Source organism: Notamacropus eugenii, chromosome 1 (assembly GCF_028372415.1).
Source record: "Notamacropus eugenii isolate mMacEug1 chromosome 1, mMacEug1.pri_v2, whole genome shotgun sequence".
Taxonomy (NCBI): Eukaryota; Metazoa; Chordata; class Mammalia; order Diprotodontia; family Macropodidae; genus Notamacropus; species Notamacropus eugenii.
This window is the reverse complement of record NC_092872.1, coordinates 342,049,923-343,049,287: the sequence shown is the minus strand read 5'-3', so window position 1 is coordinate 343,049,287 and position 999,365 is coordinate 342,049,923. Positions and strand designations below refer to the sequence as shown.

At 36.9% G+C, this 999,365-nt stretch overlaps 1 protein-coding gene and 3 pseudogenes across 3 annotated transcripts; 1 reads left to right on the top strand and 3 right to left on the bottom strand.

Annotated features, from left to right (window-relative positions):
* Nucleotides 1–11,518: 11,518 nt before the first annotated feature.
* On the bottom strand, nucleotides 11,519–12,557 carry LOC140525736 (ATP synthase subunit gamma, mitochondrial-like; annotated as a pseudogene).
* Nucleotides 12,558–113,984: 101,427 nt separating this feature from the next.
* Nucleotides 113,985–899,642, bottom strand: FSTL4 (follistatin like 4). Of its 3 annotated transcripts, none has more exons than XM_072629961.1 (17): nucleotides 899,346–899,642; nucleotides 891,321–891,480; nucleotides 847,868–847,901; nucleotides 639,713–639,829; nucleotides 599,290–599,538; nucleotides 421,551–421,741; nucleotides 415,246–415,366; nucleotides 240,333–240,499; nucleotides 207,812–207,932; nucleotides 183,685–183,846; nucleotides 182,078–182,212; nucleotides 179,171–179,197; nucleotides 168,577–168,695; nucleotides 150,577–150,726; nucleotides 148,156–148,263; nucleotides 125,983–126,095; nucleotides 113,985–124,998 (listed from the first exon to the last, which is right to left on the bottom strand). In XM_072629961.1, exons 2-17 carry the CDS (start codon nucleotides 891,468–891,470, stop codon nucleotides 124,296–124,298), a joined length of 2,667 nt encoding a protein of 888 aa, XP_072486062.1. In that variant the 5' UTR covers nucleotides 891,471–891,480; nucleotides 899,346–899,642; the 3' UTR covers nucleotides 113,985–124,295. The 3 variants fall into 3 exon arrangements, with proteins under 3 accessions (XP_072486062.1, XP_072486063.1, XP_072486064.1); XM_072629962.1 differs by lacking the exon at nucleotides 899,346–899,642 and adding an exon at nucleotides 898,703–899,324; XM_072629963.1 differs by lacking the exon at nucleotides 639,713–639,829 and having other exon boundaries at nucleotides 899,346–899,641.
* LOC140529520 (leucine-rich repeat-containing protein 57 pseudogene) lies at nucleotides 470,910–480,571 on the bottom strand (annotated as a pseudogene).
* On the top strand, nucleotides 591,608–591,707 carry LOC140521820 (U6 spliceosomal RNA; annotated as a pseudogene).
* Nucleotides 899,643–999,365: the final 99,723 nt, after the last annotated feature.

Sequence of the window (999,365 nt, the reverse complement as noted above, 5' to 3'; positions counted from 1 at the left end):
GTCTTAGAGATCCCCAGATTATTAAAATGGAGGTGCTTGAATGCATGAAACTCATCTTTATGGCTAAAATGCTATAAGCTTAGTTAATAGAACTCCACTGTTTCTGAGGGTAGAAAGCAGCCTGGCATATATACTTTAAGTAGGAGTATAAAACAAACAAGTAGGTCATAATTTTGAATTGGGTTTTTGATTCCGGCTAATCACTTTGGATGCCTACAGAGAAGCAGAGGGAAAATGTTATCTACTAAGCCATTGAGTGCTATAAAAATAGTTGTGAAATGGAATTGCTGCATTTTTACCTAATTCTGGTAATTTCCAATTATCATTGAGTTACATTTTATTGTTATGTGAGCATTTACGATAGCAGTCCCACTCTGAAGTGGCCTGCTTTTAAAAATTTAGCCAACCAAAGTACATGCTTGTTTATTTTTGGGTGGGAGAAAGGGGAGACCCAAACACAGGGTGTCAAAATGAACAAGCTTATTCTTTCCCCAGTGTAGCACTCAAAGATCCATTCCGGTGACTTAGTTGGACATGAATGTGTTAATATAGATATGAACATGTAATTGTACATTTCTGTAACCTCATTTACAAGGTGGGCTAAATTTTTAACGTTTTTTACAAGCTGGGTGAAATGTTTTTTACATCTTAAGTTAAAAGAGTTTTTAAAATTATTTTATATTATTTCAATTTTATAGTGTGCAAGGTAAGTAAAATAACATAATCAGAAAGTTACATGAGTACCAAAAAAAAAAATTCCAAAGCCAATTATGTGCATTACCCAAATGAACTTTGGGCAGAAATTGGTTCATATTTGATTGTATGTTGTGTGTTTTCATCTGTGACTTCTTGTGTAGATGTTATTCTCAGTAGGACTATGTTCCCCTCATCTATCCCTTCTTTTCAAAGCCCCAAGTCAGTACACAGTTCTACAGTAATGATGTTTGTCTCTTTCCCTCTGTAGGACTTATAGTTAATCTTAAGAAAAAAAACAAAGAAATCCATGCCTAAAAAAATATTTTGCAGAAATCATAACTGATACCTGAAGCTCACATATTTCTATCTCAGAGTGAAGAATTCTGGATTAGGTTAGCTGCTGCAGTAAGGACTTGGCATAGCAGCTTTTTTGCCCTAATGGGTTAGGAATAGCATTAACAGTAATATGGGAAATAAATTACATGCTTTAAAACCATATTGTAGTCATCTGATTCGTAAAGAATATTTAATCAGGAAGCTGTTTTTTGTACATTGCCTGAAAAGAGGAATTTTTTTTGTTTCACAGACTTTTTTTGCTCCTAGTTTGTGGACCACTTGCCATAAGTAACAAAAAACAAAACTCTGTTTTTCCTGCAAGTGTCTTGTTTAATTGGGGTGCAATATTCAGTAACCTGTTTTATATCCATTCTCCAAGTTAGACCTGGGGTTTGTAAAATCTTTTTTTTGTTTCTAGCAGGCTTTTTCATGTGATAGGAAATCTGAATAGGCATTTTACCTGGATAAGAAGGTATTTTATGTAAATCAAGATAGTCACATGAAAGGGACTGGGAAGCAAGTGACTTTCTGTGCTTCTGATTCAGGGTGACTTGCTGCCTGGCCCAGCTGTGCATATTAGGTATTCCAGTGATCACATTGATCAGGGATAACAGGTAAATGTGTTGTAGTTGTGTGTGGGTTTGAGAAATAATTAATTTCTTTTTGTTGAGTTTGATTTTAGGTATTATTTTAAGTTGGTTTACAGTTTTTCACTTTTCTTGGTTTGTCACAAAGCCATAGTGAGAGAAACCACTGACTTTGTATGTCCTATATCCCCTGTCTGGTTTCTTTTGACTTTTCCAAATTCCTAACTTCAGTCAAGGGGTGAACATGCCTCTCTCTCTTCCCTTCTTACTCCACTAGAGCACTGATATCTGGAAGAAGTACTTTAAAAAATCCCTGATATGCCAGATGGGACCATGAAAGCAATTTAATTTCAACCAAATAGTTTCTTAAAAATAAAAGTTTAAGGAAAATAATTACAAAGAGCATCTTAATTTAAGATTAATATAATGTATTCTTTTTTTCTGCACTTTTACTTTCAATAAAATTGGATGCTCTGTATTTGGAAAAATGGCTGATAAAAATACCCACAAAATTAGTTTTAGCAAAGAGTGTTAAATTGCAAAGGAAATTCAATAATGTGCTAATAAAGCTCAGAATCTTAGGGTAGTAGGATGACTCCACCTGGCTTGTGAACATGAACCTAAGGACTCCTTGTAATTATGTAGATCCCCTTACTTGCAAGATTCATTAAATTCTTGTAAAACATCTCTTCCCAAACCAAGAATGGAGGGAAAACATTCTTATTTTCTTTATCTTAAAAGCAATTTGATTGCAATAGACTGATAAAAATTTTGTTTTCTTTTCAACCTTGATTAAATCTTAGAAATAGTTTGAGAAATCCATTAACTTAAACTGTTTGGGAGAAAAGGGATACTAAGCTTCCCAATATATTTAAAAATTAAAACTTGAACACCCAGTTCAGTTTTAGCTTAGGTTGTGCTTTTTGTGGCTGTCTTTATTTTTGATACACATGGAATGCAGTTTAACTTGGTATTATAAATTCTAAATATGTGAGAATATTGGCAAAAAAAACTGCACAGTTGAAATAATATTCCAATGGCAACTGTACTGCACAATTCAGTGATTGTAAAGTATTCTGTAACAAGCAATGTTTGTCTCCTATTTTTTGATACCTCTTACACTTATGTCTTTTAGAAAGACAGTGCCTCTGTATGCTTTTTGTATTTTTACTGAGTGATTGTAAATATTTGTTATATTTTTGGTTAAGAGAATGTTTAAAAGTAATGTTTATTATCCAATCTACTAATATGTTGTTGAAAACAATAAACTATATATACATGAAGATTCCCTGGACCTTTTTTGTATAGATTACAAACAAAAAGAATTGACTGATGAACTTCCTTGTATATTGTTATTTCTCAGATTCTAAAACCCTTATAGATTGCATTCTTTTCAGGTAGTATTTAGTGAGCCACTAATTGTCATCTTGTAATCACTGATGTGATTCTATCACGCTGGACTCAAAATAGACTCTTTCTATATAACTATCCTTTCTCATTCATTTGAATCAGTCTTTTCTCTTTTCTGTCATATCAGCCAGCCCCCTGAGTTTTAGTACATTCGTACGTAGGTACTCTTATGTATGCATATACATGTAAATGTATAAAGATATAAACCTGAATTATCTAAAGACACATAATGAATTGAGTCAGAATTTAAAAGGAGAGATATTCTTTCAGAGATGCTCTGTAGTTTTAAATCTTGAAATATCACAATCTTTGTAGAATCAAAATTTCAGATGATGTATCTAAGGGCAGTACAGACATATTAAAAACATCCTTTTTAGTCTGTCTAGAAATACTTTTAAAAATTACTTCTAAAACTCTTTCCAGACTTTTCCCTTTAGCAACATAGATAGGAAAAGAGTTAAGGCCTTTTTTAGGGAAGTGAATTAATCTTGATAAGCAAACTCAATTCAAAGATCATTACTGTCTTCACCCTTGAAGCGATTGTCTGTTCTCAGTAGGCAACCCAAGGGAAATTCCCTTCTTCATTGAAGTTTAGATTCTTAATATAATTCTCTAAGAGGAATGTCATTGATTCCTTCAAGGTTGTGATTCAGGAGGAATGGAATGGTTACTCAACACTTCTGAAATGTTAACCCAAATTGCATATTACATGTTGCAATTTTCTTTCTCCAGTAAATGTTACCTAAAATCATCTTGGGACGGAGAGTCATGTGAGTGGGAAGAAGGGGGATCATTCCAGTTTAGGCATCCTTCTCCAAGCTAGAAATGACTTGTATATTAGATTGTTAAATTGTTTCTGGAAAACAAACCTAAATCACAGAGTACAGTATTAGTATTAATATTTTTGTTTACATATGGTACTTTCACATGGTTTTGTATTTCCTGTGCTGTACGTATTGTAAATGTTTAATAAATGCTTGATTGATTTCAGGTGACCCAAAATGGAAATGGAAAGGCCCCTTGTGGGTATAAGTAGAAATAATAATAATATTTATGTAGCGCCTACTCTGTCCCAGATACTGTGCTAAGCTCTTTATAGTTATTATCTCATTTACTCCTCATAACAATCCTGAGAGGTAGTTGCTGTTATTATCCTCATTTTACAGATGAGGAAACTGAGGCAAGTAGAGTGACTTGCCCAGGGTTACATAGCTAATAAGTTTCTGAAATTGAATTGTAATTCAAGTCTTCCTAAATCCAGACCCCAGTCACTGTTCTCTGTGCCATTGATGGAATCCTAACTGTTGCCCCTAACCCCAATATCCTACCTTCCTCATGTGCCCTACTAGAGCAGCAGGCATGACCTGACCACACCATCTAGTTTTAGACATACCACAGGAGCCAGGCAATAAGAAAGCAGCACCAGCAGGATGTTGACTACAAAACCACTGAAGAGACTTTCCCTAAGTAGACGCCTGTGCAGGAATAGCAAAAACTTCCCTTTGGGTGAACCTATGACAAAAAGAGGCATATTATAATATCATTATCTTACATTAATACCCTCTGAGTGCATTTCTGTATGCATTCTGGGTAGCTGCATGTGCAGTTCTACCAAGGACCTCTCCATATTAGCAAATCCCTCCTATATTTTAATACTCATATTCTGGTATGCTAAGAGCATCATTTGCTCTATACAAATCCCTGTCTTGCCTTGCTATGCTGTTAGTTCCTTCAAAGAGCCTAGCCTGATGAGAGCATAATCCTCAGTAAATGACTTTGCTTGGTTTGGAGATGGTCTGAATCTGTGAATTCTTTCGAGACGACTTTACAACACACTTGGATACCCCAACAACAGGACGTGGAATGTTGCATCATTGCTCTTCTGGAACCAACACTGTTGGTTGCATTCATTATGAATTCTTATTACTTTGGTGTATGGTTGGTTGTTGTCCTTCGTTTTCAAAGAGGACCAAAATGATATCACCATGATAAAGTGAAGTTTCCGTGTGTCCGGCTGTTGCTAATCAAACCAATGCTCTACCACAGATTGAGCATAGATAGTGTGAATATTTGGGATGGATACTCCAAATTTGCACATCCTATGTTTACTTTGTGCTGTCTCAATTCTGCTTTGCTCATAGAGCACAGCACCCTTTCTGATGTGGGTATGTCATGCTGAGTAGTCCTGTGCCAGTGTCTCCCATGTTGCATAGTCAGATCCAGAGTTCTTGAGAGAGACCTTGAGAGTGTCCTTGTATCACTTCTTCTGACCACCATGTGATTCACTGCCCCATGTGAGTTCTCCACAAAATAGTCTTTTTGGCAAGCGTATTTTGTGCATTCAAACATCATGACCAGCCCATCGGAGTTGCGCTCTCTGAAGCATAGTTTGAATGCTTGGCATTCAAGGACTTTAGTGTCTGGAACCTTATCCTGCCAGGTGATCCTCAGAATCTTCCTAAGACAGTTCAAATGGAAGCGATTCAGTTTCCTCGCATGGCACTGGTAGACGGCCCAAGTTGCACAGGCATACAACAATGAAGTCAGCACAGTGGCACTGTAGACCTTCAGTTTGGTAGTCAGTCTAATACCTTCCTCTCTCCCAAACTTTTCTTCAGAGCCTCCCAAACACTGAGCTAACTCTGGCAATGTGTGCTTCAACCTCATTGTCAATGTGTGCATCCCTAGAAAGTACACTACCAAGGTAAACGAACTTATCTGCAGGATTCAAAGCTTCTCCATTTGTTGTAACAGATGGTTCCATGTATTGATGGTGTGGTGGTGGCTGATGGAGCACCTGTGTTTTCTTGATGTTAATTATTAGGCAAAAATTAGCACAATTAGCAGAGAATTGATCCATACTTTGTTGCACCTCAACTTCAGAGGCTACATTGAGTGCACAATCATCTGCAAACAGAAAATCATGCACCAATACTCCCTCCACCTTGATCTTGGCTTGTAGCCCTTTCAAATTGAAGAACTTAACCAACAATATGGTAGTTGACCTTGATACTGTGTTCATCCTCATTGGAAGCATTTGACAATATGACTGAAAACATCATGCTAAAAAAGCATGGGAGCAAGCACACAGCCCTGTTTCACTCTGTGGGTGAAGTGAAGGGCTTCATCAATGAAGTGAAGGGATAACACGAGAGCATTGTCCACCATCCAGAACCCAGGCAAACATGCCGTCATGAAACTGACATACAATACTAATGAACTTCTCTGGGCAACCAAATTTTGACAATTTTCCATAAGCCCTCACCACTAACAGTGTCAAAAGCCTTCGTCAGGTCTACAAACATTGTGTGCAGACCTCTGTTCTGCTCCTGGCATTTCTCCTGGAGTTGTTGGGCAGCAAACAATATATTGACTGTTCCTCAGCCCTTTCTGAAGCCACACTGACTCTCAGGTATATGACTATCTTCCAGGTGAAGGATCAGCCTATTAAGGAGGATTCTAGCAAGAATTTTGCCAGCAATGACTAAGAAAGAGAACCCACGCCCCACCTCCGTGATTGTCACAGGACAGCCTATTCCCTTTACCTTTATAGAAATGGACAATGGAGGCATCCTTGAACTCCTAGGGGATAACCTCCTCTTGCCATATAACCTGGAAAATTTCAGTCAGCTTTTGTATGAGCAATGGTCCCCCTACCCTGTAAATCTCAGCTGGAATAGAATCAGCACCAGGTGCTTTGCCACATGGAAGGAGCCTAATGGCCCTGAAAACCTCTTCTTCAGTTGGAAGTTGAACTAAGAAGGGATTGACTTCAACCTGAGGTAAACTGTCAATAACCTCAGCATTGATTGATGATGGTCTGTTGAGAACCCAATGGAAGTGTTCGGCCCACTCTCTAGGATCATGTCCTTATCACTAATCAATGTGGCTCCATCAGCACTGAGTAGTTGTGATGCACCATAGGTTTTTGATCCATAAATACCTTTCAGGGAATCATAAAAGCACTTTAGATTGTTCCTATCAGCATAAAACTGAATTTCATCTGCCTTCTTACTGAGCCAGGAATCCTGCATCTCTAAGATTTGCTTGTACTTTGCTTTTGATGGAATTAAATGCTGCCTTCTTAGAGGTGGATGAACTATCCTACTGGTATATCCTGTGGAATTCTCGTTTTTCATTTAGCTTCTGAATTTCTCCATCATTTTCATCAAACCAGTCTTGGTGTTTGTGAGTGTTCTGACCCAGATGAGCAAATGCAGAGCAAATCTCTGAAAGCTCCTTTTCTGCTCCACTGTTGCCAACTGTGTGTTGGCTCAACTTTCCCTCCAAGTTAGCAACGAACTCTTCACTCTTAGAGAAGAGCTCTAATTTGATGACATCGATTCTTCTGGTAGTCATTTTGCCTTGGAGGTGGCACTTTTGATGAATGTGAATATTTCGCTTGGAAAAGATAAATCTATGATCAGTTCGGCACTCTGCACCACACATTGCCTTTGTCACTCTCACATTGTCTTGTCTCTTCTCCTTACAATCACAGTCTGTTAGATGCCAGTGTTTGCTGCAAGGGTGCATCCATGAAGTTTTATTGTGTTTAGGTAAATTGAAAACAGTGTTGGTGATAAGGTCATGGGATGCACAAGTGTTCAGCAGTAAATGACCATTACTGTTGCTGTTTCTAATGCCATTCCTCCCTAGGACTCCCTGCCAAGTCTGATAGTCTGAGCCTGCTCTAGCATTGTAAGCTTGTCCTCTTCTGGCACATTGATGGTAAAGGTCTCTAAGTATTCATAAAATTTTTCGTTGACCTCATCAGGGTTTGTCATGGTGGGAGCATAGGCACTGATGATGGTGGCATGGCATTTTCCTGTGAGTGGCAATCACATTCTCATAAGCCTGTCATTCACTCCTTTTGTCAGGGATACCAGCTTGCTGACTAGATTAGTTTTGATTGCAAAACCCATGCCAGCTTCATGGCGCTCCTCTTCACTGCACCCATTCCAGAAAAATGTGTATCTAGCTCCAGCTTCAGTAAGCTGACCTTCATTTGCCAACCTTGTTTCACTCAGGGCTGCTATTTGGATGTGATACCTGTTGAGTTCTCTTGCAACAAGAGCAGTTCATCTTTCAGGTCTACTGGATTTTGTCTTGTCTATAAGTGTGTGCACATTCCATGTGCCAATGATGAGTGGAATCATTTTTGCGGATGTTTTTGTACATTTTGTACATTTTTTTATGTTTCCACCACATAATAGGATTCCCTGCCTGCCATGGTAATCAGGCCAGGGTTAGGTAAGCAGACAATGTTTAGGGCACCCTTTCTAGCCCCCTTCTTTACATCAGGAGGTGAGTGTGCAAACCTTAAAAGGCTGTTCAAACACCCAGGGGGCAGCTGAGTCCCACTGCTGCTTCTAGTGAGAAACGACCCTATGGCCTGCACCGCCTATGTGCTGGGTTGTGACTACAGCTCCCAGTGCATCCACACCTGCTGTTTCATCACTTGCCTGTCGCCACAAGACCTTGAGGTATAATAATAGTAAAATGGTGTGGGGGATTTCTTTTGATTCATGTATAAATTGGATTTAGGTGAGGCAGAGTTGTATGAAGCTACAGCCTCACTCTCTCCTCCAGAATCATCGTAGTCCAGTGGCGGGACAGAGTCGACATGCCTGGCAATAGTTCAGGACGCAGTGGATGACCTTGATGTCATCAGTGTCTAAGCAAGCTGTAAGTGTTCCACGTTGCCTACTTCAGCTGCCTTCATGGCCGTTGTAACAAATTGTTCTCATACATCCATTCCACCAGGGGAAGTCTTCGCATGCTTGGGGTAAATACCCCCCAACTCACCAATGGGTTTGAGACCCCTTGGTTACCCTCAACCTGGTTTGGCCTGTCCGCTGAAATGGTTTACCAAGGTATAGCTGCTGCGCACGCTGCAGCTTCTTGGAGCCACAGGTGAGAGTTGGGTGGAACAGGTGGACACCAAAGCTGGGCAGAGCCACAAAAAGGGCTTGGCAGCCATCACACCAAAGGTACTGGTCCTTCCTGAACACACCCTACACCATATATATACATGCATATACATATACATACTATATATATATATATATATACATATATATAATATATAGTCCTACATGCACATCTTCCCATCTTTCACTGAATTCCCCATATTTGTTGATCTTTATGGCACAATAAGATTTCATTGCATTTATATACCACAGTTTGCTCAGCTATTTCACAATAAATAAGCACCCATTTTATTTCTAGACTTGAAAAGTACTTCTACTAATAGTTTGGTATAAATGGGGGAAAATAGAATACAAGCTCTTTGAGGGTAGCACCTGTATCATTTTTTTAATCTTTGCATCTCCAGAATTTGGCACATTTTGCACACATGGGAATGCTTGTTGGATGAATATCCTTTTTGTCATGGATTTTATTGGGGTTATATGATAAAACACCTTATTTATTGATCTGTTAAAAACTATTGACTGAATTAATGTCCTTGTTGTTGAAGGGACTCTCAAAAGTCTTCTCTAAGACTATAGTTCAAAAGCGTCAATTCTGTGGCACTCAGCTTTGCTTATAGTTCAACTTTTATAGCCATACATGGCTACTACAAAAACCACAGATTGGCCTATAGAGACCTTTCTTGGCAAAGTGATGTCTCTGCTTTTTAGTGTACTCTCCAGATTTGCTATAACTTTCCTTCCAAGGAGCAATTTTAATTTTATTTTTTTTAGTTTTAATTTCATGGCTACTGTTAGTGTCTGCAGTGATCTTTGAGCCCAAGAATATAAAATGACTTTCCATTTCTTCTCAACTTGCCAGGAATTGATAGGACCAGTTGCCGAGATCTTAGTTTTTTTTATGTTAAGCTTCAAGCCAGCCTTCATATTCTTAATATTCTCTTCCACTCTCATCCACTTTTTACCATCAAAGTGGTATCATCTGCATATCTGAGACTTGTTATTTCTTCAGTCCACCTTAATTCCAGGTTCCAATTCATCCAGTCTGACATTTCAAATGATGTACTCTGCATATAAGTGAAATAAATAAGGTAACTATATATCCATGCCATCATACTCCTTTTCCAGTCTTAACCTAATCAGTTGTTCCATATTTGGTGCTAACTTTGTTTCTTGACCTGCACACAGGTTCCTCAGGAGACAAGTAAGATGATTTGATTATCCCATCTCTTGAGGACTTGCCACATTTTGTTGTGACCCAGGAAGTCAAAAGTTTTAGTGTAGTCAGTGAAGCAGAAGTAGATGTTCTTCTGGAACTCCCTTGCTTTCTCTATAATACAGCAAATGTTGGCAGTTTGTTCTCTAGTTCCTCTGCCTCATCCAAAACCAGCCTGCTCACTCCTTTTGTGGTGGGATGCCCATCTGCTGGGGAGTGGCTGAACAAATTGTGGTATATGAATGTAATGGAATACTATTGTCTGATGAGAAATGATGAGCAGGCAGACTTCAGAAAAACCTGGAAAGACTTATACCAACTGATGTTGAGTGAGGGGAGCAGAACCAGGAGAAAACTGAACATAGTAACAGCTACAATGTGCAGTGACTGACTTTGATAGACTTATCTCTTCTTAGCAATGCATAGATCTAAGACAACTCCAAAAGACTCATGATGGAGAATGCTATCCATATCCAGAAAAAAGAACTATGTCTATATCAAATTACATACCATTTTGCGGTGGGGGAAGGGAGAGATGGGGAGAAAATTTGGAACTCAAAATCTTATGGAAGTGAATATTGAAAACTAAAAATAAATCAATAAATTTAATTTTTAAAAAGCAACCTGCTCTTCTGAAAATTCTCAGTTTACACATTGCTGAAGCACAGCTTGCAGAATCTTAAGTATAACCTAACTCACTTGAAATGAGCACAGTTGTTTGGTAATTTGATATTATTTGGCATTGCCAAGCAGAATATAAATTGATGTTTTCCAATCCAGTGGCCACTGTTGTTTTCCAAATCTGCTAGCATATTGATTATAGTACTAACAGCATCATCTTTTAGAATTTTAAATAGCTCAGCTAGCATTCCATCACCTCAGCTTGCCATATTGTTAGTAATGCTTCCTAAGGTCCACTTGACTTTCTTCTCCATAATGTTGGTTGGTCTCTAGATCAATAAACACACCATCCTAGTTATTGGTGATATTAAGACCTTTCTTTTGAGTTTTCTTGCCAACTCTTCTTAATCTTCTGCTTCTGTTAAGTCCCTATCATTTTTATCTTCTATCATGCCCCTTTTCGCATGAAATTTTAGATATTTCTAATTTTCTTGAAGAGATCTCTTGTCCTTCCCATTCTATTTTCTATTTCTTTGCATTATTCATTTAAGAAAACCTTATCTCTCTACTACTCTCTGTAATTCTCCATTCAGAATATTTTTACCTTTTAGTTTCCATTCCTCAACTATTGGTAAAGCCTCATTAGATAATCATTTTGCTTTCTTGCTCCTCTTTTTCTTTTCTTTTCTTTTTTTTTTTTTACATAATTTGTTTACTGTAAGATAATTTACAAATATTTTGTCTTCCATGTACACAACAGACCAGGTACACAATGGAGTTCTTCTGATAGACAAAGGTAGGCTAAACTATTTAGCTTGCTTCATATTTCATGTCTTTACCTCTTGAATTTGGATAAAACTTGGATCCATTAGTTCAGAGCCGTAGCACCAGAGATAATTTCAATCAACTCCTTTGTGATGACAGCTTGGCGAGTACGGTTAAATGTCAAAGTCAGCTTATCAATCATCTCAGAGGCATTCTTGCTAGCATTGTCCATAGCTGTCATTCTTGCACTCTGTTCACTGGTGGTGGACTCCTTTAGAGTGTAGTAGATGATGTTTGCCAGGCTATACTCTTGATAGTTTTGCAACACATCAGCATCAATGTCATCATAGATACTCATACTCTCAGCATTTGCAATGGTATTTAGGGAAAAGATGGGTTTTTCTTCGGTCTTATAGGAGATAACAGACCTGAATCTATTAAAGGTAACAGATCTTTCACCAAACTCATATTCAGAATTTAGTAGTTCAAGAGCAATGACTGAAGCATCTCCAAAGGTAGGGGGCCTCCTCCCTGCTTCTTTAGATGTCACGAAGAAGTGGTCAGAGGGAGTCCTATGAAGTATGCCTCTGATTTTGTCACCGACTCCAACAATCCTAGCTTCCTTCCCAGCTGCTGTGAAGGTAGCAACCTCATTTTTCATCAGTTTAGCGACTGAAGAATGGATAGCACCACAAAGACCTCGATCTGAGGACACATCAATAATGAGGTGTTCATGTCTTCTCGAGCCTTTATATCAGCTTTTTCATAAAGAGCCAAAGATCCAACTCCATGTACTCTGGCTGGTTTCAGCTCTCTCTCAGCTCAGGCATACTTTGCACCTGCCGCCATTTTCATAGACTTAGTAATTTTCTGGATGTTTTTGATTGACTTCAATCTCCTGGTAATATCTTTTAGGGTTGCCATATTTCTGACTCGGATCCATTGTGGCTGCAGAGCCCAGGTGGAGGAGCCTGCAATAGTAGCTCGGCAGAACATGGTGGTAATGGCCCTGCTGAAGGTTGAGCAGACGGACCTCCCTCCTCTTTTTCTTGTGAACCTCTGTCCATAGTTCTTCAAACACTATCAGATTGAATCTCTTAACTCTATTCATCACCTCCACTTCAGGATGTTATTTAGGTCATACCTCTATGGTCTGATGGTTTTCTCTACTTTCTTCAATTTAAGTCTCAGTTTTACAATAAACAGCTCATGATCTGAGGCACAGTCAGCTCTGGATCTAGTTTGAACTGACTGTGTAGAGCTTCTCTACTTTTGGCTGCGAAGTATATAATCAAGTCTGATGACTATATTGACTATATTTGATGAGGTCCGTTTGCAAAGTATTTCTTGTGATCAATGAGTTATCTTGACACAACTCTGTTAGTCTCTGCCCTGCTTTATTTTGTACTCCAAGGCCAAATTTACTTGTTATTCCAATTATCTTTTGATTTCCTACTTTAGCATTCCAATCCCCTCTGATGAATGTAATGCCAGGATGATTCCTAGGTTTTGAGTCTAAGGAACTACTGGGAGGATGGTGTAATAGGGAAGGTAGGGAGGAGGGAGGGTTTGGGGGAAAGATAATGAGTTCCATTTTGGACCTTTTGAGTCTGATGTCTATTGAACATCTGGTTTGAGATGTCTGAAAGTTAGTTACAGATGTGAGATTGAAGATTAGAAGAGAGATTGGGACAGGAAAGGTAGATTTGAGAATCATGAGCATAGAAATAGTAATTAAGTTCATGGGAGCAGATGAGTTCACCAAGTACTATAGAGGCAGAAGAGAAAAGGGCCCCAAACAGAACCCTGAGGGACACCTATGGTTAGTGGGTATGATATGGATGAGGATGCAGTAAAGGAGCAGTCAGGAGAGAGTACTGTTTCCAAGATCCTACAGAGAAGAGAGTATTGAGAAGAGAGAGATCAAGAGTGTTCAAGTCTACAGAGGGGCTAAGTAGAATAATGTTTGAGAAAAAGACCATTGGATTTGACAACTAAGAAATCATTGGTAACTTTGGAAAGAAAAATTTCAGTGAAATGATAAGGTCAAAAGCCATAATATAAGGGACTAAGAAAAGTGAGGGGAAAGAAAGTGGAGACATTTATTGTGAACAGCCTTTTTAAGAAGTTTAGCTGTGGAGAACAGAAAAGACATATAGGTATGAAAGAATCAAGTGGGGGATTTGTCAGGTTTAAGGAGACATGTTTGTAGACAGCAGGGAATAAGCCAGTAGGCAAGGAAAGATTGAAAGTCATTGACAGAGTGGGGCAATCTGTTGGAGGAGATGGGATAGAATGGATCACTTGAACAAGTAAAGGAGTTATCCTTGGTAAGAAGAAATTACATCATCTCATCATGTGAGACAAGGGTGAAGAAGGAGAATGTGGCAGAAGGCACTTGAGTGATAAGAGATGAGGACTAGGGAGTTCATGGTAAATGGCTTGAATTTTTTCTGTAAGATATGAAGCAAGGATTTCAGACGTGAGGTTGAGAACAGGGGGAGCCATGAGAGGAGGAATGAAAAGGTTGGGAAGAGAGTGGGATAGAAATTGGATAAGAGTGGGATAGTAGGATTACCTAGTAGCAATGAGTGCCCAGTTGAGATTGGATAGCATAAATGTGTAGTGGACTCAGGCAAAATGGTTGCATGATTTTTTTTTCTACCTTCATTCAGCATTATGTATATAGGATCAAAAGTGACAAAAGGCAGAGGTCTGGCAGGGCATAATCAGTGAAATAAGATTCAAGAGAAGATGACAGTGTAGAGTTTAATTGATTCACCATGAAATTAAAATGAGGAAAAGTAAAGAGAATGATTAGTTCAGGGGAAATGACCTGGGAGATAATTGAGAGATCAAGAAATTGGAGGCCATATTGTAGACAAAAAGTATGATTTTATAAGAGGAGGCAGAGGGAAAGATGAAAAGCCAATAGATTATGGTAAAATAAAGTGACTTCAGAATTCTTGAGTAGGAAGGTAGAATGTTTGCAGGTGACCTTGCCATCACAACATCAAGGGTATTTCTATCTTCCTGTTTTGGCTGAGATATATTGGAGGAGTAGCTCATGTGAAGTCAGAAGGTTGAGGTAATAAATGGTTAGAGTGTTTGAGTGTCTGTATGCATTCTGAATTCCCCTAACATGAGGACAGGAATTGGAGAGGAGAGAAAAATTGTGAGTCATGGACCAGGTTGTGTTCGTCCTTCATTCTTGAAGAGGACCATGACATCAAGATGATGACATGACTTGCACTAATTACTGAAAGAGTTTTGGACCAAACACATTGAGGAAGGAGGGTGAGTGGTCTGGGGGATAGGAGTCTGTAGATAACAGCTACCAGGATTTTGATTGGGTGGTAGATATGAATAGTAATGAGCTTCAAAGGAAAAGAGGTTACTGAGTGATGGAGGTAGGGGGAGAAACTGAAAGTGGCAAAAGGGGAGCAAAGACCATTCCAACTTCTCTGCCTTCATAGCTTAGTAAGAATTACTAGGTATTACTCAATTGAATATGAAAATCTATCTTACTCTGAAGGAAAGTAGTGGGGAGGGGGATAATAGGGGAAGATGATAGAAGAGAGGGCAGATGGGGGAGGGGGACAATCAGAAACAAACACTTTTGAGGAGGGACAGGGTCAAAGAAGAGAATAGAATGAATAGGCGGCAGGATAGGATGGAGGTAGATATCATTAGTCTTTCACAACATGACTGTTATGGAAGTTTTTTGCATGACTACACATGTGTAACCTATATCAAATTACTTGTCTTCTCAATGGGAGTGAGGGGGAGGGAGAGAATTTGGAACTCAAAAGTTTTAGAAATGAATGCTAAAAAGTGTTTCTATATGCAACTGAAACACACCCGGCTGGCAGTGGGGTATGGAAATCTATCTTGCCCTACAAGACAATAGAGGGGAAGGGGATAAGTGAAAGAGGGGGTGATAGAAGGGAGGGCAGATTGGGAGAAGGGGTAATCAGAATGCATACTGTCTTGGTGGGGGAGGGGAGAGATGGGCAGAAAATTTGGAACTCAAAATCTTGTAGAAGTGAATGTTGAAAATGAAAAATAATTAATAAAACAAACAAACAAAAGAATTATTAGGTACTGTGGGCAGTATATGACTGCAACTCAAGAGAACATCCCAGGCTTTGGGCCTCAAGTTGCTCATCTACAAAATGATTTTAAATAGACTGTCTCTAAAATTCCACTTAACTTTATAACATGATTCTTGGCATAATATTTGATTGTGTAACATAGATTGGTGGGGAAAGAAAACTAGCTGTCCAACTTTTTCTCTTATGAGTTAGTTTTCAGTATGTTCTCAGTGACTAACATGGATATCTACTGTGGTCTTTTTTTATTTACTGCGATTTCTGCTGTAGGCGGACAGATCTGCTGCATGTGGAGTCAGTCTCTTTGGCTCCTGTCTTCCATAGTCTCTATAAACTTATAAGTGTCACGTACCATCATTCAATGTTGGGACAAAATGGAAGTTTCATTTGCTCTAATACAGGAAGGATATTTAGATTTAGATTTTCTGGAGATGGCCCCCTTTGTCTCCATCTGGAAACATGTCTCGTCAGTATGTCATCAGGGTTCGACAACTTTACTGTTCATTTGTTTTTCAGTCACATCCAATTCTTTGTGACTCCATTTGGGTTTTTATTTAATATTTTATTTTCCCCCAATTATATGTAAGAACAATTTTTAACATATAATATTAAGAAATTTTGAGTTCCACATTCACTCCTTTCCTCCCTCCTGGGCCCTCCCTCATTGAGAAGGCAAGCAATTTAATATAGGTTATACATGTGCAGTCATGCAAAATGTATCTCCATGTTAGTCATACCATGAAAGAAAACACAGACCAAAACAACAAGAAAAATAAAGAAAGTAAAGAAACCTCTATCTGCATTCAGACTCCTTTCTATGGAGCTGGATACCATTTTATTTTTATCGTAAGTCCTTCAGAACTGTCTTGGATCATTATGTCCTGAGAATAGCCGAGTCATTCACAGTTGATCATCATACAATATTGCTGTTACTGTATAATACTTTCCTGGTTCTGCTCAATTCACTTTGCACCAACTCATGTAACTCTTTCCAGATTCTTCTTCTGAGATCATCCAACTAGTCATTTCTTATAGCACAATAATATTCCATCACAACCAAATTCCCCAATTGATGGATATCCTCTCAATTTCCAATTCTTTGGCACCACTAAAAGAGCTGCTATAAATATTTTTCTACATATAGGTCTTTTGATGCCAAGCCCACTGATTGCCAAGGGCCAGAGCTGGGAGTGAATAGAGCAGCGTCTTCATCCTAGCTGTGCAGATATATTTCCCTTGCACTTAGCCCAAGAGGCTAAACAATCCCTACAATAGCTGTTTGTACTCATCTTATCCTATTCCCCTTCCTACCCCTATTGTAAATTCTTTGAAGCTTAGATGAGACCATTTCTCAAATGTTATTTATGCTCTAGCATTTACCCTGTACACAGAAGAAACTCAAATATTTGTTGAATTGAATTAAATTGAATTGGTACTTACTTTTTGCCTCTGTGATATGGAACTCAGTGGTCTGGGAATTAGATGAGAAAACGCATCACCCTTTTTCCAGAATTAGAAAATGTGACATTAATGTGGGGGATTTATTATTAATTTAGAATGCCCCCACCTCCTGTCTTTCAGAGGTGAGTAAAGGGAGAAGTTCCATTTAGAGACCATTGAATGAATAATAGTGAGAAGGACATTAGACCAAGTGGGAGGAGGCTGAATTTCTAAAGAAATAGGAGAAAGGAGAAAGAACCCTTGCCCTGTCAGACAGGGATGTTGAGGGATGTCAAACAACACTAGCAAAAAGAAACCCTGACAAAAGGTTTGGAGCTCAAATTCAAAGTCTTATAAACTAAACAATTTCCTCTATTTCCTCCACAGCCTTCATCCTCAGATGAAATTAACATATACAAGCACTGTATAAATTTGAAAGCAGTATAAATAATGAAGCTGTTTTTGTCCACATCGGTGGTTTCATGAAGCTTCCACCAATGTAGATCTATAACTGTCCTCCAATTTAGAATCTTAGCAAGTTGCCCAGGGACACATTGCTAGTATGTGGCAGACTGAATTCAAGCTGTCTCTGAGGCTAGCTCTCAAACTGCTGCCTCTCCAAGTGCTCTGTTTTTCCACAATTGATCCAACACTGATTTCTTGAGTAAGATTTAAAGAAAATTACAGCCATCTGGAAATTCACCAACTCTTTATTTGTATAATGGAACTTTCAAAAAGAAATCTCTACGCAACTTTATTGGGACAACCCTACCTTCCTGAAAATCCTCCAGAGAGAAACTGGAAATAGGCTGACAGACTGCCCTGGATAGCCCAGAAACTTTTGTTCAGGCTCTGATCTCAAAGACGCCACAGGGAGGCAGCATTGCCTGTCACTTGGGGTTCTCTGACTCCAGGAAACTCATTCTCAATGTCTTAGAGCACTGGCTGCTTTAGACTTGCAAAGGCCCACAAAAGAAATAACCAACAAAAGAAAAACAAATTTCTTTCTCATGTTTGTTAAATGGGCAGTCATAGATTTCGATAACTTGCAGGGATTCATTTTCTAGATTAAGAAGCAAAAGGGAAGACACTTGCCTAAGACCATATGGCTAATTTAATGAAAGAGCCTGAACTGAAACCCCAGGTCTCCAGTGCTTTGAACAGACCAGACTCTGTCTCTGTATCTCTTTTTCTTTGTCTCCCTGTCTCTCTCTCTTCATTACAGTACAGATAAATGGGTAGAGGCAATATGGTGTAATGGAAGGATCCCTGGGTATAGATTCGAGAATCTGATTTTGAATTCCTTGGAGAGCTCCTTTTCTTAGCCTGTTTCCTTATCTGTGAAATGAAGAGATTGGACTAAATGACCTCAGGTGTCCCTTCCAGTTCTACATTCGTGACCCTATGAATATAGTGTATGTAGGACAAGATGGGACAGCGACTTAGGTTCCCCATATTCACCATCTTATGCCTCTTACGTAGTGCCAGCACACATAGGAGAATAGAATTTGAAGGTGTGCTTCTCTAGGTTTTTCCTGGACTGACAGCAGAAGGAACACTGCCTCTGCAGAGAGCAGACCTGGATTCAAATCCTGTCTTGATTACACTGTAAACTTCTTGAGAACAAGGACACATAGGAAATTTTTACTAGATGCTGACTTCTCGCTTCTGACACTGCCTGTATTACTTTCATCTTCACTGACCTTAGCTTCCTCATCTGTACTAAAAGGGGTTTGGATTAAATGACCTCAGAGGTCTCTTTCAGCTCTAGCCTGCACTGACAGCATCCTCTGAACTCACAGGATCCTGAAACATCAAAGATGGAAGGGACCTTAATTATCTAATCCAGAGGTGCAAACTAAAATAGAAGTAAGGCCACTAAACTATACACAAAAATCCCTGCAGTTGTGACTTTATGCCATAAAATGCCATATTAAAATTATCTATATTCTATTGTATTTTCATTTATTTTGTTAAATTATTTCCCAATTCCATTTTTATCTGGTTTGGTCCTGGGCCTATATATTTGACATCTCTGATCTAGTCCCGTCCTCTCATTTTACAGATGGAAAAAAAAAGCAGCCCTAGAAAGGTGAAGCAATTTGCCCATGCTCACACAGGTAATAAGTTCCCAAGGTAGGGTGGGGTGTGAACTCAAGTCCTTTGTCTCCAAATCCAATCCTCTTCTATCTTATTCTACAGCACTGATTATCTGCTCCAGTCATTTGGCACTAAACCTGCTGCATTATGAAATGCACCCTTTAGGAAGGTATGCAGGGGCTAAGGAAGCTAAATGGGACTGGAAATTCCACCTTCCAACCCAACCTGCACCCTCTCCCAAGAAAACATTTAGGTGAGATCTAAGCTGAAACTATTTATTGCCTATCTTTTGTAAGACTGTGCAGTGTACTGGAGAGTATGCATACAAATGGCTAGGTTAGACCCTGGCAAGTGCTCATTGGCTCTAATGACATAGGTTGCTGCCCCTTCCTGTGTTCCTCCATGTCTCCTGTTTTGTGTAACTTGTCTGCATCGTCCTGTTCTCCTCATATACACCAGTGTCTATGCTTGGGTCTGACCTCTGAGCTACGCCAACCTGGAACTCAGGGTGCATCAAAGAGAAACTATGAGGAATGAAGGTTACACATCTGGCAGATTTTCCCTAAAGAAGGGTATCTGACCCTCGAGACTGAGTTCCATTGCTAGTGGACATAGGGAGGTGGTAGTAACTATGAATACAATATTTGGGTATTGTCTCTAACTACGTTCTGCCCCTCACCATGGGATAGAGTCCAGGGCTGTGCATATATGGATACTCAGAAACTGTCTTTAGTTTTGATATTAAGGGACTCTTGGATACATCTCTGCCAAAATCTCTGCAGGCAACATTTCCCCTTCCCAATGAGAACAAGGAAGCAAGAGAAAAAAGAGAGTAAGGAGATTTAGGGCAGGGTTCCACTGTTTCAGAGTCCTTTTTAAATATGTATTTCATACCTTAGCATTGTTGAATGAATAAATGAATGAATGATTCTGCTTCCTACACAGAAGGTACCGTTGTGTACCAGTGCTGGGGGAAGATGTAGCTGATTTTATTTGGGGTGCAATATTTAAAATTGTGCCACAAGGTGGCACTCCAAGCTAGTTGCCAAATGCACTTAGCCTTCTGCTGATACCTAGGTAAGCCATCAGATGGTGCTCCAACTCATGAACTAGTAGATTGAATAGCTAAGCATGCAGGGATTGCATCTAGCATTTTCTTCCTGTTGGGCTTTCCTGTGCTCTTACATGGGATATGCTTATTCTGAACAGCAATTTCATAGCTTACGCAATGGCCCTATCCCCCCATTTCAATAGTATTCTGTAGTCCAGTTTTTGGTGAAGAAAGTTTATTCACATAAAAACTAAGAAAAATCAAAATGAACAAGACACAGCTTTAAGAGAAATCACAAATGAACTGCAACACACACCCCCTCTTTTTGAATATTCCTTCCAGGGTTCACAGGGAAAAGGGTAGGGGGAAGAAAGAGTGCTGGGTTTGAAATCAAAGAACCTGAGTTCAAATCTCAGTTCTGTTGTGTCATTTTAGACATATCACTAATATCCATAAAGTGCTTCACACAGAGCCTAACACATAGTAGGTGCTTAATAGATACTTATTTCCTTCCCCCCCTCTCCTTCAACTTTTATAAGATACATTTTTCCTGATCTAGCAGTTAATTCAATAGCCATTTACAGTCTTTTCTCAACTTACATCATGATATTTTAAAAACAACAACATTAATATACCCGGCTGGTATCTTCAGGAAGTATATCCTTAGGGAAAGTCACAATCTTCTGTGGTTTTACCTTAGACTGCAAGGCAGTGAGGATTCTCTGGCCAACAGGGACAGGGTCATAGAAAGTTAGAATTTGGAGAGATCTTTGATACCATCCAATCCAATCTTCAAATGGAAAAACTGAGAACTGGAGAAATGGGGAGGGTTGTATAATGAGTGAATGGTAGAACCACAGCCAGCAACCAGGTCTTTTGCTTCCCAGTCAGAGCCCTGGATGGGAGACTGTGAAGAAAAAGTCAAATGTCCATTCTGCTGTGTGATTTTGGACATATGGACCTCAGTTTCCTCAATGTAAAAAATAAGTCCTCATCCTTCAATTGAGCTTTCGATCTGGAGATTCCTGCTACAGACAATTGAAGCTTGCTGCCATCTCCTGGTCTAGACACTCCAGGGACTCCAAGAGAAATGACTGATAACTTTGAACCCTTTTCCATTCATCAAACCCAGTATTTGAGCGCCTACATTGCGTTACCGAGGAAAGGAAAGACACAGTTGCTATTCCTAAGCAGGGTAAAGTCTGGTCAGGGAGAGAGGACCAATCTTCACTATATGGCCAGGTAGGAGGAAGAGAAGACTAGGGGTCAGGGACCTTGGTCTGTAGTTACTGGAGTCTCCTGGTATTCCTGCTACAATTTCCTCCCTCCGAGGCTTCTTGTGACCCAAGGGCACCATATCCTGCTGTTACAATGAACTATGCACCTTTTGGGGGTGATCACATGTTTCATTTGTTGGAAAGAGACCTATTCAACTATTCAACCTTGTGACCTGGAGCAAGATACCTCAGTGTCTTTATAGGACAAATGAGAAGGTTGAAGCAGATGATCTCTAAAGTCCTATCAGCTCTAGTAACTTGCTACTAGTTAAGGAGAGGCTGGCAATGGAACACTTGTCTGTTCAGTTGATGCGATCCTACTCCATGTGGGAGAGTCTGGGGACTCTGCTTCAGTAGAGGCAGAAGATGTGTAACAGAAGCAGCTTGCTCCCTGAGTTGGGCCATTCACTGACATTCTGCAGCTGTTGCGGTCTACTAACCATGTGATGAAGAGGCAGATGGTTGATTGACATGTAATTGAACTAGTGTGCATTCAAAAGTGACTAGTCAGCCAGATACTGTCCCTAGGCTTTCCTGCCTGCCTGGTATCTTGGTGAGAGACAATTATATGAGGGGACAGGCCTGGGTATTTCCCTGTCTGAGGCTAATATGTGTGGCCTGTGAATAGGAGATTCTGTCCTCTGCCTTTTTTCATTCATTCTTTCCAGTTTGGGGTGAAGGGGCTGGAAGAGGGTTACAACCTTGTGAGCTTCAAAAGATTCAGGAGGTCTAAGGGCATAGACATGCAGGGTTTAGCAGCCAACTCATCCAGCATCAATGCCCCAAGGAATGACCATGGTGACCCAGCCCAGCCAGCCATAGTTGAGACTGACTCATTCAACAGCTATGCCACATTTGGATGAGAACTTGGTGGGACCAAACCAAATTAAATCCAAAGGCACTCTTCCCAGAGACCAAGGTGAGATAAGAAAGATGGAAAGGAAGACAAACCAAGATGATGAGGGGGCAGAATGTTTACAAATCCATTCTTGCTATATCTTTAAAGTAAATACCCCTTTACAAAAGCTGATCAGTCAGTCAAAAAACATTTATTAAACATTTATTCTGTGCCAGGCATTGTGCTAAGCACTAAGGGTGAAGATAGTCCCTGCTTTGAAAGAACTCAGAATCTAATTGGGGAGAGATTATGCTAACAGCTATGTACGAACAAAATGCGTACAGATAGAATAAATTTGAAATAATCAACAGAGAAAAGTTAATTAAGTGGAAGTGGAATGTTAATCACTGGCAGATAATAGTAGGAGGAAACAAATTAGAATGAGAGCTTAAGTGGATAGTAGAAGAGAAAGATCCCACCAAGATCTCAAGGGTACCACTAAAGCTTTGGGGGTACCGATAGAGGGAGAGATGCAGCCAGCTTTACTTTGGAGAATGAGATGAGAATTGTAACATGAGATCAGAATGATTTGGGGCCTCCAAACGGTCACTCGTCATTTCTGACATATGCTTTTCCTGTTTCCTCTGGGAGTAGGACTTGAGAACCTCAGTGTTTCAGTGGCCATCCCCTGTTACAGTTAAACCTTTCTAAAGGAATAAGATGGTTTTGTGTGAACATGTAAGGGATTCCACTAGATTGTGAGCTCCCTGAGAGCAGCCAAGATGCCTTTGCCTTTTTTTCTCTATCCCATTTAAGCTGGAGAAGAGAATGCTGACGAAACACTGAATAGATTCTTGTCCTGGTGGATTCAGTGAAAAAATAAGGCCCTGGGCTGAGGAATTCTTCAGGGATTCATGTTAGGTACCAAAGGACTTGAGTAAGAGCAAGCCCATGCAGTGTGGTGAAACCTTTGTTTGAGACTTTGATCACCCAATGGAAGGTAAGGACACACCCATTAAAATCTCACTGAGATGAGAAAGATGTCACTCTTAGGCCTTAGAGATTATTGACATGAACATAAGCATAAATATAATAACAACATTAATAACCGCTGGCACTTTTACATACAACAATAGCTCTATTGTAGGTTCGATTATCTCCATTTTGGAGATGAAGACATGGAGGCAGAAAGAGGTTAACTGACTTGCCCAGGGTCACGTAGCTAGCCACTATCTGGGGAATGGCGCTGAACACAGATTTTCTTGGCTCTAAGCCCATATCTTTCTCCACTAAAACAAGCTGACTTGGGAATACCCACCTTTTTAAAGAGGAGGAAGTTTCAGCATTTAGAATGACAACTGACTTAGACTGTTGTGGATTTGAGATGCTCTTGGCTATCGAGTCTATAAAAAGAGGAAAGATTTTCAAGAGTCAGTTAAGGAAGATCCAGAAAGAGCTGAGACAGATCAGAGACCTATAAGAAGACTCCCTAAGCTCCAACCCTCTGGAAGAGAATCCTAGACTACAGATGAGGCACATGTCCATAAGACTGGTAGAAGAGCAAGAGAGGGCCATGATATGAAGGATGAAAACCAGGAATCTGTCCTCCATGACAGAGGTGGGATCCCCATGTTAGGATCCCCATGTCAAGACCGCCCCCTCTCTTTTTACCATTAGGGAACAACCTGTTTTCCAAAGCTAAGGCTCAGCAAGCAGACTGTGCCTTGAGCTTGCCCACCCTCTGGAGGATCCCAGCCATAGTAAAATCCCAGCATTATTTCTCACCAGTCACAGGTGGTCTCTGTACTTGGACAAACATGGTAGGAGCCATGTTCTGGTCATGAAGCCCTGCTATGCATCAAACATGTCTCATTGTTGCTGTTAACCTTCTTTGTCATGGCTACAGCTCACTGCTGTATGTATCAAGACTTGGCCTCACTAAAGCGGATCTCTTCCTGGAGGAAGCCCCAACAGGTGTGTCTAGTTTCCCTCCTCCAACAGAATAAAGAAAGTATTTGGTTTATAACCATTGTTAACTCTTTGTTTTTATTTTGTTTTTGTTTTTTAGAGTTAACTGTGGTTGTGATTATCTGTGTGAGCTCTTGGGTATTTTCAGAGTTAACAGTGATTGCATAATTTCTGTTACATTTTGATCATTTGTTTTTAAAGTTGACAGACCAGTGGATAGAACCCTGGGTATGAAATCAGGAAGATCTGAGTTCAAATCCAGTCTCAGACACTTACTAGCTGTGTGATCCTGGGCAAGACACAACCTCTCTTAGACTGTTTATTCAACTATAAAATGCGGATGATAGCTGCACCTTCCTTCCAAGGCTGTTGTGAGGATCGAATGACATGATATTTGTAAAGCCCTCAGCACAGTGCCTGGTACATAACAGGGGCTTGATAAGTGCTTGGGTTTTTTCCCTACTATAAGTTGTTCAGATGTTGCAGGTCTGATAATGAGGTAGTTTCCGTTCTAGTAACACCAAGGTTGTTTCCCTTCTGGGGGAGGCAGGGAGGAATCCAAATTCTAAGATAGCATTGTAAATCTATAGATCTATATAGGTTCCTGGGGTATAAAGTTATACTTAGTAGAGAGATGAAAGGAGAGTATCTTGATTTTTATAGACTCTTCTAGGTCTTTTGTGTTTTCTGCAGTATTTCATCAAGTGAAGGAAAGGCTGCCTGAAACCAGTAGATATTACTCTGCATACTTCTCTGAAATTAGGTTGAGGTGTGCTGGAGCTTCAGATTATTAAATTTTCAGTGTGAATATATCTTGGGAATCAGCTACATGTGAAAAATCAGGTCCTGACTGTTTTATTGATTGTCTAGACTTAAGAAAGTGATTGAGAAAATGTTAATAAAACATATTAAACTTAAAAAGACACCTTGCCTTTTTAGGAGCTGATTGCTAAACATTTAATAGCAACCCCCTGGATTGGGGGCCACATATGTAGAGCTGAACCTGAGTTATATTCTGACACTCCTGGAGGAAACTTTGGGTGGGAGCAAACAAGTCAAATTTTGAAGCTCTTAAAAAAAAATCTGACAAGGGCCCCCAGGGTAAGGGTACAATAATCAACGAGGAAGAACACAGTCCATGAAAACCCAGGGCATGAGGTTCTGAGTCAATAAGCACTTTGCATACTAAGCACCAAACAGTTTTTTTCTGCTGGATCTTCTCCCTCGGCCTCCCTCTTTCCCATGAGTGAACTATAGGACAGAAAGGTGAACATCTGATATCTCAACCTCCCCCACTCAGCAGGACAGTAACAGTCTGGGTCATGGGGACAGGTATAAGGGAAAAGGGGAACTAGGTGAGACAGGTCACACCATCTGTGCTATTTCATCCTGAACATTCTTTGCAGCATTTGGCAATGCAGCACTGTTCACTCCCTTCTCTTCCTAGGTTACACATACTCTCTCTTCTTTCTGGGTTTTCATGTGTCTGACCCCCTCTTCAGTCTCTGTGGCTGGATTTTTATCTATATCATGTATGTTAACTAGGGGTGTCACCAAGGACTTTGTTTTGATTCACCTTTCTCTTTACTTTCTCAGTAGGTAATCTGACCCACTATAGAGGCTTAGTTATCATCTCTATGCAGATGAGTCCCACTTCTACTTATCCTGACCTTATCTACTAAGCTGTAGCCCTGGCTTACAAACTGCTGTCTCAAACTAGACATCCTGTAGGCATCATCATCTAGGGCAGCTAAGGGGCAGGGCAGATAGAGCCAGAGTGCCAGGCCTGGAGTCAGGAAGACTCATCTTCCTGAGTTCAAATTTGGTCTCAGACATTTACTAGCTGTGTGACCTCAAATAAGTCATGTGACCTTGTTTGCCTCAGTTACCTCACCTATAAAATGAGCTGGAAAAGGAACTAGCAAACCACTCCAGTATCTTTGCCAAGAAAACCTCAAATGGGGTCATGAAGCATCACAAGACTGAAAACCAACTGAACAGCAACACAGGCATCTCAAGAATCCCTCAAACAAAGTCAAAAGAATGAAAACACAAGAAAATGCAAAATGGCTCATTGAAAAAACAACTCACCTAGAAAACAGATCCAGGATAGGTAACTTAAGAATTATTGGACTACCCAAAGACCATGATCAAAAAACCAGCATCTTTCAAGAAATTATCAAGGAAAACTTCCCCTGCCCTGATATCCTAGGACTGGAGGGTAAAATAGTCATTGAAAGAATTCACCTATCACCTCCTGAAAGAGATCCCAAAATGAAAACTCAAAGGAATATGGTAGCCAAACTCCAGAATTATCAAGTCAAGGAGAAAATACCTCAAGCAGCCAGAAAGAAACAGTTCAAATATCAATGAGCCCCAGTCAGGATTACATAGGACAGTAGCTTCTACATTAAAGGATTGGAGGGTGTGGAATATAGTATTCTGGAAAGCAAAGAAGCTTAGATTACAACCAAGAATCAACTACCCAGCAAAACTGAACATAATATCTCAGGGGAGTTGGTGGACATTTAATGAAATAGGGGGCTTTCAAACTTTTCTGATGAAAAGACCAGAACTAAAGAGACAATTCAATTTTCAAATACAAGACTCAAGAGAAGCTTGAAAAGGTAAACAGCAAAGAAAAAACCATGTTATTCAATTAGATTAAACTCTTTACACACCTACACAGGAAGATGATACTTGTAACTCTTGAGAACTGTTTCTCTATTAGAGCAGTTAGAAGAGGTATACATAAACAGAGGGTGCAGGTATCAGATAACTTTGATGTGATGATATAAAAAAAATTAAGGAGTGAATAAAAGGATTGTACCAGGAGAAGAGGAAAAGGGGAGGAAGCATAGGGTAAATTATATCATATGAAGCATCATAAAAGACCTGTAACAGTAAAGAGTAAAAAGGGAAGGGGTGAGGATTCTTAGAACCTTACTCTCGTTGGATTTGGCTCAAAGAAGGAGTAACATAAACATTCAGCTGGGCAGAGAAATTTATCTTACCATATAGGGAAGTAGGAGGGGAAAGGGGAAAGAAAAAGGAGGAGATGATAGAAGAGAGGACAGATTGAGAGAGGTGGTGGTCACAAGTAAAACACTGGTGAGGAGGGAACAGACTGAAAGGAAAGAGTAAAGTGTAAATAGGTGGAAAATAGGATGGCAAGAAATATATAATTAGTAATCATAACTGTGAATGTGAATAGGATAACCTCTCCCATAAAATGGAAACAGACAACAGAGTGGATTAAAAACCAGAATCCTACAATATGTTGCTTACAAGAAACACATTTGAAGCAGAGAGATAAAGTAAAAAAAAGCGTGGGTAGCAATCCTGATCCTAGACAAAGCAAAAGAAAAAAATTGATCTAATTAAAAGAGAAAAGGAAGGAAACTACAACTTGCTAAAATGTACCATAGACAACGAAGTAATATTAATATTAAATATATATGCATCAAGTGATATAGCATCCAAATTCTTAGAGAAGTTAAATGAGTTGTAGGAAAAAGTAGACAGCAAAATTATACTAGTGGGGAACCTCAATCTCCTCTCAAAACTAGATAAATCTAACCACAAAACAAATAAGAAAGAAGTTCAGGAGGTGAATAGTTATATATGAAAAGTTATATATGACAGATCTCTGGAGAAAATGGAATGAGGATAGAAAGAAATACACCTTTTTCTCAGTGGTACATGGTACTGACACAAAAAACTAGGACATAAAAACCTCACAATCCAGTGCAGAAAGGCAGAAATATTAAATGCATTCTTTTCAGATTGTGATGCCATAAAAATTACTGTAATAAAGTGTCATGGAAAGATAAAGATTAATTGGAAACTAAGTAATCTAATTCTAAAGAATGAGTGTGTCAAACTCACAGAAACAGTCAGTAACTTCATCCAAGTTGATGAAAATAATGAGACAATAATGGCAATAATTAGAAGCTTATGGGATGCAGCCAAAGCAGTTCTTCAGGAAACTTTTATACTTCTAAATGCTTACATGAATAAAGTAGAGAAAGAGCAGATCAATACTTGGGCATGCAATTGAAAAAGCTAGAAAAAGAACAAATTAAAAATCCCCAATTAAATACCAAATTAGAAATTCTGAAAAATCAAAAGAGAGATTAATATAATTGAAAATAAAAAAAACTGTTGAGCTAATAAATAAAATTAAGAAATGGTTTTATGGAAAAAACTCAAGAACAGTAAAATAAATGAACCTTTGATTAATTTGTTTTAAAAAAAGAAAGAAGAAAACTAAATTACCAGTCTCAAAAATGAAAAGGATGAATTCACCACCAATGAAGAGGAAATTAAGCCAATAATTAGAAGTTATTTTGCCCAATTGTATGCCTATAAAATTGACAATGTAAGTGAAATGAACGAATATTTACAAAAATGTAAATTTCCCAGATTAAAAGAAGAAATCAACTACTTATTCCCATTTTAGAAAAAGAAATTGAAGAAGCCATTAATAAACTCCCTAAGAAAAAATCTCCAGGGCCAGATGGATATACAAATGAATTCTATTAAACCTTTAAAGAACAATTAGTTCCAATACTATATAAACTCTTTGGGAAAATTGGAGTCTTACCAAATTTCTTTTTTGACAAATATGGTGCTGATACCTAAACCAGGAAGAGAAAAACAAAGAAAGAAAATTATAGACCAGTTTCCCTAATGAATATTGAAGCAAAAATTTTAAATAAAATATTAGCAAAGAAATTGCAACAACTTATTACCAAGACAATACACTATGACTAGGTGAAATTTATACCAGGAATTCAGGGCTGGTTCAATATTAGGAAAACCATCAGTATAATTAACCATATTAAAAAACAAAACAGAAATCATCTGATTATCTCGATAGTTACAAAAAAAGCTTTTCGCAAAATACAACATCCATTCCTATTAAGAACACTAGAGAGCATAGGAATAAGTGGAGTTTTCCTTACAATGATAAGCAGTATCTATCTAAAATCATCAGTAAGCATTATATGTAATGGAGATGAGCCAAAAGTTAAGATCAGGGGTGAAGCACAAATGTCCATTATCAAAACTATTATTCAATACTGCACTAGAAATATTATTTTTAGCAATAAAGAAGAAAAAGGAATTGAAGAAATTAATATAGACAAAGAGGAAACAAAATTATTACTCTTTTCAGATGATATGATGGTATACTTAGAGAATCCTAGAGAATCAACTGAAAAACCATTTGAAATAATTAACAACTTTAGCAAAGTTGCAGGATATGGAAAAAAAAACTACTTAAATTATCAGCATTTCTATATATTACCAGCAAAGTGTAGGAAGAAATAGAAAGAGAAATTCCATTTAAAATAACTGTAGACTATATAAAATATTTGGGAGTCTACCTGCCAAGACAAACCCAGGAACTATATGAAGACAGTTACAAACCACTTTTCTCACAAATAAAGTCAGATTTAAACAACTGGAAAAATATCAATTGCTCATGAACAGGCAGAGCTAATATAATAAAAATGACAATTCTACCTAAATTAATTTGCTTATCTATTGCTATACCAATCAAACTACCCAAATATTATTTTCTAGAACTAGAAAAAAATATCAAAATCAAAAACTAAACCCAAGGACCCCAGCTTCTGGGATAAGAACTCACTGTTTGACAAAAACTGCTGGGAAAACTGAATAATAATGTGGCAGAAATTGTGCATAGACCAATGCCTGACACCATACACAAGAATAAAATTCAAATGAGTACACGATCTAGGTATAAGGGTGATACTATACACAAATTAGGGAAGCAAAGGATCATTTATTTGTCAGATTTACGGAGAATGAAGAAATTTATGACCAAACAAGAGATAGAGAACATTATGAAATGCAGAACAGATTAAAAAATTTGGAAAAACATCAATTGTTCATGAATGGGCAGAGCTAATATAATAAAAATGAAAATTCTACCTAAATTAATGTACTTATTCAGTGCCATGCCAATGACACTGCCAAATTATTTTATAGAGCTAGAAAAATAATAACAAAATTCCTGTGGAAGAACAAAAAGTCCAGAATATCAAGGAAATTAATGAAAATAAAATGCTAAGGAAGGTGGCCTAGCTCTACTGGATCTAAAACTATATTCTAAAATCAAAATCAAAACTCTTTGGTACTGGCTAAGAAATAGAGTGGTGGATCAGTGGTTAGGTACATAAGACACTGTAGTAAATGACTGTAGTAATCTACTGTTTGACAAACTCAAAGGACTCCACCTTCTAGAATAAGAACTTTGACAAAAGTTGCTGGGAAAACTGAAAAATAGTATGGGAGTAACTAGACATAGACCAACATCTCATACCCTACACCAAGATAAAATCGAAATGGGTACATTATTTAGACATAAAGGGTGATACCACAAACAAATTAGGAGAGCAAGGAATAGTTTACCTCTCAGGTCTATGGAAAAGGGAAGAATTTATGAACAAACAAGAAATAGAAAATGTTATAAAATGTAAAATGGATAATTTTAATTACATTCAATTAAAAAGATTTTCTATAAACAAAACAATGCAATCAAAAGTAGAAAGAAAGCAGAAAGCTGGGAAAAAGTTTTGCAGCTAGTGTTTCTGATAAAGGTCTTATTTCTAAACTATATCGGGAACTAAATCAAATTTGTAAGAGTACAAATCATTCTACAATTGAAAAATGGTCCAAGGATATGAACAGGCAGTTTTCAGATGAAATAATTGAAGCTATTTATGGGCATATAAAAAATGATCCAAATCACTATTGATTAGAGAAATGCAAATTAAAACACTTTTGAAGTACCACATCACACCTGTCAGATTGGATAACATGACAAAACAGGGAAATGATAAATATTATAGAAGACGTGGGAGAGTTGGAACACGAATTCATTGTTAGTGGAGCTGTGAGCTGACCTAACCATTCTAGAGAGCATTTTTGGAACTATGCCCAAAGGTCTATAAAAATGTGCATACCCTTAGACCCAGCAATACCTCTTTTAGGGCTATATCTCAAAGGGATCATAAAAATGGGGAAAGGACCCACATGTACAAAAATATGTGCAGTAGCTCTTTTTTAATATTAATTTTATTTATTTTTAGTGTTCTACAATCACTACTATAAAACTTAGATCCCCCCCCCCCCAAGACAGCATACAATTCTATATAGGATCTACCCATACATTCCTATTGAATACATTTTCACCATAGTCATGCTGTGTAGAAGAACTAAAATAAATGGGAGAAATCATGTAACAAACCAAAACATTAAACACACATTCACAAAAAATGATCTGAGTAGCTCTTTTTATGGTGTCCAAGAACTGGAAATTGAGGGGATGCCCATTAATAGCTGAACAAGTTGTAGTATGTGAATGTAAAGAAATACTATTTTGCTATAAGAAATGATGAACAGGCAGACTTCAGAAAAAATTTATATGAACTGATGCTAAGTGAAATGAGAAGAACCAGAACATTTTACACAGTAACAGCCTCAATGTACTACTTCATACCAATCAGATTGGCTAATATGACAGAAAAGGAAAATGATAAATGTTGGAGAAGATGTGGGAAAATTGGAACACTAATGCTTTGTGGATAGAGTTGTGAACTGATCCAACCAAAGGCAATCAAACTGTGCATATTTGAACCAGCTTAATACCACTACTTGATTGGTATCTCAAAGAGATCATAAAAAGGGGAAAAGGACCTACATGTACAAAAATATTTATAGCATGTACAAAAATATTTATAGCAACTCTTTTTGTGTGACCGAGAAGTGGAAATTGAGAAATGACTGAACAGATTGTATAATATGAATGTAATGGAATACTATTGTTCTATAAGAAATGATGAGCAGATGGATTTCAGAACAACCTGGGAAGACTTACATGAACTGATGCTGAGTGAAGTGAGCAGAACCAAGGATACATTGTATACAGTAACAGCAACATTGTGCAATGATCAGCTATGATAGCCTTAGCTCTTGTCAGCATTGTAGTGATCCAAGACAGTTCTAAGGGACTGATGGACATATTCAGATTTATCAGATTCACAGCTTAAGAAAAAGTAACCTTAAGAAACAGTTGAAAAAAGGAGTAGAATGTAAGTTCTTTGGTGGAAGAGACTATTTTTGTTTTTAATCCTATTTCTTTAGCATATAGTAAATGCTTGTTAATTGATGGACTAAATGAATTTCCCTCTTATTTCACCTACTGTTTCTTAAGATTACTGTTTTCTTAAGTTGTGAATCTGATAAATCCCTGACTCTACCATGACCAAAAATGAAGGGCCAAAGCCAGGGAAAGAAAGCTTGCTCTGTGAGGAAATAGGTTGCTCTCACTGTAATATTTCAATTCTGAATATTTTCCCTTCTATATTACCAGAAGATGTATTTGTTTGGTAGCATTATTCATGATTAAGTGATGTATGATAGTGATTCTAAAAAAAGGAAGAAGGAAAAGAGTATCAATGAGTAATTAAAAATAAACTGAGAAAAGCAGAGAGAAGCTCAGAAAGAGGTACACAAGCAAGGCAATGCTGTATTTATCATGTTAAATTTGAATTATAGGAAAAAACAAGCTTCACATAATGGAGAAAAAGACAAATTATATGCGTATTAAATTCACAGTTTCATATTAAATCCTATTTTTATTCTTTGCATATATAAACACATATATATTATTGTTTATTAAGTTCATAATGAAAATAAGATGAGTATTCAGGCTGAAATACCATTTGAGATCTTATCATTGTCCAATGGTCACCTTGTAGGACTCAGTAGGATCTTCAGAGCAACAGGGTAGCATCCTCTTTACATTTTAATACCTCTCTTCCTGAACTTTCACCCTTTAATCTTTTTAATTTCTTTTTTCAAATTTATTATTTATTTTTAGCATTCTTTAGAAAAATTTCCAGTTCCTAATCTCTCCTCTTCAGCCCCTCCTCCACCCATTGAGAAGACAATTCAGTATGATATCAATTATACATGTGAAATCATATAAAACACTCCTATGTCACCAAAAAGCAAGAAAAATAAAGAAGGTGAGAAAATTATACTTCAGTTTGCACCAAGAGTTCATCAGTTGTCTCTCTGAAGGTGGATGATATTGTTCATCATGAGTCCTTCAGAATTGTTTTGGATCATTTTCTTAATCAGAATAGTGAAGTCTTTCACAGTGAATCATTACAGTATTGCCAGATTTTTCTGAAGCCATCTTACTCATCATTTCTTATAATAAGTACAATCATATTCCATCATGATCATATACCACAACTTGTTTAGTCATTCTCTAATTGATGGGCATCCTCTCAATTTTCAATTCTTTGCCACCACCAAAAAAGCTGCTTTAAGTATTTTTTACACAGAGACTCCTTTCCTTTACCATTGATCTCTGGGATACAGACCTAGAAGTGGTATGGCTGGATCAAAGGGTATGCAAAGTTTTATAACCATATGGGTTCAGTTCCAAATTGTCCTCCAGAATGATTGGACCAGTTCACAACTCCACCAACATTTTTTCATATCCCCTTCAGTGTTTGTTATTTTCTTTTCCTTCCATGTTGGCCAACCTGATAGGAAAGGTGTAGTACCTCAAAGTTGTTTTCATTTGCATTTCACTAATCGATAGTGATTTATTAGATCATTATTACTTATTTTTTAAAATGACTATACATAACTTCAATTTCATCTTCTGAAAATTTCTTGTTCATATCCTTTGCTCATTTATCAGCTAGGGAATCCTCCTTTTTAGGTAGCATGTATGATGAAACGTCTTCTTGCAGGAAGTGGAATGGGTTACGTTGGGAAGTAGTGAGCTCCTCTAACAGGAGGTCTCTAAGTGGGAACTAGAGGAGTATTTGTCATGGATAATAGATCATAGAATCAGAATTGGAAGGGACAGTAATGTCGTCTAGTTTAACTCCCTCATGAAGGAAGAAATTGAGTCCCAGTGAAATGAAATGATTTCATCAAGGTTATACAAATAATAAGAAATAGAGTAGGAATTCAAACCCAGATCCTTTGATCCCAAATTTAGCCCTCTTTCCATCCTCCTATAAAGCCCTATATATGTTGTGTCAGGGGTTCTTCTTCAATTATGTGTTGGAGTAGATGTCCTCAGAGATTCTATCCAATTTTGAGATTCTATGACCAAAGAAAGAGTTAAACATTAGCAGAGTAGATCATAATTTGGAGGCTTAAGTTATACATCTTTGTGCTTTTATATAATGGAATTCAATGTGACCAATAGTTGTAGAAACCAGATATCTGTAAAACCCTGTGTTCCATTTTCCAGTCTGGTTTCTATGCCAATTTGCAACCATGAGTGAATGAATGAAGTACGTTTAGTGCAGTAGATTCTATACCCATTTTGCAGTGAAATAACTAATAGGGAGGGGGAGGCAGGAGAGATCTTTGTAGTTTCTTCTTTTAATTTAAAATTTTTGCTTTTTTTCCTTCTGTTTGCTGTACTTTGTATCCTTTCATATAAATTCTCCATTTTCTGAATTCTTCATATTCATTGATTTTTACAGCCTAGTAATATTTAATTACATGCATGTACCACAATTTGTTTAACCATTTCTCCAGTTATAGGTATATACTTTGTTTGCAAATCTTTGTAACCACATAAAGTGCTACTAGGAATATCTAGATATATATGGGAACCTTCTGTCTTTAACACTTTTACAGTAAATGCCTTAGCAGTGGGATCACTGTTAAAGGGTATGAAGACTTTAGTCACTTTCTTAGCTTAATTCCAAATTGTTTCCAGAATAATTAGGCCAATTCACAGCTCCACCAGCAGTGTATTAGAGTGTTGGGTTTTTTTCCAACCCCTCCAACAACAATAAAATTATCTTTTGTTATTTTTGCTATGTTGGTTGTGGGATGAAATGTGAATTTTGTTTGTTTTTTAAATTCAAATTTCTCTAATTATTAGTGATTTAGAGCAGTCTTTCTTATAGTTATTAATAGTTTGCAATCCTTCTGAGAACTATTTGAATTCTTTGACCACTGACCCATCGAGGAAACAATTGCATCTTCTATGAGTGTTAGTTCCTCTTGCCAATCCAGCCCTCATCAGATATACTTGATGCAAAGTTTTGTTCCCAATCAACAATCTTACTTTGTGTTGATTTTGTTAGTGCAAAAGCTTTTCATTTTTATGTAATTGAAATTATCCTTTTCATCTTTGTGATTGCTTCTATCCCTTTATTAGTTAAGAATTCTTTCCTTAGCCATCACTGTAAAAGTTAACTGATCCTATTCTATTCTTTTGTTTGCGTCTTGATACGATTAAAGTACTTTTCTGATCTTTCATGGTAACATGAAAGTGCCTCTTGTAACCTTACGATGGGGCCTACAAAACTGGAAAGCCTTTGAATATGGTTCCAGTGGGACAGTCGACTGAGGACCAGCCCAGCTAAGTGTATGTTTCATTACCAGAAGGCTAGATATTAATGGATTTTCGCTCCATTTTCATGGAAGCACCTGCCAAAGAATGGCAGAGTTGTGATTTGCCTTAATGGAGACAGGTCTCCCTCCCCACACCATGAAATTATGTATCTTTGGAAGAATCTAAGTAAAATTCAAAATGTAAAAGGAGTAGAAATTGCAATGCTGCAGACAAGAAAAGTAGCCATCAGTTTTGGAGGTGGCACATTGGATAGAGTTCTGGGCCTGTAGAGATAGGAAGTCCCATCTTCCTGAGTTCAAATTTGGCCTCAGATATTCACTAGCTGTGTGACTCTGGCCAAGTCATTTAACCCTGTTTGTCTCAGTTTCCTCATCTGTAAAATTAGCTGGAGAAGGAAATGGCAAATTGCTCCAATGTCTTTGCTAAGAAAACTCCAAATAGGGTTGTGAGGAATTGGACATGACTGAAAAATAACTGAATAACATTCTGACTTTTTCAGGTATCTGGAACCAAGAAGATCTGTCACAGCTGACAAGTGGGAAAAGGTAAACAACATGGTGTAATAGAAAGAGCACTGGATTGGGAGTTCAAATTCTGACTTTTATGCTTAGTGTCTATATGATCTTAACTTTTCTGACCCTCAGTTTATATAAAATAGGGAGGGGAAGGGTGGGACTAGAAAACTTTTAAGATCCTTTCCAGTTCTAAATCTATGATCCACTTAGGCTTGGAGAAAGACAGCTAAAATCTTGCCTCTGTTTTTTCCTGCCTCTTGTTAGCAATATAACCTTGGGTAAGTTGTTTAACTTTCTAGGCCTCAATTCTCTTATTTGGAAAATCAAAGAGTGGGGTAAGATAATCTTTAAGGCTCCTTTCAGCTTCTGTGGAGCTATGGCTCCCCCAGTAGATCAAAGTCAAAGGAGATGGGGTATTTGATAAAAAGAAGGGGACCTATACACGACAAGAGACAAGTGGTGGAGCCAATATGGTGGAGTAAAGGCAGGGACTTGACTGAGCTCTCCCCCAAACCCCTGCAAATACCTTTAAAAAGTGAGTCTAAACAAATTCTAGAGCAGCAGAGCTCACAAAAAGATGGAATTAAACAAATTTCTAGCCCAAGACAACTTAGAAGGTTGGCATGAAAGTTATGTTGCACCAGGGTGAGAGAGGAGCACAGTCCATCTCAGGCTGTGCCAACACAGACTGGGCCCTACCAAACCTGGGGCAGGCCTTTGCATGACTGAAGCATTGGCAGCAGTGGCAGTTTCCAGATTTCTCAGTCCACAGACACAAAAGATAACTTAGAAGGTCAGCAGGAAAGGCCTGTCACAACTGGGTGAGTGTGAAGCACAGTCCAGCACAGGCCAAGCCAGCACAGCCCTGGTCACAGCAAACCAGAACCAGGCCGTGGGAGTTACTGAATCAGCAGTTGCAGTGGCAGAGGATACTTCTGGAGCTCTGAGCCCATAGATGGTAAGAGGTCCAACAACTGGTCAGAAGATTACAGGGGTCTTTTTGCTAGCACTGGGTCAGGATTCTGTTGATTTGCCCAACCTCAGATCCAGAACATAGTCAGGGTGGTCATCTCAGGGCAAGGAACAGCACTGGCACAGCAGAGCTTGCAGCCACAGTGGAAAGGGGATGCTTCTCATAGTTCCAGGGCAGAAAAGAGTGCTTGTGGTCACTCACAGATCAGAACATAGTCCAGGAGAGGAGTAAGTATCTCTCCTTAGATCATACCACCTTAGAAGAACTGAAAACTCCCAGATCCCTAAAAGTATCTCTGAAAACAGCTGCACAAAGTCTCTGAAGCTTGGAATAGTGCACCTTTCATCCTGAAAGCAAAGTCCTATTTTAACAAAGAGTTAAACGTCAGCTAATAGACTGGGGAAATGAGCAAACAAGGGGAAAAAAATACTTCAGACTATTGAAAGTCACTGTGGTAAAAAAGGAAGATCAAAACACACACTCAGAAGACAACAAAGTCAAAGCTCCTACATCCAAAACCTCTAAGAAAAATATGAATTGGTCTTAGGCCATAGAAGAGCTCAAAAAAGACTTTGAAAAATCAAATAAGAGAGGTAGAGGAAAAATTGGGAAGAGAAGTGAGATGTAAGATGTAAGAAAATCATGAAAAATGAATCCACAGCTTGTTAATGAATCCACAAAAAATACTGTGGAAAATAACCTCTTAAAAATAGACTAGCCCAAATGGCAAAAGAGGTCCAAAAAGCCAATGAGGGGAAGAATGCTTTAAAAAGCAGAACTGGCCAAACAGAAAGGGAGGTCCAAAAACTAAATGAAGAAAATACTTCCTTCAAAATTAGAATAGAGCAAATGAGCTAATGAAAAGTCAAGAAACAATAAAACAAAACCAAAAGAAGGAAAAAATAGAAGACAATGTGAAATATCTCGCTGGAAAAATAACTGACCTGGATAGATTTAGGGTAGATAATTTAAAAATTATTGGACTTCCTGAAAGCCATGATAAAAAAAGAGCTTAGAACTGATCTTTCAAGAAATTATCATGGAAAACTGCTCTGGTATTCTGAAACCAGAGAGTAAAATAGAATTGAAAGAATCCACTGATCACCTCCTAAAAGAGATCCTCAAATGAAAACTCTCAGGAATCTTGTAACCAAATTTCAGAGATCCCAGGTCAAGGAGAAAATATTGCAAGCAGACAGAAGGAAGCAATTCAAGGATCATGGAGCCACAGTCAAGATAACAAAAGATTTGTAGCTTCTACATTATAGAATGGGAGGACTTGGAATATGATATTCCAGAAGGCAAATGAGCTACAATTGTAGTTCAAGAATCACCTATCCAGCAAAACTGAGCACAATCCACGCTGGTAAAACATGAGAGAGAGGGATGTACTGGGAGAAAGAAAAAGGGAGAGGCAGAATGAGGTAGATTATCTCACAAAAAAGAATAAATAAAAAACTTTTGCTGTGGAGGGGAAGAGGTGGGGAAGGTAAGGGAGAGTGAGTGAGCTTTTCTCTCATCAGAACTGGCTCTAAGAGGGAATAAACATATACACTCAATTGGGTATAGAAATCTATCTTACCCTACAGGAAAGTATGTGTGTGTGTGTGTGTGTGTGTGTGTGTGTGTGTGTGTGTGTGTGTGTTTGTGTGTAAGGATATATGAGAAAAGGGGAGAAAAGATAGAAGGGAGGGCATATTAGGAGAGGGCATAGTTAGAAGAAAAACACTTTTAAGGAGGAACAGGGTAAAGAGGGAGAAAATAGAATAAAGGAGGGGGATAGAATGGAGGGAAATGCAGATAGCAATAATAACTGAAAAAATTTTGAAGCAAGTTTCTCTGATAAAGACCTCATTTCTCAAACACATAGAGAAGAGAACCAAATTTACAAAAATAAGAGGCAATCACCAATTGATAAGTGATCAAAAGATATGATCAGTTTTCAGATGAAGTAATCAAAGCTATCTATAGGCATATGAAAAAATTCTCCCACTATTGATTGGAGAAATTCAAATTAAAGCAATTCTGAGGTACTCTTCATACCTATTAGATTGGCTAATAGGACAGAAAAGGTAAGTGACAAATGTCGGAGGGGATGTGGGAAAAATGAGACAATGCACTGTTGGTGGAATTGTGAACTGATTCGACCATTTAAAAATAATTAATTTATTTTTAGTTTTCAGCATTCACTTTCACAAGATTTTGAGTTCCAAAGTTTCTCCCCATATCTCCCTTTCCCCCAACCAAGGAAGTGTGCATTCTAATTACCCCTTACTCCAATCTGCACTTCCTTCTATACCTCCCCCCCTTCTCTTATACCCTTTTCTTCTGTTTTCCTGTAGGGCAAGATAGATTTCTGTACTCCAATGCCTGTATATTTTATTTCCCAGTTTCATGTAAAATTTTTTTTAACATTTGTTTTTAAAATTTTCACTTCCATATTCTCTCCTTTCCTCCCTCCCCACCCACCCTCATTGAGAAGGTAAGCAATTTGATGTAGGTTATACATGTGTAGTCATGCAAAACACTTCCATAATAGTCATGTTGTGAAAGATAAACTTTCCCCAGTTACATGTAAAAAAAATTTAAACTTTTCTCCTTATCCCAGTACAATCCTCTCTCACCCCTTAATTTTATTTTTAGATAGCATCCCTTTATATTCAAATCATCCTCTACCCTCTGTCTATATACATACATACATACATACATACATACATACATACACACACATATATATATATGTATATTCCCTCCAACTAACTTAATACTGAGGTCTTATGAGTTACAGATATCTTTCCATGTAGGAATGTAAACAATTCAACTTTAATAAGTCCCTTATGGTTTCTCTTTCTTGTTTACCTTTTCATGCTTCCCTTGAATCTTGTATTTGATAGTCAAATTTTCTATTCAGCTCTTATCTTTTCATCAAGAATGCTTTAAAGTCCTCTATTTCATTGAGTATTCATTTTTTCCCTTGATGTACTATAATCAGTTTTTCTGGGTAGGTGATTCTTGGTTTTAATCCTAGCTCCTTTGACTTCTGAAATATCATATTCCAGTCCTTCTGATCCCTTAATGTAAAAGCTGTAAATCTTGTGTTATCCTGATTGTGTTTCCACAATGCTTGAATTGTTTCTTCCTGCCTGCTTGCAATATTTTGTCCTTGACCTGAGAACTCTGGAATTTGTCTGTACTATTCTTAGGAGTTTTACTTTTGGGATCTCTTTCAGAAGGTGATTGGTGGATTCTTTTAATTTCTATTTTACCCTCTGGTTCTAGAATATCAGAGCAGTTTTCCTTAGTAATTTCTTGAAAGATGATGTCTAAGCTCTTTTTTATGATCTTGGTTTTCAGGTAGTATAAGGGGTCTGGAACTCGATGCCCTCAGGAGAAATCTCTTGAGATGACATGTCCTTGCATGACTTACGTGATGGATCACCCTTATGCAATAACCAACCTTCACGATTATCTTGAGAAAGAGCAACAGCCAAGCACATAAGTTCAGCACACAGTGTTTACAAACTTCTTGTATGTGTGGAAGTAGAATGCCTATACTTCCTTTGAGCTAGCTGAGAATAAACGGAGTGCTACCATCCTTGCTCCCACCTCATCCATTCACGCCTGGAAGAAAGATCTCATGCAGGTATGAGATCTTTGGGAACTTAACAAGGTAGTCCAAAAATTTTAAAATTGTTTCTCCTGGATATATTTTCAAGGTCAGTTATTTTTCCAATGAGATATTTCACATTGTCTTCTATTTTTTCATTCTTTTGGTTTTGTTTTATAATATCTTCATTTCTCAAAGAATAATTAGCTTCCATTTGCTCCATTCTAATTTTGAAGGAATTATTTTCTTCAGTGAGATTTTGGACCTCCTTTGCCATTTGGATTAGTCTACTTTTAAGGGGTTATTTTCTTTAGCATTTTTTTGTGTCTCCTTTAGCAACCTGTTGATTCATTTTTCATGATTTTCATGCATCACTCTCATTTCTCTTCCCAATTTTTCCTCTACTTCTCTTATTTGGTTTTCAAAATCCTTTTTAAACTCTTCCATGACCTGATACCATTTATATTTTTTCTTGGAGGCTTTGGATGTAGAAACTTTGGCTTTGTTATCTTCTTCTGATTGTATGTTTTGATCTTCCTTGTCACCAAAGTATGATTCTATGGTCTGATATTTTTCCCTACTGTATGCTCATTTTCCCAGTCAATTACTTGACTTTTTATCTCTTTGTTAAGGTAGGACTCTGCTTCCAGAGTGGAGAGTGCAGTGCCCCAAGCTTCAGGGGTTTTGTGCAGCTATTTTCAGAGATATTTCTAGGGATCTAAATTTTTTTGGTTCTTCCACGGCTGTATGATCAAAAGAGAGGTGCTTACTCCTCTCTTGGTCTGTGCTATGGTCTGTGAGTGACCACAAGAGCTCTTTTCTGCTTTGGAACTGTGAGAAGGATTCCATCTCCACTGCTGCCACAAGCTCTACCATGCTAGTGCTCCTTCTCGTCCCAGGATTATCACCCAGGACTGGGACCCAGATCCAAGCCAGGGCAAAGCAAGAGAATCCTACCTGAGCACCAGCAAACAGATACCCCTTTGATCAACCACTCCATCTCTCTACCATCTGTGGGATGAGAGCACCAGAAGCAGCCACTGCCACTGCTGCTACTACTGCCACCCTGGGGCTGGGGCTAGACTGTGCTCCTCTCTCACCTGGATCCCACAGACCTTTCCTACTGACAGTCTAAGTTGTCTTTGCATTTGTGGGTTGAGAACTCTAGAAACCACCACAACTTCCAGTGATTCAGTCCCCTGAGATCTGTTCCAGGTTGTGCTGGGCCCTGGGCTGTGCTGGCAGAGCCCAAACTAGACTTCATTCCTCTCTCAGACTAGTGCTACAGACTTTTTCTGTCGACCTTCCAGGTGGTCTTGGGCTAGAAATGTGTTTCACTCTGTCATTTTGTGGGTTCTGCTGCTCTAGAATTTGTTTGGAGTCATTTTTTACAGGTACTTGGAAGGGTTTGGGGGAGAGCTCAACGAAGTCCCTGCTTTTACTCTGCCACCTTGACTCCATACCTGATTCAACCATTGTATAGAACAATTTGGAACTATGCCCAAAGGGCTATAAAATCACCCATATTCTTCGACCTAGCAATACCACTACTAGGTCTTAATCCAAAAGAAATAAAAAACAAAATGTTGAAGGGAAGTCCATCAATTGGGGAATGGCTGAATAAATTGTGGTATATGATTATGGTGTAATACTATTGTACTGTGGGAAATGGTGGGCAGAATGCTCTCAGAAAAACCTGGAAAGACTTGCATGAGCTGATGCAAAGTGAAATGTACTGTATACACAGTAACAGCGATATTGTAAGATGTTCAGCCATGAACGACTTAGCTATTCTAGCAATACAATGATCCAAGACAACTCTGAAGGACTTATGATGAAAATTGCTATCCATCCCCAGAGAAAGAATTGATGATGTCTGAATGCAGATTGAAGTGTATATATTTTTTTTACTTTATTTTTCTTGAGTGTTTTTTGGTCTATGCTTTCTTTCACAATGTGACTATTATGGAAGTGTTTTTCTTTGACTACATATGTATAACCTATTTCGAATTGCTCACCTTCTCAATGGGGGAGGATGGGTAGGGAGGTTGGAAGGGAATTTGGAACTAAAAGGTGTAAAAATGAAAGTTAAAATTGTTTTTACATGTAACTGGGGAAAACTAAGATGCTAAATAAAAGCTAAAACAAATTAAGAAAATGCAGGACAAATGAACAACAACAAACATACAACTCACACAGCTGCCACCCTAGTTCATCACATCTTGCCTGGACTAGCAGTAGTCTCCTGATTGGTCTCCTTATCTCAAGTCTCTTCTTTCTCCAACCTATCCTTCACACAATATCCAAAGTGATGTTCCTAATGTACAAGTCTTGGCCATATTTTTCCCCTATTTTATAAACTCTAGTGTTTCCCTTTAGGATAAAATACAAAATTTCAAACCTTCCTTTACTAGTTTATTAATCCTTTTCTTGTGCTCTGTGGTCAAAATGGCTTCCTTGCCATTCCTCACACACAACATCCCATCACCTTACACGGCACCTCCTACCTCCATGCTACTACTCATTTCCATGCCTGGAATGTGGAGAAGGAAATGGCAAAGTGCTTCAGTTATCTTTACCAAGAAAACGCCCAAAGGGATCATGAAGCATCAGATTTTATTGAAAAAACAACTAAGCAACAATGCCTGGAATGCACTCCCGCCTCATTCTTTCCTCCTAGAATCCATAGTTTCATTCAGATTTTAGCTCACATGCTGCATGAAGCTTATCTAGAGTCCCTAGCCACTAATACTGCTCTTCCAAATTACCTGGGGGGAAAATATATGTATATGTGTATGTGTATATATATGTATTATGTATATACATAATATATGTGCGCATATGTGTTATATACACATAATTTTGTGTTCACATACAGCACACATATGATATTCAGTAGAACACAAGCTCCTCAAGGACAGGAGCTATTTTATTTTTTTGTCTTTGTATCTCCAGGGCCTAAGACAGAGTCTAGCACATAATATATTTGTTGTTTGATTGATAGACAGTTTACAAAACTGACATCTAGGGGGTTGAAAAGATTTTCCCCAGGTTGCACAGGTAGCAGTAGCAAACTTAGAGTCTGAACCATAGTCCTCTAACTCCAAATCCAGGAATTTATTCACTGTGTTAATAATATACCCTCAGTCCTTCCTTTAAGAAAACTATTGAGTTGACTTCAACAAAGAGTTGTAGAAGAGTCTGGACAGCTAGGTAGTGTACTAGATAGAAATTCAGTGTGGAGTTAGGAAGACTTATCTTCCTGAGTTCAAATCTGACCTCAGATACTAACGAACTATGTGACCCTGGACAAGTCAATTAACCCTGTGTGCCTTAGCTTCTTATCTGAAGAAGGAAATGGCAAACCGCTCCAGTATCTCTGCCAACAAAACTCCCAATGAGGTCATGAAGAGTCAGTCATGACTGAACAAAATGGAAGAGACCAGAGTAGTCCCTGATAGGAAAGGCAGGGAGCTGAAAAACAGAGAGATTGCAGAAAATGGAGATGGAGACCTTGTGGCCAGTGCTGCTGGCTATACTATGAACATCTGATCTGATTTTCAGAACCTCGAAGGAGGTCTGGCCTTGTAAAGTTATTTTAAGCCTAGACACAGCTATTTACATGCCATGGTGGTTGGCTATCTGCCACTTTAAAATGTAAGGGCAAGGCAGTTTTTCCCTATGAAAAGCAAGTATCCAGCCCATTTAAGAAATGTTGCATGGATAATTTAATGAATTAATGAATTGATTAATGAATGATTTAATGTTTTCAATCAGCCAAGACCTTTCTAGACAGCATAGAAAGACCAGAAAGGTCGATTTGAGAGCAGAGATAGAGGAACTGAATAATGCATAGGGTGCCAGATAAGCTCTGAATGGGAGAACACATTTATTTGAGTGATTAAAAATAAAATAAGCAGCTAGACTTCACAAAAACAAAACAGAGCAACCACAACAACCCCCAAACAACCTCAAACCTTGTGATTTAGAGAACAAAAATCTTCAGTCAAATAGTAGGTGATTTGGCTTCATTAATTTACGCATGCCTATTGATTCTGCTGGAGCCTCCCATTTTTCCCCTTTCCAGAGGTAGGGCAGGTAGGTAGTGCCATAGAGCATAGAGTGCTGGGCCTGAAGTCAAAAAGATGCATCTTCCTAAGTTCAAATCCGGCCTCAGACACTTACTAGTTGTGTGCCCCTGGGCAAGTCACTTCACCCTGCTTACCTTGGCTTCCTGATTTGTAAAATGAATTGGAGAAGGAAGTGGTGAAGCACTCCAGTATCTTTGCCAAGAAAACTCCAAATGAAGTCATCAAGAGTTGGACATGACTGAAATGACTAAACAACAACAAAAAACTGAATATTGCAATCTCTAGGGATTGTCTTGAACCTAATTGGTGTCCAAGTTCTAAAAATAGACTAATATTTTTTCAGAATTCTCCTGTGAGGCATTGGTCATTGATGGGGGGAGGGGCACATAACACATATTTCCTTTCTTTGGCCAAAAGTTTTCCTTTGTTAGTCGTACTGAACAAAGATCACAGTAAAAGCTTAAAGGAAAGAATTTTGTGCCTTAGTTTCCTTATAATTCTCCAGATCCAGGTCCCCAGTATGGCCTCAATATCATTACCCACCTTATTTTAATCTTTCTTCCAACTTTATGTGTCTATGTGCTTCTTTTCAGGGAATTAAGACCAGTCATGGTAGATGTTTGAGATCAAAGGAGGAAGAGAAGAGTGGAAATGATAACTCTATGGAGAACTATACATAGCTTTTCACCTGGAAATTCATGAAATCAGGCAGCATAGTCTTTGCAAAATTAGAGCTACCTACAAATAACCTACCATTGTCCATGGAGTTAGTGGTGAAGCTAATACCCATTCTGGTAAGATTCTATGGATCTAATTTTTGGACCACTGTCTAGGATAGTGTATGCAACCTCTGATAGAAGTTAATTTTCTTCATCTAGATCTGAGCCATTGACAAATGGACATCAGAAATTCTAATCTCATCTTTGGTTAGTACTGACTGTGGGCAGGGCACTAGACCAAGTGGCCTGTCTCACTTACTTCTGCTACTTGTGTCTACAAACAGAAATCACAGAATCTCAGAGTAGGTAGAGACCTGAAAGGTCATCTCCTAAAATCTTACCTGAATAAGGATTTTTTGTACCTCACATCTAAAAAGTGGTCTGTCTAATCTTTGCTGGAAGATCAACCTTCAGTGAGGGGGAGCCCACAGCTTCCTATGGCAGATGATATTTCAAAGTAACCTTTTCTTTCAGGTGGGGAAGTTATGGTTCAGAAGCTCAAGGTAATCCCTCCACGGTCACCCAGCAAATTCATGGCAGAGGTGGGACTACAGGGCTTTGTACAAAGTAAGTTCTTAATGGATATTTGTCAAACTAAATAGAACAGGGGTCTCCTAACTCTATTTGGCTCTCTTGACACTCTACCACACTGCCTTCCCTCTGGTCCTTTCATCATGTAGGGGGGGAACAGAACACAAATGGGGGCCACATGCATTTCGGTTCATTTCTGTATATTCATCAGAGTAACAGAATCATTGACAGGGCAACAACTTTGAAAGTCAATCCTGGATTTGGATAGGAGGTCAAAACCACTGAATTTCCAATGCAGATCAAGGTGCATTTAACATTAACGAGCTGCAATGGAAGTGCTTCAAACCACACGACATACTTTACTCACCCTCTCAAACATCTGTTTCAGAAAGAAAGCAGAGAGTGTCAGATAATTGGGTTTCTTTTTTTCCCCTAGATCTATCAGTCAAGCACCATCAACTTTATTATGGATCCAAACTGATTTATTCGTTAACAACACTTGGGTGGAGGTAGGAATATGGCTGAATGGCAGTGGGGAAATTGAAATATCACCTAGAGCTTTGCCGCTTGGAGTTTGAATGCCAATGTCTGGCTGAATACGGATGTCAGGTGGCTTTAGAGAGGCCTGCTGCATTAGTCTTCAATATTAATGGTACCAGAGGCTACACAAAGCTGTACTAGAGAAATGGGAAGCTCTTCTTGACTCTTTGAATGAGCTAAAAGAGTGACTATAAGAATGGTAACTAGGTATTCCTGTTGCTAAGGCATATTTAATTGAATGGAAATGGGAGAAAATGTTGTGGAAGTTTGCAGAGGACAGTCTGCCCCCCTACCCCCTCATATAGACACATTGAGAAACAAGGAATCTACTCTATGAAGGCTTATTATTAAGGGGGATAGTAGACCCTAGAAAAAAGGGGAGTCATGGCAATGGGACCCCAGGGATGGTACCCTGGGATAGTTATGCCACATGGTACAGGAAGATGGAAGATAGTAAGGGAGTCTGGGATGGTGGTTACTATAGAGAGGAAATATAACTTATCTCTATTCCAATATGTGTTTATTAGGTACCTACAGTATACAGCACTCTGGGGATACAAATGAAAAAAATCAACCAACCAATCAGAAGGCATTTATTATATGCCTACTATACTCCAGTGACTATGCCAGGCACTGAGATTACAAGGCATCCATGGAATGTCTTTACTCTCAAGTAGCTTACAAAATATAGGAAGGAGAAGATATGTTCATGGACTTGAGTTGATCTTCAGAAGGAAACAAGGAATTCTAAGAAGTAGAGGTAAGAAGAGAGAGTATTCCACATATGGGATATGACTAGTACAATAGCACAGACTGTAGATAGAGCATCATGTGTAGGGAATAGTAAGAGGCATGATTTGACTGAACTGTAGTGTATGTGAAGGGGAGCAATTGTAATAAAATTAGAAAGGTAAATTGGGGCTAGTTTATGAAGGGACTTAAATGCCAAATAGAGGAATGCATATTTGATCCCAGAAGTAAGACGGAGTCACTGGAGTTGAATTGGCACGTCTGCTCTTTAGGAAAAATCATTTTGGCAGCTAAGTGGAGGATGGACTGGAGAAAGGAGAAACTTGAGGTAGGGAGACCAAATAGTGGTTATTGCAAGGGTAATAGGAGGTTTAAGAGCCTCTCCCGCCAAGATGGTCCATAGTTGCTGTATTTTTAAGAGACTTTGATATCTTGGAGTTACACTTTAACTGAGTGTGTGAGAAGACTGGAACCTGTGATTCCAGAGAGTCAATAAGAAAGGACAGAGAAAAGAGAACCTACACCTTAAAAAACTGAGTTTGACCTTTATCTTTTGAAGAAACATAAATAGAACTCTTCTTTAAAAAAATAAATAGAATTTTTGAAAAGAGAATTTAATTATTATCCAGAGATGGTGGTACATTATGTTTCCAAAAGTGAGGTAAAGTTGGCAATTGTAGTGATGGCCAAATGGGAATTTTGCTGCAGTTTTTCTCTCTCTCTCTTTTTAAAAATTTATTTATTTAACTTTTAACATTCATTTTCACAAAATTTTGGGTTCCAAATTTTCTCCCCATTTGTCCCCTCCCCCCACCCCAAACACTGAGCATTCTAATTGCCCCTATCACCAATCTGCCCTCTCTTCTATCATCCCTCCCTTCCCTTGTCCCCATCTTCTCTTTTGTCCTGTAGGGCCAGATCACTTTCTATACCCCCTTATCTGTATTTCTTATTTCCCAGTTGCAAGAACAGTACTCAACAGTTGTTCCTAAAACTTTGAGTTCCAACTTCTCTTCATCCCTCCCTCCCCACTCATTCCCTTTGGGAAGGCAAGCAATTCAATATAGGCCATATCTGTGTAGTTTTCCAAATGACTTCCATGATAGTCGTGTTGTATAAGACTAACTATGTTTCCCTCCATCCTATCCTGCCCCCCATTGCTTCTATTCTCTCTTTTGATCCTGTCCCTCCCCAAGAGTGTTGACTTTAAATTGCTCCCTCCTCCCATTGCCCTCCCTTCCATCATTCCCCCCACCCTGCTTATCCCCTTCTCCCTCACTTTCCTGTATTATAAGATAGGTTTTCATACCAAAATGAGTGTGCATTTTATTCCTTCCTTTAGTGGAATGTGATGAGAGTAAACTTCATGTTTTTCTCTCACCTCCCCTCTTTTTCCCTCCACTGAAAAGTCTTTTGCTTGCTTCTTTTATGAGAGATAATTTGCCTCATTCCATTTCTCCCTTTCTCCTCCCAATATATTTCTCTCTCACCACTTAATTTCATTTTTTTAAGATATGATCCTATCCTATTCAATTCACTCTGTGCTGTGTGTGTGTGTGTGTATGTGTGTGTGTGTGTAATCCCACCAAGTACCCAGATACTGAAAACTTTCAAGAGTTACAAATATTGTCTTTCCATGTAGGAATGTAAACAGTTCAACTTTACTAAGTCCCTTATGACTTCTTTTTGCTGTTTACCTTTTCATGCTTCTTTTCATTCTTGTGTTTGAAGGTCAAATTTCCTTTTCAGCTCTGGTCTTTTCATCAAGAATGCTTGAAAGTCCTCTATTTCATTGAAAGACCATTTTTTCCCCCAAAGTATTATACTCAGATTTTCTGGGTAGGTGATTCTTGGTTTTAGTCCTAGTTCCTTTGACTTCTGGAATATCACATTCCACACCCTTCGATCCCTTAATGTAGAAGCTGCTAGATCTTGTGTTATCCTGATTGTATTTCCACAATACTTGAATTGTTTCTTTGTAGCTGCTTGCAATATTTTCTCCTTAACCAGGGAACTCTGGAATTTGGCCACAATGTTCCTAGGAGTTTCTCTTTTTGGATCTCTTTCAGGTGGTGATCTGTGGATTCCTTGAATACTTATTTTGCCCTCTGGTTCTAGAATCTCAGGGAAGTTTTCCTTGATAATTTCATGAAAGATGATGTCTAGGCTCTTTTTTTGATCCTGGCTTTCAGGTAGGCCCATAATTTTTAAATTGTCTCTCCTGGATCTATTTTCCAGGTCAGTTGTTTTTCCAATGAGATATTTCACCTTATCTTCCATTTTTTCATTCTTTTGGTTTTGTTTTATGATTTCTTGGTTTCTTATAAAGTCGTTAGCCTCCATCTGTTCCATTCTAATTTTGCAAGAACTATTTTCTTCAGTGAGCTTTTGAATCTCCTTTTCCATTTGGCTAATTCTGCTTTTTAAAGCATTCTTCTCCTCATTGGCTTTTTGAACCTCTTTTGCCAATTGAGTTAGCCTATTTTTCAAGGTGTTACTTTCTTCAGCATTTTTTTGGGTCTCCTTTAGCAAGATGTTGACCTGCTTTTCATGCTTTTCTTTCATCTCTCTCATTTCTCTTCCCGGTTTTTCCTCCACCTCTCTAACTTGATTTTCAAAATCCTTTTTGAGCTCTTCCATGGCCTGACCCCACTGAATATCTGTTTTGGATGTTTGGTTGGAATCCTGCCTTCTTGATTTCTGTGTCTTTCCCTGATGGTAAGCATTGTTCTTCCTCATCTGAAAGGATAGGAGGAGATATCTGTTCACCAAGGAAGTTACCTTCTCTGTCTTATTTTTTTCCCCCTTTTCTGGGCATTTTCCTATCCAGTTACTTGACTTCTGAATTTCCTCTCCACACCCACCTTGTCTCCAGATCCTCCCAGCTAGCGCTTAGGGGCTGAGATTCAAATGCTGCTTCCCAGCCTCAGGGCTTTTGGCGGGCCTGCTATTCAGTGTGAGATTAAGTTTAGGTGCTCAGGTTGGGGCAGGGCCACTACACCAGGGTTCAGTTCCCTCAGGGGGTTTATGTGGAGATCTTCAACAATGGATCCCAGCTCCTGCCTGCTTTGGGAGCCCCTGTCCACTGCTGCCTCCACTGCTGCCTCCTGAGGGGGCCTGAGTTATGGGGACACCCCACTCCCCTCTCGACCAGACAAAAAGACCTTCTCACTGACCTTTAACTCCTGTGGGTGGAGGGACCTGCATGGCTGCTGGAGATTCTGTCCCTGAAGCCTGCTCAGATCTGCTCCTCTTGGTGCTGCATGGCCAAGGCAGGGCTGGGCTCTGCTCCGGGTCTGGTGCACGATGGACCTTTTGTGTTAGTGTTTCAGGTCTCTCTAGAACAGAAATCTCCTCCACTCAGTTGTTCTGTGGCTTCTGCTGCTCCAGAATTTGTTGAGAGTTCTTCTTCACAGGTATTTTATGGGCTGTGGGTTCAGAGCTAGCATATGTGTATCTTTCTACCCCGCCATCTTGGCTCCTCCCCAGTTTTTCTCATAGATAACATGTTTTAATTAATTATGCCTTTGTTTTATTTTTTCCTACACTCTTAATAGTATAGCTAGTTACTCTGATGTTAACTTAAGCTTAGAAAATGAGGGAGTTGATAGATAAGGAGTAATAAGCAAACACTCAGGGGAAAAATGTTCCATTTTATTAAATGAGCAATATTTGACAAACTGCAGTGGGGACTCATAACTAATTGATTAATTATTGAAAGAGATGTTGCAATTTTAAAAATTAATTTGGAAATATTGGAACATATTCCTTGATTACCTTAGATCCTTGGAAGAGAATGAATAAGGAAATTGGATAAGTAGCAGACAGAGAGAAGGAGTAATCACTCCACTTCAGGATATCCAGGAAATATTAGTGGAGTGTGTGTGTGTGTTCATCCTTCATTGCCAAAGAAGACCATGACATCAGAGAAATAATGACATGACTTGCACTTACCTTCGTTTTGAGGGAGGGCGGGCTGTGCAGGTCACCAGCCTCACTTCTCCTTCAGAGCCACCTGAATCCAGTGACCAGATATTCATCAGGACGACTGGAGATGACCCAGGATGAGGCAATTGGGGTTAAGTGACTTGCCCAAGGTCACACAACTAGTGAGTGTCAAGTGTCTGAGGTGAGACTTGAACTCAGGTCTTCCTGACTCCTGCTCTATCCACTACACCACCGAGTGGTGCATGTATGAATAGAGAAAAGTGGGTATCTATGAAAGGTGTTGTGGAAGTAAAATTGCTAAGAATCAACATCTGATTTGATAATGAGGGTGAAAGAGAAGGGAGAGTCAAAGATGACTTCGAGGTTTTAAATCTAGGAGAAGAGAAAATGTTGATATCTTCAACCGAAATGGGGAAGTTTGGAGGAGGGGATCAGTTTAGGGGGAAAGTTGCCTTTGGGAGACGATGTTTCGCCACCAGTGATATGACACAATGGCCATATAGCAATACATCTGTCAAGTTGGGTTACCTCATTCCACTGTCAGCTCTAGGTGAGAAAGAAGACCTTTTCCTATTCCCTCTAACTGCAGCCTTTTTACTCACTCCTTTCCTACCCCTCTCACACCCCATGAACCCTCATGCATTTTGTCCCTCATTTCATTGTAACCTCTAGGTGTTGCTAGGATTGGCTGAAGTCTTGCTCCTCAGGCCTGTCCCTCAGGGAAAGGTGTGAGGCTGAAATCTTCACAGATCACTATTATCTTCCCCTGATGAATTGGCACATTGTAGGAGATCCTCTTATAGCCCATCCTAGCTCCCCCCTCCCTTCATCCTCAACCCTTCTCCAAGGCCAGGGTACAAGAGGAATCTTGGCCATAGGTCCAATCACAGGCTTATCCTCCTTGGTAGCTCCACTTGTGGTTGCAATTATATTGAAGAATAGTGTCCTTTAGTCACTGGAGAAATATATGGCTCAGATCCATGTGGAATTCTCTCTTTGCCTTTGAGAAGCTTGTTATTATTGTTCAACCATTTTCAGTTGTGTCTGATCCTTCACGACCCCATTTGGAGACTTCTTGGCAAAGATGCTGGAGTAGTTTGCCATTTCCTTCTTCAGCTCACTTTACAGTTGAGGAAACTGAGGTAAATCTGGTTAAGTGACTTGTCTAGGGTCACATAACTAGTAAGTGTCTGTGTGCAAATTTGAAATCCAGAAGACTTTCTTATTCCAGACCAGGCACTCTACTGTGCCACCTGGCTGCTTAGAGTACTATAAAAGTGCAATAAAATTATCTTGGGAGGTCCCCTACTGTTCTCTTTGGCCACTGGATGTGGAATATTAGCAGGTATATCCTCTGAAATAAAAGCAGAGCAAAGACAACCATTCAGAGCTACTCAATCTCAAATGTCGTCTTTGACAGAAAACCACATTTCCCAGAATGCTTTGGGATTAGTCTCCAGAAGCCTGCCCAGAGAAGTTACACCATAAATTAAGGAAACCTCTCTGAGAAGGATCAGAGACTTGGGTCTAGTCATTGCCATGTCTTTGAGATGTGGCTGTTGCTACTGCGAATCTACCTTATCCATACATGATGTGTTAGGGTTGGGGATTTATGCCACCAGTTCTTGGCAGGAAGCGGGGCATCAGAAGGTCAACTGGGGTGGGTGGATGCAATTCTTTCCTTCCCAAGGCTCACAGGGTGTGTGGTTCAACTAGTTATATAGTAATAACAATGATTAATATTTGTATATTATTATAGGATTTTCAAAGCAAATCTATGTATACATAATCTCATTTGATCTTTTAAAAAACCTGGCGCACAGGTGATATTATTACACCTGCCCCCCAATTTTGTCAATGAGAAACCAGTTCAGACAGGTTAAATGATCTGTCCCATGTCAAATAATTTGACATAGCTAGTAAGTATCTGAGGCAGGATTCCAACCAAATTTAGAGCTGGAAAGAGCCTCAGAGTGCATCTATTCCAACCCCTCATTTTATAGTTGAGGAAACTGAAGTCCAGTGGGATTAAATGACTTTCCCAAGGTAATATATATAGGTAGTAAGTACAAAAGATGGGATTTGAACCCAGGACCTCTAGCTCCAGAGCTAGTGTTCTTTCCATTCTCTTTCTTTGTTCTAAGTCTGACACTGTTCACTACACCATAATACTATTTCAGTTCAATCATTTAGTAATCACAACTCAAGGAAGCTGGGCATCGTGACTGATTCAATTTCTCTTTCTGGTTGGGCAAGTGACTGACTTCAGAGATCTTATGGCAGATTCCTCAATTTTCTCAGCATCTGAGATTTACTCTTTTGCATTAATGTGTGAGTGGCTGTATCTGATTTGGCTGGGATATAGGGTATGAAGAGATGCTCACTCCTTCTACCCCTACCCTACGTTCAGCATGGGACCCTTAAACCAAAACTGTATCTCTGGAGTGTTCCTGGTGCTGTTTGTAGTCTTGGAAGATTGTAGGGAGAGTTATTAATAATTAACAAGTATTGATTTAATAACATGACTGTTCCATTGTCAGCAACCATAAATCCGAGCATCTCCTTGAATTTCCCACCTGTTTTACAATATGATGGGTAACAACTGTGTGTCTGGTTTACTGTTGCCTCCCTACTCTGCTCCTTCCAATTTATCTTTCAAATTACTTCCAGAATGGTTTCCCTTATATAAAGATCTTGTCATGTTACTGACTCCTTCAGTGATATTCTATTGCCTTCCAAATTCATACTTGGCTTAGCAAAAAGTTCTCCCCAGGCTGGTACCATGAGATCTTTCTATCTGTATCTTGCACTGCTTTCCTCTAGCCTCTGCACCTTTCTCAACTATTCTTTCTGTCTGACCTGACCTCTCTCTCTGTGTTTGAATGATTTAGTATTATTCATGCTTTAAAGTCTCACTTAGATGTCACCTCCTCCAGCAACCTTCCCCTTACATTCCTGGTCTCTTCTGATCTTTCCTTCTCAGGCCCCCATGGGCCCATTCGCTCATACTTTTTGAATGAGTAAATGAATGAATGAAGTCTTATTACGTGTTAAGGTACTGAGGATACACACATACATACACATACACACACACACACACACACACACACACACAAACCCAAAGTCAGGAAGCTTAATAAAGGAGCTTGTTTGTCAGTAGAGGGAGATTACACATGTATTGGGGAGTGATGGCCTGAGAGAAATGTTTTGGTTTGGAAAATCACTGAGAAAGTGAGTGGAGCCTTTGGGAAGCAGATGAACCTACCTTTTCCAGGAACAATGACAATATCAGTTTGATTATGCTTCCAGAACTGAAAAGAGTTAGATGCTCAGAGGGTGGCTGGAGTGATTTGTCAGATATTATGGCTTAATATTAACGTTCTCTCTCTGTGTGTCTAATTACCTCATAGATGGTAGACTCCTTGAAGGAAGAGGCCAGAATTTATTTAATCTTTGTACCTCCAAGTGTCCAAAGCTGGGTTCTGTCCACAGTAAGCCCTTGATAGATGTTCCTATATTGAATTGAATTAAATATCTAACCTGTCCTGTTTCCACTCCAGAGATGAAGAAAGGAATGACTGGTCCTAGATCCCATCACTAAGAATACACCAAGCAAGGACCTTGTATTTCTAGTTATAGGAGAAAGTCTGCTGGATTTGATCAGAGGACCTGGGTTTGACTTTGAGTAAGTCACTTAAATTAAGAACCTTAATTACCCTATGGATAAGACAGGTTGCATGGACTAGACAATCTTCAAGGTCAGATTCAAAATCTATGAACCTATGATCTCCTTTGAGAATAGACTATAGAAGCCAGAGCTGAGTGGGGTAAAAGGACATCCCGGTTAGAAGATGGGGAAAGCTCGACTCCAACTCTGTTGTCATGATATTCTGAGTTCATGCTTCAGTGGAGCCCTATGGGGCTGCTGCCTGCCTGTTAGACGGGGGCCTGAAGCTGGATGCAGATTGCCTTTCCTGAGTGGGGTTAATTAGGAGGTGTCCAGGGTTAATTCTGGGCTAATTAGGCAGTGACTGTGAGGCAGTTTTCACGTGGAGTGCCAGGAAGGGTCAACCTCTCAGCCCACTGGCCCTGGCCCTAGAACTGCCACACAGAGAGATGCTATTTGGAGAGTGAAGGCTGGTCCAAAAGATGGCGGTGTCCTTCTGTTGTCCTTGAGGCCTGAGACTCAAGGCTGGATGAATTCACACTTTTTGACTCACCTCAATTGGGTTATTTCCTTTTAACACTTTGCATTCTATAAAGTAATGAAATTAGGCATTAGAACTTGGAAGGAAAACTGCAAATGTGTCTCTCTCTTCTCCCTTGAGGGAAAGACCTCAGTATGTCCTGGAATCTTCTCCCATGCAAGGACATATCTCCTGAGGGTAAAGTCTTAGCAAAAGTGAACAAATAAGATATATACACAATTTATCTCTAAATCAAAGATAATGTTTGCGTTGCCTCACTCTTAGGATTGTTGTGAGATTTTTAAACTTTGCTGTTCAGTTGTTTCAGTCACGTTAACGTTAGACTCTTTGTGACCCCATTTGGGATTTTCTTGGCAGAGATACTAGAGTGGTTTGCCATTTCCTTCTCCAGCTCATTTAACAGATGAAGAAACTGAGGCAAACAGGGTAAAGTGATTTGCTCAGGGTCACACAGCTAGTAAGTGTCTGAGGCTGGATTTGAACTCAGATCCTCCTGACTCCACATCTGATGCTCTATCTACTGTACCACCTAGCTGCCTTTTGTAAACTATAATGATCTATAGAATGGTGAATTATTATTTATTGATTGAAAATAGAAGCCAAGAGATGAATATTAGACTATTCACTTCAGTTAATGAGTTTGACTTGTGTTGTTCACTGAGCTAGTTGGTGATGAGGAAAAAGGAGAATGATAACAGCAGATGACATTTCTATAATGCTTTGAGATTTTTCAAAACACTTTACATAACAGTACTTAATTTTGTCCTCCAAACAACCCTGTGAGGTATTATTATCCCCATTTTATAGATGAGGACACTGAGGCTCAGAGAGGTAAAATGACTTGCTCCTAGTTACACAATTAGAGTCAGAGGCAGGATCTGAACTCAAGTCTTCCCCATTCCAAATCCAGTTCTCTTTTCACTTTTCCATGCTAAGAAGGAAGAGATGACTCTTTGCTCCCAGCCTGGTTGAAAAGACAGCAGCTGAGCTTCACAGTAGATACTTAATGAATGGTCAATGAGTTGAAATGAACTAGAGAGACTGGCACAAAATGAAACTTCACCTTGTACAGAAATGACTGGCGCCAGCCCTGGGACTCAGAAGGAAGGTAGGCAGGTTATCCATTGGAGTTCAAGATGTTGTTGATGACCAGCCAGGTCTTTCTTGGTTCTCCCTTCCCTCCCATGACCAGACCTATACTTGACCACACCAGGGCCTCTTAAACTTTTCCACTCATGACCCCATATGGGGTTGTGACCCATAGTTTAAGAAGAGAAAAGAAGCAGCCCCATGTCCTGTCCTCAGGGAGCTTACTATTCAGAGGAGGAGAAGTAGACCTGAGCTTTCCTTGTAGGGAGTATGTATTATAAATATAGTTATATTTGGAGCTCTGGAAATGACAGATTTTCAGTTGGGGCTATCTTAAGCGTTTATAACTCTGAATCTTATTGTTTGCTTTTAGGTTGATCGTTCATAAATAAACAAAACATTCATCAAACATTTACTTTATTTGGCCAGGCAGCTTGTTAAAAGCTGGTGATATAAATACCCATAAACAAGATGTCTTCTGCCTTCAAGGAGGAGAAATAGTAGAAAATAATACATAGGAGAGAATACATGTGTAGGGGTACAAACAATGTGGCTAAGTCTAGGAAGTGAGGTGACAGCTGGGATCTTGGCATTATGGACCCAAACTATCCTATGAAAGGTCAGGATGGTTCTGGGATGGGTCATTTGATTCTAAATTCAGAACTAGAAGGAACCTTAGAAATCATTTAGTCCAACCCCATCATTGTACAGTAGGGGGGAAACTGAGGCTCAGGAAGGTGAAATGATCTGTCCAAGATTACACAGGTTATACATGACAGGACCAGGAATTGAACCCATTTACTCTGGTGGCAAATCCACCATTCTCTTCATGGCACCACCCTGTCTCCTACTCCTTCCAGATGTGAAATTTCTTCTGCCTCCCCATTATAGAAGAAATGAAAGCAAAGGCTTCTTTAGAAACAATGGAAAATAGAGGAAAGAATGTTTGACTTGGAGACAGGAGGCCTCCCTTCAAACCCTGACTTGGACACTGACTGGCTCAGTCACTCTCAGCTCCTTCAAGCCTAAGCTGTAAAATGATGTGATTCCTAAAATACCAAGTTCTCAGAGTTCTTGTGAAGAAATGTCTCAGAAATTTTAAAGTGCTAGATAATATCAGTTATTTTTTTTAAGGAAAGAGGCTTTTTCTCAGCAGATCCACAGCAAAGTAAATATCTTAGCCAAAGGCACAAATGTTGGTGATGAAAGTCCTGGCCTTGCACTGGACTATAGGGTTGTTATGAGGAGCTGATGATGCAGTTTCTGTGAAAAAAAAATAAAGTCCTGCTCAAGAGTGAGGCATTATTAGGATGACAAATGGGGAACTGACCTAAGTTTTCCTGGCAGGCTGCCAAATAAAATCTGGTTATTTTCTGATTCTTTTCAAAAGTCCCATCCCACCTTGAAAACAGAATGCTGCTCAGTAATGCTGGACAGATCACAGAAGAAGTAGCACCAGTGCTTGGCAATCTACCTCATCGACTCATGTCTTTCACTGGTGTTTTTTGGGAGAAGATTCACCATTTATTATTATTTAGGGGAGAGAGAGGTGGTGATTGATATCCAGTATTCAGACTTGCCAGTTAGTAATTCTCTGAATCCATCTCACTTAAGACTTGGCAGGAATTCTCATACTGGAACTTCCTGAGGATATTGCTAAGGACTCCCATTTTTTCATTAATGAGTTTGCTTGTTTTTTCCCTTTTCAGATCTGGCAACAATTGAAAACTGGCAGCACTAAGTTTTAAGGCTGATCAGGAAATTATTCTGCAATAATATGGGATCTAAGAGAGAAGAAGGAGCCAAGTATTCTCTTAGCTTTTTCTGACAAGATGATAATTTTGATAATAATGAATGAGGATGACGATAATAACCGAAATTTACGTATTGCCTGACTGTTGGCAAAGTACTTCATACAGATTATGCCATTTGATCCTCCTAACAATTCTGTGAGATAGGTACTAACCACTAACTCACTTCCAGATGAAGAAAGTAAGATTCAGAGTCTTATTCCGATGGTCATACAGCTAGATTTGAACTCATCTCTCAGAGTTCAAGTTCATCACTCTACCTACCAGACTATATAATAAGGCAACCCCTGATAAACCTATTTTGAAAATTGATTTTATAGGACAGAGTTGTGTTTGCTTGGACTATCAGCTATTCTAGACTAGGGGCTTTGTGTCTTTTTTCTATGTACCCCTGTGTTTTTTACAGGGTGTATTTGATTGATACCCTCTGGAGTTGAGGCATTTGCATTTAAACGGTGATCAAAGCCTTAAGTCAAACAACCTGACATCCCAAGAGTGAAATTTCAGGAACTGGGGAGTAGGGGAGAGAAATATTTAAGAGGAACCTTCCTATTCTGAATCTTTACAGTTCGTTCTGGCATAGATGCTACTGGTATTGGTCTGAATTAGGATCTGAGTTAGCAACGTCCCTGATGAGGGCACAATAGACATTGCAGGCAAGTAGGTTTCATCCACCCCTCCAGCATGCTCTTGGGCAGTGAGCCTGTCACTATATGTATTTCCCTGAAATATACTCTGGTTTGAAGCCAGACAGCCTGCCTGGAAGGGTCCCTAACCACCTGGCGGCTGCCTGTGTGTGGGAGGCTTTCTAATGAATCTGAGCACTTTGGGTCCGTTTTATGGTCTGTGTACTTTTGAAGGTGAAGTGAAGGGGGCCTGGGTCATCTGGAAATGTTATCCTTCAGAGAGAGAACTGCCATCTGCCCATCACAAACAAATCTGTCCCAGGAAAGTCTCTCTTGTTTTCTTAAAAACCCTGGATTAAAAAAAATAACCCTGGGTAGCTTGTGGTATAAAGTGTCTTGAGCCAATTTCAAGGACATCTGAGAGAATCCTTATACCCCCAGAAACCATACCCTGACATCAGCTGGATGCTGAAATCCCACTCTTAAATATCAAAGATTAAGAGAGGAAGCGCACTCATGGATGTTCTCAGATTCAGCCCTTAAAGATGAATGAAAGACAGGACATCAGAGTTTTGACAAAAAAGTAAAGATCTGTTGTAAGTGTGACTTTTGAAGTTGTTAAGTTTTTGTGATGGTACAAATCTCTGCTCCTTGGTAAATCTGTTATAGAAATTTTAATCTGAAATACCATAATATTAGCTAGAGGCTACCCATAAACTTCAAATCTCGAGGTTCATCTCGTCCAACCCACATCTTCCCTAAATCTTTTCTTCTCCATCCTAAACATTCCCTGTTCCTCCTACTTCATGTGCCTTCCAGAGGCCCTTCATTGTGCAGTTTGTCTGTATCTAGATCAGTGGTCTCCAACATGGGAATGGAGGCCTGACACCAAGGGGACTGTGATCAACCAGTCTGGAAGTAGAATCATTCTACTCCCATCTTTTTTTTTTGCAATAATCAGTTGTGGGTTTATCTTCCAACACATCTGTACCCCATGAGTCACTTCATCAAAGTTTGCTACTCTGCTTCCTCATATAGCTGGCCTCCTGAGGCTCTGATAGTTGGCCTCTGAGGATAGTTATAAAAAAGGAGACCAAGATACCTGCAGTTCCCTCCACGCAGTGCACCCACATCTTGTTTTCAGGTTACTTTGTGACTGCCACAGGATTCCTCCTCAGTTGTACTAGGGCAGGAGTAGATGAGTAAGACCCTCCTCCTTGCCATGTGCATTGTTGACCTAATTACATTAGGTCTTCTGAATTTCCCTATTTCTGCCAAGGACACCACTATCTTTCCAGCCTCCCAGGTTCTCAATTTCCTCTTTGTTCCTAACTCTTCACTCAACCAAAACTTCTCAGTCTACAGTTATCAATGAGCTCTTTAAAAAATAGATTTTTATTGATCTTTTATTCTTACATCACTTACATTTCCTCCTGTATCTCTTTTCTCCTTCTATATAAAAAAAGAACTTTTTAAATAAGAGGAAGAGGAAAAAAATTCAGCAGAACCTGTCAATATATTGAAAAAATCCTAAGGATCTCTTCACTGCCAAATCTGATGACCTTTTCCCAGTCTCTAGCTTTGCCCTGCAGCATTTGACACTGCTGGTCACTCTCTCTTCCTGATACCCACTTCTTCCTCTCTGGGTTACTGAAAACAATGCAAATAGGTCACCTGTAAAAACTCTCATATATTTACCCCTTAAAAAACTTGGAAACCGAATTTCTTAACTTGCTAAATCTTCCAAGTGGAGAATTTCAGTGGTTAATGAACCCATTTGTTAAAAATATAAAAGGGCAACACCTTCTGATTAATGTGAAAGAACTGATTTGATTAACATCATGGAAGATAGAAATTTACTCGCTGAATTTCAGCAAAAACCTTGTCTAACTGGATGTGGTACTCACTGACAAATAAATATCATGATTTAGTAAGTGGAAATAGTGATACTTCTTTCATTTGTGTCTTTGTGAAGTATCTTTTTCAGCTATGACAGCCATGAAAACCAATTATTCAATTTAACTGAACTCAGAATCAGATCTTCGAACTGCTGCATCACAAATTTTGAAACCAGGATTTAAAAAAATAATAATGAAGCATACTCAATCACATTTCTCTCACTAAATCCTAATAATGATGTAATAATAACACTCCTGAAGGGCAGCTAGAACTTACTTAGGATCTCCTTACTTATTTGATAAGCATGACATGAACTTGGGGGCCAGCTATCCGGAAGCTGACTTAGGAGGGTGCCCCGGGGCTACAGAACCATCCCTGAATGTGTTTCCTTGCCTATTTTAAGGGTAAACCATAAGGTTATTCCTCCTTAGCGCTAAGGTCACAAATTTAAAACCAGTCCTTTTAGGCTGTGCTAAGTGGGTGTAGAACCTGCTTGCATCTTAGTATTCGTCCCCCGCATGCTTCCCAGTGCCTGGAGGAGGGGTGGGTGAGGTCTCCAGGAGCTCACTGCTTCATAGTGGGCTCACAGAAGCACACTCTCCATGTAGGTGCTGTTGCTAAGTCATCCCCCTTCCTAATGTGGCTGCAGCCTCATTTGCCTGATTTATGTCTAATACTCTGCTTGGCTAATGTCTTTTCTCAGCAGTTTAATAATGAGCCATGAACCTGTCTCCCCAGGCTTGGATTTGCAAGGTCTAAATCTCTAAGGAACATTTTGATTTTATGAATTTTCTGAAATAACTGGCTTGTCTGAAATCTGTCCTGGCCTATATATATTTATGTATTTCCTAAAGAGGCTAGTTTGGATTTATTTTGCTCTCTGATGAAGCTACGACTAGCTCTAAGGAAGGTGACCTTCTCTCACATACTCCTGCCATGTGAGGGCTGAGGGGAGAAGTAAGGAAAAAGAGCAGAAGGATGGGTGGGAGTCATCTCTGAGTGGTCTAGTGGATGCTGGGTCTGTGTAGGGGAGGGCATTTCACCTCAGAGATGCCCTGGAAACTGAGCCACTGCAAATAAGGTCATTAGCAATCAGATCTAGAATAAAACAGCCTAGACTTTTTCTTGGAGCTAGGTAAGGAAGGAAGGCTAAGATCTTGTGTTCAGGGATCCTGGGGTAGCAGCAATGTCATTATTGGTTATCAAGCTGGACAGGGAAAGGAAAAAGAAATGCAATGAAAAATGAGTTTCCACAATAACTGTAATAATGTAAATGAAAAGAACACTAAACTCCTCCAGGATCAAATATAAACTACTTTGTGTGGCTTTTAAAGCCCTTCATAACCTGCCGCCCCCCCCCCCCCCCACTCTTCAGTCCAGTAGCACTAGCCCTCTTATTCTTTCTGGAACACTCTGTCTCCTGACTCCTGGTTTTTTTCACTAGCTGTTCAGATAATGCTTCACCCTCTTCTTCTCTGCTTTCATGTCTGCCTCCTGCCTTCCCTGCCTTTCTTCAAGTCTGCTAAAATGCTATCTATTTCAAGAAGTCTTTCCTGATCCACCTTAATCAGAGGGGCCTTCCTTCTGAATCTAGCCACAATTTATCCTGTATATGCGTGTCTTATTATGTATATATATATGTATACGTGTGTTTGTGAGCATATATGTATATAGGTGTATACACCAGCTGTTGTCTTTCGCATTAGACTGTGAACTTCTTGGGAGCAAGGACTTTTATCTCTCTTTGCATCCCTAGCATTTAGCAAAGTGCCTGGCATAGAGTAGGCTTGGTAATTTAGGATTTACTAGTTGACTTGACTGAAAAGTTGCTAAATTTGGATGGATTGTAACAATTAATTTCAGTCTCTGAGAACAGACAATGAGCTATGTCTCCCTCCGTTAGGTAGAGAGGTGATGGACCCTGACTGTGGAATCTGTGTCATTTGGTTTGACTATATTTACTTTTTAGAAGGGAGATGGGGAGGAGGAATATGGGGGAAAGATTACAATGTAAAAAACAATGTAAGACATCAGAAAGACTTTAAAAAGAAAATGTTTTCCCTAGTTTTGTAAAGCTGAAACCCCCATTGATGTTTTGACATTTCCAAGCTACAGTTTGAAATGAAGATAAATGTGCCTTCGGTGGTAGAGCACAGTGGAAAAGGCTCAGGGTTTAGAGTCACAGTGATGGGATCTGAGCCTTACCACTACCATTTATTGCCTGTGTGACCTTGGGCAAATCTGTAGGACTTAGTTTTCTCCTCTGCTAAATAACAGGGTGGCAGATCTAGTTCCTTAGCCAATTCTTGGTAACTGAAACCTACTACATTTCCACTTGATTACTTGTAGAGAGAAAATTAGCACGTGTTAATTCCACTTTATTCAATTCCTGTTGATCTATGTATCTATCTTTGTGTCTATCTGCTTGTCTATCTTACTTATATACAAGATCCCAAAAATCTTAGTGCAGTTCAAATCTCTAACTTATATAGTTACATATAAACACAGAAATGTATAATATGTATCTAGCAAGGAAGTTGGACTTTCTTTTCTTACTTTAAGGTAGCCAGAGTAAGTATAGTAGAAAAAGTATAATGGATTGAGAGTTGAAGGTCAGATGGGTTCAGATCCCATCTCTACTCCTTGCTAGGTGGTAATCTTGGCAGGTAATTCAATTTTCCCAAGCCTTAAATTTATCATCTGTAAAATGAGGGAGAAGGCCTCTTAGACACTTCTTGCTCTAAATCTATGTTCCAATGATCCTAGGCTGCCAATATATTTAGTGGTTTCTTATCTCTATCTTTGATATTTTAATTCAATTTTGACCTGTATAAGTATGAACCATTTTCCAGGTTTTTCCTTTTCTTTCTTATTTTAAAAGAGGGTATCTAATAAAACCTGCTCATTGGTATATAGCAATAATGAAATTAAAAAAATAAAATGAGAGGGTTTGATTCAATGATTTCAAAGGTCTCTTCCAGTTCTAAGTCAACAATCAGAATGTAACTTGATTTTCCAGCTAAACCTGGGGTATTTTGCATGAGACTCTTCTGATCGGTAGAGAGAATACTGACACAGTGCAGTGTGCCTGTGTGACAAGGGACTTGCATAAGAGCTTTAGAAAAGAGAGATTCCTTCCTGCCTGCCTCTAAGCTAAGGGCTATCTTCCTTTATTTAAGGGATGAAGACTAGGTAGCAACTTTTAATTTGAACTAATCATATCCTTCAAGGGTCAATATTCATGTATCATTCTAATGTAGTATTCCTCTCAAGGATTAGAGGAAAGAATGCTTAAATTTGTGGCACTTCTCCTGCTCCCTTCAAGGTAAAAAAGGCTACTTCTTTTGGCAGGTGGTGAGCAATACTCCAGACGTATCTATCAATGAATGCCTCTCCTCAAGCCTCCTGCCTATACGTTTAGACATCACATTTGCATATATACATCTTACATTGGCATGCACGTGCATTGTACTTTACTCTTAAGACCACTCAATAATGGAAATATGAATGTATTCCAACAATAAATCAGGGGACTATTACTTGTTTGATGCAAAAGTTTTACCACCAGGAACCTATAATTAATGAATTTCTTTTGTGCAGTGCTGTGCTGGTAAATGTTTAACAACTAACTCTGGCAGTAGTGATGGTCAGATGTAAGCATAGATATATACATAAGCTTATTATTCATTTTACTGACATAAAGGGTGTGTTACACACAACTTACAAATAGCAATAAAATATACAAGATTTTTTATTGTAAATTCCATATAACTAATTGATCCTTTCAGAATGCTTCATTGATTTTTGCCAAGCTCTTGTATCTATGGCCAACCTAGCATTGTAATTCAATCCTGATTTGACAAATGCAGTTGCATCCCAATCTGCTAACTCTTTTCTCAGCACATTTATTGTCATTGAACCTGACATATAATCTATCATTAAACTGTTTTTCACCCTTGTACAAATTATATTAATTAAACTGCAACCTCTTTCAACTTCAGCACTACTGATTATAATAGTTGCCAGCAGAGGCTAGAATATTGTTTGATTCTACGTTATTATCTATACAATCATGAAATTGTTCAAATCAATTTCATGTTTTAGTTTATTGGGAGCAACTCTGATGTGCAAGGCAAGGCTGACTTGTGGTGAGGATGAGAAATATAATTTGAAATGATTGACTGAAGCCAACCTCTGTATGACTGCTCTGTACCAAGGGTAGCAAGCCAGAGGCCTCCCTGTAGTGTCTGTCTCAATATGTAGCTCCAAAGCAGAGGCTGAGAGAATGACACTGATTCACTCAGGGAAGAGTCCTTACTCCTATAGAATTACAAGATTATAGAACTGAAAATACAGCCTTGGCTCTCCCTTACCTGGCCATTCTCCCTCACTCTCTCCAGGTGAAATGGTGGCTGGTGTTTTGGCTGTTGGAAAAAGCATCATTAGTACTAACAAGAGTAAATTTTTCTGCATGGCAAAAGATGTACTCTTCTCTTTTATTTATTCATTGTTATGAATTGCAACCACAGACAGTTTAATGGTGAAGTTGCCATAAAAACTGTGGAAGACACATTTCTTTGGATATTGGTTTTGTTTTAGTAAATTACAAAGTGGTGACTTACTGTTCCACCCTCAGGATAATTTCTGACTCTCAGGGGGATGATATAATCAACAAGATGGACTCTGGCCTTCGGTTTCCTAGAGAGCATGATAAATGCTGCCCCTTCCCCACTCCCTACAGGTTCTGGTACAAGGTAATATAAATGTGAATTGTGAGGATCTTCCCTCCCCTTTCAGAATGCAAGGAGGACATTCTGGACTCTAGTCCTGGAATGAATTTTCCCAGTATTTTGTGATAGGGGAAGAGAAGACAGGAATTGCCTAGATGGGAAGTCTGGGAAATAATGGGGACAGAAGCTAAGGGATAGAAGCTCTGACTTCAAGGATGGGGTGGGAGTGGGAGTGAAAAGGCAATTCAATGAGAAAAAGCCCCAAACTCTTTAAACATCTATTGGCAACGTACTGGGGTTTGTTGTTCAGTCATTTCAGTCATGTCTGAGTCTTTGTGACCCCATTTGGGTTTTTTCTTTGTTTTGACAAAGATAATGGGATGGTTTGCTATTTCCTTCTCCAGCTCACTTTATAGATGAGGAAACTGAGGCAAACAGAGTTCAGTGACTTGCCCAGGATCACATAGCTAGTGAGAGTCTGAGGCAGGATTTCAATTCAGGAAGATGAGTCTTCTTGACTCCAGGCCCAGCACGCTATCCATTGTCCTACTTAGCTGCCGCCTAGCCGGGGATACAAGGCAAAAATGAAACTTGACTCACCTTCCAGGTACTTACATTGTCTAGTGAGTAGAGAATTATGCTTGAAGTAAGGAAGATCTGAACAATGCTAGCCTGGGCAAGTTATAAGTCAACCTTTGGGACACAATTTCCTCTCTTTAAAATGAAGATGTTGGATTTAATAGCCTCCAAGGCCCCACTTCCAGTTTTAAATTATTATCCTATGAGCAAACATTGCTTAAGCCCCTACTTTGTTCAAAAAGCTGTGCAAAGCAGCTGGGAGGCAAATACACAAGAGACCCCTCCCTGCCCTCATGGAGCTCATATGCGAAGGGGAGGAAATACATGACACACAAAGACTACACAGTGATTTGGTGGCTGGCTGTCAAAAACTAGAGGAGTCAGGAAAGACCTCCCAAAGGATGTAAAGCTTCAGCTGAGCTTACAAGGGGGCCAGGGTTATCAAGAGGCAAAGGTGGGGAAAGAACATTCCAGCTTGTACAAAGACAGAATATCACATACAGGAAGGGATAGGTAAGTAGGAGTTTAGGGTGATAGTAGGGGGATAATGTCTAATCATCCTTGGAAGATAGACTAGAACCAGACCCTAAAGCATTTTAAATTCTAAACAGGAGTTTATATTTTATCCTAGAGGAAATGGAGATATGTTGAAGCTTCTTGGGCAAGGCCAGAGTAACAATACTAGAAATTTGGTAGCTATATAGAAGACACCTTGGATAGCGGGCAGTTAGGGGAGTCTTGAAATAGTCCATCCAAGAGGAGACTAAGTGTGAGTTAAACAGAGGAAGGTGCTAGGTGACAGCAGTGAATAGAGCACTGGGCTTGGAATCAGGAAGACCCATCTTTCTAAGTTCAAATCTGACCTCAGACATTTACTAACTGTGTGACCCTGGGCAAGTCACTTAACTGTGTTTGCCTCAGTTTCCTCATCTATAAAATGATCTGGGAAAGGAAATGGCAAACTGCTCCAGTATCTTTGTCAAGAAAACCCCAAATAGGGTCATAAAGAGTTGACCATGACTGAAATGACCCAGCAACAATAACAACAAAAAGCAGAGAGGAATGCTGTAAGAGCTGTTGAGAAGGTAGAATGAATAGAACTTGGCAATTGATTGGATATGGAGGATGGAATGAAGGAGAATGAGTAGTGTGGCTACTGCAAAGTTGTCCTCAGCAGAAATAAGGAAGTTAAGAGAAAGATGGCCTTAAGGGGGGAAATAATGAGGTTTGTTTTGGGTATTATTTGTGTCAGAAAATGTGTTTCTCATTTTTCTTCTCTAGTTGAATACCTCACTGCAAGAGTGGGATGCATGAATTCATTATCAGTTTCTTATAAGTCAGAGTCAGAGGGCACCCTAAAGGTTACTGAATTCAATCCCCTCTTTTTACAAATAAGGAAATTGTGACCCCAGAAGGGCCACAGGGTTACACAGGTGGTGTCAGGGTCTAGGATAGAATTTTCCTCTCTCCAAATCTGGTGCCTATTTGCTGCTCCGCACCATTCCTCATTCATTGTACTGGACATAATTCTTAAGTCTTCCACAACTGTTTTCCTTTACAATGTTGTAGTCATATAAATTGTTCTCTAGCTTCTGCTCACTTCACTCTGAGTTAATTCATCCATTGTGTCCTGGGTTTCGACATTTCTTAGGAGGTAATACTACACCATCACATTCATATGGCATAATTTGTTCAGCCATTCTCTGAATGTTGGACACATACTTTATTTCCAGTTCTTTTTTTTTTTACAATAAAAAGTGCTGTTGTAAATATCTTGGTGTGTATGGAGCCTTTTCCTCTGTCTTTGATCTCTTCAGAGGTCTAGTTATGGTCTTGCTGCGTCAAAGGGTATGCTCAGTTTTCTTGTTGTTTAGTTGTTTTTCAGTCATGTATGACTCTTTATGACATCATTTGATGTTTTCTTGGCAAAAATACTGGAGTGGATTGCCATTTCTTTCTCTAGCTCATTTTACAGATAAGGAAACTGAGGCAAATAGGGTTAAGTGACTTGCTCAAGGTCATACAGTCACTAAGTGCCTGAGGTTGCTTTTGAACTCATCTTCCTGACTTCAGGCCCTGCATACTGTTCACTGTACCACTTAGCTGCCCTTTGCACAATTCAGAAAAATCTATTTCCAGAAAGCTCAGACCACTTCACAGTTCCCTCAAACCAGCTTTTTTGTGATGCCTTTCTAATGCCCCTCTAACAATTGCCTTTTTTTTAAATCTTTGCCAGTCTGATGAGTGTGATGAGAATGGTTCTATTTTTCATTTCCCTTATTATTCACAATTTGAAGTATTTTTCATATGGTTATTGGTGGCTTGCCCTTTTTTTTTTTGAGGTCTTCCTGTTCATATCCTTTGGCCATTTATCCATTAGGAAATGGCTTATATGTGTGTCAATTCTCCATTTATCTTGGGCATTAGACTCTTACCAGAGAAATTTGCTGCAAAATTTTTTTCCCAGTTAGTTTCTCTACTAACTCTAATTGCATTGATTTTGTTTATGTGAGACTTTTTCAATTTTCAGAGGTGTTTCTGTAATCAGAATTATTCCTGACTTTTCGAACCAGATCCTCTCCATTTCTGGTGATTCCTAAGGGAAAAAATGATATCACCAGAAAATGTTACTAAGAATTTTGAAGCACCGAAATTCATCGCCATTAATTTGAAAGACAAGACCTGGGTTCAAGTCTTGCCTCTGGCACATATTGTCTGTAACACAAGGCAAGTTATTCAGTCTCTCAATGCTCAAGACTCTGGGACTGTAAACTGCTAAACAATTTCTAGTTGGCATGGTAGAAGGAATTTCCTCACTTGAAGTTCTTTATGCTGATGAAATCAAAAGATTCATTAAAAGAAATAGTTTCTTTCATGAATTTTTCCCCAGCTCTCTCCACAGAACCTCTAAATGTATCAGGGATTATTTAAAGAGATGGTAACCAAGTCTTCACACAGCCCAGTGGCACAGTGGATAGAGTGCTGAATTCAAATTTGACCTCAAGAGGCTTAGTGTGTGATCTTGGGCAAGTTATTTAACCCCATTTACCTCAGTTTCCTCATCTGTTACTGTTGTATTTGTCCTTCATTGCCAAAGAAGACCATGCCATCAGAGGACATAACTTGCACTTGACTTTGTTTTGAGTGAGGGAGGGCTGTGCAGGTCACCAGCCTCACTTCTCCTCCAGAGCCATCTGAACCCAGTGACCAGATATTCATCCTGGAGATGACCCACGATGCACTGGGAGACTTTGGCCCCTTTAGGCCTAGGTCTACGCAGGTACTTTACAGGTAAGGTCCTTTGAAGGAGGTAGCATTTGACATCTGGGCAGCCTGGGCAAAGGCAAGAGTTAGAATGTTATGTGCCCTGAACAGACAGACTGCAATTAGATTGTGAAGGGCTTTACATGTCCAGGGGGTTGTATTTTATCCTAGAAGCAGTGGGGAGACACTGAAGTTTTAGGGGATGACCGTATTCCTACCATTTGGGAATACCATTTTGGTAACTGGGGAGGATGGATTGCAGCAGGAAGAAACTAGTAGCTGAAGGGAGGCCCTCTAAGAAGCAGGATATGTCAGCAGTTCCGGCAAGAGGTCACAGTGAGTACTTCATCTGTAAAATGAGCAGGAGAAGGAAATGGCAAACCACTTCAATATCTTTGCCAAAAAAAAAAAAAAAGACAAAACCAAACAAACCCAAATAGGGTCACAAAGAGTTGGGCATGATTGAAACTACTGAACAACAAAAACCAAAGCTTTAGAGATCTGTAAATAAACAGGGGCCTTTGAACTTCAAACATGGAATAACGGAATAGACATCTGGTAAACTAATTTGATCTTCACAACAACTCTGAGAGGTATGTGCTACTTTTATCCCATTTTGCAGCTGAGGAAACTGAGACAGACTGAAGTTAAATGCCCAAGGTCATGCAGCTACTACACTCACATTCAGAACTTGCCTAGACTGTTGTCAACATTCAGTTTCAAATGATCAGTTTCCAGTTTTCATTAAGTAGTGGCTTAGCAGACTTAGAACCAGGTGATTTGATAAGAGTGACTCAAAGGTCCCAGGTAAAAAAATGAGATTTCTGTTTATTTGAGGCAGGATTCAAATAAATCATGCTAGAGAACAACAGACTCCCTACTTTAACACAGGGGATTCTCCACCAAGGATTAAGTCTCAAATCCTCAACAAGCAGTCTGGAAAGCCTGTCGGCTTCTCATGGTTCTACCCCTGGGAATAAAGCCTGGATCAAACAAATTGATTCTCCTATCTAAAACCTCAAAATACCACAGGGCTACTTCATGTCAGTAGAGAGAAGTAATAATCAAATTCATATGGAAAGGCAGGAATATCAAGAAGAATCATGAAAAAGTTAAGGAAAACCCCACCATTCAATTTTAAAGTGGCTTAAAAGCCCCAGTTATAAAAATGGCCTAGTAACTGGGAAAAGAGCAAATCAGTGAAATCAGAGAGAAATTCCAAAAATAGAGCCCAATACATAAAAATACATTATGTAATGTAATATATATATAATATATTGTGTTATATGTGTATATGATATATGCTATATGTCTTGCATAATATGTACATTTCTGTATTTATATATACAATAGATTAGTGATGCCTAAAGAACACTATGGGATGGAATAATTTTATTCAATAAAAACTGTTTAGAAAGCTGGATGACTGCATTTTAAAAAATTGTTTTAGATTCATGCCACATAGCATTCGCTACAATTAACTCTATCTAGGTCAATGATGTAGATATTTTTTAAATCATAAAAAAGAGGAGGAAAAAGAATTATATATTTGTTTCCATTATGGGTAGGAGAAACATTTTTTACAATCAAAGAAATGGAAAAGAATTAGCCATTCACAATGACTCAATAAATTATGATATTTTAATTTAATGGAATATTATAGCACCATAAAATACAGAAGGAAATATGGAAAAAATTATAAGAAGTGATGCCAAGTTAGTTAAGCAAAATGAGAACTGCACATGTTTTATACTATAAATGTCTAGATGGATTGGGGATTGTCATTTTCTCCCTTCCCTGCCAGACACAATCACACTGGGGGTACTTTTTGCCTTTCTTCTTTCATTTCTCTGTCCTGGTAATTCAGCCCCACCTAGTTAGCTTGAAAAAGATTTGTGAGGTTCTGGGGAATCTTCAGGGAAACTAGATTTTTTTTTTCAAACTTCTAAACCTAAGGGAAATGCACATATTGAGAGGAAACATCCTGTGAAGTTATCTTGTTTCAATGTGGTGTCCACAGTTGGACTAGTTTGTAAATGAGAAGATTCAAATTGGTCCTGACTCTGGGGTGAACTTTTATGTAAGGTCAGAAGTAAGGGTAGGGTTGGAGGTGGAGGGAACTGCAAAATGAATGAAGGCTTTGGAGTGGAAGAACCAGTCGTAAGATTGCAAAATCATTGTTTTAGAACTAGAAGGGAGCTTAGAGTCATATAGTCCCATCTCCTCATTTTCTAGATGATATTCCTAGGGGGGGTCAAGTGACTTGTCCAAAGTCATACAGTTAGCAAGAATTACAAATAGGACTTGAACCCAAGACTTCTAACTCCAGAGCTTGTACTCTTTCCATTGTACAAAGTCCCTCTTTTGTTGGACATATTGTGAGGGAAGAGAGCCAGCATCTCTTGCCATGACCTACTGAGGTAGATTCTACAATAGCTCATTCTTTTTTAAAAAAAATATAATTAATTGGGAGGCAGAGCCAAGATGGCGGAGTAGAAGCAGAGACTTGCTAGAGCTCTCCCCACAAAACCCATCCAAATACCTATAAAAAACGACTCTAAACAAACTTGGGAGATGCAGACCCCACAGAATGATGGAATAAAGAAAATCTCCAGCCCAAGACAGCCTAGATGATTGATGGGAAGCATCTATTGCACAGTGCTGGGAGCAGAGTGAAGTCCACCATGGGCCATGCCTGCACAAGTGGGACCTGAGCTGGCCTCAAGGGACTGAATCACTGGCACCTGTGGTGGTTTCCAGACTTCACAACCCTAAAACACTGAGGACAAATTGAAAGGTCAGTGGAAAAAACCAGTAGGAAAAAGCCTGTGTGAGAGTAGAGTGGTTCGGGCCCCAGGATGGCAGAAGTGGGGTGAGAAACCTTCAGTAGCCACAGCAGTAGCAGGGACAGAGGCAACAACTGGTTCTACAACTGTAGGCCCACAGATTGTGGAGAGGGGCTGTTGAGGGGGTGACAGTACACCTCCACTGGAAGCAGAGAATTACCTTGACAAAGACTTCAAAAGTCAAGCAAATGGCTGGCGGAATAAGCAAAAGCTGGAAGAAGAATCAGAATATAGAATCTTATTTTGGTGACAAGGAAGACCAAAATATAGAAACAACAGAAAACAACAAAGTCAAAACTCCTACCTCCAAAGCCTCCAGGAAAAATATGAATTGGTCTCAGGTCATAGAAGAGCTCAAAAAGAATTTTGAAAATCAAGTAAGAGAAGTAGAGCAAAAATTGGGAGGAGAAATGAGAATGATGCAAGAAAATCATGAAAAACAATTCAAATGCTTGCTTTAGGGGACCTAAAAATACTGAAGAAAATAAAACCTTAAAAATATAGACTAACGCAAATGGCAAAAGAGATCCAAATAGTCAATGAGGAGAAGAATACCTTTAAAAGTAGAACTGGCCAGATGGAAAAGGAGGTCCAAAAGCTCACTGAAGAAAACAATTCCTTAAAGATTAGAATGGAGAAGATGGAAGCTAATGACTTTAAGAAATATCAAGAAATTATAAAACAAAAACCAAAGGAATGAAAAAATAGCAGACAATGTGAAATATCTCATTGGAAAAACAACTGATCTGGAAAATAGATCCAGGAGAGGCAATTTAAAAGTTATTGGGTTACCTGAAATCATGATCAAAAAAAGAGCCTAGTTATCATCTTTCAAAAAATTATCAAGGAAAACCTCCCTGATATTCCAGAACCAGAGGGTAAAATAGATATTGAAAGAATCCACTGATTGCCTCCTGAAAGAGATTTCAAAAGGAAAACTCTTAGGAATATTGTAGCCAAATATCAGAGTTCCGAGGTCAAGGAGAAAATATTGCAAGCAGTTAGAAACAAACAATTTGAGTACTGTGGAAACACAATCAGGATAACACAAGATCTAGCAGCTTCTACATTAAGGGATCATAGGACTTGGAATAGAATATTCCAGAGGTCAAAGGAGCTAGGATTAAAGCCAAGAATCACCTGCCCACCCAAAATGAGTATAATACTGTAGGGGAAAAAATGGTCATTCAATGAAATAGAGGACTTTCAAGTATTCTTGATGAAAAGACCAGAGATAAATAGGAAATTTTGACTTTCCAACACAAGAATAAAGGGAAGCATGAAAAAATAAACAGGAAAGAGAAATCATAAGGGACTTACTAAAGTTGAACTCTTTACATTCCTACATGAAAAGATAATATTTGTAACGCTTGAGACTTTTCCCAGTATTAGAATATTTGGAGGAATTATATACATATAGACAAAGAGCACAGGGTGAGTTGAATATGAAGTGATAATATCTAAAAAAAACAAAATTAAAGAGTGAGAGAGGAATATATTGAGAGAAGGAGAATGGGAGGAAGAGAATGGGGTAAATTATTTCTCACATAAAAGAGAAAAGAAAAAGCTTTTTCAATGGAGGGGAAGAAGGGGGAGGTGAGAGAGAAAGAATGAACCTTACTCTCATCACATTTCGTTTAAGGAGGGAACAACATGAACACTCAATTTGATATGAAAATCTATCTTACACTACAGGAAAGTAGTGGGGAAGGGGATTGGGGATGGCGTGGGAGAGAAGTTAGAAGGGAGGGCAAATGGGAAGAAGGGATAATTAGAAGTAAACACTTTTGAGGAGGGACAGGGTCAAAAGAGAGAATAGAATAAATGGGGGGTAGGATAGGATGGAGGGAATTATAGTTAGTCTTTCACAACATGACTGTTATGGAAGTGTATTGCCTGACTACACATGTATAACCTATATCGAATTGCTTGTCTTCTCAGTGGGGATGGATGGGGAGGGAGGAAGGAGGAAGAAAAGTTGGAAAAGTTTTAAAAAATATAATAATTATTGTTATTATATAATTATATATAAAATTATAATTGTATAATTGTAATAATAATAAAAATTAAAAAACAAAAAATGTTCAAAAAGATTTTTAAAAATGAATGTTAAAAATTGTTTTTACATGCAACTGGGAAATAAGACATATAGGCAATAAGGTATAGAAATCTATCTTGCCTTACAAGATAACAGAGGGGAAGAGGATAAGAGAAGGGGTGTGTGTGATAGAGGGGAGGGCAGATTGGGGGAAGGGGTAATTGGAATGCACAATTTCTTGAGGTGAGCAGAGTGGAAAGATGAGCAAAATATTTGGAACTCAAAATCTTGTGGAAGTGAGTGTTGAAAATTAAAAACAAATAATAAAAATAAAAAATATAATTATTGTAGTTGTAGTTTCCAGCATTCACATTCATGAGATTTAAATTTTCTCCCCTCCCTCCCTGCTCCCCTCCCCAAGATGGCATATAACCTTATACAGACTCTACTTATACATTCATATTGAACATTTTCACATTAGTCATGATGTAAAGTAGAGTTAGAACTAATGGGAGGAACCATGAGAAAGAAACAAAACAAAACAACAAAAGAAAAGGAGAGCCAGTAGTATGCTTCAATCTGTACTTGGACTCCATAGTTCTCTTTCTGGATAGAGATAGCATTTTCCATTATGAGCCTTTTGGAGTTGTCTTAAATCCTTACATTGCTGAGAAGAGTTAAGTTTGTTGAAGTTAGTCAAAATACAACATGACTGTTACTATATACAATGTTCTCCTGGTTCTGCTTATTTCACTCAGCATCAGTTCATGTAAGCCTTTCTAGGTTTTTCTGAAGTCTGCCTGCTCATCATTTCTTTTAGCACAACAGTATTCCATTACATTCATGTACCATTACTTGTTCAGCCATTCCCCAATTGATAGATGGCCCCTCAATTTCCAATTTTTTGCCATCACAAAAAGAACTGCTATGAATATTTTTGTACATGTGGATCCTTTCCCTATTTTTATAATCTTTTTGAGATATACACCTAGCAGTGGTATTGCTGGATCAAAGGGTATGCACACTTTTATAGCCCTTTGGGTATAGTTTCAAATTGCTCTCCACAATGATTGGATCAGTGCACAACTCCACCAACAATGCATTAGTGTCCCAATTTTACCTCATCTTCTCCAACATTTGTTACTTTCCTGTTTTGTCATGTTAGCCAATCTGATAGGTGTGATGTGTTCAGGTAGCTTTTTCTTTAGGGAACGGCCTCCTTCTGGGAGCTGTGTTTGATTGTCAGGAGCTACAGGAGGCAACTCTGAAGTTATAAACATAACTTGAGTACCTCAGGGACCAACCATGAGAAATATATGGTGGGAACTGAAGTTCTACCAGTCAGAATACAATCTACAGATAGCACTGTGACCATGAGAGTAGGCACCATGTCTCCAGAGGAGAGGACAGTGAACTTCCTTAGGCAGGTGCAAGAGCCAGGATTGAAGTTTGCAGAGGTGTCTGAAGCATATTTTACTGGCAGGAGTCTGGGTTTGGAATAAGCAAGGCAGGCAATTACAACATAAGGGGAGAGAGAGAGAAAAGAGAGAGAGAGAGAGAGAGAGAGAGAGAGAGAGAGAGAGAGAGAGAGAGAGCCAGCAGCAGGGAGACAGACACACAGAGACAGACAGAGACAGAGAGACAGACAGAGACATAGAGAGACAGAATCAGAGAGACAGACATAGAGACAGAGACACAGACAGAGTCAGAGACACAGAGAGACAGGGAGGGAAACAGAGAAAGAGAGAGAGAGCGTGAGAGAGAGAGAGAGAGAAACAGAGAGACACAGAGACAAAGCATAGAAAAGAGACAGAGAGAGACAGAGTTACAGACAGGGACAGACACACACATACAGACAAAGAGACAGAGAGAGTGAGGAAGAGAGACAAAGACTCCGAGGCAGAGACTGACAGTGGGCAATGTCTGTGCAGGTGCTTTGCAATGCAAGATCTGGGTCTAGAACCATAGTATTGCAGACTGGGCTCCAGCAGCAAGGCTCCACTCTTCAGAACTAAATACTCAGATGAAGGTTCCTAGAGTGGACTGACTTGGCTATCAATGGCCACTTCTTGGTAAAGGATATATATCTCTTCTCAGTGTCTGTCACTGGCAGCTACTTTGTATATAATTTTTCCTATTTCTTTAAGTTCTTTCTATTTCTGATTTTTGTAGCCTATAAATTATGACTGGTTCTAAGCGATTTGTAACCAGGATTATGCTGATAAATGTTTGACAACAAGCTCTCCAAAAAAAAAAAAAAAAAAAGGATGCTCAACAAACCTTCAAGTTTAATCTACTTTATTATCTCTATCACTTTCATAAGCTTAGACTATTAGCAACAACAACAAAATCAAGCCCTGATTTGTAGCATTTATATATTCCTATGGTGTAAATTCTCACACTAAAAATTTAACCATTAGCTCTCCAGAGCTGGTCTAACTGGCTCCAGCATACTCCTGTTATACATCTGTTAATCACTTGTATGATGGAAAGAGTGCTATAGATGATGTCAATGGCTAGCTTAGTATACTCATAACTGAATAGGTTGGAGGTTTAAACTTCCATCCAGAATGATGGGATTTTTTATTTTATTAATTACTTTTGTAAACTACATTAATCGTGATCATGTATTCTTCTGGCTGATGCAGTAAATTGGATTCATGTGGTTTAATGTTTAAGCATCTCAGGGAAGTTTCAACCTCTGAAGCAAGGGAGCAGAATAGAGGCATTGACCAGAGGAAGGTCAGACCTCCTCCTCACCTCATGTGAGTAGAAAGGTGTGGTTTGGAAGGAATATTTCCTGCCCCCATTCCTATGATGGGAGTCTTTCTGGACAAGCAAGCATCTCTTAGTTTCACTCTTACTTTCCACCTCTAAACCCTGACAGAGAGCAATACCTGCTAGTTATCCAAGAAAAAATCATCACCTGTTGGGAGCACTTTCTAGTGTGTATTAGTACAAACAAATGAAGCTATACGGGTCCATAGAGCAAAATTGGAAGATAATATATTTATTGGAAGATATCTAATAGGTCATTTAGTTCAGACAATTCATTCTAAATCTAAGTAGGGTTTGCACAGGACATGCATTAAACTGTCCTTCCTTATTCTAGTCAACCATACATCCTAACTTAGCCCTGGAGTGCTTTGGGAATAATGAAGTCTGATACTTCTGACCATGTGTCCTATTGCTAAAACTAGTGCACATGGTTGGTCAGATTCAGGAAAGGAAGCCATGTTCAACCATGTTCAATTAACTGATTATATATGAATAAAATAACTCAGGATCACAGAAATGAAACCATTTGCTCAGTGTCAACAGGAATTAAGGGACAAGCAGGGAATTGAGGCTTTGCAACTCTTGTGTGTGAAATAACTAAGGAGCAATGTGACTTAGCCATGGAAGGTCACACAGCTAGTCAGAGGCAGACTTGAGTCTTCCTAATTCCTACACCAACCTTTTTTCCACTATACCCTGCTGCCTTTTCTTGGTTCTGTATTAATTTGAAATGCGGCATATATTTTTTCCCAATTTTATTGGATTATGGATTCATGAGTTAGCATCAACATAACTTATCTCTTGTAAGCAGAAATATAAAACTTAAAATTTCAAAGAAAGTTAATTCTCTTAAACTTTCTTCCCCTAGAATCCAAAATCAAAGAAATTACTGCCCTTTTAGCTATTACATTTTCAGTTTAAGCTTTCCATTTCCTTTTTTTTTTGTGGAAAAAACCCCCACAAAATCTTTCACGAAAAAATGTTTTGTCAAGATTCAAATTTTTAATAAAATGGTTGCTACAGAGAGTCATCTGAGGCACTAAGGTAATTTAAATACAAGAGCTGAAATGCGCTTCAGTCAGATTTTTCAGTGTTCAATATTGAGACCATTAAAAGACTTCTTTCTTCACTAAAACCTTTCTGGGTCAGACTCTACGTTGACACATTTTCCAAAATCATTCATACATAAATTACTAAAAGGAGAAATAGCGAAAGATCTTGGAATCATTGGAGAAATTTCTAAATCAGGCAGAGAGGTAGGTGAGACAGGAAAAGGTCAGCTGTTTTGAATAATTGTAGAAGTTTTAGATTCATGGACTGCCTATAGTGGTTCTGTGAGCTTGGAAGGGGGACTCCTGAGACTTAGTCATCTACTTACTGGTGAATACAGGGGTATGTTAGTAGATGTTTAATAATCAGCTTTATGAAAAAAAGTACTCATGACACATTTTTAAATTTTACTCCGTCATTTTCTTAAGTATAGATAATCAATAAAAAATATTACCATGTTTCACTGCATCATCGTTGCCACCACATAATTATGGCACTCTGTTTTTTCAGACCAAAAATTGGTTTATAATCATTCATTGTGTAGTCATCACGTGGTGTGATGTTATTCATCACACTGCTTAAAAGGTAAACAGAGCAGCAATGTATTCACCAGTGGCATATGGATATGTATTTATCTCTTGTGCATTACAAAGTGAGAGCTTAGATTTCTCAGTGAGCATGCATTGTCAGTATTCAATTTTAACATATATTCCATGCAACCTAATCTTGCACCAGACAGTTTAGTAATAAATGATTTTTAAGAAAACCAAAACAATTTTTTGAAAGCTTCACATAATGGCTGTACCCCACTTTTTTGCAAAAAAAATTGGCATAAAATCTATGACAGTTATGTACTGAAATAGGATACACTCAGATTTGTAGCGTTCACATTGAGGTTGTTCTCTATGCTGGAAAGATTAACTTGCCAATTAAATTTGCCCCAGGGACAATTATGACTAATTATGACTGTTTCTTGGTGACTAATCTGATGATCTCCTTTGATAGAATTGCACAAGCTTCCTCATTCTTTACAATCCTTAAATAGAAGATGACCACTAGGACCATTCCCACAAGCCTTCTTGCTTGGTAAGATTGTCAGAGATTGTACCAAAGAATTAGCAATACCATGAAGAAACCAGGATCAACTACATGCCAGGAGGTATTAGTATAAAACCATATTTGTGGAGGTTGAAAAAGTAATCATATGTAAGAACTGGATCAAACATAGCCCCATTTAATTCTGATATCTTGACTAGTTGGAGTGATTCAAATCTTCAGAACTGAAGCAAACAGGGCCCACACACCTCCTTGAATCATTCAAAGCCATTGTGTGGATTGTGTCTTTATATAAAAGGAAGAAACTTTCTTAGAATCAGGGAGGGAGAGATTTTGAGCATCTGGATTCGATAGTTTAGTGCAAGCATGAAGCAAAAGGGAGACCAACTATGGGGAAAAAAAAGAAATATTGAGAAGAGTCTTTGCTTCTATGGGCATCACAAGAGGAAGATTTAAGTTGAGGGAAATCCCAAGAAAAAAATGGCTCTTTCTGTGATTTCACTTCCTGATGCCTGTCTATTCACAGACACTATAATATAATCTCATGCTTTATTACCCCAATATTTCCAGTAAACTGAATTTTTGTTGCACCCACAAGGAAGCCAGATAAGACAGAGATAGATATAAATGGAAGGTGAGACAGAGAACCCAATCTCTGCTGAGGTTTTAGGAAATTTTTTCTAACTAGGGGCTCAAAAGCAATTGTGACTGAGCTCAGAACTTTTCATCAAAAATAAACTCTCTGATGTTAAAGAAACCAAATGGACTTCTAAAATGACCCAGTTATCATAAAGGATACTACATATATTTTAATCAATTGGTATAAAATTTTGTGCTTATGAAGACATATATCTAATCTGGGACTCACCTCAAGCTAAAGGTTTTGGAAGCTGTGCAAAGTCAGGTTCTTGTCAGACTCGTAAAAACTGGGCATCAGTGACAAGAGTGATCCCAAAATGTCTCAGCAGATGGAAAAATTATGATTTCCTTCAAAATTTCTGGACTCTGCTGTTTATGACCTTTCAGTTAAGTGACTGATGATAGCTGCTTGATAGAATACCTGGAATATTGAGGGAAAAAATTTTCAATGGGGAAATATCCGTAAGAGAAAATAATGTGCGTTAATAGCATACCCATCCCTAATAGGCATATGCTACCTTTAAATGCATGATGTAGGCATTGTGAGAATGTTTAGCTCTTCTAGAACTAGGAAATAGTATCTTCCACATGAAGCCACAATGAGATCTTGCCATACACTGAAATTTTTCTCTGAAGGAGAAAATATATAATGACCTTGGCCAGGGATTCTTAAACTGGAGACTTTGAAATTATTAAAAAAAAATATTTTAGTAAGTGTATTTCAGTATAACTGGCTTTTTGTAATCCTATGTAGTTCATTTTTATGTACTTAAATACATTATTGTGAGAAAGGGTCCATAGTCTTCATCAGGCTGTCGAAGGATTCCATAAAGCAAACAAGTTTATGAAGGCTTGGCATAGACAAGTCTTGATTTCACTTGTTTGGTAGTGGCTGTGGAAAGGGAATTCTACTCATAGTTCCAGGGCACAAAAGAGTGTTTTTGGTTGCTCACACACAGGAGCATAGTCCAGGAGAGGAGTAAACACCTCTCCCTTGACTATGCCACTTTGGAGGAACTGAAAACTTACAGGTCCCTAGAGATATTTCAGAGAATAGTGGCACAAAACCTCTGAAGCCTAGGGTAGTATACCCTCCACATGGCAAAGGACTTAAAAGTCAAATAGTTGGCTGGGAAGTGACAAGAAAGGGGAAAAATAAGATTATAGAAGCTTACTTTCTTGGTGAAAAGGTATTTTCTTCCATTCTTTTGAATGAGAAAGAGCAAAGCTTGCAATGACAGGAAGACAGAAAGGCCAAGGCTCTTACATCCAAAGCCTCCAAAAAGATATTCAATGGTCTCAGGTCATGGAAGGCTGAAAAAGGATTTTGAAAATCAAGTAAGAGAGGCAGAAGAAAAATTGGAAAGAGAAATGAGAGTAATGCAAGAAAATCATGAAAAAGAGTCAACAGCTTGCTAAATGAGACCAAAAAAAGGTTAGAAAATAAGACCTTTAAAAATAGACTAACCCAAATGGCAAAAGAGATCCAAAAAGTTAATAAAGAGAAGAATGCCTTAAAAAGCAGAATTGGCCAAATGGAAAAGGAGGTCCAAAGGTTAATTGAAGAAAACAGTTCTTTAAAAATTAGAATGCAACAGATGGAAGCTAATGACTTTATGAGAAATCAAGAAATTATAAAATAAAACCAAAAGAATGAAAAAAATAGAAGACAATGTGAAATATCTCACTGGAAAAACAACTGATCTGGAAAATAGATCCAGGAGAGTGAATTTAAAAATTATTGATCTACTTGAAAATCATGATAAAAAAAAGAGCCTAGACATCATCTTCCAAGAAATTATCAAGGAAACCTGCCCTGATATTCTAGAACCAGAGGATTAAAAAAAAATATTGAAAGAATCCAATGATTGCCTCTTGAAAGAGATCCAAAAGTGAAAATTCCTAGGAATATTGTAGTCAAATTTCAGAGTTCCCAGGTCAAGGAGAAAATATTGCAAGCAGCTAGAAAGAATTCAAGTATTATGGAAATAAAAAATCAGGATAACCACAGAAAAAAGCATCTTTTACACTAAGGGATCAGAGGGCTTAGAGTATGATATTCCAGAAGTCAAAGGAGCTAGGATTAAAACCAAGAATCACCTACCCAACAAAACTGAGTATAATACTTCAGGGGAAAAAGTGGTCATTCAATCAAATAGAGGACTTTCAAGCATTCTTGTTGAAAAGACCAGAGATAAATAGGAAATTTCAGATACAAGAATCAAGAGAAGCATGGAAAGATAAACAGGAAAGAGAAACCTTAAGGAACTCATTAAAGTTGAACTGTTTACATTCCTATATGGAAAGATGATATGTGTAACTCATGAGACCTTTTTCAGTATTAGGGTAGTTAGAGGGAATATATCTATATCTATATAGATATAGATATATGTGTGTATGATTATGTGTATATTACATATGTGCATGTATGCGTATGTACATGGGTGTATGTGTATATATATATGTATATACATAGACAGAGGGTACAAGGTGACTTGAATATGAAGGGAGAATACCTAAAAAATAAAATTTCAATGGAATGTACTAGGAGTAAGAGAAAGGGAGAGGGAGCAAATCATCTCACATAAAAGAGGCAAGAAAGAGCTTTTACAATGAAGGGGAAGTGGGGGATGAAAGGAAACAAGTGAGCCTTACTCTCATGGGATTTGGCTTAAGAAAGGAATAACACACATTCAATTGGATATGGAAATCTATTTTACCCTCCAGGAAGGAAGGGGATATAGGAGAGGGAAGATAATAGAAGGGACAGTATATTGGGGAAAGGGATAATCAGAAGCAAATACTATTGTGGGAGGACAGGTCAAGGGACAGAATAGAATAAACGGAAAGAAAGGTAAGACAGAGAAAAATGTGGTTAGTCTTTCATAACATAACTGTTATGGAAGTGTTTTGCGTGGCTACACATGCATGACCTATATTGAATTGCTTACTTTCTCAATGAGGGTGAGGGGAAGGGAGGAAGGGAGAGAATATGGAACTCAAAGCTTTAATAATGAATGTTAAAAATTGTTTTAGCATGCAACTGGGAAATAAGATGAACAGGCAATGATGTATAGAAATGTATTTTGCCCTACAGGAAAATAGAGGGGAGGAGGATGGAAGAGGGGGGATAATAGAAGGGAGGACAGACTAGAGGAAGGAGTGGATGGGGTGCATGCTGTCCTGGGGTTGGGGGTGGGGAGAGGTGGGGAAAATATTTTCAATTCAAATTCTTGTGGAAATGAATGTTGAGAACTGAAAGATAAATAAATTATATATTTAGGAAAAAAATCTTGAAAAAAAAAGGAGAGAAATGTATTTCTCATCTCTTCATTGGGGCCAAATTTGGTTATTAGAATTATAGAGCATTCAGAGCTTTTTTTTTTTGTCTTTGTTCCTTCCATTTACATTACTGTAATTAATTTGTATATTGTTTTCCTGCTTCTGCATACTTGTTGCTATGTTGGTCCATATTAGCCTTCCCATATTTCTCTGTGTTCTTTGCATTTGTTCTTTCTTATGGTACAGTAATAATCCTTCATATTCATGTATCACAATCTGTTTGGCCATTATGCAATTGATGGGTATCTATTTTATTTCCAATTCTTAGCTAGCAAAGAGTCTAGCTCTAAATTTTAAGTTGTACATTTTCATGAGTCTCCTCCCTTCATGATTTACAAGTCATATATATGTTCTATAATCTCTCTCCACTAATCAGTAATATTGGGCCAGTAACCAAACACCTCCCTCCTCTCCCTAGCATTTTTAAATATAAAATCATATTTTAGATTTCTTATCCTTTCTTTAGATATTTATTTAAAATCACACCCCAAGGACCTTAATAATAAAAGAAATAGTCAAAGAAAACTATATTTAGATGTCACATTTGTGATATAGTTTCAGAGTTGAGGCCACGGAATGATGTGCCACAGGGAAGATATAACCAAGAAGTGATTTCGGTTAGAAAGCTAATAAAAAATGAAGGGATTGTACTAAATGACTTCTAAAGTCTCTTCCAGGTTTAAACCAAAAATAATCTTATCATTCTAATCTAAATCATTATCCTATAATGCATGTAACCAGCCAGATGGAACCCTACTTCCTTCGATACTTTCTTCAAAAACTCAATATCCATTAGCACCCTGAGGCCAGCTTTGCATATGGTGAAACAACAAAGCAAAACAAAATACTTTGTTAGAGAAGATCTGAAGAAGTCAAAGAGAATAATATTGATTTCTTCTAAAGCCATCAAGATACTTGTCTATCTGACCTAGCACAAAAGGGTATCAGCTTTTCTGTAGACCCAAGAAATTAATTTTCTAGCCTCAACCTCAGATCAAAGAAAAAACACTTAGAATTTAGTGATTCCTCAGAAGTAAAAGGAATTTTATCTATGAAACCCATCACAAAATTACCTCATTCTCCCTTTCCATGTGTACCATTTTCACCCAAGAGTTCCTCTAACCTTGTGACCAGCATCCATGCTGTGCAGCTTTTACTGGTCACTAGTGAATAATTTTCTCCTTCATTAAAGAGTTCAGTAGGCATGGGGGAAGTTCAAATAGACTGTAAGGCCTGAGGTGAAGACTGGAATTCCATAACATTTATATGCCATAGCTTGTTTAACCAATCCCCAATTAATGGATACACCTTTGGTTTCAAGTTTCTTGCTACCACTTTTTGAACTGCTATAAATATTTTTTGTCCTTTTCTCTTTGGAGCCTTTTCCTCTTTCTTTGATTTCTTTGGAGTATAGTTATAGTGTTATAGTATTGCTAGGTCAAAGAGATATGCACAATTTAATATTTTAGGAGGAATTCTTCCAAATTACTTTCCAGAATAGCTGAGTACCTATTTTTCCTACAGCCTGTGAGGGGACTGGGGTAGTGAAATACCAAGAAGGAATGTGAGCACTCTAAAAAGTCTTAATCAGTCAGTTTATTATGCACAGGCATGTGAGTGAGCCCTATAGTTCCACGGACCTCAGTGAACAAATTGTAACTCAGATGTACGATGGGATGCCTATCATTATCAAGACCCCAGAGCTCTGCCTCTCCACTTATATCTGGTCATTGTTGTTGGGATGATTTACAGGCACTGAATAGGAAGGAGACCTTAAGGGCAGTTAATCAATAGGTATTTTGGACTGTTCAATCATAAGAACATTGTGATTAGGAAATTAGGAAATTAACCTTGCATACCTGTATTAGATGAAGTTTGCTAAACTGATTTTAATTAGTACAGCTAATCAACCAGTGTTGGGTACATGGTACATGGGACTCAGTACACAGTTAGGACAATCATTTTTTCAAACATGGAATCACTTCTGTCACCCAACGCCTAATTAGAAATTGACCAGTTCTTGCCATTCACCCAAAACCAATTGTTGGAATACCCCCTGATAATTCTTGTCTCATGCAATGTAACTATAAATTCAGGGGTTAGCTTGATGTGTACTGAATACAGATACTAGAAAGCATGTTTGGTCAGGAGAGGCTGAGGTGATGCTTCTCCAACACAAGTGGACATTGTGTCTGGTGGTAGGCTACCAGCTCTGATTTCATGTGATTATATGTATGGCCTTAATAGCCATACCTTGACACTCATCTGCTTGTGGGGTTTGAAAATCCCTGCTACCTCCTCACTCCTGAGTCTTGTATCTTCTACTTATTAGGACACATATGAGATGAACATTGAAGGAGGAAGATGGTCATGTGATGTTACAGTTACTGAGAATCTTGATAACTCATGATAACCCATTCTGGGTAGACTTTGTAATGGTGAGTTGGATACAATTACATATATGGGAGGCATTGCGATTGGGGAGTTGGTGGGTACTTATTGTGTATAGAGCAAGAGTTCTTTTGACTATGTTCCTTATAGTGATATTCTTGTCTTGGACACTAAAAAAAGTTGCCTCTGTGTGTGTGTGTGTGTGTGTGTGTGTGTGTGTGTGTGTGAGGGCTGAGAGGTACAGTCAGTAAGAGTCAAAATATCTACATTAGTGATGGCCTCAGTGTACTCCTATAGAGAATTGTGGAGCTCTTGCTGGATTTCACCATGGTAGAGTTGGAAACAGTAACAGAAGAGACCAAGTAAGATGTCAGTGTGACAGGGTGAGACAGAATAATGTGGCTCTCAGGACTGTAGCTTATCAGCAAGGTTAGTCAACAAGAGGGTCTCAGGGTTACTTAGAAGTATAATGGACAGGTTAGATTCTTCACTTCTACTTTTTCTTGGTCTTTTGTGTCCATGTCCCATTAAATGATAATCCACCTTCACTTCTTCTGTAACCTATACCATATTTCCAGTGCTTGTTGCTAATACATATATACATACACTCATATATATATGTACATGTCCATGCACACACCGCACACAAGTGTATGCATAATATACAGGTGTAACTCATTTATTACCCCTTCACACCTTATTCTATTTGTGATAGTTCCAAAAAGGAGGAGATCAAAATAAAACCCTTCTATGATTTTGCTGGGGAAGGCCTTCAGTATGGGCACAGAAAAACACAGGGGAATGGAATGAACTGAGAAAGTTTTCTCTTTCTCTCCTTAAGGGGGTAAAACAGGAGCTTTTACCCAGGGGAATGGCAGGTGGGCTATGAGTTGGAGTCCATGCCTCCCTCACCTAGAGGGCAGACTAAGGAAAGAAACCACCTCCCATTTGGGCTTGACTTTAGGGTAAAAAAGTATCAGTTGAATGCTAGTATCAGTCACTATCAAAGCTACTCACATTCCCTCTTCTCCACCCCCTCAGAAATATATGTTCAGAATATGGAACAGTCGAGAATACCTCTTTCAGGTTATTGAGGAGTTTAAGGTAAAAACCATACAGAGAAGGCGATCTAGTCATTCTTTCCACTGGCTTGGCTTTTAACTATCCATTCCATTATTTAATTATCCCAACCACATTTAGGTACCATGTGATGCCTCATTCTCAGACATATTGCTGGATAAAGGCAGCACGCAAAATCAAGTTCCATTATCAGTAGATGGATGTTGTCAATATTTAAACCATCAACAGAGGTGAATCTAAAGGGCTAAAATGATTTTAACTTTTAAAAGAAAATTTTTTTCTTCTCTTCCGGGAATTATAGTTATACTTTTGCCCAAGCTGTTTTTATTTCAGGTTTTGCTTATTGATGTTTTAGAGTCATTCCCTTCTTCTAGGATAACGTTGTGATCATTTTTTGTCACCATGATAGCTCTTTATGGTGGGATTTTGTTTGTTTGTTAGCTCATTCTTCCAACATAGCTTCAGATTTTTATATGTGGACCAGGCTTTGCACACTTTTTCTAGGCTAAGCTTCTGTCCTCTTGTTTTTTTTTTCTGCTGCTTTCTTTGGGGTATTGGGTGATGTGTTATTCTAGCATCTCAGAACAGCTTAGGGTGGGGTCCTGTAAGTTGTCAATGTTCCCAAAATGGTTTCATACAGGGTAAAGTTTGATCAATGCCCTTCCAGTCTGAACTCTGCAAATTCCTGGCCTAGGTTTGGGTCTGAGGACTTGTTCCTGGCTGCAATTCCAATAGACTATCAGTCATCTGGAAAGCTCTCCAGTTTCAGTGACAGAAATACGATCTCACAATTGGTTAGGGATTCCTGTCTTGGTTATCCCTCTGCAGCCTTCAGACTGGGCTAAGGGTTGGAACTGAGACTCCACTCTGCTTCTGAAGTCAGTCATATGGCTGCTGCTTGCTTCTAGAAGAATTTACTCCTTGCACAGTGTTCTTCTAAGGCTCATGATTGCTCCTTAGCTTGGAATGCCACTCTAGGCACAGGTGCGCTTTCCAGTCTTCCTTGAATATGTGATTAGAAATCTCGTGGTGAGTACCAGAGCTGTTAGTTGGTACCTGTGTATCCTGCATATGGTTATTTTGTGTAGGTCTAGGACCTCTTCTCACTCTGGCACATAGTTCTTTCACTTGCTTTGCTGTGACATCCAGCCTTTTGCTGACTAAATCCAGCCTGTAGTATGTGTAGACCTCTCTGTCTCTCTGTTCTGGCCAGGGTGTGCTTTTTTTTCTTGGATTTCCTGATTGGGACTTGATCTGGTAAGTTTTCTAAGTTTTTGTGAAGGAGTTGGGGTGGGGAGCAAGACTGTACTTATCTCTATTATCTCTTTCCCCCCATTTTTTTTGATATTTATGATACATTTAATAAGCAGAATTCAATAGAAATCAACATCAAATTTCTAATTTACCACACAAATTACAAACAAATAATTATTTTAAAGCATCACTTGGCACCTCATTATTTCATGAGAGTGACTTTGGATTATTATGGATGTTCTTTTTTATAAAATTAAATTATTTTATTTGTTTTCAGTGTTCTACAATAACTTCCACATGTCCTAGATTTTTTCCCCTCCCTCCCCACTTCCTCCCTGAGATGGCATACAATTTCACATAGGTTATACACATACATTCCTATTAAATACATTTTCACCTTTAGTCATGTTGCATAAAAGAATTAAAATGAATGGGCAAAATCATAAAACAAAACAAAACATAATACATAGGAAAATGATCTGCTTCATTCTGTGATCCAATTCTATAGTTCTTTCTCTGGATATGGAAGGCATTTTACCTCAAGAGTTCATTGGGAATTTTTTAAGTCCTTGCATTGCAGTGAAGTTCCAAGTCTACCAGAAAAATTCCTTGCACACTGTGGTTGTTGCTATGTACAAAGTTCTCCTGGTTCTGCTCCTTTCACTCAGCATCAGTTCATATAAGTCTTTCCAGGTCTCTCTGAAGTCCTCCTGTTCATCATTTCTTATAGCACAATAGTATTCCATTACATTCATATACCACAATTTATTCAGCCATTCCCCAAGAGAATCCCCTTGATTTCCAGTTTTTGGCCACCACAAAGAGAGCTGCTATAAATATTTTTGTACATGTGGAATCCTTTTCCATTTTTATGATCTCTTTGAGATACAGTCCTAGAAGCAATATTACTGGGTCAAAGGGTATGCACATTTTTGTAGCCCTTTGGGCATAGTTCCAAATTGCTCTCCAGAATGGTTGGATCAGCTCACAGCTCTATCAGCAATGAATTAGTATTCCAACTCTCCCACCTTGTCCAACATTTATCATCTTTCTGTTTTGTCATGTTAGCCAATCTGATAGGTGTCATGTAGTACCTTCCCTCCATTTTTAAAAACCTATAATATTAGAATTGTTTATTTTTGAATGTTTGGTAGAATTTGCTCTCTTGTAGTTTTCTCTTTGAGAGCTTATTTATGGCTTGTTCTATTTCGTTTTTTGAAATTAGGTTATGTAAGTCCTCTATTTCTTAATTTCTTATGTTGGGAATTTTCTATTTTTGTATATATTCATCCATTTTATTTAGGTTGTCAATTTTGCTTGCATTTAATTAAGCAAAATGATTTCCAACAATAACTTCCTTTATTCTTTATTTATTGTGAACTTACCATTTTCAGTTTTGGTACTAGTAACTTGGTTCTTCTTTTTATTTTTAAAATAAAATTAGTAATGGTTTATTTTGCTGTTCCTCCATAATGCCCCCCAAAAAAGGTGGCTTCTAATTTTATCAATTCAATAGTTTTTTTTTTACTTTTAATTTTGATAAATTATTCTCTGGTTTTCACATTTTCTATTTTAGAGTTTAATTTGAGTTTTAAAATTTTTTGGCTTTCTAATTTTTACATTTGCATTTTAATGAAAGTGTGTAGAGATGCAATTTTTCTTTTAAGAATTACTTGGACTATGTCCCTCAAATATTGGCCTAGTGTCCCATCATTATCATTACATATTTCAATTTTTTTTTGTTTTGAACAATAATGTAATGTTAAGGTAATTTGAAGATCTTCCCTGCCCCTGAACAGACCTATGTTACCTGCTTTGAGTTTTGGCCCAGCCCATAGCCTGAGTCACATAGAATCCATAGTGGGTGGAGCTTACCAAATGGGTGAAGCAGGAAGAGTGCAGCTGAAAGTGAGGTAGAACTGAGAGAGAGGCAGCAAGTAGAGCAGAGCAGAGCAGCTAGCCTGGGTGGGAGAGGGAGTGATTTTGCCTCAGGGAGCTTGTTTGTGGGGAGGGCTGACAGAGGGAAGGCTTGGGGATGGTGGTCCTCCCTCTATTAGTAATGCGTACAAACTTCCTTATTACTATAGTGGAATTGACTTTCTGATATCTGAATAAATATCTTGGTTTCATTTGTGAGGAAGAGAATTTATATTTTGTGAATTTACCCTGGAAATATGCCTGCATATCTATTACAGCTGCTATGGGTATTGCATTGGTGCTACAACACCAGAAAAGCATTTTCATGAACACGGAACACAAAGAAAGGATTCTGTATGGAAATGAGTATATGCGTTTCGTGCCACTCGCTTTTTAAAAAAAGTGTATATAAATTCTATGTTACTTTTGAGTGAAATTTGACAAAAAGGTAAACTGAAACAAATCTCTGAGCAAGATAAAAATTTATTAAGGGGGACATGCTCCCTGCCAATGATTAGGTTAATGACTTACCTTCTTTAATGCTGAAGACCCTGAGCAAAAGGACAGTTCCTTTTTTGTAGGTTTTGGGGAGTACAGAATGAAGGACAGAACAGGGTAGATGACATCATGGGATTGGGAGCAACATGATTGTTTACAAAGCAGATGTGCAAGGAACAGATGATTATTTGGAAGGTTGGTAATAGGGGCTAGCAATGACACCCTCCCTGCTCTCTTCTCACATGAGATTAAGAGTACACATTGTTTGAGTCCAGGTGCAAGATAGCAGCCCAGACTTTTGGATGGCAAACCAGATATCCTTAAAGGATAGTTTGGTGGAATAAAGAAATCAGGTACAAACTCCCTTGTGTGAACATGCATTCTCCAACGTCAGTTAAATTCCTTGAGGCAAAAAGAGTTTGATTTTTAAACATAATCCATTACAGGCCAGCTGAATCTCTGAACCAAGTTCAGAGACAAAAATCCATGACAAACATCCACATGACAATAACAGCTATAGGACAATTAATTAATTTTAAATAGGATTAATAAGAAACTGACACAGGTCCAATCTTAATCTTTTCACTTTCACAACTGTTGTGTTTCTCTATTTCCTTCTGAACCTCCTCCTTTTCTATTCTTTGCATTAAACTTTTTCTTTTTAATCTTCAGGCATTTATTTCCTCCCCTTTCACCATTCCCCCTACCCCCCCACCCCTAAGCAGTTAGGTGGTGCAATAGATAGACTGCTGGGCCTGGAGTCAAGACCTGAGCTAAAATCTGATCTCAGACACTTGTGAGCTGTGTGGCCCTAGGGAAGTCATCTAACCTGTTTGCTTCAATTTCCTCAACTATAAAATGAAGATAATTACAGAACCTACAGATAATATTTGGAAAGCCCTTGGCACAGTGCCTGGAACATAGTAAGACATTACATAAATGCTTATTTCCTTCCTTCTCCCCACCATTCTTTTGGGAAAATTTTTATATTCTATTTTTTCCAATCACATGTAAAACAATTTTAACATTCATTTAAAAAAAATTTGAGTTCCAGATTCTCCTTTCATCTTCCCAGTTTGATATAGATCACACATGTGCAGTCACACAAAATATATTTCCATATATGAAAGAAAACACAGACCAATAAAAAAAAAGAAAGAAAGTTTTTTTAAAGAAGTATGCTTCAATCTGCATTCAGACTACATTAGTTCTTTCTCTGGAGGTGGATAGCATTTTTCCCTCAGAACTGTCTTGGATCATTGCATTGATGAGCATAGCTAAGTCATTTAGAGTTGATCGTTGCACAAACAGTACTGCTGTTATTTTATACAATGTTCTGGTTCTGCTCACTTCACGTTGCCTCAGTTCATATGGGTTTTTCTAGGTTCTTTTGAAACCAGCCTTCTCCTAATTTCTTATAGCACAATGATATTCCATCACAATTCAGGTGATCACTACATAACCTACTGTGGGCAAGAATCCCATAGAAATAGAGTAGCCCTCATAGTCAATAAAAGGGTAACAAAAACAGTACTGAGGTACAATCTTAAAAATGATTGATGTTAATTTAAAAAGAATGATATTAATTCAAATCCAAGGCAATCTATTTAACATCACAGTAATACAAGTCTGTTCTCCAACCACTTATGAAAAAGAGGCCAAAGTTGATCAGTTCCATGAAGACCTACAACATCTTCTAGAAATAACACCCCCCCCCCCCCCAAAAGCTGTCACATTCATCATTGGGGATTGGAATGCTGTAGTAGAAAATCAAAAGATAATTGGAATAACCACAAATTTGGCCTTGGAGTACAAAGCAAAATGGAATAGAGATGAATAGAGTTTTGTCAAGATATCTCAGTGGTCATAGCAAACATTCTTTTTCAATAACCTTAAAAGTAACTCTACACATGGACATCACCAGATAATTGATGTAGAAATCAGACTGAGTATATACTTTGAATCCAAAGTTGGAGAAGCTAGACATTTAGTTAAAATAAGACCTAGAGCTGACTGTGGTTCTGATCATTAGCTTCTTATTTCAAAATTTGGACATAAATTGAAGAAAGTAGGGAACACCATCAAATCACAGAGGTTGGTTAGTTGATTGGTTGTTGTCCTTCGTCTTTGAAGAACACCAAAATGACATCACCATGACAAAGTGAAATTTCAGTATGTCTGACTGTGGTTGATGAGACCAATACAAGCTCGAAATGCTCTACCACAGGTTAGGCACAGATAGTCTGTGTGAATATTTGGGGTGGATATTTCAAATTTGTGCATCCTATGTTTACTTTGTGCTGTTTCAATTCTGCTTTGCTCAAAGAGCCCAGCACCCTTTCTGATGTGGGCACGCCATGCCAGTGCCAGTGTTTCCCATGTTGCACAGTCAAATCCAAAGTTCTTGAGAGAGACCTTGAAATTGTCCTTGTATCGCTTCTTCTGACCACCATGTGATTGCCTGCCCCTTGCGAGTTCTCCATAAAATAATTTGGCACACATTGCCAGAGCTAGCTCTGTGTTTGGGAGGCTCTGAAGAAAAGTATGGGAGAGAAGAGGTATTAGACTGACTACAAAACTGAAGGTCTACAGAGCTGTTGTGCTGACCTCATTGTTATATGTTTGTGAAACATGGACAGTCTACCAGCGCCATGGCAGGAAACTGAATTGCTTCCATTTGAACTCTCTTAGCAAGATTCTGAGGATCACCTGGTAGGATAAGGTACCAGACACTGAAGTCCTTGCTTGAGCTAAACTGCCAAGTATTCAAACTACACTTCAGAGAGCACAACTCCAATGGGCTGGCCACTTTGTTCCAATGCAAAATGTATGCTTGCCAAAATCATAGAGGTATTACCTAAATGAAATCCTTTATAAATATGAAGTGGAGATGATGAATAGATCTAAGAGATTAGATCTAGCAGAGCGCCTGAAGAACTATGGTCAGAGATTCATAGTATTGTATAAGAGGCAGCAACAAATAACATTCAAAAGCAAAAAGAAGATCCAGAAAGCAGAATAGCTTTCTAATGAGACTTCACAAATAGATAAAGAAAGAAGGAAAATGAAAAGTAAAGGAGAAATGGAAAAATATACCTAACTGAATGCAGAGTGCCACAGAATAGCAAGGAGAGATAAAAAGGTTTTCCTAAGCGAACAATGCAAAGAAATAGAAGAAAACAATAGAATGGGAGAGAAAATTAGATATCAATGGAATGTTTCACTAAAAAGGGGCATGACAAAAGATAAAAATGGAAGGGACTTAGAAGCAGAAGAGATTAAGAAGAGGTGGCCAGAATACACACAGGAATTTAACATCTTAACAGCATCGATAACCATGAGGGTGTGGTTACTGATTTAGAGCCAGGCATCCTGGAGAATGAGGTCCAGTGGGCCTTGGAAACATTGCTAATGATTAGCTAGTGAAGGTGATGGATTTCCAATTAGCTATTTAAAATCCTAAAAGATGATGCTGTTAAAGTGCTGCATTCAACACCATGCCAGCAAATTTGGATAAGAAAATACTGGATTGGAAATGATCAAGAATGATAAAGGAGAGGAATGCCAAAGAATGTTCAAATTACCAAACAAGTGTGCTCATTTCCCAAGCCTGCAAGCTATACTTCAATAATATGTGAATCAAGAATTACCAGACGAGCAGGCTGGGTTTTTGAAGAGTCAGAGGAGACCAAATTGCCAACCTTTCCTGGAAGGAGTTCCAGAAAAATATCTACTTCTATTTCATTGACTACACTAAGGCTTTTGACTGTGTGGATCACCACAAAATGTGGCAAATCCTGAAAGAGATGGGAGTACCAGATCATCTTACTTGTCTCTTGAAGAACCTGTATGTAGTTCAAGAACCAAGAGTTAAAACCGAACACAAAACAACTGATGGGTTTAAGACTGTAAAAGGAGCATGACAAGGCTGTACCTTATTTATTTTACTTATATGCAGATTACATCATGTGAAATATTAGGCTGGTTAAATCAATAGCTGAAATTAAGGTTGTTGAGAAAATTATCAACAATCTCATATATGCAGATGATACCATAATGGCAGAAAGTGAAGAGGAATGAAGAAGCCTCTTGATGAGGATGAAAGGGGAGAGTATGAAAACTGCTTTACAGTTTACCATAAAAAAAGAAAACAATGAACCAAGATCTTGGCAAATGGTCTCATTCCTGGTAAATAGAGAGAGAATAAATGGAAGCCGTATCACATTGTATATTCTTGGGCTCAAAGATCATTGCAGACAGCAATAGTCGCCACAGAATTAAAAGATGCTCCTTGGAAGGAGAGCTATGGTAAATCTAGAGAGTATAGTCCATACTGTCAAAGCTATTGATTGTTCCAATAGCAATGTATGACTGTGACAGCTGGACTATAAGGAAAGCTGAGTGCACAGAATTGACACTTTCAAATTGTGGTGCCAGAGAAGACTTTTGAGTGCACCTCAGACAGCAAGGAGATCAAATCAGTCAATACTTGAAAAAATAAAGACTATTAACTAGAAGGTCAAATACTGAAGCTAAAACTTATACTTTGGTCACATAACAAGAAGATAGGACTCATTGGAAAAGACCTTGATGTTGGAAAAGACTGAAGACAAAAGAAAACAGGGATAGTAGAGGATGAGATGGACAGTGTCCTGGAAATCATGAACGTGAACTTGAACAAACTTTGAGAGATAGGGGAGGATTGATGGTCATGGCATGCTGTGGTACATGGGATCACAAAGAGTTGGACATAACTGAACAACTGAACGATGATAACATCATTCCATCACAATTATATACCACAATGTGTTCAGACATTCCCCAATTGATGGCCATCCCCTTGATTTCTAATTCTTTGCCACTGCAAAAAGAGCTGATACATGCATGCATGCATGCATACATACATACATACATATTTACATATAACTATGATATAGTATATAAATGTAAATATATAAAGAAAATTATACATCTCCATATAAAGGAGATATATATATACCTCTCTTTTCCTTTAAAAAAAAATAACTTCGAGATACAGACCTAGTAACAGGATTGATGAATCAAAAGTTGCACACAGTTTTGTAGCCCTTTGGGCGTAGTTCCAAAGTACTCTCCAGAATGGTTGAATTAGTTTGCAATTCCACCAATAGTGCATTAGTATCCTGAGTTTTCCACACCCCCTCCAACATTTGTCATTTTTCTTTTTTCTGTCATATTAGTCAATATGATAGGTCTGAGGTGATATCTCAGAATTGTTTTACCTTGCATTTCTCTAACTGTGATTTAAAACATTTTATATCCTTTTATCATTCATCAACTGGAGAATGACTTGTATTATTATGCATATATATTATACTCATTTCTCTGTATATGTGAGAAATGAGGTCTTAATCAGAGACGTTGCCTGCAAATTCCCCATCCCCTGCCCCCAGTTTTCTGAATTTCTTTTAATCTTGGCCGTGTTGGTTTTGTCTGTGGAAAACCCTTTTGATTTAGTGTAATTAAAATGATCCATTTTATGTCCTGTACTGCAAGAGCATTATTTCTTTCTTGGTCATCTCCATTTTACTTCCCACAATTCTCTCTCACTTGTTTGGTCATAAATTCTTTCCTTATCCATAGCATATCTGACAGGTAAAATATTCCATGCTCCCCTGATCTGCTTACGAGATCACTCTTTATGTTTAAATCATTTACCATTTTGACTTTATAGGGTATGAGATGCTTGTTTCTGCCAAAATTCTTTCCAAGTTTTCCCAGCAATTTTTATCAAATAGTGAGCTGTTGTCCCAAAAGCTCAGATCTTTGCATTTATCAAACACACTTACTACTGTGTATTATGTATCTAGTCTATTCCAGTGATCTATCACTTTATTTCTTAGCCTACACCAGACTGTCTTGATGATCACTACTTTGTAATATAGTTTGAGATCCTATACTGCTAGACTCCATTTACTAAAAATCAGTAGAAAAATATCACTATAACTGATTAGTAACAGGTCAAAAAATATGTGTACTACACTACATCTGTGGACCTCCTACTACTACAAACGAGTAAGGAGAGTGTCTTCTTATATCTCTTCTTTGGATTTATGCTTGTCCTTTTAAAAATTTGCAACATTCACTTTTGATTATTTTGTGATTTTTTCCATTCATGTTGTTGTGGTCATCATGTATATTGCTTTCCTGGTTCTGCTTATTTCATTCTGCATCAGTTCATATATTTCTTTCCATGCTTCTCTGTATTCATCACATTTATAATTTCTTACAACACGATAATATTCCATTATATTCTTGTACAATTGGTTTATGTTTCCTAATTGATGGGCCCCTACTTTCCTTCCATATTTTGTTATCACAAAAAATGCTGCTATAAATATTTTGGTCTACATGGGAACTTTTTTTTTAATCAGTGGCCTCCTTGATGTTCAAACAAAGTTTTGAAATCTCTGGGTCAAAGAATATGGATGTTCTAGACACTTTATACGTATAATTCCAAACTGCTTTCCAAAATGGTCAGACTGATTCACATAGCTCTACCAGACAACTGGTATGCCTGTCTTCTCACAACCCCTCCAACTCTGGATTATTCCCATCTTTTGTCCTCTTTGCCAATTGTAATGTTTGAGATGAAACTTTGGGGTGGTTTTGATCTACATTTTTCTTGTTATTAGTGATTTGGAGCATTCCAAATCCTAATCCTCAATGCCAAGTCTGGCATTTAAAGTTCCTCATAGTCTAGCTCCTGTCTACCTTTCCATGTAAATTTCATATTATTCCTTCTCATTAGTTTCTGTTCTGATCAGATTGTCCTACTAGGTATTCCTCATATCTTACCTTCTATTATCTACATTTATGCCTTTGCACATATTGTGCCTGTATCTAGATTGTAGGTCACACTTCATCTATTATTCATCATAACTTCCTTCAAAGGCCCAGATCAGGTGAATGGAAACTTTCCTGATTCTTACAGTTATTAGCACTCTCATCTAATGAAATTTCTTTGTGTATATAACATACACACATATGTATATTCTTCAATAAAGTGAAATTAATTGTAGTGACCAATCTCAAAGGGATGAGGAAATAAACTTCCTCTCTTGCATGCCCAGAAATGGGGGACTGTGGGTATGGGCTGTTTTATACACTGTCAGATGTGGATAATTTGTCAATAGGTTTTATTTAGCTTTTTTTTCTTTTTACAAAGGAAAGCTCACAGAGGGTAAGGGGTCATATCCACAAATGACTGTGATATAAAAATAAAAAGAATCAATGCTAATCTTTAGAGTTATATTCTTGACTTCAACTGGATGTATATAGTCATTACTGAGCAAGGAATTTTCCCTACTGTTCATGTGTTTGATTGTTTTCAATTCTCAAGCAAAAGCATACATTTATTTGTGTGTTTCCACTCACTAATTGAACTACAGGATACTGCCATCAGAGATCCCTAAGAAAAGAACATTGGCTATTAGTTGATTTGGGTTATGACAACCTCATTAGCAGATAATCGATAGAAGGATGAAGGTAGTTAGGTAGCTAGGTAATGAGTGAAGAAATCAATTTTGTTAATAGTTAGGACTATCAATCCTGGCTATAGCCATTATCTGAGTGGTCTATAGAACTCTGAACTTAACTACCCAAGTCTCAGTATCTGGAGGTGTTTCAATATTGTTGGTCAGTTGGAGCTTATCAGTCATATGGAACTCCATTTTCAGCAGGCAGCTCTAGCTTTGGTACTTTAAAGGGTTTCCCTTATTGACCATCACCCATAAGTGAAAGAAGGGAGAAAAATTGAGAAGAGATTTTCTCTCAAACTCGTTTTTCTATGAACCTACCAAATAAAGGGAACAAGCATTTATCAGGTACTATTCTGCACCAGGAACAGTACAAAACTATTATCTCATTTAATCCTCAAAACAATTCTGGGAGGTTGGTGCTATTATTATCCTCATTATACAGTTGAGGAAAGCAAGGCTAAGTGATTTGCTCAGGATCATATAGCCAGTAAATCTGAGGCCAGATTTGAACTCGGTCTTCCTGACTTCAGGTCCAGTTTCAGGGCCTTAGTTTCCTTTTAATCTGTAAAATAAGGGCATTAGATTACATGGTCTTCCAGATGTCAGTCTGTGATCTCTGTAGTTCAAGATACATGTCACCAAGATTACTTCACTAAAGAGGAGTCTGACTTAGAACATATTTTTTTTTCTGTTCCAAATCAGACACAAACAAACAAAAGTCAGTTGAGCCTTCCTTCCTTCCTTCCTTCCTTCCTTCCTTCCTTCCTTCCTTCCTTCCTTCCTTCCTTCCTTCCTTCCTTCCTTCCTTCCTTCCTTCCTTCCTTCCTCCCTTCCTTCCTCTCTTCCTCCCTCCCTTCCTTCCTTCCTCCCTTCCTCCCTTCCTTCCTTCCTCCCTCCCTTCCTTCCTTCCTTCCTTCCTTCCTTCCTTCCTTCCTTCCTTCCTTCCTTCCTTCCTTCCTTCCTTCCTTCCTCCCTCCATTCTTTCCCTCCTTCCCTTCTTTTTTTCTTCCTTTCTCTCTCCCTCCATTTCTCCCTCCCTTACTGGTCTTTCCTTCCATCCCATCACACCCACAGGTAAAATCCCCAGGTAAAAAAAAATTTTTATCAAATAAATTGACAATTGTTAACACAGTCCTGCAAATTGTATTCACTGCTTCCACCAGAGCCATAGGATTCCTCTTCTAAGTTTGTGGGTCACTAGCTAAAATTATTCCCCTGACCCCATTTCCTTTTGGTTGTAATTCTTCAAAGAATTCAGTAAAGCTATAGAAAAGTTCTCTTTCCCTGAACAGAGGGTCCTTTCACCAGTTTTAAAAAAAATTGTCTAATTTATCTCTGAGAAAGATTCATAAATTATCTGACCAGTCAGCAAACAGAAAGCCAAAATTGACTAAGAAAACAAACCCATTCCCCTAGACCAGGAATGTTCTTATTTCTGCTCCCTTGGGCTTGTACAGCCATACATCAAGTCAGTGTAGTGTGATGAGCTCCAGGAAAGTAGAACCGAAGGTCTTGGTACTCAATCTCCCAGTGGCCACAGGCACTCCTTTCTGTGTCACACCTGACTGGATTAAAAAATGGAATTTGAATTATCAGGGCCTAGAGTTGTCCGCCTATTAAATTTGAGGGGAGAAGTATAGCCATACATTTGCAAAGACAAACTGCACAAGTTTCATAAGAAGGGATATCCCTGCCCCTGCCCCCTAATACCCTAGTTTCTGTAGCTTTACCTTATGCTCAGGTCCCTTGAGAACATTCTGGAAGTTCACCAACATGCTACTTCACCCTGTGGCTGCTTCTTCCATGAAATAAATAGATAGGCCCCTTGTCTATTCCGGATAATCATAGGATAATAGATTGATAGAATAGATTTAGAGGCTACATATCAATTAAGCATCATAAAGGAGATGAGCCTAAGTCTTCCTGACTTCAAGTCTGATATTTCATTCACTAAATACTATGCTTTCTATTTCAAATAACTGGTGACACCAAGACCTTGAAAGAAAGGGGAGCCCATGAATTAGTTTGTTTTGCCCTTCTTATGCCTGACTGGCTCAATCTTCAATATGTCTAGAGTCTAGGGCTCATTGTCAACAAGTAAATAACTTTGGTAGCCACCTCAAAGTGGAATGTTTTTGGAAAAAAGCTTCAGCAAGTCTGTAAACTCTTTATCCACTATTAGAATTTAATTCTTTTGAATTAAGTCCCATGTTAAATTATGTTTTTATGTAACCCATTATTTTAAAGCATTTTTTTTGTTATTGTCTTTATTAGGAAAGGAGGCCCAAATCAGGTAAGTAACTTACCCAAGGTCAACAGTTCATAGCTCAACTTTTACATACATACATACATACATATATACATATACACACACAGATACATATCTACATATATTCATATGTATGTATCCCAACAATACATAAATAATTGTATACATAATATGCATATAATCATTTTCTTATAATTTTATTTTATATAAAGATATAATAATGTTATAGAAATATATATTATGTTAGAATAATAGATTACATATATATTATGTTATAATAATAAATTACATATATATGTAGCTATAATATAATACACAATAGCTTAATTTTAGAAAAACCCTTAAAGGTTATTCGGTGCATCTCTCTATTTCAATCCTCTCTTAAACATCTTTAGCAAACAGTTGAATCAGTTCATTTCAAAGGATATCTTCAAGCCTGGCTCTAAAAGAAAAGAGATATCAAAAAGTACAAAGTCAAGACCAAGAAGAAATTTGTTTTTCTTTCACATTAAAGTTTGTCAATATCCCTGGACTCTAGAAGCCTGAGTTCAACTGTAGCTGTTGCCAACTACTGTGTGACCTTGGTCAAGTCCCTCCTCTGCTTTGGGCCTCCTTGCCTTATAGAGACAGGTAATAGAGATTCTTGCCCCTCTGACTCCAATATTCCACTATCACTCTTACAGAAGAGGCTGACAAGGCTAAGGCAGGGCCATATTATAGAGCAAAGAGATCGCTAAAGCCAGCATTGGTTGAGATGACCATTACAGATCTGAGCCCTATTTTGTGACTTAGCAATTTTAATATTCCCACCTCCTCACCTCTTATAGGTGGCTTTATATAGGGGTCCTTTAGAGGTCTTTTCTGATTTCATCAATTGTTTGATGTCTCCCAAATTTACTTTATATTTTTTTCTCTGTGTACTATATATTTACTCTATGAGGGCAGAGGGTGTGATGCTTTCTTCCCTCCAGATCAATAGATGTGAGCACAGAATGTAGTTATACTAGAGGAGGTTTTAATGTGTAAGTAATACGCAGCCTATAAACCTATATATCTCTATATAGATTTCTTTATCAGGAAAGTATGCTGGGGGATGTGATTCTCATTCCTTACTAAGTATGTGGTGTATTTGTGGAGGTAAAGAAAGGGAGACTATGAGCAGGAATACCTGATTCCTACATTTTGAGGATGGGAGGGGTGTTCTACAAATAGAATAGGTGATGAGATAAATTACCAATTCATAACTTCACTTCCTCAGCTCTTGCCCTCTACCACTGCCTGCCTTCCCTCCCTATTCCTTTGATAAATGCTGTTTCTGGCCCACACTCACACCTCAAAATTCTTCATGGCACTGTGGTGTTTCTGTACTAGTATAGAAAGATATCTGTTACTCATAAGATAACAGTTAGGAAAAAGAAGTTGAAGGATTCCTAGAGATTACCTAGTCTAACTCTTATTTATACAAAAGGAAACTGAACACCAGAGAAATTAAGTGACATGACCAAGGTCTGGTGGCAGAGCTGAGATTTCTCAAGCGGGTCATGCTCTGGTGTTTCCTGTCCCTTTACTGGTCTTTTCTCCCTACATTGTTCATTGCACTTAACAAATAAAAGTAATATGTTGGGTTTTACGTGTTATTTGTATCTAGCCTTGATCCTGAAGGCAGAAAATCCAGGGCCCCTCAAAGAAGAAGCTCCCAGTGCCATCACTGACCATCAATGAGCAATAAGGGCTTACCATACTTGTTTCACCCCCCTCTCCTTCCCCGACCCCCACCTTAAACCCAATCAACCAGACGCTTATGAGTTTGCTTGGTGACTTTCTCTGTAGGTGCTTGCTGGTCCCTTCCCCTTAGCAGTCATGACCAAGGAAGAACAGGAAAGACACAGTTCTTTGTGCCAGAGTTCTAGGCACCACCAAATGCTTCCACGTCTGAAATTGATATGATTTATTAATGGAAATGACAGTAAAGAAAATGCATAACCATCTGCCTTGTCTCGGTACCGTAAGGACTATTGGGTCTTTTCTTCTTCCTTCCTTTCTTCCTTCCAGCTTCTTCCCATTTGTCTATTGAAATGTTATCCATTCTCCTACTTTGGATAGAACATGAACCTTTCCTGGTACAAGGGGAGTGGAAGATAGACTATCTACAGGACAGACATGAGAAAAACAAATTTCATGGTTAGGTTGTAATGCAAGAAATAAAGCATTTCTCTCTTGAAACGATCAGATAGCTCCAAATAAATAGCACAAATTCAGTTCCCTGGCCATATCCTCTCTCTCCATCCTTCACCCCTTCTAGTAGCACCTCAGGCTCAAAGACTGAATTTTAATATTGGAATCTTTGGTAGATGGAAAGCCAGTTTCTCAGTCAGAAAGGTTTGCATTATGTCTCTGACATAAACTGGCTATGGGACCTGGCCAAGTTCTTTTACCTCGTTTTTCCAGATAACACTCTAATACCAGAGAGTGTGGTTCTGTGAAAGGGTTCAGGAAGATTTTGGAGGATTACTTATACCTCTGGCTCTTTGCTTCCATTCTAAATATCTGGGAAACTCAACTATATGTTGTATAGTTCACTGGTGCATGCACCCAGTTCACAAAACTCAAAGGAAACAAATGGAATTGGAAAATAATGGCACTCACCAATGAGCAGCTTTTCTCTAGAGACTGGTCTATCCTCAGTTACTTATAGTCTACTAGGCTTCAAGCAAGCATTGACTTACTACATGATTCTTCTTGCAGTTTTTAACAGTTCTCAGTAGGCCGTGTTGAATCATTTCCTACTTCAAGTCTTTTTTTTTCTTGCTCCTAGTGGCTACTCCTCGTTACTCTCTGTCCTCAAGTTTTGCTAGCTTTTGCCTAAGGAAACCACTGAAAATCATAGGTCCTGTCTCAGTATTGCAGAGAGGTAGTAACTTTGAATTTTCCTGTCTTGGTGAGAATAGTTGGGTTACTGTTCAAATGCAGTCTCAGAAAAGAGGATTCCCAGTCTACAAATTCTCCCTTGAGCTCTCCTTCCTACTGATCTCTGATCTCACAATCAGTTTGGGAGGGAGAAGAAAGAGTGAGGCTGGTGACTTGGCACAGCTCTGCCTCACTTAAATCCAATTCACTTGCAAGTCAAGACATCATCCTCCTGATAGCATTGGTTACCCAGAAGTGAGGAATACACCCCACTTTTCTCAAATGGAAGAAGGAGATCTGTGACATGGACCCCTGGTAGATATGGAGACTCCAAAGCTGACTCTGGTGCTTTGTCTCCCAGGAGTCTCCCACCTGAGTGAGTCTACCTTATCAGTCCCATCCTCACTATATAGGGTTATTCAAATTACCCAAGGCTGCTTCCTGGGTAATCTAGCCACTCTTAGGCATCCTCAGTCACTGGAGAATGGAGGGAAGAGAAAAGTAAACAAAAAATCCCAGTCACAGAATAATTCCCATTTCACAATTACCAGGAATTTCTTTATATTCGTGACATGCAGTATCACCCAAAAGCCTCTCTTAGGCTCTAGTCAAAGTTTTGTACTATGGCGAGCATGCATGTGAGTATGTTTCCTATATGATAAGGTATCAATTCTGTTTCTGTTGGATTTTGAAGAGTCAGTTCCACTCTCTGAGCTTTATGGAGCTTCAAGGCAGGGTCAGATATGTGTCCAACCATGCCTTTACACACACACACACACACATTATTTACCTTTTTCTTGTTTTCCACCCTTTCTGCACAAGTTTACTGTAGTGAACTCACCATCACCAAACACCCATATGTTCTATTTTAGTCAGGCAGCTCGGAACAGGGGTCTGTGCTAGTTGTACTTGGACAAGTGGATCTGATACTGTGGGGCCCGTTTGATTCCACAGTCATTTCTAAAGAATTTGCTACATCTAGAAAGACCCTATGATTACCTAATGAAGCCCACCTGGTTTGACTTTGTGGAATCAATTACTCTTTCTCCCATGATGGTTCTTCTGTCTTTGGAAAATCCATACTTATGTCTTACTGATGGTATGACAGCTGGTAGAGGCTCAAAGAGCCATGTTTTCCTGGGGATTATTTATTAGCTCTTGAATATTCATTATGATGTTGACACATTAGATGAGGATTTAAGGACCTCTTCCTGCCAACACCACCAAATGATGTTTTGTGTTGAAGACATGCAGTACTAACTCGAATCATTGTCATTAACGGCACACCCCTCTTACTCATTTAAAGCTCATGGTTTTACCAGGGCAATAATTTACCTTCATGGTCATGGCAGGTCCAGTTTGCTTACTAGAATGAGCTGTCTCTCCCTCGCTGACATATCCACAGCTTTTGTGGGCAGCTGTGTTTTGGAGGGGAAGATCTAGGGGTCATATTGGAAGAAATTTGTTCCCCTTAACAATTCAATCAATTAATTGATCAATTCACAATTAAATATCTTGTGTGTCCCAGGCATTGTGTTTGATGCTAGTGAAACAAAGATAAAAATGAAATAATTCTTGCCCTCAGGGCAAGGAGCTTATATTCTATCAGAAAAAAAACATGTATGGTATACATATATACAAAAGAAAATAGTTTGGGGGTAATAACCCTAATTGATTTTTGTGAATTCATAGGCAGAAGAGGAAAAAAAATCTCATTATGAGGCGCTGTAATTTCTAAACTTGACTTTTGGGAGCAGGCCTCCTCCTTGTCAGCCCAACTTATTTCCTTTTATGAATGACTTAATAGGGCAAAACAGTCACCACCAGATTCCAAAAGGCAGGTGTGGTGCAGTAGAAAGAGTGTTAGGTTGGGAATTAGCAGGCCTGGGTTCAAATCTAAGCTCTGTCATTGATCCCTTATGTGATCTTGGGCAAATGATTTGATCTCTCTGGGCCTTGATTTTTTCAATTGTCAAATGAGTAGTTTATACTAGGGGAATCTCTTAGGTCCTTTTCCAGTTTGAAATCTATGCACAGTTTTAGTGCTTTCAAAGCCCCAAATCTGGAATGACTTGAATATATACAATCTTTCTCCACCCAACCCACCACTTCCTTCAAGTGACTGCACAACAGGTCTGGTAAGTACCCCATTTGATGTTTCCAACATCAGAACTGTCTCCCTGTTTCATCCCACAGGTAGATGCAGTCCTTCAGGAACTAAGATTTCAGTCCTAAACTTTAGAAAGAAGATAAGAAGAATCAAAATTTTACCAATGGTCCTAAAAAGGATTCCTTGCCATCTCTGATTACTCATGTCTATACTCTGAGGCTTTTTATGTATAGTTATGGTTGTGTCTCACAGAACCATCCCTAGGTCCAGATGTTATAAAGAATCATACAATCTTTACTGCTCTTCCTAAGTCCTAAAGACTTGAATTTATTAGATCTAGCAATGACAGCAGACTTCATGAACCTGGACTTCATGGTCTTCTCTGAAAAACCATGATTTGAATTTCTTTCCATTTTGGAAACAGGTTTTCCTTTGTTTCTTCTATGGTGACTGTGCCATTTCTTGTATTTACCTTATGATTGCCTTCCTCTTACATGGTCATATTCTCCCATTTGTCTGACATTCACCAACCAAGGACACTTGGAATCAGGTCCCTTCTCTGCTTCCTTTAAGTCAGTCCATGATGTGCAAAGAATTGCAGGATATAGAATTGGATGGGACCTTAGAAACCATTTTGTCCTTTTGAAAATTAGGAAACTGAGGCCCAGGGAGATTGAGTGACTTGTCCAATGTCACATAACTGGCAGGTTTTGAAAAGAAGTGCTTAATATCCAGAGCTAGTGTTCACTCTCTCTTTAGCAATTGGGTTAAGTGACTTGTCTAGGATCACACAGCTAGACGTCACGTGTCTGAGGCCAGTTTTGAACTCAGATCCTCCTGACTCCAGGGCAGGTGCTCTATCCACTGACCCATCTAGCTGCTCCTTCCACTGTATCATACATGCTGCCTCTCAAGAGGTCGTTCATGAACTGTTGCCTCCATAATAAAATGAAATTAGGTGTCCACTTCAAAGCTAAAGTGGGTTTAGAATGAGGACTTTGAGCTGGAAAAATCCCTTATTCATTTATAGCCTGCTTTTTTAGCCTATGGTCTAGGGAGCAATCCATTTGACAGTAAAGCTACAAAGTGAAAGCATCTAGGACCTTGAAAGCCATTAGACAGCACTGGAAGAGACCTCAGATCAGGTAGTTGTAGTTTAGTCATTTCAGTCATGTCTGTGATATTATTTGGGGTTTTCTTGACAAAGATACTAGAGTGGTTTGCCATCTCCTTCTCCAGCTCATTTTACAGACAAAGAAACTGAAGAAAACATTGGTTTTTTTTAAAATTAATTTATTTAACTTTTAACATTCGTTTTCACAAAATTTTGGGTTCCACATTTTCTCCCCTGTTGTCCCCTCCCCCCACCCCAAAACACCAAGCGTTCTAATTGCCCCTGTCTGCCAATCTGCCTTCCCTCCCTCCCCACCCCTTCCCTTTGGAAGGCAAGCAATTCAATATAGGCCAGATCTGTGTAGTTTTGCAAATGACTTCCATAATAGTAGTGTTGTGTAAGAACTAATTATATTTCCCTCCGTCCTATCCTGTCCCCCATTACTTCTGTTCTCTCTTTTGATCCTGACCCTCCCCATGAGTGTTGACCTCAAATTGCTCCCTCCTCCCCGTGCCCTCCCTTCCATCATCCCCCCCACCCTGCTTATCCCCTTATCCCCCACTTTCCTGTATTGTAAGATAGGTTTTCATACCAAAATGAGTGTGCATTTTATTCCTTCCTTTAGTGGAATGTGATGAGAGTAAACTTCATGTTTTTCTCTCACCTCCCCTCTTTTTCCCTTCACTAAAAAGTCTTTTGTTTGCCTCTTTTATGAGAGATAGTTTGCCCCATTCCATTTCTCCCTTTCTCCTCCCAATATATTTCTCTCTCACTGCTTGATTTCATTTTTTTTTTTAAGATATGATCCCCTCCTCTTCAGTTCACTCTGTGCACTCTGTCTCTGTGTGTGTGTGTGTGTGTGTGTGTGTGCATGTGTGTGTGTGTTATCCCACCCTGTACCCAGATTCTGAATAGTTTCAAGAGTTACAAATATTGTCTTTCCATGTAGGAATGTAAACAGTTCAACTTTTGTAAAGTCCCTTATGACTTCTCTTTGCTATTTACTTTTTCATGCTTCTCTTCATTCTTGTGTTTGAAAGTCAAATTTTCTTTTCAGCTCTGGTCTTTTCATCAAGAATGCTTGAAAGTCCTCTATTTCATTGAAAGACCAATTTTTCCCCCGAAGTATTATATTCAGTTTTTCTGGGTAGGTGATTCTTGGTTTTAGTCCTAGTTCCTTTGACTTCTGGAATATCCTATTCCACGCCCTTCGATCCCTTAATGTGGAAGCTACTAGATCTTGTGTTATCCTGATTGTATTTCCACAATACTTGAATTGTTTCTTTCTAGCTGCTTGCAATATTTTCTCCTTGACCTGGGAACTCTGGAATTTGGCCACAATGTTCCTAGGAGTTTCTCTTTTTGGATCTCTTTCAGGTGGTGATCTGTGGATTCCTTGAATACTTATTTTGCCCTCTGGTTCTAGAATCTCAGGGCAGTTTTCCTTGATAATTTCATGAAAGATGATGTCTAGGCTCTTTTTTTGATCCTGGCTTTCAGGTAGGCCCATAATTTTTAAATTGTCTCTCCTGGATCTATTCTCCAGGTCAGTTGTTTTTCCAATGAGATATTTCACATTATCTTCCATTTTTTCATTCTTTTGGTTTTGTTTTGTGATTTCTTGGTTTCTCATAAAGTCATTAGCCTCCATCTGTTCCATTCTAATTTTGAGAGAATTATTTTCTTCAGTGAGCTTTTGAATCTCCTTTTCTATCTGGCTAATTCTGCTTTTGAAAGCATTCTTCTCCTCATTGGCTTCTTGAACCTCTTTTGCCAATTGAGTTAGCCTATTTTTCAAGGTGTTATTTTCTTCAGCATTTTTTTGGGTCTCCTTTAGCAGGGAGCTGATCTGCTGTTCATGCTTTTCTTTCATCTCTCTCATTTCTCTTCCCAGTTTTTCTTCCACCTCTCTAACTTGATTTTCTATGAGCCCTTCTATGGCCTGAGCCCATTGAGTGGGCTGGGATATAGAGGCCTTGACTTCTGTGTCTTTGCCTGATGGTAAGCATTGTTCTTCCTCATCAGCAAGGAAGGGAGGAGATGCCTGTTCCCCAAGAAAGTAACCTTCTGTAGTCTTATTTCTTTTCCCTTTTCTGGGCATTTTCCCAGCCGGTGATTTGACTTCTGAATATTTTCTTCACTCCCACTTCACCTCCAGATCTGCCCAGCCAGTGCTTGGGGTTTAAGATTCAAATGCTGCTTGCCAGCCTCAGGGCTTTTAGCGGGGGCAGGGCTGCTATTCAGTGTGAGATTAAGTTCAGGTGCTCAGGTAGGGGCAGGGCCGCCTCCTGGGCTCAGTTCCCTCAGGGGGTTTATGCAGAGACCTTCAACAATGGATTCGGGCTCCTGCCTGCTTGGGGAGCCCCTGTCTGCTCCCGTCTCCCTTGTTGCCTCCCGAGGGGGCCTGAGTTATGAGGGCACCCCACTCCCCTCTCGACCTGCCAAAGAGACCCTCTCACCAACCCCTGTCACCTGTGGGTGGAGGGACCCGCGTGGCCGCTGGAGATTCCATCCCTGAAGCCTGCTCGGATCTTTTCCTCTCAGTGCCGCGGCCGCGGCAGGGCTGTACTCAGCTCCCAGTCCCGGCGCCCAGTCTGTGGCGCGAAGGACCTTTTGCGAGAGGTTTGCAGTTCTCTCTGGAACAGAAATCTCCCTCGCTCCAACGTTCTGTGGCCTCTGGGTGCAGAATTCGCCGTGAGTTACTTCTTTGTAGATGTTCTACGGGTTGTGGGTTCAGAGCTATGTGTATCTGCGTCTTTCTACCCCTCCATCTTGGCTCTGCCCCCCTGAAGAAAACATTGTTAAGTGACCTGCCCAGCGTCACATAACTAGTAAATTTCTGAGGCCAGATATGAATTCAGATCCTCCTGATTCCAGCCCCCAAGTCCTACCTACTACACCATATGGCTGCCCCTCTGGTTCCAAATCCAACACTTTTCAGTGCTGAAAGTAGTAGGTCTGCCCTGCTTCTGGGGAATGCTGGGTTGGCCTTGTTGACTCTGGGAAAGTCCAGCTCTGGTTTGATCACTTTTATGGACTTCTCCAACCTCTAATGAGGTGTGGCACCCCCCTCCATCTGTCCCCTTTCCCCCATCCCCACCACTGGCAGTGAACACAAATAGCACTGAATTTCCTGTCCTCTCCATTCCAAGGGCAGGCTTGTTCTGTAGGGGGTGGGGGTGGGGTCTGGTCTGATCCAGGTCATGAGGTAGAGCTGTGCCTCAGACAAGGGCCCTAGCCCTCTGCTGTTTGGACTATTAAGACACATATAAGTAATGGCTTCATCTAATGGATGTTATTTTCATCCCCAGTAGTGACTTTCAAGTCTTCCTGTCATTCAGACCTTTGCTGCAGTTGGGGCTAAGGATCAGGTCTCTTTGAGGAATGACTTGCAGCCTACAAATAACATCCCCTTGACTTTTACCTTTCATATGACAGTGACTGTCAGACATTTCCCTACCTGTCCCAAGAGCATGGATCAGGATACTCCCTACAGGAGCCAGGAGCAATTCCTAAGGAGTCCCAGAATGAACCATGAGTGACCTATCTCTCCAGTGCCCTTAGGAGATCAGGAAGCTAGTCAATGCAGCCAAAGGATACCAGGAAGCCTCCATCTGGTGAGGCACGGCTTGAATGTCACCTGCTACCCTCTCCCCGAATCAAATCCTGGGAACAGCTTTGTTGCCTTTTAGGGGAAAACTAGCCTAACCCACATGGCAAGGGGCTGGGGAAAAGCCTGGTGAACACGCGTCCTATCCCAGAGGAAAGGCATGTAAAGCACTTTCTGAAATTAAAGTATTGTCTAAATGTCAGTTACTGTTATTTTCATACCCACCAACTATATCTTTTCTTTGATTACTTATTCCAAAGTAAAGACTGAAACTCATCCATCCCTTCTCATCCTTTGTGACTCTTGTACATTTTCTCTCATCAATCTGCTGTGGATTTAGCAGTGCTGTTTAGAAGGGCTCCTCTAGTTTCTTCGATATTTCAAGGTCACCAGCAGAACTCTTGGGAAATCATCGCCTTACAGCTCTTGCTCCATGACCAGCCAACCTCCCTACCTGTTCATTCATTTCCTGGATCGTATCATTTCTATCACTCATTAATACACCGCAACTTATGTATGCTCTTCTTTGCCCTTTGGGTTGCTTACAATTGAGATTCTTCAGAGATTCTAGTGTTCTGTGATTTGCAGCCATTTAACAACATTGGGAAAATTGCTTCCCAATCCAAGTGTAAAGTAACAGACACGTTAAAAAACAAACAAAAGCTTGAATGGGCTTTTTCAATTTCTTATGCTGGAAGTAATATCCTAACCCCTTTCCTCTCTACAAGTTTTCCTTTAAATGTCCTTGTGATTTGATTAGTTCAGGGGACTAAAGTCTTGGGCTGTAATATCACTTCTTGCTCACCTGAGTACCAAACATCCCCTGGGAGCTCAGGTGATTTTCCGAGGCATGGCTATTCCACTGGGATGGGCAACTCAGAGGCAGGAAGGTGTTGATTAGCTGGATCAATTTGCCATGTCCTTGATGAATATCCTATTAAATATCTTTTGCCTTCTCTAGTCATGCAAATTTCTTTTTAGAAATTCTTATCAAATGATCTAGGGACTGCACATTTAGTTTTAATCCTACACCTAAACTACCAGAGGAGTGGCCTGAGTCAGGCCCAGCCCAAAGTATTTGAACAATGTATTTTATTCTTATTTACATATTTGAATGTTTGTTTTTGATGTTGGTTGGCAAAGTTATAGGATAAAAAATGATGCCTTCTCAAAGAGAGGGCTAGGAATAGTTTGTGGCACATCTCTACTATCTGTCACCAAAACATCCTATCACATTTAGATGCTATCCACCAGGAGGATACACTGGTAGGAAAGCCCTCACCAAGGGAATCAATGCTAAACTCTTATATTTATCTAGCCACCTAGTCATGGTTCAGTGGTTGCAGTTGTATTAGTTGAACGTTCAGAGATGATTTGTTCAGTGCCCTGTTCTTCACTTGTAGCTGCCTGTCTTTCCATTGGCCTTTGCAAACACCCAGGTCTTTTGTGCTTTCCCAGAAACCTAATCTCTGGGAAGATTCTGTGCTTTGTCATTTACAACTCAGTGACGAGCATCAGTACTTTTGGTCTTCCAAGGAGATCTGCTGCTAGGACAGAGGAGGAAACTAGGGGAGGAAAGGCTCTGTCATCTTTCATCCCACCATAAATGGGATTTCAGGCATCAGGAAGCAAGAGCATGAAGGACTTCTAGGGAAAAGGACTTTACCAGTGTCCTTTCCTTCCCTGCCAAAACACACTCTTCACATAGTTCCTTGGTGTCAACTGTAGTCTGGTGCCACAGACTGTCTATATGTCAAATAAATCACAGCCCAAGTAGAACAAACACAACCATGTAGAACAAACATGTTCTTATGGTGTTCCATCCATGATAAAGGCATGACAAAACATAAGTGTGTACTATGTATCAGATACTGTGCTATCATAGCAAGCTCTTGTCATTTGAAGAGCTTAGAACTTTGTGGAATTGATCTTGATAGTGAAGATTTTCTGTCCCAGTCTCTGTCTGCAGATTTCCATCCTCTATATTTACCACTTTTCTCTAGTTTATAGAGCCCTACTTAAGGAGAGCTGATAGGCCTAACACACACACACGCACACACACACACACACACACACACACACACACACACACACACACACACACACACACACACAAACAGATCTTGGAAGTTCAAAGAGCCAAGAACAATTCTAGTATTTGGGGCAGAACTTTGCTTTACATCTTTTTAGCCAAGGGGCATAAAGGCAACAAATGACAGTACTTATTTCTTTCCCTTTCACTCCTCCCCATGTGTGGGCCTTGGAAAATGATGGCTTCATTGGCACTGCTAAGATATACAGGGAAAACACCATGTAAGCATGGTCACTCTGCCTGCCTAGTAGTAGTGATTTCCTCCATGGTACCAGAGTTGAGGAGATTTAGCCCAAGACACTGGCATGGGTGTTGGAGGGTCACGAGTCCTCATGTCAAAGACTTCAGAAAGAATCCTGCAAACATTGAAGGCTATCACTCTGCCCCATCTATGAAGATTGGTATCCCTAACAAACTTGTTCATTCTTCTAGAATGGGTCAGAGCAAAATGAGAAACTGTCACTGTATCTTTAGTACTAAACTTTAATTGTTTTAATAGTCACTGCCTCCCATCTAATAAGTAATAATAACTTGAATTTCCAAAGCTTTTCAAGATTACTTTGTGCCCAATAACCTGTAAGGTAAATATCAATCCATTAATAAGCACTTATTGAAGTTTAATCATCAACAGTACATCCATGTTCACAGATGAGAAAGCAGACCTGGTTAAGTGACTTGCCCATGGTCACAGCAATAGTAACTGTTGATACTGGGATCCAGACCTAGATCTTGGTCTTGACCCAGTTTTCAGATCTCCTCCCATCACTTCACGTTGTCTGTCTTTCTTGACAACTGAACTTGAGCTTAGGGTCCTTCAGTCAGTTGGCCCGATGAGAAATAAAAAAATTGCAGGACATCATAGGAGTTAAATGGTCAGTGCATTCAAATATTATAAAGCAGACTATAGGGGGAAGGAAAAAGTAGTCACAGTTTTGTGGTAACAGGCTCATCCAGCAGAGAAAACAATTATGGAAGGATCATAGGATTTAGCAATGGAAGGGACTTTAAGATCATCATCCCCACCAGAGGTAGGGAACCTGTGGCCTTCAGGCCACATATGATCCTCTAGGTCCTCAAGTAGGGCCCGTTGACCAAACTTGAAGTTTGGATGTGGTTAAAGAACCACACTTGAGGACCTAGAAGGCCACATGTGGCCTCAAGGCTGCAGGTTCTCCATCCCTGATCTAGACTGACCCTCTCTTCATTTTACAGGTGGGGAACCTGAAGGCCAACACAGGTTAAATAACTTGCTCAAGGTCACATGGGTTAGTAAGTGGCTCAGTTGGATTTGTACAGAAGTCATTTGACTCCAAATCCAGTTTTCATTTATTAGGTCAGCACTTACTTTAATATTGGCATGGCATTGGCTATGGTCTGCCATTTTCATGCCAATGACTATAAACAATGGTGTTGTTTAGCCAGTCAATTGTTTTTGACTTTGTGACCCCATTTGGGGTTTTCTTGGCAAAGAAATTGGAATCGTTTGCCATTTACTTCTCCACCACATTTTATATATGAGGAAAATGAGGCAAACAGGGTTAAGTGACTTGCCCAGGGTCACACAGACACAATAAATGTCTGAAGTCTGATTTGAACTAAGGTCCCCCTGACTTCTAGGTCTACTACTCTATCACACTGTGTTACCTAGTTGTCGCAAACAATGGTAGTAGAGAAAGTCAATAGTTTTCTGCTGATCCCATAAAGAAAGATTCCCCCACCTTTTCCTCTTTCTCTCTTCCCTACATGAAAACTTCATCTTAACCAATTCACACTTCAGATCAACAGGAATGCACTTGTACAAGGTAAGGGTAAAATCTTGACCAATTTTATTGTAAAATTCTCAGAAAAAGAGCATTTACAATGACAATACTTTATGAGAGTTCATGATTCATCTTTATATCAAGTGTTTCTGCAAATACATTGTGTGTTCAATACCATAGAATACAGCAAAGGAAACACAAACAGCTCAAATGTCACGTACTGATATTGTGTTGGTACAAAGTTCTACTAAAGTTGATGTATTAAAAATAATTTATATATTTTATAAATAAGGAAAAAATCACATGTATAGTAATTACAGGAGGCCGTTTGAGAAGTACTGGTGATTACAGAAATATATATTTTGGAGTCTACACAACTGTTCAAAATAATGACACAAAATAGTTGAAAGATTTCTGAAGTGAGGAATGGGGCAAATCTTAACTGGAGACAAGGTATGTCAGGGTTCACATTTTCAGGGATCAATCAACTAAATGACACTAAGAAATTATAAGACCAATCGCTCCAGCAAAACTCCATGCCTGAGTTATGCATTCAAATCGTAATACTTGGTGACTACAGAAAATGTAATATAAAAGCAGCACGACACACAAAGACTAAGGACTAATACTACTAAAAATAACTAGTAAAGAATAAAGACTATTAATACTAGAGACTAAAACAAAGAGTGGGAAAATCAGATGCATTAAGGAAAACTGTATGGAAAATGGTGTGAGGTCAACCACAGTCAAAAATGAATGGGGATGGGGAAGAACAGAGAAGAGAGAGTGGAAAGAAAGAAGGGAAGAGTCGCAATCAAAATATATTAATGCAGTGTTAGATAACTGATTCAAATGTGTCATCTACACTATTAGCTCAATAATGAACAAAAGGTAGCCATTGAAATGAGAACTGATGGCCCCTGAAGGGGATATCTCTCTGTAAACTTATCAGTGCCAAAGCAACCCAATTCTGAGCTGAGTTCCCCTTGCTCACAATCATCTCGGGGGGAGGGAGGGCTCCCCCTTTAATCTCTGACCAAGGTCTATTTCAGCTGCCATGAATGAAGGTTAATGTGTTTGTGTGGAGGTAGGGGGAGATGATTCTGCTTTTTGAAATTTTCAGAATCTCTCTGTGGCTTCTGTATTATGTTTCAAGAGATCCTGATACTCCCCTCTCTCCAAGCAGAGGATGGAGGACATCTGTTATGGTAGAAAAAACTCTGATGAGGTCATGAAATTAGGGACAAGGGACAGCTGGCATTCTAGGTGACTCTAAGGACAGTTATTGCTTGGCAGAGTACAGGACAAGCCCTGTAAAACCAGGGCCACTCCATCGACTCTAAGAAAGGAAAGGGACAATATAACTGAGGAGGAAACTCCCATCAAGTGAGGGCAGTTGAGCTCATTGGGTATACAGGCTCCAGGGGGAAGCCACCAGGAACCTGAGGAGGGGATGTTTAAGAAATACAGAAGGGGCACTCATTCTACATCACACTTTGGTGCCTGCAGACCCCGTGTGGATAAGCCACATCTTTGTCAATGTAAACACATATTCTGTGCCCTAGGTTGGAGAATGAAGGAAGGGAATCCACTGATAATTCTTCTGAAAAGTGAATAATCATACCACCTCTTTCTTAATGGAAAACAAGTTTGGTTAAATAGACCCCTTTTCCTGCTGTAATTCTAACATAAGAGGCCACAGACACATTCCATTTCAGTTCCTAGATGCTGATTAGGTCCCTATGAAATAAACAGAGACAGGACAAAAGTATATAGTGGATCCTGTGAAATTAGTAAGAAGATCATGATTCATAATGCAGGTGTAGACAAAAAAACCCACTTGATAGGGGCCAGAAAGATCACTTTTCACCTGGTTCTTTTGCTGTAATATCTATTAGATCCTGGGCACAGACAATAGCTTGTATAATTTTTGCTCAAGTTTATTTTCCTCTAGGTAGTTTGTTTTTGAGAATTTCCTGATCACAAAGGAAAGAAGAAAAATGATCCTTTTACATAAAGGCAATCAGCTAATGCCAGAGGATTTAAGAATATTCTGGTCTCGTTGCTACTATCCAAGCAGTTAGGCATACTCTCTGTGGCCTGACTGTAGAAAGTTCAAGAGAACCAGGCAGAAGTCTTCTACTCTGTGACATGGAACAAACATGGAAGAATACATCAAGTTTGTCCTGTGGCAGCTATGTGACAAATACGAACCCAAGAGGCCACACAGGGAGGTCAAGGCTGCTTCTGGGAGTGATGGTTGATGCTGGGAGTTTCCAATGGGTCCCTTAAAAGCAAAAGCCGAAAGAGAAGGAATAGAAGAAAAGGAAAGAGGAAAAAGGGATGGAAAAGAAGCCAAACAGGAATGGAGAAGAGAAAGAAAACCAGGCTAAGAAATGTGGACAGTAAGAGAAAAGAGAAAATATCTTTCATAGGGAGTGAGGAGGAGGAGTGACAATGTTTCCAAGGGGGAACAATTGCTGAAAGCTTTCTAGGGGCTCTGGGATCCCTCAGCTTCTCCTACCACCAAGACCAGAACACTGACTGGATTAGACTGGGCTGTGCTATGCTTTACAATGCTATCTCCACAACGAACTCAGTGACACAGAGTGAGGTTCACTCCCTTTTTTCTCATTCATCCCATCTGCCCAGAAGGATGGTAAGCTGCAGTGACTATAAACTCCTTGAGGGCAAGCCATCACTTCATTTTTTGCATTTGTATCCCCAGTGCTTAGTACCTATATGCTATTTTGGATACTAGAATTAAATTGAGACAAGAGGGTGTCTTTTGGGGAAATCTCTGTCATAGTAGCTTCTGAACCTTGAACATGGCCTTTCCCATCTCTTGAAAAATTCACCTTAAAAATGCTGTACTTCTCAAATTGGGCAGAGCTATGACATAAATACATTTAAAAAACGAAAAAATAAAAACCACTTGTGAGAACCTTATGTACAGAATGTCTATAGGAAGCTGTGTGTCTATGGCCCATACACCTCTACCTTCTTCCAGGGGTTCCTTTGGGGCCACAGGGACATTTAGTCCTGATAGGGGTCACTATGACAAGGGGTCACTGTGACAGGGACACTTCCTAGTGCTTCCATGTCTGAAGGCATTATCTGTACAAATGTTACTTCTTTCTGTGTGACTGGGAAATAAGAGTTCATCTGCATTTCAGAAACACTCTGACCTTGTGATTTAAGCATCAGGTCCCTGAATTCACACATCCCCTTATATTGTTGATATCCCTGGCAAAGAAGTAAGCCTTCAATCTTAAAAAAAAAAAAAAAAAGAAAGAAAAGTAATTTTCGAACTGACACTTTTGAATTTAGGTGGCAAAATCATGCAAGTGTCCATGTTTTGAAATTATCAAACTCCTATTATTAGTGTCTATAGAATGCAGCTGTTTCATACATTAGACCTGAAGAAACATCTTTATGACACAGGGGACAGGACACATGATGATTTCAGTGGATGCCATGAGGAGTTTCTGGGGACACAGCCTGATGACATGTTATAGTTCATCCAATTCTGGGTCTCATAAAGTCATGTTAAAATGAATTTCCAATGCAGTGAGTTACTCTATTCAGGGGCCCTGGGTCAGGGAAGAAGAAGACAGAGGGACCTCAACTGTTTCTATTTCCAAAGGCACTAATGTAGACATGGAGAATGCATGGGACTGGCTGAGATGTGGCCAAAAACACGAGGTAGATACATGGATGTAAATGCAGGAGGCCGTGCTGTTCTAGCAGGTGCGCTTGTGTCTGCAGTATTCATTGTCATTCATTCAAGAGGAAAATGAAACTTCACTATTAAACCTTAAACCTTAAACTATCTGATGACATTTGGACAAAATGAAAACTGGTGAATGAATCAGAACCTTCACAGCCCCCTTATAAAAAAATATATCCAGAATGACTTTGCTTCATTGCAGTTTTTCAGAGTTCTTAAGTTCACAGGTTTTTTGGTCAACAGAAAACAGCAGTCACAAAGCAAGGACAGAGAAGTAGTATATAGACACAGTGGATACTGCCAGTGACTCCTAACATGAAAATGTATTGACCCCAGGTCTCCACAGTGATTCCATCAGGCCTCCTCATCTGCAGCTGATATGCCCTCAGTATAAGAGCAGGCCATTTTACTGTGCTTGGGTGATTGACTACCATTGATATGCTTTGAATGATCCTGACTAAAGCAAGGAAATTCCCCCTTTGTGGCACATCTCCTTCTTCATCCTCCTCAGGAGATCAAATTAAGGTTTCTAAGTCTCTGAATAGTTTGTAATGGTGGCTAGATATCAATTGCTTGGGAGGTGTAATCCCTCTTTTAAAAATATTGAGGCTTTGGTTTCTCTACCCCCTTTCCCAGGAATACAGGATGCTTTGTCCTTTGCTTTTTAGGGGCAACCTAGCTGAGGTTCTGAGTCCTGAGATTATATAGGCATGCAACTTGAGCCATAAAAGCTAGAGGGTAATAGAAAAGAAACATGAATGGAGGTTTGAAAGTAGCAGAAGTGGGATACCAAGCATCTTCATGCCAGGCAGTCTGCAATATGCTGCAATAAATCAGGCAGGAGGAATGAACATGTCCACATGAGAGAGGGAGGTGAAAAGAAAAAGCAAGGGAGGAAGAGCACCATGGAAGAATTTGAAGCCAAAGGCAAGCATTTGGAAATGACCAAATGGAATGGAAAGAGATCTTTGTGTCAGTTTTCTTTGATAAAGATTTAGTTTCTGAGATATACAAATTAATGAAGTTTATGTATTTGTGTGTACGCATGCACACACACACACATATCCTAAAGCCATTCACCATTACATAAATGGTCAAAGATTATGAACAACCAGTTCTCAAAAGAAGAAATGAAAACTGTGAACAAGCATATAAAAGAATTATCTAAATCAGTAATAAGAGAAATACAAATCAAAATAACCCTGATGTTTTACCTGTCACTTAGCTAATTGGTAAAGATGACAAAAGTGGGAATAGTTCATATTGGAGGAGTTGTGGGAAAATAGGCACATGGATTCGTTGTTGGTGGAGCTGTGAATCAGTACAACCATTTTGGAAATTAATTTGGAATTATGCAAATAAAGTGACTAAAATGTTCATACTCTTTGAAACCCAGCGATTCCACTAGTGGACTACTACTGACCTCCCACCCCCACAGTGGTTATTGGTAAGAAGAAAGTTCTCACACACACCAAAATATTTATAACAGCACTTCTTTTTGGTGATAGCCAAAAATTTTTAACAAAATACATGCCTATCCATTGGGAGATGACTAAACAACTGTAGCACATGAATAAAATGGAATATTATTGTAAAAAGTGACAAATATGATGAATACAAAGAAACATGGAAAGATTTACACAATCTGATGCTTACTTCAGTAAGTAGTGCCAAGAAAACAGTATATACAACAACTTAAACAGAAGAAAACTGTCAAACAATCAAAAAGGACGTTGTGAAATTTCAGAGGACAAGCACTGGAGCCCAAGAAAAGAAAGGAGAGAACACCTCTACCCCACTCCTTTGCAGAGATGGGAGTTCCATGAGTGCAGACTTTTCAATGTATTAATTCCAGACTTTTTCAATGTATTAATCAGTTTTGTTGATTTTTCTCTTTTTTCTCTAAAATTATTATTTGTTATAATGGCTCTTGATGGAGAGGAGAAAGGAGGGTCAGACAAATTTTGGTGATGTTGAAAACCAAAGTTATCAATATAATTCATTTTAAAAAATCAGTGGCAACCAGATTTTTATGAGTGTAATGGATGGCTTGTCAAATAAGTCCAAGATAGACAATACAAAGGGCAGAAGCCCATAGGTTGTAACCAGGGACCTGGGGTTTCGATGTGGAAAGCTAGACTTACCCCTCAGCAATTCCTTCTTCTCACCATTTAGTTCCCTCTTTGGCTCAGAGGAGTCATAGTCTAAGCCTTAGGTCAGGAGGTGGGGTGGGGTAAGGAGTCCTTAATGGCAAGATGAGAAATGGATTTTTTACATAGACCTTAGAAGACAGTGCTGTATTATGGAAAGAGTTTCAATTCTCTTACCTGTGTGACCTTTGGCAACTAAACTTCACTGGGCTCAGGTTTCCTTATTGGATTAAATGGCCTTTCAGGTCCCTTTTCAGCTCTAGGTTGGTGGTTCTATGATATAGTCATCCAGTGATGGGGCTGGGCCATAGGACATTGGTAGGAAGGCTGGCTTAGAACATATATTTGCCCACAGAACTCACTGCATTCTTGGATCAATGACTTCAGATGGAAATGTCAATGCCCTGCTAGCAGGGAACAGTTTTTTTTCATGTTGGAGATCAGACACAGTATCTTCTCACAATCTTGTCCTGAACTCTGAGCCTGAACCTTCCCAAGAAGTAGCTATGACTGTCATCTTATTCCTTACTTCTCATGCCTCTGCAATTAGAGGTTGTTATAAAATAGCTTATTCTTAAAGGAAGGAAAGACTATATTAGCTGAGCATGGGTGTCAGTGAGATGATGGTCCCAGTGCAGAGGGCACTACCTGCTTCCTCTCTTTCCACTCTTTACTTTCTCTTGACCAGTACAGAATGGAGCCTCAAGCGTCTGAAGCACTAGCCTTTTTTTGGACAGATGAGCAAGAAGATATAAGAAAGAAGTAGAAAGGATAGGGAGTATTCAGGACTCTGTTCTCTAGATGAAAGTATTCTGAAATTGGCTTCACTTATTGCCAAAGGAACCCCTTGTAAAGAACAAGACTTGCTAAGGATCTCATTGCTGCCAGGGTGGTGGTTGGGCTTATCTCAATATCTAGTACTGTGCTGTACACCTAGTGTCTGCTGAACATGTGTCTGTTGAATTGTTGGATTAATAGGACCAAGAATAAGGACTGTATTTGTCATTTCGCTGATATAGGGAACTCCCTCGACCAATGCAAATGGACACCTCCACAACTTTAGGGTCTTATTGAGAGGGTTTACTAGAGCAGTGAAATTTTAAGTGACTTACGAGGGCCACACACCAGTGTATGCTATTAAAGGCAGGACTGGAGCCAAGATCTTCCTGGTTTCAAGGCTAGCTCTGTTGCAACTATACCATGTTGTCTGTGCTTGAATTAATAATAATAAAATAATAATAGTTACCAATATTTATGCAGTACTCTAAGGTTTGTAAAGCATTTTATACATCATCTAATTTGATCCCTACAACAATCCTATATGTTAAGTGTCATAGGTATTTTTATTCTAATTTTATATATGAGGAAACTGAGGCTGAGAGGTTAGGTGACTTCTCTAAGGTCTCATAGTTAGAAAGTGTCTGAGGTTAGAGTGGAATCTTCCTGATTCTAAAGGCCATATTTTGTCTATTTCACTAAGAAATTTGCTATACACTCAAACTAAATAATGCAATGAGTGACATAGACCTGAGTCTAGGCTGGCTGGACCAATTTACATGTTCTCATTTCGAATGAATGACTTAAAGATTTCACACAGAGAGAAAGTGGGAAACAACTCACATGGTTTAAAAGAAGGAGGAAGGAGGACAATGGGATCCTACCTGCCTCTATCCTACAGAGTTGGACAGCATCTCGGGACTCCATGTGGAGGAAATCAGCTCTGTGAAACTTGATGACAGGGTTTTATTTTGCAGACTACTAATTTTATGGTTATCCTGCCATTTAGAGTGAATGTGGACGTAACTAACTTTATACAACAGATGTGGTCTTGAAAATTTGTGCATGTGAGTATATGTGCATGTATGCATATGTGTGAACACATGATTTTATAGATGCAGATCTGTTTTAAGAGAATTAAGGGAATTCATTATTTAAAGGAATACTACAATGTATCCTATTGTAAAGTGAATAAGCATTTTGTCATGCCATGAATCTTTCTGTTTAGAAGACATCACCCAAGGAGGGAGGCTGGAAGTCTCCTGTCCTTTGGAGGAGAAAGTGACAGCATAGAAGTGACATCCTAGATGATAAAAGTCCTTTGGAGTCAAAAATGACATCCTGTCAAAAACTTTAAACAAGGAGAAACAAGGGAGATCTATCTTCTGAGTTGTCCAAAGAATAAATCTTCCCTTCTCAAAGTTATCGACATCAATGGATATTTACAAATTTTACATTTATAAAAAATAAGAGCAAAAAGTCCTTTCTAGTTTTCTCCCAACCTCACTAGCCTTTTCTAAGTAAACTCACTAAAGAACAGGAGCTACAGGAGGTGGTGAAACGGAGAAGAATGGCTGGGGCTCACAAACACCTGGGCAACAGAGATAGCAGATAGACACACGTAGGGTTTAGAAAGGAATTGTGCATATTTAAAGAGTACTTACAAAGTCCATTCCTTCCTTTCCCTGAAAGACATGACTCCTTGCAGTGATGAGGCAGAACAGAGGACACAGTCAAAGGTGAAGGCCATGGTCAGGCTTTTATGGCCGCACAGGGATGAGGGCAGGGACTCATCCAACCTCCTATGGCTCAGAAGATCAAATATTCTTGTTCAAGACTAACAGTAAATAGTAGGCAAGTTTCATCCCATTGACGTTAAATGAATTGCAGTTTCTGTGAAAGCATTAGGGGTCTCTCCTTCCTCACCAAGTACATTTGACTTAATGATCTTTAAAGAGAATTGCAGTAGCAACAGCAACAATTTCTTAGCAGTGTGTTTGAGGACTATTCCAGACTTGTCTTTGATGTAAATCATAATTATCATGCTCACCTATTTGTCTTCAAAGAATTGCAATTGTCAGGAAATCATCTATCACCACTAGCTTGATTCTGACTTCTTTGGGGTCACATGATAAGTTAGCAAACATCTATAAACATCTGACTGAGAGAACATTATATCTGTATAACATGAGATCTAGTTTCACTGGGATTGGTGTACTAAAGGTCATGAGGTTTCAAATCATGACATAAACCTGGAGCAAAATAAGATATTTTAATGATCCAGATGTACCCTAAGAATGAATGATCTTACCATGTATCCATGGGATTGCCACAGGGAAATTTGCAAAGAATAGATTTAAGGATTATTGTCTTACCCACATAACATATAGCATTCAACCTCATGCCCTTTTTCCACATGTGGTCACACCTCACTCATCCTAATAGGTTGCCTAAAGAAATGTCAATCTTATTTCCATCTGCCCCTCTGAAGGAGTCCTAGGCTATGCATAGGCACCTTCTTTAATGATGAGATGCTCAGCTCATAACTAGACTTGCTGTGAAGACCTTCCCTTTCAAACAACAACAGTTCAGTTATAAAGGACAACTGAATACAGCAATCCCTTGCCAGAATCCTTTGGAGCATGTTAGTGAAGTCATACCCACTTTCCCAATATGGCAACTAAAAAGTACGTATATCTTCTGTGGAGAACTAAAGCTACTTCCACAGAGTGTCATTCCTTGCTAATAGTAACAGTCCAGGACATTTTCATGCTGGCTGTACGGTGGCATTTGCATGCTCATGCAGCTGTCAGGAATCTGGTATAAGGCATGGAAAAATGTTGCTGTACCTTAGGAAAGACCCTAGTTCACTAGAGTGTGCAATTCCAATAATTTCAGTAAGTCAAGGGAACGAAATCTCCTGTCCCTCTGAGATACAATATGGATGGGACAGGTATTTTAGCCATGCTGGTTTTAAGGCCCACAGCAGCAGAAATAAGAAAGAAATAAGAAGAAAACCAAAATGTCAAATGCTAAAGGGGGAAAATAATACCTGATGAGGAGACCTAGAGGAATCCCCATAGAGGGTATGTACAGAAGCTTCTTAGGACCTAGCTACTACAATTTGAGGAGGGAAACAGTCTCACTGCCACCTGCACTTGACTCTAAGAGTCATTTCTAAGAGTTAGGACCACTTGGGACAGAAGATAGTCACATTTCCCTAGATCACTCCATCTCAACGTCCGTATTCAAACATTCTTCCTTTCTTCTATACCTGCTCTATTTTAAGGATCCTGCCCATAGGCTTTAAAGCCTAAAGTTAAGGGGAGCTGGACTGAGTCAGAAGGGAAAAGAGAGTGACCACTTGAGCACAACTGACAAGTTTATCGGCCCAGAAAAGTACAAGTTTTCAGTTGCATGGCATCACCAAGTGGCTTGTACCTCGGCACAGAAATGAGTCCTTTATGCAGCATATGTTCTCGTCACAGCTCAAGGCATAAATCATACTTCCTAATGAAAAGCCCCTAGGAAACCCCATTCTTGTTAGCAGAGCATACTTTATACTAGAAAATTTGCAAGGAGACCAGTGTTGCACCACAAAGCTTATACAGGATTTTTTCTTTCATCAGTGTAAAAATATACAATGCTACTGCTTATTCATTGCAGTGTCAAGGTCCCATCATTTCTCTGCTTTGAGACCTTTTCATACCTCTCCAATCCAAACGACTGTGTTACCTCTCTTGATGCCTGATACCTCACAGCGTAATGTTTTTTGCCACCCGTTGATGAGAAACAGAGACTCCTTGGCTGATGTGATGAGGTACTGTCCAAATAATCCACTATCTTTCACAATTCTTATGTTGCTGTCCCATGGCCAGTCCTGGGCTAAAATAGGTTCCTTCAAGTTCTTCAGCATATCCATCCTCCCTGTTGACAACTCCATAAAAAGTAAATCTGTTTGGAAAAGTGATGTGGCGTAGATGTAGTATTGGTTGCTTTCAGTAAAAGATGGCTGAAATGCCAGATCACAGAGATGCATATCTGTCTGTAAGTCATATAACAACTGAATTTCTCCTCGGGTGGTTATAGCCTGCACTTGGAGCCGGCCACTGTCCTCATCTGTGCTGACCAAGAAGTGTCCATCAGGAGACACATGGGGTACCCCTTTGATGTCACCATTGGGGCCAATCACTGTGTCAGTAACACTGTCAATCACAACCTGTGATGATGCAGGTGTGGTTCGATTCTTTTTGCACTGGACAAAAAAATAGCCTCCTAGGTGGGTATAGGCCATGGCATGGGGGATGCAGCTATTATTATGGAAGCTTATGGTTTTCACAAGCATCATTGTTTCAAGGTCAATTTTGTGAACTGTTAAATTTGACTTGTTAAAGATGAAACCGAACCTAGAATAGGAAGAAGGACACTGACATCAGAATCAGAAATAAGCTGGAACAACAACTACCGTTCATCTCACTAACACATCCCACTTTACAACTTCTGTTTGATTGCCCAGACAGTTTAATGAGTGACTATTTCTTTCAATACCTCCTTCTACTCTTTGCCACTTTGCTTTATCGCTCTTCCATAATCCTCAAAGTGATTAATTAGTATTCTTGTTTTGCTTAGATGCTTCTTTAAATGGTAACTACACATTTGGGGGATTCTACACCTTTAAAAATAATGTCCTTAACCAACAAATAAAAATTGAAGTGAGCAAAATTAGGTTGGTGGAGAGGGGGTTAGGAAAGACCTTATACAGGAGGTGATATATGAACTTTGAAGGAAGGTACAGATTGTAAGAGGCAGAGGTGAGGAGGGAGTAAATTCCACTACAAAGAATGGTTGACATAAGTTCATTTGGTCGTTTCCCAATAGGACACTTCCCCCTCCACCCCCCCCCCATTGTCCCTTTCCCCTCCTCTCAAATGTTGGGAAGTAACCAATCAGAAAAACTGCTCTTCATTCCTGAACAAAAAGTTGGGATTAACTGATTAACTATGGCATTTTGTGGATTGTTTAATTATTATGTTTTCAGTCTTTCTTACCCCAGTGCTAAAGGGATTAAAGACATTGCCTCGGATAAACTAAGATATGGAAAAGAGCAGAATTTAGAAAGGCCAAGGTCACCCTCTGGGCCCAGAAACATCACTAGTTGTCTTGACTTTTGATGTCACTGGGCTTAGATGAGTAGAGGAGAGAGTGAGGTTGATGACTTTATACAACTCTGCCTCATTTAAATCAATTCATGTGCAAGTCATTGGTCCTCTTTGAAAGGATGGATAACTAATTATTACAATAACATAGGAACTCAAATCACAGTGCTCTCTAGGAGCATTATGGTATTTGTCTATCAGATGACACAGAATTTTCTGGAAAGTGAATCAAACCTGATGTGATTAATAACGAGGTTTGTAGGTGGGATGAAGAAGTCATCCACTCCTTCGTATGGTACTCGGATGATATGATGCTGGCTTTCCCCTGCACTTGCTTCAGGTATTACCTGCAGGAAAGAGGAGAAATTACTTTGAATGTATGGATAACCAGAGTATGGTGCAAACCAAAGTACTTCTGATGGCATCTCCCCCTGTGGAGGGGCTGAGGAGCCTGCTTTCAGGAGAATCATGATGGAGTGCAATGGAAGTGTCCTAGAGTGAACTTGGAGCAAGTGTTGACTTTCTGTAACTAGGGAGGCCGTATCATAATCATTACATCTGCATAATGTGCCAGGGCTAACCCCATCAGAGACCATGAGTGAGGAGAGAATATGAACTACATCTCAAGGATTTGTGCATGGAAAGCAAAGATCTAGTAAACCACTATCCTGAGGAAGAAGGAAGGACATGAGCTTGTTCATGGAGCTGGGAGAGAGGATGGAGTCTACCCAAGTCAGACCATCTGGATAGCACTGGAAGGAGAATCTCAACTTATAAAATATGGTTTGAAGGAACTGAGGAAGTTTAGCCTGAAGAAGAAAGGACAAAGCAGTCATTTTCAAGTATTTGAAAAGTTTTCACCTCTTGGATGGAGAAAGCAGAATTAGGAGCAACAGGGGAAATGGTAGAGATAAAAATTTAGTGTCAGGATCCCCATGCCAAGACCATCCCCCGCCTTTGACTCCTTTCTTTTTACTTTTAGGAGACATCCTGTTTTCTAGAGCTAAGGTGCAGCAAGTAGGCTATGTCCTGAGGTTGGCACAACAACAATCCTTTGCGTTCACCCTCTGGATGAACTCTGCTGCAGCAAAATCCTAGAATTATTTCACCCCAGCCTCAGATGGTCCCTGAGCTCCAACAAAGACCAGCTTGTCCAGACCACATTCTAGTCATGAAGCCCTGCTATGAATCAAATCATTGCTGCTGCTGCCCCTTCATTGTCATAGCTACAGCTACAGATCACTGCATGGTCACTAGTATATGTATTAAACCGCAGCCTCCCTGCACTGGGTCTCCTGGTATTGGAGTAGCACACATGTCTCGTTTCCTTCCTTCAATGGATTAAAGAAAGCTTTTTTCTTATAACCACTGTTAGCTCTTTGGTTTTATTATATTTCATTTTGTTCTTTCAGAGTTAGAAGTTGGGATATTACCTCTCGGAACTCTTTGGTATTTTTCAGAATGAATAGTGGTTGCAAAACCTGTTACTACTATTTTTTGGTCAATTATTTCCAGAGTATGACATTAGCAATGATATAATGAAAGGTTTTTTTAAAAAATATAAGTACAGCTAATAAATAGTAGATTGGACTTTCTTGGTAATTAAAGCATTCCTTCTCACTTGAATTCTTTAAGTGACAGATGGGTGATCATATTTAGAAGGGGTAAATGTTTAACTGGTTCCTTGAAAATAACAAAAAATGACAAATGATACATATTTAAGATTATTCTGAATTATTAATATTGTCTCTATCTCTTAAGACTAGATAATCAACAAAATAATAAATCAAGGTCTGATCTGTAGTGTTTGCTGACTTATGAGGTATAAGTACTTGTGTTGACATTTAACAATCAGCTCTAAATAGCTGATAATGAACTAGCTCCAGCATATAACTTAGATTAACATACAAGGAAAGGTTGAATTAGAAGGTCCCTGAGATGTTTTTTTCTATTTTGATAAAGTGATTAAATCATTTTGTTCCCGAAATGAGCAGGATGGTTTGCTATCCATTGATTACAAAGTAGAGCTGTCATCCCAATTGAGGAAGTAAAGGGGTAATGGGGCAGGTCCAAGGGGTCATCAGCACAACAGATGGCCACAGTATGGAAGCCTTGAGTTGGGAGTGGTTGTGGGGAAAAGATTCTGAAGGCCACACAGTGTGGTCAGTCTGAGGCAGGAATCAGTTGGTCAATAAGCACCTACAATGTACCAGGCACTGCACTAAGTGTTCAGGATAGAAGGAAAGGTAAAAGGCAAGCAAAATTTCAAGGAACTCACTGTGTAAAAGTCACCCAAATGCCTACGCACAAACAAGCTATGTGTAGCATAAACTGGAGATAGTTAGCAAAGGGAAGACATCGAAAAGAAAGGGGAATCGGGAAATTTTAGCTGGGACTGAAGGAAGCCAGGGAAGTCTGGAGCTAGTGATGGAGTCTCTTGTCTGAGGAACAACCAGGAAGTCAGTGTTGCTGGAGAGTGGAAGTATTCCACTAGAATAATTCCACATTCCAGTGGAAGTGGCGGTATTCATGTAATGTATATGAAGAGTGGGAAGGTTCAGGGGGGCAAGTTGTCAGAGGCTTTGAACATCAAACACGGATTGTATATTTCATCCTGGAGGTGATAGGGAGTCACTGAAGTTTACTGAGTGAGGGATGGGGAGTGATGTGTGTTTTATGAAGATCCCTTTAACAGCTAAGTGAAAGATAGACTGGAATGGAAAGAGAACTGTGGCAGGGAGAAAAAACAGAAGGTTACTGTTTCCCTTTTAATTTTTCTAGGAGTGCATGAACCTTTTAAATTTTATATAAGGTAACATCAATAGGCCTTAGAGTTAGGGGTGAAGAGAGTGAAGAGTGAAAGATGACCATCACCACCACCACCAACAACGTCAACTAGGGAGTGAAGTGTTTGATCTGAGTTCAGATCTGACCTGTTACTTGTTATCTGTGTGGCCCTGGGAAAGTCTGCCACAGTTTCCCTATCTATAAAATGGGAATAATAGCGCCTCCCACCTTGGGCTGTTGTGAGGATAAAATGAGATATTTGTGAAGTACTTCGCAAACCTTAAAGTATTATACAAATATGAGCTATCATCATATTCTCTTCCTCCTCCTCCTCATCATCATTGCAATTTCACTATCATGGCAAACCTACTTTCAATCTTGCTAGGGATTAGCTTTAGACAGGCCAAGGAGAAATGGACATGTATGGTGAAGGAAGGAAAGTCAGAAGCCTGCTAGTGAGCCAAGCCACAGATGGAGGTCAGGAAGCCCAGGGAAAGGACTTATCTGACATGGGACACACAGCAGAGAAATACCATCTTAGGACCCTAGACTTGAAGGAGCAGGGTAGATTTAAGAAGGACTTGAGACAGGAACATTTTTGCCTAGTGAATCTTCCAGGCAGGGCCAGAACTGTGAATGAACTCAAAGACCTAACAGAAGAAACACCAGGAGGGAAAAGTCAGCCAAGAAAGGTCAAGGTCAAGTCCCTGTCATTTGCCAACAGAACTAGGATCAAGATGTCTGTGCTACTTACAGAAAACAGAAACAACACAAGAGAAAACTGCAGTTTCTCTTTGACACCTGAGCTAGTGATAGGAAATTTGGGCCACAGAACTGAGAGAGAGACAGCAAAAATTCAGGAAAGGTGCCCAAGGCTCCTTGCTGGAAGACAAACAGATAATTGGCTTCCCTGGGCAAGACAGCAATTGGAAGCATGAACTGAAAGGTACCCTCCTGATCTCTGGGGTGGAAATGTACTTAGGCAGAAAATATCTGACTATTTTTGAGTGGCTGCTGAAGAAGAAAGCGGGTATAATCTGGCACTTTGGCACACTGCAACGTTAGTCAACTTGTCACTTCCTAGCTCTGTGATTTTAGAGGCTGCCCTTGTCACCACAATACACATCAATCACATAGGAGGGATCACAGTGTGATGGAACTAATTGTACTTACCTAATTCCTTCCTGTTCAGCCAGGAATTTTCTCACTCTCCGACTTATTGATCTCACTTGTATGTCCCTGACTTGGCCTAAATTCACAGAAATTGGCTACATGCCCTTGCTCTGAATCAACCAACTCTTGGTCCAGGCTGGCAAAGCAGTAAACCAGGGGAAGGACCCCCAAATAAGTCTGGTTCTTGGCATTTGCCTAATATGCTGGAGGTGTTCTAGGACAATACATCACTATTCCTGCTATGGAAACCTACCTTTCTTCACCATGTGAATGAATGAAAAAGCATTTGCTAAGTATTTTCTCTGTATTGGACATTGTACTAACCCTTTGGGATATAAATACAAAAGCAAAGATTGTCCTTATCTCCACAGAGCTTCTGTTCTATTAGGAGAGAAGATAATGACTGGGGAAGGAAACTTTGGCCTGATGGAAGCAAATAGAATGACATAAAAACCCTTTCTGGGAACAAGTGCAGATTTAATTTGATCATGGTTTAGGAACTGGAAAAGAAGCGGGGAGGAAGCAAGTTGTTTAGTGAGAAAATGGAGGAGCGGTTAGGGAGTAAGGGATTTGGGCTATAAAATGTTGAAAATATTAACTGGAACTCTCTTTTCCTTTGATGCAACAGTCAGCACAGCAGGAATTCTTAGCCATATTCTATTCTCAGAGTAGCTATTTCACAAATTTGGCTACTTAGGGAAAATGTATAAGGGTATAATCCCAAGATTCTTGCCATGCTACTGTGAGATCTGTCAGGAAGGTTGCTGGGGAGAGAGACCACTAGTCATTCAGCAACACTCCCCCCAAAACAAAACAAAACCCCACCACCCCCTTCCCTGACCAAGCAGGAAGAATTAAGCCTCTGAAATCAAACCAGCAGGGTCATGTAAAGCTCACTAGCAGAACACAGCATCATCGAGGTGGGGAACTGGGCTCATCTGGCTGTAGTTTTACACCAGACAATGACTAAATAAATCCCTTGTGTGTCTATTGGGGGAAGAGGAAGCCAGTGAAATAAAATAATATTCAATGAAGGGACCTCAGAAGGCAGGAAGGGAGACAAGAAAGAGCAGAAGCCTCATGACAACATTTCTGCCCTGAAACTGTTGTCCCCTCCATGACCGGCTCACACCTGGGCAGCTCTTAATTAAAGTCAGTCCTAGCTCCTAGCCTTCTTGCAGAACCCCTGTTATGTTTAACAAGCCAATTTTCAAATTCAAGAACATTACTGGCAGGCCAATTACTGATGTAATTCTAGGACTGCAGACCAATTAACCACTTTACTAGAGATTTCCCTTAAAGTCATTCCCAATCAGTCAGTCACCAAACAGCAAACCAAAACAAATAAGGTGATCTCTGTATAAAGACTAGGGTAGAAGGAAGATACAAATTTAGATAGGAGGCAGGCTCCACTCTTTACAACTTTTTAAACTCTTCAGTAGAGACAGTGTGTGTGTGTTCGTCCTTCATTGCCAAAGAAGACCATGCCATCAGAGAAATAACGACATGACTTGTACTTGACTTTGTTTTGAGTGAGGGAGGGCTGTGCAGATCACCAGCCTCACTTCTCCTCCACAGCCATCTGAATCCAGTGACCAGATATTCATCAGGATGACTGGAGATGACCCAGAATGAGGCAATTGGAGTTAAGTGACTTGCCCAAAGCCACACAGCTAGTGAGTGTCAAGTGTCTGAGGTGACATTTGAACTCAGGTCCTCCTGACTCCTGCACTGGTGCTCTATCCACTACACTACCTAGCTACCCCCATCCAACAGGGACAAGGAGTAGAGAGAATGCCTATACTTTTCAGCTGGAGCAAGGGGCAGAAGGTCAGGGCTCCTGAAGTGGTCACAGGACAGTTAAGTTTGATTGGTAGACTTGCAGCACCACAGTGAGAAAAATTAGAGTTGGAAAAAGCACTTGTAAGCAGTACAACTGTTTCATCCTACAAAGAGGGAAATGGAGGTATGGAGATAATAGTAGAGTTGCCCCATGGGTGGTACAATGGATAGACCTGGGGTCAGGACGATTTGAGTTCAAATCCAGCTTTAGACAAGATGGGCAAGTCATTTAACCTCCGCATGCTTCAATTTCCTGTACTGTAAAATGGGGATATAATATCACCTACTTCCCAGGGTTATGGTGTGGATAAAACAAAAAAAACTAGTAGAACACTTCATAAACCTCAAAGTGCTACAGAAATGCTAGTTACTAAGGTGGTAGAGTAAGAAACACTTGGTTTTAAAAGCTATGCTTTACAATACATATCTCTACCACTTATTAGCTGTGTAAATCTGGGTAAGTTACTCTGCCTCAGTGGGTTTCAGTATCTTTATTTTGGAAACTGGGGATCCGACTATCTGTGTGTTTAAGTTTCACGTTTTTCTCAGAGGGCTGTTACCCAGATCCAATGGGATAATGTATGCACTGTACTTTGTGAGCCCTACAGCACCATGATAAATGTTAGATAGGATTAGCATTTGGGATAAATCTCCAGAAATGGCCTTGCTCCATGAATCTGGTTGAGTCTGTGGAATGAAAAGCAGGCATATTGGCACCCATGAAAGCTAATGTTTTCTGCTTTTTGGAGAAAGGTCTTAGGGTCCTTTTGCTTCAGACCTCAGCTCATCTTCTTGACTGAGAATCTGAGTATTTTAACAGGGAAAGCTGTGCTAGTCTTTGATTCATCAGGAAGCTGTTTGCAGCGACTGAGGGAGCAACTTCTCCTGTTCCCTCAAGTTTTCCTTTTCACCTCTCATGATATCTGAAAATTCATTATTACAGTTATCCCTTCCACATCGTAGGGGTTATGGGCATGATGCCCCCTCCACTTGGAAAACCTGCATAAAATTTTTTGGTCCTCCCTTTGTACCAGACCAGATGCCCGAATTATTGGCACTAAAATATATATGGTATTAAAAGATAAAATACGTTGATATTATACAATACTATCCATGCATTTTATGCAATGAGTTTCTAGACTTTTTCTGTGTCATTTGCTGGTCTTTGTGTATCATCTGTGACTTTCTGCAAAACTTTGCCCAAATTCTCATTTTATTTCTTATGTTGACCTGCAATATATCAAAACCATGGTGGGGAAAGTCACGATGTGGAAGGGATATTGGTACATGTTATTTCCTTTTGGTCTTGAAGGCTTTTCAAGAGTTTGGTAGGTGGGAAGGCATATCTTAAAATGGAAACAGAATTATATGGGGAAAAGATGACTGGACTTGTTATTAGAAAGGGAATTAGCTGGCAGAAATATTGATCAATAAATTCTTTGTGGGTGGGAGGAATGTTGTTTTTGTCTTTGTGTACCTGGCATGGTCCTTTGCACACAGTAGGTACCTAAATGCTCAAGGAACTGAACTTAATTCCTATACTCTGAGATCTGATTAGCTTCCATGGGTTCTCCTAGATCTATACATGTGTAGCTCAAACTACTCTCTTTAACTCTATATTGAGCCACACTGGCCTACCAGTCATTCCTTGAATTTGGTAGCCTTTTTCTTGCTCCCAAAAGTCATCCCTTATATCTGAAATGTACTCCCCCTCCTCCTCCCAGAATCCTCCTGTGCTACCTCCTTCATAAATAAAGTCTTCTCAGACCCTCCCCAGGCTTCAATTTCAAATACCTTTGTCCTATACTTATTTGAGCATATGTTATATCCCCCAGTAGAATATCAGCTGCTTGTGGGCAGGGAGGGCCTTTTTCATTTTAAAGTTTTTTTTTCATTTTTCATTTTTAAAAGACTGAGTTTCCCCATCTCATCTAGGCTAGAAGTTCAGGCGCTACTTACAAACCTGATTCCACTACTGATTGGTATGAGAATTCTGACCTGTTCTGTTTAAGACATGGACCAGTTTGCCCGTCCTTACATGCCTGGTGCCTCCCACCCCATACTGGGAATACACTATATCAGAGTGTGTGGAGCTTAGTACAGACACCTGATCTGCATAGCCCACTACATCTCAGAACTCTGAAGCAAAGGAGCCTCAGTAGCCTCAGACTCTTAGGTAGCTGGGATGAGTGCTATCATGCTTAGCCATTTTTCTTTGTCTGCCTAGGGTCTAGGAGCATAGATTTTTAAAAGCTGGAAGGAACATTACAGGTCTTAGTTTATAGGTGAGTAAGTAAATTACTAAAAGTCACACAGCTAGTAAATTGAATAGCTGGGATCCAAATCTAGCATTCTCTCCACCATAATAAATTACCTTTCGTCATGAAACCTTTCTTGAAACTTTTCCAGTCTGGTAGGACTTGCCAAGGTTTGTATCCTGCTGGCACAGCCTTTGATAACCCAAGATGCCCTCCAATCCACAGGGAGAGCTTGATGGAGGTTTTCCATGGGGATCAGAAATATATTGGTGGGAAATTATTTCACTGCTTTTTTGGTCAGGCTGCTTAAATCTAGGGGGCTGGATAGAGCAGACAGATGAAGAGATATTAAGACTGGAGGGTCAAAACACCTCAGAGCTGGAAGGGCCCATAGACCATTTAGTTCAACCTCTAAACCAGAGGAGAAATTCTTAGAAAGTCTAAGCTATTGAGAAGAGCAAAACCAGAAAGGGAGGTAAGGAGGGAGTGACAGTGGAAAGGAAGGAAGGAAAATTGGCAAAAAAAAAAAAAAAAAAAAAAGGAAAAGGAAGAAAACAAGAATATATGTAAGGCAGTATGTTAAGTACTCTACACACATTGTCCCGTCTGATCCTCACAACAACTCTGTGAAGTAGGTGCTATTATTAGCCTCATTTTTCAGTGGAGGAAACTGAGGCAAACAGAGGTTAAATGACTTGCCTAAGTTCACACAGCTAGGGAGTATCTTAAGGCCATATCTGAATGCAGATCTAATTGACTCAAAGCCCAGAGCTCTACCATCATATCACCTAGATGCAGGAGACTGGAGGTGGGTAGGTGGGAAGTCTGTGAGGACTAAGCTTTCACATTTCTCTCTCAAATCAAAGGAAAAAGAAAACAAATTGGTTTCCTCTGAGGTCAATGAATTCATTTAGCAAAACTTTAAGGAGCTCTTATTTTATTCTGGCCTTGCGTTCGGCTATGTTGTAGGGTAAAGAAGATAGCAGAGTCACAAATTTAGAGGTGGAGGGGGATGGAAGGGCTAGCTATTCCAACCTTCTCATTTTACGTAAAACGGAAATGAGAGCCAACAAAGTTCAGTGATTAGTTCAAGGTTGGTAATAAGTAGCAGAGTCAGGATATGAATCCATGTCCTTGGATATTATGTCAAGTACAGTTTGGTATCTCAAAAAGATAGCATCACCGTAGATTTAGAGTTATAAGGGACCTAAGAGTAGGTATTATTATCCTCATTTTTCAGATTAGGAAACTAAGACCTGGGGAAATTAAATGACTTGGCTAGGGTCATACAGGTAGTAAGTAGCAGAGTCATTGTCTCTGCCTCCATGAGAAGGATTCCCAACTACTGCCCTCCAAGATATAACTAATGTGGGAGAATAATATGCACCCAGATTACCAATAGGATACGACAAGGTGACAGAGGCAACCAGAGAGGTACAAATAAAGCAGGCTGAACAAAGCATTACTAGGTAGGGGCTTCTGAGAAAACCTTGAAAGGGTGGAACAGAAGTAGGAGAGCAGGAGCTCTATTCCCTGGGCATAGTGAAGGAAGAAGATAGGAACCAGGCTTGAGAAGCATCTTCAGGGGATTTCCTCTGCAACCAAATCCCTGGAGGAGCTGGCTAGAAGAATCACAGCTCTTGATCTGAAAGGGACCTCAGGGATCATCTACTACAACCCCTTCATTTTAGAGATGAGGAAACTGAGGGTCAAGAAATTAAGACAGGAGAGAGTCCTAGATCCACAGTCAGGAAGACCTTAGTTCAAATCAGGCTTGAAGACATGTAACTATGTGACCCTGGGCAAGTGATTTAACCTCTGCTTCTCTCAGTTTGCTCATCCACTAAAAAATGGGGATGATAAGAGCACCTACCTCCTAGGGTTGTTGTAAAGTTTAAATGATCTGTTTACAAATATTTGTAAACCATTGCGACAGCCTTAAGGCTCTATATAAATGTTAGTTCCTATTATTAATATTATTATTACTATGATGATGTGACTTTTCCAAGGTCACAGAAGTAGTAAGTATTTAGCAAGCATCAAAGGTGGGAGACGGACGAATCAAGGTCCTGTAACTCTCTGCAGAGCTGGTCCTCTTTCCTGTACCATGCTGCTTCAGCCAACTAGGGGATGCCCCAGTATCATCACCAAGGCAGACTGAGCTGTATATCTGTCAGCAGCTACAATGTGGCTCAGCAGAGGAGACCATAACACCCATGTCTCAGACTCATTTTCCCTTTTTATTCTTTGTCATTATTCAAAACAAGGTATCAGAGAATTCGAGATTTCAGGTGCTTCTCTCTCCTGATATTGTCTTCTTATAGATACAATATGTACCCTTTGGAACTGAGTATGAGTGCACGTGCTGACCCCAATCACCATTTATCTAGCCTCCTTGCTATTAAAAGCTCTTCTCAACACCCTGACAGAGGCATGGCAAAAGTACTTCTAAAATCAGAAACATAAATGTTACTGAGATCATCCAGAGAGATTCAGGCATTAGATCCACAGGTGATCCTCTCAGGCTCTAACTCTTCTACTTATAGACTTTGGTTTTATCCAGAACTAATGAGCTTTATAATCTGGTTGCAGAAGATTAGAAAGGGTAAATTAAAAGACCATGTGGGCTGCTTCAGGCTGTATAGAGAGCTGATGGGGGCAGTGAGGGAGGAGATAGAAGAAGTACATAGTGCGGATTGCACTCCCAAAACATTGCTGTGAGTGACCACTTAGATGATGACTAACAGGTTTACACGCATCACTATCTCTGAAGTTATTCTTGTATTATAATGTGTTGTTGTTGTTGAGTTATTTCAGTCGTCTGACTCTTCATGACCCCATTTGGGGTTTTCCTAGCAAAGATACTGGAGTGGTTTGCCATTTCCTTCTCCAACCCATTTTACAGATGAGGAATTGAGGCAAACAACATTAAGTGACTTGTCCAGGGTCACACAGCTAGTAATTATAGTATAGCAATAAAATTAATAAAAATAAGTAAAATCTCACAATTATATAACTTTTAATTTTTATAAATCATTTTACTCCCAACAGCCCAGTAAAGTTGGTATTGTGAGTAGAGAAAATTGGTCAGCAAACATTATTGAATACCTACTCTGTGCCAGGCACTGTGCTAGCCCAATGGGGTATTGTTTGACCTTAGTTCTCAAAGAGGACTAGTCACATCAGAAAGGTGATGTCTTGATTTAAGTGAGGGAGGGCTATGTCACCAGTATCATTCTCTCCTCCAAAGCCATCTGGGTCCAATGGCAAGATATAGATGTGGCCATGGATGTAGTGGGAGACCTTGGTCTTTTTAATCTAAGGTCTTTCCCAGGTTTCAGTTTGTTTGATGCAATGCCCATTCATCGATTAAGGCTAGGTAAGAAATGAGGCAAAAAATGGTCTCTTTTACCTAGTTAAAAAAAAAAATCAATCTGGGAGGGAAAGGCCCTCAGTGCTTCTGGCCAAAACAAAAACAAGTGCTGCTTACAAAGAAACAAAAGAGCCAGAAGGGAAACAATATGGAAAACAAGTTTATAGAAAATATAGAAAGTAAATATAAGGTAACTTTAAGTGCACTGGACTAAGTAGGTAGGAAAGTCACTAAAGGAAGTGGCCTTGAGTTGAGCTTTGAAGAAAAGATTGTAAAGGAGGAGGTGGGAAGGGGTGCATTAGAGGAATGTGGAAAAGTCTATACAAAGGATTAGAGAGAAATGAGAGAGAGTGGTGAGTGTGAGGAACAGAAAGCAAATCAGCTTGATTGTGTCAAAAAGTGTGGGACATAAGAAAGGGAGGAAGGAAGAAAGCATTTATTAAGCGTCTCCTATGTGTAGGGCACTGTGCTAAACATTTTAAAACTATTATCTCTTTTGACTTTCACAACAACCCTAGGAGGTGCCATTTTATAGATGAGGAAACTAAGGCAGATACAAGTTAAATGACTTCTTCAGAGTCGTATAACCAACATCTGAGGGCAGATTAGAACGCAAGTTTTCCTGACTCTAGGCTCAGTGTTCAGTTCACAGCACCATCTAGCTGGAGATTAACATGTATTACTCTGGAAAGATAGGCTAAATAGAGGTTGCGATGAACTTTGAAAGCCAAACCATAGCATTGTTTGCTTGTTTTTAATCCTAGTGGCAGTGACAGAGATGTATCATGGACAGATCTCTGCTTCAGAGGTATAGTGGTGTGGAGTTGGTTTGAAGAAGGGAGAGATTGGAAGTTGAGAAATCAATTAGGGGATTTTTTTGCAATAATCTAAGGGAGAGGTGATGAGGACCTGAACAAGGGTGAGTGGAAAGAAGGGTGCAAATGTAAAGAATCAATAAGACTTGGCAACTGAGTGAGGGAGAAGGAAAAGTCAAGAATGATACCAACATTGCAAATCTGACTAACTGGAAGATTGTAGTGTCTGTGAGAGGAATAGGTAACTTAATTTTTGTTTTGATTTTCCCCCCAAATTATACATACACGCGCGCGCGTGCACACACACACACACACACACATATATGTAAAAGCAATTTTTTAACATTCGTTTCTTAAAACTTTAAGTTCCAAATTATCTCCCTCTCTCTTCTCATTGAGAAGGCAATTTGACGTGTTATGCATGTGCAGTCATGTAAAACATATTTCCATATTAATCATGTTGTGAAAGAAAATACAGACCACCCCTCAAAAAAACCTGAAGAAAAATAAAGTTAAAAAACTTATTTTTCATCATAAGTCCTTAGAAATTGTTTTGGACCATTGTCCTTATGAGAATTGCTAGTCACTTAGTTTTTAAGAAGTTATTTTTTTCATTGGGGATTTGTACCACTTTTTACTATTTGACCAATTTTGATTTTTTAAGGAGTTAATTTTCACCAGTGTTTTTCTGTGCCTTTTCTATGGAAGTTTCTTCTTTCCGTAATTTTCTTCCCTGGCTCCCATTTATTTTCCCAATTTTTCCTCTATAATTCTTATTTGATTTGTAAAATGCTTTTGCTCTTTTTAAAAAGAAGCTCTTTTTTTATTCTTTTGGGAATTATTATTGGGCACATATATTATTATGTGCTCAATGTGCATTTTTTCCTTTGAGGTATTTCTTGTAGATATTTTCAAGTTATGGTTTTCTTTTGAGCTTGTGTCTTGAGTTTTCCTGTCACCATAGAAATATTTTATTGTCAGGTTTTTTTGTTCTTTGCTCATTTTTCCAGCCTATTTCTTGACTTTGAACTTTATAAATTAGAATTGGACTCTGCTCATCTATGGGGGTGGGAGGATGTCTGGCCTGAGCTTCTCTCTTTTATGGAGCTGCTTTCTCAGCTCAGTGGGATCCTGTAAGTTTTTGGTGTTTCAAATGAAGTTTGGTCCAGGAAAAAACCTCTTCCCTGTTATTCTAGGCTGTACTCTGGCCCTTACTTAGGTAGGGCTCTTGTTACCTTGAAACTCTGCCTGCTTCTCGTGCTAGCCTGAAACTATGCTTTGAAACTGTGTAATAGGTGACAGACCTTCCAGATGGTACCTGTCCCTGTGTTCAGTACTAGTACAGAAGTCCCCAGCATTCTGGATGTAGTCTGACCAGGTATTCAGGTAGTGTTATAGTTCCTGGGCAATGGGTTACTCCCTGCTGCTGCTGCTATAGCCCAGAGCCTCTATAACCAATGGTGCTACTCCTGCTGCCCACAGTGCTCCTGGGTCAGACCTTCTTCAGCATCCTCATGTATCTCTTTTTCCGTTTTCCTAAGCTGCCCTGAGCTAGAGAAATGACATTGTGGCTTTTGTTTGATTTTCCTGCCCAGAATTCTGTTTGACATGCTTTTGAGGTTGTTTTGGAGGAGGCCTATTGGGAAAGCTTGCCTTTCCCATGCTGCTTTCACTCTACCATCTTGAATCTGTTAGAAATAGGTAACCTAGGAAGAGAGGTAGATTTTGAGAGAAGGATAACTTCTGATTTGGACATAGGGAGTTTTAAATACCTATGGAACAACAAGTTTGCAATATTTACCAGGCAATTGGGAATGTAGGAAGAGAACGCAGGAGAAAAACTAAGGATATACACACACACAAACACACATATAAATTTGTGTCTTCTTAATGATGTAGGTTAAACCCGTGGAAGCTGACAAAGATACTAAAGGAGAAAGAATAGAAAGAAAAGTAAACACAGGACACCCTGCATGTACCCATAGAAAGGGAGCTTAATATGGATAGTTTCCTGACATGGGGCAAGTCATTTCCCACTTTTTGTCTCAATTTCCTCATCTACACAAACCAGGCAATACTATTGATCTCATAAAATTGTGGTGAGTATCAAATGAGGATCAAATGTAAAACACATAGTAATCAACAACATGATGTAAATTACATTTTAACCACTATTATTACTAATTAATACTACTACAATTACTACCATTATTTTGGAAAAAAAATTTTATTTGATAAGCTTAAATTTTTTAATGGACAGTTTTGTTTTCTGAAAAATTTACACAATGTAGACTGACATTCGAGAATTTTGAGATTAAAGGCAATCTTGGAGGAGATCCACTCCAACCTGTACCTGAACAGGAATCTCCTCTGTAACATTCCAAATAAATGGTCACCCAGACTTTATATGAAGACCTCCAGTGAGGGGGAGCTCACTACTTTTTTATGGTACACCGTTTCATTTGTTCCATACTGAAACTACCTATCCCTTCTCCTGTGCTTTCTGGAATGTCTGTTCCATAGGTGACAACCTGTCTTTCATCTTAAATGTTGCCCCCCCCCCCCCCCCCCCCCGATTCCTTCCAGCTTCTGGTAGTTTTTGGCGTTTGGTCGATCTCAGACACTCCTTTTTTCCTCAATGAGTTCGGTGTATGGCGTTTAGTTTTTCTCTCTCTCCATCCTGCCTCTGGCCCTCATACTAGGGCACTTCAACATAAATACTCCAGACAGATACTCCATTAGAAACCTTAACCTCGTAGTTCCTCAGCTTCCTCATTTCCCATAACTTACTCCTCCTATGGAAAAACCAGTTGCAATGTCTAATAGGCAGTTGGGGGGTCTTACCTTAGTTATAGAAAGATGGCTATACCCTTATGTCATCATGCACAAATGCATCACTTCTATAAATTTCATGAACTCTGAAATTTCCTTATCTGATCATAATCTATTGTTATTCCATTTTTTCCCTTTGCCTTGTAAACCCAAATTCTGTTCTTCTCTAATCACTCCACCCTCAGTTCTTTCCTGGGTCAATGCCCTTGAACTGACAGCATCTTGTCACTTTGGTGAACTAGTTCAAATTTTTAATTTCCTTTACTCTTGAGTCCCTTGCCCCCTTATTGTATCACCAACTTTGACTTGGCAAACTTCAGTCATGAATTACCCCATTATCCCTACCAAGGGCAGCTAGGTGGCACAATACATACAGTACTAGTCCTGGAGCTGGGAAGAAGTAAGTTCGAATTTGACCTTAGACACTAACTAGTTGTGTCCAACTAGATAGGTTATTTAACCTTTGTTTGTCTGTTTACTCATCTGTTAAATGGGGAAAATAATGGCACCTACCTCCCAGCATAGTTAAGAGGATCAAATATTTGTGAAGTGCTTAGAACAGTGCATGACACGTAGTAAGTGCTATATAAATGTTAGTTATAGGAATTTCTTCTCCTAAGTCATGGGTCAAGATGGAGATAATCATGTTGTTGTTGATCCTTCATTTTTGATGAAGTCCATTGGGCATCACAATTTTAGAGTCAGGGCACAGTATGCTTGGCTATGGATAATCAGACCAGTACAACTTGGGAAGGCACTACCACAAATTGGGCACACGTGGTCCATTAGAACATTTAGAGTGGACATGGCTCTGGATCTGTGCAGCTCACGTTGCCTTTGTACTTCTATGATTCTGCTTTGCTCACCCAGCACAGTGCTTTCTTTGATGGGGATATGCCATGCTGGATGGCCCCGTCTCAGCATTTTTCATGTTATGTCTCACAGTCAATACTAAAGTTCTTTACAGAGACCTTAACAGTGTCCTTAAACTGCTTCTTCTGACTACCATGTGAGCATTTATCTTGTGTGAGTTTTTTATAAAATGGTCTATTAGGTAAGTGTGAGTTTGGCATTTGAACTAAATGGCTAGTCCATCAAAGTTGCCTCTGTGCAACAGAGTTTGAATGCTTGACAGTTCAGCTTGAGCAAGGACTTCAGTGTCTAGTACTTTATCTTGCCAGGTAATGTTCAGGATCTTCCAGAGACAATTCAAGTGGAAGTAGTTCAGTCTTCTGGCATGGGATTGACTGTATAGCCTTCACAGGCATATAACAGTATAATCAGCATGATGGCTCTGTGGACTTTCAGTTAGTATGCAGCCTAATACCTCTTCTCTCCCACACTTTTTTTTTGTAATCTTTGACAGGCTTGGCTAGCTATGGCAATGAATACATCAACTTCATTATCTATATGGACAGTCCTGTAGAGTATACAGCTGAGGTAAGCAAACTTAGAGAATTCCAAATTTCTCCATTTGTTGTAACTATGGATGGAGTAGTACTGGCTCATGGAGGACCTCTGTTCTCTTGGTATTGGTTGTCAGGCCAAAATTAGCACAGTCAGCAGAGAACTGATCCATATTCTGTTGCATCTCAGCCTCAGAAGCTACCTTGAACGTATAGTCATCTACAAACAAAAAAATCACTCACCAACTCCCCTTCCACTTTGGTCTTGGATTGTACCCTTTTCAAGTTAAATAGTGTACCATCAGTGCAGAAGCAGATCTTTATGCAATTTTTGTCCTTATTGAAGGTGTCCAGCAATATGGTGGAAAACATCATGCTGAAGAGCATGGGAGCAAACACCCAACCTTGCTTCGCTCTACTGGTGACTGGGGAAACATGAGAACATTGTCCTTTGTCCAGACCCCATGTGAGCGTGCCATCATGAAATTGGTGTATAACTCTGACAAACTTTTCTGGGCAACCTAATTTCACTATGATCTTTTACAGACCCTCATAACTGATGCTATCAAAGGCCAGGCCAGGTCAACAAATACTGTAAAGAGACCTCTGTTCTACTAGCATTTCTCTGGAGTTGTCAGCAAACACCATACATACCATGCTGCCTCTCAGGCAAGTGACCATCTTCCAGATGATTAATCAGCTGATTAAGGAGGACTCTGACAAAAATCTTGCCAGAAATAACTAGGAAAGAGATACCCCCCTGTGGTTGCCATAGGATAGCCTGTTTCCCTTTCCTCCTGTAGAGATGGACAATGGAGGCTTTCTTAAGCTCTTGAGGGATGACTTTTTCTTGCCATATAACCCAGATGATTTCAGTCATGTTCTGTATGAGCTGTGGAATCCCTGCCTTGTATATCTCTTCTGGGGTATAATCAATGCCAGGCACTTTGCCATTCAAGAGGAGCTTGACAGCATCTAGTACCTCTTCATCAGTTAAAGGCTTGGTTAGAAAGGAAGTGATTACAACCTGAGGCATACAATCAATGGTTTCAGTTTTGGTTGTTGATGGTTTGTTGAGAACACTATAAAAGTCAGTCTCTCCAGCATCATGTCACTGATCAGTGTGGGTTCATCAGCATTGAGAAATGCACCAGAGATTTTGGCCCACAAATAGTCTTCAGGGCATCATAGAGGTACTTGGGATTATTGTTGTCAGCAAAGAATTTAATCTCACCTATCTTCTTGCTGAGCCAAGAATTCTGCATCTCTCTCTAAGCATCACTTGCGCTTTACTTTTGGCAGAGTTAGAAGGTGCCTTCTCAGAGATGGACAAACTACTCTGCTGATAAGCCCTATGAAGTTCTCACTTCTTGTATAGCATTTTCTGAATTTCTCTATCATTTTTGTCAAACCAGTCCTGATGTTTATGGGTGTTCTGGCCCAGATAAATAAATGTGGTGCTGGACTGCTGGACACCAACTCTCTGAAAGCTGCCCAATCCTCTTCTTCTACTCCACTGTTGCTGACTGTGTGGTGACTCAAGATTTCCCTCCAGGTCAGCAATAAACTCTTCATTCATGGAGAAACACCCCAATCTGTTGATGTTGAGTCTTCTGATAGTCATCTTGCCTTTGAGCCGCCACTTTTGCTACATGCTAATGTTTAGCTTGAAGAGGATGAATATGTGATTGGTCCAACATTCAGCACCACACATTACCTTTCTCAGTCTCACATTCTGTTTATCTCTTCTCTTGACAAGGACATAGTCTATTAAATGTCAACATTTGCTACTAGGGTGCAACTATGATATTTTATTGAATTTAGATAAATGGGAGACAGCGTTGGTGATGAGACGATTATGAGACGCACAAGTCTTTAGCAGTAAATGACCATTGGTATTGCTTTTTCTGTCTTTATTCCTCCTAAGGACTCCCTGACATGTCTTATAGTCTATGCCTACTTTGACTTTAAAGTCATACAGAATTATAAGTTTGTCCTCTTTTGGAACATTGATGATGAGTCTCCAAGTCTTTATAGAATTTTTCTTTGACTTCATCAGGGTTCATCATGATGGGAATATATTCAACGACAATAGTGGCATGGCACCTTCCTTCAAGTGACAATCACATTGCCATGAGCCTCTCATGAGCCTTTTGGGAGATATACAAGCTTGCTGACTAGATTAGTTTTAATTGTGAAACCTACACCTGCTCCACAATGCTATGCAGCCACTCCAGAAAAACACGTATCCAGCTCCAGCTTTAGCGAGTTGACCTTTGTTTGCCAGTCTTGCTTCACACAGGGCTGCTAAGTGAATGTGGGTACTACTGAGTTCTCTCACACCAAGAGCTGTTTGTCTTTTAGGTCTACTGGATTTCATGTTGTTCATAAAGTTTTGCAAAGACGATTGCCATTGGTACATAGAATGTGGCACACACATTCTATGTACCAATGGCAAATGGAATCATCTTTGCAAAACTTTTTTTGTTTGTTTTTTGTGTTTTGATCAGTAAGGTGGAATCCCTGCCTGCTATGAGAAACAGGTCATTTTTAGGGTCCCTTTTCTAATTCCTTCCTCTTTCCAGAAGAGGGACAATATGGTCCTTTAAAGGACCTCACTGGGCGACTGCTCAGACACTCAGGGAGCTGTCAAAACCCACTGCTCTTTGATCTAGTGAAAAGACGACCCATACCCTGGGTTGCCTGTGTGCAGGGTTGTGGCTACAGCTCCCAGTGTATCCACACCAGATGCTTCATCACTCACCCATTGGCACAGGATGGATGAAGTAGTGGATTATGGGTGATGTCTAGTCTTTTATTTTAAGTGAGGCAGAGTTGCACAGCCATCAGCTTTTCCAGAGTCATCAGTGTCCAGTGCAAGACAGAAGTCAAGAAGACTGGTAATGGCCCAGAATGCAGTGAATGACCTTGGCGTTTTCTACATGTGATGAAGCTTTGGACACTCCACAGCACTTGCTTCAGTCACTTTCCTGGCTGTTGCAACAAAATTGTTCTTGTTTACCTATCCTGCTAGAAGAAGTCTTTATATGCTTGGATAGGCATTCTCCTAGCTTATTGACAGATTTGAGGCCTATAAGCTACTCTCAGACTGGTTTGGCCCATCTGCCAAGATGGTTTTCCTGGGGTTTGGCAGCTCCACATGCTACAACTTCTTAGAACTATAGGTGAGATTTAGGTGACAGGTGGGTACCAAAGATAAGCGAGCAGCCCTGAAGGACTTAGCAAGTGCTCTCACCAGAGGAATCGATCCTCCCTGAACACCTCATACAGCCCTGGAAACAATCATAAAAACATGCTGACAGGATATATTACAAATTTATGTTACATAATCTCAACTGGACTCTAACTTTGACAAGGCTATCTTTTTTATTTTTAACCTCCCTAAATGACTCAACATCCCACTTGCTCCAGTGGCTTTTCCAGGCCTTTTCATCCTTCTTCAAAATGCTCATATTTATACCTGTACTTCCCTTTCAAGTGAGAACATTGCTTCATATTTCACAGAAAAAAATTGAGGCTGCCCAACAATACCTCCAAATTTTCTTCTCCTCACTCTCAGATAAGAGGTGGACCCTTTCCTTGTCAAGGCAATACCTTCTAAATCCATGATTCCATTCCCAAATGTCTTCTCTAGTAGATGTCCCCACTGTTTCCCTTATCTCCAGTCTCTTCCTCTAAATTGAATGTTTCCCTATTGCCTACAAACACACCTATGTCTTACTCATTAAAAACAACCCTCATTTGATCCATCCGTTCCTGCTAGCTATTGTCCCATAGTCCTCCTCATATTTGTAGGAATTCTCCTCGAGAAGGTTGTCCACAATCAATGCTTTCATTTCCTTTGCTCTCATTTTCTAGTCTGGTTTTCAACCTCATCATTCTAACACAATAATTCTTTTCAAAGATACCTATGATCTATTCACAAATTTAATGGCTTTTTCTAAATCCTCATCCTTTATGGTCTCCTGCTATATGAGTTTTACTTGAAGATCTCTAACTATCATGGATTCAACTATCATCTCTATTAAGATGATCTTTAGATCTATTCATACAGCCCTAACCTCTCTCCTAACCTTCTCACATTTCCAACTATTTATTATTTATGTCCTACAGATATCTTAAACTCAACATGTCGAAAACTGAATGCATCTTTCATTCCTTTATCTGCTTCCCTTACTAATATCCCTATTATTGTGGGGACACCAACATCCTTCCGTTAATCCAGGATTGCAACACTGGTATTATCCCTGATTCCTCAACAACTCTCAACTCTTTTTTATATAATCTGTTACAAAGTGCTACCAATTTTACCTTCATAACATCTTTCGTGTATTCCCTCTTCTTACCTCTGAAACTGTCCTTAGTCTGGTGCAGGCCCTAATCATCTTGGGCCTGGACAATTGCAATGCCTGTTGGTTATTCTCCTTCCCAGAAGTTTTTCCCTCACCCACTTCATCCTCCACTTAGCTATGAAAGTGATCTTCCTAAAGAACAGGTCTGACCATTTCATTCCTCTACCGAATAACTCCAATGATTCTTTATCACATCCACAATAAAATATAAAATCCACCATTTGGTGTTTAAGCACTTCATAACTTGAACCCCTCCTAACTTTTCAGTCTTTTTATATCTTACTCATTCCATGTGCCCTGTGATCCAGTGAAATCAGCCTTCTTGCTCTTCTTTGCACAAGACATGTCATCTGCTTTTAGGCATTTTTCTCTGGAAGTCCCTCATGCCTGAAATGCTTTTTCTTCTAAATTCTTCCTTTTGGTTCCCCTGGTTTCCTTCCAGTCCCAGGTAAAATTCCACCTGTACAAGAAGCTTTTCCTGATCCTCCTTAATGCTAGTGCCTTCCCTCAGTAGATTATTGACAGTTAATCCTGAATACACTTTTCTGGACATAGGTGTTTGCATGTTGTCTATCCTCCTACGCTATGAGCTCCTTGAGAGCTTTTGCTTTTCTTTGTATTCCCTGGAACACAGTAAGCGCTTAATAAATGCTTGTTGACTGCCTCTTAATATTGGGAATTTTTTTTATTACATGTAGCCTAAATATACTTTTCTGAAACTTCCTGCTGCTAGTTCTGTCATCTGGAATGGATGGGACTTCATGTTAGTATTCATTACAAATAAACTTAGGCAAGATATAAAAAGAGGCCTTTTCTCCCGCCAATACACTTGGATTTAATGTTCATTGCCAGTGAATGATTTTCCACAAGGCTGACCCTGCATGAATAACCCAATAATTTAAAAGAGAAAAGAAAGGTTCTGTTGTCACTAACTTCAACGCTAAGCTGAGAATAAATGAGAAGAGTCCATTCAGACCATGAGAAGCTGGCCACTTGGACCTGGCTTGACTGGCTAAGGAGACCATCTGTTCAGAGGATGATAATTCCCCACAGTCAATTTTAAACATAGAACTATAGTCATATGATAAAAGAATAGACCATCCCAACCAGAAGTCATTTTACTACGAAATTTTAGGTGACTCAGTCTAGTAGAAAGGAGGACACAGGCATTAGATGTGGTACGAATGTGAGGCAGATATCCAGGGCTACTGAATATGGACAAAGTAATGTTTAATGGAGTGGAAAATGGTGACAAAGAGAAAGGACTACTAATTGGGAGGGCAAAAGAAAATGAGACAAGGGGCAAAATAAAGGGATTGAAGGAGAAATAACAGGAGCAAGGGGCAAAGAGGGGAGAAATAAGGTTAGGGACAAAAGGAGAAATGAAAAAGAGAGAGGAAAAGCAAAATCAGGAAAGAAATAGAAGAGGAAGAAGGAAGGAAAAGAGAAAGAGAAGACAGGGAGTACGGTTGTTATATCCCTTTTGAAACACAAATAAGGAATCACATTATCTTTCCATGCAAATATATAGGGATTTCATAAATGTACCTGAAGGCTTGGCTGGGACTTCTGCATGTTTCCCCAGCTTAGAACCCAGACTTGATCATGCGACTTGTCATAAAGCAGCTTAGCTGGTAAGGAATCCACACCTATGGCCTTGAAAAAATGAGGCAACATTCTGGTCACTGCTTACTAAGAAATCAGCTTTAGAATCCACGTGAAGTCTCTCTAGTGACAGGCACTAGAAGGAGAAACAGCAGCAAAGCAGGAGTCAGAAGGAAGGTATTTTGTTCTCACTGGTGCCACTGATTGGCTGTGAGACTGTGGGCGAGTCTCTGAGTCTCAGTTTTCCTATCTGTAAAATGGGGGCCATGTTATATCCTGGGATTGTTGTACGGCTAGCACTTTATAAACTTTACATTATAACATAAAGATGGGCTAACTGCTCTTTATTTGGATGTCAAAATATTTTTCTGTAAATGAGAGAGAATTTCTAATGTACTCCCCAGCTCTGATTTTTAATAATTTTGGGGTTTCCTTCAATTGGTAAAACCTTATGAATTTAGACTGTAGCATTTTCACAAACTTAGCTTGTTTTGAGTTAGTATTTCCTTGGGGAGACTAGTATCAGTTCAGCACAGGCTGCATGGAGCAGGTCCCGCACTAGTACTCAGATATAAGAATGCTTCTGTGGGAGGGAATTTATTCTTCTAGAGATGTCCTTCTTCTTTGGCTGAAAGGGAATCACAGGATTTAGAGCTAAAGGGAGCATTTGAAAATCTGACTCTCTCATTTTACAGATGAGGAGCATAGGGACCATGGAAGTTTGTAGAATCACAGTATCATAAATCCACAGCTGGTAGGACCATTCAATGACTTCATTTTACAGATGAGCAAAGTGAAGCACAGGGAAGCTGATTCACATAGGCTGCAAGTAGCAGAGCTGGAATGAAGCAAACTGTCCAACGTTAAGTATTTGAACCCAGGCCATCTGATTCCATATCTACTTCCTATTATACCATGCAGATACTCCTATAATCTCAGAGCTGGCAAGGACTTTAGCCCAACCTGGCTCTCCAGGAAGGAAGAATCCTTGCTTTGGTGTTCCTGAGAGGAGGTCATTCATCCTTTGCCCAAACTCATCTACTAACAGAGAAATCAGTCATGCCATTAATGAACAGCTCTAGTTGTAAGGAAATTCTTCCTTCCTTATAGTGATGCAGAGTTGCTAGGGAGGGAATGAGGGAGCTGAGAAGGACTTGAGTCACAGGGATTATATATATATATAAAAATAAATATTTCTCATTTCAGGATTTGGTGTCTCCCAGACTACAATATTGAATCTAGTGGGAAAAACTTCTTTTTAATCCCTGCCAGTGAAAACTGGAGAACAGGCCTTAGGATATAGGAGATCCAAGATTTCCCTCTTTGGGCATGTTCTAAAAGGCAGAACATCTTGGTCCAAATTATGAACAAACACTTTACACTAAGCAGGCTCAGCATAATAGCTATCCCAGATGGCCATTCACCTTGACTTGCCCAGCTAAGATTATAGGTTTTCAAACTGAAATGTTGCATTCTCACACCTGTTTTAGTGAGAGAAGAGGAAGGCCTTACTACCTCTAGCAACATTTGGATTTGGGCCAAGCTTAAACTACACAAGTTACCTCAACACAGGTGACTATGATCAGAGGCCTCAGTCCCTGAACCCAGCCACATCACAAAATATCCATCCTGAACCCAAGTTCAGTTCAATGACCTGATGTATATGTAAGTTCTGTACAGCTATCTATTTCAGAAGATTTCTCAGTTTGTAAAATTCATAGAGTGCAGATCAGATTAATCACTCTGGGCACCTACCAGGACATGGAAACAACTTAGGTAAGCTTGTTAGAACATTGAAAATGTGATATTTTACCTCTAATATTATGTACATATTGGCAGGCTGGGATTGTTCAGCAAACAATTATATTATGAGGGATCAATACATGTGATTTTCTGTATTCGTGAGCTGAATGAGAAATCCTTATAGATTGGATTTTCTTGGATTGGTCTCATGACCGTCACACAAAACACTTCTCGAAGCCCAGGTCGAAGCCCCACTTCTTGTGCCCTTCCCTTATATATCATCATGAAGGGGTCCATGATAAAATAGTGCCTCTCCTCAAAGAGCTGGTGACTCTAGAGCAGAGAAGGTGTTAACTCTTAAATACTCCTCAGAACACAGCCTTTGCTTCCAGTCACTGATAAATGTAACACATCTGTTTAGGTTGGGAAGCTCTATTAGAAGGGGATCAAAGTTGACTCGAGATAGAGAATTCTTTTCCATAGTGAACAATAGTAAGAGAAGGGAAGGGCAGAGCAAGAGAACGTGCATTTATATAGTGCCTACTCTATGCTAAGTACTCTGCTGGGTACTTTGAAAGGTCTTAATATACTTGAAGGTTCTCAGGAACCACTGTGACATACCTGCTGGACTTTCTGGGTTTGTACATCTATTATGAGAATTCTGCTCAGTAATGGTTGAGCTACATAGATATATCGGTTCCTGACATTCACTGCAGATGCCCACTGGCAGGACCGAGTACTCTCTTCTTCCAGCTGAGGGCAGATTTCTTCCTGGAAATGAGAAAGATAATCAGTTTCATTTAACTAGTGTCCACTTAGGCCCATCATATGCTAGTTCAGGGAAGTTTGTGGCAAAAATCATTTGGGAGGGTTCTATATTGATAGAACTAATAGCTTACTATGGACCCACTGAATACAGCAAACTCTCTCATTGTGGTGAGTTATAGGCCTACAGGATGCCATCAGGATTCATTTTCTGATCATCATGGTCTAAGCAGTTTCTTAGAGACATGAATCCTTCTAGGGCAAAGAAAATCCATTTACTTAAAAAAAGATGCCATTTTGATGCTTTTAAATTTGCAGAGATGGTAACTTTAGAAGGGCAGAAAAACCTGGGCCTTGGAGATATCCAGCTCTGTAGAAAGTCTTGCTGCCTGGGAACGGACTATATAGCTTATCTGAAAGAGCTTAGATATTGAGCTCTCACTGCCAGATATACAAAAACATATGGCTTTCTGGTGTATGATGTGTGTTGGAGACTCCTGGTTACTAATTTCCTCTCAGGTTACATGTCAGGTAACTGCCTTTAAAGCAAAGAGTTGTGGCATATGGAAAATTAAGGGCCCTTGAGTTAGGTTTAGGATAAGCCCTCCATATACAGAATTTTTCTTTATAATGCACAGTGGTGCAAAGTTTGTGGTACATTTCCCATGCATTCATCTTTTTCATCCCATAAACATTAACTTCTTCCTGTGGGCTATACTAGGCATTAAGGGAATTGCAAAGATGAAATAGACATGCTACTATCCTTTGAAAGGTTATAGCTTATTAGGGGAATTAGAAGCATAACCAGAATACCAGATAATCTATTCCCATCATCATGTTGGTCTTTTGTGAGGTAAATGAAATAAGGAAGCTGAGACATTGCTGAGAGTATCTGCACCCTCTCCATTTCTCTCTAAAAATGGGCATAAGGAAGAGGAGTAACAGAATTGCTGGGTTCAATATGGCAGGCCTGTGTGGGAAGGCACATTTACTCAAATATATGGCAAATCTTGTTTCTACCCTCACAACATCTCTCCACTCATATAATAACCATCATTCAAGTCTCATCACCTTTCACCTGGAATTTTGCACTAAGACCTTCTGTATGGTTTCCATGCCTGACTTTTCTCCCCTCTCCAATCCATCATCTATAAAGCTGTCAAAGTGATCTGTTACAGTGAGCATATCAACCCCAATGCTTCTTAGGGAGCACTAGTGGTTCCCTATTACCTCCAAGATCACGTATAATGACCTCTATTTGGCATTTAAAATGTTTATAAGCTGGCTTTTTCCTACCTTTCAATCTTCTTAAAATTTACTCTCTTTCATGCACTCTATGATCTAGCAACACTGGCTTACTTGCAGTTCCTCTCATAGAAGATACTTAATTTTTGAGTCAGAGTTGGGAAGGACACAGGCAAGCAGGCACAGCTAGGCTCAAAGTGCAGGTTTGAACAACATTGTATGATGATCAACTATGAATGACTCAACTCTTCTCAGCAACACAATGATCTAAGACAAATACAAAGGACTCACAAAGGAAAATACTATTCACATCCAGATAAAGAACTGATGGGCTCTGAATGCAGAATTGGAATAAACACCTAAGAAGAAGTCTAAAAGGCACATGGCTGCTGCTGTCGAGGAATAATGAATAATCCATTTTGATCCTCGGGTGAATTTCTTCTTGAAATACCAGTGTTGGGCTCTTCGTGTTTGTTGGTTGCTTTACAAATTAACCAAAAAGAAGGGGGGTGATTGAAGAGGCATATTGGGACCTCTTTGCCAGTCCTCACCCATGGCCCCCTTGTTTTACTATGGACTTCGTGCAAAAGTCAGTCCAGGGCGATCCACCTCTCATCTCAATCTAGACCTTTAGACATTAGAAGCAAGGATTGCCAGGGCCAATGAAACACAGTACCTAGCCACCTAGGTTAACAGTCATTGCCAGGAACATTCAGAGCCACTATATCCTTAGGGATCACAGGAATAGAATGCCAAAACCAAAAGACCCTAACCAAACAGCAACAGGCAATAAGAGGACACTCATCTGAGTGAAAATTCAGAGTTCTGGGAAAAAAAAATCACTTCTTTAAAGAACTGGGACTAGCCTCTGGGATGACAGAGGAAAACAAAGGTAAATCTGTTGAAGGCTTACGGAACTCTGGCTCCCAAGAAACTCAGTTTCCTCACTTTCTCACTGGGCAAATATCCATCTGGAGAAGGATCCCTTAGGCTCTACTCTGAAACCATTTTCTGGAGTTGTTCTAAGAACTGTGACTTTTCACAGATAAAGTTCTGGGGATAAGGAGAAACTCTCAGACCCTAATGGAGAACAAACTGTGAGTGATAGTGGTTCAGTGAAGGTGTCTTTTCAACAACCACTTTCAGAGGCAACCCAAAGGATCAGAGTAATGAAACAGGTAGATCAATGATTGATCAGAAGTGGTCCTTTCATGCTTGAAACTAGATTGAGGAGAATCAGCCTTGGAAGTCATCTGGTGTGTGTGTGTGTGTGTGTGTGTGTGTGTGTGTGTGTGTGTGTGTGTGTGTGTGTATGTGTGTGTGTGTGTGAAATGGATTGCTGTGGAAGTTTAAAACAATGCTATTTGACACAGGGGGGAAAATGTAATTAAATAAGTAACTGGACCTCCAGGCAGGAGGAGACAGAACATCGCTCCTAACTAGCTACATGACTTTGGGCAAGTGGTTCAATCTCTCTTTTGGACTCAGTTTCCTTATTTGTAAAATGAGAGTGAGATTATACTGTTTCTAAGGCTCTTGCCATCCCTAAAATTATACAGATCCGTCATTTGATGAACAAGGAAGGCAATGAAAAACCACCTATGAGATACGAAAGAAATGAATCAAAACTTTTATGAAAAGTGCCACTTCAGATATGGAAATGCTGGGAAATGTCTTAAAATCTCTTAGAAATGAGGTTGTCTGGTGACAGTACTCTAAAACTCACACCTACTATAACTAAGCTTAGAGAGTGTCCAAATGATGGCATAATTTGAGTGAGAAATGAAAATATACCAAATCATCCAAAGTGTTGACATATTAATGGCCATGGAGGACCTTTCATTTTTCTCCCATATTTGCTAAAGAAAGTCTGACTTAGTTCCTTCCCCCCAGTCACAACTTACTGTATTGTCCCCCACCTCCACAATTCAATTCCTTTCAACAAACTTTTTTTTTTAAAATGGCTACTAGGTCCAGAAAACTGTGTTGTATACATGCCCTCATTCCATTGGAACTATGGACAATAAATAATTTTGGGCCTTCAATTTCTAACAAAAAATAAAAAGCAAGAAACTTAATTTTTTGCCTCCTTGCCTTTGTACTGGTTTCCCCTAAGTCTAAAATGCTTTTCCTCCTTGCTTCCATTGACCCTATAGTTTTCCTGGCTTCCTTCTAGGCTCCTCTCAGGTCCCACTTTTGCCAAGAAGGTTTTCCTTATGTCCCTTTTCCCTACTCAGTAGCTAAAGTTTCCTGTTCTGGGGAATTACTGTAATTACTCTGTATTTGAATTGTATGTATCTCATCATCCTTCATAACACAGTCAAATAAGTTGGATGAGTATACCTCTGTTTTATGCCTTAAATTATATTAGTAATCAGACTGTTAAACAGAGTTATGTCTGCTGTTGCTTCTATTAATTAATCTTATATGATATTAACATCAATGAGATGTTTTAAAATAGCTACTATGTACCAGGCAGTAAGCTAAACGGTGTAACAAAACAGCAGCAACAGTAAGTTCTTAAGGAACACAGTGATCTACTTGGAAGGAAGTCCTTTATTACACAACTGCTCTTCCAAATCAAATTCTTTTATTGTAGTCAGCAAACAAAAACCAATAACGTTCTCTGGTTCTTTCAGTCAGTAAAGTGAGACTTCAGTGGCTGCTCTAGGAGATTATTTGTGAAGCCTTGATTAGAACCTGTTATATTTTTACCATCAACTTATATATGTATTATCTGCATGATGAGAAAGAGACCAGTGGAAATAAGAAAGTAGGTATACAGATTGGTAATTTTGTTTTTGGATAGCAATATCTTCTATTGTTTCATAATTGTTCCTTATCTTTCCCTCATTCATATTATTTGAGAATTGATGCCCTCAGGACTGTATTGTTGCCAGTATGGGCCACCACTCTGTGTACTTGATCGGGTCAAGCTTCACGTAGTACTCTTGTTTTCTTGACTATAATGTCTACTTTTAAATGCAAAACACTGGCAACTGTGGTGTTGGAGTCCAAATGTGGTAGCTCTGCTCCCTTTGAAGAGGGGTAGAAATGATTAGTTATCTTGAGCGATCATCTCTTTTTTTCATCTATTGACTGTTTTCCTTCTAGTTTCATCTTCAAGTGCTCTTCGGGAATCTGGTCCATGCTCCTCATGCCAAACTTTGTGCACGTTTTCCCTTCCACTGCTTCCCAATCTTTTATGAGACCAAACTGCTCATAATCCACCATCCTCCTCTGTACATTTTTGCATATTAGTTTATTCCTACCCAGTAATATTCTTGGCTACTGTATCTCTCCGCCTGGCAAGAAGATTGGGGGCTTGCAGGCTTTTTTGTTGATTTAATGAAGTTTAGCTACTATAGGAAATAGTGATAGTGTGCATTACTACCTATTCCTCTACCCATTTCCCATTTTTCTCTATTAATAGATGTTTAAATAGTTTATACTATTCCTTTATGGATTGATCCCATATCTCATTTTTTATTTTTCTAATGAGGTACTGATTTTGATCTTTGCTCTAATAAGTCAGGGGAGGGGGAAGATCTAATTGACTCAGAAATAACTGCCATATCAATAAGCAGATACTTCTGTCAATTTTGTGCTGTATTTGATGGCCTCAGACCCATTAGATAGAGGGCTGGCCTTGAAATCAGGGAAACCTAGTTTCAAATCTATCAAACATAAGGACGAGCAAGTCAATCAATCTCTCAGTGACCCAGACAACAATCTAAAACCACGAGGAACTGCCAATCTGCATCAGTGGAAGGTTATGTTTACTCTATAGTGTTCTCTGAAGAAAAAAAAAACACAGGACATATATGGACAAATGAAAAATATTATTTACTTCTCACCATATCTAATGGATCTAGCTTTTCTTGTTGAGGAAAATATTCATGATATGTAAGCATAAGACTTGATCATCTACAAACCTTTGCCCTCTTTTGTTTCTTAATCCTGAGGCAGATTTTTCTTTTTCTTTTTAAATAAATATGTTTTGTTTATTTTGTTAAATATTTCACAATTACAGGTAAAATTTTAAAACAAACAGTTCTAAAGATTTTGAGCTTCAAGTTCTCTTCCCTCCCTTCCCTGTCCTTGAGAAGGCAGACAATTTGATTTTTATTATACATGTGAAGTTATAGAAAATTTTCCCATATTAGCCATGTTGCAAAAGAAAACTCAAAGTAAGCCAATAAAAATAAAGAAAGTTTAAAATAAGCATATTTCAATCTGCATTTAGAGTTCATCATTTGTCTCTCAGAGAGGGGATAGCATTTTTCATTATGGGTTTGAAATTTTCTTGGATCACTGTCTTGATCAGAGCAGCTAAGTCTTTCACAGTGGATCATCATTATGAAATTCACGTTAATTTGTACAATATTCTTCTGGATCTGCTCACTTCACTTTGCATCAGTTCATATACGTTTACCCAAGTTGTTTTTTGAAATCCTGCCCCCCCTGCTCATTATACTACAAGCTGGTCAGCAATTCCCCAACTAATGGGCATCCTCTCAATTTCTATTTCTTTGTCAGCACAAAAAGAGCTGCTATAAATATTTTTGTACAAATATCTGCCTTTTCCTTTTCTTTGACTTCTTCAGGATATAGACCTAATAGCGATTTTGCTGGGTCAAAGGGTATGCACAGTTTCATAGCTTTTTGGATGTAATTCCAAATTGTCCTCCAGAATGGTTGAACTAGTTCACCAACAATGCAGTAGTGTCCTAATTTTTCCATATCCTCCCCAGCATTTGACATTTTCTTTTTCTGTCATGTTAGCCAATCTGATAGGAATGCGGTGGTATCTTGAAATTGTTATAATTTGCATTTCTGTTATCAGTAGTGATTTGGAGTATTTTTTAATGTGACTATTGATAGCTTTGATTTTTTTTCCTTTGGAAAATTGCCTATTACTACCTTTTAACCATTTATCAACTCAAGAATGGCTCTCATTTTTATAAGTTTGGCTTATATATTTGAGAAATGAAGTTTTCATAAGAGAAATTTGCTGCAATTACTCCCCCCCCATTTCCTGTTTTCCTTCTAATTTTGGCTACATTGATTTTGTTTTTGAAAAGGTTTTTATTTTCATGTAGTTAGAATTATGCATTTTATTTCTATAATCTCCTCTGCTTTTTTGTTTGGTCATAAACTCTTTCCTCATTCATAGATCTGACATATACATTTTTCCATGTCTGAATCATATTTTTCAATAATAATTTTTGCCATTCTTGGAAATCATGGAATATTAAGGCAGATCTTTATTTAATTTGGAGGACCTTATAAACTTCATAACTGAATTTCTATATCTCATAATCTGAGAAGGATCACTGGATCCAAATCATAATGTAATATAAGAATTTCTCGAACATATACCAGACTAGAAACCATAGAGTTTTTTTTTTAAGACCTCCAGAGAGGAGAAACCTACTATTTCCTGGGATGGTCTATTCCATTTTGGGGTAGTTATAATTAGAAAGTTTTCCTATATATCAGTTAGGCCTAAAATTGCCTCTTTGAAATTTCAACCAGTTAAACTTAGTTTTATCCTGTGAGGCCAACCAGAACAAATTTAATACTTCTTTGACATGACAACTCTTTGAATACTTGAAGGAAACTATTACATCCCCCCAACCCTTCTCTTTTCTAAGCTAAAAACCTACAGTTCTTTCAGCTAAGCTTTATATGGCATGGTCTCAAAACCCTTCACATTATTGAGTATTCTCCTTAAAATACTCTCTCTCTAGCTTATCAATGCCTTTCCAAAAATATTGTGCCAGGAGCCGAACAGAACACCCTAGTCAGAAAAAAGCAGAATAGTGGGTTTAACTAGACCAGAGGTTCCCAAACTTATTTGGCCTATCATCCCCTTTTCAAAAAAAATTACTGAACATCCCCCTGGAAATCTATGTTCTTTAACCCTTTAATAGTTTTTTTAAAAAATTTACATCATATAAAATATTTTTAAAATGATGTATCTTAAATTTAATAACTTCATAAATTTGTGCATTTTTTCCTGCATTGAAATTTTGATGATCGCAATATCACATCATGTAACCATATAGTATTGTAAACAAGTCATTACATGCACATATTGTTGCCCATGCATACTGGATTTCTCAACAATACATGACACCCTCACCTGCCAACACTTGCTTGTTAAGATCTGTTAGTGGACTTGACCACTGATAGATTACAACTTGCATTTTGTATGTTTATTTGGAAAATAATACAATCAATATGACTTTAACAGATGAAGCACGTATGAAATGGTTTTTCAAAATTTTCTTATCTTCTCTTTTCTTCCTTATACTTCTGTTGCCCCCTTTTAATTCAACACTCCCCAACTGTACCCAAGGCTACTACCAGTCCATACCCCCAGGGGGTGATATCACCCACTTTGGGGATCTATGATAGATGCCAACTTCTCTTGTTTTCCCACAATTACATACTCTATTACACTGTTGACTCGTATTAAGCTTGAATTCCATTAAAAGTCTCAAAACATTTTCAGAATAAACTACCATCTAGTCACATATACATGGAAATGACTACATTATCTTGTACTTGCCAAACTGATTTTTTGAATTCAAATGCACAACTTTACATTTATTCCCATTCAATTTTATTGCTTTACCTTTGCACTAGTGCTGTAAATTGTAAAGGTTATTTTGGATCTATTGTGATTAGTCTTCCAGGAAGATTATAAAATAACTCCTAACTCTCAGTCATCTGAAAAGATGACATCTGTGCTTTTCTGCAAGTCACTAACAATGGTAAACAGCAATAAGGCCAAGCACAACCCTTCATGAATATTCTTTGGGCACAGCCATTCATACAGCTCTCTTGCTTCTACACGCTTTCTTTGAGATTATCTTAAGAAATTTTGTCAATGCCTAGCTAAAATGCAGGCAAGCTCTATTTACAAGATTGTCCTTATCCATTCATATAATAACTTTCTAAGAAATGAGGTTTGGTTGGCAACATCTTTTCTTGATGGATCCATGATGACTCCTTCTGATCAATATTTTCTCTACTAGATATTCATTAACTAGCCATGTAATAATAAGTTCTAGAACAGGGGCGAGGAACCCATAGCCTTGAGGACTCCTGTGCCCCTCTAGGTCCTCAGGTATGACCTTTTGATTGAATCAAAAAAATTCAGTGAAAGAACTACACTTGAGGACCTAGAAGACCACAGGTGGCCTTGAGGCTGCAGGTTCCCCACCCCTGTTCTACAATGTTCCAGCAATCAAATTCAAGCTCACTAGCCTATAGTTTTCATTATCTTTTCTTCCTTCCTTCCTTTTTTAATTGCTTTCCTTTTCTTTTTTTGAAAGTCAGATTTCCAATTTGGTAAATTGAAAAATTTGCCCTTTTCTTAGTTTTATGAAACCTCTCTTGCTCTCCCTGATGTTTAAAACTTATTTGACAATGATTCAGTAATCACACCTGCCAGCTCTTTTGATCTTTTTTTTATAGAGTTTATCTGGGCCTGTTGATTTTTCTCATAAAGATTAGCCAGGTTGTCTTCTGCCATCTCCATAGTTATTACAGATTACAATTCCCTAATGTCGACTTTGTCATTGTCTTTACAACACAGTTTAATTCCTTTAGAGGAAAAAAAACCCAATCAAAATAAAAGTCAAATATCTCTAACTTCTATCCAAACATGCAGTGGCACACTTTCTTCTCTGATTGTCCTTGTTCCTCCAACGTAGCTAAAAACAAAACACTTTTTTTCTTTAACCTTCTTAACTAGACTCTATTCATTCTGAATTTTAGTACTGCTCATAAAGTTCTTCCAAGGTCATACCATAGATTTGTATTCATCCTTTACTACCTGTCCTTGCTTCCAACTTTTGTGCATGCCTTTAAAAATCTAAATTGTTTGATGAATTCTTGATGTATACACATTAGTCTCTTAAGATAACTACCTTTTTTTTTTTCCAGTGGAATCGGGTTTTTTTGGTATCTAGAATTTTATACTTTAATATTTCCTGTCCATTCTATATACTAACTCCTCCTGAAGAATTTTGACCCACGGGAATCTACCAATCCTTTTAAAAAATCCTTTGAAATCTAGTCTTCTAAAATTTAGAGTGCATGTCACTCTATATATGGCTTGCCTCTCATTCTCTATCACAAATCTGTGATTGATGGTCATTCATCCCCCTTGGTTCTCAACATTCCTATGCCAGCATCCAGTTCTTCATTACTGATGACAATCAAGTTCAACATGGTGTTGGTCATTTACCCCCTTCTGAAATATGAAATCACCAATAAGGCAATTCTTTATTCTCCATGGGCAGGTAGGTACTGCAGAGTGGAATGCCAGGCTTGGAGTCAGGAAGACATCTTCCTGAAGTTCAAATCTGGCCTCAGACACTTACTATCTGTGTGAGCTGGGGCAAGTCATTTAATACTGTTTGCCTCAGTTTCTTCATCTGTAAATGAGCTGAAAAAGGAAATGTCAAACCACTCCAGTATTTCTTCCAAGAAAACCCCAAATGGGGTCATGAAGAATCAGACATAACTGAAAAACAACTGAACCATAACAATTGTTTTTCTATAATAGATGATAGTGCATAAACTTCATTTACCTTCATGGTGGTCTTCTTGTCTACTCTTATCATGTGTATGTCAGTGTGAGATCAACATTGTTTTCTTCCTGCCTAGGCTAACAACTGTAAACACCTCTCTAAAGAGAACCTAGAAATCATTCTTGCATATATCTGCAAAATACGTGTAACTTCTGGTTTTGTTTCATGTAGGAATGCCAATGTTGATGTTGCTTTTTATCATAGTCTACTCTTTGATGAGCAGTTAAGGTAATGTTTATGAATGGTAAAAAATCTATGGGATTCTTGGTCCCCTCTTTCTTCTTTTTCTTCCTCTTCCACTGTGACTGCAGAAGTAGAAGGGAACAATTCATAAATGAGGGATGTTTTATAAATCTTTTTTTCTTTCATGAGCTTCCATGACCAAAGACCATAGATCATCATGTGTTCTGTCTGCTAGTCATGAGCCTCTTTGTACTTTACTAAGCTGGTCCTCAAAAAGCAGAACGAGTCTGTCACTAGGATAGTTTTCAAAGTCAGCCTGTCTGGTCTTCTTTCCTTCCCTGCCTTGAATGTTTTTTTAATCTCCTATCAAAGATGAGGTTTTCATTAACAAAATAAATTGTGAAATGTGAGTTTAATGGAATATTAAGATGCTGTAAGAAATTACAAACATAATGAATATATAGAAGCCTGGAAAGAAACACATGAAATAATGCAAAGACAAGCAAACAGAATTATGAAAGTGTCACAACAACTTAGTAGATGGCCTCTACGCTCCTTTCCATTTACAGCAATGTAAATGTGAAGGATGACAACCACAAAACAATTGAAATTGAATGTGGTAAAATAGTACAAATAAAATAGTCCAAAATAAGATTTGAAATGACATCTCCCTTCTGCTCTTTGGCAATAGCTGGGGTTCGCAGGTATGGAACAGTGTATAATATCAAACCTTTTCAATCTGTTGATTGGTTAGGCTGAATTTTTTTTCTCTTCCTTAAAAAAAGGGTTGTAAAGGATGGTTCTTTGGAAGTGGGACACATAAGCAGTTTAAGAATAAGATGTAGAAAGGAAATCTATCAAAATATAAGCAAAGCATGTTGTAGCAGAGTAAAAAAATTCAAAGGCATGTTTACTAAAATAAAATTGTTTAGGATACAGTTTTTTTTTTTACTACTACTACTACTACTACCACTACTACTACTACTACTACTACTACCAGTACTATTACTACTACTGCTACTACCACTATTACCACTGCTAGCAAACATTCATTATGTCAGGCACAGTACTAGGTGCCTTAAGAATATTATCTTGTTTTATTTTCATGAAAAGTCTGAGAGATAGGTTTATTATTATTATTATCATCATCCCCATTTTACAGAAGAGGAAACTGAAGCAAATGGAGATTTGTGACTTGCCCAGGGTCACATAGCTAGTAAGTGTCTGAGGACAGACATGAACTCAGGCCTTCCTGACTCCAGGCCAAGGGCTCTATCTATTGCATTTTTATTTAAAAAAAACCTTTTAGTCATAAATAACCTCTGACTTTTCAACTGATCAAAAGGAATATTCAGTACTTCATTGTATCAGTAATATAACCAGTCATCTTTTTCTACTGGGTGAGATATATCCAGATTGGGTGGGATATATCCAAAACAACTCTTGTTAAGGGATTCTTCTTTATATAATCCCATGAATTCACAGAAGACTCCCCCACTTCACTATCGGCCTTTTTCAAGAGCTTTTCACTGGGACCAGCACAGCATTCAAACTCTCTATCTGAAATAATTTATTTGCCAGTCAACTTCCTTAACTGATTATAAATTTCCATTTTATGCCATTTCTTGTACAAGTCATTGCTGATGTTATGCTGCAGAGAATTGATACTCAACATTCATCTTGCTATCATACACCTCTAATTTGGATTCTTTAGAGATCTGTTTGTGTGTGTTCGGCTTGGTATCTCTGACATCATTACAATTTCTCAAATGAAACATAACTAATTTTTTCCTTCCTATTCAATTCCTGGACTCACTGATTTTCATCTGCATCTATTGTCACTCATGTGTATATGTACACAGACACAAATACGTTTGTGGGAGAGAAGGAAATTACACAGAGTATGATAAACTGTTGGATAGACAGCCTATGGATTCTTTGTCTCTCTGTCTCTGTCTCTCTCTGACTTGTAAATACATTTGATATGAACCAACTGAAAGCCCCAAAGCTAAAAAAGGCATTTTGTGGTAGCCTAAATAATTACTGAGTGAAAGAAAAATATTTGTTATCATGCCCATTAGATTTTAAGAAGTCGATAGCATAGAGAAGGACATTTTCCTCACTCCTACAATACTCCTACTGCTCTAGTTTGTGAATCTGTAGCACAGAAGAAAGATTCCTGGTACTAGAGTCACTCCTGGATTCACATCACTGTTTGACATTTATATAAGTCTATAGGCCTATATAACTCCGTTGGCCTCATTTTCCTCATTTGTAAAGTGAAAGGTTTGGAGCAGATGGCCTCTAAGCTCCTTTCCATTTTTAGATCCATGATTATATGAATCTTGTCTTAATAATTAACTTTCCTAGAAAGAGATATGAGAATCACTCAGTTGTAGCCTCATCAGTTTGCCCTTTGGACATTTATTTATTCAATTAGATTGAATGATCATATAAGAAATACCTACGGCTTCTGACCAAAAAACAAAAACAAAAAACCCGACTCATCGGAATCATGCTACCTTTGAAGTAGTCTTTGCCTCCATTTTTGATACATAGGAGATGTAAAAGGATGTTCTGACTGGACTTTGAATAGAATAGACAAAGTGTCCTGCAGAGCAGTAGCAGGCCTTGAGCTAGGAGCTATTATAGTCATGACAGGTAAAAGAATGGTAATGTTGTGGTTTCCATGGTTTTAGCAGGGTTTGATCATTTCCCTGTCTCAGATCAGAAAACAAGGAAGAGGAAGACAGGAAAATATTTCACAGCTATGTTAATATTTGGATCCATTTTATTCCTGTATGAGATAGTGTATAAGGTGAGAACTATAGGGAGCTGAAAAAAAAACCCAACAAGCCCTCACATTTTCATGGGAACAAGCAGCTTCATTCACCTCCTGCCTCCTAACACCTTCACAGTACACCATCTGTCTGTAACACATTCCCTGCTGAGTCTCAGGGTTCAGCTGCAGCTGATGTTTGATGTGTGATATACTTTATGCTACTTTTGTACTTCTCATTTGTTCTTTTGGAAGAAGCTGGTAGAGAAGGGAAATTAAAAGTGGAAAGATACACTGGATTGGAGCATGAAATTGGACAAAAGGTAGAGGCAGAAGATATGCAAACAAAGGAGTGTGTGTGTCTAGATGACCTCTGAGACTCCCTTGAAATTCTGATTCTAAGTGTTTCTAAAGTACCTACTGTGTGTCTGGCACAGAATATATGTTAAAGTGGTAGCAGAGGTGGAATGGTATAATAGAACAATAGACTTGGAATCGAGATCTTTGTTTAAGGGTGGGCTCTGGCCTTTACCAGATGTAAATCTTTGTAACTCTTTCTCATTCTTATAGCATGAAGATCCAAATCAGGGTCTGTACTTGTAAATGATTAACAACTGGGTCTTTGAAAATTTATGGCATTCTTTTAAATTTAATCTGCATTATTAGCACTTTCTCCATCACTTTCTTAAGTCTAAAACAAATCAACAATACAATAAATGAAACCTTGATTTGAAGCAATCGCTGATTTCCAAGGTGTAAGTTTGCACACTGAAAATTGAACATTCAGCTCTCTTGACCAGGCTTCCAGCACAGCACAGATTAGGATGCTTAAGCTAATTTATCTTCTAGGGGTATTTTTGAAGATAGCACTTTATAAACCTTTAAAAATGTGCTATTATCACTATCACTGCTAATGTAAGATATAATCAGTCCATACATTTTTATTAAGCTCATCCTTTGTACCAGGCTCTGTGTTAAGCACCGAAGATGCAAAGAAAGGGCAAAAGCACCAGTTATTATCCTCAAGGAGCTCACAAGCTAATGAAGGACACATTATGCAAACACCTAGGTACAAGCAAGCTATAGAAGATGAATGGACTCTAAGCTCAAAGAGCTTATATTCCCTGAGTATAAGTGGGGACAGGATATATAAGGCTTACACACTAGAAATATCTCCTTAGAGCCCCAGACCTATATTCCCAACTTCCCCTTGGATGTTTGCACCTGGATTTTTCTGATACATTAAATTCAACATGTTTAAAATGGAATTTATCACCTTTTCCATAAACCTGCCTGCCCTCCCAACTTTTCTATTTGTGTTAATGACACCACCATCTCCCAATAACTCAGGCTTATCAACTTGGAGTTATCTTTGATACTTCCATCTTTCATATTCCCACATCCAATCAAGCTGTCGACTGTAATTTTGCAATATGGCTTCCTTGGGTACCCTCCTTTCTACTTGTACTATCATCATCTTAGGTCACCTCTTTATGTCTTCCCATTGAAGCTGCTGTAACTGTTTCTTAGTTGATCTTCATCCTTGCATTCCTAGAATTACAGTATCTTGATTTTGAAAGAGCCTTCAGATGCTAACTATGGTACAGTCCATAGATCAACAAGAATCTTCTTCACAGTATACTTAATGTGCACTCATTCAGCTTTCTAATGAAGGCTTCCAATGAAGCGTTCACTATCCTCAGAGACAACCTTTGTCTGCTTCTGGGTAGTTCTAATTATATGGTGTTTTTCTTCACATAAAGCCTAGATTTGCCTCTTTGCCATTTCCATCCTGTGATAGAACTAATATGTATGTGCTTTTCTCTGATATGGCTTCTTTCTCCTCACCCACAACATGTTCTGGGACCAGGCCATACCTCCTTCCCTCTTTTGACAGAGATTAGCTTTCCCTAAAAGGTGACAAAGATGTCTCCAGGATGTGATCGGCTTAAGCTTACCCAATACAGCTTCCTGATCACCTAAAGTCCTAAGCATTCATGTGGAAATGAGGGACTCCACTGGGAGAACTGGGAGAAGTTAAATGCTAGTATATCCTTGCTGTATTGGGGCAGAGTGAATCTCAGTTTGCCAAATGTCCAATGACTTGTGAGTGCTTCATTTTGTCCTAACTGGAAATCTGTACAAAGAGACTGCTATTGCTAGAGCCATTCATTGAGTAATGTTTGAGGCAGCTAAGTGGTATAGAGGGAGGACAACCAGGTCTAAAGTCTGAAGATCTGAGTTCAAATCAGATCTCATATACTTACTAGCTATGTTGCCCTGGACAAGTCATTTAGCTTGTTTGACTCAGTTTCCTCATTGTAAAATGGGGATAATAATAACATCTATCTCCTAGGAGATAAAGATCAAACAGAATGATAACATAAAGAGCACTTACTGTAGTACTCGGCACACAGTAAGTACTATATTAAATATGAGTCATGATTATCATGATCATGGTATGCCCTAATCCACATGATATCCCTTTAAATACGTGTCAGTGCAGTTATTATGTGTCCCTCAAATTTTCTCTTTTCTTTTTACAGTTCTTTTTACAGATCATTACATGACTAGAACTTAAGGCTCATCAGCATTCTGGTTACTTTCCTCTGGATACTCTTTAGCTTACCAAAATCCTTTCTAAGATATGGTGCCCAGAATGAAATAAAATACTCCAGATGTGGTCTGATGATGGTAGAGCACTTTGTCTAACCCTGAACACTCTGCTTCTTTTAATATAATCTAATTGTATTGGATTAGTTTGCTTGGCTGCCATATCATAATATTGACTCATATGGAGGCTACAGTCCATGAATACAATCTTATCTTTTGAAAGACAAACTGCTGTCTGTATTTGTATACTTGCCCACCTAGTACTTGTGAAGTTAATTTTTGAAGTGATGCATAGAACTTGATGTTTATGTTGCATCTTGTTAGATATGGTCCAATATTCTAGCCTAGTATCTTGTCCTGAGGTTGCCATCTAGTATGCTGCTTATCACTTCCAATCCATATTCCTTTCCCCATTTAGTATCTGACATGATGTCTGAATCATGTTCCTAAAGCATTGCTCTGATTTTGTCTCTACTCAAAGAACCTCTGGTGGCCCCACCCTGGTTTCCTTCTATCCTACTTTGATTTTTTTTTTCATCTAGATCAGGAAAGGGAACTTCTGGTGCATAATTGCCCCCTACCAACTGGGTAACTATTCTGCTGTTGGTCCCTCAACTACAAGTCAGCTGACTTCTCTGAAGGTACAGGTTTGGTTCTTGCTAAAATACAGAATTTATAAGGCTCCATATAATTACTTAAAATTAATTGATAAAAATTGACTAAGTATACAAATCTCCAAATGTTCTCACAGTAGTTAAATAGAGGAAAAGTGTTAGTGTAATTTAGTGCACTTTTTTTTATGACTACTTCAAATTAAATAGTCTAGAAAACTGCCTTTTATTTGAATTCTGAATCACAAAATGTAGAAATGCAAAATGAGGGAGATAATAAGAATGAACTGTTAATAATGACCCAATCCTAATGAAGCCACTTGTTTATGGAACTCCAAGCTCTTCTGCCTAACTCATGTCAATTTTTATACTGCCTTCATGCCACAATATTCTCATGTTCTCCAAATAAAAACTGAGATATGGGAAAGAAAAAAGATATTTTCTTGGGAAAGGAATAGAAGAGGCACATAAATATGAGGCAATGTGGTATAATATAAAGAGTATTGGGCTAGGAGTCGGGGGAATTCTTTTAACTTTGAGGTCTTAGTTTCCACATCTGCCATCACCTGCCTCACAGGCTTGTTGTGAGGCTCAAATAAGATAAAATGTGTAAAGTGCTTAGCAAACCTTAGCATTCTGTTTTATTTAATTGTTATTACTCCTATGTCTGGCTATGGCTTTGGGATGGTCAATTTCTTTTTTTTTAGGCCTTTGTTTGGGCAAAATTGGTCATATTTCATTTTTAAAAGTAACCACATTCCTAAAATTTATCTGTGTATCAGTTTAAAATATTTGAGGTACGTTTTTTCTTTAAGGGAACCACAGATGGGAATGCTTTTATCACGGGAATGACTTTTTCCTTTGTCTTCTCCCCATTTCCCATTCCACGCCATTGTACCCATTTCAAACAGTGAGGTCCACTTATCTTTTATCAGGTTTTTCTTTAATCAGGGCCCACCCATAAAGAAATTAAAAAGAGAAAGAGAATAAGCAAAAACATAGTAAACCATTACACTGGGGATGGTAGCAAGCTTCTACATTAGATAATGAAAACCTACCATTGAATATAATTCTGCCCAAACTTGGTTTTCAAATCCTTCCTTAATCTTCTTTCACTGCCATCTAGCCACCTTCCCCCCCACAAGCACTTTCTATTCTTGTCAAGTCATTCTCTTCTATATTTTGATACAATGGCCCATCCCACCACAGGACACTTTTCCCAATATACATTCTGTTGAAGCTGTTCTGCTTTTGGGGAAGACCTCCCCTATTTTTCTCCTCTTTCTTCAAGTTCTGCCTCCTCTAGGAGGTCTTCCTTGACTGATTACTCCAAGTCCTCATTGATCTGTTTTTCTTAGTTCCCACGGCTGCTATAGAGCCTTCCCCTATGAGGTTACATTCCATTTTCTCTGTGTATCATTATTCACAGGTTGACTTTACTAGCTTATAGTAAGTACTTAATTAATGCATTTTAATGATTGAAGGATTCCTCTGATATTATCTGAATCTGATACTTATGCACTGTCTTGAATCATTCTCTAATTGTTTCATGTGTTTTAGTTCTCTCTTATCACCTTATATTCTCTTTCAAACCAAGGAAGGATAATGTTACCTGATTGCCTTTTGTGTTCCTGAACTATATCACACAGCTAGCACCCTTTGAGATGGTTTATTTCAATGTTTAAAATTGAGTCGAATCAAAACCCAGTCAAACTGAACCCAGGGCTTTGTTTGTACAAAGGTGCTGGTTAATTGATTTTTAGCTCTTCTTTTCCCATGGTGTTTCACAGATGCTGCTTCCAGCACAGCAACTTACATAGCTTGCAAGAATCTTTTCACTGGGCTTGATGTGTCTCCTTATCTCACAGTCAGTTGGCTGAATGATCGTGATCCCATCATCCGAAAAGACGTAAAACACGTTTCCCACACTGAGACCTTTCAGAAAAACAGGACAAGAAAACCAGAATAATCATTATGTCCTTTCAGCCAGTTTCCCATGGACCATCAAAGATATTGCCTATTATAAAACTGGCTATTACGATGTAGTTGGTGTAGTCACAAAATGAAACTTTGTGGCATGAGAACGCAGGGGAGGGGGGTAGGAAAGAAGATGCATTGGCTTAGGAGTGTATATGACAAGGAGTCATAAAGCATTTTGGAAGTCTCATGAATCAGTAAATTTGGAATCTGAGAGGTTCTTATGACAAGAGGCCTCTTCCATCAAAAATTATTTCTCTCCTGCTTTAGCATCAGTAGCTTCTATTACTTTTCCAGTGAGAAATAGGCCTTCATATACATCTGACCTTTCTTGGTTTAGAAGGAAACAGCTCCTTTCACCAACACTGAACACGTTTGAGTAAACAATGTTTAAATGGTGTAGAAAGTGGCCTCCTTGAAGGCAAGGACTATTTCCCACCCCCACCCCCCTCATTTATTTTCTTTTGTGTCACTGATGTCTAGTACAGTGACTGGAATACTCATAAAGGTTTTGTGATTCCATCTATGCAGAAAACTCTTAATCTGAGAACACTTTCACACAACAAAGATTGTACTCCTGTCCATGATTTAGCCTTAAGGAGTTACCTGAGGCACCAAGAGGTTAAACTATTGGGTTAGGATCATACGGTTAATAAGTCTCAAGGGTTGGAAGGAAACCCAAACCTTTCTGACTAAAGACTTCTCTGGCGTTCCACCTACTCTACCACAGCTGCCTATTTATACAGGAGGTGCTTAATAAATCCTCAATGAAATGAACTAAATCTTTATAATGTAGGTTCTTGGCATGATAGTTATACAATGCTTTAATCAAATTGGGGCATTCCAGAGCTTCAGAGATGCCATTTTCCAGCTGAATCCTCTATTAAGATAGACATTTTATATTCCTGTATGTTTCTTGATGTTTGTGCCTGAAAAACTGAAATCTAACTACTCTGGTTTTCACAAAGGATACATGTAAGAGAAATAAATTTGTTTATGTTTTCCATTACATTTAAGATCTTTTTGCAGCAAAGCAGTAAGAAAGAGCCTTGTTCCCAATTCCAAAGGACACAGCTGGTCTCATCCTCATCTGCCAAATGTTCTAATCAAAGCAGGGAGAAACATAGAATCACAGAGTGACAGAAGGATGATCACTCATAGATCTAGATCAGATGCCTTAGAGAGCATCTAGTCCAGCATCCACTATCAATGAAAAGGGCATCTAGGTACTGCCCAATGGAGACAATACTAGGCTTAGAGTTAGGAAGATGCATCTTCCTGAGTTCAAATCTGGCCTCATACACTTACTAGCTGTGTGACCTTGGGCAAGCCACTTAACCCTGTTTGCCTCAGTTTCCTCATCTATAAATGCCAAACCACTCTAGTATCTTTGCCAAAAAAACCCCAAATGGGGTCATGAAGAGTCAGATGTGACTGAAATGACTGAACAAAGTCCAACATGCTAAAAGACAGATGTGGAAATGAAGACCAAAGTGATCCAAGGTGACACGGTAACTCTGCTCTTGCTGGATCTAAAAGCCAGGGGTGCTGATTTTGACCTCAGTCTTCTTTCTATTATACCTCATTATTTCTGTGTGAAAGTCATCAGAGTAGACATTTAGAACGACAAGGGAGGCAAGAGGCAATCTAGTTCAATATCCTCATTTTACAGATGAGGCAATTGAGGTTAAGAGTGAAAATGACTTTTCCAAGATCACAGAGGTAGTAAATTGTAAAGCCAGTACTTTAATCAAAGCCACTTATTGCCCTGTATTGCTTTGCAATAATATTGTTATCACTATGAAAACAAAACATTAAAACCAGAAGTCTCCTGAGTTTGAAAGAATGTTGGCTAGATGTAGGTAAACAAATACTGCACATCTGCAAAAAATTTAAAGAAAGAATGATGCTTGACATTTCTATATCCATTTTTTGGAGGGGGAAGGGCAAGGCAATTGGTGTTAAGTGACTTGATCAAGGTCATACAGCTAGTGTGTGTCAAGTGTCTGAGTCTGGAATTGAACTCAGGTCCTCCTGACTCCAGGGCCCAAGCTCTATTCACTAGCTGCCCATATCCATTTTTTTTAAACAGAAAATTTCTATTATTTGATATAGCAGGGGAATGATACTCTTGTCACTGGATAGCTACACTAAAGCCATGATAGAGGAATTATTATTTTACCTTTAATATGTGGAACTTTTCACATTCAATTCAACAATCATTTATGAAGTGAGTGTTAAGTGCCACATTCTGGAAACATAAAGCCAAAAATGAAACTGTTTCCGTTGGCAAGGAGCTTCAATTAAATTAGGGGGAAACAGCATGAACACAGATAACTGAGTATAAAACACATACAAAATACACGTTGAAAATCTCTAACTAGCTTTTACCATTTTCACTAATTATCATTATTTTCTCTCTTCTCATTCAAATTTCTTGAGAAAGCCATCTGTACCCAGTACTTATACTTCATCTTCTCTCCCTTTTTTCTAAATCCTCTGTAATCTAGCTTCTAACCTCATTTATAACTCAATTGTAACTGTTCTTTTTAAAGTCACCACTAATCTCTTACTTGCCAGATTTGCTAATTACTTTCCCAATATTAGTCTATCACTTCTAGGATTAAATGTCAACTCCTCTACCTTGCATTTAAAACCTCTTCATAACCTGACCCCATTCCATCTTCCCAGATCTATTATATGCTATTACCCTCCACAAACTCTACAAATCCAGCCATGTTAATTTGCTTTTTATCTCTCAAATATGGTGCCCCATTTCCCAACTCTGTGCATTTGTAGTAGTGATCTCCTGTCCCTAAAAGTGCCTGATTTCCTTCCAGAATGTTTCAGAAAGTTCTACCTTCTGCATGAAACCTTTCTCATTCCCCCAGCTAACTAGTACCTTCCTTTCTAATGCACCCTTGTATCTGCTATGTATGTTTATTACATCCAAACATCCATGTATGTATGTTGTGTTTTCAAACAGAACACTTGAAGAAAATGAACATTTTTAATTGTATAAAACTGAAAAGCTTTTAAACTCAAAAAAGACAATGCAGTTAAACATACAAGGGAAAATATATTAGAAAAAAAGTCTTTGCAGCAAGTGCTGATAAAAGCCTTGAGTCCATGATATATAGGAATCTGATTAAAATGTTGAAGAACAAGGAACAATCCTCAATAGATAAACAGTCAGAGGATATAAACAGGCATTTCTCAAAAGAATAAAAACAAACGAACAATCATATGAAAAATGCTCCAAGTTACTAAAAAAAAGTGAAGTGAGGAGAACCGGAGAAAAGGTATACTATTGTTACAATGTTGCAAAACAACAATAACCACAGCAACTTTGAAAGCTTAAGCACTCTAATCTAATCAAGGAAATGACCACCCACTTTTCAGATGAGGAAGTGTGCCATCCACCACCTCTTGATAGAAAAGTGAAGGACTGAAGGTGCAGAAGGAGATACATATTTGCACACACAGTCAATGTACATTTTTCTTTTTGCTTGACCATAGTCACTGGTTAAAAGGGAGAGTTTTAAAAATTTTTGAAAGGGATAGAATTGGGGTGGAGGTGGTAGGGGTAGGGATACAATAACAGAAAACAATGCTGTGTCAAAGAAACAAATGCACAAAATATGACAGAAAGAGGTTCAAAGGGAATCATAGATGAGTGGAATTGCTTGGAAACTAATATGTTGAAATTACACAATTTTTAACAAAGTTTCATGTAATGGAATTTCGTGGTTTCATATAGTATGCTAATTTTCTGTTATTTATTTATTTATGGAATTGCTTATATTTGCTGGTGTTTGTCGACCTCAGAATAACAAAAAATTTAAAAGAAATGATACATGAGCTCTACCAGGTATTGTCTTTATATCCACCTGGTGCTTCCCAAGGTGCCCAAGATGATACAGGTGTTTAATAAATTGATTGATTGATTAACTACAAAGTCATTTTAGTTCAGGAACTGCACCAACAACTCTGAAGAACTGGAAAATTGGGGTGGTACTCGACCTAGGCCTTGAAGAAAGCAAAGGACCTTAAAGGAATGAGGGGAGAAGAGGGCACACTCTGGGTATGGGGGACCATGACTGCAAAGGCACAGAGCTGGATTGTCATGAACCAGAAATAGAAATCAGGCCTGCTGGGCTGAAAAGCAGTGTGTGAAGGGAAGAAATGTTTGAGAAGTGTGCCTGGAAAAATAATTACGGAGTCAAATTGTGAAAGACTTTAAAAGTCAAAGAGAAGTTTGTATTTTTTCTTAGAGGAAGGCTGGGGATTGACTTGGTCAGACCTTGGTTTTAGGGTCATCAATTTGGCTGCTTTGGGGAGGATTGATTGGAGAAGGATGAGACTTGAGACAGGAGATCAATTAGGAAGTTATTACAGTGATGCAGGTGAGTGTAAGAGAGGGCCTGACTTATGAGGGCAGATCTGGAAGTGGAAAGAAGGAAATGCTTCCAAGAGATACTCTAGAGGTAATAAATATTTGTTAAATTGAAATGAGCTGAATTGGGTTAGTAAACAGAATCACAGACTAAAAGAGACCCTAGAGAAGACCTTAGTCATAGACACATAGGACCATAAATGTCCTTAAGAATAAATATCCCTGATTTTACAGGTGAAGAAACTGAGAGCAGGCAAGGGACCTCATCTAGAATCTCTTAAGAAGCAATAAAATATGATCCATGTTCATACTCTGCTTTAATATTATTTTGGCTCTGGTGGTTCAGAAGGCATTTTAAGCTTCTACCAGGAATCTAGGGTTGCAGTTGTGGATTTTCATTCTGATTGCCGAAGGGTCAATTATTAGAGCATTTTGGTGAGAGGAAGGAATACTGTAACACAGAGTCTACTGTAAACTGTGCAAGAACTTCAGACGATGTTGAGTATGAAGACTTCACTGGATGAACTCTGTGGCTGCTTGAGCTGAGAATGGTGACCCTGAACACTAATTCTTTGAATGATGCTACCATGGCAAGGCCTGTGCCATGGGACTGAATAGGTGAGGGATTCAAGGATTATAGGATGGTATGGGAAAAGATTATGCATTTATCTAGTGGAAGCATCACTTTCAGACTTTAACTTCTCTACTATCTATCAGTAGCTTACATATAAATATCTAGGGCTAAATTTTGAAAAATAAGTAGGCAAGTTGCAGATCCTGATGCTGTATGAATCCTCATACCCATATGTGCTTGAACCTTGGAAAGTCTATAACTACAAGACAGGAGAGCTGAGTCCTCTGGACTTAAGTTGCTGTTGGGAGAAGCAAACATATAGCTAGCTGGCAAAGCAGTAAGTCCATCATGAAGCCTCATATATCTTCTTAAGACAAGAGCAGTGAGGACCTGTATAACTGGTCTCTGTAACCAGCCTTTCTGGTACTGGGTATGACATATTCAAGTCATTCTATGTTCTATTTGGAGGGTTGAATTTTTACCTATAATACACCAATTGGTTATTTAAGGCACTTGGCTACCCTCTTGTATGTATGTATATGAATATGTACATATTAGTACATGTATATATGTATATATGTGCACAGACATATTATATACATAATATATGCACCCATATATGTACACCTATATAAATATTAACATATGTGCAGAATTTTAATAACTATACTTTTATTCTCCTTGAGAAGAGGCAGGGTGATAAAGAGCCAGCCCTGGAGTTAGCGAGGAGAGTGGGGCTGAAGTCCAACTTGGGCAATGTAATAGCTGTGTGACCTTGGATAAGTCATTTAGCCAAAACCATTTCTTTACTAGGTATAAGTAATAATGTGGTTAATTTTTACTTTCAAACATTTGTGCATTATTCCTAGTTCTTGAAAAGTCTCTTGTGATGTTAAATAAAATTAATAACACAATAGTCTCATCTGAAAGTGTACACAGTATATCACATTTGTAGTACCCTCTACCTCTCTATTTTAAAAAAATTAACACAAATTAATGTTCTTTCTCTGTCCCTAGCCCCATTAAAAATGAGAAAAAAATTATTCAGAGTCAACTTCTCTCAATGGCTATACATAAAAATGTATATTTCTCTTTCAGTGTCTCAAGTTCATGTAACAAATCCCCTTTAATGGATAGCATGTTTCATCATCAGTCCTCTGGAATCATGAAAGGCCATTGTAGTGCTCCTAGCTCTTATAGCTTTCAAAATTGCTTATTTGTACAGTATTGTTGGTGTTATTTAAATTGTCTTACTGGTTGTGTTAATTTCAAATCAAATCATCATGGAGACCATTATGTGAAAAGCCCTTAACACCAATGAAGGTCAATGAGGGTCAATGAGGGTGGGGCACAGGAGGCCCCTTCAGAGCTTTACTGAAGAAAAAAAAAGATGGTTAAAGGATGAAGAGCTGTATGTCAGTGTGACCCTGGGAATGGCTGATAATGGCTCTCATGCCCATCTGTAATGCACCTCAGGCTAGACAATGCCTGAAAGAGTGTAGAGAGCTCACGGGAATAGACCCTCCCTCTCTATCAGCTTGGGAAACTTCCCAGGTTCTTCATCTTCTGTCAAATCTTACTAGCCTACTTTGACAGCTACAATTTCTTTAATAGCTAAAGCTCAGTCTCACAAGCCAGTCTTCTTATAAACTGTGGGGTTTCATTGATTTTTAAGACTGAAAGCAGCCATAGAGGTCATCTAGTTCAACCCCCTCATTTTCCAGATGAGAAAAATGAGGCTGAGAGATGTGAAGTGACTTTCTCAAGGTAACACAGCTTATAGGTAGAAGTGGTACCTGAACTCAGTTTCTCTCACTCCAGATTCAATTAATTCTCTTTTTTACAGCTTCCTGTCAGCTTCATAATGTCATACGGTCTTAACTTTACCTCTCAGTGACCAAGGCAACTGTCTTACACCAGTAAATTATTGATCTGCATCAAGGGAATTCCCTATACCAATAAAATCACAAATTACTTTCATTATTAAAATGTACAGCTAATAGAACATTCAGGGCTTAATAACCTGCATACAGTGGTTATAGTTGTCTACCATATCCAACCTCTGGCAATCATCCAGACCTATGAGAGGGTGGGCTGTATCCATTCCTTTTCTGTGTGCTCTTTCTAGATTATAATGTAAGTTCCTCCAGGGCAGGGACCTTATAGCCTGCTTATATTTGTGTTCCTAGTGATTAGCATTTTACTTAGCACAGAGTAGCTAGCATTTACATAGCCCTTTAAGAACTGCCAAGACCTTTACAAATATCAGCTCATTTGATCCACACACCGGTCCTGGGAGGTAGGTGCTATTAATTCTCTCCATTTTTAGGTGAATTACCCAGGATCACACAGTCAGTAGGTATCACAGGCTTGACTTGAAGTGAGGTTTTCCTAACATACTAAGTCATTTGCTTACTCACTACTCACTCAACTCACTTTCTTTCTCTCTCTGAAGTTACTTCTAGATTAATTTCATGCAGAGGGCAACAACTGGTTTGGAGACAAATCTGTTCTTAAACAGGTGGTCTCCATTTACTTACTTAGCTACTGCATACATATTTATTTGCTTATCATAACCAGAGTATAATTTTTTGTGTGTATTGGACTTTCCAATTCTTCTTTAGCGGTTGTCATGAAAAGAATGAATCTATTCTCCTTAAGGCACATTTCTTAAAGTTCAAAATATTTCTTCTTCAAGGAGTCTTTGTTTCTGATTCTTTTAAGCATCTCTCTCTCTCTCTCTCTATGTATGTGTCTCTCCCTTTCTCTTTTTCTCTCTCTGTATATGTCTCTCCCTTTGTCTCTCTCTCTCTGTCTGTCTCTCTCTCCCTATCCCTCTATCTCTTCCTCTCTTTTTCTCTTCCCTTCTCTCCTCTCTATTCCCCTTCCTTCTCCAACCCCCACAAATCTCTCTGCTATCTCTCCATTTCTTCTCTCTCACAAACACATCTTTCTCCTGGCATCCAATTAGAAAATCATGACAGTTAGCACTCAATTCCTGAGGACAAGAGATCTAGCTGATCTGTGTAGCCTAGGGGTGGGGAACCTTCGGTCTGGAGGCCACATATGGCTCAAGGTCCTCAAGTGAGGCCTTTGACAAACTTTGAAGTTGAATTCAGCCAAAGGGCTGCACTCAAGAACCTAGAGGGCCACATGTGACCTCCATGTTGCAGGTTTCCCACCCCTACTATAGCCAAAGGCCTATCAGTCTACACCCAACAAAACTTTTCATGGAAGTTTTTTACTTTAAATGACAAGGTCAACCTCTCAAGGAAAGACCAGTCCTATTTTCTTGAAACAATATTTGTTTTCACTGACTCTAGAATGGATTTTTAAATTAAATCTTCACAAAGGCAATGCTTGAAATTTTGAGGGAAATTTCTGCTTGTGCTTGAGGGTTCAGTAAATAAACCACTCCAGGAAATATGATTCATGAAATAGCCTGAAGGTTTGCTTTTGTTTAAAATGCTTTGCTTATCACTGGAGGTATTTGGTTGCTGCCTTTTCTTAGAAAGTCTTCTTTTCCCCTCTAAAATGGCCAGAGTGCTTTACGTTGGCAAAATACTGACCCTTCAAATCATTGAATCATAGACTTAGAACAGGAATGGATTCCAGAAACCATTTAAATTAAACTCTTCATTTTTCATGAAAAGCCTGGGGTCCACCAACAAAGTGGTGGCAAAAGCCATCTTGGTGAAACCAAGATTTGAACTCAAGTCACCTGATCTTAGAATCAGAACTCTTCCTCCTGTTCCTATGATAGGATAATGCTCTGGTACAGTATTTCATGGAAACTTGACATTCTATAGGATATTGTAAGATGAATTTGGTGGAAAAAGAAAAAAACCTTGCCCTTTAAAATATCAGATATGAAATTATGTATGTATCAGAAAAACTAATTATATAGTACAATTTGTGGTATGAAAATAGGCTTCATTTCCTCTATTTTGCTTCAGAATTTCTCTGACCTTTATTATGAGGCTATTTTGTGTCTGTCAGCTCCCTGCAGTGGTTAACATTTATGGGATTATTTTAGAAAATGTTTCCTTAGTTAGTCTTTTACTTAATCTTCTGCGTGAAGAGAAGCAAAGCACTGAACCATGTAGTACTTCCCTAATTTTGTTTTCAGGAAAGAGTAGAAAAAAAATGGTTCAGGTTTCTACTTTATTCTCATCATACTTGATTATAATCTGCATGTGTATGTGTGTGTGTGTGCCTGTGTGCATGCACGTGCATGTATAGGTATACTATCTCCCCTTACCCCCAAACCCTGTTAGTTTCTAAGTTCCTTGAGGGTTGAGTGCATGTCATTTCCATCTTTGTATCTCTAGTGCCCAGCATAGGGCCTTGAATATAAAAGAAAGTAAAATAGTTTTAACTGATATCTTTTCTCTTAACATGGTAGATATGTAAGAAATATCTGTCAAATGAAATGAAATAAAATGACTCTTTTGGTAAGCCCTTCAGAAGTAGAGTCTAAAAGAGAAATAAGCCAAAGCACAGTTAATGATGGAGAATGACTATCTGTTGCTAGTTAAATGTATTAAAGTGTTTTCAATGCTTTTTAAAAAATGCGATCACATAGAAAAGAACAGGAAATAAAGTAGATGTCGGTCGAATGGGGAATGTCTAAATAAATTGTAGTCATGGTAAATGAATGTAATAGAGTATTACTGTGCCATAAAAATGATGAATATGAGATTTTTCTCTGGAAACTTGGGAGGACACAGGAATGGATACAGAGAAATAAACAGAATTTGGAAAATAATATATGTAATAACTATAATAATATACATGGAGAGAACAAAAAAGCTCAGACTGAATTCTGTGTAGTTATGGTGATCAAGTTTATCTCCCAAGGACAGATAAGAAAAGCATGTCCTCCCTTCTTTGGAAAGACCTATGTGTGTGGGGGACTATGGGTGTGGAACACAGCATATTGTGACCATTTGGTTGACATATTGTTAAGCTTTGTTGAATTGATTTCTTCTTCTCTTTTATTTGGTTGTAAGAAATGGCTCAGGGGGGAGCAGGAGGAGGGATATATCTCGAAATGGAGAGGATTAAAAAAATACTAAAATTAATTAAAAAAGTGCCATCACATTTAAAATATGGTAGGTGCTAGGGAGAAGGGGAACTGAATGCTAGGCATTCTCTGGGGACTATCTACTTTCAGAGAAATGGGACTCAATGGTATTCAAGCTAATGCATTTTAATGCAAATCTCCTAACATACACAATGTTCTAAGTTTTAATGGTTCCCTCAGCCCCAGAATCAATAGCTCTTCTTCCCAAATTATCATCTTTGAGGCAGCTAGTTCTTCCGTTCACAGGCAGAGAGATGTTGGGTGCACGGAGGCTGGCAGAGGTGGGAGTGTCTCAGTGAAAGATGGCCTGTTATGAAATAGTTAGGTTCAATGAGCACATGGGAACAAAGTCAGAAGGAAAGGTGGGAATTCAGTACCTTCTTCTCGCCAAAGTATGTTTGCAACTGCAGCACATCAGCATTGGGAGAGCCAGGAAGTCATCGAGAGCAGGAAAAACAAAAGACGTAAAAGAAAGCCACATCAAAACTTTCATTAGAACAACTTCATTAAAATGACTATTTTAGTATCAAGTAATGACTTCTCTCAAAAGCTACAGCATGAGATCTTTCTGCATATGGTGCAAGGGTAATTACAGGAAGGAACTCATACCCCCATAAGCACCAAAATTACCTTCTGGGTATAGAATTGGATCTTGAGAACATGCCATTTTGATTTTAAGATAACAGTACTCCCAGTAATGCAGCAGTTTCTTTTATTTAAAAAAAATTTAACAAAGAGTGAAGAACATCTGGTTAATGTCAGAGACTGATGTCTCAGGCTGCTCCATGATTTTACTGATCTCCTAAGAACATAACACTGTACTTTTATTTAGGATCCGGTATTCTTTAGGGATGTGTGCTTGCTCTGTGACATTTGCAAAGTTAAAGGGAGAATGGCTGATGATGAAGGAAGCCATCTTCATAAAAGCTCAAGCAGAATAGCTCCTGGCTGAAGACACAAGTTTATGGTAACCTCATTTAGTAATAATAATTAATAATAATATCTGTTGGCATTTATAAGGAATGTTAATGCTTGCAAAGCCCTTTACAAATATCTCATTTGATACAACAGCTCTGGGAATTAAGTGCTATTTTTGTCCCCATTTTATAGATGAGGAAATTGAATTGAAGGAAGGTTAAGCAACTCATCCAGGGTCGCACAGCTAGAAAGGGTTGGAGGCAGGAATTGATCCCAGGGGTGGAAGTAAGATGCTTGTCTATATATGAGTCAAACTGCAATGCTTGTTTATGCAGGAATCAGATTTTGGAACTCTCGTCATTCATTCTGGTGAAAAGTCTTCCCTCCTTAGAGCTCTCTGTGTTTGGGCCCCTCTTGATTTACCAATGACTGCATTTTAAGTTGTATTTGGATTGTATGTATACCTGCATAGCTATACTAGATGATGACCTGCTTGAGAACATGGAAACTGTCTTATTCAACTTTGTAGTGAATAATTATTCAGTATTATTCATCTCAGTACTACATAGTGCCTTGCATACACAAAGATGGAGTTTGTGTTCATCATTCATTGCCAAAGAAGACCACACCATCAGAGAAATAATGACATGACTTCCACTTGACTTTGTTTAGAATGAGGAAGGGCTGTGTAAGGTCACCAGCCTCACTTCTCCTCCAGAGCCATCATAATCCAGTGATCAGATATTCATCAGGATGACTGGAGATGACCCAGGATGCACTGGGAGACCTTGGCCTAAATGGGCCAAGGTCTATTCAGGTACTCACTTAGGGTGAGGCAATGCCCATTCATTGAATAAGCCTGTTTAAGAAGTAGCCAGGGCAAGGTCCCTTTAATGAGACCAAGAAAAAGAAAGACATCAGGCTGGGTAGAAAACAGCAACAATTACTATTGATAATCTAAAGCTAGGAGAGTCCAGATAGATGGAGTTACATCAATATGGAATCCTGATTGAGCTTTAGGGACCAAAATACTCTTGAGTTTGGCCTGAGGCACATGTAGAATGGACAGCTTGGAATAAATTCAGGGATGCTATAGGAGTTCTCTACTTCCCCTTCCTACTTCAAACATAAGAATAGAGAATGAGAGCTAAAAAGGATCTTAGAGGTCACCGAGTCCAACCCTGGCCCCTTGGCTTCCCCAATCCTTCCCCACGGATTGCTGATACTTGAAATTCCACCATTAGTAAACACTCTCCCCATTAAAATGCAAATACTGACTGTAGGGGGAGGACGACAAAGTGGGTTCAAGGTCTATATTATTCTGAGTCAATAACCCTTCAGTGTAACTGATTTTTAGATCAATTTTTACCAAAGAGAAGATGACGATATGAGGAGTTAGGGAGAGGAAGTGCAAGCCAGTGGGGAAAAGGCACGGAAATGGGAGGCCAGAAGGACTGACAGTAAATGTTCATTGGACAGACATCAGATTCACCTTCACAAGGGTGAAGAACGGCAATGCTAGGTCTGATCTTGGATGGGGGTCCCAAGGCCAAAACCATGTGAGGCAGCAAAATCAGTGGAAACTAATGCTAATAATAACCACTGGCTGACATTTATACAGTACCTTATGGATAACAAGGTGCTCATTTAATTAATTTTATTCCATGACAACCTTCGATCTGCAACCTGACATTGCTCAATCTATTTATTCATGAATTCTTAACCTTGGATCAGAGAACTTGTTGTATTTTAATTTTAATTATTTTTTATATTTAGATAATTGCATTTCTATATAATTGGTTTCAATTGTAATCTTATGTATTTTATTTTATGCATTTAAAATATTATTCTGAGGAGTCCGTAAGTTCCTGACACATATAAAATTAAAGATTCCCTGGTATGCAACAGAATAAAGCTAAAATCACTCCAAATGTGACCAGCCCAGAAATGGCCATGAGGAGCACTTGCTAGTGTAGACAATAGCTCAGAGGAATTAAATGCTGCAGATGTAATCTGTTGGATTTTCTTTCCTCATTTTTAATGATCTTCCATGGAAAGACAAGTTGCTTCCCCTGTATTAAACGGTACGCAGCATTTTTATACTGAAGATCACTCACTCTTCTCACTTTAATTTTTTTTGTTTTTTATAAGATGGTTATCAAGTCTAAGTGAGCCCTATTTACCCTTTATGCTGAGACAAGCATGGTTAGTCCCCTAAATATCTGTTTTCCCACAATTTTAAAGGCCTCTATTGTCCCGACCAAGACAAACACTCCAGATTAAAAGCAAGCAAGAACCTACATCTTGTGAACATATATAATTTCTAAAGAAATTTAAATATGAACCCCTCTGCTCCCCACACTTACGGGTCTTTCTGGCTGAATCTTCAATAAAGAGAGAGGAGATATCTTCATCAACACCTACGTCATTCTTAGCAATACATGTGTAGGCTCCTGTATCTTCATAACGCACACTGTTGATGTGAAGTTCACTTCCGTTGGCTATGAAAAAAAAAAGATTTAAACTAATCCAAGACTTTAGCCCTGGCTTTACCCTACTTAAGCCTGCTTTTCTAAAAAGCTCCTTGCATTTAGCTAGGGCTATGAGACCAGTGATGATTGTTTCTTGCTACCTCACTAACTCTCCAGTCATGTCTGACTCTGTGACCCCATTTGTGGTTTTCTTGGCAAAGATACTGGAGAGATTCAGCATTTCCTTCTCTAGTTCATTTTACAGAGAAGAAACTGAGGAAAACAGAGTTGAGTGACTTGTCTAATAAGTATCTGAGGCCAGATATGAACTCAAGAAAATGAGTCTTCTTGACTCCAGAGTCATTTAAAAATGATGCAACTGAGCTCATGGAGCTTAAAAGTAACTTGCTGAAGATCCCAGAGGTAGTAAGCATCAGATTTGAAATTTTAAACCAGGTCCTCTGGTCTGGTCCTTCCACTGTACTACATGGTCTTATTCTATCACATTCAAGAATTCAAAACTGGCCTCTCAAGTTGGTGATTAATTATTCAAAATCATTGTGGCTGGGAACTACAAGGATGCACCAACTTGCCAACAGACATTTACAGAGGGTAGTTTTCAGATGTTAGCCAGAGGAACATGGTAAAGAATGCAACAAGATCATGTTTATACATTCTTATTCAAATGCAGGGTTGCATTAGAAGATGTCTCCCTCTTTTTAGTGACGTTAGTTGTTACTGTGCATTGTTAGAAGATATTCTTTTAAATCTTATTTGCATACTTCTGTACCCAGCCACTATCCCTTGCAATAAATATTTTAAAAGGAGAAAAAAAAAGTTGTTCGCAAAACCAATCAGTACATCGATGTTGAATGATGGTGAAAGAAATATTCAATATCTCTAATGTTCTATCTCTGTATAGAGAGTTTGAGGGATTTGTTTACTTAACTCTTCTGGGGAGTCAACCTTAACCTCACCAGAAGCATGAGATGCAGCCATCTGACATCTTGTAATTTTCTTAAGTAAGAGAAAATCGTATTGTTTAAGATAATTTTTTTTTAAAAAAAAGATAAAAGTTTTTCTTAAATTTATTCTTTTTTACATATTGTTGAAAAGTATTGTTTTTTCTCATATTTGCAAAAGGAAACTTGAAATTTATGTAAAGGGAACACAGGCATAATGATAGGGGAATCCATTGGAGTGCTTGTTTAACAGCTTGGTTGAGAAGTATTTGCTAATGAAGTAGAAGCTTTTCTACTATCTTACCCCCTCACCCCATGACAGAGACACTTTCCCCAATTTATCTGGGAAGGATCAAGAAAATTTCCCAACAGTACAGTTGCAATTATTATCTAGCCTAGACTTCATAAAAAAAATTGGAAGTCCTGACATTTATTCATTCCTAATTTATGAGCTTTAAAAAAATAATTTTTTCCTATCTAGAGGATAGTGCAGCTTGTACCCAACCATGAAGGACATACACGTTTTTGGCTGGTTCTTACCTAGGAGAGAGAGTTGCTTAGATAGTTTAGGTCCAACATCCATGCCATTTTTTAGCCAGGTAATTCTTGGGGTGGGAATGCCTTCTGCATGGCATCTCAGACTAGCTGAGACTCCAGGTTCCTGGGCCTGAGATTCTGGGTAAACACGGATGACAGGAGGCACTGTGGAATATAAGCATGGAGATTTTAACGAGCCAACTGGTCAGAGACATGCTTTCATGTTGCTTTTTAACTTTGATATACTGTCCAACACTGTCTTGTAGGACACATGTGAAAGGCAATATCAGAATTTTATTATGAGACTGAAAAGATAGCTAGACAAACTACTTTGATGCCAGAAAATGGCACAAAATCTTCAAGTTCAGACTTACGTCATTCAAGGAAAGATGCTAAGAGGGGCATTGTTTCATAACCAAAATCACAGTCACTAAATCATTAAAGTCATGTCTCCCAGAATCCCTCAGAAAAAGATTATTAAGGTCACTGAACACATTCAACTGGGAGATTCCTGGAATAGAAGCATATGGCACAAGTAACAACTCTGTGGCCTGGTCATCATTTTCTCCACTCTTGACACTTGAAGAACCCAAACCTGAACTGGAATAAGTGTGTCTTCTAAAAATGATAATACAATCCTGAGGTACATTGAGGTCCATGCCTTCAAAGAATAAGATTATAGTTCTTTCGTACTCTGCTAAGATCACATCTAGATGATTATATATTTTTAATTAAATAATTTAAGTTTTCAACGTTCATTTCCACAAAATTTTGAGTTCCAAATCTTCTCCCCATCTCTCCCCTCCCCCCAGGCCAAAACGCTGAGCATTCCAATTACCACTATCACCAATCTGCCCTCCCTTCTAACATCTCTCCCTTACCTTATCCCCATCTTCTCTTTTGTCCAGTAGGGCAAGATAAATTTCTATACCCCATTACCTGTATTTCTTATTTCCCAGTTATATGCAAGAACAATACTCAACAGTTGTTCCTAAAACTTTGAGTTCCAACTTCTCTTCCTTTCTCCCTCCCCACCAATCCCTATTGGGAAGGCAAGCAATTTAATATAGGCCATATATGTGTAGTTTTGCAAATGACTTCCATAATAGTCATGTTGTGTAAGACTAACTATGTTTCCCTCCATCCTATCCTGTCCCCAGTTTCTTCTATTCTCTCTTTTGATCTTGTCCCTCCCCAAAAGTGTTGACTTCTAATTGCTCTCTCATCCCATTGCCCTCCCTTTCATCATCCCCCCCCACCCTGCTTATCCCCTTCTCCCTCACTTTCCTGTATTGTAAGATAGGTTTTCATACCAAAATGAGTGTGTATTTTATTCCTTCCTTGAATCAAATGTGATGAGAGTAAGCTTCACGTTTTTTCTCTCACCTCCCCCCTTTTCCCCTCCATTGAAAAGTCGTTTTCTTGCCTCTTTTATGAGAGATAATTTGCCCCATTCCATTTCTCCCTTTCTCCTCCCAATATATTCCTCTCTCACCTCTTAATTTCATTTTTTTAGATATGATCCCATAGATGATTAAATGGAGATCCGAGATCCACAGTTAAAGGATAATGAGTAGCTGGAGAATTTACAAAGGAGAGCAACCAGGTTGGAGAAAGGCCTTGAACTGAAGACAAATAAAGATTGGTTAAAGTAACTGGGAGTTTTTAGCCTCTTGAAGAGAAGACACAAGGGAAACTTGAGTTTTCAAGTGTTTGAATGTTTATTACCTGGAAGAAGGATTAAATTTATAGGCTTATAAATGTAGAGTTGGAAGGAACCTCAGAAGTCACGTACTCCAATCCCTTTATTTTAAAGATGGAGAGTACTTTTGGGTACAGCTCCAAATTACTTTCCAGAATTATTGTACTAATTCACAATTATATTAATGATGAATTAATATGCTTGTTTTCTTGAAGTCCCTCCAACTTTTGTCATTTTCTTTTCTTTTTTTAAATCAACTTTGTCAATCTGATAGTTATGGAACTTCAGAGTTGCTTTAATTTTCATTTTTCTACTGAGTAGGAAATTGGAGCATTTTATTCATATGAGTATTGATAACTTGGATTTCTCCCCTTGAGAACTATCTGTTCATATCCTTTGACTCTTCATTAATGGGGGCATTGTTTTTCTTCTTATAAATTTGAATCACTTCCTTATATATCTTGGAAATGCAAATTCATCTGAGAAATTTGTTAAAAAAGATTTCCCCCCTAGTTAATCAACTGTTTTCCTTCTAATCCCATCATTGCTTTGTTTTGGGGGGGTTGGGTGGGAGGTGCATGAACCTTTTTAATTTTATATAATTATAATTGTCCATTTTCCTTTCTATAATCCTTTTCTGTCTCCTCTTTAATCATAAATTCATCTTCTACTCACAGATTTCAGAGTTGATTTCTTTTAATTTGTTTATGATATGACCTTTAATATTTAAGCTTCATACCCATTTGGAGCCTACTTTGGTGTGAGTTGTGTTTGGTATATTTGGTGTGAGTTTTTGATCAATTCAAACTTAAGTGTTGCCAGACTCCATTTTTTTATACTAGTATTTTTTTTGGTAGAATAAAGAATCCTTACGTTGTATTTAGAAGTTTTAGATTTATTGAATACTAAGCTAATAGATTCATTTGCTTCTAAATATTATATTCCTAATCTGTTCCACTGATCAACTGTCCTATATGTTTGATCAACTGAATTGTTTTGAGAACTACTTCTTTGTAGTGTAATTTGAGATGTGGAATTACGAGGCCCTTTTGTTTCCTTCCAATATTTTTCATTGTTTCCCTTCAGATCTTTGACCTTTTATACTCTCAGATAAAATCTGTTATTACAGCTATATAAAGCAGAGCTTCAGTAGCATGGTAGTTATGGCATTAACGTAGGCAAAATTGCCATTTTTATTATATTGGCTAATTCTACCCATGACTAATTAATATTTCTCCAGTTATTTAGATCTGTGTTTCAATAAAGTGCTCTTTTACTTATATTCATGTAGCAGAACACTCTCAAGTGTTTCATAATTTTTGAAGTTATTTTAAATGGATTTTTTTGTCCTTCCTCCAGCTTGGTTTTGTTAGTAATACACATGTATGTATTCAGCAATGTATTCAACTGTTGTATGTGAAATTATTTTTTGTCCTGCAACTTTTTTTCAGCTTATTTTTTTAGTTGATTCTCTAGGGTTCTCTAAGTAAACCATCATGACATCTATGAAGAACAATAGAGCTTGGATTTCAGCACAGGCCCTGGTATGCTAAACCTAGCACTTTTTCAACCTTTCCATTAGTGAAGGATAACTGGATTGCAGGAAATAAATTTGGCAGTTTTGGTAGCTAAACTATTCCTACCTGACTTCATTACTTTATCCATAAAGACAAAATACATAAATCTAAATATTTAATACTGCTCATCTCTTATGGAGACAGAGTAAGAGCAACTGAAATGCATTTCCTCTGAATGTGTCAAAAACAGATAAATTACTTGGTATGGGAAGGCAATTGGAGGGGGTGTTTAATTTCTCCCAGGAACTTCTTAATGAAGCAAATTCTTGTAATGTATGTGTCAAGAAAAATAGATTCTACCAATGTCTGTACACAAAAATATATATGTCTCATTCTGAACTCTAAGTCCATCACCCCTGTTACAGCCAGCATGTTTCATCATTAGTACTTTGGAGTCATGATTGGTCATGGTACTGATTCTAGTTCTTATAGCTTTCCAAGTTGTTCATTTTTATTGTGCTGTGACATCATATAAATTGTTCTATTTCTATTCATTTCATTCTTCATTAGCCCTTGAAAAGTTCATTTTTCTAATATTGATGATCTTCTGTTTCTCCTCACTCTACTCTGGTTGAAGTTCTAGCCTCATACTACTCAAAATGGTGGAAAACAGGTACCTTTTCCATGCAAGCAGACAAGAGGTCGGAGGTATTGTCATGGTTGTATTATCACCTCAATTGAATCCATTTATTTTTAATCATTAAAGCATTCATTCATTGCCTTATGAAAAAATTATATCTCTTGCTTCCATGCTTTTGAAAAGACTGCTCTTTCTACCATGTGTCCCTCCATAAGCTCCTACGCAGGGAATCTTTTATTTTGGTTATTGTATCCCGAGTATCTGGCACATGGTAAGCATTTAATGAATGCTTAGTTAGTTGAGTTGTCCTCCATCTGACACAATCGGATATGGAGCACTAAATGAGAGCAAGAATGAATGTAAACACTGAGCAACCCAACACCAATCCACAATCTTTTTCTCTTTTCTTTTCCTTAGAGGCTTCATTGACATTTGGAAATAATTCAAGACATAGAAAGAAAATCTTGGTCTCTCTGGCAGGTAAGCTAGAGATTGGAGCCAAGCCTATAGATTATCCATAAACTTTGACCTCTGGCCTGCTCCCATGGGAAAAATATTTGTTTTCCACCAGTAGGGGTAGTATGGGACTAAGACTTTAGTCAGAATGAAGTGAGCAGAAACAGAAGACCTATTTATACTATAACATCAACACTAGACAAACGAATATTTCAAGGACTAACAGAAAATGAAATGAGCAGAACTAGAATAATTTATAGAATGTCCTAGCATTGTAAAAATGAACAACTTAGAAAGCTCTAAGAACTAGGGTGACACTAGGGTGAAATCATGACCATTCATGATTTCAAAGTACTGATGATGAAATATGCTGTTTGTAAAAGGGATGATGGACTTAGGGCTCAGCATGAGACATGTATATTTGGTGTACAGACACTGGGAAAATGCTTTGCTTGACTGTGTACATTCGTTATAAGAAATTTGTTTTCCTTTTTTAAAGGGACTAGGGCTGGAAAAATGGGCAAAGAGATTTGTTTATTTTATTTTTTTTTGGTATATTGTTTTGTTGATTATCTAGGCTTAAGAAAATGAAGGAGAAAATATTAACAATGCAGATTGAGTCTGCATTACCATGCATAGATTTGTTTTTTATTTTTATATTTTTAAATAATATTTTCCCCAATTACATGTCAAGATAATTTTTAGCATTCATTTTTAGAAGATTTTGAGTTCCAAATTTATAACTCTACTTTCCTCCCTCCCCCATTCTGAAAATGGTAGGCAATCTGGTATAGGTTATACATGTACTATCATGTAAAACATGTCATAGTTGTGAAAGAAGAAATAGATCAAAAGGAAAAATCTGTGAAAAAGAATAAAATAATTTTAAAAAGTATACTTTGATCTTTATTCAGAGCCCATCAATTCTTTATTTGGATGTGGATAGTATTTTCCTTCATGAGTCCTTTGTATTTGTCTTGGATCATTGTCTTACTGAGAAAAGCTCAGTCATTCACACCTGACACAATGTTGCTGGTATTATATACATTTTTCTTGGTTCTGCTCATTTCACTTTGCATCACTTCCTACAAGTCTTTGCAGGTTTTTCTGAAATCTGTCTGTTCATTTCTTATTGTACAATAGTACTCCATTACATTCATATACCACACTTTGTTCAGCCATCCCTCAATTAATGGGCATCTCCTCAGTTTCTAATATTTTGCCATTAAAATAAAAGGGCTCCCATAAATATTTTTATACATGTAGGTCCTTTTCCCTTTTTTATGATCTCTTTAGGGTTACAGACCTAGCAGTGGTATATTGCTAGATCAAAGGGCGTACACAGTTTGATTGCCCTTGGGGCACAGTTCACAACTCCACCAACAGTGCTAATTTTCTCACATCCTCTCCAACATTTATCATTTTCCTCCAATTTTTCCTTCTACTCTGATTGGGTTTTTTTGGTACCTCTTCATGTGAAATAATTTACCTCATTTTACCTCTCCTTCCTTCTGTAAACAAGTGTATTCCTCTTTCTCATCCCTTAATTTTTTTAAATGTCATTCCACCAAATTCACCTTATGCTCGTATCCTCTCTCTCTCTCTCTCTCTCTCTCTGTCTCTCTCTGTCTCTGTCTCTCTGTCTCTCTCTCTCTTCCTTCTAGCCGTTGTATTAGTGATAGAATTTTTAAGAATTGCAATTATCATCTTCCCATGTAGGGAGGTAAACAGTTCAGTTCCATCTATTCTTATAAGTTTTCTTTTCCCTTTTTAGGTCTTGACATAGGATTTTTTTTTTGTTTTCCATTTATTTTTTTCTTGACCTAATAGTTCTATAATTTGACTATAATGCTCCTTGGAGTTTTAATTTCAGGATCTCTTTCCTGAGATGATCAGTGGATTCTTTCCAACACCTACTATGCCCTCTGGTTCCAGGATATCAGGGCAGTTTTGCATAATAATTTCTTGAAAGATAATGTCTAGATCCTCCTTTTGATTATGGCTTTCAGATAGTCCAATTTTTTCTGACCATGTATCTTCTGGATCTATTTTCCAGGTCACTTGTTTTTTCCAATGAGGTATTTTACATTTTCTTCTATTTTTTTCATTCTTTTGAATTTGTTTGATTGATTCTTGATGTCTCATCGAGTCATTAGCTTCCATATGCCCGATTCTAACTTTTAAGTTATTTTCTTCCATCAGCTTTTGTACTTCCTTGTCCATTTGGCCAATTCTACTTTTTAAGCAGTTGTTTTCTTCTTCCAAGCTGTTGATCCTTTTCCATAATTTTCTTGCATCCCTGTCATTTCTTTTCCTAATTTTCTTCTACTTTTCTTACATGATTTTTAAGTTCTTTTTTGAGCTCTTCCATGAGTTCTTTCTGGGCTTGAGACCACTTCCTGTTTTGATTTGGGGTTTTCCCCATAGGTATTTTATATTTGACATTGACATTTTGATAGCTCTGTCTATTCCTCTGGCTATGATGAGGACTGTGGTGGGTAAAAGGTGGGTCCAAGTGTTGGCCTGTACCACAACACTGGGACTCAGGCTCTCCTACTGGTTTGCTGAGGTGGGACTTGCTGCTGTTTTGCTGAGATGCTTCCTGTCTTGAACTGCATTTCCCTTTTACCTGAGTGAGACAGAATTTTCTTACTTATCTGCCAAGTTTCTTGGACTAAAAGATTGTTTCACCTCACCTTTTTGCTTGTTCTGCTGTTCCAGGATTTGTTTTGGGATACTATTTTATGGTTGTTTGGAAGTGAATATGGGACAGTTATGGTGATTTACTGCTTACTCTGCCATCTTGGCTCCTGGAAGTCTTGTGCATAGATTTGTTTATTTTAAAAAAAATAGATGATTGTGGTGATATTATAAATATGAAATGTTGCATGCACATTTAGATTAGGTATTAGTTCAAAAGAACAATTTCACTTTGTTACAAGAGATGTCTCACAAAAGAGCAGTAATCTGTAAATTCTTGTAAGGTAAAAACAAATACCTTAATAAAAATATAAAAACAGAAAAAACTCTGGCTCCGCATTGGCTTCCAGGCTAATAAGGTCAATATCATCATCACAAAGATTTGGGATTTTCTTCTTTTCCACAGGAAGTCTCAAGGTATTTTTTTTTCCTGAAGCCTATTCTCAAGCAGATTGCCCCTGCCCTCATTATTACCAGTCTTGGCTAATCTTCCATGTTTCCTAATTAATTGTTTATTTTTCCCAGCAGTTTCCCCTGACACAACCAGCCATCTCTGATAACCACTGTCCTACATCACTCATCTCTTTCAAGATTAAACTTCTTGGTAAAGTTTGTCTACAGTACATGTCTCTACTTCTCTATTCATTCTTTTCTAAATCTTGTCCAGTTCTGAGCCCCATCTTCTCATTAATATAAATTTTCTCTCCCCAAAGTTAACAAAGAGCTTTTGATTGCTTAATCTAATCTCTTTTTTCTGGATACTCTGCAGCTTTTGACGCTAAGGGTCACCTCTTCACCTGGATAATCTCTTCCCTAAGTTTTCTGATAGGGTTCTCCTGATCCTCCTTTCACATGACTGAATTTTCAGCTAGGTCATTCTTAATAAAGGTAGGTGATTGATAAGAGTCTATCCTGGGACCTTTTCTCTTCTTACTCAATATTTTATTTAGTGATCTCATATGCAGTAAAGCATTCAAATATCATCTTTATGAAGATTCAATTATCATCTATCAATACGTATTAAGTACCCGCAATGAGCCAGACACTGTGTTAAGGCGGGGGAGAAATACAAAAAGAAGCAAAAGATCGTCTCTATCCTCAAGGAGTTTATAATATAGGGGGAGACAACATGTAAACAGATATATACAAAGTAAACTATACACATATATATGTACATATATATAATGTATATATATATAGGTTAAATAGGAAATAACAGAGGGAAGGCACTGCAATTACGAGCAGTTGGGGAAGGTTTACTGTAAGAAGATGAGATTTTAATTGGAACTTCAAAGAAACTGGTAGGTCTGTAGTCTGACTTGAGGAAGGAATGAGGAATAGGCAGAGTAAATTCTAGGTGCTGAGAAACAGAGCATTCTGTTCTTGAGACAGCCTGGAGGCCAGTGCTATTAGATCAAAGAGTACATAGTGGGGAGTAAGGTATAAGAAGATTAGAAAGATAGGAGAGGGCTAGATTATAAAAGGCTTTGGCAAACAGAGCATTTTGTATTTTTTTCCTAGAGGCAATAGGAAGCCACACAAGTTATTGAGCGTGTGTGTGTGTTTGGGTGTGTGGGGAGGGGTGGTGGTGGTGGTGGTGTGTGTGATGTGATTGGGCCTGCACTTTTGGAAAATCACTTTAATGGCTGAATGGAGGATGGACTGGAGTGGGAGAGAGACTTGAGGCACGCAGACCCCCCAACAGGCTATTGCAATAATCCAGGTGTGAGGTGATAAGGATGTACATCAAAGTAGTAGCAGTGTCAGAGGAGAGAAGGGGGTGTGATGGAGAGATGTCTCAAAGGGGAGTGAGGGTAAAATTGTAAGCCTGGTATCAAACTCATTGAGGAGGGAAGAGGAATAACCTGGGAATGTGTAGGCAAAGGCTACCAGAATTTTGCTTAAATAGCATGGCCCTTAGAAGAAGACAGGCTATTGAGTGATAGAGGAAAGGGTAGAAACTTGAGGTGGCAATAGGGAGCAAGGAGTATTCCAATTCCCCTACCATGACCAGTTAGCCAAGGAGAATGAGTGAAAGTGTAGCCAGAGTTGGAAAGGGTGTCCAGGGATGTGACACATCAGGATGTGTCATCAGGATGAAGCCAAGTTTCAACAAGAGCCAGTAGATGGAAGGAGTGATAGAAAATTAGATTTAAGATGGAGGGAAGTTTGTTGGTTATGCAACAGGCATTCCAGAGGGCACAGTGAAGGACCTGGTTGGAATTAGGACGAGACTTTAGGATGGGAGGGTTGGGGGGGCTGAGAGTGAGAAATGTAGTGGGAATGATGATCAACAGGAATTCAGAGTCATTGGGATGTGAAGGGAATGACCAGGTGAAATGAAAGGAAATATTTATCACTGAGTAGAGGGTACCTCTGCCCTCAAAAGACAGGCACAACAGGAGATGGAAAGCCTGATGTTATTTGGGACATTGGGATGGCAGTAGGAGATAGAAGATGCCTTGTGCTGGTACAGATGTGAATGGTTGCTGTGGGACAAATGGAAGACACCCAGGCTGGTCCCTAGCAGCCTTCCCTCAGATTAATTTACCCAGTCCTACCCTGATCACCAATTCTGCATCATCAACTGCCTCCAAAAATATCAATAAATGCATTCTTAAAGATGACTTAAATTACAAAGAAAATCTGATTATATGTAACCCAATAGTTCCATGACTCAAGGTCTCTAGTACCCTGAAAAGGCAACAAGTAGAAGTTAGTATAATTGTAGAAACCTAATTATGCTTTAAATCTATTTAAAGATACATGCCTTGTATACAGTATGGACTTAATAAGTAATAGTGAAAAATAAGCATAATAAAACAAATAAATGTCCATATTTGCCATGTAAAGATGTACGTCTCATTCTGCTTTTTGTGTACATTAATTCTCTGTCAGGAGGTGCGTAGTGTTCATTACGAGTCTTTCAGAATCTTGGTAAGTCATTGTACTGTTCAGAGCTCTTAAGTTTTCCAAAGTTGTTTGTCTTTACAACATTGTTCTTAATGTACAAATTATTCTCCTGTTCCTGCTCACTTCATTCTTTATCAGTTCGTACAAATCCTCCCGTTACTCTGAAACCATTATTTCAGTCATTTCTGTCATGGTGCCATGATGTTCCATTTTATTTATATGGTGTTATTTGGTTAGGCATTCCTCAAACGCTAAATGCGCTTCTGCTTAGTTTCCAAATTTTCACCACAATAAAAAGGGCTGTTTTATATGTGTGTGTGTGTATATATATATATATATATATATATATATATATATATATATATATATATATATATGTACATATATATATATGTGTGTGTGTGTGTGTGTGCATGTATATGTATGCATATATATACATATATATATATACATGCACACACACATTTCCATATATGATCATTTTCCCTATATCTTTAATCTCCTTCGAAAACAAGACGAGTAGTGGTATCACTGTGTCAAAGGTTATGCACAGTTTAGTACCTCTGGAGGTAAAACCACAAATTACTTTTCAGAGATTACTCTTTTTTAAGACCATTCTAGTTTTATCTACTCTGATTGAACTTGTACCCAAGCTGTGTTTTTAATTTCATGCTTCGCTTGTACATGTTCAGCAGTCACTCTCTTTTTGAGGGTTTGTGTCTTGATTGACCCTGTCACCATAATAGCTCCTTACGGTAGAATTTTTTTAAAAATTATTTTCTCATTTTTCCAGGCTAGTTTGCTGATTTTGGACGTTGTCAGATCCACATAACAGTTGCTCATTTCTATCTTCACTCCTCACTCAGTACACTGCCTTAGGCTATACTACTTTTTGCCCTAGTTTGCTACCTCTAGGTACAGGTCTCTCTCCTTAGTCTGCACTGTATCTTTGATACACCACTCCATAGAGAGTAGCAAAACTGCCATTTGGCTCTCGTTTCTGCTGTCTCCACAATGTCAGGCCCCTCTGCGCCAAATCTAGGAGCCCTTCCTGCCTTGGTGCATTGCCAAGGGTTAGCCTTTGCTCAGTCCCTACCTGAGAATGTTCTAGAAGGACATTGTGCCTAGAACCCATTCCCAGTGTCCACAGACCTCACTTTCTATTTTTCTAGGATGACTTGGCCTGGAAAAATGACTTGCTATCATTTTGTCAAGAATTTTTGATTAAGACTCAGTCTGAGCTAAAGAGCCTGAATATGCATGATCAGACATGTAAGGGGAGGACCAGGAGAGAATGCTAAGTGAACTAAGGGAGAAGAGAGTTTCCCAGTGATGTCTAAGACTGCAGAGAGGTCAAGAAGGGTGAGAATTGAGAAGAGACTATGGAATTTAACTATTAATAAACTGCTGATAGCATTGAAAAAAAAGACTCAGTCTGTTGTATTTTTAAGATCTTTGTGGAGTAGCAATGGGGTAGAGCTTACTGTTACTCTGCCACCTCGGCTGGTATCCCAAAATCCTAAATTTTTTATATTTGACATTAGTTATATTGGAAAGACCCCAAACTCAGATGACTTGGGTTCAAGGTCTGCCTCTTATGGGTAAGTAAGTGAATTCACTTTTCGGGGTCTCTTTCTTGATTTATGAAATTGTTCTCCAGGGTATTTATAAAGAACTCTCCATGGATTGTAAATGTGGGTTCTTATTTTTAAAATCATGTACTTTCCACAGTTAACATTCTGGTTTAAACTCTTATCATCTCTTGTTTAGGTAACAATAACAGTCTCTGAACTGCTTTCCCAGTCTCTGGATTCAACCTTCTACAATCTATCCTTCACACACTCAGTCAAATAATTTTCTCCAAAGCTCCCTTGCTCAGAAGACACAGCTGGTTCTTTTGCTTCTTAAGTGAAATATAAAATCAATATCCAAGTTTTCAAGGCCCTTCATCAAACTGCTCCAACATACAACCCTTACTACTTCACTCTAATTCCAACTAACTGGACCATTTACCATTTAGTTTTTGTCATATTATTTACCATCACTGTGCCTTTTGTGTACTGTCCCTCACTGCTGAATTTGTCCACCATTTCTCCAGCTGTTACCTTTAATCCCCAGCTTTAAGTTCAAATAGGCTGCTGGTGATGTGAGACAAGAGTCGGGGGCTGCTAGATTCTCCAGGCTCTGTGACGCTGCAGGTTTATCAAACGCACTGAAGACACATTTATCTAGTATTCTAAAGGGCAGCCCTGAAACTGCAGTTAGATCTCTCCTGATGCTGGGGGAGAAGGGAATGTCCAAACCAAAATTAGAAGTGTCTGCAAACTTTAGACTTGTCCGAATAACCTGGAGATGTTTTGTTCCTTTTTTCAATGATTGCCTAGGAGGCTTCTTCCCTCTGTAGGAAGCCTGTGCAAGTATGCCATGGTGATCCCTTTTCTAATTAGTGCACCAAGGGATAAGGAATGCACTCTAAAGTACAGAGCAGGTGAGTAGCATTATAGATCAGAAGGTACTTATATGGATGATGATTGTGGGGCAGCAAACTCAGCCTGTCGTTCTGGACAGTTTGAGGAAGGAGCAGACAGCTAAAACAGGAGAATGAAGGAAGCCAGAGGAAAGGGAGAAGACTGAAGGTATGTAGTGCCAATAGGAAAAATGAGGGGAGGGGGAAGAGTACTCAGGGGACATTAAAGATGAAAAGAGAGAGACAGACAAATCCTATGTGGTTGTTAACATGAAACAATAATTATGAGCCGATCCACTTAATGGTCAGTTGCAGAAAGGCACAAAGGAGAGAAATGTGGTCCTGTGACCAGACCATGTCTGTTTGGTTTGATTGGGATGGGAATTTCTCCTTCACTGACTTTCTCTTCTCATTGAGTTTGGGATACCCACCCCCAGGCTATAGCAGCATTGACCATGTCAGAATCATTTCACTCAGTGGGCCCAAGGTGAATTACTGCCATTGCCCATCTCCTAGGTACTATCGTTATTACCTTGTTCCAATTATGGGAATGACTTGGCATGGCTGGTTCAATAGAGGAGGTTCCCACAGTATGAGGCCAAGACAGTGGCATGATTCATGACCCTCTGAGCAAACCTTCTGCCAGCCTTGCAGAGGAAGGAACTAAAAAGTCAGACCGATATGATTAATCTATTAAATTTAAAAGACCCATGACCTCCCCACAGTTCAGATGAGCAGCCATTCATTCCCTAAACAACAGAGTAATCTACCAGATCTGTTTATTACCCCGGCCTGGCTTTGTCGACTGTAGTTCTTACTGGGTGACGTATTTATGCTTCCTTTCACCTTGCAAGCTTCACATCGGGGGATGAGTAATGCATCACCAAGAACAGAGACTTGTGCCTTATATAGATTTGCCTGTTTTAACCTGAAGGTTTTGCAAGTTTAAGAGAAAACCAATATGTTTGCCTGAAATATGTTAATTACAGAGGTTTTTTAGTGGCATTATTAACATCAAGGAAAATGAAAGGAATAAGTGGCTCATGTATAGTAGTTGAACAGAGAAAAAGAACAGCTATTAGTTACTCCTTTGTCACTTAAAGGACATGCCGCACCCACACTGTTCTCAATCATAGAACTAATGAAAACCTGGGAGAGGGGTGTGTGTGGATTTGCAAAGTGAAAAGCAGAAAAGTTTCCCCACCTTTTGTGTCTTTATTAGATGTAACCTGCTAAAGTGATTATAATCAGGAAATGAGCAGACCAGTCACTGGGTACACAGGAACTTTCCCTTACGTTGGGGAGTCAATCAGTGGCAGACATGGAGTCACTTTTTTTCTGCCTATGGTCAGAGGCAAAGTTGTGTTGGGGAGGTACCTTAGAGACCATTGAATCCAATGCCTTCATTTAAAGCTGAGGATACTGAGAGTCGGAAAATCTGGGTTTGAATTTGTTTTAGAATTTGTTAGTTGTGCTTTGGGAAAGTCACATAGGAATGCAGATATTGGAGCTGGTATTAAATACAATTCCTTCATTTTACAGATGAGGAGACAGAGGCACAAAAAAAAAAAAATTAAAATTCAACTCCAGACCTTTAACTTCCCAAATTCACAATGCTGTCTCCCAGTTCTAAGGACTTTACTTTACTCTTCTATAAAGAAGTTAAGTGACTTACCCATGGTCCAACATCCATGCTAGAATAGGGACTTAAGACTTGGTGTCTTTTGACAACAAGTCTAAAGCTCTTTCTGTTATTCCATATGGCTTTTCAATTGAGAAAAATGACCCATTGAAATGTCACACAGCTTTGGAAGAGTTGATATGGACTTGAACTCAGATCTTTTGACTTCCAAGTTAAGTGCACTTTCCATTTTATCATATTGTCTCCTCTAAATTACATTAACTTGTGTTCTTGTCTTCTTTCCCCTCCTACGCGATAGGGCGGGAACCAAATCCTACTCATCTTTTTATCTACATAATATTTAGCAGGGTTGTCTTGCAAGTACATTTTACTCGGTAAATACTTTGTTAGCTTCAAATTTCTTTTCTATGTTGCCACCTGATCCTTTTCTTTAGAGGCATGACCCAAGTCTATTTCTTCTATAAAGCATTCCTGGGTTACTCTACTTCAGATCATATTGATTTCTCCCTTCTCTGAATTTCCCAAACAGTGAGAACCTTGTTAGCATTGGCATATTCCTAGGCATATTCCTAAGCTCTGAAAAAAGCTACTTCATGCTTTACCACCGACTGACTCCTCTATATAAGGGAAAGTTCCTATGTACCCAATGACTGGTTTACTCAGTTCCTGATTATAATCAGGTTAACAAAATTCAGCTACTAAAGGTACAAAAAGCAAGGAAACTTTCCTAGTTGCAATGACTTTTTGATAAATGGGGGAGGGGGAGGGGGAGGTGTCCACAGTCCACAGACTGACTTTAGGGTTCCCCTTCTATTCAGTTCCATTAATCTGCCCAGCAACAACCATTAGATTGGTATAATCAGAGACCTACAGTTTTGGGCTTTTAATCTGAGTACCTGTTAAACTGTACACTTGTACCTTGGCCCATGTTTAAGAATATGGGACTGAAGAGCTAGGAAACCATATGCTTGTATGCCCTTAAGCAATAAATTTCTTGACTTGTAATCTTTTGAGGGTTTATGTTCCTTCCTCATATATCTACATTTTACAATTAACCCTTGAGTCCAATTCTATCATATTTCTGTGAGGTAGACTTGTCCCATCAAGCTTCTCAAAAGCTATATATAGGCATGTCTTACATACCCTACAGGATTTAGCATGACAGAGTACACAGAAGGCATATAACAATGCTGGAATGCTGTAGGGCATGTAACTTCACCACTCATCCATAAAATGAGGAAATTCGACTAGATGACTTCTAAAGTTGCTTCTTAGCAATGCAATGAATCATAATTCCTATTATTTGAAGGGCCTTCATGTGGAATGGGATTAAGCATATACTCTAGGTCAGAGTGGGTAGAGCAGTGGTGAAGAGAAAGGGAAGTGTAGAAGACACAAAGAAACAAATTTACTTTTGTCACCAGGAGAAAACTTCCCAACAATTATGGTGGTCTATAAGTAGAGTAGTTCTCTTGGAAGGTGGTGGTTGCCCCATCAGTAGAGTTTTTTGAGAAGTGGAATTTGTCTTTTAAATTATAGTGTGCATAGTTTTCTGGATATAGGTTGGACCAGGTGGCTAATGAGCTCTCTTCCAACTCTAAAATTCAGAGATTATGTCTGCCCAGGATGTACTCCTTTGGCCAGGTGGAGACCTCAAGTCCTAGGGGCAGCTTCTTTGTGTAGACTCCAAATATTTCCCATGGGACCTTGAATTCTGAAGGCTCAGATTACTTTTCACCAGTCAGACATTCTATTTTTCCAAACCTCAGGTCTGGGATTAGTAGTGTTGGGAAATAATTTTTCTACAAAAAGTTGAGCTGCTTTTATGTCCCATTACACTGGTTTCTACAATGCTTTTATAGTAGCTCACAGATAAGAAAAGGATTAAGGTTTTATGTCTTCTTCAGTTGAGAAGCCAGTTTAGAGTAACCCTAGTTAGAGATATTCATGTTAAATTCCATGCCCACTAACGTTCTTCCCTGGCCCTCTCTGATGTGAAGAAAAGACACATACATAAGGACAAAATCAAGAACTATCTATTGTGGGGTCATTTTTAGGGATCCCTGGACCTAGAATCTAGAACTCATATATTATGAGGAAGGGAGACAGGACCTTGTATGTGTGAGGAAGCAGGTCAGTGTTCTCTGCATACAGTGTATAGGAAGAATGAATACGAGGGTGGGTTACAGGACTGTAAGGATGTAGGCTTATAATAATAAGTAGTGACAACTAAAATGTATATAGAGCTATTATGTGGCAAGCGCTATGCTAAACACTTTAAAATCATCTCATTTGATCCTCACAACAACTCTAGGAGGTAGGTGCTATTATCTTCATTTTCTATTTCCTTATTTTAAGGCAAACAGAGGCTAAGTGACTTGCTCTGAGTCTCACATCTAGTAAGTATCTGAAACCAGACTGAACTTAGGTCTTCCTGACTCCAAATCTGGCACTCTATCCATGGTGCTACCTAGCTGTCCCTGTAACTGAGGAGAAAAATGAATAACAACTTGTTAGGGAGAGATAGATTAGAACTGTCCCTTCATAATTCATTCTCATGGGTCAAAAAGAGGTACTCAGCAGTTTTTAACTCAGGGTCCTTGAATGCTTTAATTTTTTGATAACTATATTTCACTTGAATTGGTTTCCTTTATATTCTCATGTATTTTATTTTATGTACTTTAAAACATTGTTCTGAAGAGAGGTCCATAAGTTTTATCAGGCTGCCAAAAGCGTTCATGACACAGAAAAGGTTACAGTCTCTGACTTCCAACCTTCTGGTAATTCTTAAAAGGGTAATAAGTTATACAGACTATAGTGTTGTATATAGAAATCTGGCACAAGAGCAGGAATGTACTCTTTGCATAATCTCCATTAAGTTTCTTAATCTCCTGGTGCCCCAGGCAGCTACAACAGTAAATAGTAATAGAGTTGTTGATCAGCGCTGCATTCTAAATTCAGGTCCTCTAACCCCAAAGCAAGTCACCTTTACACTATACCAAGCTGTGCTTCAGTAATTCTGTCCATTCTGACCTGGCAAGCAAACCACCACCACTTCCCAATGGACACTGCTGAAGACAGCCAGGACACAGAATGCAACCATCCTAGGAATAACAGTGTCCTCCTTGTTTTCCACTCCCATCCCCTACCATCAGTCCCCCTATCATTACTACCCCCACAGGGATGACCCACGGAGCAAATTTTTGGAGGATACAACCTATCAACTGTCTTTGCATGGGCGATAGCCACCCCTCCCCCGTCTTAGTAGCTATATCTACTGAAGATCCAGAAAAGAAAGCTCTTGCCCAGAAAGTCCTAGATTTTATTAAGAGAAATGACATTAATAAAGATGCCTTATTGTCACTTGGCTATGACTGGCTGGGTCCTCATTGCCAGATCCTGCAGGTGAGAGGAGTAGCCATAGCTTCTTAGACTGATCTAATGCCTTGTGCTTTCCACTTCCTGCTGGACACAATGGTCCCTGCTGGGTGTCTTCTATCTGCCACAAAGGACTTCCGTCTATGCAGGAGTATATCATTTTTTTTCAGCCTCCTCAGGTGAGAGGACCAATTCCAATTTTTGTTGCCAGCCCAATTTCTCAAATTTGGTATGGAAAACCTCCAGTAAAAAGAAGAGCTACTCTTCCTTTGACTTCCAGTCTTCCACCTCCTTCTGCTCTTATCTATTGAGAGAACAGGCAGACACAAGTTGGTGATAAACGAGACTTCTTTCTCCTAACTTCAATCTCTACCTTCACCCTTTTCCCACCTAATCTCCAGCCTTTGAAGGGATAAGGTGTTGTGAAGTGACCATATACCACACATCTCATATTTCACTTGCCTTCAGTCAAGTTTCCAACCTCTGTTGGGAAGATGAGAAGCATGCTCAACTCAATGGTGAATATTCTCAAACCTGGTCATACTCTTACATTCCAGTGACTGAACTCCTGCATATCATCATCAAAAATCACATTTCCTGCCCCCAAATGAGCAATTTCCCATTCTCTTCATCCCCCTTAACCTTATACCCCAAAGATTCAACCTAGCCCCACTCAGTCATTTCACCGCGCCCTATGGAATTCCTGTTGCATACCCAACAAATCTGCCTTCATTTTAAACTTACACTCATTCTCTCTACTAGTTCTTTCTGAAGCCTGGCTTCCACCTGATAACACACCCTTTCCAATAATGGCTGTACCTTCATTCATTGTCCTTAACTAACTAGGAGAGGTGGAGGAATTGGGATAGTTGCTTCCCATTGTTACTTTTACATTCTCCTCCTAACTCCATCACTCCGTAACATCCCTTCCTTGGAGGTGTATCCTATTTATTCATATTTATTGCCCAATCAAAAACCTGATAGCTATTGTCTACAGATCACCAGGTTACTCTCTTTTTTTCCTAAATGAGTTCAGTAACTGAGTCACAATTTTTCTCTCCTCAACTCTAGCCCTCATATGAGGGGACTTCAACATACATATTGACTCTTCCATAAATATCCTAACTACTCAGTTCTTCAACCTACTTACTTCAAATATTACTTCCTAATTCTCCTCCTACCTATAGGAATACTCCTCAATTTCCTTTGGTAGATTCTCTAGATCACACTCTCTTGCTATAGGTTTCCCTCAGGGTTGCTTCTGTCCTGGGTCTTCTTCTCTTCTCCCTCTATAGAATTTCACTTGTTGATCTCATCAGCTGCCATTTTTATGCTTAAGGTACCCAAATCCACCTGTCCTGCGTCAATCACTTTACTGACCTCCAGTCTCACATTTCCAACTGCCATTCAGACATTTCACCGTAGATGTCCAACAGATGTATTAAACTCAATATGTCCAAAATGGATCTCATTGTTGTTCTCTCTAACTCTCCCTTCATCCCCACATTCCTTAATACAGAAGAATAAAAGATCATCCTTCTAGCCCCTCAGGTTAGCAAACCAGGCATTAATTAATCTGGAATCCTTCCTTTATTCTGATGCCATGCATCCAATCTATTGCCAAGGACTACTGATTTCACCTTTATGACATTTCTTGTATGTGCCTCCTTCTGTGCTCTGACCCTGCCACTACTCTACTAGTAACCCTCTATCAGCCCACGTCACCTGGATTATTGCAGCTGGTTATCTCAGTTCCATCCCTACTCCAACCCATGCTCCATTCAGCCACTTAAGTGGTTTCCTTAAAGAGTAGGTCCAATCATGTCAACCCCCTCTAACTTACCACTCCCCTTCAGGACAATAAATTTCAGAGGCTCCTCCAGGATCAAATACAAAATTTTCTTATACCTTACTTAAAAGACACTTCACTTTTCAGTTATTAGCATTCTCTCTGGCTGTCCTCTAGGCCTAGAAAGCTCTCCTGACTATTTTCTGACTATTATGTCCCAACTAAAATCCCACTTTCCACAGGAAGACTTTCCAAATCCCTCAATTCTAGCACCTTCTCTCTGATAACTATTTCCTGTTTATCCTATATATGATTTGCTTTCCCTCATTAGATTTTAAATTCCTTGAGGGCAGGGGCTATCTTTTGACCCGTTTTGTATCCCCAGAAATTAACAGTGCCCATTAACAGAATTAACAGAATTTAACAGAAATTAACAGAAATTAACAGGCACAATTTTGGTTGTTCAGGCATTTCAGTTCTCTGTTTAGTTGTTTCTAACTCTTTGTGACACCATTTGGAGTTTTCTTAGCAAAGATACTGCTTTGCCATTTCCTTCTTCAAATCATTTTATAGATGAAGAAACTGAGGCAAACAGGATGAAATGATTTGTCCAGGGTCACACAGTTAGTGTCTGAGGTAGGATTTGAAAGTCTTTCTGACTTTCTGACTTCAGGCTCAGCATTCCATCCACTGTGCCTCCTTCTAGCTGCCACTCTAACACACAGAAGGAACTTAAATGTTTACTGATTGATACATTTGTTTTATTAGTGCCTTCCCCTTTATATTGTAAGCACCTAGAGGACAGAGAGTGTCTTTCGTGTCTTTTTGTATTCTCAGCTCTTTGTACAAGGTTGGGAGGCAGATAGTAAGCACATTGGTTGATTGAATCCCACTTGAACCTGAAACCTCCAGTCTGTGTCTCAGTGCTGATTCCACGATTAATATGTGAACTGCTTAAGGGGAAGGACCATCCTACTTTTCTGTTTGTATTCTGCTTACTTAGCATAGTGCTTTGTATATAAAAAGTGCTTACTAAATGTTCATTCATTTATTCCTAGACACTTTTCCTTTCTTTTTGACATTCTCAAGGCAGTTGGATTATAGGGACACACACATTATTGCTCACTGAAAATTGTAACTACAACAGAGATTTTTTGAGGCTACGGATTTCTCAAAGATAAGATGTCTCAAAGAGAGGGTGCTACATCGCATGGAAGTGACTGGCTCTCTCAGACTATCTGCAAGTCTGAGCTAGAGATTCAAAGAAGTCATGATCAATTCTTACTTTTCTTCATCCTACCCAAATTATGAAGTGGGGTTCCATTTTATTGTTAAAAAACATAGCAAACTAAAACATTTCTCAAATGAGATGTTTTCCTAAACTATCAGGTAGGGATATCCAATTTATGTCCTACTATTTCTTCTAATTAAATCCCTGCTTGAACCAAGTCAGTCCTTTGAATATCATGCTGTTCTGATTTTGGCCTCTATACCTTATTCATACTGCTCCCACCAACAGAAATGCCCCTTTCCCTACTTTCTTTCTATTCATTCCAATCCTTCTCCCTTTGTAGGGTTTGTTAATTATTCTGGTCTAAACTGATTTCCCTCTTTGTTGACCTATCAATAGTACTTGATACTTAGTAAGAAATTATACTCAGTACCTAACACTAAGCTGGAACACAGTGAATTGTAGTCAAAATAATAGATTCCAGTGCTGATAGAGACCTTTAAGGTCATGAGGTCAAAATCCCTTATATAATAGAGAAAAGAAAATGAGACCATTGAAGGTTAAGTGAAAATTTGACCAAGTTACATGGTTTGTCTATATGCGGTCTTAGGAAGACCATTTAATCAACAAGCCTGTTTCTCCATTAACTAGATGGGAGTGACACTACTTGCTACATTGACCCTGAAAAATAATTCATATTTTCCAATGTGATGCATGGAATTCAGTCCTAAGAAGGAATATGCAGATGTAGAAAGTGATCACCTGAGAGTTGAGTCTTCCCATATTGGCAAGTCAGGAAATTATATAATATTGTGAATAGATTTGGGGCTTGAATCTAGTAAAGTTCAGGACCTTTCCTGTTACCATATGCTTAAAACATCTCATAGTAAATGTTACAGAGTTAAATAGTTAAGATATATCCCCTTAAAGTATGAAATATGTTGGAATGCGTTTAAGAGACTTGGATTACTCTGTGCTCCTGTCCACTACAATGTTTCTTAGGATTTGGAATTGGAAAGGACCTTAGAGATGAAGAAGAAATAAAATATAACAACTTCTACAAAGATCTGGCATAACAAAGAGCCTCATCCACTATTATAGCTTAATTTTTTGTAATTTTAACAGAATTTAGAATCATAGAACCTTTCCCCAAACTTAAGCAGAAGACCCTTCCACAACATCTCAGACCAGTAGTCATCCCTACTCGGCTGAAAGATACCCAGGAATAGGCATTTCACCACTTCTTATAGCAGCCCATTTGACTTTTAGACATCTCTAATTGTTAGGCAGGTTATCCTACATATGAAGTCCAGGCCTTTCCTTCCATAACTGACTTCCCTTGCTTCTAGTTCTAAACTGTGGCCTCAAATAAAGCAAACTTAATCCACCCCCATGCCAGCCCTTCAAACAGTTGAAGTTAGCTAGTACATCTCCCCTGAAGACTTCTCTTATTCAGGTTAAATACCCCTAGTTTCTTTCACACAATTGTCCCATAGCATGGCTCCATTGAACAGCTCTTCCGACCATTTCAGCTCGATTACACATTACCCCTCTTCTCACATTCTCATATTTAGCCAAACTGCCCTTCTTGCTTTTCCTATACATGATACTTCATCTCCTGCTTCTGCATCTTAGGCCTGTATATTGGCTGCCCTTTATCTCTTCTGAAAGGTACTTCTGGCTCACCTGCACCTATTAGAAAGCTCTGTTTCCTTCAAAGTTTTGTTGAAGTCACATTCTTTGACATCTTTATTGAATACCTTTCCCCTGCAAAAACAATTACTTTGTACTTATTTTGAATAAAGTTTGTATTTACTTATTATTCTATAGATACACACATATGCATGTATGTATACAGACACACATAAGTGTATCTTTCTACATGTGTATTTACCCTCATCCACTATTTAGGGTTCATGGATAGAAGACATCTCATAGGGGTTAGAAGCCCAGTTTGCATGTTGTCCCTGATTTCATAGAACAAATGGACCTCTATAACAGTTGCAAAAAAAACCAAAACTGGTCACCTACTTCCTGTCCTCTTGAACAGGGAGTATAAGTGTCCCCCAAATAACAAATCTTTCCAACTGTATGTCAAAGGTTTTGCCACAAAACACTCCCTCCCTTGGGGTTTTCTTTTCTTCTACTCTTCCCTCTAAAAGATTGTCACCTTCCTGTCTTAAATTATCACAGCATGTTGCTACCATAGCACGATTGGCTGTGTACTCTAAGTGGATCTAAAATCCATGTATACCAAGGCTGAAACCTTAGAAACTGCAGTTTCTACTGGTAATCCCTCTTCCTTAGTGCACTAATAAATTGCTTTTCCTTTGTGTTTAGCTCCTTACTTTATCTGATCTCTTGTTTTTGGGCTCACTGATGGGTGAAATTCTCACTGAATTCTCCAGGAATCAAGGTCGAGAAATTTCCCAACACAGACTAGTTAGTCCAACCTTTTCTTTTCATAAATGAGGTCCAAAGACATCACACAGATAGGAAGTAGTACAGTTATGACTTGAAAGCAGTCTTCTGAATACAAACCCAGGATACTGACTTCAACTCTAACTGCCATGTTTTATGGACAGATGAAGAGGGTGCAAGAGAGATAAAGGGACTTATCCAAGGTCAAACGTCTAGTTAGTAGCTGCATTGGGACTAAAATCCAGGTCAGGCAACTCCCAAGTCAGGGGCACAACGTGTACCATTTTAAGATGGTCAATAAGTTTAAGTTTGCCTTGGTGTCTCTGTTTAGACTGACTAATTCTACCATCAGAAAAGGGTCTAAGAATTCTTAGGAATGAATAAAGGTATTATTCTTATTAATTCTTATTTTATTCATTTTGGTGAGGGAGGATAACGTGAGGCAATTTAGTCTTGGTGCCAGGAGGAAAACACTGTCATATTTGGGTTAGAGGGAAGAGGAACTAACCTTTTCAGATCTCAAGTTGCCATTTAGTATTGTATACTTCTTTCAGGCAAAGAAATAGTGTTAATATGGTCATGAATGCGTTAAAATCTTTGCAGTCTGCTTAGCTTGCTCCCTAAACCTGGCTAAAACCAAGCCGCTATGGACATGCCGGGGGAGTTTCTAGCTAGGAGAGGAGGGGTAGCAGAAATGGCCTTTGGTAAGCAGAGACACACACAGGCTCTGACTTCTAAGACCTTGCCTGAGGGAAAGCTGTCTGAAAAACAAATGTGTTTGATACTTTCATCACTGCTGCTAGCAAGGAAGGTAGTGCGGCCTTTTTTAGATGCTGCTTTAGATTGACAGATTGTTTTTCAGAATTTCCCCCATGCCCAAACCTGCCACACTCTAGCATGTACATGACATGAGCCTACCCAAATAAGGGACAGTATGATTTCACCTCTACTCCCATCTCACCCATGGGGAGCAGTATAATTCTGGGGGAGAACTGTAGACCAATGGGAAATTTCTTATTATTTTCGCAGTATAAATAAATGGTTAGCTCCAACTTTCTGATTTACAAGGTATATGAGAAGCAGAGTCTTAAGGACTCAGGTCTTCTTTTCATTTGAGTGGAAAGGGGTAATTTCCATATTTTGGAGTGTATGTATGCCCACATGAGTGGGCCCATGAGTGTGTACATAAGTAACACATAACAAGAGTGACATATAGCATTGCTTAGAGGAAGGCCGTCAGTGGGGCAAGGGCTGCAGGTGTACCATTTACTAACCATTCACCTGAAGGACGTGAGTCTGGTACAGGTCCTCATAGCCGTAGGCATGACAGGTGTAATTGCCCATGTGAATAGTTGTCACCTTGGTAATGTAGAGGGAATCATCTTCTCCAAAATCCTGCATTTAACACAAGAGAACAGAGCTGTCTCATTAGTGAACAAATGATTTCAGCTTTGGGGAAAGGTTCAGTTTCTGTGGTTACAGTTCACACAAGGAACACCGGAAATCTTACATTTGAGAATTCCATCATAGTCAGTGCCTCAGGTCAGATCTTGTCCTTTCTAACTTTATAATATCTTTCTCATCGATCACTTTTTTCTACTTACACAATTAATGCCTTAGTTCAGAAGCACGTCATTTCTTACCTGTACAATTCCAGTGCCTTGTGAAATGCTCTCTTGTCTCAAGTCTTTCGCCACTCCAATTCATCTTCCACAGAGTTGCCAAAGTGTTTTACTAAATGAAGGTCTATGTTACTCCTCTACTCAATAAACGTGAGTAGTTCCTTATTGATTTTAGGAGCAAATATACTCCTCCCCCTCAAGTTTTTGGTATATAAATACATTTTACAAACTGGGCCCAAACTATATTTCTACCCTAATACACATCACTCCCCTCCATGTACACTTGCATTCCACAAAATGACCCTGCTATTCCCAATACACAGCATTACATCTCTTGCCTGCAACCTCATCTCTTGCACCAGTTATCCCCATATCTAAATGCTCATCTTCAGCTTAGGCCTACCTTATACAGGTGGCCTTTGCTAATCTCTCCAGCTACTAGTGCTCCTCCCCTGTCCTGTCTCATTCATCTGACATCTATTGTTCTATTTCCTTATATATAAATAGACATGTTGTATTCTAAGAAGAGGAATGTTTTGATTTTTTTCCTGTACGCCCAGAACGTAGCAGAATGTTTGGAACATTATGGGCACTGCATCAGTGCTTGGTGGTTGATTATAGAACCTGGCAAAGATCATCATTTCCTGTACTACTTTCTGCTCAGGTTAAGCCAGTCTCTTCAACTTCCTCTTGTCCATGTGCCTTTGCACATGCTGTTTCCCACTTTGTTCTACTAGGGGCATATAGGGTATTCAAGAAGGGCCATCGCCTCTGATCTGAAAGCTTGCTCATCTACCTTTGGTGTCTACCTGACACTCAACTTTCACCTGTGACTCCAAGAAGCTGCGGCATGTGCAGTAGCCACACCTCAGTAAACTATCTCAGTAGACAGGCTAAACCAGGTTGAGGGTAACTGATGGGCCCCAAAGCCATTGGTGAGTTGTGTGGGGGATATCTACTCCAAGCATATGAAGACATGACCTGGCAGAATGGGGGGATAAGAACAGTTTGCTCCAATGGCCATGGACTCCTCTGAGAAGTGAAAGTCAACCCTGATTGGTGGACATTTAATGAGGATATGGGCTAAATGTCTTCACTTCCTCCTACTAAGGCCATGGCTTCATCATAAGACTCAGCAGATTCAAGATATCTAGGTAGATCTCCACCTAGATCTCTCTACATAGGTTTCTCCTTTATGAGTTTGGTTGCCCTAAACTCTAATAGAGGAGATTAAAGACAGAGGGTTCCTCTCCCAGGTAAAGGCTCACCCAGACATGATTCTGTTTATACTCAAAGCAGAAATTAGGTCTCCCTGTTCTGTGGGGTTCTGCCCAATCTAGTTAACAGCATGTGTCTTGGGAGCTAGAAGCAATCTCATCACTCAGCCATACCCTTCAGAGACTGACAGACCTTTTCAGGAGCATTAACAGAAATGGAAAAAAAAGGATGGATCACAAATTAATAATCAGCTATTCACATAATAGTGAAATAATAATTTTTCTCAAGGTCAAGGTGCAGTGTGTCTGACTATGACTTATCAGACCAATATGAGCTCAGAAAACTTTACCTTAGGTTGAGCACAAATAGTTCATATGACCATTTGGAGTGGAGCTGTTGCTAAATTTGTGCATCTCACATTTCTTTTGAGCTCCTGATGTATATGTGTGGCATGGTGGATAGAGAACCAGGTCTAGTCAGGAGGACCTGAGTTCAAATTTGACTTCTTGTTGCGTCAAACCTGACACTTGCTATGTGACCCTGGGCAAGCCACTTAACCCTGTTTGCCTCATCTGTAAAATGAATTACCCATATTTTCAGGGCAAGGGATGTGTTTTATTGATGTTTGTTATGTTCTATACTACTTAGGACAGTGTCCTTAATGGGAGGTGCTTAACAAATGGTACTCACTTTGCACTCAAATTTTAGTCATAGAACTACCTCATGTGAGCACTAGAGTCTTTCCTGATTACCTGCCTTTATCTGTCCATCTTTGGAGCTCTTCCACTATTTATGTTCAGTGCCACACATTTTGGCACTTGGTTCTGGCCAAACTAGCACTGTATTATAAACTCTCTCTTATTTGCCTATTATTTAATGTTTGAAAGTTCAGAGATTATTCAGACAAGGAAGCAGAAAGAGGTATCTAAAATATCTTTGGAAGGGAAAGGAAATAGGATAAAAGTAGGTAATTAGATAAATCTTGCAAGTAATTAAATTTCTGTTTAAAACATTCATGCCTAGGACATTTGAGGGCAGCTTCTGTTTTCATTAGGGCTTGGCAAAAATCTATTAATTGCCAATCAAAGGCAGTTAGAGAGCAAATATTAGAAAAGACAGGAACTTCCCATAAATAAATATCCTGACTTAGAAGCCAGCACAGACTGAACAGGTAAGACAAAAAAGCAATTGACCTTAGCGATTGGCCTTAGGAGTTAGCAACAGGAATGACGAAGGATGCAGCATAATGCTTCCATCAAGCCCAGAGGACAAGTGAAATTCCAACCCTTGTAGGACTCCATGGCAAACACAATCTGACTAGAAAAGCACTCACTAGTTTGATTTTCCACCAATGTCATGTGACAGCTATGTATCTACAAAGTGTCTTTGTTTTTGTTTCTCAAGGACTAGATGAAATAAAGGGCTGGTCTAAAAATGCCTTTCACCCTGACAGCTAAGAGTTCCTTGAAATAATGGATGGATGGATGTAAAAGGCATGTTGGAAATAGCTCAAATCAGCTTGAGAAATGTTAAATTTTCAGTGTGAGCATTTACAACTCTGACATCTACCATACTACAAATCAAGGATTGATTTATTGCCTTATTGATTGTCTAGACTTAAGAAAGTGTTAATAAGACAGATTAAACTTAAAAAGTCTGTGTGCATTCCCCCCCTGCCCCTCAACTTCCTCCCATTTTGTTAACTGTTTTCCAGCATGTGCTAGTATTACTCTGTTAACCTTTCTTAACTCTCCAGGATTGTAGTAGAGGATCTAAGAAATGAAATTATTATGGAGTAAGAGCTGTGGAAACTACAGGCTGATAGTAACCATCCTCGATTTTTATAACAACAAGAATAACTGGCATTTATATAACACTAAGGGTGGCGAAGATCTTATTTGAGCTTGAACACTCTTGGTTATAGTGCTTCAAGAAGGAAACAAAAAAGAAAGAAATGCAAAGAGGTAGAGAAGATGAACACCCAAGATCAGCAAATTGGAGGGGAGAGGATTCTGACATAAGAGAGGATGGGGAGAAGGGCCACTGAACGGTGAATGTTTGGAGATAAGTAGTAGGTCTTTCTTTAGAGGGCGTGATAGGTCTAGAATTTCTTAGAAGAAAATAGTTTCCTGTGCTCCAAGGAACCATGATGGCAATCCACTGATGCTATCATGACATAGGTCAAAGGAGAGCAAAAGAGAAAGGTGAGATGGTTGGTTGTGCGTTGTGATTCCGTTACGGAGGTATAATCAAAAGCATCTTCCCTGGAGTACCTCTCTACTGATAAATAACATGCAGAAATTTTCAAAACCTGATCATTATAATTCACTCATGATAATCCAAATGGTACCTTAAAAGGAACCTCAAAAGAGGTAGTAAGAATTATAAAATTCTGAGCTAGAAATTGAAGACCTTACGGTCAAAAGTATTATTTTCATCACTATTGCCAGCTGAAGATGGATTGGAGGGGAGACGAAAGTAGGCTAAGAATGAAGTCGTTTGAGAACTAAAATGTCGATAATTAATCAACAAGTATTTATTAGATAATACTACAGTATTATTATATTCCCTGGGGACACAAAAAAATTAGTTTAAGAACATGTGTGTGTGTGTGTGTGTGTGTGTGTGCACACATATCTGTAGCTCAAAAGAAATGTGAGATGCACAGATTTAGAAAGCTCCACTCCACGTGGTCATATGCATCACTTGTGCTCAACCGGAGGTCAAGCCTCTGAGCTCATGTTGGTCTGGTTGGCCCTAGTAGGACTCACTGTACTTTGATCTTGAGAGAAATTAATATTTTATTATTATGTGAATAACTATTAATTTGTGATCCATCCCTTTTTTTTTTCATTTCTTTTAAGACCCGCTCCTGAAAAGGTCAGTCAGTCTCTGAAGGACATAGATGAGGGATGATATTGCTCCTAGCTCCCAAGACACATGCTGTTAACTAGACTGGGCAGAACCCCACAGAACAGGGAGACCTCGTTTCTGCTTAGAGTGTAAATGGAATCATGTCTGGGTGAGCCTTTGCCTGGGGGAGGAATGCCCTGTCCTTGATCCCCTTCATTACAGTCTAGGGCAGCCCCAGCTCATAAAGGAGAAACCTAGCTAGAGAGATCTGGATGGAGATTGTTTCCCCTGCCTAGATGCCTTGAATCTGATGAGTCTTATGATCAAGCCATAGTCTTAGCAGGAGGAACTAAAGATGTTTAGCCCACATCCATTAAATGTCAACCAGTCAGGATTGGTTTTCACTTGTCAGGGGAGGTGACCTTCAAAAGGAATTTAAGGTGATTCAGAGATTCCCTTTGGGTCTTTGATTATGGAGAGAAATCACTGGTTATCAATTAATATATATAGATATATATGTTTTTGTGCATGTATATATGCATGTATATATACACATATAGCCACATACACATGTATATATGTGCATGTGCATACATGTATATATTATGCCTACATATATGTGCATGCATGAATGTATGTATATATGTGTGTGTATGTATATATGTACCCTGAAGGAGTTTAGGAATTCTAAGACATGGAGTGGAGAAGTGAGTGCATTCCAGGAAAATGTGACTGCATGCCAGTAGAAAGACAGAAAATAGGTTGCTGAATATGAGGGAAATTGAGAAGGCTGAACCAGAGTATGCATCAGAGCCATTAACTCCTTGCTCAAGAATCAGTCTATGTCAACTTATATATACCCTTGCCTTCCCATTAGAATGAGAACAGATTGTTGGTAAAGATTACTTCATTCTTTGTATTGGCGCCCCCAGTGCCTGGAGCATAGTAGGCCCATAAGAAATGATTATTGATTGACATCTAAAGGAGCTTCCTCATCATCCACAAAGTTTCCTCTCCCAAGCCCTCTGTCTGCAATCTATTGATTCACATGTTCAGGTTCCATCCTCATCACATTTCCTAGGAGAGGGAGGACAGGAAGAAGGCATTATATTAGTAACTAGGTAGGCTGGAGATCACGTTGTTTCTGTCTCCCATGAGCTGGACAGGTTAGGCTTCTATTCAGGACCTGAAATAACACATCCAAAACTATAATGAAATGCCTTAAAGCCAGTGCCCTTAACTGGTTTCATATCATAGATTCCTTCAGTAGGTTGTAGATGTCTTCTCAGAACAATGTTTATAAATACATAGCACAAAATACAACAGGATGATAAAGAAAATCAATTAAATCGAAATATGGTAGCAAAAAGGGCAGCTAGGAGACATAGTGGATAGAGTGCAAGGCTTGTAGTCAGGAGGACTTGAATTCAAATGTGGCCTCAGACGCTTACTGTGTGACCCTGGGCAAGTCACTTAACCCTGTTTACCTCAGTTTCTGCATCTGTAATATGAGCTAGAAAAGGAAACAACAAACCATTTTAGCATCTTAGCCAAGAAAACACTAAATGGGGTCATAAAGAGTTGAAAACTATTGAAACAAATGAATAATAATAACAGTGATAAAAACATTAAAAATTCAAGTTTACCATCCTCAGGTTAAGAACTTTTGCTGCTTAAAGGATTGTGGGGAAGTGTAATTAGCACAGAATCTAAGTATTCTGATGTATCACCAAAAGGGAATTTTCTTTGGGCTAGGGACACTTTTGATGGAAGGGGAGTCTGTATTTTTTTTTTTTTAAGAAATAGATGAAAAATGAAAAATAGTGAATGCAAATTGCTTTTGGGATCATATATAAAGAAAAACTTGTCTAACTGAATAAAGTACCTGTATTAAATGCAAGAGCTTGCAGTATTTGCACTGAAATGCTGAAAGGCAGCTGATACTAAAAATGGGTATTAAGCCCCAGTAATAAAAATAAACCCGCAGGCAGCTCAATTTGTCCTGAATGATGAAAGATCCATATATACCTGAGTAGAGGCTAGAGTTGCTTATGAAAAGTTAATGTTGAGCCAATTCTTGAACTTAACATATTTCTGGTCCAAGCTATTTCCTGTGTCAAAATCTAAGTTATGAGGAAAACAGATTTTCCCATAGGGCAACAATGGTACTAAAACTTCATCTAGTAAGTAAGGGATTCTAAGTAGCATGACTCAGGCAGCCTTCCTGCCCCCAACTCTCTGGCCAGTTTCCTGGTGAGAGCATCATCTCTCATAGGAATGAAGAGGAGACATCATGGAGTCATCAGAAAGATGTCAATGTACCTACATTCCCTCAATAACCCTTTATTTCCCTGTAAGCCACTAGCTTAATAAAGGAATGTTGAATATAAGCATTTCTTAGGAATATACTAAATTGCAGGGACTATATTAAGTACCAGGGATGCAAAGACAAATGAAACAATGGAAACATATTTAATTTATCCTAATTGTTTCCTCCAGTGGATTTGTCCTTCATCCAGGTATGCTGGAAATTTTTTCTTCAAAGCTCTTAAATTCTGCCATTGTTCAGCTGTTGATCTGTCCTGTCTGACTCTTCATGAACTCATTTGGGGTTTTCTTGGCAAACATATAGGAGTGGTTTGCCATTTTATAGATGACGAAACTGGAGCAAATAAGGTTAAGTGACTTGCCCAGGGTCACATAGCTAGAAAGTGTCTGAGGTCAAATTTCAACTGAGGTCTTCCTGACTCCAGGTTTGGCATTCTATTCATTGTACCCCCTAACTGCCCACTTACGTAGTAAAATATATTTATGATCTATTAATCAAGTCTTATTACTTGGGTTACTGATCAGAAGACCTGAGAGTTTCAAAGTCCTCAAAAGTGCACCAGTGAGCATGAAGAGTAAATATTAGACTTAATAGAGTCAAAAATCAATCAATCACCAAGCATGTAAGTACCCGCCAGGCACCGGACACACAAGGGAAAAGAAATGAAACAATCTCTCTGTCATGTTGTTTACATTTAAATATTTAATCATACCTTGCCAGTTTACCTTTTAAACATAAATTCAAAAGAAAAGAAGGGTTTTAGAGATATAGAAAAGTTTTCTCTTGGTTAATACTGGAGGTAAAAAATACTTCAGTATTTCATTGTATTTGTGATCTTATCATTGCGGGGATACACATTGTATACCTGCATTGGTACACATTGAAAACCATTTGTGCCATATCAGGTGTGATTATTGTCAATATTCTCCTATAAATCTGACATGAAGGGTTTACTGAAAGGCTGTCAGCTAGTTGTTCTTATTATCCTCTAGGCCCCCGAAAAACTCAGGCCATCTTGATGTGATTCCTTACTCTTCCTACATGATTGGCTCATCTCCTCTCTAATCATACATTAAACCATTTGTGTGATGGTGAAGAAAATATCTACAATTAAAAAGAGTTTATGAAAGTCTGCCTGTTCCTTTACATTTTTGTAAGAATTTAACCAATATGTATATGTCATTTTCACAAAGATTTTTTATAGATGAGAAAAGGAGGTGTAGGTCAATATTTATTAATGTTCTTGATTGCCTGTTCTAGAATGTAACATATGCATGTGTATAAGTAGATATGTATGCATGCTTGAGTTCAAGTCTGTCTGTATCTACATAGCTATCTATCCAGGAACGTACATGAGCCAACTCTAAACTCCATAGCCAGCTGTTAAGTTTCCATTGTGAGCATTTATGCTTCAGAAATATGAAAACACTATAAATCAGGGGTTGCTTTATTGTTTTGTTTATTGTCTAGACTTAAAAATGTTAATGATGAACATTAAAAGTGGATGTGCATATTTTAAAAAAAATCCACAGTTAATGTTGAAAATTAAAAATTTACCAGGACACTCTTGTATTGTTTTATAAACATTGTTTGAGTTTATAAGGAATGTAGTAGAAGGCTTAGTGTTTGAAATCTAGTTCTAGATACTTGATGATTTGTGGGGAAAAAATAATGATAATTAGCATTTACATAGAACTTTCAGGTTTGTAAAGTACTTTATAACAATTATCGCTTTTGAGCCCCAGTGTCTCTCTCTGTCTGTCTCTCGATGTGATAGTGAGGATATAACTTCCAGGGGCAGCATGGGTTGTTCTGTTGGAGAAGTTCAATACTAGAGATTGTGATTCTGCAAATTTATATTTCCCTTTGGAGATAATGGTTGGTTGCTCACTTAAAGGTCTCTGGGCCCCATTTTTATTTTCTGTCTTTCAATGGAACTTTATTTGGTAATATTCTTGGAAGTCTGTGTGTATAAGCTGGTGGTAAGTATTGATTTTCAAGTCATATGGCTTCAGTATCTTGGGGCATACTATCCATACTTTCCCTAGGTTGGGGTAATGAGTCAAGAGAAGTGATAACCTCCCTATAAATGTGCCAGGGTCTTCCATGTCATTAGAGTCATTAAAACAAGTATGTTTTCAAATATCTGGTGACTGGAATGGACTTCAGTAAGTATTCCAAATCATAACTTTTCCCACCAGATTTCTTGGGGTCTCTTGCTCCCCAATGCTTTGTTTTCTGTCTCTGGGATGCTATTAATGCAGCATGAAGGAAATCTGAGGACTTTCTTTTTTTAGTGGTTATGCTCTAAAACCAAAGGATGGATTCTCTAGGAGGCACAATGCAATTTAGAGACAGTGCAAATCTCAGACGTTTCACTTCTGACACTACTGATGACTTTTGGTGCACACTCTAAAATGCCTTTGAACCTGTTATTTAGTTTCTACATTTTGATAAGAGAAGAGATTCTTTGTTCCAAAGGTGGTTTTTAGAAGTGAAGGGGAGGGGAGTCAGGGGGCACCACTACCAGTAACTAGGAACCTGCTCTTAGACCCGAATTAGCTGCTCAAGGACACATGGGGGCTGTTCACTGCATTGCTGAACTGCTTTAAGCACTAAGTAATTACAGTAACTTCAGCCCTGGGGACGAGCTCCCTTTGCCATAAATAAAATAATAAGGTGAAATGTCTTTGGGCTAAAACAATAGGCACTTTATAATTATAGAACAAAATGCATATTATTTATTGAGACGTGAGAGCTAGCTACAGAAATCAAATCTACTTCAGTGGATGTGAGAAAATTACTTTAAAAATTGATTCATAAGAAGCTACATAAAAATGAAACGTAAAATCTTTTCTCTCCTGAATGTTCTCTGAAATGTGTCTGAATAATTCCATCAATGCTTGATTGCTTCTCTGTAATTGTCTTTTTATGGATGGCTTTTTTTCTCTGATGCATAGAAATGTAGGAAAAGCAAGGTTCCTTTCAGAAATAAACAGATGCCAGATTAGGCCATTTTCATAGTTAGACACATTCATTTGGTGGAAAGAAGAAAATTTGCTTAAAGATATGGCTTATACCTTTCCCAAAAAGCTATTTTCTTAGCAATAACCCTAATAAACAAAGTAATTAAATGCGATGTAAGTAATAACAGATATTTAAGTAAAGGAAAGAATGGGTACTGTTGAAGCACAGTTAGGCAGGTCATATGAAATAATATACAGCCAGGTATGCTATATAAAAATGGGCACATGGTCATATGATCAAATTTAAGCTAGTAGAAGGCATTTAGAATGACTTACAGGCCTAGCTTAGGCTAATAGCATAATGTTAGAAGTTAAAACTGGGTATAGAAATGATCCATGTACATCTTTCTGCCCTGTTGTTCAGATCTCTTAAAACCTTGCCTCTTCCATGAAGCCAGTTCTAACTAAATAGATTTCAATTCAATCCAGCAAACATTTATTAAGTAGCTATTATGTGTAGGGAAGGCACTGTGCCAGCATTAATGCTGTCTCTTTCTTAATTACTACCCAGATGCTCAGTTTCTAATAAGCCAAAATATCCTGTTTGTATAAACTGTTTTAGAAAGTTCTATGTGACTTTCAGTTTAGAGTCCATTTCTAAACCTAGAGGAACACCCATAAATACAAGAAAAACAATGCCATCCATAAAAATTTGACCATAGACAAGAGAAGTATATATCTGAAGACAGACGGAAGTTTCGATGTAACTTAGGCTAGCCCCTTTGGTTTAGAATAGAGGAAACTGAAGCTGAGGGAGGTTTACATCATAAGTGGCAGAGATAAGGTTGAGTTTTCTTCTGAGTTCAAATCTTGGCTTTTTTCCACTAAACCACAAATACTTTAAATCTAGTCAAAGAAAGATAGACTTAGAGGTCATTTATTCCAACTCTCTCATTTTATAGATGAGAAGGCTGAGTACCAGAGAGTTGATTTGTTCCAGATCACATAGCTTGTTAGAGGGCAGAGATCAAGCTAGAACCCAATTCTCTTGACTCTTTGTTTCAAGCTCTTCCTACTAAGAATCAATGAGAGTTACTCAGGCTTTTTGTCAACATAGACAATTTACCTTACCCCTCTAAGTAGTGTGGTGGTTAGAGTGTTGGACATAGACTCAGGAAGACCCGAGTTGAATCTGCCTGAAGACACTAGGAGCAATCATTTAATCACTGTCTGCCTCAGTTTCTTTATCTGGAAAATGCGATAATAATAGGATTTATCTCTCAGGATTGTTGTCAGATATTAGATAATATTTGTTAAGCACTTTGCAAATCTTAAAGTACTATAAATATCCTATCTATGATGATGACTCTCTTATCTGTAACATTCCTTCCAAGTTTAAAATCCTATGTAACATCCATAGATATGTCTAATGTATGCTATTATATAAGCATATATAGCCTATATGTAGGTTACCTCTAAAATACTTCTTTGATGCCTTGGTGAAATAAAGAACTGACACATTATTTAATAGCAAAAATCATATAAGTTGAGGGGCTAGGAAGAACCTCAGTTTCTATCTTCTAGAAATTTTACATAAACAAGAATTTTCACAATAACATATGTGACAAGGGGCCATCCATTTTGATGCGGGCTAGTTAAACTTGGGAATAACTAGAGTGATCTGTGCAGGCTCTATATCCAAAGGAACACTACCAAACATGTCTTCAGTTTCTTGTCACCCATTCATCATGGTCATGTGTCCCTAAAGGCAAGGTCAAAAGAGTTTAATCTGTGTAAAGTTTTCAAAATCAGACCCAACCAGAAAGAGTCTAGCTAATTATAGGGAGGCTCGTTGCTGGAGGTTGGGACACCAGGAAATGAATATTTGGGGCTAGAGCAACTTGTGAAGAAAGAACTTCCAATAAAGTATGGGGATGTTATGAATCCCTAGCACCTAACACAATATTCTGTGTACAATAGATGCTTAATAAATATTTTTTAAATGTAGGAATGAACAAGAGGAGAAGAAGAAGAAATGGCATAGGTAATGAAGAGAAGATTTTGAAAGTATTGAAAGGGGAAAGTCTTGGGGGGAAAAGGGCAGTGTCCCTACGACTTGTTCCAACAGGAGAAGATAGGGTCAACTTGCATTCATTAGGGCCAGAGCTGGATCAAATTCAATAAGATACTGATAGACATGATTGATACAAACCCCATTATAGCAATGCTCAATTACAGCCTACAACTGTAATTAACAAATAAAAATGAAAAAAAACCATTTTAGGTGTTGATGAAAACATATATATGTGAAGTCCAGTTGGTTGGAATATTTAAGAGTACCATTTGCCAACAAAGATCCTACTCGCCTCACCCCATATCCAAGCAAAAAATTCTTCAGGTCAAGTAGTTCCACTATCTTTTCTGGCAAGGGTCACTGAGTCAGAGGACATATACTTAAAATATCAATCTATGGAACAATTTCTACAGTATGTAAAATGTTTGTTTGCCCTTACCCAAGTACCGCTGTTATTCATACGCATTTCAAGACCACCTGTACTTGTGAGGTTGAAGGAGTTCACATACACTGATATCCACTATGTATGAGGGAGCTGGCTGCTCTTCCCAAATTCTAGCCCACAACTTTAATTCCCACCTCAGGAAAGGGGACTTCTGTGGCAGCTTTTCTCAGTCACCTTGCCATCTCCTCTGATTTCACCCATGCCCTATGGATTGTCAAGTGGTTCTGACAGCTCTCTTGCCTTCTCAGCCTCCTGTAAGAGACTTTAAGCTCTGCCCCCCAGAGATCAAACCCTCATAGTCTGCATTTCCCCTAGCAATAGAGGGCAGATTAAGTCATTGAGAAATGGATTTAGAACTTCAGTGAGGGCCTAAAATGGACATTTTCCAAAGATTACATTCTGACCTCACAGGGTTTTAAATCACTGAGCTGGTTACAAATTAAATAGCTTTAGACTTATCCAGAATGGTCCTTTAGCAAGGGAGCAGTTTAAGGTGATTCATAGTTTAACTAACAGCCTGATATCTTGGTTGACTTTAGTTATCCATTAAAGTCCTCTATGGATATCTGTATCTATTCTAGAGATGTAAATGCTGTTTCTTACCCATACAGACTCTTCAAAAAATATTACAATCAAGGGATGTGCCTTTGGTTCACAGATCTTCCTATAGATCAAAGCTAATATGGTCCATAGCATAATTAGGCATGTTGGGTTTCCTGTCTCCGAAGTGATTGGTTTGAATGGGTTAGATGAGTGCTAACATATTCTCCCCTGGGGAAATGTGATAGTTTCTCATCAGGAAACCTGGGAGGAAGGTGTATGAAGATCAGTGGTATGAGAAGGAAAATCTTACCTTCCTAAGCCTAGAAGGCAGGACAAGTGGGTCATAGTCTGGGAAGGAGAATTAACTCACTTTGTCATCTAGGACAATTCATGTGACCTCTTTGGGCCTCATTTTCTATGTTTAGTCAGCCAATAAACTGACTCATTAGTTGATCAATCAATCAATACACAAGCATTTACTATGTGGTACATACTCTTTTTTGAACAGGGGATGCAAATAAAAACTAAAAAATAGCTGACCTGAAGGAGCTTACATTTCAGATGAGGAGACAATACTGATCCATACAAGGGTGTACATAGAGGCTATGTACAAGGCATATACAAAGCTTATAAAAGGAGAAGGCACCTCTTCATTAGAAACTATAGGAAAGAAGGAGATAGTGGGGGTTGTGTGAAGAGGTTATAAAATGAGGGGAAGGGACAAAAGGGAACATGTGGATGGCCAAAGCCTCCAACTCCTAACCTGGGGAATACTCTTGCTTCCCTGCTCATGAATCACTCTTGTCTTCAAACTGGGGCAAACTACTACTCAGCTGCCCACTCAAAGCTAAGACAATTCAACAACTCTTAGCTAACATCTGAGGAAGGAGGGACTGCAGCTTCCTACCTGAAAAATCACAGATGTTTACTGTTCTAGGTAGTTCTTGGCAGCTATAGGAGGCAAAAGTGACCCTCAGAATCTATTCTACTTTTTGCCTTAATCAAGCATCTCATGCCTACTAGGAATAAGCATGTTAAGGGTTACGCATTTTTCCATTCCACAATCAATCACTTTTTCACTCCAAAGAGAACACAAGCAATATTCAAAGTCTCTCAGAAACAGACTAATGTATTCTCATCAGCTGCAAAAAGTCTGCCTGACAGAGACATTAAATAAGAAGAAAAGTGGATCAAATAGGACTTCAGTGTACTAAACCAATGACATAGTTTTCTGCATTTAAAGAAGAAAATGTATTTTAGGCCTCCAAACAGTAGTTTATGTTTGTGTAGCACAGTGGATTTAGAATGCACCTGGTGATATTTAAGACTTTCTCCTGCTATTCCATCCTCAATGATAAGTATAAACTCCAAGGGTGAGTGGGTGAGTGGCAGAGATCATTTGTGCAAACCACATACTGAACTTTGCTCAGATACTCTGTGCCCTGTGGTCAGGGTACAATGCCCATCAAGGGTCCTTTGGGATCATGAGGTAGAACAATGGTACTTGCTGCTGTTGTTTAGTTATTAATAATTGTGTCCAACTCTTCATGACTCCATTTGGCGTTCTCATGGCCAAGATTACTGAAGTGGTTTGCCATTTCCTTCTCCAGTCCCTTGTATAGATGAGGAAACTGAGACAAAGAGGGTTAAGTGACTTGAGCAGGGTTATTCAGATAATAAGGGTCTAAGACCAGATTTGAATTCAGGTCTTTCTGACCTGTCCATTGAGCCACCTTGCTGTCCTAGAACAAGTTATTAACCTTTTGTGTATCAAAGTCCCTTTTGGCTGTCTGGTGAAACCTACAGACCTCTTTCCTCGAATAATGTTTTTAAATAACTGAACGAAATGGTAGATTACATTTAAAAGTCAATGAAGATATAATTTATTTTCCATCAAAGTTCATGGATGTTCTGAAGTATATGCATGGACCTTAGACTGGTTATAGATTTCAGATTAAAGATTTTAGAATTGAGACTTCTGAAGTGACCTAAACAAACGTCTCTATTTTATACATTAGAAAAGAGAGGTCCAGATGTTAGATAATTTAAGATTACATAAGGTATGACAGTCAGGAATCCAGATCTTTGACTTCAAATCCAGTGGGTTTTTCCCTTCACCCTCACATCACACTTGATTATCTCTCCTACCTTCATTATCCCTTCCATTCTGGGGTATATTTGTGTTTTGGAGAAGCATAAACAATGAAGTTGAATGCCAATAAACACTCAGGAGCACATTACACTTTTCATAAAGTGCAAAAATACAGAACGCAGAAGCCTCTTCCCAACCTTCCCTGGTATGTTTGCTTGTGTATTCTCAAGACATTCTCTCCACCCTCCACTGTGTACAAGTCATTCTGAAAAATGATAAATGGGTTTTACTGTTTTCTCACTCCCTCAAATGTCATAATTAAATGGAGCCTTAAATCAAACTGCTGATACAACCAGTTTCCAATTTGATCCATGTGTTTTCTGCAATCCAAGGGGGCCAGAAATATCTTGGGAATCTCTCTCCCTTTCCCTACCATGCACATAATACAGATAAGACCCTATGTATTCTGCTCCACCCGAGAACTTCAGCATGCTCTCTCTGACACCAAACATATGCTCTGCTATACAGTGAAAGAGACAGAGATTCCTGCATCCTGACTTCATACAGTTCAAAGCTTAGCTGAGACAATAACACAGGGGGGATGATTTCAAAACAATAAATGATCATGTGGAAAATATTTTAGTCCAAACTCAGGATTAAGGTTAAATGATTAGAAGATACAAAGGAGCCATATGGTAGCAGAGCATGAAGGTGGCTTCCTAGAAAAGGTGAATTTTGAGTCATGTAGAGCTCAGAGGTAATGGAAATGGTTTGAAGGGGTAAAGAATATTTCAGATGTGAGGACTAGACTAGAAAAAAGGGCAAAGTGGAGTTATCTGTAGATAACACTAAGATGGTCTGATCTGGAGAAGAGCCGGCTTAGTAAAGTGTTGAAGGGAGATCTGAAGGAAGATCTGAATTTGAATCTTGCCTCAGACATTTAAGTGGTATCAGCTATAGTTCCCTCATCTGTAAAAGAGGGATAATAGCGCACAGTAGGCTCTCATGACACTCAGACAAGATATGTGTAAAGTAGTTTAAAACTCTTAAGAAGTGCTATATGTCAATTATTAATAGTAATGATAATGCTAATAATTATTATGATCAATTAGTCACCAGGGTAAATTCTGGGATCTTATTTTGATTAAAAAATGTTTACTGAGTTTCCATGATGTCATCTTGTGTTTACAAACCTTATTTTGAAAATAGTACTTTAAATTCTGCCTAGTTTCAAAATATAGTTATTCAGATGTGAATATAAGCTTTAAAACTAGTCTGTGGGAGAGAAGACTCATAGCTATGGAGTCCTTCAAATATAGTGTTTTCTAAGATTTTAAAACAAAATGTATTCAAGCATTTAATGAGATTATTATAATGCAGACCCGACAATAGGGTGATCATTTTGAAAAAGGTTTCTCTACACTAATCAAATGCCTCTCTTCCTTTTACAATGGATTCATGACTGAGTCATAGAAAGACAATAAAAGTTAAATGAGTCATGAGCTCCTAAATCACTTTCTTCTAAGATCCTTTAATAACTCACTTCTAAGACAAGTTGGGTGAGAACGTATGCTTCATTAAAACTATTTGCTCTTGGTTTTATACTGTTTAAGCATCAAGAGGAATTTGATGCTTTTAACAAATCCTTCAAAATGCTTCCACAAATACTTACTTGTGGTGGATTTTGTTTTTCTGCTTTTATCACTGTACTTGCATGGCCACACTCATAAAGCACCATATATAGACACTTGGTGAAATATGGAACTAGATCTCTTTCAAGGGAATGGAAAGAGGTTAGAATGGAAAAGGGTTTGTTGTGCCTCTAGTGAGAATTTTGTTTTTTTATGTCACTGTGGTATTTTCAATAAAAATAAGAGAAAAATACATTATATTACCAAGAATACACAGAAAGAGGATATACATAGACCTTAGATTTTAGGTTATCATGCAACATTTGTAAATGATCAGTGTTCAATAAGAATTAGTTCATCACTATGCATTACATCCTTTTTATGTGGCTAGGTTGTATTCTGTTTGGCATTAGGAGTCTGGACCACGTTCAGAAAAAAAGAAGCCAACACTTGGGATGTTACACATTTTTTGGTGCATGTTGGATAAGCATTCATAGTAAAAGGGGAACCATAAGTTCTAATTGGATAATTTAGCTTGTTGTCCCTAAGAAATATCAATCAGAATTGTCTAGCAATCTCATTCATGACAAGTGTGTCACCCAGGCCATCACACGTCATTCACAGGGAGGTAGAGATCTCAGCCAATCATGGGCAAAATCATGGCAACTTGGAAAATAAAGACTAAAGATAATAAATAATGTTTACAAAGCATTTTATATTCTTGAGTCTTACAATAATCTTCTGAGGCAAGGCCTACAGAAATCACCCCTATTTTAAAAATACAGGAATTTGGAATTAGAGAAGTTAAAGGACCTCTGAAGGTGGGGAGAATTGAAGTGAAAGAAATTTGGTGCAAAATTCACATATGCTATTTGCAACTATTAGGACTTTAGCCCCTGGGTCTCAGTTCCCTTATCTTATATGAGGAAGTGGGATTAAGTGGTCTTCCAATCCAAAGTCTGTGATCATTTTACTTTATTTTACACAGTGAGGAATTGTCTGAAGTGAGACTGGAACTTCTGGTTCAGCACTCTTTCTGGTATGCCATACTGTCTTTGAAATTGAGTTGAGTATTTCATAATAGAATATTATGAGGACCTGAGAAAAAGCTTACTCAGCAGCAAAGCACCAAGCTAGACCCTGGAATTTACAGTAGCTTTTAAAATTACCAACACAGTTTTCATTATATTGAATTTTTTCTCCCTCTGGAGAGTCTGATAATGTAGGTTTCCTGGCCTGTAGTTTATTATCCCTGTACATGTGCTTACATTAATTAGACATTAAATGTCCAATTGAAAGATTCAGAGTAAATAAAAAAATGACTAACTCCAGTGAGACTGAAGAGTTAGAAGGCTTATTCATCAACTTTATATTCTCAAACTCTATGGCAGTCATACTTATGGCAACATGGGATCTTATCGCTGTCCCATTTAATTCTGGAGAGAATCTTTCAGTGAATATATACTTAAAGCCCTTGGCAAAGGAGACTATATTTTTTTCCATCTTCTGGAATCTAACTAGTATTTTTCCAATGCCTTTCTTTCCTCATTTCTCTTTAATTTTTTATTAAACTTTTTCAATCTTGTTTTTATTTCGCCTTAATTTTCAAATATGTCCCTCCCCTCTACATTTATCAATTGAGTCATTCCTTGTAGCAAATGAAAAAAGACAAAAAGGGGAAAAAAGTAGATCAGAAAATTTAACCCATAAATCAACAAAATATGACAAGATATGTGGTATTCCAAACATATAGTCTCCTACCTCTGAAAGAAGAGATGGGGATATGCATTCTTTCATCTCCTTTCTGGAGAAAAACTTGTTCATCATAGTTAAAGTACATTCAGAATTTATCATTGTTGTTTTTTATTCTTTTTATGTCTTTTATATCTTTTTCTGGTTCTGCTTAGTTGGGTATCATTTTATATGTCTTTCTACAATTCTCTGAATTTTTCATATTTATAATTTTTTATGGCATAAAAATATTCAATTATTTTCATGTGTCAGTTTCTTCAATCATTCCCAAATCAGTGGCAATCTACTTTGTTTTCAGTTCATTACTAAGAAAAAAATTGATGTTATGATGCGACCTTTCAGTCTGTCTTTGACTAACCTGTCATGTAAACCTAATATAGGGATCCCTGGATCAAAGCAGATCAGCATTTTAGGCATTTTCCTAACATAATTCCCAACTGCTTTCCAAACTGGTTGGACTAGTTGAGTTCTCCACCAATAATATATTAGTGTTTATATTTCCACAGTCTGCCCCACAATACTATTTTTGTCTTTTTTCAATTTTACCTGTTTATTGGAAATGAGGTGAAAGCTCATATTAATTTTGACTTTTATTTTATTTATATAGAATGTATGCTATTATTAGTGATTGAGAGCAACATTTTATAGTATTGTTAATAGTTTATGATTCTTTAAAAACTGTTTCTTCTCCTTTGACAACTTATCTATTACAAAATGGCTCTTGATCTAATATATTTATTTAAATAAACTGCATCTCTTGGAAATAGATTTTAATGTTTCACATAAACATCCTGTTCCAGTTGACATGCTCTATTCTTATTTACCATGTTTATATAAAGTCTTTTCACTTTCATAATTTAGTTTACATTTTGTGATTATCTCTATTTCTTGTTTGGATACTTCTCCTAGAAATAGCTGTGACACAAACCTTATTGCATTCTCTTCTAATTTTGTTTATTCAGTTACTTTTCAAAGTCAGAAGGCTTTTGAGCAGGTGAGTGACAGACAGATCAGTGCCTTATTAAGATTATTCTTACAGCTATGTGGGGGAGGGACTGAAGAAGGGAGATTCCGGAAACAGGGAGCACAGTTAAGAGACTATGGCACTAGCTGAGACAAAAAATTAGACTGGTGGCCTTGAGAGAAAAGGAGAGACTAAAGAGATGATGTAGAGACAGAATGAAAAAGGCTGGGTAATTAATTTTATATGAATGAGTAAGAGAAAAGGAAAAGTCTAATCTTACCCTGAGGTTAAGAGCTTTTGTGACCATGAAGAAAACTTTTACTACGAATTATCTCAACTGATCCTTCTAACTCTACATGGTAGGTGAGTCTGCTATTACTATCCCTCTTTTATACATGGGGAAACTGAGATGTCAGAGTGAATCACACAAGGAAAGTCACACTGATAGTTTGAACCCAGATGTCAAAGCCTCCCATACACAGATTTTCGAACATTTCGCCTGGTCATCTGATTGCCATCTACCTGAGACTGTATCTTCTAAGTCACTGAACCTAAAGAGACAATGCCATAGGGGACTCTGTTTATACAGATTTGGAACTCCTGTGCTCAAGTTGAAATGAACTGATTTTGTGTCAGTACACACATTCATATAGCTCACTATGCCTAGATGGTGCCAGTCTATGCTTCACATCCCATTCAGCTATCTACGTCAGCCATCTTTCTACTCAATAACCTGTTCCCTAACACATAATTCTCCCTCAATCATTTATGCTATTTCTTTCCCCCCCCAGGAACTGCAATGAAATCAATGCCAGAATTTATTTTGGAAAGTGTTTTATCAACTTGTTCCTTAGGGTTCTGTTCATGATCCCCTGTGACTCCCAAGATCAAAACACCCTTCCCTCATTACTGCACTCTTCTCTGTGTTGCTTTCCCTGATTAAAATGAAATTTCTAGAGGATAAGAATAGTCTTAATTTTGTATTTGTATACTCAGTGCCTGGCAGATAGTAGGTACTTAGTAAAATGATTTTTGTTCATTCATTAATTTAGTCACCTACTCATTTGCTCTAGGAGCCCTCCTCTTTTGGAGTGGGTGGGAGGAAGAGAAATTATAATCAATCCATATCTCTTTATGAATACAATAACCTGGAGTGGAGCCAAGATGGTGGAGTGAGAACAAGTACTCACCTAAGCTCTTAGACAAACTCCTTCAGATACCTCTAAAAAGAGACTCTGAACAAAATTTAGAACACCAGAATCCAACAGGAGACAGAGTGTGGCAGATTTCCAGCCCAGGACTGCCTGGAAGGTCTAAGGGAAGGCTCTGTTGCATAGGGCTGGAGGAGCACACAGCACACAGGCTGTACCTGCACAGACCCTGCCATAGCAAAGCTTAGCAGGAAGCCCTGGGAGGTCTGAAGCGGTAGCAGCACTTCAAATTCTCATGCATATCAGTCTCGGTGGGGAGTCCAGAGGAACTGAGTCAGAGAGAAGCACAGAACCCCAGATGACAGCAGCAGACGCTCCTGAGACTATCAGCTCACAGATTAAATGTCTGTAAGTCATCTACTTGAACTTCCAGGAGCCAAGATGGTGGAGTGATCTGTAAATGCTATTACTCTCCCCTTTTTGACCTTGAAAGACCCAGAGAATATTTACTCAGGAAAAATCCTGAAACAGTGGGATCAGCCAAAGGGGTAAACAGTCTTTTAACCTGTGAGGCTAGGAAAATCGCAGAAGGGGGTCCCTCTTGCTGTGGCTGAAGGGGACCAGTGCAGGACCAGAGCTGTCCCAGACAGCCCCACCTCAGCAAAACCAGGAAGAGATCCAGAGCCCCAGAGGAGTGGAGCCCATAAGGGCCAACACCAGGACCCCAGTTGTGCCTTAGTACAGCCATGGGAATTGGGAAGACCCTAGAGCAAAAACTGAGTCTGCCTGTGCTCTAGCTCAGAGAGGAGACCTCTTGGGGCCAGACTACCCCTCCCCCATACCCCACACAGTGAGCTCCAGGGTAACTCCTGGGAAACCCAGAAGGACTTCACCTAGCCTTTACTTTGACACTTGCTTTGGCACATCAGCCAGCTCAGTGCCAGGTAAGGTGCAGTATTTTATCTTCTGGCTGAAAGAACCAGAGGTCACAATACACAAAGCCTCAAGTTCAAAGCACAAGAACTGTGGGACAGAGTCCACTGTGCCCCAGAAGTAGACATACACTTTAAAAGCTAGGAAAAAGATAATCGTCATGAGCAGAAAGCAAACTAGAAAAGACCATAGAATCTTACGAGGTGACAAGCACCAAAATACAAATACTGAAGAGGTCAGCATTTAGACTGTACATGTGAAACTTCAGAAGGGATTATGAACTGGTCTCAAGCCCAAAGAGCATTCTTGGAAGAGCTCAAGAAGGATTTTAAAAGCTAAATTAGAGAAGTAGAAGAAAAACTGACCAATGATTTCAAGTTATCAACAAAGAATTCAATGAAGAGAACAGCTCCTTAAAAAGGAAAATTGTACAAATGGAAAAGGAAGCATAAAACATAATTGGTAAAATTGGACAAATGGAAAAGGAAGTGCAAAACCTAAATGGAAAAAATAACTCCTTAAAATGAATACAATAACCTTAAGAAAAGAAACCTTTGTTTGTTGTAATGAACTCAATTTCCCCAGTATAGACATTAATGAAGCTTAATCAAACATGCCTATTAATATTTAAGAACAAAAAATGTATTTATGTCAATACATCAAGAATCCCTAACTTTGTTCACCAATTAGTTGACATCAAGTGTTTATCAAGCAAATTTTTACATATTGGTAGATGGGCTTTGAGAATTGCAGTGATTGAAAAAGTTCATTACTCTGTTGGCAACTGGATGAGGAACCTCACAGATGAACACAGCTGGGCTGGTTTCCTTAGATGACAGATATAAAATACAGTCAGTGAGTTAGTTACTGGGCTCATGTTTAAAACTTCTCAACCTTGTATAGCTCATCCTCCACTGATATCCTCAAGAGGACACCAAAACTTCGGAAATGTCCTCTACATTTGGGGTCAGTCACCTGAGATGTGTTTATGGGAAGACATAAACAAGAATTACAGAGGACTGGGAAGGCACAGGTGGGTTAAAGGAGAAAATAATCACATTTAATGAAGATTAAGATTCCACTGGAAGATATTGACTATTACATAGTCTTTATAGCAATAAATTTCATCTATTTTAGGACCTACTCCAGCTCAGAACTTTCATTAGCTTGAAATCCTTCCCACACTCATTACAGTGAATCATCGAGATTATATCTACTAACCTTTTCAAAGAAAGGCTCACTTTGTGCTTCAAAATGTCAACAAGCATGCTTTGAATATCTACTTACATATTCAAGTACTGTAGATAAAAAAGACAGAAATGAAAATGGTCCTTGCCAATATAGACCTTACATTCTCTTGAAGGAGTCAACATATACATGAATAAGGATAAACAAAAATAAGTACAAGGTAATTTGGGGGGATTGGGGGAGGAAGATACTTCCATGGCCTGAAGGAGTGATTAGGAAGGACTTCATGTACCAAGTGAACCTTGAGATGAGTTTGGAAGGAAACATGTGATTCTAAAAGGCAGAGAAGAGGAGGCACTGCATTCCAGTAACTGAGGATAGCCAATATCAATGTAAAGAGGTGAGAAGTGGAGCACTGGGGCCCTAAACCAGTGAGATAGTTATCTTAAAGCACTAGAAGAGTATGCTCTTTCTATGGGCAATCTTTGTGTCTACTCCTATGGGCAAACCTTGCTTCTGGTAGAATTGGAGACTCCTAATCATAGCTTCATAGAATCTATGAAGGAAAGGGCCTCAGAAATCATCTTGTCCGACTAGGCCCTGACCTAGACTCTCCTTGTCAGTCCTACTTACAAGTAGTCATCCAAACTGTGTGTGAATACTGGTGGTGGTGGTGGTGGTGGTGGAGAATATGAGAATCTCCAGAGGCAGTTCATTTCTTTTTGACGTGTTGTTAATTGTTAGAAAGGAGCAGCTAGGTGGCACAGTAGACAGAGTACTGGTCTTAGAGTCAGGAAGACATGAGTTCAAATCCAGCCTCAGACACTTCACAGCTGTGTGACCCTGGGCAAGTCAGCTAATCCTGTTCGCCTCAGTTTCCTCATCTATGAAATGAGCTGGAGAAGGAAATAGCAAACCTCTCCTGTAGCTTTGCCAAGAAAATCCTGAATGGGGTCATGAAGGGTCAGACATGACTGAAATCACTGAACAGCAATAACAACTACAATTGCTAGGAAGTTTTGCCTTACATCAAGCCTGTCTTCCTTTCTGTAACTTGCACTCATTAGTGCTAGTTCTTGTAACTGGAACCAAGAGAACTATGTGTTCATTTTTGTTCTCTCTCATCCAACTAACCCATGAGTTTTATGGGTTCCATTAAATACAAACACTTGAATGAATGTCCCTGAATCCTTACAGATCTTAGAACCAGCTTCCATGACAATTGATCCTAAGCAAAACTGGGGGTCCTGCCAGGGGCAGAGTCATAGCCTCCTGAGTTTGACATGAGAAATTAAGACAAGGCTTGGGAGTGTGCTAGACAATATTACTTCTGCTCTCACATTTATCTGGCTTCAGCAAATACATAGGTGCACCCCCAGGCAAGGGATAAACAAATCACAAGCAGTCCCTTGGTAGCTCCTGGGAGTAGCTTTTGTGTGGATACTATTGATTTTTCATTAAAAAGAGATGAAGTATAAACTACAAGTAAAATATTCATCTCCCCTTTACCTCCACCCCAACTAATTCCTGGGGGTATCTTCTATATGTCAGGAACTGACTTTTGGAAGAGGTTTGAATTCTTTCATAAATTACAGCACAGGGTAGCTGCAGTGTTTTTATTTCATCCAACATTGATAAGCAGGAAAATCCCTCCTAGGTAATGATGCATAATGAACACTGAGTCACCATGCAAGGATCATGCTACTGGAATGCAAATCCCTTGCCCTAGGGGGCTTCCTGAGCAAAATGCTTCCAAAACAGACCTAGAAGGAGCACAAGGCTGCTACTGTTGGGTTTCAGTTACGTCTGACTCTTCAAGATCCCATGTTGAATTTTCTTGGCAAAGATACTAGAGTTGTTTGCCATTACCTTCTCCAGTTCATTTTACAGATGAGGAAACTGAGGCAAACAGAGTTGAGTGACTTGCCCAGGGATAAAGTTACATGATTGATAAGATGGAACCTGATCTTAGAAGTTTTTCATCACAGCATTATGTGCTCACATATTGTATCCCACAGAGGTGCTCAAGACCTCTCTGATCTTTGTGATTTTTCTTACGCATAGATCTGCCCTTGTCCTCACTTTGCCAATTCTCCCCACAAACACTCAACAAATGTCAGTGGCTTCCCATTAACTCGACAGCAAAATATAAACTCTTTTAAGAATTGGTGGTTTCTATATTATTGTTAAACTATAAATTGCGCTCCTGGATCTGCTCATTTTGGTCTTTATCTGTTAATACAAGTCTTCCTAGGTTTTTCTGAAGCTGATCCTTTTATGTTTGGTTTAAAATAAGAGTATTATATTACAACCATATCCCACAATTTGTTCAGGCAATTGCCAGCAGAAAAGGAACTGCAACAAGTATTTCTTCACATAAAGATAATATCTTACTTTAATATGGACTCGAGGGAGGTAGAGTGATATATTTTGGTCAAAGTGAATAAGCAGTTTAGCAACTTTTGGGGCAAAGGTCCAAATTGCTTTTCAGAATGGATGGAGCAATTCATAGCTCCACCAAAAGCATTATCAATGTGTGTGTTCTACTGTAGCCCTTCCAACATCTGTCATATTTCCATTTTAATCAATTTTTAAAATCTGGTTGTTGTGAGGTAGAACCTCAGAGTTGATTGAAATTGACATTTCTCTAATTATCAGTAATTTAGAGGAATTATTTTCCCATATGGCTACTGATAGTTTGGATATCTTCTCTTGAGAACTGCTTGTTCAATGTCTTTGACCATTTATCAATCACAAAAATGGCTCATATTCTTATAAATTTTACTTAGTTCTTATGTATCTTAAAAATAAAGTAAAATATGCTACAAAGATTTTATTCCAAATTAATTTTTTATCTTATATGCTTAGTTGCTTTGATTTTATTTGCACAAAAATTTTTGAATATTGTTTAAACAAAATTGTCCCTTTTTCCCCAGTGATTTTTCTGTACCTCTAAGCCCTATTCATAGACATGAAGGGTAATTTCTTCCTTGATTCTCTAATTTATGATGTGACTAATTAATTCAATGAACAACCATGATTACAGAGGACTGGAGATGAAGAATGCCACACACCCTCTGACAGAGAGGTGATGGACTAATTATACAGAATGTGGAAATTTGCTTGGCTTGATTGCGTGTATTGGTTATAAGGGCTTTCTTAGTCTTTATCTCCTCCCCACCCCAGTCCTCCACATTGGCAGGAGAGGATAGGAAAGAGAAAATACTAGTAAATTGAAAATTTAAAAAATTAAACTTATGCATTCCTCTATTTAACCACTTTACAACCTAGCCCCAACTTGTCTTTCCAGCTCTAGTCATGATGAACATTAATTACTCCCTTGTTCATACTCAGAGATTCAGCTAAACTGTCTTTCTCCCTGTTGCAATACACAAAACCCTATCTTCTATTTTTTTCTTTATTCTAGCTACCCCTCATGTATGGAGTGTACATCTTCTCCTCCTCCTAAAGCAGTCCCTCTTCTTGTTTCAAGAGCTGACTCAAACACCACTTTCTATGTGAAATGTTTTCTGATGCACCCAAATCACAGAGTATCTCTTCTCAATCTTTGTTGTTGTTTATTTGTTTTCAGTTGTGTCCTGTTCTTTGGACCCCATTTGGGGATGTCTGGCAGAGATACTGGAGTAGTTTGTCATTTCTTACTCCAGCTCATTTTACAGACAAGGAAACTGAGGCAAACAGGGTTAGGTGACTTGTCCAGGGTCAAATAGCTAATAAGTGTTTGAGGCTAGATTTAAAATCAGGGAAGATGAGTCTTCCTAACTCCAGGTTCAAATTCTATCTGGTGTACCACCTAGCTGCCCTTCTCTCAACAACCCTGTATTTATTTGTACTTATTCTTTGTTATTATTATATTTGTCTTATTAGATAGTTATATAAATCTTAGCTATTGAGTCTATTACAGTATAAACTCCTTACAAGTTGGGATGCTTTCATTTATTGTATTTGTACATCTACACCCAGCACAATGCCTACCATGTGGTGGGTACTTCATAAATGCTTGTTGATTGACTTATGCATAGCCAGGGTTACCCTGGCATTTCCTTACTGAGTCATACTCTCACTCTTCACACTGTCCTAAAACCAGTTTCTAAACACATACTGACCTACAATCATTCCCCAGGCTACATGCTGTTTCTCTCAAATGTGTTCTCAGAATTCTAGGCTGTCTGTACCTGCTGGGGAAATAGCTACCTCTCATTTGCACCTCTCTTGAAACATGATATGTTGGGCCAAAATATCTGATTCAGATTCAAACAAATGTAGTTCCAGCAGTTCAGCAAGGCATGGTTGGATTAGGTGGGTCTATGTGAGTAAGTGAAGGCCAAGGTTCTTCAACTGAATAGCTTCTTGTGCAAATCAAAAATCATTAAACCACTCTGGACTTCAGTTTGTTTCATTGGTATAAGATCCCTTTCACCGCTAAGTTTATGATCATCCTTTGTCAAGGTCAGGGAGTCTGCAACTAGAAGCTGTGATAATGATTGGTTTCCTTGGGGATTTATGCTTGGCCTACAAGGCTATCAATTCCCTAGCAATGAAGTAAAATAGAGAAGAATGATGGTAGGGTTTGGGTTCTGACTCTTGGCTCATCCCGGCTTTGCTCTAACTTGTGTAGCAGAGCTATGTGTTAGACTTGGAGTCAGGAAATTCTAGGCTTATATCTAATTTTGGATACTTACTAGCTGTGTGACCTCAAACAAGCCACTTATCTATTCTAATTATCAGTTTCCTAAACTGTAAAATATGCTAGTAATAAGAATACTTAGAAGTTATTATATAATATGTAAGTGTCTTGCCAACTTTAATGTCCCATTCAAACACTAGCTATATTACTACCATCACCTTAACTGAGCTTCAGTTTCCCCATTCACATAATGAACAGGCTAGATTCCAAGATCACTATTGTCTTTTGTAGATCTACCATTAGCTAATTTTATGAAAAACAGCTATTTGGTGTGATATGTGAGAGAGGCAGCCAGGTGGCACAGCAGTTACAGTTTTGGCCCACAAGACAGGAAGACCCAGATTCAAATTCTGCCTCAACATACTAGCTGTGTGACCTTGGGCAAGTAACCTAACCAGTCCCTGACTCAGTTTCCTCATCTGTAAAATGGAAATAATTAAAGCTTTTGCCTCCTAGGGTTGTTGTAAGGATAATATTTGCAAGAGAGATGTATAAGTGCTAATTACTATAACTGTCATTAGTATTATAAATAATGCCAAGAACTCACGGAGTACAGTAGAGAAAGTGAGCCAAGGCCTGAGCATGGGATTCACTGAGGAGCTGAGAATTTTCTACCAAATTACCAACAGGAAAAGACATAATAAGAAAGATGCTCTGAGGATGTAGTTAAATAGCCACATCCCACCTGGATTGCCTGTAGCTCTGAAGTCTCTCCCAACATTGGCACATGCAAGATATTTTATACTTTTCATGTAATCTATATAATTTTGTTGAGTCTCTAATGAAATCTTCAATGAGTGACTCCTTGACATTCTGGCTCAGATTTCTTGGCCAGGCTCTTGGCATGGCACTTAGCTCAAAGAGAGGAACGATAAATGCTTTTTGACAGTAATGTCTTCCTCCTATGAAAGTTCATGCAGAGCCTTTCAATTTGGCTCCAGGCTCTGTGTGCGTGTGTGTGTGTGTGTGTGTGTGTGTGTGTGTGTGTGTGTGTTGCTTTACTTTCTGATCAAATACTGTTCTGGTGCTTGCAGTGTCTTTGATGTTCGAAAATCAGAAAAGTTTAATTATATGTGTCATTAAAATGGCGTGCTGTAATAATGGCTGTGTAACTGAATTCATTAATGGGATTCTTAACATATCAGACAAGACAAATTACTATTGTGTTGTTCATGAAAGCTTCTCATTAAAGGAGCAGTGTAAAGTGATTAATATTTTGTTGCCAATCAAGACATCTCATAAAAATGATAAGAAAGGAGGTGGATAAGTAAAGCCACCATCTTCATTTTTCTATCTTGGTTTTTGTCATAAATCTCATCCCTACCTCCCACCACCCAGTTTTCAGCTTCAAATGCGAATGTAGAGGATCTTCTTTGATCTCCAGTTTTGTCCTTTCTTAGATGAATGTGCTTATCTGAAGCCAAGATAGAACCGACAATAAAGCAGAGATATTGACAAGTCTCTGTGGCAGAGGGGAAAAGTCCTAGATTTTGAATGAGACATGGGATCAAGTCTAGAATCTGCTACTTACTAGGTATGTGACTATTGGCAAGACATTTGAAGTCTCTGGGACTAAGATAGTTCATCGACAAATTGAGAAGGCTGGTCTAGACTACTTTTAAGGTCAATCCAAGCTTTAAGTCTATGATCTTGTTCTCCTTGGTACTACATGAGTGGTAACCATAGTCTTCTGAGTTTATTTCAGTTGGATAACACAGGTCAATCCCAAGCTTCTCTTCCCCGATTTCCTACCTAATTCCTAGCACAGGGTCCTCAGTACTTTGAATACTTTTTGTCAGTGGTATTGGACTATTCCTTAGACGGAGTCAAGCTTGCCCTATCTGTTCCTTCGTAAAGTGAGAGGCATTTTCTTATACTCCAACTCACTCACAACCCTACTTAAGAACTTTGACTGACTCTGTTCAAAGTACAAACTCTTCAGTAAAGCATTTTAAGGGCCTTCTTCAATTTCAGCTGGCTCTACGTCTCTCATTCTGTCTGATTCTACCAACACAAAACATCTATTCCAATCAAGTCTCTGTCATTGCTAACCCTAAAATGGAGTTGGGATTCTGCATTCTTCTTATCACTCCTCTCAATGATGCTCCTCTTCTTGACCTATCTAAATCCAACCCAATCATGAGGACCAAATTGAGGTCACAGTTTCTCCATGAACCCCTTGAGGATGAGCTTAGCTCACCTCTCAGAACTTTTATAGCACTTACTATCTGTCCAAACCATGAAGTTGGAGACTAAGTCTATGTTTTGGCTGACAGAGAACTTTAGGATGAGTAAATACTCTTGATCAATGCAGGTAGAGAGGTTCTTAGAAACTTAAGATCTAGAGTGTTGAATTGCCCATGGCTTTTTCACCATTGCATGACCAAGTTTGAACTTGAAATAGATATTCTTGAATTCAAGGCCAGCTAGTCTCTAACCATTATGCACCACTGCTTGTGCCATCCTTTGCCATCCTGTGCCATCTACCAATAATAATTAACAGCAACAACAAAAACAACAAATGGTCTCAGGGTGTCCTTGTAATTTCCCCAACATTGCTATGTAAACTGAGTGCTGGCACCATATATTATTCCACTGGCTTCCCAATGGTAGCTGTCCATCTAATCCAAGCCAATGTGGGCCAATGAAGTTTAACCGGCACTTAACACATACTGACTGAATCATGAGCTGGTTGGTTGTCTTACATGATCCCTTTGTAATGAATTCACATCAGCAGGGCTGCCCTGTACTCTGCTTATACAGATTCCATACACATGGAATGATGGCCTATGATGATTCTGGACTTCTGTTCCCACCTTCTCTTATTGCTCTCCACTTGTGATTTCAATTATTGATTTGTTCCTTCACTTTGCTCATAATTTATTTTTCCCTCTCAGTTGAAGGAGACATTTAGATCTCAACTCAGAAAACCCCTGGTGTCCACACTTTCATGTGTCCAGTTCAAGCTTTTCCTCCACAGAAGCCTTACATGGAATAGCAAGTGAAACTATGTGCTACAATGAGTAACATCTTCAAAGATACCTTCAGAGTAAGGACGTGCAGTACTGCGTACATTTGTGGTCAATGCTGGTTATGAATAATGAAAATTCATTATAGTTACTGAGTGAATCTTTCATATCTCTTGTTTTGAATATTACTTCCACAGACAAGATAGGAAGAAGATATCAGAGACTGTATAAAATATAGGTATCCTATTGAGAAATTACTACCTGGTTCTGAGGTATTCCTAGAAAGAGAATCTTCCTTCGAAATATGGTCAAATATAGAGGGAGCACAACTCCACTATTCTAGACTTCCAATCTTGGGCTCAAATAGTGCTGGTTTTAGAGTCAGACTTTGTTTCTTAGATCCATTATTCATATTTGAAACTGGGCAAGTCACTTGACTTCACTGAACCTCAGTTTCCTTATCAGAAAAACAGGCAGAGAGACACTCTCACTGTGTATCTCACAAAGCCATATTGAGGAAAGCTGTGTAAAATTTAAAGCTCTATATAAGTTAGAGCTCTTTTTCTGTTCTTGTTGCAGTGATAATCGTAACAATAATTATAGTTCTACATGACTTGAGAAGCAATAGCAGTAGGGGGACCTCCTGATTGAAACAGCATTCATGCAAGAATAATTCTAGTGTTGAACATGAGTTAAACTCACAGAATTCATGCATATCTGTGTATTCCTGGGAACTCCTGGTGAGGAAACAAAGGAGTACTTGAATTCAGTACTTTCTGACTCTAGGACTAATGGCTTTATCCACTACTCCATACTGACTCTCAGTCTTCATTTAAGAAATCAAAACAACAACAACAAAATGAGCATAAACCATTAACTGTCACTCCTTTTAAAAGCAATGGATTTGGGGCAGCTAGATTGTGCAGTGGATAGAGCACACCGGCCCTGGATTCAAGAGGTCCTGAATTCAAAGGCAGTCTCATATTCCCTCTGTTGGTTTCAGTTTCTTCATCTGTTAAGGGACAGTGTTAGGCTAGTTGACTTTTAAGGTCTTTTCCATTAAAATCCATGGTCCTGTGATACAACATTCATCACTGAACCAGAGTTCTGATGATTGGGACTTCAAAGAGTATCTAAGAGCATGTATGCAGGACTCCCTGCCACAACATGCCCAGTAAGTGGATACCCTGATGGACCTACGATTCACTGGTGGATGGAGATCTCAGGAAGAACCTCCTTGATTGGAACCGGTCAGAATCTTTTCTGCAAATTCTAGTCTTGGAGAGCAATCCAGAGCACTGCATTGAGATGATTTGTCCAGTAACACAGAGGCATTAATTATCAAAGGTGGGGACTTCAGTGTGTGTCTTGGTGGGGTGGTACACCAATGCCAACTTTCTACCCATTATACCATTCTGTCTCATATAAATTTTCTCTCTAAAGCATGACAGCTTGCTGGTATTGAACATGATCTTTCAGATGTGGTATCAACTATATAGATCATTGTTTCCTTTGTTTGGGTCATTTGTTCTGTCATTTTCAGTCATGTCTGACTCTTCATTACTCCATTTGGGGTTTTCTTGGCAAATATACTGAAGTTATTTGTCATTTCCTTCTCCAGCTCATTTGACAGCTGAGGAAACTGAGGCAAACAGGGTTAAATGACTTACTAGTAACTGTTTGAGGCCAGATTGGAACTCAAGGAAGATGAATCTTTCTTACTCCATGCCTGACACTATACACTGTGTCACTTACCTGCCAGTTTAGGTCATTAGACAACTATTAATTCAGTCTACTGCTGAATTAGAGAGGGAGCATGACATATTGGATGTAGAGGTGGTCTGGGAGTCCTTGAAATCAGATCCTGAATCTAACACATATTGCTTTTGTGACCCTGAGCAAGACATTTAACCTATCAATATACCAGGCAGCTCTCCAAGACAATAAATAGCAGAAAAGGTGCTGCTTTGCTTTGGTAGAGTAAATTTCTTCACTAGGAATTTCTTATTACAGTAAAGCACAAGGCTGGTAAAAAAAAAAATTACATCAATTCTTTTTAGGCTACACAATGTTACTCTCTTGCTCAGAAACCAATGATTCCTTCTGCTCTTTTACCACACCCAATTCAAATGTCTTAGTAGTTCATCATTCAGGGCTCTCTGCAATCTAGCATCCAAGTCCAGCCTCTAGTCCCATTTATCCTGAACACATGAAGTCTCTGCTTCTGTCTGGAAAGTATATAATTAGCCAATGCCAACTCTATCCAATATATTTGCCAGGAGGCACAGAACACTGAAAAAAGATTTCAGAGGCAGAAAATTTTATTAATTTTTTAAAAAAAGAAACTGAAGACTTACATTGATATCTTCCAAATCCAAGAAGTTTAGGGTGATTCCATTGCGCTCCCATATGATGGGTGGCCTGAGGGCCCCTTGGATGCCACAAGTTAATACTGTGCTAAGCCCGACAGTTACTGTAGTAACAATGATCCTCTGCTCCTCAGGAAGACTCAGATGAACTACTTCTGCAGGACAAACAGAAAAGGAAGTCATGGTCAAGGTCGGGGTCAACTCTTTTATAAGCAGTGAATTTGGATTTAAGAACTGAGTTGCCATTGTGGTTATCTGGAGTATAACTGAAGTAAGCGGTGATGCTAAGAATGCAGAATACGTGGGAATGAAGTTAAGGAAACTGTTTAGACATCTGTTCCTTTTAACCCTAGGGGACAGGTAAGCATATAAACTTCAAATCTATGCTCATCTTTATGCCTCAGGCACAGACTCTAAACAAGTTTGTTTCATTCATTCATTTGCTCATTACTGATTGAAATAATAATTTTCAACATTTATTAAGTGATTCTTGTGAACAGAGCACTGTGTTAAAGGACCAGGGCTATAAACAGGTCAGGTAAGATTTAGATGCAGGCATTATCCAAGTTATAGTCTAATCTTGGTGTATAAGGAGAAATCTCACTCTGCTACAGAAAGCTGATAGAGCTCTAATCCATTCACCAATCCATAAACAATTAAGAGATCCTCCTGCCTAAATCCTGGGTTATGAAATCTCTTGCATTATCAAAAACAATGAGAAAGTTTGCCTCACTTTTGGAATTGTCTAGAAATACATACTTTTTGAAGTTTTCTGGGATTTCAAAGTGTAAAAATGATAGAAGTTTACAGAAATATGGCTTGTGGATCAGCAAGGGGGTTAACTTTGGGGGTTGGAGATTATTAGTCAGCTTTGGAGAGCTGGGGGAACTACAGTCCATACGGACACATAAGGCACAGTTCTCTGCCATCCAAGGGGGAGTACTCTACTATTGTCTGTGATTCAATTAACCTCAGTGATGGGAAAATCTGTCTGAATAAATTAGAGCACATTTTGTTTTTGCCTCTCTAATATATTTATATATTATTGTTTTATGGTTATTTGTATTTCTATCTTATTTCTATAATAGATAATAAGCTCCATGAGGAAAAGAACTCTGTCTTACCTAAAATTTATTTCTCTGCTGGTACCTAACACAGTATTCCGGTCACAGTGTACACTGAAGTGACAAATAAGAAATTAAATGGAGGTTGTTGGATCATGATCCAGGATGTGGCACAATCAGATAGCCAACTGAATCATTTTGTAGATAAAATGGATGAATGGAAAAAAATTAGCTTCTATGCTAACTTTGAAAATTCTTCCTTTCCTTCCTTAAGAAAATACTGCTGGAAGTGAATCAACAAGGGTTCCACATTTCCTGAGAGAGTATTTCTATGTTTCTGGGTCTCCCCAAAGAGTCACTGATTCACTTAGTGGGATTTCTCCCAGGAGATGATTCATTCAATCATTTTTCATTCAGTGAATACTAATTAAACATCTATTATACATCAATTGAGATGAAACATATGTGTGCGTATTTTTAATATATACTATTTTATTTTGCCTCAATTACATGTTAACACAAATTTAAAATATTTTAAAAAGTTTTGAGTTCTAAATTCTATCCTTCCCTTCCTCTCCCTCCTCCCTGAAAAGGTAAACAATCAGATATAGGTTATATTTGTGCATTCTTGTAAATGTAGTTAAATTTAATACATAAAAAGTTAAGAAAAAGATAACAATATAAAATACATCATATTATACAGTAAGTATCCAAAGACTTGTTAAAGCCTATAATTCTTGTATTAAAATTCCAGGAAAAGGAAAGATCTCTGTGATCTGGAATTGCCAAGGAAGGTCTCATGGAAGAAATGAGCTTTAAAGGAAGAGTCCACTTCCTCTTAACGTCTAGTCTAGGGAGGCAAAGAGGTGCCAGGCATCTTCCCCTTCCTGTGGGTGATGCTGTTAGCATAGGAATGAGGCTAGAAAATCACAAGTTAAATGGAAAGAGGGAACTGAGTCTGAATCTTAAATCTGCTCTTTTTTTCCTATGGGATTGGAAGTCAGTGGTTTCAAAGCGTATTGTTGAAGAGTTGACTCCTCTGTTAAATGTCACAGTTGGATAGATGATATCAGAGGTCACTTCAGCTTTCAATTTCTGTTCCTGTGATCCTAATTTGTAATATGCAGGGATTTGACGACTTCATAGTGCTCTTATTTCTCTAAAGCCTGTGATGGCATATGTTCATAGGACTCTGAATAGATCAGGTTAGATGAAGAACAGGCGGCGTAATGCATAGGAGTAGAAAAGATTAGAGAGTTAGGGTGAGGTCATACCAAGGTGCCTATGAATGAAAAGCTAATGAATTAGGACAATCATGTGAGTGGTAGGAGGACCTTTCAAGGACAATACTGGGAGTACCCTCTCTATGAACTTGTAAAACCAGCCTGATAGAAAGACATTAAATAAGGACTCTGACCTCAATGGGTTCCTCCTAGGAAGTGGGAGGACTGCTCTTTTCCATTTGTTTATAATCATTATTCACATTCAAAGTTTTGAATATATTTCCAATAATCTGTATGTAAGGAGTTTTATTTGGTGTAGGAAGATGCCAAATATAAAGGCATGAATACCGAAAGAATGATCAGAATTCTGTTCCTGCTAGCTATATAAATATTTGCCAAAAATAAACAATGGAATCCCTTAAAGTTTAATTAAATGAATATTTTATTGAATGCATTCTTATCAATATTCCCAAGGACCTTTTAAAATTCTAAAGGGATTTGTGTTAACAGAATTATCTCCTTCTTCTCCTTGTCCCTAAATATTTACCATTAAATAATCTTCAAGCTCTATACCTCAAAACAGTGGGAAGGTAGAGGCGTACTGAATGGCTAGGAAGATTACACTGAGAAGATGGGGAATGAAACCACTTTGAGATGCTTAATCTCTAGTGAGAACATGTAATTGGAAACTTCCTCTGGAGACTATAGTAGTCAGTACATTAAATCTCTTGACTGTCAGCCACAGGGGTCTTCCCAGCCCCTGTGATATAGGGCTAACATTAATGATGAGAAAGAGTAACTAGAAAACAAGAAGAGGAGGAAATATACAAGGTCAAATCTCGATGGCATTATCCAAGTTAAGATAAAAATGGTTGAACACAAGCAGGTCAAGGACATTCAAGGTTGCCACTGTTCTGAGTCGTCAACTGATATTTCCTGAGGTCTGTTAGGAGGAGCCTTTATTTGGAATTCATTCAACTGGAACCAAAACATTTGAGAGATGGGGACTGATATGGCTGGAGGTGGCCAGGACAGCTGATGACCCTGTTAGGGTTGGGATTGAAAGAGGCCCATAGGAGAGGGGTGATACAGAGGGGACATTGAGGGTAGCCACCTGGGACTAAGCAAGGAAGTAGGGGCTCTGTTACCTACCACAGGTGAGAGGAGGATAAGCCTGGATACTGCAGTCTACAAAACCAACACAGGGAAGAAATGCCCTGTCCTAGTTATGACTCTGGGTTTGGTGGTTTAACCAAATGGGGAGAGAAACAGATTTGGTGAGGCTGATTTTCTGAGTTTCCAGTTCAGTGATAAAACTTGGCTACAATACAAATAAGACCTGTCAGAAGTGGGTCATTCAGAAAGGAGGAGGCAGCTAAGATCAAGGCCAAGTTTCTTGTAGTTTTTTAGACAGTAAGGTTCTGGGATTGTTCTTCTTTAAAGGAAACTGGAATCAGTTATTACTCTATCCTCCCCCAATCCCTGGGGCAATTTGTGGTGGGAGACTGGGTGAGCCTAGATGACCTCAAAAGTCCCACTCAGGTAGGATCATCCGGGATCCTAATTTTTTATGAATATAAAATGTCATAGAAGAGTAAGATATTATTAATTATTTTGGTATTATTAGTAAGACTTCTCATATTGTACTGAACAGATGAAGGACATTCCTATTTCTTCTAACCTAATCTGATTTCAGCTTTATTCAAAGTGTATTAATAGCAGGCACTTAGTAAATGCTTGGTTGACTGAATAGCATTATGTTTTCTTCTCTCTCTTGAGGTTCTTAACATTTCTTGGCTTCAAAGAACTTAGATTTATCAGGAAATCTTGGATACCCCCTTTAATTTATTCAGATCAATTCAATTCTACAATTAAATACTACTGATCTACCTAGTGCCTGGGCCTGGCTTGGTCACTCTGTTCTCAGCCAGGTAAAGAAGCCTTAATTGTTGAGAGGAGATGAGGCTCTCTCACAAAGTAAACTATGAGAGAGGAACTGAATATGACCCATTATTAAATGATGAAAGTAGTGGTTTAGACAATACATTTAGAGAAAGGAGAATAAACAGGAACAGGATTGGCAAGACAAGGCTTTTGTTCCCCATCATTCCATGCAAACTTTACTCTTTCTCTTGTTAACTTCACTAACTTCTTCTCCCATTGCATTTATGACTTTAGCAAGTCATCTCATCTAATCTTTCTGGGCCTCAGAGCTCAGAGAGAGCTCCAGTTCCCTCAACTGGAAAATAAGGACTAAATTATCTGTATGATTCATTTCAGCTCCAAAATCTCTGATTCATATTTTTACCTTCAGCATTCTACCCTGTTGGTTACCCTCTTCTTAAAATACTATTTTTGTTTCCAAGACACACTATTCTCCAATCAGTCCTTCTCTGAATGTTCATATTTCACTTGCTAATATCAGCTTCTTCATCCGTAAACTTTTTGTTGTTCTTCCCTCTCTATGGTCTCTTCATAGCAGCATCAAATCATTATTGTTTTCTATTAATCCGTCTATGCATGAAGATTGTTTCTAAATCCCTCCAGATTCGACCTCTCTCCAAAGGGCCGATATTATTTAGCTCCCAGGTGTTACTACCAGCTTCCATCATGATCCTATTTAAAAGAGAAAGAATTTGGTGGTGAGAAATTTCACAGCAGCGCCAGTGTGGGCATGATCCCTGGTGAGCAGCAGTGCCACTTTCTGTGGTTCTCAGACAGTGGATGATCATCTGTCTTCCAAACTCTGTCTCTGAAGCTTAACTCTGTAGTGAAGAGTGGTAACCTATGAAGAGTTTTGTGAAATATTTTGGATTTGCACAGTCAGAAAACATCACAGGAGCCAGCACTTCAGCAAAGTCTTCCTGTTTCCTCAACTGCTGTGTTTCTTAAGTACTTATCACATGACATTGGAACAGTGAAGTCAACAACCATTGCAACGAACAAAACATGCTCAGCTGCACCAAAAAATTTATTCTTGGCATAGAATCAGTGAAAGGAATGAATAATACAAGATATTAATGAAACAAGGAATAAAGAAATCTGATGCTGAGGGGTAAAGGAGGTAGGGCACAGGTTTTTTCAGGAACTAGAAAGCAAATAAACTGCTTTGAATACAAGATTTTTAGGAAATGTATGGTGAGTTCCACTTAGATGGAAAAACAGTTCAATACCACTCTTCAGAACTGATTGACTCAGGGACAGTTGTCAAGTGAAGATGGAGTAAATTCAGAACTAAGACTTAGGCATGAAGAATGAAATTGAGGACCGAAGAGTTCATGAAGGTAAGTGGTTTTCCCAGTCTTAGCCATCCATTTGACAGCAGGGAATGCAAACAGATTCTCAATATGGGTAGCCTATTATGGAGGAGGGCATCTAGGAGGCACAGTGGATAGAGCTCCAGGTCTGGAGTCAGGAAAGTTCATCATTTTGAATTCAAATCTGACTTCAGACACTTATGAGCTGTGTGATCCTGGGCAAGTCACTTAACAAGTTTGACTCAGTTTCATCATATGTAAAACGAGTTGGAGAAGAGATGGCAAACTACTCCACTATCTTTGCCAAGAAAACCCCAAATAAGATGATTAAGATTTGGGACACAAAAATAAACAATTGAAAAACAATATGTGTGTGTGTGTGTTTATCCTTTGTTGCTGAGGAAGACCATACCATCAGAGAAATGATGACATGGCTTGCACTTGACTTTGTTTTGAGTGAAGGAGGGCTGTGCAGGTCACCAGCCTCACTTCTCCTCCAGAGCCATCTGAATCCAGTGACCAGATATTCATCAGGATGACTGGAGATGACCCAGGATGAGGCAGTTGGGGTTAAGTGACTTGCCCAAGGTCACACAGCTAGTGAGTGCCAAGTGTCTGAGGTGAGATTTGAACTCAAGTTCTCCTGACTCTTGCAGTGGTGCTCTATCCACTGCACCACCTAACTGCCCCAAATAATAACAATAATAACAATTAGGGAGAAGGACTTATGTCAGAAGTAATGCTATAATTCTACTAGCATGCCTCTCTCACCATCAGCCCTTTATAGTAACTCCCTCCTGCTTCTTGGTTGGATCCTTTCCTATGACCATTTCCTGTCTTGCGGTGAAACTAAAGACCTGATTGCTATGTGCAAGGTAGATGGTGCCTTTAACCACCTGCCAAACACCTTCATATGGATATTAAACTGGAACTGAAACTCAGAATGCACAGAATCTGGACCTTACATTACTCACCCTCCTCCTCTGCCAAATAATTCTTCAAAATTAAACTAATCAGCACTCACAGATCAAGTTTTCTGATTATTATAATGAATATGTCCCATGTCTGGTCAAAAACACCTCGCAGTTCCTCATTACCTGTTGACTCGTATATCTACTGGATAATGTATCATTTCTCTGCTTGACATTTAAGGTACGTTACAACCTATCCCTATTATAGCTAAGTAGTCTTATCTTCCCCTCCTCATTTCTTCCCTCTAATTCCAGGTAGGGGTTTTATGCTGTCCATGACAACAATTCCCACCTCCACCTCTATATACTCAGATAACTGATTGCTAGACTAACTGGAATATTGTCTCTCTCCTTCTCTAAGTTTCTAAGTGCTTCACATCCATTAAGGCCTATGGTCTAGGAATTATATAAGTTCTTGGCTTACTGGGGCATAGTACCTTTCATTTAAATACACAAATCTTCTTATAATAGAGTGAAAAACAACAGAAGAAAAACAGAATTGGGCACCAATTATGTTTGCCACCCTCTGGTCCAAAACCCATCTCTCTCTCAAAAGCTTGACATTCTAAGACTCAAAAACAGGAAGAAAAATACTAGGAGTTGGCTTGTGATTCAATGATGAGAGTGGTTGGGAAGGGAATTTGATTCAAATTCCAGCTGCTTCTCTACAAACCTGTCACTTTTGGGGAGGCAATTGTAGAAGGATTATAAAATGAAGTGTTTTAGCTCTGTTTGAGAGCACGAAGAAAGTTTTAAGGGAGGCGCAGAAAATGTGAGTACATGACACACCAGTGTATCTTAACAATCTGCTACCATCTTTGCTATTCCCACAAGGGGGTGAGAGAAGGGGCATAACATCTAGAATTTGGACGGGTGATGAAAGCAAGAGTGAATTGCCTTGTCTGGTCTCCACCGTGGTTCCTAAGGGGATGAAGAAGTCATTAGCAAGTTGACTCCCATATTTTAGCCATAGTATTTAGAGACAGAAAGGATGTTAGAGTCCATTTAGTCCAATGCCCTCTATTTATAAAAAAGGAAACTATAGGTCAATAAGAAGTGAATTGCCCAAGGTTACACAGTCAGTAAGTAGCAGAAATAGAATTCAAACCTATGTTTTCAGACTTCAAATCTAGCATTCTTTACACAATACCACCATGACTCTTCCTTTTTGGGGAATAGTTTCTAGCAAGCTAACAGTTATCAGGGTAGTTAATGAACAGAGAAATAAAGTCACAGTATGGGCCATGTATTTTTTAAACTTATTTTGACTTAATAACAGAGAAATAATAGAAAGTGAAACTGTGCAGGTAGAATTTACCGTTCTGATAAAAGGCAGGGCCCCTATAAAGTCCTCTTTATATTCAACAAATGCAATTGTTACATCAAAATGAAAAAGAACATAGTTTCGCTCTTGGAAAGCTTTGTGTATACAAGCATCTCATTTACATTTTTCATGTCTAAGCCCTGAAATAAGTTTATGGTAGGAATCTCGGATATCGCCTTTTAGACGCAGAAAGAGAAAGCATCATAGTTTTTGGTTACCTACATAATCATGACAGTCATGGATCACCAAAGCTGGTAGGAATTTCCATCATCAGAGAGAGGAGGAAATTGAGGCCCGGAAAAGGAGGAAATGCCTTTATTTGAAGGCATATGGTGATTTAATATGAGAATTGGGAAAAGAACTCAAGTCTCCTGATTGCCTGTGCAAAACTCCAGTAAAATATGGGATGTAAAACTGGTAAATAAGTGACATACACCAAACTCAACTTCTCTCATTACCCCTGCACCCAAATAAATAGTGAGTGTTCACACAGGCTTCAATGAAGGAGAAACATTTGCTAAATGCTAGTTGTGTGCAGATAAGGAGGGTACAACAAATTCAGATATGACATGGTTTACGTCCCAACACTATTCCCTGCCTTTGTAATTTATAGGCTAGTAAGCAGTAAAGGTTAACAAGATTAATGATAACCAATATTATATGATGCATTAAGATCAAAGGATTAAAGGTTTCGAGTTAGGAGGACCCTGAAAGATCATATAGCGTAATCTCATTTTTCAGATGAAGAAACTGAGGCTCAAAGAAGTTTATTGATTGGAGTAAGGTCAAACAAGTAGCAAGTAAGGGAGAAATGTGATTTGAAGTGATATCTTTTGATTCCAAATCCGGAGCTTGGGGCAATGTTAGGATCTGATAAGAAGGGTTCTATAGTGGCATTATAGTATATAGTAGCTATAGAGCATTTGAAATGGCTCTAAGAGAATGGAAGCACCCTCACAGCAAACGTTGGCATTTAATAGACAATATCATTGTGAGGATGAGAGATAGGCAGGATGGGAGAATGATGAGGATGATTTGTGGCGCTGAGTGCTGGACCAATCCAAGCTAAACATTTACATTTACTTTCAGCAACAGATGGCAAGATGACTAACAGAAGACTTAATGTCAACAGACTAGAGCACAACTCCTCAGCTGAATAGTTGGTTGCTAACTTGGAAGGAAAGTTGAGCCAATACAAAGTTAGCAACAGTGGAACTTTCAGAGATTTGGTGGACAGCATCACATTTACTATCTCTACTTTGACTTCACAATTTCTCTTTTTGTGTTTTGTTTGTTTTTTTTTTATTTGTTTCCATAAAGAAGCCTATTCATTGAATGGGTGTATCTCACTCAAAGTGAGAATGTGATAAGACTTAGCTTGAAAGGGCCAGGTTCTCCCATTGCATCCTGGGCTATCTCTAGTCATCCTGATGAATATCAGGCCACTGGGCCTAGATGGCTTAGGAGAACATAATGAAGTTGGTGACCTTGCATAGCCCTCCTTCATTCAAATCAAAGTCAACTGCAAGTCATGTCATCATCTTGATGTTATGGTCCTCTTGGAGAAAGAAGGATAATACTCATATGATCCAGAACATTCATAAACATCAGGATTAGTTTGATGGAATTGATGGGGGAAATTCACAATGAAAAATGAGAACTCCATACGGTTTACCAGCAGGATAGTTCATCTGTCTCTAAGAAGGCAACACTGAACTCCAAAATATAAGTGAAGCTTAGAGACATGCAGGATTCTTCCAATTCCAATGAATTTGGAAGATTCTGCAAATCACTTGGTAAGATAAGGTACAAGACACTGAGGTCTTTTCTTGAGTTGAATTGCTAGATATTGCAGAGAGTGCAACTCCAATGGACTGGCCATATTGCCAGCCAAAAGTACATTTGCCTAAAAGACTATTTTACAGAGAAGTCACACAAGGCAAGCACTGACACAGAGGTCAAAAGAAATGGCACAAGGATACTCCCAAGGTCTCTCTGATGAACTTTGTAATCGATTGTGAGCATTAGAGACACTAGCACAGAACTGCCTCATATGGCGTGTCTGCATCAAGGAAGGTGCTGTACTCTGTGAACAAAGCAGAATTGCAATAGCTCAAAAGAAATGTGAAATGCACAAATTTAGAGACAACTGTAGTCCAAATGTTCATGTGGACTGTTTGTACCCCACCTGTGGCAGTTCTTTCTGAACTTGCATTGGTCTGATTAGTCACAGTTGTACCTTGACCCTGACATAGTGATGCCATTTTGATCATCTTCAAGCATGAAGGACAAATAACCAAAAGATAAGTTAGGACTATGGTGGGAGAAGAGGGAGAAGATACTAGACACAGAAAAAATGTAAGCAAGCAAGAAAGAATAGGGAGACTGAGGTTACATGATCTGCCTATGGTCATGTAATTACTAAGCATTGAATTTGAACTCAAGCTTCCTGACTCCATATCCAGTTCTCCATCCACTGTGCCAAACTGCTGCCTCACACTAAAGACCAAATCCTCAATTGTGTGATACATCAGGATGCTAGGGCAATTCAATAATATAAATCAGTCATACAAACTATCACCAGGGAAACTCCAGAGGAAGTAACATTGACATACAAATTAGGGGAAAGTCCTAGGCATTCCATTGAATGGCCCTCGTACTGATTTCTTGCCGTGAATATTACACCTTGCTCATTTCCTGTACATCTACTTGACTGTTCAGCATTATAAAACTGAAATTTTTTTAAATCACAAAACCCCTGCTCTAAGAACTAATGCAAGCCAGCTTTTCACGCTTTTCCTGATGACCTGAATGTGCTGGCCCCACACAGTATCAGGATATGTGTGCACCCTGGTGCATTCTGCTAGTACAACAGTGATATCTGCTCTCTCACTGTCCCTATGTAGTTTATGCAATGTGCTAATGATCCTAGTCTTTCAAAATGCAGAGCTTATTCATAATAGGGACGAAATACAACTGAACTGAATATGAAGCAAGGAAACATATAAAGTGAATATCATCCCCTTCCAAGCAGTTCAGATGGAGGGCTACCAGGAGCCCTAGGCAGAAGGGCAACATTTCCCAAAAGGACCAGAAGTATATCAGCTGAAAAAATCCGAGGAGAATAAAGTATGTTATGTAGTCTGCAGCACAAACCAAAGCTGTAACAGTTATTATCTCAATTCCATAAGCAGTGGGCATTTTAGACCCCTTCATTTTCTTGTTGTAGTCTCCTTGGGACACTCAAGTTTCAACACATCTTTCTATAGTCAGGGAGTGTTATCTTTCCAAATATATTCCCCAACCCGACACTGATTCTCATACACTGTATGTGATCAATAAATGTTTTTGGAATAAAAGATTTCAACAGTCATTTATAACACTTTAAGGGAGTCTGGGTGGGGATTATTATTTCATTTTGAGAAAGGATTGGTATACTCTTCAAGGAGGTAAAGTTCACATGGTGGCACACTGCCGGATAGACTAGAATTAATTATGTATCCTTAATCTTGGGTGAGAAATCTTTTGACAACCTCAAAATGAGTTAGAGAAGAGATTACAGTCTAATGACTGACATGAGTAGAGGTCCAGTGGATAGTGCAGTGTCAAATGGTATGAATTAAAATCCAGTATTTAATGGCATGGTATCTAGGTAAACTTGGGCAAGTTACACCTTCCCTGACCACCCAGTTTAATCTATCTTTTAATCAATCAATTAATTAATTAAATTATTTATTTAATTTGTCTATTAAATGAGGTAATTGGGTTAGATGGCCTCTGAGGTATCCCTTTCAAATGTAAGTAAATAAACCAAGGTAGACTGTGATGTCCCTTCCATCTCTACCAAAATCTATGATCTTATGTTGAATTAAATATTGAACTTCTAGTGATATTTAGGAGGAACAACTGGAGACAGTATGGTCAAATGAAGAGAGCACTGTTTCTGGTTTTAAAAGATGCAGATTCAAATGCTACATCCCAAATTTACTACCTCTATTCCTTGGACTTATTATTTAATCTCTCTGGTCTTCAGCTTACTCATCTGTAAAATAAGGGAATAAGACTCCAAGGAGCTATTCTGCTCTACGTCTAAGATCCCATTAATTTTGTAAACTCTTGTATAATATAAAGTGACTTCTAGATGAAGGGCACACTCATGTTCAAAGTAATCATCTTTTTTTTTCTCACATTGGGTGAAGTGAGGTCTAACTGCAGTGGATGTGATTGAGAGAGAAAAAAATGGTAAAATGTAAAATCCCCTGGGTCTAAATTCAGTAGGTTTATATTTAGTAATAAAGAGTTACTACAGAAGAACACTGGACAACTTCACGAGGCATCAAAAACATTTCTCCAGGGACTGAACCAGAGAGCAAAGACTTAGAATCTGGTATGGACGGGAGTTAGCACCTGACAGCAGTATTTTTGGGCAGCTAGGTAGCACTGTGGATAAGGAACCTGCCTTGGAGTCTGAAGGTTGTCGTCCAGTCATTTTTAGTGGTGTCTGATTTTTTGTGACCTTTGGGGTTTTTTTTATTTTTTGACAAAGATACTGGAATGATCTGCCATTTCTTTTACTAGTTCATTTTACAGATGATGAAACTGAGGCAAACAGGGGTAAGTGACTTGCCCAGGATCACAGAGTTGGCAAGTGGCTGAAGCCAGATTTGAACTTAGGTCTTTCTGGCTCTAGGCATGATGTTTTATTCAACTGTGCTACTTAGCTCTCAAGAAGACCAGAATTCAAATTCAACCTAAGACACTTATTAGCTATGTAATCTTGGGTAAATCACTTAACGCAGTTTGTCCCAGTTTCTTCATCTGTAAAATGAGCTGGGGAAGGAAATGGTGAGTCAATCCAGTATCTCTGTGAAGACAACCTCACATGGGATCACAAAGAGTTGCACACGACAACAATGATTGCATAACAAGTCAGTACTTTGCCATTCAGTTCCTTTCTCTGGCAGCTACGTTTAGCTGCTTCCTATAGCAGTTATTTCACTGTTGCAGAGTAAAGGTGTAGATAAGGGCAGACCAGAACCAGAGAGAAACTTTGCTAATCATTTAAACTTCTCTTCCCCCCGTGAGTTCTTCTAGTACTTCTGATTTCCAGAGTCAGGTACCCCTTCTTTCTGTCTCTAGGTATAGCCCCCTGGTCCTCAGTGATACCCTAATGTGATGGTGCCTCCATAGATCTGACTACCAATCCTCTTTTCCTTCCCAGGCTGAAGCTTAAGTGACCCCTGACTCACAGACAGAGGGAAGAAGAAGGAGGTGACAGAGATCATGAGGGCACTACACAAAGAACAACTGTAGAGTAGAACATATAAACACTGGTAACAAATATTCTGAAAAACAACCTTGTGAATTAGGGAGTCCAAGTTTTATTAAGACCATTACAAAGATGGGGAGATTAAGGTGTGCAAAGTTTAAGTGGTTTACCCACAGGTATGAAGTTAGCAAACTTCTGAGGCAGGATTCAAACTTGACTTGAAATCCAACACTATTCACTAGAACAAATCACTTCCAATATATTAACAAGGTAATTTACTGCTTATTATGGAAAGAATACTTAAAATTTAATTCCCAAAATTTATGTGATCTCTGAGAAAATCTTTTCACTAGGGAAAATTTTTTTAAAAATCGTGGGACTTTAGATTTAAAGATCAGAAGAGTATTTAGAGGATAATTCCATGTCTCTCATTTATAAGTGAGGAAACTGAGGCATGGGGAATTTATGTGATTCATCTCACCTCATTCAAATAGTAAGCAAGTGACAAAGCTGGATTTCAAACCCATACCCTGCAGCTACAGTTTTAGTCCAATTTTCATTGCACTACATGGCTTCACAACTCATGACCTGCTAAACTCCAAGAGTCATTCAATGACAGTTATTCCTTTTTAATTGACCACTGTTGCCTTTGATATTTCAGAAAATCAGACTATTAATCAATGCAGGAAAGACATTGAGGTAACCCCTTGCATTGGGGAGTGAGGTGGGTATTTTCCAACACAAACTTGATTGGGTTTGCCTTTGGCCTGGATCAACAATGACACTGTATAGGCTGCACAGGAAAGCGATTTCTGAGGCTACATAAAAATTTATGCTTTGACTTTAATATTAATGCAATTTATAAATCCTCAGCATTACGTGCTGAGAACTTCAAGAAACCTTTCTCTGCAAATCCCCTATTAAGTCAGCAGCAATGCTTTCTAAGTGAGAGAAAGGGACATGTTTAACTCTGGGAAGCAATTTAATTCCTTAAAGATTGCTGGATCCCTAGGGAATTCACAAAGAAAGGAAGGAAGGACTGTTCACCATCTAATGGTGAGGGGCTGAATATATAATGAACACAAGCAGTTAATACAAACAAAACCCGGGATTTGAAGCACTCAGGACAGACTTAAGGATTTCTCTATCCAACTTTAAATGACAGTTGTTTCAGACTTGTCCCTTACCTTGGACATGATTCTGGCCAAATTGTGAAGTGGGTGAAATTTGATGTTCACGCTTCCTCTTGACAATTTCTTTTTTAATACCACTGTCCTGACTTTCAGTTCCTTTCTCATGTAGAGCCTCAGGGCCCATATGACTTCCTAACCAACCCACCATTCAGACTCAGGAGTAAGAGACTGAATGTCCACACAAAGGTTTGAATCTTCAAAAGACTGTATGTCTTTTAAAAGATAAGCCTAGAGAGATACTTTCATCAGAAAAAAAAAAAGTATGGTGTTGACATGTTGGGCACCATGGTAGGCTAGGAGGAGAGATGGGAACATTTTTTTTGAATCAGGGGGTCTCTTCAGGCTCATCCTATACCACATGGCATAGATCTCCCATCTAGATGAGGTGTTGTCAGGAGTAGAGTGCCCATGTGTAAGTAACCAGGACTGAAAAGACCATTGATATTTCCTTTGGCATTTCTACTTCAAACAGTGTTTGTGGAATAGTATAGTCTTTGGCTTTCTGTATGAACCTCTATACATCAGATAGTGACTCAGGTTGGACAGTCAAAGGCATATCTTTTCTCTTTTTGTGACTAGCCTCTGAACAATTTTAGCAGGCTGATATCAAAATACTCCATAAAAATGAGAAAATATATTGCTAAGAAGAGCTATATAAGGCATTTCACAAAAGGAGCACTGACTGATTATCTAGTACAGTGTTAGGCTGTACTGCTGAGGAGAAAGAAGACATAGCTTCTGCACCTGGGGAACTCAGTTTGGTTGGACAAATGAGTTGTATATATGTGAAACAACTGGAAAATGGGATATAATCATATATAGGTTATATATGCTGTGTTATATATAGGATATAATCAAATTATAAAATAAATATCACAGATAGTAAGTGATAAAATCACAGTATAAAGTTTGAAAGGGCCTCAAGAAGTATCTAGTCAATCAGTTAATAAGAATTTATTAATCATCCACAATGTACCAGATGTATGGCAGATGTTCAACAGAGGGAAACTACTATAATTAAGAGGAATCATGAAAGGTTTCTTGTGGAAGGTGGGATTTTAGCTGAGATTGGAAAGAAACCAAGAGGTAGAAATGAGGAAGGAGAATATTCCAGGCAGGGGGAACAGTCAGAGAACATACACAGAGTAAGAAGATGGGTTGTTTTACTTGAGGAATAGGAAGGAAAAGGGTGTCATTGAATCAAAGAGTTAGGAAAAAGGGAGTAATGAAAACAAACACTGGAAAGGTGCAGGAGGAAGGCTTTGAATGTTGAACAAAGGATTTCACTGGAGTTTATTGAGTAAGAGGGTAACATGGTCAGCTCTAAACTTTAGGAACATCACTTTACCAGGTGAGTGGAAGATGAACTGGCATGGGGAGAAGCTTGAGGCAGGGAGAGAAAAAAGCTGTCTGGAGCTGTCTGTAATTAGTACAAGTGTGAAGTGATGAGGGACATAACAGGGTCAGAGCAGAGTCAGTACAGAAGAGCATCACAAGAAGTCTTATGAAGGTAAGATCAGCAGGCATTGACAAGAGATGAATATGGAGGGTGTGTGTCAGAAAATAAAGAATTAAGGATGACACCTGAGTTGTGAGTATGAGTAACTAACTCACTGAAAGGATAGTGGTGCCTTTCATAGTAATTGGCAAGCTTGATAGAATTTGGGCTGAAAAATAATGAGTTCAGTTTTAGACATAATGAGTTTAAGATGCCTGTATTACATCTAGTTTAAGATATCTACTTGGCACTTGGAGTTGCAAGTCTGACGGTTAGGAGAGAGGTAAGGGCTAAGATCTGAGAATCATCAGGATAGAGAGGATAATTGAATCCATGGGAACTGAAGGGATAACAAGTAAAATATTATATAGAGTTAAGAGAAGGGACAGGATGGAGAACTGGGGAACACCCAGGTTTAGCAGGATTTATCTGGACAAAGGTCCAGCAAAGGAGACTAAGAAGGAAGTCAGACAGATCTGAGAACAAGGATATAGTGGTGTCATGGAAACCTAGAGAGAAGAGAATATTCATAAGAATGTGATGAACAAGTCAAAGGGTGCTAAGAGGTCAAGGGTAAAAATTGAAAAAAAAAGTCTATTAGACTTGGTAATTAAGAGGCCAGTGATAGCTTTGGAAAGAGTAGTTTCAGTTGAAGGATGAAAAAAGGATAGCAGAAAGTTAAAAAAGAGGAAAATAAGTGCAGATCTGTGGTAGATGATCTTTTCTAGTTTAGGAGAGAGAGAGAGAGAGAGAGAGAGAGAGAGAGAGAGAGAGAGAGAGAGAGAGAGAGAGAGAGAAGTTGTGAGATGGATAAATCAAACAAGAGTTGTTTTGTTTTGGTTTTTGAAGATGAGGAGGACATCGGCATGTCTGTAGGCAGGAGGGAAGCAGCCAGTAGGTAGAAAGGGACTGAAAATAATTTAGAAAATGGGGATGATAGAAGGCATGACATGATAGAGAAAATGGGATCTCTTTTACATGTAAAGGGGTTTACTTTGTCAAGAAGAGTTATGAAGACTTATGTCTTCATAAGAGATGAGGGTCAAGAAGGAAGTAAGGGCAGATGACATTTGGGTGATGTGAGATGAGAAGAGGAAATAAGGGAATTAGGCAATGGGTGATAGAGAGGAGGGTTTCAATGATGATAGCTGGGGGATTACTGGGATGAAAAGGGTACAAAAGATTTGAGGAAAGAGTTCAAGTAGGTTTTCATTTTCCCTAGGAGTTTGACTTTGGTGATTTAGGTGAAGAAACAAATGTTAGGAGTTAAACAGATGGTTATTCCTTACTTCCAGTAGGAAGTAGGAGAATAAGAGAAAGCTTGGTGGGATGGAATGGTGCACCCTTATGTGAAAAGCAGGTGACTGGTGAACTAGACAATGGCTTTTTGTTCTTCCCATAGAGAGTAGCAGTGCAGGAAATTTCTTTGTATCTATACCGCCCAACACAGAACTTGGCACAAGGAGGTATTTAATAAATATGATTTGTTATCTTACTCACCATTCTTTCTTTGTGAAATAAGATCAGCATCAGAACCTGATTAATTTAAGTGTTGGGACATATTTGCGATTGAGTTGCCTCTAGACATGTCACCTTCCATTGGACAACTTCCTACTTTTCAGTCTCTCATCACCTGGAGCACCCAGTTCAGTTTTTCTAGAACTATAACATCCCCCCTCCACCCCATTCCTTGGGTATCATCTGGACAGAATGTCCCTGGGCATCACTGATGAAGAAATGCCAGCCTGGCATTTCAGGATCATGTGAACATTTCAATAGAGCCACGTTCTGGATCCTATCAGTCACTCTGATTTAGAGAGCTCTGAGAAATTACATTCATATTCTTAAAAAACATGAAGATCAAGAAAGCATATTAGGTAACAATCATAATAATAGTTAGAATTCATGTAGCATTTTAAAATTTGCAAGGAGTCATACAACCATAGCTTTTTGACCATCACAAACAACCCTAGAAGACAGGTGCTATTATATCCCCATATTACCGTGGAGCAAACTAAGGGAGACAGTGATTAAGTGACTTGCCAAGTATACCACATCTATTAAGTGTCTGAGGCTGAATTTGAATTCAGGTCTTCTTGACTTGGCTCCATGCACTGCCTTCCTTAGTTGCTCAGTCATTTGTAGCTTTTGCTTTTTTACTGCTCATGATCTTCTATTTTCCCTTCCTCTTTTACTTATCCTCCCATTCTGTATTTTTGTCACACAGAATAGTTTGGTTCTCCTTCAGAGAAAGATTGAGAATTATAAATGATGATGTATCACTACTGATACTTCTGATTTCATTAAGTTTACTTTCATTTTAATCTGTCTTCTCTATTTTTAGAAAGAAATCTGATTATTCCTTTCTTGTTTATTTACTTGAAAATAAATAATATAACATACAGATTTTCTTTTCTTTCTAGTTCTTCCTCTCCCCTCCCTTACCCCTTTTAATAAGCTCTGTCTAGAGCTAAATTATTTTGTGACATGTGATTTCCTAGGTAGGTGCAATGATTATCTCCATTTTACCTATAAGGAAATAGAGGCTGGGAGGAATGAAGTGACTTAGCTAGGATCAAACAACTAAGAAGTATCTCAGGCTAGGGATGAACTTGGGTCTTACAAATTCCAGGCACAGGAGTACTCTGTTTATTGTTTTTATACATCATCTCACCCCCAGAAGCAATGACTCCTCGAGACACTGGTGTTCAAATTTCATCAGGAAAGATATCAAGGAATTAAGTAATCAAGGATAAACATGACAGTCCTTTTTATTCCCTTACCTACATGGCTGATGAGAGTGCCGAGTAATTTTTCTGTGTCAAACCATAGCCTGTAATCTGCAATCCCAGGTTTAGCGTCTGCAGTGGGGATAATTTAATGGATCTTGAAAGTACATTAATAAGTATAACTTGTTTCCTGCTTAATTATCCAATCTCTTGAGGGTGCTAAGTGATGGATTCATTATGTAAACAAGCATAAGTAGACTGTTTGGGAGAACTGCTTTCAGAAATCTATTTGCTTTTATTTTCAATTCCTATCGCCTTCTCATTCTCAGAGTGCTGTTATTCTGATTAATTCCTGATGAGGAGCTCCCTGGTTGTGACAACAGTGCCCTGCATGTGTAACAAGGAGCACATTCTTTTCTGGTTAAGTTATTCATTGATGAGATGCACTTAGTGAGGGAGCAACAGCTCTTTCTAATTACTTCTCCCCCAATGTGCCACTGGGGCACTTGACTCACAGTCTGGCTGGGGAATAATTGATATCACCACATGTACCTTCCATGAGTACAGGAAAAACTAGTCTCAACTACTTTATGCTGATAAACCGAACTGCTCTGCCCCTGGTTGATCTCTTTCCTCTGATCTGCTGCTACACGTTGCATGGTCTTTACCATAAGTTTTAAATTTTCTCCCCCTTCCTCATGCTCCTTCCCCAAGAGAGCATGAAATCTTATATGGATTCTACACATATATCCTTATTTCATCTTATCTTAAAACTTATGGTAAATTTAAAACTTATGAAGTCTGGTGTTTATTGTCTTGTCCTATCATAACTTACAACTTGCCAGACCCCAACCTTAGAATACCTTTAATATTCACCTCCTCCACTCCTACTCAAAAACGGCCGAACCACACTGGAAGTCAAAAATCTTTACTGACTGGGTTCACTGGAAAATGATGTTACCTAATCTTATTGGATCCTCAGTACCATAAGACACTCTTTTAATTTTTCTATAATTGAGTCCCTACTATATTCCTTGCAGTGGCAATTTCACATTTTCTATACTTTCTTTTATTCTCAAAGCTACCCCCTCTTCCTTCTCCGTTTCAAAGAACATCATCCAATACTTCATTGAGAAAGAAAAGTGAGCCCCTTTTCTGCTTCAGCTTTATCTCAAAACCCCTTGACATCACAACCTGTTAACCTCCCTATTTACTGGAATCTATAATGGAGAGTTTTTCCTTCTTGCCAATGCCTTTTATATCAATCTTTACCTCATTCCATCTTCTCCTGTCTTCTTCATGAGATGACCAATCTTTCCTCAAATATGCCCTAACTCTTGCCCACTGCCCACGGAGTATCACTTTTTACATTTCCATCTTTCCCACCAGTGGCTGCTTCCTTATTGCCTATAAACTTGCACAGGTCTTCCCCATCATTACAAAATAACAAAGGCAGCAATAACACTTCACTTGACTCTGTAACCCTCTCAAGCTTTATTGTTCTATATTTATCCTCCTTTTCACAGCAAAAATCCTAGAAAAAATTATCTCCACTCATTGTCTACATTTCCTCTCCATGTACTTGATTCTCAAGCTGAAGAAATTGGGCTTCTGAACTCATTATTGAATTGAAAGTACTCTCTCCAACCGTATCTGATAAACTTAGCCCTTCACAGCAATGCAAAGACTTAAAACATTTCCAAAAGACTCATGATGCAAAATGCCATCCACATCCAGAGAAAGAACTCTGGAGTCAGAAGGCAGAATGAAGCAGACTATTTTCTCCTTTGTTATGTTTTGGTTATTCTCATGCTTTCTCCCATTTGTTTTCATTCTGTGCAACATGACTAATGTGAAACTGTGTTTAATAAGAATGTATGTGTGGAGCCCATATAAGATTGCATGCTCTCTTGGGGAAGGAGGAGGGAGGGGAGGAAATTTAAAACTTATGGAAGTGATTGTTGAAAACTGAAAACAAATAAATTAGTTATTAAAAAAAGAAAGTGCTTTTTCCAAAGATCTTAGTGATGTCTTAGTTACCAAATCCAATAGACTGTTCTCAGTTCTTCACCTTCTTGAACACTCCAGCATTTGATGGTGTTGATCCGCTGCTGAATTCTAATTTTTCATGACAGTGACTTTGCTGCTTCTTCTCCTACCCATTATTCATTCCCAGTCTACTTTGCTGATTATCAACCATATAGTGTGGATGTTGTAGGTATACTCAAAGGCAATGGTCTGAGTCCTTTCTGAATTAACCCTTTTTTACATGTGTTATCATCTGGTTTCATTATTTCAATGGATATATTAATGCAGATGACTTAAAAGATCTATAAGTCCATCCCTAGGCTTAATCCTATTGAGCATTAGCTTTATATCATCAATTATCTATTGTGTATTTCCAGGTGTATTTCCCTTATCCATTTCAAACTCAACATTTACCTTTCTCTCTATAAGCCTATCAGTTTTCTAGCTTCCCTGTTTCTGTCAAGGTAACTGGCATTCTGCCAGATGTTCAAGTTTGCAATTTCAGTCACTCCTGACCTTTCACTTTTGCTCTTCTAGAGACATCCAGTCAGATTTTCTAAGTCTGCAGATCGGTCCTCCAGAATATCAATCACATCTATGTATACTCACAGTCACCAGCCTAGTTCAGTCTGTCATCAGGCTACCTCTAGATGATTGCACTGACTTTCTAATTTGTCTCCTTTGCCTCCAATCACTTTACTCTCTAATATACCTTCCATATAGCTACAAAATTAATGTAACTAAGGCACAAATTTCACCATAACACTCCTCTGCTCTGTGCTTCCCTATTGCCTTTGGAACAAAATACATTTACATTCTTTTGTCAGTCTATGTTTGAGTTGTCCCATTCACATGTTCAATAAGGAACTTCCAAAAGAGGGGATAGTTTAGTCTAAAAAGTGAGTTCTGTCTTAATCATGTTAAGTTTGAGATACTGAAGGGATACCAGGGAGAATATCAAGTAGAAAACTGGAGCTCAGTAGAGGTCCAAGGATGAACAAATTGATTTGGAGTATCATCTACTTAGCAGTGTCTAGATAAGTAAGACAGAGAAAGGAAATAAATATACCTTTGGGAGATCTTAGCATCACTAAGGATAGAGAGTAGAGAACAGAACCACAGACTGAGCTTTGAAAACAACCACAGTTAAAAGGCATCATATGGAAGAAAAACTAGCAAAAAGACTGAAGACCAATCAGACAAGTAAGAAATATAACCAAGACAGCAGAATCATATTTCTGTGATCAAGTGGTGGTGACAGTGTCTTTATTCCTGAGCACCATCATTAAAATGCAAACATGCCAGGATTTGGGGGTCACTGTTAATCACAGGCACCAACAAAGATCTGATAGATTCCAACACAAATTAGGGATCTCCCAGGAAGAAGATGCTACCCATGAAGAGGGGAGAGAGGTAACAAACAAGAGACAATCAAGGTATGGCAATGTTTTTATATGGATTATAACACATCACCTTCATTATTGTTTCTACATATAAACCAAGTGCTTTATCATTGATGAGTTCCTACAGTCAGGCAATCTTGCCAAATAGACAATAATTCTCAGATCCTGTCATGAAATGTCTCCTCTCATGAATCAGAATATTTGTTGAGGAAAATTATCTATGGTTTTTTTCTCTGCATCCTTAGATACCCTTATTCAGCTTGGAAATCTTCAGATGTTGACAGTGGAGAAATTGCTTCTGGTAGGATCTACTTCTTGCCTTGTTGAACTTATGTTGATTCCCCACACTGGTTGAACCAGTGTTCAATGATAGGGACAGATGTAACCAGAACATATTTCTATTAATTATTGTTGGCTTATTTATTTATGATGCAGTAGGTCTCTTTTTTTGGAGTTAATTTTACTTTTATTTTCAGTTTCAAATTCTGTCACCCTCCCCACAACCACTGAGAAGGCAAAGAAACACAGTAGTTATTATAGTATGAAGTCATGCAAAACATCTTCCCACATTAGCAATATTGGAAAAAAACCCAAGGAAAATGAAGAGAAAAAATATGCTTTAATCATTACTCAGAGGCTACACTCATTCTTATTTATTCTCTATTCATATTATTATGATCGGATTTTTTTACACTCATCCTCACACTATTATCTCCCAATATGACACTGGGTTATGCTTAAAATAGAGAAGCATTTCATTATAAATATACACATGGTATTTCCTCAGTAGACTAATCCTTAGGGGGAGTTGCTATATTCTATTTTACCTTTGTAAAAGGATCTAACACAGAACTTGCATGTAATAAGTGTTTAATAATTGTTTCTTTGGATTGCCAATCTCTGACAGGGGAAGAAAAGAGAAAGATAGTGTGTTGGTTGCTACCCTGGATGGTTGGGTAGAGGAACCTGGGAAAGACATCCAAGTCTCTGATTCTTATGTATATAAAGATATTGTACCAGTCATCTTCAGCCCTAGTAACTGCCCTGAAAACACTACACATACTGCCTTTAGTATCATGAGTTATGTTTCACTCCTTTGATAGCAATACTCATGAAGCTATTAGGCAAGTAACTTGAGATTTGATATAGATTATTCCTGCAATGTACATGTAAGGGATAGAGGATGTGATTTCCCCCTCTCTTCAACTCATTTGACCTAGTCAAAGGGTATGGTCACTGATAAGAATTAAATAACTGCAATTTCAGCCACAATCAATGATCTCCTTGATGGGGCGGTGGGACGTAGACCCCAGCAAGTTCCCTCCTGACCCCCGTGAGAAAATCTTTCCCTGTTGCAGACATGCATGCAGACCTAACCTTATAATTCTTTTGATAAAGGCTATCAGTGTATTCACAGGACTCTTTCTCTGGCATTAGATTCCCAAAGACCATGCTCTGGCAACCCTTCTATCTTGTCCCCTGAACAGTCACCTCTTTGAGTTCCTGAGATTTCCCATATGTTCCAGCAGCCCAGCACCCAAACTACTTGCATATGCTAACCACTCCCTAACTGTACCTGTATCATTGAAGGATGGTTTGAGGGGTCAGACATGTCCCAGTAGGGGCCACCAATATGACATGGTTTAGGGGTACTGACATGTTTTAGGGGTATTGGGACCCCAAAATGTCACAGTACAAGACAGAGTTCCCTGGAATGAATTCATGCACTCAAAACATACTGAAGTCAAGTGGAAAAGTTAATTGTGATGCCAATAGAAGTGGATGAAGTTCCTTAGAGAACTTGCAACTTAATGGGGGTGATGCTGGTGTTTATATGGAAAAGAGTGAAAAGATGCCAAGTATACTAATTAGGTGATGGTGGGCGGTAGGATTAGGGGAGTGGTCAACATGTGCAAGTAGTCTGGGTGCTGAGCTGCTGGAATATATAGGAAAACTCAGGGAGTCAAGAGAACTTTGTTGAGGGGACTAGATAGAAGTGTTGACAGAGCAAGGTCCTTGGGGATGTGGTGCCAGGGAAAGAGTCCTTGGGCCAGGCATCCCTGTGCATGCACTGATAGTCTTTTATCAAAGGAACTCCAGAGTTAGGTCTGCATGTGTGTCTGCAGCAGGGAAAGATTTTCTCACAGGAGGGTGATGGGGCTTGCTGGGATTCTAAGTTGCTTCCAGTTATGTCTTGGCCTATTGGGGTTGAGGTCCTACCATTTCATTATTAGGAAATAAAGGAAGATGCTTCATTGGGTCAAAAATTGGAGGTATTATTGCTAGATATTAAATAGTTAAGTCCCGGAGGGAGTTCCAAGATGGAAATGTAGGCTGAAGAACATTTTGTGAAGAAGATTCTTGTGTGGGCAGAGAAGATGATTTCTCCCTCTTACCTCTCCCCATTGGCCATACTGTCTGTTAGTGACTTGCCTTGAGGGAGACTGCCACTGCAGCAGTCCAAGTGTTAATAAGTTCAAGAGGCACAATATGGAAGCAGAGACACACAATACAGACAAATGTACTGAAAGACAGAGGCAGCAGCTCTGAGAAGCAATGCAGAGAATATAGCTGACAGTGGACAAGAGAACTGGGTATAGATTCCTCTCTGGGAACTGACCTGAAAAACAAGACTGGCAGAGAACCTGCAGAGCAGGAAAGCTTTGAGATGATTCTACGAAGAATGAACCTTCAGTCCCTGCAGAAGCTGGAGCTGTGAATTACCTTTGCAAGGCTTACATTGTATATAGATGCCTAGAAAATATTACACTCTAAATTAGATAACATTCTTGGATACTGTGTATCACAGGTGCATATGTATGTAAAATGTATAAACTATTATTTTTTCCGTAATAGTATTTTTTTCTAATTACACATAAAGATAGTTTTCAACATTCATTTTGTAAAATTTTGAGTTTCAAACTTTTCTCCTCCCTCCCCAAGATAGCAAGCAATCTGATATGTTATACATGTGCAATCATGTTAAACATACTTCCACATTAGTCATGTTGTGAATGAAGAATCAGAACAAAAGGGGACAAAACATGAGAAGGAAAAAAGTTAAAATAGTATGCTTTGATCTGCATTCAGTTTCTGGATTTTTTCTCTGGACATGTCTTTTGAAATTGTCTTGGATCATTGTATTGATTAGAAGTGCTATATCTATCACAGTTAATTATCACACAATGTTACTGTTGCTATGTACAATGTTCTGGTTCTGCTCAATTCACTCTGCATCAGTTCATGTAAGTCTTTGCAGGTTTTTCTGAAATTCATCTGTGCATCAATTCTTATAGAATAGGATTCCATTATATTCATATACCACAACTTGTTCAGTCATTCCCCAACTGATGAGTGTCTCTTCACTTTCCACTTCTTGACCACCACAAAATGAGCTGCTATGAATATTTCTGTACACAAGGGTCCTTTCTCCTTTTTAATAATCTCTTTGAGATATAGAACTAGCAGTGGAATTGCTGGATCAAAGGGTATGCACAGTTTTATAGCCCTATGGGCATAATTCCAAATTGTTCTCCAGAATGGTTGGATTAATTCACAACTCCACCAACAATGCATTAGTGTCCCAATTTTCCCACATCTCCAACATTTATCATTTTCCTCTTCTGTGATATTAGCCAACCTGATAGATATGAGGTGGTACCTCAGTGTTGTTTTAATTTGAATTTCTCTAATCAATAGTGATTTAGAGCATTTTTTCCAAGTGACTATAGACAGCTTTAATTTCTTCATCTGAAAACTTCCAATTCATCATCTTTCACCATTTATCAATTAGGGAATGACATGTATTCTTATATATTTCACTCAGTTTCCCATATGTTAGAGAAATGAGGCCTTTATCAGAAGCACTGGCTGTAAAAGTTGTTTCCCAGATCTCTGTTTTCCTTTTGATCTTGATTGCATTGGTCTTGTACAGTGCAAAACCTTTTTAATTCAAGGTAATGAAAATTATCGTTTTGCATTTCATAAAGTTCTCTGCCTCTTGTTTGATAATAAATTCATCCATTCACCATAGAACTTAGAAGTAAACTATTCCTTGCTCTCTTAATTTGCTTATGGTATCAACCCCTTATGTCTAAATCATGTACTCATTTAGACCTTTTCTTGGCATAGGGTTAGCTACTATTTTTAATTATGCCATATTATGAAATGCAATTGCTAAGAACCAATTATGTCTATTGGCAGATTGATAATGGGAAATACAAGTGAGGGCTTGTGGTATGAATGTTAGTACAAGCCAGAGAAGTATCATACTTACATACACATACATACATACATATGTGTACACACACACAACATATTTGTTTTGGATTAGTCAAGATGACTACTTTAATAAGGGTATGTGGATACTTCAATAGTGTTAAGACAAATAATGTATTTTTTTCAATTTAGAAATATAGTGTAAGAAGATGGGATAATAGTTGGTAGTATGTTTCTGTAAGATATATGTCAGTTACATATGAAGCCCAAATAAACAAGAAATGATGGATAAAAAATGATAATGACATGAAGGAATCCGCTACTTTCTGCAACAAGGCATTTATGGCTCAACGCCTGGCTGCCAGTGAGCGAACTAATGTACACTTTCAGAGCCAGCTGTAGATGGGGGCAGAATTTATTTTTATTTCATCTATGTCATAAAATTTGATTTCCTTATATTAAAATGTGACAGGAATATTTCGATGGAAATAAACATCTACATTCAGAGCTAGAAGACTGTAGTTAATTTCTAAATACCCCTTAGTGTTTATACATGTACTGGGCTAATCACAGGGGACTCTGCCAAATAGTAATGGGGCAAAAATAAGGGTTTTCTGATCTCATTTATCAGCAAGACCAGTCTTCATCCAGAGACCTCTCTATACTGCTCACAGCCAGGCATCTCAGATCCTACCCAGGTTACAAAGAACTACATGTTGCAGCAGTATATTCAGGCATAACTTCTCCTGGATTCAGAAGGCCATTCAGTCTTACCTTAGGGGCATCTAAGGATAGAGAACAAGGGCTGGTGGATTCAGAGAGGAGAGTTCAAATCCAGCCTCAGATACTTATTAGTCATGTGACCCTGGGAAAGTGACTTAATCCATTTTCCTCAATTTCCTCAGTTGTAAAATGTGGATATTAATAGCAGCTACTTTTCAGGATTGTTGTGAGGATCAAAGGAAATAATAATTGCAAACTACTTAGCACAATTCTTGGCATATACTAAGTGCTACATAAATGGTAGCTACTATGATTTTCATTATTATTATTCCAGGCAAGTCATTTAACCTGAGTGCCTCAGTTGCCTCAAGTATAAAAGGAGGAGAGTAATAGCAACCATATTCTAGGGTTGTTGTGAAGATCAAAGAGATAGTATATTAAATGCTCAGCACAGTGGCTGGTACGTAGTACGTATTTAATAAACTTTTTTTCCACTTGCTTCCCACAGGCAAATCTCATATTCCCTAAGAACTCTGAAACCCCAAAGAAAACTTTCAATATACCACCTCACAGTAGGGTACTAATGATTAATTGTAGTTGAAGAATCTCCTTCCCAAGCAAATATTTTTAAAATAGGAGTAGCCTAAGCAAAAAGAGCAAAGCTCTAATGGTAGACAGAATAAAATGCTCTATGATAGGAAAGTAGGAGATATATGGGGGTTAGAAGTAAAGCTTGAATAAAAGAAAGTCCTAAATATCTACAAAATAGGCTGAACTGTACAGTACCATGACTTCCTAATAATAGGGAGGGATGGACCTGTAGACACTTGAGGGCATAGCATGATGAAGTTATTAGGAACCTGAAAAAGAGTCATGCAAAGCAGGGATAGGGCATCTAAAAAGTAGCTTGATCAGGCAGTTTTCAATGGGGAAGGCCTAGATGATAGCTCCTATAAGAGGTTGAGTATCTAGTGATACTCAGTCAAGAAAATCTTAATCATGAGAAAAGGGAGTCCCAGGGTTCTGGGAATGTCCCTTTTGATCTGTAGCCTCACATTTGAATAATATCACCTGTCAAACATGCATAGAAAGCCTTTAGCAAACCATAGCCAAAGGAAATGGAAGATCAGAAAATGAGTTTTCTTTTTCCTCATAATTTAAACAAATACAACAAAAAAGATGCAGACAACATGAGTTGATGTTACATAGAAACCTCAGTCTGACTAAATGAGCTCATTTCACCAGAAATTTCCTTCTAAGTTTTATGTGTCATTAAAAGTGACCAGTTGCAGAATGATTTTTGGGTTGCTTCGTTCCAAATGACTTGTTGAATTTGCCACAACATATGGGTGCTGACGGGACAGGGAGTAAGAAAATGAAGAGGGGGATGAATGAGAGAGTGTATTGATAATTCATTTTTGCTTATTGTTAATGTGATTTTTTTTGCAATGGAAAGAACTTTTCCGTTCATTCATAGGCCCATGTGACCTGCTAAAGTCACATGGGAAGCCTAAGTCACTTGGAGCTTGAGTTGGGAGGAGTTTGCTGAATGGGTGGAACAGGAAGGGTGGAACAGGATGAGGCAGAACTATATTAGAGCTGAGAAGATATTGGTCAGAACAGTCAGAACTGAGGGAGAGAGAAAGCAGGCAGCTGGCTAGCGAGTGAGAGAGCTTGTTTGTGATTTTTGTTTAATGGAGTTAGTCTGTAAAAGAGGGAAAGCTTGGGGCTAGTGTTGTCTGCATTGTTATTGTGTGTAGATTTTTGTTGCTATAGCAGATTTGGCTTTCTGGTATCTGAATAAATGTTTTGGTCTTGCCTTCCATGTGCAAAGTCTGTGGTATTTTGTGATTCAGAATTGTGCCAGCATATTCATGGCTGCTGTAGGTGCTATGAAAATCTTGCTGGTGCTACAGAGAGTCAGAAGAGAAAAGAGAAGAGTCAGAAGAGAAAGAGCAGAGGAGGAGAACAGAGAAGGAAGAGAAAGAGGAGGAACAGGAAGAGCATGATAGGAATTAGGAACCAAATATATCTTGTGCCATGGACTTTATTGCACTGGCGTGACCTAGATAACAAAAGAGGCACTGTTTCTAAGTTCCTTTGAGTACATCAAAGTGTTATAGAAATATAAGGTATTATTACTGTTATTATTATATAACTATCTATATATTGTATATAATCACATTACATATGATATATAGATATATATCTGCATGGTTTATATATATGTATCTACATATAATATCTACATATAACTATTATATGACAATCATTTCTAGGAATAGAAAACTAGACACTTAGAAGAAAATTTTGACTAACTGGGTATCATCAGTCCTGTTTTTCCTGGCCCAAAGCCTTTCTTCTCTGGTATTGAGAACAGGTTTCATTCCTTAAAACTTAGACTGGTGTAATTAAGTTCAGGCAATAAATCTGACCTGGGCAAAGTTTGTACAAATAAAATAAAGATGTTTTTCCGCAGTCTAAGTACAACCTATATCTGTACCTGAAGGCTTAGGTGTAGTACCTACTCAATGAATGATGAGATTTTGAGGTGTTCAGCTTCACCTTCTGCATTCAAAAGTCTCCTAAATTCTCTTTTTTCTCCCTTGGTAATGCCTACTTCAATGTTACCAGCCAGGAGTAGGAGCAGCCTATGCTTTCCTACTCACTTTTTTAATTCAAAGATTATTTATTATCTACTATATTCAAAGTCCAATGGGAGATAGAAGGTTAAATAAGCTATGAACACTGAAGACACTCATGGAGTGTGATACAAAGACAATAATGAGAATTCAAAGTACTAGGTGATGGATCCAAACACAAGCTGCAAAACAAAGTGTTGGGTGAGGTTCAGGAGATAGAGATCAAAGGAGGCTTCCTGGAGGAAGAAACATTTAAGTTGGCCTTTGAAAGCTGAATTTCAAAGAGTGGAGGATAGAAAAGGGAGGAGGAAAAGACACTCCAGGTATAATAAATGGCGTGAATAAAAGCATTGAGGGAGAGAAATGCTGAAACAGAATAATATAGAACATTTTTCAGGAAAGGTGATAAATAGTTTGATTCATTGAAGAATGTTCTAGAGAATGATGTAAGATGAAGCTAGAAATATGAGTTTTAAAATTTTTTTCTTTGTTTTTTCAATTTATGTATTTTAGTTTTCAACATTCATTTTGAGAAGATTTTGAGTCCTAAATTTTCTTCTCATCTCTCTTCTCCCTCAACCCAATGACTGACATGTATTCTGAATGCCCCAGCCCCAATATGCCCTCCCTTTTATTACCACCCCCTCCCTTCTCTTTTCCCCTTCTTCAGAACTTGCCTCTGATGCTTACTACTTTCACCAAGTCTCTTAACTTCCCAGGGCCTCAGTTTCTTCATCTTTATTTTTAAAAATAAATTAATTTATTTGTTTTTGGTATTCAACAATCATTTCCATAAGTCTTAAACTTTCTCTCACTCCCTCTTCGAGATGGCATGCAATATTATATGGGTTCTACACATACATTTCTATTAAACACATTTTTACATTAGTCATGTTGCATAGAAGAATTAAAAATGGAAGAAACCATGAGAGAAACCAAACCAAAACAAAACATAACACAAGAGAAAATATTCTGCTTCATTCAGAATTCTGATTCTATAGTTCTTTGGGTGTGGATGGCATTTTGCCTCAAGAGTCCTTTGAGAATGTATTAGGTCCTTGCATTGCCGTGAAGAGCTAAGTCTATCAGAAAAATTCCTCGCACACTGTGGCTGTTACTGTGTACAATGATCTCCTGGTTCTGTTCACTTCCCTGAGCATCAGTTCATACAAGTCCTTCCATGCCTCTCTGAAGTCCTCCTGGTCATCATTTTTTATACCATAATGGTATTCCATTACATTCATATATCACAACTTTTTCAGTCATTCTCCAATTGATGGGCATGCCCTTGATTTCCAGTTCTTGGACACCACAAAGAGAGTTGTTATAAATATTTTTGTACATGTGGGACTTTTTCCCATTTTCATGATCTCTTTGAGATATAGTCCTAGAAGTGCTATTGCTGGGTCAAAGGATATGCACATTTTTGTAGCCCTTTGGGAATAGTTCCAAATTGCTCTCCAGAATGGTTGGATCAGCTTACATCTCCACCAAAAATGAATTAGTGTTCCAACTCTCCCACATCTTCTCCAACATTTATCATCTTCCTGGTTTGTCATGTTAGCCAATCTGATAGATGTGATATGTTACCTCAGAGTTGTTTTGATTTGCATCTCTCTAATCAACAGTGATTTAGAGCATTTTTACACGACTATAGAAAGCTTTAATTTCTTCCTCTGAAAACTCCCTATTCATATCATTTGACCATTTGTGTGTTCTTCTTTCATTGCCAAAGAACACCATGCCATCAGAGAAATAATGACATGACTTGCACTTGGCTTTGTTTTGAGTGAGGGAGGGCTGTGCATGTCACCAGCCTCACTTCTCCTCAATCATCTGAATCCAGTGACCAGATATTCATCAGGATGACTGGAGATGACCCAGGATGAGGCAGTTGGGGTTAAGTGACTTGCCCAAGGTCACACAGCTAGTGAGTGTCAAGTGTCTGAGGTGAGATTTGAACTCAGGTCCTCCTTACTCCTGCACTGGTACTCTATCCACTGCACCACCTAGCTGCCCCTGACCATTTATCAATTGGGGAATGACTTGTATTCTTGTAAATTTGACTCAGTTCTCTATATATTTTAGAAAAGTGGCCTTTATCACAGACACTAGTTGCAAACATTCTTTTCCAGTTTTCTGCTTCCCTCCTAATCTTGGTTGCATTGGATTTATTTGTGCAAAATCTTTTCAATTTAATGTAATCAAAGTTATATGTTTTGCACTTTATAATGTTCTTTATCTCTTGTTTGGCCATAAATTTCTTCGTTCTTCATAAATCTGACTAAATACACTATTCCTTACTCCCCTAATTTGTTTATAGTACCAGTGTTTATACCTAGATCATGTGTCCATTTAGACTCCTTCCCTCACCTGGCACAACAGACCTTTCCCTTTAACCATCCAGGTTGTTGTGGGCTAGATATGTGTTTCATTCTTTTTGTGGAATCTGCTACTCTAAAATTTGTTCAGTTTTTTTTAAAAAAGATATATGGAGGGGTTTGGAGAAGAGCTTCAGTGAGTTTCTGCTTTACTCCACCATCTTGGTTCAACCCTGAAACTTAAGTTTTTGACAGATGATGAAGATTTTAAATGTCAGGCAAAGGAGTTTGAACTTTGAAAAGATGATCAACAGTCATTTAAGATTTAAGCAAAGGAGGGCTACATAGAAAATGTTATAAAGTTTAAGGACAAAAAGATCCACACTAAGTGGGGAAACCAAGAAAGATTCCTAGGAGGTAGTGGATGAACTGGACATTGGGAACATTGGAGGGATGAAAAAATGAGATGGTGGATAATGTAGGCCTAGAAAATGGTGTGAGTAAGGATACAGAACAGTGAAGCACAGGGATTATACAGGGAATTCACAATCACCATTTAAATGGGATATATAATACTTAGAAAGCAGTTCTATGAAATAAGACTGTAAAGAGAATTAGAATAAAATTGTGGAGGGCCTTCAATGCCAGACTAAAGTGACTATACCTATATGGCAGATAAAAGGGAACAAAGGAACTTCATAGTAGGTAAAGTAGAAAGTGTGTCTCTGGAGTGAAAGGACACGGGTTCAAATCCTGTTGCTGATGCTTGTAGCCTGTTTGAGCTTGAATAAATCATGATCTCCTTGGGTCTTCTCAGTTTTATCATCTTTAACAGGAATAATGGCTATCGATGATGCTTTTCTATATGATGCTTTTCTCAGAATAATAGACCATTTCCCAGTATCATGGATTTAAATGTATAGAATAAAATCCATAGAATAACACAGCAAGCCAATAATTTTCAAATAAAGCTATAAAGTTAAAAAAAATGTTCACAGACCCTAGGTTACAAACCAGGGGACAAACAAACCAAGGTCACTGAGGACTTTCCAGTTCAAGAATTAGGATCCTAGATATTTTGAGTACAATATGACAAGTCTAGAACTATACAAAGAAAGATTACTCTGGTATTGATATGAAGGAAGGATTACTGCAAAAAGGTGGAAGTTGGAAGACCACTTAGACGACCACTTCCCAAGTTCAGCCATGTGGTTGTGAGGGTCCACAATATGGCAATGGTAAATCTTTGGATTCTGGTTCCAGTAGATGTGACCTGTGGCAGCTCTAAGAAAGACAAAGCAGAAGCGTCCTGAGGACAGAAAAGACACAACCAAAAGGCTGCCCTTTGTCCCCTCCCTTCCATTTTGTCTCCCTAAACATTCTCTTCCTTCCAACCAGACATTTTGCTAAGGGATGTTTCTTCTCCCTGACACCAGGCAGGTTAGAGTCTCTATGCTAGCAATCCATCAGTTCAAGCTCTCTTCTATGTCATCTATCGAAAATAGCTCTGAAAAATGCCAAAAAGAGAATGGATGTTACCAGGGACCAGCTTTTTTTGCTTCTTTTTATGCAAGCTTTTTTACAGCGGTTATGTCAGCTTCAGGGCACTGCCCTTGAGCGATGAGGTCATCAATAAGTCATTGAGACAAATGGTACATCTCCACAGGTGCTATTGTGTATGCTTAGATAATAACTTTTTTACTATTACTATTAGTCAACAGGGGATTTATTTCTAAGGATCATTCTTCAGGAGAATAACAGGAATAAGGAGGAAGATGTGCTGTGAAAGATTTAGATTTCAATAGATCTAGCTCATTTTTAGCAGAGGAAGAAGAGCTTAGTTTTGCAGGGACCATGGGTATTTAGAGGCTAAAGAAGGAAATATCTTTGAGTGAAATTTCATCAACACAAGCTTTGGGGGTTCATGTGTGACCTTGGCAAACAGTGTGACCTTGGATAAATCACTTTCCTTCTTAGCCATTCTCTTTCTTCACTTACAAACAGACTTGCCCTACCACCTATACAGGGGTATTGTGAGAAAAATACTTTGTCAGTCACAAAACACTATTCAAATGGGAACTGTTTTCATAGGCTGATAATATAAAACAGCTTTCTCAAAAATACAGGCTGGAAAAAAACTTACAAACCACAGACACATCATAGATTACTTTGGGAAATCAGAGTATGTGGGGGATATTCTTAGCACTTGAGCTCGGTGTTGAGGGAATACCAACCAGAAGGGTACCAAAATGTACATTCCAATGCACTTTACTGTATATCCCAGTCCTTATTTCATCAGAGAAAGAAATCAACAACGACTAGACCCCTTAGAGCAATCTGATTGAAGGGTTTATAGGAGGAAACAAGCATTTACTGAATACCTTCTATGTGGAAGGCACTAGACTAAGTCCTTTACAAATATTCATCCTCACAATAATCCTGGGGGGTAGTGTGTTCTTCCCACTATACAGTTGAAGAAACTGAGGGAGACAGAGGTTTAGTGATATCGCATAGGTATTAAGTGTCTGAGGCTAGTTTTGAATGAAATTTTCCTGAAAATAGCCCCAGTTTTTTATGCACAGCACCACCTAGCAGCTTCTGAAATTGACTACCTTAGTGAATATATTCCTACTTCATATTTGTATGGGACTTATTCATTTTAAAAGTAGTTCATAGTGTTACATTTGATTCTCACAAAACTCATGTGGATCAGGATGGGAAAACATGATTACTGCTGCTATTCCACACAAGGAAAACAGGAGCTCAGGAGGGAAATAACTTGCTCAAAGTCATGTGGTTGGTTATTGGGCAGGGGGGCGCTGGTACTTGAACCCACCAGGGGTGGGGAAGCTGTGGCCTCAAGGGCATATGCGGTCCTCTAGGTCCTCAAGTGCGGCCCTTTGACTGAATCCAAACTTCACGGAACAAATGCCTTTAATAAAAGGATTTGTTCTGTAAAACTTGGACTCAAAAGGCTGCACACAAGGGCCTAGAAGGCCACATGTAGCCTCAAGGTTGCAGGTTTTCTACCCTTGCTCCAAGTCTCTCTAATTGAAGCCATATATTCTTTATTTCACATTACACTGCCTTATGAGTGTAATTCAAGTAATTAAAATTACTTGAAGGGGAAGGTTGTGGGCTTTTGGTGTGATTCATTGGTACCCATGTAGCAAAATACCTCCTTCTGGCAGCTTGTTGATTATTACTGAAATGCCACCATTAAAGTCTACTTTTTTTGAGGGAAGGGTAAGGAGAGGGTCAATAGATTAAGCCATTACTGATGTAAATTGAGGCTGAGAACCCTAAACTCTAAAATGACACTGGTTTGGTTTAATCAAGAAGGCTTCCAATCAAATGGAGACTATTTGACTCATTATGCCCTCACACATCTTCCTTTAGGAACCTCATAATACAGATCATGCCAAGGTCTCTGTAGATTTGAATAAAAGTGTCCTCAATTTCTGTCCAAGCCTGTAAGTTAAAAACATATTAAGAACCAGTGTTTATTTCATACTCCACACAGAATGCTTAAAATGCAAAAAACTCACTGTGACACATAAAGAAAGTTTGATATAATTTTCGTCTCTTTCCAATGAATCAAACTTCTCCTGGGGATGTTGACATGCTTCTAGACATATAGTTCCTCTCTGTGGTTTAGAGTGACTCTACACTTTAGAATGTTCTTGAACAGAAAGGGACTAGGAAGGTGACCCTCTGATATATGTGAGCATCACCTGTCCCTCCAGTACCTATAAGCTCATAGTCTTGATTTATGGTCCTAAGGTCCTAAGAACTATAGGTAGCCTGAGGGAAAGAAACATCCTGACATTGTCAAGAGCTACTTCATTACTCCAGGGATGCATAAGAAAGAACCTCTGGCTTCAAGATCCTTCCTAAAGAACTGTTATAATATAAATGAAAAAGGAATGAATCCAGACTCAGGTGTTACTCTTTGATTTTAGGCAGGTTATTTTAAATTACTTGGGCTTCAACACACTGTTATCTGTAAAACCAGTAGTTTGAAGAGATGATTTTTAAATTCCCTTGTATCTCTAAATTGGTGGTCCTGTGGACCTTCCTGGAAGGATATATACTCAGGATGGCTAGAGTGGCAACCCACTTTCCTGAGCTACTTTATTAAAACAACTCACTACTGTTGTGGAGCAGAAAATGCAGGGTTTTTGCTCTTTCATAAATCATGGTTTGGCTTCTTGTAGATCTTGTAAATTAGACTTAGAATGTTCATGTGATCCTCTCCCTAAGAGCTTGGTGTATGACAGGAAACCTCTGCCCCTTCCACCTCTAAAAGAGGCTCTAAACTCTTCAGTCATTCATAATCGTCCAGAAAATTCTCTTTCTCTCTAGGAAGCTGGAACCACCAATTCCATGGGTGAACAGGAGTCAGCTAGAACAACTCTGGAATCTTCACATACTACAGATCAGAACTTGGTTAATGGCTTTCTTATCTTGATTTAAGAAAGTAATGGAGAAGTACAGTTCAATGATCTTAGAAAAATGTGGAGAGACTCACATGAAATAATGAAGAATGAATAAGTAGAACATTGTATACAGTAACAGCAATATGGTATTAAGAACAACTTTAAGTAATAATTAATAATGCTGATTAAATTCAAAAGTACCATGTGTCCTTTTTATGGTGGGTTAAATATTTACCAGCAGACCCCAGAACAAATCCTGTCTCTTGGTCACACAGTTCGCTCTTAGGAGCATGTGTTTGAGAGCACATACAATTGTAGTTTATTTTGGTTGCCACATCTCCATAGCTGTTCCAGAAATTTGACATACAGAAACCCTTTGGATTCCATCTGTGGCCCTAGTGACTGCTATCTCTGTTGAGTGAACACAGCTACTATCTCCTGAGCAGGAGGGAAGGGAGACAGTAGTAATCCTGAGTGATATGATGACCTTGAGGCATCTCCCACAGTCAAAGTAGTCTTGCATGTTTCTGGTCTCTCTTTTTATCCCTTTTAGTCAAGATATGTCTGTAAGGATTTGCCAAAGGTCTCTAAGCTATCTTTTATAATCCCAGCTTCACTGAAGTTAGGTACCAGCCACAATTGTCTAAAATAAATATGTTAAAAAACAAAATAAAACAAAACATTTAGACTTCATCACTAATTCTTAATGAAGTGGGAATGTTTCCTGGGGGCAAGAAACATGGTCAACTCCCTAATGAAGCACCAAATGACATTTCCACATTTCCTAAAACTAGACATAATCAAACTCATAACAAAAAAGACTAATTTACTTCTAACCTTATCAGACTGATCAAGAAATTCCCTCAACAACACCCTCATAGGATTACAGATATAGAGAATATCTGAGTCTAATTTCAGTTTACAAATGAGGAAACAGACGACTATAGGGAAATAGAGGAAAATAGGAAATTAGAGGCCCAGAAAGATTGAATGACTTGTCCAAGATTATACAGTTAGAAACTATCAGAGTTTGGATTAGAATTCAAGGTTTTTGACTCCAAATTCCATGCTTTCTCTATTGCAAAGACTGCCAAAAGTACTAGCACATCAGTGAAAACTCATATACAAATTCCATTTCAAGTACAAGAGTAGTTTTGCTAAAAATGTAGCAGTAGGTGGAGGTACTAGAGAGTCAGTGGTCATAGAGCCCAGAGGACCAGAAATGACAAGGGAGGGAGAGGACAAAGTGGTTGAGGGGAGAGGAAGAAAATGGAAAAAAGGTGCAAAAAAGTTTTTATACTCTTATAAAGGTAAGGGAGAAAGCACTATACTAACCCTGACAAATAGTAGGGAGTTGAGACATAGTTTATAAGGAGATTTCTATCAGAGAAGCCTTCATTTCAGAGATAGTGACTGAGGATTTAAAGAAACTTTTTTACTTGCAATATTGGTAGTTCATTACAGAATTTATTTTAGTGAAATTTTATTTCAAGCGTGTGCCTGTAAGGGGGAAATCAGTCCCCATGTACTGAGGGTATCATGCACACTTGATGCTCCTGAGCCTTTTGTGTGGGGCTCTTCAAGGTAAAAATAATTTCTCCCCAAATGTCCCACATCTATACTGTCATAAAAGAGTGGGTGCCACAAGGGTGATATAAAGATTATGAACCAATCAAATATTGGAATCAGGCAGAGCATCCTGGAAGTGTACCTTCACTTTGAGAAAAGCACTTTGGTCTGAAAATTGTCAGCAAACCAACTGACTGAAATGCCAGAAAAATTATATAAAATCGTAGAGTAATCCTCAAGGTAACACTTAGAATCTTCAGTTGCATTTGTCTGAGAAGTTCTCTGGTTTAATGATCATTTTTAAAGGTCATGTTAGTCTGTACTTTCTAATTCACTGCCCTGCCAATTCTTTCTCACTAGGAGCAAGCTTACCCCAAGATGCCATTGTGCAAACTGATGTGGAACGATACTTGCTAAGAAGTCTAAGGAGCTGTGAATTTATGGCCCATGAAACAAGGGCAACTTTTAGGCAGGCATTCTAATTAACATTCAGTCACCAACTCAGTTTGAGCATCCACCTTAGAGGAAGTTAAGATGCCATGCTCCAAATCTTCTAAGACTAAAAAATAACAATAAGAAATATATAATTCTCAATAAGATCAAGGGTTTGTACAGCTGGAAGAGGACACAGAGACCAGGATTTTCTAACCTCAACTATTCTATGGTTCAATATTCAAATTCTCCTATGGATCTGTGATGTCATTTGCATGTGTATAAAATGCCTCTACCCCTTGCAGACTCAGCATAGTGTTCACTGGTGGCACTGATGTTGGGACAAGGGAGCTAGAGATGAGGAGAAAGTTGGAAGGGAGGGGAACAGAATGCAAATAAGAGAAGCATGTTTTTCTTAAGTGGTAAAAATATGTTTGACCAGCAAAATTTGTTGTGGATGGGTGTAAAATGAGAGAACTATGACAAGCAAGCTTCCTTTTTCTCTCCCCCCCCCATCTGTTTTTTAATGATGAGAATACCATAAGTGGCAGTGGCTTGGACCAAGTCACAAGGCCAGCAAGTGACAGGGCTGAAACTTGAACAGAAGTTTTAGAATCATGGATCTAGAGCTAAAATGAACCTTATGAGTCATTTAGTCCAACAACGTCATTAAAGAGATATCCAAACTGAGATGTAGAGAAGTCAAATCACTTGGCCAAAATCACTCTGATACCATGATCAGTGATCCTTGTATTACAACATCCTTCTGCCACTAAGACCAGAGCTATTTCTAATACATCATGAAACATCTAAATAAGAACTAAAACCATCTTTATCACTATCTAAATGTTATCATTTGCCTGCAATCTAGCCCAAAATATTAGATGTTAGCTATAATGATTTTGGTTTTCATCCAGGTTTTAAAACCTCCTATAGGCTTAGCTATAGATTACTTTTGGAAAGAGTATTCCTTCGATTGGAAAGAGCTATTTCACATTAAAGAAGGAAAGAGGGAAATAGGAGGCAGCTGAGTTAAATAAAAGTATTTAAAAGGTGATGAAATAGTCCTTGATATTCCCCATTTGTGAAATTTTAGAACTTAAAAAGAAGTTCCCCTTGACAAAAAAGCAGAAATTAAAGTGACAGAGTTTTTTTTGTGATGCATAATCAATGAAGAGAAACCTTGAAGGATTTGACATATTTATTGAACCAGCACATCACAGCACTATGGAGTGCTCATTCACTAAAATCATCACTGTCAACTGGAGCTGAAGCATGGAAACATTTCCAACAGCTTTTTGGAAAACCTAAAATCTCCATGAAATACATAACCCTGACACATCATTGCGTCCATGGATGTCAATATGAAATTCAGAGAGATTTGATAAAAAAGACCAAGACAGGTAGTATTTCTCTGGAAACACTATGGGCACTGACACCATTCAATTTTGGCTGTTACCTGTTTAGTCGTGTCCAACTCTTTGTGACCACATTTGACATTATATTGGAGTGATTTGCCATTTCCTTTGCCAGCTCACTTTACAGATGAGGAAACCCAGGTGAACAGGGTTAAGTGACTTGCCCAGGTTCACATAGTTTGTAAGTGACTAAGGCCAGGTTTGAACTCAAAAAAGATGAGTCTTCCTGACTCTAGGCCCAGACTCTATCCACTGGTCTACCTAAATGGGGCTCTAAAACAGAAATGATGTTAGCAATTCGAGAAGAAACCGAACTTACCATTCTATTTCCACTAGTGGTCAAAGGCAATTTGTGAGACATTTCCTGATATTCTCCTGGTTTGAGCAGCTGAACTGATTCGGAAGAACCTAAACTGTTGAATATCTGAAAGGAACCAAGGGAATTCAACTAGAGGAAAAGATTGACTCAGAACACATCTCCACTGCCCAACTGCCCCAGCTCTATGAAAAGGGAACTCCATTAATGTTCCATTGTATCTTGAGAAGAGGATACCTAGGACCATGATCCCATAAGCTTTGGAGAAGTTCACTGAGCATTATAATCTAAGAACAGTCTGTTGGAGAGCTGAAGTTTATGCTTTGGACCTCTGGGCCAGAACGGTGATTTCATTTTTGTAGGAAACTGCAATCAAAGACAATCACTGGATTTGTGCAGATTAATAGCTGAACTACAAAATAGTCTTGTAAAGTTGTGGGGGAAGGGTGGAACACAGAAAAGCACAATTCATGGGAGGCATTAAAAGATCAGATATATGTCAGAGGTGGGGCTTTTCCTGACTTGAAAGCCTGTTCTCCATCCACTATTGCATGCTAAGTCTCTTCCTTGTACATAGTAGGCACTTTTTCTTCAATTGAATTTTAATGAGTTGAAGCTTTAATGTGGAACTGAACTGTTCATTCTGAGAATGTTTCTGTTAGGTACATTGGACACAAACTCTCCAGTCTTGCTTTGTTAAGAATAGTATTACTTGGTGTTCAATAAAGGGTAAAACTCTTCTGAGGCTTTGCTGGGTTAATAACAATGGGGCTAGGCCAACAGTGCTTTGAACTTGAGTCAACCTTGGGAAAATACATGTACCAAAATAACTGGCTTCTAGATATATATGAAAAACAAGACATCATCATCTCTAATATAATTTAGGAACTAGCTACCACACTGCCTGGTTTTGGATTTTTATTGGTATTACTTTAGTGAACAGTGCATATTATAAAATTGATAGAGTAGGGAAGTAACTTGAGTGGATAGTGGATTTGATGGAGTTGGCAGTTCACTGAAAATTTACATTTAGGAATTATCACTAATAGAATCATCCCGTGGCTTTTCCTCTCCTTCATTTTCATGCACATTCCCCATGTTTGGAATTAAGACTCAACTCCTACAGGGCTCACGAAACAGCAGACCATGCCTGTGTGACTGATCTAGAGTTCTACTCCATTATCTTCATAATCTAATGCTGGGGTCCAGGAAGAGGACCCTGAATGTGAGGAGCAAGAGCAATTTCCCAGGACCCCTTAATGATGGGGTGAGAACACACACTGACCTCATGTAATGGGTGCTAAACTGCCAGTTTAAAAGCATGCCATTCATTTTGCTCTGACTGACTTTTTCTCCTTCAATCATATTCTGGTGTCATTTTTATGATACAGATCTAGTTATTGAAGCTATAGGACTGTGAAATGTCATATTAAAAAAAGCCAATAAGAAAAAAATAAAATTAAGTTGCGAGCAGTATGAATTAGGATTTCAAAAATGTTCCACTGCATTCAACTTATTCTGTCTCTGTCAAGGGTCGACCAGGCTCAGCTCTCACTTTCCCAGAGTTGGCCCTGCAGAATGAATTAGTTCACCAGCTCAGGAATAGAGGCTGCATCTAAAGGGCATAGTTACTGCAATAGTAAAATACAGTAGGCCTAAATGTGAGAAGACATAACAACCAGGCTCCTCCTCCTTGGGGGATAGAGAAATGATTGTCTTGCTTTTTTGGGGGGAAAGGCAAAAGTAGTTCTTGGGCTTTTTGAAAATTGATGTATTGAGAATTATTTTTCCTTGAGAAACACATTGAGTCAAAGCAACTAATTGTAACCATAAAAGGTCAGAGTTTTGCTTTGCAGATGCCAATGAGCACAGTAGGATTTCATGTGGTACAAGATGATAATTTTATATTACTAGTGAAGCACCTCCAACCATCACCCATAATTCTCTCATTGAAAGGAATGGAGGGAGAAATAGGCATGGTAGCAAATCTCATAAAATCACGACCAGGCATAAAAATAACCATTTTTATGAGTCCAGGCTTCACAGCAGATATAAGGCTTTGTTCGGTCAGGAAATTAAATGGTTAATTATCCATAATTTTGTGAGGGAGAGGTAGGCAAGAGGTCAAAAGATTGACTACAATTTCTGGGCTCTGGGGTTTTGGGGAGGGTAAATAACCTGAGAATGCTTCCTTAAAATTAAGACTCACTGATATTCTTATTATGTTTTAATTTGGAATTCAGGCAATGATTACTTATAAAAGCAACTTGCTGGATCAGATTGACTGGAAAACTATTATAGAAATTGGGAAACCCACTAGAAATACTGACTTTGAAGTATCTATTACATTTCCTTGTTAATTATTTGAAAAGTGATTTGTTTCTGTGTTGGAATTTTCTAAATTGTGGTAGAGGAACATCCTAATGGATTATTAAACTAAGCTGCTTAAATTTCAGCTATACCTTATCTTGAACTTCAAAGAAAGCTGAAATGTTCATCAGAAGACTGGGAATGTGGATAGGGACAGGATCTATTTTACAGCCATGGGAAGGAAACTTCCTCTACACAAGCAGTTTGACCTCTTTGCAACAAATAAGAAAAGGAAATTTCCTGGAAGTTATTATGCTGACAGGTGGGGTGACTGGCACTGGACCTCTTGGTTCTAAGGAAAGATCTCTTACTCACCATGCCACAATCATTTCTCATCTTTATGAGACACTCACCAAATTAAATTTCACTATATTGAATTTCTGGTGGTTCATTGCTAGTAAAGAACATTTAGCAGCTCTAAGGTTTGGGGAATGAGCTTTCAGTTACAGAAACCCAATGGTCTGATATCTTCTAGAACTGAATTCTATAGCGATCCCTTGTGAAATTACTCTGAAGTCAAGTCAGCAAAAGTGGATTTTCAAAATAAGACTTTAAGTTCCTCATGTTTCATGCAACTGATGGGAAAGCTTACACAGAACTTTCCCTGAGTTTCATTCTTTTCGTAAAAACGGTCTGAGTCATAAATTGCCAGCCTGAATTTTTATGCAACTAGTTACTACTCTAACATGGGCATGAACGATTTATGTAGTCCAATGAGAAATTACCTCTGTTATCTATGAGCAGGAGAGGCGGCCGCTAAGACTACTAATCAATTCTCGAGGTCAAATCAAAGATGTATAGGAGACTGGTCCAGCAATGCCATCTATTTGTTTCAGGGAAGACTCGGGATTTAGTCTGCATTCAGAACCTGATTTTTCTTTAGTCAGAGTAAGCACCACCTTCACTATCTCCTGATCATGTCCTCCTTGCCCAAACTACTCCACATTAATTTTGTTATATACATGTGTATATTTACCTTCAGTATTAGTATGTAGCTGTGGGAGGGCAAGGATATTTAATTATTTTCCTTTCATGCATAGATAGCCCCTAATGCAGCACCAGGTAAAAAGGTCTTTAATGAAGGTTTATTGATTGGATTGAATGCGTTTATTTTTCTACTTTTATGGCAATGATAATAACCACAAGAAAAAACTAAAAACAGTCATCGCAAATACAGGTACATGCTAAATAAGGATACTCCCATTTCACTGGATATTTCTCCTCACTGTGCACTTTCCATAACGGCATCCTATACAAAGTCCTTCCCACTGTTTTCACTGGGGAAAAAAAAAGAAACAAGTAACTACGTACTCTTAACTAGAAACCCTCGACAAATAGAATGTTTGCCAAGAAGCAATTGCTTTTATTCTTTGTACTTCCTTAATAAATCACGAGATTATTGTTTAACAATAAAGTGGAGTTCATGCCTCATGACAGTAAGGAGGTACTGATTGACTGCAGAAACCCAAATGGTGGCAACTCCTGGCTGTTTAGGGTTATAATGTAGACATACATTTAGTTCCAAGGCCATTTGCTAAAATTCGCAATTGATTAACATTCACAGAACATGTTCATTCACCCAGTGTTATGTTTAATCATTTAATTTTGCAAGAGTCTTCAGATCTTTTAATCATTCTAATATTCTTCTTATTACAACATGTTACTGAGCTGTTAATTCAACTCAATTAAAAAGTGTCATCTGAAAGTAATTTATTCCATGAACAGCATTAAGTGGATAGATACCACAGAAAGGTCTGCATTTTAGGATAATAATTACTCTTCCAACTGGACTAGAATGGCCAAAATGCCTAAGAAAATGTCTCTATGAACATCTTCTGGAAAGAAGAAAAACTTAGGGAATGACCCATACTCTCAAAATATCTAGGGTAGAATTTTTGTGCAGGACATATTCTAAATATCTTTACGTTAAAATCTCTCCACTAGACATATGCTTGATGTTCTAAACTTGGCTCTCTCTTCTTGCTACTTTTTTTCCCTTTTCTTAAGGATTTCCTATCTCACCAAGGCTAGAAATGTGGGGGCTACTCATAAAACAATCCTATTAATGATCATCATCTAAGCTTTAACCCAGTCTGTGATTTAGGACAGTTCACTCTTCCTTAGGGTATTTGTTGCCTCTCTATCTCCCTTACTGTTAACTCATGATAATATTAATTCCAAACTTGGTATAGATGCTTGATTGGTATAACCCATTCATAATTACAGGTCTCAAGAGATTCACCAGGCTCAGTTTCTCCATTGGCTGGGACAAGAGGCATCTGCTGCCACACTCAATTGACTACCTATTGTGCTATAAAAATATTATCATAGAAATCATGGTCATTGTTCAATGTGTTCACATCTATGGATTCAACCTGACCTAAATTTTGGGAGTGGAGATGGCGCCATTTTGCTAAGGAAACACCCCTGACAATGGAATCAAGATATCTGCTCCAGATTCCTGCCTTCAATAATTAATATATGTGTGATCTGAGAAAATCCCTTTAGCCAATCTAGACCTAAGTTGCATTCTTTTTAAAATAAGCTAGTTAATATTCGATAGTACATCCAACTTTGAGATTATGATCTAAGGAACCACAATAAATATTTAAGAGGATGGAATTGTGGGCAAAACCCTTTTCCTCAACTTTTGGTTTTATTTGAATAATATCAAACAATATTATAAAAGTCTGAACAGTTATGAACTAGCTGAGAAATCAAAGCTCTAAAACAGAAAAGAAACATAAAAGACATGTGCTCTTCCAAGCCGCTGATTTGGAAGGAACAGGAAATACCCAGAGACAGAGAGAAACATTCAAGAGTGTCATGTCAAGGGAAGAACTCGGGTCCTTTGACTCTGACTTTAGACTCATTCCATTGGAAGACTTTCTTTCTCCCAAATAAAAACAGCATCATTAAATGTTGAGGTTAAAGAAGACAAAAATTGCCCTGTGCTTTTTTAAATTATGATCTGCACATGAACCTTTAACATGAACATTAAATAGTCCTACATTAAAATATTCTCTTAATAACTTCATTATAAAATAAGGAATTCAAAACACATTTTCTGTGCATTAGCAGTAATATGGGAAGTGATATAACTTTGCTGTAAATCTTATTTCCTAGCCAAAGAAGTGCAAATAAAAACAAGCACATTTGCTTTTTAAATGAATTTTTATATTTATTCTGAATGTAAACAGCAAGTAGAATGGGCAATTCCCCATAAACAGAAGAGAAAAAAAGACTTTCTGTGAAAAGATAGGGTTCTATTTTGTAAAGTTCACTTTTTAATATCTCTCTCTCTCTTTCTCTCTATATATGTGTGTGTCTGTGTGTGTGTGTATGTGTGTACACAACACACACATATAATAAAAATCTACTTGTAGCTTTCGAAGTTGTCTTGCTTCCCAGGTCTTCTTTCTGGAACTACCACATTGAGTAGAAGCTACACAGGTAAAGAGAGGCAGTATGGAAAGGTAGATAGAATGCAGACTTCAGGAAAGCCTGGGTTCAAGTTCAACTTCAGTTGAACTTGGTTCAACTGAGTTGGTTCAAGAGTTGGACAAATGAATTACTTTCTCAGTGTCCCCAGGCAACTCTCTAAGACCAGAGACAATGATGGGAGATTTACATTGGCAGGATGAGTTTCCTTACTGGGTTTTCCTAATACCAGTAAAATCACAGGTCTGGTCTTAAAAAAACAAAACAAAACAAAAATAAATTTAGACAACATAGCACAAGTTGAGCAAAAATAAATCTCTGTGATCACAGACAATAAGATTTCAATGCATTTGTAAACATTATGCCTTGTCTGGGAAAAATACTTAAGAATCTATGAAGACTAGTTAGTTACCAGTAACTAGTTAGTGTCAAAGAATGGAAAAAAAGAAGAGGTCCACTTTAACTTATGGTCCAGGCAGCTGTTCACTGCTAGTTTTTTTTTTAACAACTATGTGTGACAATAAATTCCAAGCATAGAGAGTGGCAGGGGCAAATTGACATATTACTGCATATACACAGTCAGATACAAAAAAACCACATATTTATCTATTTATATTTGTATCTATAGCTCTCTATTCGTTTCTCATTCTTTACTTAAGTTGAACCCAAATATAGAACTTTATACTCATCCTTATAAATATAATCTACAATTAGAAGTAGCCCCATGTTCTATCTTGTTGAGCCCTGATTGCCAACCATTTTGCAGGTTATCTCTCCCAGCTTTGTGCTACTAATAATCATGTGTTCTTTGCCTTCAGCACTGATAATAAATGTATTAAGGACTGAAACAAAGGAATATTCAACAATATCCATATATGTGATATATATATCCATATATGATAATAACAACAATTATTTGAAGTTGACATAGATATATATTAATTGGATCATAAATTTGCCCAGTGATGCTATGAGGTAGTCCACATCTCTCCATAATGTCTTGCATTAAACATAGCATACCATAATATGAAAAACTTTCAGGAAAATTAATTATTGCACATCTATGGAATTCCCTTGACCTAGTTACTCTGTCAAAAAAGGAAATGAGTTCTGTCTGCCATGACCTTTTTTTTTGAAGAACCCATATTATCTGTAATTAAGAACTGCTTCAATTTCTAAATGCTTACAAAATATCCCTTCAATAACGGGCTTTACAGTTTTCTCAGGAATACAAATCAAATTCATGAATCTACAGTTTGTAGACTGCATTCTCTTCTGATTTTAAAAAAAGGTATATCAGGAAAATAACTGAACTTTTCTTGTGGTGATACTTCTCTTGTTGTCCAAGATCTTTCAAAGCTAACCAACAGAGGAAGAAAGGAAGGAAAGAAGGAAGGAAGGAAGGAAGGAAATGCTCACATTCATTAAGAAGTTATTACATGTCAAGCACTGTGCTAAGAACTTAAAAAAATTAACCCATCTGATCTTCATATCAGCTCTGGCAGTTAGGCAATATTAATATCATCCCCATTTTACACTGAAGAAACAGAAGCAGATGGAGGTAGTTGAATTTCAACTCAAGTTTTTTTCCAAATCCACATCCATCCCTTTATCCACTGCATCACTGAGCTGTCTCTAGTGGCACAATAATCACACCATTCACTAGGTAGTATGTTATGGGGGAAAGAGTCTAAGATTGCAAAAGGAGTCTGGAAAACTTGATTTCACATCCTGTCTCTGAAAATTAGTAGCATTGGATGCTTGGTAAATCATTTAAACTTCATAAGCCTCAATTTCCCAACAGAAAAAAGGGGGATAATAATACCACTTAAATGTCAGGGTTATGGTAGGGATCAAGGGAGTTGATGAACATACAGTGATTTTAAAAACATAAAATTCTGTGTTAGCTGTGAACATGGTGATGACAAAGATGAAAATCAATATTGATAAATTCACACATGTCCAGAAAAGGGTAAGAAACAAGTTACCAGTGTTGTAGGGGGAACATGAAACCATGATATATATAGATGAGATGTATATAGACCTGGGAATGTTTAATCAGGAGAAATGATTTTTAGTAGGACATAATAGCTGTCTTTACAAGGACAGTGTGGAGTAATAAGAATTCTAGATTTAAAATGAAAGAAATCTAGGTTCAAGACCTCATTCTGGTATTTCTGATCTATATGACCATCAACTACTTCTGCCTTATGTGCCTTAACTTTAAAATCAGAAGATGGGAATAAATTATCTCTAAAACTCCATTTAGCTCTTTGATTATACCACTATGATACCATATATGAAAGGCTGCCATGTGGAATGTTTGTTCTGGTTTGTCTGGGAAGACAGATTTAGAATGAATGGGTGGAAGTTACAAGGAAACATATTTAGGGATTAACATAAGATTGAATATCCTAAACAATTAAAAATAATCCCAATTACATTTTATAAGCAGTAAAATTTTAATAGTATTTTAATGTTTGAAAACTGCTTCCTTTTAAACAACTTTGTGAAATAGTTAGTTCTACTACCATTTTGATTCTATGAAGGAGGAAATCAAAGTTTATAGAGACAGAGTCAATAAAAGTCAAATCTGATGGTGTCGGGGCCACTTTCCCATAAACCATCCTCATAAGTGGGAATGGATGGCCATCTATAAGAAATGGCATAGAGGAAAATTGGCAGATAGAGGAGGAGGCACCCACTGAAAGAAAGTTTGACTAGATAACCTTTGAAAGTATTTATTTTAAGGTCCAAATCTTAAAATTTGATAAACCTGTAATGATCATTGGACACCAACTGAGATACAGAAAATGTCAAAACCATAGGCTCATGTACTCTTGTGAATTCTCAAAACAAATGTTATTTGCAGCAAGACTAGAGGATTAAGAGTATCTCATCCCACTCTGATCTCTTTGATTTGTATCATGTGTCTCTGAAAGGACAACCACATGTTGGATAAAGCACGAGTGGAATCAGAAGATTTTGGTTAAAATCCAAACTCTAGCGCATATGGACTGGGAGACCTTGGACAAGTCATTTACCTCTATATCGCTCAGTTTCTTCATCTATAAAAAGAGAATATTAATACCTTCTGGCATAAAGACGCAGAGACAAGGCAGGTATACCCAAAATTGCCTTTGTTCTTTTTACCTGCAATCTCTTTTTCATATACTAGTTCTTGTCTAGCATATAATACGTTTGGGTCTATGAAATAATTTTTAAAAGAACAAAGCTTATCCTTTCCATTTCTGCAATCAGCTTGCATATATCTCTTGTCCCTTTTCTGGATAAACTGCTAGACAAATCCACATCTAAATCTAATTAGCTAAGACATAGTTTGTATCATGTCACTCCCCTGTCCAAACCTTTCATTGCTGCTCAAGGCCTAAATTTCCAAAATTTTAAATATTTTGTTATTCTTCACTTTACAAACAAGATCAAATGTTCATATTTTCATAAAGAACCAAAAAAAGATTGTAAATGAAAGCAAAATTCTCTAGTAGGAAGAGCTTGCTTTCTAATGTATATTAAATTAATTTGTAGTTGATTACTAAATGTAGCATATGTACATTTATATGAATACGTACACAATACACATATATGCTGTACCCTAAATTCAGTGCATTATTTCCAAAGCTGATCTGATTGTCGGTATTCCCGTCTAAAGCTCCTGTTCTGTGTCCTTTTTTATAATTTTGCTAGAGTGTTATGTGGGGGACCTGAGTTTGGATGGCTTCTTATGAACCACTCAATTCTTTGGGATGAAATATAAACTTATCCTGTGTGGAAGTCTGAATAAATCGGTAGATTTGAGGTCTTAGCTATTTCTGTAACAGGCTGTACTGATTCTATATAAAATTCTGAGCTCATTCCTGCACTTTCCATTTATATTGTCTTTCATATTCCTATTCCTTATGGGAAATCTCAAATATCCTTGTTAATTGGCCCAGAATAATTTGAGGAGAGAAAACCAATCAAACATGCCTGAATGAGACTCTACTACTCCCAATAAATACCTGGCTCTCTTTTGCATTCCAGAGCAGCTTTTTATGTAGGAGAACACAGGTGTGTGCTCAGTAAACTGGGAGGAAGTAAGACTGCCAGCATAGTGTGAGTGAAAAGTCTGAAGGGAGATTCTGACTGGTTCACCCATCCTTTCCCTTTTCCTTCTGTTGCGTCAAGATAAACTCTTTCAAGTTTTCTGGGTATGATGAAGCTAAGAAGTGAATCTAGCCTCAGACACATAGTAGCTATATAGCCTCTGTTTGCCTAGGAGCCTGCTAGGTGGCTCAGTGGATAGACCAAGAGTCCTGAAATCTGGAAGCCCTAAATTCAATCCTACCTCAGATGAATTGTACTAGCTATGGGACCCTGGGCAAGAAACTTAAAAAAACACACAAACACAAAAACTCTAAAGATTATCAGTGACTTACAGGAATTCAGATTCTACTACTTTATAGTAGTCTGACAGCTAGGCACACAATGGCTTCTCAGTGAGCACTATTAGGCTGACTTAACATTCTATTTTGTCCCCCATAATATTAGATGAATTGGGCTTTGAAGACTAAGGACGTTTCATTATTCTCCTTTTCCCCAACAGATCCAGTCTTCATCAGATGAGATCTAAAGTCATATTGTACAAATGCTAAGACTCAGTTTCAACTTCTGTAAAATTAAGAGGTTGGGTTAGATGGCCGCTATGGTATCTTTTAGCTTAAAATCTGTGATCCTATGAGTCAATGAAATATGCACTTGAAGTTACAGGTGTTCATTTTTCACTGGCAATTATCCAAATCAACTACAGGCTGATAGATTCCTTGATGCAGGAAGTGTGCGAGCTCTGGGAAGATGGGATGATGTCAGTTATGGTTTTACAACCATGCGAAGTGCAATTCTGGTTTCATAGAACTTTAAGCAGTCAATTTCCTGTGTCCGTGCCTTCCATTCAGGGCAGCTGTGGATCCTTGAAAGTGCCTAGCGAGGGAATTATACGGAGACCGCATAAAATCTTAATGTTAATTTCCTTGCTCACTGTGGTTTTATTATTATTAATGTCATTCTTTGTGCAAAAGGCTATGTGTGCTGTTTTAAGAGAGTTGTAATTAAAAAAAAGGAATTAAATTAGCAAATCTCTATGAACAAGTGATATCCAAAGGTGTCTTTGGATACCAAACTGAAACATTTTTCACCAAAGTAGTTTCAAGGTAATAATGAAATTCCATCTGGTTTCATTTTATAAAAGCTATAATAAATAACATTAGAGGTCAGCAGCAAGGTCTGCCATTACAAGGAACTAATGTGAGAGGTCTTGAAAGACTGTGTACATAGCCTGCCATAGATGATTGGAGATGCTTTCTTCTTCTGTAAATCCTCAGTGAGATTTTACATCTTCGAGACCAAGCATTATTCAAACATATTTACTCACTTAAATTAGGTTACTAAGCTTCCAATTAAATAATGGAAAGATAAACCTTCATCCATTTAAAAATGTCAATAGGAAGTTGTCTCATAGCAATCTGGAAGAACTTGGGACTGCCTTTCTTGGTGAGTTCCCTGAAAAAAAGCAGTTCTCTTCAATTCTCTTCAGTACTGGTCCAGGTGAGGGAGAACACTAAAGTTTAAATATGTTTCAACTTCCCATTCATACTTCACAAAACTGATTCAAGCTCTAAATGGGAACATTTTCAATTTTCAAAGCACATCTACCTTTTGAAACTGACTTTTCCAGAAAGTACATGAAATCCAGAAGCTTTGCACTTCTTTAATGTTCTCAGGGCCTTAATAAAGAAACTTATCATGAAGTCATGAAATTTCATTTAAGAAAAGAAACTTTCATAAAGTCATGAAAAACTAATGAATTAATATGAGGGTGTATTGTATGCTATGGAAATTGTAATGGACTCGGACAATAAGAGACATAGATTTCATTCTAAATCCTCTCTTTTGCTCTTTGTATGATGTTGATAAAGATAGTTTGCCTCTCTGGGAATGTGTACATATCTTTAAAATGGAGATACCATTTTAAATACCATTCACTTTATTCATGAGGCAGGTTTGTCAAGAGGATGATGTAAGAAAATGTGTGTGAATTCAATTCCATTAAGCAAATGCCCCTTGGACATCTGTTATGTGTTGGAGCATGGGATTTTATCCTAAGGGTGACATAGAAATTATTAAGGAAAGGTTCCTGCTACAGATCTGAAGAGTAGAAGACAAATACACAGATGATTACAATATCAACAGGATCTGGTGTGTGTGTGTGTGCATGTGTGTGTGCGTGTGTGCGTGCGTGCGTGTGTGTGTGTGTGTGTATGAGAGAGAGCAACAGCAAGAGAGAGATCATTAAATCATTGAGGGTTCTGGGAAGAGAAGGGTATGAAAGCAATTTTTAAAGTGTTAAGAGTTCTTAGCATTCAACATTTATCATCATTATCATAGTAATCTTCAGGGCAAAGAGAGATATGCCACTTTATCATGCTAGACAGTGCTATCTAATGCCCCTAGGTATCTACTATGAGGCAGGAATCCTACAAATGAGTCAAACCTATTTGAATTCATTTCCTAATGATTAACAAACACTGACCCCAAAATATTTTATCCCAGTAATTCTTTATTTTTTAAAACAATATTTGTTTGTTTGTTTCTAGTTTTCAATATTCACTTCTATAAGATTTTGAGTTTTAAATTTTCTCCTACTGTTACCCCCCAAAATGGCATGCAATCTGATAAGGCTATACATGTATAATCATATTAGACATACTTCAACATTATTCATGTTGTAAAGAAGAATTAGAACCAAAGGGAAAAATCATGAGAAAGAAGAAACAAATAAAATAAAATAAAATAAAATAGTCTGCTTTGATCTGCATTCAGACTCTATAGTTCTTTCTCTGGATATGGATAGCATTTTCCTTCATGAGTCTTTTATCCCAGTAATTCTGAATCACTTGCCATTATGTTTTAAATTTCATTTCTCCATTTCCTACTGCCTTCTATCTGCTGTTGTCTTTCACTCTTGAAGACGACCATGACATCCAGATGGTGAGGTCATGACTTGCAAGTGAATTGAATTTAAGTGAGGGAGGGCTGTATAAAGTCACTAGCCTCACTTGCTCCTCCAGTGACAGTATATGGATCAGGATGACTGGAGATAGTCCCAGATGCTTCCAGTGGGAGACCCTGGCCTTTTTAAGCTAAGGTCTATCCCAGGTCTCAGTTTTAGGTAACACCCATTCAATAATTAAGGCTAGGTAAGAAATGAGGCAAAGAATGGACTCTTTTACCTAGTTAAGAAAAAAAAGGTTGGAAGGAGAAGCATATCAGGGTTTCTGGCCAAAACAGAAATAATTGATATTTTATATTTACTATGAGCTATCAGAGCTGAAACAATGACCAAGTTGAACTTGGGCTGGGAGCTATTACTGGTCAATCAATGAAAGCCATAATGATTTGCATTTAAGGCATGATCCTTAAGAAAGAAATCTAGTTAATAAACTTCAAGATCTCGTTTGAGGTTTCAGTGATTAAAATTTACATTCCATTGGGCAGAGCACCTACAGGTAAGGGTATGATACCCTATATGGACAGAGGAGGGAGTGAAGGGAAGGGAAAGGAAAGGAAAGGAAAAGGGGAAAGGGGAAAGGAAGGTAGGAAGGAACTACGTTGCCCAACTGGAACTGGCCAATTGGGTCCCTAGTAGGGAAGCTTTACTGTTCACAGGTTGTTGTTTGCCTTTTGTTCTCCAAGAGGACCACAATATCAGGAAGGTGATGCCATTACTTGCAAGTGAGCTGGATTTAAGTGAGAGGGCTGTACAAAGTTACTAGCCCCATTTTCTCTTTGGGACCCATATGGGGCCAGTGGAAAGATATAGATCAGGATGACTAGAGATGGCTCAGGAGATGGCTGGGAGACCTTGACTTTCTAATTAGCAAAAATTCAACTTCAGCTCTCCTCCTTGCCCCATCTCTTCCCACCATTTCCCATTTGAAAGGTACAAAACTCTTCCACTATACTCAATGGACTGAAAGTATATTCCACAGGTAACAAACTTAGGTTTATCTCAAAACTATTTCCTTCCACGTATTGGAATTTACCAAAATCCGGCCACTTCTTGACTACACAGTCTCCCTGGACAACTTTTCTAACATGGTTACACTTTCATGTACATAGTGCTACCTCACTAGTGGAAATGGTGGAATTGGAATGCTCTTTGTCCATTACAGGCTCTATCTCTCTTCATCACTCAGTAACTCCTCCTTCTCTGAGGTTCTTTCAAGTCACATATACTAGTCAATCAAGATTCTGTTACCTAATGACATGAATGAAATGTCACTTTTTTACTCAATTTAGTGACTTGACTGACTCACACAGTCTTAATTTCCTCCATATATATGGGCTTAACAAAACTTACTCATTGCCAATAAGCCACCCTTTCACCAGGGCAGCTAGGTGGCACAGTGGATAGAATGCTGGGTCTGGAGTCAGGAAGACTCATTTTTCTGAGTTCAAATTCAACCTCAGACATTTACCAGCTCTGCGACCCTGGGTAAGTCACTTAATTCTGTTTCCTTCAGTTTCTGCATCTGGGGGGCGGAGCCAAGATGATGGAGTAGAAAGACGCACATACACATAGCTCCGAACCCACAACCCACAGAACGGCTAGAGGGGAGTAACTCACAGCGAATTCTGCACCCAGAGGCCATGGAATATTGGAGCGAGGGAGATTTCTGTTCCGGAGAGACCTGCAAACCTCTCACGGGGGGTCCTTCGCGCTGTGGACTGGGCGCCAGGACTGGGAGCTGAGTGCAGCCCTGCAGCGTCCCGAGGAAAAGATCCGAGCGGGCTACGGAGACGGGATCTCCAGCGGCGGCACAAGCCCCCCCACCCACAGGTGACGAGGGTCGGTGAGATAGTCTCTTTGGCGGGTTGAGAGGGGAGTGGGGTGTCCCCATGGCTCGGGCCCCCCCGGGAGATAGAAGCTGAGAGGCGGTTGCAGACAGGGGCTCCCCAAGCGGGTGGGAGCCTGGATCCATTGTGGAAGGTCTGTGCATAAACCCCCCGAGGGAACGGTGCCTGAGAGGTGGCCCTGCCCCGACCTGACCATCTGAACTTAATTCTCACACTGAATAGCAGCCCTGCCCCCGCCAAAAGCCCTAAGGTGGGAAGCAGCATTTGAATCTCAGTCCCCAGACGCTGGCTGGGAGGATCAGGAGGTGAGGTGGGTGTGAGGAGAATATTCAGAGGTCAAGCCACTGGCTGGGGAGAATGCCCAGGAAAGGGAAAAGAAATAAAACTATTGAAGGGTACTTTCTCGGAGAAAAAACACTTCCTCCCTTCCTTTCTGATGAGGAAGAACAATGCTTACCATCAGGCAAAGACACAGAAATCAAGGATTCTGTGCCCCAGCCCACCCAATGGGCTCAGGCCATGGAAGAGCTCAAAAAGAATTTTGAAAATCAAGTTAGAGAGGTGGAGGAAAAACTGGGAAGAGAAATGAGAGGGATGAAAGAGAAGCATGAAAAGCAGATCAGCTCCCTGCTAAAAGAGAACCAAAAAAATGTTGAAGAAATTAACACCTTGAAAACTAGCCTAACTCAATTGGCAAAAGAGGTTCAAAAATCCAATGAGGAGAAGAATGCTTTCAAAAGCAGAATTAGCCAAATGGAAAAGGAGATGCAAAAGCTCACTGAAGAAAATAGATCTTTCAAAACTGGAATGGTACAGATGGATGCTAAGGACTTTATGAGAAAGACAGATATCACAGAACATAGCGTGAAGATTCGAAAAATGGAAGATAATGTGAAATATCTTATTGGAAAAACAACTGACCTGGAAAATAGAATCAGGAGAGACAATGTAAAAATTCTGGGACTACCTGAAAACCATGATCAAAAGAAGAGCCTAGACATCATCTTCCATGAAATTATCAAGGAAAACTGCCCTGAGATTCTAGAACCAGAGGGCAAAATAAATATTCAAGGAATCCGCAGAACACCGCATGAAAGAGATCCAAAAAGAGAAACTCCCAGGAACATTGTGGCCAAATTCCAGAATTCCCAGGTGAAAGAGAAAATATTGCAAGCAGCTGGAAAGAAACGATTCAAGTATTGTGGAAATACAATCAGGATAACACAAGATCTAGCACCCTCTACATTAAGGGATCGAAGGGAATGGAATAGGATATTCCAGAAGTCAAAGGAACTAGGACTAAAACCAGTTTCTGCATCTGTAAAATGAGCTGGAGAAGGAGAAGGCAAATCACTCTAATATCTTTGCCAAGAAAACTCCAAATGGTCACAAAGAGGCAGAAATGATTGAGAACACAGAACAACACTTTTTTACCACCCCTCTGCTACTGATAGAAACTGTGACCTTGACATCACTCACAAATGTTCAACCTTCACATTAATGATACCAGGAATCTTCTTATTGATGTATATCTTGGATATAAGGCCAACAATGGTGTCTTTTATTCAAAGGATATGGGCATTTTATCAACTTTATTTGTATAATTTCAAACTGAATCCCAAAAAAGTTAATCCATTTCACAGCATAGCTAACATCGTGCTAGTGTATATATCACTCCCAAACCCCCTCAACTTCTAGTCTCATATCTCCATTTTTCTCAAACTAGAGGTCCAGTAGACAACTTAAACTCAACATGTTCAAAACTGGATTCATCTTTCCTGGTCAAACAATCTTATCTTCCCAATCTCTCTATTACTGTCAAATGTACTACCATCATCCCATTCAGACAGGCTCAAAACAGGTGTCAATTTTACCTCTTCACTCTACTCTTTCCTTCCCCCCCCCCCCCCCCAATCCAACCTATTGTCAAAGACTGTCATACCTTCATTCTTCTACAGAACTGTAAGCACCCTGGTACTTTCACTCATGGATTATTAAACCACTTGGTGTGTCAGAAGTCTCTCCCAACTTCAGTTCATTCTCTGTGGAGCTTAGAAAGATACTGATCTTCCTAAAGCAAAGGTCTGCCCATGTCATCCCCTCGCTCAATATATTCTAGTGGATCCCAAACTCATCCAGAATTAAACAAAATAAAATTCTCTTTGGCATTCAAAGCTCTTTGTAACTTATCTTTCCCTAATCCAAGCTTTCCAGTCTTTTTTGGACCTTACATATGTACTCTATAATCCAATGATACAGATTTTGTTGAACAAACACTCCATTAAACACTCCATTTTCCAGTTCCAAAAATTTTCACTGACTGATATTCATGTCAGCAACACTCTCATCCTATCTACTGCCTGAATTCTCTGATTTTCTTAAAAGTCATAACTAAAATCTCAAATTCTACAAAAAACCTTTCACGATTCCACATAATTCTCATAAAATTTCCTATTTTTAGTTTTGCTTATAGTGCCCTAAACCTCCAGTTTATGCTGTATTTACCTTTTTTTTGTACATAGTTGTTTGCATGATGACTTACTGATTTGACTGAGTTCCTTGAAAGCATAGTCATCTGCATTTCTTTGTATCTCTAGTACTTTTCACAATGTCTTTCTCCTAATGGGCACTTCACAAAGATTTGCTAATTAAGGACACCTGAACTATTGCCAAGAGTCTTCGGACTGTTCTTTCCACACCAATCAATCCTTTACTAATTGGCAAAGTAATCTTCCTAACTAAAGTGAAGATCTGATCACATCATGCCCCTTTACTTAATAAATTCTGGTGGTTCCACATCATCTCTAGAATCAAATAAAAAAAAACTGGGAGGGGAAAATTCTTGGAGTTGCTGGCTAAAAGAGAAATAGTAACTTTACATTCACTGAGCTAGGAGGGCAGGGACCTATTGTTCAATCTATGAGCTCCAGAGTGAATTGAGTTTAAAGCTTGTTCTTTGAGAAAAAAAATCTAGCCAGCAAATCCCAAGTATTGAGAAAGCTTTCAGTCATCAAAAGGTACCTTTCTTTCGGTACCTGGCAGCCCCAAGTAAATGGACAGGAAAGAGGAGGGGAGGAGAGCAGAGGGTTGACCAGGGTCATCTTTTGGCTTACTTCTTAAAGAGACCTATTCACTGAATGGGCATTACCTCACTCAAAGTGAGAACCTGAAAAGGCCTTAGCCTTAAATGCCTAGGGTCTCCTATTGCCTCCTAGGCCATCTCCAGTTGTCCTGATAAATATCTGGCCGCTGGACACAGATAGCTCTGGAGGAGAATGTGAGGCTGGTGACTTTTCACAGCCCTTTCTCACTCAAATCAAAGTCAACTGCAAGTGATGTTATTCCCTCCCTGATGTCATGGTCCTCTTTGAGAACAAAGGACAAACACATACACAAACAAACAAATTTCAAATGTGAAATCTTCTGTTTGGTGTTCAAAGCCTTTCTTATTTTTGATCCCTCCCACTTTTCCATGTCTCCCCCCACCCCGGCATTCTACATCTTTTTTGCACAGTTATTTTCATATTGTTCCCCATTAGAGAAGGTGAATTGCTTTTTGCCTTTCTTTATGTACTCTCAAGATGACGCTTGACATATAGTACTCATTGAATATATTCTTACTGATAGACTTCTTGACTAGATTATAACTTCCTTGATATCAGTGATAAAATTCCATCCTTCTGTCTTCCTCTAAATCACCGACACAATTATGGATCCTTAATACAAATACCATTACAACAAATATTTGTTGAGTCATTCATTGCTCAGAAGAGGCCATGCCCCAGAGGAGATGCAAAATTTGGGTAAGACACAGCCCATGCCATTGGGGAATCCAGACTTCAAGACAGATGAAATACAAACCTAGCTCTAACACATGTAACTGGTCCTCTGAGGACCAGCCCTTGAAATGTGCACAAATATTAACTATTGAGGTATAGAAAAGGTAAGGCAACCCAAAAACATTTGTTAAGCAGTTACAGAGTCAGACTCTGCTAAGGGAGAGAGCTACAAATACGAGTACAAAGACATTCCTTGACATCAAGGAACTTATTTGAGTAGGGGACAATATAACACTCTAAAGGGAACTGAAAAATACTCAGGAGTATAAAAGTGCTCTGGGCTGTGATTTTGATGTTCTTAAAGTCACATGCAGAGAATGTGAAGGAAAAGAAGGTTGGCTAGTCCAGGCCCTTTCCCAAAATGGAGGCTCAAATAGGAAAATATGAATGGAAAAATGGGTCTGCTATGGCAGAGGAATATTTCAGGGATAGGAGCCCTAAGAAAGTTCCATATGAGCTAGCAGTGGAGACATGATATTTGAAGTCCAGAAAGCCAAAAGTAGTGCCAGAATGGAAATGAGTGGTGGGTGGCTGTACCAACCCCCAAAGGGAGGCCCATGGAGGAATGCCTTAATGGGAAAAGAGGTTGGAATGGAAGAGGGATGTTCCAGGATTAGAAGGCTGCAGGGTGTTACAAGGTGAGGATGCCCCAGGTACTAAGGGAAGAAAATTTGGCTGGGGCATAGTGTTTATGATCAGAAAGTCAGGAGCAGAGTCAGTATTTCAATCCAAATGGATGTTCAATAATAGGGAAAGCATGCTCACCCTAGAATTCCAGGTTGTTCTTGAGACTGAAAGCAGGCAGGCAAGTGCTGACCATTCTTCGAGGACTAACCACCAAGGGCAGGCTCCCTTCCCACACTTATATATAAACTATTACATAATAACTCCACATGAAAGGTAGATGTTCCTCTTTCTCTCTTTTCACTTTTTTCATAACCCTTTACAATAAGGAATTCAGTATTGCACAGAAATTTCTCCAAAGTTAAGAATGACTATTAATTGTGAAATCCACATTCTTCTTTGTCTTGCTCTACCCTTTGACATTGTTCCTTATTCTCTTTCTCCTTGAGAATCTCTTCTTTCTAGTCTTTCAGGATGCTATACTCTTCCTGCTGATAAGACAGCTCTGTCTCATTCTCCTTTGAAAGTCTCACCGTCCAACCATAGGTGTCCCTCAGGCACTCTACTGGGTACCCCCTTCTTGACTCTCTGTACTACTTCACTTGGTGATCCCATTAGCTATCATTAATTCAATTATCATATATGATTCTCATGTCTACATATGCTGCCCTCAACTCCCAGAGGAGTCTGAGATTCTCATTTCTCCCTGCATTTTTGACATCTTAAACTGAATTACCAGAAGACATCTTAAAGTCATCAGGTCCAAATCAGAACCATTATCCTTACCTCCCCCTCAACACAACTTTCTCCTAGATCCCTTACTATTTAGGGCACAACCATTGTGCCAATGAGCTAGGTTTGAAGCTAAAACTAAAATAATCTGAAAGATACAAATTCCTGTAAGAGAGAAATCAGCTCAATAGATAGATTACACACCAGTCAAGGTAACATATATTAATAAAAAAATGCAGCTGTGCTGACCTCCAAAGCCTCTATTGCCCTCCAATCCTAAGTCTCCTACTGCTTTTCAGATGATATATTTTCTGGGATATCCAGTAGAAATCTTAAATTCAGCATGTCCAAAACTGAAATCATTATATTTCTGCCAAATCTCCATCTCTTCACCTTCCAAATTATTATAGAGGGGAATAGTATCCTCTCAGGATGTGGCTTACTTCCTCAGGATTGCAACCCAGGAGTCATCTTGGATTGTTCAGCATCTCTCATCCTGCTGACCCCCACTCCAATACTGAAACTGTTGCCAAGGCCTATCAACTTCAAATTTGTCACATTTCTCTAATAGGTTCCCTTTCCCCCCCCGCACAGGCCCTCTTCAACTCATGCTTGGATTATTGGAATAGTCTACTGATGACTCTGCTTATTTCAAGACTCTCCCCATTCCAATCCGTCTTTCATTCAGCCACCAAAGGGATTTTCCTCAGGTGCAAATCAGATCCTGTCATCGCCCTACTCAGTAAACTCAAAGGATCAAATACAAAATACTCTGGCATTCAAAACTTTTATAACCTAGACTCCTATTACCTTTTGTCTACTTAAAACTTCCTACCCATGGCTTGCTCTTTGATTCAGTAGCACTACTCTCCTAGCTGTTCCAATAATTAAAGTATTCTATCTTTTGGCATTTAGCATTTTGTCCAGCAATCCCCTATGTCTGGAATGCTCTATCTCCTCTGCTTTGAATACAGATCTTTCTTTAAATCTTAACAAAACTCCCACCATTTATAGGAAGTTTTCCTCAGCTCTTCTTAAATCTAGTGTCTTCTGTTAATTATTTTCTATTTATCCGATATATAGCTTGCTTTGTACTTATTTCTATATTGTCTCTATGATTAAAATATAGGGCAGGGACTATCATTTGCTTTGTTTTATAGTTGTAGCAGTTGGCAAAATATCTGGCACATAGTAGGGGATTAATAAATAGTGATTAATTGACTATTGTGTTACACCTTCATGAAAATGTGAGCTCCTTGAAGTAAGGAACTACTTCATTTTTTATCTCTATAACTCTATCACTTTGCACAATGTTTGGCACTTAGTAGCTCCTTAGTAAAATGTTTCTTGAATTGCTTTGAATAAGGTATTATTAGTTCTAGTCAGGAATCCCTTGCAAGGCCAGATTTGAAAGGAAGGGAATCTGGGTAAAAAGAGGTTTCAGGACATTGATGGATAGCTGCACTGGAAGACAATCTCTTTGCAAGGAAAATATTCAGAAGAAGGGACATAGAATCCAGAAAGTCAACAAAACATGCTGTATGAGGACCAATTTAAAGAAATGAAAGAAAATGAGACATTCAGAAGGAGAATTTGATGACATAGTATTCCTAACTGTTGTTTCAACTTTGTGTCTCCAAGAAGACTACTGAAAACTACTTCCAGAAATGGAAATGTAATACAATTTTACTTTCAGAGTGTTTTCTTTATAGAATGTAAAAACCCATTGTACCAACAGGTACTTAGACTTAAAAGTTATTTACACCTTTACTATGAGATTTGTGTGAATGAATCAAGTAACTGGTTTTGGTTGGCTGGTATAGAGGACACAGCAGTGGGAGCATGGCAAGAACATGGGAAGGACTCTTTAAGGAAACACCTTTATTAATGAGTGTTTCTGACTTTGATCAGAACATAAAGAAGAAGACTTTTGTTATCTTTACACAGCAGGTGTCTCCTTTCCTTTCCCTTCAACAGAGCAACCATTCTGCCATTAATGGGGGTGACCTTTCTATTTCAGTCTTTTGCAAGTCTTATTTTGCTTATTCTCTCAAGGATAATAAAAACACCATTTCATGGTTAGTTGTACAGAATCCTGTGTGAAATCGGTAGCACTTGGAGCTGCATTAAGTAATGCCATCTGTAACAAAGAGTGCAAAAAATCATTACTATCATAAAGGTAATTTAAAGACATAGAAAATTTGTGAGGAGATTTTGTCACTGACAGGACAGCCTAATCTGGTCTAACGCTGTCCATATCTCTACCTATCTTTGGGGGAAAAAGCCTCAGGTAGAATGAAAATCAGATGACTTCTATTTCAAATGTTTTCTTAAAATAATAACATTTCCAATGTGTATAATACTGAAGGATTTACAAAACCCCCTCTTTAATAGAAGTCTGTGAAGTAACAGAAGTAAAAACACACTGAATTTATCCTCCTTTCTCACATTGGCATAGCTGATAAATGTTAAAGGTGGGATATGACAAGAAAGTCCAGTGCTCCTTCCTCTTCATAAATTCCCTCCATTTACGTCTTGCCTCCATTTAAAAATCTCATTTTAGCCTCTCAGAGACAATGAAAGCAAATAGAGATATCCCCCTTGGGATGGAAATTTCAGAAGGAAATGATGGTTTCTAAGTAGGTGTAAAATCCTCAGTTCTTGTTGTGCTTTATTAAGGTCTAATAAATTTCAGAAACTCACAGGAAGTTTCCTTGTGTGTTTTTACTCACTGATAGTTGAAATCCCTTTCTCAGGAGGACCAAAGACTTTGCTCCTATAAGAAAAGAATATGAACCTGTTTCTTCTGAAGCCTTGTTTGATGAATCTTACTTCACAGTTGTTGGGGGTGTAAGCTCAGTTTTCACGTGGACAGTCTCGGGCAGGTAAAAGTGAGGACCTCTACCTCAGAGTTCTCATGAGGCCCCCCAAGGAACAGCTGGGGATTGAGGTGTGAAACACGAGCTATCTTGTGTATTTCCACCTCTTCTCAGTGGGAAACTTGCTGGGGAGAGCATCCCACCCTTGAGATTGGTCCGTGGTCTGAGCACACCTGTTGTTAATTAGCTGTTGTTAATTAGCTAGGGGCTGAGAGCATGCACAATATTCATGTGCAAACTATGTGGCGGGAGAGCTTAAGTAGGGACAGGAAAGCCTGAAGGCCCTCTTCTTGCTGCCAGGCCCTTGGAGGGAAGAGGGTCCCTCCCCTCTTCCACTCCCATCCTCTTGCTGTATGATCCTTGCCCGTTGGGAGGAGGAGGATTCCTTTCTCCTGGGAAAGAACTCACCCCGCATATGGATACGTAGCTAAGATTCTGAATAAAGCCTAACCCTTGGTTGACTCTGGAAAGTCTCTTCTCTCAATACGTTTATCCGGATAGCCACGGAAGACCAGTGAAAAGGTAAGAAGACTTGGGTAGCTCATCGGCCTCTAGGCCGAACACACAGTGAGCTCCTACAGTTTAACATTCATTTATCAGACTTTTCATTTGTGTTTCTTTTATGACAGTGGTATGATTTGGCAGCATCGTCTGTTCATCTGAGTATAAGCATATTTTTAAAACTCTCAAGAACAAAGGAATAAGGACAAGGGAAATCTGTGAACCAGGGTCAGAAGAACCTTCTCATCTTTTCCCGAGATCCGGTGGATGTTGTACCATTTTATGCTAAAACAAACTGTATCTCTTGGTCTCTTGTCCCAGAAAAGGCTCATTGTATTTGCTGACTTTGATATAGCAAACTTGCCTCCTGGTACTCTTTTCCTCTGCAGTGTTGACAAGCTCACAATCTGTTGGGGACAACTTCCTCCCACACCTTGACCTTCAAATTCCAAGTGTGGAATTGGACTTCAACTTCTGAATACTCTCTTTAACTGATGATTGAACTATTTGTTCCCCACACTACACTTGCAGTCAGACCAAAAATGAAGCTCTTTTCTCACCCCAATTCATTGGCAAGAGTTTTGGAAGGGGCTTCCTTGACATACACATAGCTCTTTTAAAGAGAAGGTTAAAAGACTCCTAATGCTATTGGATGTGTCCCATTACCCAAAAGCATGGAGAAGGTGTAAAGTAAGATATAGTATATATGATGAAGACTTTGGAAAATTAACTTTGCCTTCCTCAAGCTGGGTAGTACAAATTCTCCAAATGAGAGACGGTTTGGCCATTTCAACAATGAATTGATTCCACTTTGCAAGTTAGATTGGTCATACAGGGGCCACCCCCTACTTTGGCCTCAGTAAGTCACTTTTCCTGAATACCACCTGGCTGACAACGTCACTCTGACTGAAATCTGACCAAGGACAAAAACCCTTTTGTTCAGTATTGATATTGGAAGGAAGTCATTGCCATACTTTTAGAAAACAAAGGACATAGCCAGAGGTGGGATTTTGATACTTTATTATGACTAATAAGATGAAAGAGAGAAATGTGGAAATAGGGGACGAAATTTTATAGGAGTGGGACTGAGGACAGCAAGGTCCTTATAAAACAAAGGATATTGAACCATCTGTCTCCTTTTATTAGCAAAAAGAGACTTGCTCAGATTAAGGAACAGAGGGAGACATTACTCTTGATGGCTGGGGAAGACTGAGAAGAATATTACACTATATTCTTACTGGGATTTAGACTTGCCAAAACCTTTCACTTTTAGTAATCTCATGAAACTATTCCTAACAATAGGAGTGGTATTCAGGGCACGGATTCACATTCCCATTTAAAGTGGGGAAAACTGAGATGTTCATATTCATGTATTCATTCAATTCAGATTGGCAAATGCTTTTCTGCCATAAAGAGAAGTTGAGTTGTTTGACTAAAATCACCGAGAATATCAGTGATGAATTCAACTTTTCTAGCTACTTGTCTAATGTTTTCCCCATTATGCTCCTAAATTGAGTTATTTTATAATCTTCCCTGGCATATACTCTCTACTTTTCTCAAAATGGACTAATACATTCTGTCTCCTAAACACACCCTGAATTCTTTTGCCTTAATGCCTTTGTTCATGTTGTTGCCTAAACCTGTAATTCAGCACAATTTGATGTGCATTTGTTAATCACTTGCTACGTGTTCAGCCCTCTGCTATGTGGTACGGATTGAAAGATAGAAATGAAAAAGAGTTTTCATTCAAGGAAGAAATATTTTACTTTTGGATTGGATGGGTGGGTATGAACAAAACGTACAGGGAATGCCCTCTCTTCCAATTTTTGACTCATGAATTGCAATGCATAAATTGTACTCAGTTCAAATTTACTTCCTCTAAGAATTTCAGGCTTAAAGCTTTGTAATTAATGACCTTTCTCCTCTCACTTCACATACAATTTTTCTTCTAAACCTTTCCTTTCATGTAAGTTGACATGACAAGGAAGGGAACCTTTGAAAGAGTCAAAAGACAAGGGTTCAAATTCTATCTTATATCTCAGTTGGTTGATGTCTGACTCAATTGATTTCTGCCCATGTCAATATTCACTAGGCTATGGAATGTGGTAGGCTATTAAGTGAGGTTGGCATGTGTGATTAGTGAAAGGGCGCAGGTGTACTTGACAGCTTTCAATGACACATCTTGGCAAAGCATCTTCTCTGGAGGGATCTTACTAAAACAATCAGTCTCCCACTCAACATGCTGATAGGGAATCAAAGAGGAGAGGCAGGCAGGGATAAAAACCAGATGAGGAGGCTTGATGGTAGAAGAGAGAGATGGTAGCAGTCAAGAAAATGTGGCATTCTGTGTACTTCAGCATTTGGAAAAATTGGTTAACTATTGGATACTTATGTTGACAAACATGGCAAAGAGTGAAGAAAAGTGGATTCCACATTTGATTTTGTCTGTATTTAAGTGAATCAGACAAGTCCCATAAATGATATGGGTCCACTTCCTGTTATGCAAAATGAGACACTGAAATGCTTCACCCATTTAACAAAAAATTCAGGCATTGGCTGAGTGTTACCTAGTGTAACTACCTAGGAGGTAGGCTAGGGATACCCCAGATGACAATGAAATAGTGACTACTGTCATGGAAATTATAATCTAAGGACATGGGAACATCACATGCATGCACAACATGAAATAGTAAAGAGAATGTAGAATAATTTTTCAGATGGCAGAGCACTAGCAACTGAGGGATCAGAGTGGGAGGAATCAAGATGGTATTTCTATAAGAGGAGACGCTTGGGCTGCAGGGTGTGTGATGTTAATAGAATAGGAAGATCTTCCCCATCCATTAATAGGCCTAAAACATGAAGTCTGTGATCACATGGAACTCAGACTGGAAGGGGCTTGCCCAAGGAAGAGAGAGAGAAAGAGCATGAGCAGAGCATGAGAGTAGGTAGGACAGAGAAGTAAGCTTTAAGTGGGAGTAATTGGTGCAAGAAGCAGAGAGAGAAGCAAGCTGTGAATGAGTGCAGGGAGGACTTTGTCTAGGGAACCTTGCTTCTGTGGGGAGGCCTGACGGACAGAAGGTTTAAGATGTTGGTGCTCCCTGGATTAGTGATAAATACCCTGCTAAATCTTGCCTCCTAGTATTCTAATGACATCCCAAATAAATATTTTGTTTTTGCCTTTGAGGAAGAGAGTTATTTATATTTTGTGAATATATCCTGGAAATATAGATGCATATTCATAGCAACTGTTATGCATATCACATTGACATTACAGAGTGCTAGGGATTCTAAGAAATAGAGCGAAGAAAGGATTATATTCCAGGCATGGAGGAAAGCTTGTGCAAAGGTACAGAGATGGAGAAAAATGTAAAAAGATGGAGAGTAGGCAGTAGGTCTCTATTTGGCTCCAACAAAGAGGAAATAGGGAGAGTAAACAAGTGATACAACAAACTGTAGACCATCCAATCAGGTACAGTAATCAGCCTGTCTTGTATGGCAGAACATACCTCATAGGATTAGTTTCAGGGTAAAGAGTGTTACTGGTGGTTGATGCATTTGAAGTGGGGCTAAAAAAGCTTTATAAATAAGAATATACAGTAGGTTCCCTTTGTATGCTAATATATTTCTAATTTTTGAGTTTGACTACTCATTTTATTTGACCTGAAGTCTTTTCTCTATGGGCTCTTGAGGAAGTAAGGTTGAGAATTTATACAACAAATAGTAATAATAACAACAATAACATTTGCTAGCATTTCTATAGCATTTAAGCTTTATAAAGGATTTTAGAAACATTATCTTATTTTAGCCTCACTAAAAACCCTGGGGGATACATGCTATCGCTATTATTCAGTCCAATTCTGCATGACTCCATTTGGGGTTTTCTTCGTAAAGATACTGACTGGAGTGGTTTGCCATTTCCTTTACCCATTCATTTTATAGATGAGGAACTCAGTGACTTCCCCAGGGTACCACAACTAATAAGGGTCTGAGGCCGGATTTGAACTCATGAAGATAAATTTTCCTGATTCCACATCCAGTGCTCTATCCACTGATCTATCAACATGCTTTTATTATCCTCACTTTACAGATGAGGAAACTGAGGTAGGCAGGGGTTGTCTCTTGGCCCTGGCTACATATCTAATGAGGGCCTGAGGCTAGATTTGAACTCAAGTTTTCTGGACTCCACATATAAAAATTCCTTCATAATTCATTCATAAACCCCCATATCTTAAAATATGGGTTTCCTTTTGTAAGGCTGAACATTGAGAATGTTGTTCTTGGGAACTTAATGTCAAAAAATTGACAGGTTGCTCTGGACTATGATTTTCATATCTGATTTTCACCGCAGTAATGGCAGGTCTTTTATTAGAATGACTACTTTCACCTTCTAGGGTCTTTCAGGGTTGGGAGAATATGTATCCTGAGAGCAGAGAAAGGAATATTTACAAAGCAAATAGTGGAGGTAAATGGAGGGAGTGACTCAGAGCCATCTTAGTTTCAGGGATTTCTTTTCTTTTTCTAAGCTTTTATATGTAGTTCAGAAGAGTAATGCCCTGAAGTTCTAGCATTTTTGTATTGTTGCTTAATCTGGAAAATCTAAGAAAGCCATTAAGAAAAAAAAATTAAGCTTAACTCTTCTTGAGTTCTTACAATTAACCAGGACAGAAATACTTGCCATGCATTGGCCCTTGGGGATAAAGACATAAAAAAGATAGTCCTTCATCTCAAGGTGCTTACATTCTACTGGGGACTACAGATTTCTCTTTGGGTGCGGGGGAAGGAGGCCACAACACACAAACCATTAAAAACAATGTAATTTGATGAGAAAGAGAGCTCTAAAAATTAAGTGAATCAGGAAAGGTTCCCAGTTGAAAGTGACACCTAGGTGGAGTCTTGCAGGCAGCCAAGTATTCTAAGATGTTTTTTCTGAAGAAACACTAGGTGCTGCCATGGCAAATGGGCAGAGAAGATATAAAAGACACATTACCACCTGGCTCTCAGCTTTGAATAGTCTCCCTAGGGGTGAGGATCTATTTCTGAAAAATAATTGGAGGACAATACAAGGTAAAGGGAGAACAGTGAATTAATAAATGACAAATGTCCTGCTATGTTGGAATGGGGAAAGAACTTCATCCAGGGCTGGGTAGGCTTGGGAGGACTCAGGGTTATATATATGTGGGAGAAATGGAGGATGCCTCTTGAGAGTCCGTGGAAACATTATATCCATTCCCAATTGATAAAGTAAAAGTCCTACCAAGTCCTGGGCTGAGACTAAGTGATAAGCGTTGAGTTTTATTTAGAGAGTGAGGGTGTAATTTCACTGACAGGCACATAAGAATATCAATTACTTCAGAGATGTGATTTGGAATAGATAGTGTATTCTATTAAACATGGGTTCTCAAGTAGCAATTTCATTATTTCCAGTTTGAGGGAATGGGTAATACATATTTATTCACACAATGCTGGAGCCCACAAATGCTAAAGTATATAGCACATCTGTTGATTCAATTTCTCCAATATTGTTGCCCATGAAACAACTCTCCCCTGTCTTTGAATTATTATGGCCACGCTGGGACAGGTCTTCAGTATAAGAATATTGCAATAGTCTCCTTGAATCCTTGACTCTAAGTTCTCTTCTCTCCATTGTATAAAATATAAGTTACCAGAATAATTTTCCTAAACCACAAACCCTCCCTCCCCACTGAACTTAATGAATATCTCATTAGGCAGATGAGATAGGAAGAATAGTCATATACTTCTAATTTCTTATTGACTTCAGGAATCATGTGTGAATCAACACTCTTATTTATTCTGGAAAGGTATGTTTGAAAAACCTTCTATATGACCCATACCCAGAGGGCCCCTTATTTGGCAATGTTCCTGTAAATGTGTTCTACCTGTTAGGAAATGCTTTGTTATTTTATATATATATATATATTCCCAAATACAACACATTTCTTGGCACATATTAAGAACTTAATGTACCCTATTTCCCTCCTTCATTTATTTAAAAAAAACTTTCAATGATTCCCAATTCCTAAATGATAAAGACCAAACCCCCTTGTCTAACATTAAGATTCTTGACAATCTGATGATAGCCAACCTTTCAACCCAGATTTCCTCTGGCTTCCCAGTCTATGTACTCAATATGACAGCTAAATTGGAAAATCTGACATCCCTCACATACTTATATAGATTTAGAACACAGTAATCATTCAGTACATCCTTGGTGACTGATTTAACTGAACATTATTATTCCAGATAGAAAGCATTTCCCCTCCTTCCCATTCTTTTCTTGAGTTCAGAGGAAAAAAAAACCTAACCAAACATCTCGATGAATTTTTACAATGTTCCCATTTTTATACTCTGACTGCAAACAAAGAATTTTAATTCTCCTTTTTAGTCTGAAGCTGAGAAAACAATAAATCTCTGAGCACCAAGGTTTTGCATTGAGAGAAGTTATCATGTTCCCAAAAAACCCAGCTGAATGTTGAACAACCTCAAGTTTTCAGTACTGTCTGTTTTTTTTTTTTTGATTGACTAGCTCAATCAAATGAAACAGACAGCTCATACCCAAGCAGTTGAGGTTTCACTGGGTATTCTGGGAGAGCCCACAAGAGGGGCAGCTACAGGAAAGCAGCTGCTCCTAAGATCCATTTTGGCTGCCTTCTATGATTTTTAAGGTAGAAGAGGTCTTACAACACCATCTATACCAATCCCCACCCCCCCTTTTTTATAAAGGAGACCAATGCAGACCAGAGAGGTGAAAATACCTAACAAATATGAAACAGGCAATTATTGGTAGGTCATATAGGGAAGATTACACAGATCTTTCTTCTAAAAGTCATTTATAAGAACTCTGAACTCAAAACTTTAAACAAATCAGGTTAAAAATTAGAGGGATTGCCCTATTCTTTTTTGGATCACTTCTTTACATAGTGTTTCAGCTAGATAGCACAGAATATACAACTCCTGCCAAGGTCCTCCACAATGTGAATAAAAGGATTTCAGATTCCATGGAAGCACTCAAACTAACAACAAAATACTGTCCAAGGATACAGGAACTAGGCCAATAACATCATTGATATTATTAGATGAGAATAGATGAGAATACTCCATCTCCCAAATCAGGTGAACACTCTCTTTGCAATTTACTATCTGCAAGAGGCAAAGAGGAGGGAGAGATTATAAACAAAATAAATACAAAGTGAAAGTTTTCTTTGGGGGAAGGACAGAGAGAAAGGGAAGGTTCACACTAACAGGAAAGGTCCTTAAAGGATGTTGAGGCTTGAGGGATACCATGAGCTAGGGAGGAAAATATATGGCATAGAAGGAAGTGGATTTGGAAAGCAGATTACAAAGGACTTCCACCCAGCCTTCATATACAGAAAGTGGTGAATTTCGGACAGCACCAAATTCTAGATAGCATTTATAGAGAAGAAGTGAAACTACATGATCTCCATGGCTACCTAGATTTTTATCTTTCAGATTCAAAGAGTGAGATGTTGATTTTGAATTGAATGTTAAATTTTATTTCCTATTTGGTGAGTTTCAACCCTTAAGGTTGTACTGTGCATGATGAGAACTGAATAGTCATCAGGTGATGGGTGGTGGAGGGGAAGGTGGGAATCAACAGGGAGGGAACAACAATTTTAGCAACTGTTGGTGAGTTATTGTGAATTCATTATGTTTTTCCATTCTGGATATCCAATATTACTTTATTCAAGACTATGGACAAGTCATATCAACTCTCAGTGCTCAAGGGGATACTCTTCAGCCATAACTTGCTGTCTTACATTGATAAAGTTTTGTCATCTGAGAGTTCCCAATACCAATGAAATCATAAATTAATACCCATCCCTACTACTACCTCACAAGGTTTCTTCTATGACCATAGAATTTTGTGAATTAACACTAAAGGAATGTAATCAGTTATTATTAGAATTGATTTTTACCATTAACATATACCAAAACTTCTTCAGAAAAGATTTATTGATTGAGAAAAGATATAATAGGGAGTTCTCAGGGGAGTGATCTTCATTTAGACACTCAGATTTTGAAGGCGTAGATAAAAATAGTTTAGAGGGAAGGGAGCTTTACCTAAAGGTTCTGTTTAAAGGTTTCTTTATCAGGCTGAAACAACTGACATTAGCAGCAGGTCAGAAAAAAACAATTTGGATGAACAGAAAGATGGACTTCCTTCCTTTATAGGGTACTCCACAGCAGAAGTCTTGAGGAGACAGATACTCTGTGTCCATGGGATTTCTAACCACCCTTGAATTAATATAGCTTAAAAAATTAATAGTGATAGTAAACACCAAAATTTGGTCAACAATGATACTTAAAGAGATCTTTACAGATAAAATTAAGCGATATCTTTTCTTGTACATGTATTCTGTCTTTTACCACTTGGACAGATGTCATTAATATACAGTTTAGGGGAGTGTGATCACTCAATTACTGTATCAGTACAATGGGGAGGAGGAATGGTTTGGACTATATGAAGTCTAAGGTTTCATCCAGCTCTATCTGTATCTCTCTAGCAAGAATGATGACTCAGGGACACAATTTTAGTGGATGAATTTCAACTGTTGGCCAGGAAGTAAGAAAGGATTTTTTTTTGCATTTTTTGCAGTTTTTGAACTCCACCTTTAAGAAGATGTCATAGTGGCATAGCTAACAAATATTAGACTTGGAGAATGGGAACCTTGGAAAAGTGAGGTCAAATATTGAAACTCTTTCCTCATTGATTAAGTGCAGATAATAAGACCTAGCACAGAGTATTGATATAGAGATTAAATGAGAAAATGTAAGTAAAGTACTTTGGAAATGTTAAAGTGCCACATCAATGAAGAAACCATCCCTTTTCTTCTGTTTTTCATTGTGGTTTGGTTCTCTATTAGAGTATTCTGGGAATTGAGTGAATGACACTGATGCCATTTTATAGTTCAATTAGTTCCCTTTCCATTCAGTTATGGGCCTAGTCCAGTTTTCTGTCTTGCGAGAAAACTTTTTTTTCTGTTATAAGAATTTGTGAGAAAAATTGCACCATTGGAACTCAGTTCTTTGTGGCTGGGAAGGAGGACCATCTCTAACTATTATTATTACTTAGAGATTTTTAGCTAAGGACATAGATTATTTTGACTAGAAATGCAGAAAAATCCAAAGATTGATTCAAAGAGTTTCCTCCCAATTATACATCTTAAGCAACTCATGTCTTATCTGATAACTGGCTTTGTATTGGTCAATCAGTTACTATTTGTTTTTTGCTTAGATTGAGTACAGTCACTTGGGTTTTGGGAGTGGGACACCTTTTTCTGATTTCAGGGAACTGTATCTGTTTTGTTTCCTTCTCTCAACTTGGAAAGCCCTTAATCTTTAACACAATTAGAAATTAGATCACCTAATCTTGTATCCAGGTTTATAACCTGTTATTTGTTTTTGTTTAATGCATAAAAGTCTGCCACATTTCCCCCAAATTAAGAGGCCATTGCCAAGCTGAGGGAGCCTCATCCCAACTTCTTATCCAATGGGCATGCAGTGCTTAATAAACTGATATGCTCAGAAGCACAAACCATTGTTTCTTCAATTATTTCAGATTTTGTCAGTCATAGTATCATCCCAATCCTCACTTAAATTTCTTCCTAAACACTGATTGCTTCCCTAGTGCACAAAAAGCAAGTCCGTGTTTGCAAAATCCATAAAAAACTCATTTGATCTACTAGTCCCCGTTAGTTCCCACCCTATATTTCTCCTCTCTTTTATGACTAACTCTGGAAATAGTCTGTCTACAGAAGAGGTACCTCCATATCCTTTTCTCTCACCCTTTTCTTAATCCTCTGGTTTCCATAAAACTTGTTTACAAAGGTACTAGCATTTTCTTGATTATTAAATCTCAAGATCTTTTATTGCTAAGTCAAAGGAATGACATTTTCTCAGTCCCAATCCTTAATGCCTCTCCAAAGCCTTTGACACAGTTGATCAACCGAGTTTCCTTGGTTCTCCTTTTTCTCTAATTGTTCCTCTTTAGATTTTTGTGACACTATTTGTTTCTGAGTTTCCTCATATATGAATGACCATCCCCAAATAGTCCCTTTTTGTTGGTTCTTCATGGAACTCACAGCTGTTGAAGATGAGTGCATCCCAGGCCTCTGTCTTGGGCATTCTTTTCTTTTCTGTCTATTCAACTTCACTTAGTAATCTCACGGGCTCCCATAAATCCGATTATAATCTCTATGATGGTGATTCTCCAATCTAGTTAATTAGCCTTGATTTCTTTGCTGACCTGAAGTCTCCCATCTCCTACTCCCTATTGACTATCTTGAACTGGATGTGTCTTAGACAACATAAACTGAACATGTCCAAAAGAAACATATTCTTTCTCATGGAAAACTTTTCATTTACTTCCCTATTCCTATAAAGGGTACCACCACACTCCCAGTCAACTAGGCTCACAATTTAGGAGTTACTATCTTCTCACATTCTTTAGTCCAACCTATATGCAATCTATTGCCAAGGGCTGTTCATTTTACCTTTGTAAGATCTCTTACACATACCTGTTTTTTACTCTAAACACTGTGACGACCCTGGCACAGGCATTCATCACTTCAAACAAGAACTATTGCAATAGCCTTCGCATCTTCCCCACAAATGCCCCTCATCAACACAATTACCACCATCACCACTGACATCAGGAGCATTGCATTTATATAGCATCTACTATTACTATGTGCCAAGGGATTTACAGATATTGTCTTATTCGATACTCATAGCAACCTGTCAAGGAAACTGATAATATTAAGCCTAATTTGCAAATGAAAAAAATGATACAGAGTTTTAGTGCTTTGCTCAAGGTCACATAGCTAGTAAATAACTAAGAGCAGATCTGAACTCAGATATTCCAGAATTCAGGTTCAACCTATCTCCTCTACCAGATGCACTGAACTCCAGTCCATCATCCACTTAGCTGATAAACTGATCTTACGAAAGCATAGTTCTGACCATAGCACTCTCTATCCTCATCAGAATTCAGTAAGCACCAATGGGACTCTACTACCTCCTGGATCAAAATTGAAATGCATAACTTGAGTTTTAGATCTTGTACACTAAACACTTTTCTAGGTTTTGTACATTTTATTCCTCTTTATGTATTCTATAATCAAGTGACACTTACTTCCACTCTATTTCTCATAGGAAATTCCACATTCTCTCACTTTGGTTGTTTTTACTGGCTATCAGCCATGCCTGAAATCCTCTTTCTCCTCATCTACACCTTATGGTCTCTCTGGTTTCTTTCAAGAAACAGCTAGAATCCTACCTAGAACTGGATCTGTTTCTGATGCCGCTTAATACTAGTAGTGCCTTCCCTCCACTGATTATTTTCAATTAATCTTGGATATAATAGTTTATACATTGTTATTTGCATATTTCTTTCCCTTTATGGTTTGAAAATGAAATTAGGAATTGTCTTATTCCATTTCGGCATCCCTAGCACCTAGGACAGCACCTATTATATAGTAGGTGCTTAACAAATATTTATCCACTGACTACTTATTATTGGTTCCTTAACACAATGTCTGGAAGAAAGAAGAAAAAAAAGAAGGGAGTAAGTGCTTTAAATGAGCATCTCTTTAGATTCAAAGAGCATGAGTTGTTTACATTTTGGGTGTCAGTATACTTATCTGAATACTCATGGCAGTGGAGTAATACAAAAGTTTCAGTAAAAAGTGGGAAGGATGTGTACTCCAGAAAGTAGATTTTGTAGGGAGTAAACATGAAATTCATTTTGTAAAGGCTTTCAAAAACTGTGCTTATAAAGCATATAGTTTCCAAGTGCCCAGTTCTAAGTGTGAAGTGTGTACAGATTAGCAAGAGAAAGATATTTTTGAGACAACTTATATTAAAGTTTTCCACCCTTTTGTCCTACAGGCAAGGCACTTAGCTATGCTTCCTATCTACCGCACCTACCCCCATTAAATCATCTCTATGGAAAACGTTCTTCTGGGGATGTTGAATGATCTTTGGGGAAAAACATGTATAATTACTCACAGATGTTGAAGTAACATTAGAAATTCAAATCTATACCCCACAGCTGCATTTTGAAATGACTTCAGAAAGTGGACCTTATGAAGGATTATTTAAAGTAATCAGGATATTAAAGACATATATTGCCATTTGGGCATGGTCCAGTCCATGGACAAATAGAACATGTTTTCTGGGCAAAGCTTTGAACAATTTTTTGGCATTATTTTGATTTATATAAATATAAAAACATTTCTTCTATCAGGAAAATGAATTTATTGTTATATAGATTATATTACAGCATTAAGCAGTGACCAATTAGTCACTGACATACATCCATTAAGTTGTGTTAGGGGAGCAAGGTACAGCAAGAGAACAGGGACATCTAATATTGAAGATATCAAAACCTGAAAAAATCTTTGGAAAGCACTTTTCCATGATTTTTTGATCATTGAATATTGATTTAAATATTAGTGTGGATACTAAAATTTTCCAACTGTCCATTCAAGCCTTATTATCCTGCATCATTTTTGTTCCTGTACTCCTATTATTGGGATCCATCCAATATTATGGTTGACTTTCTTTACATATAAACAATGCATAGAAACGAATCAGGAAAAATGCTATCCACATGCTCCCTAAAGCTGGCTCACCTTGTTTGATAGTCAAATATGGGCTAATAAATCTGGAGCTGGGTGAGACATTAGAGATCCAACTCCTTCACTGTCCTGAAGAGTAAACAGGTACAGGTAAGATATGTAATTTACTAAAGGTTACCTGGGCCATTAGCACTCAGGGGAGCTATTTGAATCCAGGATTTTCATCTCCACCAGCATTGCTAATCTATTATATTTCCCTATTATATCTCACTATATACACTCTGTGCAATGTTTTTTTGCCATGCAATTCATTTTTGGTGGTGCGATACTGTCTATTTATGCTAAGTATATTTCTCTCCATTTCCTTTTGGTTAATGTACAATGGAGTCCTTAGAGATAGTGTTAATGATTCAAACTGAAATACATGTAACAACTTCATGGGATTGATTCTTTTGTACTAATTAGGTCTTACCTGTAACTCAAGTCTTATCATTCCAAATTTACATGTGAGGAAAACTAAAGCAATGAGAGATTAACTGACAAAGCCATGACTATAAAACTCCCTACGCCTCTAGAAGACCTGTGCAATAAATATCTGTAAAAATTTCACTTACAGAAAGAGTTGGAATAGTGTCCTCATACATCCTCATTCACATCATGAATGTTCTTTATAATTTTACTACATTAACTTATGGTTTTTGGAGTGTAGTTGTTCTGTTAGCATTAACTGTTAACTGTGAAGTGACTATTCACCTTTTTCACCTCAGCTTTACTCATTTTACTCTGTAAAGATTTCCATGATGCTCTATAATTATCACATACATCATAGTACAGCAATATTATATTTCATTTCCATAACACTATCTGTTTATCCATGCTACAATAAATAAACATCTACTGTATTTCTAATTCATTGCTATCACAAAAAGTGAAGTTGTAAATATGTTGGGGTCTTTGAGGACTTTCTTCTTATTGATGAGTTCCTTGTGTTATGAGAAATGGAGTCTGATTCCAAGGGCATGAAAATTTTATTCACTTTATTTGCATAATTCTAAACTGTGAATTCTGTTTTACAAATGATGTATCAGGGTGCCTATAATTCTATAATCCCTCTAAAACTGACAGTTGATTGGAAATACTTATTATATTTTGATGATCTTAAAGGAAGAAAAGAAATGGAAGGGACAAGGAATGTACTGGGAGGAGGGAGGAAACAGGAAGAGGAAGAAAAGGGAAAATTATCTCAAATATCTGAGGTAAACAAGCATGAGATAAAGAGGTAGGTGGAATAGGTAACATGAGAATTGGACTTTCATTGCAACAAATCAAAGGAATAAACAATATGTAAACCCACTATTAGGGGAAGAAATACATTCCACTCAAGAAAATAGAAAGGAAATGAGGAAAATAAGAGAGATTTTAAAAAATTAAAACAAATTTTAAATAGAGGGAAAAGATCATAAAGAATGACTTAAAAGGAAAGAAAGCAAGGACAAAAACCTATTATTGGGTTCCAGCAGAGAGAAGAATAAGTGGGTAGAGGAAGCAGAAACAGACTGAATCAACACAATCCGCTCTAATTACCGTCTTTAAAGAGAGGGAAGTCAGGAACACTGATCAATACAAGAAACAACCATGATTACAGAGCTCTCATAATATCATTCAGCTCTTAGAGAGTACTGATTGACTCAGAGTGCAGATTGGTATATCTATCTATACATACACACATATGTGTATATATGGATGTATATATAGATATGGCTAATAGATGTCATTATTATTATTTTTACTTAACCCTATATCTAACAAGGATTATATTTTTCTTCATTTTTGAAGGAAGTGTATGGGCAGGAGGTAAGAAATGTGAATTATCATTACTGAGCAAAATAATTTTAAGTTAAATAAAAGGATGTAAATGAATGCAACAATGTTTACAAAAGTAAAAGTTAAGGAAAAAAAGCAATCAAATCTTTTAAAAAAGAAAGATCTTATTTCCCTGTTTTAGTGAAATAATTAGCCAGTTGATAAATGTTCAAATGATATGAACACACAGGTCTTATAGGAGGAAATCTAAACTATTCACAGCAATAAAAACTGATGCAAATAACTAATAGTAAAGGAAAAGCAAATTTAGGTGAATCTGAGGTTTTACTGTATACCTCCCATATTTTCAAATTAAAAAAAAAGAAAATGATAAATGTTGGAGGGGCTGGGAAAAAACACATTAGTGAATTGTTAATAAGCTATAAATCAGTTCAGTCATCCTTGAAAGCAATTTAGAAATATGTTTAAAAAGTTCAAAAATTTAATGTATTTTTTGATACTAGGATATCTATGATATGACTAGGCTGATAAAGCAAATACCTCATATAAAGAGGAAAATAACATTATTTTTGAATTGAATTAGAAATTAATGGGGTGCTGATTAATGACTGAACACATCATAGTATATAAATACAACCGAACATCATTACCCTGTGAAATTACATTACACTGAGAAAAAGGAATAACTACAGAAAAATCTGGGAAGAATTTTATGAAGTAATACAGAATAAAGTGGGCTGCCTCTAGAGAACAATTGATATAGTAACAACAATATTGTACAGACAACAACTTTCAAAGATTAAAGAACTCTGATTAATGCAATAACCAACCATGATTTCAGAAACTGAATGATGAAGAATACTGCTATGCATGGTCTCATAAAGAAGTAATAAACACGAAATGCAGAATGAGGCATAAATTTTATAGTGATCAATGTGGAAATCTGTTTTTCATGACAATGAATATTTCTTTTTCATTTATTCTAATTTGAAACAGGCAGGGTGGGGAAAATGTATGTATTTTTAACATAAAATATTTTAAAACAGTACTTACATTTGGAAAAATGAGAACCAATACGTTAATCCAACATTTTCATTTGGGAGTGGAGGGCAGTTACAGAAAAAGTAAAAAGGACATCTACCATTATAGGATTGCAAGTTCAAATGGACATTAGATCATCTAATTAAACAACTACATTTATAAATTAAGTGAGACTTAAAGAGGAAAGGTGACTTGTCTAAGATCATAGAGGTACCATGGAATCATAGTAAGGTCTTTTTATTAAGGTCCCCAATTAAGAAACACATATTTCTCCAAGATAAAGTTCTTCACAGACTAATTTGTAAGGAGCGTACCATCTAAGTAAGTAGTCAAACTTGTAGGAAAACAACAGTCACCACTAAACCCCTTTTCCTATTTTTTAAAAGCATTTGCTGGAAATTGGAGTTTTCTTCACTTCATGATTTTTGAAAACTTGATTGTTATAAGGAATGGATCTTTGTGAGGGGAGAGAAGGAATACTAGTAGAAGTGCAGATGTAAAAAAAAAAGACATGTAAAATAATGAGTCTACATGAAATGGATTAAAGGTGTTTAAAAGGTAGTAAGGGAATACCTTAATCTATTTAAGATAATTGTCTATCTCTGTCATTGATTGGATGAATGGCTTATAAAATGATTTTCTAAGACAAGCTGTCTTTTCAAGTGATAGTTGCCTAATTTGCTGAAGGAATACTTTTAAATGAACTTTAATCAAAACTTCATAATTTTGTTCTATCATGTAGAGAAACTTTCTTTGTTAAGAAATACTATAAATTATGATAACAAAATGGCTTATTTGAGAGCAATTTTCAAAATCACAGGAAAAGATTTCCATCAGTTTCAACTTTTTCTCTAATTAACCAGAACATTTTCAAAAGAATGATTCAATTAATAAAGTTGTTTCTGACTATGTTGTGACCCAAACCCAGAGGACAGTTATTGTTGTTTTTTGACTGGAATAATATGCCAGGGCTTTGTGCCAGAAACTTGAATATCCCACTATGCTGAGGGGTAATGCTGACTTATGCAATTCATGCTGCCCATATGAAAAGAAGAAAATTATTATTTATAACATGTGGGCCTCTTCAACACTGTCTCTAATCCAATTTACTTTACTTTAAAACTGAATTTGTGGAACAAAATCCAGATAGCATTTAATTAAAACAGACAAAACGATAATCATCTGCAAAGATGGTAGAAACTAAGAATAAAAGCTGTGCATTCTGTCAGCGATGGTGATGCAACCCCTGGGACGCTGCTGGCGGCTTCTGACTGAACATCTCCATATGGTCTGTTGGTTATCACTCCAACCTGGAGTCAAGTCTGTGCCAAACTATGCTGGCAGAAAAAGAGTCATTGGCAGCCAGAGGCAAAATGAGTTCACTTCATGACATTTCTGACAATGTTATCCATAACAAGGAGAAGCTGTCACTGAACATTATATGATTCCTGATGTACAAATACTTCTATATGAACTTTCACCTAAACTCTGCAATTTTGTTCTGTTGTATGGCTAAACTTTCTTTGTTGAAAACTAGTATAAAATTAAGACATGAAAATGGCTTGTTTTAGTGTTGTTTACAGGCATCCAAAGACAAGATGTGATCCAATTCAAATATTCTGAGATTTGAATCAAAATTATTATTAAGATCACCTTTATTTCCCAGTAGGGCCTAAGGGAGAGAAAGAAATTGAATGTGTGAAGAAGGGTAGTAAAGGAAAGATGTATGTGATGGTGAAGAAGGTTTTGTCCAGAAGAGAAGTTAGAAGGTAAAAAAGTCAAGTTTAATCCTCATTTGTCCAGTTCCTAGATAAAAAGCCCTAACGGTCATCTCTCCACTTTGATCAGGGGACTAACAGCCTCCACAAGGATAAGAAAGCATTATTGACTCTTTAAACACTTCATGTTTAAAATATAAAAAGCTTGAATGTGATGAAAATCCTTCTACTCCAAAGATATGAGTGCCCTCATCTAAAACAGAGTGGATAGGGTTTAAATAATCTTTATGGCTCTTTATAATACTCATTTTCTGTGACTATTGTTCTGAGACTAAAAAAAACATGGAAGCTAAGAAGTTTTGAATCATTTATTTTGGGGATGAAGGACTGAAAAGGTTGGAATGTATTCATACAAGATCTGTCTGTGTGGATTTTTCTAGAGTAACTGAGGAAACTTTAAGGGGTTACATACAGCCTGGCCAACTTAGAAATTGGAGATCATGAATGTGAAAATGGTTGCCCTCTGGTGTATTTAATAATGCTGCCTCATTAGGAAAGGCCCAGATCCCCAATGCAATGTCTTCTTCAGCTATGATTCTATATGCCTGCAATGATGTCTTGGCACTGTGAGAATGCAAATTCAGCAACAAAACAAAACACCCAAACCACTTTTCACATGGGATAATATAGGATTATACATGTATAACTAGAGGGTACTTTACAGACCACCAAGTTCAATCTCATCATTTTACAGATGAGGAAACTGAGGTAAGTTAGTTATATTATAATCATGTATTTAGTTACTACAATGTGGCAGGTGCTATGCTAAGAGCTGGGGAAAAAGAGAACACCAAAATATAGGTGTTATTCATAATGTAATTCAGGAGACAACATGCTAACAGTTATGAACAAATAGGGTATAGGCATTATAAAAGTGAGATAATCCAAAGACGGGGATTGAGAAAGGTTTCTTACAGAATGCAAAATTTTGATCACGACTTAAAGAAGGCTGGGGGAAAGACAGGAGGTGGAGAGAGAGCATTCCAGGCATAGGGAAAACCAATGAAAATGCTAAGACTCAAGTTATAGAAAGTTGTCATATGAAAGCTGAAAATGTGTGTCTTGGTAAGAATGGAAGAGACTTTTGATTTAAGAATGTGAGAAAAAGAGACTAGGGGTCCTGCTTCCACAGATATTGCCATACAGGGAGTTGCTGGGGAAGGCATATAACACACCCAAATGGTGTGGGCCTCCTAGCTCAAGGATGATAGAGAGAGGGAGACATGCAGACTGGCTCATACTCCAGAGTTCATGCATGGGTTACTGAAAACTAACTACTGTGCATGCCTAATGACCTTCATTCATATTAACTGACATACCCCACAGAAGATTATCTCTCCATTTTTTGATCATGGGATCAATGTCGACTGCCCATGTTTCAAAGGCACACAATAATGAGGTCAGCACAATGGCTCTGCAGACCTTCAGTTTGGTAGTCAGTCTAATACCTCTTCTTTCCCAAAATTTTCTTAAGAGTCTTCGAAACACTGAACTAGCTCTGACAATTTGTGCATCAACCTCATTGTCGATGTGTACATCCCTGTAAAGTACACTACCAAGGTAAGTGAATTTATCCACAGCTTTCAAAACTCCATTTGTTGTAACCAATGGTTCCACGTATGGATGGTGTGGTGGTGGCTAATGGAGCATCTGTGTTTTCTTGGTGTTAATTGTTAGGCCAAAATTAGCACAGGCAGCAGAGAATTGATCCATGCTTTATTGCATCTCAGCTTCAAAGGCTGCATTGAGTGCACCATCATCTGCAAACAGAAAATCATGCACCAACACTCCCTCCACTTTGGTCTTGGCTTGTTGCCTTTTCAAGTTGAAGAACTTACCATCAGTACAGTAGTTGACCTTGATGCCATGTTCATCCTCATTGAAAGCATTTGTCAACATAGCTGAAAACATCATGCTAAAAAGCATGGGAGCAGGCACACAGCTTGCTAGAGTCCTCCTTAAAAGTCTGATCCTTCGCCTGGAAGATGATCATATACCTGAGAGCCAGTGTGGCTTCAGAAAGGGCTGAGAAACAGTTGATATGGTGTTTGCTGCCCAACAACTCCAGGAGAAATGCCAGGAGCAGGACAGGGGTCTGTACACAATGTTTATAGATCTGACCAAGGCCTTTGACACTGTTAGTAGTGAGGGCTTATGGAAAATTATGTCAAAATCTGATTGCCTGGAGAAGTTCCTCAGTATTGTACATCAATGTTGATGGCATGTTTGCTCGGGTTCTGGATAGTGAACAGTGCTCTCGTGCCTTCCCAGTCACCAATGGCAAAGGTTAAGTGACTTGTCAAGGGTCATACAGATAATAAGTGTCTGTTGGTGGAATGGAACTTAGCATATTCTGACTCCAGTGACCACTCACCGACCTCACTGTTAAGAGGATAATATAGAGGTGAAATGGTTCACAAGGAGGTCATGGTAGAAGAAGGAGGAAAGTTTGATCCATGCAGGGAAGAAAGAAGACTTACCCAGGGTCATACAATTAGAAATTATATGAGGCAAGCTTCAAAGCCAAGTCTTCTTTATCCAATTCTAATTCTATTTCCCCTATGCAACTGGATCCTGGTGAAAAAGTGCAGGATGGCACTGTCTTTGAACATTATTGTCTAAGACACTTTCCTAATGCACTAAAAGTTAAATGAGTAGTCAAGGGTCAGAAAGCCTGTCTTTTTTCAAAAATTTTTAGGTCTTTTTTTTTTTTTTGCCAAGCTTTAAACCGAGTTCACTCTGGAGCTCATTGATTGGACAATATGTCTCTGCCCTCCAAGCACAGAGTGAATATAAATAGTAAATAGCAACTCTTTCCCTTTGGGCCAGGAACCCTGAGGGTCTTTCCTGCCCAGTTTGATTTTTTTTTTTGTTTTGATTAAATGGGCCATCCCTTGAATAACTACTTAAAGAGGCCTATTCACTGAATGGGCATTATCTGACTCAAAGTGAGAACCTGAAAAGGCCTTAGCCTAAAAGGGGCCAGGGTCTTCCACTGCATCCTGAGCCATCTCCAGTCATCCTGATGAATATCTGGTCACTGGATCCAGATGACTCTGGAGGAGAAAGTGAGGCTGGTACGTTGCACAGCCCTCCCTCCCTCAAATCAAAGTCAACTGCAAGTCATGTCATCATCTCCCTGATGTCATGGTCCTCTTGGAGAATGAAGGACAAATACAACACAAGGTCTTTTTACCTTTATATAGATGGTCTCAGCACAAAAGGATACTTCTCTGAAATAAGTTGTGATAAAAATGTAAGTGGCAAACCTGGATAATGGGGATAATAACATAGGAACTACCTGCTAGGGTTACTGAGAGGATCAAATGAGATAATCTTTTTAATGTGCTTAATACAGTACCTGAAAATAGAAGGTACAATATAGATGCTAGCTAGGGATTTTAATTATGTTTACATAATCAAGCAAATATTTCTTTAGACAAACCTTCAGGATAGACAGAACTTGAAAACAAAAGATCCTAAGAACTTAGAGACAATTTAGATTATCACAAAGTCCCACCTCATTATAAATATGAGGAAAATAGGGGCATGAGGAGAAATGAGACCTGTCCTAATTCACAAAGAAAGTTAAAAGCTCAGGAGGAATAAGAGCTCTGCTGTATTGAATAATGGTACAGTGTTTATGAAAGACAGGACTGGGTATCAGTGAAGAGCAATTTCAATCTGTTCCTTCATGCAGGACAGGTTTTACCATATTTCTTCCTTCTACAGATTCCAAATGGAGATGTCATTTTAGGTCTTTGAACCTCTATTTCTTCATCTGTTCAGGTGAATAAAGTCTGTGCACAATACTGGTAAGCCCATGCTTATGCTACCTACATGATAAAGTTAGAGTGAACAATGGGATTTACAAACTTCCAGAGGAATATAAGTAATCATTGTAAGTATTACTCATTCACTGCAGCTCTACAGTTACTGTCATTTATTAGTATCCCTTCTTTTCACAACAGGGGTGGAATTTTATTTTTGCTTCTGTGGGATTAAAAGCTCTGTTTCTTTTATAAGAATGTCAGGAATCTTGAACATGTGGAAAGAAAAAGGGGAGGGAGAAAATAGTTTTTCTATTTAAAATTGTACCATACTTGAAGGAAAATGACGTCTTCAATCAGTAAGAGTTCCTTAGGTAGTCTGGCAAATTTGTTCTCAAAGATGTTACTGAGATTTTATGTCACATGTCATCCATGATTGTAGTATAGCTCTAAAGATGTACACACACACGCACACACGTACAGACACATTACATGTTTGTGTGTGTGTTTATGTGTGTAAAAGATAGTAAAAAAAGGATGGTAGAGAACAGAGTTTAATTATATTTGTGTGCAGAAAGCTAGGACTTGGAGGAATAAGATAGAGGTCATTTAAGTATAAATCAAATGAGATTAAAAAATAGTTACATGTAACAGACCACCTGGACAGGCAGAGGAGATAGATGAAGTAGACTTAGATAACTAGTACTAGAGGACATTGGCTGGAGCACTGTAATAAAAAAAAAATAGAGATAATTATTTTTGTCTTTCCTTAATGATATTTTCATTCTTCAAATTCAAAAGGTTAGGTGTTTTCTTATTTGGCTTCCATTCTTGAAATGGTAAGGGAATTTGAAGATCTTCCCTGCCCCTTAATAGGCCCATGTGACCTGCCTTGAGCTCTGGCCCAGGCCACAACTTGAGTGACATGAAGCCCATGGTGGGAGGGGTTTGCTTAAGGGAGCTTGTTTGTGGGGAGGCCTGATGGAGAGAAGACTTGGGAATGTCTGCCATGCTCCTTACATTGATAATATGTATGGATTTCTTGTTACTATGATGGATTTGGCTTTCTGGTGTTTGAATAAATGTCTCGGTTTTGTCTTTGAGGAAGAAAATTTATAGTTTGTGAATTTACCCTGTAAATAGAACCACAGTGGCTGCTGTGGGTATTGCATTGACGTTAAAATTCTCTTTAAGAAAAGGGAACTAATTCTGGCTGGGGAAATGACAGAAATCCTGAACTAAAGTGCCTAAGCCACTGTAGAATGTGTAATACAAGAGGAGAATAAAGATAGGAATAGTTGGATATGTACTATAGATTTGAACAGAAGAAGATTTCTGAATTATCAGCTTCTTATTAGTACCTTATGTTCTTAACTTCACCTTAATTTCCACAGAGATCTCTCTCTCTAAATACAAAGTGAACCATTGATTGTAACAAAATTATAAAGGAAAAGAAAAAATCAGCTGAATAAAAAGTAATCAAAACCTTAACTGAGTCTCAATGTAGATAGATATAATATTCTACACCCCTGGGCCCCACCTCAATAAGGAAGTGAAATTATTACATTCAGGAGAACAAAAATGATAGATAAGAACCAAAGGATTAAAATTCTACAGGGGAAGTTGGTCCAGGAAAGATGGGAAGCTACGGAGAATGAAATTTTTAAGTCATAAACAGAAAAAAGTTCTCATAATGAGATAGATTCATCAAATTTACAGATGAAATGAAAATGAGAGGCAGCTAACACAAAGCACTATAGTAAGGATTTTGTGAGATTTTGACAAAGGATAGAGCAGCAGAGACACATTCAAGTAGAAATAGAGGCTCCTAAAGTGTACATAAGTATGCTTGTAGACCACATATTGACTTAAAAACATATATTAATATTATCAATGTATTATTTTATTTTTACTTACTTTGTTAAATATTTTTAAATGACATTTTAAAGTAGCTGTGCCATATGAGAATGTTTTGGGACCCTGAGGGGCAAGAGCCATGTAGTTGACAGCTAAGGGCAAGAGCAAGTAGTGAATTTAATAAGATTAAATTCAATAGTAATAAATATATTACATGTGAGTTATAAGAAAATTGACTTTATAAATATAAGATGAGGGAAGCTCAGTTAGAAGGCAGTTATTCTGAAGAAGAAATTGAGCTACGATTTTTACTACAACTATGCTCTCTATGAGTTACCGCTTTGATAGGATGGCCCACAAAGTTAACATGCTCTTGGATTGCATTAAGTGAAACATCACTTGTGGAATAAAGAAGTCCCACTACACCCTAGTAGGTGGCACAGTGGATAAGGTGCTGGGCCTGGGGTCAAGAAGATTCCTCTTCCTGAATTCAAATCTGGATTCAGACACATAGTAGCTTTATGAACCTGGGTAAATCATTTAACTCTGTTTCCCTTAATTTCCTCATCTATAAAATAAACTGGAGAAGGAGATGGCAAGTCACTCCTATATTTTGTCCAAGAAAACTCCAAATGGAATCACAACTAAATAACAATGAACTACAGTCTGGCTCCATCAAATGTCCTTGGAATTGTTTAGTACAAAGTACTGCAGAAAGATCTTGATGAACCAGAGAGTATGCAGAACCTGGAAAATAAATTGAGGAGAGATAATTTAAGAATTACTGGACTTCCTGGGAGCCATGAGAAAAAAACAGAACCTAGACATTATGGTTCAAGAAGTCATCAAGAAAAGCTACTGTGATATCCTTTGTTCTTCTTATTTTCATTTAGTCATTTCACTCCTGTCTGACTCTTTGTGGACACATCTGGAGTTTTTTTTGGTAAAGAAAATGAAGTAATTTACCATTTCCTTCATGAGCTCATTACAGAAGAAGAAACTGAGGCAAATAGGATTATTTTTGTACTTAAGGTGTGAATTGGTCAAATAGCTTCCTAAGTGGCTGAGGCTGAAGTTAGACTCAGGTCTTCCTGCTTCTATACCTGACAATCTATCCATTGTGCCATCTAGTTTTGTTCCAATATTTTAGAACAAGAGTAGAATAGAAATTGAAAGAATTCACTTATCACCATTAGAAAGATATCCCAAAATTAAAAGTCTGAGGAATGTGTAGACAAATTCTAGAGCTCCCAAGTCAAAGAGAAAATACTTCAAGCAGTTAGAAAGGGACCACTCAAATATCATAGAACCACAGTCAGGCTCATAAAAGACTTAGCAGCTTCCAGAGGGCTTGAAATATGTTATTAAAGAAGTCAAAAGAGCAGGGATTAAGCCCAAGAGTAATGTTCTCCACAAAACTGAGTATAATCCTTCAAGGAAAAATAGATATTTAATAAAAGAGGACTTTCAAGCATTTCTAAAAAAAGATCAGAGCTGAATAGAAAATTTGATTTTCAAAATTCAGGAGAAACATAAAAAGGTAAACATGAAAGAAAAATCATATGGGACTCAGTAAGTTTAAACTGTTTACCTTTCTCTATGGGAATGTGACTTCCAAGAATGTTATCATTGTTAGGGCACTTAGTAGATGTTCTACATAAAAAGATTCCATGGCAAAGAGCTGATTATATTGGGGTAATGTAAAAAATTGGATGGGCAAGAAAGAAGGAGGAAGGAAAAGGAAGAATGAGAAAATTATCTCACCTAAACAAAGTTGTATAAGGAAAACTTTTACAATAACAAGGGAAGTGGAGAATGGTCAATGCTTGAACTTCACTCAAATTGAAATTTGTTCAAAGAGGGAACATAGGCACAGACAAAAACAGACACAGACACAGACACAGACACACTCAATTAGCAAAGGAAACAAATTTTACCCAACAGGGAAATAAGAAGAAAAAAGGGATAAGAGAACGGGGCAGAGGTGTTAAAAAAAAGGGTGGATGGATAAAAAATTCAGTGGTCAGAAGAAAAATAGACTTTAGAGGAGAGACAGCATAAAGCAAGAGAGACAAGGATAAACTAAGAAATGCATAGTTAACAAAAAAACAACTGTGAATGTAGATGGGCAGAAATCACTCATAAAATGGAAGAGGATAGCAGAATGGATCAGAAACCAGAATCCAATAATATGTTGTTTACTAGAAGCACACTTGTAACAGAGAGATGTACAGGAAGTTAAAATAAGGTCCAAGAGTAGAATTTGTTATGTTTAAACTGAAGTAAAAAAAAATCAGGGGTAACAACCATGTTTTCAGATAAAGTAAAAACAAAATTGAAAAAGATAAGTGGATGCTAAAATGCAGCACAGATAATAAAATAATATCAGTACTAAATATATATGTACAAAATGGTAAATAAATAAGAAAATTATACTAGCAGGAGCATCACAACTTTCCCTTCTCAGAACTACATAAAGCTAACTATGAAATAAATAAGAGGCTAAGCATATAAATAGAATTTTAGAAAAGTTAGATATGATAGACCTCTAGGGAAAAAAACCACTGAATGGGAATAGAAAGGAGCATATCTTTTTCTCCATTGTTCATTGCACCTTCACAAGATGTATACCATTTACTAAGACACAAAAATCCCACAAACAAATGTAGGAAAGCAGAAATATTGAATATACCATTTTAAATCACAATGCAATAAAAATCATATTCAGTAAAGAGCTATGGAAACAGAAAAAAATTAATTGGAAACTAAATAACCCAATTCTAAAAAATAAGTGGGCCAAAGAACAAATTACAGAAACAATAATTTCATTAAAGAGAATTACAACGAGACAATATCCCAAAATTTGTGGGATGCAGTCAAAGAAGTATTTAAGGGAAAATATATTTATCTAAGCATGTACATCAGTAAAAGACAGTAAGAAAAGCTTAATGAATTGAGAATACAATAAAAAAATAGAAAAAGAACAAACTTAAAACCCTGAATTAAACACCAAATTAGAAATCTTGAAAATCAAAGGAGATGTTAATAAAAGTGAAAATTAAGAAAACATTAAGCTAATAAATAAAAGTAGGAGCTGGTTTTTATGAAAAAAACAGGAATAAAACAAATAGATGATTTATCTTAAAAAAAGAAAGAAGAAAATCAAATTATCAGTATCAAATTGGAAAAGGGTGAATATACCACCAATGAAGATAAAATTAAAATAATTATTAGGAGTAATTCTGCCCAATTAAATGCTAATGATGCCAACAATTTAAGTGAAGTAAAAGAATATTTAAATAAATATAAACTACACAGATTATCACAAGAGGAAAAAGAATATCTAAATAACCCTACCTGAGAAAAAGGACGTACGCAAGCCATCAGTGAACTTTGTAAAAAAAAAAAAATCCAGGACAAGATGGATTGACAAGAGAATGTTATGAAACATTTAAGAAGCAATTAATAACAATATAATATAAAAAATATTTTTAAAAAGAGTAAAGAAGGAGTCATACAAATAACACAGATATGGTTTTGACTTAAACTATTGAGGGCAAAAACAGAGAAAGAAAACTACAGACCTGTTTTTTTTTTTATTAATTCTGGGTTCAAAAATTTTTAAACAACGGAGATTGTAACAGTAATATCATAAAGATCATACATTATGACCAGTGGGATTTATACTAGCAGTATAATAGACTCTCACAACAATAGACCACATCAATATAAAACAAAAATAATATAATTATATCAAGATACAACACTTATTTGTATTAAAACAATTAGAAAGCATAGGAAGCAATAGAACATATTTTAATTGATAAGCAGTATCAATTTAAAAGCAAGAGAAAGCATAATGTATAATAGGGAAAAAATTGAAGCTTTCCCAAGATCAGCAAGGATATCCATTGTAACAGCACTATTGAATATTGTACTAGAAATGCAACTCATAGCAGTAAGATAAGAAGAAATTGAAGGAATAAAATTAGGCAGAGGAAATAAAACTCACTTTTTGCAAATGATATGATGTTATACTTAGAAAACCCTAGAGAATCAAATTTTTAAAATGTTGAAACAACTAACAACTCTATTAAAATTTCAGAATGGAAAATAAAACCAAATAAATCTTCCACATATGTACTAACATTGAAACCCATTAGGAAGAGATAGAGAAATTACATTTAAAATAACGGCAGACAATAACTTGGGACTCAACCTGCCAAGACAAATCCAATGATGGTATGAATATAACTACAAGATACTTTTCACACAAATAAAGGCAAAGAAAAATGATTGAAGAAACAATTGCTGATGGGTATAATAAAAATGAAAATTCTACCTGTTAGTTTACTTTATTCAACACCCTATCAACTAAACTACCAAAGAATTTCTTTACAGAGCAGTTAACGAATAATAACAAAATTTATTTGGAAAAACAAATGGTCCTGAATATCAAGGGAATCAACTTAAAAATGTGAAGGAAGGTAAACTAGTAATACCTGATTTCAAACTACATTACAAAGTGGTAATCATCAAAATAATCTGGTACTGGCTAAGAAATAAAATGGTGGATCAATGGAATAGATTAGGAACATAACATACAATACTAAATGACCATAGAAAATCTAGTGTTTGATACACCCAAAGATTGAAGCTTTGGGGATAAGAATTAAATATTTGACAAAAATTGTTGGGAAAACAGAAAGTAGTTTGACAGAAATGAGACCTAGATGAACATCTCACACCTATTCCAAGATAAGGACAAAATGGATAAATGATTTAGACATAAAGAGTATTATCTTAAGTAAATTAGGAGAGTATGGGAAAATGTACCTGGTAGACCCAGGGATGAGGGAAGAGTTTATGGCCAAACAAGAGAGAGTGTATTGGGAAGTAAAGTGGATAATTTTGATTACATGAAATTAAAAAGGTTTTACAAAAACAAAACACACACAAAAAAGATTAGAAGGAAAGCAGGAAAATGGGGGAAATTTTATATCAAGCTTCTCTGATGAAAACTTTCACAAAAATATAGGGAATTGAGCTAAATTAATAAAAATAAGGACCATTTGTCAGTTGATAAATGCTCAAAGAATATGGACAGGCAGTTTTCAAAATCAGAAATCAAAGTAATCTACAGTCATATGATAAAATGCCCCAAATCTCTATTGATTAGAGAAATACAAATGAAAATAGCTCTGAGATACCACCTCATACCTATCGAATTGGATAACAAGACAGAGAAGGAAAATGACAAATGCTGGAGGGGATATGGGAAAATCTGGAGATTAATGCAGTGTCCATAGAGTTGTGAACTAGTCCAAACATTCTCAAGAACAATTTCAAACTACAACCAGAGGGAAATAAAACTTTGCCCATTCTTTGATGCAGGAAAAGCATTACTGGGTCTGCATCACAAAGAGATCAAAGGGGGAAAAGACCTATTTTTATATGAATATTCATAACAGCCCTTTTGTGGCAGCAAAGAATTTCAAACTGAGGAGATAATCATCCATTGGAAAATGTCTGGACAAGTTGTGGTATGTGGTTGTGATAGATTAGTAGAGTATTGTAACAAATGACAAACAGGCTGCTTTCAGACAAAAAAAAAGCAAACAAACCTGGAATGCAGAATGAAGTGAGCAAAACTAGGAGACCATTGTATACAGCGATGGAAATACTGTAAGGATGACCAATTGTAAAAGACTTAGTTACTCTGATCAAGACAATTATCTGAAACAATTCCAAAGGACCCAAGAAGGAAAACTGATGAACTTTTGTATGACTTCACATGCATAATTGGTCCCAAACTGATTGCCTTCTCAAGAAGAGAGAAGGGGGAAAGGGAGAGGATTTTTAAAAAATACATAATTTATTTATTTTCAGTTCTTAACATTCACTTCCAAAAGAATTTGAATTGAAAAATTTCTCCCCATTTCTCCCCACCCCTACCCCAGGACAGCATGCACCCCATCCATCCCTTCCTCCAGTCTGTCCACCCTTCTATTACCCACCCTTCTTCCATCCCCCTTCCTCTCTATTTTCCTGTAGGATAAGATAGATTTCTATGCTGAGGGAGAGAATTTTTAAGTCAAAATTTGTTTTTAAAATAAAAGCCGCATTTTTTCCAACATGTCTTTGGAAGTATTTAATGAAATAAATAAAACATTAAAAATGAAAGAGTATGGAAGGAGGGAGGGAGGAAGAAAGACAGGAAGGAAGGAAAGAATGAGGGAAGGGAACAAGCTCTTATTGAGCATATGCTACATGCCAGGCAATGTGTTAAGTGCTTTACAAATCATAATTTTTAAATTTATTTTGAATATAAATATAAAAAGATAAAAAAGAACATTTCCATGTACACAGCACAACATAAAAATGATTCAATATAAAATCATGAACTTCCACAACAGTTTCCTGTTTTGAAAAACTATGTATTCAATACTACATATAATTTTCAAAGCTACTCTGCATTCTGTGCTTCTTTCTAAGTTTTCTTTTGTCCTCTGCTGCAACTTTTTATTTTCTCCCTCCTTTTCCACATTAGACATTCCCACACACAAAATACATGTATGTATATATAACAATATTATACATACTTCTATTTATCAGTTCTTAATTCTCCAAAGAACTGTGTGATTATTATTATTATCCTCATTTTATAGATTAGAAACCTGTGGCTGACATAAATTAAGTGACTTAGCCACAGTCACAAATATAGTACATGTTGAAGGCCATTTTGAATTCAGATCTTCATGAATCAAGCTCCAGTGGTCTCTCTCTGTGCCATCTATCAGTTTAAGTTACTAGGGAAGGTATTACAAGAGTCAAGAAGTACAACATCCTGGATTTCCAAAAAGGAAGAAAAGAATGCCTACAATACATAGAATGATGAATTTAATTTTGATTCCTGTCAAAATGATAGACTGCAGTAGGACAAGATTGTCTAGTGAATGATTACAAAGAGCAAGAATGTCTCTTTAAAGAATGCCAGGAAAACATAGTTTCCTTTCTTGATAAAGTTATTGGACTGCTGGAGTGGATCTGAGGAATTCTATTGCTATTTTACTAAGATTTTTAACAAAACCTATACCAAAGTTTATAAGCTTAGCTTGGTAAAAAGATGGACAAATATTAGAGTATATTTACATGAGTTGGATTCAGCATTGCATTCAGTATCCTAGTAAATAGTTGACAATCAGGTCACTCAGGGGGAAAATGTACACACAACATGCTTATAAGTTTAATATGAATTATTACTATTTTCTCCATCAGTTTCTCAAGTCTAAATAACTCACAAAATAATAAATTAAGCACTAGCTTGTAACATTTTCCAGTATCTGAGAGGCGAATCCTCATAACAATTCAGCTCTCATGAAATAATAAGAGGGGTCTATAGATGTACTTGCCTGAGAAGATCTGTAATTGACTGAATATCCTGAAGCCACAGAATAGTTACTGATTGATCAATATAAAATGAGGAAACAATCTGGATTTGGGGGAGTGCCACAGGGAACCCTACTTGGTTCAATCCAATTTTTCCTTTTCCAAATCACAAACATGGAATTACTATTCAAACTATTACACAGATGTGGGAAAGAGTTAGCATATTGGATGACAGATTCAGGATCCAAAACATCTCAACAGCTTAGATCATTGGATAGGATATAATAAAGTGGCAATAACACTTGGTGAATTAAAAAAAAAATTCAATAACTCACAAGTTCATTGTAGGGAGAAGTGATAGATGATAATTCTGAAAGAAATCCAGGGGTTTGAATACATTCCAGGCACAAACTGAGTTAATAAATGAAGTAAACACGTCAAGAATGGTAACACAATATTAAGCTTTATTAGGTGAAGCGACTATAAGGCTGCTATATTCTGATCTGATCATACCACATCTGGACTTTTGCATTCAGTTTGAGAAACCACATTTTAAAAAAATTGACATCAAGAAGTTGGAGAGAGCACACAGAAGGCCAACAAGGCTTGTGAAGGGTATTGACATCATGCAGTATGTTCACAGATTAAAGGAATTCACAAAGTGATTTGGAGAAGAAAACTGGGGTGAGGAAGTAGAATATGATAAATGTGTTCATATATTGGAAGGAATGTCCAGTGGAAGACAAATTTTAGGTGCACTACCTGTTTCAATATGTAGGAATGAAATCAGTCAACAAGCTTTTATTTATTGCCAACCATGTGTGTATCAGGGAGTGGGGATACACAGATAATGAATGAAACAACTTCAAACAACCCACAATGATTTTACATTCTAACAGGAAGCAGGATTATTGAGTGGAAGATGTAAACATATCAATTTAGAATTGAGAAAAAAAAATGGATGGCTAGGTGGCCCCATAGTGCATAGAGTGCCAGAGTGGAGTCAGGAAGACTTATCTTGATGAGTTTAAATCTGGCTTTAGAAACTTACTTCTGTACACCTACACAATACTTTTTTGCATTCAAATGGTTCTTGCCTTATAATGTCCAGATTTCAGTTTGTTGCAGTTTAGAAATGATCAATTGCAATCACTATTCAGAATTTGCATCTTTTAGACTTTACAAAAGCACATTCCTATACCCAGCCCCAAAGGGGTAGATAATGTGAATATGGTTACCCACATTTTACACATTAAAAAATAATAGATTTAAAGAATGAAGGGATCAGCAAACCACCTAATTGAACACCCTCATTTAACAAATGATAAAGCTGAGTGGTAGATGTATTTTGATGGATGATAGTGCCTAGAATTGGAGACACAAGTTGGCTGTGTAAACAAAGTCAAGTCATTTGAAATTGATTTGCCTGCTTTTCCAGTTCCAAATAATAGCACCTACAACACAAGGCTGTTGTAAGGACCAAAATGAGATATTTTTAACAGCATTTAGCAAACCATAAGGCACTATACAAATGTTAGTGATTATTCTTGGTATTATTACTATTAACTTTATTATCCTCCTCTTCTAAAGATATAGATGGGAATGAGTACTTTTTAAGAGCCTACTATGTTGCAGGCAATGACCTAAATGTTTTACAAATATCTCATGTGATGCTCATAACCTCTTTGGTTGTTAAGTGCTATTACTGTTCCCTTTTTACTATGGAGGAACCTAAGTCAGGAAGAGGTTAAGTGAGTTACCGTGGGTCACATGGCTAGTAAGTGTGGCCAAATTTGAACACAGTTTGTGTTGGTTCCAGGCTGAGCACTCAGCCACCACACCAATTAACTGCCTTATGGAGATGGTGAAGGAACATGAAGTCAACGCCAGGGTGAAAACTGGTATGGCATTTCATAGGAAACAAAAATGACTAACAGTATTGTCATTCAATTATAATGTTTAAATAAAAGAATACAATGCTCAACCTCCATTTCTACAGATATGTCAATTTGCATATTTTTTATTCATTCCATATTCATTTAACATTCATGAAATAATTGAAATATGTAATTGGAAAACTTCAAGGAAAATATTTAAGCCTATTAATGGCAAAATAATAGCTTCACAATTATTTCACTTTTTGTGAGATAAGAAACATATGCAATACCCCTGTAGTCACAATGATGTTCAGAAGGATTTTACAATTAAAATGGAAAAACAGAGAGAGGATCACAGAATAAGAAGTTAATAATTCTGTTTTCATAATGGCAATAATATCTGAAACTAGTACTCATCAGTGGTGTGAGTTAAAGTGTAGATTGTGAAACTACTACTCATCTGTGGTGGAAGTTGAAGCATAGGCTGCCTAAAGAGAAAGCTGGGTACACAGGGCTCCCAACACTTTGAATAAGAGGTAAAATATTCCATACCACATTGGCAGGTGGCTAAATGTAGAAGCAAATAGCAGGGATATCACCTGGTATGAGAGTCCTGATTAAAGAGATCATTATGACAATGGAATCTCAGTCTTGAGAAACTGTCCGCAGTTTGATATTCTGAGTAATAAAGGAAATGATGAGTAGCTTTGCACAGTCTGTAGACAGGATACTCTGTTCTCAGACTTTTGGAACATTTATTCCTTTAAGTTATAGTAAACAAATGTTGCTAATAAAAATATTTTACATGACTGTACATGAATAATGGGTACCATATTGTGTATGTGTGCCATCTCAATGGATGATGGAAGGGCTAGTGTGAGGACTCAACTCAAAATGAAGAATGTGAAATAAAAGAAATATAAATTCTGGAAAACATCTACTAGCATAATCATTTCAGCATCTTTCACTGACTATTAGAACTCGAAGAGAAATTAATTATCTAGCCCAAGGCTTTCACTTTTGTAGATATGTTTAGTGAGGCACTCACAGCAAACCAACAAATAAAATGTAATGCAAACCAGTCTCCTGCCTCCTTCCTTGATACAACATTTGATCTCTTAGGTGTCTGCCACAGAAGGTGACATTTTTCATATGAACACTGAAGGGCAGGCTCATGTGAAGTGAAAGGACTATATAATGTATGATTTTCTGGGATTTGAAGATTTCCTAGGATTTGAAATTGGCAGTAATATTTGAGTTCAGTGAATAAAGCTCCCACATTAAAAGATGAGTAAGCAGAGGAGCAGTGAGTTTTAATGACCCATAAGGAGGATGTTATGAAAACAAGATGTGGTAGATGGAAGTCTGGAACTGGATAAAGAAACAAGGAAGTTTGAATTATGCCTTAGACACATAATAACTGTGTGAGCCTGGTCAATTCGCATAACATTTTGAGCCTCTGCTTCCTAATGTTGAAAATGAGACAATTGGACTAGATGACATCTAAGGTCAGTTCTTGCTCCTAATCTATGATCTTTTGGCTTGTTTCCTTGAAAACTAATACTGGTTCCCCTTGCTTCATAAGGCCATTTTTTTTTTTTTACATTGCTAATCTTATTCTTGAATGCACGATGTTCAAGGACCCTAAATTCTGCCTTTTGAGCTTATTTCCTTTTTTTTTAAAGCAATGCATTATTTCAAAGTTTAAATTTTCCAAGGAAGAAAAATAGAAGCTAATTCAATCTACATTAAGAGCAACTCCATATCAATTCACATTCCTTCATGTTAGGTGACCAGGAAGGTATGGAATATTGAAAGCACGGTGAGGCATGCTAGAATTTAAGCAGGGGTAATGCTTTGTGCATCTCTATTTTCTCCCAATAAGTAGTATGTGTCATAGACTGGGCGTCTGATAATTGTTCCATGAACTTCAGCTGACTTAAAATCTTGGTGAGTCAATAAAGGGGGAGATGACGAAAGTAATTGACTGAGAGTTGTTCCTTGCAAGTAATAATCAGGAGGTACAGTCACTGAACTTGATGTAGCTAAGAAACACAGAATTTTATTTAAAAGCAAACAAAGGTCCATGCAGGGATCTTTCCTCTGCCCCTTTTCTTTTTGTAGTTCCCAAATTGAATCTAGTTTACTATTACCTTCTGGAATTTTCTATTTCTAGAATGAAGTAATGCTGTACTACAGATGGCACCATCACCTGATAAAATACCTTTGACTCTTTTCCACACATGGGGAGACTAAAAGAGGAAGTCATGTACAGTTTCATGGACAGGTGGTTACATTATTATCAGAGCCACTCTGAATACAAGTTGCCAATCAGTCAGGAAAATAGCAGCCAGTGTAATCAGGCATTAAAACATTTCCTACCCCATTTGCCTCATGGAATAAATGGGAATTTCTTTCATTATATGAAATGCCTTAGTCATGGCATCTTGAAATTTAAAAGTAAATCAGTTCCACACTGAAAATATCAGCCTTAGAGAAGTGATTGAAATTTTGTAGCCTGAGACATTCAGGATGAGGGTGCATGCAGATATTCTCCATAGAAAGATCCTATTATGAAGGAAAAATTAGGGTTTGTTTACTCTCAGTTTCCTCATTTTACAATAAAATTTTGTTGAGATCATGTCTGATGTTCTTTTCAGCCAAAAATCTCTAATGCTATGGGTTCTTGAATATTGTAGATTATAACCCAGGCTTTTCATCTTGTTCACATTCTTCCATCAATTACGTAGAATGAGTTGAAACATCATACTACAATAGTTCTACCAGACATCTGCCATGATACAGGTAACCCATTGGCACTATCCAAGGCTATCCATCATCACTCATTTTGATGTACATAGCCATGATAACTTTTATACTGCTTCTTATGGGCAGTTTTTCATCGGTCATCTACCGCAATATGTCTCTGCTCACGATTCATTTCTCCAGTGACCTTCAAGTGACCTTCAATCTTGATTCTTCTGGGATTATGGTGTTTGGTGATTTATACTTATATACATCACTCATAGTACATTTGGGCTAAACAAATGGGCTTTTCTTTTCATAAAGAAGCTTGGCTTCTTTTTAAAGCATGATGCAATTTTCTAAATACAATATAATATGCTGTCTATCTCATACTCAATTCTGGACATAGCTCAATATCAATCTTCAGTGTTTACCCAAGATCTATGCATTGATGGATCAGTGCAAGGAGCTGTCCATGTAATTGCATGGACAACAAACGCTTTTTTCACCTATTTTTTCTTGTAAATTGTTGGCCAGATTTTTTTCAATGAAACTGAGATGTATTTCAGAGTTTTAGCATTGTTCTGGGGGGGTTAGAGTAATCAGTACCTTACTATCCAGAAAGAGGAGCATCAGGAACAAGTCACTATTTACCATGAAGACCTAGATCATTATCAGCACTTAATATTGAAGGGAAGATTGTTGTAAGATCATAGGACTATATCAGGACAATGATGTCTGTCAGTTCATTTTAGCCTGAATAATTTGCCCAAGACCACAGATGTAGCAAGCTTTGGAAGCAGAATTTGAAAATACACCCTCTTGAGTTGAAAGTCACGATCATTTTTAAGACTTGAGAAGCAGGTTCAAGCAAGAGTTGCATATCATGAACACCTACATTTACAATCTTCCTACACCTTACTCCCTGACATGAAAGTCTTTGACTAGGGATTATTGAACCATCAAGACCCAACATTCTATATGTCAACTCCCAGTATTTTCATTGGCTATCCTACATGAATGGAATACTCCTCCTTCTAGGCTCGGACTATAGATCATGTTTGCTTACACTGTTACCAACTGTTATGCGAAGCCTTCCACAACCTCTCTCAATACCAGAAGCTTCCCTCTTCTAATTAAGTGCTCTTTATCTGAATATAGCTTGTTTGGACATATTTGTTTGCATGTTGTCTGCTCCATTAAATTATAAGCACTTTGAGAGGAGGGATTGTCTTTTGCTTCTTTTTATCACCAGCACTTGGCAGAGTATCTGCTACATAATAGGTAACAAATAAATGTTTTTTTACTGATTGATACTTTTTGATTATTGGAAGATCACTTAAGGAATCTGAGACTGAGAAAAGTAATCTATAAAATGAGAATCCTAGAGACAACTTTGGCACATGGTTACTTGGAAGACTAAATGAGATGATGGACATAAAGCCGTTTGCAAAACCTAAGTACTTCATGTAAGCTAAGATTATTACTATTAACAGATTAGTCAACATCAATGGGGAACAAGGTCCAGGTCAAGGACAAAATGTATGGTGTGTGTTTGTTTGGGGGGGGGGTGAGGAGGAGCATTAGGGATCACCAGCAGTGAAGACAGTGGAGAGAGTATTCAAAGGGGGCCAGAGGAGGCAGCAGAAAAAGCTTTCCACTAGGTGGAGACTTCATAGTCATTTAAAAGTGGTTGGAAGTTACAGATGTCCTCTTGTTCACCGCCCTGACCCAGATGAATGTTAGTTTAAGTGATTTAAAGCTAATGAAGCTTTTTCCTTTATGGAGGCCGAGCTGTAGCCTTTGTCCAACCATCTCATTTTTTCCTACTTCTTTCTCCTGATTATAGCTAAGTACACATGAAACGGGTATAGGATTAACTGTAATGATTCTGACGGATGGCAATGAAAACTGTCATGCTACAGTCACAGATACTTTGGATGAAACTCCAATTATTCAGTGGTGTTTTGCCATTTCTGCTTCTCAGTTTCAAACAGTCATTAGATTAAAGGGTTAGCCTGTCTAACTATCTGCCCCTAAACTAACCTTCCCTATGAGGGACAAACAACTTCTTTAAATAGACTCTCTCACTCAAACCCACTCACTACCCTAAGAGCAGGCCATTAATTTTTATCCATTTTGGAATCAGAACTGTCTGTGGAACTCGAACAGTGACTGTACTCAAGCTACATGTCTTCTCAGCTCTGACTAATTGTACACCTAGAGAAACAAACCCTGAAGAGAGGAAGAGGCCTGTCTAAATCAGAAAGAAAATAAGTATATACCCTTCTATACCACTGGGATTCTAGCTTCTTTCTGTTCTGTGTTATTCACTTAATGGGCGTTACCTCACTCTAAGTGAATAACTGAAAAGGCCTTAGCCTAAAAACGCCAAGGTCTTCCATTGCATCCTGGGCCATTTCCAATCATCCTGATGATCCTGATGGTCATTGGATCCAGATGGTTCAGAAGGAGAAATTGAGGTTGGTGACCTTGCACAGCCCTTCCTCACTCAAAAGAAAGTCAAGTGCAAGTCATATCATCATTTCTCTGATGTCATGGTCTTCTTTGAAAATGAAGGATGAACACACACAACCCACTCTGTTGGAATCAATCCCTCAGGACTTCATCTAACTCATTTAATCATTTGCCCCTCATTAAATAATTTTTGGGGATTTATTACGTGTTTACAAAACTCGTTAGGCTGCCTATTCTCTGAAACCCTTTGTATGGATCTGTTCAACAAAAGGAATTAACAATCTCTGTGCAAAGAAGATAATTTTCTCTAAACAGGGAACAAAGTTCTATGGAACTCATCTGAAATTTTGTCTCTTTTCAAAACTACTTCAATGGATGCTCATCAGACGATGTGAAATAGTTTAGTGACAGATGTTCATTGAGTTCCTTATAAACTCAGGCAGAGACCACAGGTTAAAAGAGGACAGTGTTTCCCTATAAATGAATGGGCTATGCTTCTTTGTAAGTTGGAAAAGCAGTAATTAAATTATCCCTTGATTTGTCACACATTTAAAGAAAATGTTCCTATTGGAATTGGGAATAAGAAGCATCTCATATAATTTCCATCTACAATTATTCAACAGTAATAAAAAATAGGGGAAGAGAGATATATATGGTCAATCTGGGCTGGATTATTTTTGTTATAAGCCCGAGATTAGAAGAAGAATACATAAACTGTTCAGTGAATTGAGTGCTGGACTTAAAGGGAAGAAAGCCTTAGACAATTATTAGCTGTATGTCTAAGTTTTCTCTGTTGGGATTGGAAGTTCAAATCCGTGTGGACGGTCTCGGGCGGGTAAAAGTGGGACTTCTAAATCTTAGAGTCTTACGAGGCCCTCCATGAACAGCGGGGATTCGAGAAGGTCAGACTGAGCTAGCTCAGCTAGCTCGGGTATTTCCGCCTCTCCCCGGGAGATACGTGATGGGTGGAGTCTCCCTGCCCTCGAGGTCGTCCCGGATCTGGGCACACTATTGTTATCTAACAGCACGGTATTGAGATGCAAACTGTGTGGCTGAAGGTTAAGTAGGATTGAGGAAGCCTGAAAGCTCTCTTAGCACGTGAGGAGCCAAGAGGACAGTAGGCTCCGCTTCTCTTCTCTTCTCTCTCCCCTCCCCCCCTCTCCCCGCTTGTACTTCTACTTCCAATCCCTTAAGATCCTAGCCTCCTTAGGAAATCTCCCCCTCTTCCTCCTAAGGAAGACCCCCCTGCACTTGTAACTGACCCTGAAATAAAGCTCAACCCTTGTTCGACTCTGGAACGTCCTTTCTCTCATATGAGCATCCGGTTTTGGCCAACCGAAGACCTCGGAGGTGAGGTAAGAAGACTCGGGTAGCCCACACAGGCCTCTAGGCCTGGCATTTCTCACTTGTAAAATAGGGATAATCTTATTGTATTTCAGTGGCTTCAGTCATGTCTCACTCTTTGTGAATGCTTTTTTGGGTTTTTCTTGGCAGAGATACTGGAGTGGATTACAATTCCTTCTCTAGTCACAGATGATGAAACTGAAAGAGTTAAGTGACTCGCCCATGATGACACAGATGATAAATGTCTGAGACCAAATTTGAACTCAGGATGATGAGTCTTTCTGACTAAAATCTCAACACTCTATCCACTGTGAGTCCTAGATGCCTAATAATAGCACATGAATGCAAGGGTTGTGAAATTCAAATAAGATAATTTTAATAAGTTGCAAAGCAAAGTACCACAGTATGTCACAAAGTATATGCTTAAATATGTGTTTGTTCCCTTACCCTTTCCTGATTATGGCTTTCATGTTATTAAAGGGAAATCACCTCTAATAGGTTCTGAGACAACCTACCAAGTGTATTACATTCTTAATCATAACATTAAAATAAAAACCTCATCAATTCCAGAAAGTTCGTAGCTTGCACCCAGAGAACATGAAGCAAGGAGATGCTGTTTTGCTTTGCATCATAATTAGATGGACATAAAAGCAGTCATCATTTTATAAAATGATCAAGACATGAACCAGACTGACCATATGGGGGATGCTTAGTAAGGGTCACATCTAGACAGCTTACTCTGAGCATGGTGAAGTGATATCTTTGTATCGCTTCAAGTTAATATTGGGATCACTAAACAAACAAAATAATATAATATAGACATCATGAAATCTGATAACAGTAGAACTGGATTAGAATTCCAGGTGTAATGGGGCTGCCCATGCTTAGATCACCAAACAAGGAGGAACCATCTCAAATGTGCCAGGAAACTGCTTCTGAATGAAGGTATTCTGTGTGTCTCTACACGTGAATATGAATATTCTCTTTCCTATGGTCAAATATTGGAAACAGACTGTTTCTTTAAAAGCTGCAAGACTGGGGCAGAGTCTCTTTCTTGCTGGCAATGGTAAATGTTTGAAGGTCCTTTTGACACCAATTATAGGCTCTATGAACTGAGCACATTCCTAATACTCGTGGTCATAGTGCTTTCAGTTTGTTCACCTGTCATTTACAGTTCTAGGCTTTGACAGTAGAGTTTCTGAACTTGTGAGCCAGAGGCATGGTGATATTGCAGTCAATATTCCAGGCTGGATATTGGCAAAAGCAGAAGGAATGACAGAGAAGTCAATGTGCTGGTATTTAAGACTGAGAAGTTTTTCAACATGGACCTTGATGGGTTTATATTATTCAATATAGAAAATGAGGTAAACTATTTGCCTAATTGCGTTCTTCATAGTGAATGAGATCATGTGATCTGGGGATGATGACATCATTAGGTTCTGAATGATTCTTGCTATGCCTTTTAAGTAAATATTCTGTTGTAAAAACTATTCTGTTAGGAGCTTAAATTGAGCTGGGGTGTAGGGGAACTAATTCAGGGTCCTAAATTAAGGTAACTTCTTCAGGAAAAGCTATGAGCCAATGGCATTGAAACTAGATATTCCTAAATGCGCATAAGAGTAGCTGAGAACTCTAGTAGAGAAGTATAATGTAACAGACCTGACTCTCAAGCAGTCACAACCAGGTTAGTCACTGTTACACAGGTATGATTTGCACGTTCAGTCTTTGCCTACCTCTAATTTTCTTGTATTACAAAACAAAAAATATAAATATTTTTTAGGACACCATATGCAACAGTTTTGTTCACTGAATCACCGAATTGCAGAGTTGTAGATGGGCACAAAATCGTACATTTGTGAATATTTTCTACATCTAGATCTTTTACTTAAGTCTTCCAGTCATCCGAAGCACTATCTTCCAAAACAACCTGCTTCCCATTGAAATACTTAGCATGTCTTATCTTATATCAGAATCTGCCTTTGAGCTTAGATCTATAATTCCTAGCTCAGACAGTAGAGTCAAGCAGAACAAGTTTAACCCCACTACAATCTGCCAAAATAAAAACTGTTCTGCATCATTTCATGTAATTCTACTCCACGTGTTCTACACTTGAGCCAAATTGGCCAGCTCTCCAAACTGGACTGCCTCTCTAAAGAGGAATATGGTGTAATAGAAAGGGTAAGCAATCTGGAGTGGGAAAACCTGCGGATCAAATGTAGACCTTCCTACTTATTACCAGTGGTGACATTGGTAAAGTTGCTTTATCAAAATAGGTCTCAGTTTTCTCAACTATATAAAGTAGGGATTGAAATAGCAGACTTTAGATCTAGTTCTGTGTCTTTTTCTCTCCAAGGCTTGGACTTTTACCTATTACTGATGATCTATGCCTCTTCTTTATTTGGTCAAATCTTAAGTTCAATTAAAATACCACCTCCTTAATATGCCTTCTTTCATTCTAGAATTGGTAGTGATCTGCTCCAACTTCTCCCAATATCCCATATTCCTATGCAGACACTAGATATTAGCATTGTTTAAAATGAATTGTTTTATAACGTAATTACATTATCATTTTGTATTGCAATGATCAGGTTGCTTATTGTACCATTAGAATGTGTGTAGAAAAATCTGACATGAGGTGTAGTTGTTCTTCTTTAACCTTAAGCACGGACATAGGTGATCCCATACAACAACCACTTTGCTGAAAAGCCTTGTCGATGGCCTATCCTAGGAGATAAAGGTACACTCACACAATTTTTAGTCAATTTGGAAGCAAGAAATGAATAGAGAAGTTTAAAATATTTATTCAATATGGTGATAAAAAGATTGAAAAATAGTTAACAAGCATGATATTTCAAATTTGAAAAGTATGATGGTGTTTATGGACAGCTGATTAAGTGGAGATCCCTAAAGCAGAGACATTATTTGGAAAACTAAGATTTTCTGACTTTCTAACTTTAATCATAACACAGTATAATATAATGAGGGCATATGCAGTCTGCCCAAACACATGCTGAAGAATATGCAAAGATTTTGTACTTACATTCAATGAAACCTGTAAGAGTTTGGAGTTGTAAGTATTTCAACATATGTGTTGCGTTTGCTGAGAGTCTGCTAGAAAACTGCTGAACTGGAATAGATAATGATTTTGGGTGTGAAACTTGGTAGAAGAGTCAATTTCCAAGCTGTTGGACCTCTTAGATACAAACCACCAGGAGATAATATGCAATTTCAGTGAGGGGAAGTGGAGAAAATCCTTCCTCTATCCTGATATAATGGCAGTCAGCATTACCACTTGTCAAGGGGAACATAGATGGTTTGTACTCCAACATCTCATGAGTTTTCTTCATCTAACATCAACTTTATGTATACAGAAACGTCTACAGCTTTGGCAGCAAGCATCTTCCCTTTCAAGAGCATATACACACTGAGAAAACAATATTCAAGGAATAGCCCCACAAAAAGAATTAATATTAGACAAAGAATGTTAGAAATATAAAGCATGTCTACTTGATCAAACAATGCCAACTGAGGTGATATAAAATAACTTATTAGAAGGCTTTTAAAGCATTTCAAAAGTTTTATGTTGCAAAAATGCCTCGACATAAGAAGATAGTATTAATAATAATTAGTTAAGATATTGTATATTCTATAAATAATTCTCTTACTGTATACAACTTCTCATATATGAATCACTGCTTTCTTCATGGGAATAAATGACTTAACCTTTTCCAGTTCATCTTGTACACTGGCTATCTCTTTTTATCTTTCTTCTATTTTTATAAAAATACTAAATTAGAATCTATATTGACAACATTTCCCAGAGTATCAAAATGACTACTATAAGTCAATGAATAGGAGAATTGGGAACCTAGGTGTCTGGTAGAGGCATCTCTTATTAATGGACCAAGTTAGTGGATTGGTTATTGTCTTTTGCTCTCAAACAGGACCGAAATGACATCACTATGCTTGTCAAGTTACAGCGTGTCTGATTATGGTTGATCAGACTATAAAGAACTAGAAAGGCTCTACCACAGGTGGGGCACAAATAATCCATGTGAACATTTGGGATGGATTCTCTAAATTTGCACATCCCCATGTCTCTTTTGAGCTACATCAGTTCTGCTTTGCTTGTAGCACACAACACCTCCTCAGATGAGGGCATGACATTTTGGGTAGTCCTGTGCCAATGACTCCCATATCATACAATCAGTTCCAAAATTTTTAAGAAATACCTTTAGAGTGTGCTTTCATCGCTTCTTCTGACCACCATGCATGCACTTGCCCTGTGTGACTTCTCCATATAATAGTCTTTTTGGCAAGTGTATGTTTTGCATTCAAACAACCTGGCCAGTCCATCAGAGTTGCAGAGTTTGTGGCAGAGTTTGAATGCTTGGCGGTTTCGTTTGACAAAGGACATCAATGTCTGGTATTTTATTCTGCCAGGTGATCTCCAGAATCTTCCTACAACAATTGAAATGGAAGTGATTCAGTTTCCTGGCACAGTGCTGGTATATTGTGCAGGTTTCCCAGAAATACAAGAATGAGGTCAGCAGGTTCTGTAGAGCTTGAACTTGGTAGTCAGTACTGAACCATAAGGTTTTTATACTAAACAGGAGAAATCACAGGTTACCAGCCCTGTGAGTTGGGAACATTTTTGTCTTTAGGCTTGATGCAAGAGTAATTAACAGAACATTCTTCATATACATATAGTGACTTAGATCATGGTCAAAGTAATCCTTTCATTTAATCTAAAGAATAATCTAGGAAAAAGAGAAGAGAATATAGAGATTTGTTTAATTTCATAAGAGTAATAAGTGCTAGAACCAGGATTAGAAATTAGGTTTCTGGACCATGCTGATTAATCTGATGAAGAATTGGGAGTAGATGCTAAGGGAATAGATGCTGAATTGATTTGGTCCTAATATAACCCTCGTTCATATATATTACAGTATTTTCACAAAATAAGTACCTATGGTATAAAGAGATGAATGCCCACATGAGAAAACATAGAGACTTCCAAATTTTTCTCTTTTACTCAACATTTTTTATTTTATTGAAAGGAATCATTTAAAAGCATTCTATCAGATACAAGTAAAGTTGCTCTTCCTCCATTGAAGTCTTACCTTATCATAAGAATCTGTCATTAATACGAGAGTTTCTACTGTATTTCTACTATGACCTATGCATCCTAATGTGGTCTCCACATCTCCTACTGCTATCAAATGGTTTCGTCATGTGAATGACTCATTTGCCTGATCATATAGTATAGTCCCTGAAAGCAGTGGCTAGGGCTGGATTTCTATTTCAGGTTCACCCTCATTGCAAAGGCATGAATTACATTACATAAATTTACAACAGTTTTTAACCAATACTTGATTGACAGCTAGGAAACTAAAGTAAAAAATATAGGATAAGATGGGAGGACTAGGTTAGAAAGATGTGCATACAGTGGTTACTTAATGGCATTGTTATTGAATTTTCCCCAAAGGACATGGGTCGATGGCATTCCATAAAATGCAGATTAAATAAAAATGAACACAACATTCATTGATGGACTTTTAGGACTACATAACTTTGAAAGTCCATTTAAGCTCTATTTCTATGATGTTATGAGCCAAGCACTACACAAGGATACACCGGAGAGAATAAGACATGATCCCTGGGCTTATAACTCCATGAGGAACATAAGAAATATGATCAAAATTTGTAACTCTGTATAATATGAGGATGAATAAATTGCTTTGGGTGGGTTTACAGGGGGAAGAGATGGCATCTAGTGCAGAAGTAGGGAACCTGCAGCCTTGAGGCCACATGTAGCCTTCTAGGTCCTCAGGTGCAACCTTTTGAGTGAGTCCAGGTTTTACAGAACAAATCCTGTTATTAAGGGGATTTGTTCTATAAAGTTTGTATTCCATCAAAGGGTCTCACTTGAGAACCTAGAGTCACATGTGCCCTCGAGGCTGCAAGTTCTCAACTCCTGGTTCAGTCAGTGTGATGGACTCATTGATGCAAAACCCTGTGGGGTAAAGGGTGAAAAACAGAAAGAATTTTGACAGATGAAGAAGGCAGAGGAGGGCAGTTTATGATATTCTTATTAAATTATTTTTGAGCTATTTTGCATTTGACTCACAGAATCTGTGAGCACATGGAAGTTATTAGATACAGTAATCATCTCCATTCTGTCCTTAGAGCACATTCCTCCCAGGGCTCAAATAAAACACTTTTAATCCCATAAAAGGGAAATCTAATTTGAGAAGTATTGATTTTGCATAACTTTTCATCTTTCTCACTTAAAAAACAATCTCTGCTATGGGTGGCTCATGTCCTGCATAGAGAAAAGTGCCTGGAGAACACATTTTTAACCCACAAGGCAAAACATGAAAATTTCTTATGGTACAAACCATTTGCTGAAATGTGATCAGTATTTTGGAGAGTTGACAGATTCACAAAGAAAATAAATATTAATGCCAGGAATGTACAGATTAAGGTCAAATGTATTTTCATGGTAATATACTGATATCTAGAGGAGTACCTCCTTTAAAATAGATTTACAGGGGAAGATATTCAAGAGTATTACACAAGGAGGTATGGAAAGATGTTGAACCAGATGGTTGGAAGAAATACCTGCTTGTATGAGATTAAAGATCCATTGACATATGCAAATATTTTCATTACATTAGGAAACTGTGTGACAACAAGAGGACTTGGACTTTCTCATTAGCTCTGAAAATTTGAATACCTTAGATTAATAATTATCCCTCTCTAACCTGCAGTTTTCTAATGGGGAAAGCAAAGAATAATCTCTGCTTCCCTCATGGGTATGTAATCAGAATCCAATGGTATAACAGATAAAAACAACTTTAAACCATAAAAGATTATTTAGGTTAAGTTGCTTGTCAGCAATAACTTTTTAATTTTTTTAAATATTTAATTTTTAAAATTACATATAAAAGTTTTTAAAATTCATTTTTTGAGTTCCAAAATTTTTGAGTTCCAAATTCTTTCCATCCATCCCTGTCTCCCTGCTCACTGAGAAGATGAACAATTTGATGTAGGATATACATGTGCAATCGTGCAATACATATTTCCACATTAGTCATTATGTTAAAGAAAACAGACAAAAAAACCCCAAGAAAAATAAAGTCCAAAAAAAAGTATACTTTGTTCTACATTCAGACTCCCATGAGTTCTTTCTCTGGGGGTAGATGGCATTTTTCCTCATGAGTCCTTTGGAATGGCATTAGAACACTGTATAGCTGAGAATAGCTGTCATTCACAAGCTGTCATTTTACTGGCAGTTATTTATTACTGATTTTGCATTCAGTAACAGCAAAGTTCAAATCCAGCCTTCGAGAATTTCTAGCTGCATGATCCTGGTCAAGTCACTTAATAGGGATCTTACATTAAACCAAATTAACAGGATTATTATAAGGGTTAAATGAGACAATGTTTATAAAGCATTTAGCACACAAGCTGGGACATGGTGGACACTTCTAAAATTTTTGCTTACTGTTTTCATATCATTAAATGGATCAGTTACAGCCCCTAGTGGGTTGAATTACCCCATTAGGAATGTAACCCCAAAATCAGCAAGTTATGAATACCTTCAGCATATAACTTTTTCATTGTTCCCAAATTCTCTAGAGATTGATCTCCAAAGACCTAAATGCACCCTCAAATATCCCAGAGAAGGGTAACTGAACACATTTCTTTGATGTATGTACTAATACTGTCCCACACAGTAAGCAATGAATTACTGATAATATATACATAGATACATACACACACATACACACACTCACATACACACATATATATAAAAAAGAAATGTCCAGGGACTGGGTTAGAAATATGGCCAATTCCACCAAAGACTAGAGTTAGGACAAAGGGTTAGGAGGTAATTGTGTCTTAGACAAAGCAATTTAAAACTCACTTTTAGGTAAGATGCTGCTTGCCTTTTAAGGTGGCTATCCTCAGAGACTAAAAATAAGCCCACATAATTTGAGAGAAAGTCCTTGGTAATAAATAAAGCCCTCATGTCTGTCACTCTAAAATGTCTTCCTCCTAAATTAGTTAACTGCTCCTTCTCAGTCTCTTTGTTGGATCCTAGGCCAGCTCACACCCTCTAAAGAAAGGGTTTTGCTCAGGACAATTTTCTCTTAGGCATCTATAGTACTTCACTAGGTGATCTTATTGTCTCCCATGGATTTAATTACCATCGCTAAGATAATGAATCTCAAATCTACTTATCCTGCCCCAAGCCTGTGTCAACATCCAATCTCCCATCTCCCATTGTGATTCAGGCAACTCAGGAGGATATCCAATAGACATCTTGATCAGAACAGAACTGATTATATCTTCCCTCTCACACACTCTTACCCTTACATGCATACTTCTGCCTTCTGTATTACAGTAAAGGGCAAAACAATCCTCAAGACCTGAAGTTCACAAGGACTGCTGACTTACTTCTGCAGCAGTTCTCACATATGGCCCATTTTCTCCAATGACACTGTCCAACTCTAATGGGAGCTCTCACCACTTCTCACTGGATCTACTGCAGCAGTGTGGCAATGGGTATGCCTCAAGTCTCTCCACATGCAACATCTTCCATTCAGCTTCCAAAGTAATTTTCCTTAAGGGCAAGTCTGATCATGTCACAACTACGGTACAGAAAATTCAGTGGCTATTTATTGTCTGCAGGATCAAATAGAAAACACTTAGTTTGGCACTCAAAGCCCTTTTTCATACAAACCTCACCTACCTTTCTAGATCCTTAAACCTTCCTGCCCCATCATGTACTTTTTCATTGAGTGACACTGGCCTCTTGGCTGTTTCATGAAGAAAACACTCTCTTTCTCAGATCTTGTCATGGTCTCTAGCTGTTCCCAATGAACAGAATGATCACCTCTTCAACTACAACTACTGATGTTCCATGCATCCTTTAAATTGCAATTGGAATTCATTTCTTTCTTTCTTTCTTTTTTTTACTGGAAGCCATCCACAACCACTCTTAAGTCTACTGTCTTCCTTTTGTTAAATATTTCCTTTTTTATCCTTTAGTTTGCTTTATATGTATTTATTTGCCTGCTATCTCCCCATTAGATTATAGGTTCATGGAAGGTAGGGAGGGTCTTTTGCCTCATTTGTTCCTACAGTGGCTGGCAAAGTACTGGCATTTAGTAGGTGCCTAGTAAATGTATATAGATATCACATTTTTAAAGAGGAAAACTAGGATTCCTATAATTTTTAAATAAAATTTTTAGTGATTTTTTTCTTTGCAAGTGGCTGAAATATCTTCCTGTGACACTCCAAGAAAGCCATATCATAAATCAAAGAATCATTTTACATTCTTTCAAAATGTTTGAAAGTCTAGTAAATCAAGGTTCTTATAAGAAAAGTGAAAGTAATTGCCTGGCTTATAAAGAAACTTTCCCCAAGGTTGCATTAAAGTATTTCCACACCTGAAAAAAATAAATTTTTTTTTAAAAAAAACCCTGTCCAGATCATTTTAAACAACATATTTAGAATAATTTATTTAATAATGCTAGTCATCTTTTTCATTAAATTACATCCACTTGAGAAAAATAATTGGAATAAAATTCAGTTCCTCAAATCAATTCATTTCCCCAAACAATGTTTCCATTAAGATTCTAAGAAGCCATTTGATTTTTTGAAGTCTTAATGGGAATTCTAGCTTCTAACTATAGAAAACTATAGTTTTCCATAGGTTCCATGCATTTCTAGTCCTATAAGGAGGATTAAGTTTCCTTAATATTATATATTTTCTGAGAGAGAGTTAATGGAGTTGGTTTGTCTGTCAGGAGTAGTTATTTAATTGAGTCTAGATCTGTTTATAATCAAGTCAACAGGAATTTATTGATTATTAGCTGTAGGAAAGGAACTACTCTAGTCATCATGGAGATAAAGGAAAAATATAGTCTAAACCAACAAGGAGTTTATGTTCAGTTTGAAAATGACTACCTTAACCTAATTGACAACTTTTTCCCATTTTCCTCATTCTGATGGTGATAATAGCAATCGACTCCTCCAATGACACCACCGCAAAATATCCCTTACAATTTAATGTAACATCATAGGCCAAGTAGATCAAAGAGTATAGTCCTTAATTTGGCTGACTTGTAACATCTATAGGTGAATGCAATCTGTAAAAGACAGAATGTAATCGCTGTTGCTGAACCCTCTCCAAGGCAGGCTAAGAAGCGTGGAGGTGGTCACCTTCTTAAAGTCTCTGCTTCTCCCATACCAAACAATGATATTTCCCAGAACTCCCTGGAGTACTTAACCTCTTTCAAGTGGATGAACTGAACCCATGTTGAAATTTCAATGTTTTCAGTTCATGCTACATGTAGAATTCTAGATTTACAGCCAACAGTGACCTTGAAGGTCATCTTTTCCAAAGCCTGTTCATTACAGATGGTGAAATTGAAGGTTAAACTAGCTAAGGGACTTTCTCAGTCACATACAAGAAATAGACAAAGAACTGAATGCAGGTTCCCTAATCTAATGAATAATTAGGAGAGTGACCCAAGCAATTGCTCAGTTATAAAATGGAGGGAGGAAGTATGTTGGGGCAGAAAGAAAACCTGAAAAAGTTTAAGTAGAGCAGCCGTAGCCTTGGAGCTTGGTCAAATATTGTCAGTGTAGGAAAGGGCAAATAAATCATCTTAATCTTCAGGTCAGTTAGATTATATTTGATTTTAGAGGTAATAATAATTGTTCAATTTAAACAAATGAGATTATTGTTTGATGTGGCCTTTGTACCTAACATTCTAATCATAATCGTTATTGTTCTAACGTCCCATATAACCCAGAACCTACATGAGCATATCCATTTACCAAAACCCCTTATTGTCTGTATGACCTCTCCCCTATACATATAAAATTTCCTTAACCCTTTCTAATTAGAATGGGACATAGAAGTGACTACGTATGGCATACTACTAGTGGTGCTTATAAGCAGAGCAAGATATAGTTCAGTTTTTACTTGCCCTGCTGGGCTCTAAGATGAAAGGCCCTGAGGCGATATCTCAGATAAGTCAAGACAGATATGGAAAGATATTAGGGGATCATCTGGTGGCAAAAAATACCTGAACAAGGATTTCAAGCATTCATGTTAATGGGAAAGCAATTAGCACCCAAAGAAAACCATTTCATATTTAAATAACTCTAATTGTGGAGACTTGCATTAGAGATAAGTTTTGCCTCCCAGAAATTTTTGCCCACTATTTTTTGTTATTTAGAGTAAAGGAAAATAAGTCTTACTCCTTGCATTTTACATTCCTTCAGCCATATAAATAGAATAGTCATGTCTCCTATAAGTCTTCTCTTATTGACTGTTCCTTCCACCAATTATTTCATGGAATAGATGCTACTGTACTAATTGTCAATCAGTTTGTCAATATCTTTCATGAAATGTGGTACCAAAGACCGAAAACACTAGTCCAGATGTGGTGTGAAAAACAAAAAAAAGTATAACAGAGATGTCATTAAAATCCAAATAGATATTGGAGCCATAAAGTGGTGAAAATAAATGCTAGAACTTTAAGGTAATAATCTGGAGTGATATTGAATTTTCAGCCCACTAAAATGGCAAGATGGCTTTATTATTTTATTTTTTGCATTAAACCATTATATACCAAGAGTGTTCTTGTCAAAATGAGGTTGGTCTTTGATTCAGCAATACCACTACTACATCTGTATCCCAAAGAGAGCATAAGAAAGGGAAAAAGGCCCAGATATATATAAATATTTATAGCAGCTCTTTTTGTGGTGGCTAAGAATTGGAAATTGAGGGGATGCCCATCAGTTGGGGAATAGCTGAACAAATTGTGGTATATGAATGCAATGCAAGACTATTGTTCCATAAGAAATGATGAGCAGGTAAACTTCAGAAAAACCTGGAAAGACTTACATGAACTGATGCTGAGTGAAATGAGAAGAACCAGAACATGGTACACAGCAGCTGCAACATTCTACGATGACTAACTTCAATTCTCAGCAATGTCAGGATTTAAGACAATTGTAAATGCTATCTATATTGAGAGAAAGAACGATGCACACTATTGTCTTTCTATTTTTATTTCTTGTGTGTTTTCTCTTCTGTTCTGATTCTTCTGTCACAATATGACTAATGTGGAAATATGATTAATATGATTGTACATTTATAGCCTATCTCAGATTGTGTGCCATCTTGGGGAGGGGGAAAGAGGTGGAGGGGGAAAATTTAGAACTCAAAATCTTATAAAAGTTACTGTTGAGAGTTAAAAATAAATGAATTACTTAATTAAAAAAGATGAAGTTGCACAGGTTATGATCCTACATAATTGATTGAAAAATTCAATGAAGTATGTAAGTCATTTTCACTTTTCTAATATTGTCAGGGTAATGTAAACTCTGGCAAGGGGTTCCAATTGGAAAGGCTTCAAGGGTAGAATTATTGTTGGAAAAGGCCTGAGAGAGCAGATAATTACTCTTTTATATTGTATCTCAATATTAATATAATCATTATTACTCTATGAAAATTATTTAATTAACTAATGAATTAAGATATTGATAGTGGAATTGTACTATTTTCACACTAACATTTGTGGTATAAATGATATAAAAAGCCATAAGGATGATGTAGTGAATAGAAGGTCACCTCCCAGATTAGTCTCCTAAAGGTAAATGAAGGAATGGGCTTCATACTATGAGAAAAAACAATATTTCATTGGACATTTGACCATGAGGACCATCGGAAAGGAGATTACTTTGAAGGTGATTGCAGTATATAAACCAAGATATGTTACAAAAAAAATAGAAATAAAGAAATTCTAAAAAATTCTTAAGGAGATCATCCAGTCAGACAGTCAATCAATAAAAATTAGTTGAGTGCCAACTATATGCTAAGCACTATGTTAGATGCTGAGGAAATACAATTAGAAAAAATGCATTCCCTGATCTCAAGGAACTTATAATGGGGAAACACAATATACCAAAAAGGAAATTGAAAAGGGTGAAGAGAAGAAAACTATATAACAGAGGGGCATGCTGGAAGGTAGGTCAAAGGAATGCAGCAAGTTAGGAAATTAAGAGATAGCTGGAAAAGTCAAATCAAATAAGGATATAACTTGACTGATTGAGACTTTAATGTGAAGAAGAACATGGAAGAGGATGACAAAAAAAAATAGGATCTAGCAATATGGTTCAGAATAAGAAATGAAAAAAGCCAAATACATAATAACTATTCAGAAATCTCAGCCATGAATTTAATAAATACTTTCTTCAAGAAAGTTGGAATAAAACAGTAGGCATAGCAAGCAACTAATACCACTAAGAAAATGAAACTATATTTTGGGCAGAGACTGGTACATAGATATTTCCCTAGTGAGGGGAAAGTCAATTTTTAGGCTTAGTCCTTAGAGGATCAGCCATCAAAAGAGGAGTAAGAAAGTAAACAGGAAATGAATATAAGAAAAAAAGAAGCAAATTGTCTAAAATTTCATAATAAATAACATTCCTTAAAAACCATGAGATAAATAAAGAAGTTGAAACAGAAGGAAAATTGACATTGCATCTAAACAAGCCCAAACACTTCTAAATAGATATTGCAAAACAAAATGAATCAATACCCGATGAGCCAATGATTATTATAGATTCCTTAGAAAGCATAGAAAGACATAATAATGCAATATTAAACTGAAGAATGAAATAGGAATTTTGGAAGGACAATTATGAAAAAACAAGCAAACAAAAAAGAAAACAAAAAAAAAAGTCCGAAATCTACCATGGCAAATTCCAACAAAGGAAAAAAATGAATAAGAATCCAAATAAACAGAAGTAGACAGCAATTTGGAAGAAGGAAAGCAAATTAATGATGTTAAATGAACACATGATTTACATACAAGCAAAAAATAGTAAAAGAGACATTGAGACAAATGATGGATTAAAGGTAATCTAGAAGAACATAATGAGAAAAAAACCTGAATACTAACATGAAATAAATAATAGAAGAACTATGCCCAGAATTTTTGAAGACAAAATCAAAATCTATTGAAATCACAGATAGAATCAATTTTTAAAAAGCCTACAATGCAAACTCCAAGACACCGAGTGATTAAGTTTAGCATTTACAATGATAAACAACAAAAACTGCAAGTTACGATGAGAAAGACTTTTAAACATAAAGGAAAGTTAAAACACAAAAAATATTTTCTGCACCCACCAGAAATTACAAAATGGAATGGAACTAAGTGTTCTGAAAAGTAAATGAACTGAAGATAGAAATGAAGGTAACGTGGGTACAAACCTGAACCTAATCATTGATTTAAAGAAAAGGATGTTTCATAATTAATTTTCATTTCAAGGATTACTAAAAAGAATACAAGTTTGTGAGCAGATATTCAATTTTCAAAACCTGTAAACAGGTTTACAACAGCAAACAATAGTACAATACAACAGTAAACAAATCTAGCAACTACAGAAAGCATCAGTAACAAAATAAAATTATGCCCCAAGAGAAAAAAAAGAAATCTAAAAATATGGTCAAAGGATATGAACAGGCAGTTTTCAGATGAAGAAATTAAAGTTTTTAATAGTCATATGAAAGAATGCTTGAAATCACTCTTGATTAGAGAAATACGAATCAAAACAACTCTGAGGTACCACATCACACCTATCAGATTGACTAACATGACATAACAGGAAAATGATAAATGTTGGAGAAGATGTGAGAAAATTGGAACACTAATGCATTGTTGATGGAATTGTAAACTGAACCAACTATTCTAGAGAGTAATTTGGAGCTATGCCTAAAGGGCTATAAAAAGTGTGCATACCCTTTTGATTCAGCAATGCCATTTCTAGGTTTTTATCCCAAAGAGATCATAAAAATGGGAAAAGAACCATAATATTTATACCAGCTCTTTTTGTGGTTGCAAAGAATTAGAATTTGAGGGGATTCCCATCACTTGGGGAATGGTTGAACAAGTTGTGGTATATGAATGTCATGCAATACTATTGTTTCATAAGAAATGATGAGCAAGCAGACTTCAGAAAAACCTGGACAGACTTACATAAAATGATTCTTAGTGAAATGAGTGGAACCAGGAGAACACTGTACATAGTAACAGCAATATTGTGTGATGACCAGCTTTGATAGACTTATCTCTTCTCAGCAAGGCCAGGATCCAATCTCCTGGATTTTTTGGACAACTCCAAAAGACTCAGGGTGGATAATGCCACCCACATACAGAAAAAGAACTATGGAGTGTGAATGTAGATTGAAGAATATTATTTGTTCTCTCTCTTTTTTTCTGGTTTCTTCTTTCTTGTGATTCCTCCCATTGATTAGAATTCTTCTATACAATATGACTAATGTGAAAATATGTTTAATATGAATGTATATGTAGAGATTGTGTAAAATTGCATATCACCTTGGGGGTAGGGGGAATGGAGGGAGGGGGAGAAAGGTTAGATCTGAAAATATTATGGAAGTGAATGTTGAAAACCAAAAAGAAAAAAATTAATTAAAAAAAGAAATCTAAAAACAGAAACCTAAAACACAAATCTAAAACCAGGTTAAAAACAGCAATAGCAGCAGCAACAATGATAACAATAGTGATAAAATAACAGAAGGGCAATTCTGAGATTTTCATTGTAAAGGTATAAAAGGAAACAGGAGTGAAACTGGAGATTAAATAAAACTGATGGTTTAAGAACAAGATTGAAACAAGATGGACTAAACTTTATTAAGTCATATTCTCAAGAAAACTATTATTTTCTTTGGATGGGTGAAGAAATTGTACAAGGTGAGGACATACAAAAAGAAAATTTTAAAGGTTCTTACTTCTTTCTTGAAATGCTATGTAACATCCAGTTGTGATTCTGAGGATATTTTAAAGAAGTCGCATGGTCCTCTATCTCATCAAATTCCTCTTCTTTTACAATACTTATTTGGAAATTTTTATACTCATTTAGATGCTTTGGTGTCCCCCTATCATTCCATTTAAGCATCTGCACTTCTTTTTAAATTTGTGACATAGATTTTAAACAGAGTTTTATTGTCTGCATACATCTGGTCCTTTTAGTCTATTTCCCTCATATTCCCCTACTGCTCATGAGCTTATTCTACCCTCTTTGATGACTGGTGCAAAAAGAGATGGAATTCAAAGCTACCTCACCAAACTCCCAGACCTGGGTGATTCAATCACCTGTGGAACGAGATTGATCTCAGCACTCATTCCTGATGAAGCTGTCCCCTCAAATGGAAACCTGTCCCAATTTCATCTGGGTTTTTACTACTTCCCAGGCAGAGCATTCCAACTTTCTATGCCTTTCCCTATGCTGTTAGAGGCATAGGGGCCTAAAGCGGCCAAGGTCTCCCACTGCATCCTGGGTCATCTCCAGTCATCCTGATGAATATCTGGTCACTGGAGCCATCATCAGATGGCTCTGGAGGAGAAGTGAGGCTGGTGACCTTGAACAGCCCTCCTTCTCTCAGAACAAAGTCAAGTGCAAGTCATGTCATCATTTCTCTGATGTCATTGTCTTCTTCGGCAACAAAGGATGAACACAAGAGGGAAGAAAGAATAGGGATCTGTGGCTTATTGGCAGAGAATGATGGGCACAGCATGTAATGAAAAAATTATGGCAGCAGGTAATTGGATAACAGAGCATACAAGGCAGTAAGTTTGGTTATGCAACTGGCTTGAACTTGGGTGCTGATGGAGGAGTTAATACTGAGTTAGACAGTTAGGGATTAGTGTTATTTGCTATTAGGATTCTTAGTGCCTTGGCCAGCAGAGATAATTGCCATTGCTCTACCTTTTGCAATAATTCCTAATTGAGGGTGTTACTAGGATTTAATGATCCTGGAGACAAGGGATAGTGCTCCATCTTGTTGGTCATATAATCCAGAAATCTGCTTAAATTGGAAGGTGTCCTTGTTAAAACTTAATTTTATTCTGTTCTGAATTTAATTAGCCAAAAAAAGATCATTAGCACATACAACATAGGATTGAAAAAGAGGATTTTATGTATAACTATTTCCCTCCTGCAATTCTTGCCATCTTTCCTATAGTTCATTCAAGGATCAGCAAATACTTGATAGTGGAAATTAATAACCACTTTCTGCCTCATCTCAAGCATTGTTCATCCTTGATTTTTGAAGAGGACCAGAGATATCATGGGGTGGTGTCTTGACTTGCTTGTGAATTGGATTTAAGTGAGGCAGAGTTGCACAAAGTCATCAGTCACACTTTCTCTCCCAAATTAATTAGAATCCAGTTGCAAGACAAAAGGCAAGATGATTGGTAGTGGCCCAAGATGCAGCAGATGACCCTGGTGTATTTCATGTCTGACCAAACTCTAAGTGCTCCACAGTGCCTGTTTCAGCTGCTTTCATGGCTGTTCTCATCTACCCATTTCCCTGGGACAAGTCTTCACATGCTTGGGGATAGACATGCTTCTAAATCAACGATGAGTTTGAAACATGTCACTTTACCCTCATCATGGTTTAACTCATTTACCAGGATGATTTAATGGGCCTGTATCCACTGTGCATGCTATAGCTTCTTGGACCCACAGATGAGAGCTAGGTAAAGACAGATACCAAAGGTGGATGAATAGCTATAAAAAGGTTGCAGCAACTCTTCACACCAAAAATATAATCCCTGAAAACACATCATCTCAGTTGCTTTTGCGTTGTAAAAAAAAGAAATCTCGAGAGAATTAAGCCAAAAGAATTGATTACTAATAGTGTAATCCCAGACAATAAGGGAATGAACTGAGGGAGAATAAGAGGTGAACATTACCTAGTCCATGAAGTGTTATAAGGTACTTTACAGACATTTTCATAGGCTGTTCACATCAACTATGTCAAGGAGGAATCATAAAAATTGTTACAGCTATTTTACAGATGATGCAACAGAGGTTCAAAGACTTCAAGTGACTTATCATATAGTGAAATGAGCAGAGGAAAAACTTGATCCATATTTTCCTGGCTCAATGTCCATCACTCTACCTATTAAACTAAAAAAGAAGAGGCTGCCTTTGTTAATGACATCATGCCATTTGGTGACATTACTATGTCTTGGCAAAGACCAACACAACAGTCTTTGTTAAAAAGACAATCTTTCATTGCTACAAAGTCACTATTTCCTCTAGTTCCCAATGATAAAAGTACAGACTTTGCTTTACTTAATGCTAAGAACTTGCACTACATCCAAGGAATGACTGCAAGGAATCCCATTCAGCACAATTCAGCCATGGGTTTGTTTATTTCTACTCTTTGTTGGTCTGCTCCCTTGATGAAAAGGGGTAATGTAGCAGCATCTCCTGAAACAAAAAAACATTTTGTCTCAATTGCATTTGTATTCAAATGTGGTAAAATAAATCCCAGGCCCTTTCTTGATTTGTAGTTACCTGCTTGAGTGTGCCTAGCATACAGAATAATCCTCCTTGTTCCAAGATGAGAACCAAGCTGAATAACAGGACCTCTGAACAAACCATCAGCAGTCAATTTGTCAAATAGCACACAGGCTTTTTCTTGGAGCTGGATGCAGCCAACCCATCCCAGGAAGATTTGTATCCTCCCGCCAAGGCTGCACAATGATTAATTATTTTATATTAGTGTGTGAGAAAATAAGGAGACCAAAGGAATAAAACAGAATTTTATCTCTGGTTTTTGGCTGCTGAGAAGTGCCTTGTTCTGTTTGCCATTTTAAATGAACAGAGTATTTCAAGGCTAATCAATCAGATGACATCTTCCTTCTATATCCTAACTGATGATTTAACTCCTTACTCTTAGCAACCTAAAAGAATGAGCAATACCAAGACAGTTTAAAGTGGAGTAAAATGCAGTACAATAGTTTGAGTTGACCAGATGATAGAAAACTATCAGTCTACAAATTCTAGAGTTTTTCTTTTTCATTCGGCATTATTGCTTCCTAAACCATCATATCATACAAACTAGTATTTGAAGAGCCCTCAGAGGATACCTATCTCAATTTTGTCATCTTACATATGAGGAAAGTGAGGGCCCCAGAAGTTAAGTGATTTTTGTCAAGATCACATAGGTATTAAATATCAGTTCCAGAATTCAAATGTCTGCTTTCAAATACTTGCTTTCCATTGTATTTTCTTAGTCTCAGTAATGATATACCCACTCAGAGATATACATTCAGTAATATGTAATTAAAGGTTTCTTTTAATCAAAATTTATGCAGTTTAATATTGCATTCCATATCTCAATTTAATTTTAGAAATTTATGTCAGTAAATGAAGGAGGGAAGAGATAGGAAGGAAAGGAAACTTCTGAACACAATCAAAAGTGATGCAGAGACCATGTGGAAAAACAACTTTACGCATTCTGTAGTTACGGCTACAAAACATTGGGAACTGAGACTTCCAGGATCCTGATAGTAACATGGCAAAGAGAAACATAAAATCATGGAGCTCAGTGCTAGATGGTTGACTAGAGGTCAATATATGTAATTATCTGTTCCCTTTTGTAGGATCTCCAACATTCAGGACTCAGACTCTGAATACTTCAATTGATGAGAAACTCTATGAAGTCAGGCACACCATTTCACTGTTAGGGACTAACTATCCCTTCCTTCCATGAAGACAAACTCAATCTCTGTGTACCACACTTTACTGGTCCGAAATGTGTCCTTGAAGAAAATCATAAAAATAGCAGATAGGCTACCATGTAAAGAAAGTAAAACATCTGTAGTTATATTGAGTGTTAGAATCTAATGTGGAGAAAGCTTACTCCCATCATTGTGAACGTCACTCGAGAAATAGGTCACTCAGGATTTAGAATAATGTTCCAAATATGATTTGTCTATGGCTTAAGTATCTACCTGATTCAGGACGTGGTACTGTTAATAATTGTGGTATGAAATTCCTGTCAATGAGTGACATTAAAAATGGTTTGGAAAAATGAAAGCCTGATATTATGAATATGATGACAAAAAATGCTGCAGGAGATGTAAAGCAGGAGCTATTCATGTAAAGAATAAAAGCAAGAAAAGATGAGTTCTGTTGTACAATTAAGTGTTGTCAGATACACCTTCCCTTTAGTACTCAAAAGTGTTTTAAAATAGTTTTCTACTTTGTAATTTTTTTGGAGAAAAACAGAGGTTATAATTTTCTACAATTTATAAAGAAATTGAGGAGCATATTGCTGATACATGTACTAAACCATAGATTTTAGAACTGGAAAGAACCTCAGAGATTGGTTCAACAGAACTGGAATGTTTCAGATAGGGAAGTTGTTTTTATTCCTATTTTCTGAAGAAGCAACTAATTCACTGAGAGGTGAAATACATGATCATATGATAAGAAAATAGGCAAAATATCTGTATTATTTTTTCTACAAAAATAATTGGGTAGATTACCTGCAATGAGTAAATGCTGGGAATCTGATGGAAGGGGAAGAAAACAATTGAAACACATCAATAAATCAATGAACAAGATTTAATAGAGTAGTTACTATGTGTCAGGAATGAATGGATGTACAAAGATAAAAGAAAAAGAGTTCCTGTCCTCAGTGAGCTTAAAATTAAGCTGAAACAGGGGGGCAGAGTCAAGATAGCGGAGCAGAAAGACCCACTTCCCCTAGCTCTTCCCACACAGCCCATAAAAATAACTGTAAAAATGACTCTAAACAAATTCTAGAGCAGCAGAAGCCACAGAATGATAGAGTGAAAGAGATTTCCAACCCAGGGTAGCCTGAAGGCCAATAGGAAAGTTGAAGCACAGAGCAGAGTGCAGCCCACAGAGCCCAGTCCAGCCTTGGCCGCATGGTACAGCAGGGACAGGACTGGAACAGGTCTTGGGGGTGGAATCCCCAGCAGCAGTGATGGTTCTCAGATCCCTCTACCCACAAAAGCCAAAGACACGTCAAAGATCAGTGAAAAAGCTTTTTCTCTTGCATGAGAGGGGAACAAGATTCTCCCCTACCCCTGGTCCTAGGGGGTGGTAGCAGCAGCATCCATTTTTGGAGCCCTTGGTCTAAAGCATTTGGGGGAACTGAGCTGCTGATCTGGGTCTCAGTCCTGAGCGGTAGTCTGGGGGTGAGGAAGAGTGCTGGTATGGTGGAGCTGGTGAAGGCTCTGGAAAGGGAATTCTTACCTGTAGATCCTAGGCAGAAAAGCTTTGGTAGCTTCCAGAGCGGGGCACAGGCCAAGAGAGGAATAACTCTTCTCCCTTGATTGAGCCACCTTGGAGGAACTGAGGACTTACAGGTCCCCAGAATATATGCCCCTCTTGACAAAGGACTCAAAAGTCAAGTAACTGTCTGGGAAAATGTCCAAGAAAAGGAAAAAAAAATAAGACTACAGAAGGTTACTTTTTTTTGGTGAATAGAGGAATAACATTGCTTATCATTAGAGGCCTCCAAAATAAATATGCAATGGTCTTGGGCCATGGAAGAGCTCAAAAAGTATTTTGAGAATCAGGTAAGAGAGGTGGAGGAAAAACTAGGAAGACAAATGAGAGTGATGCAAGAAAATCATGAAAAGTGAGTCAACAGCTTGCTAAAGGAGACCCAAAAAATGCTGAAGAAAATAACACCTTTAACAATAAGGCGAACTCAATTGGCAAAAGAGGTTCAAAAAGCCAATGAGGAGGAGAATGCTTTAAAAAGCAGAATTAGCCAAATGGAAAAGGAGGTTCAAAAGCTCACTGAAGAAAATAGTTCTTTAAAAATGAAAATGGAGCAGATGGAAGCTAATGACTTTATGAGAAACCAAGAAATTACAAAACAAAACCAAAAGTGATAAAATGGAAGACAATGTGAAATATCTCATTGGAAAAACAACTGACCTGGAAAATAGATCCAGAAGAGACAACTTAAAAATTATGAGACTACCTGAAAGTCATGACTAAAAAAAGAGCCTACACGTCATCTTTCATGAAATTATTAAGAAAAAGTGCCCTAACATTCTAGAACCAGAGGGCAAAATAAATATTGAAAGAATCCACCTATCACCTCCTGAAAGAGATCTGAAAAGACAAATTCCTAGGAATATTGTAGCCAAATTCTAGAGTTTCCAGGTCAAGGAAAAAATGTTGCAAGCAGCCAGAAAGAAACAATTCAAGTATTGTGGTAATACAATCAGGATAATACAAGATGTAGCAGCTTCTACGTAAAGGAATCGAAGGGCTTGAAATATGATATTTCAGAAGTCAAAGGAACTAGGATTAAAAACAAGAATCACCTACCCAGCAAAACTGAGTATAATACTTCAGGGGAAAAATGGTCATTCAATGAAATAGAGAACTTTCAAGCATTCTTGATGGAAAGACCAGAGGTGAATAGAAAATTTTACTTTCAAACACAAGAATCAAGAGAAGCATGAAGAGGTAAATAGGAAAGATAAATCACAAGGGACTTACTAAAGTTGAACTGTTTACATTCCTACGTGGAAAAATAATATGTGTTACCCTTGAAACTTTTCTCAGTATTTGGGTAGTTGGAAGGATTACACACACACACATACACACGTGTGTGTGTGTGTATGTGTGTGTGTGTGTGTGTGTGTGTGTGTGTGTGTGTGTGTGTGTGTGTAGAGAGACAGAGAGAGACAGAGAGACAGAGACAGAGACAGAGAGAGACAGAGACAGAGAGCACAGGGTGAGTTGAATGGGAAGGGATCATATCTAAAAAATAAAATTAAAGAGTGAGAGAGTAATATATTGAGAGGAGAAAGGGAGAAATGGAATGGGGCAAATTATCTCTCATAAAAGAGGCAAGAAAAAGCTTTTTCAGTGAAGTGTAAAAGGGTGGAGGTAAGAGGGAAAAAGTGAAGCTTACTCTCATCACATTTGGCTTAAGGAAGGAATGACATGTTTGCTCACTTTGGTATGAAAATCTATCTTGCACTACAGGAACGCAGGGGAGAAGAGGATAAGCAGGGTAGGGGGGATAATGGAAGGGAGGGCAAATGGGAGGAGGGAGCAATTAGAAGTAAACACTTTTGGGGAAGCACATGGTCAAAAGAGAGAATAGAATAAATGGGGGACAGGATAGGATGGAGGGAAATACTGTGTCTTACACAACATGACTATTATGGAAGTCATTTGCAAAACTACACATATATAGTCTATATTGAATTGCTTGCCTTCTCAGTGGGGATGGGTGGGGAAGGAGGGAGGAAGAGGAGTCGGAACTCAAAGTTTTAGGAACAAATGTTGAGAATTGTTTTGCAAACAACTGGGAAATAAGGAATAAAGGTAATGGGGTATAGAAATTTATCTTGCCCTACAAGACAAGAGAGAAGTTGGGGACAAGGAAGGGGGGGTGTTAGAAGGGAGGGCAGACTGGGGGAAGGGATAATCAGAATGCACAGTGTTTTGGGGTGGGGATAGGGGAGAGATGGGGAGAAAATTTGCAACTCAAAATTTTGTGGAAATGAATGTTGAAAACTGAAAATAAATAAACATTTAAAAAATAAAATAAAATTTAAAAAATCTAGCTGAAGCAACATGAGGACATATCAATATGTTGTTGTATTCTGGATCATTCAATGCTCATACTGCTGATTCTTAGAGGAAAGTGTATTTTCCCTCACAATCCTCATCCCTCTCTCCAGGTTTTATTCATCCTTCAGAGACCAGCTCCCATGGGCTTCTTCATGGAATTTTTCCTGACCCCCTCAGACAAAAGTGATCTTTCCCAGCTTTTAGACCTCTCTCTTTTTTTTCCTAAGCTCTGTCAAGGCACTGGTAACATGATCATAATCATATCTATATAATCTTATCTCCCTTATTAAATTATAATTACCATGAAGGCTTATAATTTGCACCCTCTACATTGCCAAATGTTCAATGAATGTTCCTTGGTTCAAGTACAATAACAAAAGTCTTACTGGCTGAATTTTAGGATTTAAAAGTTTACAAAATATATTCCTGTAATAACTATCTGTGTGAAACAAAAACAAGTATTTTTACTCCAATTTCAAAATAAAGATAACTGAAATTCAAATACAACAAAGCCCCAAACCCATCCAGGGTCACAATGACTTCTGGAAAGCTATCAACTCATGACCATGGATGGGGTATTTGCCAACTCAGGCACTTTTGGCAGTATTATAATTCACTGGTACTGAGTGAATGAAATCAAGTTTTTTGAAATAAAAATAAAATAAGAAAAATAATGATAATTAAGATAGACAATGGTTTAACCTTAGCCTTGCAAGAAAATGAAAAATCTCAGGAAAAAACAGTCTTCAAACCTTCAGGGAGATCATACAAAGGAGAATACTGATTTTGAACAGGATTAGATTCCCTTACTTCAGAACCATGACCTTGAATGCATCACGGTAGTATGAGGAGAAGGATTTCTGAATCCTTTGCTTTAAAATGACTTGCCTTTTCTGGGAAAAATGGTTGGGGAGAATTCCCCATTTCCCTTAAAAAAATCTAATAGAGTTTGGAATGCCTGATATGCTTTCTTACTCACAAGAGGTAGGAGCTAAGGAGTAAGCAATAAGAAGATGAGTAGGAGAATATGACTAGCCTAGAGCAGAAGCATTGAGTAAAGATTCAATGTGTAGAACTTCTTCACTCTTCTCTGGAACTCTCATTTCCTCCTGGTTGAGGATCAAAACAGAGCCTTGGCAACTGATTGATGCAGTGGATAGAGGACTAGACCTGAGATACAAAATGCTTACTAAGCGTGCTATGCTGACAAAAACTCTTACGTTTTCTTTGCTGTTCAGTTTCCTCATGTACTAACAATAGCAATGAATTTGGGGGGACTTTTTAAAGAATAAAATGAGTAATTATAAAAGCCTTTACATTTAAGATAGCATTTGGGATAAAATTAATATTTGCAAATATTTTTGCATTATAATTAAATATGAATAAATTATTACTATTATCATTATTGGTAGGGAAAATATTATTTTAAATATTTTTGTTATTCTCTCCTGGGCTGAAAAAAGAAACACTATGCCCTTAGGTTCTTCTTCATTGTGTGGATGGCAGACTTGAACCAAGGTAAAGGAAAGTATCAGTGCCTTGCCATCCTTATAAAATTAATTATATGCATCATATCTTCAAGGATACTTTTGGTTCAAATAGACAGGAGAATAACCAAGCAGCTTAGGGTAAATGAATATAATGAAGTATTATTGTCACTTAGGAAATCATAAATATGATTAGTAAAGAGAAACTTGTGAAGAATTACTGCTTATGTCAGAAAAGTACAAAAGAAATTAAGCAGAACTGGTAAACCAATATTCTCAAAGTATACAAATGTGTATGTGTGTGTGTGTGTGTGTGTGTGTGTATCTCTCACACACACACAAACACACCCCTCAATTGCAAAAGGAAAGAATAACATGACAACGTACCTTCCACTTTCTTTCCTCTCACTCCATTTTTAACTTATTACAATGTGGCTTTTTCCATCATCTTTCAACAGAAATTACTCTCTTCCATGTAACCAGTGAATTCTTAATTCGAAGATTTAATGCCCTTGTCTCAGTCTTCATCTTCCTTAAACTTTCTATAGTCTTTGACAATGTCATTCACTCTCTTTCCTGGATATACTCTCTTCATTAGGATTTCATGAAACCATTTTTTTTTTTTTTTTACTTCTCCTACTTGTATTTCTACCCCCTCCCCAGCATTATCTCTTCTGGATGTAAATTTGAGGTAACAAATGAGTACAACTTGAGTAAACAGGAAACTTCTACTTAAAGGCCCTCATTCTGCAGATGATAAAATGAGACCTATCATGGGGGGAAATTGACTTGTGCAGATTTTAAAAGGTCAGCAAAAGGAGCTTTAAATCTAGATTTCCTGACTCCAAGTGCGGACTCTTTCCATGATACTGCACTCCTTACTCTAAAAATGCAATAATTTTTAGTTTGTTAATATTGGAATATGACAATTTACTTAAAATTGAGTTAATTTCTAAATGAAACCTCATCACTAACTATCTTCCAAATTAAAAAAAAGTCCTTTCTTTTATTTCCAGGTCTTCGGTTTTTTCTTGCTTCTTGGGAAGTAATTTTTTGCTATATAATAATTTTGTCAAGATCTAAGACTCGTCTATGGTACTACTTGATTACAGGAGGGATGTATGAGGATGCTTCATCACTTTCAAGGTGAAGGAAAATATCAGGGTTAGATAAGGGTCTGGGATGACCAGAAAGAAAAAGCAGTAGCAAAAAGAACTTCATACATTTTCTAGCATGATTTAATTACAATTGATTTTAACAGCTCTCTAGCTCATTAGGGATCAGGAGACAATACCCTGACACTGCAGAAACCTCTTTTGAAGATAAGTTCTCAGCCCATAATCAGAAGCTCTCAGATCTTCCAAATGAAATATTTTCCATTAGCAAAATACCTTTATTTTCAGAAACTACGTTCTCAGAAATGCTCTTCATTCACATATTGTGATTTATCCTTTATTATAGAGCAAAGAAACCAAAAGAAATACCATTCTGGACAATAACAACATTATGTCCTCAGAGAAAATCCTAATCCCTACAATTAAAAGTTCACAATTCTGTCATTTAAAAGTGATTTTCATCTATAGCAATTAGAAAGACAGACTGCTGTCATAATTTAGTGTTGGTAAGGTGCTACATTTGATCACATTAAAATGAATTTTACAGAAACATGAATCTCAGAAATGAAGGAACTCTCAGAAACCACAGAGTTGACAGTATCAAAAGTCTACTCCACAACACTGATCAATCACTAAGCATTTTGTAGGGACCTCCTTTGAGGCAGGTGATATGCTAAGCATGGTGCATAAAAAGCCCAAACAAAACTCCATCACTTTCTGTTCTTAGGTCACCTATATTCTATCAGGAGACATAACATATATGCACTTTAACAAGAAGAAATTATATAAAGAGGTATTTAAATTGCAAATTCAGTGATGGAGTTTGAATCTATAGGCAAAAGGGAAGACCAAGGAAGGGTCTGATATAAGAGAAAGTACTTGATTCATATTTTAAAAGAAAGCTTTGTAAGAAGCAGGGCTCACAATTAGACACATTCCAGGAAGAGGAGAGAGATGGGACAAAGACACAAAGATCAGAAAGGGAATATCATTTAGGAAGCAAAATAAAATGTTAACTTAAGGAATTATACAGAATGAAAAGGGATGATATGCCTAGAAATGTGATGTAGAGCCAGGCCGTAAAGAGTTTTCAATGCTGAATAGAGGCTTTTAGATTTGATCTTATAAGAGAAAGGAAGCTACTGGAGCCTTTTGATCTGAGGACCTTTTCAGTCAAGTTTGTCCTTTAGTAATGTCAAATTTGAGGTTTGTGGAGGATAGACTGGAAAGGAAGAAACTTGAGGCAGGAAGTATAATTAGGTGATTTGTACAATGGTTCAGTGAGTGTTAATGAGGGTCAGAACTATGAGAGTAACGGTGAATGAATAGAAGGAGATGGGTATGAGACATTAGTGGGATAAAGTCAAAAAGACTTTTGGCATCTCATTGAATATAAGGGTAAGGAAGAAGGCAGAGTTAAGGAGGGCTCCAGAATAGTGACCATGGGAGACTGGAAAGCTAGTGGAGACCTGTGACTGAAATAAGGACTGTAAATGGGTACAGAAGCAGAGGAGGAAAAAATCTGATAATGAATTCTCTTTTGGATGTGTTGAATTTAAAATGTATGATGAACATCAAGTTGGAAAGACTAGCTATCAGGTGATAGTACTGGCCTGGAGCTGAACCAATAGATAGTTACCTTTCATAGGTAGAAAAATTTTAAAAAATTAAATTATTAAATCATTCCCCAAAAGTAGCCAGGGCTTCAAGAACTCCAGGAGAAGCCCAGCACATTCTACTGTTCAGATGACAATAAGGATCAGTAATTTGATCATTATATAAAGTTATAATTGCATTTTGTAATGTTCACATATGACTTCTACACCTGCTCTTTAGGACTCAGCAGAAAAACTTGTAGAAAACTTTCATATAAGAAGACTTCAAGTTATGCACAGACAAAAATCATGCGGTGGTCAAGCATTGTCTCTTCCACAATAAATAGACACAGTTAAATTCATATATGTTTATACAGCATATTTTCTAGTACTCTTTCCATTCTACTTGCCTGTTGAACCTTATCTATGTCCATAGTAACATACGACATCCAAAAGAGCCATATAGAAGATTAGAAGTGGTTTGATGCAGGTGAGAGTAAAATAGAAGTATCGTTCCATCATTTTTACCACTATGATTTTCTTGCTATAAACTTGAAGACAGCAATAGTATTTTGTTCTGCCATTTTATATTCGACTGACTGATGCTGAGTTTCTGATTTAAAAAAACCAAAAGAATTTCTACATTCATTGTCTTGCTACACCTCCTCCTTTCTAAAGTTAATGTATTGAACCAAATATAGAAAGTTACGTTGAGAGTCATGAACTTCCATCTAATTTGATTATTATTCTGTCAAGATCTTTTTGGATTCTGACCCAGCCATCCAGTATGTTAGTTTTCCATCCTAGCTTTATGTCATTTGCAAGCTTGATGACCATGCCCCTCTATAATTTTATACAAATCTCAGATAAATAATGTGAAATAGCAAAAGATCATAGCAGATCTTGCAAGCATTTTATTATAATACTGATGATGTTGACATGAACTCATTAATGACTCCACTTTGAATCAATTAAACTAGTTATCAATGCACCTAATTGTACTATATTCTAGCTGAAACACATCTGTCTTTCCAATATGGCAGAATGAGATATTTTAAAATGATTGTTTGAAATCTAGGCATGCTATCTTTACTATATCACACTAAAGGAATATTCATCATAGTAACTATGTAAAATAAGGAAATAAAATTATTATGGCATTACCTGGCTGTCATAAAACAAGGATAGCTTTTGTTGATCCCTGGTTCCCTTTTTCAATATTCCCAAGCCATTCTTTGGTAACATGTGATGGAATTAAATATCTAATCAGACAGGGGAAAACCTCCAATTCTGTCTGAGTTATTTAGTTATAAATTTGGTAAAATACTAATCTCTGACCACAACCATCCAACAAATCCAAATGCCATTATTCAGTACTAGGGAACTTTACTAGTCGCCAAAATACTAAAGCAATGGTCATAGCAAAGCCGTGTTTTTCCAAAATTTACCTTTGGTTATTTTTGAATCAGCTTCTTGGAGTTCATTACAGACATGCATACATGCATTATATACATATGTATATGTATGTGTTCATTCAGAGGCTATATTCACTTCCTATTTTCATTGGGCTTTTTTGTTTCTCCACAAAATATTATTTGAAGGACTTCTGATACTTTCCATTCTTTTGGGTTTTCCTATTACTGAAATTGAAAGGGAAATTTCATGAGAGAAGTGAGAGAAATGAGAACTAAGATACTGATTTTACATGGGCAAAGTCATGTAAGTTAAAAAGAAAAGCAACTAAGTAGCAGAATGAGGATCTACAGCCTTGTTCTAAGAATCCATTTTTGTGTGTATATGTATTACATTGAATTCCCTTCCAAGAGAAGGAAACATTGTCCATTGTTTAGCAAGAGGTGGGAAGGACAAACTAGATTAAAATACAATTGGTAAAAGAACAACAAAATAAATAAAAGTAAAATGGAACATAAAAAGTGTTAATATTTGAGTTTCTAGGTCTATTAAAAACAAGGAAATCCTGATATATGGGTTTTCTGAACTCTCATTCTATTGGATTTTGACACCCCTGATTAATCCATTACAGTTTTATTTTCTTCTATGTTTGTCTTATGCTGTATTTATTCATTACCCATATTGACTATTGGTTTTCCTTCTCTTTTTCAATAAATTTGACAGTGCGTATATTGACTCATGTCTTAAAAAAACTTGCTATTTGCATTATTTATCAATTATGTTGGTTTTTATTTCTCATTTTATTGACTACTTTAATTTTAGTTTTATTTATGGTCTATTAATTTGTTCAATTTCTAACATCTTTAATGACAAACAGTCATTGATTTTCCCTTTTTACCCTTGTTCTATCTATATACATTCTGGGATACAAACTCAACCACTACTCTTTCTTTTAGTGCATTCCAAAAACTATTGTTTATATAATTTCTTCAAGAGTGGCATAATTCAACAAGACATTTTAGTATCTATCAATGTCTTTTGATAATATTTTTTCAATTTCATTTTAATTGCCTATAAATTTCTTGTTTAACATTTCTATGTTGCTAAATTTATTGCTAACTTCTTTGTAATCATGAATGTGAAATATTTTTGTGAATGTGCCATGTGTTTTCATAAAATGTGCATTAACTGCTGTTCCTACAAAATTTTTTCCATGTGTTAATTCCATTTTCTTCATTGTATCTACTATATTTTGCGATTTGTTTGTTGGTGAACTTTTTGTTTAATTGATCATTTCTTTTTAAATTTCTATGAAATAACAAAAACTATTAGGAGACCCTTTGTAAACAGAAAAGAGCAACAGGAAATTTAATTTTCAAGAAGAAAAAAATTTTTTGGAGTGAAATTTTCTCATGAATCCCTTAGTCACACCATGAAGGATAAATTTTGAGAAATGTTGGGGTGGAAAATCTTAATGGTCTCTTCCAGTGGCAAAATTTCATTGCCAACAACCAAAGAAGGAGACCCAGTATCTGAATTCAAGCTAGACTTTTGTGAGACTAGATCTCCTTAGAGATGTCTAGCAGGTGGAAATCACTAATGATTCAAGGTAGAACAAAGTTCTAAAATGAATTTATCTTGCTTTTGATAACTTTTATCATGCCAGTTACTTTATGATAAGTTCCCTTCCCCCTACTTATTAATAAATTAATTTTAAAAATAAATTTAAATTTTAAAATTTATTAAATCATTAAGTAAATTGATAATTATAACCAAATAAATGAGTAACTCTGAGAAAATATGAATGATCCATATCTCTAGTCACCCATCTTTCTACCACACCTAGGGAAATAGTTCATCATCTCAATTTTTTTTTCTGAAGAGTGGTCATTAAAATTAAATAAATAAAGCAAACTTTTAGTGGTAATATTGTTTTTATTATGGTAACTCTTATATGTAATATTCGTTTCAGCTTCTTTTAATTTGTTTCCCAAGGCTTTCTCTTTTTAAAATTCTGTTATATACAAAGAGTCTGGAAATCTATAATTCTCTAAATCTAAAAGTAGTTTTTTCTCAAGGTTAAGAAAACTGATGACTGAGTTTCAACGGGTTTTCTCAACATTTCCTCGGCATGAGATTCTGTTGTCTTTTCATTAAGAAGGCATATAGCTATTGTGCACACAGCCCCTAAAGACAGAAACACAAGAAGATCAATTCTCAATCCACTGTATGTTCCCTAAGACTCTACTTAAGTAATGTGACAATGAAATAATAAAATTACATAATGTCAGATCTGGTAAGGATCTTCGATATTGACTAGTCCAAATCCTTCATTATTTAGGGAAGTTATCTGAGGTTTAGAGCTAAGAGTGAACACGACTAGGGTCACAGTGACAGCTAGGAAGAGAATAAGAACTATAAAACAGACTCAAAGTGTGTTTTATATCAGCCCATTTGACTATTTTTGTGTGTTCCCTGTTTTGATGAGAACCAATCATAAGTGATGTTATGACTTGCATGTGAATTAGATTTAAGTGGTGAGGCAGAGTTGCACAAAGTCTTCAGTCTCCTTCTCTTTTCCAGAGTCATCGAAATATAGTGGCAGGACAAAAATAAGGACAATTGGTGATGACCTAAGATTAAGTGGATGGCTTGGCATCTGATGTCTGACCAAATGCTCCACAGCACCTGCTTCAGACACCTTCATGACCACTGAAACAAAATGTGCTCATCTGCTCATTTTGCTCATGGAAGTCTTCATGTGGTTGGGCTAGATACCACTGAATTCACTGACTAAGTTTTTTTTGTTTTTTTTTTGAAGTTCAACTTAAGTTTATTCTGGATTAACTTTTTCCCTATCATTTTCTTTTGTTGCTCATTTGCATCCAACCCTTTGTGACGACTTTTGGGTTTGAAGGTTTGAGTCTGGTCAGTTATCCTTAACATAGTTTAGCTCATCTGCTAAAATAATTTCACCTGGGTGTGACTGCTGCACATGGTACCGTTTCTCCAAGCCACAGGTGAGAGTTGGATGGCAGGCAGACACCAAAAGTGGATGAGTAGCTCTAACAACATCTGGGTAAGCCCTCACATCAGAGGTGTGTCAGGGAAAATTTGCGATAGAACACAACTGTGATGTAAGAAATGATGAAAGGTTGATTTTAGAAAAACAAGGAAACACTTGAAATCATGATCGGTGAAATGAGGAAAAACAAGAGAATGTTGTTTATAGTAAGGCGAACATTGTTCAGAGAGTAGCCTTCTCTAGTGCAGGGTTGGAAGGAAGGGAGGAAGACAGCTCAAAAAAATGTACCAAAAAAATAAATAAATTCAAAAGAAAAAAAAGAATTGATCAATCACTTCCTGAGAAATCCCAAAATGACACAGTCTCTTAAAACACTCAAAATCATCTTTGCAGAAGCCTTAGTTTTTCTTAACTCCAACTCTACCATCCTGGCAGACTCCATCTCAGGCAGTGCTCTCATAAAATACAGCTAGTATCTTTTTATCTGTGAGAGTAAAAGTGAGGCATGGAAAAAGTACTCAGATTGGAGTATGGAAAAAAAGTGTTAGTTTGAATTAAAACTCTGATTCTCTTTACTACCTGAGAGACATTAAGCCAGGTATTTAACATATTGGGGTCATATTGACCATGTCTCAGAAATATAGGGTTTATAATATATGAGTTTGGTAATCACTTCCACTTCTAGACCAATGATCCTAAAATCTTCCATGTAGTTTGGCTATAAAAAAAATTAAACACAAGTAATAGTAGATGGATTGGGAGAGAGGAATTATCAGTTACAGTGGTGACAGAAAGCACTGCTATTTCACCAAAGTCACTAAGTTACAAATGACTGAATTGTTAGACTCTGAATAACTTCTGTTTGTCTTTCTTTCCAGAGACTCAATGAAAAGCTTCTTTATAATATATATAATATATATTATATTACAAACTTTCTTTTTCTGTGGCCCAGTCAAACTTGTCTCCTCTGTGAATCTGAACAAGGACATTCCATCTTCTTTCACTGTGTGTTTACTCTAATGGTTCACCACATCTGGAATGCATTCCCTCCTCTGCTAGACCTCCCCACATCCTTCATTTCACTGAAGATATGGTTCAAAGACCACCTTCTGATTAAATTTCTTCCTAATTACATCAATTGCTAATGCTCTCCCATCACAAATACCTTATATTTATTCTAAATATTATAAATGTACATGTTACCTTCTTGTTTCTTAACTTTTGATCTCAATGAGGGCCATGTCTTGACTTGCAAGTGAGTTGGATTTAAGACAGGCAGAGAGGTGCAATCATCAGCCCCACTCTCTCCAAAGTCATCAGAGGCCAGAGGCAAGACAGGTCAGTATGACTGGTGATGGCCTAGGATGCAATGGGAGACTTTGGCCTTTTAAAGCCAAGGTCTTTCAAGGTGTCAGCTCAGTTTGTTTGAGGCAACACCTAGTCAGCTGCTAAAGGATAGATAACAATTGAGGTAAAAGATGGCCCACTTTGACCTCAAAGAAGAGGAGGAGAAGATTCTCAGAGTTTCTGGACAAAGTAGGAATAATTGCTATTTACAATAATTCTGAACCATTAAAACCCAAACAGTGAGCAAGTGAGACTTGGGCTGGGACCTATTACTGGGAAATCCAAGAGAGCAAGAATGATTTGGGTTTAAAGGCATAGTCAAGTAGCTTCATGTGAACTCCAATGGACTTTCTCAAAGCCTGGTTTTCCAGAGTTATATTTCCAGAAATTACATGATAGAAAGAAAGACTTATGAAAAGAGGTATTATTGCATTTTGTTGTTTTTGTGTTCCAGGAGTATCAACTAACATACTTGACAGATAGTAAATATTTTATAAATGACTACTGATTGATTGATAAAAGTCATAGAATTGTTGGTCCTTAATTTCCTCTTTCCTAAAACCAAAGAATTGGAATGGTCCTGGGGATCCTATATAATCTACAATTCAGGTGTCATTTCATGTGTTTCTCTATCAGGTATGACCTATCCTACCAATTTTCCCTGAACCATGGAGATTTCTACACCAAAATCTCTGATGGCCTACGATACCAAGTTCAAATTCACATTTATTAAGCACCAACTTAGTGCCAGGTATTGTGTTGGGTTCAAGGGAAACAAAGTAAAAACAATAAATTATACCTTATAGTAGCTTGTCTGACTGTAATATGGCTAATAAAGACAAAATATAACAAAATGTCTAAAATGAAGAAGTAAAGACTACAAATAATCATAAAGCATATAAGTAGATGATGCTGCATAATTGGAAAATGGTGGTAACTTCATCACCAATGGGCTTGTAAGTACAGAGCACATCCTGAATCTGTATTGCTCTCTAACAGTCTGAATGTAAAGCAGACCAAGTGTTTCCAATTAGTGGCAAATTTCCATAGTGTTTGTCATTTACTGGATGGCTCCTCTCTCTTTAAGGTTACCTCATTGGTTCCTTATATTTTTACAACTTGCCAGTTGTACTCTGGTATAAACCTCACACACAACAACACAGTTACAAACTCCTGGGCACAAAACAAGAGAAATGAGGACCAGAGTAATTTGGATGGTGAAGATGAACAGGGCTATGCAGGAAATCAACTATAATTACAACTGTGCAAGGTACAACAGTTTCAGAAATATTTTACCTCTTTACAAGATCTATTACCAGCATATTGCTCTTAATGAAAGAAAGACCTTTATCAAAGACAGTAGATTCATGATACAATTTCTCATCAGTACTGACTGGCAAAGTTGTATGGTCATAATCCCAGTGTCCACTGCTCCAAATCCTCATTCTGTATTGTTTCCAACAGCAGGATATCCTAAACTGTGGAGATTCTGGAATAAGAGCACCAGATTTGGAGTTGAAACACTATTGTTTCAACATGGGCCTATTCATTTAAGAGATGGGCATTGGGGTGGTGATGGAGCCAAGATGTGGAGTAAAAGCAGGGACTTCACTGAGCTCTCCTCCAAAGCCTTCTAAATACCTGTAAAAATAACTCTAAACAAATTCTAGAGCTGCAGAATCCCAAAAATGGCAGAATGAAACAAATTCCCATCACAAGACAACCTGGAAAGTCCACAGAAAGGGTCTTTTGCATTGGGTAAGGAGCACAGCATAGTCCAACATGGGCTGCACCATCACAGGCCTCAAGGAACTGCATCATTGGCAGCTGTGGCAGTTTACAGACACCTCAACCTACAAATCACAAGGTGAGTAGGAAAACTCTATGGGACCTGGGTGATGGATCTTCTAAATCCAGTCCCAGCCCCAGGGCAGTGGTGGTGGTGGCAGTGGAGGCATCAGCAGCAGAGGTTGGTTACAGAGCTCTGGGCCCACAGACAGTGGGGGATCAAGTGGCTGATACAAAATCCCTGAAGTCTGAGACATCCCCACTGGAAGCAGAGTTCTACCCTGACAAAGAGTTAGAAAGTCAAGTGTTTGGCTAGGAAGGTGAGCAAATATCATAAAAGAACTCAGTCTACAGAATCTAACTTTGGTAACAAGGAAGATCACAGCATACAACCAGAGGAGGACAGCAGAGTCAAAGCTCCTACACGAAAAGCATCCAAGAGGAATATGTTGCAGGCCATAGAGGATCTCAAAAAGGAATTTGAAAATCTAGTAAGAGAAGTAGAGGAAAAATTGGGAAGAGAAATGAGAGTGATGCAAGAAAATCATGAAAAACAAGTTAACAGCCTGCAAAGGAGACCAAAAAAATACTTAAGAAAATAAAACCTTTAAAAATAGAATAACCCAAATGGAAAAAGAGATCCAAAAAGTCAATGAGGAGAAGAATGCCTTACAAAGCAGAACTGGCCAAATGGAAAAGGAGGTCCAAATGCACATTGAAGAAAACAATTCCTTCAAAATTAAAATGGAGCAAATGGATGCTAACAACTTCATGAGAAATCAAGACATTATAAAACAGAGCCAAAAGAATGAAAAATACAAGGCAATGTGAAATATCTCATTAGAAAAACCAATGACCTGGAAAATAGCTTTGGGAGGGAAAATTTTAAAATTATGGGACTACCTGAAAGCCATGATCAAGAAAAGAGCTTAGACATCATCTTTTAAGAAACTATCAAGGACAACTGTCCTGATATTCTAGAACTGGAGGGGAAAATAGTAATGGAAAGAATCCATTGATTGCCTCTGGAAAGACACAGTGAAAGGAAAACTCCTAGGAGTATGGTAGTACCCAGTATCCAGAGTACCCAAGTCAAGGAGAAAATATTACAAGCAGCCAAAAAGAAACAATTCAAAGGAAATTGTATTGTGGAAATACAATCAGGATAACATAAGACCTGGCAGCTTCTACATTAAGGGATCGAAGGACTTGGAATATGATATTCCAGAGGTCAGAGGAACTACCATTAAACCAAGAATCGTCTACCCAGCAACAGTGAGTATAAACCTTCAGGGGAAAAAATGGACATTCAAGAAAATAGAGCACTTTCAAGCATTCTTGATAAGAAGATCAGAGCTGAATAGAAAATTTGACTTTCAAATACAAGAATGAAGAGAAGCATGAAAAGGTAAATAGGAAAGAGAAATTATAAGGGACTTACTACAGTTGAACTTTTTACATTCCTGCATGAAAAGATATATCAGGAGACCTTTCTCAGTATTCGCTTAGTTGCAAGAGACAGACAGACAGACAGACAGACAGACAGATAGATAGATAGATAGATAGATAGATAGACAGATAGATAGATAGAGGGCATAGGGTGGGTTGAATATGAAGAAATGATATTTAAAAAAGAAAAAGGGTTGAGAGAGGAATATATTGGGAGAAGAAAGGGAGAGATAGAATGGAATAAATTATCTCATATAAAAGGCAAGAAAAATGTTTTACAATGGAGGAGAAGAGAGGGGAGGTGGGAAGGAATGAGAGAACCTTACTCTCGTTGGCTTTGGCTGAAAGAGGGAAAAACATACACACTCAATGGAGTCTCTCACTCTATAGGAAAGAAGGGGGTAAAGAGGGATAACAGAAGGAAGGGCAGATTGTGGGAGGGGATAGTCAGAAGCAAACACTTTAGAAAAAGGACAGGATCAATGGGAAAAATAGAATAATTGGGAGGCAGAACAAGATAGAGGGAAATATAGCTAGTCTTTTACAACATGACTATTATGGAAGTGTTTTACATAGCTATATGTGTATAACTGAATTGTTTGGCTTCTCAATGGATGGGGGTTGGGGAGGGAAGAAAGGACCGAATTTGGAATTCAAAGTTTTAAAAACATGTTAAAAATTGTTTTTACATACAACTGGGAAATAAGATATACAGACAACGAAGTATAGAAATCTATCTTGCCCTCCAAGAAAGTAAAGGGGAAGGGGATAAAAGGGATGATAAAAGGAAGGACAGAGTGGGAGAAGGGGTACTCAGAATGCATGTTATCTCAGAATAGGGGGGAGCAGAAAGATGGGGAGAAAATTTGGAACTTATATCTTGTGGAAATGAATGTTGAAGACTAAAAATAAATTAATTTTAAAAAGAGTTGGGCATTAAAAAAATAATTTAAAAATTATTCTGTGCCTCAGTTTTGTTATTGGGCTTTTGACTCATTTTCCTTCCAATTCAAAAATTCCTCTTCTAGAAACACATTATATATGATGGATCCAGTCCCAGTTACTTTAGCTAGAAGTAATTCTTTCCTTACAATGAGAAGGCCTCCTCTTTGATCATTTCTATACTCATTCTACTTCCAATCTGTGTAGTGGATATAGAGCTTGTCTTGGGTGCAAGTCTCTTCCATATGCTGTTGTTATGAATCTAGCTAACATACTTTCCTTGCACCATTCCCAGGTGCATCTGTAAGTTGCAGTACAAATGTTGATAGGGATTGAGGGAGATAATTTCCACAGTGAGAATTCATGATACCATCAAAATCACAGAAATTGATTAAAACCTATTTCTTCCACAACTCCCTCTGTAATCAATGCAAAATTCAAAATCTGAAAATTATTCACCTGTTTTTATGCCTTATAACCATTTTAAACTTAAGGTTTCATGAGGTCAAGGATCATGACTTATGTAACCTTTGTATCTCTTTTATGTAACCTTGGTATCATCAAATATGATGGATATATAGTAAATATTTAACAAATATTTGAGGAATTAAATTTCAGCAGCTTCTGAGCTTGGACATAAAGCCACAATTAACTTAATGATCCTAACCATTTGTTCACTGCAAACTATTCAAAGGAAGTTAAATGCAATGATGATGTTTAATAACAGGTGTTCTTACCATCTCTGTTTAAAACTGAGAAGAATACACTGAGAGGAGGACATGGATATTTTCCAAGAATCTTGAAGAAAGTAGTTTGAAAGTATGGTTAGAGTAAAATTAAATTGTTATCTCTTTGGATTTGGCTTGCATCAAGAAATTTATTTATTCTGTGAGCATTTATGCAATATTTTAAGATTTGCAAAATACTTTATGTGTTATCTCATTTGAGTGTCACAATAACTTTATGGGGTAGGTACCATTATTTTCTCATTTCTGAGAAAACTGAAGCTGAGAGGTTAAGGACTGCCCTAGGAGCACATAGTTAAGTTTATGAGAATTCAAACTGTTAGCTAACTCCACAGCCATGCTCTCTATATAAACTGGTAATCAATGTAGAATTTGTGTTTTTTGGCATGTCTGTCAGCATCAAGGAGTCTTATTGGGGCATCTTAACTGCCTTGGTCTAAATTAATGGAAAGAACTAAATAACCTTTCAAGGTCCCCCTGAAAAATACTACTAAAACAACAGGCATCCACTTTCCCTGAACATCATTGCTATTCTAAAATGGTCTTGCTTCCAAAATTCTCTCTAAGTTCTATCTAGGTTTTTAAAGTAGCCTTGGCTCTATTTCTGTCATTATATTTAAGCAAAAATCTTCCTCAACCTGCAAAGGTCTTACATAAAAATTCATTATTAATAAGCTTTTTTCCTTTCTTAATTGTCTCACTCAATGACATGATAAAATGATGATGACGGTAATGATAAATCATTTCTCAAACGTACATTCAGTTTTATGAAGTAATTAAATATCATTTGGGACAACCATGAAAATAAAGAAGCAGAGACAGGATTGTAATCACTGTATTATAGACTAGGAAACACATCTAGAAAAAGCATCATAGGATCATCAATGTGAGAGGTGACATAATTGAAACCTCTTATTTTAAAGTTAAGGAGTCTATGGGTAAGGATAGTGAAATGATTCTCTCAAGGACACACAGGTAGTAGGTAGCACAATTGGTATTGCAATCCGGATACTCTGAACTAAAAATCAAGTTATTTAAATGTAACAAGCATATACTAAGTGTTTATTATTCAGAAGATAAATTATTAGCAAGTGTATACACAAAGAAAAAATGGAAAATAAAACAATACTTCCTACCCACAAGGAATTTGTGTTTTATTTCTTCAAAAATAGACATTTCATGCAGATTACAGTCAGAACTAGAGCCTAGATCTTTGGATGTCCAGCCAAGGGTTCATATATCATGAATATTATGGCATATGGAATCAGGAAGAAATTTCTGTAAAAGTATAATATAAATATTCCAAAGAAAATTACATGGAAAAGCAACAAAACTTAAAACCCCAAATATTCACAATCTATAATCTAGGAAGGGAATAGTATTTTTGGAAATACTAATTAAAAATTTATTTTTCACAATATTCAAAAAAGAGAAGGGAGGAGTCTGGTAATTATAAAACAGTGAGTACTATAAAACAGAGAATTGCTGGGAAAATCAGACAATGGATCAGTAAGGTTGTTGTTGTTATTGCTTGTCTTTCATTCTCTAAGAGGACCATGGCATTAGGGAAGTGATACTATGACATGCAAGTTAATTGAATTTAAATGAGGGAGTGCTGTGCCAAGTCACAAGCCTCACTCTCTCCTCTGGGTCCAGTGGCAAGATATAGATCAATAAAGACATATTATGTGAATATCAACAGATACATTTGGTGAATATCTAGGAACAGCAACTTAGATTATGATATTTAGCTTATGGAACAATGGTTCAAGTGATGCCTTCCTTCCTTCCATTCTTGATATGGAGAATAGTGTATATAGAGATAACCTAGATCTTAAGAAAACTCCTGATAAGATGATGATAAATAATTCTTGTGGAAAAGATGGAAAGATATGTATCAGACATTAATATAATGAAGTAGATTTAGAAGTAGCTAAGTGGCCAGATTTAATAAATAGTCAATGATGTCTCAATGTCAGGAGTAGGGAATGGGCCTCCACTGGAGTATGCTAGTGACTTCTTCTTGCTCCTATTCAATCTGACATCTTTATTAAGGACTTGGATGAAAACTTAGATGGCACACATCAAATTTTGAGATTACAGAAAGGTAGGACTGAAAATTAATATATTGCATGAAAGAAAAAAGTATTCCGAAATATCAGGACAGGTAAGAACATTGGGCAAATTCCATAGGAAAAAAGTAAATTTCTTACATTTGAAAAGAAAAAAAATAAACTTCACAAGTACAAGATCAGAGAGAAATGTTTAAGTAGTGGCTAGTCTGAAAAAAGATATTGAGATTTTTGCTTAATTTCATTATGTTACCACCAGTATGATGTGGTAGCCAAAAAAAGCTAATGAGATTTGGGGCTGTGAGAACTGTGATTTAGCTTGCAGTAATAGGGGAAGTGATAGCTCTATTGTATTTTGCCATTTATAGACTTATCTAAAGCATCATTTTTGCTTCAGGGCAGCAATTTAAGAAGGATGTAGAGACCATGAAGTGACATGAGAAGGGCAATAAAGATGGTGAAGAACCTTGAGGCCATATTATATGAGGATAAGTTGAAAAAGTGGATATTGAAGCTAGATGAGAGAATGAACCAGTGAACATGGTGGTGAACTATAATATCCAAAGGGCTCTCAAGCAGGAGAGATATTGGATTTCTGCTATTTGACCCCAGAGGACAGAAACAGCAGCTCTGATGGAATTTGTAAAGAGAATAATTAAGAGTTGAAGTTGGGACTAGTTTCTTAACAACTAGAGCTGTATGAAAGAGGAATATGGTTGAGGGGCAGAGAGTTCTCCATCCTTGAAAGTCTTCATACAAGGGCTAGACAGATGTTTGCTGAGCATCCCATTGAGGATAGATTTCTTTCAAATATAGGTTGAATTAGATGGCAGCTGAAAACTCTAACAACAACGGACATTTGTAATTCAGTTTCTGTAACACAGAACTTCTTAATATACTTCATCATTTTATTATTAACAAAGGAAAATGATGTCCCCATTGCATTACAACCTGAACTATAGATTCTAATAGGGATGGCTTACATAGCCCTCTATAAATTCCCTTATTTCCCATATACCCTCGGTCTTCATACTCAGTAACCTAGCTAATTTGCACAGAAACGCCACAAATTGGTTTTCTGATACACTGATTTTAGCCTCACTGGAGTCATTGCCTATCTTGCAAAGCCTCCATTTCCTTCCTTTCCCATATTAAATTTCAGTTAAGTCTTCTTTTCTTTTTGTTAACATAGAGAAGCAAAGGTAGAATTGGACTGGAATGTACCCAGTGGTCAGAAGTGGTCACCCAATGGAGTATTCATAGAACCGACTGGGCCTTTTCAGAGATATGTGGTCTGTATAAATGTGGAGGAGCTTAAACTTTGGAATGACAGAGTATTGAACAACTCCTGACTATCCTCATTGAACTTATGCTTTGTGATGAATCAGAAATCTGTTACTGGTTTCTTGGTTGCTGAGATAGGAATAAGGATTTTGTCAAAGAAGATTGGCTAGAGAGACAGGACCAGTAGGACCACTGAGTAAACTTTAAAAGTAAAGAAAACTTTCATTATTGCTTTTTTTCTGGTCTCTGAAGAACACCAGGACATTTTTGAGCACATGCTTACACCCTACTGAGGTTTGGGCATAGATTTCACCCCCCTCTCATTTCTTCTCCCCTATTCTGGGAAGTTTTGGTAGCTGTAAAAACAAGACATCAAAGGCATGTATTTTTCTTGCTGAAATTAGATCTAAATCACGGACCTACCACTTAACTATGTGAACATAGGCAACTAATTTAACCTCTCAGAGTCTCAGTTTCCTCCTCTATAAAATCAAGGAATGGAATGTGATCATCTTCCCATTTAGCTATAATCTTACCCCCCTCAAATTGAATCTAAGGTGCTAGGTATCTCCAATATAGTTTCTTTCCTTAAGAAGAGTGATCCTTCTAAGGATTTCCTAGCCCTAGAATAACTTAATTAATACAACAGGTCTGAGTCTGCTAGATCATAATGTAGATTAATCAGCTGAAGGTGATTTTTACAACATATACTCAAAGAATCCAGTCACTTCCAGATTAGTAAATTCAAAGGAGGTTCTAAAATCTAAGCAAAGCAAGGTTAAGTTGTGTTAAAGGTACGATGGGAAGTGAGATGCCACTTTCAAGTCCTACAAAGCATTTCAGGTTTTAACTTTTTAAAAATATATAAACTTCTGTAGAGAGTATACTGGTATAGTTACTGTTTCATGTTTTAAGTATTAGGTAATGTTTGTTAACAAGTATGTATTTTGTGATAGGGTAAATAAATGAGTACTTGTCCTGATCTCCTTGGTAGTTTAAAGCCCTTTATAAAAGGGACCTTGGTAATACCTTTAGAGACCCTAGATATGCATCAAGCCTAAATGTTAAGAATTGTCCAAAAAATTCTACTGGGAATTTTGGAGTGTGATGTGAAACAGATCTGAGAAAAGTTTAATAGAACCCTTTACATTGGGGTCAAGATGTGGCTGGACAAAACTTGAGTCTGTATAAACTGACACCTGGGGCCATGTGGTGGGAAAAAGAACTTCCTAAAATTGACTGTGAACCGTATGGTAATTATTTGGGTCAAATATTACATTGCAATTTTTTAAGGCCTCTGCTTTTATCGAAATGTGTAAGCTCATAACGAATAATTTTATAAGGGAGGTTTTGGCAAGATCTTCATCTGGCTCACTGAGATATAGATTGGATAAGTATTGAAGGCAAATCTAAAAGGTCAGCTTCACAAATCATTGGCCTGTAGACCACAAGGAGGTGTTGTCATTGCTAGATTTTAGCCCATAAACTATCACCATTTGTGCCTCCCTGTGGTCACAAACTTCATTAAGAGGTTTGGAAAGGCCTGTGCTAATAGAGATAGATTAGCTAACACAGGCCATGATAACAATATTAAGTCCGGGCAGAAGTTCACGGAGCAGCAGTTTACTACTCAAATTGCTAAGGGCACAGGACACAGGCTCTGAATTTTCCTGGTGGAAATGATGATTCCCTCACACCCCCCTTCGTCTGTCCTCTTGTAAGCCCAGCAGAGTGCTACTCAGATCTTTGAAGAGAGAATGAAATTTGAAAAGCAATAGGCAGTACAGTAAAATCACCAGAATTACAATGAGTAAAGCCAGAACAGAGGGGCTTCAAAGCTAGGATGTGATGGATGGGAGGAAAACTATTTCCAAGAAGAGACAAAGAAAAGAATGGCCGGACCTAAATATAATTAAATTAGTTTTTTTTTTTCAGAGGAGGATTATAGATAAATAGAAAGAATATAACCTTCCATTTCAAGGCTGCGAGAGGTTAAATCACTTGCTTATGTTCACATAGTTATTAAATGGTAGGGCTAGGATTTAAAACAGACTTTCTGAAAACGAACATAGCACTTGTTACACTGAACCAAGATTAAAATCATACAAGAATCTTCACTATAGCCAACATGGACTACCTGATGTTACCCAAGTGACCAATATAAAAGTTTTTACTCATTTTATTGATGCTTTAAATGTTGTCCAACCATAATTTTTGCCTATTGAACTTCTGCCATAATCTGAAAGAACCAGTTCAAATGCCAGACTTAATAAATCCTTCCCTTATGCTCCTGTCAAAATTGGTGATCGTAGGTCAGTCATGGGATTCTTAACCTTTTTGTTACATGGACCTCTTTGGCAGTCTGGCGAAACTCTCCAAGTTTGTTGTCAGAATGATATGTATAAATGCATAAAATATATAGGATAACACAGTATACCAATTATATTAAAATATATAATATTTTTTCTCTAGAAAGTTCATGGATCTTGTTTTTAGAGGGAAATTCATTATACCTTCATATTCCTCAGATTGATAAACTCTATACCTTCGAGTCTTTTGCTTAGAACCTAGGTACTTATAATTTATTGCATAAACAATAAAGAAGACAATAATTATAGAGCTGGTTTCAAAACCAAGAAGACAGATCATTCTCTTCTCAAACTGTCAACTTAAAGGCATATGGTCCCTGACCAAGCCAAAGGCACTTCCAATAAGCAACCCTACAACATGTAGAGATTTGAGGCTATTCCACAAATATGAAAAGGAAGTTCAAGTTTAGCCACTTAAATACACAGTGAGGGGGTAATTTAGAGACACTAAAGAGCCCTAAAAAAAGGCCACATCTCCATACTAATTCATTCCAAGAAGACCAACCACACAGGATTATTTTGAGGGTCTAGTAAGGTGAGATATTTTAATACTATGACAATAAGATATTACATAAATATGAGTTAAACTTTTACTGGACTGTAAGGTCTATTAGAAAAAATATATTGTTTAAAATCATTAATAAAATCAGATCTGACATGTAATTCTGCCTTGTCTTCTACTCATGCCTCATCTAGGGTAATTCACTAATAGCTAGATATTAAACAGAATATCTGGGCACAATCAAAATGAGTTTCCACTCTAATTCTGGCACACTTCCAGAAATTATTACTGAAAGGATAGTTTGTGAGCACTTAAAAGGGAAGAGGGAATCATTATAAATCAGCATGTTGCCATCAATAATATGTCATGCCAGATTAAGCTCATTTGCTTTGGATATATGGTTATTAAACTGTCAGGAAAGTGGCATATTCTCCACTTTGCATCTGTTGCTCTGCCTGGTTTCAGCTCTATAGAAAAAGCTGCCTTTCTGAATGGAGGGATGAGTACAAAACTCTTCTTGATGCTTTCCTTTTATGGAGGGCGAAAATTGGACTCAGCGCACTCTACTTGGCATCTGCTGCATTGCCTGGTTTTAATTCCATGAAATAAGATGCCGGCACACTGCCAAGTTCTCCCTGATGTCCATTCCCTTATTCAGCCCCATCCCCTTTCCAGGCTCCCTTTGTGTTCTGTTTCCAACTTTCTTTTATTATTTGAATTATTTTTAATTATATGCATAGCACAAAGCTCAGAGTCTGGCACATAATAGGTGCATAACAAACATTCATTGGATTTATATGCCAGGAAAGTGGTGAAGATAGGATTTGCTGAGATATTAGCAAGATCTTTGACAAAACATCACAATATTCTGGTAGGAAGAAGTCAAGTGTGATAGAACAAGTAGTACAGTTTAAACATTCAACAAGAACCGAGAAGCTGTTTTGAGCCTAGGATAATTCTAAGCATTGGATCAGCTTTGGGAGGATGGGGGTGGTGGGAGAGTAAGAACTGGATTATACTGGATTGTAAGAGTCACAGAGTTCACACCAATGGAGGTGATGGGAACATTGTATTCTGTTCTGGTCAGCCTATGTCTGCAGTATTGTGGAAGGCTCTGCATACAAAATACTAGGAAGAACATTGACAATGCTTCAGTATGTTATGTACATGTAAACTAGTATGAGGAAAGAGGTGGAGACCATGGCACATGTACAGATCAAATAAGCCATCTAAGAGATTTTATAGCTGTCTTCAAATATTTGAAGAGCTTTCACATATAAAGAGGGGTGAATCTTGTTATGAATGGAATCAGAGTTCGTATCAAATAATAGGGAAAATATGCTAATAAAACAGTGATTCAGTGGTATATGGGAATTCTTAAGAAAATAATGGGTTCCCTTGCTTTGTGAAAGGTTTTCAAGTGAAGGCTAAGGGAACCCTGATCAGAGATACTGGGGAAATAATACCTGAATAAATATAGCTCTGGATATGGATTTTCAGTTATTTTTCAACACTTAAGATTCTGTATATTTCAATGCAGTCTCCAGTGAAACACCTAAGAGTCTTCTCTGACCTTGCACTGTCAAAAATTGATGTCAGTGATTTGAATAATGGTTTAGATGCAATATCCATCTATTTTGGGGATGATAAAAACCTATGAGGGATGGCTGAGATGTTGTACTACAACAAACAACCAAGATTTTACACTGTGAGTAGTCATTAGAATTGGTAATGTGTTTTTTAAGGTGATTTCAGGAAAAAAATATAACCCAACTAGAGGGCAAATTGATAAAAAAAAAAAAGTTGCTATGAAATAAACTAGGCTGGTCCTTTGAGAAAGATTTAAGGGAAAATTTTCTTGCTTGGAAAGACTGGTTAAAGCTTTCATGGAAATGAATTAGCCTTCTAGATTACAGCATGAATTATGCTACATTGTGGCATAAAGAGAAGACTTTAATAGATGAAAACAGGAGGAAAAAAATAAAGGCTAAATTTAAGTGAGGAAAAAAAAGAATCAGATGGACACATACAGCATATTCTTGTTATATATATGTATATGTATATATATGTGCATATATATGTATATATATATACATATTATATATATATATATATATATATATATATATATATATATATATATATATATATATATATATATATATATATATATATATGTAAAGATGTAGGGATTTTAGTTAGCTACAATTTGTTTTCAAAATGCTTTATTTTCCCCACTACTTGGTACAGTGCCACGTTTTGCTCAATCATTTAATAAGCTTTTAGTAATCACCTGTCCTATTGCCAGGCATTATTTTCAGAGCTGAGAATTCAATGATAAAAATGACAAAAAGACAAAAACAGCACAGGAACTCAAGGACTTTACAATTTTACTAGGAGAAAGATGGAGTCAACACATGTAAGTATATGCAAAATAATACCACAATAATATTTTGTTTAGAGAGGCAAGGGGGAAACACTAATGTATGGGGATGTCTATAAAGGTCTCATATATAAAACTGAACTTTAGCTGGATTTTAAAGAAGTAATAAATTCTCTAAGGGGGAAATGAATAACAGGAGCATTTCAATTATGATGGAGAGACAGTAGAAGCTCATGGAAACAAGGGATATGACATTATGAGTGAGAAATGGAGAATATGCATGATAATCAAGATGATAATGATAAGAAAAACTGACCTTTAGATGGTTTTAAGGTATGCAACTTAATTTGCATGATTCTCAAAAGGCCCAGTAATTTGGTTACCATTATCACCCCATTTAACAAATGAGGAAACTGAGGCAGACAGAGGCTTAGTGATATGCCCAAAGTCAAACAGCTAACACGTATCTGGAATTGGATTCTGAAATCAGGTCAAGTGATCTACACTTTAGGCCATAGATAACTCTAGGGGCATGTGTATTATAGCAATGGAATAATCACCGAAACACCAGCGCGTTATATAAGTGGTATATCTTATTTTTATAATGAGGACCCAGAAGAGATATTGGAACTCAAGGTAAACCTACTATATTCTTTTATTCCTTTTTCATTTTACTTATTCGAATCTTTTGATATTTCCCTTCACTAGGTATCATTTGCACTCTGACACCAAGCAATCTTCCAATACTTCCATCCAACTAGAGTTTGCTTTGAGGTAGTATTATCAGTTGCTGTCCTTTGCAAAATCTTACGGTAAATAGGTATGCCTTGTTTGTGCAAAATAAATCTAAAATAAATCAGTGTTTAGATAGTATCATTATATTTTACAATTTTCAAAGAATTAAGGAGGAAGACATTCTTATATGCTATCATTTCAATGCATAAATATGCATATGTGTATATGCAAACACCCACATGCTGCATAATTCAACAAACGATAGGACAGAAAACAAAATCCATGTGAATGACTGGATTTTCATTAACATACCATTGCTGTACTTAAAAAAAAACTCAATGGTTTCTTTTTGCCTAGTGAATATTCTGAACTATGACCCTTGGATTTGAAGCCCTGGGCAACCTGTTATCATGCCTTTGTTTCTACTTAATCTTGTATTCCAGAAGACTTGCACATTCCTATCAAATGTTAAGAAAAGTAGACAATGCTCTGCCATCAAAACACACAGAAGGATGGTAAGCCTGTGTGTTTTGAGTAGATTTTTGCGGGTGCCAACATTAATGTTTTATTCAAATGTAATTTGAATTCAAATTCAAAAGTTCTGCTTTTCTCTTATTCCCTAATTGAAATTGCAACTCTTCCTTGACCTGTTCTAGCATTTCTCAATAGCTAACAAATTACTATGCTCAGATTGGTATGCTATTTTAATACTTTCTGAATGCATTTTATCACCCAATACTGTTCATGATGGTATCTATACAATTTCCTTATTACCTATTAGACTATAAGTTACATGATGGTAGGAGTTGTCTTTCTAATTGAATGTGAGAAATCTGAATACACTTTTGGAACCTCAAATTCAATAGTGTCAATTGTAAAATTCATGATATAAAATGTTTGTCTCTTCCAGAGTTCAATGGATCAATTTGCAAATCACAGGCATGTAATAAGTATGTCAAAATTAATTAGGAGACTGCTGTAATTCTAGAGTAAGGTCAAGCACATGGGATCAGGGTCTAGTTTCTTTCTTCTTTCATGAGATTAATCTTTATCTAATTTTATAACTTCATTGGAAACCTTCCAGTACTGAACTATTCAATATTTTTCAAAACTGGTACGTGTAGAACAGGGATACTAGAATTGCCACTACATACAAAGCATTTCTAAATTGGTAAGAGCTGCCAAAGGGTGGTTCTAGGGGAATACTTATAGAGAAGCTCATATCCTCTTGATGTCATGATGAGACATTAATTGAGAACATTTATTCTGATTTTTTTTTTTGGTGAGGCAATTGGAGTTAAGTGACTTTCCCAGGGTCACAGAGGTAATAAGTGTCATTTGTCATGAGGCTAGATTTGAACTCAGGTCCTCCTGATTCCAGGGTTGTTACTGTGCCACCAAGTTGCCGCTATTTATTCTTCTATAAAAATCAAATGGATCTATTATTTCACTGAATCAAAAGTTACCTACATTAATGCAAATAAGTAACAAACCAAACTTGCCCATTCATTGTATACAAGGATACTCTGAAAATTTTGGCACAGAGAGTCTGAACAGTGTGCTGGAGACTTCCTTGCTTTGTCACCATTGTAAAAAAAAAGGTAAAAAGGAAATACTTTGGTCATCCAATAGCAGAGAGTTAGCTATGTGTGACAACTGATAAGAATGCTGGGACTGGTGACAGGAAGGTTGGAGTTCAAATTCAAATTCCAACACTTGGCTCTGCTCATGAGGTAGGGTAAATTACTTAAATTATTTAACCTCTCCCTGACATTCCTTTGTTCTCCTCTCATCTATTTCCATTATGATATCCTTTACTCCAGTGATACATTGCAAACACCTTGAAATCATTATAGACAATCACAGATCTTCATTACTCTCTGTATCTCATTTTTGAACTTTTATAATTAAAATAATTTCACTCTTTTAGCAAATAACATGAGAAAATCTCAAAAGAAAAGTCTGATTCATGGAACCATTAGAAAAGTCCCCATGAAACTCCCAGTGACAACTCTTAGGATACAGAAGATGTCAAGTTTATGAATCGAGAATCATGTTCTCAATGGAAACCAGCAACTTTAAGTTCAAGATTAAATTAAATGCTGAAATCCTCTCAAAAGCTTTGAAAAATTCTGAGACTTAAGGATATATTACAAAGCTCAATGAGGGAAAAGGTGACACTTAAATGGTTTTTATGATGGGTGAGTACAATAATAACTTTTGTTTCCTCACAATCATTTCTGAATATTTACTACCATTTGGACAACCATTCAGGAAAAAAATAAAACTCATCAATTGGTTTTGTAGGATATCTAATCAAAGCTGTCTGAGCATTGAACCAGCATCACCTCTTCTCTAGGGCAAGGAATTACGACTCTGGAAAAAGACATAAAAAGCATGAAAATATCAGCTCCCTTTGTGCCTTTCCCCAAAACTTATGAAAATTACAAAGCCATCATAGTTTAAAAAGTTTTCTTTGTAATTTGTACATAAGAGATTTTCAATAACAACTTGTAATTATTTCATTTTCTACTATTCCATTGTTCTAAGGCCACTGACGTCTTCTAGTTGCTATCTTTAGAAATGAAAAACATAAGGAAAAACATGGCTTCCTACTGTCTGAAGAGTCTGAAGACATAACCTGGTTCCAACTGATAAAAGTGATTAAAGGAAAAGGAATAGTCAGGAAAAATAATGTCCTGGAGAAGGTCTTTTTCGAACAAATTTAAGCTGAAGAAATAGAAAATGATGACATAAGCTGAGATTGAGACTCTTCTAAGCAATTGAGTCAAGGATAAAAGGCTCTTGAGCACAGAGCATTCATAATAGACACTCCAACATCTGCAGCAAACTTTGGAGCCTCATTAAACAATCCGGTGGAAGCCTGGATTGCTTCCAGAGTAAGTAAAAGGCTGTTATGGTGAGAAGGGATATCAGAAACCATGTAACACATCCAAATTTTATGAAGGAAGAAATTAAAGAAAATTATAAAAATCTGAAATGACTTTTCAAAATTCATTTAGTAAAGTTCAGAGAGAGGGTTCAAAAGCATTTTTCTGAATCAGAACATAAAACCCTTTGCAGCATGGCTGATAAGGGACATGGTGAAGTAAAGGCAATGACTTGACTCAAACTCGAGACTTCTGTCTCCAAGTAGTGTATCAGAAAGCATTCTGCAGAATGAAACTACTGTTCAACCAACAATGTATGACTCACCTTAGAAAACTGGCAGTCATAATGGGCAAAACAACTGTCCCTGAGAAATGATATTTAAGTCTTTTTAACTTTTATGCTCTGAAAAAAAGTGTGACAGTGAGACAGGAAAAGAATATTATTTAAAATGATGTTCACCCAGAACCACAGACCATCATGCAGAAAAAAGATTGTGCCTGTAAAATGCTACAAATTAATTCATGTATAATATAAGGGACATCATGCTCCAATTAAAACAGCACTGGTTTTGGAGTTACCTGATGTAGATGTTGGGGTTTCCTTTTATTACTTGTAAGGCTTTGGTCAAATTAATTCATTTAGGAAAGATTTGGTTTCATTAAGTGTAAAATGAAGGTTTTGGGATAATATAATTTCAATGGTCACATCTAAGTTACTAATCAGAAAAACTATCATTTTTGCTCTTGCTCAAAAGCAATACTCTGTATCATCTCTGCACTTTGGTACTCTCTCCCAAGTACTGAAAATATACTTCAGACTCTACCCTACTAAGTGTCAATTTCCTTCAAAACTTGAGGAAAACATCACATTTTACATGAGGACTGTGCTGATTGCCTAAGAGGGTTGTGTCTTTTCCAGAAATTAACGAGTATATATGTAACATCTTTACATATATTTATACGCTGACATGCTATGAGTTTCCTTAATGAATGTATTATATCATTTTTGTATGTTTATTACCAATATCCAGCACAGTGCCTGCCATAGAGTTAGTTGATCAATTGATAGGAGTATGATGCTATGACCTCTGTTAAATGGTGTGAATTTGAAATTAATACTGAGATATTTAAGGACAATGGTGACACAACCCTGTTCAAAGGAGACAAATTTAGAATGTTTCTGGGGTAAATGTTCTATGCCTTCCATTTGCAGAAATCACAGAATTTAAATCTTTGTGTGGCAAATTTGCCAATAAAATAAATATCTGTTATAAACTATAGTAACTCAAACTTTAGGTTATGCCATTTAACATGGAATCTATTTCACCCATTTACTATCTGAGAATGAAACTGAAAACAATGAATACTAGTAAAATTTGAAGAAATCTCGTTTCTGCCTATTTTCCCTGATGTCATATTCAAACAAAGATTGGAATTAAAAAAAAAAACTATTGTTGCTAACTATTTTCTGGAATGTTTTAAATTTAGAAAACAGAAATCTTATAAAACAAATAAAGGCTGTTATGTTTACTAACAATTTCTAGATTATGAGGTATCTGAAAGAAATATCAAAGAAGAACACACAAGGATCAGATGAGAGTCAGGGATTAGATGGTGGTGTAAATTTTAGCAAATCTGAACTCTGGTGATAGATGATTATATTTGTAAAGAAGAAGCTAAATTTATCTGTGACTTAAAGACTAAGTAAAAAAATTTAGCAGGGCAAGTTGGAGGCTCAGTGGAAGTCAGGAAGACTCGTTTCAAGAGTTCAAATCTAGCTTCAGACACTTAATAGTTGTGTAACCCTGGGTAAGTGATTTAGCCCTGTTTGCCTCAATTTCCTCGTATACAAAATGAACTCGAGAAAAAACTGGCAAACCACCGCAATAATCTCTGCCAAGAAGACCCTAATGGTATAACAAAGAGGTGGACATGAATAAAATGACTGAACAAAAAAAAAAACTAAAAGGGAAATTTAGAGGTAGGAGAAAAATTAGTAAAGGAGAGTAAGTAGCAAAAGTATCAGAAATAAGTTTCATATAACATTTATTAATGACATTAAACATTTGCAATTTAAAATGATCTATTTTTACTGAGAAAACAGGTACACCACAGGTTTCTTAAAGAGTTTTAGGAGTCCGGAGATAGTATTTCTTTGGGACAATGTAGAAATGTTTCTACTACCTTGATTGTTGAAGTGTTTCCTTGATTTTGAGCAAGGACTTGCTTTCAATATGAAGCTTTTCCAGATAGTTCTATCTTTAGATAATATTTTATTTTTCCTCAGTTACATGTAAAGAAAAATTTTAACATTCTTTTGTTTAAAAATTGGGTTCCAAATTTCTTGCTCCCTCCCTCAACACCCACTTCCCCCAGACAGTAAGCAATTTGATAAAGGTTTTTCTTGTTCAGTCATGGAAAACATATTAGCCATGTTGTTGTAAAAGAAGACACAAACCCAAATAAAAAAAATTAAAAATACAGAAAGCGAAAAATAGTATGCTTTGATCTACATTCAGACTCCATCAGTTCTTTATCTGAAGGAGGTTAGCATTTTTCATTATGAGTTCTTTGGAATTGTCTTGGATCGTTGTATTGATGAGAATAGCTGTCATTCACAGTTCCTGTCTACATTCTCCAAGTTCTGTATAATTCACTTTGCATTAGTTCAGATAAGTTCAGCTTTTTCTGAAATGATCCTGCTTGTCCTTTCTTATAGCACCGTAAAATTTCCTCATAACCATATATCACAACTTGTTCAGCTATTTCCAAACTGATAGAAATAACTTTATTTTCCAAATATTTGCCACTACAAAAAGAGCTGCTGTAAAAATATTTATACAAATAGGTCTTCTGCCCTGCCCCCTCCCCATTTTTCCCCCCTTTTGGCTCTGTTCTTTTCATCAGGAATACTTGTAAGTCCTCTATCCCATGCAATATCCATTTTTTTTCACACTGAATGATCATACTCAGTTTTCCTGGGCAGGTGATTCTTGGTTGTAATCCTAGTTATTTTGCCCTCTAGAACATTATATTCAAAGCCATCTACCTTTTAGAATGGCAATTAGTTCAGTGTAATCCTGACTGGGGCTTCATGATATTTGAATTGTTTCTTTCTGGATGCCTACAGGAATTTCTCCTTGACCTCATAATTCTGGGATTTGGCAAAAATATTTCTTAGAGTTTTCATTTTGAGATCTCTTTCAAGACGTGAATGGGAGATTGTTTAAAATACCATATTAATTGCTGCTTCTAGGATATCAGGGCAGTCTCCTTTATAATTTCCTTAAAGAGACTGTCCATAGTATTTTTTTAATCAAGGTTTTTAGATAGTTTAGTGATTCTTACCTCATTTCTCCTGGGTTTATTTGCCAAATCTATGGTTTGGTCAATGAGGTACTTCACATTTTCTTCTAATTTTTCATTCTTTTGATTTTGTTTGATTCTTGATGTCTCATGGAATTATTAGCTTCTATTTGCCCAGTTATAATTTTTAAATAATTATTTTCTTCAGTTAGCTTTTGTGTCTGTTTTTCTTTTTGCTCAATTCTACTTTTTAAGAAGATGTTTTCTTTAGTGAAGTTTTGTACATCTTTTTCCATTTTTCCACCTTCATTTACCAACCTGGTGATACTTTTTTGCAATCCTCTCATTTCTTTTCCTAATTTTTGTTCTAATACTCTTATTTGATTCTTAAAATCATTTTAGAGCTCTTTCAGGAGTTCTTTTAGGGCTTGAGAACAATTTCTATTTCTCTTTGAGGCTTTGCATGTAGGCATTTTGACATTGTTGTCTTCCAAGTTTGTGTTTTGATCCTGGTGCCATAATAGTATTCTAAGGTCAGGTTTTTTTTCATCTTTCTTCTTTTCCTTCCTATTTCATGACTTTTCATGTTGAACTCTACTCCTGGGTTTGGGTCTGGTCTTTCACCTGCTGTGCCAGGGGATGGAGGCCTGTTTTTGGTTTCCTGTGAAGTTGGTCTGCTGGGCTGGGGTTGTGTGGCCTCAGTTGCTGATCTGTGCTAAGGCTAGGGACCTCCCACTGGCTTCCCTGATTACCACCTGCACATGGTTGGGCTTTCCTTTCACTCAAGTGAGACAGACCTTTCCTACAGGCTTTCTAAATTGGGCCAGAAAATTCTGTTAACACATCCTTTTCTGGGTGTTTCAGCTCCAGAATTTGTTTTAAGGTCCAGTTTAAAGTTTATTGGAGGGGAATTTGGGATACCTCAGGTATGTTCCTATTTTTTCTCTGTCATCTTGGCTCTGTCTCCCAAACATTTTAAATCTCAGGGATGAAGAGAAACCTTCAGGATTACTAGGACACTGAGATGTTAACTTTGAAAAAAAGTTTCCATAGCTACCTCTCAAGGTCCTTTGAGTTTGGAGAATATTTGACAATTTATGGCTCCTGGATAAAGATATTGCCCTAATTAGCAAGATGGCCTACTAATCCCTGTCATGTACATTTAATTCAAACAATCATATATATATTATTTCTCAGACCCTCTCTTTTACTCATAGCTAATACATACAAATGTCCTTTCTGTCATCTATTCAAAATTTTCAGAAAATCTCTTCTCAACTACTTTGCATTCACTACTGTCTATAATAGGTTATAAGATTCAGTTCTGCACTAACATTCTGAAGACCTGATGCCCTCAGGAGAAAGTAAAGTGAAATCACAATTAGGATATATGATTATAAGATCCTTGAGGGAAGAGTCAATATAATTTTTCACTTTTGTTCATGGTTATAACTAAGTACTTCAAACATAGTAAGAATGTAATGTTTCCTGAGTGGAAATAAAAATTTCATGTGAAATAATAAAGAAAAATATTTTAAAAAGTTAATATGAGCTTATATTATAGACTTTATGGAACTTTGTACATATGCTCCATCACTTTGTTACAATGGAATTGGAACTATATATATAAACATGTATATGTATTATGTGTTTGCACATAAGTATAAATATAAAATCAGTGTCTAGTACATAACAGGGGCTTACTGAATACTGATTGGCTGATTGGTCTAGTAACAGAATTCTATAATGGTCATTGTAGAATGACACATATGATTTCAGATAGGATCATGGTTTTAATTTTTTGCCTATACTTATTTTTGTTACATCTGTAGGCTTTTGTATTAGTTTAGAGTTTATGATCATAGACAGTGATAGGAAAAAAAACAAAGAAAAGAGTATCAATGAAAAAATTTAAAATACACAGAAGAGAACAAAAGGAAGTTCTGAAGGGGACACCGAAGAGCATAGGAGTTTTTATGACTATTGTGTTAAATTTAATAGACACATAAAATTTAGTAATAAACATTTACATTTGAGTGATTTTTTGGTAGTTGAAAATGTTCCTGTTTGCTAATTTTTGTAAAATTTATACTAAAAGGGGACAGTGCAACAAATAAAAACTAGGCTATAACCAATTTGTGAATGCATTTAGAAGACAATAAGGTAATTAGATTTTTACAATAGAAGAAACAGGGATCCAAAGGAATTTTGAAAGCATGAGAGAGAAGTGATCTTTCTTTAGAAAAATAACTTTGGCAACTCTAGAATTATGGACGAAATTGGAGAGAAAGAGAGAGAGAGAGAGAGAGAGAGAGAGAGAGAGATAGGTAAAAAGAAAAAATGTTGAGTCCATTACCATATTACAAGCAAGAGATATTGAATGCCTGACTGCGATGGTGGCTGTGAGAGTGGAGAGAAGGGAATATAGATGTCATGGAGTAGAATTTGCAAGACTATTTGGAAGCAAGAGAAGAAAAAATACAAATATGACTCCAATGTTGAAAATCTGAATTCTTAACTAGAAAAATTGAGATAACCTTAAGACAATCTTCTAAGGTATTTACAACCAGTAAATTACTAATTTATTAATTGCTAATCACAGCAGGTGAGAGGCCAGATCCAAACCCAAGAGTAGAGTTCAACATGAAAAGTCATGAAATAGGAAGGAAAAGAAGAAAGATGAAAAAAATTGCTAATTACTAATTTACTAATGTTACTAATTAAGTGGGGGGGGGGAATACTAAGGTGTGAAGAGATTAAGTGGTTGCCTAAGGCTACAATTCTCCATATTAAATAATTTTAAAAAAGGTACAAACATCTCACTAATGCAATACCATAACTCCTCTTATTTGATCCATGGGGTTGCAAACACACACCATCAGCTTATCAAAAAAGGTAGCAACAAGAATCAACAAAAACCATGTGAGTTCCTATCCAGAAGTTATTTTTCCAAATAAGAATACCATAGATAATTTGAAAAGTGTCATTTACCTCCTATCTGAACCCAAGGACACACTTGGCAGAGGTAAATCTGGGGAGTGAATGTTGGACCTTATCAAAAGAACATTTTAATGGAAGAGGGAGGGTAGCCAATGATTTGAATAAAGAATCAATTCCCCAAAACTGTCTGTGACCTATCTCTTCTGGTACTGTCCAACCAACTTGAATAGACTTCATATATTAGCTTATAACATTTGTGGTTGCTCTGAAGAAAATTTGGTAAAAATAGGACTCAGCCTATTGATAAACACTGGTTTGGATTGTAATTTGGATTCCATTAGTATTCTCTATCTCTCTGGTTGGACACTTTGATTAGAATGAGGAAATAAGAGTTCCAAAATTGATTTAAGGAGGAAGCTGAGCAGAGGCTTCTTGCTATTTCTCCCATGCTGAACAACAATTGGATTTTTCCATCATTCTCTGGAAAAAAAAAAACAGTTTCCTCCCAATACTCCCAATTTTTAAATTTCCTGTTGTCTGCTGTCTTCTATTATTAGATTGTGAGCTCCTTAAGGACAAGGATAACTTTTTCTTTTATTTTTCATGGATTCTGAGTACTTAATACAATGGCTGGAACCTAGTCTATGTTGAAGAAATCTTTCTGACTTGCTGCCTGATCATACCCCTATTTCTCCTGAGGTCACATGTAGAATAATGTAAAGAAAATATACATATTTATGGACTGTATCTTTTTATATTGAACTTGAAAACATTAAGTATCATGAGATTTTCCATGTACATTGTAGAATAAAATAAGAGCATTTAAAAGAAACAAATCACTATTATATAAAGAACAGTGCATATTATTTCTTAATAAATACTCCATATGGGTACTGGGGTTATTTTTCTTGAGAAAAGTATATATTAATTCAACATATAACTTACAAAGTTTTCTTGCATATCCATTATTCTTTCTGAACCTCTTTCTATTTTCTTCTATTCTTTTGTTTTTTTAAAATACTTGAATAATCTATGTTTTATTTTTGTAATTGGAGTGGGATGGGGTAGAGGTTACAATATCCTTGGCTTTAATGGTCCTCCTTTCAATTGAACAAATTAAAAGTAAAAGAAAAAAAAACTTGTTAGAAATATGTATTTTAAAAGATAACAAATACCAAAATTGGCAACTTTGGAAAATACATAGCATGTTTTGCAGGATTACTCCATCACAACTGTCAGATGTGAGTAACATGATTGAACACTCATATTAACTCTGGTACCATGGTTAGTCATTTTAAGAGTCACAAAACTTATATCTTTCAAAGTGTTTCTTTTTTTCCACATTAACAAAATTGTTATTGGACAAATTTTTCTCTTCATTCGGCTTACTCTACTCTGCCTAAGCTCATACAACCTTTCCAGGAACGGTTGGAATCATCTCGTTATTTTGTATGTTACCATATTCCATTACCTTCATTTACTATAATTTGTTTGGTTATTCTCTAAATGATAGAGACCTCCTGTGTTTCCAAGAAGTATATATTTTATGTCTGTTGTATCTCTGACAACCCTGAATGCAGAGCAGATATTCAATAAAATGTTGCTGACTAATATAATTTGTCACATGGGCTAAGAGAAAGGTCAGCTCAGGGGAAAGAGTCAGGAAGTGCTTCATTCCCTACTGCACTACTACAAACAACCATCCAGCAAGCTTTTATGAAATCATTAATATGTGAGACCTTTATAAATATGAATATAAAAGTCAAACAATCCCTGATGTCAAGGACCTTGCATTCTACTTCTATGGCACTGGGAGATAAACTAAAACAGGAGGACATGTAGAAAAGATTCAACTTACCCATACCTGCCATAAAGAGAAATGTTTTTGAAAGTGAACGTATGTGCTTCCAATCTCAGGAAGAGACGTAATGGGCTATACTTGCAAAATGGGACATACAGTTTCCAAAGTGGCAAATGAATGAATTTGATTTCCTTAACTATACATATTTATTGTAATGGAGGGTTTTTATTTGTGAGGTTGGCATGGGGAAACACCTAAGTATAGTAAGCAAATAGTGATAAATAAAAAAATCAAAATACCATCGATGAAATACTTTTTAAAATATAAATTTAGAAGAGGATACATATATAAAAATAATTTCAATGCTAACATAGTGAATTTAATATATTATATAAAATTGTATGGAATTGAAATTTACATTTTTCATAGAAATTGTTTTTCTGTTCTCTTTATATATGGAAATGTTCATTTTCTTGAAAAAGATTCATTATTTAAAAATTATAATAAAAAGTGAATTGTGAAAGGTATAAAAAAGAAAGGAAAAATAGAAACAGGAAGAAGATAAAGTGAAATCATGCTTTATAAAATGGGAGAATGAGTTGTAAGAGAAAGACAGGAAGAAACAGGACACAAAGTGAGAAAATAGAAATGAGCTACCAAGAAGTATAAAGAGGGAGGAAATAGAAGGAAATGGGAGTGACAGAATGATGAAAAGGAAGGGGAGAGGTTGAGAACTAGAGATAATCTCAAGGAGGAAGGCAGAAACTGACATACTAGATTTAGAACTGTCAGCTTTCTCAAAATCCAGAGGAACTGAGAGGATTTAAATGAGACCTGGCAGGGAAGGAGATAAAACTTAGGGATATAGATAGAAAAAATTACAAATGAGCAGCATCAGAGGCTGAATGATATATATCACAGGTGAAATATTACAAATGTCCACTGTGTGATGAGCCTGTGTAATTGTCATATTATGGGATGTGTGTGTTTGTGTGCCCACACAAGTGTGTATACTCCAAGATGTCTAGAAGTTCAATAAGGAATTTGTTGTATAAAATCATTATGTGATCTGTCTTGTATCTCATTCTTTTGTGCAAAGTCATATAGTTTGAGTGAGGAAAGGAGGAAGTGGTGAAGAGGATTCCATGCTGAAAGAAGGTCTTTGGCTTAGTTTTACTGAAACAAAGTGAATTGTGCATAACCAGGAGAAAATTGTATACAATTAGAGCAATATTATATGATGACCAACTGTGAATGACCTAGTTATTCTCAGCAATACATTGATCCAAGACAATTCAGAAGGACTTAGGAGGAAATGGTATTTAACTTAAGAGAAAGTTCTGAAGGAGTCTGAACGCAGATTGAAGCATACTTTTCCTTGACTTTCATTATTTTTTTTATTTTTGTCTGTTTTTTCACAATGTGACTATATTGAAATATGTTTGTCATTACTATACATGTATTACTTATATAAAATTGCTTGCCTTCTCAATGACGTGAGGAAAAGAAAGAGAAAATTTGGAAATCAAATTTTTTCCAGTTTTTTAAATCATTTAAAAGTTTTTTATATGCAATGAATTTCCATTGTAAGGAAGCCTACACATTAAATACTGTGGATTTTGTTGAAAGTTGTCTGTCTTTTATTTGTTTTCTTAAAGGTTTTCCTTTATTCGTTGCTGTACACATTTTACTTTGTTCTTTTGACCCCTTGTTTCCCCCCTCTATCCTCCAGGCTACAATTAAAGGTGCACATAATCAGATTGGCTAACATGACAAAACAGGAAGATGATAAATGTCGGAGATGTGGGAGAATTGGAACACTAAATCATAGTTGGTGGAGCTGGGAGTTGATCCAACCATTCTGGAGAGCAATTTGTAACTATGCCCAAAGGGCTACAAAAATGTGCATACCCTTTGACCCAGCAATACTGCTTCTAGGACTTTATACTAAAGAGATCATAGAAATGGGAAAGGGTCCCACATGTACAAAAATATTTATAGCAGCTTTCTTTGTAGTGGCCAAAAACTGGAAATCAAAGGGATACCCATCAGTTGGAGAATGGCTGAACAAGTTGTGGTATATTAATGTAATATTGTGCTATAAAAAATGATGAACAGGAAGACTTCAGGGAGGCCTGGAAAGACTTATATGATCTGATGCTGAGTGAAAAGAGCAGAACCAGGAGAACTTTGTATACAATAACAACCACAGTATGCTTTTTCTGGTAAACTTGTAACTTCATAGCAATGCAAGGACCTAAAACATTCCCAATGGACTCTTGAGGCAAAATGCCATCCACATCCAGAGAAAGGGCTATGGAACTGGAAAGCAGAACAAAGCAGACCATTTTCTATTGTGTTATGTTATGTTATGTTTTGTTTTGTTTTGTTTTATTGTTTCTCCCATTCATTTTAATTCCTCTATGCAACATGACTAAGGTGAAAATGTATTTAATAAGAATGTATGTTTGAACCTAAAAGATTGTGTACCATCTTGGGGAGGGGGAAAAGCAGGGAAAAGGAGGAGAAAAAATCTAAGATATATGGAGGTGATTGTAGAAAACTGAAAACCAATAAAATAATTGAAAAAAAAGAGTACACACACATACACACAGATACACATGGACACATACATACACACATTCATTCATACATGTATACATATATACATATACATACAGATATACATATTTACATATATATATAATGGAACTCAAACATTTTAAAAGATGAAGTCAAAAAATGGTTTTTACATGTAATTAAGGGAATAACTTACTAAATTAAAAAAGGTCTTAGATAGTGGCAATTGAGGCTAATGGGATGAACAAATGGAATTTTGTTTCTTTCTGTGCATTGTTCATCTGGAGAAAGGATATGAGGAAATGGCTGAGGTTAAGTTATATAGGGTCATGATTTCCTTTGCTTGCATGTCTTTGATTGCTCTTTCCAGTTTTTCCTCCAGTCCTCTAACATAATTTTCAAAATTTTCTGAGCCCTTTTTGAGCTTTTCCATGGTCTGAGCCCATTGAGTGGGCTGGGATGCAGAAGCCCTGACTTCCGTGTCTTTCCCTGATGGTGAGCACCGCTCTTCCTCATCAGAAAGGAGGGGAGGAGAAACCTGTTCACCAAGAAAGTAACCCTCTATAGTCTTGGTTTTTTTCCCTTTTCTGGGCATTTTCCCAGCCAGTGACTTGACCTCTGAATATTCTCCTCACCCCCACCTTGCCTCCGGAACATCCCAGCCAGCGCTTGGGGGTCTGAGACTCAAATGCTGCTTCCCAGCCTCAGGGCTTTGGGCAGGGGCAGGGCTGCTATTCAGTGTGAGATCAAGTTCAGCTGCCTGGGTGGGGGCAGGGCCGCCTCACGGGCTCAGTTCCCTCAGAGGGTTTATGCAGAGACCTTAAACAATGGATCCGGGCTCCTGCCTGCTTGGGGAGCCCTGGTCTGCTCCCACCTCCATTGGTGCCCCCCGAGGGGGCCTGAGTCACGGGGGCTCCTCACTCCCCTCTCGACCTGCTGAAGAGAGCCTCTCACCAACCCTTGTCACCTGTGGGTGGAGGGACCTGCTTGGCTGCTGGAGATTCTGTCCCTGAAGTCTGCTCGGATCTGCTTCTCTTGGCGCTGGGCGGTCAACGCAGGGCTGGGGTCAGCTCCGCGGCCACAGCACGAAGAACCTTTTGCGAGAGGTTTTCAGAGCTCTCTGGAACAGAAATCAGGTCCGCTCCGCTTCTGTGGCTTCTCCTGCTCCCAAATTTATTGGCAGCTCTTTCCTACAGATATTTCATGGGCTGTGGGTTTGGAGCTAGCATATTTGTGTGTTTCTACTCCGCCATCTTCCATGATATCCTTATGTATCAAAGTGTGCAGAACTCTCAGAGGCCACATATTTCAACCTATTACCTTCCAGATGAAGACATTGAGCCTGAAGAAAGGAAAGTGGTATATCCCAGACCACACAGTAGTTTAGTGGCAGCATCACAATTCAAAACATATCTACATGATATTGTGTTGAGGGTTTATTCTCAAACATCATAATGTTTAACTTTGCAGATGCCTAATATTTCTATTTGACAAACAGGTATAAATAGTATCATCAGTAAGCAGATACATGTTATATTGGGAGGAAAAAAAAAGAATGCTATTTAACAGATAAAAGGAAGTAGTACAGAACACAAAATTTCTTTTAAATCTGATACATGTCCCTAAAGAAATAGTGACATTTGGCAATTCCCAAGCACAACCTAGTAGCTTTGCTGAGGACTGCCTGTATTAAAACTTAAGGGAAAGTGAGAGGATGAAGTCAAAAGGGCTCAGGATTGATTCTTTTGATTTAATAAGGCATAATAACTTTTGTTTCTTTTTTCTTCTTAAATCAAACATTCAGAACTAAAGTTGAACAGAATCTATATACATTCTAGCGTCAATCAAATCTATTGAGTAAGAAGGGTACACAAATTAAAATTCCTTATTATAAAAGGGAGAAACTATGTCATAACAAGGGAGGAAGAAATTCTGTGTCTTTAGATTTGAAACTTTGAACTTAAGTATGGCAGAAAAAGAAGTTATCAAGGAAAGTTCTTGGGAGTATTGACATTATAAAAAAGATTATATACCAAGAATAATCCACAATGCATAGAGTTCTTGCCTGGAGTCACGAAGATTCATCTTTTTGAGTTCAAATCTGGGCTCAGGTGCTTACTAGGAAATGCCAAATCACTTCACTATATTTGTCAAGAAAACCCCAAATGGAGTCACAGAGAATCAAGATATGACTGAAATGAGTCAACAACAATTCTTAGAAAAGATTAAATCTTTCCACGGTTTCCATTCTGAATGTCTATTTGTAGACACAACAAAATAATCTGCTGATTTTAATAAAACAAACTTTGACTGAATCACAAAGAGGACAGGAGTAAAGAAGATGTTACACATATACACCACCCACCCACCCACCCTTATATATAATGTACATACACACAAACACATATTCAGGATTAGAAAGATGAACTAAACCTGCTCTGATGTTAGGAATTTCCCTTAATAAGGAACTAAAACAGATTGCAACTGAGCATAGAACTTTTTATCTTAAATAAACTCACTAACATCTAATAGAAGGAAATCAGTGGACACCAGAGGACATTGTATCGACACCTAAATTTAAATAAGAAAATTATCAAAACAGAATGGCATGAATCTTTAAGGTCAAATCACAATGGTTTATAGCAAATACAATAAATAAAAGCATGCCACTAATTTATTGAGAAAGAAAAGGTAAAGAAATGCTTAAACCCATTCACGTACCTCCTCATTTCCCTGAGGACAAAAGAACTGGAAAAAATCAAATAAAACTATGTATATTTCATTATCATGTTCCCCTGAGTTTGAAAGTCTTATAAGGTTAATGAAGTACAGTCTAGAGACATCCACAATCAGCTTTTGTTAAGGACTACCTAAAAAATATTAATTTACCTTTACATGCTATTTATTTGTGATCAGAAAGAATTAGAATATTAGGCCCTTTTTCCTAAACTAATCACCCCTTAGAGGGTTTCCCAAGAGTACAAATTTGCTCACTAGAGGTGTACTCATAGAATTAAAAGGACAATTATCTTTTATTAAAAAAATTAGAAGAATTTCTTAAAGAATGCAGCAAGGAAGAAAGAATGCTTTCTCTATGAGCCTATCTTGATGATTCAATTTGTTATAAGATGAAACATTATTTAAAAATCTCATAAATGATGAAATTTTAGAAAAATGGGTATCAATGAAGAAAACTGAAACTGGACTCTGAGTGGAGACTTGGTGGAAAATATAAGTTCCTAAAATAACCAAGTTACAATGTTTACAAAGATTAAAAAGTGAATTGTTGCTCTAATAACTCAAGGAGACATGATGGGAGGCTTAAAGAAGATGACTGATGTGCTTTGCCCTCCAGAAATGCCAGTTGTATATTATACAGTCATGAGGCATTTAGTCTTCTGATGATTTCATTCTCTGAGCCTACTACTGTACTCCTGTTAAGGTCTAGTAACGTTTATGTGGATATTCCAGACTATAAAAGTAAAAAATGTTTACCAATGAGGCTAAAGGGGTGTGGTTGTTGAGTGGGAATAAATTCACAAAAATTTTTAACTTTAGTCTACATTAGTAACAATTTCATAAGTGTAGACAATGAACTAAACAAGAAATGAAACCCTGACTAGTACAAATTGATTTCTGAAGTGTAAAAGGTCATAATGAAAATTTAACAATTGACTCTAGCTAGTAGATCTCGAGTTCTTCAAGGGGATTTGCATTGAGCAAACTATCTGAGAAATTCAAGAAAGTCAGGAAAGCTGTACAAAAAAGTTAAAGACTTACTATGTATTTGAGGAAGAACATAGCTAAGTACAGACTTGATCTTAGAGTTAGAAAAAAATGCATAATCTACCTTAACCCAAGAGAATGTAGTCTCTGAGAGATCAAGTGACTTCCTCAGTGCTTCAAACATATTAAGAAGCAGAACAAAGGAAATGAACGTAGGTTGCCTGATACCAAACATAGCAAAGTATTTATCATCAGAGTAATGTATTTTTGGACCGAAGTTAACAAAGAGTATTCCTACTAATGAAGTGTGGAAGGGTTTTGATCTTCACTTTTTGAAAGAGGGCCCAAATCAAAGCTGAAAAATTTCTAACACTCTAGAAAGTTCTAAAAGTAAAATTTGAGTATCTAAGTCTAATGAAAATATATAATTGTAAACTTTAACTGGCAATGATGGGAAAAATAATATTCAGGAGCTTTCCAGGACAGATAGTGTAATGGAGCATTATATATATAATATAATTATATATATAATATAATATATAAATAATATAATTGTATATAATATAATATATGATATATATAATGGAGTATTATACTATTATAGTGTGGTACTACAGAAGACACTAGCTTGGAAAGATACTGATGAAGTAATGAAAATATATTATTGGGCGTCTACCTTAAACAAAAGAGCTCATTAGGAGGAACAAATGCTGTGTCTACTAACAACCAACTGCAAAGTAAGGGAGCGACTATCAAATGGGCATTGGCTCAAAAAATTGTGGTATATGAATATGGAATGAAATTATATTTTAATAAATTAAGAAAAAATGATGTTATAGAGAGATGAATTATGATGAACTGATGTGGACCAAAATGAATAGAATGAGTAATACAATTTATAATCAATGTTTTAAAAATAAACAAATTTTTACAAAGAGTTAAAGAGTGTAATAAAAGCAATGATCATTAATGAATATGGAAAATCCATGCTAAATGCAATAAAGGAAGAATCAACCAATGTAAATAATATGACACATTTTTAGACAAGAACAATATGGAAAATTATTTTTATTTCTCAGTGAGGACAGAAAACAGGAGCATAAAAAAGAAAGCTCAATATTTAATAAATAAAATTTAATTTAAAAAAAGTCAATGCCTTTGGAGTCAGAGAACCATGTTTCAAATTCTACTCTTTCATGCTTCCTTATGGAAATCAATCTTTACCAACCTCAGTTAATTAATCCATAAAATGAGGGGTTTGAAATAAATGGATTCTGTGGTATCTTATAGATTTATGTTAGTGAAATGACTAATTGAAAATTCTCAAACACCTGAGAAAGGCTTTCTTTTACAAATACAAAAAATGAGAATTATTACGTTGCTATGAAAAACTCAAGAAATAGAAAAGATCCAAAAAGTCCTCTAACTGACAAATAATCCCTGTTATACCATACTCAAGAAGTGCTCATTAAAATGTTACTTAAAGACCTCTTGTCCAGGCAAGAAAAAGATGCTCCTTCAGAGCAAGCTCATATTTTCTAATCACATTACCATACTGCTAATTCACGGTTGGACATATACCACCTCTATAGGCTTTCTTTGCCTACTGAATGGCAGATGGTATATTAAATTCCACCCAATGTCTTCCTTGATAAGGTTAAGAAATTGGATTTTTGATGGCTTATTTGCCTATTTCTCACCTGCTCTGGCTAGTTTCAAATCTATAGAACAAGCTGCCCCTAGGTTGGGAAACCCTTCTTTTCCTCTCCACTTTGCTAATGTCTTTTGTGTGTTACTTCCCCTAATTGGATTGTAAACTCCTTGAGGTTAGGGAATCTTTTTTCATTAATTGTATCCCTAGTCATAAGTACAGTGTCTGGCATACAACAAGTACTTAATAAATGCTGATTAGATTGAATTATACTTTAAACTTCTGTTCCATATTAAAATTCACCTTCAATTACCTGATATTGTGGCTTAAGAATATTGATTGCCAGCCCTCCCAGATGGCTCAGGGGGGCAAAGGCCATACCTTGTACTTTGTGAAAGTTGGATTTATGGCCAGGAAAGCATGCTGTCCTTACCATGATTGCAGGATTCCAGGAAAATGACTACAAAATAATGCCACTAATTAATACAGAAATCAGAACCACTTGAGGACTACAAAGAACATGGTTCCACTATATCCCATATATAACACAACCATTTCAAGAGAGCCACTTTGAAAATCATGTGAGGAAAACATGGATAACAGTTTTTAAGGGTAGGAAGAGGGTTATAACTAAGACTTTAATAAAATTTCTCCATTTTAAGAATCTACCAAGTTGCTAAGTTACCAAATATATTATATTATGCTTTAGGAGTAAGATACCAGCAAAATGGATAGTAGAAAACATAATTATGAAGGATTTCTCATTTCCTAGACAAATGGCTGGTTCTCTTCTTGAAAGTAAAATTCTGAAGGATGGAACTAAAATATTTTAAACATGACCATCTGAATAATAATAAGATTTTGAAAATGCACATTGATTGCTGGGTAATAGTTTGTGTCTGTATATCACATTTCAATCACATACTTAATTGCTTAATGTTGCTATACTTAACGTATAGCAACATGAACCTATTCAAAGAGCTATAAGAATGGTGTTTAGGATTCCTAAAACTTTGAAATCCATTGATCCATGTCCTTGAATGAACTACACATTAGATCTTCACAACTCAGTTAATCCATTTGACAGCTTTCATAATGTATATGATTTCCAAAGGTATTGTACATCTATTATTGGGGTCAGGACATGATAAATGGCATGGGTTTCTTAGTACAAAACAAGTTCAAGGAAATATCTAACATATTATGTTTTAAAAGTCATTTTATTCTAAAGCTTTTTAAATTATTACTGATGGTTCCATATACTACCACTTTTAGAAGGTGTTATATTAGAGAGAACACTCAGGAAAACCTCAGTTCTAATATGGCCTCAGACACCTATTAGCAGTATGACCAGGGCAGACATAAAAGGCAGATAATAATTAGCACCTTTCTCAAAGCCAACCTTTTGATATTAGAAACAAATTAGATAATTTTTTCTAAAGTTCTTTGATAATAATAGACATTTAACCAACCCATATATCCTTCCTTTGTTTTGTCCTGCCCCACCCCATGTGCCTTATTTCTCCGTTTTTTTTGAAAACATGGCAAACTCTTTGCCCTATGGTTTAATAATTATCTTTTTATTTAGTAGAGTAAGAATTATGTCTCACATTCATAAAATATTTAATAAAAATTTGATTATCAAAGAATTATTTGATTTTCAATTACCTAGTCAACTGTAACTGCTGCCTGGAAAGGGATATGTTCCCTTTTTTAAATTTATTTTTAATTTATGAAATAGCACAATCATTTGCATAACAGTGGAATGAAAACCATGTAAATCTATGATGTACAGCTTGTTATTCCATTTAAATATATGATAAAATTAGCATGTAACTTTCTTTTCCCCCTCCTCCTTCCCTCCTGTCCTAAGAAGCAGAAAATTGGTGAAAATTTATAGAAAGCTTTTCATATGGGTATCTCATATCTCAAATACACAGAAACTTTGTCAAATGTATGGGAATATGAGTCATTCCCCAATTGATGAATGGCCAAAGGATATAAACAGACAGCTTTCTAATGAAGAAATCAAAAAAATTCATAGTCATATGAAAAATATTCTAGATCATGATTGTTCAGAGAAATGTATATTGAAACAGCCTTGAGATATCATTTGAAAACTTATCAAATTAATGGCAAAATATTCTCTTCTTGACCATTTTTTGTGACACTACAGTTTATGATATGGAAATCTTATTGGTTCTCCAGAAATGATATATAAGTTAAAGTATCAATTTGAAAATCAGAAGTCCTCCCTGGCAGAGATTTGTGATTTAGTCAGTCCTAAGAGATATTCTCTCTAGAAGCCACCATTCTGGGAACATTTAAGATAGAATCTTGGTGCATTCCCTATAAGTACAGGGAAGGAAGACATTCGGAACTCTGCTCCTTTACATTTATTTGAATAGTAATCCTAATATATATCTTCATGCAGAAATCACATTAGGTAAAAGCCCTAACAAAGTGAAAGAAAGGTCCAACTGATGAAAAGCACGATAATACATTATACTTATTGAAAACAACTAGATACAATGTAACTAACTATTGTTTAGGGGATGGCTAAAAGAATAGTAGCATATAAATTTATTGGGATATTATCATGCCATGAGAATTGATGACTAAAGAAATGAGAGCAACTCCTATAAATTCCATAAAAGACCTATATATAAACTGACGAAGAGTGAACTAAGTAGACTTAGGAGCATAGGATAGAAGAAGTCCAATAATGTGACAACAATAAGTGGTAGGTCAGATATGATTTCAAATGGTAGCCAATATCAGTCTTGGACAACAGATGATAAAATACATCTCCTCCATATTCTTAATAGAAGATATTAGGAGTAAATACATAGAATTCAGTATTTATGGTTTTTTTGAAATTTCCTTTTTCTTTTCAGCTCAAAATTTTCTCACTCTGATGTGACTATACTCTACTCAGTAAATTCTATAATTATTATACATATTAACTCATACAAAACATATTTCTGCATTAGATTCATGAAGATTAAAAAAAACCCAAAAAATATTAGGAAGGAAAAATGATCCTTTAGTCTGTACTCTGGGTCCATCAGTACTCTCTTTAGAGGTGGGTATCAATTTTCATCATGAGTCACTTGGTATTGCACTGCGTCATTGTACTGATCAATTACTCTGTCTTTCACAGTTGAAAACTTTGCAATATTGCTGTTAAGTGTATATGATTCTTCTGGTTCTTTTCACTTCTCTTTGGATCACTTAACATAAGTCTTCCCAGGTTATCTGAAAAAAATGCCTTTGTACTTTCAAACCTCACAATAGTTATTATTCAGTTGTTTCAGTCATACCTGATTCCTTGTGACCTCATTTGAAATTTTCTTGGCAAAGGTACTAGAGTGCTTTATCATTTTTTCTCCAGCTCATTTTACAGATGAGGAAACTGAGTCAAACAGGGTTAAGTAACTTCCCCAGGGTTACACAGCTAATCTGAGGTGAGATTTGAACTCCAGAAGATATTTCTTCCTAACTCATCCATTGAGCAACCTATCTGCCAAGTGCTATCACAAAGTACTCCATAACAAATATATACCACAGCTTATTCAGTCAATCTCCAATTAATGGGCAAATCTTCAGCTTCCCATCCTGTGACACCACAAAAAAGATGTTCTAAATATGTCAGTAAATATGGACCTCTTTTCTTCTTTAAAAAGTATGGCCATATGCTTGCAGTATAGACTTAGTAATCCTACTACTGGGTAAAAGTGTCTTCTGAGTATAGTTCCACATTGTTCTTCAGAAAGGTTGAACGAATTCACAGCACTGTAAACAGTGAACAGGTGAACCTAATTCCACATAGTCATTCAATTTTTTATTACTTTCCTTTTCTATCATCTTTGCCAATTTGATGTGAATAAAGTGGTATCAGAGATGTGTTTGAATTTACCTTTCTCAATTAACATAATATAGCATATATTTTCAAATGAATATTGATAACTTTGATTTTTTCCTCTATAAACTGCTAGTTCCTATACCTTGATCAAGTATCAGTTGAAGAATGCCTCCTCTACTATTTATTTTTTTTTAAAGTCACTGTATAGATCAGTTTTACCATGTAATTTTTCTTTGTTAAAAGAATGGGTACATTAGGTGAAGGAATACTTAGGTAGAAAAGTGGTATAAACTTAAAAGGCAGCAATAAAACTTTAAAAAAGGATCTCTTCAAGCATATTCTCCTTATTACAAAATGCCATGTCATTTGCAACAGGGCTACTCTTTCAGAGATCCCTCCTCTTGTGGACAAAGTTTATGGAGGAAAGGTATGATTTCTTATCCCTGATGAGGAGCCAAAGTATCAAGTAGTGCAAACCATGGTCGAATATGGTGAAGAGAATATGAAGGAATAGGAGAATATACATGGAAAGCTATGAAAGTTACTTGAAGATACAATAGCTTGAAAAAATTAAGTCATAAATATATAACAATATGTGTGTCTGTACATATACATATACCTATATGCACCTAGTTAAGTTGGAGTCAGGAAGACTCACTTTCATGAGTTCAAATCTGGCCCTAGACCCTAGCTTTGTGACCATGGGCAAAGTACTTAATTCCATTTGCTTCAATTTCTTCATCTGTACAATAACATGGAGAAGGAAATAAACCACTCCAGTGTCTTTGCCAAGAAAACCCCAAATGGGGTCATGAAAAATTGGACATGATTGAAATGTTTGAAGAACAGCAATGTATGTATGTATGTATGTATGTATGTATACACACATACATACAAACATACCTTTACATATATACACAAATAAAGGATACCCTACAAAAGATAGACTTATCCAGAAATGGTCAAACCAGGAGTAGAAAAACACAATATAATGTGAACATTGGAAACAGAGGAATGAATACAAAAAGCTTATGGTTATGTTATGTACTTGAAAAACAATATCTCCTTATAAGCATTTGGATGTGTTTCTCCAGATTTGTGTTTCAAACACATGCAGAACTGAGAGTTTGGGAATTCCACCCATCAGTGCAGATCAGAAATTCATTTGTAATTTATAAAGAATTGCCTAAGTGAGCAAGAGCTTAAGGAGCCTTGACCATGATCACCCAGTCAGTATATTTTAGAAGGAGGATTTAAATCAAAATACTCCTCAGTCAATCATGCCTAGTGCTTTATTAACTATGCCAAGTTCTCTCTCAAGCATTTATAAAATTCCTATATTTTCAAAGACTCATAAAACAAGAACACAAACATTCCAGTTGCACAAGAAGAATGATATTATTTTCTGTTTTGCTGCTTTTGGGTAATTAGAATTTTTATGTTCTGCTTTAAATTATTGTTAGCATTTTATTCTTTCTGAATCTTTACCAGTTTCATTATGAATGATTGGAATGACAATAGCTCAGAAAGAAATCAACATTCTTCTGCAAGAGAAGCTTTCAGTATGTCAGGATGAGCATGGATAGGGATATACAAGGAAGAGGGAGGTAGAAGGGAAGGCTGAGAAAGGAAAGGGATAACACTGTCTTACTCAGTTTAAGTAAATCAGAAATTGTTTTGTATTTTACATTTACTGGTACTTTGGGATGTAATAGTAATCATGCTGACAATTTACTCCTTGACTCCTTGTGCAAGGCTTCAACCACAATAGAAAATTCCAAATGATTTTTTAACAAGTCGAAATATCTTTAAATCCAAACGAGACCCATCTTGTTTAGAAATTTCCACCTTAGGCTTAGAACACATTCAAGTTCCTTTTCAAGAGCTAAATGGAAATAATACACTGCCTTCTGTGGTCAATCAGAAATATTCCCCACTCACAGATGACTGCATTTTCAATGTATGAAATCAGATAGTGATAACCTTCCCAGGACATCATAGTAAACTCTCCACAGTATGATACCCAAAACAGTTCTACAGAAATCATAAAAAAATCAAATTAAAAAAAAGAACTTCTGGGCAGCAGTAGAAGAGGATACAACAATTCATAGCAGGCTAAGATTTTGTAATATAGAGATATTTATTGAAGATTTTCTTATGTGAAAGGTCAATTCAGTCACTTTTATGAATACTGATTTAAAGAATAATTACTAGAACACAGAGGAAGATATTAAGCATAACTCATTGCACTTAGGAAAGTTGGTGTTATTGTTAGAATGAAGGGATGATAAAAATTCAATATTCACTTTGATTATGCCCCCAGAGAACTGTTTGACTTACGAAAGGTGGTGTAGAACTCCTGCAAACTGAGGGAACCGTCACTGTTATAGTCATCAAATCGGAGTAGGTCTTCTAGCGTACAACCAAGGAAGTCATTTTCCAGGAGTCCCTCCTTCGTAAGCTATTGGAAACGGCAGACAAGGGTACACAGGTTTAGAGCATATCTCAGAATGTATGGGAACATCATGTGAAGCAACAAGAACAGAAAAAAAGGAAGTAAATACCAACCACGAGAAGTAACATTATATACATCTACAAAATGGAAAGCATCTCAAAGCCCTCTTCCTCATAAACATTTCAAGGATCTCTCTGAGAGCCACTTATAAAGTCTTATGACACTACTAGTAGGTCAGAATTGAAGTTAGTCCAGGGTTAGATAAAATAGGATGACAAATTTCAGAGATAGGGATTTGCCCAAAGCTAGACAGTTATCAGGGGAAGTGCAGAGATTAAACTCTGATCGTTGCTAAGGACAAGTTTTTTTTTTCAATTATAATTTGTTACCTATCTACGAAACAGAATTTTAGACACAAAAGGTAAATTGCAAATCATCCTCTATTCAAAAAACACTTAGAATGGATAGCATAACTTCCTATGTCAAGATAGGATGAAGACTACCTGGTATAAAGTTAATCAACTCTTGTCCTGAAGTTGTCAAACATTCTCTTACCCAAAGAGCTATCATTGAAGCAGAAATGGTATTCTTCCTCCATAATACTAACTCTATTTGTTATTTACCACAATTCCACATTTGCACTATCATATTATAAATTACAGCCATCTGGTTTTTGGTCACATCCCCCAAAAAGAATGCATTTCATTATATAAAAGTTTTCTCCAAGTGGAAAGAAACAATAGTTTATTTAATTTTATATTTTCTGCACACAAAGATAGGGAGATAGAAATTCAAAACACAGCTGGATGGGATGACGGTGGGGACTTAATGAATGTTCATTGAAAGAATAGCATAAAAGAATATCAAGAATTCTTGTCAGAGCAAATCCCTTACTTTAATCTTTGATTCTTTAACATTTTTGAATTCATCATCATATAACTGTACATATTATAACAACTTTTAGGAAGGGGGGTGATAAATTTCACCAGAAATTTAAGAGGATGAAAGGTAAAGCAGGATTCTTATTTCATGTCAGAGAAGTGATGAACTTAAAATGAAGAATAAAATATATATTTGAAGACATGGCCAAAGTATGAATATTATTTAATTGAATGTCTATATTTTTGTGAGGGTTTTATTTTCTTTACTTATATTCCATTATTCATGAGGAAGAAAAAGGAAAGTGGGAGAGAGAAAATAGATGATTCTTAATGGAATAAATAATAATAATAATAATAAAAAGAATACCACTGGGGTGGGAGTAGGATGGGGATTTTGCTATTGCACAAGAGAAGTCTGTACACCAACTTTTCTGATAGATGAGATTTCAGATTCTGGCTCGACCATCTGTTTAGTCTTAGAAGAGCCTCGGCAGTCCTCTGGAGCTCATATTCCAACTTGATAAAACAAAAATGTTCTAATATAGGTTTTTATGGTCTCATTTTCATCTGTAAATCTTGAGACACAAAGACTAATTGTGGTCCAAAGGCCAAAAGGTTTAGGTTGTGTTTTCCCAAAATATGGGAAAGGGGCTCATTAAGTCCCTTGTTATTTTATAACTAGAAACTGAAGGATGTAAAATTGACACAAAAAGCAAATTAATCACATACTTTGAGGAGAGGTTAAAGCTCCAAAGTACTTGGATAGTAAAAGGTAAGAGATGGAAATGAGTTTGCTTGGCATGAGAATTAGGAAGAGAATAAAAATTATTTCTTATGTAATGAGTTCTGCGCAATAGGAAGTATTGAATTAGGTGCCCAAACAAGTATACTTCCAGTCAGTCAAAAAATTTAATTAATTAGGAAGACCCTTCCTCCTTTGATGCTCTATGTATTATATTTCATTCTTGTCAGTAATGTGATTATAAACATTTCACAACAAGCTCTCCAGCTTAATATAAATACATTATACCCATTTTAAAGTACAAATTACATACTGAAAATTTTCTTCACATTTTTCTTAGATCTAAATATCACTAAAACAATTAATCAAGAACTGACTGAAATAATTTACTGAATTCACAGGTATAAATGCTCATGTACTTGACAGCTACTTTCACCTGACTTCAATATGCAATTAAATTTGTTTTATGATTTTCCTTTTAAAAAAATAGATGCAGTATATGGGAAGAAGATGCAATTTCCATTGATCAAATGGCTAACAGACAGAAAGTGGACCTGGAAAGGACATCAGAGATCAACTAATGCTCATCCATTCATTTTATAGATGAAGAAACCAAAGCCCCAAAATGAAAAAGATGTAAGAAGAAACATGTAAGAACAAGAAGCACTGGGACTCAAATTTTAATGCTATATGGATCTGGGTACTTCATTATGATATTATGGACATAGTATAATTGGATGATAGCAGAACATTTTAAAATAGCCTTTTAAAGAAATATGGAGATGTAATAAAAATAATATATAATATAATAAAGAGAAATCATATAATAAAGAGGAGTTATATCAGGAATTTAGGTTCCAAATCATTTTATATGGCATTTCACTTGATCCTCCAACAAACCTATAAATGTGGGGCCGTTATTATTTTCATTTTAAAGATGAGGAAAAACAAAGATAGAATTGTCAAGGCTCACAAAATTTATAAATACCTGAGGTAAGATTTGAATTCAAATTTTTCCAATTACTATACATTCCTATACAGTTCTATACACTGTACTATCCAGATGCCTTAGATATAAAATAAATTATATTGGGGGCAGTACAATATGGTCAGAAGAGGAAAAATTAAGCATGAGGAATGAGTGACTAAACTATTAAGACTCCTTCTATTTTGTGAGCTACTCATCACCAGACAGGCACCAGGTATGGTTAAATGACATCAGTCAGGTTTACTGGACAATGGTGGAGAGTTGAAGTAGATAAATTCAATGATTTGTTCTAGGTCTTACAATCTATCATGGTCTGATGAGGTCAAAGATGACTCTTCTCTTCAAAGGAAACATATAAGAACTCTGAAATAGGTGACAATGAGTTAGATAATGACATTTGTCAATGTGTAACCTTAGTCCTAAGGTACCCAAGGAATGGGGATTCAGATCACCAAGTGAAATTAGAGTATTGTTCAGGTTGTTCTTGTACCTTACTGGCAGATCAGATAAAGAGCCTGAAATCTGATATCTACCTCTATTCCACATGTATTTATGTTGATTTCTAACATGAAGGAGTATATGAACTTTGGGCTTATGTTTTGTTGCTCTAACTCTAAGAACATATAAATGTCTGATAAGTATACTCACTCCTTGGTGCATTCAGAATTTAATGAAATGAAAAAATAAGACTGAGGAAAAGGATTTTGAAAGAATATTAAAAAAAAACCAAACTAGCCTACATCATGAACCATGAGCCCTGAAACTGGCTAGAAAACATAATATAAATGGTTATGAAGAAAAGTTCTGAGAAGTAAAAACAACAGGGAAACTTTTAAAAACTTTATGATTCCCATCTCAGCCATTTACATTAAATTCTAAAGTGATGAAACAAAACAAGTAAGTAAACAAACCCTTAAGCAGCAAGTAAAAAGGTTTCTATGAAAGTGAAATCAGCCATAAGTTTCAAGATCAGTCTTGGACAGAGGGAAATATACTTTTTATTGAAAATTGATTTACTATCCATAAGACTGACATATTTTTACTGAGTTGTTTGATTTGTCATTAAGAAAAAACCCGACCGATGTAATATAATTTAGCTGCATTATATTCTAGAAATTTATAAAATTGACTTTCAATATGTTCAGTTTTAAAGAGGAAATAACAACAGCTATACTTATAGGTAGAATCTTCTTTGCATAAGGAGGAAATCTCTTTAATTTCACAGGGTGAATTGCCCATTGAACACATCACTATAGTTGGAAGTAAAATCTGACTTTTCTGGCTACTCATCCTAGCAAGAAATGATTTTGAGCAAGAAATAGCACGTCTCTCTTTATTAGATCAATAGGAACACTTAACTCTGAATAGAAACATAGAAACTAGAAGATAATTTATTATTTTTAAGGAAGTGATCTCAAATAATGGACAAATCAAGAATCAGTTTTTAGCTGAATTTTGCTCATATTCCCTACAAAAAAAAGAGTATGCTTGGTATTCAGTAAATTTCTAAGATTCATAAAAGGGCAAGTCACTTTTCCTCTCTGGTTCTCTGGTGCTTGGATCCCTGATTTGTAAAATGCCACTCTGACTCATTCACTATCTCACTGTGAGTATCAAATGAGATAATGAATGTGACTCCATAAAAAACTGCCAAGTGGCCAATTGTGAGCTTACAATTTAAGGATCCTATCCTGTCTACTACACACAGATTCAGAAATGTCAGTGAAGATTCTAGCAGACTGACAGGCAGTTTTCAAGATATAACTCTGTTTTATAATTATCTAATTTGGCTGAAAAGTATTGCCCCCCACCCCGATATTATCACCCTATGGTCAAAGAAAGTGTGACAGAGAGGCTAAGGCAATTGGTCCAGGAATTAAGATGATGTGAGATCAAATCCTAACTAAGAAACTTATTAGGTGTTTGGTCTTAGAGCAGCAATGAAGTGCAGGGGATAGAACACTTGTTTGGAAGGCAGAAAGACTTGAGTTGAAATACAGAATCAGGTTCTATCTCACTGTACTACTATGAAAAAATTACTTAACCATTGTTTGTCTCAGTTTCCTCAACTGTAAATGATAATAGCACCTATTACGGGGAGGAAAGTTATGGCAACTCTGAGCAACATACTAAAAAGCAGAGATATCACCTTGCAAGCAAAGGTCTGTAGAGTGAAAGTTATAGTTTTTCCAGTAGTAATGTATAGCTGTGAGTGTTGGACTACAAAGAAAGCTGAGCAATTCAGAATTGATGTTGGTGAATTGTGGTACTGTAGAAGACTTTTCAGAGTTCCCTGGACAACAAGGAGATCAAAGCAATCAAGTATTTCAGAAAGCATTTAATTCAAACTATTCATTAGAAGATCAAATGCTAAAGAAGCATAAATACTTTGGCCACATAGTAAAAAGACAAGAATCACTGGAAAAGACCCTGGAAATATGAAAGACAAAAGGAGGAGATGACAGAAGATGAGATGGATAGTGTCATGGAAACAACAATAAACATGAGCTTAGACAGATTTCAGGAGATGGTGGAGGATAGAAGTGCTTAGTGTGTTATGGTCCATGGGGTCAGAGTGACCACTGCCACTACGACCAAACAGCACTTAATCATAGGTTTCTACTGAGGATCAAATAATATAACATTTCTAAAAGACTTAGAATATTATGATACATAATATATATGAAATATAATAAGAGCTCTATGAATATTAGCTATAATTATTACTAATTAATACTATAATACTAATAATGCTATAATAATCTTATTTTCTCTGACTTAGTTTTCTCCTCTATAAAATAAGAGTTTTTGATTAATGAGCTCTATGTTCTGATCCACATTTATGTTTATGGTACTGTGATCATATTAAGAAGGAAATTAAGGTCTAAAAAGAGGAAAACATTGAAATTGTGAGAGAGACAGATTTTTCCATTGTCCCATACTATCAAAACAAATTCAGCAACAGCTCAGTCTCTATACTACGGAAGGTCATTCTACTGTTCTTTACTTTTCTGTCTCTAGTACTACTACCACAAAGAATTCAAAAGGTCAGGAACTGGTAATTAAAGGTAAGAGTCTGCAGTTTATCATATTTGACTTCTCTGACAAGGTACCTGTCAATAAGTACAAAGTGGAGGAGAAGGAACCAAGCTATTATTTATTCTAGCATTATTTCCATAAGGAGGAAAGGACTTGAGGAAGAAAAGGAATTCCTTTCCTAGTTAAAACACTTGAGAATCACTCTGAAATGTGTATTTTGCCAGCAAGCAGGGAAGGCTTTTGAGCATGTTTGCAAATAATAACTGTGGGTGGTTGGTAGAATGAAGCAACAGACCTAATTTTGTTTTTGATAATATTTTGAACTGCTCTAAATGAAAGATTGCCAACATCTGGGAGCAAAAATAGAAGGAACACCATTTCCAAGATGGATTTCTATATCTACTTAACACTAATGAGACAGAGAGTCAATATTTACCATTCACAGAATTTAACTGCATTATATTTAATTTACATATTAAGTAAAAAAAAGTTATTTCCTTTATAATTCAATTGTTTTTCTGAGCTAAACAACATACTGACCTGAGTCAGTTCAGAACTGCTGAGGTATCCATTGCCATTGTAATCTAAGTACTTAAACAGAGATTCCACAAGAAAATGCTTCTGGGAAGACCAGTCTGGACCAGGGACATTGTTCTGTGTATGACGTTGGGCTTGTAGGTCCAAGAGGATGTGCTTTAGACGGTTGTAGTCAGCCATGGTGCATGTGTCACCTGAAAGAGAATACTTGATTAGTGCACCTGGAGTGACTTAAAGGAACTTCAGCTGTTGAAAGACTTGAGGATACATTACAATTACCTTTCACAAAATCATGAGATCTTTTTATTTTCACCCATAGGGATAGAAGCATGCATACACATTTCCAGAAAGGATAGCAATTTTTTATTAACAGTACTAAGTTGGCTGTCTTTAAATACAACAGGTTAGTTTTTGATGCAGAATTACTTACAAATAGGAATGGGTATACATAATTATCATTGGGATATAGACAGAAATCTCTGGGCAATCTTTATCCTTTAGAGAAGTGAAATTGACACCCTGTATCAATCACCAGCTGTTTCTTTCAGTGACTTGCCCAGGGAATATCGTTAGAATCACGAGGCATTTTGGCAAATGGAGCATGAAACAGACAATGACACTCAGTGTTTTTTTCTCATTGCTGATGCATTCCAGAGGGAACCCTGTATAAAGTACAGGTAGATAAATTATTATCAGCACACTAATAGAGTGATGGAGCCACACTAAAAGAGAATGATGAGCCTGGGGCTGCCTCCTATGCAGGTGGATTTCTGATAGAGTCACAATAAGAGTGCCTAACTAGGGACTTCACTATTTTGGTAAACTGTTTTTTTTTTTGTTTGGTTTGGTCTTTTTAAATCATGAATTGTAAAGCCAAGCACTTTGATCCTGGAAGCATAACTTCTCTGATGAAGACTTGTAAGACGAAAGCTGCTTGAGCAGTGAATCAATAAAATATGGAGAAGTAAAAAACCTTTTTATAAAAGCACCAATTATAAATTTTAGAACCCTTTTATGGCTTCCAAAAATTCATCTCAAGTCAAGCAACACCTTACTCTCAAATCAACTTTAAAAGACAAATTGATTAATCAGGGAAAAGATGCTGGGGAATAGGATTCCTACGGATGAAGAACCTTGAACGCTGTTAGACTTCTATTGTCGACTGTTAACAGGGGTGAGGGAGGGAAAGTATGGTGGGATGGGACCACAGATAAGATCAACCAGGGTGCAACTCAAGGGAGGTAGGGGAAAGGCTGAGAAATGGTACTATCCTACTATTCTTTCAAAATAGGTGCTAAGTATATAAATATATATATAGTTTACAGCTATCAAGTCTGTCTAAACTTCAGGCAACTGAACACATTCCCACTTGCCCTGTTGTAGAGGTGCCACTGAGGATTTTTGTGTAAGTCTTCACACCAAACACTATTAGTATCTGGGTTTCATCAAGGTCCTTCTTCAAAGTTTGGCAGATATAGCAAGTTTTTTAACAAGGTTTTTGATCCTAAATTAAATGCCAAAGGCTTGTCAATTTATATTTCCAGGCTATTAGGCAGTGATGAGGGCTTTGTGATGACAGTATTTGTTATGACAGAGATGAAACTGAATACCAGTGACATGTCAGTTACTCAAATCAACAAACAGTTTACCCACTCCACATATCCTCTGGAGGATACAGTGTTATTGCAAAGTACTGAGAAAAAGATGACCATAGCAAGCTATATAAATTAATAAATAAAATCATTTAACTCATTTGATAGAATTAAGCCTCTCTGATACCTTAAAATATTTGCGACTAGCACATTGATGTTATTTTTTTTAATCGCGCATGTTCAAAAAGCCTATTTTGGCAAGCACAATTGTGATGCTCTACTTATTAAAGGCATTCAGCTTCCACACTCCATATTTAGAGGAGGTAAAATATATAATACTGGAAAATAGCTACTGTGTCTCTTAAAAATCTAGTTCAGAGATGATGATAGAAGTTAATCTTGCATTTCCATATGCCCCATGGAGAGGCACACCAGGAGAAAAAAAGCAGGATTTGAATAGCATAGGGTACTGAAATTAGTGGGCACATACAATTCTTGTGTGTTTGTCCTTCAGTTTTGAAGAAGATCATGACATCAGAGATATGATGACATGACTTGTACTTGATTTTGACACAGTAAACATTTATTAAGTGCAGATTGTGATCCAGACATTGCACTCTGCCCCTGTGATTAAAAAAAAGAAACAAGTCATTGCTTGCCATCAAGAGAATTACAATCTAATGGGGGAAGAGAGAGTGTAATGAAATACAGCTGTACACAAGATGAATAGGAAATAAATAATAAATGGAAGGTACCAGAAATAAGATTTATGAAAGGTTTCCTGTGAAGTTGGGATTTTAGTAGGGCCTTAGCAAAATTCAGTGGGGTCAGGAGTCAGAGCAGATAGGAGAGACTTTTCTAGGCATGGGAGAAGGGCAATAGAGAATGTGTGGAGCTGAGAGATGGGGTGTCTTAGATTAAAAACTAGGTAGAAGGCCAGTGTCACAGAGTACATGCCTGAGAGTAAGGTATAAAATGACTAGAAAAGTAGCAGCAGGCTAGGTTATGAAAGGATTTGAATGTGTCACACAGAGCATTTTGTATTTTATCCTGGAGGCAATAAGAAGCCATTAGAGTTTATTGGGTAGAGGGGGACATAATTGGAACTACACTTTTGGAAAGTCAGTTTAATGATTGAATAGAGACCTGAGGTGGGGTAAATCACCCAACAAGCTATTGCATTGCTTTATTCATGGTGATAAAGGTCTGAATAATACTGGAGACAGAGGACAGAAGGGTGAGTATTCAAGAGATGTCGCAAAGGTGAATTTGGCAGATCTTGGCAACAACTAGGATATGGAAAGTGAGAGATAGTAAATAATCCAAGAAAACCCCTATGTTCTGAGCCTGAGAGATAGGAAGGAAGGTGATGTCCACTACCATAATAAAGAAGATAAACCCTAGAGGAGGCATTAGGGGGTAAGATACTGAGTTCTGTTTTGTACATATTTTGTTTAATATATTTACTTGACATCCAGATCAAGATGTCCTAAAAGGAGTTCGAGATGCCAGATAGCAGGAGAGCAGAAAGATTGGGATACAAAAGAAACACTTGAGAATTAGCAGAATAGAGGTGGTAATGAAATCTTTGAGAGCTGTTGAAATCACAAAGTGAAGCAATACAGAGAGTGAAGAAAACAGTGCCCAAAACAAGCATCATTAGAAACTAGAGTTCAGCACCTAGCTAGCAAGAATAGTCCTTAAAAGGAATAAGCTACTTAATAGTAGTGATGGGGGATTTACACTGAAGGTGTTGACCCCATTATCTTCCACACTCCCTCCTACTGTAAGCGCTGACTTTTGGGTCCTGATGCCCCTCTCTTCTCTCACCTCTGCTGAACTGAGGGTGAATCAAGTAGTGTTGTCCCAGCTGCAGCACATTAGGACCCCGAATTCCTGATAATTGCTGTGCCCAACCTACATTATCTCTATCAACTCCTAAGGGACAGTGAAACCCTGGGGGATGATAAACTGGACTGGAAATTTAGGATTGCCATTAGATTTAATTTCACCAAATATGACTAAGGGAATATTCCAAAATGAAATTTCCATAAGTATCCTGGATGCTGTTTTGAAGCATTCCTGCTTTTCCAAAAGAACAGACTGTGATACTGTATCTGAAGACAAATCAGTCCCAGAGATAATGCAGGTCAATACTGAAGATGTGATTTTTGCATGTGGTTGCTGGCTCCTCTCTTCCAGAATTAATTCTTATAGCAGTGTCTGATCATCAAGTCCTAGGATTTTTAAGAGGGGTTGGATTTCAAGCTGTTAATTCTTTCTTGATCAGAGTATTAAAAGGCAAGACTCAATTGTAAATGTTCCCTCCCACAGAGGACTTGTTTTGTCAGAACACCAAAGGATCCCAGCAGGCCTTCCTAGGAAGCAGTATTTGCATATAGACACAAAACAACTGGCAAAATACACCTGCTGAACATTTGGGAGCTAATTGGGAATGTTATTGTAAACTCTGCTCAACAGGCAGTGTCCTGTGTCTCTAGGATGCCTGGAGTCATGAAAGTAACACCATCCTAATGGATCTATAACTATCAATGTCTCTTCTATTTAATTCAGAGAACTTGGTTCAATATCCAAGTACCCTGTTGCACATTCAGTGATGTCATATGTCAAAAACATGAAAGGCCCCAAAAGCTGTGAGTTAGCATTGACCAAAATTTTATCTTATGCTTGGAAAGATGAATCATAGATCATATAGTTTGGAAATGGGGATACTCTGCCATGGGGAGGGGGGTATCAGGGGGTGGTAAAAATGTTCTGTAGAAATTGGAATATCTAAACTATGCCCAGTAGAGCTACATGAATATCTAGCAGAAACAAATCTGGAACTATCACAGAGGGTACATTACTGATCCACTTTTGACCCCAATGTTCTTCTCTCCCATGATAGAGATTCCTCCTAAATCTGAAAGCTCATTTTAATAATGTACTTGTCACAACCTGAAAGTACTCTCTGACATAATCAACCTTTTGACTGATTTATTTGTTCTTCCCAGAACTTATATTTTAAAGAAAATGTTCAGACCAACCACATTTTCATTCTATTCCAAATTCTTCTGCAGGTGGTCTATCTCAGGCCTTGGAATTTACCACACATCTACATGTCTACCTTCTTAGGCAGAATATATATTTGGGATACTTTTTAAGGGCTTTCTGATTCCAATAGAATATAAGTAGCTTGTCGAAAGAGACAATGCTTCATTGGGTTTATGTTTCTATTCCCAAAACTAACCACAGTGAGGAGCAAATAGTAAGGGCTTAATAAATGTTACTTCCTTGACTGGATCTGAGAAATTGCATTGAAGTATTCTCTGAACTATCATACCAATGGATGATTCACAATTGAATAATCTTCTGGGAATCTTTATTGCCTACTTCATGGTAGAGTTATTTACACATATTCTACATGTTTTATTGACCTACAGAACTGTAAACTTGACAAAGCTAGGGACAATGTCTGCCCTTTCTTTGATTCGACCTGACCTCCTTCAAACTACAGCGTGTCCCATCATAGGACCTTGAAAATGGTTTTTACTCAGTAAAAAACCAGTAAAGGTTTATGTTGTACTCATTAATACTAACTGGATCTAGCAGGGGTGACAAAATTATCTGTTTGTAAACATAAATTCATCAGTGAGATTGAGGCATCAGAACACAATTAAGAAGAAGACTCTGGGCTACTTGAGATTGGGCAAAGGAGCTTTTCCCCAGGGACACCATATGGTGCAAACAAGTAAGATCGGGCATTAAAAAAAAGAACAACACTGGAAGGTAAAAACATAGATACTGAAGAAAAACTATGCCATCATCAAAATTTTATTACAGGTTGGTAGAGATAACATCTCAGGTTACATATCTTTATTACTTGTCAGAAGACAGCAAAGCAAAGAAGCTAATGAAAGCATGAAAAACTGGGCAATAATTTTCTCCTTTTCTTCAATCATCCAGTGCCTACATAATGTGATGCAGTTTTCCTCTCATGATGGAAGAAAATGTTCAAAATCTTTAATCATGTTGAGAGGTAAACAGCCACAATATTTGAAGCACCTAGTATATGTAGCTGTATTATCTAAAATGGTTTTATAACTTGCTATTATTGTTGTTGTTCAGTCATTTTCAGTTATGTCCAACTCTCTGTGACCCCGTGTGGGGTTTTCTTGCAAAGATAATAAAATGATTTATCATTTTCTACTCTAGCTCATTTTTACAGATCAGGAAACAGTCAAACAGGGTTAAGAGACTGGCCAAAGGTGACACAGCTATTCAATGTATGAGGCTGAATTTAAATTCAATGTCTAGGTCTGATGCTCTATCTACTGGGCCACCTCACTGACACTTTAAAGTATATGTAATTATGACTAAATCATAACAATATTGTCATATATTTCCTTAGATCCCTGATATCATTTACTAGTGGATATAGGAAAGTATAATCTAATTTATTGGATTTATTGAGTGTGTGTGTGTGTGTGTGTGTGTGTGTGTGTTGTGTTTGGGGTTGACATTGTAAGAGTGTCTTTTGGAAAAACACTTTGGTGCTTGAATTCAGGAATGATTGGAATAGGAAGAGATCTGAAGCAGATCAATGATAGGTTATTAAAATAGTTCAGGCATGAAGTGATGAGGGTCTACAGCAGAGTGGTGACTATGTCATTGGACAAAAGCAGGCATTTTCAAGATATGTTAAAAATGTAATCAAGAGAACTTGGTAATAGATTGGATATGGGGGTAGGGAGAGGGAGTAAAGGTGAGAGATAGTGAGGAGTAGTCTGAGGAATAGGGAATATGGTATCATGCTTTGAATTTGGTGATATTAAGTTTAAGATATCTACTGGATATCTATTTTGAGATGTTGAAAAAATAATTGGAGATTCAAGACTGGAGGTGAGTGGAGAGTTTACAGTAGGAATGGAATATTTGCAAAACAACAGCATAGATTTTAAGTAAAACCACAGTGGGCAATGAGGTCAATATGTAAAGCAGTATAGAGTGCATGAGCTAAATGAAGACTGAGAAAAGGAAAGTAAGAAAAAGTCAAATAGGTAGGAGGTAGGGATAGGTGGGTAGGTGGGAGAGACTACTGTCCATACAAAATTAAGAAAAGAAAACATAAAGGAAGACAGAATATTCAATACTGTCAAAGGCTTTAGAGAGGTCAAAGGGATTGAGGATTGAGGAAAAGGACATAATTTCTCACCGTTTAAACAAGTCTATAAAAGATCAAAGAGGAAACAATCCCAGACCAAAATTGAGCCCTACATTCTGCCACTCATAAAGAATAGATCTTCAAAGGCAACTGACAGGGTCTGAAGTCAGCAGCAAAGAACTTTTTGTCCTATCCAAAATTTTACAGGACTCAAAGAGTGCACAGGATTGTAAAACAATCAGACCTTGCCCCGGATTGGGACACTTTGGAAGCATTTGAAACCTTGCAAGTAACAAGCCTATTCCTAAGGACAACACAGCACACAAAGAAAGCACTAATAAGACCAGTTCAGAAGTGCTCCAGTCCCAAACCATACCATTGTCTAAAATTAATTTGGAAGAATGAGAAGAAAAAAATAACCAAAAAAAAAAGTCATCAAAAAGAGTCATTATGGTGAAAGCTAGCTCAAAACTCAAATGCTGAAGAATAGAACTTCAAAACACATACAGGCAGGCTCGGAGGAAAAAAAAAACATCTTAAAAACGTAATTAGAATGCCTGAAACAGATAAGACAAGAATTTACCAAAAAAAAGGTTAAGAAATTTTTTGCCCATAAATTGAGTGCACTAAAGGAAAAAAATATTTAAAAAATAAGAGTTGAGGTAGCTAGGTGGTACACTGGATAGAGTACTAGTCCTGGAGTCAGGAGGACAGGAGTTAAAATTCAGTCTCAGACACTTGATACTTACTAGTGAACATGGGCAAGTCATGTAACGGAGATTGCCTTGCCCCTCACCCATCCCCAAAATGAGAGCTACACAAGAAAGAATTGGAAAGGGAAAAGATATTAAAACTTCCCCACGCAATATACTCCCTAAAACTTGAGCCAATGAATCCAGACAATAAGAATTTTTAAAAAAAAAAATTAAAACACTGGAAAAAATAGACAAAATGAAAGATATGTCATAGCAAAAATGACTTGGAAAACAGATCAGAGATAACATTTAGTATCATTATATTTTTAAAATGCCATGACCAAAACCAGAACCTGAAAATCTGATTTCAAAAAAACTTAAAATAAAACTACCCATACAAGATCAGACGGTAAAGTAGAAATGGAAAAAATTCACAATATTGTCCGAGAAAAATGCCGAAAATAAAACCTCCTATGAATATCATAGCTAAATTCCAGAGGTAGCAGGTCAAAGAAAAAAATTCTACCAACAGTGAAAAAGAAAGCATGAAAAAAGGGCATCACTACATCACTATACCAAAGTTAAGAAGCTAGAAAAAGAAGTTGTGAAATGCAAAGGATAAAGGCTTATAATGTAGAATAACTTGGCTGGTAAAGGTATACATACATACATACATACATACATGATAGTAGTGATGATAAAATGACATTTAAGAAAATAGAAGGCATTCAGGCATTCTCTTTTTTTGCAACAGTTTCTTTTTTTAAAGTAAAAAGGTAAATTTAAATTACTAATTAATTTATTTTTAGTTTTCAACATTCATTTCCACAAGATTTTGAGTTGAAAGTATTCTCCCCATCTCTCTCCTCCTCCTTTTCCCAATATGACATGCATTCTGTTTACCCATTTCCCCAATCTGCCCTCCCTTCTATTACCCCACCCCTTCTCTTATCTAGTTCCCTTCTGTTTTGCTGTAGGTCAAAATAGACTTCAATACCCCATTGCCTGTATGTCTTATTTCCCAGTTGTATGTAAAAACATTTTTAAACATCCTTTTTGAAGAACTTTGAGTTCTACATTGTCTCTCTCCCTCCCTTACAACACACCCTCATTGAGAAGGAAAGCAATTTGATATACTTATACATGTGTAGCCATGCAAAACACCTCCATAACAGCCATGTTGTAAAAAACTACATTTCCCTCTCTCCTATCCCACCCCACATTTATTCTATTACCTCCTTTGCCATGACCCTACTTAGAAGTGTGTGCTTCTGATTATCCATTCTTCCCATTTGCCTTCCTTTCCTTCATCCCCTACCCCATTCCTGTCCTGTAGGGAAAGATATGTTTTTCCTTCCTTAAGCCAAATCACATGAGAGTTAGGTTCACTCATTCGCTCTCACCTCCACTGTAAAAGACTTTTCTTGCCTCTTTCAAGTGAGATAATTTACCTCTCCCTTCCCCTTCTTCTTCTCTCTTATTCCTCAATTTTATTTTTTAAATATCATCCCTTCACATTCAACTCATCTTTTGCCCCCCCCTCTATATTCCCTCTGTAATGGTAAGCACCCTGACATACGTGGGAGGAGGGTCTGCTATCACAGATTTTTTGATCTGCTTTTCTAAAAGGAAAGGCAACTTTTGAGGGGTTAACAATTATACTAATCAAGCACATGTGTCTTTCACTTAGATCAAGGGAAAAACTCAGCACCCTGAACTTCAGAGAAAATATAAAGAAATCTAAATCAACAGACATACTTCCAAATGTGTGACTTAAGCAATATATACATCATAGATCAATAGATAAATCAAACTGTCTGACCATAGTTACCACAGAGGGAAGCACCAACATTTGGGTTTTCAAAGCTGAGAGGGCTCCATAGCAGCTTCCCAGAGTCTCATCTGGCCAAACACTTCCAGTCAGTAAACTCGAAAGTAAAACCTCACCCTCAGAGTATTTATAGAATTTTTTTAGAGCCAGAGGACATCACAACCCTTTAGAACCAGTGCCTCATTAGAAACTTAACAAAAGGTGTGGGCTTTCCTACAAATTTTGTGAGGTCCATTAATGAGTGAGGAAGATATTCCTTAATCACATCAAAATACTTACTAATACAAATGCATATACTGTTTCTAGTTAAAGAAAGTCTTGTTAATGTATTTTATTCCTAGTAAAGACTCTTGGCTGATAAAGGCAAGATTCAATCAGAGGCACTTGAGTTTACTAAAACAAAAACAGCCTTGCCATCACATCACACACAGCCTTGACCCTCACACTGAGAAAGGACTCATGAGTTACAACTTTCATCTTTCTATGTAAGAATGCAAATAGTTCAACTTTAATAAGGCCCTTAGGATTTCTCTCACCTGTTTTCCTTTTCTTGTGTCTCTTGATTCTTGTATTTGAAAGTCAAACCTTCTATTCACCTCTGGTCTTTTCATCAAGAATGCTTGAAAGGCCTCTATTTCATTGAATGTCTATTTTCCCCCTGAAGGATTATATACAATTTTGTTGGGTAGGTGATTCTTGAATTTAATCCTAGCTCCTTTGAACTCCAAAATATCATATCATATTACACTCACTCTAATTCCTTAATGTAGAAGCTGTTAAATCTTGTGTTATCCTGATTGTGTTTCCATAACACTTGAATTGTTTGTTTCTGGCTGCTTGCAATATTTTCTCCTTGACCAGGGAACTCTGGAATTTTGCTACAACATTCCTAGGGGTTTTCCTTTTGGGATCTCTTTCAGGAGGTGATTGGTGGATTCTTTCAGTTTCTATTTTCCCTTCTGGTTCTAGAATATCAGGTCAATTTTCATCAATAATTCTTGAAACATGGTGTCTTGGCTCTTTTTTTTTTATCTTGGTTTTCAGGTATACCAATAATTTTAAAATTGTCTCTCCTGAATTTCTAAGTCAGTTGTTTTTCATATGAGATATTTCACATTGATATCTTTTTCTTCATTCTTTTGACTTGGTTTTATAATTTAGTGATTTATCATAAATTCATTAGGTTCTATTTGCTAAATTCTAATTTTTAAAAAATTATGTTCTTCAATGATCTTTTATACCTCCTTTTGCATCTGGTCCATTCTGCTTTTAAGGGCATTCTTCTTTTCACTGGATTGCTGGACCTCTTCTGCCATTTGGGTTAGTCTATTTTTAAAGGTCTTACTTTCTTCAGTATTTTTTCGGGTCTCCTTTAGCAGGCTGTTGACTCATTTTTCATAATTTTCTTATATAACTCTCATTCCTCTTCCCAATTTTTCCTTTATACTTCTCATTTGATTTACAAAATCCTTTTTGAGTTCTTCCATGGACTGTGGCCAATTCATATTTTTCTTAGAGGTTTTAGATGTAGGAGCTTTGACTTTGTTGTATTCTTCTGGTTCTATGTTTTGATCTTCCTTGTCATCAAAATAAGATTTTACAGTCTGATTTTTTGACTGTTTGCTTTTTTCCCCAGCCAATTACTTGATTTTTTAGCTCTTTGTTAAGTTAGAACTCTGCTTCCAGGGCGGGTGTATGTTTCTAAGCTTCAGGAGTTTTGTTCAGCTATTTTCAGAGATATTTCTAGGGACCTGTTCATTTTCAGTTCTTCTAAGGTTGTATGATCAAAGGAGAGATATTTACACCTCTCGTGGTCTGTGCTCTGGTCTCTGAATGATGACAACCACTCTTTTCTGCCTTAGAACTGAAACTGTGAGTAGGATTACCTCTCCACTGCCACCAAAAGTCCCACTCTGATAGAACTCCTCCTCACCACAGGACCACCACCGAGGACTGTGAGCCAGATTAAAGCAGGGACAAACCAAGAGAATCCTGCTTCAGTGCCAGAAAAAAGATCCTTACCATCCACCTCTGATCAGCTACTTGGTCCCCCACTATCTATAGGCCCAGAAGTAAGAAGCAGCCACTGCTACCATCACCAACACAAGCACCATCCTGGGGCTGGTGCAGTACTACCCTCCTCTGGCACCCAGGTCCTGACCGACCTTTCCTATTGACTTTTTAAGTTATCTTTGATGTTTGTGGGTTGAGAAGTCTAGAAGCTGCCATAGCTTCCAGTGATTTAGTCCCCTGAGACCTGCTCCAGGATTGCTGTGGAGCTGTATCTGAGCTGAGTGTGCCATGATGGACTGCACTCTTCTCTCAGACTAGTGCAACAGACCTTTCCTATCAACATTCTAGGTTGTCTTGGGCTGGAATTTTGTTTCATTCTGTCATTTTGTGGGGTCTGCTGCTTTAGAGTCATTTTAAAGGTATATGCAGGAATTTGAGGCAGTGCTCAAGCAGATCCCTGCTTTTACTCCACCATACTGGCTCCAAACCCCATGCAGGCATTCTTGATGAAAAGACAGGAGATAGAAAGAAACATTTAGATTCAAGGATGAGAGTGATGAGAAACAAAGCCAAACAAGAATAAAAAAAATGATAAGTACTAAACAAAGATAAAATGGTTCCATTCAAATGTGGAGAAACTCCTAACATCACCAGTTATCATAGAGAGAGTCTATTTAGACAAGGCCTGGAATGGGTTCTACTATGTAATGAAGATCTTATGAAAAAGATGAAAGGAAAAAGGAAGATGACTAAATTATGGGGGTGAGTCTGCCCATAAAATGAGAAACACATGAGAAGTTATATGAATGTAAGTTTATATGAAAATGTAAGAAAAAATGTAGAAAAAGTTATAGAAATATAACAGAATATTATTATGCTCAATTCTTATCAGAATAATGACCAAACAGGATTACTGAGGACTAATATTTTCTTTGTTTCTCCCTCTCTCTGCCTCTCTCTTACATGGTCCCCAACTGATAAAGAGATAAATGACTCTATATGCAAAATGAATGAATCTTTTTTTTCCTTCATTGGTGGGGGTGGTGGGAGAAAATATCCAGTGTAAAAGTTTTTTGGATTGATTGTACGTCTTTATAATGCTTTTAATTTTCTCATATTTGTAACTGAGTGAAACATTGTGGTAAGTGGAAATGTATGACATCTTTAAAGTATGCAATAGACATTTAAATTATTTACAATTATATTGTTGATATCGAAGGGAACAATCGCTAAATGTAGCATAGAAAACTGGTTGGTTGCTGTCCTTCATTTTCAAAGAGTACAAAAATGACGTCACCAGGATAAACTCAAGTTTCAATGTGTCTGATTGTGGTTGATCAGACCAATATGAGCTCGGGATGCTCTACCACAGATTGGTCACAGATAGTCCATGTGAACATTTGGGGTGGATGCTCCACATTTGTGCATCCTATGTTTCCTTTGTGCAGTCTCAATTTTGCTTTGCTCATAGAGTACAGCACCGTTTCTGATGCGGGCACACCATGCTGAACAGTCCTGTGCCAGCGTCTCCCATGTTGCACCATCCGATCCAAAGTTCTTGAGAGAGACTTTGAGAGTGTCCTTGTATCACTTCTGACCGCTATGTGATCACCTGCCCCCATGGAAGTTCTCCATAAAATAGTCTTTTTTGGCAAGCATACATTTTGCATTTGAACAACATCCCATTGGAGTTGCACTCTCCAATGCATAGTTTCAATGCTTGGCAGTTTAGGTTGAGTAAGGACCTCAGTGTCTGATATTTTATCATGCCAGGTGATTTAGTGTAGACAACTATACAATCAACAAAAGTATGTTTCAGTTGATCGATACGGAATCATAAATGTGAAAAGAAGAATCTTTAAGATTTTATTTAGTCCAATGAATAAACTTTAGAGTTAAAGAAAATAAGTCATAGAAGTAAAGATTCATTCAGATAAGTGAAGCCTATGCAACAGTATGTTGTACATATACAACACTGAAGAAAAACAAATGAAGGAATATAGAAAACAAATTATGAATAAGCAGATATTTTCTAAAATTTGTGATGAAAAAAATCAATAATTATATTTTTATAACTTCCTCATATTATTCAATGACTGTAGAATTTCTACTTCAACATGTTGCAAAGCAACAACAGATAATTTCAGAGGAGACAAAGCATATTAAAATAAACAACTCAGAAAATTTTCAACTCAAGGATCTCATAATTCACATATTAAAAACTTCTTTCTACACTATATTTGTAGCTATCATGATTAGAATAAGGAAAATAAAAGTGATTCAAAATCGTTAAATTTCAATGAATGATAAGTGAATGTTGAAATGGGAAATTTGTACTTGATAATTTCAAATAGAGTAAAAACCCCTACCAACATAGAAGAAACAGAACATTTTATCAAGAAATTATTTTTCCTAAGAAAAGATGAAAACATGGCAGAGGTGATTTGTCCATTGATCTTCTGATCTAAGCAAAGGTTTATTCTCATCTTCCCTTGACTGCCTAAGATAATTTAACTTCATTTACTACGTATTTGCTGCTTTTTGTTATCTGGGTAAAAGCAGAAAGGAATCTGAGGGTAACATCTTTGGATGTCTTAAGAGAATTGTTTTAATGATTAACAAAAATGTATTTGTTCTGAGAGTTTTCTTTTTGTTGGAAAAAGTATTTAATTGGGGAGGATGTGGGTTGGTGGAAAAAAGAAATGATAAGTGACTGCAAAATTAATTTTTATAAAGTAATTAGGAGGGAAAATGGTGAGGTAAAAAGATTTTTTAAATTTCTCTCATTTTTTTCTTTTGAATTTGTATTGGATAAATGCACACAAATGTTTAAAACCAAATTGAGTTACAATTCCTATTTGGGCAAGTTACTTTAACTTCTGTCTTGAAGCAGTTGGTGCCACATGGTCTGGGCCTGGAATCATGAAGACTTGGGATCAAATTCCCCCTCTGACACTAACTACTTGAATGACCCTAGGCAAATTTGTTAACTCTGTTGTCCTCAATTTCCTCATCAACCAACCGTACATGACTGTTAGTAGGATCAAATTAGATATTTGCAAAGTACATTACCAGTCATCAAGTACTATGTCAATGAGAATCATCATCATCATCATCACCATACAAAGTAGTACCACAGAATACCACACAAGCTCTTTTCCTCTTCTATCTAACACCTAACGTGTATGAGAGGGGGAAAGGATCATAGTATAACATAGATATAGCATAGATCCTATTCAAAAACCAATCCACAACTACTTCTAAAATACTAACCATTTACAAGGAACTGGTAATGCAATTGGAAAGAATGAAACAAATCCCTGCCCAAAAGGAGTTAGCATTCTAATGAGGGAGACAATAAGAACATATACAAGTCTATACAGAAAAAAATGTGAAGTAAATAGGTACAAAGATGATAAAAACAAATTAGTTTGGGAGAGAAGGATCAATGAAATCTTCGTGCAACTGGTTAAGGTTCTTCTGAAAGTAAAAAGGGAAATTCTTTTTGGTAGAGATAAGGAATGAGTGTTTTCTAGGCATATGAGACAGGATTGTAATTTTGAAGGGAGAAAGGACTTTAGAGGCATGGAAACCAAATCCTAGCAAGGTTGTGGTTTCTCCTGCCCCCCAAGGCAAAATGGGTGGCAAGTTTCAGAAGCACTTTGTGAATTCAAGTCTTCTGATGGCTAAGCCTGTTCTTGGTATCCTGTACTATACTGATTCTCAGCAGGTAGAAGAATTTTTAACAGGTTGCAATTTTTTTTCTTTTTTCTCAAAATATATCAGATAGGGCAAAGGACACAAATATAAAACCCAATTTCAGTAATCCTGAAAAATAAAGGAAAAGATATAAATATTAATTTGAAAGATCAGTATTCCCACCAATAAATACCTACAAGTATGGTACTGGGCATTATCCATTTCATGTAGGTGACAAAGTGAGGATAGAAAATTTGGAATTTGGTATAGCACTGAGAATTCGGAAAGTCACTTAAGTTCTTGTGTGTTGGATTTCTGATCTATAAAATAAGATTATCCATCATTTCCTCCTTTATTACTATTATTTTCAGAAATGTAACTTTCAATCTATAAAATTCCTGAGGAATTTGAGTGAGTGTTGTAAAAAAGATATGAACATTTCTGCCCTGTAAAGTCTGTGAGGCACAGATCTATTATATCTTTTGGTTGTTGTTCAGTCCTGTCAGACTCTTTGTGACCCCTTTGGGGTTTTCTTGCCAAAGATACTAGTGTCAGAGAAAACGTCATGTGTCAGGGATGTGCTTTGATGTCACTCCCACACCAGCCCCCTCTTTAAAGTTCCCTGTCATGTGCTATTTTCTTCAATGAGGGTATAAGCTGCTTGAGAGGAGGAACTACTTTTCAGAGTTTATGTCTGTTCTTATTTCTTATTTCTTACAATGACTGACATGTAGAAGTCTTAAAAATTTATTAATTAATTATCAGTGACTGACTTTAGGACAAGATCAAGAGGAAGTACAAATTTTCAATAAAGCAGTGTCTCTACATTTCTCCTGTAAATCACAGGTCTCAGAAGCCCCTTGCTTAACCAGGACATTGGCAAGTTGAAAACAAAAGCAGATGACTACAAAGGAGAATGTTTCCTTTTCTGAGATCTTCAAGCAACCCTCACGTGAAAATGAGTGGGAAGTAGTAAAGACCCATTTATGAGTTCAGGGAAAAGAAGGGCAAGCCAGTTTGAAATATGAGAACCAAAAATATTTTGAAGAAAAAAGTTTTACTTTGTTCCATTATACATAGTAACTATCATGGTTAAGGAAAAATTCTCAAATTGGTCTTGGAGAAGCTTTTTCAAGAGACAGGCAAGTATGCCATAGACTTCTATCAATTGTTATAGATATTTAAGGTATTTTAGTACTTCCTGGCATGCCAGTATGGAAGTCATTACCTTCTTTGCTATGAGAGTATTTTCAGTATTATCTTTGAAGCAGAAGGCAGAACTGAGTCAGGGAAAGAAGTTCTTAAAGTGAGAAATAAACTATGTGGGACACACTGAAAGAAACCCATGAGGAACTCATCCATTGAGTAGCAGAAGTGGAGAAGAGTCAGTGTAGCCCCAACCAGGAATCAAGGAGGAAAGGAAAAAAATAACTGACATCGGAAGGGCAAAAGACAAAGGAATAATGTCAAAGGATGTCCATTGGGCCTGAAGTAGAGGAATTTCAGATTAGAAATACAAAATTACAAAGTGCACCAACTTCTTAAACGGTGAAGTAAGTTTGAAAAAAAGTCTGCTCTTTAGTCAACTGTCCTATGTCCAATAATAGATACTCTAGAATATACACGGTTGGTTTATTATAATTAAATATTTCTTATATCCAGATTTTCTCAAATATTAAAAGGTCAGAGATTATCTAGAGGTAAATATATTATTTTATTTAGAATAAAAGATCAAACTTATACATGAATGTGAGGAATTTTCCTTAGTGCGGTCTTTGAGCTACTGTGATTGTAATGTTAACTTGTCTGATGAACGCTACATAAAAACTGAGAGTAGTAATGACATGTAAAACTGAGAGGTTGTTATATTTCTTTGAATTTAGAAAGGGATACTAAATTATTCTAAAAGTGTGTTCGTGTGATTAAATCACCAGATATTTGGCCAATTGTAGCCTCTTTACAGCAGAACAAATAACAATTGGTATGTGTGTATCTATATCTATGTATATCTATGTGTATATCTATATCCTATATTCTCTGAGCATGAACAGTTTGATGCTAAATTGGAGAGAAAGTTGAGTCAACACACATTTCACAGAAGTAGAGTGGAAAAGGAATGGGAAGCTTTCAAAGATTGGGTGTACAGCACTGCATTTGCTCATCTGGGTCAAAACACTCACCAACAACACGACTGGTTGGATGAAAATGATAGGGAAATTCAAAAGCTGCTAAATGAAAAATGAGAACTCCACAGGATTTACCAGCAGAATAGTTCATTCATCTCTAAGAAGGCAGCGCTTAATTCTATCAAAAGTAAAATACAAGCAAAACTTAGATGTAGGATTCCTGACCTGGTAAAAAAGCAGATGAAATTCAGTTTTATGCTGATAGTAACAATTCAAAGTGCTTTTATGATTTCCCCAAAGCTATTTATGGACCAAAAACCTATGGTGCATCACAATTACTTAGAGCTGGTGGAGCCACATTGATTAGTGATAAGGACATGATCCTAGAGAGATGGGCTGAACACTCCACACTTCCATAGTGTTCTCAACAGATCATCATCAATCAATGCTGAGACCATTCACTATTTACCTCAGGTTAAAGTCAATCCCTCCATAGATGAACTTCCAAGTAAAGAAGAGGTTTTAAGGGCCATTAGGCTCCTTTCATGTGACAAAGCATCAGGTGCTAATTCTATTTCAGCTGAGATTTACAAGGAAGGAGGATCATTTCTCATACTAAAGCTGACTGACATATTCCATGTTATTTGGCAAGAGGAGATTATCCCCAGGAGTTCAGGGATGCCTCCATTGTCCAACTCTATAAAGGTAAAGGCAATAGACTGTCCTGTGACAATCACAGAAGGATCTCTCTCAATCATTGCTGGAAAGATTCTTGCTAGAGTTCTCCTTAATAGGCTGATCATTCACCTGGAATATGATGAGAGCCAGTGTGGCTTCAGAAAGGGTCAAGAAACAGTTAAGATGGTGTTTGCTGCCTGACAACTCCAGGACAAAAGCCAGGAGCAGAACAGAGGTTTGCACACAATGTTTATAGATCCAACCAAGGCCTTTGACACTGTTAGTCATGAGGGCTTACAGAAAATTATGTCAAAACTTGGTTGCCCGGAGAAGTTCATTAATATTGTAATGTCAATTTCATGAAGGTATGTTTGCCTGGGTTCTGGATAGTGAACAATGCTTTTGTGCCTTTCTAGTCACTAATGGAGTGAAACAGCACTGTGTGCTTGCTCCCATGCTTTTCAGCATGATGTTTTCAGTCATGTTGTCAAATGCTTTCAATGAGGATGAACACGGCAGCAAGGTCAGTTGCCGTACTAATGGTAAATTCTTCAGTTTGAAAACGTTACAATCCACGACCAAAGTGGATAGAGTTTTGGTGCATGATTTTCTGTTTGCAGATGATTGTGCGCTCAATATAGCCTCTGAAGCTGAGATGGAACAAAGTGTGGAACGATTCTTTGCTGCCTGTGCTAATTTTGGCCTAATAATTAACATCAAGAAAACACAGGTGCTCCATCAGCCACCACCACATCATCCAAATGTGGAACCATAGGTTACAACAAATGGAGAAGTTTTGAATGTTGTGGATAAATTCACTTACCTTGGTACTATGCTTTCCAGGAAAAATGAGGTAATGACACATGCATTGCTAGAGCTAGCTCAGTGTTTGGGAGGCTCTGAAGAAAAGTATGGGAGAGAAGAGGTATTAGACTGACTTCCAAACTGAAGGTCTACAGTGCCACTGTGCTGACCTCATTGTTGTATGCCTGTGCTGAATCTTTTCCATCTGAACTGCCTTACCAAGACTCTGAAGATCACCTGGCAGGATAAGGTACCAGACACTGAGGTCCTTGCTCAAACTAAACTGTCAAACATTCAAACTCTGTTTCAGAGAGCGCAGCTGTGATGGGCTGGCCACATTATTGAAATGTAAAATGTATGCTTGCCCAAAAGACTCTTTATGGAGAACTTGCATGGGGCAGGAGATCACATGGTGGTCAGAAGAAGCAATACAAGGACACTCTCAAGAACTGTGAATTTGAATGTGCAACATGGGAGACACGGGCACAGGACCACTCAGCATGGCATGCCCACATCAGAAAGGGTGCTGTGCTCTACGAGCAAAGCAGAATTGAGGCAGCACAAAGGAAACATAGGATGCGCAGACGTGGAGTATCTACCTCAAATGATCACATGGACTACCTGTGGTAGAGCATTCCGAATTCATATTGGCCTGGTCAGTCACAGTCAGACACACTGAAACTTGAGTTTATCACGATGATGTCATTTTGATTCTCTTCGAGAAGAAAGGACAGTATTACCATACGTGTTTATATAAATGCGTGCTTCACAAACGTGTAACAGTGCTTGGAAAGCTGATTATTTTATGAAAATTAAATAATCCTTGTACATTTTATTGTCTTCTTTGCTGAAAAACCACAAATTTTACATTAGTGGAGTCTCAATTAATTGTTTTTGAATAGTGACTCAGAGACAAGAAGAGAAAAGGCACAAGGATTCATTCATTACATATCAATTATGAGCCAGAAACTGTGCTAAGCAATTTACAATGACCTCATTTTAATCTTCCAACGATCCTGGGAAGTAGGTACTATTATATTTCTTATTCTTTAAGTAAGGAAAGTAAATTAAACTGGATGTAAAAATCAAACATCACACACACATTTTTCCTAAGCCTTCAATCACACTGCTCTGTCTGTCTGGAATCCCCCTGTCTCCCGGATTTCTTCTCTTTCCCATTCATCAAAAGTCTGCCCATCCTTAAAACTTGTCTCAAGTCTCATAAAATTGAAGAAACCATCTTAAACACAAAATCAGAAGTGTGAATTTTTCCATATTTAAGCATATATAAGATCATTGAGCTGTTGTTGAATTAATGAATAATGAGGAATATGGTTCTGATTACAAAAAAAGCTTAACTTGAGAGATTATCCTGGTCACATTGTTATGAACTAAATATGCAGAAGTAATCAATGGATATTCAATCAGTTGGCAAATGTCCTTATATTCTTATCAATGTCACCTTGGAAAAGTAAAACTAAAGCATATGGTACAGTGAAAAGTGACTGAGATTGTTATACCTTGGATCACACCCCTACTTTAAAAATTCTGATTTGTGAGACCATGGGTAAATCAATTGATTGTTCTGAGCATCAGTTTTCCCATCTGTAAAACAGAGAGAAAAGTCCTACTGTCCTTGGCCAATAGGCTTGTTGTGAGTCACAACAGAGATAATGTATATAAAGTGCATATGATTCATTGTAAAGAGGGTATATGTAGACTTCAAAAAGGTATACAGATGATTGGAGGACTCAGTGTGAGTAACTGGAGGATGCTATATAAACAATTAGAGAATAATAGAAACCTGACAGACTCCCTGAACTCAGAAGCAGATTGGTTGTGAGAAAGACTCAGTATTTTGTTTTATTTTAGTTTATAAAAATATATATTTACTCAATAACATTAATTCATCAGGCAGCATAGTCCAGAGGATAGAAAACTACCCCACAAGAAAGTTTACAAAATTCATCCTTAAAGGGTTAATTCTTTTTGGGAAGATTTGATTGGCCTGCTCTGCAGGTATACAAAATCAAAAAAGGAAAAACAATCACAACCTTTCTTTCCCTTCTTTCAGAGATCCTATGGCACCTCTTAAGTCATCCTTTTATTCTCACAGGACATGGAAAGAAGCAATATATCTGACAAATAGCTCACAGAAGAAGTGCCTACACTGTCCTTAAGGTTGAGATCATCACAGGGGAAAGGATCTATTCCTGACCAGATTAGGCAACTTCTGGACCTTTTACTCAACCTTTGTATATGCTTTGGCAGATAAAAATATTGATCAGCCTGCCAAGAAACATAGAGTGTGTTCCTATTTTCATGTCAGAATTTGGTAATGAACTACATTTATCAAGCTCATTCTCTAGGAGAAAGGTCAGCAGAGAGTCTAGCTAAGTTGTTATGACATCTCATTAATCTACTTCCCTCAATAATTGTCCTTCTTTGAAGATTCTAATATTCTACTATTCCACCACTAAGTCTCTCTGCATTTAAGGAGATTATTATAGCAGGAGCTCAGGCACATACTCATTTAATTTCTGAGCAAAGAGAGATAGGAAGCAGGTAGCAACCTTTGGAATTAAATGTCCATCAAAGGAACAGTATCCATTTTCAAACAAAGAAAAGCAAAGTAGACATTATGAATATTCCATCAACCATTATATTAGGGCCATCTCACTGCTATTTGGGGAATATTTTAATTCTGGTCTCATTTGCTTTTTCATGCATTGAAAATCCTATAGTCCTGAAGGGGTTACTCAGAGAAAATGTGGGTTAGCTGTTGATTATTGAGAAATCAGTGCTCAGAAAGGTATATTGAGTAAAGAGATAGCTAAATCTGATTTTCTAAGGTCTTACTTTGAAATCACATGGAGGAGTTGCATATAGTTCCTTCTGGCAACTGTTAGAAGGATGCTTTGTTTATAGGATTGCATTTGTTTTTCTGATTCATTCATCCATTCACTGATTCATTCCCTTATTAATTACATAATTCAGAAAGCATTTTTGGAGTACCTGCATCTAGAGATTGTGGGAGGCATGAAGAAAAAGAACTGAGTTCTTGCTCTCCAAAGCCTCGCAATCTCCTCAAAGGTAAGGTTAATCATGTTACACAAATAATCGTTTTTACACTTTCTTTTTCAATAGTATTTTATTTTCCCCCAATTATATGTAATGCCAATTTTGAGCATTCTTTTTAGATTTTGAGTTCCCAATTTTTCTCCCTCTCTTCCTAAAATGGTAAAGGTTGTATAAGTGCAATCATATAAAATATATCTCCATATTAGCCATAATTGTGAAAGAGGAAATACATGAGAGGGAAATACTTTAAAAAATAAATTGAAAATGTTATGTTTTAATCTGCATTTAGAGTCCATTAGTTTTTTTATCTGGATACAGATGGTATTTTCCATCATGAGTTCTTTATAATTGTCTTGGATTATGTTATTTCTGAGAAGAGCTTTGTCATTCATAAAAATGTTGTTGGTACTGTGTACAGTGCTTTCCTGTTCATTTCACTTTGTAAGAGTTCATACAAGTCCTCCCAGGTTTTTCTGAAATCTGCTTGCTCATCATTTCTTATTTCACATTGCATTGACATACCACACCTTGTTCAGCTGTTCCCCTACTGATGGGCATCCCCTTAGTTTTAATTTTTTTTTTACTACCACAAAATGAGCATTAATATTTTTGAACATATAGAGCATTTCCCCTTTTTTATTATCACTTTGAGATATAGACCTTGTAGTGGTATTGCTGGATTTCCAGGGGGTAAAGCACAATTTAATTGCCCTTTGAGCATAGTTAAAAATTGCTCTCCAGAATGGTTGGATCAGTTCACAACACCATCAACAATGCATCAGTGTCCTAATTTTCCTACATCCTTTCCAACATTTATCATTTTGATTTTTTGTTGTATTAGCCAATCTGATAGGTGTGAGGTGGTACCTCAAAAGTGGTTTTAATTTTCATTTCTCTAATTAAAAGTGATTTAGCTTATGTTTATAGATAGCTTTGATTTCTTCATCAGAAAATTGCCAATTCCTGTCTTTTAAACATTTATCAATTGGGGAATGGCTTGTACGCTTATAGATTTGACTCCATTCTCTGTATATTTGAAAGGCTTTTTTCAGAGTCACTTGCTATAAAGATTGTTTTCTCTCTTTCTGCTTTCCTGTTAATCTTGGTTGCATTGACTTTGTTTGTGAAAAAACTTAATATGATGAAAATTATCTATTTTACATGTCATAATGCTCTCTATCTTGTGTTTGATCATAAATTCTTTAATTCTTCATAGAACTGATAGGTGGATAATTCCTGACTCTTCTAATTTGTTTGTGCTATCTCATCTTTTATTTTGAAATCATATACCCATTTTGATCTTACCTTTGTATATGGTGTAAGATGTTGGTCTACATACATAGCTAATACCATATTATTTTCTGGTTTTGCTAGCATTTTTGTCAAATACTAAGTTCTTATCCCAGATGATGGGGTCTTTGGGACAAATAATCTTAAATACAGATATTCTAATACACCCTGAAGAAACCACAGAGCCATAAACTATCATTTTAAATTGAGAAAGATTTCACAGAGGTAGGGCATTTGCATAGATCGTTGAATAATAGTCATGATAATACAAATGAACTGTGTGTCAAAATCCTGTCACCAGTGGTTTCATTTTTTTGTACTAAGATTTTCCACTAGAACATGACACAATATGACAAAACCCTTTCTAAGGGTTTTTATGATTTGGCCTTCTAAGATTGCATGGGGAATCATCCAGGAACAGTGAGAGAGAGTTGCAATGAGAGTTGAAGATTTCTACTGGAGTTTTCTTCATGTACAGTATACTAAGGGTTTAAATATAGAGATTAAAGAATCAAACTGCTTATTATACCAGTTGTTAACTGCAGGATAAACCATATAAAATGTGGACTAAGTTAGCAAGTCTAAGTAGGTTTTATATCATCATAGTATTTGCTAATAGAATAAATGGAAAATTGGAACATGCAACTTATTGAAGCAAAAACTCTGGTGCTACTGATCTACCACGAAATTTGTTCAGAATACTTTTTTTGCAGAAAGAAGATGGCAATACAAAGTCAGGAGGTAAAGGTTGAAAAGCAATTTTAAAAATGACATGATTTTTTCTGCTGTAGTCATGAGAACACACTTCCACTCATTGGACCTGAAAAATGGCAGCACCAACAAGATGTACAGTGAAAGGAGAAAATTCTACCAATTGTATCTAATTTGGCAAAGTAGTCACAAAAAATTAATTCCAAATGACAGAATTGCATATTATTAAAGATGGCTGTGAAAGGCTGTCATCATGAACCCTCCTAGTCTTATCTTATTCAGCTTAAAACATAAGTTTCACTGAAAGTTAACAAAATTTAACCAAATCCTATCGAGGCCTCTTAGGACCCTCATACAATCATTCAATGAGTTAGGAATACAATTTGTACTTTCGATAAATTTGATAAGAATATAACCTATGAAAACATCTAAATCAATGATGAAAGGGTTCAGCAGAATTTGATTCTTTGAAACAATATGTGCTCTTAACTTTATTTTTGACAAGGGAATCACTTGCAGAGAATTTTTATTGATCCACACTACTGGTCACAAATGACATCATTCCATGTTCATTCAATTCCAGTCAAGCAGGTCAATGCAGGTACCTTGCCCTTTACCATTGCATTGATAGAGACTTTGCTTATTCAAAGTGTCCCAAAAGTATTAGTGCAACACTAAGCTTCATGAGCTTCGTAACTATTAAATAAATTTTAATAGTTTTCTGATAACAGAATGTCCTTAGCATATATGTAGCCATCTTCTGAAATCCTATTCAAAAGCACACTATTGGAATGAAGCCTCTCTTGAATTCCCTAATCTTTAATGACTTTGTCTTTACTCTCAATGTTCATATCTTTTCATATTATGTAGTATAATCACCTACATTCATATCTTATCCCTTTATGAGACATTTATGAGTGTAATAATAAAAGGGACAAGATCTTTCTCAATTTAAATGTCTACGAGAATTTTGAAAATAATAGAGAATTTTTTTTTTGCATTTAACCAAATAGAAGTGAATGGTGTCACAATTATGTAATGAAATTGAAAGCTATATCTTGCTCATTAATGGACAAGCAAGTTAAACTTGATGTTAGAACGACAGAAACAAGAGGGCCAGAAAAGATAGAGAAGTTAACAAAGTCACAAGAAGTGTAGTGACGACCTATCTTATCGAGAGATGAGGTAAGGGACCAACTAACTCCATTCTTTACATATAAAAAAATCTATGGGCACTGAAAATGCTCGTATACACATATAATTGTGTCCATTATATTATAATCAGATGAGTTTAGTCAGTTTGTTTTCCTTAGGTGGTTTTTATTGTCATAAGTGTCAGTCTATTTATTGGTGATTGAAGTGAGAGGAAGCTAATGCATATCAAAAATGTCTATGATGACAAAAAAAGTTAAACTTTAATTTTGTTTTTTTTTCCCCTAAAGAGGATATTTCTAGATGATCTCTAATGTGTCAGTCATCTCACTCCAGCAACACAATAAACTATTAAATAGTTTTCTAAGACTTTTAATCATTGCCTGCCAAGGGATGCTTGTTTTTTGCAATCTCAGGAGAATTCATTTTGTAGAAAAATAATTTTCTACTTATAAGATTGAAAAGGGTCACTTTACCGGAGAAAAAAAGTAAAAATTAGCTGAGATAGAACATCTCAATAAGGTAGGAAAGAAAGTCTTGGCAATGGACGCATATCATACTAGACTAAAGATAGTAGAACCTAGAGTTCTGGAAAGGCTTCAGCTATAGGACAATTGACAAGTGCTCATACAACTATCAGCAAATCTAATTTCATTGTGTTTAACTCCTTATAGTGAGGCACAGGGTGATACAATTTTTGGTTGTGAAATATTCTTTGCTTTAAATTCGGCTTTCTGGATATTTGTTTTAATACCAATTGCATTTCCTCCATGTTTCCATCTTTATTCTATGTCATAGAGTGGTACTCCATATAACAATAAATATCTTAAAGGAAATAATAAAAAGGAGAAAAAACAATTTAAAAAACTAATTAACATATTTATTTAAAAATCTAAAAGTAAATTCAACATTTCACAGAATCCATTCTGTGCAAAAATATGTCTTCCAATAATTTTCCTTAAGGGTCATGAACAATATTCAAATTTGAAGGGTTTGTCTTTGTATTCATTTCATATACATTAATATATGCATTCTATATATTGTGTTAATGGCAGTAGATATGCCACTCAGCAAAAGTTGATATCTTTCCTTATTTCTCTGTATTATACATTTTTATTATTACATACATCATCATATATCATTAAAATCATCAATCAATAAACATTTATCAAGTGCCTACTATATCAGGCATGGCTAATAGTGCTGGGGATAAAGAGGTTGGAAAAGGTTTCTTGTAAAAGATGGGATTTTAGTTGATAACTAGAGGAAGCATGAAATGTCAATAGACAGTGAGAAGGAAGGAGAACATTTTAGATATGGGAAACAGAAACAGAAAATTCCCATATTGAAGAGACGAAATATCTTTTTCCTGGATCATTTGAAAAGCAGGGTCACAGTATCGAAGAGTAAGATGTAAAAGGACTATATAGGGAGGATAGGTTGTAAAGAAATTTAATCATGTGGAAGATTTCTTATTTAAACCTGGAGGTGATAAACACTGGAGTATGGCAAGTTGAGGTGGTGCTGAGACGATGCAAACTGTACTTTCAGAAAAGCACCTTACTACAAAAATATGCATCCTCTTTGATCTAGCAGCAACACTTCTAGGACTGTATCCCAAAGACATCATCAAAATGGGAAAGGGACCCACATGTACAAAAATGTTTATAGTAGCTCTCTTTGTGATGGCCAAGAACTGGAAATCCAGAGGAAGCCCATCAATTGGGGAATGGCTGAACAAGTGGTGGTATATGAAAGTAATGAAATACTATTGTGCTATAAGAAATGATGAAGAGAAAGACTTCAGAAAGGCGTGGAAGGACTTATATGAATTGATGCTGAGTGAAATGAGCAGAACCAGGAGAACTTTGTACACAGTAACAGCCACAGTGTGAGAAGAATTTTTCTGGTAGACTTAGACCTCCACAGCAACGCAAAGACCTAAAACATTCCCAAAGGACTCTTGAGGCAAAATGCTATCTGCATCCAGAGAAAGAACTATGGAATTGGAATGCAGAATGAAGCAGAATATTCTCTCTTCTGTTATGCTTTGTTTTGTTTGGGATTTTCTCATAGTTTCTCCCATTTATTTTAATTCTGCTATGCAATATGACTAATGTGAAAATGTGTTTAATAAAAATGTATGTGTAGTGCCAGGCCTAGAGGCCTGAGGGCTACCCGAGTCTTACCTTACCTGTCCCAGGTCTTTGGTTGGCCAAACCGGATAAACGTATGAGAGAAGAGACTTTCCGGAGTCGAACAAGGGTTAGGCTTTATTCAGGGTCCTGGTTACATGTGCAGGGGGAGCTCTTCCTTAGGAGGGAGAGAGAAATCTCCCAAGGAGGCAAAGATCTTACGGTAAGAGATTGGAAGTAGAAGTGTAAGTGGGGAGAGAGGGGGAGGGGAGAGAGAAGAGAGGAAAAATGGAGCCCTCTTGTCCTGTAAGGGCCCCTCCCAAGCTAAGAGAGTTTTCAGGCTTTCCTGACCCTAATTAAGCTCTCTGGCCACATAGTTTGCATCTGAATACCGTGCCTGTTAGATAACAATAGGTGTGCCCAGATCCGGGACAGTCTCGAGGGGGATGCTCCTCCCATCACGTTTCTCACGGGAAGAGGCGGAAATACACGAGATTGCTCGGTCTCACTCCTCGATTCCCTGGTGTTTTATGGGGGGCCTCATGAGAACTCTAAGATTTAGAAGTTCCCACCTTTACCGGCCCGAGACTGTCCACATGGAATTGAGCTTCCATCCCCAGCAGTGTAGAACCCAGAAAAGATTGCAATGCCATCTCAGGGAGGGAAGGCAAAAGGAGGGGAGAAAATCTAAGACTTAGGGAAGTGATTGTAGAAAACTGAAAACAAATAAATTAATAATTAAAAAAAGGAAATCACTTTACCAACTAAATGGCACATGGACTGGAGTGGGGAAAGGACCCACCAGCAGAGTATTGTAACAGTACAGGGAGAAGGAATGAAGACCTGCACCACACTGAAGGTAGTGTCAGAGGGGAGACAGGAGGGTATCAGGGAGGGTTGGTAAAGGTAAATTTACATATCTTAAAAACAGATTGGATATGGGAGGGAGTTGATGAGAGATGTGTGTGTTCATCTTTGGCTGCCGAAGAAGACCATGCCATCAGAGAAATAATGACATGACTTGCACTTGACTTTGTTTTGAGTGAGGGAAGGCTGTGCAGGTCACCACCATCACTTCTCCTCCAGAATCATCTGAATCCAGTGACCAGATATTCATCAGAATGACTGGAGATGACCCAGGATGAGGCAGTTGGGGTTAAGTGACTTGCCCAAGGTCACATAGCTAGTGAGTGCCAAGTGTCTGAGGTGAGATTTGAACTCAGGTCCTCCTGACTCCTGCACTGGTGCTCTATCCACTGCACCACCTAACTGAGGAATGCAAGGAAAACTCCTATGTTATGTGCCTGAAGGACTGGGAGGATTGTGAGGTCCTTCACATTTAAGGCATTAGGGTAGTACAGTTTTCAGGGGGAATAAAATGAATTTAATTTTGGATATTGTGAATTCACATTGAAGAACACTAAATTCATTCATCTGTAAATTCCCTACCTATGTCACAATTACTTTAAGTATTCTTTAAATAATTAATATCTTGTTTCTTTGGAATTCTTTGCTAAAAAAAAAGATAAAAATACTTGGGTATAAGTAGAAATTTTATTTATCAATGACCTTGTGAGACTCTATGACCAGAAGTGAAATGGAAGGGGTATTAACATTTAAGACAAATCATTTTCATTGTTCCAAATTGCTTCCTAAAATGTTCATACTCATTCATAATTTCACTAATAATGCACTAGTATCTTAACTATGAAGGACTTATAAAGGAAGATTCTACCTACATCAAGAGAAAGAACTGATAAATTGAACTATGAATAGTATGGTTTCTTAAAAACATACACACACATTCATGCACACACACACACACACATTTGTGTGTAATGGTAGCCATCTCTAGGGTGGAGGGGAGGGAGGGTAAAAGAAAGTTACATGGCAACTTTGTTATGTATGTAAAAGGAAAAGCAAATTAAATGTAATAGATTTGTAGTTTCATGTGCAAAATCTCCAAAAACAACAACAATAAAAACCCCCAATACACTGGGGCATAATCTCAAAGCCAAAACAATATTGTCAGCTTTCATTATTTCCCATTGTATCCAATATGTAAAGTGTAGGATGGAACTACTGTGCTATTTGATGTGCCTTTCTCTTATTCTGATTTAGAGTATTCTTATCTATGGTTCTAAAGTATTAATATTTCCTTTTAATCAACAGTTTGTATTTGAGGAAATGATGTTTCCTCATATTAATTTTTTTATTTTTATGTCTTAAGAGTATTTTTCATATGGGACAGTTATCTTGGTGCATAAGCAAAAAAGATTCTAGGGGGAATAACTGTAATAAAAATCGTAGACTGAAAAAAGTATTAAAACATTCAAAGGAACTTTCTATGATTTTATGTATGATGATGATCAGATTTTTGAATATTACAATTTTCAAAAAACATCTTAGACAACGATATGATTTACTTAGGGAACACATGTTCATTTAATATTATTTCATTTTGCTTCACTTCTTCCAAATTAATCTTCATTTCTCTGTATTAATACTAGTAAGAAGATCTTTATGATTTATTTTCTTTGAAAATTTCCCAACATAGTGTGCAGAATTTCTCTTTTTCCTGTTATCTCTTCTGTGGAAGCCATGAATTCTATTTGAACCATTCAGGAATATGCTGCTGTGTTTCAACACTTTCTTGGGTATTGAAATGGTTCATTATCTCATTTGGCTTACATTCAAATTCCATTATCATAGAATATTTTTTTAGAGACATTACAAGTCATTTAGATATCTTGGTAACCATATTCCCTTCCATTTTGATCTCTTCATTATTAATTTACCTTCTAGTTCACTATATTTTAAACTACATTTTCTTCCAATCAGAGGAATTCACCTGATATTCCTTTATCACTTGCTTTCTGATATCTGCACTTTCAGGGATTCCCAAAGAGGCTGGGTCTTGGAGCTATCTCAATTTAGGAACTTGCTATTCATGGGCAATTAGTTCCCAGGAAAACAAGACTTGCCTCAATAGGATGCCATGCTCCTTTCTAGCAGGACAAGTACATTGGCACATATCCACTTGATGTTCCAGTTATGTCTTTTCTTTAGTTTTCTGCATCAGCTCTATGATCACCAGGGGTGTATTGAGGCTGTAAAGAGAGCATACTGCCAAGCAAGATAGAATATACTCTGCTTTCAGATATCTTTCTATCTTAATCAAGCAGGCTGGGAGAATTGTAAACTACTGATTATTGTGAAAGAACAACGTCAAAAGGGCATCTGGAGGATAGGGTAGAATGGCCAGAATCGTCAGACTGGAAATTGCTAAGTGGATTGTGGAACAAAAATCAGTGTATTTGATTATGTACTTCCACAGAGAATAGGGGAAAGAAGAGGGGAAGAAGAGTTTTGATGATGTGAGTTCAGATATGGTGAACTTAAATCAACAGCCTGTTACTTTTGTAGATTTCTTTGTGTCTTAGCCTACAGAGTGCTATAATTGCTTGTCCTTTGCCATATAATTTTTCTTTTAGGGGTAAATTAGTACTGAAAACTGTAGTAAATATTTGGTGTTCAATGTTGTTGTTTCCTCGAACAATTAATAACCTTTAATTGTGACCATAAGATTCATAGTATGGATTACTGGCAAGCTCTATAACGAAAAATCATGGGCATATGAAGTACTGAAATATTAATTCAAAGATCATGTGTTTAAAAATTTACACTCATTTTTAATGCGTTGTCCCCTGCACAAGGTGACATGCCAGATGCCTTGCTGTCAGTTTATTAACACATATGGGATCTTCTGATCTCTGTTGAAATCACTCCTTGTTACTGAAAACTTGGATAATAATTGCTTCAATACGTTTCATTGTCATATTGCATAGTTTTGATTAATGTAACCACACAGACTTTTTGTGAGTTTGAGCATTTCTTCATGTACCAGATTCGACTGATATTGCAATACAATCTGCTATTTGACATTTAGAGTACTTGATTAAAAAAGGGGAAATTGCATGAAATCCTAGGAGAAGCAGTCAGTATGCACCTTTCAAGGATGATTTCCACATACCTCCTGTGGTTTGGAGGGAAAGTATGTTTAAAAGCTTTAATAAATGCAAAAGACCTCAGGAATTAAGTTCATTTCTTTATAGAGCTGCTTGTCAAAAGAAACAGAGACTTGTATTTCCTAAAAGTCCCTAATTCATCTTGGTGAGGACTCCTTGTGGGAGGCTTCATACATCATACAGTGAACTTGCGGCACTGACTTGGGATTCAAGAGAACAAAAATCCTGATTATGCTCTAATGAAACCTAGTAACCGGGCTTTTGTGTAGCTTAATTCCATTATGTTCAAGGCAAATCAAAATACATTTCTTAAAAAAACTGCTTAGAGCCTCATCTCCCCTATTTAAAAAAATATTAAAGACTGGGGACTGGATAATGAATAATGTTTCTTCAACTTCTGACATTCTATAGCCATATGAATTAAATGTCCACTCTGTATTCCTTCTTGCACCTCTGTTCCATGGGATAGAAATGTAACCATAAGAACAGAGCAGACAACATTGAGATAACTCACTAGCCACTAAAATTTCACTACCTATCCAGAACACTGATTGAATATGGATCCGTGTTGGCACAATCTATCACCATCTCTTTCAAGTAGATAAAAACATAAAAATAGAATGCAAATTAACTTCTATTTTTTCTGATTAAAATAATTTTGCAGATGCAAGCATAATATATATTCTACTAGGCAACCCTTGATCATATCACTTGAGACTGGACTCAATTATAAGATCATAGACTTAAAGCTAAAAGCTACTGAAGGCATTAAGCAGACAAACCCTGACATTTTGTAGGTGAGATAAAGTGGATTAAGCGATAAGCTCAAAATTACATGGGTATAACATTTTCAGTTGAGATCTTAGAAAGGAGTTCCTCTTTGTCTAAAACTAGATCTACTTCCATTGCACAAGACTGAAGTATTTTACATGGTCCAGGCACTTTAGCACTTTTTTTTTTGTCTTTGATGACTGACACTGATACTACCTTGGTGAGTATTCAGTAATGTGAGTAGGCTCCAGTTTGTATTCTCCTTTGTAAATGCTTGAGTGATCAACTATGAATTGCATTAGAACAATAACTTCATTATTGTCAAATTGGATCTTGCCATTCTTCTCACATCCTACCCCTCCCCTGATCCCTCTCCCCAGAGATAACCAGCACAACTCACAAAGGCACTGACTGTAGAAATCTCTAAATGGTTGACTTTTATTACTTCTAAGAGATGCATGCTGTATCTGGCAATAGGTATTCGCTTTAACACTAGTTCATGAATAATAACCCATGCGCTTCCCCTAAAAACAAGCTAAAGAATCATTTAATTCTTAGGCAGTGGCTTTGCTAAAAGCAAGTTGTTTTTTTTTTGATGGAATAAATGCAGGTTCAATTTATTTATTTAAAAATAATATTTATTTCTCCCCCAATTACATGTAAAAGCAATTTTAACATTCATTTTTTAAAAGTTTTGAGTTACAAATTCCTTATGTCTCTCCTTTCTTTTCCCTCCTCCATTAGACTATAAACAACTGATATAAGTTATCCATGCACAATCTTGTAAAACATTTCCATATTAGTATTTTGTGTTAAAAAAAAAAAACAAGGAAGGAAGGGATGGAAAATATTATGCCTTGGTTTGTCTTCAGATGACATCATTTCTTTCTCTGGAGGGGGACAGCATTTTTCATCATGAGTCTTGAGATTGTTTTAGATCATTACACTGGTGAGAATAGCTAAGTCATTCACATTTGTTCATCATGCAATATTGCCATTACTGGTTCTACTCACTAATGGCTCTGCTCACTTCCATCTGAATTAGAGCATGTAAGTCTTTCAAAGTTTTACTAAAACCAATCTTGGCATTGCTTATAAAGCAATAATATTCCACTACAATCATATACCACAACTTGTTTAACCATTCTCTAATTGAAGGGCATCCCCTAAATTTCCAGTTCTTTACCACCATAAAAAGAGCTGACATAAATATTTTTATATAAGTAGGTTCATTTTAAAAATCGTCTTGGGATACAGATCAAGTACTGCCATGGCTGGATAAAAGGATATGCTCAGTTTTATATAACTTTGGTCATAGGTCCAAATTAATCTCCAGATCAGTTCACAACTACACCAACAGTGCATTAATGTCTCAGTTTTCCAAATCCCTTTTGTCATTTTCCTTTTTTTACCATATTAACCAATCTGAAAGGTGTGAGGTGGTGCTTCAGAGTTGTTTGAATTTACATTTCTCTAATCAATAGTGATTTAGAGGGTTTTTTTCATATGGTTATAGATAGTTTTGAGTTTTTCATCTGAAAACTGCCTGTTAATGTCCTTAGACCATTTATCAACTGGGGAATTACTCGTGTTCTTGTAACTTTGACTCAGTTCCCTATGTATTTGAAAAATCAGGCCCCTATCACAAATACTTGCTGTAAGATTTCCTCAGTTTTCTGATTTCCTTCTAATTTTGATTGCATTGGTCTTGTTTGTGCAAAACAAATAATATATAATATATGAGTGTATAAAATAAATGTAATATAAAAACAAATCATGTATATAATCAAAATGATCCATTTTACATTGCATAACATTCCCTATCTATGCGTTGGTCCTAAATTCTTCCTTAATCCATAGATCTGACAGGTAAACTATTCCATGTTCTCTTAATTTGTTTATAATATTACCCTTTCTATATAAATCATATACCTATTTTGACCTTATTCTCTCATACAATGTGAGATGTCAGTCTAGACTTAGTTTCTGCCATTCAAAAAATGATATTTGTAAATAATTTCCCTCAACATAAGAAACACACATTCTAATAAATATGCCCGGAGTTGAAGAATGATGGAAGAGCAGGTATGAATTTAAAGTCCAATGATGGTGAGTTATACATGAAGATGAAGCATATAGCAGAGGCAGCTAGTAAGCTATGTACTCTTTTCTAGCTCCAGAAGATCTTAACAAAGTTGACTACCATTTACTTGTCTTCTTCTGGGATATTGTTTCCAATGGATGAGCATCTCAACAGGGATAACTCTATTTAAAAGGATTTTGATGTTACAACTGGATAAGCCAACGTGCTACTAAGTAATCATTTTCAAAAGTGGGAAAACTGATTCCACCAGGCAGGGTGGCTCTTGCATTGAGAGAGATAGCTACTGGGCTAAGACTTTGAAACAGAATAAAGGATGACATTCAAATGTTGAGATGTGGCTACCCCTGGAAACTAAGCAGTTTTTTCTACCACTGGGCAGCTAGATTAGAGGTTACAAGATGTTTGGCTACAGGACTCTTTTCTCTGGGACCATCCAGGTAAATGTGGCAATCAGTCAATGTTCTGAGTTCCCTCTTCAGTGGTAAGCCACCATCTTTTACATGCAGAATTGCTCTCTCTTCAGCTGCTCTGTTAAGGCGCTCTTTTCAACTGGAATAATACAATGCTATCATATAGCCAGGGCAATAGCCCTTGGGTAAGCAGAAATAGAAACAAGTTCCATATGACTTCCTCAGATCCTCAGTTTTAAAGCTCTTTGCAAATCCCAGTATGAGATGGTAAAAGGATTTTTTCTCCCCTTCAACAAGTTCCTCCTCTTTCAAAAGTCTACTCACTGCTTAACACATTCAATTTTCAGTTAGTTGACTATTTTCAGTGCAACATTTTTGACCTCTGAAACCTTTCAGGAAACCTAAGTAGACCAGGGACTAGGGAAAATCATGTGAAGTAAGTCTACACACTGGAAGCCATTTAGTTATTAGCCTTTTCATATGAAATTAAGGTATTCAAGCCATTTCCCTTTAAAAGGTCAGGAAGATCAATTTTGCAACTGAACTTTTTCCTTTTAACTTTCTGTATCTGTCTTTCAACTGAAAAATGTCAGGTTTTTCTTTATGTTTCTTTATGTTAAACTGGGATACTTTGGCACCACCCTCCCAAACTTTTACAATGTTGAAAAGTTCAAAAAACTGTGCTCAATTCTCCGTCTTCTGATTTGGGAAAGGGGCTTAACAGGAAAGATCAAATCTGTCCAACAACTTGATGCCTTGATGTATATTTCTCTGTATTATCAAAGGAATACAGCAGGAAGACAGAGGAATACAAATTCAATTTAAGATAACAACAGAAAATATAAAAGACTTCAAGGTCTGTATGCCAACATATACACACTTGTTCCATTTTCCATTAGTTCATGTGAGCTATAAGATTGCAAATATTTCTTTTTCCCTTGGAAACATTCAGATTATACAAATAATTGCCTGACCATGCTCCAAATGCCCAGTATCTCTTTCAATATTAATTTCATGTGGAAATGTTTTTAAACTTAGGTAACCCTGACTCTCTCCACCAGTACTTGCTGTTCAGTTCCTTAGTCATGCCTAACTCTTTATGACCCCATATTCAGTTTTCTTGGCAAAGATACAGGAATGGTTTCCATTTCCTTCTCTAGCTTATTTTACAGATGAGGCACTGGAGCAAACAGGGTTAAGAGACTTACTCAAGAACAGATTTGAACCATGAATATGAGTCTTCCTGTCTTCAGACCTAGCCTCCATTCAGTGCAGGACCTAGTTCCCAGACACTGGTCTCTAGGGCACTTGATTTTCTCCTAGCAGACTTAACTCTAGCTCGGGCTGGCCAATCCCTCTGCCTCCCTAATTGTCTCCAATGGCTAGAATATGTCTAACCAGTATGAAAACAGTGGAAAATGCCTTAGGCAGAATTTCTATTTAAACTTGACTTTGATTTTATTACATAACATTAATTTATCCTATAAGCATGTCTGCTCTATTATTACCATTTCCCTCTGAAAAAAAGGAAATTTAAAAAAAAAAGGAAAAGAAAAAAAATCATTATCTCAAACTATTGCAAAGTTGAGGAAAATAAATTAATACCTTGCAAACATATAAAACTCCAAGATTTATTCCCAATTTTAAGTGGACTACCTGTCTACGAGAAGGGAATTGGCAAATTTCATATTCATCCTTCTGGCCTCATGGTAAATCATTGTACTAATTAGAGTTCTAAAGTCATACAAAGCTTTTTCATATACAAAGAAGTAAATTATATTAATCATTCTCATTTAACTTGAAATCACTTCATAGAATTCTTCTAAATTTCCTCTAAACCTGTCGATTTCATAATTTTTATGATATAATAGAATTGCACTGTATTAACGTTCAATAATATGTTTAATGATTCTTCATTTTGAAAGCACTTGATTAGTCTGCATTTTTCACTACAAGAAAAAGAGCTTCTAGAAATATTTTTGTACATATGCATCTTTTTTTTTTATTCTTTTATTTCTTTAGGCTAAGGATTTAGTATGAGTATAAAATGGCAATGGAATATATGGGTGAGTGAATTTAAGGGTATGATTCCAAATGGCTTTTTAAAACGGCTGTACCAATTCATAGAAAAAGTAATATAATTATGTTAGTACATGCACAAAAAAAGTTTTTGATAAGATACAATACCAATTCCTATTAAAAACAAGAATATAGAAAGGGGAAAATGAATCTTTCTTGAAATGCTGTTATATAAAACTAAAACTATGAAACAGCAATATATAAAAAAGATATAATCTAGCAGTTTTTGCAATAAAAACAGGAGTAAAATCAACATTTCCATTTTCATGCTTAACTGTTGACATTGTGGAATAAATAAGTAGGTACTGAAATAAGAAAAAAGAAACTGAGTTGATGAACATATACAAAGAAGAAATAAAAACATAGAACTTAAGATGAATTACTTAGAGAACCTTAATGAATAAACTACAAATTAACTGACATAATTAACACCTCTAGCAAAATAGAAGAATAAAAAACAAACCTAAGAAAATGTTATTGCATATTAAATAAAAGCCCAGGGGAAAGACCTAAAGAAATTCGCCTTAAAATAACTCTAGAACATGTACAATAAATAGGACGCAAAAATCCAAGTAGGAGAAAGGTATTACATGAATACAAACATAAAAGATTCATTAAAATAAAGACAACTAAATAATTGAAGACATATTAATTTCTCATGGTTGGGATATGACAATATAATAAAAATGAGAATACTACCTAAAGGAATTTAATTATTAAGTGTCTTGCAAAGAAATACTCAAAATGTTATTTAAAGAACTAAAAAATGAAATTTATCTGAAGGAGAAAAATAAGACTCTCACAGGAAATAATGAAAAAACGAGTGAAGAAGATGAACTTTCAGTGCCAAATTTCAAGTAAGAGAATAAAGTTTCAACTGCAATCAAAATAATTTGGTACTGGCTAAGTAATAAAGAGTGTAAAGAAAGGAAATGAGTATAATAAGATAAACACAAAGTTTTCATATACTGTGGTAATTAATACCTCGCTACAGAAGAAAAACCACTGTGAAAAGTAGAAACTTCTCTGGAAGATCCTAGATATAAATCAACATCTTGCATTATATAAGATAATTATCAAGTATATATGTGACTTAGATATAAAAGATGGCAAGATAAGCATTTTAGAGGACCAACAAGGAAATTACCTTTCAAAATCATGGAATATTTCAGGTATAGAGAATTTCACAGTAGACATTTTTGATAACACACACACACACACACACACACACACACACACACACACACACACACAAAGCCTTTAACACAAACAAAACCAATGAACCTAAAACTAGAGGAGAAGAAGGTAACCAGATTAAAAAAAAGAACTGCAACCAGTTTAATTGATAAGATCTACCTTTATAAAATGTATAGGTACCTTATTCAAATTTGCAAGAATAAAATACATTCATTAATTCACAGACTTAAAAAGTAAATGAGTGTGGAGCTTTCAGAAGAAGAAATTCAAATGATTAATTGCTACAAGAAAAACAATTCTATTTCAAGAGAAGAAACAATTTTATGAGGTTCTGTCTTAGCCCAATCAGAATGGCAAATGTGTTGAATAGAAAAATAGGAAATATTAAACAGGCTATAAGAAAACAGATACATTAATGCAGTAGTGATGTAGTGGTAATTCTGGAAAATATTTGGGAACTATGTCTATGAAGTTATAAAACTCCATATACTCTTTGGATCATTGACATCATTAGCAATTAATTCAATTCCAAACTGATTGGAGCAGAAGCTATCACTTACAAGAAATATGTATATTTCCACAAAAAAAGAAAAAGATCAACATATATGTTATATATGTATATATACATTCATACACATATATGGAGAGAGAGAGAAATGGCATATGACATATAAAATATGGATATGGAACTCATGTGAATAGGAATAGAGACTAAAATGTTGGAAATGATAAAGATGAACAAGAAGGAAAGGAAACTGAGGATACTGTATTAGGAAATCCTTACAATCAAGTACAGGTTGCTTTTTTTTTTTTAATCCCTTTCATCTTCCCTCCTATCATTTTTTAAAATTTCTATTAGTTTCAAATGGGTTGTTTTCAATCTCCTTGTAACTTTGTCCAGTTTCATAGCATTTATAAAATTCATTTATATTATTGCCATGTGGTGATGAGAAAGGTGATATCTTTTGCTTTTTATTTTCTCTATCCTGATTCTTCTCACACAATTCTTTTTTTGCCAAATACATTTCTGACAGTGAATTCTCTTCACATATATAGTTTTTCAACACTACTGCTACTGTCTATTATTACTAAACAATTTAGACAAAAAGCAACATTATCTTATCTCATGCTAAAGTGGAAAGAGGGCTTGATTTGCAATCAGAGGACATGAGTGAGTACCAGCTCCGGAAATCACTAATGTGGTGACCTTGGAAAGAAAATTACAACTTTCAAAGCCTCAGATGAATTTTCTCAACAGTAAGATGAGGGTATTATATGACATGGTAGCAAAGTTTCCTTCCAGCCCTGAATGTTATCAAACTCTACATGAAAATGTAACTATTATATTATACTGACAACTTCCCTTTCCACCTGCTTTAACCTGAAAGGTAGGACAAGCCCTTCATTTAGGACTTGAAAAAAACATAAATGAGAGGTGTATTGGAGACCAGATGAGATGCTACAACAACTAATTCTCATTTAGGTAAAATAGCTGATGTTTAAGCTTGTTTGAAATAGCCTGGTTTATATTCTCAAATCATTCGGAAAAGGCTTAGCAGACTGGCTGGGACTAAGGTGAAAATCCTGGCTATTGTGAGATGTGATTACATATCAATTCAGAAAGGAGATAGAGGAAATAGTATTTGCATGTGCAAACATTTCTCATGTTGTGGCATACTGAAATACTTGAAGGAACGTATATTCAGCATCATAATAGTTACGATGTTGCACCATTCTAAAATAGAGTCAGAGAAATACTGAAGCCAAAGAATATGTTGCCTTGATAATAAGATACTGATGATTTAGCTAGGCTGACACTCAGATAAAAACATTCATATCACAATGAAATGGATAGGCATTGAATTTGCAGCTTGATAGAACTTATACTCATTTGAAATAGCTTTCAAGAACACAGTCTGAGCTCATAACAACAAGTTATCAAAAAAGGAATTCAGGGGAAGCCATACATTGAAAGACTTAAAACTTCAATGGTTATTGAGATTAAATTATTTTACTCCTCTCCAACAACCTATGTCTAGGCTTCATAGTTACTTTACCTTATCACCATCTAATGTGCTAAAATTGCCTCTCAATATGTACCAACAATTAAATTAAAATTTTTCCCAATTTCATTTCATTTGGGTGGAGAGAAGGGAATTATATTTAAAATATACATCATTTTTCACCTTCAATTAATATCCATGATCATCTTGTTCACATCAGGCAAATTTCAATCTATGCTATGAGAGGAATTCAAGCATTTATATTGTGACAGGGAAAGGATTTTTTTGCTTTTGCCATTGTATTCAGAGGAATGAGCACAATACCTGACACATAAAAAGGATTTAATATATGCTTAGTGAAATACACTGACCAAATCTCATACCTTTAGGATCACAAATTTACATTGGAGAGATTAACTAACTTGTTTCATGTCACCTAAATATATAGATACAGGGGAAGGATTTGAATGCAAGTCTTCTGATTCCTGATCTAACAGTCATTCCCCTGCACCACACTCCCATGTTTCTTCCTCATGAATGTTATTTGATTTTAAACTCAACATTAACTCCTTCAGAAATATACTAACAACACCACAAATCAAGGTTTAATTTATTGTTTGTTGATAGTCTGCGTGAAGAGTGATGTTGTAAGAAATTATCATAGTAATCTAGTGTTTGATAAACCCAAATATCCCTGCTTTTAGGACAAGAACTGACTATTTGACAAAAGATTGCTGGGAAAATTGCAAAACAGTTTGGCAGAAGCTAGATATAGACTAACATCAAACACCATACGCCAAGATTAGGTCAAAATGTTTACAGAAAAGATTATGTGTTCATCCTTTGTTGCTGAAGAAGACCATGCCATCAGAGAAATGATGACATGACTTGCACTTGACTTTGTTTTGAGTGAGGGAGGGCTGTGCAGGTCACTGGTCTCCTTCTCCTCCAGAACCATCTGAATCCAGTGCCCAGATGTTCATCAAGATGACTGGAGATGACCCAGAATGAAGCAACTGGGGTTAAGTGAGTTGCTCAAGGTCACACAGCTAGTGAGTGTCAAGTGTCTGAGGTGAGATTTGGACTCAGGTCCTCCTGACTCCTGCACTGGTGTTCTATCCACTGTACCACCTAGCTGCCCCAACAGAAAAGATGATACAATAAGCAATTTAAAAAAACCATGGACTAATTTACCTGTCAGATTTATGAAGAAGAGAAGAATTTCCCAACCAGAGATAGAGGGCATCATGAGATGTTAAAAAGATGATTCTGATTATACTGAATTCATTTTTTTACACAAATAAAACCAATGAAGCCAAAATGAGAAGTATAACAGAAAATTGGGGGTGGGGATTTACAGAACATTTCTCAGATAAAGGACTTATTTCTCAAATATATAAAGACCTGAATAAAATTTATAAGAATATGAGTCATTGCCCAATTTACAGATGGTCAAAAGATATCAATGAGTAATTTTCAAAGGAAGGAAAGCTACCTATAATCACGGGGGAGAAAAAGAACCTTCAACTCACTATTGATCAGAAAAATGCAAATCAAAAACTCTGAGGAAATACTTCACAACTATCAGATTAGATAATATGACAAAAAAGGGAAAATGACAAGGAACAAAGGAAAATTGAGCCATTAATGCAGTGTTGGTGGAATTGTGAACTAATACAACCATTTTGGAGAGAGATTTGGAACTATGGGAAAAAAGTCTATGAAAATGTGCATGTCCTTTGACTTAGCAATACCACTACTATATCTGTATCTCAAACATGAAAAAAGGGAAAAGAACTATTTGTATAAAAATATTTATAGCAGCTCTTTTTGTGGTGCTTCATTGTCTATGGTAACTTTTAGCAAGATGTAGTTTCCTCCCTTATCTCTTTTAATTAGGTCTATTTTTTTATATTTTACTTTTTTCTGAGATCAAGATTGCACCATTTTTTTTTTTAAACTTCCACTGAAGCATGATAGATTCAGTTCCAGCCCCTTGCCTTTACACTGTGTATCTCTCTCTGCTTCAAGAGTGTTTTTTGTAAACAATATATTGTAGGATTCTGGTTTTTCACCCATTCTGCTATTCATTTTCATTTCATGGGAGAGTTCATCCCATTCACAGTTATGAATACTACCTGTGTATTTCCCTTCATCTTATTCTTTCTCCTGTATGTTCTTTCCGTTCATCTTTTTTCTCCTCACCAGTGTTTTGCTTTTGTCTACCACCTTCCCTGATCTGTCCTGCCTTCTCACAGCTTCTCTCAAGCTTTACTTGATCTCATTATCTACTAGTTCCCTGTCGGATAAGATAGATTTTCCAAGATAGATTTCTTCCAAAATCCTTGGGCTAAAAGATTGTTTTTTTGCTACTTTTTTTTGCTGTTTCTAATATTCCAAGATCTATTTTGGGAATCTATTTTGGGGTTCTATTTTACAGTTGTTTGGAGGTGACTATGGGAGAGTTACAGAGATTTACTGCTTGTTATTTTATAAATATTATCACAAATACAGTGATCTCCTTTTTTTGGAGCTATAGTGCATTTTCACCCCAAATATAGAAAGCAAATTGATATCCTGACCAACTTGGGCCTGAAAAAGTCAAGGACTTGACTTCGAATCAGTGTAATTGAACTGTACTACCTAGAAAATAGACTTCATTATAAAGTAAGCAAAGTCATATTTGGAGAGGACAAGTTAAGCTTGTCACAAAATTGTCCTCTGGGCATGGAGTGGGAAGAGTATAACAGGAAACAAATAATTAATGGGAAATCGAAGAATTTTAGAGCTGAGGAAATCTAATTTTTCTTATGCTGAATGTCATTAGGTTGGAATGTATCTGATCTAATTTGATTCCTAAGGGAGTACTCTTACTCCTTGCTCTACTCTATAGGAGATTTTGCAGTACAAATTTTCTGTATCCAAAAAACCATTATATTAAAGGATTACCATGGAATTACGTTGATCTGAGATCATTTAAAAATGACTCTTAGGAACAGAAGATTCATATTAACCTTTTTGACTTACATAATTGTCAAAATAACAGGCAAACAAAAAAGAAAACTTCTTACCAATGTTATTTCCATCCTTTGTAAAGAAGGGGCATAGCAATAATGTTTAATTTTCCTTAGTAAATCTAAATCTTTTCTTTATATATCCATGCACATGTAGAGACAGGATAGTATAGCAAATAGAATTAATCTTGGAATCAGGAAGAAGTGGGTTCAGATACTACTTTTGGCTATATGACCATGACCAAATCAAACACTCAGAGCTCTAGGCAAAAAACCTATAGGTGACAGAAGGAGTTTCAACAAACTAAAGCCAATGAAATCACAAGTCTATTCCCAATCGCTCTTCCCACAAAACACACAAAGAATATACAAATACGTTTATACAGATGACAATATATTAACTTCATATAGCCCCAAAGTGGAGCAAAGATTTTTCAATGAAATCCATATCATTAAAAAAAAACCCAAAATAGAACCTCTTCTATGTTCATTAAACATTTTAAAATGTGTTTATGGACTATAGAAAGAATAACAACTCATGGGTGCCAAACCAATATTAATTTCAATTAGAATGAAACAAAATTTCTGCCTTAGAGGTGAAATAATTTCAAGGGAGCATAAAAAAATCAAAATTCAGGGATAGATAGAGAGAGTGGTCAAAACAGTACTAGTCTCTTCCTATCTTCCTGCATTTTTGTTCACCTGTTCATTTCAAAAATACCAGTTGCTACAAGTCTATGAATGATTCTTTTTGGAGGGCATGCTCATATGATCAACTTAGTTACTATGATAGCTTAATTATTAACATGACCACAAAAGCTAAAATTTAGATAAAATGATACTATTTGCAAAGCACTTTTTATATCTCATTAGATCAGATTTTATGGCCATTTTAATAACTTTTGAGGAACAGAGAGGATGAAATGAGGCATATTGAAGAAATTCTATGAGAGCAGCAAAAGCTAGCACCATAGCTGGAACAGGGAAGGTGCTGATTAAATACCTGATGATTGACTAAATAGGAACAACAACCTGGAACAGAAACATAAGAGGAAGAATGCCATTGGGTTGAGTAACAGTTGGGACATATTAGCAACTTGTTGGGGGACAGCTCTGGACCGGGGTCCCCCGTGAGGACTGTGAGACACCTGAGGGTCCGAACCTGCTTACGTGGCAGGCTAGCTGGTCTAGCAAGCCACGAAGTACTGGGATGGCCCTGGTAACAGGCTGGCTCCACCCACGGGGAGGCACTTGGGAGGAGCTCGCCCTTCCATGGGAGGTACGGGGGAGGAGACAGGGGATAATAAAAGGGGATGACCATGAGAGCTGGAAGGAAAAACGGAATAAAGCTTGCTGGCTGCAACTCCTTTCGGGTGCTCTGCCTGTTTATTCCCCTTCCCCAACAGGGAGAGGGAATTCCCTCCCCCGAACCAGGAGGAGGGCCGGAGACGTCCGAGGACCGGGGATAGGTAAGTAGAAGGCGAAGGCCCGGGAGTTGCCCCGGGCAGCAACTTTTAAAATTTGGGGCTGAACCCTCTAGAAAACCTAAATTCTTAATTAATAATAATCTCCTGTGGATGTAACATGATTGAGAACTCATTAGTATGATGATCTAGGCAAAAGGGAGCTTGTATAACTGTAGTGTATGTATATATGTATATATCGTTCCTCAATTAGACTATAATTTGTGTGAAGGAGTGACTATTTATTTTTATATTCTTAGGTTTTAAACTACCTCTTGAAATAAAGTAAGGGCTAATGTTCTTTAACTGATTTAAATTATATATAATATAAAAAGAAAAATAAAAGTACTCATGTAAGCAAATGGGAACATGAATGATATTGACTGAATAACAGGAAAACATAGGCTAGTATCATACATAAAATGACAGGGAAAAAAGATGGATACCTTGAGTAGGTCATTAGAACCTCTGGCATGCTAAAGGAATAAGAGAATATGGCCTCTAGTACATAAATCTTTTTCAGAGACATTTATGAGAAAATAATGTATCCCTCTTATAGCAAGTCTACTGTCCATAGCTCTGGAGACACAAATTAAGGTAAAGATCTTTCGTACCCTGAAGGATCTCATATCTGAGTAGAGACTTGATATAAATAACTAGGTATAGATAAGATTTATACGTTGGATAAAATTAATATAAAAGGGGAGGTGATTAATATTTAGACAGACTGAGAATGATCTCTTACAGAATACTGGAGTTGAGGCTAGATTTAAGGAAACTAATGGGAAGAGAAAAGAGGAGGAGCATTCCCAGAATGGGAGATAGTTAGTAAGAAGGTTAAGGGTTATAATACTGTGTTTAATATCCAATGTGTTTTGATTGTAGCATTTATAGAGGGGAGTAAATTGTAGGAAATTTAAGAAGTACAATAAGGGAAGGTAATGCTGAACTTTAAATCCTAAAAGCAGAAGTTTATACTTAATACTGAGAGTCATAGGCAACCAATCAAGGTCACTGACTTTGGAGGTCACAGGGTCTGACCAAGATTACAAAACTCAATTTAACAGCTATGTTGAGGATAGATGTGAGCAGTGGGACATTAGAGGTTGGTAAATAAGTTAAAAAGTTATTATAATAGTACAGATATGAGGACATAACACAACTTGGAGTTTTGGCCATGTGGGTAGAGAGAGGGCGATGTATATTATGGATGAGAGTGACAACTATTGAGGAATTTATTGTAAGCTGGGTGGAAATAGATTGGCTAAGGGAAGAATGAGATTATACATTTCAATATCACCTGTTGAGATTCATCCTCATGGTGAGAAGTGATATTCTATCTTTCAAGAGCCAAATTAGTTTGGCTTTAGTTTCCAAAACTAGAGGAGTCAAGACAGGATAGGGAGGGATGTCGATGAGAACTTGTTTCAAGAGGGTGGCTGGGGAAAAGATATGGACCTGCAAACAAGACCCACTTAACTGAGAGTCCTGACTTGTGGTTTAGAGGATCATGGAAGTGAAGAACCCTAGCTAGCATCATCATTGAAAGTCTTTTTTCCAACATAGGGTATGGAGATGGAAAGCATCATGGATTCAAATTCAGATACCATTTATGTTAATGGCTTCTAATTCTATTTTGACCTTTAAGATTCTGTGATTCTCATAGAGATTGTAAAGTACTGGGGAACTTGAATTACTTTACGACAAGAAATATTTATATGTCTGAAATTAGTGATCTCTTTAGATTACAAAATAGGCACTTTTATGGAAAAGCATCATCCAGCAAATATCTGACTATTTTTTTTTTCCTATTGCAAGATGTAACTTCAAGCAGTAAGTTTGGGAGATTAGTCAAGAAACTAAGTCTTCTGGAGTTCTACATTCTTAAAGCTAAATCTAGGAATTAGAGATTAATTTTGGTTGATTAAAGGAGAGTAGAAGTCAGTAGTATTTACAAAGATGTCTTAATATCCTAATATTCTATTTTGAGAGGGACAATAGTTGAAACTTTGAGAATGGAAATTATAATAGAGATGGTGATAGTGTCATTACAAGAGGGTCAAAATTCACCTGCTCTAATAAGGTGACCAACACGTTCCAGGCCATATTGTTATCTCTTTTATTTGTCCAATAACATCAGCTTGAATGGTAAAAACACCTGATAATTTTGATTCACTTACTCCAATTAGATTCATAAACAAGGTAAATCACTTCACTGCTTTAATATTAAATGCAGACAATGTCATGGGGAAAAAACATAAATTAATGGATCTCTGAGCTCATTCAGTTACCCTAGAATGCAATTTTGAACTATACTTGAAAAGATACTAAGTGTCCTTTAAACTAATGCTGAAACTACCGTAACAATACAGAAAAGAAATTGATAAAAGAAGGTACAGACATATAGTTAACAAAAATATTTACATCAGCCCTCCTTGCCTTGGCAAAGAACTGGAAACTGAGAGGAAGACCATCAATTAGGAAAGAGCTGAAAAAAGATAAATGAATTTGATGAAATATTATTACTGAATAAGAAATAATGAAGTGATTCTATCAGAGAAGCTAGGAAGATTTATATAAATTAAGTGAACAGGAGAAAAATTCACACAATTAAAAATGATGCTATATGAACGATTAATGTCAAAAATCAAATGGATTCATTTCTACACCATGATCACCTACAATAAAGGACAAAAGATGTTGTCCAAATCACAGAAGACAGGTGATGGACTCAAAGTATAGATTGGACATAAATAACAAGGGGATGGTGTGTTTTAGTAAGTATTTTTAAGGGGGAACTTTGTTTTTCTTCCCTTCACAATGAGACATGTGCAAAAAGGAAAAAGAAAATCTAGGTTTTCCTTTAAAAAAAACAAATATTTTGAAAAAAGAGAACATAATGACTTTAGCATTTCTGAGGGTAGGCTGAGAAAAATGGACATTTCCCCCAAAGGAATTTTCAATATCCCAAGTAACAAAAGCATGATTTTTCCTAAGAGAAATTAAAGAATGTGCAAAAATTATGTTGACACATAATGTAAACATACAGTTATTTTAGAAAAGGAGCATATATTACATAGTCAATGTATTCCTATTATACATATAATTTACTCAACATTTTGTAAGATTTGTTGTATTTTATTATATTAAATATTTTGATAGATTCAAAAATTGTAAGTTTAATTACATTGAGCAAATAAATTTTTTAAATCTTAAGATAAAAATATGAAACATAGAAAAGAAGTGCTATAATGTGGAAAATAAATGGATAATAAATAGATGACTGAGTGACTTGAAATGAGTGACTTGAATGTTAGCCTTAAGTTCAAAAGAAATAAGAGATGCTTAGATGAAGAAGGAGCTTATTTTACAGATTATTGTAGATACTGAATTTTATTTTGCAAGGAAAGGAGTTCCCTATAGGATATGTTAATTTTCAAAATGGAGGCTTATGAGTCATCCAAGGGGAGATTTCCAATAACCAATCAGCGAAGAGGTATTGAAGTTCAGAAAAATAATAGAAGTAGTTACATAAATGTTGGAATTACCTGCAAAGTGATAAAAATCTGAATGAATGAATGCACATGAAATTAGCAGTGAAGGGAAAGAAGAAAATAGTACCCAAAAGAGCAGGGTTCCTATGGTCTTAAGGTGAAAATTAGATCATTTATCTTTCAATGGAGACAGAGGAGGAATAGTAAGAGATGTTTGAAAACCTGTCCAGAAAATGAGAACAATGTCCTGTAAATCCAGGGAATAAAGTACTACCAGGAGACCATTGAAACAGAGGGGCAGTGTGTGGGCAGGGAGAGAAGAAGAGAAGGAATAACACTGGAAAATGCTGCAAAGAGATTAAGAAGGTTAAGTAGAAAAGATCTGACTTGGAGGATAGCAAAATTCCGTTGAGTGATACTTAAGTCAACAAGCATACCTTTTCGTAATAAAAAGGGGAATAGGAATACAAGTAGAAAAAATAAGTACCTAATAAAAATGTGACATTCCAATTAGAGAAAACAACATTTAGAGCTTTAGATTTGTAAACTGGTTGAAGTGACAGAAGAAGATACTCAAGAAGGGAGAATGATGAATAAAAATTGAAAAGTCAGAAGTGGAGTCCAGGGAAGAATGAAGGCAAATCTTGGCAATTTCCTCATAATGACAGTTCTGGAAGGTATCAAACAATGAGAGGGTGCTGAAGGGGGCAATAAAATTCAGGGTATGAAGGGTAAGCATAAAGTGAAAAAAAGTCAAAGGTGCTGTGGCATTATGAGAAAAATATATTAAGTGAAGAATGAAGCAAGGAAAGCAACACAGACCAACTAGAGTAAAAAGGCAGATCAGACCAAACTGAAAAATAAGTGGGCAGAGACAGAAGTGAGGCATAGAGTTTAGATATCATTTGGTATCTAATCCAGTTGGGTTGAAGCAACTCCATTTTTTTCCCCTCTTCCCCGTCACAAATCTGTTATCATACCAGAAACATTTATAAAATAATAAAATTTGATATTTAGGGGGTATTAGAGGTTAGAGGCTATCCAGTCAAAATTCTCAGAGATTGCCAATCTGAATATAAGAGAAAATAGCCAACATGGGAAAATGGAGATATTCCATTGGGGTAAGTGAGAAGCAGCTGACAGTGACAGACAGTAAGTGCTGAAGTAAAGGGGTCAGGAAAAGGGTTTATATAGGGTACTAAGGCAGACGGAAAGGTCCAGCTTCAGGTAGGAAGAGGTTAAGGGCTCCACAGTTCCACAAGATACATTCTTTTGCATAGTAAGCAAAAGTTCACAGAGAAAGTTTGGCAGTCTCTGGAAGGGAAAGCTACAGACATATACAAAATGGAGGATGGGAATGATAATGTCTGGTCGGTTTCAGGCAATTCATGGGTCTGAGAATGGGGACTACTTCAGATTCAGTTGTCAACCTGAATATAAGAGAAAACAGTCAATATGACAAAACTGAGATCTTCACTTGCTGCAAGAGAGTAGGAGCTCAGAGTGACAGACAGCAAGTGCTGAGGTACACAAGGAGGTAGTGAGGAAAAGGGTTTATATAGGGTAATAAGGCAGAGTCAGCTGGGTTTGACAAGGTATACTGACAAAGCTTTATCTAAGGAAGAATCTCACTTATAATATATCCGATAGATTCACCTAGAATCTCCTTAAATTGTTCATATTTGCTAAGAACCAAGGAAATGTTGAACAGAGTATTACTAATCATTTACCCATCACTTGTACTCCAGCACCTTTGGAAAAAGTATCCAGTGATTAAAGGGTGTGTGTGCGTGTGTGTGTGCGTGTGTGTGCGTGTGTGTGCGTGTGTGTGCGTGCGCGTGTGTGTGTGTGTGTGTGAGAGAGAGAGAGAGAGAGAGAGAGAGAGAGAGAGAGAGAGAGAGAGACAGAGAGAGAGACAGAGAGAGAGCGAGAGCGAGAGAGAGAGAGAGAGAGAGAGAGAGAGAGAGAGAGAGAGAGAGAGAGAGAGAGAGAGAGAGAGAGAGAGAGAGAGAGAGATCCAGGAAAAGATTCTACCTAAGCTTTGAATGTTCCCATATACTTAACAAGTGCTATGCTCACAGTACTTAATTCAGAAGACCTAATTTGAATCCTGAGTGCTCTATTTAAAAATAGACAAGGCTAGTAATAGGACCTGTGATTTAATTGCCATTTGGAGGTCAAAATGAGGCACTTCCTCTACCCATGGAAGCCAAGCCTATTCCAGCTTATACATCAACAAATATTCTACTAATAATAAAAGCACACTTAATTCATTATCTCACCCAAATTATAGAGAAATCCTGAGAAACTATAACCTTAGGCAACGAACTTAACTTTCCTGAACTGAAATTTCCTCATTTGTAAAATGAGATTGGTATGCCCCTGAGGTCTCAAAAACACTGACTCATAACATTCTGGAGTGCAGCCCAAATCCCATTAAAATGTAACTGACAAATGCTTAACAAAAAAATACAACAAAATAAAGATAATAGAAAGGCAACTCGTGGCCTGCAGCGATATTTATTTATATTAACGTGTTTATATTTATTTGAACTTGAAAGCAGGACATTAAATGGTTTCAAGGAACCCTCTAGTTGTATAACCATAAGTAAATATTTGAGGAATTCCGTTTTTCCCCCCAGAATGCTTAGAAAATGAGTGCTGTATTCAAGAGTACTGGCTGTGAAAAGAAAATTAAACTGACGCTCAAGTAGTATGTGCAGGGTTTCTGAGGGGAAAGTTATCTAGAAATTCAGAATCTACCTCTGTTGGTTAAGGACTGAGGCTGGGCAGAGGGCTAGGATTGGGATCAAGAAAAATAGGTAATATATCCAGCTGTGGAGACAAGTAGTTGAGAAAAACTCATATCACATCTCTTAATGAAAGTTCTTGTTAAAATTTGGACTTTTAGGGAAAAGTGTTTCTCAGGGTCATTTCTATTGGATCAGATCTGTGACTGAATCAGTTTGTAACTCATGTATGATGACTCCCTCTATTGGTAATGATTTAGAACTCACCTACAAATTACATTCTTCATTGCCTGGAGAGCTGTTATTAAGTGACCTGCATGGAGTCAGCCAGTCAACACATGCGAAAGAGAATTCTTGAACACAGATCTTTCTGCCCCCAAGGCCAGTTCTCAAAGCAAAATGGCAAGCAGCCACCCTGCTTAGTTATAATTCAGATTAAATGAGAGAATGAATTTAAATTTCTTTGGCATCCCTAAAGTTATAAATAATGATTGCTATTATTGGTTGTGGGAAAGTAATCACTAACACTCCAATTTACCTGGAAATAAATGATTACAGATGTCTGGTTTTGAAATTATTTCCCAAAAAGCACACTGAGAAAATGATTACAGTTCATCTGCTTTTAATTTCAGTGTCCCTCTGCTTTCCAAGAAAATGAATGGTAACAAAGAAAAAAATAACCTAACTACTCTCTGTAATTGCTATGTTAATTTTAAAGTATATTATTCTTATTTGTCATGATCCCTTACTGTACACTCCACATGGAGTGATTCTAGGGAGGGGACATGTTACTCAATGCCATGTGCTAGGAAGGGCAATGATGAATTTGGTGATACACATCTCATAAGCAACAGCAATATTGCATATATAGAAACAGTCACAACTGGTACCATTTCCACACCATGTGTTCAACGACTGATTGATTGAATCATTATGTTTTTCATTTCTTCAATAACTACTTGGTCCTTGCCTATACTGCTTAAATGTGTGTGTGTATGTGTGTGTGTGTGTGTGTGTGAAAGAGAGAGAGAGAGAGAGAGAGAGAGAGAGAGAGAGAGAGAGAGAGAGAGAGAGAGAGAGAGAGAGAGAGAGAGAGAGAGAGAGAGAGAGAGAGAGAGAGAGAGAGAGAGAGAGAGAGAGAGAGAGAAGGTATGGTCCAAGGACTTCCAACATATGAAGGGAGAAAAGGAACTTGATCCTGTCCCTGTAAGTCTACAGTAATTTCTATTTCCAATCTTCCTGTTACCCAGAGAAAGGAAGAAGGACCTGGGATGAAAAGAAAGTGTTTTCTTTTCTAATCACTGAAAATCAGAACTGGAAGGGACATCAGAGTCATATTGTCCAAAATTTACCAGAAGAAAACTTGCTAAAACATTCCCAGGAAAAACAGGCAGTTACTCCTCTTAGAGTGATAGGGAACTTCTGGCTCAAAAGAGAAAACCCCGTTCTGCTTTTGACACTAATAGATAAGGAAGTTTTCCTAAACATCAAGCTGATCTATGACCCTCAATGTATAATGTATTGCCAAAAGTGGTTTAAAAATCATCTTGAGATATTTAATTTCTACCTGGCATTTGATATGAATTTGATTTGGCTATGTTAATGACAATATATAATCAAATATTTACTAAGCACCTGATAATAAGTACAAGTCATTATACAGGGCAGAACAAACAAACAAACGAACGTAATTAAATAAATAATGAATTGATGAATGAACCATCAGTCAAACTCCACAAGGAGCTTCTTTTGGTGAGTGGGTGTTGTGGGGAGGGAACTGTTAAAAAAAAAAAACTACTTGCAAGAGAGGTAAATAAAGCATTTACTGTGAAGAATCTCCAGTGAGGCATTCTTTATAGCAGATGAATCCCTCCTATGTCCTCTATAACCATCTAAATAATTTGAAGCAGAAATCAGATTAAGTTCTAGGCCAGAACTCAGTAAGACCTTACCTCCAATACATCCTCTGACACTAATAGCTGTGTGATTTGAGGAACTCACTTAACTTCTCTTTACCTCAGTTTCATTGACCAGGAAAATTGATAAAATAACAGCACCTCCCTCCCATGGTTGTTATACAGATTAAATGGTATAATGTCTGTAAAGAGCATAGCCCAATAACTGGCATACAATAAAAATTTAAGTAATATGTATTTCCTTTCCACAAAAGCAAAAAAAAAATTTATTTTTTGTTGTTCTTGTTTCATACACTGCTTCTGTAGTATGACGAACTCTTTGATAACCTCAAGCAGAATAATGTTTCTGCATACATAAAATAAAATACATAAGGCTTTACAAAGGCAAAAATCATATTTAAATACAATTGAAAATGTTTTAAAAACTAGTCCTGAGGACCCCAGAAGAACAATCCCTACTAGCGTTTGCTGTGGTTGATCCTTTGTTCTCTAAGAAGACCAATGACATTGAGAAGCTGATGTCTTGACTTGCAATGTGAATCGGAATTGAGTGACTCAGAGCTGTCCAAGGTTGTCCGCCTTGATCTTTCTTACAAAGTCATTGGAGTCCAGTGGCAAGACAAAGGTCAAGATGACTGGTAATGGCCCAGGATGCAGTGGGTGATGTTGGCCTTTCTAAATTGAGGTCTCTTTCAGGTCTCAGTTTTTCTGAGGCCACAGACATTCAAAAAACTGGCACAAATTCTTTCTCTTTGACTAAATGAAACTCTCCATGATTTCTGTCACTTTTCCTTCCTGTGGACAACCTATAACCAACCTCCAATGATATTATTCTGCTCTAACAGTCCATAGAATATGCTTTCAAATCCTTTCTGTGGTCATCATGTATTGCCATAGTGTGTTGTTTTATTGTAAGTTGTGTGTTTTCTCTCGTTATCTGAAATAAAATCTTCATGTAGACACAGTCACTGGCTCCTTCACCCTATATGAAGAATAAGTAGTTCAATCAATGAAGACTTAGTGAGAACGGTATACCTGATTCACTTCCACACCCTCTTGTAACTTCTATTTATCCTTCTCTGACCTAGGTTTGCTAAGTTTCAATCTGAGAAACCTGAGAAGGACCACAGCTCAAGCTGATGACTTTAGAGACAAGTGTTATTTCAGGAGGTGTAGGGAGTTAGGAAATCTGGCAAAGTAAGAGGATTTAAAGTCCTGGGCAAGATCCATTACACCTTGGCCCATACTCAACGATGAGCGTGAAATTATATGGCAACTGACTTTACATGGCAACTTAGAGGGTTATAGTGAACGATGGAATTACTGAAGATCAATAGAGAGAAATGATACAAAGAAAATATTTTCTTATTGATCAGAAAATTTTCCCTTCAATTCCCTAAATTATTTTTTCTAAACCTTGACTTAGTGACTCATTTTTAGAAAAGGTTTTTGTAAGAGAGGTCATGGTCTGCTTTTAGTGCTACATACTGTAGAAGATTCAGGCTTTTGAAATATGAAAATCTATCCTAGAGTATATGTATATGAAAAATCCTCCCCAGATATAGGGGTATTTAGTAAAAGTAATCTGAATAGCTACCATGCAACAGAAAACAACTATTAGATTGGTACATAAGTGATGAGAAACTCCAGAGAAAAAGAGTATTGACATTATATTTTCAGTGAAGATCTTCGATAAGGTGCCCTGGAGGGATGCTTTCCTGTCTTGGGAGCCAGTGGATACTGCGATTTATTTATATGATAGCAGCCCTTCTACAATTTAAGTTTAAGTACTGGGAAGTGGAAGTACCTGGGACAAAATGAGGAAAAATATCTTTACCTCAAGGCAATTAAAGGATAAGAGAAAAAGAAGAGGAACAACACCATCCCTTATTTATCTAGTGTTCTACATTGGGGAGCACCATCAGCATAGTCTTTATTCCCCAAGGACAACAAACCAGGAAGCAGATTCCAAACAAGTATAGTGTTTCTCCTTCTCCACAGCAAGACAAACAGAAAAACCCTCTTACTCTAAGACTCTAAAGGCAGAGTGTTGTTGGATAAAACTTCAAATTCAGAAAACTCTATTCAAGTGTTCCTGTCCATAAAAATAATTGAGTTCAAGTACCAACTACTAAAAGAATCTTTTTTGCTTCCTGCAGTCACTGGTTTATATTTCTGCCATGACTTTGAATGATTTCCTGTATACTTATTTTTCTCCTCAGTAGAATGTAAACTTTTTAAAGGCAGAGAAAGCTATATTCACTTTGTTTTTCTCTTTACAACCTAGTACATATGGATATTAGTACATAATGGACACATATTAAGTGTTTAATAACCTTTTGTTAACCTGAATTTAATTGTACTTTTCTGAACTCCTCTAGGTGTACACATATAAATTCATATTAGGGAAAAGAAAAAAAATGGGCATTCTTGCCCTGAAAGAAGTCACAGACTTATTAGATAAGGAAGACAGATGATGGAATTGAATTTAGAATACTTGAAGAAAGACAAGAACATAACACTAGAAAACAGTAATAGATGGAGTGACTTTCTGTTTAATTGATTCATAAAAGGACAATGGAAGAGGGAAGGATCATTTTGTGCTGGGATAAAAAGAGTAGGATTCCTTATGTTTCCTCACTCAGAAAATACCAATTTAGGGGAAAAAAGACTTAGATGAAAAAAATTTCAGAAGGCCTATAATCTTATCTTCACTCTATGTCATGACTTAAATTGATAAAATCTCATAAAATAACCATCCAGTCTCTACTTAAACATTTCTAAAGAGAGGAAATTAATTTTCAACCATGAATACTATAATGTTGAATTACATGTCACTATCTATCATTAAAAATCAAATGAAAATGTATTTTTTCTATGTTGACTAGTTCATCAGGAAATTAGTGGGGTAAACTCTGGAAGTAAAGGAAGCTCATTCCGCTGGGACACAGAATTCAATGTTTATTTGTTCAGAAAGCATTTACTGATCCCATAATTTTACAGGAACTATCCTAGGAAATGGAGATGAAGAAACAAAAGCTAGACACTGCCTGCTCTCAAGGAGGTTAAATTCTATTGGGCTGGACAGAAATATACTTGGTTTAGGTGTTGTGATTAATACATTTGATTTTCTCTGGGACTTACCGTAATTAAATTTCTAATCCTGATCCAATCAAGTATAGCTTTGGGAAGAAAAAGGTGACCTATTCCAGTCAGAAATAACTAAACTACTTACTTGATAAATGCATTTTTTTCATTTATTTTTTTCTTTTAAAAAAGTTATTTATTTTTTATATCCTTTTTTCCCCATCTCATATGCTGAAAGCACACCTAACATATATAATGGGATATTTTGAAAATATATTTTAACAATAGCTTTGGAATAGGTATTTGATTTGCAAAATTATAGTACAAAAGGAGTAAAAGTTTATAGGAAATTAGAGATTTCTGAAGAAGTTTTAAAAAATCCTGGATATTACAATTCTTTTCATATTACATGTTTTGCTTACAGGTACTTTCTCCAGCAAAACACGCACAACAGAAATAATGAATTTGCTGTAACTTGGGTCACATCTCCTAAGCATTGTGTTGTTTTTTTTTTTTTAAATCAGTAAAGCACATTTTAAATTGTTACATTTGTCACCTATCATGTGTTGAGTTCCAATCAGAATAAACCCTTATTTTTCAAAGCAGCGGAGTTTTAAATGAACTGATGCGGTGGAAAAAACAAAGCACTGAATGCTGTGACTAGTCATAGCAGCTTCTCATGAACCACTTGGTGTCCCACAAAAATACAGAAAGTGCTGACTGCAGAGGTAGATCTGAAGTTGTTATGGCAGCTCACACACCAGAATTAAACATGGGCTTTCAAGCCCATATGGAGCTATTCTAGTGACACAACCTCACGGCAGTTACCACACACAACCCCTCTTAGTGTCTAAAACAGCAGCTACTGACTTATTCCTTAAAGTGAAAGGGGCAACAGTTGTGAAAATATAGGCCATCATTATCCCTCAGCCTGAGGACTTTGTCCTCTTCTCTATTATGCTCTTTTTCTTCCTCCCTTTCCCTTCTGCTTTATTTACAACAAGTTCTCACAGCAAAAGTATGTTTGTCCTTCATTGCCAAAGAAGGCCATGCCATCAGAGAAATAATGACACGACTTGAACTTGGCTTTGTTTTGAGTGAGGGAGGACTGTGCAAGGTCACCAGCCTCACTTCTCCTCCAGAGCCATCTGAATCCAGTGACCAGATATTCATCTGGATGAAAAAGTTAGATGCAACATGCTATGGTCTTGGGAGATTCCATTTGGTAATCGAGTATTCCTTCCTCCAATCATTTCCCTACTGCAGATCTCCTTGGCAATGACATGAGTCTTCTATTCAACCAGACTTCCCAGGTTAGTTTCAAAATGTGTTTCCTGTGAGGTGCTGAGCTCTGGGAGAACATCTTACAAACTTCTTGGTGTCTATGAACCTCTCCATGTACTTTTAATACATAGCTTTCCAGTTTTTGGAGTTTCTTTATCTCAAGCAGAGCAAGCTGAGGATGCTTCATGAAAGTATGCTGAGCTCTAGGCAGGTCTTCTCCATGTGTGAGACCTTGAGGCCTGTACAATGAAATGTCTGTGGTAAGATATGGGAAATGTGATTCTGTCTGAGGTTCAGCTCAAAGCCTGCAGTTCTCCTACTGTGCCAGGTACACTTTGAAACTGGTTCTTGGAGACATCAAATATATCCAATTATTGCAGACTACAGAGCTGAGATGGTACTTCTCCAAGCTGGTTTCTAGAGATGCTCAGGGACTTGAGGGCAGACAGTTGCCCAAAGGAAGCTGGCAGCTGTGTCAGGTGATTTCAGTTAAGGTGTAGGGTCTCTAACTTTGTGAACTTGCACAACTCCTCTTACAGAACAGTCTGTTGTGGTTCATGGATAGGCTCTTGAACAACACACACATCTTGATCAGGGTGAGCAGGAGGTGCTCTATCTTGTTGGACAGATTGATGGTTCAGTGCTTCCTCCTTAGTCTCTGCAGTTCCATGGGGAACTCTGTCAGGCTGCAGTCCTTGAGTTGAATCACGCTGGATTTCTGCGACTTTCTGGCAGGATATGCAGGGTGCTTTTCCCCATCCTGCAGTCTCTGTAGCACTGTAGCCAGGGCCTCACTCACCCTCCCGCTCCTCCCCAGAAGCCAGGTACTTCCAGAAGCTCTGTCAGCAAACCATGACTCCTGTGGCCTCTAGCTCTGGCATTCTAACCTCAGCCCAGCTATTTAGGGGCCATGTATTTTTAATGAACAAATGTAAAATGTATTTGGCATAAAGGTATGCTTTTCTATATATATGGTAAATGAATGGAAATAAGCTTCTAGGCTGAGTAGTCAAAGGCACATTTTCAACTAATGCAGAAGAGCTAAGAATTGCCCATAACTAATCAGAAAACATAATTCATAAAACCTAATTTGAGAAAAGGTTATTAAATAAAATTCATTGCTTTGATATACCTACATAACTACATGTAAGTCTGATTACACGCAAGTGAACACGTTGCTTTTAAGGAAGCAGGTACTATTCTGCACATCTCTGAACTACAGACAACCTTGAGAAATTGTACTTATCATAGCTTTTAAATGACATAAAAGTACTAATGGAATTACAGAAAAAAATTAAGTCAAAATTGAGCTCTCTGATGGCTACAAAGCTGGGTTGAGAAAGAGGAGGCTGAATAAAAACATTTAAAATCCCATCAGTTTCTAGAGAATTTCTTTTCCTGTTTAACATCATAGCATTAACAAGCTGAATGTCATATTGTAAATGTAAATGTGCTTGCAAACTTGTAAATTCATTATTAATTAATTATTATTATGATTAATTAAATTAATTAAATAATAATTAATTAATTAAAAAAAAAAAAAAACAAGAATGCTAAAGGTAGGCATCCTGTTCATCAAAACAGAGAAACTGAGACTGACTGGAAAATTATATTGACTAGGGTCTAGACAGGCACTTGAGATCAGTAGTAAGATTAGATACTGATTGCCTTTTTCTCTATAGGCTTGAAGACATTAAGGTAATTTAATAATGGGCATGTAGATGCTAGGCTCAACCATATTTCATCACATAATCATACCAGGTTTTATGCAAAAAAGTGGGACGTGAACATTACGTTAAGCTTTTTTGCTGATATTACTTAAAATTCATTTATTGCTACATTGTCTTTGGTGCAATATTAGGATGCATGGAATACTTGTGAATATATGTTAAAATTGGGAAGATACAACTCTTAGCAACAGGAAAGTGATGGCATGATTTGCAGTTGAATTGGATTTGAGTGAGGGAGGGCTATGAAAACAAGGTCACAAGTCTCACATTCTCCTCCACTGTCTTCTGGGGCAGTGGACAGATATAGATCCAGATGACTAGAGATGGTCCATGATGGAGTAGAAGACTTTGGCCTTTTTTAAGCTAAATTCTTTTCAGGTTCTCACTTTGAGTGAGGCAATGCCCATTTAGTAAATATTCCTCTTATAAGAATTGAATCAAGGGAGGACCCCTTTAATAAAAACAAACAAAGAAAAAAACCGAACTGGAAGGAGAAGACCCTCAGTTTTGCTGATCGAAAGAGATACAGTTATTATTTACATTCACTCTGAGCAAGGAGGGTCCAAAAAATAGTCACTAAGTGTTGCTTGGGCAGGAACCTATTATTGTTCAATCAATGAGATCCAGGATGAATTGGGTTTAAGCCCTGTCTTTGAGAAAGAAATCTAGCCAGTAAACCTGAAATTAACTAGGTAGGTTTCTGCCATCAAAATTTACCTTCATTTGGGCAGAACAACCTCAGGTAAGAGCATGATCCAGGAAGAGAGGAAAGGTAGAAGAAAGAAGAAAAGACGAGGAGAGGGGAGGAGAAAGAAGAAGGAAGGTGACCTAGAAATACCAGACCTCAAACTATATTTTAAAGCTGTATTCAGCATAACACAACTATTATTGGCTAAGGAATAGAGTGTTGGATCAACGGAATAAAATCGGTACACAAAACACAGTAGTCAGTGACCATGATAACCTAGTACTTGATAAGCCCAAAGACATGAGTTTTTGGGTTCAGAACTCACGGTTTGAGAAAAAAAAATTCTGGGAAAACTGGAAAACATTAAGACCAGTTATAGACCAATATCTTACACCATATACAAAGATAAGGTCAAAATGGGTACATGATTGAGATATAAATTCTGATACTATGGACAAATAAGGAGAACTACAAATAGTTTACCTGTCAGATTTATGGAGAAAAGAAGAGTTAATGACCAAACAAGAGATGTGGAACATTATAAAATACAAAATGGATGATTTTGATTATATTAAATTGAAAAATATTTGCACTAACAAAGCCAGTGAATCCAAGGTTAGAAGGGAAGTAGAAAGTAGAAGTAGTAGAAAGCAGAAGGTCACCCAGCTACTAAGTGTCTGTCAAGTATGTAAGACCAATTTGAACTCAGATCCTCCTGATTCCAGGACTGGTACTCTATTGTAATACCTAACAGCCCCAGGAAAATAATTTTTACAACCAGATTCTCTGATAAAGGCCTCATTTCTAAAACATATAGAAAATTGAGCCACATTTGAAAGAATACAAGTCCTTACCTAAGTGGTAAATGGGCAAAGGAAATAAACGGGTAGTTTTCAAATGAAGAAATTAAAACTATCTATAGTCACATGAAAAAAATGCTCTAAATCACAATTGATTGAGGTACCACAACATACCTATCAGACTGGTTATTATGACAAAACAGGGAAATCATAATTGTTGGGGATGTATGAAAATTGTAATCATTAGGAAATATGCATTTTATTGGAACTGTGAACTGATTCAACCATTCTGGAAAGCAATTTGAAACTATGACCAAAGGGATATAAAAATGCATACCCATGGACCAAGGACTACTATTTGTAGGTCTGTAAATGAAAGAGATCATAAAAATGCAAAAAGGACACACATACAAAAATATTTATGACAGGTTTTTTTTTTTTTGTGGTGACCAATAATTGGAAATTGGAGGTATGCACATCAATTGGGGAATAGCTGAACAAGTTGTGGTGTATGAATGCAATGGAATATTGTTGTTCCATATGAAATGAAGAGCTAGCAGACTTCAGAAAAACCTGTAAAGATATATGATCCAAGAAAACTGAGAGGATTATGAAAAGAAAGTCAACCTACTGGAAAAAGAGGTTCAGAATCTTAAGGAAGAAATTGACTCCTCGGAAACAAGAATTGGGCAAGGGAGAAGCCAACAACATCATATGAGACCAAGAAACATTAAAACATAATAATTGGATTACCTAAAAGCCATGATGAAAAAGATAATCTTGATACAATAATATAAGAAATAATTAAAGAAATATGCCCTGAAGTTTGAGAAGAAGGAAAGTCGAAATAGAAAAAAATCCATATTCACCACTGGAAAGAGATCCCAGGATGAAAACCTACAGAAATATCATAGCCAAATCTGAAACTCCCAGTTTAAGGAGGAAACACTAAGAGCAACAAGAAAAAAATTCAAATGCCGTGGAGCAACAATTAGAAGTGCACATGAACTGGCAGCGGCTACATTAAAACATTGCCGGTCTTTAGAACACTATATAGAGAAGAACAAAAGAACTGGAGTTACAGCCAAAAATATCATACTCAGGAAAGTTAAATATAATCCTGAACAGAATGAAGGACATTCAATGAACTGCCAGACTTTTGAGATTTTCTTAAACAAATACCAAGAACTTAATAGAAGTTTTGACATAAAAGATCCAGGAGAAATATCAGGTAAACATCAGTGATCAGTTACAAGTGATTCAAGGACAAATTGTTTATGTGGAAATATAAAATGTATGCCTAATATTTTCATTAGGAATTGGGCAGTTCAAAACAAAGACTGAGGTAGAGCTGAGTATGATGTGATTAAAAAAGCAAAATTGTGTAAGAAAAGATGAAAATATCTGAGGTAAGATTTGAACTCAGGTCCTCCTGACTTCTGCACTGGTGCTCTGTCCACTGTACCACCTAGCTGCCCCATTTCATACAAATGATGTGGGAGAGGAGGAACTGATACAGAAGAATCAGAAAGGGAAGGAGGGCTGGTAGTAGTGGAACCCAACTGACATCATATCTGAGTAAAAAAAAAATGACTTTAATTTACCCATATAATGCAAATAGGTAGCATATTAAAAATTTGAATTAAACAATATGTTTCTTTCAAGAAAAATTATTTTGAAAATGAGAAATACAAGGATAAAGGACAGCAGAAATCCAACAAAGAAGCAAAGAAAAGCTGGGTTGCTGTGAAAACAATGTGTAGTATTTATTATATACGTTTTCTTGAAATGGAAATTTATTGTTTTATATTGAATACTCACTAATGGTTTGCTTTGTACATGGCAACATCTTTTTTTTCCTCTTCTCATTTGTATTTAAGTTTAAAATTTTAAAAATTATTAAAAAATCAAGTAGGACTCTTACATCAATAATTAGGTAAAGAAATAAAACCAAAGGAAGAAAATTATGAAAGGACAATTAACAGCTTGGTAAAAGCAGCACAAAAACAGGGAAGAAAAAACATCCTAAAAGTTAGTCAATTTGAAAAAGGATGTGCAAAAATTTACTGGTAAAAATAACTCCTTCTTAAAGAAGAATTTGCCAAATGGAAGAAGAGAAATGAAAGATGAATAAAGAAAATAACTCCTTAAGAATTATATTTGAGCAACTACATGTTGCAATGAAAAGAATGCTGAGACTGAAATCAGAAAGAGTTGGGGGTAGAGCCAAGATGGTGGAGTAGAAAGAAGGACCTGCTGTAGCTCTCCTCCATAGATCACAAAATACCTGTAAAAAATGACTCTAAACAAATTCTAGAGCAGCAGAAGCCACAAAACAACAGAGTGAAAGAGATTTCTAGCCCAAAACAGCCTAGAAAGCTGGCAGGAAAAGTTTATTGCACCTGGCTCAAAGCAGAGTGGAGCATTGGCCATGCAGCATGGCACAGAGAAGACTCGAGCAGGCTTCAGGATGTGGAATCACAGGTAGGAGCTGCAGTTTCCAGATTTCTCAACCCACAAATACCAAAGACAGCCACAAAGATCAGTGAGAAAGCTCTTTCACTTGGGGGAGAAGGGAACTTGGTAGGGCCCCAGCCCTAGCTCCAGGGCAGCAACCACTGCAGCAGTAGCATCTACTTTTGGAGCCCTCAGCCTAAAGACCCTGGGGAAATAGAGCACCTGATCTGCTCAATCCTGAGGGGTGGTCCTGGGGTGAGGAAGAGTACTGGTGTGGTGAAGCTGGTGGAGGCTCTGAAGAGAGAATTCTACTCACAGATCCTGGGCAGAAAAGAGTGCTTCTGGTTGCTCCCAGACCAGAGCACAGTCCAGGAGAGGAGTAAATTCTTCTCTCTTGATTGTGCCACCTCAGAGGAAATGAAAACTTACAGGTCCTTAGAGTATATCCTCAACTTGACAAAGGACTCAAAAGTCAAGTAACTGGCTGAGAAAATGCCCCCAAAAGGGAAAAAAGTGATACTACCGAAGGTTACTTTCTTGGTGAAAAGGCATTTTCTTCCATCCTTTTGGATGAGGAAGAACAAAGCATACCATCAGAGGAAGACATCAAAGTCAAGGTTTCTACATCCAAAACCTCCAAGAAACGTATCAGTGGTCTCAGGCCATCAAAGAACTCAAAAAGGATTTTGAAAATCAAGTAAGAGAGGTGGAAGTAAAATTGGGAAGGCAGATGAGGGTGGTGCAAGAAAATCATGAAAAAGAATAAACAGCTTGCTAAAGGTGACCCCAAAAATGCTTAAGAAAATAACACCTTTAAAAATAGACTAATTCAAATGGCAAAAGAGGTCCAAAAAGCCAATGAGGAGAAAAATGCTTTAAAAAGCAAAATCAGCCAAATGGAAAAGGAGGTTCAAAACCTCACTGAAGAAAATAATTCAGTAAAAATTAGAATGGAGCAGATGGAAGCTAATGACTTTACGAAACCAAGAAATCGTAAAACAAAACCAAAAGAATGAAAAAATAGAAGGCAATGTGAAATATCTCATTGGAAAAACAACTGACCTGGAAAATAGATCGAGGAGAGATAATTTAAAAACAATTGGTCTACATTAAAACCGTTATCAAACAAAGAGCCTGGTCATCATATGCTAAGAAATGATCAAGGAAAACTACCCTGGTATCCTAGAAGCAGAGGGTAAAATAAAAATGTAAAGAATTCACCAATCACCTCCTGAAGGAGATCTCCAAAGGAAAACTGCTAGGAATATTGTAACCAAATTCCAGAATTCCCACATCAAGGAGAAAATATTACAAGCAGTCACAAAGAAACAATTCAAGTACTATGAAAATACAATCAGGATAACACAAGATTTAGCAGCTTCTACACTAAGGGATTAAAGAACTTGGAATATGATATTCCAGAGGTCAAAGGATCTAGGATTAAAACCAAGAATCACTTACCCAGCAAAACTGAGTATATAATACTTCAGGGGAAAAAAAAATGAAATTTCAATGAAATTGAGGACTTCCAAGCATTCTTGTTGAAAAGACCAGAGCTGAACAGAAAATTTCCTTTTCAAATACAGGAATCAAGAAAAATGTGAAAAGGTAAACAGCAAAGAAAGCCTTAAGGAACTCATTAAAGTTGAACTGTTTACATTCCTCCATGGAGAGATGTTATTTGTAACTCATGAGACCTTTTTCAGTTTTAGGGTAGATAGAGGGAATGTGTGTGTGTGACACACACACACACACACACACACACACACACACATACACATGAATATGAAGGAATAATCCCTAAAAAATAAAATTTAGTGTTCAGAGCAATGTACTGGGAGAAAGAGACAGTTAGAATGTAGTAAATCATCTCACATAAAATATGCAAGAAAGAGCTTTTACAATGGAGGGGTAGAAGGGGAGGTGAGAGGGAAGAAGTGAGCCTTACTCTCAATGGATTTGGCTTAAGGAGGGAATAACAAACGTTCAGTTGGGTATGGAAATCTATCTAACCCTGCAGGAAGTCAGAGGTAGGGGAGAGGAAGGGAATAGGAAAAAGTACATAATAGAAGGACAGCAGATTGAGGGAAGCTGTAATCAGAAGTAAACACTATTGTGGGTTACAGGTCAAGGGACAGAATAGAATAAAAGGGGGGCAGGACAGGAGGGAGGGAAATGTGGTGATGCTTTCCCAACATGACTATTATGGAAGGGTTTTGCATGTCTACACATTTATGACCTATATTGAACTGCTTGCTTTGTTAATGAGGGTGAGTGGGGAGGAAGGAAGGGATAGAATATGGAACTCAAAGCTTTTATAAATGAATGTCAAAAATTGTTTTTGCATGCAACAGGGAAATAAGTTGTACAGGCAATGGATCATAGAAATTTATCTTGTCCTACAAGAAAATAGAGGCAAGGAGGATGGGAGAAGCAGGGGGTGGGGGAGAGGTGATAGAAAGGAGAGCATTTTGGGGAAAAGGGTGGTTGGAGTGCACACTATGTTGTGGTGGGGGAGGAGAAGGGGAGAAAATTTGGAATTAAAAATCTAGTGGAAGTGAAAGTTGAAAAATGAAAATAAACTATATTAAAAAAAGAATGTTTACAAATACTTGTTATCCTGTTTTGAAAAGTGTTAACTTTTCTGTAACCACTTTCAGGTGAAATATACTATGCTTTTTTTCAATTTTTTTACTTTTTTTATTTTTAGACTATTTTTTTCTGCTTAAATGGTCAGAGTCATTTATACTGAAACAATTGTAGGAGATAATATATTGGTATTTGTGCTTTCTCCAGATGTATTTTAGCTTGTTGTGGAGAAGGAACACAAAGAAGCAACATTTGATATTCTATTCACCATGTCAACCTGATCATAGTACTGGATTAAAGTGAGGCAATCCTTCAATCCAAAGCTAATATAGATTTTCTTTATCTTTTTGGAGTAGTTATAAAACATTAAACAGGGAGCTAAGTTAATCTCTGGTGTCAATAGAGTCAAATTCAACAATCATGTCATTGATTTATAGCAACAATAAATGAGTAAGGGCATAGGAGGTTCCGACATGCAATTGATTTGGTGGCATTCCCTTATTTTACCGTTGAGGTACCTTTGTAATACGCCCAAATCATGGCATTAATTTGTAAATAAATTTGTAATTTGTACAAAATTAAGGGGAAAAATCCCCAAATGCCACTCATAGTATTAATATTCCAAAAGGAATAATATAATAAAAACAACTTTTTAATTTGTTAAGTAGCTCACATGAAATTTATAGATTGTCCAAATTAAATAATGAAATTATGAGGGGGATGAAAATGGAGAAATTGTACTCAAAAATTCTCAAAATATATAGATAACATATCAGTATACCAGATCAGATATAACTTAAGATGAATGCAAGGGGAGAATATATGATAAATCCAAGATCAACAAACACTGGGAAATGGATTCATTATTTGATAAAAACAGTTTAAAAAAGAGATATGAATACAATGAAAAATTAGATAATATATGGTTACACCATATACTCCAATACATTCCAAATAGATTGATGACATAAAAGTTACAAAAAATAAGATAATGGAATGTTATATCTTTTGCATTTGTGGAGAGGTAGAAAGTACTTATCTTTTCAAACAAAATAAATTACTAAAGAAATGAAAGCATTTCCTCCCTAAAAGATTTATACAATAAAAGGTAGTATAATCAGAATGAAAATACAAAAATGGGAAAAGGTCATAACGAAAAACTCTTATATACAGAATTTATAACAACTTAATAAGTGTAAAAGTAATAATATCATTTCCAAAATAAAAAAGTGGTCTCAAGATATAGAAAGAAAAATCCCAGGTGAATTACTTTTTTTTACAACTACAAGAAAAAGTTTCAGAATTCTAATGATGAAAACAATGGAAATAAATCTAAACTATAACCAAATAAATTAGAAATAATTATTTCAAATAAAACTTTCTCATATCATTGGTGTCTTGGATCCAGTGGGCACTTGGTCACATTTGTGAATGAAATCTCAGAGAGATATATTTAAATGCATAAGACAGTATATATCAGACTAAAAAAGAAAGAAATCATATTAAAAGTAATCAAATAATTTTTAAAACCCTTGTTTGAGGAAAAAAATTAATGATTTGTAAAAACTTTAGAATACTAAAACTAAAATCTGACTTGGCAAATGAGAACTGCTGTTCAGTACTGATAAGAGTTTCGATCGATTAAATCCTTTAGAGAAGTAGTAAGAAATTATTTAATAAGGGCTGCAAAACTATGTATACCTTGTCATACAATTATTTTGTTCAACTCAATTCAAAAAGGTGATTCAAATAATCTAAGCACATGCCTGTTGGCACAGCATCGTGCAACTATTGAGTGTGATGTAGTGGAGATTACTTGAGAAGATTGATTGTTCTGGATGCCCTCTAATTAAATAATTCTGTGAAAAAATAACCCTTGTTTTGAATGGCTTACCTTCTTCTAGGTTATACAACATTTTAGTGAAATAAAAAATATGTGGTAACCACAATAAAATATGAAGATCAAGAATTCTGATAGATAGGGATGAATACAATAGCATTATCGATGAGTAGAATAACCTATAAAAAGACGGGGAGATTGGAGATGAAATTCAAAGGTGAGAAATGAGTAAATCTGTCATACTGGCAGAACTGTAGGGGTTGAATGGGAATATTGTGAAATGAGCTTGTAAAGAAAATGTGGAATCAGGAAATAAATGCCTTTGAATGCCAAGTTGAAGAGTATGATATTTGGATTTTGATTTTTTGTTAACAGGCAGGAGGGAACAAATGAAAATTTTTGAGCACGTGAGCAGCTATGCTCAGACCTTTGCTAGAGAAAGAATATTTTGGAAGGTTATGTATGAATTGGATAGGAGAGGAATGGGGCTAGAAGACAAATGTAGCATAAGATGATATTTATAGGAACCAACAACTTATATTTCAAAAAATTTTCCCAAAAACAATATTGTTAATTAAAAAATAAAAACAAACTTAAGAATAAATGTCAAGTAAATGGAGCATGGGCAAACAAATTTGAACATAAGAATGTCATGGAAAAGAATAATTTTAACAATTACAGAGTAAAGAAATCAAGACTAAAAGAAAAATAAATTCACTGGCTGTAACAATGAAAATAACATATCTGGAAACAAGTTGAATAATAAACACAAATGAATTTCAGACGTCTGCTGGAAAGAAACAGGATGACTATGCTACTACCTTGGCAAAGTTATTATATGCTTTGGAAAAAAAAACCTATAAATAAAAGGACTTTATAGCAACACATACAATAATTTTAAAAAAAGAAAAAATAATACTGTAGAAAAAATGGTTAATCACACTTCATTCAATAAGCATTCATTATATTGAATGAATACAAGAAGCCATCTGGATCCATCAAATATAGGTGCTCTTAGTTTTGTTTATTTGTTTTTTTAACTTTAAACACATCTTCAACATACTGAATTTTTTAAAAGGGAAAGAGGCTTTTCTTTCTGTATGTTTAAAATGCTGATGGAAGATATCGTTAAAGATATATTCTTTATAACTTCATTTCACCATGCTATGAAATCTCTAATTCTATATCATATTTTGGCACTATCATTCAGATTCAATCTTTTCAAGGTAAATTGCCCCAAGCATGTTCCATTTTGTCAGGGTTCAAAACACGAAGAGTGGTAAAAATTATCAAAGCACCCAATGATTCTTAGAAAACAAAGAGTCTACGTGAAATAGTATAGTTGATCATGGCTAAGCATTGGAACCCCATGAGCAATTGTTTCCAGAGCTAATTCACTGCACACACTATAGAACTATAGACAGTTTTGTTCTTTGTATTGATATTTCCAAATGAGAAAATATATTGAAATATATTGAAAATTCTAAATGAAATCTGGATAACACCAAATAAATAAAGGCAAAAGGGAATAGTTACAGCACAATCTTCAAGGCTAACAGCAGTATTTTGAAAGGAACTCTCATCTTATTTGCAACGTGGTACTAAGGTGGTTTTAGAAATCTGTAAATAATCATCATTTTACAACATTCTGAACATTTTGCAAGGTAAAGTGGAATTCATATCAATCCGACAGCTAAATTTCAAAATTTAAAGAAGGTGAGACTTTAAGAAGTGATAGGATGATGACACCAACTGAAAATGTAATAAGAAAAATTTTGACAAAATGATATGTGTATCTTTTCTTTAAAATAAAGTCTCATAAATACATAATCTTTTTCTAAACAACAATCATTTCATAATTTTCAGCATTCTCTCTCCTATTACTCTCCATGTAAGGAAGAAAAGACTTGTGTAAAACCAACCTTGAAAATTTGATTTGAAAGAAAATAATGTGTATCTGTAGTTCTACAATTTGCCACCAAGAAAATGGAAATGTGTTATATCATCTGTACTGCAGGAATGTGATGTATCATAGCCATTTCTCTGAAATCAGCTACATTTTAAGTGCTATTTTTCATTTATATCACTTAACGATTGAGGTATATTGTTCTTCAGCTATTGCTTGCTTCAAATCATATCAGTTCATAAAATAGTTAATCATATTTCTCAATTCCTCATGTTCATTTATTACAAAGGAATCATTCTGCTATATTCTTATATCACATTTTCTTCACATGTTATTTCATAGGCACTTTATTTACAATTGTTTTCTATCAGAAATAAGGCAACTTTGAGATTTTGGTACGTATTGTGACCTTGTTTGATTGATACTTTATGACCTAAGTGCTACAATTCTACTTGAATTCAATCTTATCACATTTATTGTTTCTTGCACCTAATCCCTTCAATTCTTCCCATTCTCCTTAATTTTTAATCATTACCAATTTCCTCTTTTCTTTTCATTTGCCTATAAAAATAATGTCTTCCACAATCTGTAGCAAGAACAAAATCTTAACTTTGTGGTATGTTCCTATGGTGTTATCCATCTCCTCTCTGTCAGGGCAATTGCCTTGAACTAATTTCCACATTCTCCTCAATCTATGCAATTAAAAAAATAATCAAGGCAAAATTATAATTTTTCTCATACATGATAAATTTGGTAGTTTTCTTGATCTTCTTTTTCTTGATTTCTTTTCAGTGTTAGACATTATTAACCATATCACACTCCTGGATGTTATCTGTTTTTTGGATGTCCGTAATTCAAAATTTTATTCATCCTTATTCTTTCCATCTGGTTACTTGACAATGTATTTCATTGTTTCATTATCCATGCTATATAAACTGGGGGGATATTTTTGAACACCTAGATCTAAAAATCTAAGCATACTTTCTTATTTAACCTCCAGTTCCATATCTCCAACATTAATGGATGAAAATTTCTCATTGGAAATCCTATAGGTAACTTGTAAATTCAGTTCATTTTACATCTTCCCATACACATAATTTCTATGTTTCAGTCTCTCATTAGGTATCCTTTATTCCAATTGTTTTTTTGGATTGAGGGTGCCCAGATCCTAATAATCATCCTGCTTGACCATCTTAGATTCATTTCTTGATGCATCCATTTTCCTCACCCTGATACATGATCACTTTTCAAATCTAATTCATTCCATCTCTATGACATATTTTGCAACTGCCCAATTTCTGTCACTCATTGACTTGACTCCCTAATTCAGAATTCCATCTTCTCATATATGAATTATTAGAATACTGCCCTAATTAGTTTCAATGAATCCAGTATTTGCCTTCTGCAAATACTTTCAAATAGCTGCCAAAATGTTATTTGTAATACACTGCCCTGACTGACGTGATTCTGCTACTCAATTAATTTTAATAGTATCCTTTGATTTCTAACATAACATGCAAACACTTCTGTATGACACAAAAATGCCTTCACAGTCTGGATCCTACCAACCATAATGGCATTACTACACATTATCCTTGCCCACATACTTGATATTTTATGGGAACTGTTGAACTTACCACAACCTATATATATATATTGTTCTATTTAACTCCCACATCAATGCCAGTGTTCAGACTTGTACCTATAACTGCAACGTATTACTACTCATACTTATCATACACTATTCCTTGCAACCTTTAAGGATCAGTTCAAAACATTTCTTAATTCCACTAATTAATTGGTTAAGCTCTACTGCCAACCATTATTACTTTGCATATTTTTACATTTTTATTAGCATAGTTTCTATAACAAAGTAAAAATAAAGTTAAGGAATCACAAGTGAATTTGAGTTCTTGAAGGATAGGGATATTTTGAGTTAGTTTTTGTATTCCGAACAACTAGCAGAGTGCCTGACAAATAATAGGCACTTCATCAATACTTGATAAAGAATGAAAAAAGGTAACATCAGTTCTTTGGATCATGTCTTTATTCTATAAGGGTTTGCCAGAAATTCCTGTAATGACATGTATAGAAGAAATGAGAAGCTCATTTCAGTGAAGAGAATGTTCTGGTTAATATATGAGCTAGGAGAACATTATCCTGGGAGAGGTATGACTACAAAGTACTAAGATAAACAAATCACACAATGTCTAATCATGTTACACGTAGATAGCTCATTTTCTCAGAGTAAAGCTATCAGAAAATATACTTAATAATAAGGAACATAATTAAACTTTCCTCTGCAATTTACAATGTTCTTCATGCCATTACAGAATATGGGCTGATGCCTATTAGCTGTATTTACAAATCTGGTATTAATGTTTGGGAATTTCAGGAGAATATAAAATTCTTTTCTGACATCCCTTATACACCAGACTCAGCAACACCGGATTTGAACTAGTTTTAATCATTGACCGTGAAGTGTTTTTGAGTATGGGATGGTATGATCTAAGTGACAACTCACCATCTTAACTCTGGAAACTCATAAATTTGTTAACAATTTGCACTAAATATTCTGTTACTTACAAAAAAGAATATAGTTTCCTATCAGTAGGTAACTACAGTAATACTGATTTATCCATTTGCTCAATATGAGACTTCCAGCATCTGATCATGAGGAAGCTGGCAGACATGGAGAATTCATTAGCTCATTTCCATTACTCAACTTAAAGTCCGTTACTGTTTTACTGATAACATCGTGCTCTTCCTTTCCATCACTGAGCAAATCTTACACTCTTAATGATAATAGTTTAAAAGCTTCCAGACAGAGTTCATAACACTAATTGAAGATATATCATTAACTAGAAGGGAGTGTAGACATGATCTATGTAGACAAACTTGCTGATTTGTGATTTGGAAAACAGGAGCAGGAATGATAATTGGCAGCCTCAATGTCAAGAACATTCAAGATACACTCGATAAAAGGTGCTAAATTTGGAGACTGAAGCACCAGGGTAGAGTCCAATTTCTAATACTTGATCTTTCTGTGACTTTGGACAATCATTAACTTCCCAGTTACAATACTATGGTCTGCACTGTGGTAGGTGCTGAGACAACCAACATCAGTCCCAGAACAAAAGGAGCTCATAGTACCTCAAAGAATCAGGTTAATCATTAGATAAAAGTATGCTGGGGACATTATGGGAAGGGTTGAAGTAGATAACCTCTGATACTTCCTACTCTAAATCTACGATACCAGAAAGAAGTTTAGAGAATGCAATTATTAATTAAACTATAGCTGAGGAATGAAGGACTTATAAGTCAGTATCTCCATGTTGTCTCCTCTAATTGAACAAAGTTACAGGGTCATAATCTGAATGGAAATTTTAATAGCTGCTGAGCACGCACAATGAAAGCATCATATATACCTCAATCTTCATCTCTGGCACTGAGAAAATACAAGAAACAAACAGACACTCCATCGTAGGAGATGTAGACCCAGTCATTCCTTGAATCTTATTGGATCGTTCAGAGGACTACATTTCAGGGAAGCCAGGTAACATTGGCTCAGTTAAGATACACACCCAGTACTCTGACTCCAAATCCAAAATTCTAAATCCAGCAAGGACTGCATCACCCTATTATATCAGACAGATTTTATCAAAATAGTAAGAATTAGAGGGCTAAGTGAATGCTGCTCAGATGGAACATTGATGCAAAGATATAATGATATCTATGTTGCTTTCAAAAATTTAATAAACATAATACAGGCAAAAATTTCATGGAATAATTTTTCAAAGTAATGCTCTAAATTTAGAAATGATAGGGGATTTTAAGCAGTCATTTTGAAAAAGTTTCTCTACCTTGGAGTACAAAGTTAGGGAGGAGACAACACTGATGATAAAGAAAGTCTCATAAATAGTGGGACCATTCCCATGTGAACACCATTGTAGAAAGTTAGTTGCCATGATACCTCCAGGTCATCTGTACTCAGGTCCAATGACATGCTTACTACTCATTTCTTTAATGAACTTCTCACCCACACATTATAGTGTAATTTTTCTTGTTTTTCAGTTGTATTTGTTTCTTCTTGATGCCACTTAAGAATTTCTTGGCAAAGATACTGGAGAGGATTGCAATTTCCTTCTTCAGCTCATTTAACAGATTAGGAACTGAGGAAATGGAGTTAAGTGACTTTGCTAGAGTCACACAGTTAGTATCTGAAGCCATATTTGAAATCAGAAAGATAAGTCTTCCTAACTCCAGGCCAAGCACTCTATTCACCACACCACCTAGGTGTTACGGGGTTTGAAATACCTCGGGAATATTGTGTGCTGGCCATGTAACTCTTGCAAGTGAGTGTAAGGTAAAATGTATGCTGTTGTTCAATCATTCTTTAGTCATATCTGACTCTTCCTTTCCCAATTTGGGGTCTTCTAGGCAGAGAAACTAGATTGATATGCCATTTCCTACTCAAATTCATTTTACAGATGAGGAAAATGAGGGAAATAAGGTTAAGTGACTTGCCCTGAATCACATAACTAGTAAATGTCCATGCTAACATATAAGCTATAATGTATATAAAACAGCACATCATTGGAAGGAGGAAGACATTTTTTAGCAAGTGGCTCATAATTACCTTTCAAAAGTCTTGTTATTTCTTTTTCATACAACTCATAGATTTTGATGACTTTTAATAAGGAAAAATATCTTTCAGGTGAGAATCTCCCTAGGTTCCCCTGAGTCATAGCTTGAGAAAATTCCTAACAAAGACATGAGGGGATCTTTCACATGAATAAAACTACCCCAGAATATTTAACAAGCTTGGCAACTTGGACAGTATTCTAACCTTTCACAGCTTGTCTAAGTTCCCACATTTTTACACTGGGCAACACTTTGGTTTTTGAATTTCAGGGATGTAACATCACGTGTTCTGAAAAAACCTAACAAAATATAAAATGTTAAATGCATTCATAAGGCAGTAATAAATTTTATAAACATTTTTCCATAAAACTAAAATTATAGCCATGCTACCATTCTAGGGAATTAATTCTCAGTATTTATAAATATTGAATTTCTCCCATTATTTTTTGTGGGGTTGCAAGTACTATTGGAAGGCAGAGGCTGCTTTTTCTTATCCTCATAAGCCAAGTATTTCTGAAGGAAGTTGGCACATAGTAGGCCTTAATAAATGATTCCATTGCAAAGAAGAGACAGAATAAGATAACTATGCCCACACTCCTTCAAAAAATGAGGAGGTTCTCAAATTTGGGACATTTCAGGAAATGCTTTTTCAATGTATCAGTCTATTTTGCTAAACTTTTCTATGCTTACTCAAATATCTTTTTTAAAAAATTTAAACAACGAGGGCAATTTAAGAAAATATTCTTTTTGGTATGGGGAATATAAGGGGAGAAATAAAGGCAAAGGAAAAACAAAAGAAAACTGTAAAACCTATTAAAATAAATGATTCTTAATTTGATTTGATTAGATGGCAGAATGAAAAAAAGAGAATTTTCAAAACAAGCATCTCATGGGGCATCAACTTTGTAGATAATACACCCACTGTTGATAATATACCCACTGTAATTCTCAGGACTTTCTAAATTCTGTTCAGTTTTATATTATTAACCTTTACTTTGGAAAATTTTCTAAATAGAAATGATGATGTAAGTAACTGAAGAAAGTTACTTACAATTTAAATTACAGTTCAAATCTTCTGGTTTAATCTTAGAAAAGAATATGAGAAGAGCTATAACTACAAGGAGATGATGAGAGTTTTGGACTAGGGTACATAAATAATGTAGGATATACTTCCTGCTACAACATCGTCTTGCCAGATGCTACTAACATGTTTCGAGGTTATTCCTCACCATTGTACCATAGACTTCTACATTCATTTAACAGGTCACTTCCATCCACATTTTTATTTTATTCATTTTCAAGGACCTTGAATCCAGCGTAGATGTCTGCCATGCAGCCAACACAAGATCACAATACACAATGGTTGCTATACCATCGTCAAACCCAAAGAGATGCTAAGAAAGTGAAAGGAGGTGAAAGGAACATGACATTCATGGGCTGTAATCTGGAGTATAATTTTCTTTGTGGATTCCTGTCTTAATGTCTTTTGCCTTTCCTATTTTCTTCATTTCTTCTTACCTAAAAAAACATTTTATTCTCTCTTAAGTAGTGAAAGCCAGATCAAGATTTGAAATATTAGATCAGATACTCCAAGTATGACAGCAACAAGAATGTCCAGATTAGCAAGGAAACCAGTGTACAGTCTTTTGAAAGACAGAAAAAGTACAGATATTGTATAAAAGTGATCAAGAATTACATAATAAGAAGAGGTAGAAGGAAACCCAGAAAATTTAGTTCAGTGTTCTAACTTGTTAATTTTCTCTCTGATTCTTTCTTCCATATCCATAATTTCTTTGGAAATTTTTACTCACTTTTCATCTTATAAAAATATAATTAAATAGATTTTTAAACTCTTATTTCATCTCTCTAAAGATCTCTAGATGAATTTGGGTAAAGGCCATATTTTTCTTTGAGGCATTCTCTGCAGTTATTTTAGAGTCACTAGAGGGGCTAGTCCATTGGACTAGCTCAACACTAACAGTTTTTAAGGGTAGAACTCTAAGTGATCTAATTCAGAATAAAGTCTAATTTCTGCTAGTTTATATCAAAATCTTTAGGTTCCAAATCTGTTTTTAGGTTTGAGTTTGATCATAGTTAAAATTTAGGCAATTGACTACTGGACACACATACTATCATTGAGCAGGAAAGCTCTACTTGTTCAGAAATATTGAAGTGAAGGCTTCCTTTTGTTCTGGGATTCTTGTTCTACCTATTGGTTTCGTGAATGAAAATTAATGTAGAAGCTGAAAATGAGAATGTACTTCATTCCTAGGTTTAAATCTACACAACTAATGGTCCACTCTTCAACTTGATTCTTGCTAAATACACAGCCTAGGGATCATGAATTCACCTTAACCTGAAACATCATATTTAGCAGCAGCACCCATCTCTGATGAAGAATTAGGTACAAATCAAAAGAGTCAAAAGTTGTCCTACATTCCTGTGCCCTACAAGTTTAGGTGACCGTTTAGGTGACCGTAGGATGAATTTTGTGTCTTATTGCCTTCAAGGACAACTTCCTCCTGTGTAAGAATTCTCTATGAGCACAATCAGGTCAATATCAATTAACAAGTATCTACAAATCTTCTATTATTTCTTCCTGTAATATGAAGGAATTGTAAAATGACTCACTAGGGTTTGTTTTTTTTGTTTGATTTGCCAATGAACACTGGATCTATTTGAAGGGGTTGTTATAATAGAATTTGGCTATATTTCTTACTTTTACTGTCAGCCTGATACAACAGAGGTACCATTTTCTACATAAAGATGTTCTTGATCCCTCTCGCATTTAGTGAATCCTCCTTGAATCATTAAACCTTCCATTTATTTGGGTTTATTCTCTTTGTATTGATTCAAAGAAAAGTCCTGGTGATTAGGTTATTGCTTCATTCTACGTCTTCATATCTATAGGTCTACATGGAATCCTAAAGGAAATTAGAAAGTAAGTACAACATCAGGGGCAGCTCAGTGGCAACCGTGGAGAGAGTGCCATCCCTGGAATCAGAAAGACTCATCTTCCTGAGTTCAAATCTGGCCTCAGACACTTGGGCAAGTCACTTAATCTTGTTTACCTCAGTTTCTCCATCTGTAAAATGAACTGGGAAGAAGGAACTGGCAAAGCACTCTAGTATATCTGCCAAGAAAACCCTAAATGGTATGACAAAGAATTTGGACACTGCAGAAAGGACTCAATAACGACAATAAACTAAGCCATCATGTAGCTAGCCCTCTAGTGTCAATCCCTGTTAAAGCTGTTTAGGTCTGATTTCATTTCTATGTTTTCATTATCTCAAATGTAGTATTTCATTACTGTTATTTTAAGATTTTTAAACTGTACAATCTTGAATATCCATTGCCAACTCACTCAAGAGCTATAAAAAGATTTCTTAATATGTTGGTTGTGGAGACAGAGAAGTAAAAAAGGTGACTAAGGTGGGAATTCATATCCTGATCGCACCAAATTATACCATAGCTATCAGACATCCTTTGCAAACAATAATAATATCCTGTTGGCTTTGAAGTAAAAACCATGCAGACAAGGAGCACAAAGAAAATAGATGAGTTAATCAGAAGCAGAAGACAGGCTGATAAAAGCATCTAATTAATCATTGCCTTTGAAATAATTGTCAGTCTAAAACTAGCCCCCTCAAAGCCTTTGCATTTTCAAGGGCATTCAATGATATTTTAAAATAACTTCAAATTTAAAAAAATAAAAATAAAATAAAAAATATAATATACAGTATGGAATGGGTCCTATGGAGAGGCCACAAGAATCTCTTTCTAGCACATCACTGAAGAAGATTATCTGTATCATTCTCACGCACCTTTATTGATGAGAATGCTCAGATTCTTTTACCATTTTACCCACATTAAAGGGACTTGCTGAAAATCACACCTTAAAATAGAGTTACAGAAAGGGCTGAAGAACAGCAGAGGACAATTTCCTTCAAGTCGTGCATGAACACTTTCACACACACACACACACACACACACACACACATTTTAGGTTCAGTGGCTATGGAAAGCAAACATAAATGCAAGCCTTCACTTCTCATTTTTCTCTACGATGGGACAGGCTTAGGCATGACTATGACCATGATTTTCAGTCAAAAATAAAAGGACAGAGGGGATTTGTGAGGAAGAAAACATTCTAATTATCTAAAACCATCAGTTTGCTACCCTTCCAAGGCCTCTAAAATTATGCTAATCTTCACGTAAGCCATCTCCCTTCGAGCTCCTTTCCATTAGACTAGGAACTCTGAGCAGAAATTGAGGGAAGTAATGAGTTTGTATGTGGCTGCCAGCCAGCTAATCATGAAAGACTTGGAAGAGCCAGGGCAGAAGAGCTCAGCCAAGGTAACTGTGATCATAAGCAAACTCCTTCTTCATGTGTATGTAAGCTGGCTGTCATGATTCCAGATTCGGGGCAAGGGGTCAACAAGCCAGAGAGCATAGTGAATCTTTCTTCTTAAATTGTTGTAATGGAAGAGTTCCTTTCTGTAATTCTCTAGATAAAAGGTTTTTCATTGGTGAAGCAATGACATTCTTAGTAGAAGGGATGCACAGACCTTTATGGTAGAAGGTATTCATTCTTCATTCACTTGTGCTTAATCAAAGTAATTCTAAGCTTGGCTGTTTTGCAGTCAAGATTTCTTTCTTTCTAATCTCTATGTCCACTGTCTTCCGTCACTCTTTCATTATTTTGACTGCTCAGGGTAGGTCTCTCACTTCCTGTCTGAATATAGGCTTTGTTCTAAAGGGCATAATACTTTATGTCAACAGTCTCTCGCATTCAGGATTCCTACCTTCTTTCTCTTCTCCTTTTATACCCCTCTCCTACAGAGCCTGCATAAGGTGTTCTTTTTTTTATTCCTAAGTAAAGCAAAGCCTTGATGATCCTTTTCAGCTGCTTCCCACTGTAGATAAAATTCAAGTTCAGTGAGCTTTAGAAGAAAATGCTTTTCTGCCCTATAACATGTTCTGGTTCATGCTTGAGCAACGACTGAAAATAAAGGCAAAGAAGGAAAATCAAAATGTAGGATGACACTGTTAGAGTTCGCATTGATCTTATAATTTATCTAATCCAAGTGGCTCATTTTGCAAATGAGGGAACTAAGGCCTACAGAAAGGAGGTCTCCAAAATCACACACTAAGGTTGTAGTCCTTATGTAGACCTTATGAATTCTCCAGTGTTCTTTCTCTCACATTATAGAGGGGGAGATAATTGAATAATTCACTATATGACTAATTTTATATATGAACTATTTTCTTGTGTTTATAAGGCTTGAAAGCCTAAGAGAATTATTACTTGTATTTTATTATTTCAGTTGTTTAACACATGCATATGTGTGCATTTATAAAACACATCAGTATTAACAAATATATCCTTGTTCTCTATCCTATAGAGGAAGAAAAATCAGTTGGGCAAAGTGGACTAAGACATAATGTCTGATAAAGTGTTCCAGATTCACCTGTGCATATATGAGACTATTTTGCAGATTTAATCTGATCTTTGATTTTATATGGCCTTCAACTTCTAATACTCTTTTCCTACACCAAGTAAGTGAACACATGTTTAATTAATATTTTTGGACTTTTCAATTACCAGCATTTATTTTGTCCTCCTACAACCCTCCACCCAAAATAGAATGAAAAAGAAAATATAACCCTCATAGCAAAAACAAATGATCAGATAAAACAGGTACCTGTATTGACTATACACAAAGATCATTGGCTCATTATGCATATTAAAAATTATGAAAAAAAATATTAAAAAAACATTAAAAACATCAGTTTTCTGTAAGTAAGAGATTAAGTATGTTCCATTACATGTTCTTTCAAATCACTAGAGATGATGGCATTAATCAGAATTTTGAAGTTTCAAATGTTTTTTATTCCTGTAATATATACTGCTTTTCTGTTCCTCATTTCAATCTGCATAAATCTATAAAAGTATTGCCATCATTTTCCAGGTTTCCTTTTCTTCATCACTTTTGGGATAATTACATTACAACCATTACTTTACTCTGTTCAATTATACCTCCAGTTATGAACAAACACCTTATTTTATACTTTCCCACCAAATAAAGAACATTTATAAACATTTTTGTACATATAAACATTGTCCGCTTAGATCTCCTTGACTAGTTATTATTACTCATATCTGGGTCAAAAGATGAATCACTTCAGTCTCATTACATTTTGCTGGCAAGTATGGCTACATAAATCCATAATTCACCAACAGTGAATGAAGATGCCTATATTTTCAGTGCCCCTTCAATATATTTCAGTTTTATTTTTGGACAAATTTCCAAACCTCAGGATTGCTTTAACATGGACTTCTGTAATTATTTATAATTTGGGATCTTTTTATTGGTTATTGGTAGACTTAATTATCTTTTTATATCCTTTGTTCCTTAAAGAATGACTCTTTTTTTTTTCTATTTTTTCTTTATGAATTTTCGAATATAGACTTTTATCAGGGAAATGCTAAATATGCTAGATTTTCCACATTTTCCTATTTTCTGTTAATCTTAGATACTAGATTTGTTTAAGGCAAAAAAAATTTAATTTTCTGGAATCAAAGTTATATTAATTTGATTCCCTTAATTTGGGCATGAATTCATCCCTTTTCCATAGATGAGAAAGGTAATTTCATTATTCCTTAAATTTGATTATTTTTTGAGCTTATATGTGTAGGTCATGTATTTCTTTTGGAGTATAAGATGGTATTTGCGTCATTATGTTGTCTATTTTTCAGAGAAGTTGATGTCAAATATTGATTTCATATTCCAGTATCTGAGGCATTTGGGTTTTTGCATTAGTCTGCTTTATATGGAATCTATTTCACTGATTAATCTCTCTTTTATAAAAATTATGAAATTATATTGGTCATTAACTAAAATATGAAAAAGATATTTCAAAAGTTCAGCAAAATGAAACATCAGGTAAGTTAAATGAAAAGTGCTGTGTTCCATATGCATAAGCTACCACCTGTATGCCCTGACTCTGAATGGAAGAGAAGAAAATTCCAACTACTAAAAGAAACCTTAAATCTTGCATCATAGAAAACAAACCCACAGCACTCAGGCTGAACTTAGCTTAGAGCTTTTCATGCCCCTCAAATGCTACTGTTCTGAATTTGTAACATTTTATGCAGTGCACTGATAAAGTATTTATTGTAGTCCTTTCTCTTTGCTATAATGTCAAATTTATTACATATTTAATTTTTTTATACATAGCTATGTGTATGGCACCTTATCAATTTTACTTTGAACTGATATGCAAAGATTATTAGTATTATTACTTTTTGATGTTTTTAAAGTATCCATATTAAGAAAAGATGACAGAAAGGGACAAAGAGAGGGAAATAGTATTCTAAAGGAGAAATGCAAAGGCAGAGTATGAGGAAAGGGGGAAAAGAGAAAAGTGAGAAGAAAGATTACCTTCATGATTAATTTTTATAGGATAAAAAGCTTAAAGTACACTAACATATTTGTTGTTATTAAGAACCCTCTGTGATAAGTGTTATCATTCCCAGTTTAAAAAATGAAGAAATTAAAGATATGATACACTAAGAAATACATAAGTTTCCCCAAATGCAATTGAACCATGTCTTCTTTTCTTCTTTTTCCATGTCGGACCTTGCTTCCCCCTTAGCCCAATGTATTGGCATTCAATTCCAACACATATTTTGGACAACATGAGTGGTTATTTATTTCATTTTTCCTGTGCAGCTTGTTAGGCTAATTAGTCCCAACGCACAAATATTTAGTACTTCAATATGAACTTCTGTGTCATCTAATTGTCTCATATCCTACAATTGCAATTTTTATAATAGAATCCTTTCTTTGTAGTGCCAGATTGAACTTAAGAGATGATCAGTTTTAAGATTCTGATCTGACAGAAAAGAAAGCTTTAGAAAAAGGAACCTTCCCATCAATGGCCTCAGTTTCTTCATCCATAAAATAAGGATGTTAAACAGGAAGTACTAAATTTTCCATTTAGCCTTGAATCTTTATGTTCTCAGGACAAAGGATTTGTGCATGGTCACAAACCAAGTCGTAGATTCTATTTTCTGGACATGAAGTCTAGTACTCCATACACTATTGCTAACAACTCTGAAGGTTATTTGTGAATGACACATAAAGTAGTGATATTCAGATAAAATGCATTGCATTTATAGGAAAATTTCAATGCGAATTCTGAGAAGAGTTCATGGAAAAAATGAAAAACTAGAGGATATATGGAATTGTTCAAAATTTTAGAATGTTTGAATGGAGATAAATGAAAAGAAGCCTGAGAATGAGAAGATATTGGTTCTTAATCAGTTGGTACCTCAATAATTCCCCTTGCTTCAATAATATTTCTATGAAAACTAAAAACATTTTCTGCATGCATAAATTTGTCCCCATTATCTCCATTTGGTTCTACTTTTAGGTCATGAATTACTTATTAGACCTTTAGAAATAAAATCACATTTGCAACTCAAAGTCAACATGTTAAAAGCAAAATTCATTATCATTCACTTCAAATTCAACTGACTTTAGTCTTGTTTCCGATGATATCGCCCAGCTTTCCTTACGAATCCCAATGTTATACTGAATCTCTTGGATTAATTGACTCCACATACCAGACAAACAGTAAAATCTGATACTTTCTAGTTCAACAAGATTTATTAAAAGAATTCCCTTTTTTACTCACCAAGTCATTATCCCATCATTTTCCCCATATGCCTTCATCACCTCCCATACTGACTACTTCAATAGTCTTATCTTTGGACTTTATACCTCAAAAATCTCATCACAAACAACCCATTATTTGAAAAGGGAACAAAGTGATTTTGGTAAAACACAGGTCCACCCTTTTAACTCCTCTAATTAAATAAATTTGGGTTGCTTTCTCAATATTCCTCAGAACTGGAATTCACTCCCAATGTAACTCTATTTCATATAATTGATGCTTGACTTTGAGACTTAACTAAAGAAACACTTTCACAGAAAGTATTTCTTAATTCATCCCAGATTCTACTATCTTTTTTCAGAAAAAATTTTTATTTTGTTTGAAAAAAATGCATATATGTGTATATGTAGATATAGATATAGATGTGTGTTTATGATCCCTTTTCTAAAGCTAGGCAACCTCAGAGCTTGGGCAATTTTTCTACAGGCATTGTATGACCAGTATTTACATGGAGAAAGATAATTGCTTCATTTGATTAGGCAGCTCACTTCAACTCTGAGGATAACAGAGAGGGAGCGCAAGCAAGTTGGGAAAATCTACAGAGATCTATTATAGCAAGGGGCATATAAACTGAGGTTAGAAGTAAGTAGGAATTCCAAGTGGTAAAAGTAAGCAGAGAGTAAAATTCAAAAATTGAGTAAAGATTGAATAGTATATTTTTTCTCATCTGTCCAATAAAAAGAATAGACTACATGATCTCAAAGGGCACTCACATATTTTTCAGTTTTCTACATTGAACTTTACCTTTGTGTGGTACAGACAATGATAGGACAAGGGAGTATATACATTACTACAAATTATACAGCAAAAGGAATTGACATATATCTGTATCCAAAAAACAAACAAGTCAATTAAGAAGGTATATGTCCTAAACTAATCCACACAGTTGGATGACTAGTATATTGGATTAGTCCATTATAGCAAGATACTGTGAAAAGGACTATAGATTGGTATTGAATATAACAGAGAAAAATAAAAGACATGGCTAGATGGAAAACAGTCCCTCTTTAAATGATCTCAAACTCCTTTTTTTCCAGAAAAATCCATTTCTAATATCAGACATATCCTTATATCATTATATGACACAATTTCCTCAGATTCCTGGAATTTTTTCCTTGTTGACATCTAAATTTTAGAACTACAAATGTGCCCCTCATTCCCATCCCTACTCAAGGGCAGCTCAGGAGGAACATTCTATACAAGATTTATCCCAATATCCTGAATTTTAGTGTTCTCTCCCTAGGTCTTTAGTTATCTCTCTCCCAACGTAATATTACTCTGTATTTACAATGTCTATATTTTAGTGTTTCTTTTTATGCTGTTGCTTTTTTCTTCATAAAATATAAACTGCTTGAAGGTAAGCAATATTTATTTTTGTTTGTTAATTCTTATTCCATACCACAGAGTTAGGCACCCAGAAAATAGAAACATTATAAATGGCTTTTGAATTAACATTCAAAATTGAGTTCCTGAAGATAGTAAATCTAAAAAATATGAAGACTTATTTTTGAAATATATTGATATGTAAATATGTAAAAAGCACAGTGTGGCTATGTAGGATGCTGCATATTATCAGCAATATTTGTGTAAGAGGGAAAAAAAATAAGCAAGGATCTGTGAGACCAGAAATGAAGGTTAACCAGTTAAATAGGGAGAACAAGGGACAAAAGAGGTACAGCGTGAATATGGCTATACTGATGATAATTATGGAATTAAAAATGAAATCAAAAATAATTCTAAGGAAGTATCTTCCGTTCCTGTTGAGAGAGCACTTTAAAGAGGCTAATATCAACATATGGTTGGATTTGGAAAACTTCAATATATTTTCAAAAAATATAGATCACCATCTGTATATATGACTAGTCTATTAAATTCTAGTCAGTGACTTGAAGCACAGACACATTTTAGTTGCTTGCCCAGGATGACCAGTTAGTACCAGGTGTGATATAAAACAAGATCTTCCTAAATCCCTTAAAGTTAAATCCCCTACACCCAATATATAAAATAAAACCAGTAAAAGTAAGGAGAAATCAATATAAACTTCTAAACTTAGTTACTGTGGCATTTAGGTTACAATTTACTAGACATAGAAAGTACACAATAAGTTTCTCATTGATGTACTGATTACTCATAGATTCAAACGCCTATGTTAAGAACAACATCCTTATGTCCTTCCTAAGATGGAATAAAGGCATGAATTCCTATTTTGCTTCTATATAGAGTCCAATTCCCCTATCTCATTCTGGATAATTTTTACATCTAAACACATTTTCTAATATTATACAGCCACACATATCTAGATGTATCTTTCCATTTGAAATACTTGGCCCATTCTACACCACCAGATAAATTCTATCTCTTCATCCAAACCTATATGAAATGTCCTATGATTCATGTTATCCCAACCTTCATAGATATCTATATTTAATTCCATGTGTTCATATTATTCCTTCACTCATATGTGTAATTTAATCTAGTATTCTCTACAATGAAATAATAAAGCACAAGAAACCATTACTCTGAAAACACCCAATATCATTGTGGGAAACCCAGTTTAATCATTTCACTTAAAGAAATAATCACTAAGCACAGACAAGGCACAGTGTATTGTAAGGGACACTAAACAGGATTCAAAGATAAAAGAGTGCAATTTCATATATTATTAGAACGTGCAGTCTAATGGAGAGATAATACTGGTAAATAAATAATATTAAAGAAGAAAAAGAATGATCATTGCTTTAGGGAAATGGAGAGTACATTTGGGGGTATGTAACTTGCTTTTTCTAAGATCTAATAAGTATAAGGATGCTTATTAATAGGAGACACTCTCTAGCACATTAGACTGCACAGATTGTTGAACTACATTAACATACTCTAGAAAAAAATTAGGAACTATCGAAATCAAAGTTTTTTCCTCTAATGAACTTCACAAATCTCATACCACCTCCCTAAGGTAAAATAAATGAGAACCTTAAAATGCTGTCTCAAAATCATTTCCATTTTGTATTTAGCTTATCTCAGGACTTCTTAAAAACTTTTAAGAAATATCACATATTAGAAATGAAGTCTGTACAACAAAAATTGCTTCACCCTAAGTTGCAGAGACTCCATGTGGGCATTTATCCATAAGGACAAAATAACTGTATGAGAGAGATCTTGATTTCAAGAACTGTCATGTAGAACCAAAGAATAGAACTGAGGGAGTGGGGTAGGACTTGGGGAGCTTGAAACTTTGCTGTGAAATGTATGCTGTAAGATTGGAAGGAAATGAGCAGGCTAGGAGTGAGAACTATATAATGCTTTGCAACTGAATCAGTGAAGAGATTCCTACACAAAGGAAGTGAACATTTTAAAGTAGAGGCTAAACTTAACATTCTAATGAGTGAATAAAAGATGATTAAATTTCATAGACATATTGATTCTGATGAGAAAAACTTAGACTCTCCTTATTTAACCTGAAGTTATTAACCATTTTTATCTCACAGATGCCTTTGGTAATCAAGCAAAGCTTATGGACCCATTCTCATGAAAATATTTTCAAATGCATGAGATAAAACTCATGGAATTATAAGGGAAAACAATTGAATGAAAAAATACTAATCAGAATATTTTAATTCATTGATCAAAAGTTAAAAATAGCTTGAGGGCACAGAAAGTGAGTTACATGACTACTGCTAGCAGCTCTAATCTGGAAACTGCAGACATATCAATTCAATTCAACAAATCCTCAACTGCATATCTACTCTATGTGTGGTTAGATGGGAATATAAATTAAACCTGTAATTTCACTGATATAAAAAAATACTGATGAGCAAAGTCCTCCTAACACTGCAGATTGGCATCTTCTCTGAAATTTACTGTCATAAAGAATAGCCAACATTATTAAAAGGTTGCATTCTATGTTAATGGTTGGTGAAAAATACTGGCTACTAAAGGAAATAGAAATAAATAAAACCAGGTTCCTAAAATAATCTAAAAGCTTTGTAAATTTATAATTGTAAAATATTTGTCAACATCACAATCTATAATATTTGAACGTGATCATAATTAACATAGCAATGTTGGATTATTTTAACAGATAGTGTATGAATCATGGAATACTGCAACCTCTAAATAATGAAAATTTCTGATGACCCAAGGGATATAAGAGAAACAACTGGTGGATGAAAAAATGCATCAACATAAACCAATAATGATTTCTGTTATAAGTTGCATTAAATATCCTATTCAGGAGATGGAGAAGAATGTGTTTAGGTAGGCAGAAAGAAAGAAAAACAGAAAGTATGAGTGTTACAGTGTTAACCACAAAATAGATTGAAAGGATAAAGTTCTCATAAGCAAAGGCTTGAGTGAATAATACAGGAAAGAACTATATCAGGACAAGAAGTAGATTTAGTGTCAAAGTCATGAATACACTGACATCTAAGGATATTCTTCTAGTATATTTTCTCAAGGTCAGAAACATTAATATTGGAATATGGGCACATATTCCATATATTTCTGTTTTCTAATGAATAAATATTAATAATATAACAAATATTAATTACATATCTTTGAATGGCATGATAAATTGAAGATTCATGGAATACTATAATCTCAAAGGAACCAAAAGTATAAATGAATGAAAGGGTAATGGAAAGATGAGTGAAAGTTTAGAAAGGCTGTGAGGCGTGAGAGTTACAAAGATATCTTTGAGCAAGAAGGGGTATATTAGCTATGTTGGAACTATACGACCAAAAATTGAGGGGAGCTATGTTGCTACAGCATTTAGGAAACATTGAAAGACCCTAGGATGGCCTCTAGCACATTAGGTACCTCCTGGACACAAGATTTATAGATGGATACAAAAAAATAATTACAGAGAATGAAGAGTCATAGAAGGGATGTCATCAGCAATGTGGTATGGGAAAACAACATGGACTAGAGTTCCAAAGTATCAACTTATGATTAAACTACTAAATATGGAATCCTGTTTAGATTTTTTGTTGAATGCACATTGGCATCCTATGAAGGCATGAGAAAAATCATGATGGAAGGCAGTTCCTCATTCTTAAAGCTTACTGAAAAATTCCAATTCACTTCAGTTTTCAAGATGTTTGTATTCTAGATAAATAGGAATTCACTGATATTCATTATACACTTCCAGAATCCTGCTCGTGTAGCAAAAACACAGCGTAGGCTTCACTGTTAAAGTAAACGAAAGCAGGTTTGACCATCATCCAAGTTGGGGTCACTGACCCACAAAAAGATGATTCAGAAATTTAGCTGATTTTCATTCTGGGACTCATGCCATCCCTTAATATTCTAGGGGAAAATATCTTTGCCTTTAAGCAGGTGAAATGTAAGGAAACAAGGCACCAAAACCTTTGCAAAACAGCTTGCCTCCACCCCCCCCCCCAAAATAAACAGCACAAGTGAGTGATGGATTTAACAATTCCGAAAAGGAAAATGACAAAGTTAAAAGATAGATAAGTTATGTGCATATATTTAAAGAACAAGCTGAAATGCAGTGTCCTGCCTGAACTTTTGTTTGAAAAGTTGAGTTGTGAAATATTCCTTACTATATAAGACATTGTTCCTCTTGAAAACAATGACAACATTCTTTGCAGTACAAAAATTATAGTATGGGGCAGCTGGGTGGCAGAGTGAATCAAGTGCCTGGAATGAAGTCAGGAAGTCTTGAGTTTAAATGTGATCCCAGACACTAGCTATGTGATGCTAGGCAAATGAATTAAGCCTCAGTTTGCCCCAGCTTCCTCATCTGTAAAATGACCTGGAGAAAGAAAAAAAGTTACTGCAGTATCTTTGCCAAGAAAATCTTAAATAGCTATTATAGCACAATGCACAGTGCAAATGCTTTTTTGTGTACATGACATATTTTTGCTGTAAAGTAAATTGAGACATCTTTAATGACAAAGGTTGTGGTGAATTAACCTTTGGCAGCTACTCTAGTATACCACTGTGCACTTTATATGCTTAATAGATAAATTATTGAATAGCTAAAGGAAGGAAGAAATGAAAAGGAACGAATATCTCCAATTACAACACCCTAGAATTCTTTTTTGTTTCCAGTCACATTTCCCCATCCTAGAGAAACTACATTCTGAGGTACTGCATTTCATACATAACACAACAAAATGTCACACACACACAAACACACACATACACACATATACATGCCAATTCCATGAGCAACACATCCAAAGACTCACATTCCAGAAACATTTGTGGAATTAAGTTGAGCAAGATATTTACTATTAAATATCAATTATAATGATACAAAGAAAATGTTTGTTAACTTTCATGTCACCAAATGAATAGGTATGTGAAAGCCTCACTTATTTCTGATAATTCTCTAATCTACTTATTTCTTTGTCTTGCTACTTATTCAGATCTTCATGCCTACAGCTCTTTAAAAAAGAAAAAGCTGGGTTTCATTTTATTTAGTTTGCTACAGGCAGAATTCATGGTTTTAGTTAAAATTGATCTAGTTTGCTTCTGACATTTCTGTTGCTGTGGCTATTTTGGTAGTTGACCAATGTCCATTGATCATTGAACAAAATCTATAATATTTCATCTGAATGTGAGAGTTTTAAAATGGTCAGTTTTTAATAGTGCATGAGTTCAATGTTACAGAAGTCTTTCATGTCAATGTGGGAAAAACCTTAAACTAAGATGAACTAGAGGATACCTAAATCTTACCTCTATGGCCAAGGTTCTATGGTTTCATCATGGGAACAGCTTTACAAGATCTGAACTGCATTAGTTTGTTCGAAGAGGAGGATAATGGGAAAATACCGGCTTCAAAAGTCAATGCATGGAAATCATTAAAGGAGGTCAAAGAGACAGAGTTCTTAGGGGATATGGTTTAAATTTTTAAAAATTACTTATGGATTGAAATGTGAGTTTCTTCACTTTTTAAATATCTTAGTTCACTCTCTCTCACTTCTCTCTCACACACAGTGGCAGAAAAAGAGAGAGAGAGAGAGAGAGAGAGAGAGAGAGAGAGAGAGAGAGAGAGAGAGAGAGAGAGAGAAATAATGAATAATTTCAAGAAGGGAATAATGGGAGATGTTCAAAATATTTTACATAAACCATATCATTTAATCTTTACCAAAAAGAGTTGAAGATAGTAGGCAAAATATTATTTTACTCATTTTAAAACTTAGAAGATAATCTCACTGAGGTAAAAGGAAATGTGGAAAGAATAAAAAATTCCGTCAAGGAAGGCTTCTGATTCCAAATATATTCTGTTGAATAAAGTTAAAGGATTATAGGAGAAAAAAAAGTAAGAGATGATTTAGAACAATACATTTATAGATCATGAAAGTAAGGACAACCAAATAAATTTTAAATGGCATAGCAGGAATTCAAAACTAGGCTACCAATTTTTGCCACTGATTCCAAAATATGTATCTAATTCAATTTAAAAAATATTAAAAATGCATTCTGAAAATGAAAACAAACAAAAGTTTATGTCATTTTTCTACTCCAGAAATGCATAGAAGGATGAAAAAATGGTCTGAAGACACAGTGGGCTGGGCTGGGCCAGAGCTTGGCAAAGCTGAAGTACCACAGACTATGAGTAATGGAGACTGTCCCAATAACACATGGAGAACCCACACTAAATGAATATTTAGGAATAGTAAGAGGACTAAATGCCTGCTCAGAAAGTGATCCCAGAGAAGTCTTCTAATAGCCTTAGGTACAGTATTAGAACCACATGGCAATACCATTGTCCATTATGCAAGTCTGGGGGAGAGGGAAGCCATATTGGTGAACAAGGAGGAGCAGGTCTACCTGAGAAAGGATCAGAGTGCAGAACAGGAAAGAGGTGGACAAAGCTGTATCTTGATCGTACCACCTTGGAAGCATCAAAAACTTACAAGCCTCTGGATTGAGCAATGAAAACAGCAGGATATAAAGTCAGATCAAGGTAGACAGAGCAGAGCTCAACTCCAACATAAAGTCCAAACTCAAGAAAAAGGCAGGAAAATGATTAAATTTAAAAAATGTTAGTGATAAAAAGCTACTGATGGTATTAAGGAAGCTCAAGCCAAAAAAAAGCAGAAGGAAATAATGACTTAGAGAATATCTAAGAACACTCAAAGGAGCAGGGAAATTGTGCCCAAGTAACTTCTAAGAGGTAAGAAAAGAGATTAGAAACAGTGCAAAAATTATTTGAAAAAAATCAAATAAGAGCAGAAGAGGAAAAATTGAGAGAAAAAATGAGAGCAATGTAAGAAAATTGATTCAGAAGGAGATCTGATGAATTCATAAAAATATGAGTATTCAGATGACTGTAAGTTTTTAAATATCAGAAATGACCAAGTAGGGAAAGAGGTAGAAAATTTCACTGAAGACAAAAGTCCTAAAAAAATGGAATTGGTCAAATGGAAGCTAATAAGACCATAGACATCAGGAAATAATAAAAACAAAAGATTTTTCAGAAAAAGAAAAAATGGAAACTCTAAAAGGAAAACAAACTGACCAGGAAAATATATGAAGGAATGATAATTAAAAAATTATTACAGTACTTGACAGAATTTTAAAAAACAGCCTACTTATTATATTTCAAGAAATTATAGATTAAAAGATAACCTTGAATCTAAGGGCAAAGTAGTACTACTAACCACTTCAGAAACAGATCCCAAAACAAAAACTCCCTGGGATATTAGTACCAAATTTCAGAGTTCCCAGATGTAAGAGAAGATACTGCAAGCTGCCAGAAAGAACTCAGATTCCATGGAGCCATGGTCACCATAACATGAGATTTAGAAACTACCATGATGAAGGACTAGAGGGACTAGTTTATGGTATTCTAGAAGACGAAGTTAGCAGAATGAAGTAGAGATTGAAGTGGGGAGAGACTTAAGGCAGCCAGATATGTTGTAAAATGATTTCCACTTTCCATCTATTAAGTGATGAGGATATGAACTAGAGTGATTGCAATGTCAGAAAAGAGATGGGGACTGATAAGATAGGTATTGCAATGACTAAGTTAAATAGCTTTGACAACATCTCATAAATGAGAGTTTTAACTCTGTGACATTAAGGGTAACTCCTAGGTTGTAAGCCTGAGGGACACAACAGTACTGAGGAAGGTTAGAGTGGGTACAGGATTAAATGGTAGCCCTTAATTCATTTAGTGAATTCTATTATGGATAGGTTGATTTGAAGATCTCTACTGGATAGGGGAAGAATCTTGTTCTAAAATATCAGTAAAAAAGACAATGAAGTTAGACTGACATGCCCTCTTTTTCACAGAATCATTTTGGTTTTAAATAATCAACATTTTACTTTGTAATGGCCCCCCAAACTCTCATTCTAGAATTTTGACAAGAATATGATTGAAATTCAGCAGTCTATATTGTGTTCTCCACACTTCTGTTTTATCTAAATCCTGATATTTCCGAATCATGGTCCTAAGGCTCCGAAGGTCAGAACAAACAGTGGACAGCTATTCCAGCAGGTCATTACAGACTCCATAAACAATTCGTTCAATTTTATTCTTTGAACTCACTACTGACAACTAAATATGGATAGGATTTAGATCACTTACACCAAAGAGGAAACTGAGGACCAGAAAGCAAAAATGGTTTTCTGATATTCAGGCTAATTGCTAGGAATTAAAGTGAGGATTTAAACCTTTCTCATTAGATTCCAAAACTAATTCTCTTTCCATCACATTATACTGCTTAAAAATGTATCCAAGGACACTATCTGATTAGCTAAGCAAGATTAGTTAAGGTCTCAAATTAGAAGGGAAGTAATCGATGATAAGAATCAGGATCATGAGCCACCAGCAGTGCTTTTGTATTCCATTTTGTGACACTTTACTGCTCAGTTTAAAAGAAGCTCTAAAATTGACCTACATGCCATTATAAAGAAATAATTATCTTTTCCCATGGCATTTCTAGAAAGAATGAAAATCAATTAAAGCTGTAATTTGTATTTATCATAGACACAAATGAAAAAGAAGCGAATGGGGCTCAATTGAGAAAATTGGGTTGTTAATAGAGCAACAAGGTATTAAATAGAAAACATCACAAAGATATGTGGCAATGTAAGGGTTGGTAAATTCTGTGAGAACATCCTGAGAGACACAACAAGTAATCTACAAAACAGCTTCTTTTCACATAATAAACATTTACAAGAATACTCATGGTTACTTCCAGGTAGGTACCTTTTAAAAAGTGCAACTCATTAGCTCTGCTTCACCCTGTTGTCCCAAGCCATTCACACACAGGAGAATGCTTGAAATCCCCAGTGAGGTGGAACACATACAAGAACTACTTAGATAATTACAAAACATGAAAATGGAAAAGAACCTCAGTAATATGCAATCAATACATAAGCAATAACTGTCTCTACCACATTTCTGACTAGTAATAATCAAACATGAAGTCCTTTCAAGTGGAGTAATTAAAAAATAAGAATCTACACATCTTTTGTAGACAATAGATCCTTCACAAGAAACCAGTCTAAATATTTATAAAAGCAAATATTCCCCAAATAATGGCCAAATAAGAGCAAAAAGAAGACTGATTATGACTGGAATGGTGTCATTTTTCACTCTTCTTGCCTGTTAAACATTGCCACAAAGGAAGACCATGTTCTTTAATCTCAATAGTATCCAAAAGGAATTTTGTTGAGTAAGTATTAAAAGTATATATAGTGTTTTAGTTTTAACCAGCAAAGTAAAAGATTCTACTTATGGATAGCTTTGGATTTGAGGGGAAAAAATAGTGAAATTCTTCTATCTGAAACCTCTACACACATCTGATTAAAGTTATATAACTTGAAATATTTCATGATAATTATCATACCATCCTTTCTCCAGGTCATATGAAAATTTTCAAATGGCTGAACAACTTGTGGTATATGAATGTAAAGAAATATTATTGCGCTATAAGAAATAATGAACAGGAAGACTTCAGAGAGACCTGGAAGTACTTATATAGAATGATGTTAAGTGAAAGGAGCAGAACCAGGAGAACTTTGTACACAGCCACAACCGTATTGTGCAAGGAATTTTTCTAGTAGGCTTAGCCCTTCACAGCAATGCCAGGGTCTAAAAAATTCCCGGTGGACTCAAGGTAAAAATGCCTTCCACATCCAGAGAAAGAACTACAGAATTGGATCACATAATGAAGCAGACCATTTTCTCTTGTGCTATGTTTTGTTTTGTTTTGATGGTTTCTACTATTCATTTTGATTCTTCTATGTAACACTACTAAGGTGAAAATGTATTTAATAATGTATGTATAGAACCCATATAAGATTGCATGCCATCTTGGGGAGGGAGATGGGAAGGAAGAGGGAATGAAAGTGAAGAAGGGGGAAAAAAAATCTAAGATATATGGAAATGATTGTAGAAAACTGAAAACAAGTAAATTAATAAAAAATTCACAATTTCTTTTGAAAGTACAAAGTGGTCACCTGCTCTGGCAATTGAACATTTACAACCTGAATCCAAAGATCCATATGCATTTAATGAAAAAAATAGCTGTTTTAATCACCTGTTAATTCTTGAAGAATAGATTCTTTAAACAGGACCTCAAAAATACTTACTGTTTCTTGGATATGTGTCTTTCTGACATAACTGTTTTCTGAAAAGATAAGTCTTTTTCCATTTATTATTCTTTGCTTTCAATGCATTCAAAGTGGGGCATGTTTTCTCCCAGTGTTTACAGTTACTTATAATGCATGTGCCCATGTACATGTCATTTCTTCTTAGTTCACAGAACATGACCTCCAACCTTAAGGAGTGTGAGGGGAAACCCAAAATGAAAGAAACAAAGGTTCATACTTCAGAGCACGTAGATTTATTAAGCAATTCATGTCAACTGCATGAAAAATTGGGACCAGTCCTCTTTGGGTTGGGACTAGATGCCGAAGACATCTATGCATTAAAAGAAAACAATTAATAGGAAATAAGCCAGGATACAAGATTACATAATCTGATTTTTAATTTGAGGGAAAATGATGGATTTTTCTAGTTGGGAGGGGAGAAGTGTGAGTTTCTGTTATGTTGGAAGTGGATTTCAAAGTCTTTCCTTTCACAAAATTGGGAGGTGCTGATTATTGGCATCCATCTATTAAATAGAGTCACATGTGCCATATATTTTACCATGAATGATTTACATAAAAAATTACAAGAGGGAAGATAATACAAGAATACAAGCGAAAGCACAAGATGGAAGAATTTTGGTTCACATAATTCCACAATTCTCTCATAAAGGAAAAATAAAGAATCTATTCATTTTTAATAGAACATAGTTAAGTCAAGTCTTTTCAAAAATGGTAAGAGCTACAGTGAGCCACTGATTCTGAGACTGGAGCAAAGGACAAGGATTTGGTGGAATATTTATAAATGATGTGAGATGAAGAATGGAGAACGAATGGTTTCTGATGGGAATCCACAATTATTTTCTAAGAAGAGGAAGGAAAAGGGCCCCAAGGGAGGCTTAATGTACATTCCAATAAGGTTTTAGAAAAAAAACTACTAAGGAAAATGGGATAGTGGTTCAATTAAATATCATAGTTTGTGAACCAAGCTTAGCACAGAGAGATTATATTACTAACCATCACTGGTAGCATTTATAAAGCACTTTAACTTTTACAAAGCCTATCCTAACATATTGCAATGGATCATTTTTTTTTCCATCACAAAAAGACAAAGAAGTATGTGGTATTATTATTGCTATTTATTGTTTGAGAAAATGGAGGCAGATAGGTCAAATGACATGGCCAGAGTCACACAATTTGGGTATAAGGACAGATGTGAACTCAAGTTATCTTGCCTTCATGTCCACACTGTTAGCCACTAAGCTTTCTAGCTACATAGATGATGTATAGGAATTTTAGTATTTAGTTCAACATTACATTATATAAAAATAGATAAAAAGTCTATGAAGAAATTATTACTCAAACAAGCTCCAATAATTTGTCCAAATCTTCATTCAGATATTTATTTGATTCGAGACTATAGACAAGTCACTGAACCTCCTTGTACTTAATTTTTCTCATCAGTGAAAGAGAACATTCAACTCTAAGATATATAAACTACCTTCTAGCTAAAAAAATAATGATTCTAATATACCTAAAGAGAGCTGGGAATAAACTATAATTTAAAAGCAGAAATTATACTAGGAACATCATGAGAATGTTGTAAAGAGGTCTCATGACTTTATCTGAGGGGTAAAATGTTTATGATGAGAAAAGAGATTGTGCTGCAGAGATATTATGATTGTTAATGAAGAATAACACTGAAACACAGGTTTCAAAACCTATTTGTAGGCAATGAATCTCATTGACATTCTAAAAAAGGATATGGAAACTTTAACAGAATAATGATTTTAAGTCACCGAAATGCTAAATTTCAGTTAGAGGAAAAAAATCTAATGTTTTTCCCATTCACATTCAACAAACAACCTGAAATCTTATTTATGAGATACAAGGCAGTCAGTCAAAACAAAATTAATAACCCATGAATAGAAAGGTCAAATTTTAATTTCATTATCAAGTTGAATTTAATAAATTCAGTTTAAAATGAGCTAAAAGAAGGACATATGATTTCAAACTTGTTGATTTCCATTAGGATTTCCCCAGAGCTCAAATAATGTGAACCCTCTGAACGTGAGTGGACCTGCCTTTTCGTTTGCTTCCCAATCTCTAAGCAGAGATTCTTTCTGAATGGGTTACCATCATCCCTGATAAAGCCATATACTCATTAATAAAAAATGTAGAATAATTACTTCTTCAAGAGAAACAATAAGATTAACAGAATCATAAATACAAAGGCAGCTGAATCTATTGGAAGAACTGGAAGAGCTTTGGAGTGATAAAATCTGAATCCATGTGCTCCCTTTGAAAAATAAAGATTAAGTACCTACAGGCAAATCAATTAGTCATTTAATAACAATGGCAACCAAATAATTAAGTGACAGAAATGGGTCTTGAAAACATTAGAGGAGGCTTCCTTGCTAAGAATTCTTCATATTTCCTCAACTTCAAAAGAAAATGTGGTGGTGGTGGTGGTGGTAGGGCATTTTACTTGGTGTCACAAAGTCCTCAAGTAAAATCTCACAACACTGACTAAGTTGCTAAGTTTTCAAAGCCAACTAGCTTAACTGTGTAACCCTGAGAGATTTGATCTTTTTATGCTCGTTACTCATTTCAAAAATGAGGATGTTAGGGCAACTGTGCCATAAAGATCATTCTGTTTCTATACGTGTGATCCTGAAATCCTATGGTCATTCTGATGAAACTTAAGGAAAAGACAAAAAAAGGATATAGAATAATAAAAAAAAACTATTTAACTTTCCGCAAAACATTATGTGTGTGTACATATGTATGGATGTACGTGTATATATATATATGTATATTATATGTAAATTATATATGTATACAGTTTAGAAATGAATGGCATGAAAACAATTTTTAAAAGACAGGGACATTTCTCTTTGAGAGGGAAACTGACACTATTTACTGTGAGAAGCTTTTCATGATGATGTGAGGAGGAGGGACAGTTCACAAATCTTAGTCTACATCTTCTTGGGGATTTTTTCTCCTGCTGTCAGAAACACTTCTGTAATCTAACTTTCCCTCCATCTCTAATCAAAATTGATAGATGCTTTTAAAAATAGTTTTTTTTTTTCCTTTGGAGACTTGATTATCAAAGAACATCCACACTTACATCATTTTACTTTTAGAACAGGGTCTGGATTACTGTTACAACTCGAAAGTTGGTCTCATTTTCAAAATACTAGCTAAAAAGTTAGAGGAATTGCCGTACTGATGCAATAGTTATTTTTATGCCAATCTTTCTCCTCACAAAGAAAGTGGGCTGCTATAAACAATGTATGTATATATGTATGTATGCATGTATGAAAATAGCATCCAGAATGAGATATCTATTTTTAGATATGGCAATTCAATGAATTTGTTTTAGATGAATATGCATTTTATAACAAAGGTCTTTTTTTTTTTATTTAGTAGGATATATGGAAGAGAAAGGTGCGGTAGGAATGTGCCCTTTCAAAAATTAATAGAGATCAGAAGAAAGACTATAAGAAAATAAATAAGTAGGATAGCTTTGAAATGTAGCCATTGAATTTCCTATATACATAAAGAGAAAATGAGAGGAAGTTCTTATAACACTTTAAATTGTTTTTATTGAGTCATTTTAGTCATGTCTGACTTTTTGTGACCCCGTATTGAGGTTTTCCTGGCAAAGATACTGGAATAGTTTGCCATTTCTTTCTCCAGTTCACTTTATAGATGAGATTTTGCCCAGGCAAATCAGATTAAGTGACTTGCCAATGGTAGCACAGCTAGAAAGTATCTGAGGCCACATTTGAACTCAGGAAGATGAGTTTTCCTGATTTTAAGTCCGGCAAAATGTCCGCAGTGCAATATAGATGTCTTAAAATATTTAGATTCATGCAAAATTCTCTTTTTCTGATCTAAAATGTATCTAGAAATGTGCTTTGAATTTGGCATTTTTGTTCAGAATGGATATAAAATACAAAAACCAGGTAATTTTGGAGATCATGTTTTATAAAGAGTAAAGTGTTTTGTAAATGTGAATTCAAGATCTTGTGCTACTCTCTATCACGCACATACCCCAAATAATGCTGCATACTAATTTGGCTTTTTTTAAGCAAGAAGTCTGAGTGTCATAAGTGGGACGTATGTTTTCAATCTTTCATCTGGTTGCCTTAAAAAATGAATTTGATATTCAATAAATATTCCTCGAGTATTTATGTCCTGATCTATGTGTTGCAATTGGGGAGATACAAATGGAAGTAAAACATAGTTCTGTCTCCCACTTCTTTTAATTCTTCAACACATCATGACTATAGTGAAAATGTATTTAATAGGAATGTATGTCTAGAACCTATACAAAATTGTATGCCATCTCTGGGAGGGAAGGGAAAAGTAGGGGGGAGGGAGGGGAAAATAATAATCTAAGTTATATGGTAGTTATTGTAGAACACTGAAAATAAATAAAATTAATTAATTTAAAAAAAAAAACATAGTTCTGATATGATCGTGTTACCTTCATCTTTACATCTGTAACTACCATAAAAGGCGTTGGGCCATTCCAGCTGCTCAGTAGCTAAATTTTAATATATATATGTTGCTTTCTTTTTGTATAATATGAATTTCTTGAGAGGAAACAACAGGTTGCTTTTCATAAAAATTAAAGGCTTTTAATAAAACAGTGTGTTGATTTTCATAAAATTAAATTAACTTTTATAAAAATTAATTTAAAATTTTTTTCATAAAAATTAAAAAATTAAATTTTATAAAAATAGAAATTTTCCTAGAGAAAAAAGATATCTTGTCATTCTATAGAGAAATATAATGAGGCAAGGAAAGAGTCAAAATAAAAACCTGGGAAAAGGACCTATGATGTTTCTTCATCAGGAAATCGGAACGAGCCTTCAACTACATTTTTGCTTTGATACATAGTATAAAACTAGATTAGGGCATACTGACATTGTTTCCATCGATATTGTCCCAAGAAATTCCTAAGAAGTGACATTTAGGCAGTAATGCAGAATAACAGAAAGAGTCCTGGGCTTAGAATTGAGGAATATGGGTTCCCATTATGACTGTGATTAATATCTAAATTAATATCTAAATCATGACTCCTCTGTGATATAAGACAAATCACTTCACTGTAAGATTGAATATTCTTCTCTGTAAAAAAAATCTATTATTAAATATGGTACCTACTTCACAAATGAATAGTCAAAAAAAGTACGCTTGAAACAGTGACATGCTGTACAAATTTGATTAGTGTTAGCAGAGTATAAACAATTACCTAATCAAACAAAAGACTCCATGTTTGTCCCTCTTTTTCCATATGCATACAAAAATGATATTGGGTGATTTCCAAGGTCCGTTCCCATTCAAAAATATTATGCTCCCCCACTGCACCCTCGCCACTTATTCCCCACTAAGATGTTAAATTTCTTGCACGAAATGGGTCAGTAAATTAATATGAATTTTCCCTTTTTTTCAGGGATATTTCATACTCCCTGCAAAGAGTCTAAGGAGATACTAGCAGCATGAAATTAATATGCAAATGAAGCCACATGTAAACAGCTAACAAAGTTTTGGCGTTGGGACAGAAACTTTCCAACATTGTTCAACTACTCAGGAAAAAGAAATAACCTATGCTGAAAAAGAAATAACCTATCCTACAGTTTAAAATTAGGATACTACTCAGGGAGTTCAGACTCACAGCTAGCACATTACCTATGAATGTCAGGTTTGAATGTGCCTGGGAGGCAGAATGAGGATTTACTCCACAAGTCCCATTAAAGCAGATAACCTTAAAGAAAATGCCACTGTACTTCAAACTAAAATACAGTTCCTAATTCCAAGGCAGAAAAGAAGTTGAAGAATTAGAGTAGATTGCACAGGCTTTGTATGGGCTCGACTCATGCTGAGTTTTAATTTCCAGTGTTCTTCTCTGAACCCTGTGACACTGCTGCAGATACCATACTTTCTAATGCACATTAGCAAACAGCATTTGGGAAATTACACAGTTAGAGGCAGGAGACTAAATGATCTCTGATAGAAATAGCACATTTTTTACCTACTTAATTGAATCTATGGTAGCAGATCTTTCTGTCTTCTCTTGGCACTTAGAATTTCAATTTGCTCCATGGATTTTTTTTCTTCCAGCACCCAGTGAAAATTAGCATTTGTCCTGAACAGTTTGTAATCAAATTGCACTCCAACGTATGTCTTTTTTATCTACAAAGGACATAAAAATCCCAAGGCCTAAGAGCTTCAGCAGCTCTAAAATACATTTCCCACATCCATTGTATTCCTTTAGTTTCTGGTGTCCTTAATAAGAGTTTATCATATACAATTTTTATTTGCCATCACAAATCTATTAAGATTCCCTATAGATCATGTTTTATAGAACAAGATATTACATGGAAAGCTCCCTGTCAAAACTACTCATTTAGTACATAGGTTAATTGATGACTCTTTGATTAAATCAGTCTTTTTTCTGAACTGTGGTTTATGGAATTACATAAAAAATTGAAAAAAAGTAAATTTCATTTAATGAAGATCTGAAGACATTCGTTAATATCTCAGAGGCTATGATTTCTAAAGAATAAATTCCATAATGAAAAGGAGAGGAGTTAACAAATAAACCACCAAGTACTTTGAATGCCAACTTCACATGAGGAAAAAAAGAAAAACCTAGTTACTAAGACTTAGTTATGAACTTTTCATTAAGTGATGATTGTCATTTTTCTGACATTTTTAGGAAAATAAAAAGGCCTTATGATAGGCTATATTGACTTATATGATTCTCTTTTAAATAGTCGGGCAGTGGAGAGAAACTTCTCTTCTCCTTGTATTTGTGCAAGGGACATGGATGTCAAAACTAAAGCCTCCACAACTGAAAGAAAATGGGCGTCTGTTGGTCAACATCAGACATCTTTTGAGGTCTATAGTTCGTTAACTACCTACATCCCTCTTCATTTCTGACTTCTGACCCTAACTGGAGTAAGATCTGCTAATGGCTTCTCTCTTGCCTTCTTTTCTGCTTAAGACTTTATTGACATTTGTTTCATTGATTCCTTCTCATTCTTATGATTCCAAATGAATCTAATCTGTTTTTGCTGTTTTGGGTTCTTGCACATTGATGTGTCAGGAGAATGAGATGTCTAAATTACAGGGCTTACTATGATTTGCAATTTGGAGAACTCAACTCTACCAGCCTGACCTTTTCAATATGCTGGTATTAGATTGGTCGGTCATTTCAACTTCCTCCTATCCAGAGTAGTAGTGAAGGGGCAAGACAGGCAGTTAATCAGAACATCGAATACTGAAAAGGTCAAACTAGTTTAGCATGGCATTATCCTCCATAAGCCACATTAACATTCAACAACTGGGCCATCACTTGGATTCAAGAGCATAGCAATAAAAGGATGGCTGGGGATGTGATTCTGATGATTACTGTCATCCTTTACACCTCAAGCTGCTCTGCTCCATACTTCAGTGCTCACTAAGGATTGATCTGATGCCATGCTGAGCATTCTCCACTGAGATAATGACACATTCAGACAGTACTTGACTGAAGCCAACAGTCATATTAAACTTTAGGAAACAGTTAAAACTACCTACATCCAGACTAAAATTACAACTGAATATGATAATACAAATAGTTTTTTTTAAAAAAATAAATCAATAATTTCAAATTCACAAATATTAGTACTATGAGATAAAATCTAAACCTACAAATACATTTCTAATTAAAAGACTAACTAGACTATATAAACAAAATTTATCTAAAATATATTGACGTATATGGCTAATATATCAGGCTTAATCAACACAAATGCATGGCATTTATTTAGAGAAATAGACCATCTACAGATCGGAAATCTACCTATATAAGAATTGCTCCTAGATTGATAGGGGAGAAGCTGTCATACATGAAAAAAACTGAGTTGAATTTCAAGAAAAAATTCACAAATCAAAATCCAAGTCTATTAATTACATTTTAGGCAACAATGAAAAAGTTACCTAACTTCATGGGGAATTATTGCTGAATTAAAAGTGAGGGGGTTGGATTGGATATCTTCTAAAGTCTCTCTTGTATCTTAATCAACAAGTCCATGATCAAGAATTGATCTAGCTAACTATAACAACTCTGATGTACCACTTCACATGTACCAGATTTTCTATTATGACAGAAAAAATGATACATATTGGAGAAGATGCAGGGAAATTGGGACACTAATGCACTGTTGGTAGAGTTATGAACTGACCTAATCATTCTGGAGAGCAATTTGGAACGATGCCCAAAGGGTGATAAAACTGTGTATACCCTTTGATCCAGTAATACCACTAGTGGTCTGTATCCCAAAGACTTCATAAAAACAGGGAAAAGGAACCACATGTACAAAAATATATATAGCAACTGTTTTGTGGTAGCAAAGAATTAGAAATTGAAGGAATGTACATCAGTTGGGGAATGAATGAACAATAGTGCTGTATGAATGTAATAGAATAGTACTGGGCTAAAAGAAATGATAAGCAGGTACAATTGAGGGAATCCTTGAAAGACTTACACAAACTGATGCTAAGTGAAGTGAACATTGTACACAGTAACAACAACATTTTGCAATGATCACCTTTGATAGATTTAGCTATTTTCAGCAATAATCTGATCCAAGATAAATCAGAAAGACTTAAGATGGAAATGCTATCCACATGGAGAGAAAGAACTATGACATCTAAATGCAGATTGAAGCATACTATTTTCACTTTCTTTTTTCCTGTAATTTTTCCTTTTGCAAACTTTTTTTGCAAATTGTTTCTTCATTCACAACGTGACTAATATGGAAATGTTTTAGATGACTGCACATATATAACCTATAACAAATTGCTTACTCTCTGTAATGTTAATGGGATTTATGATGTTCCCTGCCCATTAATAGGTCTCACACGGAGCCCATTAAAGGAAGCTTCCTTAGGGGAGGCTTGTTTGTAGGAAGGCTGGCTTGTAGGAAGGCATTCACACCTTTTACTAATTTCTAATTAGACCTTGAGTCACAAGGATTGGAATACCTTCTGACTCTAAGAACTGTATATATACTCTGAGTTTGCATTTTGTTTTGGGGGCTCTCTTATGAGAAGAATCTTGTGATTCCCTGGTCAAGACTCAGAGTGGCCGGAGGTTCAGACCTGCTAACTACTCAGATATAAAGACTCTCTTGATCCAGAAATGTATATGAAGTATATAGCAAAATTGCTGCCATTCAGGCAGCAGAGCCCTGTCTGTTGGTCTTTATTTCTCTGCTTATATTTTCTCTGAAATTCAAGATGCTGACTTTTCCACTGAACTAGTGAATGTAATTAAAAAAGATTGTTGATCCCTTATACAGTGATCTTTCCTTGTAAAGCACATCCAAGAACCTGTGCTAGAAGGGAATGTGAAAGTGTTTGCCTTTACAATGTCTTAGGGAGGGAGTAAGAAATGGTGGGAGAAAATTTGGAACTTACAATTTAATCAAAGAGGAATGTTTAAAATTACCTTTACATGTAACTGGAAATAATAGAATACAATTAAAATAACTTATCTAGTTACTACTTTAGAAATATATTATAATGTGAGGATAAAAAAAAGAATAGTAAACACATGGATATCCTCAGATACTAAGATAATAAGAGAAAGTTCTCCAGCATATAGTACAATAATAATAATATTCAGTTTTAGATTGTTTTAAGCTTTATAAAGCCTTATCCATTGTTACCTCAAAGGAATCATATGAAGTAAGGAATAAAAGTAGTATTTTCTTTATATTCTAAAGAGGAAGCTCACAATGAGAAAGTGAAGTAACTTTAGTACATAAAGTAACGTAAAGAAATCACCTAGCTTGCAAATATTAAAGATGGAATTTGAAACTGGGTACATTATTATTTCAAATTAAACGTAAAATCCACAAAACCATATATGTTACTACACTTGAACAATTAAAGGATAAATATCAACATAATTATGAGATTTCATAGAATCAAAATTTGTAACAAAGGGAGTACATAAACAAAGAAATCACCAAAATAAAAAGAAAATTTCAAGCAAACATAACATATATTCCATGTTGACTCTGGTGATAGGTGCCAAAGATGTACAAAATTGAGTTAAAAAATGTTCTTTGTGAGGGGAAAATACAGAAACAAAAGTAGCTATAATACATAGGAACACATGATAAATAGTATAGGAAGGGATTCGTTTAGAATCTAATTAATTCTAGAATGTAGAAATTAGATTCCAGAATCTAATTGACTCTAATTGACTAATATTAGAGATTGGCTTTAAAGGACTGATAGCTATTAACTAATAAAAAAAAATGAGAAGAGATGGTATTCTGACAGAAGAGGTGGAACTAAAGAATGGAAAAATGAGAATGCCTTGATTGTTGGCAACACAACATCTTATAGGTTCATTGTAGTATAGAATACATGGAAAACTAGGATATAGGGCTGAAATCACAAAGTTATAGAGGGCATTAAATGACAAGGAGAAGGGTGGCTACTTAATTGGAAATTGAGAAAAACTGATGAAAGGTCACTGGATCTATCCATAAAAATTATGATCTTAGTAGTATTTTGAAAAATTTTTAGGAGTATAGGAGGCCATACTTATTAAAGTATCAAAGTCTGAAATAACAACAACCCTATGCTTATAACAGAGAACAATATTAGATCCAAAATAGTCCAAACATGTCTTGAAGTGTGCAAAATTTTTCAACCTTGCAAAAGATCTCCACTGTTCCACTCTTGGCAGTGAAATCGGCAGAATACCTTTCTGCCTTCCACATTTTTGCAACTTAATGTTTGAGATTTCTATGATTTTAAGACTGATGTTAATCTGAGAAAATTGCATCTGATCAAATAGATTCAACATGCATAGCAAAAAAAAACCCAAAAAGCAAAAAACCAAACAAATAATCGATGATAGAGGGGACAGCAGATATGGTTTATAATACTAGCAATCGTTGTCTCCTCTTTACAACTTCTACTGCCTATAATCTCGGTAAGATGATTATCATTGAAGACAAAGTAGATGAGGCCATTAAAAGCATTGCTGTCCATTTCCTTCAGTATAGATGCTTCACTATATCCTCTTTTAAAGGGATTATTTTGGAAGAATTAGTAGAATCCAAGAAATATACCATACTTTTTATAGGTGAAGACTCATTGACGGTAAGCTTCATAACGAGGGAGAAAGTAATAAGTGAAAGTCAACAAAAAGGGTGATAATATAGATCAGATAAACTGTGACACTAGAAGAACATGACTGAAAAGGACCGTGAAGTGTTTATTACATAAAAAGATTATGAAGTATCTCTCAAAGCCATTCTGTTAATTTAAATGTGATGTGATAAGGAAAATCACTTTTGCTACTACACAGATGATCAAAACATGAATTGATACATGGATTGCAAAGCCATCAACAAATTATATGAAAATTCACAACCTTTCTGAACAGATTAACAATCATGAGGTAGAAAATGAGCTAGTGACACAACTGTTAAACTCTAAGCAACTTCATAAAATAAGAAAAGAGATTGTCTTTCTGTCTTTTTTTTTTTTTCAGAATGACTGTATTATGTTCCTCTTGGTGGAAGGTTTTGATTAGGATTCGAAGTTACATAATTGGAATGAGGACTTTATATGTAAGCTCCTTGATAACAATGGCTGAAAAATTTATGAGATAAAATCAATGAGATATGGGAATTAATTACGTGGGAGAGGTGATGGAGTAGAAAGACATGATAATTTCAAGGATTTCATCATGAGAAAATAGTAATAGTGAAGTTAGAACTACAAAAAGATTGTAGAAAAAAGGTAATTAGCTGGGAAGAGCTTGGGATACTGGTGAAACCCAGTAGAGTAATTTCCCTGATAAGTAGCTACCAAAATGGCTAGTCGGCTAAAAAAGATCATAAGGAGAGATTCAGATTTAGGGATCATTACTATGAAAGCAATAACTGATGCTCCAATAAGAAAATGACCTTGAAACAATGAGAGTAGGGAGATTGTGAAAGCAATCAAATAAGGACAGGCTCTTCAGGCATAACCACATTAAGGATTTAAATAGAAGCTAGAGAGGTAGGAAAGTGTAAAAATGGTTTGGAAAGGAAAAGGATAATCTCGAAGGTTTGGTGTCTCTAATGATCAAGCTTGGTATTAGTGATCGTTTGCTTCAGTCATATCTGACTCTCTTTGTGGTCCCGTTTGGAGTTTTCTTTGCAAAGATACTTGAGTGGGTTTTACCATTTCCTTCTCCAATTTATTTTGCAGATGAGGTAATTGAAGAAAACAGAATTAACTGACTTGCCCAGGGTCATGCAGGCAGTAAGTACCAGATTTGAAGTCAGGTCTTCCTGACTATAGGCCTATCCACAGTACTACCTAGATGCCTGGAATAATTGAGCTACAAGACTAATTTTCTTTTTCAAACACAATAATTTTGATGTTTCACAAATTACTTTAAAATTACAAGTCTCTCCATGCACTCATCTTCACAGTTTTTACAAATACAATTTTTTCCAAAGATGAATGAGTCAGAGAAAAAATTCCAATTGAGTTTATTTATTTGCAATATAAGCAAGTATGAGAACCTGCTCTATAAGGAAAATTTCAAACAGGTTGTTGTTTTCAAAGCATGGAAAAAAATTGGTAAAACCAAAGATCAGATATTCAATGGAGACAAAATTCTATAGAACATCCCATACAATACTCTCAAATTCATATTGCCTGTTCGAAGTTAAACATTCATCTTTACTACTGCTGCCTGAAAAAACTCTTGGTTTTTCTTCAGAAAGATTTTTTGCTAATTCAACTATTCACTTAAATAATGGAACAAATTGCTACATTATCAACCTAAATTAAAGATCTCCCTACAGCTCTTAACACTCATGAGTTTAGGATTGAAAATCCTGTTCCAGTCTACCATATGAACCAAGATAAGAATGATGTCTAAGGATCCTTAAAACCTGGACATCCAGTTTCTAATGCACAAACAGTTGTGTGATGGGAAAGAACTCTATCCCATGGAGCAATACATTCCTATGTTGAAAATTTCATAATATTAGGATGTTCTCACCTACTTGAGATTTCCACACCAAATAAAATACGTTCCATCATTTGGACAAGGTAAGATCTTATCAATGTTCTCTTTATTCTAATTTTTTTAGATCAGTTCAGTACTGAATTATTTGATATGACCTGAATCTGAGGCTACAGAAAGAAAGGACAGTCACATGTTAAAATATAGCATGAATACAAGATTCAACATCAAATTAAGAAAATCATTTTGAATGCTTTGTCAAGCTCAGGGTAGAGTGAAATGGAGATACTTAGGAGAGGCATATGGATTAGAATACTACTTCTATGTGATAATCACCTAAAAATATGGGGTCACTAAGTGATTGGAGAAAATAAAATATTGAAAAAACTATTATACAGACAAAAACAGTAAGATTTGTCAACTAATTTGAAAATAAGGGTAACTGACATTGAGGCACTGAGGATGACACCAGAGATTTAACATTAGGCAACAGGAATGATGCTATTGCTATCAATGGCAATAAAGAAGTTCATAATGAGGTAGGTTTAGGAGAAATAGATGATAACTTGTCTGAAATATGGTGAATTTGAAAAATTCATGGAACATTTAATTCTAAATAATAAAGAGCAAATTGGAGATAGGAACCGGGAATTAAGAAGACAGGTTAACTAGCATGGGTCGAACGTGTCTATGTCCCATTGAATTGAGTTTATAGCATTTGGCTTTATGGGGGAGGTAGCACTAACTTCAATGTGCAAACCTTCTGCATCTTACTCAAGAGCTCTATATGCCATCTTCTGATTAGCCTGTTCTAGTCAATTTCTGTTAGAAAGCAGAATTTAGATTGTACATTGAACAAATACATCAGTGCTAAGCCTGCCATTTTCCCCAAAGAAGGATTTGCTAGCAGATGGTTGTTAGCTTATTATTTGGATAGTGGGGAAAGTAAATGCCAAAATTGGAGTGACCATCATAAATGATAGTGAAGTATGATTGGAAGGTGCCAACAGACCTGGAGTGCAAGGATGGATTTGGACTCTACAAAGACACTACTGCTGGCAGTCTCTACAATATAACTACGGAAGATGCCAAAGCCCTTTGAAGTTACTGGTAATGCACTTTTCTTGTTAATGTTAATCTCTTAATGTCTTCAAGAGCTGAATTCCCAGATGGCATATGAATACTTGAAGTGGAGAAATATAACTATTTAAAAAACAACCAAATGTATTACATAAATTTCCTCTCATATTTATAAAAGACAAGAGGTCAGTACAACAGTAAATACAAAAGGAGCTTGTTATTACCACAAAGTTGCCAGTTGGGTAGGCTAATTACCTGCTCTGTATTAGGTATGTTTTCCATTCTATAGTATATGAGATGAGAAGATGAAAGAAAAATGCACAAGTAAGCTAATAAAATTCAAAGCAATATATTCCTCACTATATTCAGAGACCTGAGAGTCATCTTACCATAGGAGAAGGAAAGTTGGCCTCTAAGCATAGAATACCAGGTTTAAAATTGCTTTTCTGATGAATACTGGCTGTGCTACCCTGAGCTAGTAATGAACTTTCAATCTCCTAGATATTTCTTTGAGGCTCCCTCACCAAAAAGCTTCCAATTGGCATGGTAAAGAGGAAGCTTCCTGACATAGAATGTCCAAATACTAATGAAATCACCTATCTAGTCACATATCCAATACCTGAACAGATTCAGAGACCAACAAAATCAGTGTCAGACTGAGCTAGATGATTGTTGCAAAACAGTGTATATTACTAAGGAAGAAATTAATTTCTGTGACCATGAAATCCACAGTGAGTGAAGTCAGAATGAGACAGAAAGAGGCTGTAAATGATTAAGCCCTCAATCACCAAGAAAGAATGAAGAAACTAAGGCATTTAAATAGGACTGAAACTATGGGAACATAGGATTAGTCAGCAACATGGTACACCTCTCTCTGTTCATTTTAAGCTCTTATACCTAAAATAAAATTCCCCAGCCTTATTTTTACACTCAGATCTACATCCTTCCTCATCATCCTCCTTGGATCTCAGGTATACAGAGACGGAGCTGTGAAGAGGAAAGTACCCAAATATCTAATATGAGAACAAGGTTTTCAATCATATTTGTCACTTTTAAAAGGTTACTTGTCTATGGAATTCAGTTTTCCCATATGTGAAAAGATGGAGTTGAGGTAAATGATTGACAATATCCCTTTCTATGTCTAACTACATGATCTTATGATGTAAAAAACAGCACAATCTGGCTTTTCCAATTTATGTTTATTCTTCCCTGAAGTTGGACCTTACCTATTTTACACAAGGTGGGGATTGGTCATACTTCCAAGGCCCTTGTTGCTTTATCTCATCACATATAATAACTGCCATTTCCACAATGCCACAAGAAAAAGAGACAGTTTGGGGGAATGCTTATTAATCTATGGTCTGCGAGTCAGAGGATAATGATTATGTTCTGGTTCTTTCACTGATCAGGACCTTAGTTTCTTTCCTTCTTTACAAAATGTGTTAGGTCAGAATAAACAATCTATGTGATCCTTTCCTCCACTAATGTTCAATGATTCTATAACTTGGCCTAGAGGGCAAAGAATTAAGTTAGATATAGGAAAGGATCTGAGATGACTCAGACTAATTCAGGCTACACTAGCATGGAAGTCTGAGACAATTTGAAAAAAAAGGAACAGGAAAGATTATACCCAGTACCTGCTCTCAAGGAGATCAGGATCAGAGCACATAAGTAACGTAAGATTTTCAAATGTATTAGTGATGTTTCAAAAAACAAATGGCTATTTTATAACTGATTTTGAGAGCTGATGCCACATTCCTCATTGTACATAAAAAAATTACTGGAAAGTAAGAAGAGATATAAATAACGTTCTGGGAAAGGGAAACATGCCTTGGTTATTTTTGCAGCAGAATTTCTACTTGTTTCTATAAGATAATGTATCCTGGGTAAAAATATAACCCCATCAAAATTCATAAACTCTACCTGGAAGGAAAAATATCCGTGTCCAATTCAAGTACATATAGTTATTCACACACATATACACATATCCAATCTAGCTACTAATTAGTATAAATAAAGAGTGAATTCTTAGAGGGAAATGTACAACATTGTTCTCTATTTCTTAAGAAGTATGATTTTTAAAAGTTTTCAATAGAAACATAAATAGAAAAACAGATAGATGGAGAGGCAGATTGTCAAGACCTATGATTTCATTGATACAAGGAAATCAGTGAGGAAACTTTGTTAACCAAAGTAGGGCAGCAATTAGTTTTTATTTAGCAGTTCTGGAGACATGTGGGAGGAGTGACTGATTTAAAATTTGCCCAGGGTGGAAGTAGTATGTGTCATATGAACCAGTTTGTGTTAAATAAAACATAGACCTGGATCTTTATACCTTCAAGGGCAGCTCTTTATGCACTATGCCATACACTACCCAAAACATGCAACTGGAAACTCAGCAATAAAAATGTTTTGATAAAGTTCAGTGCCTCTGGAATATACATAGTCACAGAAATATGAGATGATAATAGTAATTTTATTCAGTTTGTTGAGGCAGATAGAATATTTCCCTCTACAGAAGTTTTTGAAAAGTATTTCAAAATACTGTAACATTTGCTTCTTTCTCCACTTAAACCCTGGATATTTCACTACATTGACCTGCAGTGAAATGAAACATACCCACACATATACACTGAAAAGAGTACTTGCATGAGTATGATCAGAGAACCCAAATTTAAATCTTGCCATTGATCATGATGGGAAGGCAATTGACTTAACTGGGAAGAGTGTTTTCTCACTTATAAATGATGTGGTAAGAATAAAATGTACGTTACTCAATTGCAAAACTGCTCCATGCTTTGAAATTTCTAATTGGGATCATATATTTAAAGGCAGAAAGAACCTTAGAGATAACCTTGTCCATTCTCATAGTTTTGCCAGCAAAGAAGGTAAGATGCCAAGATTTGAAGTGAAAAACTTGACTGGGAGTAGAATAGTGGGAATTACAATTCAGATCCTCTGCCTAATGATCCAAAGCTATATGGCATTGCACTACGAGGGAAATCATTCCTTATCTCAAGTTATACTTTTTCCCCACTAACTTTTACTTAATGATGCCAACTTTTCCCTCTGGAGTTGTAAAAAAATAAACTAAAGCTTTTTAAATACGCAAATCATTCACATATTTGAAGATAATTGACAGAATGTTTGTAATTCTTCTGCAACTTAGATTCAGTTTTGATGATATATCCACATATAATCTAATTTCTAGTCATCCTGCTGGGTCTTCAAATGACATCACTTTCATCCACCTCCAAAATTCCATAAAGGCAATGATGCATTCAAAATCTGGTGGTCAGAACTATACAGAATGTCCCAGATAGATCTGATCAAGTCCGAATATCATAGCATTATATATGCCCATTCTCTGCACAAATCAGACTTCTATTAGCCAATTATTCCTTTTGGGTACCACCACACATAAATGGATTAATGTTAGGCTCGATGTCATGTAAGCAACACAGATCTTTTTGAAAACAACTGAATGAAACTAGTTCTTCATACTGTTTGGCCAAAGCCATATGGTTTGAGAAGTAGGCTTTACATTTGTCTATCTGAAGTGTCATAGTGTTGGAGATTTAGGTAGTGAGTAGATATCTCCAATTTCTGATTCCAAATCCAGAACTGTTTCTTTGTTCTGATCTGCCATGGCAAACAAACAAAAAACAAAAACAAAAATCATGTACGGATATCAAAAAGAAAACCAGGTTTTTTCAAAAAACCTTTCAAGGGAAATGACATCTGAGACGGTTAAAAAATTCCTTAGACTACTAAGCCAGTTTTAGGCAGTATTGAGAACGGGGATGACAAAACTTGTAAGAATGAAAGTCAGATGTTGCAGTGTTAATGTCATTGACATGTTTGACATATTTTCAAGTGTTTCAGTAACTCCTGAACAAGCTATTCATCACCTACTTGCATCTCTGGTGGGTTCTAAAATCTGAATTACAAATGTACTGTTTTAAGGCAAAAAAATAAAAAATAAAACCTGATTCCACTGTGGAGGAATTGAGATTCTTATCACAATGACAAGCATGGCCTTTTGGTCTAATTGTGCCCAAAGGGAGGGTACTTTCCATGTAACAGTCTAGTCTAGCAGGATCTTTTCTTCCTCCAACATCTGCATTTCACATCAGCTTTTACATCTGCTGGATGCCGTGTTTCATTTCTTCTAAAGGATATTTCTGAAAAGCACTTGAACTTATCAGACAGAACCTGTTCTTATACAGGGACAGCAACTGTGTTGTATTTACATTCCCGTAGAGATGTCAACTGGTCTGTAGTTGCTGAAAACAGATGGCTTAGAGGGGTTTCCTCTCATTTAATTGTCAGAATTTCTGATATAGAAGCATCTGGATGTTCTATCCATCAAACATCCTACTTAGATGAAATGAAAATCTAAAAATACTTATAAAATATGAATGAAGAAAAGGGGTTAAATTGAATTTTTTCTTAGCTATTATTTGTCTGTGTGACACCACTAAAGACCATATAGCGCTACATAAAGAACAATCGACCTACATGCAATATAAACTACCCCAGTACAAATGGAAATACTTCCTACTTAACTGATCTTGGAAAAGCAACTTCATTTTGCCAATTCTTAATCTAAAGTTTTCCCATGGTTTAAAGGGCAGGGAGACAGGATGATAATAATATCTATTTTTGATATAAGTCCTGTTCTGATGACACCTTTTGGTCTTCAGGGACATTGACTGTTTATTGGATTATGAGGGAAGTGTAAGTCCTAAAAGAAGTTAGAAAGACTAGAGAGTTATTGGCCTAGTACTGGACTATTTGTCAGTGGTCCAATAATAAGCAACATTAAGTTAAGAGAAACTATATATTTGATGCATACATAAAGGTTCTTTCTGAAAACAAATTTCCAAGATAGACTAACTACAGAAGTTCAATATGTATTGCTAGAAATATTCAAACTACCTTGTCATGATCTGGAGAAGATATATTTAAAAAATATATTAAAAGGGATTTGATTTGCATGACTCTGAATAGGATATAACCAATTTGATCTTTTATCTCTTTTCCAAAGAAAATGAGACCGAGTTGAAAGAAGATAAAATAAACTGCTTTAGTTGTTTCCTTTAATATAGAGGTTAGAAGTATAAAAGATGTCGGTGGTGGTGGTATGAAAATTCATGAGGTGACTGAATTAGTTTACACTTTTACTTTGTTATGAGTCATCTCACAAAATTGGAATAACCTCGAAATGTAATGCAATATGAAAACACATTAATAAAACTAAATAGACAAGGACAGTTGTTCTAAAGCTAAAAAAATCAATTATGCTTCTGAGTTTGATACAGTAATCTCATAGGCTAGTGTAAATAACACTCTTTGTAAAAGGTGGTGGGCAAGATAAAAGTCATCTATTAGCAATTTGCGTGAATGAGGATTCCAAGTCTTCTAGAAGTTTTTGGCCACTTTAGTTTCATGATCCTAAACTATATTCTCCAAGACAGTTTTTTTTTGCTGTATGACCTGTTATTTGGCTTCGTATTAAATACAAAAAGATCAAAATGATAAAAAACATAAAAATGGAAGGGTGAAGTAAAAAAGGCAACAGAAATACTCAGTTGTAAACAGCTTCAAATTATGTCTGAGAGTTACATAAAAGGATTAATACAATGAGTTTGGAGAACACATTATAAGAACACATATTATAAGAAATGAATACTAAACTAATTAATACTAACTAATTACTACTAATTAATACTAAATTAACACATATTATAAGAAATTAATGCTAATGTATGAAGTCATTTCAGAGAAAAGCATATGGTTCTTATGTCCAAAAATATCAAAGATCATGGGAAAATGATTATTAATGGATGGTGAATCAGAAAAGAAAGTTGACGTGCAAAAAAAAATACTGATCTGAAGGAATGGGAAGAGAAAGAGCTAATATTAGGTGAAGTATGGAGGATGGGAGGCCTTGCCTTTGAATTTTATGGAGAGCTTATATGTACGAGATCTAAGGTCAAGTGACTAGCTATGTAGCATTGTGAACACAGAGGAGTTATCACTAATTAGATTTTGCTTCATGTGATTTAACCAATCAAACAATTTTTTGAAATTCTTATATGTGAGGAATACGTATAATTTGACTCTGTGAGACAAGGTGCGTATTAGCTCATTTTAGAAAATCTTGTTAAATTCTTGAAGTTTTCCTATTTTTTTCTTTTATAACAAATATTGACACGTGGGTTGCATAGGTCTTTTTGTATTTTTCACTACTTAATGGATCACGATGAGAAAAGAATTCATCTAGTTGTCGATATACTAACTAATCCCCATGTAATGGTATTGTGGCTATGATAATGATTCCATATAATAGTATTCTGGTCATCAGACTGACACATTCTCTCACCACCATACTTGAAGCCATTCTAGTATAAGAGAACTTATTTTTCAGTAGTACTGGATTAGTAATGCATTGTTACATCCATGACATGAAAAAGCATTGAAATGAGTTTTTGTGGAAGAATAAATGAGAAATAAGAAGAAAAAGGGAAAATGAGCTAGAACAAAATATGGAGTGATACCCAACTAAGCCAAGGACCCAGGTAATTCTCATAAAATGATGAAATTTTTTTGAGGAGGAAATGAGCTTGAAGGAAGCTGGGTGTGATGCCTAACTAACATTGATCATACTGAGAGTATTCACATATAAAACTGGAAGAAAAGCAACATAGATATATGAAAGGACATTAATATGAAAATATTTCTCCACTCCTCTAGTTGCAGGACTGATGATTTTTTAAAAATCACAATATGAAACTAATATTCAATGTTCTAAATAATAAAGTACAAAAAGGAGACAAGAAAATGAATAAGCCAGATGAGCAAAAACTCATTTTATTCATTTAACAGATGATTTCACAAATATTTGTACACCTTCATTGACCAAATGCACACATATTCATACACACGTTCTAGAATTTATGTGTATGTATGTATGCATACTCACACATAAACACAAGTATATAAGTGTGTATATACATGTATATACATGCATGCCAAGTGGAGATTTTTTTTCATTAAAATAGTGACACTTTTGAAAGTAAGAGCGTGTTACCATTTTATATTTTGTATATTATTACTAATAAAAAGATAAATTATATAATGAACTAGAGTAAAATGAACTAAAATATTATATAAACCCATATTTATTGAATGAAAGTAATATCCACACATAAATGACATTAGAGATAGATACATAGTTCTAGATGTCAGACATCATCCCTGATCCTTCAGTTTTCCTTATTGCACATCTTGCTAACGTATGTTGCCAATGAAGATAGATTAAGTTTTTGGAAAAATGTATCAAATTTGTCTCATTCTATCCTATGACATTGCCATACGGTGATGTAGTATTGCCTTATGCCTACACTGCTACAAAATGATGGTGGTTGTTCTTTCAGTCACAAATGACTCCACAATTCAGTTCATCTTTTCCACGTATATCAAAATTAATCTCCCTAACAGTGGATGTCTCTCAATGTCACCTCCCCCTATACAATATGGATGCAACCTCACAACAAACATTGGTATCCAATAGACTGGGATTGTAAGGAGAAGAGACAGACAAGATGTGAGAGTGACAAAGGGAATGTGTAGTGCAGAGTGGTGGACTGATGATAGACTTATCCTTTCCAATTTAAATATTCTTAGTCATCAATAGTGCACCTTGTCTCACAGAGTCAAATTATACGTATTCCTCACATATAAGAATTTCAAAAAATTGTTTGATTGGTTAAATCACATGAAGCAAAATCTAATTAGTGATAACTCCTCTGTGTTCACAATGCTACATAGCTAGTCACTTGACCTTAGATCTCGTACATATAAGCTCTCCATAAAATTCAAAGGCAAGGCCTCCCATCCTCCATACTTCACCTAATATTAGCTCTTTCTCTTCCCATTCCTTCAGATCAGTATTTTTTTTTGCACGTCAACTTTCTTTTCTGATTCACCATCCATTAATAATCATTTTCCCATGATCTTTGATATTTTTGGACATAAGAACCATATGCTTTTCTCTGAAATGACTTCATACATTAGCATTAATTTCTTATAATATGTGTTAATTTAGTATTAATTAGTAGTAATTAGTTAGTATTAATTAGTTTAGTATTCATTTCTTATAATATGTGTTCTTATAATGTGTTCTCCAAACTCATTGTATTAATCCTTTTATGTAACTCTCAGACATAATTTGAAGCTGTTTACAACTGAGTATTTCTGTTGCCTTTTTTACTTCACCCTTCCATTTTTATGTTTTTTATCATTTTGATCTTTTTGTATTTAATACGAAGCCAAATAACAGGTCATACAGCAAAAAAAAACTGTCTTGGAGAATATAGTTTAGGATCATGAAACTAAAGTGGCCAAAAACTTCTAGAAGACTTGGAATCCTCATTCACGCAAATTGCTAATAGATGACTTTTATCTTGCCCACCACCTTTTACAAAGAGTGTTATTTACACTAGCCTATGAGATTACTGTATCAAACTCAGAAGCATAATTGATTTTTTTAGCTTTAGAACAACTGTCCTTGTCTATTTAGTTTTATTAATGTGTTTTCATATTGCATTACATTTCGAGGTTATTCCAATTTTGTGAGATGACTCATAACAAAGTAAAAGTGTAAACTAATTCAGTCACCTCATGAATTTTCATACCACCACCACCTGTGACAATCACGGGGGCTTGATTTTGGTAAGAAGGTTTGAGTGCCAGATGAGGGCTCTGGGAAGTAACTAAAGAGCCCCCTGACTTTGAGAACCCAAATGTCTTGTTTTCCTTTCTGGTAACTGGTCAGACAGCTATACCTGTCTGTTGGATTATTGTCAGACAGAGGAAGCCATGTCTGTTGATTACTTTAGGGTGCTGGGTGTTGACCCCCCTGAACTAGACGAATGATATATATGCTTCACTAAAGGATTGATACCTGTGTATCAGTTGTGATTGTTAACCCCTCAGAAGTTACCTTTCCTTTTATGAATGCTGATCTAAGAACCTGTGATAGCAAGTCCCTCTGTATATGTTGGGGTTCTTACTGTTATACCAGAGAAGTTCTTAAGTATTGGACACCAATTTCATGATGGCAGGATTGCCTGGATTCTGGAGAGTGAACAATGCTCTCGTGCCTTCCCAGTCACCAATGGAGGGCTGTGTGCTTGCTCCCATACTTTTCAGCATGATATTTTCAGCCATCTTATCAAATGCTTTCAATAATGATGAACACAGCATCAAGATCAACTACCATATTGATGGTAAATTTGTCAATTTGACCAGACTACAAGCCAAGACCAAAGTGGAGGGAGTGTTGATGCATGATTTTATGTTTGCAGATGATTGTGCACTCAATGTAGTCACTGAAGCTGAGATGAAACAATGTATGGATCAATTCTCTGCTGCCTGTGCTAATTTTGGCCTAATAATTAACACAAAGAAAACATATCCATCAGCCACTACCACACCATTCATATGCAGGACAATAGGATACAACAAATGGAGAAGTTTTGAATGCTGTGGATAAGTTCACTTACCTTGGTAGTGTACTTTCCAGGAAAGTACACTTTGACAGTGAGGTTGATGCACACATTGCCAGAGCTAGCTCTGTGTTTGGGAGGCTCTGAAGAAGAGTATGGGAGAGAAGAGGTATTAGACTGACTACCAAACTGAAGGTCTACAGAGCCACTGTGCTGACTTCATTGTTGTACGCCTGTGAAACATGGACAGTCTACCAGTGCCATGACAGGAAACTGAATTGCTTCCATTTGAACTGTCTTAGCAAGATTCTGAAGATCACCTGGCAGGATAAGGTACCAGATACTGAGATCCTTACTTGAACTAAACTGCCAAACATTCTAACTTTGCATCTCCAATGGCCTGGCCATGTTGTTTCAATGCAAAACATAAGTTTGCCAAAAAGACTATTTTATGGAGAACCCACATGGTGGTAAGAACAGGTGATACAAGGACATTGTCGAAGTCTCTTTCAAGAACTTTGGAATTGATTTTGTGACATAGAGGACACTGGTACAGGACACCTCAGCATGGTGTGACCACATCAGAAAGGATGCTGTGCTCTATGAGCAAAGCAGAATTGAAACAGCTCAAAGGAAATGTAGGATGCACAAATTTGGAGTATTCAGCCCAAATGTTCATGGAGACTCTTGGTGCCCAATCTGTGATAGAGCATTCCAAGCTTGTATTGGTCTGATCAGTCACAGTCAGACACATTGAAACTTGACTTTATCACATGATGTCATTTTGGTCCTCTTTGAGAGTGGAAGGAAACAACCAACATCACTGGCTTATGCCTAGACTGTGACAAAATCACAGTGGTTATCTTTCTGTCACAAATGACTCCACAGTCTAGTTCATCCTTTCCTGGTGTGTCAAAATTAATGTCCATAACAAAGGATGTCTCTCAATGTCACCCCCCTACACAATATTGTCTAAGGCGTTTTGATCACATCAAGGGTCAAATTAAAAAAAGAAAACTTTTGACACCCAAAGCCATTGATCACCTGACCTCCTACAAATATGCCTTCCTGTCTCATGATATCTTTTTGCAGCTTATGTAGTCTTTGAACTACTGATGTTGGATTCCTTGAAGTTTGATAAAAAAGACACAGCATTTTTCAAATCTGAACATTTTCTGTATCTACTGAGGGTTCCAATGCTCACCATAATCCTCTTCCTAGCTTCCCTGGCTTCCTTGAAATGCTAGAAAAAGTAACTATTATATGAATTTGGAAATGAAATTTTAAAATAAGTGTTAAAAAGTTTTGTTTTCATGCAACTGAAGAGAAAAATTACACGTAAAAAAGACAATATGTGACACATATTTAAGTCAAATCTCAATGCTTTCTCCACTTCTTTCATCCAGATAATCAATCAAAAAAATCAAAGCCAAATTTCTAGTACTTGCTAGTTTCCAAGTTGTAAATACGTTGAAATTCAAACTATCAGTTCTACCCAACTGACGGGTCCACCGAATGTGCTTTAATTTCCCTTTGACAAACTAAGCATTGTGCTTATGGAGCAGGCTGGCTGTCTAACATTCATCCATTGCTTTTGCCATATCAAAAAAGCATCATGTCTTCCTACCGTGACATTCTTCCACACAGCTGCCAAATTGATGTGCATAAGACATAGGTTAAACTGTCTTGTTCTTCTATTAAAAAAGTTATGCTGGCTTTAAAGCCTATCATTATCTGTTTACAACTTATATTGTCTGGTTTACTTTATACAATGTGCCTTCCTGCACTGTATTTTCCAGAGAAATTTTGCTAAAAGTTGATCATTATACATAACGAACCATACATATCATGATGGCACATGGCAAAACAGCTTAAGAGTTATGGCCCAGGAGTAAGGAAGTTAAAATTAAGTCTCAGATACATAACAGCTGTGCAATATTGAGAAAGTCCCTTAATTTCTTTTAGCCTCACTATCCTTAACAGTAAAATGTAAAGGATAATGGCACCTAATTCACAAGGTTTTTATAGGATCAAATGAGACTATTTTGGTAAAGTATGTGTCAATTCTTGGCACATAATCAGTAATTAATAAGTGCATATTCTTTTACTTGTTCAATAAATTTCTAGATATTTTTGTCCAGTCCTGGAATTCACTTCTTTTCTTTACGCACAGAGAAAACTGAGGTCCTTTCAAAGTTCAGATAAAGTATCATCTTCAAAGAAAGGCTCATTGAATCAGTTTCTAGTACTCCTTCCCCTGAAGATTACTTTCAACAAATTTGATATTTAGTTGTCTACATATTACAAATCACATGTTCACTGGTGATCTGAGGCAAATTAGAGATTACTGAACCCAATTATCTCATTCCTTCATATTTTATTTAAAGAATTATTGATCAGTAAGGTAAATAATGAAACCAGGTTCCCTTAGATCATAATAGGCAAAGTCATGTTTGGAACCTAAATTGTTTTCCTACAGACAAATAATTATTTCCTCTATGTCATACTATGTATAAATATTATTTTCCTCATATAGAATGTAAGCATCTTGAGGTAAAAAAGACCCTTCAGATTGTATTTTGTGTCTGTAGAGGCTAGCAGAATACCTGAAAAATCATATGTTCTTAGTGAATGGTTACTGAAAGGAAAATGTTATGTGATATTAAAATATAAAAATAGTAAAGACAGTAAAGATCTCAAGACACTCTTGTTTATACAACAGATTCTGTTAAAAGCAAGACTTGAAAATAACAGTGTCTCTTTAATAAGATCAGTGATCAATGAAAAAGAAGTCAGTTTAGTAATTACAAAGAAAATGCGGAGGAATAAAGATTATTAATTGATCATTGTATGGCATGCAGTTCTAAGCTTAGGACATTTAATTAATGCAATGGTATCTATATATTTAATCAGCACTAACAATATATAGATGGTGGTTTGGGAAGCACAGAACAATATAGTAAAGGAAAGCCACCTGATTCACAATTTGGAAACTATTACTACCAGCCACCAAAGCATGTCTTATTTATATTTTTCCTTGTTAGAGATCCAGTAATGTTGTAAATAATAGAATTCCACAAATTCAGAATAAAAATTAAAAGTGGCCAGTGAATCAGTGAAAAGATTTGGAGTAAATAGAAACTAATTATTGCTGCCTAATCATTCAGTTGTATCCAATTTTTCATGACTCTGATAGGGTGATGGGATTTGGACCCAGAATTTTCCCTGGATTTTCCCATACAATCTAGTCCCTGTTATTTCACCTGAGGCATCTGGTCCATCCCAATCCACCTAGATACTCAACAGTTCTTTTAACTGCCCTTTCACTGTGACCACTTAATGCCTTTCATTGTCTGTACCTGGTCCACCACAGGCTACTTACCCCTCCTTAATCTTACCTATATCCTTTCTTTGGTGCCCCTGGACCACTCCAGAAAATTTGCCACTCTTGAATCCCATATGGATCTTCTTACTGTCTTTTCTTGTATATAAGTACCAATCTTAAGCCCATTAAATTGCCAAAATTCTTCTATTGGCTTCACAAATAAATCTCTCTACTTTGACTGAAAGAAGATTTGAGTGGTCAAATTCTGTCCAGGCAGACCCTCTGTATCCTTGCATTTCTGGGTTGCAGCATCCCAAACCAAAACAAATCTATGTGGGGTTTTCTTAGCAAAGATACTGGGATGCTTTGTCATTTACTTCTCTAATGGATGAAGGAGAAAAAAAGTTTAAGTGACTTTCCATTGTTGTGTGATTTGTTCTTCACTCTCAAATATGACCACGACATCAGGGAGATGAAGTCATGACTTGCAATTGAATTGAATAGGAGCGATGAAAGGGTGTGCAAAGTCACTGGCCTCACTTTCTCCTCCAGAGCCATGTGGGTCCAGTAGCCAGATATACATCAGGACAACTGGAGATGGCCCAGGATGCAGTGGAATAATTTGCCTTTTTAAGCTAAGGTCTTTTCAGGTTCTCACTTTGAGTGAGGCAATGCCCATTCAGTGAATAATCCTCTTTAAGAAGGAAGTCAAGTCGTGACCCCTTTAATAATAATAATAATAATAATAATAATAATAAATCAAACTGGTAAGGGAATACCCTCAGGGTTCCTACCCAAAAGAGAAACAGTTACTATTTACATTCACTCTGAGGCAAAAGGGCTGAAAAAATAACCATTAGGTGGTTGTCCAATCAATGAAATCCAGAGTGAACAGTAAGTGCCTGAGGCCAAATTTGAGCTGGGGTCTTCCTGACTACCAAATTAATGCTCTGTATACTTAGCCAAATCCCAAAGTGGCAGTAGCATATAGCAATTCCAGAAGCAATAAAAAGATGCTGTCTCAGAAATGGTTAAATAGAAGAGGAGAGCTGGTCACCTATTCAGTTTGAGGCATAACAGGTGGACACTATAAATACTGCAACAATTGCCAAGAGACTTTAGGAGGCCTTCAGGGCACTGAGTTGATGCTCTATGAAGGATTTATGAAAGAACACAGTCAGCAATAATATCAAATAAGGTTGTAATGAGAATGGAAGGAGGGAGTAATGTGCCCACAAAACCTCTAAGTGAAAAAGTGTTATCACCAATGCACTCAGTGCTTAGACCCTGGACAGAGTTCTCTCCAATTTCAGGAACATAAAGCAAGCAACATTTTTATGACTCTAAAAAGCATATTTTAAAAAACTTCCCTTTTAAAGAGCTTCCTTCATTTCTTCAAATAAGATGATATAAATTTAAAGCAATAGACTTATCTTAGTTGAGCTGCATAATGAAGTTTTCCATTGGGGAGAGAGCTGTATTATGATGGAGTAAGCATGTACAAGGAAAAACATGAATGAATGAAGCAATCTTGCTTATGAGTTCATGAATAAGATTGTTAAAAGCTCAGGCAGTCAAACTGGTTGCACTGTTACACTTTATATAAAGATATAATTTAAAGGAAGAAATTCAGTTACTTGTTTTAGAATGTAATAGATTTTTATTCATAGTCTTTTTTCCCTTTATATAGTATGCTTAATTTTCTGTTCATTCACAACATTTTTCGCTTGACCTGACAGTCCTAAAATTTGGCCACAGTGTTCCTTTAATGGTTATTTTGAGATGTTTCTCCAGAGGTGATAGGTAGAATCTTTCAATGCCTATTTTGCCCTCTGGATTCAGGATAGCAGGGCAATTTTCCTGGATAATTTCTTGAAAGATGCTATCAAAGTTTCCTTTTGAATATGACTTTCAGGTAGTCTAATGATTTTGATATTTCTCTCTGCAATCTCTTTTCCAGGAGAGTTGTTTTTCCCATGAAGCAGGAAAATTGTCTTCTATTTTTCATTCTTTTAATTATTTTCAGGAAAGCTTGAAGTCTAAGCCAGCAGAAACTAGTTGTATGTCCCTGAAGGTGTGACTTCTCTCTGCCTTGGTTTCCTCATCTGTGAAATGGACATAAGAATAGCCCCTACTGCCTAGGATTGTTGTGGAAATTAAACAAGATAATAATTTTCAAATATTTAGCAAAGTGACCAACACAAAACAGTTACATATTAAATGCTTCCCCTCCCTTCTTTCCTTATGTCCCACACTTTTTGACACCACAAAATTGACTTCCATCCTGTTCCGCACACATATCATTCTATCCTGTCTCTCTAATGGTATAGACTTGCCCCCATTCCTCGAAAATACTGCCTCCTTTTCCTCAAATCAAAGCTCAAGGTCACCTCCTACATGAGGCCTTTAGTGACTCTACCAGCTGCTTATTTCAGTGCACTTAAAATCACCTTATATTTACTCTCTCTACATTTTCTATAAATTTATCTGCATTAATATTGTTTCCCCTAATTATCTTTGAAGACAAGGACTGTTTCTTTTCTTTCTTGCAAATAAGTAACTGTTTCTGTATTGGACAGACATCCTTAGGGTCTTCCTCTCACAGAACTGATTTTCTTTTTCAGACAAGTTAAAACAAACCTTTTCTATTTCTCATTTTTTTACCCAACCTTAATTACTGATTGGCCACTGACTCAGAGAAACTGAGATTGGGGAAAAACCTTAGGTTAAAAAGGACAAGCAAGGTCTCCCACTGCATCCATGGGCATTTCCAGTTATCCTGATTTATATCATGCCAATTCATCCAGATACCTCCAAAGGACAAAATGAGACTGGTGACTTTTCACAGCCCTCCACATATATTCAATTCAATTTCACGTCATGGCATCACCTCCCTGATGTCTTGGTCCAACCTCTGTAATTAGAAAAGGAGCTGCTCACTGGAGTCCAAATTTCCAGTTGGGCTAAAAGGCTTTATTTTTCTTCCCTCTCTTTGTTTCTTTACTGCTCTCTTTATTTCATTCTTTGTTTCTTTGTTATTTTGGTGTTTTCTTTCTTTCCTGCTCTCTCTTTTCTTCTGTCCACATAGAATATCATTCCCTTACATGTGGGGGCTTTGCCCAAAGAGAAAGTAAAATTTAATCTCTGGTACACTTTTCTCTTAAATATCAGCCTTAAACCCAAATTATTCAGGATCTCATTGATTATTGTTTCTTCTGTCATTGGCTCATAATGAATGTGAATAGCAACGTTTTCTGTTTTCAATCCTGAGGGTTGCCCCCTCCCAGAACTAATTTTTTTTAAAGAAACCATTCTTTGCCTCATTTTTTATTAAACCTTTGTCAAGAATGGCCTTTGTCTCAGATAAACTGAGACCTGTTGAAGACATTAGCTTGAAAATGCCAAGGTCTTTCACTCCATGCTCTACCATCTCCAGTTGTCCAGACCTATATTTGGACCCAGATGGCTCTGGAGGAGAAAGTGAGACTGATGGCTATGCATCACTGTCCCTCACTTAAATCCAATTTACTTCCCTGCAATGGCATCAATTCCCTGATATAAGGTCCTCTTCAAGAGTGAAGGACAAGCAGCAGAAAGCAAGCAACATCCTGCGACATGTTGTAAGCATCCCATTGTTTATTCTACTCCTACATAAATGTTCTTTCTTGAAAAATATATATCTATGTACCTGTAGGTATATATTTATGTATATGTACATGTGTATGTGCATATGGATATGGATATGTGAGAAGATTTCCATGATCCTGCTGGGTCCCACAAAAAAGAGTTGTGCCTCCATGAGATGGCTTTGATTCCTGTAATAGGAATCTCCAGTAAGAAAACATTTTTTAAAAAGATGATTAATAACATATACATATGAGTTGCTATTACAACTGTTAATTAGACACATGAATTCTAACTCCACATTTAGATACATGAGTGTTATTACAGTAGCTTTGGTGAGGAAGACAAAAGGAAACCTAATAGATGTCACTGAACAATGTTACACTTCCTTAGAGACATTTTTGACAGAAAATAAGGGCTGTACTTACTAAAAGAAAAGAAGTTGGTAGCCCAAAGAAAAATAGGAGCATCTAAATATAGAGAGGACTAATTTGTACCTCTTCAGCATGTCTAAATCTTTTATAGTCCAACTGGACTATTTGTCATATAAGGACCTAACCTGGCTTTTTCTGCTTTTTGTCATTGTAACAGGCTACCATAAAATGAGACTCTCCTCAGTGTCTCAAAGGATAGGAATCCATTCCTTATTAGATGAAAATCTCAATTGTATTCATTCCATTTATTAGAGATTTCTACATCACCTATCTCATTTAGATTATAAGTTCTATGACAGAAGGATACGTGTCCTATAGATAAAAACTCCAAAACATACCTTTTATACAATGAAGATGTAATAAATGCTTTCTGGAATATGGTATTGTGAAGAGGGAGATGCAGGCTCTGATGGCCTTAATTAAGATCCTGACTGAAACTTGCCACTTCTGCTGGCTAAGTAAAGTTACTTAACATCTCTAAACCTATGTTTTTTCTTTCATAAAACTACAAGAACTGAACTAGATAATCTTGAAGGTCTATTCTAGCTCTATAGCAGTATGATAATATAATATGATAATAATATAATCACTTTCACTTATTTCAGAAACATGGATAGCAATAGAGTTGCTCAGCAATATTTTAGCAGAAGGGGCTAAAAGGGAAACAAGGCAAAATGAGTCATATAATGCTGGTAACAAAAAGGAAATTAAAATTCATATTTTTTATAAAATGCAAAAGTGAGAATATTAAAAATTATGTTGGAAAGACATTATTTTACATTAACAAATATGTTTGGCTACACATACTCAAAGTGGGAACAACTTTTACTTTCTGAAGTGATAGAATCTAAGATCAATAAACATTTGAAATCACCTGTTTTGGTGATACAATAATATAAAAATATATAAACCTGAAAGTGGTACATAAATAACATTATTATTGTTCCTATTATTATTATCAAATTATCTTTCATAATGTGGTGTAGATAGAAAATTTAGGGAGAAAAGACACTATTCTACTATTATTCCATGACTCAGTCATTTTAGTTGCATAAGACTCTTCATGAATACCTTCAGGTTTGTTTACTTCTTTGAAAAAGATACTAGAATGGCTTGCCATTTTTTTCTACTGCTCATTTAAAGATAAGGAAACTGAGGCACAAAAGGTTAAGTGACTTGCCCAGAGTGACACAGAAATTCAGAGTCTGGGCCCAGATTTGAGCTCAAATCTTTCTGCCTCTAGGTCTACCACTCTATCCCCTGTGTCACCCAGTTGCCTTATTCCATTATACTCCATGTTGTATGCATTACAGAATAAGTGGGTTTTTAAAAAGCACATTATAATTTTCATTTTTTTCAATTTTCAATTGAAATTCAAATTGAAAATTCAAAATAATTTTCAATTAACTCCAGGAGAAGATTGGATAACAGAGATGTGATGTATCACATACTTTTTCCATGCAATTTTGATTATCTAATTGTCCCTAGATTTTGAAACCTTTTATTTGGTGTAGAAAAGATTATGATTATTTTGGAATACATTGTCTATTAAAATGTTCTTAAGGATCTTTTGAAAGAATCAATATTATGTCTAAGCAATTGTAAGCCACAGTTCAATCCATGATAATTGTATGGACGTAGCATAATGTATTGATTGATTTGAGTTATCCAGTATATTGTGAGGTCTGTATTTGTGGAATAGTATATTACAATCTTTAATATCATGAAATATAATAAATTTTGGGTGCATAATACTATGCTACCATTTACATGTAGTATATATATGCTTAAGTTTTACATGCTGCAGTATTGCGCTGCATAATCTCCACTCATGACTATATCAAAGAAGCCTTTAGTCTCAATGAACTGATTCTGAATTGCTATCATCTCAACAACAACAAAAAAATCGCAAGAGAGAGCTATTTGCTTTACAATTCTTCACTGACATATTATTATCTGAGATAATTTGGGTATTACTGATGAAAAAGCCTTTTATATCTATACGAGTATCATTATTGTTTTCTAAACTTCATTTATAGATAAACCAGTTTGGATACGATTATTAAATCCAATTGAATACAGTCATTATCAGACTTTAGTATTTCTTTATGAAGTAATTTCTACTGATTAAAAATGTATTTTTATAGGTTTTGAAGTATTTACCATATGCAGTATCAACCTTATTACTCTCTTTTGATGATGCAATGTAAGCGCTCATCTTTCTTTAACTACCCTGGGGTTATAAGTCTTAAGTTATATTAATATTATAAATACTTTTTTTCCAGAAAATGATTTCCAAATTTATTGAGATACTTACAAATATTCAAATTTATAAAGTAAGCCTATTAATTACCTTGAAGTCTTTTTTCTACCAATATTTTATTTCAGCATGCTAGTATATCTCAGCACATTTTATACTCTTGCACAGTAGACTGTAAGTAATTTTTAGGTATCACTCTCAATCATTATTTCAACATGATCTGAAGAACAAATATGAAATTTTCAGTGAATTGACCTGGACACAATTATATATTTGTACTCCTCAAGTCAAATACTGACATTGTTGTAATCAAATTATTTGAGACACATGATACAATTAATTTTTAATAAATCAATAGAGATTATTGCCATTGGCATAAATAATACATCGGATAAGGTTTTTAATATTACATTTTGATATAATTTTCTTCACTGAAGAAAATCACTTTTTTCTATAAATGAGATGATAAAAAATTTAAGTGTAGGTTAAATCACAAGGACTTAAACTGTATCCTTCAAAAATGCTGGGCTTTTTCTGAATTTTTCTAAGACATGATTAAATTGAAAATGAATTGAGTAAAAGACCATGTCATCATCAATAGTGAGAACATTCATCGTATACTTTGTGGCAATTTCTCAATAATTAGTAATTCAGTACTAAGTTTTTCTTTATTCCCTTGGTACTTTTTGGCACACCCATTTCATTGCTACACCAATGTACTGCTATCTTTTAAGCCGTGAATAATAGCTTTCATTTTAGAAATTGTGAGTGCTTGTTGTAAAGGATATAAACAAACTTGGTCTCTATTTTAAAGGGTGATTAGTATTTTTATCATGCTGTAAAAGATTTATGATGGATAGGTCCCTTTAAAAACAAAACATCAGAGAAATAACAGAAACAAAGTTGACAAAATCAATACAATTTGCAATTAATAGATGAACAATTGGGAACTGATTTGAGTCAAACATCATGGAACTTATCTCAACCTGTTGTTTAGAGTTGTATGAGTTGCTGGAATCTCAAACATCTACCTTGATATAAATGTTTACATTCATTATATTAATGGCAAAAATGTTTTCCCCCTACTTCAATTCAACTTGTTGAATTACTGTGTCAGATTGCTTACAATATAAGTTTTTTACTTGCCCATTCATTAGTAGATTAATATACCTGATGATGACAGAAAGAAATTCCTCCATTTTGGTGATAAGTACACTAACAATCAGAATTCTAACAATAATTTTTTGTACAACACATCATATCATTGACAAAATAGAAGGTAAATTTATATTGTGAAATACCATGTTAGTGATACTTCACTTACATTTAGAGTACCTAGGTTTGATTCCCAAAATTTAGCAATTACTCTTTGTCTTGCCTTAAGAATCACCAAGTGATCAGTATTGAAATAATCTTTTTAAAATGCAAATATTTTAATGTAAATACTCCCTGATGGAGTGCTTTGGTGCCTGTTCTTGGATTCCAGTTCTAAATTCACATTTCACCCTAAAAATCACATTTTTTCCCTAGCCTGAAAACGCTATCCCAGGCAGTTTCCTCCCAGCCCAAGGACATAGCTAGCGCTAGCAAGACTTTTATCTCTTTTCCTGATACACCAGTCAGCTGTACCTATAGAATTTGTTAGTTTGAACCAGCTGTGTACTGGAACATAATGACATTGACTACTCACTGACCAATCATATGTATCCTATAGACTTAGACATACATATACTCCCTTACATTTATCTTGTCTGATAAGACATTGATTAGAGCAGCCTGGTATTACCAGTCCTATCCTTTAGTTGACTTTGTGATTTTTCAGACCTAAAACCACACCTCCATGTAGACCCTCCTTGGGCTATTTCTTGATAAACTTGGGGTAAAATACCTGGGCAGTTGATACTAAAAGTGCATGTTCCTTTAAGAACAAACTACTCCTTATTCACTCCCTAATCTCAACCTGAATCACCTAGTCATTACACTTGGCACATAGAATATCCTATACAAACTTTTACTGTACCTCTTTAAGATTAGATGTTCCCTAAGAACTCTTGCCCACTAAAAAGCATAATAAATCTTTACTACCTTGACCTCAACAGTGCTTGAGTCCATGAGTCTTTTCCAGGTGGCCCACACTAGGAACTCCACTCTTAGGGTTCCTGTACCTCTGTCTCTCCAGAACACTACCCATTTTTATATACATCCTTATGTATGAGGATATCTACATAATGTACACTAAAAGGTCATAATCATTTAAAGAAGGGCAATAGAGAAGTTGTGGCAGGGAAAAGAGAACATACAAGCAAATCACATTACTTTATGCAGTCCCTGGGGAATCTGGAGAAACACAGACTTATAAATATGGCAGGTATAGTGATGAATCTCTCAAGACAGAATCAACTCTTGCTGTTTTCTGGAGATCAAAAGACTCTACCTGAAGGTAGAAACCTTTCTGAAGAAACCTCTTGCCCTCTGCTGTGGAATCTTTGATTATGGGATGAGAGGCATAATTAATTTTTCCATTTCACGCCCCATCAGGTTTTAGTTGGTAAAGAATAACTTAGGAGAAAGTAGGTTTTCTTCTTGAATTTTATAAATTATAAGACATGATGAAAATATATCAGATGAGTATGTGTATTGATATTATGAGAAGCATTACATACTTTTATGAGCATCAGTGAAATTTAGGAACTAAGCAAAACTTGTTCTAGAAATTTTGGGAAATACCCCAATTTCTGAGCTTGAATATAAAGTAATAATGTAAAGATTTTTTAAACACCTGCCTATTTCATAAATGGAACATTTTAAGGAAAAAGCTTTTCTTAGATACATTTAATCATGGATCCTCTTTTTCTTATTCAAGATCTTCCAAATTGCTCTAATTCAGAGCTTAAAGAGCTTGCATCTCTTAATGGTCCCCCTCCATTGGCTTTGCCAGTTCAGCATACATTACAGCAAGGGGCAAATTTAAATTTGTCTATAATTAATAAGGCCTGAAACTCCTAATGACAAAATAATTTTCTTCAGAAATTGTCACATTTTACACCTAACCTCATGAACTTCCGTATTCACAGAAAATTGTTTATAAATCTTCCTCCCTTCCCTGTTGCTTCACTTAGTACCAGGGACAGACTGGAACATATTGGAGGATTTCAACGATTTTATGAGAAAACCTCTACAATAAAAATCTTAAGATGGAGTTGGACAATTTCATTGAATTTAGGCATGGCTGTCTAAACAATATTTTACTGTTGCTGTTACTGGGATGCAGCAGAGTATTCCATGAATTCTATCTTAATCTCTCAGTCAAAATGAATGATCATTTGTAAACATTAATGTTTACCTACTACGTACCAGGAGCAAGATTAGGAAATAAAAATAGAAAGAGAAATAAGGTAACCATTGGTCTCCAAGTTCTCTCATTTTACTTGGAGACGCTACAACATGTGCATATATCAGAAAGTACAAGATCATTTAACAAGTAAAAGAGTTCTAAGAAGTGGTGGCTGTGAGGCTTCATGGGACACTTAAAGCTAAATGAAGCTGTCAATAAACATAAGCACTGAGAGAAAAATTGAGCAAAAAGTGCGTTCCAGTCATGGCAGATGACTTGTGTCTGTGAAAAGGCAAGAGATATGTGAGTAGAAGAGGTAGCTGTCCAACTTGGCAGGAATATAAAATATCAGAAAGGATTTATGAGGAAAAAAAAGGTAGAAAGCTATGCTGGAATCATAATGTAGAAAACTTTAAATGCCATTCTGCAGACTTTATAATCTTATTGTAGAAGCCATAGGGAAAAACTGAAGTTTACTGATGAGATCAGTAAAATGGTCAAACCTGTTGCTTCAAAATATTATTTTGTCAGCTGCATTCAAGAAGGATTGAAGAGATGAGATATTAGAAGCAAATAGATAAATTTCTATTCTATTCCATGACTGTATGTAAGAATTGATGAGATTCTGATTTTGAGTAATGGAGATAAGGGGACCAATATAAGACATATTATAATATGTAATATTATAATATTATATAATAATATATAATATAATATATAATGATATAATATATATAATATATTATAATATATAATAATAATGAACTAATATTTAAATATAGAATGGGGATGTGAGAGAGGAAAGGAATGAGGCAAATATCTCTCCACATTTGAAAGTGTTATTTCTTCATCAAAAATAAGGAAGTTTGGAGGAATGGAGGGTTTAAGATAAAAAGGTGGAAATGGACTTGGTTTAATTTTTTTTCGCATTCAAATTTTATTTCACATTTACATTTATCCACTTAACTAATAGTTCCTTTATGTAACATACAATAGAACATAAAATAACTTTATTCTACTGCTAACAAAATGTGCAAGAATTACAAAAGTAATGAAATCAGCAACCAGTACAGTGGACTATAAGGCACTATATTTAGATATCATTTACTATATAAACCTCAAAAATACAGGAATTATGTGATACATGTGGAATAATTATATCTGACATGAGAGAAAGAAGAATTGAGAACCCTGGTGAAATAATATCCTAATAAATGAACATTAAAGGATTCTAATCCTTTAAACATTCATTCTGAAAGGCTTGCTTCCCTACCAGTAGTTTCTATAAAGCATGTACAAAATGACACACAGACTTATTTCAGAATCCCATTAAGGGAACCCATTAAATCTGTAAAAGAGATTAAAAGAGATAAGGAAAAGCAGGTGTTAAAAGCAAGATGCTTTTGGGGAGAAAAATGGCAACAATTTAGAAGCCTCTAAGGCTGCACAGAATCTGACCAAAGCATACTTCTTAACACTAACCCCATACTACCAAAAAGTAGTAGAAGATAATTCAGGTTAATAGAAAGAGCCAAGGGGGAAACTGAAGGGGAAGAACAACTTTCATAAATGCACAATGCCTGAAGAGGAAGGGAATAAACCGCAATGAGATTTAATCCTTGAATCCCAAATGGGAGAAATATTTGAGATAGTCAATACCAAATGCCCAAATGAGCAAGTGGCATAAAGAAGATTTATTGATTGGCCTTGAGGTTTCAACAATAGAGTCATTTGAAAAGGAGTGAGAAATAGTATAAAAAAACAGTAAAGCACAAAAATTTCAAAGAACTCAAATAGCAAAGCACCAGTATATACGTAAACAGGGAGTGCAAAATTTAAAGGTAAAAATGAGTACTAAATTATACAAGATAATTCAATGATTAATCAATATTAAAAGACAAAAGCAAATGAAAGATGCCTGATTAAATATAAAATCCGGAGTATCAACAAATACAATAAAAATAGAAACTTAAAGAAAGGTTTAGAAGAGATATGTAATGAGTAAGAAAAGAAATGGAAACAATGCCTTTAGGGGAGGTTCAAAGTATAAAAGAAACGCAAATTAATAGAATATCTACACAATAATAACAAAATTCTGAGGGACTCAACAAAACGAGAATTCCCCATGGGGGCATAAAATACAAGCATTTTGTGATGAGTCAAACTACAAAATCAGACAACAGTCATAGATACAATTATTATAGATTCATTAAAAAAAGGTAAAGAACAAATTAAATATAGTTTTTCAGGATCCATGGATAGGCAACATAATAAAAATGGTCAAACACATTCACGCCTCTATGCATTCACTATTTCATATCCCATAACTAGAAATGAAATCCTTTTTATAGTCTGACTATTTGATTTCTGTTGAAGTTTTAATTCCAGTCTCTGTTCTTCTGTGAAACCATCATGGATAAAAAAAAAATCAAGTTTTTTATTTGTTTCTAGCAGTTTTATCTTGTACTTACCTCCTGGAGGGTAGAAGGTGACATAGAGAGTTTGTCTCGCTAGGAAGGTGCCCTAACATACAGCTGGGCACATTCATTAGGTATTTAAAATCATTCCATTGTATGTACATAATATCTGCCCAATGCAACTGATATGACCTATTCCTCCTTTTGAAATCTGAGAATAGCTTGTCCTCACATCCTATAGGGGAGATTAGCTTTTCTTCTGGTCCTAGCAGGGGCCTGATGATTAATTTTGAATTTGTATTTGATGATGAAGTGTTTAACCCTGGTCCCTGTCTAGCTATGGAATCACAGGAGGCATTAAAAGGAACATATAAACATTTTCCAGGAGAAATTGAATACAAAATTTTCCTTTTCTGTTTTAGTTTATTCTTATTACATTAGATATATTAATTCCAGTTCCTTTGAACCCAGATCTTTCCTAGGAAAAGGTTTATATCTCTAAATGAAAGTTGCTATGATGGGAAAAAATAGCATTAGATTGTTTCTAAAAATATATTTACAAATTAGTCATATTGCAAAAACAAAAAGCCAGAAAAAATAAAGTGAAAAAAGTATGATTCAATAAGCATCCAGGTTACCATTTCTCTAAAAAGAGAAAGATAGGATTCATCATGATTCCTTTGCAACTGTCTTGCATCAGTCTTAACATTGTCTTTCACAGGTGATCATCATTATAATATTTTTGTTACTGCATAAAATGCTCTCCTCACTTTCCTTATCTCAATTTGCAACAGCTTATATGAGGCTTCCCATGTTATTCTGAAACTACCTTCCTCATAACTACTTAGGGAATGACAGTATTCAGTCCAAAGCACTTACCATGATGTACGCAGCAGTTCCTCAGATGATGGAAATCCCATCATTTTCCATTTCTTTGCCTCACAAAAAAAGAATGCTATAAATATTATTGGAAACATAGACACATGTCCTTGTTCACTGATCTCCTTGGGATACAGACAAAGAAATGGTATTGCTGTCCTAAAGGAAATGTGAATTCTTTGGCATAGTTCCAAATTGTTCTCCAGAATGGTTGGACCACTTCACAACTCCATGAACAGTGCATTTGTATAACTATTTTCCCACATCCTCTACAACAGTTATCATTTTTCTTTTCTGTCATTTTGGACAGTCTGATAGCTATAAGGTGGTACCTCAAAGTTGTTTTAATTTTCATTTCTCTAAACAATGGTGATTTGAATCATTTTTTCATGTGCTTATTGATGGCTTTTTTTAATCTGAACACTGCTTTATTAAGTCTCATGGTTTTTCTTTCATGATTACCATTTATGTTTATCTAAAGTCCTGTGTTTTAAAGTCAAATTTTCTTTTCATCACTGGTATTTCTGCTAACAATGTTTGCAAGTTCTCATTCATTAAATGTCCATTCCCCCCCCCCCCCCCCGCCCCCCGAAGGATTATACTGAGTACTGGGTTTTGCCTGGTTATGTAATCCTAGGTTCTTTGCCTTACAGAATCATATTTCAAGCTTTCTTCCCCTTTAAGATGGTAATGGTTAAATCTGTGGGACCCTTCAATTTGAATTATTTGTTTACAGCTCCTTTCAGTATGTTCACAGGAGAGGGTCACTTCAAATATTTTGACCATGGTGATTTAGGAGTTAGTTCTATGACTTTGGAAATTTTTGGTGTTTACAAGGTATTGTGATCTGATGAGAGATATGGTAATTTTGTTCCAGGTCTACGCATAAAAAAAGCACTACTGCATATTGGGGTGTCTGCTCCCTTGTGACTGAGAGCTCTCTTCTTTACCCAGGAAATAAGTCACAGAAGTGAGCATAGGCAACAAAATTGCCAAACAGTACCTAGTCTTGCAACCAGTGCTAGTACAACAGTCTCTGTAATCTCTTTCTGACCACTTATTCAATCCCCTTACTATTAATAGGCTGAGTGCTCTCAAAGCTGTCATCGTTTCTGTAGCCACTGTTAAGTTCCATAACAGATGTTTCTGCACTTTCACTGTGGACCAGCCCCCATTCCACTGTCACAGACCTCACTTATGATCTCCTAAATAGATTGAAATGGAAAAATGTATCACCCCAACATTTTGTTGAGTCTGCTGCTTGAGAATTTTATTTGGGGCAGTGTTTGAAAGTCATTTGAGGGGAATGTTGAAGAGCATAGTTAAAACAATACCTCTGTCTTCTGTATTGGCTCTACCCCAAGAAATCTAGGTAATATGTTTCAAGGATTCACATCGATACTCTGCATACTACTTCTGCATCAGAAATTATCTAACTTTGATATTCTCCCTCAAAGTTTATAATTTATGATATTCAAGACTTATTAACTTTAAAAACATTTCAGACTTTTTAGTGCCATCCAAGAGTAATATGGAAAGAAATCAAAAACGGAAAACAATTGCAAATGAGGGAGTCAGTGGTAAAATATGGGCAATGTGAAAGAAGTGTCAAGGGGAGGCTCTCAGAGCATCAATGGCTGTACTGCTCCATCTCTCTGAAACTCTGCCCTCTAACTTTTGGGTTGGTTGATGAAATGAAGGAAAAACCTTTATCTTCTTTCCATGACCTCTTTCTTAGTATTTGATCATATACATAAATGAATTATCAAACTTTATAAAGATCCCTGAAAATTAAATTTATCAAAATGAGAATTTAATACTTTCTAATATTAATAACGTGTTAACAGCTTGATTAACCATTTCAGATATTTCCTTTGATGGTAACAACAATGAGGAGTTAAATGCTAGTCATCCCCATTTTACAGGTGAAAACATTGAGGTTACAAAGTTTATTCAAGTTTACAAAGTTACTATGTATCTGAGACAAGAGTTAAGGTCATCTCTCCCTGACTAAAATTATAGTATTATATTAATTGTTCCCTACACTTACACTTTTAAGTGTACCTGATTAATTCCATGTTCTGATTTCATAAGAAATTGGAGCCAAGTTTCACGAGAGAAGATAAAAGCTCACTGAAAAATGGAAGATTACTTTCAAAACCACTACCTTAAATATATTCTCTTAACTTTGTAAGTATAGAGCTGCAATGAACCTTAGTGGAGATCTAGACCAATCATTATGTTGTTTTACAAAGAATGATCTGAGATTCTGAGAGATTATGGGACTTCGCCAATTCCATAAAGGTACTGAAGTGAAATCTGGTATTGTTCTAACTTCAAATGCAGCCTTCAATCAAAATATACCAAACTAAAAAAGATTCAGAGAGAAGTTAAAATAGATGAAACTTTCAAGGCTGACAAGAGGAAATTATTCCTCTTCTCCATATATATAATTTACCAATTATAGGGATAATAGCTTCTGGTGCAAGATTAGTAATAGGATTGGCTTAGTGAAGCAGTTCTTTGGTAAATGTATTCCAAGACGTGATCCAGAATAGGGGCAAAGGAGAAAAGCTTCCATTTTGATATTTACTTAATTTTCTCCTTTAGGAGGTCAAATTTCTATGGAGATAAGTGTTCTGCTTTTTTTTTTGGTAACTATCTTTTGTCCTTCTTTAACTGTAAAAGAGTCAAAATAATTATTAGTAACTAATGAGTAGTATACAAGTAGAATAAACTTTTAAGTTAAATGTTTGGAAAGAAAATACAAATTTGCATATTGGTTACATGGAAATCAGTTAATATCATGTGTTCTCATACCCATGAACACATGTAGATAATGCACAATGATTTGTAAATATGTCTCATATGTATATACACACACACACATATGGGGACATTATGGATGTAAAGAGAACCTTCAGTGGGGAAGCTTGTACTAATACATATCAGCATCTTCTTTACAACCTACACTTCTCAAGTTACCTAGAGCACCAAAAGGGTAAGTGACGACCAAGGTAGTATAACCAGATAACACATGTCAAGATGTAAAACTTGAATCCAGATATCTGTGACTCCAAAGTCAGCTCCCGATTGTACTGACTCTCATTTAATATATAGACCAAAAAAAAAAAGAATTTATGTTAATAAATCTAGTATGTGCTGAACATAGAAAGGTAATTTATTGTGATTATGGTTAGAGCTACATGTGTCTATAGACTAATTGTGGATATTTTACTTTCAACTATTGGAGACACAGAGCTATGATGGAACTTAGAAGCTATCTCCCTAATTTAAAAATTGAGAATATTAGGCATAGAACATTCACTGAGAAAAAAGTAAATTCCATACTAGGAATTTGAAGGAAGCTCCTTATACTCCAAATACAGAAAGAATTGCAGTTTATGATGCTCTTTAAATGAGAAAACTGGTCTTAATGAGGATGAGACCATTTAGGCAAATGCACATATAAATATGGAGACTATAGAATTGTTAGCGTAGGATCGATCTATGGATTTATTAACTGATTGTATATTCATTTAGAAAATGGGGGATAATACCACTTTCACTATGTTCTGTGAATGGTAGTTATGAAAACCATATGATGTAATATGTATAGAATTTAAAAACTATGTAAACGACATCAAAAATTTAAGGTGATTTCAAAGGTTTCTTATTTAAAGATTATATCAAGAATATTTTTAGAATTAAGTGGCACTTCCTGTTATAACAGTCACTCTTTGGTCTCTCCAACATGTAAAAGCAGATAAAACGTGGCCCAATTAACTGCATTCCAGTGACTGTGAATAAACTCCTTCTACATGAGAACAACATACTAGAGTCTGTCTCTATGATAGTCTGACAGAAACCACATATTAAATGTGCATCAATGAGAGCCCTGAACCCTTGACAGGTCTCATAAATAATATGCATGTATACATATATATCCTCTTTTGGTTTGTATTCGTTTAATCAATTTGTTTATTTCTTTTTCATATTCATTAAAAAAATAATTTGCTAAATTATCTTCTTCCTTCAGTCCTTCACCTACCAATTGAGAAGGCAAGCAATGTAACAATTAAATATGTAAAGCATGCAAAAATTTCATATCTATTTTGCAAGAAAAAACATATATATCAAACATTTTTTAAAACTCCACTTCAATCTTGATTCAGAGTTCATCAGTTCTCTATCTAAAGGAGGTTGCATCTTACATCCCGATTTCTTCAGTTATCTTGGGTAATAATACTGATGAAAATAGCTACATCACCAAAAAAAAAAATCCCAATGGAGGATCTCAAGGCAAAATGCCTGCCACACTCAGAGAGACAAATATGGAAGTCACTCACATATTGTAGCAGATCATGTTTGTGTATGTGTATGTGTTTGTGTATCATGTTCTGATTTGTTATACAATTTCTTTCATTTATCTTAGTCTGACTACATAGCATGACTATAGTGAAAATATACTCAATAGGAAAGTATATGTAGAATCTATACAGAATTGTATGCAGTCGTGGGGAGGGAGGGGGGTAGTGGGGAGTAGGTGGGGAGGGATAAAATTGCAATTGTATGGCAGTGATTGTTAAACATTACAAAATAAAAAAAAAAATCCCATGGGCAGTATGGTCTATGGAGTTACAAAGAGTTGGCCATGATTGAATGACTGAACAATGTTAGGATTATCTCTCTTGTTATATCTTCTAAGGAACCTTGTCTGATTTTGACATATTCATGAAAGCTACTTTGTTGGAGAATCTGTAAGGTGAAATTTTGCTCTTATAAATTATTTTTTTTAAAAATAGTCAATAAAAAATCAGGTCCATGCCAAAAAAAAAAAGAAAATAGCTACATCCCTTGCATTTGGTTATCATCGCAATATTGTTTTTACTCTATAAAACTGACTGATGGTTTTTTGCACATCCCTCTGTATCAGTTCACACAAGTCTGCCCAGGTTTTTCTGAAACCATCCTGCTCATCATTTCTTATAGCAAAATGATAGTCCATCACCATTATATACTGCAACTTGGTTGTCCACTCCCTAATTAATAGGCATTTCTGCAAATGTAAATTTTTTATAACCATAGAAAAAGCTGTTATACATATTTGTGTAACTATAGGTTCTTTTCTTTTCGTTTTGGTTGTTTTGCAAAATACTCCTGGAGAGCAGTATTTCTCTCCATTTCCACTTAGTTATTTTTCTTATGAAAGTTTCTTTAATCTTCATTACAGAATGTGACAAGTATAAATTTGTGATGGATTATGTTCCTTTTATCTGATAGCTTAAGAGTAAACACAAGCATGAGTAGCAAGATGACTGTCAGGTAACAAATATGTTTGGCCAAGAAGTTGTCAACTTTCTGTCAATAATCAACTCAGATTCCTTTATTCATCTCATAAGATCAAGGATGAAGATGGGCAAGATGGCTCTACTACATGAATGTGAATCACTAACTTTACAGGAGAATAAATTCAGGTCATGGGAGGTTAACAAAGTTATCCAGGATTACACAGACATCAATCCTTGGAGCTTGACCTATGTATCCAGAATGCATGCTTTTGCCTTTGAAAGGTAAATGTTGTAGCTCTGTGATACCTCAGCTGTCACTAAAGGGCTATTCTGAAAACTTAACATCAGATTTTAGGTAAAAACTATTCTACAAGTGTGAAAATTCTATTAGGTAGTAAAGAAAGCCTTCTACTATAAGTACAGTATTAAAATCCACAGTTATCATTCAAGATAAGGGATCATTCAGCATAAGGGAGAGAGGAGAAACTCTACACCAAAGAGGTTGATAACTCATAATGAGTTTTTAAAGGTTAATATCATTTGCCTAAAAGAAAATGCTGGAAAAACAACATAGGGTTAAATTAAGAAATGTTCATTCATAGCACTCATTCCCTAAAAGCATCTGCAGAGATCTCCTACATATCTTTTGGGAATAGTACTTGCAGGAAAAGTCATTTTAAAATTCTCTTCATGATAGGCAAAAAAGACTCTATAAAATAATCTTCTAAGGCACAAGGGGGCTACATCTGTCAAAGCAGCTGACACATCAATTAAATTACAGGTGCCTGAAGTATGAAAGCAAATGAGAGATGGTGAGTTTCAGAGAGGTGTAGTCATTTTGGGATTTACAAGAAAATCTCTGACCCTCCATATCTAAAAAATCTTTAGGTTTCATTTGGGTCCAGCTCACACCTCCTATCCTCAGAAATCTCCTCCCTTTCCACAGTAGGCCTTATTGATCTTTGAATTTCTCTGACAATGCCAATACAAAAGAGCTATCATGCACGGGAGGACATTCTCTAATTATTTTTGTTTTCTATTATGTTTCAAGTCAGACTATGATGTCTCCTAGGAGGAAGACTACATTTTATACTTCTGTGGTTTCTTCCATTTGATTGGAATGGGTAGAAAAAAAGTAGTTGATCTTAAGATACTTGGGCTGATTAATCATTTACTTCCACACAGTATTAATGTAGAAGTTAATAAAAGGAGATTCCTATTGAGGAAAGCATCTGTTGTTGATAGCTTTTAAGAATTATAAAAAGAAGAGGAAAAAAACCAAATGTATTCCAAGCATGTGGTACAACCTTTAAAAGGGTGGAGGGATAAGCAATGGATAGGTACTGTAGTCAATCTACTAATTTTCTTAAGTTCCTAGCATAAGGCAAGCAATGTGCCTTAGACTGAGGGCAAAAATAAAATCAAAACTGAAAATGGCAAAGATGATATGCAAAAAACAATGGAGAAAAAAGATTGACTTGAAGGAATAAAGGAAAAACCGGAGATGGAGATGTGGAGAAAATGTTACAGGCATGTTTGAGAGAGTATGCAAAGGCAGAGGATGGAGAGAAAATACGATACCAAACATGCAGTATATAACTTGTAAACTTCTTCAGGCCTCAGATAGATTAACTTACAGATAGACTGCAGATGATGGTAGCCCTGGGTCATGTGACAAATTGGAGAGTGCCAAGAGGCAACTCTACTTTTTGCGGGTTGCCTGAAATACTTAGTCAGGGCTTTGAGCAGGCCATGGCCTGTTCGTTGTGTAGGCCTGATCTAACCTTAATAGCAAGTAGATTGAAATCAAATTTTTAAAACATTTAAAATATTTATTGGAGTACATTTTATTTTATCATAGAGTCAATAGGGAGCCATTATCCCTTCTTGACCAGGGAAATTAAGTAGTCAGATCCATGCAATTCCAGTAAAGACATGAACTCTTTCACTCAGAAGCAACTATGTATAAGGAGAAAGATCATTTCCATAGGTTGCAAAACTGGGATAAAAGCATATCACTTATTACCTGTAGGACTCTACGAATGGATCACTTTGTCTCCCCAAAACACCTTACACTCTATCTTGACTTATACTTTCTTCCTAAGTACTGAATGACAATTCTCCCTTCATGCCTGTGATAGCTCCTCCGTGATAATCTTACCTGAAGCCTCCCCTGCTAGGCTCTCAGAACTGAAAGTCAGATACTTTACAAATTTCATTTAGCATTTTTTCCCTAAGACTAGCTATTTGTGTATAATACATTTCTCCCACTAGATTTTTACATTTCCTAATAAGAGGGACTGGGTGAAATCAATTTCCATCCTTTGAATAGGGCTTTAAACTACAGAAATTTTTTAAATGAGTAGCTGAAGGACTTCTCAAATTAATAAAATGCTCTGATTGTTCTCTAGGACTATCTCTATTTCACTCTCATTAGTATAGCAGAAAAGACAAACACATCTTATAGGTATATGACATAGCTATTGAATTCAATCATATGTTTTTAGTGCGTTTGCCAGGGAAATGAAGGAGAAAGGGGTGAAAAGTGTACAAAATGAGCTTATTTCCACTTATATGAAGATGATAGAATCACTTGTATGTTTTGAAACAGGCTCAAAAAAAGGCCAAAAGCTAACTATGGAAACTCAGAAACAAAAGGAATAGTGATAAATTTGGAGTAAAGACCAGTTGAGAAGGATTTGAGCAACTCATCGAGGATAAATATAATACCTAAGGAACAGATTGAGCACTTTTTTCCAGGTAGGACCCATATGAGAGTTAATTGCATGTGGCCACTGTAATAAGCTGTAGTCATCTTAATGTATCTGAAAAAAAGCTTTAAAAGCAAATTTTCTTCCAGATTACATTCCCAGAGAATGATAAGATGTACCAAGAAAACAGTAAAAGAAAGTTAAAGGCAGAATTCCAGGTTTTGTCTTGGAGTCACTATAGAGCCTTTAGAAAAACCTTCCAGAAGAATTCAAACTAGAGTTACAACCTCTCCATTACTGAGCACATAGACATGATGGAAGCCTCCTTATGACATTTTAACATGAAATTCAGAGGATACGTAAAGGGTTTCTATTAGAACTTAGCATCTGGAAGTTAAGAGTTGAAGAAAAATTTAAGTATTTACCACAATCTTCTTGGCATTGCATTTTCTGGGAAAAAATGGAAATTTGAACAAGAAATAAAATGGGTAGCCAATTAACTGAAGGAAGAATGGCTAAACAAATTGATTTTTTTATTTGAGTAAACAAACAAATATTACCTCAGGCTGTTGTATCAGCAAGGATGCAGGCATACATGGGAGGGCCTGCTGTACAAGTTCTTAGAACTGCTTTTCTAAAAGGAAAGCAACTTTTGAGGAGCCAACAATTTGGTTTAATCAAGCACATAGATCATTCACTTAGTTCAGGGAAAATAATCAGCACCTTGAACTTCAGGGAAAATACAAGGAGAAATTGCAAACAGAAAGACCCACAGACAGGGCTTCCAACTGCCTGACCATAAGCAATACATGCGTCACAGATAAACAGACAGAGGTCCAACTGTCTGACAATACATGCACAGTTATCAGAAAAAGAAGCACCAGTGGGGGTGAGGGGGAAGAAGGAGAAGGTCCTTAGTGACTGCCCAGAGTCTTGTCTACCTAAACAACCACTTCCAATAACCCAATGAGTTAACAGCGCTCCCCCACCCCCGAAACCTCACCTCAGAGTATATACACACTTTCAGAGTCAGGCATCACAACCCTGGAGAACCAGTGACTCATTAGAAATTAACAAAATGTGTGGGCATTCCTATAAAACAAATCTCCCCTAATCAACTTTCCCTTAATGGGCAGGCCCATTAATGAATAGGCACGGTCTTTAATTCTCTAATGAACATTACAGCTATTTGTAAACAAATGTGATCAATTAGTAAAAAAAAAAAAAAGAGGGAAGACATATAAACTGATATATGTTATGACAAACTAAATGAAGAAGACAATTCTCATGGACATCAAAAATAGCAATATTGATTTTGGAATATCAAACCATGGATAAACAAAATTTGGAAGATCTCATAATTCATTTTGAAATTTTTGATCATTCTTTGCTTCCTTGATGTGCTCTTCCCTCCAGGTTTTCAGGAATCACTTTCTCCTGGTTCTCCCTTGGTTGGTCTGACAGACAATTCTCTATGTCTTGTGATGAAAACTCATGAAGATCAAGTCTTCTACCTCAGGGTATTGTCATCTCCTTTAATACTACTTTGCTTAGTGTTCTCATCAGTTTCCATAGATTTAATTGTTATCTCTATGATAAAGATTCTCAAATCTATCTTTCATATCCCAGTTTTAGTATTATCTCCATTCTCATATTTCCTACTGCCTTTCAGACATCTCAGACTAGATTTCTAACAGACATCTTCAACTCAGTATTTCCAATATACAACTCAATATCTTCCTTATAAAACTGTCATACTTCTACTTTTCCTGTTGCGGAAGAGTACAACTCTATCTACCTCATCTGACTGGCTCCCAAGTAAGGAATCATATTGGTTTCCTTATTACCCCTCAACCCGAAATCTAATCTTTTACTAAGGCTTCTCAATTTTAACTTTGGGGCATCTCTCAAAAATGCAACATCCTCTCCTATGACATGCCTTGATTGTTGCAATAGTCTGTCATTGGGTTTCCTGCCACATGATTCTCCCAATTTTAATCCATCCTCCAATATGCTGAAAAAGATAGTTTTCCTTAAGGGTTGATTGGATTACATTTCACCTCACTTCCATAAAATCTAGTGGCTTTTTATTACCTCTAGGATCAAATGCAAAATGGTCTGTTTGGCATTCAAAATTCTTTATACCCTAACCCCCATTATCTGTCTGGGTCATCCAAAACCTTGCCCCTCAAAACATATCCATTATTCTAGTAACAGAGGAATCTTGAATATTCCATAGACAAGAAAAAGACAAGCAATCTCGACGTTAATGATTTTCTCACAAGGACCCATAAGCCTGTAATACACTCCTTTCTATGCTATGACTACTAAATTTTTCTTTTTCAATTAGTCACAACTAAAATCCCACCTTGTTCAGGAAGCCTTTACAAATTTCTCTTCACTGCAGTGACTTCTCTCAACTAATTGTTCTCAAAGTATTCTGCATTCTTCTATTACAATTTTATTTACATTTGTTCTGCCTCAGAATGTAAATTCCTAAAGGGTATGTACTGTTTTGGACCTTTTTTTTGTTTTCTTAGCACAACACAGTTCCTTGAACATAGTAACTGTATTAACAAAAGTTTTTCATTGACCTTTTGCCAGTCTATTTGTCCACTGACAGATCATACTCAATGACACAGATAGATCCATTTTTCTTCTATCTTACAATTTCATATAGTTTAGTTTGCTAGTGTATACCCTAGCATATCACCATAATCTCATACTTTCTCCAGATAAATATATTAAAAATGTTTACATTTATTGCAATTGTTTGTTTCTTTGTTATGATAAAAAAGTAAAAGCTCATCTGAATTTAAAGAGAAAAGGATCTATGATATTCACAATACTTAACGTTTGCTGAATATGTTAATAATAATATGGAAAAGAGTGTCATTCATGTAATTTAGCAAAGTTATTTCCAATTCTACCATAGAAGGGAAGGAAACACTGTTGAAGACTTAACCAAAATGGGGATTAAGGCTGGAGTATTTGATAGTTTCCTGGTCAAGTAAAAGGACCAGTGCTACAGAAGCTTGGGGAATGTCTGATCACTGTGCACATTACCATGCACTGTGTTGCTTATCAGAAGATTTCTAAATAAAACTAAAGTGCACTGTGTCTGTTACACAATATCAATATGAAGAAGCAATGTTATTTCAAAGATTGTTACATCCCTGTTGAATTCGTCTTCCAAGAAAATCCCTTTTCAATTCCCTATTAGATGCTATTGAGTAATTCATTTCCCTCCAGTCTTGAACCTGAACTACAATACTAACCTGACTTAATCGTGGATTAAATATTTTAATATAAGCAACAAGATCAAATACAGAAGGGATCATAGCTCACATCATTGCTAAAGTAGAATACCAAATGAGACAGAGAAAGCCCAGGGGTGTATGTATGGGATGAAATGGTCAGATATTCTAGCATGGTTTCTGATGGCAAGAGTTTTCTTAGAGAATTAAACAAAGCCTGAAGCCAAATCTCCTAGCCACGATTCCAAGTCATAAATTTCATGATATTTCCTTTTTTTTTAAGCCAAAGAAAAATAAAGTTTATTAAAGATTCACCATATTGGGTTGACCCTTAAGAAGTCTAATAATTTCTGATGCCTATATTGACAAATGGACCAGACACAGTCTAAGTTAGATTGAGTCTGAGTTAGATTGAATCTGCACCCCTTCATGGAAACAAGATAGATCTTATATACAGAAAAGACTGAGGGAAGAATCCAGGTGTGGCCAAGTAGTCTAGGGGTTCCAGGCATTGGTAGGGTTGGTCAGCCTGGAATGTCCACAGGTATGACCTTGATGGGAATAACCAGTATAGAGATCAAATCTAGGGAAGGTCATCATGGGAGTGACCAGTAGTCAGGAGAATAGAATTTTGATAGGACCAAGGATGGAGAGTATTACAGAGATCTGGACATGGCAATAAGACAAGCTTATGGACCTCAAGAGAAAGCTAGATCAAATAAGGGAAATCCAAGGAGCTTTCAGGGTGAGGTGTTCTAGGGCCCTTTAGAAAAATGGGACCAAAACTCTTTTGGTCTAAGAGACAAAGGCCTTGACTTGGGCTCATATCCTATCATTCCCCCCTCAAACAGATGGGAACCGAATTCTTTTGAGGTAAGGGGTAAAGGTTTCATCTTCTAAAACTGCTTCCTACTGATAAGGGGCTTAGAGCTGTCCCTGTCTCTCTGGGTCCTATTGAAGGGGTCAAACTTCAGAACCTGGCCAATGCCACATCCACTGGCCTTGAGACTTTGGATTCAGTCAGATGTTGGTATGTAGCATGAGCTGTAATCTGGAATTTGATGGCTTGGACCCTGGAGGAGACAAACTTGGAAAGAATGTTAAGCAAACAAGGACCAAAAAGGCACAAAAGGATTATAGCCAGTAAAGGGGTAAGAATAGGGGTAAGTATAGAAAGAAGCCAGAATGTCCATGAAAAAGATGATTTGGGGGCCATGAGGTCATTTTGGATTTCTTGCATCCAACTGGCCTTTTCCAAGATACATTCAGCATGGATCTCTACCTGTCCAGAATTGTTGATGAATATACAACAAGAGTGTTTTCTAGAGCACACCCCCCCCCCCCACTGGAGTCAAGCGGGTAGGCTAGGGCTATTATATTATCTAGAACCACCTTTGCTAGGGAATCCAAAGATTGCTAGCTTTCCAAAAGACCATAAACTGTCTTGATTGTTGGTTGTAAAGTTGGTCTCTGTAAGGTTAGAGAGAAGGACTTCTTGTTATAGGTGACCATACCAAAGCATGAGATACTGTGTTCCCTTTTTAAGAAACCAGGTGACATTTCTCCAGAATCCATGCTTTTCCCTTTTCAAATTAATGACCCTTGCTTGTGTTGCATTCAAAATGGAAAAAGAGGGTGCTAAAAAATACAAATGTGCACACCCCAAAATCCTTATAGGGAGATAAGCATGGAGTGGTCAGGATGGTAGTGTTGGGATCTTGCCATGTGGTGGCGCTTCATTTCACCTCTTTCCTAGAACTCTTTTCACTTGGCTCACGGATCCCACAAAGGACGGTATACTCTTTGGGGGTACAGATGGGGTGAGTCCTTAAAAAGTTCTGAGTTTGGATGCCCTAAGGATCAGAATGGTTGTACATTAAGCTCCCAGTTGAGAGAGGTATCTTTAAAAGACCAATAAGAATATTTTAACTGGAAGGAACTGTGCCATTTTGGCTTAACTTAAGAGTAAAACTTAAAAAGGAGGCATCTACTAGGAGAGTAGGGGGTGGGATGTGGTCATAGGTGAAAGTAGGAAATGCTCCCTCAGAACAATTGGTACAGCTGGCAGATGTAAAGTTCTGGAGACACTTGTCACTAATCCTATCTGCACAGGGGATGCAGATCAAAAGACCAGCCGAGACTTTTACAAGCTGGGTCTTAACAGGGGTATTAACTTGTCCAGTGGCCATGGAATTTGTTTCCCAGGTACAGGAATATTCCCCCATGAAAAAGCAAGGTGTTGAGATAGAAAGAGTAGCTCAAAGAGGAGAGGCCAACAGAAATGGGATGGCATAGACCACTGAGGAAATCCTACTGGGGAGGTGGCTTTCGCAAAAATAGCCTGAGGTGGGAGGTGAGAGTTGCCCTGTGGGTGTGTGTGGCATACCCAAAAATTTTAGACTCCCCTCCCCTCCCCCCTCAGCCTAATGAGTTTCCCAGTTTAACTAGGGAGTTATCCTCCCACTTTCAGAGGCCAAGGGTACTTGAAGTATCAGGGAGGAGGACAAAAAAGATTAGCACTATCATCTTCAGTTCTAAAGGAAATAATTTCAAGGGGGGAGAGAGGGAGGCAGGGAGAGAGACAGAGACAGAGAAAGACAGAGACAAAGGGAGACAGAGAGAGACAGAGACAGAGAGAAACAGAGAGAGAGACAGAGAGAGAGAGATGGAAATAAAAATACTTTCTCTGGAGGGAATAAAAAGAAGACTGTGGTAAATCCAAGATGAAAAGGCAAGTACAATTCCACCTCTTTTTATCCACCTGTCTGCTGGAGGAGGCTGGGGCCTTTCTAAATAATAGCTTGATGTCCTCCAAGGAAACACAGGTATATTCCAGAGTCTCTTCCAGTCTTGACAGGAGAAGAAGTTGAGATTAGCAGTTCTTTCCAGTCAGGGAACCAAAATTTGAGGTTCGGGGTGCTGGGGACTCCAAAATACAGATAGACTGGGTCCTGCTGGAATGAATTCAACCCAAGTCTTCTTTAAGCCAAAGAAAAATAAAGTTTATGAAAGATTTGTCATATTAGGTTGACCCTTAAGAAGCCTAAACATTTGTGACGCTCATATTGACAAGTGGACTAGATAGAAGCTGACTTAGATTGGGTCTAAGCTAGACTGAATCTGCCCATGATATTTCTTAAATTCCTGACAAATCAGACTATAAAAATGTGAATACCTTTTGACCCAGGAATAACACTTTTAGATCTACATCCCAAAGAGATTATTTATACAAATGGGAAAAGGACCCACATGTACAAAAATATTTATAGCAGCTCATTTGCAGTGGCAAAGAATTGGAAATTGAGGGGACACTTACCAGGTGGCGACGGGATGTACTAGTTGTGATATATGAATGAAATGGAATGCTATTGTGCTACAAGAAACAATAAGCAGGCAGACTTCAGAAAAAGATGAAAAGACTTGTATGAACTGATGCTGAGTGAAGTGAGCAGAACCAGAACATTATACACAGTAACAGCCACTTTGTGTGATAACTATCTTTAATAAACTTATCTCTGCTCAGTAATTCAAGGATCTAAGACAACTCCAAAAGACTCATGAAGGAAAATTGCTGTTTATATCCAAGAAAAAGAACTATGGAGTCTGAATGCAGATTGAAACATATTATTTTCTCTTTTGCTCTTTTTTTTTCTTCTTTCTCGTGTTTTCTCCCATTGGTTCTAGTTCTTCTTTACAACATGACTAAGTGAAAATACATTTAATAAGAATGTATACATAGAGTCTATGTCAACTTACACACCATCTTAGGCGGGGGAGGGGAGAGATGGGGAGAAAATTTGGAACTCAAAATGTTATAGAAGTGACTGTTGAAAGTAAAAATTAAAAAAATTTACATATAAAAGAAGCTATAATGGCAACAATGTGAGGAAAATGAAAGATAATTGGACCAGAACATTATGGATCTAGACTTGGGAATAGTATTCAGGTGCTATATTTAAAAACTACAAACAATTAGTAAATTGACTTTCTTGTTCTGCTCATCTTGTACAGCTATATCATCATACTATGTATGAAAGTGGACAAGAAAGCAACAGGGCATCATTGACAAAAGAGTCTTTAGAAATCGTAGAATGAAGTCCATTCATTTTGCACAATGGGGTAATAACTGAGCATCATAAAGAATGATTTGGTTGATGATACACAGCAAATTAATGACAACAACAGGACTGAAATCCAATTTCAATGTGTCAGGACCAGGGTCCTTTCAGCTAGACCACGTTATAATCTTCTCTGACCTTTAGACAAGTGTTATAAGAGACTAGATCAATATTAAAGTGGGTTCAAAGTACCCCTACAAGGATGTAAGAGATCTTAGCTATACACACATGCTCACACACATATGTACAAACACATATGTATACTCACATGTATATATGCATATATGTGTATATACATACTTATATGTATGTATATATTCATTATATTTTAATAAAGAACTGTTAATAAACACGTAACTCTTAAACAAAAACACACTAATGAAGTAGAAAATAAGTTGTTATTTTAGTTTGTCTGTTTGAAAGGATTATTAGTAGACAGAAAATATAAAAAGAAATATGCATATAATCATAACCTCTTTTGATCTGACACGATTCAGTTTGTCACGTAGATGTATAAATAGGCTGCCTGAACTCAGAGTTCCTGTAGGCAATGTGATTTAGCTAGCGCTACAGGGAGACCTTCATCTTAATTGAAAGAACATCAGGGATAAACCTTGAATAAGTCCAACATCAACACAATCTTGTTGAAGTAATTAAACAACCTATTCCTGTTAATTGAGTTAAACAAATATGACATGTACTGACTTAAGCAAAATGAGCTGTTGGGAGATTCTGGGCCAATTACCAGTTGCCTTTTTGCTCTTGGAAATCAAGAAACCAACCAAATCAACATGTGAACACATGGTCGTGATTCACAGATGAGAGGGGACTTGAAGAGGATGGTATACACTTCTGTTTAACTAAGAAAAAGTAGACTTTACAATTTCATTTGCTTACCTCAGCTTCATGGACACTTTAAATTTTTCCAAAGCATGACTGAGAGGTCAACTTTAACTAGTCACTTTTTCTGGGAATAATTAATCATGAAATAATTAAGTACTTATTATATGCCAAATATTTGGAAGGCAAAAAACACTAATAATACTTTAAGAAACTTACATTCTAAAAGGAGAAGAGAACAAAGGAAAGGAAGCTAAAAGTAGGCAAAGGGGAGGAAGGTCTCTTGTGTTTGATGATGGAGAAGTCAGAAAAGTTCCAGAGTAGTGCATCCAGGTTAAAAATGATATGATTAAGCTGAACTCTTTGTGTAAAAGGAGGATTTGGAGTTCATGGCTAGATCGAATCAGTGTCAAAGGATGGTAATGCAATGGAATAATAAAGCTGAAGGAAATATGGGTAACGAGAAGGTTGCACATCCATATGGTTGAACCCTGCACTTTTTAATTACACTTATTCTGTATATATATTTAATATAGAGAAGTATGTTCAAATTCTACTATTGAGACAAATGTGATTCATGACCCTAGCCCTAGTTTCACTTAATCTTTCATTATCAACGCTTTAGTAGAGGACAATTCATACATTGGAATTCTACACACTGATGAAATCATGGTTCTGAATTAAAACAAAACAAAACAAAAAAACTTTTCATTTTCACCTCAATATACAAGATCCTTCTGCCTGATGCAGTTGAATATTGAATCATAGAAGATAGGAACTATTTTGATTGTGTTTCGGTAACCCTAAAACCTAGCTGCATGCATGGAAAAGAGTAAGTGATTTAGAACTATTTGTGAATTTAAATAGAATTCCTTCTGATACCTTTGTAGATCTTCCTCTGCCCTTATTATCTGAACAAGCAGAGGCAAAATCTCATCACAGATATTGTTGTAGGCTCTGATGCTCTGTGTGGTTCCAATGTTTTTGGTATTTGATAATGATGAAATAGAATGTAGCCAACTTCTCAAGAGCACTATTTCTGCAGCCAAATCAGTTACCACAAAAAGAACTAATATACAATTCCCCTATGCAACAAAAAATTCCAGAACAAATCTGCAAGTTTTAAGACAGACTGCTTCCCTTAAGTAGCAGGAAAACTACGTACCATACCGATATGTAACCAATTTAACCAATGTTAAAAAAAAAAAAAAATGATAGTGTTGAGGAAGAAGAAAATGATTCAGTAAGTACAATCCTTATTATTTGGGGACTCTGACTAAATCATCATGGTGACATTTTAACATGATATCCAAATGGGAAATACGGGACAATGTAAAACATTGAACCAGCTGGATCATGAATCAGACATCCTATGGCTATATTGCAAAGTGGAACCACTGTGCCTATAAAACCTTGTTCTTTAAATTGACTGATTATACTCATAGAATTACACTATGATAACATTAAAGTTAAGAAATATCTTAGATATTATAGTTAAAAGGGTTCTCAAAGTAGTATGCAATGTTTTGAGATGGAAAATTTTAGGGATGGAACAAACCACATGGTAGAGGATCTTATATGAATTAATGAATAAATGAATAGATGTCAGCAAAAGCATTCGTCGTACTTAGTATGTGTCAAGAGCTGTTCTAAGTGTTACATATGCATTCACTTAAACAAATGAAGCCACAAAATTAGAGAAGAATAAAACTCCTCCGGAATTGACATTCTAAAAATAAATTTTGTACTTAGTTTTCCTGAACAGAGTTATCTTATCAAGGATGCTTCAATTATAGGCAGTAGAATTATATAAAGAGAGTAGTATATATTGAAATTTTCATAATGACCTTATTTATATCATTTTCTTTCTCAGATGATCTTCCTACCTTGTTTCTTCACCAAGATGCAAAGATTAATTCCAACACAAAATTACTCCCCTTATGAGCACTCATACACAAAGACCTGAATCTCTTGAAAGTCTGATGGGCAAAATACTGTATTCATCAGTCAAATGGCAAAGAATGATTTCTCTTTATTCCAATAAACCAACATGGAAGATTTTTCTCCTTAAAATTTACATTATAGCTCATTTTCATGGTTTCTGTGTTTTGTCACCAGACAGCATTTGCATCTGAAATTAAATACCTGATAATTACATATTTCCCTGCTGAGCAGAATGTTCTTCACAGTCTAATTATATATCTAGGTAACAGTTAGAGGGAGTCCTGTCACTCTTAATCACCAGGAGAACAGGCAGCCTGCTATCAGTGGAAACTCTCAACACCTGCCTTAGTTTATAAAAGGGAAACAATAAAACAAACTATATTTATAATACTGTTTTTGATCCTGAAAAATTTCACTAAGTAAAACAACTGCAATGCGAAACTTTCTCAGTTTGACAACTTGCCAATATGTTGTAATTACTAAGATACAATTCATTCATGTAAGGCATATAGTTTTGATTGCAGGATGGCATATATGCTATAAAGATAACATTCTTACACATTTGCAGCATGTTCACATTGTGATATTCCTGACCTGAAAGAAATATTGATGAAAACAATCATCTCTACAAAGAGATTCTACTTTCTCCTGCATTAAGAGTCTTCAAGACTAGTAAAGTCAACAATCCTTTATAAATATGAACTATGTGCCAGGGACTGTGTTAAGAACTGGGATACAAAAAAGTCAAAAACAGTGTCTACCTTCATGGAGAAAACAATAAAATGGTGGAAGCAGTATTCAGAAAAATGTGTAAAAGATAGAAACAATAAAATGGAAACATTCCCAAATGGAATGAACTAAGAAAAAAGGAGACCTGTAAAAGGTTTGTTTTAACAGATAGCAAACAGAGGTGCGAAAGGATTTGGACTGAGTCTCATGGAAGTGTTTGAAGCATGAACATTGGATTGGGAGCCACTAATGATCTGGCAATATATTCTGGATCTCTTATATATGGATTATGAGTCCAAATGCAAGACATTTAATGCCTCTGGGACATACTTTGCTCATCTAAAAATTGATGAATACAAGGGTCTATTCTTTTTCCATATCCCATAACACAATTTTTCTTTGAATTACTGGAGGTTTTTATATGTTCAGCTCTCAATTATTTAAACTAATAAAACATAGTTGACATTTATTTAAACACTTAATACGTGCAGAACTGTAAAGTAGCACATTAATAACCTATATCAGATTGCTTGCCGTCTGGGGAGGGAGAAGGGAAGGAGAAAAACTTGGAACTCAAAATCTTATGAAAATGAATGTTGAAAATTGTATTTACATGTAATTGGAAAAAAATAAGTGCTATTAAGTGGAAAAAATAGTACTAAAACAAAAACAACAACCAAAAAAACCCTGTGAATTGGGCACAGCAGGAGAAGACAAATAAAAACGAAAAAATGTCCTAGTTAAAAAGTGGTTACAGTAAGGTTTGGTAATAAAATGTCAGGATGAGTAGACATAGAATATTAATTATCCGAGGCAATAAAATTAAGAAATGGCAAGTTTCTATTATGTCTAGGGAAATATGTCATTGGGGGATTAGAAGAAAGGAACCATGAGGAGGAATTCTGCAAAGACTAAATAGGAGGTAGAACTTTGATCAGACAGTTATCATTCAACCAACTAGCATTTTTTAAGCACCATTTAATGTACCGAATTGTGGCATGAGAAAGTTATATTTAAAGTATGGGTATGAATACAATAGTGAAAGGGAGGAAAGGAAAAAAAATCTTGGTAAAGATTTTTGTGTAAAGAACAAAAGCATGAATATAAAATTCATTTTTAAATTGGCAAGAGTCTATTTAGATTTGAGCACAATGCATGTAAATAAGAAATATGAAATAAAACTAGAAAGACAATGTGGTAGCACTGAGGCCCTTGAAGCAATGGCAGAAGAGATTCAACATTTGAGGAAATACAATAACATGAATCAATTTTATGGACAGAAGTGACATAAGTAAGTCTCTTATGAAGCATGACTAAAAGGTAAAAAAACGTGGACAGAAGACCTCTTTGGAGGTTATGATGATTTCCAAAAGCAGTAATGAGGATCTGATCTAAGCTGAAAAGAGTGACAAAAAGAATGAAGAGAAGTGGGATAGTAGAAATCTTACAGAGGTTGAACAAGCAGAGCTCATGCTATAAGGGATAGGAGAAGTGTTGTTCAGGGAAGAATAAAAAAAATATCGCAAGGGTTTTGAAAAGAAAAGACTAGAAGAATGACAGTGATATTGGCCAAAAAAAAATGGAAAAAAAACCTCATATGGATTCCTAAGTAGAAACATGTTGAAGGAAAAAAGAAAATAATATCAGTTGTATTAATTAATTAATTCTTAGTTTTCAACATTCACTTCCACAAGATTAAGAGTTTCAGATTTTATCCCCATGTCTTCTTGGCCACCCAAAGACACCATGAATTCTGATTATCCTCTCCCCATACCATACATACCATACATTCTGTCACACCTCCCCTTCTCATCCTGATCTTGTAGAATAAGATAGATTTCTATACCCATTGCCTGTATGTCTTATTTCCCTGTTGCATGTAAAAACAATTTGTAACATTTGCTTTGAAAACTTTGAATTCCAAATTCTCTCCCTCCCTCCCCACCCACCCCCATTGAGAAGGCAAGCAATTTGATATGTTATACACGTGTAGTCATGCAAAATACTTCTATAACAGTCATGCTGTGAAGGAAGGAATATATTTCCCAACAACCTATCCTGCCCCCTCATTTATTCTATTCTCTCCTTTAACCCTATCCCTCCTCAAAATCATTTACTTCTGATTATCCCTACTCCCATTTACCATCCCTTCTATCATTTCCCCTTTATTCCCTTCCCCCATCCTTTCTGTAGGGTAAGATAGATTTTCATATCCAGCTGAATGTGTTTGTTATTTATTCCCTCCTTAAGCCAAATCTGATGAGAGTAAGCTTCACTCATTCTCTCTCATCTCCCCCATCTACCCCTCCATTGTAAAAGCTTTTTCTTGCCTCTTTTATGTGACATATTTTACCCCATTCTACTTTTCCCTTTCTCCTTCTCTCAATATATTCCCCTGTCACCCTTTATTTTTTAGATATCATCCCTTCATATTCAGTTCACCCTGTACCATCTGACTATCTAACTACCCTAATAGTGAGAAAACTCTCAAGAGTTACAAATATTGTCTTTCCATGTAGGAAGGCAAACAGTTCAAATTTGGTAAGTCTGTTATGATTTATCTTTCCTGTTTAACTTTTCATGCTTCTCCTGATTCTTGTATTTGAAATCCAAATTTTCTATTCAGTTCTGGTCTTTTCATCAAGAATGTTGGAAAAGTATTTATTTCGTTGAATGTCCATTTTTTCCCCTGAAGTATTATACTCACTTTTTCTGGGTAGATGATTCTCAGGTTTAATGAGAGCTTCTTTGACCTCTGGAATATCATATTCCAAGCCCTTACATCCCTTCATGTAGAAGCTGCTAGATCTTGTGTTATCCTGGTTGTGTGTCCATAAGACTTGAATTATTTCTTTATGGCCACTTGTAATATTTTCTCTTTGACTCTGGAATTTGTCTACAATATTCCTAGGAGTTTTCCTTTTGGGATCTCTTTCAGGAGGTGATGATTGGATTCTTTTGATATAAATTTTACCATCTGGTTGTAGAATATCAGGGCAGTTTTCTTGGATAATTTCTAGAAAGATGCTGTCTAGGATCTTTATTTAATCATGATTTTCAGGCAGTCTAATAATTTTTAAATTGTCTCTCTTGGATCTATTTTCCAGTTCAGTTATTTTTCCAATGAGATATTTGACTTTGTCTTCTATTTTTTCATTCTTTTGGTTTTGTTTTATAATTTCTTAATTTCTCATGAAGTCATTAGCTTCAATTTTCTCCTTTCTAATTTTGAAAGTATTATTTTCTTCAGTGAGCTTCTGGATCTCTTTTTCTATCTGTCCATTTCTGCTTTTTAAGTCATTCTTCTCCTGAAAGGCTTTTTAGATCTCTTTCGTTATTTGAGTTATTTGAATTTTCAAGGTGTTATTTTCTTCAGCAGTTTCTGAGGTATCCTTTTAGTAAACTGTTGTCTCATTTTGCATGATATTCTTGCATCACCTTCATTTCTCTTCCCAATTTTTCCACTTCTCCTCTTCTCTGATTTTCAAAATTCTTTTTGGTTTCTTCCATGATCTGTGACCAATGGAGGCTTTGGATCCAGGAGCTCTGACTTGTTATTTTCTTCTGGTTGTATGTTTTGTTCTTCCTTGTCACCAAAGTAAGATTTTATATTCCAATTCTTTTTCCCACTGTTTATTCATTTTCCTAGTCAATTACTTGACTTCTGAGCTCTTTATCAAGGTAGATCTCTGGGTCAGTGGGGATGTGGGTGTGGGTAGATGGGTGGATGAGGTTGTACTGTCCCAAGCTTCAGACATTTTGTGCAGCTGTTTTCAGAGATACTCCTAGAGACCTGCAAATTTTCAGCTCTTCCAAGGTTATATGAGAAAAGGAGAGGTCTTTACCACTTTCATTGTATATTCTCTGGTCTGTGAGCCCCGTGAAGCACTCATTTCTGCTTTGGAACTGTGAGAAAGATTCCCTATCCACCACTGCCACAAGCTCCACCACACCATCACTCCTTCTTGCCCAAGGACTACCACCCATAACTGGGACCCAGTTATAAGCAGGGCAAAGCAGAAGAATGTTGCCTCATCACCCAGCAAAGAGATCCCTGCAATCCCTGTCTGATCAACTGCTCAATCCCCCCACATTGTGTGGGCCTGGAAATTCAGAAACAGTCACTGCTGCCACTGCTGCTTCCTCCTGCAGCTATCTCCGACTCTGCCACCTGAAGGCTGGCTCCTCCCTCACACAAGTAGAACAGGCTTTTCTTACTGACCTTCCAAGTTGTCCTTGGAATTTTGGGGTTGAGAAATCTGAAAACTGTCAGAGCTGCCAGAGATTCAGTTCTCATGGCCTGCTCTGTTCTCATCTGTGCCAGCGCAGCCCTTGCTGCAATGTGTTCCTCTTCCAGCTCCATGTAATAGACCTTTCCTGTCACCCTTTCATGTTGTCTCTGGCTAGAAATTTGTTACACTCTCATTTTGTGAGTTCTGCTTCTCTAGAATTCATTTAGTTATTTTTACAGGTATTTGAAAGGGTTTTGGGGTGAGCTCAAGGAAGTCCCTGCTCTTACTTCTCCATCTTGGCTCTGCCCATCCCCTTCACTTATTAAAGATTTTAAAATGTTGAGTTTAAGACCCTTGAAATACCTAATGAAAGAACAGAAACCATTACATGAGTCAGTTGCTAATAAGTAGAATTTTAAAAGGATGGAAATAATGAAATTGTTAAAGGCAAGGGCACAGAGCAAGAGAGATGCACAAGTTCCAACCTTTTTGGTAAACCCTCTTTGAAGGATTGAGAAGAGAATGAAGACTAGAGAAAAGTACTAATAAAAAGAAATAGAATGGGAAGACTACTTTATATCTGAAGATGGAGAAGAATCCCAAAAGGAAGAAGGTGAAGTTGATGGTTTAAAAAAATCAAGAAAAGTGAAAGAAAATAAAATTGTCATAAAGACAATAGATTCAGTATTAGGAAATGAAAGGTAAGCTTTGAAAACACAGTATCAGTAGAAAAGCAGTAGATATCTCCTAAGGAGAATTTAAGTCCCTTCAGAGCAGGAACAATTTCTGCTTTTTCTTTATATTTCTAAGGTCTAGTACATAATAAGTGCTCACTAAATTCTTGTTGATTGATTCCTAAATCAATTCATTGATACATGATTTTTAAAGCTTAATTATACTGACACAATTTTCAATGAAGATTAGAATACAGATTTAATGGTACAAAGGGACTTCAGAGTTTTTGAATGGAAATAAAAAAATTTGTTTAGCAAGATGATACATCACATCACATGCAGCTTTCGATCACAAAAGAAACAAGGATCAAAGTTTTAGTTATCTAGAACTGGAAAGGACCTCACAAGGCATCTAGTACAAACACTTTGTTTTGAAAATGAAGAAACAAAGATGCAGGGAATTTAACTGTCTTGCCTAATGTAAGAGTCAGTAAGCACCTAAGAATGAATCAGAAGGATGGTCTGATGACTGTGTATTTTTTTCTCTGTATGACAAAACACCTGAGTAAATACAAGAATCACTTAAGATTACAATTGTACATCAAATTTTCTAAGGAATGTCCTAACTCTTATCCTCTTATATTGGTGGTAAACACATGTATTATTCCAAATTTTCCAGAAAAGGACCCTGACGGTGATAAAGATTAAATGACTTCACAGAGCTTAGTAGCAATGAGGACAATATTTTATCCCAGTATCCAAACTCAAATTTGAAGATCCTTTTTAGTAAAAAATATTCATTCTCAAAGAAAAGACATGTAAAGAAATCGATTTGTGTTTTCAAGTACTTGAAGGATTAATTCTATTGGAAGGAAAGATGACACATAACTGACAATTCAAGACAAAAGTATTACATAGAAGTGGAAGCTCTAGAAGAGGAAATGAGTTGATGAAAAAACAAGCTTCTTAGCAATGAGAGGTATTCACAAGAGGAACTGGGCATTACTTTCAGTAAAAACTTCCTCATCAGTGGAAGGTATAGAATGGGAAAGAAATAAGTACTAGTAGATAACTGTAGAAGAAAAGATTATAGTTTAGGTAGAGACTGTGTATTCAAATGGGATTCCAAATGGCTATATACATATGAAAAGAAATTTCCATAGATTACTATAAGGTCTAAAGAGAAGAAATGCTACATTAAATTGAAAAAAAGACCGTGCATAAACAAAAATATACACCATGCTTGTAATGTAGCTCACAGATTTTAATTTTCTTAAATTAAAAAACAGAGTTATTTTTCCTTTCACAAACTGAGGAAAAATAATTCTTTCTGAGATGCGTTTCATCATTCACTTTTTGATCTACACTCATGAATTCATAAGCACAGGAAGTTCTCGGACAGGAAATGCAATCTCTGAAGCCAACAAATCATCTTCAAACCTATTTGTATCTAACAAAGTGTATATCTAGGTGTTGTTTTCTCCAGTAGGAAAGTATCTCCTTAACTGCTTAGATGCATTCAGTTCTATAACAAAATTCCCAGTATTTAGAACAAATTTGGGTTTTAATAAGGGCTTGCAGACTTATTTTTATGAATGAAAAAAGAGAATTTTGCAATACGTAGTCCTAGAAAGTTGAGGCACTAATACAATTAGAATTACCCAAGCCACATTTCACATAAGCATGTGTATGAAGACAGCATTACACAGAGATTTCTCTGACTTGATATCAGGCTCTCTGTGCAATAGAACATTCTGCCAAGACAACTATGGTTATTATTATTTCCAAATGGGGGAGTTTCAGGGTGGTTTTTGATCACTGATGTTTCTTTTTGTGATTTTTCATCAGTTCAGGGACCTTTATTTCACCCAAAAAATTAACTGGCATCATTTCAACATCTTTCAGGCAGTAGTGAATTTCAGGATTTGTTTAAAATTCAGCTACTAACAAGTTCCTATCTTCCATAATTTCTTGGTTTATTTGGAAAGCAATTCAAGTCTCACACTCCAGATAACACACCTAAAGCATTAGCAAAATATGAGTTTATTTGTGTGAATGGTAGACAAGATTAAAAAAATGGTACAATAAACAGTCAGAGAAGCAATTTTTTGGGTGTCAAATGAAACATGGCTGTGAATAGTCCGTCAGGCATCTTTTAATCTTTTTTTAATTTAAAAGAACACAGTTCTTTTTAGAACAAAGTCATAATGAATCTGAACAAATGCCATTTAATTACCTACAGAACTTTCTAATGAGAAAATTAAATCTTTTACAAGACTTTCCTACCATTATGATTAACCATACTAGATGGTTTCCTGTTTGTTTGTTTGTTTTTGGCAGAGGCAGGACAATGTTATTCAAATAAGGGATTCAATCATTCCTTTTCACAAAACTCCATTTGTTCATGGACATACACAAACAAACAACAAGATGAGTCACATAGTAAATAAAAATGACAAATATGATCTGATTAAAAGACTTCTTGATTCTGATTCACGTTATTCATATTGTCTCATACAATAATTCACATTTCTATCACATGATTTAATGTTTAAAAGATACTTCCTCACACTGGTGTTTTTGGGTACTTAAAATATAATTTCCTTTACACTTCATTCTGAAAAACAGATTTTAAATGTCTTTTCAACAGTCACATTACTTATGTCTGAACTTTAAGCCATATATAAAGATTTAATGTATAGCAATCAATTTAATATATAACACAGAAAATTTACATGATTTTAGAAATATCGTTAAGCAAAGTCCCGATTTCTGTCAATATCATTTAAGCATACATAGATTTTTTTAGTGTTAACAATTCAGGAATGGCAAATATTATACTGCATGAATGTTGTACGTTATTGTGAAAGCAACAGCTATGTGATACTGGGAAATGCGATCAATAAAACTCAAAATTCTTTCCTTTTTTATAGAACACTGAAATGTAAAAAACTATACGAATCCTATTAATTTCAAAGTACATTGCCCAATAAAAGCATTTATTAAGACATTAAAAATTAAGGAAATATAGAAAGCTTTGAGGACAATGAACAAACCATTCTGTTTAATTGCTGTTTTTAATCTAAAATGGTGAAATTAAGATATTTTGCAACATTTTCCTAGGTTATAAAAAGGATCAACCTTTATTGTCAATTAAAAAAACCTTGCTCCTTAAGTGAAAATAAATTTTATAAGGGACGATTGAATTAATAATTTTTTCATCAGGTTTGTATGCTAGCTAAATCAAGCTATACCACAAAGATAAGTCCTAATTTATATGTTTGGGGAGTGGAGGAGGTTATAAGATAGGGTAGGAAAAATATGATTACATAATTTCTCTATCTAAAGCCTGATAATAATAGGAGAGGAAGTTATGTCACATAAACATTTCTTTTTGCAAAAAAGTACAATATTTTATTCTATCTGAAACATACCCCAAAAAACATCTTATTCCAGGAAAATTTTATAAAATAATTAATTATAAGAATATGAGCTGAACATTAATCTAAACATTCATCTGTTGACTCAGCAGAGGGGAAAAAAGGAGACTATCCAATGAATTCATTATTTTGATTAAGTACTGACTTAAAGATACACTACAAAAATTTAAAAATAATTAATAATAATAGCTAACACAGCATTTGATTGGTTGATTGTTGTCCTTCATTCCAGAAGAGGACCAAAATGACATCACTATGCTAGAGTCAAGTTTCAATGTGACTGGGCAGCATCTGATCAGACCAATACAAGCTCGGAATGCACTACCACAGGAGGGGCACAAATAGTTCCTGTGAACATTTGGGGTGGTTTTTCTAAATTTAGACATCCTGAACTTCCTTTGAGCTGTTTCAATTCAGTTTTGCTGGTAGAGCACAGCACATTCTCTGATGTGGGAATGTCATGCTGAGTGTTCCTGTTGCAATGTCTCCCATGTCACACAATCAATTCCAGAGTTGAGAGAAATCTTAAGAGTGTCCTTTTATCGATTCTTCTGACTATCATGTGAGTCCTACTCCCATGTGAGTTCTCCAAAAAATTGTCATTCTGGCAACCTTATGTTTTGCTTTCAAGCAATGTGGTCAGCCCATCGAAGTTGTTCTCTCTGAAGCAGAATTTGAAGGCTTGGCAGTTTAATTCTTCTAAGGCCTTGTCCTGTGAATTAATCTTCTGAATCTTCCTAAGACAACTCAAATGAAAGCAATTTAGTTTCCTGGCATAGCACTGGAAGATTGTACAAGTTTCAGTGGCATAAAATGACCAGGTCAGCCCTGTAGATGTACAGTTTGGTAGTTGGCATAAGATCTCTTTGCTTATATTTTCCTTCAGAGACTCACAAATACTGAGCTACCATTGGCAATGCCTCCATTGTCAATGCAGCTTCTGAAGCTGAGATGCAACAAAGTATGAATCAATTCTCTGCTGCAATGCTAATTTTGGTCTATCAATTAACATACCCTCAAAAAACAAAAAACAAAAAACACCGTTGGCTCCATCAGCCACCACTACACCATCCATATGTGGAACTATTGGTTGTAACAAGTGGAGATGCTGTGGATAAGTTTACTTACCTTAGCAGTATACTTTCCAGGGATGTACACATAGTATTTAAGATGTATCAGGCAGAGTGCCAAGTGCTTTGCATTTATTATCTCATTTGATCTGTGCAACAACACTCTAAGGTAGGTGTCATTATTATCAGCAGTTTACAGATGAGGCGACTAAGTCATATAATCAGTTGGTGAATTACCTAAGGGACATACAGTTAGTGTCTGAGGCCAGATTTGACCTTATGTCTTCCAGTATTCAGGCAGAGAGAGAGAGAGAGAGAGAGAGAGAGAGAGAGAGAGAGAGAGAAAGAGAGAGAGAGAGCTTTACCTACTAATCACCTAGTTCCATATTACAATAAGAAAGTTATAAGGAAAATAGATTAATCTCTATGGAGGCAAAGGACTCCAAGAATTTCTCAAAAGCATGAAACAAGATGAAGGTATTCCCAGATGGCTCAACAGAGGAATATGAATCATGAAATTTGAGGCCTGTACAACAGAAATAAATGGCAGAATAGGTACACTTGAGTATGCAATGACAAATCTTTCGAAGGAAACAAAGGGAAGAAAAATATGGAATACGAACACCCAGAAGGGAAGGAAAAATCAAAAAAAAAATTCAAAACAATAGTGTAAAAAGAAAACATGATGTTAGGGAAACAAAACTGATTAATCAGGATTAATAGGGGCAAATTAATGATCATTATTCTTCCAGAATCAAATGACAAAGCAAAAACCCAAACACCATAATGTGCAAAATGATAAATATACACAACATGCAAAATAATAGCAAGAATAACAATGTAGAACTTTGGAACAGAGAAAGAAAAGAACCAGTTATTCTAAAGATCACAGCCTAAAAGATAAAAGTAGGAGAAAAAACAACTATGCTGCAAACTACAAGACAGTCATTAAAGACAACAGTTTCAATGACAGACAAAACATTATTCAAGTAACCAAGGGAAAGATCTTCAAATATAAAGTAAAAGATATTAAAATAATATGAATGGGTTGCGGCCATCAAAACACAGAATTGATTAAAAAAACAATTTCTGAGCAACAAAGAAACTGAAGATAAAACAGAAGACAAAATATCGGGCAAAACTTTGGCAGATTCAAGGGATGAAAAGATGTATAATAAATAAAATAAATTCATTTGAAGCATTAAAAAAATATGGAAGTAAATAGCTAAGACAAAAGAAATACAAGAAAAGTAAATAAAGAATGGAACTAAAGAAGGAAAAGTAGCAATTAAATTATATCAGAAAAAAGAAAGAAAAAAGTAGGAGAAAAAACTAAAAGAGAAAAAACTAGAAGGGAATAAAACTTGAAAAGACTTGTTGGGTATAAAACAAAAATAAAACATTAGAGACCAGTCAAAGATTTCTCTCTAAAGGTGCACTAAGAGAATATAGTGAAAGTGAATTTTAAATGAAAGAAGGACTGGTGGCAGAACTGACTTAAAATATTGGTAGATTCAAACTCAAAACAAACTGTCTATAGATACACCATTTGTGTCTAGGCATGCACATATATACAAGTGACATGAAACTGCAGAATAAGACAGTACATAAAAGAGGAAAGACTTTGCTGATGTGACATCATCCTAGTGACCATAATCTACTGTTTTTTTTTTAAAATTTATACTACATATATTGTATGTCTGTAATTTTCAGAATGTTGTCTCTCATATTAGACTAAGTGATCTTGAGAGAACTGACTTCCTTTTCATATTTGTTGTATATTCAATATGGAATTAGTTGCTTAATAAATCTTTTTTGATTGACTAACTGATCAGTAAAAGAATATAGAGGCTGAATGTGAGGGGGAATGTGGGGTATACCCTAAGTGAATTCATGTTAATGAAAAAGAGAAAATGATTCTTACTAGTCTCTAAGTTCCTACGAAAAAATAGGTTGAGAGAGGTTGGAAAATAAATGGATTAAATCTCATTTGAGTAATGGTTGAGGGTCATATTCAAATGTATACTGAGAAATAGAAGTAATGAAGAAAATGCAGAAAAACATTTTTTTATAAAAAAAATGAAGAAAATTTAAAACAAAAACAACAAAAAAATTGAAGGTAAGGAAAGGTTGAATGATGTAAATTAGTTAACTAAGGAAAAAGAGGGGAAGATTTCAATGACAATAAAAATTTAGAAATAAAAAAGAAAAATAAATTTATGTAAACAAAAAACATGGGAAAGAATAAAAATAAAAGTATAAGCAGGGGTTAAGGAAGTAGGGAAAAGAGTCTGTGGGAATAAAGATATCATAAAGAAGATACAAGAAAATAACTAAAGAGGCATAGTATTGTCTTTACAGAGAAAGAGAAAATGTATAATTAGGGAAAAGATAGTATTAGAAAGAAATGGAGTGAAGAAAACAAAGTCTCAAAAGGGTTGATCAACAAACAATAAATATTTTGCAATGGAAGACAGTGAGAAATAGAATAAGAAAAATCCCACAATAAGGTACTTCCCTGTAAAACACATTAAAAGCGAATGGACAGAATAAAAATGACAAATTATAAAATTTGCAGTGTATCTGATGTCTCCCCAAAACCAATGAGTTGTAGTCATGCTAAAAAAATGATCTGAGACAGAGAGAAATAAAGAGCCCAGAAAATAATATGAACAACTAATTACAATATAAATTGGAATAAACAAAACAACCAAAAATGCAAGTTGTAAAAGTAAAAAGAACAAGCAGAACTCCAAAGAGTAGAAATGAGCAGAAAATCAACACTGCTATTTTGCAGCTATATATCATATGCATTCAGAATCCTTCAATACATTAGTTATTTTTTGTTTTTGATCAAATGTATATTTTTTAAAGAAAATATTTATATAAGATGACTGAGGGGGCCATGCTGGAAAACATTTTAATGATGTACATCTCAAATAAGATATCCAGTACTCATCATAAATTCAATATATCCAAAACGGAACTCATTTTCTTTCCCCTTAAGCTGTCTCATCATGCGAAATTCCCTGTAATTTATAGAGAATAACAACATGCTCTCAATATTGCAGTCTCAAATACAAAATTCTCACTGTCTCTCACCTGCCATATCCAAATAATATCTAAGGACTGTAGATTTTACCTTTAAAATATCTGTAGAATGTGCCCCCTTATCTTTGATACTACAAACATGTTCATCCTGGTCCTTATCACAGCAAACCTACATTATCTAATAGACTAAAGATCAAGCCCAATCAAAGACACTTGTCACCACCATTTTACACACACACACACACACACACACACACACACACACACACACACAGAGGAAGCATGCTTTGACAGCCTCCATAATAAAATACAATAAGCTCTATTTGGCATTAAAAGTCCTTCATAACCTAATGTGCCTCTACCTTCCATTTCCTCTTGCACATTATGCCATGACAAAGCATCCACTATGACCTGTCTCACAATCTAATAGGTGGTTTTGTACACTATGGTGAAGCAACCAATGATTTTATCGTTTTTAAAGATTTAGTCATCAGGGCCAAAAAGCATGCCCTTATACTGAGCAAGGCTTTTCTACTACAAAGTGAACATGTTACCCTGAAGAATATTAACTTGATGTCTATTGACACCACTCCTAAGTTTGGCCATGGGTGCTTCCAGGCTATAGAGGAGAAGAAAACTTTCATGAGATCACTCAGAGAGGATCCTGTTGCTAAAAGACAAATTGGTGAATGTTACCAGGCCAACATGGAGCTCATGGATTCTCAATAAATTGAAATTATTTTTAATGCTAAAAAAAATCCAACAGTTCTGGGGAGGGGGCAAAAGGCTACAATGAATATATACCATTCAATGAATTAATAAAAAAAAAATTCTCATTTTTGTTACTCAAAATCACACCACTGTTTTGAGGCAAGAGATTTAGGAAAGGAAAAGTACAGCTAGAACATCACGTGGTCCTCTAATGGTATGAACAAAATACAGAGATTGATTGCATTTTTTTAGGGCTGGAATTTTAAACTATTTTTCTTAAAAGTATCGCCATAGGATACTTCTGTCTTGACCTGATACATACCATACCTTATAACCATACAGTAACTCTCCTCAACAAAGACTAAAACAACCATACAATAACTGCCCCACAGAGACCAATGTTATTACTACTACTAACAATGCATTACTATTGTAATGTAATTACAATACATTATTACTATTTGGATTTCCATTATCATGATTAAAAGTCCATAAAACACACCAACTATCAAGTACATTAACATAGAGATGGTATCACACGGGTACTAGATCTTAAATTGTCTAAGAAATGCAAAGTGAAACATCAATAAACAAGTTCTTCTAGTGTAAACCTGGTCAAACTTGCAGCCATAAGCAAACCACTTAAATTGTGAGTGAAGTGGGGAGTAAGCAGTAACACAGATGAGCAGGTCAAAAGATTGTTCCAGAAACATGATTAGAAATGGGTCAATAAAGAATAAAACCCAGAGAAAGACACTGAACAGGAGCATTGAGTGATGTCTGGAAGACCATAGACTTCTGACTGACACTAATTTGCATTTAAACATAAAATGTATGAAACAAACTAATGGGAAGAACACACTAAACCAACTCAGAACTAAACATGGCCTGGCCCACCTATGTAAGAGTGTGAGAAGATGCAAATATTAACTCTGGTATAAAATCAAAAATGAGGACTTCAAGGTGGAATACAAGCAAATAGAAGAAGACAGTGAATATAATGAAGAAATATTATTAAGAGTTACATGAAAGTTAAAATCAGAAGAGAGAAATTCTATACAAAAAATAAGGAAATTCTCTGAGAAAAAAGGATTATCTTAGCCAAAATAACAATAAGACTACCTGGCAAATGAGAGATTAAAAATCAAAAGAGGAACTAAAGGTTATATAAATGCTCCAGTGAAAAGAATAGAAAGGAAAATGAAAAAGTTGTTCAAAAAGGTATAAAACATTGCAAGATGTTATCTCCATGAAAATCAGAAGATTGAAAAGAGAGACTGACACAATGTTACACATATATTTCAAAATAATTGATACATAAAAAATTTAAAGTTACATGTTAATCTTATATCAAATAGCTAACTTCAAAATATCATCCAAAGACCATTTAAGAATCATCAGATTAGCCCAAAGGGCAAGTAGACTGTTGATCAAGCAATACCACTTCCTAAGTCAGAATCCCAAAGAGGTCACACAAAAGGGAAAAGGACGTATATGTACAAAAATATTTAAAGCAGCTCTTTTTATGTTGGCAAAGAACTGGAAATTAAAGAAATGTCTATCAGTTGGAGAAAGACTAAACAAGCTGTGGCATATGAATGTAATGGAATACTATTGTGTATTATAAGAAATGATGAGCAGGCAGATTTCAGAAAAACCAGGAAAAACTTACATGAACTGATGCTGAGTGAAGTGAGCAGAACCAGAAGAACATTGTACACAGTAAGAGCAACTATGATAGCCTTAGCTCTTTTTAGCAATACAGTGATCCAAGACAAATCCAAAGACTCATGATAAAAATGCAATTCATATCCAGAGAAAAAAATACAAAGTCTACATGCAGATCAAAGCAGACTGTTTTTCCATTTTTGTTATTCATTTACTTGTGGTTTTTCCCTTTTGTTGTTTCTTCTTTTGTAGCATGACTAATGTGGAAATACATTTAACATGATTTTACATGTATAACCAATATCAGAATGCTTGCCATCTCAGGAAAGGGTTAGGGAGAAGGAGAAAGGGAAAACATTTGTTGAAATCTATTCTTACATGCAATTGGAAAAAAAAAACACGACAAAAAAATCATCACCTTGCTAGAAAATCATTTTTAAAAAGTCTACAATACTGTACAAAAGCTTAATTTTTTAAAAAAATCATAAGTGAAAAATAAAAAAGATTTAATAAAGTCCATAGGCATTCCTTAGAAAAAAAATGCAAAATGAACCTATCCAAAAAGTCACAGACAGAACACTCCAATCATCAAAAATCCTCTTAGTGCATAGAGTCTGTGCACATTCTTTCTCTAAGGCTAAAAGAAAAGCTTTTAAAAGAGAATCTTCTGTAGAATTCTAACGGTTATCTGTAAGGTAAAAACTAGAAGATAGGGCATTAGTCTTCAAAACTAAATATAGCAGGCAAAACCAAAACAACTGATCAATTGTTTTGCACTCCCGTTTTCAAACAGGAAAGATTGTTCCCCTACGATGACTGGAGACAATTGTTGCTGTTTCTTCTTCATCTTTCAATTGTTTCCCTAATGTTCAGAATGATTTCTGAAGGACTTTTGTGTAGATCTTATAAGCACAATCATGAACATGTCTCTGGTTACCCTTGTCAGGGAGTAAATGAGATTTCCCTGTAATTTTCTCCACTTGGGAACACTTCTTTATGACTGATTATTCTTACAAAAATACATTCTGTTTCCTATTATCATCATTCCAAATACATGCAAAACATATAGAAACATCGGTAAAGACCTGGAGTGAAAATGAGAAGACTTAGATTAAAACCTCTCAGTTTCCAAGCAAAGAAATTTAAGGCCACAGAATGAAATTACAATGGTCATCAACAAACATTTATAACAAGCCTATATTGCACTATGATTAGGATTGAGAATACAAAGAAACTGTTTTTAAGGAATCTACATCAGAGGTAATTACACATAGACATACATACCTACATACAAACATAGATAATATAGTTTACGTAGCACTTTACATCATTTAACAAATGACTCTTTTCTACAAATTTTAATAGTAAAGAGACTGCAGTTATTATCACCACTTACCAGATGAGGAAACTAAGGCTAAGGGGGATTAAATGACTTTTCTGGGGTAATACAGGTAGTTCAAGTATATGAAAAGATTTGAATTCAGGTCTTCCTAACTCCCAGCCCAAAATTCTACAGATTGTTCTAATAGTTTGTAAGGGACTATAAATAAGGAAATGGAATAGAGAAATGGGCAGATCTTAGAGCATAAGGATTGAGATGTAAAATAAAGAATTGAGTCTATAAAAGATAGATGATGCCAAGAATGTCAGTTTTAGAAATTTATATTTTATCCTGGAGGGAACAGAGGACAACTAGAGTTTGCTGAGAAATGGATCACTTACATGAATTCTAAGCAGCAAAGGCAATACTCAAATGCTCATTCACTACTTTTAGATCCAATGATTTTTCTATCCATTGAAAATGCGATAAAGAAAATTGCATTCTGACAAGTCCATGGTTTTGAACACCTCCAAAATATAAATACAAATACAAAAGTAAATCTCATTTTCATTCAGATTTTAGACTAAAAGGCTTGTAAACACAGTCTAGGTTCTTAATTTTATTATGGAAAATAGGTGCAATCTATTAACTGAAAACATTCAGGGCATCCTTCCACAAAGCCTTATTATGTGTCAGAGGTAAATGAGCATGAAATAGAACTTGGAAAATATTGCCCTAAAACTCAAGTTGGTAATATGTCGCTATGATCGAATATATAGAAAATGTTGAGGGGAGGGATCTGGAAATGATTTTGTAACAATTGCCTTGTGATAGAAGAAGTTTTTATTTCTCTCAATTCAGAGATAATACTCATTTCTTCCCAAATTTACTTTTACCAGAAATATTATGGTGGTGAAAACAGCAATTTTTCCAAAATGTAATAGAGATAAAGTAGGGCATTTGTGCTCTTCTGAAATAGTCCCTTTACTCATAATGTCCAGATTCTACTATATTTCCTTTACAAACCATAAGAAGTAATTTCAGACAACTCCATGAAAAAATTGTTTGTTCACCATCCATTTTGTTACCAAGAAATCATCCAGATACAATTGTTCATTCAAGGATAATCACATTAATAGCAACAGGTTATTATTGACACCAGGTCCAAAGAAACTTTGGGCCCTAAAATGGTCAATAGCATAGAATATTTAAAAGGAGGAAGATCTCAGTTTCAATCTTCCTCCATACACTTACTGGCCATGTGATTTTGAGAAAGTCACTTGAGCTCTTTTTGTCCCAGGTTCCTCATCTATAAAAAGGGAATATTAGCCATTCCTACCTCACATGGTTTCAACGTATGGTAAAGGTAGTGGAAGTGTTTTCCAAACAACAAAGTAATTGCGAGCTACTGTTTATATTGCAGTCAGGATAATATATGCTTAGACTATCCATTGTGATTATAACTTGTTATCTCAAGTTCCAAGATAAAGCACCAAACCCTTTGCCCTGATTAGACAATTCTAGTCTTAATACATGGTAGAATTTTCTTTGGCAGCACATACAATATAACTGGAACAATACAAAGATCAGAATGGGTCCTATGAAAGGATGACATGAAAATTTGTGAGGTATTCCATACTAAACATGGAAAATTTGTTAAAATAGTTTCATTGTTAAAGGATTATGTCAACATGTAGGAAACTTGGGCATATTTATTAAATTAAGAGTCATTTTCCAATTGATGAATGGTCAAAGGATATGAACGTGTAGTTCTCAAAAGAAGAACTCAAAGATATCAATAGTCAAATAAAAATGTTCTAAATCACTTTTGATTAGAGAAATAAAGTTAAAACATTTCTGAAGTATCACATTATACACAACAGAGTAGGTAACATGACAGAAAAGGAAATTGTTAAAGCTAGAGGGTAGGAAGAAAAGTAGAAACACTAATATGTTATTAGTGGAGTCAAGATCTGGTCCGACAAATTGGGAGAACATGATGGAACTATGGTAAAATGATACAAAACTGTGCATACATTTTGATAGAAATATTACTATTAGGTTTCTATGCCAAAGAGAAGAAAGAAAAGAGAAAAAGACCCATATGTACAGAAATATTTATAATGGTTCTTTTTTTGTGATGGAAAAGAATTAGAAATTGAGGTGATGCCCATCTATTGAGGAATGAATAAACAAGCTGTGATATATGAATATAATGGAATACTATTGTGCTTTTAAAAATTTTTAAAGAGGATGGTTTCACAAAAACCAGGGATGTCTTATATGAACTCATGCAAAGTAAAGTAGAAGAACCATGAGAACATAAAAAGTAACACCACAATAGTAAGGATGATAAACTATGAAAGATTTAGCTATTCTGATTAATTATCCAAGACAATTAAAAAAAAATCCATGATGAAAAATCCTATCCATGTTGAGAGAGAACTGTTTACCTCTGAGTGAAAACTGAAGTATGCATTTTTCACTTTATTTCTCTTCTGTTAGTGTGTTTTCATTTGTACTGTGGGTACTAAGAAAATGTTTTACTTAGTTTTACATGTATAATTGATATCATACTACTTCCTTAACCAATGGATTTGAGGAAAGGAGAGAATCTGGAACTTAAAAAGTTTTTTTAATGAAATACTAAAAAAATTTTTAGTGCAATTGTAAAATACTTGACAAAATAAAGCATATTAAAATGATACGTGTTATAGCAGGAATAGTATTGGGTTTGAAATAGCTCTAGTAAAATCCTAAATGGGCCACTTAGAAAATGTTTTCCATACCATAACAAATTGCCTCCTACTTAACTTTTCACTCTTTTGAGGGAACCTAAAGAAACAGTTCATGGTAAAGCTTTCTAATGAAATAGCAAGTTAATAAATTTAATAGTGGAACATTTCTTAACATAAAACAGCAGCTGTCTATTTTATAAATTTACATGACCTGAGAAGGAAGAGTAGAAATACATGGTAATTGCTTATGGGGCATACACAGACCATAATTAGACTCTGGGCCTGTTCTACCAAGTCACATAAGCACTAGCAGATTGGATACAACCTGACACTCAGGATTCTAGGTACAATATGCCAAGAGATGAGATTGTTCTTTAATTTCAATAGATTAAAAGCCAAATTTAAGTATTATCCCCCAACAGAAATGACCATTTACACTTAGAAGTGTTTCTATATCGTTGATTTTCCAATATATATTATGACGATATCAATGTAAACAATTGCTATCTCAGCATAGATTTCAACCAAAACAATTAATATAAATTTTATCTTTTACAAGGGATTATTTAAAAGAAAAAGAGACTACGAATACCAAAATGGTATTAGTTAACAGAAAATGAAATTTTGAAACTTCTAACATCCTTACATTGCTGGATTAAAATTGAACAAAAAACCCCCAAAATATTAGTGCAGGTAACAGGAGCCAAGTATCTCTAGATAGCACCAACAATCTGGAAGTTGTATTGAAGAAAGTTTATTACTTCTACACATAACATTGACATTGTGGGTATTTCCAGGAGGGATGCCTTTATTCAAACAGATATATAATATTAGTATGTAATGTTGTATGTTAAATTGTATATAATTGATTAAAACAACCAAATGAAGAGTACAGGGATCAAAGAGAACCAAGTTTCCCAAATATGGCTCAATAACACAATAATCAAAACTAGCAAGAGAATATAAATTGGGAAAATTAAGGACAATAAAAACAAGTAATAGTTCCTTATGAGAAGAAATTCAATAAAATTGATTCATACTAGCGAGAAGCTAAATCATCTAAAGGGGTAGTATTGAAGTTCTATAATTCAGTTGTTTCATTTATGGCTAACTTTTTATGATGCAATTTGGTGTTATCTTAGCAAAGATATTAGAGTGGTTTGCCCATTCCTTCTTCAAATCATTTTACAGATGAGGTACTGAGGGAAACAGTGTGAAGTGACTTGACCAAGGTCACATGACTAGTAAGTATTGGAGACTGGATTTGAACTCAGATCTTCTGACTCCAGGCCAAACACTCCATGCATTGTGCCACCTGGCTGCCAAAAGAAACAGCAAAAATGTATACCAAAATATATTTACAAATATTCTGTACTTACTAAAAATTATAAAGAATTTACCATTGTAATAAAATCATGAGAAAAATTAATTTGAAATAAAATAGGAATTAATTCGGAAAGAAAAATCCATTTTAAAACAGATTGAAAGGAAAAACAAAAAAAAATAAATGAAATATTAAGGATAGAAAGATTACTATAAATAAGGACAAAACGAGTGAATAGCTAAAAATAAGGGTATAAAATAGCTTAATTATTCATATTCTTATGGAGTAATAAAAGATTCATGTATAAAAACATGGATGACAGATAATAAAAAAGGCTATTTTAGTATCAGGATGGCAGAAAAGAGCTAGAACTATAATAGAAAAAGGATTCTATAAGAAAAAATTTTAAAAACCTTCTCTGAAGTAAAAATAGAAATTATGAGATGCAAATTATGCAAAAATATAGCATTTGTCATACCTACACGTGACAGTTGAACTACAAAATAACAACAATATTTTTTAGAGCCAAAGTCTATGAGATCATATTATCATTCATGCAACATTCCTAGGTGATACTCTCTGAAATCTTACTAGAATGACAGGTAAGATCCCTCACAGGACATTGTTTAAGTGCTGACAGAAAGTACACAATCCTGAAAGTTTAGATGGTACCTATGCAGTGTTATATCTAAGAAACACTGACCAATATGTGGCCTCCATTGATGATAAGTCAGTGAAGATTACTTCTTTGAATAAACATATCATAAAACATTCCACCCAGCAGGCTGTGACAAAATACATATAAATACATATAATACATACACCAATACATATAAAAGTCATAAGAAAGTAGGATTAAACTTAGATGTGCAAAGAGAACCCACAACTTCTAGAAAACATTTTCTGCTATTTGGGCATTATTTATGAAATTTCCATTATGCAAGTTAAACATTTTCTGATAGGCTCCTTGTACACTCATCAAGTTGCCATTTGATACTTATTCCAATTGCTTTCTACAACACTTAAATTGAATAAGCACTTTTTCTAAATTTCCTTTGTTAACTTATCTATTTATTTTTAGTTTGCAACATTCATTTCCATAAGAGTTTGAGTTTCAAATTTTCTCCCCATCTCTCCCTCTCTTACCCCAAGACCATGCATTCTGATTACTTCTTCCCCCAATCTGCCCTCCCTTCTATCACACTCCTCCCTTCCCATATCCCCATTTCCTCTCTTTTCTTGTAGGGCAAGATAGATTTCTATACTCCACTCCTAGTGTTTATTTCCCAGTTGCATTCAAAAATAATTCTCAAAATTCATTTGTAAAACTTTGAGTTCCAACTTCTCTCCCTTCCTCCCTCCCCACCCATCCCCACTAAGAAGGAAAGCAATTCAATATAGGCTACACATGTGTAGTTTTGCAAAAGACTTCCATAATAGTCATATTGTGAAAGACTAACTATATTTCCCTCCATCCTATTCATTCCATTTATTCTATTCTCTCTTTTGACCTTGTCCTTCCCCTAAAGTGTTTAGTTCGAATTATTCCCTCTTCTCATTTGCCCTCCCTTCTATCATTCCCCCCAGACTTCACTTTTCCCTTTCCCTCTAGTTTCCTGTAGTGTAAGATAGATTTTCATAACAAATTGAGTGTGCATGTCATTCCCTCCTTAAGCTAAATGGGATGTGACTAAGTTGCACATTTTCTCTCTTACTTACCCCTTTTCCCCTCCATTGAAAAAGCTTTTTCTTGCCTCTTTTATGAGAGATAATTTGCCCCATTCCATTTTTCCTTTCTCCTCCCAATATATTCCTCTTTCACCCCTTAATTTTATTTTTTTAGATATCATCCCTTCCAATTCAACTCACCCAGTGCAGTGTGTGTGTGTGTGTGTGTGTATGATGTCTCCAACTACTCAAATACTGAGAAAAGTTACAAAAGTTACAAATATGATCTTTCCATGTGGGAATGTAAACAGTTCAACTTTAAAAAGTCCCTTATGATTTCTCTTTCCTGTTTACCTTTTCATACTTCTCTTGATTTTTGTGTTTGAAAGTCAACTTTTCTATTCAACTCTGGTCTTTTCATCAAGAATGCTTGAAAGTCCTGTATTTCACTGAATGACTATTTTTCTCCTGAAGTATTATACTCATTTTTGCTGGGTAGATGATTCTTGGTTTTAATCCTAGTTTCTTCGACTTCTGGAATATCATATTCCAAGCCCTTGGATCCCTTACTGTAGAAGCTGCTAGATCTTGTGTTATCCTGATTGCATTTCCACAATACTCAAATTATTTCTGTCTAGCTGCTTGCAATATTTTCTCCTTGACCTGGGAAATCTGGAATTTGGTTACAATATTCTTAAGAGTTTTTCTTTTTGGATCTTTTTCAGGAGGTGATTGGTAGATTCTTTCAATACTTATTTTAACCTCTGGTTCTAGAATACTGGGGCAGTTTTCCTTGGTAATTTCATAGCTCTTTTTTCTAGGCTCTTTTTTCATCATGGCTTTCAGGTAGTCCCATAATTTTTAAACTGTCTCATCTAGATCTATTTTCCAGGTCAGTTGTTTTTCTAATGAGATATTTCACATTGTCTTCCCTTTTTTCATTCCTTTGATTTTGTTTTGTAATTTCTTGGCTTCCCATAAAGTCATTAGCTTCCAACTGCTCCACTTTAATTTTTAAAGAACTATTTTCTTCAGTGAACTTTTGAACCTCCCTTTCCATTTGGCTAATTCTGCTTTTTTAAAGCATTCTTCTCCTCATTGGCTTTTTGGATCTCTTATGTCATTTGGGTTAGTCCATTTTTAAGGGTGTTATTTTCTTCGGCATTTTTTTGGGTCTCTTTTAGCAAGCTGTTGACACTTTTTATGATTTTCTTGCATCACTCTCATTTCTCTTCCCAATTTTTCCTCTACCTCTCTTACTTGATTTTCAAAATCCTTTTTGAGCTCTTCCATGACCTGAGACCATTGCATAAATTTTTGGATGTTTTGGATGCAGAAGCCTTGAGTTTTATGTCTTCCTCTGATGGTATGCTTTGTCCTTCCTCATCCAAAAGGATGGAAGAAAATGCCTTTTCACCAAGCAAGTAACCTTCCATAGTCTTATTCTTTTTCCCTTTGGGGGGCATTTTCCCAGCCAGTTACTTGACTTTTGAGTCTTTTTTCAAGTGAAGGGTATATTCTAAGTACCTGCAACTTCTCAGTTCCTCCAAGGTGACACAATCAATGGAGAGGAGTTTACTCCTCTGCTTGCCTATACTCTGCTCCGGGAGCAACCACAAGCACTCTTCTGCCCAGTATCTGCAAGTGGGATTCCCTGTTCAAAGCCTCCATCAGCTCCAGCATGCCAGTGCTCTTCTTCACCCCAGGGCTGCTACTTGGGGCTGAGATTCAGATCAGCCATTCAATTCCCTCACAATCTTTAGGCCTAGGGCTCCCAAATTGGACACTGCTACCACAGTGGCAGCCATCACCCTGGCCAAACTGTGTTCCCTTCTCACTCAGGTGAAAGAGCTTTCTCACTGACCTTTGAAGTTGTCTTTGAAATTCGTGGGGTGAGAAATCTGGGAATCTGCTGCCTGTGATTTGGTACCCTGAAGCCTCCTCTGGTCCTGTCCATGCCACATGACCAAGACTGGACTGTCCTCCACTCCTTGCCTGTTGAATAGACTTCTGCTGTCGGCCTTTGAGGATGTCTTGGGCTGGAAGTCTCTTTCACTCTGTCATTTTGTAGAGCTTCTACAGATCCATCCTTCTACTTCACCATCTTGCCTCCACCCCCTATATATTTTTCTAATGTGTATGGAGATGTCCACATGTGGACAAAATGGATAAATAGTCTAGATGGTTTTGCAAGTCAGTAAGGCATTATAGAGGTGAATCATATTACTTACTGCAAAAGTTCTAAGCTATTATTTAACTAAATTCCTAGCACTGAAAGAATATATAATTCAACCTAGATGGAATCTTAAAGGTCAGTGAATGTAAGCCACTTAACTGATGATAGACATTCAATGGGCAAAAATGAGTAAATGATTTTTTATCATTTGATCAGAATCACACAGGAAATAAATCATCCAGAGGCAGGATTTGAACTGAGATCTTCTGATTCAAAATTCAAAGCACTTCTTTAAGTCCTCTAAATATATGATAAGAAATCACAAAAAAATGAAAAATGAATTAGGAACACAATACATTCATCAATGAAAGGATGGTTCAACTTCAGATATTTTCAGAAAAAAGTTATAAAATTAATGCGAAGAAGTGGCATGTCCAGAATTTGTAACCAAGAAAAGCACTATATGTACTATGAAAAAAAGAGGTATTTGAGATGCAAACAGATTTCCTAAGATTTAAAGAGAAATGGATGTTTCAATTGTAATTTTCAAGTGTAACAAGGGGACCCTATAAAAAATTAAATGATATCTAAAATTGCAATTTCCTAGTAAGAATAAAATAATTAAGAAAATATAAAAATCTCTGCAATGTTTTATTGACAAAAATCTTCAAGTTATTGAAAATAGGAAACAATACACCTGGAAATGGAAAAGGAAGCAAGATGATTCCAAAGTAAAGTCCTGTCTCTGGGTAGAGGAAGGTCAACTTAGGTATTTTGCACAATTGATAAAAAAGTTGATTTAGAGTGATTCTGTTATGCTGAGGTTAGTAGGAAGAAAAATGAGAGTAAGAAGAAAATATATAATTCCTTTCAACAAATAAAATGTAGAAAACATATACCTAACAATTACAACACTAAATGAAAATAGAAATATTTGCAAACAATACAGTTACAATATGAATTTCTGAATTCTGTAATGAATTTGTGATCTCACTGATATGTGTAATAACTCCAATGCCACATACTGCTTTCAGTCCAAACATTACCTAATTCCATAGAACTATTTTCTATACTTGTAAAGATTGAGTCCCACCAACATTTCCTTCTTTTCAAGTATATAGATCCAACAACAAATAATAGTAGTATTCCAATATAATTTTGAAATGCCCTATCAATGCAAGAAGATGAATGTGAATTCAAGACTGACTTGGTACAAGATCATGGGAAAGTTTAGGTTTTCTAAAATAACATTAGGATAGCCAGGCAAAACACAGTATCTCTGCCCAAATAAAAAGAGGAACTAAAAAACATTTCCTTACCTTTGAAGAAACAGTCCTTGCTATGGATAATGTAGATTTTCTTTTTCTGCAGACAGGAGGCCCGATGAAGCTCACAATGGTTCTCATAAAATTTACCATCAGATCCACAAATTGGCATATAAGTAGACTTGCAGCCTTCCAAACATTGACATTCTGGTATCTGAGTCTCTTCGTTTACAATACAGTGACTCCCACGACCACAATGCTTATTTTCACATGATGCATGTAAGTTATCGTGGCCAAAATACACTAAAATAGAAACAAAAAAAATGCAGAAAAGTTTAAGTACCATTCACTTAAGATTGTAAAAAGAAATTCTTGTTTGATGGCTTTCAGAAAAGAGAGATAGGCTATGCTTCCCTACTGTGTTGAGGGAATGCCAGAAAATGCAGGGAATCAAAAGGTTTCTCCCTTAATCAGGCCTGTACTGGAAAATACACAATGATGACAAAAAATGTTTTTCCCTTAAACCTAGCAGCTGGAGCAGAGAAGGATGAATGTCTCTACAATTTAATTTATATGTAAATTATTATTCCTTGTCACCTCACTAGATTATTGAAATAGTTTACTGCCTGGTATCCCTGTCTAAAGTCTTATGACAATGCAGTGCCTCCTCAAACCAGGTAAGAGACTAATGTTCCCAAACATAGATTTGGCCATGATCCTATACCTATTAAAAAAAAAAAAGATCTTCAGGAACTCACTATCATATATAGAATTAACAAAAAATCCTCAATTTAGCATCTTGCCTTCTTACCCTGAAAAAATAAACAATTTCGTACATTTTAACCCTCTACAACTATATGGCCTCATACAGTATTCCTCAGAGAAAAAAATCTCTTACTATACTCTGGACATTTTTATTGGTTGGAACAAATAGTTGGAACTCTGCTTTCTCTTCTAAACCTCCTATCTGCCTCTTCTTTCTTCAAGACCCAATTAAAATCTCAGCTATGACATGAAAACTTGGTTAATTTTTAGTCTCCTACCACAAACATTATCTACAAGTAAGCCTGTTTGTACATTGATTATGTATAGCTGTTTCCAGGGAACCAAACCATGCTCCTTTAGAGCACAGTCTGTCTTTTCCTTTATTTGTATCCTGATGGCTTACCATAGTTCCTCCAGCATCACAGGTGCTTAATAATAATTGTGAAGGAGAAGGAGGAGGAGGGGAAAGAAGAGGGGAGGGGAGCAGAGGAAGAGTTGAAGGAAGAGTAAGGACAGAGATACAGGAAGGAAAAATGAAGTCACAATAATGATCCCAGTGTGGCTCAGTTATAATTTAAACAATTAGAGTAACTGTTAGAACATTCCTTGTAAGAGCTTCCCAATCCCTGAGCTTTCCTGCCCCATATATCCAAGAGACTTTTAGACATAAAGAATAGAAGAAGCAATCTCATCTCACAGAATAGAAGTCTACCTTCACCCTGATTCCTCCCTTCCTTTGTTTCCCCTTTAGCTTCACTCCATCTTTACTAGGGGACTCCCTCTCTTTCTCAGGGGCACTTAAGAACTGACATATTGAACTCTAGGAAAGGAAAATACCCAGCAAATTATAAACACGTCTCCTAGGAATTGATTCATATCATGACTCCCTCCAAGCATGATGATGAATGTCATCCATCCATGGATAGAAATAGTGTCCTGCATAACATCATCTATTTCCACATAGCCTCTCCACCACTATTATCTAGAAACTTTCTTTGGTGGCTATTAGTGCAGAGTGACATGGAGAAAATTAAAGTTCTCTGAAAATCAAATTTCCATGGAGAAATTAAAAGAATTATATATATATATAAGATCAATAAAATATTTATATTTGAAAAAATATCACTAGCATCATAATTGGCATAATGGATAAAATAGCACTGCTAGATACAGAGGCCCTCAGTAGAAATCCTTGTTCTAGCTCTTTTTTATATCTGAGGACTCTTCTTGAACTGTAGAATAAAGGGAGTTGATCTAATTCATTGTTGATGAAGCTGTGAGCTGATCCAACCATTCTGGAAGGCAATTTGGAAGTATGCTCAAATGGCTACAAAAATGTGCATACTCTTTGATCCTGCAATAGTGTTTCTAGGACTGTAAATCCCCAAAAGATCATAAAAATGGGAAAGGGTCCCACATGTACAAAAATATTTATAGCAGCTCTCTTTGTGGTGACCAAAAACTGGAAATCAAGGGGATGTCCATTAATTGGGAAATGGCTGAATAAATTGTGGTATATGAATGTAATGGAATACTATTGTGCTATAAGAAATGATGAACAGGAAGACTTCAGAGAGGCTGGAAAGACTTATATGAACTGATGCTGAGTGCAAGGAGAAGAACCAGGAGAACTTTGTACATAGCAGCAACCACAGTGTGTGAGGAATTTTTCTGGTAGACTGAGTACTTCATTTCAATGCAAGGACTTAACAAATTTCCCGTGTACTCTTGAGACAAAATGTCATCCACATCCAGAGAAAGAAATATGGCATTTGATCCCAGAATGAAGCAGACCATTTTCTTTTGTATTATGTTTTGTTTTTTTATGATTTCTCCCATTCATTTTAATTCCTCTATGCAACATGACTAAGGTGAAAATGCATTGAATAGCAATGTATGTGTAGAACCTATATAAAATTGCATGCCGTCTCAGTGAGGAGGGAGGGGGGAAAGAAGGAGAAGGAGGAGAAAAAAATCTAAGATACATGAAAGTTGATTGTAGAACACTGTAAACAAATAAAATAACTTAATTTTAAAAATAAAAAGTCAAAAAAAAACAAAGGGAGTGGAAAGAAGACAATTTTGACTAGTATATTCAAGCATTGATGGGACCACTTTATGTGGGGACTATGGAGTTCTGGTCCATGAAATTTTCATTTTATCAAGTAGACCAAGAAAAACCCATGAAGGTTGTTGATATAACTAAATGATGGAGATGATATTTGAGAAAAATAATCGAAGCAATGTGTAGAGGATGAATGAAGAATCAAAATGGCAAAAAAGTCATCTTATCATCGAACAAAATTAAATTTTCTTAACTGTAGACTTTTAAAGCCTAAAGGAAAGGTAGTAACTGCCAGATAATGATGAATAATTCTTCCCATCACTGGAGTCAGCTGTGTGGACCAATCTACACCCTCTAACTCATAGGAAATTCATCAGACTTCAGTTAAACCCTAAATATGAGGGAGAAAACAGGAGGTACAAGTTCAGTTCAGCTAATGAGACCCCTAGCAACATAATAACAAATGGAAAAAGTGGTTGAGAATGATGCAGGAATACTAAGGGGGAAAGTTATAGTGAAAAAGGGGATGATCAAGTGTGACAGCAGAGAGATCATATCAGGGACAAATAATGAATGAAAGGTAGAGTACACAGCCCCAGTGGTAGAACACCGTCAGGATACAAGGTCCATGAGGAGAAGGTTAAGGAACACGACACTGGCAGTGATTTGAAGATGGCTTAGAGGAGGTGAGATTGGAAAAGCAAGGTTAGGAATTTTTATGAAATCCTATATTGACATAATCATGCTTATCTCAAAGCTATGTCCTTTGAGCAACATTCATTAAGCACCTGAAAGTATGAAATGGTTTAACACAAGCAAGAAAAATCTCATACCTGTTGGCTATACCTAATTTATCAAAGAACTGCTGGGAGTTTATTAATACCACATACTCCATTTTTAGATGATATTATACCCGCCTTTGAAATCTGCATGAGAATACACCTAAAAGAATAGAAAATGTGAGGACAGGTGAGCTGGATGCTCTATCAATCACTGAGCCTCCTCTGAACAAGGAAATCAACATGAAAGAAAGAAGAATTTATTGGATTAGGGTGGGAAAGGATTATAGTAATTGCTCTGACAGGGAATTTAAGAGAGCCAAGTAAGAGATTCAGAGTTTTACCAGTGGAGGTGATACAGAGCATGTGATGCAACTTAGTATAGTGGATGGATATCTTTAGACTGGAAGAGCTAATGGAGATTCAAATATCTGGTTCTCCTCTCCCAGTGTTATCATACCAATGGGTTCTGGTGCTCTCATAACGTAGATGAAATCAAGGAAGCAATACAGATATCCATGTATGCTAAGCACTTGTTACAAAGGAATTGACATTGTCTCATTTGACTCTCTCAACAACATTGCAAGGTAAGTACTATTGCTATCTTCATTTCATAGATGAAGAAAATGATGTATTATTCAATGTATGAAACAAAGTTCAAATCAAGATCTGACTGAATCAGGAGGTTAGGAAACAATCCATTCAACAAGCTACTTCTCATGATGAATTCTGAGAATACACTCAACATAAAAATACCAGTCTGAATTATACATGGTAAGCTGGAACCTTATCTCTCCCTAAAACTACTACTGCCTTCACCTGAGAGACTGCCTTCCATCTGCTCTGTATATCTTAAATAAATCTCTTCATTCACAGGTTGTACTCCCTATTAGAATGAAAATGTTAAGTTATGGGCTTCTAAAGAAAGGTAAAAACAGTGCCCTCTTTTCAATGAATTTCCATTCTAATAGGGCCTAAAAATATGGCCTGCATGTTTGGACTTAACCCATTGATTGTAATCACCATAAACTTGAAAGGAAAAGAATCCATTAACTATTCAACTCAATAAGTCATTTAAATTCCTCAAACCTTAGTAGGCTAAGAAAGTTGACTTTTTAAAGAATCATGGTAAACTTAAGGGTCAAAGTTTCTTGGAGCAAAATAAAGCCAGATATATTGCTGAGAGAAATCTGTGATTACTTTCTAAAGAATATCTGCTTACATAGTCAGGATGTTGGAAAACTCTATACAGATTTTTGAGACAGCTAGGTGGCACAATGGATAAATACCAGAAGTGGAGGCAGAAAGACTCATGTTACTGATTTCAAATTGGACCTCAGACATTTAGTAGCTGTATGACCTAGGGTAAGTCACCTAATCCTGTTTGCCTCAGTTTCCTCATCTATAAAATGAGCTGGAGAAAGGAACAGGCAAATCACTCTAGTATCTTTGCCAAGAAAAACCCAAATGGGATCACAAATAGTAAGAAATGACATTCATGTATTACCAATAGAGAGAATTTTTGTTTCCAAGTTTTGCATAAAGTACCAGTTGCACATTTTACATAAATGGAGGGAAAAATCCCCTAAGTCCTGAAACTTTTTGGTAATGTTACCATTGATAATGGTATGATTTGTGTCATGAAGAAAAATCAGTGTGGAAATTAGAAAATACTTCACATTTTATATTATTGGAGTTAATACTCTGTACTACAGATACCAAACACCTTGACTTATGTTACTGGAACACTCCTGACTGTGACCAGAAACAGATAAAAATGTAACTGGGATACATTTCACAAAATAATTAAAGATTTATAATAATACAAATGATCACATTTTAAAAGAACATCAATTAGCAGCCAGCAGGGATACTTATGTAAAATTGAGTGCATATCCCATATATTTGACTTTTATACTGTTGGTCCACACCACAAAGATCAATTCTGACTGTTTTGGGAGTTAATTCATATGTGCGACTCTTGCCTCCATCACCAGAATGCACCGCAAAGAGAGCTGCTATGAACATTTTAGAACATATGGAATCTTTCTCTTTTTCCCTAATTATTTTAAGAAATACAACAAGTACTCGTATAACATGATTTAAATATTATGAACGATGGTTATCTAATCATTCAATTTCTTGAAATAAAGGATTATGCTTCCAAAAATCTAACACACCACATTCAAAATTCTCCTTATATATCTTGATAATAAATGAAAAATATTAGTTAACTTTTTTTTTAACCATTCTGTAATCTCAGACACTAAGTGCCCACTTCTACTGCATCTTCTTTTATAGTTTCACACATAACACATTGACTTTATTCTCTTATACACCTCTCCTGGTTTTTGCAGGCTCTTCATTCACATGCTTAACCCATTTGACATCTTCCAAAACAGTCATGATGGAAAATGCAATCTACATATTGAGAAAGAATTAGGGAGTCTGAATGCAGAACAAAGCATACTATTTTCTGTCTTTCTTTTTTCTTTCTCATGGTTTTTCCATTTTGCTCTGATTTTTTTCACAACATGACTAATGTGAAAATGATTAATATGAATGAACATATACAACCTATATCAGACTGCATGCCATATTGGGAAGTGTGAAGGAGAATGACTCAAAATCTTATATGAGAATGTTGAAAACTATAAATTAAAAAACTAAAAAGTTGAGAGCAATGTTTCCCTTGAACGCAGCTTCCTCTAGGCCTAGTTTGGTGTTCTGTACTTAGGAAATTATGAAGTATTCACTGATGGAATGACTGATCTCATGTGATACTTTTTGAAACTGAGGTCAAGAGAGGGAACATATCATTTATTTGACCAGTTAACAGGCATTTATTGACGATTTACAATGTGCCAGGCAGTCTGTGAGGTAGGGTAGATTCAAGGGTTTAGACATCAGACAGGCAAATTAGCCATTATGCTGACGTCACATAAATGAGCATAAAAAGAATGTGCTTTGATGATGAGCACAAATTTTATTGACTTATTACATGCCTGTCATAGAAAATGTGGGACCAGATCTCTTCTTGGAAGTAATGATAGGACAAACTGTGCTATGATTATTACATATTTAGGATTATGAACTGGCTGAAAGTTCCATTTACCTTTCTGGCAACCCTAATTCTATCAATGCCACAATCCTTTTGTTCATGCCACAAAAACAAAGAAAGAAGCAGTTTTCTTCTCTGCAATCCAAATCAGTTGCTAAATCTGGTTGTAAAATCTACCTAGAATCATATATTAGAAATAGAAGGGATCTTAGGAACTATCTAGTCAAACTGTATCATTTTAATTCAAATGATTCATTCCCAGAGGACTCAACTATTTACCCTCGCTAACACAATCCTAGTTCAGATATTCACGACATTTTGCTTAGACTTATTTCAATAGTCTTACTAGCATATAAAATGCTACCTTAACTTCCATACAGTCCTCACCTATATCTGTTGTACGTTACAAAACCAAATTAAATGTTCAAACAGATAGCAGTGATCATCTTTGTATCTGAAACCTTTTAAATTCTCCTAATAGCCTAAAGAATTATGTTAAAAATATGTAGCCTTCCACTGAAAAGGGGGCCTCCACTAAATATCCCAAAAGTCTTTGGTAAAATAAGGAAATTGAACTTTTTAACTTTCTCCTTTTCTGAGACATTACATCTTTCCTTAAGCATTATATCATCTTTTATTTGGCCAAATGATCCCCAACTTTCAAGGCATTAAGAATGGGGCATTTTCAAAGAATGATCACTTACCTACTAATTGGGAGTAATTATGACTTCTTAGAAAAAACTCTATAAACATGGAAACTAATTCAATGCTTACAATGGGGAACACTTCCCAGCATTATGGAAATTAATTTAGAATTACAAGGAGAAAATATTTTCATACTCTCTGACCTAGAAAGTCAACTGCTATACTGCAAACCAAATTATACTTATTTCAAAATGAAATGCATACATAAGTCAACACACATAAAGTTACATATGTAGTTAAAAAAGCTAAAAAATAATTGATAATCATTAATTAGGAATTAGCTAAACAATGTAGTGCATGAACATGACAGCATACTGTACAAACAAAAAAATGGATGGCAAATACTGAGAATGACTTTTACTAAGTTGTACAAAGTCAAGAAAGGAAAACCAAGAAAAATACAAAATAAATTATTATAAAAATATTAATAGAACCAAATAATCAAAACAAAATTCTGAAAAGTGGTTTGGTGCAAAAGGAGAAAAGTCTCATGCCCTTTGCTGAGTTGTGAGACAATGTAATTAATTACATTACACAATTAATATTAGAATTTTTCAATTTTTTAATTTCTTTTGTAAAACGTTTTCTCCCTTAATTACATTCTTGGTATATGATACCAATAGGGTGCTTGGGGAACTGCACTTGGACTCCAATTTCAAAATCACATTTCTCCCTAACCTCAAAACATTATATCTGGCAGTTTCTCCCCAATTGAAGGACATCTTGCCCTAGCAAAACATTTATCTCTTCATGATACAAGTAGTCAGCTGTACCTACAGAATTTATTAGTTTGAACTGTCTATGTACTGACTTAACTTGCTGAGTACTAGCTCCTAAAGATATTTATTATTCACTGGATTATCTATACCATAACCCTAGCTCATCATATGCATCCTGGACTCCTCATTATGTATATCCCAGAGTCAGACATATATACACTCGCTACGTTTATGCTGTCAAAACAAGATATTGATTGGGGCAACCTGGGTATTTCTCACTCAGCCCTGACAGTTAGTTCACTTAGTGAAGTTTTATGCTTAAAACCACACCTCTTTGTAACCCCGCTCCCACTGTTCCTAGGCTATTTCCCGAGGAGTCTGGGTAAAATGCCTGGGCAGTAGATACTAAAAAATTACTACTTAACCACTCCCTAATCCCTTCATAAGTCACCTAGGTAGCATATTTATCAAATGTTTTACTGTAGGTTATCCTATATAAACTTCAAATAACACTCTTTAGGTCACAGGTTCTCTAAAGAATTCTTGTCAGCTGAAAAATTTAATAATAAATATTTGCCACCTTGACTTAAAGAATGCTTGAATCAAGGAATTCATTCCAGATGACCATCTCCTGTGCTCCAGTCCTTGAGGGACCCCAAACTTCAACAATAACATTGAAAAGAGATAGTGGAAAAATACGCTGAGCTAAGCAGGTGATAAAAAATTTATTACAAAAATATTTTCTTTACCTTTTTATTAATTAATTGGTTTTTAGTTTTCAACATTCACTTCCACAATATTTTCAGTTCCAAATTTTCTCCTCATCTCCTCCTCATGTCAAGAAAGCTTGCATTCTGATTACTCCTTCCCCCAATCTGCTGCCACTCTATAATTCTCCACCCTACTCTTATTCCCTTCCTCTCTATTTACTTGTAGGGCATAATAGATTTCTATACACCATGGCTTATATGTTTTATTTCCCAGTTGCATGTAAATAGAAATATATTCATTTTTAAAACTTTTGAGTTCCAACTTGTCTCCCTTCCTCACTTCTCAACAACCACCATTGAAAAGGCAAGCAATTTGATATATATATTATACATGTGTAGCAATGCAAAACACTTCCATAACAGTCATATTGTGAAAGACTAATTTTATTTCTCTTCATTCTATCTGCCCTCCATTTATTCTATCCTCTCTTTTGACCCTGTCTCTCCTCAAAAGTGTTATTCCCTCTATACAACAAAGGCAATTAGAATAAGGTTCACTCTTTCCCTCACACCTCCCCCTGCTTGCCTTCCATTGGAAAAAACTTTTTTCCTGCCTCTTTTATGTGAGAGAGAATTTACTCCATTCTATTTTCCTTTCTCCTTCTCCCAATATATTTCTCTCTCACTGCTTAATTTTATTGTTTTAGATATCATCCCTTCATATTCAACTCACCTTGTGATGTGTGTGTGTGTGTGTGTGTGTGTGTGTGTGTATAAAATCCCTCCAGCTACCCTAATACTGAGAAAATTCTCAAGAGTTAAAAATATTATCTTTCCATGTAGGAATGTAAAGAGTTCAACTTTAGTAAGTCCCTTACCACTTCTCTTTCCTGTTTACCTATTCATGTTTCTCTTGATTCCTGTGTTTGAAAGTCAAATTTTCCATTCAGCTCTGGTCTTTTCATCAAGAACACTTGAAAGTCTTCTATTTCATTGAATGACCATTTTTTCCTCTAAAGTATTTTACTCAGTTTTTTTTGGTAGGTGATACTTGGTTTTAACTCTACTTCCTTTGACCTCTGGAATATCATATTCCAAGCCCTGGGATCCTGTAATGTAGAAGCCACTAGATTCTGTGTTATCCTGATTGTGTTTCCACAGTACTCGAATTGTTTCTTTGTGGTTGCTTGCAATATTTTTTCCTTCAGTGTGGAACTCTGAAATTTGGCTGCAATATGCCTAGGAGTTTTGCTCTGGGGATCTCTTTAAAGAGGCAATCAGTAGATTCTTTCAATATCTCTATTGCCTTCTGGTTCTATAATATCAGGGCAGTTTTCCTTGATAATTTCATGAAAGATGATGTCTAGGCTCTTTTTTTTGATCCTGGCTTTCAGGTAGTTCCATAATTTTTAAATTATGTCTCCTGGATCTATTTTCCAGGTCACTTGTTTTTCTAATGAAATATTTCACTTAGATTTTTATGTTTTTCACTCATTTGATTTAGTTTTATAATGTCTTGATTTCTCATAAAGTCATTGGTTTCTATCAACTCCATTCCAATCCTTAAGGAATTATTTTCTTTATTGAGTTTATGGACAGTTTTTTCCTTCTTCTCCTCATTGGCTTTTTGGATCTCTTATGCCATTTGGGTTAGTCTATTTTTTAAGGTATAATTTTCTTCAGCATTTTTTTGTTTTCTTTAGCAAGCATTTTACTTGGTTTTCATGATTTTATTGCATTACTCTCATTACTCTTCCCAATTTTTACTTTACTTCTCTTATTTGATTTTCAAAATCATTTTTGAGTTCTTTCATGGCCTAAGACAAATTCATATTTTTCTTCGAGGCCTTGAATTTAGGAGCTTTGACTTTGTTGTCATCTACTATTTGTATATTTTGATCTTCCCTGTCAACAAAATAAGATTCTATAGTCTGATTCTTTTTCTAGTTTTTCCTCATTTCCCCAGCCATTTACTTGAATTTTCAGCTCCTATTCAAGGTAGTTCTCTGCTTCCAGTGGGGGCAGGTGGTGTATTGTCAGCCAATGGATCCCTGCCAAAATCTGGGTACCTAGAACTCCAGAAATACCCATTGTCCCTGAAATGGCTGCTGCAGGCTCCTCAGGCCTGTCCATTACCCTGGGGCTGGGGCAGGACCACACTACTCTTTCACACATGTTGTTTCCTTTGACCTTCCAATTTGTCCTCAGCCATTTGGGGTTAGGAAGTCTGGAAACCACCACAGGTATCACTGATTCAGTCTCCCCTAGGCCTGCTCAGGTCCTGCCTATGTTGGCTCAGCCCATACTAGACTGTGCTCTTCTCCCATTCTGTCATGATAGAGGATTCCTTTCACCTTCCATGACTGTCTTAGGCTGGAAATTTTCTTCACTCCACTGTTAGGTAGGTTCTGCAGCTTGATAATTTTTTTAGAGTCATTTTTTACAAGTATTTGGCTAGGTTTGGGGAGAGTTCTAGCAAGTCCTTCCTTTAGTTTGCCGATCTTGGCTTGCCCCCCCCCCCCATCTTTTTTCTAAATGATTTTTATTTGCTGTCTCTTCTACTTAGCAATGCGTAGGAAAATTTTGGAATATGATACCATTCCTACCTCATCCATGTTGTGTCTTTACTCTCCTCTTATGACTTCAACAGCTCAAATAGGTTTAGAAAACACTAAATACATGGTTCCCAGTTCTATATAATAACCCAAAGAGTAGAACTTGAGGTCAAATCTAAATAAAGAATGATGTACTAAACATTTTTGCTTAGATATGGCACAGATAACAAAAAAATCAATGTGAAACAAATCATAACTAATTTATCTTCTTAAAATGATCACCTCTTTCAAAATTCTGTTTCACGTGACACATACAATGACATCAGCATATAAACAGAGTCTTCCTTTACTTCAAATTTTCTGTCAGCACAATCCAATTAATTTTTTGTCTTGTCAATTCTATTTCTCACATCTATCACATTCTCTCTAATACCTAATTAAAGCTAAATCTCTTCTCATCTAGTAGGTCTGTCTTCTTGAAGAAAGCTTCTTGCATCGAGATCTAACCTCCAGACAACTTCCAAAATGATAGTCTTTAAAAACAAGCCTAACCAAGTCATTCTCCTGCTCATTGAATTTCAGTGGTTTCTGTATTACCTCTAGGATTGAATACAAAATACTCCCATATTCCAAGGCTTTACATTCTGATTCTAGCCTATTTTTTTCAGTATTCAGATAAAACACATGATTTCCTATACTCTATGATCCAGCCAAAGGCAAATTCTTGCTATTTCTCACAGATGATATTCCATTTCCTATATATTTGCTTTTACTTATCTCTTTGCCTAAATTAGTTTTCCCCTCCCCTCAGCATCTTATTTGTAGCTTACTAGAAAAGTAAGCACAAATTCTGCTTCCATTATGAGCTTCTTAGAATCTGCCTGGCTACCAACTGCCAATTCAAAAACCAGTTTCAATGTGTGTGTGTGTGTGTGTGTGTGTGTGTGTGTGTGTGTGTGTGTGTGTGTGGTTGTGGATGTGGTTGCATAGACAGGTAGATAGATAGATAGATACATAAATAGATACATAGATACATAGATATTGATATTACAAATGTTCCCTTGTAGCATAAATTGTAAGGACATAGAAGGAAGGAATTACTCCTTTTTTATATACAAAGAATCAGAAACAGAGAAGAAATATAATAGATATTTGTTTGTTCATTGATATCTTTTTTTTGCATTTTTGGTACATTTGTAGAAGGAGGATATTGGGTCAAAGCTTAAGAGGACATTATTCACACTTTTGTTCTTATAATTCAAAAAAGCTTTATTCAGATGTTTAAATAAATTCAAAGGATGTACTTTGTCTTTCTGTAGTAAAACTTTTTTTTCGTTTTTTTGTTCCCTTTTCCAATTTGTTGGGCTTGAGGTCCTGCCCTAGATATTTTCATTTGACTGTTTTTTAAAATGGAAAACAATATGATACATATCTTTTTCTAGTTCAGAATTCTTCCTTTGGAAAACAATTTAATACCCTACTTCTTGAAGCAAAATAGTATTTATTTAGATTTTTGGTAAATTACATGTCTATTTTAAGTTTCTTGAGCCCAAATCTAATTTTACTGTACTGCATTATAGCTAACAAGAAAACAACTGTTTTCCTTAATATATATTGTTGTTGTTCATGCTCTGTAGTTTAGTCAGAGCCTGACTTTAATGACCTATTTGGAGTTTTCTTGGCAAAGATACTGGATGGGTGTGCCATTTCAGGCACCAGCTCATTTTACAGATGAGAAAACTGAGGCAAAAAAGGGTTAAGTGACTTGTCCAGAGTCAAACAGCTAGTTTGTATTTGATGCTAGGATTCAACTCAGGTCTCCTGACTCCAAGACTGACTTTCTATGCACTGTGCAACAAACCCACAAAGCTTCCAATCTAAGAGCATACCTACCAATGCAATGCTAAATGTTTGCTCAATAAAGGCATAAATGATGGTTCTATTGCTATAACCTAAAAATTCCATTTTCTTTTTTAAGGAAATTATCACTATGAATTGACCCAAATTGCATAAAGCAGCCTAGGTTATTTACTGGAAAGTAGCATATCACAAATTCCACAAATATGATAAAATATAACAAGTAATGCATTTTTTTATTGTTGTTAGGACATCATTTGGTGGTATTTATACTGTCTGAATATTGGTCTGGTATACCCAAATGGGATCATTACAATCATAACTACAGTGAGGAGATTTATTAAGGGAAGACCTACAATATCCATGGTTGTTGCTATGTTTTTCCACTCTTCAGTCAGAGTGGGAATTCAGTGTTCCCACTGCAGGAGAAGGTAGTTCCTACCACCAAGCAAAAGGGATAGAAGGCAGGGCAATTCAGAGCAGTCATCCTGTGGTGCTCTTTGGTTTGAGTATGACATGAAGTACAAATGATATAAGCCAATATGGAAATTTATAAACACATTAACATTGTTAAAAATCCAGTTCAAATGAATAACAGCACAGTGGCTCTAGTTTGCAAAGAAATAAGGGAAATGACTAAATGATGACTGATGATAGGATTGCTACATCTTCTATGTTACGTCTATCATATTACTGTCTCACATATTCTGAAAATTCCTTAGCTACATAATTGTCACAAAAATTAGACTGTAGGAAGCAGAGCCTATGGATGTGAATATTCCTTAAATACTCCCAATGGACAAGACATACACAGAACAAAATACTTCTGTTTGATTTTTTGCCATATGGCAAAGGTTTCATAACATATACAGAAGTAAATCATGTGAATATAATATGTAGAACATATGCCATCTTATCATATTAGAACTACAAAAGATACTAGAGAAACAAACTTATTCATTTAAGAAGGGAAGACCTAATTCTATGAGTACTTTTTCCTTGTTAATGTCAATCACATGAGACCTCTTCCATCTCTGATACTGTCAACATTTGAGTACAGGAGGTCATCATTCAGAACTGAACTATTGCAATACTGTATTGGTTAGCAGCCTTGCCTCAGGTCTCTGCTGAAGTACAGGATCTGTCCATATCAAATACCTACTCAATAAACTCCATTAACTATCTCTTTTCAATACAACCAATTATAAAGTCCTCCATTTCACATGCAAAGCCCTTTATGATTGGATCACTTTCTACATTCATGTCTTCATCTACTATACTCCTCCTTCAAATATTCTGAGGTCTAAAGATACTAAGCTCTACACTATTCATCATTCAGGGTACAATGTCAACTCTAGGCATTTTCACTGAATGTCAAAACATAACGGCAAAGATCTCCTTCCTTATTTCAGTCTCTGGGATTCACCAGCTTCTTGTAAGTCCCAAGAAAAATCTCACCTTCTGGAAGGTGAATTTCCTGATTTCACATAAACTTGGTATCCACCCTTAGGTGATGATCTCCAATTCATCCTCTGGATAAGTTTTTTGTGGATAGTTATCTGCATGTTTTCTCCATGATTAGATAGTAGAGACTGTCTATTATGTTTGTATCTCAAAAGTTTAGAATAATGGCTGGAATATAATAGGAGTTTAATCAATACTAATATATGTCACTGTCTAAGATCAGAAAGGAAGGCAGGTTAAAGCACTTCTTCCTTCAGGATTAATTTTTCAAAAAAATGGAGCTTATATTGATATATATTATGTAAGACTTTAATATATCATATTTTATAACACATTAACATGTGACATTGCATAACACATTTATGTGTGTGTGTGTGTGTGTGTATCTTTATCTCGTGTCAGAGAAACACAGCATTGTGAACAAAGAGAAATGACTTTGAGTCAAAGCATCTGTGATGAACAATAGCTGTCTACTACGCCTGCCATGTTAGGTCAGTTACTTCATATCTCCAAGTCTCAGGTTATGCTTTCATGATGATTAAGAAGAAACAATCTCTAAGATCTCTTTGAATCCTAAATCATATAATACTATGCAAAAGCAGCTAGCAGAGACTCCAAAGCAACCTCAAAAAAATGTTTCCTCAAACAGTATAGAACCGATTTGATATAAATGTATATACTTAATCTTTCCTATATTCCTTAATGAAACCAGTTACTCTCTGCTGACTTTTCATGCTGGCAATAAAAGGTGGTAACCATTTGATTTCATTCCAAACAAAAAGATTTATGGCATTTATCCTAATGCAATTGATAGCACAATTAAGGTCATTTAAGGTCTGAATAAATAATTGTCAAAATTTTGAAATATGATAAGTTCAATAAAATATCATGCTCACGTTCATGAAAAAAAGTGATTTATAAGAAGCATTAAATGCAACATCTTTTCAATGTCCCTACTGGTGCTAAAAAGGGAAATGATCAGAAATCATCATTCAAGAGAAAATAACAAAAAGAAAATAAAGTTAATTATTTGATCAGCTTTATGAAAAGGAGCACATGGTGACTTACTTTAGGTGAATTAAAATTTCAATTGATCCATAACAAATAACCACATGACATTTCCTATTCCTGCTAGACTAATGAAAAGATATTTAATTATGAATGAGATCATATATAAAATGGAATATGTTTACATTTTTTTTCCAGTGTGAAATTCTCCTCCAAAATGATTTTAACTAGGAATAAAGTTCTAATGAAGATATTTCTATTCCAGAACTTCTTTCTTCTATCTCTTGGGGTTTCCCCTCCCTGATTTGACCCTTAAGGTGGAGATCATCATTCCTCCATAGACAATCATATTTTTTCCCCCAGGATTCCAAGGATTCACTTCTGGAACAGCTAATATTATATTTTATCTAAGCTCTTCTATTTCATTATTGGGCCTGTATTATTTTCTTTTACATAAACACTAAAAAAAAACAAAACTATTGAGAACATAAGTTCTCTTTCAATTGCATGTTAATGGAATGATTAAAATCTCAAAAAATAATCCATAAAAATAATCAATATATTACTTTGAAGTGGAGTGATTTTATCTTTTTAAAACAGATATCTTCCATGATGATTCTAAAAGGAAGGCGGCAAAACACAGGTCATCATTTAAATCATATGTTTGCAACTAGGTAACATAGAGAATAGAGTGTTAGGCCACCAATCAAGAAGACCCAAGTCTAAATCTGGCCTCAGACATTTGCTAGCTGTGGGACCCTGGGCAGGTCACTTAACCCTTTTATCCTCAGTTTCCTTGTCTGCAAAATGAACTGGAGTAGAAAGTGACAAAACACTTCAGTAATCTTTGCAAAAAAAATCACAAATGGGAACATGATGACTTGGATACAACTAAAATGACTGAACAACAACAAATTTCACATATGGCCAATGTGTTACTTCATTTTATTACATTTTACTTCCTTCTTAGAAAGAAAGGGATTATGTCAGAGTGAGGAGTAGAGGAAATTAAGAAGTGACAGCAATATTGATGAAAAGACACTATTGATGGACTATTTATTTTTTAAGAAGAAATGTAGACAATGGCTGACCATAAGGATCCTCAATAGTTAAATTATAAAAATAAACTCTTCTAAACAATTGAAACAAGTATAAAATTAGTTTAATAAAGTACTTCCTCTAAGAACTTGTAGTTTAAAAAGCAATTTTACCTAAATAACTTAAATCATGCATTCATCCTAAACATTGAAAATAATCTCTTAATTACCTCTTTGACATATTTTATTTTTAAGATATGTATCAGACAATTCAGATGATGCAAAAAGGAGTTGAATGAAAACATGAAAACAAATTGCTTTTATGTCATTGCCAATAAGTGCACAATCATCCTGGCCTTTAAGGGCTATATTGAGAGGAAGATTAAGATTTCAAAGGAATCAGGCTTCAGTTTTGAACTAGTCTTAACATTTCAAAACCTTTTCTTCTGAATTTTTTAGCACTCTTGTGGACTTAAATGTTAGCTGCATGGAGTCAAAGACTTTCATTTTTAACTTCTTATACGTAGTGTCTTATAGAGTGCTTGCTTCATTGTAGTCACTTTAATAATACAGGGTGATTAATTTCAATTGGAAGTCATTCCATGACAAGATGAGAGGTTAGTTCTCTTTTATCAGTATGAATTTGAATTATTTTCTCTTGTTTCAATATCATGTAAAGTTCCAAAATGATCCACCTCTCCCTTGATGCTGCTTCAAGAATAAAAAGCTGGGGGGAAAGAAGAGAAATCAACTATTTCAACATCTTTGAAGATGTAAAGTCTACTCACACTACTGCTATATGGACAAATGTGATGAATTTTGCAGAATTCAATATATTTAATTTATTGTTGTTGTTTCCATTTATGTGGTTGTTCTCATATTGTTTTCCTGGTTCTTATTTCAAACTTTATACATTCTCCACCATTTCCACACTATTACATGTTATTATTAATATTTCTTCCACCATGATAGTACTATCCCATTACACTATTGTAATTTGTCTAGATATTACTCTATCCATGGGAATCTTCCTACCTTTCTGGTTCTTTCAAAGAAAAAGAAATATTAATATAACTATTTAAGTGTATATTGGGTCCAACCTTACATACCTTTAGGTCTTTAGAATCACTTTGTTTAGCAGTAGAATTTTTTACTATTCTATCTGTCTTCTCTATTTAATCATCATCTCAAAGGGAGAGACTCAAGCACATGATTATTTTCTCAAAGAATTATCACATAGTAGATATTTAATAAATGTTTGATGGGTTGATTTAGAATAATGTTTCCCACAGATACAATCTATAATTTTCTACCCAGGGACAGATTGCTAAACAGTTTCACGTATCCACAATAGCGTAAGTTTTCCAATGGCAGTTCTTTCAATGAATTCTTTCAACATTTCACAGGCACCTAATAAAAGTTGCTCAATTAAAAAAAAACCCTGCAAATATTCTTTACTGCAGATCAGCCAATGTAAAAATCCCATTAAATTACTTTAAATTAAACATTTCTCATCCAAGTTCCAACTTTGTATTAGACTTTGTAGCAGTTGGATTAATGAGTTTCCAAAAGCAAATTTAAAAAAAAAGTCATTGCTGAGTTTATTTAATTTCATTTTTCTGGACTCAAAATTATTATACTTTGCTAACAGCATGTTTGCACTGCAGTTCTCAAGAGATGTCTTTAATCAATGATGCTTTTATCCTTGTGCTCAGTGTACATAAAGGGAGCTCAGAGCACAGCAAAGCTTATGATCCCCATGGCTACTCTTTCAGACAGAACAATTTCAACTTTATTGCTGCTTTTTTTAGAGAAATGAATGAAAAAGGAAATGTCAAACTAGTTTGAAAAAGATTGAACCAACATGTCAATAACTATTCTGAGCTTCAAAGATTAATATGCTTTCCCTATTTTCATTAACTATGTGTTTCAGATTACACACTATAATGCAACAATTGAGACCATAAAGATACCCACAAACAAGGCTAACCACTATATAGTCAAAAATATAGTAAAAAATAATTACAATGAAGCTTTTCCAAGTGAGACAATGTCTTCTCCAGGCACAAGCTAGACACATTGAATTTTGGCATCCAAAGAAGGGCACATAACCTCATCTAAGAACAGGAAAAACAAACCACACATTAAAATCCCTGTAGTTAGATTTTTGAATAAGAAAATCACATATTTGAAGGGGTAGAGACAAAATAGCAGAGTAGAGGGAAGATTCTATTTGAAATCTCAAAATATTTACCCACATAAAAATGAAATAAAATGCATCATGTAGAAATCAAATTAAGGAGTGGCAAAAATAACAAATGATCCAGATAATACAATTTTTTTCTAGCCAAATAGAAGTAAGAAGGTCAGGAGGAGAGGTTACACTAGGAAGGTCAGGAGGAGAGGAACACTAGGTTAGTGTTCACCTGGAAGACAGGGATCCCTTCTATAATATACAGAATTCTCACTGAAATGATTTGGTAAAGATTATGAACTTCATGGCCCATTAGCCATTTTCAGATAATAGTTCCAAGGCTGAAAGAAGAATTTTGATGTCCTAAGGTGTTGGGAGACCTAGTTCCCCACTGGGAATTCCAGTACAGAGAGGAAGCCTGGATAGCAGGTTGATAGATCCTGGTTGCAATTGCAAAGTGGAGAGGAGAGCTGGTGTTCAGGATCATAAGCAAGCAAGGGTACTTCTTAAGGAATGACAAGAAAAAAAAAAACCAGGAAAGCAGTTACCATAACTCTCCTTAAATCAACACTACCAGGTAAACAAAGAGATCTTATAAACATCCCACCTCAGAATTGTATGTAAAAACAGAAAGACAAAAAAAAAAATGACATTTTGGACAGTAACTGTCCCCATCCACCCAAATATGAGTAAAGTCCAACTCTGACATAAAATTCAAAGTCACGAATCAGCTGGGAAAATAAGCAAAGAAGAAGAAATGATAAAGGAAAAATGTAAGGAAAGATGATTTAGCAGTATAAGATCTAAAACTATAGTATAATGCAGTAATTCTTGAAACTACATAGTACTAGTTAAGAAATAGAAAGGTAGATGAATGGAACAGATCAGATATACAATACACAGTAATAAATGATTATAGTAACCTTGAATTTGACAAGTATAAAAAAATTAAGCTTTTGGAATAAGATATCATTATGTGAATAAAAAATTGTTGGGAAAACCTGAAAGAATTCTGACATAATTTGGCAAAAATCAATATCTTACACATTTACCAAGATAAGGTCAAAATGAATGCAAATCCCAGATATAAAGGAAGATATCATAAGAAACTTAGGAGAATATAGAATATATCACATATGAGATTTATGGATAGGAGAAAAATCATATTAAAAAAGATTCAGAAAGTACTGTAAGGTTTAAAATGGATGCTTTCAGTTATATTAAATTATAAGGTTTATACAAATAAAATCAATGTAACCAAAGACTTTAGGGAAAGCAAAAAGAATTGGGGAGAATTTTATAGATAGTTGCTCAGATAGAGGTCTCATATCTAAAATATATAGAGAACACTGTCATATTTTAAGAGTGAGTCATTTATCAATTGATGAATGGTTAAAGGATAATAATAGTTGGTTTTTGATCAAGAAATCAAAAGTATATACAAGCAGAAAAAATACTCTAGATAATTATTGATTAGAGAATTGTAAATCGAAACATCTCTGAGATAACATCTCATACCTATTAGATTGGCAAAAATGCTAGAATAGGAAAATGACAGAAGTGGAAAGGGATGTGGAAAAACTGGGACACTAATAAGTTGATAGTGGAACCATGAACTGATCCAACTATTTTAGAAAAAAATGTGCAATTATGCATCAAAAGTTGCAAAACAGTGTATATACACTATGACCAGTGACACCACTATTAGGTCTGCTTCTCAAGGTGGTTAGGTAAAAAGAGAAATGAACTTATAAAATATAGTAGCTCTCTTTATGGTAACAAAGAACTGGAAACTGAGGGGATGCCCATCAATTGGGGAATGTCTACATGTGATATATGCTTGTGACAGAATATACCTTTCCAATACGAAATGATGAGCAATGTGATTGTAGAGCAAAAACAGAAACAATTATAGGAAAAATGAAGAGTGAAATGAACAGAACCAAGAAAATATTGTATATAGTAAAAGCAATAGTTTTTAAAGACTAATTGTGAATTACTGTTATTTTGACTCTTAGAAATAATCAAATCAATTATAAATGAGACATGAAGAAAGATGCTATCCATCTCAAGAGAAAGAACTGATAAAGAAAAGCATTTATAGTAAAAACTTACACACACACACACACACACACACACACACATTTGTGTCAAAGTAAGGTGGTTCTTCCCTAGTGTGGGGGAGAGGATGAAGTAAGAAAAAATTAAAAATGCACAACAGAAAACAAAAGAAAACTCAGAAAGAATCACAGAAAAGAAGGGTAGCTTTGAAAGTAATGTGTGCTTAAAATATGTTCTTTTTTAAAAAAGTAAATGCTGTGAAATGGAGATTCACAATTTCATAGTAGATCTTCACTTTGTGCTGTGCTGGGTAAATTGAAAGGGTTTTAGTTTTAAATTCAAAATTGTTAAAAGAGCAATAACAAAAGAACATGATGATGAAAATATTCAGTCATAATAGATAAGCTCGATAAACAAAATCAGGAGACAGGAAATAAAGCTACAGATTGAACAAAAGTCCAAAAAATATTTCAAAGATCTAATGAGAAAGAAGAGGAAAAAAATGTAAAAACATAATAAGAGCAGTAGAAGAAAACTTTGAAAATTAGAAAAATGAAAGAAAATTATCAAAATATGATTATGTTTCCTAAATGAACCACAAAAAAACTGAAGAAAATAAATCTTTAAAAATTAGATTTTTGGCAAATAGAAAAAGAGGGACAAACCTCCACTGAAGATGGAAACTACTTAAAAGACAGAACTGACCAAATGTACGTAGAGATACAAAAACATTACTGAAAATAAAAACAATGAAAAATTCAAATTAGATGAGTGTAAGCTAATGACTCTATGACACATCATAAAACAATTTCAAAAACTTAAAAAAATAAATAGAAATACAAAATCTTGTTGAAAAACCAATAGACCTAGAAAATAAATTGAGATAAAGATAAGAATTATTGGAATGCTCATGAATTAAAAAAATGAAGGAAACACGACACATATTTTAAGAAATTTTAATGAAAACTGAACAGATATATCAGAATTAGAAAACAAACTAGAAATTACTAGAGTACAATAATCAGCTTCTGAAAGAGATCTTAAAATGAAACCTCCCAAGACTATAATAACATATTCAAGAGCTCCCAGGTCAAGGAAATAGTAGAGGAAACATATAAGAACTAAACAGTAAAATACCATGAAGACACAGTATGGATCACACAAGATTTAGCAACTACCTACTGTTGTGTTATAAGAAAGAATGAACAGGAAGACTTCAGAGAGGCCTGGAAAGACTTATATGAATGAATGCTGAGTGAAAGGAGCAGAGCCAGGAGAATTTTGTACACAGCAACAACCACAGTGTGAGAGGAATTTTTCTAGTAGACTTAATACTTCATTGAAATGCAAGAACTTAAAAAATTCCCAGTGGACTGTTGAGGCAAAATGCCTTCCACATCCAGAGAAAGAATTATGGAATATGATCCCAGAATGAAGCAGACCATTTTCTTTTGCATTATGTTTTGTTTTGGTTTATGATTTCTCCCATTCATTTTAATTCTTCTATGCAACATGACTAAGGTGAAAATGTATTTAATAGGAATGTATGTGTAGAGCCTATATAAAATTATATGCCATCTCAGAGAGGGAGTGAGGATGGAGGGGGAAAGGAGGGACAGGAAGGGGAAAAATCTAAGATATATGGAAGTGATTGTAGAACACTGAAAACAAATAAAATAATTTTTAAAAAAGTTTTAGCAACTACCATTATAAAAGAGTAGTCAGCACTGAATAAGATATTCCAGAAGGTAAAGGGTCTAGGATTACAAAGGAAGACTAATCTATCAAGAAAAACTAGATGTAATCCTAGAAGTAGACAAATGGAAATTTAAAGAACTATAATAATTCCAGACATTACTGATAAAAAGATCAGAAAGGCATATCTGTTCAAAAACAAGAGTAAGGAAGTATGAAAATGCAAACATGAAAGAAATAACAAGGAATGTAAAAAGGTTATATTGGCAAATTGGAATATGATACTTAGAAGTCAAAATAGCATCATGCTTATTGGAGTAGTTAGGACTTTACTTAAAGAGATGACATGGGTATAATTCCAATATGTTTTGATGATCTGAAAAGAATGAGACAAAAAATGAAAAATGGTTATACTGAAAGGAGGAAGGAAAAAATTAATGTGGCAAATCATCTTATATTAAAATGTACTGAAGGAGTAATACTTAAAGTGAAGGAGCTAAAGGGGGGTTATCAATACTTGAACTGTTCTATGATTTGAACAAATTCATAGAGGACTGGTACACACACAGACACAGACACAGACACACACACACACACACACACACACACACCACTCAGTATTGAAATCTATTTTATCCAAGAGGGAAAACTGAGACTTTGAAAAGATATAGCTAAAAACAGATAAAAGGCAGGAGTAGTCATAATCAAAATCAGAGTTTTGAGGAGGAGGAAGAGAAGCAAAAGGTGAAAGAAGAAGAGGAAGAAGAGAGAGGAGAGAGACAGAGGCACAGAAACAGACAGAGAAAGACAGAAGCAAATAAGAAGAAGGAAAATACAAATTTATCATGAAAACTGTGACTGTGGAGAAGATGAATTCACCGAAAATGTAAATGGATAATAAAATAGGTTAAAAATAAAAATCCAACAATTTGCTCTTTATAAGAAAAGCAGAGGAAACAGCAAAAGTTAAAACAAGAGAATGGAGCAGAATATATTACGTTTTATCTGAAGAAAAAAGAGAGGGAGCCATCTTAACCTCTAACTACTAGGGGACCTCAATTAACTACTTTCAGAATATAGCAAATTTAAACATAAAATAATTAAGAGAGAAGTTAAAGGAGATGAACAAAATTGTAGGAAACTCAGAAATTAAAGACCAGTGGAGAAAATGCAATTGGAGTATATCTTTTTCTCAAATGGACATGGCAGCTTCACTAAGTCTGACAATGTTCTAATGACATAAAACCCCCACAGACAGATGAAGAGGACAAATGTTAAATTCCATCAACATCAGATGATAATTAAATAAGAATTACATTTAATAAATGAATGTAGAAATATAGATGAAAATTAATTAGAATTTAATTCAATTACAACAAATGAAAGGGTGAAAGAACAAATTAGAGAAGTAATCAATCTTTTCATTAAAGATAATGACATTGATGAAGTAACATACCAGAATTTTTGAGATGCAGCCAATGCTTCAATTAGGGGAAAATTTGTATCTCTGAATGCTTACAACAATAAACATGAGAGAGAGAACATCAATGAATTGGGCATCCAACTCAAAGAACCAGAAAAAGATCAAATTTGAAATCCCAAATTACATTACAAGTTAGAAACATCAAAAGTGAGATTAATAAAATTGAAATTAAAAAAATAGAACTCATAGATAAAACTAAGATGTGATTTTATTTTTTACAAACAAAAAAATAAATCACTGGTTAACAAAAAAGAAAACCAAATTAGTTATAAAGAAAATGAAAAGGCTGAATAAACCACCAATGAAGATGAAATTAATGCTATAATGAAAAATTTTGACAAATTACATGCCAATAAAATTAATAATCTAAGTGAAATGGACAGATAAGGACAAAAATACAGATTGTTCAGAAAAACAGAAGCTGAAATTGAATATTTAAGTAACTATATTAGAAAAATTAGAAAAAAAAGGAAAAAGCTATAAGTGAAGTTACTATGAAAAACAACACCAGGAACCAATGGATGCACTGGTGAATTCTACCAAATATTTAATGAACAAGTAATTTCAATGTTACATAGACTATTTGAAAAAAAAATGCTTATACAGGTTGACCCAAATTTGTTTTATGATAGTACTGTAATTCTGGTGCCTAAACAATAAAAAGGAAAAAAAATAAAGAAAACTATATGCAAATCACCTAAAGCATAGTCTGTTTTCCATGAGAACAAACTCCACAATATTATATATTTTAAGAAAGAAATTTCTTTAGTGATTTGGTAGAGAAGAACACACCAGAATGAAGGCACGGGCTTCCTCTCACATAGGAACTGAAAAGCTGACAGTATTTAGGATTTATACAAGGCAACCTACACAAGAACCATGTGTACACAGTTATACAATTATGTCAAAAAAGCAACTTGAAAGGAAGATAGATTGAGCTGGATTATCACCAAATGTAAATACTAAATAAAACTTTGGCTAAGGGAAAACACAGAAGGAGACCAAAATAAAATTTTGAGTCCACCAAAACAATCTAGAATGAGAGGACACAAACCAAAAGCATTCTAAGAGGATCCAGGACCTGGGGGAACCCAAAATTCCTTGCAACCACCTCCAGACACCTGGAGATATATTGAAGTTAAGAAAACATTCAGGGGGAAAGAAGCTTTAATCACATGAAATTGTATTTAAATATAATGATTCATTTTCCAAAGGAAAAAAAAAAGCCTTAATCTACAATGCCCTCTTTTGAGCTTAAAGTCCATCATTGTCTTTCTCATGAAAGCATAATCATGCATAGAGAGTTGGATTACATTTTTAAATATGATTATTTATTTATTTTAGCATTCGTTTCTTCTCAAATTGACTTCCAAACTCTCTCCTTCCAACCCCATGTCCTCTCACTGAAAAGGCAAGAAAAAATATATCAATGAAATATGCATACATATAAATATTAATTAAGTGATATATACACAAATATACACAAAATATAAATATATATACCACAGCAGCTTTATTTTTATCCAGTTCTTCTTTGCTCATATAAATATATATATGCATATATATATAAATTATGTATATGTATAAACAATTTCAATTACATATTCATACATATACAAAATGATATCAATTAAATATACTTTAAAATGTACACAATGTCCATACAACATACATAAATATTACATATAAAAATGTAAAACATATTGGCAATATAGCCAAAGAAATGAAAAAAAATTATACTTCAATTTGAACTCAAGAGTTCATGATTTCTCTCTGGAGTTCAATAGCATTTTTTCACCATGCGTCACATGGAATGGAATCAGATCATTGTATTATATCATTGTACAGAGTAGCTAAGTCTTTTGCTTAGACAACATTGATGTTACTGTGTCAAATCATCTCCCAGTTGTTCCCACTTCATTTTGCATTGATTTACATATATCTTATCATGATTTTTCAGGAACTACCTCCTCCATCATTTCTTACAACACAATTAGACTCAATCACAATCACATTCTGCAACTTACTAAAATAATCTCCAATTCTTAAGAATTGTCTCTATTTCCAATTCTTACAAATCGTTTCGATTTCCAATTCTTAGCACTATGAAAAGAGCTACTTTTAGAAATATTTCTATACATATATTTTATTTGTTTTTATTTTGATCTCTTTGGGATATAGATTTAGTAGTAGTATAGCTAGATCAAAGGACATGCCACAATTTAATAGTCCTTTGAGCATAGTTCCAAATTGTTCTCAGCAATGATTAAACCAGTAGAAAATAAAAATAATAGCTTAATATTATGCTTATATTTCCTCTTCCCCTTTTGTATTTGTCATCTCCATTAAATGTGAGATGGTACCACATAATTGTTTCAATTTTTCATTCTTAAAATCAGTAGTGATGTAGGGCATTTTTCATATAACCAGCTTTGATTTCTTCTGAAAACTGCCTGTTGATATTCTTTGATAATTTATGGATTAAGGAATGGCTCTTATTTTCATAAAGTTGACTTAGTGTCTCATTCATGGGAGAAATGAGATCTTTGTCAGAGAAACTTCTTGTAAATATTTTAATATTGCATCACTGTCTATGGTACCATTTAGAAAAAGCAGTTTTCCATGATTGTCTCTTTTAATTCCATTTATTTTTGCTTTTATTTAACAGAGATAAGAGTTGCTATACCTTACTATTTTAGTTCAGCTGAAGCCTAATAAAGTCTGCTCTAGTCCCTTATTTTCATTCTGTGCTGGTTTTTAGATTTCAATTGTGTCTCTTGTAAGCAATATAATATGCAGTGCTAGTTTCTAATGTATTCTATTACCCAGTTCTGATTTATCCATGAGATTATCCCATTCACATTCAATTATGGTTGCTAATTATGTTTATCCCTCCATCTTATTTTCTTCTGTTTCTCCACCTCTCTCATTTTATTCTCTCCCTCTTCACAAGTCTGTTTTGCTTTTCATCACTGCAAACCTTAGTCTACCCTTGTATCATTGCCCTATCCCCCAAATCTCATATTTAATCCCACTCTTTAATCCCTATTGGTTAAGAGATTTTTATATTCAACTGTATGTGTATCTTCGTCACTCTTCAAATGAATTCTTATAAGTAATTCTTCAAGCATTGCACATGATGACCCATTTTCCCAGTTTATGTGAAACATTGTCCATGCCACCACTCCCTTCCCACTTCTCCCACAGTATATATCTTTCTCATCCTTTTGTGTATGTGTATGGGGAAGGGGGAATCATACCCAAAATAATCAAAGCAGATTCATGCACTCTGTCTATACAGACTCCTTCTAACTGCCATAGTAATGATAAAGTTTCCAGAAATTAATGCATTATCTTCCCATATAAACAGTTTAATATTATTTAGTCTCTTCTGATTATTCTTTCATATTTACCTTTTTATGTTTCTCTTGATTCTGGTGGTTGAATGTCAAATCTTCCATTCACCTTTTCTCTTTCTATCAGGAATGCTTGAAAGTGTTCTACTTCATTAAATATTCATTCCTATCATTGGAAGGATTAACATTTCACCATTAGGTCAATTCTATTTCTTAAGGTGTTATTTTCTTCAGCATACGGTATGCCTCCGTCAAATTGTTCATTTTTATGCACCACATTCATTTCATGCACCATTCTTATTTCTTCTCCCAATTTTTCCTCTACCACACATTTCTTTCTTTAACTCTTCTAGAAATTCTTGTTGGGTTTGTATATAATTACCATTTTTCTTCAAGGTGTTTCATACTGTTGTCTTTTTATGATTTTATGTTTTGGTTTTCCCTGCCACCATAGTAGCCTTATTTTTTATCTAGTTGTTTTCTTCTTCTTCACTCATTTTTCCAGCTTCTTCCTTGACTTTAAATTTTATATTAAAGTTGGATTCCTCATACCTGGGTATGGGGAGGCACTGGGCTAATTCAAGGGGTATAACAGTTGGTTCTTCCAAGTTATTGTGAAGAAGTGTTGTCATTGCTCTCCTGATTTGCCTTCAGGTCTTTTCCAACAATGGATGCTGCTCACCTTTAAATTCAAGTGCTAGCACTTTTCTTCACCCTGGAACAAATAATTGTGTATGGGCTATAGAGTAGCCAATCAGTGCTAGTTACACTCAGTGCCAAAGGAGTATCCCCTGAAATCTCTTCTTGACCATTTGTTGGACTTCGTTTCAGACACTGGTCTGAAAGCTCCTATAGCTGCTACTGTTGCAGCTGCCTCCAAGGTCAATTGCAGGTACTCCACAATCCACACATTAGAGGCCAACCTGGTGTCACAGACTCGTCCTGCTGACTTTCTAAATTAACTCAGGCTACAAAAATGTCTTTCTCTGACCCTTGGTATCTATACTGCTCATAACTGTCATTTGTGTAGTTATTTTAAAGTTGTTTAAAGGAGAACAGTAGGAGACTCCAGTAGGGTTACTGTGTGTATTCTGTCATCTTGGAAAAGGCAGTGGGTGTTAGGCTTTCAAAGAAATTCATTAAAATAACACAAATGAATTCTATTTTGCTTACTACTGATCTTCTTTAGTTCTTGAGTTGTCTAGAAGATGGTCATCTGTCTAAAAGCCAGGCTGGCTTTAGAAAGGGCTGAGGAATGCCTGATACAAATAGGATGTGAGAGTGACAAAGGCAATTTGTTGTGTAGAGAGCTACACTGATCACAAACTTATGCTCTCCAAGCTAAACATTTCCAATCAACAAAAGCAGAATCTCCAAAAGCAAGGTGAGTAACAGAACTTAATGTCAACAATTAGTATTTCTTCATGCATGGATATTTTGTTATTAACTTAGAAGGAAAGCTGAGGCAACATATGGTTGACTCTAGTAGACCAGAAAAGAAGTGAGCAGTTTTCAGAGATTTGATGTATAGTACTACAATTACTCATCTGGAAAAGAACACATGGAAACAATAAGATTACTCTGATGAAAATGATGGTGAAATTCAGAAGCTCCTAAACAAAAAAGGAGAATTCAACAGGCTTACCAACACGATAGTTCAATCATCTCTGAGAAGGAAGCAGAAGTAAATATATTAAAATTAATTCCATCAAAAGTAAAAGGCAGGTGAAACAAAGTAATGCAGGATTCTTGGCTCAGAAAGAAGGCAGATAGATGATAGTCAAACCTGAAAGTAACAATCTAAAATGGTTTTATGATGTTTTGAAGGCTTTTTCATGGGTCAGAAACCTATGGGGCATCCTAACTATTCAGCAATGATGGACACATTGATTAGTGATGAAGACACAGTCATGAGGAGATGGGCTAACACTTCCATAGTGTTCTCAACACACTATCATCAACCCATCTCAAAGCCATTGACCATTTACTTCATGTTGAAATTAATCCCTCTCTAGTCCAATTTTCAGCTGAAGAAGAGGTTTTGAATGCCATTAGGCTCCTCTACTATGGCAAAGCACCTGGTGTTGATCTTATTCCACTTGGCCAAGGGGCACAGTGCTCATCCCAAAGCTGACTGCTACATTCTAAGTTATATGGTAAGAGGAGGTTATCCCCCAGGAAGTCAAGAATACCTCTAGTGTCTATCTCCATAAACAAAAAGAAAATAAATTGTCTTATAGGGGCATCTCTGTCTTAGTCACTGCTGGAAGGATTGTTGCCAGAGTCTTTCTCAATCAGCTGATCCTTCACCTGGAAGACACTCATCTGCCTAAGAGCTAGTGTGACTTCAGAAAGGGCTGAGGAATAGTTGATCTGGTTTTTGTTGCCTGACAACTCCAGGAGAAATGCCAAAAGAAGAACGGAGGTCTGTACACAACATTCATCAATATGATCCAAGCCTTTGATAATTGTCATCAGTGAGGGTTTGTGGAAGATCATGGCAAAACTTGGTTGCCCAGAGAATATACAGTACTGTATACCAGTTTCATGACAGCAAAGTTTTGTGGGTTCTGGATAATGGATGATGCTCTCATGCTTTCCCAGTCACCAATGGAATGAAGCAGGGCTATGTGCTTGCTCCAATGCTTTTTAGCATGATGTTTTCAACAATGTTGTCAGATGCCTTCAAAAAGGATCAAAATGACATCAAGACCAGCTACTTCACTGATGGTAAAGTATTTAAAATGAAAAGACTACAAGCCAAAAGTAAAGTGGAGAGAATTTTTGTTGTGAATTTTTGTTCACAAATCATTATGCACTTCATGCTGTCTCTGAAGCAGAGATGCAACAGAGTATGCACTGACTCTATGCTGCCTGTGCTACTTTTGGACTGACAACACTGAGAAAATAGAAATTCTCCATGAGCCAGCATTGTACCATTCACATGTTATACTATCCATATGAGGAACCATCAGTTTTAGCAAACAGAAAGAATTTTAATGCTGTGAATAAGTTCACTTACCAGTATACTTTTCAGGGAAGTCTACATAAATAATGAGGATGATATGTGTATTGCTAGAGCTAGCTCAGTGTTTGGGATGCTCTGAAGGAAAGTGCGGGAGAGGAGGAACTAGGATATCTACCAATCTGAAGGTCTACAGAGTCATTGTGTTAACCTCATTGTTGTATACCTGAAAATCCTGGAGAGTATGCCAGTGCCATGCCAGGAAACTAAACTACTTCTATTTGAATTGATTTAGGAAGATTCTAAGAATAACCTACTTGACATCAAAGTCATTTCCTGAGCTAAACTGACAAGAATTGAAACTCTATTGAGAGAAGTATGACTCCAATCAACTGGCTATGTTGTTCAAATGAAAATGTATGATTGCCTAAAACACTATATTAAGAAAACTCAGGCAAGGAAGGCACTAACAGGGTGGGGTGAAGTAGCAATACAAGGACATTCTCAAGGTCTCTCTGAAGAACTTTGGAATTGATTGTACGACTGGGGACTTGTTGCCAAATGAACACCCAGATTCTGTATTCCATGAGCAAAATAAAAGAGCAAGTAGCTCAAAAAAAAGTGAGAAAAGAAGGAAAAAAATAGAAAAATGTAACATAAAAAAGAAATGTGAGGTATACAGATTTAGATATCTCCTCCCCAAATGTTCATATGAACTATTTTGGTACAAGATTCTGCATTCATATTGTTTGTATCAGCCACAGTCAGATACAATATACCTTGACTCCAACAAGGTGATGTCATTTTGTTTCTGGTCAAAAAAGGACAACAACCAATCAGTAGAATTCATTTAAAGAGGAGCAGTGGTCAGATTTTTTACAAACTTTGGCCAACGTCTAACAAAAGAATCCAAAGATATTGGTAGCTGGGACTGAAGTCCAGGGCTTATAAACTAAGAAAAGGAAAAAAAGTGTACTGGGGTGAAGAATATCTAAAAAATAATAATTCCATATTTACCTCAAAATCACAAAACTTGAACAAATCTACATTAGGAGAGCAATAAGTTCATTAATTTCATACTGAACTAGTTAAAAGAATTCTATAGTAAACTAAATCAGGTTACAGATTAAACTATATTTCCAGGATTCACAGTGGATTGATAGGGGAAGATTAAAATATCACAAAAATTCTATGTTAAGAAAAAGTTAGCTAACAGAGTGAGTAAATCATTTTGGGGAGGTCAAAATTTCTTGTGGCTTTTATCTAAGGCATGTCAAACAATTTTACATTATTATTTCTTAAATCATAATGTACTAAGAGGAGAAAATCCCCCAAATTAAACCAGAAGACAGTTTTTTCACCAAAATTTGTAGAAAGAATATCCCTGATTCACAAAAAGAGCCAAGCAAGCATAAATGACATGAAATGAAAATAAGATAAATACATCAATGTTCATCAATACTAAATAACATCAAATCATGTAACCGAATGCCAATGTCCATTTAATTAACACATCTCATCTTGATTCCCAGTTGTCACATCTAGTCATCAGTTCCCAGAAAATACCGACCTTTGGAAAATCTGCAAAAAGTATATTTCTGAGAACAACTCTGGAGGGTGTTTCACTGAGAAAATCTGCTCCACTGATTTCAAGTGACAGGTAAAGATTCTCTATCTTAAAGTTGCTAAAATCTGCCTGTAATAAAAACTTAACACAATTAAACATAGCTTCCTAAATTCAAATCACCAAAAACTAGTTCACATATGAGAAACCAGGAGAAACACTAAGGAGTTAATGCTATTAACAAGAGAATTATTAGAAATCAAAGAAAAAAATCTTAAATAAAACACTGAAAGAAACACCTACAGTAAATATTGCAAAGTTCATATGCTGTGAGGAGGTAGGATTTGTACAAATAATGCAGGGCTGGCTCAGTATTAAGAAAATTTAAAACTTTATAATAAAATCAAAAATTATATAGCATATCAATAGACATAGAAAAATCTTTCAACAAAATAGAAAAAAGCTATTTGATAAAAATCTTAGAAATTGGAACAAATATAGCTTTTCTTAAGATGATAAAGAATACCTATCCATAAGCAATTTCTGTAATGGAGGTAAACTAGAGACCTTCCAATAGTATCAGGGATAGATAAAGCAATGATATGCATTATCACCACTATTATTGAATATGGCACTAAAATTTTTCATCATAAAAACACATAAAAATGAAATTGAAGGAATAAGAATAAACAATGAGTGAAACAAATGACTTGATGCAGATGATATGATGTTATACTTAGAGAAGCTCAGAGAATCAACTAAACAATTAGTTGAAACAATTAACTTTACACAAAGTTGCAGGATATAAATAAACTCACATAATTATTATAATTTTGCACATTACAAACAAAATGTAAAAGGAAGAGATAGCAAGAGAAATTCCTTTTAAAATAACTACAGATGTTATAAAATACTTGGGATTCCAGATAGAAAAGCACACACAAGAACAATATGAACATAATTATAAATTATTTATTGCACAGATTTGAACAATTGGAGAAAAAAATAATTGGTGATGGATAGGCTGAATCAACATAATAAATGTGAAAATTCTACCTGTTACTTATTCAGTAATATAGCAATCAAACTATCAAAAAATTATCTTATGAAGTTAAAAAAATTAATCTTCAAGAACAAAACATTAAGAATATCAAAAGAATCAATGAAAAAAATTAAAGAAGGTAACCCATCAGTACCGGACTTCAAACTATATTATAGAGTGATAATCTTCAAAACAATCTGACTGGCTAAGACATAAAGTAGTTGCTAAGTGTGATAGAATATAGAGACAATAGATTGAAGTAAATGAAGATAATAATCTAGTTTTTCAGAAACTCAAAGATCCAAACCTTTATGGCCAAATCTCATCATTGAACAAAACTGCTAGCAAAACTAGAAAGCACTAAGGCAGAAAATGGGAATAAACCAGACTCTTACACCAAATACAAAGGTAAGATTAAAATGATTACATGATTTAAATATAAAGGGTGATAACATCAGTGAATTAGGGATGTTTGAGGGGAAAAAATTACTTGTCAGATCTATGAATAAGAGATGATTTGAAGAAAGATTTTATGATCAAACAGGAGACAGAGAGGGTCATAGGAGATAAAACTAAAAATTTTGATTAGAAGAAATTTAAATTTTCTTACACAAACATGTTAAGACAAAATAAGAATAAGAGGAGAAAAATAGGAAAAGAATAATAATGAGTTTCTCTGATAAACCTTATATTTATCAAATACGTAGGAGAACTGATTCAGTTGATTAAAAAAAAAAAAAGAACCATTCCAGGACTGATAAAGGGTCATAGGATAAGGCAATTTTCTGAAACAGAAGCCAAAGCTATCAATTTAAACGAAGACTGATTAGAGAAATGCAAATAAAAACACTTCATACCTGTCAGATTGACCAACATGACAAAAACAGAAAATGATGAACGCATAGGGGATGTGTAAAAATTGGAATATTTATGCATCATTTGTGGGATTCTGAATTGGATCAACAATTATGGAGAAAAATTTGGAAATATTTCCAAAGGGCTTTAAAGCAGTGTTTGCCCTTTAATTCATTAAAAAACAAACAAAGAAACCATCACTAGAAGCTGTATGCCAAACAGATCAAAATAAAACTGGAAAGGACCTATTTATGTACAAATATGTTTTTATAAGTTTCTTTTTTTAGTGACAATGGATAATAGAAAATGGGCCATACACTCAAATGTGAAATAGCTCAAGAAATTGAGGTATATGATTATGGTGGAATCTTACTGTGCTGTAAGAAATTATAAATGGGAGGGTTTCTTAAAACGCCTGGGAAGACGTACATATTTGAATGCAGTATAAAATTATGGGAACCAGAATACATTTGTACGCAGTAAAAGCAACATTATATTTATAATAAACTAAGAAAAACTTAGCTATTCCAATCAGTGCAAAGATCTGAGACAATTCGAAAGGAATCATGATGAAAAATACTATCTCCCTCCAGAGAAAGACTTGCTGAATAGTTAGCACAGATCGAAGGATACTGTTGTCACTTTCTCTATTTTTCATGTCTTTTTTTTGTGGCATATGTAATATGGAAATGTTTTATACGACATCACGTTTAAAACATATTTTACTTGCATTTTCAAGGGCTGATGGAGGGGATGGAGGAATGGAGAGAATTTAGAACTCACAATTTTAATATTAATGTAAAATTATAAAAAAACCAACTTGACATTAACACTATTCTCATACTACTACATTTTATTTAATTTTGTTGAATATTTCCTAAATATATTTTAATGTGATTCCATAGTATATTCTTTCTAAATGCTACTAATCTGACACATCTGATGTAGAGTACAGACAGCCATCAAACACGAAAATGTCTGAAACTAGTTCTTGCATAGTATATAGTTGAACATATACCTGCAAATAATCTTTAATATTTACAACAAGGGGTGACTCAAATTTTGCATGAAAATCTATCATGAAGAGATCAGCATATGACAAAGCACCAGAACATGCTATTGAATCAGCTTTGAGGGGAGTTTAGGTGTCTAGAGAACTAGACAAACAATGAGCAAGACAGGATTTCAATTCTGAGCTCAGACAATTACTGAGCAAATCATTAACTGCTTCCTTCAGTTTCCTTTGCTGTAAAATGGAGAGTTTTTACAAAAGTTACTACTTTTCAGAATTGTTGTGAGGATCAAGTGGGATAGTAATTGCAAAGCATTTAGTAAAGTGTCTGGCAGTTAGCAAAAATTATGTAAAAGTTCTCTATTAGTAGTTATTATCTTGGTAACTTCTACTCCTTCCTCCATCTTCTGGCACGTCTCACTATATTTTCTGAGTTAATTATCTACAGTTCTAGGAACTGAGTTTCTTATATATTATTCTTTAGTCCTCTTACTTTGTGGGCCAAAATTTTCTTAATGTGTTTCATTTGTCAAGGCTTTTCCTAAAATGGAAGATTGGGGATAAAATTAGTACTCCATTGGCTTGAAGAGGATGGATTTCAGAATTAGTCTCTTTATCTCCCTGGTTGTAGACTTCAGATATGGTCTAGTTTAAATGATTCCTGAGAATAAAAGCCCTCAGCAGCATTCTGGGAACTATCTCTTTAAGTATGTTATGCCCTTTGAAAACCTCAGTTTTCAACTTTATCCACAAATTCAGCTTACATTTGTCTTTCTTAAATATCGCCCATTGCTCCTAAGTGATATGCTAAGCCCAAACAAAATAACCCATTCAATCTTCTAGCTGAAATACATGGAAATACTCAATGATAACTATAGTTATAAAAAAGGAGAAGAGTCTTTTGGCAGTAATTTCCTGTAATACTTGAAGCTGACAGAAGAAAGGGGGAGAGGTTTTTTTTATTTTTTATTTTCCTATATCACATTCTCTGAAAGATTAAATGATTGGCAACTCTGGTGAAATATTCTGGTAAGGATTCATACTGAAAGGAATCCTCAGACATTTTCTCAAAATGAAAATATTGTGAAATCATTCCTTAACTGATAAAACTATAAGATAAAAGGAAAGGGAGCTATTGTGAGAAAAGTTGGAGATATAAAGCAAACAGACATTAATAAAAATATATTTTAAAGAAAAAGAAATTGAGATAAAGCTGTTGATCAATTAGAAACACATAAGAAAAAAATGAGGACAAAAGCCAGTGGGGCTAAGGTAGTATCCTCAGATGCAGAGATGACTACTTAGGGCCAAAAACACTCTTTCAAATCTACAAGTATCAAGTGACACAAAACATTAAGCTTTACCTCTGGAGTCATAAATGCTGAAGAGACAATGTTACTGTCCTCCTATAATGGAGCAATTAGTGGAAATTATATGGAAGCTCACATATAATTGACCAAAATCCACTGAGAGGTTAAATCCATTTGTATTCAGGAGAAAGAATACAGCTAGGTCCTCCAGTGGATTGAGCAATGGACTTGAAGTGAAGGAAAACCTGAGTTCAAACCGCAGGTTCATATATTACCCATTGTTTATTATTGGGAAGGTCACCTAAGCTTGGACTGCCAAAGATGCCACTTAGCTATGTCTCCAGGGGTTTTTGTAGGGATCAAACGAGATAATATTTATAAAGCATTTAAAACAAATCCTAGAACAGAATTGTATAATAAACAGTTTTTTTGTTTCCTTCATTATTACATACATACTAATTTTTAAAAGTTTTAACTCAGTACCAAGCACATAAAAAAATAAAATAAATATTCATTACTTGCCAAACTTTTTTCTATTGTATGATAGGGTAAGAAGCATGATTTTAAAATCAAAGCTATTCTTATGAAAAGGTGAATGCTGAATTTATGAAAACCTTAAAAATGCAAGCTTAAGATGAGCATTTTCATAACTTTCTGCATCTCATATTGTAGAATTTTGATAATATTTTACAAACTTCTTAAGGAATCTTGCCCTCAGGCACCAGAGCTTTGGACCTAAAACCCTCTATTCATCTTACAGGAGCAAAACAAATTGAAAAAACTTCTCAAAAAGCTTTAACAGTAGGGATATATATAATTATATATCCAATCATAAGAAACTGAACATTTGGAGAAAAGCATAGAAAAGGAAGGAAAAGGATGATAAGTGGGATCATAACAGGTCATCTCTCTCAACTCCTCCTAACCATAAGTCCCATAATAGAACTGGGAAAATATTGAAATGTGACATAAGATCATGTGTCAAATAAGAAGTCCATGCAGAACAAAAATTCAGGTATCTTTATACATGATATATGCTCTTCATACAAAGCTATAGCCGGCTATCTACAGAGCAGAGGGAAGAATAATTCAAAACTTGGTTTTTCTCATTCCATAAAGAGAACTATCAGAAGCATGTTTAGAACTTGTGCAGCTAAGATGACAGTATATTCAGCAGAAATAATGATTTCTATTTTTAAAAATTACAGAAATTCGAGATATTAGGCTATCTCCATTGAGGTGATGAGTTACCTTTCACTAGAGGTCTTCAAACGAAGGTTGGATTATAGGTAATATAAACAGTATACCTGTGGTATAAAACTGGATGGAGTAGATGAACTAAGGAAAAACTTCCCATTCTTAGAATCTATAGATCTACAATGAATCACCTATCATTTTGGGAAGAGTAAGCACTATGAGAGAAGAATACTTTTCAGAGCAAAGAAGAGAGTAGAATATTAAAGCAGTGACTACACAAAGCACATGATACAAAGTGCCTCCCTCATTGAAGCCTCCAAAGAAAACACTTTCAGAAATAAATGTTATATGGTCAGCATGTGAATCATTACCTCATTACACATCAGGAGTGAATTACTGCCCTATGGCTTTGTGATGCTAATTCATATCAGAAATCATGCTTTGGCTCTAGGGGACTGTGACTTACTGTTGGCATATGGTGCAGACTGAGATTCAGATGAATGTAAAAGAAGACACATCCAACCATTCATTCAGATTGATTCAATTACATGCTACTTCAGCTATGGACGTGAGCATTACATAATGTGAGGAAATGTTATGAGCTAATCATGTCAACATGATTGAAACTACTAAGATGAGTTGACCATTCATGGAGTTCAGAGGGAGTTCATTCATATGTGAAATGCACAGAGGGAGCTCTACACAGAGGGAAGAATATAGAGCACTTATTCAAACAGTAGCACTATAAGAATAAAATATACCCTGGTTCAGAATGGAACAGGTATTTATTCCATATTTTTAACTTTTTAAGGATGTCATGAGGGTTTTTTTTCTGGACTGTATTTTATGGATTAAATCCTCTCTTCTACTAATTCCAGTAATCAAACAGAAAATAAAAAGAATGAACAACCTCAAGAAAAACATCAATACATAGCTTCGAAGACAAGTAAAAGAAATTCTGACATTGGCTATGTGCAAAAATAAATGTATTTTTATATTTAATTTTAAGCTCATTACCTTTCTAACATGTAAGTGGCATATTTCACCACCATTCTTTTGGAATCCTGCTTTATAATTCTAATGATCAGAGATCTGGTTCTTCTTGCTCTATTTTGCATCAGTTCATAGATTTTCAAGTTGCCTTTGAAATCATCTACTTTAACTCTTCCTATAACTTGATAAGGTGTCTCACATTCATTTATCACACTTTGTTTACCTTTCTATCTCCACTCACACATTTTTTGACTATCAAGAACAGACTCTATTTTTTTGATGAATATGAATCAATTTCCTCTTTCTTTGATTTCTTGGCACTCTAAGAGTAGTATTGGTAGATTTAGTTAAGATGGCCATTGTACAGACTAAGAACATTTAAGCCATTTGGTACTTCTTTATTAAGTCATTTGACTTCTAAAATCCTTACCAAATGTGAGAATCTAAGATTACACACAACAATCATGTTAAGGGTCAAGACAATAAAGAAATTTTATTGTTCAGCCATTTCAGTTGTGGTCAACTTTTTGTGACCCCTCTTAGGGTTTTCTTGACAAAGATACTAAAGTGGTTTGTCATTTCCTTCTCCAGCTCATTTTACAAATGAGGAGCTTAATCAAACAGAGTTAAGTGACTTGCCCAGAGTCACACGACTAGCAAATGTCAGAGGTCAGATTTGAACTCAGGGAGATGAATCTTCAAGAATCCAGGCCCGCCACTCCATCTACTGTACCATCAACTTTGTCTTTTCATTTTATAAATATTCAAAATATTCAGGATACTGTCTAAAAATAGACAATTGTCCTGTAAACTACATGAAGTCTTATCTATCAAATGAGAACTTCACAATGTAAAGAATGTTTGCAACAAAAAGGAGCCCTCATCAATGAGTGGTCTTTGATGTTTGGAATCTTCATTGAGTTGTACAAGCATTGTGTGTAGGCTTTCAAAATCTGTGATAAGTTGGATGATTTCTCCTCTGTCTTATTCAGAAGGTCTTTATCTATACTGTATACATGCTCATACACCAACCTCACCCTACTGCTCTCCCACCAGAACACCCATATCCTGCATAGGGTGTACAGGTGTTCACCTGTGGTTTAAGGACTGCCAAGTTCTTTTCAGGGATGCTTTCCACTTCCAGTGTATAATTCCCACCCAACTCTCATCAATGACTCCAATAAGCTGTAGCATATATAGCAGCTACACTCCAGTAAACCATTTTGACTAAACCAGGTTGAGGGTAACCAAGGAGCCCTAATCTGGTTGGTGAATTAGGGAGGCGTCTACCCAAAGCATGTGAAAACATTCTCAGTGGAAAAGAGTTGAATGGGCTAGAAAAGGAGCCCTAAAATTGTCTGCTTCACCTAATCTGATCTTATCCTGCTTACTGCAGTAGACAGGGATCCTATCCTGCAGTCAAAGCAAACACACACACACAAAGTACTGAAACATTAACAGAGATGATTTCATTCACCATTGGAACATGTAACGTGTGCACACTTACTGACAATATGAAATCTAGTAGACCTGAAAGATAAACAGCTCTTGATAAAATAGCACTCAGTAGATGTTGCGCCCAAATAGCGACCTTCAATGAAACAAAGTTGACAAATGAAGACAAATTTAGCAAAGTTAAGGCTGGATACGTGTTTTTCTGGAGTGGTTCCCATGATGAGGAACACTGTGAAGCAACCATTGGTTTCAAAATGAAATTTAAACTAGTCAACAAGCTTGTATGCCCATCAAAAGGAATGAATGATAGGCTCATGCCATTGTCCTTTCCATGTGTGGGAAAGTGTCAAGTCCATAATCATCAGTGCCTAAGCAGCCACCATGATGAACTTTTATGACATTAAAAAAAACATTTATAAAAACCTGAGACTCTCATCATCAATATTCCCACAGAGGACAAGTTTGCAATCCTGAGAGACTTTAATGCCAGAGGAGGCACAGATGATCAGACATATCCAGGAGTCCTTGGGAAGAATCGAGACAGAAAAAGCAACAGCAATAGTCACTTACTACCAAAGACTTGTGCAGCTCTTGACCTTCTCATTACTGATACTGTCTTCCATTTATCCAAACAGAACAAAACTTCATCCTTACAACAACCACTGGTATTTATTGCACTTTGCCATTCTGAGGAGAAGAGACAGATAGGAATTAAGAGTGATGGAGGCAATTTGTGGTGCCAAGTGCTGGAACAGTCATAGACTTATCTTCTTTAAGTTAAACATTCATATTCAACAAAAAACAGAACCTCCAGAGCAAGACAACTACCATAAGACAACACCAACAGATTGGAGCACTTTTCACTGTGTTTATACTAAAGATTCATGACCTTCTCATCACTAACACTGTCTTCGATTTACCTAAATGCAACAAAACATCATGGATGCACCTTCACAGCAAACATTACCATTTAATAGACTATATCATTGTAAAAACATGTCACTGTAAGGAGATGAGATAGATAGGATGTGAGAGTGACAAAGGCAATCTGTGGTGCAGAATGCTAGGCTGATCACAGACTTATTCTCTGCAAGCTAAATATTCCCACTCAACAAAAGCAGAGCCCCCAAAGGCAAGAAGACAATGAGAAGACTTAATGTCAACAAATAGAATGCTTCTCCAAGGGGGAATAGTTTCTTAGAAGGAAAGCTGAGGCAACGCATGGTTGACAATAGTTCAGCAGAAAAAGAGTGAACAGTTTTCACAGATTTGCTGGATAGCACTGCAATTATTTATTTGGACAAGAACACAGTGAAATCATGAGATAAGTTTAATGAAAATAATGGTAAAATTCAGAAGCTCTTAAATAAAAAAGAATTCAACAGGGTTTACCAGTAAGTTAGCTCAATCACCTATGAGAAGGTATCAAAAAGAAATACATTAGAACTAACTCCATCAAAAGTAAAATGCAAGTGGAGCTTAGAGTAAAGCAGAATTCTTGACTCAGAAATAAGGTAGATGAAATTCAACACTGGCAGTAACAATCTAAAATAGTTTTATGATGTTTTGAAGGCTATTCATGAGCCAGAAACCTATAGGGCATCTTAACTATTCAGCAGTGATGGAGACACATTGATTAGAGATGAAGACATGGGCAAGGGGATATGGGCTAACACTTCCATAGTGTTCTCAACACACTGTCATCAAGCAGTCCTGAAGCCATTGACCATTTACCTAACATTGAAGCAAACCATCTCTAGACCAATTATTAACTGAGGAAGGGGTTTTGAATGCCATTAGGCTCCTCTAGTATGGTAAAGCACTTGGTGTTGATTCCATTCCACCTGGTCAGGGGGCACACTGCTCACCCCAAACCTGACTGATACATTCTAAGTTATATGGCAAGAGGAGGTCATCCCCCAGGAAGTCAAAGATTTCTCCAATGTCCATCTCCAAAGACAAAAAAAAAAACCAGGTTGTCCTGTAGGGGGGGGGTCTCTGTATTAGTCACTACTGGAAGGATTCTTGCCAGAGTCTTTCTCAATAGGCTGATCCCTTAACCTGAAAAACAGTCATCTGCCTAAGAGTCAGTGTGACTTCAGAAAGGGCTGAGGAATAGTTGATCTGGTGTTTGTTGTCTGACAACTCCTGGAGAAATGTTAGGAGAAGAACAGAGGTCTGTACACAATATCCATCAATGTGATCAAAGCCTTTGTTATTGTCATTCCAATGTTTGTGGAAGATCATGGCAAAACTTGGTTGCCCAGAGAATACATAGAACTGTGTACCAGTTTCATGACAGCAAGTTTTGGTGGGTTCTGGATAATAGATGATGCTCTCATGCTTTCCCAGTCACCAATGAAACAAAGCAGAGCTACGTGCTTGCTCCAATGCTTTTTAGCATGATATTTTCAACAATGTTGTCAGGTGCCTTCAAAAAAGATCAAAATAGCATCAAGGTAAAGTATTTAACATGAAAAGGCTACAAGCCAAGATTAAAGTGGAGAGAGAGGCTTGGGAATTTTTGTTCACAATTCATTATGTACTCCATGATGCCTCTGAAGCAGAGATACAACAGAGTATAAACCTGTTCTATGCTGTTTGTGCTAATTTTGGACTGACAACAGAAAGAAAATAGAAGTTCTCCAAAAGCCAGGATGGTATTATTCATTTTTGCTGCCACTAGTATGAGGAACCATCAATTACATCAAATAAAGAGATTTTGAATGCTGTGAATAAGTTTACATACCTTGGCAGTAAATTGCCAGTTAGGTCAGCGTTTGGAATGCTCTTCAGAAAAGTGTGGATGAGAAGAGGTCATAGACTTCCTATCAATCTGAAGGTCTACAGTGGCATTTTGGTGACCTTTGTTGTATGCCTGGAAAACCTGTACCTTCTACCTGTGCGATTCCTGCAAACTGAACTGTTTGCACTGAAATTGTCTTAGGAAGATTCTGAAGATCACCTGGCAAGATAAGGTACTGGACACTGAGATCCTTCCTAGAACTGAAGTGCCAAACACTTACACTCTACTGCAGAGAGTGCAAATCCAATGGGCTGGTCATGTTCTAATGCCAAACATATACTTGTGGAAAAGACTACGATAAGTGGAACTCACACAAAGCAAGCTCTCACACAAAGGTCAGAAAAAAACTGTTGGACTCTTTCTGAAGAAGTTCACTGGCACAGAACCACCTAGCACTGAATAAACACATCAAGTAAGGGACTGTTTTATGAGCAAAACTCAAAGCTCAAAAGAAACATGAGACACATATTTAGAGACAGCTCCCCTCCAAATATCAGTATTCACTATTTTTCCCCAACCTGTGGTAGAGTCTTTTGAACTTATATTAGACTGATCAGCCAATGTAGGAAACACTATATCTTGACCCTGACATAGTCATGTCATTTTTGGTTCTCTTTGGGCATGGAGGATGACAACCAAACAAACAAATAACACGTGCTGAGTGTGGTGATGCCTGAAGTCATACTCTAATTCTTTAAATTATCCTTTTTTATAAATTATTCTCAGAATAATTTGTCTATCTCTAAACTTTCTCTAATGGCTTATTATACATCTCAAACCAGATATCCTGTACATATCTTAAATTCAGTATAGCCAAAAGGGAACCCACTTTTTTCTTCCCGTCAATTACAGATCTTTGTAACATCATGATTACATTCGTGGGTGCCATTATAACCTCTATCATCTATACTCAAAAACAAGTTAGAATCCTTAATTTCTCACTATCACACCCCCTTTATATCTAATCATCTGCCAAGTTCTGGTATTTCTACTTTTGCAACATTAATGATGTATGACCCATTGATTATCTGATACTGCAATCAAAGAACCTAAGGCCCTCATATGATGACTATTACAATAACTCACAGCTTGTTCTACCTGTATCAATTCTCTGCCCACTCTAATCCATCTTCCACTCAGCTGTCAAATTAATGTTGAAAAAGCTCAGCTTTTACATATAATTGCCAGCTGTCCATTGAATTAATTCAAGTGATTTTTTAAGTCCAGTATCAAATATACATAAAATGGTCTCTTTGGTTTTGTTAAATCAATTTATGAACATGAAACTTTTCAAACTTTATAGTCTTCTTACACATTGCTAACCTAAGCATCATCTATGAACCAGTGACATAGGGCTTTTGCTATTTCTCCAACAAGGTCCTGATATTACTGAATCTACAACTTTTCACAGACTATCCTAATGCCTGGAGATGCTTATAAAATACAAGATACCTTACTGACAGGAAGAAGTATTAATTGGCTAGGAGGAATGCTGGGTTCTAATTCAAATTCTAATGCTAGCTTGTCTATTTCTCTAAGCATGACACTTTGCTACTCTAGTCTTCAGTTTCCAAAATCTAAAAAGGAGATTCTGTGCTAGATATTTCTGAGCTACTATTCCATATCTAACTTTCTCTGTTTTGTGGTCCTTTCTCACTGCGAAAACATGACCTTAAGAAATAAAGAGTAAGAGGCCAACCTGACATTTTCCCTGTGGAATGAGAATCACGTACCATAGCTGATTCCTCATTTGTAACACCATCTAAATGAATAGTAACCTGCCCTGAGTCTGCCCTCCTGGCCCTGGTCTCTCTCTCTCTCTCTCTCTCTCTCTAATTGGTATAGAGACAGGAACTTGTGTTATAAATCTTCCCAGAACAGCCTGATGGTTCTGACCCCTCATAATAATGCACCCTGTGCCAATTTAACAGCCTATGAAACAGTGCAGGCTGGACCCTTATTTAGATCCGGTTCAGTACCCAATCCTCCGCATAGACATCAACTCTTCTTAGAGGGTAAATCACTGCTCACACTTCTGTTATAATATTTTCAAGGGAAAGGATAATAACAGCAATACTCCTTTGTACTATGGTGTCCAATAGCACTTTTTACAACAGAAATTGACAGGATTAAAGTGTACAAAAATTATTATGCATATTTAACATCTGAGGAAATGGAGTCATGGAGATATGAATAGAATTACCTAAGATCAGAAAACTCCTACATAGAAGACATAAGACTTGAAGCCTAATTTTCTAACTGTAAAATCCAAAAATATTACTTGGATGTTTAGATTCATGTGTGTTCCTCTTGGCCCTTGAGGAACTACCATCTGTTTTAACTGGCAATCACCTTAAATCATAACTGGCATTTGGATGAAAAGGAAAGTCAATGCATAAGACTGATTATACTGATAGGTGACTTTATTCATAATGACCCATTGTTTGATATCTATACACATATTAAGGCACCATCCAAGACTCTTCACAGCTATAAACTTTTTTTCAGACTACTTTTCATAGTGTTCAATGCTACCAAAACACATCTGCAGGTTATTTTTTCTTTCCATACCTTTGCATATGTATATTCACAGACCTTAAATAGTAAAACAATTTTAGTTTTAAGGTAGAGGTGTGTGTGCGTGCGTGTGTGTGTCTGTGTGTGTGTGTGTGTGTGTGTGTGTGTGTGTGTGTGTGTGTGTGTGTGTGTACAGGTAGAAGTCAAACAGTTGTGGGGGAAAATATTCATCGACTCATTTTTCTGGAATGCACAGAAAACAAACATGGAAAGACAGAAGGCAACATAGAATAGCAAGATAGCTTAGAAACTTGAGTTAAATTTCTTATATACGTAAAAAGAAAATTATTTGCATAATAGCTTCATGATTTCATGCACACTAAGGGTTTTTGTTTACATGGTATAAAGAAATTCTCATTTTAATAATAGTACTCTGAAACTTTAAAAGAATAACAGATGAATCAGAATAGGGGTAGTAATGGGAAAGCTACAAGTAGGGATCTATGCTGAAAAAAATGATTAAATTTAACGAAGTCAAGACAACAGTAGGTAATGCCATATGAGAAAAAGGGAATCAACGTGCAGGAAATCATGGATCAAGGTGAGTACAGAGAAAAATTATTAGACCAATTTAACCTTAATGAAAAAGCAGGTCTACTGGCTTAATGTGGGATTACAGGAATTTTCTTGTATGCCCATTTCCCCAGTCTCTGATTCTTTCACACTATACTCATCCTTCTCCATAAGATCACATTTTCTCTCTAATTCACTCACCCTTGTGATTTTTCTTCCTGTCTGGGTAAGGAAATGGGAATGGCGCCCTATCAAAAGTATTATATGCATTTCTTTGTTCAGTGGGAGAAATTTAAGATCTGAGAACCTATAGCTGTTCCCAAAGTAACATGTATTTTTCCACTAACAGTCCCTGAAAACTGGAATGTACTTCCTCATTCTCCTTTGTGACTTGGAATGCCTAGAGTCTACAAGAGTATACCCTAAGTGCTACTTTGCATAACATGGCTTTTATAGCAATCCCAGAATCTAGTATCTTTCTCCATATCCCCATGAATATCTTGAGTCTTTTTTGTGTATGTTTTCTATACAGCTGTATAGGTACATTTTGTCTTTTCCTCTATTGTGACAAACTCACTGTAAGATCTCTTTCCATTAATTATTTTATATAACAAGTACCTAACACATTTCTTCACATATGATATGTGCTTAATTAATGCTTAAAAATTAAAAAAAAAATTCTTATCAACCTGCACAGGTACAATCTAGAAGACGAATTCAGGTAAGTCACTTGAACAGTGAAATATTTTTGGCAACTTGTTGGAAAGATATCAAAAGCTGGAAGATCTGCACCCTTAACTCAGGCCAGTTTCGAAGAATATGAGAACTACTGCCAACACCCCACTGTACTGAGCTCCTGTTCTTTTACAATGTACCTGTCTTCAAAAAGTACACAGTAAGGGAGTAAATGACAATGCACATCACCATGTATTATGACTGGCTCCAACTGCTGCTTGAAAATGACATGGGTAGTAAAAAAGAGGAATTCTCTAATCTTGCTTGATAGGAAGGAAAGATAATGTAAAAACAAACAAAAGGAAAGACAAAAGAAATGCATTTTGTAAAGAAGAATATGAGACGTATATGACACAAGAGAGGTAATAAAAGATACCCTTCAAATGCTGGATCCAATTTTACATACGAAATGGAAAAGACTTTATAAAGTCCTTACAATATGACAACACTGAGGAAGGTGTTGGAGATAACAAAACAAATAGGAATTAGTCATTGAACTGTACTTCTGCAAGTACAAAAATACGGAGAAGATAATTTCATAGAAGAAATTATGTAGGAAAGCTATTAATAGGCAAATAAGGTCCTGAATGAAAAGCAGGAAAGAAATTCAAAGTTCATGCATGAAGACAAGATCACTCATTTTAGAGAATACACTGAAAGTACTAAGACTCAGGTCTGGGACCTGAATCCAGGTCCTTTGATACCAAATGCAGAATTTCTTTTGTCATGCTAGACAGCATATTGAATTTCTCTATATCAAAACTCATTCAAAAAGTACTAGGGGAGTTCTAATAAAATCATACATTGAAAACCTTGGTAAAGTAAAGAATCTATTTATAAATGAAATAATCACTTCCTATTTTATTTGACAGGTAATCTCAGTTTTCTTCTGTGTTAAAGACTTAGGGGAAAACAACTGGGGACAAGAGGTGGCAGAGCAGACAGATGCCAACAGCTACCAATTATACCTTGGCTTATTTAAGAGTAGGAAAAAATCTATGTCCACAGTGCTGGTGTCAGAGTAGTATTAGTGATAGAATCTAGCCCATGGGGTGTGGCAAGGTGAAAAAATGCTTCAGTGGAAGAAATGCTTTCTATAAATTGTATCAGTAAGGATTAGACATGTGAAAAATCAGATCAAAAAGAATGACAAATAAATAGTAACAACAAGAAGAGATAAAAAATTGTTTTTATGAAAATTATTGATAACTTTAGTTCAGTTTGATCATATGTGAAAGAAAGAATCATTTAAGAAGAATAAATCTAGGTATGTATAAGATGTGAATAAAATGTGAATCTGTGAGGAGTTGAATTTCTGGGTGTTAATCGAGAAGCGGCAGCCTGAGGGAAGAAGAGAAGTTTGATATGAAGCAACATGGAACTCATGTATTACATACTCTAAATTCTGTGAGGAAAATCAGGGGTTAGATTGGGAAGCAATGATGAGTCGCCATTAGTCAAATTTGGTCTCTTAACTGGATGACTGTTTTCTGAACTCCCTGTGATTATTAGATAAGATATTGCACAGGAAGAAGGATGATGAAGCAGAGCTCAAGGAGGGAGTCAGCATGAATGGACACACCAGAGTTTGCTAAACATAAATGCTGTTAAGAATTTAAGGGAATAATTACATTGCCTAATAAATGTAATTACAAGTATTTTGGACAGAGAAAATCAAACACTGCAAGTTATTTTGCCTATATGAATAGAAGTCTACAATCTGAGTCAGGTTCAAATGCTTCCCCAGATATTTATTAAGCTGAAATGCTAGAACAGTCATTTAACCTATCTCTACCCTAGTTGACTTATATATGAAACAAGAAAATTGTACTTGATGTGTTCCAAAATTCACTTGCTGTGCTAAATTGTGGTCCTACAGTACCATAATGACCTCCTTCACAAGCTTTAGTACCTGACAGAAAATAACACCTGGCATTGAGAACATAATAACACGTTTTTAATTGAGGAAAGCTATGGGGACAACATTACTAGTGAAATTAGAAGGGATTACCTTGGAATTGGTTGTGTCTTTAATACTGAAGAAGAATGATTTTGACAGTTTCAAAAGGTAATATATTTACTGATAATACAATGTCTCACTGAACATGTGATTCTTAGCATCAAGCAGAAGACAAGTCTTCCCACTATAGTACTTAACTAAATGTTTATACAAGAAAGCTCTCTTGAGGGTTGGGAAAATGTAGTGTTACAGAAAACTTTAAAAAAGTGTTTAAAAAAATGAGTTCCAGGGGACAGGGCCAAGATGAAGGAGTAGAAAGACACATATACTCTAGCGCTTCCCCTACAGCTCACAAAATACCTGTAAAAAATGACTCTCAACAAATTCTGGAGCAGCAGAAGCCACAGAACAACAGAGCAAAGGAGATTTCCAGCCAAAGGTAATCTAGAAGACCAACAGGAAAGGTCTATCTCACAGGATGCTGAGCAGAGCAGAGCCCAGCCCATAAGTGAAGCTTACTCTCTTCACATATGGCATAAGGAGGGAATAACATGCTCACTAAATTTGGTATGAAAATCTATTTTACATTACAGGAAAGTAGGGGAGGAGATGACAAGTGAGGTAAGGGGAATGATAGAAGGGAGGGCAAATGGGAGAAGGGAGTAACTACAAATAAACAGTTTTGGGAAGGGACAAGGTCAATGAGGAAATAAAATAAACAAGGAGGGATAGAGTAGGATAGAGGGCAATATAGTTAGTATTACACAACATGATTATTATGGAAGTCTTTTGCAAATCGACACATATTTAGTCTGTAATGAATTGTTTTCCTTCTCAGTGGGGATAGGGAAGGAGGGAGGGAGGGAGAGAAGTTGGAATTCAAAGTATTAGAAATGAATGTTGAGAATTATTATTGCATATAACTGGGAAATAAGAAACACAAGTAATGAGGAATAGAAATTCATCTTGCCTTACTAGAAAAGAGAGAAGATGGGGATAAGGGAAGGGTGGGGTGTGATAGAAGGGAGGGTACGTTGAGGGAAGGGGTAATCAGAATGTAAGGTATTGTAAGGTATTAGGGGGTGAGAGGAGGGGAGAAAAATGAGATGGGGAGAAAAACTAGACACGTTACAAAGTGATGTAAAAGCAATTAGTATTAAAACAATTGACTCAATTAATTACTGAGACTAAATCAGAGACATCTTTAGTTTGAGGAAAAGAATTTTAGTTTAAGTTTCCAAGAGGCAGGTAACCTCGAGTAAAATCTGGCATTGGTGGAAAACTTAAGGTTTTAATGATAAATTTGATTTTATGATTGTTACTTAATCAGGAACTAGAACATGTAAAGAAAGACATGTAAGCCACTTAAGACTTGCCTCAAAAGATGTTCCTTAGCCAATGTGAAATTATAGTCATATCTGAAACCTGGTTATTGGAAATTGCTACTTTAAGATTCTATGGGACTATTAAGTGACTGTTCTTCTGAGTCTAACTCCAGGTATAGATAGCAATTGAGGCAGTCTAAACCTCCAATCCATGATGCCAGTAAGCCTGTGAGATGCTGGTATGAAATGAAAAAGGTGATCTCATGGGAAGAGTGGGAGAGTGGCTGTTCAGCCTGAGCTGAGGTAGGACTCTCCTGACTCAATTTCCCCACTGACACCTGGCAGACTTAAGCCTGACTGAATGCAAGTTGACAATCTATTCCTGCCTGGAATTGACATGAAGTTGGGAAATATTGGTTCCCTACAATGTCCCTGCTCTTAGTGGCAATTTCCTATAGTCATAAGGTTTGTAAGCTTACTACCAGATCCATTAAATTATAGATTGTTGGTAGGGGAATATCCAAGGTTAAGTCTAAAATTAACCTGTTAGACTTAGGACTTTAGACCAACAACAATAAATTAGGGTCCTTTAATTCTTAGCAATAGTGTGGAGACAATCAGGTCAAGGGTCTGTGAAGTTAGCATGTACAGTTTTTATTTGTATCTCAGTTGGTTAATGTTAAAGAAGAAAATTCATTTGTGGTTTCTATTGTAAATGCTTTAAGAGAAGTATCAACTGACCAAAAGTTGGAATTGTTTTATGTGATATGAACTGTATTAAAAATGAAAAATAAAAAAATGAATTCCAAACCAGAAGAGCACCATGTCCATAAAAATCTAAAAGATTTGATGAAATACATTGGACTTTTTTAATTATTTAATTGATCATTAAGAATTTATTAATAAATATTATATGCAAGTCACTTTGCTCACTGAGAGGAAATAAAGAAAAGCAAAAAAAAGTCTCAAAAGCTAAGTTTTTTTTTAAATATACAAAGAAAAACACAATGAATCTCATAGAGGCACCCTGTAATCTCACTCAAAAACCCCAATTATGTATTCACTGCTCCTGTAGGTAGGAAGGGAGTAAGAAATAAAGATGAAATAACTGACAGTATCTCAAGGGTGAACAGGGGATTGCAGGAGGTAAAGGAGAATTATAACTACCTATAATGGCCAATTATCAATCAAAAAACATTTATGAATCATCTAATATGTGCAAACATTATTCTAGACACTAGTGTAGGGAATAAACATGTGATTTTGTTACTAGATGGAACTTCTGAATGAAAAAACTCTATCTAATGAGTTGTCATTATCTCTGCAAAGTTTCTTCTAAATAAGAATGGGGGTAATACAGTGGATAGAGCACTGGGCCTAGAGAGAGGAAGACCTGAGCTCAAGTCTACCTTTGGACACTTGAAAGCTGTATCACTCTGGGTAAGTCATTTGACATATTATTCTCATGTATAAAATGAGGCTAATAGTAGCACCTACCTTGAAGGACTGTTGTGAAGAACAAATGAGATAATAACTGAAAAATGCTTAGTATAGTGACTGGCATGTAGTAAATGTTATATAAATGTTAGCTCTTAATGTAAGAAAATTTCTTCAGAGACTGAGATAAGAATGACTTAAGAAAGGTCACACAAGAAGCAATGTGTCATAGGTAAGACTTTAAAACATTTATATTTGTTTCTCAGGCTATCTCTCAACCCAATATGTCATGCATGACAATAAGAATGCAAAGGAAAAAATGCAATAGTCTGAAGAAACTTAGATTCTCTTAAAAGAGATAACATGCAATTATATAAAAATTTTACAATAATTTTACAATTATTAACTGAGGTTAATTCTAGAGCAGTAACAAAATGTTTCTGCTCATCATGTGTTTCTCTTCTCTTCTATTTTAAGGAAGTTTATTTCATAAGAAAACATCCCAAACACTAAACAATCAAATAAGAAAATTCCTAACATTTATCTCTTTGTAGAACTGGACAACAAGTTATGAAAAAGGGCATGTTATTTTCAGGACTTCCTTTCACTCATTTGAATAATTCAATAAACATTTATCAAACACTGACTTGCGTGTTTCACTGACAGTGCTAAGCACCAGGGATCGACAGAAAGGCAAAATATATTCTATACTCTCCAGGAGCTCACAATGTAACACAAGAAGACAACGCATAATAAAAAACTGAAAAAGGCAGGAAAGGTGCTAGAAAAGGGATACAATAGAAGTCCAGAGAAGAGCCAGGTGGGAAATGAAGAGTTGGCTAACATGGGCCCATTCCCTTAATGAATAATCTGGGAAAGGCACTATCTGAGGGGTGGGGATAAGGCAGTCTAGGTCCTCAAGTGGGACCCTTTGACTGAATTCAAATTTCACAGAAATAAATTCCCTTCATAAAAGGATTTGTTCCGTAAAACTTGGACTCAGTCAAAAGGCCACAGCCAAGGTCCTAGAAGGCCACATGTGATCTCAAGGCCAAGGGTTCCTCGCCCTACTCTATTCTCAAACCTGAAGCATCTGACTAGAGAGAAGAAGATGTTTGAATGGCAGGAAGCATGAGGATTTACTGTTCCACAATGCCTGTCTACCTCAATATCTAACTTTTATCCTTCAACATGGTCCTAACATTATTCCTAAGACTTACTAGAATGCCAGGGCTCTCAAATCCTAACCCTGAGAACCTCTTTTGTGTTTTGACAGAAGGTTTCATAAAAGTTTCTGAGGGAATGACCTATACTCTGAAACAATGAATCTGACTAATTAAAAAATGTCCTATTCACCTTCGTTCCTTATTGATCATTTAACTATGCAATATTATTATCTTATATGGGTAAGTAATTTAGTCTGAGTGCGATCTCAATGTTGCTCTACCAATGAACATATAAGTACATACAAAATATTTTAAGATTTTATGGAGAAGATATTGCAAGATACGAGTAAGTATAACAAAATGATTTAAAAAAGGATAAAAAGATAAGAAAAAGAGAAAGAAATACAAAAACTGTTATTTAAATTTCAAGCACTGTCAAGAAAGATTTCGCATAATGCAAAATTTAAAGGGGCCAAGATGAGGAGAGAATGCTGTTCAAACATGGGAGTTGAGGGTAATGAGTACAAAGACTCGTGGATGGAAAATGGCCTAATATGTGGAAGGAACTTTAAAGATGCCAATTTAGCTACACAGAGTAATAGCATGTAAAATGGAGGAACCGATAATCACTCTATATGTACAAACAGGTAGAGGTTGTAAAGGACTTTAAATATCAAAAAAGGGATTTGCTTTTTGATCCCAGAGGTAATAGGGAGCCATGTGAAGTTATAAAGTGCAGCAGTAATATAGTCAGTGCTGTCCTTTAGCACAATAACTCACCCAGCCACTTCCAATTTAAGAAAACTTCAAGTTGATATTAAAAAAAATAACAATAATGTCATAGAAAACTTCCTTGGGAATGAGTTGCAAGCATGTTTCAAAGACACAGTGATTTTTGGGCACTGAATTAGTGAATAGGATTGTGATCTGAATGAAAGAAGAACAAGAGACTTCAGAAAAGTTTGGGACCACCACTGAGTTGTATATGAGTGTAAGGTAGAATATAGGCTAGAGGAGGAAGCAAATTTACAATTCAACTAATTTAATTCCCTTTGATATTTAAGGAAACTGAAGCACAAAATCTATTAACACAGGTAGTATATAACAATGAGAGAAGTTGAAATTGAGTGATGGGATTCCTTTCTAATGAATGACTATGTCTGACAGGGTTATGACAAAGAAATTCTTAAGAAAGTTGTTATTATTCAACTAGAATATTACAGCTAACTGAGTGCAGCTTTTTTCAAATTTTGATCCCAGGGGCCCATTTCTAAACAAGTGGAGAGAGTTGAAGGGATTTTTAATTTCACAAGTTCTTTGTTTTTCTACATTCTATCCATTAGCTTAAAAATTACTTCAGTGTAGATTTCCGCCCCCACTCTCTTTGCTTCCTTTCTGGTTAAAAGAGAAGAAACATATGGCCTAGAGGAACTTTTGATAGGAACCAAAGGAGGTATCATTTATATTTAAATTAGGTTGTGAAAACTATATTCTATAAGCACCTTACTAGCATTTTAAATACAGTTTATTAAACAAGGGAGTGAGTCTAGATATCTCCCCGAACTCATTTTTGATTTCGAAGTCACCCTGTCTCTACTTAAGAAATGTGGGCTTAAGTACCATGTATTATACATCAGGAAATGAAATACTGGCTAAAGTTTTTTTTTTTTTTTCCATTTTTCATACCAGACAAGCCATTGACTAGGAGAAACTGACTATCTGGGTCGAACATTACTTCTCCTTCAAAAGGTCATGTTATCATAGAGATAATGATGGGTTCTTAAAAGCTATGATAATGGAATTAAAACTTTGGTGTGACTTTGGACCACACCATTTGAGAATATAAGCAAAAGCGCAAGTGTCTGGACCAAGTCATAAGGTTAAACAGCTTCTTTCAGCTGCTATTGAGTACCAAAGTCCATTCAAGAAGCATTAGCACATCCCTTGATGCTCTTATATAAAACTGGAAAAAATGATAAAGTTTTAGACTAGGGCAGGAGGAGGAGAAGCAAAGACAGACCTAAGGCTAGTGTTTCTGATAGGCATGATTATAATTATCTGAAGATAGGGTGAGAGATAAAGGAAAGAGTTTGGACTGACAGCTAGGATTGTGGTCAAAATATCAGTCACTGTGGAAAACAGCACACTCATGGAATGCATTAGGTTCCATGTGTATAAAAAAGAAGTGTCTAAAGCTAAGACAACTTAGAAGTTAGTAGACTGATATAAGCAGGAGCATTGAGTCTGTGAACAAGGAAGAAGGAATGAGTTAAAATGGTGTGATGGGTCAGTTATTGGAAGAGAGTCAACTAGTTACATTTAAGGCTGAGGTCTATAGCAGGGAATGTGTGTGAGACCTCTGGTTATGGTATATCCAAAGAGAGGTTGGATTTTATTGTGGGTCCAACTCTAGCTGACAACTTGCATAGTGAAACCTAGAGGAGGGGGAAGGTAGAGGACAGTCATGTTCTAAAAATAATTCACATATCATATGTAAATCTCAAGTCATGGCAATCTCTTTTGTTTCCCAAGAATTTGAACAAGTTTGGAGGTTGTGGGTAGGATGGAGAATAGATTTAGAGCCTAGGACCTAAGTAAGGTCAGAGTAATTTGCTGTCAAAGGGATTAAAAAACCTATGGCAAGCTGGAAAATCTTCAAATAGATATTTTTTTTTATTTTATTTTTTTATTTATTTTTTTAATGTTTAACAATCACTGCCATACAATTGTGATTTTATCCCCCCCACCTACCCCCCACTCCCCCCTTCCCTCCCCACGACTGCATACAATTCTGTATAGATTCTACATATACTTTCCTATTCAGTATATTTTCACTATAGTCATGCTATGTAGTCAGACTAAGATAAATGAAAGAAATCATATAACAAATCAGAACATGATACACAAACACATACACATACACAAACATGATCTGTTACATTATGTGAGTGACTTCCATATTTCTCTCTCTGAGTGTGGAAGGCATTTTGCCTTGAGAACCACCTTTGGGATTTTTTTTTTTGTAAGAAGTTCTTCTATTATTACAAAAATCTAAGTCTACCAGAAAAAACTCTCACACACTGTGGTCGTTGCTGTGCATAAAGTTCTCCTGGTTCTGCTCCTTTCACTCAGCATCAGGTCATATAAGTCCTTCCAGGCCTCTCTGAAGTCTTCTTGTTCATCATTTCTTATGGTACAATAGTACTCCATTACATTCATATACCATAATTTATTCAGCCATTCCCCAATTGATGGACATCCCCTTGACTTCCAGTTTTTGGCAACTACATAGAGTGCTGCTATAAATATTTTTGTACATGTGGGACCCTTTCCCATTTTTATGATCTCTTGGGGATATAGTCCTAGTAGCGATATTGCTGGGTCAAAGGGTATGCACATTTTTGTAGCCCTTTGGGCATAGTTCCAAATTGCTCTCCAGAATGGTTGGATGCGCTCACAGCTCCACCAACAATGAATTAGTGTTCCAACTCTCCCACATCCTCTCCAGCATTTATCATTTTCTTGTTCTGTCATGTTTGCCAATCTTATAGGTGTGATGTGGTACCTCAGAGTTGTTTTGATTTGCATCTCTCTAACCAATAGTGATTTAGAGCATTTTTTCATATGATTATAGATAGCTTTAATTTCTTCTTCTGAAAATTGCCTGTTCATATCCTTTGACCATTTATCAATTGGGGAATGACTTGTATGATTATACATATGGGTCAGTTCTCTATATATTCTAGAAATGAGGCCTTTATCCCCGAGCTTAGCTGTAAAAATTCTTTCCCAATTTACTACATCCCTCCGGATTTTGGTTGCATTGGGTTTGGTTGTGCAAAAACTCCTCAGTTTAATGTAATCAAAGTTATCCATTTTGCATTTCATAATGCTTTCTATCTCTCCTTTAGTAAAGAATTCTTCCCTTCTCCATAGATCTGATAAATACACTATTCCTTGCTTCTCCAGTTTATTCATGGTATCAATCTTTATACCTAAATCATGTACCCATTTGGACTTTATTCTTGTGTACGGTGTCAGGTATGGGTCTATGCCTAATTTCCGCCACACTGTTATCCAGTTTTCCCAGCAATTTTTGTCAAACAATGAGTTCTTATCCCAGAAGCTGGGGTCCTTGGGTTTATCAAACAGAAGGTTGCTATATTGCTTGCCTACTGCATCTTGAGTGCCAAGTCTATTCCACTTGTCTACCTCTCTGTTTCTTAGCCAGTACCAAGTGGTTTTGATAATTGCTGCTTTATAGTAGAGTTTGAGGTCTGGTAGCACTAGGCTACCTTTCCAAGCATTTCTTTTCATTAGTCCCTTTGATATTCTGGACCTTTTGTTTTTCCAAATGAATTGTGATATTATTTTATCCAGCTCTAGAAAGTAATTGTCTGATAGTTTAATTGGTATGGCACTAAATAAGTATATTAATTTGGGTAGGATTGTCATTTTTATTATATTAGCATGGCCTATCCATGAGCAACTAATGTTTTTCCACTTACTTAAATCTGACTTTATTTGTGCAAAAAGTGTCTTGTAATTGTGTTCATATAATCCCTGGGTCAAATAGATATTTGATAAAGAGTTGTATATATGGCACTGAAGGACCAGAATCCCTAAGATTGGGGCAAATTATCACCAAAAGGTACTAGAGGAAATGATGTACATTTTCCCTCATTTTTTCATTTATTTTTTTTCTGATTTCTTTCTTTACATGTCTTCCTTTACATTGAAACTCAACTATAATATGAGGAAAATGTGTGCTGTCTATTTAAATTTAAATGTAGCCTTCAAGACAGAGGCTTGCACATTTTAAAGAATCCGTGCCTAGATTGAAACTTTCCAAAGATAGGAAGGCACTTAGGATAATGATCTATTAAAACTTTAACAGACAGACTGTGGCAACAACTACTAGTAAGGATAGTATGGTTGTGACTGTAAATGAACATGGTGACTAGATTTAAAAGTCTATAAGGAAGGGTAAAACCCTAGAGAATAAATCTAAATTTATTCCAAACCCAGAAGCTGCTCAAATAAAAACAGTATTGTAAGTACCTAGGGAACATGGGAAGGCAACTTTGTGCAGTGGAAAAGGTATATAACCTTGAATCAGAAGACCTGGATTTCAGTCCCAACTCTTTCACATAATACCTGTAAGCCCTTCAGCAAGTCACTTTTTCACTTCATTCACAATACCTATAAATGGTCTTGACTAGATTATCTATAAATGGAATTCTTTCTATAAAATTCATCAATTTTTTAATGTTTCACTTTCTTTAGCTCAAAGAATAAACTCATTTTTACCAATTTGTGGAGGGAAGCTTTATATTTTCATGTATTCTTACAGAAAGGATATATTTAAAGCAGTCAAAACACAGACCTTGTATTCTTGATTAGGTAATACCTCTTACCATCTCAGGTCATGATTCCTAAGAACCTTTGTAAAATCCATTAAGCACATGTTATACCCAATGAAACTCAATTAGATGATATATTCCCATTTCTTCCTTTTCAGGTTAATTGTGTTCACCTCACACATCAAAGTTTTCCCATTATTGATTACCTATTTGTAATTGATCTCAGGTGCAAGCAGCAAAATACCACAATTTGAAACAATGAATGGGAAATATAGAAAATTGGGGAAAATAAACAAAAGAAAAATTGTAAGCAACAAGTGTTTAGACAACTTTTGTGAAAACTGTGCATTAGCAAAACTTGAATCCAAAGTAACCTAATGGTGGGAAATAAATAGATTGGAAGAAAGTTTTTCCACTTATCTTGAGGATGGGAGAAATTTGAAGAAAATTTCGGAATAACAGAGTTACTCTAATGTATTTTTTTGTAATACATGCTCTTCAATATATCTTCAAATCAGATAATCACTCCTTTTTTTCTTGTCCTAACAAACATTATACTTAAACTCATATTGCTTATTCTTAGAAATAGATAAGTGCCATGGATTGTCATAAATAAAGAATGGGGCAATTTTAAGGGCTGCACAAAATGGTCAAAGGCCAGTCTTTCTAGAAGTAGAAATAAACAAACAACTGCTGGTTGCTCACTATTTTTTAAAGGTGTTCTTTTCTTCAGCATTTTTTTAGGTCTCTTTTAGCAAGTTATCGACTTCCTTTTCATGATTTTCTTGCATCTTTCTCATTTCTCTTCCCAATTTTTCATCCACCTCTCTTACTTGATTTTCAAAATCCTTTTTGAGCTCTTCCATGGCCTGAGACCATTGAATGTTTATTTTGGATGTTTGGGATACAGAAGCCTTGACTTTTATGTCTTTTCCTGATGGTAAGCATTGTTCTTCCTCATCTTAAAGGATGGGAGAAGATATCTGTTCACTAAGAAAGTAACCTTCTATAGTCTTATTTTTTTCCCTTTTTTGGACATTTTCCCAACTAGTTACTTGACTTTTGGGTCCTTTGTCAAGAGTAGGGTATACTCTGAGTATCTGTAAGATCTCAGTTCCTCCAAGGTGACACAATCAAGCGTGTACACTGGTCTGGGAGCAACCAGAAATTTTTGTGCCCAGAATCTGAGTAGTAGAGTTTCCTCTCCACAGCCACCTGGCCTCCAGTTCCACCAAGCCAGCACTGGGGGGCTGAAATTCAGATAATCTATGGGGGCAGAGCTGCCATTCAGTGTGAGATAAAGATCAGCTGCTCAAATCTCCCAGGAGCATTAGGGAGCAGGGGGCTAGGGCAGAGCAGGGCTGCTACACAAGACTGAGATAAGAATCAGCTGCTCAATGCCCCTAGGGGTTTTACAATCCAACAGTGCATATGGGTTGCTAGAAGGGCTGCTGTGGTAGCTGCTACCACATGCCAGATGAGGCCTCTGCATGGTCAAGGCTGGACTGGGCTCCACTCCTCATCTGGTATGACAGACATTTCAGTTGGCCTTTCAGGTCACCCTGCACTGGAAATACCCTCCACTTCATTGTTCTGTGGCTTCTGCTGCTCTAGAATTTGTTGAAAGTCTTTCTTTACACGTATTTTAGGGGCGGTAGGGGAAGAGCTAGGGTATGTGTGTCTTTCTACTCCACCATCTTGGCTCCCCCAGCTCCTCAATATCTACTCACTATACCCAAAGGAAAGAAATGGCCAAGAGAGTCCTTAAGAATTCAGTAATATAGGTAGTACTCAGGAGCAGCTAGGTGACACAGGGCACAGAACACTGGGCTTGGAATTGGAAAGACTCATTTTCCTAAGTTCAAATCCAGCCTCTGACACTTACTATCTGTGTGATCTGAGGCAAGTCACTTAATCCTATTTCCTCAGTTCCTCATCTATAAAATGAGTTTGAGAAGGAAATGGCAAAACATGCCAGTATCTTTGTCAATAAAACCACTAAAATGGGGTAATGAAGAGTCATTCATGGTAGAAAGATGCATATATTCGAGTGCTTCCCCCACAGCCCACAAAATACCTGTAAAAAATGACTCTCAACAAATTCTAGAGCAGCAGAAGCCACAGAATGACAGAGTGAAGGAGATTGTCAGCCAAAAGTAACCTGGAAAGCCAGCAGGAAAAGTCTATCCCACAGGACACTGAGCAGAGCGAAGCCCAGATCTAGTCATGTGGCATGTTCTTCCCAGAACAGGACCAGAACAGACCTCTCAGGCAGAATCCCCAGCAGGGAAGGTACCAGATCCCTCAACCCATAAGCAACAAAGAAAGCTTCAAAGGTCAATGTGGAAGGGCTTTCCCAGCTGGGCAAGATGGGAGCAGGGTTCCCTCAGCACTAGCCTCAGGCTGCAGCAGAGGTGGTGGTAGCAGCAGCAGCAGGCTGCAGGTGGCTGTGGAAGCAGCCGGGGTCTATTGTCCAGGCAATTCAGCTTAAAGCCTCTGGAGGAACTGAGCAGGGGATCTGAACCCATAGCCCTCACTGGTAGTCTTGCCCCCACCCAAACCCCTGGGGAAATTGAACAGCTGATATGAATCTCAGCCCTGAGCAGGATCCTGGGGGAAAGAGGAGCAGGAGGACCCTCCTCTTGACATAGGACTCAGAAGTCAAGTAATTGGCTGGGAAAATGCCCAAAAAAGGGAAAAAAATAAGATCAAAGAAGGTTGCTTTGTTGGTGAACATGTATCTCCTTCCATCCTTTCAGATGAGGAAGAACAAAGCATACTGTAATAAGTCAAGGCTTCTGCCTCCAATACCTCAAAAATGAATATGAAATGGGTGCAGGCCATAGAAGAGCTTGAAAAGTGAGTCAGTAGCTTGCTAAAGGAGAACCAAAAAATGCTGAGGACAATAACACCTTTAAAAATAGGCTAACTCAATTGGAAAAAAGAAGTCCAAAAAGCCAATGAGGAGAAGGCGACTTTAAAAAGCAGAATTAGTCAAACAGAAAAGGAGGTTCAAATGCTCACTTAACAAAATAGTTCTTTAAAAATGAGAGTGGAGTTCAGGGAAGCTAATGACTATATGATAAACCAAGAAGTTACGGAACAAAACCAAAAGATTGAAAAAACAAAAGATAATGTGAAATATCTCATTGGAAAAACAACTGACCTGGAAAATAGATCCAGGAGAGGCAATTCAAAAATAATGAGACTACCTGAAAGCCATGATCCAAAAAAGAGCCTGGACATTATCTTTCATGAAATTATCAAGGAAAATTGCCCTGATATTCTAGAACCAGAGGGCAAAATAAATATTGAAAGGATCCACCAATCACCTCCTGAAAGACACCCTAAAAGAGAAACTTCTAGGAATATTGTGGCCAAATTTCAGAGTTCCCAGGTCAAGGAGAAAATAGTGCAAGCAGCTAGAAAGAAGCAATTCAAGTATTGTGGAAATACAATCAGGATAACACAGGATCTGGCAACTTCTACATTAAGGGATTGAAGGGCTTGGAATAGGATATTCCAGAAGTTAAAGGAACTGGGATTAAAACCAAGAATCACCTACCCAGCCAAACTGAGTATAATACTTCAAGGGAAAAAATGGTCATTCAATGATATAGAGGACTTTCAAGCATTCTTGATGAAAAGACCAAACTGAAGAGAAAATTTGACTTTCAAACACAAGAATCAAGAAAAGCATGAAAAGGTACACAGGAAAGACAAATCATAAAGGACTTCCTAAAGCTGAACTGTTTACATTCCTACATGGAAAGATAATATTTGTAACTCTTGAGACTTTTCTCAGTATTTGGGTAGGTAGAGGGATTATACACACACACACACAGACACACACACACATATGTATATATACATAGACAGAGAGTACAGGTTGAGCTGAATCAGAAGAGATCATATCCATAAAAAAATAAAATTAAGAGGTGAGAGAGGAAAATATTGGGAGGAGAAAGGGAGAAATGGAATGGGGCAGACTACCACTCATAAAAGAGATAAGAAAAATCTTTTTCAATGGAAGAGAAAAGGGACGAGGTAAGAGGGAAAAAGTGAAGCTTACTCTCTTCACATATGGCTTACGGAGGGAATAACATGCTCATTAAATTTGGTATGAAAATCTATCTTATACTACAGAAAAGTAGGGAAGAAGGGGACAAGTGAGGTGAGGGGGATGATAGAAGGGAGGGCAAATGGGAGAAGGGAGTAACTAGAAGTACACACTTTTGGTAAGAGACAAGGTCAAATGAGAGAATAGAAAAAAAGGGGGGACAGGGTAGGATAGAGGGCAATATAGTTAGGTTTACACAACATGACTATTATGGAAATCTTTTGCAAAATGACACATATATAGCCTGTATTGAATTGCTTGCCTTCTCAGTGGGGATGGGTGGGGAGAGAGGGAAGGAGAGAAGTTGGAATTCAAAGTATTAGAAATTTAGAATTATTATTACATATAACTGGGAAATAAGAAACACAGGTAATGGGGTATAGAAATTTATCTTGCCCTACAAGAAAAAGAGAGAAGATGAGGATAAGGGAAGGGTGGGGTGTGATAGAAGGGAGGGTACACTGAAGGAAGGGGTAATCAGACTGCAAGATGTTATGGGGTAGGGGGAGGAAAGAGAAAAATTGGAACTCAAAATTTTGTGGAAATGAATGTAGAAATCTAAAAATAAATAAATAAAACTATTTTAAAAAAAAGAGTCATTCATGACTGGAAAATGACTAAACAATAGAAAGTACTCAACTAGAAGATGAAACTACCAAATTGTCAAAAATGATTATGGGAGAGGGAAAGACTGAAATGTTCTGATTTTGGCATATGATTAAGTATAAATGTTCACATTGCTATCTAACTGGTATGTCATTCCTTTTGTGCCACTAACCAGGATAGCAGAGACAATGTAGTTTTATTTCCACTTGCAGTTTACTGCTTTCCCTTATTCCATTGGGAATAGCTACTATTCATACTTTCCCTGAGGAGCTGTCCAAGTTGCTTAGTGAGGACAAGGTCACCTAACTTTCTATAGTAGGCCCCAAATCACTCTCCACAACTCATCTAGCTATCCATAAGGAAAACAGCACCTACCCAGGAATCTTGTCATCTGCTCTGCCTACCTCTATATGCCCACCTTTTCGCAACTATATTCTTTCTCTACAATTCTTCTGATTGAGTTTATTACCAATGGAAAGGAATGATCATCACCTATTTGGATCCTTGTGGCTCTCTATTCACTGGCAATACTTGTTCTTCTCATACACATTATAGTTGCGTATTAGAAATAAAAATGAGAATAGTTACTATCTGACTTTTGTACCTCAAGTGTTTGCCAAATATCTGATACATACTAGGTACATAATGAAAGGCACTGCATTTATTCATTCACAAAAATAATAGCTACTATTGTTATATCGTGTGTAAGTTTACAAATTGCTTTGTATATATAATGAAATTTGATTCTTACAACAACGTGGTGTGTTATTGTCCTTTGAGAAATGCGGCAACTGATGTTGAAATGGTTTTTACTTATTTGCCATCATACATACAGCTAGTCAATGTCCACGGAGAGATTTAAAATTAAACCTTCCAAGTCTATTTGGCACTCTGTGAGACTTAACATTGAAAGTAATTCTGGCATAAAAAATAGAAACTTGAAAGAATAGTGAAAAAATAGAAACCTGACACATGATGCAATAACTAAAAGGCTGTTAAAATCCAATCTCCCAGTGGACCTATACTGTAAAATTCCTGCACACCTATAAGTATGCTTATAAAATAGAGTATACTCAAGTTCAAATACAGTAGTAGGTTTTTTCACTTGGTATAATATTAGATTCTTCCAGATCTAGGGTTCCTATTAAAGGTAGGACAATGATCTAAAAGGAAAATCATTACTGATTAATTATTTTTTCATTCATTTAAGGAACATTTGCTTAGTGACTATGTTGTGTAAGGTCATATACTTCTTAGAAATCAACCTTATTCTTAATATAATCCAAAAAGAAAAAGAAAAAAAATACAAGCCATTGGGCTACAAGAAAGAGTACATAATGCCCAAAGGAGAATCCTAGAAAAATTTCTCTAACAACATTTGCAAATAGAAGGGTCACTTTTAGTTAGAAAGAACATGTAAGAGGTGGAGGAGGGGGAGGGGCTTGAATGGAGGGAGTGATTTTAAAAGGCAATGTAATTCAAGTTCACTGTTTCATGGGAGAAATGTGAAGACAAAGAATGTCAGGGAAACCAATATGATGAGGAGAACTGGAGTATAGTCCAGTTTCTCAGAAATGTGGACTACATGGCAGGGATTAGTACAAAATAAGTTAGCTAGGTGGCACAGTGGATAGAGCACTCTGTTAAAGTCAGACTCATCTTTTTAATGAGTTTAAATCAGCCTTAGACACTGATTAGCTGTGTGACCCTGGCCGGATCATTTCACCTTGTTTTGCCTCATTTCTTCATCTATAAAATTGAACTGGAGAAGGAAATAGAAAACTACTCCATTATCTTTGCCAAGAAAACCCCAAATGGGGCTATGAAGAGTGAGACACAACTGCAAATAACTTAACAACAAAAACCTAGCTGAAAAGGTTAAGATAGAGCCAGAATGTGATGTCTTGAGTACCAAGATCAAGAGTTCATACTATATAACCAAAAGTACATCCTAAAATGCAGGACAGGAAACATGGTTTACCACAATGGTTCACAAAATGTGGTACAAGGGACCCTGGAGGTAATGGAGACACTTTCAGAGGAACAATGACAAAACTATTTGGAGATTATTCAAAGATTTAATTTTGAATAAGGTAAATATCTACCAATATAATCCAAAAAAACAAAAGCACTTAGGGGAATTCTTCAGCCTGAGACCAAAAATGTAGCAAGCTTTCGTGTAATGGCTACATAGTCAACCTTAAGAATCAAGGAGAACAGGAGTTTTAGTCCTGTTTCTGACATATATTAGCAAGATGCCCAAGGCTAATTCAGTCTTCAGTCTACCAAGCAAATATTTATAAATTTTAAAAGTATACAATTGTAATTGCTGACCATAACTTTAAGGAAACTTGTCTACTACTGATGATACCATAAATCTAGGCACTTGACTCACCCAATATTCTTATAGCACAGATGAATCAATAGTCTGAGGACTTAAGTCTAAAACTTTCTATCTGCATGACCAGAGGCAACTGTATTTATAGGGTTAGAACTTAGTTTTCTCATCTGTAAAATTGAAGGTTTAGACAAGTCCCTTAAGGTCACTTCCAGTTTTAAATCATTATCTTCTAAATATTCTATGTACCTAAAGGACTAAAATAGAAATGCCCAAATGTCCTCTGCTCTCTATGTCATTCAACTGATTTCACATCAAATATATACAGAACTGATTCAGATGTATAAAAATACAAGTCATTTCCCAATTGATAAATGGTCAAAGGATATGAACAGGCAGTCTTCAGGAAAAAGAAAACAAAGGTATCTACAGTCAGATGAAAAAATACTCTAAACCACTATTGATTAGAGAAATGTAACAACTCTGAAGGACCAACTCACATCTATCAAATTGTTGGAGGAGATATGGAAAAATTGAGGCACTAATTTACTGATGGTGGACTTGTGAACTAATTCAATGATTCTGGAGGGCATTTTGGAACTACGCACAAAGGGTAATAAAACTGTGCATACCCTTTGGTTCAGTAATACCACTACTAGTTCTACATGCCAAAGATATTAAAGATGGGAAAAGGATTTATTTGTACAAAAACATTCTCAGCAGTGTGTGTGCGTGTGCGTGTGTGTGTGTGTGTGTGTGTGTGTGTGTGTGTGTGGCAATGAACTGGAAATGAGGAGGATGCCCATCAATTGGGAAAAGGTTGAACAAGTTATGCTAATATGAATATAATGGAATATTATTGTGCTATATGAAAAGATGGACAGGAGGATTTCAGAAAAACCTGGAAAGACTTACACTAACTGATGCAGAGGGCAGCGAGCAGAGACATGAGAACACTGTACACAGTAACAGCAGTATTTTACGATGATTACTTGTGAATGACTCAGTTATTCTCAGCTACACAATGATCCAAGTCAATTTAAAGGGATTCATGATTGAAAATGTTATTCACATCTAGAGAAAAAACTGATGGAGTCTGAATACACATCATAGCATACTAACTTTCAATTTATTTTTTTTTTATTTTTGGGGGGTGGAAGCTGTTTCATCTTTCAAAATATGACTAATAAAGAAATATACTTCCTTTATTTAAGATGTACAACTTATAGTCAAATTCCTTACCATCTTAGTGAGGGGGGAGAGAGGGAAGGGAAAAGGGAGGGAATTAGGAACTCAAAATCTTATAAAATAAACATAAAAAATTGTCTTCACTTATAATTTAAAAAAATAATTGAAAAATAAAAGGGAAATGAGCTTCTTGGTCCCAACTTATTACTGAAAAAAATTAATTCAAGAAGTATTCATATAAAATCTACTTCACTGCAGGAATAGTGTTAAATGCTTATCATATGCAACATACAACAAAGGAGTCTCTATTCTCAAGGATTTTCCACCCTGCTCTGAGGAAACAAGCAAATATAGAGTTGTATAAATACAAAATTTGAGGAAATTCTTCTATTTTGACATATATATGTCATATGAAGAGTACATATCTAACTGTAGCTGTAACTACATCAGATCCTTCCCATTAACACACTACCATCAATGTTGCTATGGAAAAGAAAAGAACATGGTTCTAGAAATTTGGTTCATTAAAAAAAGGCTGAATAGCAGAAGACGGAGGATGCCAATCTCTCTAACTAATCAAGGTAGTCAGTTTTGACACAAAAAGTTGCCCTCTAGGCTCTTATTTCTAAATAATGAAAAAGAAAGACCCTGGGATGTGGTAGCCTGAGAACTGACTTACCTAATGTATTAAATGTACATTAAAAACTGGAGACTAGCATTTGTACTTTTATATTCTAGGTCTAAAATAGAAATACATTGGAAATTACATTTTCACATATTAATCACCAGTTCCAGGATTATTTTTTCCACAGATTGCAACAGTTGCACAAATTTAAGTCAAAAGCAGAGGACAGTGAAAATTATATTACTTATCTAAATCAATGCCATTTCATGGCTGTGGTTCTTTGACACAAGCATTTTCTCCCCTGACCAGCTAATATGTAGATGCTATAGCAAAATGAAAACTTTTCAAAAAATCACTTATGACTGTATTGTAGGATATCAATTTTTTAATAAAATTCTATAGGAAACATTCTGACATTTATTACTAGAGCATTCTTTAGGGCATATGGCCCAACCAGTGGTGTAACCCATGGTAAGGAGAGAAGGATCAATTGAATACAATTTATTGAAGATCACTTGGAGCTAAGAAACACAAGTGGCACAAAAATACTGGAGCAATGATCAGATTAGATGACTAGAAAAATAAAAAATAAAATATGAATCACAGGCATCTGCAATTACAAAGAAAATACTTTATTTATAGTAATAAATGGACATTACTCAAGAATAATGAGTTGAATAGCTCAATGACAGAGCAAAGTACTTATGAAGTAGCGATGTGCATACAAAATCAAAACAAAAAATAATTCATGTCCTCAAGAATGTTAAAGTTTACATAGTATAGAGTATATGCACATGCATTATAATTGCAATAGGTCAAGAAGAGTAATAACTAAGAAGATAAAGAGTTTGAATAGATAATGCATTTTGCCTATTATTAATGTTAATTTAGCTTGTTAATGGGAAGATATTTCACTGAGTCACATGAGTCAAATCACATGGAACAGGAAGGATGTAACAGGAAGATGCAGAGCCAGAGCAGAGCTGAGAGGAAATTAGTCAGAGAGCAATCAGAGCTGGGAAAGGCAACAACTGATGGGAGTGGGATAGCTTCTTTGTGATTCTGTTTAAGGAAGCCTGTTTGTGATTTGTTTACAGGAGCTGATCGGTGGGAAGTCTAACAGAGGAAAGGCTTAGGGATGGTAGTGCCCCTTGCATTGTTATTGTGAATGGATTTCTTTGTTGTTGTGATGGATTTGGCTTTCTGGTGTTTGAATAAATGTTTTGGTTCTGTCTTTCATGTGGAGAGTCTATTGTATTTTCTGATTCAGAATTGTGCTGGAATATTCATGACTGCCAGAGTTACTATGAATATAGCGTTGGCTCTACAAATTTTCAAATGAAATTGCATATGAACTCATCCACCAGAAAAGCAAAGCATGTGTGGTTGTGGTTGGGCAGGGATGTGTGGTAAAAAGGCATGGAAATTACAGATAGAATGTTAAAGTTCTGAATCAGCAATTAAGCTCATTAGCAAGATATATGTTTTTGTAATGGCAAAACACTTTAATTGTAATATCTTTGTTATCCATCCTAACAACTTGTGAATAAGATGGATAATGTGATGATTATAATGGTTATCAGTAATTAAATGTGACATTAGCAGGCATAGACAGAGTAGTCCATTAGAGAGGACTGACAGAATTTCAGGTATATGGACATGAATCCAAAAAAGTGCTAAGGACTGTGTGTCACACTTCACTAATTTCAAAGTTCATCTGAGAGCTACACCTATCTGCAATGCTGTGTTTTTTATTTGGTCCCAAAGAAGTAATAGGTGATGATTATAGAATATTTTAATTTCATTTTCACAAAATCCTTGGCATATATGCTAAATAGTGAAAGTATTAATAATCAATTAGAAAACTGAGGCTGAAAGTAGTAGAATGATAAGCTCAAGATCAGACAGCTTATAAAAGAGCCAAGCTTGGATTCCAGATAATTTTCAATCTATTCTCACTCTCAGTGAGAAGAGATTCCCTAAGTCTAAATAGAATTTCTTCTCTAAATCATATGCCCCTGAATATTTTTATTTTCCCATCAAACACTATATTTTCAAAACTCAATTGGGTTGTAACCATCCCAACCATATAATGCTAAATGGTTCAGGCAGACCTATATGTTGAAAAAAAAGCACTGTGATATCAAGGTATTGTCATCATTCCCTATAGGACAGAACTTTTTGAATAATTTTGAGGGAATTTAGGACATGATAGATTGTTGTTAATATTACAGAAAAACAATGGAACAATTCAGAAATTTGAAATGGAAGCATGGAAACTAAGGGTCAGTCTTAATGTCCATTCCTTAATATATCCCAATAAATTGGGAAATGGTTTCTGTTCTCCAAACAATCAAGTTAATTGCTAGTATCAAATTACTGAAGAGGCAGAAATGTGGCCCAACTCATAATAGTTACCTAAACTACATTTTACAAAAATAGGATAAATGCTGACAAAATTATTGGAAAAGACAATGACCAACATTGAAAATAGGCTACCATTAGAGAACAGCTGGAGGAGAATGGATGATGTAGTTGCAACCTTCCATGATGTAACAACTGAATCATGTTTTAGATCTTTCTTAATATTCTATTATTGAGATAAATAATGGCAAAGCAATTAACAAGGTGCCTAAAATATAAGTTAATTGTAACTATCATCATCATCAAAAATCTTCTAGTTTAAAACTTTTATTTTCTTGAGAAGAAAATTAATATTAAAATTATTAAGGACTAAAATTTGAACACAGGCTTTATTTACATTAAATCAGGCAAAATAACTACCATTTATATAGCAAGGTAAGGTTTAAAGCATGCTTTGCAAATATTATGACATTTTTTCCTCAAAATTCCATTGTATATTATCCTTCATTCACAAGTGAGAAAGTTCTTTCCCTGAAGGAAATTATAAGTGACTGGCCCTGGCCTGCCCAGCTGAAAACATACTGTAACTTAGGTTGTGTGGACATGACTGATGAAGAGTACTTTCAACTTCTTGGAGAAATAGCTGAAAATCCCTGCCGCCTCATTTCCTCTGAGTGAAAGGTAGTCTTCAAGGAAAGAACTGTATGTATCTAAGTTCTTTGCCAACATGGCACCACCGATTAAAAAAATTTAAGAGACTGATATCTGTGGGGGAAAGACTGTATATAATACTCTATTCTGACATTGATTCAGCAATTGTCTTTTTACTGTACATTTGGTTGAGATGAGGGTTTCACTACTTCTGACAAAATCAGAATTTTCTTCTATCTGGGCCATTATTGCCCCTTTTAGAAAAAAGGTATAGGAAGAGTTATTGATGCACATGTATCCAATTCCAATAACTTTTCTATATCTATAAATGCAGAATTGCAGCTTTTCACTTGCAGGGATTAAAGCATCCATTTTATTGAATTTCTTCAATTGCCTTCCCCTTGAGACCTTGGGTTGATAATTTTTTAATCTACTTTCATTCATTATGATTAAGCAAAAAAAAATTCCTGCATGCGTAAAGCCAGAGTCAATACAGATTTAGAAACAAGATCTGGTAAGCAGTTTTTTATAATATCAAAAATTCCATTATCCTGATCAATGGCAAAAATAAGAAAAAAAATACAACAAAATTAGGAGCCAAGAGAGGGACATATCTCAAAACAGGGTACAATAATATTTAGGGAGGTAAACAGTCATCCATTACAGTCAGTAAATACAACTGTTTAACTATTAGTGCCACCATATTATTCCTCAAGGTCAATGTTCTTCTGCCTTTCTTTATATCCCTAGCAATTAACACAATGCAAGGGACAGAGAAAGTGCATAACTGATGCTTATTGAATGGCTAACTGATGTACCTAACCTAACTGGTAGAACTTGGAACTGAAATGTTAGCTAGAGTAGAAATGGGAACTTAGAATACAACATCAGAATTCAGAAATAGCGAAGTGTACTTAGTCCAACCTTTATACTAAACATGATGAAACAAGTCTAGAGAGGGAAAGGGTTTTGTTGACGGCATGCAGTTTATGCTAGTTCTGGGAACAGAACCCTGGTCTTTCAATTACATTTTCTGTGGCTAAGTCAGATCCCAACTACATTTAGTTCCTTTATCATGACATAAACATATTTTAAAAACTTACTGATTTTGTCATCAGGACACAAAAACAATTGCCTAAAGTTGAAACTTGAATTACACAGTTGGTTCAAAAGAAACGACATTTCCATATTTTACATCTAACAACTGTTCCATTTCCTGCGTTGATTCAGTTGCACAGATGGTAGATATCCTGTAGTATTAACTGATGGCCTGTGTTTCTTATTCAAGGATGAACAAGGGCTATTAAAGTAAATTGGATGATTTTTTAAAAGTGTAATCCATTTCAAAATTCAATTAACTTGAAATTAACCTCAAAACATACTTGACTATGAAAATGTTAAATTCTTGTTTGGCATAGGCCACCAAAAATAAATACTGCTGTTATATCTTCTTAACAAGAACATAAAAACTGTGTTCTTACTCAACATACTCTTCTGGCTTCTGAGTATATTTTCAGTTTAACTTTGAAATCTAATGTTGTAACAATTCCTTCCAAGTTGGGATCTTCTGCAAATGATATATCCACGGCTAGGTTGAGCAGGGGATAAAGTACCAGTCCTGGAGTCAGGAGGACCTGACTTCAAATTTGACTTTATGTATTTGACACTTACTGGTTGTTTAAGCCTTAGCAAGTCACTTAACCCCTATTGTCAAGAAAAGGAAGAAGGAAGGAAGGAAGGAAGGAAGGAAGGAAGGAAGGAAGGAAGGAAGGAAGGAAGGAAGGAAGGAAGGAAAGAAAGAAAGAAAGAAAGAAAGAAAGAAAGAAAGAAAGAAAGAAAGAAAGAAAGAAAGAAAGAAAGAAAGAAAGAAAGAAAGGGAAAAAGAAAGGAAGGAAGAGAGAAAGAAAGAGAAAAAGAAAAAAGAGAAAGAGAAAGAGAGAGAAAGAAAGAGAGAAAGAAGAAAGAGAGAACTTGACACCTCTATTCCTTTGTCAAAGACAAGGATAAAATGATTGAACATGACAGAACCACATCTACCTCTAGATTAAACAACAGCTATTAATGAATTGGAATTGGGTCATTTCATTAAACTCTTCTCTATATTTAATGATACTATCCATATAATAATACATATTATTCCAGGTTACATTTCTCCATTTTATTTAAGAGGACCCAAAGAGAGAGTCCTATGGCATTTCTCTGTTCAATCAGACCTAAATCTATTTCTTCCTAAAAAGGGGAGCAGTGGCTTCATGAAATAAGGATTATCTGAAGAAACAAATATTGAACTGTAGGCATCCTGGCTATTTGCTGTTTATTCTGAGCATAACTTTGCCATGTTGGTCATTATCAATAAAGCCTTCTTTACTTTCTATTTACAAATTCGTGGGCACACAAGAGACTTGCAGTAAGAAAAGAAAGAGTAGTAGACTGGATACTCGGGGGCCCTACGGTTTCATTTTTATTTACTTCAGATGATTGCTACATAACCTCTAGTACTTAAATATTAAAAAAGAGTTTCCAAGAAACCAGCCACAGAGTCTGGCCTTGTGGTCATATATTTGCTGCATATTAAAATCATGGAACAGTTCCTAAACAGCAAATATCACTTCCCTAATGAATAGTGATGGACAAAAAAATCAGTAATACATGAGTTCAAATATAGGCTCAGACATTTATTAACTGTGTGATTCAGGGGAAGTGATTTCTTCTTCCTCAGTTTCCTAAGTTACAAAATGAGTGCCATCAATACCCTGATAGGGATATGAGGGTAAAATAATCTTATCATTGTAAAATATATAACATACCATCTTTCACATAGTAGGTACTTAATAAATGTCAAGTTCCCACCCACCATTTATCCATAATGCACGAGGTACTATGTAGCAACATTCTCTAATCTCTTTATGTAACATCTCTCTCACAGCATTTCATACCAGGAGAATTTCCTGACAGTTTTCTTGCCTTGGTGTAATTAATAAATGACTACTTTATAAGTGCATTTATTTCTATTTTTCTTTTGAAAGGTGATTTTTCCCACTGTTGCTTCTGTATCCTGTGCACCAGCAAACCATTCATCAATTGGATGAATAAGTGACCTTTCATAGGGCGTAGAAAGCATTTGCACAGCTTTAAAAGCTGTTTATTTTCCTCTAAAGCATTGCACCCAGTGTATTGGAAAGTTTCTCTAAGTCCTGAGATTTTAGTCATCCATTATGTAAGCAGATAGTCCGAAGTCTTGCCCCTTGCCCCCATCTCCTCTCTCTCTCTCTCTCTCTCTCTCTCTCTCTCTCTCTCTCTCTCTCTCTGTGTTTTGGTACTTTTCTTTTCTGAAAGGATGGAAAAAGGATAGGAAGTTGAGTTTACTCTCTCCCTTGTTCAATATTCATAACTTTCAAAAGCATGCCAGTTATGGAGGTAAGAGCATAGGATTTGAAATTGGAGAATCCACTTCTATTGCTGGTTATCTGGGTACCACAGGGCAAATCCTTAAGCCTTACTGTAACCCTCAATTTCTTCATTTCTAAAATGAAGGCCTAATCTAATCAAGGTGAAGAGAGAACAGATTGCATTATATCCTAACTTTCCCTACATAGACAATTATAGGACTGGTCTCCAGTATAACTACTGGAGGCCCTTAGGTCTCAATATTCCTTCACTTTGATTAATTCATTCAAGCCCATTGTTTCCTTTAAGTGTATTTCCCCTTCCCTTAGATTAACTTTTTTTTCAGACTACCAAATTTATACTTATTTTATTAAAATAAAAGGAGAAGAATATATTCCAGTTATGGTAATTATACATGAAGTAAGATTGTACCCAGTTTCCCTTCTTTTCTCTCTGATATCATATAATCAAGCAAGTCAGGAAGGGATCAATAAAAGAAAATTCAAGGTGATTGGATGAGTTCAGGATGCAAATATCTTTCTTTAAAACTTGGAAATAAATCTTTTTTTTGTTTTTGCCCTAATGATTTTATTTATTTATTTATTTATTTATTTATTAGTGTTCTACAATCGCTACCAAAAAGCTTAGATTTTTACCCCCCACCTACCTCCCACAACCCCCCTCCCTCCCCAAGACACCATATAATTCTATATAGGATCTACATATACTTTCTTATTGAATACATTTTCACTATAGTCATGCTGTATAGACGAACTAAAATAAATGGAAGAAATCATATAACAAATCAAAACATAACACACACACACACACACACACACACACACACACACACACAACATGATCTGCTACATTGTGCAAATGAATTCCATAGTTCTTTCTCTGAGCGTGGAAGGCCTTTTGCCTTAGAAAACCATTGGGAATTTTTTTTTTAAGTTCTTACAATATTACGAAGTTCCAAGTCTACCAGAAAAAACTCTCACACACTGTAGTCATTGCTGTGCACAAAGTTCTCCTGGTTCTGCTCCTTAGATTAACTTTTTGATGTGGCTGGTCTTCTTTAAACAAAGAGCTGCCTTCTCTAGGGCAAGTACCAGTGCATTAGAGAAACTACTCACAACTTATTACTGGGGGATATGAGAAAGTGAAATACAAAATAAGGCATTAATAAAATATACATTATAGAAAGCCATCATCTGTACCACCAAGTGTACCCTTCTTCAAAACTTTCCATGGGATAGTAAAGGTTATGTAGTACATCAGCTATTGTGCTTTTGAACTTGAAAATGAGGCCGGTAGCCTGCAAAAGAGAGTGGTAGCCTAAGCTCACTAACCTCATCTTTTTATTTCAAAGGATGACCAATCAAAATACTCAGGAAAAAGTTGAGGTGGTACTAGGGGCAACTAGTTGATGCAGTGAATAGAGTGCAAAGTCTGGAATCAGGAAGATCTGAGTTGTAGTTTGGCTGGTCTCAACCACTTAATAGCTGTGTTACCCGCGGCAAAGAATTCAGCCCTCTTTGCCTCAGTTTCTTCAACTGCAAACTGAGCTAGAGAAGGAAATGGCAAACCATTCATTCACCTTTGCCAGGAAAACCTTATGTAGTTTTGAGAAAAGTCAGAGATTCCTGAACATTAATAACACAGTGACACTAATCTCTTCTAATCATAATTGATTGACTGAATCAAAGGACCTTTGTCTTTACTGAAGAAAATTTTGTTGTTCAGCCTTGAGTTCTGATTCTTCATGACGCAGTGAACTATTGTAAGAGCGGGCCTTCTACCTTTAACTATATTTTCAATTTTGTCCAAGGTCATGTTCCTTGCTTTCATGACACCATCTATTCATCTAATCCTCTATTGTCCCCTTTTCCTTTGGCAGTCAATCTTTCCAAACATAACAGTCTTTTCCATAGAGACCCTCCTTCTTTCATGGTTTGGCCAAAGTACTTAAGCTTCAGCTTCAGTATTTTATCTTCCAGCGAACAGTCTGACTTAATTTCCTTAATTACCAACTGATTTGATGCCCACACTTTGCAAGAAGTTGTCTAAAGTACCATAATTCAAAAGTGTTGATTTTATGGCCATTAACTTCCCTTACAATCTAACTCTCACATCCATATATTGCTACTGGAAAAACCATAGTTTTGACTCTTTGAAGCTTTGTCTGCAAGATGATATCACTGCTTTTTACTGTAGTCTCCAAATTTGTCATGCCTTTTTTTCTAAGAAGCAAGTGTCTTTTTATTTCATGGCTGTAGTCACCATCTGCTATGATCTTTGAGAGCAAAAATACAAAATCTGACGCTGCTTCCATTTTTCTCCCTCTATTTACCAGAAAGTGATGACACCAGTTGCCAAAATCTTAGTGTTTCTGATGTTAAGGTTCAAGCCAGTTTTGATAGTCTCTTCTTTCACCCTCATCAAGAGCTATCTTCATTCCTCATAACTTTCTACCATAAAAGTGATGTCATCTGCATATCTGAGACTGTTGATAATTCTCTTGGCAACCTTAATCTACCTTTTGATTCATACAGCTTGATATTTCACATGAGGTACTCTGCATGCAAGTTAAATAAAATGACTTTGTACAGCCCTGCTATACTTCTTTTTCAATCTTAAGCCAATCAATAGTTCAATGTTTGGATCTAAATGATGATTTGAGGACCACACACAGGTTCCTCCGGACACAAGTAAGAGGCTCTGGTACTCCCATTTCTTGGAGACTTGCCAAATTTTGTGTTGATTCACACAAAAACTTTGATATAGTCAATGGAAGAGAAATAAATGGTTTTTTCTCTATAACTAAGCAAATAATGGCAATTTAATCTCTAACTCCATCTCTTCAACTCCTCTGATAGTCAACTTCTCTGGTAATTCTTGGTTCACCTAATTGCTGAAAACTAGTTTGCAGAATCATAAGGATGATCTTTCTTGCATGTGAAAGGAGCACAATTGTTGAGCAAGTTGAACATTCTATGGCATTGCCCTTCTTTAGAATTGGGACATTGACTGTTTTCTCTAATCCAGTGGCCATTGTTGAGTTTTCCAAATTTTCTAGCATACTGATTACAGCACTTGAACATCAGCATCTTTTAGAATTTAGAAAAACTAACTGGAATTCCATCACCTTCACTAGTTTCATTGTTAATAGTGTTTCTTAAAGCCCACTTGACTTCATTCCCCCAGACATCTGACTCTAGATCAGCAACTACACCACACTCTATATCACTGATGTTTCTTCTATGGTTCTGTGCATTCTTCCCACTTCTTAAGCTCTTCTACTTCTGTTAACTCTCTACACTTTTTGTCCTTTATTAGGCCATTTTGGCATGAAACATTCCCTGGATATACGTTTTTTTCAATTTTTCTTTTATTTTAGACTTAAATACACAATATGAAAAGAAAAAGAAACAAACTTAAATATTAAAACTTGAATATGAAACAAGAAAAGAAAAAAGTGGCATGTGCATAGCAGAACATAAAAGAGAATTCAAAATATATAGCAATAAATTTCTATTTCAATAAAGCCTATAAAATAAATGATGCATTGAATTAAGAGGTAACCATCTTTTCTTTCCTTCCTTATAAGTTCTCTTTTCTTCTTTGTAGTATACTTCTATATTGCTCTTTTTCACACACACCCCACCCACTGCCACAATGAAGGGTCGATGTATTCATAACATAAATATTAATATGTACGTACGTATATGAACACATGCTTTCCCTAACAAATTGTCCACATCTCTTATTTCCTATCCCTCCTGACTCCTCTACTTTACTTCTGCCTACTACCTTGCCCTCCCACTACTTAATCCATGCCCCAGTTCCCACACCAGGATCCTTCCCTTATCATCCCATTCCCATAAATCTAAACCCTGTTCTCTACCTTCCTTTTAACCTATTCCCTTACCTTCTCCTCAAGCGATCCGTCTCTTATCCCCTCCCTTCTCCTTATCCCCTTAGCATTTTATTTCTTTCAGAATTTAGAAGACTTTTATAATCTTCTAGATATATAGATATATGTATCATTCCCTCTTGAACCCATTCCCAAAGAGAATCGGTTTCCAGAACAGCCAGCAACCCCATATAAGTCCTCTGTTTGCAATTATAATTTTATTAAAGAGATCTCATCTTTCATATTATATTGTTTTCTTCTATTTTTTTGCATTGCTCATTAAAGAAAATCTCCTTATCTATCCCTGTTATCTCCAGAACTCTGCAATCAGTTGGGTAGGTCTTTCCATTTTTCCTTTACCTTTCACTTTCCTTCTCTGAGGCAATTAGTTATAAAGCATCATCAAACACCATTTTGCTTTCTTCCTCTTCGTTATCTTTGGGATTTGTATTGTTGTGGTTGCTGCTGCTGCCTCCTGTACAATACTGTGAACTTCTATTCATAGTTCCTCAGATCTTATCCTTTAACTCCACTCATTTCCACTTCATAATCATATTGGGTTTTATTTAGGCCACACCTATTTGATGTGATGGGATTTCCCTATTTTCTTCAGTTTCAGACTGAATTTTGCAATAATGATCTGAGGAGTCAGCTCCATGTCTTGTTTTAACTGACTGAATAGAGCTTCTCCACTTGACCGCAAAGCATATTATCAGTCTGATTTTTCTATTAACCATCTGGTGATTTATATTTGTAGAGTTGCCTTTTGGGTAGTTGAAAAAGAGTATTTACTATGAAGAAAGAGTCATCTTGACAAATCACCATTAACCTCTTCGTTCTGTATTCCAAGGCCAAACTTGTCTATTACTGCAAGTATCTTTTCATTTCCTACCTTAGCATTCCAGTCACCTATGAAGAATTTTGAACGTCATTTTTACATTTTGTTTTAGGTCTTAGAAGACTTACAGATGCTTCTTTAGCATTAGCGGTGAGAGGATAGACTTGTATTACTATATTGCTGTATGGTTTGCCTTGGATTCAAACAGAGAGCATTTGGTCATTTTTGAGATTACACCCTAGTACTACTTTTCTGGCAGTTTTATTGTCTATGAGGGCTACTACATTTCTTCTAAGGGATTCTTGCCCACAATAGTATATATAGTAATTATGTAAATTACATCCACTCATTCCCCTCAGTTTAAGTTCTCTGACACACAAAATGTCGATGTTTAATCTTTCCACCTCCTATTTCACCACATTCAGCTTATTTTTGTTCATAAACTTACATTCCAGGTTTCTATGAAATATTGATCTTTACAGTACGGGTCTTTCCTTTCATCACTAGACACATTGGCAACTGAGCTTCCTTTCAGTTATGGTTCGGTTGCTTCATTAGTACTATCTATCTGTCTTCCTTCCTTCCTCAGTAGCAAGTTGGATATCTTCCAACCTGATAGGTTCACCTTCTAGTGTCATATCTTTTATCATTTTGATATGGTTCACAGTGTTTTCTTGGCAAAGATACTGGAGTGCTTTGCTATTTGCTTCTCCAGTGGATCATCTTTTGTCCATCTTGGGCAACCTTGAAAAGCATAGCTCATAGTTTCATTGAGCTTCATGACTTCTGTACCCCTCTACCACCAAAAAAAAAAAACCAAACCTGTGATGCAGGGGCATATGGAAGGCACCTGCTCCTTTCTGTAAGTAGCAGGTCAGAGCTAGAATCAGGCTGGCCCTCCCAATACTTTTTGACGTGAGCAAGTTCAATAAAATACTTTTAACTTGCTGAGTTTCTCTCTTACATCAAGGTAAAGATCTGAAGAAGGATTTCTTTCAATTGGTACCACAACCTTCCCAAGTTCAAAATATATATTCTATGCATTCATTCACTGATATATTCAATCAGTTGCCAAATCTTATCTTTTCTTCCCAACACCCCTGCGTGTGTTCCATTGCCTCTATTCATACAGTCACCACCCTACTTCAAGTTAACCTCACCTCTTACCTGAATGGTCACAATAATTCTTAATTACCTCAAGTATCTCCTTCTTCAGTCTATCCTCCATGGTAACCAAATTTTCCTTAAATTTCAAGTCATTTAATTAATTAAATGAGACTTTTTGCTATTCAGTCATTTCAGTAGAGTATGACTCTGAGCCCATTTGGAGTTTTCCTGGCAAAGATGCTGGAGTGATTCGCCATTACTTTGTCCAGCTCATTTTATGGATGAGAAAAATGAGGCAAATAGGCTTAATGGTTTGCCCAGTGTCATACAGCTAGTAAGTTTGAGTCAAGATTTGAACTCAGGAAGATGAGTCTTTCTGATTTCAAGCCCAATGACTTATTCACTGCACCACTTAGCTGCCCATAAGAATGATTGGTTTCCCACTGATGCTAGAATCAAATACCATTATGGTATCTTTTGCAAATTATATTGGGCTATATTCTTTATAATGAAGATCATCATGAGTAGTTATGCAATACATAAAATCTAAAAATAAGCAAACATACACAAATTTGGTGGGACTGCATGTTCTATTAAAATTAATAAAAGTACATGAGCAAAAATGTTTGTATTCTCCTGGGCTAGATGACCTCAAACAACTCTCCTGCTTTTAAACAGGTAAAATAATGATTATCAGTGTTGTTGTTACAACAACAATTGAAAAGAATTCCCTAACAAGTCAGCATAGGTGGCAAGGAAAGAAGAGAAGACAGACAGATGATTTCATAGCTCTACATCAATTTGTTCTTGTTGCTAAGTCATTTTCAGTTGTCTGACACTTCAAAACACCTTTCAGGGTTTTCTTGACAAAGATCCTAGAGTGGTTTGCCATGTTCTTCTCCATCACATTTGACAGATGAAGAAATTGAGGCAAACAGGATTAAGTGACTTGCCCAGGGTCACATAAGAAGTAAGTATCTGAGGCTGGATTTGAGGAATGAGTCTTCCTTTCTTGAAGCCCTTTCATTCTATCCACTCTTGCCACATAGCTGCCCCAATACTAGGCCAATAATGTAACTTTAATTATCTGATGACTGTACATAAAGCATCTTTCAAATACTGAAAGGCTTCTTCCCTTTTTTATAACTTTATTTTCATTTCTTATAGTAATGAATTTTATTTACACATTAAAAAATTTTATTAAGTAATCATAGTCACATAATTTGCTGAGTAATACAAAGAGCAAGTAAATTAGACAACATAGACACAGTCCTACTGTGCCAGTCACAGGGTATCTCAGACAATAATAATATGTACTAAATGTAAGAGAAAACCTCAAAATAAATAAAAGTGAACAAACATTATTTGTTAATATAAGCATATTCATTCGAGATATGACAGTTAGTATAAGTGATGGCTTCTTGGTGAAAAATGAGTGGTAAACTAGCCCAGGCCATTCTTTTACCTACCTCTTCAAAGCATTTTGTGACTGATATTACCACTTTATTCTGTTTAACTTTTCAAAAAATTACTCTTCTCCCTATCACCACCCATCACATGTCCCATTGAAGAAGGACAACAAAAGAAAACAAAATAGGTGAGAAATAGGGTCCTGAATATAAACATGCATAATCTGGAAAAATAGTTTACCACATACAAAAAACTTACAAAAATTATTTTCATTCATCTTTAAAATTGCTTATGACCTGCAGATGAGGCATTTAACATAATCTCCATCTCATAGATGAGTAAAATAAGGTCAAAAGGCAAACTGACTTATTTCAAGTCACATGGCTTGAAAGTAATGGAATCAGTCATTGAGTCTGTATAATGAGGGGAAATAATTATTTCTGGTCATCAGCCAATGATGGCAATCTGGTCATCAACCTGCAAAGGGTTGGATCAATTGTCTGAATGTCCTATGAATCTGAGTTTGCTTATTCCTAAGGTCCAAGCTCTAGTTTACCCAATAGTTAAAAAGCTACTCACCCTCAGAACTATGATGAAAGCAAGGAAGAGTTAAGTGAGCAGTTAGTATTCTTGAAGAGAACCCAAGGGCCAGAATCCAGAGAGCTTACTGATATAATTAAGCTTTTGTGTGCAAAACAAATGTCAATTCAGTTTTACTTTGACAGAAGAAATGACATCTGCTTTTAAAAAATAGAGAAAGCATGGAGTGATCTAGTTGTACTCGCCTGGTCTAGAGGGATGTAGTTTGAGAGTTCAAGCAAGGGATAAAGTAAAAGGCATGAATTCTCAATTAGATCACAGCACACAGTGCCTCCTGAGTCATTCACCTCCAATTCCTTCACTCAAGGAAAACATGATTTTGTTCATAATGATTTATACCCCATATAAAATCATCGGATGAGTGATTCTATACCCACACTTCAACATCTCAAATATGTAAGCTCCATTTATCTCTAGTGTAGAACAGCACAAAACTCAGTTAACTCTCTATTTCTTAGTTTTATGCATGTCTTTTTTTTAAAATTACAATTCAGTGACATAAAAGTTCTTTGATGATCCACTTTTAGATATATTTTCTGGCACCCAACACCTGTATCTATGCCCAGTGAGGCAATAATAACAACAAAACAAACAAACAAAAGCTAACCCAACAGTTAGTGAAAGCAAACATATTACCTGTGGCTCAGTGAGACAAGATTTGTAACGCTACACAGTCATAGTCTCATATCTCTTTAATTAAAGGAGAGACGTATCTATTTCTTGTATTTCTTCTTATAACCCTATAATTTTACCAGGGCTCAAATTTATGTGCATATTATCAGGTATATGGCAAGAAACAGTCCTTGAAGATTCAAGAATGTGTTAGAGAAACCCTCCATGACCCACAACTGTGGTGTAAGCAGCAAATTGCCATAACCCTCCCATATTTACCTCCCCAAAAAAAAAAAAAAGCATAAAGCAGTGCCCCCAAACAAATCTTGGAATAGCAGAAGCAGCAAAGAGTTGGGGTGAAACAATCTTTTTGCCCAAGGAACTTTGAAAATCAGCAGGAAATGTCTCTCTTGTGTGGGTAAAAAGGTAACACTGTCCAGGACAGGAGGCACCCCAGCAAGCCAGAGGCAAGCCCCACCTCAGCAACCAGCAGGAAATCCATGAGCCCCATTATGGTGGAGCCAACCATCACCAACACCAGGACCCCACCATGTGCCTCAGGCAAAGTTCCGAGTCATAAGACTCCAGCTTTAAGAACTGTTACCTGCTTCAGCATAGACCCAGGCCAAAAGTCAACTGCCAGCAGCCAGATCACCACATGTTCCACTGTAGTCTGGGGAAATGCAAAACCCCACTGGCTTCGAAACGCAGCAGACACCACCACTACGACCACAGCTCAGGACCAGATAGGTTTCCAGACCCCTATAGGCTCCAGTAGTACTAGCCACCTCAGTCCATCTCCTCAGAGCAGCCACAGACCAAAAGGTCCCCCATGGGCCTCAGGGAATCACTAATGCAATGCTAGGTAAGGGCCTGCAGGCTCTTACACAAAAAGACTGAGACAATGTCCCTTCCACACTGGATGTGGAACTGAAATAAAAAAAGAAAGAAAAAAGGCAAAAAAAGATGAAGAAGGAGAAGAAAGAAGGAAAAAGAAGGAAGGAAGAAGAAGAAGACCATAGAAAGTTATCATGATGAGAGGGAAGATGGGAGAAAAGGAAACATTGTCAAAAACACCTAAGGGAATCCCCCCCCCCACAAGAAAAACAGGAAGTAGTCTCAAGCTCAGAAAAAATTCATGGAAGATATTGTGTATAATGTTCTCCTGGCTCTGCTCATTTCACTAAGAATCAGTTCATATGAGTCTTTTAAGGTTTTTGTGAACTCTGCTTGTTCGTCATTTCTATAGCACAATAGTATTCCATTACATTCATGTCACAGCTTGTTCAGTCATTCCCAAATTGATGTGCATACCCTAGAATTCCAGTTCTTGACTGCCAAAAAAAAGAGTTGGATAAATATTTTTGTACATGTAGGTCATTTTCACATTTTAATGATCCCTTTGGGATACAACCCTAGAAGTGATATTGCTAGATCAAAGGGTATGCACATTTTTTATACTTTTGGGTATAATCATAAATAACTCTCCGGAATGGTTGGATTAGATCACAGCTCCACCAACAATGAATCAGTATTCCAATTCTCCAACATTTATCATCTTTCTGTTTTGTCATGTTACCCAATCTGATAGATGTGATGTGGTACCTCAGAGTTATCTTCATTTCCATCTCTCTACTCAACAGTGATTTAGAGCATTTTTTCACATGACTATAGAGAGCTTAAATTTCTTCCTCTGAAAATTGCATGATCATATCCTTTCACCATTTATCAATTGGGGAATGGCTTGTATTCTTGTATATTTAACAGAATTCTCTATGTGTTTTAGAAATGAGCTTTTATTACAGATACTTGTTGTAAAAATTCTTTCCTAGTTTTCTGCATCCCTCCTAGTCATGGTTGCATCGACTTTGCTTATGCAAAATTTTTCAATTTGATGTAACAAAAGATATCCATTTTACATTTTATAATGTACTCTCTCGAGTAACAAATACAGTGTGGGATGACCTTTTTCAATATACATAGCCTTTCACAGCAACGCAAGGACCTAAAATATTTCCAAAAAACTTGTGGTGCAAAAAGTTCACAGAAAGAAGTAGACTATTTTCTCCTTTGTTGTGTTTTGTTTTTCTCCTTCTTTCTTCCATTGATTTAAATTCTTCTATGCAACATAACTAATGTGAAAATGTGTTTAATAGGAATGCATGTGTAGAACCCATATAAGATAGCATGCCATCTTGGCAATGGAGGAGGGTGGGAGGAACAGAAATTTCCAAACTTATGGAAGTGATTGCTGAAAACTGAAAATAAATTAATAAATCTGGATAAAAAAGAATTCATGTAAGAGCTCAAAAAGGATCTTTAGAATCCTATAACAGAAGTAGAACATAAATTGGGAAAAGAAATTAGAATGATGGAAAAGAATACAGCTTGGAAAAATAAAAAATACTGCTTAAAAATAGAGTTGGCCCAGTGGAAAGGGAGATGCAAAAATCCACTGAAGAAAACAACTCTTAAGAAGTACAATTGGCCAAGCAGTAAAGGTACTATAAAACTAACTGAGGAAAAAAACATCTTTAGAACATATAAAACACTTCATTGGAAAAACAACTGAACTGGAAAATAGTTAGAAGAGAGTCAATGTCAGAATCATTGTACAACCTCAAAATTATAATCAAAAGAGTGACCTGGACAGCATGTTTCAAGAAATTCTCAAGAAAAACTGCCCTGATATCCTGAAACCAGAAGACAAAACAGTAATTGAAAGAATCCAGGAAAGAGGTTCAAAAACAAAACTCCCAAGAACATTGAAGTCAAATTTCAGAACTATAAGGTTAAGAAAAATACTTTTAAGGGGCCAGAAAGAAATAATTCAAATCCCAGGGAGTCACAATCGGGATTACCCAGCACTTAGCAGCTGCAACATTAAAGTGTCAGAGGTTAGGCAACTTGAAATTCCAGAAGGTAAAGGAGCTAAGAATAGAACCAAGAATCACTTAAATAGCAAAATCAGGCATAATACTTCAACGGAAAAAATAGTCACTCAATAAAATAGAAGGAATTCAACTTTCATAAAGAGAAGATGAGCAGTGAACAAAAAATTGATCTCTAATATAAAAAAATTAAGAGAAGTCTAAAAAGGGGAAAAGGGAATAGGGAAAAAATAAGGGACTCAGTAGAGCTTATTTGTTTACATGGGAAGATAATACTTACAATTCTTAAAAATTGTACCACTAAGAATACACCTAGAAGAAATATAAATTGACAGAGGTTATAGGTGTAAGGTGAATTAGAGGGAATGAACTATAAATATAATTAAGGGATAAGGAAGAGGAGTATACTAGATACAGAAGAAAGGAAGAATAAGGTAAATTATTTCACAGAAAGAGGACCAAAAAACATGATAGAGTGGAGGCAAAAATGAAAAGATGTGCTATGTGTATCACTTGAACCTTACTCTCATCATTATTGGTTCAAAGAGGGATCTATAACATTAATTCATTGTTGGTGGAGCTGTGAGCTGATCCAACCATTCTGGAGAACAATTTGGAACTATGCCTAAAGCACTACAAAAATGTGCACACCCTTTGACCCAGCAATACTGCTTCTAGGACTGTATCCCCGAGATATCATAAAAATGGAAAAGAGTCCCACATGTACAAAAATATTTATAGCAGCACTCTTTGTGGTGGCCAAGAACTAGAAATCAAGGGGATGCCCATCAATTAGGGAATGGTGGAACAAGTTGTCATACGTGAATGTAATGGAATACTATTGTGCTATAAGAAATGATGAACAAGAAGACTTCAGAGAGACCTGGAAAGACTTTTATGAACTTATGCTGTGTGAAAGGAGCAGAACCAGGAGAATTTGTACACAGCAACAACCACAGTATATGAGGAATTTTTCTGGTAGACAGTACTTCATTGCAAAGGAAGGACTGAAATAATTCCCAGTGGTCTCTTAAGGCAAAATGCCTTCCACATCCAGAGAAAGAATTACAGAATTTGATACCAGAATGAAGCAGACCATTTTCTTTGGTATTATGTTTTGTTTTGTTTTATGATTTCTCCCATTCATTTTAATTCTTCTTTGCAACATGACTAAGGTGAAAATGCATTCAATAGGAATGTATGTGTAGAACCTATATAAAACTGTATGTCATCTTGGGGAGGGAGTGGAGAGGTAGGGGGGAAGAGGGGAAGAAGGGAAAAAATCTAAGATACACAGAAGTGATTGTAGAACATTGAAAACAAATAAAATAATAATAAATAAGAAGGATTCATATACATAATCAGTTGACTACAGAAATCTATCTTACCCAACAGGAAAGTAGGATGAATAGGAGGACAGGAGATTGCGTAAAGGGGGGAGGAAGGATCTAATAGAAGAAAGGCAGATAAGGGGAAGTGGTAGACAGAAGCAGAACACTGCCAAAGAGGGAAAGGATGAAAGGAGAGAGGACAAAAAAAGGAAATCATCAGATGGAGGGGAATACAGTTAGCAATCATAACTGTGAATGTGAGTGGAATGAACTCCCCCATAAAATGGGAGCACAAAGCAGAAACATATACAGAGTTCAAAAGATAAGGGGCTAGAGCACAATTTATTATGCTTCAGATGAAGTAAAAAAAAAAAAAGCAGGACTAGAAATGCTGATGTCAGACAAAGCAAAAGCAAAAATGGACCAAATTAAAAAAGATAAGGAAGGGAATGACATTTTGCTAAAAATGTACCATAGGCAATTAAGTAATATCAATACTAAAACCTATATGTGGTATAACATCCATCTTCTCAAAGAAGTTGTTACAAATTTATGACCCAAAGAGATAATATTATGAAATGAAAATTGATAATTTTGATATGTGACTTGCTAATGTTGTCATTACTAAAATACTGGTTCAAACATCTCTTATCAAATATAACTCTCTCTTTTTTTGCTTGCTTTTTGGAAGGCAATCACAGTTAAGTGACTTGCCCAAGGTCACATACCTATAAAGTACCTGAGACTAGATTTGAAACCAGGTCTTCCTGACTCCAGGGCTGGTGCTCTATCCACTGCCCCTTCACATATAACTCATAATGAAAATCAAATGACTAACTAAAGGAAAACAAAAGGACCTCCACAGATTTTATAACAAACTTATACCTATTTTATGCTGTGAACATATCATTGGCTTCTTCAGAGAAAGGGTAGAAAGGTCACTGAACTAAACTAAGAATCCCATCCTGAACTTCAATCTTTGTTCTTCTTTACTACAAGTGACATTTCAAAAGTCTTTAGGCCTCAATTCCTCAGAAGAGGCTTTCACAAAATGGTCTCTAAGATACTGTCCAATTTCATACCCATGAGAGTATTTCTTATATTCAATTCATAAAGGAAACACTCTACAAACTTGGCAGACTTATAAAATTAGAAACTGAAATGAAGTGTTACATAATACTGTCTGGCCCGGGTAGTGAGTCACCTTCTTCAAGACCCATTTGGAGTTTACTTAGCAGAAATACTGGAATGGTTTGCCATTTTCTTCACCAGTTCATTTTACAGATGAGGAAACTGAGGCAAACAGTGTTAAGTGACTTCCACAGGATTACACAGGTAATAAGGCTCTGAAGACAGATTTGAACTCATGAAAATGAGTTTTACTGACTCCAGGCCTAGCACTCTATCTAGCATGCTAACAAGTGTCCCTGAAATGAACATGCTTACCCTTGATTATATTTGAATTGGTACTTAAATTGCTGTTGTTTATTTCTCTCTTTTTTTGTGAATGCTTTATTTAACCACCAAGATTAAGACCTTGCTAAGAATAAGGAGTATGTAATTTTTTCCCCAAACTTTCTATTTAAGGCATAGAGCAAAATTTTCCTTGTTCTGTCATGTCACATTCTTCTTATTTGTTGTGCTCAACCTATGGTAGAGGCTTCCAACCTCCTATTGGTCTGATCAGTTGGTCAGACACACTGTAACTTGACTTAACATTATCTTGGTCCTCTTTGAGAATGACGGCCAATGAAAATACAAAAGGAGATTCTTCTGTGGCGAAGATACTAGAGTGGTTTACCCAGGTGTCTCCATTTTTATAAATGAGGAACTAACTCAAATACCATATTTTGCCCAACAATCTTCCTACCCTAGGTTTGGGTGGATTTTTTTGTGTGTTTTTCAGTCCAAAAGTTGGTTTATAACCTTTCAAAGTGTAACGGTCTCATGGTATAATTCAGTTCCTCAGGTCACTTAAAAGTTAAGAGAAGCAACATATTTCCCTGTGGCATAAGGATATCCCCGTTTGTCTCTCCTGCATTGTAAGCCTCCAGCATAGAATTCTCAGTGCACCTGAATTATAAGCATATTTCCGAAAGCCAGCTTCTGTGGTTTATATAGAGCTGTACAGTACTAACAGTACTGTCACTCAATCCAATGAAGAGCCAGAGGTGCAAGGGGAGTGGTTAGGTGGAGGAAACTGCAATGAATAAGTCACATGATATAGCAAGATTTCCACATTCCTGCTTTTAATGATTTTTAATAAATACTCCCTGCATCTTAATCTTAGACCAAAGACAGTTTAGTAATAAAGGATTTTTAAGTAATGCTGATACAATTAAAAAAAAATCTTCATATCATGGCCATACAACACTTTTTTTTGGAAAAAACTGGGCATAAAATCTGCAATGACATGCCATGAAATATGATAGGAGCTAAGTGACTTGTCAGGGTCACAAGGTAGCAAGCAAGTGTCTGAGGCCAGATCTGAACTCAGATATTACTGACTCCAGGCCCAGTACTTTATCCACTGCAACCCCTAGTTGTCTGTGTTCAGTACAGTATCAGGTCATTAATATGGTTAGGCAAAAAAGATATATTGAAATAAATTTCTTCTACATTTTTGAGATAAGGCCTGAGAGCTCTCCTGAAACATCCCAGACTCAAGATCATTAGGAACCTGGCTGTGGATAGAGCTATCTATGCAATCTTCCTTCTATGGAGAAAAATAAACAACCTGATAATGTTTAACTGAATTAACTTCTATCTTGTTGCTGAATAAGTAATATGAGCCTAACCTGCTTTCTTCTATATGCTGAAAAATAAAACCTAACTCAACTACTTGCATTCACCTTATATTGAAAAATATAATCAAACAGGATAGAACAAGTTAATCTTTAAAAAATATACCCACTGTATTCTCCATGGGACATGAAACTAGATACTTCATTGCAGGAACTGACTGGAAGTAGCAAATGGACTGCGCGTATTCCAAGTATGAAAAACCTATATAAGTCAAAGGTGTACCCAAGGAATTTGAAGGAGCTATCAGTAAGCACTATTCCTTAACACACAGAGAAATATGTATTCGTTTCAATTTGGTTCATAATTTTACTTAATTTCCTGACATGTAGAACAGCTGTTAGTGAAGATTCCCCCTGGGCTCTTAAGAAACACAGACTAAGAAATTCCTAAATACGTACAACATATTTTGGTGGGGCACTGAGAATTCACCTAGGCTGGTTCTTTAAAGGCATACTTGTACTTCATCAGTGTTCAATACTCAAAACAATTCCAACTTGTTCAGATTTGCCAGAGACTATATGATGATTGTACTATGTATTAAAAACCAAAGGTTACCTACTAAGCAGTTTGAGACATTGACATGGGACTTTAGGTGGATGTGCATGTACTTTGATATATGAGTATGTTTAAAGCGTTTATATCCACTCCTCAGAAATAAATGATTAATAAAACATGTCCCCCTCCTTTTGGTTCCCCAAAGTGATGCATATTATGTCATAACCTTCATATTAACAGAAGGAAGTTTGCTTAATTCACCACTATTCCAAAGAAAGGGGAGTGAGAAAGCACCTCTTTAAACATCTTCTATAATGAAAGGTTATAAAATATGTATAATTTACATAAGAGAGCAGATGGCTGCCATGGTACTGCTCTATTCCCCAATTACATATGTCTTTAGGCAGTTTTTTATTTATAGTAAAGATTTATATAAGGCCTGTAAAAACTTTTTAACTACATTTTCTTATAGTCAGGAAGGGATAATAACAACAGTATTTATTGAGGTTGAGTTCTGCCCAATAAATTCACCAACTCTCACCCGAAACAGAGAGTCAATGGGCAGGCGGACGGAGAAGCAGAGAAGCTTGAAATAACTACAGTTACATGGGGAAACAGTTTCTAATAGACAGGAATATGAGACACTGAAGATGTTCCCATCCTGAACAAATAGCTCCTTTTCTAACTCCTTTCGTGACCAAAAGTACAAAAACTTTATTTTGATAAAAGCCTGAGAAGGTCATTTGATATCACTATGTTCCTCAATAACTACAATGGATCACTTGAAATGTCAAAGAAGTTAGTACAATGCATTATTTTACAGTCCTCTTATACAAATGGGAAGACTTAACAAGGAAACCTACATGTATTCGGACTTAAATAAGAATTTACCTGAAAGGACCTGTTGACTTTTGAAATGTTGCTAATTTTCCTCCAAAAATTACATGACCTAGAAAAGTTCTCTCTCTCTCTCTCCCTCTCTCTCTCTCTCATATATATATATATTCTTTATAACTTATGAATTCTTTGTGTTCTGGTAGAAATTAAAAAAGAAGGTATTTCCAATGAAGTCTTCTTTTTGTTTTTTTTCCTGAAGAATTTTTCACACATAATGCCCTCCCCCTGCCTTAGACAATGAGAGAATTCTGTTTGAGTGAGGAGGTGTCAGAATGAGGGCAAGAAAAATACCGTATCTGTCAGATTGTCATTGGCACAATGTGCTAGCTTTGTTCACACTTCAAATGCAAGGAGAGCAGGCACTTTGAATTAATCTCTATCAGTAAACAGTAATTATAAAGAAGCATAAAGATATCATTCTCCTAATTTACTCCTACTGAAACCATATGTTGCTTCTAGCTTTTCAAAGAACTCCTTAAATTGTGTTTACTTGGGCTCTGAGGAGCATAATGACTTTAAAAGCATTTGTTAAACTCTCTGAGGTAATAGTAGGTATTTATCACTTGAGACACAGAGAAAAAAATGAGCCATTAAAGCTGGGAGATCCTTTAGACACCAGATTGACCAACACTCTCCTATGACAGGATGAAAGGCTTATAAATGGGAACGTTTTGGTTAAACAGCCTGGCAGGGGTAGGGCTGGGGATAGTGCCCAGGCCATCTTAATCTAAGCAAAGAGTGCCTTCCTTACCTTGCCAATATTTCTTTCCATTTCTTCCAAAATGACCACTTTCTCCATCACATCCTTATTTCTATACTAAGATCAAGTAGGAAATATTTATATTATATATATATATATACATATGTATATGTGTGTATGTATGTATGTATTTATGAATGATATATATGTATGTATACTCATGTATATATGTATATATATATACATATATATTACATATATACACATATATATATATGGGAAAGAGGAAATAAGACTCGCTTGAGAACCTGTATAAAATTAGGACAATCTCTGATACATGGCCCCAGGAGAAAAGAAGGCTGCCTTGAAATGAGTATCAATTTTTTCATTATTTCAAATTATTGAACTGACTTACTATATACCTTAGTTTTCCTTATTCCGTTGCTATTATGTAATTTCTATTTATATTATATAGTTTTTCATCATGTCGCCTTTCCTAACATCTCATGTAGTTTATGTTTTTGGAGCATACTTACAATTTCGTTATTTCTAAGGAACTCTTGAAGAGGAAATATTCTCTGCCAGTGCAGATAGAAACCAGTTGGTTGTGAAACTTAGTAATCAAGAGAGTGGTGTAGAGGATTCGGAACCCACATCCCTTTTCTTGGAAACAAGATAAGATACAGATGCTCACTGCTAAAAGTTATGAACTTTACGTCATTTAAGCAAGTGACACTACTAACAAACAATGTCTATCTTAACAAAACATGAGTTCCAAAAAATGAACCACAGTGGAATTTAGAAACCCTCAAGGATATAAGGCCAAAAATAAATAGCTAGCTTAATTTTATCTGTGGAGAAACAATAAAAAGCAATCCTGTAGCACAGCACATAAAGCATTTTCTTGACTCAGAAGAGATCTGGTTGAGGTTTGATCTCAGTGTCTTATTTCACAGGATCATCTTGGATAGGTCACATTTCCATGAGCAAAATCTTTTTGAAGTAAAAATTAAGAGATTCAAGATAGATGGCCTTGAAGGTCATTTCTAGCTTTAACAGTCTGTAATTCTACTCTGAACTTATAAATCTCCTTTCCATTGAGTCTCTTTACCAAAGGGAGGTGTACTAGAACTCCATAATCTGGCATTATAGCTGAGAGAATTTCCTTCATAGGAGGGATGCACACTGCATTACCCACCTGCAGATGCTTCCCCATATACTTGGAGCAAAGACAGGCCCTGGGGAACATTAAAAGCCAATGCCAGCCTTGTCCATCATCCATAATTCAAAAGAATCAGGGTTAAAAAAAGTGCATGAGCAATAGCCATCATTTATATGCTGAAAGTGGAAGAGTTGGCAGTCCCTTGCATCATAAAGTTTCATTGATGGTAGTTTCACAGCAGATGTAACTGCTGCTGTCCTGAGTGTCACACCATTAGCTCTATTACGGCATGAAGTAGTCCTTTCCCTAGCTCAGTATCACCAGGAAAACATCACACCTGTCACCTCAACTTAATGTAATGACTTAAAGTAAGATTTTAACCAATAGCTTTTAAGACTAGCTCAAAGAAGTGGGAGACTTAAAGGAAGGGGGAGTTGAAAGCTATGTTGAATCTGTATCCCACTGTTCCCAATTTTGCTTATCAATCAGTGTGGGGAGAAGCTCTGGAAGGGAAGAAGACACCAAGTATGTAGTTTTTTTTTTGTATTACCTGCTCCTTGTCACCTACCCCTACCTGAAATTGTCACATTCTTGCTACTTTGGGGAAGAACTGAGATGCAAGGACTTAACCTCTTCTGCTGAGGTGAACCTATCTGAACTGACTTAGTTACCTATGAAAACTGGCCTCACCGTGAAGTCTGATGATCAGTGATTATCCCCACATTGAGGCATTTATAATAAACTACTCTTAAAGCTCTTTGTCCTGAATTTTGCCTCCTTGATGAAGATAAAAAGCCCAAATAATTTTCCTTTCAATAGGGGAGAGAAAAATGAAACTTAGTATATACTCAGCCGGAGGAAGAGAGCACTGCCAAAAATGCAGGGCTATGTCAGAAAATGAGCACGTCAAAGCAGCAAAACTATAGGGCATTACATGCAGGAGAGAAGAGACATTAGGATCTTACATATTCTCAGAGATGCATTTGAATTCCTAGAAACCTCAGAAAGCAACTAGTCAACTCCTCCACAGCAAGAATCCAGTCTACAATACAGAAGGCAAGTAGAAAGGCAGACATCTTAAAACAGGAACACAGTCCTGTTCCAGTAACAGGAACACATTATCTCTGAAGGTTACCAGTTCTAGAGCACAGTTCTTATTAGGATAATAAGACTTAGATGTGGAAAAGAATATCTCAAAAACCCTTTTATATCACACTTAAGACAGCTGAGGACCAAAGAGATCGACTGACTCATCCAATTTATTACTTACATCAAATGGAAGCATGTTCACTATTTAGTGATTCAAGGAAACAAGTACACATTTACTGAAATACTTACCATAATATAACAGCAAATGGGCTAATCCAAGGTGATAGAAAGAGCACAAGGCATTCTGTGAGAATAATATAAGTTTACATCAGGTTTCAGAAACTTACTACATACCTGTTTGACCTTGGGAAAGTCACTTGACACTTATTTGCCACTGTTCATCATCTATAAATGGGGACATATTGAAGAAGCAAATGCCAAACCACTCCATTCTCATTGTCAAGAAAACTCCATGCATATCAGAGTAGGACATGACTGAACAACAAAGTCTTATATTTTGGATTGGAACACTGAAAGGTCACATAGGAAAGATACAATCAAGGTAGAATTTACTTCCTCAATCTAGTTTAAGAATTCTATCTACAATAATAGGGATGTCCAATCTGGTATCTGAGAGTTTTGTTTAGTGTATTAGAGATGAACCGGACACACAAAAGGCTATCAAGGAAAATTTATTAAAATAGATTTCAGAGGAGGAAGGACCTTCGATGTTCATTCTCTTGAATGAATGGGTAGTTTCCAGTAAGGGTACAACACGTTCAGAATAATAGAAGCTTCTTATAGTGTTCCAAATTTTTGATCTCTTGCGCCACCCACCCCTGGCCATATGACTTCATGTTCTCCTCTATGATAAGCTTTCCCTCAAACAACTCATCAAGCCTGCACACAAGTTTCTGACTTTTACCTGACTGTAGTAGCTCACAGCCCTGATTAACCAAAACTGTGGAAACAGAACTTCCTTGTTTCCCACAGTATATATTAAAAAAACAACCAATATATTATCTGTTTGGAATTGATCAATTCCTCATTTAATGTAAACCATGGAATTGATTGTGATATTATTTTTAATATCACATTAATTCTTCCCATGAACTCCCAACCCCAAATCCTCCTAGAGAGGCAGAACATGAAATAGAGTGTAAAGAAAATAGAAATAGTAAGAATAGAAAAACCTAAGTGAAATTGGTCGATACATAAAAAAAAAAAAACCAAAACTAAAAACAATATACTTAAACACATGGACTTCCTACCTCTGAAAACGAGTAATGTGGGGCTATATTTTTATTTCTTCTTTGGGGCCATGTTTATTACGTATAATAGCTTGACATTCAATTTTTATTATTTTGTCAGCTGTAATTTCAATTAACATTACTGCCATCATTAAATGGACTCTTTTCTTCATCTGAATTGCTTTGCTCTGAATTAGATGGTATAAGTATTTCCATATTGTCAATATCCAAATTACAAGGAGTTTTTATCAAACACGATGTTCTCTCCTAAGTAATTAATGTTGGAGGGAACATCAGTCAATAACTTACTGAGTTCCATTATTTGAGATTCTGAGACTGTCCAACATTTATGAGCCACTGCAAGTCATTTAACCTCTGTATGATTCAATATCTTCATCTATAAAATGTAACTAATGATAACACCAACCCTCCTAGGGTACTCGCAAGGATCAAATTAGACGATTAGATATAATTACATACGATAATTACATATACATAATTATAAGACAATTGCAAAGTTTTTAGCAGAGTAAAAGACACATTGTAAGCACTACATGTATGTTAGGTATATTTTGGGGGAGGTAGGGAGTGTGGTCAGTTTCCTTTAATTATTGGTCCATATTTTAACTAATACCCAAAGATTTGATGATTTCTTCTTTATCATACAATTTGGGATCCGAAAAATGCTATTCCCTCTTCAAACCTACCTTTTCCCATCACTTCACTTGATGTTTATATCAATCTATATATTGATCATTTATTTCTTGAACTGAAATGGTCTTCATTTCATTATGGTCTTCATTTCCGAGTCTGGAAAGTAGTTCTTTTAAAGTTAGATATATATGGCATTAAAAATTACACATTAAAATGTTACTGTCTCATTATGTGTATACTGCCCAATTGTGAGCACTAAATGTTGTTACACCTCTCTACCTCACTTGCTCAATAACTGTATGGAATACTTTTGTGATTGCGTTTACCTAAATACATTATGTCCTTTGGTAGATTTGATAGATTGATGACCAAATGTTGTAAGCATTCTGTACTTATTTTGAATGGAATCTTCCTATTAATGAATCTTGAAATTTTTTTATAATCAAGTAGAAATGTTGATCTTTTTTTTAAATTTTGTATTCAGAAGTTATTAATGTTCTCATTTAGAACTTTCATTCAACATTCCATTGTTCCGAGCCCTGTTTACATCAATCAGTGTTGGGAAAGGTTTTGGTAAGGAAGGAGACACTGAGTCTGCAATTTTTTATACTGTGTGCTCCTCATCACCTACCCCAACCAGAAAAATGTCATATTCTTACTACCATAGGGAGGAATTGAGATGCAAAGGCCCAATCTCTTCTGCTTTCTGTTCAACTTCTGTTTTAACCTCAACTGCTTATATAGCTTTAGAAAAAATGTCATCTAATTGTAGCTGTGGTGGTTTTCTGAATGGAACCCATAGACACATTTCTCTTTAGAGGGTTCCACCCCATTCCACAGCATAATATATTATTACAAGAGCCATCTTGCTTGCAGTATTTCTTTAATTTTGATGGTTTTCATTGAGTGAGGTATTTGTAAAATAAGTAATCTGCTTCCCAGTGTGGAGGTAAGGTGGGGAAATGCTTCAACGGCCTTTTATTGATTATCTACAATTTTTAAAAATGAATTATTATATTCAGTATTGTAGTACACCTGACCTTATTCTATTACCTTTCTGCAGTTTGTGATGAGCACAGAACAGTCTTTTGTTAAATGAATTCTCCTTCCATTACATTAGGAGGCTTTTATACCATTCATTTGCTATTGAAATGGTTAAATTGCTAAATGAATCCTCTACGTCTCTTGAAAATTTGTAGCATGTTAAACATCCTCATTTGATGTATGCATTCTTAAATCTGGCACTTTGTTTTCTATGTTCAAAATTTCTGGGGAGGTTTATGGTTGTTTTGTTCTTTAATTTCATGATGCATATCCTACCATTGAGATCAATACAGCAATGGTATAAAGATCATTTGTTCTATTGATGCTATTCCTTGTTGCTTCTTGTCTTTCAGATCATGATACTACTCACTTATTTATAAGAAATAGACTAAACCTTCTCTACACTATAATTTATTATTATTGTTAGGGGAATAACTTGATTTTGTCTCATAAATGTATTAATAGGACATACATAACCTTCTGTTCTCATCAAGTGAATTAATTTTCTTTCCCATTGAAAAATGTTAACACCTACTTCTGGGAGACAAGATGGTGAAGTAAACTGTAGCTCTCCTATATTCACCTCCAAAAAAACATAAAATAGGCCCCTAAAACAAATCCTGGAACAACAGAACTAGAAAAAAGATGGACAAAAACAATTTTATTCCAACGAACTTTAATGATAGGCAAGAAAGATCTATCTCATTTGAGTTAAAGGGGAGCCCATTCCAGGGTAGGAGACATCCCACCAAACCAGCAGCAAGTACCACCTGAGGAATCCAGCTGGAGATCAGGAGCCCCAGAGGGGTAGAACAGTCAAATGCTAACACTGGGCCTACAAGACTTAGCATAACCTGGGGAATGGCAGACTCCAGCTCTGTGAACCACCACAAGCTTCACTGTAGTCCTGGGTAAATAGACATTTTTCAGCAGCCAGACCCCCATGTACTTCAGCACATCCCTACGCAAAAAAGAAATCTTCCAGAGGCCTAACCTCCCAAGTACTTCTGTGTAACCCTGAGAATATACAGAAGCACCCTACCAGGTCTCAGCACAAATCAGACACCACCAGTAGGACTCCAGCTCAGCACCAGGTAGTCTGCCAGATTCCTCTGATCTTTAGCAGTGCCAGCCACTCCCTAGACCCTAAGCACAGCACCAGACATGAGGGTGACCCAGGGGCCCCAGGGCAACATCAGCAAAACACCAGGTAAACTGGCATGGTCTGCATCTACTGGCACAAAAAGCCTGAGACAACGCCCCTTCTATCACAGGTATAGAGTTCAAATTTCTTAAAAAAAGACAAAAGACCAAAAATTTTTTTAAAATGAGCAAAAAACAAAAATAAAAACAAGGAATATGACCATAGAAAGTTGTTATGTTGACAGTGAAGATTAAGACAAAAATTCAGAGAAGAGGATAATAATGTCAAAACACCATTGCGCAAAACTCCAAAGAAAAATGTAAAGTGATCTCAAGACCGGAAGGATCTCATAATCCAGCAATACCTCTACTAGACATGTATCCCAAAGACATCATAAAAAGGGAAAAGGACCTATATATTCAAAAATATTCATAGCATCCCTTTCTATGGTGGAAAAATATAGCAAACTGAGGGAATACCTATCAATTGTGGAATGGTTGAACAACCTGTGGTAAATGAACATAATGGAATACTATTGTGCAATAAGATGATGATGATGAAAAGGAAGATTTCAGAAACAACTTGAAAAGACTTGTATAAACTGATGCAAAGCAAAATCTGTAGAACCAGAGCCAGGAAAAAAATTGTACACAGCACCAGCAACACTGTGTGATGATCAATTATGAATGACTCAGCTCTTCTCAAAAACACAATCATCCAAGACAAGTACAAAGGACTCACAGAGGAAGATTCTCAATGTATACAGATAAAAGCTGATCAACTCTGAATGCAGACTGAAGCACATTTTTTCACTTTATTATTTTTTGCGTTTTTAAAATATCTTTCTTTTTTCACAACTTTGACTAGCATGGAAGTATTTTTCTATGATAGCACATGTATAAACTATATCAAACTGCCTACCATTTTCAGAGGAGTGTCAGGGAAGGGAGGCAGGGAAGAAGGGAAAAAAATTTGGAAGTTAAAATCTTGTAAAATTGAATGTCAAAAATTTTATTGACTGGGAAAAAATAAAATATAAAATAACAAATAATATAATATAAAAAAAAAAACTTGAAAGCAGGGACAAAAAAAGAATGGTGGTAGAAAATGACTTGAGTAGTTATGGTACATTATGCCCTTTAGTCCTGAAATGAACAACTAATCATTTTGGAATATTAATGAGTCAATGGAAGTTGCAACAAAAATCAAAATAGTAAATATGAGTAGAGAGAAAATTGGAAAAGATAATTGGATGATGAAACTTAGTTGTGTAAAACTCTTAATAATAAATTTTGCATGGCTTTTTGAAAAAAATTTTGTTCTGAGATATTCTGACTTCTCTAGGTGTCTGAGAGATTTTTACTACTCCTGGGTTATCAGTTTGTTCCCTATCGATTATCTGTTCTTCTAAAAGTTTGGTTTGTGAATGATTTTTTGGAGGGAGGAGCAGAGTGACTGGGTATCCTGAGATCTTTGGTAACTGAAGTCTTTGGATGATAAATTCCTCTATAACTACGTAAATCCTTCCCCTTTGATGCTTTACTGAAAAGTCATGTCAGCTACCTTCTTTGCTAAGGATTAATTTTTTTTAAGGACCTCAATCTCACCCCAAAGTGATTTATGCTAATCACTAGAATTGTATTTACTTTCATGCTGAATTGGTGAGGGTATGGAATTTTTTTTTTTTTTAAAGGCCAAGATTTGTTAGGACAAGTACCTCTGAACTACATCTTACTTCCATTCCTCTCTCCAACATTGTTGAGAAGTCTCTTGTGGAAGAGAACGTATTATGATCTATGTGTAATTAAAGCTAACCTTATCATTTATATATACATAATGGGCTCCTATGGAACTCTATTATACCTTTGGCCACTTCAAAATGTGAAAGAATTTTGTTCTTTTTCATCAAATTGAACAATGCAATTTTTATACATTTTTCTTCCTTAAACCAGCAAGTCAAACTTGTCTAAACTCTCTTGTATATGATAACGCAGAAAGTGTCATCATGTTTCCTGTAAATACTTCTAATCCATTTCTCTTACATATACATGTCCAATCAAATAGTATGGTCTCTAATTCTCTGCCTCTCCTGGGTCCCTTTATTTTTCTGCAGTTTTATGTTCCTGCTGCAATGTTGAGCTTTAAATTGGGCATAGCTATGCAAATTAGGTCTGACTAGAGCAGAGTACAGAAGAAATATCACCACTCTTTGTTAATATAATGCTTCCTTTAAAGAACAGAATGGCACTAATTTTTGTTAGCTTCCATGACAAACCACTGTCTCCCTTTGAGCTGGTTGTTCATTAAAGAACTAGCATGTCATCAGATCATTTCCCAAACTTTATTTTGTATTTGACCATTTTTTAAAACTTCATGATAGAGGCTTATATTTATCTGCATTAATTTTCATCCAATTTATATAAAATACATGATTCTAAATCTGTTGATCTTTTTTGAAATTTGACTATCAACTAGCATGGTTCCTCTTTTTCTTTGCTTCATATCATCTAAAAAATCTGTTAAATTTTCTTCTTATATAGTTTTAATGGAGTCATTGCTAAAAATGTGGCGGATCAGTATCTCCTTCCCAGTTACTTGTTTCATTCACATTCAATACATTCAGTGACCTCTGAATGAACTTGATTGTAGGATTCTAATTTCGCTACCTCACATTGTTCATCTTATAGACAAGGATAAATGAGGAACTTTCTCAAATTTCTTGCAAAAATATAGGTATACTATGCACAGGGCATTCACATATACAAACATTCATAGCAACATTTGAAGTGAGAACAAGTAAAGAGAAGTAACGAAGATGCCCATCAATTTGGTAATGGCTAAACAAGCTGTGATAATTAATGTATTATGATATTACTAAACAGGTAAACATGGGTAATGAGAAATTGAAAGAAAAATTTAAAAAAATTTATGAATAGAATCTAAGGAAAACAAATAGAACCAGGAAAAAATGCACATGACAATTAAACAGGAACAACTGAAAGACCAATAAAAAGAAATTGAATATTGTGTAATTTTGCTGATGAAAGTTGTTTGCAGAGTAGAAAAAATGGACTCCCATCTTTTTACTAGACAGGTAGGGGGCCAAGGGTATATCATTCTGTATGTATAATCAATTAACTGCAGGCAATATGTTGCTTATTTTTCTTTTAGAAAAATATCTTTTAGATATGACAGCAAACTGGGGAGGTAAAGGGGAATGATTTTATTTCAAAATAAGTGGAATGGAAAAACTAAAAAAAATCAAAATTTTAAAAGTTTGACAAAAGAATGATGACATCTTTTAATTTATCCACTGAAAGGATAGCATTGGCTTTGCATTGTGTTATCAAGTATAATCTTTCAAACATGGAGTCCATCTCAAAACCATTATCCTCTATCCAAAAAAATGACAAAAAATTTTTTTATTAATGTATTAAGAGTTTACCTCATGTGACTCAAATATCAGGCTAAGCATGTGTTCTAGTTCCTCTCGCCTCACCTCCTCCCCATGGAGCCTAAATGGGGAGGCTTTATTGAAGAGTATGTATTGTTTTTCTTGCTATTATCGTTAGACACACTTAGGAGTTATTGTTTGTTTTTTAAAGATATTTATACGGCACCAAGCAATGCATTGAAAAAAAATTCCATAGAACCTCCTGTCAAGGAAAGTGTTTCCAGATTTCACAGGATATGTCTTCCAACATATCTCATTTAAATGGAAATTGCTCTTTGAGTGAGCAAGCCAGGGGAAGGCACTTGTAGATGTAAATAAACACTAGATAATTCCAACGTTCTCCCCAAAAAGGCTGGGGAGGGGAGATTAGTGAAAACAAAAATAATTAGGAGCCATGAAGAGATTTTTTTTTTTCAAAGGTACAGAAATGTTAACAAGAATGATTCAATTTTAGTATCTAATTAATACTATTTTAGGGGGAAAATTCTTGGGTTACCAGTATTGACAATGCATTTTTGCTTTTTGTTAATATAATTTTCTTCTTAATGTGAAGATTTGTAGGAAAGCCAACACCTTTTGTTAATGAGGCACGAGTTCTGAAGGGTTCCTCTGGCTCTGAAAAATGTTTAAGCACTCTGAAGTAAGGTTTTCCTTTTGGACTAACTCACTGGAAATATTTGTTTGGCCAGAGGAGACTCTGGGCAGCTATCAAGGAGCCCCCCAGCTTTGAACACCCAGATGTTGGTGCTTCTATCTTTGATAACTATGTATGTAATGGTCAAACAGTTGGATTTGTCTGTTGATGTTGCTTTTATCTGGCGGCTGAAAGCACTGTCTATTGATATGCATTTCTCTGTATTTTCTCTGAAGGTCAGGGTGCTGGCTTTTTCCCCTGACCTAAGCAAATGATAAATATGCTTGATTGAAGTGATTATTGACCCCTCAAAAGTTGCTTTCCTTTTAGACATGCATATCTAACAGCCTGTGATAGCAGACCTTCCTGTGCATGTCAAGGTCGGAGCTGATACAGTACCCCAAAAGAGAGTAGTAACATCAAAAAATAAGGAGCCATCTCAGGTACCACTTTCTCCATGAAATCCTAATTCCTACAGTCTTTTCACAACATCTTCTCCTATGAACTTATCCTGTGATAATTCACATTATACCTATCTATGAATATAACAAGCTATTTATACTTACAGTATAAACATAACTATTTTTAATGGTATAAACACAACTCTTTTTAATGTGTAAATTTTATTTGTAAATATAATAAGGTGTTGGGAGGGACAATATATAGAGCCCCCATCCCTTGTAGTCCAGCTGTTGTGGACAAATACACAGAGAATGGGGCATTGGATTTCACACTGAGAAGTTAAGGTCTTAGATATTTTTTCCCCACTCTTCTGAACCTGGAAGGAGATGAAACATGAAATTAAATTACCTTCCAGGCCGCAACAATTCTGGAGGAGAGTTAGGGCAGCCTGTGAAATGCTTTTTCAGCTAATTTGGATAAAGGGCCATAACTGAGAACTGAGCAGTGGCTCCTTCCAATCACACCTCTGAAAGGAAGGGAGCTGAATGGAATTGCACCTCTCTGAGAGGCTGAAGAAACTCCAAGTCATTTTCTCACTCAGGTTTGTAGTCCTTCCCTAAGCTTGATTACCACCAGGCATGATTTCTTTCTCTTGTTTTCTGTGTATTATGTATTACATGTTTGTGCACTAGTAGAAAAACAGAGGAATATAGTAGAAGACAAAAGTCATTAAAGTAAATTCCCATGAGATGATAACAATGCAGAGATTCTAATCTCTCCTGAAAAGTTATTTAGGAATTTAGGAAATCACTAAATGGGGTGGAGGGACTATAGATATGAACCATTTTTTAAAAAAAATAGTTATATTAATCTCTTAACTACTGGAATTCTAAACGGAAAGGGAGTGGTGGAATGGGAGAGGATGTTTCACTCCACGGTCGAGAGTATATTATGCCTGATTGAATCGATAACTTCAACTAGAGTAAAAGAGAAGAGGGGCAGAAGAAAGACCCTTACATTTGGGGAAATGAAAGGAGAAAAAGGGCATAAACTGATAGGAGGAAGGCCAACATTCCTCTCCATAGTGATAGCTATCATACCCTTACTGTGGGTGCTCTGCCAAAAGGAATGCAAATTTTCATCTCAGAAACTTCAAAAGATCCCTTGGTGTTTACAAGCTAGATTTCTTTCTTAAGGACACATTTTTTAAATTCAAATCACTCTGGCTGTCACTGATTGGTTAACAACAGGTCTAAGCCCAAAGGGCATTTGGTCTTTATTTGGGCTTTGATGACTCTTAGTGTATGCAAATAATAACTGTTTCTGCTTTGGCCAGAAACTCTGAGCTTCTTCTTCTCTCAGACTGATTTTTTTTTAAACTAGATAAAAATTACCTAGTAATTTAGCTAGCCAGTTTTCCAGATCAGTATCTGACCACTGGACCCAGAAAGCTCTGGAGGAGAAAGTGAGGCTGGAGACTTTGCACAGCCCTGCCACATTTAAATCCAATTCACTTGCAAGTCCTGGCATGACACTCCTGATGTCATGGTCCTCTTTGAGAAATAAAAAAACCAAACAATAATATTGATTGCAAGTATATCTCATGCTATTTCTCTTCAGGTTCTTGAGAGTAAGGAATTCCAATTTACTGTATTGACCTATGCATGATATATTCCCCTGCAAAAGGCATGAATCATAGTCTTCTGTCTTTGTTTGTTTTTTAGTTTACTTTTTTTTATTAACAAATTGACATTCACTTCCTCTCTTCTCCTGTACTCACTTAAAATCAATTTAGATACTGCTCTCAAACATGTTAAGGACCAGGTCTTATTTTAAAAGTTTTTATCTCCCTTACAGTCTTTATGATGGTGTTTTAATCAGGTTAATTAATTAATAAGTTTTTCTTGAATTACTACATGAGAAAGATATCTAGTTCCATGAAACAATGTGTGTTAAATAATTTTTCAGGGAGGAGGAGCCAAGATGGGGGAGCAGAAAGACACGTATACGCTAGCTCCTAACCCACAGCCCATAAAATACCTGTAAAGAAGAACTCCCAACAAATTCTGGAGCAGCAGAAGCCACAGAACAATGGGGCGGAGGAGATTTCTGTTCCAGAGAGACCTGAAAAACCGACTCCAAAGGTCTGTCGCACACCGGATCTGGAGTGGAACCCAGCCCTACCTTGGCCTTGGGGCACCTAGGGGAGCAGACCTGAGCAGGCTTCAGGGGCAGAATCTCCAGCAGCCCCTCCACCCACAGGTGCCAAAGGTCAGTGAGAGAGTCTTTTTGGCTGGCCAAGAAGGGAGCAGGGTGTCCCCATGACTCAGGCCCCCTCGGGAGACAGCAGCAGAGGCGGCAGCAGACAAGGGCTCCCAAAGCAGACAGGAGCTCAGATCCATTGTTGAAGATCTCCACATAAACCCCCTGAGGGAACTAAACCCCTTGTGATGGCCCTGCCCCCACCTGAGCAGCTGAACTTAATCTCACACTGAATAGCAGCCCAGCCCCCACCAAAAGCCCTGAGGCTGGAAAGCAACATTTGAATCTCAGCCCCTAAGCACTAGCTGGGCAGATCTGGAGGTGAGATGGGTGTGGAGAGGAAACTCAGAAGTCAAGTCACTGGCTGGGAAAATGCCCAGAAAAGGGGGAAAAAAATAAGACCATAGAAGGTTATTTTCTTGGGGAAGAGGTGTCTCCTCCCATCCCTTCAGATGAGGAAGAACAAGGCATACTGTCAGAGGAAGTCAAGGGCCCTCCCTCTAAAGGGGACTTAAACTTGGCTCAGGAAATAGAAGACCTTAAAAAACAAGTTAGCAGCTTACAAAAGGAGAACCAAAAAAATGCTGAGGAAAATAGCAGCTTTAAAAAGAGGCTAACTCAATTGGAAAAAGAGGTCCAAAAAGCCAACAAGGAGAAGGAGAGTTTAAAAAGCAGAATTAGCCAAACGGAGGAGAAGGTTCAAAAGCTCACTGAACAAAATAATTCATTGAAAGAGAGAATTCAGTCCAGGGAAAAGAATGACTATGAGTTAAAACAAGAAATTAGTAAACAAAACCAAAAATTTGAAAATATATAAGATAAGGTGAAACAACTCATTGGAAAAACACCTGACCTGGAAAATAGATCCAGGAGAAATAATTTAAAAATTATTGGACTACCTGAAAGCCATGATCAAAAAAAGAGCCCAGACACTATCTTCCATGAAATTATCAAGGAAAACTGCCCTGATGTTCTAGAATCAGAGGGCAAAATGGATATTGAAGGAATTTATCAGTCACCTCCTGAAAGAAACCCGAACAGAGAAACTTCTAGGAATATTGTGGCCAAATTTCAGAGTTCCCAGATCAAGGAGAAAATAATGCAAGCAGCTAGAAAGAAACAATTTGAGTACTGTGGAAATATAATCAGGATAACACAGGATCTGGCAGCTTCAACATTAAGGGATCGAAGGGCTTGGAGTGGGATATTTCAGAAGTCAAAGGAACTGGGATTGAAGCCAAGAATCACCTACCCAGCATATCTGAATGTAATACTTCAAGGGAAAAAATGGACATTCAGTGATAGAGACAAATTTGAAGATTTCATGTTGAGGAAAAGACCAGATCTGTATTTAGAATTTTGACTTCCCAAGACAAGAATCAAGAGAAGCATGAAAAGGTAAATAGGGGGAAAAAAAATCATAAAAGACTCTCTAAAGCTAAACTGTTTACATTACTATATGGAAAGAAAATATTTTTAATTCTTGAATCTTTTCTCAGTGTTTGGGTAGCTGGAGAGATTGTACACACATACACATAGATAGAGAGTACAGGGTGTGTTATATCAAAAGAGATGATATCCTCATACGGACACACAAAAAAATAAAATAAAATAAAATAAAAATTAAGGGGTGAGAAAGGGAGTAAGGAAACAGGGCAGGCTATAACTCATATAAGAGATAAGAAAAATTTTATTCAGTAGAGGAGATAAGGGAGAAGGGGAGAGGGGGAAATAAAGCTACTCTCCCCACATGTGGCTGAAGGAAGGAATAATATGCTCACTAAATTTGATATGAAAATTTATATCACACCACAGGAAAGTAGGAGAGGAGGCAACAAGTAGAGTGAAGGGAATGTCAGAAGGGAGGGCAAATGGGAGAAGGGAGTCACTAGAAATAAACACTTTCTAGAAGAGGCAAGGTCAATTGTAGGGAGGAAAAATAAGGGGGATAGGGTAGGTCAGAAGGCAATATAATTAGTATTACACAACATGATTACTATGGAAGCCTTTTGCAAAACAACACATGTTTAGTCTGTATTGAATTGCTTCCCTTCTTAGTGGGGCTGGGGTGGGGAGAGGGAGAGAAGTTGGATTTCAAAGTAGTAGAAACAAAAGCTGAGAATTTTTACTGCATATAATTGGGAAATAAGAATTACAGGGATAGGGGTATGGACATATATCTTGCCCTGCAAGAAAAGAAGGAAGATGGGGATAGGAGAGGGGTGGGGTGTGATGAAGGGGAGGATACATTGAGGGAAGGAGCAACCAGAATGCAAGGTATTAGGAAGTGGGGGGAGGGGGTTGATGGGGAGAAAAATTGGTCATGTTACAAAGTGAGGTAAAAGCAATTAGTATTAAAACAATAGACTGAATTAATTACTGGGAATAAATCAATGACATCTTTAGTTTGGAGAAAATAATTTCAGTCTAACTTTCCAAGAGGAAGGTAACCTCTGATAAAACTTGGCATTGATGGAAAAGTCAAGGTTTTAATGGTTAATTTGATTTTATGATTGCCATTTAATCAGGAACTAGAACACATATAGAAAGGCATGTAAGCCACTTAAACTTGTCTAAAAGATGTTCCTTAGCCAAAGGGAAACTATAATCATATTTTAAATCTGGTCATAGGAACTTGCCATTTTTAGATGATGTCACTAAGTGACTGTTCTTCTGAGTTTAACTCCAGGTATGGGAAGTGAGAAAGGCGATCCGAGCCTCCATTACATGATGCCAGTATGCTCATGAGATGCTGGTATGAACTGCATAGGTGATCTCAAGGGAAGAGTGGGAGAGCAGCTGTTCAGGATGGGCTGAGGTGGGATTCTCCAGACTCAATTTCCCCAATGACACCTGGCAGACTTTAAGCCTGACTGAATACAAGTGGACAATCTACTCCTGCCTGGAACAAACATGAAGTTGGGGAGATATTGTTTCCCTGCAATGTCCCTACTCTTGGTGGCAATTCCCTATAGTCAAAAGGTTTGTAAGCTTAATACCAGATCTATTCAATTATAGATTATAGGTAGAGGAACATCCAAGGCTGCCTAAAATTAAGCTATTAGACATAGGACTTTAGACCAACAACATTAAGTTAGGGTCTTTTTTTTTATTCTTAGTAATACTGAGGAGACAATTACATCAAGAGATTGTGAAGTTAGCAACATAAATATTATCTGTGTCTCAGTTGGCTTATGTTTAAAAAAAAAAAATTCTTTTGTGGTCCGTATTGTAAATGCTTTAAAAAGATGTATCACCTGACCAAAAGTTTGAATTGCTTTATCTGTTATAAACGGTGTTAAAAATAAATAAAATAAATAATTTTTCAGACATGTCTTACTCTGTCTTCAGTCATTTCAGTCATGTCTGACTCTTCATGACCATGACTATGGTTTTCTTGTGATAATATTTAATATAAATTTTCAGATTTTAATAAGGGCCAGAGTTTAAATTAAGAAGAGTCTGGACTTAACAGTCTCTTTGTTCTCTGAAGTAAACTCAGAGAATGTCTTTTGCTATGTCAACAAAGCCAAATGGGGCTAACTTAGCATTCCTTATGAGACTCTTACATTATCTTGAATAATGGGATGTTTTACATATCTTAATATTTTGTGGACATATACTATATTATGGCATGTTAATGGTAAAGAAAACACAGAAATCCTGGGTTGTAATTTCAATTGAAACTTTGTCAAACTCTGTTATCTTATTGTATTTACAACCTTTGAAATTAAGAAATTCCTTTCTAATGGTCTAGTTAATCAGTCATGGAGACCATAAATCTGAAGGACACAGACCACCTTGGATCATCCTAAAACAGATTTAAGTCTGGCCATTTTTGGTATTAGGTAGCCAGATCTAATCCTGGCTCCATAGATCCACACAATTGTTAACTCTAAAGGGAATAATAAGGATAAAAATGTATGCACTTAGTCTGTTGCCTTTTCTTAACCAAACTTTCAGGTCAACACTTGGCAAAGCCACCAGAATGACTTACCATTTCCTTCTCCAACTCATTTTACAGATAAGAAACTAAGAGAAACAGGATTAAGTGACTTGCCCAGGATCACCTACCTAGTAAGTGTCTGAGGCAAGATTTGAACTCAGGATGATGAGTCTTCCTGACTTTAGGTCTAGCACCTATATCCACTGAGCCACCTAACTGACACCCATGAGTCTAAATGCCATCAAACAGAACATGAAAGTCATTGTTCTTTCAGGTTTTAAGGAACCATTTTTCAAAAAGGATTCAAAGAAGTTTACTGTTGTCCTATTGTTCTTTTGATCTAATTACACTGGACACACTTTTGCAAGAAAGGAACCAGAATACATGATCCAGTTAATGTCAAAGTTCTGAGCAGCATATCTACATTACTTATGAACTGGATTTGTTGATAAGGAGAAGGGCAATGGAAGAAGGATAAAGGAGAAATAATGGGTTGGTTTCCTAACAATTCTCTTGGTCTTTTCTAGTTAATATTTCTTGGCAGCATGTATAGCTAAGGGGCACTGTAAGCAGAAGATTCTACTCATGCTGCAGTCAACCATAGTGTCATGTTTGTCATATTAAAACATCATCCTATCATAATCTGGGCAATATAACTTTTTAACATGGCACTTTTTTCAGATTAGATCGCAAATAGAAGCAATATAAACACCTCTCAAGTCATTACATGACAGATAAGGAATAAATTAGTATGATTAAAGGGCACAGATAGAGGACTAAGACTAGTTGGGAAAAGTTAAAATGTTCACACGACAATCAAGCTTCTAAAGTCTTCTATTCTTTACACATGACAGCTAAAAATCTATCATTCATTGAAATCATAAGTGACTAAGTTCTACAGGTAGCCTTGAGATGAGCAAAGTTAGAAAGGAAACAAGTTGGGAATGGAACAGAAATCATTCACATCAATATATATTTCATATTTCTTCCTCAATCAAGAAGATGCAACTTATTTATCAAGCAAAGATAAGATGGATACAGTTTTCCCAAATATATTATAATGCAATTTCTTATATAGGAATCACTATATTGCAGATACTATCAAGCCATTACTGAAAAATATTTGGTACCCTAGCAACTAAAATAAATCCAACTAAAAAATAAAAATCACATTCCACCTATAATCCTTTCGTGGAATTGGTTTGCAATAAAATATATATTGTAATTACATCAGTGCTATGAAATAGATTACTTAAATACTGATAGATCCATGATCTCATTGATGAGATACACCTTTTGCCTATGAAGATCATAGGCCAGAGAGTCAGCCCAGTTTAAATCATACAATTCTAGTCAACTTCTTCAAGAACTGCTACATAGAACTTATCAAAAAGAGGAATTATCAAACATAAGAGAGGCCATCCTCTGAATTTTAAGTACTTCATGGTAAATGGTAGAAAAGTTTATGGATCTGTCATTACTAAAGATATGTAGATGACAAGCACAACACCTCATCCAGGCATGGAAGGTATCTGTTCTTTTGTCATCTTGCATACAAATCATTCTTGGTATGATTCTCAAAGCACTACTTATAAAAGTCATTATATATCTTTCTATTAATTACCTGTTTGGTTACTGCAGGCATGAATCTTTTCAGAAAAAAAGTTTTTTGGAAAGATATGTCTTGACAGGAGAGATCTTTTAGAATAATTGAAAATAACAAGTAAATATGGCCAAAGCCCTTCTCACAATCCTGTTCCATTGTAGACCAAGTACAGAATATATCTCTAGTATACAGCTAAGTAAGATATATACATATATATATGGACAGATAGATAAATAGATAGATAGATTGATAGATGGATATGTATACACATATATATATGTATATATATGGATGGACTACCTCAATAAGGAGTCAGTCCAATCATAAATGATTATCTAACTAAAATGCCTGCCTATGACCCCCATTTTTTCTCTCATATGGATTACTAGGTCATTTTTTTTTCAGTACCTAGGGATGTCATTTAGAAGGCATGACAATAATTTAGGGTTAATTGTAACCAACACTAGTCTTCTACAAACAGTCATATTGGGATTTTGAAAACATTACAACTTAAAAGATCTTCTTCTTCCATTTGAAATTTGCATAAGAAATTTCCCATGACAGTGACAAACATCATTGGTCAGTATGTAATTAGCTGATTTTATATTGCTACAGAGGAGTCAAAGAATTAAGTTTTTGACTTACATGCAGCAATCAAAGAAATCTTATTTGTTCTTAAATAAGCATGGAAAACATTTGAGTGGACAAGAGACAATGAAAATGGAATTTATTTAAATAAGCGGAATACTTTTATTTATTTATTTGTAGGGGGACAATAACAGTTAAAAAATGGTCCTGTATTACCTAGGTGCGCTGGACAGAGTTTTGGACGTGCAGTCAGGAAGATATATTCCTGAGTTCAAATCAGGCCACAGACATTTACTAGCTGTGTGACACTCGGCAAGCCTGTTTGCCTCAGTCAGCTGAAGAAGGAAATGACAAGCCGTTCCAGTGTCTTTGTCAAGAAAATCCCAAACAAGGTCACAAAGAGCAGACACAACTGAAACAAATGAACAACAAAAGTTCCCTATGCCTTTCAGTTAATTGCAACATGAAAAATATGACTTAAAATAGAGATGATTTATGAATGCTTATTAATTTTTAATTAAAATATTAAGTAAAGAATTACATGAGTTGATAACTGCCAATGATTACATTTTTCATTGAAGACAAACATAATCTTTTCCAATTATTTTCAGAATACTTTCCTTTTTTGAAATATTCAAAAATTTTAAAAACATGTATTATACACAAACCAAGTGGTGATATGAGCCTAATGCTATGTGCTGAAAACACAAACATCAAAACTGGAAGAAAAAAAGTTCTTCTCTTCAAGCAGTTTACATTCCACAGAGATTGGGGAGGGAAGGGATATGGGATAAAACATGCTAAAAGAATAATATAAATGGGCACCAACAAGTGAAAAGGGAGTACATTTCTATTGAGTATCTCCAAACATAATTAAGATGCAGTCCCTGGACTCAAAGAGCTTCAAAAGTAACAGGAGCATACAAGTATGCACAAAGTTATCTGAGGATAAGAGACCACAAAAGTTAAAGGGGAGGTTAAAGGAGCAAAACACTCTTAAGCCTCTGGAGAATTGGGGAATGCTGCATAGAGTAGGTAGCATATCAACTAGATGTGAAACATGACTGGGATTGCAAAATCTTTCTTTGTGAAAGATAATGGTCATGTGAAAGGCACATGGAAAGTAGTTAAATTCCCCCCCCCCAAAAAAAACCTGAAAATTTATTAAATTCTTACTGTCCATAAAGACCAGCCATGAAGGATACAGATAAGACCAGAGTTAGATCCTGCCTTCCAAGATCTCAGATGATGCTTAGAGAGATAAAAAAGAAGGTTCAGAAAGAACTACAAAAGAAAGTATTCCACGTCAAGTATACAGACACTGAGGGAAATTCATGGAATGAATAAAAAGGAGATCTTAATCAAAAGCTGTATGGTACCAGTTTCTACAACACATTGTTCCAGATTGGAAGAAGCCAACTTCTACTTAGGGCACAATAATTTCAGGAAACCCATTTTGAAAAAGCAATTAATTCACAGTCCAAGATTCCCCACTTCTCCCATTTCCAAATCTTCACAATAGATCACAGGATAGCTTCTGCATTAATAGCCCATAGCCTAAAGCACTTTTTTTTAAACTTTGTGTTTGTACTTATAAAAGATTTTCTAGTTTCAAAATCTGAGACTTAGAAACCTCACTGCAATAACTCACAGAAGAGAAAGGCTACAGACATTAGACCTTATCTATTCCATTCAACTTAAAAGCTCATGGAGTCCGGGACTCAAAGACAGAAAGAAAAAGACTGACCTTCAAGGGGGTTACATTCAGTTTGATAGTTCAGTGACTATCTGATTAAGGGGACAGAGAATTATAAAGCCATTTTTCATCTGCTAATTTGAAGATTCAAATTAAATTTACCACAACATGAAATACATTGGCATAGCCAAAGGTAAGGGAAAAACTGGGGTAGGTGGTGAGTTCTGCACCTCAGAAACAATGATGAATACACTGTTCACTTGATTTACTTATCTGCTTATTATTCTCTATGCCCTTCAAGATTGAGAACAGCACAACACAGGATGACAGAGCTCTTGAAATATGACTCTAGAAATTCCATTGTAAAGCCTGATATAAAATACCTGGAAAAATGCATCAAGTGGAATTTACAACTTACATTTTCCCATAATACTTTTGAGGAAGGAAATAAATGCTATAAGGAGGAAATATAATTTCATTTTTTCCCCCTCAATTTATCACTCTCTTGTGGAATGAAGGTTAGCTTTAAAAAGGATTGTAACAAGGGGTGGCTAGCTATATGGAATACTACATGGGGAGGGTATGGCATCAAAGAGAAAGCTTTTTTAACCTCTCTGCTGATGGCAACTCACCACCACTATAATCAGCTGCCAACTGACCTGAAAATCGGTAGGACACCAGGGTATCACAAAAATCTGAGAATGCAAGTGGCTCTGTCTAGTGTGGAGACAGTCCTATAGCACATCAGAAAAAAGTACTGGGGTTTTTATCTCTCAAAACTAGCTTTCATCTTTCCAAACTTTGCATTTCTATTCCTGGCCTTTTATTTAATATTCTATCTCTGAAATGAGGTACTATTAAGAAGACAAGAGAAAGCCTTTCAAAATTTCATTGTGATACTAGGTGAGCCAAAATATGCCAATTATCAAGATTTTTTTCAGTAGACTATAAATGTTGCCTTCAACTTAGAGGACAGTACGTGTAACCAAGATATCATTTTTTTCTATTTTATCAATGATTCCTTTAGCCTCAAAAAGAAGGAGATTCACAGGCATTAAAAGACAAGCGAAAAAAATTAATCAATAATATTAATCAATTAACTACTGTATTAAATATATGGAAAAGATAGGCAAAACCTATGAAATTGATATCTATGATGGAATTCAACATGCAAAACCCCAGTTAGGAACTGAATAGGGTAACAAAAGGAAAAGATTAACACAAGGGTATTATCTCCCTGCTGAAAAGCCCTCCATGTCTGCCTATGTCCTAAAACGTAAAATTCTACACAATCAATTAAATCTGGCATTTAAAGAGGTACACAATCAGGCTTAACATAACATTCAAAGTCCTTTTAACTTTTTTCTTTCCCATTCCCATTCTATGTCCTTGGGAAAGGGAATGACCAGTCATTCTCTTTTCTTACTGGGTCATCTCCCACTTTCCAGGCACTTGTTTAGGCTGAATACATAACTTAAACACACTTTCTCAGCAAGTGAAATACACAATTATTTATTAAGGGCCTTTGATCTATCTTGAGCTGTGTTGCCTTTCAATACAAAGTATAGGTTCTTGTTTCTCCAGAAAACCTTCCTTGTTTTTCCCAGAAGTGAAATTAATCTATTCCCTATCATATTTTCCTAGATCACTTTATTTAAGCCTCTACACCTTTATCCATAACACATTTTGGCTTATAAGATGCATGTTTGTATAGATTTATTAACTATTCATTAGATTATAAATTCCTGGAAGACAAGCAACATGTCGTACCTAATTTTATTTTGTAGTTCTTTATTCTTAGCCCTGAAGTAATTTAATCAAAGGTCCTGGAAGCTCCATTGTGTTCTGCTCAGACTTGGGTAGAGACAGGTTCTTCTGTCTAAATAGCATAAGACTAGGAACGGTCTGATATGTTTGGGAGGCAATCTGATAGAAGAAGGATTTCCTCTGTCCAGAAGTACAATGATAATGGGGTGATATCAGCTGCTGTTTACAAGTTATATAAACTGTGCACCCCAACCGTAAAATTGGCTCAGTCTTTCAGGGCTCCACATGCATTCTATCAGTTTGAGAGAAATAAAAGCATGGACTTGGACAACCTAATTCATTTGTCTTTCTTAAACTAAATTCTGGAGGTTGCCAGGCCAATAAGATCACAAGTCTAGTCTCCTCCATCTTTCCTCCTGCACCCTCATTCCCCCAGCCTACTCCAAATAGGATTGGCAATAGGGTAACAAAAGCAAAGATCAGAGGGAAAAAAATCACCTTTTCATGCATCAGCATTAAGGGGCATGGCATCTTTTCTTCACACAATGGTCATTGAAAATGTAAAGCAAGAACAGAAAAATACCTAGAAGAGTAGCTACTCAAAGTCAGCAAACATTTATTAAATGGTTACTATGTGGCAGGTAATCTGCTAAGCACATAGAATACAAATATAAGGAAACAGAAAGTCTCAAAGACATTACATTCAAATGGGGAATACTAACCCATTAAAAGGATTCAAAGAAAGTGAGGGAGGAAAACCCATGCCAGTGAACGGGTGAACTGGGTACTTCCTCAAATTGGAGATTTCAAGTGGAATTCATAAATTGGAGGTGGGAGCTAAAGGGTTGAAGGCATCTCCCTGGCTGAAAAGGCTGATGGAAAATAGAGAAAAAGGTCTGGAGACTCAGAAGAGGAGGTGGGAAAGAAAAGAAAAACTAAGATTACTTGAGTAGGGTACTTTCTCAAAAACAGGTTCTAGAAAAACTAGAAAAATCAGTAGGAAGGTTTGTCAGGGAAGGATAATCTCCTGAGGCAAGGAGGCCACAGAGAAAGAGTTGTGTTCCACTGTGGGAAGGTTTCTGGGAAATGGTGGAAAAGTACATAAAGCAAGGGAAAAAGTTGGAAAGAAGTGGTGTGAATTCCACCCCAAATCAAAAACTAATCTGATGTCCTCAAAGAGGAAATAGGTACACATTTTCAACATTATCAACATTTCATGGATTTTCCCTCCAGAAGAAAAATTACATATAATCATTTTTTTCAAAGGCGCAAGCTTAAAGAAAATACTGACCTTTGTGATAGGAGTGATAATCCAACATCTCATTTCACCACTAAACTTGTGATCCCATGATCCAGAACAGAGAAGAAAAGCTTTAAAATTTAAAGTCCCAAAGTAACACACCTGCTGGAAGATACTGGATCTCAGAGTATCTTTGACAAAAGAACCAAAATAAGTAGGAATTTCCCCCAATACCTGGCTCACCTGGCTCAGTGACCACCAACTCCTACCACATAGTCAAACCCACAAATCTTCAATATCCTGTTATACCCATCCCACTCCCTGTCACAAATCAGGGAATTAAAATTTTCTTCTTATCTTTTCAAATTAATAGCAGTATGCTAAGCTAGTATAGCAAAGTAAAATCTAGGATACTGTCCTGTGGTTCTTATGAAAAGTAACTGTAAAAGAGCTGACAAAAGAACTAACCCTGGAACTATGTAGAGGAAAAAAATATGTCATTTTAGAAACATATTGGGTGAATTAAATGGCAACATTGTTCTTTGCTACCAGGATGCAGGGAAGAGAATGACTTTCTTGCATATTAGCAACCTTGAAGGGCAAGAAGATTATAAACTATTGAGCCTCCCAATACTGAAAATTCAGTAATCAATATACCATGTATGGACAAACAGCAATCCTATAGGTCTGATTAAATGCCACAGAATCCTGTGCATTGGTTTGATATTCTAAAGTGGCATAACAAGCTATATGAAGAAAATCAGGTCAGCAGTAGGGAGCAGGGGAAAACTGCTATAATAGCACACACATTTGTTTTCCTTTCATTGTGGCTATATGACTTTAGACTTCCTAGACCTACTAGTAGATGAAATTCTCATTTTGATTTCTAGGAACTCAGGTTGAAGAATTAAACACCACCAACATTTTGAACTTTCTGTCGTAAGATCATAAGTCTAGAGCTAGAAGGAACCATAAAGATCATGGAGCCAAAATCCTTTATTTTTTATATTTAACAAAAATCGAGTAATGGGGAGGTTAAATTGGACAGTCACAAAAAATGTACAAACATTAGAAAACGGAATGTATCATAGTTCCTCTCAATCCTAAGCCAATGTCTTTTCCTCTGTACTGTACTTCCTCCCTGTTCTCTAGTAGCTGATCATTGAGCTACAGCAACATTTTCCTTATATGGACCCCTATTATTAATTTTTTAAAAAGTATAATAGCAAAAGTTTAACAGTGCGCTTTCCTGTGTGCAAAAAAAATGTGCATTCCCTATTTTAAATTTTCATTTATATTAAAAATTTTCAAATCTACATGATTAACAAAACAATTACTCAAGCTGTAATTTGTGGCATTAGTTAATTCCCAAGATGTAAATACACAAAATGAAAATTTAATCATAGTGTCTCAAGAGCCAGTAGAAACAGGACAGGAGCAGGTCCCTGATAAAGCCACTCGGAGATGGAGACATTAGGTTCCTAAACATACCAATGTATTCTCAAGTTCCCAATTGGTCAAGAGAAACACTAAGAGAATGGCTACCATTCCAGTTAAGGGGAAAATAGTAAAGGCAGTTACTGAAAATTAGCTGAGTAATTGACTAGAATCCTGACACTAAAATATTTTAACCACACATCCAAGATCTTAGAGAAGTCATTTGACATGCTGATGCTCCCCTTCCCCCAAAAGGACTGTTGCAAATCATTCAAACACATGGAATCATGACTTCTTGTTGTCTTCTTTCTCTGTATGTTATTTTAATAACTATTGAATATTATTACCTCATTTGTTTAAGGGTTTTTTAAAAAGAGAAATAGCTTTAAATCACTTTTCTTCTATCATTCATTTATATTTAATGCACTTTCATTACAAATATAGGTTCAAATCTGAACCTGTGAAACTTATACACTCCTATTATTAATCAATAAGTAGGTCCCATTCCTATCCATATATAATGTAGGTGAGTGAAATAATTGCTTTTAAGGCTTCAATGAAAGTATTGGATTTAAATACAATTCTCTATAGGTTCACATAAAGCATCATGAATATATCATTCCTGTAATGTAAAAAAGAATATGGAACTAATTCCTTTGTAATATTTTTGTGATGTCTTCTACAACTTGAAAGTTTTTCATTCAAAGTTGCTTAGAGATATGTATCTGGAATAGTGATATTTATTGAAACAGAAGTAATAATTTAATCAAAAATTATTGATTCATTTCTACAGGATATTTTCATAGTATAGGGATTTGCTATCAGATCCAAGAAAAATATGAGGATTCTGATTCTAGTCATTAGTTCATGTGTTATAAGATATTTACTTAATAACTGATAAATTGTCATAAGCTAAAGTGATCTATTGCAAATATTCCTACTTTTAATACTCAGCAAGTGATATGTTATTACACTGTTTTCAACTCCTTTGTATAGTCAGAAATTAGAGACAATATCTGTGGGCATATGTAAGGGCCCCAACACAAGTCTGTAAAAGATCTGGAAGCTATGGGAACTGAGTGACTTTGACTATAGGGAGACAGCATCATCCAACCTTTCATCCTGGAGCAAAGGAAAATAACAAATATCAGACTACAAGTGAACAAGGTCCTCCAGATAGGATAAGGTATCCTGAAAGTAAGGTGGCCCATGCAGAGAAGATGAAAGACCTAGAAGTTTTACAATATAGCTGATTTGTCTTTTACCATACCCTTACATGGAAGAAATGAATAGGATATCCCAGATCTCCTGTGAAACACAATGATAAAATTCTCTACAGCTTCCTCTGTCTCTCTGTTGGGTTTCTTGACAAGCTAACTACAGAGTTCCTTGTTTCTTAGAAAAACAATCTGTTCATTTTCTATATTGGCCAAGTGTTCTTAAAAAAATAAGTTTCTCTTATTATAATCTGCTGTCTCAAACAGCTAACATCTTTAATGTATTATACATATCATTGGTTAATTTCACATCAATTTCCATTTTTATTTTGATAAGACTCTAATTATTGTACCTCATTATCAAATACCATGTTCTACACTCAAACTCCTTGTTCTGAAGGCTCTATAGAGAACACTCCATCCTAATATGGCACTCAGCGATCTACTTTCTTTCTCCTCAGAAAAAAAAAACTGTACATAAGTCTTTCTTTTTCAGCTCCAACAATGCCAACTAATTACTCATAGTCAGAGATATCCTCCTCATTTGCACTATTTTTTATTGTTCTCATTCTTATAAAACATTCAGAAAATCTCTCTTTTATATCTATCCTCCCCTCCTAGTGTCTCACTAGTTTGTTCAATTTGCACATGAAGAAAAATTCAAAAACAGAAGAAAATTTAAAAAAATATACCACATGTGATTAACATCTTAGAATAGTGACACATGTTTCAAAAGGAATTCAAAGGGAAATAGAGAAGGACCAATAATATAATAGGGGCATAAATCTCTAAAGACACTGAAGTAGTCCAAAATTGAATTTAATTTTAAAGTTACAGATCTATATTTTTATAACCTATTTGACACATAGATATTAAGCAAATAAGTATTACTAAGGGGAGATGATAGAACACATAAAAACCTGAAACACTAGAATCAGGACCCAAATAGTGAAAAAGTGCAGGAGAAAAATCTTAATTAAAGAGAATTATTCATATATTGAAACAAAATTAAAAAGAGGAAGAAACTGAATATTTCTCATAGTAACTGTGAGGTGAGAAAATTTGCCTCCCTACTTTCCCTCTAGAGTTGAGAGACTATGAATATGAAGCATTACATACACTTTTAGTAATGGAGGCTGTTGTCAGCATTTTCATTTTAATTTTCCTTTTTCCTCACAAGACAAATATTAGGAAGGTATTTGCAGCCACACTTCATCAATGGAAGAATAGGAGTATTAAAGAGATGATGACATAAAAACTAATACCTTTTCAGTCAACTATGCAAAATTATTTTGTAGAATAAAAATTCATTTGGTGAAACTTGCCATGCATGTACATTTAGTACATTTATACACATAAGTACATTTATACACATGTGTACACACAGGTATGTATATGTATATATATATATATATGTTTACCTGTATGTCATATAAACATGCACCCATATATGGTTATGTATATTTATATTTAAAAATGGATAGATGAGAAAATATATACATTGAACAAGAATTGATAAGAGCCTTCAGGGACCATCAGGTCCAGATCCATCAGTTTCCAAATAAGTAATTAGAGCATAACAAAGTTAAATGAGTAGCCCAAAGCCGCACAGATGATCTTATCATCAGATATAGTAATTGAACCCACATCACCTCACTCCTAAGTCAGTATCCATTCTGTATTGTGCTATAATGGAGTCATTAGGGGTTTGGCATAAAACTCCATGAACTTCACTATTTCCTTTCTCATGCTCTCTGCTCAATGTGAGATCCATACATCATAAATTCTCATTCTTATCAACATTTGCATTAGCTATCAAGTTTCCAAAACTGGAAATAAACAATGACAAAAGAGGACTGAATTCTCAAGCTCATCATCATCATAATAACCCAACTAACAACTGCAAGATTTGAAGAAGCATTTCCGATTGAGAAATTTTACATAGTATTGGAAGCTCAATCATTGGTCCACATTATGTTTTCTCAACTGAAGTATTTAAGGAAACTAATTTTTTATTGTGTCATTTGATAAGCCAAAAGAAAGAAATAAACTAGATTGTGATGAGTATCATATTATTTCCTAGGGATGAATGACCTAGGGACCTAACATTTTTGAAGTAAGGTGACAACAATTCATAACCTTATCTCAATGTATTTTCAGTTCCCAATGAGAAAGAAACATATACGACCTCTGTGGAAATATCTAAAAAGTTTACTTCATTCTCTCCTATGGTGACTTATCACAACTGTAATCAAGGGAACTGCTATAGCAGCATGGAGCAGGAACCTTGGGGGAAAGCAAGCAAATTCAATGTTTGCAGAAATCTATTCTGCCGATGGACTAAAACTTTTAAAATTTTGATGCTCTTTGTTTTTCTGTCTCCCTTATTTTGACATAAAATCCTTAACTACCCAGGTTGCTGTCAATTCTAAAAAGATTATTTTTCTAAAAGTAAAATAACCAACGTATAACCTGTAACTAACTGATTATTCATACATACTCATATACACGTGATCCTTCCCCTCTAGAGAAAAAATGGAAGCCCATTTCCCCCCTCTACTCTACAATTACCCTTTTTTCTTTTCATTAGCCTTTCAGTTTGGGGGTTGTTGTTGTGTTTTGTTTTGTTTTTTTGCTTTGTTATGGTCTACATTACTTTCTTAGTTCTACTAATTTTCCTGTGTCAATTCACGAAAGTTTTTCTATTTTTCTTTGAGTTTCTCATTAACTTTTTAAAACTATTTAATAATATTGTAATACAGCAATGTAGCACAGTTTATTTAGCCACCACCAAATTGATGGGCATATTTTTATTGCCTACTCCTTACTATCACTTCTAATGATGCTCTAAATATTTTTGTATGAGAATGCCCTGGATGTAGTGTACTTATATTTTACCAAGACATTTGAGGAAGTTCCTCATCTATTCTTGTTTACAAGACAGAGCAATGTGAGGTAGTGAAATTAATATTCTACAGTCAAGTTCATTCAGAAATCACTGAGTGACTGGATCAAAAGAGTAGCTGTGAATGAAACAACTGACTAGGAAGGAAACACTGATCTCTTTTGTTTAAAATTTTTATCAATGGCACAGATCAAACTATACAAGGAGGCAAATTTAACAGATTTGTAGATGATGTGAAGCAAAGAGGAACCATATTGGCTGATAGTCAAAATTCTAAAAGATCAACAGACTAGAATGATGGATTTTACAAAATCAGTATAGTAGTCAGGGATCTGTGGTGGAAAGGTGCCCATACTGATGGTGTTTTATTAAGGCCATAACCTACAAGGAAGAGACTTCCCTAGGAAATATGCAACCACAACCATTAAGACTCTCCTGAGAATTTAGCCACAAATGAAAGATATCTCTTTCTCAATCAGCAACACCACCACAGATAAGGGAACTCCATATTAATACTTTGGAAGTTCACATTATTGGTCAAATTGATACTGTTAAGATCTCTAAAGGAATCCATACTAGCATTGAGTGAGTAGAACTTTTTCCCACCACACCAATGGTGTGGCATGCTTTCTTCTCAGGAAATATGCTTTTCATACAACCAAATATCCTATGCATGCCTTACAGTCCTTTAAAATTTGTGTCAACCATAAGATTCCTTGGCTGATACAATGTCCACCAACATCACCTGCTATCAGATGAAGAACTATACTGTTATCCATCACTCTCTCTGCAATTCCTATTGTAATGTCAAAACTGCTACACATTAAAGTATTATTATTAGTAGTATTAGTTCCACACTGTAGATGGACCCTAAAAACTGAGCTTTCTGTTTTGGAACTCTGTCTTTGTCCTTTAAAAAAAGGATTTCAATTTCTGCTGACAGTGCAACGAGTTTTCTGTACTAAGACAGAAGATGAAAAAATAAACTAAAAGTCAGCCTGGGTCAAAATTGTCAATTTACTCAAAAGAAATTGCTTTCCCTTTCAGAGAAATTTCACTATTTCTGCAACAAAGCCAGTTTTCCACAGATAAATGTCACCTGCAAAAGTGCTCTTCACCACCATCAAAGGACCCAGCAAAATGAAAAAACACTTCATATATTCCCTGCCCAACACAAAAATACAAAGCTGTGTTTCTATAACTTGCTGCCCATTCCTTTGTCTAAGTGGTTCACTGTGCTAAGAGATAAACTTCTCATCCAGTTATCAGGAGAGAGAAGCTTCCTATGGACCACATTGTAATGTAAATATTGGAGAGAAAGATGTGTTTTCTATTCATTCTGACAGCTAAGAGATCTGGTTATGCATTGTCATTTTAACCAGGGATAAGGAGGCTAAGACTCCTGGTACGGCATAGGATCCTATAACCTGTGTCCAACAGGCATGAAGAAAAAAATTGAGTAAGCTGCAAAAAGTCTAAAGTTATTTTTATGTAGTGGGATTATTTTGTTTTTCCTTCATTCCCACTGTCCTAAGGTTCACTAAGGCTAGCTGTAGCTTCCCACAGATTACTTGCCAAGAATCAGGTCAGTATAATTTGAATAATGAAGTGAAGTAGAAGAAGACAAAGAGGACTTGAGATGTTATCAGAGAGAAATTTTAACATTTTTAAAGTTTCAAAACTGATGCATTCACTCCAGTGGGAGGCAGACTTCCTACTTACATGGAGAGGAAAAGATATTGGATTTCAGAGACCCCATGTCTCAATGTCAAAAGGCAGCCTTGCCTAGAGCAGAAGGACATAGAGTGAGTTTCTGATTCCAGTCAAAGTGAATAAAAAAAATAAATCAAAAAAAAGAATAAAACAGATCTGAGAGAGGAGAGACATTTGTGTTGCTAGGTGTTTAAACTGTTTTAAAAAAAAGTGGCAAGACGTAATAGTCACCTGCCAACCTGAGGACACTGGAATAGTGATAAGGCGAATTTGTTTTTTGTAGAAGGGTTGCTCATTCATTGTGTCTTCTAAGCAACATTAAGAGATCTAGTTGCTTCCTTTAAGATAGAAATAAAAATATTCCTCTGGTGTTTTGGAACTGTGTTCATGCAGGGAAGTCAGTAGCAGTATATTGGTGGAATGAAACATTAAGTTTCTCAGGTCTTCTAAATACAGACAGTGAAAGAAGTGAGAAATTCCCCAAAGATGCCTATACTTTTCTCATATGAAAGCCTAGGCAAAAGGGTTTCAGTAATTATATTTTCCTTAATAGGGTTGAGAAAGATAAGTAATATAAAGAGATCCCTAGAATCTATATTATCAGAAATGTACTTCAAAGGTCGTCTTAAACTACGATATCCCTGAAAAACCATTCTTTAGCCTCATATCAGACAAGGAGTAGTCCAGCCTGCTTAAAGACTTCTAGTAACTGAGAATTAACTAACAAATTAGCAGAATAAGATTGTCATGAAAAGAGAATTCCAGAGAATATCTCAATTTGGGCAAGTTATCTTACTTCCACTGTTTTCCTTAAAGTTATTTCCCATGTCTGGAAAGCTTTCTTTGTTCCTCATCCCTAAGACTATTCAAATTCTGCTCAGCTTTCAAGCACTGGATTAAGATATCATGCCTCCAAATCCATACCTCACTACTCCAGTGTTCAACAACTTTCCACTCCTTTACATCTACAAAGCACTCCTAGCCATGTAAGACCATTAGAACTAGAAGAACTCTCAAAGATTATTTAGTCAAATATAACTTATTCAACAAAAGAGTTATTTGAGTCAGAGAAATGGAAATTATCTTTCCAGATATCTCTAAGAGGCACATCTAGGGTTTAAACCAAGGGTGGGGAACCTGCAGACTCGAAGTCTCATGTGGCCCTCTTAGGTACTCAGATGTGGCCCTTTGACTGAATCCAAGCTTGACAGTATAAATCCCCTTAATAAAACGATTTGTTCTATGCGGTTTGGAATCCATCAAAGAGCCACACTGGAGGAGGGGGTTGAATTATGGCCTGGAGGCCATAGGTTGCCCACTTCCGACTACAATTTAATACAAAGTTTTCTGACTCCCATTTCAAATTGTCTGAGATCACATCAAACTTTGATGCAAAAATTAGCATTCAATTATGTACTTATCTTGAATAATTCACAATTATTTTACATGTATAAGTATTCTTTCCCCATGGAAGATAAAATTTTCATGAATGGAGGGAACCTATCTCTTATTCTAATTTATAGGACATCGCATTATACCGATCAATTTTAGATAATTACAAATATGATTAAATAATTAGAATAGGAAAATGAGGCAGTAAAAATATAGAACTGTTGTTTAATTGCTTATTCTCATCAAAAGAATCCTGGATTGGGGCTTAGTAATTTTGGGCTCTAGCGAATAATATCACTTTTTAAAATTTTTTGTTCCTTCATTGGAGTCTAGTGAAGCAAAGGATGAAGAACTTTCTAAACTGAAATGGATTATACAAATGTAAGGCATGATTACCACTGGTGATCCATCAGGGCACACAAAACAAGAGGCTAGGATTAAAAAATTGAATTAGATAAATAATGGATGGGTATGTATTAGACAGGAACACAGCCGGAATTCAGATATAGAAATGGATAACGCTGCCTGTTGTAAGGAAGAAAGAAAAGTATAAAGTAGGTCTGTGACAAAGCAAAATGGAAATATTTGAGACAAAAAAAATCTGAACATTAATAATAGCCTTTGAAAAAAATTATGCATCTGTTTGAAGGTGTAAAGTAGTGCTAGTAATGCTAATGACAAGAAAAGTAGATCAAAGGGAAGTGGTAATGAATCTCAGAAGGGTCTGACACTTTCTCACTCAGATACTATTCACCTCTGCTGAATCTGCTGTCACATGTGTTGGAGGTCAGCAGGAAGGAACTCAGTGGAACAGAGATAGTTGACGAAATGTGCAAATATATGGTTTCAGACAGGTTTTGTTTAGATGTCGAGCCAAATTTTTGCATTTTTCTCTGACATCTGGTTCTCTTGGTTGAGAAATCGAGGACAGAGTAAATCATGCCATCTTTTCACTTTTAATTAGGAAAAAAATAATAATTTGATAGGAGCTAATTTTTAGTATCTTTAGGATAATTCTAAACTTTAATCAGACTACTTAGGGTACTACCTCTCATATTTTTACCCTTATTTATAAACAGGAAAAGACTGAATGAGTTCATTTAGAATTAATTCAAAAGACTTAGAGATAATGACATTTCCTGAAGAAGAATACAAAGAAATATTGAAACATTACACTCAGTTCTAGGTCATACAGGAAGCACATACTAGACATGTTGTGATACAATTAAACACTTTCACAGTACAAAGCATCTAACATGTGTTGGCTCTCTGCAGTAAGTATGAAATGGGACAATGTATATAAAAGTACACAATAAAACATAAAGGAAGTACAAATATAATTGTTATTCTTTCTGATGCCCACCAGAACAGTGATTTTATTGGTATAAATAGTAGCTATTGAACAACAACCTTTTGTCAGTACAGCTTGGAATGTATTAAGCAACTTTAAGAGTCTTAATTTTTTTCCAAAGATTACTGTGACTTGAAGTGACTTACGTAGAATAAAAAGGCCAGTATATGCCAGAAGCAAAACTTAAACTCAGGTCCTGCCAACTCTGATTTCAAGGTTCTAAAGTCTTATCTAATGCTACCTCTCTACAAAGACAGGATATTTTGATATCAAATACGATATTTTTACTTTGTTTAATCAACATTTCTAAAAAACACAAAACTCTAATAATTCAAACAAAAATTGCATTCTGAGTATAAGCAATAATAAATGAAAAGTTGAAAGTAAAGAAAAAATAGTTGATACCTATTTGAAAATAACAACCACAGAATGTGAAAACAATAAAGACAATACCTAGATAATGCTCATAAAAGATCAATAGGTACTTGACATCGGATATAACTATAAGAAAAATATTTATCTTCATTCATAATCATATCTGTATAATATGTGTATATATTGTGGATGTGTTGTTTTACTCCTAAACTGTTCCTTATATGTCTGCTCCATCTAATTATATCGCACAGAATTAATTTTCTTATTAGATTATCTTAATTATTATTTCTTATTAGATTATAAACACAATTTTCACATTTTTAATTTTCTGAATTCATGAATCAGGCCATGTTCTTCCATTATTAGTGACAAAGTATCAAGGATTTGCACCCAGTACCAAAATTTAGTTAGAATTATTCTCAGTAAAGTTCAACTCAAAATATAAGCATAAGCAAATAATGTATAAGCCATTGTAGAAATTGCTTATCAATTATTTCATAGCAAGTAGGGAAAGTAATGTGAATCAGCTTCAAAAATTTTTATCGTAGTAACAATTGGAAAAGTTAATGTTGACCTTAAATTGTGCAGGAAAATAAGGAAAAATAATAAATATTCAAGAAGGCAAAAGATTGTCTGGGAAGATAAAAAAGACCTGTCTGTCAAGAGGTCTCCTTTGAATTGCATGTAGACTGAGCACCAGGAGAGGTTTATGATTGTCAACTACAGTCTTCAAAGCATTAGTCTATAAAATGAGGATACTGATAGCACTAATTTACTCCCACAGATTTAGAGAAATATTAATGAAATGTTAGCTATGATTCTTTATTATAATAGTAACAAAACATGAAAATAGAATCGGTTCCCAAAAAATGCTACAAGAACTCCAAAGGTAGGCATAATTACAGCTACCCACAGAATCTCATAGTTTTTGATTTTCTATGCCTTCGTTAATAAGCTAAAGTTAACGAGCTAACCTTACTCTCAATCTGATTCTACTCAACAAAATAACTTAATGTATAAATTACATTTTAAATATATTTGGATCTTGGTACTCTGCAAATGTATCCACAAATCTTCAAAGAAAGATGGGAAAATGAGGTCACACATATGTACGTATGTATCTTGTATGTATGTGTCTCCTACACAGTTACATATCCTTATCTTGCACCTAGAGATGTCAATGAGGGGTTTTTCTATTCTAAAACTCCAGATCAAGAGATGGTTTCCATATCATTAAAAACTAGGTGGGAGGAGTAAGTAACTACAGAGCACTTTAATATCTGTCTAATTAGTGGAAGGATTGTTGTCTTTAAGTATGATATTAAAGGTTCAGCTAGAAAACTCAAGAACCTATCAAGTTTGTTATAACCTTGGGAGATCACTAAAGAAAAATAAAAATGGCAAATAGACAAATGAAACATCTAAAAATGCATTTAAAAGTTTAGAATCAAAATGAGGAAATAAAGGATCAGAGAGTTAGTTTTAGAGGTAGGAGCAAATCTGTATAAAAGGGTAAAAGAGCTCCCCTGCTCAGGGCTCCAGTATCCAGGGGGTACCCTTTCCTCAATTACTGCCTCTTTGTCACTCTCATGCTTCAGACATCTGTCAGATGTACTCTACAGAAACACCTTCTAAGGCCCTCCCTTCTCTCAGAATAACTTACCCTGTATATTTTCAACAAGAGCTCCCTTTTCCACTGTTTCACTTCTATCTATATTCTCCATGGAGTTGAAGGCCATCGTTTCCTTTGAGGGGTACATGGGGAGACTCTGAGGGGCATAGACTGATTCCAATCCAAGCACAAAGCACATTTCTGCAAACTGAATTTGCCCCAAGTGACATTAATTTCTAGGTATGGCTCCAGAAAGAAAGAAAGAAGCCAAGTCACTTGCTCTGTAGCTGCTAAACTTTCAATAGTATAGTAAGAGATCAGAACCAGGATATTCCTAATTGAAAACAAGAGTAGCTTAGAAGCTATAGCTGGCCCCAAAACATATCATTCATAGATAAGATTGCTCAACAAAATCTCTACTCTTAGAAAATTGACCTAGGATATAAAAAGAAATGGAACAGGAAAGCAGGAATCAAATGAAAGAGAGCACTAACATTGGATTTAATATGAGAAAACATGAATCCCAGCTCTGTTATTGACCATCTATATTACCTTAGGAAAGTCATAAAAGCTATGCAATCACTGGTTTCTTCATCGGTAAAATGGAAATACTTACAACTTGTACTATCTGGATCAGAGATATCAAATGTGCTATGAACTCCTCCAATTATGACTTGAATGAGATTGTTATAACTTGGAAATGTTTACCAAAATAAATATACAACATAGTGTTAATTTGTGCTTTTTTCCAAGTTTCTGTTTGAGCTTGACTCCACTGACCTAGACATTCTTTAAAAGGGTTTTCTAAATATAAGGTTCTCTAACCATCAAAGGGAAATTGGGAAGAAAAACGAACATCTTAAAAAATGGTGAGTTGGTAGTAATAATAACAACACTGAATTCACTGAAAGCACCACTTGTTTGATAGGTCTCTTAGAGGGAGGGAACACTATTAATCAATTCTTGTTCAGACTGACAGCTAATAAATTAAAGTGAGCACCCAAGGAATATTCTCATGGGATATATCAATAAAAAGAGTCATAGTCTTATCAATAAAGTTCTGAATTATGTCACAATAAAACTCATAATTAGTGCTTTTTATGGTCTTTCTATCACACCCTACTGCGAGCTAAACACAAAACGTTTTTTATGCATGGATGGCATCTACCATCCTGAAATATTTGGTTAGTTTAACTTGTTTTCCAAAATAACAGAAGCAATTAGATGAAATGCCTTCGAAGAAGGACATAACAGGAAAATGACTCAACAACAAACAGACAGCGTACAGGGTCCAGATTTATTGTTTATGAAAAAAACATGCTTGTCCTTTTCATATGAAAGACTGCAAGGGTGACAAAAAAAGTTAATAACGATTTAAAAAACAAAATCTAGGCAGGTTCAAATTTTAGATAAGAACAAGGTAAAAAAGAATATAAAGTCTACGGATTAAAATGCACAGTTATGCAAACCATTTTAGTTTAAAGATGCTCATGTAAAGTACACTCAATGGAATTATTTCTGGCCAGATCAAGAAAGGGTTCATGCAAGAGGCAGCACCATCCTGAGCCTGGAAGGGAGATAGAGATTCCAAGATGGGAGGTGAAAATTTTCAAGCATTCCAGGAATTATAGGGGATGGTTTATACAAAGGATAGAGGAAAGAGAGGGAATAGGAAGTGAAAGAAAACAAGTAGGCTAGTTGGACTGGTATTTCAAATATTTGAAAGGGAATAATAATGTGAAAGAAATCAGGTAAAGCAGTCTACAGATAAATTATTAAAGACTTTCAAACAGTAAGCTGTTTAGTAAACAGCTAGGAGGCATAGTGGATGGAGTGCTGTACTCCATCTCCAATTCAAATTCAGTCTCAAACACTTGTGAGCTGTGGGAAGACACTTGACCCTCAGTTTTCATATAAGTAAGATGGGTTGTTTTAAGAACAAAATGCAATAATATTTTTAAAGTGCATTGTAGACCATTAAGCTATACATAAATAGTAATTATTATTCTTGCTTGTGATTATTATTCTTGTAAAAAAAGCAATAGAAAACCAGTGAATCTATTAGATTAAGGAAATGACATGATAAGATCTATACTTTTGAAAGGTTATTTTGGCTGTTGTGTGGAAAACATGTTGGAAAAGGTTGAAAACAGAAATGGAGACATTGATTGGGAGGATAATATAATTGTACAGAAGAGACTGAGACAGGGAGAGAAATTAATTCAAAATAGGAATGAAAGTAAGGGAAAATTTAAGGGAAACTCTTGAGGTCTTGAACTTCCTAGATCAATGGAATGAAGATGACCTTATGTTCAAGAAACAAGGTTTATAGTGAAAGACTATATATTGTATTGGACGGATAGTGAGTATGATCCTATACTTTTCCCCCCTAACAACCTAATTCTGTAAACTGATAAATTTGATGGAGATACTTGAAGACTTACCATGCAATATACCCAGTTTAAAGTCTTCATTTGTTTTGTAAAGGTTGTTTTCCAGTTCAAATTCCAAAAAAGTATTATTCCCTTCCCAAGTTTCCTCTCAAATTTCCTTTCCCTTCTCTAGGAGAAATCACTCATTTTTTCTTCAGAAAAATCACCTTCCCTGGCCAATCCAATTTAATTTATACATTGGGGGAAAAATATTACTGATTGAGAATCAACTCAAAAGTAAAAATTGATGTTACACTGTAAGGAGGTAACACAGCAAATGAAGCATGCTGGTGATACTGTTACTCATTGAATCACATACAAGACCATCTCCCTTACACGCCACATTGTAAAGTATATTACACACGTGAGTATTTATTCAAATATGGACAAGCAGTGGCTGCATAAATTACATATAAAATTTCTTTCCCCAAAATTCATAAAATCTTATTCCAGTTTTCATAGGTCATCACACATACTAGTAGGCCATTGCCCCTGCACTCTTGCCACCCCAATGGGGAAACCATTTTATCAAATTAAAAGGGACCTGAAGAATTCCTCTGATGCCTACAAAAGGATAATCTCTAAAAGATGAATTCTTAACCTGGCACCCATGGAATCAATGATTTTGATTTTTAAAATATTTGGTCAACTATATTACAGCATAGTTTCCTTCATGATCCTATGTCTTCTATGCATTTGAAAACATGATTTTGAGAAGGAGGTCCACAGGTTTTGTTAGATTATCAAAGGGCTGATGACATAAAAAAAGGTTAAGCAATCCTGTGTTAAGACTTAATTACTGGCTTTCATTCTTTACAACATGAATAAAGCACTGAAGTGAGAGTCATAGTTTAAATCACAGTTATACCACTTATTCCTTTGACCTTGGAAAAATTATGTATTGAAATAAATGACCTCTAAATTCCCTTCCAACTGAAACTATTGTCCTATGAATCGTAAGAAAAAAAGCATTTGGAATTTTAACTAGCATAAAAAAGTGCCATATTCTTACAATGTTCCCCAACATCACAAAGCACATTTATTATACCTCACCTTAATTTAATACCTTATGGTTCCATAACTTATTAAAAAAAAGAAGAAAATAAGCATTTATGGGAAAGGGGAAAAGATGGAGTGGCAAGAAAGACTGATTACTATTAATTCTCTTTTACAACTCTGATGAATCAGATCTTAATTCATTATACCAGATGGGGCCTCAGTGGCAAAAGTGCTCAATAATTGTCTGTCATGAGGAGAGAAATCTCTTGGACTTATGGCTCCAAAGCAAGGTAGTTGTCCATTTGGGTAATGACTCCTAAAGATACCAGGCTTTCCAAGGTAATGTGCACCCAATACCAGCTAGCCATGTTTGTGATGGGGCCGGACACATCTGATTTTCCACATTTGTTTCATTTAACTCATCAGTGGAAGTTTTTAACTTCCTTAAATTTTTCCAAGCAGGGTTTTTCCTTTTGTATGTGTTCTATTCAAGATCATCAACATTTTGCACTATGTTGACCTTTTCCTTCATGCAGTCTATTCACCAGCCCAAGTTGATACGTTAACACATGCTTCCAGCAGTTTCCCAAATCTGCCTTTTATAATTCAATTCCTCAAACATTTGGCAGCATTTATATGGCAATCCCTTGGGCCTTTGCGCTGAAGATATATGATAAATAAGAAAATAAGAAATAAAGTCCTAATCTCAAAGGAGTTATAATTTTGTGGGTATGGTGGAAGGGTAGCAGGTAAACCTGCAAATAAATATAATGAATGAGAGAGTGAGACAAAGAGACTAGTCCAAAGTACCATGAGAAATTTTTGGAGGAAGACGTCATTTTTCCTGCATAATAGAGAGGTTCATGGAGGCAATGCGCATGTAACAGACCTGAGTAAAAATTTTATTACATTTATAATGCCTTCCTCCTCATCCTACCTATTGATCTGATACTTCAAGACACAACTCAAAACTCCTCCATGAAAACTACCCAGAATCCTCTAGTAGGAGGGATCCTTCCCTGCTCGACCTTGTATAATAGTATGACTCTTTTATACTTAAGGAAGCAGAGGTAGCATAACAGTTTAAGGGCTGACCTCCCAGTGATAAAGACTCAAGATCTAACTCAAACACATACTAAATAATGGGCAAATCACTTAGTCTAGTAGTGCTCGTGGCAACACTCTTATGAGGACAGATTATAGACAACTTGACACTCAACTTTTCTCTGACCCAGATTAATTTATCATATTCCATTTCTAGCACAGTTATTTCTATGAAAATCACATAAATTGATACAGCTCAAACTGCGTAAAGGTAAATACTATGTCTTATTTATCTCTATATTCCTGTGGTCTATGACAGTGCTACATGACTATGTACATTTAGTAGACATTTTAAAAATGGCTATTGGATTAACTTCTGGGAGCTCTCTCAGTATGTGGACCAGAAATGTTATCATTCCTTATCACCACCTAAAGACTTCTGGGTCATCATTCAAGTCTGAGCAAAAATTACACCTCCATCCCTATTAATTCTAGTGGCTTTTATCAGTTTATTATCTCAAATTTGTCCTATAAATACATTTTAACATCTATATGTTCTCCCCTTAATTACATCATCACCCCCTGGAGATTTTCCTTTCATTATATCTCTAGAGCTAAGTACAGAAGCACATAGTAGGCACCTTCTATTTATTGACTTTTTAACTGAATCAACTTTTAGTTTTACCAAGTATCATGTATGAACTGTTGTCAGCAAATATAAGCTGATATGTTTTTACATTTCTAACTGAATATCCCAGCTATTAGTTATGCCCTACAAATAAGTATTATTTTTCTTCTATCACTTTCAAGGACATTCTACATACAATAATGAGAAACCTGAATTTTTTTTCCAACTGGCATAGCAAAACTAAGCAGTCTTTTTTGTGTGAGAGAGGAAGCATGATAGATAATATTATTGCCTGTTTTTCAATCCTACTATTAAATACGGAAAACATAGTTAATTGGCAAGAACAGTTGATATAATGAAAGAAAATTCTAGACTCTTGGGTCAATGGAAAGGTCTGATGCATAGACAGTTTTTCAAAAATTATTTGTTCTCTATTTCATTAGTTTCCTTAGAGGATGGTAAACAAACAATAAGGTCCTATTCACTGTGACTGATCATTATCTTAAAAGAATCAATTCTGCAGTCAACATTTACAGACCTACTTAATGTGGCACAATGGGGAAAAAGGCTGGCCTTAAAATGTCAACCCTACAAGCATGAAACCATCCACTATTTCCTCTTCATCATCTTAGTCACTTGATATACCTGCTTGGAAGAGACAAGGGTTCTGACAAAGTGGCTGCATTTTACATGTTAATTAATTTCTACACATTTTCCTTTAAACCAAGACTTCTCTCTGTCTCAACTTTCTTCATCTATAAAATAAAGAGGATTGAAGAAGACTGACAGTATATAAGGTCCTTTAAACCACAAAATCTAGAAGTAGCTAGGTGTCACAGTGAGTAAAGCTCAAAGTCAGTAAAGATCTGATTTCAGGAAGACCCAAGTTAAAATCCTATCTACAATACATAATTCTGGGTAAATCATTTGACCACTACCTGCCTTAGTTTCCTCTTCTATAGAATGAGGACAATAATACTGTATGCATCTCACAGTGTTTTGAGGATGGAATAAGGAAATGTTTATATATATTCAAGCATTATAACAATGATGGCCATTATTAATATCTTTGGGTTTTTTTTAGGAAGCTTAGTGTGATTATCTTAGAGTGGTAGAGAAAACAAAAATGTGATAAATAACAAATTACTCAACATGGAATCAAGAATGTTCAGACCTTACCTCTGAAGTTTACCAGACGCAAAGGCTGAGGCAAATGACTGCCATTATCTGCCTCACTTTGCTCATTTGTAAAAATGTGAGAGTTGGATTAAATGGCTTCTAATATCTCTTCTCGCTCCACATTTCTACTCCCATGAATCCTCAGAAATAGAGGTCAAAACTTGGAAGAAGATGGCATGGGCGAATATTAAGGGAAAATATGTCACTACAGACCAATTAGGGGAAATGTCATTGAGAAGTTACTCTGTTTTCCTAATAGAAACATCTTTAAAAAAAAAAATAGAAAATGACAAAAAAGTAGAGCATGGTTATTCCAGAGTGACCTAACATTGTAAATAGTTTACTTGCTAAAATTAGTTCTTTAAAGAGGCTTTGAAATAAGAACTATTTGGTTAAATCAAAAAACCACTTACCTATGCTAGTGGTTTTAATGTAGATAAAACTGTTACTTTTGCTTTCCTCATCTAGGTTTGGCTTACTGGCATTCTCTTTTACCAGTGAATAATTTAGTTCCCTTGGTAGAGGACCAAACTAAGGGATAAACTTTAATGTCCCTTTTTGAGAGTTCTGCTAGTCTCTATGAAATTCAGAACATTTATTTCTGCTACTAGCAAAGTCTAAGGGACAGGGAGCTTTCTATATGACATACCAAAATAATTATTTCTCTTTATTCCACTGAGATAAAGAATAAGTAATAGCCCAGTGTGAATTATCTGTGGATGCTTCCATCCCAGGTTTCTAGTGATAATACAAACCTAAAGATTAAATTTGGAGTGGTTTGCATAATCAGTTTTTTCTTCTTCACTTCAAAAAATATGCCTGGGAATGGATCTGCATTCCTGAAGCACATCTTAGTCAAGTTTCTACCCTGAGGTTCTGCTTTCTAGAAAATAAAAGTGGTAAATATTTCCTTTAGTATTCATTTCTGGGAGAAAGTTAGGAGAGATATCTGCAAACTCTGGATTTAAATCCAATAAATCCTACGTAGTTAGCATGAAAGAGGAACTGATTAATCTTTTGGAAAACTAATACGCACAAAGGAGAGAAGATTTGTTCATTACGATACATATAATTTGATTGGTAGTGCTAGGAATGACATCATATGTGGCTGCTTCCTTCTAGGCAATAATGCCAAGTATATTGACTTCCCATTTCCCTCCCCATACTCAGTAAACAACAGTGGCTCCCTATTGCCTCTAGAGTAAAATAAAACCTCTTTTTGGGGGCTTTTAAAAGCTTATACCTTTTACAATGATATGTAATACATCATTTTCTTTCATTTTCCCTGTAATACAATGAAACTGACCTTTTTTTATCTTTGCTCCTACAGGGAACTCCCATTTCTCTCTGTGCATTTCGATAGTAATCCATGCTTGGAATGCATTCCCTTTGAACCTCTTAGAATCCCTACTGTTTTTCAATAATCAGCACAAAAACCTTTTTTTCTCTCTCCAGCTTTTAAAAGTCTACCACTTTCCAAGATGACCTTTTCTGTACCATATGTATGCATATAGAACTATATAGCTATAAATTCCACATATATGCACATATTACATCTTTGAATATATTGTATACTCCTTGAAAGCAGTGACTTCTTTATTTTTATTTTGTATCTCTAGTTCCTGGTACGTATTAAAGGGATCCATAAATGACTATAACTTGAGGATGAAGCTTTCAGCTCCCTGAGTAGAAGAATAGGAAAAAGGAGAATGCCATTCTGACGTCCACCACCACCTCAAAACAAGCCACCATGAAAGAGCTTGAGAGGAAACAGAAAGGTTGGATGAAGGAAAAAAGATAAATTATGTCATCAAAACTTGAATTTTTCCAACGTTTAGCTTAAGAAAATATTAAGTTCAATTACAAATAGATGAGGCAGGAGATAAAAGCTATGTCTGTTACAACTGAAGAAAATGCTTAAATCCCACCTTAATTCCTTGGCTCACATACAATTTATTGCAATTTAGCTTTTGCACACACTGGACCTGGGGGATCAAATGAATTAAAGTTCTGAAAATGCAGTGTAATGGTAGAGAAAATAGGGACTGATACTGCTGTTTTCATACCTTTCAAAAAACATTGCAACTGAGAACAATGTTTCCCCCAAGTATAGTTTTTAACAACAACATTGTCATCCTCCTCCTCCTCCTCCTCCTCATCGGTATCAGCTGCAGCAACAGCATAGTAAAAACAATAACTATCTTAGGAGAGCAACTAATTCCAGGACTGTTTGTATCTAAAGTCCATCTTAAAAAAAGACAAAAAGATTAAAACAGTGACAACAAACAAAGCAAGCATAAAGAATGATAACAGGCTTATCTTAATGGATAAATAAAAGGTGAAGTAGGCATTTATCAGGTATTTACTAGGTTCGAGGCAGTAGGGACAGAAGATTAAAGTGAAGTATTTCCCCGCCTGCCTTCTTGTCCAAACTGCACTGGGGATTCTTCCTTATGTGGCTGTTCTCTTAATATGGCATAGAAACTCTTCAGTATGGAAGCATACTTCATCTTTGGACTAGTCATATTGGATGTCCCCTGGTCCTCTCTTGCATCTTCTCCCTCTGATTGGCTGGTTTCTCTCAGAACCTCCATTTTTAAGGATGAAGTCAAGGACAACTATTTTCATTCCTCTCTGAGTTGCCCTGCAGACCCATCTGCATAGACCTTTTTCTCTGCAAGGTCCATCCTGACAGTGTTGTACCTCCCTCTCCTCTTTTCTCCTATTAGAAGAATGCATGAATGATCCTTCAGGGAGTGACTCTTTCTGCTTGCATTTGAAATTCCAGTGTTTAACATATTACCTAAGTCTTGTTACTTTCATTTGACACTGTTAAATGCTCATGAAGAGAGAGAGAGAGACAGAGAGAGAGAGAGAGACAGAGACAGAGACAGAGACAGAGAGACAGAGAGAGACAGAAAGAGAGGAGTCATTATCATCCAGAAACTAGAATTTTCATATAAATGAAAATGGTTTATCTCAGCATAGAGCATATAAAAAGGTTAAGATACTAGAATGCAATCAAAAGCTACTTTGTGACCAAGATTCACATAGCTTTAAAAAACAGTACGTTAAAAGAAATCTTACAAGATTCTTACAAGTTTGTTTATTTTGAGGGGTTTACAATACCAATTAAGGGTCAGGCTACTACGATGGAAAATAGTGAAAATATGATCTTTAAAGAGCCCTGATTTATTGAGCAAAATACACCATGCAGTAATGGGGGTGGAAACTGTGTAACATGTCACTGAAGGTTCCAAAAGCCAGGAGCTGCCAGATACTTACACTATCAGATGAACAGAAACATGTACCAGGATTTGCTCACCTTTACAAAAGGAACAGATGACAAATACCTGTACTATAAATACAGAACAAAAAGTATCCTTGAGATTTCAAAAAATAAACTACAATGCAATTGGAGCATCATTAGACAGACATAAGCTATCTACAATTAGTTAGATATATGATTGCTCCATACAAAATTTAAGAAAATTTTAATGGATATTTTCACACCATATATATTCATATTTCCAGAGTATGTGACATGAAAAGTTTAAAAAAAAATATAGAGACATAGCTGAAGATTGTAAGAGAACAACAAAAGGTGCATCCCATCTCTGTCTTTCTGTTAGTTACTGGAGTTGTATAAAAAATGTCTGTAGTGAATCTACAGAAGATGATCTTATATCCCCAATTTTTATTGAATTTTAAAAATAAACATTTTATCCACTTGCAGAATAGTCCAAAGAATAATATAATATAAGCTAACAACTTCTGCTTAAACAGTTTTTATCTGAACAACATGGAAAAATATTGCAGGATGGTAAAGAACATAGTGGTGGGGGTAGTAAAAAGGATGATACTGAAGATCATTGTAAAGTCATTAGAAAACTATATCCAGATAGTACACACAGTAGAAATTTTGAAATCCTTACTACTCAATGAATGGCAAAAAGAATGTAATCCAACAAACAGACATGTCAGAAATTTTATGTTCCCTGTATTAGCAACTGAAATCTAAAGTTAAATAGTAAAGGTGATAGAATATACCAAAGCTATGCAAAGAACAAAATAAATCACTCAACATCAATTACTGAAGTGAGAGAAGGGGAACAAAATGAAGAGGTAATAGAACCCTTTGAGAAGATACAGAACATTTTTGACTGTATAGGATCATAGTAACACAATCATAACAAAAGGGTAAGTCAGATCAAATGAGAAAGAGAAAGTTATTACACGACTGCTACGACAGTCAATTTTTACAAACTATAGCTTGTCTTTAAAACTTGGAAACCTCTAGATCAGAAAATATCCATTAATTTTTGGCTGAAATTTTTGGCATAAGTGCATGAGTTACTGATATTTTACTATATTTCTCTCAAATATGTCTCCAACTTTTCTTAATAAAAAAGCATTAAAATGTTTTCAAAATACAAGGACAGCCTTAACTCCTGCAAACTACCATGCTTTGCTCTCTACAGCTTTAATTCTGCAAAATGGTTAATAAAAATAGATGTTTCCACACTGTCTTGTATCATTCTCTTAAAACCTTGTAATTTGGCTTCTAATCTTATTCTACTGAAACTACTCCATCCAAATGTATTAATGACCTCATAGTTGCCAAATCCAATTGTCTTTTCTCAGTCCTCATTCTTTATGTCTGTACATTCAATTCCTTGATACTCTCTTTCCTCTAGGTTTTCATTCACATTCTGTCTGTCTGTCTCTCTCTCTCTCCATCTCTCTCTTTCTGCCTCCCTCCTGCCTATCTGACCATTGCTTTTCTCTGCCTCCTTTGCTACATTATAGACCAGATCACACCCTCTAACTGTAGATGTCCCTCAGGATTCTGTCCTGACACTTGGTGATCTCTTCAGCTTCATGGATTTAATTACCATTTTTAGACTGATGATTCTCAAATCTACTTTCCCGTCCCATTCTCTCTCCTGACCTACAGTAGTCTCACATTTCCGAATACCTTTCACAAATTTCAAACTGAGTATCTAATAGACATCTTAAACAAAATATGCCCAGATAGAACTGATTATCATTCCCAGTCCCTCCTTCAGCCTTCATTATTACTATAAAGGAAAATACTCTCTTCCCAGTACCTCAGGATCCCAATCTAGAAGTCATCCTGGATTTCTGGTTATCTCTATCTCCCCATCCTACCCTCCAATATTCCAGTTACTGCCAAGGCCCATCAATTTCAGCTTGCAACATGACTTAAATATGGTCCCATCTCTCTGACACTGCCATCACTCTAAAGAAGATTCTCATAAACTTACATCTTGATAACTCCAATAGCAAGCTGATAGGTCTCCCCCCAACTCCAATCCATTCTTCCACCTTATTCCCACACACCAAAATTCAAATTCAGTGAAACTGACTTACTAGCTGTTTCAGAAACAGGACAATCCATCTCTCAGCTCTGTGTATTTTCTATAGTTATCTCCCAAGCCTGGAATGCTCTCACTCTTCTTTTCTGACCATTGATGCTACTGACTTTCTTTAAGTGCCAACTAAAATGCCAATTTCTATAAGAATCCTTCCCTAACTCCCATTAATTCCAAGTGATTTCTTTCAATAATATTCTATTCACCCTATATATAGCACACTTTATTTGTTTGCATGTTGTCTCCCCATGAGATTGTAAGTTCCTGGAGGAGGAGGGGCTGTCTTTGCCTCTTTTTTGTATCCCTGGCCCTTAGTACTTATTCTTTTTTTAATTGAAGTAAAATTGAAGTAAATAAATCAGTGGAGAAGTTTCAATTGACATAAAAGCTGCTATAGTTTCTTTCAATAAAGGCTGCTGTAAAATATTACTCTTCTTGTTAACTTATTTAAATGGATGTGCACTAGGTGCTTAAGGTGTTATAGAGCACTGATTCCTAATAACTATACGTACTATCATTTGAATTCTCCTGGATGTGTTGGGCAACTCATTTTGTATTTTCTGTTGAAATTCTATTACTTCCTTCTCTTTTTAAAATCACCCCGATCTCCTAATATTTCTCATTCCTTAAACTCCCAGAAACATCCCTCATAAAAATTTTAAAATAACTTATAAGACTCAGGAAAAGTAACCTGGACAAAAAAGACCTTATAACCCACTGTTGCACCTGTACCAATGCAAAGAAGGTAGGGAGGAGGCCACCCATTCTCTTCAGCACTTTCTCTTCAAACTATCCCTGTGTGCACAATACCAACTGACTTTCCCTTTCTGAGGACTGACTAATCATCTGAGAAAGAGATGTATGGAATTTAATTAACATAACTCATAATCCTTGCAATCTTACTAGTGAATCTAAAGATCTTACTACTAAAAAGACAATATGAAAAAAAAACATTCCTAGCAATTAGAGTAATACAAAAAAGTAATAGGAAGCATCAGGAATTAGTCAATTCCCTTCATTGGAGAGCTTCATGTAGGGGATGGGTAACTACATGTTAGGCTTTTTCTAGTGTGGATTCTTTTTCAACAATGGATTGGATTAAATGGTTGCTTAGGACCCTTCCAACCATAAAATTCTGTGTTTCCATGAATCACACTTCTCTCTGAAGGCAATTCAAATTACTTCATGCTTCAATTACTGCAAGGTTCCCATTATTGTACTTGTGTGACTTCAGTAGAGATGACACTTGAGGAAGTTGGTGATGGATTAACATACTACTGGCTCAATTTCCACTTCCTCACCTTCACTTTCCACATCTAATCATACAACTATTCTTAATCACATTGCAAACTATGTTATTAGAAACAAGGGACCTCCCTCTAAACTGAGCAAGTGAAAATACATTTGTTCTTTCCCTCAAATATTTTACTAATGTACATGAAAATTAAACTGCATCTCCAATTTTGATTTTTTCCTTTTCATAATTTCATTTCTGCAGTGAAAGAAACTTGTTTTTATTCCATTTGAATATCTCCACCATCACATAGGTATTGTCTTCCTTACTTTAATTCCAAGACATGAAAACACTGTAAAATGGCCACAGTCTATTCATTTGGAATCATGTTGCTACTGGGGATGGTAGACAAGTCAATGCTTCTTGGCCTGCTTACCTGGATGACTTTGGCTCCAGAGTCACCTATTGCATGTTAATAGGGAAAGGCACTGATATAGAATGAATTTTCAGAAGGTAACCCTATTTCATTGCAGTTCTTCAGATAAATTCCCAAAATGGGCTTACAAATGAAATCATATTTTTTCCCTAGAGTTCTCCCTTCAAGATGATATTTAGATGCTCTGACTCTGGAAAATGTGCAGCCTTATCAACAATGGCCAAGCTCATCCAAGTTGCTTCATCTTTCTTTTTTTAATGACTTTTCCATCACATCAAGAGTAGCCTTTAATTTTTCATGCAGACCAAAACTGTGGCTTTCTACATGGTTAGATAACTGGCATCATTTACTCTTCAAAATCAATATTGTTTTAGCTGGTGACTAACTAGTCCTGTCAAACTTAACCCTAGGTCTAGGTGTGAAGAGAGGCTTCCTAATTAGAAGACAGCCTACGACCTCTCTACTTAATACTATCTTTTCTCCTGTGTCTGTAAGATCTGGACTTGTGAAGAACCAAATGCAAAGGGTAAGCCTTCATTAAAAGCTGCATGGGGCTCAGAGGTCACATAGAAAGATGTGTCTGTTACTCTCTCAAGTTTCAGTAGTGCTGAACAAGAATACAAAGTGATTTTTCCACACTGGATCTGAGACTTATCTTGTGATTCATCCCCTTTACTTCTCCACACCAGTGCCAAACCTTAACAAGTAAAGAATAAATACATTGAAAGAAAGAAATAGGGGAAAAAGTGAAAGCATTTAAAAAGAGAAACCATTGAATAAGATGGATTTGTTCTTCTATTGCAAGATAAGAACACCTAAAATAGTTCTGGATTCAAATTCTAGCTCTATCACTAACTTAAGGAGCAAATCTCATCCCTTCTTTTGCCTTATTTTTTTAGTCTCTGAAATAAGGACAGCATTGCTTGACTGAAAGATGACAAGATAGAATGAAAAGCAAAGGGCTTTTTAAGATATAAAATTTTGCCACATTCAGCTTGTAATTAAACCATAATGCTAGAAACCTATGGAATTTTTGCACATACATTCAAAAATAAGATGTGTTGGTTGTGCTAGCATCTTTCAAGTCAGTTTCACATCCAATTCTTTAATATGGTTGTCTCTGAACTCTAGCAGGAAATAATAGGAATTACTCAAGAAAATCATCCATATATTGTTTGGAGCATAGTCTATGATGTATTATATTGACATGCTTCACTTCCCCATTAAACCTATATTCAACTAAAATTAGAATCATTTCTATGTTTCATGAGAACTATCAGCATAAGAAATAACACGTTTTTCAAATTTCCAACCAAAAATATTTTGTTTCATTCCAGTCAAGTGTTCTGGCATGAAAGATAGCCTAACAGAGTCTGATGAGTTTCTCTTTTAATGAAATATCCCAACAGCAACCCTATTGCTAGAATATATGTCATTATTTGAATGAGCCACTGGAATGACTATGGAAAAAATATTTCAAGAGCTCTTAAAAGTTGTGTCCTGGATAAGGAAATGTCATTTACCAAAGTGGCACTATGGAAAAATCTACCTTAGTTCTGTTGAATTAAACAAGAGAGGATGTCTATGCTACTCCACAGTAAGACATTCTGGGTATTTCAAGCCAGTGATCATATCATTTCCCCCTTCTCCCAACTTTTACCATAGTAAACTACCTTAAATTCTTTCAATTAAACCTCATATGATATGGAATATACTTTTGTCAGCATTCTGTTTGCTCTCCTTACAAGGTGCTATATAGCTTGTCAAATTCCCTCATAAGATGTTGAGAATTTAAGAGAACATTCCAGATGTAGTCTGAGGAGGACATATCTCATTCAAGATGATCATTAGACTTCTGTCAATTTGTACTTACATAAAGTTGTTTTCTAATACTTCAGGCCTTAAGTGTTATATAAATGCAGGTCTCATGTGATTCGAAAAATTCAACGTAATATTGTTGAAATACATACTTTATCCTTTGTTACTCTGGTGCAAGCTGGCAAAAATTATCTAGGGATATAGGTGGTTATTTTGGTAGACTATTACAAAGATAGAGTTGGCAAGCCCAAAGATAGTAAGGAGAATTTTTAGAACAGGTTAATAAGGGCTAGAGAGGGTAAGAGACCTGTCATTTTCTCCAGGGTAACAATTTCCAGTAAAGGAGTTTAGCCAACCCCTTACCCTTGTGTGAAATTGCCTTAGCACTGGACAGAAATCAGTGAAAAATACTGCACGGTTTGCAAATGCTTCTGCAATGAAGTGACATTCAAGATGATTGGGAGCAAAAAATAAAAAAGGAAAGAAAATAAAAAGAATATAACAATAAAATTTTATTCACTGCATCCCTGAATATCTAAGACAGAACCTTAAGGTAAAAATAACTCACCAGAGAGAGGTATAAGAGAGGTCAGGGTGTTGAATTGGATATATATTCCATGAGCTGACTAGTAATATAAAGGGAAGAAATTGACTCTAGATATAATATCCAGATAGTATCATTTTTAAAATTGCATCAAAAGGCCTACCACAGTTATTGGCACATATTGGGGCATGGATTTGTTGATTGACTAAAACCACATATTTATTGATTGACTAAAGGGAAAGAAAGGAGGGTGGTAATGGATGAATTTCTGGCATGTATTTATAATATAGGAAAGTGAGAAGTATCCTTGTTTATATAAGAATTATGAAATAGCAAATGGGTGACATAACAGAAAGTGGACATGTTCTTGGAAATCCATAGAGGATGTGCATAGGGAGGACGGACTTTCCTAATCTCAATGAAGTTCATTTAATGAATAATGACTGCACTTTTCCTCAAAGAAACAACCTGCAATTGTATTTGAAAATGAACAACGCAGATACTTCAAATCCAAGAAAAAAGTAAAATGCAGATTATAAGGTTGATTACTTTTTTGTTGAGTTGATTTTTTGTGGATTAACTTTTGTTGAGTTTGCTCTCTGCAATATTACATTTGCTATTTTCACACAGTGCAAGCAAAATGAGATTCCACACTGAAAAGAAAAACATTCTTCCCTTTTAGACATTAATGAAAAATGAAAAGAAAGGAGTGAGGTAAAAAAAACAAGTATTAGATTATTGGCATCTTGAATTTGAAGGCTGCTGGGTATAATAGCAAAGACCTTGACCCAGTGATTCCATCTTAGGCTAGATAATAGGATGAAAGGTATAGCACTGTAAAGGCCCTTTGAAGTCACCACACACAAATCTCTCAATTTATTAATGAGGAAAATGGAATACAGAGACATTAAGTGAATTGCTCAGGGTTAACCACTAAGCCACATCAGAATATCAACTGCAGTCTTCTGACTTCATATTCAATACATTTCAGCCCATATCATGTTACCATCTTCAAAAGAAATCTTGTATAATACACCTGTCAAAGTTTTTATGCCATAGAATTAAAGATTTGCAAGCCATATCAAACCCAGAATGCAAAGCCTAGAAGACTTGGAAATAGAGATTTTAGAAAAGGTATATGAAGGAGGCTGGGATTGATTGTTTTATGAAAAATTTTGGAAGAAATAGACACTGGAGCGAGGATCTAGAGTGGAAGAATATGTCATCTCCATCTTGAGGACACATAGTATATGTAGAGTAAAATACTCAATATGGGATTTGTGTTTTTCCATTCTATTCTTCTAAAGCCCTAAGAGAAGTGACTATTGTAGAACAGATACCCTGGGGAACAAGCCAGCCAAGGAGAGAGACAACAACTTTGTAATCTGTGAGTCTTGAACCTGAGGGACCAGGTGACTCTTTCTCTTTCTAAAGACAATTTGCTTCTCCCATGCCTTGGGTGGGGAGAAGATATCTCATCTTATTTGCTGTAGTCAAAGGAGTTACAATGCAGGAAGTCCTTCCTGGTTCTTCGAGCAGTTGGCTGTGAATCCAGTCAGTATATGTCCACAATGGTTGAGCTTTCCCTTTAGGATCTCTATCCATTCCTTTTTGATGTTAGGTATCCCACTGCTAGATAAAAGAAAAATAAAACAAATCTGTTTGCTTCTCTGTGTGTGCACCATTACTTGGAATGGGTGACTAAGCAAGTTGGCAACTTAAAAATAAAATGTGGACTTATGTGGTGCCTATTGGAATGCAGGTTAAGTGAAAACCACAATAGGTCTGGCTCCAGGGTTCCCATCTGCTGGTATTCCCTAGCAAAATAGCCCTTTAGCAAGCACAGGATGATACAAAAGGAAAAATCAACCTAGAGAGAATTTAGATTTGAATCTTCATATTCTAGACAAGCTACATTCATAAGTATACAAGTTTTGAATAATACCAGAAAAGAAGGACAAACAGATGAGATAAGAGAGCAAATGTGACTGTCCCTTGCAACTGAAACTGTGCTGAACTTTGGGGACTTCCCTCACATTCCTAATTGCATGTGCTACATTTGAAAAACAGCATAATGGTGAAGGCCATTATTTACCCAAAACCGTAATCTGACTGACTTCTTCATGGTGTTATGTGTTTCCTCAATACCAAACCTCAAGTATTTAGGCCTGATTTGGAGACAAGTAATCATGACTTAGACTGGTCAGCTTCCCTTCCCTCAATGACCATATAAGATATACGGGAAGAAGAGAAGGATAAAAGATGAGAAAATGTGGAGCTGGGAGAGGTAGGGTAATTCAGGCAAAGTCTCCATGACGAACTTGCCCTGGGATCAAAATGTGCTGGGAAAACGTTTACCATTTCTGGAAACAACGCAGAAGATAGAAGCAGATGAGTCCTCATTTCCTCTGCTCTGTTCTCTCCAGAGACGACAGGATCAGGATGTAATCCCCAGGGCTAAGCAGCTTATCTTTGTATTTTAAAACCTTTTTACCCTTATGTATTTCAAAATGTACTTGTTAAGCAACAAAATATGATAAAGATGTTAAATGATAACAATGAATTCATCTTGGGAAGAAGGAACTGGGAACAGCCAAGTGAAGGAGATAAATTAGGCTAAAAGAGGTCTATGGCAGGGAGCACTGATGTCAAGAGAATCATTGATTACATTTTTTTAAATAAATTTCCTGTATAGAGAGAATACATTTGCAAGGTTTCTCTGGACTGAGTAAATAAGAGTGACCAAGCACTGAAGCAAGAATTTGCTCCCATGCAATATAAGCCTATTCCTAGTGGCTACACCAGGGATGAGAACCTGTGGTCTTGAAGTCACGTGTTGACCTCTAGTTCTTCAGATGTGGCCCTTTGACTGAATCCAAACTTGACAGAACAATTCCCCTGAAAGAAAGGCTTTGTAAGGTATAGACGCTATAGCTTACTCACCTCTGCCTACTCAGGTTCAAGGAGATTCATAGCTTTGCATCATCTCACAAGTACAAGGGTAGAGGAAAGGAACTTGTTACTTGAATAGAATTGTAGCTAATACCAAAGCAAGAACAAAAATGGTGGGAGGCAAGAGGTTGGTGGGATATTTCTGTTTGAACCAGGTCACATCCATGTTTGGTGTTCTACTCCTGATATTAAGTACCACACTATACTACGATAGAATAGCAATGATCTGGTAGTCTTTTCATCCCTTGTTTTCAGCACATGAATAGCCCATCTTCTTATTTACTTTTCATTTCCTTAATAGTGTATTTTACTTCTGTTCTACTTCTTAGTTCCACATTGGTCATATGTTGTAGCCTTCACACATACTATCATGTTCATCTCCACTATCCTCTCTGTGATACTTATTTTTAATTCTTTGAAGATTGTTGTGTACCCAGGCTTATGATACCATACAGCAACATTTGTAACATGTCATTATTAAAGATATGATTTTTTAAAATGTTGGTTTCCATAGGAAACAGGGTTGTTAAAGTAGTGTTGGAGTTCTCCAAAGAAATTCTATCTAACTCTGGAATGCTATGTCAGCACAGCACAAGTTCAAGCAGATTCTACTATTCTGGAAAGTCTTTGAACATAGTCCAACCAATAGTCTTACAATTATTTACCTAGATTAGTTCAGATAAGCAATGAAGAGGGTTATCAAAAGTAGAAAAGTCATTTCTTGATAAGATTTATTGGCAATTGTGATCCATATTTTAAAAAAAAGGAAAACTACTAACATGCCCTTGTAAGGCACTATTCAGGGCAACCTTTTTGTTCTGCAGTGATAATCACAGAGTGACAAAAAAGAGGGCAGGAAGGTTCAACATTATCATTACTATTATCATCCAATATTATTACAAAAGTCATGAATGGGGAATTTGAAAAAAAATAATTCAAATGACATAAAGGGCAAATTCCTCAAGAGAAGTATACTATGCTGTCTTTCATCTTTTTCTTGAGAATTTCAATACATTTCTGTTACCCTTGATAGTCAAATTGAAGCATGGTGGTGAATGAAATCTGACAAGTTTGGCAGATTGGTGACTTCCCTCTCACCAGAAAGAAGAATTTATAAGAAATTCTGCAACAGTGGTTCACTTTATACTTTGGACAATGGAAAGGTTATATTAGTCTTCCCTGCAACAAAGAGCATGGTATGCTTAAGCTTACACTACTATACTATCGTAGGATCTGCAGGGATTACCATTCCTAATTTACAAGTAAGCAAATGGAGGGTCAAAGAGGTGAGGTGATTTTGCCCATCAAACAGCTATGAGACTGAGATGTGAACCAAGGCCTGTCTGAACTCAGGGCTAGCCCCCCATTAATTCAAATATACATCTGCTCTAATTGAGTAGAAATAAGAAAAAAATGGTATCTTTAGACCCATAGAAATCTGCATAGGGGCTTTTTCTAAGCAGTGATTTTTGCTATTCTGGCAGCCAATAATCTTTAGACTCATGGAGAAGAATGTTAGGATGAATTGACCGCTGAGTTCTAGAATATCTTAAAAGAAATGCAATTCAATAAGAGTGTAAGCTGAAATTGAAAGAAAAGTACTGCAACAATGGCTACTGTGTACTTAATTGTGCACTCATTTTTAAATGTAATTCACACCCAAGATTTTTTTGCACTAAAAACAGCAATAATAATAATGATGATGATGAAAAGTTTGCACAAAGTCTTTTTCATACACTATCTTATTTGAACCACAAAATGGTCTTGTAAGACAGGCTCACATTTATTATTATCTCAATTTTATCAACCAGGAATGGGCTCGGGCACATGAAGTTACTTACCCATGGCCACAGAACTTCTACATGTCAGGAGAGAATCAAACCTCTGTCTCTTCTGTCTCCAAACATAAACTTGTTTCCATCACATTACAAATTCTGTTTCTCAAAACATTATTTTTTTAACAAGAAAATAGATGTGACTATTATAGTGGAAATAAAGGACTAGAACTTAATTAACCGCCTTATAAATTAGAAAATAGCTAAATAAATTGTGACATGTGAGTATAAGAGAACTACTATACTGAAAGAAATTACAAATATTAAGAATTCAAAGAAATATGAGAAGGTGTCTGGTAAGTAATGGAGAGTGAAATAAGCAGCAAAGAAATTAAATACACCCATTAAATACAACAATGTAAGTAAAGAGTACAACAAAACTAAATGCTGTAAGATGCAATGCTAAAGTTTGACTCAAAAGAAAAAGTGTGAAAATATACGACCTTCCTGTTATTGCAGAGGTATGGAGGGGAGGAGTTCTATGGATATAGAATATTTCATATATGCTGTCAGACAAGACTGATGTAGTGATAGTTGTATTGAGTTATTTTTTCTTGAAAGAAATTTCTCATGATACTCAGGGGATTAACTTGATATCCATAAACTTTAAAAATATTTGCATAATTGTATTTCAATATAATTGGCTTTCTCAGTAACTCGTAAATTATTTTATGTGTTAAAAAAAACCCAAAGTATTCTGACAAGATCCATAACACTTCACCATTCTGTCAAGGGAATTTTTTTAAATAATAAAAACAATTGCTATAAAGAGAACTTGCTGGTTGGTGATGTATTTGGAAATTAACATGAGGGGTAAAAAAAGGACATCAAATTTTTAAACTATTAAACATTCATGGCATCAGGAAATGCTCCACAGAGGAAGAATAATTACTAAATAACCTATTGATTTGTCTGTTAAAAGTAAAACATAGAAGAAAAGAGTTCTATCTAAAACATTCTAAAATCCTACTCTGATACTTAATTGGGCACAAAGGTAACCCTGAAGGAACAAAGCACAGGTTATAGAATATTCTGCCATTCGGGGAAAAGTTGTGAATATGGGCCTAATGATAACCATGAGTCAACAGCAAAAAATTTATTAAATGAATAAAAAAACCCAAGCCTTTTCTTTTAACCAAGGAAGTTACATTCTAATGCACGAAGACAACACATAATCATCTCTGAGATACAAGATATAGAGTTGATTAGAGGGAATCTGAGAGGGGAAAGTACAGAGGATGGCAGGACCTGAAAAAAATTCCTGTCATATTTGAGCTAAATTGAAGAAAGTCAGGGAAACTAAAAGGAGGACGTGAGGGGGTAAAGTATTCCAGCATAAAGAACAATAAGCAACATGGCAGAAAAAAAGATAGTGTTTCATGTTAAACTATAAGCAGCAAGCATAACTAGATTATAGAGGTGCATAGAAGGGAAGAAAGTGCAAAAGAATAGATAAAAAGGAATAAAGCAATGTAGAGCTTTTATGACTGAATTCTGGAGGTAATAAGAACTAATTGAGCAGGCAGAGGACATAGTCCAAGCTATTCTTGAGAAGAAATCTATGATTGTATGGAGGACAATCAATTAGAGTGATGAGTGACAGTAGAAAGACATATCAGAACACTATTACAATAAACAGGCAATGACTTCAACAAAAGTTCTGGCTGCATGAGAGAGAGAGAGACAGACAGACAGAGACAGAGACAGAGACAGAGACAGAGAGAAGTATAGTGGAGATGTTGTAAAGGTAAAAAATGACAAAATTAGGCAATGGATAGAATGTGTGGGAAATAAAGAGTTAAGAGTTCATCATTATATCAAAGTTGTAAGGTTGGGTGATTGGGAACATGGTGGTGCCCTATTAAAGTAACAGAAAAAAGTGAAAGATATGAGGACTTTTTATTGGAGGCAATGGGATCTTTTTTAGACATGTTGAATTTGAAATGACTATAGAACTGTATGGAGCTTAAGAGAAAGACTACAGCTAGTCTCTATCTGGATGTGGAGCTGAATAAATAGCTCTGGTGAGCATATGCATACCCATAATAATTATAGGTGTGGTTGCTAATGGAATCACCAAATGCAATAATATAGATTGAAAAGAGAAGGGGAACTAAAGGAGAGTCTTGGGGGAGGTGGATTTCCCATCCATGCTTAGAGGGCATGACATGGATAAGGAAGCAGCAAACTGACTAGTAGAGAATGGTCATAAGAGAGGAAGAGAACTAGGAGACAATAGTTTCATGAAAACCTAGTTAGGAAACAGTATCCAGAAAGAGATGACCAAGAGCATCAAATCCTGTAGAAGTAAAAATGAATGAGCACAGATAAAAGGACATGGCAATTTATCAGTTAAGAGAATGTTTACATCCCCAGCAATGAGAGATACAAATTAAAAGAATCCTAAGAATTTCACATACTCAAAATGATGATAAAGTCAAAAGATGAAAATAATCAATTTTGGAGGAGTTTTGAAAAGGCAGTCACATATGTTATTGGAAGAGCTGTGAATCAGTGCTACCATTTTTGAAAGTAATGCAGAATAATACGAAGTAACTAAAATGTCCATATGATTTGATCTGGAGATTCCTTGGCTAAGTGTATACATTAGGGAGTCAATGATGGAAAGGAAGTTTCCATATATACTAAAATAACTTTAACAGCACTTTTTGTGAGAACTAATGAACTGGAAAGTAGATGCTCCAAACAAATTGTTGTACCTGAATATAATAAAATATCACCGTGCCATAAGAAACAATGAACAAGATGAGTAAAGAAAAACTTGGAGAGACCTACATGGAATTAATACAACTTAAAATGAGCAGTCAGGAAAACAATATAATGAACAAGTAGAAACAATATAAACGGAAGGATTAAAAGTGGCAAAGCAATAAGAATGAATAAATGTCATGAACCTATGAACAAATTTCTTCACCAAGAACAAAAGCAACACACTACTTCAGCTTACAAAGGGTATATATGAGCAGGGGAGAGAAAACTGTCTACATATGTAGAACATGTGACATAATGCCATATTTTTAAATATATTGACTATATATAAAAAATTTTTTGTGTTTTTTTTTCTTCAGTTTTTGTTATAAAGGATGACACTGTGAGGATCAGGAGAAAGAACAGGGGAGGGGAAATCAAGGTGATATAAGAATTAAAGACAGCAGGAGAGAAAACCTCAAAAGCTGGTTTGGCTAGGGGGCAATCTGTCCTCTAAGGAAAGTTTGCTAATGGCCAGGCCAGAAAGCTTACACCTCCCCAGGGAGTTAAAAATTTCCTGCTATCACCTCATAGCTAGCCTCCCCAAGTGAGAAGACTTCAGACTGTAGGTGTCCTAGCACATGGAGGATATCATCTTCTGCTCAGCACCGTCTATTTTCTGAGGAAAGTCTTCCAGGAGAAAGACCAGGTAACTTTCTACCTCACAGCAACGATTTCCATCTGTATCAACACAAGACATCATCCACCTCCTACTGACAGCCTAATCTCCCAGCTGGTATATAGAGAATCTTCTGTGAAAAGAAGAGAAAACTTCCTTGCAACATCAGAAGGTCTGTCTTCTGCCACACACTTGTCCTTGAAGATAGAGGAGGGCATCACTCCAGTCATTGATAAATATTCTCAAACCCGACATGTCTTTCACATCTCAGTGTAATGTAAATGAGATATAAGATCTTCCCAGTCCATTAATAATCCTCATATGGAGTCATTCCACACATACACACCCCTAACCCCCCCCCCCCCCCCACACACACACACACAGCACCAATGGGATAGTCATAGGGCCTAAAGTGGCCATGAATATCCCCACAATGCTGAATTGGGTAATACCACAGACTCTCCACATGAAAGGCAGAACCAAAACATTTATTCAGACACCAGAAAGCCAAATTCATCACAGCAACAAAAATCTTATGTTTTCATCCTTCCTTGCTGAAGAAGACCATGTCATTAGAAAAATGATGACATGACTTCCACTTGACTTTATTTTGAGTGAGGAAGGGCTTCTCCTCCAGAGTCATCTGAATTCGGTGACCAGACTCTTTCAAAGCTTCTCTAAGTCAATCAAGTGTAAAGTCTTTGCAAACAGTATATAGTAGAACCTCTGTTTACAAATTTAATTTGTTTTCAGATTCTGTTAGTCATGTGATTTGTTCTTATTGCAAAGAGAATTTTCCCACAGGAAGTAATGTAAAGTCAGATGATCAGGTACCACATCCTCAAAAATATTCATATAAAAATATTTATGATTAAGTAAGTTTTTGTCCCTAATATCCCTGAAATACAACAGCAATGATGAGTACACAATATAAAGTGGAAATAAAATAAATTAATCTGTACTTTACCTGTGAGAAGTCATAACTGGCATGAGGGAGATGACAGGAAAGAGGAGGAAGAGTTATTGCTTGCAAGGAGAATCTCCTATGAGATCATTGGGGATTTCAGTGACTGAAGTGTTCTCTCTTATGCTACTTTCACTAAATAGCAATTGTTTCTCTTTTACCCAGGAACCCTGAGGGTCTTCTCCTCAGTTTGATGTTTGTTTGTTTGTTTGTTTGTTTTTTATTAAAGGAGTCATCCCTTGAGCAACTATTTAAATAAACCTATTCATGGAATGAGTGTATCTCACTCAAAAAGTGAGAATGTGATAATACCTTAGGCTGAAACGACCAGGGTCTCCCATTGCATTCTGGGCCATTTCCAGTCATCCTGATGAATATCTAGTCACTGGATCCAGATGGCTCAGGAGAAGAAAGTGAGGTTGGTGACCTTGCACAGCCCTCCCTCACTCAAATCAAAGCCAACTTCAAGTCATGTCATCATCTTGATGTCATGGTACTCTTCAAGAGCAAAGGACAAACACAAGAACAGCTTTCATTAAAAGACTAACACTACTGCCTTCATTTATTTTTCATTTTTTGGAATCACTTTCATGCTTTGTCTCATTGATTTTTTTCTTTACGTTCACTTCTGACTAGAGATGTATCTAACAACAACTGTTTTTGACAATACAATTAACTTATTTGTTTTCAATTTTCAACAGTCACTTCATAACTTTAAAGTTTTTCCCACTCCCTCCATACTCCTCACTGCCTCCTGGAGACAGCATGCAATCTTATATGGGGGTTCAGAAGAAAACCATTTCCCTAGTTGAGCATCATCCCTTTGCTAGCCCTTCAAGTCCAAATATGATGTTAGTACCACGAATTTTTGTATCCTTCAAGACAAATTTAGTGAAGAATTTTTCCTCCTTCCAGTGAATCATACATAAACAAGGTTACTTATAAACTGAGGTTCTACTGTATATTGCATTTCTTGGAGAGAAAGAGGTTGAGGGAGAAGTAGTCTGAAGGAAAAACTTGCCTAGGGGAACAGTCTTGCAATGTCAGTGCCCCTTAGATTGGTGATGACTACACCTTACTAAATCTTGCCTTCTGGTATTCTAATAGAAATGTTTCAAATAAATATTTTGATTTTGTCTTGGAGGAAGAGAGTTTGTTATATTTTGTGAACAAGCCCTGGGAATACATATCCACATTCAGAGCAGATTATATGACTATCCTGTTGGCATTACACTCAGTGACTCTGGTCTCTTGCAGATCATCATTCAAACCCCACTCAACAATCTTCTCATGATTTCGCTTTCCCATTCCCTTAATCTTCCAAAATGAAAGTTTCATGTGAACTCTATACACACCCCTTCTTCCACTGGGTCCTCTGTGGAATGCCTCTTCCAAAGTCAACAAATTCCATTCATCTTAAATCTATTTCTTTTCCACTTCTTCCATCTACTAGCTCTTAGCAAAGCCTGATTTTCCCCTGTGGATACCTGACCACCCTGTCCAGTGTTGGCTATACTTTCCCTCATTAGGCTTTAAAGGTAAGACTCATTTCCTTTTATTGTATTCCCTATATTTAGTACAACATCTGGCACAGAGTAGGTGTTTAATAATTGCTAGTTGATTTGTTGACTTGGAAATGTTCAAGTGGAAAGCGACATCACAGAGGATTTAGAAGCGAGTCAGACACCTAGTAGATTATATGACAAAAAAAATGAAAATGAGAAGACCCAGAGCAGCTATGAAAAGAGGTATACACATGTACTGTTATTCGAGTTAGGAAGTAGTCAAGTATTTTTTAAAGCAATTTGGAACTATGAACAAGAGGCATTAAATGGTATAAAAACTTTTGACCCAGCAATAGTTATTAGATCTATACGTCAAAAGAGATCAAAGAAAGAGGAAAAGGACATACATGTATAAAAATAGTTTTAATCACCTCTATTTGTTGAGGCAAAAAAAAATTGTTCTTCAACTGCGAAATGGCTGAACAAGTTGTAGTATATGAATAGTACTGTGTTAGAAGAAATAATGAAGCCTGGGAAGACATGTATGAACTGATGCAGAATGAAGTAAACAGAACCAGGAAAACAACAATAGTAGCAATATTGTAGAGAAAAGGACTTTGGAAGACTTAGTAAGACTGATCAACATAGTAATCAAAAACAATTGCAATAATCCTATGATGAAAAATGCTATCAATGTAACAGAAAAAGAGCCAATAGACGAAGGTAACAAATTGAATTATATTTTCTTTTCTTTTGGGATGTGACTAATGCAAGAATTTGTTTTACATGACTATACATATTTATAATGGGTACTCTTTTTCTTTCATTCTCAAAGACTGTGGTAGTAGAAGGGAAATAAAATTAAAGATCAAAATTGCATTTATAAAACATTGAGGACAAAGGAATTGGAAGCACCTAGTTTGGATGATTTTCTCAAAGTGTATTATAGTATAATAGCTACAGAGGATGGCCAGATTAAGTGAAGTTTGTTTTTTTTTAAAATATGGATATACTTGCAGCCAACAGGGAAAGAAACAAGACATAAAGGTTAGTTCCCAGAGTTCACTGTCTCGGTCTCATTACAGTGATAAAAGAGAGGAGGAAGGATAACAGTGGAAATCATCTGCTGAACTGGCCAGGTAGGGATAAGATTAAAATTCTTATAACATAGAGAATATGAAATATTTTGCAAGACTTCATGGAAAGACAGAGAAATAGGAAGTGAAAAAAACTTAAATGCATGTAGAGGAATTAATTTTGGTAAGGAGGAGGACAAGCTCTTCCTTACAGGCCAGCATCAAGGAGGAGATGATGGTGGTATTTATCTAAATGTTAGGAGTGAGGAAGAGCTCTTAGAAAAAGTCCTCAATTGTATTGGTTAATAGCAACAAAAATTCTTGGCTGAAAGGGACTCAGGATGGTGCTTGCAGGGAAAATACCAGAAAGATAAGAAGATTTGATCAGATTGAAAAGAAGAGTAGTTTTGTAAACTAATTAGAGAGCAATAAAATGTTGAACTATAGCAGTGGGGGACTAATGGAGAGAAAAACAACAAATGTGTAGTGGTCCCAAACAATCAAGTCAATAAGCATTTATTAAGTTCCATGCCAGACGCTTTGCTCAGCACTGCAGATTAAAAAGAGAGAGAGAGAAGGCAAAAGACAATTCCCATGCCTTCTAGGACCTTAAAATCTAATAATGTAGGAAACACGCAAACTACTATTTACAGAGTACGTTAGACAAGAAAATAGAAAATAATGAAGAGAGGAAAAGCACTAGAATTAAGGGAGGTTAGAGAAGGCTTTCTGCACAAAGGGGGAATTTAGTTGGGACTTCATGGAAACCAGGAAAGTTGGTAGTGTGAGGGGACAAAGAAGAGCTTCCTGGCATTCATTCTCAGACCCTAGAGGAGTGTCTTCTGAAGAACAAACAGGCAGATAGTGTCACTGGATCATAGAATTCTGGTTAAGGAATAAAGTGCAAGAAGGTTGGAAAGATAGGAGAGGGGTAGTTTATGAAGAGCTTTGAATGCTAAAGAGTATTTTGTATTTATTACAGGAGGCAAAAGGAAGCCACTGGAGTTTATTGAGTAGGAGTTGAGGGGTAACATGATTGAACCTCCTGATTTAGAAAAATCATTTTAGTGGCTCAATGGAGGATGGATTGCAGTGAGGACAGATTTGACAGAGGTATACACTTCAAGAGACTACTGCAATAATCCAGATATGAGGTGATGAGGGGCTGCATTAGAGTAGTAGCAGAGTCAGAGGAGAAATAGGGGAGTATTGGAGAGATGTTGCAAAGGAAAAATCAACAGTCATTGGCAATGTAGGGTGAAAAAGAGTGAGGAATCCAGGATGACTGCTAGGTTGGAAGCCTGAGGGAGTGGGAGGATGGAGTTGCCCTCTAGCATTGTACACAAGATAGGAGGAGGTAGAAGGTTTATAGGGACCAATAATTACTTCTCCTTTCAATATACTGAGTTTAAGAAGTCTATTATACATACAGTTTGAGATGTCTGAAAGGCATTTGAAGATTCGAGATTGAAGGTCAGGAGAGAGATGGGGGCAGGAAAGGTAGATGTAAGAATCATCAGCGTAGAGATGGTAAATCCTTGGGAGCTGATGAGATCATCAAGTACAGTAGTATTGGAGGAAGAAAAGAAGAGGGAGCAGGACAGAGCTCTGAGGGACACCTATAGTTAGAAGTCAAGATGTTGAGGAGGATTGCAGAAAAGACACAGAGAAAGCTTAGTCAGATAGAAAGTAGTAAAACAAAGTGACAACACAGTCCCAGAAATCTGGAAAGAAGAGAGCCTTAAAGGAAGGGCATGAGATGAAAAATGTCAAAGGCAGCAGAGAAGTGAAAGAGAATGAAGCTTGAGAAAAGTCCATTGGATTTGCCAACTAAGAAATCATTAAGAACTTTGGAGAGGCTAGTTTGGGTTGGAATGGTAAGATTAGAAGTCAAATTTTAACAACGATCAGTACAGTTTTACGATTTCTCCCATTCCAATAGGTCTTCAGATGCCTCCCTACACATACACATACACACCTTTATAATTCAAATTGATTAGCATTTACTAAGGGTCTGTTGTGTGACCTTTGCTAAGTGCTGACAGAAGCAAAACACTTAACCAAGAGGGGAAAGCAGTTAGTTTGAGTAACTACAGAGAACTATTTACAATAAATAAAGAAGCAATTTCAGGATGGGGAGAAGAACATAAGAGTGTAAGAATTTTATTTGAGTGGGTCATTCTTTGTATTTGAATCACCAACACCTGTCACAGAGTGTAGCACATCATAATTCTTATTAATTGATTGAATAAACTGCAGCTCAAAGAGAGGATGAGATCTGTCCAAGATGATATGGCTAATAATAGAACTGTACCAAATATTCTGATTCAAATCTAACACTCTTTGTACTGTGTTGTCACAATGATGGAAAATAACATAGGTAGATAAGACTTCCTTCTGTAGGATGTTACAGTTGATTGGATAAGCAAACTTCTTTTCCATAGAAAATGTCCAGTCCATGCCTGACATAATATATGGTTAGTTTTAATAAGAATCAATAAGATTTTATACCAAATAGAGTAGGTAGTTGATAATTTGCAATTGGCTTTATAACAACACAATTTTATCAAGAACTCCCATGATTATAAGGATAACATCCTCATTGCTCCATCAATTTTCTCTGTAGAACAGCCTGGACCTGAAATTGAAATTCACTTCAAATAACAACTTGCCAAGTTTTTCACTTCTATTGTTGACATAATTGAAGGTATTTTTCCTACTAAAAATGTTTGACTATTCCTTGGTCTAGTAGCAGATCATTTATAAAAAAAAAAATGCAATTCCACAATCCAGGTATTATTCTAATATGCCACACGAAAGAGACTTCTCTATCACCTTAGCAAAACACTAACATATCAAATATAAAATTGGGAGAATTGGACTAGACAACTATTATTTCTATAAACCAGTTGACATAGTATTCTTGGGTTTCCAGAGATTCCTCATAAAAACCCTATGAAATAAATACTATGACTGCAATTGTACAGATGAGGAAACTGAATTTGAGGGAGATTAAATAACTAGCCTTGGACACAGAGGTAGCAAGTGTCTGAGGTACAATTTGAATTTAGTCATTATTGACTACAAGTTCAAAGCTATATTTCATACGCCACCTAGATGGAGGGGTGGAAGGGTGGAATAATGCAACATCAGAGACTGACAGAGACAAAGATGATGGAGACTAATCCATGAGGAAGCTAGATGGCACAGTGGATAGAGTTCTGGGCTGGGAATTAGGAAGACTGTTTCCAAGTCTAAATCCAGTCTCAGACACTTACTAGCTATGTAAACCTCAATAAGACACTTAACTCTGTTGGCCTCAGAGTTCCTCATTTGTAAAATAAACTGGAGAAGGAAAGGGCAAACCAATCTACTATCTTTGCCAAAATAACCCCACATGGAATCACAACGAGTCAGACATGAGTGAAAAATGATCAAAAAGGAGTCCAATCCCTTCATTTGACAGTTGGACCTGAATCCAAGGCCGTTTGTGAGAAAACAGCTCACCTGAGCCTACAAGGGGCCTCCAGACTCTATATTTAGGGAAGATCTGAAAAAATGTACATAAGTTAAAAGCGCAGCAATCTTGACAGAGGTTAGGTAAAGATTCATTGACATTAAGGCACAGAAATATCCTTGGAACAATTTAAAAGAATATTGTGAGTCACTGAACCATTTATCAAAAAGACATGGCTTTAGAAGCATTTTATTATATTAACTAGTTTAAAGACACCAGCATATATAACTCCTGGCTTTCACTGACCATGTCAGGCGGTTTATAACACCCAATACTAAATGTAAGGAAATGATCCTCACGTTTTTTCTGCTCTAAACATTATGCATGCAGAAATAATTATCTACAGTAAAGACTACAAAATGATAAATGATATCACTTCTTGCTTTTATTCATCTTATTCTGCAGTCTGATACACTGCAATCTTGCCATCTAAGTAAGCGAAGGAATAAAGTTCATTCTAACATGAAACATTTTTCAAAGCAAGGTCTATGTGATTAACCTCTCTCCCCTCCTTCTGAGCTGGCATCATCTGCAAAGAAGATAGACCAGCAAAGATTAAGGAGAGGCTTAGTTCCAGTTTCACTGCAAAGTATTAACATGACTTGGATGAAATGGTTCTAGATTATTAGCATGGTATCCCTCCTGATTCTTGGCTGTGTTACCATGGGCAAGACCATCATCTTCTTTCGGGTTCTATCTCCATAAAACTTTAAAATATAATGGAGAAATTGTTTTAGAGAGAGATGGGAGAGCTGGTTCAAAATGTGAATGAATTCGCTTAGACCTCTGTAACCACTGGGAGCTTTATTGACTCAAAAGCAGCAGACTTGAGATTTAGCAAGGAGATAAACAAAATGTATATGGGGTCAGTGATTTTAGGGTTTCCTGGTGGGGGATGGAGATCTAGGGTAAGTCTTACAAGATAAAGACACTGGGTAAGGACTATGAATGACACAAGATAAGGAAATCCCATTCCCTGGGATGGAGTGGGGACAAGGAATTCCTTGGTCCTGGATAAGGGGGAAGTTTTGTGGTAAGGGGAGACTTTAGGGCACCAAGTTAATCAATATTATTCTAACTCTTAGGTCACATCAGAATGATGAAGAGCTAGTCAAGGAGGGGGTGGGTGAGGGGAGGTGGGAAAAAGAAGGAATAGAGGGAAATAAGCATTTGTTAAGTGCCTACTTTGCTGCCAGAAATTGTGCTAAGCACCTTACAAATATTATCTAAGTTGTTTCAAGAAGGACTAGGTTCAAATCCTACCCCTAATACAACCTGACTTTGTGACCCTGGCTGAGTCATTTGACCTCAGTGTCCACAGAAATTCTCTTAAGACCACAAGATGCAAAGAAGGTAGATGACTACATTGACAAAAGAATTCTCTAAAGAAAAGAAACCATAGGTCAGATTCCTATTCCTATCCCTTAAGAAGATAGTACTATGTCAAACCACAGATGATTAGAGCTCAGAGGGGCCCTAGAGACCACATAAAGCAATTCAATCACTATACAGGTGGGCAAATTTTGGTACAATAAAGATAAATGATTTTAAGAAAGATCTCTTAAGGTAGGTAGCAGTATCAATACCAGAATGAAATCCAGGTCTAAATAAAACACAGCTATTGTCTAAATGGAATTAATGCTAACTGGAAGGTGTAAAACCAACTGCAAAAACAGTTTGACAAAAGTTCCAGATAGTTTATTTTGAATGTCATTATTCAGAAAACTTTTATATTTAAAATTCTGAGGCTAAATGAGATGATAGATATGAACACACTCCAGGCTTTTTCCAGGGAAAAAGCACCAGGTGTATATTCCCCTACCACCATTTCAATTTGAATTGTAAAAGAGGCTAATCAATGTAGATGTACTTTTCAAACTGGGATGTGGGGGCAAATGCTAAAAACATCCCAATTGTCCTTCCTAGAGGAAATGAACACATACATATACTAAGATAATCTATATAAGGACTAGACCATGGAAGTTTTCAATCTTCAAAGGGTCTCTAAAGGCTCAGAGATCCAAATAAAGAGAACTAAAAAACAGTACCACTTAATGAAAACTTAGAAAGCATACATTTCAAGTCCATCATTTTTAAAATGTGGGAATTGAGAACCTTATAACGGATTTATCAGACTACATAGCTAAGCAATAGAAAGCCTGGGACTAAAATAAATCAAATTTATTTTTAAATTTAATTTATGTAATAAAATAAGCATTTCAATGATATAGTGCAGTAAAAAAAGATGATTGCACATGAAACTGCAAATGTACTCCAAACACCTAGTTATTAGTTTCAAATAAACAAAATTATCATGTAAATTTCTTTCACTTCTTTTTTCTTCCCTACTAAATCACTATTAAATTACTATTTTCTATAAATCAAATTTATACAGTGCTTTAAAACTTATAAAACATTTTCTTCCCATCATCCTTGTGAGACAAGTAACACAAACGCTTTTTTTTACATTTTTCAGAAAGTGGTGAAGTTACTTATCCATGGTTACACATGTAAGTAAAAGAATCATAAGTTCAACCAAGGTTCCATTACCCAACTAGTGTATGTATTTTTGGTTTAAATAGACATTTGGCATAACTTTTCCATTGCATTATCATCTCTATAGAAATTTTGATTTGTAATTTTTGTTGCATGGGACAATTAATGATCATTTTAAACAATGTTGCAAGATGGTTCAAAAATGCAATCATCTCAATTTACTAAAAATAATTATCTTGGAAAAGACACTGGTTTTGTCATACAGTCAATCTTAAATTGCCCTGAAAGTCTGCTATCTTGACATTTGATTTCATCTTGACATCAGACATAAAAAGTAAAGATTAATCATCCAATCCAATCAGAAATAAAGAATGAAATTAAGCTAACAGCAGAAAATCAACATGGGGAAGTAGAAAGAACCCTAACCTAGGTGTTAGAACACCTGGGTCCTAGCTATAGCTCCAAAAAACATTTCTCTATTCTGGGACTGAGTTTCGTTGTCTGACAAGTGCAAAGTTAGGAGAAGGAGATCCAACATAGCAAAAGGAACTCCACAGATATCAGAGTATTTATAGTAGAAGTTTTTATAGTAGGAAATAACTGCAAAGAAAGATCATTGTTTGGGGAACGGCTAAATGACTTGTAGTAGAGGACTTTAATTGAATATTACTGTGACACAGGAAGTGATTAATGTCAGTTTGGAGGACAAAGAGAGGGGGAAGAGGGAGAGCGATAAGAATTGCCACTGAAAGTGAAAAGATAACAAAAGACAAGAAGGAACCACACACAAACAGGACAGCTTTGTAAGTTATATGTTGAAATTACTATATACTTGAAAAGAAAACTCTTAATAGTCTCACAGTTTCATATGTAATATTCCTTGCCTGTTTCATCATGGATATGGAAATATTCATTGTATTTTGAGTTTAAGTTCAGAATAAATATAATAAAAAAAATTGCAGGAAAAGCATCACCATGAATATAGAGAGGCATGTGAAGAGTTATAAGATGCAAGACTGAAGTTAAGTGACCCAGAAAAACAATTCACATAATAACAATAATATAAATCAATGGGGAAAAAGAAAAGAAATCTGCAGAACTGTAATGACCATTATTACACCTGAAAAAAATTTTACCTCATGTCTCCTCTTAGTAGGGGAGGACAAAAAGACTTGTGAGTTTCTCTCATTATTGGTGGTTGTTGTCCTTCATTCTTGAAGAGGACCAAAATGACATCACCATGACAAAGTGAAGTTTCAACGTGTATGACAGTGGCTGATTGGACCAATATAGGCTCAGAATGCTCTACCACAGATTGGGCACACATCTGTGTGAACATTTGGGGTGGTTACTCCAAATTTGTGCATCCTACATTTCCTTTGTGCTGTTTCAATTCTGCTTTGCTCATAGAGCACAGCACCTTTTCTGATGTGGGCATGTCATGCTGAGTGGTCCTGTGCGAGTGTCTCCCACGTCCCACAATCAAATTCAAAGTTCTTAAGAATGTCCTTGTATCACTTCTGACCACCATGTGATTGCCTGCCCCATGCGAGTTCTCCATAAAATAGTCTCTGTCCCATGCAAGTTCTCCATTAAATAGTCTTTTTGGCAAGTCTTTTTACATTTGAACAACATGGTCAGCCCATTGGAACTGCACTCTCTGAAACATAGTTTGAATGCTTGGCAGTTTAGTTCAAGGAAAGACCTGTGTCTGGTACCTTATCCTGCTAGACAATCTTCAGAATCTTCCTAAGGCAGTTTAAATGGAAGTGATTCAGCTTTCTGGTATGGCGCTGGAAGACTTTCCATGTTTCACAGGCATATGACAATGAGGTCAGCAAAACTTTGTAGACCTTTAGTTGACATTAATTCTTCTGGTAGTCATTTTGCCTTTGGGACGGAACTTTTGATGAATGCAAATATTTAGCTTGGAAAGGATAAGTCTATGATCACTCCAGCACTCTGCACCACACATTGCCTTTGTCACTCTCATATCTTACCTATTTCTTCTTCTTACAATCACATAGTCTATTAGATGTCAATGTTTGCTGTGAAGGTGCATCCATGAAGTTTTATTGCACTCAAGTAAACGGAAGACAGTGTTGATGATGAGAAGGTCATGGGATGCACAAGTCTTCAGCAGTAAATGACCATGGCTGTTGCTGTTTCCAATTCCATTCCTCCCTAGGACTCCCTGCCAAGTCTGGTAGTCTGAGCCTACTCTAGCATTAAAGTCACCCAGAGTTACAAGCTTGTCCTCTTTTCGTACATTGATAATAAGAGTCTTGAAGTCTTCATAAAATTTTTTTTTCCCCTCATTAGGGTTCGACATGGTAGGGAGCATAGGCACTGATGATGGTGGCATGGTATTTTCCTGTGAGTGGCAATCACATTGTTTTGAGCCTGTCATTCACTCCTTTTGGCATGCATACCGGCTTGCTGATTAGATTAGTTTTGATTGAAAATACCTACACCAGCTTCACAGTGCTCCTCTTCACTGCGGCCATTCCAGAAAAATGTGCATCCAGCTCCAGTTTCAGTAAGCTGGGCTTCATTTGTCACCCTTGTTTCATTCAGGGCTGCTATTTGCGTGAGGTACCCGTTGAGTTCTCTTGCAAAAAGAGCAGTTTTCTTTCGGGTCTACTGAATTTTGTTTTGTCTGTGAGTGTTGGGACTGGAAGCTCAATTCCGTGTGGACAGTCTCGGGCAGGTAAAAGTGGGACTTCTAAATCTTAGAGTCTTACGAGGCCCTCCATGAACAGCGGGGGTTCGAGAAGGTCAGACCGAGCTAGCTCGGCTAGCTCGGGTATTTCCGCCTCTCCCCCGGAGATACCTGATGGGTGGAGTCTCCCTGCCCTCGAGGTCGTCCCGGATTGGAGCACACCTAGTTACCTAACAGCACGGTATTGAGATGCAAACTGTGTGGCTGAAGATTGAGTAGGATTGAGGAAACCTAAAAGCGCTCTTAGCACGTGTGGAGCCAAAGAGAAAAGTAGGGCTCCGCTTCTTTTCTTTCCTCTCTCCCCTCCCCCTCTCTCCCCGCTTGTACTTCTACTTCCATTCCCTTAAGCTTAGCCTTCTTAGGAAATCTCCCCCTCTTCGTCCTAAGAAAGAAGACCCCCTGCACTTGTAACCGAAACCCTGTAATAAAGCTCAACCCCTGTTTGACTCTGGAACGTCCTTTCTCTCATACGTGCATCCGGCGTGGCCAGCCGAAGACCTGGACAGGTAAGAAAGACTCGGGTAGCCCAATACAGGCCTCTAGGCTTGCCAGTTGGCACCCCAACAGGGATTGGGAGCGTAGATAATCCTGGGTGCTTTTGGGGTACACCCGGAAGGGGCTGTGAAAGAAGCGAGTCCCGAATCCTAGATTCGGAAGGAGAGAAAGGGGAGAGAAGCTTCCCAAACCCCTGGGAAAAGGGCAGGGATGAGGAATCAATTGCCAGTAATAAAGCCAGAGGAACAGGAGGTCTGGGCTGAGAAACTTCACAGGGAATGCAGGGAGGCGGGGGTCACAATAGAGTTAAACGACCTCCGAGAATTTTGTAAGGAAGGGCCGGAGAGGCCAGGGCGGGATTGGAATAAGAGTGGAAGTGGAGAGAGGGGAGGGGAGGACCCAGGCAAGCAGAAAGTTAAGCGGAAAGTTAAGGAGCGTAAAGAAAAAATAGACCCGGAGCTCCATCTAGCGGATGGAAAAGGCGAGGCAGGGGAGAATACGCCGTGCCTTCCCTCCGCGCCTCCTTATAACCTGCTCCATTGGTCAGACAGTTCAGGGCCACAGTCCAGTTTGGAAAAAGGAATAAGAAAGGCTATAGAGAATGGAGAAGACGTAGGGACATCTCCTGTGTTAGAAATAGCGGACCCCAGTGTCCCCGGTGGGGTTCGGAGGAGCCACATACCTATAGAATGGAAGAGAGTGGCGACTCTTAAAGAGGCTTGTACCAAGCATGGCCCTAATTCACCCTTTGTTATAGCCATGCTTGAAACTCTCAGTGGTCAGTTCGTTCTGACTCCTAATGACTGGAAGAGCTTAGCCAGAGCCTGCCTTACCCCTGGGCAGAAAGAAATAAGTACAGGGAGGGGCCAGGATCAGCTTCCCATAGCTATTGCCCTTCCCTTAAGGCACTGGAAGCTTAAAGAAAGCCAGAGACCAGTGTGGGGAATAGGACGGTGCCAAAATACCTTAGAGACAATGCACCCAGTAAAGTGGGAGGCAGAGGATCGCCAAAGGACCGTATGGCCGTTGGTGATTCCAGGACTTAGTTTTAACATCTGGGGCAGGGACATTATGAGCCGCCTCGGGATGAAGCTATCAAATTTTTAGTAAGGGCCATTGCTGTTGTACTGGAGTCCCCACCCTTGAATTGGAAGTCAGACACCCCGATTTGGGTGGAGCAATGGTCTCTGACTTCAGAAAAACTCCAGGCATTACAAATACTGGTTAAGGAGCAATTAGCACCCTGGAATGCTTCTGTGTTTGTTATAAAGAAAAAATCAGTAAAGTTCAGGTTCCTTACAGATGTTAATCAAGCATTTGTAAGCTCCTGGCAGCTGCTATACCAAAGTAACCAGCCACTATGCATTCTTATCAATCTCACCTTGAAGGCGATCCTCGCTAAACAAAGAAGGGGAAAAGGTCGCCTAACACAATCAGAGCTTGATACAGCTGTGTATACACACAATTTTTTGCATATCTCAAGAAACTCACATACTACTCCAGCTATGAGACATTTTGTGACTTTTCCAAGACAACCCCGCAAGGAAAGTAATACCCAGGCTGGATATAAAGACACATGGGCCATGGTAAAGGATATGGCCTCAGGGAAATGGAAAGGTCCGTATAAGATACTAATATGGGGTCCAGGGTATGTTTGTGTCTCCACAGGAAAAGGTGATGCGTGGATTCCCATTAGAAGGATCCGTAGGTGGGAACCGAGGTCGGAGACGACGGAGACGCAGGAGGCGGAGACCCCGGAGAGCCCAGAGACCCTGGAGAAGGATCATACACCACCTGAGCCTGCTGCTGACAGCTTTAACCTTGCTGCCCAGAGAGGAAGCAGCCCTCATCACAACCGCAGACACTGCTGCTGACAGCTTCCCATCTAGGCATCCTTTTTTCGCCAGCTGAATGAGGACTTTGATATCACAAACCCAGGACGCTTGGGTGGGGAGGAGGTGACCAATTTTCCACCTGTATAGATCCATTTGCAAGATTAAGGGAGTGGTGGTGTAAGGCGCCTACACCACCTGCTTCTCTTAAAATATGCTTTGGGATTTTAGTTGATTGCACTTCCCCTGTTGTAACTCAGCCATTTAGTTTCATCTTTGTTTTATTTGATGCCTCCCTTTGTCAGTTGTGCTAGCTGCAGATTTCTGTGTGAATGAAGTCTTGTTGTAAGGTACTCATATGCTAAAGGCCTTCCTAATCCACTCAGCCTCCAGCCACTGTTTGCTCTAGAGCCAGGTGCGCTCCGTGCATAACAAAGAAGGGGATATGTTGGGACTGGAAGCTCAATTCCGTGTGGACAGTCTCGGGCAGGTAAAAGTGGGACTTCTAAATCTTAGAGTCTTACGAGGCCCTCCATGAACAGCGGGGGTTCGAGAAGGTCAGACCGAGCTAGCTCGGCTAGCTCGGGTATTTCCGCCTCTCCCCCGGAGATACCTGATGGGTGGAGTCTCCCTGCCCTCGAGGTCGTCCCGGATTGGAGCACACCTAGTTACCTAACAGCACGGTATTGAGATGCAAACTGTGTGGCTGAAGATTGAGTAGGATTGAGGAAACCTAAAAGCGCTCTTAGCACGTGTGGAGCCAAAGAGAAAAGTAGGGCTCCGCTTCTTTTCTTTCCTCTCTCCCCTCCCCCTCTCTCCCCGCTTGTACTTCTACTTCCATTCCCTTAAGCTTAGCCTTCTTAGGAAATCTCCCCCTCTTCGTCCTAAGAAAGAAGACCCCCTGCACTTGTAACCGAAACCCTGTAATAAAGCTCAACCCCTGTTTGACTCTGGAACGTCCTTTCTCTCATACGTGCATCCGGCGTGGCCAGCCGAAGACCTGGACAGGTAAGAAAGACTCGGGTAGCCCAATACAGGCCTCTAGGCTTGGCATGTGAGTGTGCACACATTCCATTTGCCAAGGGTGAATGGAATCATCTTTGCACATTTTTGTACATTTTGTACATTTTTTTGGTGTTTTGACCACATAATGGGATTCCCCGTCTGCTGCAGTAATCACGTCAGGGTTAGGTAAGCAGACAAGTTTTAGGGCACCTTTTCTAGCCCCCTTCCTCACACCAAGATGTGAGCAGTGTGATCCTTAAAAGGCTGCTCAGACACCCAGGGGACTGCCGAGTCCCACTGCTGCTTCCATTGAGAAACAACCCTATGGCCTGGGTGGCCTGTGTGCAGGGTTGTGACTATAGCTTCCAGTGTATCCGCACCTGCTGCTTCATCACTTGCCTGTCAACACAGGACTTTGAGGCATGATAGTAAAATGGTATGGGTGGTGTCTTTTGATTCGTGTGTAAATTGGATTTAAGTGAGGTAGAACCACATGAAGACATCAGCCTCACTCTGTGATGACCAGAGTCATCATAGTCCAGTGGCAGGACAGAGTCAAGACAGCTGGCAATAGCTCAGGATTCAGTGGATGACATTGGCATCTTTGGTGTTTAACCAAGCTCTAAGCACTCCACATCACCTGCTTCAGCTACCTTCATGGTCATTGGAACAAACTGTTCTCATCCACCCATTCCACCAGGGAAAGTCTTCACATGCTTGGTGTAGACACCCGCCTAACTCACCAATGGGTTTGGGATCCCTTGCTTACCCTCACAGGGTGGTTTGGTCTGTCTGTCATTTGTCAGTTTACTGGGGTGTGGTTGCTGCACATGCTGCAGCTTCTTGGAGCCACAGGTGAGAGTTGGGTGGAACAGGTGGACACCAAAGGTGGAAAGAGCCCCAAAAAGGGCTCAGCAGCCATCACATCAAAGGTACTACTCCTCCCTGAACACACCCTACATCCCATCTCATTAATGCACATAACATCAATAGGATAGGAGGGAGAGTACAAATCAAAATAAAGATGATTTGAATCCTACCTTCAATATAATTGAAATGATTTTATTTTTTTCAACTATGCACCAAGAATTGTGATTATGTATGTACATATTATATAGATCAGCATATCCATGAACAGAAGAATGCTGCTTTTGGAATCAGAAAACCTGGGTAACAATCACAGCCCAATTCAATTAAATAAATATTCAGTAAGCATCTACTAAGTTCCAAGTACTGTGATAAGCATTGGATGTAAATAGTCCCTAAACAATGAAAACATTCACAAAATACAAAATCCACATTAAATAATAGGGAAGATAGCAAACTGAAGGCATCACAAAAATGCTCTATGTAATAAGTGGCGTTTGAACAGAGATTTGAAGAGATCTATGGATTTCAAGAGGGAGGTAAAGAAGGAATGTGTTCCAGACGAGATGCTTTCTGAAATCAAGGTGCTTTCCAGACATAAATCTATGATCCTACATATAGAGATTTATAAGATAGTAAAGGAATGACACCCTCCCATTTTACAAATTCAGAAACTCTGATCCAAAAATAGAAAGTGACTTGACCAAAGTCAAGTAAGTGACATTTCCAGAACTGGAACCTAGTTCTTTAGATTAATAGGTGAGTGCTGTCTCTCCTACTTCATGCCATCTCTCACCTTCACTTGTTGGAGGAATAAAGGGAAACCCAAAGAAGAGAAATGTTTGGATACAAATATTGCCAGGAAACCAGAATGATGCAAGAATTTAAAGCTCACTAAGATCCAATATAGTTTCAGGCCAGGTCATTCCAGACTAATATAATTTCCTTTTTGAAAGGTTACAAGACAGCAAAATAAAGAGAATATTGGGAATATTACAGACATAATGTACCTGGATTACATGAGAGTTGCATATTGGAAACAGAACTGAGGGGTTTAATGAAAAAAAGTTCTATAGGTCAACAATAAGACATGATAGTCATCACCTCCCCCGGCCCAAACAAAAAAAACAAAGAAAAAAACTAACATTTCCTAATGCTTCATAAAGACAACCATGGTGTTTCATAGTGAAAACATTTCTATTTCCACAGAATTTGTTTTTATTCTGATCAGGTTTTTTGCTTATTCCACTATATGGTGTTGCAATCAATTTTAAACATTTAAAAAAGAGATGATGATAAAGTTAACAGTGTCCAGAGTTGGGCAAAAAGGATGGGAGTTTACAAGAGACTATAATATATGGAATTAGATAAAAGAAGTACAAGTAGTCAGTCTGGAAAATAAAAAGAAAGCATGAAAGTATGCTTGTAGGGTCAATCAAAATCCCAGAAACTGATCTCAGAGTGATAAAAAGTTGCAGAGAGATGGATAAAAGGGAAAGATTATTAAAATTAGAAGTATTCAAAAAAGAAATTGACTAGCTCAGGAAGTAGTGGCTTCTTTGTCATTTAAAGTTCTAAAGTAGAGAGACTAGGTAAAGGCTATGAACAGGAAGTTTTCATATGAAGCAATCAAAGTTATCCACAGGTAAATGAAGAAGTGCTCTAAATCATTTTCAATTAGAGAAATGCTATTTAAAACAACTGTGATTCAACACCTCACATCTATCAGATTGGCTAAGATGACAAAAAGGCAAAATGATAAATGGTGGAAAGGATATGGGAAAACTAGGACAGTTATTGGAGTTGTGAACTGATACAACCATTCTGGAATAACAATTTGGAACTATGCTCAAAGGAAAACAAAACTTTGCACATCTTTTAATCTTTAGCAATACCACTACTGGGTCTGTATCCCAAAGAGATCATAAAAATGGGGAAAGGACCTACATGCTCAAAAGTATTCATAGCAGGTCTTTTCTTGGTGACAAAATATTGCAAACTGAGGGAATGCCAATCGATAGGGGAATGGATAGACAAGCTGTGGTATATGAATATAATGAAATACTACTGTGCTGTAAGAAATGACAAACAGGCAGATTTCAGAAAAGCCTGGGAAGACATGTATGAATTGATGCAAAGTTAAATGGACAGAACCAGGAAAACATTGTACACAGTATCAGCAACATTGTGCGATGATCATCTATAAATGATTCAGCTCTTCTCAGCAACATGATGATCCAAGAAAAGGAAAAAGGACTCATGAAAGAAAATGCTATCCATATCCAGAGAAAGAACTGATGAACTCTGAATACAGTCTGAAGCATGCTTTTTTTCACTTAGTTTGTTCTTTTTCTGTTTTTTTCCCTTTTGATCTTTTTCTTCTTTTACAACTATGACTAATATGGAAATATTCTACATGATAGCACATATACATGAAATTGACTACCATTTAAGGAAGAAAGGAGGGAGGGAAAAAATTATGAAACTCAAAATTTTATAAAAATCAATACTAAAAATTGTCTTCACATATAATTACAAAATTATATGATAATAAATAGTATAAAAATACTACAAAAAGAATTTTGGATCATATGTAAGACAAATTAATTTGGATACCATAAAAAAGTAGAGACTAAAAGATTACTTTTCAAGAAAGCTAGAAGAAAAGATTATTTGGTCAACTATGAATTGGACTAGATGAATTATAAAATCCTTTACACTTAAGATTCTATGATTCAGTGAACTCAAGATTTCTGATGTCTAATGAATTTGTTCTCTACCTAAGAATGTTGCCATAGAAGCTATAAAATACAAAAATTCACGCCTTCTCTTCCTGAATTTGATTTCATAGGTTCATAGGGTAGATTTAGAGCTAGAAAGAATCATGACAGATTTATTGTAGTTTAGCAAGATTAAGTAATTTGCCCAAGGTTAAACAGTTACTTAGTTCTTTAAGGTTTGCACAGAATGAAAAAAAAATATTATCCTCTTTTTTCCCTTCACAGCCATCTGGCAAGGTAGATATTAATCTCCTTTTTACACATGACACAACTGATGAAGAGAGAGCTTCAATGACTTACCCAGGGTTGTCTTTGTGAGGAATTAAGTATTCTATACATTCCATCACCTAGCTCTTTAAAATTTACCTCTTTAAAAAATTTACAATATTATTATTATGTAATTTGTTCAGCTAATTCACTCTATATCAGTTTGTAAAATTATTTCTAGGTTCTTTTGAAAGCACTAGTGGCTAGGATGGAATGTGGTGGCAAGTTCAGGATAGAACTTCAGGAAAATCTGTTCTCTAAGACTGTGCTCATTATCATCCAGAATAGCTCTCCGGGCCCCCCTGGGTGTTTCTGTCTTCATGAGATAAACAAGAGAACTACAGAATACAAGGGATATGTAAAATAGACAATGCCCTTTAGGCTAACATTCTTTAAGACAATAAGACTGTGTCTTGTAGACTTGCAGTTTCTGTCTTTAAAAATCCTAACCCTGAAATCAATAAATGGAGTTGCCCTATCTTCTTCCACTTGCCTGGGTCTTTCTTCTTCACTGCTTTCACCGAGCCATGGGTGGGGACATCGGCCATTTGCCACAATTGATTGTGTAACATGGGAGACGGTGGCACAGGACTACCCACCAAGGAGGGCCCTCGTGAGAGAAGGTGCTGTGTTCCATGTGAGCAAAACAAAATTGAAGTAGCTCAAAAGAAATGAGAGAGGTATAAATTTTAAAAATTCAGCTGAAATGTTCACATGGACTATTTGTGCCTAACCTGTGGAAGAATGTTCCAAACTCTTATTGATTTGATTAACCATAGTTTTATTGTAACTTAATTCTAACAGTGATGTCATTTTGGTCTTCCTCAAGAACGGGAAGGACAGAAATCATTAGATATACTCAATCTACCCATTAGCAATTAATATTGATATGATTTTTTAGATCTCTATTTGTTTGAAATTATACACCGTTAGTGGCTGGTTTGCCTTAGCATGTAGAGAATCACATATTTTATATTGTGTGCAGTTATTTTAAATGGAACTTCTCTCTCTCTGGCTTCCTGCTGGATTTTATTGGTACTACTGTATTTCAACACATAATGATCGTACATTGCATGCCAATTTTTCTACAAAATTGGGGTGTGATCATTATATGAAGCTTTTTAAAAAAAATTTCTCTGATATGTTCATTTCATGAAGATGGCGGAGTAGAAAGACGCACATACACATAGCTCCGAACCCACAACCCACAGAACAGCTAGAGGGGACCAACTCACGATGAATCCTGCACCCAGAGACCACGGAATATTGGAGCGAGGGAGATTTCTGTTCCAGAGAGACCTGCAAACCTCTCGCAAAAGGTCCGTCGCGCTGCAGACGCGGAGCCCAGCCCAGACCTGCGGCAGCCACAGCTCCGAGAGGTACAGACCTGAGCAGGCTTCAGGGACGGGATCTCTAGCGGCGGCACAAGCCCTTCAACCCACAGGTGAGGGGGGTCGGTGAGAGAATCTCTTTGGCGGGTCGAGAGGGGAGTGGGGTGCCCCCATGGCTCGGGCCCCCCCGGGAGATAGAAGCTGAGAGGTGGCTGCAGACAGGGGCTCCCCAAGTGGGTGGAAGACTGGATCCATTGTGGAAGGTCTGTACATAAACCCCCTGAGGGAACTGAGCCTGAGAGGCAGCCCTGGCCCGACCTGACCACCTGAACTTAATTCTCACACTGAATAGCAGCCCTGCCCCCGCCAAAAGCCCTAAGACAGGAAGCAGCATTTGACTCTCAGACCCCAAATGCTGGCTGGGAGGACCAGGAGACGAGGTGGGTGTGAGGAGAATATTCAGAGGTCAAATCACTGGCTGGGGAGAATGCCCAGAAAAGGGAAAAGAAATAAAACTATTGAAGGTTACTTTCTTGGAGAACAGACATTTCCTCCCTTCCTTTCTGATGAGGAAGAACAATGCTTACCATCAGGCAAAGACACAGAAATCAAGGATTCTGTGTCCCAGCCCACCCAATGGGCTCAGGCCATGGAAGAGCTCAAAAAGAATTTTGAAAATCAAGTTAGAGAGGTGGAGGAAAAACTGGGAAGAGAAATGAGAGGGATGAAAGAGAAGCATGAAAAGCAGATCAGCTCCCTGCTAAAGGAGAACCAAAAAAATGTTGAAGAAATTAACACCTTGAAAACTAGCCTAACTCAATTGGCAAAAGAGGTTCAAAAAGCCAATGAGGAGAAGAATGCTTTCAAAAGCAGAATTAGCCAAATGGAAAAGGAGATTCAAAAGCTCACTGAAGAAAATAGTTCTTTCAAAATTAGAATGGCACAGATGGACGCTAAGGACTTTATGAGAAAGACAGATATCACAGAACATAGCGAGAAGATTGGAAAAATGGAAGATAATGTGAAATATCTTATTGGAAAAACAACTGACCTGGAAAATAGATTTAGGAGAGACAATGTAAAAATTCTTGGACTACCTCAAAGCCATGATCAAAAAAAGAGCCTAGACATCATCTTCCATGAAATTATCAAGGAAAACTGCCCTGAAATTCTAGAACCAGAGGGCAAAATAAATATTCAAGGAATCCACAGAACACCACCTGAAAGAGATCCAAAAAGAGAAACTCCTAGGAACATTGTGGCCAAATTCCAGAATTCCCAGGTGAAAGAGAAAATATTGCAAGCAGCTAGAAAGAAACAATTCAAGTATTGTGGAAATACAATCAGGATAACACAAGATCTAGCACCCTCTACATTAAGGGATCGAAGGGAATGGAATAGGATATTCCAGAAGTCAAAGGAACTAGGACCAAAACCAAGAATCACCTACCCAGCAAAACTGAGTATAATACTTCAGGAGAAAAAATGGTCTTTCAATGAAATGGAGGATTTTCAGGTTTTCTTGATGAAAAGACCAGAGCTGAAAAGAAAATTTGACTTTCAAACACAAGAATGAAGAGAAGCATGAAAAGGTGAACAGCAAAGAGAAGTCATAAGGGACTTACTAAAGTTGAACTGTTTACATTCCTACATGGAAAGACAATATTTGTAACTCTTGAAACATTTCAGTATCTGGGTACTGGGTGGGAGTACACACACACACATGCACACACACACACATACATAGAGGCAGAGTGCACAGAGTGAATTGAAGAGGATGGCATCATATCTTAAAAAAAAAATGAAATCAAGCAGTGAGAGAGAAATATATTGGGAGGAGAAAGGGAGAAATGGAATGGGGCAAATTATCTCTCATAAAAGAGGCAAGCAAAAGACTCATTAGTGGAGGGATAAAGAGGGGAGGTGAGAGAAAAACATGAAGTCTACTCTCATCACATTCCACTAAAGGAAAGAATAAAATGCACACTCATTTTGATAGGAAAACCTATCTCACAATACAGGAGAGTGGGGGACAAGGGCACAAGCAGGGTGGGGGGGAGGATAGAGGGGAGGGCATGGGGAGGAGAATGCAATCCGAGGTCGACACTCTTGGGGAAGGAAAGGATCATAAGAGAATAGAAGTAATGGGGGACAGGATAGGATGGAGGGAAATATAGTTAGTCCTATACAACACAACTAGTATGGAAATCATTTGCAAAACTACACAGATTTGGCCTATATTGAATTGCTTGTCTTCCAAAGGGAAGGGGTGGAGAGGGAGGGAGCTAAAGATGTTGGAACTCAAAGTGTTAGGATCAACTGTAATGTTCTTATCACTAGGAAATAAGAAATACAGGTTAAGGGGTAAAGAAAGCTATCTGGCCCTACAGGACAAAAGAGAAGATGGAGACAAGGGCAGAGAGGGAGGATAGAAGAGAGAGCAGATTGGTCACAGGGGCAATTAGAATGCTTGGGTTTGGGGTGGGAGGGGATAAAAGGGGAGAAAATTTGTAACCCAAAATTTTGTGAAAATAAATGTTAAAAGTTAAATAAAAAAAAAATAAAAATAAAAAATAAAAAAATTTCGCTGATATGACTTCTCTTTTAGTTTTCACTAGTCTCACACCAACTTTTCACTCACTGAAAACTGCCTTTCTGCAGTCATATTTCCATGCTGCTCAGTGAACACTATCACTTTCAGCTTGAAGCACACAGAACAGTTTTTATATTTACCCACAGTAAGAAAGAAATGATTCGCATGTTAATGTATTGCTGGCAGATGAACTGTAGGGTTTAGGTAATGTACGAAGATGAAAATCTTATCATATCCTGTGACTTCCCCTGCCTCACCCCTCCACGTATGCTCTTCATTGTGTTGAGAGACAATACCTTTAATAGCCACAGTACTCCAAAACAACAAGCCAAGGTAGGCTCATGGAAATATACTGACAATGTGGATGCATTGAGAATTAATGCATGAGAGATAACTGCAGGTCCATATGCCACCTGCAAATACGTTGCAGACCTGCTTATCTTTTAAGCAGCATAATGAACAGAATGATGCCATATAACAATCATGCAATGAAAGGTTATAAACCAAATTTTTGGACTAAAAAAAAACAAGTTATGATAATCATATAATGGTGATGATTATGTGATGAAATTGCAACATATGGGAATGTCAAAGACTTCAGTGGTCTTATTCTGCAACTTTGCTAGACGGTTCTCTAAGTGAACCATCATATCATCTGCAATGACTGGTACTTTTATTTCTTTGCTGCCAGTTTTTATTTCTTGAAATTATAGCTAGCACCTCTAATACAATAGTGAATAATAACACTATTAATGGACATCCTTTCTCTCCATTTGATCTTATTAGGAAGTCTTGGGGCTCACTTTCATTTCAGAAAATGCTTATTCTTGGTTTACAATATATACTACTTATCATTTAAAGAAAGGACCTATTCATTCTTTTGTTTTTTTAGTGTTGTGTTTTGCAAGGCAATCAGGGTTAAGTGACTTGCCCTGCTTCACGCAGCTAGTAAGTGCCAAGTGTTTTAAGGGTGAATTTGAACTCAGGTCCTCCTGATTTCAGGGTCAGTGCTCTATCCACCGCAACACTAAGATGCCCCTGTTTTCTAATGTTCTTACAGATGTTGAATTTTTGATTAAAAAAAATAAAACTTCTACATCTCAATATAATCACATTACTTTTACTGTTTTTGTTATTTTTGGTCCATTATGCTAAACCAACCCAAACTCCACTTGGTCATAGTGTATGATCTTGGTGATATATTACTGTAATCTTCTTACTAGCATTTAATTTAAAATTTTTGTATCGTTCTTTATTAATGGAATTGTCCTATAATTTTCTTTGTTTTGGTTCTCCTAGGTTTAGGTATCAAAATCATATGTGTGTCGTAAAAGGATTTTTAAAGAGTTACAAGAACAAGTTTATATATATCGGTATTAATTGCTTTTTAAATGTTTGGTAGAATACTCTTGTAAATCTAATTGGTGTTGGAGACTTTTTCTTGAATTTATCCAATTTCTTCTTCTAAGATAGAATACTTAAATAATCTTATCTCCTCTTCTGTTATTCTGGGTAGTTTATATTTTTCTAAATTTTCACCCATTTCACTTAGATTGTCATTTTAACTGGTGTATAATTGAATTAAATCCATCTAAATAATTGTTTTCATTTCATCTTCCTTGGTGGTACATTCATCCATTTTATTTTTGATAACGAGGTTTGTTCTTTCTTTTTTAAATCAAATCAACCAATGAATATTTATTTTATTCTTTTTCTCTCCATAAAACTAGCTCCTAACTGTATTTTGTATCGGTGTTTAATTGGAGATTTTTCATTCGTTCTTTTCCATTTTTTTTTCTGGTTGCTTTTGCATGTTAAATTCACTCATAATTGGTTTATTTGCTCTTTCTCCCTTTTATTAATGTATGCATTTACAGATATACATTTTCTCCTAAGTACCATTTTGACATCATTCCACTGGTTTTGGTATGTTGTCTCATTCAGGACATTCTCATTAAAGCAATCATTGGCTATTTATATGACTTATTCTTTGATCCTCTTATCATTTAGGATAATTTGGTTTTCAACTAATTTTTCATTTATCTTTCCATCTAATTGAGTATAATTTTTATTATATTATGATCTTAAGAGGGTGTATTCAATACTTCTGCTTTTCCGCACATATGATTGTGAGGATCTTGTTCCCTGATATACGTGCAACACACACACACACACACACACACACACACACACACACACACACGTACCCTATTCCACTGATCTACCCCTCTATTTCTTAGCCAGTACCAAGTGGTTTTGATGATTGCTGTTTTATAATAGAATTTGAGATGTGGTATGGGTAGCCCACCTTCCCTAGCATTACCTTTCATTAATTCCCCTGATATTCAGGACCTTTTGTTCTTCCAGATGAATTTTGATACTATTTTGTCTAGCTCTAGACAAATCTGGTAGTTTAATTGATATGACACTGAATTAGTAAATTAATTTAGGTGGAATTGTCAATTTTATTACATTAAAACTGGGAGTGTGGGAGAAGGACATCAATTCTTTGAAGTGTAAGTAAGGAGGCAGAGCATTTCAGGTGTGGTGGACAGACAATGTAAAGTCATATGTTTAGAAGATGGCATATAGTATGTCATATAAAGAATATTAAGTACATGAATAGGCTGCACAAAGTATATTGGGGAAGGATTTACAAGAAGACTGTCAAAATAGGAAGAGATCAGGCTGACAAATTGAAAGAAGTGGGAAAAAGCTCTGCTAGATTGACAATGCACCTAACTGAAGTAATGAAATAACTTAAATGAAATAACTTACATTACAGTCAATGTTTTCAGTGGAATGGCATAAATGAGGTTTTCTGCATATAATATGTTTACAGTAAATATAGATATACAACACTCAGTCACCAGGAGAGCTTTCCAAAGATGTCCTACAGTGTCTTACACTTTCTAAAGTGTCCTACAATGGTAGACATAATGCTTGTGGAATTTCCAGGCTTATAACATATAATTTTTAAGTCAGAATGGTGTTAAGAAAATATATGATCTTAATGCTCCTGTGGACAAAAACACTCTGGCATCATTTATACTTTCAACTTTCTGTTGCTTATCCTTTTAAAAAATAGTGCCACTAGACTGCCTTCACTGTTTATCAAATTATGTCAACTAATAAAGAAGCCATGGAACCTCCAATGGGACATGTAAATAATCTGAAACAATAAAACATACTTTCCACCACCAAATTAGGGTTTTTTTAGCAAATGTTTTTGATTAGAGGTTTTATATAGTAGTCTCCACACCATGGTGGGGAAACAAAATTAAACTAATCAATGTTGAGTCAACGAAGAGAACTCAAAGTGTCCGTCCCCTGCAAATTCCTGACAAGACTCTTCTGCTTCTGCTTGTGTGGCCAGTTATTTGTCATGCCCAGAAAGGACCTCAGGAGACCCTTGAAAGATTTACAATTTACATTAAGAATTAAACAAAGTAGCCGCTCCAAGCAGAGTGAATGTGAGTTCACCTGGGACTCCATCTTGAGTAAAGGACAAGATTACATTATGCTTAGTTTATGAACTTTCTAAGCAGCATCTTTCATAGGTTATTTAAGCTTACCCCAACATACAACAACACCTGGAAGGATCAAGATGAAAAACACGCAGAGAACCATCGATTTCTATCTACAGGAAGGACAAAGTTGAACACTTAAATGTAGACAAGATCAAAATGCCCCTCAAATTGCAAAATAAATATGAGGAAATTAAATGTTTGTAGTATGCATGTAGACACAAAGATAGGTATAACGGGACAAAAATAATTTAAGGAGATACAGAGTGAGTCATTGATAAAGAGGATCAAAATACCTGTACGTTAACAGACATTTTTTAATGGGTGAAAAATGGTAAACATTAACTTCAAGGGGCAGAAATAAAAGCAATAAGACACAGAAAATGTATTCTCAAAGCAGGAGTATATAGGTGATGCCCATTTGTGATACCACTGCCATGCAAAGGTTGTGTTATTCACATCATACGTGTTTTATTCATGATATTCATATTAACACCATACATGTGTTCCTTAATATTTATGTTTTTATGCTATACATGTGTTGTTTGTGTCACATATTGTTTTATTCATATTGCTCACAATACATGTGTAAGTCATGCTAGTGGCATCATACATGTTACTCATGTTTTACAACAGGTATGTGTTATTCATGTTGTCAACATAATACATGCATTGTCAGTGTCACATCATGCCATGCATGTCTTATTTATGCCATACATGTGTTGTTCATGCTCTTGTATTATCAGTGTCGTGCATGTGTTTATGTTTTGTTCATATCATTCATGTTGTACATGTGTTATTTGTGAACATGGGTTATTTGTTATTCTTGTTACGCATCACACATATTTATTCACGACTTATGGTACTCATGTCATACATTGTTATGCATGTGTTGTTCATGTTGTTGATGTCATGCATGTTCAAGTTCTATTTGTATTATTGTGATACATGTGTTCTGTATTATTTTTGTTATTCATGTCATACAAATGCTGCTCATGTCATAGAAGTGTTATTCATGTTGTCCATGCCATGCATGCATGCATTGTTCATGTTATTCATGCCATGCATAGGAATTTCATGTTGTTCATGCCATATATGTTGTTTGTGTCATCTGTGTTTGTCCATGCCATGCTGTTAATGTCATGCATGTGTTATCAGTGCTGTCCATGTTGATGTCATACATGTGTTTTTCATATTTTTGATTGCAAGCATGTGTTATTCCTCTTGCCAATGGCAACACATGTGTTGTTCATGTTCTTAATGTTATGCATGTCCTGTGTTATTCACATTATCCATATCATGTGTTGTTCATGTCACTATATCACCAAGGCAATATTCACAGCACTGTTGGTGAACATGCTACCATAGTTCTTAATCACCAAGTATAAAAGACTCTCCACAAAGCAGGCAGAAGAAAAATATCCTTTGAAACATCAGAAAGCCAAATCCCAGAACCAGAAAGCAAAATTCGTCATGGTGACCAAAAAGTTAATAAACATGATCACAGAACAGGGCATTTTTGCAAGTCTGTGCACCTGCCTGTGTGTGCATGAGTGTGTTTGAGTACAAGTAGATATCGCTTCAAAGAGACAGACAAGTGGATTAATAGCAATAGAATGAATACATATATACGTACACACAGACATTTTATTTATACACACACTATATAGAGAGAGATATATATCTACAGATAGATAGATATATACAGATGCATGTATGCATGTATATACATACTCTACAGTGGTATTTCTACAAAGCTGTCATTTCTGAAGTGATATTAGGAAGCATACTAAATACTTAAAGAAAAAGAAAGTGCAAAGCAGATGCTGTAGAATTCCTTCTGGGTTACAGCAGGTGCCAACACTTTCAAATGAATCATGTTTCCAGGTTTAAAAGATATGTTGCATGCCAATACATCCATATGTTGAGTCCTGCTGGGGGCTCCTGGGGCTTCCAGAAATTACAAACAGCCCTGCCTTCCTGTCCATCTTCCACTGAGCTTGCTGCTGACACAAAAATAAAGTCTTCTTTCGTATGTCATGGGGACTGCTTCCCCAAGGAATGACTAAGCTAATATGATTGGAGATTTATTTCCCAGAGGATGAATTACAGAATATATCTAAGGACAACTTTCTGATTTATAGAAAATGGAACAAGACATTGAACAATCAGACAAAGGATTGGGAAAGGAACAGGAACTGATCTCTCTTGGTTGTCTCCCAAGGGAAGCAGCTTGAAAATACAGTTGAAAATAGAAAACAGGTTTTAGTAGAAGAGACCTACAATTCAAATCTTAACCTAAGCAAGTCACTTAACATTCTGTGGGCTTCAGTTTCCTTATAGGGAAAATGTGGGTATTGAGTTGGATGGTCTCCAAAGAAAACTTCTCAGTTTTACCAGATTCTTTGATTCATCTATCCATATAAAGATCCACTTGTGAAATGGATTTGTAGTTGAAAGGTAAAAAGATGTCTTTCCAAAACATGAATTAGTCGATCAACAAGTATTTGTTTGTATCAGGAACTGTTATAAGAACATTGAATAACAAGAACGTTAGGGTACAGTATATCTGCCCTCAAGAAGCATACATTCCTAACAGGGGAAGACAACATGAAACAAGCTAGTTTTGTTTTAGACACAGAGAAGGAAACAGACAGAGGGAAAAGGCATTATTAAACAGGAAACCTGAGAAGAGGTTCTCTTATAACAAAGTCAAGAAAACTAAAATTCAGAGGTGAAAATGCAAATCATTCTAGGCGTAGGTAAGTGTCATATAAATGAAGGAGGATGGAAACAAGTATTTTCTAAACATTTGCCAGACACTATGCTAAGGTAAGAAGCATCTAGGTGGCTCAGTGGGTAGAGTGCAGAGCCTGGAGTCAGTAAGACCTGAGTTCCAATCTGGCTACAGACCCTTACTTGCTGTATGACCCTGGGCAAGTCATTAACCTCTGCTTGCTTTAATCTATAGGAGAAGGAAATAGCAAACCATTCTAGTATCTTTGCTAAGAAAACCCTTTGGACAGTATTGGCAGTGGTCCACAGGGTCGCGAAAAGTTAGAAATGACTGAATGACTGAACAAAACAACTATAATATAACTGTATCATATGATATATTATTTACATATTTTAGATTTTTCATATTTTGTATAGCAAGTCCTTATCTGTGAAATATGATACAAATATTTCCAACCATATTTGCTTGCCTCTCACATTATAATATGTAAATATTATGTTATATATATGTTATATAAACAAATAAAATAATTTGTCTATTATTTTTGTTTGTATATAAGCTTTTCCATTTCATTTTATTTCTCCAGTGGATTAAATAAAAAACAGGTTAACTTACTTTCCCAGGTTCACATAACTATTGAGTATCTGAGATTAAGAGCTCAGATCTTCTTGACTGCATGCCCAACACTTTATCAACTGAGCCACCTAGCTGCTTCCAAAATAAACAAAGGTTAAGAGGCTAGCTCAGGGTAACAAAGATATTAAATGTCTGAGGTGAGATTTCAACTCAGATCTTCTTGACTCCAGGCCCGGAAGTCTATCCACTGAGGCATATACCTGCCACTTCACACATATGTATGAATAAAAACCATTCCTCAAGAGGTTTGAATATATGAAAAGAGTTTTCAAGGGGAGAATTGCAAACTATTAACAAACACTAAAAGAATGCTCTAAATGACAAAAGAAAGACAAATCAAAACAATGGTGAGATTTCACCTCACACTCTGCAAATTGAAAAAGATCCCTAAGGATGAGAAAAATTAATGCTAAGCAGGGTTGTGGGAAGATAGAAATAACAATACAATGTTGATGGAACTGCCAATTATTAAGAACCCTTCAGAAAAAAATTCCGAATAATGCAAATAAAATAATTAAAATGTCCATACCATTTGGCCTGAAGAATCCATTACTGGACTTACACCCAAAGGAGGTCACAGATGAAATTTTCCATGTACCACCAAAATATTTAGAGCAGTACTTTTTGTGGTGGAAAATAATTCAAAATCAAATAAATGCCATTGATTGACATTTGCCAAACAAAATTTGGTACATGAATGTAATGGAATATTATTGTGTTATGAGATGATAAATATGAGTACAGAGAAACATTTTACGTGATCTGATGCAAAGTGACATAAGCAAAGAAATGGCAATAACAAACACAGCAAAACTAAAAATCGAATGACACCAAATTACAGAAAATTAATTATGATTCCTAAATACATATATGAGGACATACCCTATTATTCCTTTGTAGAAGTGAGAGGTCCACAATGATGCTCAAATGAAAATATTTTCAGAATTTTGCAATGTATCATTTAGTTTTACTGACTTCTTCTTTTACTTTTTTTCATTTTTAAAACTTTGCACAGCCCTACCTCACTTAAATCCAATTTACTTGTATATAATGGCATCACCTCCCAGATGTCATGGTCCTCTATGACAATGAAGAACAAACAAAAAACTTTTAAAATATTATATGAGCTGACTCTATAAGAGGGGATAAAAAAACATCATGGATAATTTTAGTGAGAAAAATCAATAAATTTAAAAAATCATTGGCAACCTTTGAAAGGATAGTTTTCTTTGAAGTATTAATTCAGAAACCAGATTAAAGGCATTTTAAAAGTGAATGAAAATAGTGTAAGAGAGTGAGAATATACTCTTGGTTTATTAGTTACCAACTAGAAGTTGAGACATTGAATAATATCTACAGAGATGGTTGATTCAAGAGAGTCCCTTTTTTAATAAAAGGAGTTATAGACTTTTTTTTTCAGCAGCAGTGATAGAGCTAGCAGATTTGGAGAGTGAAATTAAGAAGAATAGTGGAGATGACAGTGAATGCAGCTTCTCAAGCAGTTAGGAAAAGATAGAATAGCAAAGATAAATTTAGAGGTCTTTGACTCAAAGAGAAAGACCAGAAAGGTGCCTGAATGACGAGAGATGAGGAGGAGAGCAAGAAAATCACTGTCATGTTTCTGTAGGAAGTCACCCAACTCATCCCTCATTTTATAGATGAAGGAAAGGGAAACGAGGTCCATAGAAATTAAATGACTTTGTCTCCAGTGTTTGAGCCCAGGTGGTATCATTCTAAAGGCAGTTTCTTTTCCACTCTCTGAAGCAGTGTACCCATAATGTGGCTTAAGCAGTAAATGTTTCAGAGAATAGAAACCACTATAGATTTAGACCTTGAAAGGACCTTAAAGGACATTTAATTCTGCAACTCCTACCTCTTATTTTCCAAATGGGGAAACTGAGGGCAAGAAAAGAGAAGGGATATTCCCATGACCACACAGGGCCAGTGTTTGAAGGCAGGCTTTCTGTCTCCAAATCTAGTGCTTTTCTACTATACTTTCAGGTCAGTAACCGTTTTTCTACTTAGCATTGTTTAGCCTTGAAGTTGAGGATTTATTTTATTTAATTATTGATATAACAATGAAGGGCCTCTTGCAGTTGACCAATATTTTATTTTCCAGAGTAAAGCTACCTTTGAACCATATTTGGGGTTATTCTGTTACAACAGTATTCTGGCATGAGGCAGAGGCTAAATTGCTTACATTAAAGAATTTCCTAACTCATTCGTGAAAGTGCAGTTTTTAGTACACACCATTTAGATAACTCCAGGGAAAATGCTGTCCTATACGCATAAGGCTGCATTGCCAAATGCATCCTTCCTCAAGAGTGTGTATGACTCAGGGCATTCTGACCTTTTATTCAGAGAAACAATTCAAGACCTACTCATTCTGTTTATGTGCAAGATCGTGTTTGCATTTCAAAGAAAGTATCCTTTAAATTTTTATAAATTTCATGAATTTCCATAACCAAAAATGATACTTCATAGGTCTAAGTAAGGAACATGATAAGCACAAAAGAATCAAAATTGCAGATGAATGAAAGAGCAATGGAAGGATATACAACGTGTGTGAGGGAATCCATTGAATACTGCCAATTATGACTATTGAGGGGAAGGTGGCAAAAGAGATATCATTAAAAGAGTCAAAATAATCTGACACTTAAAATGTTGGACACAAGGGAAGGACTAGATTTTAATCCAACATCTGACTTTTTTTTAGTTGTTTGATACTTGTGAAGACACAGGATCTTTCCTTTACCTGTAAAATGGTACCTATTAACAGGGCTGTTGTGAAGGACAAATGATAAAGTGTATAAAGCACTTTGCAAAATCCAAGGTGAGCGAGGAGGGAGAAGAATGAGAAGATGTGTCATTTACATAGTGAAAATGAGGGGAAATGGATACCCTAAGCTCCTGGAATGGCAGCCACACAATGTGAAAAAAGAAAGACCTCTAACATCAGTGATATCAGAATCAGCTAAGCATTAAAGTATCAGTGAGTTTTCCCTAATTAAACTTTCCCTACCCTTATTATAGGGCAATTCCAAAAAGTACTCTATTTAAAGAAACAAATACTAAAATATGGCATTCATTCAACCTTCAGTATATAAAACATGAATGCATTTCAGAATTTTTTCCTAGTGGTAAGTTTCATTGTTTAATTATTCTATACTTAAAATTTATATAAATAATCACATGACAATTTACCATAATTCTATAGTTTTTATGATTTCCAGATGCAAAGAGATTCCCCAAGAGCAATTTAAAAAAAGGAAAACATAGAATTATGAAATCAGCTGCAAATATTATACCGACAATGATAGCGTTTTCATCATAAAAACGTGTTTTAACTTTTGACTGAATTTGCTGGGTGCCTCAAGAAGGTAGAGATAAGAAGGATATTTAACTACCATATAATTTCCTCAAGTTACAGATGGAACATAACTATCATTCTCAGCATGAAAGACTCTCTCAGGGCATAAGATAAAAAAAGCAGGAAGTACAGAGAGCAAACAGATAGGAAAGGCCATAACTTGAAATTGGACAAACACCCCCTGGAGTAACTAACAGAAATATATGGATAGAAGAGGAGAAACAAGCTTCCTTCAACTAATATGACAAGAAAAGGAGTAATGGAGGTAAGATTTCTTGCCTTAGTGATAGCCTCTGGGCTTGTGATTATATTGGTCTAGGAAACTCTCAGATGAGAAAAATTCTTTTACCAGTGTAGGCTAATACCTTCTTATAACTAATAGATTTAGAGAATTGCTTCTAACAGGTATCAAGTGCCCCAAAATAGATTAAAATATAATTAGAAAATGTTTAAACAAATAAATAATAATACAATCAAGTAAAGTTAATTTGTAGTTTTCTAAGTTATTATGGCATGTAGGTATCCAATTCTATTTGAGCTTGATACCATTGACATAGAACACTAAAAAATTAAGTGATTTATGTGCCCGTATGCAGCCAGCATATGTCAGCTCTTTCCTGGATCCAAAGTGATACCACCTCTTGTTTATACCTTTGGTGAGTTTGTCCTTCATTGCTGAAGAAGACCATGCCATCAGAGAAATAATGACATGACATGCACTTCACTTTGTTTTGAGTGAGGGAGGGCTGTGCAGGTCACCAGTCTCACTTCTCCTCCAGAGCCATCTGAATCCAGTGACCAGATATTTATCAGGATGACTAGGGATGACCCAGGATGAGGCAATTGCCCAGACAGGGAATGGATATTACTCTGTGAGTGAAGGATCACTTTCAGGCTACTGGGGATGATGTTAAATTTGAATTCACCAATCTGTTAATCTAACTTATTCAAATACTTACCTATTACACACAGCTCACCATGTGCTGACATGAGGAACAAACATAAAGAACAAGATAAGGGCAATGATGAGGGGGAGCTCATAGTCTAACAGGGCAGATGTAAAGAAGGACAACAAGTAAAATATGGGGCAGGATGTTTTTAGAGCCACAAAAGAGGGAGGATTCAGAATATGAAAGTATCATTTTTCAAACATTTATTGACTGAACTATACATGTGGAACACTGGGCAAATATGGGAAGTTAGACAATTAATCTAATTAGAAAGGCAAAATTAGTATAATAAGCACATGTAGCTCATCATTGGCAAGTTGTAGACATCTGCCTTAGAATCTGACCTAGAGTCACTTCTACCGTGAATGTATGAGGCACAAGTAGGTAGGACCCAGGCATCATAAGTGGGTGTACTTAGGTGCTACTAAATTTTATCTTTCTCCCACCACAATTTTTTTCCCATTTCCCAGGCTTTAATATTTACTTTCATGGGTTCAATTCTCATTCTCTCATCACTCTTCTTTTGGTTTTATCTTTGGTTCATTAAAAACAAACAAACAAACAAACAAAAAACCAAACCCAACACTCAGAACCTTCTTTCCCTCCATTGACCTGACACAGATGGCATAAATACCCCAACAGATAAGGAGCCAAAAACTGTTGGTGGAAGGTACGAACCTTGTCCCAAGAAACCTTTTTTTTCAAGGGGATAATTCAACTTAATACTTGATCTTATTTCATAAAAGGCTATTCTTCTCAGACTGAGAAAATAGATATCCCAGATTCCTCTGGGAAAGAACTCATTTCTTCCTAATAAAGGTTCCCAACAGGAGGACTGAAATAAGGATCATCTCTGCTGCTAAATTAAGTTCCTTTGACAACTGATAAATTATAATTATTTTTGTAATTATTGTGAATTGCAATAATAATAGGTCCATTCCATTGCTGCTTGTTTCATGGGCGTTTTGTATTTTCAAAGGCTCAGAAGAGGTGTTGACGAGGTTAGAGAGGGCTGTACAGTTTATAAGAAGTGGGAGACAAAAGATTGAGACCTTTGTCTTTTTGCTGAGCTGTAGTATAACTTTTCAGGGTCCTCTTTGACCATTTATAAAAAACAGATGAGTAGAGGCACTATTACCTGTTTCAGAAGCTTTGATGATAAGAACACTCATGACGATCTTAATAAAATAAAAGCAGTGGACTATTTCTCTTTTGAACCAAGAATGTCAGCTAATCGTTCAGGGAAAGGACTAAGTGGTTACTTTATCCAATAACTCACTAAAAAAAATCTGAACTTTTTCGCAAATGGCTACGCATCCATGATTCTGGGAATAGCTGCGAGTATTTGCTAAAGGCACTGACCCAGAAAAAACAAGTGAGGAAGAAAGAAAGAGCAAGGTCCTCACCTGTTACTTGGTAAGAAATTACCTATCAAAATCCCTTGGCAGGTCCATGAATATTCCCAGGAAGGGTTATGCTTACCAAAGGACAATCCCTACCAACTCCCAATTAATTTATTATCCTTGAATCTATTCCTAGAACTACTTAACCAATACCTCTGTTCCTCCCCCAGAACAGATTATACAGCCTTTCAGAAAGATAGATTTCACCCCAAAAGAAAATCCACAGACTCAGCTTCTCGTGCTGATATCATCATCTGCTTCAAGGAAGTTGAAAGAAAACAAAACATTGTAAAGTCAAATTGGGACAAAATTGATAGTCTGTGCGTTGCTAAGAGTATTGTCTCTATAGTCCCACAAGGAGTGCTTTTTTTTTTTTTTTTTGCTGGTTCAAAAACACATAACAAACGGTATTCTTAAGCTAGAAATTTGGTCATTCTTCCTAAAACCTAGCTAAAATGACGCATCTGTCCTTTTTGGAAAAATGAATGCATCAAAAAATGTAGACTGAACTACAGCTATCCTCTCCACCCAACTGAATGTGATTTTCTTCTTCTACCACAACCATATCATGTGTTTGAAATGAGGATATTTCACAATGGTAAATGTGTAAGCTTCTTACGCATTGCATTGAGCAACTTAGAAAGAAGTTACTATAGTGGATCCAAAGGAAAGAAATCAAAATGATGGAGGGCTTGGAGTCTATGCCATATAAAGAAGAACTGAAGAAATAGAGGTGTTTAACCTGGAAAAGACTCATGGGATAAATTATAGATTTATTCAAATATTGGAAGTACTATCATATAGATGAGAAATTCGATTTGCTTTGTTCTGCTCTAGAGGATAGAAATTAGGGTAATAATGCGTAGATTTTGCAGAAGGCAAATTTAACCTTAAAATCAAGAAAAACTTTCTAACAATTAGAGATGTGCCACAGTAAAATGGACTAACTTGGAAGACAGTGGGGTCTTGCCTTTTTTTTGGAGGTTTTGAAATAGACTTTGAAATGGACCTTACTAGGGGTTCTCTTTTGGTTATGGGTTGGAGTAGATGGCCCATTAAGTCCACTGGGGTCATTGTTTCCTTTCCATTGAGAAATACCTCAAGAGAAAAGAGCAGTGGGTCTGAGTGTCAAGAAACTACAGGGTTTCAGTCTTCCTTCTCCTATTAATTTTCTATATGATCTTCGCAATATGAGGGTTAGTCTCTGAGGTTTCAAGGTCAAGTATCTGCAGAGATAGAAGCTAGCAATACCTTTAGGGAAATTATATACATGCACCGATTTTTTAAAAAGCTCCTTTCACCAAAAAAAGTGTCGCATGAATATTGAGACTGAAATAAAGTTAGACATATACATCTTGGTTATCATCCACAATAGGATATACCATGACACAGTGGAATGAATACTAAGTATAAGACCTACTTTCAAGCCTCATTTCTGCCACTTACTAGCTTTGTTACCTTGGGCAATTCACTTTAATGTCTCTTAAGGTTTAACCTCCAGTTCTACAAAATTGACATATTTAGTTAGCTCAGGACTGGGAACCCTGAGGCCCTCTAAGTCCTCAAATGTGGCCCTTAATAAAAGGATTTGTTCTGTAAAACTTGGACTGTCAAAAGGCTGCACCCGAGGACCTAAAAGATCACATGTGGCCTAGAGCCTGCAGGTTCCCCATACCCTGATACTGGCATAGGGTTGTTATGAAGAAATTTCTTGTAAACCACCAAGAACTACTAAAAGAAATGGGATCAATTATCTTCCTCAGATGTCAGGCAAGTCCAGTCAGTCCCCTGCTATGAATCTGACTAAACAAACAACTACAGAGAACACCCCACATCTTTCCTATGTTCTCATTTAACCTATCTCTTCTTGATATGTACATGCCTGGTCTGATTTTTAACACATCTTCCAGACATCTATAATCTATACCTGAGCAATTTACCTCAATTAACATTCTCTTCTTCAGCATTCTACCCATAACTGAAGTCATCAACGAAGACTTCTCAGATTTGACACGCTTAATTTTAACCACTCCTGACATTCCCTGTTATCTATTAGGCTCTCTGTGTGTACATTTCTGTGTTCATGTATCAGTGTGTACCCTGAATTATAACAAGACCTGAAGCTAAAATATCCTACGATGAGGGATAGTAATTTTTCTTCTGTATAAGGGGTAGATTCAAGGAAGGGTGTGTCCCTAAAGAGATGGTAGGTGTGAAATTTAAAAGAGGTATACTTTTAAATGCGTTTTAAAAAAAATGATTTTGACATTAAGAATTCTGATAAACTTCCTCCCAGAACTTTAATTACATATTGGACTTTAAAAATACAAGTATATTCTTCAATTCCTGTATTTCTTTACACTCCGAGAAATAGTTAGTTTACCTATAGCAGTCTGAATAGGTTCTCACATGAGAGTAAGGGGAAAGTATGCTCTAGAGGATTTTTACTTCTCTGCATCACTGACCCACCTAGAGAATCTGAGAAATTCACCAAAAAAATTATAGATGTGGAAGTTGAATACAAGAGCTAGTTAGGTCAATGAATACATATATATGTATGTATGTATGTATGTATGTATATATGTATACACACACATATGTATGTATAAAGAATACACTCTCTACAATATTCCCAGTGATTAGGTATGACTACATCTAATGTGGCATCACTAATTCTCCATTCAAGCAAACAGTTTGCAGAACTCTAGGAAAATTCTATTAACAGAAGACTGAATATCATAGGAAACAGCAATGACTACCAACTTTCACCAGGCATCTTAGTGAGATTCTTTTACTTAATGCTAAGGACAACTTCCTAGAAGCTAATTGGCAACCAGCACTCAACTCCACAGTGAAAAAAATACAGAAAATACTTTAAAATTTTATAGTTCGTCAGCCTATCAAAATAAATGAGTTTAGCACCTGGTAAGATCAATTACTAGACGGTACTGAATTCCTGCCCCTCCAACTAGAGTTCTCCTCCAAGTGTCCTCAGCTTGACTCCACCACACAAGCTTCCTCTAATAGTAACTCCACCCAGCCATAACCTCGGTCTCCACTGCCCCTCCCCCATAGTTATGTATTTATTAGGTCTTTGTATTAGCAATTTAACATCTTTCTGTCCCTTTAAATGGATCACTTGTGTCCTGAAGCTTCCTTAAATGCAAAGCTTGCAGAGGAATTGTCCTGCATTTCCCCAATTCCCTTTTTGTAGTGTCCTCTACATAGACTATGCCTGCAGGATTCCCAGTCAGCAACAAATGGAATCATTGACACTCCATTTCGATAATCTTCTTTAGTTCGTTATCCATAGCTCTTATTAATTGACCTCTATAAATGACAGTAGGTGGTGTTGTTACTGTAGCCTGTCCCTCAATAGCACAGAGTATGTGCCAATTCTGCATTCAGGACAAATAGGAATGAAAAAAATGGACAGTGAAAAACAATGCATATTCCCTTATCACAGAGGTAAAGAATAGGGGGGAAAAATCAAGCCTAAAATTTTCTGTATATTATCCATTTTCCAAGCAAGTAAATATTATGTATTATGTACCTTTAAAGACAGATCCAGGCAGCAGTGTTGTACTGTACATAATGCTTATGAAGAATCCCCCATAAAACACTCTGTGGATGATAAAATACTACTCTTCTTGGGCATCCCATTTTAAACGAAGTTTGAGGTGGGAAACAGAATGACAGAATACAGAATATTGAAGTTAAGAGACACTCAACTGTCACCAAGATGAATACTTTCATGTGAAAAAACAAAAAGGCATATTGATAAATTTTTACAACAAATTCATTTCTTTTCTTATACTACAATGAAGCAAACATAATTAACAGTGATCTTTTTTGACTTACAGTGTGTTCAAATTTCAATACCCACCGTATCCCATTACCTAGTTACTGAAAGAAAGGAGGTGCATCTGTTCTATGGGACCAAGATTGGTGAGTATGATGATTGCAATAGTAATAGCTAGCTTTTATATAGCAATTATATGTTTGCAATATTTTTTACAAATATTATTTCATTCTATCTCTACAACAACCCCAGGGAGGCAAGTGCTGATGTTATCCAGAATTTACACTTGAGGAAACTGAAGTTAAGAGATGTTAAGTCATTTGCCCAGTATCAGATAGCTAACAAGTTTATGAGAGCAGATTTGAACTCAAGGTTGCCTGATTCTGGTGAAGGTCTCTATCCCAAGAGCTACCTAGCTGCCCATAGTAAGAGTATGGTTTCCTTTTAGAATTCTTTGCATAAACATTATTGTTCTCATTCTGTAAATTATAATGCTGCTTCTGTCCACTCTGCTCTGAATCGGTTCATATGTCCATACCTGTTTTCTCATCTGAATTCTTTATTTTCTTCATTTTTTTAAATATCAGAGTAATATTTCACTACAGTTAACAATTTGTATATTACAATTTTTTGGCCACTTTCCAACTGCCAGCCAACCAGTAAAGTGCCATTTCTTTGCTATCACAAAGTACTTTCTATGAGGAGATGATCCTCCCTCTTTTCTTTGCAGAGGTTGGGGAAAGGGGGCTATAAGCACAGAAGTACTACATAATCTCACAGACACAACTGAGGACTGGTTGGTTCCCACGTTCTCTTTTATTCTTTTTTACAAGAAATGGCTAATTGGGTAGGAAAGAGGAGGAGAGATATTTCAGAAATGAAGGTTGTGTAACAAAGAAGTATTAATAGAAAGATATTAGATGCAGCCATATTTTAGGGTACATGGGAATTTTGCTGTTTATCTTCTTGGGGTATGTGCTAAATAATATGACCTGTAGTCCAACTTAGAATAAAATCTTAGTGACTTGTCATATAAATTCATCCTTTATTTTACAGATGAAGAAAAATAGGTCAAGGAAATAAGAAGGGATCTCTCCAAGGTCACATAGGATGTAATTTGTGGGATGGCACTAAAATTCAATTCTTCTGATTTCCAGGCTAGGGTTACTACATCATATCCTGCTACACTGCTGCTGATTGTCAATTAATGTCTAATGAAATGTTATGAATTATTATTTCTTTGTTGACCAGATAAAGAAGACTGTGAATGGGGAAGATTATCTGCAACAAACATTTTCACTTTCTAGATTCTCCTTTCCCCCACCTCCCAGCTTATCTGACCTTTCCATCTTACTTCTCCTGCAGCCAGCATATATTTCTATCTTTTTTGCTCCATTAACATTAGCGATAAAAATAAATCCTACCTGCACTCAAGCCACATGCCAATTGCTCCAGTTAAGCTAGCCTCTTGTAAATTTCCCAGAAAATGGTCAAATAAAAATTCTTCGCAACTACCTAGTATTTTTCATCCACTAACTTAAACTACTTTTCAAACCCAGTAGTCTCTTCCACCCCACTTCTCATTTCTTTTTCCCTCTATCAAAGGAGCTTATTATGGGAAATTTTATGATATGATGTAAATAATTTCTCCTGAGAAGCAAACATAAGCATTCATATTCCAAATAGACCTCCTCCAAGGCTCCTAGAAGAGCAGAGAAGGGTCACAATTCGTTTGACCTGACAAGTCAGGAGCATGTGATTTTCAATCTAATTAGAATACTTAAGATAGAAGAGGTAGGTGTTAGCAGCAAAAACATGTAGCAGAGAAGCCTCAAATAAAATTGTCACAGCTAACAGAAAAGACCATAAAAACGATGAAGAGTAAACAAGAATCTGATATATGTACGTGGTCTCAGCACAGCTCAGTTCAAGGGCTACAAGCTACCTAATATTTTACTCATTTATATCACCACCACAGTGCAAAGTACAGTGTGAGGTAAAGTTGAAAGGCTGAATTTGGAATCAGAGGATATCAGTTTAAATTTATGTCCACCATTTATGTGATCTTCTGTCAGTCTCAACCTATCCAAGCCAGTTTCATCAAAATGAGGTGTTTGAATTAGGTGACCTATAAAGTCACTTCCAAGTCTAAATCTATGATTCACAAAATGTAGAGTGAATGAAGGAGTGAGCTTGACTTTGTATGACAACAATAATAAATCTGAAATGTGGCTATTATACATTATCAGTTTAAACTTCACCAAAATCCTAGGGCTACAGCATGGTTTGGTGGAAAGAAATCCCAAATTGAGAGTCCATCTTCATAGTATCTACTCCTGGCCCTGTCACTCATTTGCGATGTGACCTGGGGCAGTCTCTTCAGCTGTCTGGGCTTCAGTTTCCTGTTATGCAAAAATTAAGGGATTGGACTAGATGCTATCAAATGTCACTTCTATATTAAGTAATTATAATACTACAACGATAGAGATGATTTCTTTGTAAGTAAAAGTGCTAATTGGGTTGAGATGAAGACCACTTTTAGGTTAGGGAAAGATAGGAAAGGGAGGGTCATAGAAAATTTCTCTTTCTTAGAATTTTACTTTTTTATGCAGTACTTTCATTTTTCCTCAGTTACATTTAAAAATGAATTTTCACATTACTTTTAAAATTTTGAGCTCCAAATTTTCTCCTTCTTCCCTCACCAATTCCCCCGTTGAGAAAATAAGCAATTCTATGTGTGTGTGTGTGTGTGTCTGTCTATGTGTGTGTGTGTGTAGTCATGCAAAACATTTCCATATTAGTCATGTTGTGAAAGAAAACCAATAAAAAAAATTAAAAAAATAAAGTAAAAAAGAAAAGCATGCCTCAGTCTGTATTCAGAGACCATCAGTTCTTTCCTGGGGACAACTATAGAATGTTTTTAATCTTAAATCCTTCAGAGTTGTCTTGGATCATTGTATTACTTAGAATAGCAAAGTCATTCAGAGTTTATCACCTTACAATTTTGCTGTTACTTGTACACAGTACATTTCACTTTGAATCAGCTCATGTCCATCTTTCAGGGTCTTTCTGAGAGCATCCTGGTCATCATTTCTTATAGTACAATCATTTTTCATCATAATCAAATACCATAATTTGTTCAGACATTCCTCAATTGATGGGCATCTTTTCAATTTCCAATTCCTTTTGCCACCAGAAAAGAAGTGCTTTAAGTACTTTTGCGTATATATGTATGTATGTATATATATATATGTATATATATATGTATATATATAATATGTCTTTTTTTTTTCTTTTTTCTTAATCTCTCATGGTATATAGAGATCTAGGAGTGGTATTGCTGGGTCAAAAGGTACGTATAACTCTATAGCCCTTTGGGCATAATTCCAAATTTTTCTACAGGATGTCTGCATTAGTTTACAACTCTACCAGCAGTGCATTAATGTTACATTTTTCCCACCAACACTTGTCCTTTTTCCTTTTCTGTACTAGTAAATCTAATAGGTATGAGGTAGTACCAGAAGTATTTTAACTTACATTTCTCCAATCAATAGTGCATTAGAATATTATTTCATATGGCTATAGGTAGCTTTGATTATTGATATCTTTTGATTATTTATCAATTGGGGAATGGCTTTCATTTTATAAATTTGACTCAGTTCTCTATGTTTGAGACACAAAGAGGCCTTTGTATTTCCCTCTATCCCATTGCCCTCCATTTATTCTATTATCTGTTTCACCCCTTCTCTCCCTCAGAAGTATTTTGCATCTGACTACCTCCTACCCCAATCTGCCCTCCAGAGTATCAACCCTTCTTCTTTCTGTCCATTCCTCCTACTTTCCTGTAGAGAAAGATAGATTTTTATACTGAATTCAGTCAGCTCCTTCTTTGGGCCAGTTTTGATGAGTGCAGAATTCACTGACTCTCCCTCACCTTCCAAGTCTTCCCCTGTACTATAGAAGCTTATTTTTTGTCTGTTATGTGAGATCATCTTGAACTTTTTTGAGATATCTGTCTTTCATATTCAACTCACAGTAATGCTCTCTGTGTAGATATACTCCTTCTAAGTGGCCTAAGAAGGGGTGAAGTTCTCATGAGTTACAACTATCATCTTCCCATAATGCAAACAGTTTAACCTTATTGAATCTCTTATGATTTGTCTTTCCTGTTTGCCTTTTCATGCTTCTCTTGAGTCTTGTATTTGAAAGTTAAATTCTCTATTTAGCTCTGGTCTTTTATTTAATCAAGAATGTTTGAAAGTTCTTGATCTCAATGAATATCCATTTTTCCCCTTGAAAGATAATACTTAGTTTTTCTGGGAAAGTGATTGTTGGTTGTAATCCCAGCTCCTTTGCCCTCCTGAATATCATACAGGAAGCCTTCTGATTCTTTTTAATGTAGAATCTGCTAAGTCTTGTGTTATTCTGACTGTGGCTTCATGATATTTGAATTGTTTCTTTCTGGCGACTTGTGGAATTTTCTCTTTGATTTGATAATTCTGAAATTTGGGTATAATATTCCTAGTAGCTCCTACTTTCAGATCTTGATCAGGAGGTGATTGGTAGATTCTTTCAATTTCTACTTTAACCTCTGGTTCTAGAATATCAGACCAGTTTTCCTTGATAATCTCTTGAAAGATGATGTCTAGTATTTCTTTTTGAGAAAGGTTTTCCAGGTAGTCTGCTAATTTTAATTTTTTATTTTATTTTTCATTTTTAACACAGTTTATAACAGATAAAACAATTCAGACTTTTGGTCAGGTGATACTTCTTTGTAAAGCATTTACAATATGCACCACAAAAGAATTTTTTTTAAACATTAACCAACTGAGACACAAATATTTATGTTGCTAACTTCACAAGCTCTTGACCTAATTGTCTTCACAGTATAACAAAGAATTAAAGGACCCTAACTTATTGTTGTTGGTCTAAAGTCCTATGCCTAATAGCTTAATTTTAGACTTAATCTTGGATGTTCTCTACCAATAATCTATAATTGAATAGATCTGGTATTAAACTTACAAACTGTTTGACTATAGGAAATTGCCATCAAGAGTAGGGACATTGCAGGGATACAATATCTCCCCAACTTCATGTCAATTCCAGGCAGGATTAGATTGTCCACTTGCATTCAGTCAGGCTTATAGTCTGCCAGGTGTCAGTGGGGAAATTGAGTCAGGAGAATCCTACACCTCAGCCCAGGCTGAATAGCTGCTCTCCCAACTTTCCCATGAGATCATCTTTTGCAGTTCATACCAGCATCTCACCAGCTTACTGGCATCATGGATTGGAGGCTCAGACAGCCTTTCTTGCTATCCATACCTGGAGTTAGACTCAGAAGAACAGTCAGCTAATAGTCCCATAGCATCTAAAAATGGCAAGTCCCAATAACCAGGTTTCAAATATGATTATAATTTCACTTTGGCTAAGGAACCTCTTTTAAGGCAAGTCTTAAATGGCTTACATGCCTTTCTATACAGGTTCCAATTCCTGATTAAATAGCAATCATAAAATCAAATTTATCACTAAAACCTTAATTTTTCCATCAATGCCAAATTTTACCCAAGGTTACCTTCCTCTAGGAAATTTAGGCTAAAATTCTTTTTCCCAAACTGAAGATATCATTGATTTATTCTCAGTAATTAATTCAGTCAATTGTTTTAAAACTAATTGCTTTTACCTCACTTTGTAACATGTCCAATTTTTCTCCCCATCACTCCCCTCCCCCTGCTTCCTAATACCTTACATTCTGATTACCCCTTCCCTCAATGGACCCTCCCTTCTATCACACCCCACCCTTCCCTTATCCCCATCTTCTCTCTTTTCTTGTAGGGCAAGATAAATTTCTATACCTCATTCCCCATATTTCTTATTTCCCGATTATATGCAATAAAAATTCTCAATATTTGTTGCTAATACTTTGAATTCCAACTTCTCTCTCTCCCTGCCCCTCCCCAGCCCTACTGAGAAGGCAAGTAATTCAATACAGAATAAATATGTGTTATTTTGCAAAAGATTCCATAATAATCATGTTGTGTAATACTAATTATATTGCCCTCTGTCCTACTCTATCCCCCATTATTTTTCTTCCATCACAATTGACCTTGCCCCTTCTCAAAAGTGTTTATTTCTAGTGACTCCCTTCTCCCATTTGCCCTGCCTTCTAACATTTCCCTCACCCCACTTGTTGCCTCTTCTCCTACTTTCCTGTGGTGTGATACAAATTTTCATATCAAATTTAGTGAGCATGTTATTCCCTCCTTCAGTCACATGTGGAGAGAGTAGCTTCATTTTCCCCCTCTCCCCTTCTCCCTTTTCTCCTCCATTGAACAAGATTTTGCTTATCTCTTTTATGAGTTATAGCCTGCCCTGTTCCATTTCTTCTTTTCTCTTCCCAGTATTTTCCTCCTTCTCCCCTTAATTTTTATTTTATTTTATTTTATTTTTTGTGTGGATATCATCTCTTCTGATTCAACACATCTTGTACTCTCTATCTATATATGTGTATGTGTGTATGTGTGTGTGTGTATGTACAATCTCTCCATCTACCCAAATATTGAGAAAAGATTCAAGAGTTATAAATATTTTCTTTCCATGTAGTAATGTAAACAGTTCAGTTTTAGAGAGTCTTTTATGATTTTTCTTTGCTGTTTACCTTTTCATGCTTTTCTTGATTCTTGTTTTGGGAAGTCAAATTTTCTATACAGATCTGGTCTTTTCCTCAATATGAATGATTCAAAGTCCTCTATATCACTGAATGACCATTTATTCCCTTGAAGTATTATACTCAGATTTGCTAGACAGGTGATCCTTGGTTTCAATTTCAGTTCCTTTGACCTCTGAAATATCCCATTCCAAGCCCTTCGATCCCTTAATGTTGAAGCTGCCAGATCCTGTGTTATCCTGATTGTATTTCCACAATACTCAAATTGGTTTTTTTTCTAGCTGCTTGCAGTATTTTCTCCTTGATCTGGGAACTCTGAAATTTGGCCACAATATTCCTACGAGTTTCTCTGTTCAGGCTCTTTCAGGAGGTGATTGGTGGATTCTTTCAATATTTATTTTGCCCTCTGATTCTAGAACATTAGGCCAGTTTTCCTTGATAATTTCATGAAAGATAATGTCTAGGCTCTTTTTTTGATCATGGTTTTCAGGTAGTCCCATAATTTTAAAGTTGTTTCTCCTGGATCTATTTTCTAGGTCAGTTGTTTTTCCAATGAGATGTTTCACATTATCTTCCATTTTTTCAAATTTTGTATTTTGTTTACTAACTGCTTGGTTTAACTCATAGTCATTCATTTCCCTGAACTCAATTCTCTCTTTCAATGAATTATTTTGTTCAGTGAGCTTTTGAATCTTCTCCTTCATTTGGCTAATTCTGCTTTTTAAAACCTCCTTCTCCTCATTGGCATTTTGGACCTCTTTTCCCAATTGAGTTAGCCTCTTTTTCAAGCTGTCATTTTCCTCAGCATTTTTTTGGTTCTCCTTTAGTAAGCTGCTAACTTGTTTTATAAGGTCTTCTGTTGCTTCAGCCCAATTTAAGTTCCCTTTGGAGGCCCTGGAGGCAGAGGCCTTGACTTCCTCTGACAGTATGCCTTGTTCTTCTTCATTGGAAAGGATGGGGGGGGGGGGTGAAACCCATTCCCCAAAAAAGTAACCTTCTATGATCTTATTTTTTTTCTCTTTTTTGGGCATTTTCCCAGCCAGTTACTTGACTTTTGAGTTTCCTCTCCACAACCACCTTGCCTCTGTTCAGCCAAGCCAGTACTGGGGGGCTGAGATTCAGTTGAGCTGCTCCAAACCCTCAGGGGCTTTGAGCAGGGGCAGGGCCACTATTCAGTGTGATATTAAGATCAGCTGCTCAGGTGGGGGCAGGGCCACCATACAGGGCTCAGTTCCCTCAAGGGGTTTACAGTGAGACCTTCAGCAATGGATGTGGGCTGCTGCCTGCCTTGGGAACCCCCTTCTACTACTGCTTCCACTGCTACTACCTGAGGAGGCCCAAGTTATGGAGATACCCTGCTCCCTTCTCAGTCAGCTGAAAAGACCCTCTCACTGACCTTTGGTGCCTGTGGGTTAAGGGATTTGTGCTGCTGCTGGAGATTCTGTCCCTGAAGCCTGCATGGTCCTGTTTCCCCTTGGTGCCAAGTGGTCAAGGCTGGGCTGGGCTCTACTCTGAATCTGGTGGGACAGACCTTTCCCATCAATCTTTCAGGTCACTCTGGGCTAGAAATCTCTTCCACCCCATTGTTCTGTGGCTTCTGCTACTTTAGAATTTGTTTAGAGTTCTTCTTTGCAGGTATTTTATTGGCTGTGCAGTAAGAGCTAGTGTATGTGCATCTTTCCACTCCACCATCTTGGCTCCCCACTAATTTTTAAATTATCTCTCCTGGATCAATTTCCCAGGTCAGTTATTTTTCCAATGAGATATTTCACATCTTCTATTTTTTTCTTTCTCTTATTTTTGTTTTAGTGTTTCTTGATTTTCCTTTAAGTAATTAGCATCCTTTTACTCAATTCTCATTTTTTAAGGAATTATTGTCTACACTGAGCTTTTGAACTTCCTTTTCAGTTTGGCAAATTCTCCTTTTTAAGGAGTTTTTTTCTCTTCAAGTTTTTTTTTCTTCCTTTTTTTCAATTTGGCCAATTCTACTTTTTAACGAATTCTTCTCCTCATTGTTTTTTGTACCTCTTTTACTATTTAACCTACTGTTTTTAAGGTGTCTTTTTCATTATTTTTGGTGTCTCCTTTAGCAAGTTGTTTACTTATTTTTCATGATTTTCTTGCATCACTCTTATTTTTCTTCCCAGTTTTTCCTCTATTTCTCTTACTTGATTTTCAAAATCTTCTTTGAGCTCTTCCATTGCTTGAGTCCAGTTCATATTTTTCTTGAAGGTTTTGAATACACGATCTTTGACTTTGTTTTCTTCTTCTGAATGTGTATTTTGATCTTCTCTGTCACCCTAGTAACTTTCTATGATTGAAATTTTTTTTCCTACTGTTTGCTCATTTTCCCAGTCTATTATTTGACTTCGAACTCTCTCTTAAAGTAGGGCTGTTTCCAAGGTAGATGGCACATGTCCCAAGCATCAGGGGTTTTGTGCAATTGTTTTTCAGAGATACTTCTAGGGATCTGTAAAAGTCTGCAGTTCTTCCAAGGTGGTATGATCTAAAGAAAGGTGTTTAGACCTGTCCTGATCTGTGCTCCAGTCACTGAGCATCACAAGTACTCTTTTGTGCCATAGAACTATGATAAGGGTCCCTGCCTTGCTGCTGTCACAGTGCTATTGTTCCTCTTTGCCCTGGGACTGCCACTCAGGACTGCAAACTGGATCTGAGAATAGGCAAAGCCACAGAGTACTGCCTCAGGGCTACCTAAGAGAACTTTATAATAAACATCCTTTCAGCCAATTCTTCTGCCCCCTTACTGTCTGTAGGCTGAGAGCTATGGAAGAAAGTGCTGCTATTGATGATTCAGTGGCTCCAAGGCCTGCTCCTGGTTTTGCTGGAGCCTGGGTCTGCACTGTCATAGCCTGTGCTGGATTGCGCTCCACTCTCGCTCAAGTGTGACAAATGTTTCCTGCTGACTTCCTAAAATTTTCTTTGAATGGAAAATTATTTCACCCTTTCCTTTTGTGGGTTCTACTATTTACAGGGGCAGCTAGGTGGTGCAGTGGATAGAGCACCAGTGCAGGAGTCAGGAGGACCTGAGTTCAAATCTCACCTCAGACACCTGATATTCACTAGCTGTGTGATCTTGGGCAAGTCACTTAACCCCAATTGCTTCATCCTGGGTCATCTCCAGTCATTCTGATGAATATCTGGTCATTGGATTCAGATGGCTCTGGAGGAAAAGTAAGGCTGATGACCTGCACAGCCCTCCCTCACTCAAAACAAAGTCAAGTGCAAGTCATGTCATTATTTCTCTGATGGCATGGTCTTCTTCAGCAACAAAGGACAAACACACACTATTTACAGAAATTGTTTTATGTCATTGTTTAAATGTGTTCATATAGGAATTGGGGAGAACTAAGGCAAGTCAGTGCCTTTTCTCTATCATCTTGACTTTGCCCCTCCAAGGAAAATTTCTTGTACTTAAATTATATAAAGTCTTGCTTATAAGGTCCTGACACTTTAGATGGAGAAACAATACCAAAATGTGTTAATCCAGAAAAAAAATTACATGTAAGTTTTTTAAAAGTTTATAAAAGTGCAAAGGTCATGAATGAGTGGGTATAGAGTGGAGGATTTTGTTTTGTAAAGGAAAGGTATCTCATGGAGTGTAAAAAAGCAACCATAAATACACAGTCCAGTAAGTGAATAAATTCTGGCCATATGCTGATGAGAAATGAGTTGTTTCACAGTTTTCTCCAATGCTGCAACCACTATCACAAAAGTTCTAAGAGTCAACATGGTATGGGATGGAAAACTGGTTGTAAATGGTGGAGGAGATGGGTTCAAGTCTAACTTTTTGTCACCCACTGCCTGTGTGTCCCTGAGTCAGCTGCAATCACTCTGTGCTATGGGGACTTTTTTTCTAAGTTGCATTGGTAAACTGAGTTTCCTATAGGGATAAAATCACAGGCCTGGACCAAATTCCATCTCACCGGAAAACTAAGCTCTCTATCACCATATGCTTTTTAAAGAGATCCTCTGATTCAGTTACCTGGGGGCTCTGCAAATGAATTAATTAACCATTTCAGACCAGTAGTCATTTTTTCTTCATACCACATCTTGAGTATGAGATTCTCCTTCCTAAGTTTTTCTGTGGTTTCTGCTAACAATATGTTTATCATTGCCATCTGAACCCAATTCTTCTTGTCAAGGCTCTTTTGGAGATGGAGATCATCTATTCCTGCTGCTACTATTCCAAAACAGTTATTAAATTTTCCGTTAACCAGAACATTTCCATTTAAATCAAAACAAAAACAACAAACAGTCCTAACATCCTTTATCTCATTTCCTTTGAAGAGAAATTTCCCATCCCTTTTGCCACCTTTGTCTATTTGTATCCTTTCAAGTTTCTCTGCAACTCTTTAAAAATTTAAAGACACAAGAATAAATATTGTTGAAATAAAAAATCCCAATAAGGCAAATACCATCATGGAAGAGTTTTAAATATCACATCATCTAATGAAAATGTCAGTGACAAACCCTAAGGTGATAAGGTTCATTGACTATCCAAGCTCCTTACCATACAATATGGTATCCCTTTCTCTCATCAATTGCTACATCAGTATTTAGGCTTGATTTAAAGTGCTCCAAATTCTCTCTGAGGTAACATCTAACACAATAAAATGGTTTTAACAGTGGTACTGCATCAGGTCGAGGCTCTCCACAGTCTGATTTATTGGAGGCTATTACTACAGTTTGCTGGCGTCATGGTGGAATTGCTGTTGTCAGGACATGCCTTCAACTAACTGTCTTTCCTTCAGATCTTTTCTCACACTATTTTCTGTGCCTGAAAATTTTTTTGACCCTGACAAGTCAGGTGCATGCAGGTGCCTGTTCCTCTCTAACCCAACTTAACTTGTCTCTTTCCTTCTCCAACTGAGCTGTCATAATGAATAAAAGGAATATTCTTACATAGGTCTGAACATGTCATCTGTTCAATAAAAACCAGTGACTCCCTACTGCTATTCTCCTGACATTTAAAGGCCTTCATACTTGGACTGAAAGCTTATTTTCTAGACCTATTCAATCAATAAGTTAGCATTTATTAAGAACTTACTCTATGGTAGGCATTGTGCTAAGTGCAATGAGTAAGCAGAAACAATCCCCACCCAAAAAAGAGCTGACAGAAATTAGAGCATAAAATCTACATAGAAAGTAGATATAGAAGGAAGCCTTAGAGAGGAAAGCACTAGCACTAGCTGTTGGGGAATGAGAAAAGCTTCTGACAGGAAATTTAAGAGTCTTTTTGTTTAATTCATTTATTTTTAGTTTTCCACATTCATTTCCACAAGCTTTTGAGTTTTAGATTTCCTCCTCCTCCCCATCCCCAAGACAAAATGCAATCTGATATAGGCTCTACATATACATTCATAATAAACATATTTTTCACAGTAGTCATGTTATAAAGAAGAATTAGAAACAAGAGGATGAATCCATGAGAAAGAAGAAACAAAACAGAGACAGAACAAGAGCAAATGGTCTGCTTCCATCTGCATCCAGGCTCTACAGTTCTTTCTCTGGATGTGGTTAGCATTTTCCATCATGAATCTTTCATAGTTCTCTTAGATCCTTGCATTACTGCTAGCTGAGTCTTAAAAGAAGTAAGAGAGATGCAACGGGGCAGGGGTTAAGAGGGAGAGAATTCTAGGTATGGGGAATAGTCAGTACAAGGCATGGAGAGGAAGCAGAAAAAGGAACAGTAAATAGACCAATATGTTCAGACCATAGATTTAGTTTCAGAAAGTATTGTACAAGAAAAATAGAAAGCTAGAAAAGGGCCAGGATGTGAAGAAATTTCAATTCCAAAGAGGAGTTTCTTTGATACTGACAGCACTAATAAGCCCCTAAAGTTTACTGAGCCACTGGAGGTGGGTCTAGCCTACCACAGTCTGAGCCAAAATCAATCTTAGATTAAATGAAAGACAAGTACTAGAGAGCTCATCTTGGAGACCTAGTGGCAAAGTAGCCATTAAGCCCAGCAGTAAAGGTAGAAGAATCTCAAGGGCTGCTTATATCCTATATTCCTATATTCCTATGGTAGGTGTTACAGTGAATCCTCAGGTAATCCTCAGAGTTCCTTGAGAGAGGATCACCACACTCAAGAAATAGGAGAGGTTGGCCAAGGTATTCACTTGGGTGTTCTTAGGTAACTCTTAAGTCAGCATAGACAATCAAATTGAGAGACCGAGGTGAGTAAGTTGAGTAAATCAATATCATGAGGAAATACTTTGGTTTAAGAGACAAGGGAGTAACCATCCTAGTTTCCTAAGTTAGGAAGATGCCAATAAGTCCAAATAAAACCTTATAGAAAAAAATGACCTGACTCTAAAGAGTATAGAAAGAAATGAAGTAAGAAATATAGAATGGAAAAGAAGCTAGGGGGAAAAGAGAGTGACAATAAAAAGTGATAACTTAAAATAGTGCAAAACTTCATTGAACTGAGTGATAATGGTGGGGGGGGGGGGGGTGGCAGCGATGATGGTAGTGGTGGTGGTGGTGGCCCTGAATGCCCTAAATACTGGAATAGGCCAATGAAAAAAAAATTACTTAATAAAATAAGAAATATTTCAAAGAAGAAACAATACAGATTTCAACATGGGAGGGGGAGGCATAGAGGGGAGAGAATATGTCCAGTACAAGTTCTATTGTCCATACTTATATTCAATTTATAAAAGGGATCATTTTTTAATTTTCTAAGTGGGGGTAGGAGAGAGACAAAATGGATTTCCATTAAAAAAAAATCTTTTAAAAAGAGGAGAAAGATAATAAAACAACTAACCTGTAAAGCAAGTCAATGTTGAATAATCTAAGAATTGTCAGACTATATGAAAAATTATTTTTGAAGTATAGATAAAATATTTCAAAAAAATACATGAAAATGCCTAGAATTCTTAAAAGAAGAGGACAAAGGTAACATAGGATGAATCTCTCATCCACCTCTGAAAGAATTCTAAAATAAAAATCAAAAATTTACCATTACCAAGAAAACATCCTACAAATAGCCAAAAGGAATGAGGTCAAGCATGAAGGATGCCCAATAAGAATCAAATAAGACTTAGCAACTACTAGTAAAGAGAGGAGAGCTTGTAATAGGAAATTACAACAGGAAAGAGTGAAAAGATTTAAATAAACAATACTCTAGCTGGAAAAAAATAAGTATAATATGGGGGGGAATGGATTTTTAATGGAAAAAGTATTTCTAAGCATTTCAGATGAAATGCTTACTATGTATTAAGTACTTACTATTATGAAGCACTTTAGTAAGCACTAGGGATATAAACCTAATGAAAAATAAGAGTCCTTACTCACAAGTAGTTTATATTCTAATAAAAAGACATTTTTAAAAAGTGTTTGGAAAGTGGAGGCAAGGAGAAGAAAGTACTCACAAAGAAGCAAGAAGACAAAGTCCGTAGAGAATCTGAAGAATAGTCAAGAAAGAAAATAAAACATGGGTCAATCTTGCTAGTTTAATCTTCTAAATGGAGTCACCAAACATGACTCAGCAATGGGAGAGGAAGACTCCAACATGGTGGAGATAGATTATGGAGTGAGAAGTCTGCAGATGTGAGAGCAGTTCTAAGGTAAAAAGGCCACTCTGGTTATGATATTCAGACCTGAGAGCAAATATTTTGAAATGGAAGCACAAGACCCCAAGAAAGGAATGCATATTTATTTCCTTGGAAGGGAATGTGATGATCAATTGTTTATATGTTAATAAGGGAAAAGAAAGAAATATCTTTCACAGAACACTTGTATCTGAAAGGGACAGAAAAAGGTAAAAATCACAAAGTCTGTTAAAATATCAAAGTGGGAGGTACATAAGATTATGAAAAAGGAGGAAGAAACAGAGGTAAATAGGTAAATGGTAGGGTGGAGAGAAAGGAATCTCATGGACCTACTTAAATCTGAACAGGATAAAGGAAAATACAACACTATTAGCTCTCTAACAAAATATATACTCTGTTATAAGCAAAACGAACACGAATTTGGAGGAACAAGAAGGGAGATTATAAAGAAAGGGGAAACAAATAATAAAAAGTTGTAATTATGGGAGAGATAAGGGAAAGGGGAACAGCTATAATAGAAAGGAAAGTGTATGTTTTTACCTATAAGATCAAAATGACCAGGTAAGCTCCTTCTCTTCAATCACATTCTTACTTACAAAGAAGGAGGGAGGCAAAGTGCAGTGAAGATTTCCTTTTTTCTAAAAGGATATCAATGGGAAAACTCACAAGTCATAATGATTCATTTCTTTTTCCAGTGCTGAGTAATTTAGGAAGACAAAGGCTTTGAAGTAGCAGCAGCTGGGGGGCCCCAACATGCATAGATAGCAAGGGGATTAAATGCCCCATCAGAAAAAGATGATAGGAGATTCTTATGCCAGCACTGGATGTAAGATCATGTGACATGTGGCAGCACTAGAGACTAGTAGCCACGTCCAGGAGAGAAAAGAGTGGTTGCAACTGAAAGGGATGAGGGGCCCTAACTAGGTAAGAAGCAGAAGGCTGAACAAAACAGCAGAGACCAGACAACTACCCAGATCATATGACTTTGGAAGCAATGACAACTTACATGCCCCCATATCTCACTGTGATAATAGTAGAAAATACAAGTTGGATCAAGCCAAATCATGCCCTACCATCAACAGAGGGGGGGCAGAGCAAATTTCTAAAATAAAGTTCAAAGTCAAAAATTCTGAAATTTCAGAATTAATTCATAATTAATTTCAGAAATTAATAGTTCACAATTAATAGTTCAGTAAAAGAGACACACAAAAATACTCTAGAAAAACTCCTTAAATGGAAAAACTGAAAAATAGGAGGGAAAATATTTAATAATTATTGGGCTACCCAAAAATCAGTTTGAAAAAAGAACGTAGATATCACTTTTCCCAAATATAAGGACCTATAAACCCAAATTTATAAAAATAGGAGCATTCCCCAATTGATAAAAGGCTAAAAGAAACGACAGGAAACTTTCAGAAAAATAAATCAAATTTATCTTATAATGATATGCAAAAAATAAGAAAATCACTAAACATTAGAGAAATACACATTAAAATGAGTTAACATCCTTTCTCAACCATCAGATTGACTAAGATGACAGAAAAGGAAAATGGCAATTGCTGACACAGGTGTGGGAAAATAGCTGCACTTTAGTGCTTAATTCATGCTTTATTTACAAACATGTGTATTTACCAAGATAGGTTCCAAAAAGCTGACCTGGATATGAAAGTTAACAATATAAGCAAAAATAATGGAATTACAAAGAAATTACACTTAATATTTATGGACAAAAAAGTTCATGACGAATTCAATGATAGGATAACAGATGATAAAATTAATAACTTGGACTAAATGAAATTATTTTTTCTAAATTTTTGACACTTTAAAAAATTTTTGAGTTTCGTATTCTCTCTGTCCCTCCTGCGCTTTCCTCCCCAACTGACAAAACAAAATTACGTCAATTATACATGTGAAATAAAAAACATGCTTCCATATTAGTCATATTACAAAAAGGCAAGAAAAATAAAGTTAAGAAAAGTATACTTCAATTTGTACTCAGTGTTCAGTTCTCTCTCTGAAGATGGATAATATCTTTCTTCAACAGTTCTTTTGAAATCTTTTGGATCATGGCATTGATCAGATTACTGCACTGATTAGATCAAATTTTTCACAGTGGATTCATTATTACAATATTGCTAGTGATGTATACAGTGATCTAGTTCTGCTTGCTCCATTTTGCCTCTTCATATAGGTCTTCCCCATTTTTTTCCTGAATCCATCTCCTTCCTCATATCTTATAGTATAATAGTACTCCATCACAATCATATGACCCAGCTTGTTCAGCCATTCTCAAACTGAAGGATCTCCCTTCAGTTTCCAATTCTTTGCCACCACTGAAAGAGCTGCTATAAGTATTTTTATACGTTCAGGTCCTTTTCCTTTTCCTTTTCCTTTGATCTCTTTGGGATACACACCTAGTAGTAGCATTACTGGGTCTAAGACCACGGCAGTTTTACAGTCCTTTGGACATAGTTCCAAATGAGTCAGGACTTGAGTTCAAATGTGCCATTTGCTAGCTGTGTGATCCTGGGCAAGTCATTTAACCCTGTTTGCTTCAGTTTCTTATCTATAAAATGAACTGAAGAAGGAAATGGCAAACCATTCCTGTATCTTCTACATGAAAATCCCAAATGGGATCATTAAGAGTCTGAAATGAGCAAACAACATCATCTTTAATTTCTTCTCTCAAGAACTCTCTGTTCATATACTTTGACCATTTATCAATTGGAAACTGGCTCTTAATTTTGTAAATTTAACTCAGTTCCTGTATGAGACATGGCACCTTTATCAGAGGAATTTGCTGTAAACATTGGTACCTTTTACAAAAAGATAGTTTACCTGAAGGGGGCAGTTAGGTGGTATAGTGTATAGAGGGCCAGGTTGGAAGCTTTCCTGAGTTCTAACCTGGTCTTAGACACCTACTAGCTGTATGACCCTGGGCAAATCATTTATCCCTGTTTGCCCCAGTTTCCTCATCTGTAAAATTAGCTGAAGAAGTAAATGGCAAACCACTCTAGTATCTTTGCCAAGAAAACCCCAAATGAGGTCATGAAGGGTCAGATAAAATTGAAAAACAACAACAAAAGTCTCCCTGATTTTCTCTTTTAATTAGGTCTATTTTATGTTTTTACTGTGTCTGAGATAATTGCTAGACTGCCTTTTTTATTTCAGCTGAACTATAATTGATTATGCTCCAGCCCCTTATTTTAACTCTGTGTTTTTCTGCTTCGTGTGTCTCCTGTAAACAACATATTGCTGGATTCTAGTTTCAATTAATTCTACTATCCACTTCACTCATCCCAACCACATTCACAGTTATGATTTAAGCACATATTTCCCCTCTATCACATTTTCTTGTTTATGCTTCTCTTTTTATCCTGTCCCTTTTCAAGTGTATTTTGCTCCAGACCATTACTGCCTCCTTTAATTCACTTTGCTTTTTATCCTTCCCTTTCTAATGCAGTTAAGAATTAGAAAGGAAACACGCAATTGGGAAAATCTTTGCAGTAATTTTCTTGCATGAAGGTTTCATGTATAGAAAGAAATTATTCTAAATATAACATTAAGAGCCATTTCTCAATAGAAAACAGCTGAAGGATAGGACAAGTTTTCAAAGAAAGAAATACAACTTGTCAAAAACTTCATAAAAAACAAATGTTCTAAATCACTAATGAGAAGAAAAAAATAAAATTAAAACAACTCCGAGGTACTACTTAGCATTAATCAGATTGGCAAAAATGAAAAAAAAGAAGTTGTGACAAATGGAAATTCACAATGTGAAAAAGTTACCATAATGAATTGATCATGTAGCTATGAACTGGTTCAACTATTCTGCAATGCAAGTTGGAACCAAAAAAATTTTAAATTGTTAAATAAAACAAATGAAGCAATGAAGTCAGCAATACTAGGAGAAAAATTGATACAATGGTATCATAGAAAAATTTTGAAAGACTTTAGAAAAAATTAATAATGGACATTATGACGGGGGAACTGCCCATCAGTGTACGGAAGGAAACACAAACCCTTTGGATAGTAATTGATAAGATCTATTCTAAACTTTTATTTTATTTTCACTAAGCAAGCAGTATGGGATGGACATTCACTGGGAGTGAAATCAGGTTAAGTGAAGACCCTTCAGGCATGAATTCCCCAAAACCCCACCCTTCCTTCCAAAGCTAAAATAACTAAGTATCGCCCTTAGGCAAATAAAATGCTCCAGGATGGAGGAGAACCACCAGGTGACGTGGTGTAACCCCCCTTCACTTCCCCTTCACCACTCCCTTAATGCCGTATCAGCATTCTTCCCTTAAGTTCCACATTTGGCAACAAAAACCCTCATGGATGAGCAACTATCCTTTCTGGGTTCTTTTTCTGTGGGGTAGATTCCCACACTTAGACTGTACACCTGGATTCCCAGTCAATGGGAAGAGAGGCTAGGGGTTTCCAAGTGCACTCCCTTGCTGACCCCACCCATGGTCTCGAGGGAAGTGCCCCTTCTCAGGAGATTGTAATAAATTCCTTTTTGCCTTCTACCTTGAGAAGTCTCTAAGTTTAATCTGAGTAAGGGTCACTGTATACCACACAACCTTTTCATAAAGAATCTTATTTTTATATTCTGCTGTGTATATGACAATGTTCTTTTTGTGTTCATATTACCAACAAAAAATTAAAACCAACAATTAAGAAAAAATTATCTAAATAGGCACAGTGCACTGACCCATACTATACTACTTTAAAAAGTCTCATTAACTAACAAGGAGTACTTATAACAGAGTTCTTTAGGGACTACCATCATGTGATAGACTCACTTCACAATTAGCCATTGCCCCAAGTTCCTCCCAAGACTTTCTGCTTCCCCTGCCTTGCCTGTACAGCTAATTTCCGTTTCCTACTTTTTCAAAACATTCCCTTCTCTTCCTCTTCCTATTGTTCTGCTTTTTGACAGCAGGCAACTCGGGCGACCATTGCTAGTCACATTCCTCAGGCTTTCCCCAACAATACTTCCAAGAACTCTGAACAGAATGAAACCCGGAAACAAAACCAAGTTTACAAAATTAGAATAAGTTCCTGCACTTAAGGTCTAAAATTAATCACACAAGAAGATGAGGGAGACCACAATGTAAAAAAATCCTCAATATGAACCAGTAACGTGAAATGACGTCGAAGAAAAATAATGAAATCTCAATGGTATAAGGGAATTTTCCAAAGCTGCTCTACCAACCCTTTGCTCACACTGGCAAGCTGTTTCTTCTCAGGAAATATGGTTGGCACTTCTCTAATGACTGGGCATGAGCTCTCAGTGGTGTGCTTCTCAGGATTCTTGGTTGACATAATTTAGTCACCTAGGCAATTAGTTTTCAGGAAAGTTTATTTACTGAGTTGTTATAATAAGAACAGTTGCTATAAAACACTCGTATACATCTTTAACACTATCTCACAACTTCAAAAAGTGCAGGAAAAGTGGGCTCAAACTAAGAGTACTTATAACAAGGGGTGTGGGACTCACAGCACCCTAGAAGTTGTTTTCCTGGAGCTCCCAAGATGTTGCCCTTAGAGATAGTGTAACTTAGCTACTGGGTTCTTTGCCAAAATTTTGAATCTTGTCTTTTCTCACAAGAAATTCCTTCTCAAGGGCTTGCCTGAAGGCTTTTATCTTAACTTGTTCACATCTTTGATTCCAAACTAGCTTCCTGGTTTCTATACAAGTGCCACAGGGCATAACCAAGGTCTTTATCCAATCCAAATAGACTTTCTTGTGATACCTTGCAAGAATTTCTTTAAAAGTTGATTGAAACTTTTTATACCCAGTAAATTATTTCAATCAAAGTGTTTAGGACTTCACCATACTTAGTAAATACCTCTGACTTGATGGACTCTCTATAATTATTTGGGCAGTAACATGTACTGATAATGTTTAATATAAAATTTTGGAATAATCTCTTTGTTCTCTCTCAAGCAAACTCAGAGGGTGCCTCTTCCTATGTCAACAAAAGCCTGCCAGGGCTGACTTAACATTCCTTAAGAGACCTTTAACCTAAGACACTATCTTGAATAATGGGGCATTTTCCATATCTTAATATTTGTAGACATTGATAATGTTTAATATAAAATTTTGGAATAATCTCTTTGTTCTCTCTGAAGCAAACTCAGAGAGTGCCTCTTCCTATGTCAGCAAAAGCCAGCCAAGGCTGACTCTACATTCCTTAAGGAGACCTTTAACCTAAGACACTATCTTGAATAATGGGACGTTTTCCATATCTTAATATTTGTAGACCTACACTACGTTATGGCATGTTAATGGTAAAGAAAACACAGACATCTTAGGTCATAATTTCTATTGAACTTTGTTTACCCTTTCCTATGTCAGTTATCTGTTTAGGGCAGGAAGCCTACCACTTACTAGTGGTGGGATTTCCGAGACATATGTTTACCCAGCTTGGAATCCCAAGGCCTGACCAACATTACTTTGTTAATTGTCTTCTCTTACTAAATTTATGATTTGTTCAACTAGGAGAGTTCCTTTCTCACGGCAAAATGTATATAAGCCAGAAGATTTCTGCACTGGGTAGCCAGAACATTTCTGGCTCCATAATGCATTATGTTACTGTTTTCTTTAATAGGGAATTGATCAATTAATTAATTAAATCATAAAATGTATGCATTTAGCCATGTTGCCTTTTCTTCAACAAGTTTTCAGGTCAACAACATATACTATGTTATGGCATGTTAATGGTAAAGAAAACACAGACATCTTGGGTCGTAATTTCTATGTGAAACTTTGTCAAACTCTGTTATCTTATTGTATTTACAACCTATGCAATTAAGAAATTCCTTTACTAATGGTCTAGTTAGTCACTTATGGAGATCATAAATCTGAAGGACACAGAACACTTCTTTGTCCTAAAACATATTTAAGGCTGCCCAATTCTTTGTATCGGTAGCCAGAATATTTCTGGCTCCATAATGCATTATGTTACCATTTTCTTTAATAGGGAATTGATTAATTAATTAATTAAATCATAAAATGTATGCATTTAGCCTGTTGCCTTTTCTTTAACCAAGTTTTCAGGTCAACAATACAATATTCTGTGTGTGTTCATCCTTCATTGCCGAAGAAGACCATGCTATCAGAGAAATGATGACATGACTTGCACCTGACTTTGTTTTGAGTGAGGGAAGGCTACAATATTCTGGTATTAGGAAGGAAGAAGTGATAAATCCTGCAATAATTTGACCTATAGGGTATCTGTAGGTTATATATACAGTTTTAAACAGTTTCTGAAAAATTAAAGTGTCCCAAGTTAAGTTGGAGAGTACAAGGTCTAGACCCTGTCCCAATGTGTTTAAAGGTATTTCATGCCCTTGAAAAAGAAAAGCCTCAGGGCACGTGATTGTCATCTTCTATTCTCTACTGTGACAATTTGAAGAAAAGAGGTTAGTTAGCCTTTGTCTATAGCTGGCTACAAGGCAACACTAAGATGAATGGATGGAAATTACAAGGGGGACTATTTCAACACATGGTGAAGAAATATTTCCTAATACACACAACATGAAGAATTGCAAAATGATGCACTTCTTATCAATGGGGGTGTCAAAACAAAGAATGAATGATAATCGGTGTCAGATGCACTGAGTAGCAGTCTTCTAGATGTGAGATTAGCCAACACAAAGGAGATACCAAAATGAATATAATGAACCAACAAGAGCCTTGCAGAAATTCTGATATTTAGAAGTTCAGTAGAAAGGGACCTTTTAAGTAAATCTAGTGCAAATCCTTATTTTATAAGTGAGGAAAGTGAAGTGCAGAAAAGTGGAAGTGCCTTCCATTGTTCAACAGGCACCAAGACCAAAACTAAAGCAAACCCACATGCTCCAGACTCCAAATATAGTGCTCTTTCAACTGCTAAAGTAGTGAAGGAGGAGATATAATCTGGGACAAGAAGAAAAGGGGGGTGAGGGTGGGCGGCATGCATGGGCGTGCCCTGAAAAAGATCATGTTTAAATTATTCTAAACACCCAATAAAAGTAGCCTTTCACTCCCTGCTTACAATAGCTGGAAAGTAGTGAGGATAAACCTAAAACCATTAGAAAACAGAGCTCAGATCAATTCTTCTGCCAAGCCCAGACAGACACATAAATGTTTCCATTTTGAATGAGTTACCTAAAAGAAACTTCATTCTAAGTAGGTCTTTTGGTCTCCAGGGAACACTGATAGAATGAACACTAAGTTTTACTTTGGTAAGATCTATGACTCACTTGAAATAAATCAAAGTGAAAAATGAAAAACTGGGAAAAGAAAGTAGAGTACTTTTACATAGTCAGGAAGCTCTCCTTTTGCTACAAAACAACTTCAGTGATCAAATTGAAAACCATTAGCCTCTTTTGTTATGGTGTCATTGCCAATGAATGATATTGAAATGCATTCCAGTGAGCTGTTAATCACAGTACTTACAGACCACTTTAACAGTCTGCAGTTTTTCTATCAGGAAAATAAAAACTAGCACTTAAAGTCTTATTACCATTGGGAACTAACTTCTGAATGCAACAACTGCATGTGTATTCCTATGTATTATCTCTCCCTTTACAGGAGAAAGATTAAAGTTCCAGAGAATCTTCTGGCAAAGGCCACTCTAAAGCAAACTTTTGCATTAACAACAAAGAATGCTTTTTAATCTTTCACTACCCATACATAAGAGACAGGTATAGCATCTTCTGGTAGGGAAAAGGTTAAAGCCCTCCCAGCTATTTGGAATTCTAGGCAGTACAAAACCCACCTACTTCCACAGTGATACCTGTTGGGAATCAATGTCTCCCTCTAGTAATTCGTCCCCATTTCACTACTCCTACATCTCCTATTCAAGAGACTGCTCCTGGTCATGGATAATAATAACAATAGCTCATCAATGATGATAATAATAGATTTATACAGATAATGATAACAATAGCTCATCTTTCCATAGTGTTTTTCAGTTTACAAATGCTTCTTTACAATACCTTGTGAAATACATAATATAAATATCCCCATTTTACAGAAGAAACTGAGGCCCCAGAAAATGAAGTGGTTTGTGCAAGATCATACAAGAATTTCTCAGATTTGCCTTTTCCCTCCCCCAGAATCACAGCTGACAGAAATTTTCTATTCTCCTGGAGGACACATGATAGTTGGAGCTTGAAATTTTGGTTCAGTTAATTATTACCTTTTTGTGTTCTGTTACTTACGATTTCCCCATCTACATAATGAAAGAGTTGGTTGGACCAGGTGATCTCTAAAGACCTTTCCAGCTCTAAGCCACATGAGTGGATCAACATTTGAGCTGTCATACCATACATCCCTAGTGAGTACTGATTCCTTCCACATGCAAGGATCCACTGGTAGCACTGGAGGAAGAGTACGAAACAAACTTTTTTATAATACTTACCCCCTAATATTGGCATTGCTATCAGTAATGATCATAGGATTACCAATAAAGATCTGGAAGAAGGGACTTTTGAGATGATTAGATCATCTCATCCAATACTCTCTTTGTATCACAGTTTCCTAACTCTGTGAAGAGACTAAGTGACTTATCCAGTATAGTAGGAACAATAAGTAGGTGCTTTTATTATCACTATTTATATAGTTGAAAAAAGAGAGCCAAACAGGGTCACAAAGATAGTAAGCGTTTCAGGCAACATTTGAACTCAGGTCTTCCTGAATCCAGATACAGCATTTTATGTACCTTACCACCTGGCTGTCACTACCCTCCTGGGAGAGTCCTTTCTATTTTGGCATAGCTGTAATTATTAGCATTTTTTTTCTTCAATCAAAACCTAAATGAATTTCTTTGGAACTTTTTTCATCCGCAAGTTCATGATAAAACAAGGGAGGAAGTATCATAATATGTGAAAGACATATTTGAATTATATAGAATTTAAAAGATTTGACTCAAAATCAATGCTCTTAAAGTTAGAAGGGAAATATAACACAGTGGAAATCTTGGTAGTATCTCTTTAATTAAAAGTCCAAGAAACCAATTCAAATTTCTAACAACATTGATGCTCCAAAAAGATTTTCTTTCAATTAAAAAGCATTTCTTTTACTTCCCCTCCCACATCTCTCCTCACCCACTGCAAAAGAAAAAGAAACCATTATAACAAATATGATAGTCAAGTCAAAAAAAAAAATCTCACATTATTCAGCTGCAATAATATGTCTTATTCTGCATCTTAGGTCTAGAAAGTGGACAATATTCTTCAGACTTCTAGAATCATGATTGGTCATTGAATTGACTGGGATTGTTCCATCATAGAAACTGTTTGACTTTATAATGTTACTATTATATATTTTGTTATTCCATTTAATATTAGTTCATAAGTCTTCACACATTTGCCTAAAACTATCTGCTTTTATGGCACATAAGTATTCCATTTTGTTTACATGCCACAATATGTTAGCTATTTTGGGGGGATTGATTTGCATCCCTTTAGTGTTTCTAATTTTTTACAACTCCCAAAACAGCTGTTAAAAACAATTTTTGTGTGTATGAGTTGTTTTCTTCATTCATTGATCTCTGTGGAAGTATAAATCTAATAGTGAGGATTCCTAGGTCAAAGACTATGCAGTTTTATATGAACTGCTAGTTTTCAAGGGAGGAAATGCTTTATCAACATCATATAAAATGGTTTGAATCACTAATAGTGAAATGCAAATTAAAGCAACTTGGAGGTTCCACCTCACAGATTGATAAAAATGACTCAAAAATGTTAAATTACAAATATCTATTGGGAAGGGGAGGGGGAGGAAATTTAGGGCTCTTAAGATGGAACTGTAAGTTGGTCCAGTTATTCTGGAATAAAATTTTGAAACTATGCTCAAAATGTCAAACTGCAGGTATTCTTTGACCCAGAAATATGAATATTAGACCTAAAAATGATTGTAAAAAAAACCAAAAAAGAATCACGTGTACAAAAACATTTAAAGGTGTTCTTTTTGTAGTAACCAAAAAATACTAAGTTGGCTTTTGGGGGGGATTCTTTTACTTGGGGTTGGTAGAAGATTGAGAAAATAACTTCTTTTAACTAAAAAAAACTTCAAAATTAAATTTCAAAAAACTTTTTATTCTGGTTTCTAGTTGTGTTCCGTAGTGCAAAACTAATCTAATCCATCATCAAAATATCAGTTTAATGCTTCTGAATTCTCCAGAGTTTCTTCTATCCAGTCTAAACAAACATTCACAGTTCAAGAAATGTTTGTGTGGCATGGACCTAACATCTTTACTATTTTAATTAATCTCTTGTAGACACTCTGCGTTTTTGACCAGAGTTGAACACAATACTTAAGATGTGGTCTAACCAGATAGAACATCATACCCTTCTCTCTAGAAGTTGTGCCTTTTTAGATGCAGCTTAATATCTCATTATTTCTTTTTTGGTGGCCGTATCATAGTATTGACTCATATTGAGCTCAAGTCTTTTTCAGACAAGTTGTCTACTATCCAAACCTCCTCATCTTGTACTTTAGAATTCCACTTATTGGATGTATGTCTTATTATTTCACATTCATCATAATTAAATTTAATCTTATTTTAATGTGCTTAATGTTTAAGACTACCAAGATCGTTTTGGGATCCTGACGCTTAACCAGGGACATCTAACACACTGGATAACTGAATCAAGATTCACAGAAGATCTAAACTAAAACAAGGCTACTTTTGAGAAACTCTTTGGAAGACTTCTGAAGCTGAACAGTTTTAGTAATTTAAATGTCATTTCCTTTACTACACTCCATAAACCAAGTATAAGCCTAGATAAATGCACTATCCTTTATTTACCTCACAGTGAATAAAAAAGTTTCCCTCCCACTTTCATCCATGACAGAGCATCTGTTTAGTCTGCAATCTCTTTCTGCACTTTTGGATTTTCTGATTTCCTTAAAAAACTTTGCACCATTAAGTCAATCTTGCTCTTGAAAAGCTGCCAAGATATCAGGGCTGGCCATTTGGAAAATAAGTAGAGTCACAACAATCTATTCAAAGCTTCATTGACTCTATGACAAGTAAGCATTCTTTGCCAATGCGTTTGCTTCTGCTAACTAAGTTTAGAACAGAAGAGGAGAAAAACGTGAAGATGGGTTTTATGAAAAAGCTAATAAAGAAATAATGATAACTAAATAAGCAACAATTAGAAAAGCCCAGAGAAATCATGAAAACAATCAAGTAGGGGAATGAATGTACAAAGTAAACAATTACCATGATTGTTAGAATAATACTTGTCATTCAACACACACTAATTCCCCCAATGTGAATTTAGTAGCCATGCAAAGCCTCTAAACTTCATGTATCATAAAACAGATACAGTGAGGTTTGATGCCCTTTGATAAGTCCTTTAACTTTATTCAGCCTCAGTTTTCCCGTCTGTAAAATTAGGGAGTTGTATTCAAGGGACTTTCAGATTCGTTCTGTAATCTATGAGTTCTATCATTCCTTAAAATGTCAGAGTCCAAATTCAAAATTAGTCATCCTTGATATGCAGTCACAGACAGCTAATCTACCTTTCATCAAATCTTTAGAGTTCTCTATCCTAGATGAGATACATTAACTCCCTTTCTATACCACATTTTCTATATTTGAATCATAAGATCATAAATTGCAATTTAGAGGACATCTAGCACAACTCTCCTATATTTATATTTACTAGATAAGGAAGCTACAAAGGCAAACAGGTTAAATAACCTATCCAGTCATATATATAGCCTGAAAGTGTCGGAGGCAGGATGGGAAGCAAGATCTTTTTTCCTCCAAGTCCACTACTCAATCCACTGCACTGACCTCCTTCCTACCTGGACTCATTATAGATAGAAGTTAGGTCTATATATTCAATAAACACTTATTTACATTATATAGTAAATGTTTTTTTTTAAATTCCCACTTTTTTAATACCTGAGGGATCAAGCTGTCTAAAGCTGAGCTATTCCGGTCCATTGAATATAGCAAACATATGTTCAGGGGAAAACATGGGAAAGTTCTTGTAAAATAATTACATTAGATATTTTTAAGGCTTAAAGCAACTGAATAATTTTAAAGACATAACTAAGCATAATACACCAATATTAATCATCTAGTTGGAAACTTGTTGACAAACTCAATTGAGTGTTCACAGATACAACATAAACCAAAAAAATAAAGTTTGATGCACAAAGAGATTATGGAGCTATGAAAACTATCACTACATTTTCTGTGGATAGGCATCACGGAATGCCTATCTCTCTCTATCTCTCTCTCTCTTTTTCTCTCTCTCTCTCTCTCTCTTAGTCTCATTATTAGTCTGTTTTTAAAGGTGTAATTTTCTTCAGCATTTTTTGGGTCTCCTCTAGTAAACGACTCACGTTTCATGTTTTTCTTGCATGTCTCTCACTTCTCTTCCCAATTTTTCCTCCCCTTCTCTTACTTGTTTTTCAAAATCCCTTTTGAGCTCTTCCATGGCCTGAGACCATTGCATATTTTTTTTGGAGGTTTTGGATGCAGAAGCCTTTATCTTACTACCTTACTGTCTTCCTCTGATGATATGCTTTTTCTTCCTCATCTGAAAAGATGGAAGAAAACACCTTTTCACCAAGAAAATAACCTTCTATAGTCTTATTTTTCCCCCTTTTGGGGCATTTTCCCAGCCAGTTGCTTGACTTTTGAGTCCTTTGTCAAGTGGAGGGTTTACTGCCCTAGGTTTCAGAGGTTTTGTGCAGCTATTCTCTGAGATATCTCTAGGGACCTGTAAGTTCTCAGTTCCTCCAAGATGGCACAATCAAGGGAGAGGAGTCTACTCCTCTCCTGATCTGCGCTGTGGTCTATAAGCAACCACAAGCCCTCTTTTCTACCTTGGAACTGCTAGTAGGATTCCCTCTCCACATTAGACACCAGTTCTGCCATGCCAGTGCTCCTCCTCACCCCAAGACTGCCAATCAGAACTGAGACCTAAATCAGTCTCTCTTTTCTCCCAGGGTCATTAGACTAAGGGCTCCAAAAGTGGAAACTGCTGCTGCAATGGGCTACTGCTTCCCTTGAGCTGGAACTAGGGCCAGACCTCTCTCCCCTCTCACTCAGGTGAAAGAGTTTTCTTACTGACCTTTGAAGCTGTCTTGGCATTTGTGGGTTGAGAAATCTGGGAACTGCAGCTGCTACCAGTGATTTTGCACCTTGGGACATGTTCCAGTTCTATCTATGGGTGCCATACAGTCAAGGCTGGGCTGTGTTCCACTTTGATGGTACGATAGACCTTTCCTGTTAGCCTCCCAGGCTATCTTGGGCTGGAAATCTGTTTCACTCTGTCATTTTGTGGCTTCTGATGCTCTAGAACTTGTTTAGAGTCACTTTTTGTAAGTACTTTATGGGCTATGGGGGGAGAGCCAGAGGAGGTCCATCCTCCTACTCCACCATCTTGGTTCTGCCCCTAGAAGGTACTATCTTTCACATCAAATCCATAAATATAAACATAGGTGCTCTGGATTCAGTATCATGCATGTCCTCCCATAATAAGTGATTATTATTATTAGGTATAATAACTATTAGGTAATTAAATCTAATTACCTAACATTAAACCTAAGGCCACCTGTTCAATTCAGTTACCAGCAAAAACATAGGAATGTTACTACATACTATATGCATGTTTCTGATGTTTAATGGAGTTGCTGACCTGGTCCTAAGAGCTATGAATTTCCTGAGGGATATCAAAACCAGTTTTGAAAAGAATGTTGAATGTAGACATCAGGACGAGCTACCTGATTTTGATCCGAACTGATTCCACAATTGGAGTTACCAGCTGCTACACTTTGGAACCCAAGTCTGCTGCAGTTCTGTCCAGATGTCACCTCTCCCTTGCCCCCAATGTACTTGGTGAACTTTGTTAGGTAAAACAACCCAAGTAACAATTTCTCAAGTCTGGGACACCTATGAGACTCCCTCCCTGCTGAAATGTATTTAAATCTAATCCCTGACGTACTCTGGTACTTTGGTGCTATGTGGTAACCCCAGATTGCAATTCCCTTGCCTCCATTAAAAGACCCTAGTCTTTGCTGTTTAGCAGTCTGCTTTATTTCAGGCTGACAATGAAGAAGGAATCATTTACCTTTCATAATAGAGCATATTGTCCATGTTCTTTAATGGAGTAAGGATATGCTATATGGGAAGGGATTCTACTAAATGAAAATCTGGGGTACACACACACACACACGCACACACGCACACACACACACACACACACACACACACTTGAACTTTTCACAAATGATTCAAAAGACTACTGGAACACATTTGTGACAGGTTACAAAATATTTCTCTTTCAGCACAATCAAAGTAGTGTTCTATATTTTGTGCTAAGGAAATGGTCATTGGATAAAAGTTTTAGTTTGAAACACAGGGTTGTTTACAAAATTGGGAACACATATTTTTTGGACGCAAATTGGAAAGCTTGGATTGTGACACAGAATTTAGAAAGATGGCAGGTCTACGTTGTTTTATGAGACAATGCCTGTCCAGCTATCTAAGCATAGTTTGAATTGCCCCCAAGTGGCACATCAGACTAAGCAATCACGAGAGTGGCAATATAGCAGGAGGCATAACATTGCCATAGTGCATAAAATCAGATAGGGAAGGCACTTGGACCAGGTTGAATGCATTCTCGAAATGGAATGGACAAAAGCTTGGAATACCTGGCCTATGTAAAGACAACAAATTTCTACATGGGGATAGAACAGAATTCAGCATGAAAACAAAAACCAAAAAGATAAATTATCCCAGCAATGATTTGAGGAGCTAGTAATAAACAGGGTTAAGGCATTAGCAAACAGTTCAAAAAAGAGAACTGGGGCTTACAATGCGAAATGAAATACTTAGTTTCACTTCATGGAGATTACCTAGGCACTTAATCCCTTCCTCAAGGATTGGAGTTTGGTACATAGTACATAGGTACAAGTTGAAGGTAAAGCAAAATATTCTGAATTTCAGTGCTAGTCCCTCCTTTGGATATTCCAGCATAAATAAGAGGTTGTTAGTGTCCCTACAGAGGGTGAAAATGAGTTCAGCAATCTCACTTGTGTGTGTAACCCAGGAAGAAACTCAGCAGTGCTGAGGACTGGAGAATTGATCCATCACACTGCATTTCTCTGGCCTATTCATAACCACATTTGCAATACAATATTCAGTTCTGTATTGAATTGCACATTTTGGGAAAGAAATTGATAAGCTGAAGAGAAATGGAGGTGTCCAAAATGGTTAAGATCCTCTACAATAAGTCATTTGAAAGAAGTCTGAAGGGAAGAGAAGAAAAATGACAGTTGTCTTTAAGTATTTGAAGGCACATGAAAGAAGGATTAGATTTCTTCTGTAGAGAAGTAATGGGTAGAAGTTGTAGAGAGGAAAATTCAACCTTTATGTTTATCATTTGGCTTCCTTTTTTTTTTTATTGGGCAGTGGGATCCAGTAAGAAATGGGGTTCCCTAAACTGTACATAAAGGTTCTCTGCAGGTTCTGTGGACACATTTCAATGTAGAAAACCACAAATTACTATTACCAATGTTTTATTATACTGCTGTTTATTTTGATATTTCCCAATAACATTTTAATCTGGTTCTAGCAAACACTTGGGGAGGTCACATGTTTGACACTTCTAAGGCAAGGAACTTCTATTGAGGAATATTCCTCTATTGGTAACTTATTTATGATTGCTATACTCATAATTAAATGGCTTTGTCTTATCCTGGGGTTAAAATAGATCATAGTTAGAAATCTATAAGATTTGATTTAGGTTGAAGGGGTGACTCAGATTTGATATACATTTGTTTACAATAGATATACACACAAGTAAATGGTTCATATATTATTCAATACTAAAAGTAATAGGGAGTATGTTTGGACAGAAACAGCAGACTATGAATGCTACATGAAAGTGCTGGACAGTTAAGTCTATTTACTACACTTTGCATAGCCTTGGTACATTCAAAGATAAAGGCAAAAGGCTAAGATCTACTCATAGCACCATTTGTTTTGGTATCAATAAATTGTGTTTAGCTTCCTAAATTTCTGGTAAGCTTCGTCTGGTAAGCTTCCTCAATTTCTCTTCCTCTCGAATCTCTAATGAAACTCATGTTAATATAATTTTTCCTCAGTCTCCCTATTGAGAAACTTTCCCCCTTTCCAAGCTGAAGTCAGACCATTAATGACTATATCTGATGGTCCAGGGTATTCAACAAATTCTGAACCCACCAAATTTTACTGTCACAGTACCTGTAGCCTACAACTTTCTCACAAGGCCACACACTATTCCTTCCTTGCCCAATCTCGTATATTGGCCTTCTAACCATTCAGTTGCTCCTTCTTCTAATGCAATCTCCTCTATTAAAGCTTTCTTTCATTCCCTCTGTAACAGCTTTATCCCTCAGAGCTCACATCTTATGTCTCTCCAATATAATTATGCAATATTATAACTACTTGTGTCAGTATCTTATTTCCTTACTAAACAATAAACCTTTAAAGGGCAGGCAGTCATTTCAGAATTTTTAATCTCCTCTAGTACCTAACGTAGCACTCTGCACACTGTAGACATTTAATGAATGTTTCTGGTCATATGGAGATGACATGTACTAGCTATAATGTAAATGTTGGACGTAATGTATGGGGGAGAAAGGGCAGAGAATGAGCATGATACAGGATAGAATGGCTTAGGCATAAAGGAGAGATCCAGTCTGTCCTGGACAAAATGCTATAAACCTCAAAAGCTGGAAGGAAGCTCAGGGTCATTATTTCTCAGAGGATCAAATAGAGACTTTAAATGTTAAGTGATTTGTCCAAGGTCACACAGTTAGTAAGCATCAAGAGAAGAGATTTGAACTAAGGCCCTCTTGTCTTTCCAATCACTTTCTACTATACTACACTGCTATAGAAGAAAATATTTTTTGAAATGACATCATAATAATCCAAAATCAAATGCTTGCTTTTCTAGCATCCCTGTTTTAAAGAAAAACTTCATTTTCACAAGAAAACACAGAAACTTCTACCATTTTCTTTAGTTTATTGTGTAGATATTTCAGGCTTTCAAAGCAAAAATCACAGTGAATTATCATATTCATTAAAAATTCTTCAGCAGGAATGAGCATTTCCACATCTAGAATAGGATCTGAGAATCCAATGATTCGATTAAATTTCCTCCAGCACCCTCTGGAAGGCCTAAGTGGAGTATATAAGTTGGTATTCTGAGAACCTGACCACAGCTCTTTTTCTCAGCCCAGCTGCTTAGACATCTGTATGTGTCAGGAAGCACCATGCTGTCAGCTGTCTAGGATCATCTGTATTTCTGGGTTACTTTAATATGGTACCTGACACCAGCTAATGAATTGATTCTCTATCTCTCTCTGGTTCTCTTTTTAAAGCTGTCATCATTTTAAACCAAGAAATATGTCAAGTGATAATTAAATCTCACCACAGACAGGTTGTGTGAAAATGATTAACTATTTCCCCCCACATTTAGAGGATTCTGAGTCCAGGAGGTGTTGGGTCATTACACTGACAGTTGAAAAAAAATTGCTTTCACATTAATTTTTTTTTGAAGAGGGAAAGAGGTCTGAATTTCATAATTTCATTCAACTTTAATTTGGAAAGTAGAAATATAAATTTATCTTAAGAGGGGATCCAAAGTTTAACCCAAGGATGACAGGGCTAAAAATCAGGGATTTTAAGACATACCATTGATTAGTCACAGGTAAAGTTCTCTTTGAACATCAATTTTCTCATCTGTAGAATGAAGATAACCCCTGCTTTGCTTTTTCTCGTAATGGTGTTGTGAGACATTATATTTGAAAGTGCTTTAGTGGGGGGAATTTTAAATGCTATGCAAATATAAGGGATCATTATTCAAAATCCTTCAGAAGGGATGTAACAGCTTTGTAGGATTCAAAATCTCCACTCATACTTTTCAGCTAAATTCTGAACATGAGATTAGGTCTGACCCCATCAAATAAATGTCTTCTCTACACTACAAGACTCCCATTCTGTGCCCAAATATGTGATGACTCACAGGAGAGAGGTAAAATCAAACAGAAGAGATGAACAGCTTGAGAGCTACAGTGATCTGAATTCTCACTTCTAGCAAAAAGCAAGCATAAATAATTGCTAAAATTAGTGAATATAAACAGTTCAAAATGTATTTTCCCCTCACTGCTAACTTTCCTGTTTAGGAAGCCTATTTCCCCCTTATCTTTATGTCTATATTTCTTTCTAATAGTTGCTAGAAGTAGAAAACTGGGGGACCTGGAGAGTCCCCTAAAATCAAGACACTTAAGCCTAGAATAATTTTAGACTGGCCAGGACTGATAAAAATATCACCTGGATTGCAGGGTATTACCCACAAAATTCCAGCATGATGTATCACCTCTAAAAAGGTCTGAAAGTGAGTGAAGTTTGTCATTGGCTTTTTCGCTTTTCATGCTCAGGAAACCTTTTGCTGACCCCAAAGAAAAGGATCTGAAAAATATATTTACAATGAGGTGTTGCAAAATTCATATGTTCCCAGTTCTAGTAAGGCAGGAAAAAAATAAGCATGATGAAGAAAACACTAGACAAAGCTTAGCCCAAAGGAATAAATCACAGATCAAAGAAGGTTAGAGGTCATATGATGATGTAGAAAGAACCAAATTACCAGTTATAAATATGAGCAAATCCCTTAGGATTTCTTTACAATATTGTTTATTCATCTGTAAAATGAAGGCATTGGACTAAGCGATCTCTTGTTGGATGATCATACTCTTAAATCCCTTGATTTTCCTTACTTGTTCACTATGCAATTTCTATAGATTAGAGAACTAAGATTTACAGATGAAAAGCCCTAGCCAGTTACACAGGTAGTGAATCTAAATCTTTAGTTTCTAAGTCCAGCTTCTTTTGTATCCCACTACTATAACTTTCTGAAATCTAGAACAACCAAATAAGAACTGCAGGGAGAAATGAGTTTGTAAGAAACTGTGTTTTTCTTGTGAAAAGATGACACCAGAATCACCATCAAAACACAAGAAACACTGAATTACTTGGATTTCTAGACCCAATATGGATTTACAGAAACCAAATTCCAACTCTCACCATCTACCTCCTTTGTGCCTATTCACATGATACTACATGGAGCTGGTTTCATTGACCATAAATTAATGGGTTTTGTTCTCAACTGCATTCTCACCACTGCAAAGCAATCAATCTATTGCTTCTTCATTGATTCTTCATTCAACTAGACAGTGGCTATTTCATACCTTCTCCTGTCTCTTCAAGTCTCCCCCAGATCTGCAACACTACAAACACTTTGCTAAGATATTTCCATCATGTAATTCAGCTCTCTCTTCTTTACTCCTCATGTTAAATCAACCTAGACATCTTCTCCTCAGATTCCTCCTTCATTGTTAGGTGAAATAAAGAGGTAGTAATACTCCCTCATTAAAGCTAACAACTCAATATAAACCTTTGATTCTGTCTTCTCCCATCTTTTTCAACAAATTGTCTCCACCATTATATCCTTACTCTCTGTAATCTCCTCTCCCAATCTATTGGATCCTCTTCTACTTCTTACAAATTTACTCATGTCTGCTGAAGTTTAAATAAATACTCATTTGCTCTAACCAGATTATATAACTCCTGTACTTCTCTGATGTAACTCCTCTATAAAATCATTCTACATTAGGTTGGCCTCATCTTCCTATCCTCCCATTCCCAGTCCTTTGTAATATGGTTTTCAACCTCATTTTTCAAATAAAACATGCCTCTCCAAAGGTAACAAGTATCTCTTAATTGCCAAATTTTATGGCTTTTTAAAATACATCCATTTTTTTAATTTTATTTTTTTTAGTCAGAAAAGATCTGCATTCTTACACATTAACCCTAATTCATTTCAAACTTGTGAACTGAAGAAAAATCAAATCAAAGAAGAATACTCAAGCAAAAAAAAAATCCATATTGGCCATGTCCAAATAAAACTGTCATTCTGAAGTGAAAGTCCTTCATTTTTCTATCAGAGGTTTCACCATCAGTCCTTTGGAATCATGGTTGGTCTTTTTTCCTTTGACTGGGGAACTTTTTGGGGGGATTTTGACTGTGATATTCCCAGGACTTTTCATTTGGAGATTTTTCAGGAGATGACAGGTGGATTCTTTCTATTATTTCCTCTTCCCCTTCTGTTTTTTAAGGCATCTGCTAAGATTTCTTTTAAGATTTCAAAATCCTTTTTGAGCTCTTCCATGGCCTGAGACTAATTCACATTTTTCTTGGAGGCTTTGGATGCAGGAGCTTTGACTTTGTTTTCTTCTGTTTGCATGCTTTGGTCTTCCTTGTCACCAAAGATTCTATAGTTTGATTCTTTTTTCAGGTTTTGCTCATTTCCCCAGCTGTTTACTTGACTTTTGAGCTCTTTATCAAGGGAGTTCTCGGCTTCCAGTGGGGGTAGGCAGTGTACTATCAGCTGCTTGATCCTCCCACAATCTGTGGCTCTAGAGTTCCAGAAACAGAGGCTGCAGCTGACCCTGCTGCTGCTGTGGTTCCTCTGCCCCCTCCCTCCCTCTGCTGACCTGGGGTTGAGGCTCGACCACTCCACTCTCCTGCACTGATCCAACAAGCTTCTCTCACTGACTTTCCAATTTATCCTCAGTGTTTTGGGTTCATGGAGTCAGGAAACCACCACAGTTTTATGAGAGATTCAGTCTCCTCAAGGCCTGTTTAAGTCTCCTCTGTGCACTCACGGCTAACACTGGACTGCGCTCTATTCTCAGTGTGGCGCGATAGACACTTCCCAGTGACCTTCCAGGTTGTCTTGGGCTGCAGATTTGCTTCACTCCATCATTCTGTGGGTTCTGCAGTTCCAGAATTTGTTCAGTCATTTTTTATAGGTATTGGGCTGAGCTTGGGGGCAGCATACTAGAAAGTCCGTGCTGTCACTCCATCATCTTGGTTCTACCCCCTCTAAAGATTTCTTGATACAGGATGTCTATGGTCTTCTTTCCTAACTGTACAATGATTCTACCTTTTTTTCTACTCTATTTTCCAAGCTATTTGTTTCTTCTAGGAGATTCTTTCATCTTCTATTTTTCAATGTTTTTACTTTCATTTTAACATTTCTTATTGTATCATAGAGCCATTTGCTTCTATTTTGTCCATTCTAATCTTCAAGAACTTTGTTGCTTAAGCAAAGTTTTTGTTTTACCTCATGTACCATGCTATTAAGTCATTTTCCAGTTCTTTTTTTCATAGTTCTCTCACTTCTTTTCCAATTTTTCCTCATCTCCTTATTTCATTAATCAAAATAGTTTTAACTCCAAAAAAAAAGCCAAAAATCACTTACTTTATATGAATTTGTACCCAAACTGTATTTGTCTGAGATTTCTCTTGTAGATGTTTTGAAGTCATTCTCTTCCTTTGCATTTGTGTCTCAAATATCTCCATCATCATAGCAGTTCACTCTAATGGGGTTCTTTTTGTTTGTTCATTCTTCTAAACCTACTTCCTACCTTCAGACTTGATAGCTAGGCTATGTAGCACTTCTGGAAGGAAGGTCTAGGCGGGTTCTATTGATGCTTTCTTATTGAGTGCTGTGTTATTTTAGGACATGAGGAACAAGCTGGGGACCAGCAAACTTAGAGTGCTCTTAAAATAGTCTAACCTAGTGCAAAGTATGATGGCTCCTGTCCCCAGCCCCCAGTTCTCCAAGTTCATAACCTATTTTTCAGTCAGAACAATAGACTGCTAATAGAGAGCCACTCTCAGGCAGATAGGAAGTTTTGCTGGTTATGAGTGACAGAACTCCACATGCTGAGCTAGTTGCTGAAAGTGAGATCATACTTTTCTCCAAGGATCTGAGCTAAAGTACAGCTTTTCTACCTGCTTCTGAAGTTCTTCCCTTTTAGGTATACCATCCATGGTCTCCCAAGGCCCCCTTATCAGAGAATGACACTTTCATAGACTACCAATTTTCACCCAGAACTGAAGAGTGGATGATCAAGGTTCCAGCGAGAGTGTCTTGGTATTATTCCAGGATTTCCTCTTGCCTTAGAGCACTGCCTCTCTCTATCATTTGGAGGGCTCCATCCACCAAAGTTCCTGACCCAAGCTCTTCCCCACTGTCATCAAATATAACTCCCTATGGTAGCCTGAGACTAGCAAAACACTCGTTGAGATTTTTTCTGGATTTCACCAACAGGACTCAATCTGGTGTTTTCTAGGTCTTGTGGAGGAGGTTTCTGGATGGGATCCTCATTGATTCCTGCTACTGTGCCATGTTAGCTGTACCTCTAATCATTCTTCTTGGTCTCTTTGCAACATAAGACACAGTTCATCACTTTCTGCTCCTAAATTCTATCTCCTTGCTAGATTTTAATCACATTCCCTTGGTTCTTCTCCCACTTACCTGAACACTCCTTTCTCCACATTTTTTTTTATGTCTTCAACTGTGTCATGCCCACCAAAAATCATTATTCCTAAAATCTCTATCTTGTACTTTCTTCTCTTTTCCATCTATAGTAACTCATTCATTTATTTCATCAGCTCCAGTGGGCTAAATTATCTCATTGAAGATAACACCTAGATTTATATGGCCAGCCCTAGACTCTCTCCTGTACTGCATTTCAGCTGCCTTTTGGGTATCTCAAGCTGTATGCAAGAATCATATTCTCAATGTATCTATAACAGAACTCAAAATCAACCTTTCTCCAAATTCTCCCCGCCTCCGAATTTTCCCATTGCTATAGATAGCACCAATTTCCTTTCAGTTACCAAGGCTCACAACTTTCATATCATTTATCAACATTTCACTTTCATTTATTTCATATTTATAATCATTCTCTAGTTATGTAGCCACCACCCTAAGACAGGCCCTCACCACTGCTCATAGAGATGATTTTAATAACCTTATAATTCATCTCCCTCCCTTATTCTCTCTCCATCTGCCAAAATTATTTTCCTCAAGTATAAAATTGACCATGTCATAATCTCACTCAGTAAATCTCAGTAGCTACCAAATTCCTCTTTGGTATTCAAACTACTTCACAATACTGTTCAGTCTTGTTGCCCATTATTTCCCCTCTCCATACTCATATAGTTCAGTTACATGGACTTATTTGCTATTGCTCACATAATGCCTCATATCCGCTTTCAATGTCTTTTAAGCCAGTTAATCCCTGTGCTTAGGAATACTCTCTTCTCTCTGCCTCTTACTTTCTCTAGCTCCCTTCAAGGCTCAGTTTCCGTAGGAAGCCTTTCTACCTCCCCATCAGCTGCTAGTGGCCATCTCTATCAAATTAGATTTCATCTACTCTGTTTATAGGTCCCTATTTACACATTTTTCACCTATTAGGTAGAATGTGAGCTCCTTGAAGGGAAGGATTCTTTTCATCACTTGTTTTGACCTAGTGCTTAGCAAAATTAGGGAAGCTTTTGTCTCATTATCCTATCTCTTACTAGTTCACTCTTGCTTATATGTATTTGACCAACACAATGTGTAATCATATGCTAAATACCATGTCACATTCTTTCAAAATTTTTCCTTTATCATTTCTTGTGAACCAGTACTTCTCTTGATGCCTCAATAACTACTAGTGTTTTCTACTTGCTTAATAGTAAATGTATTGTTTTATACATAGAATCAGGAAACCTAGATACAAATCCCACTTGTAACATTTACTGCTTTTGTGACCACTTTAAGTTTATTTCTCTGTAAAATGTGGATAATAAAACCTATAATTTCTACCTCACAGATTATAAGGTAGATAACTAAAGTACTGTACAAATGAGAAAATGCATGTAAAGTACTTTACAAAATTTAAGTATTATATAAATATCCCTTCTTGTTGTGGTGATTGTTATCAAATTGAATTAAAACCTTGTACTAAAAATCTGAGCTAACCATCTTCGGGAATTTATTCATCCTATTATTTGGTATGCCCTTTAGAAAATGGGAAATGTTCTCAGCAAACATGATCAAATAAGTGGAAATCAACAGCAGATCAGTTTTGTTCCATACAACTTCTCTGGAAACTAAACAGAAAATAGCAATTTTACAATACAAAAAACTAAGCAGTGAGCGAAAGCTGTACCTCAAACGGAACGTCATTTCCCACATATCTCTTACATCGTTCTTGGAACTCAACTTAAGGGTCTGCCCAGAAAAAGCCTACCATCGCAATTCTGGGTACATAAAATATTCAGCTTTCATACTGTATATATATAGCTCACCTGGTCACAACAACTCTCCAGCAGCAGAAAATGGAACAATGTACACAAAGGTAGTTTCTACAAGTACAAGATTATACAGGACAGAAGAAAGTAAAATTTAAACTCTTCATGCACAATAATGGGGAAAATACATCAAATGATTCCAAAACCACTTACAAATAATGTCTATCTGAAAAGATAGCTCAAAGGATCATAGCAACAAGGGATTTAAACCAAATAATATCAGAGTAGGTGACCTTCAGAGATCACCATTCAAATCCTAGTACTCTGATTTCAAATCTCAGGCACTTTGTTTCCCTATTCAAACCAAGAAAGGTGGCAGAATATACACTGATTATGGAGAAAAAGAGGCTTACTTCTCCACCTGGTGCCTCCAGCTGGCATTTTAGCTTCTCTCAGAACCAACAGATGGGCCAAAGGTTTGATAGAGAAATTTTGACATGGGCAAATAACAGAAAGGTAGAGAAGAGACTATTTGAGATTTTCACATTCCCTTTTGAATCTTTGAAAGATTCATTCATTCTTAAGGAGAGAAAAGGGATTAGAAAATAATGATAAGTGAGATTCTTTTCACTTCATCTCTTAATAAACAAAAGTTCGTAAAAAGCAATTTATCAAAACAGAGACAGAAACAAATGGTTTTCATAACCCAGATAATTAACCTCAGAAGTTTGCCAAGGCCAAGTGAATATCACACAGTGCAAACAGCTTAACGAGGTTGGAAGACAGGGCTTCTGCATTTCTAAGAAGTAGAGAATCTGTGGTGTGCTGAAGGGGAAGCATCTTCTGTATTCAACAATGAGAATAACAATACAGGCAAGGACAATGCATTGTAATATTAGCTTCCTAGTTAGGAATGGAGTAGATATTTTAAAAGACTTCTTCCAGCTTCAAACTGTATAACTAGTCCAGAATCTGGCCTACTGAAGCAAAAATAGTCTAATTAGTAAATAAATGTGATTCACAAAACATAAAAATCACTCATCTCCTAGAGCTGTATTAAAACAGATAGTGTTGTTTGCCAACTCCTAACCTAATACAGGGGCTTCTTCTCAGGACATTGATTGTGTACCTTAGGTTTTCAAGTTGCACATGCATTTGGCACCTGGATGATGATTTCTATTATTCTCATTTCTCTCTTTTTTTAATTTTCCTGGAGAATAGGTTAAACTTTTTTCCAAGTTTACTATATGTAATGGTATCTTGGTGGTTTTTCAAACACAAATGCAATAATAAGTACTGTATCCCAGTTGCAATCAATCAAGAATTTATTAAACACTTAACTCCCTGCCAGCACTTACTACTTGTGGTAGGTGCTAGGTACAGAAAAACAAAACATAACACCTTCTGTCCTCAAGGAGCTTACAATCTAAGAAGAAACTTTCCCCTCAGTATTCTCCCTGTAGTACTCCACCACACCCTAGTCTACAACCATTTTATTAAAACTTCTCTAAGTCTTAGATATGATTTATTATTCCCTTTAAAGCAAAATTTGGTAGAGAAGATTTGCAAGATTAGATCCACACATATACATATACACATACACACATTATATGTATATATATATATATACACACACATACACACACACCCATACATGTACATATAAATATATACACATGTACATAAAAATGAACCTCAATGACAATGGTATAAGATAAGTTAGGGCTTTGTAGGAAAACAAAGTATAGTAGAACAGTCTAAAATATCATCTGGAATATTTCAGAAAATTCCATTTAACCACAATCTTAACTACAAATTTCAAAAGCCCTGAAATCACATTTATGTCTATAGAATATATCAAATCAAATAAACACAGAACAGAAATTTGCTACAAATGAAAGAGACTAAAACATAGCTTTCAACTAACAAATAAGTTCTGGGCTTGTGAATGCTTGTGTGATGGCAATCAAATTAGGATCTTTTGCTGTTTTTGTTTTTCTAAAAGTGCCTCTGATTGAATAATGTGATTCAAGTAGATCTTCCCCACCCATTGATGGGCGTGCCCATTGTGGGAAGCTTGATTAGGGGACTTGTTTTGTAGGAGGGTCCCAAGTACCTTTTATTTTTTCTACTGAGGCACTAGGTCAGAGGAGTATACCCTCTGGCTCTGAAAAGTATATAAACACTCTGAGGGTGAGGTTTTCTTTTGGGGCTTACTGACTGGAAGTGTTTGGCCAGAGGAGGACTCAGGGAAGCAGTTTAAGCCCTACCCCCAGCTTTGAAAAACCTAGATGTTTCCTCTCTGGTAAAGATGTATGTGTATTAATGCTCAGACATTTTGGAAGACTGTTGAATTTTGAATTCTCTGTATTTTCTCTGAAGTTCAGGGTGCTGACTTTTTCCCCAGAACCAAGTGAATGAAACATGTGTTTGATTAAAGTGATTGTTAACCCCTCAAAAGTTGCCTTTCCTTTTAGAGAAGCAGATCAAAGAACCTGTGATAGCAGGCCACCCTGTGTATGTTGTTGTGCTTAGTGTTACACCAGTTCAGCAGTGAATTTGACTATGTTGTGAGAAAAGAAAGAAAACACAAGTTTTTGCCTAAAGAAAGACCTCAGTCTAGTTGTATGGCTGAAGTATTACTGTGCAAAAGAAACATAAATTTAACAAGTGTATCTATAAAAGAGAGATCACATAGCAGTATGGGAGAATGATAAAATGAGAGGCTGGGACAATAAGGGATATGGGGTGAATGCATAATTAGCCCAAATGTTGACGAAGGTCCATTTTCTTCTTCCAGCTATAGCACCAAGGAAAAAAAAAATCAAGCTGTATCAAAACCCTTGAACATGTATAAAGTCCTGAAAAATTTGGGAAATCTTTAAAAACAAACATTCCATAGTATTCAGTATATTTTATGTATTTTGTGTATTATATTGTGAAGGACTACTAGCCAGGAGAACTGGGTTAGAATGCTAGACATGACATTGACTAACTGGGAAATCCTACGCTGGTCAACCTTTGGGACTTAGTTTCTTAATTTTTAAACTGAGGATAATTTGTAGGATTTAAATACAACAGTGACCTTCAAGGTCATTACTCTAACCCCTTCATTTACAGAGGAGGAAACAGAGATTCTAGAAAGGGAAGTATTCTAACTAATATCAAGCTCTTCTACCTCATCAGGTTGTAGTAATGATTAAATGAAACGAAATCATATAATTTTACAGCTGGATAATGTATGCATTGTAAAATATATAATAATCTATATACCTGAAAGAAATTAGATATTATATACTAATTCTTTGGACATTTTAACTCCATAGAGGACAGATATGTAGATATATGCTAACTCTAATGAACCACAACAGTCTCCGATCATTTTGTATAAAATGGTCTAAGGCTTATCAAATATAGGAAAATTAAAGTGAGGAACTATTATGTATGAAGCTAATTCCCTACTTATATAGGAATATAACTATTGGTTCAGATAAGAAAAAAGGTAAGGATATGAACTGGACCTGGAATTTCATAGGTATAGACAGCTTCCGGATAAGACTGTTAGGTTGGCACTTTCCCTATGAATCATGAACTTCAAAGGGAGTTGTCTGGAAGATCTAGGAGACACAGTAACTTGCCTAGGATGTGTCAGAGGCTGAACTTGAAGCTAGCTCTTCCTTACTTGAAAGCTAACATAGCGTCATGTTTATTCACTTTATTGAGGTATAAAAGAAATTGCACAAGGCATATGTGAAGAGAAAAGGAGGTAGATCAGTCACAGTGCAAGAATACTTTGTGGTCATTCCAGTGGTACAGATTGCAAGTCACATATACCTCCAATCATATATAATGAGAAGAGCAGGACAGTTCACATTTTATAGAATGTAAGCTTCTTGAAAGCAGGGACTGTGTCACTTTAACATTTTATCCCCAGAATCTAGCAACCACATGGCACATAACTGATACCTAATAAATGCTTATTTATTGGTGTTTGTTCATTTGGGAAGTTGAACAGCACTTTTAAGTGATCCAACCTGATCTATGATAGCCAAAATATGTATAATATAAATAACATTTTTAAAAATGATACACATATCTTCTTTTTAGATTGTTATTGATTTAATTTCTAAATTTATGGAATAAAACAAGCATAGTTTTACATACTATAACTATATATTTAATTATATTAACTTAAGATAGTTTCATATACTATAAAACAGCATAATTTTTTAAGATGATTGTACATGAAACTGGAAATCTATTATGTAAAACTTGCTTTTTCTTTAATATATAAAGTTTTCACTTACATATCCCTTACATATCATCTTTTTCTCTTCCACTCTCAAATACATACGTGTGTGTGTGTGTGTGTGTGTATATACATACACACATATATATGTATATATATATATGTGTATATACATACACACATATATATGTATATATATATACATATATATATATATATAAATCTTTAACATAAATATTTTCCAGGTAATGCTATATATCTAAGAGTCAACAAAGAAGAATCAAAGTATCATCCAAAGAGTGATGGAACAATGCATATGAGGGTAAATAGGCTACAGATTCTTACTAATGATAACTTACATGGGAGAGATGACAGAGACATATCATAGAATTTGAGAATGTGAAAGGGAGCTCAGTAGCCAGAGTTCAACACAAACACAAAAGGAATCCTTCCTATCATGACCAGACAAGAAACAGTCCAAGATGAAGGACGAGCATGATCAGAGAAGCAGGTCAGCCAGGCACAGAGCAAGAATGAGTAACAGATTAACAAATCCAGGCGTTAATCTGGTGTCTATGAAATTATTAAAAGATTCAGAGTGGAAGCCTCCAGAACCACAGATGCCTGAAGAGAGCCTCTATGAAGGATTTATAGAAGATGTGTACAAGACTATAAAACATAATGCATTACTATTCTTTGTGCCATTGGGAGTAGTAGCCAAGGATGAATATATAGAAGTGTAGAACGGGGATGACAAAGCTATCTTTAATGATAATGAAAATTTAAATATAAGAATCTCTGAAAAGCATAAGGTCTCTCTCATACAACTGTCACAGGGTAGAATTACTGGTATATTATACATTTTTTCTTCTCCCTGACCCTTAATTTTATTGTCTGGAGGGCCCCGGTCAAACTACCATGTTATGTCCTATAATAAGCAGATGTATCCATCTAGCTATTCAAGACTAGAAAAGCTATTGAGGGGAGAGGAAATTGATTTTCTTCATTCTCAATGAGGACCAACTGCATCCTAGGGTGGTGACTTGACTTGCCCAGAAATTGTATTTAAGTGAGGCAGAGTTGCACAAAATTCTCATCCTCACTCTGGAAGAAACCCAGTCATTTTCCAGTGGCAGTACAAAAGTCAAGACAATCAGCTGTGGTTCAGGATGAAGTGGGTGCCTTTGGCACCTTTGATACCTGACCATCTTGTAAGTGCTCTACAGTGCCTGCTTCAGCCAATTTCATGAATTTTGGAACAAATTGTTCTTATCCACCCATTTCACTGGGGGGAAGTCTTTACATGGGTAGATAAGGTCCTCTCCTAGCTCATTGACAGGTTTGAGGCCTGCCAGTTACCCTTAACCTGGTTTATCCTGTCTACTGAGATGGTTTTACTGGCATGTGGCTGTGGTGCATACTTTAGCTTCTTGGAGCCACTTGGAAGTTGACGCTAGAGGTAGCTGATCAGCACTGAAAAGAGTTTCAGCAAGTGTTATTCCTCCATGATAACTTCTTATATTCCATTGAGATGAAATACAACATAGTAGATAGTGGGTCATGTTTAAAAGAGATGGGAAAACCTGTTTCTTGCACAGTGTTTCACTGATACTGAGCCAGTCACTTAAATGTCTCTAAGCTCTAGGAAACTTTATGACAATAAAAGTTATAGAATTATATCTGCATTAATACAGTTTCCTTATAATAACTGCCACCTGCTACTGATTCATACATGTGACCATTTGCCCAAGAACATAGATTAGAAAAAGTCCATTTTTTTTCTTTAGTTTAGATACCATCCACATATTAGAGTGAGGCAACATGGTATAGAGGGAAAAGATGTAGTTTTAGGACCTGAGTTTAAATTCTAGTTCTGTTACTTATTACCTATGTCACCTCAGGGAAGTTACTTCATCTTTCTTAGGTATGGGTTTCCTCTTCTATAAAATGAGAAAGTTAGACTAAGTTACCTAAAATCTATAATACTATGGCTTTTGATCTACATTAAAATGACACTGGCTTAATATCGTAGTAGGTACAAGGAGCATTAGCTTTCAATTGACTATTGGAGACTACTGACAATTCAGTTGACTAGGAGACTAAGGAAACACCATCTCAACAAATAACTTAAGTGGACAATCTCTCTCCAGTGAGATGAGGAAAGTGGACAACAAAGAATTAAGCCACTTAAATCTGACTTTAGGTTCCCACGTAGAGGCAAGCTTCATTTGACACACTCCATAGTTTGTCATTTAAGAGCCTGTACCACTCAAAAATCAGCCAATCATTGTTTTCCCCATTTGGATCAAGTCTTATAGTAAGGGTGTGATTTCCCAGTTCCTTTCCTTACTTACAAACTGGTCACCTGGATTGATCCATCCTCTGAGTACAAAACCAATCTCTAATGTGTACCATATACTTAGCTTTTAGGCCTTCATTTATTCATCTGTAACATGAGAGGTTTAGACAAGATGGTGTCAGGCATCTCTTAAAGCTCTTTGTGATACATGGTGATTTATATTCCATTTATGCATTTTTTTCAAGCAAAAAAAGGTAAAATCAAACTAAGTTGGAGAAAGGTAGACAAATCATGAATTGGACACTTGATCACCTGCCATAATGTCAAGTATGGTTGGAAGTCACAGTAGAATAGACTTTTAAAAAAAACTGAAATGCTAATTCATGGCAACCATTGTTAGGTAAAACAAAACTAATCATTCTTCATCATGACAATCCTTCAGATACTGCAATTCTTTCCATAAAATATTTTTATCATAAACTTGATTACTCTAGAACATAACCTTTAAATACAGAAAAAGAAGCAGAAAGAAATTGTTTAAAAATAAATTTCTCATTCACAGTATAAGAAAAATGTGTAAACTGACTTTAATGTCAAACTTGTCCTATTGGTTTCAATAAATTTCCCAGAAAATATCACTCTCATTTACATAGCTGGAAATTAGATATGCATTGTTCTTATAACTTTGCTCTTTTTTATTTGATAAGTCTATCTAAATTTCATGTTCCTCATACTTGTCATTTATAATGGTGCAAAAAATATTTTATGATGTTAATACCACAATTTATTCAGCCATTCCTCAATCCTTGAATTTTGGGACTGTTTCCAAATTATTATATTATAAATAAGGCTGCTGAAATTATTTTTATACAAACAGACTTTCCCCCTTCTATAACATCCTTAGAATATGATTCCAGTAATGAAATAATAAGGTCAAAGGACATGAGCAGCTTTATAAAGCTTATCATTTAACTTAATTTTACTCTCCAAAAAGACTGAACCAATTCATACCTCCAACAGGGAGCTGCATTGCTTAACATTTTTTCCCACAGTACACTAGCTTTGAGTTTCATTTTCTTGCCATCTTTGCCAATGTAATAGTTATAAAGTAGTTGAACAAAATTGCTTTGATTTATAGCTCTATAATCCTTAAACAATTGAAAATCCCTTACTTTCCTATTATTGATCATTGTACTTTCAGAACTACTCCTAAGACATTTATATATTGTTATCATGTCCTCCTACCAAAATTTGTCCCTTCCCTAGGAAAAATATTCCCAAGTTATTCTACTTAATGTTGATGTGGAGAAGAAACCTATTTCCTTAATTATCCAGGGTAACCTCCTCTAAATAGGCTTTAATTTGTCATTATCCTTCCTAACATTTGACACCCAGAACAAGGCACAACCATCTTGTACATTTGACCCAGTTTTCTCTATATTTTAGATATGAGGATTTTATCATAGACACTAGTTGCAAAAATTCTTTCCCAGTTTTCTGCTTCCCTCCTAATCTTGATTGAATTGGGGTTTTTTGTGCAAAAACTTTTCAATTTAATGTAATCAAAATTATCCATTTTGCTCTTCATAATCTGCTCTATCTCTCAATTGGTCATCAATTTCTCCCTTCTCCATAAATCTGACAAATACACTATTCCTTGCTCCCCTAATTTATATTTAGTATCAGCTTTTATACCTAGATTATGTATCCATTTGGACTTTATTCCTGTGCACAGTGTCAGGCATTGGTCTATGCCCAGTTTCTGCCATACTGTTATTCAGTTTTTTTCAAACTGTTAAGTTCTTATCCCAGAAGCTGGGGTCCTTGGGTTTATCAAATAGTAGACTCTTATGTTCATTGACTACTATGTCTTGAGTACCTAACCTATTCTACTGGTCTACTCCCTCTATTTCTTAGTCAGTACCAAGTGGTTTTGATGATTGATGGTTTATAATACAATTTGAGATCTAGTAGGGCTAGGCCACCTTACCTAGCATTTCTTTTTATTAATTCCCTTGATATTCTGGATCTTTTGTTCTTCCAGATGAATTTTGATATTATTTTTTCTAGCTGTAGAAAATAATTATCTGATAGTTTGGTATGGCACTGCATAAGTTAATTAATTTAGGTAGAATTCTCATTTTTATTATATTAGCTTGGTCTACCCATGAGTAACTGAAGATTTCCACTTACTTATTTACTTATATATGACTTTATTTGTGCACAAAGTGTTTTGTAATTGTGTTCATATAGTCCCTGGGTTTTTTTGTCAGGTAAACTGTCAAATATTTTATATGGTCTTCAGTAAATTTAAATGGAATTTCTCTTTTTGTCTCTTGCGGTTGGGTTATGTTAGTAATATATAGAAATGCAGATGATTTATACAGGTTTATTTTGTAACCTGAAACTTTGTCAGAGTTGTTTATTATTTCAAGTCATTTTTTACTTGATTCTCCAGGATTCTCTAAGTATATATCATCATATTACCTGCAAAGAGTGACAACTTAGTTTCTTCTTTGCCTATTCTAATTCCTTCAATTTCTTTTTTCTTCTCTTATTATTAAAAGTAACATTTCTAGTACCATATTGAATAATAGTGGTAATAATGAACATCCTTGCTTCACCCCTGATCTTACTGGAAATTCATTTAGCTTATACCCATTATTTAATTTTTGGTAATGGTTTTAGGTAGATACTGCTTATTATTTTATGAAGGCTCCATTTATTCCTATGCTCTCCAGTGTTTTCAATAAGAATGGTTGTGAATTTTGTCAAAAGCTTTTTCTGAATCTATTGGGATAATCATAGGGTTTCTGTTAGTTTTGTTGTTGATATGATCAAACAATGCTGATAGTTTTCCTAACATTGAACCAGCCCTGCATTCCTGGTATAAATCCTACCTGATCATAATGTATTATTCTTGTGATAAGTTGATGTGTTCTTATGCTTTTACTTTTCCCTTCCCCTCCACAATGGAGTTAAAATTTTTGACCACCACCTCCCTCAGTCTTCCCTCCCTTCTTTCAACCCCCTTCATTTTTATTCCCCTTTTCCCTTACTACTTCCTTCCTACCTTTTCTTTCCCCTTTTGCTTCCTACTGCCTATAGAGCTAGTTAGATTTCTATACATAACTCAGCTTATTGCTCCTTCCTTGAACCAAATCAGATGAGAGTGAATCTCAAACAATGCTCATTTCCCTCTCCTTTTTCCCTCTATTGTAATGTGGTTTTGTGCCTCTTCCTGTGATATAATTTATCTTTTTCTGCATCCTCCTTTTCACATTTCCTGTTATAATGCCTTTGCACCCTTGAATCACATTTTTATCATCACATCAGTTAATTTATACCCACTTCCTCTGTCTATGTATATCCCTTTTATATATCATAATAAATATCTCACAATTAACAAGTATCATCTTTCCTTATAAGGATGTAAACAGTTTGCCCATATTGAATAACAAATTTTTCCCCCCTGTTCACCTTTTTTATACCTCTCTTGAGACTTGTATTTGAAGATCACATATTCTATTGAGCTCTGGCTTTTTCATCAGGAAGATCTTGAAATCCCTTATTTCATTGAATATCCATCTCCTTGTCTGAAATATTGTGCTCAATTTTGGTGGATAATTGTTCCTTGGTTGTAGTCTAAGCTCCTTTGCCTTACAGAATATCATATTCCAATCCCTCTGACCTTTTAATGTAGAAACTGCAAGGTCCTGTTTCATCCTGATTGTAATTCCTCGATATTTGAATTGTTTCTTTCTGGCTGCTTGCGGTATTTTCTTCTTAACTTGATAGTTCTGGAATTTGACAACAATATTCCTTGGTATTTTCAATTTGGCTTCTCTTTCAGGAGGTGATTGATGGATTATTTTTTCCTCTGGATCTAGGTCCTCAGGCCTAGATCCTCAGGCCAGTTTTGTTTGATTATTTCTTGGAAGATACTGTCCAGGTTCATTTTTTCACCATGACTTTCTGGTAGACCAGTAATTCTTAGATTTTTCTCTCCTGCATCCATGTTCCAGGTCAGTTGTTTTTCCAATGAGATATTTTGCATTTTCTTCTATTTTTTTCATTCTTTAGATTCTGTTTGACTGATTCTTGATGTCTCAGAATCATTAACTTCTACTTGCCCAAATATAATCTTTAATAGATTCTTTTTCTTGGATAACTTTTGCACCTCCTTTTCCATTTGTCCAATTGTTCGTTAGATTTTGTATCTCCTTATCCATTTGCCTAGTTTTCTTTTTAAATTCTTCCTTTAATTTATTTTCATATTTTTAAAATCATTGGTCAATTTTTTTCTACCTCTCTAATTTGACTTTTTAAATCCTTCTTGTGCTCTTCCAAGAATGCTATTTGGGCTTCAGAGCAGTTCATATTCCCTTCTGAGGTTTCAGATGGGAGTACAGTCTCAATGTTGACCTCTTCTGTATTCGTTTTGGTCTTTATCCCCATTGTAAGATTCTATGTTCTGTTCTGGTTTGCTTCTTGCTCATGATGATTACCTTTTCTTGGCTTTTAAAGTGGATCACTGCTTCTGGGGCACAGGGGGCTCTGTCCCATAGCACTTGTACTGAGAATGTGAAGTTTTGTGTATTGTGGCCTCTGGTTCTTTCAACCAGAAGTCAAAATGCTACAACTTCCCTGGTCCTGAGCTGGCTGGTGTGCCAAGGCAGTGGCCAGGTAAAGTCATTCTGAGTTTCCCTGGAGTTACTCTGGAGCTAGCTGCATGAGGTGTGGGAGAGGGGTGGTCTGACCACAGGAGGTCTCCTCTCTTGAGCTGGAGCACAGGCAGGCTCAGTGGTTGGTGAACCCTGTCTGCACTAGTGTCTTTCCTATTCCTCTGGCTGTGCTAAGGCATGCCTGGGGTTCTGGTGTTGGTGCTTACGGGCTCCACCCCTCTGGGCCTCAGAATCTCCTCACTGATGTGGTGTTGTCTGGGACAGTTCTGGTCCTGCACTGATCCCTTTCAGACACAGCAAGAGGGTCTCTCCCTAACAATTTTCCTAGCCCCTCAAGAGCCTGTTTACCCCCTTCTGCTGATCCCACTATTCCAGGATTTTTCCAAGTCAACTTGGGGAGGCAGAGAGCCTTACAGATCACTCTGCCATTTTGGCTCCTGGGAGTTCAAGTGTCTTACAGACATTTAATCTGCGGGCTGATAATCTCAGGAGTGGTTGTTGCTGTTACTGGGGGTCCTGAACTTCTGTCTCCCTCAGTTCCGTTGCACTCCCTTCCTGTGCTGATATGTTTGAGAATCCACACTGTGGCTTCTGCTTCAGTTCACCCTGGTGATGCCTGCTCAGCTCTGCTATGGCAGGATCTGCTCTGGTACAGCCTGTGTGCTCTGTGCTCCCCCAGTCCCTTGTAACAGATCCTTCCCATTGACCTTCTGGGCTGACCTGGGCTAGAAATCTGTCATACTCTGTCTCCTAGTAGATTCTACCACTCTAAAATTCATTCAGAATCTCATTTTAGAGGTGTCTGAAGGAATTTGTGATAGAGCTTAGGTGAGTACAAGCTCTCACTCCTCCATCTTGACTCTGACCCTCAAAACTGATTTTTCCAAAAGCAAATCTAGTGTCATTCCACTATACGATGTTGTTTCCTACACTGAAAAAAAAAGAGATTGCACTAGATGATATTTAATTCCTCTTTCCTTTAGCATTTTAGGGTTGTATGATTAGTTGATTCATTCTGTAACAACTGGTTATGAACACAACTTCATTTCCAGAGCATTCAGGTGGGAATTGAGGGTAAATTTTAAGTTAATTTAGGGGTTAAGGGAAATCTAGGTGGAGTGAGATAAGTCAATCACAACTTGCGCTAGTGCAGTGACCACAGTGTATATCTGCATTGTTCCACTGAGTAATAGTGAAAATGGAAATGAGTTGCAGTTTATTTCCCCAGATGGTAACCTTGATTTGAAAAAGGACCTTCCATCGCCCCAGGCACCATCAAATCTGGACATTTTACAACCTTCTTCTTAAAATACCATATATTTGCAGCAGTAAAAGATGTTACCCATGAAGAATTAGGGAGTTTATTAATCTGTTTCATGGAAGATAGTTAGCCACTTCACATTATACCAAGATAGATTAGGTAAGCAACTGTGAGATCCAGGAAACATCTGCTAAACAAAATCAAAATTAATGGTAAACAGAATGGGATTCTTAATGACTTCATCTTATCCAGATGCAGAGAACAATTAAAAGGGCTATTAGAGACAGCTGCCAATTAGAGACTAATTCCAAGTGCTTTCAGAAAGGAAGATTTGAGCTCTCTTCCCATGTTCCCATGAACTGCTATGCCAGGTTGGTTTAGCACTTACACACCTCTGAATAAACCTTATAACTACCCTGGCTGTACCTGTCTATCACTCTCTGCCTTTCTCCTTTAACTGAGACAGCATCCTTCCCCCAGCTATGATCTGCATCACCACAAGGCAGAGGCTGCACCTACCTGTAATAACACATTGAACAGCTTCCTGGGAAGCTGGGTCAAACAACATGGCATGGGTGCCTGCCCACACACTTGCAGGCCCTAATCACAGAGAACATCAGTCAAGATAACTCAGAGATAACCCCTTGTTCCTGAGAAGCAGGTGACAAGAACTAAAATTGAAGTAACCACTTTGCTCAGCTGTCTGGAGGGCTCCCTGCAGCTGTAATTGAGGAGGAAGGGAATCAGAGCAAAGTATTGGTTTCAGGCAAATGGTTTCTAGCAATTACAATCACTAGTGGCCTCTCACTTCTGACACTGAGAAAAGGAGGCGTGCACCCTGGCCTCCCTGCCTTTGGACAAATCTCCAGAAAGGATGGAGAGTCAATTTTAGGGCTAGATGAAGAAGATGTGAAAATAATAAGAATTAGAAAGAAGACAACTGCTCATGACATCTGGAGAGAGGTAGTGGGTGGGGGAGGGGTAGTACTAGAGGTTTAGATACCTTAAAGGACAAGATTTGAGCAGCTTATTAGAGGAATTAACTATTGTGCTTCTCAATTAACCTTGACAAATATTTAGTAAGCATATAAGATACAAAGCCAAAAATAAGGCGGTCCAAGGCCTCAAGGAACTGACATTCACCATGTCTATTCAGATTAATATAATGGAATTTGAGTTGACCTCAGGAAAGGTCCTATGTAAGGAGAGGGGCTTGAATTGAGTCATGAGGAAAGAGAGCATCCCAGGCAGGGAGGACAGCCTAGCCAAAGGCAGAGAGGAAAGAGCTGAAATATAATGGCATGTCTTTGAAAGATCAATAACAGAATTTCCATCACCTGGACCTAGACTGTGGCTAGAAGTAAAGATCATAAGAGGGGCGTCTAGGTGGTACAGTGGATAGAGCACAGGCCCTGGAGTCAGGAGGATCTGAGTTCAAGTTTAGTCTCAGACACATACTAAGCTGTACAACCCTGGCCAAGCCTCTTACCCCAAATTACTGCCCCCCAAAAAAAGCATATATGGGGAAATAATGGGAAATTTGTATGGAGAGAGGCTCCAAGCAGATTACATAAGGCTTTTCAATGTAATTCCTATTTCATACCCCTCTCCTCCTGCTTACTATCTCTCAGATTTCTCATTTTTCTCTCAGATTCCTTTAGGGTAACATTTGTGTGCAGAGATGTCTTTTCAATGAGATAAAGAAAGAGCAGAGTTGTTAAACAACTTCCATCAATTAAAGGTTTAATGAACCTTGAAACTATCATCTCAGAGAAAACTCTTGTACCTACAGCAATAAGTCAAGCCCCTAGAAAGCAAATATTTCAGCTCCTCTTGCTGCTCTGGTCCTGTCAGTGCTAATGAAGCTCTGATATCCTAAGTTAACCCTAGTTACTTGAAGCAGCAAGTTTTGGAGTAATGGCTTCTCATTGACAAATCAGGAACTGAACTCAAAGAACACCTGCAAATAGAGAAGTCCCTTGCACGGAATGCAAGCTCCTTGAGGGCAGAGACTGTTAGATTGCTACCTTTGTGTCTCCCATACCTAGCACTGTGCCTGGTGTACAAGAGATGCTGGATAATATTTGTCAATTGATCTACCACATCAAAATATCCTGTTACTACCAGATTTGCTTAGGGACTCACTGTCAACCATTCCTCCACTGCTAACAGTACCCACTCATGTTTTACACAACCTCATGAAGCATCTTTGAATGAATCACAAGAGAATATCCATCACCTGCACCTACAATTCTGTCATTCTATGAAAGAAGTAAAAAAAATAATGTAGAAATTCTGTATTTAACCAACAACTTCCCTGAAGGTCAGAGAGGGTCTATAAAGTTTGCAGATAACCTGTGAAGGAGGCTGGAACAGGAAGTGGATTGGAATACTCAAAAGGCATTCAGTCCTAGCTTCATTGTCCCCATAGGGTCCTGGTCATTGAGAATGAAGATAATAAGCCAAAGGCTTAGGATGGGTCATCTGGTTCAATCCCCTGATTTTACAGATGAAGAATCAAAGGCTCAAAAAGTTCAAATGATTTCCCCAAAGCCACAGTGTCAGTAAGTGATAGAAGGAGAGTTTGAACTCAAGTCCTCTGACTCTAGAGGTCAGTGAACTTTCCACTGTGTCATGCTGCCTTCAGAAATCCCAAAACCCTAGGGGGAGAACAGTTTAACATAAGATTTGTCTCTGACCTGAGGCATTTGCTGTGAAACCACAATGGCTTACTTTTATTTGATGACAGAAAAATGTATTCGTGCTTCCATCCCTCCACTTCCCCCACTCCCTCTTAGGACACACTGTGATGTTGAGAAGATTCACAGCCTAAGGTCTTGAATTCCTAGACTCACATAAGCCTTAGATAGAATGCCTGTGGTATGACTTGGTGACATTAAGGGAAAGATTTGCTTGTTCCCTCGTTCATGACAGAAACAAGCAGTAGATGAATGATGCTCTATGGAGCAGGTAGGAGGAAGTGTTATATAACATCAGGTCACATTTGCTGAAAATCTGTGCAGAGAATTGGTCTGCCATAAAAGCAGGATGATTTGTAAGGGAAATAATAACTAGGAAGCTTTGAATTTTCCTTTGAGTGTCATTCATGAAGAGTTCTGGTGACAAAGACAGCAAGTACACTTGGTCCCTTCCTCATGCTCTCTTTCACAGGACAGCTGTGAGATCCCTATCACTCAAGACAAATTTCTACTTCAACAATTAGAAACTCTGAAGAGATTAAACTCAATACAGAGATAAGGATGGGATCTACAATTTCATTGATAGTGTGAAATCCCTGGATGAAGAGTAGCCTTCCTCAAATGGAGGTCAATTACTCCTCTTCAACCTTTAGTTTTTGAGAGTTATCTAATTACTAATTGAGTTATCTAATTAGTTAGCTAATTACCTAATTGAGAGTTACAAATAGGGTTAAGTGACTGGCCCAAGGTCACATAATCAATATGTGATAAAGGTTAGACTTGTACCCAGGTATTTTTGATTGCCGAGTTTGCTCTGCATGCACTCTTCATGCTGCCTCTCACACTCAGTGTACAAGATGCAAATTAAAGACAGTACACATTCAATGATATACCTCTTTCTTGTTGTTGTATAAATCTTCTTAATTCCACCTTATAAAATCCCTGTTTACCTTGGAGTCCTTTGGACAGAGCTCCTCCAGTCATGGTACTATGCCATGAGTAACATGGCACAACCTCTTTTCCCAAAGGAGAGTTCCAATTATTTGTAGCCAACTAGTCTAACACCAAACACATTTCATATGACACATCAAGTGTATTGAAGATCACTATGGAAAATGCAGAATCAACTGAGGTTAGTCAGATTTTACCTCTTCCCTGGGCAAGGGGAAAAGAAAGGGATATGTCACTGGAAACAGGCAGTGTAAGCAGCAAGTTGATAAAGATGTAACCACCATGCACCAAGCACCAACTGAATTGTACCAACCTTGGTTTGCATTTTTATTTAAATTTACTTATGAAAGTTGCACTTATAAAGTATATGTGAATACTCTTAGAATATAAAGTAATTTATTCCCAAGGAGATGGCCAGGTCTGGTTGCGCCTCATCTGTACTGTGGAATATCCTTGGATCAAGACATAGATAAAAATGTCCTCATTGTATTTTTTTAAATGTATGAATGTATATAGAAATGTAGATATCAATTTAAAAAATGATTCAGTCAGTTCCTTGAACTTAGTAAGTCATGTCCATTCTTTGTTCATTATGAGAAGGAACTTAGAAAGAAAGATAAACCTGTGACCTTGTCCTTTCCTCACTCATGATCTATCTCAGGGTCCTGAAGACCAGTAAGAGATACTGCTCCAGTGAGATCTATGTCCCAATACTGTGTGGGTGACTCCATCATAGACTAAAAGGGGAATATCTAAGTCACAGAGCTGCGTCAGACTTTGAAAATGTCATCTCCAACAAGGAATGCTTCTTTCAATGTCTCTCTTTCTGTAACTAGATTATCCAAGCTGATGTGTCACATGGAGGTTAAGACTACACTAGATAAAGAGAATCAAGAGTCATGTCACCAAAAAATAAGCCAGTTCTTCCTATTTCAAACAACTCTGTTGATGCTCAAGGACAGTCCTAAGGACAAAACGCAATGTCAAAGAGGTGCCTCAGTTCTTTTTTGCCTCTGAATTTTTACTTCACTGAAATAACAGTACATGCCAGGATATATATATCATATACATATCTATGGTCCAGGAAAAAAAGAATAACTTTGAAGACTAAAAGCAAAAGCATAGAAATTTTACAGGAGTTCAGTGGATCTCCACAAAAGATCCCAATTGCTCTAGGGCAGGCAGAAGTGGATTTTTAGTTAAAATCAAAGGCTATCTAGGCCACTAGCCAAACTCCCCAGAATAGAGGTGGAACAAGTAGCAATGAATCCAAACTAATGAAATGGGAAAATTGCATTATACATTTACACCCACACACAAAACACTGAGAGCTGGATGGAAGAGAATTTAGAGGTCATGTAGTTCAACTCTCTCAGGAAAAAATAAAATTTGAGAATTTAAATTATTCCCTCCAGGTCCTACAAATAGTGATTATCAGAGCAAGGCTCTGAATCTATTTTTTTGGACTCTAAATCTAGTGCTTTTTCCCACTGTACTACAACACCTACATACAGTTTTAGGGCACTAAGACTTTTGGGACACCTTTGATAATGAGAAATAATTATACACAGTAATCACAGTGCTTAAGAGGGGGAGGTAATGCACTGGTAATCCACTAATCTGGTAACTAAAAGATGATTGTATGACTGTGTGTCATGTCTATGTTTCTCATTCTGTCTTGTCTGCTGACTGAAAGGATTTTTTTAAATGAATAAGAATAATCCTCTTGTACAAGCAAAAGATTGCATAGGATTAACACTCATGTGATTTCCTCCTTAAGAAACAAGTCTTGCTAAAAGCAATAATGGTGGGTAAAAGAGGACATTATTATTCTTTCTTAAGAGGTAAAATAAATTAATTTAGAGACAATTAGCTCTCTCCTTCCAGTTCAACAGACTTTTTTCTAGAGGCTTTATGAGCCTCAGTAAAAAGATTTTCCATGGTAGCTTCCTAACCTTCCTAGCAACCAAAATACCTTAAATTGCAAACTGGAAATTTGTGGTAAAAATATTCTTCTTGGAAAGCCTGGTTATTATCGTGCCTCTCTGTTTATGTTCATCTTTCATTTTCAAAGAAGGCCATGACATTAGAGAAATGATGCCATGACTTGCATTTGACTTTGTTTTGAATGAGGGAGGTCTGCGCAAGGTCACTAGCCTCACTTTCCCTTCCTGAACCATCTGGATCCAAGTGACCAGATTTTCAACAAGATGACTGGAGAAGGTCCAGGATGCAATGGGAGACCACCGCCTGTTCAGATACTCACTTAGAGTGAGGTAATGCCCATTCAGCGAACAGACCTCCTTAAGAAGTAATCAGGGAATGGCCCCTTTAATAAGCAAAAGAAAAAGACAAGTAAATGAAGTTGGGAGGGAAAGAGCCCACTTTCAATCGGAAAGCCTGACACTTTACTCACTAAGGAAATTTCTAATCTAGCAATGCTAGAACTTACACAGAATTGTGGTGACTCCTTAGACCTCAGTTCAGTTTCTAGAAATAGGGGCAGGAGGGTATGATTTTTAAAGAAAACTCCTGGAGACCAGTTCTTATAGAATTACAGAGATCACTGCCATACGTTCCCCAGCCTCTCCCCTCCCTCGTCCCAATAAGTTATGTGACATTCAAACAAGAGGCAACCAGCAAATCTGAAGTCTCCTTTAGCTGGAGAAAATAACTTCCCAATGACAATAGCTGAAAAAAAAATGCTTCCTTACCTTTTCTTCTAGTGACTTCAAGACTTCTAAATTCCTGCAAGGCAAGAAAAAAAGAGCTTATGGTTTTGAAATCTACAAGAATAATACATATATATCCACATCCCTGAAAATATCTGACCTCAGCTGTTCACTAACTGTGGACAGCTTACGACAATATAGCAAGTCATCTAACAAAATTTGAACTACTGAGCATGTAACAAAAATAAACACTGGAATATTATCTTGGTGGGGGAAGGGCAAGGAATATACCAGGAAATATCTATTCCATTACAAATAAAAGGATTCAAAAACTTAAAAGTTTTCAGTTTTATTAAAGCATATGTAATTTTGTCAAATAAATAAGCCTCTAGTAAATACTATGGCTCATGCACTGTGCTAAGAGTTGAGGTTAAGAACAATAAATAAATAGTTCTTGCCTTTAAGGCAACATATATCCTAAAGTTAAGAAGAGAAAGAATGCACCTGAATAAGGGTATACAAAATGTATTCAAAATAAATAAGGCAAATTTGAGGAAGGAGGCCACTAGTAGCTAGGGGGATGGTTCAAGAAAGGCTTCATATAGAATGTGTTCAGTAATTTTGAAGGAAACAAGGAATGTTAAGAGTCAGGGGAGATGCAGCAGTGTATTCCAGGAAGTGGGGAAAATAATGCAAAGGCTCAGAAATAGGAGATAGATTGGAAAGACAGTAACAAATCAAAATTTCTTCTTGACATCCTCTAGACTTAATAACTAATTGAAACTTCCAACCTTAAGGAAACATCCATTGTATAACTAACTTAAACACTTTTATCTCAGCAAAGTCAGGATTCTCTCCTAGCCCAATACTACTTCCTAAATCCCCATAATTAAAGTGGCAAATGATTCGGGCAATGTATGGATTGACATGACCTACTTTTAGAACGATCCTTTCCTTTAGAATATCAGCACATTTACAAGCATTTTTTTTCCATTTCCAGTAGGTATGCTCAATAAAAGAACCCAGGAATGCTGCATTCGGGAGCATACAGCAGAAATATAGGGTTAAATGCCTGCAAGATTCTGGTCATGGCATTTACTCTAGTACTTTCTGACCAAACAGCTCTCCTCTTCCTTTTCTGGATGTGTCATATTGTTCATTCATTAATAATGAACTCAAAGCTATGAAGCTCATCTAACGCAGGTATTTTTCTATAAAGTACATTGTAACCTTCTTATGCCCAGCAATACTAGATAGTACTACTTCAGCTTGATACTTCGGGGCCATTTTAAACATCAAAGTTGCTAATAAAAAACACAAAAATGAGAAAAATATAGCACTAAATACCCAAAAGGACACTAATTTCCATCATGAGAGGTAAAACAGCACACTTTTGCTTTGCTTGACCTTGGCCTTAGCTGGTAATGTGTGCATCAGGCATGGTTCTGTGGTATTGATATGGGGGTTAAAAATAAGCTTATCAAACAAGCAAATTCTCAAATATGGAAACCAAGAACAATGAAGATTGATTGTACATCAACTGCCTAATTGTACATCAACTGTCTAATCTGCCCTTGTGCAGTTTTTCAGCTGGTAGATGACATGAGGGGACCAGGTTTGGGAAGATTTGGGAAAAGATTAGAGTACCATCTCCTATGCAGTTTTAGTTCATGCAGGTTTAATTTCCTTTGGTCCATCCAAACTGGATAATTTACTATTCTCTGAACACAGCTCAGATACTCACATTTCTCTGCTTCTGTTCACAATATGCCTGGAATGATATGTTTTCAGATCTCCTCACCATCTCTCACTCTCTAAAACTTGCTACCATGCTTCAAGACCTAACTGACATACGATAATTCTCCCTGAAGTTTTCTAACTGTCTCTTTTCAGACCATCCCACAATACTCTGTACATTCTCCTAAGCCCCTCATTATAAAAATCTACTTCTTCTTGTCATCATTTCTGTCCCTTTGAACTGTATGGACTGTGTGTCATTTGTCCTTTATCTACCCACGTGAAGGATAGGGTGGGAAAAGAGGATTTAAATAGTGCCTACCTACATGTCAGATGCTGTATGTAGTAAGCTCTTTATAAATCTTACATCATTTGATTTTTGCAGCAACCCTGGGAGGTAGTGTTATTATCCTCATTTAGCAGTTGAGGAAACTGGGGCAAACTGAGGTTAACTGACTTGCCCAGAGTCACACAGCTAAGTAAGTGAAGCTGGATTTGAACTCAGGTCTACCTAAAATGTATTCATGTTTATAGAATTAGAAAAACAAATCTTTTCAAAGATTAATTTCTTCCCTAATTTTAGTCCATTTTTGTAGACATGCTGTAGCTAGTCAATGACACTCATGGATGAAGGTAACAATCACAGATATGGACTGATCACATCATAAGATCTGAACTAGAAAGGACCATAAGGGACTTATGTACTTGTTTTACAGATGAGAAAATTAAAAGTCCAAAGAAGAGTTAAAACAAGTTGTCCAAGATGATATTGTAAGGAAGGAAACAAACATATATTAAGTGCTTAACTGCCAGGCACTGTGCTAACTACTTTGTATATTTCATTTGAGACTCACAACAACCTTGGGAAGGTAGCATGCTATTGAGGAAGCAGTGTCTGAGGCCAGATTTGAACTCAGGTCTTCCCGATTCCAGAGTCCAGGATTCTAATCATTGTGTCACCTAACTGCTGTATATTGCAGAACCAGGAAACAAACCCAAATTCCAACTGCAAGCTCATTGCTCTTTCTGCTATACCAAGTAGTAACATAATGTATGGAGGACAAAGAAATACCATACCCCTATTTGCTGCAATTTCTTAGGTTTCAGGTTAACAGCTGTTTAAAACTGATATTATTGGTACAAATAATTGTTATTATTGGAAATAAACTCTTGCCTGATCTTCTAGGTCTCTCAGCTTTTCTTACCCCACAGAGTGAATGAGCTTTGATCTTGAGAGCTTAGATAAACTAATAGCAGATGGCTATTTCTACCATCAAGACAGGTCTTCCATTCTTGTTTTCATCCATTTTGTTTTTACTCCATGGGCACAGGACTATGGGCCACCTTCCAAAGGCCTCTTTAATTCTCCTTAGATGTCACAGCACCTGATATCCTCAAATCTTTCTTGCATCCCTGGTTCTCAGAACCCTGAGAAATCAGAGGTACATGATCTAATTTCCCATCACTAAGGAGAACTCACATTATGCCCAGTTTTGAAACACCTTTCCTGATTTCTTAGCAAGACCCAGCTTAGTATGTTGGAGAATGGAAAACCTAGTCATTTCGTTTGTTTCCCAGACAAGCTCTAGGCAGGTATTAACTCTCCCTATAGACAATAGACCCCATGAGTCAACAGTCCAAGATTACTGTCTAAGTGTTCTAAGAAATTGCTTATATCCAAGTACAGCGTCAGTTCAAACACAGTTAGCTATTGTGGTACAGGCTAGTGGCTGTCACGAGATCAACAAATAGACTCTGAAATATTTAAGAGAAAGGGACAAGCTACTTTTCAGCCAACTTACTCTGCTCCAGAAAAGAATGTGTTCTTTCTTTCTGTCTATCTATTTCTCCTCTGCCACTGTTCCCAACAAAGCTACAATTTTGCTTTCTCTTTTCCCTTCTACACTCAAGCCTAACCTTCTACCACAAAGCCTTCTCTATTTAAATACATTTTGGTCCCAAGTGGGAGAAAAATTCTTCCCTCTCAGTTCATACACCATCTACTAAATGAGGCTTTCCTGTGATTTACCCTAGATGTAGGTGGTTCCCATCTTGCCCTCCAAAAAAATGGAGTGATAATAACCTACTATGTACAGGCATTGTGTCCTAGATGAGTATACCAAGATTTATAAATGACAGACCCTGATCTCAATGAGCTTATACTCTTAATTTGGGGGAGATGAGAAACACTGAAGTACCTAATGAAGTAAAAATGTTAAGAGTAAGAGGTGAAGTTTATCTGGGATAGCAAGGAAAGCTTCATGGAGGAGCCATGGCAAAATGATGAACAGAGAGGTCTGAGTGTTAAAAGGGTCTTCTGCATATATACTGAAGTCATCAAAGGTGATAATTGAGTATAATAAGGTTGGAGAAAAGTGAGCCAGGAATAAAGTTCCTGAAAAAGGTGAAAAGATATAGTTGAAGGTCATTGGCAAGGATCAGGTCACATACCTAATTAATGACAAAACAAACTGTAGGTCCCTCTAGGCGTAGATTCACCTTATATATTTCTTTATCCCCTTCAGCTTCTGCAATGAAGAAGGTGCTTCATAAATCCTTGTCAAATGAATTAACTAGCCAAGGCTAGATCCCAGGATTCCTGACTCATGCAGTGCATTATGCTACACTTCTGCAGCTCTTCTTAAAGTGGGGAACCCTATATGGGGTTGCAAGAAATTTGGCAATAGTAAAAGGTTTCTGAAAGTACAGTGACCAAAAATTAATTCAAAATCAAATGTTATGAATCCAGTTGCTTTTGGCAGTCCTTTGCCAGTGTTGTATTGCAAAATTTCACTGCAGCCTTGGTTCTGAACACAAAGCATAGGCATGCCATCAGGTCGTGCACTGCCAGCAAACACTGCTGAAATCAAAAAGGGGTCTTGAGTGGAAAAAGTTTAAGCCCTGTTCTCCAGCACAGTTTCATAGCATAGCTAACTCTTCATAAAAGTCTATATATGACATGCAAAAAGTCTCCCCTTACTCCCTATCAATATTTTCTAAGCACTCACATAGTGTACTCTGTAGGAGTATGTATATAAGGAAATGTGTATAAGGAAAAAGACATACAATGAGGCAATAATAGAGGATGCAAGAAAATAGCAGAATGAAAACAACTCTTCCCCCTTAACGGAAGGAAAAAAAAAAGCAGCCTGTACAGAAAGGCAGCTGGCACTAGGTGTCTACATGTTTAGTAAGAGCTGACCACACAAAGGATGTTTATTGTACTGCAATACACCAACAGCTTTACTTTTGTTCTTAACCATAAATTTCACAATACACTTTAAGTGTGTGTTCCCTATGACAACACAGAACAGACCTTTGCCTAAATTTGGTGAGATTTTTTTTTTGTTTTCAGCACTCAAAAATAGAAGCAATATAGATTTCTATTCCACTGAAGCAGTTGAATAAAGACATGGCATTCTGTGTTAGACAAGGAGTATAATAATGGCAACAAGCATGGGATATGTTTAACATCCTGTTAGGATTTATACCAATTCAATGCCTGCCTGGCACATAGATTGATTATGGATACTCAAGAAACATTTATTGAATAAATAAATTTAGCAAAAATCAAATTCTATGAACTTTTAATTAGAACCTTTCCACTGATACTGCATTGTGCTATAAAAGTTGAGTGAATAAATGCTATTGGAGAAATAGAAAAAAGTAAGAGTACCTCTTACAGATAGATAATTCTGGCTTCTATAAGTTCACTGATACAAAATACAAATCAGTGCTGTCTTCACAGTATGCAATGAAAACAGGGTAGGAAAGTGGTGCTGAGATACAGTGAGACAAGTTACTCTAAAGAATCAAATGAGATGCCCGTGGAAGAAATCATTTTTTTACAGAAGTCTTAAACTGGATAGTTATAAATGAGAGTTAACGCAGAGACAGTATTTAATGACTATAAATTTCTTTAACCAAATATCGAATTTTATCATGGCAGAAATCAGGTTTTTTCTGAGGTAGGGAATTAATTTCAAATTTTTCATTCACCGTTCATAACCTTGCTATGAATTTGACAGCCAAATCGTTTTAAATGTCATTTAATCTACACAACATCTTTATTCCTTATTGTGGCCTTCCTGAATCTATTATCTCTTCATTATGTTATTAGGGAAACAAGTACAAAATTACAATCCAATAAAACTGAATTTTATTGCATAGTTCAACTACAAAATCTTCATTTTTAAATCAATATGATATGAATGCTGAGTAATTTGTTTTTGTGATCCAAAAAATTATATATAGATTTTTCAACTACCAAGAAACAGTTTGGGATCTGGTTGGGCAATAGTTAAGACAGTATTCTTGAACTGTGTTCCATCTTCCTCATCAACTACTAGGTCTTTTGGCATAAGAGAAGAAATGGGCAGAGACCTAAAGTTATATATGAAAACATTGGTGTAAAGTCACCCTTTGAATTCTTGCAGCAAAAGGCATGACTTCTTAATGAATGGCATTTTGATCATGATACTCAGAAGCAACATGAGGGCTCAATGGCATCTCAAAGAGGCACTATGAATGATACAAGATGATCAGAGTGCCAGTAACTGGGAAGAGAAGGTGAAATACATTAAGTATATTAGCATTTAATAAGTCAAAAATAAGTCAAGAATAAGGATAAACAGGGGGGCAGAGGCAAGATGGCAGAGTAGAAAGATGCACATACACTACCTCTTCCCCCACAGCCCATAAAATACCTGTAAAGAAAGACTCTCAACAAATTCTAGAGCAGCTGAAGCCACAATACAACAGAGTGGAGGAGATTTCCAGCCCAGGGTGACCAGGCCGACAGGAAAGGTATGTTGCACCCAGACGTGGAGCAGAGCCTACCCCAGCCTTGGCCACGGTAGAAGGAGGACCCGAGCAGGCCTTAGGGGCAGAATCTCCAGTGGTAGTAGTGGATGTTTGCAGATTCCCTCAACCCACAGGCACCAAAGGTCAGTGAGATGGTTTCTTTCAGCTGGCCAAGAAGAGAGCAAGGTCTTACCATAGCTCCAGCCTCAGGCAGTGGCAGAGTCCACATCCAGCAGATGCAGCAGCTCTTTAATAGCTTTAAACTGCACTGAAACTTTTGGGACATGGAGTTTCATGCTGTTAAAATGGGAATCTTTCAAACATTTCTAAATCTAAACCCAAAAGCTATCCAACTTGACAAATAAATCTTACATTTCTCACATTTTTGAGATGATCCAAAACTTGGGTTGCTAGGTCAAAGTTCAGTGACCATTTACTTACCTCAGACTCAGGCTCTTAATTGGTAATTAGTAATCATCAACTAACCTCTTCACATCCACAGTAAAGAGATTCAAGTGAATTTAAACAAAAGAAATCAAGATCATATAAACAGAATTATGGCATTTAAGAGTTAGTTATTTAATTCAAAATTCATTTAAGCAGGCATTCTTTTTTACAACATCAATCAATCAACAAGCATTTATTGACTAATGACTATGTGCCTGGCACTGTGCTGGATACTGTGGAACCTCTCTAATAAGTAGTGATGAGACTTCACTTAAAATATCCACAACAACTGGGGATCTATTTCCTTTCAAAGGAGACCATCCTACGGTTGGGCACTTCTAGTTTTTGGACAGTTTTTCCTAATAAAACAAAAATTTATTTCTCTTCAGCTTCCACCCATGGGTTCTAAGTTTTGCCCTTTGAGATCAGGCAGGACAATCTAACTTCAGTTCTTTCTTTATGTATAGTGCTAAGGGAGAACTGATCAATGAGGTGATAATCCTTTGGCTACATATCATCTTCCTCAAGAACCCAAAATGTGCAACTTTGAGGAGTCAATTACTGGCCAAGATTTACTGAGAAGTCATGAGTAACTATGTGATGATAAAGACCATCTGCTCAGATGAGTTCAAATGGGTCAAGAGTTGCTAAGCTGAACCTGAGTATATGTTCTAAGTTCAATCAAAGTATTCTTAAATGCTGAGTTGCAGATAGGAGAGTGCCTCCTGGAACTGGTGGTACTATTTCTTTGGAATAGATATATAGACATTCCAAAACTGAATCTACTGTGTGAGTGAGATCAGAAGAATCACTGAAGACCCACCCGATGTGTAAGTGTCAGTAAAAGGAACAGCTGGCTTTGCGTAATAGCCAGCAGGCAGCTGAGAGGACCTGCTTGAAACAGCTCAACAAAGAATGAATCTAGACTATCAAGGGAGTAACTTTTTAGGGCATTCTTCTCTTCACTGGCTTTTTGGATCTCTTTTGTCATTTAGGTTAGTCTATTTTTAACAGTGTTATTTTCTTCAGCATTTTTTTGGGTCTCCTTTAGCAAGCACTTGGCTCATTTTCATAACTTTCTTATATCACTCTCGTTTCTCTTCCCAATTTTTGCTCTACTTCTCTTACTTGATTTTCAAAATCCCTTTTGAGCTCTTCCATGGCCTGAGACCAATTCATATTTTTCTTGGAGGCTTCGGATGGAGGAGCTTTGACTTTGTTGTCTTTCTGTTTGCATGTTTTGGTCTTCCTTGTCACCCAAAGTAAGATTCTATAGTCTGATTGTTTTTGGCTTTTGCTCATTTCCTCAGTCATTTACTTGACTTTTGAGCTCTTTGTCAGGGTAGATCTCTGCTTCCAGTGCGGGTGGAAGCAGTATACTGTCAGCTGCTTGATTCCCCCACAATCAGTGGGCCTAGAGCTCTAGAAACAGTTGCCATCTCTGCCTCTGCTGCTGCTGTGGCTACCACAAGTTCCTCTGCCGGCCTGGGGCTAGGGCCAGGACACTCCATTCTCACACATTGGTCCCACAGGTTTTTTCCACTGACCTTTCAATTTGTCCTCGACATTTTGGGGTCCCAAAATCTGTAAACTGCCATAGGAGCAGAGATTCAGTCTCCCCAAGACCTGCTCAGGCTCTGTCTGTGCCAGCGTGACCCATGCTGGACTGCACCCTGCCTCCTGTGTGGAGCCATATATAATTCCTGGCAATCTTGCAGCCTGTCTTGGCCTGGCGATTTGCTTCACTCCATCACTCTATAGGTTCTGCAGCTCCAGAATTTGTTTAGAGCCATTTTTTACAGGTATTTGGTTGGACTTGGGGGCAGCACTCCAGAAAGTGTGTGTTGTTACTCCCAATCAAGGAAGCAATTTGATCACTAGCTATACCACACCCAGAAATAAACTTGTTAGGGTATTCTGAAAAGGGAGAAAAGGACTTTCAGGACTAGGAAATATCCCACAGCCCTATATATTCCCTACACAAGTACCTCAATACCTCTGTTTTGATATTGTGGCTATTTTCCCTAAGAGAGCGTAAGCTTCATAATGTTGTATAATACGAGCCAACCACTAGGGGTGTGAAGAGGAGAATGTGACCCTTACCACACATTTTTCAGAAACATATTTTGTACTTCTATACTTGCTATAACTTTTCAGGAAGTATCTCATATAAAAGCTAATTGATGGTAGCCGGCATTTAAATGAACAAACATTTATTAATCACTGTGTACCAGGTACTGTGCTAAGTGATGGGGAGATAAATCTATATCTATAGATATCTACTGATATCTATCTATATATTGTATGTGTATATACACATACACACACAGAGATGAAAAAGGAAAGAAGCTCTCAGGTATTTGCAATCTAATAGGGGAAGATAACACATAAAAGGAAACTGGAAAAAAAGGGAGAGGAAAGGTGTGGTAGCATAATCTGCAATCAGACACAGAGCCAGAAGATGAATTTAAAATGGTATGCCTAAGGTTCTTCCTCAAAGTGGAAGTTCTAAGAAGGAATTCGCCAATGGGAAAAAGAGGGATGCAAAAGAGAGATGTTCCACAATCGAGATTCCACAGAACTGAGGTCACTTACAGGGTGAGAGGGCAGCTCAAGCATGGGGAAGAAGTCTAGAGTCAGGAGCTGAGCTGGGAAAGGAATGAAGGCCTAGGACTTCCCCTCAAAATAGAAGGTCTGGCAGAAACTCACCAATGGACAAAGAGGGATATGGGGGTAGAAGGATGCATCAATGGTGAATGGTGAGAACTTTACAAGTCCTGAACTAATTCTAGGGTGAGAAGCTGGGGAATGTTAGCTAAGTACAGAGCAATTGGTGGATTGATATAAAGGATAGGGGCTCATAAGTAATAGAATTATAAACCCCCATCTATTGGGAATTGTTCCTAAAATCTTGAAGGTAAGTTGTCAGTCACACTTTTAGGGACTCAACTTGGTATTGCAAATAGAAGCCTGAGAGAGTGAGCTCAGATGAGTTGCTACAAACATATAAGCTAAGATTATTAATCCTTATCAGACCATTTTAAAGATAGTTATCATGTCCTCTCAAGTCTTTTTTTAGACTCCATATCACCAAATCTTCCACCTGATCTTCAAATGTCAGTGTCTCTAAACCCTTCATGTTCAGAGTATAGGCATATGTCAATATCTTTCCTGAAAGGTTGTAGCCCATACAAAACTGAGTCCAGATGAGGTCTGATCAAGGCAAAGGACACTGTCATTGTCATCTCCCTTTCTAGACTTGAGGTTCTTTACCTGGGGTCCATAGACCTGTAGGTAGATGAATAATTCCAAGGGGTCTGAACTTGGATGAGAAAAAAATACACTAATTACTAATTTAAATTTAAATTTACAATTACTTAAAAACTTTATTCTACAAAGGGGTCCAGAAACTTCATAGGACTTCCATGTAGGTCTATAATACAAAGCAGGTTAATGTCTTTTCCAGGCACTTTGATGAAATGCTGAAATAAATTATCCTGGAGGCAGCCAGGCTTGGAGGTAGAGATGCTTGGACCCCTCCAGCCTCAGATCTGTCATACCAAAAACAGGTAAATTCTAGCCATTGTTCTTATTCATCCTTTCTTCTTGAATAGGACCAGTGACATCAAGACTTGCCTTGACTTGCAAGTGAACTGTTAAAATAAGGCAGGGCTGTGCAAAGTAACCAGCCTCACTTTCTCTTCTAGAGTCATTACAGTCCATTGGCAAATCACAGGTCAGGACATCTGGTGATGGTTCAAGATGCAGTGGGAGAACTTGGCCTTTTTAAGCTAAAGTCTTTCTCAGTTTGTCTGAGACACTCTTCCTCAGTGATTAAAGGCTAGGTAAGAAGAAGGTAAGAACTGAGACAAAAGATGGCCTAGTTTTACTTCACAAAAGAATCAGTCTGAGAGGGGAAGATAAGACCACCTGTTTCTGGCTGGAGCCACTAGCCAATGATCTCATTGGCTTTGGCAAAATGATACCTCCTAGAGGATTCAATTCAAAATGAGTGTTGTAACCTAGACAGAAAGAGAAAACAACACTTTTGTGTTGCACGTTTGCATATGAGAACATGTGTTTTAATACACATCAAATTAGGGAGAGAAATAGTCCAGATTGTCTACTAATCCACAAAATTCTGAAACTTAGGCTTCAATGAGCTTCACCCACTAACATGGTTCTTTCATCATCTGGCACAGTTCCTAACCAACAAGTTGATCTGACCTTTGCCATCATCTTTCTTTAATTAATGCCTTTCCCCCTATATTAACTAGTAGAAAGCAGCTGGTATGGGGTTCATAGTACTGGCACACTGCGTATACTTATGCCTCCTCTACACAGCTGTGCAATTTGTTTCTTTGCAAAGTGGACAAAAAATATGAAGGTGAAGGCGGGGGACAGATCTTTTCCTGCTGCAGAGAAGGAACAAGCAGCCCTCCAGTATTCATTATCTTGGTCCTTAAGCATGGACAGATTTAGCTAAAAAGTTCTAGTCTCCTTATGTTCTCCCATCTAATAATGAATGGGGTTTGAAAGAACACAATGTTGTGGAGAAGTCTAAAATAACCAAGCCAGAGATTTTTAAATTGAGAGATTTTTATGAGGACAAAGGGAAGATTTTCTTAGGGCTTTTTTATAGCAGCTGAATCATTTCCACTGCTCTACCACTATCCCTCTGATGCACAGAGCACCTTAGTTAAAAAACAACAAACCCACTATCATAAATCCACAGATGCAGAATATGAAATAAAGTTTAAAAAAAATCTGTGTAGCTATAAACTATCTTCAGACTTCTACTGAACTGCTTACTGGATTTTCTATTTGTCTAATCATTGGTCATAAGGTTGACCGTAAATAAATCATCTCTTTCTACCTCACTTGACAAAATGATGATACTCTACAAGCCATGAAGACTAGATCAAGTTACATCTGGCCTAGAAAGAAGCCCCCAGAAAAAAAATGACCAAATCACCAGATTATCTTAAATCTAAATTAGTCAAGAGGAGCAATCAAAAGGTGTGGTGAATTTTTTTTCAACATTTTCACATTCAGATCTCAAAATAAGTTTCTTATGCAATTTCTTCTTTTGGCAGGTACAGACTTGAATAAAATGTGGGATAAGGTAGCATTAAGAATAGTGATTAACTTGACTAAATTTCTGCTAAAGAAACTTCATATATGCCTACAGATGACTACCATTTTCTATTCTCATGGACATTCTCTCTTTTCTGAGTTTCACAATAGTACTTTTTTCCTGTTTCTCTTAAATATCTAACCATTCTTCCTATCTCCAAGCCTTGGTCGTAAGGCCTTTTTGTCTCTATACTCTCTCATTTGGTGAATTCAACACCTCCATTAGGTTCCATTATTATCTATCTGCAGATGAGTGCCATATCTACATATTTCGTCCTAGTCTTTATGGAGGTTCCCTCCACAACAACAGCCCACTGGACCTGGCAAAGTGGTTATTTCATACATATCTCAAACTCACCATATCCAAAACAAATCTCATTAGCTTTCAAAAGACAAACAAAAAAATCCTACTTCTTTTCTTAATTTCCTTATTTCTGACAAAGGTGGCATCTTCTTCCCCATTTCCCAGATTTGTAACCTCAGCATTATCATAGACACCTTTTTCTGGAGCCTTTGACAGTGTCAATCATCCTCTTCTCCTTGGTCCTCCCCCTTCTTGAGGCCTTCCTAGGACTGTTACCTCCTGGCTCTTCAGAAGCCTGTCTGACTATTCTTTTTCTGGCTTCTTTGATGGATATTCCTCCCTATATGTCTTCTACTGTGTATGTCCCCCAAGGCTCTGTCATGAGACCTCTTCTTTTCCTCTACATGACTTCACTGGCTGATCTCATTAACTCTCATGGTTTCAGTAATCATGTCTATGCAGCTGATTCTAAGAGTGACTTGTCCACACCCTAAACCTCTCAGCACTTCCAATCTTGCATCTCTGATTGTCTATTAGATGTCCCACAGATATGTTAAGGTCATATGAGCTGAATTATCCTTCCCTCAAAAAAATTCTCCCCTCTTACTAATTTCGCTATTACTATTGAGGCCTTCCAGTTACTTACACTTACGGATCAAATATGAAATCCTGTTTGGTCTGTAGAGCCTTTCAAAATAGGATACACCTCAGACTTTCCAAGGTGTGCTTTTTTATACCTTACTGCCCCCCTCTCAAATTTGCTCTACAATGCAACGACTCTGGCCTCCTTGCTCCTCAACTCCATGTCCTGACTCTTGAGAATTTTAGTAGCTGTCCCCTGTGCTTGGATTGCTCTGCGTCTTTATCTCTACCTCCTAGATTCTCCAGTTTCTTTCAAGTCTCAGCTAATGTCCTACTTCTGCAAGAAGCCTTTCCCAGTCCTGCCTTCTCTCTCTGGGACTACCTGATTTATCCTGAATATATCTTGTTTGTACATAATTGCTTATATGTTGTCTCTGTAGGTGCTTAATAAATACTAGGCAACTTGACTAAATAGAGAGGATCATGGTAAAAGATTCCTGGAAAGATCACAAAACAAATGGAGGATTTTATACTTGATTTTGGTCATAATAAATGGACTACTAGAGTTGGGTGACATGGGGCAATATGGGATTAAAAAAAGATGAACTTGACTACTAAGTGGACTGAAGACAGTGATAGACTGGAAGGGTAGAGAGGGAGACCATCAGGGAAGACCTATCATAAGGCCCTTGCAATATTCCAGGAATGCAGTGTTGAAGATTGCAAGGGTGGAGAGAGGGAGATGGGGAGGGCAGCAGTGTTGGAGGAAGGAAGGTTTGTAGAGATAGCGTGAAGACACAAATGACAGAATTTGTCAACTGAGTGGATATGGGGGGGTGAGAGTGAGTGAGGAATCAAGGATGACCCTAAGGTTGTGAGCCTGGGTGACTGGGATTTCGTTACAATAATGGGAAAATTAGAAAATGGGAGAAATCCGGGAAGATAATTACTTCAGGTTTGTATATATGATATTCAAGCTGTCTATTGTTCATCTAGAGGGATACCTATATCTGATAGGCAGCTAGAAATGCAAGAAAACAATTCAGGAGAAAACTTACGGTTGGACCAATAGATCTGAGAATGATTTGCACTAAGAAGATAAAATTAAATCCATTTTAGCTGTTCAGATAACCAACCAAAAATAGCATAGAGAAGTCCCAGGGCAAAGCCATGGGGACTCCAGGGGAGCTTTTGCTGGACTTTTATCCACTTTACCACTTACCATCTACCTTGTTTATATTTAGTAATTTGAATGTTGTTTTCCCCATTGGCCTGTGAGCTCTTTAAGAGCAGAAATCTTTCCTAAGCCTTTTACTGTATTACCAATGCCTAGCACTGTTGCTACTACATAACAAATCTTTATAGGCTGATATACCATACATCTTAACAAGGCCTTTTGATTTCACCTTTCCCATATCTCTCAGAGGCAACAAATACAGCTCCTTCTCTTGGATAATTGCAATCACCCTGTTGTAGACCCAGTTATGCCTGGACTTTTTGCAATAATCTGTTGGTAGGTCAGCCCTTCACAAGTCCCTCAACTCTAGACCACTGGCAATTTAGCCACCAAAGTGCAGGTCCACTCATGTCACCCACACACACTCAATATACTCCAACAGTTCCCTATTATCTCCAGGATTAAATATTAAAATCATCTGGCTTGGCATTCAAAATCTTCCACAACTTAGTCCCACCCCCACTTTTCCAGGATTCTTATATTTATACTCTATCCCATGAAGGTGACCAATCCAGTGACACACTGGCCTCTTTACTATCCCTTGAATAAAATACTACATCACTCCATTAAGGGCATTTTCACAGATTGTCCCCCATGATGGAAATGCTCTCATCTTCATTTCCTGCTTCCCTGGTTTCCCTCAGTTCCCAGTGAAAATCTCACCTTCTATAGGAAACCTTTTCTAATCCCTCTAATTCTGGTGTCATCATTCTGTTGAATTTTCTTATTGTGTATAGTTTGTGCACACAATTATTTACATATCATTGCTCCCATTAATTTGTGAGTTCAAGGAGCAAGGACTGTATTTTGTCTTTCTTTTTATCCCCAATACTTAGCCAAGTGCCTGGTACAGAGTAGCCTGCTTAACAATGCTGAGTTGCCAAATCCCATAGTTTCTACCTCCATCTCTTGCATCTGTTCTATTTTCATTACTCACACAGATATTACCTTTATAGGTCCTCATCCCATCCTCCTGGAGTCATTAACCTCCTGATTGATCTTCTGTCTTCAAACCTCTCCCCATACCACTCAACCTGCCAAACTGCCAAAGTGATTTTCATTAAGTACAGATATGATTATTTCACACCTTCATTTCTGTGGTTTCCAAATTGGGAATTGTGGAGTAAAGGTAAGAGGGCTATGGCATGACCTCCAAGAGTTAAGTGATCAGTCAATGAGAGTGTGGGAAGTTGGGCTGCATTCTCATCCCAAAAGGCAATGTAAACTTGTCCCTAATACAACTACAATGCCACTTGCACCAATTCTCTTCCATCATATTCTGTCTCTAATCTTCCCCACGATCTGGAGGCCCTTCAGTATAGTTTTAAAACATCCCTTCACTTTACCCCCATTCAATCACCTTCAACCCTCAGTGGTTGGTAGGCTCTATGCTCCAGGACAGTGAACAGTAAGCCATGTCCTGTGCCCACACCCCTCAGTGGGAAAGCAGAGGAACACAGGATAAGCATTCATATATATACTGACTACATTTCCTTTCCCCCAAAACAGAATGCTTTGCATTTTCTGTTAGTACCATCCATCTAGTCATACAGGTTCACAACCATGGTGTTTTTCCCATCACTGGTACTCCTCCATCTTTCTACTTTCGTGGTTTCCACTCCAGTTCATTCATTCCTCACCTCTGCCTTGGGACTGTTACGCAATGAGTTCCTAATTGGTTTCCCTGTCTTCTGCTTCTTTCCTCACTGATCTATCTCCCGTATAGCTACACCTGCCCAAAGGACAAATCTAATCATTTAACTTCCCTGCTCTAACTGCAGTGGCTCCCTACAGATGAGAGGACTATCATTTTATTTTTCCCTCATCCTTTAAAAATTTCTTACAATATCCAAAATTACTAGTATAATATTAGTACATAATATATAACTATGTGAATATACACATATTGGGAATATGCATTCATTTTTGTAATATTAGAGATGCATGATCAAAAATGTTTGTATACCACTGTCCTAGTACTGGGCTATTTATATGTTGTCTTTCTCATTAGGATGAGAGATCCTTGTTGGCAGGGACTATTTTTGTTTTCCTTTGTTATCCCAGTTCTTAGCACAGTGCTAAACACACTTGTAGACTCCATTCAGACATGTCCAACTCTTCCTGACTATCTCCCAAATCTTTCCAAATTCATGTTTGTTGTTTCCATGATATATCATCTATCCATCTCATTCTTTGCTGTCTCCTTTTCCTTTGGCCTTCCAACCCTTCCAAACATCAGGGTCTTTTCCATAGACTTCCTCTTCATTATGTATCCAAAGTATTTAAGCTTCAGCTTCAGTATTTGAGCTCCCAGTGAATAGCTTGAATGATTTTTTTTCTAGATATACATTGATTTGACTTCCTTGCTATCCAAAATTCTTCTCCAGAAACACAATTCAAAAGCATCTATTCTGTGGTGCTCAGCTCACATACACACTGCTATTGGAAAAACCATAGCTTTGACTCTACGGACTCTTTTGGTCAGCAAGGTGAGTGATGTTTCTGCTTTTGGTAGGCTGTCCATGTTTAATGTAGCTTTTTTTTTTCCTTATAGACTGACTGGTAGATACATTCTCCAAAAGCTCTGTATTATCTTTCAGGATAAATTACAAACTGCTTGGGTTTTTTTTAAGGCCCTTCACAATTAGACCTCTTATCTTTTTAGCTTTTCCCTATACTGCTCCATTTCCCATACCACTGCCAAGCCCAAATAAGTCTACTTGCTGTTTCTCATAAAATATTCCATTTCGCATCTTCATTTAATGCCTTCACGGTGGCCACCGCTAGTACCTGGACTGGACTGGACTGTCATCTTCCCATTTGCCTTAGACAATTCCTTACTTCCTCTAAATAACCTCAAGCCCCAACTTCTACAAAAAGCTTTTCCTTATCCCTCAGAAGCTCTCTAACTACTTGTATTTATTTTGTATTTATATTGTATACATGCAAATAGTGTCTCTGTCAAAATATAAGCTAGGTGAGGGCAGAGACTATTTGGTGCCTAAGAGTAGCACACCAGCAAGCATTTTTAATAGCACTTTAAGGTTTGCAGAACACTCTGTATGTGTTATTTCATTTGATTCTTATAATAACCCGATAAGGAAGGTATTATTATTATCCCCACTTGATAGATGAGAAAATGGAGGCTGAAAAAGGATAAATCACTCACTATGAGGCCACAAAGCTAAAGAGTGGGGCAACTTTCACAAAATCAGGTCTTCCTGAATCCAAGTCCAATACTCTGCTCACAGATGACACCACCAAGCCACTTCGTAAATTCTTATAAAACCGCTGAATGCTTAATGAATGTTTACTTACTAATTGATAGGTTATTCCTTGCCAACAAAAAGGCACTAAGAACCATAAAGACAACTTGTGTTGAGATCCAATAAAAATTACAATACAAAGAGAAAAAGAGTTATTTCTATACCTAAAGCGAGTGGGATGGGGTGGGGGAAAGGGCAGAGCAGTGGTAGGTTCACCTGGTGCATGAACACTAGAAGAAAGTACCCCGACACTGTGGAAAGGTGCAGACATAAGAGAAAGATCTCTATCTTGAGACAAAGGACTAGTCATTCCATGCTCCCAAGTGGTGGTTCTAAATACAAGTAAATCTTAAATTACATCCAGTAAAATAAACACCCTTATCAACCTCCAGTCAATTAATTCACCTTGTGAGGGAGAATTGTCTGCACATAAGCACACCAGGAAAGAGAGTCACTCTACAGTATTTCATGTCTGATAAACTAATGAATTAAAAACTAATTAACTTCTTGATTTGGGAGGGAATTCATGCTTCCTCCCTCTGAACAAGTAATCATCATGTCCCAGAGTGTCATAATTGTTAACAACATGTAGATCTAACATTAGGCCCTGAGGGGATTCTCCATTAATGCCTTCATTTCCATCCAACAGCTTGATGAAGTGAGACTATTATGAGAAGAGCTACTTAAACTACACAAAGCAATGTTTCTGCTGTGAGAGATCCATCCATGAGGATACCTATGAGAGTAAAGTCCTCTTGAAATCTGAGATTCCATTTGTCATGATTATAGAGGAGCAGATTTGAGAGTAAGGTTCAGGTCATGAAATCTAACCCCTACTCGAGTGAAGAATCTCTTCCATGACTTGCCAAAACATTTATTTCTATGTGAAGACCTCTAGTGAGGAAGAACTCGATACTCAATTCAAGGCAGAAAAGATGAAAAGAAAGGAGTGAGGGACAGAAGAAGGAAGGAAAGAAGGATATATCATACCTTTGACTACCCTGTCCACTAAATAATTTGTACCAGGTACAGAATTGCAGCAAAAATTCATGTCTATCCCCTCAAATTTCCTCCCATTTTCTGGCTCTCTTTCTTTTCTCTCACCACTACCTTACCTTCGGCTAGCCATATCTGTACACATGCTCAGTCTCCACCAATATAATACAAGTTGTATGAAGAGAGGGACAGTGTCATTAGGTATACTGAGTTTCTCCAGTGTAGGGAAAGATGATGATAATGATGGCTCTTACTACCTTTTTTCCCCACTGTGTACTCATCTTATATCCCTATGAATTAAGCTGTTAAAGGCACCAACCAGCCTCTAAAGTTAAGTTGTACACATGGGTGCTTCATTATTGAATCAGAGAATCTCACAACATTTGAAATTTGGGAGACATATTAGCATCATCTAGTCTAATCCACATAAGAAGGGAAACCCTACAATATTATATCCAACAAGTTAGTGGTCATGCAGCCTTTGCTAAAAGACTATACAAAGAGAGGAATACCTGCCACCTTTGAAGGCAGATCAGCCTCCTTCTGGTAAGCTCCAAGTGCTCACTCCCTTTCTATTAGGAGTAAACAATATTTACAGATTATGAAAGGAGATAGGCTCGACCTGTGATTTCATTGTGATAGGAAACCCTTGATGAAGAAACTCAGAATCAATGTAAATCAGTGCCTTCTCTGTTATTTGTAGTGTTGAGATTTGCCTAGAGAACTGAGGGGACAAGTGAATGGTTCAGTGTCACAGTATGTGCTAAAGGGAGGAGCAGACTCCAGGTATTCTTTTTCCAAAGTCAGCTCCCTATCCACAGATAAACAAATACACCAGCACTTCTGAATAATTTCAAGAGATTAGAAAAGCCCTCATGTAGGAGATGGTATGTAAGTTGTGCTTCAAGGGAAAGTAGGGATAAGAGGAACAGGGAATACATTATAGATATAAGGAACAGCCTGAACATAGACAGGGAAGGTGGAATGTCTCTATGGGGAATGTAGTAGATCAATTCGATTGGATTAGAGATAATCTATTTTACTTTTCCCTGGTTCCAGTTGCTAGGAAGGCTTTCCTTTAAGAAAAAAAGGGGGAGGGAGGGATGGGGGAAAGTCACATGTTAACTTTTTATTATATATTTTAAAGGAATATCAAGTTTTACCTACCAGATCTGCATTTTCATATGCAATCATCTTTTTTCTATTCTATGTTATCGAAAGGTTTGCTACATTTCTTAAGTTCAGAATAAAACAAGTAAGATATTTTTTAAAAAGATTAAAGCTGACTCTCCGTAGCTCCACTGCTCCTAGTGGCCCCCTGTGAGACTAAGCAAAGTAAGTCTAATCCCTCTTCCATATGATAGTCCTTCAAGTTCTTGAAGATATATATATCCATACATTCCCTTTTTGAACCTTCTTTTCTCCAAACTAAATATACCAAGTTGTTTCTTACCAACTTGGTTTCTCCTCTCTGGGAACAAACCACTTTGTCAATTGTTCCCAGAATCATATACAAAATGTAGTGGGTCCAAGGCAGAGTATATCAGCACTATTTCCTTCCTTGTTCAGGTACTTTCTATAAATGAAGGACCCAAGGTATTTTTCTGATGTCTTTCTCATGACAGGATTAATTCTTGACCCTTACAAGCTGTGGTAGATGGGTATGAGCTCTAATACAACCTCTTATAAGATTTTGAGCACAGGCCTTGGAATGAGCTAGTTCTTCTATCAACCAAAGACCTCCTTAACTCCTAAAGTGCAGAGGTTGTTTGCCAAAAGTTCAATCACCAAATGATTTCTTCACCTACAGAAACTCATTAAAAATACAAAAAAATTAAGAATGACACATTACATGTTAATTAAGAATTATTTACTTATGAAATTACAAACCCTTGAAATATTGAAGTAGAAAACCATATTCACTCTTCTATGACTCACAATATAGAACTTGGGGTCCACTAAAACCCTCAACATCTTTTTTGTTTTTAATGAAGTGCTATCTGTCTAGCCATGCTTCTCCTATCCATGTTTGGGTTTATCCCTCTTTATTGTCATCTCTTTAACCTTAGTCCAGTGTTCCAAGTTATGTTTGCCATATCAAAAATCCCACTAAGAAGGTTGGGGGTAGGGTGGAGAAGGCAGGTAGGATCTCAAGATTTGATTAGTAGGGGAAAGTAGAGAGAGGCAGAATCCTGAATGGGAAGCATTTGGAATGAAGTAATAGATATGTGGTATATATATTGGCCATCTGAAAATATCTAGGATGTATTCCCTTCTCAGAATCCTTCCTTCAAGACTCAAGGCTGAGCCTTCCTAATACCCAGAGTTAGGAACAGCACTGAACGGATTTGCTCCCCACTTTCTGCCACAACTGGTTGACAGATAGTCCTGTTTTGAGAATTAATCACACCCTTGCTGCTGTGTTCAGTGGATCTCCAGGTAACTTTACTTACTCCTGATGAAGTTCAGTCTTTCTGGTTCACATTCTTCTCACCCAGACCTTTGCTCCCTTTGAACATCCTGGCCTCACAACTCTTCAACCTTCTCAAATCTATCATCCTCTACCTCTAGTCTAATTCAGCCTTAAAGGGAAATTGTCATACCTTACACTACCAGTTACAAAGTTCTAGAAATTCTCTAAATTGATCCTCTACCCCCTCAAATTTCCTCCATTTGTCTGACTTGCTTCCTTTTCTCCTACCACTACCCTTACCTTCTGCTAGACATACTTGTGCACATGTTCAATCTCCACCAGAATACAACAAACTCTGCTGTAAATCACTGTGTAAATCATTGCCTTCTGTTACTTGTATTGTTGTATCCCTAGGAGTGAGCACAGTAGCTAATAGAAGTTAAGTGTTTAATAAATGCTTGATGGATGCATTGATCAAGACTCATCTTACATCCAAATCAACTGATAAGTTCTTTTCATTCTTTGTTCTGTTTCAAGGGCTCAGACCTTATCATCTAAAGCAGGGTCAGTCATCAGTTTGGGTACAGTTTTGATGAATTTAAATGTGATCCCTTTAATGCATTTTTTTAAATGTAAAAACCATTCTTAGCTCCTGGGCACATACAGAAACAAGAGCAAACCTTTAGGCCATAGTTTGCCAGATTCCCTTATAATTCTAACTAATCACCTAACTAGTTTCCTCTCCCTTTAGTCTCTCTCCCCTTCTCACCACTGAACCCCTTTCTTCAATCCAAGTTACATAGACTGCTTGTTTAATATTCTAAAAACTCAACTCTAAAATTATCCCCTTTAATAAAATTGCTCCAACAATTCCATTGTCTACAGCATAAAGCTCCAAACTCATTAGCCTGGCACATCAGGCCCTCTGCAAATTGGCTCCCACTGCTATGCTACAAAGAACATTTTTTCCTCCTCCTCCTCAAGAATATGCCAAGCCTTAAGTCAGAAGGTCTATTCATGCTGATGTGGAATGCCTTTCTCCCTGTTCTCTCTTCCACTTTTCTAAATACTCAATTTTCTCTTCTGTAAAATGGGGATAAAAAAATACCCTTGCTTCAACAATCACAGGGTGGTTTTGAGGTTTTATGTGACAATGAATGTAGAGGATGAAAGCAGAATTCAGCTCAAGTTTCTGGTTTACTTCAAACATGTGTGAACTCTTTCCTCAGTAATTCATCATGATGATGATGTCTCTCACATATATATATATATATATATATATATATATATATATATATATATATATACACATATATATATGTATATATATATACACACCCCTGTCTTATATCCCTAATTAAGTTGTTAAAGGCACCAATCAGCCCCCAAAATTAAGTTGTACACATGGGTGCTTCATTATTAGATCAGAGAATCTCACAACATTTGAGAGCTGGAAGACATATTTGTATCACCTAGTCCAGTCCATACAATAAAGAAATCCCTGCCATAACATGCCCAGCAAGTCATGCAGCCTTTGCTAAAAGACTACAAGGAGAAAACCCACAACCTTTGAAGGCAGATCATTCTACTTCTGGCAAGCTCTAATCATTAGCAATTTTTCTTTATATCAAACCTAAATTTGCAACATCAATCCATTACTCTTGTTTTGAGGACAAACCAAACAACCTTAATCCATCCCCCACCTCTACCTCTATCTTCAAACCCTTGAAGGCATGAAGACAGCACTCCTGGGTCTTATCTCCAGAATAAATATTCTCAGTTCCTTCAACCATTTCTCATATGACATAGACTCCTGGCCATCCAGAATTGAATACAGTACTCCAAATAACAAAGACAAAGTATTATGGAACCATCACTTCCCTGTTGCTGGAAACCATGCTCAGCTTAATTTTGTTAGTGCAGCTCAAAATCACATCAATTTTTTGACTGCCCACTGCTTGCTCATTTTGAGCTTATAGTCCCTGACATTTGTCAGGAAAACTGCTACCCAACCATGCCTCCCCTCATTTTGAAGTTCATTTTTTGTAAACATTTTTAAAACTTTACTTTTATCTTCACAGAATTTCATCTTACCAGAGTTAGCATTTCAAGTATGTATATAGTATGTGGATTATTGATCATAGGATAATGGGATCATAGATTAGAGGTAGAAAAGAATTTGGAGGTCATAGAGCCTTAATTCTCACATTTTAAAGATGAAGAAACTAAGGCTGACGAAGTTAAGCCACCAGAGCAAAAATCTGAAATGGAATTTCAATTTAGGTCTTCCTAACCTTAAGTCTGATGCCCTATCTACTGCACCACACTTCCTATCATCCAATGTGTTAGCTACTGCTTCTAACTTTAGGTCATCTGAAAATCTGATGAACATGATATCATACCCTTATTCAAATCACTGATAAAAATGTTAAATAGTAAAGGGCCATTGTAACTACACGATTTGTTTACTTCATTGTCATTCAAATGCTTGTTAGTTTATTTGATTTTGTGTGTATGTGTGTGTGTGTGTGTGTGTGTGTGTGTATTCTACCAAACTTGGAAATTCTTTATGAAAAACTGACTAAAATCTGAGTAAATAGTAATGTCATCTACTAATTTAGTAATCCTGACAAAAAAAAAAAGAAATTGTCATTAAACTGGCATGACCTGTTCTTGATGAAGCTATGCTGGTTCTTTGTACCCACCACTTTTCCTGGATGTTTCCCATCCATCATTTCAATTATCTGTTTTAGAATTACCCTAAAAATTGGTGCCAAATCTGCTGGCCTCTAATGTGAAGATTCTTTGAAAATCAGCATATTTGTCCTCCAAACTTGTGGCACTTTCTGTTTTCCATGATCTTTTTAAATATCATTCTTAGTGACGTTCTTCTTACCAACCACAATAGCCAGTTGTTTCATTCCTATTTGGGTGAAGTGACTTGAACTAATAAAGCAAAACTAGATGTTTTCTTACTACGCTCTTACTCATCTTTGAGATCAATTCCCTATTACTAATTTTTGTTCTGTCATTTCCAGTACAGAGTTCAACCTTCTTGGCAGAAAAGACAAACAATAAAATATCTGAATAGTTTTGCTTCCTCTTTGTTGTCAATTATTATAGTTCTTTCTACCCTACTCAAAGACCTTATCCCCATTTCTCTGAACTTCTTTTATCTCCTAATAGATTTTTTTATAGGATTTCACTACACTTTTTCTTTTATTATCTTTGTTTCCAGCTTCGGTACATTTCTTCTTAAAATTTATATTGGTTAGTGAGTTCCCTGTGCATCCACATTTACACCTTCATTCCTACTCCTAACTGGAATAGCTTACCTTTTTTTTTAATCTTCCTAATTTTACCCTGGAGCATTTCCTATCCCTACTTGGATGATCATTCCTTAGAGCATTTTAGTCATGGGTTCCTACCTAACTTTCCTTTAAATCTTTTAAAATCTGCTTTTTCATAAATTGAGAGCACATGTCAGATTATCACAAACTCTAGGGGGTAAGTTTTTACTTTTTCCCAAAGTTTCCAATATTTTCCCTTCAGCAACCAGTTCTTTCCTTCTAGAATCGATCACAATACAAATACCCCCTTATAGAAGATAAAAATTACCACTAAGACAAGTTCAGAAGTTGTTAGATATTCTGTATGTGTGTGAGAGAGACAGACAGAGACAGAGAAAAAAGAGAGAAACAGAGTGAAGACAGAAATAGAGAAGGAAAGGAGGGAGTAAAAGGGGGACTATGCTTGGAAGATTGAAGTCCCCCCTTTACTACTAAATAATACCTCTGTGCCAGGCTTGTATTTTATTTTTCACACATCATCTATTTTTTTTTTCTGTTCAATGGTGACAATATACTCCATTGATAAAATCACTTCTGTTTTTCCTTGCCCAATTACTTCTCTGGTTCCTGGATTTTCTCATATATAACTATACTCATTTTTTTTCCCATTTTTTCTTGAAGACTGGATCTTACTGTCTTCAGTTAGGCTGGAAATGCAACAGCTGGTCGAGTCCCAAACTCAGTGACATGGAAGCTTTAACTTGCTCCACTTTCCAACCTGGATTCATTCATCCCTCCTTAGACAAGCCTGATGGCCTTCCATTGCTGGCAGCTCTCCATATTGGTGCTAGACCGTATAGACCCCTCATCCAATTTATTAGTCCCACTGCATCTCAGAACTCCTAAAATAAATTCATCCACAGCATTCCGAAGAAGCAGGTATCATAGGTATGCACTACCACACTCACATTGGTACATGCTATTAATACACTATACCATTCCCTCCTCACCTATTTTACCTGTTCTATTCTGAATAACCCCCTCACCTATTTTGCCTACTCTATTTTGAATAAAGCACATCATTAAAGGCTAAGACATAGTCTAATCATAGGTTTAATCCCACCAAATCTCAGGGATACCTATATGGTCAAATTTACCACATTGTATGTATTCATCCTTCGTTGCCAAAGAAGACCATGCCATCAGAGAACTAATGACATGACTTGCACTTGACTTTGTTTTTGAGTGAGGGAGGACTATGCAGGTCACCAGCCTCACTTTTCCTCCAGAGCCATCTGAATCCAATAACCAGATATTCATCAGGATGACTAGAGATGACCCAGGATGAGGCAACTGGGATTAAGTGACTTGCCCAAGGTCACACAGCTAGTGAGTGTCAAGTGTCCGAGGTGAGATCTGAACTCAGGTCCTCCTGACTTCTGTACTGGTGCTCTATCCACTGCACCACCTAGCTGTCCCTTACCACACTGTTCTTCATGCTTGTTGCCTGAACTTTGGGCAGCTCGGTGGTATAATGGATAGAGAGCTGGGCCTGGAATCAGAAATACCCAAGTTCAAATCCAGCCTCAGATTCTTATTAGCTGTGTGACCCTGGGCAAGTCATTTAACCCCATTTGTCTCAGTTTCCTCATCTGTAAAATGAACTGAAGAAAGAAATGGAAAACCACTTTAGTATCTTTGCCAAGAAAACTGCAAATGAGATCATGAAGAGCGTGACAGGACAGAAACAACTGAACCACAGGAAAATTTCAGACATCTATGTGTGTAGCCATGTAAAGTCATAGGTTCCCACTATCGTATTCTCCAATGAATTTTGTGTCCTTTGAACTTTGGGATGCCTCAGTGGCTATGTTTTGTCCTTCTTTGTAGGTATTCTCCATAGTATCCAACTTGGGGAATATAATACAGGCAGGTATTTGTTGATAAGATACTACATGATTATGGGTTTCTACACCAAGAAATTATGGAAACACATTACTATAAATAGACATTATTTAACCCACTATAACAAAAAACATTTAAAATATTTAAGTAATCTTTTGATATAAGATTTAAGTTGAGAATTTTTATATAGTTTAACTGTAAGAAGACATGCTTCATCCAGCCTATCCAGATGTCTCTAGTTAACAGAACTTTTCTGAGTTACCTATATATAAGTCTCTGTGCTAGGCACCATGGGGGAGGGTGGAGGATGGGAAAGGTGAATAAGGAATAAAGTAGGATATTCTAGTACTCAAAGTCTAGTAAGAGAGAATTAAGACATGTACCAAACAAAACAGGACATAGTATTAAAGTGAGGCAGCTACATGGCACTGTACCTGAAGTCAGAAAGACCTTAAGCTCAAATCAGACCTTTTATACTTACTAGCTGTATGACCCTAGGGTATATCATATAACCTCTGTTCACTTTAATCCACTGGCAAAGGAAATGGCAAACCACTCTGGTATCTTTGCCAAGAAAACCCCATGGACAGTATTGGCATGTTAAGGTCCACAAGACTCAATTACTGAACAACAACAAGGGTGTTAAAGAGTCTAATAGGTACGACATGCTTCATGATGATCCACAGAAAGGAGGAATGATATTTGAAGAATGTTGTACATTATAGATGGAAAAGGAATCTACAATGTCTTTGAGTGCAAAGTGACCCCCTACCAAGAGTCTGGCTTCAGTCAGCCAATCATTCTCCTGGCTTTCACTCAACCTCTCTTCCCTACATCAGGTAACTGCTGGTGAGAAAATTAGCCATTAGAGCTTTGACATTCTCTAAACATGACTTTATCCATGATACCCTGAATCAATTCTCAACTCAAGCAGTGAATACTGAAAATGAGAGAAACAAGAGAACTACACAAGTTTCATTTTTAAAAAAAGTCCATCCTTTTGTGGACTAATATAACATCTTACCAATTCTCTCTCAGTAGGTAAACCTTCACAATCATCAGCCTGTCATCACTTCTCATCGTAATTCGAGGTGGCAGGAAAAAACACTGCCACTTTGGCAAAGTCATGGTCTTAAACAGGTGTTTGGGTTGCAATAGGGCATCACAGTTGCCTCGATGGGATGTACCTGGGATGGAAGCACAGAAAGACTGCTGGGCAGCACCAATCTGTCCCTGCCAGCAGAGATGCAATGAACCCTAAAGGACGGTCCTGACAGCTCTAGCTTCTCTTTCTATTAAGGAGAGTTGAGCACAGGGAAGTCTAAATCATATCAGCTTCTTGCATTTTCATACAGGTGCAGAATCCTTAGAGACATCCTAATCACTGCTTTACTCATGTCTGGTCACATTACTCCCATGCTCAAAAATTTGTAATCCTTCCCCCTCTTCTCTCCACAAGACTCACCATAAATTCCAGGCAAGTAATTTCATTCTTTTCAGACTCAAAGGTCTTCCATGTTCTGACACCAAATTACCTTTCCAAGTTTCTCATGGCTCTTCCTCACTTCCCTGCCCCCTACGCACCAGGCAAAATAGATTACCTTCCTCTTTCCTTTGTACTCTCCTGGACAATACTCTAGGGTACCCTTGTAAGATTCTGTCTAAGCATCGAAGCTCCTTGCCTTCTAAACGATGTTTGCCATTTCCCCCAAACCACTTACCTGGATATTATGTTGCATCATGATCTCTATAGAAGTTGTCATCTTTCCTGGTTTAGCAAAAGTTAGAATACCCAGATCTAGTTGCCCAATGCTTTGGAGATAGAGTTGGATGGAACTTGTTCTGTATGCCCCCCTTAAAGAGTTAACAATACACTCTGAAATCAGGTGAAGTTGGAATGAAATCTAAGAACATTAGCCTTCAAAAATAGATATTCCCCTGGGTGCCTGTTTACAAAAAGAAATTGCAGGAAAACATGAATGTAAACTACCTGGAAGCAAGTTCTGTTTTTCATCGTATCTTTGTCACTCCAGAACCTAGTACTCGAGACTAGACATGTTAAGGCAGAGGAAGTAAATAGATGTCAGGAATGTTGTGAATAAAATGTAAGTTCCTTGAGGATAGAGGCCATTTTTTCATTCCTCTTTAGACCAGAGGTGGGGAACCTGCAGCCTTCAGGCCACATGTGACCCTCTAGATGCTCGAGTGCAGCCTTTGACTGAATCCAAACTTCACAGAACAAAACCCCTTAATAAATGTTCCATGAAACTTGGACTTAGTCAAAAGGCCAACACCCAAGGACCTAGAAGGCCACATGTGGCCTCAAAGCTTCAGGTTCTCCACCCCTGTCTTATACTCTTAATAAATGCTTATTAGAATGAATTCTATCTTATCTAGATTTAACCTCTCTGCTGATCTCCATTCTCCCATCTCCCTCTGCCTATTGGACACTTTGAATTGGATATCCTAGAGATATCTCGAACATATCCAATACTTAAGTCATTATCTCCCCCTCCCCTTCCCCTGCCCCAGCCTTTCCCCTTCCACGTTTCCCCTACTACTGTCAAGGAATGTCAACTCCCCAGGCACCAACCAAGGTTTGCAAGCTAGGTATCCTCCACTCCTGGACTTCTCATTCTCTCACCTCTACATCCAATCTGTTGGCAAGATCTATTTGATTTTCCCTTTGTAACATCTCTTGTATAGCCCCCTTCTCTCCTCTGACACTGCTAACTGTTACAGGTCCTCATCACTTCACACCTAAACTTTAGCAATGGCTTGCTAGTTTGTCTCCTGTGACAAATTTCTCCCTGTTCTCCCTCCTTATCTCTGCTTCCTGGCTTCCAAGTCTCAGTTTCAAATCCCACCTCTTACAGGAAGCCTTTTCTAATCCCTGGTTTTTCTAATTACCTTTCTTTGTTGATTGTTCCCAAATTCTCCAGTACACAGCTTCTTGGTACATCATGGTTTATACACTTTCTCTCTCATTAGACTGTGAGCTCCCTAAGGGTCAATACTATCTTTTACCTTTAGTTGTATGCCCAGCACTTAGTACAGTATCTGGACACATAGTAGGTAGCAGTAAATTTTTATTGACCAAATGGCAGCCAATGATATACCACCATTTCTATATGAAAGAACTCTCATCACAGAAAGAACTTTAAGATTCTAGTGTCCTTTTATACCACAGAAACCTGAGGTCTTACCTAAGATATTTTCATTTTCTCTTTTAATAAAAGCTTAATAAGATAATTGGCTAAAGGAAGGACTTTATAATATATAAATATATTTAGGTATTAACACATTATATAATGTTTATATATAAATTAAAATGTATAAAATAGATATAGATTTTTGTTATATATGTATATATAGATAAAATCTTCCTTTACTCTCTATACATATATACACATATGTGCATATGTTTGTATATGTGTACATATGTACACATATAGAGAAATATATTTCATATCTTGAGAGAGAATATGCATAGTATTACATAATTTTAGAACAATTTTTACCCAGACAAGTACAGCTAGGTGGCACACTGAATAGAGAGTGCCAGGCATAGAGTCAGGAAGAGTCATCTTCCCCAATTCAAATCTGGCCTCAGAAACTTACTAGTTATGTGGCCCTGCCTCAGTCACTTAACCAACCCTGTTTGTCTAAGTTTCCTCACTTTTAAAGAAAATGAGCTGGAGAAGGAAATGGCAAACTACTCAATTATCTCTACCAAGAAAACACCAAATGAGGTCATAAAGAATTGAACATGACTGAAAAAAACTAGAAAATAACACATATACAAATGTGTGTACTATATACATATTTCTAGGTATTTCCTATGTATGAGAGAACATGCATAACATTATGCTTATTTTAAAGCCAGATTTTACCCTGATTAAAATTGACCTCATGGTTCTTAGGGAGATCATTTAACTTTTTACCTATTTTTAGGTAACCAAGAAGCTTTCCATCCTGCTAGGAACCTCTGTTTGTACTTTAGGCCTGCTGTCTCCTGTCTATTATTACTTGTGGTCTATACATAGAACCTCTAGAATGAGATGCCTTAAAAGCCTAGATCTGTCCCAAACTTTCCCTGAACAATCTCCTCTATACATACATCCTCAACAATGATTATCCAGAACCCATTTAAATCAATCAATGAGCATTTCTCATATGGCCACAACTATGATATAGGTACTGGAGATACAAAGAAAAAAGGAAACAATTCCTACCCTCAAGGAGCTTACGTTGTATGGGGGAAATAATACGCGTATATAAATGTAAATAAAGAATGGATGGGAAACAAATACATGCTAAATAAATTCAAGGTAGTTTAAGGATATTATTAGTAAAAACTTCATTTAGAAGTTAGTTCTTGAGCTAAGCCTTACAGCTGAAAAAAAACATTCTGTAAGGCAAAGGTGAGAATGCTTTCTAGGCATGAGGAAGCTGGAACAAAAGCATGGAGTTTTATAAAAGATGGATTATCCTGGTGGGGAGGAGGAAAAAAGCCAGTTTGGACTGCAGAGCATGAGGCAAGTAATATATAATTAGGCTAGAAATGACACACAGGGTCCAGGTTTGCCTTATAAGCCGATTTTATATTTTACTTGAAGTTTATTTAAAGACTGGTACAATAGAGTACAATGATCAACTGTGCATGACTTAGCTATTCTCAGAAATAAAATGATGGAAGACAATTCCAAAGGACTCACATTGGAAAAATGCTATCCACCTCCAGAGAGAACTAATAGAATCTGAATGCAGAATGAAGAATATTTTTTTTAAAAACTTTATTTCTTAGGGGTTTTTTTTTTGTATTCTTTGACAATATGACTAATATGGAAATCTGTTTTATATAACTGCACATGTATTATCTATGTGAAATTGTTTGCCTTTTCAATGAGAGGGGAGGGGAGGGAAAGAATTTGGAACTCAAAAATTTAATAAATTTTTTAAAATTTACATGTAATTAAAAAAATACAATATTTTCTTAAACGTAAACAAAAAAGAGCACTGGATTTCAGCTAAGAAGATCTGGATTCAAATCCTCGCTCTTCTCTTTTATTTCTGTGAGTCCATGGTCAAATTAAATGTTCCTACATTTAAAATGAGGAATCTGGAGTTTCCATCTGAAGACCCCATTCAGCTCTGAAACTACAGGACTATAAATGATTCTTAAGACCCCGGAAAGGGAGGATAGAATTTAGAAATGATGTATGAAAAAGCAGAATTCAAAGAAAGATTGCTAAATGAACAACTGTTTGCAGAAGTATTGGTTTAATTAATACTCATATTTTTAAAAATCTGAAAAGGAGAGAGGTGAAAAGCAGGGACAGACAGGTTGAGGCTAAAATAGTCAAGGCAAGAATTATACCTCTTGCTCTCTCAAGAACCTGAGAGAACGAAACAGCGTAAATCAGGAACACATTTTTATTCAGCAAACAACCACAGACAGAGAATTTTCAGGAAGAGATGGCCTGTCAGAATAACTGGAATTTGAAAGAATTAAAGAGGTCTATTCTAGTCAACATGAATGTGCTTTGGTCTGACGGTCAATAGTGTATGACTGAAACAGATTATGACATATGTTACTCATGTTCCTTTTCAAACCATACATACTTCTTCCTGACCACTGGTAAAAGCAGAGGAGACATGTATCTTTAAATCTGCTATTAGGAACTGGGGAGGAAAAAAACAAACCAACCCAAGACTAGTATTGCATAATATCATAAAATGATTGGATCTCAGAGCAGGAAGGTGCCTCCAAGACATTCCAGGTAAACCCATACCTGAATGAGAGTCCCCTCTATAACATATGAGGCCAAGTGGTTGCCCATTCTTTCTTCAATGAGGGGAAAGTCATTTCTTCCCAAGATGATCCAGGAAAGTTTTTCCCATTCAAAGAACTGAAACTTTGACTCATTTCTGTGTTCTGCCTTCTTGAAGACAGCTGTCATCTTCTCTAAACCTTCTCTTTTCCATGATAAGCACAACCATCTTCTCAGAATGTATTTTCAAATGATAGCTGAGAGGGTTCTTCTAGTTTATTTATTCTATAAATTGTTCCTAATCCTGACCAAATGCAATTAAAAATAAAAGCTGTCAAATCTACCTGCTACAGCTAAGTGAGCTATCTGGATCCAAGCCATCTGAAAGGACTAGGCAAGAGATAACCTTCAGCCTATTGCTTATTTGTCTATTCACAACACTGGCAATTAAGTAAAAGCCTCTTTTAAAATGCTGATCCGCATCCAAAATGAATATAAAAGCCTAGGAGTGAATATAAAAGCCTATCTGTCTTTTAAAAAAAATCCTTATCAACAGTTTTGCAAAATCAGTATTTTGCACAGTTAATAAAGTATTGAGAAAAAAAGTTTTAAAATATTTGAATGAATTTTAGGGGTATTTTACTAAAAATAATGAGATAAGGGTTATTTCTAGTCATATTTCATTGGAAGTACTAAATACTGAAATTTAGCAGAGGATGTACAACTCCTATTACGTTGCCTATATTATGTATGGGTCACTTCGCATATCCCCACTTCCAGTTCTCCCCTCCCTTTTGAATTCAAAGGATATTGAAAAGTAGAGAATAGAAAATTTTAAATGTAAAAAAAAAATCCAAAAGTATGTTCCTGATTTATGTGCGTTTCCATTCCCTCAGGTTCTTGAGAGAGTAAGAGGTATAATTCTTCTTGCCTTGACTCTTCCACATTTCACTTTGTCTGTGTTTTTCACCCCTCTCCTTTTCTTTATTTTTGCTAGACATAGAAACTTGAGACCCAGATCAAGAGTTGATTTACTCAGTGTCCTTGCATAACATGTGAACAGCTGAATCAGCTTCCTGCATCTAATTGTATTCACTTCTTTTAGAGTTAATTATTATTATAAGTAGGATATAAAGCAAGACATCCCCTTCAGAATAAGATTATTTTTTTCTGGGGGAAGTGATGGGGAAGGGAGGTCTAATCTGTGACGTCAACAGCGTAGAGAACTTTTGGTCAGGGAAAGCCTTCTACCATAATGGTAAATCAGCAACTCTATTTTGTGACAGTAGACTTGTCTGGGATCACTGAGTGGTTAGATAATTTGTTTGGGTCACCCAACCATAGAGAGTCCTGAGCCCAAGTCTGTCAAAGCTATCTTAGAGACTACTTAAACAAATCTCCCCAATGCAAAACTTCTTGCCTGTTCTAGAGGTACAAAGGAGGTTTTCATAATCCCTCTAAAGCTGATGAAAGGTAAATTATTTGCGTAGTAGTAGAGATGGTGCTAACTTAAATGAGTTAATTTTCATAAATAGGGGAAAAGCCTGTCCAAAGGGTTAAATAGCATATGAGAGTATCTTCTAATGAAATATTTTCTTAGTAAGAAACTGGTAAGGATTAAACTTGTCTTTCCAATTCCAAATCTGATGCTTTTACCTACTGTTCCATCAGACAACTTTTAGACTAGTTGAATGAGGTGGGAAATACAACCCTCAGGTACAGAGTCCACAAACAGAATAAGCACGTACAAAATGCTACGGTAGGTATAGAGGAGGGAAAAGTTCACTCTGGGGGTAAGGCAGTTACCACCAGCTCTTGCATACACAACCAGCTGTTAGCCCAAGGCTGGGAATACAAGACTCCTCTAACCACTGAGCAGTCTGAGGCTGATAGATCACTTGAGCTTCAGGGGGCTATGCTGATTGCAATTAATATAGAGAACAGCTCCTCCCAAGATGGTGAGCTCCTTAAAGGCAGGACTGTTCTTTGCCTCTTTTTGTATTCCAAGTGCTTAAATCAATATTTGATTGATTGTCCATCTACTCGGAAGTTGGGTACTGATATGGTGGACCCTAGAGGGGTGGGCATTGTGGACAAGGAGTTGGTGACTGGGCCAGTTTAGAACACAGGCAGAATTAAATATTGTGGTGATTTCTGTGGGCATGTGTACTTCCTGTCTTCTCTGATTATATGAGGCAGGACATTTAGTATACCTGCTAATTCTGGCTTAGTATCTAAACTCCAACTGCAATTTCTAGCAACTTTAAACAGCCACTCCCCTAACAGAGAGTGCAGACTCTCTGTTATTATTGCAGACTAGTTTGTAGTAACATTCTAATTTACACTTGAATACATAATGTCTTGTAGTCTTCTATTCCCTTATTAGGAATGTTTGAGTGGAGAAAGGGTTCTTCCTGGCAGAGCTCTGAATGTCTTCATTCATGAAGCATTTTTATCCCATTCTACAACGTCCCATGCAAGGAAAAGGGAATAATTAATAATAATGAATCCATATTTATATAGCATTTTAAGATTTGCAGTATTTTGCATATGTGTGTGTATAAACCCACATGATTCATGCCTCAATTCTGTGAAGTTTAGTGCTCTAACTATCCTCATTTTACAGATGAGGAAACTGAGGAGGAGAGTTTATGAGATTTAAGGTCACACAACTGATAAGTAACTGTTGAAATAACAGTTCAAACTCAAGCCTTCCTGACTCAGTCCAGTGAGTTACCCACTGCCCTATCAGATAATTTATAAGCTCCTTGAGGGACAAAGGAAGTGAGAGAGTAAGGGAGACACAGACAAAATAAGTACTTGTAAAATGCTATCTCTGTCCAGAGGAGGGAAAAGTTCACTTTATGAAATGGATAAGGGCAGTTAGCACCTGCTCTACTATCCATACCAGCAGATAGATTAAGTCTGGGAATACAAGAACTCATTCAAACTATATTGAATTGAGCTATATTCAATGTTACAACCCTAAGAGTCAACATTTACTCATCATAATTCCATGTCTTTGCTAGAATAAGACCCTCCAATGTGAAACAAAACAACATAATCATTTCCAAGACTGTTTTCTTTCCAAAGAAACCAGAATTAAAGTTAATGTAATATCATCTGACATGGAATTAACAGTATACACAGAGAGCTAATAAGTGCTTAAAGAGATTTTGTTCCACGCTCAAGTTAATGAAAGATATCCAAGTTCCCATGCACCAACATCTTATCCACTTGGAAGAGGAGTTCTAAAGTTATGACTGGTGGGTAAATTAAAAAATGGAGGAGTTTGAATATGTAACTTTCATATATGTGTCATTTTCAGTCTAATTGTTGAAGTACTCTTAACATCTTTAAAAATGGAGACATGATACCCAGAGCTATCTTGCAGTCATATCTGCCTAATTCCCAGGTACCACAATCTTTGAGTAAAAGTGTGGAATTATGAAAGGTAGGTATTTCAGGAAGGTTTATCCTTCAGGAAAGGGAGTTGAAAGAGCAAGATAAAAATATAAAGCCGTTCTGCTCTTTCCATCCCTACCTATGAATATCAAAGATACAGGATAGAGACTCCCAAGTTATAATGAATAAGTCTATTTGCTTGTAACATTGGCAGAGCTGTAATTAGTGTGGGATAATATTGATTGAGAGATGGCTAAAAAAAAAAAAGGTACATGAATGTAATGGGGTATTCCTGCACCATAAGAAATTATGCAGAGGGGTGGAGCCAAGATGGCAGAATGAAACAAGTGACCTGCTCTAGCTATCTTCCAAACACAGTAACAAACACAATGTGCGAGACTTATTTCTTCTTTGCAATGCAAGGATCCAAGACAGTTATAAATGACTCATGATGGAAAATGCTATCCATATCTCAAAAAAAAAAAAAAACCTATGAAATTTGAATGTAGATTGAAGTATGTTTTATTTGCTCTTTTTCCCCTTTTTTTGTTTCTTCTTTCTTGTGGTTTCTTCCATTGGTTATAATTCTTCTTTACATCATGACTAATATGTAAATAAATTAAATAAGAATGTCTATGTAGAGCCTATATAATATCATACACTGTCTTGGGGTAGGGAAAGGGGAGAGATGGGGAAAAAAATTGGAACTCAAAACCTTATGGAAGCTAATGTTGAAAACTAAAAAATGAATTAATAAAAAAAAAAGAAATTATATATATAACTACAGACTTATATGAACTACATGTAAACTAACTTATGCAAACTAAAACTAAGAGACATAAGCAGGACCAGGAAAACAACAGACACAATAAGTAGGACAGTATAGACATAAAAGGCAAAAACATAACTGAAACTGAATGCCATGAAGTTATAATGGCCTGACTTGGTCTGAAAGAAGCACCTCTTTACCTTTTCTGCATATGTGGTATCTTGAGGACCAAGTATAGAAAGCATTCCATGCTATGAAAAGAAATAATGGAACTGGGCAATTGCTTCTACCTCTCTCTTTCTCCCCCACCCCTACTCCACCCCATAGTGTATCTTCCCCAGAAACTGTTTGACACCAGTATCCTGGAGTGTTTGTCTCCATCTCTCTTGCCCACCACAGCAGCGTGTCCATTCTCTATCCCCACCCACCCCATTACTACTCTCAGGACATGATATTGATATCATGGTAATTTGATATATTGATTAATGAGTAGGGATAATCTATTAAAGGCAAGTCATTTAATGATCTATATAACAGCAAAACCAGGTCGTGGGTAGGAGGAATAAAGATAACATACTGCCTCCTTTGCTCTTTTTAAGAATATGAAAGGTTTCCTTTTTCTCCTACTCAGGGTCTTTGAATGCTCTAAGTTTAATCATAGTCAACTTAGTAGTTATCTTAAAGACCCGTGCACATACATACACACATACACACACACACAGACACACACACACACACACACACACTTTTCTTAAGAATCAGATCAAACACTCTGCCCAGGATATTATAGAGAATATTCCTGTGTTAGATGGCAATTTGGAATATGCCCCTCTCATCTTAAGAGTGTCTGACTAGGTTCTAATCATCCCTCCTATCTTTGCAAATCCAGAGCACAGTTGTACTTTAAATGCTTTCCATTTGTAATTTAAGTAACATCTTGATTGTGGATATCAAATATTTAACAAGTATTTATTACATACTGCTGTACACCCACAGAACATTAAACATAACAGATGACTCAAAGACTTAGAAGTCATTTTAAAACACATTCACACTTGCCCCTCCATAATTGTGATTCTAAAAGGTACTCATTAAAAATATTGCCTAAATGACTTTTAAATGACTGGTTTATATGGTACATGAATACCCACATACACACAGACAGACACACACACACACACACATACACACACACACACACACACACACACACACACACACACACACACACACACCAGCAACTTAGAACAAAGTCCTTGAGGAGCCCTCTCAAAAGTACACACTTCTTCCCAGCAGAAGAAGAAGCTGGACAGAGACTCAATGTAAAATGCCCTTCATATCCAAAGAAAGAACTATAGAATCAGAATGCATAATGAAGCAGACTATTTTCTCCTTTGTTATGTTTTGTTTATTACTTCTCCCATTTTGTTTTAATTATTTTTGCTTTTGTTTTATTTTGTGTTAATTTTGTTATATATTATTTTAATAATTTTCTCCCAACTTGTTTTAATTATTCCATTCAACATGACTGATATGAAAACATGTTTATTAAGAATGTATGTGTAGAGCCCCTAAGATTGCATGCCATCTTGAGGGAGGGGGGAGGGAGGGGGAGAAAATTTAAAACATATGAAGTGATTGCTGAAAACTGAAAACAAATAAATTTTAAAAACTAAGAGAAAAAAATATTCAACAAAAACCAAAAAGCTGGACAGGTAAGAGTGGGTACAGCTTTTTCCTCAATCAAAGGCCTCTCAAAGTCTTAATTACAAGTTGACAGTAAACCAAGGTAGGCAGCACTTTTTAAGAAACATATACACACAGAGAAAGGCATAGACCCCCATCTTGCAAAATTCCAAGTAAATTCCATTGTCTTTCACTCTGTGTTAGGTTACCTTATTTTTTTGTACCTACATTAGTATTCTAAGACATGATATACCACACACATTCTACAAGGAAAAGGACTCCTATGAGTCCTATTGCTGTTACTCTCTGTTTATCAAAATGTTCAATTCCTGTAAGCTATTTCAACTTGTTCTCTTTGCACATAAAACATTCATTTAATAAAATCCACATTTTCTATAATTGCTTTACAAATCTTTGAATAAATACACTGGTCATTTAAATCATTTTTTTACCCCAAGGATAGTCAAGTAATTGGTATAATAACTTTATAAAAGCTAAGTCAAATTTTATTAATCCCTTCCAACTATTTTCAAATAAAAATGATGGTAAGTCAATGGATTATTTTTTAAAATATTGCCACCAAGGGAAAATAAGTCAAAGTAAATCAACATTCATTGAAGTTTCCGGGAGCTATTTTCCAGCCTATCTACATACACACATGCACACATACTTACCTACCTTCTACAATAGTTCTCTTCCTCCTATGCCTCACCTCACAACAAGGTGAGAGCAACACTAGATTTGCAAGCAAAGACCATGCCAGTGAAGTCCAAGTTATGGCAGGTTCTAGATCAAGCTGCTATGGTTTTAAGTGCAGATTTTGCTAGGCTAGATAAGCTGAGATCGTTCCCTTTGCAATTTGCTTCATTTAAAAGAAAACAATACCCACCCCCTGAGTAAATCATATTTTTCAAGTTATACATGCATTTATGCATAGGTATGTCTACATAGTTTACTTATGAGTGAAGATAAAGATGCAACTATTAGAGGCAGGTATTTCAGGAAGGCTTATGCTTCTAAGGGTTTTCTGCTGATTCTCAAAAATATAGATTAGGGTTTCTCAAAACAGTCTGGCTACAGAATATTTTACTGGCCAAACCAAAACTAGAACTTTTGGTACCTGTGGCAAATTTAGTTAAGAAGGGGAATAAGGAGTGATCTCTCCTGCTTATGGATGAGGTAGAATGAAGTCAAGGGTAATGAGATTTGAAGAGACTGGGGAACTTGGAGGTCAGGGTATTCAAAAGGGAAGAGAATAGAAACAGAGAAAGAAGATTGCTAGCCATGGACTGAACTTAGTGGATACAAGAAGTATGATTGAGAGGTTCCTGGAAGATGGTAACAAAGATCCGAACAGGATGAACTAAACTTCAAAATGAGTAAGTACTTAGTGATGGTGGCAAAAGGAGGGTCAAAAGGTGGCAATGGAGAACAAGGAAGATACCAATTTGTTCTCCTGGCCCTGTGTGTCAAGAAGAGGTTAAGAGAAGGAACAGTCAGATGCGGAAAGGAGAATAAGAGATTGAGGTCTTCAGGAAAAAAAAAAAACAACTAGTTTTCATGAAGGACTAGCAGATGAAAATATGAAAGAAAGTAATCTCAGGTTCCAGAGCAAACAGTGGAAAAGTAAGAAAGAAGTTAAGGGAGGGCTTGACCCGAACACGCAGGTAAGGCAGTGGTGTCAAGTTTAAATAGACAATGGGTTCAATAAACCTTACTGAAGGATCCCTGCTGATGCACATTGATTGAGAAAACCTTAAACTAACATTATCCAAGTTCTGCTGTATTTTTATTTTGTTAAATATTTTCATAATGTTTTAATGTGGCTGCTGACTAGTATTTTATACTTGTTCATAGGGCACGAGAGAATCAGTTGCTGTCATACGGTGCACTTTCCAGTGATCCTCCCAATACTCTTCACTCAGTAATTATTCTGGTTCAAGTCCAGTGATTCAGGCTTGAGACATGAAATACAATAACGCACTCATGGTCTTTAAAATACAATAAAATTTTTACTTGAAACAAAGAATATAATTACCCAAAACAAGTATTGTTCCCCTCTACTTAAGCTCTTTTTTATTAGTTTTTTTAATTGATGGAAATTTTCTATTATTTCTCCCATCCGCATGAAAAAAGGAAAAGAAATTCCTTGCAATAAATATGAATAGTCAAACAAAACAAATTGCCAGATGAGTGGCTTTCTTCCCTCTCCCTCCCTCGCTTATGTGTGGTTATATGTATGAATATGTTTATATGTATTTATTTAGCATCCTGATGAGGAGGGAGATAGGATGCTTCATTATTGGGTCAGGCTGGGCAGTGCATTGACAACTACTATGCTTTTCAAGGGCAGAAATACTGGGGCACAAAGACAATCTCCAGGGCAATTGGAACTCTGCCAAATTTCAAAATACCAACTTTCCTCAAGTCACTTTTTTATACCCTGGGGTCTCTGACCTAACCAAATTCCAAAGATAAGCTTCTTGCCTAACCAGAAAACCAATCCAGTCTGTGTAAAATTAGTGCGTTTGTTAACACAATGGGGCTCAGAAGGATCAGTGAATTGTTTAACAAAAAGAGAAGGTTCCTCATTATTGCAATTCTCAGTGTTGCCAAGTTAGGCCACATATTAGGAATAGCCAGCCACAGTGGGTAGAAACAACTAAATGGTGAGAGATTGGTTCTTAATTACTATTAATTAATAACGTGCAAAAGCTATAAACATGACTTTATGCTATATATTATGAAGTAGGTCAAGTTATATAAGACCTAGCTCCTGCCCTAAAGGAACTCTCAGTTAAAGAAGGAACATATACATTCAGTATGTTCTTTCACTTGCATAAGAGTTATAAAAGTTAAAAGGAAGGTCAGTCCTCCATCACTGTGACCTAGGGCCATAAGGAGAGGGGTATGAAGAGATGGGTTGAAGGGAAGAAAAGAGCACTGTGCTGGGCCTTTAACAAAAATGGTAAAGATGCAGAGGGCATTCCATGTGAGGACCAAAAGCATCCACAAAAGTAGGAATTTATGAGATGTTTGAGAGGTTGTGAGTTGACTATTCTAGTGGGAAGCAAAGCATTTGAGTAAGGAGTAGTCATAAGGAGTCAGAAAGGTAAAAACTTTCATAAATTAAAAATAATGTCTACATGGATTGGGGGGGGGGGGGGGGCATGTCCTAAAGCCTTCATTTACCAGTTAAGGGATTTTTTTTTTTCAAAATCCTCCCCTGAAATAAAACAAAAATCTACATGGATATGTCCTGTAAACTACATTCAAAAAATACAACTATGGAATCATAAGTTTTTTTTTAATTCATGATTAAGAAAATAGTCCCTAATAGGTAAAATGATTTATTTGCCCAAGAATAAGTCTTCTTGTACTCCAAGGCCATCTCCAGTCATCCTGGTGAATATCTGGTCAATGGATCCAGATGGCTCAGGAGGAGAAAGCGAGGTTGGTGACCTTGCACAGCCTCCCCTCATTCAAAACAAAGTCAAGTGCAAGTCATGTCATCATTTCTGATGTCATGGTCCTCTTCAAAATTGAAGGACAAACACACAACACAACAACAACTCTTTCCATGGAACTATACTGCCCTCTTATCCCAAAGCAGTAATCTATCCATTGAACCATTAGGCTGCCTCCAAGAAAAGAGGAATTTTATTAATTCCTCATTTAGGGACAACTATACTCCCTTCTTTTCAGGGCACAAAACATTAACAGTAAGTTATAAAATAAAAAAAACTTCATACAAAAGTAACTTGCCTGCAGTTAGTTCATGACTAGTTAATACCTGACTCTAAGTCTGCTTTGATGTTTTAATTAAAAGTGGTTTTAATATAAGGCACTAATAGGACCCTACAGGCAGAAGATTTATGGTTGTTACTTTACTATTACACACTAAACATGAATGATTTTTTTAATAGCCTGTGCTTGAAGGTCATAAGCCATGGAAGCACAGTTAGGGGAGGAGTATGGGGAGGGAGTTATGATTTTTAAAAGACATTGTTCTAGATTCTTCCAAAAGAGTTTTAAATAAGTACCATGCATAGAGTTAAATGAAAGGCATACTTTTTCTATTTAATCATAGTGTCACTACAAAGAAATTTAATGCATACTTCAACAGCGAAGGTATGCATTAAATTATTCCTGAAGCTCCCCAAAGATTAAGCCTTGTAGGTTCAGGATTATATTACAATTAAGTAATAATGAATGAGGAATCATTCTTTTTTATTAAATAATTCAATGATCCTGCCATAAATTGTTATAGGGGGAAAAACATTTATTTAATATAGATTGGTGCAGTTCTATTTAAAGAGGCAAGGAGGTTATCCTTAGGATTTGGTTGACTCAGAAGACTAAGGATATAAGAAGCCCAGTTTCTAGAGAACTGGTATTCCCTGAGATTTGACTGAGTTCACTCTTCTTTAGAAAGTCTTTCTGACCTATCTATTTCATTATTAACTCTGCCTAGGAAGAATAACTTTGTTTTTGATCTGTGTTCCACACATGACACAGATACCAAAGAAAGAAGATGGGCACATGCTGAAGTTGTAAAGGCTTCATTTGGTCTTTATAAATTCATTGACATAGATAAATAGGCATTAAATTACAATCTTAGAAATGTTAACTTATTTTTTAACCTAGACCTGAAATTTCACTGGTATTAAGGAATTCCAAGTGCATAGATCTACCTATTTGGCAACTTACAATCTTTAAAAGTTGCCTGAGATACTAAAACGTTAAACTATTTGTCAAGGGTTAATTCAGTAGGTGCCAAGAAGCAAAGCCTGAGTACAGATCTTCCTGAATGAGGCTAGATCTCTGTTCTTCAGACTATGATGATTCCTCACAGCCTTGAGTAGACACCAAATCAATGACATTTTAATGCATAATTTGGGATTCATGATCACTTGGAGAAAGGAGAGTGTCCTGGTACAAGTTGTTTCAGTGGAGTATTTTTTAATAAACTCTCCAAATATTTCACAAAAATATTAAAGCTATATTATTAATATTTTTTATTAAAGTGGGTTCTGTAATACCTCCCTAACTGCCAAAGGATTAGGATTAGGAAGGAAAAAGCATCTATTAAGCTCCTAAATGTAACAGGTACTGTACTAAGTACTTTCCACATGTTATCTCATTCGATCCTCAAACAACCCTGTGAGGGAGATGTTGGTATTCTCATTTTACATTTGAAGAAACTGAAACAGGACAGGTTAAGTGATTTGCCCAGTGTCACATAACTAAGTCTCTGAGGTTAGATGCAAAGTCAAGTCTTTATGACTCCAGGTCCAAACTCTACAGTTAGTTCTTATACTTCTTTTAATTATATATGCTTTTATTTTCAAAGAAATACAACCTTAATGGCTTTACTAATTCAGACCATTTCTCTAATTAATCTGACATTTCAAACCTTTTTTGATACTAATAAAACTGGTCTTTGTCTTTGGGAGGAAAAAAAGATTAATGAATGAAAGTTGTGGTTTAGAGTAAAAATAAAGAGGCAAGTTACAGGTTGAGTACCCTTTGAGTGTTCAGAACTAATGTAGAGATAGAGGATTTATCCTACAATGTTTGCTTTTCAAACCTACCCCGCCTCCAGCCTCCTAAGGAAAAGATGATGAGCAAGTGTAAAATTCACTCTACCATTTGCTCAATTCTCAAGGACATCATTTGAAAGTAGCACTGAAAAGAGTTCAAAATTTGAAATATTTCCCAATCAGTAACTTGGAATCAAAATACCTTCTTTTGTAGCCCTCCCACGTCTGAGGGAGTACTTTTGCTTGTCTCCGAGGGAGTACTTTTGCTTGTCTCCGAATGCATCCATCCCAGGGTGGTCGACAAAGAAATGTCAAGCAGCAAGAAGAATGATCCAAAGCTTCTTGTTTTCATTATCTTGGGTCTGTGAGGAATAAGACAGCCATCAAGCCATGTCACTTGAAGAAGGGTACACAGGTCACTTACTCAGTGACCATATTGTAGTTTCAACTAATGATTATGACTAAAACATAATCACAAAGTCAACAAGAATTTCTTAAGCACTTACTGTGTGTCAGGCACTGCGATAAGCACTGGGGACACACACACGCACACACACACACATGCAAAAAACCATTGTCACATACAGCTGCAAAAACATGGGGGTCCCTACCATCAAGAACTTCACATTTCAAATTCACATGCAAATAATTACATAGATGAAAAATATATATATGTATGTGTGTGTGTGTGTGTGCGTGTGTGTGTATGGTGTAAACAGAATGCAAACCTTTAGGTTAGGCTCTAGCAGCAAAGGCAGGGGTAGGTAGGTGGGAATAGGAAAGTCTTTTGGCAGAAGTCTTGAAGGAGGCCAATTCAAAAGAAAAGGCCATTGTTGCTGGATTATTATCTAGAAGGGAATAAAGACTAAGACTAGAAAAAAATAGAAGGGATCAAGTTATAAAGGTTTTAAAAGTCAAAAAGATCATTTTATAAACATAAAATACCTGGGGATCAAGGACCTGGATGATCTTAGGCATGATACTTCATCTATCTGAGGACCCCTCAATTTCCTCATCAGTAAAAGGGAGGTAATTATACCCACCTCTACCTAAGTCATAAGATGATTTTGAGGGCAGGATAAAAAAAATGTGTGAGTACTTTGAAAAGTTAAAGGCATTTTAAAAATATACCAAAAAATGCCTGTCACATACTAAGTGATCAAATACAGGAAGTAAGCTATGATAGTATCTTAATTTACATGGTAAAATGCATAAAATGGCTGTATTGAAAATAATTCAAAAACAGTTTTCCAGCTTGCCATCCTCTGCAACTGATACCGGGAGACCTTAAAAACATGGCCTTCCCAAAACAATTTATCACCCAAAGAACCATAATAATTTAACCTCCATTCTCAAAAGTTACCTTCATAACATAATGATTCACCTCCTCTTTTCTCAGGATGATCAAACATTACCATAATATAAAACAGATCTGATGCACAGGATCAGGCTACCATGACATATTGAAAGAGAGAGGGAAGGGGGCATGAGGGAAGAGGCTAAAAGCAAAGATCTTCCTGTTAATAGACTCCTCATAAAACTATTAGCATCAAAAACATTCCAACTTCAAAGTTCAGAATCCATGTGAATGGGATAAAAGTAACATGCTAATTAATCATATCCTTGGATAATACACAGAAGAAGATAAAAAATACTATCTTATTAAGTACTAAACTGTTTCTTTCATGTCCCTAGCTCCATAAGAGAAAGGATCATGCCTTATAACTCAACTGTAACTATTGCAGTAACCAGTTCAGAAAAAAAGGTATCCCTTAGGCATGCTAACATTTGTTCAATTTCTTCATTTAAAAAGCCAAGGAACTTTTTTTCCATTTCAATTCAAACTGATTATTTTAATGCCTACTATGTATAAGTTATATATAAGAAACAGTATAACATAGTGGGTAGAGAGTGTCTCAGACCAAAAAGACATGGGGTCAGCTCACGCTTCTGACATATTCATTGTATGTTCCAGGACAAGTTACTTAACCTCTCACTGCTTTAGGGGCAACTATCTTTTACTATACATTGGAGAGAAGGTGCTGATCTGCATTGATCGAGATGTTATCTCATCCTAGAGTCCTCTAAATTAATAAAAATCACGGTCAATTGCTACTCCCATCTCTGTGTGACAGAAGCCAGACTACCATTTGGTTGACCTGGCTCAGCAGGAAAGATCCATTCAGCCTCTTAATCCAGTCATCAAAAACTTTGGTTGATCTTTACATCCAACTTGATGCTATATATCGTTCCCATAAAACAGATCTACTCTCTACATCCTCTCTAAGTTTCTTCTCAATCCCTTCCCAGCCCAGATAAAGCTGTCTATTATCTAACTTATTTAAAACTGCCTTGTACCAGAAACATCTTCAGATTCCTAGGAGAAATTAAATTCATAAACCAAAATCCAGTGGCCAGATCACAAGTTTGATTTCTTTTTCACAGCTCCAAATGAACAAGTATTTTTTATTATGTATCTATTATGAGCAATGCAAAGTAGCATGTGGGAGTATTGGACTGGATTCAAATCCTACCTATAACACAAATTAGTTGTGTGACCATGGGCAAAGTTCAATTTTCCATTAAATTCTCTAAGACTTTAAATTACAGATGGATTACAAATCTACAATGGTAGGAATCTACAATGGTAGAAATAGTTTCACATGTAGGTAGGGGTTGGGGGAGATGGGTTTCTATTATATGGATGAAATATAGGTCTGGATTAAGAAAGAATAAAAATGTGCTAGGCACTGTGGACACAGACAAGTAGGTCACTGCCCTTCGAAAAACTTTTGTTGTTCTGCAAAAACAAAATATACGCCATATACTAACATATGGCTAGATGTTGCAACTTAGCTATATAGCATACTATAGATATTCTGCCATCAATCATGTCCCATGTTCTTCCTTTACAGCCTAGAACACCTTCAAAAAGCAATTTGGTTTTTAAAGCTACATTTAAGTCATATTATATATTACATATTATAAATAAGCTGCATGATAATTCTAGGCAGAATTATTTCCCAAGTCATTGAACACTTAATAGTTCCTTCTTCAAGACAACTATAAAGTTCTCAATGATAGACAGCCCATAAAAAAAATACTACCACTTGAGATTTGTGGACCATCATCTCCCAGAATGCTCCACAGCAATTTTTCATACAGCACTTCATTTTTATACTTCGTATTGATCTAGGAAGCAAATAAACTGAGGTCACAGAGGAATCTCAGGAGTTAAGTTTTAAAAAATGCCCCTTCTATATATTCTAATTCCCCTCTTCAGTGGGTCAGTGAGAAATAAGTTAAGTGAGAATATATTCTAATACCACCACCTTCACCCACAAGCACCCCAATTTAGCAAAATATGTATTGAGTACCTTATTAGGTTCTGCTTCTGGGTGCTGGGGATACACAAATAGCAATAATCTTGGCCTTCAAGGAATTTATATCAGAAAGCCAAAAAACCCCTCAATGTTACTGTATTTCCTACTTCTGAGATTTTGCTCCTGACAAGAAAATGAGTTACCAGCTACCACAGTTTTGACTCACACTTAGATTCTCACAGGCTTTAGAGTTGGATGATTCAAACCCCTTATTTTGCTTATGGGAAAACTGACCCAGGGAAGGGAAACAAATGACCAAGGCCAAAGGAGCAGGGTCAGAAATAAAGTCTATACTCTCCAGCTTAAAGTTAACAATGCTTTTTTTTTTTTTAAATGATATACAACACTAGGAATGATTTACATAAAACAAATTTTAAGAGTTCCATTTCAAACTTAGTTTACTTGTTCCTGGGAATAAATTTATGTTCTTGTTGCTCTTTTTATGAAATTAAAACCATCATATACCCCCAAATCAGATAATATTGCTCAAGGTTACTTCAAAATAGATTCCATTCTGTCTTCTACATTTACTCTACTTCTCAATTCTACCACAAATTGGAAAGTTCGATGTCTCCTCACTATTTTCATGAGCTGCCTGGTGACCTTTATTTTTATTTAGAAGGAAAGAGAATGAGGAACATTTGGGCTAAAAATCCCTAATACTGACCTCTAGTTTTCACCTGCAGTCTTCACAGGAAGTTTCCAATGATTATACCATCCCAAAGAAATTAAGCATGGCAAGAGTTTCAGACTAACCTTGCAGCAAACCATAATGAAGTTAAATTGCATTTCCTAGTAATTATCTACTCAATCTTTGATTAATACTTCCAACATTTGATAAATGAGGTGCCTAAATGATTCTATGCATAATATTTAAGTCTATGACATTCCAATTATGCTGAGGTTACACCGTGGAGAGGGGCTCCACCTCATCTCTACATCTTGAGAATGATTTTCAGTTTATCTCCCTTTTCCCACTTAAGACTTTGGCCCTTATACACTTACAATACCACAATTCTGAATCTCAGCTTCACATTGAAAGGTATGGTGGCACAGGGAAGGGAGTCTAGAAGACTTAACTTTGAGCCCTTCCTTTAATATTTAATAGGTGCATGACCTTGGTTAAGTCACTTATCTCCACAGACTTCAGTTTACTTATCATCAAGATGAGGGATGGACTATGTAAAAAGAGTCCTTCCACCAAGTTCTAAATCTTGGTTGGGAATCTAACTCAGGTGAACTATTTGGAAGGCAGCTCCACTATATCACCACTACACCACCAACATCTTTGCTGAGCTCTGGAGCCTCTGAGTTATCCAGGAATCCTGAGAGTCTTCTCCTTCAAGTTTTATTTTTATTTTTGATTAAAAGGGCCATCCATTGAGCAACTACTTAAAAAAGCTTATCCACTGAATGGGTGTCTCTCACTCAAAGAGAGAAATGTATAAGACCTTAGCCTGAAAGGGCCAGGGTCTCACATTGCATCCTGGGCCATCTCCAGTTGTCCCGATGAATATCAGGCCACTGGACCCAGATGGCTCAGGAGAAGAAAATGAGGGTGGTGACCTTGCACAGCACTCCCTCACTCAAAGTCAATTGCAAGTCATGTCATCATCTTGATGTCATGGTCCTCTTTGAGAAACAAGGACAAGCACAACAACAACAATAAAATCTTCAACCCTGTGAATTTAGAGCTGTTAATTCCTTGCCTACTAATACAGCAGCAAGAACAATCTGCTTACTTTCTCCTTATGATTTTATAAAAGACTGTTGCAAAAAGCCTAAAATGATGTTGTTCCTTCTTTAGATGGAAAGCAGAAAGGAATGGCAAATGATTACAAGTTAAAAATAAAACCCAAAAGTGCTTTCCCTGTAGATCATAGGCATAGAAAGTAAAAACTTTTCAATCCAAGAAGAATTTGTGGGATTGACATGCAGAAATGTTCTACTCCTGAGGCAAAGTTAGTTTTACAAAAAATAAAGAAAAGGATTGACAATAGTCAAATTTTCAATAGCAAAAAAAAAAAATCACAAAGTATTACATAAGCAGCTCTAGGATATTATGCCTATTAGCATTTTTTACCTTCCTTTTTGAGCATCCCATTTTCCTAAAAGAACTAAGGTGAATTTCCAAGCACACAGAATGAATCTTCTATGGAGGAGTTATGACAAACATCAGAGAGAAAGTCAGAGAGCGAAAGAGACAGAGAGAGAGAAAGAGAGAGGGGGGGAAAGGAAGGAAGGAAGGAAGGAAGGAAGGAAGGAAGGAAGGAAGGAAGGAAGGAAGGAAGGAAGGAAGGAAGGAAGAAAGAATTGACTGGAAAAGGTTGCATTTAAAACCAGTAGAAAGGGTATCCAGGAACCACTGGTTCACCAAGTGGACAGAATGGTTTGAAGTAACGTTTTGGGTTTTTTTTACCTGGGGAAGGGTAGGGAGGAAGAAATGGATAAGGAAAGCAAGAAATTTTTTTTGACTTAATTCTACTTCTAAGGGGGTGGTCTAGTAGAAATAACCTGGAACACAATTACTTGTAACTATCACAAAATAGATATTTTACTTTGGCTAAGTCATTTCCACTCTCCCATTTTCTTCCCTCTATAATGAGACCGTAATCCCTTTCTGCTCACTTCATAAAGAGTATTATGAGAATCAGATGGGACAGCAGTGATACCCCTCCCCCCCATCTGTAGAAATCTAGATATACACTTACAAGTAGTTAGTAGAAAGTTTATAGCAATAGCCAACTCAAAGTCATCTAAAAGCTCAACTAGAAACTAAGGGAATCAAACACAAGCTGCATTTGGGCATCAATAGCTTGATTATCAGTTATCAGTGTCATCTTTCAGAAAACCTTAGAGAATTTAGAACTGGAAAAGATCTTAAAGGTCACAAAACTAAGTCACTAAGTCATTTTGAAAAGGAAGAAATCCATGCCTTGTGAGATTAAATGACTTGCCCAAGGTCCCAGGGGTAGTAATTTGCAGGTTTTCTGAATTGAAACCCTCTCCATTATATCATGTCATCTACACAAAACACTACTCTTGTGATCTTCGGCAAGTCACTTGTACCCTCTGTGCCCTAGGTTCATCGGCGTATCATCTTACATTTATACAGCACTTTAAGGTTAACAAGGCACTTTATTTAAGTTATCTAATTTCATCCTCACAAGAACCCTGTATGAAATGTCTTACAATTGTCATTATGTCTCATTCTATGTCATGGGAAACTGAGACTCAGGCAGATTAAATGGCCTTCCTTGATCACATAATCATCAAGTCCCAAGAGAAAATAAATTGATACCTGGATTTCTTATTGACAGTGATATTTAAGAAGCTTTTATCTCTAAAAAAAATCTAATATTGTAAGGCAAAAATATGCAAGAGGGGGCCCTCTTTCAACAAGAAGACATAACTGGGGAGCATTTACGCAAAATTTAGTCGTGCAAGAAAAAAGCATGAGAAACAGGTACAGAAAGAACTTCGGTCATTTCTGAAGTTTTCTTAAAGCAACAGGCTTCATGCTTCGGTAAACCAAGGGGGAAGGAAAAAAAAAAATCACAGCAGAAGCGACATCTAGAGGATCGAAAAGCAGGGAACTTAGCTTCAGATGCATCCCAGCACCACTCAGCCTAGGTCTTAACTGTTCGATTCTCTTGCCTTTACTTTTCTCAGGTACCTAGAACTAATAGAATCAAACTAGGCAAAGCTGAATAAATACTTTAAAGGCTCTGTCAACAAACGATTTTGTTTGGGGGTCCTATTCCCAGTAGTCCTGAAAAGAGCTCATTTCTGGCTAGTTATGTTTGGGAAAAGGGTCTTAGGCTGCTGTGTTTCAAGAACTGTCTCATTTAGTTTGGATGGGCTCTAATCTGGGCTGCTCAGAAAAGGTTCAGGGCTTGCGGGTAGGCGAACATGATCATCCCTATTCTCTGAGGTCAAACTTCCTGCACTTAAGTCTGAGTAAAAAAGCTGAGGGGCACCCTAAATGCGCTACACCACATTAGCATTAACAGGGCGTCCAACTCAGATAAGAGAAGATAGGGGGCAAAGGGGGCTTTGAAGTCAAATAATCAGATGCTGAACCTTGGGGCAAAGATTTGCAAAGTGGCCTTAAAAAGAAAACTCTGCTGGACCACAAAACCGCCGGAATCAGAGCCTGCATGGCTTGGGCTTATACTGACTTTTTTCCAGTATTGCTTACCTCTGAGAGCAAACCACAGAGACCAAAGAGAAGTAGTAAGAGAAAAGAGCCCTGGGCAAAGAGGAAAAGAGCAAGCCTAAAGCAACTCTAAGCGGAGATACAGGGACTGCTGCTAGCTCCAAATTCAGTCTTTTAGCTGCTCTGCAGCTAGCGCTCCCCACCCGACGGAATCAGCCTCCTGCCCGGGACCGAAGCACCGATCGCGATGTCTGCAGCCGCCCCTGGACTCAGCTGGTGCTGCAGGGCATTGCGTTGCTCCCGCGGCTCTGCGACAGGCAGGCGCGGGGTTCCTCTGCCTCCAGACCCCGGAGATCAAGCACTCTGGCGCCACTCCGAGTCTCTCTTTAGTGTAAGCCCAGCTCCACGGTCAGGTCATCAAGTCGGACCTGCTCTCTCCCTGCCCAGCACCCGCTGCGCACACCTAACAGGGCAAAGGTGCTCACAGGAAAGGCGCTCTCAGATTGGGGGTGGCGGGTTCTGATCCTTGAGGACCCAACTCAGGGGAGATCATCCTCTGAGCAGAGAACCAAAGCGTTAACTGAGCCTAGCGCACTTTCAAACCCCAGCCCTGGCTCCGGCTCCGGCTCCAAGCCCCCAATCCTCGGCCAAGCTGAGCCGCAGCGCACACAGCGGCCCCTCTTACCTGGAACGTCCAGGGCTGGAGGAGCCGCGGGACGAATGTGCAGCAGGGAAAGAGGAGGAGGGACCGAAGAGAAGGAGGAGGAGAGAGGTGGAAGAGGAGAACCACCTCCAGCACGCGTCTGGTTTGTTGTGGTTCGCCTCTCCTGGTCAGGGAGCAGCGACCTTCTGCCCGCAGTGGCTGGGAGACGGAAGCAGGCTGGTGCTCACCTCGGCCAGTCGACTGACAGAAAACAGACTGGAGAGGAAAATGCCGCTGCCGCTGCTTGACGGCTGCCCTATTTCTGCTGGCGGGCCCAGAGCTGCGTGACGTCACCGTGTACAGGCCCCGCCCAGTGGCTGACACCTGTACACTGTGCTGGTACCCAGGAGCTGTCCTACCGAGGGATCAACAAGCCAGGACACCGACTACCCGTCTCAAACCCTGTCCAGTTGGAATGGAGTAGAAATTTCCAGGAACAACCCCTTAGAGAGGCATTGCCAGAAGAGAGAGCTTAGAAAGATCCTTTTGGGCCGGGTTCCCCCCAGGAGCGGAGCTACACACTGCCCACTGGTCCCCGGACATTTGCGCTTCTCTGGGTCCACTCTGGTTCTGTTCAGCTCGGACCTCGGCTCTGTGGCTGCCCCAACATCAGTGTGAATTGGTTACCGCGGCATAGTTTTCCCATGTTGTGCTGTCCTGGGTGAAGCACCGCCCTGAATCAGAAAACCCCAACAGAGCCTTAGAGCTGAGAGTTCTTTCCTCACCTCATTCCTTCCGCCGCTCCACTTTCTCTACACGTATGTGGAAACTGAGTCCAAGAGAAGGGAAGGGATTGGCTCAAGGCGCTATGGGAAATAAATGGCAGTTCTTCTAAAGTCCTCCAACAGCAGTACAACAATTCTGCATCTATTAAGCGCCTGTTTTGTTCAAACCTCCACTAAAGTCCTCAGATACTTCATCGTGGCCTAGGAGGGACCCTGAGTTCCTTATGCCTTACAGCACAGGGAATGATGGAGATGACCCTGGACTTCCAAATGCCTGGCCATGGTCTTGAGGTGACCCTGGGTTCTCAAAGGCTATGTTCCCCTCCCCCACTGCAAAGTTTTCAAAGCCTACCAAGCCAAAAAGGCTTGGAGTACAGGAGTCAAGCATTTCTTGGCTGAAAGGTAGCCATGAGATGAATTTTTCACTTACAGTAGCTCAGGAAAACAGTAGAAAGACTGCAGCCTGTGTCCTAGGAAGAAACACTCATATGAATGAAATGCTTAAAGTATTGAATTAACTGCAAAACCCTATGCTGGGAGACGTTACCAGAGTTGGGACAATACTTCTTTAATTCTAGGAAAGCCCTTCCTTAGTCTGGGGAACTATTATAAACATTTACAGGCTACAGAGAAGGAATTGCCCACAAATACATATATTTTTTAAAAAATATTCTCCCTTGCATACAGTACATGCATTGCCCCCCCCCCCCTTTTATTCTGCTCTGATTCCCAACCTCCTTTTTCCTTATTTCTAGTTCTATTGGACAATTAATCCATTAAAAATACATTTGAGTAGCACTCAGTCGATTTAACCTGATTAACTCTCTGACTGCAAAGATTCTTTTTTCTGTTCTTTTCTTTCCTTTAAAATGGTGCCTCAAGCAGTCACAATGATTAACAGTGGTGGAAGTAGGTAGGACAAACCTGCCCCAAATAAGATTGCGTCAGGCCAGGTTATTTACACATTCCAAGGTCACAATTAGCTAATCTGACCAGGTATACCAGGTCTTCCAATGGGCATTTTTCCAAAGACCTTCTGGAGACAGCATGTAGCCTCCACTGTCTATCCTAGAGGAATGACTTTGGGTGACATCTTAACCAGCTTTTGTCTTTCAGTAACCTTCAAATTATAAAGGTAAGTCAGGCTCTTTGGGTTTGTCCCATCTAGCAATGGAGCCCCATCACTGGACCATCTCTCCCTTGAAGGAAGAAGGGAGGTATGTCTGAAGACTAAAGACACTTAGCCAGATCTGAGAGAGGGAAAGGAAGTACAAGGTGAAGAAAAAAGAGAAAAAGGTAGCTGTAGATAGAAATCAATCTCATAACTCTTCCACTGACTTACTCTGTGACTTTCTGCAAATCTCTTTATTTCTCTGGGCCTCAGTTTTCCCATATGTAAAAGGAGGGGTTGAATACTGCTCCACCCTCAGTGGTGAAATGGCATATGAAAATTGAGTAAGCCTCTGTCTTTGGCTACAATTTACTTTTCTAAGGCTGAGGCCCAAGAGAAGACATTTTCTTCAGCTGTTTTTGAGGAAGACTTTACAAATTTATCTTTACATAAGAAATGAGCCCTGAGTTGGCCAAAGGTGAGATGAGAATAAGAACTTGAGGAAAGAAGGGGAGGAGAAGCTGTGAAAAAAATAAAGATGTTTTGGACAGTTTTTATTCTTACTCCTGAATTTCTATTTAAGATCTCATAGAAGGGGTGAGATCCACAGACTAAAGCTGGGAGTCTAAGACCCGGTGACCACTATCAGGATCAGGTTTGTCTGAAAAAGCATTCTAACTTATAGGATTGTTTCCTACATTTGAGCACAGCTACTATTTCCAGATTCAATTTCAATGACATGAAAAAAAATCCCTGCCTTTCATTCTGAAATCTTGATTCAGGATTTTATGTAAATGAAGGGTATCAGAATGATAAAAGCCTAGAGACTATACTATTTAAAGAGGTGAGTGGAGATTAGAATTAAAAGATCAATCGACTTTCATTTCCCCTTTCCAAAGAATAGGTACAGATGTATTTGCTGAGAACCATATGTGGGAAATGTTTCTCTGAGGTGGTGTTAATATCAGGAATGGAATATTACCTGACTTTGATGGTCTGGAAAAGTAGAGTTAAAAGTCACCTTGGAATAGAAAAAAAAAAGAAGTGAGGATAATAAATCATTTTGAAGATTCATAGGATGCTAGTATATATTGATATCTCTTAGAGGAGCATTACCTTTTTTCTTCTTTGGACAGTTATTGGTTTAAAGACACACCCCAGATTAGAAACTGCCTTAGGAACTGAACAGGCAATCTGTAAGTCTTTCTACAACTCCCTCTCAGAACTATGGAGCAAAACCTCTAAAGTCTTTGGTCTCAAACCAATGATAAGATTGAACTGAAAGACATCAAAGAGAAAATCAAAATGGAAAGTCAATGTTCCCAGAGATTCCTGTAGTTAAGAAATAGGTGGTACTCTCTAACTCAGAGTAAGACTTAAGAAGTTTTTGGCATATGTTTATACAACTCTGCTCAATCCACTAGCACTAAAATGAGTCAGAAAACCTAGATCTGAAATATCATAGCTTTGGAAAGGAACTTAGACATCATTCAGCCAAAACCATGAACCTTCTGTGCAACAAACTCAACTGGTGACCATATGGCCTTTATTTGGAAATTTTTAGTGAGGCAAAAATCACTACTTCATGAGGTAACCTGCTCTAATTGGTACAACTTTAGTTGGTAGGAAGTTAGTCCTTCTGTTAGAGACAATCAGGTTAAGTGAAGACCCCTCATGCATGAATTCCCCCAAATCCCCACCCTTCCTGCCAAAGCTAAAATAACTAAATATCCCCCTTAGGCAAATAAAATGCTCCAGAATGGAGGAGAATCACCAAAGTTCTGGTCATGTGACCTGGTGTACCCTTCCTTCACTTCCCCTTCACTACCCCCTTAATGCCATATCAGCATTCTTCCCTTAAGTTTCATATTTGGTAACAAAAACCCTCATTGGTAACTATGGTCCTTTCTGTGTTCTTTGTCTCTGGGGGTAGATTCCCATGCTTAGACTGTACACCTGGATTCTCAGTCATTGGGAAGAGAGGCTAGTGGGCTTCTGAGTTAGGGACTATATAATATTGTACTCCACTCTGCTCAGGTGCACTCCCTTGCTAACACCACCCATGGTCTCAAGGGAAGTGCCCCTTCTCATGAGATAGTAATAAATTCCTTTTTGTCTTCTACCTTGAGAAGCCTCTAAGTTTAATTTGAGTACGGGCCACTGTATCCCACACAAAGGAAAATTTATTAAAATAGAGATCAGAGGAAGGAGGGCCTTCTACATTCATTCTCTTGAATTAACAGATAATTGTTTCCAGTATGGCCACCAGAAGACTATAACACATTCAGAATAAAGGAAACTTCTTACAGCATTCTGAACTTTGGATCTCCCCATCCCCTGGCCATGTGACTTTATGTTCTCCTCTCTGGTAGGCATTGCCTCAGACAGCTCATTGAGCTGACCTTTACCTGACCGACTTAGGTCACAACCCTAATTGCCCAAAACTGTGGAAACAGAACTTTCTTGTTTCCCACACTTCAAATCTAAATTTGCTTTTTTTGCAGTTTCTACTCCTTTCTCCTACTTCTGCCTTTTGGGACTAAACAGAACAAGTCTATTCCCTCTCCCCCCACCCTTTCAAATACTTAAGTCAGCTATCATGCTTCTTTTAAGTCATACATACAAACAATGATAGTAGGAATTAGAAAAGGTGACCTAGAAACACAAGTTTCTAAGATAAAGTAAAATCACTATCTATCAACAAAAATAAAAAAATAGCTGCACAATTTTCATTAGTCCATCTTTTAGTCCTTGCACCTAGTACCTAGCAGAAATGATGCAAAAAACATTGACTGAAAGCCAGCATTGGGCTTTTGGCTTCCCTCAACACTGATCCTGATTTTCAATTCAATTGGATGTGGAGTTGAGGATGCCAGAAGAAAGCTAACCCCTTAATGATCATTTTTGTTTTTCCACAGCTCTCCTGCCCCTTTCTGGTACCAAGACCCCTGGGAAACCCAGAGACCATTGCCAACAGTGCACCAGTGTCATCAGAACATTCATCTGGAGCACCATCCTATAATCTAGGCTCTGTGGGTCTCAGTCAATTTTCATAAATGCCCCCTTAAATTTCTTTAAATCAGGAGATGTTGTGAAAGGTTGGAAGAAATGCAGTAGGAATATTTCCTGCAACCTCATGTAACTCAGTATTCCTCTTTCTGCCCAAGTAACATTTTGGTAAATTTCCCAACAGAGCAGTGCATCTTATTAGTATTTATAGTGCTCAAGTTTATGCTAAGTTAAAAAGATCTGTGAAGTGACAGAAGATTTGCTCCAAGTCTAATATTAACAGCAGATTTTTTTTTTTGCACTCATTTAATGCTGTAAGAGGCAAAGTCAAATCACATTAGACAGGCAGCAAATTTTATGTTTACACACCCAACACACTTATCTGAAATCATTATTTTAAGCTTTGATTTCTAAGGGGAAGGATATCCAATTTACAGATGAGGCATTCAAATGATTACAGGAAGCAACAGGGCATAGTATAAGAGCACCAAACTTTACAGTCAGGAGACCAGGATTCAAATCTGGGTGCTGGCACTTACTAAAGATGAAACTTTGGGAAAGTCACTTGATGTCTCTCAAAGTCTCAGTTCCCTTATCTGTAAAATGGATATATAATCCTTGCATTTTTTATTTCACCAGCCTGTTGTTGGGGAAGCATTCTGTAAATCTCAAAGCATTATGCAGACATGAGAAATTGTTTTGTAATTTTCCAAAAGATAGCAATGTTTTCCATAAAGTAGGTGGTTAATATATGAATGAATAAAATATCCATGCCTTTAGTCATTTCACAAGGCCATGAAGTTAAAAGAATATACAAGGGAATTTAATGAACTTAGCGTGCATTTGAAGTCATGGACTTAGGATATTAGCTGTGAATGGAAAGGAGAAGAATCAGTAATGAAATCCTTGACCTAAATGATATAAAAACAAAAGTTGCTTCAAATCCACTAGGTAATGTGGGTTTAAATCAGCACCATAATCAGACTAGAAAAAGACTAATAAAAGGTGGCAAATTAAGGTGAACCTATGATCTGTAGTACAATGAACAGAACACTGGCTCTGAAGTCAGAAATATCATCTGTGATGCTTACCTCCTGGGAGACCTTAGACAAGTCACTTCATTTATTTCAGTTTTATTGTCCTCACCTATGAAATAAAGAGACTAGATTAGAAGGCCCCTCACTTCCCTTTCAGTTCTACATTTATGACTCTATGAGTAAATGCAAGCAAGAAGAGATTTTTGAGGATATGACAAGGTCAGACTTTGCTAATAATCAAGAACAAATGAGTGGAGGGGGAGAGGTAAGTAATAGCAGAAGGAGAGATAAGATGTGAATCTGAAATCAGAACAGAGAAAAAAATGTGGAATTGACTTTCATTTCTTTGAAGGAATAAAATAATCCATCACCAATGTTTAATAAAACCATGTATTCAAACTAAGCTTCACATCAAATTGAAATGTTTAAATAATTTGTCAATCTGAAAAAGATTGTAAGTACAATATCAAGTCAAATCCATTGGCAGTTAAATATATGCATTTATACATAAGCTAATACGTATCTGGGAAGTAATATCTAATACATAGGCTATGCGTGTATTGACCTTTTCATTCTTCTGCTTCAAGAAACATTTATTAAGCACCTACTTTGTGCAAAGCCCTATGCTAGATACTAGGAGGAATGAAAAATTCAGATAGAACATGATCATTCTTTCATAGAGCTTCTAGTAGGGAGATAATACACAAATGAATAGAAAAATTCTACATTAAAAGATATGAAAAGGGCAAACAAAGTGTTATACAAGTTCCCAGGAAGGGTCAATACCATCTAAGGGAATCTAGGAAGACTTACAAGGATGAGGTGGCATTTGATCTGTTTATTAAAAAATGAGAGAGATTTCAATAGGCAGAGACATAGGGGACAAGGGAGCTTATAGTGGTATGGAGAAGAGGCTGAGAAGAGGAAAGGAAGTGAGATAGTTTAGGACATATACGAGTCATGGTGAAAAGTCCAGTTTGGATGGAGTATAATGGACATGATGGGGAACAGTAAGATGTAAGACTGGAAAGGCAAAGCGGCACTAAATCTTAGATGGTCTTGAATGCCAGGCTAAAGAAGATGAAGTTGATTTGGTAGATAAGTAGGAATCACTAAAGAGTTTTGAGCAGAGGCATGAGTTTATTAGATTCCTGATTAAAAATTATTCTGGCAATGGCATAAAAGTTGAATTGGAAGAATAAAGTAGAGATTTAGAAGACCAATTAGAAGGCTATCATAGTAGTTCAAGCAGTAATAATGAAGAACTATCTATACAAGGATGGTAGTGGGAATAGAAATAAGGGGTCTTGAAAGATGCAATAAATACTTCTGAAATTACTGGACTGTTTATTTAACTACTCTTATGAGAGGTTCTTAGCACATCAGAGACATAGGAAATGGGCTTTTAGTTTCATTAGTATTGGGAACTCTCAGATCAAGAAATACCCTTAGATACCACTGTGGTAGATTGGTACCTTCTCTGCAAATTATGCCTTTAAAGAGTTGCCTAAAGCTCTGAGAGGTTGTGACTTGCCTAAGCTCACACATCCAGTACATGTCAAAGGTAGGACTTGGACCCAGACCTCTCAGGTTCTAAGACTAGCTCTCCATCTATACTTATCATTCTTCCTCTCCCAGAGCATCCAGAAAGAAAAGCCCAAAAGGGTAAACATCAAGCTCAGTTACAAAATATAAACACAAGAATTATCATATGATCAATTTCAGCAACTAACATTATAATTTAATCAAGTTTGTGTCAGCACATACCATACATAAATGATTTTAATATGCACCACAGATACATATAAACAGGAACAAATATACTTGCACACACACACACAGAAAACATAAACAACCATATATCTAGAATCCAAGGCACCAGGAAGCTTAAGTGAATGTTAAGTCTTGTTAAGCACCTTGTATATAGTAGATACTGAATTACTTAATCAGTGTGTATTGAATTGAATTGAGTTAAAATAAACATTTATAACGATGACACTACCTTATAGCTACAGTTTCCTGATTGTTATAAAATCTCTGAAATATGATGGAACAAAATGCAGACTAAAAGGTTTTCAAACAAAATGGTTCCCAGGTACATGTTATAATGATAAAAGGCCTTATGGCAAATGAGATCATGGAGGTAGTTTTGTTCAATAATTTATTCAGAATCAACATCAAGCATAAAACAGGGAGATATTCATCAACGTCAAGAAAATCATCTTTTACTGAGTCTAAATAGCAGAGGGATTCTCTGTCATTGGAGAGTTTCTCCACATCTACCTTTTTATGGAACACTTTGTACACATTATATATCAGAGATGAGAAAACTAAAAGAACTCCTCAAAAAAATACTTACTACCCTCTTGGGGAAAAAAAGTTCAGTCTCATCATCCAGAGTGAAGAAAAAAATACATGAAACATAAGTATTGGTCAGATTACTATATTCAGTTAAATGAAAATCAAATTATTCTATATATCTTGGACAGGTCAAGTGAATGGACAATGAATTGGGCCTTGAAATGAATATTAAGATAGGATGCTTTTGGTCATGGAGGGTGGGTCATAAAGGATGAAAAATTTAAAAAGGAAAAAGGACTCCTGGGGGTTGTTCACAACGAAATATTCCTCTGCAAGGTTTGCCTCTCTTTTCTCCCTTTGGTGAGCTCCTACCCGTAGCCACCATTTTGTGAAGGATACAGGCAAATCTGCTTTCATATCTCTATTAGATCCTATTCCTGACTTTGTGGACTTCCAAGTCATGCCACCATGATTGTACATTCATTCTTCACTTCCCTGTTCTCCCCTTTGAAAACAGGGATTTTTTTTTTTGCTTGTATTTGTATTCCCAGAAGGGGCCAATCTCTAGTTGTCCTGATTTGTCTCTTACCACTGGACCCAGAGGGCTTCAGAGGAGAGAGTAAGGCTGGTGACTTTGCACAGCCCTGCTTCCACTAAATCCAATTCACTTGTGAATCATCTTCCTGATATCATTTGTCCTCTTTGAAAATGAAAGGCAATCTGTGAGGAGGAGTAGCTGCCCCACTGAAAACCCAATTGACCAGTTCCAGTTAGACAATGCTATTCCCTCCTCCCTCCCTTCTTTGCCCCTTCCTTCCTTCCTTCCTTCCTTCCTCCTTCCTTCCTTCCTTCCTTCCTTCCTTCCTTCCTTCCTTCCTTCCTTCCTTCCTTCCTTCCTTCCTTCCTTCCTTCCTTTCTTCCTTCCTTCTTTCCTTCCTTTCCTCCCTCCATTCCGCCCTCTCCCTCTGTCCACATGGGCATCATACCCTTACCTGTGGGAAATCTGCCCAAAAGAATATAAATTTTGATCACTGAAACCCCACAAGATATCTTGGGGTTTATGGGCTAGATTTCTTTTGTTTTCTTCCCTACTTATTTATTCTATCATTAAAAAGGAAACTGGAATAATTAACTCTTTTGCCCCACCTAGTTGTATTTATGATTTCTTGAAATGTAGCAGGCTTTGATAAAGCCCAGTGGGATTCAAATGGAGCTACCTGACCATACCTTAAACTGATCGGGCAACTATAGGTCCCAGCTCAGGCCTCATTTGGTCATTGTTTGGGTTTTGATGGCTCAGAATGAGTGTAAATAGCAATTGTTTCTGATTCAGCAAGGAATCCTGAGGGACTTTTCCTCCCAGATTGATTTTTTTTACTAGGTAAAAGAGGCCATTTTTTGCCTCATTTCTTACCTAGCCTTAATCACTTAATGTTTGTTGTCTCAGAGAAACTGAGACCTGTTAAAGATCTTAGTTTAAAAAGTCCAAGGTCTCCCATTCCATCTAGGGCCATTTCCAGTCATCCTGAACTATGCAACAATAATAGCAATTCCTAGCACTTATCACCATAGTGGTAAGCAGTACTTGGTAAGGACTTAATAAATGTTTCCTTCCTTCCATAGAAAGATGAATTTCAGTTTAATGATGAGCTTCAAAAGACAGATTACAAGAGATTGATAAATGAGTGGGAAAAGTTAAAATGGAGTGTCAACTCTGCTTTTTCTGGAAGCATGGCTATGAAATGGAGAAGAGATATAGAAAGATAATTTGAGAGGATAGCCAGGGTCAAAAGAAAATTTTAAGGACTGAGGGGAGCTGAATATGTTTGCAGAGAAGAAGTAGATGTTTAGAGTTAAGATTAAAGAAAGAGGGAATGATGAAAGTGTCAAACTCCTGGAGTAGAAGATACAGAATGAGACAGGATCAGGAGCCCAAATAGAGGGATTGGCCTGGCAAGAATGGATATCTTTTGCCAGGAATTTCAATGATGCCAAGTTGACTTATTCTACAAAACCCCATTTTAAAAAACCATATATTATTCTAATGATGTTAAATGACTTTGAACCATGGAATACCACAATTTTTGAAAAAAACAAAATTGCAAATAAACTAACAGAAATGTAGTTAAAGATGCACATTCTTCCTCTTGGCCAGTTCTCAATGTCTTTGAAGCTTGGTAAGACCTGAGGAAAACTATTCCTCTACTGGCAGGACTGCAATGAATTTCAGGGACTCCTCCATACTTTGATGAAGTTTCTGAGGATTTTAGTGTATGATCTGTGTGTATATGTCTCTATATGTGTCTTATAAACTGTTGCTTCAAAATGTGATTGGAATTTAAAACAGCTATTTGACCTCAGCTCAAAGTTCTCAATAGTCTCAACTTTCTCCCCGTGTTCCATGTAGCTATTTTTCACCAACTTTCACACAGAAATGGAGCATCAGAGATCAGCCAAGTTACTGTTTAAATTTTGAACCAAATATCATTATCAAGTGGGTAATTAAGTAAAGAAGTCAGTAGTTTACTAATGGAAGATCAAGACATTTAGGGCATGGCCTTAATCTTTGTAGTTGATGTCAAGAAGTGTTTGCTACTGGAGTAAAGGAACTCCAGGGAAGGTTCAGGAACTCAGTTTGTAGAATTATAGTTTGGGGAATTTTGAGGTCATTTAAGCCTTCACTTTATAGACAAGGAATCTGAGGTCCAAAGAAGTTAAACAATTTGCCCAGGTAGCAAGGCACTGATTTCAACCCCAAGTTCTCTGGAACCACATCAATACTCTTTTGTCTCTCCCATATTTTCTTGTGTTCAGTAGTGGGGTAACATGCTGGCTTTCTTGTTATTATTGCACAGAATTCCAAACATCCTGGGTTTGAAGGGAGCTTTCAAGTCATTTTGTCAAGCTTGTTAATTTGATATAAAAGAATACTAAGACCCAGAGAAAGGAGGAATCTCATCCCAAGAATGTATCAAATTAGTGGAAGTTCTGGGATTAAAATGCAGGACTCTAGGTTGGTTCTAAGGACAGAGTTCTCTCCATTAACAAAAAGTGTCATAAAATTCAAAGGGGGTCAAAGGTTAAACCAGTTTCCTCTTGGGAACCTTAGAAAGGAAGAAATTTAACTAAGATTAGGAGGGAAGCAGAAAACTGGGAAAGAATTTTTGTAGCTAGTGTCTGTGATAAAGGCCTCATTTCTAAATATATAGAGAACTGAGTCAAATGTACAAGAATACAAGTCATTCCCCAATTGATAAATGGACAGTCAGTTTTCAGAGGAAGAAATTAAAGCTATCTATAGTCATATGAAAAAATGCTCTAAATCACTATTGATTAGAGAGATGCAAATCAAAACAACTCTGAGGTACCACATCACACCTATTAGACTGACTAACATTACAAAACAAGAGGATGATAAATGTTGGAGAAAATGTGGGAGAGTTGGAACACATTCATTGTTGGTGGAGCTGGGAGCTGATCCAACCATTCTAGAGAGCAATTTGGAACTATGTCCAAAGGGCTACAAAAATGTAGCCTTTGACCCAGCAAGAGTGCTTCTAGGACTGTATCCCCAAGAGATCATAAAAATGGGAAAGGGTCCCACATACACAAAAATATTTATAGCAACTCTCTGTGGTGGCTAAAAATTGGAAATCAAGGGAATTCCCATCAATTGGGGAATGACTGAACAAGTTGTGCTATGTGGATGTAATGAAATACTATTGTGCTATAAGAAATGATGAACAGGAAGATTTCAGAGAGGCCTGGAAAGACTTATATGTATATGAACTGAGGCTGAGTGAAAGGAGCAGAACCAGGAACTCTTTGGACACAGCAACAACCACAGTGTGCGAGGAATTTTTCTGATAGACTTAGTCCTTCAGAGCAGTGCAAGGACCTAAAAAATTCCCAATGGACTCTTGAGACAAAACACCTCCCACCTCCAGAGAATGAACTATGGAATTGGTTTGCAGAATGAAGCAGACCATTTTCTCTTGTGTTATGCTATGTTTTGTTTTGTTTTATGGTTTCTCTCAATCATTTTAATTCTCCTATTCAACATGACTAAGGTGAAATTGTATTTAATAGGAATGTATGTGTAGAACATATATAAGACTACATGACATCTCCAGAAGGGAGTGGAGAGAGAGGGAGGGGAAAAAAGATCTAAGATATATGAAAGTAATTGTAAAACACTGAAAACAAATAAAATAACTTTTTAAAAAAGAAAAAAACTAAAAGTTAGCATCATATACAATGCTGAAAAACTTGAACCTTCACCAATAAAAGAAATAATAAAGTAAAAAAAGGGGAGGAAATTTAACTCTGCTGAGGAATACTCCATTGACTCAAATAGTTAACCTCCTATTGGAGGTTAAGAGGAGACAGGACTCTGAAAGGGCAAAAGAAACAAAGAAAGGGTAAGTGAGGAACAACTAAGACAGATTTTGCCTTCTTCCCAATTTTCCAAGTACTGGTCCTGATCTTCTGCAATAAGTTCTCACTATAAAAAAACTGAGAAAGATGACTGATGTCTGCAAGGGCAGAGTATCATACATATTCTTCTATGTATTTGGCCAGCAATGATAGTAGATCCTGTTTCTTGTTTATCAAACCTTTAGGAGTCTTTAGGTAGATGGCCACAGTAGATACTGGGCCTGGAGTAAAGAAGACCTGAATTCAAATGCACCCTTGGACATCAACTGTGTGATCACCGGTAATTCATTTACCCTCTGATTGCCTCCTTTTTCCCTTTTGTTAATTTGAGATAATAGTAATAATAATAATTACCTGCCAGGGTAGGTGTGAGGATCAAATATAAAATGCTTAACATAGTGCCAAGCACTTAGTAGGTACTTTAATATATGCTAGGGGCACTTAGGTGGTACACACAGAGTGCCAGGTCTTAGAGTCAGCAAGACCTGAGTTCAAACTTACTAACTGTGTGACCCTGGGAAAGTCACTTAATCCTGTTTGCCTCAGTTCCCTCATCTGCAACGTAAGCTGGAGAAGGAATGGCAAATCACTCCAGTATTTTTGCCAAGACACCTTCTAATGGGGGTCATAAAGAGTCACAGCTGAAACAACTGAACAACAAATAAATGCTTGTTTCCTTCCTTGTGTATTTATTTCTTCCTTTCTTCCTTCCCTCCTTCCTATAAGGTACCATGGATACAATGCTGGATTCAGAGTTGAGGAGGTCTATATTAAAATTCTGCTTCAAACACTTACTAGCTCTATGACTCCAGGCAAAGTGTTTAATCTCTCTAGGATTCAATCTCCTCATATGTAAAATGATGACATTGGATTCAATGGCCTCTGTCAAGATAATATTAGGAGCTACCCTAATATTATCTTGAAACCTCTAAGTTCCCTTTTAGTTCTAAATCTTTGATCCTATGAAGCTAGGGAGTATCCTAAAAGAGAGCAACCACAATTAGTAAATTGGTTGTAAAAAGCTGAGCATGTTTAGCCTGAAGAGGGGAAGATTTAGAGAGACAAGATAACTATTTGAAAGGCATCATATGGAAAAGCATTTACTTATCCACAGAAGGCACAACTATGAGTGGAAGGGGCAAAGAGGTAGATTTCTTCTTCATGTAAGGAACAGCCTCTTAACAACTGGGGAACTTGGAATGGTGGTAAGCTGCCTATTCCAATAAATCTTTAAGCAGAGTCTGGATGACCACTTGTTAGGGATATTGTAAAAAGCACTTCTGTTCAAGTACTGACTTCACTAAATGACATCTGAATCATTGTTCGCTGTATTCATCTCTTATCCCTTTCATCTTGTGTATATTTTAATGGTCTGCACACTCCCTTGGGCTCCCCTTTAAGCTACACCAATTCTACACTGTTATTCATAAGTAGATGGCTTTGATGAAAGATCATAGGATAATCCCTTTAGATTTCAAAGGGAACTTAAAGCTCCGCTAATTCAACTCCCCCACTTCACAGATGAGGAAATTGAGGCCCAAAGAATTTCCCTCTGGTATTAAGTACTAGAAATAGAATTTGTACACAAATCCTATGACTCTAAATCAGGTGCTTTTCCTATAGTTACCCTGAAGTAATACTGAGATTTTCTGAGGATGTTCCAGATTCATGATTTTCTCAAAAGGTTTTTGATTGCCCAGAGAGATTGGCAAAGCTGGAAATGTAAGACCATGTGATCCAGCAAATGAAATGCCACACACAGATAGAAAAGTTTTCATGGTTCATGTCAGAAGGCATGCTGTGAAGCAAGCAGAGTCCTTCCAAGCTGGAGCGGAAAAAGGATAGGCAATCTAAGACTTAAATACCAAGTGTTGACAGAAATGTACCAGAATAGAGGAGGTCCCATCTCCTCCTTCCTAAATGGGCAGAATGATTAAAGCACACACTCATATGGCATTTTAAAGGTAATAAAGTACTATTCTCACTAGCCATTTTACAAATCAGAAACGACGAGCTTAGAATCTGTAAGTGAATCTGCTTATGTTCACCTAACTAATATGTGTCAGGGGCCAGGTTGGAATCCAGGTGTCCTGATTTTATATCTAGCCTGATTTCTACCACATGTAGCTGCCTCTCTTTGCAAAAGAAAACAAAAAGAAAATGAGTGTTCTCAAGCACCCCTAGGCAACTTTAATGATAATAAGTCCAGTCATTCATAGAGTGTTGCTATGTTTAAAATGAGAAAATTAGGCAGTGCATTATGGTATCATATCACCTTCCAAGTGACTAACTAGGGGTGAGGAACCTGTAGTCCTTGAATCCAAACTTCATAGAATCAATCCTTTTATTACTGGTACTTATGCTATGACATTTGGATTCAGTCAAAGGGCCACCATTGAGGACCTAGAGGGCCAAATGTGGCCTCAAGGCCACAGGTTCCCCACCTGTTGGGGTCCCCCAGACCATTAAGGGGATCCCTAAACCCCACCCAAGGCTCTTGTCCAGCAAGAGGTCTTGATCTAATGAGTAATGAAATGAGGCGGGAGGCAAGGTGGTGAAAGCTCCGTTTATTCCAGCTAGCTCACATGCATCTATAGTCTTAATTACATGAACATTTCTAAGCCTATACATTGAACCTATCACCTAACACTATCCCTTATATGGGTGTCTTCTCCACTGGACATCCGGAGCTGGACAAAGAACTGCCACGTTGCAAACAAAGACAAGACCCTTCCTCCTGAAATCCATCTAGTTCTACCCCTACTGACAAGCCCCCAGGTTATCTAAGCAGGCTCTCAGTGTGGCGTCCTGCAATGGACAGGGGTCAGCTCTAACTCGTCCGTTACACCCACCCCAGTACCTTTTTCGTAGAAGATCTTATTAGATTTTCACAATATTCTGAAAGCCGGGCAGGGTATAAAGTCATCTTTTTTTTTTCTCCAGCAAATATCTACAGTGTCCTTACTGTATACAGGATATTCTAGATGGTACAAAGTAATATTGAGGAAGTCCCTGCCTTCATAGACCTTACACTTAATTCCAGCTGAGGAAAACAGGATTAGCATAAAACCTCAGGTGAGCATATGATGATCAGAAAATGTTGATGGGCATGGGAAGCCAAAATGAGTACAGCCTTGGATCTGCGTCCCATCTGGAACAATTTCCCTTCTCTTCTTATGCCGTTGCTCAAAAGAAGCATGAAAAGGGTAGGTATATGGTTACTTACTGGAGATAAATTCTTAGTAAATTGTTGGTGGTTACAAATTTGTCTGCATTGCTGCATCTTGAATTTAGAGAGACTCCCAAAATTATTAGTTTTAACAGTCTTTAATAAAGTTGTAAATATAGTGATGAGATTTTCTTTGAATTTTAGATAGGCTTTAAGAAAATCTAATACTCAAAAATGTAGGCTAAAAATGAATTTGTAGGTGAATATCTGCAGCACATAGGAATTCTAAATAGTGTGGCAGAAACTCCATCAAGACTTGAGTTTGAAGGAGGCAGAGAAAAGGCAGGTACCCACCTGAACTCTCCCCAAAACCCCTCTGAACACCTTTAAATAATGCTATAAAACAATTCCTGGAGCAACATAACCCACAAAACGACAGGGTAAAATAATTTTCCCGTCAAAGACAACTTAGAAGGTCAACAGGAAACGTCTGTCATACCTAGGTGAGAGTGAAGCACAGTCCAGCTCAGTCCACTAGAGCACTGACCCAGGAGCAGAACTTGGGAGCCATGAATCAGCAGCAACAGTTTCTTCCAGAGTTCTTAGCCCACAGAAAGTAAGGGGGTCAAACAACTGGTCAGAAGGAGATTACATGTGTCTCTTTGCTAGTACTGAGTAAGGATCTCTGTTGGTTAGCTCAAATTTGGATCCAGGTCGCAGTCTTGGGTGGCAGTTCCAGTCACCTAATACAGCAGAGCTTGCAGCCACAGTAGAATGGGAACCCTTGGTACAGTTCCAGGGCAGAAAAGAGTGCTTGTGGTTGCCCAAAGAGGGAATGACACACATGCTCAATTGGCTATAGGAATTGAAAATTGAAATTTATACTCCAGGAAAGATGCCCCCTAGCTTTGTGTTTGATGAAACAATGCCTTGAAGTAATCATGATATGAACTGAGGAGTCCGGCATAAGACTGCAAAGTGTCATCCAGAAAAGACTAAGAACCTGATAAAGACTATATTCCACCCACAGCTGGAGCATTATAATGTCATCAGGTACTATTATAACGAAGACACTAGCAGTATCAGTCAGGAGTTGTCCCTCCATAAGTGAGCCCTGGCTGCTCATGTCCTCTAGCCCAGTGGTGTCAAACTCAAATAGAAAGGGGCCCATTAAATCATACATAAGAAAAGCACATTAACATTATCTCTATTCTATTTCGATTTATTTTCTTAAATTTTTCCCCCTTACTTTTTAATCTCATTCTGCTGCTCCAGGGCGCTGTGTGTGATACCTCTGCCCTAGCCCATATGTCTCCAGCTATGGACCCTGATCTATTTCCTTTGTGGATGTCCATCCTACATGTTCATTCACTCCCTGGTACATTTTGACATTGTTGCTTGTGTTTTTTGTAAATGTTCCTCAGGCATATGGGGGAAGTGTTCTATACTTACTTTTCTTTCTATGGTATTTCTTTAAATGCCTTTACTTTGAAGCAATTGCGTCTTCTGGCTCACTGGCAAAAGTAAGCACATTGGTAGAGGTTCACAAATTATGGTTTTGAATACCTGGACCCACAGATTTCCTAGAACCTGGGGTGGTTTGTTTGAATCCATTTTGTGAGTGAAGGTGTTCCAATGACATAATTTTTATTTACTCAAAACTCTTAAAGAAAGCATCCAATGAAACTGGGATTTCTTTATTGTTTGGTGCATAGGATTTTTTGTTTTTTTTTCCAAGCATGACCTCAGAATATAATCATAGCTTTTCTTTCTCAATTGCACAAAATCAGGGGAAAAATAATGCCTTGTGTAGCATGGAAAAAGAACACAGTGCTTTAAAAAAAAAACTAGAAACAAAGTGTTCTACTTATTCTGATTAAAATTAACATTCAGTTGCTCTTATGATAATCAAATCACAGGTAAATGGAGCAAAGACTGAGTAAAGAAAAGCTTGAGATCATTATTCAAGGGATAATCCACAGTTATTATCACTATTCTATGTACCTTACCCATAGACATTTAGTTAAGATGACACGAGTTTTTGGCACATGAAACAACCACACTGACTATATCCCTCTTAATTTTCTTCCTACCGAGACCACGGTGCCTTTCTATCACCCCTTAGCTCACCAACTGCCACATACAAGACAGGAATGCCAACCCAGCTGATGCAATGAAGAACTTTGAAAGGAAGACAAGAGGTAACATGTGCTAGGTGAATCAAACCACCACCTTGACTACCACTATGTGATGGAGACATCCAGACCCTCATGGAGACAGCCCAGTACAAGATCCCTGGGATAGCAGTGCCCCTCAGGCTATTGCTTGTGTTGCCAGATTGGTCCACACACACATCATCAAGGGGAATAACCCTTGTGGAGAAAGGACTTATCCTCCTTGCCACCACCAACAGATGATAAAATGCCATTGATTGGTGGGTGAGTCCAAGAGATACAAAAAGAAATGTCCTTCATACAACCAGTCATGTTTCCAGCTCAGCACTTGGGAAATTAACCTTTTTAGAAATGAGATCTGGTAAATCTGACTAAGGTTTTATATACCTCACCACCACCACATCCTTGGCAGCTAACAAAGACCTCATTGTCAAATGTTTCACCACCATGTTAGTTTATCTATGGAAATGGCATTAAAGAGGATTCATTATCATCTTTGCATCTTAAAGACTATTGGGACTTTCCTTCTTTGATTTGGAACTGAAACTAGATAGATAGATAGATAGATAGATAGATAGATAGATAGATAGATAGATAGATAGATAGATAGATAGATAGATAGACAGAGATAGATAGATGATAGATAGATAGATAGATAGATAGATAGATAGATAGATAGATAGATAGATAGATAGATAGATGGATAGGTGGATAGACAGATAGATAATCATATCAATCAAACTGTGAACTCCTTGAGAGTAAGGACTATTTTGCATTACTATTTGAATCACTATTGTTTAACACACTATTTCTCACATAGTAACATTTTAAATGCTTTTTCATTCATTAGTCACAAACCAATGGGAAGCAATTGTATCTTGGAAAGAGACTCTTAAATACTAAAGAAGAGATATTATCACAATGTCTGTTAAGAATGAAATGGCTATTTATATTTATATCACTCAGACTTATCACCCTCCACTCTTCCTTCCTGCCCATGACCAACCTCACAGCTCTGATGCCTACATACACCTTCTGAGTAGGAGGTACTGCTGCTATAGCGGCACTTGACAAAATGCATCAAAGCTCATCTCTGATTAAAAAGATATATTCTTGGTTTGGATATCTCTGAACAATGGACTGGGGAGGAGGAGAAAGGAATCTTTACAGGGTAAGGGGGGGGGGTGGGTGAGAAATACCAAACCTGGAAGTAACATCTGGATCCATTTCACAGCTATGGTCTTTTTTGATTTCTTCATGTTTTCTACTCTACCGGCTCCAATTTGGTACTGTCTGGACTTGGGATGACAATAAGAAAGTAATAACGGATGATGAGCTCACAATATGAACATAATCATACCCACCCTTCATGTACCTACAATCAGTGTGTCACTTGGAGGAAGGAACCATCAGCACCAGGCAGTTTAGAATGTAAAATGTCATGAGCTCAAGATCCATTTCTTATGTACTTAATGCCTGTCACTGTTCTGCCTTACTGCTCTGAAGGAGAAATGGTGTGTGGTATATAATCAATTCAAAGAGATGAAAGAATTAAAATACATAAGCTGTTGGAGGGTCTTTCTAGAATAGATGTGTGATTTTGAACTAGTCAATTAGCCTCTGAATTTCATCAACTATAAAGCAAGGGGATTTGACTAGATGATCTCTGAGGTTCCCATCAAGCTCTATATCAAAGATTTCATGATCCTACAACTCTTTCTTTCCCTCCCTCCAGTTGTTAACACCTACTTATCTAGATTTAATCATGTTTAAAAATATATATTCTCAAGCTTGGAGTCATACCAGCCACCACATGTGCTGAATAGCTTTACTTACTAGCAAGATGTCAAATGAATCATTTTCTCCAAATCTCTCCACAATCCTCCAACACCCCTCTCCTACAAGGAAATACATTCTGGATATAAAGTAATTAGAACTAAATGTGCAGAAGACAGAATTCTTAACATAGAGTAAAATATGAATAAAATATGAATTCCTTTTCAAAAAGTAAGATATCAATTAACACCAAGGAACTTTAATAGAGTGCTCATTCTCTGCCTTTCCTTCAACAGCCTTCATGTGTCCTCATCAGGAATACAAACAATATCACAGATTTATGTAAGGTCTAAACCCACAGATTTAGTAAGTGACTATACTTGAACATCTCTGACCCCATCACCACTCTTCAAGAGGTGCCAGACACTCATTCTGCCAATTCCCAATTGTCTTCTGAGAATGAGTAAGGAATCAAGTTGACTGAACATATGCTGTCTTTTGACTAGATTGCAGTCCTAGGGAAGGGATAGTCACTGCTGTAGTGACTCTGCCCAGTCCCCTTATCTCCTGCAATAAACAGGATTAACGATTCTATTCAGTCATATGAAAGAAAAGAGAAGAGAACAAAGTGTTAAGAGGTATGGTAGTATGTATAGCTGCATTAAACTTAAGGGAAATGGGACTTAAATTTAGTTGGAGACAGTTCTAGTCTCCCCAAGGCTACTCGGAAAAAAGACTCAGGTCTGTGGATCCTATGTTTCCTAATGAGAGGTGATTGATGAAGACTTGCAGGAATCTAGATGGGGAGCAAGCCTGAAATTGAGTGATGAAGAAAGGTTTTATAAAAGGCTGAGACCAAAACAAGTCTATTTCATAAACCAAAATAATTTCAATAATATTGCAAAACTTTCGTCCCTTTCATTCATTGCAAGGGCTAGATTGTACTTGGTAACAGCCTTAGCAGTTATTTAAATATACAAATTTTTATCAAACCCAAATAAAAAAAAAGCAAATTGATTACTTATGTGAGTTGAAATGTACTCTCTTCAGAGCATAAAATATATTTTCAAAGAATAAAGTGGAAAATTAATCCAAAGTTTAATGTCATGTATCCATGATGCTCTTTGAAATATCTGTTTTATTAGTAATAAACTGCCTTTCATAGTAGTCTTATACCTTCCTCTATTTTAGCTTGTATACACGCATATGTATGTATGAATGCCTGCTCTCCTCCAACTGAGAACATAAGCTACTTGAGGGCAAGGACCATTTGATATTATTGTCTTCATATCTCTGATATCTGGCATAGGCTCCAACGAATGTTTATTAAATGCTTGTTGAACTGAATTGAATTGAGAAACATATTGGATTTCTAAAATTGAAACTTATGCAACCACGCTCTTCTTGTATTTGCTTTTGGCCAAAAAAAATAGGTTTTATAAAATTCCTTCCATTCTTCCCTCTCCCTCCTCCCCTGCTCCTCTCTCTCTGACTCTCTGTCTCTCTGTCTCCCTGTCTCTCTGTCTCTCTGTCTCTGTCTCTGTCTCTGTCTCTGTCTCTCTCTCTCTCTCTCTCTCTCTCTCTCTCTCTCTCTCTCTCTCTCTCTCTCACACACACACACACACACACACACACACACACATACACACACATACACACATGCACACCTGAAATCCACTAAGGAATTCAAGTTTTCTGAGACTTTTTACTAGCATGGTATCTGAACTCCTGCTTTCTTAATCAAGACTGCTGGACTTGAAGTCAGGAAGACCTCCAGTGTTTTCTAGCTCTGTGAGAAAGAGCAAGTCACCTAATCTACATGAGTCTTTGCTCCTCATCTGTAAGATGGAGACCCATTAGTTCCTATGGGGCTCAAATGAGATCATATTTGCAAAGAGCTCTGCAAATTCTAATATGCTATATGAAGCTCAGAAACCTTCTAAATGTCTTCTTTCCCTCATTCTAACGTTAGCTTCTTGAAAACAGGGGACCCCCCCCCCAACTCTGGACTGCAAGGTACATTTAGATGGTGTTACAGTGGAAGCTCATATACTTTTCAGTTTTGTCCCCACACTGAGCACAATGCTTTGTCTACAGTGAGCACTTAACACTTCATTCATTCATATTAGCTTCTTGGACAACCCAAAGTTCATTGCGCTACTTCTGGTGCCACAATTTTTTCAATGACTCAACTCACATCTACAAAAGTATCCCAAATATTAGAAGGTGAATTTGGTTTGAAACATAGATGTATATGGGCAGGGACATGATTACAGGAACTCTTCGTGTGCCGGATTGGGTCACCTCCCATGGAGATAGGCATGCATTCTGTAGGCACATCCTTGGTGAGGAAAATACACTTTTCAGGAATGACACAGAAACTCCTGCTTATTTTGGAATTATATTATATTATATCAAAGATGAGTGGTGACTGATAATCAGAAGCTTCCTGCTCTGTTCCAGCCTTCTCTTTTGACCCCTTCTTCCTAATGCATATTTTCTTTTCTCTCCCCAGGATTAACAATAACAAGAGAGAAAGGATAGAATTTAGCAATAATGTTGTTAATTGTAATGTGCTTGAGAAGCATATGGCAATGACAATTAGCCTGTGTGTGGTAAGATAGGCCTGAGATAGCATCTTCCTCACATTCTGATTCTTTCTCTGATAATAGCTCAGTGACTATCAATCATAAGAAATGGACTTTTTTTTAGCCTTGGTAGCTGCCTTGTGAGTTTGGTAGTTCTTGAGTTAGATGCTAGGAGGAGATTACAACTCACTTCTTGGGAAGATGATTGCCACCAAGAGGAAACTGCAGCTGAAAAGCTAAAGAAGGTCATTCCTCGCTGGCTGGGACATCCAGTCCTTTTGAGTTGCTGTGCAATTTCCAGGATAATTTCAAAATATCTACTCAACAGTTACCCAAAGGGCCTTTACCATTCATTCAAGGGCAGGACAATGAGTGTAATGTGCTATTTGATGGGATGTTTTGCATTTTTATATTAATGCACATACATCAGTCATTTTTGTCTTAGGGAGTTTCCATGGTGGAAAAAATAAAGTTATTCTATACTTTATATCTATATAATATATTGAGTACCTTTTCTAAAAAACAAAATGAAACAAAACATTGTAACTCACATTTGAGGGAGTATCTAGACGTCAGCCATACCTGAGCATGGAGATTTTCTCCAGTTTTGCTTCAGGGTCAAGGAAGAATCAATGAGTAACAGAGTCTCTTATGATAGGAGACCCCCCCCTGGACTGCAGCGTGCATTTAGATAGTGTTACAGTGGAAGTCCATGTACAGGTATGATATGATTCAAGTCATAGCTGGGAAGCACAGTAGAAAGAGTAACGTACCTAGAGTCAGGAAGACTTCAGCTCAGATCTGACCTGGGGCAAGTCACCCAACCTCTGTTTGCTCCAGTTTCCTCAACTATAAAATAGGGATAACAATAGCACTTACCTTCCTGGATTCTTGTCAGGATCAAGCAAGGTAATATTTGTTAAGTGCTCCACACAGTTCCTGGCACATTTAAGTGCTTAATAGATACTTGCTTACTTGCTTCCTTCTTTCCTTCCTCAAATATCATTACAGACACCAAATCTTCTAAAAAGTAGAAATCTTTTGAGAAGGAAATAATACCTCACTGTCCACACTAGCATTACAAGCTAGTATCAGGTCATGTTTGTCCTTCATTTTCACAGAGGACCATGACATCAAGGAAATGATGACGTGACTTGCAGTTGATTTTGATTTGAGTGAGGGAGGACTATGCAAGATCACTAGCCTCACTTTCTCCTACAGAGTCATCTGGGTCCAGTAACCAGATCTTCATCAGGATGACTGGAGATGGCTCAGGATGCAATGGGAGACCCTGGCCCTTTTAGGCTAAGGCCTTTTCAGGTAATCATTTAGAGTGAGATAATTATATCACTCCCTTGGTCAATATCTTACGGTAGATTATCAGAAGTGCTACTCAGGGTTAGCCCATGATTCCTCTAGTCCTGTCTGTGATGGATGACTGGGGCTAGTTTTTCCTGACATCAGTTATAAATGCTGGAGAGTTCCCCTCCCTGCTCCAATACTCTAGTTTCTAGCTAGCAAGTGTATGAGTCAGGATTTGAACTTATCTTCCTGACTCCAATCTCAGTACTCCATCTACTGCATTGTGTCCAAGGCCAATTCTAGTGCTTTTTGATTCCACCAATATTTTTTCTCAATCCTCTAAAATCTACTCTATTAAAATTTAGAGTGCATGTCGGATGATGACAGCTTTCTTCTCCTCTGTCGTAAAATGCAAGGGGAGCATTTCTCCTCTAAACTCCTTATCATTTTCACCCCAGCAGTCATTTTCTCTCTTTTCAGATCCAAAATTCCAATTTTAGATGTACTGAGTTGAAGATGTCTACAGGACTTTCAATTTGAGATATCAATAAGTAGTTGGAGATGTATGATGAGGTCAGTAGAGAGGCTAAAACTGGATAAATAGATGACAGTCATCAGCATAAAGATGATAATTAAATTCAGGGAGCTGATGACATCACTAAGTGAAATATTATTGAAGGATAAGAGAGGAAAGAGGGCTCAGGAGAGAGAGCCTGGGAGATACTCACCATTGTGACTTGGACAGAAATAGAGCAAAAGTTATTGAGAAGGAGCAGTCAGAAAGGTAGGAAGAGAACCAAGACAGAGGAGCTCACAAAAATCTGGATAGAACATCAAGAAGATCAACTGTCAATAGTTTCAAAGGCTGTGGAAAGATCAAGAAGGATAAGAATTGAGAAAATGCCATTAGACTTGGCAATTAGCAGATCATTAGTAACCTTGAAGAGAACAGTTTTAGTTGAATGAGGTCAAGAAGTTAGTGAGAGCAAAGGGTGTGATTAAAAAAAATCTTCAATTGTTGATAACTTTCTTAAGCAGTTTAGCCACAAAATGGAGGAGAGATACCTGAGAATGGAAAAGACACAGGCATGTTCATGGCCTGTAAGCCCCAGTATTGTTGTGCTGTGGATCCACAGAGTCATGAAGAGTCAAATAGAACTGAAAGAATGAACAATGGCACCCAATGTCTTCCAGCAGACAGGGAAAGATTGAAAAAAAGTGACAGAGGGGTGTGATAGGGAATGATAGAGGGGGTAGTCTGTTGGAGAAGATAGGATAGAATAGATCCCTAGTGTACCTAGAAGGATTTGCATCAGCAAGGCGAAGGGCCACCTCATTATGGGAGATGAGTGAAGGAGGACACAGTGCAGAAGGTATTTGAATGACAGGAAATTAAGAGGCAGGGAGAATAAGGACTCCCTACTCCCCCCTCCAGCTTATGACCTCATTTTTTTTAGTGACATATGAGGCAAGTTTCTCAGTTGAGAGTGGACTAAGAATTAAGACTTTCTAGTGTTCGTTCTTATCGTGAACTAAGGACCAGCTTAGTGGTAACAGTGACACCATATTAAAATATTATTATAAGAACTGTTGTCTTTTTCCCTAACTCTCAACTTTGTCATTTCTACTAAGGACATTATTATGCTCAGTTACCTTGATTCATAACTTCAGAGTCATCCTTGATTCTTGCTTCTTTCAAGCATTCAATTCCCAATTCTTGCATATTCCACACACACAACGTCTCATGTATTCATCCATCTACCTCCTCTCCACTCTCACCAACACAGTAGCTCAGACTTCCACTGTCTGTCTCTTGAACTATTGGATTTATCTATAATTAGTCTTTTTCTTTCCAGTTTGTTCCCTACTGCATACATCTTTCACATGGCTGCCAAAACAAATTTCCTAAGGTAAAAGTCTGACCAATGCGCTTCCCCCCACCCCCAGTGGCTCCTCATCCCCTTTAGACATCAAATTTCATCATGTGAAATTTGGATCCCTCTATAGTCTGGCTCCCATCTTTCTACTTTTATTTTACATTTCTCTTCTTTACTTTCTGTGTGTTACTAGACTTGTGTTCGGGTAAAACTAGTCTTGAGCTTGTCTTCATTTATATAAATCCTTTTCCTTACCTGGAATCAATTCTCTTTTTTAATCTCATGGTACTTGGCTCAGCAGAGGCGCCTCTTCCTCCCTGAAGCTTTTTCTGATCTTCTCCATCATTAGGGATCTCTCCCCTTCAAATTACCTTTATTTACTCATTTGTGTTCATATTGTATCCACTCAGTGAAATATAAGCAGTTTGAGGTTAGTCCTTATTCCATTTCAGTGGAGTAGATTGCCTATCCCACACCACGTATGTCATTATTCCAGGAACACTTAACTGTTGAACTGACTGGATTTCCTTGGGAATTTTGAGCTCCCACACAGCATGAGTTATTTAATCCCACACACATACTCCAAAGGTCTTTGCATAGGGGACTCTTCTTTTATGTGTGTGTGTGTGTATACACATATACACATATATACATATGTAAACACGCACATATATTCTTCTTGTGGTGGCAAAGAACTGAAAATGAAAGGGATCCTATCAATTGGACAATAAATAAAAATAAATAAATTAGGTATATGAATGTAAAGAAATATCATTATACCGTAAGAAATCTCAAAAGAGATTGTTTTAGAGACACCGGAAAAGACTTGTATGAACTAATATCATAGGTTTATATGTGTATATACATGCAACATAATATATGAACTTTTACATACACATATATACACATATATGTATATATACAAGGCAACTACATGATACAGTGGATAGAGCACTGAGTCTGGAGCCAGAAAGATTGAGTTAAAATCTGACCTTGGACACTTACTAACTGTGTAACCCTGAATAAGTCACTTAGCCCCGTTTGCTTCAGTCTCTTTGTCTATAAAATGAGCTGGAGAAGTCAATGGCAAACTACTTCAGTATATTCGCCAAGAAAACTTCAAACTATGCCCAAAGGGCTATAAAATGTGTATATTCTTTGCCCTAGCAAAATCACTTCTAGAGCTATATCTCAAAGAGATCATACAAATGGGAAAAGGACCCACATATACAAAAATATTTACGGCAGCTCTTTTTGTGGTGGCCAAGAATTGGAAATTGAGAGGATGCCCATCCTTGGGGAAGAGCTGAACAAGTTGTGATATATGAATATAATGGAACTATAAGAAGTGATGTGCAAACAAACTTCAAAAAAACCTGGAATTATATGATCTGATGCTGAGTGAAATGAGCAGAACCAAGGAAACATTGTACAATGGCAAACTTTGATAGACTTGGCTCTTCTTAGCAATGCAAGGATCTAAGACAACTGCAAAAGACTCATGATGGAAAATGCTATCCACATCCAGAGAAAGAACTGTGGAGTCTGAATGCAGATCGAAGCATGCTATTTACTCTCTCGTTCTTGTTTTCTTTTGTTTTTCTTTCTTGTGGTTCCTCCCATTAGTTCTAATTCTTCTTTACATCATGACTAATGTGAAAATATGTTTAACAAGAATGTATATGTAGAGCTTATATCCAATTGCACCCTGTCTTGGGGAGGGGGGGAGGAGAAAGGGGGAGAAAATTTAAAACTTATGGAAGTGAATGTTAAAAACTAAAAATAAATTCATCAATCCATTTAAAAAAGCAAAGACAAGAAAACTCCAAGTAGTATCATGAAGGTCAGACAGAAATGGAACCACTGAACAGCAACACACATATAAACACATTTTATATACACGTGTATATACACATGTATATAAGAATATATATACCAAATATAAAATATTTATTCATATGCATGTATATATGTATATATACACAGGATATCCCAAAAGTCTTACTATAGTTTTAAGTTTTAATAACTTACAACTGTACTAAAACTTTTGAGATACCCTGTATATTTATATGTGGGTCCTTTTCTTCTTTCCTTGAACTCTTTGGGGTATACAGCTCTAAGACCTTCTAGTACTTGTCATCAACTTCAGAAAGACATGTCAAGCCTAAACCAGTTCATCTTTTCCCCACTGCTACCTCTGTGCTTCTGCCCTATTCTGCCATCTTGCTAAGGGTCTGGAGCAGAGCCTCTCACCCTCTCCTCAGCTCTGACTACAATTCAGTGATTTCTCAAATGCCCAAACCCGACAAGCCCCAAATGCTACTACCCTGATCTAACTTTTTCCTTTCTTCCTTCACTATATTCTTACTTCAATGGACAGCACCTACTATTTGAGACTCGGAAGGTTCCCACAGGGATTAGCCTAGGTCTGGGCCTCTTAAATCTATCACTAAATATTTTTAAACTGAAGAAAAATTTATTTAGACATGAATGAAGGTAAGAGGCTAATCTAAATGACTTCTTCGGGTGCCTTTCCACTTAAGGGATCTATAGTTTTTATGGTTTTGAACAGAGCATATCTTGGTATATTTCTTTCCCCACTATGATTCATTTTCCCTCAGCATCTCTATCAGTGTTTGGCCTTCCTCCTTAGTTCATATGAACCACTTTTAATAGTTACAGAAAATGCCACACTTACTCAGTCAAGGTTTTGTTAGAATGCCCTTTTTATTTCTGTGGGATGTTTTACAAGCTTATGCAATCATGAATCAGTTCGAAGGTTGAAAGATGACCCAAAACACAAAGGTAGGCTTATTTATTTATTTTTAAACCATTTCTTCTGGACTAGTGTAAGTATATAAGTATATAAGCATCACTGTTCCACTAAAAAATCTTTCAGTAATTCTCTGTTGTCTAATGAATAAAGTATAAACTCTTTATTTCAGCATTTAAAGATGTCCATATCTGACTCTAATCTGTCTTTATAGTTTTATCTCATATTTCTCTACTTCACATATATTATGATCCAGTTGTGTTAGACTGTTTTCCATCTCTTTTACTCATTCATCTTGGCTTCTCCCATCTCCATGCCTTTGCATATGCCATTCCTGGAGTCTGGAATGGACTCCTCTTGTCCTATACATTATCTCTTAAAGTCCCTCCCTCTTTTCAAGGCCCCACTCAGAGACTACTTCCTGGAGGAAAGCCTCCACTGACTCTCTCCTCTCTTTTCTCATATTTTCTTATCTGAATATCTCAGTCTTACTTATCTCAGGAACACTGTCTTCTTTCAAAAGCTCAGCTTTAGTTCTCCCTCCATAAACTCTGAGAGATGCATTTTGATGTATTTTACCTGGAAACACTATATAATGGGTACTATAGGCTGCTTCTCAGGACACTGTAAGTCATCTGCCTTCTTCCCCAACTTTATGGAGATTACTTCTGTCTATGGCAAATTTATGATAATTCCAAAGTATCGGTAGCTGGGTGTCAAATCAGGTCTCACAGGACTGCCTCTGCATGAATGCCATGGGACCTGTTACAGTTTGGGACAAATCCTGGAATGGATGTTTGTAAGAGGGAGAACTCAATTCTGGGGCTATCCCTGGTTCACCAGCATGTGATCAATTGCTATAATCCCAGATATGCCAGTGCCTTTAGGGGATTAGACATTAGACAAGTTGAGGTTGGTCTAGTCAACCTCTCTATTCCCTTTCCAATTCTCCAAGATATTTATTTTTGTGCCTTTCAATAGAGTGTTTCTGTACCATCCATATATTACCAAAGGTCATTGGAAAATCACCAAAAGAGAAAAAAATCACAAGACACAAAGAAATCTATTCTTACGTTGTCAGAACTGGAAGAGACCTTAGAGATTATCTAGTACAATCTCCATATTTTATAGATGAGAAACTGAGGCCTAGAAAGAGGCCACACAATGAATGAGTGACAGAGCTGGGACCAAAGCCCACTTCGTTCAGTGAACCACACAGCCTCAAACTGAGGCTTGGTGCCCCTCCATCAATAGTTTGTATTTACTAAATATAAGAGCCAACATGATGGCATGTTCTCAATGTTATAATAAGTTCATTTAGGTTCATTTTTTTTTTTTGCTTCACAAGTTTTGTTCTAATTAGATTATTGATAAGGAATACTAGAGAGTCAGTTATCCATATCTGTTTTGTTTTTTAATGCATAAGGGGATTTGTGCAATATTGGTGGATTTTAATGCCTGATATGGCTTCTCCCAGGTAATTCATTATGCCCCATTCCCTGGAACCTCTCTAGCAGAGTACTGAGTTTCTATAGCACTGAATCAGAATAGTATTTTTCCTTCAGAACCGTAGGTATTCTAATTATATGCAAATTAGTTCACAGAAATCAAAAGCATACTTGGTTAAAGGATACTTAAAATGTTAAAAGCTTTTGCTCAGCTGTTCACTTTACAAAAAAATCCATTTCCAGAGACACAGAGCTTTAATATGGGGTTTTCTCCTTTTACCAGTGCAAAAAGGTTGTTTCCCATGTTTCCTATTCTCCAGTGTTATTCTTGTCTTCAAAACACTTCAAGTGGTAACCACAGTCTGAGCCTCAATTTGGAGGCAGCTATGTGTTAATAGTCCTTTCACAATAATGAAAATTTCCCCCTTTATTCAGAATCAAAACATACAATTGGACTAGGGAACTATACAGAAATTAAGAAAGAGGCAGTTAAAGTTTTGAAACTCTTTCTGATAAGTTTTTCTTTCACTTGTTGGGAGCATTGCTGAGAATATATTCAGTTCAGTGATTACTTCTCTGCTCTTGAACTTGCTCTTTATATCAGTAATGGTCAATTAAATTGCTGCCTCTCTCTTCCCAAGCTTGTGGTGACTTCTCACTGTTAGAATGATGACATGTGATCCATCACTGGTTGGGTTCCTGCTGAGATGGGTTGGTTAAATTATGCATCCCCCAGTAGCAGCAGGTTTTAATCCCTCACCTAGTTTCCATAGTCTGTTTTCAACCATTTTAATCATTCAATCTATGTATGAAGTGGGGCAGCTAGGTGGCACAGAGGATACAAATGAATCATTCCTTAGTTCAAATCTGACTAGCTGTGTGACCCTGGGCAAGTCACTTAACCCTCAACTTAATTCTCCGTTCCCTCAATTGTAAAATGCACTGGAAAAGGAAATAGCAAACCACTCCAGTATTTTTGCCAAGAAAACCTCAAATGGGGTCACAGAAACTCAGACATGACTGTAAAATGACTATACAACAACAATGTGTGGAGAGTGTTCCAGCAGGAATTGAGGAAAATAAAAAGATAGTTAAGCTCCACTATCTGACATGATGGAGCTTACTACCCGGTACAGACACGTCAAGTATGTAATACTTGCATAATTATAATGTAGAACAGATTACAATAAAGAGAGGTAGGGACACTTCCCTGTCTGGGCAAGCTCCCTGGTGGAGGAAGTATTTAAACTTACCTTTGAAGGATGGACAAGATTTCTTTCTCCATTTGAGTATTCTTGGTACAGAGGAAATGGATAAAAATTTGTCTGCTGTGAATTTGGGGGAAACACCTTCTCTCTGGAAAAAAAAGTAATCTTAGAGGTCAAAGAAATGGAGCCACAAGGTTGTTTAAACAGAGACAGACCCTCAATCTGTATTTTATTCAAAAAGCCCACTGATTCTAGGTTGAAGTAAGCCTCCACTGTCTTGAGATTTCTGGCCCCACCAGGATATTTTGATGAGATTAACTGGAGAGAAAGAATCTCCACTGGAACAAACCTGATCTCTGGCAGCTCCTAAGACCCCTGGGTTAAACATGTTCTAACCTCATGGTTAAAATACTCTCCCTCCAAATCACTTGATATACAACTTCCCAAATAAGTAAAGGGGCTGAGCAGCCTCACCTGATAATGTTCCTTTTTCATGCCAGTAATATAACCCTAAGCCTATGTAAAATACTATGTGTGTATGTGTATATGTATGTGTGGGCTTTGGGTTTGGTCATTGTGAGCCACTTGACAATGGCCCCATTAACTGATTCTGTTGGAACTTTCCATCTTCTGGTCTTGCCCCCTTTTATTTAATCTTAAGTCAAATGGACTAAGATGGGAGAAATTTTTCTCTGGGAGGGTCTTGGGACTTCTGGGTTGAGGAATCCCCCAACAGAGGAATAGGGAATTTCAGAAAAGCACAATCGGCCCAGGAAGAGCCCTGGACTTTTAGAGCTAGAAGATTTCATTTATAATCCTGCCAATTCACTTCCCCACTTTGAACCTCATTTTCCTCTGTTGTAAAATGGAGGTGCTAATCCTTTCAATTTCTATGTCACATGACTGATGTGAGGAAAGTAACATAGAAATGAGCTATTATGACCATTCTAGAGAACAGTATGTGTAAGAGCATTGAGGTAAGAAAATGCTGGGTGTGTATAGACAATGGGAAGTGTTCCATTTTGGCTGGTATGTGATGGGGAAAGTGGCGTGAGATGACTGGCATTTAAATATAAATGCATGTCATTTACTAACTTGGTAAATCTGGAGAAGCCTTGCAGTGTGCACTGGAACATTGTATATAAGACTGCTCACTCGCAAGTTAGGAGGTGTGTCTGAGTTGTCACAAAACCAAATATGCCATCTCGAGGGAAGGTAGGATAACAGATGATTGCTGGGCTAGATATCTCAGAACAAAGCTGGATGGATTATAACCTGAAGGGAATGACAGTCCTTCAAGTTATTTTTTTAAAGCTATCTCAAGCGACAGAAAACAGATGGGAGAATGGGCAAAGCCAATTTAGTTGCGTTGTTCTTTGCACTACAACTCTGGGCAACTGATTATAGTGGAAAATCTCTGATCTTGAAGGTAGGAAGGTCTGTCTTCAAGTCTTAGCTCCAACACTTACCAGATGTATGACCCTAAGCAAGTTAGTTAATCTATCTGAACCTCAGTTTTCTCCCCCCAAAAACAGAGATAATAATACTTTCAATGCATACCTCCCTGAGTTTCAAATAAGATTTGTACAAGGAGGTAGGAATGGCACTGGCTTTGGAGTCAGTCAGCAAGCATAGTATATGAGTTGAAATCTTGGTCTTCATACTCACCCTCTGTGTGGTCCTGAACAAATCCCTTTCTCTTTCTGGGACTTCATTTTCTCATCTGTAAAATGAGAAAGTACAAATAGAGGCTTTCTAAGATTCCTCCTAGATTCAACAAAAGGTCTTTGGACAATGTCACAGCTCAAAACAATTACTAGAAGTGATCATATGAAATATTTTCTGAGTAAATTCCCAATCTAGGCATTGTGATGGTCTACAAAGCAAGTTTTCCATGCAGATGGCTCAAAGTATTGTTATTTTCAAAAACATAGCCAGATTATCATTAGTTTCCAAGAAAATTGGATATATTTGAATAACAGAGTGGAGTAGTATCCTTATTGGCTCATCCTGCCTGGTGATAGGATCTCTATTATTAGAGATAATCATCCTATACCCTCTTTCTAGCTTTGCTTCTTGGGGGAAGGAACTTGTAGGCGCAGCAGTGTGCCAGTTATAGAAATCAATAAAGACCAGAAATTTAACAAGTCAATGTAACAAGAGCAATATGTGGCAGAGAAAAATTTTCCTTCCAGAGTTTAAAGTGAATGTAACATTGGAAAAGTTAGGATTGAGGCTAGAGAATGAGGTCCCTCCAGCTGCATTGCACAACAAATTTGACAGCAGAGTTTAAGAACTGGTGTCTTTTTCTGTCCATTGCAAATTGTGAATTCAAAGGAAGCCATATCAAAACAATGGATTTTCTACAACAGCACAGACATCCAACTTCACCTCTCAGGTTTTTCTATGGATCACCATAGGTTTCTAAGTGAAGGAGGAGGAATAATGACAACCTGGTGTACAAGATAACCATTGATCCAAGAGACCAAAATTCAAATACTGCCCCTGTTGCTAATTCACTCTGTGAACCTGAGAGAATAATTCTTCTCTGGTCATCATTTCCCTCACGTGTAAAATGCAGGGGCTGGATTATATGATGGCTAAGATCCCTTCCAACTCTCAGAGTCTATATTCCTCTGATGTCCTTTTCCTGCTTCCCTCCTGAGTTCAAGATGATGAGGATGATGAAAGTCTGACTGATCATCACATAAGGAGCAATGTGGAAGATAAGGTGTGTGTTGTGTTATTGCTTTGTTGTTGTTGCATTGCTTTTAGAGCTATAGGATTTTTATAGTTTTGTTTCGATTTATTTTTTTGCTTTTCAGATATTTATAAGAGAATAACAATGATGACAATGATAATAATTTTATAGATAAATTTTAATGTTAGCAAAGACTTTTCCTAATAACAACCCTGTGAAATAGTTACTGTAGGTATTCCTTTTCCTATTTTATAGATAAAAATACATACTCAGAAGGATTAAGTGACTTACTCAAAGTTACTTAGCTAGTAGGTGTGGAAGCTGAGAGAACACACAACTTTTTTTCCAATTTAATATTTTACTTCCCCCCAATTACATGTAAAAACAAATTTTAACATTCAATTAAAATTTTGAGTTTCAAATTACCTCCTTCCCTCCTTCTCTTCCCTGTCTAATTAAGAAGGTAAACAATTTGATATAGGTTATACATGTGCAGTCATGGAAAACATATTTCCATGTTAGTCCTGTTGTAAAAGAAAATACAGACAAAAAACAGGAAAAATAAAGAAAAAAGTATACTTTGATATGCACTTAGACTACATCAATTTTTTCTGTGGAGAATAGCATTTTTCATCATAAGTCCTTCAGAACTGGTTTAGATCATTGTGTTGCTGAGAATAGTTGGCATTCACAGTTGATTATCATACAATATTGCTATTACTGTATACAATGTTCCCCTGGTTCTGCTCATTCCACCTTGCATCAGTTTATGTACATCTTTCCAGGTTTTCTGAAAGCATTCTGCTCATCATTTGTTAAAGGACAATAATATTCCATCACAATCATATACAACAACTTGGTCAGTCATTCCCCACTTGAGACCTTTCCCTTGATTTCTAATTCTTTGACATCATTAAAAGAGTCACCATAAATAATTTTTAGTAAATATAGGTCATTTTCCTTTTTTTTTTAATCTCTTTTAGATATAGACCTAGTAGTGGTATTGTTCATTCAAACAGTATGCATAGTTTTATAGACCTTTAAGCATAGTTCTGAATTGTTTTCCAGAGTGGTTCAATCAGTTCACAACTCCCACAATACCTCCAACATTTGACATTTTCCCTTTCAGTCATATTAATCTGATAAGTGTAGGGTAGTAACTCAGAATTGTTTTAACTTGCATTTCTCTAATCAATAGTGATTTAGAGCCTTTTTTCCCATATGACTACAGATAGCTTGGATTATTTCAACTAAAAGCTACCTGTTCATATCCTTTGACCATTTATCAAGTGAGGAATGGCTCTTACTTTTATAAATCTGAGTTAGTTCTCTATAAACTTAAGAAATTAGGTCTTTATCAGACAAACCTGCCATAAATTTTTTTCATAGTAATGATTACTGTGTATTTCCCTCCTGTCTTCCCTGCTTATCCTACTCTCTCTCCTTTCACCCTGTCCATCCTCAAAAATGTTTTGTTTCTGACTTTTACTTCCCCCAATCTTCCCTCCCTTCCATTACTCCCCCTCCTTTTATCCCTTGCCCCTTCTAATTTACTGTAGGGTAAGATAGATTTCTGTACCCGAGTATCTTATTCTCTCTTTGAGCCAATTCCACTGAGGTTAAAATTCACATACTCTCCTTCACCTCTCCCCTTTTTTCTTCACTGTAAAAGCTCTTTTGTGTTTCTTTTATGATGGATAATTTACTCCACTCAAGTTTTCCTTTTCCTTTTCTCCTAGTGCATTCCTCTTTGTCATCCCTTAATTTAATTTTTTTTTATAATCATACCATCACATTCAATTCACACCTGTGCTTTCTGTCTATATATACTCCTTCTAACTGCCTTAATGATGAGAAAGCTTTTAGGAACTACAAGTATCATTTTCCCTATGTATTAATGTAAACAGTTTAATTTTATTGAATCTCTTATAATTTCTTTTTTTCTATTTACATTTTGATGCTTCTCTTGAGTCTTGTACTTGAATGTCAAATTTTCAACTCAGTTCTGGTCTTTTCATGCTACGTGAATGTCTTGAAAGGAATGCTTGAAAGTCTTCTATTCCATTTAATGTCCATTTTACCCCTGAAGGATTATACTCATTTTGCTTCATGGTTAGTGTCCTAGCTCTTTTGTTTTTTGCCTTTTAGAACATCATATTACAAGTCCATGTGATACTTTAATGTAGAAACTCCTAAATTTCATGCTCTTTTGAATGTGACTTCATGATATTTGAATTGGGTATTTTTGACTGCTTGCAAATTTTCTTCTTGACCTGGGAACTCTGGAACTTGGCTATAATGTTCCTGGGAATTTTCACTTTGGGACTCTTTAGGGAGGCATTTGGTGGATTCTTTCAATTTCTGTTTTAGCCTCAAACTCTAGAATGTCAATGCAGTTTTCCTTAATAAGTTCTCAAAATATGATATCTAGGCTCTTTTTCTGATCATCACTTTCAGGTAGTCCAGTAATTCTTAGTTGATCTCCACTTGATCTATTTTCTAGGTCAGTTGTTTTTCCAATGAGATAATTCACGTTTTCTTCTATTTTTTTCATTGTTTTGATTTTCTTTTATTGTTTCTTAGTGTCTCATAAAGTCCTTAGCTTCCACTTGCCTAATTATAATTTTAAGGCATTATTTTCTTCTATGAGCTTTTGTGCTTTCTTTTCTATTTGACCAATCTTTCCTTTTAAAGAGTTCTTTTCTTCATTGAATTTTTGTATATATATTCTTTTCCATTTGGTCAATTCTACTTTTAAAGTCTTTCTTCTCTTCATTGAATTTTTGTGCTTCTTTTACCATTTGACCAACTCTGTAATTTAAGGTGTTACTTTATTCAGTATTTTTTTCTCCTTTATCACACTATTGAATTTTTTCATGATTTTCTTATATCACTCATTTCTCTTCCCAATTTTTTCCTGTACCTCTCTTAATTAATTTTTGAAATCCTTTTCCATCTCTTTTATGAGTCTAATTCATATATTTCTTTGAGGCTTTGGATATAGCAGTTGTGACTTTGTTGTCTTCTTCTGACTTTGTATTTTGGTTTTCCCTCTCACCATAATAACTTTCTATAGTCAGGATCCTTTTATGTTGTTTGCTTATTTTTTCCAGCCTGTTTCTTGACTTTTAACTTTCTGCTAAAATGGGGCTCTGATTCCAGTGTATGCAAGAAACTGTCTCAAGTGTCAGGTTTTTGGTCAGCTGTTTTCAGAGATAATTCTAGGGACCTGTAAGTTTTTGGTTCTTCAAGGTGTTATGATCTAGGGAGAGATGTGTTTACTACTTTTCTAAGTTCTGTTTATGTTCTGGTCTATGAGTGAACACAAGCACACTTTTGTGGTCTGAAACTATGACTAAGGCTGTCTGTTCACCTGCAGCCACAAGCTCTAGTGTACTAGTGCTCCTCCTTGCCCTAGGACTGAGACCCAGGAATGCAACTTGGATTGGATTAATGGCAATGCAACAGAGTCCTGCCCTTCGTGCCAGCAAAGGCACCCTGTAATCTTCTTCTGATCAGTTGTTAAATCCCCTTACCATCTGTGGACTGAGAGGTCTGCCACCTCTGATTCAGGTGCCCAAAGGCCTACTGCTAGTTTGCTGGGGCCTGATCTTTACAGGCTATTAAAGACTGTGCTCGACTGTACTCCACTCTCACTCTGGTGCAATAGACCTTTCCTGCCAACCTTCTAAGTTGTCTTGGGCTGGACAATTGTTTCACCTTATCCTTTTTTGGGTTCTTCTACTCCATAATGTTTTTATGAGGTGTTATTTAAAGTAGTTTGGAGGATAAATTTAGGAAAACTCAGACAAGTCTCTGCCTTTCCTCTGCCATTTTGATTATACCCTGAATGAGCAATTTTTGCTTCTAAAAGGCTTCTAACCCCATGCTTTGTACCTTATATTCTTTTGCTGCTTGGTATGCCTTCAGGGGTAAAGGGAAAAGAAAGAGTGCAAAGCTACTGTCAATGTTGGGTAAGAGAAAAGAGCCAAGAATTCCTGCTCTCCCAACAAATATACTCACAGCCAGACTAACTCTTCTTGATGCGTATGCTATCTCTCTGCCTTTGAAACCTTTGCCCTCTGTTTTCTTATTCATAGATATGGAGCTAGATGGGATGTTAGAGGTCATCTAGTTCAACTCCTTCATTTTACAAATGAAGACAATGAGGCACAGAGAAGGTCAGTGACTTGTTGGAGGTCACAGAGGGAGCACGTATCAAATCCAGCAAGTGACAGAACCTAGATAAGTGTCCATGTCCTCTGATTTCAATTCCATTGCTTACTCTACTGTGCCATGTTGTTTCCCCTTCTGTTCCTTTCTAAGAGATTGTCAGGTTTTTAAACAGTTAAAAAACATACTTCCAGTGAGTTGTATGAGCCCTGCTTTCACAAAACTTTTTGCTCTTTGAGATTTCTTTTCTATCATGAAACTTAACAATGCTGCTTATCATGAACCAGTAATTTCTCTACAGAATTACTTCCCAATCACATTAAGATGGATGAGAGAAATCTTTAAACAATACCCTTTGTTAAGAGCAGTTAAAATACCATGGTATTCTTAGCTCATTGAAAAGCAATCATGTTTTTTACATGCCTTTATTAATTAGTTTCTTTCAGATTCCCAAAGGTGCTTTGAAACTGAGTTGCTCTCAGTGGGACTTTCTGTGAAGATTTCACCACAATATGAGTACATCTGATGATGTCCATTTATAGCTTTCCAGTGGAAACATAAGTGCTATATTTCCAGCTCTCAAGGTAAAGAAAGGAGCAAGGATAACAAGAGGTTTGGAATTTATCTAAAGGTATAGATTCAGATGTTCAGAAAGGGTGTTACTTTTTTAAATTTCTCTAACAAATTCAAATTCCATTTGCATCCAACTACAAACACTACACTATGCCAGCACAAGAGAACTGCTATAAATATTTGTGTAAATATAAGTCATTGTGTTCTTTCTTTGATCTCTTGGGGGTATAGATATAAGTGATGGCATCACTGCATCACAGGGAATGCACGGCTTAATAACTTTGGAGGCATAGTTCTAAATTGTTTTCTAGACCAGCTGGACCAGTTCCCAGCTCCAACAATCATATATATTAATGGACACATTTTCCCACAGTCCCACCAACATTTGTTATTTCCCATTTTTAAAAAATCAACTTTGCCTATCTGAAGGATATGAAAAGGACCCTCAGAGTTGTTTAGTTTTTATTTATTAACTGTTGGCGATTTTTTCATGTGACCAATAAGAGGGTGCTCATTAGTTAGGGAATGGTTGAACAAATTATGGCATATGAATCTAATGGAATAATATTGTGCTGTAAGAAATTACAAAAGAGATGGTTCCAGAGAAACCTTGAAAGACTTAAATGAACTGAGGCAGAGTACAGTGAACAGAACCAAGAGAACAATTTATGTAATAACAAGAGCATTGAAACATTTAAGAACTCTTGATTGATGAAATGATCAACCAGAGTTCCAGAGGATCAATGATGAAAAGTGATATTCACCTCTTAACAAAGAAGTGATAAATTAAATATGAAGAATGAGGCACCTTTTTGATCGTGTCTAATATGGGAATTTGCTTCATTTGACTATGCATATTTTTTACAAAGGTTTTGTTTTCCTTTTTTTTTTCTTTTTTCTTCAGGGTATTCCCACTAACCAAATGGGAAGTAGAGAAAAAGAAATGCAAATCAATTGAAAAAAATAAAATTTAATTTGAAAAATTAAGCTGTGACTTTTTGTGATTTCAAAGAATTGGAAGCAAAGTAGAAGTCCATCTACTGGGGATGGCTAAATAAACTGTGATATATGAATATAATGGAATATTACTATACTATGAAGGTTGAACCATTTTTTCACTTTTTTCTTTTTTTTTTTTTTCTTTTGATCTGCTTCTTCTTTCACAACTGTGACTAATATGGAAATATGTTTTATATGATAACACATGTATAACTTATATTAAATTCTCTACCATTTTTGGAAGAGGGGAGGGGAGGAAGAAAAATATGGAATTCAAAATCTTGTGAAAATGAATGCTAAAAATTGTCTTGACATGTAATTGGGAAAAAATAAGATACTGTTTAAAAATAACTATGCTGTGAGATATGATGAAAGTGATGAATACAGAAAAACATGGAAAAATTTATATGAACTGATGCAAAATGAAGTAAGCAAAGCCAAGGAAACAAAATACATAATGATTACAGAAAAAACAATACACACACAAAATCCAGAAGAATGCTGGGGAAAATTTTAGTGATGTCAAAAAAAAAAAAAAGACATTAGCAGCTAGGTGATACAATAGATAGAGTGGTTGGCCTGGAGTCACAAAGACTTGAGTTCCAATTCAACCTCAGACACTTACTTAGTTGTGTGATCCTGGGCAAGTCACTTAATCCTGTTTTCCTCAGTTTCCTCATCTGTAAAATGAGCTTGAAAAGGAAATGGCAAACCACTCTGATATCTTTGCCAAGAAAATCCAAATGGAGTCATGAAGAGTGAGATGTGACTAAAAAACAACTGAACAACAAAATAAAAAACAACAAAAAAAACCAATGTAAACTTATTTTTTTTAAATTAAAGTGTGAATATTATTTGAATATTTTAGAAGGAGAACTGGATATACATTCATAGGATTTAGACCTTTGGAAATCATCTTGTCTAACCCATTCACTTTACAGAGGAGAAAAATGAAGCTGAGAAAGCTTTATTGATTTGCCTAGGGTCACGCAGTTTGCAAGTTTTCTGCAACAGTATTTAAACCTCAATTTACCTGACTGGAGGCCATCACTGTCTCCAAATGTGTTTCACAATTATATTGATGGTAAGCATGAAAAACAGAATTTGAATCAAGGTCTTTTTACTTTGTAACTAGAAATTTTCCAACTATTCCACAATAAATCAGAAGACCTGGGTTCAAATTCGGCTGTTTACTCTTTGCTGCGGGCATGTGACTCCTGCCCCTAGGACCTTAGTTTGCTTATCTGTAAAATGAGATACTGGACTAGCTGATCTCTAAGGTCCCTTCAAGCTCTAAATCCTATGACCGTTTATTTACTCCTGGAGATGAACTCGGTCCTTAACCAGGATTTGGAGAAGCTGGATTTCCCTTCACTTCTCTTGCTTGTGTCAGTATTCCATTTTGTCTTTGAGTTTTAATAGTTTTAATTATCTTGAGTGCTTTCCCCCCACAGGGGTTTTGCCCCTGCTTCCAAATATCTATAGATATGATTGTGTGCTTCCCCAAAATGTCACAAGATGTTTTATGAACTTTTTAAGCATCTCTCCCAGGAGAATGTACGTTTAATAGAAAGAAACGTCATATTTCATTAGCGTAATCATTTTTTGCACAAATTTGGTTTTCTGAAAAGATAATGCTTGTAAAACTGGAGCCCAAATTGGCAAATTAAAATTAAAAGCTGATATATTAAAATAGAAAAGACAAGTTCTAAAGATATCACATCTGGATCCCTCTGGTCCCCTCTGAAAATTACCTTTTCTGCCACAATATCGGGAAAATGATAGGGCAATGACCTTTGGAGGACTGGGAAGTTGCAGTCTAGAATTGCTCAGTCACTGGCAAATGATAGGTCCAGAATTTGGTGGTTGAAGAAAAAGCACTTAGAACTCAGATATCAGAAAAATCAGGACTTGATTTATTGTTTTGTTGATTTCCTAGATTTAAGAAAGTCAAGAAGAAAATGTTAAACAAGATTAAACTTTTAAGTGAGTTGTGCATGTTTGGTTTTATTCTTTTTGCTTACCATACCAAGTACCTAGCAGAACAACATGAATCCAATCTGATGTCCCAATCACACTTTTCCTTTTACTAAAGAAGCTTATAAAAAGATATTCTAGTTTTAGGATATAACCTGATTCATTTTTTCTTGAAATAGCAGGAAATAGGAATGTGAAATACATCCTACAGGTGAATAGTGCAGAGCATTCAAATATGAGCTCAGCCATTCAATCAGGGAAGCTAAGGAGTGAAATTCTAAGGTGAGAGAATATCTTTAGAGATGGGAAATCAGGAAACAGTCAGCTTACTTGTTCTCCTCCCCATGACAATCGAACTATGATTTTCTTTACTAAGGCAGATTAATGCAGCGGAAAGAGGGAAAGTTATAGACTGGATCAGGGCAACTGGGTTGTAATCCTGGTTCTTAAAACCTGCTACCTATATGACCTTGATCAAGCCAGTCTACTTCATGTTTACATCAGTATTTCTTCTTCTATAAAATAAGGAGGTGAGACTAGCTGGCCTTTAAAATTCATTCACAGCCTAAATCTATGACCCGATGGCCCCACTCAATCAAGAGAATTAGAGGGAGACTATGGACCACAAAACATCTACGAGGCAGAACTAGCTCAAGAATCACCTTTAAACCTACTGCATTTCACTTGAAGGTATTTAAAATGGCCTAATGGAGAGGGTGCTGGGCCTGGAGTCAGGAAGACCTGAGTTAAAATCTGACCTCAGACATTTGCTAATTATGTGACCCTGAGCAAGTCATTTGACTTCTGTTTGCCTCAGTTGTAAAATAGGTGTAATAATAGCATTTACTTCCTTGGATTCTTCTAAGAATCAAATGATATAGTATGTATAAAGTACTTAACACAGAGCATGGCACATAGGCACTAAAAAAATGCTTATTCTCTCTCTTCCCTCCTGCCCTTGGATTGTGTAAATATGACCTATACAGACCAATGAAGTCTAAGTAATACCTGTGTGTGTGTGTGTGTGTGTAAGTTAACAAACTTTTATCAAATGCCGGTGGTGTGCTAGACACTGGGTACTGGGGATGAAAATAAAGTTAAAGTAGTCACTGCTCTCAAGAAGCCTACATTGTAATAGCAGAGACAACACGTCCATACAAGAGATGTGTAGAGTATTGAGGTAATCTAATATTTAGGGAGACTGGGAAAGGCTTCTAGCAAAAGGCAGAATTTTAGCTGAGACTTGAAGGAAGTCAGGGAAGCCACTAGGCCAAGGTGAAAAGGAAGAGATTTCTAGGCATGGATGATAGTTGATGAAAAGGCATTGGAATTTGGAGTGTCAAGTAAGGAACTGCAATGAGACCACTATCACTGGATTATAGTAAGGCTTATGTTGGTAAATGTTTAACCAGCTCTCAAACAAACAAACAGGAAAAAAAACCAAACATGCACAACTCACTTAAAAGTTTAATCTGCATTTAACATTTTCTTCATCACTTTCTTAAATCTAGGAAATCAGAAAAACAATCAATCCAGTCATGATTTATCTGATATCTGAGAGGTAAGTACTCTCACTGAGAATTTAACAATTAGCTCTCCTGAGCTGGTTAACTGGTGCCAATATACCCCTAATTGTAGAGTACAGAGGGAGGAATAAAATGTAAGGTTGGAAAAGTCAGAAGTGCCAGGTTATAGAGGGTTTTAAAAGCCAAACAGAGAATTTTTTATTAGATTCTAGGGTTCATAGGATGCCTCTGGAGTCTATTCAACAGGAAAGATGGCATGATCCCATCTAATCTTTAGAAGATCACTTTGGGGGGGTTGAGCCAAGATGGCGGAGTAGAAAGACACACATATACATAGCTCCGAACTCACAACCCATAGAACATCTGTAAACAGCAACTCACTGCAAATTCTGCAGCAAGAGAGGCCACAGAAAATTGGAGCAAAGGAGATTTCTGTTCCAGAGGGACCTGCAAACCTCTCGCAAAAGGTCCTTTGCGCCGTGGACTGGGAGCTAAGCACAGCCCTGCCGCAGCTGTGGCACCGAGAAGAGCAGATCCGAGCGGACTTCAGGGACGGGATCTCCAGCGGCCGTGCGGGTCCCTCCACCCACAGGTGACGGGGGTCGGTGAGAGGGTCTCTTTGGCAGGTCGAGAGGGGAGCAGGGTGTCCCCATAACTCAGGTCCCCTTGGGAAGAAGCAGCGGAGGTGGGAGCAGACAGGGGCTCCCCAAGCAGGCAGGAGCCTGGATCCATTGTTGAAGGTCTCTGCATAAACCCCCTGAGGAAACTGAGCCCGTGAGGTAGCCCTGCCCCCACCTGAGCACCTGAACTTAATCTCACACTGAATAACAGCCCTGCCCCCGCCCAAAGCACTGAGGCTGGGAAGCAGCATTTGAATCTCAGACCCCAAGTGCTGGCTGGGAGGATCTGGAGGCATGGTGGGTGTGAAGAGAATATTCAGAAGTCAAGTCACTGGCTGGGAAAATGCCAAGAAAGGGGAAAAGAAATAAGACTATAGAAGGTTACTTTCTTGGTGAACAGGCAATTCCTCCCTTCCTTTCTGATGAGGAAGAACAATGCTTACCATCAGGCAAAGACACAGAAATCAAGGCTTCTATATCCCAGCCCACTCAATGGGCTCAGGCTATGGAAGAGCTCAAAAAGGATTTTGAAAATCAAGTCAGAGAGGTGGAGGAAAAGCTGGGAAGAGAAATGAGAGACATGCAGTCAAAGCATGAACAGCAGGTCAGCACCCTGCTAAAGGAGACCCCAAAAAATGCTGAAGAAAATAATACCTTGAAAAATAGGCTAACTCAATTGGCAAAAGAGGTTCAAAAAGCCAATGAGGAGAAGAATGCTTTCAAAAGCAGAATTAGCCAAATGGAAAAGGAGATTCAAAAGCTCACTGAAGAAAATAGTTCTTTCAAAATTAGAATGCAACAGATGGAGGCTAATGACTTTATGAGAAACCAAGAAATCACAAAACAAAACCAAAAGAATGAAAAAATGGAAGATAAAGTGAAATATCTCAGTGGAAAAACAACTGACCTGGAAAATAGATCCAGGAGAGACAATTTAAAAATTATGGGACTGCCTCAAAGCCATGATCAAAAAAAGAGCCTAGACATCATCTTTCATGAAATTATCAAGGAAAGCTGCCCTGAGATTCTAGAACCAGAGGGCAAAATAAATATTCAAGGAATCCACAGAACACCACCTGAAAGAGATCCAAAAAGAGAAACTCCTAGGAACATTGTGGCCAAATTCCAGAGTTCCCAGGTCAAGGAGAAAATATTGCAAGCAGCTAGAAAGAAACAATTCAAGTATTGTGGAAATACAATCAGGATAACACAAGATCTAGCAGCTTCTACATTAAGGGATCGAAGGGCATGGAATAAGGTATTCCAGAAGTCAAAGGAACTAGGACTAAAACCAAGAATCACCTACCCAGCAAAACTGAGTATAATACTTCAGGGGAAAAATTGGTCTTTCAATGAAATAGAGGACTTTCAAGCATTCTTGATGAAAAGACCAGAGCTGAAAAGAAAATTTGACTTTCAAACACAAGAATGAAGAGAAGCATGAAAAGGTGAACAGCAAAGAGAAGTCATAAGGGACTTACTAAAGTTGAACTGTTTACATTCCTACATGGAAAGACAATATTTGTAACTCTTGAAACTCTTCAATATCTGGGTACTGGGTGGGATTACACACACACACATGCACACGCACATGAACACACAAATAGAGACAGAGTGCACAGAGTGAATTGAAGAGGATGGGCTCATATCTTAAAAAAATGAAATCAAGCAGTGAGAGAGAAATATATTGGGAGGAGAAAGGGAGAAATGGAATGGGGCAAATTATCTCTCATAAAAGAGGCAAGCAAAAGACTCATTAGTGGAGGGATAAAGAGGGGAGGTGAGAGAAAAACATGAAGTTTACTCTCATCACATTCCACTAAAGGAAGGAATAAAATGCACACTCATTTTGGTATGAAAACCTATCTTACAATACAGGAAAGTGGGGGATAAGGGGATAAGCAGGGTGGAGGGGGATGATAGAAGGGAGGGCATGGGGAGGAGGGAGCAATTTAAGGTCGACACTCATGGGGAGGGACAGGATCAAAAGAGAATAGAAGTAATGGGGGACAGGATAGGATGGAGGGAAATATAGTTAGTCTTATACAACACAACTATTATGGAAGTCATTTGCAAAACTGCACAGATTTGGCCTATATTGAATTGCTTGCCCTCCAAAGGGAAGGGGTGGGGAGAGAGGGAGGTAAAGAAGTTGGAACTCAAAGTGTTAGGAACAACTGTTGAGTATTGTTCTTGCCACTAGGAAATAAGAAATACAGATAAAGGAGTATAGAAAGTTATCTGGCCCCACAGGACAAAAGAGAAGATGGAGACAAGGGCAGAGAGGGATGATAGAAGAGAGAGCAGATTGGTCATAGGGGCAATTAGAATGCTTGGTGTTTGGGGGGGAGGGGACAAAAGGGGAGAAAATTTGGAACCCAAAATTTTGTTAAAATGAATGTTAAAAGTTAAATAAATAAATTAATAATTAAAAAAAAAAAAGAAGATCACTTTGGTAATTAAGTGGAGGGTACACTGGGGTAGAGAAGGACTTAAGACTAGAAGGATTGAAATGGTCCAGGCATGAGGTGATGAGGTTCTGCACCAGGGTGAGGATAAGGTCAGAGGAGAGAAGGGGATGTATACAGTAAATGTTTGGAAAGTAGAAATGGTAGGACTTGGCAACTGAATGGACATAGGAGTGAGAAAGTATGAGGACTTGAGTATGACACTGGGGTTGTAAACTTGGGTGACTGGGAAGATAGATGGTGGTGCCCTTCATAGTTGGGAGAGTTAGGAAGAGGGGAGGATTTTGTGGTGGAAAATGATGAGTTCTGTTTTGAATATGTTGAGTTTAAGGCATCTATGGGATATACCATTCAAGATGTTGAATAGGTAGTTTGAGGAGCAAGAAATAAGATTTGGAGAGTCTAGAGCTTGATAAATAGAACTCTGAATCATCTTTTTAGAGATGATAATTGAATCCATGTGAGTTAATGCTACCACCAAATATATAGAGGGAAGAGAAGAGAGCTCTCAACAGAGCTTTAGGGGACACCCAGGGTTAGCAGGTAAGCCTGGAACCAACAAGGGAGACTGAGAAGCAGCAGTCAGACAGGTAGGTGAATGAGGAGAGACCTGAAAAACTTAGAGAGAAGAAAATATCAAAGAGAAGAGGGTGATGACAGTTTCAAAGACTGAAGAGAGGTTAAGGTGGATGACGACTGAAAAGAGGTCATTAGATTTGGCAATCAGGAGATGACTAGGAATTTTGGAGAGAGCATTTTCTGTAGAAAGAACACATTTGAAGCTAAACTGAAGAGAGTTCAGAGAAGAAGGAGAGGAAAGGAAGTAGAGGTGTTGATTCTGTATTCATGATATAATTGGCTTAGCAAATCAAAGTTATCTTTTCTACCTATGCAAATGAGCAAATGTTCTGCAATTTATTGTCTTAGAGAATTGTTTGGGGGCACTGAGGGGTTTCACTGAGGTATGTGTCAAAGACCAGGCTTGGATACCCCTGACTTCCCAAGCTAACCCCAGCCACTATACCTGACTGCCTTCCCTTCCTAGACTGGGAGCTGGAAAGTTTAAAGGCTATATAGATTGACCTAGGAGTTATTGCAGGTCTTCTCACATACTATGACTCTGGCTTCTCAGAGGCTAAGCAAGCAGAGAGAAAATTCTTTCAGGTTCCATCAAGTTGAGAAGGTTTTGAAAAGGGGCCAGGAACAGATTGTGTCCTTCTTGTCCAAGAACTGACCTAGCTAAGCTCATCAACAGGTTGGCTGCGAGATGATGGATTTTCTAGCCTAAGTAATTCTCAAAGGCAACCTACCAGCTGCAAAAAGAACTGCAGTCTGTCTTATTGGAGGAATGATCTCATCAACAAATTATGGATTACTGAGGTATTGAATGGCTTGTGTACTGTACTAGGGATAAAAGGATGTAAACTATTACAGTCCCTCTCTTAAGGAATGGTCCTTATTGATTTGGCATTTATCCTACTCTCTCACTTTTCAATTCTTCATTACTCTGGTTCAGTTCTCACTTCCTCTCTTCAGAGGCAATTAGGTATCATAATGAATACAGCACTGGGCCTGGAGATCAGGGCCAGACCTCAATTCAGGCCTTAATCACTAATTGTGTAAACTTGGGCAAATCACTTAACTGCTATCTGCCTCAGTTTCCTCAGCTGTAAAATACAGTTAATAATAGCACCTTCCAGGGTTGTGAGGATCAAATGAGATATTTGTGGAGAACTTAGTATAGTTTCTGGCACATAGTAGGTACTTAATAAATGTTTCTTTCCCCTTCCTTTCTTCATTTGAACTAGAGTAATAGCTTCCTAAACAATCTCCCCAAGTCCAGGCTCTCCTTCCTTGAATTCATCTTGCACCTATTGACAGATTAATCTTACCTGAACAAAGATCACATTACTTTGTTCAAAACCAACTGCTCAAAAACCAGTTGCTCAAAACCAGCTTCTCAAAAACCAATATAAAACACGAACTCTTGATCCCAACATTGAGGCCCTATGAAAATCTCATCTTTTTTTTTACCTCTATGATTTTGTTCTATAATTTTTTTATATGAATATCATTCTTCCCACTCTACCTCCTGAAATCCTACCTGCTATTCAAGGGCCAGTTCAAAGGCCACTTCCACCATGGGTTTTCCTTGATTTCCAGTGTCAGGAGTTTGGAATGAGGGTGAGGAAGAGGAAAGTATGTAGTTTATTGGGAACACTTTACAAATAGATTCAAAAAAGACGCTATCACTGATGCTCTAGCTCATGAAAAAGTTTCCAAAGAAGAGATTTATGACCAATAGACTAAAGTTAAGTGGAAGCAGATTTTGATTTAACGCAAAGAATGAATGAATGAACATTTATTAAGTGTTTTCTTCTGTGTTCACAGTAAAAATTAAATTTATTCAATTCAACAAACATTTATTAAGCTATTACAGTGTGCAGTGCCCAACAGTAATAGACTCTAGAGTAGATAAGTTGTCTAGGGACAATGGTAGAGATTCTTGCCAACAGATCCCCATGACAGGGCTCCTCACAGTGATGGTCAGGTCTGTGCAATGCTTTTTGTTGTATGTGTGTGTGTGTGTGTGTTTGTGTGTGTTGTTTTCTTTTCCCCATCAAATTTTAAGTGAAGAGACCCGGAAGCTTGAAATGAACTGTTCCATTCCTACACAGCCCATTCATTTACTTTTCCCTCCAGAAGAGCTAAAAAGGGATCATTAAACCCCATTCTGACTTTTGTCCTTAGTTATTTGTTGTCATCTGGAAACACCAAAAGGACTTGGCTGCAGCATCCCATGGGTCTGTGACTGATTTCCTAGCTTCATCCCAGTGCCAGATTGCAAAAGGGTTTTCCATTTTGAAAATCAAAGGGGAAAATGATATCTGATCTTCTCATTAGTGGATCACACCCACAAAATGATTGCTGCCATGGATAATGTCCCCTACTAGCCTGGGATTCCTTAGAGCTAATGATTATTGTTGCAGTCTTTTCAAATTTATAAAGTGCTTTACACAGTGTTAATTCATTCGAGCTTCACAACAATCCTGGAACACAGGTACAATAGTTGTTATTAGGACTTACCCACAGTAACACACATCCTAAAGAGATAGGATTGGGATCTGACTCAAGGTCCAACCCACTATCCATAGGTCCATTCAGCCTCTCCAGACATTGTCTCAGAATGACCTCTAGTCAAGATAGATTATAAGCATGTAACTCTAAAATTATACTGTTTTATGCTTAAAATTCTCTTTAGATCCTTAAACAAAGAGCTCTCTATGCTATATAGTCAAGTGGGATAGTATCTACTTCACAAAGTGATCTATTCAAACCCATTAGCCTATGGACTTGTATAGGGAGGAAGTCAAGAGAATGCGTTTCAGTTGTAGCCCCTATACAGATGAGTCCTCGAAGAGTAAACCAATCCCAATGCAGCACCACATTATCTTGGGGTTGGCAGAGACTTTAGTGGTCATGTAATGCAACTCTTTCTAGCTAGATAACACTTTTGGTTTAATACCTCAAACAGAATTTTGCACATAGTAGGTACTTGGCATATGTTTATTGAATGAATAAAGAATTAGACTAGTGAATGAATACAGGAATGGATTAATGAATGAGTGAGGAAGTTAGTAAATGATTAGATAAAGAGAGTTTACTGCCTTTAGGGGAGAAGTTCAAGGATCATAGGGCCATAGTTTAGAGCTAGAAGGTTTGGAGCTGTCCAATTCCTTCACTTAATCGATGAGGAAACAAATGTTCAGGGTCACACAGCTAGTGTCTGAGTAGGATGTAAGCTCAGGTCTTTCTGACTCCAAATCCAGTGCTTTGTACCTTCCTCCAAATTGCCTAAAAATTAAATTAAATTAATCAATGTCTGGGACTCTAAAATATAAACCTAGAGGTATAAAGTTGGGGTATCAACCCATTTTCATAGATATGTAGTCTAGGAAGCATGGATTTAGTAGAAAGAACACTGGATTTGGATTCAGAAGAGCTGGGTTAGAATCCTAACACTTTTATTTATTGTCTGTATGATCTTTGGCAAGTATTTCTACTCTTTTGTCCTTGATTCCCTCATTTATAAAATCATAAGGTTGGTCTAGATCAGAGGTTCCCAAATTTATTTGACCTACCACCCCCTTTTCAAAAAGAATTACTCAATACTCCCCTCCAAAATCTACTTTCTTTAACCTTTTAATGTTTTTTAAAATTTGCATCATTTAAAAAACCATGAAATATATATATATACATATATATATTTAAATGACACATCTTAAATTTAATAATTTATTATAAATTTGTGGAGTATTTTCCTGTAGTGCAATTTTGATGACTCAATATTGCATCATGCAACCATAGAAAATCATATTATAAACAAGCCATTACACACATATTTTCCTGCCAATGTATGCTGGACTTCCCAACAACGTGCTGTCATACTCACCTGCCAACACTTGCTTGTTTAGACCTATCTGCAGACTTGACCATTGATCAATTATAACTTGTATATTATGTTTATTTGGAAAATAATATAATCACCCAGACTTTAATTCTGTTATGCAACAGATGAAACATACAGTTTTTCAAAATGTTCTTCTCTTCTTTCTTTATGCTCGTACTGTCCCCTTATTCAAGGTCCCCGATAATTGCACCTGAGGCTACTACCACCCCCTTGATCATTCCAGAGCTCCCCATGGAGTGGTATCACCCATTTTGGGAATCTATGGTCTCTTGATCTCTAAAATCTTGTAAGGGGATGCCCAACAGAGTCTTAAGCAGAATCTAAAAGTCAGCAGAGGCTAAAAGATGGGCATTTTTAAAGATAAAAGAGAAAGTCTTTATATGCCAGCTAGATAGTATCCTACCCTAGAATGCTTGGGACACTTGAATACCTTAATTGTACTTGAAGAGACCAGCAAAACAAATCTCCTGCTTATATACTGTATTCATGCAGTTGTCCCTTGCTACTCATAATAATATTCCCAGAGGAGTATGGAAAGTGAAAAATACTGAAACCTTTAAGGGATCATGGAAATTGTTTCTAGAGGGAAGGGGCTTTTGATCAGGAAAAATGTATGGAAAATAAGAAGCAAGTTTTCTCTTGTCTCCTGCCTAGAAGTAACTAAGGTCTCCAGAGCGAAAGTTCTTTGGAAGTCAAAAGGAAAATTTTTTAAATTCTAAAATGAAGCAGGTAGGTCACACAGCAGGTAGAATGTGGGTCTAGAAGATCTAAATTGAAATCCAGCCTCAGATACTTGCTAGCTGTTTAATCCAGTCACTTCAGTTTACACTCAATCTATCAGCTTTCTATCGAGATGTAGATAGCCTGTTTCATCATTTGTTCTTTGCAATTGTGGTTGGTGATGGTGTTGATTAGAGGTCCTAAGTCTTTCAGAATTGTTTATCGTTACAATACTATTGTTATTGTATAAATTATTCTCCTTCTACTCACTTCACTTTGCATCAGTTCATACATAACTTGCTGGATATTTCTGAAACTAGCCCCTTCATTTCTTATGGCATAACGGTATATTGTGAGCACCTCATTTCCTCCCAATATCAAACCTGAACAAAGAGAGTCAAGTCTCTCAAACAATATTTGGAGTTGTTTCGACAGGTTAGAAAGCCATGAGATGGCCTCATGGCTCACATCATGGCTGAGTTGTGGGAAGAGCCCTGTGATTGAGAGTGGAGTGTTCAGATAGCAGGATACTGCAAGATTCCCTGTTGCAAAGGTCCTCTAGATCACGCATGGGGAGTCTTCTCTGTGGGAGAGGGAGCAGATTCTCCCTGGGACAGAGGGATAAGCTCAGGGGGTGTGGGAGAAGACTGCCTAGGAGAGAAAGAAAGCACCAAGTCAAGCATTCCCTGATGGTTGTTGAATATATAAATTGAGCTTCCAGCATAAGCCTAGGGCCTTACATTCAGCAGCTAGAGACTGAGTTTTCTACTTTTAGGGACCTTGCAATGAAAGAGAAGGGGCAACTAATGGGAGTTTGTGGCTATGAAGGAATGTACATGAAAGGAAGCAACCTGGCTATTCAACTAACCAGACACTCCATTTCTCAGCTCCAGGCATTTTCTCTAGCTATCTTCTATGTATGGAATGCTCTCCCTCCTCAACTCCACCTACTGGCTTCCCTGGATTTCTTTAAGTCCTAACTAAAATCCCATCTTTTACAGCAGACCTACATAACTTGGCAGTAAGTAGGGACCAAAATTAAAATAAGCTAAACTTCTTTGGGCTGCAGATAGTCTAGTCCAGTCCTGCACAACCTGCAGCTGTGGGCACTTAGAACTCTCAGGCGCTGGCAGAACACCAAGGATATCAGGTACCCATGAAAAATGTAGAGGGAAAACGTCCTTTGTACATAGAGGAAATCCTTTGGTATACCACAGTGAGCTGTAAGCAGCCTGCAGGACACAAGTGGCGCAGTCTTGGTCTAGTCACTAGAGACAGACTGATGCTGGTTGGTTGCCACAGGTGACATGACAAGCAGGAGAGAATGCACAGTAGCAACTCACATGACTGACACAATAGTGACTAGTGGAAGGTGAATCAAGCAGGGCACAGATAAAGCCCTCATTACATCTTTCCTTTTTTTTATCCTCGACATTTTTCATGGGCCATCCAAAATACTTTGGTAGGCTGAGATCCAAGGGCCGTATGTTGTGGAGGCCTGTTCCACAGGAAGTCTTTCTCAACTCTTAATTCCCTCTATTAATTGTTATTTTTCAGTCATTTCAGTTGTATCCAACTCTTTGTGATCCCATTTAGCATTTTCTTGGCAAGGATGCTGAAATGGTTTGTCATCTCCTTCTCCAGCTCATTTTATACATGAGGAAACTGAGGCAAATAAAGTGAATTAACTTGCCTAGGGTCACACAGCTAGTAAGTGTCTGAGGTTGTATTTGAACTCCTGACTCCAGACCTAGTACTCTATCCATTACATCACCTAACTACTCTGTGTTAATTATTTCCTTTTTATTTTGAATCTAGCTTCTTTATGTATATAAATATACATATGTATACACAAATATATATATAAACACATACATGTATGTATGTGCATATATATATATGTAATATATATATATTTTTGTTGTCTCTCTCATAGATTCTAAGCCCCTTGAGGGCAAGAACTGTTGGTTTCTTTTTGTATCCCCAGCACTTAGCACAGTGACTGGCACATGGTACTTGCTTAATAAATGGCTTTTTTTTATGGTTGATCTCTACTGATATAGGTAAGGACAGAAGAGCCCCAGCAAGGCATCTACCCTATGGTCTTTGACCCAGAGATTCTCTTCCTGCTGATATTGGAGCCACGAAACAGGAGAATGAGAGCAGACTTGAGGCAGAGATTGGGGAACTCTATGCTAAGAAAGCTCTAGGCTTATCCCAGGAGGAGGAAGCTGATTCCCTGCCCTCCCCACCAAGAAGCTATAGCTCCTGAAGTTGTGGTCTAATGGCAGCAATTCTGATAGGCTCTTAGCATCTGACTTCCATAGTCTGAGGGAACTCTCTGAGGACCTATTTTTTATAGTCAACTAAATTTATTAGACCCTCCAGATGGAGAATGCACTTTGTCCCTTTTTAGATGGCTGAGATGGGGAGTTATTCCCACAGGGCTTCATAAAGAGGAATTCCCTTTGCAGTCAGCTCCTGATGGGGATCTTCAAAAGAGGAGATAAAGTTCCAAAAGGAGATGGGGAATGGATTTAGTAGATTGGATTTATTCGTTCTTCCCTTCACTTAACAGATATTACCATACTATGTACTTAGCCTGTCGCAGGGGCAGTTCCATCCCATCTTTTAGGTGATTCCCTACTTGAATGGCTTCGGGCTTTGGCAATGAGCCTCTGTCACCACAGGATCATACTGGTGTGAATAGATCAATTGTTGACATATAAACAGAAGTTTGGGATAGCTGTGGCCCTTGACAAGAAAGCAATTGATGGTCAGACCTTGGCAGTGTTAGTAAGACTGTATAGGGAAATTCAGCACCAGGGAATGAACTAGAGACCATTCAGCCCCATCCAAGGCTGATGTATCCTCAAAGTCCCTATGTCTTTGGATCATTCATGGGAAGTTACACAGATCAGTTCATAGAAGGAATGGCTATTATGTGCTCAGTATCTGTGGACCCTTTCACTAACCATGTTATTGTGGGTGAGTCCAAATGGAAACCCTTAAAATTATCCAAACCGTTCCATTGTAGTTAACACCAAACAGCATCAGATTCCGGGGGCAACATTATCTTCTTTTAGATAAAGCCTCTCCATACTGTAGGTGGGAGAAGAAGAGGAAAATACTTGTCTTATGATATCCTTTAAGTAAATGATTGACTTGCCTATTAGCTATGACGCACTTAGAAATTACCTTGGCGAGGTGAATGCTTGGTAATCACCATTTTAAGTTTGAAGTCTACTCTCCCCAGGGACCAGGTAGAGGAGAGTATGCTTCTGATGATAAGTAATGATGAGGATATAATGTTGGGGGAACACAATGGATGAAAGCTCAAGTAATAGTACTAAAAACCACCCCCCTTCAGATCCTCAGGGTTATCCCTAGAACCCTGTGGTGAAAGACACCTGTGTCCTGGGAAGCCAAAGTGGGGCTATAAAAGTAACTCAGAGGATATGTGCTACACAAAATAAATGAGATAATATCCACTTGCAAGGCCTGTCTTATACTTACCAATAATAACAATTGACCTTTCTTATTCATAAATGTCCTAGAGACACTGAGGTGGTACCATTGAGGTGATAGAACACTGGGCCTGGAGACAGGAAGACCTGAGTTCAAATCCAGTCATAGATACTTATTGACTATGTGACTCTGAGTAAGCTATTTCACCTCTTTTTGCCTCAGTTTCCTCCACTGTAAAATGAGGATAATAATAGCGCACTTATAGGGTGTTGCGAGGATCAAATGACATAAAATTGTAAAGCATTCAGTACAAGCCTGGCACATAGTAGCTAATTAATATTATCACTTAAAAGGTATCCCAGAGTTACTAAATGACAGTTCAATTACTCATTAAATTCTTCACCTGATCCCTTCAACTCCACCCCAACTCTTCTGAGTTTCCCTTGTTATATACAGCAAAGGAAAGGAAGCAGAGGGACCTTGTACATCTGAGCATGTCCATCCCCTACTCAGTAAACTCCAAGATCACATTAAAAATCTTCTGCTTATCTTCTAAAGTCCATCACAACCTAGCCCCTTCCAGTCTTTCCAGTCTTTTACTCTCCATGTACTTTATGATACAGGTACACTGGTCTTCTTGCTACTTCTTTCTCACAGCACTCCATATAATTTGTTCCTTCTTCATCTCCCACTCATGTCTTCCTTCAATACTTAGCTCAGATTTTACCTTCCTACTCCCCTATGTCTCCCCCAGACTGATACTGCCTTTTCTCTGAGTTTAACCTTCTGATCTACCCTGCACATATCTTGTATGTGCAGAGTTATTTGCATGTTCTAAATACAGGTATTCCACAATCCAACCAGCCTCTGAAACATGTTGCATGGTACTGACTGTGCAAATTGGACAAGGCAACCAGTGGTAGAGAATGAATATCTACTGCTAAATATCTTTCCAACTCGTATAAATCAAAATAAGTCATAGTGGCACTTTTCACAGTAGCACAAAAACCCAAAAACCAAAACAAACTGGAAATAAAGCTTGTGCCCACCAACTAGAGAATGACAGAACAAGTTTTGATATATAGACATTATTGTATCAAAAAAATAATGAACGTAAAGAATTCAGAAAACTTTGGGAAGGCTTGTATGAACTGATGCACACAGAAGTAAGCAGAATCAAGAATGCATATATGTATGCGTACAAATATGTACACACATATACATATGTACATACATATACATATGCACAAATAAGTATGACTATAGTAACGTCAAAGAAAACAACACTGAAAGATACAGGAATTCTGATCGATGCATTGACTAATATAGATACCAATGGACTGTTAAGGCAGTACAGGTAGAGAGATGACAGAGAATAGGTATGGAATGAGTCATACATACATTGTCTGACAGGGTTTGTTTTGCTTAGCTGTTTCTTATTACAGTGGAGAACTCTGTTAGGAGAATATTTGAATAATCAGTGATGTTCAAAAGTAGCATAAACAAAACACTTTTAAAAAGCTATCTTTCTAAGGGGCGGCTCTAGTGTATGATTGAGTCCTTGGCACTATGTGTAACAGCAGAGCGAGAGCAATTCTGACATGTCCAGCTTTTTCTCAGAATTTCTTGGGTATGCCAATGCAGAGTGGCTGGAAACAAGTCACAGTAGTTCTGCACAGCAGGGAAGTCGCTCTGATGACATGGAAAACCATAATGATAAAAGATGAATGTGATATTTGTTATGCAGCCAGGGTACCAATGGACAGTTTCATCTGACATTATGGAAATTGGAGCTATTTGTTCTCATAGAATTAATTGTACAAATAAATAAAATTTATCTGCAATATTTGGCATGTGATCTTCAAAATTAGAATTCATGAGCTCACATTTTGGACATCTCACATACAAATATAGACAAACGGACATTTTAATGCAAATTTAATACACAGTAGTTAAATTAACGATTTTTCTTGGGTTGTTTTTAATTGAAAAAAACCTCACAGCCTCAACATATAAATCAAACTTGCCTAGCACAGTTGCACGATAGAGAAGTCTGCACATTTACGTCCCATGAATCTCAAATCAGATTGGCTGAAAATGAATGGTTTCAATAGCTAGCTAGAGATTCCAATCCCATTAGTAGTTCTCTGTACCTACAGTTTCTTCCATTTCCTTCTGGTGTGAAATATATTGTAGTTTGGGGTCCTGGGGGAGGGTAATAAAAAAAATATAACATCAAATTCCTGGATTTTTGGTCTTGCTTTTTTTCTGTCCAACTGGCTACCTTTATCCATGCTTTTTCCACCTGTTAATCCTTTCTTTTGCTGCCCCACCTATACTCTGGAACCTAAGTGTGCCTCCCTCCCCTCAGTCAAGAATCTTGTTGTACAAGCTAAAAAATCCCAGTTTCCTAGTTGATTATTCGATTGTTGTCTGTAACCTCAGGGCTTCCCCTCCCTAGCCCCCATCTCTGCTTTAGAATCTACTATGTCCCTCTCCTTACTCAGCTAGGCAAACTGCCCTGACTATACTGCTGAAACAAAGCTTCAGAAGTCCAAGTAAGAGATGGGAGCAACCTCTTAATAGACCATAAGGAGCTCCTTCCCAACAAGCCTGAAGACTGGTTTTGCTGGAGGCTCCCTGGCTACATTCTTGAGGGTGTGCCATCCCTGTTTCTTCCTTGTTCTAATTTGGAAGTATTAGTCCTGATTCTTGTGCCAAAGGAGGTGATAGACTGACTGCCCCAGAGTGAATGTATCTGTCTTGGCCTTCTCCGTGGGGCTTTCCCATAAATATATTAATGCCTTCAGCATTGCGTGACTGTTCAATTCTTTGGGAAAGCCCTATTTTAGTCCCATCAATGAATCTTCATAAAATATAACAAAACAAAAGTTTCTGCTCCCTCCCATATAACTGTTTGGAAGAGGAGGGGGGAGAGGCTGTGTTTATAAGAAATAATGAATAGGTTGAATAACCTGCTTCTCATCCTTGCAAAAACAGAGAAGGGAAACCATCCATCTGAAACTGGACCATCTATGTGGATTCCACAGATGGATCCATTAACTGATCCTTAAATCTGTAGGGATTGGAAGAGGAAAGAGAGAGAGGAGAAAGAGGAGGGGAAGAAAAGGAAGAGGAAGAGGAGGAGGAAAAGGAGAAGAAAAGTATGGAAGAGGAAAGAAAGGAAAGGATAATAGAGAAGGGAGAAGCAAAGGAAAGGGGAAAGAAAAAGGGAAGAGGAGAAAAGGGAGTGAAGGAGGGAGAAGAGATGTCCTGTTCCTCTGAGTTCAGTAACTACAGTGTGCTGAAGGACAAGACAGGTAACATTAACTCTGCTAATTGTTTACCTGCTTAGCTCATCTAGCCCAATCTTCCTTGATTAGCTTTTGATTTCATGCTGGATGGCTAAAGTGCTTCTGGGCTCCTCTGGGCAAATTTGTGGTCCATACTGAAAAGGAATTTTTATCACCTGTTTAATGCCCCATGGCTGACAGGAAACAGCGCAGAGAGAGGAGAAGGGCCACTTTTGCTGGCATTAAAGGGGCCATTAAGCACAGGATTCAGGAAAGGTCTTGTTTGCAGTTATATCCAAAGCTCTCAACTGAAAATGAAGTGTAAGCAAGAGGTAGAAGAGAAAAGGCTGAGCACTGAGCACCCTAGAGAAGTTGACCCCTCCCCCTCAGACACAAGGGGTCACTGAACACATCCTTTCCTTTAGTACTGCAAGTACATGGCAATATTCTCAACATGGGAACGGATGAGATTCATTAATGAGTCTTCATTATGTGATCATTCCTGGACCAGGGAAAGTTAGTAGGATGTGATTTAAAGCATCATTTCTGCATAACACAAAATGAGGCACATAGGAACCCGATAGCTTCATCATGTTCTAGGACAGAGATAGCATTATAAAGATTTAGAGATGGAAAGGACCTCGGGGTCATCGGCTACTTACTTTATAGATGAAGAAACTGAGGCCCAAAGTCATAGTTACTAGAGTGGCATAGCTGGCATTCTCACCCACGTCCTCAGATTATTAATCCAGCCTTCTTCTCACTGTACTATGCTGCTCTTATCTGTCCAGGCCCAGCTCCATCTGATCATTTATGCCTTTTCTGTCCTCTTCAGCTCACAGAGATGCGTCTTTCTCTAAAATTCCTAGAACAAGGCCTCTTAAGCTTTTTTGTGTGTCATGGTCCCCTTTAGCAATCTGATGAAATATAGACCTGTTCTCAGAATAATGTTTTTAAATGCAAAATTAAAATACATAGGATTACAAAGAAAACAAACTAAATTGGAATAAAATTACCAAAAAAAAATGTAAACTAATTCATAGACCCCAGCATAGAAACTCCTGCTTTAGTGTACAGCCTTAATTAAATCCATCAGCAAAATATTATTGAGTATCTACTCTATATGAGGCACTGTACTAGGAGCTACAGATCCAAAACCAAAAATGAGGCAATCCCTGACCTCAAGGAGCTTATAATCTACTGTAGGAAACAACACGTACACATAAAAACATACATAAAATATATGCAATATACAATTATATATCAGTAATTTTATGGAGATGGGGTTCAGGAAAGACCTCTCAGAGGAGGTGGTGCTAGACTTGTTCTTTGTTGTTTCATTTCAGGATGAACCTCCCAAGACTTATTAGTGAAGCTATGACTCCACTCCCTGGAAGCATGTGACGGTGAGAGAAATGCTTTACCATGTAGCCAAACAACCCCGAAATACCTCAGAACTTACCCCTAAAATAAAACTATCCATACTGTAGGATATTCAAGTTGTAAGGTCTTTTAGATATTCCTGGATTTCAATATCTTTACCCCAAATTCACCCTTCTTCCTAATATATCTATTTCTCTCAAAAGTACCACTATCTTTCAAGTGAACCAGATTCACAGCATTGGTTTTATCTTTGATTCCTTACTGTCTTTCTCTCATTTGCCCCTCCCCCAATATTCAATCAATTACTGTATCTTGTTACAAATTCACTTGTACCTATCCTTTCATCTCCACTGATGACAAAACCATCCTGGTTTAGATCTTCATCACCTCTTCTCTGCCTTCAGTCTCTCCCTTCTCTATGCCACCTTCTACACAGCAGCCAAAGTGATTTTCCTGAAGAACAGATCTGACCATATCACCTCCTGATTCCAGTAGCATCTGTGACCCTCTATTGCCTCTAGAACAAAAAAGAGACTCCTCTATGTGGCATTTAAAACCCTTCATAATCTGGTTCAAGCCTACCTTCATATGCTTATTCCTCTTCACACACTCTGTGTTCTAGCCAGACAGGCCCACTTGCCTCAGCACAGACTCATCCCATTCTGGGGAAGCACTCCCTCCTGTTCTTTACCTCTTAGAATTTCTAAATTCCATAAAAAACTCATTTCAGGTCCTTCTTCCTAACCATTCCTTATTCCCCTACATAGGTTCCCAAAGTGGGTAGTGCACCCCCTTGGTGTTGGAACAATCTAAGAGTTGGTAGTAGCCTCAGGTCTAGCTTGGGCATGTTAAATAAGAATAAAGGGATTCTGGAAGCATAAGGAAAGAAGAGAAGAGAAGAAAATTTTGAAAAACAGTTTGTACATGTTTTGTATGTTGTGGAACAGAGTTAAAGTCGCAGTGATTACATTATTTTCCAAATAAACACACAAAGTGTAAGTTATAACTCATCAGGGGTCAAGTCTGCCAACAGGTCTTAACAAGTAAGTGTTGGCAGGCAAGTGTGTAACACATTGTTGGGAAGTCCAGCAGGCATGGGTTGGAATATAGACAAGTAATGACTTATTTACAATAAGGTAACATGATACAATATTGCATCATCAAAATTTTGATCCAGTCAAAAACTCACAAATTTACAATAAATTATTAAATTTTAAGATGCATTGTTTTTAAAACATATATATTATATATTTTTAAATGACTCAAATTGAAAAAAATTAAAGGGTTAAAGAAAGTAGATTTCCAGTGTTATTTTGAGTAATTTTTTAAAGGGCATGGTAGGTCAAATAAGTTTGGGAACCTCTGCTTTAGAAGCTAGTACTGACCACGAAATTACTTTGTGCATACTTTGTATTTAATTACCTATATATTTGTAAGGGGCTTCCCCAGACACCCAAATCTCCCATTACAGAAGCACCTTGACATCCTGTGTTTTCCTATCTTGTGAATTAATGTGGCCTCTTTTAATTGGCTGCCTAGACAGAGCAGGTGACACCTTTAAAATTGACTAGACTGAGACAGTCTTTCTCCTTCCCGCATATTCCTTCCTACTATGTCCAAAGGGTGAAGATCACAGTTCACCCACTGACCAGGCACTATAAACTGAATGAGAGAGAAGAATTTCCTTACTCTTTATCCATGGCTCTCAGGTTTCTCTAGGCCTCGGAATGTTTCTGCATCTTTTATCCTTCTCAGTTTCATAATTTCAGGTGCCAGGAAGTTTATCTCCACCCAGTGCATCAGACCAGGGAGCCATGATGATCTCAGAGCCTAGACTCCAGGTGGAGGTTGTAGTCAATCTGCCTGGCAGCGAATCCCTGAGAAGCCAGAGTACCTGGAACTGGAATACAAGGTGGGTTTTGGTCTTGGACCTGGGACTATGCTCTATAAGAACTGAGCTAAGCTGTGAAAGTAATACCCTTCTCCTCCCCAGAGGTTGAGGTGGTATAATGGGAGGGAATTAATTTGGGGGAGTATGTCTTCATATTTGTTGATATACCATTGAACTGAATTTTCTCCTGCAAAAGCTAATCTGACTATATTAACTAAATGGAGCTAGGTTTTGTAGGGAATTCATCCTCTGCTTTTAATGAAAACCACTGGTGGGAACTGTAGTAAATGGCATTCCCAATGGCCCCCTAGGAAAGTACTAGAGTACCCTGGAGAGGGGTGAAATGCAACATATTTGGTCTTTAGGCAATGGGGACCAAGGTAGCCAATGTTACATTTGTTATGCTACATGTTTTACATTTTTTACATATGTTTTCCCTCAATAGAATGTAGACTCCTTGAAGACAGGGACAGTTTAGTTCTTATCTCTGTTTCACCAGTCTCTAGCACAATGACTGACATTTAATTGGGCAGGAACCATGTTCACTTTTATCTTTGTAATCATCAGACCAATGGTAGTCAGAGGAGGTTGATCAAAGAGTCATATTATGAATGTTAAGAGAAAGGCAAAGACTCCTGACTACTGCCACTGTCTAGTACTAGACCTTCTGAAATAAGAGTTAGCCCCTTTCAGTACATGAAAGGGCACTTTGGACTCTGTCAGACAGAGTACTTACTAGAATTATAATCAAAGAGCTCTTCAAAAACATCAAACACCTTCTCATTCTCACCTTCTAATATCATTACAGATTGGTTCTATAGCCTAGGTAAGACCCAGCAACTCCCTCACCTCTAAAATATTAGGGCCTGGTTTTGATTTTCAGCCTAGTCAGACTTTGGGCTTCCTTCTCCATTCAATCCCACCCTTCCATTTCCTTAAATATTATCCTGGGATCCATACATGGGTGATGGAGTTTATTGAACATAATCAACCATTCAACTAGGAGAGCTGGTGCATTTCAAGAAACAAGAAATTACACTGATGCTACAATTAATTGTTGCATGGATATTGCCCCAAGTGATGGCAGCCAGCACCATCTGGAGAAATAGCACTGGGAATAAAAGGAGAAATTGCATGTTACTCAGGGATGAATAATTTAATGATGACCCCTGGCAACTGTAAATAATGAACAGCTTAAGAGTTATTATTCATTGTTTCATTAGGTGTCCTGCTTATTCCAGAAAAAGAAAAAAAAAACTCCAGAGATTAAGATATATTTGTTGTCAGAGTACTATGCCAATGAAGGAATCATGGAGATCGAGAAGAATTGGAAGTAATCTGACTGCTCAGTATAGGAATCCCAGGAGCTCAAGGTCAAGTAAGTCTGGATTCACAAAGAACAAAGGTAACCTGAGACAGTTAGCTCAATAAATTAAGAGGCTCCTATTATTAAGGAGGTCAAAGTAAAACATTAAATTCCTAAGTAGCCAGGATCCTTTTCACAGAGAATATCTTGTTAACCATGCCCAGACAGAGCTCTAAGTCCTAACCTTAGCCTCATACTTCACCTTGATCCTCAACCCCAGCCCTTACCCTGCTCACATACTGAAGCTCAGGCCAGGTCCACAGATGGCACAGCAACTTAAAGCTTGCATCATATTGGATGGGCCTTGGTTCTTTTTCTCAGCACTTGTACTTTGCTTTTTAGGTTAAAGAGATCAGAGATGGAGGTCTGGGAGTGAAATCCTTGCCAGGTTTTGCAGCAAGTTCATCAATGCTCCAAGGATTGGACCTTCAGGACTTAGTCCACTGGTAGCTGAGAAAGGGACTCATTCATTCATGATCTTAAATTTGAAACTGAAAATGGGACCAATGTTATGTAGAAACTGCATTAAGTCTTCAGTGGTATGGGGTGGCACCATACCACTTGGTTGGTATGGAGAGAAGTGTTTGTACTTCTGTATGTACTGTATATGCAATGTAAATTGTTATTCTTCAGTCATTTCAGTTGTATTCAACTCTTTGTGACCCCATCTGGGTTTCTCTTGGCAAAAATACTAGTTTCTCCATTTCCTTCTCAAGCTCAATTTATAGATGAAGACACTGAGGCAAACAGGATGAAGTGATTTACCCAGAGTCACACAGCTAGTAAGTGTCTGAGGCTGGATTTGAACTCAGGTCTTCCTGACTCAGCACTCTATTCACTGCACCATCTAGCTGCCCCTCAATGTGAATTTCACTCTGTAAAATCTAATTGATATAAATTGATTTAATCAAACCGAGGTTCTAATCATTGGTGAAATGATCATCACTGAAATGAGGACTTGAACCGATAACATTAGAGGAAGATATCCTAAACTCCTCAGGGATGCCCCTAGAACTTTGAGAGGGAGATTTACTCTTGATCTGGAAGAATGAGGTCACAGTTATTGCCACAGTTAAAAGGAGAGATTAGCAATGAATGGAAGACAGGAATCAGCGTTCTCAATGCAGAATTTAAAAACATAAATCACCAAGTAGGAAAAATTGAATATATCATGAAGAATCTCTCCAAAGAATAATGGATTTGGAAGTATAGGAAAACTTGTCAGAAGAAAAGCAAAAAACAACATTTAAAGAATATGCTGACTCTGTACATCCCAAAGCAATTGACCTTGAATATAAGATGTATAGAAATAATAAGTCATATGATAATATTTAGATCTGGAAGATATTAAGTCAAGACTTTCATTTTATAGATGAGGAAACTCAAGCCCAGAGAATTTCAGTTACTTAAAGAAGGTCACAGATAGTAAACAACAGAGGCGGGATGTGAACCCAGGTCTTTTGACCCTAATGCTTGTATTCTTCTCACTCTACTATGGTGACTTTAAATAGAACATGACAAAAAAATCTGAACATCATAATTCAGGGGGGATAGTTGTTCTCTGTGTGGTCACAAAGATGTAAGGACACATGTTGTGTTTGTCCTTCATTCTTGAAGAGAACGATGACATCAAGATGATGACATGACTTGAAGTTGACTTTGATTTGAGTGAGGGAGGACTTTGCAAGGTCACCAACCTTACCTTCTTCTCCTGAATCATCAGGATCCAATGACATCATATTCATTAGGACAACTGGAGATGACCCAGAATGCAATGTGAGACCCTGACCCTTTCGGGCTTAGGTCTTATCACAATTTTAGTTTGAGTGAGGTGCACCCATTCAATGAATAGGCTTCTTTAAGTTACTCAAGGGATGGCCCCTTTAATAAAAAAAATCATCAAACTGGGAGGAGAAGACCCTCAGGGTTCCTGGGTAAAAGAGAAAAAATTACTATTTAGAAGGACATATGAGATGTTCAACTAATTACCAAAATGTGGCTACATTTATCCCCTTATGAAATAGAAACAAGTTTCTCTTGGATTGAGTTGGAAAAGGCAGGTTTAGCAGCTCTCAGTGAGTTCAGGCTAGAAGAAACTTTGTGAAGGATAATTTCTGTGCATAAGTCAGAGGGCAGCCATAGGGTAGCAAATGATTTCTCTTTTTCTCCTCTCCCTACTGATCATAGTGCTTTGAAGCAGAGCTACTCAGTCAGTTCAAGAGAGTCTGAGGCATAAATGAGGGAGCAAAGACACTCTAGACAGATGCAGGCAGAGAAAGTCAGTCATTTGAGGACAGAAGTGGCTTCAAAGAGTATAACCCATGACAGAAGAAAAGAGGATTTATTCAGTCCCTACTATGTGGCAGGGACCACACTAAGCTCCAGGAATACAAAGAAGGCAAAAATAGCTCCTGCCCTTAAGGAGTTCACATTTTAATGGGGATAAACAGCATACCAACAATTATGTACAAACAAGATGTGGATGGGATAAACTGGAGATATTCTCAGAGGAAAGACTTTAACACTGAGGGAGACTAAGGAGGGATTCTTATAAAAGTTGGAAATTCTGCTAAGTCTTGAAGGAAGTCAAGGAAGCCAGGAGGTAGATATGAGGAGGGAGAGGGCTACTAGCATAGAGAGACAGCAAGTGAAAGGCATGTAGTTGAGAGATAGCGTATCATATACAAGGAAAAGCAAGGAGTTCAGTGTCACTGGATTATAGAATATGTACAGGGGGATAAGATATAAGAAAACTGGAGGGGGAAAAAGCAGGAGAAAGTCATGTTATGAAAAGCTTTAGAAACTAAACAGGGGGTAATATGTAAAAGGATGACATGGTAAGAGGCGAACTTTAGAAAGATCATTTTGAGTAGAGGATGGACTGGAGCAGGAAGAGACTTGAGACAGGGAGACCAACCAAGCAGGTTCTTGCAATAGTCCAAGGGTGAGGCAAGTGAGGGCCAGGCAAAGTCAGAGAGAAGCAGACTGCATATACCAGAGAGATCACAGAGGTAGAAATAACTGTACTTGACAACTGATTTGGATATAGGCGGTGAGAGAGAAGCATTGAGGAAAACACCTAGATTGTGAATCTGGGTAACCAGGAGGATGATGGTGCCCTTGACAAAAATAGGGTGGAAAATGTAATGGTTTCAGTTTGGGATGCACTGAGTTTAAGATTTCTATAAGATTTCTAAGATATCCAATAGGCAGTTGGAGGTGCAAGATTAGAATTCAGGAGAAATGTTAGGGCTGGATGAATAATTTGGAAAATTATTAATGTAAGCATGATCATTGAACCCATGAGAGCTGATGAAATTACCAAGCAGAATAGTGTAAAGAAAGAAGAGAATGCTCAGGGCAGAGTATTACAGGATGCTCACTCATAGTTAGCAAGTGAGCTTAGATGAAGATCCAGAAAAGGAAATAAAGAAGGAGTAGTGAAACATAGACGAGAACCCAGAGAGAGCATTGCCACGAAGACCCAGAGAGAAGAGAGTATCAAAGAGGAGGGTGATTGGCAGTTTCAAAGGCTGCCAAGACGTCAAGAGGAATAAAAATTGAGAGGGCTACTAGTTTTTGAAATAAGAAATCATTGGTAACTTTGGAGAGAGTATTTTCAGGTGAACAATGAAGCTGGAAAGCAGACTATAGAGAGTTAAGAGAGGGAGAGGAAAGTCAAGTGGAGGTACTCATTGTAGATGATTTTTTCAAGGAGTTTAACTAGGAAAGAGAGAGGAGACATAGGTCTTTAGCTAGTGAAGATGGATCAAGGGTGATTTTTGGACATTGGGACATATATGAGCACATTTGCAGGCATCAGAAAAAGAACAAATAGGCAGGGAAAGAGTGACAATTAGTGAGACAGTAGGGATGATAGATGGGGCAATCTACTGGAAAGGACAGGATGGAATTGGACCGCTTGTGCTTGTGGAGTGGTTTGCTTTGGCAAGAAGGACCACCTCTTCATGTGAGTTCTCAACAGATGGTCTCATATTTCTCAGTGAAATATAAGACATGATTCTCAGCTGAGAGGGTGAAGGTAAGGGGACTTCTGAAGGGGTTGAGGAGAGATGAAAAGGTTTGGAAAAAAATGACTGAGGTAAGTGGAATAGTGAGTTGATTAGGGAGATCTGAAAGGATTGCTTTGCTAGAGTAAGGAAACAGTTTAGATTATGTAATATAAATTTGTAGAGAATCCCGTCAGCAGTTTCATAATTTTCTCCATCTTTGTTCAGCATCACATGAAGAGAAAGAAGGCAGTGGATGCTAGAAGTAATCCAAGGCTGTAGAGGTCCAGCCAAGGCAGGATAATATCAGTGCTGGGATAAGGGGGCAAGGGACACAACAGTAGAGGACAGTGTAAAATTCAACTGGTTCAACAAGGGGGTCAAGATGGAAAAGAGTGATGATCTGGGAAAGAACTGAGTGTTAGGAGACTTAGAAATCAATATAAGGACAACGAACAGACAAAGCAAAAAGAAAGAGGAAATGACAAACGGTGATTAGATGAATGAATTTCAGGGTTCATGAACATGTAAATGGAATACTTTGGGGTAATGGTAAGATCAAGGGTATGACTATCTCTGTGTAGCTGAAGTGAGGTTGAAAAGGAAGCCATGGGAATTAAATAAGTTGAAGAACTGAGGCATTAAGGTGTTTGAGGGAAAATCAATATCTATGTGGAAGTTCCTTAGTATGAGGGCAGGAGTTGGGGAGGAGAGAAAGATTGTGAGCCAGGCACTGAATTCATTATGGAGAGATGGAGAGTATACTAGACATCTGTAGATAGCAGCAACTAGAATCTTAATTGGGTAATAAATATGGATTGAATGATCTCAGAGGAGGAGAAGTTATCCTCCAGAGGAAGTGGCAATGGGGAAACAAGGAGTATTTGGATTCCACACCACAATTCAGGGGGATGAGCAAATGTGTGGTTGGTATTGGAAAGGGTGGGCAAGGACAACGGGATTTATGGTGAAATTTCATCTCAGTGAGTGCGAGAAGATGGGAAGAATGAGAAAGAAAAGGATTTGAGATAAAAGCAAATTTGTTACATATGGAGTAGGCATTTCAAAGAGCAAAATGGAAAGTAACCCAGGTTTATTGAGTGTATGTCTTGTAACTACTGTTTTTACTGTACTGCTTTAAGCTACTTATATCTATTGGCTTTTATTTAATTTGTTATTACAATATTTTAGTTATGTTTTTATACAGTAGAAGTATAGATCTACAAGGTACCCAAGAATCTGAAAGTAGCAGCCTCCCTCAGCTGGGCCCTTATGAACCCATGAGTGCAGGTTGAAGGAGTAGTCCCAGGGTGGGAATGTTACACTGGAAATAATAAAGAAAATTAGCTATTCTCCTGAAGAATTAGAGAGCAGAGATGTGCTTCTTTGGCCTTTCCTCTTTCTCTTCTAGAGCAGAAATCAATTTTCATTTTGTTCGCATTGAGGTTTAATATAGTACTGGCAGAAGCAGAAACATAGCACATCTTCAGGTCAAAATTCTGCTGTTGTCTATGTTTGTTTCAAGCAATCTCCATAAGTTCATTGCTTTCTATTTGGGGGCCTTCCTTGCTCACCAGCATGACTAACTTCCTATTCACCTTATCTGTGTTTAACTGCCTGCTGGACTGAGCAGGGGGTCTTCTGTACACGGCCTAATTCATTTTGCCTTTTTGGTTTTAAGAAAATCTAATCTGCTCAGCTGTCCTTAATTGGTAGTTAGCAATTCACTGCTACTCCCTGCTGTAGAAAGGGGAAGTAAAGGGGGATGGAAGAGGAGGGAGAGGAAGAAAACAAATTTATCAAGTATCTTCTACATACTAAGTTTTCTGCTAAATGCTTAACAATCATCTCATTCTGGCACAAACAGATTCTGACCTTACCTTGTTTCTTTTAGCTTTCAATCTCCGAATATCACCTGATCTCCCAAATACCATACTTCCCTGACCATCAGGCTACTGAATTCCACTCATGAAAGGACAAATATGCATTTATTGAACACATAGAAGCAGACACAATTATCTTGCTATTGATGTCCGGATATGTTCTTATATTTTTCTGGCCACTAGGTTTTCCCCAAAATTAATTAGCTGACAGGAAAAAAAGCACATGAGACACAATGCAAATATTTAATTAGCTCTAACCACCTTGTTTCACTTTGTCACTGATACTGTCCTGGCTTTTAGGCTCTCTCAGGACTACGAAGTCAAGCTCACCTATCTGTACATGCCATCCTTTTCTCATTTCTAAAAATTGGGACAATATTTGCTTTTCTTTAGTCCTAAAGCTCCCCTCTCATTTTCTAAAATCTTTCATAAATTGATAACAGCAGCTCAGAGTCACATCTGCCAGGCTGTTCATTACCGTCAGATATAGCTTATACAGGCCTTGTAACCTGAATTTACTGAAGGAAGGTAGGTGTTATCCTTTTATCTCCTCTCTTATCTTGGTTTTTAACTTCCAAATATTCTATACTTCCCAGTCAAAGATGAATCCAAAAGTGCTGAACCTAGGAGAGTGGGAAAATGCTTATATCTTCGATAGAAAGAGAGAAATTAGTGGGAGTAGTAAGTGTAGGAGGAAGATATACTTAGTTTGGAATAATTTAATAGGTACTTCCAAGATATCCATGCTCAGCTGGTAATCTGGTTTTCATAAATAAAGTCCTGGGATAGTGAGAGTGGGAAAGAGAAATAGAGACAGAGACAGAGAGACAGACAGAGAGATCAAGCAGAGTGCTAAGCAATCACAGTAAAAATACAAGCAAAAATATAAAAAAAAATCGCCCTCAAGGAACTTACATAAAAGGAAACTGGAAAGTAGGGAAGGTGAAGGGTTAGGGTGACTGTAATGGATGTGGGGAAGTCTAGAGGGATAGGAATGGAGCTGGCAGAGAGATGATGGTGGAATGATGGTCTATACCAAAGACAACAATCAGAGTAGAGAGAAGCCATCTCCAGTGTGAGAAGACTGCTGAGTAGAACAAGTCCAGAGAAGAAAAATCTACTAATCTGTCCTTTCAAGAAGAGGAAAATTTAAATTTCCTTCCCTAATACAGAGCCCCCTGTATGAAAAGGAGTGTGTGTGCGTGTGTGTGTGTGTTGCAGGGAGGAGGTGGGCTGGGGAAAGAAGATTGGCAGAGGAGTAAAAAAAAGCACCTGATTTAGGGTCAAATAACAGGAATTCAAATTTTTGCTTTGCCACTTACTCCCTGTGTGACCCTGAGCACGTCATCTCCCCTCTCCAGGTTTCAGTTTCTACATCTGTAAAATGAAGAAGTCAGGCTAAAAAGCTTCTAATGTCCTTTCCAGCTCAAAATATATGAACCTATAATCCTATGTCCAATTTCCCTCCCCGCTTCTTCCCCTACTAACATAACCCAAGCAATGCAAAACTGCAGGATCTAGCCTGGCACTGCCCAGAAGTTAAATTACCTGCTTTTTTTCTCTCTAGCACAGCAGGAATGCTGATAGTGGCTCTTCCTGCCCAGAAATATGGCTGGGCATCATCAGTCTTGTCAGTCAGACTGCTGTATGCTTTGCCCTTCAAAAGCCTGAATCATTTCCCTAAGTGCCTGCTGCCTCTCTGTCTGATCACCCCAGGTGAAAGCAGAGGAAAGGTTGAAATGGTCACCCACTTGAAACTGAGATAATTAACAAGAATATAGATTCTCTCTAGCATTGCAAGCTTTTTTTCCTACTCTAGCTTTGTCTCTTTCCCCTAAGGAAGCATGTTCTTCTAACTCCTCCTGTTATTTCCAAGAGTGGCCATCAGTTTTTTACTTTGTGCCAATTATCTAAATGTAACATTCAGTTTAGAACAGAAGAATTCAGCTCAAGAAAGCACCATGCTTGAAAGCTCTCTGCAGTACAGACGTGCAGTTAGGGACTAGGAGAGAGGAAGAGAAATTGAATCTCGAAAAAAAGGTTAAGGACCCCTTTACCATGCTTTCTTTTCTAAATGATACAGAACATGTAAAAAAACATCTCTGATCCCCCAGGTCTTGTCTCTCCAGGATCTCTCAGTGCTGTCGTAACTAGGCTTCCAACCAAGTCTGAAGCATCTTGTGTGTGGCTAATCTATGGAAGGAGACCTGGCTCCAGACTGAGGGAGAGATGATGTAGAGGTGATTGAATGGTCAGGGGGTGCTGTCTACCCAAGTAAGGGAAAGACCAGGAGCCACGGCTTCTTGGAAGAGAGATATATGATTCCAGAGATTCTCTGAACATGTGAAAAGAAGACACTCCAAGAAAGAGAAAGAAAAAGACTTTGTAAACTAGAGACATGTGTTGGAAACTAGTTATCCGGCCTCTTGCAGCAAGGAAGATCATGCTGTTTCTACTGAGAGGATGAGGTTCCATTGGTCAGGCCCATGCTACATTCTAGGACCTTCTCATTTATCAAGACAGTGCATGATAATGGAGAGAGTGTTAAATTGAGGGTGAAGAGATTTGGGTTCTAAATTTGGGCTTACCATTGATGTCGCACTGTGTGAACTTGGGCAGGTCACTTTCCTTTTCTGAGTCTCAGTTTCTCCACATGTAACATGAAAATAATGATCTCTTTCCTGTCACCCTCCCCATAGTGGGGATCAGTTAAGATAATGGGTAAGAATGTATCATATGAATGAAACTTCCTTGTTCTTATCATTTTATCATATCTTTGTTATTACATTATTAAATTAGTTATTAAATTATAAACTGCATTATTAAATTAGTAACATTACATTATTAAATTAGTTACTAGTTAAATTAGTAATAATTTATAATGTAATATAAATTTATAATATAATATAATGTAATTATAATAATTTATAATGTAATGTAATATAATGTAACGTAATGTAATGTTGTTTAGTCAATGAACAGCTAACGTGTTCTGTTGGTACCCACACAATAGTCAGAGATACAAAGAAAGTCTCTCTACCCATTGCGTGGCCACAATGAGGAAGATTTAGAGGAAAGAATGGACAAGAGTCACTTGGGAGGAGCAGAGATAGATAAATGGTTTGCAGGTGACATCATGGGAAGGAATATTCACTCAGAGATCCCAGAGTCATTAGCATACCAAAATATCAAAGTATAGTAATAATATTTATTATGATATATTCTGTGTATTAGAATGGTAGAATTAGCAGATAGCAGAATCACAGAATCATAGAATTTGAGTATGGAAGGACCCTCAGTGGCCATGTACTGCAAACTATGTCCAAAAGGAATCCCCACAATGACACACGCAACAACTGGTCATCCCACCTCTGCTTGAAGATCTCCAGTGAAGGTGAAACCCATCAGCCTTTGAGGCAGCCCATTCCACTCCTGAACAGCTCTAATTGTTGGAAAATTTGTTGTTTTATTTTCCTGATATCAAACTTAAATTTATTCTTTCATAGTTTCTACCAATTGCTCTTAATTCTACCCTCTGGGGTCAGGTAGAACAATTCAATCCCTTTTCCACATGATAATCCCTTGAGTACTTGATGGTAGTTATCATGTCTCATCTGAATCTTCCTCTGTCTAGGCAAAATATGCCCATTTCCTTCAATTTTTACTCAAGGCTCTTCACCCGTCCTGGTTGTCTTCCTCTGGACATTCCAATTTATTAACTTCTTAAAACTGTTGCACCTGGAAATGAAGAGGATATATCAGATGAGGTCCAACAAGGGCAGAGGCACAAAGGGCCTATCACTTTCCTCTTGTTGGGAGTTATCCTCTCCTTCATGCAGTCCAAGATTTTATTAGCTGCCACATCACATTGCCGAATTGTATTAAACTTAGAGTCTGCTAAATCCCCCAAATCTTTTTCAGAACAATTGCTATGCATCTATGCCCCCCATCTTATACTTATGAAGTTGATTTCTTTTTGTATCCAAGTGCAATTCTTATTAAGTATATTTCTATTCAATTTTCATTTTATTAGATTCAGCCCAATGCTCCAACTTCTTGGATCCTGATAATCTCTACCATAATCCCTCCCAGCTTTATGTCACATATAAATTGATGATCATACAATGTATGTGTTAATGCAAGTCATTAATAAACACACACCCCAGTGGTATACTACTAGAGCTACTTTGCCACATTGAAAATTGAATCATTAACAACTACTCTTTTAGATTGACCATTCAGCCAGTTCTGAAACCATCTGGATGAAGCCATCCATATTCTTCACAAGAATAGCATGGGATACATTACTAAAAACTTGGCTAGCTCCAGGTAAATTACACCCACAGAATTATTCTTATCTATTAATTTAATTGCCCTGTAAAAAAAAAAACAATTGGAAACAAGGTTAGTGTGGCATTACTTGCTCTTCAATTAATTTTTAGATGACTCATCAAAAATCTGCAAAAAAGTAATAATTTTGTTTTTTCTTTGCTATTCTTATTCTCATAATTTATCTTTCTTCTCTTATTGCTATATGTACAATGGAGCCAGAGTGTGAGAAGGTGACCAGTTAATGTAAATTACTTTTAATGTAAACAGCAAAAGAAGCTCTAACTGTCCCTTGGGAAAACTTACAGGTGACCTCGGGCCATCCTTGGCATCATGCCTTCTTTCTACTGCTTCTTATATAATAACTGGCTTGACTGAAGGATGGGGAGATCTACCAGTGTCCTCCTGCTGCCAAGGAATGGTCTTATGAGTAAACCTCAAATACCCCAATAAACCCTGATAAATCTATACACATAGAAGTATGCTGATGAGATCTACTTCTTTCTTTGGTATCTCAGTACCTTTCTGTTATGGTGGAACCATTCCTTTGAATAGCTTGCATCTTGATACACAATATACCAAATAATAGTGGTAATAATGGGCATCTTTGCTTAACCCTCTAGTTTATCTCCATTACATGTAATTCTGGCTCTTGGTTTTAGATGGAAACAACTTAGCATAAAGAGGAAAAGTCCATTGATTCCTATGGTATAGATGATTCTTGATGAAATCATATTGGCTCTTTATAAACACTGTTTCCCTTTCTAGATGTTCACTATCTATTTCTTTAATGATCTGTTCTAGAATTTTCCCAGGAATCAGTCAAAATAACTGGGTTATAGTTTCTAGACTCTGTCCTCTCTCTTTTTTTGTTTAAACTGGAACATTTGCCCTTTTCTGGTGTAGTACCTCTACTGTTAGGTGACAGCTAGTTGGTTCAGTAGATAGACTGCTGAGCCTGGAGTCAAGAAGAGTCTAAGTTCAAATCCAGCCTCAGGCAGACACTTACTAGCTGTGTGACCCCCGGGCAAGACACTTAAGCCCAATTGCCTCACCCCCCCCCCAAATAAAAGCACACTTATTACAATTCCATCATTTTATAGATAAAATTGAAGACCAGAGACAGGAAATAACATGCCTAAGGTCACACAGGTACTAAGTAAATGGCAGAGACTGAACTTGAACTCAGATCTCCTGATTTTCAGACTCAAATGCTTTCCACAGTCCCATACTATTCTCTGTCCTTATTTCCTGTCTTCATTATTCTCACTGTTATTTCTAATCAAGTAAAAGTTCTCCAACAAATGGCCCAGTTGTCAGATCACCTGATTAAGAGATGTCTTTTAGTTGCCATGAAAACCAGCCTTGGAAGTCATTAAGGAGCTCACTGACCATCTCTAATCAACATTCTCCTATACTCAAGGCTCTGTTTGCTTATTTTCATTTTCTCCTCTAATGCCAATGACAAATCATGGGCATTTTGAATATGCATTCTGACAAGTCTACAGTTTCAAGGAGTTCATATCCATGCTACCTTCCAGGAAATTTCTCACATACAGTATGAAGTATGCCCTTGTAGCTCACTGGGTCCCTCCTGTCAGAAATATTTTATTCAACAATAAAGAAAAATTATATAAAAGCTGGGTCATTGGAAGTCACTGTGATCTGGTGCTAGATATGGCCTTAGACACAGGCTGCTGCCCCTTTAGGTGCTAAAAAGTTCCCCTTTTCCCCACTCTGAACATTTCATTCATTTGTCTCTATCATCCTCTGAAATCCCACCACTAGTATTTCATTAACTCAAAGTGTTATGGTTGAAAGGGACTTTGGAGATCGTCTCTCATCCAGTCCTCTCATTTTCCAGATAGGAAAATTCAGGCTCAGCACAGGACAGTGTCTTGCTCAGAGTCACACAGCAAATTAGTTACAAAGTTGTGAGCAGGACCAAGGCCTCCTAACTTATATTCTAAAGCCTCTACTTGTTGTGATGCTTCTCCAAAGCCCTCAATCTGGGGGCATCCCTGTAGAAAACAATGATTTCCAAAACGTTTTTGAAGCTTTCCCAGTCCTGTCACTGTATGATTCTGTAAATCTGCCCATTAGCTTTCCTCAAGTACACTATGGCATATGTCTTACATTCATATTAGAGTGAACCTACACACATTATTTTTGTTTAATAGCTTAATTAAGAATTTGGTGGCACCTCTCTAGAAAAGTTAGAGATACTCTGGGGCATCAAAACCAAGACTTGTGAACCCCTGTCCTGAGGATCCCAAATGGTCCTCAGTCCTCAGAGATAACTAAATGGTGCAGGGACTGAGCTTAGAGTCAGGAAAATCAGAGTTCAAATACTAAGTAGTTGTAGGATCCTGCACAAGTCATTTAACTTCTGTTTGCCTCAGTTTCCTCAATTGTAAAATGGGGATAATAACAGTAATTACCTCACAGAGTTGTTGCAAGGATTAAATGAGATGATTGTAAAGCACTTAGCACAGTATCTGGCACAAAGTGGCTATTGTTTAATTGTTCAGTCACGTTTAATTCTTCATGACCATGTTTGGGGTTTTCTCAGCAAAGTGACTGGAGTGATTCCTTCTCTAGATCATTTTGCAGATGAGGAACTGAGGCAAACAGAGTAGTGACTTGTCCAGGGTCACACAACTAGTAAATATTTGAGATCAGATTTGAACTTAAGAAGATGAGTCTTCCTGACTTCAGGTCTGACATTCTATTCACTGTACCACCTAGTTGTCCCTGGCACATGGTAAGTGGTATAAAAATGCTTTTTCTTTCCTTTCTTTTCCTTCCTTCCTTCCTTCCTTCCTTCCTTCCTTCCTTCCTTCCTTCCTTTTCCTTCATTCCTTCCTTCCTTCCTTCCTTCCTTTTCCTTCCTTCCTTCTTTCCTTCTTTCCTCTTAGTTTCATGCACACTGCAGACATAAAGCAGCCTTTGACAACAGGAGCATCATAGATGTGAGACAACTAAATTTAACCTTCAAAGAGAAGGAATACAAATGTGTTTCCATCCAGCTAGGGACTCATTTACTCAAAATTCAATTATTGCACTTTGCCCTGTGACTTAGTAAAAAACGTGTTTTTGTTAAGAGCTCTTACAGGGGGAATGGTTCTCATAAGAGAGAGACCTAGAAACTCTCATTTAACTAACTTGGTTCTGACTCCCAGCTATTACTTCCTTTTTCAGATAAAACCCTGGTAGGACAGCAGATTTATGAGGTTTACCTTTAGCTGCTTGAGGTCCCTGACCTATCAGCTGGACATATCTGTACAGATCTAGAAAAGAAGGCTGGATATATTAGGAAGGTAATTAATCCTACCACCAAGAAAATGAAACTCTCCAACAGTGTCTCACTTGGTGTCTCCATTTTCAGTTTTGACAATATAAACCAACAGTTTGATGAGGAAGCCAAAAATCTAATGAGATAGGAGGCTGCAATAATATCTTTTCATTGTTCAAGATTCTTAAAAATGTTAACTGAGAAGATAGTGGAATAGACATTTTTCTCTGATCCTCATGACCTCTTAAACCCACTTAAAACAGAAATTATGCACCTAAGATAAAACAGCCTCAACTGTTTTCTAGTCTAAGACATTAAGAATTTAAAACCAGGTTAAAAAAATGAATCTAGAAACTGATGATCACTGACCCTGACCTCAATGAGTACTACTCCCACAACTGCCACACTACCAGCAGATGCAAGGACACAGCAGAGGTTTACATCAAAACTCACTCCAACACCCCAGCTCTACCCCTCTCTCTTTCCAGTGCCATAGAAGTTTTCTTGGACCTCAACAGCCAACTTGGTCACAGCCTTCAGGAGCAAAAGCCTGCCAGATGCTACAATTCAGATGCACTAATGCTGCAAAGCTCTGAACTACCAGGTGCTGGGGAAAGCAGGCTCTGAATTGTTAGAGCTGGGCAAAAAACTAAGGAATAGAGGCAGTGGGACAGGTCACTAGAACAAGTCACCCTGTGGGGAGATGTGGGGAGCTGAGCAATACTACATCAAGCCTGAGGGAAGGGCTCAAATCCATGTGGGTTCAATTCTGATCACCAAAAAGTCAGTTGGGGCAGAGATCTAACCTGGTGAACTGTGAAATTATCCTGTGCAGGAGGAATCTGAGACATTCTGAGATCCACCTTCCAAGGAAACCATAATCAGAGGGGAGAGACTCAAGAAGTGAGTGATAAGGAAAATAAAGAAGAGGAGAGAGACTGAAAGTACTAAAGATTTCAAAAAGAAGAAATTTCAAAGACCTTGAACATAAACAGATAAATCGATGGGAAAAATGGTAATAATGGAAGGAAATATGGCCTCCAGTTCTAGTAAATGAGTTCAAGTACCAATGAATAAATCCTACAAAACAAAGGAAAATAATCTAACACTTGATGAGTCATAGGACCCTGTGAAAGTTGAAGAGAATTTGGAACCACAACATGCTGTTCCTAAGTGGCTTGAGAGAAATGAAAGTTATGAGAGCAGAATTTATGTCCTACATAGCAAAAATAATGAACAGAATAAAAAAAAACTTGAATCTGCAATGGCGAGAATTGCTAAAGAAACAGGAAAGAGAATGAAAGATTGGGAATGCTGTGTAAGCAAAACATACAGATCTCAAAGACAGGATGCATAGAGACAACCTAAGGATCAAAGGTGTCCTAGAAGAACATGACAAGATAAAAAACTTTAACAAAATGAAGGAAATAACATAATAGAACTGCCCAGAACTTGTGAACATAGAAAATGAAATCTCAATTGAAAGAATTTATGGATTGCACCAGAAAAAAAGCCCAAGGCTACAAACTCCAAGACATATGGTTGTTAAATTTAACAATTCAATCCAGAAACAACCATTTCTGCAGAAAGACCTTCAAATACAAAGGAAAGGAGATTCAAATAATGCAAGACTATTCTGCACTCAGTAGAATTAGGAGGGAATGGAATAATGTGTTACAAAAGATCGACATGAAGAGTTTGAAATTCTTTTAAGAAAGAAAATCATAACTGAAGAGACTATTTGCGTCTTGAACACCCCAAAAAACAGAAATGCAGGATGAGTGCAGACATCAACAATGCTAACAGAAAGATCAGTGAGAAATTTCTTTCTAAATGTACACAGGACAGGAGTGAAGGCAGAAATCTGGGAGAGGCATCAGCAAAAAGGTGGAGAGGGGGTATTATTGACAGAACCTGGAGATACACTTCCTACTGGGGAATATGTCTTTTGTGGGACTATATAACAATTTGGGAGGGTACATGAGTGGTGCTCTAGGGTCAAATGAAGGGCTAGCAATGAGTGGAAGGCAACCGATGTGGTCTCAGAAAGAGAAAAACCTATGAGGGAATGGGTGAGGAAGATGAGGCAAGGATTGAAAAGGGAAGATGAAGGATATCTTCTTTGGGGATTCTTCTGATGTATGTTCCTATGGGTGAAGGAAGATGAGGACTTTACACTGGATGAGGCCTAGGGTCTTCAGTGCCTGAAAAGTCTACTTGTCGTGGGAGAGTGGAGGGGAGGAGTTGGAACCCTTAGGGGCATCTGATACCTGGAAGAACAGGAGAACATGGACTCAAGGAAGAAATTTCTAGGCAAATTTAAGGAAGAAAAATAAAGGTCAACAAGATATCAGCAGGAGGGGAAGAGGGAGGTACCTTGCCATGGCAGTGTCTTTTCTGACACGTACAATAACTGTCATTGACCTCAAGAGTTAGTTGTTGGTTAGTTGGTTGTTGTCCTTCATTTTCAAAGAGGACCAAAATGACATCACCATAATAAAGTGAATTTTCACTGTGTCCGACTGTGGCTGATCAGGTTAATGTAAGCTCAGAATGCTCTACCACTGGTTGAGCAGATAGTCCTTATGAATATTTGGGGTGGATACTCCAAATCTGTGCATCCTCCATTTATTTTGTGAGTAAAATGGTATGGGTGATGTCTTTTGATTTGTGTGTAAATTGGATTTAAGTGAGGCAGAGATGCACGAAGCTGTCAGCCTAACTCTCCTCTAGAGCCATCATAGTCCAGTGGCAGGACAGAGTCAAGATGGCTGGCGATGACTCAGGTTGCAGTGGATGACCTTGGTGTCTAACCAAGCTCTAAGCCCTCCACATCACCTGCTTCAGCTTCCTTCATGGCCGTTGGAACAAATTGTTCTCATCCACTCATTCCACCAGAGGAAGTCTTCACATGCTTGGGGGTAGACACCCCCTTAATTCACCAGTTGAGACCCCTTGGTTACCCTCAACCTGGTTTGGTCCATCTGTCAAAACAATTTACCAGGGTGTGACCGCTGCACATGCTGCAACTTCTTGGAGCCACAGGTGAGAGTTGGGTGGAACAGGTGAATACCAAAGGTGGAAAGAGCCACAAAAAGGGCTCAGTAGCCATCACACCAAGGTACTGGTCCTCCTTGAACATACCCTACACCCCAGTGGAAAAATGGGAATCTATGGGGTAGGTCCTAAGAGGCAATGGCAGAAATTACCTAGAGGACAGAGCTTTAAAAGTATACCTTCAAAGCTTTGATTGTATAAAGAATACAGAGGGGAGAGACCAGATGATTATTGGGGCCAAGAATCGCAGAATGAGGATTTAGAGAGTACAGAAGATGAAAAATGAAGAAAGTAGGAGAAATCCTGTTTGGAAGGAGGCACAAAAAATGAAATTAAAAAACAAAGTAAAATAAACAAAAAACCCTAGTGAACAGGACCAGCTACAGGAGAGGAAGATAAAAATCTACCTGACTATTTGAGAGGGAGAAAGAGGATGTAGAAATATATAGTCAGAGCAAAGTAAGAGAGAGGAACTAATAAACAAAGCCCTAAAGGGAAAGGGATAACAAATGAGAAGAGAGGATCAGGGGTGAGGGGAAGAGATCTAGTGGGAAAAGAGTCACCTAAAAAAAGGATGAAAATAACTGAAGGAGCATATTATGTTTACAGCAGAAGAGGGAGAAAATCATAAATTGAAAAAAATCAATTTTAGAGCTAGATGGAAGAAAATATAAACCTAATTCTTATCATTTTAAATGTGAATATATTAACCAATCCAGTGCCTTTACCAGTGTAGAGATCTGCAATTCTTCTAAGTCTAGGGTGAGAGAGCCAATGAATATCAGAGGTGAGGCTTGAACCTTGGTTTTTCTGACTCAAAGGACAGTTCTCTTCCTATTACAAGGTACATGCCCTCATTGGCCTAGGACTTAGGGGTTCTTAACCAGGTGTGCACAGACCCTCAAAGAGTCCATGGGGAGGCTACAGAGGGTCCACAAAAATGGATAGGAGACAAATCATATCTTTATTGTCATCAACCTCCAAATGAAATTTAGCTTTTCCTTCAGTTACAAATCTGTATGTTTTATAAATAGCAGACTCTTCCTCACAAGGGTTCTTTCCATAAGAAACAAAGGTTTCCATAGCCCCTGCTCTACATAGTTTTAAAACCTGAATATAATGTGTTTTTCCTAATGCAGGCCTGCACAATATACAGCCTGCGGACCACTTGTGATCAACCAAAGGATTTTAGACAGCCTGTGAAAAATATAAGGTTGCCACAGTGCATTCTCCTGTTTGTCACCTGACTCACAGCAACCAGATATTGTAAGTCTGTCTCTAGTCTAATCCATCTGCTGCCTGAGAAAATTTAGCCTATTTTAATTTTGGCCCTTACCTACTGCCACGTTGTACGGGTCTGTCCTAATGAACTGTCCCCCAAACATCAACAAATCCATCAATAAACATCTGTTAAGCATCTGCCACGTGCCAGCACTGAAGAAGCATGCCCTCAAGGAGTTTATAATCTAGTGGGGAATTTATAATCTAGTGGAAAAAAACTGCCTCCTCTGTCATTGGCTAAGGATGAATAAGAAGCAGGAGTCATGTTTTACTGTTATCTGAAGCAGCAGCAGCAGCATTTAGAACAAATGTGAGCTTGCAGTTTCATATGCAATCATTTTTATGATTTTTTTATTTTATTACTTTTTATAAAATATTTATAAAATAAATATTATTTTACTATTTTACTGTTACAGAAATGCTTTTTTATTTTATAAATTAAAATTAGAGAAATATTTTTTTGAAAAAAGGAAACTTGAACCAACTAGAAAAAATGTATTCTTGGCTCAGAAAAGAGTATCCTGGACTAGTCAATCATATTCATGAAGTTAGCTGTACTGGGAATCTCTGAATAAGGATTTCTTCTCTTCAGTGACATTGCCTTTCAACACTTCTTTAAGAATCAATTTGGTGAGGAGGCAGTCTTTGAAAGGCAAATGCAATTTTTTAAAAAAACAAATTGAATTTTAGAGGAAAATGCTGTTCTTTCCATAAAAATGTAATTTAATTATATTGCAGTTTTAGTGCTAATCTGTTTTTTCCGTGCCAAGGCACATTGAAGTGGGTCAGAAATAGGAAGTAACTAGATACACATACTATTAAAGCTGATGGCAAGAAGGTGCAGCCAATGCCTCCCTCTGGAATTCTGTGTCCTACAGATGAGATTCACATCTGGTTTATTTCCAACGTGTAGGATGTGAATAAAGGGTATTTTCATTTCTCCATGAGCACATCTGTCATGAATGTGACAGTGACTGGGACCAAGCATTTGCTCCAGAAAGCTCTCACAGGGAGTAATACAGTGCCAGGAATTCTAGTGTCAGACCATGAGATCTGAAAGTCATATCTCTTTGTCCTCAGGGGACAAGTGTTCCAAGAAGGAAATACTGAGGACTGACTAGGTATCAGAGACACATACCACCTCACCATTACCTTGGGTTGAACTTTGAATCAGGTGAGAATAAGATTGGAAATCTCCTTAAATCCCCAAATTATCAGCCCTGGGACATGAGTTGACAGGAACTTGAAGGCAGCAGATACCACACTCCATATCCCTGAGACTCAGACACAAAAGCTCCCTTCACTGGCCACTCCCCCTCCACCCTTCCTCCAGGTGGTCTCCTTCTATTCAAACATAAACTCCTTGGGATTAGAATCTCACTTTTGTCTGTATTCCCAGAGTTTAGAACTGCCCCTGCTGTACTATAAGTGCTTAATAAATACCTTTTGTTTTATTTTTATTCTGAAATGTAAAAACAAATAACATGAGGATTTCCATAAACAATATGAAATAGCAAGAGAGGATTTATAAATGCTTTTTTTATTCAAGGAACCTAGTAGTTATGTAGTCTATGCCTCTCATTTTATGATCGATAAAACTGAGGTCTAAAGAAGTGGTAATTTGCCCATGGTCACACAGTAGCAAAGACAGGATTTGAACTCAGGTCCTCTCCCTCTAAATTCACTGGTGCCTTTTCCATTACCCTATGATCCTCAACCTCGGGTTCCTCATAAGGAAAGTAGGGAATAATAATGCCAGTGGCACCCATCTCAGAGCTGTTATGAAGTTCTAATGAGATTTTAAATATATATATGTTTATATAAATATCTATATACATTTAAATGCCATATATACATGCCTATACAGTGCTTTATAAAACTTCAAGTGCTAAATAACTATCAATTATTATGATTTTCTTATCATAATTATGGGTCTGAGTAAGAGAAGCTGATTCAAGTACAGACACAAAACATGATGAATACTTCATAGAAATACAAATTCTTGGCTGGAGAAGATTGCTGGGTTCATTCAGCCTTTTCCACGCCTAAGAAGAAATTCCTTCTACAGTTTCACTGAAAAGTTGTCATCCAGCCTCGGATGGCTCTAATTGTTGTTCCCTTACATCAAGCCAAGTCTTTTCTTCCCTTTCTTTCTTTCTTTCTTTCTTTCTTTCTTTCTTTCTTTCTTTCTTTCTTTCTTTCTTCCTTTCTTCCTTTCTTCCTTCCTTTCTTCCTTTCCTTCCTTCCTTCCTTCCTTCCTTCCTTCCTTCCTTCCTTCCTTCCTTCCTTCCTTCCCTCCTTCCTTCCTTCCTTTCTTCCTTTCTTTCTTTTTCTTTCTTCCTTCCTCTTTCTTCCTTCCTTCCTTCCTTTTGTTTTCTTTCTTTTTTTGGAGGCAGTCAGGGTTAAGTGACTTGCCTAGCATCACACAGCTAACAACCGTCTGAGGCTGAATTTGAACTCAGGCCCTCCTGACTCCAGGGCCCATGCTCTTTCCTTTGAACCATGTAACAGCCCTCAGATCTGCTTTTCTGCAACTTCTTTCTTTTCATCTTAATTCTGTTTTCTGTGACCAACTGGAACAAGTCTAATACCTTTTATTCCTAACAACTTTTCAAGCATTTGAAGACAACTGTCATATACTCATCATGTCTTCTCATTTCTTGTCTAAATGTCACCAATTCCATCTACTGTTTTGCTTAAGACATAGTCTCTACTCCCTTCATTATTCTGGTCATCCTTCTCTGGATGAGCTCGTTTGTCCACGCCTTTCATAAAACATGGTGCTCAGAACTGAGAAGGACACTTCCAGATGAGATCTGACGAGGGCAGAATACATTTGAATGATAACCTCCCTCATTTTTGGCATACTATGTCTCAACAGGACTTGATATTGTAGAGTGGTTTCAGTCATGTCAGACTCTTTGTGACCCTGATGGGGTATAGGCTCTGGAAAACCCTTTGAACTCTCCTTGAATCTTCCCACTTGATCTGGAGTTCACCTGAGGCTTAGCCTTTTATTATAGCTATGCCCAATTCTCTATTACCCTTAACTTAGCCCAGGACTCCATTGTCTATTATCTTGATATCCTCTTCTGCTACTCCCCATCTTTGATCCCATCAAAACTCCATTCTCTTGGTTTCTGGACTCCAACCTCTAGTCACTCCAGCCTACTGGCCATTCCCATCAAGATCCTCCCTAGGCCCCCCTCTTCCACAGAGTACTTGGCCAATCCTGGATTCCTCCCACAATATCTGTATATAAGATCAGTCTTGGCCTTCATGAAGATGCTCAGATTCAATCTGACCTGCTTGCCAGTACAAGAATCACAAAGACTCAGATTCAATCTAATTTCATTAGCATTACAAATGCTTGGATTCCTTAAGAGTATACCCAATATGGAGGATCTTTAATAAACTCTTTTGGCTGAAAGGAAGTTTGAGTCAAATTCATTTGGGCAGGACCCATGTGTAGCTATTTCAGGGTCCCAACCCTCTAAATCTCAACAACTTCATTTAGAGTTTTCTTGTTAAAGATACTGGAGTTTGCTATTTCTTTCTCTAGCTCATTTACAAATGAGGAAACTGAGACAAACAGGTTAAAATGACTTGCCCGGGGTCACACAGCTAGTAAGTGTCTAAGGCTAGATTTGAACTCAGGCTTTCCTGACACCAGGCCTAACATTTTATCCACTGCATCACCTAGCTTCCCTGCACAGGGCTACTATTTCATAGAACTGGAAAATTACAAGAGAAATAATGAAGGGAATTCAGCACCTCTGGACTTTTCCAAACCCAGTGTGGCTCCACAACATATAATCACATTTAAAAGGTCTGCACATGGAAGCAGATAATTATTAAACATTCCTCTTATCCAGGTGGTTACAATCTTCTAATTGCTACAGATCGTCAAAGATGATCCTATCTTAAAGCCTTAATGAGTTTAAACAGAGGAAACTCAATAGGTATAAACGTAAAATCTTGTCTTTCAGGGTTTTTTTTATTTTTTTATTTTTTTTATTTTTTTTACTTTTTAATGTTTAACAATCATTGCCATACAATTGAGATTTTATCCCCCTCCACCTATCCCCCACTACCCCCCTCCCTCCCCATGACTGCATACAATTCTGTATAGATTCTACATATACTTTCCTATTGAGTATATTTTCACTATAGTCATGCTATGTAGTCAGACTAAAATAAATGAAAGAAATCGTATAACAAATCAGGACATGATACACAAACACATACACATACACAAACATGATCTGCTACATTTTGTGAGTGACTTCCATATTTCTTTCTCTGAGTGTGGAAGGCATTTTGCCTTGAGAACCACCTTTGGAATTTTTTTTTTTTATAAGAAGTTTTTGCGTTATTACAAAATTCCAAGTCTACCAGAAAAAACTCTCACACACTGTGGTCGTTGCTGTGCACAAAGTTCTCCTGGTTCTGCTCCTTTCACTCAGCATCAGGTCATATAAGTCCTTCCAGGCCTCTCTGAAGTCTTCTTGTTCATCATTTCTTATGGCACAATAGTACTCCATTACATTCATATACCATAATTTATTCAGCCATTCCCCAATTGATGGACATCCCCTTGACTTCCAGTTTTTGGCAACTACATAGAGTGCTGCTATAAATATTTTTGTACATGTGGGACCCTTTCCCATTTTTATGATCTCTTGGGGATATAGTCCTAGTAGCGATATTCCTGGGTCAAAGGGTATGCACATTTTTGTAGCCCTTTGGGCATAGTTCCAAATTGCTCTCCAGAATGGTTGGATGCGCTCGCAGCTCCACCAACAATGAATTAGTGTTCCAACTCTCCCACATCCTCTCCAGCATTTATCCTTTTCTTGTTCTGTCATGTTTGCCAATCTTATAGGTGTGATGTGGTACCTCAGAGTTGTTTTGATTTGCATCTCACTAATCAATAGTGATTTAGAGCATTTTTTCATATGATTATAGATAGCTTTAATTTTTTCCTCTGAAAATTGCCTGTTCATATCCTTTGACCATTTATCAATTGGGGAATGACTTGTATGATTATACATTTGAGTCAGTTCTCTATATATTCTAGAAATGAGGCCTTTATCCCCAAGCTTAGCTGTAAAAATTCTTTCCCAATTTACTACATCCCACCGGATTTTGGTTGCTTTGGGTTTGGTTGTGCAAAAACTTCTCAGTTTAATGTAATCAAAGTTATCCATTTTGCATTTCATAATGCTTTCTGTCTTTCCTTTAGTAAAGAATTCTTCCCTTCTCCATAGATCTGATAAATACACTATTCCTTGCTTCTCCAGTTTATTCATGGTATCAATCTTTATACCTAAATCATGTACCCATTTGGACTTTATTCTTGTGTACGGTGTCAGGTATGGGTCTATGTCTAATTTCCACCACACTGTTATCCAGTTTTCCCAGCAATTTTTGTCAAACAATGAGTTCTTATCCCAGAAGCTGGGGTCCTTGGGTTTATCAAACAGAAGGTTGCTATATTCCTTGCCTACTGCATCTTGAGTGCCAAGTCTATTCCACTTGTCTACCTCTCTGTTTCTTAGCCAATACCAAGTGGTTTTGACAAGTGCTGCTTTATAGTACAATTTGAGGTCTGGTAGCGCTAGGCCACCTTCCCAAGCATTTCTTTTCATTAGTCCCTTTGATATTCTGGACCTTTTGTTTTTCCAAATGAATTTTGATATTATTTTATCCAGCTCTAGAAAGTAATTGTCTGATAGTTTAATTGATATGGCACTAAATAAGTATATTAATTTAGGTAGAATTGTCATTTTTATTATATTAGCACGGCCTACCCATGAGCAACTAATATTTTTCCACTTACTTAAATCTGACTTTATTTGTGCAAAAAGTGTCTTGTAATTGTGTTCATATAATCCCTGGGTTTGTTTTGGCAGGTAGACTCCTAAGTATTTTATACTGTCTACCCTAGCTTTAAATGGGATTTCTCTTTCTATCTCTTGCTGTTGGACTTTGTTGCTAATATATAGGAACGCAGAAGATTTGTGTGGGTTTATTTTGTAACCTGCAACTTTGCCAAAGTTGTTTATTAATTCAAGTAATTTTTTACTTGAATCTCTGGGATTCTCTAGGTAAATCATCATATCATCTGCAAAGAGTGATAACTTATTTTCTTCTTTGGCTATTCTTATTCCTTGAATATCTCTATCTTGTCTAATTGCTACAGCTAACATTTCTAGTACCATATTGAATAATAGTGGTGATAATGGACAACCTTGTTTCACCCCTGATCTTATTGGGAATGCATCTAGCTTATCCCCATTGCATATAATGCTTGCTGAAGGTTTTAGATAGATACTGCTTATTATTTTATGGAAAGTTCCCTTTATTCCTATGTTCTCCAGTGTTTTTAGTAGGAATGGGTGTTATATTTTGTCAAAAGCTTTTTCTGCATCTATTGAGATAATCATGTGGTTTTTGTTAGCTTTGTTGTTGATGTGATCGATAATGCTAATAGTTTTCCTAATATTGAACCAGCCCTGTAGTCCTGGTATGAATCCTACCTGATCATAATGTATTAATCTCGTGATAAGATGCTGTATTCGTTTTGCTAAAATCTTATTTAAAATTTTTGCATCTATATTCATTAGGGAAATTGGTCTATAATTTTCTTTCTCTGTTTTGTCTCTTCCTGGTTTGGGTATCAAAACCATATTTGTATCATAGAAAGAATTTGGGAGGACTCCTTCTTCCCCAATTTTCAAAAATAGTGTATGTAGTATTGGAATTAACTGTTCTTTAAATGTTTGATAGAATTCACTTGTGAATCCATCTGGCCCTGGAGATTTTTTCCTAGGGAGTTCATTGATGGCTTGTTCAATTTCTTTTTCTGAAATGGGTTTGTTTAAGTATTCAACTTCCTCTTCTGTTAATCTGGGCAATTTGTATTTTTTAAAATATTCATCCATCTCGTTTAGATTATCGAATTTGTGGGCATAAAGTTGGGCAAAGTAGTTTCTAATTATTGTTTTAATTTCCTCCTCATTGGAGGTGAGTTCACCCCTTTCATTTTTAATATTAGTAATTTGATTTTCTTCTTTCTTTTTTTTAATCAGATTGACCAAAGGTTTATCAGTTTTATTAGTTTTTTCATAAAACCAACTATTGGTTTTATTTATTAATTCAATAGTTTTCTTAATTTCAATTTTATTAATCTCGCCTTTGGTTTTCAGTATTTCTAATTTGGTATTTACTTGGGGATTTTCAATTTGTTCTTTTTCTAGCTTTTTCAACTGCAAGCCTAAGTCATTGATCTCCTCTTTCTCTATTTTATTTATGTAAGCATTCAAAGATATAAAACTTCCCCTAATAACTGCTTTTGCAGTATTCCATAAGTTTTGGTATGTTGTCTCACTATTGCCATTCTCTTGAATGAAATTGTTGATTGTTTCTATGATTTCTTCTTTAACCCAACCCTTCTTTAGAATTAGATTATTTAGTTTCCAATTGATTTTTGGTTTCTCTTTCCATGGCCTTTTATTACATATAATTTTTAATGCATTATGATCTGAAAAGGATGCATTGATTATCTCTACCTTTCTGCACTGGATTGTGAGATTTTTATGTCCTAGTACATGGTCAATTTTTGTAAATGTTCCATGTACCGCTAAGAAAAAGGTATATTCCTTTCTATTCCCATTTAATTTTCTCCAAAGATCTATCATATCTACCTTATCCAGAGTTTTATTTACCTCCTTATCCTCTTTCTTGTTTATTTTGAGGTTAGATTTATCGAGTTCAGAGAGGGGGAGGTTGAGGTCCCCCAGTAGTATAGTTTTGCTATCAATTTCTTCCTTCATCTCCCCCAACCTCTCCTCTAAGAATCTGGATGCTATACCACTTGGAGCATACATGTTTAGTAATGATATTGCTTCATTGTCTATAGTGCCTTTTAGCAGGATATAGTTTCCATCCTTATCCCTTTTGACTAGATCTATTTCTGCTTTTGCTTTGTCTGAGATTAGGATTGCTACTCCTGCCTTTCTTACATGATCTGAAGCACAATATATTCTGCTCCATCCTTTGACCTTTATCCTATGTGTATCCCCCCGTTTCAAATGTGTTTCTTGTAAGCAGCATATTGTTGGATTATGGCTTTTAATCCATTCTGCTACCCGTCTCCATTTTATGGGAGAGTTCATTCCATTCACATTCACAGTTATGATTACAATCTGTGTGTTTCCCTCCAACCTCTTTCCCACCATTTGTGCTTTTAGCTCTCCCGTCTCCCTTCCCCTCCTCAATAGTATTCACTTTTCTTCCCCTCCTCCTGCAGCCTTCCCCTCCTTCTTTTAGCCCCCCTCCCTTTTACTCCCCTTTACTCTTATTGCTTCTTCCCTCCCTTTTAGCCACCCTCCCCTTTCTTCCCCCTTCCCCTCCTACTACATCTAGAGCTAGTTAAGATTATCTACTTAAGATTATTGTTCTCTCCTTTGAACAAATCAGATGAGAGTACCTCTCAAACAATGCTCATCTCCCTCCCCTCCTTCCCTGTACTATAGTTTTGTACTTCTTCCTGTGATATAATTTGCCATTTTCTGCTTCCCCCTTTTCACACCTCCTATTACAATCCCTTCTCATACTTAAATCATATTTTTGACATGACATCATTTACTTTATGCCTGTTCCCTCTACATATATCCCTTTTATCATAATAGCTGCACAGTTCTCAAGATTAACAGGTATCATCTTCCCTTATAGGGAGGTAAACAGTTTGCCCTAATCGAGTAGCAAGTTTTTGTTTTTGTTTTTTCCCCTCTGTTTACCATTTTATGATTCTCTGGAGACCTGCATTTGAAGATCAAATTGTCTATTGAGTTCTGGTGTTTTGGTCAGGAAGCTCTGGAAATCCCTTATTTCGTTGAATGACTTTCTCCTTGCCTGAAATGTTATGCTGAACTTTGCTGGGTAGTTGATCCTTGGTTGAAGTCCCAACTCCTTTGCCTTACGGAATATTGGGTTCCAATTCTTTCGATCTTTTAATGTAGAAGCTGCAAGGTCCTGTGTGATCCTGACTGTGTGTCCTTGATATTTGAATTGTTTCTTTCTAGCTGTTTGTAGTATTTTCTCCTTCAGTTGATAGCTCTGGAATTTGGCAACTATATTTCTTGGGGTTTTGAGTTTGGGATCCCTTTCGGGAGGGGAACGGTGGATTCTTTTGATGACTATTTTGCCCTCTGAGTCTAGTACTTCTGGGCAGTTTTCCTTGATGATTTCCTGGAAGATATTGTCCAGACTCTTTTCTTCATCATGGGTTTCTGGCAGGCCAATAATTCTTAAATTTTCTCTCCTGGATCTATTTTCCAGGTCAGTTGTTTTTCCAATTAAATATTTTACATTTTCTTCTATCTTTTCATTCTTTAGATTTTGTTTGACTGATTCTTGTTGCCTCATTGAGTCATTAGTTTCTACTTGCCCAATTCTAATCTTCATCGTATTGTTTTCTTCAGTTAGCTTTTGCATCTCCTTTTCCATCTGACCAATTTTTCCCTTTAAGGAGCTATTTTCTCCATTTAATTTTTGTACTTCTTTTTCCATTCGACCAATTTTCCCAGTTAGGTTTTGGGTTTCCTTTTCCATCTGATCAATTTTCCCAATTAGGTTTTGTGTTTCCTTTTCCGTATGATTAACTCTTCCTTTTAGGGAATTATTCTCTCCAGTTAATTTTTGAACTTCCTTTTCCATTTCTTCAATTTTCCTTTTCAGAGTGATGTTCTCCTCAGTGAATTCTTTTTTTATAATTTTAAAATCATTGGCCAGTTTTTCTTTTATATCCTTCTTCAGATGTTCCAGGTAATCAAGTTGTGCTTGCGAGAAATTCATAGTCCCATCTGAGGTTTCAGATGGAAGTACAGTCTCAGCTCTGACCTCTTTGGTGTTTGTGTTTTGGTCCTTATCCCCATAGAAAGATTCTATGGTTTTTTCACTTTTCGTCTGCTTTTTCCCATTCATGATGTTGACTGAGTGTTGTAGCTTCTGGTTCTTTCAGTCAGAAGGTACAGATCTTTAAGATGAGCTGATGTGTGTCTAGGCTAAAAGCAGGCTTTTTTTTTTTGTTTCCCAGATCAACCCTGGGGTTAGCTTGTTAGGTGTGTGGGAGGGGTGGTCTGGTCTCAGGAGATCTCCTCAGCTGACCTGAGGCAAAGGCAAGGTCAGGGGATGGTGATCCCAGCTTCCCTATTGTCTTCCCTTTTCCCCTGGAGGGCTGGGGCACGCCTAGAATCTAATGCGTGTTCCCGCCCCTCCTGGGGCTCGTCTCCCGGTGCTGAGGCTTGCCTGGGTCTCAGTGTGAATTTTCTCTGCCCTGGGTCGTCTGTCCTTCCAGATCGCCTCCGCCACAATAGGAAGAATCCCCCTTTGCTATTTTTCTAGCCTCTGGTGTTATGAGACTATTTGACCTCTTCTGCTGTTCCCGCTCATCCAGGATTTATCTGGGGAAGAATTTTGTTGTTCTTTCACGGTGATCAGGGGGGAGGAGAGAGCATTTACTGATCACTCTGCCATCCTAGCTCCCGGAAGTTCCAGTAGGTGACTTACCGAAGTTTAGTCTTCAGGGTGAAGGTTTCAAGGGCTGCTGCACTGATATCTGGTGCTCAGAGGCTCTCACCGGCTCGGTTTGGCTTGTCTCCTGCTCCGCTGGTTTCGCCCGCCACTCTCGGGCTTCTCAGGTCCCTTCCGCCCTGCTGCGCTGACCGCGCTGCACTGTGCGCTGGGGGCTTACCCCCGCGGAACAGATCCTTCCCGTGGACCTTCCAGTACAACCTGGGCTCCGAATCTGTTAACGTCTGTCACCCACTGGATTCTACACCTCCAAATTCTGGTCAGATTCTCCTTTCAGAGATATCCAGAGGAGTTTGTCCAGGAGCTTAGGTGAGTCATTGCTTTCACTCCGCCATCTAGGGTTTTTTTTTTTTAATCACTTGAATAAGTATGGTATGAGCAAGTAAAAACCTATGTTCAAATCTCACCTTTGCTGTTAATTACCTAGATGAACTTGCAAGTCACTTATGCCCTAGGAACCTCACTTACTCCATATATAAAATGGTGGGACTAAAAAGCAGAGTAATTGAAAGATTTACAGTGAGGAGCTCTGTGACCAAGATAATAATTACAAGGACATCTTTCAAGTTTCTCCTAATGAAATGTGATGATACTGGGTATATAATGGAAGAAGCAGTATATTAGAATCTGAGGTCCTGAGTTCAAATCCCAGCTCTATCACGAATTACTTGTGTAGCCATTTAACCTCCACAGGTCTCAGTTTCCTAATTTGTAAAATGATGGGTATTGAATTACGAGTTTGAGGTCTCTTCTCACTCTAAATCAATGTGAGATATAATCATATATAATAATGTGATAGCCTCTATATGATCCTATAAATAGGTTTGTATTGTGCATATATTAGACAAATGCTGTCTGTCAGCTTTTGCTTTGTGGCCACAGGTGACCTCTTCCCATCTGGCCATGACAAGTGCTGGCAGACTTGGAAGCTGCTCAGATAAAATATAGCTGAAAATGGACAAGTCTCCCTACATCAACCCCAAGCCCTTCCTCACCACGTTGAACGATCTTACCCATCAACGAGAGTAACTGATTGATTGCAAGTTCAATGAATGAACAGCGTAATGTGACAGCCTCCAGCCAAACGCTAATGTAACGTTAGGGTGCATTAAAAGAATGCTTCTCCTCTTCTTCCCTAATGTGTGGTCAGGCCCCACGTCTGCAATATTACGTCCCGTTCTTAGTGTCACATTTTAGGAAGGAGATCGATGAGAGGATGGGAAATTATTCTATACGAATAGAAGTTGGAAGAACTGATGGTGTTTATTTTGGAGAAGAGAAGGGGGGCTGGTGTGGAGCAGGGTGTGTGAGAGACATCATAGCTATCAGTATTTGAAGGCCTGTCATTGGAAAAAGGTTTTAGACCTGTTTTTCCTGGCTTCTAAATACAGAACTAAGAGTAATGTGCCAAAATTGCTGAGACAGATTAACTACTGATGTTCCTGAAAATGAGAGTACTCCAAAAGGCTGCTGGGTATGGGGCTCCCCCTGCCTAGAGGTCCTGAAGCAAAGGCTGGATGATCTCTTGCTGCAGAGATCATAGAGGGTCAGGTCCTAGCTGGATTAAGTGGCCTCTGAAGCCTCTTCTATTGGGGAGAACAGACTAGAGCAAATCCACTTAATCTAGAAAAAGGGCTGCCCTAGGGATTCTCAAGGCCCTTTAACCCAGAGGAGACCCTCCCCACCCCCTAGAGCAGAGGCTGGGTACTTCATGCCCCCTCGAGACAACCTTTTTCATGTGTTAGTGTGTCTATTGTTTGAATAGAGTGCCTCTGTAGCTGGATTCACTGCACTTATTTCTTGGGAATCAATATTGTAGACATACACACATTTGCACACCTGCTCTTCATCTTAGACTAACAGAAAATTCATTCATCAGCCTCCATCGGATCTGCATGAATCGCTTAAGAAAAACCCAAGGCACATCAGCAGCTAATGAGGAGTGAAAATTGGAATCCTGCTTGTCAGAATCTCTGTCATTTTAACCAGCTGAATACATAAACTCATTCTAAAGGTTCCTGTTCTAGGGTGATAGGAACCTCCCTAGAGACAGACAGTGCTTAATAATCACAGCAGCAGGACACATCTGGCTCTGGGGAGTGCATCTCTCTGCTAGTCACCCCAGTGATCCTGTGTGACCCTGCTGTGTGACTCTGGGCAAGTCACTTCACCCTGTTTGCCTCAGTTTCTTCATCTGTAAATGAGCTGGACAAGGACATGACAAACTCCAATATCTTTACCACCAAATCCCAAATGGAGTCACAAATAGTCTGACATGACTGAAACCAGTGAACAACAAGCCCTGGTAGTTGAAAAGGAATAGCCCAGAGAGAGGATGCCCCAGGATGACATTATCATCTTTCTGCCCTCACCATGGAATGAAAGACCTCCTGAAGTGAACAGCCTAGAGGAAGACATCATGGAAGAAGGTTTTCCTTCTGGGTATCTAAGTGAAACAATTCACTCCATATTTCCAAAGCATATAGTCTCTTTGCCTTCACCTAGAAATGAAACAGCAACACTAGGGACCCAGCTATTAGGGACTGAGGTATGGTTCCATCTCTTTTATTTAAAAAAAAAATTTTATTTATTTTTTTTCATCACCCGAAATTTTCACTAGCATCCCTTCTCCTTCCTCTCCCAGAGAATTATCCTAAATAACAAATAATATTTTTAAGGATAAAAGAAAAAGAGGAAAATAAGAAAAAATTGATTTTTTAAAAAGTCTGAAAATATGTGTCATGTGCCACACTCATGGATCATAGACATCATTAAAGAAGTTAAATTGGTAGGGAGGGGGGGAAGATTTGCTTTCCCATTGCTTTGGAGTCATGCTTGTTCTTTATAATTTTGCAACACTCACTTTTGATTTTTTTTTATATTTGTGTTTGTTCTTTCTATTTACATTTTATAGCTGTTGTCTATATATAGTTTTCTTGGCTCTGCTTACTTCACTCTGTATCATTTCTTGTAGATCTTTCCATCCATCTCTATATTCATCACATCCATTATTTCTTATAATAGTAATATTCCATTACATTTATGGATCATCATTTGCTTAGCCATACCCCAGTCAATGGACATCTGCTCTGTTTCCAATACTTTGTGGTAACAAAAAGGCTGCTATAAATATTTTGTTGCATATGGAGGGTCTCATACCTTTTATTCATAATTTTAAGGTGCTAATTATCCACAGCTCTGATCTCAGCACCGTCGTTAAAGGATTCATCCAAGGCCACAGGCAGAGATTTTCCACTCTGGATAGTAATGGTATAATCACAAAATCTCAAGGTTGGAAAGAACCTGAGGCTATTTAGTCCAATGTACTCCTGCCAGAGAATCCCTTCTGTTATGTTCTCACCAAATGGACATCAGCCTTTCAATTCTGTTCTATTCAATAAACATTTGTTAAGCCTCCATTCATATGCCAGGCCCTGTGTTAAGTCTTTGTTCAGCACGAATTTGTAAATATTGAACAACTGGAGTTCTGGGAGGGGTGGGATGATATGGGGTCGGAGAATATATTTCTCATACCTTTAAGTTTAATCTGCATTATTATCATTTTATTTCATTTTCTTAAGCCTACACAAACAACAAAGCAGTAAAGGAAGCCCTGAATAGTAGCTTTCTGAGCTGGAAATGCTCACAGAGAAAATGTAATAGACCGTTAGAGCTGACTCTAGCACATGCCTGCTTTGATCTACAAAGACTAAAAACAAAAACAAACACACAGAACCATTCCCTGCCTTTGCAAAGACTGAGAGGAACTGGCAAATTCCTGAGGCAAGGAATTCCAGTTATGTACACTCTAATTGCTGAGAATCTCTTAATTATATCAAGTCTAATCGTGCCTCTCAGCAGTGGTTATCCACAGTTCCTACTTCTATTCTCTGAGGCTAAGCAGAAAAGGCTAATAATCCCTCTTCTCCATGTCAGTCCTGTGAATACTTAAGACAGCTATCATGTTCCTCATAAATCTCTTCTTTGGACTAAATAAACATCCACAACTCCTTTAACCAGTACTTACGTGACATAATTTCTGGGTGCTTCACTATTACGTTGATCTTCCTTTGGCCCTTCAGCTTAGCAGCACCCTCCCAAAAATCTGTGGTACAGAATTGAACTTGATTGTGACCAGGGCAGAGTACAGAAGAATTATAACCTCTCTAGTCCTGGACACCTTGTGGTCTCCTCCCTTATAATGTAAACTTCTTGTGAGCAGGAATTATTTCATTCTTTGTGTTGATTGTTCTTCATACTTGAAGAGGACTAAAACGACATCTCGCTGTTGGAGTCAAAGTTCAGTGGCTGCACTTTGTACAACTGTGATTGATTAGACCACTATGAGCTTAGAAGACTCTAACACAGGTCAGGGACAAATAGCCCACTTGAACACTTGAGGTAGAGATATCCCTAAATTAGCACATCTCATATTCCCTTTGAGCTACTGCGATTCTGCTTTGCTTATAGAGCATAATATCTTCTTTGATAAGGGCATGTCATGCTGGGCAGTCCTATGCCAGTGTCTCCGATGTTTCACAACTGATTCCAAAGTTCTTCAGAGAGTCCTTAAGAGGGTCCTTGTATTAATTTTTACTTCTGTGTGAATGTTTACCTTAGTGTGAGTTCTCTGTAAAACAGTCATTTAAGTAAACATATATTTGGTATTTAGACTATATGATCAGCCCATCCATTGAAGTTTCACACTCTGCAGTGGAGATTGAATACTAGGCAGAACAGCTTGATAAAGGACTGTGGTGTCTGGTACCTTATCTTGCAAGGTGATCTTCAAAATTCTTCTAAGACAATTCAAGTGGAAGTGGTTCCATTTCTGGTATGTTGCTGGTAGACTGTACAGTTTCAGAGGTATACAACAATGAAGTCCACAGAGTGGTTCTGTAGACCTTCAGCTTGGAAAGTAGCCTAATATCTCTTCTGTCCTACACTTTTCTTTGGAACCTCCCAAATACTGAGGCAGCAATGCATGTGTTAACATCATCATCTATGTGTACATCCCTGGAAAATATGCTGCCAAGGTAAGTGAACTTATTCACAATATTCAAAATTTCTCCATTAGCTGTCATTGATGGTTCCATGCACTGGTGGTGGCTGATGGAAAATCTCTGTTTTCTTGGTGTTAATCATCAAATCAAAAGTAGCAGAAGCAGCTGAGAATCAATCCATACTCTGTTGCATCTCAGCCTCAGAGGCTGCAATGAGTACACAGTCACCTGTTAACAAAAAGTCATGCATCAACTCTTCCTCCATTTTAGTTTTGGCTTGTAGCCTTTTCAAGTTAAATAGTTTATGGTCAGCTAACCTTGATGTCATTTTCATCCTCACTGAAGACATCTTACAGCAACATGGGAACAAGCACACAGCCCTATTTCACTCCATTACTGACTAGGAAAGCATGAGAGGATCATCCTTTATCCAGAACCTATGTAAGCATGTTATCATGAAACTGGTGTACAATACTGATGAATTTTTAAGGGCAACCAAATTTCACCATGATCTCCCAGAAGCCCTGACAACTTCCAGTTGGTCAGTTTGATGAGTGTTGTATACAGACCTCTTTTCTGCTCCTGGCATTTCTTTTGGACCTATTGGGCAGCAAACAACATGTGGATTGTTCCTCAGGCCTTTTTGATGCCACACTGGCTCTCAGGTAAATGATCTCCTTCCAGGTGATGGATCAACCTACCAAAGAGGATTCTGGCAAGAATCTTGTCCCCAGTGACTAAGAGGGACCCTACTGTGATTCTCACAGAACAATCTTTCCTTTTTCTTTATAGAGATGGATGATGTAGGCATTCTTCATTTTTTGAAGGATAACCTCCTCTTGCCACATAAGCAGAAGATTTCAGTCAATTCTTTATGAACAGTGGATCCCTGCCCTGTAGATCTCTGCTGGGATGGAATCAAAACCAGGCACTTTGTCACATGAGAGAAGCCATGTGGCAATCAATACTTCTTCAGTTAGAAGTTTGGCTAGAGAGAGTTTGACTTAGACCTGAGGTTAAACACTCAATGACCTCAGCAATGGTTTATGACAGTCTATGGAGAAAACTATGGAAGTATTCAGCCTTCTTTCCAGGATCAGTGTGGCTCCATCAGCACTCAGTAGTTGAGATGCACCATAGGTCTTTGACATACATAGCCTTCATAGCATCATGAAAGCATTTTGGATTATTGCTATGGCATAAAACCAAATCTCATCTGCCTTCCTACAGAGCCAAGAATCCTGCATCTCTCTAAGCTTCACTTGCACTTTATTTTTGGTGGAGGGATATCCAAGTATTTAGGGAAGACTAGTACCTCTGATGTGAGGGTTGTTGAGCCCTATTCAGGGATGCTATCTACCTTTGGTTTCCATCTGCCACCCAACTCTCACAAATGGCTCCAGGAAACTCTGGCATGCATAATGTCCAAATCCCAGTAAATTGCTTTGGCAAATGGGCTAAACTAGGATGACTGTAACCAAGGCGCCTCAGAACCATCAATGAGTTACAGAGATATCTACCCCAAGTATATGAAGACTTCTCTGGGTGGAATGGGTAAATGAGAACAATTTGTTCCAACAGTATTGAGAGCAACTGAAGCAAGTGTTATGGAGCACTTAGAACTAGGCAGATATTGAAGATGTCAAAGTCATCCACTGCATCCTGAGCCATCACCAGTCTTCTTGACTTTCGCCTTGCCACTGGACTTTGATGACTAGAAGAAAGAGTGAGATCAATGACTTTATGCAACTCTGTCTCACTTAAATTCAATTTATGTGTAAGTCAAAAGACATCACCCATGCTACTTTACCACTTTTTACCTACCTCAAAGTCCTGAGGCAAGAGACAAGTGAGGAAGCAACAAGTGTGGACATTGCAGTCACAATCCTGCATATAGGTGACCCAGGCCATAGGATTGTCTTCTCACTGAACCAAACAGCACTAGGATTTAGCAACCCCAGGGGTTACAAGCAGTTCTTTTGAAAGACCACATTGCTCACTTCCTGACATGAGAAAGATGCCCTAAAAATTGTCTACTTCACCCAATCATGTCCTGCTTTCTGTGGCAGGTAGGGATCCTACCCTATGATTGAAACACAAAAAAAAATGTAATTAAAAAATACTTTTGCAAAGATGATTCCATTCACCATTGGTACATGGAATGTGCGAATGTTTATAAATAATGTGAAATCCAGCAGACCTGAAAGACAAACAGCTCTTGCCCTGGAGAACTTATCAGGTTTTGCAGCCCTGAGAGTGAAACAAGGCTGGCAAAGCAAGGCCAGTTACCGAAGTCAGAACTGGATACACAATTTTCTGGAATGACTTCAGAAGGGGAAATTCAGAAACTGCTAAATGAAAAAAAAAAAAAAAAAGAGTTCATCAGCAGTATAGTTTATCCTTCTCTAAGAAGGCAGAGTTTAACTATATCAAAAGTAAAATGCAAGTGGAGCATAGAGAAATGTAGGATTCTTGGCTCAGTAGGGAGGTAGATGAAATTTAGTTTTACACTGGTAGTAACTATCAAAGGCACTTTTATGGTGCCCTGAAGGCTATTTACAGACCAAAGACCTATGGTGCATCTCAACTACTCAGTGCTGATGGAGCCACGTTAATTAGTGACTAAGGACATGATATAGGAGAGATGCATTAAATACTTTCATAGCATTCTCAACAGACTGTCATCAACCAATGATGAAGCCATTGACTGTTTAGCTCAAGTTGAAGTCAATCCTTCTCTAGCCAAACTTCCAACTGAAAAAGAGAATTTGAATGCCATTACACTCTTCTTGTGTGGCAAATTGTGTGACCTGGTAGTGATTCTATTCCAGCTGAGATTTACAAGGCAGGGGGTTCATTGCTCATACAAGAGCTCACTGAAATCTTCTGGTTATATGGCAAGAGGAGGATATCCCCCAGGAAATCAAGGATGCCTGCCTGCATTGTCTATCTCTATAAAAAAAAGGAAAATAGATTGTCCTGTGATGATCATGGGATAGGGAGTGAGGTCTCTTTATTAGTCATTGCTGATAAGATTCTTGCTGACTTGTCCTGCTTAATAAGCTGATCCTTTACCTGGAAAATGGTCATCTATCCAAGAGCCAGTATAACTTCAGAAAGAGTCAAGGAATGGCAACTATGGTGTTTGCTGCCCACCAACTCCAAAAGACATGCTAAGAGCAGAATAGAGATCTGTACACAATGTTTCTCAACCTGACCAAGGTCTTTGATACTGAAGGTTGTGAGGGCTTCTGGAAGATCATGGCAAAATTTGATTGCCTGGAGAAGTTCATCCATATTGTTTCACAATAGCATGTTTTCATGGGTTCTGGATAATATTCTCATGCTTTCTCAGTTACCAGTGGAAGGAAGCAAGGCTGTATGCCTGCTCCCATGCTTTTTATCATGGTATTTTCAGTGATGTTTTCAGATACCTTCAATGAGTATGAAAATAGCAACGCTGACCATAAACTATTTAACTTGAAGAGGCTGCAAGCCAAGTCTAAAATAGAGGTAGAGCTGGTACATGACTTTTGTTCACAGATGATTGTACATTCAACAAAACCTCTGAATCTGAGTTGCAGCCGAGCTGCTTGTGCTAATTTTGGCCTGATGATTAACACCAAGAAAATAGAGATTCTCTAGCCAACACCACACCACCATATGTGGAACCATCAGTTACAGCAAATTTTGAAGACATTAAATGATTGTTGATTGATGGATCAATCAGTTAGAGACAAAAGATAGCTGAGAAAGATAAGTCTAGTTCCCTGAGATTGGCATGTGGGGAGATAATTCATTCCTAAAGCAATGCTACCTTGTAACCTTCCTTTTTAATCTTTTGCTATATGACCCTTGTGCACAGTATGTGGCTGTAAACCCTATTTTAAGTTGGTGGCAAAACAATAGGTCATATCAATGACCATTATGTTAGTCATAATCATATATCTGTATGTGTATCTGTGAGAAAATACCACTCTA

Bases quoted from the DNA above. Each gene is read 5' to 3' on its own strand.
- FSTL4 (XM_072629961.1), bottom strand. From the start codon at position 891,470: ATGAAAACAAGAAGCTTTGGATCATTCTTCTTGCTGCTTGACATTTCT. The intron at 599,539-639,712 runs GTAAGTGACTAT...TTTCTATTTTAG, and splicing joins AGCTGCACAAGTCTTTGGTA to TGTATTTTGGCCACGATAAC. The intron at 124,999-125,982 runs GTTTGATTCACT...TTCCTATTCTAG, and splicing joins CTCGTTATTAATCACATCAG to GTTCGGTTTCATCTTTAACA.